We start from the raw sequence: 1153433 nt of genomic DNA, 5'->3' as shown, positions 1-1153433 counted from the left end.
CTCTTTATTAGACTTTGTAGTAGATGAAATAAAAGAACACTTTAGAAGAGTATACTGTAATCAGTAAAACAAAGAGTTCGTTATATGAAAAGATAAACAAAATAGATTGACCAATATCTAGATTAATCAGAAAGAGAGGAGAAAAATATCAAATAATAATTCAAATAGGAGATTAGAGACAAGATGGCGGACTGAAGCCAGCTTTCAACAAAGGCTCCCGTCCAGAAGGAGAGTTAAGGGACAGGAATTTAGTAAGTATCCTGGTGGACTTGAGCCTCACCAAGAGAGAAGGCTGAAGAACGCACATCAACACCGCTGAGGCAAGTTGTGATCACAAGGACGCAAACAAAAGGTACAAAATCCACCACCAAGCGGACGGGAGTCCCCCTCCCCCATGAGACCGGCTCTGGAGCCCCACAATTTAACAAGCGGGCAGAAATTAAAGGCCCTCCCACTACACTCCACGGGAAAGACCTTCTAAAAACTGGACCTACCTCCCCTACTGGGGTGCCGTGGCGTTCTCCTGCCGGACATAGGGCTGAATAAAACTTTGGGAATCCTTTGCCGGCAACCCTGAATCCCCGGCGCTCCCCTCCCGCCCACTGAGGTCTGGAGGCCTGTCCCCCAGGACTTCGGATCCTTGGGTGATTTCTCAAGGGGAGTGGACAGTCCCCGAGTTGCGACTGGTAGCATTGACTCTGAGGCCCGCGAGTAAGGAGAGGGCACCGGGCTGAGGGGGAGTCACGCCTCGCGGCACTTCCCTGCGGTACAGTGCACCAACTCTCCCCGGGCATACGGGGCCCAAGACTGAATAAGACTCTGGCCTCCCCGCTGAGAGCTGAGAACCCCTACTCTCACTCGGGGTCTGAGGGCCTATCCCCCAGGAGTTCGGCTCCTTGGGTGATTTCTCGAGGGGAGTGCACAATGCCTGAGCTGCGTCAGGTCAGCGCTGACTCTGGGATACGTGAGCGAGGAGAGGGCACTCCGCTGAGGGGAAATCAAGCCTTGGCGGCACTTCCCTGCGGTGCAGTGCAGGAGCCCTCCCCGGGCACAAGACTGAATAAGACTCTGGCCTCCCCGCTGAGAGCTGAGAGCCCCTACTCTCACTCGGGGTCTGAGGGCCTATCCCTCCGGAGTTCGGCTCCTTGGGTGATTTCTCGAGGGGAGTGCACAGTGCCTGAGCTGCGTCAGGTCAGCGCTGACTCTGGGACACGTGAGCAAGGAGAGGGCACTCCGCTGAGGGGAAATCAAGCCTTGGTGGCACTTCCCTGCAGTGCAGTGCAGGAGCCCTCCCCGGACCGTAGTATTGCGTGAAACTGAATGAAACTCTAGCTTCCCCCCGCCCCACTCCCAATCCGGGTCTGGGGGCCCATCCCCCAAGAGTTCTGATTCTTGGGGGATCTCTTAAGGGGTGTGGACCCAGCACAAACTGCAGCCGCTCAGTGCTGACTCTGGTGCGCGGGACAGAGGAGAAAAGGGTCGCCTGAGTGCCCACACCAGAGCAGCAGTTCCCTGGAGGTAGATCAACAGCCGTTTTTCCTTTAACGGCAGAACGCTCACTTCTGGATATTCTGAGGCCACACCCCCTGTCTCCCTGGGCAACCCGAGGAGGCCACCGGTGTCACGGCTCACAAACCCAGAAGCCTCCAGGGCGGGGCCGACCCAGAGAGGTGTTCAGACGCAATTCTCCAGCAGCAAAGACGTTTGAACTCAAAACAGCCCGTCTCCTGTAGGCGATGACAGGAACAGAGACAGAACCTCACAAAGTTGTCTGTTCTGTTCTGTTCTGTTAGCAGCATCCATCAGGGACGGGGCTAAGCCTGAGTGAACACCTCCTTCCCAACACCTGCATCAAACACTCAAAGATGTCAGGCCCCATCTCCTCCTGCTAGATAGCGGCAGTCTGCGGGGGCCTGGCAGACTTCCTCGCGATTCAGGCAGGTGCAAACCCCTGGAGTGTCTGTTCACTGCAGGCAACTGGGTTAGCCATCTGCAGAGATACCAGTGACTGGGTCCGACGGAGGGGCAAAGTGGGGAAGGAGACGTCAACCTTCCCAGACTGCTCTGTTTGCGGGGTGGCTCCTCCTGACTCCACGCTGCACTGGGGTGAGCTGTCTCAGAGGAGTCACCAGGCCCCTGTGATCCAGTTCCCAGAGACCTCTTGAACCCTTCCACACGAGACAAGTGCCGATTGAGACAGTTGATTCGGACCTTTTGAACTGGGCTAATAGACTGAGGACTTTTCAGGTGGTGCCCTGGGTGTGCGATTGTAGGAAGGTTTGATTCTCCTTTTCCAACTGGGGCCAGAGGTGGGCAGGCGGGGTGACTTAATTGCTGATTTTTTCACACAGCTGAGACTTCAAGCCAGAGTAGAAGTTGCAATAGGATCGAACAGAAACCAGCTGAAAACAAGACAGAACCACTTTGCTCCACCACACCAGACAGGGCCCCAGTTTCTCAGGCCACAACACTGTACGGGCCCTCGATAAAACCCCAGGGGAAAAACCAAAGGGAGTAAACCATGGGGCGGAATCAGCGGAAAAACTCTGGTAACATGAATAACCAGAATAGATCAACCCCCCCAAGAAAAGATACGGCAGATGTGATTGAAGATCCCATTCATAAACAACTGGCTGAGATGTCAGAAGTCGAATTCAGAATTTGGTTTGCAGACAAGATTAATAAAATGGAATTAGGAATTCGAGGAGAAATTCAAAAGTTGTCTCAAGAATTTAACGAATTTAAAGACAAAACCACCAAAGACTTAGACACACTGAAACAAGAACTTACAGCCCTCAAAGATATGAAAAATACAGTAGAATCCCTCAGTAACAGAATGGAGCAAGCAGAAGAAAGGATTTCTGACATTGAAGATAAAGTCTTCGAACGCTCCCAATCTCTCAAAGAGGAAGAGAAATGGAGAGCAAAAACGGATCACTCACTCAGAGAGCTCTCAGATAATTCGAAAAAACATAACATAAGGGTTATAGGAATTTCGGAGGCTGATGATGTGGCAGCCAAGGGCACAGAAGCCCTTCTACATGAAATTATGAAAGAAAATTTTCCAGACATGCCTAGAGAATCTGAAATTCAGATAGCAGACAGCTTCAGAACCCCAGCACGATTCAACCCCAAAAAGCCATCTCCCAGACATATCATAATTAGCTTCACTAAAGTTAACATGAAAGAGAAGATTCTCAAAGCAGCCCGGCGAAAGAAAACTATAACGTACAAAGGTAAGAATATTAGAATAACTGCAGATCTCTCTGCTGAAACTTTTCAAGCAAGAAGAGGCTGGTCATCAACTTTTAATCTCCTAAAGCAAAAAAACTTTCAACCCAGGATCTTGTATCCAGCTAAACTGAGTTTCATCTATGATGGAGAAATTAAATACTTCAATGACATTCATATGTTGAAAAAATTTGCCATAAGTAAACCAGCTCTTCAGGATGTTCTCAGACCTATCCTCCACAATGACCAACCCAATCCTATACCACAAAAGTAAACTCACTCAGAAACTTCGGATCAAACTCCAACTTCCACACTGGCGAAAGGATTAAAAATGTCCACTGGACCTTTGAAAAACTCGATACCCAAAATTCCACCAGACTTATCCTTACTCTCCATCAATGTGAATGGCTTAAACTGTCCTCTAAAGAGGCATAGGTTAGCTGACTGGATACAAAAACTTAAGCCAGATATTTGTTGCATACAAGAGTCACATCTCAACTTAAAAGACAAATACAGACTCAGGGTGAAAGGATGGTCATCCATATTTCAGGCAAATGGTAATCAGAAAAAAGCAGGTGTTGCAATTTTATTTGCAGATACAGTAGGCTTTAAACCATCAAAAGTAAGGAAGGACAAGAATGGTCACTTCATATTTGTTAAGGGTAATACTCAATATGACGAGATCTCAATTATTAATATCTATGCACCCAACCAGAATGCACCTCAATTTATAAGAGAAACTCTAACAGACATGAGTAACTTGATTTCCTCCAGCTCCATAATCGTTGGAGATTTCAACACTCCCTTGGCAGTGTTGGATCGATCCTCCAGAAAGAAGCTGAGCAAAGAAATCTTAGATTTAAACCTAACCATCCAGTATTTAGATTTAGCAGACATCTACAGAACATTTCATCCCAACAAAACTGAATACACATACTTCTCATCAGCCCACGCAACTTACTCCAAAATTGATCACATTTTAGGTCACAAGTCTAACCTCAGTCAATTTAAAGGAATAGAAATTATTCCATGCATCTTCTCGGACCATCATGGAATAAAACTTGAATTGAGTAACAACAGGAATCTGCATACCCATACAAAAACATGGAAGTTAAATAACCTTATGCTGAATGATAGCTGGGTCAGAGATGAGATTAAGAAAGAAATCACCAATTTTTTGGAACAAAATGACAATGAAGACACAAGCTATCAGAACCTCTGGGACACTGCAAAGGCAGTTCTAAGAGGGAAATTTATAGCACTGCAAGCCTTCCTCAAGAGAACGGAAAGAGAGGAAGTTAACAACTTAATGGGACATCTCACGCAACTGGAAAAGGAAGAACATTCCAACCCCAAACCCAGTAGAAGAAAAGAAATAACCAAAATTAGAGCAGAATTAAATGAAATTGAAAACAAAAGAATAATACAACAGATCAATAAATCAAAAAGCTGGTTTTTTGAAAAGGTCAATAAAATAGATAAACCTCTGGCCAACCTAATTAGGAAAAAAAGAGTAAAATCTCTAATATCATCAATCAGAAACAACAAAGACAAAATAACCACAGACTCATCAGAAATCCAAAAAATCCTTAATGAATATTACAAGAAACTTTATTCTCAGAAATATGAAAATCTGAAGGAAATAGACCGATACTTGGAAGCACGCCACCTTCCAAGACTTAACCAGAATCAAGTGGAAATGTTGAACAGACCCATAACAAGTTCAGAAATAGCATCAACTATACAAAACCTCCCTAAAAAGAAAAGCCCGGGACCAGATGGTTTCACGTCAGAATTCTACCAAACCTTTAAAGAGGAATTAGTACCTATATTACTCAACCTGTTCCAAAATGTAGAAAAAGAAGGAAGACTACCCAACACGTTCTATGAAGCAAATATCACCCTGATCCCCAAACCAGGAAAAGACCCAACAAGAAAAGAAAATTATAGACCAATATCACTAATGAATATAGATGCAAAAATATTCAACAAGATCCTAACAAACAGAATCCAGCAACACATCAAACAAATTATACATCATGACCAAGTTGGTTTTATCCCAGGGTCTCAAGGCTGGTTCAATATACGTAAATCTATAAATGTAATTCAGCACATAAACAAATTAAAAAACAAAGACCATATGATTCTCTCAATTGATGCAGAAAAAGCTTTTGATAATATCCAGCATCCCTTCATGATCAGAACACTCAAGAAAATTGGTCTAGAAGGGACTTTTCTTAAACTGATAGAGGCTATCTACAGCAAACCCACAGCCAATATCATATTGAATGGAGTTAAATTGGAATCATTTCCACTCAGATCAGGAACCGGACAAGGCTGCCCATTGTCTCCATTGCTTTTCAACATTGTAATGGAAGTTTTAGCCACCGCAATTAGGGAAGAAAAGGCGATCAAGGGTATCCATATAGGGTCAGAAGAGATCAAACTCTCGCTCTTCGCAGATGATATGATTGTGTATCTGGAAAACACTAGGGACTCTACTACAAAACTCCTAGAAGTGATCAAGGAATACAGCAGCGTCTCAGGTTACAAAATCAACATTCATAAATCGGTAGCCTTTATATACACCAACAACAGTCAAATTGAAAAAGCAGTTAAGGACTCTATCCCATTCACAGTAGTGCCAAAGAAGATGAAATATTTGGGAATTTACCTAACAAAAGACGTGAAAGATCTCTATAAAGAGAACTATGAAACTCTAAGAAAAGAAATAGCTGAAAATGTTAACAAATGGAAAAACATACCATGCTCATGGCTAGGAAGAATCAACATTATCAAAATGTCCATACTACCCAAAGCAATATATACTTTCAATGCACTCCCTATTAAAGCTCCACTGTCATATTTTAAAGATCTTGAAAAAACATTACTTCGTTTTATATGGAATCAGAAAAAACCTCGAATAGCCAAGACATTACTCAGAAATAAAAACAAAACAGGAGGAATCACACTACCAGACCTCAGACTTTACTACAAATCGATAGTGATCAAAACAGCATGGTATTGGCACAAAAACAGAGAAGTAGATATCTGGAATAGAATAGAGAACCAAGAGATGAATCCAGCTACTTACCGCTATTTGATTTTTGACAAGCCAATTAAAAACATTCAGTGGGGAAAAGATTCCCTATTTAACAAATGGTGCTGGGTGAACTGGCTGGCAACCTGCAGAAGACTGAAATTAGACCCACACCTTTCACCATTAACTAAGATAGACTCTCATTGGATTAAAGATTTAAACTTAAGACATGAAACTATAAAAATACTAGAGGAGAATGCAGGGAAAACCCTTGAAGAAATTGGTCTGGGTGAGTATTTCATGAGGAGAACCCCCCGGGCAATTGAAGCAGCTTCAAAAATACACTACTGGGACTTGATCAAACTAAAAAGCTTCTGCACAGCTAAGAACACAGTAAGCAGAGCAAGCAGACAGCCCTCAGAATGGGAGAAAATATTTGCAGGGTATAACTCTGACAAAGGTTTAATAACCAGAATCCACAGAGAACTCAAACGCATCAGCAAGAAAAAAACAAGGGATCCCATCGCAGGCTGGGCAAGGGATTTGAAGAGAAACTTCTCTGAAGAAGACAGGCGCACGGCCTTCAGACATATGAAAAAATGCTCATCATCTTTAATCATCAGAGAAATGCAAATCAAAACTACTTTGAGATATCATCTAACTCCAATGAGACTAGCCTATATCACAAAATCTCAAGACCAGAGATGTTGGCGTGGATGCGGAGAAAAGGGAACACTTCTGCACTGCTGGTGGGAATGCAAATTAATACACTCCTTTTGGAGGGATATATGGAGAACACTCAGAGATCTAAAAATAGATCTGCCATTCAATCCTGTAATTCCTCTGCTGGGCATATACCCAGAAGACCAAAAATCACAACATAACAAAGATATTTGTACCAGAATGTTTATTGCAGCCCAATTCATAATTGCTAAGTCATGGAAAAAGCCGAAGTGCCCATCGATCCACGAATGGATTAATAAATTGTGGTATATGTATACCATGGAATACTATGCAGCCTTAAAGAAAGATGGAGACTTTACCTCTTTCATGTTTACATGGATGGAGCTGGAACATATTCTTCTTAGTAAAGTATCCCAAGAATGGAAGAAAAAATATCCAATGTATACAGCCCTACTATGAAACTAATTTGGGACTCTCACATGAAAGCTATAACCCAACTACAACTTAACAATAGGGGGAAGTGGGAAAGGGGGGGGTGGGTAGAGGGAGGGGAATCGGTGGGATCACACCTGTGGTGCATATTACAGGGGTATTTGCGAAACTTGGTAAATGTAGAATATAAATGTTTTGGCACAGTAACTGAGATAACGCCGGAAAGGCTATGTTAACCACTGTGATAAAAATGTGTCAAATGGTTTATGAAGTGAGTGTATGATGCCCCATAATCATATCATTGTATACACTTATGATTTAATAAAAAAATAAAAAAAAAAATAATAATTCAAATAAACTCAGTCAGAAATGAAAAAGGATATATTACAACTGATACCACATAAATACAAAATACCATCCAAGACTATTATGAAAACCTCCAGGAACAAGAATTAGATAATCTGGAGCAGTGGTTCTCAACCGTCCTAAGGCCACAACCTTTTAATACAGTTCCTGTGGATATCAACTCACAGGTTGAGAACCATTGATCTAGAGGACGTGAATGAATTTTTAGAAACAGACAATCTCCCAAGCTTCAATCAGAAAGAAATAGAAATCCTGAGCAAATCAATAATGAGTAGCAAAGTTGGAATAGTAATAAGAAAATCTCCCAACTAAGAAAAGCCCAGGACTTGAAAGAGTCAAATCTATTGGTTTATTCCTCTATTGTTTTATAATACCATGAAGTTTTGGTTACTATAACATTGTAGTAGTTTAAAGTTTTGTAATGTGAGCCTCCAGATTTTTTTTTCTCATGATTGTTTTGGCTATTCAGGTTTTTGTTCTGTTTCCAAAAAAAACTATTAAAAATTGAGAAAAACACATAAACAGAAACTTTCAAAAGAAGATAGACAATTGGACAATAAGCATGAAAAATGCTCAACCTCACTAATCATCAGAGAAATGCAAATTGAAACCACAATGAGATATCATCTTACTCCAATTACAGTGGTTTTTATTAAAATGTCCAAATCAATAGATGTTGGCATGGATGTAGAGAGAAAGGAACACTTGTACACTGTTGGTGGGATTGCAAACTAGTACAACGTTTATGGAAAACAATTAGAGATTCCTCAAAGAAATAAAAGTAGACCTATCATTCCATCAAGCAAATCACTACTGGGTATTTACCACAGAAAAATAAATCAATTTATCAAAAATACATCTGCATTTGAGTGTTTATTGTAGCACAATTCAAAATTGCAAAGATGTGGAATCAAACCCAGTGCCCATCTATTCACGAGTAGATTGACAAATGTAGTAAATAGTACTACAAAATACTATTCAGCCATGAAGAAGGATGAATTAAGGCCTTCTGTAACAATTTGGATGGAGCAGAAGATCATTATCCTAAGGGAAGTATCTAATGAGTGGAAAAGTAAACACCACACATACTTGCTATTAAATTAGAACTAACCAATGAGCACACATGGAAACAGAGGGAAGTAAATTCAGTGCAAATCAAGTGGGTGAGAGGACAGAGTGGGGTGTATATAAAAACACACCTCACAGATACAGTCAACACTCTCTGGATAATAACCACACTTAACAACCCTGATTCAAGCATAGGAAAGCTATGCAACCAAAAATATTTGTACCCCCATAATATTTTTAAATAAAGACAAAACAATTTTTTTAAATCAAGTATTTTCAAACATTTTATTTCAATGTATAATATATAAAAGCATAAATGAAAACTTACCAGATACTAAAAATTAAAATTTAATCTCATGATCATTCAAACTCTAAATAAAAAACTTCTTAGACAGGAAGGAAGTAACATCTATGGGTAAAATGACTTTAATAATCCCAAAACATAGAAATTATTCCATAAAGTCACATAATCCAAGTAGTTAAATTACATACTTAATAGAGTATGAATAAATTTAAAATATTCTTTTGAAAAATAAAAATTCAATTTATTCAATTTGTTGAATTTAATCTTAAATTTGCTTTAACTTCTTTTTCTAAAAAGTGTAACCTCTTTTTTAATCTTATTTAAACAATGCAAAGACCTGAAAATTTGTTTAGTCCATAAAATGACCACCTGAACACACACAAGAGCCATAGCACAATAATAAATCTGACATGAACATAAATGACTGCAATTATCTTTCTCATTAGTTTTAACTAAGATTACTTCTTTAGGCATGATGGATTTATCTCTGGTTCACTTCCTTAGAGCTTCAGGAAGTTGCCTGCCAGATATTAATCGTGGGTAAAGGTAAGTAATTTGAAAATCTAGACAGCAAGTTCTGTATTCCCTTGGGTTGATCTGTGGGTGACACTTAAGGGAGGATGCATATCCATATATTTTTGCCATTATTCCTATAGGAAAATGATCAATGCTATTGAAACAGAACATTTATAAAATAAGGGTATATAATATATGTCTGTATTTCATATGAGTAAGAAAAACCTAAATATTTTGAACAAGTATCTAGAGAATTCTTGAAAAATCTTAGATTGACATAAGTCTCTCTATTATTTCCACTTTTGTAATACTAGTGGAGATCCAAAATAGGTTTAGGTACATTCATAGACTAAACTATGGCAATGAACTCATGGAAAGTTTAGGATGTTCGTTTGTTTGCTTGTTTGTTTGTTTTATTATCAGGGTTGCCAAGATAAGGGCAGTTATGAAAACTTATTTCCCTTCAGATTTAGAGAAAGCCATAGACAAGAACTGGAAAGAATACTCTGCTTTTCTTCTGGTATCAGGTGAAGATCAGTATTTTTGCTTTTCTATGAAGGCAAAATTTACAGAATCCTGTGATATCCTTCTGAGAAACTCTTTGTGTAACTGTGCCAGAATGTAGTCTTGGGAGAAATTTGGGGATGAAGAAAGTATGGATTGGTGGAATGAGGTGCTCTCAAACTTAAAGTTGAAATAGAGACTGGTACTTTCACTTGAAAACCTGAGGTCAGAGCAGCTCTCATGTCTAAGAGGAGGACAAATGGTGTGCCCAGGTAAATACTTTAATATATATGATATTCTGGAGTCGAGGAAACATTATAATAAGGAAAAGAAAAACAGAATAAAGCATTAACAACAGCAACAAAATTTCCTTAGAATGTGAGAATGGAAGACCAAGATGAAAATTTAGGCAAGGAGATCCCTTTAAAATAGACCTGATCATAGAGCCTCATCTGAAATAAGACATGTCTTTAAGTAATTCTGGTTTTAGTAAAGTCATTACCAAAGGAAAGAATCATGCCTCGGAAGCTCACTACTGGTAGGACATTTGGATGGAATTAACTTGATAAATATTTATATCCAAAGAGAGATTTACAATTAAGCTCGTCAATTCAATAGTTCAATTCAATAGTTTTTACCTCAATTTCATTAATAATAATGTCCTAGAGGGTGGAGATAAGATGGCTGACTGAAGCCAGCTTTCCACAGAGGCTCCCATCCAGAAGAAGAGTTAAAGGATAGAAATTTAGCATGTAACCTGGTGGATTTGGGCTGCACCAAGAGAGAAGGTTGAAGAACGCACCTAAACCCTTCTGAGGTGAGCTGCAACCCCAAGGATACAAACAAAAGGTACAAAATCCATCACCAAGTGGAAGGGAGTCCCCTCCCCAGTGAGAACAGCTTGGAGTGCCCCAAAAACAAATGAGCAGAGTTCAAAGGTCCTACCACTACACTCCATGGGAGAGACCCTCTAAAAACTGGACCTACCTCCCCTACTAGGGTGCCACGGCATTCTCATGCCAGGCATAAAACTGTATAAAACTGTATATATTCTCTACCTGCAACTCTGAGCTCCCAGCACTCCCCTCCACTCTCACTCTGAGGTCTGGAGGCCTGTCCCCCAGGAGATCAGATTCTTGGGTGATTTCTCGAGGGGTGTGGACAGTGCCTAAACTGCAGCTGGTCAGTGCTGACTCTGGGGCATGGGAGTGAGGAAAGGATGGTCGGCTGAGAGAGAACCACACTGGAGCAGCAGTGACCTTAGGCACAGAGCAGCAGCAATCTTTTAGCAACAATAGGGCTCACTCCCGGATATTCTGAAGCCACACCCCCTGTCTCCCTAGGTAACCAGAGGAGGCCGGGAATCTCCTCAGGTGGCAACCACCACGGAACAGATCTGGGATAGAGATGCAGGCCCCGTGAGTACTGGGGCAGTACTGACCTGGGTGGAGCACAGGGACTAGAAATGCACTCGCAGGCCCGGGAAGTTCCCAGGGCAGGGCTGACCCCGAGGACTGCTTTACTGAGCCTAAGACACACCCAGCCCTCAGGAGATCGTCAGTCCATAGACAAAGGAAGACAGGAGGCTAGAACTGCCTAGTAACCTATACAAACCTGCAGGAGCAAAGACAGGGCCTGAGGCACAGGCTCTGGGAACTCAAAAAAGCTACTTTTCTGCAGGGGAATTCAGCAGGGACAGAAACAAATTCCCACAAAATTGTTCTGTTCTGTTCTGTCAGTAACATCAATCAGGGGCGGGGCTGGAACTCAGTGAACACAGCCTTCATCAAGTGCCCAAGGTTGTCAGGCCTCACCTCCCCCTGTTAGATAAGGGCAGAGCACAGCGGCCTGGCTGAGCAGAAATAGATTTCCTTATGATTCAGGCAGATGCAAACCCCTAGAATATCTGTTCACTACAAGCAACTGGGTCAGACAACTGTGGGGCTATCAGTGACTGGATATGACAGAGGTGCAAGGTGGGGAAGGAGGCATCAACCTTCCCAGACTGATCTATTTGCTGGGTGGCTCCTCCTGACTCCATGCAGCACTGGAGCAAGCCATATCAGAGTAGTCACCAGACCCTGTGATCCAGTTGCCAGAGACCTTATAAACTCTCCCACCTGAGACAGGTGCTGACTGAGACAATTGATTTGGACTTTTTGAATTGAGCCAATCGCCTGAGGACTATTCAGGTAGTGCCCTGGGTGTGTGGTTGTAGGAAGGTTTGACTTTCTTTTTCCAATTGTTGCCTGTGGGGGGCAGGGTGATTTAATTGCTGGTATTTCTCCACAGCTGAGACTTCAACCCAGAGTAACTGTTTCACTAGGGTCGAACAGAAACCAGCTGAAAAAAGACAAAACCACTTAGCCCCACCACACCAAACAGGTCTCCAGTGTCTGAGGCCATAACACTATATGGGTCCTCGACAAAGCTCCAGGGAAAAATCAAATGGTGTAAAACAATCACGGGGCGGAATCAGCAGAAAATCTCTGGTAATATGAATAACCAGAATAGATCAACCCCCCAAAGGAAAGGTATGGCAGATGTAAGTGAAGATCCCATTCATAAACAGCTGGCCGAGATGTCAGAAATCAAATTCAGAATTTGGATTGCAAACAAGATGAATAAAATGGAGGAAAATTTGGAATTAGAAATTCAAGCAGCAATTCAAAAGTCCGAATTAGAAATTTGAGGAGAAATTCTAAAGTTTTCTCAAGAATTTAACGAATTTAAAGACAAAACCACCAAGGATTTTGATGCACTGAAGCATGAATTTGCACTCCTCAAAGATTTGAAAAAATACAGTAGAATCCCTCAGTAACAGAGTGGAGCAAGCAGAAGAAAGGATTTCTGACATTGAAGACAAAGCCTTTCAACTGTGCCAAACTCTCAAACAGGAAGGGAAATGGAGAGCAAAAATGGATCATTCTCTCAGAGAGCTCTGGGATAATTCGAAGAAGGATAATATCTGACTCATTGGAATCCCTGAAACCGATGAAGTGGCCTTGCAAGGCACAGAGGCCCTTCTCCATGAAATTACGAAAGATAATTTTCCAGACATGCCTAGAGATTCTGAAATTCAGATATCAGACAGTTTCAGAATGCCAGCACAACTCAATCCCAATAAGACATCCCCAAGGCATATCATAATTAACTTCACTAAAGTTAATATGAAGGAGAAAATTCTCAAAGCAGCCAGACGAAAGAAATCCATTACCTACAAAGTGAATAATATTAGAATGACTGCAGATCTCTCTGCTGAAACTTTTCAAGCCAGAAGAGGGTGGTCATCGACTTTTAATCTCCTAAAGCAAAATAACTTTCAACCCCGGATCCTGTATCCAGCTAAACTGAATTTCATTTATGATGGAGAAATTAAGTTCTTTAATGACATTCTTATGTTGAAGAAATTTGCCACAACCAAACCAGCTCTTTAGGATATTCTCAGATATTCTACCTATCCTCCATAATGACCAGCCCAATCCTCTACTACAAAAGTAAACTCACTCAGAAAATTTAGATCAAACTCCAACTTCCACAATGATGAAAGGATTAAAAGTGTTCACTGGACTTTTGAAAAACTCGATATCCAATCTTTTACCAGACTTTTCAATAATCTCCATTAATGTGAATGGCTTAAACTGTCCTCTAAAGAGGCACAGGTTATCTGACTGGATATAAAAACTCAGGTCAGATAATAGCTGCATACAAGAGTCATGTCTTACCTTAAAAGACAAATATGGACTCAGGGTGAAAGGATGGTCATCCATATTTCAGGCAAATGGTAATCAGAAGAAAGCACGTGTTGCAATTTTATTTGCAGATACAATAGGCTTTAAACCAACAACAGTGAGGAAGGAAAAAATGGTCAATTCATATTTGTTAAGGGTAATTGTCAATATGATGAGATTTCAATTATTAATATCTATGCACCCAACCAGAATGCACCTCAATTTATAAGAGAAACTCTAATAGACATAAGCAAATTCATTTCTTCGAGCTCCATAAGTTGGAGATTTCAACACTCTTTTGGCAATGTTGGATAAATCCTCCAATAAGAAGCTGAGCAAAGAAATTTTAGATTTAGACCTAACCATCCAACATTTGGATTTAGCAGACATATACAGAACATTTCATCCCAACAAAAATGAATACACATACTTCTCATCATCCCATGAAACATACTCCAAAATAGATCACATCTTAGGTCACAAGTCTAACCTTAGAAAATTTAAAGGAATAGAAATTGTTCCTTGCATCTTCTCAGACCACCTTGGAACAAAAGTTGAGCTCAGTAACAACAGAAATCTGTATACTCATACAAAAACATGGAATTTAAATAACCTTATTATGAATGATAGCTGGATCAGAGGTGACATTAAGAAGGAAATTGCCAAATTTTTAGAACAAAATGACAAGGAAGACACGAATTATCAGAACCTCTGGGATACCGCAAAGGCAGTCCTAAGAGAAAAATTTATGGCATTGCAGGCCTTCCTCAAGTGAAGGGAAAGAGAGAAAGCTAACAACTTAATGGGACATCTAAAGCAACTGGAAAAGGAAGAACATTCCAACCCCAAACCAAGTAGAAGAAAAGAAATAACCAAAAAATTAGAGCAGAATTAAATGAAATTGAAAACAAAAGAATAATACAACAGATCAATAAATCAAAAAGTTGGTTTTTTGAATAGGTCAATAAATAGATAAACCTTTGGCTAAGCTAACCAGGAAAAAAAGAGTAAAATCTCTAATCTCATCAATCAGAAACGACAAAGACGAAATAACAACCGACTCCTCAGAAATTCAAAAAATGCTTAATGACTATTACAAGAAACTTTATTCTCAGAAATATGAAAATCTGAAGGAAATTGATCAGTACTTGGAAGCACATCACCTTCCAAGACTTAGCCAGAATCAGTGGAAATGTTGAACAGGCCCATATCAAGTTCTGAAATAGCATCAACCATACAAAACCTCCCTAAAAAGAAAAGCCCATGACCAGATGGCTTCACATCAGAATTCTACCAAATGTTTAAAGAGGAACTAGTACCTATATCACTCAACTTGTTCTAAAAGGTAGAAAAAGAAGGAAGACTACCCAACACATTCTATGAAGCAAACATCACCCTGATCCCCAGACCAGGAAAAGTCCCAACAAAAAAAGAAAATTATAGACCAATATCACTAATGAATATAGATGCAAAAATATTCAACAAGATCCTAACAAACAGAATCCAACAACACATCAAACAAATTATACATCATGATCAAGTCGGTTTTATCACAGGGTCTCAAGGCTGGTTCGATATCTGTAAATCCATAAGTATAATTCAGCACATAAACAAATTAAAAAACAAAGACCATATGATTCTCTCAATTGATGCAGAAAAAGCTTTTCATAATATCCAGCATCCCTTCATGATCAGAGCACTTAAGAAAATCGGTATAGAAGGGACATTTCTTAAACTGATAGAGGCCATCTACAGCAAACCCACAGCCAATATCGTATTGAATGTAGTTAAATTGAAATCATTTCCACTCAGATCAGGAACCACACAAGGCTGCCCATTGTCTCCACTGCTCTTTAACATTGTAATGGAAGTTTTAGCCACTGCAATTAGGGAAAAAAAGGCGATCAAGGGTGTCCATATAGGGTCAGAAGAGATCAAACTTTCGGTCTTTGCAAATGATACGATTGTATATCTGGAAAACACCAGGGATTCTACTACAAAACTCTTAGAAGTGATTAAGGAATACAGCAGCATCTCAGGTTACAAAATCAACATTCATAAATAGGTAGCCTTTATATATAGCAACAATAGTCAAGCTGAAAAAACATTTAATGACTCTATTCCATTCACAGTAGTGCCACAGAAGATGAAATATTTGCGAATTTATCTAATAAAGAACATGAACGATCTTTATAAAGAGAACGATGAAACTCTAAGAAAATAAATAGCTGAAAATGATAACAAATGGAAAAACATACCATGCTCATGGCTGGGAAGAATCAACATAGTTAAAATGTCGATACTACCCAAAGCAATATATAATTTTAATGCAATCCCTATTAAAGCTCCACTGTCATGCTTTAAAGATCTTGAAAAAAACAATACTTCATTTTATATGGAATCAGAAAAAACCTCGAATAGCCAAGACATTACTCAGAAATAAAAACAGAGCAGGAGGAATCACACTACCAGACCTCAGACAATACTACAAATTGACAGTGATCAAAACAGCATGGCACTGGCACAAAAATAGAGAAGTAGATGTCTGGAACAGAATAGAGAACCAAGAGATGAATCTAGCTACTTACCATTATTTGATCTTTGACAAGCCAATTAAAAACATTCAGTGGGGAAAAGATTCCCTATTTAACAAATAGTGCTGGGTGAACTTGCTGGCAACCTGTAGAAGACTGAAACTGGACCCACACCTTTCACCATTAACGAAAATAGACTCTCACTGGATTAAAGATTTAAACTTAAGACATGAAACTATAAAAATACTAGAGGAGAGTGCAGGGAAAACCCTCGAAGAAATCGGTCTGGGCGAGTATTTTATGAGGAGGACCCTCCAGGCAATTAAAGCAGCTTTAAAAATACACTACTGAGACCTGATCAAATTAAAAAACTTGTGCACAGCCAAGAACACAGTAAGTAAAGCAAGCAAACAGCACTCAGAATCAGAGAAGATATTTGCAGGTATGTCTCTGACAAAGGTTCATTAACCAGAATCCACAAGGAACTCAAATGTATAAGCAAGAAAAGAACAAATGATCCCATCGCAGGCTTGGCAAGGAACTTGAAGAGAAATTTCTCTGAAGAAGACAGGTGCACAGCCTACAGATATATGAAAAAATGCTCATCATCTTTAATCATCAGAGAAATGCAAATCAAAACTACTTTGAGATATCATATAACTCCAATAAGGTTAGCCTATATCACAAAATCCAAAGACCAGAGATGTTGCTATGGATGTGGAGAAAAGGGAACACTTCTACACTGCTGGTGGGAATGCAAATTAATACATTCCTTTTGGAAAGATGTTTGGAGAACACTTAGAGATCTAAAAATAGATCTGCCATTCAATTCTCTAATTTCTCTACTAGGCATATACCGAGAAGACCAAAAATCACATCATAACAAAGATATTTGTACCAGAATGTTTATTGTAGCCCAATTCATAACTGCTAAGTCATGGAAAAAGCCCAAGTTCCCATCGATCCACGAATGTATTAATAAATTGTGGTATATGTACACCATGGTATATTATGCAGCCTTAAAGAAAGATGAAGACTTTACCTCTTTCATGTTTACATGGATGAGCTGGAACATACTATTCTTAGTAAAGTATCTCAAGAATGAAAGAAAAAGTATCCAATGTACTCAGCCCTACTATGAAACTAATCATGGATTTCACATGAAAGCTATAACCCAGTTATAACCCAAGAATAAGGAGAAGGGGCAAAGGGAAGGGAGGGAGGCGAGAGGTGGGCGGAGTGAGGGGGTGATTGGTGGGATTACACCTGCGGTGCATCTTACAAGGGTATATATGAAACTTAGTAAATGTAGAATGTAAATATCTTAACACAATAACTAAGAAAATGCCAGGAAGGCTATGTTAACCAGTGTGATGAAAATGTGTCAAACGGTCTATAAAATCAGTGTATGGTGTCCCATGATCGCATTAATGTACACAGCTATGATTTAATAAAATAATAATAATAATAATTTCCTATGTAAGAGTGGAAATTATTGATTCTGAAAAACATTAGCATAACTCCTTCTTTGTTTTGTTTGACTCTACACTGAAAATAATTTCTAAGTAATGATGATAATAAGACTATTAAGCAGTTAACACAGTGGTGTAACTCTTACTACTATTAGCACTTTGCATAATGGTAGATTTTGAGAAAATTAAATCTATCAAGTGTTTCTTATAAATTTTATAAGAAAAGGAAGAAAGTATAAACAAAAGGGAGACAGACAAAAAGGTCATGAGTTTACCTTGAAGTAATATACTATTAAGGAGAAAAAGAGACATATGGACTGCTAAATATTACACAAGTTGGAACGCAATAGGAGATAGTAGAAATATAGTTACAATGCTCTAGAATCATGAAAAAATATATGGCTGTGTTTTGAAGTTCAGGTATGTTTTTATGTAATTCTGTCTTGGCACTAGATAATGAGAAGTATTTCAAAGAATAAGAATAACAGAATCATTCTAGACTGAAATGATTAATGTTAGAATAAGTCAAAGTAAATAGTCAGAATAGTAAATATAATGGAATGGTGTATTATTTTTAACATATTAATAAACATAAATTAGATCATGCTAGCCTCCACTAGCTAATCCCAGTCAGATGGTGATTGTGTTTAATTCTCAACCTCAAAGATAGGAGAATATATTTTGCAAATGGAATTCTTAGAAACTAGTTTGTATTGCTTCATTTGAATTTCTAATTATGTCACTCCATTGCTAGTTCCATAGTTATTATTCCTTACTTTTCTTTATTAAAAATGATCATATTCAAGATTACAAAAATAAACAGATTATTTCTTGGAACCCATATTTTATAAGTTAAGTGATATTTTGAAAGTATGAAGTGATAGATAAGGCAGAGTGCAAGGGAGGGTGCAAATATATCCTTCACCAAGGATGTATGCCAAAAACATCAAGCTTAAATTGATAAATACTGGAAAATAAAGTAAATGATTGATTGTTAGACACAGATAATAATGATTCACAAAGAGTGCTATAATTCACAAGTCTCAATGATATTGAAAATAGGTATTTGTGTTAGGTATATAAATTTCCTCTTCCAAAAAACCTAGAAATATATATGAGAGTGATTTTATCCAAAATAACAAATTAAGATGGAGATTTTTTTTATTTTCTTTTAAGTATAGTGTATGTTTTCTGAAACAATTTTATTGTTTAACAGATAGACATATGGACAAAATAAAATGTGTGAAGCTTTATTTATAATAACAGTATTCTTAGGTGGCGCCTGTGGTTCAGTGGGTAGAGTGCCGGCCCCATATATCAAGGGTGGCAGGATTGAATCTGGCCCCAGTCAAACTGCAAGAAAAAAATAGCCGGGTGTTTTGCGGGGGACTGTAGTCCCAGCTACTTAGGAGGCTGAGGCAAGAGAATCGCCTAAGCCCAAGAGTTGGAAATTGCTGTGAGCTGTGATGCCATGACCCTCTACTGAAGGCCATAAAGTGAGACTTTGTCTCTAAAAAAAATAAAGAAGAAATAAGAAACAGTATTCTAATCTCATATTATAACATTAAAAGTAAGTAATGGACTTCTCTTTTTTATTTGAAACTACACCTTCATAAAAAGGTGTTTACATCTACTTTGGTATAGCGTAAGAGAATAGTGCTGGAATTTTATTTCTTATTCTTCTAATTATCAGTGAATGATTCCATGAACTTTCTAGATGACGGTATTCCAAATAATCTTGGCTGAGTATATAGGAAATCTTCCCATAGAAGCTTTTACAAGATGAAATTTAGTTGGCTTCTTGTAACAAGAATTACAAAGAAGGCAGAGACACGGCAGCACCTGTGGCTCAAGGAGTAGGGTGCTGGCCCCATATGGCCCAGCCAAAAACTGAAAAAAAAAAAAAGGCAGGCAGGTTGAGATAATAGCTGAATAATTTTATTACAAACTATATCTTTTGGGTTCTGCCCCTTTGTCGTTCTTAGTATATTTTCTTATTCTTCTATGTCACATGCCATATTGTGACCACCAGGCTTTCAATATTCCCAACCATGGAAAGGGAACAGGCATAAAAGGCAAAGAGGAAGAGTTCTGATTCCTGCTTCTGTTTTTTTGTTTGTTTGTTTTGTTTTTTAACTAGATAGTCTCTGGTAGCTACACCTACATAGCTAAAACATCTCTTTGGCAAAAATGTTGAAATTTCCCACACTTACATATATCAGAATTTTGGAAATAGCATTTTTACTTGGTCACTTTGCTAGCTAAAACAAAATCCAGGTTATATAAACATATAAGAAAAACAGGGATACTAGGCATTCAAAAAGAACACAAATTCAAAGTCAGTAACACAAGTATTGCCATGGAATTCATTGACGCAGATGGAAGACTAGATACATCTCCTTAGCAGCTGCTCAGGGTGAGACCAGGGAGAGAGGACAGCAGCCACTCTGGTTAGGATGTCCTGTTCAGAAACATCACTTTGTGGGCACAGAGAAACATCAGGGGCCTCAAAGAACCAAGGAAGAGATCATGAACAGTGGAAGATGGATACAGAAGGTGAGTGGTAGTGTATATCAGCTGGCAGGGCACAACCCTTATGACAGGGGTGCCTTGGAGGAACAGTCTACAGTGTCATAGCACGAAGCAGGTTCTTGTGCACCTCTGCTGAGCTGGACAACACTTTTGGAGGATCTTGCATGGATTTCACTCCCCCATGAAAGCCACTTTGTGGCCAAGGGACACTGTTCGGAAAGATCAAGGTGTGTCTCTTAAGTAGGCAAAACAGAGCTTCATCCTCCCCACCCTGTTGGGTTAAGGGAAAAATAAATCCAAAAGACAGGACCAGACCCCTCAGCAGCTAGATAATGAGTTCCAGTCCCCATCTTATACAGCAGAATCTGCAGTGTAATTCCATCTTCTAACCTCAGAATACCACCTGTTGTCCACATGATATATTACAACACACACACAGGTATTTTTCTTTTTTTTTATTTTGTTTCTCTAAGTTTTTGTTGTTGTATTTTTATTTTTTAATTTTTACATTCTTCAATAGTAAGAGCCTTCTTTATCCTACAGTTTATCTTTTCCTTTTATTCTTTCTTTTTTCAGTTTTATCCTTTAGGTTTTGTTTTGCTTTCTTTTTGTTTTTACTTTCTTCAATAATAAGAGCTCCATTTTTCTATGGTTTTTCTATTCCATTTGTTCTTTGTTTCCTTTCAATTTCTCTCCTTTTTTCACTTTTTGTAGAGATTTTTGTACTTTTCTTAAAATTCCCACATAAATTTCTCAAACAACAAATAAGATAAGCTTTTTTTTTACATCTTATATAATTTTATTTTCAATTTTTTTCTATTTTTGTTGAATCAATTTTTCTCTCCTACCCTTAAATTTTTTTTATCCAGCTATGATAGTTTATTTTCAATTTTATTTATATACCTTTATTGTTATTATTCTTTCTTTTTCCTTATCTGTTTTATTCTATTTCAATCTGTATTCCATTTATGGGACAGAATTTCTCTCTGGTGCTGAGTAGGAGTGCCACAGCATTGGCCCAGCTCAAAGGCCTAGCTTTGGCCTTTGGAAGGACAGTATGGGTAAGTCCTCACTGTGACACAGTGCTGATTTTTTTCCATATACTGCAGAAGTGGGGTCTTGCTTTTGATCAGGCTGGTAAGGAGCTCCTGACCTTGAGGGATCAACCCAGTCTGGACCCCAGCAACATGGAATTGCAGGAATGGGTTGAAGTGGCCAGATGAATGCCACTATTACTCTCATTTCTCCTTTTCTGTTCTTTTCTCACATATTTTTCAATTGTTTTTCTTTTACAACCTCTTCTTTTCTCTTTTTCTTTCTCTTTTCCATTCTCATTCTTCACTGTTCTCTTCCCTTTGGTCCTATACCAAATGGGGACTTCAACACATAAGCATAGATACAATATTATTTAAGGAGAAGGATGAAGTGAAAGAAAAAGTTGGGGAGGAAGTGAAAAAGAAGAAAACACACATGTGGAGGAACCAACAGAAAAAATTCTGGCAACATGAAAACCTGGAACATATCATGCCCTCAAAGGGATCATGAGGTATCCACTGCAGAGGATTCTACCTATAAAAAAATTTAGGGAATTGCCAGAAAGGAAATTTAAAATATGTATGACAAAAAAATGAAGGGAATTGAAGGGAAAGTGGAGAAAGCTAAAAAAAAAATTAAAAATCTGATGCAAATAATGAATGAGTGACATAAATAAATTAGAATGGATGTATCAGAGCTTAAGGAAATGAAGGAGTCATTAAAAGGAAATTAAAGATACAATAGAAATAATCAAAATAGATTACCACGGAAAAGAAAGATTCTCAGAATAGAGGATACAACTCTGGAGCTAACCTAGGCAGTTTAAGAGGGAGAAAAGAACAGAGAGAAAGCAGAGCATTCACTCAGAGAATAAAGGGACTTAATGAAGCATTCAAACATATGAATTATAGGTGTCCCTGAAGGGAAGAAGTACATTACAAAGGAATGAAAACCCCCCAGGAGGCTGTCATAAATCAAAATTTCCCAAGCATCAGCAAAGATTTCAACACACTCCTTTCAGAGGGATATTGAAAAAAAAGGTCAGCTCAACAGAAACAGAGATTCTCCAAGAGACATTGTCATGAACCTGTCCAAAGTCAAGATGAGAGAGAATGGCAGTGAGGATAAAGAGATGGTTACAATTAGAAAGACAAAATGAGATCTAATAATGTTCCATAATACAATAATTAACAGTAATTTATTGTATATTTCAAAATAATTAAAAGAGTGAAAATGGAATATTCCTAACAAAAGGAAATGACAAATGCTTGAGGTGATCCATAGATCCATTACCTTGATTTAATTATTACACACTATATACATGTATCAAAACATCACATGATACCCTGTAAATATATGTAATTATAATGTCTCCATAATGATTGAAAATAAAACTTTGAAAAATAAAAAAAAACAAAAAAATTTAAAATATCAATTCCTCTTCTAGATATATAACCAGGATTATAATATCCTATATTATATAGGAGTGAAATCACTACTATATAAAGAGATCTGCACTCCGATGTCCATTGCCAACATGTAGAAATGAATCAAATGTTATTTGATGGAAAACGGATAAGAAAATGAGGCATATACAGAATGGAATACAGAATATTAAATTAGAAAAGGATAGTTTGCCATTTGCCACAACATGGGCCTGGCTAAGTGAAATAATCTAAAAATAAAAAGTTGTCTTGTCATAAAAGAAAAGTTATTGTGAGATTATAGACACAATCATCTGCTTCATTATACAGGTTCAGTGTACCTTATTCAAATGACTGCGACCAGAAATGTTACAAATTTTGGATTTTTGTGGATTTTGGAATGTTTGCATTGTACATGTATTTACCAGTTGAACATCTCAAATCTGAAATCCAAAATGCTTCAGTGACCATTTCTTTGTAATGTATGTTGGTGCTCAAAAATTTCTAATTTTGTCCAGCACAACAGTTCAGGCCTATAGTTCCTGCTACTCAGGAGGCTGACACAAGTGGATTACTGAACTGTGGAGTTCAGGCTGCAGTGTACTATAACTGTGTTTGTGAATGGCCAGGGGAATGAAGTGAGAACTGCTAGGCAGGGGAATACAATGAGAACTTGTCTCTTAAGAAATTTCAGGTTTTGGAGCATTTTAGAATTTAGATATTCAAATTTGGGATGCTCAGCCTATAGCAACTATTTTTACTCCATAACATCATGCTGTAAATCTCAAATGTATACAATAAAATATCCTTTAAGTTTAAAAAGAGAAATTGACAAACTGATACTAAAAAAAAAAGAAAAAAACACGAAAAATGAACAAAATTTCCTAAATTTTTGAATAGAATAAAGTTGGAAGTCTCACACTACCTCATTTCAAGAGTTAACGAAAGCGTGTGATAGTAATAAAAGACAGAGAGAGAGAGACATCAGCCGAATAAAACTGAGATTATAAAAAAATTAATCTCACATGGATAGTCAGTTGACTTTTATCGAAGTTGTCAATATTAACAGAAAGGAAAGTGTTTTCCACTATACTGGAAAAAAAAAAAAAGAAAAGAAAATATTGACCCTTGATCTCTACTTTACATGAAATCCAACAGTTAAATCAACTGGATTAGACCTGAATAAAAAAACCTAAAATTTTAAAACTTCTAGAAATAAACACAGAAAAAAACTTCAAAATTTCTTTAGGCAAAGATTTGTTTAGCAGGACACAAAAAGGAACTCAATAAAAAAAGAAAAAATAAATAAAAGTAAATTAATTAAAGAGAAAATTGATAAATCGTACCTCATCAAAATGTAAAATTTCTGATATTCAAAAGTCACTGTTAGGAAAGTGAAATGAAAAGACACAGACTGGGAGAAAATATTTCCAGTCCTATGTCTAACAGCAGATTTAAATCCAGAGACAAAGCACACCCTGGTTTTCTTTTCTAAGTGACCATGCTTGTAGGCTCTGCGGTTATGATTTTATATTACTTCACAACAGTAAGATACAGTGGGTCCAGGACATTATCCAGAGAGTGTGGACAATTGAGGGAAGCAGAATTAATTTAACTGCTAACTTAATAAACTCCCTTACAATATACTTATAAGACAAAAATTCTGATTTCTAATTAGATAGGATTTTACTGTCTCTCCATCAGACTTCATGTGTGGAATTACCATTAATACAATTTGAATTGCAATTTTAGTTCAGGAAGTGAAATTTACCCATAGAAGTCAGACTACTAGGTGATTAAATTCCCAGGAGATCCAGGTATCAACTTAATTTTACTTGTTAAACTCTAACTTCATTTAAGAAACTTTGTTTGTTGTTTTGTTTTGAGACAGTCTCACTATGTCACCCTCGGTAGAGTGCTGTGATGTCACAGCTCACAGCAACCTCAAACTCTAGAGCTTAAGCGATTCTCTTGCCTCAGCCTCTCAAGTAGCTGGGACTACAGGAGCCTACTACAACACACGCCTGGCTATTTCTTGTTACAGTTGTCATTGTTGTTTTAGTAGATCTGAGCTGGATTCGACCTGTCAGCCTCGGTGTATGTGGCTGGTACTGTAATTACTGTGCTACGGGCGCTGAGCCAATCTCTGGGGGTTTTGGTACCAAAAGTACACCACAGAATTCAGTAATTGTTGTTCAACATCTTCAAGACAAAGACATGAGATTAATTATCAGACATGACTAAATGTTTTGAGATCTTATATATGTAATCACTACCAAGAATGAAGAGCTATTAAAATGCAAAAAAAGTATGAATTCAAAAATATCATGAACTATTCACATTTATAAGTGAGACTATAATTATTATATATAGATTAGAAGGAAAAAGGAACTTTGATTAAGCACACACTGTGTATTGACCATCTTGCTGCTTAATTTCTAAAAAATTATCCACAAAACAGCTCTTTGAAGTAAGCAATAAAAATCTTTATTTTATGCACAAATGGAAATGTAAGTCTGATGAGAAAGTTGTAAAATTTGACAAAATCATACAATTGTAAAAATTGACAAGATCATACAGCTCTTAGAAGGTAATCTGGTACTGAACCCAGTATATCTGACTTCTGAGACTTCTTACTGATAACAATTGCTTAAAAAGGGGAGAAAATTATTCATTTATTGTTCATTGAATAAATTATAAATAATAAATTCAATTATTCATTGATAATTATAATATTTATTCAATGAAAAAAGTCAATTCTGAGACAGAAAAAATTTGAACAATTTGATACTGTGTTCAGAATTGTCTACTTTTATCATACTTTATTTGAAAATAAAATCCATCAATTGATATTTGAACTTTTCATATTTTATTTGTAGTATAGTCTCTAAAAGTTCTAATTTAGTAAAATAATTTGTAACTTTTTTTAATCAATGAAAATACAAATTTTTCTTTTTGCATCCATAGTGAACCAAGCTTTTAAAACTGTATAGTAATTTATCCCTATGAGAAGGTTTTACAGAAAACCCCTTGGATAAATTTTTCATTTATTTTCTGTAGAAGAGTTTAAATGTCCTGTTCTAGAGATGTTATTCTTAAAGATACATATACATGGAAAATTGATTTCTGAGCATTATTTAGAGAACCATGAACATTTGTGATAAATGAGGAAAACAAGTAGAAGTTATTTCACCACTTGCTAAGTATAGCTAAATAACCCACATTGAGACCAACATAGGCCCCTCCTCATAAAAATCTTAACCATATGAAAAAAAAAATTCCCACATCTTTACCAACACTTGCTGTAGACAATGGACATTCTAAGGAATATGAATAGTGTGAAAATAAATAATAGCCAGAAAAAATAATATACTGAAAACTTTCTGAGCCTCTTACTGAATGTGTCCTGTAAGCATTTTTTAGTGATTCAGAACTAGATATGAGCTATATTAAAGAAGAAAAATGAGTAACGTATGAATTGGCCATGTTAGAATATCAGTAAATTCTTGGTAGAGAACAAATTCTACTCTTGGTACTGGACTAGAAGTTCTTCACACTTCTGATGCCCAAGGAAATAACATGTTTTGCTTCATATAGAATAAACTACTAAATGAAAAATTGCTTAGGTGTTAATCACAGAATATACTATTTTACTATTTACTATTTTAAATTGCACAGAAACTTTTTGGCCACCGTTTGTGTGTGTGTGTGTGTGTGTGTGTATGTATGGTGTATATATTTTTTTTTCAGGGACTTAAGTATGACTCACACTACACATACTTAATGTAAACTTTAGCTGCCTTGAATTTTGCTCCAGAAGTTACTGATATTTTTTAGTACTGACAATTAAATGTGTGGAAGATAATGATGGAGAAGCTAGAAACTATAGGGATGAACAATAGATATGTTAATAAAATGTGTTTCAATGGCTGTGTTAGTTTATCTTCTGCATGCAGAGCTGCTTTGTGTCTTACCTTTCAAATTTATAGAAGAAATGAATTTTATTAATCACTGTGAAATTCAAGTGGCATATTTTTTCGTACATACCTGTTTTATTTGCCACTTTAAAAAATCCTATCTATTACCTACCAGGAGGTTCCAACATAAATATCAACTTAATAGCAGCTATGGCATTTACTCCCATTTTATAGGTATATATTTTTAAGGCCAACTCTCAAGATGCTGTAGACATGGGCGGCGCCTGTGGCTCAGTCAGTAAGGCGCCAGCCCCATATACCGAGGGTGACGGGTTCAAACCCGGCCCCGGCCAAACTGCAACCAAAAAACAGCCGGGCGTTGTGGCGGGCGCCTGTAGTCCCAGCTACGCGGGAGGCTGAGGCAAGAGAATCGCTTAAGCCCAGGAGTTGGAGGTTGCTGTGAGCTGTGTGAGGCCACGGCACTCTACCGAGGGCCATAAAGTGAGACCTTGTCTCTACAAAAAAAAAAAAAAAAAAAAGATGCTGTAGACCTGTCAGCAAAGAGCTAAGCACTTGCTAATATAAGACATACTGATGCAATATTTTTGATAACTGAACAGATCAATTCCAATATCAGGTATTGCTACAAGAATTTCAGATTAAAATATTTATGAGTCCATTGAGATTTTTAAGATAATAAAAACATAACAGTACATTTATGGTTTTTTTCCCTGTATTTCTCTCATCACTCTAAACTGCAAAATACTGTGAAGTTAAACTGGAAAGATTATAGTTATCAGAAGCAAATATATTCCTTTTCCCCACACCATTTTTAAAATTTGGCCTAGGGAGAAAGAGTTACATAAAGAAAAACTAAGGAAAGAAAATCATACATATTGAAAAATACTATGATAACAAAACCTGACAACATTTTGTTGTGAGGATGGTCAGAGTCAGGATCTAATTTTTCTGACCTAACTATGTTTGTCAAAATAAAACACAAAAAGCAATACGGAAAAATATGGAGTCTAAATGTTAAGGATCATTTATAAATCTAACTTTTGCTCCTAATAAGAAATCACTTAAAAGTGACAAACTTGTTCCTTATAGTACATTTACAAAATTTTCACTCTTCTATTGTGAAAGTGGTAAGACGAATTTTTTTAAATGATGCTGAAATGCAATTGGTTGAGTAATAACAAAATTTAGAGCACTTTGAATGATTTATGAAAAATCGAAATACAAATTGAGTAGGGAATAATTATATAGTAGACTACTACAAGAACAAAAATGTATCTGTAGTTTCCAAGAATTCAGAATACTCATCTAAAAATAAGAGAGCTTTCTTCTTCTGGCTTAGCTTGTACTTCACTGTGTGTCCTTGAAAACCTGTTGAGTCTTCCATAGCCTCATCTTTCTTCCTTGTAAAATGAGAAAAGAGGCATGACCCAAAATACCTAAAATCCTTCTTGCATCCAAGTTCTGTAATTTCGCATTGCTATTCTCTCTTTTCTGTATCTGTCTTCCATGTTTATTTCCCCTGTCCTCACATCTTTCCTTTCTTTATACCCTTTTCTCTATTGTCCACTCTCTTCCACACTTGTTTGTGTATGTAAAGTTTGTGCATTTATAAGAGTCTATGTGATTGTGTCTATGTTTATTTATCTTTCTGTCTATAGAGAAAGAGAACAAAAAAATTTCTTCAAAATACGGATGTGATTTATGTAAGATTTTTCATTTCTGTGAATTGAGTTTTAATAAATTTGAAATTAGAATAGATTTAGTTCATAAATGTACATTGTTAGGAAACATTTCCTTTTCTTCAACTTTAAAAAATTACTTTATTATCATAAATTATATAGTAGATCCTATGAATGATTCAAAATAGAATCTAGGAATTTTTTTACACTGGGTTTGAAAAGTGGATAGAAACATTAACTTTGAAACATTCAGTAAAACTAAAGAATATGTCTATTTGCTTTGGTTTTAATGAATAACTTTTTAAAAATTTCAATGTTGGTAAACAAGTACTGAAAATGTATTGATTTCTTTTCTCTTAACATCAAGATTTAGTATATGCATTGTTGATGGTGAATTGCTGTAACCTTTTCTTCCTGACACTGGTGGGTCTTCTTGGGGAGACCTCCCAGGACTGGCTTTTCGACAGAAGTCCTCGACAGACACCACCTTATCATACATTGTTCTTAGTTTTGTTGGAAAAATCATCCTCTTGTGTGTTTATTCACTTATACCACTGATGATGCTTTCAAACTTATTATCTTTTTGCTCATGACCTCTCATTTGTTGTTAGTAGGAGTGATAATTTGAGGTGGAGAAATGAGAAAAGATGTGAGTAGAGCAGCTAAGCGGTGGAAATACAGGTAGAGATGAGAGAAAGACAGAGAGAAACATAGAAATAATTTTCACATGTAAATATCTTTAGCAACATTTATTTCCAACATTTGTCTGTTCTCATTCTAATATTTGACCTGAGGGTCCGGATCATTTGTTCACTTTTAGAAGGCAGCTCCTTGCCCACTCTCACTTCCACCCCTACTGTACTATGTTGAAGCTGATTGTTTGTAGGGGTTTCTCTTTGCTACCCTTTAAATTAATTAATAGGAGTTGTTTTTTTTTCAGGACCATCACAAGAACAAGGACATAGTAGTATTTAAATATTCATTTAATCAATGATTAAAAGAAAAAAACAATGGATTATAATTATACTGAATATATTTTTTCCGTGATTTAATAATTCAATAGATACTGGCTTTGAAGAGTGTCTAACTTTGAAGATTATTGTATTTTATTTGCTTTAAAAACAATTAAATATTATCAGAGTAGAAAGTACAAAAACTATGCAGATTTATCATTAACAGTTTGTAGAAGAATCATTTCATGAGAACCAAGAAAAATAGTGCTTCTCTGGAAATTCCAGTGCAGTGGCACATCTATTCTTTTGTCTGTCTTTCATGCAAATATTCATTTGCCCATAAACCATGTATTTATTCAGCATTTATTAACCAATGTTTCTTTACCACTTTTAACTCCATAGAAAGATAAAAGTCCATTTTCTCCAAAAATTGCCTTTTTTGATAAAAAGAAAGTGGGGCTCAATGCCTGTGGCTCAAGCAGCTAAGGTGCCACCACATACACCAGAGCTTGAATTCAGCCCGGGCCTGCCAAACAACAATGACAACTACAACCAAAAAAATAGCTGGGCGTTGTGCCAGGTGCCTGGAGTCCCAGCTACTTGGGAGACTGAGGCAAGAGAATCGATTAAGCCCAGGAGTTGGAGGTTGCTGTGAGCTGTGATGATACGGCACTCTACTACCCAGGGAAAATTTTTTCTTGTCTCAAGAAAAAAATAAAATAAAGTCGGAAAAATGTGTATAGAAACATATATATATATACATTTTCAAAGAATGTAAAACCCCTTTTGAAGGAAAAATGTGAATACAACAATTACATTTAAAATAAGTTATATAATGACAATGGAATAGTTCTGATCTGGGTTTCTATATGGCATAAATTTATACATTATCTACCAGTAAGTTAAGAATCATGGATCAGAAAAGAGTATAGAATAGTAGAAGGAAAAAAAACAACTTTTTCATTCTGTGTCAAAGTATACTGAATAGGACTATATACTTCCACATCACCTGTATTCAAATTACTTGAATGAAAATTATATTATTAAACTACCTTGGTATACATACCATGACCATGGCCACATAGAAATAATTAAAAGCATTAGTGAGTACACATTTTCTATGCCATTTTTCTATGTGTTTTCCCAGAATAGCTGCTTCTCTCTAGCCCTGATATGACCACAATCCATATTCTTTTCTCCCCATTTCAATTCATGAGTTCCAGCTGCACCATTCTCCAGGGCTCTTCTAAATCTTTCCCTCATTAATCAACAAAATGAGCAGAGAGCCAGTGTTCCCTAGCTGTCAACGGAAGAGAAAAATTGGACTGAGAAGGGATTGGCAGGAATGTGGTAGAGAGAAGTGGCAGCATCAAGTGGGACCCTTTCCTGCACAGATGCGACGCTCCTTCCAGCCAGCACACTCCACTGGATTTATCTATTTGATTTACAGAAAACTTCACCTGATTTGGTAGCTACTTATTTATTGATTTATTTCATGGAAAAATATTTCTTTTGCAATATTTTAAAACAAATCATCATGAATGAAATCACCTATGAAAGGCAAACCCTGTGGTTAGATAATGCCCATCCTCCTAAATCGGCGATGTGATTTGGGAGTTATCTACAATTTCTCCTGCGGTTCACAGAACATTCAAAGAAGTGCACAGGGGAAAAGTGAAAAACCCGAGGCTCTTGTCAACTTCTAAATGCACAATCCATACGTCTAAATTAGTCAGATTATCTATCGTCTTTCTCGCCAGAATTAAACTTCCTTTAAAAGAAAATAACACTTGATTTGATCTTTGGTCTTCCATTTTTCTTCTTTTTACTTCCTAAGCGTCTCCTCCATCAGCTACACTCTGCTCACACAAGGTCTTAACAGCCCTTTCAGTTAACAATCTCTGGCTTCTCAGAATTTATCCATTGAGGGAACAGCTCCTTTCTCCCACAGGTCAGCGAAAGGAAAACTGAAAGGGTCTTCTTTGAAATGGAAATGAGGGAAGGGGAAAGATAAGGGGATGAAAATAAGAACTGAAGGCATTGCCTTGCGGTTTTCTCCCTTGAAGGCTTGCTAACCATGGAGAGTGGAGATGTCCTGTGAATCTTGTGGCGCAGCGAGCAGTAACCCAGCACAAACATAGTGTTTCTTTGAACTCTCAAATTTCATTATTAAAAGCAAGGGAATTGGGTTTTTATTAGCTGTTTTATCTTAACATGAAAGCAGTGCTTTAAATGTGTTAATTGTAGGTATATTACCATCACCATCCCCCCAGTGAGATCCTGTATGAACAGAAAGCACCGAGAAGGCACACCGTGCTTGCTCTGAGTCCCCCTGGCCTTCTAACACTCCATGGAAAAACATGAATTACTAGTCAAAGAGGAGGCCTTAGAGCTTGGACTTAGCCTGACTATATCATGAAGACTGGAACACTATTCACGTTTCTGAAACATCCTTAAGTGCAAACATATTTTTAAAAATATAAATAACAGTATATGACAGGAATTTTGAAGTACTATGAATTGTAGATCTTCTATTCACATGATCAACAGATGTATTTCTTTCTTCCTTATTCTTAAGTAAAGTTTATGTAATAGATTCAATTTATCTACCTCCCATAAGAGGTAATAGCTTTTCTAAATCCATTCATTCACTTGTTCACCTTTTATGTGGCATCTTTATTTTAGACACAACATCCATATTTGATTTGGTCTCTCTGGAATTTCTATTCTGCCCCATTCTTGTTTGCCTATTCAAGTAATAATATTAACTTTTTTAAAAAAAAATCATGGGGATATGTTGTATATTAACTTCTTTGGTCCCCACTAATTTGTCTTCTTTTTTGTATTTTCATGCTAGTTCTTGCCTGTTGGTTTTTCCAAATGAATTCACAATCATATTGACCAGCTTATAAAAATAAATCTTAGTGTTTTATTGGGAATGATTTAATTAAAATACAATCTAGGAAAAAAGGGCATCTTACAGAATTTTCATTATTTATTTATTTTCTCCTGCTGCTGCTGTGCAATCTGCCTCGCTGTAAGCAGTCTGTGGGCCCAGAGGCCAGGAAATGGTTCCGGACCACAGTTTGCTCTGGCCTGGGGCAGTATGGAAGGCCCAGGGATACAGTATTTTCTTTTTCTATTCATAACTGTAGTATGGCTTTCCATCTGATGTACTCTTTTCTCTGAGTAGTTCAGGATTGTTTTTTATTTTTTTCTCATACATGTTTTGACCATTGTATGTTAATCTATCTTTGTGTGTTTTATTTCTATCATAAGCAAAACTTTATCTTCCATTACATAGTCTGATTTTTATTTGTATATGCACTGGCTATTGTTTTTTTTTTTTTTTTTACTGACTATTGATTTGTATGCTAATTTTATTACTTTGTACTTTGCTATATTTTGTTATTGTGAATTAGCTTTTCCTTTGATTCTTTTGAAGTTTCCAGCTATCTAATTATAAAATCTGTAAGTAGAATTGTCTTTATTTTTAATTTTACACCTTCTTTTCAGATTATGACACCACTAACAGACTATCTGTTTTAGATATCTGGCAAATTATTACAAATACAGTATATGTCAAAAACTCAAAATTAGAAAGATTTTCTTTCCTTTTTTCTTGAATTTATGAAAATTATTCAATGTTTGTCCTTTAAGTAAGATTCTGCCTTTTCAGTAGATGTATAGTACTTAACTTTAAGAGGTCATTTTCTTATTAAATACTGATCTACCAGCTTCTATTTTACTAACTCTACTTTGTTAGAGTGAGTGTTGAAGTCTTCCAAATATATTTTTTCTGGGTAGAGAGAGACCAAATAACATTTTCTTTGGAGAGGGGGTTTAAGCAAAGGCTTTCATTAACTGATATCTTAGTATTACAATCCTTTATATTCTTCAATTAACTTTACTTGGTCTAGAAGTATAATTTACAATTTGCTGTTGTGTTTTGTTTACTCATATTTAACATTTAACAATGTATTTTCTGATTTCATATTTATTACACCATTTGTGTTGATTTCTTTCAGTTTACTTTGCTGTTTTTGATGGAAGATTTTAAATTGAGTATGTTCCTCATTTATTCTCATTTAACATTTAGATATTTTAATACTGTATATTTTCCATTCATAATGCTTTAGCTTAATCCCACAATTCTGATATATTTTCTTATCATTACTATTTTCAAGAAACTTTGACATACAATTTTTGTAAATTTTCTTTGACCCAAATGTTAATGCACACTTGTATTTTTAAACTTTAATGATCTTAAAATTGTTATTAATTTTTAGTTTTATGCTTTAAATGTAGAGAATACTATTTTTGTTACTCTTATTTATGAGAATTCATTGGGGGTTAGTGTGCAGCCTAAAGTTCAGTTGATTTTTAGGCATAGCCCAAATTCTTTTAAAAGAAGACGTATCTTGTAACATCAAAGTGGAGTACTTGATTTGTTATCTTCCTGGATTGTGTTTGATTATAAGAAATACGTTAAAGTCAGCTATGGTTAGTATGCATATTTCTTTTCCAATCCCTCTTCTTAATAAATTTCACCATATTTCTTTGGTTGTTCACCCCAAACTCCAGAAATCACTCTTTACATCTCTTTTTTCTTCATTCCTTCTAAACATGAAGCATATCATTAGGTGAATTGCAAACTCTCAAGTCTACATACACATCTTAATTTTTACATTTTTACTCCAGCTGTGATACCGTCATAACTTGTTCCAAAGACTTGTCTCTTAGCTGACACTAATGGCTCTTCCACTGTGCTCAAAGCTGGAAGATGATGTTACCCATTACCTATCTAAAAATTATTGTCACCCTGTTTTTCTAAGACATGATTAAAATTTCTTCAGAGGTTATATAAGAACCTACCATCATCATCTTGCATCACTTTCCACTTCTCTTAGTAGATAACAGTCTAAGCTAGCCCTTTTCCATTTCCACTACTTAAGAAATTTCGAACTCCAAGTTTTTGCATAAATTAGACTCTCTTTTGTTGACATATTCTATCAATCACTTCTTTCATTTTTATTTTTTAATTTAATTTTTTATTAAATCATAAACGTATACATTTATGGGGTACAATGTAATGACTTGATAGACAATCTGGAATGCTTCAATCAAACTGATTAACATAGCCATCACTTCCCTTACTTATTTTTTGTGGTAAGACATTTATTATTTACTCTTAGTTGTTTTGAAATGTCCCCTTGCACAACTATTCCCTGTGTGCTTCAACTTAAACATCACTTAGGCAAATTAAGGCTTTCCTTTCACTTTTCTCTCTCTCGTACTCTTCTCCAATTTTAAGTAAATTACTAAATTCCTTTATCATTATAATTGTGTTTTAATAAATTTGTAATTATACTTTATTTTGTCCGTATTCACTTAATTTCTTACTGCCCATTGTACTGTAAATTCCATGAAGGCAGGAATTGTGTCTGGCTGTATTTTGTCACATTATGTCATACGTCCATAATCAACTGCACATTACCCTAGAGATCTGAAAATAGGAAAATCACTTACTATTCTTGAAAGATCTTTCAAACTACTCTTCTCTTACAATATTTCATAAGATATCTGAGTAAGTTAATTGCCACAACTAGTAGGTCATTGCTAAGCTTCCTTTAGGCCTCGCCTGCATACTCAAGCTGCCTGCCATGATAGGATGTTTCAGAGTTCACTTGTTGGCAATGTCATTCCCAATGCAGAGATGCTAAAAACTGGGACCTCTAAGAAGCGTTTAGATCCTCAGGACCCTGTCCTCATGAACGGATTGATGCCCCTATCACAGAGTGGACTCCTTTCAGGGTGAATGGGTTCCTTATAAAAAGCCAAGTTACGCCTTTGCCTTCTCCCCTGACTTCTCTTTGCTGTCCTGCAATGGGATAATGTAGTGAGAAAGCCCTTCCAAGATGCCTGCTTCTTGATCTTGCACTTCCTAGCTGCAGAATCACATATAAGTAAATTTCTGTCCTGTTTGGTATGATTAATAATATTAGATTTAAGTCAGCCATAAACATTGCATGTCCGGGACTAAAATGAGATGAAGTGGTTCCAGAGAAAGAGAGACAGATATAAGTTTCTCTTCATTTGTTTTTTATTATATGTATTTATATTTGAGTATGTGGTTGGTTTCTTCTAATAATCTACCTTGTATTTCTTTAGTATGTAACATAAAGTTAGTTAGGCTTAGTGACATAACTATGCAAATTAATTTTGGCTGATACATTTAATGGCATATGCAGATAGGAAAACAGAAAAGAAAAAGGTGATGGAAGACAGTTAAAATTAAATATTTTTATAATACTATTAACAGACAGAAATTTTCTTATTTTTGGCTTCTCTGTTTATTTAATTAAATTAATTAATTAATTTTGTTTGTTTGTTTTTTTACCCCAAAGTTAGGAAATTTATTTATTTATTTTTTAATTGTTAAATCATAGCTGTGTACATTTGTGCAATCAAGGGGTACAGTATGCTGGTTTCATATACAATCTGAAATATTCTCATCAAACTGTTCAATGTAACCTTCATGGCATTTTCTTAGTTATTGTATGTGGACATTTGTATTCTGCATTTAGTAGGTTTCACCTGTACCCATTCTAAGATGCACTGTAGGTGTGGCACCACATATTATCCTCCTTACACCTTCCCTTCCCTTGGCTCCTTCCCCATATTCTTGTGCTATAGTTGGGTTATAGCCTTCGTATAAAAGCTATAAATTAGTGTCATAGTAGGGCTGAGTACATTGGATACTTTTTTTTCCATTCTTGAGATACTTTGCTAAGAAGAATATGTTCCAGCTCCATCCATGTAAACATGAAAGAGGTAAAATCTCCATCTTTGTTTAAGGCTGCATAATATTCCACGGTATACATGTACCACAATTTGCTAGTCCATTCGTGGGTCGATGGGCACTTGGGCTTCTTCCATGACTTAGCAATTATGAATTGGGCTGCAATAAAGATTCTGGTACAGATGTCTTTGTTATATTGTGATTTTTGGTCTTATGGGTATATACCTAGTAAAGGAATTATAGGATTGAATGGCAGGCCTATTTTTAGATCTCTAAGTATTCTCCAAACATCCTTCCAAAAGGAACGTAGTAGTGTGCATTCGCACCAGCAGTGTAGAAGTGTGCCCTTTCCTCCACATCCACGCCAATGTCTCTGGTTTTGGGATTTTGTTATGTGGGCTACTCTTACAGGGGTTAGGTGATATCTCAGAGTAGTTTTGATTTGCATTTCTCTGATGATTAAGGATGATGAGCTTTTTTTCATGTGTCTGTAGATTTTGCATCTATCTTCTTTTGAGAAGTTTCTCTTCAAGTCCTTTGCCCACCCTGAGGTGGGATCACTTGTTCTTTTCTTGCTAATACGTTTGAGTTCTCTGTGTATTCTGGTTATTAAACCTAAATCGGACATATAACCTGCAAATATTTTCTCCCATTCTGAGGGCTGTCTGCTTGTTTTACTTACTATGTTCTTGGCTGTGCAGAAGCTTTTTAGTATGATCAGGTCACAGTAATGTATTTTGATACTGCTTTAATGGCTTGGGGAGTCCTCCTCATAATATATACACCCAGGCCAATTCCTTCAAGAGTTTTCCCTGCACTTTCTTCAAGTATTTTTATAGTTTCATGTCTTAAGTTTAAATCTTTTATCCACTGAGAGTCTATCTTAGTTAATGGTGAAAAGCGTGGGTCCAGTTTCAGTCTTCTACACATCACCAGTCAGTTCACCCAGCACCATTTGTTAAATAGGGAATCTTTTCCCCCACTGAATGTTTTTAATTGGCTTGTCAAAGATCAAATAACGGTAAGTAGGTGGATTCATTTCTTGGTTCTGTATTCTGTTTCAGACATCTACTTGTCTGTTTTTGTCCCAGTACCAGGCTGTTTTGATCACTATTGATTTACAGTACAGCTTCAGGTCTGGTAGCGTGATTTCTCCTGCTTTTTTTTTTTATTTCTTTCTTTCTTTTTTCTTTTTTTTATTAATATTAAATCAGAGCTGTGTACATTAATGTGCTCATGGGGCCGCATACTGGTTTTATAAACAGTTTGACACATTTTCATCACACTGGTTGACATAGCCTTCTTGGCATTTTCTTAGTTATTGTCTTAAGACAATTATATTCTACATTTACTAAGTTTCACATATACCCTTGTAAGATGAACCACAGGTGTAATCCCACCAATCACCATCCCTCCACCCATCCTCTCCCCTCCCTCTCTCCCTCTTAGGTTATAACTGGGTTATAGATTTCATATGAAAGCTATAAATTAGTTTCATACAAGGGCTGAGTACATTTGATACTTTTTCTTCCATTCTTGATATACTTTACTAAGAAGAATATGTTCCAGCTCAATCCATGTAAACATGAAAGAGGTAAAGTCTCCATCTTTCTTTAAGGCTGCATAATATTTCATGGTATACATATACCATAATTTATTAATCCATTCATGGATCGATGGACACTTGGGCTTTTTCCATGACTTAGCAATTATGAATTGGGCTGCAGTAAACATTCTGGTACAAATATCTTTGTTATAATGTGATTTTTGGTCTTCTGGGTACATACCTAGTGGAGGAATTATAGGATTGAATGACAAATCTACTTTTAGATCTCTAAGTGTTCTCCAAACATCTTTCCAAAAGGAATATATTAATTTGCATTCCCACCAGCAGTGTAGAAGTGTTCCCTTTTTTCCACATCCATACCAACATCTCTGGTCTTGGGATTTTGTGATATGGGCTAATCTTACTGGAGTTAGATGGTATATCAAGGTAGTTTTGATTTGCATTTCTCAGATGATTAAACATGATGAGCATATTTTCATATGTCTGTAGGCTGTGTGCCTGTCTTCTTCAGAGAAGTTTCTCTTCAAGTTCCTTGCCCAGCCTGTGATGGGATCATTTGTTCTTTTCTTGCTTATACATTTGAGTTCTCCGTAGATTCTGGTTATTAAACCTTTGTTGGAGACATAACCTGCAAATATCTTCTCCCATTCTGAGGGCTGTCTGCTTGCTTTACTTACTGTCTTCTTGGCTGTGCAGAAGCTTTTTAGTTTGATCAGGTCCTAGTAGTGTATTTTTGAAGCTGCTTCAATTGCCCAGGGGTTCCTCCTCATAAAATCCTCACCCAGACCGATTGCTTCAGGAGTATTCCCTGTACTCTCTTGTAGTATTTTTATAGTTTCATGTCTTAAGTTTAATCTTTAATCCAGAGAGAGTCTATCTTAGTTAATGGTAAAAAGTTTCAGTCTTCTACTGGTTGCCAGCCAGTTCACCCAGCACCATTTGTTAAATAGGGAATATTTTCCCCACTGAACATTTTTAATTGGCTTGTCAAAGATCAGATAACAGTAAGTAGCTGGATTCATCTCTTGGTTCTCTATTCTGTTCCAGACATCTACTTCTCTGTTTTTGTGCCAGTACCATGCTGTTTTGAACACTATTGGTTTATAGTATAGTCTGAGGTTTGGTAGTGTGATTCCTCCAGCTTTGTTTTTATTTCTGAGTAATGTCTTGGCTATTCAAGTTTTTTTCTGATTCCATGTAAAACAAAGTATTATTTTTTCAAGATCTTTAAAGTATGACAGTGGAGCTTTAATAGGGATTGCATTAAAATTGTATATTGCTTTGTGTAGTATGGTCATTTTAACAATGTTGAGTCTTCCCAGCCATGAGCATGGTATGTTTTTCCATTTGTTAACATTTTCAGCTATTTTTTTCATAGAGTTTCATAGTTCTCTTTATAGAGATCTTTTCTGTCTTTTGTTAGATAAACTCCCAAATATTTCATCTTCTTTGGCACTACTGTGAATGGAATAGAGTCCTTAACTTTTTTTCAGCTTGACTATTGTTGTTATATATAAAGGCTATCGATTTATGAATGTTGATTTTGTAACCTGAGAGGCAGCTGTATTCCTTGATCACGTCTAAGAGTTTTGTAGTAGAGTCCTTCTTGGAGTTTTCCAGATATACAATATCATCTGTGAAGAGAGAAAGTTTGAGCTCTTCTGACCCGATATGGATACACTTGATCACCTTTTCTTTCATAATTGCAATGGCTAAGACTTCCATTACAATGTTAAAACGCAGTGGAGACAATGGGAAACCTTGTCCGGTTCCTGATCTGAGTGGAAATGATTTCAATTTAACTACATTCAATACAATATTGGCTGTGGGTTTGCTGTTGATAGCCTCTATCAGTTTAAGAAATGTCCCTACTATACAAATTTTCTTAAGAATTCTGATCATGAATTGATGCTGGATATTATCAAAAGCTTTTTCTGCATCAATTGAGAGAATCATATGGTCTTTGTTTTTTGACGTGTTTATGTGCTGAATTACATTATAGATTTACAGATATTGAACCAGCCTTGAGACCCTTGGATAAAACCAACTTGGTCGTGGTGTATAATTTGTTTGATATGTTGCTGGATTCTGTTTGTTAGGATCTTGTTGAATATTTTTGCATCTATATTCATTAGTGATATTGGTCTATAATTTTCTTTTCTTGTTGGGTCTTTTCCTGGTTTGGGGATCATGATGATGTTTGCTTCATAGAACATGTTGGGTAGTCTTCCTTCTACTTCTACATTTGGAATAGGTTGAGTAATATAGGTACTAGTTCCTCTTTAAAGGTTTGGTAGAATTCTGACATGAAGCCATCTGGTCCCTGGCTTTTCTTTTTGGGGAGATCTCCTATGGTTGATGCTATTTCAGAACTTGATATGGGCCTGTTCAACATTTCCACTTGATTCTGGCTAAGTCTTGGAAGGTGACGTGCTTCCAAGTATTGGTCAATTTCCTTAAGATTTTCATATTTCTGAGAATAAAGGTTCTTGTAATATTCATTAAGGATTTTTTGAATTTCTGAGGAGTCTGTTGTTATTTTGTCTTTGTCATTTGTGATTGATGAAATTAGAGATTTTACTCTTTTTTTTCCTGGTTAGGTGAGCCAAAGGTTTATCTATTTTATTAACATTTTAAAAAAACCAACTTTTTGATTTATTGATCTGTTGTATAATTCTTTTGTTTTTAATTTCATTTACTTCTGCTCTAATTTTGTTATTTATTTTTTTCTGCTGGGTTTGGAGTTGGAATGTTCTTTATTTCCAGTTCCTTGAGATATCCCATTAAGTTGTTAACTTCCTCTCTTTCCGTTCTCTTGAGGAAAGCTTGCAATGCTGTAAATTTCCCTCTTAGGACTGCCATGGCGGTATCACAGAGGTTCTGATAATTCGTGTCTTCATTGTCGTTTTGTTCCATAAATTTGGCAATTTCCTTCTTCATCTCATCTCTAACTCAGCTATCATTCAGCATAAGGTTATTTAACTTCCATGTTTTTGTATGAGTATGAAGATTCCTGTTGTTACTGAGTTCAACTTTTATTCCATGGTGGTCTGAGAAGATGCAAGGTATAATTTCTATTCCTTTAAATTTAAGGAGGCCAGACTTGAGAACTAAGATGTGATTGATTTTGGAATAGGTTTGGTGGGCTGATGAGAAGTATGTGTATTCAGTTTTGTTGGGATTAAATGTTCTGTAGATGTCTGCTAGATCCAACTGTTGGATGCTAAGGTTTAAATCTAAGATTTCTTTGCTCAGCTTCTTATTGGAGGATCAATCTAGCACTTCCAAGGAAGTGTTGAAATCTCCAACTATTATGGAGCTGGAGGAAATCAAGTTGCTCACGTCTGTTAGAATTTCTTTTATAAATTGAGGCACATTCTGATTGGGTACATAAACATTCTAATTGAAATCTCATCATATTAAGTATTAACCTTAATCAATATGAAGTGACCATTCTTATCCTTCTTTACTTTTGTTGGTTTAAAGCCTATTGTGTCTGCAAATAGAATTGCAACACCTGCTTTCTTCTGATTGCTATTTGCCTGAAATATGGATGACCACCTTTCACCCTGAGTCCATATTTGTCTTTTACAGTAAGATGTGACTCTTGTATGCAGCAAATATCTGTCCTGAGTTTTTGTATCCAGTCAGCTAACTTGTGCCTTTTTAGAGGACAGTTTAAGCCTTTCACATTAATGGAGAATATTGATAAGTCTGGTAAAAGATTGGATATCTAGTTTTTTGGTAAAAGATTGGATATCTAGTTTTTTGAAAGTCCAATGGACACTTTTAATCCTTTTGCCATTGTGGGAGTTGGAGTTTGATCAAAAGTTTCTGAGTGGGTTTACTTTCATGGTAGAGGATTGAGCTGGTCATTATGGAGGATAAGACTGAGAATATCCTGAAGATCTGGATTGGTTATGGCAAATTTCTTCAACATATGAATGTCATTAAAGAACTTAATTTCTCCATCATAAATGAAACTCAGTTTAGCTGGATACAGGATCTGGTGTTGAAAATTATTTTGCCTTAGGAGATTTAAAGTCGATGACCACCCTTTTCTGGCTTGAAAAGTTTTAACAGAGAGATCTGCAGTCATTCTAATATTCTTCCCTTTGTAGGTAATGGATTTCTTGCGTCTGGCTGCTTTCAGAATTTTCTCCTTCATATTGACACTAGTGAAATTAATTATGACATGCCTGGGGGATGTGTTATTCAGATTGAGTCATGCTGGGGTCCTGAAACTGCCTGCTATGTGAATTTCAGAATCCTTGGCATGTCTGGAAAATTCTCTTTCATAATTTCATAGAGAAGGGACTCTGTGCCTTGCAAGACCACTTCATCACTTTTGGGGATTCCAATGAGGTGGATATTATCTTTCTTCGAATTATCCCAGAGCTCTCTGAGAGAATGATCTGTTTTTGCTCTCTATTTCTCTTCCTTTCTGAGAGTTTTGGAGCATTCAAAGCCTTTGTCTTCAGTTTCAGAAGTCCTTTCTTCTAATTGATCCACTCTGTTACTGAGGGATTCTACTGTATTTTTCAGATCTTTGAGGGCTACAAATTTTTGCTTCAGTGCATCAAAATCTTTGGAGGTTTTGTCATTAAATTCTTGAGACAACTTTTGAATTTCTCCTCGAATTTCTACTTCAGACGTTTGAATTTCTCTTCAAATTTCTAATTCCAAATTTTGCTCCATTCTGTTAATCTTCTTTGCAATCCAAATTCTGAATTTGATTTCTGATATCTCAGCCAGCTGTTTATGAATGGGATCTTCAGCTACATCTGCCATATCTTTCCTTAGAGGGGTTGATCTATTCTGGTTATTCATGTTAGCAGAGTTTTTCCGCTGATTCCGCCCCATAATTTTTTTTACATCATTTGACTTTTCCCATGGAGCTTTGTCAATGACCTGTACAGTGCTATGGCCTGAGAAACTGGGGACCTATTTGGTATGGTGGGCCTAAGTGTTTCTGTCTTGTTTTCAGCTGGTCTGTGTTCGACCGTAGTGAAACAGTTACTCTGGGTTGAAGTCTCTGCTGTGGAGAAACACCAGTAATTAAGACACCCCACCTCCCACAGGCAACAGTTGGAAAAGGAGAATCAAACCTTCCTGCAACCACACACCCAGGGCACAACTTGAATTGTCCTTGGGTGATTGGCTCACTTCTAAAGGTCCAAATCTATTGTCTAAGTCAGCACCTGTCTCAGGTGGGAGAGTTTCAAAGGTCTCTGGCAACTGGATCACAGTGGTCTGGTGACAATTCAAATATGACTTGCTCCAGTGCTCCGTGAAGTCAGGAGGACCCACCCAGCAAGTAGATTAGTGTGGGAAGGTTGGTGTCTCCTTCACCATCTTGTACCTCTGTCACACCCAGTCACTGAAAGCCCCGCAGGGCTGTGACTGAGCAGATACTCCAGAGGTTTGCACCTGCCTAAATCACAAGGAAATCTGTATCTACTCAGCCAGGCCACTGCTCTCTGCCTCTATCCAGCAGGGGGCAGTTGAGGCCTGATAACCTCAGGCACTTTATGGAGGCTGGGAGGTCTTCCCTCATTTCCAGCCCCACCCCTGATTGATGTTACTGTCTGAACAGAACAACTTTGTGGGAGTTTATTTCTGACCCTTCTAAATTCCTCTGTAGAAGAGGAACTGATCTGAGTTCCCAGAACCTGTGCCTCAGGCTCTATCTTTATTCCTGCAGGTTTGTATTCCCAGCATGGTTAGCTGTCAGCTCCAGTCTCCTGCTTTCCTTTGTCTATAGGCTGATGATCCCCGGAGGGCCAGGTGCAACTTAGGCTCAGTAAAGGGGTCCTCTGGGTCGGCCCTGCCCCACGAATTTCCTGGCTGTGCACATGCGTTTTCTAGTCCCCATGCTCCAACCAAGCCGGTACTGCCTCAGGCAAACCCCTTACTCATGGGGCCTGTGTTTCAGTCCCAGATCTTTTTTGTGGTGGTTGCCATCTGAGAAGGTTCCCGGCCTCTTCTGGTTGCCCAGGGAGAAAGGTGGTGTGGCATTGGGATATCTGGGGGGTGGACTTTATTGTTACCAAAAACGGCTGCTGCTCTGCGCCTCGGAGCACTGCTGCTCTGGCATGATTCCTTCTCAGCGGACCTTCATCTCCTCACTCCCGTTCCGCAGAATCAGCACTGACCGGCTACAGTCCAGGACCTGTCCGTGCCCCTCAAGAAATCACCCAAGGATCTAGACTCCTGGGTAACAGGCCTCCTGACCTAGAGTGAGAGTGGAGTGGAGTGCTGGGAGCTCAGAATTGCAGGTCGAAACACCAAACTCATTCCAACTGAGCAAATAAATAGATAAAAAGGCTACCAGACACACAAGCCGATAGATGCACAAACAATGAGAAACACATAGACATACAGACAACAACAATGACAACAACAACAAAAAACACAACTATAATAAAAATAATGATAATCTTACAGTAACTGAAAAAAGGTAAAAAGCATACAAACAAAATGAACAAACAAGAAAACCTCTAAAAATCTGATGTAAGCACTCTCAGAAACCATATGGAGGGAAGAAGAGGAAGAGAGAAGGAAAAAAAGTGGTTTTCATAAAAAATGTTAAAAAAGAAGAAAGAAAAAATTAAAAATAGAAAAAATAAAAATATATATAAAAATATAATAATAATTAACAATAGCTCCTGCAAGAAAATGATGAGAAAAAAAAGAAAAAAAGTGCACCAAATACAAAAATATTATTCTTGTATATATGTAGAAATATACATATATATGTAGGATGTAGGGATCAACTTTTGATGGAATATATTTATAATGCAATATACTTCCTGGACACCAAGTGGCACTGTGAGTGTTTCTCAGGCTTATACCTGATTAACAGTTAATACTGTTACCATGGTAACCACCCTACTTGGCTGATCTCCATTTTGGAGTTTCTGTAAAGTTTATCACCTAATTGTTGTGGAATCTCAGCTGCTCTGTTCCAGACAGCACGCCTAGCCAACCTCCCAACTCAATGCAGGATTCCACGCTTCACAAATCTTTCCACTCTGCTCCCACGTTCTCCTGTAACTGGTGACTGCAACCGGCTGTGGGGGAGGTATCTGGCTGCCACCGGCTTTAACTGCTGCCGGCACCTGTGGCTGATGCGGGCTCTCACAGCTACCACGCACAGAGAACTTATCCTCAGTTTTTGTGGCTCAGACTCTCACTTTTGAATCTGGACTTTTGAGTCCAGCCACCCGCAAGTTCGCCACACAGTCTGAACTGTCAGCCCACTCCAATATTCCCCACCAGGAATGGTCCGGTCTATTTAATCACTCCTGTTGTTCTAGGGGAAGGTGTCCGCCATTTTGGATAATTCAAAATGTCTGTTTCGAAGGCGAGATCCCTTCTCTTCAATTTTCCATTGGATTGCTTAGCTCTTTGTGGTTCTGAGTGGCTCTCCTTTTGGGTGCCACACTGGGCTCAGGAATAAATTTTCATAAATTGGGTTTGGCCAGGAATTGTAGGCTGCTGTCCTCCGTGAGGGAGGGGCCCACCGGACAAAACAGCCAAGCATGAAAAATCTCTACAACAGTGTCCGTGGTTTTAAATTACACCTCATATACAGCAATAGGCCATTTCACTGCACATCTCCAGGTGTCTGTAATAATCCATTCAGGGAAAATGTTCACACCCCTTTTCCTCTCACCTGATGACTTGGGAGAGGTGAGCTACACGTCCGTCTTGTCTGCCATCATGGTCCGCCTCCTTTGTTTTTATTTCTGAGTAATGTTTTGGCTATTTGAGGTTTTTTCTGATTCCATATAAAACAAAGTATTATTTTTTCAAGATCTTTAAAATATGACAATGGAGCTTTGATAGGAATAGCATTAAAATTATATATTGCTTTGGTTAGTATAGACATTTTAACAATGTTGATTATTCCCAGCCACGAGCATGGTAAGTTTTTCTATTTGTTAACATCTTCAGCAATTTTTTTTCTTATAGTTTCATAGTTCTCTTTATAGAGATCTTTCATGTCCTTTGTTAAATAAACTCCCAAATATTTCATCTTCTTTGGCACTACTGTGAAAGGAATAGAGCCCTTGACTGTTTTTTCAGCTTGGCTATTGTTGGTATGTATAAGGCCTACAGATTTATGGATGTTGATTTTGTAGCCTGAGACATTGCTGTATTTCTTGATCACTTCTAAGAGTTTTGTAGTAGAGTCCCTAGTGTTTTCCAGATATACAATTATGTCATCTGCAAAGAGTGAAAGTTTGATCTCTTGTGACCCTATGTGGTTACACTTGATCGCCTTTTGTTCCCTAATTGCAATGGCTAAAACTTCCATTACAATGTTAAAGAGCAATAGAGACAATAGGCATCCTTGCCTGGTTCCTGATCTAAGTGGAAATTATTTCAATTTAACTCCATTCAATACGATTTGGCTGTGGGTTTGCTGTAGATGGCCTCCATCAGTTTAAGAAATGTCTCTTCTATACCAATTTTCTTAAGTTTTCTGATCATGAAGGGATGCTGGATATTATGAAAAGCTTTTTCTGCATCAATTGTGAGAATCATATGGTCTTTATTTTTTAGTTTGTTTATGTGCTGAATTACATTTATAGATTTATGTATATTGAACCAGCATTGAGAATCTGGGATAAATTCTACTTGGTCATGGTGTATAATTATTTGATGTGTTGTTGGATTCTGTTTGTTAGGATCTGATTGAGTATTTTTGCATCCATGTTCATTAGTAATATTGGTCTATAATTTTCTGTTCTTGTTGGGTTTTTCCCTGGTTTAGGGATCATGGTGATGTTTGCTTCATAGAATGTCCTTCTTTTTCTATATTTTGGAAGAGGTTTAGTAATATAGGTACTAGTTCATCTTTAAAGATTTGGTAGAATTCTTACATAAAGCCATCTGGTCCTGGGATTTTAATTTAAGGAGATTTTGTATAGTTCATGCCATTTCAGAGCTTGATATAGGCCTGTTCAACATTTCCACTTCATTCTGGCTAAGTCTTGGTACGTGGCCTACTGCCAAGTATAGGTTGATTTCTTTCAGATTTTTATATTTCTGAGAGTAAAGTTTCTTGTAATATTCATTAAGGATTTTTTTAATTTCTGAGGTGTCTGCTGTGATTTCATCTTTACCATTTCTGATTGATCAAATTAGAGATTTTACCCTTTTTTTCCTGGTTAGGTTAGCCAAGCTTTATCTATTTTATTGACCTTTTCAAAAAAACAACTTTTGGATTTATTGATCTGTTGTACAATTCTTCTGTTTTCAATTTCATTTAATTCTGCTCTGATTTTGGTTATTTCTTTTCTTCTGCTGGGTTTGGGGTTAGAATATTCTTCCTTCTCCAGTTGCTTGAGATGTCCCATTAAGTTATTAACTTCCTATCTTTCTATTTTCTTGAGGAAGGCTTGCAGTGCTATAAATTTCCCTTTTGGGATTGCCTTTGCAGTATCTCAGAGGTTCTGAAAATTTGTGTCTTCATTCTTGTTTTGTTCCAAAAATTTGGCAATTTCCTTCTTAATCTCATCTATAACCCATCTATCCTTCAGCATAAGGTTATTTAGCTTCCACATTTTTGTGTGGGTATGCAGATTCCTGTTGTTATTGAGTTCAACTTTTATTCCATGATGGTCTGAGAAGATGCAAGCAATAATTTCTATATTTTTTTTTTAATTTGCTGAGGTTAGATTTGTGGCCTAGGATGTGATCAATTTTGGAGTATGTTCCATGGGCTGATGAGAAGAATGTGTATTCATTTTTGTTGGGATGAAATGTTCTGTAGATGTCTATTCAGTCTACATGTTGAATGGTTAAGTTTAAATCTAAGATTTCTTTGCGTAGCTTCTTTTTTTGGAGGATCTATCCAGCACTGTTAAAGGGGTGTTAAAATCTCCAACTCCTGTGGAACTGGAGGAAATCAAGTTGCTCATATCTGTTAGAGTTTCTCTTATAAATTTAGGTGCTTTCTGGTTGGGTGCATAAATATTAATAATTGAAATCTCATCATAATGAGTATTACCTTTGACAAATATGAAGTATTCATCCGTATCCTTCCTTATTTTGGTTGGTTTTAAGCCTATTGCATTTGCAAATAGGATTGCAATGCCTGCTTTTTTCTGCTTTCCATCTGCCTGGAGTATAGATGACCATCCCTTCACCTTGAGTCTATATTTGTCTTTTAATGTAAGATGAGGTTCTTGTATGCAGCAGATATCTGGCTTGAGGTTTTATATCCACTCAGCCAACCCATGCCTCTTTAGAGGACAATTTAAACCATTCACATTAATGGAGAATATTGATAAGCCTTTCAAGAGTCTGGTGGACATTTTTAACCCTTTTGAGACTGTGGAAGTTGGAATTTAATCAAAAGTTTCTGGGTGGGTTTACTTTTGTGGTGGAGGATTATGCTGGTCTTTATGAAGGATAGGTCTGAGAATATCCTGGAGAGCTGATTTAGTTGTGGCAAATTTCTTCAACATGTGAATGTCGTTAAAGTGTTTATTTTTTTCATCACAAATGAAACTCAGTTTAGCTGGGTACAGGGTCCTGGGTTTAAAGTTATTTTTTTTTTTTAGGAGATTAAAAGTCAATGACCATCCTCTTCTAGCTTGAAAGGTTTCAGCAGAGAGATCTGCAGTTATTCTAATATTCTTCCCTTATAGGTAATGGTTTTCTTTTGTCTGGCTGCTTTCAGAATTTTCTCCTTCATATTAACTTTAGTGAAATTGATTATGATGTGTCTGGGGGATGTCTTATTTGGGTTGAGTCATGCTGGAGTTCTGAAACTGTCTGCTATCTGAATTTCAGAATCTCTTGGCATGGTCTGTTTTTGCTCTCCATTTCTCTTCCTCTTTGAGAGTTTGGGAGTGTTTGAAAGCTTTGTCTTCGATGTCCTTTCATCTGCTTGCTCTATTCTGTTACTGAGGATTCTACTGTGTTTCTCAGATCTTTGAGGGCTGCAACTTCTTGTCTCAATGTGTTAAAATCTTTGGTCATTTGGTCTTTGAATTCATTGAATTCTTGAGACATCTTTTGGGTTACTGTTTAGAATTCTAATTCAATCTTATTTGCTATCCAGATTCTGAATTCGATTTCTGACATCTCAACTATTTGTTTTTGCATGGGATCTTATGCTGTGTCTGCCCCATTGTTCCTTGGGGGAGTTGATCTACTCTGATTATTCATATTGCCAGAGTTTTTCCCTTGATTTCGTCTCATGATTGTTTTTCACTGTTGCCTCTGGCCATCCTCTGAGTTGGGGTGGTGTGTCTCATTGATTTTACTGTATGTGGATCACTCTATTGTTGCTGGATCTTTGTAGGGAGTGACCCTGTGTAGCTCTTCTGGGGCTGCCCCAGCCAAGTAGTTCTGGTTGTGGGAGCAGCTCTGGAGTGTGACACCTCCGATCCAGCAAGAAGGTGTGGGGTGGTGCACATGGTTCTGGGAGTGCCTGGTGCCCAGTGACTTTGGCACAGAGGGCCCAAGGCTCCAGCAGCCTCTGGCCAGGAGAAGGGCTCCACACAGAGGCAGGGAGGGCTCCAGAGTGCATGCGGCTATCAGAGTCCCTGTCCAGATGAGTGGGCTGGTGTGGAGGCAGGGAGGGTACAGGAGGGAGGATGCAGGGTTGCACGGCTCCCAGAGTTCCTGTTCAGAGCATCAGGAGGCCAGGTGGGTGGGGTACAGCTCTTACTGGGGTCTGGGTGGGTGCAGCTCTTATGGAGGTCTGTGAGGGTGCCGATCACAGGTCACGGGGCAGCTCTTCTGGAGGTCCTGTAGGGTGCTGATCATGGATTGCGGCACAGCTCTTCCAGAGGTCCAGGCAGGTGCAAATAGTGGTCCTTGTGCAGCTCTTCCGGAGGTCTGGGAGGGTGCCAATCGCGGGTCACGGCACCAACAGACAGAAATTTTTAAGGTCTTGAAGTTATTGTGAGCCAGGGAATAATGCTCAACAATGCTACAGCTATTTATCAGCTGTTTCAACTTTACATTCAATTAAAGATGGCTATCAGCTTCCATATTGTTTTTATATTACTTTAGAAAGTTTTACTTGCATACGAATATATGCATCATTGTTAGATTGAAGGAAGATGAGTCGTGGAAGAAAATTAAAGAGATGATTGTTTATGGAAAACTGAAATACAATTCTAAAAATGATTTTCTAAAAATGTGTACATGTGGGTAAAATTCTATTATTGCTGTTGTAAGGAAGATGAGACTTCTGTGTGGAGCAGGCATGGATATGAATCAGTATTGTGTGACCCCTTAGTAGGTGTGTTACCTTGGACAAGTAACATCTTCCTGAGCTTCAGTACTTAAGATAAAAAATCAAGCTATGTCTTGCACTAAACAATGGAATATAGCAAAATAAACAAACAAACAAAAACCCTCAAGGAGTCATAGTCCTTGAATCCTCACATTCACAAATATCTTAATGTTATCTAGTTCAATAAAGAATATATACAAATTTAGGTGAACTTCAAACTTTTAATGAGATGTCTTCAACAGGGTCATGACTGTTCTTATCACTGGCAATTCATTATGTTTCCTCTTCCGGCTAGCATCTCACTTGAACTCACTAGTTTCATTGCACATGTAATTCATGTTTGTGCTGTAACAAATTATAATTCCTTAAGTGTAGTAGGCTTTTATTATTATTGTAAAGCACCAAAATTGAAATGATTAATTCTAAGAATATTGGCTATAGACCAAATTACTTCAAATAGAATTCGTTTTCTCTAGAGTTTTCAAAATTTTATTACCTTTGCCACCTTCAAGATATTTGTCTCATCTTTATGTAACATCTTTTTATTGTTTACATAATATTTGTATTTATACTAATCTTAGATAAATCCTCCTATATCTTCTTTTATTTACCATGGCCTTGTTGGAAGCAATAACATTAATGATGTGCTACTTTAGATCAGGTTTGAGTAATAATTATTCTTTGATTTTCTATGTTATATTTTAATAAACATGCAAAACATTAATTTAAAAAGTTCACTCATGGGCCACCTAAAATCAGTTTATAATGTACCTATATTATATAGCTAGGTCTGTCTTAACAAAGTACCACTGCCTGGATAGCTTAGCTACCATGCATTTATTTCCTCACAGTTCTAGAAGTTGGAGACCAACGTGTTTGGAAGATTAGTTTCTTCTAAGGACTTTAGAGAAAGACTCTGTTCCAGGTTTCTATTTGGCTTGTAGATGATCATATTTTCCATATATCTTCAAATCATTTTCCTTCTGAACATAACTGCATACAAATTTTATCATCTTGAAAGGACACCAAGCATATTGGATTAGAGCCCACAGTAATGGACTCACATTAACTTAATTGCTACTGTAAAGACCCTAGCTCCAACTATGGTCACATTATGAGGTACTGCATGGTTAGGACTTTGACATAAAAAGTTTTTGTAGGCACAATTCAGCCTATAACAGTGTCTAGTAGAAAACTTTCTTGTTTGTGACCTGATTTTTCTTTCCTTCCATTTTTTTTTTTCTTTTCCTTTTATAGATCATTGGCCATACTTGGAATGACCTTTCTTATATGTAGACAGAGATTTCTGCATATTTCAATCCCATAATCCTTTTAAAACACATTAATAATGTCTTTTCATAAATTTTTTCTGCTCTTTCTGTTTCCTTCCCAACCACCCCATTTAATGTCATGTCTCCTTTTCTAAATCCTCAGAATGCATTAGTTTCATTTATTAAGGATTTTTTTCCCTTTCAGAGGGTTTAATGTGAAGAGAAAAATTGTTTCAAAGGAAATATCTATTATAAAAATGTATGCTCTTTTTTTCACTCATAAAAGAGTGATTAAAGGGCAATATTCTTAACATTTTCACTGAGTTTAAGGGGAAATAACAAGAAAAAAATGTACCTGTAAAATAAAAATGAGAAAAGAGAAAAACAGCCCCCATCACATTGCAGGCACCACCAAATGATGTCACACAAACTTTATTTCATTTAAATCTCTCCATATCTTTTTTGTTTAGCTATTACTTCTATATCAAAGGGAACAAATTGGAATTGGCAAAAGAGAGAAATTAAACAAGAAAAGAAGGAGGGGCGATCAGAAGATCAATCAGAAATAATAGTAAAAACTAAAACAGGTAAATTATAATTATTTGTTTTTCTTATTCTCAAGTGATCACATTATATTGTTAATGTGTGAACTTAAGCTTCACATATTTTTATGCAAGTGTTAGCAAAATAAATATATGCACTGCAAATTAACACAAACTATGTGAGCAACTGAACTAATTGGTTTGTTTCTCTATCACATGTCAATAATGGACATAAAGCTTTTGTTGCTTCTTCTTTAAAACTATATTTAATACATTTTCTAGCCTTAAATTATGTTACAGCATTAACATGACTTATGGCACTAAGGAGACAGATTAAATGTTTTAAAGAACAGAGCCACTTCTAAAATTCCATAACAATGAATTATCATAAGTAACTACTAACTTATTCCAAGGCCAAATTATAAAATTCTACTACTTTCCAGCTCATTTTCCTTTAGGAAATATGCCTAGTAATTTCTTGTTAAGAAAAAGACATTAAGATGCATGTATAAATAAATACTATCTCCACTGAAGTCAAATACTAACATTTAATTCATTATTTATGTTTGAATAAGTGGCTATATGTTAGTGAATCTCATTGAATTCTGAAATGACTTTATCTTTTCTGTACTTCCAGGAAGAGGGACACTGGTGGCAGTGGAAAGGAGGGAAATATATCTCTGTGGATCTACAGAAATTAGGAAAGGAGAGATTTTTTCGTCTACTCCTAGATGAAAAATCAATACAAGGACTCTGCTAGGAATTAATTCGTTAATCACTATTTACTGAATCACTTTATTTGTCATCATTTCAGTAGTACCAAAGCAAAATAAAGGATTGAAGGCTGACAATTACTTTCTTCCATAATTATTTTTTCTTAAAACTTGGTGTGTTTTAAGTTCTGCTTTAATGTGGAAAGTTATTGTTTCAGACACTGTTTCTGTTCAAAAGTCAGTGGTGGACATAGGCCCTGACAACTGAAAACTAGCCTTGGAGGAGAGGAGATAATTAGATAAAAAGTATCCATGTTAGGTCCCATTTAGTAGATGAAAATATGGAATTTGGAATTTATGAATTAATGATTTAGCAAGTGGTCACAACTAATTGGGAAAAATGAATTAAGATAAGTTCTATAGAATAAAATTTTCAAAATTGAGCAGTGTGCATAATATCTTAATCTCCTCCCCTTTCTGGTCTTTAATGATGTGGGTGCCAGTAAAGAGAGATAGGATTGCTATGTTTAGAGGCGGCAACTTAAATTAAGTTCGAAATTGGCAAATTCTTTCTTTTTTTGTCTCAATAGACATAGCGGGTACAAATGTTTTTTGTTATATAAAAGAATTGTATAATGCTGAAGTTGGGGCTTTTAGTGTCTCTGTCTCAAAATATTGAACCTTATACTTGATAGACAGATTTTCATTCTTCATCCCTTCCTGCCTTCCCCCTTCTTTAGTTTTCAACGTTCATTACACCACTTTCCAACCATATATGTGAGGTCTGACAATCAAGTTCACAAAGTAATCCTAGAAAAAGTGCCACATGCCTCAATGCTGAATATCACTGCAGTCTCTTTGTAAAGCTATGCACTGACACTGGCTCCTAGTTTACTCTTCAAAGTAATTGTGAAACTTTTTAATGAAATGGCCATCAGAGCTGTTGTAGTATTACCCTTGATGTCCTGAATGTCATCAAAATGCCTTCCTTTCAATAGTCCCTTCATCTTCAGGTAGAGAAAAATATCATTAGGGGCCAGATCAGGTGAGTAGGCAGGGTATTCCAGAACAGTTATTTGTTTACTGGTTAAAAACTCTTTCACCATAGTGCCGTGTGAAGGTGCATTGTCATGATGCAAGAGCCAGGAGAGGTCACCAAAAAGGTTAGGAAGTTTTCATATCACCTTTTCATGCAGCCTTTTTAGCACTGCCAAATAGTAAATTTGGCTAACTCTTTGTCTAGTGGGTACAAATTCATAATATCAAAAAAGATTAGCAATATCATTTTGACTCTTGATTTGGACCGAGGGAAATATTTTTTGGTTGTGGAGAATCGCTGACCTCCACTGAGTACTTGGACGCTTTGGCTTAGGCTCATATTGTTACACCCATATTTCATACCAGTGATAACATGGCTCAAAACATTTTGCCTCTCCAAAAGGTCTTGGCAAATTTTGACTCACCTTTGCTTTTGCTCATTGATGAGTTCTTTAAGGACCATTTTTCCACATTCCTTTCTCAGGCCAAGATTTTCAGTTATGATTTTCCTGTTTGCATATATATATATATATATATATATATATATATACATATATATTTTTTTTTTTGCATCAGCACTTTTATTGCAAAGTCTTCATTTCCACATATTTCAAGGTTTTGTACAGTCATTTTCAACTGGATATGCAGGAGGTCTGGGAGAATGGGCCTTTTTTTTATCATTGGGGATTCATTTAGGGTACAAAGAACCATGTTTCTTTTACTGCCTTTGTTAGGTAAAGTCCCTGTTATAATTGTGTTCCACTCCCAAAAAGTGTGTCACACATTATGAACCTCCACATTTCTCCCTCCTTCCCTCCCTCTGCTCTCCCTTTCCCCTACCGCCCATGTGCTCATTAATTGTCCTCATATCAGAATTGAGTACATAGGACTCTTGCTTCTCCATTCTTGTGATGCTTTATAAGAATAATGTGTCCCAGCTCTATCCTGGATGATACAAAGATGTAAAGTTTCCATCGTTTTTAGTGGCTGAACAGTATACAGGGGTATACAGTGATCACTATCCCTTAACCCTTCAGTACATTAGGGACAAGGATGTCCTTAAGGTCAAAGAGATATAAACTAAGTATTGGGGAGTTGAATGTTGCCAGCCAAACAATTTCATTTGACATAAATATTATAACTATTTCCAAACACATTTGGGTTTTTATTTATGAACAGTTAATATTTCATCTCCTCGAAAAAATACAAGCATATGTATTAAACCACATATACCACAGCTTGTTAATCCATTCCTCGTTTGGTGGGCACTTAGGCTGTTTCCATGTTTTGGAGATTGTACATTGAACTGCAATAAACAGTCTAGTGCTAATGTCCTTATGATAAAAGAATTTTTTCTTCTGGGTAGATGCCTTATAATGAGATTGTAGAATCAAATGGGAGGTCTAATTTGAGTTCTTTGAAGATTCTCCATACTTCCTTCCAGAAAGGTTGTATTACTTTGCAATCCCACCAGCAGTGTAAAAGTGTTCTCTTCTCTCCACATCCATGCCGGCACCTGCAGCTTTGAGATTTTGTGATGTGGGCTATTCCTACTGGGGTTAGGTGCTATTTCAGGGTAGTTTTGATTTGCATTTCTCCGATGCTTAGGGACTATGAGCATTGCTTTCATATGTTTGTTAACCATTTATCTATCTTCTTTAGAGAAGGTTCTATTGATGTCTCTTGTCCAGTGATATACGGGATTGTTGGGTCTTTTTATATTTTTGCTGATGAATTTGAGTTCTTTGTAGATCCTAGTTATCAAGCTTTTGTCTGATTCATAATACGTAAATATCTTTTCCCATTCTGAATGTTGTCTGTTTGCTTTGGTTGTTGTTAGCTGTACAGAAGCTTTTCAGTTTAATTAAGTCCCATTTGTTTATTTTTGTTGTTGTTGCAATTGCCACAGAAGTTTTCTTCATTAAATATTTCATTAGGCAGATATCTTCAAGTGTTTTTCCCACACTTTCTTCAAATATTTTTATTGTTTCATGTCTTAGATTTAAACTTTTATCCATCTTGAACCATTTTTGTAAGTAGTGAGAGGTGCAGGTCCAGTTTCAGTCTTTTATATGTGGTTATCCAGTTCTCCCAACACCATTTATTGAAACAGTTGGTGTATTTAAATAATGATTCAAAAGAATTCATGACAAGATAGTTATGTTGTTTTCAAGTTTTCAATGTCTTGAAATCTGTGATTTTACCAACTTTTTTTGTTTTCACAATTCATTTGATTCAGTGATCACTATCCCTTAACCCCACGATACATTAGGGACAAAGGTGTCGCTAAGATCAAAGAGATGTAAGTATTTCAGAGTGGAATGTTGCCAGCCAAACCAATTATTTGATGTAAATATTATACCTATTTCCATATACATTTTGTTTTTTGTTTATGTACAACTCATATTTCATCTGTTAGAGAAAAATGCAAGTATATATTGTCATAATCATCAGTAAATACTAATCACCAACTGTGTAGATTGGTGAGATATATTGATAAGACATATTGTTACTAAAAGATTGCAGGTGGAAAAAAGCTCATTTCCATATACCATTACACATGCAGATATACATAAAATAAGTAATTACAAGGACATGTGATAAATACTAAATTAGGGGCTAAGTCTTATAATGTTTATAGAAGTTTAGAAAATTACTCAGAATTTATAACAATTCAAACAAGTTTCATGAGTGAGGGGACACAAGTTGAGCTATAGATTAAAGGTAATATTTAGTATGGAGAAAGCCAAATAGTTTTTCAATAGTTAAGATACAAGCAATATGGGACAGTGTGGTGTCATACATACTACATATTGCTTCAGTAGAATTTATTGTCAGTCTCCAGCCACCATTATTGCTAGTCTTTGACAGGCCTCAGGTTCTGATTTAATATAGCACTTAATGTATCCTTTACCAAGAGTGCATAGTTGGCATACAAATTAATATCTTTTTGCCTTCCTTGGGAGAAAAAAAACCCAAAAGGACATAAAACAAGAGAAGGAAAATTCTTTTGAAGTCTAAAACTTAATGTGATGAGCAATAAAGTTGTTACAGGTTTTCAGGAATAACGAAAAAAACATTTAAAACATGAAGTACTCGGAGAAGTTCATTGCACATATATTGTTTTGAGTTAAAGAATCTGTAAAATACAATATTGTCTGTTGAAATATAAGAAAATGGATTTGAATGTATTTAATAGTACATTTGTAACTTTCTTAAAATGTATAAGTAAATGAGGTATGTTAAAAACTCATCTGATCAGAAGAAATTTTTGCAAAGATGATGTTGTAAAACAGATTGATAACATTTCTTTCCTCTAGTACTTAACTTGATGAAATAAATGAAAGTAACCAAAATAACAATAACAATAGAAACAAGACACATTAACCAACTAAGAAATATTTATACACTTACGCCTAAAATTTTGTGAGCTTCTTGCTGAGAAAATAAGCAGAAAATGCTAGTGTATATTGGCATGATACAGAAAAACTCTGAACAACACTCTGGCTCCCAACAATCAGTAACTGGAAAATAAGTCAAGTCAACGCACCATCAAATTGCTTCTTATCAGCCTAGAAACTAGAAGGTGAGCAAAGGCAAACTTTCTGATAATCTTTTGCATACCTACATTGTTCCTTTCAAGGATAGAAAGGGTGGACCTGTTTTCCATCTTTTAGGGAATAGCACACTAAAGTGACAAATGACTAAATTCCATCAGATGGCAAAGTCAGTCCTCGTACATGTAATTGGAAGAACGTTAGGGACATTGCAGAATAAGGATTCTATGGAGCACTGGTAGTTTTAATAACTGAACTCACCTTATTCAACTTCCCAGTTTCACTCTCAAGTTGCAGTAGAGAAAAAAAATCAATATTCATTAGTAAGGTTTAGTTCTGGAAGCACAAATGTGGATGTCAGTAATTTTGAAGAAGATGAAAAAGACCTTAATATTAACTCACTCAAATTCATTACACTAAACAAATAAATTGAGATTATAATAAACAATGAAATACATAAATAAAGAAATTAAGTTGTACACAAGATTTTTCAATGTTGCCTGATCTCCTCCTTTCATCAACAAGACAAACAGGGCGGCACCTGTGGCTCAGTCGGTAAGGCACCGGCCCCATATACCGAGGGTGGCGGGTTCAAACCCAGCCCCAGACAAACTGCAACCAAAAAATAGCTGGGCGTTGTGGCGGGCGCCTGTAGTCCCAGCTACTCGGGAGGCTGAGGCAAGAGAATCGCTTAAGCCCAGGAGTTGGAGGTTGCTGTGAGCTGTGTGAGGCCACGGCACTCTACCGAGGGCCATAAAGTGAGACTCTGTCTCTACAAAAAAAAAATAAAAAATAAAAAAACAAGACAAACAAATAAATAAGTGCTATGATGTTACAGACATTGTTAATATTTACCTATTATATTATCCCATTCTGTTCCCTGCCCCACAAAAGCTCAACTCTACATAGCACTACCATGTGCCCAGGCCTAAGTAGCAAATCTTGATTGCTTTAAATCCTTTGCTAAATCTCTTCCTTTCAGTTTACTTTGTGGCTAGGCATGACCATCGGACCAAATTTTGACCTATGAGCTATAAGGTGCTTTCAGGACAAAGTTTCTTCCCCATGCATTAAAAAACAAACAAACAAAAAAACAGTTCTTTGCCCACTTGTCCCCTTTTCTTTAGACAATAACCTTTTCTTGTGTATATGATACCTCCGCTTCTTCAATGTATCTTTTAACTACAAAGAAAAACTCCAGTTGGTTCATAGAAAGCCAATGGACAAAACAAGGAGTAAACAGGATACAGGCAATAGCAAACGGAATGAAAAAAAAAAAAAAAGAACACTAAAGAAATAAAGGGAAGAGGAAAGAAGAGAGAAGAGGTAATGAGTAATGTGGAGGGACTGAATACTAAACAAAAGGAACACAGATGGAAAGAAAATAGGACCCTTAAAAAGGAAGTCATAACCCCTGCAGAAAAAGAACGTGAATAAAATTATAAGATAAATAAAATAAGTATGCATGAAGAATAGAAATTCAACACACATACTTTCTCAACTTCCAGAAGCTTTTATTGCTGAAACAATTGCCATATTTTGAGCTCAGCATAGGCTAGGGATTAAAATGAAAATGAGAATAAAGAAGAGTTATACCCAAAAGGTTTTGTTCATCTGCAGTATCTAAAATCTTGCAAATAGAATTTGCGTGTGCTAAACCAAGGAGGGCTGAATTTAATTTTGCATCAGACAGAACATACTGATACAAATGTCCTAACAAGCTGTTCCATATGTGACATTCGAGCTCTAGTAGACAGCTGCAGTTTAACTTGCTAGCTTAGCTAAAACAAACCCAGATCTAACTCTTTACTATCGATATTGTAGGGCAGAAATCTGTTAATATAATGTAGACAAAACTACTTTAAAACTTTGGGAGGTGGAAATGTTTTGGATCTATCATGTGTTTATTCCTTTTTATTTCCAGTTAATGTGATGGTACAACAACTGGGTTGCAATATTTTTATTTGTTAGGTAGAGTACCTCTTGTAGCTGTGTCTCCCACCCAAAAGGTGTGCCACATACACTTACGTTGTACCCATTAGGTGGGAGCAGCATTATCATGTGTTTATGATAGACGGAGAGGGAGAGAGAGAGAGAGAGAGAGAGAGAGAGAGAGAGAGAAATTAGAAGGCTTGTCCTTCATTACAACTGGAGCAGAGAATTTGTGTGCTAAATCTTAAATAGTGCTATCTCATTTTACCACACTGCACATACATGCTGCTGGTGGGAAGATTTATAATTAAAATAGCCTCCCTATTCCCAGTTGCAGAAGGGGATCAGGGTTACTAAACACAGGCAGCAATAGTTTTTCACCAGAAGTAACGTGGAAATTGTGCTCATCAAGGTTAGCAAAAGAATGATTTACTGGCTCGGCCCCTGTAGCACAGTTGTTAGGGTGCCATCCACATACATCCGCATACATCAAGGCTGGCAAGTTCGAATCCGGCCCAGGCCAGCTAACCAACAATGACAATTGCAACAAAAAGTGGCCTGGCATTGTGGTGGGTGCCTGTAGTCCCAGCTGCTTGGGAGGCTGAGAAAAGAGAATCGCTTAAGCCCAAGGGGTTGAGGTTGCTATGAGCTGTGAAGCCACAGCACTCTACTGAGGGTGACATACTGAGACTCTGTCTCAAAAAAAAAAAAATGATTTAGTGACTGCATTAGTATACAAGTTTCAGTTAACTCACTTATTAAAGAAAGTAAATAAATGAAATTACAACTCTGTTTTTAATATTATATATATTTTAGTTTTTTGTTATTAAGGAAAGTTGACAGATAAAATTATTTATATTTAAGTGTACAATGTGATGTTTTGACATCTGAATACATTGCATAATGGTTAAATCAGGCTAATTATTATATATATCATTAGCATAGTTATGATTTTTGGTTGTGAAAACATTTTAGATCCACATTTTCAGGTATTTTTTAGTATGTGGTAAATTATTAACTTTATTCACTAAGCTATATTTTATGTTATCCAAAAGAGAAAACAAGTATTTTTCCATATTACCAAGTTTATGAAATTGTCATCCTTTTCAAATTGTGCAATGTTGTCATTTCATTTTCCATTCTTATTTTTCAGTGTTAATGGCCAGAAATATTTTGCAATATTCATGATCAGATTTTCTCTATTCTGCTGAAAAAAATCATGCTTGAGAAGTCACCTTTTCTAAGTAAATGTTATGTGCAGTAAAACAACTTTAAATCAGATCCAATGTTTATAAGGTTGTCAGCTAGAAAAGCAAGGGTTACAGATATGGTTCATTGCACTGAGATTCATTTTCATAATGAATCTTCAATTTATTTTTAATGTAACAGTATAGTGGCAATTAAGCATTAGAGCCAACGTATATGGTGGAATCCAGTTCAATTCAGTCATCTCCTTTATCTGGTACATGTAAAATTTTTAAGTGCATTTTAACAGAATTCTAACTGCTGCATTTACTATTCTAGAGATAAGTATTTTCATGTCCCCAAGAGAAGCTGAGTCTTATAATGTTCATTTGTTTGTGTTCATATATTTCAGCTTCTCTTTAATTAAGTCTATAAAACAAGTTTTAATAGAATCTATATAAATGCTCATATTTGTGGGGATTTCTCTTGTGTACACTAAACTTTATCAGTGAACCTAAGGGAAAAAATCAGTTAATAATTTAAAAAATTTTATACTGTATAATTAATGTAATTCAATAAAAGGCACATAAATCTTTAATTTTAGCATCATTTACCCATTAAATAAGCTGAATCATTTATTTGTATAAGAGAAAAAAAACCCTTCATTGGAATCTCTTTTGATATTTTGCAGAATTGAAGAAAATGGTTCATTCCTTTTATTACAAAGTTAGCTCGGTTTGTAATGAAAATCATATCCTGCTTTAACACCATTTCCCACCACTTTTTCACTTTTTGATGTCCCAATTTACATATTTTATGTTGTCTATCTCTTAGCCCATTTTAGTATTATTTTCTGTAATAGTTCGCTACTTTAGCCTCCAAGGTAGAGATATAAATGTTTTACACACAATTATACTACTGAAGTATTGTAATTTTGTATATGTACTTTTCCGGTGGGTTTTATACCTTCAAATATTTTCTTGTTAGCAGGGTAGTTGTCCTTTTCTTTCAGATTGAAGAGCTCTCTTTTAGGATTTCTCATAAAACAGGGCTGATGTTTATCAATTCCCTCAGCTTTTGCTTGTTTGGGGGAAGTATTTATCTCTCTTCTATGTTTGAAGAATAGTTTCGTTGAATACAGTATTCTTGGCTGTTTTTGTTGTTGTTGTTGTTGTTGTTTGTTTGTTTGTTTTCCTTCAGCACTTTGAATATATCATCTCAAGCCACCTAATCTGAAGTGTTTATGCTGAAAAAATCCACTGACAGCCATACAGGCTATGTTGAATGAGATGTGTTGCTTTTCTCAAACTGCTTTCAGCATGCTTGGTCTTTGACTTTTGATAAGCTGATTGTTATATCCCTTAGCACGTTTCTGACTGGTTGAATTTAATTGATGACGTTTTGAGGATCCTGTATCTGGATGCTCTTATCTTTCTCCAGAGATTGAGCAATTATTTTCTTAAATACACTTTGTATTCATTTTCTTTCTTTTTTCTTTGATTTTATTCTATAATCCATGTAGGCCGTCTCAATATTTTGTAATCTTTCCTATTTTTATTAATTTTGCTCCTTTGTGTAATTGAGAGGTTCTTCACCTTTTTTGTTAGGTATATTACTAAGTATTTCATTTTCTTGGAAGCTACTGAGAAGGGAGTTGTGTCCTTAATTAGCTTCTCATCTTGGCTGTTATTGGCGTCTACAAAAGCTACTGACTTGTGGACATTGATTTTATATCCTGATACATTACTGTATTTTTTGATGACTTCCAGGAGTCTTGTGGTTGAGTCTTTGGGGTTCTCTAATTATAAGATTATATCATCACCAAAGAGGGAGCATTTGACCACCTCTGCTCCCATTTGGATGCCCTTTATTTCCTTTCCTGGCCTGATTGTATTGGCTAGAACTTCTAGCACTACATTGAATAGTAGTGGCGATAGAGGACAACTTTGTCTGGTTCCAGTTCTAAATGGAGAAGCTTTCAGTTTTACTCCATTCAGTGAAATATTAGCTGCGGGTTTATCATAGATGGCTTTGATCAGTTTAAGAAATGTGCCACCTATGCCTATACTCTTCAGTGTTCTAATCAGAAAAGGATGTTGGATTTTATCAAATGCTTTTTCTGCATCTTCTGTTGATATGGTGAATTACATTCATAGACTTGCGTATCTTGAACCAGCCTTGCATCCCTGGGATGAAACCTACTTGATCATGATGTATGACTTTTTTGATGATAAACTGTAATCTATTGGCTAGGATTTTATTGAGAATTTCTGCATCTATATTCGTTTGCAAAATTGGTTGGAAGTTCTTTTTAGTTGGGTTTTCTCCTGGTTTTGGTATCAGGGTGATATTTGCTTCATAGAATGTATTAGGGAAGATTCCTTTTGCTTCAATTTTTTGGAATAATTTCTGCAGTGTGGAAATAAGCTCTTCTCTGAAGGTTTGATAGAATTCTGGTGTGAAGCCATCTGGACCAGGGTATTTTTTTGTTGGGAGATATTTTTATTGTTTCTTTGATCTCAGTGCTTGAAATTGGTCTGTTCAAGAGATCTATTTCTTCCTGGCTAAGTCTAGAGCGAGGGTATGATTACAAATATTGATCCATTTCCTTCACATTGTCAAATTTCTGGGCATAGAGTTTTTGTAACATTCAGAAATAATCTCTTGTATCTCTGTGGCATCTGTTTTTATTTCCCCTTTATCCTTTCTGATTGAGGTTACTAGAGATTTTACTTTTCTATTTCTCGTTAGTCTGGCCGATGGTTTATCTATTTTATTTATTTTTTCAAAAAACCAAGTCCTCGTTTCATGAATTTTCTGAGTGATTCTTTTGTTTTCAATTTCATTAATCTCTGATTTAATTTTAGATATTTCTTTCCTTCTGCTGGGTTTAGGCTTAGACTGTTCTTCTTCCCCCCCCCCCACATTCAGGTGAATACAATGTCTTATTCTTGTTTTTGAATAGTTGCTATTTGTATTTGTGTGAGAAAAGCGATGCCAGGGGATATTTTATTTCACCATCTTGCTTATGTCACCTTTCAGCGTGATTTATAATCATAATATAGTCTTGCATCACTTGGTTATGTTTTGGTCAGTAATGAATTACATTTGTGGTAGTGGTCTTTTAGATTATAATGGAGTTGAAAAAATGTCTATTGTCTAGTGATATCATAGCCATAATAATATCAGAGTAGAACACATTACTTATTAATTTTTTATGATGTGAGTGTAAACAAAACTACTATACTGCCAGTCATATAAAAGTACAACACATAAAATTAAGCACAGTAATTGATAATAAATCACTGTGTTATATGTATATGTATTTACAGCAGTTTACCTTTTATTGTTATTTTAGACCATATACATTCTACTTCTTACCAAAAACTTAGTTGTAAAGGAGCCTCAGGCGGGTTCTTCAGGAGGTGTTCCTAGGAAAGACATTATTGTTATAGGAGATACCATGTGTATTATTTCCCTTGAAGACTTCTAGTGAGACAAGAAGTGGAACCAGAAGGCAGAGATTTGGATTATCCTAACCTTGTATAGGCCTATGCTAATATATGTGTTTGTGTTTTAGCTTTTAACAAAAAGTTTACAAAGGAAAAGAAGTACAAATTTTAAAATAGAGAAATACAAACAATAAAGATATGAAGAAAATATTTTTGTATAGCTGTATAATGCATTTGTATTTAAGCTAAGTATTACTACAAAAATTTCTAAAAGTTAAAGCAAATTAAATAGTTTATAAAGTAAGAAAGAATATAGTAAGGTTAATTTATTAAAAAATAAAAATGATTTTTAAATAAATTTCATGTAACCCAGTCTACAGTGTTTTTAAAGTTGATAGAAGTGTACTGTGATATCTTAGTTTTTCACATTCATTCATTACTCACTTATTAACTCACCAAGTACACTGTGATGGTTACAGAATGATGAACTTACCCAACAATGGATTTCTCAAAGTGTTTCCCTATCATTAAATGATGTATAACTGTATTTATATATTTATATACTGAAATTTTTTCAGAATTCGACAGTTAATATAATTGATAGGACTTTAATTAATCATAGTATTACTTTATTTACAATATAATTTTTCTAACATTATAACCACAGGAAAAATATTTAAAATCTGTGAAATTGAGCAATAAAATATTTGGAAACACTCTTTTTTTTGTTCCTTTTCATTTTTATCATTGAGGATTCATTGAGGGTGTAATAACGATTTTTCAGTTTCTTTAAATCCTTATGGGAGCATTAGTACTGAATAAATAAGGAGTTTTTAAATTAATGTTAGCATTTGTGTGGTCTCTGGGGTAGTTCACTATCCTCAGTCATTTTCTTTTCCTCCATCTTGAAACTATTCACATGATAATCTCTGGACTCTTACTAACCCTTACTAGATCAAGGTTGGTATGCTTTTAGTTTTTGGAGGAAAAATAAGCATACAATAAGCAATTATTAATCACTTACACATTTTTAGGGAGTAGATTATGTTGAGTGAAGTAAAATGTTAAAAAATCCATTGACTAGGTTTAGCAGTCTAATCTTTACAGTATATATTAAACATGCTTTAAATTTTAAAATGCCTTCCTCTTACATTTTCATTCTCTCAATTTAATTAAGCAAAGTATTTGAATACAGACCAAAATCTTTCTGCCCATGCTCATATATTTTAAATTTTATAAGTCATCCATTTCATTATCACTAACATGAACTAATTTTCAACATCATTTAACAAAACCATTTTTCCCTTTGTAGAAGTCAAATATACCAGAGTATTTTGGTATCTAATGACTTAAATACTTTTAATTATATCAGTATGTATGACCTCAGCAATAAATACCTATTTTCAAGGGCTTATCAAAATTTATTTGAGTGTTTAACAGCATGTTTTACTAACATTAGCGATTATAATGATATTATATTTAATTTTTCTATACTTCTTTCTCTCACATTCATGAAAGTAGATCAGACTGTTATATACGAGTCCAATTATATATGCATGTATTTATACTTTTTGTTCTCCCAAATATCTATTTTTGGAAGGCAAAACAAAAAACTATCTAGAGGTTACACATATTAATATTAGAGTAAATTTTAAAGGCTTCTTTTGCTCGAAACAACATCTCTGATAACAGTATTTACTGAAAGTAGGACATTCTCAGAAATTTCAGAATCTTTTCTCTCACAATGTATCCATTACCTCACATAAAAAAACATTGGAAATATTAAAAATAGAAGTTCCCTTGAGTATGGCTTATACATATCCCTTTTTCTCTACTGCTAGAAGTAATTCTTAACAATTTGTAATAAAAATAACCTGGCAAATATTACTTATTGCCCGTAGGATAGTGTTCATTATAAACATTTTCATTTATACCCAGACTATGTAAGAGTAACTATAGTTAGTAATAGTATTTTCATCTTTATAATTATTTACAAGACATTATGTCTTCCCTGTAAAAGTGAAAGATTTACTTTTTAACTTAATGTTTAGGCTGCACTTTATATTGAACTGTACACTATGGGGCCAAAGGAAGAAAAATGGTGCAGAGGCAAAATATGGGAATAAGTCTTTGGAATGATGTTGATACAAGTAATTTTATTCAACATCACAGAAGCCATAAAGTATTATGGTGACATAGAACCATTCTTGAGAATTGTTTTGGCTATGTAAACTTGTTTTTAATATAAACTTATGAAAGTTGATACATTTCCTGAATACTAAATGTATGCTGGGCCGTATTATATATATATATATATACATATATATATATACACACACACATATATAGTCATTTCAATTGTATTGTACTTATTATCTTATTTAATCTACCTAAAAGCTCTAAAGTATACATACTACTATTACCTCATTTTACTGATAAGAATTCACGGAAACAAAAAATTAATTAATTATCCCAAAATCACACAGTTAACAAGTGTTAGAGCCATGATCAGTCTATGAGGAAAGCCTATATACACCGTTAGGATAAATAACATACCAAAAAGCTCCACCTGAAAGAGCCCCATCATTGCTAGTGAACTATAGAATCATACACTTAAAAGTGACTTTAGTGTTTACCTAATGACGCACCCCAAACATATGCTTGAACTCAACCCACAACATCCACTGTTAATAATATTTTGGGTTAATATTTCCTCTAACCTATAATTTAAGAAGGTTTTTCTTATATTAGTGCTAGAGAAGGTTGCAGCTCTGAAGTTTCAACCACAAACAAGAAAAAGTTGTCTTTGTCATGGAATTCTCATTCTAATGGAAAAGACAATGAAAAACAAATAATTGAACAATCAAATATTAAACATTTTAATGACTGAAGATTCCAAAACAAGTTAACGTAATGAAGATTGAATGGGATTTTTTTTTAAGAGACAGAGTCTCACTTTGCCGCCTCGAGTGCTGTGGCATCACAGCTCACAGTAACCTCCAGCTCCTGGGCTTAGGTGATTCTCCTGCCTCAGCCTCCAGAGTAGCTGGGACTACAGGCGCCCGCCACAACGCCCAGCTATTTTTTGTTGCAGTTTGGCCGGGGCTGGGTTTGAACCCACCACCCTCAGTATATGGGGCTGGCGTCCTAACAGCTGAGCCACAGGCACCGCCTGAGTGGGATTTTATTTTTAATTAGCTGGTGAAAGGCTTTTCTAAAATATTTTAAAATAATTTTAAAAAATAATTTAAGCTGAACCAAAATGATATAGAAACTAATAGTATATGAAGAGATTAATACAATATTCCATTCACCAGAAAAAAAAAAAAAAAAAAAAACAAGAAACAAAGAACAGCTCGTGCAGATGTTCTAAGATAAAAAACTAGGAAGCGTAACTTTTATCATAGGAAAAGAAAACACAGCCATGTGTCTGAAGAAAGGAGATTGTCAGGGAGCCATGTGAGATGAACAGGAAAGGGGCCAGCACAGTGGGGTCTTGTGTGTCCAGTTGAAGAGATAGAGTTTTTTTCTAAGAGCAGAGACTTTTAATCAAGGAAGTGACATGAACTGATTTATGTTTTTAATAAATAATCCTATCTGCAGTGTGATGAGTCAACAGTAATATCCCAGAATAGAACGGGGAGTCAGAGAGACTGATTAGGAGACTGTTGAAGTTGAATGGTGTTATTGGAGTAAATTTGCAACAGTGGAGATAATAGGTAGATGATTTTTAAATGTTTTGAGGTAAAGCTTGTTTGTTTTGAATCTTTGCTCATAGAGTGCGTGTAAAAGCAAAGAAAGAAATAGGCGGTTGGCTCTTAAAATGTTTAACTAGAATGTGTATTTGTTGATTTTATTTATTTACTAACAGGAGGGTTGATTTTTTTCAGGTTAAACTACTTAAGTAATTGGAGAGGAAACTGAAAGTTCAGTTTGGATTTGAAAGATCGAAATACAGTGTATGTAAGATGCAGGAGATGAAACTTGCTTCTCTGTGGTTTTTTTAATCCAATTTGCTCTGTTTCCTTTGGTTACAGACTTACAGAGACTAACACCTCTTCTGAGCAGTGGAATTTCAAACACGAGAACTCTTCTCTGCTCACTATACTCAATCTTCTTTCTAGTGTTTGTCTAAAGATAAATTGCTTTCATCAGTCTATTTTTTTCTCTCATGAGTACATATTTTTTCTTATATTAATTCTAACTGGGGAGCTGAGAACTTCCCAGAACTGGACAGAGTGACACTTTTGGGGTACTTTAAAGAAGAAGAGTTATTGCTCAAATCATAATGCATCAAAGCTCTATGTCTAAGAAGTAACAGATAAGCAAACTCTGTATATTAAACTTAACCTTCTTCCATTTAAGAAATACGCATTACTTGGCTCAATTGTATTAATTTAGAACCAGAATAGATTAGTAGGTAAATAAGGAACATTCGGGGATGGTAGCTTGTAGTTGTGTACTAAAGAGACATTCCTGAGGTCAGTACTAGTCTGCTAGGGATACCATTAAAATCACACCACAGCTGAGTGCCTTAAACAACCTATATTTATTTTTTCCCTATTTTGAAGGCTAGAAGAGAAAAATCAAGGTGTCAGTAGGTTTGGTTTCTCCTGCTTTGCAGATGAACATCTTCTTGCTTTGTCCTCTTACGACTTTTTATCTGCGGGTACACACATCCCTGGTATCTCTTCCTTGCTTTATAAAGACACCAGTACTATTGGATTAGGGCATCAACAGTATGATCCCATTTAACCTTAATTACCTCTTTAATGATCCTATATTCAAATACAGTAATGTTAGGACTTTATTATATGTATTGAATGTTAGGACTTTAACATGTGTATTTAGGAAGGCACAACTCAGTGGTATGACTATAACACCTTAACAAGTGCCAATGTGAAAATTTTCAGTCTTGAGAAGAAAAATATTTCAATAGGCTATGCTAAGGATAGTTGATCAGCAGAAAGAGTCAGGTATTTTAAGAGTAGAATAATTAGGAGAATATATGCAGTTGTCTTAAAACAAGCCTTAATAAAGTGTAACATGCACTATTATCTACCTAGAATTTTATTCTCTTCTAAAAATTAAAAAATAAATCCTCTGTTTTGAATATTCACCATTACCTAGGCAATGGGGCAAATTAACAAGATAATGTCAGAGGCAGAGTTAGAGTTCTGACCTACGAACTTTTATACTATCTGAACTGAATTATTTTGTGTCTAATTCTGGCACCTCTCTTTATAGAAAAGTAGTCACAGCATAGTTACCTTTAACAAAAATATGTCATAAAAAGAGAGCCTAAAGCAACTAGAAAAGTCTAGCCTGTAGAAAATATTTAGAGGAGAAACGATGTTTGTTTTCTAATAAGGAGGGCTTTGCTTTTTGAAACAGGAATGAGACTTGTGTTGCATTTGAAGGTAGAACTGAGGCCATTTGGTGGGAGCTGTAGAAAATTGAAATGAGGACTTATCTAACAATTACAGTTATCCATCAAGCTAAAGCGTCACATTGTGTGAAAGAGGATTTCAATTCTGCCGGGTAATCAGCAAGTTAGACTGTCGCTGGAGGAAAAAAAAAAAAAAAACAACACTTGGGAAACCAAGTGCTAAGTAGATAATTTTACTATGTGACTTTATGTTTCTGAATGTCTCTGAAAAATAACATAGTAAAATAAAAATAAATCCTTCATAGTTTAATTTTAGGTCTATGGAAGACATTGAAACACATGGGAACTAAGTAAGAAAAGATATTATATTATTCAATAATTTTTAGGCCATAAGTGAGAATTCAAAGGTGCCTACTTTGTAATCAAAACCTTTATTGTTCTTACACCCAAAAATCTCTTCTAAAACTTAATAAAATATTTAACAAATACCATATAATTCATCTTAAGCAGGGAAAGTAAGACTTATACCACATATGGTTATCATCCCAGAGACTGAGAATTGGAAGTTAAAACTTTTCAAGAATATAAGACCCTTTTTATGGTTATTTGAATTGTACAAGGTACAATTGATAAAAATGTATCACCCAAGCCTGCACCTCTGACTGAGCCCAAAGAGGGATGCTTTTCAGATATGGATGCAATTGAACCCTTTTCCACGAGGAAACGTTACTACTGAGTAATTCATTCTGACTTGCAAATATCCCAGGGAACAAATTCCTTCCCTGAAAGTTACCCTTAAACTCAGGTGTGGAAAAGTAGAGAGAGAGAGAGATGGGGCAGTCAATACTGCTTCATCTTTTCACTACATCTATGATTATATTGGACTCCTTTTTTTCCTTTCAAGTAACTGACAAAAAGCATCTCATCAAAACATAAGGTGTGTTAAGGAATAGTAAAATAGGCAATTTTCAATTTAGTCAAGCTCTTACTAAGTCTATTTTAAAGCATAACTCATTTTCTGTGGTAATTCATTAAAGAGTGAATAAGAGACATTTTGAGGTAGCCATCACTGAGCCTCCTCTACTGACCTTTAAAAGGTTTTCCTTCATTTATCTTTAACCTAGAGCCAGAGAGAGATTGCTCTCTAGAATAGACTGTATTATTAAGCTTTCATAATATTTAAAAGTAACAAAGATTAATATATGACATCAAAGGTTAATATATAAAATAAAACCTATTATTCATGCATATTAGGGGATAACTTGCTATTAGTAGGAGTTCAACTTATCATTTATTAATGCGACCAGCATTTCCCCAGAATATCAATACCTTCACATCCAAAATGTGGATAATTTAAACGTTCATACATAATGGAAGACATAGACCCTAAGAATGATTTTGTCAATGGGAATGTGGGGAAGAGCTCAAATTTTTATCAATGTAAGCCGTATGAATATTCATTGTGTGTGTGCATATGTATATATGTATACCTCTGAAGTTCATGTATAAGTATTGTGTTGAAATCAGTTTAACCACAGAAATATGAACCAGGAATTGTAGTTTCTTGGTATTTTTATAAAAAGAGTTTGACTATGGAAAATAAGCTTTTTTCTTTCTTTATCTCCTGATATTGGAACACAAATAATTTTAATGTATAAAGTCATGTACTATATAATGACATTTGAACAATGGTATTGTTTGAATACCAGTTGACAATACTGTATTTCATTTTTTAAATTATGGATAATTAATAGTTATGTATATATTTATGGGACGCATAGGATATTTTATGTAGGTATGCCATGTGTAATTTCCAAATCAGTGTAACTGGGCTATCCATCACCTTGGGCATTTATCATTTCTTTGTGATAGTAGCTGATAGCAGAACAAGGTGACTCTAGTCAATAATAAATTATTGATATTTTAAAATAACTAAAAGGGACTAGGAAAGGTAATAATGCATTAGTTATACCTTTCCTATGCAGAAATACGTTTATATTCACAAATACCATTGATGTTATAACTGCCTACATGCTGTTCGGTACAGTAATATGGCGGACAGATTTGTAACATAGACACAATAGGTGTAGTGGCCTATGCTATCTAGGTTTATGTAAGTACACACTATGATGTTTCCACAATGACAAATCTTCTAACAATGACTCATTTCCCAGAAAGTATCTTTTGTTACTAAATGATGCACAGATGTATTTGTAATTTTCAGGGAAAATATAAAGAACACAACAAGCAGGGAAAATTATTCTATAAACCCTTGATCAATCAGTACATATTAGATGTGAATATTATAAAGGCATATGATAACATAATATGCTATAACTATATTAGTATGAATATTGAATGGTTTAATCACACTAACAGATGTCAGTGAAGTACAATTATTCTGATATGACATTGAGCATTTAAATGAAAATGTAATAAATCAGAGTTGTCTCAAAGTAGTAAGGGATAAGAACCATTGTTTCTCCAGGGAATTTATTAGGGTGAGGGATTTTCTATTGGATTAGCAGTGCAAAACAAAGCAAAACACAAAGGTAATGAGATGAATATCATTTTGCACATTAGTGTATTTAACGGTGTGAGGTATAAACACTGTAACTGAGTAAAATATTCTTCAAAGCAATATACTTTGTGTCAAAATCTATTTCAAGGTATTTAATAGAATGGCATTAAATTTGTACTCTATTGAAACTGTTTAATAGAAAAAAGAAAAACTGTTACTTTTTGTTGTTCCAAATACAAATTTTATTATTTCAAATAGATTAAACAAAATTTATATGGCACAGTTTTTTACACGCTTATTTCAATTTTTTTTTTTTTTTTAGTACATGTGAGAATGGTAGCATGTTACCTCTAAAGTGCCAGACTAAATGGATGCATTATCATTTAAGGTTTCAAAATGAAGATAAAAGAAAGTTTAGTCAAACAGAATTCTAATGGCAGATTTTCCCACAAGATGTAACTCTGGTATATTGCAATCATTCCCAGCTACTTTTATAAGAAAACTGAATACAAGGAGAGAAAATTTCAGAGCAGATAATTTTGTTGTAGTTTAAAGTCCATTTTGTTAGAAATTTGGCAAATGCAGGATGACTTCTGGCTTTTGTACTCCAATCTATAATAGTTATAACAATAATAATAATAATAATAATTGCCACACCAGTAAGAGTATTGAAAACCTGTAATTTATTGCATATTCTAAGAGCTTAGAATTTATACCCAAGAGCCAACAGCTGAAAATAACCTTTCTTTGGAATGCACAGTGTTTGAGAGACTGCAGAATTAACCTTTTACTGCTCAGGATTCTTCCTAGTCATTAGAAAACTAACATCTACCGCAAATTATAATAACATAAATCAGTTTTGGCTGATTTTGAACTTTGCATAAGTGAAATTATGTCCTTTTGTATTTCTAGATTCTGTTAAACAGTCGATGAAAGATTCAACCATGTTGTGACATTTATGAATAATGCTTATTTCCCTTGCTTTATAATATTGCATTTTTATTAACAAATTATAATTTTCATATCTGTTCTGTTTTATTGTGGATTGAAATTTGATGTGGATCTATTACAAGAAGTGCTTTTATGAAAATTCATGTCCATAACCTTTACTGAGTATGTGGACTCAACACAATCTAATAAGTATATGGAATTAGCGGGTCACAGATTATGCAAATATTCACCCATAGTAAGTGCCGTAACATGTTTTTCATAGCATTGGAAAGTAATTTTAGTCCTACAAGCAATGTGTCAGAATTCCAGCTGTTCTACATCCTCAAAAACCTCTGGTGGTTTTGATCTACATTTTGGGTGATACATTTTTGGGTGATACAGTGGTATTAAAGTTTAATTTGCATTTTTCTGGTGGATAATGAAATGGATTCATTTGTATAAGTTTACTGACATTTACTCAAGCTCCTTTATAAAGTGTTTAATTATTTGTCTATTTTTTAAATGCATTGTCCTTTTTTCTCATTGATTCAGAACAGTTTTGTTTTTACATCAGACACATCTAATACTTCTTTCACTCTTTGTCTTTCAGTCTTCTATTGGTAACTATTGAACAACAGTAATCCCTTTAATGTTGTCTAATTTGTCATGGTTTCTCCCAGTATAGTCAGTGCTTTCCGTGCTTCCTTTGTCCTAAGAAATCTTTGCCTATCCATATCTCTGAATGTATCATCCTTAACTTTCACGTTTAGATCTAGTCTATCTGGAATCACTTTTAGATCTATAATCTATCTAGAGTCTTTCCAGAAGAAGATAGTGATCAAATTTATTTATTATTTTTCCATGTGGATTTTCTAGTGAGATTATTTTTTCATGCATGTAATGTAGTATCACCATTGCCATAAAAATAATTATATAGTTATATCTGTTATGGTATGTTTCAGCTTGAATCTATACTGATCATTCATCTTCCATTGTCTGCTTGTCTATCCTTTTGCCAATTTCATGCTGGAATTCTTATTTGAAATTAATTGAGTCTACATTGTTCATTTGTATGTTTTTTTTTTTTCTAACTGATTTTTTTTCAGTACTGGTTGAATCTGAAGACACTTATTACTAAGAACCAGGAATTCCTATTGTTTATGTGTCTCAAGGTCTTATTAATCGTGTGAACAAAACAGTTATTTTTCTTAGGTGTAAAATCTCAGGGAAGTCTATTCTAGGATATTTTCTATTTTGTTACTTTACTGTGGTTATAACTTTTCTCAGAAATGGCAGCCTATACACGTGTGATTTGAAAGATTTTTAATTGTTCTCCCATATGTTTCTGCGATCTATGTTATACATACAAATTTTAAGTGAGCAGTTCTATCACCACAGCAGCATATTATCCAAGATTGAAACATTCTCATAGTGAGATTTAAAAGTCCTAAATCCTTAAAACTATTATCAACTCCTTTGCCATTTCACAGATTTTTAAAGTTCTCAAGCATGTTTCCCTATGTTCACAATATTAAAAACTATTATGGATAGTATTTTGCCATATTTATTTGATTTTAATATATCACATTTTGAATAGGGTAGAGAGAAAAGATAGTAGACAAGTGACTACTGCTTTAATGAAACAAGCTATTATTATTCAGAGATCTGAGATTTCATACACAGCTGGAGTTTCTGTCAAAGACAAATTTCCTTAGTCTATTCCCATTCGATGGGATTAAGCAGAGCAGAATTCCACCAGACTCAGGGAAATTCATTTCATGTTCTTCTATGGAAGGGACAGAACCCAATAAAATCGTGTTTATATCAAATCAGGACTCTTTTATTCACAAAAATACATATATCAACAATATATTGAACTAATATAAAATTTAAGGATTAGGAGGTAGTCTGGATTCCAATATAGTCTTATAACTTATTGAACAAACAAATCTTTAATAAATGGATATTAAAATGAAATACCCCTGCTTAGCAAAATGACTTTCATAATATTGCTTCAATTTCAAGAATTTGTATTGTCCTTATTTTATGGAAAAATTTATTTTAACTTTTAGAAGTTGCTTTCTTGTGCTATCTTATGTTGGAAGTTATAGAGAAGGTACAAATACAAATAAAGTAGTGGGCGGTGCCTGTGGCTCAGTCGGTAGGGCGCCAGCCCCATATATGGAGGGTGGCGGGTTCAAACCCGGCCCCGGCCAAAACTGCAACCAAACAATAGCCGGGCGTTGTGGGGGGTGCCTGTAATCCCAGCTACTCGGGAGGCTGAGGCAAGAGAATCGCTCGGGCCCAGGAGTTGGAGGTTGCTGTGAGCTGGGTGAGGCCACGGCACTCTACCGAGGGCCATAAAGTGAGACTCTGTCTCTACAAAAATAAATAAATAAATAAAGTAGTTAATTTTCTTATAGAATTTTCATTAAGAGATTAATAGGAAGTATTCATGAAGTCCCTATAGTAAAATCAAAGCCTACTCTGGCTTGATAGATTGCTATATTTTCTGCTAAAAATATTCAATTTGAAAACCTGCAACAAAGGTAAATCTATATACAGAGTTCTTAGTTGGAATTTTCAAATCAATAAAGACAATAAAAATAAAATATATCTCAAAACAATTGTTCAGCTACAAATTGACAAAAAGCCCAAAGCTTGACATTGCCTAGTCTTAATTAAAGCATAGAAAACATGAAAAATCATATAATATTCAAACTTTTTGGTGTGTAAATGATAATATCCTTGAAAATTTAAAATGCACATCCAAGCCTTTGTGTGGGGTTGAACGTTTTTGTTGGAGTTGAGTTCCACATTTAATGCCTTGTGGTCTGAGAAGATGAAAGATAAAATTTCAATTCTTTTCATTCTGTTGAGGTTTGTTTTGTGTCCTAGGATATGATTAATTTTGGAGAATTTTCCATGGGGTGATGAGAAGAATATATATTCTTTAGCTTTTGGGTGGAGTGTTCTACATACATCTATCAAGCACAGTTGTTCTAGGGTCTCATTTAAGTCCCTATATCTTTGTTTAATTTCTGTTTAGAGGATCTATCCAGCTGTGTAAGAGGAGTGTTAAAGTCATCTGCTATTATGGTGTTATTGTATATCATATTGCTCAGACCAATTAAGGTCTGTTTCAAGAATCTGGGAGCATTTAAGTTGGGTGCATAAATATTTAGAATTGAAATGTCTTCTTTGTATTTTTCCCTTGACCAATATGAAGTCTCCATCTTTGTCTTTTTTGACTTCAGTTGCTTTAAATACACTTGTATCTAAAAATAAGATTGCAACCTCTCTTTTCTTCTGCATTCCGTTTGCCTGAAAAATTGTCTTCCAACAACTAACTTGGAGTTTTAATTTCTCTTTTAAGGCTAGGTGTGTTTCCTGTAGACAGCAAATGGATGGCTTGTGTTTTTTTATCCAATCAGTCAGTCTATGCCCCTTCAGTGGGGCATTCAAACCATTAAAGTTTATTGAGATAATTGAGATGTGTTGTAGTATTCTATTCATCTTATTTTGTGAAAGTCTATTGCTTAGTTTTATCTTTTGCATCATTGTAGAAACTAGGTTCTGTTCTTTAATTTCTGGGTGCTTATTTTGCTGATGTTTAATTGTGATAGTCAGTGTGTAGAACAGGTTGAAGTATTTTCTGTAGAGCCGGTCTTGTTGTGGCAAATTTCCTCAATGTTTGTATATGATTTGATTTGATGTTGATATGATTTATATGTAAATGATTTTATTTCTCTGTCAATTTTAAAGCTTAGCTTAGCAGGACATAGAATTCTGGGTTGGAAAGGCATAGAAATTAAAAGACCTTATGCTGAATGACAATTGGGTGCAGGAAGAAATAAAAGAGGATATCATTAACATCCTTGAGCATAACAACAATGAAGACACTAGCTACCAAAAAGCAAAAGAAGACCTGAGGTGAATATTTATTGCTTTAGATGCCCACATCTGAAAAACAGAAAGAGAGCACACCAACAAACTCATAAGCCATCTTATGGAATTGAAAAACGAAGAAAAATTTAAGCCTAAACCCAGCAGAAGAAAAGAAATATCTAAATTAATTCAGAGATTAATAAAATTGAAAACAAAAGAATCATTCAGAAAATTAATGAAACAAGGAGTTGGTTTTTTGAAAAATAAAAATAAAATAGATAAATCTTTGGCCAGACTAGCTAGAAATAGAAAAGTAAAATTTCTACTCAATCAGAAGTGTTAAAGAGGAAATAAAAACAGATGTCACAGAGATATAAGAGATTATCTCTGAGTACTATAAGAAATTCTATGCTCAGAATTTTCACAATGTTAAGGAAATGGGTCAATATTTGGAATCACACCCTCTCCCTACACTTAGCCAGGAAGAAATAGATGTCCTGAATAGACAAATTTCAAGCATGGAGATCAAAGAAATGTTAAAAAAAAAAAAATCTCCTAGCAAAAACATGTTCTGGTACAGATGACTTCACGCCAGAGTTCTAGCAAACCTTCGAAGAAGAGCTTATTTCCATATGGCAGAAATTATTCCAAAAAATTTAGGAAGAAGGAATCTTCCCCAATACATTCTACAAAGCAAACATCAACCTAATACCAAAACCAGGAAGACACCCAACTGAAATGGAGAATATCAGACCAATTTTGCTAACGAATATAGATGCAAAAATCCTAGCCAATAGATTACAGCTTAATCAAAAAAGTCATACATCATGCTCAAGTAGGTTTCATCCCAGGGATGCAAGGCTGGTTTAACATACGCAAGTCTATGAATGTAATTCACCATATCAACAGAAGATACAGAAAAAACATTCACTAAAATCCAGCATCCTTTTCTGATTAGAACCCTGTGGAGTATAGGCATAGGTGGCACATTTCTTAAACTGATCAAAGCCATCTATGACAAACCCACAGCTAATAGTTTACTGAATGAAGTAAAACTGAAAGCTTCTCCACTTAGAACTGGAACCAGAAAGGTTGTACTCTATTGCCACTACTATTCAACACAGTGCTGGAAGTTCTAGCCAGTAAAATTAGGCAAGAGAAGAAAATAAATGGCCTCCCAATGGGACCAGAGGAGGTCAAAATCTCCCTCTTTGCTGATGATATAGTCTTATACTTAGAGAGCCCCAATGACTCAACCACAAGACTCCTAGAAGTCATCAAAAAATAAAATGTACATTCACTTTGACTTAACAAGTCTTGTGATATAAATTTATTTTATAGAAAAAGTGATAATAATAAAATTATATAAAATAATAGAAAGAAGTTGTGTAACCTCATTTATATCAGAATGGGTGGAAATAAATTCATCCATGAATAACCAAGTGAAATAAATTACTGTAAGTCCATACAAAAGAATACTATGAAGCTTTTCAAAAAAATCAGGTTGATATCTGTCCTGGTACAAAAGGCAATCTAAAAGGAGGTAAAATAATATCCATAAATCCAGAAAGCTTTTCCATTGTGTCTAAATGGTCCACACTGAAACATTCAAAATGAGCAATGTGCAAAATTTCTTTTCTTACAGACACTTTGTTATAGACGTATTGTACAGTATTGAAAAAGTCATGACAGAAATAAAATAAATTTTATCCTTTCTGGAAATCACAAATTCATATCTTGTCACCATTACTGTCTTACATGGCTACCTAGCTTTATTTAAGTTAGGTAGCCATCTAACTTTGTTAAGTTATTATGCTATAATTAATCCAGACAAAATAGTGATAGTGAGTGGGAAGTATTACATAACTAAATTCAAGACCTACAAATCATAAAAGAACACTATATTGTTTCTTCCAGTAGCATTCTTTGGTAGTCCAAGTTCACCAAGAAATGAACTTGCTATTAAGTTTTAATTGTGAATTATTCAAAGATTAAAACTTTCTTCAAATTATCCTTAGAACCACTGAGTTCAGACTAGAAGATTGCATTATTTCTTATTTGGGAATTGTATCCAAGATGTAGTGAAAACCAAATTCAGTGGAAACTCCTCTAAATTTCAGTGGAAATCAAAACGTAGGTGGTAATAGGTTGAGACTAGGAATTGCACAGAAACTCAGAAAATGCATTATAGCAATGAAGTCTGTTTCTTTCTTTCTTTTTTTCTTTTTGAAGTCTGTTTATTTCTTAAATGGTTAAACTTGTTTATTAAAGGAAACAGCATCTTTACTACTTTGCTTCCCCACTATGCATAACCCAGTGAGCAGCTTTTCAAAAGCCATTTTCTGATTGCCTGGGAATCTCCTGCTGATCTTATCATTTAATTCTCCATCTTTATAGGCCTAGTAAAATGACGTATTTGAGAAGCTGTAGAGAGTATAAAAATAGTATTTTATATTATGGGTGCTTACATTCATAGTGTTTGATTTAAAAATATGTATCTTAGGAATGACATTGTAATAATATGGAAATCAAAACAAAAAAAGAATCAGTAGATATTACACCTGACTGCAAATCAACATTTGTTGCCTTTTTTCCATTCATTTTTTAATATATGCAGCTACAATTTTGCATAGTCATAATCACAGATTATATACAATGTTTTACTCAGCATGGATGAAACTTAATTTAAAATATTTGAACGGTATGTTATACACTTCTAGCTGAACCTAATATTATAAAAGAACGTAGATATAAAAATGCAGTCAGTAGATTCAAAGTTAGATTCAAATAATAGATTATATTAAAATATTATGTATAAATTAATATATAGCACTGAAGTGAATAACAAACTATTTATTAAGAGTAATATGCAATAGAAAACTCTAGATTTCCCTTCTACTGATAATATTCCTCTTAAAAGGAGGTATTATTAGATATAAATATGAATACGTATATCTATGTGTGTGTGTGTGTATAAACTTTAAAAAAGTGTGTTAAGACATGAGGCTGATCTTGGGATTTTGTGATATGGGCTAATCTTACTGGAGTTAGATAGTATCTCAAGTTAGTTTTGATTTGCATTTCTCTGATGATTAAAGATGATGAGCATTTTTTCATGTCTGTAGGCCGTGTGCCTGTCTTGTTTATCTTCAAGTCCCTTGCCCAGCCTGCGATGGGATCACTTGTTCTTTTCTTGCTTATACGTTTGAGTTCTCTGTGGATTCTGGTTATTAAACCTTTGTCGGAGACATAACCTGCAACTATCTTCTCCCATTCTGATGGCTGTTTGCTTGCTTTACTTACTGTGTTCCTGGGTGTACAGAAGCTTTTTAGTTTGATCAGGTCCCAGCAGTATATTTTTGAAACTGCTTCAATTGCCCGGGGCGTCCTCCTCATAAAATACTCGCTCAGACCAATTTCTTCAAGGGTTTTCCCTGCACTCTCTTCTAGTATTTTTATAGTTTCATGTCTCAAGTTTAAATCTTTAATCCAGCGAGAGTCTATCTTAGTTAATGGTGAAAGGTGTGGGTCCAGTTTCAGTCTTTTACAGGTTGCCAGCCAGTTCACCCAGCCTCTTTCATGTTTACTTGGATGGAGCTGGAACATATTCTTCTTAGTACAGTATCTTAGGAATGGAAGAAAAGGTATCCAGTGTACTCAGCCCTACTATGAAACTAATTTATGGCTTTCATAGGAAAGCTATAACCCAGTTACAACCTAAGAATTTGGGGAAGGAGGAGAGGGAGGGGAGGGAGGGGGGAGGTTGGGCAGAGGGAGGGTGATTGGCGGGATTACACCTGCGGTGCATCTTATAAGGGTACATGTGAAGCTTAGTGAATGCAGAATATGATTGTCTTAACACAATAACTAAGAAAATCCCAGGAATGCTATGTGAACCAGTGTGATGAAAATGTGTCGAACTGTTTATAAAACCAGTGCATGGTGCCCCATGATCACATTAATGTACACAGCTATGATCTAATACTAAAAAAAAAAAAAAAAAAAAAAAAAGAGATGATGTCAGAGCACAAAAAAAAAAAAAAAAGACATGAGGCTGAGTGGCTGGGATTCAAACTAGTGCTCTGGGAGGTAAAGGTAGGAAGATTGCTTGAGCTGAGGAGTTCCAGATCAGCCTGAGCAAAGTGAGAACTGTGTCTCTATTTAAAATATATATATATAAAAGGGTGGTGCCTGTGGCTCGGTGAGTGGGGCTATGCCGAGGGTGGCGGGTTCAAACCAGCCCCAGCTGAACTGCAACCAAAAAATAGCCGGGTGTTATGGCAGGCACCTGTGGTCCCAGCTGCTCTGGAGGCTGAGGCAGGAGAATCATGGAAACCCAGGAGCTGGAGTTTGCTGTGAGTCCTGTGACATCATGGCACTGTACTGAGGGTGGTAAAGTGAGACTCTGTCCCTACAAAAAAAATAATAAATAATATATATATATGGAAAAATTAGCAGGATCCTGCGGTGGTTGCCCGTAGTCTTAGCTACTTGGGAGACTGAAGCTAGAGAATTTCTTGAGCCAAAGATTTTGAGGTTATTGTGATCCAGATTGAGTCCAGGGCCCTCTAGCCTGTGCAACAGAGTGAGATTCTGTCTCTAACAAACAAGCAAACAAAAGAAGATGGGAGGCTGAGGGTATTGGTTTAAATGAGAAATAAATGAAATAGTTCCTTCTAATTCTAGCATACATTCAAAGGAGGCCTGAAAGATCAAATGGATTGTGGCAAATTTTATGCCACTCATAATTTGATGTAGTCATTTTGGCATAGCTAGATTAAATAGTTAATATTTAAAAAATTGGTAAGTAGAAATTTATTACAGTTTATCTCAAAGTGATAAGTAGACATCCTCTATGTTAAATATTAACTCTACAATGCAATTGATGGAGGTCTTATGATTTTTATTTCTATATCATCTATATACCTGTCATTTATCAATTATCCTTTTCTTTATTTTGGTGTGCTTTAAAATCAAGAAAACATAACTGAACAAAATTACTTGACAATCTTGAAGAATATATTTGCATTTAAAAATAAAATTGAATGTATGTATCTCCAGGTCAAGAAAATATTCAGCCTCTAATAAGCAAAGGTCAGCTGGTTTCATGTTTTCACATGTTAAATGCCTGTCATAATTGCTGCTGAAATGGAATTTGCTACCTGTAAATGCAACTATTGAAAGCCACAATTTATTAAGTACATATTATTTAACACTGAAGACTCTTACAAACAAAGACAAATTTATCTGTAAGATAAGTATTATTTTCCTTTGATAGATGAGAAGAGAAAGATTCACTGCAGTTAAATATCTTGCCACCAAAAATATAAAGGTCATGAAGTATAAACATCATTCCATTTTTTCCAATTCAAAATGATGCTCTTTTGTTTTCATTTCTATGCCTAGTCAAAAACTACATTTCCTTTTCTTCTCTTAACAATAGAGGACATATTGAATGGAGTAGCACATGAATCTTCTTAATTATGGAGCATAGATTATTAAACCAGTACATTCAATACTTATTATGACTAATCTCAATCTTTTATTGAAGTCAAGTTATTAATAACCTGAACAAGAATTATAATTCAAGTTCTTCCTTCAAATGTATGAATAATTTTTCTGATAACTGTTCTCCATGTTGAAATATCACATATGACTTTGCAATTTCTAAAGTGATTTTATCTACACAAACAAATTGCATATATTTTATTTGATTATGCCCCACAACAATGTTGTGTCATAGACAGGATGGGAACTATCACCGTGAATTTTCATGAGCAATAACAACAATTGAGACAGAATATCTAAGCGAGAATTAGGAGGTGGCTCTCTGGCATCACGTGTCATATGTATATATAAATTATGTCACATTCGCTTTGTATCTAACAAAAGAACAAATATAATTAATAAGCTTTATGTTTTACAAGGGTGTAAAATAAAAGAAAAACAACACACAAATATACCAGCCTTTTTGTTATTAAGAAATGTACAGTAAGGAATACAAAAGAACACATGAGCTTTCTTTATTTCTTGAAGTATACCAGGCATCTCTTGCCGGAAAGAGATGAATGGCAAACTTGTGTCTCATCATCTTGCAACATCTCCACAGCTCTCAACATCTTGCATGCCCCAACCTCCTCTCCCTCACATAGAATCTTCTCTGAGGGAATGCCTTGCTTTAGCTCTTAGGAATTAGCATAATATTTATTCTTGAACCATGGAGATTTTCTTCCAAAAATTATAACATCTGAAATCTTACATCTTTCTGTAGAATTAATTGAAGAATACTTTCCCTAAAACTTCATTTTAAGCTTCATCAGTCCAAGGACCAAATGTTTAGATTATTGTGCATTTAACATTATGACTAGATGCTTGTTGTTATATATTTTATAAAATATGTGATGTAAAGAGTCTGGGGTTATACTGACTTTTTTTTTTTTTAATGAGGCTATGAGAAAATTTGTTTGGATGTATGGCTCACATTATTATCAGATTGGATAGCGTTGAAAAGTAAAAATAAACTCGTCAGTTCCCCCATCAACTCAACAGAACTCTTCTTGGGCAAAAGGACCCCAGAAATATCTAAAACTGAGTTCTGAGACATGACAAAAAGGGAGATTGGTGCCCCCTCATCATATTCCCTCCCTTGTGGAGTTCAGGCACAGTTCACTAGCATTCATATTAAAATAGAAATCATAAATCTGATAAAATAGATTTGGTGGCATACCAGATAGATTTTGTTAACATACCAAAATAACCAAAGGTCAAGTCAGGCAAGAGTCAAGTCAAGTCATGCCTCCCAATCTATAAAATTTAATTAAAGAGATCTTTTAAAAATTTTTTACTGACACAGTATCACAAAATAGATGATAGATCCCCCAAACTTAGGTTCTCCTTCTCACTGACTTCAGATTTTAAGATAAGGCTTAACTCTTTCAATCGCATGGCAACTAAAGAATTTCTAAATTCACCTAGGACTTGTGAGCTCCCACTTCAAGATACACTACTTTTTTTTGGTCAAACCAATGTATACGTTTAATGTGTGGATTTATGATTTCCCAGCAGCCCCTTAAACCAAACGGTAACCCAACTGCCTCAGGTGCACTTTCTCTGGAATTCTTAAGATTGTGTAGCTCTGGACCTCCATCACCCATATTTGCTTCAGACTAAATCTCTTAAAATTGTTTTACAAAGTTAGGCTTTTCAATTAACAGCATTATTCTAGATGCTGGCACTAAAAAAAAAAAAAATGCTTTGGGAAAGTAGTTAAACAATATGACCTCTCTTGTAGATTGATATATGCTATGAAACAAAATGAAGCACCATAACCTCAGATTATCATGTCTCCCAGTCTGCCCAAGACTGAGGAGCTATTTTTGGAAAAAATAACTTGTTAATTTTTTTTTTTTTTGGTATGTGTAGTTTGCCATGGTTGTGAGGGAACTAAGTGGGTATGTGTGACTATGACATGAGATGCCCAGTAAGAATGTGGATTCAAGACTAGTTTTGCAAACATTATAGTGTGCATATATACTGATATTAATAAATATATAGGGAAATAAAATTATGACAACAAAAAATGTAGAATAACGGTTAGTGCAATGTCCTTGAATTGGCAAAACTAACAGGAACTAATGGACAGGATATATGATGCTATTAGATTCATGCAACGCATACTATTAAAATTTAAGAAAAATCAGAACATAAGGGCACCAATAAAGGTACACAGATAGAATTGGCATTGGAAATAAGTTGGATTCCTTTCTGATTTCTCTGCTCTCCTCATGTGAATGAGAAATAGGAGGATTTCCTGGAAACTTAAGGAAACATTAAGTGTGAAATAAATGTCTGGGAGAGTGAATTCTTCAGGTTAAATAAAGCAGAATTGACAGGCTCCACCGAAGGCCCACAGGATCATAAATTTAAATTGAACCAATTGATAGGCTTGCTTACGTTTCTAAATCCATAATAAAAGACTAGAGTGATACCAATATTGAACTGAGATTGTAGATGACTAACAGGAGTTTTCAAGCAGCCAGGGAGAGGCAATGAAGTTAACAGAATAGGCAAATGAGTCATTTTATTAAAGGATCATTTAATCTAAACTGGGGAAAAATACAATAAGAATATGAGGAAGATAATAGGCAGCAGAAAGATCAATCATTAGGAAGCACCAACAAAAAATCCTTTTTTCTAGGCTGGGCTACTAAAATGAGTACTACGAACTGATGCTTGTGTCTCTCCCAAAATTCTTATGTGGGAGACCAGCCCCCAGCATTACACTGTTGGAAGGCTGATTATTAGAAGACGGTTCAGTCATGAGGGTAGAGCCCTCATGAATTGTATTAGTACCCTTATAAAAGATCCCCAGAGAGTTCTCTTCCTTTCCTATCATGCAAGGTTATAGCAAGAAGACAGACACTTGTCAACACCAGAAGAGGCCCTCGTCAAACATCGAGTGTGCTGGCATCTTGAAATTGAATTTCTCTGCCTTCAGAAGTACCAGAAGTAAATTGCTATTGTTTAAAAATCCATGCAGCCTGAATGGGTAAAGGCTAGATTACTATCAGATTACTAGCAGCCTGAATGGATTAAGATCGGATTACAATTGGATTACTACCCTGTTTCCCCGAAAATAAGACATCCTCTGAAAATAAGACCTACTTACAGGAAAGATAAGATGTCCCCTGAAAATAAGACCTAAGGTATCTTTGGGAGCACACCTTAAAATAAGACACTGTCTTATTTTCAGGGAAACAGGGTAGCAGCCTGAATGGATTAAGGATAGATTACTATTGGTTTACTAGCAGCCCGAATGGATTAAGTCAGTTAGTAAAATGGAAAGATAATAAACAGTTATTGGAAAATCAGCTATTTAATAATTTAGAAGCTGTAAAATTACTGGAAATTAAAAGATAAAGTCATGATAGTATTGGGACAGGAGAGTGAAGGATACAGGAGATATAAAACATGAGCTGCAAGGCCGAGAACGAGGGAGACTGAGAACCTTGGGAGGAGAGAGGGGAAAGGGAAGAAGCGAGTGTGAGAGGTAGAGGGAGAGAATTACTGAAAACTGAAAGAATCTCTAACAGTATCCACTCAGCACCAAGGTGGGGTGACAGCTGATATTGTTGATGGGAAGAGCTTCAAAGGAAGCTGTTAGGGAGGACAGGATAACGGGAATATGCAAATGTAAATATGGACCTAGAGGCATTATCCTTGCAGTGAAAGATTATAAAGCTGTTTCAGATTAAGATAACTTTGCTGAAGCTGTATTATGAGTTCCAGGGGTCATATGGGAAAATTTTGAGTCATCAGGAGATGGGATAGGAAAAATAAATTTTCAGAGATGAATGAAGCATAAATTCTGAGTATTGAATTTTCTATGGTTACTGAGGTTAGCATGGTTAGCATGGATGTAAGGAAGGATAAATTCCCCCTGAAACTCTCTTAAAGAAAGTCAATGATCCATTTCAATTGCTGCCTTCTTCCAGGAACTGGTCTCTTAGACAGATTTTAATGATTATTTGCATAGTATGAAGAAAGAGAAATGGAAGTCCTGCCAAAATTTGCAGAGCTTTATGGGTTCTCTTTTTAAGTCTGCCAACGGTAGTGTTAATGCCAAGCAATTTAAATATTTCTCATAAGAAAATTATATTTATATTCTTGTGCATATTTTGAAATACCAGACTAAAGAGTTTCAAAGATTCTTTTGTTAGACAACAGGTTTCCTCTTCAACTCAATTCCATGTGAGTGTTTTAAAACAATACTAAGAAAATACCTAAACACAATGTTAAGGTGCTTGTTTGTCTATCCTTTGAGATAACTCAGTTCAGCGTTTCTTGGCAAGGGGATAACAGAGTAGTTTTTCTTTTTCTTCTCTCAGTTTTTATACCCTCTCATCATGTGAATTGGTTTGAAATATTTAAGATTGTATCTCATTCAAACTAGAAATCCAAAACACTTGTAGTATTATGTATAATAAAAATTAAAAATCCTATAGAGAACATAAACATATACACTAAATCAGACCTTCTTGAAATGCAGCACATGAAACCACCTTCAGTAGGACTATCTAGTTTATTTATTTAACATTATATTCTCAGTGTGAGGGATACTAAAAGTCTTATATATATATACACATATATATATAAATATATACATATACATATATACATAATATGTATATATTCTGATAATTATATTCCCAGTGTGAGGGATGCCACATATATGCATATGCATATGCATTCTGTATATACGTATATTTATGTGTTTATATATACAAAAGTCACAAATATTTTTGTATTTATTCTAAACTTGTCATACATTGTAGTTTCAGAAAGACTAGGTTTGAAAATGTGAAGAACCATATTTACTTTAATAATCATCAAGATATATCACTTTGAATAGTCATATAAATAACCCATTTTTCTCATTTTTACTATTTGCCAGGTGTAGCGTTACTTAAGCAGACCAGAGAGGCATTGGTGGGATCATACCTGTGGTGCATCTTACAGGGATATTTGTGAAACTTGGTAAATGTAGAATGTAAATGTCTTGGCACAGTAACTGAGATAATGCCAGGAAGGCTATGTTAACCATGGTGATGAAAATGTGTCAAATGGTCTATGAAGCGAGTGTATGATGCCCCATGATCATATCAATGTACACAGCTATGATTTAATAAAAAAATAAATAAAATACAAAAATAAAAAATAAGAAGCAGACCTTTACCCAGAGAGAAGGATTAAAGCACAAAAAATTTATTTTTTTATTTTTATTATTTTTTTTAATTTATTTATTTTTGTTGTTAAATCGTAGCTGTGTACATTAGTGCAATCCAGGGGTACAATGTGCGGGTTTCATATACAATCTGAAATATTCTTATCAAACTGTTCAACGTAGCCTTCATGGCATTTTCTTAGTTACTGTATGTAGGCATTTGTATTCTGCCTTTAGTAAGTTTCGCCTGTATCCATTCTAAGAAGCACCATAGATGAGGCCCCACCCATTACCCTCCAGGGCAAAGAAAGTACAATGATTTTGTACTTCCCCTGTGTGTTTTGAGATTATAGTTGACCACAAGGTAAATATTTACAAGATTGTGAAGGTGGAAGTAAAGCAGCAAGGGTGGTTAGGATGTCAGGTTAGAAGGCCAGAAACTTAACGTTTGTTCAAGCATATTTCACTGGCCTGTAGACTCACCTTGTTAGTTTGTGAAAGCAGCCAGGTCTGTGGCTCCCCCAGAACCTATGAGATCTCCTCACTGAGTTTTTTACATTCCTGGAAAGACACATGACATTTGTATAGTTCTTTTGAAAACAGTGCCAGCCTTTTCTGCAGATCATCTGTGACATTGAGGTTAAAGAAAATAAGAGTGAAATGTGGGTTCTCATCTGTCTTCAGGGATTCCAGCTTCACATCAAACTCATTTTCCTGACTCCAGACCTGCTGAGCTAGAACAACTTTGGGCCCACCACACAATGCAAGGGCAATAGGTTTCCATAGACGTTTCTACCTGTTATCACAAACCAGTAATTCTAATATAAAAAATTGTCTTATTTCATGTCACTTATAGTGGTCTTACCCTCTTAGTCAAATGCTATTTCATGAGACACTGAAGGGAAGAAAGGCAGCAAAGGGCAAATTATCAAATTCATTGCTATCCTAGAGGACTGGAGCTCAATCTCAGTGGAGTCTTTGAGAGTCGGTACACGACAAAGTTTTAGATCATCCAATGTTTATCCAATAGCCTCTTTCTGTCATTAGTTAAGAGCTTCCCCCAAGAGTAATTCCCCGGTCTTCTAATTCATCACATCTATGGTCAAAACAGACTCTAGTGGCCAGAAAAAGGCCTCCAGCAAAGAGACACCACTGTTGGCAGATGGAAGTTGGGTGACATGGACAGAAAGGGTAGGGCCGTAAGGCTGTGTGCATCACTGATAGAATCACTTATGAGAGCTTTACAAGTACTCAAAGCAATTTAAAAAGTAATTTAAAAAGTATTCTGTATTACTTACACTTGTCTTATTATGTTAAGAAAGAGAGAGAAATTTAGGGAGTCTATGCAAATTTCTTAAAGTCACGGAGCTAAATGAAGGAATTAGGTGAAATCCAGGTATAAATGATTACAAAGTCTATGCTTTTAACGTACTATGACAGCTGTCAAATCTCAATTTAATTTCCTCTAGTCTGGATGGCAGCAGCTGTGATCATGTAGTGTTGAATGGCTTTCACTCTGGGACCATTTTGAACCTACTTGAGGTTAAATAATTCCTCAGACCCTGTCCACTTTGTGGAATCACATTCTAACTCACCTGAGAATTTTGCCAAACATGATTCCAAATAAAGTTGTGCCTAGACAACCAGCCAGTACATAAAATGCAAGACATAGGATTTTTCTAAAATAAATTACTTCTTCTTTTTAATTATTATTTTTTCACCATAGCCTCCATCTGCATCTTGAGGACAAATAGAAGACAGAAGTCTATGATCAGAAGTTAGAAACCATTGTGCATTTCAGACAGATTTTACACTGTAGGACTGAGATATACAAAAGAAAAAAGTCATAAGTGAAGACACGGTCCATCAACAAATAATTTGTAAGAATTACTGAACCAAAAGTCAGTTCAGTAATTGGACCAAGTTATGCTTAGCAATTAATATAGGGACAACCAAAGAGACATCTGAATAAGTGGTAGATGTCTAAATTTGGGAACAGATGCTGATTTATCCCCTGATATTTTCACCTAATACTCCAGCCTCATCTCTCCCTATTTTACATTCTCTGTCCTGATGTGACTAAACCCTTTGAAGATTCACCAGTGTACTATATTCTTTCCTGCCTCTGAACCTTTAAACATATTGATCCATTTACTGTAAAATACTTCCCTTTACAACTAGTAACAAACCCAATAATAAAATGCAGAATGGTTATCTCCAAGTATTAAGAAAATAAAAAGATGTCAACCATTGCCTCTCCAGTTTTACCTTCTACTGTGGATTCTACTCAGTGAATAAGGCAAGAAGCATAAATAAATACAATAAAAATAGAAAGAATGAAGTAATATGAACTCTATTTGAAGATGTATTATTGTTTATCTACAGCATAACCATATGCATAAAAATAATGATAACTATTAAGTAAATTTAGCAATTTTACAGATGTATGGTTAATATTAAACTATTAATTACATTAAGCAAACACTTGCAAAATAAAATTAAAGGAATTGCATTTTTAAAAGTACAGAAAAATATAAAAAGCTACAAAAAGAGAAAAAATATAAGACCTCTGTACTAAAACTTACAGAAAGAGGTTAAGAGAAATGAAAGATCTAAGTGAAGATAATAATGTTATTAATACAGTAACACTCCTGAATTGATCTATAAATTCAGTTTAATCCAAATCAGAATCTGAGCAGGTGTTTTTGTAGAAATGGACAAGCTGACTCTAAATTCTGTATGTGTATACAGATATTCTAGATTGAGATACAAAACCATGAGAAGGAGAAAAAAATTATTGGATTTGGACTGGATTTAAAGATGTAGTAAAAAGAAATAAAAATTAAGATAGTCTGGTAATGAAGTAAAGGTAGACTTATAAATCTATAGAAGAATAGAGCCTCCAAAACTGACTCCCAAATATTGTCCAAATAATTTCTGACAAGGGAACCAAGGAACTTGATGGAGGAAAGAAAAGTCTTTTTCAGAAATTGTACTGAAACAGCTAAATATAGACAAAAAGGTCAACGATTCTCATCTCACACCATATAAAAATTTGTGAAATTGATCATAATCTTAAATGTAAAAATTAAAATTATAAAATTCATAGAAAAAATTCCTTGTGACACTGGAGAAAGCAAAGACTTTTTAGATGAGACACAGATACCAAAATCATGAACAAAAATAGAGAAAAGGCATAAATGCAGACTTATTAAGAATTTAAAAATGTACTCTTTCAAAAACAATGTGAAGGGAAAAAAAAAGGCAGTTCAATCCAAAGGAAAATATTTACAGAACATATATCTTGGCCTTTCATGCTTCTTATCTATGTCTGTACCATGCAGTCAGACATACCAAACAAATGATAAACAAGAATAGATAGATCAACATCAAATTAAACATGTGAAAAATATGTGATTGATTTGCAAATGAAGATATATGAATGAACAATTAGCATATACAGACACACTGTAAATCAGTAGTTATCAGGAAAATGCAAATTAAACCCTAAAGTGAAAATATCAAGCATTTATCAAAACATGATGGAACTGAAATTATCATACATTGTTAGCAGAAATGAGAAATAATGTTATTAGTTTCCTGAAAATTTAAGATACATCTATCCTACAATCTAGCATTTTCACTCATAGCTATTTACCAAGGGAAATTAGAATGAATATATAAATAAGTATATATGTTAATATATACAGTTTTGCAGTTTTATTTACAGCAACTCCAAAACTAGAAATAAACTAAATGCCCACCGAAAAGTGAATGAATAAATTCAACTAAGTATGACCATACCAATTAAACACTAGTCAACAATAAAAGTACTAATATAGCAGAATAGATAAATTTCAAAATCCTATAAAGATATACAACTATTAAGTGTCCATAACAACTAAAAGTTCTACAGAAACATGATGTAATGTGACAGGTGTCAACCTAAAAGAATATATACAGTAAAGCTCAGTGCCCACAGTTATATGAGTAGGACTCCAGTCACATACACTGAGGCTGGCGGGTTCGAGCCCAGCACGGGCCTGCTAAACACCAGTAACAACTGCAACAACAACAACAACAAAAAAAAAAATTCCCTATTTAACAAATGGTGCTGGGCGAACTGCTGGCAACCTGTAGAAGATTGAAACTGGACCCACACCTTTCACCATTAAATAAGATAGACTCTCCCTGGATCAAAGATTTAAACTTAAGACACGAAACTATAAAAATACTTGAAGAAAGTGCAGGGAAAATTCTTGAAGGAATCAGCCTGGGTGAATATTTTAGGAGGAGGACTCCCCAGGCAATTGAAGCAGTATCAAAAATACACTACAGGGACCTGATCAAACTAAAAAGCTTCTGCACAGCCAAGAAAATAGTAAGTAAAGCAAGCAGACAGCCCTCAGAATGGGAGAAAATATTTGCAGGTTATACCTCCAATAAAGGTCTAATAACCAGAATCCACAGAGAACTCAAACATATTAGCAAGAAAAGAACACATGATCCCGTCTCAGGGTGGGCAAGGGACTTGAAGAGAAACTTCTCTAAAGAAGACAGATGCACGATCTACAAACACATGAAAAAAAGCTCATCATCCTTAATCATCAGAGAAATGCAAATCAAAACTACTTTGAGATATCACCTAACCCCAGTAAGAGTAGCCCACATAACAAAATCCCCAAACCAGAGATGTTGGCGTGGATGTGGATAAAAGGGCACACTTGTACACTGCTGGTGGGAATCCACACTAATACGTTCCTTCTGGAAGAACGTTTGGAGAATACTCAGAGACCTAAAAATAGACCTGCCATTCAATCCCATAATTCCTTTACTAGGTTTATACCCAGAAGACCAAAGATCGCAATATAACAAAGACATCTGTACCACAATGTTTATTGCAGCCCAATTCATAATTGCTAAGTCATGGAAGAAGCCCAAGTGCCCATCGACCCACAAATGGACTAGCAAATTGTGGTATATGTACACCATGGAATATTATGCAGCCTTAAAGAAAGATGGAGACTTTACCTCTTTCATGTTTACATGGATGGAGCTGGAACATATTCTTCTAGCAAAGTATCTCAAGAATGGAAGAAAAAGATCTAATGTACTCAGCCCTACTATGAAGCTGAATTATAGCTTTCACATGAAGGCTATAACCCAACTATAGCACAAGACTATGAGGAAAGGGCCAAGGAAGGGGAAGGGAGTGGGGAGGTGAGGGTGGAGGGAAGACAATGGGTGGGGCACACCTATGGTGCATCTTAGAATGGGTACAGGTGAAATCTACTAAAGGAAGAATACAAATGTCTACATACAGTAACTGAGAAAATGCCATGAAGGCTACATTGAACAGTTTGATGAGAACATTTCAGATTGTATATGCAACCCGTACATTGTACCCCTTGATTGAACTAATGTACACAGCTATGATTTAACAACAACAACAAAAAATAGCCGGGCATTGTGGTGGGTGCCCATAGTCCCAGCTACTTGGGAGGCTGTGGCAAGAGAATCACTTAAACCCAAGAGTTTGAGGTTGCTGTGAGATGTGACGCACGACACTCTACAAAGAGTGACATAGTGAGACTCTGTCTCAAAAAAAAAAAAAAAGAGTATATACAGTACTGTACAGTACTGTATGCTGCCCCTTACATAAAATTTCTGCAAATGGAAATGAATTTAAGGTTACAAAATGCAGAACAGTGGTTGTCTGAGCCTGCAGATGGGGGAAAGAAGGCGAAATGAGGAGTCTACTGTAGACGATGTAATTGTATTGTATCTTGATTGTGGTGGTGTTTTCACAGGTATATACAACACTTAAAACTCATAACATTGTGTACTATAATTGGAAGCAATTCATATTATGATGAATTTCGATGCAATACATAATTCATATTAAAAACTAGTTTAATTCTCAGTCAATGGTACTTCATGTTGAATCCACTAAAATTATTCTTCTAATAACAAACATCTTTTGAGAATATCGACTTGGAAATTTAAGGTATGTCATTACTTGGCATCAACAAGGTCTAACATATTTAGAATTAAATTTCACTTGACCGGTAAAAAAGAGTAATATTCAGCTCTAATGGTTTATTGTGTCACACATACACACATAGAAAACAAATGAGAATCTCTCAAACACCCTCCTACATTATAGACTGACAACCAAAATGGTAGTATATGAATATACAGTGTACTGCACCAAAATAACCCAATTACATTTTCTTCACTGTTAATTGACATCTATGTCATTGTAATTATGCACACTGGGGTTGTCTAAATTAATAAATGCTTGTTTTTGCCAAAGGCATTTTTCTGCATTCTGCCTGACAGTAACCTGTAGCTGAGCCAGGATGACTTGTGGTGTAGCATTAAATGCTCTGCTATAAAGAGCTGCAGAGCATCCCCTTTCACGAATGATTCTTTTCTTCTCTTCTTTTTTAAAATTCTTGAGGTTGAAGAAACATTGACTAATAAATTCACAACACTACAGGTGCTCAGTTATTACGTTCACACCCTATTAGGTTTCATCTAAATAGCTGCATGGACAATCCCTTATGTGTCTAAGAAACCAAATTATTTCCTCAGTATAAGAAAGACTTTTTCTATTTTGCTTAAATAGTGCTGATCTCCTTCTAAACTATTCAGACCAACTGAAGTAATAATTTCTGAATTTTACTCTGTCTTCTTGCAAGAATTTAAATATTAGAATTCAGCACATGTTTAATCTGTTGCTTCATTTTTTAGCGATTGAGTTTGCTGCTCCCTTGTGTCACATCAAGAACAGAAATAATTACCCAAATTATAATAAATGTACAAATTTTTGCTCCCAAAATCTCCATGTTTTTAATTTACATGAAATTATTAAACTTTTTGCACGGTATGTAGTTCAACATAAAGAGATTTAAAACATGGTTTTTTCTAAGATGTTCTTGTCTATTATGGTTTATTAATTTGGGTCCTTTGATAGTGACAAACGAAGACTGAATCATGTGTGCAAAAGACTGATTCAGAAAAATGTTTTTGAGGATAAGGGATAGAAGACACAAAAAAGCACCAAGAAGCACTGAATATGTCTGATAATTTTGAACAATTGGAAGGAAGAAAAATTTGATAAGAAAAGTCCTAGCTTGTTGCACAGTTCTAAGCAACAGAAGGCTCTTGAGTCAGAATTGCATGAAGTATTCCATACCTTGGAGGAAGATCCAGAATTAGTATTTCCACCACACTTAATCATTGAAGAGCATCCTACTGGAAGAAAGATCCTGGTACCAATGCCACTCTCAATTCACATGATAATACTTTGGAGCTATTAGTCAACAAAATCATTCACAACAGATTTGAAAAATGCATTGTTTTTTTTTTTTGAGACATAGTCTCATTTTTCACTCTTGGTAGAGTGCTGTGGCATCACAGCTCACAGCAACCTCAAACTCTTGGGCTTAAGTGATTCTCTTGCCTCAGCCTCCCAAGTAGCTGGTATTACAGGTGCCCACCACAATGCCTGCAGAATGCATTTTTATGCCCTCCAAATCTCACCCACTGAATACAAGTACATAGCTTCTAGGTTGTTCCTAATGGTTTCTCGTTCTCAGGGGAAACTTTCCAGAAAGGGAAGGGTAGAGGGTAATAGGTAAATAACTTTCAATAACTTTCATCACTATAGTTGGTCTGGAACTATGAATGATAATCATCTGTTCCAGTCATGGATGCTAGATCTGAAAATTGGAAGAGGGTCATAATTTTGTACAAGAGCTACCACCCTGGTGCCTCTAATTTCATCATTCTTCTCTTTTTTGGTTTAGTTGTTAAATGAGCCCTTAGTTGACTGCTCATTTATTTTGCCTCTAGGGAGGATAAACTATTCAACATTTCCACAGTTTCTTTTCGATCAAGTTACCTGAGCTTCACGTGTAGTGTGATGATAACTGAGGACCTCTTGCTCCTGGCTGCTAAGTGCTTTCATCTGACCTCTTACACATGGGGTCCCACAATCCCACCAATTCCACCAGATAGTACCAAGCCTGGTTCTGTGCCACCTCTCCTGCTGTGAATGCTGGTTTACACTGCAAAGTCACCATTGAACATTTGTTTGATACTAATTCCCCTTTCAGCAGAGCATTCCCAGTGGTCTCAGTGAGGAGGGTCTTTTTGGAACCCTTCTACGGAGTGTAACCCTCTGGCGGGTCTTCTGTTTTCACACAGTGTACTCATTCCAGTGCGGCCACTTGCGTGTCTTTGTTCCAATTCTAGAGCTGGCCAGGGCAATTCGTTAGTCAGTTCTCCCAGCTTCTAAAAGTGAATCACAGAACAATTTTTCTCCATCCTCTAGGTTTTTAAAAGAATATTTGAATCCTGCATCCTGAGAAATGCATAAAAGTTAATGGATTGTAGCTAGTTCTGACTCAATTAATCAAACACTCTTAAACAGCAATCCTGATTTTTTGTTCTGGATTTGCCCAAGCATGTAAACTAATTCCTTCAGCTACATTATTATAAATACATTTCTTTCCTAATTAGACCAAGCCTTTCCCAGGCCAGATTTTGCTGGGATTAAGCCCAGGTTATCAGCCCAGTTGCAAAGGAGGAGATTTGTGACCATACGAGAGACACCTCCACTTTGCAGTGGAAAGGCCTCTGTAGCGTCTGTAGCAGACAGGTCAAACTAGGTTTTATGAGGGAAGGATTACCAGCCTTTCCACCTGACATTTCAAGACAATCTGCTTGTCTAAGATAATGAGGAAATCTACCCAATATCACTACCCATGTTTTAGGGTCCCAAATTTTCTCAAAGAGAGCCCTAAACTTACAATAAAATATTTACTCTGGGTGAGTATTTCTAGATCTATGGTGACTCAAGCTAGTAAGTCCTCAAACTGTTGCTCACTTGTAACTTTTCCACTTCAGGAAATAAAGCCTCTTTTAACTTATAAAATATTATAGCTCCTCTGGCTCTTATGTTTAGCCTTTAACTGCTTGTTAAAGACCCATCTCTTATCCGTACTACTTCGCAGTAAATTGCCAAAGTTTTTGCCTTTGTATACATTGTTTTCCTCATGTATTTTAAATGTTTAATTCATCAGACATAGAAGGGGTGTTTCTCTGGGTCACCAGCAGGGACTTCAATTGGTATGTCACCTACCGCTGGGGTATAAGTACCACTCATGATGGCATCCTCTTTACCTGGGAGGTAAGGGGTGAGGCAGCCTCAAGCTCCACCATTGCTTGTCTTTCTTCTTTTTTTTTTAAAAAAAAAATTATTTATTGTTATTGTTAAATCATAGCTGTGTACATTATTGCAACAAAGGGGTACAATGTGCGGGATTCATATACAATCTGAAATATTCTCATAGAACTATTCAACGTAGCCTTCATGGCATTTTCTTAGTTACTGTATGTAGGTATTTGTATTCTACCTTTAGTAAGTTTCGCCTGTACCCATTCTAAGATGCACTGTAGGTGTGGCCCCACCCATTACCCTCCCTCCACCCTAAACTCCCCCCTCCCTTCCCTTCCTTGGCCCTTTCCCCATAGTCTTGTGCTATAGTTGGGTTATAGCCTTCATGTGAAAGCTATAATTTAGCTTCATTGTAGAGCTGAGTACATTGAATACTTTTTCTTCCATTCCTTTCTGTGTCACTTCTGAATCTGCTTATTTTACTGTGGGTTCTCTGAAAGGCCAAGGGCAAGAAAGCACCATATAGACAAGAAATGTAGAGAGAAAGAAACCTGTGAAGAAGGAAGGGGAACAAGCATGAGAAGGAGAAGGCGTCTTTCATACCATCCTGCAGATCTGACAGCTATGAAGCAAATAGGGAGGTGAAGGAGGTCTGGTTAGGAAGAATCTCAGTCTGCACTGCAGTTCTGAGAAAGTTTTGGTGACAGCAAAGTGTAATTCTCACACTCAAGTTTCCTATCTGAACAATTCCCCATCTTTCAGTGATGGACCTCTGTGAGCAGCAAATACCACACCTGTGGTTGGCATTAGGCTGCAGGAAGGATCGTCGTGCGATGGACATACTGGCAAATCTAAGAGGGCAGCAGCCGACACTCTCAAATAACAGTCCTTGAAAGAGAAAATCTGAGTGACATATTCATGGTTTACCACACAGAGGATATTTATGTAAATAAAATTTCAACTACACAGTGTAAAGCAAGGAGAACTCCAGCTGAGGTCCAGATGAAATGAACTACCAAGTTAGACCGGTGGATGGTATTTGATGTTAGGGGGATTGTGGGAGCACTGGGTTGGAAGTCTGCAGGGTATTTTATGATGGAGGTGGTATTGGAAATGGGTCTTACTGTGAAAGATAGATGCAGATGTATTTGGAGAAAGAGAGTGAGGAGTATTCCATTCAGAAGGAAAAAAGTAAAACATTAGCTTCTTTGGGAAATAGCCAGCAAGAAGGCCTGAACTGTGTAAAGTGGAGTCCTGGAAGATGCGCATGAGATGGAAGTTGTAAGTAGAATTTTCATCTATTATTCATTCTGTGTTGTGAGAGCACTTCCGACAGCACTCAATCCTGTTAAATTTTGAGATTTATTTTTCAACCACTGTGAACTCTTCAAGATTAAGATTCTTAAACTCTTGCACCTGAGACAATATCGAACAGCAAGTAATCTTCAATGAATATGTATCACGTGAATAAATGATTGCATATTAATGAGGATAAATGGTTTTGGAGGGCAGACTCACAAGTTCATCCATTTTTGCCAGTGCTAATAGTTTTGTTTTTCTCTCTGTGATTTAGTTCAATACTGATTCAACATGATTTAAATGAAAAATATATCAAACAAATCTTCACACTTATTAGTACTTCTAATTTTGCACTCAAAAAGGAATGACTCATTTTAATTTTAATTCACTTCTACCCATTACTGCGTCGAGTTTTTTCGAATTAAAATTTTTGCTGTGTCTCCAGTTAATATTTGATTATAAATTCTTTTACTGATTAAACATGTAATACACCAGATATAATCAAATCACTATCATGCTACTAAAGAGAAATAATCATAATTAATATTTTGATTAAATTTCTTCTAATACATTACTTTAAAAATTTCTCAGTCTCTATTCAATAGTATTTAATTAGTTTAAGAGCATTTTTATTATGTTATAAAAATAAAGAGGGAAAGTGCCATGTTAAATACTCATGGTTTCCCTTAAATAACCTGCATCTTCCCTCCCTTTTTAATATTTTCTTTATTCATATTGCCTGTTAAGGAAGCTCAAAAAGAAATAACGATATCCAAATCATTGTATCTTCTATTCCTGATTCTTGACTTTTTGTTTAATTCTTCTTATTATATAAGCCTTGTTCTTTTCTGAAGGCTGAATACATAGAATAAAGAACCTTAACCAAATATTTTAAATGTTGACTCTTAATTTTCCCAGGGCTCCTCTTTGGTAGTATCTACACATTTTCAAATTCTAAAGCAAAATGGAGACTCTTAGCAAATACTCTGAACAGTATTTAGAAATATTTGTCTATTCTATTTTTAAAATATAATGCGTTTTTATTAAATAATCTGTTTTCAGGAGTATTTTCAGCTTAAGAGATACTGAGTTTCAAAAACACTTAACTTCAACTCTTAAAGGTTTTAAACAAAGCATTAGGTCATCTTTACCTCTGTATGGACTTGGTCTGATTTTTAACATTTAGTAAGTTTCCAAATCCTCCGTTAAGCCATATCATTTAAATTGAGGACTTCAAGAGATTCTTGACTTTTTCTGGCTAGTCCATCCAGAGGAAACATAATTAACACAACTGTGGAGTACAATTTCTTAAGCACTGTTGAAAGAGTACGTGTCATTTGAGTTTATGAAAGTACTTCTCACATCAGGCAGAAAGCTCTAATTTTGGTGCAATAAAAACAAAGAAGAAAATTAATGTTTTAGATGTTTCCTCAAAAGTAACAAATTTGAATAATAGAAAACATTGACTTTTAGAATTAAGAGAGCTCTCGTAAGTTATCTAGCATTTAATGCCAAATAATTTTTATCTCAAGAGATAATGTACTTCCTTGTTAGAAGGCACATAAAGTTCTATTTTAAGAATGATTTAAAGGCTTACATGGTGAGCATAATAATTGGAGAACAGTATTCACTTATGGGGAATTAACAAGGGCTGGATATCTTCTAGGTATTGGAGAATTAATATTATTTTCCTCTAAAATTTGAAGTAGAGAAAAACTGATTTTCCAATGTCGCCTGATAATATAAGTGGATCCAAGACAGAATTTAGGTCAATTTCCAGATGAGTATTTTCTCTACTGTTTCGTGTCTTTCCCAATAACATCCTATCAAATCAGTTTGATAAGCTGAGTGCCTAAAACACCAGTATGTAATGAGAGTGAAGTTTTAACAATAGTTTAAATGAGTAAATACCCAAACCTAAGCCTTTCAAAAAGGCACTTATAAAAATCAATTTTTAGGGTTGGCGCCTGTGGCTCAAAGGAGTAGAGTGCTGGCCCCATATGCCGGAAGTGCTGGGTTCAAGCCCAGCCCTAGCCAAAAACTGCAAAAAAAAAAAAAAAAAATCAATTTTTAGCTAAATGAGTGATACAATAAATTAAATGAAATATTATAGCATTCTGCTCGGGAGGCTGAGGCAGGAGAATCGCTGAAGCCCAAGAGCTAGAGGTTGCTGTGAGTCCTGTGACATCATGGCACTCTACTGAAGGCGGTAAAGTGAGACTCTGTCTCTACAAAAAAAAAAAAAAAAGAAATATTATAGCATTGTATTTTTAATGCCTCATCAAATCTTAATATTTGTCCATAAAGCTATAAAACGTTGAAAATAATTGCCTGGTGTCAAGCTTTAAAAAAATCATATTTTTTCCAGGCTAATTGTTGATCATTGAGAATTAATTATTGAGTTCAATTAAACCTCTGACAGTGAGTGATTAAAAACTTATTATTTTTCATTTTATTTTATTTTTTAATACTCTTTTCCTCTTAATTTTTTTATGAAATCATAACTGTTTACATTAATGCATTTATGGGGTACAATGTGCTGATTTTATATACAATTTGGAATGCTTACATCAAACTGGTTAACATGGCTTTCACCACACTTAATTAAGTGTTATGACATTTATACTCTTAATAGATTTGACATGTACCCTTGTAATATGCACCATAGGTGAGGTCCTAAAAATGTGTTTCAATCTAATCAAGATATTTTAGCTATATTATTATAGAAAACTTTAAGATACTTGCTATAATATGTTTATATTAATTGACCTTGGCATTAACAATGTTGGAACTTAAATTTTGTTGACCTTATTTCAAAACAATGGATTTGGAGACAGAGGGAACTAGACTGTTGTTAAGATAAGGTTACACAATTGTTCTGTTCTTTATAAACGAATAGAAATTATTAGGGTAGCCATTACTCTTTGGATGCTTTGAAGTCAATTTTTCAGTGATATCACCAAACTCTCTCCCTTTCATTCTTATATATTTAATATAACGTGAATACATTATCTGGGAATTACTTTCACTTACAATTCCACACTGATTTTTTTGAGGCAGGAGGTCATACCTTCAAAGTTCATTGGCACGTAAAATAGTCAATTAGTGGTTGGGGGTTGAATAAGAACAAAAAAAAGGATAAAAAATTATATTTAAAAGAATCACATCAGGAAATTTAGCCATATATGAGTATAATACAAACATGAATTAGGAAAATTACTTTCTCATTTTACTTCTCATGTCTTTACCTTTTTTTGTTATTGTTGTTTACAGTCTCCCCCCAAGTATTTTGACTCCCAGATCAGGAATGCTATATACTTCTCAAATTCTTTTGTTCTCTTTTTTGGACAGTTTATGTTTTGTGTAATGTATATAGTTTTGCCAATCTTTTCTTCTCTAATGCCTAATCTTCTATTAATCTTATGCATTGCATTCATCCCATATTTTGTAATGTTGTTTATTTATGTTTTGAGACAGAGCCTTGCTCTGTCAATGGGGCTACAGAGCAGTGTTACAGGATCATAGTTCACTGCAACCTCAAACACATGGGCTCAAGAGATCATCCTGCTCGGCCTCCTACAGTGTTGGGATTACAACTGTGAGTCACCGTGCCACACTGAAATTTTAGTTTCTAGAATGTGGATGAGGGTCTCTTTTAAACCTTCCATTATTTTGTTTATCATGTACAGATTTTTTCAACGTACCTGAATATAGGAAATACAAATAAACACATATACTCCCCCTGTCTCTTTATCCTTTCTTTCTTTCTCTTTCTTCCTTCCTTCCTTCCTTCCTTCCTTCCTTCCTTCCTTCCTTCCTTCCTTCCTTCCTTCCTTCCTTCCTTCCTTCCTTCCTTCCTTCCTTCCTTCCTTTCTTTCTTTCCCTTCCTTCCTTCCTTCCTTCCTTCCTTCCTTCCTTCCTTCCTTCCTTCCTTCCTTCCTTCCTTCCTTCCTTCCTTCCTTCCTTTCTTTCTTTCTTTCTTTCTTTCTTTCTTTCTTTCTTTCTTTCTTTCTTTTTTAACACAGAGTCTCATTATGTTGCCCTTGGTAGAGTGCTGTAGCATCACAGCTCACAGCAACTTCAACCTCTTGGGCTCAAGCGATTCTCTTGTCTCAGCCTCCCAAGTAGCTGGGACTACAGGCATCTACCATAATGCCCAGCTATTTTTTTTTTCTTCAGTTTTTGGCTGGGGCTTGGTTTGAACCCACCACCTCCGGTATATGGGGCCAGCACCCTACTCCTTTGAGCTTTGTTTAGCTAGCCCAGTCCTGGTTCAAACTCACCACCTTCAGTGTATGGGGCTGGTGCGATAACCACCGTGCTGTGGGCGCCGAGCCTGTCTCTTTGTTCTTCTCTGCCTTTGGTTCTCTTTCTTTTTTGCTCTCTCTTACATACACACATACACACAGTTATTACATTTTTGTTTACTTCTTCTGTATCTATGTTAGTTTTGAGTATGTTACTACAATTGATTTTTCTGACCTAGTCTGATGTTTCTTAAGCTTGCTATTAAGCTTTGTTAGGTGAGTTCTAAAGAGCCTGTAGTCTGGAATAACGTGATCTTATTCCTAAAAGGATCCCTTCTGATGTTAGAAGTGGCTCAAGGTAGTTGCTAAAATAATTGAATAAAACAGGTACAGTTTTAGTAAGAAAAAAATTGTTATTGACTTGCACAGCAAGCCAGCCCTATCCTAGTGATTGCAGGCTCCATAGAAAGTGCAGTTTTAGTCTGTATACACAACTGTGAGGAGTATCAGCTGCTTCTTGGAAGACTCCCAGGGTCTTAATTTACTTTCTTCTAGAAAACATCCTACCTGCAAAATCTTGATAACAACCTAGCTGCAAGGTGTTAACAGCCTCATTCCCATATTAGCCTATGTCAGACTGGCTCAAAAGCATCCCCCAAAAGCCTAACCCTATCTGACATCGGCCTGCTCATTATCTAGCTAACTGCCTAACACTGATATCCTCCTCAGGACTCAACTCAATGTCCGTTGTGTTAGAAGGCTTTTGAGCAGTGTCTGGGAGATATTTGAAATATTCCACACCCTTTCTGAGGAACATTTATATGTCCACGTGGAACCCTAGGTTTGCCTGTTACACAATATAATTTTTGTTTTTAGTTTTGTGAGATAGGAGGGAAATTCCATTTCCTGTTACTTCATCACCGCTCAGAAATCTGTCCCCAACTCATTCCTCCTGTCCTCAAATATTTTGCATGTGAGCAAGCATTTGGTTTATTACCATGTAAAGATGAAATAATTTAGATGTACATAGTTGCCTCAGTTCCCTCCTAAAATGATATTAGAAAAATAATAAAACTTTTTTTTTTAAGGTATACAAAACCTATATGCAGTAGCAAAATTTTGCCAACTGAAAGGCAAAGAATGATTGCTACCACACTGGGAGAGGAGAGAAGCCTGAATGCTAAGTAGTTGGTGGAGAGAGCCAGGAGCGACAGCTCTCCAAAGACCCTCCTAGGTAGGCAATAACAGTAACTGGTATGTCTAGAAATAGAGGTACTGGACTTCAAACAGGAGTAAATTGACAAGGTGCTATGCCAAGGGAGAAAAGAGAGACTCAAAAGATTACATACTGTAAAATTGCATATGGTTTTGAAAAGGCAACACATTTTTTTTTTCCTTAGGGACAGTCTCATTTTGTCACCCTCGGTAGAGTGCTGTAGCGTCACAGCTCACAGTAACCTCCAGCTCTTGGGCTTAGGCGATTCTCTAGACAACACATCTTCATACAATTCCTTGAGCAGAAGTGTTTAAAGAAATTGTGAAGAGCAGATGTCTAGCACTTAACAGAACTTTTGGATCAATATTGCTTCATTTAGTAGTGCCCTCTGATAATGATTCTATAACCAAATTATGCATATATTTAACTCTATGTTTTCCCAAATATTATTCATATGCTATTTACAACAGTATAAGGAGAGATTTATTTGAATGCATTGTTGAATAAAGATATTCTAGGCTTAACTTATTACCTCATCCACCAGGTAATTACCATCCAGGCCTGAGTTACTGCCTATAAAAAAAGGCAGTACTATAGATAGATTATTTATGATGATTCATTAATTTCTGTATCCGGAGATCTCAAAACATGTCCATATAAATCTTTTCCAGAATGTTTAAGGGGTTTTGCCGTTCAGTGTAAGGAACCACAGCTCTGACCTCCATTGTAAACTTTTTCCTTTTAATTTTTTTTTTCTTTCAGAATAATACAGGTGTAACCCCTTTTGGTTACTGTAACTTGCATTTGTATACTTGAAGTTGATGTTGTAAGTGTGCCCTTCACCCAGAATATATGCATTGCACACCCATTACATGTGAGTTTACCCCTCTCCCACCTCCTTCCTACTAACTTTCCTTTGATTTTTACTTCTATATGTGTAAGCTCTTTTAGAAAATTAGGTAATAGTTGGGGACTTGGGGGCTTCTCACATGTTTCATATTCCCCACGGTTTATCAAATGCTGTCATATTGTCTCAAAAACTAGATTTCTTCCTTCTGTCCATAACTTAGAAGTGCTGGTTATAGCCTAAAACTACAAATTCCTTGAATCTAGTAATCTGTAGTGGTCATCCAACCATCTTGGGACTTATTTTTTTCCTATAGGAATATCTTTTCTACCTTTGTAGACTGGAAATTGTTTTCTTTTGAGAAAGATTAAAGTGTATTTGGAGATTATGAGACTTGTTTTTCTGTTATCTGTCAAAATTCTGAAATCAAACCATAGGTCTGTTTACTTTGTTTCACTTCATACTCAGTGATCTCCTGTGAGGAGGCAGCTCAAATTTTAATTATAAACTCATACAGTACTTTACAATTACTTTGGGGTTTTGACGTATACTAATATGAGACATTATTCTTTTTAGTATGTCTGAGTAATGAGAAATTTCTTAATTCGTGTATTCAACGAATGGTTATCAAGTAACATGTTGGTTCATATGCATGTTATTTTTTTCCAATAAACACTGTTAGAACTTTTATTTTGACATGTTTTAAAGTTCAAGAGTGATACAAAGATCCTCTCCTACTCACACCCCCAAATATGAATTGCCCCATTTGTTTTATTGTTTGTGTTCTTTACCTTTTCCTTCTGGACTATTTCACAGCAAATTACAGATATTGCAAATTTTAAAGCAGGATTTTTACTCTTTCCTTCAAAATCTACAATGCAGTTACTGAAATAAGATGTTGACATTGAAATATTTACCTAATCCTCCCTACATATTCAAATGTCATTGTCTCAATCAATCAATGTCTTCTGTGACTATACCCCCCACCCCCAATTTACGATCCATTTTAGAACATGCATTGCATTTAGTTATGGTTCTTCAGTCTCCCTTAATGCGTAATATTCCTGTAGTCTTTTTGTTTGTTTGTTTTCCATGATCTTTATATATCTGATATATGAGTTATTTGGTAGGATATCCCTCAATTTACAGTTATATGATGTTTTTCAGGATTAAATAAAGTTTATAATGCTTGGTTAGTAGGATATCATAGAAGTAACATCAGCTCCTTTATAGTACACTGTGTTAAGAAACATATGGTGTTGATTGGTCCTGCAGTTGGTGATGTTAACTTTATTGTTTTAATTTGGTTGCATACGTGAGATTTTTCCACTTTAATGTTAGGCAATTTTCTCTTTGCAACTACAAAGTCCATTATAGACACATGTTGAATCTATGTAAGTAAATATCTTGTTCCTTATTAATTTTATTCTCTTGCAATTAGGAGCTCCTTGCTTCTTTTTTTGTTTTCTTCCCTCTTTCCCTCCCTCTCTCTCTCTTTCCTTCCTTTCTCTTGCCCCCTTTCTATATTGCCATGTAAACCTAAGTTTTTATTCATGAAGTCATTATATTTATTGATTTTTAAGGTCATACTGTTCCAGATTTGGCCGCTGAGAATCCTGCATCTTTACATGTATGCCTACTATCATTATTATTTTACTAGTCTCCAAATTTCTAACACAACAAGATATTCCAGGCTCATCTTGTCTAATACTTTCTTTATCACAGAATTGAAGTCCATCATCTTTAAAGACTATCGTACTCCTTTAGAATGGCATTTAGAAACCATGATTTAGGCAAAATTTTTTAACATTGGTTAAATTTTCTTTACATTTGTTAGGGGAAGTAACAATTATATAACTAAAAAAATTTAAATATCCTTATCATGTCCTGAAATATTAAAAACAGTACATGGCAATTGAAAGGTATGACTCTGTACCTTCCCTTACAAATTTGAGGAGGTATCATATCAAATCACATGTTTCCAATGTGTATTTCACAGAAAAGTCTATGCATTCATTGAAATGTGTTTTAGTGAGTACTCACAACTTTTCTAAAAACCGGCAATACAGCAATGAGTAAAGAAAATAGAAATTCCCACATTCACAGAATTCAGTTGTCTAATAAAGGATCACAATCCATAAGAAAGGAGAATGAAAACCATATGGTATAGGAGATGATGAAAATTGCTATAAAGCTAAAAAAATAGAAAAAAGAAAAGAAAAGAACAGGTAATATGGCAAGCAGAATGTGACTTATATCAGATAAGGCTGCAATTTCTAATAGACTGATCTAGGCAGGAATCACCAACATGACTTCATTTGTGTAAAGCCCTGAAGTTGGTAAGGGAGGTCTTCTGGATACCTGGGCCAGAGCAATCTAGACAGATAAAGAGCTTGTGTTAGAAACGCATGTCTAACATGCCTGTTTTGTTTGGGGAACACTAAAGAAAATCCTGTGGCTACAGTGATATGGGGGAGTGGAAGAAAGTAGTAACATACGAGGTTAGAAACGTCCTTGTGTTTTTCCCGAGAAAAAGAGAATAGACTTTTACACAGACACCAAAATCAAATTATGCTGGAGAAGGAAATGAATTAACACTTTGAATAAACATATACAGATTCTTTTTTTTCTTGTAGAGATATGGATTCTTTTTAAAATTAGAAACCAAATGAAGTCTAAATTTCTAGGCCACGAAAGCATTAAAGAATGGGCACAGGACCTCGTTCATATTGGTCATTTAGTTTGAATTTTTGCCACACAATTTTTAAAAATAAAACAGGTACTCATAGCCAGTATCAGCAACTGAAAAGTTCAGAGGTTAACATTAAAACATAAATGAACACAGATTAGAAGAATAAAACAACACTGTAGTAATTTGTACAGTGCAGAATTATCTTCTTACTTTGAGTTCTTTGTGTCATTTTAATTAAGTAAATGTATGTTGATATTCTTCTTAAAGTATATGAAGAAAACAAGTAGAATTTATGAGAAAAATCAAAATGTATCTTAACAAGATATTGTTGGCTAGCTGTTTTGACAATGTAACAAATAGGGTGGTGACTGTGGCTCAAGGGGTAGGGCGCCGGTCCCATATGCCAGAGGTGGCGGATTCAAACCCAGCCCCGGCCAAAAACCAAAAAAAAAAAAAGACAATGTAACAAATAAAAGAGTTGTGCTGAGTGTTGAACTCACTCCACTTTCCAGAACTCTTTTGTGAGGGTCTCTTAGTCACCACTTCAACCAAGCTAACCAGAAAAAATACTTTTCTACATCAAAATTTGGATGAACAATAAATAAAATTTCATTATACTAATAATTTGCATTTCAGTGTTCATTTTGTTACTGTGTCAAGCTTAACATTATTCATCCTTTTCTTTCTGACTCCTCCCCTTCACCATAATAGATGTTCCATTTCATTTTTCAATTTTTTGTATTTCTGCTTCCACTTAGGGGGGAACATAGGGAATGAACATTATCATAAATATGTGTAGTCAAAAATAATCCAGATCTCTAAATCCTCTTTCAGTTTAAATCCTGCTGTATAATTTTCTATTCTGCCTGAGATTATAAAGGAAAGTTGTGATGAGTTTAAATTTCCCAACTTATTTATTTGGAGAAAAATCGAGTTTTTTCATTAATAAATGTTTAAAAATAGTGTATATTTATTATAAAAATACTTAGAATATTTAGGGAATATTAAAACAAAATAGTTACAACAAAAATTTCTATGACATGCTAACCGTAACTCATCTATTCTTATATTCTTTCTCTCTCTTTCCCTCTCTAGCTATTTCTTTTTTTTTAATAGTTTTTATAGTTTTCTCTTCTTTTTTTTTTTTTTTTTGTAGAGACAGAGTTTCACTTTATTGCCCTTGGTAGAGTGCCGTGGCATCACACAGCTCACAGCAACCTCCAACTCCTGGGCTTAGGCGATTCTCCTGCCTCAGCCTCCCGAGTAGCTGGGACTACAGGCACCTGTCACAACGCCCGGCTATTTTTTTGTTGCAGTTTGACAGGGGCCAGGTTTGAACCCGCCACCCTCAGTATATGGGGCCGGCACCCTCACTGAGCCACAGGCGCCCTCTCCCCCTCATTGTGTAATCAAAATATCCTGGATTTCTATCCAACAAAATACTATCAACTCAATTTTTTTATTAGGATTAAAATATATTTCAAAGAGTTTTTATAGAGGTTTCTATTACAAAAGAATAAAAAAATAAATTTTATGTCTGTATAGATAATTTTTAGAAGAGGTACTGCACCTTCAAAGTGTCTAATTAACAGATATAAGTACAAATGTATGCCAAATTTTTATGCATAGGTAATATTACAAGTGGGTGGTGAGTTAGGTCTCAAAGAGAAGAGAAGATAGCTTCTGTTAGTTTTCTGCTTCTTGATATATTAGGAAAGTTCCCTAGAACTTTTAAAAAGATATGTTAAGATTCAATTCTAACTAGTTTGGTATTTATGTGACATAAAATACATACATTGCTTGAACTCCAGAAAAAAATCCAAGGAGATCTATAATGACATACAAATTGGGAGACATTGAATTGTTTAGGAGACACTGAACAAAAAATACCACATTCAAGGTTTGGTTGCAAATCCAGTGCTTGCAAGAATATGGATCTAGACAACTTTAAAAACAGAAACCTAACTGTCTTCCAGAAAGGTGCCTGCTATCAATAGTTTTTTTTTTTTTTTTTTTACAGAGTCCTACTCTTTTATCACACTAGAGTGCCATGGTGTTGTAGACGCCATCCTCACTGCAACCTCAAACTCTTGGCCTTGAGTAATCCTTCCCTCTCAGCTTCCCTGGTAGCTGGGACTACAGGTATGTGCCAACACATCTGGCTAGTTTTTCTGTTTTTAGTAGAAACGGGGTCTCATTCTTGCTCAGGCTGGTCTTGAACTCCTGAGCTCAAGCAGGCCACCCACGTCGGTCTCCCAGAGTGCTAGGATTACAAGTGTGAGCCACCGAGCCTGGTCATTACCAATACTAAAGTTTTGTCTTAAGGATTTCGTCCTGGTGAGATTTTCTTTAGTCTGCACTGTATTTACTTGTTCAAGATAATATTAATTGATTAACAATAGTTTGAGACCCTGGATATATAGCAACAAGCAAAGCAGACTTCTTTGCTATCACAAAACTTGCAATGCTGTGTATATTTTTGAGAGTGTTTGAAGGATGAAAGGGTAGAGAGAAAACGAGGTGAGAGTAAAGTAAAATAAGCAGTAAATAATTTTTTACATAAAAATAGCATAAAAAGAATAAATATTTGGCAGGTGCAAAGTTATAAGTGTATTTCATCATATTGATTGTTCTTTTATTTCTGAAAGTGGTTTTCCAGAATCTATATCCTTTTTGTAGCAGTCATCAAATAAAGGTCTACTGTACTTCCTGGTCTCTTTACAGTCCTGAAGATGCTGTCCAAGAACAATATTATATGACTTGACTTTCTATCAAGTCAGCATTCAAATATCCAGATTCCATTGTAATTCAATAGAGCTCAGCTCTCTTCCTTATATCTACCCTACACCCCCACCTTCCTAACACCTTGCCTGGAGTTATCTAATATACTGAAAATATAGTATACCCCATGTTCAAATTAAAGTCAAGAATCAAGAGTGCATTTATGCTTTCCTATGTTATCTAGAAATCCTTTTCTTCTCTTAAGCCAAGTTGTCATTCCTAAACTCTTCAGGGTTATATTTAATTTCTTGCCTTGTGAACATGAACTTACTTTTACACACGCTTGCTTTTAATTAAACTTTCAAATTTTTATGATTGAACTATTTTATCAATTATATCAAATATTAAATCATGAACATTAACCACAAATGGCATCACATCTCAGAAGTGTATTGCTTTTCCTGTATTAGGAAATTGATGAAAATCATTGAGGCTTGGTTTATCTATGGTTCATCTATAAACCATGTTGTCCATAATAATATATTTTCTATGAAAATAGACACTGATATTTCAGAAGATTGAGACTCTGCAGTTGAAATCTTCAAAGCATAGAAATGTTGACATACGCTTTGTAGATGATTGCAACATAAGAGTCAGGTCAGGTCCACACTGGTAAAATGAGAGATTAAGATTACCAGAGAAGGTTTTTGTGTGCTAAGTTTTATGCAAGTGAAAGAGTAATATCTTGAAATTAGTGATAAGGACTCTGATGATGGCAAATAATGCAACTGCACCACTGCATCTCTGAAATAAGGCAGAGAAAACTGCTTTAAGAGGGACATATGGAAAGTAGTGCCCCATGAAAGGGTCTGGTGGCCATTCGGGCTCATGGGCAGAGATTACATCATAATAAGAGGAGACCATGGAAACAGAATTGATAAAAAAGTTGAAATGTGCTGAGGACCACAGGAGCTGCGTGCAGGCAAGGTGTTAGGAAGGTGGGGGTGTAGGGTAGATATAAGAACACAGGTGATTTGGCCACAGAGAATTGCCACTGCTGACCACTGACAACAGAGACGTGGCATGAGTGGGAATGACTCTCTTAACAGCCTAATTGTATGGATGGCCCAGGTGGAAATAGTGAGCTGGAGAATCCTGCAGATAGATGTCTTTGCTCAATATTCAACGTGAATGTTGTTGAGTTGTTTGAACATCTCTTGTAACAACAACGACATTTCCTTTTCATAAATTCTTATCAGGAAATATTATTTGGTTTCTTGAATTTTCAGTTTTTATTGTTAAGCCCTCACAGAGCTCACAAGGCTCAGAGCTTTTCACAGAGGAGCTGTCAAATTTTCCCCATGATGCAATAATGTAATAGGGCTCAAATCATTCAAATATTTTTAGGACCCTGACCATTTTGGCCTATATTTTCAAAATCTCATGCTCATGTAGTAATTTAATATAAATTTGATGAGTGCCCTCTATGTCAGTTACTATTCTAGGTTGTTGTTTTTTGTTTTTTTTCCTGTAGTATTTGGCCAGGGCTGGGTTTGAACCCGCTACCTCCAGCATATGAGGCCAGCGCCCTACTCCTTTGAGCCACAGGTGCCACCCTTTTTTTTTTTTTTTTTTTGAGATTCCTCATCTGTTGCCCTGATCAAAGTCAAGGGGAATCATCACAGCTCACAGCAGTCTCAAACTCTTGGGCTTAAGCAATCCTTTTGCCTCCGCCTCCTGAGTAGCTAGGACTAAAGGCATGTGCCATCAGGCCTGCCTGGGAAGTTTTTCTAGTTTTACTAGAGACAGGGTCTCATTCTTGCTCAGACTGGTCTTGAACTCCTGAGCTCGAGCAATCCACCCGCCTCAGCCTGCCACAGTGTTAGGATTACAGGCATGAGCCACCGCTTTGGGCCCTAATGGCTTATTTGGATGATTAAATCTTTTCAAGCATGGAACTAGCTGACCAGTGATAAAACAATTAAAACCGTCAACAACAAATTAAAAATTAATTGGTTTATTAAATTATATTTATGAAAGATGTCCCAGTAAGATTTATGAAATGCTATAAAAGTGTATCCTAGGAGAAGATGGCCCAATTGAGGTGAAGACAATGATTGTCTGGCGTGAGGATGGAGAGGAGAGGGAAGGTTTTCATAAAAACAATTTCATTGCGAACTGAAAGGAAACTTGTATGAATAGGGGAGGAAGGAGGGAAAGCAATGTGTATTCTAGGCAAAGAAAATTACATGCCAAAGGCTCTCAGATAGGAAAAAACTCGGCTCATTTGAGTAACTGAAAGAAAAGGCAAATATGCCTGGGGCATGGTGAATTAGGGAAAGTGTGACACTAATGGAACCTGTCCCTAATGCGATTATCTTCCTCTTCCCTGTATGCAAATGCACACTCTTTGAAGCCGAGTTCCAATCTGGTGTCCCTGTCCTCCTTAGCTTATATGTGTTCAGTCTACCTTGAAATTTTCATAACAATTTTTCTTTCTGCCTCTCATTCTGAAGTGTTTACATAAAGAATCTTGTGGTTTTACTTACCTGATTGTCTTAACTGCATCTGGTTCCACATGTATATGGTCCCCAGAGGACGTTGGACATTTCTCACATTTTAATATATTGCCCTTGGCATCTGGCACAGAGACTACTTTGCAAACACTAAGTTTTCAACGAATACTGGCAACATTTGTGAATTGTGATGAGTACCACGTATTAGATATCTGCAGTATACATTTGCTAATTCTCTCAACAAATATTTGTAGTACTGTCTCTGTGTCAGAGCACTATGATGAGCATTTGGGATGCCATGATATTTTTTGTTCTCAGCAACTGAAAATTCAACATCATGTCATAAAGTTCCCACTTACAGGAATTGCAGCATTTGCCTACCTAGGAACAGAATAGATAGATGAACAATGACATGGAGTAAAGAACAGCAAGATGAGAAAAATGAAGTGAAACAAGCCCAGTGCCTTCTCACTGAGAGTTCAGGTTATGTAAGTACACAAGGGTCTACCTAACTTCCTTCTTTCAACAAATACTTGCCCACAAATAATATGTGCCATTGTTCTATGGATAAGGGATACACCAGGGAACAGGCAAGATGAGTCGTGCCCATAAACTTGAATGAATTCCTAGATGTGCCAAAAATTATCAGCATCCACGTCTATTTCTTATCACATCATTGTGCCTGCACTGGGCCCAGCTTAAATCAACTGCAGAGACTAAGAAAAAAATCACCATAAAGTGTGAGTGGATGGTGGCTAATATAAATTTTCTACCTCATTTCATGTAAGAGTTGTGTGTGCAGAGATGCACGTTTAAAATTACCTACCTGACAATTGTTTGGGGCAATGGAATAGGTAATGAAGAAATTGGTAATCTAAAGAAACTATTTGAAAACTTGCAAATAAAGAACCTTATAAATCTATAATATCTGCTTCTGTCTGTGTGTCTATGTATTTACATGTATCATTTGTATGCAACACTTTATGGCAAAGTCTCAGCATAGATCATGTTGGAGCCTACCCAAATCATGAGAGTTACTCATTATACTTCTTAGGAGATAATACGAACATCAGGATATTTGGTTTGATGTTTGTTTTGAATATACAGTGACTTCCCCTTACCCAGACTTGTTAGAGAGGGAGTGATGAACTGCTTAATTGGATAATCTAGCTTATTAAGAATTACCATATATAACACAGATGGATGGTGATTTTCAAAAAAATTATTAATGAACCAAAAAACAAAAATAAAAAAGCAAAAAGAAAATAAGAACAAAGAATCATCAATGAAATATATTTAATTCAAAACTGACATAAATATAGTTCAACTGTGTTTTGAGGTTTAGAAGAGAAGAATTCAAGGAAGCATGCCGCCCTCCTCATCTTTCATTATGACATTACAGACCGTATTACATGACATTCAATTTCGTTAAGCTTTTCATCTCCATCACCCACATCTTAGTTCTCATCCTTGTTCTCTGTGCTCTTTGCCTTCTCAGAGTTGAAACTGTCACTGTTATTTCTGCATCAGTATGAATTTGGCGTCACTTACCCCTCCTTGTAGCTTCAGCTTACTCCTGAATAAATTTCATTAAGTTTGCTAATTGAATGTAAAGAAGCTCTCTCACCAAATCAAGATTTTAGGTCAGTGCCTCCGTGTAGGGCTTTCATTTAATGCCTTTCATTCTTCCTCCTCAGAAGATATGGTAAATATGGTACAAGATCATAATTTTGTCAAAGAATTTTAAAACATTTAATAAGTATTAAATTAAAAAAAAAAGAAAGAAAGAAAAAGACACATGGAATGGAAGAACGATCCTTGAAGGATTCAAAGTACCATGAAGGCCGGTACCTTCCTTCTCAACAGTTTGGATGAAAGAAGCACTCACTCACTGAGTGGCTTCTTCAGGGGAGGAGCTCAGAGGTCATTTCCCACGCGTCCCAGTGGCTGGAGTTTGGCATTCAAGCCTCATCTTTGCAGTTATTCTTTGTGATCGGAAAGCAACCCGTTTCTGTGTTACCAGAGAACAACTTTTCTATACTCTTAAAAGAACAATGACCTCCAGGCTTTTATAATCTTTTTACAATAGAAAATAGGTTTAGGTGGCAAGTTGTTAATTCTGTGTTTGCTTACTATACTCACCTCCAGAATTGCCATAGAAAATGTGTGAGTCCTTAATAAAATCTTCTGAACTGCTTGTGGAGTTCCAAGGACCTAATGTTTTATTAAGTAAAAATAAGAAAAAGAAAAAAAAAAAAGTGAATGGTTTTGACTTCCCTGAGGTTAGAAATAGAAATAGTCGATCTGGGTCATTATATTTAATCTTTGAAAGCAAATATTTCCTCATTCAATCTACTTTCCACGCACTCTAGGTCTACAAAAAACTATTTTACTAGTAATATGTCATCTGAAATTGATCTTTGAATTTCACAACTAAGTTCACAACTGGTTAGATGTGAACATGACCTGGTAAAAACATGTGCAATGGAATGACTGAAATCATCTGATAGTAAGTTCGAGTTCACAGAGCTTCCCCTCTTTCTAGCCTAGTTTTGTTCAGGTCACTTTAGGTGACTTTGACTCCTTGTCACCCAGGTTCATCACTACCTCCTGTTTGTGTATTTCCTTTCTTCCCTTGAGTTCTAGCTCCCACCTTGTATCAGGCATGCCCTGGGGCTATTCTTTTTTTATCCTCCCAGTCATTCAATAAATATTATCTGTCTTGGGCGGCAAGGAGTAGGGTGGGCCTCATATACCAGAGGTGGCGGGTTCAACTCAGCCCTGGCCAAAAACTGAAAAAAAAAAAAAAATAAATAAATAAAAATAAATAAATAAATAAATATTACCTGTCTAAGTCCTTTGGATACATCAAAGAGGAAATCAGACAGAAAACTCACCCTCACGAAGCCCACCATGCTGATATTTTGTTGATTATCATCGTCATGATATTTTATTTCCTTCTTGTGTCTAGATAGAATGTAACTGTCTCCTATATTTTTCTTGAATTTTCTTTTAACTTCTGTCATTTGTCAGTAGAGTAAAAAAATACTACCTAGACACTTAGATAACTACTTTTTTCTTTATTTTCACATGGGAAAATCTATTGTTCTTGTCACATCCTCTGAATAATATGTTATCTGTGTAAAGCACAAAATAATTTACAAAATCAGTCTGAAAAAACTTCTCATCAAAAAACAAAACCCTTGGTCTGCATTTTCAAATGTGCTTTTTCAAAAGCTGCTAGAAAAAGATTTCCATTGTTTTGTTTGTTGTTTCTTTTTGAATGTTGCAGCAGTTCTATTTTCTAGAATGATATCAGGATCACACAATGACTCCTTTTCAGTAAAATCAAAAAATATCTACCATCCTCATGAGCATGATTCCATTAGATGTCAAATAAAAATAATAAAAGAATATTTATTAAAAACCTAGGTTCTAGGTAATTTTAAGTTAGAAACCTGGAGAAGACTGCAGAAAATAAAGTTATTCACATCAATATGTGTACCAATTTTCTGTTTGACTTTGTTTTCTGATTGTTTTGTTTTTGTGTTCCTTCCAATTTCTTCCAATAATAAAAAATTAATATATTATATATTAGCACAATAAATAAAATATTTTATTATTAATAGATTTTACTTTTAAAAAGCATCAGTATTATGAAATTTGCAAATTATGTTCTTTGATTTTGCCAATGGAGAACTGTGTCCAAACTATGGTGAGAGGACTGCAAGTTTATTAAAAAATATATAAAAAGAAATGGACATGTAAAAGAATATATAACTTGGTAAGTTAAAAAATAATGATGAACTGATATTTCTAGTGGTAATTATGGTTGTAACAATCATTTTGAAACTAAAATCTATAATGGAAACTATTTTTATATTAGAATTAGTTTTGTTATTATTAAAAACCTAAATAAGTTGTGTTAAACATTACATATTTTCTTCTTTTGAGAACCTATTTTGTGTGCAATTAATTTACAGGGCTTTCAAAATCCATGACAGAGGGGGTTCCACGGTCAGATCAACCATTTTACTCAGATTTTCCATAGCCTCTCTTGTAGCACAGAATCAGAAATGTTTCTATATCCTACCTTAATACCTTTGAGAGAGGAAAGAAATGAGAAGAAACATTTTTCAGTGGTGTTTTTCTGGCAGAGAGATAAAAGAGAGTCATCATCATGCCCTTTGTAATAACAGAATATGTTAAGTAAAAGTACGCCTGGGCTCACAATGCACATTTATTAAATACTTTCATTCTTAACCTAGAGGAGGGGGAATAAGGGTAAGTACAGTATGGACTGGGAATAGAAAAGTGAGAATAAGAAATCTGCCTGCAAGAAAACATGAGTATACGATGATGCTAGTTTGACTCTAAAAATTCGTTAGTAGTGGTGTTCAATGGAGTACACGTTAAATAAAAATAAATAGAACTAGAATATGTCATCATGCATCCTAAGGGATCATCACGTGTAACCCCCCAGTTCTGAAACCACTAAATCACATAAAAGATATTTACCAGTGATTCTATTTCTATTAGTAATTCTATTCTAATCCTATGTCTAATTACTAAATAGAATATTTCTATTCTATTCTAGTGATTTTATTTACTAATGATTCGTATGTAGCTATTGATTAAATGTATTTTCTTCCCATTTGGTGAGAGAATATCAAAGCATATCTTTTATTTGTACTAATAAGTTAATAATTCCAAGTATCTGGATAATTCCATGGGTTTCAGATAGATTGTTTTTGTTTTCCAAAGTCATAGTTGGGTAATATTAAATACTTTTCACCAGTAGAAAACACACTCAAACAAGTAGAAAACTATGTCAGTAAACGTGGTTTACTGACACTAGGGGAGTAACATTAAGTATACACACACACACACACACACACTATAAAGGACAAGTGAATTTTAAAGAATTACATATATTCTCACCAGAAACATTCGTAAAATTAAATTTATTGAAAAACAAAACTCTAGAAGGTCCTGTACTTTAGTAGAAAATTCACAAAAGAATATGCTTCATCATAAGGTGTTTCCAACATCTCCATAAAGATAAAAGAGAAATATTTCAGATGTTATCTTTCTAAAAATTCTTCATAATGTAAGGGAATTTGCAATTCTATTTTCTAGGAAGATTTTGATCCAGATTGAACAAACCTCTTTGTGAAAATATGAATTGCTCTTCAAAATCAACTGCTACGTATTTAGATCGAGGTGAATTTAATCAAACAATGCAGCTTTAGTTTCATACTACACACTCATTTCTCTAGGGTGAGTGCTTCTAAATTAAAAGAAAATGTTAACATAAATTTACAGAATACTACACAGATCTCATTCTATAGGTAAATTTATGAAAAGCATATAGAATAATTACAATTAGGTTATTATTGATAGTTTTATTTATATTTTAACAGGAAATACAGCTGTCTAATAATGACCACCTTTTTCCACTCAGAGTTCTGAGGGACGTTACTGGAAGATCAGAAATCTATCACCTGTGTTGACAGATCATCACATGAAGATTAAAATTGAGTAGTAAAACTTTATGCAAAGCACATGCTCAAATTTTATTTTAACAGGAAGTCACATATTATTTGTGTATGTAAACTAAGTAGTTTTTTTCTATTTATAGATGTCTATTTATATGTCTATTTTATCTCATTTATAATACAACTAAAACTGTATTTAAGTATAAATGCATGTGTATAATGTTCCCCTGTTCAGTTTGCTTTCTGAGATTTCAAAGGAAAGGCCTTGGAAATTGAATTTCAATGTGAAATACATCATAACACCAATGTGCCAGTTTGGGAGCAAAAATTAAAATAGTTCAATATTGAGCAGAATCTCAATATTGTATATGTCTTACATCTTCTCTCTGATTGGTTTGCTCTCATGTTCATAATTCTCATTCAATTTTATAGGACCCAAAAGTTTTTAATGTAGAAATTATGTTTCATTTATCTTTACATCTACTACAACAGTGACTCTCATACTTCATGTAATAGCAGAATCAACTTGTAGCTTATATGTGTGTGTGTATAAAACACATACACACACGTATTTGAATATCAAATATATATATTTGAATTCCTTGGTTACATACACACACATATATATATGTATGAATTCCTTGGTTACATCTCAGATAAGCTGATTCTATGGTTATTGGGAAAGATCCAGAATCCATTTGAAGTAAGTTCCCCTGCAAAAAATTAGAAAAAATTCTCCTTACCTGAAGGAAGATGTAAGTTTTCAAAATTAAAGAAGCTTATCCAGTTATATTCATAATTACATGAAAAAGAAATATTTTATGCATATCTGGATCTATTCTGATCCAAAGAATTAGAATTATAAAATCTATGATTCAAAGAAAATGTGGTAAACATCTACATTTTAAAAACAGCTATTTCAAAGGTTAATTAATAATCACTTATTATACATCTTACGTAAAATAACCAAAACATTTTTTTTAATTGTACGGGATTCATTGAGGATATAAAGAATTAGGCCACACTGACTGTGTATGTTAGATAAATTCCTTCTTAAAATTGTTTCCTGCCCCCCAAGAGCTGTGCCCTACACCATGACCCTCAATAGCTTTCCCTTCTTCCCTCTCCCAAATCCCTCATTTTCATAAAGAGCATTTAGATATATCTGAAAGATATTTTGAGCAGATTCATCTTTCAATACATGAGAATGCCAAAAATATCTGTTTTGTAACTTTATTCAAGGAAGTTTGTCATGCCTAATATGTAGTAGTTATGGACTTGTCACATTCTTCACACTATTGTGAGATCCTGAAAAACAAATTCTGCCCTAGAATTTCTTTCTATTTGGGGGGAGGGAATACAATTCCTCAAGGACTCAGTCAAAACAACAAGGAAAAGACGTGTCATTTGAGCTGCATAAAATAATTTGGTTAAAACATATAATTACAAAATATATAATTAGAGTAAAACATTATTAATAACCCTATCACAAAGATTCATTGAGTTTTTGAGAAACAATTGAATAGAAAGCTGCATTTTAAAATTCAAATCTGGAATAAAAACTGTATATTATTTCAAAGGATTTGGAGTGTCAGCAAAAAAGTTGAGTGGGTAAAAAGTGCTAAATGAAGAACTGATAAAGGCCTACTTTAAAAGAGTTTATTAAAAATATAAAGTTGATCATCCATAAACTGAAAATGCAAATGGAAGTAGAAATTTGAAAAATAATTAACGTCTATAGTTAAATCAGAATTATTATAGAATAAAACAAAAAGGTTTACAGGAACATGATAACCAGAAAACACAACTTAAGAATACAGGACTCCCGTCAGATATATATATATAGATAGATAGATAGATAGATAGATAGATAGATAGATAGATAGATAGATTTTTTTTTAACTAAAAATGTACCTAAACCAGAGATCTTCCACTTATACACAGAGGAAAGATAACCAGACAGTAAGCATAACCGTAAAGAAAATAAGAAAGAAAGAAAAAAAACAAACATAGTTTTCTAACACTATTTTCAGTTTGTGTGCATGTGTGTGCACAATTTGTTATATTTCCTTTTTAATTGAGTAGTCTATACCTCTTTTAATGTGTAAGAAAAAAATGATTTCCTACGCAAAGGATAATTTCTTTCCTAATAATAACTATTGTCCACACAGCAGTCCTAAATTTCTGAGTGTAACTAACAATTTCATATAGCTTTATTCTTCACAATATAAAACCCCCAGATTATGTTGAGTGTTGTTACATACTTTTCTTATTAATGTATTTTATTCATGTATATGTGAATGCATTTGTACACTTTCTTGACAATAAAATGTTTAAGACTATTCCTACTCATTTTAATTCATGTCAATGAATTAAACTACATTCAGAGGCATTCTTTGAAATACTTATTGAACAAAGTAAGCAACCTACTTACTGTAAGTGAAAATGAAATAGTTCCATAGGGCGGCGCCTGTGGCTCAGTGAGTAGGGCGTCGGTCCCATATGCCGAGGGTGGCAGGTTCAAACCCAGCCCCGGCCAAACTGCAACAAAAAAATAGCCGGGCGTTGTGGCGGGTGCCTGTAGTCCCAGCTACTGGGGAGGCTGAGGCAAGAGAATCGCGTAAGCCCAAGAGTTAGAGGTTGCTGTGAGCCCCGTGTGACGCCACGGCACTCTACCCGAGGGCGGTACAGTGAGACTCTGTCTCTACAAAAAAAAAAAAAAAGAAATAGTTCCATAAAGGCAAAATACATCCTACTGCAGTTTCAGGTATAACATAATTTATTAAAATTAAGAAGTCATGATTCCCACATTTATAATCGACCTCATTCAGAGAGTTGACTTATGAAGGTGATGGATGATACAGTTAGGAAGGAAGGCCGTGAGGATTATGTGGTTCATTCCATACTCATCCTATTTGCATTGGTTATACAGACACATTCACTGATTAGATCTACCAGATCCCAAAACATTATTTTTAAAAAATACAACTTAGTTAATTTTTCCTAATTATCTCATTAGCTTGATATTTTCCCCATGAAAAATTTTCCTGCTAACCCACTGCATTACAAATAAAGAACTTTGATTTTGAGATTACTAACAAATACCTACCTAACAAAAATGATGCAGAAGTAAGTTTGACTGAAGATGAAAATGGATATGAACCCAATAAAGAATATTCCTTCTATATTAATGGACAAAATTACATTTGTTAACTACTCACATCTTCCTGGAGGAATAATACCATTTCTGATTCTATGTTACTACTGTGATAAATGCTTCTTCATAGGCTCCTTGGGTTTTAAGAAAAAACCAAATGAATGCATAGAATTGTTCCAGGAATGTAGCCCACATTTAACAAACCACTTTCTATTTTTCAGTCAAGAACCCTCTTTTCTTGTGTTGAGATGATATCAGAGGAGGAAGAAATGCACAATGGCAAAAAATTGTGCCCTTGTGTTTCCTGAAGAAATACTCTCTTATATGAAGGGGTTGAGATGGAGCAGTGGCTTCTGCCAGACGTAAAACTGCACTACGTCCACAAATGAAATCTAAGGAAAAAGCTTCAGACTTCCTCTCTTCTCTGTGACTGACTTCACTAGGTAAGTAATCAATACTTATCTAATAAATATAGCAATACAATTTTAACTTCCAGTGCTGCAAAAGCTCTGTAATATTTCCCAATATTCATTTTGCAGCCTCTCTGCAGAAATAAGGTCCTTGTAAAAATGGCATGTTTCAGAGAAAACACTGGTAGCCACAATGTTATTTGAATGTATAATACACACACACGCACATACACATATATATTTTTAAAATTTGAAGCTGTGGTTTAAATTAAAAAAAAAATGATCAGCCAGAAAAACCTAGGAACAGGAGAAATAAATATGCTAATTCCCTCAGTTCATATTTTAAGACCTTATTAAAACATCAATCTGATATTGGAAATTTGGCAAAGGAATTTCTTAAGATATCACCTAAACTCTGAGGAGAAAGCATTGATATTCTGAGGCCTTCTATTTCAAGATAATTTTTAAGTACTTTAATTATTCATTTCAAATGTCTGTGTTTTTTGAAGTCCAAGGACACACAGCAGATTTAGAAACAACTTTTGCCTCAGATTCTCCACAAACAGGAATTTGAATTTTCTCTAGGATTTTTTAGGGTATTTGTCCTTTATCCTTTTGAAATATTTTTTGTTATTTTGTATGTAGTGAGAGAAGAATCCTAGGTCATTCTTTTGCAAGTGGCTGTTGATTTTACCAGAACCATTTAATTAACAGGACATCCTTTCCCCAGTGTATGTTGTCGTCTGCTTTGCTGAAGACAACTAGTCAAAGCTACATGTTTTTTTCTTTGTTTTTTTTTTTTCTGGGTTTTCTATCTTGTTCCATTGGTCTATATGTTCACTTTCATACCAGTGCTATGCTTGACCAAAAAAGGACAAAAGCAAAATTTTAAGTCATTTATAAAATCAAATCAAATTATGTTTAAAAATATTTCTCTCATTGAGACGTAATTTCTGCAGGTGGCATGTAAAAATGAGAAAATATTATAAATGTCTTTCTTCACCATTTCACAACACAATTCTTTTAAAAATTGTAATTATTTTCCCTTTGCATATTTTTAATAATATTTTTAAAGTCATTCACCATTTCTTGTAAGAGTTTTAACGTGCAAAGGGCAAAATTCCAAGTCTTCGTGCGTAATCAACAATTACTCAAGGGCTTGTGAAACCAATGTGTTCTCATTTAGAATGTTGCATACTCATAGCTACGACCTTCTGTATGGAGAATGCAATAATCTGAATATAACATAATAAAGAAGGCTTTTGGAGGATCGCATAAAAGGGTAAATTAATGTTGTCCGACTAAAACTCTGAAACAAAAATGCACTTTTGTTCTCATCCTTCCAGAGAGCCAAACTATTCTCAAGGAGCTCTTTTCCATTTTATTTTTTTCATTCTCTTTACCTTCTGCAATATTTCTGTAGAAGCATGTATCTTTTTGTGATATAGTAGCTGCAATTTTCCTTGCTTTTCAGTTTGATTCAGAATTTAATAAATACAGTTAAATAGTGTCTGTGTCAATTTCCTCTTGAATTCAATCAGCTGTTAAGGACCAATACTCACATGCACAAAGCACTTGGCACTTTCCTAAATAGGAGAGCTGGGAGTGATCCACCGAATATTGATAACTGTGGTGAAAATGTGTAAAAAATATATCTATGGCGCAGGTTTTCCAACTTTAATGTGCATCAGAATGCTTGAGGTAATTGGCTGCTAGGGTCTCCAAATATTCCATTCACACCTGTTTGCTTGGCCCGTTTCTGGCAGTACTTGGGTTATTTTGAGTCTTCTGATGAACTGATGCTAAAATGCATTTAAAGATAAAAGAGAGACATTGCAGCAAATGCCTGTTACAGATGAAGAGGAGGAAGACAGAAAGGCAGAGGAGAGTATTCAGACTGAGATGTAAGAGAGATCCCAGTGAGGGAGAGAGGAATGAAGTATGTGATATAAAGGTCTCAGATTGCAGCTCAGTTCTAAGAATGCTTTGGCAAGACTGATGCAATGGACCAAAGCGGCCTGATTGAAGAGTACTGCACAAATAACGTATTCCATGGGAATTATGAGCTGAAAAATATGGATAGTAGCTTCCTTTGGAAAGTGGGCACAGTACATTATTCTCAGCTATGTATGGAAAGTGGGCACAGTACATCATTCTCAGCATCATTCTCATCATTAGAAAGTCTAAGAGAATGTGACTCTGTGTTCAGGTTTTACTTTTGTTTTATTTATTTATTTATTTTAGACAGAGTCTCATTTTATCACCCTCAGTAGAATGTTATGGCTCACAGCTCACAGTAACCTCAAACTCTTACGCTTAAGAGATCCTCTTGCCTTTGCCTCCCAAGAAGCTGGGACTACAGGTGCCCTTCACAGTGCCCAGCTATTTTTTTAGAGACAAGATCTCACTCTTACACAGGCTGGTCTCAAACTCATGAGCTCAGGCAATCCACTCACTTTGGCCTCCCAGAGTGCTAAGATTAAAGGTGTGATCCACCACACCTGGCCTTTATAATTTTTTTTTTTGCTTTATTTTTATAAGTTGATATCCAAGTTTATTTTTTTTAAATAAAGCACTACCTTTATGTAAAGAGATATAAACAAGGTAAATCCAACTAAACTCTTGCCATAAATTTTCTAAAGTTTGAAATATAAAAATAAAAGAGCTTCGCTTATGAAATGTGTTTAACAATTTTAGTAAAATTAGTTCCAAGTGTATGAGGTCAGACAATTAAGTTCATGGACTTGCCGCCATGCACTTACATTGGCAGCACTGTACAAACAACTTGATAAGGTTTCATAACCTTGGAATGTCAGTGTATCACAGTTGTGTTTGTGTCGATGTGTGTGGTGTCTTGTACAGTGTCACTCTTTATTATTGTAAGCTTTTGTGTGCCATCACATGAATGTCAGTGCTTCTATTAGAGCAAGGAACAAACATTCATAAATTTCTGGCTGAACTTGGCAAGAGTGCAAATGAAATCAGGGACATGTTAGCAAAAGTTTATGGGGATAATGCCCTGAACAAACGGGAGTTTAACAAATGGATTAAATGTTTTCCTGAGCGGAGAAAATGTGTCACTGATAAAGAGAGGTCATGGCATACAGTAATGAGCAGAACTGATGAAAATATTGCAAAAATTCATCGAATTACCATAAAAATCTCATTGGCTGACTGTAGAAGTATAGCAGGCCAAGTAAACATCAATAGATAATAAACAGGAAAATGTTAACTGAAAATCTTGGCATGAGAAAGTTGTGCCTCTTGCATCACAGCAATGCCCAGAACTGTTTGACAGGGAGGTTTTAGACAGTTAGCAAATATGGGCGGTGCCTGTGGCTCAAAGAAGTAGGACACTGGCCCCATATACTAGGGGTGGTGGGTTCAAACCTAGACCCAGACAAAAATTGCAATAAAATAAAATAGACTGTAGGCAAATAATTGTATTGGAACATCCTCCTTATTTACCTGATCTGGCCCCTGACTTTTTTCTTTACCTGAATATAAAGGAAATATTGAAAGGAAAACATTTTGTTGACATTCAGAACATCCAGTGTAATGTGATGGTAGCTTTATTGGCCATTCCAGAAAGAATTTCAAAATTGCTTTGAAGGCTGGACTAAGCCCTGGCTTTGGTAGTCAATGAGGTATGTAGCACGTTCTCTAAGATGAGTTCACAAACTAATTCTCAGTTTGAACTCGTATGCAGTAAATATTTACACTTTAGTATAGTTTTTTAAGCCCAGTGAAACAGTACTATTATGCTATGTGATTTCTAATAATATGTTTTATTTCCCTCCCTGTAGAAATTGGTAAAAATATTAAGTATAGCACCAGAGTAATGGGTTTTTCATAATTTCCACATTATTTTTTTCTTTGGATTCAACACTGCTCTGGCTCTAAAGTTTACATGTCATAGTACTAATCCTCGACATTGCCTCTAACTATACCATTCTAATCCACAAGAAAGAATAATTTTTGTAATGTTTGCCCTGCATCTTACAGAATTTTTGTCAAACAGAGTGTGGTACTTGGTTGAATTGGGGTGCCTCTACCAGGAAAATAAAACTGTCTTCTCAGAAACTCAGAATATGACCTTGTTTGGAAACAGGGTCTTTGCAGATGCAATTTATCAAAATGAAGGTATATTAGATTAGAGTTTCCCCTAAATCCAGTGAACAATGTTATCATAAAAAGTCATGTGGAGATCACACAGGGATGAGGACAAGAGATTATAAGAAGGCAGAGATTGAAATGATGCAACAAAAGCCATGAGAAGCCAAGGATTGTTGGCATTCACTACAAGTGAGGAAGAGGAAATGGAGAATGCTTCAATAGTGCCTAAGGAGGAGCCGGGCTCCTTGAGGTCAAAATCTAGTCATTCTTAACGTGAGGGAATAAATTTTGGATGCTTTAAACCATCTACTTTGTGGTACTTGTTATGGCATCACTAGGGAACAAATACAGATTTTGTTCCCTATACTTGGTGCTTCTATAACAAATACCTAAGGCAAAAAGCTCTGTTGCTTTTGGAATTGAATTGGGTAATGGCAAAAGCTGAAAGAATTGTGAGATACGTGCTAGTAAAGCATTTAATGTCTTGAAAAGACCGTTGATAGAAATATTGATATTCAAGCCAATTTTGGTGAGGCCTCAGAAGGAAGTGAAGAGAATTGTAGGCAAAGCCACTCATCTATTGTCTCAGAGATTACACACATCACCATGAACAGAATAGTGTGTATAAACACTAAATATGTGTATGCTAATGTCTCAAAGAGAAATGAGGAGCCTTTTATTGAACACTGGAGTAGAGGTAATCCTTGCTTAAAAAACGTGGAAACTTGGCTGAATTGATAATCTCGTTTTGGGTGAAAAGTTTAACTTGAAAGCAATCTATCTGGATATTTAGTTTGGAATTATCCAAACAAAGTGTGAAAAATGTGTCCTTGTTTCTCTTTGTTCCTTTAAGTAAAATGAGAGCAGAAAGAGTTAAATTGAAGAAGGGCCTCTTGGATAAAAAGAAACTAGAATTTGAAGAATTGGAAACCTCTCAGCGTATGCATATAATTGTAAAGAATACTCTAGAGAAGATGCCTGTACCTTCTGCGAAAGCATCGCCCTTTTAACACCTTGATGGAAGACCAACTCTCTAGAAATATGTCGGTGGTCATCCCTGTTGTCTCAACCAACCTAGTTGGTGGTAATTTGTTATAACCTCCCTAGAAAATTAGTCTAAGGGTGTCTAGTAACAATGTGAATCAAATGCTTGAGACTGGAATAAATATAAAAAGACATTTCTATCTATAAAAACCTTAAGCAATTCCAGAAAAAAAATTAAGGAACATACACATACTTTCACTCTTCAAAACAAAAGACAGTAAAATCTTACTAAAGACCGGCATTAACTCTGGATGTTAAACAGCTCCTTCCTAAATCCCTGCTATAGAACTAACAGTGAGGACTGGTGACCCAGACATTATGTGTTGATGCTCAGGCCTGAAGGGGAGTTGAGAAAATGTGTAGTATACAACCTTACCTCCTCTTATAACATATGTGAAGAAGCAGAAGTCTGGAGACAGTAAACGACGTATCCAAGTGTATATCATAAAGAAACTGAAACTCAAGACTTCAGGTGAGAACCTTGCACTTGGAACAAATGGCTTTGGAGGAAGTCAAACTATGAGCTCTCAGCACACTTCTCCCGAAATTATAATGAACACGAAGTAAAACTACATAACTTTTCCTGACTCATGAAAATTCTAAAATTATGTGTTTGCTTTTTAACTTTGCAGATCCTAAACTTCTTTAGAATTGGATGCCTTTTTGAAGCCCTTAGATTATCAATAAGGATTCACTGAAGTAATTGTAATAATGCAGCTGCTGAAAGAATAACAATAATTTGGGCACCAATAGCACCGAGAATGCCATCTCACCTCCATGAAAGAAACAGAGCACAATACAAGGTGAAATATACTAAAATTTCAGATTGAACAAAGTTGAATAAGACATTCTAGAAAATTATTATAAATAATGTTTGTTTAATAATAACCCTACTGCCTTTATTACTTTATTTCAAAGGTGCATCACATGCAAAAAACAGTTACATTTTATTTAGTAAAAACACATTTGATAGAAACTTTTAAGTACATAATTGGGAACAGTTTTTTAATGAAAAAAATTATCTATGGCGATTTACATGTCAAGGAAACTAAAATTTTTAATTTGCATATGTTATGCAATCATATTTTAATCTTACTCATATTTGCATATGGTTTGCAAAAGACATAAATTAGACAAAAGTATAACCAGTAAATTTTAAAATGTTCCTTTAGCCTCATCACAGTGGCTTATACCTATAATCCTAGACTCCAGGTGGCTGAAAAAAGAGAATTGATTGATTCCATTACTATTACTATCTTCATTTTACCAGTAAGACACAAGAGGATATAATCTTCCAAAAAGTCAGAAGTGTAGTTGATGGTCAGGTCAGGTGACAAGGTTTTTTTCTATTGCTATATGAATTCTCCAAGATCTTCTCAGGTAGATAGTTTTCTAGAAGGCATTAAATATATATTATTCATATATTCACCAAGATCTTAGTGCTGGGTATAAAGATACAGATTCAGACTCTGAACCAAGTTCTCACCTTCTTTGAAGTAACATTTTATTGGAGTAGATAAGAAGTCAATAAGTATGGCTCTACATAAATGAGAACATTTCATAATGAGATAGAGATTAGCATCATGAAGGAGATATAACAGAATTATTTATTTCATGGAAAAAACTGGGAGCGTATTTTTTTAAAAGTTGATTAGAGAAAGTATTTTGGAGGACACATTTTAATTGCTACATAAAAAATGAAAAGGAGCTAACCATTGGAATCGTCAGGTTAAGAGGGTTGCCAGAAGAAGCAAGGGCAGGTGCAGAGGCCCTAAGGTGGAAAGGACTTTCATTTGTTAAAGGAACAGAAAGATGAATGTAACCATAGTGTCCCGAATGGGGGATAAAGTAAATGGGAGAGAGGGTTGTTGACACAGGTGGACAAAAGGCCATATAAGTCCTGCAGACTCAGTGAGGCAGTCAATATTTTGTTATCAAAAAAACATTAAGTTTGTTTTAAAAGGAGGGGAGACCATACACAGGCAGAAAATGACCAAAACCTGATTGACAAAGATTCTTAAAACTTTAAATAAAATTCCTTTCCTGTTTATCAAGAAATGTGGCAGAATTAAATAGAAAACCCAAGAAAACCTGTCTTATTGATCATCCTCTCCATGTAAGTTTTAGTAAATGGTGTGACTCCTCATTCAAGGAATCCATTATCAACCTAATTCTTTAATGGTGGAAGAGGGAAAAGGTCACTTTCTGTGGAACAAATATTCACCTATTAACTTAAGACCAAATAAGAGCATATAGGAAATTCAGAAACAGTAAGGTTTTTGGTTTATATTTCACAGATGGTGTTGCTGTCCCAACTTTTTTTGTGTGTGTGTGGTTTTTGGCCGGGGCTGGGTTTGAACCTGCCACCTCTGGCATATGGGACTGGCGCCCTACTCCTTGAGCCACAGGCGCCACCCTGTTCCAACTTTATAAAATAAAGCTGTCTGCTTTCCAAATTCCCAAAATTAAAATATTCCTCCACTTAACCATATTAAACCAATGCCCTTTGGTTTCTTTACAACAAGTAGGATTAAAGGGTTACCAATGATGGACGTACTATATTGATTTTGGGACCTTTCACAGACACAAATCATACCATGTGGCCAGTTAATTATTTTACGAAGAGTTTAAATACTATGCATTAGCCAATCAACTCATTCTACCCACCTTCTTGGGGGGGGGGACCCCATACCCATAAAATTACTTCACTTGACAGGATGCGTCTATCAACAATAAGTAGGTTTAAACAACTTTCACCAGTAAGGTGTCTACTTTGGCTTTTAAAATGAGAAAATCACACATTTAAAATGTAAATACAGTTGAAATTATAAATCAGTTATAATTTGAACCTAATGAACCATGCAAGGAGCGAGAGTTAATAAACCAATGCGCTTTGAATTTGTTCAAGTACTGATATTTCTGTATATAAAGATTTAACATATATAATAGCTATCATGAGAAGTGAAGAAAGATTTTTCCCCCAAAATAAAAATATTAAAACTAAGTTAAAATACATAAAGTAGTTAGTATTCCACACAGCATAAAATTCGACAAATCAAAGTTTACATATCCCAGTTGACCATGTGTGAAAATGCAAAGTCTTTAGTGTGTCTGGCTATTTAGCTGATTAATTCTTACATGTACTTCTAAAAAGGAAACATTGTACAGTATAAGAATTTATTCATTTGGATTAGATTTATTAATCTAAATTGCCTGCTAGTCTGACAGTTTAAGGAGGTAATCGTTTTTTTCATGATAGATAAACTTCTGCTGGTGTTTGGATCATATGATACCAAGCATACTCTGCACTGGTGCAAATGTCTCATGGTTTTTTATTTACAAGCATACCTGCTGCCCAGAGGCAAGTGTTAATTTAGTCCATACGGACTACTGACCCCTCTTGAGATTGCAACATATGTACTCCTAAATCAATGTGTTTAGACTTTCAGGTATCTAACTCAGGACACGTGACATGTTTGTAAACCTCCTGACTTTCAGCAACATGTTATAGAAAACACATATTAAAAACACAAGTTCTGCTCAGTGTCACCCGTTGCTGTGGCAAGAATAAACAGCAATATGGTATGTTGCAAGCTTTCAAGATAGCCTGAACTTAAAAAGTTGGTCCATTAGTTGTATCTGATGGATATAAATTTCCCTCCTAGTTCACTTTGTGTCAAGAGCTAAAACTGTGAACCTGACTTTCTCTTCCTGGTGGGTAATAACTGAAAATAAAGATTTATTTTTAGGCTCACTTCTTAAAAGTCATAAAAACAAATAGGAACCCATTCTTCGCCTAGTGTCTCCTGGTTTCTGCCCTGTGTGCACACCTGTAAGATAATGCTCATGTTTTTAAATTGGATTTTATATAGTTTTTTTATTTGCTAAGCCAGACTGTCAAATTACACTGCACCTATCTTAATGACAAAAATAAATAAATAAGTAAATAAATAAATAAAGGAGGGGAAAAACATTATCAGAAGGAAGAACCCCCAAATATTATTGTACTTGCTTGGTGATATGAGTGAAAAAATAAAGTCATCTTAATTTAAGTCACAAAATGGAAGTCACAGCATTTAATTTTATTGCTATTCTATTTATTGTGACATTTTATTATAAAGTAAAAAAATATTTCTACATTTAATAGGAGCCAAATAGTTGCTAACATACCTTTTTAATATGTGTTTTTCTGGATTTCCATAGTCCATTCTTCCCTAATTGAGGAATTGATTATATGTGATCAATTTGATTGATTTTGAAGAAATTCTATTTGACAAAATTGGTAAGTCATTGACTCATCAAATCTCTCCTTAGCAGGCATCTACTCTGAATAGTCCCATGCTTGCTGCTCATGCTTGCTGTTCATTATTCTATCACTGCCTCTTTATCCTGCTCCACTATCAAAAATAATATCTTCTTGAATTAGATATATCAGAAATTCATAACAAAGCAAGCCAGGACCCAGGGGAAAGGACCCAAACAAGTTAAATTTATTTTAATTGGTTTACCGTGCACTTCCTTTTGGCTAAAAAGTCTGTGAATACAGTCACTTTTTTACTTAAAAGTTCTAAAAAGCTGTGTTGATTGACGTCTGAAAGTTACTAGTATGTGAATCATATGTATACACTAAATTAAACTAGCATTTTTTTGTTATAAAAGGCAAGGGGACCATTTCATTTCTCCCCTTTCTTAAGGTTGGTGAATCTGAGCAAATTCTTTAATACCTGGAATAGAAATAAATCTCTCCATGGATTGGGTCCATCATCTGTTTTTACAATGTAGAGATATCTCCAAATTCCAGGTCAAATAATCTCTGACTATGTACAAACACACAGCTGAAATTCGATAATGGGTCTTTCATGGGATACAGAAGAAACCGTCAAAATGTGCAGCCCTTTGTGTTTTAAGAAGGTAAGTTTTTCTTTCTTACGCTTTCTTGTATAATATATATATATATATTTTTTTAATCATGATGACTTTCTTGCTAGCACACATGCATGTAAATCTGTTACTTCTTAATCACAGAGTGTGCCCTCTCTCTCTCCTGCACTGGTACAGGGGAGGTTTTTGCTGTTGCTTTTGACAGGATTGTTTTATTTCCCCCAATATCCATAAAGGTGACATGACTCACAGAACTCCACATTAGTAATTTTTAAAAGTCAGATTTGAAGCCATGGCAGTACAGTAAATCTTCGGAAATACTTAAGAAACAAACCTCTCTGATAATTGGATATGCTAGCAGGGCCTTCAGATGTCAAAATAATCTAAAATAAGTCAGAGGGGAGATATACAAACAATTAAACCTTCAGCTAGAGATTCAGTATACTATATTCACGTTGTTTACTAGGCTGATACATAATCTTCCTTTCTACTTCCCCTTGTCTACCCACTAGGAAGTTTTCTCCTAAACTACACAGCATTTATACACAATAATATATTGAAAAATTTTTTTCCTCTTCTGCCTTCTCTCTCTCTCTCTCTCTCTTTCTCTCCCTACATACTTCTAACACCATGAAAACCAAAACCTGTCCACCTCTGCTCTGTGCCTGGACACTGACAACCACAACCACATCATACTGTCCACACTGACATAACGGCTGTTTTATTGCCCTCATTGGTATTTCTTTGCTCTTCCTGGACTGCCCTGCTCATGGAAATACATTGAATGTTCATTTGGTGATGTCCTGAAAAGCCAGCTAAATCTTCAAATGAAAACATCAATAAATAGCTTGCTTTCCACATTTCTTTGAATTTACTTGACATCTTCACTTCATGGTATCCATCAGTCCTTGACTTTTATATCATGATACTGACATAATCCCTAGGAAGTCTTTACTTTGAAATAGCCACATTAAATCAAATTTCACACTTAATTCCCAGTTAACTTCTGTCCTTGCAATTTCCTCATGAGAAATATTGCTAAATCTTTGGGAGGTAGTGTTCTCAATCTGTATATTTATGTCAATATTTTGAGATATTTCCCCTCTTTCTATTATTTATAATACCTAACATATCATGTTATAAAAATACACATTAAATAATTCATGGTATTTAAGTGTGCAATGATTGTAAGTATTAATAGTCTACTGAGAACTTTCTAGAAAGTATCAAGGGACAGACAAGAACCAAAAAAGAAGAAAACTATTTTGTCGTTTTACAGTAGCATGATATATTTGACTACCATGGAAAAGCCAAGTCTCTCTAAGGCAGAGCACTATGAGATCTAAATTCTTGAAAGAGGATTCCCTTAATGCGCATTTACATGAATTATTAAAATTCTCTCTAATGTATAAGAGGAGGGGCAGGACTGATTCAGACCATTTCAGAATTTCCACAGCTCAAATAGAAAATTGATTTTGCCATATACCTTTTACCAATTTTTGTTCTTATGTTTTCTCATCTGTATAATGGGATAATCTTACAGGATTGTTGAGAAAATTACATGAATGACATATACTCACTTAGAAATTGGCCTCATATACAAAGTAAATGTTTATTAGTAGGTGTTAGGTCTCTGATTATTTAACCTATTTAACTTGTAACTTTTAACAGGAGCCTTACAATTGTCTTTGCCTTCCTCAATAGCTTTGAAAGAGTAAGAAATAGAAGTTAATTTGTGTTAACATTTAGCTGAGGATGACTACTTCTTTGTTTTACTAAATTTCTATGTCAAGTGTTTTCTCCCTATTTCTTTTCTCTCCTCTTATGGAGTCTTGCTAACTCCATCATTTTCAGTCCATCACATTAGCACATAAACACAATCTAGTGTAAGAGAATATGGAACCTCTCCTGGGGGAGGGTACAACTACAACAGGGACCTTGCCTAACAAATGAAAGCATTGTAACCTAATCTTTTGTACCCTCATATTAATCTGAAATTAAAAAAAAAAAAAGGAATAAGGACAATCATGATGTTATATATAGAAAATAGTAAGTAGAACTTAATTGCTCACATTTTTTCATGTGCATTATTTTCGGTTATTATCACTCTTTATGAATACTGTAAAATATTTTAAGACTTCGGAATAAGGGAAAGGTATCCCTGAATTTTTTTTTTTTTTAACTAGAATTCCGGTGCTTTGGGGGATTATCGTTTTTTTCTATTGTTTTTATTTCAGATTAATATGAGAGCACAAATGATTAGGTTAAAATTTTTGCATTTCTAAGGCAAAGTTCAAGTTGTAGTTGAACTCTGCCTCCAGGGGGTGTATTGTATACCCTTATATTGTGGACACTAGGTGAGAGCTTATCAATCCTCCTTCCCCACACCACTTGAATATACTTGTGTTTTTCTCTCATGTGGGCATGTAGTTGTTTATCTATTACTTTCATATTAGTTACTGAGCATGTTAGATACTTGCTATTCCATTCCTGTGATACTCTGATCAACAGAATGTGCTTCATCTCTGTCCAGGTAAACACAAAAGATGTAAAGTCTCCATATTTTTATGGCTGAATAGTATTACATGCTATATATATACTACCATTTATTAATCCATTTGTGGAATGATAGGCACTTGGGTTGCTTCTACATTCTAGTGCAAAATCCTTTGATAAAATGATTTCTCTTCTTCTGGATGGGAGGATTATCCTGATGTGTTGAAATATGCAAGTGCATTGTTTATATTTAACTGGGCTATTTTAGAAATTTCTAAAAATTATAATGTATAAAACAGAAAGTAATGTAAACTAATTCTTTACTATAGGTAGAAATATAACTTTTGTGTATCAGAAGTTTAACTGATACCTCCATTCCAAGAAAAGGACATTTTTGTGTCCATTTGCAAATTCTCTGTGATATGCTTGATCTATAAGTATGTCTTATTTAGAGTTTACTTTGAATCATGCTTACATTTCACAGGTTGTCTTGTTTAATTAGTTAAATAAATTCTTCAATATAGGTTTATTTTATATCTGTGAGTCCTTTTTTTAAATGGATGAAAGTATTCCTTACCAACATAATTTTTGTGCACTGGGGAAAAGAATCCCTATATAATAAACGGTGCTGGGAGAACTGGTTAGCCACAGGTAAAAGACTGAAACTGGAACCACACCGCTCACCACTGAAAAAAAGGGACTTTTTTTAGATGAAAGACTTAAACTTAAGACACAAAATAATAACAATTCTAAAGAAAAGTGTGAGGAAATCTCTTGACAAAATCGGCCTGGGAAAAGATTTTATGAAAGAGATCCCTTTAGCAATTTCAGTAACACTAAAAAAATAAGTAAATGGGATGTGATTAAGCTAAGAAGTTTCTGTACAGCTAAGACTACTGCAACTAAAGCAAACAGCCAGCCATCAGAATGGGAGAAGATATTTGCATCTTATGACTCTGACAAATGCTGATAACTAGAATCTACAGATAACTCAAACTAATCACCAAGAAAAGAGCAAACAGCCCCATTCTTAAGTGGACAGGAGACTTGAACAGAAGAAATGTCTCTGAAGATGACAAACGGCCAACAAACACATGAAAAAATGCTCATCGTCTCTAATCATCAGGGAAATGCAAATCAAAACCACCCTGAAATGGCTCAGTGCCTGTGGCTCAAGCAGTGAAGGCGCCAGCCACATACACCAGTGCTGGCATTTTCAAATCTAGCCCAGGCCTGCCAAACAACAATGACAACTACAACCAAAAAATAGCTGCGCATTGTGGTGAGCACCTGTAGTCCCAGCTACAGAGAACCGCTTAAGCCCTGGAGTTGGAGGTTCTGTGAGCTGTGATGCCACAGCACTCTACCCAGGGCAATAGCTTAAGGCTCTATCAAAAAAAAACAAAAAAAAAAAACACCCTTAAATATCACCTAAGCTCAGTGAGATAAGCTCACATCACAGAATCCCTAAACTGTGGATGCTGGTGTGGATGTGGAGAGAAGGGGAAACTTGCACTGCATTGCTGGTGAGATTTCAATTACAACCTCTATGGAAAAAAGTATGGAGAATTCCTAAAGAACTAATAGTTGATCTTCCATTTGATCCAGCATCCAAATTACCAGGTGTCTACCCAGAAGAACAAAAATAATTTTACCACAAAGCCATTTGCACTAGAATGTTTATTGCAGCACAATTCACAATTACCCAGATATGGAATCAACCCAACCCAAGTGCCCCTCAACCTAGGAATGGATTAACAACCTGTAGTATATGAATACCATGGAATACTATTCAGTTATAAGAAAAGATGAAGACTTTATCTGGATAGAGTTGAAACACGTCCTTTGTAATAAAGCATCACAAGAATGGAAAAACAAGTATCCAATGCACTCAACACTAATATGAAATCAATATATGAACAACTAAACATTGACATCAAAGAAAAATACAAGTATAGTGCAGTGAGGAGGAGGGGGAGTTGAGGGGGGTGATTGGCAAGATCTCACCTAATGTGCACAATGTGTGTTCCGCACACCCCCTGGGTGAAGGGCTCAACTATAACTTGAACTTTATCTTAAAATGAAAACAATGTAGCCTAAACATTTGTACTCTCGTATTAATCTGCAATTAAAAAGACCCTACACATATAGAATTGTTTCTAAGTTAGTATGTCTAATTTAAGGACTCCTTTGAGTTTTTCCTCTTTTTTCCTGATGATTTCAAGATGAAAACAGTTAAAAATATTTAAGTTAGACATAATAATTAAAAAATTACATTTTAAAAGAATAATTTTCAAAAATGATCAGTATTCTACTTCTAAAATAAATAACCGTTAAAGAAAATGTGATTCTCAAATCAATATAATTCAGTATTTATTGTTATTGACCACACAAAACAGTGAACATAAATGATTAATTTTCCTAATATTCCTGTTAAAGGAAATAATCTCAGTCCAAGACAAAATTTAAAAGATTGTCTATTCATGCATAATGACATAGAATTCCATCCGCCACCACCTTTATTTCAGTAGCATTTCAAAGTGTAATAAAAGAAAGTAGTTTTGTGTAGTCAAAAAGAGAAAGACTGAGACAATCTCTGATGGGTCAGTGGATCTAGTACAGTGGGAATTTTGGAAGGGAACATATTTCTACATGGTCTTCAGGAGCATTGGAAGTAGCATTTGTGGTCTACAAAAGGGTAAGTGAAAGACTGGAAATATTTCCAAAGAGAAAGTCTCGATCTCTGTTAAGGACAGAGTGTTAGTCTCTGCCTAACTGTAACCTAAACAAATAGGGTTCACAGAAACTTTTGGTGGTCACACTGTCACGATGGCCTTAGGACCTGGGGAGTGTGCTGCTGTGGCAGGTTCTTGGTCCGCAAAAGGATTTCACGTTCTCTATGCTTCTTATTGCTCATTCAACCCAGCTAATCAATAAATATTCTAGTTTCTTTTTTATTTCTATGCTTTTTGCAATAGTATTTGCATTTTAATAAATTTATATCCTGCCTCATGATCCCAGCCAGATATATTTCCTTTTCTTTTAATTTAGCAACAGAGTCTTTCATCTTTTGCATTGTTAAGAGTGGAGATCGAAAGCTCTGTTGATAATGAAGTTCAAAGTTCTCTTTGTGTTTGTGAAGCTCAACTCATTAGTTATTTTAAAAATAAACCACAGATAATTTCTTTGCTTTATTATGTTAACTTTGTATTATTTTTATTCTAGTATTCTCAAATGTAACATCTCTTCCACCATACTGATGCTACTATTCAAATCAAAAAATTGCTCATGTTTTGTTGTAAGTAAAGATTAATAAATTTACAAAGAAAGATTTTATGTTAATCCTTAGGGCTGATTCTTCCAAAAATGCATGTGTCTCTCTAACAAAAAGGCCTTCGTTACACAACAAAACCTTCAAACCTTTTTAGTATTCTGTTATAAAAAGTAAAATTAGAAGACAAAATTGTATGCTCAATAGCTATTGATTAAAAGTCCAAGACTATAATGCACCTTTTGGTTTTGTTTCTTTTAATTTTTATCAGAGAAGGAAAGAATAAAGGGAAAGGACTTATTAAATAAACAATAGCTACACATTTGGAAGAATGTGGTACATGTAAAGGTGAAAACAAACCTGCCAGAAGTAATGCTTGGATAAAAGATCTGCATAAAAACATAATCACACACATTTAATATATACATCGGAAATTCATGCATTCAAGAGGAAAGAGGAAATAGAATTAAATGAGTGGGGATAATGTATGAAAGAAGGCAAATAACTTCCACCAAGCCAAAAAAAGCACAAAGGTATTAACAAAAGAGAGTGAAAAACCAAGTGCTTATTGCTTCTTCATAAACACATATTGTGAATCTTTCACTGGAATCCTGTACCCAATGATTGCATGTCTCAGGAAAGCCAATAAGTAGCAAGAGAAAATGATCCAGAGAAATGAAGTCTATGCATGGCAAAGGCTGAATTGGAAATGACAGTGGACTGTCAGTGTAACTGTAATGCACACTTATCCTTCAGTAGTAAGCTTGGGGACTTGAAATTACTGCTTTAGAGAAGCAGGCTGTGATAAACACAAGTCTCTCACACTGGAAATCTAAGTACTTGCATTAACATTTGTCTCAGGGACCAGAGTATTCCTAGATCGTCGCCGTAAAAAGATACACTCAGTTTTCTGCACAAGTGAACTCTCAAAAAGAGGGCAGATGATGTGTATAGCAAGCTAGAAATTTTACATTAAAGAAAGTGCACATGAGCAGACATGTATTCATACCAAGACAACATGGGGAGCATTATTTTTCTCAGAAAGTACATGGGTAAGTTGCTGCTGGAAAATAAGTGGTTCCCAAAACACTGTGACTACCAATGGATTTTCTGAATACATAAAACATTTGAACCTAAGGAATATGGTCGGTAAATAGAAGTATTTCCAGATTGTGTAATGCTGATAAAGATAATCTATATTAAATTCTATTATATGTCAAAGTCATTTCTCTACAGAACCTACACACTACAGCACTACACACACACTCACACACATGAAGAAAGAAGGGAGGCCTGGATTTGTAAAGGAAATGGTAATACTTAGAATTCATTTTGTGTTGGTTGCTCATGGGAGGAATTTTCAGAGCTGAGGAAGCCATGGTTTTAAACTGCATATAACAAATAACGTAGGTTATGCAGAATAATGGAATTTTCCTACACCAATAGATAAGTAACAAATACTTTGTTGATTTTATATATATGTGTGTGTGTGTATACAGGGTGGCCATAAAGTCTGTATGCAATTTAAAATTGCATATATTTGAACTTTATGGATACCCTGTATATGTAAATTTATATATATATATATAAATTTATTTATATATATATATATAATAGAGAGAGCTCTTGTGTAGACTGGAGGAGAAAAAAACAAAAATTTAAAACTATTAGAAGTTAATGCGACGAGATTAACTAATAAGCTAAAAATTGAAGTCTTGAAGTTATGAATTTTTAATTTTTGTGCATAAATTTATTTTTATTTTTAATATTTCTCCAACTTTACACTTAGATACCTTATCTTGTTTTGCAAACAACTTATGTATACCATAAGTTAGATTTATCCAAGATACGAATTATCAATAAATATCCATCTTTAAATCTCTTTCCAAATCTTTTCTAATTCATGTCTTACATTACCTAAAACTAAAATAAAACAATTACTTTAGAACATAAGTTAAATTTAACAAATAATTTGGTTTAGCATTTCTAAAGTCATGATAGGTGCAATAATTGACTTATTCAAAGAACATTGCCTATTGAAAACGTCAGGGAAAAATTGGTAAAGACTTGTTTCCTTTTAGAGCCTTCATATAATGTACAGAGCTTAGAATTCTGAATTTCTGTTTATTATTCATTAACACAAATATTACCATGATTTTGAGTAATGAGCGCCAGTGATCACTGATATTAAACAGATCGCTAATCTTTGGTAGGTGAATTATCTGTGTTATGCAGAAAATTACCGGGAGGCACGTACATTGCTCTGGATGGAGACCAATTTGTTGGGGAAAATTCACGTGATTTTCTCTCTTTGACTCACCATTTGAGGGCAACACATAGTGATTGATAGGGAAAGAATCCAGAGTGGAATCTGGAGCCTTGTTTATATGGGATAGGATTAGGAAAGCACCAAGTTGAAGCAGAAGTGCAACAGAGGAAAATAGTGACTCAGACTCATACTATCATTTCAGCATTTACAACGGAAAAACAGAGTCAGCTCCTTTTTAGAAGTATCAGGAGGCAGAGAACCAACTTGGAAAGAGGAGAGGGTATAAGGGATAAAAACTTACCTGTTGGGTACAGTGAAAGCTGCGCTGGGGGTGGACACAGAGCAGGACCTGACTTTAGCTTTATACAGCATATCAGAGAAACAAACACTTTTTTTTCCCCTTAATATTTTGAAATAATTAAAAATATAAATAATGTGTTAGTGAAATATAATTTTGTATCCCATGCTGTGTAGGTTAAGTGTAAAATCTTGAGAGTCAGTTCTCCACAGGTCTGCCCCATTTCTGATTATCTTGCAAATGAGCTATTGACTGCTATTTGTTTTGTACTATCTTTACAAGGGTGTGAATATAACAAACAGCCCTGCAAGACCGAAAAATGCCTCTCTCCAGAGCAGTGGTCAGACATGCTAACTGCCTATTAAAAACAAATTGTGTTCCCTAAACTCTAGGTTTCTATTCAGTAATGTCACACACTCTGATTACAGGTGTCATCCGACATTCTTGGCCTTTTGGTGATGGAAGTGGGTCTTGGGGATGCAAAAAGATGATCATCTGATTCCTGCTCTTGTTGTGAGTAGCATTCATCTATCTCCCTGACTCAGAAGTCTCCTGTCTTCTGCCAGCACTTACAAAACTATAGTGCCGCACCCACGGCACCACAGCCGTAGTGAGGCGGCGCTGTCCGCGTTTTAGAACGCTGGTAAGGAGGCTTGTGCTCCACGGAGCTTCGCCCCCAGCGACCCCTGCACAAACGGCATCAGAAACGGTGCTCTACGTGCCAAGTCACCCGCAGGAGCTTGAACGACCGTGGCAGCCTTTAAAATTTATTACTTTGTTTTTCTTTAGCATAGGTCTGTGTGCTCTGACACTAATCACAATGTACTTTCTCAAGGCTGAACCCACCGCACTACAGGATAAGATAAGGCACAAGCCTGCTAGACTCAGTGCCGCCTATAAGTCAGGCACTAAAACATTTTAAGTAATAAATACCATCACAGTAAATACCAATGATTTAGGAGTAAAACAATTTCACAACCATGAGTGGTACTGTTTATTTTAGGTATGCTTTTAACTGCTATCAATTACGAACAGAGACAGAGTAATTACATTGTTAAAAATATCTAAAACAATCAGAGCTTACCTAAACACGAAAACTGCAACCGTAAAGAAAAAATTTGTAACTTTCCCAGTAATTCAGAATGACCCTTGTGTAACCCATGACGCCCCTGCCTGTGAGCAGAAGTGTATAAGTACTTGCATAAGTTTCACAGTAAAGTTACAGCTGCATACTTCACCCGTGGTGTGCCAGACTGTCATTCCTGCGCCGACCTCTCAACTTTCCTCGTTCCTTCTCCCTGCTTTCCCTCGGACTGGAGCCCACCGACTGGGTGGTCCGCGGCACTATAGTAAGTGAACTTTTGGTTGCCAGGAAGGGTAAAATCTCTATTTTTTCATAGTCATTCATAGAACCTCGTGGTTCTCAATCTTGGCATTATTTCCATTTGAGCTAAGTTTTTGGTGCAGCGCTATCCTATATGCTTGATGTTTAATAGCAACCCATTAAATGATGCTAGCATCCCCACATAGTTGTAACAATAAAAAATGTGAGTAGACTTTCCATTTGTCTCTTCTGGGGCAAAGTAACCCCTGACATAGTAACAGTAGTTTGAAAGAAATTAATAACATTTGCATAGATTTTTTCTAGTACTATTTTAGATTTAACACTGAATAAAATATGAAGAAGTTATTTTAAGGATTCACCAAAGTATTTAATTTTTCTACAAAATTTAAAGTGCTTATTCTCTTCTAACTTTTTTTTTCTATTTTACACATTAATAGTCTTTCCAGATGTAAGGCATGTATACTTTACTGTTCAAACTTACATTACTACACAATTTGGATCCTTCCACCAATAAAGTCAAACATTAAATTTATAACCTATAGCAATCTTACCTATAGCAAAATCTTTCTTGTCTCCACAATTTTGTTAAGAGAGTAGAAACGAACTTGTCTTTGAATTCACATTTTAAAGCAAAGTGGCTTGGAATCCATTTTTCTTCCTCCCCTATTTCTTCATCAACTGAGTTCATGTTTGAGCTTGTGTTCAGCTCTCCACGAGGAGAGAAAAAATATAAAAACCAGTTATTAATTTGTTGACACCTACTATGGGACAAGCAATGCAAAATATGTTCTTATTTATATTTCTATTTAATCTTCATGCAATCTTCTCGAGTGCTAAGTAATGGAACTATAATTCAAATTTATATGTCCAAAGTTCAAGGATTCCTCCAGGAGAAGGTGGCCACAGCTAAAAATAATCATTTGTAACAATTTGCTGTTCAAACTCTGCCCTTCATAACAGCCCCTAATTTGCATACTCTGCAGAGGGCAGTGACCGTGAATGAATGACATTTAATTCTGCCACATATTGTCAGTGTGTATTCTAAGTCCCAGACAAAGGCTCATCTAGAGAAGAGACAACTGTTGCAAAAATGCATGAGGAATTCCTATCCTTAACGCTAACAAATGAAAGGAGCTATGTAAGATTTTCTGTACTCAGAATGAATTCTGGTTTTCTCTGCTGCATTATGGGATCTGAAAGTCTAAGAACTACATTTTCCAAAATCTCTTTCCAACAGGGTTTTAAGTTGGAGGGCACCAACTGCAGATAGTCTCATAAGAAAGCTTGAGCTGCAGAAGCATTATTTCCTGAAGCAGAGCAGGCAGGTATGGTTTTCATCAGACATGAGATTGGGAACCAGCTTCTGGGCCTCCTCGTCAATCTCATCTTCTTCAATGTTTCAGGTCACTGTGAACCTTGTGGGCAGCTTCTCCATCTATAGCAGCCAACTACTTCTGTCACCAAGTCTGGAAGCCAGTGCTGAACACCTTGACCACTCTGAAGCTCTCAGTGATTTTGTAAGCAGCCCATTTCTTGGGTGAAATTTCTTATGGTTCTAACATTCTAAAGAGGCTTCTGTTTTCTTGACTAAATTTGGAATAATGCAATAGAAAAGAAAAGTGTCAAAATATAACGATTTTCCTTTTTTCACATTTCACTTATAACAAGAAGTTTCAAATCTAGAGACAGAAACATCTAACCATATTTCCATCTATTCAGTGAGCATAATCAACTAAGAAATAATTTCTTTTCAGGTATTCTCAGGTAGGACTCAGTCTCTTTCCCCACTACACCAAATATATAAATTTACCACCACCCATCCTGACTTCATGCCAGGACAACAAAGCCTAGTTCTACTTGCCAGGGTCTCCATCAATTCCTCACCATCTCTGCCTTCTAAGAGGTGGCGAATGGACTTTGCTTTGAACTTACGCTACCTCTCAGAAGACCACTTGGAAAAAGGAAAAAAGGAAACCCTCAGAGTTTAGCACTTCAATTCATGTTTTTTTTTTTTTTTTGCTTCTCAATTTTGCTTCCTTATTTTCAATTAGCTTTCGACATTTGCCCAGCTAATAATAAAAGAAAACATATATCGAAGAAAGATGATGCAATTAGCTATTTTTTTTTGAAAAATTTGAAGTATAAATTTAGTGTAAATGACTTGATGAATTCATTTATACTAAGAATGATAAAATTAAGAAGGGGCATTTTTTTTTGTCTCTCAAATCTTCAAACGAATCATTTTCAAATAATAGAACATGATGGATAAAATTCATTAATATATTTTTCTAGTTATTTCTTAAGTGAGACCAGACCTTTGATTTTACTAATAGATAATTCCTACATATCAAGATTTATGTAAAGTACTCATTATCTGCCATTATTATTATTATTGTTACTATAATAATTCTTATTCTAAAAGACTTGTTTTCTTAATCAATTACTAAGAAAGTTAGTCATATTTACACTTGAAAGATCTTTCGTAAAATAATGTGATTTACGTATGGAAATCCAATGCAGTAGGACATACTTTGTCTTTAAGGCAGCAGTTCTCAACCTGTGGGTCACGACCCACAGGAACTGTACTAAAGGGCGGCAGCATTAGGAAGGTTGAGAACCACTGCTTTCAGGTAATATACGCTTTATTCTTAATACTGTGGAAATTTCCACTTTTTCTCCTTCTCTTTGGGAGTTGAGGGTGTAATAGATCTGGAACTAGAGAACAATCGAACATTCTATGAACTTTAGGGGCATTATGTCACAGTACTACTAAAGGAACTAATCAGAGTGTTTTTGGCAATCAAAAAAGCTCTATTAATGGCAATAATTCACAACTGAAATGATGACAGAAATGAATTGTTTCATAGATATAGGTACTTTAACATATTGGTGTCATGAAAGCAAATATCTACAATGACTCCATCTTCATATTAGAATATAGCAATTTAAAAAATAGTGTTCCATAATGCTTAAAAATATCCACCCATAGTCTATTCCCAGCATAGGGCAGATGGATGTGGGGAAAGAAAATCATCTGTTAGAATGTCCTTTATATATTCAACTACCTACCCATCTAAGATTCCCTTAGTCATGTAAGCCCAAAATAAAAATAGCATCCTAGGTATAAGGAAGTAAGTGAATATGTCTGATTTGCAAATTCATTGATTACATTTATTTTCTTCTGAGAATGATTTTCTTAATGTGATTGTAAAAATAATAAACAATATTAAATGACCAAAAATGTATAGTAGGCAAAAGCCATATTTTTTGAGATGACATCCAAACCTGAATGCAATAACTGAACCAAAACATCTTTCTTTTCCCCTCATTTATCCATACCCTTAAAGATGGAGGTTTCCAAAGATTAGGACAAGGATGTTGATGATGCTAATAAATTTACACTGAAATTACTGGGGGGACCTATTAGAAAATGGAGTCTTATATAGAAATATAAGAACCTTCATGTTCCATTCCTAGGATAAGTGCAAAGTTAAAAGGATTTCTGAGAAGAGGTGGTGCCTGTGGCTCAAGAAGTAGGACTCTGGCCCCATATACCAGAGGTGGTGGGTTCAAACCTGGCCCTGGCCACAAAAAAAAAAAAAAAAGGAAAAAAGAAAAAGGATTTCTGAGAATAATAAAAGGAAATAATTTATCTTTTATCTTTTAGACATTTTAGTATTTGCTAATAGGATACTTTTCCTTAGTGTACCCAAAACTTTCCAAAGAAAAACCTGTCTATCCACAACTGAATATAATTTATCTGAATTAAACTAGATTTCATCCCCAGAATAACATATATTAAGAAAATAAAGAGGACAAACTTCAATTTTACTACACTAGAGCTTAAGCAAAAGGCAAAGAAGCGCTATATACTTGAATTTTATTATTTTATTTTTTATTTTTATTTTTTTTGTAGAGACAGAGTCTCACTTTATGGCCCTCGGTAGAGTGCCGTGGCCTCACACAGCTCACAGCAACCTCCAACTCCTGGGCTTCAGCGATTCTCTTGCCTCAGCCTCCCAAGTAGCTGGGACTACAGGCGCCCGCTACAACGCCCGGCTATATACTTGAATTTTGAAAGATAATGTTTTTGATAAACAAAAACTATTTACCTTATAATTTTAAACTTATTTTAAAATATCTATTATTATTATTTTTTCTTGCACAAGTACAGATTGGTTGAGCAATCTGTGGTTCTTTTCTAAATTTCTATGCACACTTATATTTAAGAGCCTCCTGAAAACCCTTCTTTTGATGTGTTTTATGTTTTACAGTATTTATGATATTGCTTAATGCACACATATTTTTACTCTCTGCAAGTTTACACTCGAAATAATTTTCTGGAAGGAATAAAGAATTGGGTAAAAATTTCTGTTTAAAAAGTAGTGAGTCCCTATCACAAGAAGTTAAGCAAATGCTAACAAAGGATGTCCCTGAGGCACTGTAATGATGAATGAGTTGGGACGCTGAGTTACTGAGATGGTTCCAATCCTGAGACACATCAGAGTTATCTGGTAAGAATTTAAAATAATATATTTAAGTGTTTTGACTCACATCTAATGAACACAAATGTGCAGGAAACAGATCCCATGAATACGTATTACTAATGAACTCTTTATTTTATTATTATTATTATTTTTTTTTTTTGTAGAGACAGAGTCTCACTGTACCGCCCTCGGGTAGAGTGCCCTGGCGTCACACGGCTCACAGCAACCTCTAACTCTTGGGCTTACGCGATTCTCTTGCCTCAGCCTCCCGAGCAGCTGGGACTACAGGCGCCCGCCACAACGCCCGGCTATTTTTCTGTTGCAGTTTGGCCGGGGCTGTGTCCGAACCCGCCACCCTCGGCATATGGGGCTGGCGCCCTACTCACTGAGCCACAGGCGCTGCCACTAATGAACTCTTTAAAAGATTCTTATCTATCAGGTTTAAATGTTATATGTGGAAAGCAGGACAAATCCACAAAAGCAGGAGCCCTGCTCTCCTGATGGTCTCTGAGCACTGCGTGTGTCCAGGAGCCCTGGTCTTCTGATGATCTCTGAACACTGGGTATGTCCAGGAGCCCTGGTCTTCTGATGGTCTCTGAGCATGACATATATCCAGGAGCCCTGCTCTTCTGATGGTCTCTGAGCATGACGTGTGTCCAGGAGCCCTGGTCTTCTGATGATCTCTGAACACTGTGTGTGTCCAGGAGCCCTGCTCTTCTGATGGTCTCTGAGCATGACGTGTGTCCAGGAGCCCTGGTCTTCTGATGATCTCTGAACACTGCGTGTGTCCAGGAGCCCTGCTCTTCTGATGGTCTCTGAGCACAGCATGCGGTCCTGAAACCTGCCAGATTGCTGCACAGCAGGCCACAGCAGAAAGACAGAGGTTGATCTTAGTCCTGATTCTGTACTGACTGAATCCACCTCGCTTTAATGAATCCACGAAAATTATTTCAGATTGTTTATAGTTAAGAATATCGATGAAAAAAAATTCAGCAGTATGCCAAACTCACCAAGTGAGGCTAAATGGAGTGGAGAGCATTTTCCAAGGCTTGGTGAGGCTTCTGAAAGGAAAAAAAAAAAATTTGAGGATGTGGGTAATGTAACATGAAATAGTCCCTTGCACAAATATGATGAGCAACTTCTCATTTAACTATCTTTGTCCTGATATATTTACATAAAACCTGCATTTAGAAAAGATTGACTCCATTTACTCAGGGCTTGAATTTATGCTGACATAGCTGTGTTAGGGTCTTAATGTCATTCATTCAACTAACAATGAACAAAACAGAACGATCTAACAACAAAGTACTTAGTCTGAAACAGGTTGTGTCAATAATATTGGAGAGAGATCTTTGCTTCACATAAATTCTTTTTATATCCACAATAATCATCACATACCAAGGTGGAGTAATTGGTAGCAACTACTTGAGGTAACCTGTTGAGGAAGATTGTGAAGCCAAGCCCAGTGTCAGCAGGAAATAATGTCCTGTGAGGCTGTGTCTGTCTGCCTTGTACCAGTGAATCAGAACAGTGATACTTGGGAATGTATGTCTGCCAGCCATGTTTATGGTATCCCCTTATATCATAATTTTCCATCTTCTTATAATGCAAGTATATAAGCTTTTGTTGAATGGGAATCAAATTTTTTGTCTTCTTATATATCCTTACTTGCTAATACGGTGTCTGGTCTACCATAGACATCAGTAATTATTTGCTGATTGATTATTTTGCACTACTTGGAGAAAGGGAGGAATACATGGAGTTGAGGAACCAAGTGACAGTCATATTTCTGTTCTTAAAAATTAATCCTCTGGTGTGTGTGTTTTAACTGAAATGCCCTTCCCAACCACTCCAGTGACCAGTTGAATCTAGCATTCTGTAAAAAGATATCAAAATAGACTAGAAAGAAGATGTTCAAATTCTTAGAATTATTTTGAATAATTCTATTCTTCATAGGTAGAAATATTTAAGACTTGATATTATCTGATGAGATTGAAATGACTACTTACCTATCACAGATTACCTGATACTCAAAAGATTTTACTTGCCCCTGAACAACTTTCTTCTTTTTAAGAATTTACTCAGGTTAGGGCCAGGGGTAGTGACTCACACCTGTAATCCTAGCATTTTTGGGAGGCTGAGGTGGGAGGATTGCTTGAGTTCAGGAGTTCGAGACTAGCCTGAGCAAGAATGAGACCACCTCCCCTTACTAAAAATGAAAAATTAGCTGGGTGTCCTGGTAGGTGCCTATAGTCCCAGCTAAGAGGGAGGCTGAGGCAGAAAGATTGCTTGAGCTCAGGAATTTGAGATTGCTATGATCTATGACACCATCGCACTCTACCCAGGATGACAGAATGAGACTCTGTCTCAAAATAATAATAATAATAATAATAATAATGATGATGATGATGATGATTTACTCAGCAATCAAACATTTACTGAATGGGTGTAATAAAACAAGAATTTGAGAAGATGTAAATTGTGTGCCTAAAATAACTTGCAGTATGTGTGGAAGAAAAGAGCATCTATACAGATAAAGAAATACTACAGAAAAGTAGAACAAAAGTCAATTAATGAGTGGTACACTCTGCAAGCCTAGAATCACCTTGACATTACTCTCTCCCTTATCCACCACACACTCTCACCAAATCAATCACTAAGTCAATGTCACCTACCAGATAGTTCTCTTAAAATTCTACTTCGTTTCTCTCCATTTCTAAGACCATCCTCTTATTCAGTCTCACATTATACCCAGTAAGTTCTTTAAGAGCCCCCTTTTCCCCAACTTGGGGTCTTTCCAATTTACATTCCCAGTGAAACTGATGTTCTTTAAACATGCCAATTTATTCTGTTCTTATCTTGCTAAAATTTCTTAGAAATAAATTTCTCCCCAGCCTCCTCACCCGCTGATGGTTCAACTGTGTATCCTACGCCAATCAGCCTGTCTTTGTAACAGAGACACAATAAATATTGAAAGACAGAAATGTTTTCACTTTCTTCTTAATGTTCACTAAAGAAGCTGAGACAATACATGATGTATGGCATTATTCCAAAAAGTTTAGTACATTTAAATATACTGAGAGAAAATAGTCCACAAAGGACTTAAAGACTAGGCAGTGGGAAAGCAGAGGACAAAACATTGGCTTTGCCCTTGTTGTGTCTCAGGCATTATCTCAGTTATCCATTTGAACAGTTTCGTCGTAGATAATGAAATTGTCTTTGAAAGAAGTTAAATGATTTATCCAAAATCACAATATCACTAAAAAATCATCAAATCCTAGTCTTCCTGACTTGTTCTATCATGCTATGCAATTTAGATAGTCTTAACTTCATCTTAAAGAAAAAGGAGAGCGTGGTAAGACATGCTAGCTATGGAACAATATGATAGACATGTTATCAATTTTAGTTTGGCAACAGTGTGCATAAGTTATTTAAAGAGAGGATAGACCGAAAACAAAGAAAGTAATAAAATGAGCATTATAAAATTCTAGTTCTTTTTGGAAGTGTAGGGTGAATATAGTTGACAATAATTTATTGCACATTTTCAAACAGCTAGAAGAGAGGATTTAAAATGTTCCTAACACAAAGAAATGACAAATGTTTGAGGTGATGAAAGTGCTAATTGCTCTCAGTTGATCATTACACTTTCTATACATGTATTGAAATAACACTCTGTAATTTCATAAATATGTGCAATCATTACATGTCAACTAAATATAAAAGTAAAAAATAAAAATTGATACAGTGACCAAAATGACCAAGAGGGATGTAAGCTAGGGTGAAATGAACACAATGTAAGAGAAAAGATACCTTCTGCCATGTGTTAGACATCACATAGATATAACGTTGAGAAATAGCTTTGTACATTGAAAAAAATGAGAATACATGAGTAATTAAAACAATGATCCGGGGAAGAGAGGAAGAATTTAGATGCAAACTTCAAAGTATTAAAAAAATAAAATAAACGTATGATGCTGTTAGACAAAGTTAAGGAATGTGTGGGAAAAAAAGCCAGTTATGACCTGATCTGATAGCCCATTTTGGTATCTGTAGTAAAAAGGCTATTGAGATTTGGTGATTCGAAGTTGAGAACAAACCCAAGCAAATTAAAAGCAACATTATCAACTAAAAAGTATGACATCTTTGGCGACAAGCTTAAAAAGTAATCTCAAAATACTCTGCTAGGAAACAGTTATTAGAGGATCAATAACAGGTTCAAGTAAAAAGCTGACAAACCATAATCTGATTACTGGTTACATCTGAAGGTCTGTCTAGAAGCCAGCCACCCTCTCTTAGTCAACAATCTTTTAGCTAAGAATGTGTTCATTAAAGGCCAATGGCATAACATAGATGGTTTTAATAAGAATAAAATACACAAAACTGAAAAAGAGATGAGGTCATCTGACAACCATAATTATAAATTTTACATAAATGACTACAAAGATGGGCACAGTGATCAACTTATCAATCAAGGGTTAAAAGAACAAAAAATACTTTGTGTGATGTTACAAGGCAGGAAAGACTCCCAGTTATAATTTACTATTTTTTTTACATCAATGAATTTTAAGATAAAAATTGTGACCCAACATTACATTAGTAGAATTAATTAATGCAAAATCATCAACATTTTAGAAATATTGATGCTGATTCAGAGAAATGGTCCTATGAACATGTTTCATGAGGCAGAAGAGACATATATATTTGTATCTAAAAGCTGAAAAAATATATATGCTGAAAACTTGTTATAGAATTTGTTCAAAAAGCAGAAAATTAAAAAGGGTCTAGTTGTCCAAAATTGAGAATCTAGCTAAGTATATTACATTATCTGAGTGAAATTTTAGGTAGATAATGAAAAGTTAGAGGTAAAATGATATCTATGCATTTGAGATATATTGTCTAATATGGAAGCCAATAGTTATATGAGGTTGTTTAAATTTAAATATACTGCAAGGGAGTTCATCAGATAGCAATGCTCTAGAAGAAAATAAGTGGGAAAACATACACTTTCTTTATAATGGGTTTGTGAACTTCCTTTTTATTATTTTAATTTGTATAGCTTATGTGGCTTTTATACTTCAAAATTTAGATACTTTATTATATAATGTAATTTTCAAAAGACATGACATATATAAAATGATAAAATTATTTGGAGTAAGAGTTCTAACTCTATTTTTAGTTGTTTAAATGCCGTGTTGTCTTGCTCCATTGTCTAGTGTATTTCTTTGTCCCTGGCAGCCATAGCACTAACATGCAGAAGTTGCTCTCGCAGTCTGATCAATAGTTGGGTCGTTAAAGCGTGTGGATTTTGGGGCCAAATTGCCTTGTTTTAAAGCCTGATTTGCCACTTACTGGCTAAGTAACCTTGGTCAGGTTTAGTTTGTATTAAATGCCTTGTTTTCATCATCTGTAAAATTTGTTAACAGTAACAATATATCCTTGCTCTAGGAGGACTAAGTATGTTGACACAAGTAAAATATTAAGTAGTCAGAGCAGATTAAGTGTTCAAGAGAAGTTAACTACCATTAGGAGAAGTTCATTTGTTATTCTTTCTCCTTGAAGAATAACAAGCAGACGGTACAGTTCATTCATTGAAGTTGAAGCAGACGGTACAGTTCATTCGTTCGTTTACAGCAGACAGTACAGTTCATTCCAACATTTATTTATTTATTGGCCCATTAATGGAATTAATTAACTATAACATAGAGACTAAACATTTGCAGATATATGAGGAAAGGCTTCATAAATGCATTAAAAATTGTTTATAGTGCCAACTGTAAGTCAGGCTTTCTACCAAATGAGTCTATCATGACCTGTTAGTCCTTACACTTGAGAATTTAAAAGTCTAGTGAAAAAGATGACAACATGAAAGTGTACGGACACCAAATGAAAGTGTACAGTAATGTTGAGTTGTCCATTAGAGGAAGCCGCGAGTGGTTAGGAAAGCTCAAAAGAGGAGAATGAACTCAGCCCAGGAGAGGCCAGGTTAGACTAATCCTCCTGAATAAGATCCCGTCTTCGTGTTTAGTGTCTTCAGGGAGCTGTTACATTCATATTTAATTTACGATGCCTCCAGAATAGCTACAGGCAGCTCTGTTTGGTAATTAATGAGTTGCTGAGAAGAGTGGATCTGTATTTCAGAAATCCTTCTTAAAGGGAAGAAAAATATACAACTGTTATTACAAAGTTAGGTACACAGTGAATACTTCTTCAGAATTGTACAAAGAAATAACAATTATTTTAATGATCTGGGAAAAATAAAATTGTTACAAGATCCTCCGAAGTAACGTAATGGCAGCGTTTAATTAACGGAATGACTCATCTCTATAATACTATATTTTTAGCCGTGCGCCGTCAGGCCTCCTCTTGCATGGCAACAAGTCCTATGATAAGATTTTCTATAGAGAGAACAGGAAGATGACATAATCCTTCCCCAAAGTAGTTGCTTGAAATGTACTTTTTATTATAATAGCTTAGAAACAGTTTTTTTTTCAGTTTTAGAACCACTTACTGAAAACCTGTATAATTTCCTTTGTGGTTTCACATGCAGGTTGTGTTCCTTGTCCAGGGAAAACTCTTAAGGAAACCCTAGTCATCTCAGTTCATTGGGAGTGATATTTTTTTCGGCTGAGCTAGGATTCCCCCTTCTTTCCTCACTTTTCCTAAGCACCTAGAGCATTGAGAGGGTAGAGAAGGGACCATAAAGCTTGGATCTTAGTGGCTTCCAAACGGGAAGCAGAGCACTGTGTACTATGAGCCGTTTTATTGAGTGCAAATATGGGGTCCAGAAGGTGAATGAGATGCCCCAAGGCAAGTCTTTACTACAGGAAGGAGGAGCCTGAGCGGGGAGGGCTGTGATGGAGGGAATGCTGGCAGCCCAGAAGTTTCACCCACGCCGCAGCTGCAGCATGTAGGGTAGAGGTACTTTAGCACTCTGTGTTTCCAGCACAGAGTTTCTCTATTTTTTTTTTTTTTTTAAAGGGCCAAAAAGCAAATATATTTTGTTTTATGGTCCGTATAAACTCTGTTATACCATTCAAACTCTACCGGTGATAAAGAAGGCATGGACAACCCATGAAGAAATAGATATGACTGAGTTTCAATAAAACTTTATTTACAAGAAATACGTGGCCAGCAGGATTTAGCCTATGGACTGTAGTTTGCCAATACCTACTTCAGCCTGTGATTGTAGCTTAAAGACTTAATGGAGTCCCAAGCAACAAATAGGCCTACTAGTGGGCTCTGGAACTAAGAATAGAATATCTATACTTTCCATGCATAGATATAATTTTATTTATCAAGTGTGGATAAACTCACTGGAAGAATCCAGCATATGGACTAGCACATATAATAACCAAATGCAAATTTGCTGAGGCAGAGAGTTACACATTTTCAAAGAAAATCACAGAGAACAAATGCTGTAGAGAAGGGCAAGAGATCGTGCCATATTGTCGAGGAAAACTTCATGAAGTAGATGAAGCTTTCCAACATCATAAATTACAAATAGAAGTTATATCATTGTTAACAACGAAAAATGACTTCATATGTGAAGTACTGTGAGCAAACATATGAAAATTATAATCTAGGCTACCATGTGTCAAAATTCCAAGGAGCTGTATACTATTTGGCTAATGAAAGTAGATAGTATGTATAAGAAAATAGTTTCATTGATTGCAGTTGTACATAAAATAGAGCCTGCTAAACTTTTATATTTGGGACATGTAGAAACACAAAGAGAATGAAACCCTATCCCTAGTGATCTTTCCATGGACATTATAATTTACAGAATCAGAAGTACATACAAAGTTAAGCTTCTCTCTAATAACACTGGCAGTGAAACTAATCCCTTCCTTTGTAGTGGACAGGATTTGTATCTTCAGTCCCCTAGGATATGCTGCAAAATAGAGACAATTCTGTACATCCCTTAAATGATAATGAAGTAGGAAAAAGGGAAGGCTTTCACTCCTAGATGCCTAGCTTGATTATAAAATAAAACCTGACATTGCATCAGGTCCATTATCAGTATTCTCTTCACAAATAGTAGGCTGGGTGACATAGATTTGCATAGTCAGGGCAGTTGCCTTGAAACAGGAATAATAGCCATTCAAATGTACAGTGTCTATGTACTTTCAAAACACAGTTTTGCAGTGAACAGCAAAATAAAAAAATTAAGAAAAGCTTTTTGGAAAACAAATAGCAGAATAAGTTCCAATACGAGCTTTTTATTCTGCAGACACTTAAATTCTACAACATTATCCACGACTTCACTAGTAAGTTTTATTTTCTTTCCTTGTTTATTTTAGTCTGAATACAAGTGGGAAATGTGGTCTATATCAAATGGAAGAACACGTGTGGGTCCTATTATGAGTCCAACCTCTTCTCAAAAGCTAAAAAAATTAAAAATGCAGTTGCTGCTCAGCCCAAATAATCTAAGGGAATAAAACTATGGTTTTTCTCTATTGTCCACTTCTTTTACTGATCACTTAGTTTTAGAGAAGAAAGACTGGTAAAGAGGACTGGTGTGACTATTCTTATTTCATATTAATATTGTTGCACTTAAAATATATTTTTTCTCTTATATCCCTTATAATAATGCAAGGGATAAACCACAAAGTAATACACTTTTATTAAATAACATGCTTACTTTTCGCCTACAAATGTAAATTTTAACCCCGCCCCCCCATGTTATATTCTTTTTTTTTTTTTCTTTTTTGACAGGGTCACACTCTGTTGCCCAGGCTGTAGTGTTGTTGGGTCAGCCTAGCTCATAGCAACCTCTAACTCTTGAGTTCAAGTGATCCTCATGCCACCTCAGCCTTCTGAGTAGCTGAGACTACAGGCACCTGACACAACACCTGGCTAATATATGTATTTTTTCTTTTTTTAGTAGAGAGACAGGTCTTGCTCTTGCTCTGGCTCTGGCTGGTCTTTAATTCCTGAGTTCAAGGTATCCTCCAGTCTGGACATTCCAGAGTGCTAGGATTACAGCTGTGAGCCGCTGTACCTTGCCTACATAACTTTTCTGAATTGTTGCTTTTTAATAAACATATATTGAGAAAGACAAATTCCTGCCCTGCATAATAATCTTCTTTGTTCTTATAATTACAACTAAATGTTAGTTTTATTTATATGTCAGATGTTTTGCTATTTTCCTTTTTTTTTTTTTTTTTTTTGAGACAGAGTCTCACTCTGTCACCCTGGGTAGAGTGCTGTGGTGTCACAGCTCATAGCAACTTCAAATTCTTGGGCTCAACTGATCTTCTTGCCTTGGCCTCCCAAGTAGCTGGGACTACAGGTGCCTGCCCCAACATCAGGCTATGTTTAGAGATGGGCTCTCACTCTGGCTCAGGCTGGTCTCAAACTCCTGAGTTCAAGCAATCCATCTGCTTCGGCCTCCCAGAGTGCTAGGATTATAGGAATGAGCCACTATGCCAGGCCCATTTTTGTATGTTTTAATTTCTTTAATTTCTATAACCTTATTCCTAAATATTAATTTATTTGCTGTTTTATTATACCAAGATATGCAGAGTTTCACCATTTTAAACTCAATCCATTTGACACCAATGTTTATGTGTGTTCTTAAACACTGTTATTGTTTACATAATAATATAATAGTACCCATGTATTATATATATGTTATATATTATATACATGTGAAAATATTTGGTGAAAGCAGTGGGTGTTTATTCAATTGATCATTTAAGTAAATTGGTCATTTATATTGAGAATCAGTACCTTATAGAAAAATAATTTTTAAACTTTAAAAAAAAATGTAGTCGCATATTCCATTTTTATTTGAAGAAAACTCTTATTTACTCCATCAATACTTACTAAATACTGGCTGTATATAGATTATTCTGTATTAGGAAACCTAGGATTGCCTGATTTTTGGAGAATATAAACCCAGGATACTTAAGAAAACATACATAGACCCCAAGTAAATCAGGAACTACATGAAATTGACTAACAAAGTTTGAGTGATTACATGTGCTCTTCTAAGTTGGGATTTCATGGCTTCCATCACATTTTTAAAGGATCAGTGATAAACACAAAGTAATTGTCACTGCTGTAAGAAATAGACCAAGGGTAGGCAAGAGATATCCCCCGAATATATATAACAACACAAACTCATTAAAACCATGGTTCTTATAAGGATAGAAATTTTTTTTTATTCTTTAAAATTAAATTTTTTTTTAAATTTCAGAATATTACAAGGATACAAATCATTTGGTTACATTAATTGTTTTTGTACAGTTTGAATCAAAGTTATAAGGTTGCCCATCACCTGGTTTGTGTGAATTTTACCTATTAGGTATTAATTTATCCCCTCCCACTTTGGCCCCTCTCACATGTTTGCTTTTCCTTTTCTATTCCCTGGTATTTCATCTTATTTGGAGCTATTTTAAAAGGCATAGAGTCATTGATTTTACTCTCAGCTTGACTGTTATTGGCACATATGAGGGCTACTTGATTTGTGGACATTGATTTTGGATCCTGAGACACTGCTATATTTCTTGATCACTTCTAAGAGATTTGTAGTTGAGTCCTTGGGGGTTTTCCTGATATAAGATATTGTCACCTGCAAAGAGTAAGAGTTTGACCTCCTCTTCCCCCATTTGAAAGCCCTGGGTCTCCTTCTGTTGCCTGATTGCAATGCCTAGGGCTTCTAGCACTGTGTTGCATAGCAGTGGTGACAGTGGGCATTCTTGTCTAGTTCCAGATCTGAGTGGAAATGCTTTTGGTTTAACTCCATTCAATAAGATATTGGCTGTGGGTTTGTTGTGGATGGCCTCTATTAGTTTAAAAAACATCCAACCTAGGGTGGTGCCTGTGGCTCAAGGAGTTGGGCACTGTCCCCATATACCAGTGGTGGCGGGTTCAAACCTGGCTCTGGCCAAAACTGCAAAAAAAAAAAATATATATATATATATATATATTCAGGCATTGTGGCAGGCACTTGTAGTCCCAGCTACTTGGGAGGCTGAGGCAGGAGAATCATCTAAGCCCAGGGAGTTGGAGGTTGCTGTGAGCTGTGACACCATAGCACTCTACTGAGGACAATAAAGCAAGACTCTGTCACTACAAAAAAAAACAAAAAGAAAAAAAGTCCAACCCAAGCCTATTACCTTAAATGTTCTTATCAAAAAAGGATGGTAGATTTTATCAAAAGTCTTTTCTGCATCATTTGAGAGAATCCTATAAAGGACTATTCAGCCATAAGAAAAGATGGAGACTTTACATTTTTTATGTTAACCTGGATAGAGTTGAAATACATTCTTCTTAGTAAAGTATCTCAAAAATGGAATAAAAAATATCCAATATACTTAACAGTATATGAAACCAATATGTACACAACTACATATATCCAAGTGAATGATAAAACACAAATATAATATGGGGCAGTCGTCTGTAGCTCAGTGGTTAGGGCGCTGGCCACATGCATTGGGCCTGGTGGATTCCAACTGGCCTGGGCCTACTAAACAAACAAACAAACAAAAATAGCCAGGCATTGTGTTGGGCGCCTATAGTTCCAGCTTCTAGGGAGGATGAGGCAAGAGAATCACTTGAGCCCAAGAGTTTGAGGTTACTGTGAGCCATGATGCCACAGCACTCTACTGAAGGGGACAAAGTGAGACTCTATCTCAATAAAAAAAAAAAAAAGGGAGGAAAAGAAAAAGGGAAGGGAAAGGAGAGAGAGCAGAGCAAGGAGGAGGGAGGGTGATTGGCAGGAGGACAGGAGGCAACTGGGAAGATGTCACCTAATGTGCACAATATGAGGGTGTTCAGCACTCCCCCAGGTGAAGGGTTCAACTACAACTTGAACTTTACCTTAGAAGTGAAAGCAATGTAACCAAAAAATTTGTACCCTCATATTGATTTGAAATAAAAAATAATAATAAACAAAAAATGAAAATTAAATTTGAAATAAAAAATCAACATTGAAAATCAGCAACATATAGGCTCAGATATTTCAATTAAGAAGATGTAGACAAAATATATTCAATATCATTAGCAATTACAGAATTGCTAGTTAAACCAACACTGAAATGCATACCTGTCAAAATGCCTAAAATCAAAAGTAAGTGATAACACAAAATGCTGTTAAGAATGTTGAGACAATTATATTCTACATTTACTAAGTTTCCCTTGTACCCTTGTGGAAGGCTATTTTAACCAGTATGATGAAAATGTGTCAAACTGTTTATAAACCAGTGTATGGTGCCCCATGATTGCATTAATGTACGCAGCTATGATTTAATATTAATTTAAAAAAAGAAAAAAAAAAGAATGTTGAGAGAGGAGATCACTCAGACATTGCTCTAGATGTTGAAAAAAATCTAAAAAAGGTGTATTTCTGGTGATTCCACTTATTAGCTTTTATGCAGTGGTATGGAAGTGAACAATGCATTAGTGATTGTGAATAGTTTGCTGTGAGAGGCAGAGAATGGGTTTAGCTATCATTGTAATATGTGAAAGTCTTATGCTGATGGTAGATGAGTATTAGATTGTGACAATGGCTATGCAAAGGTACACACTGGGTAGTAGTAATACAGGAAAGTGGGCTCCAAAACTGGGGTCAGGCCTGAAGGCCAACTAGGTTCCCAGCTTCACACAGGAAAGAATTCAAGAGCAAGCAAGAAAGTCAGGTTGAAGCAAGTTAATTGAAGGAACAAATAAACAAAGGAAGACTTGCTCCACAGACAGAGCACTTGCTCGTTCCCAGCACTTTGTAAGTTTCCAGGATCTTATTATATGTCTCTTATTTAATTTTATGTTAAGCAGAGGGAAGATTATTCATAAGATTTCTGGGAAAGGGTGGGGAGTTCCTGGAACTCATGGTCCCTCCCCTTTTTAAACCTCATAGGGTAACTTTCACGTGTCAAGGCCTTTGTACACTGTCATGTTGCTGGTGGGAGTTGTTTTAGTGTGCTGATACATTGTAAGCAAGGTATGAGGGTAACCTGAGGTCATTTTTGTGGCCATATTGATTTTAGCAGGTGTTAGCCAGCTTCTCCACAGCCTCCAGTTTTATCAGATACTTTGGTTCAGGTCTTACAACCCCTTATGGAGCAACTATTGCAGTGTCCCTATCTCAGAGACACACCTGTGTATGGAGAGCCTGTAAGATAATGACTCCTTCATACATATAAAATGTTAAGCCTTAGATCAAATAACTTAATAAAGTTGTTTGATACTAAGTAATAACACTAGAATTTGACCTAAGGTTTTTTTCTCAATCTGAAGGCCATGTTTCTAATCCCTGCAAAAAACTGTCATTAGCTAACGTTATTTTCCTTTATATCTGCTTTATCTATCTCTAGCCTGTCTGTCACTTTTATGGAAACTCTACTGATATTGACACAGAGATTGAGTTCAGTAGTGAGTTACATAGAGCACTTTTTTTTTTTTTCCAGTTTTTGGCAGGAGCTGGGTTTGAACCCTCCCCCTCTGTCATATGGAGCCAGCGCCCTACTCCATTGAGTCACAGGCGCCGCCCCATACAAGGAGCACATTTTAAAATGTGATTGAAAACTCATCTTTAGAAACAATAACCACCACAAAACACCATTTTGTAGTTTTTGAAAATACCTGTAATGTAATATGACAACCACGACTAATTTCGACTGTGAACGTGACACCTGTGAAGCTGAACTTCGGTAGACACAGGAAGTAGCACTTCATCATACGTTATTTTCACATACAAATACAAAAGATATAAATAATCTCAAGAGAATATATAATAACAGTACAGAATTAAATAAGTAGGAAACGGTGACTTGGAATGTACTATCTTAGCTTTTAACATACTTAATTTAACTGTAGATTTAGGTTTGTGTACCTGAATAATTAACATCTTTTTTCAAAAATTGGTTCGTAAAATGCCTACAAATTGAACAACTTGTTCATGAGAGCCAGTATGAAGCAGTTCCACCAGGATCAGTGTATATTTTAATTCCATTTCTATACAATTATTATTTCCAAACATTTTCACTGAAGCAACTCCGAGGGACTGAGAGTGGGGTGAATTGGTGCTCATCGGTTCTACGAATGAAGCCCAAAGATGTCTGCTACAGTGGGGAGATGGAGAAAGGGATATGGAAAGTTCATTTGAAGTCGATTTTTCACTCTTTTCCTCCTTTTCCGTCTTCCTCTCTTTCTCACTCACATACCTTCACACGCAAAATTAGCATACCCATTTAATAATCTTGATGTTGATACCTTAATAAATAATTGATATTTTGAAAGACAATATTTTAAATAGACAGATATCCCCTGGGGTTTATTTTTACCAAGATTGAGACACACACTTTAGTTTGTCTAAATTTTACCTAAAAAATAATCAAACCATCTGAGAATTGTACATTAAAAATGCATTGCTTTGGACCTACATTATTTTCTCTCATGTAAAAAAAAAAGAAAAATTAAAAAAAAAATTGAAAAAAGAAAAAAATGGAGGGCAGCACCTGTGGCTCAAAGGAGTAGGGCACCAGCCCCATATGCTGGAGGTGGCGGGTTCAAACCCAGCCTCAGCCAAGAACTGCAAAAAAAAAAAAAAAAAAAAACTTTATAAAACGTATTGATGTCTTTATTGTATTATTAAGGATGGCTTCCACAACAACTCATCATGTCCACTTTTATATCTTTAAATAGTAAGATTTCTCAGATTTCAATACTGAGTATATCTACCAGTAAACTTATCCAGAACAATGTCATTTAGCTGGGGCAGAACAATAAACATTTAAAAATAAAAAGAAGCAAATCAGAAATCACAACCTTGCATTTCTTTTGCCCTAGTAAAGAAAAAAAAAAAAACCCTATATTTCTTGCCTTCCCCTAAAATTATACAAGTTCTTAATAACACATATTTGAAGTATATATTTTATCCTGGGTTCATCTTTTGTCTATATTAAAAATTCTTATTTATTTTACTTTTACTTTTATTATATTGGATAAAACCAAATCATTTCAATGTGCTTTTTAACTGATGTAGAATTCTACGCAATGCTTTTCCTGCAGCCATAGCACCTAGGATGTGTGCCTTATAGACAGTTTTTAAAGAATTTATTCGAGACAGAATATACCAGAGACAAAATACCTAGAAGGAACTCTCTATGGTCAAGATGGAATCTCTAATGAAAACATCATCTCAATAAAAAATAATACTGATATTTTTAAGAAACAAAGTTTCTGGTGCCAACGAAATAATTTTGGCTATTCTATTTTTCAAATGTCAGTAGAAGGTACAGAAAGAATGTTAAAAAATAGTATGGCAATGTAAAATTAATAATATAAGCATTTATCCAAATTTCATGCCTATATTTCTAGTCAGTTTTCATCTGCCTATATTTTATTTAAATTCCAAAATGGATTTACTTTATTTTGCCTATATATATTTGTTGTTTTGTGTTATTTGTAATCATTGTAGAATGTGTTCTACTTATTTCAAGAGGTTACTGAAATTGAGACTGTTGTGTACCGGTTAAGAACTTTAAAAAATCTATAAAAATAAATCCATCAAACATCATTTCTGTTCTCAAGTCATTAAGCTTGGTTGGCTTCCACATCACTTCATAAAACTGAGCCACAAATGTTTTCCGGTGACTTGTAAATCATCTTTCTACTTCATGCCTCACCACCACCATGAAATTCAAATTTCTTAGTGCCAGACTCCTGACTACAGATCCTCAGACACTCATCAAATTATTTGCTCTCAAAATCCCTACATAAAGTTCATTTTTTCAGCACTTTGGAAAGTAAAGTGAAATTAGTACACATTAATTTGGGTTCTGGAATTTGTTTAAAGAATTTTGGGGGGGAAATTCCTTACTCTGATTTCTGATTCTTCACATATTGGAACCAGCACTCTCCAATAAAACTGGAGAATAAGGAGAAAGATTTCAGGTATCAGAAAGGAAGGATTTAACAATTTCATAAGAGAACTATTAATACATCCACTTACGTTTATCCTGTATTTGCCATCATCGGTTCATTTGCTCAGTCTTTATTTTTTTCATTAATTGTATTGAGAAGGAATTGTATTGAGAAAGAATTATCCTAGTATTGGGCTGGGAGTGGTGGCTCATGCTTGTAATCCAAGTACTCAGGGAGGCTGAGAAAGGAATATCTCTTGAACTCGAGAGTTTGAGACCAGCCTTAGCAAGAGTAATATCCCATCTCTACTTAATGTAGAAAAATTAGCAGGGCATCATGGCAGGTGTCTACATTCCTTACTACCCTGGAGGCTGAGGTGGGAGGATGACTTGAACCTGGGAGTCTGTGGTTACTTTGAGCTCAGCCTGGGTAACTGATGAGACTTATCTCAAAAAAAAAAAAAAAAAGTTTGGAAGCCAGTAATCTTAGCACTTTCCGAGGACTAAATGGGAAGATAGCTTGAAGCCAGGAGTTCAAGACCAGTTTGAGAAAAAGAGTGAGATCCTCTTTCTACCAAAAATAGGAAAACTAGGTGGGCATGATGACACACACCTGTTGTCCCAGGTACTTGGGAAGCTGAGGCAAGAAGATCACGCAAGGCTCTGAAGTGTGACAATACCACTGCATTCTAGCCCATGCGACAAAGCAAGACATTGTCTCAAAAAGAAAAAATATTACATTTCCATTTATATTTTAAAATAAGTCTTTCATTATCAACTAAAAATCCTGCTGATATTTTGAATGATATTCTATTAAATTTAAGACTTAATTGGAGATTATCAGCATTTCAAAAATACTGAAATGTTAATACGCGACCATAGAATTCTCTCCATTTATCTACATCCTTTTTCAATTTTCTCTCCACTATATTTTCACTTCTTGACACTTAACAACTACTTGTCTTTTGATAGGAAAAAGCCACTCTGAGTTCTCTAGAACTAAAGGAATATTATGTTTGTGTGGCCATGAAAATAGAGAAGCTCAGACTTCTGGCTAAGTGTTGGATCCACCGACCAGACAATGGGAGCCCTTATCCAAATCTGAAGTAATTTTTCAACAGAGATGATTATGTAAACTCTCCAGCAGTCTTATTGCATATTAGAAAGAAGAAGAAGTATAAGGACAGAGACAAAGAAGCCAGAAAGGAGAAGGAGGAAAATGTTTCTGTCAGATGATTATAATCTTTTAGAGAATGGGTGTATAGTGATAAAATACTACTACATGTGAAATATAATGATACACACACATTGTAAGCACTCCAGGACAGTTAAATAAAATTTGAGGTGAAATTATTAATATACGTATTTATTGCTTTTATTTTGTGCTTACTATTTTTCTTGAGCTGGGTTTTTAGCAAATGTAATATTTGTAAGGTATTTCTAAAATGCAGCATGCACAGCTTTGATTTATATTGCAATTTAATGTGAGTTGTGGCCACTGTTACAATTTCAAAGCTATGTATGTATAAAACATACAGAAAATAGCTTCAATATAGACTCTCTTTCAATAATAAGTGGCTTTCCAGATTTTACTTGAATAATGGAAAAAAACAAGATTTGACCAAAAAACCAGATCTATCTCCAAACGGTAGTTTAGTGGTACTTACAGTGCTACTTACAGAGAAGTGTATCAAGGGTTTATGACATGTTTTCATTAATTTTTAAAACTTAAATATATTTATAGTTAATAATATTTATAGTTGCATAGCTTTTAACCTTCATAACACTTGTTTTCTTTATTTTGCCACAAAAATTATTATTTGGCTTTCAAAATTTCAGGGATTTTTATTTTTTTTTTAACAGATAAAGGCATATCCTGTTAGCCATCAATTATCAGCCTCTTGACACACTCAGATCCTCTTCTAAAAGTAGCACACTTCATGAATTTACAGCTGGCAAAAAAGCTTAAACTGTTTACAGAAAATACCAAATCAATATAAAATTTATGCTCATTGTTGAAATTTTGACAGATACACCTATGAAAAGATGAATGAATAAACCTGTTTATGAAAACTTTTTAACAAACAGAAGAGATCATTTCATTCATTCATTTGGTGTCTGTTCGTTTTGAATGATAGCATTATGTAGGGAAAAATTATATGAGGTGGTTATATGAGAATTTGTATCTTTAAACTTGTCTGGTAGCCTTTCCATAAATGATCATATTAAGTGAGAGGAACTTTATGTCACATAGTACTTTCTGTAAGTGGTACTAAAAATCTAGGCCCACAACATTACTTGGTAAAGTCACTCACCTTCCCTCACTAATTGTTCAAGGTTGGTACAATTGCATATTGATGGAGTAGGTCTGGTGGCAGGTGTTGTGGTTACGCATGAGCCAAATTGCGCGAATCTCTAATTTGGAAGGTAGATCTAGCTGCTGCTGGCTGACAAATGCCCTGTTGCCAGCCACAAAATCAAAACCTGAGCTCCTGATAAAGTCACACCCTTTAAGAAATTAAACTGGCCAGTTGGTGGAAAAGTGACTCCATCTGACTTCTTGTCCCCGAGAAGGGGCAATAAGTCCTTCTGATAGAAACAGATATACACAACAACTATCTATTTTCCTTTTTACCTGTGTCAATCAGGACCATTTACAGAGCTTTTAGAGAGTATTTAATCTATCAGCATAAGAGCCCATATATAATCATGTAAAAGCAAGAGATCCTCTTAACAGCAAAGAACAAACAGGAGTGGTCATGTAATCATGGGAACCACGGGTCCTAAGTCCCATAGCTTTATAAATCTTTGAAAATGCCTTTTGAAGGCTACATTGGAACACCAATTTAGAGGTAATACTTAGAGTGCTTTGCTATCATCAAGGATTTGGTAAAAATTTTGTCAATAATTTTTATTTAGTGTTGTGTGCAGGACAAAAAGGGTGAAAGGAACACTGATCCCCCTTACCCTCAGCTGCAACTCTGCATTCTGCAGGTTTAAAGGTCCCATTTTCGAAATGAGAAATACTTCTTCCAGGAGCAAAACAGGAGGCCATTGAATTATACACAACAGCAGCTGAACCAACAGTTCAGGGTCCGTATCTAAACTTTGAGCAGGTAAAGAAAAGAGCTACACCATTGGCAAGGAAAGGAGGGTTATTAGTACACACTTCAGGCTGGCGAGAATGTGTGCTGGGACTCAGATGATTCACCTGGATGCCTCTTAGTGTATCTTTGCTCAACTCTTACAGTAAATGACAAGAGAAGCAAACATATCTTGAAAATGTGTTGATGGTAAGGAGTATGGAAGAGTCTGGAGCATGAGAACATGTAAGTCCATCAATCACCAGAGTGCCAGCAGGTGGCACTATAAAGAAAGGGATGATGCCTATTTTCCGTGCCCCTGATGTCAGGCACACCAGAAGGGCATGTGGTTTGTCCTTCTAATCTTTATCTTCTATATTTCTCCAGGGAAAGAGGCCCATTGCAATCTTGGAGGAGCAGTTTCTAGAACATAATAGAAGTACATTTCGGTAGTTTAAAATCTTTTTGTAAGAGTATGCATTGGCATAATCTACCAACATTCCTCTTAAGGAATGGGCAACTTGAAGCATAAACTGATGGAAATGCAGCTAGCTAAGCAGTCCTCAGCTCTCAGCCTACTTTGAAAATTGTCTCAGTTGAAGAGGCTTTCTTTCTCCAAGAGCATATTCCTTCCTGTGCAGTATACGTGGCATCATGGATTGATGTAGGAGTATAAAGCTCTGGCCCCCTTCCCTAAGTCAAGATAACTCTGGAGGGCCTTGTTGGCTCCAGAGATGGAGAAAAAATTCAGTCCTTCAATGAGAGTGTATTACAGGGGACTTCTCCTCTACCTGCTTCTGCTCCCCTCCCTTCCACAAGTGCTGATTTGAGGGATGGTTCCTTAAAAACTGCAAAACTGTATATTTGGCATCCGTATAGAATTTAATGTTAGATAAATACCATCTCCCTCTCGAAACTGGCATGTTTCCTCCTTCTCAATAATGAGAACTCTGTAATGTATCATGTTTGCTTTTTTTTTTTTTTACTTATTTTACACAGGTGGTTGGAAAACCCATTCAGATTTAAAGCTAAATTCCACTGCTCATGCTAATTTTCTGAATAAAACTTTTATTATCAAATTTCCCCTGGTCTTTTCATCCCTCTAGATTTTTTATGTTTTTAAATTATGAAATATTTGAGTTATATTAAAAGCTCAGAAAATAATATAACAAAGCAAAAGTAAATGAGTATTAAAAATTTCCCTCCTATACTTACCTGGCAGGGGAGATACCATGATCATGAAGGCTGTTTTCCCAGGGCAAGGCTTATCCATTGCACTCCGGATGTGCGATTTCCCCAAATGTGGGAAACTTGACTGCATAATTTGTGGTAGTGGGGGACTGTTCGCGCTTTCCCCTGAATAATAATAATAAAAAAAAAAACATTCCCTCCATAATTTTCTCATTTCCCAAGAAAGAAAATATTTATATATTGTACCACAGCCCCATTCTACCCTCACATTCTCCCCAGAGGGAATAGGTATTTTCAAGGGGTGCATTGTTTATCTCTACAGAATACTAAATACTACATAATCCCAATAAAGAAACATTCACTTTAGTTGATAGTTGAACTCATTGCAAATGGGAAAATATTATCTTGACGAGGATATTTGTAGGTATGTTGGATCGATTTATAAATGGTTTAAAGTTTGTCTTTCAAGGTGAGACAATTATTGCAGTTGTAACAAGTTTCCAGTATAGAGGAACACAGCAAATTGTCTTGAAATGGATTTGGACAAGTATCCTGTTTGATAAGCATGTTGTTTGCCCCGATGAGCAGACTTCTATCTCTGATAAATCAATCTGTGGAATTTCCTGAAGCAAAAAAATGTATTATTTATGGGTTAGTCTTAATTTTCCTGAGCCGATGTTTCCTGGAACAAACAACTAAGTTATTTTGACATAGAAGGGGACTTCAAAAAGTTTGTTGAACAAAATGGGATTAAAATATAAAAATAAACAATAAAAATTTTATTTCTCAATGTAATTTCTTTTAAGTGCAATATATTTGAGAGCAATAAAGTTGGCCATTTAAAGTCCACCCCTAAAGCAATGAAGGTCCTGGAAATTTATAAAGTCAATGCAGTCTTTTTTTTTTATATTATTAATTGAAGAAATATGGGTGTACTTCAAAGACTTATCTTTTTCTAAGATTAGGAAGTAAAAAGAAGTCAGAAAGAGCCAGAGTAGGACTCCAAATGAAAGTGAATGTCTAATGATTTCCTATCAAAACTCTCCCCAAATCCAAATGTCCCTTGGTAAGCAGGATCACGGCTTTGGTGAACAGAACTCTCTGGTGAAGCTTCCCTGGGCATTTTTATTTTCTTAAGCTTTGACTAATTATCACAAAATACTGTCATAGTAAGCACATGTTATTGTTCTTTGGCCCTCTATCAAGTAAACGAGCAACACTCTTTTAGCATATTCAAAAATTGTTTCTTTGGCTTTTGCTCTTGACACGTCTACTTTTGCTTTGACCGTGGTCACTTCCACCTCTTGGTAGCCATTGCTTTAATTGTGCTTTGTCTTCAGGATCGTACTGATAAAGCCATGTTTCATCTTTTGTTACATTTCTTCAAATAAATGCTTCAACGTCATGATCTCACTGGTTTAAAACTTCCTTGGAAAGCTCTGCTCTTGTGTGCAGCTGACTTGAATACAGTAGTTTTGGCACCCACTGAGTGGAGATGTTGCCAAACTTTAATTTTTAAGTTAGAATTATTTTAGTTCAACCGTAGTGTTGTTATCGTGTTGGCTATACTGATGTATAACATGTAAGATTGTTATTATTATTATTTTGCAAATTGATGTGATGGTTTGGACCTGCTGGCTTCATCTTCAATATGTTCTCCACTCTTCTTAAAACAGGTATCCGCGTATAAACTGTTAATATCTTGATGGATTTGTCCCCCCAAACTGTTTTTAAACCATCAGTAATTTCAGCATTCTTCTACTCAAGAATCACTGCTTCAATTTTAGCAGATTTCATGATGCTCTGACGTGGGCTCTTCTTTTTTTTCTGTTACATTCTTAAGTCTTTTTTTTTTTATTAAATCATAGCTGTGTACATTAATGCAATCATGGGGCATCATCTTTAATCATCAGAGAAATGCAAATCAAAACTACTTTGAGATATCATCTAACTCCAGTAAGATTAGCCCACATCACAAAATCCCAAGACCAGAGATGTTGGCACGGATGTGGAGAAAAGGGAACACTTCTACACTGACGTGGGCTGTTTTCAACTGATGTTCTATCTTTCTTACTGCTTCAAATTAGATCTTGTTCAAACACATTATAACAAGTTAGTACAACTTTATTTTGATGCAAAAAATTTTGAAATCCATTCGTAAGTTTTTCTTCTGTATTTTTTATTAAGTCTTTTGTACATAGATAATAAATACATTTATGCCATTTTCAATGTGTTGATTATTTGTACAAATTGAAGTGCTTACATCATACTAATCAACATAGCTTTCACCTCATTTACCCAATTATAACATTAGGACATTTGTGTACTACAAATGGTAATACTCATTTCCCATGAACTTTTTGAATATGCCTCATAGATCTCTTACAACATAGGTTAATAAACATAGTCTTAGTTTTTAGTATAATGTGGTGTGTGTGCATGCATATTTTACATATGCATATGATACTGTGCAATTTACTCTTGAATAATGAAAGGGTTGGGGATCTGAGCCCCTACAGCTCAGAGACTCACACAAAACTTTTGACTCCCTCTAAACATAATTTCTAATGCCCCACTATTGATCAGAGGTTTGTGCATGTTTGCTTTGTATAGCATATGATATATTTCAGTATAAAATAAGCTATAGGAAATAAGATTTTATTTAAAAAGTTATATGGAAGAGAAAATATTTATACTATTCATTATTTAGAAGTGGATTATTATCTGAAGTTTTCCATCCTTCTTGTCTTCACATTAATTAGGCTAAGGAGAAAGAGAAAGAAGAGAAGTTGGTCTTCCTGTCTCAGGAATGGAAGAAGGGAAGAAAGCTAAATATATATATACCCACATAGTTCAAACCCATGTTGTTTAAGAGTCAATTGTATATATTTCCATAAATTATCTATATTTAAGCTAATCAAGGTATCATAAATTGTAAGTCATGCCTTTATTTTGTGTATTGATGAGGTAGAAACTCCATGCTAAATTAAATGCACATTGTCTTGACTATAAGATTCATTCAAATTTTAGACACATTCATTCAAAAATGTACACCTTAGGATTTTCCTAACCACCAGGCAGAGCTTCTGGATTCCAGAATCTGTAAGAATCAAGGCTTGTTCTCCAAATCAGGATGATTGCTTGTGAGGACAGTGCTACAATTCCCTGACTGCCTGTCTTGGGTGGATCCACCACCTGGAGGCCGCAAAACCCGGAAGCTGTTCCTGCTGTTGGGGTCGACACCCAAGAAGGTGGTGGTGGTGGTGGTCACGGCGCCAAGACTTATTGTGTTAAGACATTTATATTCTGGGAGGCGTAGCAAGATGGTGGCTGAGTAACCGCTTCCTTGCATCTGGGCACTGTGAGTCTGGGGAGATGGGACTCCAAGCATCACTGGCAGGTGGGATCTGCCTATCATCAACCCTGTGAGGATACAGGGAGTCAGCGAGAGACTTCTGGACCCCAAGAGGAGGACTAAAACAGTGGAAAAATGGCAAGTGGTCGCTTGTGTTTAATCCGTCTAAACCCGCCCGCAACTGTAAGTTCAGTAGCAGCAAGACTGCAAACCGAAAAGTTCTTACCAGTGAACTGTTTTGGTGTCTTCAGACTTGGCACTCAGTTGAACTGCCTTGGGGAGAGCCTGAGTGGGAGTGCAGAGAACTTTAGCCATTGTCTAGGGCCCCAGTCTGAGACGCTGAGCCAGACGAAGCTAATAGTGTTTGGCTGTGGGTCACAGGGAGCCATTGTGAGCCATCTGCCCCGGCAAGCTCCGCCCTCAGGTTCGCAGAGCTAGAATTGGGTGGGAGCTGGTAGCCCAGCAACCAAGTAGCCTAAGGGTGGGGTCTGAACCGCCTTGCAGCCCTAACCCTCAGGGGCAGAGTGAGAACAGTTTTGGCACACTGGGTAAGTGGATAGCCACTTCAGCAGTGATTCCAGTGACAAGCACTTTCCTGGGAAAGATTCTGCTCAGCAAGTTTACAAGTTCAAAGTGCCTTTTAAGTGGGCTGAAGAGAGATTTAGGGTGTCTACCTGCTGGGGTTTGAAAAATCAGCACCCTCCAGTCGTATCAGAACTGTGATTAACATCTCATAACCCAGAAGACCACGTGTTGCCCAGACAATATTCAATAACTTATACATACTGCTTTGTTTTTGGCTGTGTTTTTGTTTGTTTGTTTGTTTGTTTTTTGGTTTGGTTGTTTTTTTATTTATTCTGATGTTGTTTTGTTTTTCAATTTCAACCTTTTCCATACAGATCCTTTTTCTTTCTCAATTTTTCTAGTTTAATTATAATTTCCCATTGCTGCCTTTTTCAATAACTAGAAATTCATTTTGCTAGTGTTTCTACCGCAATTATTTCATTTTTCACCCAATTTTATGCCATAAAGTTTTCTGTTTGCTTGTTTTGGTTTGATTTATAGCATTTTTGTCTTTCCTCTCTACTTGGTGGAGGTGGGGTACTGTGTCTGATCAGGTTAGCAAAGAGCTGCTGACCTCAAGGGAACCACCCAACTGGGCAACCCTAGAAGGTGGGGTTTTTTAAGGTTGTGTCAAAGTACCCTACTGTACACCTATATTGCTCTGTCTCCCTCTTTCTGTGCCTCTCTTCTTTTTGTCAATATTCCTTTTACCCACCCCTCTCCTTTCTCTATTTTTCTTTGTTTTTCTTATCAATTGGTCCTCCTCTCTTTCATCCTTTTTTGCTCTTCAACTTTCTCACCCTTCTGGTCCTGTAACCCTTAGTCCACAGACACAAGAACTTAAAGAGCAAGAGGAAGTGAAAGGAAAATCAGGGCAAGGAAACAGATAAAATAAATCACTCATGGGGAAGAATCAGCAGAAAATTCCAGGCAACATGAAGAACCAGTCCAGAACAACCCCGCCAAGGGACCATGAGGTATCTACTGCAGATGATTCCACCTATAAAGAAATGTTAGGAATGACAGAAAGGGAATTTAGAATACACATGTTGAAAACAATGAAAGAAATGATGGAAACAATGAAGGAAACTGCTAATAAAGTGGAAAATAACCAAAAGGAAATCTAAAAACAGAATCAAATGAGAGATGAATTATATGAAGAATATAAAAAGGATATAGCAGAGCTGAAGGAACTGAAACAGTCAATTAGGGAACTTAAAGATGCAATGGAAAGTATCAGCAACAGGTTAGACCATGCAGAAGAAAGAATTTCAGAGGTAGAAGACAAAGTTCTTGAGATAACTCAGAGTGTAAAAGAGGAAGAAAAGAAGAGAGAGAAAGCAGAACGTTCACTGTCAGAATTACGGGACTTTATGAAGCGTTCCAACATACAAGTTACAGGAATCCCAGAAGGGGAAGAAGAATGCCCCAGAGGAATGGAAGCCATACTAGAGAATATTATAAAAGAAAATTTCCCAAATATCACCAAACATTCTGACACACTGCTTTCGCAGGGATATCGGACCCCAGGTCACCTCAACTCTAACTGAGCTTCTCCAAGACACATTGTGATGAACCTGTTCTAAGTCAAGACAAAAGAAAAGATTCTGCAAGCTGCCAGGAGTAAGCGCCAGTTGACCTACAGGGGCAAATCCATCAGAGTGACCGCAGACTTCTCTAATGAAACATTCCAAGTAAGAAGACAATGGTCATCTACCTTTAATCTACTTTAACAGAACAATTTCCAGCCCAGAATTCTGTACCCTACTAAGCTAAGCTTCAAAATTGATGGAGAAATCAAATCATTTCTGGATATACAAACGTTGAGGAAATTCGCCACAACAACACCAGCTGTACAGGAAATACTTCAAACTGTTCTGCACACTGACCACCACAATGGATCAGCAGCAAAGTAAGGACTCAGAAATTAAAGGACAGAACCTAACCTCCACACTGTTGCAAAAGATAAAATTTAGCAATGGACTCTCACAAAATAAGACGAATAGAATACTACAACACTTATCAATTATCTCAATAAATGTTAATGGCTTGAATTCCCCACTGAAGAGACATAGATTGGTTGACTGGATTAAAAACACAAGCCATCCATTTGCTATCTGCAAGAAACACACGTGGCTTCAAAAGACAAATTAAAGCTCTGAGTTAAGGGTTGGAAGACAATTTTTCAGGCAAATGGAATTCAGAAGAAAAGAGGAGTTGCAATCTGATTTTCAGATACATGTGGATTTAAAGCAACTAAAGTCAAAAAAGACAAAGATGATCACTTTATATTGGTCAAGGGAAAAATACAACAAGAAGACCTTTCAATTCTAAATATTTATGCACCCAATTTAAATGCTCCCAGATTCTCTTACTCAGTCTGAGCAATATGATATCTGATAATACCATAATAACAGGGGAGTTTAACACTCCTCTTACAGAGCTGGACAGATCCTCTAAATAGAAATTAAACAAAGATATAAGAGATTTAAATGAGACCCTACAACAACTGTGCTTGATAGACGCATATAGAACACTCCACCCCAAAGAAAAAGAAAACACATTCTTCTCATAACCCCATGGAACATTCTCCAAAATTGATCATATCCTGGGACACAAAACAAATATCCACAGAATCAAAAGAATTGAAATTTTACCTTGTATCTTCTCAGACGATAAGGCACTAAAGGTGGAACTCAACTCTAACAAAAATGCTCGACCCCACTCAAAGGCCTGGAAATTAAACAATCTTCTGTTGAATAACAGATGGGTGCAGGAAGAAATAAAACAGGAAATCATTAACTTCCTTGAGCATAACAACAATGAAGACACAAGCTACCACAACCTGTGGGATACTGCAAAAGCAGTTTTGAGAGGAAAATTCATCACTTTAGATGCCTACATTTGACAAACAGAAAGAGAGCGTATCAACAATCTCACAAGCCATCTTATGGAATTAGAAAAAGAAGAACAATCTAAGCCTGAACTCAGTAGAAGAAAAGAAATATCCAAAATCAAATCAGAGATCAATGAAATTGAAAACAAAAGAATCATTCAGAACATTAATGAAACACGGAGTTGGTTTTTTGAAAAAATAAATAAAATAGATAAACCATTGGCCAGACTAACGAGGAACAGAGAAGTAAAATCTCTAGTAACCTCAATCAGAAATGATAAAGGGGAAATAACAACTGATCCCACAGAGATACAAGAGATCATCTCTGAACACTACCAGAAACTCTATGCCCAGAAATTTGACAATGTGAAGGAAATGGATCAATATTTGGAATCACATCCTCTCCCTAGATTCAGCCAGGAAGAAACAGAGCTCCTGAACAGACCAATTTCAAGCACTAAGATCAAAGAAACAATAAAAAATCTTCCAACCAAAAAATACCCTGGTCCAGATGGCTTCACTCCAGAATTCTATCAAACCTTCAAGGAAGAGCTTATTCCTGTACTGCAGAAATTATTCCAAAACATTGAGGAAAAAGGAATCTTCCCCAACACATTCTATGAAGCAAACATCACCCTGATACCAAAACCAGGAAAAGACCCAACCAAAAAGGAGAATTTCAGACCAATCTCACTCATGAATATAGATGCAAAAATTCTCAACAAAATCCTAGCCAATAGATTACAGCTTATCATCAAAAAAGTCATTCATCACGATCAGGTAGGTTTCGTCCCAGGGATGCAAGGCTGGTTTAACATATGCAAGTCCATAAACGTTATCCACCATATTAACAGAGGCAAAAATAAAGATCACATGATCCTCTCAATAGATGCAGAAAAAGCATTTCATAAAATCCAGCATCCTTTTCTAATTAGAACACTGAAGAGCATAGGCATAAGTGGCACATTTCTAAAACTGATTGAAGCTATCTATGACAAACCCACAGCCAATATTGTACTGAATGGAGTAAAACTGAAAGCTTTTCCTCTTAGAACTGGAACCAGACAAGGTTGTCCTCTGTAACCTTTACTATTCAACATAGTGCTGGAAGTTCTAGCCAATACAATTAGGCAAGACAAGGAAATAAAGGGAATCCAAATGGGAGCAGAGGAGGTCAAACTCTCCCTCTTTCCTGACGACATGATCTTATACTTAGAGAACCCCAAAGACTCAACCACAAGACTCCTAGAAGTCATCAAAAAATACAGTAATGTTTCAGGATATAAAATCAATGTCCACAAGTAAGTAGCCTTTGTATACACCAATAATAGTCAAGATGAGAAGTTAATTAAGGACACAACTCCCTTCACCATAGTTTCAAAGAAAATGAAATACCTAGGAATATGCCTAATGAAGGAGGTGAAGGACCTCTATAAAGAAAACTATGAAATCCTCAGAAAGGAAATAGCAGAGGATATTAACAAATGGAAGAACATACCATGCTCATGGATGGGAAGAATCAATATTGTTAAAATGTCTATACTTCCCAAAGCAATCTACTTATTCAATGCAATTCCTATCAAAATACCAACATCGTACTTTCAAGATTTGGAAAAAATGATACTGCGTTCTGTATGGAACTAGAAAATACCCTGTATAGCTAAGACAGTTCTTAGTAATAAAAATAAAGCTGGGGGCATCAGCATACCAGATTTTAGTCTGTACTACAAAGCCATAGTGGTCAAGACAGCATGGCACTGGCACAAAAACAGAGACATAGACACTTGGAATCGAATTGAAAACCAAGCAATGAAACTAAGATCTTACAACCACCTAATCTTCGATAAACCAAATAAGAACATACCTTGGGGTAAAGACTCTCTATTCAGTAAATGGTGTTGGGAGAACTGGATGTCTACATGTAAAAGACTGAAACTGGACCCACACTTTCCCCACTCACAAAAATTGATTCAAGATGGATAAAGGACTTAAATTTAAGGCATGAAACAATAAAAATCCTCAAAGAAAGCATAGGAAAAACACTGGAAGATATTGGCCTGGGGAAAGACTTCATGAAGAAGACTGCCATGGCAATTGCAACAACAAAAATAAACAAATGGGACTTCATTAAACTGAAAAGCTTCTGTACAGCTAAGGAGACAATAACCAAAGCAAAGAGACAACCTACACAATGGGAAAGGATATTTGCATATTTTGAATCAGACAAAAGCTTGATAACCACGATCTATAGAGAACTCAAATTGATCCACATGAAAAAAGCCAACAATCCCATAGATCAATGGGCAAGAGACATGAATAGAACTTTCTCTAAAGATGACAGATGAATGGCTAACAAACACATGAAAAAATGTTCATCATCTCCATATATTAGAGAAATGCAAATCAAAACAACCCTGAGATATCATCTAACCCCAATGAGAATGGCCCACATCACAAAATCTCAAAACTGCAGATGCTGGCATGGATGTGGAGAGAAGGGAACACTTTTACACTGCTGGTGGGAATGCAAACTAGTACAACCTTTCTGGAAGGAAGTATGGAGAAACCTCAAAGCACTCAAGCTAGACCTCCCATTTGATCCTGCAATCCCATTACTGGGCATCTACCCAGAAGGAAAGAAATCCTTTTATCATAAGGACACTTGTACTAGACTGTTTATTGCAGCTCAATTTACAATCGCCAAAATGTGGAAACAACCTAAATGCCCACCAACCCAGGAATGGATTAACAAGCTGTGGTATATGTATACCATGGAATACTATTCAGCCATTAAAAAAAATGGAGACTTTACATCCTTCGTATTAACCTGGATGGAAGTGGAAGTCATTATTTTTAGTAAAGCATCACAAGAATGGAGAAGCATGAATCCTATGTACTCAATTTTGATATGAGGACAATTAATGACAATTAAGGTTATGGGGGGGAAAGCAGAAAGAGGGACGGAGGAAGGGGGGTGGGGCCTTGGTGTGTGACACACTTTATGGGGGCAAGACATGATTGCAAGAGGGACTTTACCTAACAATTGCAATCAGTGTAACCTGGCTTATTGTACCCTCAATGTATCCCCAACAATAATAAAAAAAAGGTACAACTTAGTATTCTTGAAATACAGATTATAATTTTATGTTATTTGAAAAGTTTTGTGAATGATATCATGATATCCCACCTTTTCTCAATTACATCTTTTATTTTATCCTTTTGAGATATAGTCGTATTTATGCTTTGTATATAATTTCAGCATTATAGTTTATATAATTAATTACACAAGGAAGTCAGTCTATTGAGTCACTCTTCTATTTAGGGATAATCAGAAAGTTATTAGTTTTTTTTTTTTCTTTATTATACACTGTTCCTAGTAAAGATATCTCAATGTCTTCTTTCACACATTTGGAACAGCTGCTGTTATCAATAGTATAAATTTAAGTTACATTTTCTAATTGTTTATTCAGAGAACATTGAAAGAGGAAGTACAACTTGGCCCTCCTTGTTATTATACAATCGTTTGAAAAAACTGGTTACACTAATTTAGTTTTTTACTAGATATATATAAAAGTTCCATTTTTATGACACTTGTAATAACACTTAGTGTCATCATTCTTACTGATATTTATCAATCTGTTTTGTGTAAAATCATACCAGAATGTGACTGCAATTTACATGTCTAATGTCAAAATAGGTCAGCTTGAGAATTCTTGTATGAGATTATTGACCAAGTGAGGTTCTTCATATTTGTATCCTTTGTCCTTTTCCCTTCCTTTATCACATACTCAGCTATATACTTATAACTTTTATAAGTTATCCAACCTTTCTAGAAGTTTCCACAAAATGGATTTAGCTAATCCAATCTTCCATATATCTAGAATTGAACCACTTTTCTCCTTTCTTACCCTTTTCCTATAGATATAGTTAGACCTCCCAATTTTGAAAGACGGAAAAAATAGTATCCTAGGATGTGTAGAATAGTATCAGCAACACATAGAAATTATGTAATATTTTTTGAATAAACATTCTTTCCACCAAGTGTAAATTTTAAATCTCAGAGAGGAGAAAGCACTGTTTTATAGATCACTCATTATCAACAGTAACTTTTTACAATAAGTACGATTTTCCACAATTCTTATAATGAGTAAGAATATCCACTGTGCAGTGCCATTATAATTACAGATTTTGATTCTAGATAATCAAGTTTGAACACAAAGTATAATGCAGAAACAGGATCCAAAATTGGAAAAAAAAATACCTAGATCTGATTTCAGAATTCAGCATCAATTTCTTGTATATTGGTCCACCTCAATTAATCAGAAAGAAATTCTTCAACTTTCACATTATGAAAGCTGGAAACTCAGAATACAGTGATACATATAATTTAATTATATATTTTTATGTAGGACAAATGATGTTGGTCTGACACTTAAGTTTGTGAATTCATCCTAGAAAAAGTGCTACATACTTCATTGCTGAATGTCACTATAGTCTCCTTCAAAAACCTCCCCTCAGGAATCTATATGCCATGAAAGCATTTTTGGAATTCTTTTTCTGAAACAGCCAGCAAAGCTGTCATTGACCTGGATGTCATCAAAATGCTTTCCTTTCAATATTTTCTTTATCTTTAGGTAAAGAATTATGTCACAGGGACCAGATCATCTAAATAGCAAGGGTGTTCCAATACACTTATTTGCTTACTGGCTAAAAATTCCTTCATAGACAATGACATGTGAGCTGCTGTATTGTAGTTGATGGTCAAGATTTTCAGTTGAAATATTCTTAACTGTTTATCAATTTTTACATGGGCTGCTATGCTTCTCACAGTCAGCTGATGATTTTGATGCTCAATTCGACATATTTTTGGAATTCTGTCCTCAATTCTGCTTATTACTAGACACCCTGACCTCTCATTATCAGTGACTCTTTCCCTTCTCTTAGGAATATGTTTAATCCATTTGTACTCTGCTGTTTTCTTCATGCCATTAACCTCATAAACTTGGACTAACGTGTCCCTGATTTCACTTCCTCTCTTTGACAAGTTTAATAAGAAATTTATGGATGTTTGTTCATTGCTCTATTTGAAGCTCTGACATTCTTGCAATGGCACAAAAATGCACAACAGTATTGAATGTCATGCAGCAGGAAACTGCTGCACACAAACACATCTGTGAGACACTGATATGTCAAGGTTATGAAACCTTACTGAGGTGTTTAGACAGTGCTGCCAATCTAAGCACATGGGGCAAGTTCATGTACTTAATTGTCAGATCATATATATATGATTAATCCAAGCAAATTAGCATATCTATCCCATCAAATAGTTATATTTTTGTCATAAGAACATTTGCAATTTACTTTCTTGGGAATTTTAATATACACAATACATTACTATTAACTATAGTATTTTCAATTCAGAGACATAAAAAATTAAAATGGTAATTTGAGTGACAGTTTCATTTTTAATGAATGAATACTTGCTAATACCAGGAAGACTATTTTTTAAAATCCAAACACATTGATTCCAATAGGCTATATATGTAAATAAGTTTTCAAAATAAATTATTTCCTATTTATCTTTGTCATAGGTAGTAGGAGAGCTTTTCAATATATTTTCTTAAATTCAACTGTAAAAATAGCTATAATAAAGAAACAAAGTCACTTTTGTGTTCATTAATTGACCTTCTTTATCAAATTTTTATCAGTAAAATGGCTTTTTTTTTTTACTAAAAAAGCAATATTGAAATAAATGTTCATCAGTCTCTATGTCCCAAGGGTTGGAAAAACCTAAAAGAAAAATAATACTTTTCATTATTATAGGTTGAGAGTTTTATAAACTGAATATTTTTCAAACAGAATCAATATTACTGTATGTTGAATATAGTTTCTTAAAGTTAATATTTTTTATGATGCCCCATAATCATATCATTATATACAGTTATGATTTAATAAAAAAATTAAAAAAAAAAAAAGAGTAAATACAAATATTTCCCACTGGTTCTATTTACAGCAGCCAGGGAATCCTTGGTTCCAAATATCCTACCAATGTTCACTCCAGGAATTTTCAATTTCTATTTGGAAAGGGTACTGTGCTCTGTCAAGACAAATAACCAGAGATTAATACTAAGAACATAGAGATTTCAGCAACTTCTTATTGACAGGTAATGTATTTTCAATTATTATTGTTACAAAATTAAATAGCTCAATGACAAAGCATAGAATCAGTTGCTGATCTTCCTCCGTAGAAGATGAAAAACATCCTAACTCACTATAAAAAATCTCTAAGTTCTGGGCGGCACCTGTGGCTCAAGGAGTAGGGCGCCGGTCCCATATGCCAGAGGTGGCGGATTCAAACCCAGCCCCGGCCAAAAAAATCACAAAAAAAAAAAAAAGAAAAAGAAAAAAAAATCTCTAAGTTCTATTGTGTACAAATTCATAATTTTCACTTTTTTATGATCTGGCAACTGCCTATAATGATCAACTTTGCAGAAACAAACTGTCATATAAAATATTTTATAGTATTGCTAAATACATGTCAGATAAAGACCTGGACATGTAAGTATTTCCTAAAAATGAAAGTTGTAGACTCAGTTTTCCACACAGCCTCCTTCTATTTATTGTCATAAAATCGTATTTCCTTTAAGCATTAAAATGACCATTTAAAAATATATAGAAAATGACATTAATGTCAGTGTCAAAACTTAACATACAAATGAAAAATTGTTAAAATACTGGTTTGATTTCTGTGGACTCTTTGGAGGGGAGTCATTGAAAATTTACAGAAATATTTCTCATTTTCTGACTCTGTTCCTCTATGATCACTTCTTTTGTTCTGAGCAAAGTATAATAATAGATCAGATAAAGAGATAAAAATTATTTCTGGCTATGATTTTGTTCTATCTTACAATACAGAAGAAAGAGGTGTCTGTGAGGCTTGGTGTGCACACATCCATGTCTCTGAAAGATTCAGCTGCCCCTTAATCACACAGCCCACAGATGCAAGCCAATTAAGTGGACATACAAAGCAACCCTACATTTTAGTTCACAGTAACAATATCAAGACCTAAGGAAAATACAGCTGAGCCAAACCAAATACATTTAAAAGCTTTTACAAGTTAAAGTCAGTGCATCCATTGGTGCGTTCAGAATTGGTAATTGTGTACACAAGCAGCAATTCTGTACCAATGACCATATGCTTTCGGATGAAAATGTACTGGGTAATGGAAAAAGAGATTGCAACGAAATGGCAACATCTGTCATTGAAGATTTAGTCTTAGAATTCATCAGAGTAAGCTTTTTAAAACTTTTTACTGCTACTTAAACATGTCTTCTATGACCTAAATTGTCCCAGACATTAAAATCTTAGTAATAATAAGCAGCCACATGTATTATTGGGCATCTACCCTACTCTCGTACTTTAAGGATGTGTCTGAGTTATACATGTGCTCTTTCCCTAAAAATGTTGACATTAGAAGAAAGAAAAAGCTAAATTTGTAACTTAAACAGTTAAATAAAAAATGCTTTGGAATGAAAGTCTCTAGTAGAATAAAGACAAGAGTTAGCGTTTGAAGAATCTAGGTTTGAGACTTAATATTTTTGGTAGTAATAGTGTAAACTTGGACGTACTTCATAACTTCTTTGATTATCAGCTTCCTTATCTGTAGATAGAAGTGATTGGACTGTAATGTCCAGAAATGTGTGTACAGAATGCAGTTAGGGCAGCATATGAGTGAAGAGCTTCACAACTCTTTAGAAACACCTGCACACAATTTATAACAGTACATACTCCTACCACGTCCCAGCTTAGGAAGTGCAGCAGTTGTGGAGACAAAAGCTTAGAGCCCTGCCAAGGTGAGGAGTGAGCTCAGATGCACTGTGGTTTGGCTTCCTTACCTTGTCCAGCACCCTTAGCTATTGCATAAGTTACATGAGATCAGAAATCTTTGTCTGTTTTGTTCACTGATGAGAACCAAGAACTTGATATGTCAAGTGTGATCCAAATTATTTTTTAAAGATATGGATAAAAGTGTTACCTGATGTTTAAGAGGATCCCTAGTTACCATCTTGGACAGAATTTAGTAATAAATAAAAAAAAAAAAACAATATATTTTGAAATTGTAATATGTTGTAGTTATTGTTTACAGACTAGAGTCCCAAAATGGCCGGCTCCCCAACTGGAGCAGTCTTCTCCTTTTAATCTTCAGTCAAACATCACGGCCCACAGGTACCTTTCTTCTTGGTCAGTTTGAATGAAGCTGGAGAAGTGGGCCCAGACTTTTACAAAAGTGGTAGCAAGCATTAGTGTCCAGGTACCAGGAAGTTAAGTTTCTACAAATTTCTAAGAGCTGAGTCACCACAGGAAGAACTCCCAGGTGTATCCTCAGGGTCTCCTTGAGAAGACCTCTGTTCTTTTAGATCTCACTTTTCCCACGTATCTTCTCTCACCACCACATTTATCAAATGACAAAACAAAGTTATTTCTTCTCTAATTAGAATTTGAACTAATTATATTAAAGGGAATAACTGAATTTATTCTGTGAATTTGCAAAAAATTAAAATAAGAATATATCTCTATGTCAAAATAATTAAATTTTTCTCTAACCTAAATCACCAATATTAAATTATAAGAACTAATAGTTTGACAATAAAGGATTCTGTAATGGAATAGATATGTAACTTACAGCAAACTCTGACTCTAAATTGTAGGAAGACATAATGGAATACAAACACACATAGGTATACAATTAGATTTGAAAAAGAAAAACAACACTCATCTATTCCAAGTCTCGTTTTACATGAGAAGAAATCCAAGCTCAGGGAGCAAAAAGTACCTAAAACTCTTGGTAATTCTGGTCTTCTCTGAGTCACTCCACTCACTTGGAAGCTTTCGATATGTCTCTTTCACCTTCTCTCCTGCTTTACTCAAGGTTTCCACTAGTGGAGGCTGACAACTTCCAGAAGCTGAGAGAGGTAAGAAAACTGATTCTTCCCTAGAGCCTCCAGAAGGAGCACAGCCTTGATAACACCTTGATTTTAGCCCAGTGGGACCTGTTTTGTACTTCTGATCTCCAGAACTTAAGCCAGTAAATGTGTGTGTTTTAAGCAAAAAAAAAAAAAAAAAAAATGTTTCCACTAGCTTCTTTGGGCCTTCCTGAAAATCAGAAAGAGAACCATGGTCTTGGCAAATAAAATTCCCACTACAACCACTTTTGGTGGTTCAGGAGAGGAAAGGCATTCTTTTTTGAAGAAAATATTCTCTCCCCTTCATCCTAACTACCCCTGAACACACTATTGGCCAGCACAGACTTGTCAAGATTTCAGACCCCCTTTTGATCTCAGCCCTCTGTCCTTTTATGGTTTGCAAAAATCATAGTCATCTGAGGTCATTCTAACCTTTGCTTTAGCCATAGTATATGTAAACTTTTTAAAATTTTGTTTTTATAAATATTTAGGGTAATCAACTAAGTTATTGACTATATCTAATAATAGCAAGATCTTGGGTGGTGCCTGTGGCTCAGGGAGTAGGGCGCTGGTCCCATATGCCAGAGGTGGCGGGTTCAAACCCAGCCCCGGACAAAAACACACACACACACACACACAAAAAAAAATAGCAATATCTTATCCTAGAGCAATTTTTGTTTCTTAAATTATCATTGTGTAATAATTTTTCCCAATAACTATGTCAATCTTTCCTTTCTATCCTCTATTCCATTTATCAAATGTCATTAATATTCAAATTGCTGGCCCTAAATTATGAACATAACTTTTGTTATAGTTCTTCACTTTTATAAAAAATACCTATTTCTTTGGATAAAATGAAAGAAAACATTTAGGCTATTTAAAAATAGTTCATTAAGCAAATCATCATTTTTATTTAATAGTAGTTTGTTACTTTAAAATATCCTGAGATTTGTTTTGTCTATTTCATCATCAATAAAGCACAGCTTTTTTCTTCTTATTCTTGGAAACACAATTATATTTCATTTTCTCAGCCTCCATTATAGTGGGTATGGCTTAGTGATTGAATTCTAAACAATGGACTATGAAGAAATTGACTGACATACTTTCAGCCCCACCTGTAGAAGTGATGATACTCTTTCCTCGTCACTGATTTAAGATATACTAGCACATCAAAAGGATAAAGTAGACAAAAACATACAATGAGAAAATAATCCCTATTCAATAAATGGTGCTGGAAAAATCGGATAGCCACATGTAATAGACTGAAGCAGGATCCTCACCGCTCACAAAAATTAATTCCTGATGGATAAAAGACTTAAACCAGAGGCATGAAACTATAAGAATCTAGAAGAAAATGTTGGAAAAACTCTTACAGATACCTGCCTAGGGAAAGAATTTATGAGAAAGACTTCAATGTTAATCACAGCAACAAGAAAAATAAATAAATAGGATCTGATCAAATTTAAAAGTTTCTGCACAGCCAAGGACAAAATCAAGAGTATACTGACAGCCTTCAGAATGGGGAAAGTATTTGCATTCTACATTGTATTCATCCAATAAAAGGCTACTCACCATAATCTTCAAAGAACTCTAGCAAATCAGCAAGAAAAAACCAAACAATCTCATTAAAAAGGAGGCAAAAGACATGAAAAGAAAATTTTCAAATAAAGATAGTCTAATGGCCACAAAACACATGAAAAAAATCTTGAACATCTCTAGTAATAGGGGAAATGAAAATCAAAACTACAATAAAGTATCACCTAACACCAGTGAGAATGGCTCTCATCAAAAGGTCCCAAAGCAACAGATGTTGGCGTGGATGCAGGCAGAGAGGAAACCTCACTCACAGCTGATGGGGCTGAAAACTAGTACATCCTCCAGGGAAAGGAGTAGGAGGTACCTTTAAAGAATTAAAAATAAACCTATCATTAAATACAGCAATCCAAAATCTAGGCATTTACCCAAAGGAAAAAAATGACTATAAAAAAGACACTTGCACTTGAATGTTTATGGCAGCATAATTCACAATTGTAAAGGTGTGGAAACACCCCCAATGTCCACCAGTACATGAATGGATTAATACATTGTGATCCATACACACTTACACCAGGAAGTACTACTCAGCCACAAAAAAATGGTTATCTGGTATATTTTATAAAAACCAGGAAGGAATTAGGGTCCATTCTCCTAAGGAAAGTATCACAGAATAGAGAAACAAACGCTACATGTACTCCATATACTAAATTGAAATTAGTTGATCAACACTTGTGTACATATGTGGATGTAAAACTCAAAGGAAATTAAGTAGTGAGGAGAGGGGAATGGGGATTAGGTTAGATTCACACCAAATTGGTGCAATGCACATATATGGGTAAAGGGAACACTTACAACTTTGACTTAAAATGTACAAAAGCACATCACAAGAGTGGAGAAGCATGAATCCCATGTATTCAATTTTAATATGAGGACAATTAATGACCTGGTGCACGGTAGGGGGGTGGGGGAAGGGGAGAGCAGAGAGAGAGAGAAGGAGGGAGGGGTGGGGAAAGGAAGAGCAGAGAGCAGGAAGGAGGGAGAGGGGTGGGGATCTTGGTGTGTAACACACCTCTGGGGGTAAGACACTATTGTAAGAGGCACTTTACCTAACAAATGCAATCAGTGTACCCTGGTTTCTAACTAGTGCATCCCCAACAATAAAATAAAAAAATAAATAAATGTACAAAAGCAAATATGGAACCAAAACATGTGAAACATGTGTAGCCTGTAACATTCCGGAATTTTAAAAAAAAAATCTATAAGCCACTTAAATAAGATGATACAAAATGTTGAACAAACATCAATTGAATTAACACTTCTTTGTTGCATGAGCAAAAATTGCACATTCTTTGGCTTTGAGCTATTGTGTATTTTTGAAGAAATTGTTACTAAAGTTGGTATTTTCTTCTTAAGCTATAGATGTTATGTTACGTTAGAACAAAAGCAAGTAGCTTGCCTTTAAAACAAGCAGAAATATCTTAAGTAATCATAGCTTCCAAATTATATAAGCATATATATAATTCGCTTGTGTATACATATTTAATGTTATATATATATTCTATATCATATGATGCACAGTTATCTATATATTTTGTGTTAGACACGTTTTCCCATACCTTGTGTGTGTGTGATACACACACAAATTAACATAATGTTTCAGCAGAAAGATGGGAGAGTGTGCATAGAAAAAAATATTCAAATATCAAGAAAACGTGGTTCTGCCAGAAAGTGGATAGACCTAAAGCAATGAGGGGAATTAGCACTTTTTAAATCAGTCACTATATTATATTTTGGCGTTTTAACGTATCATATTTGATTCTTATAAGGTATTTTGTGGAAATTATTTAATATACATTTTTGTCAAAAAGAAATGTGCTTAATATGCTTTCTTACATTTGTGACTATATTTTATTGATTAAATTATTTTCAGGAATACCATTAATTCTGAAATTGGAAAGCTCTTTAATTACTTAGGTAATTAAAACTTTAAAAGAGTTTAACTTTTTTAATGAAACTTTCAAAGACTAACTTTTCAGAAAGTACTGGATTGACATTCAAAACAACACTTATTTTTCAGAAATAGATCTCTTGTTTCAAATATATCTTTGCCACTTTAGAGATTTTCAAATTTCAAAGGGCCCATTTGCCCTTGACTAATGATTTTGGAAAGGAGTTGCAGTTTTATGAGAGATGATTATACAATTTCCATATTAAGAAGAAGGATTAATGGTCTTAAAGCAGTTGAAAACAACATCTATGCTATGTGAATAGTCAGGCAACACTTTAAGTATGAAAGCACATTTATATCTTTGTTAGGTAATTTACCCAAAATTTCATAGCAATTGAACTGCTGGAGAAAGAACTCAAATGTAATCATTCTGGCTTTAATCTAGGCACCAGAGTGGTTCATATATTAAATAAGTACAAGTAGTCAATAGTTTATCAGAAAAAAAATATTAATCTGAGCTCTACTTTGGACTAAGGCAAAAAAAGTCCTCTGTACTGGCTCCTAAATTCCTAAGGCCCTACTTAGGGCCCTCCTTCTGCTGTATTTTCTCCATAGAAGTGCCCATCGATCCACAAATGGATTAATAAATTGTGGTATATGTACACCATGGAATATTATGCAGCCTTAAAGAAAGATGGAGACTTTACCTCTTTCACGTTTACATGGATGGAGCAGGAACATATTCTTCTTAGTAAAGTATCTCAAGAATGGAAGAAAAAGTATCCAATGTACTCAGCCCTACTATGAAACTAATGTATGGCTTTCACATGAAAGTTATAACCCAGTTATAACCTAAGAATATGGGGAAGGGGTAGAAGGAGGGGGGAGGATGGGCGGAGGGAGGATGATTGGTGGGATTACACCTACGGTGCATCTTCCAAGGGTACATGTGAAACTTGGTAAATGTAGAATATAAACGTCTTAACACAATAACTAAGAAAATGCCAGAAAGGCTATGCTAACCAGTGTGATGAAAATATGTCAAATGGTCTATAAAACCAGTATATGATGCCCCATGATCGCATTAATGTACACAGCTATGATTTAATTAAAAAAAAAAAGAAAGAAAGAAAAATTTTTCTCCATAGAGAAAAAAAGTCAATAAAGGTATTATACCACCTAGGAGCCCTTTCCTAACTTTTCTGAGCCCCTAAGCTGGTTCCTGAATGTTCTGCACACAAGGTTCATGCCTACTTCTGTAGACTGCTCAACCCTCTTCCCTTGCTCCAACTCTCTAAAGTTCACACAGAGTTAAACTCTGTGTGTTCAACTTCAGGCCCAAGAAACTGTCAAGGCTGGCTTTTGAAGGTATGCAAATTGAGCTTGTGTACAGAGGCAGAGGAATCTACAAATGTTCTCTTAAAAGCCATTCCTGGTAGATGCTAGTACAGAGAGCTAGGAAGAAATGGATGGGCCATAGTTCAGTGGCCTGCAGTCAATGCTTCCTATGTCACAGTGTCCCTGGAAAGAGGGACATGATTTCTAAAACGTCAAAATTAAAACTTGTACATTCTGGTCATTATGAAGTTATATTTGTTAAATAGAAGGAAATAACAGTATTTTATTTTTTACTCGTGACCTATACAATGGAAATATTGGGGATTGGCCTTTCTAGAAAAATGCATTTCTTTTGATATGTTATTTCTTTAAAAATGGTATAAAATGTATAAATGAAAATGGCAGAGCACATAACCTTAGTATTAATGTGGTAAAAGACAGAAATTACTTCTCTTTTCCCTTCAAGTATATTTTATTCACATTTTATTGGACAAAGATCTCATAAATTAATGATAGGCAGCACGGTCCCACAGCTGAGAATGGAGATGCAAGGTCATGATACAAACAATAATAAACAAACCTTGAATCATTTAGCTGGTAGTGCATCTAAAAACAGCACACCTAACTGGAATCAACTTCTGGTTTCTCAGCTTTTCATCAGCTACCATCACTTTCTCAAACTTTCTGTTAAATGTTAGAGAACATATTGAATGCAAGTTTCTTTGTAAGTTTTGAGGTATTGATTTTGAAATATTTGATTCTGAAAATCCTCTATATATTTTGGTTTCATTATAGTTTCTAAACAGAAACAAAAGTTTTTCTCTGTCTGCCATCAGATTAGTGACCCTTGTCATGGGTGTCTCACAGTGAAGAAATAGTGTGTCATCTGATCCAAAAATGTTTCCAATGGCAAAATAAATACAACTTAAAATACAAATATTACATTACTTTTTATGTTAGTAGGGAGACATAAAGAACTGAAAACGAATATATTGTACTAAGACTACCCAGAAAGAAGAAGGAAAAGAAAAAAAAATCATGCAAGTATCTAATTATCAAAATTAGAGCCTTTAATCTAAAAGGAAGAATTTTTTAAGTTAAAGTATCTTCATTTCCAAAATGAAGCTCTGAGAATCTAAGCATGCATGAGTATAAACAATGTCAGTACAGACCTGATCAGATAAATAGTAGATAAATTTTACATAGATAGATATCTACATAGACATAGATGCTATGTACTACACAGAGAAAAATATGTACAATTTGTATATTGTATGTAAATACTATATACAACAGGAAACGAAAAACAGAATAGAAGTTTAGAAACATTAGTTTGCTATGTGATCCTTTCGAATAGTTTTTGTTTTTTTTTTTTTTTTTGAGCCTGAGTCTCACTCTGTCACCTTGGATAGTGTGGTGTGGAATCAATCATAGTAGCTCAAGCAACCGCAAACTCCTGAGTTCAAGTGATCCTCCTGCCTCAGCTTCCAGAGTAGCTGGGACTCTAGGCATGTGCCACCATCCCCTGCTGCTATTCTCTACACTTTGGTAGAGATGGAGTCTCACTCTTACTCAAGTTGGTCTTGAACTCCTGAGCTCAAACCTCCACCGGCCCTGGTCTCCCAGAATTCTAGGATTAAAGACATGAACCACTTAACCGGGCTGTCTAATAGCTTTTTATAATATTAGAAAATCATTATTTTATGAAGCTGAAATGGAAGTATTTGCCATATCTATCTAGCTCTCTTAAAAACATCCCAATCTATGTGGAAAGGCAAAACTGGGATTCTTTTTTTATTATTATTAGATCATACCTGTATACATTAATGCAATTATGGGTTACAATGTGCTGGTTTATATACAATTTGAAATACTTCCATCAAACTGGCTAACCTAGCCTTCACCACATTTTCTTATTGTGTTAAGACATTTATATTCTACACTTAGTAGATTTAACTTCTACCCTTGTAAAATGCATCCTACGTGTGGTCCCACCAATTATCCTCCCTCCACCCATCTTCACCCTCCCTCGCCTCCCCTTCCTTTTTCCCCTTCATCTTGGGCTGTAATTGGGGAATTCTTTTTTTTTTTTATTTAAGTTTTTTTTTTTTTTTTTTTGTAGAGACAGAGTTTCACTTTATTGCCCTCAGTAGAGTGGGAATTCTTAACTGGATTTAAACTTTTATACCTTTACAGTCTGTTTTCTCAGCATTCAGCCAGTCCAAGGCTCAGTTCAAATGTCTAGCAAGAGACAGCTGCACTGACATGGAAGGATCCCTGTCTTCCTAAATCTCAGTCTTTACAACCCATCTTTTGTAGTAGAGCATGAAATATTTATGATGTAGCTCCTCAAAACAACTCCTTATCTTTTACCAATAACAGACACAGAATATTTATTGCCACTTGCCATTGGAAACAAAAAGAAGGGAGATAATAAACAAAACAACTTACAGGACAACAAACATCTCAGGAGAAAGGGGAAATAAAATCCTTCCTTCCAGGGATTTCTTAATTGAGTCTCCAGAATCAGGACGTTTAGATAAAATGAAAGATGGTGAGCATTTTCAGTTGTATGTCATGACAATACTGGCGAAGGCAGAAGAGAACTGTATTTGTGATCCACCAGAAAACTACCTTCTGTTACTCAAAGAAATATTTCGAAAAACAGATGGTTGTAGAATTTTAGCATAGAGTTCTGAAAGTGTTCTCATTTATATTGTTTTGTTATGTAAGCTGTGATTACACAATGCCAGATATATTGGAAAACTGAAACATTTCCACCAACTTTTGATTTGTTAGATATAAACATCTTGACTAATTCCTCGCCACTACCATGTCCACCGAAGGAAGGAATATAGGAAGTTATTAGTCTCATCACAACACCTTCAAAATTTATATGGCTAAATACTGATCAAAAGACCATTTTGTAAAAGTTTTCACTCACTGGTTAAAATGGGCTTTTCTTCTAGTGTGAGATATTACACTTTGTAGTGGAATGAGTGTTTTTTGATACAACATTTAAAAGGCCTATTTATATCCTTGAAGAGAAAAGAATAGGTAACAGTATCATAACTTTTTTCTCAGTCTTTTGGTCAAAATATCATTTTAAAGGTTTTTTTTTTTTTTAATCTTTCGACGAGACTTTGAGTTCATGTGGAGATTTGCTAAATCTAACTCTTAAATAGGAAAATGAAATAAGAGTGAAATCAACATGTTTCAAAGAGCAATTTATTAGGAACAGAAATAAAAAGAAAGAAACCAGATGGGCAAAGCAAAACATTTTAGCCTTTCTTGGATACTGGTTGGGCTAATGCATGCTGGATATATATTGATAAATATTAATGCCTTATTTGTGTCTCAACCATTTAAAAATAATAGCAGACGAAATATTTGATGTAAGTACAAATGAGTATTAGAAGTTATTGTACTGGATACTGGGAATAAGACAAGTAGGAAAACTTCCTCCTTTTGAGATGGAGCCCTGCCTGGCACTGCTTTGAGATGGCTTAATTTCCCAGTCCTTGTCTGGGTCAGGAAGTCTCCAAACAAACGACCCTGAGCAAAATAGGATGACCGGGAGAAGAAGCAAAGCCAGCCACAACCAAGACAGCAGAAAAATCAACTACTTCTGGACCTTGCAGCTCTTTATACACCTCCTTACCATAAAAGTTTCTAAGGAAACGTCCACTGCCACCCTGTATCTGATACCATATCACTTCCTGTTTGGCCATGTTTAGTCAAAGTTAAGAAGGGACACTATGAAAGGGGCTTGAAGAGGGGTGAGAGGGAAACTTGTCCTGCTGAAGACTGCCACCCCGTACCTGATACCATAGCACTTGGCCACGTTTGGCCATGTTTAGTCAAAGGTAAGAAGGGACACTAAGAAAGGTGCTTGCAGAGGGGTGGGAGGAAGACCTATCCTCCTGAAGGAGGAAGTCTGGATGGCCAATAAGAATGTGGGTGTGGAGTAACCTGGGAAACCAATGACCAATGGAAAGAGACCATCAGTAACCAATAGGAAAGAACATTACAGCTTGGAGGTTCAGAGAGGCCAATGAAAGACTTGCAGCCAATTTCAAATGAACAGAGTATTTAATACCCCTGCAGGCCTTTCCCTCTCTCTTTCACCTTTTCCCCTTCACAAGAGGGACCCCCTTCCAAGTCTTTGTGGGAGTGCTCTAATCTTTTTCTTTGTTCTTCCTGAATAAAATCTCTCTTCCTTACCCTGAAACTTGAAACTTTTACTTTCTGTCCCCACTGCCTGTGCTGCTCCAGTTTTGTTTCCATTCGCTTTTTTTGCTTTTGGTTACTATGGTGCCTCAGTTGAACTTTCTAGCTCAGTTGAGTAGTCAAGCCAGGTCAACTGGGTTTGGGGAAATTGGGAACCCCTGGTCCTCAATAAAAGGAGGGTGTCATCCTAATTCTCAGAAAACAACTCTTTCCAAGATATAGTATGAATATTCCTCCTCTTACTTAGCCTATAATTAAGCTGTTGCTTAGAGGAATTCTTTGCCTATGGAGTAGATTTTTTATACTTCCAAAATAAAACTTCCTTTTCATTTATTGTTGGATGGCTCCTGAATTTTTCTTGTGCAAAGCCAAGGATTTCACTTGGACTTCAAAAATTCTTAACATTGGGAGTTACGTTCCTGTATCATTTTCTAGAAACTGACAGTTCATGTTTTTATAATGGTCTCTGCTTTGCTAGACAGACAAATATGGGGCAGACGATATCACCATGAAATCACATGGGCTTTGTTGTTTAGGAAAAATTCAGATTATAGGTTAGAGAGTTATCTAATGATTTCCGTAAGTTTATGTAATTAGATTCTGCAAAATTAACGATTTTTATCATGGTTTCCCATTTCAGTGTACAAACTAAGATAACCTTCAGCTGTTTGGGGTTTAGTCTGATGCTGCCATTTCATGATTAAAAGGAGGAAAGTGAAAGGTTACGGTGCTGAAGATGAAAGATTATTCTGAGGCAGGAGACTAAAGGAAAACGGAGGTCTGATTTGTGCAATTAAAATGGCTTCTTTCCACCTGGGTGCAGGTGCGGTAAGATTTCCCACCTGGCCAGGAATAAATTCCCCACATAGGTAATGGCCAACAGAGGTTTTAAAGGTCAGGAAGGTGGAGGTCAGGGCATTCCCTTTTTTGGATTGGACATCTGTTGTAAGGGTGGGGATTGGCCCATTTACCTTTCCCAGGTGCACATACAGTGTGAGAGGGTAGGGGGTTGGTTCTTTTAGGCGGGTCCACCCTCCTTCCGCGGGGTTTGACCCTGTCCTAAAGCAGGTTTTGTTCTCTATGCTTTTCATTCAACAACTAACATCATCTCCAATCTTCACCCAGGGTTTTTTTTTTTTAATCTAAATGTGTGATCTAGAAGGATTTTTAATGTCGCATATTATTCATTTTAATGGGAATTTTGAAAAATTGCATTTACAAAATGTTTCCACTGCTCTCAGCATATTTCATGTAATACCTTATTAAATCTTTATAAGCATATTTTTATACTATATAAGGTTGGTAGTGTAATTATTCCCCCACTTATAGACGAGGTCTTTGTTTTTGAAACAATCAATTCCTCCTTTATTTAAATGATTAATTAATTAATTTAAAAACTATTTATTGAATATCTGTTCTGTATGAGGCATTAAAATGGGCATGAGGGCACAAGAGACCCCAACTCCTTTCTCTTTCTTCACAACATTAATAATCTAGTAGTGAAGCCATTAATTTAATCAAAACTAGAATTAAATGGGTTCTAATAAATGTATGTGGAGAGTGCCTTAAGGTCACGAAAGAGAGCCATGTATGTAAAAAGTCAGCAATGGACTTGACAACTTTCTAGTATATGAAACTGTGATGGCTGATGTTATATTTCAACTTGGCAGTCACACGAGGCTCAGATTAAATATTATTTCTGCTAGTGTCTGTGAGGGTGTTTTGTGATCAGATTAGCATTTGAATCAGTGGACTCAGTAAAACAGATTACCCTCCACAATGTGAGTAGACATCCTGCAATCTGCTGAGGGGATAAATAAAATGGAAAAGCTGAGGCAGGAGGAATTTGCCCCTTCTCTTCCTGCCTGCCTGCTTGAGCTGAGGCATTAGTCTTCTGCTGCCCTTGAGATGGGATTTATGCCATTTCCTCTCCTGGTTCACAGGACTTTGGATTGTGACTGAATTACAAGCTAAGTTTTCCTAGATCTCCAGTTTGCAGACCAAGGGACATCTTGGCTTTGATAATTCTGTAATTCAATTTCCTACAATAACTTTTCTTTTATATAAAAATTAGAGTGGTTTAAATTGATACAGTCTCTTCAAAAATGATAAAATATCAATATTGTCATAGGTCCTAGAATGCGCATGCTTGTATGTGTGCATATGTGTCCAAATTTGACTCCAACAGGGAAATTATATAAAAGTGAAATTTGAATCAACAAATTTGTGGCTGCCTAACATATTGATGATGAGAGCCAGATTCCTGGATCACATATATAAACAAGGCTACTCTTCCATACTCTTTTTATTTTTATATTTTTTTCAGAGTATTATGGGGGTATGAATATTTTGATTGTATAGATTGCTTTTGTACTTCCCTATCAAGTTATAAGAGTGACAATCATCCACAAAGCATTTATTGTATGCATTAGGCACGATTTAACCCATTCTTCCCCACTTCTACCTATCATCTCTGTACTGAGTGGGGATCAATTACAGCAGTGGTTCTCAACCTTCCTAAAGCCACAATGTATCTTCATTATTACAAAGGGGTCACGACTCACAGGTTGAGAACCCCTGAATTAGATCCATTTTAGCAGTGAGTGGTGTTTGTTTTCTAATTTTTGCCATATTTCACTTAGGAGAATCATCTCCAGTCCATCCAGATTGTTGCAAAAGGTATTACTTCACTTTGTAATGGCTGAGTAGTACTGCCTGTGATACATACATCACATTAAATTAATCCATACATGAATAGGCACTTCTTTTGATTTCACATTTTTGCAATTGTGAATTGTGAATCGTGCTGTGATAAACCATTGACTACAAATGTCTTTTTGATAAAATTACTTCTTTTCCTTTAAATCGATAGCCAGTATTAGGATTCCTGGATCAAATGACAGATCTACTTTTAGTTTTTTGAGGAACCTCCACACTTTTTCCCATAGAGGAAAGAAAGAGAAAAACTAAGTGATGAATGTCAAGTATATCTTTGAGGTAATCTGTAATAAAATAGTTGTTCCAAAACACAACATTGGTGAATCAAACACTGAGTGTAAAGTGAAGATCGTATAGAATTACCTGTGATCACCAAACCATAGTGTTTAGGGCTTTATGACAAGATTCAACAAACTACAATCCATTGGTTACGTTTATCCCATGATCTGGTTTGATTTGTTATTGTTCTTTTAATAGCCCATGAGATGAGTTGCTTTTTTTTTTTTTTTTTCAATTTTTACACTTCAAAAGTTTGTGATAAAGAAAGTCAAGGCAGAGTATGGGACAGGACTATATGTGGCTCTAAAAGCCTAAAATATTTGCTATGTGGCCATTCACAGAAAAAGTTTTCTGATGCCTTTTCTAAAACTGAGGTATGATTCAAGTCTCTGAGGAAAGCTTGTTTACTAAAAGAAAGAAGAGCAGAAAATACTGTCTAGCAGTAAAAATATAATCTCTACCTTCAACTTCTACTGGCATTTAAGTTGGACTATGGGAAATATAGGATAAATACTTTGATATATTATTACCTTCTGAACATAATATAATGGTCAACCCAATACTACAAAAATGTGTTGCCTATAATTTCTGCAGTCTATTGTTTGTCACAATTCTGAGTGCTTAGATATCACCTGGAATTCTTCTTAAAATATCTATTTCTAAATTCTATCCCAAGAAATTTCAAATTTGTTATATATTGTGTAGGTCACAGTCATCTGCATTATAAACATACCCTAGTGATTCTGAAGCAGGTGGATCATTAACTTCAGGTTGGAGGCATACCCACAGGACAGAAAAATCACAGGTTTAAAATTCAAAAGATTTGGATTTAATGTAATACTCACTAAATCAAAGAACACTTCAAGCACATTGAGTATCTATCTATTATGTTTCAGCCATTCTTTAAAGAGTTGGGAATATAACAGTGAACAAAACAGAAAAAAAAAATCCCTACACTTATGTCACTTCCATGTAAATGGGTATAAAAAGATTAAAAACAAATAAGTAAAATATATAGAATACCAGTTAGATGAGTACTCTTGAGGAAACTAAAGCAGAGAAATCCGATAGATAGTGTCAGGGAGGTCTCTCTACATTATCATTATGGTAAAGTCCTGAAGAAAGTGAGAGAAACCAAAGTCATGAATGTATCTTGGACATAGGAGTTCCAAGGAGGGAAAACAGCTCATGCAGAGTTTGGCACACTGTTAAAATAAAACACTAAAGAGCCGTGAGATCTGTATAGAGGATCCCTCTGACTGCTGTGTGAAGAACAAACTCTGAGGTACTCCTGTGGGCAGAATATGGCCTCCCCACCTGTCACCCTCAATGGCAAAAATAATTTTGAAAATGTGATTAAGTTAAAGATCTTGAGATGGGAAGCTAATACTGGATTATTCAGGTGAGTTCACTATAACCATAACGGTCCTTGTAAATGAAAGACAGAGGCAAGAACATCAGAGTCAGAAACAGATCTCAAGATGCCAGGCAGCTGGCTTTGAAGATGGAGGAGGCGTCATATCTAGAAATGGAAATGGTTTATAGAAATTGTCAAGGCAAGATAGAAGATTCCTCCCTAGAGCACAAAGAAGGAGTGTGGGGTCCTGTGATGCCACAATTTTAGCCTGGGGAGACCTATTTTGACTTTTGATCTCCAGAAATCTGACATAAAACATTTGTGTTGTTGTAGGTCATTGAGTGTGTGGCACTTTGTTATAGGACCCATAGGAAAACTCCTACAGGGAGTAAAGGCATAATAACCATGGAGATACGGTGGGAGGTTACTGAAAAAAATAATTCACAAAATGTGCTTTGAACTAAGGTGATAAAAGTAAAATGGTAAGGAAGTATTACATTATACTCTTTGGTATTTTGAAGAAAGAATTGTAATGTTCTACACATTGATTGTGATAGATGTAAGAAAAAGATCAAGGTCAAACATGACAACTAGGGTCAGATTTGAAAGAAAGCTGCTACCAATTATTGAGATGAAGAAAAAAATGTGCAAGGAGCAGATGTGAGAAAGGAGTACCTATTAGACAGCCAAGTGATTTCGCCAAATAGCCATTCAAGTAACATTTCAATGATTAAATTTGGACTCATGGGATGAATTCGTAGCCACTTTTAATTAAATGGCACTTAAAGCCATGACAGGGAGGAACATTTTCAAATGTAGCAAGTGAAGATGTAAAAGAGATTCAAAATGTGAGCTCTGAGTCATTCCAAATTTTTGGATATTGTAAAACTCACAAGAAACCAGCAAAGAAACTATGAAGAAGCAATAAATGAAGTAGGAGGGATGGAGCCAGTGACTGTGATAACAAGCAGAGTGAAAGAAGGAACTCAGGGAGTAGAATTGAACAGATGCACCAAATGTAGACCAGGAATCAATGTGAGGACTGCGAGTTAACCGCTGGTGTTGGCAGTGTCTGTGTACGTAGGTCATTGGGACCTCAACAACAGTTTCAGTGAAGTGTTAAGGGAAAAAAAAATCTGACTAGAGTTGGTTTGAGTGGTTCTACTACTTGCTAATTTTTTAAATATGGACACTTTTTTAACCTCCGTAAATGTTAATTCCTCTTGCAAAATATAATTTTTCGTGTTTTATAACATTCTTGTGAAGACTAAATGAAATAGTGCTTATAAAGCATCTCTTAAAATTTCCGGCACACAGAACTCAAAAAATGTCAGCCATTCCTCCATCCTTCTGTTTCTCCTACTGTATTTAAGTGAAATAATTATCTTTTCTGTGACATACATAGTACAAAATGAATATAGAATGCACAGCAAATGTGAAAAATGCAGATACGTGGTAGACGTACTTTACACATCAAGACATCAATATAATTAACAAATTTTCCATTTCTTGGGTCATGGAAAGTCCAGTGGCCTCTGAGAAGTTTCTGCAAATTTCCACAAGTTCATATTCTCAGAGTTACCACTTTTCTGAACATTCCCAGTTCTTGATTGATGCATGTCATGGATAGTTATTCTCTGTATCATGTAAGAACTTGTTCAGCTGCAAGTACTTTAGTGCCTCCAAAATAATAAGATTACAGAAAAGTTTGTGTACTAACCTTACAAGAAAACCAAAGGTAGTGATTCTGGCCTGGCAGAGAAGCCCAGTGTTGCCATAGGGAACCACACAAGAGAAAACTTATCCAGTATGTTGAAATGAATGCACTGGACTGTGTAAAGAAAAAAATAATTACACAGACCCTTCCGAAAGCCTAGATGGAAGGTCTATCAGGGGTCCTCAAACTCCACATGAGGCAGTGTGATTGTATTTATTCCCATTCTGTTTTTTTTTTTTACTTCAAAATAAGATACGTGCAGTATGCATAGGAATTTGTTCATATATTTTTTTAAACTGTAGTCCGGCCCCCCAACAGTCTGAGGGACAGTGAACTGGCCCCCTGTTTAAAAAGATTTTGGACCTCTGGTCTAGCTCAACCATTCTCAGCAAGGGGCAATCAAGCCCACTCTTACCAACATCTATGGACTGGGGACATTTAACAATCTCTGGAGATACTTTTGGTTATAATAGCTGGTTGGTGGGGGGCAGGTACCAGTGTCATAAAGGCCAGGGTTTCTGCTAATGTCCCACAATGTGAGGACAGACTCCACAACCAAGAGCTAACCTTCCAACATGCCAACAGTGTGAAGGATGAAAACTTCTCTATTGGGTGCTGTGTTTCTGGACATTGGATTCAGTGCCTTCGTTCCTGTGACTGCTGCCTTTATGAGAAGCTGATGCACGTCAATAGTATTCGGGTTTTCTGGAAGCTTGGCCAATGAGATCCCCAAATGAAGACCGAATGAGTGAAGAGTAAGTTTAGTATATATCTTTCCCTAACTTCTAAGTCACGTAATCTGAGTCCTTTGTCCAAAGGTCATTCATCTTCATTACGTGACTCTCTTTTTCCTGGGACACATAACCCCTTCCTCTCCTCCCACTTTAGAGGTAGAAGTAATGCCACCTCTTCTACTATAAGGACAGGGTCACCGACCTTGGTCACTGACCAAACTTTTGAGTGTAATTACCAGGTAAATAAAACCTTCTGGAATTATGCTAATTTGAATGTGTTATTTCTTTCTTGGTAGAGATCTAATTCAGTTTTCAAGTGTCTTTGTTTCTCCGTATATCTAGTATATAGTCTCACTTTTATATCATGCCCACCTAATGTTCTAACATAACCATAGTCCCAAGGAGGAAAAAAACATAAAAATATAAAGGGCAATGGTTTAAACACAAGAGAACATGAAAAATAAAAATGGATGGAATGAGACATATAACCTGTGGAAACAAATGTCTCAATTATTGTTGTCCTGTTAACATGTAAAACATTAGTAATTTTTAATTAAGCATGAACTACCAACATCCCTTTGTGGTAAAACTTAGCATGGTCATGCCAGATTGTACTTTTGCCCTGTCGCATGCTTGCCATATGTCTCCCCCAGACATGACCGCCTGCAGTCGGAAAGATCAGTCGACTTCTAATTCATGACCTAATCTTCAACATTTCTACATTATTACACTCAGCAACTAATTGCTGTTCAAAAACATCAGACTGATCATTTATCTTCCTGGCTCAAAAGCTTTTACTTTTTCTTCCACATTTGCATACTCAATATTGTATTATCCTTGATCTGATAAGCAAGGTCTTTAGCAATCTCACCACAAACTTGTTTTCTAACTTTAGCTGACACGTGTAACTTTAGGAATCTGCTCTACCTAAGATAGAAGTGACAAATTCACTTAATATCACTTTGAAAAATGCCCACTGCACATCTAATTCTAAAGAAATGTAGTTACCTGTTAATGATTTTTTTTTAATGTAAACATATATGTTCTGAATAAGTATTTTCTTCATGGTCTGGTTTGTGTACTTTCTGTTTTATTGCATGATGTATGTAAAAGATTAAGGAATTATTAAAATTTATGTTTTTACTGTATCTTAAGCAAAACTTAAGAATGCCACACCTATTCTTGGACTCTGGAGCCACTATCTTGATTCTAGCTGAAGTACCAGCAGTTGACTCGTTATTGGTTTTGACTCGCTGTTGGTTTTGCATCATAAATGCAAATATCAGCACCGGAAAATATAAATAACATCTTAACATTAAGGAAGGATTTTACTTATGGACGCATTAACAATTCTCAGGGGTTTATTAACCACACTTTTCTAACTCACACTGTAAATGCTGAATTTGAGGTATTAGGGTCCTCAAACTGTTTCCCACTATTTCAGAATGCTGAATCGTTGCTAATGAAAGATAAAAATATCACTATTTGGAGAGATGAAAGCTAGAACCACAAGCCTTACGTTTTGATCTTTCATCATATTTACTCAGGATTTTTATTTTTTTTTTATTAAATCATAGCTGTGTACATTGATATGATCATGGGGCATCATTCACTAGCTTCACAGACTGTTTGACACACTACTCAGGATTTTTTTGTTTGTTTGTTTGTTTATTTTCCCCTGCATATGCAGATGTGAGTGTGGGATTAATGTTGTTGGTGCTCTGTGAAGCTTTCCTTTAAGATTTCTGTTTGTTTTCACAGTGCTTTCATGGCATAGGAAAGTTTCCATCAAATCAATTAAAGCTTTAATTTGTGTTCCTTTCCCCTTTGATAGAAAGTGAGCTCCTGAGAGGAGGTGGGTTTATTTGATCATCCCACTACTTAGAGTTGGCAGTAAGTAGATTTGCAAAAATAAATAAAAAAGTGAAAATGAAATGAATAAAAGAATTCAGGAGCTTTGGTTTTATGATGTGATTATATTTTTACTGTAATAACTACAGAATGAAATGATAATGGTAGCAATTGTTTATTGGGGGATTACTATGTTGCAAGCATGGTCCTAAGTTCTTTGCATAGATCTCATTTGATCCCTACACAAACTCTTTACATTCATAATTTATTATTCCCAATTGTTCCCCAGCTGCCTTTTCTACTAACAAAAATTGTGCATTAAAAGGTCAAGTGATTTTCTCCCCTGCAGTTGCCCAATTACCAAATGTTGCCGTCTATCCATCATATGATAACAGAATGTCAGAAATTTCAAATGTAAGCAGCACAGCATGCTGCGGGGACTTTTGCTGTTGACTTTGTTTGTTATTTGATGACATTATCCTGCATATTGATCCCAGTGCGTCTGTCTAGAGCAGATGATATTTTTTTTCCCATGGAGGAAGGAGACGCTAAATATTAGTCAGCTGCAAGTGAGGTTTTGCAATTTTTCCATGACTTGTTTTCTTAAGATTTTTATTGAAATATATGTCTGTAGGAAAACACTTTTCTCTTGATTTTGTTAGCCTTTTCTTGAAAAGCATGTCTAAACTTGTACCAGGTAGGCTGTCTCATAGCATTTAGCTCAGGGAACTTACAGATTAACAGCCAGTGACTGAGTTTAGGAAGAGCTAAACACAACTTTAAGAACAGAATCTTTGCTTATTATAGGGAAATAAAACTGGAATGAACTTCTGCCCACTATGATGCTCTTATTCTCCACATGCAATTAATTATCTTCTAGTTGTAGACTTCCTCTTATGAAACTTACTAGAGAGGCAAATAAGCCAAGATTCCATTTGTTGATTCTTGCAATGGGAAGTATTTCATTCTTAGTAATGGGAGTAGTTAAGGCCATGATGCATGATACACCTTTCCAGCAAAAAAGGTTAATTAACCTAGGCAGACTTTCATTTAGTACCTCCAAATTGTAACAGTGTGAGAATAATATTTCCCTCAAGGTCAAAGAGAACCAGTTACTCCTTAATAAGGTAAAAGGATTTTTCTCCAGATTAGAGAAGGCTCAGCGTTTTTATTTTTTGTTTGTTTATGTGTATGGCTATTTCTTTTGTTTTGTTTTATTTTTCCAAGTAGTGGTCTCTCCTTATACAATATGAGATTCTAGAGCAGTGGTTCTCAACCTTCCTAATGCCACAATGTATTTTCATTGTTAAAAAAGGGGTGGCGACCTACAGGCCGAGAACCGCTGTTCTAAAGCAAAGTTTCTTTCTTTTTTCTTTTTTTATTGTTAAATCATAGCTGTGTACATTAATGCGATCATGGGGCACCATACACTGGTTTTATAGACCATTCGACATATTTTAATCACACTAGTTAGCATAGCCTTCCTGGCATTTTCTTAGTTATTGTGTTAAGACATTTATATTCTATATTTACTTAGTTTCACATGTACCCTTGTAAGTATCCAATGTACTCAGCCCTACTGTAAAACTAATTTATGGCTTTCACATGAAAGCTATAACCCACTTATAACCTAAGAATACGGGGAAGAGGGAGAGGGAGGGGAGGGAGGGGGGAGGATGGGAGGAGGGAGGGTGATTGGTGGGATTACACCTACGGTGCATCTTACAAGGGTACATGTGAAACTTAGTAAATGTAGAATATAAAGCGAAGTTTCTTCTCTGAACACTACTTTTCTAAGAAGACCATTCCCCCCTCAGCTGAATCAATGCCATGATGATAATGTGTGTTGTGAAGAATGTGCTTCAGTAGCTTTTAAATCAGCGATTTGTAACTGGTGTGCCATGCCATGGCACACTCATGTGCCATGAGAGGATTGTAGGTGTGCTGAGAAATGTTTATTTTTAAAAGAATTTCAAAGTACAGTAAGTAGATTCTTCTTTTTAAACTCTTTTTCTTTTGATCAACATAATTTGAGCATGTTATGGAAGTTTGACTATAGGTTCAAGTGTGCCATGAGATAAAAAGGGTTGAAAACACTATTTTAAGGCATCCAATGGTTTTTGACCAGGGCTAATAGTAGGATACGCATTGTATATCATGAACCATCTAATAAAGGCTTTCATAAAGAAAATTTTTTCTCTTACTATGAGTAATGTATGCATGCTCTTCTATATTCTTTCTATAGGTCCACTAAACTGATGTTATGATCCACTAATATATGATGACCCTGAATTTGAGAATGATAATCTATTCTAAGGTTTTGGTTCTCACGGGGTGGGGAAATTAAAAAATACATTCTTGAATTAAAAAATGCATATTTACTATAAGAAAATCAATAGTGACCTGGTTCTAAAATTTTCTCAAGCATCAGAATCACATGGAAACCTTATTGAAGTACAGATTACTGGCCTCTACCCTCAGAGTTCAGATTCAGGGTATCTAGTGAGCAACTCAGAATTTTTACTTTAAACAAGTTCTCAGGTGCTGTTAACACAGCTGGTTCTGGAGATATACTTTGGAAACCACTGGTCTAACAGGAAACTCCTCGTTTTCTTCCCACTAAATGTTAATTTCATGAACTCCTTCCTTAGAGTTCTCAGGATGCCCCCTTGTGGCGATCCGAGGTAAAAGTTTAGAAGACAATGCTTCCAAAATACCCCTTTTAGTGTTAAAAGGCTATTAATAGATACAATGCTCAAATTTAAGACATTCCTTCCACCTTCCTTAAGAAGGGGAAGAATGATTGTATAAAATAATGATGAAATTTCAGAACTTAAGGTAAGATGAATCAGGGTTTAAACCTACTGATTTAGTGTATAATGTTGGGCAAATTACTTAATTCCCCTAACAAATCTTCATTATCTGGAAAGCAGCATAAGTATAGCAGTTTATATATCACATAATATAATCATGAGAATTAAGAACATTAGAACATGAAGACTGAGTTATTATTTAGGGCATGAATAAAATCCTCTGTTTAATGTTCTGAAGTGTAATACTTGAACCCACTCACAGCCACAACATTAGTTCTTTCATCTAACACATCTTTCCCTACAGTATTCAGAGATACAGATGCCAAAGAAAAATAATCTGGATTCAGAACCCTAATATTACCCTGAACTGTACACAATTTTAAACCTTCTCCTGACACCTGAAGTTGACTGTTCAGGAACAAGACACTGTGCTACATAGATCATGGCTGGTGACGAAGGCGAAGGCTGGGTGACACCAAGACATTATAAGGGACCCTATTCTTACATTCTTGGAAATGTATCCGAAATATATTCATAGAACTGAGTCCTGTACTTTAGACCCGCCACTGCCATAGATGCGGGCGCCTGCCCTGGGCTGTGAGGGTCGTTTGCGATTTGAGATTAAAAGAACTTTCCTCTCAGTGCTGTGTTCAGCCACAGCTGTACATCAGCAGGACAGGCCGGAGTTCAAAGTGTGCATTTATTTTTGATGCACTCAGTCAGTAATCCTTAGGCTCCACAATCCCAGAACCAAATCTGATCATCTATAAATTCAAAAGTGAAAGTCAGTTTTGACTTTAAGGCAAATCATTAGCTTTTTGATTAAAAGGGTGGGGGGAATACACACGCTCTCACACACACATTCCATTTCTAATGATTTGTCCATTTTCTCGCTATCTAAAAATTATGAAAGGAAATTAAAATCATCAATTCTTTCCCTCATGGAGCTCACTGTCTAGTTGAGTAGATAAACAAATAATGGATTCTTTTTATCAAAAGATATTTTTCCCATGTTTTAATATTTCCAAAATCTAGATGTCATTTTCAATATGGTAATGTTGTTTTTCCTCGCAGAAAGTAAAATCTGTTAATAAATCAGTGCTGTGTTTACAATCTGTGGCATTTTAGAATCAAAACGAAGAAAGTAAAAAAATAACTATAATGAAGTATGTGGGTTTATGTAAAGATCTAGCGGATATTTTTAAGTTATTAATCTAAAGGAAAACAATTTTGAATAATAGAGATACTAGGAATGAAAAATATACTTCCATATAAACACATACAAATATGCACATACATTCACAAGCATGCACACATACACATATCACATGCGCACACCACCACTACCCACCATTACTGACACCACCACTGCACTACCGCCATTCATAACGATAGGTCTTAAAGTGTTTTGATGTAAGTGGCATCAGTTCCTCATCTCTAATAACCAGACTCTTTCAGAGCAATGTTAAGAAACCTAGAATAGTTTGTCAAGTATTTCAAAATAATAATACAAAAATAAATTACCAATTGGGTACAATGTGCGATATTCTGGTGAGGGGTACACTGAAAGCCCTGAGTTTGGAACTATGAAATTCATACATGTAACAAAAAAGTCTGTACCCCCTATATCTATTGAAATAATAAAGATGATCAATAATGACAGAATTAAAAATAATAAATCTTGAGGCGGAGCAAGATGGTGGCCGAGTAACAGCTTCCTTGCATCTGGGCACCATGAGCTTGGGGAGATAAGACTCCAGGCATCTATGGCTGATGGGATCTGCCTATCATCACCCCTGTGAGGATACAGGGAGTCAGCGAGAGGCTTCTGGACCCCAAGAGGAGGACTAAAACAGTGGAAAAATGGCAAGTGGTCGCGTGTGTTCAATCCATCTAAAGCCGCCCGCAACTGTAAGTTCAGTAGCAGCGAGACTGCAAACCGGAAAGGCCTTACCTGTGAACTGTTTTGGTATCTTTGGACTTGGCACTCAGTTGAAATGCCTTGGGGAGAGCCTGAGCGGGAGTGCGGAGAACTTTGGCTGTTGTCTAGGGCCCCAGTCTGAGCTGCTGAGCCAGATGGAGATAATAGTGTTTGGCTGTGGGTCACAGGGAGCCATTGTGAGCGATCTGCCCCTGCAAGACCCGCCCTCAGGGTTGCAGAGCTAGAAGTGGGTGGGAGCTGGTAACCCAGCGACCAAGTAGCCTAAGGGCGGGGTCTGAGCCGCCTTGCAGCCCTAACCCTCAGGGGCAGAGTGAGACTGGTTTTGGCACGCTGGGTAAGTGGATAGCCACTTCAGCAGTGATTCCAGCAACAAGCACTTTACTGGGAAAGCTTCTGCTCAGCAAGTTTACAAGTTCAAAGTGCCTTTTAAGTGGGCTGAAGAGAGATTTAGGGTGTCTACCTGCTGGGGTTTGAAAAATCAGCACCCTCCAGTCATATCAGAACTGTGATTAACATCTCATACCCCAGAAGACCACGTGTTGCCCAGACAATATTCAATAACATATACATACTGCTTTGTTTTTGGTTGTGTTTTTTTTTTTGTTTGTTTGTTTTTTTGGTTTGGTTGTTTTTTTGTTTATTTTGATGTTGTTGATATTGTTTTGTTTTTAATTTCAACCTTTTCCATACAGATCCTTTTTCTTTCTCAATTTTTCTAGCTTAATGATAATTTCCCATTGCTGCCTTTTTCAATAACTAGAACTTCATTTTTGCTAGTGTTTCTATGGCTATTATTTGGTTTTTCACCCAATTTTATCCCGTAAAGTTTTCTGTTTGCTTGTTTTGGTTTGATTTATAGCATTTTGTCTTTCCTCTATACTTGGTGGAGGTGGGGTACTGTGTCTGATCAGGTTAGCAAAGAGCTGCTGACCTCAAAGGAACCACCCCACCCAACTGGGCACCCCCAGAAGGTGGGGATTTTTTAAGGTTCTGTACACCTATATTGCTCTGTCTCCCTCTTTCTGTGCCTCTCTTCTTTTTGTCAATATTCCTTTTACCTACCCCCCTCTCCTTTCCTATTTTTTTTTTTCTTATCACTCAGTCCTCCTTTCTTTCATCCCTTTTTTGCTCTTCAACCTTCTCACATGTTGAAAACAATGAAAGAAATGATGGAAACAATGAAGGAAACTGCTAATAAAGTGGAAAATAAACAAAAGGAAATCCAAAAACAGAATCAAATAAGAGATGAATGATATGAAGAATATAAAAAGGATATAGCAGAGCTGAAGGAACTGAAACAGTCAATTAGGGAACTTAAAGATGCAATGGAAAGTATCAGCAACAGGTTAGACCATGCAGAAGAAAGAATTTCAGAGGTAGAAGACAAAGTTCTTGAGATAACTCAGATAGTAAAAGAGGCAGAAAAGAAGAGAGAGAAAGCAGAACGTTCACTGTCAGAATTATGGGACTTTATGAAGCATTCCAACATACAAGTTATAGGAATCCCAGAAGCGGAAGAAGAATGCCCCAGAGGAATGGAAGCCATACTAGAGAATATTATAAAAGAAAATTTCCCAAATATCACCAAAGATTCTGACACACTGCTTTCAGAGGGATATCGGACCCCAGGTCTCCTCAACTCTAACCAAGCTTCTACAAGACACATAGTAATGAACCTGTCCAAAGTCAAGACAAAAGAAAAGATTCTGCAAGCTGCCAGGGGCAAATCCATCAGAGTGACCACAGATTTCTCTAATGAAACTTTCCAAGCAAGAAGACAATGGTCATCTACCTTTAATCTACTTAAACAGAACAATTCCCAGCCCAGAATTCTGTACCCTTCTAAGCTAAGCTTAAAAATTGATGGAGAAACCAAATCATTTATGGATATACAAACATTGAGGAAATTCGCCACAACAAGACCAGCTCTACAGGAAATACTTCAACCTGTTCTGCACACTGACCACCACAATGGATCAGCAGCAAAGTAAGAACTCAGAAATTAAAGGACAGAACCTAACCTCCACACTGATGCAAAAGATAAAACTAAGCAATGGACTCTCACAAAATAAGACGAATAGAATACTACCACATTTATCAATTATCTCAATAAATGTCAATGGCTTGAATTCCCCACTGAAGAGACATAGATTGGCTGACTGGATTAAAAAACACAAGCCATCCATTTGCTGTCTTCAAAAGACAAATGAAAGCTCTGAGTCAAGGGTTGGAAGACAATTTTTCAGGCAAATGGAATTCACAAGAAAAGAGGAGTTGCAATCTTATTTTCAGATACATGTGGATTTAAAGCAACTAAAATCAAAAAAGACAAAGATGGTCACTTTATATTGGTCAAGGGAAAAATACAACAAGAATATGTTTCAATTCTAAATATATATGCACCCAATTTAAATGCTCCATGATTCTTGAAACAGACCTTACTCAGTCTGAGCAATATGATATCTGATAATACCATAATAACAGGGAACTTTAACACTCCTCTTACAGAGCTGGACAGATCCTCTAAATAGAAATTAAACAAAGATATAAGAGATTTAAATGAGACCCTAGAACAACTGTGCTTGATAGACGCATATAGAACACTTCACCCCAAAGATAAAGAATATACATTCTTCTCATCACCCCATGGAATATTCTCCAAAATTGATCATATCCTGGGACACAAAACAAATATCAACAGAATCAAAAGAATTGAAATTTTACCTTGTATCTTCTCAGACCATAAGGCACTAAAGGTGGAACTCAACTCTAACAAAAACGCTCAACCCCACCCAAAGGCATGGAAATTAAACAATCTTCTGTTGAATAACAGATGGGTGCAGGAAGAAATAAAACAGGAAATCATTAACTTCCTTGAGCATAACAACAATGAAGACACAAGCTACCAAAACCTGTGGGATACTGCAAAAGCCGTTTTGAGAGGAAAATTCATCGTTTTAGATGCCTACATTCGGAAAACAGAAAGAGAGCACAGCAACAATCTCACAAGCGATCTTATGGAATTAGAAAAAGAAGAACAATCTAAGCCTAAACTCAGTAGAAGAAAAGAAATATCTAAAATCAAATCAGAGATCAATGAAATTGAAAACAAAAGAATCATTCAGAACATTAATGAAGCAAGGAGTTGGTTTTTTGAGAAAATAAATAAAATAGATAAACCATTGGCAAGACTAACGAGGAACAGAAAAGTAAAATCTCTAGTAACCTCAATTAGAAATGATAAAGGGGAAATAACAACTGATCCCACAGAGATACAAGAGATCATCTCTGAACACTACCAGAAACTCTATGCCCAGAAATTTGACAATGTGAAGGAAATGGATCAATATTTGGAATCACACCCTCTCCCTAGACTCAGCCAGGAAGAAATAGAACTCCTGAACAGACCAATTTCAAGCACTAAGATCAAAAAATCTTCCAACCAAAAAACGCCCTGGTTCAGATGGTTCACTCCAGAATTCTATCAAACCTTCAAGGAAGAGCTTATTCCTGTACTGCAGAAATTATTCCAAAAAAATGAGGAAGAAGGAATCTTCCCCAACACATTCTATGAAGCAAACATCACCCTGATACCAAAACCAGGAAAAGACCCAAACAAAAAGGAGAATTTCAGACCAATCTCACTCATGAATATAGATGGAAAAATTCTCAACAAAATCCTAGCCAATAGATTACAGCTTATCATCAAAAAAGTCATTCATCATGATCAAGTAGGCTTTATCCCAGGGATGCAAGGCTGGTTTAACATATGCAAGTCCATAAACGTTATCCACCATATTAACAGAGGCAAAAATAAAGATCACATGATCCTCTCAATAGATGCAGAAAAAGCATTTCATAAAATCCAGCATCCTTTTCTAATTAGAACACTGAAGAGTATAGGCATAGTTGGCACATTTCTAAAACTGATTGAAGCTATCTATGACAAACCCACAGCCAATATTTTACTGAATGGAGTAAAACTGAAAGCTTTTCCTCTTAGAACTGGAACCAGACAAGGTTGTCCTCTGTAACCTTTACTATTCAACATAGTGCTGGAAGTTCTAGCCAATACAATTAGGCAAGACAAGGAAATAAAGGGAATCCAAATGGGAGCAGAGGAGGTCAAACTCTCCCTCTTTCCTGACGACATGATCTTATACTTAGAGAACTCCAAAGACTCAACCACAAGACTCCTAGAAGTCATCAAAAAATACAGTAATGTTTCAGGATATAAAATCAATGTCCACAAGTCAGTAGCCTTTGTATACACCAAGAACAGTCAAGATCAGAAGCTAATTAAGGACACAATTCCCTTCACCATAGTTTCAAAGAATATGAAATACCTAGGAATATACCTAACGAAGGAGGTGAAGGACCTCTATAAAGAAAACTATGAAATCCTCAGAAAGGAAATAGCAGAGGATATTAACAAATGGAAGAACATACCATGCTCATGGATGGGAAGAATCAACATTGTTAAAATGTCTATACTTCCCAAAGCAATCTACCTATTCAATGCCATTCCTATCAAATACCAACATCATACTTTCAAGATTTGTAGAAAGTGATTCTGCGTTTTGTATGGAACCGGAAAAAACCCCGTATAGCTAAGGTAGTTCTTAGTAATAAAAATAATCTGGGGGCATCAGCATACCAGATTTTAGTCTGTACTACAAAGCCATAGTGCTCAAGACAGCATGGTACTGGCACAAAAACAGAGACATGGACACTTGGAATCGAGTTGAAAACCAAAAAATGAAACTAACATCTTACAACCACCTAATCTTCGATAAACCAAATAAGAACATACCTTGGGGGAAAGTCTCCCTATTCAATAAATGGTGTTGGGAGAACTGGATGTCTACATGTAAAAGACTGAAACTGGACCCACACCTTTCCCCACTCACAAAAATTGATTCAAGATGGATAAAGGACTCAAATTTAAGGCATGAAACAATAAAAATCCTCAAAGATAGCATAGGAAAAACACTGGAAGATATTGGCCTGGGGAAAGACTTCATGAAGAAGACTGCCATGGCAATTGCAACAACAACAAAAATAAACAAATGAGACTTCATTAAACTGAAAAGCTTCTATACAGCTAAGGAGACAATAACCAAAGCAAAGAGACAACCTACACAATGGGAAAGGATATTTGCATATTTTCAATCAGACAAAAGCTTGATAACTAGGATCTATAGAGAACTCAAATTAATCCACATGAAAAAAGCCAACAATCCCATAGATCAATGGGCAAGAGACATGAATAGAACCTTCTCTAAAGATGACAGATGAATGGCTAACAAACACATGAAAAAATGTTCATCATCTCTATATATTAGAGAAATGCAAATCAAAACAACCCTGAGATATCATCTAACCCCAGTGAGAATGGCCCACATCACAAAATTTCAAAACTGCAGATGCTGGCGTGGATGTGGAGAGAAGGGAACACCTTTACACTGCTGGTGAGAATGCAAACTAGTACAACCTTTCTGGAAGGAAGTATGGAGAAACCTCAAAGCACTCAAGCTAGACCTCCCATTTGATCCTGCAATCCCATTACTGGGCATCTACCCAGAAGGAAAAAAGTCCTTTTATCATAAGGACACTTGTACTAGACTGTTTATTGCAGCTCAATTTACAATTGCCAAAATGTGGAAACAGCCTAAATGCCCACCAACCCAGGAATGGATTAACAAGCTGTGGTATATGTATACCATGGAATACTATTCAGCCATTAAGAAAAATGGAGACTTTACATCCTTCGTATTAACCTGGATGAAAGTGGAAGACATTATTCCTAGTAAAGCATCACAAGAATGGAGAAGCATGAATCCTATGTACTCAATTTTGATATGAGGACAATTAATGACAATTAAGGTTATGGGGGGGAAGCAGAAAGAGGGACAGAGGGAGGGGGGTGGGGCCTTGGTGTGTGTCACACTTTATGGGGGCAAGACATGATTGCAAGAGGGATTTTACCTAACAATTGCAATCAGTGTAACCTGGCTTATTGTACCCTCAATGAATCCCCAACAATAATAATAATAAATCTCAGTAAAAATACCTATAAATTCTAACCTACTAGTTAAACACATTAACAAAATACAAAACCTGCTTTTGTGTTCATCAATTAGAATATCTGTTTCTTGCTAAATTAAGTAAATAGCACTGATGTGTAGAGTTCGAAAACTGAAGTTTAAAACTGTAATTGGAGAATTAAGAATAAAAAATTTATTTGGTTAGTCTTGAAATGCAAACAGAAACATATACGCACACACAGCTTTACAAAGAAGCTTACATTTGTGTAGGGCAGGTGTCCTCAAACTTTTTAAACAGGGGGCCAATTCAGTGTCTGTCAGACCGCTGGAGGGCTTGACTACAGTTTTTAAAAAAAAAAAAAAAACTATGAACAAATTCCTATGCACACTGCACATATCTTATTTTGCAGTAAAAAACAAAATGGGAACAAATACAATTCACACCGCTTCATGTGGCCCACAGGCTGCAGTTTGAGGACGCCTGGTGTAAAGAATGATAGCAGTAAATGAATGATGCTAAGAAACACTCATTCATGAGCCAGGATTGGCATCTGGACCTGCCTTCAATCAGACCGCTCTAAACTGAAGTCGAACTGTGGTCTATTGTTGTGGTTTCAAATGTTCACTTCTAAATGCATATGTAATTGCTTAAACGCACCACAATTCTTTGAAATAGATACTCTGAATTTATCTGCACATTTGTAATCTGTGATGTCTATCAGCAAAAAAAAGTTTGTCAGTAGATCATTTTTCTCTTTCAGGTACTTTTTATTTCTGTGTAATTTAGTGATACCACAATCATGTGATGTTAAAAATGTTTATGAATGATGCTCAGTTCTCTATCAGGATAATTCATTCAATACACATAAACAGATACAGAATGCTTTAGATGTATTAACAAATTACAACAAAAGTCAAGGCAATGAAGCATGAGACTTTAGGTGTGGTATTAAGAGAGCTGGAAAGTTCGGTGACAATTACTTATCTGACTGAGAAATCACTTAACCCACAAATCTTGTTGTTATTTTCCATGCTTGTAGAGGAGATAATATCTACCACATTGGTTGTTAAAAATATTAATAAATAATTTCTGTAGTAATATTTTGTCTCTGGAAGCTGTTAAAGCTCAACGAATTGCATCTCTACATATGTACGGCTTTATCGTAGATATGTAAAGAATATTAAAAGATCACGTAGTATCAATCATATGGTTTGCTTATTAAAAAAAATTATGTACTTGAGGCAGGGGCATGGTGGCTCATACTTGGAATCCTAGCACTCCAGGAGGCTGAGGCAGGTGGATCACTTGAGCTTAAGAGTTCAAAACCAGCCTGAGCAAGAACAAGACCCTATCTCTACCCAAAATAGAAAAACTAGCCCAGTATTGTCTTGGGTGCCAGTAGTCCCAGATACGTGAGATATGGAAGTAAGATGTTCATTTTAGTCCAGGAGTTTGAGGTTACTGTGAGCTATGATGCCATGACACTCTACCCAGAGTGACAGAGTGAGACTCTGTCTTAATAATAATGATAATAATAATAATGATGATGCTGGGAGTGGTGGCTCATGCCTATAGTCCTAGCACTCTGGGAGGCTGAGGTGGGTGGTTTGAGCTCAGGAGTTGGAGACCAGCCTAAGCAAGAGCAACAGCCAGTTTCTAAAAGTAGTCAGGCATAGTGCATGCCTGTAGTCCCAGGTACGTGAGAGACTAAGGCAGAGAATCACTTGAGCTCAAGAGTTTGAGGTTGCTGTGAGCTATGACACCACAGCACACTATGAAGAGTGTCATAGTGAGACTCTGTCTTAAAAAAATAATAAAAATGATTAAGAATGAACTTGAAAATCTCTATAAATTAAAATTTACAATGGCCAAAGGAAGTATGTTAGACAATGAGTATTATAGCTTTACAGAGGAATTCACTATAAAATTTATTTCTATGTCATATTTCTTAAATTCACTTTAAAACTGCTTTATGAAATTTTGCTTTTTGTGGAACTTTGTGAGAGTACACATCTTATGAAGCATGCTTCATCTATAAGTCTTTTTAAAATGTCAAAATTAATGCGTGTTATTGACCTATAAACCAAAGGTATCTTCTTGTCTCAAAATTTCAATGTTTTATAAGAACTATTCATTTTTAATAATGGAAATCTTACTGGAAGTGTCTATGAGATAAGTGAAATCTAGCCATCCAATGTCCTACCTTACAAAGTACATACATTTGGTGCACATACGTATATAATATTGACTGTGGCCGTGGACCTGTGAGAGGGGAAGGAGGTGGAGGAACCAGAAAGAAGAAATCTCTTTGTCTTCTACAAATCTGCAACATGTCATGATGTTTATAGAATTCTAGCTGATTGAATCTTCTGAGAATTCTATAGTAAAGTTCATCAGAAGTAAAAAAAAAAAAAAAAAATGGCTTTAATTTTAGCTTTGGCTAACACTGGAGTTGATGTGAGGAAAGAAAACTATTTCTGAGTACTCAAGAGGACATCTTGTTTTGATTATTTTCTGATTCTTCTGTATTTCCTTTCCCCCATTTTCCCCATCCAAGAATGCATGTCAGTGCGATTTGTACAAAGAAGAGAAACCAAGGGAGTGGAAGAAGAGAGCGGGGAAGGAGAGTCAGATAAATGACTGAAATTTTGTCATGACAACATGAACACAAACGTGCTGCATTGGGAGTCTCCTACAGAGGCATCAGGGCTGCATTTCTGGGCTTGCCTCCTGTAAGGGCCCAATACCTGCTTTATGGCTCGCTTGTTGCCATCTTTAACTCCTTACGATGTCTATCTTTGAACTTGTATTTTCTTCCTGAGTCTGATGAAACAATGGGACATGCATGTAGACAAAGAAAATATGTGCAGTGCCTGTGAGCCCTGCCCCACTCCCTGGCTGCTGTGCTTTGCGTATGTCATTCATGAAGCTCTGAGAGCCAGGATACGAGAGACCTAGCGGTTCTGTAGTACCAGGAGTCAGCACAAGGTAAGCTGGTGTTAGGTAAGGAAAAGAGAGACTTGCTTCACACCCCCCCAAAAAAGTAGTCCTGTTCTAAGAAACGAGGATGACCAAGTAACCACGTTATATCCTTTAACACTTACCTTATTTTTCTGTATTAGCCAAGCTGTGATAGAAAAATGGTGCAGAACAAAAGGTCCTACTAGTAAGTTCACAAACTTATTCTACAAAAAGTGCTACAAAGATCATTGGTGACTATCACTATGGTCACCTTCAAAGCACTTCCCTTGGAAAGCTTTGCAGCAATACCAGGCCCTAGTCTACTCTTCAAAGCAATTTTGGAACTGCCTTTTCTGGAATGTCCATCAGAGCTGTTCTTATATGAGGTTTGGCAGTTAAGTTTGAGAACTCATCCTAGAAAATGAACTTGGAAGGGTGAACTAGGAGCTGGTGTTGGTGCATACCTCCCCACGGGGGTACATTGAAGGTGACTGTGGAGACATTCAGCACTTTTTCCTAGGACAAGTTTGTGAACTTAATTGTCAGGTTTGGTAGAAAGAAAAGACAAAGATTAGACATATCATAGATGATTCTTCTTTTAGTACTCCATTGTTCTTCAGTAAGTTGAAATTAGAGAGCATTGGCAAAATATACACATGCAAAAGTGAAATAAAAACAGCCACATCAAGTTTGTGCGTGTCCACTGTGCTGCTACAAAAAACACATGCAAGCTATGCAATTCCAGTTGTTCTCTGTATGGTTAAATGCTCTTATTTAAAGGTAACATTTACTACTTTTCAATGTTAAAAAAATTAAAATGAAATTTCAAACACTTAAAATTAACATTGTGTAATATAAAGCTTATGTTAAAATTCACACTAATTATTTAGAACTGTCTCAGTACTTAGGATACTATTAAATATTAATTAAAAACTAAGGGGAGAGATAAAAAGAGAGGGGCCAGAAGACAGAGAGGGTAAGAGATGAGATAGAGAGAGAGAGGGAGAGAGAGAGAGAAACAGAGAGAGAAGAGTTGAAAAAAGAAAAAGTTTTATATTTTAGTACCATTAATCACATATTGTTCCTGTTTTGTGAACTTGGAGCCCTCCACTTTCTTTTTGCACCGAACCCTACCCTTATGTGACCACTCCTATACAGAGTTAAAGCAAAATATGGAGAAGAGAGAAGGCAGTTTTCTTACATCAGGAAAGAAAGGAGCATTGTGACATACATGAGCAGGAACAATCTGGAGAAAATTTCTCTTATTATTCACTGCTTGAGGAAGTATTTGGCTGTTCTTACAGATGGATTCTCAATTATAGTCCTTCTGTTTGTCCTATAACCTCTTCTACCTCTCATTGACCTTGATTAGCCTCACATGTTTCCATATCTCACTGCAGGGTTATGTAGCTTTAAATGTAATACTGCTTAGACCCCACGTCTGGGGAGACAAAGGTTATCCTACAATAACAAATTCTTCATTCCATTCCACCTATTACTACTGGTTGCATGTAATACCCTCCAAGGTTTCTGCTTGAATGGGGCTGAGACTTCATCTAGAGGAGAGAGATACAGAGCTCTTATCTACTTATCTCATCTAGCATCAGAGTGAGGTCAACAATAGCAGATACAGATTCACTATTTATTTGTTGTATGTTTCATCAATGCTTCATTTATAATCATAGCCAGTAATTTTAAATGTGTGTTTTTGGTCATAGAAGGCAATGTAAAATGTAAAGTTAAATTAAGTTTGGGGGGCTTCCATGGGTTGGAATCAAGATTCTACCCCCTTATTTATTGAATGAATGAGCCCCACTTGGAATATATTTCCTCATAAGTGCTGAGTCAGTTATATAAAATCATACATGATTCATATATTATATAAAATCATATATGAATGAATTCATATATGATTCCACCTACAAAGACAGCTATATAAAATCAAATGTGAATCATATATTCATATATGGTTTTACCTACAAAGACAGAAAATTATAATCGAAACAAATGATTAACAGTGAAGGAACAAAAAAGAAAGAAAAAGGAAAAACAAAAAAGATAAGTGGCTGCTGTTTGGATATTTGTCGTTCATTCAACACGCCAGAATCTGAATCCCTTTGCAACAGTTAGGAAATCTCCTTGTAGATCAAAGGAGATATTTGATCCAAATAAAATTAGTTATTTTCTCTTTTTACTTTTGCAAAAAGGCTAATTGGAATAATTCAAGGTCCTCTAATTACATATATCTATTTAAGAACTGAATAATATTCTACGGATGCAAAGAATGAGGACTCTACAGAATCTTTCCCACTGAGCTAGGCATCAACAGCTCTAGCTATAGAGCAGGTTGCAGAAGCAAAAGTTGTGGCCATTCCAAAGGCAGCATCATTACCCATACTGATGAAGTAAGCGCCCCTTCGTACCCCCAGGGGCAGCCACAGTGGTGTCTATACCACAGCCGCACTGAACCATGAGTTAGAGCATTGTTTCTATGTGCACGTGTCACTGCCTTGGTTTATGTCCTTCACAGAGATTCTGAAAGCTTTCTGGTCACTTTTGAATAAATGTTCTACTCATTTTACCTAGAGTTGATTTTGATGGTTGAACCAATAACCCCAGTGGATGTAGCAGTTAATGCATATATTCAGATGTTCCAGGAGGTCTTGACCAAAGATGTAGAAATAATTAATACTTCATTTCTGAGAGCAGCTTTTATATTCTGCTTTGGGATGTCTAAACACATCTTATTAGTGACTATGCTCTGGAAAAATAAGATGGAAGTTTATTTTACTTTGTGCCTAAAAACAACTATTGCATCTGAATATACGAAATCATTTTTAAAATTATTTATTATCACACATACATAATAGTTGTATATCTTTATAGTGTATTTGTGATGTTTGGACACCATCATATGAAGGGAATTAATCATATCATGGCAATTGGAATATCCATCACCACTGGCATTTGTCCTTTGTGTTAGAGACATTTCAATTCCACTCTTTTAGTTACTTTAAAGTGTATATTATCTTATTGTCTATTACCGTCACTCTATTGTGCTATGAAATTTGTTTGTTCTAGGTATATTTTTGCAACAAAATTACTTTTAAAAGGGACAAGAAAGCTCAAGGGAGTTTCTTTTGATTTATGTCTATGTGGATTATACAAAACTACCCATACAATATGGCATTGTTATTCTTCAAAGATGATGACAAATCCAAGGATTCTCAGAAAAGGCTTTTCAACTTGGCTGTTTCCAGCACAGTGTCTTATTCCGCTTGGGCTGCTATGACGAAGTATCTCAGATTGGGTAATGTATGTGTATAAACAATGGAAATTTATTGCTTACAATTCTGGAAACTGGGAAGTTTAAGATCAAGGCTCCAGCACATTGGCTGTCTGATCAGAGCCCATTCCTCGCAGATGGCTCCTTCGATAGCAGAGGGGCAAACGGAATCCCTTAAGCCCCTCTTGTAAGGACTATTCAAATCCAATTCATGACTTAGTCAACCCTCATAATTTAATAACCTCATAAAGGCTCCACCCTTTCATTCTACCAAAAAGGCAATTAGGTTTCTACATAAATTTAGCAAGGGACACAAACATTTCACGCCATAGCACGTAGTATTTGGAAAAGTCCTTTGTATATTCTTAGCATTTCACTTGCTGAAGAAAAAGGCTGATTTGGCTGATTATCGTAGAAAGTAAACCAGGAAATCACATATCTGGAACTGTCAGTGCCTCTGAACCCTCAACCTAAGACAAGATGATACATGTAGTATCAGACTCAGGCAAGGAAGAATTGAAAGGATGCTGGAATTTTAGGAAAGATTGGTATGTATCTCTTAATGTGTGGTTTTAAGGCATATTACTCCAGAAACACCAGCCTTGAGCATCATGGCCTTTTCATAAAATGTGGTTAAACGTCTGTCTTGATTTTTGCTCTAGCATGTACTCTTCTTTCAGGAAGTTCTCTAAGATTCTTTGGTTCTCTTATTTTTAGCTTCAAGTATAACCTTGGGACTTTTCTTAAGACATTATTCTCATTTTGCTTAAAATTCTGAGATTTGTATGATTTAAAATGATAATTACCCTCCACGATTTTTCTTTCTTTTGGACTTTAGATTTTCATTTTCTCTTGACCCAGCACTGTCTCCTTAGCTAACATGCGTAATACTTTCTCTTGTCAATTCACTGGTTAATGACATTTTCCTTTTCAAAGTATAAGGAGGGGCCCAGATACCATATTTACAAGTCAAAAGCATTCAGCTCCAAGAATTACAATCTTCAATTAAAACAGGTATAAAAAAGACAATTCATTATTGAATAATAAATATTTACGTAGAAAGTTTCAAACTTTATGCAGTCAACCCCAAATTTCATCTGTATATCATAGCTATACGCAGTGTGAAAATTATGTCGGGAGTATCTCTCTTCTATGGTTCCAGTATTTCAATTGTATCTGCAGGCATGACAATCTCACAAAACAGCTTCCCAATTAGGAAGAACGTGGACAGGGATTAAATGAGCTTCTCCTTGTAGACTATTCACTTATACTAGGAAGGAAAATCTTTCTTAGAATCCCTTGAGAAGATTTTTCCCCTTTATCTCACTGGATCCCCCACCCCCTCTAGAAAAATCTGTAAACATTCTGGGGCTGATCCCTTAGCACTCTAACAAAACCTGTATTCTTTTAGCAAGAAAGTATTGATTACCTTTCAGATAGGGAGAGTGACTTCTTGTGAGGTAGAGAGAATCAAATTTTCCTCGAAATGACTCAGCATTAATATCAAAAATTTAAAAACATAATTCAAAATACAGAAAACAATATAGCATACTGACTAGTAGCATACATTTTAACATTCAGTCCTGAAGGTAGAGCCCTTTAGTATCTGAGATAAATATACTAGTTCCTGTTTCCTTTTATCATATTCTATCCATAATATAAGCAGGAGTGATCACAGCCCCAGAGCAGCGCAGAGGTGCCCCAGGAAGAAGACACATCAGACCCTGGCATTTTCCTTCAGGCTCTTGGACCACCACAGGTGAAGGGGTGGGCACACATTGTGGAGACTGGTGAGCCAAAGGCAGATGTAACCTTGCTTGGTACGGCCACTCTGTACTCCAGAGCCTGTGGAGATGGCCCGGGGGATAAATATTAAAGAAGAAGAAAGAAGGATTCAGACAAAAACTGTTCTGACTGAGACATGGAAAGTGCTGCTGATTTGCTGGGTGATCACCTAAAACATAAGGCTTCAGGACAGACATTTAAAACAGAATTTATCCCAGTGCAGAAAATCCTCAGTCAATATCTCCATACCCATAACATAGTTTGCAATTAATTACCAATGCAAATGAAAGTGGTTGGATGGAAATAATTCTCACACAGTAGAAACTTCTTTGTGATCATTTACTATTTTGTCATATTATCTGTTGCAGAAAACAAACTTGGACTCCAGTTACCAACCTTACATTATCTTTAATAAGTGACTTCGAAAATTGTCAATGAATAATGACCCATCAATGTTAGTAGCAATGGGTTTTCAGGCAGTACAACTACACAGTACTAATAAAACATAAGGAAAGCTTTTGTTGACATTTTATTCTCTTGGCTGAAATAGCTAATAATAGTATCGATCATTTCTTTTTAATCTTATGCTAAGGACCTTACCTTCCATAAATTATCTTCAATAGCTATAAAAACGCATCTAAAAAGTAGTTACGTTGAGGCCTATTTTACTCAAGATTATGCAGCATGTGAGAAATATAGCTGATATTGGAATTTTTGTCTGTCTTATTTCTAATTGATTTTTTGTAATATAGTGTTTCCTGCAATATCTATTCTATTTGGGACATAACACATAGATTTGTTTTTCCTTCAGAATTCCAGGCATATAAAGGAAAAAAGGGAGTGAAGTGCAAATAAAGAGTTACTGCTCCTTGCCAAATCCAGGGCAAAGATAAAATTGGGCAAAAGGCTGATCAAACATTGCCTCAATAGCAGGTGCATAAGCCAGGGATCTCCAAACGGGAAAAAATACAATCAATAGTATAGCCCTATACAACCATCTATATACCTAACTATGGTGAGAGAGAGGAAAAGATATTTTAAGGAATTGGCTTTTGCGATGTGGAGCCAGCAAGGCCAAAATTTGCAAGGCAGGTGGGAATGCTGGAGATCCATGAAGAGTTGACCTTGAAGCTCCAGTCAGTAGGGAGTCTGGAGGCAGAATTTACTCTTCTTCAGGGACCTCAGTCTTTTTCATTGAAGGCCTTCCACCGAGTGAAGGAGGTCCACCCATATTATAAAAGATAATCTACTTTCCTCAAAGGTCTACCAATTATTCACATCGGAAAAATACCTTTATGCAACTTCTAAACATAGTTGATCAATAATTGCACACCATGTGTATGTACTATGGCCTAGCCAAACTGACATATGAAACTGTCATAGCAAGGAAGTGGCAGTTGAGAGATGCTGCACAAAACAATGGGAAAATATAAACCGAAAGAAATTAAAGTATCGCCTCATAGTTTATTTTGCTACTAGATCTTAATACTGGAAAACTTCACAATGCTAATCCTTATTACACAGACTAAAATAACTTGCCCTCATTGAATTTAATGCATCCAGATATCTTAAGGGTCTTCTTTTTATCATTTCATATCCACTAGATTTCTAATGCGGACCATGCAATGTGCCAAGCACATAGTCCAAAAAGGGAAAAGACAGAGCCTCTGTCCTTAAGACGCTTACAGTCTGACGAGAGGAGCAGGGAAACAGAATGTTCGCATGAAAATCAGTTACATTTTCTTTTCACTACTAGCATTAATGTCAAAACCAGAGTTATCGTAATCTTTATTAAAACTGCATCAAGTCACACTTGTCTGATAGATTTATAAAGATGAGCTCTATATTTTCTAGGAATATGTATTTTGATACAGATAGTTTCCTAGCACAAAAGGGAATATTATCAAAATTTTCATATCAGAGGTGATATCTTGTTGGAATTGCAGTCCATGCACATTAGGCATAAAGAAAATATAAACTGCATGGATTTAAGCAACTAGTTTCAGTGGAAGTTACAGTACTAACTAAAGGCTATATCCTAAACTTGTTCACATTGAAATGACGCAAAACTATGACAGGGTTTTGTACAGTGAATTAAGTGAAGTTGGTTGTTCCCACGATCCCGTGAAAAAGCAGGTACTTTTAATCTAAGTTCCTATCTGTCAAAAGCTATTTAGGCTGGTGAGTTCCAAGCTGTTATTGGTAATCATAGAAATAGGTTTTTAGAGTTGGCGAAATTAAACGGGATCACACATTTGAAAATTCCAAGCAAGGTGGCGTCTGTGGCTCAAGGAGTAGGGCGCCGGTCCCATATGCCAGAGGTGGCGGGTTCAAACCCAGCCCTGGCCAATAACCAAAAAAAAAAAAAAAAGAAAATTCCAAGCAGCACCTGAGAGTAGTAGACGCTCACTAAGGACGACTTTCTTACTCGTGTTGGATTTGAAACATAGGAGAACACAAAGGGATAGCTCACCATTTTATGCTTTTATGAGACAGCCCATTACATGTTGCATCACTGATATTCTTTACTTTGACATATAAATGATTAGTGTGATGTGAAATAATAGTGTGTTTATTTTCCAGCAGCATAGTTGCTGCTGACAAACACAGACATGGATGCATCAGGGCACGCACGCTTCTCCTGGTGAAATACGTCAGACATGATATGACGTACGTCAATTTCTACAAGGACGTCTTGCTCTAACTTAGTAATCTCATGTTATCGAAAGGGTAAAATATAATTGGAGAACATTGCTTTGTATGAGAATAACTAGTAGGCCTAGAAAACAATGCTACTAAAAATATAAGACTAAGAATTTGAAGGGGACAAAGGTAGACACAAATTGTGAGCCTGACCTTTGTCCTAGTCATTCTTTGGCGATTCCATTTTTCTAGTTCATGTACTTAAGGTATTTGCGTCATTACGAAATATGATTGGAAAAAACTGTACCCTCAGAGGTATGCGGTAATGAATATTTGGTTCCTTCTGACAAGCAGAAATCAAATTTTGGAAAATGTTTCTTAGACTACTACATATGAATGATGAAAGAATAAAAGAATAAATATCGGTCTTGGAACTTCTTCATTAGAGGTTATACAACTTTAAAGATGAATGAGGTCTTTCCCCAAGCTCCCCTTTTTAAAAATATGATAACCCAAATTCAGAAAACTTAAGCTATTTCTAAATTTTTTTCAGAGATCAAGGGTTTAAACCAAATCTCTCATCTCTAAGTCGGTTTTCTATTAATTAATATTTAAAAAAATTATAATGCATTATTGAGGAAAGATGTGGAAATAAGTTTTCAGGGAATAGAGACTTAAGAGTGTAAAAATAAAACATATGCTTTCTTATATAAGATATTATTTATGCTTTCTAGGTTTTTTTTGTCATTACTAGGACAAAAAATATACAATATTTAGGAATTAAGCTTTGCTTTAATCTAATGACACAGAAACATTGCCAATAATGATAAAGACGAAGTTCAGTTAGATGTATATTTTCAAATCCCAGCATTGGAAACTTCCTGAGAAAATATATATATATATATATATAGATATATATATATCATTAAGTATTTTTTATTATTGTAATGTGTGTGGATGCCTATATAATTTTTGATCATGTTTTAATTATATATAGCTTGTTATATATAATTATAAAATGTTATATACATTATAATTATATAATATAATATCATATTTATATTTATATATTTATATTTATATATAAATATAAAATATATATTATATAATATTATAAAATATTATAATATAATATATAAACCTGTAATTATAAAATCTTTCAGTTGAACAAAATAATATATTTAAACATACATAGAGAATAAATCACATCTATTACACATATGTAATATATCTAATACCCATGAATGAAGTAAATTACACACAGTTGTTATGTACTATAATAATATAAATACTTGTGAGCCCCAACCTAACTTAAGAAATAATATCCTCCCATTTCTGACCCTGTGTCATTATCCTTACTCCTTAGTTGAACAGTAACTATTTCTGCGAATGCATATTTTATTCCTTTATTATTCCCTTGTCTATTTAAAATAGATTTATCATTCGCATATGTATAGAAAAACAAAAGATCATTTAATTTTGCTTAAGTCTTCATCTAAATGGCTCTGTAATGTACATAGTGACCTATAGCTTATCTTCTCTATGGAACATTATTCAGCGATACAATTTTAAAATTCCTTTTATGGATATGTTTCTTGATACTGCAATAAAACTTGATAACAGCAGCACTTACAGTACATTTCCCAACCAAGAAACAAAAAAGTAGTTTACAAATAACGTTTTTCTATGAATGAAAAATATAAGTACATTAAAATACTTATTTTTGATTGCCATTTTCTCTGCCTGTAATATATTTTGTAGTCTAAAACTTACAGGAGTAAAATGTAATTTAGATTCCAGAGATGACACTCCTTTTTTCTCAGCCCCAACAGTAAAATATCATCATAATTTATCTCCAACATTTTCGGATGAGCAATCTAACCATGATCTACCAGGAAATTTGAATTTAAAACAGGAAAAAATATGAATATCTTCTGTTGGCAGGTAGAAGTAGGATTCAGGGAGAGAATTTTAAAGATGCTTTTCAAACTTGAAAATGTTATATTTTGTTTCATGTAATCTGGGTCAATGATTTTATTTCTTCTAAATTTTGGAATCATTTCATTTTACCATACTCATACTATAATGCATAGAAGTGAAGGTAAAAATTGAAGCAATTTCCAAATGATTTGATGCAAAGATGCTTTCTGTAAGAAATACAATTATGCATTTTAAGAACTGTTGTGCACTAATCGTCACAACCTTTTCCCTCTTTGGGTGATGCTATACAACTAAATCACATTCCCATTTATGCTCTAAGTACATCACAATAAATAGTACACTCTATATTCTGACTGCCTTTTCTGTGCCAGGCACTATTATTGGAGCAGGGAATAATAATAATACAGAGTCATTGACTGCCTTTGCCAAAAACTAAGGAGATACTGGATTTCACAGGAACTAGAAATTTTTATCCTTAAGTTTACCTCAAAGTTGCTAAAAGATACTTTAGAGTTAAGCCTCTAACTAGGAAATATAAACATGATAAGCAAACTACTAAGTGGGCATTCCTCAACATTATATTCTTGACAATATGTAGGTGGTTCATACACAAAGGATTCCCTTTTTGGCATTTTCTGCAATGAAAATCTATTACTGCTGGTAAGACTTAACTACACTTCCCTTGTCCCTTGAGAATCATTCCTTCCCTTGAATAAATCAGCTCAGATTACAGAAATGAATAAAAACAACTTAATTTTTTAAAATTGCAATTAACTAGGCTGAACCTACTTTGCTTTTTCTAATAATATTTAACTTCTTTATGCAACTTATTAGGTGGAAATTTTGTTGTTAATAAGTACACAATGCAAGGCAAACACAGGGAATTTTGAACCACGGCACTGTGCTTTACCTTACTGTTTCCATTTGGAGTTCCAGAAATTTTCCTAACTTTTTTTTTTTTTTAATGGAACATTCAAGTAGTCTCAAATACAAACAGATCTCTACTGCCTTAGACTGCCTTTTGCACCTAAAAAAAAAAAATGTGGTAGAGACATCAAGTTGAATTAAAGGCAGATAAAAAGTAGATACTCTGTATTGAAAGCTTGCCTTTAATAGGCTGGAAAAGATTGGAGGTACTAGTAAGCCAGGCTTCAGTAACAAAGGTGGTTCTATAATGTAAATTTTGATCAAGATAGCTAGGTAGATTCAGGATTTATGAGAACAACGTCATCACATCTGTAGCCCATGAGGTCAGCTTAGAGTGTGGGAACATGATAAAGAAGGAGGTGCATTTCTGTGGTCAGCAGGTATTTGTGACATGCAGAAAAGTATAACAGAGGATCACAGTTTTGAAAAACAATTCCAGATGAACATTATTGTAATACGATAGAAATTGATCATGTAGGGGTGAGAAACATTATCAGGTCCAATTTTCTATATATTACTTTCCTCCACCACATATGTAAATATCTGTCATGTTATTCTTTACATTCATGACAATTATCATTTCTTAAAATTATTTTTCAATTGCTCATTATCCGGTTTTCCCATAAGAATGTAATTTCTTTGCAGGCAGAGAATATATATCATTGTTTGTTTTCTAGAACAGACTTGTGGTGGCACTTACTTTGTACTTAGGAAATATTTGGTGAATGAATGACAAGTGTCTTGAGTGATGAACTGCCAAGGGGCAGAACCAGGATACAAGCAAACCTGGGTCTCACGTGCAATTTGTACTATATTTCAGAACTTCTTATATCAGGGACATCAGATTGAGTACACTATGGCATCGAATACTCTAATTACTAAAAATTCTTGTCTAATTAGAACAATTTCACACACTGACCTCCAGGTGGGAGAGAATTCCTACTAGCATTTGTGTCTTACATCTATCTAGGTGGTTTTGGCTTTGGGCATGGATGTATGCCCTCCTTGAGTTTCACTAGTTTGTAACCTAGCTTAAGCAGTGCTGAAGACGCAGGAAAGATACCAGTCGCTCCTTTGGCCCCTTAGACACAATAATTCTTGAACACTCTTGATTTGGAGCTGAGTTCAGTGCTAAGAAAGTATAACCTTGGGCAGAAATTTTAAAAGCACTGTTGAGGTCCTCTAATTGATTATAAACTTAAGGAAAACTGAGACAATCATGTATTAAAGTGACTATTATAATGGTAGATCATACTAAAAAAACAATTCTACACCTTAGAATAATTATGATTTACTATAGTTTGCAGAAAATATCTGGGTCACCAGATTCATGAATTCTTTCATTTCACAAATATTTATTGAACAAATATGATGCATTTTTTACAACATTGGAAACTATATCCAGTTACAAAGGCCGCACGTCAGAGGAAATGCTATTTAATAAATATTGTATATATGTTATTAAACATATAAATAAATATATGTTTCTTTTCTGTACTACATAGAATTATAACAATCACCAAACCGTCTATATTTGTAGAGTACTTGCTTTGTGGATTTTGGTAATTCTTAGAAGGGATAACTCATGTCTGACATACTAATTCTGTGCAGTCATTCGTCCTATAACACTATTTGAAAGATTTACCAAAGTTTCTCCCCCTCTGATTTAATCTTCATTTAGTCACAAAGCGTAACTTAAGCCTATCTGCCCATATCTATTCTCCAGGATTGGAGTTTTTCACTTAGATCTCCTTGTTCTGCTTCAGTAACAACCTTTCAATAGGACAGAATAAGGAGAAAGATCATCTATCCTCATGCTCTCCAAGGCCCTTCTCATTAACCTACCTCATTTGCTCTGTGGATGGATTCTCTGAGGTGCTGAAGTAAAACACTACTAGCAATCTGGGCTTGACCTTAGCATCATTTTTCCTTCTACCTCTCCTATAATCCCTACATCGAATTTATTACAAATTCTATCCTTTATTTCTCTCCTGAGTTCTAAATTAGTATTTCTAGAATTGACCTGAAGCAGAGGCTCTAAGGCACTCCAACAGAACTTCTTAGTTTCATTCATTGTTACTTTCTTGTGACACTTTTATTTATTTTTATTTTAAAATATTAAGGGAGTACGGATGTTTTTATTATGTTGATGCCTTGTATAATGCTGAAGTCTGGGTTTTCAGTGGGCCTGTTCACCAGGATTGTTTTCAGATACTTTAAAATTAATACCGCAGTCCCCAAGTACATGCACACACTCACAGAGATGCACACACACACATATTCGTGTTTCCCTTGACATGGCATTCACCTTTATGTCTCTATAACTTTATTGTCATCACCCTTGCTTTGCATATCTGGTGATCTTCTGTTTGTGACTTCAGTCTGATACAGGTGTGACTAAACTGAGTGGCCTTGTGGCAATGTGTGCATTTGTCTATTATAAAAGTTAGCACACTTATCATGTTTTTCTTTCCATTTTCCTTTTTTACGGCATACACAATGTTTTTTTTACTTCACTGTAACTTCATACTACTTAGAAGAGGTTTGAATGTATGTCAGACAATAAATGTCACTTGGATAAATTAGATATTAATGTTAAGATGCCATGATTCCTTTAATTAGATCTACTCTTCAGGATATTAAATACAAAGTAAGTTTTAATTTAACAGATATCACAAAAATAAAAGAATGCATGCTCTCATTTTCTTATTTTTTCATTAGTAGTCAGAATGAAAATCTTTATTTGGGGAAGTATTTTTATTATAGAAATATCTTTGTGTTAAACAATAATAAAACTTTACTTTCTTATATATTTCATTTTTTAATAATAAAAAAAGTGCTTACTGAGTGCTTGTACTCAGGTACAAGATTTGCTTTTAAAATTCTCTGTGATAAATAGAAGAAGAAAAATCTACGTCCATGAAGGTGATATGAATCAGCTCAATGGATAGAACCATGCTGTATGCCATAGCATTTTATGGGCTTAAATTTACATTTAAGATGTGAAAAGTAATATAAAAGTGTGATTGACAAATCACTCTAAAGTTCCTAAGAAATCCAGACCGATTTTGAACTCCAGACACATTATAAATTTACATACCTCTATTTCTATGCATATATCTTACCCGAGAGATAAAATTGGTTTGACTGTGCTGTGTAAACACTCCAGATAAACGGTGTTTGGAGGCTGAAGCTACTCTCTCCTACCCCTTAAATCCACTGAAAAACTATTTTTCCTCACATAAAAATGTGTGACTTAAGTCTGGTACAGGCGTGACTGTCACTATCTTCATCTGAATTCCTCAGTATCTCTTCATCAGCATAAAGACACAAATGAAAACTCCTTAAGGTGGTGTTGGAGGTATTTCAAAAACTGGTTCTTATAACCTGTCTAAAATCGTATTTAGTGTTATGCTTCGGATATATATTCCGTGGCCTGTTGTGCCATAACTGCTGTGACTTCAAACTTCCATCCCCTCACGCATGCCATTATGTCCATGTGGCCTTGCTTGTTTTTCAGCAAATCAAGTATCATATGTGTGTCATTCCCTAGACAAAGTTTTCCCTTGTGTATTTATCTATAAATTTAATCATAACCACAATTTTGTATTTATGTTAACAAGTGGTGAGCACTTACCACTGCTCAAGAAGAAAGGGATAAAGTAATAAACAAACATATTTGTTTCCCCTAATCTCTGGACACTTAGAGGTGAGTGGGTAAATCAGACAGTATGCAATTAAGAGTAATAGGGGAAAATATATGTGATTAAAAAGCAGGGGCAAAAAAATATAAGTTAAAGGGAGAGAACTGCTTTGGAATGTTGTTTAAGTTGAGATCTAAGGGACAGCAAGAATAACTCCTATAAAGGCTTGAAGAAAACAATAAAGGTCTCATTTGCCTCAATATATAATTTACTACCTTAGCTTTGTGCAAAAGATTAGTGTTTTGTAACTGATTTACTTCACTTACATTAAAAGAGAGAAATTATCTTGAATCTAAGAATTTATGGTCCTCTAATACTTGTAGGACCATTGTGGGCCACCATTCTACCTCCAGGACCCTGGCTAGGAATCCCAGACAAATCAGTATCAGACGAATACTGATATATCAGGGTACCATCCATTCACATCAGGTCTGTGCTCATTACTAAAAGAAACACTTCTTAGTGATTCTTTCTCACTTAATTCATTGCATGAGAAAAAGGAAATTTCATTTTACCCTGCAGAAGAGGCACTTACAGTACCTATCTTATAAACGTTAAAACCCTGAACGTCACCTGAAAAACAAATAAATCATGCTTTTCCTTTCAGTCCTAAACTTGGCAGAAGTTTGTAAAGGTCCTTCTCAAAGATGACTATATTTTGTCTATCTATTTAGAAGACAATGGAACCAGTGTGAGTTTGAATAGCTAAGTTGTAAACTTTGGCGAACTTGGATCAAACATTTTAATGTGATCACACTTTGTCTTATGTCTGCCATTCACAAAAACACTAACTCAGTAACAGCGTGTAATCTGTCAGGGAGGATCAAAAACACAGTGATAAATGCAATTATCTATAGATTTGTAAAAATGAGCAGGAATATGTGTCCATTATATGTGGAAATTTTCACAAAGATGTCAAGCAATTTCCTGGAATTGTAGAAACAAACAACTTAAATAATTGATGTGTATTTGTTACTTTTCTTAGCTTAGCAGCAGCCTTTGCTGAATTGTATTCTCCATTCCTAAATCACAGGGATAAAGCAACAATCCCTTACTTCAAGGCAAGACATAATTTATCGACCTAAGATAAAAAAAGGATAATTAAAATGGTTTAGGGTTTAAAAATCCTAAATAAACCATTCTACTTTTAGTTTTATTCATAATCCAATTTCTTAATCATAACACATCCCTCTAAAAGGCCCTTTGGAAAAAAATAAAATAGGAAAAGAATAAAATTGAGTTTAATGTAAACCTTACTTGTAGGAGAGTATTTTGGAGATTATCAATAAGTGGGCCAAAACGCTGTCTGAGAGCCTGTGAATAAGAGAAAATAGAGGTGTTGTGAGAAGATTTAGAAGGAAATTGCTATTGCAAATATCTGCAGGTTTTAGTAGCAACAGTGTAGTCAGTGGACACACCAATTGTGTGCTAGTATTGTGTACTGTAAATGGTGAGCATGCGATTACTGCCCTTTGTCTATTTTGTGAGAAATTTTCAGAAGGTAGTAAGTTCTGTGAGTCAAAGTCCTGGGTAGCATATCCAAAATACACACGGAAATTGATGACAATAACATCAATTTATATTTGATTACTTCCCACACCAAGTCTGCACTGCAATATCAAAGCAGGGCATGCATGCTTACCCCAGAAACAATAGCCCTATACACCAATATAGGGATAGATACCAGTGTTCAAGGCCAAGGATGCAGAGCATACTCATGTTTTGCTCTGAAACTAGTCTTTTATCAGAAGCCAAGGCCATCCAGCTTTGAAACATTAATCTTTTTGTCTCAAAGCTTATGTTGAGAAGAGTAGCACAAAATAGGCAATAGAGAAAAGATTCTGAGACTAAGCCATGCTAGTATTATGATTTTGTAACATTGGGAACTCATGTAATTTGTCTGGGCCTTAATTTCTACCTCTATGAATGGGAACCATAATAACACTAAAGGCATCTTGAATTATGGGGAGAATTAGATATGGTATATACTAAGCAAAGTGATGGCATTTGTTAGCTTAATAAAATATCAAATTTCTTACCTTTATGCAACAAACCATGATGAGAAAAGGAAATCATTTGAAAATATTAGGTATGCTCTCTGTGAAAGTATTTGAATCAAATGAACAGCAGTTTGTGAATGGAAATATTAAGAGAATGGGCTTTACAAATTAAATGTATGACAAACTTCCCTCAATCATAGACTCTAAAGGAAAGGCCTATTAATCCCAAGAGATTATTGAGGGGAAAAAAAATTTAGGGTACCTTAAAATATTATATTTTAAAATTGGAGAGGAGATATAAAGAAAACAGCTTTGGGGAAAGAAGACCTTTGATTAGAGAAAAAATATAACTCAAGAAAGACTGCATTTTGGATCTATTAAAAAGGGAAATGATAAAGAAATAAGTTGAAGACAGTGAAATTTTTATTTTCCAACCTTTTTTTCATCTGCTTTTACTCTCCCAAAATTGAAAATGTTGCCTGAGTTAAAGCAAATCTTCTAAACTGAATTTTGTTGACTATTTTTAGACTGAATTATTCTACAATTTCCATAACCATGAAATAAACTATACCATGAACTATATCCTGATGTGCTATTAGTTCAAATACATTTAATAAACTTTAAATCTTTAAGTACGTAAGGTGTTTATATTTTGCCACTTTACTATAGTTGTAGAGCTCTTAAATTTAATCATTCCTAAGGCATTTGAAACTGTAGTACATAATGGCTTTGAGCAAGCCTATTTGTGTTTAGGATGAAAAGTCTCAATGACTTACAACCAAGTACATAATTATAACTCATTGACTTAACACCCAGACCTCAGCACCTGTGAGAAATTAGGGGTTTGTTTGTTTGTTTTGTTTTTATTGTTGGGGATTCATTGAGGGTATAAACAACCAGGTTACACTGATTGCATTTGTTAGGTAAACGTCTCATAATTGTGTCCAAAATTAATTTTTTTTAAAACAATGATCTCTGTCGGGTCTCCTGACAAAGGTGAGGTAAGTTAAGAGCCTATGAATAACCTCTGACTCTGCTTGCTACAAGCCCCTTTGTTCATTTCTCTTCATGACTTTTGACTACTATGTATGAGATTGATAGGAATTTTTACCATTTTCTTTCTCTATATTAGACACACATAAAGTATATCTTAAAAACTATTCCCTTCTTCAAAGACAGTGCAGTGTTTTTAGCCTATGTATTCCTTAAAACAATTTGAGTCTCAAGAATGTGTTCAGTCTAAATGAGTTTTTAGAGCAGACTTGTGATGTCTTTGGCACTTCTAAATGTTTGTTTTTTTCCTACTTTATGTAGTTTTTTTCTTCTTGCCTATTTATTTTGTACTTTTCACTTTATCTTAATTATTAGAGGGGTGTTTTAAGACTTTCTAACATCTATTGAATAGCTAGACCCTCAATTCAATCTCTCTTTCACTTTGTCACCCTCGGTAGAGTACCGTGGCATCACAGTTCACAGCTCTTGGGCTTAGGCAATTCTCTTGCCTCAGCCTCCCGATTAGCTGGTATTACAGGCACCCACCACAACGCCCAGCTATTTTTTTGTTGCTGCTTGGCCAGAGCCGGGTTTGAACCCACCCTTGGTATATGGGGCCGGAGCCCTACTCACTGACCAATAGGTGCCACCCACTCTCTTAGTACTATTGACTCTCAGTTCCTGGAGACTCAGTTTTTTTCTTGGTCATCTTCTAAGGGGCTGGTGAATGTCCTCAAGATAGGGTGAACAACTTCTTCCAAAACTAGGTAGCCAAGAGCCAAAACCAGAAGGTCCTATTACTTTTATAGCCTAGCTTTAGTCATACAACATTCTTTCTGCTATATTATAGTGGTCACACAGAACTGCCCTGATTTGATGTGAGATGGTGCTACTAAATTGAATACAAGGAAATAAGGATTATTGAGGGCCATCATAAGGACTAATATTGACTTGGGAAGAGGCCATTCCCTGGCCAATGCAGACATAGTCAAATTGGCAAGGTTGTTCTCCTTTAAGAACATTATCTGAGAATGGATGAGCTAGAGTGAATTTGAATGCCAAGTATGAGCAGGACTGTGGTATCTGCAGAAACCTAGACTAGCATCTTCACCTCAGTGGAAAGGAGTGCTAGAACTGTGGCATTGGAAGACAGCTCAGTGAAACACAAGAAAAAATAGAAAACCAACATAAGCAAGTCACAAAACAAGACAGGAAATAAATGGAAATTTTACTAAAGAAGTCAAATTATTAAAAAAAAAAAAAAAAAAAAAAGGCCAGGTATGGTAGCTCTTGCCTATAATTCTAGCACTCTGGGAGGCTGAGTCTGTGGATTGCCAGAGCTAATGAGGCTTTGATCAGCCTGACCAAGAGCAAAAATAGCCAGGCGCTGTGGTGGGCACCTGTAGTCCCAGCTACTCAGGAGACTGGGGTAAGAGCACTGTTTGAGCACAAAAGTTTGAGATTGTTGTGACCTATGATGCTGCAGTACTCTACTGAGGGTGACAAAGTGAGACTCTGTCTCAAAAAAACAAACAAACAAATAAATAAACAAGCAAAAAACAGAAATTCTCAAAATAAGAAATTCATTCAAGAAAATACAAACTCAGTGGAAAGCCTTAAAAATGGTCTAGATCAGGCAGAAGAAAGAGTCTCAGAGATTTCTGGCCACCCCTTTAAATGAAACAAGTCAGTCAAAGAGAAAAAAATAGAAATAAGAGAAATGAACAAAGCCAAAAAAAAATATGAGATTATGTAAAGAGGTTTAACATAAGAATCATAGGTATCCCTGAAGGTGAAGAAGAAAATACACAAGTGCTAGAAAACCTATTTTAGGCAATACTTAAGGAGGAAGACTTAGGTCTTATTAGAAATAAAGACATCCAAGTATTAGAAGCTAAACAAAGCAATGAAGTTTTTTCAACAAAATGTATAAAAATCTATGTATACTCATCAGTTCATTCAATAAATGTGAATGGCTTAAAAACTCCTCACGAGGGATATAGGCTGGCTAAATTGGAAAAGGAAAAGAAAAAGTACAAGCCAAGTATCTACAGTCCCCAGGAAACACATCTAACCCCCAGAGACTCATTTAGACTCAAGGTGAAGGCATGCAAAACAATATTCCATATAAACGCAAACCAAAAGAAAGCTGCTATAGCCATTCTAACATCAGATAACAGAGACTTCAAAGCAACAAAAGTAAAGAAAGACAAATATCGTTATTAAATAATGGTAAAGGGAAAAATTAAATGAGAAGACATAACAAATTTAAAGATTTATGTACCTAACACAGGTACACAGGTATAAAGGAATCCGTATTATATATAAATGAAGTGATTAACAGTAGCACCATAATAGCCAGTGACTTCAACACTCCATTCGTAGAACTGGACAAATCCTCTAAGCACATTACAAATAAAAATGGGAATTATATGAGACTCTTGAGTTAATGGTCCTAATAAAAATTTATAGAACATTCTACCCCAGAATTACTGAATGTGCATTCCTCTCATCAGAACATGAAATATTATCTAAGATCGAGCACATCTTAGGCTGCAAAATATATCTCAAGAAATTAAAAAATACAGAAATTATATTGTGTGTCTTCTCTGACCACAGTGGAATCAAATTAAAAATCAATTCCAACAGAAACCCTTAATTCTACACAAAGTCATGGAAATTAAATAATCTACTGCTGAACAACTATTGGGTCGAAGAAAAATAAGATGGGAATCATAAGATTCTTCAAACTAAATGACAAAGGGGACACAATTTATCAAAATCTATAGGATTGGACAAAGAAAATAAAATACTTAAGAATATATTTAACCGAAGTGGTAAAAGACCTTTCTATGGGGAGAATCATGCATCACTGAGAAAGGAAGTAACAGAGGATATAAACAAATGGAGAATATATCATGCTTATGTATCAGCAGAATGAACATTGTTAAAATGTCTACACTACCCTTGGTGTGCTGGCACTTACAGGGAACAGTGTAGGTGTGTATGGCACATCTTTTGGGTGTGGGACACAAGTACAAGAGAAATTCTACCTAGCAAATTCAAGTATTGTGACCTGGTTGTTTGTACCCTAACAATAACGTGAAAAAGAAAGAAAGGGAAGGAAAGAAGGAAGGAAGGAAGGAAGGAAGGAAGGAAGGAAGGTTGGTTGGGAGGGAGGGAGAGAGAAAGGGAGTAAGAGAGAAAGAAAGAAAGAAAAGTTTACACTCCCCAAAGTGATCTACAGATTTGAAGCAATCCCCATTCAAATACCACTTTCATTTTTCACAGATCTAAAGAAATAATTCTACACTTTGCATGGAACCAGAAAACATCCTTAATAGCCAAAGCAACCTTAAGCAAAAAGGAAAAATTGAGATTCATCACTTTACTAGATTTCAAGCTATTCTATAAGGATATAGTAACCAAAAGTGCATGGTTCTGGTTTGAAACAGAGACATAGATCAATGGATCAGAATAGAAAACCCACATATAGAACAATCTTTATATTGTCATCTGATCTTTGAAAAATGAGATAATAATGTACACTGGGGGAAAAATATCTATTCAAAAATGGTGCTTGGGAAACTATGCATGTGCTTGTAGAAGACTGAAACAGGATCCACACCTCTCACCACTCACAAAGATTAATTTATAATGGAAAACAGATATAAACCTCAGACACGAAACTATAAGAATTCTAGAAGAAAACATTGGAAAAAATCTTATAGGCATCAGCTTAGGCAAAGAATTTATAAAGAAGACCCTAAAGGCAATCACAGCAACAATTAACCTTATAAAGGTTATGGTATATGTATATGTGGTATACGTATACCATGGAATACTATTCAGCTATTAAAAAAAATGGAGACTTTACATCCTTCGTATTGACCTGGATGGAAGTGGAAGACATTATTCTTAGTAAAGCATCACAAAAATGGAGAAGCATGAATCCTATGTACTCAATCTTGATATGAGGACAATTAATGACAATTAAGTTTATGGGGGGGGAAGCAGAAAGAGGGATGGAGGGAGGAGGGTGGGGCCTAAGTGTGTGTCACACTTTATGGGGGCAAGACATGATTGCAAGAGGGACTTTACCTAACAATTGCAATCAGTGTAACTGGCTTATTGTACCCTCAATGAATCCCCAACAATAAAAAATAAATAAATAAATAAATAAATAAAAAAGTTACAATTGAAAAAAAAAAAAACTGAAAAGTGTGTGCACAGCCAAGGAAACAATTAATAGAGCAAACAGATAATGTATGGAATGGGAGAAAATATTTACCTGCCCTATATCCAAAGAAGACTGATAACAAGAATCTATAAAGAACTCAAGCAAATCAGGAAGAAAAAAATCAAACTACCTCATATAAAGTGGGCAAAATACATGAACAGAAGTTTAGCAAAAGAAGACAGACTTATGGGCAATAAACATATGAAAAAATATTCAATGCATCTAATCATCAGGGAAATGCAAATCAAAACGACAAGGAGGCATCACCTAACTTCAGTGTCAATGGCTTTTGTCAAAACATTCCAGAATAACAAATGTTGGCATGGATGCAGAGAGAAAGGAAGGCTTTTACATTGTTGATGGGATTGTAGACTAGCACAGCCCTTTGGTAATTGGTATGAAGATACTGCAAAGAACTAAAAATAGACCCACTGTTTGATCCAGCACCATAATGGGCATTACTTAAAGGGGAAAAAAGTGATTTTATCAAAAAGACATTTTCACTCTAATGTTTATTGTAACAGAATTCATAATTTCAAGATGTGCAATCAAGTGCCCATCAATACGTGAGTGGATTAGTAAAACGTGGTATATTTATACCATGGAGTACTTAGCTTAAAAAAATAGTGAACTAATACCTTTTGTAACAACCTGGATGGAATTGAACACCATTCTTCAAAGTGAAGTGTCACAAGACTAGGAAAAAAAAAAAGAAAAACCCACTACACATCCTACTATTGAATTGGAACTAATCAAATAACACCCATATGCACCTAGGTAGTGAAAGTCCAGGGGAAGCAAGCTGGTGGGAGGGGGAGGAAGGGTGGGGTAAATCTGCACTTACTGGGTACAATGCATGTTATTCAAGTAATGAGCACACCCCTTATTTTGATTCACACTATTCAAAAACGATTCCTGTAACCAAAATATTTTTACTATTTGTACTCTTATAATATTGTGAAATAAAACATATAAACTTCAGATGAAAGGCCAATTGAATGCTAAATGTTATGTAATTTTTTAATTTTTAATTTTAAACTCAGTCAAATTTCACTAGATGAAAAGAGTTTCTCTACAATCAGTTAGAAGCAAATAGCCTGAAGCTAATTATTTTGGGAAACAATATATCTTTTATAGCAATAAAACATAATATTATAATATGGTGTGTTTTTTGCTTTTGAGTAAAAGTAAACAAGGGATATTTTTGAATTCCCCAATTTAGGAAATTTCTAGAACACTTTCATGATTCACAGAGAAATCACACAGATATTTAATGGAGGAGGTAGAGTATGGAATTTATGATATATGACTCATACATCCAGTAGGAGTGTTATCAGTATGTTATTAAAATCCAAAAATAATTACTTTTATATTGGTTTTGTATAATCTTAAACAAAACAAATATTATGTTTGAATGTTTTAATATATCCATGAAAATTGTAGTTCTCATACAATGCAAAATACTATTTAAATCTCAACAAACCAACCTTTGACAGCTACTTATGCAGTAACAACAGGGAAAAATCTCTGGTGCCTGTGTGGACTGGACAGAGAAAGTTGGACTCTATTGTGTACAATGTGAAGGCATTGCATGTTCATGAATGGAATAGAAAGAAAAGAATCCTAGCCTCATGGGTTTTATGTCACATCAAATTTTAAGACTAAAGGGCTTACGTTCTGGAGACAAGAGAGATAGCCATGTGTAAGACTGATGAGAGAAAGGACCAACAAATTCACAGAATTGTTTATTGAAATTTAACACTGGAAATACAGTAGAACCTCTATAAGTTGACCTCTCAAAGGACTGTAATAAAACAGTCAACATATAGAGTTGGTCAACATAAGGAACTAGGTATTGATACACACGGTATTGACACACACATATGTTGCATGTCTGGTTAATGAAAATTAGGTCAACTTAAGGAGGTGGTCAGTGTAGAGAGGTGGTCAACTATGGAGATTCTGTAGTATTATCAAAATGTATTTTATTACGATTATACAGAAAGACATATTTATTGAGCTGCAAGACAGATGGGATGTGAATTTTTATTCCCAGACTGCTCTTTCCAGTCCCTGAAGTAACTAACACATGCTATGACATTCTGTGTCACCATTTTCCAAACACTAGTTTCAGAACACTCTCAAAAGTCACAAAAGATTTCTGAGTTTTAACTTTTGAAAGAAGTCGTTTCTCATGATCATTTTTATAGTGATTCACATATACTTATTTGGATATATTTTATTTAAAATAGAAACTTTTTGAAGACTCCAGATATTTATAACATAGTCATCAGATAAGAGTGCTTACGACTTACTACAGTTAACTCTCTTGCTGCATAAAAAAAATCTACCTCAAATAGTGGCTTATCAATATCATACACTTTTTGTCTGTGGATCTGAATTTTTGGCTGGATTCCGTGGGCACAGCTTTTCCTGGCTCCATGCGGCACAATTTGAGGTGGTCCAACTGGCTTAGATGATCTACTTTCACGTTGATGCACTCACGTGGCTGGCTAACTGGATTTTACTGTGGGTTCCATTCCAGTTTAGCCTATTCTGGGATTGATTTCCTTATAGTTGTTAGATAATTTCCAAAAGAGAATATCTAAAAATACAGGAAGAAGAAACCACTAGTTTCTTAAGGACTTTACCTAGGAAAGCATAATTTTTACCATATTCTGTTGGTTAAGTAATCACAGAACATAGATTCTAGGGTAGGTGGTATAGACTGATCTCAGTAAGAGTCTTGTCAAAGAATTTGGGGGCCACTCTGTAAAGCTTGTGCATTCATTACTCACTACGTTCATTATAACTATCAATTACTTGGGTTTTTAAACATTACACAAATGTTAACACCTTTTACTTCTGGAGTTGTGTTTTAAAATTAATCTTTTTTGGACCATTGGTAAAACCAATATGATATGAAAAAATAAAGACTATTGTTGGTAGAACAAAATAATAAGAAATTTAGTAATAAAATTTCTGCAAATTTATGTCAGGATGATGCTATTAGTTTCTTGTTGCTGCTGAACAAACTGCCAAAAAATTCTTGGCTGTGAACAATATTTCAATCCTGAAAGAAAGCGAGAATCAGTCTCACTGTACTAAAACATAGCAGGGCTCTATTCTGTTTTAAAGGAATCTGAGAGGGAATCTGCTTCCATGTCTTTTTCATGTTTTGGAGGTTGCCTACATTCCTTCGCCCCTAGCTCCTTCCTGCTTCTTTAAGCCAGTAGGGTAGCAGTCTCCTTTCAGTTACATTCTGTCCTTCTGCATATGGCCACTGCTCTTGTTGTCTCGTCTTTTTCCTACCCTTGTGATTAAATTGGGTCCACCTGCATAATTCCTCATGGCAAGGTCTTCAGCTCAAATCTGTGAAGTCCATTTTGCCATGTAAGTTAGATACAGTCAGGTTCTAGTGTTATAACCTGGACATTTTGTGGGGGTGGTAGGAGATGATACTACTAGCATAATGTTCTTGCCTGAAAGCAGTCGTTAAAATAATCAGATAAGTGCGGCGCCTGTGGCTCAGTGAGTAGGGCGCCGGCCCCATATGCTGAGGGTGGCGGGTTCAAACCCAGCCCCGGCCAAACTGCAACAAAAAAATAGCCGGGCGTTGTGGCGGGCGCCTGTAGTCCCAGCTGCTTGGGAGGCTGAGGCAAGAGAATTGGTAAACCCAAGAGTTAGAGGTTGCTGTGAGCCGTGTCTACCTGAGGGCGGTACAGTGAGACTCTGTCTCTACAAAAAAATAAAATAAAATAAATAAATAATAATCAGATAAAATTATTTTTATCATATCAAACATTCATATTTAAAGTAGAAAACATAGCAATTGTATTTAATTTAGTCTTTAAGCATTCTTAAATATAGAATTTCAATTTTTTCCTTTTGAGATGTTTTTATAAACCAAAGCCTGATATGGGGAAACAAAAAGCTGAACTCTAGGTTATTTCATCAATGAGAAGAACAGCACACAAAATACTAGAGAAAATTGAATTCATTTGTTATTTTAACCATAATATTATTATTTTTTTCAAACATAATCTAATGGAAGGCATTTAGGTCTATAAATTTTACCCCAAATTTTAATTATACTGGAATTTTATAAGTCTTAGCTCCACAGAAAAATTCTCATTATTGACTTTTCACTTAATTTCTTTCTTAAGTCAACAAATAACCCAATAGGTATAGGAAGTTCATAATACTACACATTTTAATTTTTAATTTGAATACCAATGTGCTCTTGAAAGGTAGATTTGGCAAAAATTATAATGATATAATAAAATAAATTCTTGTTTTTTTTTGTTTGTTTGTTTTGTTTTGCTCACTGGAAGCAAACTCTCTTAAGACATATATATGACTTTTTATCTTATGCGTATTAAAGTATGTTTTCAGAAAAAGTCGTTAGGTGATTATGGTAGAATAATCCTTATTTATGGGGACTACATTACAAGACACCCAGGGAATGCCAAACCCTGTATAAACTGGGTTGTCTCCATTGCATACATACCGATGATAAAGTTTAATTTATAAATTAAGCACAGCAAGAGATGAAGAGCAAGAGCCAATGATAAAATAGAAAAATCAGATATACTGTATAACAATAACAATGTACTGTAATGAAAGTTATGTGAGTGTTTCTCCTTTCTCTCTCTGTCTGTAGATATCTTACTGTACTGTATGCAGCCTTCTTCTTGTAATCTGCCCATCTGATGAACCAGACCCACTAAATGGCTAATGGACCAGTAGCATCTGCAGCACAGAACAGGCTGGATAAAGAGATGATTCACATTCTGGGGAGGACAGAGCAGACGGCGCAGAATTTCATCCCATTCCTCAGAATGGCACACAGTTTACAACTTACAAATTTTTATTTCTAGAAATTTCTATTTCATATTTTTGAACCATCATTGGCCTTGGAACGTGAAACTATTGTAAAGGGTATTCCTGCATTCTCTGCCACTACATCATTAATATATTCCATTCTGGATTATTGTGTATGAATTTTTCTGTACCCCATTTGAATTTGCTGTGCATCTGAGTGCTCAATATGTATGTAGACTGAACACACATTTCAATTAAGGCAAAATTACAATTTAGGCAGTTTGTCACGTGTGCTGTCTTCTCTGCCATTCTTGTTAAATTTTCTTCAGAGCCTTCTGCACCCTAACATAGAAATAAACTCAAATGTTTCCATTTACAATTCTCTGATATATCTGGGTTTTAAGTTGAATCAAATGCTGTATTCAGTAGATCTTAGTAAGACAGGCAGGAACCAGCCCAGTGATGTGTTAGAATGTAAAAAGTAGGGATCAAGAAACTGTGGGTGTGGGGAGAAGCTGAGTCAAGATTCAGTGCTCTTGATTTATCTCAAAGGGATTAAAACATCAAAAAAAGAACTCAGACGAGAGTAAATATAGTGGTTATTTTTTCTCACTTTTTTTTTTTTTTGGCTGTCTTTCTGAAGACAGACTTAATTATACAGTTACACAGCTGTGTGGGCAGCAAAATACTAATACAAATCATGCCTTTCTCAGCAGTAAGTACAAAAAGTGGGTCCATTAAATGTGAAGATTGTGGAGAAAGTTCTAATAAAAAAAAAAAGATGGAATAAAGAAATCCCCTAGTTCTGAATGTAAACCAGCAAAAAAAATCTTGGCTTGTCCTTAGCCAGGTGTGTGGGGGACAGACGAAAGGCAGCCTGGGCTTTAACTACAAGGTAAAATACTTTGTAGGTGTCAGAACAAATCCTGTGTAACAAATGTACAGATTTGTTAGTTGTTAAACAAAAAAAAAGGAAAACAACAGAAATAGTGGCATACTCTCCAAAAAATGAGCATACCTCAACAGACTCCATCTTATAACAAAATATTTAAAACATTTAAGGTACAGTTCAAGATTAATAGCCATTAAAGAATGAGGTCAATTTTCAAAGGAATAGAAAATCAACGTATGACTCTTCTGAGATCGCAGGAAGCCCCTCACAGTATCATGCACAAAAAAATAAATAAATACTTAGGAGACACTATAATAAACCTATTTAAAGAAAAATGTAAAGAAATCAATAATTATGTTAAGTATTTAGGGAAAAATAACATCATGTAAGCAAATGATGATTCAAATAACTACTGATTTCTCATCAGAAACTATGAGGAGTTGAGGCACAAGAGAGTGTTAGTACGCTCTTTAAAGTACATTTTAGTATATCTTTAAAGTACTTGAAGAAAAGAACTTTCCTTTTTAATTAATTAATTTATTTTCATTTTTCAGAGACGGACTCCCACTCTGTCGCCCTCTGTAGAGCGCTATAGTGTCACAGCTCACAGCGACCTGCAGCTCTTGGGCTTAGGCAATTCTCTTGCCTCAGCCTCCTGAGTAGCTGGGACTACAGGGGCCCGCCAGCTATACTTTTGTTGCAGTTTGGCCAGAGCTGGATTCAAACCCTCCACCCTCAGTATATGGGGTCAGCACCCTACTCACTGAGTCACAGGCATCGCCCAGAAAAGAACTTTCAATTCATGTCTCTAAATGCAACAAAAGTATTTTTCATTAATTGAAGTGAATAAAGATATTTTTGTTGAATAAAAAATAAAGGGTGTTCTTTATTACCAGATCTGCTAGAAAGGAAATACTAAAGGTATTGATTTATACCAAAAGAGAATAATACCAGAGAGATTCGTATAGGCAGTGTGTAGTTGGAGCTTGTCTTTTTAATCCATTTGGACACTTCATTTCTTTTGATTGAAGAATTGAATCCATTTACACCCAAGGTAACAACCGATCTTACACAAGAACTTACTGTCCTTCTTTCCTTTCTTCCCTCCCTCCCTCCTTCCTTCCCTCCTTCCTTTCTTCTTTTTTATTCATTCTCTCCTCCCCATTCTTATTTATTTTGGAGACTTAGTTATTTTCTGTAGTGCTAGTTTGATTCCTCACTCCTTATAATTTGCATAACTCATAGTCGTTTGCTTTGTGGTTACCAGAAGGAGTATAAAGTGATAGATGAATTAAAAGTAAGAGAATAGGGAAATTACCATGTAATACTAACCAAAGGAAAGCTGGAGTGTCTATATATCAGGCAAAGTAAGCTTCAAAAAGAAAAAAGGAGATATTACCAGGAATTAAAAGGGCCCTTATGTAACGACAAAACAGGCGATACACAGAGGGCATTATTATTCCAAGTATGTAGGCACTTAACAACAGTTCTTCAGAACTGATAGAATTGGATGGAGAAGTAGGCCCATTTGCCATATTATTTGAATATTCAACCTCTACTTTTCAAAGACAACAGCTAGTTTTCAAAAATAAATTTAACAATTTGAAGGATAATCAGCAAGCCCATCGAGAAAGTGAACAACATAATCCATCATCTTGACTTAACTGTTATCTCCAAAACAGTCTACCTTAAAAGTAACATCAGAGTATACACAAACATTTCCTTTTCTCAAACACACATTATTCAACAAGTTAGAACATAATATGGAGCAGACCTTAACAAATTTAACTACGAATTGGAACGATAACAGGCATATTATTTGAACATAAAAGAATTAAATAAAAATTTAATAACAGGAAGATAGCTTCAATACAACATTGTATTTGAAGTCCTACTAGAGGTAATAAGACAAGTAAATAGGTTGTAGCCATTAAGATTGTGTATTAATAATAATAGAGGTGTTGAAATTTGAGGATACAAGTCAGTATGTAAAAATAAATTCATTTCCTTTCCATTTAGTAAAGATGAACAAATAGCCAGGTGTCATGGTGGGTGCCTATAGTCCCACCTACTTGGGAGGCTGAGGCAAGAGAATGGCTTAAGCCCAAGAGTTGGAGGTTGCTGTGAGCGGTAACACCATGGCATTCTACCCAGGGCAACAGATTGAGACTCTGTCTCACAAAAAAAAAAAAAAAAAAAAAAAAATCGTATCAAAAAAGAAAAGGATGCTTGCTGTTTATAATATGATGGCAATGCATACAATTCTGATATAAAAATTAAGAAAATAGGTGAAGAATTATTTTGAAAAAAGGTAAAAACAAGTTTGAAATATAACAAAGGAGAGTTAAATTAATAGTGAGATATACAGCCTTCAGTAACCAAAAGACTCAACATCTTTTAGATGCAATTCTCCCCCAAAGTGATCTATAGATTCAACCCAATTAATACCAAATTCTCATCAGACACTTATGTAGACATCAAGAACATAAGCTGAAATTTTCTATTGAACAGCAAGTTAAGTACAAGACAAGTTTGAAAAGAAAAACAATTGGAAGAACAAGAGAATAGAACATAGAGTTTACAAATAGAAGCAAACAAATATTGAATTGATTTTTGACCCTCAATGTTAAAGCGTACTTTATTCAGCAATGAAATGGTGCTGGGACAGTTAAATATGTATATTCCAAAACAATGAACTTCAGTATTCAACTTCCATATATTATGCTTACAAAAAGGATCAGAAACCTAACTGAAAAACCTAGTATTATTAAACCTCTAGGAGAAACCATGAGAAAAAATCTTTATAATCTTTTATAACCTTTATAAAAAATCTTTATAACCTTTATAACCTTATAACCTTTATAACCTATAACCCCCTAGGCAAAAAGTCCTTAGATAAAATGACAAAATCCACTAAATAAAAAACAATTGATAAATTAGACTTGACTAAAATTAAAATTTTTGAGAGACACTTTAAGGAAAAAGGGGCATGCAATAGACTGAGAGAAATATTTGCACATTAAATGTCTGTCAAATTATTTGTATCTAGACTAAAGAACCATCATACTCATTAACAGGAAAACAAATTATCCAAAAATGAGCAAAATATTTGAATGTATCACAAAGGTAACAATACAAATGTCTAATAAACGTGTGAAAAGTTACCATTCTATACCTACTAGAATGGATAATAGTTTAAATTAAAACAGAAGAGAAAAAAAACTGAAAGCAAATGTTGACAAGGATACACGGCATCTGGAACATTCCTACTTGTTGATGCTGGGAATGAAGCCCGGAACTACTCTTCTGGAAAACACTTGATAGTTTCTTGCACAGTTAAGCAGACACTTACTGTGGGAGATCTGACAATGTTCATTCCAGAAGAAAGGAGGGGCCGTGCCTGTGGCTCAAAGGAGTAGGGTGCTGGCCCCATATACCAGAGGTGGTGGGTTCAAACCTGGCCCCAACCAAAAAAAAAAAAAAAACAGAAGAAAGGAATTCCAAAATTCCTTTGAGGGTATACTAGACGCTGGCATCTGTGCTTAGCTTCCTAAAGGAAGTACTTCAAATGTAACCGTGGTGACATTCATCAATGAGGTATGAGCATTTTTTTTCTAGGTTGAGTTTGTGAACTTACTTGTCAGACCTTGTAGTTCCAAGCAATCCCAATTTGAGATATTTACTGAATACAACTGAAAACTTCTATTCACCAAAAGAATCATGCATATACAAGTTGTGTGATGTATACAGTCACTCTGTTCACAACAGCCCCATACTGGAAACAAACCAAATGTTTGCTCACTAGGGAACAAACAAAATGAGGTCTATCCATTGAATGGCATATTTTTGAATGATTTAAACTACAACTTCTCAATCAAAAGGAATAAATTTCGATTCCTACTTATGCAAGTATTGACATAGATGGATCTCAAATATATTGCTAAATAAAAGAAAACAGATTGAATGGATACCTGGTGTATATTTTCATTTTTATGACATTTTGGAGAGGCAAATTATAAGAACAGAAAAATCAGTAGCTTTTTGTTAGATTCCTACATCAGCAGGTGGGAATGCTCCAGATGCCGTGTATCCATGTCAACATTTGATTTAGGGGAGTAGTTGACTAAATTTTGTTTAAATTAAAAAATATACTATTAATATATAATTTCCTTTGATAATAATAAAATGATAACTCACATTCACGCAATTACTTCTATCATCATCTAATCCAATGCAATCACAGCCTAAAATGTAAGGGGTCGATTAATGCTTACTTTAGGTAACAGAACTTTGGTAAATAAAAACAAAATAGGAAAAAATAAAAACAAAAAATAAATAGAGATGGTCATCACATACGGACAAGATAGTTCTATATATTAAAATTGGCTGTGAGAAATATACTGAGAAGGATAGGGTTCAAGCCTTTCTTAAATAGCCTGGCTATCTGGAGTTTGCTTATACCAGTGGTTCTCAATCTTCCTAATGCCACAATGTATTTTCATTGTTAAAAAGGGGTCGCGACCCACAGGTTGAGAACCACTGGCTTATACATCTTTCAAAGGTTCTCAAACTTCCTCTCTTCACATGATCTTACTTCCCTGTGTTCAGATTGCATTCTGACCCATATGTGAATCACTGCTTAGATTCTTGAAGGTCTATTCCATTTTAATTTTAAAGATCCAAATTTCTCTCCAGTATTCTGACATTCTGAAGTTTTCTGATCCCATGTTTATGTGGATAGGTCCACAAGCTCCATTTTAAACACAAGTTGCTTCTGCTTTTATTTGCTGTTCTTCAACCTGTTTGCAATGAAGTGTGGCCTCAGTGGTCTACTTCACTTAATCATTTGGTTCAGCGTAGCAAAGCTTGTGTATGTATTTACTCCCCTAGAGGACCAAGGATGCATTTCACTAGCCTCCATCAGTCATTTTGTCATTATTCCAAACAACTGTCCTCCACTTTGGTAATTTTCTTGCCCACAACTGTCTTGAGACACATGTTTTCAGCTGTGATCTGTGAGAGTGATTGGCAGGAACTGAAGTCTTGCATATCTCTTTTTCTTAATCACAGCAGACAGGGCATTTGGAAATTCCAACACCAATCTACAACAGTCTCATTTGAGAAATACTGCTGCATAGCACGCCTGGTCCTGTGAAGCGTCAGAAGGAAAAATCAATAAGAAGATACGCTGTTGAATAAAGCAAATTAAACAGCATCAAGCGTTCCTTTTTAATAAATTTAAAACCTTCTGAGGAAATTGTGTTTTACTTGCCTTTATTAAAGAAAAAGGGCCTTTATTTTTAGCTTAGAAGGTAATGCGATATTAGAATTTATTTGTCTTTACGTTGTAAGTAAAAGGGAATGTAGTAGAAAGTGGCTTCAAATAGACGGGATTAACTACTTTATGTAACTTGCAGATTTACAAGTATGGCTCCTTTCAGCACCAGTATAATCCAGAACCCTCCATTGGTGACATCCAAAAACCCAGTTTCATTCTATCTACTGTTACGCTTCCTTCACTATTAGCTGGCTATCTTTTGTTTCAATTGATCACTAACATCAGCTCCAGACATGGTTCACTGTTCAGACTCAACGAGTGTGCGAGAATCTCTTCTTTAAATATCCAATGAAAACAATTGGTTTCAACCCTTACTGAACGAACTAGGTGACTACTCCTGATTCAGTCATGTCACTGTGGATTGACATCAGCCATGGTTATAAAGCCTTCCCTATAATGGTTTAGTATTGAGTACATTGAATACTTGGTTTTCCATTCTTGTGATACTTTGCTATGGAGAATGTGTTTCAACCTCGTCCAGGTGAACAAAAAGATGTAGTCTCCATCTTTTCTTACACCACAGTTCATTCATCTAATCATGGGATGATGGGCCAACTACATGCCCACATGAAAGGATAACACAATAATATTCCAGTGAGAGGGGAAAAGGGAGGGAGGAGGGTGCTTGTCTGGTTCTCATCTTATACAATGTGAAGGTTTTCAGCACCCCCACTGGGGGAAAGGCTCAACTACAAGGTGAACTCTACCTTAGAAACAAAAACAATGCAACCTGAAGATTTGTACCCTCCTATTAATCTGAAATAAAAATGAAATAGTTTTCCTTGAAACACTAACAATAAAAAGAGAGATGAGTTGTCTGCATGCTTTAGTTATTGTACCCTTAGCTGAGCAGAAGCTTTTTAGCTTTCTCTGAAATAAATTTTTAAAAAGTGAAGTTTATTGGAGAGTCTCAAAAAAAAAATACAATAAACAAGCATGGATGAGTTGACAACTAATTGTTTACAATATCAAAAAATGCAGATAGTTCAGTAGTGGGAAAATTCCTGCTGGATGAATAAATTAATCAAATAAGACAATTCTAGGCTTGCCTGGGAGTAGCGTTATGGGGAAATCTCACTACTCAACTTTTATTTCCCCACATTTAAAGTGAATACATTAACTTCTATGTAGAGTTTTTATGAGAATTTGAATAAGTAACACATACAAAACCAACCAAAACATAAAATTTACTTGTTTATCATATATTTATTATTATTATTAAAGCTGGGGTTTCATTATGTTGCCTTGCCTGGCCTCTATCTTCTGGGTTCAAGTCAGCTTTCTGCCTTAGCCTCTGGAGAAGCTGGCAATACACATGTGCCACTGAGCTGTAATGGACATGTGTCACTAAGCCCACCTGAAAAGTATAATTTTTGGAAGTGATTTTTTAAAAGTATCTAGGTGTCATTTTAAAGAATCATTTGCAATATAGCACAGCTACAGATTTTGTTAAAATTGCAATTGTTCCATTCAAACCTGAGCACTTGAAAGGCAATGCGACAAAATAGAACAAAAAAAATATATAAATTGATTTTGAGAGAAAATTTTCTTGGTAAGTGGCTGGTGCACTTACAGAGAACTTGTATTCAAAACTTATATTTTCATGGCAATCACTCTACTTTTCCTTTTAATGAGAAATAAGTAATTCTGGAGAAGAACATAAGGATGAAATAGATGATTGTTTCAAGCAAATTATAGAAACATATGAGTCCACTTAATTTTTAGGTGTTCCCATCCCTTGTTCTTTTCTTTTTCAGCTAACTTTATTTTCTAAATGGCACGTGTCTAACAAAAGCAAAATTCAGTAAAAAATATCCTAGGGGGGGAAAGAACCCATGTAGAGAATAGGCAAAATGTAATTATAATAATTTTTTAATAGATTAAATAATTTTAACTAAATATATGCTACACAAAATAGATCAGTTTATATTTACCTCTACATATGGGTATATATATGTGTTTATATACATCTATATAATCCATGTAATACATGAGTTAATATATATATAAGCTATGCAAATGTCTTATATTAATATACATTTTAGTTTTATATGTATTTGAGGGTGCATATCCATATATACAGAGTTAAATAATCAAGGAAACAGTTCTTTAATATTAACTTTTAAAATTATGTTGCTTAATTGTCTGCTCTTTAAACATTGTAAGAGACTGAAATATGTCGCTCAAAAGTAGTTTGTTAGCACAAAATACAAAGAATTATCGAGCTGAAGACAGTTTAGAAGAAGGCTCCCTACCCTTTCTTTACCTGAAAGCAAATAGTTTTAGGCAAAGTCACAGTTGTACAAAGTCAAAAGATATCTTGTTTCCTTCTATAATGGAGGTATCAAAGGCGAGCCACTAAGATGACATCAGCCTGGCAATGTTACCAGAACGATCTACGTCAACGAGGTTTACTAACTACTCATTAACTGCCAGGTATTTACCTTTACACATTCTTAAAATTTACTTTTCTTTGTTCAAGATGCTATAAAAGTTGGCATTCAAAGCCACATCTCTGAGAAAAACTCATTCCCCTGGGTGTCTCCCAAGTACTGAATATATGAAACACGCGTTAATACATTTCTATTTTTCTCTTACCTGCCTTTTTGTTTTAGCAATCTGCTACAACTAAGAACCTATGAAAGTTGAAGGAAAATTATTTTCCTTCCCCCATAGAGCCAATATTCAAAAAATAAGAATAAAGTTGTACTGCATATAAATTATAACAGTTTATTAGCTTGCTTATACAGGTAGATGTTCCTTAAATCAAACAAAACTAACAAATAAGAGTGCATTGAATATACAATGATTAAAAGCATTTTCACTTTCTTTTCTCATAATTACAATTCTAACTTAATGTCACAGCCGCACTGATTTTTAATGACTTTAAAAGTAAACTTTATGAGAACAGGCAGTTCCAGGAACAATCAAGGAGCTTGATGAACCAAAGAATGTGGAAGCATTAGTTTTCCCTTTGGCCTATGATTATACCAAGTCTGAGATATTTGAAACCACTTGGTACAGCAAGAAAAACATGCTTTATAAATCCAGGAAATGATATGTGAAACTTAAGACAGAAGCTCGTAGCTTGAAAAGCCAATACTCTTGCCTTTTAAAAAATTAACACAGATTTAAAGTATTACTGATGCAATGCAGGAGACATAACTACATCACTAATAACCCTTCTATTTGCCCATGATGACTGTTAGCAAATCATAAAGAAAGGGCTTGACTCCCACTGCTTAGTAACTATGTGAAATTCGGGAAATTTACTACTTCACCTACCCACATTTCTGTTTCCTCATCTAAAAATGAAAAATAACAATATATATATATATAATGTTTATGAAAATCATATAGCCTATATAAATAATCTTCTAATTCAGGGCCTGGGATATCATGGGTACTGATTTAAATAAAGTGTATTGCTGTATTTAGGTAGATTTAAGGGGGGTACAAGTGCAGTTTTCTTTAATGAGTATATTGCATAATGGTGAAGTCTGGGTTTCTAGTGTACCTATCACCTGAACAGTATATATTGTACCCATTAGGTAATTCTTCATACCTCACCCCCTTCCCATTCTTCTACCTTTGGGGTCTTTAGTGACTATGATTCCAGTCTGTACCACCATCACCATGCATACCCATAGCTTAGTTCCCTCTTAGTGATGACATATAATACTTGAACTGAGCAAATACTTTAAATAAGTTATACTAGGTAAATAATAGAGAATCCTTTGATAATCAAAAATTTTTGTAAAGAAAAGAAAAAATGAATAAGACCTTTCATTAGCCAGGCGTTGTGCGGGTGCCTGTAGTCCCAGCTACTTGGGAGGCTGAGGCAAGAGAATCACTTAAGCCCCAGAGTTTGAGGTTGCTGTGAGCTGTGACACCACAACACTCTACGGAGGGCAACATAATGAGACTCTGTCTCAAAAAACAAACAAACAAACATCTCTGTTCCAATGTACTTTCCCTTAGTACATGGAAATTTTATATTTTTTGAACTATTATGCATCAAGGCAATATACAGTTATAGAAGATTTGAAAAATAGTAAAAATTCTTAAAAAACCTATCTCTTCAAGGAACTAAGTCTGACATATAAACTAGATTTTTTAAGCATAAATGCTCCAATTCACAATTGATAAGGAAAAATTAATTCTGATTGGACTATTCGGTATAAAAATGCTTTCACAACACTCAACTAACTTATTTACTGGAAAAATCAATATAAGAGGACTGGTGTGTTTTTTTAAACTGTTATACAACAGTCATCTTAGTCTTTAATGAGGGCTGTTTATGGTAGCTTTGACTGCATATCTTACTCAAAAGGGGAAAAGTACTGAAACCCAGAAAACTGTTTGCAATTTCACTGAGCCCAAGCACAATCTAAGACTCATTCATATTATAATAAACATGATAAATTGATAACTCCAATTGCACTTTGAAGATTTCCAGTGCAGAGGTGTAGCTATTATACCAGTGCTGTTATGACTTATGCCAATAGTGCTAACACAAATTTGTAACTGTTATTTGATGTTCAGTAAAGTTGCAATACTCATATTTTTTTAATCTCGGAATATTAGAGGCAACACGTTCACATACTTTATTTTGCAGAAACTGATATTTCTTGTTTTTTACAAATTGATATTTTAAATGTATAGGCTGCTGATTTCAGAAGCAAGATTTTATGATTTTTAAAATGAGTGAATGTTTTTAAATGGCGTCAAGTAACATGCAGAAGATTAAATAATAATTGCCATATGATAGGAATATGTATGATATGTATAATATAATAATATATATGAAGGTTGATATTTTATATATGTTAACATGAGGCTCAGTTCTAAGATTTATGATTAGTAACTCCTTTAAGTCATCATTCTTCCACCATTTATGGCCTCAAAGACTAATCTTTTTGTGCCTCAGTTACTCACCTGTAAATAAGAAAAAAATTTTGCCCTGTGCTCGCTTCGGCAGCACATATACTAAAATTGGAACGATACAGAGAAGATTAGCATGGCCCCTGCGCAAGGATGACATGCAAATTCTTGAAGCGTTCCATATTTAAAAAAAAAGAAAAAGAAAAAAATTTTGCCCTTTACTCTTCCTTTATAAAAGTTCTGTAGAAATCAAAGGTGGCTTTGCATTCTATTAAGGTTGTCTATTACAGTGGTTGTGCTTATTTGAGTTCTATAAGCCCAAAGGAAAATTATCCTGGGAGTTGAATTGAGTGCAGCAAGCCAGCATTTTATTTATTTTTTCTTTATCTTTATTGTATATTTCACCCAAATACCATCATCATTTTCACAAACATTTTCTTCAAAAACTTTAGAAGTATTGTTTGTCATACGTGGCTCATGTAAGTTCTGGAATTTATTTATGATTGATGTGAACTAGAGGTTTAGTTTTTATGTGCCTATTAATAAGCAATTTTATTAGAAATATTTATCAAAGTGCATTCTTCTTGCTGATTTGTAATGCTATCACTTTCCAATCCAAGATTCTTTATACAGTAGGCTTTAATGCTGGCCTCCCTCTTCATTTTCACCTTTTAATTAATCTATGCTTGTGCCACCCAACTCAATGTTAACTTCTCCCTTTATAATTATTCTTGATGTTGAATAAGGAGTTCTTTGTTATCTTCTTTAAAGATAAACTTCTTTAAAACTAGTCAGCTATTTTTGGCTTTTTCCTATGAATGCTAGAAGCAGTTTAGTAGAAATTTTAGTTAGAATTGTGCTGAATTATTGATAAATTTGGAGAAAATTAGTTTCTTTGCCACATTATGTCATCACATCCATGATCTTTGCACATTTTTCATTTATTCAAAACTTTTATTTTTCTCTACTCATATTTTGTAGTTTTTGCCAATAAAGTCCTTTCACATTTTTTATTGACAGGGCCAGAGTTTCTTGGATAATATGTTATAACACATAGTGCAACACCTTTTTCTGGATTTTGCTAGGATGTTCATTTTTCAATAATGGTGATATTTATTTCTAGGTTTTGTCTACTAGTAATACATGTAAGAATCGCTCAGAGTATATCATGAAGCTCAGCTTCTTTTTTTTAAAGTGTTTTTAATAGATAATACCTACAAATTGTAAAATAGCAAAAAGAAAAGAAAAAAAGATAGGTAAAAACCATCCGGTAAGAAAAGTTTTCCTCTCTTTTTATCTTACTATGTGAGTTTCATTATTATTCAGTTGTGGTGAAACGACAGAAGGGGAGAAAACTGACATTGAAATGATAGTGTGTTTCTCATAGTTCTCAAAAGGAGGGGACATGTGACACCATAGAGGGCCACACAGGGAAATGTCAGGGCAGGGCAGGAGACAGAGAGAACAAGGGTGACACATGAGTAAGAGCCTTTATTGCAGTTTCTGTGGGAAGGAGTCAGGCTAAAGATGTGTAGGATCGGCTGGTTTAAATAATCTCAGGGATGTTTGGGAACAAAGGTTCCCTTACTGCCTTGTACCTGGTCTTGTGTTATTTTTAGGACAGGGAAATAGGGGACATTGTGGCAAAGATGTAAGAACCCTATAAGGAATAGATAAGGGCTTGAGGTTTGTGCCCTGGATTCATTGGTTTGCTTTGGAAATGTGGGCACACAAGTGAATTACCACTTCCAACCTTGGGATGAGCAGTCTTTTCAGGGTCTGCAAGGTCACACCTGTCAAAACATCAGAAATAACCAAAAATGAAAAAGCCCGATTAATATTCCATTTCTATTCTTTAACCACACAGCTTTCCTCTCTAGATGTGAACTGTGTTAATTATTGTAATTTCAGAGATATTCTATATGTTTTAAATATAAGTAATCGCACATCGCTTTTCACAAAGAATCACACACTATACATGTAACACATTTTGTCTTTCAGTCAACAATATATAGGGACTTTTAAAAACGTTAGTACATCTAAATTTAGTTTTATTTATTTTGCCAGTTCTGCAAAATTCCATTAGCTTGATATATTATACTTCACTTAACCACCCCCTCTTTTTTTTGAATGAAGAACTTTATTTCAATATTTTGGTGGGATAAATAATACCACAGTAAATATGTTTATTTGTATTTAATTAACACATGTGTAACTACTAGAAATTAGAAAAATGCTGATTTTAAAAGCCATGCATTTGATATTATGGGATAGACAGATAGATGGATACATAGATGGATAGTCTACAGTTTGCAGAGAAAGCTTGTTTCCCTCATTCCCAAGGTCACTACAAAGTATTTTTCAGAGTTTCATCTTGGGATAAAGCATGCTCTGTGTGTATATGTATGCATAAACATAAGCAATGTGTACATATTTATTTTATATATATGTCTACTATAGATATATTGGTTCTTGATATTTTTATTTAGGATTTTTTTTGCAGCTATACCCAAAATATTTTCTTATAAACTTCCTTTCTCATAGTCTCTTTTTATGATTTTGATATCAGTATTCTCCCAGTTTCATGAATACCATTGGGAATCTATTTTTCTACATTTTAAAAGTATTAAATAAGAATGATCTGTTTCCCAAATATGTGATAAAACTTAATTTAAATTTTTTGTGGCTGTTTTTCATTAATTTCAAGTCAGGATTCACCTGTAATTTTTTATCTATTTTAGAATTCTGTGGTTTAACTTCATGAAAAGTCTTAATGATGTTGAATGTAAAAATTTAGAACTAACTGGGCGGCGCCTGTGGCTCAAGGAGTAGGGCGCCAATCCCATATGCCGGAGGTGGCGGGTTCAAACCCAGCCCCGGCCAAAAAAAAAAAAAAAAAAAGAAAAAAAAATTTAGAACTAACTTAGCATTCAATTTATTTTATTAAAAATTGAGAAATAAATTTAAATGAGAGAACTGAGTTATACTAATGGAAATCAACTATTTTTAATTAAAAAATACATCCCTCAAATTTTCCACAAATAATGAAATCTTGACATTTCATATCTAATGCTATTCATTACCTTTAAACCTCTAAATGTGTTTTCCTTGGAGTTCTTGTTCACTTATTTGTCTTTCCTTTAATGTATTGGTTTTGGAGTGATGACACAGCTAGGATAACCTTGCTCTGTCAAAAATAGTTACAAGATACCCAAGAACATGTTACTAGTGGGCATATTTTGTTAACACACTACGATTAGGTTTCTGATCCTTGGCCAGCTCTCTTTAAACTTACCCCATTCTATGGGGGTAAATAAAAAGAACAACCTCCTGCACAGAGTATCTTCCTTCCCTTCCTTCCTTTTTGTTCTTAAGCTTGAGCCCTAGATTTCATTATGAAGCCTCTTTTACAGATGAGTGACGGCAAGAACAGCTGATGTTTTCCTTCATATAACATGCTGCTGCCAGCCGAAATCACCTTTCTCTTCAGCACAGAAGCATTGACATAATAGCTTTAACCCAATACAACTGTCACCGAGTTTACAAAATATTTTATCTTATACAAAAACAAGCAATTTTTTCCATATCCCGTTTCACAAATTGAAACCACAAATCTGTTTAATGATAATTTTTAAAATGCCTGCAGTTGCACTCCTGATATCTATCAGAAATAGTACAATGCTAGAACAATGATGGGAATTATTTGTTATTTTAAAATGTTGTTCTCTTGTCTGAGATAATTAAGCGATACTCCAAAAAGTTTGCCAAGATGCCATGTAGTAAAAGACTGTATCTATTTTGGCCACCACAGCAGACCTTCCCATAGTTGCATTGCTCTTATTGAGGTTTTTTTTCCCCAAGCATGAGGGTGCATGGGCTTAGCTGCATTAATATTCAAACATCAGCTGGGAAAACTTTTCTCCTTTCTGACAGTTCCATCATGAATCTTGCCTCTGCATACCAAGACAAGCCAAAAGAATAGTGAGAATCTATCAGATGTAATTAACTTCTGTATCTGAATACCTTCACTTCTCAAAACTCATTGAAGAGCATGACACTGTATTTGTGGAGAGTTAATAGATACAAATTTATATTTAATGCGACGTGTCATAGTTTATTTATTTTTTGATCCTGAAATTATTTTCCCTAGTCAGTGTGAATTTAGTGAGTTATAAAAAGCGAACACTAGCTTTGGAATTTGGAATTTCAATGGACTTAATGTATGGAGAAACAGGGAGTTTTGTAAGTATGCCAGAGATCATGATTGAATGTACTTTAGTGTGGGAATTTTTTTAAAAGAAAAGTGCTACACCAGTGGTAGTCATATTCATTCATAAAGTTTGATTTTAAAAGCTAAATTTCAAAAAAAGCTTGGCAATCAATTATTGTTTGCAATTATTTTTTGATGCCAAATTTAAGGGCCATTTGTAGGCCCAATTTCGGGAACAAGTACTTACTACCCAAATTAGTTAATTACACCCATTATTACTCAGCAAATGAAGTTATCTTAGTATACACAAACAAGAAAGCACCACTTAAAATGAGTCCTCATCCCTTTCTCCCAGGATTTGTATTGCTCTATTATTATTTTAATAAGTGGGAATTAGAACACTCTTTTCTTTTCCCATTTCCATCAGCACAAAGCTTATTTATTGATTTATTTTTGCAGAGGTCACAACTAAAAGTAACCATTTGGCTCAACTTCAGTACCAAAGGAGAACCCTTCAATGGCTTTTAACACTTAATTGGTTAGACTAGAATGAGTGAAAATATCCTGGGCATTCAGACCCACTGAACCCTGAAGACAAGTACAGAGTCACTTGGCTATTAGATTAGTTTAGAAACAAATTCTTACGTATTTGTCCTCCTCTCATTCGATGAATACATCGTTGTGAATTATTTAATAGTTCTTTTTTGTTGTTGTTGTTGTTTGGCCAGGGCTAGGTTTGAACCCACCACCTCCGGATATGGGACCAGCGCCCTACTCCTTGAGCAACAGGCGCTGCCCTATTTAATAGTTTAAACACAAAAAACAAGTATAAACACCAGTACACAGTTTTTTACTTAATTGCACTCTAGAAGAATCATCCAATTATGTTGTATTTGTTAAACTGAAAGGTATCTTTCTGATCATTAAGTCAAACCCTTAGCTTTAGAGAAACAGAATCTGAAGCTCAGACAGAAAAGACTTGCCCATTGCCAAGCAATTGGAACTCTATGATCCTACCAAAGTCTGTCGCAACTTGTTGCCTGACCCTGAATGACTTTTTTTTTTCTTTTTTTGCAGTTTTTGGCTGGGACTGGGTTTGAACCTGCCACCTCTGGCATACAGGGTGGTGCCCTACTCTTTTGAACGACAGGCTCCGTCCCCCCCCCCCCGCATGACTTTTAATTCCATCTGTAGCTGTGGCTTCCAGTTTCATGTGTCTAGAGCTTCCACCATCATTCCATAATTGAGAGCAATTCAAATGTTCCTTTAAGGGAAGTTTCTCTCACCTGCTCTCTAATCCCCGTAGAATATGAGCTTTCCTTTTTCTATATCTGCATAATCCAGCGATATGTAATCTTCAGTCTATGACGGATTCACTTTTATAATAGCTATATTATATAGTATGTACTTGTTATAAATGTTTTTCTTTTAACACTCATCAGGCCACAACTTTTTGAGGACATTTCACTTATCTTGGAATATTTTTGATTGTATCTAACAGAGCATACTGACATTTGAAACAATAGATAGAAATATGTATTTATTTTTTCATTCCTGAGACACTGTAATTGGGAGCTAGATGATCAGCACACACAGGACAAAGAAATGTAAAGATTATTGGAAACTCATCAGGGAGGAGGATAAAGGGGGTGAGACCTAAAAACTTACCTATCAGGTACAGTGAATGCTATTCTGGGGAAGGGCACATTAATCCTCTTGACTTAAGCATTATGCGAAGTATCCTTGTAAGAAAGAAATTGTACCTGCTTTATATTTTAAAATAAATAAATAAATAGATAGATAAATAAATAAATAAATAGATAAATAAATAAGTTTTAGAATTTTTCTTTGTCACCATATTTAACTCAGGTTTCTGACTCTCCCTGCAATGTATTTATGACTTTCCTTCTACTGTATTTATTGCCTTGATAGTGTATATGAATAAGCAGATCATCCATCTTCTCCTTGGCTAAAATGATAAACACAAATAGAAAGTGAAATCGCTTTGCGTTTTTTAAATACTACTTATCATATCTTTGTCCAAAATAATGTGCTTCTCCACTGTCAAGGAAAAACTAGGCCAGACATGACAGACATTCAAAATAGAATTTATTCATACCTATTGTAATAGAGAGATTAACTCAACACTCTTGAAACAAAAGGTGAGAAATTTTTGTTAGGTATTTAACAAATTAAGTATTGGGGTGAGCTCCTGGAGCAGTAGGAATTAGTGGGGAGGTAGGTTAAGATGACTTGGCCACCTATACTTGCCAAGGAGTTCTTATATAAATTAGGCTCCCAAACTCTTAAGGTGACTAAAAGATAAGGACCTTAATGTTCATGCTAATTGCATTAAAAAAACAGCATTTCCTGATTCTCAAGAAAGATGCTCCTGTTTTGTAAATCTGGCAAGAGGCATAGAGAAAATTTACATCTTAAAGGGAAAGGGAAATAATTTGCATTGTAACTTACCTAAAGAAAATATCCCTTAAAAGACAGAGCTGTAGTCTATCCTTAGTGAGAATATTGTCTAAAGGTTAATCAAGCTGATGGGAACTTCAGGGCTATCGTGTGATCACAATCTAGTAACCTAATGTATTATATTAACTGCAATACTATATCATTATTTATGCTGCTAGCTGCAAATAATAGAAAACATGTCAAAATGACTAATTGATAAGGACAACTTTTTTGTTTCTTTTTTACTTAAATAGCATTTTCTAGGGAATGCAGTTACAGGGTTAATTAACCGAATATCTCAATGATACCATTGAAAACTGTTTATTATGTTGTGATTTTTGGTCTTCTGGGTATATGCCCAGCAGAGAGATAACGCCGGAAAGGCTATGTTAACCACTGTGATAAAAATGTGTCAAATGGTTTATGAAGTGAGTGTATGATGCCCCATAATCATATCATTGTATACAGTTATGATTTAATAAAAAAAATTAAAAAAAAAATAAATAAAATAAAATAAAAATAAAAACTCAAAAAAAAAAAAAAAAAAAAAAAGAAAACTGTTTATTGCCATTCACTGGCTGGTAAAATTCCTCATGATCACAAAATTGGAAATACATTTTTTAGGTGCTTCTTGCAATAAAATAAAAATGTCTCTCAGAAAAATTTGAATCAATTATAAGCTTTTAAGATAATTTTCTCACATATCATGGCTAGAATTTTATCACATGTTCTTTCCTAAGCTAAGTCTATAATATTATGATAATAAATCAGAATTTATTGATTAGCTTAACATCAATAGGACTTTCTCCTGAATTCCTTGAGGAAAGATGAGATAAAATAGTTTTTTCACATATGAAAAAGTAGAAATGATTTTGTGGCAGATAACCAATAATATAAGAATAAGATACTAAAAAAAGCAGCTATGGTCTAAAATGTTTTGTTGCACTATTTGAAACTTAGTATAATTAAACAATTGCATTATGGCAATATATAAAATGAGTTCTGTAAACATCTTAAAGCATATCTTCTTCCTAAATTTAACAGTCCCAGGTTGACTGTGTTTCTCACCAACTGACAATAAATATTGACTCCCACTTTGATTTCTATTAATTTGCTGGAGCTGCTCACAGAACTCAAGGAGACACTTGTTTTTTCTAGTTTATTATCAGGGATAATAGCAGCAGGTGTAATGAAAAGTATGCACGTGAAGAGATGTATACACAAGATATGGGAAGGAACAGGGAGCATCCGTGCCCTCCCAGGGACCCCACCATCCGGAAGCTCCACGAGTTCAGTTATCTGGAAGTTCTCCGTACTGTGTGTACTTCTTGCTTTTATAAAGACTTCATTGAGATAGGCATGATGTCAAACGATCTATGAACCAAGTGTATGGTGCCCCACGATCATACTAATGTACACAGCTATGGTTTAATAAAAATAAATAAATATAAAAAAAAGAGATAGGTATGATGGAAGCATGGACACCCCATAGCAAAGCATTTGGACAGAAAAGACATGTTCTATGACTAATAGATTGAGTAGGAGAAAATCCAGCAAAGGACTGTCCGGATTATTCTTCGCCTTGGTGTGGAGCACTCTTTTCTCTGGAGTAGAGTCTAGGGCCCCTTCCAAAATGCGGGGCTTAGGACCTACAATCCAGTCGATATAGGTCAGAGAATGTCTTTATGTACAGCTCCAAGGAAGAAAGATGGAGGGAAATTCCCCCCGTGGGGAGGAAAAGAAGTAAATGAAAGAAGGGCAGAAGAGGGACAGAGAGGAGATTCTGTGTTCTGAGGCCTGCTTCTGAGGTCTAAAGCACCTTATCTCATAATATCACAGGAGTTACTCGGCCTCCTTCTCCAACAACATAGCTTTCTTTCCTGTAAGATGTCTTTATTATTTTGCCATCTATACATGTGTCTGAATGTATTATGTATAATTATCTTACTTGTTTAATTTTTGTTTTTACAAGTTGACTATATTATATGTGTGTTTGTACTCTGTTTTTTATTATCCTGTATTTTATTTGTTCAATCATATTAATATATTTTATGTGAACCGGTTGTTAGCCATCTGAAATTGTTTTTTGGTGGATGGTAAATATAAGGATGATATGATTTTTATAATTTGTATAACTGATTTTCTCAAACCATTTATTAATAATTTTTAATAACATTATTTGTTTTTCTTTGATGTATATCAATTACCAACATGATGCATTTCACTTTGATATCAAGAACTCCTCATAAGGTATGATGTCACTCCTATCATGTATTGTATTCATATATGAGAATATTTTTAAGAACTCTCTACTGTATGGAATTCTCTACATGCTGATATCTAACAGTATGATGTTTCCAGCTCATATAGCTTTCAAGTAATTCTTGACATTGGGAAACACAAGCCACTCACTGTGTTTTTCTTCAAAACTTTCTTAAATATTAATAGGCCTCTATTTATATACATACATATCTATATCTATACCTAAATCTATATCCGTCTATACATACATGCGTATATATAATTTTTGGTTTCTCTTTGTCACATTTTAATTTAAAAAAATCATCCTGTGGTTATAATTAAAATTTACACTGAATTCAAACACTTATTAAAAGAGAATTGACACATTAAAAATCATTGAATTTTTTCTTAATAACTTAGAAAATTATCGCGTCTTCTGTAAGGCCTCTAATTTAATTTTATATTTATCTTCAGAAAGCTTGTACATATGTTGAATTCATTTCCAATGACTTCATGTTTTTCATTGTTATTAGAAATAATACATCTTATACATCTAGCAATTTCATAACTCAATAATAATAATTTTTCTAACAAGTTGGAGGGTTATTTTCCTTCTTTTTTCCACTAAGCTACCATCACAATTTCTCCAAATACTGAAAGTTTTACTTTCTTTTTAATCTTATTTCTTTTGATTTTTCTTTTCTTATAAGCTGCCTGGTTATGTTTTTTGTATAATGTTGACTTAAATTAATGATATTGGGATTTCCCCTTTGTTCCCGACCACAAACTGAAAGTTCTGGCTCTAGAATTTGCATAGTTTTGTGAGATATTCTCAAAAAGTTAAGGCAGTTTCCATTTTGTTAGCTAAGAATTTTATTTTTAGTTTGGATTGGTTTGGTTTTCTTATACTTTTATTTTATTGATTTCTTTTTATTATTATTATTTTTATTAAATCCTAACTTTGTACATTGATGCATTTATAGGGTTCAGGGTACTGCTTCAATATACCATGTGAAATGCTTACATTGAACTAAGTAACACGTCCATCACAATTATACTCATTTCTTAATAGTTTTGAGATATACCATTGCATCATGCACATTAGGTGAGGTTCCCCCAAACACCCTCCCTCCCCCCATATCCCCCGTCCCCTCCCTTCTCTTTCCTCTATCCTTCTACTTTCTGGATTATACTTATGTTTTGCGTTCATATGAATGCGTAGGTGATTAATTATGTATTGATTTCAGTGATGAGTACATTGGATACTTTTTTTTTTCCATTCTTGAGATACTTCATTAAGAAAAATATGTTCCAGCTCCATCCAGGTAAACATAAAAGATGTGAAGTCTTCATCTTTCTTTATGGCTGCACAGTCCATGGTGTAAATATACCACAATTTGTTAATCCATTTATGAGTCGATGGGCACTTGGGCTGTTTCCATGTCTTGTCAATTATGAATTGGGCTACAATAAACATTCTGGTGCAAATATCTTTGTTGCAAAATAAATTTTGATTATCTGGGTATATACTTAGTAGAGGAATTGCAGGATCGAACCGTAAGTCTACTTTTAGTTCCTTGAGTGTTCTCCAAACTTCTTTCCAAAAAGGTCATATTAGCTTGCATTCCCACCAGCCATGTAGAAACGTTCCCTTCTCTCTGCATCCACGCCAACATCTGTAATTTTGGAATTTTGTGATATGGGCTAATCTTACTGGAGTTAGATGATATCTCAAAGTGGTTTTGATTTGCATTTCTCTGATGATTAAGGATGATGAGCATTTTTCCATGAGTTTGTAAAGGCCATGTGCCTGTCTTCCTCAAAGAAGTTTCTGTTCAAGTCTCTTGTCCACGTAAAAATGGGGTTATTTATTCTTTTATTATTGATTAGTTTGAGTTCTCTGTAGATTCTAGTTATCAGACCTTTGTCAGAAGCGTAACTGGAAAGATCTCCACTTCTGAAGGTTCTTTGTTTGCTTTATTTACTGTGCTCTTGGCTGTGCCAAAACTTTTTAGTTTGATCAGATCCCAGTAATGTATTTTTGGTGTTGTTTCAATTGCCGGGGGGGTCCTCCTCATAAAATATTCTGCCAGGCCAATTTCTTTAGTGTTTTCCCTGCACTCTATTCTACTATTTTTATAGTTTTGTGTCTTAAGTTTAAATCTTTATTCTGTGAGAATCAATTTTTGTTAAAGGTGAAAGGTGGGTGTCCAGCTTCAGTCTTCTACTGCCAGCCAGTTTACCCAGCACCATTTGTTAAATAGAGAGTCTTTCCCCCACTGAATATTTTTGATAGGCTTATCAAAAATCAAATGATGATAAGTAGCTGGGTTCATCTCTTGGTTTTCTATTCTGTTCCATAAGTCTACTGCTCTGTTTTTGTGCCAGTACCATGCTGTTTTGATCACTATAGATTTATAGTATAGTCTGAAGTCTGGTAATGTGATACCTCCTGATTTGTTCTTATTGCTGAGTAATGTATTTGCTATTCGAGTTTTTTTCTGATTCCATATAAAACAAATACTATTTTTTCAAGTTCTTTACAATATGACAGTGGAGCTTTGATAGGAATTACATTAAAATTATATATTGCTTTGGGTAGTATGGACATTTTGACAATGTTAATTCTTCCCAGCCATGAACATGGTATGTTTTTCCATTTGTTAACATCTTCAGCTATTTATTTCTTCAGATTTTCATAGTTCATTTTATAGAAATCTTTCACATCCTTTGTCAGGTAAATTCCCAGATATTTCATTTTCTGTGGCACTATTGTAAAAGGAATAGAGTCCTTGACTATATTTTCAGCTTGACTATTGTTGGCATATATAGAAGCTGCTGACTTGTAAGTATTGATTTTGTATCCTGAGACATTGTTATATTCCTTGATCGCTTCTAAGAGTTTTGAAGTTGAGTCCCTGGGATTTTCTAGGTATAGGATCATATCATCAGTGAAGAGTGAGAGTTTCATCTCCTCTGACCCTATTTGGATACACTTGATCACCTCTTGCCTGATTGCAATGGCTAAGACTTCCTTTAGCAGTGGAGACATTGGACATCCTTGCCTTGTTCCTGATCTGAGTGGAAATGTTTTCAATTTTACACCATTCAATTTGATATTGGCTGTGGGTTTGCTGTAGATGGCGTCTATTAGTTTAAGAAATGTCCCTTCTATGCCTTATCATGAAAGGATGCTGTATATTATTAAAGGCTTTTTCTGTGTCAGTTGAGCGAATCATATGGTCCTTGTTTGTTATTTTATTAATGTGATGTATTATATTTATAGATTTGTGTATGTTGAACAAACCAACCTTGTAACCAAGGAATAAAACTAACTTGATCATGGTGTATAATTTTTTTGATGTGTTGTTGAATTCTGTTTGCTAAGATCTTATTGAATATTTTTGCATCAACATTCATTAATCATATTGGCCTATAATTTTCTTTCTTTGTTGAATCCTTTCCTGGTTTACGTATTAGGGTGATACTTTGGAAAATGTATAATGTAGGTACTAGTTCCTCTTGAAAGGTTTGATAGAATTCGGATGTGAAGTCATTTGGGCCCAGAGTTCACGTTTTTGCGAGATTTCGTATTGTTGATGCTATTTCGGTGATGATATAAGTCTATTCAAGATTTCTAATTCTTTCTGCTTGAGTCTAGGAAGGTGGCGTGCTTCCAGGTATTGGTCCATTTCCTTCAGATTTTCATATTTCTAGAAATAGAGATTTTGTAGTAATTGTTGAGGATTTTTTAATTTCTGTAGTGTCTCATTTCTCTTTTATCATTTCTGATAGACGATATTAGAGATTATACTTTTCTATTTCTTGTTAGGTTGCCCAAAGTTTTATCAATTTTGTTAATCTTTAAAAAAAAAAAAACTTTCGTTTCATTGATCTTCTGAATGATTCTTTTGTTTTCAATTTCATTTCATTCTACCCTAATTTTATGTAAATAATTTTATGTAAATGAGAATATATCACAGGTACATTTTTTGCTTTAGGGTGTCTTTGGCTCTGATTTCATTTATGACATACATGTTGTTATGTTAATTTGTAGTTATTCCAGTACCATAGACAAATAATATTCAATGTTTTGAATACTATGTATTTATCAATTTAAGTGCTGATGGACATATGCTTGTTCTGATTTTTATATATCATGAATAGTATTTCTATAAATATTAATGTGCTTAAGTTGTCAAGAACACATGTACATTTTTATTGGTTACATTCCTAAGAAGGAAACTGTTGAAACATAAGGTGTGTATATGCTCAGCTTTGGTATATATTGGCAATCAGTTTTTCAAAGTGGTTGCACCTTCCTACTCATCCATTTGCTGTTTGTAAGAGTAAAGATTGCTCTATATTTTTATACCTTCAAAGCCAACAAAGGGGAATCCTCCTCATACTATATCACTCTGATCTTTTCTTTCTCCTTTTTTGACTTTAAGGACCTTGTGATGACATTGGGTCCACCTCTATAAAACAGGATAATTTCTCTGTTTTAAGCAACCTTAATTTCATCTATAACCTTAATTTCTGTTTGCCAAGTAAAGTAATGTATTTACAGATTGCATGGAGTTGGACATGGCCAACTATGAAAGTCAAGTTTCTACTTCCCACAGGTATATCATGGAGTGATATGTTTATGTTTATGTTTCTTTCCAGGTTGATATTGAATTGATCTACTATCATTTACTAAAGATTCACTACACTTTTTTTTTTTTGTAGAGACAGAGTTTCACTGTACCACCCTCGGGTAGAGTGCCATGGCATCACACGGCTCACAGCAACCTCTAACTCTTGGGCTTACGCCATTCTCTTGCCTCAGCCTCCCGAGCAGCTGGGACTACAGGCGCCCGCCACAACGCCCGGCTATTTTTTGGTTGCAGTTTGGCCGGGGCTGGGTTTGAACCCACCACCCTCGGGCATATGGGGCCGGCGCCCTCCTCACTGAGCCACAGGCACTGCCTGATTCACTACACTTTTATATCAAAAATCATGCATTTGGTTCTGTTTCTGAGCTTTCTTTTCTGTTCTATATATTCTTGAGCTGACACCATGCAATTTTAATTCTCATTTTAATAATTTTCAGTATCTGGTAATCCTCCAGCCAAATTATTTTTTTCAAGACTTCCTTGTTTATTTTTGATCCTTTGAATTATTAGAAATATTTTAGAATGACATTGTCAATCTCCAAAAATAAATGATAGTGGGTGACGCCTGTGGGTGACACCAGCCCCATATACCAATGGTGGTGGGTTCAAACCCGACCCCGTCCAAACTGCAACAAAAAGAAATAGCCAGGCATTGTGGCAGGTGCCTGTAGTCCCAGCTACTCGGGAGGCTGAGGCAAGAGAATTGCCTGAAGCCCAAGAGCTGGAAGTTGCTGTGAGCTGTGACATCTCAGCACTCTACCAAGGGTGACTAAGTAAGACTCTGTCTCTAAAAAATTAAATAATAATAAATAAATAAATGATAGGATGTTTATTTATTGGTTCAAGTTTATTTGCATTTAAAGCTGATGATATTTACCATACTTATATATTTATATCTTCTTTATAATCTTTCAATAAAATTTTAAATTTGTAGATTTAGAGTCCTGTAAATTTGTACAGATTTATTCATAGCTATTTGATGTCTTAGAATGCTACACTCAACAGAACCTTTGTTTTTCTAATTTTATTTTCTTTTTTGCCAATACCTGAAATGCAATTGATTTTTCTACATTGCCCTTCTATTCAGTGGTCTTGTTCTATTACTTTATCAATTTGTAGCTTATCTGTGGAAAGTGAAAAACTGCTCTGCTTTTAAAAGTTTTCAGCTTAAATTGCAGGCTTTACTTGAGGAAGCATTACAATTCAGTACATTTCATAACTGGGCACATGAGAAGTTAATCAATTCTCTAATGTTCTTGTCAAAAGCTCTACAAAATTGTCTCTCCTCTACCAACGTCCTTATCCCTAAGTAAACCCTAGAATTTTAGTCTCCTGTTTTCGCCCAGAATAAACAGATATTCTCAGGAGAAAAGTGGCTTTAGAAATTCGGTAGATTTCTGTGGTGCCTCTTTCTCTGGGTTCTTAGGTCTCAAGTTTTTAAAGTCAGCAATTCAGCGGCTCTCTGATGCTTTTAAACAGAGTTGTTCAGCATTTCGTCTGACTTTTGTAACTGTTTCTGGTTTGCTTTCCATTTTACATGAGAGTGTATTTGACATGTTAGATTTTATCCAATTATTTATGTAAATTATTGAAAAAAGTATAGAATCTTCCTCCTTTATTTAGAGTTTCTAATATTAAAATATAATTTTATTATCTGAAAACCCATTTTAGTTATTACTATTTTTAATAAAATTTATTTTTATAACTATTTCTTCTAATTTTGTTGAGCTTGTTATTTGATTACTTCTTTAATTTTAAAAATTGACATGGCAATATTTAGTTTTTCTTTGTTTCACGTGTAAATATTTATATTGATAAATTTAACTATAATCACAATCAGGTATACCTCAAAGGATTAAAATAAAGTATTTTAATTTTCTAGAGTGTTAAATATTTTAATACAAGGTCTAACAATTACATTCACAAACTCATCCTAGAAAAGGGCGACATACCTTATAGCTGAATATCATTGCATTCACCCTCTAAGTACTCCCTTGGGGAAACTATGCACCAATGCCATGCCTAGTCCATCCATCAAAACAATTCTGGAAATCTTTTTTCTGGAATGACTATCAGAGCTGTCATCATATGGCAAACAAAAACAGTAACAATAATGACTGCCACTCAGCAAGTCATCGTCACATATTACACAGCAGTAATATATACCAAGGTTATGAAACCTTAAGGACTTGTTTGTACAGTGCTGTCAATCTAAGAGCACAGTAGCAACTTTGCAAACTTAACTTTCAGTTCTATGGTCTATTAACATAATGTTTCCATTTATAGAAATGCATGAATTTTAGGTATCTATCAATCTATCTTCTTAGTTATCTTTCTAAATATAGTTTGTCAACTTTTAGTAAATCATTTAAACTCATCAATAATTACTTGATTATTAGTATTTACTAAGCATTAAGGCAGGCACTGAAGAAGTAAATATGAAAAAGAGGTTAGCTCTGCATTCACAGAAATAAAATTAGAACCATAAAGATAAAATTAAAACAAAACATAGCTGGCTGTAACAAACATAGCCATGAAAGTACTTTAACGAACAATAATGAGAGCAGGGAAAATTTTACGTATTTGCAATGAAGAGCATTAATAGAGAATGCTTAGTGAAGAGACTCTAAACTCGGCCTTGAATAATGAAAATAAGTTATTTAAACATAAGGTGGTAGCAGGAAGGGTTGTGTGAAAATGAAGCAAAGAGACAGTTTCTGGCAGACAAATGAGAGCATAGGCCTGGAGAAATGGGAGTCCAAGGAACCCTCCTGGAATAGCTGAGATTTAGACATAACAGAGGGTACACAGTAGTGCATTGGTAGAGTGGGTTGAAATTTTAGCCTGAACTTTATTATATAATGCCAATAGTCCTTATATGGGTTATTCCTACAAAATAAATTCATGAAAGACCTTGAAGTTTGACTATAAAACTGTTTGATCTCTCTCAGCCAAGTTTATTAACCACTTCACTAGGTTTCCTTAGTTTCTAATCTCAAGATAAAGTATCTGAAATAGGATTTCTTACACATATATCACTCTGTGAGTTGAAGAATTCCTGTGAGACGTTAGATGTGATCTGGTAAATGTCCTTAAGAGTGACTCCCCGGAGGATCAGTTTTTCTTTCTAACTATCCATCTCAGTTAAATTTAGGGAAGTCTAAACTGAATAAGTAAGGAAGAAGACATTCACTTGACTAAAAGAACTTTGATAACTCCAGATTTTTTTTGTTGAATCCATGGAATACTCATCCCTTTCACAACCATGAACAATGTTTAATATGAAAATTACAGTTTTGGATTTCCCTAAAGACCAGAAGAAAGGAGGAAACACGTTCTCATTTAAGGTGATTTTCCAACCATGGGAATTTGTAATCTGAACTTCACCTCAACTCTTTCCTTGCCATTTTCTGATGCTGAAAACGTGCTTAAAAAACTCAAATTTAAGCCTCAATTGCTTCATCTAATAATGAGAATAAAGGAAGGATACTTGGTCTTATTTATTCACTGTTGTGGGTTCAATGATAACAATGCGTATTGTATAAGATTTCAGAAATATGGATGGATGCATGAATGAACTTTCTTATCTTTGATTTTAGAACTGAATGAACCAATGAGTGTAAAGTTATCTTTAACTGGTAAAGATATCTTCAAGTAAAAGTAAACAGCTAGAACAACTAGAAATTGCTAAAACAAAACAAAAAATAGGAAGTCAAATAATTGGTAAATATATAAAAATGACAGCCCGAACAGCAGTAAATTGGGCTGTTAAGAATGTAAGAAGCTTTGGGCACAGAACTTTTAAAACCAAAAGGCCTCTTCTAAATCAGTTTTCTAGAATGTTGTCTTTTTTCATAGACAAAATTCTCTATGATGTAGGAGAGGTGGCTGCCCAAGTCCAGACTGATCATTCACTGCTGTATCAATTGTGAGAAAAGGTTTTTTCTCTACCAGTGCCAATAAAGGTAAATAAAATTTACAAAAATGTTGGGAACAAAGTTCTCGTTGTTGTTGTTTGTTTGTTTTTTCCTTTTCTTTCATACAACAAATAAAAAAAAAACCTGTTGGGGGAGGAACACTTGAAGCAACTCCCGCCACGTCAAATATTCTGTGCATGTTAGATTGTATTATTGTCCACAGTGAGACGTGGAAGCAATGTAACAGTGTATGGAACTGGCAGTCAGAAAATGTAAATTTAAATTACAGATTTCATGGTATAAAGGTGACCTCTAGTAAATTGAAATATTCTTCTGAGTCACAAAATTCTTTATGACAAAGAATTTGTTACAAATTCTTTATGTATGAGATGAGGGTGGATGACAACTCTAGCTTCCTGGGTTTTCCCTTCATAAAATGAACTAAAATTAAATTCTAGGGCCTAACACTGAAACTGGGCCATGGTAGATAGTCAATAAATACCAGTTTACTCCCTGGTGGTCTATATAAAATTGTGGTTCTCAGCTCAGTTCTGATATCTGCTAGCAGACTTTAGAGACTCCCTAAACCTATCTCTGTTTCAGTCCCCTATTCATTACTCATCAAAGGTAACAGCTAATTTCTTCTGGAGGAAACTATTGTGTGGAAGTGAAATAAAACATCTCAAGTGATAACACTTTGTTATCTTACATTTGCTATTTAGATGTGAAGAATTAGACCAGGAGTGGTGGCTCACTCCTGTAACTCTAGCACTCTGCAAAGCTGAGGCAGGAGTTTGGCTTGAGCTCAGGAGTTCAAGACCAGCCTGAACAAGAGGGAGACCCCGTGTCTACTAAAAAAATATGTAAAATTAGCTGAGTGTCAGGATGGGCACTTGAAAAACAGCTACTAATGAGGCTGAAGCCGGAGAATCACTTAATCCAGGAGTTTGAGCTTACTGTGAGCTATGATGATGCCACTGCCCTCTAACCTGGCAAAGAACAAGACTCTGTCTTAAAAAAAATGCAAGGAATTACACCTGATGCAAAAAATTACTTTTTCAATTTTAAAAAGCTAACAAATCACCACTGACTAGAAACAGCAAACTCCCAAATATATTAATATGTCTGATTATATGCAAAGTTAATAACAAATTCAAATGCTATTATATATGAATTTTTTGGTTTGCATAAGTCAATGGTTATCGGGATAAAGCTATTTGGTGAAGAAAAGATAACTTGAAATAAGTCTGTCTTAAAGAAAGGGAACTGATGCTACTTTTGCTGGACTCCAGAAAATCTGTCTCCAAAATTGACGTGTGTTAGCAGGCTTTCAAGTAGAGTCAAGCTCTTATCCATTTCAATGTTCCATTTATGTGATAAATGCTTATTATTCCTTTTTCAAAAAAATACATATGCAACATTGAAGAGCTATTCTTTTATGCAAAAAAAAAAGAGAGAAAGAAACTTTTCACAAAAAAAGATCCTAGATGCCACAGTGGGAGTAGCTCCGGAACCGGATTAATTGAACAGTATTTGGGGGTAGGGGAGAGTTAAGAACTTTTGTTCAAAGGAAGATGGAATTACACTTACAGGGGACTGATAATCCCAAGGTCCATAATATTTTTAAGGTAAATATTCAAGATTGCATGTCATGATTAAGTGTTATTTAGTAAGGTTGTCAGAGAAGAGTTGGAATTTAAAGAATTTTCTGGAAGGCAAAAGAGATCTAAAAGGCCTTCTACTATGAGCAATGAGACTTTGTAAAGGAGCTGATACTCGGCATTCAAATTTTATGCCCTGATTTTGTGCACCCCGACAGAAAAGTAAGCTACTTAATATATTTCGAATAATCTGATTTTACAATATAGTCCTTTAGCTGACAGGTGTCCCTGCTGCCTGATCCACTGCCTCACACACATGCTGTATTTATCCCTGTTTCTCTGGGCGGGACAATTGTGTTGTTTTACTTGACACGCATTTCACTTTCCCCTTTTCTTAAGTGATTTATCCTTTGATATTTTTATGAAGAAGTTTTCTTTCTGTAGGTTTTGAAGGACAGGGGACCTTTCCACAATTGTCGGCAAATTCATTCTACGTATTTCTATTATATGTATATGATAATTCCTGAGTCTTGTGTGGTTTGTGGTACTTTTAATCCTATTTATTTTTAACTAAAACGTTTATTTGCTGTCAGTCTTGCCTTGCAGGGCACCAAGCAATGCAGTATCTGTTAGAATAGTTTTTTTACAGATAGGGTTCTGCCATTGCCCAGGATGGAATCCATTGGCATCATCATAGCTTACTCAGCCCTTACTTAAACTCCTAGGCTCAAGCAAGCTTCCTGATTCAGCCTTCTGAATAACTGCCCCTGGCTTATTTTTGTACATTTTATAGAGGTAAGGTCTTACTGTGTTGTTCAGGCTGGTCTCAAACTGGCCTCAAATAATCCTCCCATTTGTTGTAACGCTAGGCTGAAAAAGAAATAATTATTTAGTGGGAAGGCAAGTTCCCACTTACAAATTGGGGATTGCTTACCAAGAAAGAATAAAGGTAACAGATATTGAGCAGCAAATATTAGTCTCTGGATGAATTTTATAATAGCTTGGCCATCATCATGTTAAATACCCACTACTTGGGTAATGCCAATAGGTATTATTATTATTATTTATTTATTTATTTGTTTTTTGCAGTTTTTGGCCAGAGTCAGGTTGTGAACCTACCACTTCCAGTATATGGGGCCAGTGCCCTACTCCTTTGAGTTACAGGCGCCGCCCACTCCTGTCATTATTATAAAAGATAAGCCAGTTAGAGATCAGCCTCTGCTGCCTCTGCTGCTCCTCAGTAGGGGTACGGCCTGGCAGTTCTCAAAGACTGCAAGCAAAACGGGCATCATGACTGGCTTTCCTAAAACACTGAAGTTGAATAAAGGACAGGTCTGGATATAGTAAGCTGAGTAGTGACAAGGAATTGATGAGATCAATTTTGTCCTCATTAAGTTTTTATTGATGGTGAGCAAAAATTTCTCATAACTGTTTCTGCAGGCCAAATAAAATTATTGCAAACTAGCCTGTAATAAATATTATAATAGTAACTTGGGGTCACTGAAATCAGAGTCTGTTTCCCAAAGGGGACAGACGGCCTACTATAGTGTGTGTAGCCACGGAATTGCTCTCTTATTCCAGCCAGAGGCTTTTCCTGCACTTTCACCCCTGAAATCATGCTTAATGAGAGACCCACATTTACTTGCAAATGGAAAATGGTATTTTTATTCTGAAGGTTTTAGCCTTGTTGCTTTCCAGTGCCTGCTTCTGCTTCTCAGATAAAATGACAGGGGTTGAGGCCAAGGCTCACTGGCACCTTCAAATGAGCTAACGGGGAGAGTAAATTTCCTACAGTGGAATTCCTTATCAAAGAGTTCCCATCAGAGAGGACAATAATCAAGGCAGCCTGGAAAGGCACTAGCGTCTCCTATAAGCTTCTCTAAGAACGATATCTAAGCTGAAAACAGCACCTCTAATAGGTGATTTATGCTGGAGGTTGTACCCAGAAAGACACAGGAGCATTTAGGAGAGACTTCAGGTTATTGAGGATTTTTGTTTGGAATCTAGCTTTTTAATAAAATTTTACACTGTTTTTGTGTAACATACACACACAATTGTATATACATACTCATTATGCCTTCCAAACACGTGTTCTAAAGATAAATTGTCCACTGCAGTTGGAATTATTCCCCAGTGGTTATTTAACATGGTGACTCCTCTGTGCAGAGGTTTAGTTTAACATATACGTCAAACACACATCTTAGCCTGGATTGACCTTGTCCTAATTATCAGTCAACTCAAATTTCCCAATCTCTTATATCTGAATGTCTACCTGTCAACCTTGATGACTTTGATGTGTTACTATGTTAATTTCTTCTTGGTATTCTCCCTTCCTTTTGTAAACTTTATATGACTTACATTCTTCTTAAGCAGGCACTTCCACACTTTGAGAATAGTGTTTAGTACAAAGGATGTTTTTAAGTGGGGAAGTGTTGGTTGCATAACAAAATTGGAAGTGTCTTGAAGATAATTGCTCTACTTTTTGAATCATTCATTTATTCATTGGAAAATATTCCTTAGGCACCTAGTTACTATGTGTCAACAGCTACATGAGATGGGATAAGGCTTCCCAATCTTTACAATCTCCTGCAAAGAATAGAGAATATTAAATAGCAAAATGCATGACCCAAACTCTAAGTCTGGATTTCTCATGAGTATTTATTTTCCATTTTATAATTGGCAAAGATGTTATTAATTATCAAGACTGTAGAAAACACTGTACCTAGTGCTACAGAAAATTTAATAGGAATTTAAACCAAGCTTCACTATAAACAAAAGTAAAAAAAAAATTAAGAAAAGACAGGGAAAATTGGCTCCTGAAAAATAACCTATATATTAAGGAGTCAGAGCCAGCAAAACTTATAGAAAAAGGGAAGTTGAAATGAGCTTTGTGTTAAGACATTTATACTTTATACTTAATAGATCCTACATGTACCTTTGCAATATGCACCATCGGTGTGGTTCCACCATTCACCCTCCCTCCATCTGACCGCCACCTTCCCCTACCATCCCCCTTCTCCCTCCATATGATCTATGTGTTTATGATTTAATAAAAACAAAGTTAAAAACAAACAAAAAAATAAAACGAGCTTCGAAGAAGTAGATGCTGAGCATTTTTCATATGTTTATTGGCCATTTGTCTATCTTTTTTGAAAAACATTTGTTCATGGCCTTTGCCCAGGTTTTAATGGTGCTGTTTGATTTTGTTCCCTTCTGATTTGCTTTAGTTCTTTATAGGTTTTGTTATTAAGCCAGTTGATTTTTCTCCCATTCTGTAGGTTGTCCCTTTGTTCTATTGGTTATTTCCTTGGCTGTGCAGGGAGTTTTTAATTTAATTGAGCCCATGTATTTATTTATTTTTGTTTTTATGATTGCCACTGGGATATTATTTAAGAATTATTTATCATCGTCATATCTAGAAGAACTTTTCCAATATTTTCTTGTAGCTTTCAAGAACTAAAAGTAGACTGGCCTTTTGATACAGCAGTCCCACTACCGAGTATTTTCCAAAGGAAAAGAAGTCATTTTTACCAAAAAACACCTGCACTCCAGTGTTTATTGTATCACAATTCATGATTGCAAAGATGTGGAATCAACCCAAATGTCCATTATCTGTGAGTAGGTTAACAATACATGGTACATGTATACCATGGAATACTACTCAGCCAGGTAGAAGCATGATTTAATGCCCTTTGCAACAATTTGGATTGACCTAGAGATCCTTATCCTAAGTGAGGCATCTAAAGAATGAAAAAACAAACACTGTATGTACCCACTATTAAATTGGAACTCACCCATAAGCACACCCCCCACCCCACCAAAAAAAAAAAGAGAAGTAAAACTCAAAGGAAACGAAGCAAGAGGGAGAGGGAAGAAGGGGATAGAAGAAAATATACCTAATGAGTACAGTGAAAACTATTTAGGTGACAAAGACATTTATAACCATGACTCAAGCACTATATTTTATTTTTTTTTAATCAGGTTGTTTTATTTTTTGTTGCGGATTCATTGAGGGTACAAGATGTGTAACACACTGAAAGTTCACCCCTTTTCCTCCTTCCCTCTCTCTACTCTTCCTTTCCACCACCCCCTCCTTCCTTCTCTCTCTTTCTGCTCAATACGAGCATTAATCTTTTTGGGAAGAATCTTGCCCTAAACTTGTTTGCCTACAAAAATGCCAACAACATGCTGGGTAACACGGTAGGCTCTTCTAGTTTTGACATGGTAATATTTGTGCCACATGCCTTTATGAACAGTACCCATTCCCTTGATGTCTACAATATCACCTTTCTTCTAGATTCACATGAATGGGGCCAAAGGAACAACTCCATGCTTTGCAACAGGCCTAGAGAACAAGCACTGGGTTCCTCTCCTCTTTTTCTCTGTGTTTGTCATTTTGGTTAATTTCAGGAAGATGGCATCTCCGGAGGAAAGGAAGAGGATGATGTTTTTCAATGTACTCGTTGGTTAACCAGCTAATGTAGTTAAATGACCCGTTGCTCTGCTGGGGCATCATTCTACCTTGCCACTTATCAGGCGAGAGAAGCTCCTAGGTCTGCAGACACCCACTGTGATTGGTGGATGGGATTCACACCCCTGTAGAAGGAATGACCTTCAGCTGACCTTCTCCCCAAGAGGAGTTTCATCCAGTCAGACAGCTAGTTGGCCTGTGACGTGGTTCAACACAGTGGCTACTAAACGGTCCAGAACGACCCACAAGCTGCCATCTTCTATTTCCACCAGGCCCTTGCAGGTGTCTCCGCCAAGGCTGAGTCTTACTCTGACTTCTCTTCGCAGACATGGTGCCCAAGTACCGATGAGTCTGAGGCTGAGGCCATGGCTGAACCTTACTCTGACATGTCTCCCAGATTTCGTGTCCCAGGGCTGATGAGTTCGAGTTCGAGTCCGAGACCAAGGTGATGGCTGAGCCTTATTCTCACACATCTTCCCAGACTTCGTGCACAGTTGCTGACGAATCCAAGGCCAAGTCCGAGGCCATGTCTGAGCCTTACTCTGGTATGTCTTCCGAGACTTCGTGCCCCGGAGCTGACGAGTCCAAGGCCGAGGCCATGGCTGAGCCTTATCCTGGCATGTCTTCTCAGAGACTCAAGCATTATAAAATGATCCATGTAACGAAAAACATTGTAAACCTGTAGTATGTTGAAATAAAAAATGGTACAAAATGTACATAGTGAAAGTGTGCGGTGTGATGATTTGATATGCGTAATGACTACCACAATTGAGTTAACACACTGTACTGATTCATAGTTACTACTTAGTTTCAGGTATGTGCCTGTGCCTCTGTGTGTGTATGAGGAAGACACTTAAAATATGTTTTCTTATCAAATTTCAAATAAACAATTCAGTATTGTTAATTGTAGTCATCATGCTGTAAATTAGATTTCTATACTTTGTATTACAACCAAGATTTGTACTTTTTTTTTCAAGATTTGTACTTTTTAATCCATACCTTCTCAGTTCCCTGACCCCCAACTCCTACCAATCACCAGTCCACTCTCGGCATCCATGGGCTTGTATTTTTAAATTTTCACACACAAATGAGACCATACAGTATTTTCCTTTGTATGTCTTGCTTATTTCACATAACATAATATCCTCCATGTTCTTTTATCTTGTTGCAAATGGCAAAACTTCCTTCTTTTTCATGACTAAATCATATTCTATACCATATATATGTGTGTAAATATGTATATGTGCAATGTATATATGTATGTATATTTGATATTTATATATATGAATATATATAAAGATTCCATTCAACTTTTTAATATTTTTAAATTATTTCTGTGGATTTTGATGGTAATTGCATTGACTCTGTAGATTGCTTTGTGTAATACAGACATTTTACTAATAATAATCCATGAACATGGGGTATTTATAAATTTATTTATGTCTTTTTAAATTTTTCCCATCAGTGTGTGATAATGTACAAATCTTTCACCTCTTTCACCTCAAATATTTTATTCTTTTTTTGTTATTGTAAATAAGATTTTTTTAATTTTCTATTTTAGAAAATTTGCTATTAGTATATAGAAATACAATCAACTTTTTTTAAGTTTGTATCCTATATTTAACCTGAATTTGTTTTTTTCATTCTTACAATTTTTTGATGGAGTCTTGAAGGTTTCCTACATATAAAATTATGTTATATACAAACAGAGTCAGTTTAACTTCTTTTCCAATTCAGATGCCTCTTTTTTTCTTTTTATTGCCTCATTTCTCTGGCTAGAACTTCCAGTATTATGTTGAGAAACAGTGCTCAAGGTAGGCATTCTGGCTTTGCTTCTGCACTTAGAGGAATAGATTTCAGCTTTCCACTGTTGAATATGGTATCAGCTGTGGGCTTGTCGAATGCAAGCTTTACTATGTTGAGGTGGCTAATTTGTTGAGCGTTTTTATCATGAAGAATATTGAATTTTGTCAAATGCCTCTCTGCATCTATTGAGATGATCACATAAATTACATCCTTCATTCTGTTAATGTATTTTATCTCATATATTGATTTGCATAGGTTGAAACACCGTTGCATGCCAGGGATAAATCCACCTTGATTATGGTTAATCATCCTTTAATGTGAGGTTGAATTTATTCTTTTTCTTCTTTTTTTTTGGTTTTTGGCTGGGGCTGGGTTTGAACCCGCCACCTCCAGCATATGGGACTGGCGCCCTACTCCTTGAGCCACAGGTGCTGCCCCAAGGTTGAAGTTTATTAAGAATTTTCACATCTACATTCATCAGTGATATTGGCCTGTAACACTATTTTCTTGCAGTGTTCTTACCTGTATTTGTTTTAGTAGAATGCTGATCTCATAAAATAAGTTTGGAATGTTTTCCCCTATTCAATTTTTAGAAAAGTTTGAGAAAGATTGGTGTACATTTTTCCTTGATGAAATTTACCAGTAAAACCATCTAGTCTTTAGTTTTCCTTTATTGGGAGGATTTTAATTACAGAAAAAAATCTTCTTCCTCATTATTTGCCTGTTCAGATTTTCCATTTTCCTCATATTTCAGTCTTAGTAATTTGTATGTTTCTAGAAATTCATCCATTTTTTCCAGGTTATCAAATTTGTTGATTTGAGACTGATAGTAGTGTCCCATCATCTTTTGTATTGGTATCGTATCAGTTGTAATAGATACTCTTTCACTTACAATTTTATTTACTTGAATATTTCCCTTTTTTTTCGTGGTTCATCTAGTTAAATGTTGTCCCTTTGTTAATTTTTTAAAAAAACTTTTAATTTCATTCAGTTTTCCTATTGTCTTTCCAGGTCTAGTTCCAACTTTTCTGCTTTAATATTTATTATTTTATTTATTCTTCTGATGTCAAGATCAGTTTGTTCTTCTAATTCCCTGAAGTGTAAAGAAGTTTATTTGAAATCCTTCTCTCTTTCTTGTTTTTGTATTTTACCTTTTTTAAATGTAGGTGTTCAAAAAAAAAGAATAAAATAAATGTAAGTGTTCATTGTTATAAATATTTTTTTCTTAGAACATATTTTGCTGTATTCCATGACTTTTTTCCATGTGTATTTCCAGTTTTGTTTGTCTCAAGATATTTTTTTATTTTCCTTTTGTTTTCTTTTGTCACCCACTGGTTGTTCAAAGGTGTGATGTTTATTTCTTGCACAATTTTGAATTTTCCAAAAATTTCTCCTATATTAATTCCTAGTTTTATATCATGGTAGTCAGAAAGATAAATGAAGTGATTTCAATAGTCTTTAACTTGTGAAAACTTGTTTTGTGCCCTGACCATAATCTATCCCCAAGAAGGTTCTGTGTGCACTTGAGAAGAATGTGTGTTCTGCTGCTGATGAATGAATGTTCTGTATATGTGGTCTAACAATTAAGTTCACAAAATGGCCCTAGAAAAAGTGCTACATACCTCATTGCTGAGTATCATTACAGTCACCTTCAGGTACTCTCCTTGAGAAGCTGTGCACTGAAGCCAGTGTCCAACCCACCCATCAATTTTGGAACTCTTTTTAAGGAATGGCCATCAGTGCTGTCATCATTATCCTGGATATCCTGAATGTCATCAAAATGTCTTCCTTTCAATATTTTCTTTATTTTCAGGTAAAGAGAAAAGTCACTGGGGGCCAGATGAGGTGAGTAGGTTGATGTTCCAATATAGTTACTTGTTTACTGGCTAAACCGTCCCTCACAGTGCTGTGTGAGCTATGTGGGATAACACATTGTTGGATGCAAGAACGAGGAGTTATAGGAGAACAATTTAGGGTGTTTTCATCTAATATTTTCATGCAGCATTTTTAGCACTTTCAAATAGTAAACTTTGAAAACTATTTGGTTAGAATATATTCGTAAATGAATAATGCCTCTGATATCAAAAAACATTAGCACATCATTTTGACTCTTGATTGGCACTGGTGGAACGGTTTTTGTGTTGGGGAATCGGCTGACTTCAATTGTACACATTGATGCTTTGTCTCAAGGTCATTTTTGTATACTCATCTTTCACTGCCAGTGATAAAACAGCTCAAAACATCATCGTGCCTCTCCAAAAAGTCTTGGAAAACTCTCCTTTGATTGCGTTCATCCCTTTGGGACTATTTTTGCACATCCATTTCTCACATCAAGATTCTCAATTAGATTTTTCTAAATGTTTATCAATGTTTACTTGGTCTGCCATTCTTCTTACAGTCAGCCAACAACAATTTGATGCACAATTCAAAGAATTCATGGCATTTTTCATCAGTTCTTGTTCCTGGCTGCCCTGACCTCTCTGCATCAGTGATGCTTTCTTTCACCACTGAAAAACATTTATTCTGTTTATACACTGCCATTTTCTTCATGGTATTGTCCTCATCAGTTGGACTAACATGTCCTGATTTTACTTCCACTCTTGCCAAGTTTAACAAGAAATTTATGAATGTTCTAATTCAAGGTAAAATATTCTAGTGACAACACACAAAACACACAACAAGAATGAACATCAACCAGCAAGACACTGACAGACATTGGCATGAACACAGCTGTTAGACACTGACATACCAATGTTATAAGCTGCTTGTACAGGGCTGCCAACATTAAGTATATAGTGGCAATTTCATGAACTTAATTGTTAGGCCATGGAGGTCTGCCAAATTCATTTGGTCTATGCTATTCTACAATTCTGCTATTTTCATATTTATCTTCTCACTGAATGTCTATCCATTGTTCAAACGTTCCTGTATCTATGCTTCATTCTTAACCTTCTCTACAATGATCTCTTTCGTTCCACTTACCCAGGGCTAAATGGTCCATCTTGACCATTCAATTTCACTTACCCGTCTCTAACACATAAAAACTCTTATCTCTCCTCTCTGTGTTAAAATTCATAATACCCAGTATGAAGAATGTATTTGGATGGGGTCCGCTTCATTGCAGCTAACTATGAGGAAAGGGTTTAAGAATGTGGAGCGTTCTAATATATATATATATATTTCCCATCCAGGTTCAAGGAAAGATCTTAGAAGGAGGTGTGAAGACATGAATGAAAAGGTTGGAATTTATTTATTCCACAATTGTTTTTATAGTGTGTCTGTTTGTCATGCTTTTGAGAACCCGTAAGTCAGTGACTATTTAATGTCAGTACTGCATATGTATAATGTAGTGGCAGCTACAAAAGCTGGGGACGAGTCATTGAAAAGCATTGCTTTTAGGTTATAGTCTTCCAGTGAATAGTGCTATGACCTTGAGCAAATCTACTCAGGGACCCAACTGTCTCATCATAAAATAAGAACATTGAGTTAGATGAAACCATGTATCTCCTCTTCATCTAAAATTCACTAGTACTAATTTGTGTGACATTTTATTATTCATTTGCAAAATGAGAAGGTTTGCAGGGGTGGCTTACTTCATTGATGATAAAAATATGTTTTTTCAAATATATTGAGTGTTATATAAATGCAAAGTAGTTGCAGGCAGAATTATATATGTTAAAAATCTTTCTGCTAGCTTTCATGAAACTTCTACAACATTAGAGCATCTGTTATACATTTTGCTTTACATTGATATACTATCTTTTTCAAGAACCTGGTTTGTGAGCATGTGTTTCCTAGAACAGGTCTATAGTTTATTTATCCTGAAAACATTGAAAAATGGGAATGCAAACTTGCTGGTGAGTTTCTGTGGGTGACTGGGGAAATGTATTTTAGTAATTTTCCCCTTCCTTTTCCTGCTGACTTACTGAAGTCTTGTGGTGAGGTGAGACATCTGTTTACTTCATTGCAGGAGACTTCTTTACTGCCCACTTAGCTGCTACTCTCGAAGTTTTTTTTTAATGAAGGCCCTGAGCTGTCCTTGCAGAAAATAATAGCATTGGATGACAGTTCATGCAAAACTCACTAACTGAAGCCAAAGGGTCTTTTTCAGTGTCCTTGGGTTCTGGCCGACAAATATTTGTTCTTTACTGTAACCTCCAGTATTCCATTACTGTGTTTAGACAGTTTCTTAAAATTTCTGAACATCAAAGCTCTTATTTGAAAAACAATTTTAACATTTACTATTTCTTTTTTTTTTTTTTTTGTGAAGTTAAAAAATAGTACATACCAGGTGGAGCCTGTGGCTCAAAGGCAGGGCACTGGCCCCATATGCCAGAGCTGGTGGGTTCAAACCCAGCCCTGGCCAAAAACTGCAAAAAAAAAAAAAAAAGAAAAAAGAAAAAGGAAAGAAAAGTACATACCTAGAAAATCACTTGTATGGTATATGATCAATAAACACAAACTTGAATGCTAGTCCTGTCATTTGAAGCCCCTTGCATTGCCTCATATTTCTTCTATTATTAATGAGGAAATGTGGTAAATATAGAGGGTGACAAAAATGTATATACATTTTAGTAAAATAAAAAAAAAACTGTACTTGAGTATTAGAAATTTGATACCTTTATCCTATTTTAAAATGTGCATACATTTTTTGGCACCCTCTGTATGTATTACATACACATATGTTGACTTGTTTAGAGTTTGATTCTTTTGATAAGTTTCTAGAAATGTGAATATGTCATTATGACATGTTCATTGATAACATTCTATCATTTGGGACAGTTGACTAGAAAAGGTTAGACACTAAGTACATATTTGTTAAATGAATATATTATCTATGATTGTTTTATGGTTATGGTTGTTTCAATGTTATTACATAAACTACATAGGAGTTAAGAGTTTATGCTGTCCTATATATAAAAAATAAAGTAATAAAAATTAGGAAGTGAAGATACTGGGGGTTCTTAAAATATTAGTGTCCCATATACACGGGTGTTATAATTATAGACCAATTATAGAATTGCCGTGTGGAGAAGGACAAAACTAAATTGTAAAGAATGAGAGAAGAGCAAAGCTATTTTTAGTTTTCCTTTGGTTATTCACAGTCACTCTGCTGATACGTAAAATTATTAAACATCTAAATTACATTAGTTCATTAAATATTAAATGTCAGATTTTGAATCTAAAAGTTTGTTATATCTCTACAGAAGACTTAATAAAAAATAAATAGATCAAAAATAAACAGATTTTAAAATTAAAATAAAAAAGAAGAAGGAATGGTACAATTAGTCAAAGTATGACTCTAAACTATTGATGTTGTTTTGCAATCTTAATGGTACCTTGTTTATGCCAGAGTGAAGAAGACTAGAGTTTGTTGACAATTGAATGTTTGTCCTTGCAAAAATTGTTCCAAAGTCTGGAAGAAGTGGTGGTCAGTTGGTGTATGGTCTGGTGAATACAGTGAGTGAAGAGATTTTCCAAGTCTAATTTCTATAGTTTGAGCAGCATTGTTTGTGCAATATGTGGTCCTGCATTTTCTTGTAAGAGGTTTGGCCCATCTCTATTGACCTTTCTCAACTGCTTAATCATAAGCATCCTCATCATTTCATGCAATTGGTTGCAGTAAACACCTGCTATAATCAAGTGAACAGGTTCCATCAGGCTGTAGAGGGTAATACCAGTGCTGGACCACCAAAAAGACACCATGAACTCTTTTGATGAATATTTGCTTTTGGAGTGGGCTATGGCCCTTCAACTTTATCCAACCATTGTGCTAAATGCTTGCAATTGACCAATAGAATCTATTTTTCATCCCATGTAATAGTATGGTGTAGAAATGGTTCACCTTTATGTCATGACAGCAAAAAAAAAAGTCTAGTTTTGAGATAATTTCTCTTCTGATGCTTAGTTAATTCATGTGGAAACCATCTATCCAGCTTCTTTATCTTGCCAATTTATTTCAAATGGCCCAATATTGTTGGAATCATAACATCAAACTTTGCTATTAATTCATATGTGGATTGAGATGGATTCACTTTCACCACAACTTTATCCACCTTGGCCTCAAGTCATACATGTGGTTCATTTTCAAGATTAAAATCACCAGATCAGAACATCTCAAACCATCAGCATATTGTTTGGTCATTAGCCACATCCTTCCCAAACACTTCATTGATATTTTGAGTTGCCTAACACCAGAATTCATACTTGAAAATAACAAGAATTTTGTATTCACCCATGGTTTCACAAATATTGCTCTAAAATTTTTTGAAAAATAACCATAAACTAAAATGTGCATATGAAAGAATGAGGGTGTATGTTCACAATAAATATAAAACAACAAGACTTAAAGTGAAATGTCAGAAATATCAAGTATCAAACAGTACTTTAGGAAACTGGAAATTTAATACAGAATAATATTGCTAGATCTTACAGTGACTTAGCATTCACCAAGTCACTATCAATTTTATCAATCTTACTGACCATTCGTACATTGATTGAGCACCTATATCTTGTAATAAGAAGCTGATCAGAGGGAAATTGTCTTTTACTCTTTGTCCTTTTAAAATTTGCACTGTTATGATGAGTGTATTTAAACATTTATTCCATGTGCATTCATCATGTGGTTGCAAGGTTTTCTAGGGTTAGATATCATGCTTTATTTTAAAACATAAAGATTAAATAAATTGTCCTTTAAAAAACTCACAGTCTGAAGAGAGGCCAAACAAGTAAACAGCAATTGTTAGTTCAACTAATATAAATGATAATGAAAATATATACACAGAAATAAGGATGAAAGAATAAAGAGTATGTGGATCGTCGATGGCATAGGGATTATATAATATATGTTTAATATTAAAGTATAGGTAGATTTAATTAGGCATAAAAAGAAGAAAGGGTAGTCAGTTAGAATAACCAGAATATGTGAAGATAGAAGGGTGAGAGCAAGCATGGTGTGTTTCATGATCTGCAAATAGTTCCATAGGCATGAGAAGTAGTTCACCTGTGAACACATGGGTCTCGAAGCTGGAAAAACGTGATTAGTGTGAATAGTCTGAAGCATCTAGTGTGCCAGCCCGAATTCTAGCTTTGCTTTTCAGGCTGTTAGGGCACATAGGGTTGTAAAGTAGTAAATCAGTGTGGGGGATAGAAGGTAATAGAACAAGGCAAATTATTGAGCTAGACTTCCAAAAGAACGAGCAGGCGATTCAAAAACTAAACCACAGACAAAATAGCATTTGGAATTAAACACAAAACTTTAAGGACCACATCTTGGAAGTAGAATAATAAACATGCTGGATGATACTTGATGTCTCCAAGACTCTCCTTAAAGAAAAAAAAAAAAAAAACCCAGATGATTTTGGCTTCTAATAGTATGTTGGCTGAAAGACCTTATTTGTCAACTACCTTTGGGATTGCTTCTATTTCTAATGTAAGCTCTACCCTCACCAAACTTGAACTCCTTACCCTAATCTAAATCTCTTGCATCCAAGGATCAATTGATGTGGAGGTACATAGCTTAGGCGTGCTTAACCCAATATTTGAAAAAGCTCTGAAGAGCTTTGAAAGGTTATACTATCTTCAGAATTCCCTCCGGGTCCCCTGACCCTCAGTACCCCTCTACTTCCCCCACTGATGAACTCTGCTTACTGTCCTTTACTTTCATGATGTTAATTCAAATCAATTTTTAAAATCGATTTCCCACTCACCAACTGCCATTTCAGTGTCTGTACTTGGTTGTCCTTTTCTTATAGCTTAGCATATACATCACCTAAATCCAATGTCTGTGTTTAGGAACATGAAGCTCTAAAGAATTATGCATCACAAGTTGAATGACCACTGAAATAAGGCCAGAAATAAAAGAGTTTATTGAAAAACTGTCACCAAAGATCTAGGTAACATATCTGTGTCTTCCCTAATGTTCTAGTCACCTGCTGGATGAGATTCCATTAGTTCCCTGAAATATTTCACTCATCAAAAGCATCTAGTGGCTGTCTATGTACTGCATTCTGGTGTTCCCCCCGTATACTAGGGAGAACTGGGCCAACAGTGTCATTATACTTGGCTCTTAGAAGAAACACTGTATAAATAAACTCCTACCATCTTAATTTCTTTGCTTTTGTTATTGTGTTCTAATGTTAAATATCATTTATTTTTGTGTGATTTATAGGTGAGTTATTTAAGATAAATTAGAGTAATGCCAAGTCATAAAGTAATAGCTCACTAGTATTACTTTATGTAGCCACTAAATTAAAGTTATGATTAGCTTCTGATCTCCACAGTTTTATAATAAAGTTTTTGTGTGGAATGTATTTACTTTCTTTGAAAAATGTAGCTTTTATATATCAGAAAGAGTCCAGTTCTTGCCTTGAGAAGATCTAGTTTTATGAGCAGCTGAGGGGGATCTATAAGTTAACTATGGGCAGAAGTCCACATAGATACATTAAGGCCAGTAAGTACTGATTGAAGTGACAGGAAAGGCCCTGTAGCTCTAAATACCCTATCCCAAACTACCTGATTCATTATTTGAATTTAAATCCTGATTCCCTCCTTGGCTGAGGACTCACTTGGGAGGCTTTTCATGAGAGAAACTGATTCTGGCTGTTACTAGACAGAATCTTGACTTTGTTACAAAGCTGTGCAAGCTTCTATCTTGAAAATACTGTTACTAATCTAAGACTGCTTGACCTTTAATAACTTTGAGACCCCATTAGGCTGCATATAATAAAAACAGCTAATCTATAGTACATAATTCTTTTTATGTATTATATGATTATTTTTATATAAAATTCAGGGAAAATCTATAAATCGATAATGCCAGTAAGTAGATCAATAGTTATTTTTGACCACAGTTGAAGGGAAGGATTAACTGTGAAAGAACCCAAAGGGACCATTTGAAGTAGCAGTGTGCTGAATGGTTCAAGTGAGTTAAGAGAGTCACTTGCGTGCATCTTTTCCTACCTTCACCTTCAATTATGCCATTACTAGCTTGAGTATTTGCACCATAGATTTGGTCAAAAGCTAAAAATCAGAGCTTTTTTCTTCCATTGAAGATCCATTGTTTAACATTTCCTAGAGTATCACTGTTTTAGCATGAAACAAAAGATTGAAATCTTGATTGACATCATCAACATAGAGCTGTAAATAATTGTCAAAATTCATTGTACTGTTCACTTATAAGGTATGCATTTTACTATGTAAATTATAACTAAAGTTGCTTTTATAAAATGGGCAAAAGACATGAACAGACAAGTCATAAAAGAAGATATATGAGTGGACAATAAACACATGGAAAGATGCTCAATAGCATTAGTCATGGGGAAAATGCAAATTAAACTCATAATCTGATAACACTTCATAATTCTTATATGTGAAGTAGTTTTAATTACCTTATTTAAGCCTCACAACTTCATAAAATTTATGCTATTTTTATTCCTATTTTACAGATGAAGTAACCAAGGCAGAGAGAGGAGGGTGAGGCATTCACTGAAGGGTGGGCAGCTAATGAGCCAGGGACTGACAGCAGTTGGTACCATACTGTTTGTTTTAAGCTATGATTCTATGTTTATATTCAAACTATAAAATAGTCTACAGTACAAAGTCTCTGTCCTCATTACAGTTTATCTTTTTACACTTGTGCCTTACACAGGTGCTTAGTCCCAAGATTTCCCTTTGAAATTTCTACAAAGGGATGGGAATTCTACTCCCTAACTACACATAAAATCTGGAAAATTAAACAATGCTTTTATTTCATTTTCTATCATTAGATGTTTTGACTGAAAAGCTACTTCATGCTATTTTTTTCTCAACTAAATAATAGTAAATTAATGTATTTATTTATATGACATTTATTATCTAAGACATTTATTATCAAAATATTCTGCAAATGATATCTCATTAACAATATCATCATCTTTTTATCCTACAATCTGTGTCATAAGTACGTGACAAATAATTCATGCTGCAAAGTATTAGGTGACTTTTACAAGGTTACAGAAGCAACTCATTATAAATTACAAAGAAATAGGATTTGAGCCATCTTCAGTTCAATTGCTTCATCATCATACACTATATGAGATCCTTCCTCCATTATAGTCTTTGAACCAGAGTTGTACCTTTTTTGTGATAGTTCCTAAAATAAAGCAGTTATTGGTTATATAGATCTTGGTTTGTCACGACTCTGGTACGGTAACAATAGGAAATTGCTCTCTGTTTGTGTGGTGGTTACCAACAGTTTGTACACTTATACTGCCTCATTTTATCCCCCAGAAATCTGAAAGGTAGCACAATTATTCTCATCTTTCAAGTAAAACCACTGAGATGTAGAATAATGACTATTCATTTTATTGAGTGTTTACCATATCTAGAATAGTTTATAGGTTATATTTCTATTAAGAAAAAAACCTTTCAAATATTAGGAACTAGAAGTATCCCCATCTACAAATCAGTAAACCGTGACTCAATTTTAGCAGATTGTTGTGATTTGCAAAAGTGTCGTATTTTCCAATACTTTATATTTAAGGTCCCATGCCCTGTGACCTGAGGTCTTCAGATAGCTATAAGTAAAGGACACTTTGGATGTAGGTTTCATTACCGCATCTCTCTCTCTCATATATACGCACACATACGTCACCTATTATCTGCAATATCAGTGTCTTATATTAGAATCATTGAAAAAGGACAATGAGACAAAGTGTTGCATGCAGATTTATTGGGAAAGGCCAGACACAGTGGGCTGGCCCCGTGGGCTCACACCTGTAATCCTAGCACTCTGGGAGGCTGAGTTGTGGTGGCTGCCTGTGGTCCCAGCTACTCTGGATGCTGAGGCCAGAGGATTGCTTGAGGGCAGGAGCCTGAGGTTGCTGTGAGCTATAACAACAACCACAACACTCTACCCAGGATGACAAAGTGAGACTCTGTCTCAAAAAAAAAAAAAAAAAAAATTATTGGGAAGAAAACCTGGGAGAGATACCTGAGAGGAAGTGAGGCAGGTGGATTAGATAGGGTAGCAGGTGATCTGCAGCACAGCTGCAGCTGAAAATCTCAGCAGGTTCTTGGGATGGTTTCACTGCTGGGAGATGGCCCTATGAGGTTTTCCTAAATTGAGTGAGAAATTTGAGTCTTTGTACCTTCACGTGAACCTGCCATTATGAAAAAGTTAACCTGGGAATAGGGAATAACAGTGGGACAAGGCAATTTGCTGAGGTAGAGGAGAGGTCTCCCTGAAGGGAATAGCTGTGAACCCATTGCCACTGAGATTTCCAGCAGAGAGGGTGGACACGTGTCTTGAAGAGGGATTCTGTTTTTTTTTTTTGTTTGTTTGTTTTTCATTTTATTTTTTTTTTATTAAATCATAGCTGTGTACATCAATATGATCATGGGGCATCATACACTTGTTTCATAGAATATTTGACACATTTTCATCTCATTAGTTGACATAGGCCTCCTGGCATCATGCTAGTTACTTTGTCAAGACATTTACATTCCACATTTGCCAAGAGGGATTCTGAGAAAAGCAGTTTAGCATCCGTTACAATCGGTAATGGATTCTCAGCCACATATCTAGTATGAGGTACTAGACTCAGACCTTTCCATGCATCAACTCATTCAACTTTTAGAACTTTAAGAGGTGAGCACTACTATTATTTTCATTTTCTAGTCCATGAAGTTAAGAATATTTGCCCAGGACCACATAGGTCACTTTCTACACTCAATTATGATTATGTACTGGTTCTCTCTGTTCAAGATCCTATTCCCAAGATGAGTAAAGTTTTATAGATGTATACTCATCTTAAAATTCACTACAGAGAATATTAAATAAATTTAATCACAAAATTAAATACAGAGAATGTGACATACACTCTGGCACACTGATTGTGCTCAACAAATAGTACTTTATTTTTATATCCATCTACATTAGAAAGGTTGGCTTTACGTTCTGCCCTCTTAGGACATAGCACTTTTCATCTGAAAGATATAAAAGGAAGAGCTCTAATCATTTTAAACAAACCAAAAATGATACTGTATGAAATGAGGGACTGTGGGCACACTTCATGTTGCCTGACACTGCCACGTCACCTTTCATGCCTGAGATATAATTCAGCAAGAAGATAAGGGAACAGAAATAGCCACCTTTTCTTTCCTACCTTATAAAACTGAAATTAGCTCCAGCTGCATGATAAGTGAACCAAAACTCAGGCTTTCAACCACTCTCTGCCCTGCTTAGGAGCTTTCCTTGTCACCTTGAAAAAATAAATTGCTATGTCATGACCAGAAGATTCTAAAATCCATTGCTAAAAAGGTTCCAGTATTTCTTAAGTAGAAAAAGAAGAGGAGAGACTTTTAGACTGACTGGGCAACTTCATTTTACATTTTTTTGGGGAGAAGAGTGTGTGTGTGTGGGGGTTAATCCACATGAAAATTAATGAAACAAAAAATTATGAAGAGATCCTAGGTTCCACCTAGTACATGAGATACTACATTTTATCAACCTCTGTATTCATCACATTACCTTAAAGATAGCCAGCACAGCTGGTTTTCAATAGTAAATGTTGACTATAAATGTCTTAACACAATAACTAAGAAAATGCCAGGAAGGCTATGTTAACCAGTGTGATGAAAATGTGTCAAACGGTCTATAAAACCAGTGTATGGTGCCCCATGATCGCATTAATGTACACAGCTATGATTTAATAATAAAACAAATAAAATAAAATAAATTACAAAATCCCCTATTATTAAATGATAAAAATAAAACTTTAAGGTAAAAAAATAAAAAGAAAATGATGGGAGAGCAGTAATGGTAATTATGGCTGTAAACTGGTGTTCTTCTGTTCTTTACCAATAGTCCAAGAAAGGCTATTAGCATCCAGGTTGACCTTGGATGTAATTTACCTCCCTTTGCTTCATTTTTCTATTCACTATTATAGTACTCCTTGTTTTTATTTCCTGCATACTTCAAGAGCCTCAGAGTGCTATAAAGACCAAGTTTTATTATTCAATTACATTTTCATGCAATTTAACCAAAAACTTATGCAATCAGTTTCTTTCAAAGAGGCACATTCTCCTTTTGAATCTGATTGATTTTGCAGTGAATAACTGAGATCCCTGAATAAATCCACGTAGTTGTTTGGTGGGCAGGCTGATTGCCAAAGACACCAGGATGTAGGCTTAAGATGAATTATCAAATGAAAAAGAGGGACCTGAACTAAATACAGACTTAAATGACAAGTGGATTTTATAGTTGCTTTCACATCCAGGAGCCGCAGCGCTAAAACCCAGGGAAGGAAAATATGCCTCAGATAATTCCAATGAGACTTACATACAATAGAATTCTCAATATTTCTAGCCTTAAAACTAAGAAGCAAGAAAACACAGATGAAAGTTGAGGAAAAGAGTATGGGTAACACATTCTAGGAGCTGTTGAAAGTGAATGTAAACGAGATATTCTATAAAAGATGTGTCACAACCAGTTGCTAACAGTGGAAGAAAACCGAAATAGAATTGGCAATAACCATCACTTCTGAATGTCACAAAAGTGATGAAAGTAAAGTAAAATGCAAAGTTTAAATGTGGTGTGAAAAGTCTAAGAAGCTAATGAGAAGTTTGTAATGGGCTCGTGGTATAGACTTTTGTGCCCGGTTTCTTTGCGCTTGTAAAGGCATCTTTAAGCCACTATTGTGACTAAAGAACATTCTGGTTAGCAGCCGTGTGGTGCACACCTACTTCTGAAACTAAGATATGGCTGCAGCCCAGCTCATACTGCAACTGTGGGAAGACAGACGCGTTTCTCCAGTGGAAAACCAATGTTTATTTACAACAGCAAGAAAATAAAGATGCACTAGTCAGGCAAAGGAACAGATGAGCCCTACGTGAAAATGATTCCAAACTTTACATCTGAATTTATATACATATATATTTTTACATATATAGTAACTATTTAAAATTGATCTTTATGGCTACCTTGTATATGTGTATTTATATCGTATTACATGTATTATATATTAATGTGTATAATACCTTCATTCATTTATTTCCTAATAGTATAAGGTACTGGAGCTACAAATATTTGGTGGTCATTATCTTTATTCAAAGTCACCTGCAGTGTTTTAGTCTCTCTCTCTTTTTATTTTTTATTTTTTTGTTAAGAGTCTCGCTCAGTAGGCCAGGCACAGTAGCTCACACCTGCAATCTCAGCACTGGGAGGCCGAGGAGGGTGAGCACCTTAGCTCACAGGTTTGAGACCAGCCTGAGCCAGAGTGAAACTCTGTCTCTAAAGAAATAGCTGGGTGTTGTGGTGGGCACTTCCAGTCCCAGCTCCTTGAGAGGGAGAGGCAAGAGGATCACTTGAACCCAAGAGTTTGAGGTTGCTGTGAGCTGAGACACCACAGCACACTATCAAAGGTGACCAAGCGAGACTCTGTCTCAAAAACAATATAAGTAGAAGAAAAAGAAAAAGAGTCTCGCTCAGTCACTCAGTCCCTACGATGCAGTGGCATCATTATAGCTCATTACAGCTTCAAACCTCAAACTCCTGGTCTCAAGCAATCCTCCTGCCTCAGCAACCAAGTAGCTGGGCTGCAGGTGTATCACACCACACCTGGCTAATTTTTCTGTATTTGTAGAGATGGGGTCTCAGACTTTCTCAGGCTGGTCTCAAACTCCTGATGTCAAGTGATTCATGTTCCCACCTCAGCCTTCCATAGTGGTTTTGATTACAGTCCTGAGCCAGCATGCCAGTCCCGTGTTTTTGTTTTTGTTTCTTGAGATAGTGTCTTGTTATGTGGCCCAGAGTGGCTATTCACAACCATGACCATAGCTCCCGGCAGGCTCCCACTCTTGGTCACAGGCTCCTAAGTAGTTGGGATTACAGGCACATGTCACGGCACCCTGACAGTCAAATTTTAACAGGAAATTTCAGTTTTGATTTAAATGGCAAGTACTGAGGCGTGTTTGCCAATCTGATTTATTTAAATGCCAGATTTTGCCAATGTCATGATCTATTACATTTGTTGGTCTACCTTATTGAAATAAATGCAGTAATCAATGAAAAAGTACATGGTGTTATTTGGCATTTTATGGGGAAAAAAAGACTGAGGCAAGAAAGATTGGGAAATTCCTAGAAATGGATCCCAAAGTTCACCAAACATATCCATAGGGAAAATGAGAAATTGTAGCTAAATATACTTTTAGCTATAAAATATATCTCTGTGTGTTGATATAAAACTATAAACCTATTAAAATATTAAATATCATATAAAATAAAATATGGGTTTGTTAATCTCCCTGTGTATAGCAACATTTGGGACAGCCTACAGGGTGCATTAATAACTTCTTCAATGCTATTCCACTGATGTGGATTTTTCATTACTGTATTTTTTTGCCAAAGAGGCCCCAAAGTAGTGCATTTAATAAAACTAAGAATAGACTGAGAAAGTACTGTAAGAGAATTTTTCACCGCAAAAAGTTTACATTTAAATAAGTCTGAGTAAATTAGAGAACATCTTGATTGTATGTATTGGTGGTTTATTAGGTATTATAGCTCTGGTATTTAGTATTTAATGGGTTTGTATAAAAATAGCATATTTTGAAACAATCAAAAAGACCCTAGATCCCAAAATGTTTATGTGGTTTGCATAATACCACACATCTAATCAAGTGTACAATTAAGTGAAAGAAATTAGTATGCTTTTAGAGAAAGACTAATATAAAGAAAAAAATGTTTTTAGTAAGAACAGAAAAGAACCATATTAAAAGGAGAAAACCTGAGCTCAAATTCTTCACTTCTATAAGTAAACTATTGACATTGGCCTAATTACAGACTTCCAATTCCCCTCTCTTTGAAATAGATTTATTGACTTTTTAATAATGGCTAATCTGACAAGAGATACAGTGAAAAGGAATTGCTTATACAATGTTGGTGGAAGTATAAACTAGTATAAGCTCTACTAAAAAGAGTATGGGGAGTCCTCAAAGAACAGCATGTAGACTGCCATTCAATCCAGTGTCCCAGTACGTGGTATCAATGCAAAGAAGTCATTCCACAAAAAGCGTACATGCACCTGAATATTTATCAAGCACAATGTACACCTGTACACACACACACACACAAAATCATAAAAAGGAATGAAAAAAATGTCATTTGCAGCAACGTGGATGGACCTGGAGCACTTTATCCTGAGTGAAGTTTCTCAAGAATGGATAAACAAACATGTCTCCCTAATAAATGGGATATAAATAAGGGCAGTGTATAGCCCTACAGTGGCGTAATATACACTGAAAACTGAGAAGAGAGAGGGCAGAAGTGGGGCAAAAGGATAAAAATCTACCTGTTGGTTACCAGGTATACTATTCTGGTGACTGGTACACTACAGGTGCTAACTTGACCATTATACAATTCATCTGTGTAACAACAACAACAACAAAAAACCATATCTACCACCTATATCTATTGAAATAAAAGATGTATTGAGCTAAAATGTAGGCCCTGTTTCTTGTTAAGTGGATGGGTGTGGGTAAGTCACATCATTTTCTGAACTCAACTGGAGGTAAGAATTGCTACACTAAACAATTGTGGGGAAGATTAAATGAATTCCTATTCTTAAAAAGTACCCTACAGAAATTTAAACATTACATAGAATTTAGCATTCATTGCTAAAAAAAAATTACTTGTCCTTGAATAATAATAAACAAAGTGTTTTACAGTTCTGAAATATGAAGAACTCAGTAGAATTTAAAATTTTAAAAATAGGCTAACTTCTACACCAAACTTAGGTTAGAAGAAAGGTTTGAAACACACATCTAACAATGTCACGCCCCTACTAATTATTTATTGATGCATGAGAAATTAATGTAAAGAGTATCAGTATATAAAACCACAAACTTTTATTAGCTCAATCTTTTTGGTCAACAATCTAGGAGCAGTGAGGCTGGATAATTGTGGCTTATTTTGTCCCATTAGTTTGCCTTCAGGTTGTTAGCCAGCATGCAATCATATCAAGGTTCGACTTCTGAAATACAGGATTTATTTCCAACATACAGAGGCAGTCATTGGAAGACCTCAGTGACTCATCTCTTGGTTCTATACATGGGAAAACATGGCAGCTGAATTTCTTTAGATAAGTGATTAAAGATAGAAAAAAAAAATGAAAGAGAGAGTGCTCAAAACAAATCAGTTTCCCTGATAATCTAATCCTGGACGTGATATACCATGACTTTTTCAGCGTTTCATTCCTCCCACAAATACCCACCAAATTCTCTACTTGGGAGATATCTACACAAGGTTTACCAGGAAGCAGAAAGGAAGGAGGGCATCTTATAATCTACTAAACATCTGTATTTAAGTATCTTTCAATGGCTATCATCATCTCCAAAATAAAATTCAAGCTATCTACTTTAATAACCAAAGCTACTATGATACTGACTCTTCCTATCCCTCCAGTCTTATTTCTCACACTCTTTCCCTCACTTAAACACTTCTGTTTATCCATTACTACAGTATTCTGGGGTATAAAGGTTTTGCAATTTTATAATTAAAATAGTATAAGGAAAATATGATTACTACATTCTTATTACAGCCAATATTTTAAAGCACTTATTATGTCTGTTAGTAAAGACAAATTGAATTGTCTAACTAACAGACAATTATTCACAGAATAATTGATACAAGTACTATTATTTTGTATACAAGTGATACAAGTACTATTATTTTCCACAGAAACATGTTAGATTTTAAGGTCTCAAGGTAAGAGAAGAATAAACACAGAGTTTAGGATTACTCTAAGTCGCTACATGCTTCCAGTGTAACCCAGAATCATGACTTAGACTTGGTCAATGCCAAGGAACAAGGTCCTATGTTAGTATTGTAACTGATGACATAATGTTGAATGCCTTCAAAACAACAGGGCCTGACGCACCTGCTGGGCAGGACAGCTGAGCGATACATGACATTCATCTGGCTTCTCTACAGGGTACTGAGTTTCAGTTATCTAGGCTGGATGCATAATGGGAATGTGCCTGTGTACTAGCCCCCCATAAAAGTTCAGCCCTTGAGACTCACTGTCCTTCACTCCTCAGGGATATCTCGCCGGAGTCCTTGCACATCTCTAATAGACAGAAATTGGGTCTCGTGAAAGTCTGTTGAGGTACGAAATCAGAAACCTTCACTTTATTCCCCTTGACTTTGCCTAATGACTATTTTCTCCTGTTGCTATTACTTTTTATCTTTTACTGTAATAAATCTTAGCCATGAATATATAATTCACATTGAGTTGTGTGTCCTGGAAAATCACTAAACTTTTAAAATAGTCATGGGACCCTTTTGACAATATTTCATCCTCCCAGTCTTCATATGATACTGGCACTATTGTCTTCTCAAGTTATTTCTCAAAGTCTAGAACTTGTAAGAGATACTGTCTTATTCAAATGGAAACTGTCTGTAGAACCAGTGTTCTTTTCTGCCCTTGAATTAACCATGAAATGCTATTCTGCCTAGTAATCTCTTTCTTGTGCTCTTTTATTTAGACAGGTGCTCTCTTCCTTCATTCTTTAAATGCAAAACTGAATATTACATTTTACTGCCCTCTTCATAGTATTTATGTAATTATTTTGTAATTTCATGTTTATGCTAATTAGAGTTACACTAGAACCCTTGTGTCATTAATGATGGATTGGTACTATTGACAGATGCTCTCAGTAAATACTGGTTGAATGAATAGATAGATGGATAGATTGATAGATGGATAGATTGATAGATGGACAGGTGGATGGTTTTCTAGGTAGTGTTTTATTTTAAATAAATATGACTAGGGCGGCGCCTGTGGCTCAGCGAGTAGGGCGCCGGCCCCACATGCCTAGGGTGGCGGGTTCAAACCTAGCCCCGGTCAAACTGCAACAACAAAAAAAAATAGCCGGGCATTGTGGCGGGTGCCTGTAGTCCCAGCTACTAGGGAGGCTGAGGCAAGAGAATCGTGGAAGCCCAGGAGTTAGAGGTTGCTGTGAGCCGTGTGACGCCACGGCACTCTACCTGAGGACGGTACAGTGAGACTCTGTCTCTACAAAAAAAAAAAATAAATAAAATAAATAAATAAATAAATATGACTAGAATAATTCATGGTATTTTCATAAGTAACACTTATGTAAAATGAAATATAGTCACGGATATTAAGTTTAAGATGTTATGACTTATACTTTAATAAGCTATGAAGTTAAATTTTTAAAATATGATGAGATGGGTAAATTTTAACATGTTTGTAATCAATATCCTAATTCAGACAAAACATTTTCAATGATGAAGAAAATCTCCTGTACAGTTCCATCCAAAAACCATTCCCCACTGGTAACCTCTGTTCTTATTTTTAGTACCATAGAATACTATGGGCTATTATTAAACTATAAAAGGAATTAATTAGTAAGCACTTTTTATATCTGGTGCTTCAATACTTGCTTTTTAGGTTAAAACATTGTGTTGTAACAGTGATTCATTTTATTAAACATATTAATGTACCTCAAATTTTTCACTAATTCTCCTATTGATAGATTTCAGGGGTATCTACTACTTTTGACTAGTCTAAATAGATCTGCTACTAATATTTGCATAAAAGTGTTTTGATGGACATATGCTATCACATTTACTGAATGAATGACTAGGATTAAAATATCTGGGTCATGGTGTCTGTCAGTATTAATAAGAATTAGCCAATGATTTTACTAGAATTTCATTTTAACCCTTCTAGTAGAAGATTCTCATTTCCAATAGAGTCCTAATTATTGAATTATTTTGCCTTTCTTTTATAAGTAATGATGTTGAGCACTACTTTATGTGTTTGATATTCTAAATTTTTTCATGAAGTGCTTGTTCAAGTCTTTTGCTAGGCAAAATGTTTGCATTTGGATTGCTGAACTGTCCATTATATAATATTTGTACAATTTCTTTATAAAAACTGTGTTGCAATTTTTTTTTCGAAATTTCCTCTTTTTAAAATTTTCTTAGTGGTTTCCTCATAGATAAAAAGTACTTCACTTTCTGAAATACAATTTATTAATGTCTTTCTTTTCCATTTTGCACTTTTGTGACCTCTCAGGAATATTAGCCTAATTTAACTCACAAAACCATTCTCTTCTATTTTCTCTTTTAATTTTGAAGTGATTGAAGGACATCCTTGCTTAATTCTCAATTGTACACAAAATCAGGGTCAAACCATTGACTATGATAAACATCTTTTATAAACACCCATAATCAGGGTAATGACTTTCCTTCTATATTCTCAGTCTGATGAGCATTATTTTCATGAATGTTAGTTGGATTTTGTTAAATTATTTTTATGCACTGATTGAAAAGATTATATTATTTTCTCATTTATTTGATCAATGTGATAAAACTGTTGATTAATTTTGGAATGAAAAACAAACATTGGATTTCTGTAAAAACTTTCAATTAGAGGTAAGGTACCTTTTATATACTGCTGGATGAGATTTTGTAACGTTTTCTGAAGGATTTTTCATATGTTTATAAAACAAAATAATCTATAATTTGATTTATATCTAATAAATTTGTCTGAATGGTTACCAGGAAAATAATAATCATGACATGATTATAAAATATAGAGAGGGGACACTTGCTCCCTTTATTTCTAAAATAATTTGTCTACGATTAATATTACTTTGGCTTTCAACATTTAATAAAATTTGTCGATGAAACTATCTAGAAGTTCCCTAATGGGAAAGTTATAAATTATTTACTAAACGACTTTAGTAGATCTATTTGCATTTTTTAATGCTTCTCATGTGATTCATGGTAAGTTCTTATTTATGATTTTTTTTCTTATTTATGATTTTTTTAAATTTAAGCTGAGATGTCAAATATATTAGCATAGATTGCTCTTTCTACCTTCTTGACATCTGTAAGATCTATTACACTTACCCATCTTCGTTTACAATATTGGTGGTATATATTTTCCTTCTTTTATTCATACCCTTGTTTGGGGTTTGTCAGTATGGTTATGTTCAAGAACTTTATTTATTTATTTATTTGTTACTATTTTCTGTATTATTAATTTATTCTTTTGCTCTTCATATTTTATTCCCTGCCCTGACTTTCTTTTTCTTTTTCTTTTTCTTTTTGGGTTGTTTTTTTTTTTTAATTTTATTTCGTTGCTTATTTTTTATTTCTTTATTTTTTTTGTTGTTGTTGTTGTTGAGACAGGGTCCCACCCTATGCCCCTGAGCAGAGTGCAGTGGGCGTGGTAGCTCACGGCAACCTCAGACTCGGGCTGCGGGCACCGGAAGCCGCTGGGATTACAGGCGCTCGCGCGGTGCCAGACTGGGTTTTTCCATTTTTTTCACGAGTCGGGGTCTCACTGTCGCTCAGGCGAGTCCCGAACTCCTGAGCTCAAGCGATTCTCCCTCCTCAGCCTCCCACAGTGCTGGGATTACAGGCATGAGCCACTGTGCCCGGCTGCCCTTACTTTCTTATGGTGAACATGACATCACTTTAAAAATATCCTATTAAAAACATTTATCTTCTAAGCATGTTCTAATGATATAGTGATGTTATTGATCTTTTTGTGTTTAATTATAATCTGATTAAAAATATTTCCCAATTTTTCTGTAATTTCTTCTGTGATCCATTAGTTACTTAAAGTATCAGGCAACACTGGAATGAAGTTTTAATGTAATCTGCTATGGGCAAAGTACTCTGGAAGTCACAATTTTTTGAAAAGTATAGACAGTTGTATTGTAGCACAGCATGTTGTGTGTTTAGGTTAATGTTCCACGTACACATACAAAAATGTGTTTTCTGCATTTGGGGTGAGATATTTTATAAATGTTAATGAGGTCAGATTAGCTAATATTTTAAAAGCATTCTATATCCAAACTGATGATCTGCATCATTATCAATTATGAAAATGGTATATTGAAATCTCCATCAATAATTATATTTGTTTTTGACATTTTCTCTCCATTGGATTCCCTCAGGCTTTTCTTTTAAAATATTAAGTGCGTATACAGTAAATATTATTATGTCTTCCTGGCGATTTAATGTTTTTATCTTTATGAAATATTCCTCTTTATTAATATTCTATGAAAGAAATGATTTTTCTCTCTGATGCATTTAGCTATTTCAACCGTATTATGCAAAGCTGACTTTCTTGTCTCTATATTTAAAACATATTTATCATAGATATCCTGGATAAATATACAATACAGAGACAGATTGGATAAATATGCAACCTGATACTCTGTCATCATTTTACTTCTAATTATTAGGAGTTCATAATGGTTGTGGGACATGAAACGTTTTGAAAGAGGCATACAAAGTGTAACCACCATAACAGGGGAATTGGGGTATCCATGCACTCATTTATCACTTCTTTGTCTTAGGGACATTCCAGTTTCACTGTTTCAGTTATTTTAAAGTCTACCGTAACTTATTTTTTACTATAGTTGGTTGTGCTATCAAATATTTTCATTCAATCTAGTTATATGTTTAATTTTAATTGATGAGCTTTGACGGAAATGTTCATTTAATTTAATTACTGGTATGATCTGATTTATGTATGCTGTTTTACTATTTGCCTTCAATTATCTTTCTCCACTTTATTTCTTCTATAATCCTCTGTCTTGCCTTTTGTGGAATGATTGTCCTTTTACCCTCTACTTTGAAATTCTTTGCTATATGCTTTGGACTTTGTGGTGGTCTTGGCTCTAGTGAGTTACTATGCATGCATACCTTTCATACTCTGCCTAGGGTTAATGTTTTACCACTGTAACTGAAGAGTCTTCCAACAGTATCATTTATTTACTGTCCCCATCTTTTGTACTACTGTTGTCATATATTAGATCTATAAGCACAAACCTAGTCATGTAATTTTACTATTTTTATTTTTGCCTTTAAAAATAAGGGAACATGGGCCAGGAGCGGTGGCTCATGCCTGTAATCCTAACACACTGAGAGGCCGAGGTGGGTGAATTGTCCGAGCTCAGGAGTTTAAGACCAGCCTGAGCAACCCATCTCTAAAAATAGCTGGGATTGTTTCAGGTGTCTGGAGTAACCTACCTACCTGGGCGCCTGAGGCAAGAGGATTGCTTGAGCACAAGAGTTTGAGGTCACTGTGAGACATGACACCATGGCATGCTACTGAGGGGAGCAGGGTGAGACTGTCTCAAAAAATAAAAATGACAAAACAATATAAAACATAAAAATAAAGGAATAAAAAATAGCCGTGTATGTGCTGTTTGGGGAACTCTTCCTTCTACCCTATCAGTTGCATCATCACATATTAGATATTTAGAGTAAGAGTCATGCTTTGGTGTAAGAGTTTTATCTTAGACCTAAGGGCACAACTTACATAGACTAATCATAAAAATAATTTTTAAAAGTCTAACAGTATCAAAAAGAGCTTCATTATGTTAACTGCCTACAAAGGAAAATTCAGCATCTACCAAAAGAAACTTGAATTATCCCCCTTCAACCTGAACAACATCAACTATTATCCGTGCTAGGGGAGATTTTCTGTTATTGAATCTTTTCAGGTTTTCTTTATTGGGGAAATACATTTATTTTACCATTATTTTTGAAGGATGTTTTTGCTAAATATAAAACTCGGTAATTTAAAAACATGCTTGGTGCTTTTGTCGATTTTTCTTTGTATAATTTATGTGTGATGAGTCTTAATTTTTCGCCCTGGGTAGAGTGCTGTGGCATCACAGCTCACAGCAACCTCCAGTTCTCGGCCTCTGGCGATTCTTTTGCCTCAGCCTCCCGCGTAACTGAGACCACAGGCACCCGCCACAATGCCCGGCTATTTTTTGTGATGTTGTTGCAGTTTTAGCCTGGTTGGGTTGAACCCACCACCCTTGGTGTATGGGGCCGGCGTCCTATTCACTGAGTCAGTGAGTAGGTTAATCTTTTTCTAATGTATCTTTGGAATTTAAATATAAATTTATTGGACAATGTAATATGATACCATGTTCACTAAATCCCTATCCATTTATTTCCTTAATTATTTTCTCTTTCCTTCAGATAGGATTATGTATATGTATGTACCCTTAAGTTAAATAATTCTTCTTTCTTCATTATTTAAAATACATTTTTTTTTAATTTGAGATGCAGTGCTTTCTTTTTTTGTAGTTGTTGCCTGTCGTTTGGTGGTTTTAGTTCATGTTTGTAGATATAACTTTAATAGGAATATACACTATTTTTTCTTATGATTGGGGATTCACTGAGGGTATGAAGAACCAGGTTACATTGATTGCATTTGTTAGGTAAAGTCCCTCTTATAATTGTGTTTTGCCCCCAATAGGTGTTCATACACCACGACCCCCTGCTTCCCTCCCTTTCCTCTCCCCTCCCCCCAGCTTCCACCAAGTACTAGGTCATTAATTGTCATCATATCAGAATTGAGAACATAGGCTTCTTGCTTTTCCATTCTTGTGATGCTTTACTAAGAATGTGTTCCACTTCCATCTGGGTTAATACAAAAGATGTAAAGTCTCCATATTGTTTAATGGCTTAATAGTACCATGGTATACATATGCCATAGCTTATTAATCCATTTCTGGGTTAGTAGGCATTTAGGCTGTTTCCATGTTTTGGTGATTGTAAATTGAGCTGCAATAAACAGTCTAGTGTAAGTGTCCTTATGGTAAAAGGATTTTTTTTTTTCTTCTGGGTAGATGCTTATTAATGGGATTGCAGGAATATTCTCATGGTTGGGAAGAATCAACATTGTTAAAATGTCTATACTTCCCAAAACAATCTACAGAGTCAATGACGTCCCTATTAAAATATCAACATTATACTTTCAAGACTGGGAAAAAATAATTATTTGTTTTGTATGGAACCAGAAATAACCCCATATAGCTAAGGCAGTTGTTAGTAATAAAAACAAAGCTGAGGGCATGAGCATACCAGACTTTAGGCTGTACTACAAGACCATAGTGGTCAAAACATCATGGTATTGGCACAATAATAGACACAATAGACATCTGGAACTGGATAGAAAACCAGGAGATGAAACTAACATCTTACAACCACCTAATCTTTGATAAAACAAACAAGAACATACACTGGGGGAAAGACTCCTTATTCAGTAAATAGTGTTGGGAGAACTGGATATACACATGAACAAGACTGAAACTGGACCCACACCTTTCTCCATTCACAAAAATTGATTCAAGAGGGATAAAGACCTAAATTTAAGGTACGAAATGATAAAAATCCTCAAAGAAAGCACTGGAAAAACACTTGATGATATCAGCCTGGGGAAAGACTTTATGAAGAAGACTTTCACAGCAAATGCAACAACAACAAAGTAAACAAATTGAACTTGATTATACCAAAAAGCTACATACAGCTTAGGAGATAACCATCAAAGCGAATAGACAACCTACACAAAAGGAAAGGATATTTGCATATTTTGAATATGAGGAAAGCTTGATAACAAGGATCTACAGAGAACTCAAATTAATCAACATAAGAAGAGCCAACAGTCCTCCATATCACTGGGCAAGAGAGATAACTAGAACCTTCTCTAAAGAAGACAGACGAATGGCTAACAAACCTATGAAAAAATGCTTATCATGCCTAATTATTAGAGAAATGCAAATCAAAACCACCCTGAGATATTATCTAACTCCAGTGAGAATGACTCACATTACAAAATCTCAAAACTGCAGATGCTGGCGTGGATGTGGAGAGAAGGGAATACTTTTACACTGCCGGTGGGACTGCAAACTAATACAACTTTTTTGCAAGGAAGTATGGAGAAACCTCAAAGTACTCAGAAACCTCAAAGTACTCAGTACTAGTAGTTTCTTCTAGAATTTTCATTTGTTTCTTTTTTATAGTTTCAATTCCTTTCTGGTCCTTGTCTGTTATTATCAAGTTCTGTATTGCTTTGGATTCTGTTGGCATTAATTGTGTCTTTTTCTTGATTGTAAGCACAATCCATGCTTCTTTAGGTGTCTAACACTTCAACTGCATGCTTGGCATTATGTTTTACACACTACACCTCCAGATCGTACAAGTTTCTTTTGGTAGATGTTGAATTTTCCTCTGTAGGCAGTTAACATAATGAAGCTCTTTTTGATGCTGTTAGACTTTTAAAGATTATTTTTATGATGAGTCTATGTAAGTTGTGCTCTTAGTCTAAGATAAAACTCTTAACACTAAAGCATGGCTCTTACTCTAAAAGCCTGGCCTTTTTGCGGTCTCAACACCTGAGGTTTTTGCAAAGTGTTTTTAAGACTTCTGCACTCTAGTTGGATGCGAATTCCAATATCTCATAGATTAGTGCGAGAATTCTGATAACTCTATTCTACTCTCAGCCTCGCTTTAACTGGAGGTTAGCAGAACGAAGCTTCTCAGAGTCCTTCGCTAGGCTTCGGCAGCACAGTCTTTGGTCAAATGTCTATAGTGAATCCTTGTGCAAGTTTTCAGGAGAGAGTGATTCTGCAGTTTCTCCTTTTTTGGCAACCTGTATCACAAATGTTAGGCACTTCTGCAGAGTAAACCTCCAACTTCTGCTTCCTCAGATCAGGAAGTCTATTGTTTTCTTTGGACTTTACCTTTCAGGCATATGGTAATTATAATGGTTCTCCTTTGGAAAGCTGGTGTGAGCATGAGCATTTTTTTTTTTTAATTTGATCCTGTTATTATTATTTCCAAATGCTTTGGAACAGGTACCTCAATTTTTTTGTCAATTTTATTTTTGGTAATAGGAGGAAGGCAAATCTGGTAATAATTATTTGTTCAGGCCTTGAAGCAGAAATTTCATAACTAATTATATTTTGACAAGTACTGTGTAGATGACAGTCTGTCTTGGAAAACATCAGGTACAGTGAGTAAGAAGCTACAATGCTCTGAAAAATTGAGATCCGCAGTGGTCCCTTAATGAGAGATAGTCATAAAAAAAGGGACTATACTGGCTCTTTCTTTCTGTGATACGAAATTCACTGATATATAGGGAAACACACATGGCAAAATAAAGCACACATTAATCCCCCCCCCAAAAGAGATTTTAGTAATTTTAAAAGTTAAGTAGAATTTAACTGATGTAGCAAAAGATCTACTGGCCAGATTAGAATCTTTTGTAAATATATTGCAAAATATATTTTTTTAAATACTGAAAAAAGAGGAAGGCTTAAAATTTATGGATTAAGGCATCTCTGTGCTCATTACAAAAGACTTCTTTATGTTATCAAAGCGTTCACTGAGGTTTCAGTACCCTGGAGAATTTCCAATATTATTGCTTGCCAAAAGCAGATTTACAATGTATCTCTTGCATTTGGATAAAGAGCATCAGAGAAATTTATGTGAAATGTCAAGATTTAGGCAAATCCATTGAGACACTACTGTGTTTATCTGTTTCTTTCTTCAAGTCAGCAGAGTCCCATGATAACTCACACATGGTGATGTTAGCAAAGAGGAAACAAAACTGTTTTCAGAGCAACATATATAGGATAAAAGAAAGCCGTTAGCCCCTTTTTCTTCTTAAAGAATCCACATGACAGGGCTGTCCCGTTTTGTGGCTCCATATATGTGTGAGAAGGTGCTTCTGTTTGTGTGCCTAGCTTCTTTCTTTTACTGTAATTCCCTGCAGATCCATCTACGTTGCTTCAAATGACAGGGTTTCATTCATTTTTTTAGCTGAGCAATACTGCATTGTGTATGTGTGTGTGTATGTGTGTATGTGTATATGTGTGTGTATGTGTATATGTGTGTATGTGTATGTGTGTGTATATGTGTATGTGTATGTGTGTGTATGTGTATATGTGTGTGCATGTGTGTATGTGTATTTGTGTGTATGTGCATGTGTGTATGTGTGTATGTGTGTATGTGTGTGTATGTTTGTGTGTGTATGTGTGTGTATGTGTATATGTGTGTGTATGTGTGTGAGTATGTGTGTGTATATGTTTGTGTGTGTATGTGTATGTGTGTATTTGTGTGTGTGTGCATGTGTGTATGTGTGTATGTATGTGTGTGTATGTGTATGTGTGTATGTGTGTGTGTGTATGTGTATGTATGTGTGTGTATGTGTATGTGTGTGCGTGCATGTGTACTACATTTTCTTTATCCAGTCATCTGCCGATGGACACTTCAGTTGATTCCATATCTTTGGCTATTTTGAATAGTGCTGCAATAAACACTGGGGTGCAGTTATCTTATCAATTTGGGAATAGATGAAGAAGTGTTGAAAAATAGGGACAAAAAGGTTAAATAGATGGGATAAGTTACAGCAGTACTTGATACCACAGTAAGATGAAAATAGTTAACAATACTTTATCACATAGTTCAAAATAGGTAAAAGAGAAGATTTGAGATTTTCCCAACATAAAGAAATGAGAATATTTGAGGGGATGGATATCCCTAATTACCCTTATTTGATCATAACACATTGTATGCTTGCAAAAAATTTTCACCTACCTCCCATAAATATGTGTACATATTATGTATAAAGAAAATTATAATGACAATAATTGTTTTTAGCTTATTTTGTTGTTTTTGGTTCTTTTCTATATAAAGCACAGATGCTGATATTAGCCCTATATTTCTCTTCTCTCTTTCTGAAAGCAGTTGGCTTTTTAAAAAAAGTAGATAATTATCTTTATGAGAGAAAATTACTTTGCACATAGTTTTAATTAGCAATGATAAAGTAGTATATATGAAAAAAGAAAACAAATGTTTAATAAACCATGTAAATCATAACTTTTTATTTTTAATGACCAAATCTTCAAACTTCTGGATAAGATTAATAATTATAAAGTTTAAATGAATATAAGTATAATTTTGTATAATATCTTTACCTTCCTTACCACAAAGCAAAGAGAGAAACCTCATCTCCTATTCTTAACATATTCATAGTACAGTGAGAAACATAAAAATATAGTTACAATATTATTTTGCAAATGCAATATCAAAGCAATCGACCATATGTCACAAGATTCAAAAAAGGAAATTTTTTGTGACAATGACCTAGAGAAACCATTATAGGAAAAAAGTGATGGCCTTGATGAGTCCTAGATGATTAAGGTAAGTCCCAGATGATTCAGGTAAGTTGAATGAGATAACACTTCATGAAGAAGGCCTAACTAAAAATAAATAAATAAATAACCGAATAAATAAATAAATAGACACAAAGGGAAATCTTCTATTACCATGTTTATAATGCAGAATGAAAGTTAAAGAAATAAAAGGAGGAAACATGTATTAAATATATTATTTGCAAGGAATTTCCTAGTAGCATGAAGATAATAGAGATAATGAAGTTTTACATAGATTATACAAGGTGAATGGATTTAAAGACAATCTGACTGGAAATAAGGAAAAGACTTGAAAATGAAGAGTCTTAGAGTTCTAAATAGATCCCTGGTGATAGCCATCATATAGAGCCGTGGCAGAGTGTGCCAATAAATATTTAGGAATTAAAATTTATAAGACTTGGTGGTTGTGGGAAAAATAATGGATGGCTCTCAGGTTTAGAATTAGGGTGATTGTGTTTATGGAGGAATAAGGAAATATGCAGAAGGAGGGTCAGACGGAGAATGAAGAAGGATTCAATGTGATTAAATTTGACTTTGAGGTATCCACATGAAAGCCAGGTGATAGCTCAATAAAGAAGTCTAGGCTGGAGGTAAATTTTGAGATTTATGGTCATACTGAAGTTTGCCAAAATTCAGGAAAAAAATATTTTTAACTGGGGAAAAAGATAGAATTTTAAAAGAAGAACATTAAGAATGAAACTCTAGGAGATGTCAGAATTTAGCACATGAAAATAGAAAGGAAAATCCAGAAAGAAAAAAGGTATTAGTGGGAGAGAGAAAGGATAGCATGGTTATTAAGCTGGGGAAAAATAATCTTTTCAAAAAAAATTCTAATAAAACTTTATACCAACAGGCAAGAAATAAATTCAAACCCCTACCTCACAAATGTACAAAAATTGGAATATAGATCTATCTTTAAGATCTAAAATAACGAAAATCTTAGACAAAAACATCAACATACATTTTCTTGACTTTGGGTGAAGCACGACATTCATAGACATAACATCAAGAGCATAGTCACAAAAGGTAAAAAATAGGTACATTGGGGGCGGCGCCTCTGGCTCAAAGGAGTAGGGTGCCGGCTCCATATGCCAGAGGTGGCGGGTTCAAACCCAGCCCCGGCCAAAAACTATAAAAAAAAAAAAAAATAGGTACATTGGACTTATCAAAATTCAAACTTTGTATTGTAAATCATACCATCAGGAAAGTGAAAGGACAAACTATGGATTGGGAAACATTTGTAAGTCATGTTCTTAAAAGGAAATTATATCAAATAAATATGTGGAACTCTTAACATCTCAAAGATAAGACTCAAGTTAATTAAAATAGGCCAATACTTTAAATGAATATGTACCCAAAACTGTATATGAATGACCAAGAAGCACTTGAAAAATGCTAAATATGATTAACTAACAGGTAAATTCAAATCAAAACCACAATGAAGTTATTATTATAACCTTACCCAGGGTGGTTATAATAATAAAAAATAAAAAAAAATTATTGAAAATAACAAGTGTTATCAAGTTTGTAGAGAAACTGATACCATCATATATTATGAGTGGAAATGTAAAATGATGCAGCTAATTCAGAACACAGTTGAGCAGTTTCATTAAATATTAAACATAGAGTCATCAGGTGACACAGGACTTCCACTTTTAAGTATATATTCAAGAGAATCAAAACAGATGTTCACACAGCTTTTCTGCACATTTATAATAACTAAACATGTAAAAAACCAAATATCCATCTATCATGAATGGATAAACAAATACGGTATATCCAGACAATGGAATAGTACACAACAGTGAAAGGAAATGAAGCACTTATTATACTCTAACATGGATGAACCTTGAAGTATGGATGTGAAAAAAAGAAGTAATATAAAGTCACATATACTATGAATCAATTTATATAAAACCTCTAGAATTGAGTCAATTTATAAAGACAGAAATTAGGTTAGCCTTTTCCAAGTGTGGGGAAAAAGAGTCAAGATGAAATGGTGTGCGACTGCTAGTTGAGAAATAGTTTCTTGGGGGATGATGAAAGGTTCTGAAATTATATAATGGTGATGACTTCAAAATATTTTGAACGTACATAAAAATACTGAACTATACAATTTAAAATGGGATGGTTTGGGTAACAAAGAGTGAATTATACTCTTTAAAATGGTATAGTTTTGGTGACTGAATTGAATCTCGTAAAGCAATTAAAAAAAAAAACAGCTTCTGTGTCTCCCAATCCCAGAATTTCATGGAGATTCAGCACAACTGGAAGGGCTTTATTTTTTTCTATTACACTCAGATATAGTTAAAACAAACAATTTGATGAGGTTGGTGTTGGGATTCAGCATAGGGCAAGTGGGTTCAGCTAAGTGAATCTGCGGTTTGTCCTACTGTATCTTTAAAATTCACATAGAAACTCTTTGAAGCCATAAAATCAATTCTGGACTTGAGTTTTCCTGTGAAAGTGGACAGAATGTCATGGGTAATGGAGACACATGGCCCTTTAATTCCCCAGGAAGAGCAGACCTCTGAAAGGCACATTTGTAGTTCAATTCAGAGTAATACTTCAATTCTCTAAATCTACAGGAGTTTCAAAAATCTCACTTATGCTCATCTTTCAAGATATTGCTTCCCTAATGCTCTGTGTCCTTCTATGTTAGATGTCTTTTTTTTTTCTTGCAGTAAAAGCACAAATGCTAATAAACCTTATTGTTTTTTAAAGGCGTAAAATACAGAGGCACAACAGAACTCTGAGACACAATCTAAATGAAGTTCATTCTGATATTTCTTTTTTTTGGTTGACAATCTAAAGAAGTTTTAATTTTGTTTTAGGTTTTGGTTGAGTAGAAAGTTATGAAATTTAGGTTGGGACAATTTTCTTCAATAGGTAAATATATTTTTCCTCAATAAAACATGCATTTTGAAGTGATACAGACTGAATTCAAAGGTCATCTCCACTGTATACGTTTCTAGATGACCTTAACCAAGTTTCTTAACCACATTGAGTTTGTCACTAACAGCACAAAAGCGAAAAATCATAGAAATGACCACGAGACTTACTTTCTATGATTCGGCCATACAATAATGAATGCAAATGTGTTATATAAACAACAATGTGTTCTACAAATCTGAATGTTATTTCCTAGTATACACATTTTTTATTATCATGTAGCCATATGCCTTTGTTGAATATATAGCTCAAATGATCTCCTTCAAAGTGTGCAGGAGATCTATTGTTAGAAAACTCCAGCAGGAGCAAACCAGAGTTTACATTTTCCCTTGGAGTCAGGATTCTATTTTAGCAAAGTGTGCTGTCATTTTTTCTTTGCAAATGCCATGCAATTCACAAGTGAGTTGGTTTGTATACACCTAGTTACAGTTGTTGTGGATTGTACTGTTGTATTGCTCTAGGGGTGGATACTGACTTTGCAAAAGTTATTACACATCTATTTTAGTAGCCAGGGGTATGAATGTCATAACCCCACTCAAAACAAAACAAATCTGTAAAAAGGGGAGATTTACTCTTTAAACTTATATTCTCTGAAGGTTTATAGTGAATGAATTTTTCCTACAAATGAGATTAAAGAGGATTCCTTATCTAAATCTTACTGCAAATGGCTTTCCCCAGGGGGAAAAAAAATGGAATATGACCAGAACCCTCTGGAAAGGAATTCATGGACACCAGCTTTCCATTGCTTTTGGGGTTCTTGGTGCTCATCAGCCTTTCCTGAGCACCAACTTTGTATCAAACACTGAGTAACATGTGCTACGTGTGATGTTCATGGCAACCTTAGGATTTACTTAGACATTAATAGAGCCAGTTCTTTGTTTAAAAAGAAGTCCAGCTCAGACCTTGATGGTCCTCAGTTCTCATATCTATATTAATTTCTATTTCACCATGATGGCTCTTGTGAGGCTAAGATTAAATGTATGAAAAGTGAGAGGATTAAAGTATGAAAAAGTGCTTTATACACAATTATTTAACATATTTGTGTACATTTATATATATACATCTATCTCCAACAAAATATTATGTTGTAAAGATCTTAGAACTGGTTATCTCAGTAGATGAAGTAGTTCACTTTACCAGCCTTGAAAAATGGTATTTTGTATTACAGTTTTGCTATTTAATTTTCATATTTTAAATTTCTAAATAAACATTGGATGTTCATTATAGACCATTTGGGAAAATACAGAAAACCAAATGACACATACTATCTTCTGCTTTCCAACGTTATCATTCTTTGAATTAAATTTTCAGTTATGTCTTTGAAGAATCTCACCTGAGGAAAAGGACCCCTTCAGGTGCGTGAACTTGGACCACCAGCTCCAACCCCCATTACCAGCTGCTTGTACAGACACTGAAATGAGAGGAAGATCAGGAATCTTCAAAACGCAGACCTGCAGATGTGTTGACGATCCCGAAACGTTCTTTGTAATCGACATTTACCATGTAGGGGGTCAGAAGCTTGCGGTGGCATCGTGGGCTCGGGGTGCGTTTCCGGACGGTGCTCACTCCTTCCTTTCATCTGTATTGAGCAAATCGTTCTGCATTTCTAATTAAAATAGTATTTGAACACGACGTTCTTCCAGTGTTTAATCAGGTTGGGGACACCTGCCTACGACTCTGAGCGTCTGATGGTCTGTCCCAGTGATTCGGTCTCACCTCCTGCCGAGGACTCAAGTTCAATTATTGGCCGATTAGATTTCTCCTCTCCGCGCCCCGCCCCTCGCCATCCCCGGGAGAAGCGGGAGTAAGTGATCCGGGGCTGGCTGGTGTCCACCCCGGCGACCAGGGAGCAGCCGAGAGACCGCGGGGCGCAGGGCGAGCGCCGGGCGCTGCCTCTCTCTCCGCGCCGCCTCCAGCGCCGGGGACACCGCGCCCCGCGCGCTCCGGAGCGGCGGCTCCGAACAATCCCGGGCTGGGCTCGCCTGGCCTCGCCTCTCGGTGACATCACTCCTGAAGACACTCCACGCTCCCAGTCCCTGCCGTGGACCAGCGTTCGTCCGTGTGTCCTCCTCTGTCTTGCTGCCGCTCATCGCTATCTGGGAACAGAGCCGGACGCCAAGAAGCGACAGGACCCCGAAGAGGCGACAGAGCGAAGGCAGCGCGGGAAGGAGGACCCCGGCAGGCGACAGCATGAAATTCAGCCCCGTGCGCTACTTGCTGCCGCTGCTGCCGGCGCTGGTCCTCAGCACCAGGTGAGTTCAGGCGCGTGTGTGACCTGAGCCCAGGGGCTCTGCCAGGGCCTAGTTGGTCCTAGGGTGGGTCACGGGGGTCGGGGGTCGCGTTTCAGCTGTTTGCACCTCCCGCCTAAGTAACAGGGTCCCTCTGTGATTTGGGCTCTGAAATCCTTTCTTCCCGGGGGGCAAACCTTTGCCCAGCGGTTGGGGAAAGTCTCTAGATTACTCCCAGTGAAGAGACCAAGACCTTCCCTTTCAGAGGGGAGAAAAAGACACTTTCTCCAGCGCTGTAGAAAGGAACAGATAGCACGCGGTAATAGTCAAATAAAGAACAAGGAGGAAACTGCCAGGCGGCAGCCGCTTACGTTGGAGTTGTCTCAGTAGCCACAGAGCTTCCCTCCTCCCCCAAGTGGGTCTGATTTTAAGGTAGAGGGAGTCAGAGAAAACTGATTAACCCTGGAAGATGCTAAGACTTGTCTAAAAGTTCGCAGACTTCCGCGATGGCCTGCTTCAGTGCCTTGGGTAGGCTCAGGGATAGGAGTGTTTAGTATTATCTGGCCGTCTTGTGAAGGGGTCTAAATTCAGAGCCCAGAGGGGATTAAAAGTTAGGAGGCACTGTCAGAGTGCTGATGCAGAGACCTTCGTCCGAAACAATTAAGTACTGTACTCCATCACCGGCCACTGAGGGGACTCTCAGTCCAGGACAGAGGAGCTATTTTTACTGGAGCTTTAAAATGCAGTGATTGAGAAGAGTTCTGTGACGCCCCTCTGTTGATCAAGTCCCAAAGCTGGTGATGGGTTTGCTTTCTTCTTCTTCAAGTGCAGCACAAAGGTGGACTGTTTCTTTGCCCGGGACTGAGTCTTTATTCTGCATGCATCATATTGGCAGCAACCTCTTTCCCTTGGCCCCTATAAAATAAAATAACCCACACAGGATGAGGATCTTTTCAAAGCCACGTGAATGGAAACATTATTTTATTGTGCATTTGATGGAAAATGAAGAGAGAATATATAGGGTTGTATCTAAATCTGAAATGGAAAAAGATGAAGAAAATTCATTGTCTCTTAAAAATTAAGACTGTAAAATGTTTGATTTCTACTCTGCATGGCCTCTTTCAGGCCTGTGTAACCAAACTTTCCTCTTAATATAGGAACTGTTTTCATTTAGCCCCAGTGACTCCTGGATTTATTCTTTCCTCTCCCTCCATAAGTAAATAAATGAATAAATATGTTAAATACATACATAAATGCCAGGTGACTTTTCTAAATTAAAATAGAATGTGAGAATTATTCTTTCTTTCCTTAAAGGTTTGTCACTTCAGTTCACATTGTACAGATGGTTTTAATGAAAATAAGTCTGCTTCCTAGTGTTACAATAACTTACTCCAAATACAGAAACCATTTTAATATTGTGGCTAGCTTTGAACATCTCAATACAAATTACTCATCACAGTTATTCTTTAAATGCTTACCACCCGCCACGATGTTGTACTTTAATGATTAGTTGTAGTCTTCTAGAGAAAGGAAATTTTCAAAGCATCAGACTTACGTAGATGCTTATCAACATATCATAAAATAGTAAATAATTAAACAATGGAAACCCAGCTTAGAGTGATTTTAAAGACAGTGAAAGTCTCTTGAGTTCTAGAAGTACATTTGCTTTTTAAGGATGCTATCATTTAATTGACTGGAAAAGGTCTATAGTTTCTAGCTTCCAAAGTTTTAATGTAGGTTATATAATGGAAGGGCCATTGTATTTTTCTTTTATCAAAGTTCTAATTTTACAAGGAGAAATTTCATTAAAAGTAGTTCACACATTTGTTGTAACAAAAACTATAATAGTCATGGCTAGTTCTCTTTAGGTACAAAACTTCTGCAATATGGGTTGTATGTTACAACTGTGACTAGACTTTAAATTTTCTTAGAAAAGCATATTTAGTGTGAAAAAGTGAAGCCTTCCTAATCAGTAACGTATCCTATTAGTTTGATTACTCTATAGCCATTTGCCTAACTAGATACTCAGGATATCTTGTGATAGTAAATAAAATTGAAAATCAATGTGGCACTATGAATGTGTCATTTTGCAAGATGAGAGTGTTTGAAAGAACTATAGCAGAAGGCTATTCTCTTTGCACTATTTAGCAGTTCTTCTAAGCACATGATTAATGTGCAGGTTAGAACCTAAATTGACAGCTTTGCGAGAACAGTTGCATTAGTAGGGGTGAGTTTCTTGTCCTGCTGGGAAAAGCTGTGTAGCTCAGCTTTGGCCACCTGTGACAGTGGGTTTTCTAGCCAAAGAATTCTGTTAACTTGGTTTCTTAGTCAGTGGTCTTGCATATGAAGCAAATGTTATTTCACAGGCTTACACCTCCTTGAATGCATTAGCAGAAGGTGGCAATTGCTAGTTTTTCCTATAGCCTGGGGCTGATGTCACCTTTTTATGATCGAACTCTTTCTAAAGTGTGGAAAATGCAGAGCTGAGACTTTTGATGCAAAAATATACTTATTCATCATCTCTTTCTCTTAGTGGAGCTCCTTAACACTTAGCTATTTTCTTCTCAATAGGTCTAAAGTTTAGTTCTGTTTTAAAATAAAGGAAAGTGTACATTGAAACAGTGATGCAGTCGGAATGGTAGATACTATATAATATTCTTCTAACCACAGGGATGCAACCCTAAAATAGTCTTGCATTTTAAGCAGAAATTTTTGAATAGGTTGCTTTTTCTTTTCTTTTTTGTTTTTCACTTTTCCTATAGCAACTTTAGATGCTTAAGGACACAATCCCTTAATTTCATCATAATTAACAATATCTGAGGCCCCCAAATCAAAATTACTTTGCTGGCCCTGAAAAAAAAAAAAAAAGCTAAATGTTCACCTTAAACTACAGCCAATCATATTCCTCTGTTTTTTTTTTTGTTTGTTTGTTTGTTTGTTTTTGGTAAACCCCATAGAATTAAAAGGAGCTGCTTAATTTCCTTACATACTCTCTTCTCTGTTTAGAAAGTACATTTAAACTCCAAAAAAAAAAAAAAAATCAAATTAATGATATGAATAATGTAGTTAATTCAGAAACCCATTTAAACAGCACACAAAAAATGTGGTCAAAGAAAGTAAACCCATGTTGGCTTAATAGCTTCAGAGTAAAATGAATGTACTTTTTAAATACCTTCACTCTACACAAGTGTTAAATTGCTATTCCAAGGTATCCAGTCATGCACTTCAGAAAGCAGTAGTGTGGGTATTGAAAGCAATGGTGGGGTGAAAAATTCTTTAGAAGTTCTTGGTGAAAAAAGACTCATGGAGTGCTGGAGAAAGCTTGTGCTTTAGTCTGCTGAACTTCTGTTCCTTTATGCTGTGGTTATGCTCTTGATGTCTTTGGATTGTTAACTTTTAAATGGCTTAATAAGGAGAGGGACATGGCAGGGGAGGAGTGAAGGTCTACTGACTTCTGGTGGTTTTCCATAAAGTAAGAACTTTGAGCAGATGGTCCGGTATAGTCCTCCCAATAGGAGTCACCTTACAGGTCGGTCTCTCCTGGGTCCTCTGATCAGTAGTCACACCACATGTTTACATTGGAATCTATTTTTAGGAGGCCCCAGGCTCCTACTGTCCTATGCCTTAATCTAACCTCAGGATCAACTTGATGTGTAAGATAAAGGAAAACACAAAAGTCACAATAAACACACAATAACTCCCCCCAATAAAACATACATGCAAATTCTAAACAAGTAAATTTGACCCTGGAAGCAGCCTGATGTAACTTCCCTAAGTTTAAAGTATGACAGGTTTTTTTTTCCAATTCCTGCACACAGTGGGTCTGCACACATGCCTCTTTTAATGAACCTTCCTTTACCACTTTATTTGTGATAAGAATTGTACTTCTGCGTGAATGGGTTAGAGAAATGTCTTTTCTAAGAAGACATGAACAACCAAATATTTTGACTTCTCACGTTGCAATTGTGGACATTAGATGCCTGTTTCCAATAGCAGTTTCAAAAAGTACTTACTTGGAGATTATCTCTGTGGGTTAAATTTTCTCTATGACTACGGATACAAGCACTTCAAACATTTATGATTTGTGTATACAATCATTTTTAAACTAATTCCGTGTAATCAAAAGGAAGAACTTAACCTTCCAACCAGGAATGAAAAATCACTGAAACCACTGAGAAGTGTGTGGTTCCAATGAATGCTGTTGTCTCATGTATGCTGAGAGAGATTGTGTGTGTGCCAGCTTTGGAGTGACTTATAGGATATTTATTAAATTCTGCTTAACAAAGGGGACTGAATCATTTAAGTAACCTGGTGAAACGGATACTGTTTAAAGTTATATTTTTCTTTGCTGGCAAATTCAGAAAAAAAACCCAACACTTTTTAGACTTACCTTCCTCCCTTTGGAGATGTCCTTTATGTTATCATTATCATGCTTTAAGAGGGTACTTGCAGCCTGGCCCAACAGCTCAGGCCTATAATCCTAGCACTTTAGGAAACAGAGGGAGGAGGATTGCTAGGGGCCATGAACTCCATGGAGATGAGCCTGGGAAATAGCGAGAGACACTGGGGAAAAAAAAAGGAAGGAAGGAAGGAAAGAAAGAATTGGTTAGGTGTGGTGGCATGTGCCTGCTGTAGCCTAGCTATTTGGGAGGCTGAGGCAGGAAGATTTCTTGAGATTAGAGTGAGCTATGATGATGCTACTGCTACTGCACTTCAGGCTGGGCAACAGAGTGAAACCTTATCTCAGAGAAGAGAAAAGAAGAAGGATGAGGAAAAGGAGGAGGAGGAGGAGAAGAAGAAAAGAAAAAGTGGTGCTTGCAGTCAGTTATGGTACAATGCATCCAGGCAAAACAAAAAAATAAATTAGTTAGACAGAGCTAGCAACATAATCTAGTCATAGGTCACTATGAATGTTTTGAGACACACTGTTCTGGTCCCTTATTTCACTTCCAAGAAACAGTCCATGGCATCTTTTCTGCTTCACGCATGCAAGTTTCGACTTGCTCAGCTTATCTGTATTTCTGGGAGGGCTTCATTTACTGCCTTCCTTGAGGATTTTATGTTTCTTCATTTTTGTGTATTTCAAAACTTTCATAACGACACAGGTATGTCTATATATAAGGTTAAATAGAATGAATAAAAACAACACAAGTTATACACGAAGTTCCAAGTGTGAATGGAGAAATAGTGAATAATATCACTTACAGAATGTCAGAAGTAACTTCTGTTTTCTAAGGACGATAAGAAGAATGATATTTTTCATCAACTTAAATAACATGTAACACTTGCTAGCTGCATGATGTTAGAGAAATTGCTTATCATTTCTATACAGTTTTCTGATATAGCAAAGGTAATACCCATAAAGCCTACTCAGAAGGTTCTTGTAAGTACCTCAAAGAGTTAATCCACATAAAGAGCTCAGTGTATTCTGTAGAACACAGTATCTGCTCAACAAGAGCTGGTTTGTACAGGTATTGCTATATAGTTATAATTACTATCTTGAAATCTTTGTATTTATGATCAGTCTGGATACAGCAGAAAAAGAGAAAACTTGGATACAAAGCAGTTGGATGATACCAGATAAAGAAGCTTAATCATCTAAAAGAAAGGAAATATCTGTACAGAAGAGAGGAAGGAGGGGCTTTTCTTGGTAACTGGTCTAGCGTTTCTCAAAAGTGTTTTGGCCGCAAAGTTCCTGGATGATACTGTGCTTTGGAGAACCCTGTAACAATTTGGACTATTTAATTTAATCACACTGAATACTATTTAGCACAAAAGTATATATTTGGCTGTTTGTATGTACCTACTGAAAATATAATTGCATTTACAATTATAAATCATAATAGGAAATCAAAGCCATGAGCACGGAAGTGATTGAATCAAGAAGGATGCTTTCAAACTACGTATGTTCGGTGAATTTAAACATTCTTTTGACTATTTTCTACTTCTTCATTGACTATATATTTATTAACCATCTCTATAGGAATTTGTTAAATTCCTAGAAAAGTTAAATAAATACAAGATAACTTTGAAATTTTTTTCCTACTATGGAGAACAATTTAGGGACCACTGATAAAGAATTCTAACTATTGGGCCTATGGCTCAGTGGGTAGGGCGCCAGCCCTGTATGTGGAGGGTGGCAGGTTCGAACTCAGCCCCGGCCAAACTGCACCAACAAAAAAAGATTATATAAAAAAAAAAAAAGAAAAAGTCCAACTATTATAGCTGGGCATTGTGATGAACGCCTGTAGTCCCATCTGCTTGGGAGGCTGAGGCAAGAGAATGGCCTAAGTCTAGGAGTTGGAGGTTGCTGTGGTGAGCTGTGACACCACAGCACTTTACTGAGTATGAGAAAGTGAGACTAAAACAAAAAGAAGTTCAACTATTATGTTTCTTAAACATTATTGTATGAAGGAGACTTTTTACTAAACCAGTTTTGAAAATAGTCTTATTGATTATCTATTCTATTTGATGATAGCCTATCTTACCATAAACTCTTCACTATTATGCCATGAAGTTCATTTTATTGCATAAAAATATACCTTTTTTGTCAAAGATCACTGTGTGAATGCGTACAACAATATCTGTTGACAAAATGGATTATAGAAGAGGGTGTGATTTGCTGCTAAGAGGAATTAAAAGGTATACATCATGTTAAGTATGTATCAGAGAGAGGGCACGTGTTTACTGAAACTTGTAACTCCTGCTTCATGGGTAGAGAAGGCACAAGCTGAAGGTCAACCAAGTGAACATTGTGCTCTGAGAATGCTTCGTAAACACTGTGAGACATAATTATCCCTTGGGTAGCAATTGCATTGCAATTATGTCTGACTTGTTTGGTGTTGCTTTCCAGTATTTTAATCTCTTTAAATGTACTTTAATGAGCCTGCCGTTGAGAAGCATGCTGTGAACACAAGGTTGTGTCCTAGTCCAAAGCACTACATTTCAGAGGTGAGAAAACTGCAACCCAGGGTGTTTGAGGTTTGCTCAAGGCCACAGAGGAACATCAAAACTAGAACCCGGAACTTTCCACTGTACTCTTTGTGTTCTGTTATGTGACTTTTTCTACGACATGTCTCTTCTATAATCAAACAACATGTGAATAGTTTTGAATAATGAATATTTACCATGTATCCAGACCTAGTCTACTTATTATGGAGTTCAAAGTAACTGTAAGGTACATTCTCTGATCATAGGCAATTTGATAGAACAATACAATTTGTTCCTTTCTTCTAAGACAAAGGCAATTAAAGTGATAAGGAGTTGAATACCATTTTCATCCTGCATTCAGTTGATTTTTAAAGAGCAAATTGACCTATATAAGATTCTAGGTCGTCCCCAAAACCCAAAGCAGAGTCATTAATGAGTTCTCATCATTGCCTGCAATTTACTTCCTAAAAGATACACCTATAATGGATCTTTTTGACCTTTTAGTTTTATTGTCAGGTGATATTTTCAGTGCCTTTGGGACCTTTTCATTGAAATTATCTTCTGTAAGTGTGGTTCCCAGACATTTGCTCATGTATTCTTCAATTGTTAAATCTAGACTGTTTGTGGCACTGCTCAGTGGGAGGCATACTTACTGTCTTGCAAAGATGTTCTCCAAAGTGTATTCACATCCAGCTTAAATGTATGCTGGCCAGACAGTTCTCAACCTGTCGGTCGCAACCCCTTTGGACTGTATAAAAGGGCTGCGGTGTTAGGAAGTTTGAGAACCACTACTCCAGGCTTTCCTAATAGCTTATGTGCAGTTTATAGCTAAAAAAATTATCTACAGGATCGGGTGGTTATAGATTTTATTTCATCTGCGTGTGTCATAGCTTTTTTCTTTTGGGTAGGTTCCTTAAATTTCTCATCTATGAGGTAGAAAATAATAATAGCTAAAATTTAGGCTCATCAAGATTGAATACAATGTATGTGAGTCCTATCTCAGTTCACACCACATAATTGTGACTTATAGTCTCTCAGAAAATACTAGGACATGTTAATTACTTTGAGCAATCAACATGAAATTGGATAATTTTCTTAAACATCAAAATAAACAAATTCCTTAAATTAATTTCAGAGTTCTAGATTGGTATGATCAAAATTACAAAATCATGGTATATTTCCTGTTCAGAGTCTGCTGGGAAGGAAGGAACCAAGCGTGTGAATACCTTTCATAAAAGTGTGAAACATTATCCGTTTGTGTGGAACAATGCACTTTAAAGCGTACCTGAAGAGAAAATACCATATTCTAAATTCTGACCTTTGCTAATAATTAAATAAGTGAAGGTTCTAGGCATTTGCCTCCCCATCTTTAGCTTCTTCTTTGTAATATTTTTTCTTGCTTGTTTAGAAAACAAATACAACTAAACATTTGCAGTGACTTGCTGTCTTCTAAACTAGTCCTTGCAACTGAGTTAAAGTATATAGGTAAGGAATGACACAGATTCAGGGATGGCATTTATCTCACATGCCCTATGGAAGATGTGACTGCCTGTGACATCCTCTGTCCAATTCTCTGGAGGATTATAAGGGTCACTAATTTCCTGCCATTCAGACTCTAACTAAAAACATAATCCTAACATCCTGAAACACTTAGTGAGTAGGGTTACAAAAGATGTTTACCCTATTGCATGGGCTTAAGTCCAAAGACTAGAATCAAACAGACACTTTGGATCAGGCTTACTTACTATAGGAATTTAAGAACTGTTAAGAACTCCTAGCTACATTTTTCTGAGAAGTAAAATGGTGATAACAGCACTTCTGTCAAAGATTTGTCAAGAGGGTTCAATAAGCTAATGTATGTATAGTATAATGAATAGTATTTAGTACACAGAAACACAACTCATTATATTGTTAATATAATCAATTATATTAACTAATGAATAGTATTTAGTGCACAGAAACACAACTCATTCTTTTGCAATTTTTATATTATCTAACTGACAAAAAACTCATATGCTAGGACAAGCAAGTCAGATTTGTTCATGTAGAGACTTTGGAGCCCATTTCTCTCCTCCCTTATTACAGATAATAAAAAATTGAATGGAAAAATATTTTTTTCTTCAAGATCTTGAAGATAATTTGGGACAAATTACAAAAGCCAATTCTTTATCATCTTAATTAATTCCAGTCAGTAATTCAAATGTAAATAAAATACCTCTAAAGTTTCCAATTAAAAATAAATAAGGAAAGCCATTATCACCTGACCTGGATTCTCTTTGGGGTCTCAAATTTCCAAATTGTGTTGCAAATATTAAAAGTAGTTATTAAAATTATACCCCTATAAGGTGACATTGAAGTCTTTAAGGAGGGTAAGTTCATTGTTCAAGTTTATGTAAAGATGGTAGGACTGAGGATACTTCTTAAACTAGCACAGTATAAACATTAATAAGCCTTTTCACAGGTCAAGGGTCTTGCTCTTTTATTATTCTAATGTCCCATAATGAAGCAAGGGTGGTCATGACCTGCACAGAATAGTCCAAAGCAGGGCTGGGATGGCAGAGGGACACGAGAAAGTTATGGCGTACTGAAGCTCTTTGAATGTAGTGTGCAGAAGGAGAGACAGGAAGTATGGGGTGGTGAAGCCTCAATCACTAGCGTTCCTGCATTTCTTTCTTTTTTTTTTTTTTAATTAAATCATAGCTGTGTACATTAATGCAGTCATGGGGCACCATACACAGGTTTTACATAATTTTCTCTTTTCAAATGCTTGCAGTCATTCTTTACTTGTCTTTGCAGAAAACTAAGCCCTTAGCATTGGGCAATAAAGGGGAGACAATCTTTAAATTATAAAAGAAACAAGAAAATGCATGAAAAATGAAAGTGACATGCTGGCAAGAAGCAGATATGGCTGAAGAAGTTTTACATTGTCAAGAGCATAAAGCTTTCCCCTTTAGATGTCATGGAGAGAAATGTAAGCTCATTTTACACATGAGAAGTCTACATAAAAATATGGTAGGGGGCTATTCTTTTTCTGACAATACAATTTAGAAAAATATTGAAGTACCTTTGTGTGTTCTATGCATATCTTTATTTCATTGGTTGTTTTATAGAATCATAAGTTACACGTTCAGCCAATATTTTTGAAGATTAATCATGTTTCTAGAAATGTGTTAGCTACTTACTTTCTGTTATTCAATCCTCCCTTTCTGAAAACACCTTATATTTATACATGTTCTATCACTAGGGAGCTCTGAGTTTTGAACATATTAAGTGGCTAGCCCATATTCCCCTAGCTGAAAGTTTAGATCCTAAGTCATTATTCTGAGAATGGCTTTATGAATGAAACCATAGTGCTGCCCATATAAACTGATCTCTATATAAATGTAGTCTGAGGAAAAATAATAATCTGTACAACAAATAAGACTGCCGCAACTAAAGCAGACTAGCAAATGTCTGAATGTTTGTATGAAATAGCACAGACTACATTAAAAATAAATGTAGAACACAAATGTCTAAACACAATAATCAAGTAACTGAGGCAAAAGGTATGCTGATTGGTTTGATGTAAACACATCAGATTGTATAAAAAAATCAACACATTGTACCCCACATATCCATAAATGGATTCATGATCTATGTGTATATGACTTTAATAAAAAAACAAAAATATTCTTAAAATAAATCAGCCAAAGAAGTTCATTAGTTTGAAGATCAGCCAATTAAAGCCTTTATTATAAATTCAAAAGTTCATCAGTTAATTTCATCACTGCTGTATAGAAAACATACATGTCCTCAGTTTAATGTTCCTTAAAGTGTGCTTTTCACTAAAATTCAATGAGAATAACCCGAGATGCTTCTTAAAAAGACAAGTTCAAGTTCGTGCCCAGCATAAATTAAATTAGGAATTAGATTTGAGGAAGAGGCCAAGGAATTTTCTTTTTTTTTTTTTTTTTTATTGTTGGGGATTCATTGAGGGTACAATAAGCCATGTTACACTGATTGAAATTGTTAGGTAAAGTCCCTCTTGCAATCATGTAAGGCCAAGGAATTTTCATTTTAATGTGGAACTCAAATGCTTCCTAAGCATATGTAAATTTGGAAGGCACAGTTCTAGTGTTTGATAATTGTGAAATCGCTAGTATTTGAGAGTATACCCTTTGATCTCTGGCATTTATTCAACAAATTTGAAAATTGTAGCTGAAGTCAGGAGGAAGGGAAGATGTTAATGTTTTGGCAAAATTCACACCTGTTTTTGCATATTTACAAATGCATTTAATAAGTAGGTATCTCATTGTGCACCAGGCTGTATTATTCAGTCAAGTTACATGAAAATAATTTTCTGCCTCATTTACCTTTCTGCAAAGTGCCGAGAAAATGCTCAAAAAAACAAAATGATATAAAACTTTTTTACAAGGATTTATGAGGGAGCACAGTGTATTTAAAAAATACACATGAACAAGGTGAAGTATCTTAGATGAGCTGGAAAGAATGAAAATTTAAGTCTCTCTCCCTTCTAGCTTTTATCACTCAAAGTTATATAGTGAAGAGCCAATGAAAGCCAAGACCCACCCACATGCAAAGCCATAGGAATGTTTAGGGCTTGAAATCTGAATTGTCAGACTAAGTAACAGTAATATTTAGCTTGGTAAAAATGCAAAATTTGATCATCTTCCCCCTACTAAGCATACATAAAATTTGATTTGATTAATGAATTTGCCTTCATTTACAGATGCGGAAACTAAGGCACATAGGACTTAGAATTCTTACCCAACAGTATAACTGTTAAGTAGTGTGCCTAAATTCATACCTGGACAGCACTTAGAGCCCACACACCCTTAGTTATTTTAATATAGTGAGTCCTAGAATGTAAAGAAAATTACTGAAATGACCATTCATGTTTGTGTCCACTTCATTGTGGTTTTTGGTTGCGTGTCCTTCTTCTAATAAATAGGTTGCCAGGATTTTTATACAGCGGAAGGAGAAAGCTAAAATGTGAGTTTCTTTTAGGCACCCATTAAACTCACAACTGAAGATGAGAAGAGATCCTTCCTTAAAGTTCTAGCTATTTTTTTTTAATTTTATTTAGTTTTTATTGTGAAAAAAAATAATGGTATATTAGTATAGTATTGTCTTCCTGTGTGTATGTTACTTTCCAAAAATAGCAGTGAACTACAGTTTTCTACCATCAGGCTCTAAGATGAGATTCAAATATTAGCTGTGATGCTTAGGAAGAAATGCATAGGAATCAGGATGACATGTGTTCTAATTGAAACTCAGCATCTTCTGCCTGAATAATTCCATGCTGCTCTCTCAACTGTTGGACTCATAATTTCATTTTTTTTTTTTTTTTGCAGTTTTTGGCTGGGGCTGAGTTTGAACCCGCCACCTCTGGCATATGGGGTCAACACCCTACTTCTCTGAGCCATAGCTGCCACCACATAATTTCATTTTTAAAAATAATTTATAATAGTAGCTAAAGTTTATTGCTTATTGTTTATGTGTAAGAATTTACTACAGATTTCTCCAGGGTTATTCTACTTAAAACTTTTCAGTATCTTATGAATGTACTTTATTGATTAAAACGTTGGGGATTAGAACAGTTAATATCTTATGGTCACAATATTCATAGAGGGTAGACAGAATTTCAACTCATGCTTTAATAGACATAAGCCTCAAGGTCAGAATTCTGAGTTTAAGGTCTCCGGGAGTTTGGGAAGTAACTCAGAAACAAAGGAGCTGTTGGGAACCACATGAAGACTGAAGGAAAAAAGGACTTGTGTCGTACACGTGTGTGGGGGTGTGAGCAGAGTGAGGGTTCAGTGCTTAGTAAACATACGTCCCCCGTTGGCTTGTCAACCTCAAGACATTCTACGTAGTAATATGTGTAACATTTTGTTTAAAAATATGAAAACCAGTGGGCTAATCATTTGAACTCTATCTTGACAGCCTTTCGTCCTCATCATAATCATCCTCTTCCTCCTCCTCCTCATCATCACCATCACAGCCTGATTTTCCTCAGGAAACTTAGTGTTGTTTTGCTGAACTGCACTTCCACTTGTAATCAGAAGATGGCACTATGAAGTGCCCTACAGTCACATCTGTGCTCCACAGACGCATTTATAAACGGACACATTTGTCTGGAAATTTGTTATCAAAGGAAAAGGCTTGTTTCATATTAAAACTAGTAACACAGAGACATATACATGTATGAATACACATATATGTGTAATATGTACTATATGGTAAAATTATATATTATATATTATAGTATACATAATTTTTTAAAAAATAGATGTGCAATTTTCTGAAAACTTATGAACTGTTCTCTTGAAAAGGGAGTATGGATAAAAATGAAAAGAAAATAGACTTTGGTTGGTATCACACTACCATTAGCCTGGTTACATTAACAACTGCCGTGTTTCCTAGATGTGTACCTTTCTCCCAAGGGATTTGACCTAAAAATTGAATAATGTACATATTCCTCCTATGTATTCTTTTACTCAAATGACATCACATTAAAATAATTTTCCAGGAGCTTGAAGAGGAGTGGACGTCCAGTGAGTGAGATACGCCATCTGACATTTTTATAGTATTTTAATTTTAATTGTCATACTCACCCATGCATCTTCACAGCACCTCTTGTAGAAATTAGTAACAACTTCTTGTTAAAGACAATGAACCTGTTAGTAAGGACAGGGAGGTGATCCAAACCCAGGGCTTTGAGTTCCACATTTGCAACACTGAAGTTGTTTTGAGACCTAGAAAGTAGTGACAGAAAAGAGGCTGAGTTCTCTGCTGGTTATTTCCTGTGCCTTAAAGGAATAAAGGGAAAGAACAGAGTGTGGTGACTAAAACAAAGTCATATTTATTGCAGCATTCTTCATTTTTATATTTAGAAAATGGAACAAAAGCTGCAAGCCTGGCAAGAATGAAGGAGGTGGTGTCTACGCGATGCTTGACATGTTTTGTCATACACAGTTTTAATAATATAGATATTATTTGGGTGCATTTCATAAGTCAATGTGAGCACCTCTCTGTAAGCCTTAAAATTAACTAAAATTCATATTTTTTTTTTTTTTGTCATATGTGAGAACACCCCATACTACAGGACCTTAAACATTGAGATATAGAAGGTGTAGGCAATCCAGGGCAGGTGACTTCTCCATGATCAGCAAATAGGCAAACATGGCTGCATTTTATCATTCATGGGACATGACCTTCATCAGCCCTTCCTTACCTAATATAGATGTGTATATGTATATTTAATATAAATATGCATAATGTGTATTGTTTTGTGACCGTGGTATGAAGATGAATACATAACATATATACTTAAACCTAAAAGTTCATTTTTAAAAAATTGTGATTCCAAAAGAAATTCCAAAATACTTGTGGGCCCATAAATGTATAATGTACCCTGGGCACTGTGCTTACTATGGCTAGTGGATCCCTCGCAACAGGGACTCAGGTTCTTCCCACTCTTAATGGCCCTTGTCCTCCTAGTAAAGAAGGCTGCTTCAGCTCACACCATCCTTTTGAAGAATGGCGTGGAAGAGGAACACACTGACTTACTTTTATGAATACTTTTTATTTGCAAGGCTAAGTGGAGCAACTGTATCCATCTAAAAGGATATCTGGGACTTGTAGTCTTTTTTACCTGGGAAATATTTTCAGGTAAGAATGAGAATTTTTTTAGTAGGAGATGAAGTGAGAATGGATATTGCAAATTCTGTCTTACCACCTTTGCTTCCCCTTATGTTTCTAGAAATGCTATAAACAAATAAATGGAAAATAAAAGAAAAAACAACCTGCAAAAACAGATAATTTTCAAATTTTATGTTAGAGTTTATTGGGAAGTTAGAAATTTGTAGTGGATTTGTAGAATAATCAGTGGATTATTGGTGATGAGATGGGGACAAAACTTTAGAATAATTAGCACTAAAACATAGGAGTAATTAATGAATAATAATTATTTTATTCTACTTCTACATCATAATCAACAATAAAATGATATCAACGAATTGTCAGACTTTAAAATTAGTGCATGTTTCTGAAGGTGACCACTTTAAAACCAAATTTCAAATGCATTTTTGATGTATGCTAAATATGTGTTTAAATATTTACTAAATAATTATTACCCACTTTTTTCATTTTTTTATTAAATCATACCTGTGATGCAATCATGGGGTACAATGTGCTGGTTTTATATACAATTTGAAATATTTTCATCAAACTGCTTAACGTAGCCTTCACTGCATTTTCTTAGTTACTGTATTAAGATATTTATATTCTACACCTAGTAAATTTCACATGTACCCTTGCAAGATGCACCGTTCGTGTGGTCCCACCAATTATCCTCCCTTCACCCATCCTCCTGTCTCCACTCCCCTTCCTCTCCCCTCTTCCCTTCTTCTTGGGCTATAATTGGGTTATAGCTTTCATAAGAAAGCTATAAATTAGTTTCATAGTAAGACTGAGTACATTGGATACTTTTTCTTCCAATCTTGAGACACTTTGCTAAGAAGAATATGTTCCAGCTCCATCCATGTAAACATGTAAGAGGTAAAGTCTCCATCTTTCTTTAAAGCTGCATAATATTCCATGGTATACGTATATTACAATTTATTGATCCATTCTTCATTATTCTTTTGCAAACTTTTTTTTGTTTTTTTTTGAGACAGAATCTGGCTTTGTTACCCTTGGTAGAGTGCCGTGGCATCATAGCTCACAGCAATCTCAAACTCTTGGGCTCAAGTGATCCTCTTGCCTCAGTCTGCTGAGTAGCTGGTACCACAGGCACCCACCACACATGACACCTGGCTATTTTTAAAGACGAGGTCTTGCTCTGGCTCAGGCTGGTCTCGACTTCGTGAGCTCAGGCAATCTGCCTGCCTCGGCCTTCCAGAGTGCTAGGAGCCTTCATGAACTTTTGTGGCAGATGGACAGCAAATATTCAGATAATGCAGGATAGATGATTTTTAAAAACATTTAAGTAAATTATGCTAAGTTTTAAAGTATTAGTCTATTATTTAGGTTAACCTCACAACTGAACTGTGGTAATATTCACTAACACCCACTAATATTCTAGTATCAACTATGTTTGGATCTTGTACTACCAGGGACTGATATTTTCTCAAATTACTTCCCTAGGAAAGTAATTTCCCTCAGGGGGAAGAGTGGAAAATGAAAGAAATGTCTCTGTATACTTCTGGCCAACATGGAGAGGGATGTTATGGTTATGGTGTGAAAGTGATTAATAGATCATAGATATTAGGATGACAGAGGGGGAAAAAAAGCCAAGATGATGCTGGGAGCAAAGGAAGAAGCCAGGGGCTGAAGGATGTGGTGGTCATAGGCTGAAAAACTGTAGAACTCATCAAAAAGACCCCTAAAGGCCCCTAACCGTCTCAGCCTGAGTACCCGCACGTCTCAAACCCCAAACCCCGCCGTGGGTTAATTCTGAGAACAGGTTTCAGGACAAGGAAGTTTCCTGAGCTCCCAAGAACTCCTAGCAACAGGTAAAACAATGGTAGAACCCCAACCCCAACCCCCTAGCAATGTATAAACAATGGTGGAAAGCTTACTCAAGCAAAATTTCCCAAGCTAAGTTTGTCCTGGTGCCAACGGCCATGACATAACCCCGAGCCAGCTCAATGTAACCCAGCCACGTTGTAGCCCCCCTGACTGTAACCCCCCTGACTGTAACCCCGTCCCTGAGCTAACTGGACAGATTCTGCTGCTGTTCTCACCAGCTTGCCTGCCAATACAGCACAAAAAAGGTATAGAAGGCAGCCTGCTTTTCCCTTCACCACCATTGGTCCTTAGGGCAGTGACCCGCCTGCTCAGGTGTAATAAATAACTGCATCCCCTGTGCAGGTGTAATAAATCACCATCTGATTTATACCTGAAGTGGGGTCTGAGTCTTTCTTATAGGTGGCCCATGATTACAACAAAACCAAGTGGTGATGGTGATAAAATATTGGTAGTATTATGAAGCATCTTAGAATTCTGAAATTCCGCTGTTAGTTGGTCTTTATTAAACTACAACCCTTCATTTTATGAATATGTAAATTGAGGGCCATAGATGTCAACTAATTTATCAATATTAATAAAATTTAGTAGTACAACACAGATTAAAAAAGAAGAAAGGTAAACAGGATAATATATTACATGTTTTATTGCTGATGCAGCATTAGTATTTCATAAAAATGAGAGAACTTCATCACAATCATGAGCTTAAGCTTTTTGGAAAAATTATGAATGAATAATTATGGTGATTTTCAATTCCAATGTCTAAATTGTTCTTTATCACAAGTCTGAATGTTAAAGGAATGAGTGCATTGTTGCTCCATTTCTTTATAACCTAAGACAAAGTTCTATACTGTTTTATGTAGAGTAAATACAGGTTGGCTTGTCAAAAGAGGCATTTTACTTTCTGACTCTAATGTTTACTTTTGTATGGCATAGTTTAAATTTTCATCTTAGTTTTCTTTTTTAGAAACATTCTATCTCCTATTTGAAGAAAATAGAATGTTATAATGTTTTTTGCCTCCTGAGATATCAAGATGACCTTTTATCAATTGATAGGATGAGCTAATATTGAAAATTTCTCTGAAAAATAAAAATAATTATATTTGCTGACATTCCAAAGAATCAAAAATGACGTCACTCTTGCTTGTTTTGGGATTCACAAAAGATTTGATAATATCTCAGATAGAAATATCTATACATGAAGGAATAGCTACAGAGTCATACATAATAGGGTTAATCTTTGTCTTTTCATAATCATTGATAAAGTTTTATTTTGCTTCATTTGTATATTAAGCATACCAAGTAAGAGAAAGAAAAGGATGAGGTTTGTCTTGGGCCAATGACTTTAAAATATTTTCAGATATCAAGAGAACACACATTTATCAATAATTGCTTTTAAATTATGTTGTTCTTTGACTGTCTAATTACTTGAGAGAGTAAAGATTATTCTTTTTGAATATGTTTAAGATCCGTCTAATGTGAGACTCAGTTTCTTTCAGTTCATTGTCCCTTGCAGCTATAATAAGCAGCGAGGTCAGGATTGTGGTTTTAAACTCTGATTCTTAGGTTCAGGTTATACCATGAAGGATCAATCAATGAATTCCATTAGTACCAAGCAAAGACTGAATTCTGGTAGAAAAGAGTGAATTGCTACTTTGTCTCCCTGTGATCTTTCAGAGGCAGAGTGTGAATGGTGTTTATCCAGAAGAAGTGAAGAAAAGGTGAAATTAGAGTTGTTGAACAGAATGTTATGTGGAGGACCAAGTGAGAATGAGACTGGGCTAATGTTTTGAGGGGTTTAAGTATAGTGCCCTCTGCAAGTATAGTCAGGATACCCTGACTGTATTTTATCTTAAGGATCTTATCTAATTGGAGAAAATAAGAAAAGTCAAATCTTTGGAAAATGTTTTAAAAATGAGTGGTGTCCACAAACAGATATATTGGAGTACCACCGACATTGAGTGAGTGTCTGGGACATTGAGTGAGTGCCTGGGGAAGAGAAGTCTAGTTTGCTGGGAGAAAAATCTGCCACTGATTGCAAAGAGTGATTGTTTCTTTCTTTCTTCCCCCCACCCCCACCCCCGGGGGTTTAAAAGTATATACAAGATAAACTTGCAGAGAGAGTCAGAGCAGGAAAGAGAGAAAGAGGAGAAAGAGAGAAAAAGAGAGAGAGAGAGAGACAGAGAGGTACAAGGTGGTGGCCAGTTCAGTCCCTGATTCTTCATCCATAGTAGCATACGAAGAATGGTTTCAGAATAAGTGAGTCAACTTTGAACTGAGAAACTCTGCACAAATAAACTGTATCCACTTCTTAGGGGGCTGAGAAGAAGAGTAGTGCTGAAGAACTGTAGCATAGAATAAGGAAAGGAATATTGTGATATTAAGGGGAAAAAAAGTAGTAAGATTACGCCCCATCTCTCTCTCTTTGGCCTAAAGGTCAATGAGATGATAGGAATTTCACTTTGTGGGGGATGGTATGGTGCCATTGGTTACACAGAACCAATTCAATATATACGCAGTTTTTAGAAAGAAAAACTATTAAGATAGTGTTACATTTTGAAATCCTTTTTCTTTTTTCTCCTTTTGGATAGTTTCAGGGATGAGGGAAGGAGATTATGACAACAGAGTAATGTTACATGACTCTTTTTACCAAAGCAATGTTTAAAAGACTTATCCCCACTGGTGTTGAAGAATGTAACATTGTTGTAAGGAGGCCCTGAGTTGAAGACAGATAGACAGATTCACAAAACCAAGAAAAGCCAGATAGCCAGATTCACAAAACCAAATGCCGGACGAGACACGAGACTGGGGTAGCTGTATTTTGATATAACTTTAGATCTTTAGGTAAAGAGTTCCAAAGAAGAGAGCAAATAAATTGGTATTAGCAAGATCAAAGGCTGTGCTGAACAATCCCTGTCTGCTCCTTTGAACTCTTGGAAGGGAAGCATACTAGGATACTAGGAGGTCAATTATTTACTCTTTTCTAGGTTTTAGGACAGAGATTAGAACCAGGAAGCTTGTAATAAATTTCTGGAAGGTAATATAGGGCCTGTATTGCAGGAAGTATACATATACTCACCCAGAACATTTTCTCTTTTCTGAAGCAGATTTTAGAATCATTCCCTGTGACCCATATGTGTGATGTAAGAGGAGGGGAGAGGAAGGAAGTGGATTCTGGGGAAGCCACATTCTCCTTATCCTAATTCCTATGGAAGTTTTGTCTCCTGAGTTCAAAGACCTTTAACAACAAATTATACCTTTGGCAACCATCATGAGGAAAACTTGGCAATTGGTTGGTTTGTAGCAATTAAGGATTCTATAAATTAATTCAATTAATATTTACTAAGAACCTGATATATGTCAGGAAATATGGGAGGAAATAACATTAAGTGTTTGGGAGTCCATATGCATAAAAAAATTGTGTCCTTTATGAAATGAGAGGGAGATGAGGGATCCAAAGAGAAATGTCATGTTCTCTATTCTGGAAATGGTGGGGAAGGGCATCGCAGAAGTAAATGAGTCCACTATTGATTTTGAAATGTCGAAAAATGTTTTTAGACAAAATTTATTTTTTGGGGAAAATAAATTCAAGAAAGAGACTATCTATAATATTCCATGGTGTGCATATACCACAATTTATTAATCCATTCGTGGATTGATGGGCACTTGGGCTTTTTCCATGACTTAGCAATTATGAATTGGGCTGCATAAATATTCTATGAAGACTTAAGGAAAGATGGATACTTTACCTCTTTCATGTTTACATTGATGGAGCTGGAACATATTCTTCTTAGTAAAGTATCTCAAGAATGGAGGAGAAATGTACTCAGCCCTACTATGAAATTAATTTATGGCTTTCATATGAAAGCTATAACCCAGTTATAACCCAAGAATAGGGGGAAGGGGGAGAGGGCCGGGAGAGAGGGGAGAGGATGGGTGGAGGGAGGGTGATTGGTGGGATTACATCTGCGGTGCATCTTACAAGGGTATATGTGAAACTTAGTAAATGTAGAATGTAAATGTCTTAGCACAATAACTAAGAAAATGCCAGGAAGGCTATGTTGACCAGTGTGATGAAAATGTGTCAAACGGTCTATAAACCAGTGTATGGTGCCCCATGATTGCATTAATGTACACAGCTATGATTTAATAAAATAAAAAAATAATAATAATAAAATAGAATTTCCCTACAGGTACTCCAAAAAAAAAAAAAAAGAAAGAAAGAGACTATCCATGTGTAACAGTGCCAAGATAAAAATACAATGATCTAAGAGTCTCTCCAGTCAGCAGCTGTATGTCTGAGGATACGTAGGTACACGGGAGGCCCCCCGGCACACAGTGGTTTACCTCCGTGGTGCAGTTTGTATTCCAGAGCTCGCTTAGGAACCAGGCTGGCATAGTTCCTGACAGGGACCACTTTCGGTGAACTTTTTTCCTTTCAAATTTCCAAAAGAGCCCCCACTTAGACTGCGTCTAGGAAGTCTAAGTAGGACAGTAGGACAGAGACTGATCCATCTGGGTTTGAATCTGTCTTCCATGTTATTCATCATGTGAAATGGATGGACTGTTGAAAATTTCCTATGGTGGACTTTTTTTTTTAAGTTGAATTGGGAAAGAAACCAACCTTGAAGTCCTGTTGTGAAGATTAACAAGTAAGAAATATAAAAGAAGAGGTGGTATGCTGCTTTTCGTTGCCATTCAATTATAGAAATGGATGCAAACCCTAAAACCATTTCTGTGGAATGTGAGGCGGTCTTACGGGAATATGAAATTCTGTGATCATTTATGGTAGAATACACTCTGTGATGCAATTTATGCTCCAAAGTTATCTGGGTGGCTTTATTTTTGCAGGTTTAATAATTCTTTATTACCATTTTTACTGTTTCATTCTTTTAATTTTCCCTAATACAAAAATGCAAAGATTTTTGTTTATCATGTGTTTTATTTACTACATTTATGAATATGCATGAAATTGTATTTGAAAAAAGACAGTGACCTATGCAAGGAATTATGACTTAAAGTTAATAGTACTATACATGCACATTATCTTTTATGTGAATTTTTTTCACTAATTTTTAAATTCATCTTTATTTTTTCTATGTCTAAACAATAACTCAGAAAATAGTAACTGCTTCATGAGTATATCAGTCACTTAATGACATAATTTGAATTCATTTGTGTCAATATCCATAATTTTTTAAATTCATTTAAGAAAGTTGAATTATCAGATGGGTTAAGGTAGTTAAATGAGAATCAAATCTTGAATTATTGAAAAATGACTTTATGTATGTGGCTGCCCAGGGTTATTATTATTCTGTGTCTGAAAAAAGAAAAATTCCTGTTTGTATCTAACCCTTACTGTGGATGAAAGGCTCTTTTTAATGATGGTAAAGTTCTGTCTTTTTATCACTGAGAAAATAATTTCCCTCCTGTAAAATAACAATTTTCCTCATCATTTGGTTTATAAAATGTCATATTTCAGGTGATATTTTTGAAACATGACATGCATATTTAATACTTTCTATCCATGAAGGTTCTACAGAAAATGAAACAGAAATGTCACAGGGGGAATTATTCTTTGAGATGGAAATAATTATTAATGAATAAGAAATAAAAATAATTGGAAAGTACTTATGTGTTAGGTATCACTTCATTTAATTATGTTAGTGAATTTATGTAGGTTAGATAATTTAACTTATTTAACGCTTGGATAAGTTAAGAGACTTGCTTTACCTAGTCAGCCAGTCAATAATGGAATCAGAATTTAAACCCAGAGCTATCTAAACTTAATGTCTGGGTTCTTTGCCACTTCAATCATAACTGTTAATGACTTGATTATTTTGAAGAATAACCTGATATGGATATTTTTCTCTTCTAACATCCTAAATATATAATTCGAGATAACAAAATAAGTAGCTATCTGAAGGTATATCGTTCCATTTTTTTAAATAAATTTTCAATGAGAAGTCTCTTCCTTCTTGAAACAAAGCTGAGTAAAACCGCTAAAAATTATTTAAAAAAATGCTTAGTAAATGTCTTTAATATAGTCTTGAAAATATTAAGTCAATGTCTGAAATATCAGAAGATGATAGTGAGTTTTCACACACATTTATTAGGGTGGCTGTGTTCTTGGTCTTTCCACTATCCGTTCCTAGGAACTAGGAACTAGGACTATTTATTTAGTCAATAAATAGAGGAATGTTTTTATAAGCTGCTTTGCTGTCACAGTCACATTGTGCCCTTTTCTGTGGCCATCTTTCATATTTTGACTAAAGTTGTTTTCGGATGATTAGATTTACATTTAACGACCACTAACACTACCCCTCAAACACTTTAATACTTTAACTGAATGAGTCTTGGGCTTTGGACTGTCCTGCACTTCATTGAAGAGTACCATCTGCCACGTGCCAAGATCTAATAAAGTGGATGTAGGGTTAGAGATAAATGCAAAATTTGGAGAAAAAGATTCTTCCTTTGAGGTTTCATTGCTTTTATATATTTATAATGTTTGTGCTTAGGTCTATAAAAGATGGAAGAAAGGAAGGGTAAGATCTCTAGAACCGGGATTGGACTGTGAACAAATGAAATGAGAAGAGTGGATCTCTTACTGTCCCTCTAAAACTTCTTCTGTGAAAGTTCTTGGGAAAGAAGTTTTGCATTGATCTGGGACACAGTTTCAGTGGGGCAGTTCTGCACACATACTGAAATTTTCTGTCTTTTTATGTTTCAGAAGACTTGGGATTTTATTTATTTCCTATTTTTAAGGTGAGAAATTGCACTTTGGATTTTAGTACATTCTTTCCATCTCAATATAGTTAATATTTTAATAACAACAAGTACTTTCAGTAAAGAATTAAAAAAGACAAGAGTGCATTATTTTTCAAAAAACTTTTGGTTCATCTTTTAATGTGTGAGTGAAAATAATTGTCATGGAGTTTTTGGTTCATACACTCTTTAGACATGAAGCTAGTCACAGCACAGGACTGGAGTATGTCTTTTCTGCTTATGAATATAATAACAGCATCTACTGGTGTCAGACTATTATAAATGATTAACATTTGTTATATAATTACGTTAGTTTCATTAGTTTCCTTATGTTATTGTTATCTTATTTAAAAGCCATAGTTACATGACTTTAAAGTGACATAATAATAAAGAAAATGGCTTATATCTAGGCTCTTTAATTGTGGAAAATTTGAATGGGAGGATTTTGGAGATTGCCTTGTGTACCATCAAAGAGGAAGTCTGGTAGAAAGGCAGCTGTCGGGGTGCAATGGAAATTCTTACCAACAGAATTGAGTGAATCACACTTTTAAAAAAGTTGCTATCTACTCTAAAACTCACTAGTCTATGACCAAAAGGAAATGCCCAGGAATGTAACTGTTATCAACAGAAAAAAAGGAAGAATTGAAAAAATTAATGAAATGAACATTTTTGTCTATGATTGAGTTTGAAAACCATATTGAACCATCCTAGAAGTCCTAGAAATCAGGTGTTGTTTTCTGTGTTTTTCTGTCTAGGAGAAGTACAGGTAAAGAAAGGGTTACAAAACTATTGTACTTAAACCAAAAGATCTTTGTGTGTAAATTCAGATTTCAATAAGGGTCTGAATAATAGTTAATTAAACTTTTACCAATTGAAGGGGAATTGGAAAACGTGGTCTTGCCTCACACCCACATTTGCCTGTGTTATTCATGTCTTTTAGGGGAAGGGAAGTATAGTGTAGCATGAGTCAGAACATGTTCCTTTTATACAAGAACTGATGCATAGGCCAGACTGGGTTTTGGAAATTATAATGCTATATTTAGACAGATAATAACGCCAGAAACTTAATTTTTGTCAGTGTAAAACAGTTTCATTAATTACCAATCCCAACAGAAGACTCCCACTTCCTAGAGAATAGCAAAAATAATTATTATGCTAACCACCAGAAATAGGACTCCATATACCTATTCCCCTACTGAGTGGGAGTTCCTGAAGAAAGCATCAATGTGACTAAATCACACATCCATTTATATGGAGGCCACCTAAATAGTAGCTGCTTATGCAAACTACATTTCTCTTTTGCCCAGGAAATTGTCATTTTCTTCTGGCATTTGCACTTAATATTTATATATTTTCTTGCTTATAGTAATATGATATACTATAGTAATATATATATATATATATAAATTATTCTTGATACTATAGCTAGATCTCTTTGAAGAACAGTTATTTATTTATGCCCCAACCTCTTATTCACACATTCCCTTATGATAGTCTAGGATAACTATTTATCTTCATCATAAGTTGACTTTAGCAGACTATTTCATAAGTAACTATATTTGGTTTTTCTTCAGGGTATAACATTATCATTTACCCTGTAGTTGGTTCATGTGGTTCTCATCATCAGAACCATAAAATCATCTGTTATACTCAAGCCTTAAATGAGAGTGTTTCAAATTCAACTCTTTTACATTCAAAGCAAAACATGTTTATACATTACCAATACATCTACTCTTTTATATTCAAAGCAAAACATATTAATACATCAGCAATGTATTTACTCATTTTGAGTTAAGATGCTGGCTTGGTCTACATCAGCGGTTCTCAACCTGTGGGTCGTGACCCCTTTGTAACAATGAAAATACATCCTGCATATCAGATATTTACATTATAATTCATAACAGTAGCAAAATTATGGTTATGAAGTAGCAACAAAAATAATTTTATGGTTGGGGATCACGACAACACGAGGAAGTATATTAAAAGGTCATGACATTAGGAGGCATTAGGAAGGTTGAGAACCACCGGTCTTCACTATGGCTAGTTTAGAAGAAATTAGAATAGTGCTGAAAATAGACAAGATATTTTTATTTCCTTAGATAGGTGTTTCTGTACTTAAATATCTCTGTAAATGGGGATAACTATTTTGTGTATACTTTTAAGGAAACATTCTATTATACAGAGACATAATTGCATATTTTAACCCCAGAGGATTTAAAAGAAGCTAGGCTAAGCATCCCAAAGATAATTTTTCTTATGGAGGAAAGTCAAAAAAGCATAACACATCAAGAAGGAAGAAAAACTTGTTTATTAACTTTTTAGACTTACAATATACCTAGTTTATGAATCAATTTGTCATTGCCCACCTTACTTTTTTCAAAGTAAGGAGGTAACTTTATATAAGTTACCATATTCAGTTTAATTAAGAGGAAATATATTTGGAATTAGATGTTTAATAACTGGTCCCAGTGAAGCAGAGTGCAATGAAGGAGCAGCTGCTTTGTAAGTCAAAACAGATGGTGCCTTTCTTTTTCCATTCAGTTTTCCCTTTCTGAAAAGTCACATTCATTGAATATCAGTGAAGGTACAACTTTAAGTCTTCTGTGTCATGAAACAAGAGGAATTGTGTTAGAAATGTTTTGTATTTGCCATGCATGTTTCCTTTCAACACTTATTTTTTATCACCAACAAATGAAACACTGGAAATACATTTTCTCACACCCCCCAAAAAGTAAGAAAAAAAATTGACACTTTAGATAAATCTGTTTGGAATAGCTTAGTATTTGGCAATAATTGGCCGAGAGATTTCTTCTTAAGTAACAAAAGCTGATTTTAGTTGGAGGGTGCATTGCCTTTAGATAGAACATTAAAGAAAATAGTATAATAGAAAAGTTTAGAACCAACTTCTTCATGATGCTTTTACTTCTTTAATGTCTGTGCTTTTAAACTAATAACAGAATTTGCAAAACCTTGTGTCAGAAGACAGAAAATTTGGTGTCAACATTCACATAATTTTATGCAATTAATTATAAATATCACCTCTTTGTCAAGTCTCTGTCTTACATTGCTAAGTAGGTTTTTTGTTGTTTTTGCATTTATTGCTATATTCCTTAAAGGAACAAAATATATTAATCCATATTATTATATAATGCAAAAATGTGAATATAACTACAAAGTCTAAGTGTACTGCAAGCAAGTCTAGGATGTGCAGAAAAAGCGGAGGCTCTTCAGTTGTTCTGAAAGTCATTTGAGGGCAGGGACTGCGTGTTTGGCTTCTTAGTGCCCTTTGTAGCTCATTCTCAAAAGCCCAGCCCATGTACCAAGTGAATATGCTGCTGGGGTGCCATCCCAGGGCCAGGGTCCTTTAATCTGTACCGCTAGAGGCAATTAACTGAAGAAAAAGTAAAATTAGAAGTGATGAGAAAAAAAGAGACAGGACATACAGAATAGAGTTTTCAAAGGTGGGAACACAGGGGTCCATTGCTAGTTTGTGGGGTCCAGTGGATGGCCCTGAGTGCTTATTCCCTTCAGCTTTTATTGAAAGCTATTTGCTCATTTATCCCAGAGGGTAAGCTGAGGAAGGGAACAAAAACATCAGCAGTTACTCTGAGTAAGCATGTCAGCTCTTATTCTATCCATAATCATTGAAGGTCTCAGCAGCCTTGAGAAATCCAAAACCTTAGCCTTGTGTAGGGAAATCCTCCTGTCTGTGGTCACGTACACAGATTCCTTGGAGGAATTTAATCCTCACTAGTTCACTGTGGATTAGATGCCACAGTATCAGTATCTTCTGAAGAATTGGTGGAACAGAATAACTTTCCTCTGATTTCTACCACAGAGGCATATTCCTCTGTTGATAAGGGGGTACAAACCCTCCTGCCCATATTTCAGGGATTGCGCTTTACGCTTGATCTCTGCCCTGGCCATAATACAGATCCCCAAAATGGATATTTGCTTTGACTGTTGACTGGGCAGGGGATGGCCTAGTTAATGTTACTTGCTAGACTTCCCATACCTTCCTCTATGGCTATTGAGGTTTACAGAGTGTTTACAGACCCAACAGGGGTATTTTCAAGCAGTATCCCTTATAGTCTAGACTTCTAAGAAGAGCATGAACTGATCAGATAAGGATTTTAGCAGCTGGTTCAAAAGACAGCTAAACTGTTTTTATTTCACCTTCTTAGCTTATTTCTTTGTTTTTCCCCTTTCCAGAGGTGTTTTCCCTTGCCAACAATGGGGTCTTTGGTCCCTATTCTGCCTGCATATGCAACTTGATAAATTGTCAGGTTTTCTGTATTTGAGATGACCTTGAAATATTATGGCCAATTCTAAAATATTCTATGTTGACTTTTATATCATCAGCAGGAAAGGGTGTGAGATTAAATGTATCTAAATATTGCTGTTACTTAGAATAACTACAATAGTTTAAAATAAGATGGATAAAGATACTTTATTGTTTGGAGAAGTCAATAAAGATGCTTGAAACATTTGATTTCTCTGATCCCAATATCTATACTCAAAAAATACACATACACATACCACACTGTTGTGTCCCACCTTGTTCACTTTAGTCATACAAAGATATGAATGTGAAAAGTCTTCCCTCAAATTACTCTCCATGAATTCATATTTGATGCTTCAGTGATCATTTCATTCAATGGTTTCTAAGAAATCATCCTTGACAAATTATCCCACAACAAAGCTTCCCTGACCTGCTTTCTATCGACATCTGACTATACAGTGAAAATCCTTCTGGAATTCACTTTTATTCTATGTTGGCTTATTATTGCTTTTCAGGTTAAGATATCTAAGTGTCCTTCATATCTTTTGTCCTTATAGACTGTGCTTAATATTGCATTGTCTGCTTTAATTTGGGGCTTGAACATATAATCATGAATAATAAGTTTTCATAGTGTTTACTATGGTAAATTATGGTAATTCAGTTAAAATATCAAGCTTCTTTGTTAAAAATGTAATAAATTTGAGAAATCTCAATTTACAAGTAAGAATATGTCATATGACAGTCATTGGTTCACATTTTGTCAAGAACCACATTTAGACTGACTACTTAGCTCCAAATTAGGATCTTGGTAAGGATACATAACAGGTAAATGAGCCATAGGAGATAATCTTACTTTAATTGAAGTTCTACCTAATCTCTCTGGATAAGTAAAGATTTAATAATCTTCACATTTATTACAAGCTGGAACTATTGCTTTGTTGTATATTAACTCTGACCATAGTGAAATATTTTTAATTTTAGGCCTTAGAGGCAGCGGGGGCATGAAACATAGATAGATGAAAGTGAAAATGTTTTTTTTTTTAATTTTGTAAATAATGAAAAAGATTTCTTAATGTATTTTGTCTGTCTAACCTACTGAAAAAAAGTGAAATTAGGAGAGACAAGAAGTCAAGGAAGGGTTAATGTATATGCCTATTCATTTATGTCATGAATGAGTCCAAAGTTAATTTACCTTAAACAAGAATGTTGGATGGATGCTGATATGGAATGAGAATTTAGTAATCAAATTAATTTTCTTGGGTACTAGAATTGCTTCAGAAATTGAGCTGACCAGTTGTATCATTTTCTGCCAAATAATAAAGATGTTAAGTGATAAATTTCATTGTAAAATAATGTATTAACATATTTTCAAATAAAACAGTTTTTATTGCTTATACATTGGAATACAAGTCATGATTGCTAGTCTCTTGCACTAGTCATCTTAGGGGATAGAATGTGAACAATGTAAAAATTCACAACTCAATTATGAGGACATACCCTCAAGAGAATTTAAGTTTTTAAGAAACATGCTTAGTGCAAGGGCTTTCCTTTATAGACAAGTGTTTGCCTGAAAGAGTCCAGACTATTTACTTGGTGGCATTTAGTTGAAAAGTTACTTCTCTTTTTTCTAATTCAGAGTTAAAATCCTTAGATACTGTTTAGGTAATAACAAGAAATTCTTTCCCTGAAATCCACTGTAAGGCATGCTAAAATTTTATTCAGTAAGAAGAACATTGTTTATACTTTAATCTATTGATTCTTTGAGATTCATTGACAACATTTGTGGTAAAACAACCAATAGTACAATTCTAACAAAGTGAGAATTATGAGACATTGAATAGCAATTGTTAAAATATGGAATGAGTAGGGCAGTGTTTATAGGCCAGTGAATATTTTGACTTTGAATGTGATGCTATTTCAATCCATTATATATAAATTTTTAAGATCAAAGTCATTACTACTACTGCTTCTGCTAAGTCATAACTGATGTTTAAGGAGATTATAATATTAAAGGTGAAATGACAGAACAATGGACTTGTTCAACTCTTCTTCACATTCCCTTATCTAAGACAGGCTAAGAATGGAAAATACAGTGAGAGGATTACAAAAAGGATTAGGAAAAATTAAGGAAAGTGGCCAAACATTTTTTCCCACTAATGGCTTTCTTTCTCCCATCCCTGACCAGGACCATTATTTTTCTTTCTCTTTTTTCTTTTTTTTTTTTGTGGTTTTTGGCCGGGGCTGGGTTTGAACCCGCCACCTCCGGCATATGGGACCGGCACCCTACTCCTTGAGCCACAGGCTCCGCCCTAGGACCATTATTTTTCAACAATTGTTCAGGTATCTTCCTTTCCTGGGGATAACTCTGTCTGTTGAGTAACACTGGTCTCAACCAAAACCAAGCATTTTGCTTTTTATTTTATTTTTTTTTCCCAAAACATTCATTTTCCATGTTTTTCCTTGTTATTTATTTTTTTTTTAATAGAGCTAATGGCTTCTGAAAATGAAGCCAATTTCTTTTGCCAAAAATAAAGAAATGACTTTCCTCACATAATCCTAGAAGGCATGGAGTGGGCTTGCTTGGTAAATTTAATGTCATAATAGTTTTGATATTATGTCTTTGCACAGGCATAACTTTAACTTGGAGAAATCTTCTTTTACACAATATTGGCTTTCATTTCTGGGATAAAATTAAGTTCCAATGGCAGTAGCATAAGAAATATGGATATTGTCATCTGTGGGATCAGGATAAAAGTCCTTTAACCTGATAGAGAAAATTGGAATTTAGGTTGATATCAGTGGAAAAGAGGAAAGATAATAGTAATATATGCTATTGCCTTTTCTTATGATTTGCATCGAATTAGGAGATTTTGATTTGTAAATTCCACAATACATTGTACACACTCATATACACACACATACAAACACACATACATACTCCTACTAAGAATCAAATATGTTTTTTTTGTTGTTGTTGTTGTAGTTTGGCCGGGGCTGGGTTTGAACCCACCAACCTCGGCATATGGGGCTGGCGCCCTACTCACTGAGCCACAGGCGCCGCCCAACGCCCGGCTATTTTTTGGTTGCAGTTTGGCTGGGGCCAGGCTTGAACCCGCCACCCTCGGTATATGGGGCCGGCACCTTACCGACTGAGCCACAGGCACCGCCCGAATCAAATATGTTTTTAAGAAGGGTCTTTCAGAAATTCTATATGTAACCCATATGTCAGTTATTTATCTATAAAATGAAATTTCAGTTTAAATGGGACAGAACTGGATGAGATCTAGGCATAAAAGGAAGATGGTTAGAAACTAACAAAGGCAAACTTATTTACTCTTTAGTTTTGCATTGTGATAATATCCATTGAAGATGTTTTTCTTTCTATTCATTATTTCAATGAAGGCCCCAAACCAAAATAGCATACTTGTTTCTGAATAACAGCAGGTCAATTTGATATTTTTCAATTAGAATGAATTTGTCTCCCTTCCTCCATCCCTCCCTACCACCTCCCTCCCTCCCTCCCTCCTTCCCTTCCTCCTTCCCTTCCTTCCTTTCTCTCCTCCTCCTTCCCTCCCTCTCTCTACCCCCCCTTTCTTTTTTCTTTTTTTGCAAAGGATTAATGTTATTTTAAGGAAATTTTAGTCACTGTTCTTGAGTTGATTTCCTTTTCTTTGCCTTTCCTAAAACAATCATCCTGCTATGACATTTTCTACTTCCTTCAGGGTTCTAAGGTTAATAAATCAATTAACACCAATTAATCATTTATATAACTCATGACACTAGGTGGCAAACAAAAAAAGCATACGAATGCATATTACCTCTAGTACTGACAATACATTTCTAACTAAAACCTAATTGATTCATGTTTTATTCAGGTGTGATTTACTGACTGGAAAGCTATGGTTTTGGCAAAGTTACTGATTAAAGTAAGGGATCAAATTTTGGATTTGTGATGCAATTTTAAGCATATCCCCACCTTTTCTTATGACATACAATGCTGAAAAGTAACTTAAGAGACACCAATTACAGCCCTTTGCTGTGTATTTTGTCCTTTTTTTAATTTAATTTTTAATTAAAATCATAACTGTATACATTTATGGGGTACAATGTAATGATTTGATATATAGTGTGGAATGCTTAAATCAAACTGATTAAAATTGCCATCACCTCACTTACTTGTTTTCTGTGGTAGGACGTTTAAAATTTACTCTTAGTTATTTTGAAATACACCCTTGCATTGTGCTTGATGTATACTCACAAAATTATACTTGCATTTGATTATGTTCCTTGTGACTTTATTAAAACATCTCACCCTTAAAGACTATGCCGCCAGATTATTTTAATATGTTCTAGTGCTTTAACTACAATGTTAAAGCTCATGATTAGCCTAGATTTTATTTCTTTATAAGAACTTGTCAAAATTAAGTATTCTTTTCTCTCTTTCTGTGCTAGACCTTACTTTGATCTTTCTGGTCATATTGAGGCAAAAGTTTTAAATCCACAAAGAAAATGCACCAAACTGTCAGAGTTCCTCTTCCCAGTTGTCAATCACACTGCAGCAAAATTCAGACAGTGCTCTAAAAGACCCTGCATTAGGCCTTGAAGGTAGGACTGCTCTAAATCATCTTAAAGAGGAACTGTCCTGGCTTGCTTAAACATAGGATTTATAATCCCATTTTTTGTCCATAGATAATCTCTTTAGGAAATGAAATTCTGATGCTTGATATTACATTTATTGGAATAAAAACATTTAGTCAATGGTGATTCCCCAATCACAACTCATTACATTTGAGATTATGGAAATCACATTTCCTTCTGTAATAGAAACATGGAAAGGATTAGCGTAATTGCCCTTCAAAGAAGCTCTGAGAAATAAATCCTGAAGATTTTTTTTTATCTTGGTGGACTTTTATGAAAAAGAACAGACATTAATAGGGACTTTTCTGATCATCTTCATAAAAATATAGACTGTAATGAATTTGTAAATGGAAGTCAAAATGCATTGAGTTTGTTTAGTTATATAATAGCTCAAAGGGAATTTGTTTATTTAAATATGGCCATTCTTGCGAGATTCAAGTGTATAAAGTTATGATCGCTTTCTCTGTGACTTAGTTTTATATCTGTATGTGTTTCCTTAATATTTCTGGCTATAATAGGTTAACACTGAATAGAAGGTAAGAGTCTGCTGCTGTGTTGTTAAAGAATTGCTTTCTTTCTCTCTTCTCAATGTCTGTCTGTCTGTCTCTCTTGCTCACTCTATCACACAAACATACATTTTTTTATTTCTTGGCATCTAGAAATTTCTTTCCTTTCTTGCAATGGTTTATTCTTTAGTTCTAACCTACCATTCCCACGCAAATCCTACTTAATCCAACCTTGAGAAAAATCAGACTTTACACTGAGCATGTTCTTCTTTTCTTATAAATTGGGTCACCCAACAGTCTGCCGCTGGATCATCGCCTCATTTTCTTTGCAAATGCTTCGCCCTCTTTTAAAGGTTTAAAAATTTCCCAGAGAAGAGTCTTAAAAATCTTTCAAACCCGAAGCTCAGAATATAAATAGAGCTGAATAGAGTGCAATTTATAATTGGTAGTGCTACAGGATTTGTGTTTGTGACCATAGAGATCAGCATCCTAACAAGCCAGGAAATTGCAAATTCACAGGGCTGGACTTCCGTTTCTGGTGAGACATCTCTGTGGAGGTCTCTCTAAACAACCGCTCTTGAAAATATGGCTCAACCTTCTATTCGGAGTGGGTGCAGGCATTTTACTTTTGTTGATGAAGTACAAAAGTTTCCCTTTGTAAAATCTGAGGGCTAATTGAAAAAGCAAAAGAAGTAAAAGTAAAAAATAATTCTCTATAGTCAAAATCAGATCTCTCAGCATGTTTCAAGGGACACTACTTTCTATAGAAATTAATAAGCATTAAATGAATAAAATAATCCTCTTGGGGGAAGCAATGACTTTTGAAAACTTAAGCAAGTTCTTTTCTGCAGGAAATTGTATAATATTTTACAGAGTAACATACAAGAACCTCTAAAGGTTGGTCAAATATACAGAAATTGCCAAATTAATTTAGTGTCTAGAAGACCATTTCATGGAAACAGGGTTTTAGTGGATATATTTTAGAAAACGCTGTTATGCATACTTGTGGCATAACTAATTTTTAAACAGATTATTTTGAACAAAAAAAGCATTTCCTTTTTTTACTTACATACAATTATGGGTTATAGGGAATTACCTGAATGATATGTATTGTACACATTGCAGAATTTCTTTTCTATTTCTTTTCTTTTTTATTTAGACAATTTCATTTTGTTGCCTTAGGTACAGTGCCATGGCATGGTAGCTGGCAGCAACCTCAAACTCTTGGAGTCAAGTGATCTATTGCCTCAGCCTCCCACGTTGGTGGGCCTGCACGCTCCTGCCACAGCATCTGGTTATTTTTACAGATGGGTCTTGTTCTAGCTCAGGCTGGTCTGGAACCCCTGGGCTCAGGCAATCCACCCACCTCGGCCTCCCAGAGTTCTAGGATTATAGGCATGAGCCCCTAGCCTTGGAATTTCTTATCTACCTTACTCTCACCTTCCCATACTCTCAAGTCCCCAAAGTCCATTATTCCACACTCTACATTCGTGTGTTTTCATTATTTAGCTACCACTAAAAGTGAGACTACACAGTATTTTTATTTCAGTGTCTGATACGTTTCCCTTAATAGCGTCCAGTTTCATCCATGATGCTGCAAAATGCAGGATTTCATTGATTGTTTATAGCTGAATAAAATACCATGTATATTGACACCACATTTCATTATCCAGTCACCTGTTAATGGACACTTAGGTTCATTTCCTGTCTATGTTACTATGAACAGTTCTTTTAGATACCCACTAGTAAGATTGCTAGACAGATTGGTAGTTTTGTTTTTTAGTTCTTTGAGAAATTCCCACACCATTTTATATAGAGGTTATATTAATTTACCCTCCACCAACAAAGTATAAGATTTTTCTTTTCTTCACATTCTCACCAACATCTGTTATTTTCTGTCTTTTTAACAGTAGCCATCTGACTGGGGTAAGAAAATATCTTATTGTGGTTTTTCAATTGAATTTCTTGGACAATTAATAGTGTTGAGCATTTTTTCATTATTTTTTTATATGCCTTTTAGTCGTTTGTATGTTTTCTTTGTGAAATGTCTATTCATGCTTTTTGACCCCTTTTTAATGAGATTATTTGTTGCTGTTGAGTTAGGTTCCTTGTAAATTCTGGATATTAGTCCCTAAAACTTCCTGGATATTGGTGTAGGCAGAGGATTCATGACTAAGCAGTATAAGCCCAGGCAACTAACATGGACAAATGGGGCTTAGTAAAAATAAAAATCTTCTACACAGTGAAATTAATAACAGTGGATAGACAAGATGCAGAATGGGGGAAAATATTTGAAAGCTGTGCATCTCTTTTCTGGAGACAGGTAATTACCTGTTTGAGGGCAAGTTCACTGCTCATTAATCCTCATTAAAATCTTTCATTTGACTTCATCATCTGATTTCTTTCTAGACAGTGACCATACCAAAGCAGATTGGAGAATCTTGCTTTTTAGAAAGACAACCCAAAACATATTGAACTATCATCCACCCATTCAAACCTTCAAATGCTGACAAATGACCTTAAAAGACTTTTCTGGTGATGCTTCCCTAGCTGCTTAATAACATTCAATAATCTCTAATTGGCATCAATATAAAATCTTAAAAACAGAGGTGCCATGTATTATCTCCACTGTATTTATTGTTATAGACAGGTATATATCAATAGTAGGTGATCAATTGATAGAATGATGGATTAAGTCCAAATTAATTTTCAAAACATCCTCAGCATTATTAGATTTAGCACAAAAACTATTTTCTATCTGACCACTTCTTCAGAGACATCTGTCTCAATCCTAACCAGACATTGCTGCCATTTTCTTTCAACAAAGCATAGTCATGCTCCATCTCATGGAATTCTTTCTGGTTTTGTTGATGTAATTTTTTTCTTTTTTTTTTTTTTATTAAATCATAGTTAAGGACATTAATGCAATTGTGGGTTACAATGTGCTGGTTTTATATACAATTTGAAATATTTTCATCAAATTGGTTAACATAGCCTTCACGGCATTTTCTTAGTTATTGCGTTAAGACATCTATATCCTACATTTAGTAAATTTCACTTGTACCCTTGTAAGATGCACCGTACGTATGGTCCCACCAATTACCCTCTCTCCACCCCTCCTCCCCTTTCCCCTCCTTATCCCCTTTCCCCATATTCTTGGACTATAATTATAGCTTCATAGTAGGGCTGAGTACCTTGGATACTTTTTCTTCCATTCTTGAGATACTTTGCTAAGAAGAATATGTTTCAGCTCCATCCATGTAAACACGAAAGAGGTAAAATCTCCATCTTTTTTTATTCCTCTACTAGGTACATATCCAGAAGACCAAAAATAACATTATAACAAAGATATTGGTACCAGAATGTTTATTGCAGCCCAATTCATAATTGCTAAGTCATGGAAGAATCCCAAGTGCCTATCGACCCATGAATGGATTAATAAATTGTGGTATATATACACAATGGAATATTATGCAGCCTTGTTGATGTAATTTTGTTAGTATATTTTTCCCTCTACTGAACTGTATGTTCATACAGTCTACGTCTGTTCTTATCATTGCATCTTTCTATATGAGTCTAGCATAGTAACATGTACACTGTAACTATCCAGTAATTAAAATTAGTGAATAAATGGATATATACATACATGCTTTGTCTTCATGTAGCTACTCAGTTCATGAGATCAAATGGCTAAGGTGACCATGTCACAATAACCCCATTGTGTATTAGCTTTCCATGGAGGGGGGGATATACATACTTACTCATAAGTGCTAATAATGCCATAGGTCTGAATTGTATGCCAGAAAAATAACAAACACAAAACTGTAAGCAGTGGTCTGTGAGAATAAGTCATATTAGACTATAAATGCAAATAGCTATTATTTATCATTAGGAAGTATCACAGTTTGTACCAATCAGTTGTCTTCTTCAAACAATTGTTAATATACACATGGTCAGGGTTAGGAATCAATAAGAATAAGGCTTGTAACTATCTAATACTAAGGTATAAGAAAATAGAAAATATTATTTCACTCAAGGTCATTGGTGATACTTTAGCAATTCTTCATAAATGGCAACATTTAATAGAGTAAATGGGTATGTTTGTTTTATTAAGTTAGTTTATAATACCAAAGTAGGTATGGATCATTAAATGCATCTGTATAGATATTCTCTCAAAAGGTACATAAGTAAATTTATTAAACATTTTCAAATTGTGGAATTTTATATTCTTCATAAAAATTAGTATATGTTTGCATGTATGTAACATGTTACTATGGGTATTAATAAATATCTCTCTTTTGTCTTGATAATATTGATCCCAAACCCCTCTCAGCAGAGAAGCCAAATTTGAGTATTTATTTCATCTAAAAAGAAAATAAAATACATCATTTTTCACCTAAATTTTATCTTTTTCCTATGAAAGCTTTTGTTGAAATGTCCTACTAAATTTGGGGATTAATATATTTTAATTTTTATTATATTCTCCTTTCTGTTTTCTGTTTCAAATTTTTTTTTTTTTTTTTTTTTATTGTTGGGGATTCATTGAGGGTACAATAAGCCAGGTTACACTGATTGCAATTGTTAGGTAAAGTCCCTCTTGCAATCATGTCTTGCCCCCATAAAGTGTGACACACACCAAGGCCGCACCCACCTCCTTCCCTCCCTCTTTCTGTTCCCCCCCCATAACCATAATTGTCATTAATTGTCCTCATATCAAAATTGAGTACATAGGGTTCATGCTTCTCCATTCTCGTGATGCTTTACTAAGAATAATGTCTTCCACGTCCATCCAGGTTAATACGAAGGATGTAAAGTCTCCATTTTTTTTAATGGCTGAATAGTATTCCATGGTATATATATATATACCACAGCTTGTTAATCCATTCCTGGGTTGGTGGGCATTTAGGCTGTTTCCACATTTTGGCGATTGTAAATTGAGCTGCAATAAACAGTCTGTTTCAAATTTTAATGCTAGTCCTTTCCTTACTTAATGCAATTAAAAGTAATCCAATGCTAATATTAATGTTTCCAAATGAAAAGTACAAGATTATTAATTCACTGAAAAAATTTACATTATTCCCATTAATTCAGGGATTCGGGGCAAGTGAAATACATAATTTCTCTGTTATCATATTTGACCTGACAATATTTCCGTTTGACAACTGTAACAGGTATTAGGTCTGAAATTTAATTTTTGTTTAAACTGTCACTAATGCGCTAGTATCAGTCTGTCTGGTATACATAAATACACACACATAAGTATACACACACATACCTATTTATGAAATATAAATATGTAGTATTTTCTATACTAAATAAATACCTTACTTTGATCTTATATTCCTGTGTAGCTAATACCCCCATTTCACAATACTCTATAAACAAGTGATTCTCAACCTTCCTAATGCCTCCTAATGCCACGACCATTTAATACAGTTCCTCATGTTGTGGTGACCCCTACCATAATATCATTTTCATTGCTACTTCATACATAACTGTAATTTTGCTACTGTTATGGATCGTAATGTATATCTGATATGCAGGATGTATTTTCATTGTTACAAAGGGATCACGACCCACAGTTTGTGAACCACTGCTATAAACTATTTCTAAAAAGAAGAATCTATATTTGATCTTTTAACTTTTATCTCTCCTTTGTTTTCCTATCAACTCCAGTGTGGCTTCTTTCACTTTTCAAAGTTTTCAATGATTTCCATTTTGCTTTCACCTTTTTGTCACTTTTTGGTCTTTATATCTCTGACTTTGGTCTTTATATCTTAATACCGACTAATTTATTTTACTGATTCCTTCATATTCTTTCTGTTTTTTTGTACGGGTTAGGACTGGACCTTCATGGCATTTGTAACTGAGATTAGATTGTTCATTTATTTCTTTTCTTGTTGTCTTCCTGTTCTCTTCACTAAAGTGTGATTCTTATTTCAGCTTCATTTGTTCACAGCTGAAAACATTCCCCTGAGCTACTTTTGGCATACACTAAATATTCAACAAGTATTTAGTAAATTAGTTGACAAATATGCCCTGTATATAAAATATTTAACATTGTAATGCAGATTTTAGATAAAGACTCAGTAGTAAATGTTTTTTTAAATGTATTTATACTTATTCCATTTAATTATTTATAAAAAAGTATTTATCATGTCCATCATTTAAATAAACTTTGAATCAACAAAACAAAGAACTTGGGTATTATTGAAGAACATTAGCCAAAAAATGGCCCTAGTATAGTGTAATATATTTTCAATTCCTACATTTTAATCTGTATTTGAAAGAAAATACACTTTTTATTCCCATGTATTTTTCTCTTCTGTAATTATAGACTTTCTTATTTATGCTATGCTGAAATATTTCTTTTTTCCAAACAGATTTCTCTTCCTTTCTACAAAATATCTCAAATATCTCATAGACCATGAATCCCTTCTTCCTTCCACTCCTATCTTTCACCCAGGTACAAAACCATTGCTACAACTAGTAAGTCCTCCTATTGTTTATTTATATTATATTAGAAGTTGTTTGCTTGCATAGAAAATTTCCACAATAAATTGTAAACTACTTGGAAGGCAATTGGGGTGGAGATGTGCTAGCACAATGGGCACTTTAAATGTAATAATTGATTTCCTAGTTCAGAGATAAAATAGAACAAATGATTCTGTTCTAGAAATTAAAATATCATAGTTTACTAATTATTTAAAAACTCCAGATTATCTAGAATGCTTTAAATTTTACTACAATTGTAATACATGGTAAATTACATATTAAAACCCTTAGTCAAGAAGTAACATGGACCAAAATTTGATGAACATAAATTGTTATACAGCCTTAGTTATGCTAAAATCCTCCTACCTTAATAAAATTAGATTCCCTGAAGGCTACATCTATAGCCAATTTGTTGTACATATCAGACATCACTATCATGGAAAGACTGTGCTATATTATTAGAGTACATAAAATAAATTTCAGACTTTATATTGTGTATATATGAAAATATATATTCAGAGTGGCGCCTGTGGCTCAAGGAGTAGGGCGCCGGTCCCATATGCCGTAGGTGGTGGGTTCAAACTCAGCCCCGGCCAAAAACCACAAAAAAAAAAAAAGAAAAAAGAAAATATATATTCAATTATTTTCTCCTGTCTATGGAATTAGCTACCATTAGCTACCCATCCTCCTACCTATACCAAAAAGAAGAATAATTGTCTTTTAAGAAGTTTCATTCAATTGTGCACATAAGAGTCTCACATATTTTTTCTCTTATCTTCTCAGACAATGGTCAGCTATTCCAAAACTGTAGGACCTTTTAGATCTTTGAAGTAAAAAGGGATCTCCTATTCATTGAACTTTTTTTATATTGATTTGAAATTATTATTTTTATATTCATTTATTTATTTGTCAAAGTGATACTTGGCCTAGTTTTCTTATCCTTGGTTTCTCTTAAAGTGAAACCCCGATAGTCCTAAACCATTTTATTTGCCTTTCAAACTGTTTTCTTAAATTCTTTCAAAAGACTATGCTTGGAATTTAAAATATTTTGGTCTCCTGACATAGACTATATGAATGTAAAATTGTTCTTGCTGACTTCTGTTATATATCCAATTTATCTGCTTCTTCCTTTATTCTCCCAGGAATCCTCACAGGAGCCTGCTCTAATACTTTTATCAAGGTGGTAATAATTTGCTTTTGTGAGTTTTTGAGCTTCCACTTACCAGCTATTTGTGGCAATTTATTTTGAATCATATGTCTGATTCTTGGTATGTACATATATAAATTCCAGCATAATGATATACACTTTTCTATTAGGAATATAAGAATAATTGATTTAATACATGGACAGTCAATACATCTGTATCTGTCTTCTCTACTGCTCCAAATTGAATCCTGTATCTTTCTGGGGCACTGTGTTGTGAAAAACATAAGAACAGTAATCAAGCCTTAGGATCCTTTAAAAACCAGACCTTATTCACATAAAATAGTGTAAACAAACCTTCTCTACATTTAAACAAATCAGCTCTTGGAGATGATTAACTTATGGCTTTTCCCTTTTATTTTCCAATTATTAGTTGAATCCACAACTCCAAATCTTTAAAATGTCTCAATGCCAGGTAGTGTTGGAGTTTTAAGGTGTTTTATGAAGTTGATCTTGAGAGTAAATATTTTTCCATAATTCTACCACTTCTTAAGCACCACTGAAATGAAATACAAGTTGAAATATGTATACATGTGCACACACATGTTTGCTATGTATACACACACACACACACACACATATATAGGGCATGTATAGATATATTTCCATAGATATATAAAGAAAGAAAACTCTGTTTCTATGCACATGTGTTTACATTAGCTACTTAATGGTGTTTGCTTTCTTTCTGTGTGTATATACACAGATATGTGTGTGTGTGTGTGTGTACATAGCAAAAAAGCATAAGGGTTTTATAAAGGAAGTAGAAAATAATCATCCCTGGGAATATTATTTAATACTAAACATGTTTCTTAAATTCCTTGCATATAGGAAAGATAGGAATTCCTATGACTTATCAAAAAGATGGACATATTAATCTCTAAAGACAAAAAGCAAGAAAATTTCCTATAACATTTAATTATAAAATCAATTACCATAAAAGACCTTTGGTGGTTTTGAACTATGCACTAGCCAGTGTCTCCAATAAAATATCTACAAAGAAAACACAAGTATTTTATTTTATGGTACTTGGAAATGCAGATTATTGAAACTCTTAAAAACTAGATTTCAAAACCATTTTAAAGATTGTGAATTCAATTCCAGACCACCTCAATAAAGTTAATATTGCAATAAAATGAATGACATGAAGTTTTTGTTCTCCCAAATATATAAAAGTTATATTGACACTACACTATATGGTATAGTATTACATATAGCAATATATATAAAAACAATGTATATACCTTTATTAATTATATTTATTGCTAAACATGCTAAGAATCACCTAGATTTTAGCAAGTTATAATCCTTCTTCTGATGAAGGGTCTTGCCTTGATGTTGATGCTTCTTACTCATCAGGGTGGTGGCTGCTAAAGGTTTGGGCAACGGTGGCATTGTCTTAAAATAAAGTAGCAAGGCAGTTTGCCACATTTAATGAAGGAATCAACTCAGGAAAGATTTCTCTGAAGAATGAGATGCTATTTGATATTATTTTTACTCACAGTAGAACTTCTTTCAAAAGTGGAGCCAATCTTCTCAAACCCTCCTTTATGGACTATGTTTACGTAGTACACTAATTCCTTCATTGCCACTTCAATTATATTCATAGGCTGTTCTGCAGAAGGAGATTCCATCTCAAGAAATCACTCTCATTGTTTATGCATAAGATGCAACTATTAATCTGCTCACATTTTATCATAAAACTGCAAAATTCTGTGATATCTTCAGGCTTTACTTCTAATTTTAGTTCTCATGCTATTTGAACCACATCTGCAGTTAAATCTTCCCCTGAAGACTTGAACCCTTCAAAGACATCCATGAGGGTTGGAATCTACTTGTAAACTACTGTGTATGGTGATACTTTGATCTCCTCCCACGAATCATGAATGTTGTTACTGGCCATATGAATTGTGATTCTTTTAGAGAAGATTTTCAATTTTCTTTTCCCATATCCATCAACAGAATCACTACCTATGGAAACTATAACAAATTTAGAATTACTTTAGCCTTGAAAGTCCTTGATCTATGGGTTGCAGAAATGATGTGTTAACAGGAAGGAAAATAACAATGATTTCCTTGTACATCTCCATCAAAACTTTTGAGTGAAGAGGTACCTTGTCAATAATCGGACATTTAAAAATATTTTTATTTTTAATTATTTTGTGTACATAATAGTAACATATATTTATAGGGTGCATGTCATATTTTAATATAATCATACAATGTGTACTAATCAAATCAAAGTAATTGAGGTATCCATTATCTCAAGAATTTATTATTTCTTTGTGTTAGGGCCATTCCTATTTTCCTATTTTCATTATTTTAAAGTGTACCATAATTTATCACTGGCTATGAGCAGGATATTTTGAAAGGAATCTGGTTCTGAGTGGCAGGTCTCAAAAATGGGCTTAAAATATTCAATAAAGCATGATGTAAATAGATGTGGTGTCATCTAATCTTTGTTTTTTTTTTTTATTTCTAGGGTAAAGGCACAGTAGGTTGAGCACACTTTTTACAAACCCTGGGATTTTTGTAGGGATCAATGAATATTGGCTCTAAATTATAGTCACCAGCTGCATTAGTCCCTAGTAAGAGAACTAGCTTATCCTTTCAAGCTTTGAAGGCAGACATTGACTTTTCCTCTCTAGCTATGAAAGACCTTTACATCTTCTTCCAATGTAAGGTTATTTTATCCACATTGAGAATCTGTTTAGTGTAGCCACCTTCAGCGGTTACCTTACCTAGATCTGGATTATATGTAGCTTCTTCAGCAGCACTGCTACTTCATTCACACTTTTAAATTGTAAAGATGGATCTTTGGGAGGAGGGTGTGTGTGTCACACTTTATGGGGGCAAGACATGATTGCAAGAGGGACTTTACCTAACAATTGCAATCAGTGTAACCTGGCTTATTGTACCCTCAATGGATTCCCAAAAAAAAAAAAAAAAAAAATCTGTGTCAAGCATGAATTGAGCAAGCCTATCAGTGCTAGCATTCAATTTGCCTTCTGCAATTTTCTTACCTCCCTCAGCTTTCATAGAATTGAAGCAAGCTTGGCCCTTGCTCTTGATTACACTCTAGTTTGAGAAAATGTTGTAAATGGTTTACTCTTCTTTCCAGACTACTAAAACTGTCCAAATCTATAATAAGTCTGCTTCACTTTCTTATCATTCATGGGTTTATTAGAGTAGTACTTTAAAAGTTTAAAATTACTCTAAGAAACTTGCTTTTGCATTTGTAAGTTGGCTAAATATTTGACACAATTGATCTAGATTTAGTCTATCTCGATTTTGGATGTGCCTTCCTCACTAAGCTTAACTATCTCTAGTTTCTGATTTAGAATGACAAACATTAGATTCTTCCTTTCACTTTGATAACAATAACACCACAGATCACAATAACACCACAGATCACAATAACAGATAAAATAATAAGGAAATGTTTGAAATATTTTGATGCTTATCAAAAAGAGACACTGAGGCATAAAGTGGGTAGTTGCTGGTGGAAAATGGCACCGATAGGCTTGCTCAATTCATGGTTGATGCAGATTTTTTTTTTTTTTTTTGCAGTTTTTTGGCTGGGGCTGGTTTGAACCCGGCACCTCTGGTATATGGGGCCAGTGCCCTACTCCTCTGAGCCACAGGCACCACCCGACGCAAGATTTTAATTTGCAAAAATGCAACATTTGTGAAGTATGGTAAATCAAAGAGCAATAAATACATGAGGATGAAAATTCTCTTTGTACCAAGCTTTTTAAAGCAAGTTAATGTCATTGACCTAGAGAAGTTTATTAATCTTAATAGATAAAACTCTTGAATCATATAAGGTCACCTAGAATAAAGTCATGCCATTGATTGCTTAAAGACAGTTTTACTTTCTAAAATTCAAGCAGGTGTTATTAACAGACCATTTTGACTATTCTTGCATAATTTTGTGTCATAGTTGTTTAGTTCTGGCATTCTAAGTTCATTTCTTATAATATTTCTCTAAACAATCTTAAAATTATATAATTTATTGAATACAAATTTTCTGTGTAAAAGATTTAGATAAAATGCATATGTATTTGAATCAAATATTCTTTTAGATAAAATGCATATGTATTTGAATCAAATATTCTTTTATTTTTAAGACATACAGAGTGGGGACTATTTGTAGAGACCACATATTTGTCTGATCACTTTACATAACTTCTGACATAAAATGTGCTTTAAATTTTTCCAAGGTATACTTTAAAGGTTAGTTTCATTCTAGTTCATAAAGCTGAAATGAAAAGGCTTTTGAAAATTTTTACAAATACTTTATATATATATATTATTTATCATTGGATTTTAATTCAAAAGTCTAGATATCTTCTGTGACAAAAAATACCAAAAATAGAGCTTTATCCTTAAATAAATAAGATTTATTATTTTATGTATGTGTTGTGTATTCAATGACCTTGATTTAATTAAAAAATACATTAGCCAAACTCTGTTAGCTGACAGACATATAGTATTTATCTCTTTGTGTGCTTTTTTTTTCTCAAAATTAATTACTTAAAATCAATAATTTTTTTATGTACGCTTCTTCAAAAAAAAATTAGTGCATTTTCTTCATAAATGAAAAAAAATTACACACACAAACACTCCACAACACATGAATAGGTTATTCACGAATGAAGAGTTGAAACTGAAATTAAACCTATAAACCTATACATAACATCACCCACCTATATTAAAAAAAGTGAAAGAAATATGGACATAAATCTCAACGACTACATGTTAAAATGGCAAAATTAAAATGCCAGTGTTGAAAAACTGGACATACACACAGAGAGGAATGACTCATACCATATTAAAAATTAACTATGAATGGATAATAGACTTAAATATAAATTACCATGGACAAGGTAGTAGTTTCCCAGATATGATATATAAAGCACGAGTGGGAGGGAAATCTATTGGCCACGTGGTTGATTTTGGGGATGATTAAAGTGATTATACCAAAAATCAGTAAATTGTGCATTTCAGCAATGTTAATTTTATGGTATGTAAATTTTATCTTAATGAAGTTTTTTTTAAAAAAGTGTATGATGGGCCTGTGGCTCAAGTGGCTAGGGCACCAGCCACATACACCTGAGCTGGCGGGTTCAAATCCAGCCCAGGCCCGCCAAACAACAATGATGGCTGGAACCAAAAAATAGCCGGGCATTGTGGCGGGCCCCTGTAGTCCCAGCTACTTGGGAGACAGAGACAGGAGACTCGCTCGAGCCCAGGAGTCTGAGGTTGCTGTGAGCTATGATGCCCCGGCACACAGCTTGAGGCTCTGTCTCAAAAAAAAAAAAAAAAAAAGTGTATGATGGCCTCTTATGACTGGTAGGTAGGCTAAGATGAACTCTTCTACGAAAGTGTTTAGCACCATAAATAAATATAACATGAAGGGGGGATTTGTCAATTGTTGATAATGTATCATTTATGTTTTCTATATATGTATATAAATATATATACACACATATGTATATATATATGCACATATGTAGATATATATGTATATATAACTGATGAAATAAGTCTATTTCTAGAAATTTATTTTATACAAATATTTGTGAGGAAGCAAAATCACGTAAGTAAAATATTCCACAGCAGTCTTTGTCATAGCAAAAGAAGATATAATAATTTAAATATCCATTAGTGAAAATTGATTAAATACAATCCCCTGTGCACATTCAAAGGACATAGCAATTAAAAAAATAAGTGATTCTGGCTCAGCACCTGTAGCACAGTGGTTACAGTGCCAGCCACATGCACCAAGGGTGGTGGGTTCGAACCTGGCCCAGGCCAGCTAAACAACTGCAACCAAAAAATAGCTGGGCTTTGTTGTGGGCACCTGTCGTCCCAGCTGCTTGGGAGTCTGAAGCAAGAGAATCGCTTAATCCCAAGAGTTAGAGGTTGCTGTGAGCTGTGATGTTACCGCACTCTATTGAGGGCGACATAGTGAGACTGTGTCTCAAAAGAAGAAAAATTGTAATTCCACCGGTTCTCCCTTGGAAAATATAGGTTCTCAGTTGGAAAATATCCATGATACATTTTAAAGAAAGCAAACACGTTGAAGCCTACATATTTTTTTTTTTCAATCAAAAGATAAAGGTATAGAAGAGACACACACAAACACATATTTACCCAGAAAATCCAGGAGAATATTCATAGATTGTTAAAAGAGTTACTGTAATATAATTGGTTTTGTGAGGGAAAAAACATTTTACTTTTCATTTTGCATTTAATAAATTTATTAAAATAGTTTTGCACATATGTATATATGTAATGTTTTTCTTTAATTTAAAAAATGTAAATCTGAGACAAGAAAAGCACGTTCTTGCCTTGTTGGAAGAAAAGTCTTTTGTTTTCTCAAATTGATAATTTAGGTCTACCTGTAAGTCTTTTATTCCAATTCTGTGAGATAACAAAGGAGACCTGGAATATAGGGTGCTAATAAGTACTTTTACTTTTTGCTACAGATAATCTGAATTTATATGGGCTGTCTGCTGAAATTAATAGCTTTTCACTCTCAAAAGTGTTGAAAGCCCAACCCCTTCCAGACCCATTGAAATAGTGTATAGAGATGAGATATTTGGGAGGTAATTAGGGTTAGATGAAGTCCTGAGTGGGAGTCTCTTGTGTTGGGAATAGTACCCTTATAAGAAGAGAGATCAGAGGCCCATTGCTTTCTATCTGCCATCTGTGGACCTCAAGAATGAGGCATTAACAAACAAGGGCTCTTGTCTGGAACCAAATATGTCCACATCTTCATCTCTGGCCTCTCAGCCATCAGAACTGTGGTCAAATAACTTTTTGTGAGTTAAGCCACCCAGTCTATGATATTGCATTACGGTAGCCTGGACAGACTAATACAGAATCCTAATTGTGCCTTATCATTATCTAGAGTAATTTTTACCTTGATACCAGGCCTCAAGTCTGGAAGGCTACAAAAAGTATCTTTAAAGACAAAATTGCTCAGCCTCCAGCAATATCTTTTGTGTGATGATAGTTATGGAATGATAATTATGGATAATGGATGCAGTTATGGCAGGGTTTTAAAAGAATCATATGCCAAAATAACATAAAATTATAAAACCACTGAAACAAAACAGAACAAACTTAATTTAAATTATTACTCAGCTATTTGAAAGATGTCAGCATGGCACTTGAAGACCACCTACAGCTTTTTCTGCCCAGAAAGTCAGATATCTGATCACAGGTGGCTGCTTGAGGAAGGAATATTAAATATAGTACATCTTAGTCATAATTTGGCATAATGTCTCTGAAAGTTAACCTGGTGCATGTTAGTGTTCTGTTCCACTAATAATATAATTTAGATCCACAGGGACAAAATTATTGGATGGTAAGATTAAGAAATAATCACTTTCTCATATTTTACCATCTTTATTTTTAGTCTAACCTTTGTGTCTAACAAAGTACTATTTTTAGCTTCCACCTTGAGATTCCCATATGCCCATCTATTTATTCACAAAAATTGATTACTTAGGATAGGGAAATCATGCTTTTGGATGAGGGGATCTTTGGTAACTGTAAGAATAAGAGCAGAACAAATCATTATTCAAATGCTCCCTATGCCATGTGATCTTGGCTGTGTTGAGTGACTTCAGACAGCCAAGTGATAAGAATAATGATAACAGTCTATGCTTTCAGAGCACGAGGATAAATACAGCCCCAAATTTTATATTATCACTAAGCAGCATCACCACTTGTGGCCTAACTAGCTTATTTCTTCTAAAACAAATACCTATTACATTGTATCACCATCACCAGGGATTCTGTTTTTTTAAACCACTCATTCCTAAAAGATACAATAGACATATGGCTCAGGAAAGCAATGATATATCAAATAGATTCATGCTTATGGAATTTAGTGATGCCAAGGGGAAAAGAGTGATGACATGAAAAATTAAATATGATATACAACAAAGGAACTACAGTATTAGTTTCTGTACCGCCTGCCCTCATGTAGACTGCGTATGGGGTTTCCTAGAAGAGAAATGTTTTGAGTTGAACTTTAGTATCACGGAGAACCCAAGTGTACAGTAGAATAGAGTTGCATGAGAATCTTTTCTAGATTTCAAGCCATGAGGCTCTGTTTTCAACCAATGCTTTGGAAAGGATCAGCCCTTGAAAGCAAAGAAAAATAGCTCTAAGGATTGAAATTTGTTTTTTATATGACATTTACCAAACAGATAATCCCTTGATTAAAACAAAAGGTTTTTTTTTTTTTCATGGAAGTATGCTAGTTTGCTAGCTTAAAAATTAATGATAATCACTTTTATTCCTAAAAATAGATGGTTCCTTCTTTAGAATGACTATATCACTGTTACAGTGAAGGTCAATGGATTAATCTATCAGTGATACTTTATGAGGTAAATTTTTAGCTAAATAAATATTTACTCCAAAGGATTATGGTGTTTCTTTCTTTCCTTTTAAATAACAACAAAAAAAAAAAAATGACAGCAAGAACATCACACAAATAAACACAGACATAAAACTAGAAAAATTTGGAATGGAATTCAAGGTGAAATGAGGGCATGTAAAACACCAAGGTTTAGTACAAGCAAAGGAAAATGAATAAAAGAGGAAATCTTTACTACCTGTCTTTACATAACATTTTGGAGAAGGCAATACCTTAAATGCTATATTATATTAGTGCCTCATCATGCCAACATTGGAGAAAATGTATCCTAAAAAGTATTGGAGGAGGTCGGTCTCATTTATTTTCAGATTTTCATATATTTCATTTCAAGGTAAGTGATTATAGTAGATGGTTTGAATTTATGTATAAGAAAACTAATACATATTTTGGGAAGAACCAGAAAACACATTTGACTTATTTAAAATTTAAGTAATGCATCTATAAAGGCTATACCTTGACTTACTTTAAATACCTTAACGACATTGTGATATTTATATGGAGGAACCATTACAGATCATAAGTAGCTTACAAAAGTACCATGCCATTCCTAAAAAGTTTAATGCAACTTAGTTTTACTCTAAAATGAAATGATTATCTATGTGATAATATTTCTAAAAAAAGATGACCTAGACTTCAGACATTATCCCGAAGCTTTATGGTATTTTGCAAAAAACAATGGGAAGATTATCAACATTTGATTTGAAAATGACCGTGAACATGGGCACACAGATAATCTGCATTGCTATGAGCATGGACATAGCAATATAGACAGATCATTATAATGAACAGCAAGATCTTTGGGTAAGCATTATCAGGTATTGTTGAAATATAGCCAGGCGTCATTCACAATGGGGATACATTGTGAGAAAATGCATTGTTAAGCAATTTCTTCGTGTGCAAACATTATAGCACGTACTTAAACAAACCTAGATGGTAGCCTCCTACACAGCTAGGCTACATGCTATGTATGGTCTATTGATCCTGTGCTGCAAACCTGTACAGCATGTTTATTTCCTGAATACTGTAGTTAATCATAACACAGTGCTAAGTAACTGTGTACCTAAACATATCTAAACATAGAAAAAGGTACAGAAAAAATACAGCACAAAAGATAAAGGAATGGTATTCTTGTGTAGGATGCTTGGCATAAATGGAGCTTATAGGAATAGAAGTTGCTCTGAGGGCGGCGCCTGTGGCTCAAGGAGTAGGGCGCTGGTCCCATATGCCGGAGGTGGCGGGTTCATACCCAGCCCTGGCCAAAAACCACAAAAAAAAAAAATAAATAAATAAATAAAAAAATAAAAAAAAAATATATGCAATAATCTATTTAAAAAAAAAAAAAAAAGAAGTTGCTCTGAGTCAGTCAGTGAGTGAGTGGGGAGTGGGCCTAGGACACTACTGTACACCATATGACACTTTATAAACACTGTACACTTAGGCTACATTCAATTCGTTTTTAAAAAATTCTTTTAATAATAAATAAACCCTAGCCTCCAGTGTATTTTTTACTTTATAAATCTTAAAATTACTTTTAGCTTTTTGACACTTAGATTAAAACACAAATATTGTGTAGCTGTACAAAACTATTTTCCTTTCTGTAAGATTTTTCTATTTTTTATTTTTTGTATTTTTAAAACATTTTTTGTTAAAAATTTAGACACATACACACTAGCTTAGGCTTACAGAGGATCATTACCAAAAATTTCATTGTCTTCCATCTTTGTATCTTGTCCCACTGAAAGGTCTTCATAGGCACTAATACACATGGAACTGTCATTTGTGATTACAATGCCGTGTTCTGTAATATTTCCTAAAAGGCAGGCACCTGCCTGAGACTGTTTAGCAGTGTTTAATAAGTAGAAATAGTACCCTGTGAAATAACATTAAAAGGTATAGTGAATACATAAACCAGTAATGTAGCCTAAGTGTCTAAATCATTATCGAGTATTATATGCTGTACATAACTATATGTGGTATACTATTACACACCTGGTAGCAAAAGAGGTTTGTTAACATTAGTGTCACCAGGAAAAGGTAAGTGATACACTGACCTATGAGATTATGAAGTCTACAGCTTCAACAGGTGACTGGAATTTTTTGACTTCATTATAATCTTGTAGGACCATCATCTAAAATGGTACGTGGTGCATGGCTGTAGATAATTCTGAGTGAGACAAATTATATAACTCTAAATACCTGCAGCCCATCATAAAACTCATGTCACTCTTCATGGCACTTTTGAGCACAAAAATTGAAGAATGAGGTGAAATATAAAAATAAATTACTGCTATTTAGAATGGAGGAAATTCTTGAGGTATATTCATACTCTAGTTACCTTGTTTTGATTATTGTTGTATGCCTGTAACAAAACATGACATGTGCCCTGTAAATATATAATGATTACATACCCTAAAATACATAAACTCTAAAAAAAAAAATGACTAAGAAATGGTTAAAAACAAGAAGAAGAATAGGCCATCATGACACAGGCTGGAAAAAACACATCAGAAACTATAGGAAGGAGAAAATCTGCCCTCTTATGAAATGTCTAAATTCTAAAAGTGTATCCTGAGTGACTATTCTTAGAAATATTCCTACAATTATGTAAAATATTTAAATGTCTTGGGGTTTGAGAATAGTTATGAATCTATTTTACTTTGGTACAGAGTAACACGTCAATCTCATTAGGATGACTCAGACATGCTGGCTCTTCTCATCCTAATTTCTACAAATGACAGTGCACGAGAAATATTTTAAAATAGAACTATGTATATTTATGTATTAGAAACATAAATGTAAGGCAAAATTTAAAGAATAATTTTGAATTTTCATTTTAACTTATTAAAATTTCATTTTGATTTACTTAAACTCTCAAGTAGATAACAAATCATTTTCACACATCATTTCATATTTGCCTAACATAATTATAGAAAAGGAACTGATCTGTCAGCTAAATAGATTGTTAGAGCTACTTAAGGAAATATTAAATCTAGAGTTGAAAGAGAATTTGCATATTTTATAGATTTAATTTCTACCTAAATATAAGGCTACTGAATGTGTACCAGGTAGCAAGGTGGCCAGATCAAGGTGGCAGGGAATGTATTCCACTACTGAAAACTTTTTCTAAGTATTAGCAAATTGAATCTTTTCAATGGGCTAAGTGGGTCCCTCTTCTATATATCCTTCTTTACTGAATCTATTTCTGTCTTCTGGACAAAGTGCTTTTCTTATTTTGTTTTAGTATTTCCAATTGAAAAGGAAGATTGACCTGCCAAATATTTTAATATCTACTGCCCCCCAAAAAATGCATAGCTGTTAATAGTTTTTATCAGTATCCAATTTATTATATCTAAACTTTTGGTTAATGAAATTTGTGCATTTAAAAGTCAGAGAAATATCTCCGTTTATACACAAATATGGTGAAGAGTATAAATTTATTTGCAAGAAGACAGATTTTTTTTTAAATCACACATTTTGATACTATAAAATATAATGTGAACATAAAATCATAAAAATATGAAATTAAAAAACTACATGACAAAATGGGGTATGAATGAACAGTCTATGAAATCCTATTTGTCAATTTAAAGAATGAAGTACTAATACGTATTTTAGCATAGATGGACCCAGAAAACATTATGCTAAGTGAAAGGAGCCAATAATGTAGGAATACATATTGTATTGTTTAACCTATGAAAATGTCTGGAATAGATAAGTTCATAAAAATACAAAGTAGGGACTGTGCCTTTGGCCCCCTTTACCCCCAGTGGGTAAGGCACTGGCCCCATATACCAAGGGTGGCGAGTTCGAGCTTGGCCCCGGCCAAACTGCAACAAAAGAATAGCTGGATGTTGTGGTGGGCACCTGTAGTCCCAGCTACTTGGGAGGCTGAAGCAAGAGAATCATCTTAAGCCCAGGAGTTGGAGGTTGCTGTGAACAGCGATGCCACAGTACTCTCCAGATATAGTGAGAATCTGTCTCTAAAAAAAATAAAAAGTAAAAAAAAAAAAAAGTAAAAGCACCAAGTAGTTCACTGGTTCTCAGAGAGTGTGGTGTGCGAAGTGAAACGGGAGTGCCTGATAACACATACACTTTTAGTGGTGTTGAAAATACTCTACAATTACAATATGGTGGTCATTGTGCAATTCTGTTTATTTGCTAAAACACACGCACCTGTGGACTTTATTTTATTTTTTTATTTTATTATTATTTTTTGAGACAGAGTCTCACTATATGCCCTTGGTGGAGTGCTGTGGCATCACAGCTCAGAGCAACCTCAAACTCATGGGCTTAAGCGATTCTCTTGCCCCAGCCTCCCAAGTAGCTGGGACTACAGGCACCTGCCACAATGCCTGGCTATTATTTTTGCTGTGGTTGTCATCGTTATTAGCTGGCCCAGGCTGGGTTCGAACCCGCCAGCCTTGGTGCATGTGGCTGGTGCTCTAACCACTGTGCTACAAGTGCTAAGCCACAGCTGTGTACTTTCAATTAATGAATATCATGCTAAAAGAAAAATACTTGAATTAATTTGTGAAAAAAAAACTGAATGACAAAAACACTATGTCAAAATTTGACACAAACACGGTAGTATACAATTAGAATTCTACACCTTTAACTATTCAAACCTATAAATATATTTACAAATGAAGCATTTAACTCAATAAATTGGGTTATGAGCAATATAATTAAATTGAATGAACAAGGTTAAAAACAGATTTAAAAAGTAGGGAAGAAATAAATAAAATAGAAAACAGCAATGGAAAATATAATTATTTTTAATGTTAATTGTTAGATGATTACATAATACTAAAATTAACTCAAGAATAATTAAAAATCTTGAAAAATATATTTCTAAAAATTGAAAATATGAATAAAATATGTCACCTCCCACATGCATGTAAGCACACATACTCACACTCATACAGGCAGATGTGCACACACCCAGAACAGCTACAACACAAACGAAACTCAAGAATGAGGATTATCTGGCTTTCCACATAAATTCTATAATACTATCCAAAAGTATTTAATTTTTATATTCATGAGCCCCTTCAGAAAATAGAAAATGCACAAAAGCTAACCAGGTTACTTTATAAGGCAGGTGAAATATGGTGGACAAAACATGATGGAGAAATGTGAAGAAAGACCAGGGGAACATTCTCTTTCCAAAGGCAGCAGCAGCATCCTAAATAACATGTTAGCTAAACTTACTTAAAAATGTGGAATTAATGTATTACAATTAAGTTAATGCTTATTTGAAAATGTGAAGCTATTTCAACATGTAAGTATGAATATGTCATATTCAAAAAAATAGTTTGAAACTTATACACGTTTATAATGATAAAAATTCTTAACAAATTAAGAACACTTAGGAACACTTCCTTAACTTGATACAGCTTTGTCAAAACACTATAGGAAGCATTATATGAGCAAGTATCTAAGCCCACCATCATAACTGTTGTTTAACATAGCTAAGGAGACCATGGGAAGCTATACGTAAATAATATATAGATTTTTCAGTAGTTTAAGAGAAAAAATACATTGTAATTATCTGCAGAAGAAAAGACAATCTATCTGTAATTTCAAATCCACAAATTATAAGAACTAAAAATTCTTCTGAAAGAAGAATTTTGCAGGATAAAAGATCAGCTGGATACAAGAGATATTCTCTTTAACAGCAACCATAAAATGCAATAAAAATATATTACTCTTAAGAGAAACATTAGGAGCTGAACTGAACAATCACATAAAGAAACTGAAGAGTAACATAAAATAAACAAATCAAATAAAATAAATAGTCACATAAAAATAACATAAAATAGAAAAACCAAGAAACAAAGCCCTCTGGGTAAACATTTAAATCTCTGACAAACATCATGGGTGTTAGTAATGCTCTTAAACAACATGACAAACAGATGTGTCCTGTATACTAATGATCTATAAATTATGTAAAGTCTCATTCAATTTTTTGATTTTTAAAAATGACATTTTACTTCATAAAATTTTAACTGAATTTAAAAATAAAGCAAACTTTATTTAAATTATATATGGAGAAAAATATCTACCTGAATTAACCCTAAAATGCCACAGTAAAGAAAAGAGCTAATAACCCTTTAAAAACTGGGCAAGAGAAAAGAACAGAAATGCTTCCTGGGAGAACAGATTAATGGCCAACAAACACATGAAAAATTATTCATCATCCCTAATCATTAGAGAAATACAAATCAAAACCATTTGAGATATCACCTAACACCATTGAGAACGGCCCACATTACAAGTCCCCAAAGTAACAGATGCTGGTCTGCAATCTAGTTCAGGGTTATGAAAAGAAGTAAAGAGATTCCTCAAAGAACTAAAAGTAGACCTATCATGTGATCCTGGAATACTGTTATAATCTACCCAAAAGAAAAAGAAATTATCATAAGGACATTTGCATTTGATTGTTTATAGCAGCACAATTTACAATTGCAAAGATGCAAAAACAACCCAAGAGCCCTTCAACACATGAACAGATTGATAGACGTGGTATATGTGTACCACGGAATATTATTCAGCTAAAAAAAATGGAGATTTTGCACCTTTTGTAACAACCTGGATGGATTTAGAGAATATTCTTGTAAGAAAACCATCACAAGAATGGAAAAGTAAGCATCACGCTTACACGGTACCAATGTAAAACTAATGGTTTAACACATACATGCTCACACAAGAGAAAAACTAAAATAAATTCAAATAGGACAACAGGGTGAAGGTTTGGGTAAGTTACCACCCAATGGGTACATTGCACAAGGTTATGGTGCACAACCCGGATGAAGGACAAAACTACAACGTGGACTTTAACCTTGCAAAGGCAATTTATGTAACCTAACTGTATGTACCTTTATATTAACCTAAAACTAAAGAAAAAAGATAGCTATCCTACCAGAAAGGTTACATACCATAAACATAAAAGTCATAATTAAGTTTACTACTTTTGCAAAAATAGACAAATGAGCCAAGAAAAAAATAAGAGAGAGCTCAGACTTAGTCCTATGTATGAGGAAGAATTAAATATATGAGCGAGGGGGCAAAAAAAATGTGAAAATTATGCATTATTTAGCAATCACTTTGGAAAAATGTGTTTAATATAAGAAGGGAAATATAATAGAATTCATTTCTAATGCTCCATAATAATTTAGACTTTAGATAGATTAAAAACTAATGTGTTAATGGCTTGATGCCCATAGCACAGTGGTTACTGCACCAGCCACATACACTGAGGATAGTGGGTTTAAATCCGGCCTGAGCCAGCTAAACAACAATGACAACCACCACTACAACAACAAAATAAATAACCAGGCATTGTGGCAGGCACCTGAAGTCCCAGCTACTTGGGAGGCTGAGGCAAGAGAATCGCTTAAGCCCAAGAGTTTAAAGTTGTTTTGAGCTGTGATGCCACAACACTCTACCCAGTGCAACATATGAGACTCTGTCTCAAAACAAACAAACAACAATGACAAAACTAATGGGTTAAAAATTAAACTCTAAATTTAAAAAATTACAGTTAGCATATATTGTGACATAAAGCATAAAGTATTTCTTTAAGAAAAAGCTACAAAACATTCAAATAATTTATGAGTAGGATTAAGGAGTATTAAAGGCATCCTGATTAGGCAGCTGAATTGAGAAAAGGTATTTTTCAATGTTTAAAACTAATAGCAAACCAATAGCAATTTATATCTACAATAGAAAGGTTTATACTGAATCCATATTTAGCAATTTAGATAGTAGTAGCCATAGGCTGTGTGAGCAAGTCTCTTGTATAGTCACTTCTGAAATAATAAACTGATCATTAAAATAAGATCTTTCTCTTTCTCTCTCCCTCTTTCTACTTTGTGGTTCAATTTCCCCTTGGAGAGAGTTTTGGCACAGACCAGGGACACAGGAAGAGTAAAATCATACTCTTGAGCCCAGCTATAGCATGTGTCTGTGCCCACATCCTCATTGGTATGTGTCTCTCCTTTAAATTTTGAAAATTAAAAATCTATTTTTGTATATGCTTTTCTTGGGCAGACCATTCTCTTAACAGCAACTTCTCTCTATGAGGAGAGATGAGCGAAACTTCCATTTCAAGACTGTCCTCCAGCTCTCTTGGGGCTAAAAGGACCTTGAAAGCACTTCTGTCAAGAGTTCTAAGGAAGAATACCTTTGTGCAAGCTATGTGAGGGCTGGGAAATGGTTTTTCCTCCTGGCACATTTGCTCTGCAGTGCACAGAAGAATCGGAGTTTGATGTTTGCTTTTCTTTGTAAATTTGAAGCTAAAGCGCTGATGGCTGAGTTTTAGCTCTCAAATCCAGTCAGAGGAAAAAACTGAGTTTGAAAATTGCAACTTCAGAAAACTAGAATCTTACAGGTAGACACATTCGTTTTTTTTTTTTTTTCTAATGAGCTGCTCTTCCCTCATTATTATAAGTATATGTATGATGTGGTTTTAAACATACCCCATGGAGTATAGGTTCATCAAACTAAAGACTGTCTTGTGCATTCATATGTACTATTTTGTCGAATACCCTTTAATAGTAAAGTAATGAAATATTAGTTTGCAGCTATATTTATACACAGTAATAGTTAAAATAGCTTTCTGAAATGCGATGGAAAATATGTCCACAATTATAAACATTCATTTAATATTTATGACATAATTAAAAGAATTTTTTTATGATTTTACCTCATTTTCAATGTAGCCTGTTATAAAATAATTTGAAAATTAAATGTAATCGCCAGATGCTCTAACAACTGAGAAAATTCCCAGAATTGTTGTTAAAAAAATCTCATCAATCAATAAATAATTGTTAATGATTAATTATATGAAATCCAGGTGATGCAATGGGGAATCCAGCCCAACAGTCACACATACAGATGTGATGAGTTAATACTCTGAAAGCCAGGCGGTGCCTGTGGATCAAAGGAGCAGGGTACCGGCCCCATATGCCAGAGGTGGTTGGTTCAAGCCCAGCCCCGGCCAAAAAAAAAAAAACTGAAAAAAAAAAAAAAATATATATATATGTATGTATATACAGACTCTGAAAGCCTTGTGTCCACACAGATAGACTCCTCTGGCCAAAGTAAGGAGGCAGAAGAAAAGAGATGTTTCATTTCCTTATGTAGTCTGGAGCAAATCTTCCTGTGTTGAACAAGGTTTAAAGATTCCACCTCGTTACTCCCCAAAAAGCTCTTTCCTGGAGCATAGAGTCCTACCTTGGCAGAGAATGGCCTCAAAGTCTGCAGCCTGAGGCTGCAGCAGCTGTGGGTCTAGTGAGGATATTCAACAGGCAGGTCTTCAGAATATTAAAGTGACAAAGTCTCATGCTTTGCACTCAAAGCCAGGAAATTTATTTTGAATCAATATCTCCCATTACTGTTTTCCCTTTTGTCCATACTCTGCAATCCTATTCCTAATAATATTTCTAATCTATTTACAACTAATAATTGAATATTGGTTTAAAGCTTATAAAATCATTGTTACTATTAATGCAAGCACATCAAGTTATGACTCTTCTTTGAAATATTACCACATGCAAGATGTCTATGGTTATGTGGCACCGGGAACTAGATTATCCTCAGCTATTCAAAGGTTTGCTTCTTTTCAGTTACTGTCTATCAAATTAAGAATCTAGAAATTGTACAACATACTATATTGAAAATGAGTCAATTCTAAACTTATCCCTTAGTTCACTTCATTCAAGTACTTTAATTGCAATGTAAATATCAGTAACCCAATTACAAAACTGAAAATATGAAACTTTGCAGGTGACAAGTTAGGAAACGATTTTTATAATTTTAGTCAAAAATGTGGTACTATATTGATGCAATTTTCCCCAAAAAACTATTATGATATTAAGAGGCTTGATATATTGTGTTCAGGGCCAAGAGAATGAGGCTCCGATTCCTATCTCCTGGCCAAACTATCTTTGCTGTGCTGTGTGGATCTGGTTGCTTCCTAGTAAGAATGAAAACCCAAACTGAACTTAGTCAAGACAATGAGACAATTTTTAACACATCATCTTGTGATGAAATAGCTGAACAAACTGAGCATGTTCAACCTACAATATAGAAGATTTAAAAGAGATATGAAAGAAAGTCTGAACCATTAGAAGATAGTATGTCAAAAAAGGTTTTGCTTGGGCCGGCACCTCTGGCTCAGTGAGTAGGGTGCTGGCGCCATATACCGAGGATGGCGGGTTCAAACACAGCCCTGGCCAAACTGCAACCAAAAATATCAGGCGTTGTGGTGGGCGCCTGTAGTCTCAGCTATTTGGAAGGCTGAGGCAAAGAATCGCCTAAGCCCAAGAGCTGGAGGTTGCTGTGAGCTGTGTGAGGCCATGGCATTCTACCGTGGGTGGAAAAGTGAAACTCTGTCTCTAAAAAAAAAAAAAAAAAAAAGGTTTTGCTCATCTGCAAAAATGGCACAGTAAGGATCCATATCTCAGGATATTTTATGTAATTAAAAAGTAATTACATAAAAACTTACAGGAAATTCTCAGTAAGTATACTGATTGTTGTTACTGTGTATACTACTTTTACAACAAACTTACAACTTTGCATAAAGGAAAAAAACCCTACATGCCAAAACTCTCAGCCAAGTGGTCCATGGTACTATTTAAACTGAAAAAGGTCTGAATTTTAGTTTCAATAGCATTGGTTAAACTAACACTAAGAATTTTAATTAGCAGATACTATCATGGATAGAATTTCACCCTTGCCTTCTCACTCAGGATTAACAATTTGCTCATGATAAAGGATATTAGTAAGAATGTTTAATTTAGTACCATCTACAAATATAATGAGCTTCATTATGTATAGGTTGTTAGTAATTCTTAAAAGATGTTTGAAGCATCAAATCATTTGTTCCCTTAATTTGCCATTGTGATTTATACAATGCTCTTCAATATAACAATTTATCGAACTGTGTTATAATGGTTTCTAAAACAATTTCCTACTACCTTTCTTCAGAGATCTAATCTGCAGGAAAAGGTCGGTTTACAAGTGTCTGTATGTCAAGAAAAATTTTGGCATATCAGAAAAGTAACAGGTTGAGAAATGGAAAATATATTTACTTAGTGGTGCACAGAAGGATTTCATGAAGGATGTAGCCTGTGAAGGCAACATGTAAGAAAGTGTCATTAAGGCAGAGTATGCAAGAGTATCTCAGAAGTGTTGAACCTCATGTAACATTCTTACTGCATGTTCTTCCTTGACCAGAGTACAGGCATCTTGGGCAGGGTGGGGTGGGGGAGGGGGAGGAGGACGAGCATTTCCTGGCAAACCGATAACCTAGTGGTAATTATCAGATTTCAATACCGATTTAGGTCATGTTCATCTCTATCCTCAACATGGTTTATAAGGCCCTACAAGATCTTTCTTTAACCTAATCTTTTGCAACTCTCTCCTTTCCTTACTCCCTAAACACAAACATACTTAGAAACACTCGAGGACACTAACACACATTTAGACTTTCTGGCCATACGGTACTAATTTCACTTCCCCAAATATTTAAAGACCTTTCTAGCCTCAGATCCTTTCCAATGGCTAATGTCTATGCCTGGAATATTTAATATTTTCATCCTGTTCTTGTACTTTGCTTTTCCCAAATTAATTTTTATGTCTTGGCTACCACTTCCACTAGAAAAGTTTCCTTCATCTCCCTTCTAATGAACCTTTCACGTGCCCCTGTAGTATTCTGAGATTCCACTGTGTTATTTACCACTATGTACTTATCTTTATTCACTCTGAGATTGCAGGTGCTGTGACAACAGAAGTCCCATTCACTTGTCTCCAGAATCCAGCACTGTGGTTGCTAGCAAAAAGAAATAATAATATATATTACTGACTGGAATGGATGTGAATGGATGAATTAACATGTAGTGGGGCTGTCAGCATCACGCTACAGGGTGAGTTAATTAAATGTAAATCTCCCCTGTTCCAGCCAGTGGTATAGGAAAAGCATGATTAATGTTCTGAGAATAACAACTTGCATATCTGAAGTACTTTCTTGGTTGTGATTATCCTTACTTACAATGTGACTAGACAGAAATCTTTTTCGGATGGCATTCAAACAGAAGCATATGGAAGGTATAAATGAGTGGAAAAATATTAGTAAGTAATGTAACTTGAAGGAAAAGAGCTATTTTGTAGTAAGTAATGGAAAAGGGACAATAAAATTTCAAATCTTAACCCACCAAAACATAAAAATTAAAACCTGAGAAGAAAATCGAGATTCTTACTTTATTTTTAAAGTATATGTATCAAATTGAGTAGTATGTCGTGTCTATTACTGATATGTGAATTTTCAACTAAATCTATTGCACTTATCAAGGTAGCTTCTATTAAAGATTTAGATAGTTTGGTGGTGTCAACTTTATGGAATTAGAAATATTAAGAGATACTAAGAGATGGTAAAGCATTATTTATTCTCAGTACTTCATTAGGCACTGAGGCTATTTCTCTTTTGCTAAAAGGAAAACCCAGGTGGTTTGACATTTGATTTGAATGAATAAGCTTCCCCAGGTGAATCTGTGAGGGTGTTTCTGGAGGAAATTGGCCTTTGAGTTGGTGAACGGAGAGGAGAAGATCCTTCCTCAGGGTGCGTGGGCACCGTGCCGTCAGCCAGGGCCCAGGTGGAGTGGAGAGGCCGCAGGTGGAAGGGCAGCAACTAGCCTGCAGACTTGAACTGAGACTCGCTGCCGGCCTCCTCGTTCTCCTGATTGCAGGTCTATCACACTTCTCAGCCTCCATAATCAATCAAGCCAATTCCCCCTAAAAGTCTTTGAATGTATCTATGCACATGACCTATTGGTTATGATTCCCTAAAGGATTCTGACTAAAATAGCAATTAAACATCTGTGAAAGAAATCATGCTCATTATATTTGTAGATGGCACTAAATTAAACATGCTTACTAATATCCATAATCATGAGCAAAAAAAATGTCAAGAGGCAGTCTTGAGAATAAGAAAATTAGTCATTCTTCTGGCCAAACATTTGTGCCCCTTTCAAAATTCATGTTGAAAATAATCTGCAGTGCTATAGTACCAAGAACTGAGGACTTGAGAAGGAGAGAACGTTGTGAAAGCAGAGCCCTAATGGGCAGTATTAGTGCCCTTGTGATGGGGGTTGAGGAACTGGCTTTGCTCTCTTTTACTCTTAGATGTTCGCCATGTGAGGGCATGGTATGGGTCCCTATTTTTCTCTGTCATGAAAGGACACAGGACAAGGCATCACCTTGGAAGCAGACACCAGCCCTTACCAGACACTGCATCTGATTGTGCTTTGATCTTGAACGATCCAGCTTCCAGAACTGTAATAAATAAATTTTTATTTTTTATAAATTGCACAGTCTCTGGTATTTTGTTATAACAGCACAAATAGATTAAGACACTTTTTATCTGGATAATACATTTTGAAAAGAACATGGCCATAATAATAGATTTCAGAATAAGCAATATAGCAATGGCATTGTAAATAACTGGATAAGACTACATATCAAGCAATCCCTGTAGGCCACAGTTGACCATAATTCAAATCAAAATGCATAGAACTGAAATGTTGTATTATAACGCTTGAATACTTATTTGAAAAAGTATTTTTTTCTTAATAGAACTAAGAAACAAGAAAAAAATTAGGTATTTTTGCTAGCAATATGTATTAAATTATAAAATCCTAAAAATCTAGTAAGGATAAAAAAAGGAAGAAGTAATACTCCAAATCTAACTGGTAAAATTGACTTTCATTCACAGTGGAGAGTAAGATGACTGTGGTAAATTTAGCTGTCAGATAAGACCTTCCATCCACTTCAGTGGCTAAGAGATCATCAGAGATTTAAAGAGTTTGAAAGCTTTAACCTTGTTCATAAATATTCCCCCTTTTATGACTATGAGTCTGGAGGGCAGGTTTCATGCTGACCATTATAACTAAACAGGAAACATGGAAAACAAGATCACATCTTTCTCATGCCAAGGTAGCAGCAAGCAATTCAACTTTTTGATGGCAAAGTTTGTGATATATGAAGTTCATAAAGTAGCTTTGAATACGTGACAGAAACCAAGGTATGTAATTATCTTGGGACTTTCTTCAAAAATAAATGAGGGAGGTTAAAAGAGGAGAATAAATAAAATCAGTGTTAAAATGTGTTAGATAATAGTTGAATTTAGTGCAGGTAATGTTAGACCTCTGTCTGACCTTGAAGAAGGGATTCATTTGGATTCTACTGTGTGAAAGTACCTGGGCAAAATGCTTTGGGAAGCAATGCGGAATGAGACATGAATTGTCTCCTCACTGAGGCAGACCTGTGAGACCCAGCAGGCAGGCGCAGATGCTCACAGTGCAGTGTGGTGTGGAGGCTCTGAAGAAGACCCCGCCTCACTGCAGAAGAGAAGCCACGAACCTTGGATGTGCGCCACAGTCAGGGAGGGTGCAGAAGCCAGTCAAAACACAGTTTCTGTGCTGAGCTCTGACAGACGAACTCGTGGAATGGTTCAAACAAGTGGGGCAATAAAATGAGCCACTTGCTGATTATTGTTCTATTTTTAAAGTATATTTGACAAAATAAATACAAATAACACTTGATCTGGAGTGTTAAGCAGAGGCCAAATAATTAAATATGTGGCATGTCAGGATGTATGCTCTTTTATAGAAAACTCACTACAATTTTGTAAAAAAAAAAAAAAGAAAAAAAAATATATATATCTCAAAGACAAGAAAAACAGAGTGCAGTAAATCAAACTCAACTCTAGGTGTACTGGAAGTCACATAGGTTGTTTTAAAAAATGTGAAAGCCCCAGTAACATCACAAAAACTTTTTCTCCTACATAGTTTGGTGTAGGTCTCTGGAATGGGTATTATTAAAAGCCTTCCATGCGATTCTCAAGTACAGCCAGAGTGGAAAAACATTATTCTAAGGGGGGTATTTTCACAACCCAGTTGAAATATCATGATTGCTGTGGATAAGGTGATTGTAATTCAGCTGGAGAGAAGAGATAATCTGAAGAAGAATTCAGGCATCACACTCACAGATTAATTTGATGTTGAGGCTAGCATAGGAACATAGTCTAGTATGCTAGCTTGGGTCCTCTATAGCTGGTAATGATGTTCACTCAATCACAAGAAATATAGGAGAAATGATAGTCAGGCTATGAGCTTAGTAGAACTATTTACATTAGAGGCATCATTCATAAGGGGGGCAGCAGAGCTCTAAAGGGGAGCTCTAACTTCAACTTCAACTGTGATGAAGTTGTATAGAAAAGTGCTCCAAGAGATAGACTTCACTCTAATTTTTATGTCAACGGTAGTCTTTGTTCTCTAAAACAAGCCCTAGAAAAAGAAAATAAGAAAACTATGGATAAGAGAGTTTTAAATGAGTTTTTTTTTTTTTTTTTTTTTTGTAGAGACAGAGTCTCACTTTATGGCCCTCGGTAGAGTGCTGTGGCATCACACAGCTCACAGCAACCTCCAACTCCTGGGCTTAAGCGATTCTCTTGCCTCAGCCTCCCGAGTAGCTGGGACTACAGGCGCCTGCCACAACACCCAGCTATTTTTTGGTTGCAGTTTGGCCGGGGCCAGGTTTGAACCCACCGCCCTCAGTATATGGGGCCGGCAGCTTACCGACTGAGCCACAGGTGCCGCCCAGAGTTTTTTTTTTTGTTGTTGTTGTTGTTTTGTTTTGTTTGAGACACAGTCTCAAGCTGTCACCCTGGGTGGAGTGCCATGGGGTCATATTTCACAGAAACCTCCAACTCTTAGGATCAAGTGATCCTCTTGCCTCAGTTTTTCTGTTTTTAGTAGAGATAGGGGTCTTGCTTTTGCGCAGGCTGTTCTTGAACTCATGAGCTCAAGCAATCCACCCACCTCGGCCTCCCAGAGTGCTAGGATTACAGGCGTGAACCACTGATTCTGGTTGTTTTGAGTTTTGAGAGAGTGGTAATCTTACCAAGGTGAGTACACATCAACTCAAGTTGCAATAAGGATTGCAACTGAAAACTGAACCAGGAGGTGAGGAATAAAGAAAGGATGCTGTGTTAGGGCCAAGGAAGAAGGTTAAGTAACCAGTTCTTAAAACAAAGATATTGTATTCATGCAGCTTAGTGGCAAAAATAACTTGGACATGAGGTGAATATAATGACCGTAGTTGATTAATCACCTTTTGATAAAACACTTGACTTTGGAAAGTGAAATGTGACAAAAGAACCTATGCAAACTAATTCCCTTCACTTATGCACAGGAGAAGGTATGTGGAAGCTAGGAAAAAGAATGGGTCTGACAATTTTCCCTTCCTATTTGAGATTGGAAAGAACTATTAGGAAGTCAGGGTAACAGATGAGGAATGAAAAGAGAACATTAAAATTTAGTTTATAAAATATACTTTATATGAAGGATCAAGCAGTTTCTTTCCATCAAAGAAAACAAAGTGCTCACTTAAATTTTATAACATTAAAAGGTTTCATGAAAAATTAAGTTATTAATCATGTATTCATTGATAATTTACAGCATGCAGGCACCTTTGTAAAATCTAGAGGTACAAAAGTGAACTGAAAGGCTCCTGTTATTACATGTTAGTATGCTTCAAGTTCTCCTGTTGTGAATAATAATTTCACTGTTTGTTGGAACTATTAAGTATGATTGTCAAATTTGCCACAATTTTAGTTACTTTATATTTTTCTTATATTATAATTCTTGCTATTCTTCTGTTTGTCACACATTCTTCTGCAAGTTCTTTGGCTTTAACCCTAATTGCACTGAAACCAACTCACGTTTATTAGCGTAAGAACCTAGGGTGAGATGAGAGTATAAAGGCCATGTAATAAAAGGAAAATTAAAAAGAAAACCAAAAAACTAACAGTAATAAAAGGTGATATATCTTGCTATAAATTTTAATTTATATTTATATCCTTATTTTATTTTATGATCAATGGATTGTGCATTTTGTAACTACACTAATTAGAGTAAGTTTTGAAGAAGAATAATGATTATTAATTTTATTATTAATAAAGATCATTGATATGTCTTAGTCTGAATCAATTCCTCCATTATTTCCTTAGAAGAAGAAATGAAAATCTATGGAAGGAAACTTAACTGCCCAAGTTCAGAATCAGTGTTTATCTCAGGAAACATTTCAGTTAACTCGACCCTAAGACCATTGAGCTGCCCCATCACCTCATTGTCTTTCTTGGTTATTCTTTCAAGGTTGGAAAATATGCAGGTCTTGATGCTGTTTGAATAGATAATTTTCCTTCTCAAATACAAGTACTGAAATTAAAAAAAAAAAAAAAAACAAGCAAAAACAAGCTTTGTATTCTAGCTGTGAGCCCATTCAGAGCACTCTGCAGACTTTCATATGCAAATGTCTAATTTCTAAAAGTTTTTCTCTCTTCTCTTTCAAAGAGTAAAACCAGGAGTATAACATCTAGCTACCTGGTTTTAGGATTTTAGCACAAATTTCATTAGTAATAAAATGAAGTTTATCATTAATATAAGTTGAATTAAGATATAGGCTTATAAAATAAGATGAAATATTATCACAAAGAATAGCATACTGTTTGAACTGTCAAAATCATACAAACATAATCTCACTAGAGCATAAAAATAATTTCTTTTTTGAGGTTGTATTTTCAGGCACATTTTGATATGAACATCTCACTCTATTCCTATAAAAGCTGCCAGAAAGAGCAGCATATTTTCATGCTACAAATCAGAAGCATGAGCAAAATTGGAACAATCTTTCATAACTGATCAGTTTCATTTCTTGAGAAGCTGGAATTGGTAGAGCATCTCGGAAGTACCAAGGGCTTTACTTTACGTAACAAGTAGATCAATAATTATCTGTGTAACGGGGGAAAAAAACTGTTTCTCATGAGTATTTTTTTTTTTAATAATGTAGAATGTTGATCTATTTAGTTAATATTATCATCTAAAGATGAGTAATCAAGAATCACTTCCCTAATTCTGGTTACCATGAATAAACTTTCATGAATTTATTCTCATGACTTTGCAAATATGTTAAAATAAATTAGGTCTAGTGATCCAAAAAGAAATAGATTCATTAGAGCAGTGGGGTGGCTTTAGGTAGTTAGTGAAATAATTCAAAAGTGTAAGTAAAGTTTTAGCAAGGAAAAGAAAGTTTATTAACAGCCTGCACAGAAAGCCAGGCCCCATCCTACTGACTGCAGGTCCTGTGAAAAATGCACTTTAGGGTTTTATGAACAAATTTGAGTGATGTCAACTGTTCCTTGGAAGTCTCCCAAAGTCTTTATTAACTCTGAACAACCCACCTGCAAGGTCTTGAATACAAGAAAGATGTCAGTAGCAACCTATCTGCTCATCTTGATCAATCTCATTCCCATAAAAGCTCAGGTCAACCTGACCCAAACCAATCATAACCATATGTGCCAGCCATCTGTTCATATCTAGCCGACTGCCTAACAGATTCCTTAAAGAATGCTAGAAAAATTCTGCTTAGCCCAAGTAATTTAGTGTTCTAAAATTTGTAGCTATCTAAAAAACGTATTATTTTTATTTGCAGTGGCTTTACCTTTACGAGTTGCTAGGAAGATTTTTTTTAATGACCACCAAAGTCACCCCTACCACAAAACCAGGATTGGAAGTGAAGCAGAAGGCAAATTACAATGAATGAAGCTGGATATAGTAGTCTTTGTCTAAACTTTGTGTATAGGTCCAGCTAACTAGGAGTCTTACGGTATATGCTGGCTCCCAAGATCTAAATAGAGGAAATGGCATGGGGATGATAACTTTTGGAATTTTGATGCTTAAGACTGAAAACATATTCAAAATGAACCATGTAAATAAAGCAACTAAGAAAATTCTACTCAGTATCCTTGTGAACTTGGACTTGAAGATAGAGAATAGCCATGATGAGGAATGTGAGAATATGACAAGGAATACTTTTTTACTATAAACCAGTAAAGCACCTTTATGATCACTTATTCTTGACAGGGTACTAAAACAAATGAAATGGAAAATATCATTACATATTTAGCAATATTTAATTTTATTTGGCTAAAGCTATAAGTTGGCATGTCTCACTGGTTGCTGGTAAATATTTTTAAGTGTTTTCAAATGATCAAACTGATAATATACATAGAAAAAGTTTTAAAGAATTAATAGTATTAGATGCACATATGCAGAAAAAAACTAAGAGCAAATTCATGTAAGTAAAAACTATGCATTAAAAATAAAAACAGACCAAAAAAAAAAAGGAAACCGATTAACCTACCGTAAGTAAAGAAATATTGAAATAATAATAGTCTTAATAATAGTCTTCTTCTCTAGAGTATTAAAACTTAGAAGATTTGTAAATTTGGTTTTTAAGGTGAAGAGTTTTTGAAAACAGTAATTCTATGGCTGATGGTAGTTAATTATATTTGAAAGTAAGGGGGAAAAAATTAAATTATCAGGATCCAGCAATGAAGTACAAAAGAATTGCTTCATAAGTTATATCAAATATTCAGTTTTCAATAACAATGTTGAATAAATTAAAAGGCATGTAAATATTTGAAAAATGTGGCTAATATACAGGAAAGTATAGCAAGCAACAGAAACTGGATTTCAGTGGGTTAGATAGTAGGCATAGAAGACAAAACATAAAGCAAGCTATTAGAAATATTTTGAAAGAACCAAAAGTAAGTATATTGAAATAATCAAGGAAAAATGTGATTGTAGTGACTCAGTAAAGAGAGAGAAATTATATTTTTAAAAAGACAAATGGAAATTCTAGAGTTGAAAAGAACACTGGTTTAATGAAAAATTGATTATAACAGTTCAACAGTAGGTTTGAGAAAATAATCAGCAAATATGAACATAAACAAATAGAGATTATCTAATCTTAATACCAAGGAGGAAAAAAGGATAGAGAAAAATAAACAGAGCATCAAAGTAATTTGGAATATCAGAAAGTCATCAATGTACACATAATGTGAATGTCAGAAAGAGGGAAAAAAAAAAGTAGAAAACATACCATAACCATCACAAATTTGATGAAAAAACTAACTAATTCAGTCAGTAAGGCGCCGGCCCCATATACTGAGGGTGGCGGGTTCAAACCCGGCCCCGGCTGAACTGCAACCAAAAAAAAAATAGCCGGGTGTTGTGGTGGGCGCCTGTAGTCCCAGCTACTCGGGAGGCTGAGGCAGGAGAATCACTTAAGCCCAGGAGTTGGAGGTTGCTGTGAGCTGTGTGAGGCCATGGCACTCTACCGAGGGCCATAAAGTGAGACTCTGTCTCTACAAAAAAAAAAAAAAAAAGAAAATACTAACTAATCTACACATTTACTAAAGTCAGTGAATTTCAAGTAGGGCATACAAACAAATCCACCCTGAGATTCTGCAGCCAAAATCTTGAATGCCAAATTTAAAGACATAACCATAAAAGCAGAAAGAGAAAAAGGAGTTGTCATGTATAAGCTCACCCCAATCATAGTAACAAAAGACTTCTTATTAGATGCAACAGCGACCACAGACACATGCAACACATTCAAATTGTTGAAAGAGGAAAAAAAGTACTGTGAGAATTCTATTAGATCCTTATATCTAGCAAAACTATACTTTCAAAATGAAGATGAAATAAGAACATTTTATTTATGTAAAAAAAAAAATGAAAAAAGTTTGTGGCTGAAAGACCTATCTTAAAACAGATCCTAAAGGAAGTACTTCAGACTGAAAGGAAGTACCACAATGCAGGAATTATAGCTCATGCCCAAAAGAAGTAAAAAAAGAGGGACTGCTAGTGAGAAGGTAAATAACATAACATTTCTAATGACATATTTTCTTTTTCTCCTCATTTACTAAGAAAAATTTGGAAAAAATACAGTCTATAAAATTGTATTGTATATGTAATGTGTAGAAATGTTAGATATTTGCAACAACAACAAAAATGAGGGAGAGAGGAATAAGCTGCCAATCAGAGGGAGAAAATAAAATCAAATGGTAACAAGACTCCAAAGTAGAAATAATGAGAAACAAAGAGAGTAAATAATAAGGTTAAAAAATGTAAATATATTTGTACTTTCCTCTCAGTTTCTTTATTTTTTTTTACTTTATTTATTATTAAATCACAGCTGTGTACATTACTGCAATCATGGGGCACCATACACTGGTTTTATAGACCGTTTGACACATTTTCATCACACTGGTTAACATAGCCTTCCTGGCATTTTCTTAATTATCGTGTTAAGACATTTATATTCTACATTTAGTAAGTTTCACATGTACTTGTAAGATGCACCGTAGGTGTGGTCCCACCAATTACCCTCCGTCCACCCATCCTCCCTCCTCCCCTCCCTCCCATTCCCCTTTCCCCATATTCTTAGGTTATAATTGGGTTATAGCTTTCATATGAAATCCATAAATTAGTTTCAGAGTAGGGCTGAGTACATTGGATACTTTTTCTTCCATTCTTGAGATACTTTACTAAGAAGAATGTGTTCCAGCTCCATCCATGTAAACATGAAAGAGGTAAAGTCTCCATCTTTCTTTAAGGCTGCATAATATTCCATGGTGTACATTCCATTCGTGGATCGATGGGCACTTGGGCTTCTTCTGTGACTTAGCAATTATGAATTGGGCTGCAATAAACATTCTGGTACAAATATCTTTGTTATGATGTGATTTTTGGTCTTCTGGGTATGTACCTAGTAGAGGAATTGTAGGATCGAGTGGCAGGTCTATTTTTAGATCTTTATACAATGCAAATATTAATTAAAAACCATAGTTTACATGTTGTAACAATATAAACAAATTATATTTGACAAGAGGAGCACACAGGTGTGTGCGGGTGGGGCTGTTGAGGGGAGATTGAGCCATTTAGGAGTTTTTATACCTCACTGTAATTAGGTGTATAAATCTAAAGTAGATTATGACATTTGTAGTGCAAACTTTAGATGTATTTTGTAAGAAAATAACTTAAAATAAGCTAATAGTCATTAAAGGAGTTTAGAAGTTATACTGGAACATATGCAAATAATGGAAAATAAGATACCAAAGAAGGAACAAGAAAATAAGAGACATATGGGAAGAAAAATCAAAGGAATTGTTAATTTAACATATCAATAATAAAAGTAAATGAGTATGGACTTATAATCAAAAGTCAGATACTGTCAAACTAGATTTTAAAAGTCCAACTGTATGCTGTCTACAGTAAACATACTTTAGATTTCAAGATGCAAATAGTTTGAAATTAAAAAGATGAAAATAGGTATGTGTTGTAAATTGCAATACAAAAAGAACTAGACTATTATGCTACCATGAGACAAAATAAAATTTAAATAACTCTTACAAGAGATTAAGAGGAACATTTGATGATAAAAAGATGAATTTATTAAGAAGATATGTCAATTAAAAGCATATATGCACTTAATAACAGAGCCTTAACATTTAGGAGGCAAAACTGGCAGAATGGAAGGCAGAAATTTACAATGTAACAATATACTCAAATGGGCAAAATAAGGTATTAAAAAATGTTGATTTAATATAATATGTATTATAATTATTTTAGCAGGACCTAAAGTACTACTCTGTTTACCAAAGTTTTTTTTTCAGTTATTATTAGAATTTTTCTGAAACCAATTCTTGAAAACGTAAGTTTATATTATAATGTTTTGATTGCCTAAAACCCGAACCTATATGAAATCAGGTAGATCAGTAGAGTGAATTTAAAGTCATTAATTTATTTTCTTCGATGGAAACAGTCTATAGACTTTTCTTTGAAATTTTCACCTTAGAACAATAGTGTAAGTTTTATTTTTAAATTAATAACAGCCATTATCAGAATTAAAAGAAAAACATAAGTGTCCAGAAATAATAAATAAAATAAAATACATATTTACATTTGATCTTTAAAAAAGGCAAACAAAACAGAACTCAAAATTCTCGAAATCAATAATGAAGATGACAGAAAAAGTATCACTATTATAACAAAAACAAAGTAGTTAAATGTCATATTGAACGACTTCATTTTTCAAATTTGGTTTAAAATATTAAAATCAACCATATATTTTGTTGAAGGGAGATTGACAAAGCACAATTTACATTAAATATAAAAGGAAATATATCTCTATGTCTATATATCTATTTTTTAATTTCAGATTAATATTAAGATATAATTAATAGATTAATTAATATTGTAATATTAATATTAATATTACAATTAGATTAGTATATATCTAATCTATACAAATACCCCCTGGCATACAAAAAAAATAAATAAATAAATCAAATATTTAGTAGAATCAAGCAGCAGTTCAACATAAAAAATGGTACATTGATCAAATCTCTTTTATATTGATAAATGATGTAATGGTTGTTTCATAAAATTTAATATAGAGAGAAATCACCAGGACGTCTTTTTAAAATGGAGGCCTCTCACCTATAGGTCTCTGATGGGCCTGAGATAGGATGTTTCCAACAGGTTTCTAGGAAATGCTGCTGCTGCTGCTGCTCTGAGATCACACTGCCTGCAGAGCAAGCATCTATACAATTATTTGTCCCTTGGGACAACTCCTTTCCCTACAGTTCAATGAAAATAGCAAAGTATGTAAAAGAACATCCTATATAATGTGAAATATATCAGAAGAAAATGATTGCTTGCAATATAAATAAATTATTATTTTCTTATTCTAATTTCACATTCAAAATCAGGGATATTGATTGAGCACAAATGCTGAAAAATATTAAAATTCAGTTTGTAAACAATCAGTAGGGGCTGAAGGACCACCTCAACTGCTAATGTAATTTCTTTTCTTGAAAAGGGAAAATGGGTTAGTGTATAGAATTGATAACAATAGTGAAGTTTTTAATTTAACATTTGTACTAATTATGTTTCCATTTTTGGAAGAAATCAAAGTAATCACTTTATTTCATCCATAAATATGGTATTCTACAAAAAATTTCAATCAATATTCAAAAGTTTTGTCCTATCATTACACACTGGCAGTGTATTCAAGCATAATTAAATTGCCACTCTGATACAACTGTATTTTGAGACTATTATAACCCTTAACAACGAGCAGAATAAAATCTTTGCATTATTTACTCTTTATTCCAATGTCTTGAAACATAACAGAGGGTGAGAAAATAAAGTAGGGTGATGTTCTATGTTTATGTTTTTCATAGTGTCAATGGTACATGGCTCATTCAATAACATGGGAAGATCTACTGAGAAATTTATTGCCATAGAATTTCAGAGATTTCAGAAGAAAAGTACCTTTCTTAAAAAGTCATCTTTATGCACAAAAACAGATCGTGGATAAGTCTCACACCTGCCATTTGCATCATTTATAGTTCAGTCAATTGAATATCTAGTGTTTAACTGTAAGAGGTTAGCCATTTACCATTTTTTTTGTTTGTTTTTGTTTTTTTTGTAGCAAACGTATCAAAAGAAGTTTTATGGTAAAATAGCTTGCATATTTTGATTCCAATTTTGTAGCTGGTTGACTTTTAAAATGGAAAATGTATTGAAGATTAATCTTCCATTTCAATGAAGCTGGCCACGTCCAGAAGAGAGAGAGCAGGACTAAAGCCATTTTCAGCAATGGTGGCAATAAATAGATACTTCACTTTAAGAAATAGCACAAAAATTTACAATTAGATGACTATTCAGCATCTCTCTTTTACAGAGCGCTCAGCTTTCCACAGATGTATGTACCCAGGGCAGCCTGGGTAGGGGGGTCTCCAAACTCCCCACTTCCATTTCACATATGAAATGTTCAATGAGGGTGGTGCCTGTGGCTCAGTGAGTAGGGTGCTGGCCCCATATACCAAGGGTGGCGGGTTCAAACCCAGCCCTGGCCAAACTGCAACAAAAAAATAGCTGGGCATTGTGGCAGGTGCCTGTAGTCCCAGCTACTCAGGAGGCTGAGGCAAGAGAATCACCTAAGCCCAATAGCTGGAGGTTGCTGTGAGCTGTGATGCCACAGCATTCTACCCAGGGCGATAAAGTAAGACTTTGTCTCTAAAAAAAAAAAAAAAAAAAAAAGTTCGATGAATAGAGGTTTTAAAACCTTTATTTTTTTTTTCTGAATTAGAAAACTGTCAGCCAGATAGGAAAGGTTTTTTTCCGAAGTCATATAACTAGAGGAGAAATCATAGGCGATATAGAAGGTAAAAATTCATGTTCAAATATTGAAAAAGTTAACACATGAAAGAATTCACTCAATAGGGCCCGATAGGACAGTAATCATATGAGTGGATGGAAGATGAAAGTTACGGAAAATAGAATACTATTCTATTCAACTTACGCTGCCTAAAGATTAGATAGGCTGCCCTAGAGAGGAGCGATTTCCCCAGGTGTAGAGACACTGAGAAAGAATCTGGAATTTCAATCTTGGTGATGATATAGAGGAGATGAAAGTATTTGATCAAAGGATGGATGAGGTGTAAATTTCAGCTGTATGAGTTTGTAATTTATTATGTATGCATAAGAAAGTTGCCTCCTTTAGTTTTTGCTTTCCAGGCTGTGATAGATTTTTCTATAAGCAAATTTGCAAGTGGCCTAGTGCTCCTGGTCTGAACAGAATCTTAAGGTTTTCCTCTGATGAATACTTTGTATTTCTCCTATCATCCCCCAGGAAATGTATGCACATATCATAAAAATACTTATCTTTATATTTCCCCTGTCCAAATCTTGTGGCTATCATAGCAACTAAATTTAACTCAAATGCCAGCTTCAAATTAGAGTTAGTGGTTACCTAAAGGTTGTATTACATATAATTCTGAGATGTGGTCTGTGTACAAAAATGAGAGTAAAATCTTTTAAGACAGTAATCAGGTATCTCTGCTATAAGTCAGTAAATTAAAGGCTACTTTGGGTGTGAAGAAAGCAACATGGTCAAAAGTTCGATGGTTGAAAAATACACAAAACTGCATTAGAAATGTATTCGTGTTAACTAATCAGCTATGATTTTTGAAGTTCAAAAATTCTTGTTTGAATTTCTAACTTTTAAGCCTTTTTGCATCTTCTGATTTTACCAGGCTTATGAAAGCTTTATCCATGTATTCATGTAGAGAGATCATAGGATGGGATTACTACAATATTTTCATAAACCCAAACTTTCTTCTTAAAAAGAATGTGGTTCTATGTGCTGTATTTGTGTTTCCCTTCCTATATTTCTCTATAAGAAATTGTATATTTTTCTATTTATATATGTAGATATATATTTTTTCTCTACGTATTTCTCTCTATAAAATGAGGTTGCTTTGTATTTAACAATTGTACAATTGTAAAATGTAATTTTAAAATTGACATCATATCCCTTGTTAAAAACTAGGAAAAATTTTGTGGATTTCGACACTGGATTCTGTAAATGTGAAGGATATAAGAGTCATTAGATAAAACATAGGAACCATAATTTAGAATGGGTATATATATGGGATGGGAAAAGCATGCATGTGTGATAGTATCAGGCTTACTCTGCTTAGAATATGTATATTGCAAGGTTTATGGTACAATCACAACTATTTTAAATAAATTGAATTTTTCAATTTTTGGAATATTAAAAATACTCTTACTTTTATTCTTGTTAATTCCATCAAAATAAAATCTGTAGCTTATATATATATATATATATTTTTTTTTTTTTTTGTAGAGACAGAGTCTCACTTTATGGCCCTCAGTAGAGTGCTGTGGCCTCACACAGCTCACAGCAACCTCCAACTCCTGGGCTTAAGCGATTCTCTTGCCTTAGCCTCCCGAGTAGCTGGGACTACAGGCGCCCGCCACAATGCCCGGCTATTTTTTGGTTGCAGTTTGGCCGGGGCCGGGTTTGAACCCGCCACCCTCGGTATATGAGGCTGGCGCCTTACGGACTGAGCCACAGGCGCCGCCCTGTAGCTTATATTTTTTAATTTAAACTTTACCAAGCATCTTGCTATTTCAATCATACTATATAAATTGTGAAGGCAATACAGGTCACAGAAAATTATTTGTATACTTTTTTTCTTTGAACACAGAAGAGATTTAACTATCAAGACTCATTATGGTCCTGATTTGCCATGTCTAAATATACGGCATCTGTCATTCTTTGTGTAAACATAGCACTGCTCAATGCAAAATGGAAAGGGAGAATTGTGTTTCTAATCTGACAATGCACCAACCATTGATAGCCAATTTTCTTTTCATAGGTTATGGTCATATATGCAACACTATTCTGCATGCAAAAATGGTAGCATACGAAAGCTGAAAACAAAACTCAAGGGTGAAGCATGGAAATGGTGAGGTAGCTTCATGTTTGTTCTATGTCTGAGATTTTGGATGAAAATGTCCTTGGTAACTAATCAATCATAATTTAGACTGGTGGTTCTCAAAAAGTTTCAATAAATAATCATTTCACATTATCTAAAGACACAGTATTCTGTTTTCAAAAACTCATGCAGAAAAAAGTTATTTTTCTCTGTGAAAAGAAAAGAAAACCTGATTGTTTTCAAACACAGGATTGCAACTGAACTTGGAAAGATTCAAACTTAGATATCAGATGGAATTTTTATAAGCACTTAAGCCCAAGATAAATGTTTATAATATTCTTTAGTTACTTTCCAGTTGATACATAAAAGAAAGCAGCGTCAGGCTGTGATAGGTGGGTAATAAAGGAATAAGGGAATAAAAATTATTATAAATCAGAATTAGATGGCTTTTGGAGATTGTTATTTAAAAGCAGGGGGGAAGGGTCCAAGATGGTGCGCAGGAAGGAGTCCTGTTTGGGAGAGGAACAAAGACTGCAAGTAGATGCCCACCCACTGACAGACCCTCCTGAAGAGAGCAGACTGATCATCAGAGAACTGACAGGAGACACTCAGAGTAAAGGTGATGGGACTGGAAGTTTCACTGACCAAATTGGGAAGGTACCTTGTGGAGACTGCTACAGGTGGGGAAGTGATTAAAAAAAAAAAAAAAAAGGACAGTCCCAGGGCTCCACAATCCCTGTAGGACATAAAATTTGAGTTGTGAGGGGCTTCCCATCACCACCAGAGGCTTCCTCATTGATTAGGGAACTGCTTGGAGACTGTATAGTGAAGTTACATCAGAGAGTAGGCTCAAAAGATTCCCACTGGTCTCGGTTCCAGGTTTCCATAGCAGATGCCACTCTGAGCTCTCGGGTCCAGAGCTCCCAGTCTACCTAGGGATCGACTTCAGTGAAGCTGCCCTGACATCATCCCTTACCAGGCCAGGGAGGGAGAAGAGACAGCAGGTGCACTCTCATGCCTAGGATTGGGAACCTAAGGTCCCTCCACCTGGGAGCTCAAAGGGTCCCACCGTAGCAGCCTTGGTGGGACCTGGGTGAGGAGAGAGCCCCAGCCGTCCAGTGGCCCAGCCCTCGCAGTCCTGTACACTAACAAACCTCCCCAGCCACAGCAGAGGCTCCCCGTGATCTGGGAATCCCCTGAGACCTGTGTGTCAACTGGCAGGCCATGCTCCTGTGGGCCAATGTGCTGACAAAAAGAAGAAATCCCCTAGCACTGTGAGCCACATGAAGGGACCTCTCCCTATAGACCTAGGCTCTATGCATCCCCCATGGTCCTGAGGATCTATCAGCAACACACGCTTCTCAGCTCTGCATGCTTGCTGGAGGGAGCCACAGCCCCACAACATGGCAAATCATATCATGGAAATGTAAAATATTGTCTGAAGATATTATAAAAACCTGTACAAAAATAAACTTTAAAGCCTAGAAGAAATGAATACATTTCTGGAAACATACAATCTGGAAGAAATAGAACTTCTGGATTGAATTCACCACAATTGAATCTGGAAGAACTTCTGAACAGACTAATAACAAGAAGTGAGATTTAGGAAGACAAAAACTTTTCCTAGACCCCCTGTCATTCCCCCAAGAACCCTTTGAACAGACATAGAGACAGCCAAATTCTATCAGACCTACAAAAAAGAACTTGTACCTATCCTATAGAAATTATTTTATAACATTGAGAAGGAAAGAGTGCTCCCTAACTTTTTTCCTAGACCCCCTCCCACCCCCTCAAAAGCCTTTGAACAGACATAGTGACAGAAATTATTTTAAAACATTGAGAAGATAGGAGTGCTCCCTAACTTTTTTCCTAGACCTCCTCCCAGCCCCCCCAAAGCCTTTGAACAGCCATAGTGACAGCCAAATTTTATCAGACCTACAAAAAAGAACTTGTACCTATCCTACAGAAATTATTTTATAACATTGAGAAGGAAGGAATGCTCCCTAACTCATTCTATGAAATCAGTACCACCTTGATACCAAAGCCAGGAAAGGAAACAAACAATTAAAACTACAGAATGATAACTGTTATGAACAAGATGCCAAAATCCTTGAAAAGAAAACAAAAAAATAACACTAGCACAGTGAATTAAACAACACATCAGAAAGATAATTCACCATAATGAGTGGGTTTCATCCCAGGGATGTAAGTCTAGTTCAACATATACAAACCAATAAAAATAATTCACTACATAAACAGAAGCAAAAATGAAGACCACACGATGATCTCAATAGATGCAGAAAAAGCATTTGATAAAATCCAGTATGTTTTCATGTTTAAACCCCTCAACAAATTTGGCATAGAAGGAAAATACTTCAAAATTACAAAAGGCATATCTAACAAACCCACAGCCAACTCCATACTCAACGGGGAAGAGTTGAAACCATTCCTACTAAGAACTGAGACAAGATGCCTACTGCCATCATTTCTAGCCAGAGAAATCAGGCAAGAAAAAAAATGAAGGGGCATCACACCAGGAAGAAGAAGTAAAACTATCCCTGTTTGCTGATGATATGATCTTGTATCTAGAAAACATAAAGGCTCTGGCAAAAAATTTCTGGAATTGATAAACATATTCAGCAAAGTAACAGTTTGCAAAATCAATGTAAACAAATCAGTATCATTTCTATATGCTAATAGAAATCAAGCAGAGAGTCAAATTAAGGACTTGTTTCCATTCACAATAGCTACAAAGAAAATGAAATAACTAGGGAGGAAATTATTTAAACAAGGAGGTAAAAAATTTCTGCAAGGGAAAGTATAAAATACTAATGAAAGAAATCAAAGATGATACAAACAAATGGGAAAACAGCCTTACTGATGGATTGACAAAATTAACATTGTTAAAATGTCCATGTTGTCCAAAGTGATTCACAGATTCAAAGCAATGTCCATCAAAATACCAGTTTCTTATTTTATACATCTAGAAAAAAATAATCATAAATGTGGAACTAAAAATAAACCTGAATAACCAAAGTAAACCTAAGTCAAAGTAAAAATCTGTAGGTATCATATTACCTAACTTCAAATTATACTACAAAGTTATAGTAACCAAACAGCATAGTACTGGCATGTAACAGTAGACCCAATGACCAATGGAACAGAATACAGAACCAGAAATAAAATCATTTGCCTACTATCAATGATCTTTAACAAAGAAGACAGCAACATTCGCTTGAAAAAGGAGCCCTGTTCAATAAATAGTGCTGGAAAAACTGGATTAGCCAGATGCAGAAGAATGAAACAAGACACCTAACTTGCCAAATATGAGAATTGATTCAAAATGGATAAAATAATGAAATGTAAGGCACAAAACTCTATAAATTCTAGAAGAAAACTGCTAGACTTTGGCCTAAACAAGATCCCAAAGGCAAATACAGCACAACAAAAATAAGGAAATGTGAATTAATTAAATTAAAAACATTTTGCACAGTAAAGGATATGATCAACAGAATAAATAGGACCTACAGAATGGGAGAAAATGTTTGCAATGTATACATTTAATAAATGATTAACATTCATAATCTACTAAGAACTCAAACAAATCATCAAGGAAAAAAAAAAAAAGACAATCCCAAAGTGGGAAGAATACACAAACAGTACAAACAGTTTTTCAAAAGAAGAGAAGTGACTTCGAAACATATGAAAAAATGCTCAACATCACTAACCATCAGAGAAATTCAAAGTAAAACTACAAAGAGCTACCACTTTACCCTTATACACTCTGTAAGAAATCAGTGGCTCTTGGGCGTGTATGCATAGAGATAGGAATACTTATATACTAATGGTAGGGTTTCAAATTAGTACAACCTCTGTGGAGGTTCCTCAAAGAATTGAAAGTAAACCTACCATCTGGTCCAGCAATCCCACTGTTGTGTATCTACCCAAAAGGAAGTTATTTAATCCAAAAGACACCTGCATACAAACATTTATTCCAGCACAATTCACAATTGCAATGATGTGGAAACAACCTAAAGCCCCATCAATTCTTGAGTGGATAAAAAGAAATGTGGTATGGCTCATGCCTATAATCTTAGCACTCTGAGGGCTGAGGTGGGTGGGTTGCTTGAGCTTACAGGTTCGAGACCAGCCTGAACAAGAGCAGGACCCCATCTCTAAAAATAGCTGGGTGTTGCAGTAGGCTCCTGTAGTCTCAGCTACCTGGGAGGCTGAGGCAAGAGAATCACTTGAGCCCAAGAGTTTAAGGTTGCTGTGAACTGTGTCACCAGGACACTCTACTGAGGGTGACAAAGTGAGTCTCTGTCTCAAAAAAAAAAAAAAAAATGTGGTGTATATATACAGGATATCCATAAAGTTTGTGTGCAATTTAAAATAGACAACTATTGTATACATATATATAATATGTACACACACATATGCATATATATACATACATACACACACATGGAGTATGACTCAGGCACATAATGGAATGAAATTATATTGTTTCTAGCACATTGTATGGAATTGGCACCACTATCCTAAGTAAAGTATCTCAGGAATGGAAAACCAAACACCATATGTTCTTACTTATAAGTGTGACCTAAACAATGGGTATGCATGGACACAAAGATATATAAAGGACATTGGAACCAAAGAAGGCAGGAGGGAGAGGAAGTGGGCAATTATAACTTAACTATTGAGTACAATGAACAATATTCTACTGATGGACATGGTAAAAGCAATGACTTAAGCATTATATAAGGTGTCTACGTAACAAAAAGCATTTTTAGCCCTTAATATTTGGGGTACAAATGTTTTAGGGAAAATAAAATTACCCTAATATTAGGGAAAAAGTTTTAAAAACCAATTATTTGAAAGTCTACTTTGTTCTTTCAAACAAATAAAGGGAAGAAAAGTTAAATAATAAAAAAGAAGGCTCCTACATGTAAGTATCACATGAAAAAAATAAATTAAAATTGTGTGTCAGACATTGTAATAAGTAGTTTACTTGTGTTTATTTATTTTTTTGTTTAGTCCACCCTTCAAAACACTATGAAGCAATTATTGCTGTTACATCTACATTATGGATGAAGAAACTGCATTTCAGAGATATTTAATTCATGGTTATGCCTGTGATATATAGTTACTCTGTCAGTTGGGAATAGCATTCAGTTGCAAGTAAATTTAGAAAATTGTGGCTTCATCAAAAGAGGGGTATTATTTTGTTCTTGTGATGTGAATTCTGGAGAAAGTCATTTCAGGCCTTGGATGATGACTCTGTGATGCCACCTGGGTTCTCGACTTCTTTCTAAGAATTAAGCTATTCTCAGCATGATTTTTTTTATCCTTTTCCTAAAATCCTCAGTACAGTACTTTCTTTCTAGCTGGGAAGAATGAATATGGAAAAAATCCAAATGCAAATGCTATTATTTCACTCCATTTAAAAGAGCTTACTCAGAAATCTCAGGCACATTTTCATTGTCCAGAATTATGTGATGAGTCATAATACACTTTTTGTGTTCTCACTTTGCTATTATCAACAATATGATGATATTCAATAAAGAAAAAAATGAACGTATATTTTTCAGGTAGTCAGAAATTTTATTGCTAGTTATTAAGAGGCAGAGCTACGATTTGAAACTTTATTTGTCTAATTTAAAATTGAGGGACTTATCTTAAGGATAATCTATATATAAAGGATATTTATAGAATATCATTTTATTTTTCCAGTATACAACAATATTTAAAAAGTTGGATCTAATATAGTGCTATGTTAATGCTGTATTAAATTTTTGATTACAAATTTGAAAAGCATGCATATTCATCAAATCAATGGGATTTGGAGGAACCTTGGAAAGATGTATAAATGTGTTGACATACAAAGTGTCTGTGAATATTTTTATTTTAATTTTGTTTTATTTTATACAAATAACCCATAAAGTCTTTATCATTTGCCAGAAGCCTCTTTCATGAGTGAATTGAAATTGTTTTTTATTTGTATCAGAATATTAGGGGGTACACATTTTTGTTTATATACTTTGTTTTTGTACAGATTGAGCTAAATTTGTAAGTATGCCTTTCACTCAGATGGTGTGCACTGTACCCAATAGGCGAATTTTAATTTAAATATCAGTTATCCATTTCAAAATTTCAAGACTGAGAGATATGCATTCCGCAAACATGACAAGATTGCCTTCAGATTTTAACTAATATTAAATACTGCTACATCTGTTATGATTTACTATTAGCTTTATATTTAAATAAAAATTGTCAAGTTATGCATTGTACTTTATTTATTAATGTCAAAATACTAATTGAGTATATATTCGATACTAGGCAGTAGTGGTCTTTTAACCTCATAAAGACTCTTTTTATCTTCAGAAATTGCTGAAGTTAGTTTCAAGAGATTTACAGGCAAGATCTATCTTTACTATACTTTAAATACACACACACACACACACACACACACTTTTTTTAAGAGACAGTGTCTTACTTGGTCACCGAGAGTAAAGTGGTCTGACCATAGCTCACGGCAGCCTAGAACTTCTAGGTTCAAGCAATCCTCCTGCCTCAGTCTTCAGAGTAGTTGGGACTACAGTCACATAGCACCACGACAGGTTAATTTTTATTTTTTAATTTATTTTTTAAAGTCTTTCTGTATTGTCTAGGATGGTCTCAAACTTCTGGTTTCAAATCATTCTCCAAGGTTGGCCTCCCAGAGCCCTGGGATTACTGGTCTAGGCCATAGCACCCAGACTATGTTTATTACATAATACTTATGTTCACAGAATTCACTACAGTGGGTAGTATGAAATAGAGATATAATATATATGGATAAATTAATGCATAAAATTTATCGAAAGAAATTTGTTAAATAATATTCACATATCTATTTTTTCCTGCTTTCTTAAAAGAAATACAAGATATTTATAGCTTAGTTGTTTTCTGTTTAGTAAGATTTAAGATTTTCAAATTTCTCTGATGTTTAAGGATGTTACGGTATAATTCATAGAGGTCTGCACTCACATCTGCAGGTCCTTTTTACTTTTATTCAGTTCTAGGAGACCAGTTCTAGGAACGAACTTTAGATTTTATTATATTCCGGTGCTGCTTAAGGACAACATTTTCTAATTGTTTCAAGAGTTATAGATCAGGCAATTAGAAGTAAAACATCTGTGTATCTTTTGCACACAACACTGGAAAGATTTGTTTTCTTTCCCTATTGCTGTCATATCACATAAAGAGGTTGAGAATTTACCTACGATAAATGTGCTCTATTTAATGCAATGGGACAGTCGTGTGCAATTGAGCACCTCGTGTAGTGTCAGCCTAAATCTTCTTCTGATTTAATTAGCAAAAGCTCCATGTTAATCATTTTGCAATTAAACTTTTGGAGTCTCACTTTGAAAAAATATAATCCTTTCACAAAACAAAAAAAAAAATTAAAAAGAGCTCAGTAATAAAGCAATTTGCATTTTTTTTGAAAATGTGTTAAATAGCTGATGAATTATTCAACACTTGGTGTTGGTTCTGCCAATTTAATGAGCCTTTCTAATTTGACTTCCATACCACATTATATATTTTATTCCATGTTTGTGAATTTTTCAATTCGTTAGCAAAGTACATTTATCCATGTACACTATGTTGTTAATACTGAAAGCTTAAAAAAAAAAAAAACTGACAAGAAATTTTGTTCCAGTATTTTAAGCAGAATTCCTTCTGCCAATAAACAGTAGTTTTATTACTGTTATTCACTTTCCTGCCATATGTATTATGAACAAAATGTAAGTAAAAATCTACTAATTTTTGTTAAAATGTTCCCCCCCCCAATAGATGGTATGTATTGAACAACTGCATAGGAATCAATTATACATCTTTCTTAAAATCCTAAGGCAGTTTTGGTGCACCACAATCTTGAGTGGTACAGTTCCAAAAGTTCTGCTCCTGTTTACACAAAGCCTATCATCATATTTCTAAAAAAAAAAAAAAAGAAAGAAGGAAGGAAGGAAGGAAGGAAGGAAGGAAGGAAGGAAGGAAGGAAGGAAGGAAGGAAGGAAGGAAGGAAGGAAGGAAAGAAAGAAAGAAAGAAAGAAAGAAAGAAAGAAAGAAAGAAAGAAAGAAAGAAAGAAAGAAAGAAAGAAAGAAAGAAAGAAAGAAAGAAAGAAGAAAAAGAAAAGGAAACATCTCTGGGTGGCGCCTGTGACTCAAAAGAGTAAGGCACCAGCCCCTTATACAGGAGGTCGTGGGTTCAAACCCAGCCCCGGCCAAATCTCTTAATACCTGGATATATACTCATTTTCTGGAAAAATAACACTTCTAACCATTTATTACTGAGTAACATTCTATCAGTAAAACCCAAATACCAACCAAAACAGTGATCCTAGTTTGTGCATTTTATTTTTCATTCTTTTAAAGTTTACATAATTTATACCTTCAGTATTGTAAATGATGCAAAATACATAGCATAGAAAATTGTAAAAAAAAAAACTAAAACAATGGAAAAAGTTAGCATAAGAAATGTATTATAAGGATAGATTATGGAAATTGCATGGAGGCAATCCATATGACTTTCATGATCATTAAGACTATTTCATAGAGGCTGAGTGCGGTGATTCACACCTGCAATCCTATCACTCTGAGAGCAATTTGTGAATTTTAAAAAGTCAAAATTTTATTTCAACCACAACAGACGTGCTAATAATCTAAAAATAGTAGAAATATACAAACAGTTGTTAACCCTTATTGAGCATTTGTAGGTACCTGATTTCATGTGCTTTATACTCATTTCTTATCTAATTCTTACAAAAAACAAACAAACAGAAAACAGCATTAGGAATTTGGTGGTATTGTATTATCTCACTGAGAAAAAAATGAGGCTGGAGGGCTGGGTCACTTTCTACAATAGTTATCAGGTCCGTGAAGGAGCAGATCTTAAAGTTCAGTTTAGTTCGACTCCAATGCCCATGCTGTTTAACACCTAAATACCACCACTTCCTTAAACCATAGTAGACATGCTTCCTTCTGAGATGCTCTTTCTTGGATGATTAATTTTGTAGATACAAATTTTGTGGTCTTGTAACACATAATATTATTAAAAATGGCTCATAAAAGAATTAAGCCAGTTCTGCATATGTGTAACCTAATTATGGCTTATTGGTAGGTAATAAAGACCGTTTTTTTAAATTTTCTAGAGATATTTGTCAAGTGTATCTTAGGCAAGCATTTCACATATTTTTTTAATCCCTAACTGTTTTTCTTCCAAGGGAGAGATTTGTGAGATGTATGGAAATGCAAATTTCTAGAGCCACAGATATAGTAGGATCTATGTCCCACATTTCACTCTAAACTTTAGATTTAGGGTTTTCTAAAATGTATTCCTCAAAAATCTCTTTCTACCTTTATCAACTTGTGTTTTATGTAAAATAAAATTTCTTGATTAACTCTTAAAAATATATCCCAAGCCTTTTTTATTATAAACTTTTTTTTATTATTAAATCATAGCTGTATATATTAATGCGATCATGGGGCACCATACACTGGTTTTATAGACCGTTTGACACATTTTTATCACACTGGTTAACATAGCCTTCCTGGTATTTTCTTAGTTATTTGTAATAGTTCTACAAATGTTGATTTATGGATCAACTTGATACCTTATAAATGGTGTCCAGTGGCAATGTATGCAGTTAGTACTATGGTTTTCTATAAAATGCATAGTTATTATGCTTCACATAGATCTAGAAAAATAATGTGTTCCTGATTCCAACATTTTTTGGCTAGATTGGTATTTGATAATATTTTTTTAAATATATTCTTCTATTTGCCTTATCTTGTATGAAAACTCATCTCATAATTTAGAAAATAAAGCTAATTTTCTCTTGTATCATAAGCGAATAAAAAGTAATACATAACAGTGCCCAAATACTCTAAGTAGATTTATATTTTGGACAGGGATATACGTGAAAGAAAGAATATCTGACATGATCAACAATATGCAGCCATTTCTCGTATTGGTAATTAACAAGGTGAGTTCATAGATTGTTTTTCAGTCTATACATAAATACAAAGGCCTATTTTTAAATCCCTTAAAACAAGCTGGTAAACAAGATGATTTCCTAACCAGGTGCCAGGAACTGGGTTATACTCTGGTCCCTTATTCTCTGGTCTGCCAGCTCTCTCCTCATTTGGTACAGGGGTCAGCACTTTCAGTAGAAGATGAGGAGAGAAATTATAAGATATTAGTTAAAACCCTGGAATGCAGCTGGACTGCATGAAGAGCCTATCAGGAGATACTATCACCTGTCATATTATTAATATCTTATGCCACTTTTTAATTTTATAGGTAAGCAAAGAACAAACTAGTTGGTACCCTATGCCTAGTACATCCAAATCCTAATTATATTCTAGATTTTATTTCTCTAACAATAGAAACTATTTCTATCTTTAGACTTGTTAACAAGAAAAATAAAACAGCTTATAACTTTAGCCAGAGTGACCAGGGAAGGTCAAAGAGTGCCCAGCTTTTAAGTTCTAATTGTGCTATTATGTTTTTTCATTAATTCAAGCAGATAGATATTTAACGTATTTAATAATGTAATCATAGAGTAGAACCTCTGCAAGTTGACCACCCAAGGGACTGTAACAAACTGATCAATATAGAGAGGTGGTCATCACAAGGATCTAGGCCTACCTACTGATGTGTATATGCGGGGCATGGCATGTCCAGCCTGTGAAGATTAGGTCATCATAAGGAGGGGGTCAGTGTAGAGAGGTGCATACCTCCCCTTTCTCTGTCATGTGTTCAAGCAGAAGACTCATCCAGGCAACAGCAAAAGTTCTGGACCTCTTTTGGTCCAGAAGCTGGGGGTACCTGGAGGTGCCTGGAGCATGGCTTAGAAAGGAGGAGGCTAAAGCTTTGACTGGACATAGACACTTTACCCTGTGGCTTTTAATCTTATGTGAAGAGCTATATACTGAGATGGTCTGGTGTAGGCTCTTATAAGGTGTGGGGAACAGGGAAGGGGCTCTCTCCAGCCAAGGTCTAAGGAAAATTACCAGGCATAATTCAAAATGCTACATCATAAGACTAAAACAAACTCCTTAGCTACGTGGACTTAAATGCAAATAGGAAGTTATACAGAAAATAAAATAAGTAGTTATAATACAAATTGTGTTAGATAGTGTACATTCAAAGGTGAAAAATAAAGGTGGTTGGAATTTGAGATAGAGTAACTATGGAAAGTCGAAGAATACTTTTTGAAATTATTCTTAATTACACTTAATTTCTTCATTAATTCAAATCCATATGTATGTATGTGTGTATAACACACACATATATATGTATCTATCTATATCTATCTATGTGTCTATGTATCTATCTACATATATATATATATATATAGAGAGAGAGAGAGAGAGAGAGAGAGAGCTTACCATAGACCCTCTAAAGATTGGTGGAGGTAAGTTACTGAGGAAAAAAAAAAAAAAAGTCCTGCTGTTGCATTAACCCTCATCTTCATACCAACTTCTGAACTTGTTTTGATAGAACAAATAAAGTCTTCTTTAAACCTTCCCTTGCCCCACCCATAAACCTCATATTTTTTGTGGTCTTATTTTTACCCCTACCTCAGTCACTTAGTAGCCTGAATTTTTGATGTGATGTCTAACTAACTCCAATATTTGAGATGTCTCAAAGTTGTTCTTTACATGCAACTACCACTTCTTCTGCTGAAATTGACAACCTTTTATTTCTGTTTATCAAAGAAGAAAACAGCTGGATCCTTTCCATTCTGTAATTGTACATCTGAACTATCGCTTCCCTGAGGGGTCTGGTAGAGATAAATTACTGAATACCTCACGATTAAAGAGAAAGGCCTTAGTACTGTTTTGTTGCACTAGGCTTTTGCATAGGTGTTTAGAGGTCCCCAAAGAAGCTCCCAAATTCAAATTATTTTTGTATGATAATAGTAATGGAAGTGTGCTCTGGGGTGTTTGTGTGCGTGTACCTGTGTGTGAGTGTGTGTCTCAGCTCCTTGATGATACAGTGGTACCGGTGTCTGTAGTACCTTATCCACTGCCTCCAATTTCACAAAAGTTAAAATGGCTTGGAAACAAATCAAGCAGTTGAAGAAAGCTTAGAGGATTTGAAACTACTATTGAGAAGACCTAAGAAAGGACATAAACACCTGATCCTAACTGTTCAGGGACTTCACAACTGTGTTCAGACTTCCAGTTAAAAAAACAGATGCTGCTTGCAGAGAATGAAAAGGAGCTGAGCACTTTCACGCAGTCCATGTATACTATGTGTGATTTAATTTCATTCTTCTGCTAACTGTGCCGTGGATGCTATCATTCCGTTTATCAGAAGAGTGGACTTACTGAAGGTCATCCACCTGCCTTCCTGGTCAGTTCCTACATGTGACACTTAGCTGCTCTCTATGGGTGATCTGAATACTGAAAAAATACCAGCAGAATATCAACGTGAGTATATTTGGTGAAAAATAGAGACAACATGCAGACCTCTTCCCTGCCTCATGTTGTATTCAGCGTTTATTAAATTAACCTATATAGACTGAAACACACTAAGACTTCATTAGTATTATTTTTAATGAAAAAGGTATACCCCACACATCCAGTGAAACTGTATTTGACTGAATTTGTCCAGCTGCCATCAGCCTAAATTCAAGACTGCGACTTGCTTGTGAATCAACAGCCAGTGTCAAGTCCAAATTGAATTTTGTGTCTGTTAGTTTCTTGAGTCATCACTTTATGTTTCACTGTATTGCTTAAACTAACAGAAAGGGTTTTTTTCCAGCTTAGCTTCTTTTTTTTTTCTAAAACTCTCATTACTGCACTTTAAAGCTGTTTTATTTATCATGCTCCTTTTAAAATAAGTGGTATATATCTTTCTCTTTTTAAAGTGAAAATATTGAAAAAAGAATGTCTAAACTTTTGAATTCACTGACCTCTGATGGAAAAGTATTTCTTAAGAGGCCCCGGGGATACTTTTCAGGCTGCTGAACATAGCAGTGGCATTTGGGTAAGGGGCGAACAAACTGTGAATGAGCTGCCTCAGACTTTTTTGGCTGTGTTGTTCAAGGTTTTGTCTTACTGTTACAAGATATTGAATCATTATGTTATGATTTCAGAATAATGTTCCTAACATTAAATATTGAATAGTTAATGAAGAAAAAGTCAGCCAAAGTATAATGAGTCATGTTCAGGGGGAGAAAAATGAACCACAGTGAGTTTTTAAATGCATTTTGTTACATTGACCCTTTACCTTTCCTTTGCTAAACTTTCCTTTATTTTTCCCCAGTATGCCTGCCTATCAACCCTACAGTGTTAGCTCTCCTCTCTTTTTCTTTCTCAAATGGCTTTTGTGGAGATGGAAGAGTGACTAAAACCCAGATAATTAATGTTTCAACAGTAGTTCTCTGCACTTTCTAGAAAAACGAAAAAGCAAATCAACAGAAGCGTTTGTATTCAATCCCAGTCTGTAGGAGAGATGAATCTGAAGTTTTCTACTTTTTTTCCAGCTTCAAACACAATAATTTCTTATCGCACTACCGTCTCTCACTTCTGCTATCTGCTCTTAAAGCCATTATGCTTCTATTTCTTATTTTGTTTTATTTGGTTTTTGTTTTTAGAATTGCCTTATTTATGAATTCACATAGATTCTTGCTTTCTTTCAAGCTTAGAAGTAACAATTTCTTAGTAAAAATCTAAGAAAATTATAACTGTTCAGACATAACAGGAATATTTTTAAGATGGATTCAAATTCTTTTCCACTCAGCTTATTATCTTAGTTTTGGTGACCCGAATTTCAAGAAAGCAATAACTATTAAAAAGCCATACATTGTCATAAAATAAATCTTAATCTTGTTTCATGCTTTATAAAAGTTAAATGAACTTCATTTATTATTATATTGATTCAATATTCCATTTTACATTAGAAAAATATGAATGGACCAAGCATGTTTTTAGTGTTTAAATTCAAATGTCTGAAATGTATAATAATGTGTAATATGTATAAAATGTATAAAAATGTATAATAATTCATATCGATAGAGAACCCAATTCTGTATCGCCTAAACAGAAAGACTAAATGACAATAAATCTTTGGAGGATTATGATTTTTGCACTTATTTTCTAGAATGTTACTAATATCAGAATAAGTTCAAACTAGTTTTAATTCAAACTAGTTTTAATGAATTGCATTCATTTAAAGGCAAATCATATGCTGGATTTGAGTGATCAAAAGATTTTACTACTAGGTAAATAGTACAAATAGAAAGAATCACATTCTTTTTATTAAGAGTCTTTAATATTTTTTCAAATGATTAAATATGAGGCAAATTTTCCTCTATAAGGAGACACATTTGTGTTATAACTATCTTCCTGTGGATGGTCAGCTAAAGGGCAACAAATATATCAAGTCTTAACTTTTCAATTCAATTAATGTAAACATGGACCTATCTAGGCGCTCTTTTCAGCCTCAAACGTATTTGACCATGACCCCTTCCTTGGCGTGAGATTCAGTGGGAGAGTGGAAGGGATAATTTATGATTGTACAATGAACAACCAGGTGATGGCTTAATGCATATATTCCATTTTAGACTTTCATGTCTGAAATTGTTTTTACTATCAGCAACTACTCTTCCAAGATGGGGGTTGGGGGGGAGATTGAGAGGTGGATAGAAGACTTTCTTTCTAGACTTCTGTTTCTAAGAGAAACTTGGTGTTTAGCCTAGTCCATGGGCTTTCCTAGCTATAATTCCTGGCCCTGGAGGGTTATATTCTCTTTCAAATTTATTAAGCCAAAAGGCAAACTAGAACAGTATTAAGGCTACTGAAAAGTAATTAGAATATTTTTGGAAACACAAACCATCTTGTGATGATTAAATATTCAATGACTATTTATTGAGCACCTAGTCCTGCACTGTGTTTAGTAGTAGAGACATAAAGAAATATGACACAATTTCTGCCTTTCTGCTTAGACTATTTTTTTTAAATAAGTGAAATACCATGGAATATTATTCAGCCTTAAAGAAAGATGGAGACTTTACCTCTTTCATGTTTACATGGATGGAGCTGGAACATATTTTTCTTAGTAAAGTATCTCAAGAATGGAAGAAAAGTATCCAATGTACTCAGCCCTACTATGAAACTAATTTATGGATTTCACATGAAAGCTGTAACCCAGTTATAACCTAAAAATATGAGGAAAGGGGAGAGGGTTGGGAGGGAGGGGGAGGATGGGTGGAGGGAAGATGATTGGTGGGATTATACCTGCGGTGCATCTTAAAAGGGTACATGTGAAACTTAGTAAATGTAGAATATAAATGTCTTAACACAATAACTAAGAAAATGCCAGGAAGGCTGTGTTAACCAGTGTGATGAAAATGTGTCAAACTGTTTATAAAACCAGTGTATTGTGCCCCATGATCTCATTAATGTACACAGCTATGATTTAATAATAAAAAAAGAAAAAAATAAATGAAATATATGTGATCAATGCAAAAAGCCATGGGCAGAGAGGGGAAAAATTTTGGAGGGAGTTTTCTATGACATGCCATAGATGCTGGGTATCATAGGTTCATCCAGATTTTCCTTTCAGAAAGTGGGGAGAGGTCATTTGGTACAGATGACCACCCAGATAAGTTCAAGTTCTGGCATGTAGAGAAACACAGACAACTTTTGTGTGGTAGGATAAAGGGTATCTTTTGATCTTAATTTCTTAGATTTTTTTTTCTTTTGGCTTGTTTTTAATAAACCTATTTACCACTCTGTTGTTTTTATCTCTTGCCTTTATTTATAACATATTTTTGTTCCAAGCACTTCCTTTACCTTGACGAAAGAAACGTTCCCTTATTAGATGACTCAACATTTATCCTTTAGTCTTCTGAGTTATCTTTGATCCATGAATCATAGAATGTACATGGACCAGAAGGTGAGGCTTTAAAGAAGTAAATGCCAGAGCCTCCAGTTTTTTCTTAAATTAGAAATCTCACCAGAGGCAATGGTAGAATATTCCTGAAACTGAGATTAACGGTAGTGTATGGTCTGGGAGACGACTTGTGACATCATCAAGTGACCATTTACAGATGTCAACAACACTGGAATTTTTGTTGATTAAGAAAGAAGTTGCAAGGAAATGTGGATAGGAAAGGGAAACAGTCTGGCTGTAAAAGAAGGAACCTGACATTGTACAGTGTCTCTAACGACCTTAGGTATGGCATTTAAGACATTAGGGAAATAGCTTAGCCTATTAATCTTTCTCTAAATCCCAGGTAAGATCACTTAAAAAAATAATCAGCTAGTATTTTTTAAACAAAAGATGATATTTTAAAAAATATTTTTAGTAATAGTAAAAATACTATTGTTAGTAATACTAACAATAATAGCTCTGTTTTGAGCGTTTTTAAAATTAATTTTACATGGCTTTTTTTTAATTTAATTCTACCAATTCTGTGAGAGAGCTACTATTATAGTAGGAAAACTGAGACCTAAATATGTTAAGTGATTTTTTTCTGAAGTCACCAAGAGAAAAAAAAAAAAAAAAGATGATCCTGGTTTCATATCCATCTTCTTTTTGCTTCTGTTACCTGTGGGACCAGGGGTCATGTCCTTGTGCTCCTAGTTTCTTTGTTCCCAGTACCAAACAACAGTTACTGATAGTGAGATGACAGAGTAAATGAGCAAAGCAAGCAGGCAAAGTGCCAGGTTGATTACAACATGGTATATGCCTGAGAAAGAATGGGTCAGCCCGGGAGTGGAGGAGACCCTGAGTTTAACACGATTTCTCTTTTACGATGATTCCCTAATTTTGTGTTAAGTGAGGGTGGAATATTCATGAGTTTTCATGGAAAAGGATAGAAATTTCCTGGAATTAGGAACTGTTCCCTTTTCTCTCTCTATAAGGTAATGCTCAAGGGGTGCCATGGTGTTTGTAAACTGTCATGGTGTTGGTAGATGTGATTATTACTATGTTGATGAGAGTAGATGATCTAGGGACACCATTACATCACTATGGGAAAGTTCCACAGACCCTCTCTCGAGGCCTTAATTACATCTCTACTTGGTGGATTCTCTGCCTCTTTCTGGTTGTCAGTCCTGGAAGACCCTCTGTTGTAGACCCAACATCTGGTTAGAACTTGAGGGCTTCTTTGTCATGCCATCTGTTCTTCCTAGGGAGCTCCCTCCGGTCAGTTTGTTTCTCCTAGTGGACAAAGCATTTCCTTGTGTCATCTACCTCTCAGTGGACACCCCGAGACAAAGCCCTATTCCCCTCCTCCTATTCCCACCCAATAGTTACAAATACACATACGTATTATTTTGCAGCCACCATGGGCATCAACTAAAGTTGAAGTAGGGAATAGCTCTGCTTAACTTATTCCTTCTGGGGTGTATTTCTGGGCTAACGTGGACATCAATTATTAATTTGGTAATTTATCCATCTCATTCTTCTATCCCACTCCATTTAAATAAGCTTCTGCCCCCAGAAATTTCAGAGATCATAGTGTCATAGCTATTGGACATGCCATCTGATTGCCTTCGGGGAGTGTTCTCTAGCTTCCTGGTCCTTTCTAGTTCTCTGATATATCACCACAATCCCTGTACTTTACATGCATGTCTGTAAGATCTCACTGTCCCCAGGTTTTCTGTTTTCTCCAGTGACATATTGCAAGATACTTTCTCTGTCATGTTTCCCTACGTATTTCGTCCCTACTGCACAAAAGTTACTGTGAGAAGAAGAGAGATGATGTGTGGAAAAGTCCTTTTAAAATTTTAATGCCCTTAACTTCCTTCTTACTAAAATAAGAAGGATTAAACTAGATAGTCGCTAAAGTCCCTTCCGCTCTGTGATTCCATTATTTGTGATTTATTAACTTGCAATTCAAGTGAGGTATTTTCGTTTATTGCAGAGGCAGATTCTAGCAGGCATTTTATAAACTAAAGGGAGAATGGACCATTCTAAAAGGATTTCAAAAGACTCCTTACATTAAGTTATTCCCAGACTGGTGCTTGCATTACAATTTTTTAAAAAGAATTCTTTTAATTCTCTTCAAACCATGTGCAATAGATAATATAATTGTAGATTACTATTGAAGAAATCAGGATACTGCTTGAAATTATATATGAAAAAGAAATTCTTCCTTCTCATTATGACCTTGACCTATTACCTCAATTATTTTTCCAGTTTGGCTTATAATTGGATGTTGAACCAGGGCCTTTTCAGCACATCTGATCTCAAATTGAAAATTTTCTATTCAAACTCTGAATCTTGAGCATGAAATAACAGCAACTATGTTCATAACTGTACTAATTGGGATTTGAAAAAAATGTTGAACTATTTCTCCTAAATATTGGTATTTGAGTTAGAGTTTAAACATCTAGACTATTTTAGGTTCATGTATGTGCACTTAAAATTATTCTATTTTATGTGTTGACTCTCATGTATAAAGACTTATATTTCCAGTATAAGCACTTGGTATTCAACTTTTCATCATTTAATGTGAATGGTGTTGTATAAAATATCATTAGAATAGCATCATATTCTTATTCCTCCAAATCAATACTTAATTGTGTATAAGCATGGACAAAAAAATCATATTTGAGTAGAATTATCTCCTTACACCTCCAAATCAATTCTTAAGTGCGTACAACCATGTAAGACTTTGTAAGCTATGCTTTGTCATTCTTATCATGGTAGTATAGGTACTACTTGTATAAATATCTCTATTTTTTCCTAGTTAGTGATGTTTGTTATTTACTTATTAAAATTATACACTGTAATTAGACACACTAATAGGGTACAATTTGATGCCTCCATACAGGTCAATGCCGTATAATGATCTGGTCAATGTAGGAAATCCATCATCTGATATATTTACTGTCTTTGTGGTGAGAATATTTGAAAGCCTCTTTCCTAGGTATTGTGTTGTGTATCCTCAATTAGAATAAGGATTGTTATTTTTTATTAATAGTTATAATTAAATTTTATAAGAATGACAATTATCACCTTTACAATGTGATACAGATAAAAATTAATAGTATTTTTTAATAATCTATGAAGATTGATCCTCTTTTTGTAACATGCCATTTAAAAAATATCTTCAGTGTCATTAAAATTGTGTGTATTACCTTATTGCTAAGTGTAAGTATCATTAAGGAAACAAACAAACAAAAAATACAAAGCCCAGAATAGGGAAGACAGTAATCATTTCCGTGCCTTCTAAAATCAATAGCAAGATGTAGAGGTGTTTGTTTTGTTTTGTTTTTTTCTCCCAGAAGTATCTAAGGTACAACCCTGCTCTTTTTTTTTTTTTTTTTTTTTGTTAGACAGAGTCTTTCTTTGTCGCCCTCATTAGAGTGCAGTGGCATCAAGTTCACAGCAACCTCAAACACCTGGGCTGAAGCCATGCTCCTGCCTCAGTTTTTCTTGCTCTTGCTCAGGCTGGTTTCCAACTTCAGAGCTCATGCAAGGCACCTGCCCAAGCCTCCTAAAACACTCTGAGCTGAGTACAGCAGTGAGCCACCGCATCCAACCCATTTGCTTGGTTTTTAATATGAACTATATATGTACAAATGTGTGGTAACATTTCTTCTTTGATTTATGGAAAAAATAATAATAACTTTTTTTAAACATTTATAACATGTGTTTACAATATTCTAAGTTTTTTTTAAATAAACAATTACACAAATTTGAATGTGAGGAACTCACAGTGAAGAATACACAAGTACATTACCAAGGTCACACACCTAATGAAGGACAGAGCTACTCTTCAGACCCAGATCGACCCAAGTTCAAAGCTCAAATTCTTTCTATATCCTGCACTAAATGCCTTTCTGATTTCAAGGATTATGATTGGTGGTTTTGGATATCAGTAGATTCAATTACCTTCTATTTCTCTAACTTTTGAATTTGTGATGTCTTAGCTATAATTGAGTTTCTCTGCATTCCTTTGGGCTTACAAATACAAACAAATTGTTGTAGTGGAAAATTACAGTGAGAATGGACTTCTGAATCAACTTCACTCAAATTCTAACTTTCCTTTTTAATTTGGTCCCAGAAGCTGGATAAATGAGAAATCTCTAAAACCATCAACTTCACTCAAATTCTAACTTTTCTTTTTAATTTCCTCCCAGAAGCTGGATAAATGAGAAATCTCTAAAACCCACAGCATGGCCACCGTTTCAGATCAATTTTATGACCTTGAACAAGTCATGTAACTTTTCAGCATTACTGTTTTGCTATCTGAAAATCTGTGATAATAATAGATAATATCTGAACACCATTATGCAAAGTTGAGTCACCTCCGCAACGTGGGCTGTGCTCTGGGAAAGACAGTTATGGCATTCAGTAAAATAAAAATTATCAATAACTTTTAAAAATATTTCTTTCTAAGATTTTCATTGAACATATTCTAAACAATTATTGTTCAAGGTATATTGCCCGTTAATCAAAATTTATCTTTTAATTATAGTCCTTTTCAGCCACTGGTGATTATGTATAATATACCAGTGACATTTTGTGCAGATAAAGGAAGAACCATTGGGGAAAGTGTACTGTACAGTGAAGATGCTGGCGGGAAATGGAAAACACACCAAGGCACATTCTTGTACAAGAACCTTTCAGTTGACATCACTTGTCACTGTGAATTGTATTGGTTTTACTCTAAGTAAACATTGACTACCTTAATTGGAATATTGTGCCAAGACCTTTAGATTAGTCTCTGCCTGACAGAGGCTTTCTTAACGTTCTATGCTGAATTTCTCTCTGTGTGTCATTTGGTTACATCTACTCTTTCCATCAATCTTGATAATTACAATTTGAGCCACATTTCATATTTGATTTGAGGTTTTTATTTTTTCAACAGACTTTTAGCAGGAGTATTGTCAGCATTAACGTATTTTTTTATACTTTCTACAATTGCTCATTTAAGAGACAGAACCAAAACCATAGGAGCCAAAGTCAGTGACATGCTGATTAAGGGAAGCTGCCTGTTTTATATTTTTCTAGTTGTATTTTCCTCAGTTCTCATTGTCTCAGTGTGGCTGTTGACATTACAAATGACCTACTATCTATCTGAAGACTTTGCCCAGCCTTCGTGATTGCGCCTGGATGGTCTTTTGAATGCCGACCCACAACAAAAGACACATTTGCAGCACAGTCCGTGTGATTCTAATGATGTAATGGGAGTGTGCGGTGAGAGACACTTTGCCTGAGTGTCACTCTCCTGAACGAAAGACAGCACAATAGAAATGACTTTCTAAATCTGTTGCCAGTGAAGGCATTACCTGGTATAAGAAAAAGAAGAAGTGGTAAAATATTCCATTTAAAATTCAAGTCATATCATAACAGGGATAGGCAAAGAGAACTAAAATTATGGAGAAAAGAGGCCAGTCTTTCAGTAATGCTCTGTACCTCTAAGAATAGAATCCATTACAACTATCGGTGATGTGCACAAGTCAAACAATAACTATTCTTTGGTGTTCCTCTGCCCCGAAGGAACTTTCATTTTTTTCTAGCAAGAATAAAAAAACATGAATATGAAACTGCCTTTAGGGGTTAGCTTTCTTAATTTCAAAATGTAATGAAAAAGATGGTGAGATAAACTCTACGTGGGGGAGTCGGCCTATTCAGAATTACAGGGAATAGCTCACATTCAGTAAGCCTCAGGGAGATGGGAGAGATGATGTCCCAGTAGGACTTTTTGTTTCTCCCTGGGTTCCCAGCCATACTACACAACACTGTTAACTTGTCTACCTCCCAATTGTTTTCTAAACAAGGCCAAGTAAGGTCTTCCATTTTGTGAAGCACAAAGTAATGTACAGGCCTATTTCCTGATTCCTTTATGCTTAACATGTTGTTTATTTTCAGACTTCTATCCTTTTATTCTCAATGCCTTGCTTTCTTTGTTTCTTTTCCCTTCCTACACGTCTAAGTTTTTGGAAGAGTATCACCGCTATCAAAAGCTTAGACAGTCCATTTTTATTCCTTAATGAAAACCAACTTTCCTCTATTCAGAGCTACCATAGCATTGCGCTTCAATCTCTCATATAACGTTTTATCATTCTCTATCAGACAGTGTAAGTGCCTTGTAATATAAATGTTTTCAATTACGAATTTTCACATTATATACCATTATTCTTCTTGTCATTAGCTGAGTCACAAACCCAGCAATAATTCGTTATTACTTCTGATGACTGAGCTGGCTGGGTAATTCTTCCTATGGTCTTTTGTGAAATTTTAGTCAGATCTCATTTGAAAGCGATTCAGGACAGCAACAGCTCATTCCCATGTCTATCAGTTGGTGGGGAACTCAGCTGAGCCCACTGTCTACAATTGGCTTTTCCTTTAGGGTGACTAGTTTGTCCTGGTTTGCCCAGAACATTCCCAAAATTAGCACTGAAAAAATCCCATGTTCTGGGAACTCTCACGGTTTTGGGCAAAGTGAGATGATTAGTCACCCACGGCAGCTTAGGCTTCCTACAGAGGCTGGGTTCCTTAGGACAGCATTCAAAGTGCAGGTGTTCTCAGAGCATTGTGCAGAAGCTCTAGACTTTTTATCAGTTTAAATTTAGCACATGACATCTCCTATCTTCTGCTGCATTTTATTAGTGAAGCAGGTCACTCAGGCCAGCTTCAACTTAATGAAGAAGAATTAAAACCCACCTTGAGGAAGTGGCAAGATCACATTTCAGGAGAGAAACTGGAATAGGTGATATTGTTGCTGTTGCTATCTTTGGAAAATACCCTCACCCCAGTCACATGTTCCATAATCTTTCCGAGGGCAAGATTTAATTCACATTTACATTGCCTCTTTCTATATATATCTTCCAAAGGAACTTATATTTAATATATATTTTTGTCAAATGTTAAAAAATTAAGATGAGAAAATATATGTATCCTAAATTCTTCTTTGGATAAAAAAAAAAATGCATTTGTTTTTATTTGTGTAGGATTGCATTCTAATTTGCGTTGTTGAAAGTAACAAATTTGGATTGGGACCAAGACAAAAAAAAAAAAGAGAAAATGTCTTAGATAAAGTCTATGTCTCTTATTCTGTGATCAATGCTGAGCACTGTCAGTAGTCTATTAACGATTTCATACCTTGGGCAGTGTTTTGCTAAGTCATAGGCAGTGTTTGGAAGGGCAGTAACTAATAGCACTTTCAAGAAACTCATGTGGTATGTTATGTGGTGTGTTATGCTTTAGGAGTCAATAAAAATAAACCAATAAGGAACACCATTTTGCTTTACCATTTACCTTCACTCTTTTGGTGCCCTGTGAAAAAAGCACATTCTCAAGTTATTCAGGGACATACTTTGATGTCCCAGCAAGACATGTCAGCCCTGTAGGTGAATAGCCTTACTCTCGTCTGCTTGTCTTGTATATGACCCTATTTGTTTTTCCTCAAATGAACAGTAATAAATCCAAGGCTGAACAAAATTATATTTAGTTCTCAATAACTAAAATGATATCATGTGTAAATTCTCTTAAGTAAAGGATTTGTACCTAAACATTAGTCTGAATATTTTAACATAGCAATTTAGCATTCATAATAGAGATTTTGGATACCCTTGCACGTCAGTAGAGGAGTTTTTTTCAGGAATGAGAAATGTTCTGTTTCATGAATTTTTCCATACAGCTGATTTTATTCCCTGCCAATAGGGAGGCCACACTTTTTAACAGCTCTGATGGTTGTCTTCAGTTACACGGACTGAAGTGCAGGAGTTCAGCTCTGTTGAGTACCAACACAGATGAATTTTGCAGATCCACATGCCCTCTAATTGGTTTAAAATGTCAGGTGTTCCAAGGAGAAGCAATGGAGCAGAGGTATTGGAGAACTAATTGGTATTGGGACATGAAGCTTTTCCAGGTCATTGGTTTACATTAGTCTCAGGTCAGTAGTATCTAAAATTCATTCTCTTCAATGATACCATACTTTATAAGAAATCAGGCCTGAAACAGTACTGTTTCTGCTGCCTGGTGTGTCTACCCCAAAACAAAAGTGGAACTCTCAACTTTGTTGATATTAAATGTTATTCATCTTGGAGATATTTCACTGCAACATTATAACATTGCATTTTAGGAAATGAGTCTATGCTACACAACAGCCAGTGAGGAAGGCAAGCTCCGCTAGAGATGAGGCCAGCATCAGAGCATTCAGAGCCTTCGACAAAGAGAATGTAGGGCTGTCAAACATATTACTGCTTTGTCTACTGCAAGGGAGCAGTGGCAAGTGAGCCTGACAATGGAATTTAAACCAGCTGGTACTTACTGCCTTGGCTTTCAAGAAGCTCATGGTCCTCATACAACAAGTTCTTATGTCTGTGTCCTGCTCCTGGGGTGATTTTAGCTCCAGAGATTTAGAGTTACTTTGACAATTTTGATTGCTAAAAACTTTGAGATATTTTGTCCAAGTGCAGTGGCTCACACCTGTAATCCTGGCACTCTGGCAGGTGGAAGTGGGGAGAATCCCTTCAGTACAGGAGTTTGGGACCAGCCTTAGCAAGAATGAGACCATGTCTCTACTAAAAATAGAAAAATTAGGTGGACATTGTGGTGGACACCTGTATTCCCAGTTAGGAGGCTGAAGCAGGAGGATTGCTTGAACCCAGGAGGCTGAAGTTTTTGTGGGCTACACTGATGCCATGACACTCTAGTCTGGGCAACTAAGACTTTGTTAATAATAATAATAATAATAAGTCTTTGAGAAATTTTTAGGAAAACATTTGACTCAGTTTTTCTAAGACAATAAACTCCACATGCAGTTTACATGACAAAGTGGCTCAACTTTATCTTTATAATGGAGATTTTAAAAACTACGTAGTACAATCTTATGGGGTACCTGGACGTATCTCCTTTAGATCCACTGCAGCTCCATACATTACAACAGACATGAACATGAAGCCAAGGCATATGTTCAGTAACCTCACTTCTATCTTGCACTTAACTTCTACTCCATATCAAATGACATGTTGCCTTTAAAGGTATTTCCAATGCTACAAATAAACATGTATAATAAACAGATTAAGGCATAAAATCAGATGTAGTGGGTATCTTAAAGGTGGAAAAGATTATCTAAGCTTCAACCCAGAAGTGCCTCATTTTATCTGGCCTAATGAGATTTTTTTGCCACTAATAGGACACCAGGAGGGTATTTCCATTTTAGGGAACAGCAGCATCAGAGTCAATGGTGACAGAATATAGTGAATATATTCAGGCAAATAGAGCATTTATTATTGGAACCAAGGAGTATATTGGCAATTTAATTGGAAATTGTCTAAAGTAGCCGGTGCCTATCACAGAGCACTTAAAATGACAGCCAGAAAATGTAGTTGTGAATCCATTAGGACACTATAAGCAATAGATTCCAATTCTGTCTTTGTTAATCAAAAAAGAAAAGGAGACTTTTGGAGGGACATTTGTTGCTTAGAGATTCTAAAAAAGGCTAAAATTCTAGACTCAAGAATTATCAAGAACCAAGTTATTTCTAAAGAGTAGAATATAGGAGCCAAAATTGCGGAAACAATAACATCACGAATTATCTGCTATTGTTGTTACAATATGCTACAAAAATTTAAGATATACATGCCTTGAAGAAGTAGAATTCTAACAATTTTTAATGTTTTTTAGGCAAAATGTCAAAATAATAGAAGGGTATGTCCAGTTAGTATAAATGATCCTGCTATGTTGTGATTAGCAGGGAATGGGACCTCTGTTTATAGCCTTCAGTGGTGAAGAGTTGATTTCAATAAAATATTGCCATTATGAGAGCTATCAGAGAGAAATGGTGGAGTCAAGGACAGTGCAAAAGCATTACCAAGGAGCAATTACAGGTCGATATAAAGTAAAGTTCAAAAATATTAAATATGTACTGTTCCTATCTATCTATCTACCCTGTTTCTACAGTGTCTTATTTTCAGGTGTGCTCCCAAAGATGTGCTAGGTCTTATTTTCAGGGGATGTCTTATCTTTCCTGTAAGTAGGTCTTATTTTCGGAGGATGTCTTATTTTCAGGGAAACGAGGTATCTATCTATCTATCTATGTTTAGATATATACATAGATAGTTTTCTTTTGTTTTTTTGGACAGAGTCTCACTTTGTTAACCCAAGCTAAAGTTCTGAGGCTTCAGCCTAACTTACAGCAACCTCAAACGCTTGAGCTCAAATGATCCTTCTAATAAGGCCTCCCAGAGTGCTAGGATTACAGGCATGAGCCACCACACCGAGCCCATAGATAGATCTTTAGATAGATCTTTTAAAATGTTTTACTTATCAGCATTTTATTCAATAGCTTATTTGTAAACTGTTCATTTTTGCATTTCACTTTGTTATTCTATGTATAGGGAAATCTCTTGCAAAGAAATAAATAATATTGTTACAGCAAATCTTCTCTCAAATTACCCTTACATGGGTTAAGGCACTTTAATTTTCATTTATAAAAATTCTTAGTCCAGAGGTTACCCATACATTCAGATATTCAGTGCTCCTCAAAGTATGTTGGATGCTATAGGGGTTTAAAGAATCTTGAGCACAGATGAAGTTAGCCATCAAATATAATCAGATTAGAAGAGAAAATAAAACACTGATACACTTCCAAAAGAGAATCATTACCTTATGTGACAAAAATTAGCAGAATTTCAAAGTCTAGATTGGTGTTAGGACTTCCCTTGCATTTCGTGGCTTAAAGTACTATGTGAATTAAAGCAATAAAATAGCATTTTTCTTTCTGTTTTTTCTTCCTTTTCTAAAGCATTTTTTTGCAGTATGCTGTTTGTTAAGTTCCATCCTCCTGCGTCCCTCAGTCTTATACAGCTTCACATTAGAAATCAGTTTAGACTATAAGGAGAAACACACATTTTATTTTTTAGTCATGAGACATTTATAAGAATGGTTGGACCAGGCCCTGGGGATGTGAGAGGAAAGTGGACGTTTCTTTCCCTCAGAAGTAATCTTATGAGAAGTAATTTACACAAATGGGAGCCATTCGTGAAATATAAGGCATGGAATCATTTTTTCATAAGGTTCTATATACTGTGCATATAACAAAAGAGCCTTATTTTACCTGAAACTTTTATCTGTTGGAGCTCCCTAAATATAGGAGAGTTTTCTAAAAGTAGAGTGGACAAAGTGAATGGTATAGTTGATGGTTTCTAAAAGAAGTGACTTCATGATTTATATCTTTGAGCAAATTAGATTGATGAAAAATGTAAACATATTGATGGAAAATGTAGATGTAGAATCCATCCATACATCCAAGTCAGGATGGAGAGAAACTAACGTGCAAAAATCTGCATCTCTCTGTGTTCAGAGAAAACAAAAATGGTGCTCTCATACTGTCCCTGAAAATAAGCTAATGATATTTACAGAAAAAGGGATTTTATTAATAAAGATGACTCCAAGGCTGATTATTATGCTGTCTTCAAAAAATAGAGCCTTACAATAATCAGAAATCAGCCTGGTTTTGTGTCTATCGAAAGTGAATCTTTATGGCACATGGAAAAGCTGCAGCTGTTGACAGCACAATGTGATGCCTTTGCCTCCAGAGAAGCAATTCCAAAGATAGGCTTGTTGCCAACACCATGAGCCTGTTAACACCAGAAAGTCAGGGACAAATGAGAGGTTGGTATAGTAATTACAGTGAGATCTCTGTGTCTGCTGAAAGGGCTTTTCTTTTGTTTTTTTTTTTTTTGTCATTCCCCAAGCCATTCAGTACACTTTGGAATTTTTTTGTAAATCAGTAATCGAGGTAGATGACAGATGGCAATGCTTCTTTGCTGTTGTGCTAATTGGATTATATTCACTATCTGCTTAGCTGTCAAATGCTGGGCTTCCCATTGTGCTAGAAAATGTGTTGTTTTTTTTTCCATCTATAAAGTGATGAAGATATGAAGATAATCATGTTTTAGTTCCTGAGGCACATGCATTTTGAAAAAGATACTAACAAATAGATTGTAAGGAGAAGCTGCTATTCTAATGTCTAACTCAGATCTTGACCAATGATTTTATAGGTGCTGAAATATGGGGTGTATCATCACCCAGTACTCATTCATAAGTGAATTCCCACCACACCATCGCTGCTCAAGGAACATCTGACAACCATTCGTTATAGCTTACTTTTCACTTATATAAAATCCATTCACATTTGGGCCAATGTAGCTGTTAGAAAAACCTTCATTTTTAATACTTTGTCTGCAATATTGGCATCTCTTGAACTTACCTCTCCCCTGTCCACCCAAAACAGGCTAATGACTGTTTTGCCACAGTATCTTTCACTATTCAAATACAGCAGGTGTGGGACCAGCAACCTACACCAGTTCAGGCTAAGCACCTACTGATCCCTTGACCACATTCACACCTGTAGTTCTTTTGTTTATTGCCTTTTCTTTCTCCTAAGTTACCATATTCTACAATTCTTCTCTGTGGTTCTTAAAATACAGAAATATCCAGAGGTCTCCTAAAAGCTGAGATGCACTGAGATTTTTGTCAATAATATTCTTAGTATTTTGGCAAAAGTACTAAATTCGAGAAATACATGAAGAAAAGAGATTGTCTTCATTTGCATTGCTGTCACACTGCTTTATAAGTCAAAACCCTTTTCACATGTAAATGTGGATTACATTTTGTTGGTGGAGAGAACCCCAAATTTCAATGATCTGTTTTAAAAAAAATCAGATAAGTGATCCAAATAAAGACACACACCAATGGGAAGACACCATGTGAAGACAGATATGGGGAGAGAAGGGAGAGAAGGGAGCATTGTGATGACAGAGCGGGGATCCAAATTATGCAGCTGCAAGACAAGAAACACCAAGGAATGCCAGGAACCACGCTGAGAGAGAGAGCGTGGCCCTGCTGACACCTTGGTTTCAAATTCCATGCCTCCAGAACTCTGAAAATAGTTTTTTATTGTTTTAAGTCAGTAGTTTGTGGTACCTTATTATGGAAACACTAGAAAACTAACATAGGGGAGTTGAAACTTTATGGACTTAGAAAAATTTTCTGTTTAAGATGACTGTTACATAGAATTTCTCAGGGTCCAGATACCTGAATTCAACTTCTAATAGCATCACTTGGAAGATGTGTCATTTTCAGCAAGTTATCAATCTTCAAGTGTCAGTGTCTGAGTATGTCACTTGAAGACAAGATAATCGTCAACTAATGGCATTTTTGAACTAAATCAGATTTGTGTTTATCTAAAATTAGACCTACTGTCGTTCGATCCTGAAACCCCACCACTGGGCATTTTCTCAAATGAAAAAAAGACATTTTATGATAGAGACATTTGCCCTCGAATGATCATGGTAGCTTAGTTCACAATTGCAAAGATGTGGAAACTACCTAGGTGCCCATCAACACCTGAATGGATTAATAAACTGTGGTGGATGTGTGCCATAGAACACTATTCTGCTATAAAAAAGGTGGAGATTTTGTATCTTTTAAAACAACATGGATAGATGTGGATAACTGTCTCCTAAGTATCACAGCATTTAAAAACAAGCATCACATGTACTCAGTACTAATTAGAAACCCGGTAATTAACAGCCACAGACCCACACAAGAGAAAATCTCAATTAAATTCAAGAAGGAGGGAGGTGAGGAGGGGGTTCAGTAGTTTCCTACCCAATGCGTACAATGAATGAACACATGACACACTCCCTGGGTGTGGGACACAGCTACACCTCTGACTTCAACTTTTCATGTGCAATTCATACATATAACCTGAGGTTTGTACCCTCATATTAATCCGGATAAAAAAAAATAAAAAGGCTAGCACTTTGGTGGGGTCTGAGGAAAGCCTCTAGAAATGAAAGCCCAGGAGCAAGGCAAGAGATGTGCTAACAATATCTGCATTCATATTGTATATTAAAAAATAAGCCAAACTGGGCGGCGCCTGTGGCTCAGCGGGTAGGGCGCCGGCCCCATATGCCGAGGGTGGCGGGTTCAAACCCAGTCCCGGCCAAACTGCAACAAAAAAATAGCCGGGCATTGTGGCGGGTGCCTGTAGTCCCAGCTACTCGGGAGGCTGAGGCAAGAGAATCGCCTAAGCCCAAGGATTTGGAGGTTGCTGTGAGCTGTGTGACACCACGGCACTCTACCGAGGGCAATAAGGTGAGACTCTGTCTCTACAAAAAAAAAAAAAAATAAGCCAAACTTTCTAGATGCATAAAAAATTAAGAACCAGAAGGGGAAATACCTTGACTAAGATTCTACAATGTTGTTGACAAGATTTTCATCCCCTTGACTTTCAAACCTGGTGTTACTCCCATAAATATCTTACAAGAAATGGCAGAGGGACTTCAGATGTGTAATTAAAATGACTAATCATGAATCCTATGTACTCAATTTTGATATGAGGACAATTAATGACAATTAAGGTTATGAGGGGGGAAGCAGAAAGAGGGACGGAGCGGGGGGTGGGGCCTTGGTGTGTGTCACACTTTATGGGGGCAAGACATGATTGCAAGAGGGACTTTACCTAACAATTGCAATCAGTGTAACTGGCTTATTATACCCTCAATGAATCCCCAACAATAAAAATAAATAAATAAATAAAAATAAAATAAAATGACTAATCAGCTGACCTTAAAAGATAGAGATTTTCCTACATCATCTTGCTGATAATCAAAGAAGCTTTTTATAAAGCAGAGCTTTTCCCTGAAGTGAAGGCTGAAAGGAAAGTTCAATAGGTTTTACAGATGAAAAAGAGTGAACCTGTCACTGCTAACTTCAGTTTGGGCAAGTGCACACATCAAGGAAATAGAGATCTCAATCCTGCAAACCTGAGAAGCTGAATTGTTCCAACAAACGGAATGAACTTGGAAATAGATTTTTCTCAAATTACTCATATTATACTACCATAGTATTTGTCTTGTGAGATTCCAATTGTGTGGTGCTCCATTTCTGATCTATAGGACAGTGTAGATAATAAATGGATGTTGTTTTAAGCCACTATGTTGGTGTTAATTTCTTAAGCAGAAATAAAAATACTAATGTGTGTAACTCTACAAGGTTAGAATGAGGATTATAATTCTGATTGCCTGTATGGTTTCTTTTTACTTTGTTTTCTTAATAGATTAAATATAATTGTCATGGTGACTTTTTATGTGTTAATTAAAAATGTATATTTCTAGTAAAGCCAAATATGAAAAATCATGTATTACTTTAGCAGGCAATATTTCCAAATTGTTTTTAATTTTTTCTGGCCAATAAATTTTATGGAACCACTATTTGAATTTTAAATTATTTCAATGCAATATAGGGGCAAAAATCAAATGCCCTTTGTTTATTGCCAGCAATTACAAGTGATAAATACAGAACTATTTAGAATCTCTTGAAATCTCTGTGACTTAGCCAGATCTATCAATTCTGCCCATGGAAGCAATATAAAACTGTTTATAGCTGTTCACAAATAAACACAGATAAAAAATATGTCCCTACAAATATGAGCAAAAGAAATAAAGAAAGTATTGGTACAGATCGTTGTTCAATAAAGTTAATATTGGACTTCATATGAATATACTGAAATTCTATGTGCGTATTTCCCTATAAGGAGATATAGATTCAAAATCCAATAAGAAGATTTTGCCTTTAAACTTCTGTATTTCAGATGTTGTGTGTTTAATACTGAAGGCAATAATTACTCACATTCTTTCAACCTAGAATCAATGTAAAAACCCAAGTAGGAGGCAACCACTGTGGCTTACTTTTACAATCCCAGTAATTTGTGAGGCTCAAGCAGGAGAATTGCTTGAGCTTAGGAGTTGGAGACCAATCCAGTCAACGTAAGGAGACAATGCCTCCACAAAAATTAAAAAAAAAAAAAAAGAAAAAGAAAAAAGAAAAAAAAATCAGTCAATTATGGTGGCAGATGCCTAATGTCCCAGGTACTCAGAAAGCTGAGATGGGAGAATTGCTTGAGCACAGGAGTTGGAGGCGTCAGTGAACTGTGATAGAGTTAAACTATAGTGAGAGTAGGAAGAATCATGTTCTATTAAGGCATTATAGAGTTAAGACACACTGTCTCAAAATATGAAATAAAATAAAATATATAAATAAAAGAAAGTAAAAGAAAAAATATAAGCAGAAAACGAGAATATGATAATACTGCACTGAACTGAAAATGTGACTTGGATTATGAAAACACGCAAAATCTCTTAGGTTCCTGTGATGTCAAACTTGGCCACTGATAATGCTACCCCTTCAGTAATTCACTCTTCATTCCTAGGAGTAGAAATAAAGTAAGATTAGGGGAATGTGGAATTTTTTTCACAAATGATAAAAATTACTACTTTGAACAACCATCCAGGGTAGAAAAATATAAATGTATTAATATTAAATCTATAACACTGGCAGACTATCTAGGTGTCCTGATGCTTACACATTATTGTGAATTCAAAATATCTAAAGTGAAATTAAGTTATTATCTATTTTTGCCTTGTTGCCATACAGATATATATACATATGTATATATATATATATATATATATGCATCTCCTCATTTGCAAATCGTCCATAAACAGCAGAATATTTGCTTTCAAATGGTGTGAGAGGTAGCCTCTTTCAGGAATGTGCAGTGCCTGAGAATTTCAATGTAAAATCCTAAGATAAAGTAGAGAAGCTATCTGACTTTCCTGGGGTAAGATATTCCATGGTGCCATGATATCCAACACTGCAATATTTGATTCCAAAACTTCTTTCTGAGTAGCCCCAAAACTCTCAGCATGATTCTAATTATTCAGAATAAAAGCCAGTTTTCTAGGAGAAGGTTTAATTCATAATTTCCATGTCAGAGGAATTTTTATCTAAACCTTCCAGATGTTCACGTTCTTTTGGAATATTTGAATATTATCCAAGTGAGAGCCAGAATGTGGCATAGAAATGACAACGCCATGAATCAGGAGAAAGTTTCTGTATCTGGAAGTAATAGAACATGATTCTTCCTACTCTCATACTTTTCCAAAGAAGTATTTTTTAAAATTTACAGTGAGAGAAAAGGGAAGAATTCAAATATGTAGATACATATGGCTATATACATATGTAAATAGATAGCCCTGTATGTAAATAGACATTATTTTTTTCTTTTTGTGTCTACATTAATCTAATAAAGGAAGTCTAATAAAATATCTAATGTACAAAATACTTTCTTATAAGAAAATGTGGATAAGTATATCTTAAATTATTGAAGTGATAAATCTAATTCAGGTCCGACATGCATATTTTCTATAAAACATTGCCATGAGGTAATGAAAAGTGAAAAATTAAAAAAAAATAAAAATTAAAAGAAAAACAATAGTAAAGGGTTTACAACCACACAAAGAACCTGGCTTCCTATTCCATTATTACCATCTATTTTTAATTTTGTGATATTATCTATATTGCTGTAGTACATGACTTCTCCAGGCCAAAGCTTTAAATATTTTGAGGTAATATTTAAATGACATTATTTATTTATTCATTTATTTTATTTTATTTTTTCAAAAGAATTTTTGTTATCAAGTCAAATACACATAGATCATGAATACATTTATGCATATGTGGGGTACAATGTGTTGATTTTTTTTAATACAATTTGACATGATTAGATCAAACCAATCAACATAGCTTTCACCTCATTTACTTGATGATTGTGTTAAGACATCTATGTTCTGCACTTGACAGATTTGACTTGCACCCTTGTCATATGCTCCATAGGTGTAGTCCCGCCTTTAACCCTTCCTCTGTCAAACCTCCCCCCTCCCATCCCTTCCTGTTTCATTTATCTCCTTCATCCTGGACTATAGTTGTGTTTTGTGTTTTTTTTTTTTAGGTTAAAGGTTACCTTTTATTTATCATTGTTTTTTTTTTTTTATTAAATCATAGCTGTGTACATCAATATGATCATGGGGCACCACACACTTGTTTCATAGAATATTTGACACATTTTCATCTCATTAGTTGACATAGCCCTCCTGGCATTTTCCTAGTTGTGTTTTATCTTTCAGAAGAAAGTGTGAGTAAATATAACTATGTTTCATAGAAGTACCGAGTACATTGGATACTTTTTCATCCATTCTTGAGATACTTTATTCAGGAGAATATGTTCCAGATCCCTCCATGTAAACATGAAAGAGGTAAAGGCTCCATCTTTTTTAAGGCTGTACAGTATTCCATGGTATAGATATACCACAATTTATTAATCCATTCATGGGTCGATGGGCACTTGGGCTTCTTCCATGACTTGGCTATTATGAATTGAGCTGCAATGAATAATCTAGCTCAAATATCTTTTTTGCAAAGTGATTTTTGGTCTTTTGGATATACACCTAGTAGAGAAATTGCAGGATCCAACAGCAGGTCAATTTTTAGATCACTGAGTGTTCTCCAAACTTCTCTCCAAAAGGAATGTATTAGTTTGCATTCCCACCAGCAGTGCAGAAGTGTTTCCTTTTCTCTACATCCACGCCAACATCTGTAGTTTTGGGATTTTTTATATGGACTACTCTTACTGGAGTTAGATGGTATCTCAAATTACAGGCCAATATCTCTAATGAATATTGATGGAAAAATATTCAATAAGAGCCTAGCAAACAGAATCTAACAACACATCAAACAAATTATACACCACGACCAGGTGGGTTTTATCCCAGACTCTCAAGACTGGTTCAATATAAGTAAATCTATAAATATAATACATCGCATAAACAAATTAAAAAAAAGCTTTTGATAATGTCCAACATCCTTTTATGATCAGAACACTTAAGAAAATAGGTATAGAAGGGACATTTCTTAAACTGATAGAGGCCATCTACAGCAAACCTACAGCCAATATTATATTGAATGGAGTAAAATTGAAAACATTTCCACTCAGATCAGGAGCCAGGCAAGTTTGCCCACTATCTTCACTGCTATCTAACATTGTAATGGAAGTCTTAGCCATTGCAATTAGGCAAGAGAAGGCAATCAAGTGTATTCATATAGTGTCAGAGGAGATCAAACTTTCACTTTTCACAGATGATATGATCATATACCTAGAAAACACCAGGGACTCAACCAAAAAACTCTTAGAAGTGATCAAGGAATACAGCAGTATCTCAGGCTATAAAATCAAATGACATTATTTATAATATGCCCACTATTGGCACAAATTAGTATTATGTTAGATAAAATTATATGGAAATGATAATACAATAATTGAATGTTAAGTTAGCTTCCCTTGAAGCTTGACATCAAATAAAAAGAGACATTTCACTCTTTATCTTATCCACCATGCTATCTTGTGTGATATTTAGCATTTTCTATTATTTCTTAAAAGTGTCATCTTCTTTCTACTGGAGTATGAGTACAGGCATAATTTATTTGATTTATATGTTATCCTTCATTGCTGTCTACATGTATTATCCCACATGTGCATTACGAGGTGGTGAATAAATGAATTCATTCAATAGATAATTTGTGAAAATATGAGATGATCCAAGTTGTGGTATATGCTAATAATCAAGCAATGTTAAGCAACACAGAAGGAATTCCTATCATTCCTGAAATGAGAGTTTTAATATATAACTAAACAGGGCGGCGCCTGTGGCTCAAGGAGTAGGGCGCCGGTCCCATATGCTGGAGGTGGCGGGTTCAAACCCAGCCCTGGCCAAAAAAAAAAATAAAAAACCACACAAAAAAAAATATATATATATAACTAAACAAAAGCAAATAAAACTACCAATAACATTAAAACAGCTCTTAGCCTTCTCTTCTAATATGCATTTTTTATCTCCTTTAGAAATTACAGAGATGAGAAATACATGATATACTGTTGAGGAAGGAAAGACATTGGAAAAAAAAGAAAGTGCTCATGTAGAGAAGGGCAGAGGACAATAGGATGTTCTCTAGCACTAACTGCCTGGGTTTCCATTTTGGTTCTTTCATTTCACCATTTGTTTGACTTTGGCCAACATATTTAATCTTGTAATCTTTTAGTTTCCTTAAAATAATAAAATTAATGTAAACAAGTAATAATCTTGCATATTTCTCAGATTATCAGTCTTGGGAATGTTCACTTAATTGACTCCTTTTTTTAAGATGTGTATGCACTAATCTTGTAACCTCATATATCTAAATATCTTCTCCAGATAGCCACTATGATTTGGTAGAAGCAGTAGCCAGTTGTTGGCTATGTCTAATATTCAAAACAGCTCTTGATATTTGATAGAATTTTTTAAAAATCCAGAGTTATATTTTGTGGGTTTTAAAATTTAATTTGGGTTTACTTATTGAAATCCCATTATGACCAAGCTATAGAGAAAAAGATCTTCCTAAAAAGGCTAAATTTATTGTATTAATATTAAATATATGATGACAATAATTAATAAATATTATTCTATTATTAAGCATCCCAAATCCAGACTATAAATTTTATATGGGTACAAATCAGAAATGAGACTTCTCCCCTGTAAGCATTCCCCAGTGCGTTCTACTAAATAATAGTGACTTTGGTATTATATGTCATATAGTGTGGAATCCATGTTTCAGGGCTATGCTGAGTTTTAGAGGTTCATTACGTAGATATTAATCTGAGCTCTTTTACAGAAAAGTAATCCCTGTATTTAATAAACATTTTGTCTAATTTAGCTCGAGTGATTAAATAAAATTAAAACAGTCAATTATTCCTGAAAATATTTACTTAATTATAGCAAACTTTTAAAAATATTTTTTTTGGGATATTGTAATGCCTTGAATCTGAGCTCTTTAAAACAAAAAACTTATTTCATCTTTTTAAAATAATTGCTAATGAATCTCTATAAAAAAGTGAAGATAATATCCTGATAACCTTCTTATGTTTTAAAATTTATTTTAGTAATTAGGGTATTAAATAAATATAATTATTCTACTGAACAGATGTTGAAAGTTTTGTCATAGTTTAGCACAGCTTTATTGAGGTATAATTGACAAATGAAAGTTTTATACAAAGTGTACAAAGTGAAATCTTAATTGTGAATACAGTGTGAAATAATTTTCGTAATAAAGCTCATTAACAAATCTATATCCTTGAGATCTACTCTCTTAGCCAATTTTAAGTATGAAATACATTATTATTAACTACAGTAATCATGCAGTATGTTATAACTCCAGAACTTCTTTGTTTTATAACTGCAATTTTGTATCTTTTGATCAGCATCTTTCTATTTTACCCACCACTGACCCCTGGTAGTGAAGAGGACATGTGGGAATACTTAAAGGAAGAGTCATATCTTGATTTACTTGCATTACTAGTAATGATTTTATAAGCTTGAAACAATATTCAATTATTAGGTTGTAAGTAGATTAGAAATTAGATTAGGAAGAGGATTGCAAAGAATGGACAAAGGGAAAACAGTGATAAGAGGAATTGATTTGGAAGAAATTTCCTGGCTTTGAGCGCAAAGCACGAGACCTCATACTTTGGTATTCTGAAGCCTGGCTTGGTGAATATCCCGCCTACCCCCCACTGCTGCCATGCGGGGACATTCTCTGCATGGGCAGGGCTGGTGCTTCAGGAGAATGCTTTTAGGGAAGTTAAGAATGCAAAACTTTAAGCCTTGTTGAACACTGTGAGAATTGCTCCGATCCAGTTAAGGAGGTGAAGTATTTCTTTTCTTCTGTTACCTTAATTTGGCCAGAGGAGTCTATCTGTCTGGACACAAGGCTTTCAAAATATTAAAAAAATCACATCTGTGATTTATGACTGTGTGTCAGCTAGGGTTTTTTCCTTGATATCAAGCTCCTAACTGTTTACCTTTTCTAGACTGTGTTTATGTTAAGATCACAAATACCTTAAAACAATAAAAAGTAGCAAGTAAATCCATACAATTAATGTAGTTAGTTAAAGAATTAGTCTAGTTAATAGAAATGCAAGCACAGCAAGAACCATGACCGGATTGTTTGACTTGCCTTCATGAGATTTATGATTGTGACACTGATGTATGAAATAAATACAGAGCTAGCCTGATACTTGAGATGGCTACTGGAGGCCTCACGAAGAAGGGTGTGAAGCCTCCAGAATCCTTGCTGATCTTAAAACTATCTTTTTATCTGTGTCGATTATTCTCTATGACTTTTCTAATAATTTTCCGTAGGTGTTGCTCGCCCTACGAGGCCACTAGGAAGGAGACCTATAGCATGTTGGGACAGGTTCCCCAATATGGTAGCCCCCTTTCTACTCTTTTTTTTTATGTTAAGTTTTTTCGATTCCACATATAAATGAAGTCATGCTGTATTTGTCTTTCATTTCACTCTGCATAAAGTCCTCTGGTTTTAGCATGTCACAAATGGAGGGATTTATTTCTTCTTAAAGACTGAATCATGCTACATTGGTGTATGCTTATGTATATGCACATGTATTCATAGGGACATATATATTTATATAAATGTACACACACACATACATATATAAAGAGACAGAGAAAGGTAGACAGAGATAATCCTAACTTACAATAGATCAACAGAACATTTTTTGACTCTATCATGGCCTGAAAGAAACACGGATTCAAAAAAAACATACCTCAGTATAGTATTTAATATATTACATGATATACTCAACATTTTATTATAAAATTGGCTTTGTGTTAGATGATTTTTCCCAAATGTACGCCAATTGACATGTTCTGAGCACACTTAAGGTGAGCTAAACCAAGCTACAATGTTTGGTAGGTTAAGTATATTAAATGCACTTTTAACTTAGGAAATTTTCAACTTAAGATGTATGACGCAGGATGATTAAGTTCCTGACCTGGTCCTAGAAAAAGAGGTAGGTCACTGATTATCACTACAATCACCTTCAAAATACTCACCTTGGCCATTTACTGACTGTACTTAATCAATTACTATCTTCAATATCTCTTCCACCACAGTTCAAAATATCACTATCTTTCTTGGACTTCTCCAGTATTTTAAGCGATCCTCTGACTTTCACTCTTGAGTCACCTACATTATACTTTTTTTTTAACTTTCCAAACATATCACTAAAAAAAAAAAAAAAAAAAAAAAAGAATTTTAAAAGCTTTCATCATAATTACTAGTGCAATTTAGATTCTGAAAAATAGACCCCTATATACTGGGTGCTGGCTTATCCCCCACATGTCACGTTCTACCATTTTTTTCTTTATTATTTTTAGTATAACTGCATTAACTTTTCTATTCCTTAAATGTATGAAAATTGTTACTGATTTAGGTCTTTGTGCCACATTTTCTCTGTACTGGGAAACCCCCCCACACACACACAGACCAATGTATGCCTCTTTCCTTTGTATTTCCTTTGCTTATCATTACTTGATGACCCACATTAAAGTATTAAATGTCTGTACCTACCTATTGCTATTACAATATACTATTTACTTTATCTTTGTAATCATTATTATTTTATTTAATTTCTGTGTGTGTGTTTTTCATCTCATTCTGTCACCCAGACTGGGATATAATGGCATCATCACAGTTCACATACCCTTGAAACCCTGGGTTCAGGCAGTCCTCTCACCTGAGCCTCCCAAGGAGCTAGGACCACAGGTGTACACCACCACACCCTATTATTTTATTTATTTTTTTCAGGTTTTATCCACATAGGAGTGTCACTGTGTTACCCCAAATGGTCTTAAACTTCCAGCTTCATGTGTCTTGTCCTGTCTTGACCCTTCAAAGTGCTGTTGTTACAGGCATGAATTACTATGCAGGCCCCATTATTATTTAAAATCACCTTCTTGATTTGATTACTTCTTTATAATTTCTACCTTGTCTTAGGTGTCATGTCTTGGCATGACAGACTTTACCTGCCTGCCTTTCTATCATAAGCATAGAGAACAATACCTAATGTATAATAACACTCAAAACTTATGTGTTAAATATTAATTTAGCTAAGTCATGAATGGACTTTCAAGTCTTCTTCCAGGTTCAAGAGCTAAAGTAACAACCTGTCATTAAGAAAAGACTGTGGCTCAGTGAGTAGGGCCCCGGCCCCATATGCTGAGGGTGGCGGGTTCAAACCCAGCCCCGGCCAAACTGCAACAACAAAAAAATAGCCGGGCGTTGTGGCGGGCGCCTGTAGTCCCAGCTGCTCGGGAGGCTGAGGCAAGAGAATCGCGTAAGCCCAAGAGCTGGAGGTTGCTGTGAGCTGTGTGACGCCACGGCACTCTACCCGAGGGCGGTACAGTGAGACTCTGTCTCTACAAAAAAAAACCCAAAAAACTAAAAAAAAAAAAAAAAAAAAAAGAAAAGACCTTCAAATTTCAATTTTGCAATCCCTGGTAATCTTGCTATTAATTTCAAGATATATTTTATGAACTTAATTAATTTAAAGAAATTTTGAAATAATGTACATCTATCAGCAGAAGTAATACAAAGGAATCCCTTGTAGCTTTACTCAGTATCTCCATTGATAACATATCAGAAAACTAAGGTATAACAAGAATATTCACATTGAATCTGTCAAGGCGCAGATTAGTTCCATCATTGTTATGACCCCTTGGAGTTGCCCTTTTTTAGTCACATCCCCTTAACTTATCCATGCACCCCAGTTTTAGTCCCTTGTAACCTCTAAACTCTTCTCCTTTTCTAAATTGTGGTCATTTAAAAAATTTTGTATAAAAGGAATAATACAGCACATGAGCTTTACTTTTTCTTTTTTACACTCAGTATAATTCTCTGGAGATTCATCCAAATTGTTCCTTGAATTAATTTTTTTTTCTTTTGATTTGCTGATAATTTGGATGCAGCAAGTTGATTTAACTATTTATCTGTTGAAGGATATGTGTGCTTTTTTTATTTTCTTTTTTAGCTTGGGAGTTATTTCCAATACTGATGCTGTGAACACTTGTGAATAGGTTTTTATGTTTAATATTATTTTGCATTTATTTGAGATATATGCCCAGAAGTGCAATTGCTGGGTTAGATGACATCAGCACAATTAGTTTTCAGCAGAATTGTCAAATAGTTTTTAGAGAAGCTGTACCATTTTCCCTCCCCACTAACATTGTATTAGTGATCTAGTTTCTCCAGGTTCTTGCCAGTTTTTTTGTGTTTACATGTGCAGTAGAGCTTCCATAGTTGACCATTTCCTTGAGTTTACCTCATTTTCACAGAGTGGACATGTACCATAGGTATAGATAATAAAGTAGGTCTAGTTCCTTGTGTTGATCACCTCCATATTTTGACCAGCTTGTTACAGTCCTTTGAGAGGTCAATTTACAGAGGTGTGTATGAATATCTAGATACGCATGTGCATATATGTAGATATGTGTATGTAAGTATTTTGGCCATTCTGATGAATGTGTGGTAATATCTCATTATGCTTTTATTTTGCCTTTGCCTAATGGTTAATGATGACAAACATTTTGTCATCTGCTTATCTGCAATCTGTAAATCTTCACTGGTGAAATATATTTTTAGGTCTTCGGTGCAGTTTCTGGTTGGATTGATTTTTTTTTCATTTTTGTGGAGTTTTGTGGGTTTTCAAATTATCAAGATACTGGGACTTTATGACATATGTGGTTTGAGAATACTTTACCTCAGTATATAGTTTTGTCTTTTCATCTATTTCACAGGGTCTTACAAGAGTTAAATTTTGAGTACTTACACAATTTATCAATTTTTCATTTTATGGATCACACTTTGCTGTCACTCCTTTGCCTAGCCCTAAATCCAGGAGATTTTCTCTTGTATTTTTGTTTGCTTCTCTTTTCCAATATTTCTATTTTATGCTTAAGTCCATTACTCATTGGGAGTTAATTTTTGAATACATTATAGACTTGAGGCCAGGAATGGTGGCTCATACCTGTAATCTTAGGACTCTGGGTGGCTGAGACAGGTGGATTGCTTGAGCTTACTTCAAGACCGGAGAGACCCCTCTCTACTAGAAATAGAAAACCTAGCTGGGCATTGTGGAGGACTCCTGTCATCCTAGATATTTGGGAGGCTGATGAAGGAAGATCACATGTGTCCAAGAGTTTGAAGTTGCTATTAGCTATGAAGCCCGCACTCTACCCAGGGCAACAGAATGGGACTTTTTCTTTAAAATAAATAAATAAATAATAATAATAATGTATGAACTTTAAGTCAAGGATTTTTTTTAACTTTTGTTTTTATATTGTTTGATGTGTATTTTATTCAAGCTTTTAATTTTTTCTTGGCTGTAGATGTCTAATTGCCCCCACCATTTCTTAAAAAGGCTATCTTTCCACCACTGAAACACTGTTACACTTTTGCCAAGTTCAGTAGGATTTTTTTGTTTGTGTCTATTTCAGAGTTCTCTATAGTGTTGTATGGATCTATTTGTCTATGCTTCAACCAATATCACACATTCTTAATTACAACAGGTGTATAATAAGTCTTAAAACCAGGTACGGTGACACTTTTCATTTTACTCTTTTTTTTCTTCCTTTTTCTTTTTCTTTTCTTTTCTTTCTTTCTTTTTGTTTATACAGAGTCTCACTCTGTTGCCTAGGCTAGAGTGCCATGGAGTCGGCCTTGCTCATAGCAAACTCAAACTCTAGGGTTTAGGTGATCCTCTGGCCTCACCCTCCATAGTAGCTGGCCATAGGAACCTGCCATAACACCTGGCTAGTTTTTTCTATTTTAATGGAGATGGGTGTGTGTGGGGGGTCTCACTGTTGCTCAGGTTGGTCTCAAACTCGTGAGCTCAAGTGATCTTCTCACCTTGGCCTCCTGGAGGGCTAGAATTACAAGATGGGCATGAGTCACTAGGCCCACCCATTCTTCTTTACAAACTGCTTTACCTTGTTCACACACTTTGTCTTTCTATATTCATATTTACATCCATAAAAGTGTTGCTAAAGATTTGGTAGGAATTCTGTTAAATCTGTATATCAGTTTGTACAGAACTGAAATCTTTATTTTGTTATTTTCTAATTGAGAAACTATTTCAATTAATTTGAATAAATTTTGTAGGAACCTTTTAGTGTTAGAATATGTCCATTGGTGCTGGGTGAACTGGCTGGCAACCTGTAGAAGACTGAAACTGGACCCACACCTTTCACCATTAACTAAGATAGACTCTCACTGGATGAAAGATTTAAACTTAAGACATGAAACTATAAAAAATTCTAGAAGACAGTGTAGGGAAAACCCTTGAAGAAATCTGTCTGGGCGAGTATTTTATGAGGAGGACTCCCCGGGCAATTGAAGTAGCTTCAAAAATACACTTCTGGGACCTGATCAAACCAAAAAGTTTCTGCACAGCCAAGAACACAGTAAGTAAAGCAAGCAAACAGCCCATAGAACGGCAGAAGATATTTGCAGGTTATGTCTCCAACAAAGGTTTAATAACCAGAATCCACAGAGAACTCAAATGTATAACCAAGAAAATAACAAGTGATCCCATCGCAGGCTGGGCAAGGGATTTGAAGAGAAACTTCTCTGAAGAAGACAGGTGTACGGCCTACAGACATATGGAAAAATGCTCATCATCTTTAATCATTAGAGAAATGCAAATCAAAACTACTTTGAGATATCATCTAACTCCAGTAAGATTAGCCTATATCACAAAAATCCCAAGACCAGAGATGTTGGCGTGGATGCGGAGAAAAGGGAACACTTCTACACTGCTGGTGGGAATACAAATTAATACATTCCTTTTGGAATGATATATAGAGAACACTTAAAGATCTAAAAATAGATCTGCCATTCAGTCCTATAATTCCTCTACTAGGAATATACCCAGAAGACCAAAAATCACATCACAACAAAGATATTTGTACCAGAATGTTTATTGCAGCCCTATTCATAATTGCTAAATTATGGAAAAAGCCCAAGTGCCCATAAATTGTGGTATATGTACACCATGGAATATTATGCAACCTTAAATAAAGATGGAGACTTTACCTCTTTCAGATGTTTATGTGGATGGAGCTGGAACATATTCTTCTAAGTAAAGTATCTCAAGAATGGAAGAAAAAGTATCCAATGTACTCAGCCCTACTATGAAACTAATTTATGGCTTTCACATGAAAGCTGTAACCCAGTTACAACCTAAGAATAGGGGGAAGGGGGAAGGGAGGGGAGGGAGGGGGGAGGTGGGTAGAGAGAGGAGGATTGGTGGATTACACCTGCGGTGCATCTTACAAGGGTATATGTGAAACTTAGTAAATGTGGAATGTAAATGTCTTAGCACAATAACTAAGAAAATGCCAGGAAGGCTATGTTAACCAGTGTGATGAAAATGTGTCAAATGGTCTATGAAATTAGTGTATGGTGCCCCATGATCACATTAATGATACCATTTTGGGGATGGGGAAAATGTGGGACCTGGTAAAAGTCCTGAGTCTCCAGTAGAGCACACCTGACAGCAGCACATTAGGAGCAGGAGGAGTGTCTGGTGACTCCTGGATGGAGTGTAAGTCCAGGCTGCCCAGGTCTCCACTGACACCTAGGGGAGAGGTCATTGCTGCGCATGGTGATGAAAGATCGGACTCCCTGCTTAAAGTCTCTGACATGACATCACTATGTTTCAGGTCTGGGATGCCTCCTCCCTGCCTGGGAAAAGTAGAGGTTAGACTGCAGGATAGACTGCAGGCCTTTGTGAGTGTGAGCCAGGGTGGAGCCACAGTGATTTCCTGCTTTGCTTCACTGGAGCATATTGCCTATGTTTTTGATTTGTGAGGCTTTCACTTTATAAATACTTTGATTAGGACAACAAGCTTTTGTTGGACCTTATATTTTGCCTTTACCTTACATTCCGGAGCTGTGTTCTTCAATTCCAAATCTGAAATACCTGAGACCAAAAGACACCCTCGAGAACCACCCAGAATTTACTTCCTTGGATCCTGGATTGACTTGTCAGTCTGATTCCTTCCTTCTCCCCTCTTCCGACTCTTCCTATGTTTGTTTTATCTATAATGGCTAGGTTGTACTTAGTGAGGAAAGTAGGAAAAATCATAACACATTTATTTTAACTTCTTGGAAAGAGTACACCTAATTTTATACTGCTAATTATTGAGTATTCTTAGGTCATGTATACAAACTTTCATTATACAAAATAAAGATTTTTCCATGAATGTTGGCATCACACGGAAGCCAGAAGTTATCATTATATTCTCAAACATGTCTTAACTTTGTCATTCATGAGTTATATATTTATTTTTGTAATTCTCATCACTTGACATTTTTAATTAAAGTTCTTGTTAAAGCATGTGCAGCATCTGCTATCTACTGTATTAGACTCCCTGTTCCTTGAGATTTTGCTTATACTTAGAACACTGCTCCAATGCCTTATATAAGAACATTACTTTCACATTTTTCCGAGTAAATGAGTTGTTATTTTCACATTTTTCTGAGTAAATGAGTTATTTGTGCTTGCTGACTATTCATCAGATTGTATAAAATGCTGAACTTTTTAGATCACTTATATTCAAAATTTCTTGTATGAAGATAATAGTTGGGTACAGTAATTCCCTTGGTATACAGGGGGAATTGGTTCCAGCACCTCCTGCAGATACCCAAATCTGAAGAGTTTCAAGTTTCTCACATAAAATCGTATAGTATTTGCAGTGTTTTATGCACAATCTCCTGCATACCTTAAATAACCTGGAGATCTCTTATAATAGTCAATACAATGTAAATTCTATGTCAATAGTTTTTATATTGTATTGTTTACGGAGCAAAAACAAAGGGGAAAAAGTCTTCATATATGCGGTACAGCCATAGTTGTTTTTCCAAATATTTTCAGTCTTCTGTTGGTTGAAGCTCCCAATGTGGAACTCATACATAATGGAGGGTCAACGGTATATTTAAATGGGTAGTACTTCTTTGAAATAGTTTAAGAGTAATTTTGGAGCTATCCATGCTAAACATTATTTCTATTGCAATTCTTCTGTTTCCTTTTGGAAAGCTTGCCATTGTTCTCTCTCAGACATACTTCGTGGATTCTAGTTCAGGCTTAATTAAAAACAATACGTTTCAGTTAGTCAGTCTAAGGCTAAAAATATAATTATCTGTAATTGCACAGAAAACAGACTACTGAAACAAACAATATTGTTGGGATGAGAATTTGATTAGCTCATTTGTGTGCTTTACCACTACCAAACAATCGTAATTCACAGACTTTTGTCATAAAACTTAAATGAAGTCTTAGTATTTTAGTTAAATAAATAAAAGATATTTACTTTTTTCATTTTATATTCAAATCAATTGCTATGTTTTCCTGTACAGGAGCATTGAATCTGATTTCAGTTTTATCAAGGTATTCTATCTTCCTACTTCTCAATTTTCTAGTGTTTGAAGTAGAGATGGCAATAATATCTGCCCATATTTGCTCAGTGGTAATATTGCAACTGAGGAAATTCACCTGAAAACAATTTCTAAGTTTTGGAACTACTACACTGCCTACTTCTGCATCGATTTGCAAATGTTAAAATTCTTAAGAGAAGTATGTTATTGTGTCGGAAGGTAGGGCCGTCTTTAACTTGAGGTCATTTTGCCAAACATTGTACCAGTGGGGACGAGCATGTTACAGCTACATAGTAAGTCAAGTCAAAGCGCAGTTATAACTTCATTTACCTACCAGTCATTTAACCTAAATACAGATCTGATGTTTAGTGAGGAGACATAAAACAGCCATACTTGTTGCTAAATATTGAAAACTGTCCAAACCACTTGAAAGTAGCCTTCCAAATATGGATCCTTGCCTGCCACCTTTACCACTTCCATTTAAAACACCGTAAAGGTTAACTCTGTGTCATCAGGAGATTTCTTCTCTTGCTTCGGTGCTAAGGCAGCTTCTGATCTGATAACGGTACTTCATTAACTATGTTGACACTTCCTCTTTCTTAAATCTTTTTTTTTTATTAATATTAAATCATAGCTGTGTACATTAATGTGATCATGGGGCACCATACACTGGTTTTATAAACAGTTTGACACATTTTCATCACACTGGTTAACATAGCCTTCCCGGCATTTTCTTAGTTATTGTATTAAGACAATTATATTCTACATTTACTAAGTTTCACATGTACCCTTGTAAGATGCACCACAGGTGTAATCCCACCCATCCCCCTCCCTCTGCCCATTCTCCCCCCTCCCTCCCATCCCTCTCCCTCTTCCCCATATTCTTAGGTTATAACTGGATTATAGCTTTCATATGAAAGACATAAATTAGTCTCATAGTAGGGTTGAGTACATTGGGTACTTTTTCTTCCATTCTTGAGATACTTTACTAAAAAGAATATCTTTTTGAAGACAGAGGACTAAAGGTTGGATTCAATTGTATTTAACCTTAAACTTGATTGATCTTATTGAGGGAAGGGATAGAACGGGCTAAACTTCTAAATCTGAGTTTCATTTTACCTCTGGTGTCTGTATCTTTCCCTCTTCAATGTCTGTATCTAGAGATCAGCTGTGCTGGACTGACACCGTAGGGCTTGGCACTCTCTGCTTTCTGGTCTGCCAATACCTTGCTGGCTTCTTATTAACTCGTATTTATCCTTTTCCAGATTCATAGTGCCTCTGCCAGGAAGCCTCCCTGACACCCAGACGAGACTGGGTGGCAGTCCTCTGTGTGCTCATACCCTCATTCACTTATACCTTTACGTGTTTGTCCTCCCCACTGTAACGGCTGAGCTGCCCACACATCTCTCCCTCTGAATTCCATCTTCCTTAGGGCAGGAATTGTGCTTTGATGAGCTCGTTTCATGTAGTTCATGAAGAAATAAATGCATGAGTAAAATCACTGTACTGAAGTTCACTTTATAGCATGTTCTCTTCTTAACCGTTTAAATATTTTATTGTGGTTAATTTTTGGTTGGTTGGTTGTTTTCAACAGTTTTGGCCGGGGCCAGGCTTGAACCCACCACCCCTGGTATATGGGACCAGGGCCCTACTCCTTGAGCCACAGGCACGGCTCATTAATTTTTGTAAGACAATGAATTGAGACTCGGAAAAAGACACTAACCTGCCCAAGGTCATAGAGCAATACTCCTTGTACGTGAATGGGAGTATATGTGACATTAAAGCCCTATCCTTGCCGAAACATCTCATTGCATCGTACAGATAGGTAAATCTATTCTTCCCATTAAGTCACTGGGTATTCATGGCTCACTGAGCAGGTCGTATTAATCTCTGGCTTGGTTCTTTCCCTTGAACAGCTTGTCTCACGTGAACCCTAGCAAGCAAGGTTTTGTTGTGGACCTAGTTATCAAATTCAAAATTCTCTGAAGTTTTAAATTCTCCATGACATTAGTTTAAAAGCCTGAGATTGCTGCTTATGAAAGCTTTATGATTTTATTTACACTTTCTTTAGCTATATGCCGTGTCTGCGTTATTTTTTTCCTCAAAGGTTTTGCTGTCTCAAGCATTTTATGATTTCCATTATTCTCGCAGAGGAATTATAAAAAGAGTGCGGTGCTTTCTCCTCCCCTAAATACAAATCATCTTCCCTATTCTTCTCTTTAACCTGGACTTAATCTGGATTGAATTGAAAATAAAAGAAAACAGTTCTAAATTCTGTCTGGTATACCTATGATCTCTTTTTAAAATTTTGTTATTTCCCTTATTTCTGCTCTGTATATAGCTTCTTGTCAACACTATAAAACACCTCTCACAAACTTAGGCAGATAGATTTCCAGGTTGGAAAACGACAGAGACTTGTCTTAACAATTCCCAGTTCAATTTCTGACTAAATTGCTTCCTAATAGGATAATTGTGGGAAATTCATTTTATCTAACTAAGCTCTAGTTTACTCATCTAGTAATAAAAACTAGAAATAATAATACTATTCAGTTCCCGGGGTTGAAAGGAAGACTACATTGAGAAATATATGTAATTTGCTGGGCAACATTTGTAAGAAATTAATAGTTATTATCCCCTTGCCTTCCACTTTCACTTTGCAGAATTGCCTCTTTCCTTGAAAATTCTCATGTGAACTACCATTTTTTATTTTCTAAATATTTGTGGAATCGTTCAAAATCAACATTGCAATTTAGAAGACAAGAGAAGAAAAACTGTTTTGCCAAGTGCTGTAGGGAAGAAAGTGAGTTACATTTCATCACTTCTCATTGTATCCCAATGCTATGGAGAAAAGACCGTCTAAGCTTCACATTATAGATATGCTAAAAAGATGAGACGTAGCAGGGATTGTACCTGAAAGCAAAGCAGGAATTCAGAAACTGAATTTCGGAAAGCAAAGCAAGAACTATCCCTTTATTAGGGAAAACTTCCACTTGTTCTCAATATATGCTGTAACTATGAGAACTCAAGGAAAGAAATGTTTCTACAATTTAAAGGAGGGCAAAAAATCTAACTAAGCCAACAGTGTCCTAAACTAATAAGATCAGAATTATTTGAGAAATAATCTGTCATTAATCTTAATAATCCAAAAAGAAGGGTTTTTAAATTATATATGTTTTATTTTTGCATTTTTGATATGGTACAGATTCATGTAGAAAGGGAATGAAAAACAGTAGTTTGTGATGGAAAGACGCACAAAAAGTAAATGAGGTTGCATCAAACTAAAAAGTTTTTGCTCCATCAACAAAATGAAAAGCTCACCTATGGCATGCGAGAAAATATTTTTAAACCATATATTTCATGCAGTTTCATACATATTTTCCAAAATATATAAGGGATGCATAGAACTCAATATTAAAAATTAAATTTAAAAACTTTACAAATAGGTAATATTTGTTTTATAGTGCCTGGGTTCATCCACATAACATAACGACCTCCAGCTCTCTTCATGTCGTTGCTAGTGACAGGATTTAATTTTCATTTGGCTTGAGTAATATCCCATTGGGTATCTTTGCCATATTTTCTTTATGCATTCGTCTGTTGATGAACATTTAGGTTGATTGCGTATGCTGGCTATTGTGAGTAGTGGGGCAAAAACATGGAAGTACAGATATCTCTTTGTGATATCACATGCTCTCATCTGGATTTCATCCGGATTCCATGAAGACAGAAAATAGATTGATGGTTACCAGAGGCTGGTGGGGTGGGAAGGGGGAGAATGGAGAATGCAGAGGCTGATTAATGAGTAAAAAATACAGTTAGAAGGAATAGGCCTTAGTGTATGATAGTCAGTAAAGTATCTATAGTTAACAATAATATATTGATATTTCCAAATAACAAGACAAATTCAAATGCCCCTAATATAAAGAAAAGATAAATGTTTCAGGTGATAGATATATAAAACCTTTATTTGATCATTACATATTATATGAATATATCAAAATACAAATGTAACCCCAAAATATGTACGACTGTTATGGATTGATAACAAAATAGAAAAAAAAATAAGCAATGGACCTGGATAGGCTGAGCTGGATGGCTTATGACTGTAATCCTAGCACTTAGGGGAGATGAGCTGGGAGGATTCCTTGAGGTCAGAAGTTCAAGACTAGATGGAGCAACAGAGCAAGACCCTATCAGTAAAAAAAAAAAAAAAATACTAACTGGATGTGATGACAGTTGCCCTTAGTCCTAGCTACTTGGAAGGCTAAGGCAAGTGATCAATTTACCACAGGAGTTCAAGGCTGCAGTAAGCTATGAATGCACCACTGCATTCATAGGGTGACACATTGAAAATGAGACCTATACCCTACTAAAAGTTAAAGATATGGAAATTTCCCAAAAGGGGGTATACATATGGACAACGGAAAATATATTCATCAAAAGACACTCAATATCATTAACTTCAGGGAAATGGTAATCAAAACTACAATGATGTATCACCTCAGCTTATTGCTCTTAGGATGATTATGATAAAAAGACAAAAGAACGGTATTGGCAGGAGTGTGGAGAAAAGGCTTATACAATGTAATGTATAATGTAAATTAGCGCATTTATGTGGACAATAGTATAAAGTTTCCTCAAAAAATTAAAAATAGAATGATCATGTTATTGAGCAATCTACTTTTGGGGTATGTATCCAAAAGAAATAAAGTCTAACTCTCAAAAAAAACATCTGAACTCCTATGTTCATTAAAGCTTTATTGAGAATAACCAAGATGTGGAAACAACTTTAATGTTTATCAACAGATGAATGAAATATACTTATATTTTAATATATATATAAATTACATATAGGTATATATCACACATTTATACACACACCTACATATACACACAATATTTTCTTTGTTTGCCTCAATAAAGAGGGAAATTCTGTCATATGCAACAACACAGATGAGCTGAATGTCATTATGTTTCATGACAAAAAAAACAAAACAAAACAAAAAAACAGAGATAGAAAGACAAATACTGCATGGACTCATTTATATAATGTTTTGAAACTAAAAGAGACTCATAGAAACAGAGTAAATGGGGTGGTTGTCATGGGTAGGATGGGTAGGACGAACTGATGTTCGTCAAAGGAACTCATCTTGTTTGTTATACAAGATGAGTAGTTCTGGACAGCTAATGGAGGACATAGTAACTCTAGTTTCAATACTGTGTTATATACTTGAAATATGTTAAGAAGATAGATTCTAAATGTTCTCACATAAAAGACAAAAAATATGTCAATAATTAAGAACTAAGGCAGGCGTCCTCAAACTGCGGCCCATGGGATACATGAAGCCATGTGAATTGTGTTTGTTCCCGTTTTGTATTTTACTTCAAAATAAGATATGTGCAGTGTGCTTAGGAATCTGTTCATAGTTTTTTTTTTTTCTTTTTAAACTATAGTCTTGTCTGAGGGACAGTGAATTGGCCCCCTGTTGAAAAAGTTTGAGGACGCCTGAACTAAGGTTTGTGGGATGTAAAGACAACACAAACATTTTAACTTTAAATAATTAATTCAATGTTTTCTGAGTCTCAGCTTCTTCTAATACAAAGTACTACCAAACAAAGAAGATTATTGTCCTGATAACCGAGGCAATGTCTAAAAAATGCTAAGCAGAAGAGTTGATGCTGATGGTCTTTTAACAGATGACAGCCACCTCTATTATCCTCTACCACTGGAAAGAGCTGGGCTTGCGAGTGGCCCTGGAGCACAATCAAATTTTATTTGATACAAGAAGTATCAGAGAAGAGCTTCTATTTCCTTAATTATGCTATCCTATCACCTGCAAAGAAATTCAGGTGCTGTCACTGTAGCATCCTTAGTAATCAGCAGGCTTTAAAACATCTGTTTCCCAGCAAGAGAAACTATTTCTCAGCTGTGAAGTCCTAAAATGTATACCCAAGTGTGATTTCAGAGTGAATTACAATTGCATTTTTCCCCTTCCATATCCCATCAATAGTTCCTATTTCCTCGTCTCCTATAGAATTTCGTCAGTGATGAGGTAACTTTTTACCTAGTTACAAGGACAAGGCAAGAGCCCAGTAATCAATGAAACACACAGATTTTGTAAATGACACAGCCAATTTAATAATCTCCATCTAACTGTTACTGAATGCTAGCTAGTAAGACTATTGCGATTCAACTCTGGAGTGTAACATGATGATGAAGGCTGGTCAATACCAAAATGACTTAAAATCAGTAGAGGGAAGATGGTAACCTTTTTCTGACCTGTGGTCATCATTAAACTTCCTTATAGTTATTATGACATTGCATATCTGCTTTTTTTTATTGTGACTAAAAACATCCAAGCCTGAATTCAATGTCCAAAATGGTGTGTGACAAAAGAAAGTGCCATGTTACTCCACGTGACATTGGAAGTGATATGTTCTCAGTTTCTTTATGGTAGTGCTCTGCGTCTCAAATCTACAGAACAAGGGTGACCTGATCCAAAAAGTGTTTTTCAAACAAAAAAATTAAAATAAATCTGGACCTATCTTTTAGAAATTTAAGCAACAATGTCATGGTGTTTGCAAATAGGTACCAAGATGATTATATTAAAATATACTCCAATTGGTGCACTGCACAGAAGTGAGTTTTATCATCAGTATAGGTATTACAAGTATGCTTTTTAATGTACATCTACAAAAGTCTTATGTAGCAATCACAGAATTTTTCCTGAATAAATCCCTGATGTCCACCAATCAGCACTTGAATCCTTGTCTGTTCCTCAGAACAATGATAATGGCATTCTGAACAAACAGCATCTTACATAAAAATTGTTTTTTCCCAAATCGCACAAGTCCTACATAGCATATGTAAAGATAGCAAACAATTACAATGGGACAACCTCAATCCCAAAAGGAGGCTGAAACTCTCCAACACATAAGAAAATTCAGGATGTCATACAAAATATAAACCAAGCTATGACATAGCCTGAAATACTCAAAAATATGTGCCTCTCAGTCAATATGGGGATAGTAGTTCTCAATCTTGTTTGAGAGAACACCATTTAAACTCCTTTAACAAAGTAGTATATTAAAAAATGATATGGACTACAAGCAATGGCTATCAGAGCATAACATTGCTGAGCTCCTGTTTGGGAGGGAAGATGGAGCCTTGAAGAATGACAGGTCCAGAAAGGACATCTGAGCAACAGGAAGAAAGTATTACCCCACTTTGATCTAAACCGCCTTTTTACTCTGAGTGAGCATATTGCCATCTTCATACTGACCACAATTAAAATTATATTTATTTGTATGTGGCATCTTTGTAAACTCAGGTACACTTATCTGGTGTTCACTTTCAAAGGCATTCAGGAGAAGAAAAGACATAAAGAATATTCCAACTAAAAACAATATAATAGGGATACCTCAATGCTGTCAAATATTTAAAAATTATATCAGGATATATTGGTCATTTTGAACAAGGACGTCCACTATCACCACTATTGTTCATCATAGTTCTGGAAGTTCTAGCCAATGCAATCAGGCAAGAGAAGAATGTAAATGGCATCCAAATGGGGCAGAGGAGGTCAAACTCTCCCTCTTTGCTGATGATATGATCTTATACTTAAAGAACCCCCAAGACTCCACCACAAAACTCCTGGAAGTCATCAGGAAATATATAATGACTCCGGGTATAAAATCAATGTCTACAAATCGGTAGTCTTTGTATATGTTAGTAACAGCCAGGTTGAGAATCAAATTAGGGACACAATTCCATTCACAGTAGCTTCAAAAAAAAAATGAAGAAAAGAAAAGGAAGAAGGAGGAGAAAGAGAAGGAGAAGAAGAAGAAATACTTAGGAATATACCTAACAAAAGAGGTAAAAGATCTTTCCAAAGAAATCATGAAACTCTAAGAAAAGAAATTGCAGAAGACAGTAACAAATGAAAAAACATACCATGCTTTTGGCTGGGAATAATCAACATTGTCAAAATGTCTATTCTACCCACATAATCTACAGATTCAAGGCAATCCCATTATTATACCAATATCATATTTGTAAGACTGGAAAAGATAGTACTTCATTTTGTATGGAACCAGAAAAAAACCCATATAACTAAGACTATTCTTAGCAATAAAAACAAAGTCGGCAGCATCAACCTAGGAGACTTCAGGTTATATTACAAGTCCACAGTAATCAAAACAGCATGGTATTGGCACAAAAAATAGAGACGTATGGAACAGAATAGAAAAACAAGAGATGAAACAAGGCTCTACTTGCTATCTGATCTTTGATAAACCAAACAAAAGCATACCTTAAGGAAAAGAATCCCTATTGAACAAATGGTACTGGGAGAACTGGGTAACCACATGTAAAAGACTGAAACTCGACCCACACCTTTCACCCCTTACAAAAGTTGGCTCAAGATGAATAAGAGACTTAAATCTAAGACACAGAATGATAAAAATCTTAGAAAAAAGTGTAGGGGAAACTCTTGATGATGTTGGACTTGGCAAAGTATTTATGACAAAGATTTCAGTGGCCTTCTCATCAGCGACAAAAATTGACAAATGGGACCTAATTAAGCTGAAAACCAACCATAAATATGTTTAAGGTGGACTTTAGGTGTTACTTTATTCTTAGCTAAAGATACACAAGTATGGCACTCAAAATTTGAAAGTAAGTTTCTGAAGGTCATGTTTTCATGTCAATTAACAGCCACCTCATTATAAACATCAATCAAAAATTTGTAAAAGTATATGTAGGCCACTATGAAAGTTTTGAGACAGACTGTGTTCTGGTCCATTATTTTGCTTCAAGGAAACACAGCTGACAGAGTTCTTTCTGATTGACTGGTGCCAGTTTTAACATGCTTGGCTTATTGGTGTTGCTGGGAAGGCTTCAGTTGTTTTCATCTGCAGACATTTTTTTTTTTTTTTTTTTTTTTGCAGTTTCTGGCCGGGGCTGGGTTTGAACCAGCCACCTCTGGCATATAGGGCCGGCACCCTACTCCTTTGAGCCACAGGCGCCTCCCCCCATATGCATACATTTTACATTTCTTGATTTTCATGTAAGTCAAAACTTTCATAGTGACACAAGCAGTAATTGAGAGAAAAAAATGTGAAAATTATATATTTTTATGTTCCATTTTATGATATCCTGTCATTGCAAAGAAATCTCTGAGAGTATAAACTCAAACTTCCAAACTAAAAATACAATTTGGATTAAAGTATTAAAAATATTTACAATTTGATGCCAGTGTGGGGTTCATGCCTGTAATCCCAGCACTTTTGGAAGCTGAGGCAGCCAATCGCCTAAGCTCCCGATCTCAAAACCAGCCCCAGCAAAAGCAAGACTCCATCTCTAAAAAATAACCGGGTCTTGTGGTAGGCAATTGTAGTCTCAGCTACTTGGGAGGCTGAGGCAAGAGAATTACTAGGGCCCATGAGTCTGAGGTTGCTGTGAGCTATGACACCACAGTTCTCTACCAGGGGCAACAAAATGAGATTCTGTGTAAAAAAAAAAGTCACAATTTACTTTTATCAACATTTTATGTAAAAAATTCTATGCTGTAAATTTTTATTCCTTTTATACATTTGGACATCAAATGATTTAATAAATTTCTTGAAGGGAGGTTGCTAATATTTTCACAATTGTATTAGAAAGAGCACGATTATTTTTCTGTTTACAAAATTAAGCAGTAACATTTTGTAAATGACATGTACAATAATTATGATCTTGTATTTTGGAATCATCACTAATGACATTGTTCAAATTAGGGAAACAAAATACAAAAGTGTAGTTTTTTTAACTGTGCCTGTCCAGTAAAACACCATCAAGTCAAAATAAGATTAACTATTAAAGCCAAGAAGTGAAGACCATGAACTCTGAAGAGTTCAATAAGAGAAAAAAAGAGACTTTCTATTTTCCACGTCTCTGGTTATGTGTGTGTGTGAGCTCATCTCTAATTAATAAGTGAAGGGTGGTGGGCAGCAAGAATGGAGACCATTTACAAAGTTTAGAAGTTCAAGTCATGATTACGGGCTGCATTAGAATGCAGTTGTGTAGATAAAGAGAATATAGCAGGTGCTTTAGGAGGAAGCAAAGAATATGCACAGAAAGGCTGGGTTTTATATACCAAAAGGTTTTGTTCTAAATGTTAATTTTTAAATGCAATATTAGAAAAGGTTGTGACTGTGCGTATTCACAAGCTACAGCAAATAAATAAATTTCAACCTACAGTAAAACATATTTTGTTCCCAAACTAATACAGTCAAGCATGTCATTTTCAGTATACTTTCATACTAAGCATGGTTTATTCCCCAAAGAAATAAATTTAACCTTTTAATAAAACTAATGATAATTTTGTTACAGAAGTCAGAATATAGGCATTTATATCACATTGTCTTCTAGACAAAATTTAAAAATAAACCAAACTTTAAAAAAATAAAATCTTGTCTTAGCGAAACCCTGAGAGAAAATGGGCTGTCAGATACTGTGAAACTTGAAACGAATCAACACAGGGTGCGAGGGAGAATCTTTGAGGCCCAGCATTGACTAAAAGTCAATCTGATTGCCTTGAGAGGCCCCACAGCAACACTTTACTTGAAATACAAGGCCTGGGGTGCACGAAGGCTTTGCAAGCCTATTACAGCACAAGGTGACTCTGCAGAATGATAGGAAGGGTGGGTCTGAGAAAGGGGGCAAGAATTGCAGAGATGTGCCATCCTTATAAGAATCATACTGTCAGTCTGACAGGGTGTAGAAAATATACTGGGTGGCCATCTACTCTGGAACTTCTAATTACCGTCATCTGAGAAGAAATAATTGACTCTAAACTACCCCTTAAAAATAACCTGAAACAAGTGAGGTTTGTTTTGGGAATGGGGAAGATTGTATTACGTGTCTAATGGGACTTCCTGCTGCCAAGGAACACTGGTAGTACTTGCCTCATTGATGATGTGACACTATGCAGAGTCAGCTTCAGCATCCTAAATTGAAGAGCGTTAAAGCCACAGTATATTTCTCAGTTCTATGTCAATATTATTTTTCAGCAGATATATGGACTGGTAAGAACATTTCTTCTTTAATAACAAGTAATCGGAAAGAACTGACTGAGCATGAACAGCACAAGGTACTTGCGGTATAGTGGTTGGTTGAATGTGGATTTTGAACCTAGACTTCTTGGGCTCCCATACTAGCCCTCTCTCACTGATGATATTAGTGAGTTTCCTATACCTCAGTTTTTTCCATTAATAAAATGGGGGCAAATATTAACTCATATCCTTGACCTAATATTTGCCCCCATTTTATTGGGGACATATTCATTGTCTCCTCTTAAAGCACCTGCTATATTCTCTTTATCTACACAACTGCATTCTAATGCAGCCCGTAATCATTACTTAAACTTTTAAGTTGTTTAAATGGTCTCTATTCTTGCTGCCCACCACCTTTCACTTATTAATCAGAGATGAGCTCACACACACATAACCAGAGGCATGGAAAACAGAAAATCTCTTTTTTTCTCTTACTGAATCTTTCCCCAACCCATTAAACCTTCCCACATACGATTTTATTTGAATATATAGTTCTACATCTAAAAAGGCTTTGTGGAAAGTGGGGAACATTTAATAATTTTATGTGAAACAATAGTATGTACATATTTGAGTTTAAATATCTCCCTTGGTGTACATAGTGAGAAATATCATAGAAAAATTATTGTGTTACTTGTTGAAGATGGAAAATAAGACTTCTGCGGGACTTCAGAGGACTCCTACAGTGGCATTTTGCAGTGAGGGAGACAAACTATCTCACTACACATAAAGAGTGGGCCTTTATGACCAAAAGCAAGGTGAAGGTCAGTGGATGGGAAATAGCTAGGAGCAATATCAGGGGTGAGGACTAAATAAATCAACTCTATACGATCCTTGGGAGGGGAGCCCAGAGCTATCTAAGCAGGGGATTGTTGCTAAATTGGCTTACCAGGATAGTTGTTCTGAAAGCTAAGGCCTTGAAGACAGAGCTTACCTGAGAAAGGATTTAGGGGAGCGTGTCTAATGTTTAATCAAAGACAGAGGAGGTATTGAAAGTTCTTAAGTCTAACCCTGGTGAGAGACTAAATTAATAGAGTTGAAAGCAGAGATTGAGAAGAAATGGAGAAGTAGCAGAATTTAGAAATACTTAATAAGTAAAACCAGGATGATCTGGTGGCTGACTAGTATTGAAGAAAGAGAATGAAAGATAAGAATTATTATTCAAAACAAAGCAAGGGACCACTTCTTTCCAATAGACAATTGATTAATTACATTGTCCTTAATTCAGAATTAACCCACAAATTAGTCAGCAATTATTGGAAAAGACATACCAAAATTGAATTATTTTGTACATTATTTTTGTTGGACTTATTTCATGAACACTTCTAGTGTTAGGAAATTTTATATTCCTTATTGGTCTAAATTTCATTCTGGGCTCATTCTAATTAATAGAGTGTTCTTTCTACATTCACACTGCAATTGTCCTCCATTTATACAATTGGTGTCGGGTCAGCCTGAACTCCAGGAGAACACAGAACAAATCTGATTTTCTCTTCCATGTGTTTCCACTTCCAAATATGCAGGCATTTATCCTCCATGACTAGCGATGGCTTCTGGAGATTTCATAATCCCCATCCTAAAACTGAGTATTCAGGGAATGAATTTCAAGCCCTGCTGTTTTCCACATGAACTTCAGTACAGCCCATTCAGACGCTGTTTGCAATTGTGCAGTGAAGGTTAAACCTTCATCCGCCCTCTCCTCCTGTTCATCCCAGATCACGTAGAATGTTATGCACTCTGCTTTTTTCCACTCTCCATTTTTTTTTTTTTTTTGCACAGCTACATAGATGGCTGAAATGATAGCAAGTTTATTTGCCATGGACCATTTGCTTTATGCACATGTTTACCCTACGTGCAGATCACAAAGCCAATGAAAGAGCAATCAAATGGAGGACTCAAGCAGGGACGAATATGAAGCATCAACATCGATGCCAACCACAAGTCAACCACAACAAGCACCGGATCTCAGAGACTCAGTCAGAAGGGATGTCGGCACACACATTGATTAATTGTTCCATTTCTATTAGCTTGTTTTTGGATTCTTAACTTTTTTATTTGTTTATTCGGTGACTGAAAGCTTACTAGAACCAAATATAAAAAGAAAAAAAAGACACAAAAGTGAAAGCCATAGTTGCTGGCAAAGCATTTCTGATTAAAAAAAAAAAAAATAGCAGAAGTAAGGCAACAATTTGGCATGCGTTTATATTTATTGGGCTGAAGATTTAGGGTGGTGACTAATGTAAATCACTTTATAGGTCCTGATTCTCATACCCTTTATGTTATTTTCCTTTGTCTAATTTTTTTTTAAAATTCCAACCCTATTTATTTATAATGTTAGTTATTGTGCAGCCTCCTGGCCTTCTCTCTAATAATGATATGAATTTTCAGCTTAATATCAGATAATATCTGTCTATTGCAATTTGAGAAAGAAAGAAAATATGTTTTCAAAAAAGACAATACAAACATTAGTACAAACAGGTCTTCAATAATCTCTGCCTCCCTTTTCTTTGAGGGGGAAAGGGAGAGAGGGGGGAGAAAAGAGAGAGAGATTTCTTTTGAATACATATATTGTTACCCCCTTTAACTCAATTGTTTAGTCTCCTTTCCTGTCAAATTAGCGCTTTGTAATATTGTATGGTGTACATGCAGTCCTCTAGCTACTCATATTCCTTGAAAAAACAGATGGTTGTGGTTTGGGGGAGTACACAGGGCACTGGAATTATGCCACAGTGGTGTGGAAACCTAACTCAAGAAGAGAATTTGACAGCTGCCATCCTTGTGTTGAAATGTTTTCACAAATTTTAGTTTCAAAGCAAACAGAGGCTGCTGTGTCCAATTTATCTAATTAGCAGAGTCCCTGCTAGTGTGCTGTTAACAATCTGCCAGTATTTTTTCCCTTAAAATAGCTTTCACAAAAATTAAACATATACATTACTTGGCTGTTTTCAATGTCAGAAGAGGGTAATATTTGGCATGTTGTTACAGAGTTATACAAGCAGTTACATCCGGAGAGAGTAAGTAACAATTATGTGGACAGCCAGAAAATGTAAACGAAAACATTTAACTTGGTCAGACACAGTACCTTTGTGTATCCTTAGAGACAGGCATTCTCTTTCCCCCTTTTTTCATAAAAATTAAAGTGTGCATAAAATCTCATTAGCTTGGTCTGTTAATCCTTGTGTAATCAAGTGGTTTATTCATTTCAGGAACTGAAGGATGGGCAGGGATTAGAAAGCAAGCCCCCGGAGGAAGACAAACCTGTGTTCAAAACTATCTCCAACACTCATGAATGGTGTGGCCTTAGGTTGGTTACACTTCTAAACCTCAGAGTCTTCATCTATAAGATGTGAATGTTGACAGTGCAGTGCTGCTGAGGTGATTAGTATAGACCATCTTTATGGGCTTAGTCTGGCTGTGGATGAGAATTCAATGAAGCTGTCTTCTGTGATTTTGTTCATTGAGCTCAGAGTAACTACACGGAACACAAGCATAGTATGCATCTAAAAAATGAGAGAGTAAAACTTGATATCAGTTATTCGATATTCAAAAAATACATGTGTATATAATTATATTAGTGGTTTTAATAAAGATAAGGATTTTTAATTTTTTTTAAATTTATTTATTGTTGGGGATTCATTGAGGGTACAATAAGCCAGGTTACACTGATTGCATCTTTTAGGTAAAGTCTCTCTTGCAATCGTACCTTGCCCCCAGAAGGTGTGGCACACACCAAGGCCCCACCCCCCTCCCTCCTTCCCTCTCTTTGCTCTTCCTTTCCTCACCCCTCCCTCCTTCTGAGAGGATTTTTTAAATTTTGCATATAGGAAAGCCCAAACAACGTCTTGACACATTGGATTTTTTTTTTGAGTATTTGATCATTTTATTCCCAAAATATAAGCAACACTTACATCCTTTTCTGGTGAAACTGTTCTCTTCAAATAATTTTATGGGGGAAGGCCTGGAGATGTATCAGTTATAAAACGTGCTATAGAGAAAACATTTTAAAATTTACAAATACAAATCAGTACTTTATACAAGAATTCAATTTCCTTATCAAAACAAAAAGTCAGGAGATGGGCTGTCCCTGGCAATGGGTTAACTGTTGTGTGACATTAGTCTTAAGAATTTTCGGTTTTAATGTTTCACCATAGTAGGGTTTGGAGTCCCGGCTCTCCTAAGTTGTAGTCTAATGTTTGCAGGATAAATGCTTCTACTGGAACAAACATCTATATTCAAGAAAGAAAGACAGAGTGTAGAGGGTGCTAAGCAGATCCGTTTCTCTTTAATCAGGAAAACAAACGATTCTTCCCAAGCCCCCCACTGTCGCTCATGTCTCATTGTACAAATCTGTGTCCAGCAGTTCCTTGAAGCTACAAGGTACTTAGGAAAACAAATATTTGGCTGGTGACTATGCTCCCCACGGCATTATCAGGGCAGTGTTAGCAGGAAAGATGTGGGGTAGTGGGCAGCAAATGAGCTGCTTTTAGTGAATGGAAGTCATTCACTAAAACAAAAGCATTTTGTTAGACTTCCATACATTCACGTTATAATTTAATATTTATTATTTTGACATAGGATTACAAATGAAGAAGAAGCAGTATTGACTTTTCATTGCTTGGGGTCTTTGAATTTTAAATTCAGCACTAGAAGATTTATTTACCATGTGGTTGGGATTGTGTGAGTTTTATTTGTGTGCTTCTCTTTTGTCTCAGAAATGAATTGACAGGTGAGAAAATGCCACTTGGGAAATTGCTCAACATTTCTTTCCATTCAGCCTTCTATTGTGTTTATTATGATTTCCCTGTATTATGATTTCATTGTTTTAGACAATGAAAAGCTCATCCTCATCTCCTGGTATGTGAAGTTGTGTCCTTCCACTCCTCTGTGTTATTAGCTTAATTTAGCACCTACATAATTCAAAGGAAGGACTTTGCTTTGTTTTTCTGCCTTCAATAATTGCTATTTTATAATTGGCATAAAACAAATAACTCACATTTGTAACGAAAAATATTAGGAAGACTCTGAATGCAGCCAGTAATTAAATAAACAAAAAGCAGGAAGAAAAAAAGAAAAATGAGTTTCTATGGAATAAAAACTGTGAAACTTAATAGCATTTGTTTCCCAAAAAGTACCCTGTTTCCCCAAAAATAAGACAGTGCCTTATTTTAAGGTGTGCTCCCAAAGATGCACTAGGTCTTATTTTCAGGGGACATCTTATCTTTCCTATAAGTAGGTCTTATTTTCGGAGGATGTCTTATTTTCGGGAAAACAGGGTATGTACCTAGAAATACGTTATAAATCCCAGAAAACTGTGGACATTATTTTCTGTCATGCAAAAGTAGATTCCTTTATACTTGGTGAAATAAAATGAAATGTAATTATATGCTAAACATTTCACTAATTGGAAATCACTCACTCAGAAAGAAACAAAAATCAACACCACGTTGGGTACATGGCTTATATATAGGGCTAGTGTCTAACTTTCTGAAATTAAATTAATTGATATTCTTCTCTTTTGCTTTGTTTATTTTATTTCAAAGGTGATAGCTCTTAACATGATTGCATCTCATGCTTCTGAAATCAATTTTGGTAATTTTAAACTGATTAAATGCTTTGTTCTGTTTACTTTAGCCAAAATACCAAATGACTATATCCATTTTAATATCACCTTCTTTCTTGAACACTGTGGTGTTCAAGGGCTATCTATTCCCTTCCATACCTACCACCAATAAGTTTCATGGATGAAATTAATAACCTTAATAAACCATCTGTAATCTATGCTTACCGCAATCTTGCCTTTGAACGTTCTTTCTCCACCTGCTGTGCCAACCGATTTTCCTCCAAGAATTAATTCTGGGCTATGCCAGCTTCCCTTTGTACAACTTCCACGGCCTCACCTTTCTTCTCTAGCCTGACTTGAAGTCTGTAACTTAACTCTGATCTCTTTCTTAGTGCTAGATTTGTGTTCACACTGATACACAAAAATATTTTGCTATTTAAATGCATATCATCTTTCAATCAACTTTCCCAAGGCTGGCTTTACCTTATCTTTATAAGCCCAGACACCACCCCAGCTTTTAAATTTCTGTCCTGTGCACATCTATTCATATACTCATCCATGCTTGAAGCCTGGTAATTATGTGTCATCCTTTTATCCACCTTGGCTGGAAATTGTTTCTAATATCTTAGCCTTGCAGCTTTTAATGTTTCTTCCCCTCTCCTCTTCCCATCCCACATCTGCCCTCTCTATTATCTACTCCATATTTAGGGGATTAGTAGTAAAATTCAGCTACTCTGATGTGTCCAGCCAATGGCCTCTTGGCTCTCCATCCAATAACTTACATGAATATCTTTAACATACTCTGTGTCTACGTCAGCTATTTAACCCATAAATGCTGCTTTATGTGAGCACACATGGTCAACCTGGAAATGGAAGATGACTTCTAGAAGTTAAAATATAAGTGGAAATTCAAAGCTCTGGCCATGAATATAGCATGGCAGAGGAGTCAGATACAAGACTGTGACTCTGCAGTGGAGACTATGAATTAGAATGATGAAGCTCAGAACTGTGTACGAGCTAGGAATTGAAACTCTAAGCATTACATGAATACAGTTAAATGACTGTGCTTTTAAATTTTTATTCTTTAGAAACTCAGGTAAGCATGATGTATTATGGAGTTTTTTTTTTTTTTTTTAATGGATGCCTCCAAATATTTTTCATCAAGCCAGTTCGGAATTAGGTTTATCATTTTTGAAGTTTCTTCTTTATAGAATATAATTTTCTAAAATATAATATTCTCGACCATGTGCTTCCCATCTTATAACTACCCTTCTGCATATGACCAGGCATAAAGCCCAAACATGTGCTTAAATTGGGGAGAGGAAAAACATGAGAAGAAAATACATAGCTTAATATCTTGTCGTATTATTTCCCTACACAGCTTTTCTTTTTTTCCAGCCAAGGAGATACATTTCAGTTCCCTGAGCCTCACCTTTCCCACTGAGAAATTGTGATTTTGAAGGATGGTCAGAAGGAGTCTTCCCGGTAGAATCATTTTCACAACCATTGAAGTACCTGGCTAAGTGGGTGGTAGTTTTCCAGGGATTCTGAAGGGCTAAGCAGAGATAGTCAGGATCTTGGCCGTCTCTCATCCTCTCTGATAGACTATTTCCCTTGAAGAGGGTGATTTCTGTCGATGCTGACTAAATCCCACCTCCCATGGAGAATCTTTCCGTCTGGATAAGCTCCCAAATGGTGAGAGAGTAAAGGAAGGTTTTTACTCAATGTGCTTTATGTTAGTAATAAATTTCTAATTTCACATGGACGTATGTGCAGCTCACTCATCTGACTCTTGTCATATTCTTTATTTTTTATTTCACATTATCACGTACAAAATTGCTTTTATACAGTTTGAGTCAAAGTGAAGTAGCTCTTCATATTCTCTTTGAAACTAAATCTGCACGATTTAGAAGTATTAATGACATTGAAATCATGTCTCTTCAGGTGTTCAAAGAGACATTAATATATTTAGGCTTTAGTTAATTTTCTTCTATTTTGGTACTGGGCCTTCAATATTAGTTATTTGTGTCATCTCCTGAGTCATAAGCTTAATTTCTGGGGGCCAGGTGGGAAGACTCCAGTTCTGATAAAGTATCACTCCTATCACAGGGAAAATGTCTTCCTCGCAGTCTATTTCAATATATTATCTCAAGTTGCAGGTGGTATTTTCAGGCTTAGGGTAATGGGATTATTATTAATTCCTAGGTTGCTGAAAACATGGGTTACTCTGTGTCCTTTAGAATTAAGTTCACCTAATTTTTAAGAATTTATACACTTAAACAGATTCTTCAAAATCGTATATATATATATGATATTGATATATATATATCAAAAGAGCACAGACACACATATATATCCATACGTATACACACACACACACACACACACCACATAAATGGTTGCATTTCACTACTTTCTTACTTATGTCCACCATCCTAGATCTGTTCTCAGTTACTAATCCTTTCTGGAAATGATTTGAAATTCCATCCATTTATAATGTTTTGTTATTCCCCAAGTGGTAGTAGTTTAGATACAGATTCTTAGTCATACCACATAGCCTCTTAATGTACAGAAATATGAGTCAAAATATCAGGTGAGCCAAAAAATACACATGTATATATTTTATTTTACTTTAATTTCTTTCAATCTTACTGTAGAACTATATCCTGTCATTCTAGAATGATCTCTTCATTCAGTGCATCTCCTCAAAAAGTAGCAAAGTTCTTATAATTTTATAAGGCATCAAAACACTTATCTAATATTTGGGATATTAAAGTACCACACCAACACACACACACACAATAATGAGCAACTTAAAGCAGGAAACTATTTCATTCACATTTTAAAAGGTTATGAGAAGCCAATATAGTATTAACTGGAGGGTGGTACTAAATTAAAGTAACAGAAGGTGACCATGGCAAAGTCCAGACTCAAGAGGGCAAAAACAATCCCGCCCCATAGGATTAATGTACACTCACCAAATTATGCCCTAGAGCTTCAGAAATACTTGAAGTTTCTTTACAAACTTCTGAAATCCCCATGTAACTCTGTGGGGTTTAGAGCTATCAGAATTTGTATTTAACTGTTAAAGTGAGTTCTGGTGTCTTTGTAAGTTAGGTTTCTGGAGACTTGCATTGATGTGCATCATAAACGGTCCACAGACTTCTTATTTTGTCACATTGAGTCTATTTCTGAACTTCTGTAAGTCTCAATTTCCTCATTTCTTGTAAAAATAGAAATACCTTGTGAAGTTCCCAGCACAGTTTCTGTAGGCATGTGAACACTGTGAGGGCTCCTACTACTTGTTTTCACCCACCCAGGTCAATTCACATGTATGCTTTCTCCTCATCTAGTTTCCTTTCTGTTAATATTTTCCTCTTCCTTTCTGTTTTCAAAAAATTCCAAGTTTATAAGCCCAGGAGGGTTTTGCTTCATTTATCTTGCGAACTGTATTTCAATAGCATTACTCGGCTTATACTAACCAACTGAACTATAAAGTATACACTGAAATAATAGGCAATTATATTCTACTGGGCATTTTTTGTAGATTGCCTTCTATTTGAAACATTAATATTAATGTAACAATAATAATAGTAATATTACTCATTGACAGTTACAATTAGGTCTTCTGTTACATTGCTAAAATAACTGAAGCAGGGCTGAGCATTCAGCAGGTAAGTACTTAACACATGTGAACAGAAACACAGACACACACTCATGGACACCACAATAGTCTTTGTTAGTTGTATTCATTTCAAAATGCTTTTATCAAAAGAAAGTAAAGAGAGGTGATGTGTATGGAATATCTATTCTGTTACTGGGCCAGATATGGCGTGCGTTTAAGCTTTCCAGTCACCAGGGAAAATTAAGTTTTGTTGCTCTCATTCTAAATATAGGGAAACTAGAAGCTAAAAATTGAAATTATCTTACCACCAAAAGTAAATAGCATTCGTGATGCTTATGTGTCGATTTCATTAGGCTACATATTTAATGAAACATTATTCTAGATGTGTTTCTGTGAATTGTTTTGTTTGTTTGTTTGTTTAGTGAAGATTAACATTTAAATCCATATACTTTGAGTAAAGCAGGTTATTCTCCCTAATATCTATGGGCATAATCCTATCCACTGAAGGCCTTAAGTTAAAAAGAATGATGTCTTCTGAGGACGAAAAAACACTGCTAACAGAGGCCTGCAGTTGAAGAGATGGCAACTCTGCCATAGTCTTACCTAGGTCTACAGTCTGCTAAGCTACCCCTGGGATTTTGGATTTGCAAAGTTCCCACAGTTGCATTAGCCAGTTTCTAACAGTTTCTCTCTCTCTCCCTCTCTCTCTCTCTTATCTGTCTGTGTATATACATATATGTATACACACATATATATATACACACACACACATATACATATAGATAATTCTGAATCATTGAACAGTGATTCAAACTTTAAAATATATATGAATTTGTTTTTATGTAATAAAAATTGACTATGTCTTAAATAATGTTCTAGGCATTCCCACACTTTTTACGTCTTCCACATTTCTTGATGGGTAGCAGATAATCCAGTGTCAGGCACTCATGGTTGTTCAAGTCATTTGGTGGTAACAGAGTAACAATATTAAAATTGTAACTCACTTTTCCTGGATTATTTTTGCTAAATTGAAATACATGTTTAATGTGAAAAATTTAGAATGACAAAAAAGTTAGAATTAAGCTATAAAATCAGGAAGGTTGTTGTAGCGACTAGGAAAATGAGGGGGGCTTTGTAGACAAATGGAGAGTTTGTTTTTTACTTCAAGGTAGTAAGCCACTTTAGTGTTTCCAGTATTTTGGTCAGAGGAAAAACGCAGTAAAATATCGATCCAGGAAAGATTCCTTTGATTGCTGTTCTGAGAATAGATTTTTGGTGAGGCAACTGAAGAATTACAGGGACCACTTAGGAGTCCAGAACAATCCACTAGGCAAGAAAAGATTATGTTAGCTGGTACCACGATGATAACAGTGGACAGATATATGACATCAGAGTATGGATTTTTTTTTAAATGGCATATATGTATATACAGAAAGATAGATAAATACAGATGTAGATATAGATATATAGATACACATACATACATATTTTGCCTAATTAATGTTAAAAGTGAGACATGGAAAACCATTTATATGTGTATCTTTTTTTAGTCTGGGTAAGTAAAAGATGGCATCATCCTTGAAAGGTAATGTTGGTTGGTTTGGGAAGGAGCAAACATTCATAGGCTTGGTTTTGAACATGTAATGCTTTGTATGTCTATTACACATCATGCTGTGAAGTAGGCACATCCCCACATGAATTTAAATTTAGGAAAGAAGTCTTACATATACCAACCTGGAAGTCTTCAGCATAACTATGGCTTTTAAAGCCTTGAGATTAGCTGAGATTACCTACAGAGTAAGAGTGAACAAAGGAGAGATAAAGTCCTCTTACTGATCCTGGGGCACTGCTATTGCATTCTGTCCCTGGGATCAGGTATGTGAGAAGGAAATATGGTAAAAGTTGAACAGTAATGGACATTGAGACAGGAGGAGAAACAAAACTGATCAGTTTCCAGAAAGGCAGGGAAGAGTTCAGACATGAAGAGAGTCTACAAACTCTACAAACGCATACGGTATGGACTAGGGGTCAAAGTGAAAAGTGACATAATTAACTAACAATAGGTTTTAGTAATCAGGAAGTCATTAGTAACTTTAACAAAATCTCTTCAAAAGAACAGTAGAGATGAAAGTTCAAATGATGTAAGTCTAGGAGAGAGGAAGAAGAAAGTGCTAGAGTATAGACACCTCTTTCAAGAAAATCGGTTACAAAACTAACCAGATACTGAGCAATAATGGAATGCTACAGTGAGGCCAAGAGTTTTTTAATGGCCTATATTTTATAGTAAGTTTGAATATTAGGAAAAAATTTCCATAGAAGATAAATGAGATAATGACTTAAATGATTTTCATAAGGAGAAGATAGAATGTTAGATACTTACTTAATTGGGAGTTTGAAAAAAGAACTTTTAAGCAAGTGTAGAAATTTAGGGATATAATTTTATTTATATTACTTGGTAAAGGTATATATCACATTGAGTGAAATGCAAAAAGACACACAGTAAACAGGAAGGAACAACAAGAGCAGGAGAACAGATTTTCATACATAGCAACGGCAAGCATAGTTCAGTGAAACAAAATATTCTGGTAAAGAAGCCAATTAGAACACAGGAATTGCTTTAAATAATTTCACTGCCTACTTGACATTGAGTAATATACACCTAATATATTATTTTTAATTTATCTAATATTTTCCACTATTATAAAATTCTCTTTTGAACATTCTTATGACAGAAAACTTTGTTCTCATCTTAGTAAGTTCCTAGAGTTTATGGTTTAACTTTGTAAATAAAAGATTTTTTTCTAATTTTTTGAATGTTATATGAATTGAGAATAGTATAGTAAGGTGATCATTATTCTGTCAAGTCTTTGTTCTGTAGACATAATGACTAGTATTATGGACCTGATTAGATTTGCATTGTTGAAAAAGAAAATCATGTGGATAAAAAACAAATAAAAGCAAGAAGGTTATTTTCAAAGCTGTTGACAATGGTCAAATTGAGAGATAGTGAAGGTTTAATTTGGAAGGGATGGTAGAATTTATAGAAATGTTTGAATTTGAGAAATAGTTTGAGGGGATTGATGACAGGGCAAACTGATATGTTAAATGTGGGTTATTAGAAAAAGTAGCTGCAAATGAGTATAAACTTTTATGGAGCAATTTAGGAAATGGGGTACTTTCAGGAGTAGGATTTTTAACTTTCTTTGTTTTTGTTCCATACATATTTTTTTTCTTTTTTTTTTTTTCCTTTTGAGACAGAGTCTCACTATGTCACCCTCGGTAGAGTGCTGTGGCATCACAGCTCACAGCAACCTCAAACTCTTTGGGGCATCACAGCTCACAGCAACCTCAAACTCTTTGGGCATAATCAATTCTCTTGCCTCAGCCTCCCAACTGGCTGGGACTATAGGCATCTGCCACAATGCCTGGCTATTTTTTTTTTTTTTTTTTTTGCAGTTGTCACTGTTGTATAGCAGGTGCAGGATGGGTTTGAACCCGCCAGCCCTGGTGTATGTGGCTGGCACCCTAACAACTGAGCTATGGCGCTGAGCCCCATACATCATTTTGGCATACTAGTAAAACCTATGAGACTTGTCTCAGAATAGTTTTTTAAAATGCATAAGATATTTATAGGCAAAAAACCTTCATTTATTGAAATAAATATATATTTTTAAATTTTGACATCATCTGTGTCCTGCTTCATTCATATATTGTATATGATAGGAAGAATTCTAAGTTGCTCCCAGAATTCCTGTCCCCTGAAATATAATCCCTTCTCTTACAGGGTGAGCCAAATCTATGAAATATTTAATATGATTAATGTCATTCCTAGGAAAAGGTTAATGATATGACAAAGGTAGGAGGATTTTTGCAAAGGATATTAGGTCTGTAATCAGTCCATTTTGAATACTGAAAAGAATCTTGGGTGGACCTCGCCTAATCGGTCAAACCCCTTTATGGGAATTTGCAAACGTTTAGACTTTAGAAGCAGCAGAGATATCATCTCCTGCTAGTCTTGAAGAAGAAGGACATGATGCATTGTTGAAGTGGAAGAAAGGGAATGCTGCTAACACACGAGATTGAAAGAGCCAGCATCTCAGATGACAGACAACATCCCAGATCTAGCTTTATTGCAGTTTTGTGAGATCCTGAGCATAGGACCCAGTTAAAACCTGCTGGGCATCTTTCATTTAGTTATTTCATTTGAAATTCATCTTTCATTTACTTATTTCATTTAAAATCACTAGGTTTGTGGTTAATTTGTTATGCATTAAGGATAATCAAATACACCTAAGAGATCCAGCAATGGGTCCGATAATACCCAAGATGTTAAAGTACTCATAAGTATAAACTTCATTTTTAGATTATCTGCCACACCTATAATATAATATGAAAAAATCATGAAAAATCTGTATTTCTCATTGTAACAAAGTCACAGGAACTCCTCTTGTACTATGGCTCATTGCTGGCATTTTTACTGGAAGAAAATATAAAATTTTAGTTACAGGCTAGTGAAAATAAAGGGGTATTCTTTCTAGCCTCAACTCTCTGAATTGCACACGTGAATTACTTGCGGAAAGAGTATGAACTCAAGTGAAAAAGATCTCCAAAGTTTCTTTCTGTGTAAAAATGTGCACAATTTTTAAACAAACTCTAAAAAATGCATTCACCATAAACGGCTACCCAGAAACATTCATAAAACAAGGTGGTTTTTCATTCATTATGTAGTATTTTATCTTATTGGATGCAAATAGGGCTATAGTTTTGTCATATTTCCAAACATTTTTTTTATTTAGACCACTTTCAAAAAATAATGGACATCTTGTGATAAAAGAGATGAATAACTCTGCTTAAAGACCAATTACTGTGATTTGATTAATTCATATTTTATGTCTATATTAAAACATGACTTACGCATCATCAATATGTTCAACTATTATGTGCCCATAATGATTAAAAACTTAAGACCTAAATAAGAAATTAATCCATATGATTGAAAGATGGTAGGGATAATTTTATCAGAAATGTAGACACTTAAAATTTATGTTCATGTATGTTAAGCAATTGCATTTTCTGCATGGCTTATGGTCGCACATGGATTAGTAATTTTACTGTCTCAAAAGTAACTTTAGAGACAATATTGATTTTAGCTACGGAGTCATGTGTACAGCATGTTTTAAAACATAAATATTTGACATCATTCTTTTCACATTTTTTTGAAATTTAATGTTCTAACATCCTAAAAATACAATATGTGTATTTACCTTATCCCTTCAGCAATATTCTTCTCAAACTACAAGCAATAAGAAACTGTCTAATCACAGGGAAATGCAACTTAATTTCCTCTGCTTTGTTGCCATCTGATTCCTAATGGGAAGAAAAATCCAATGTTAATATGTGAAGTTGAACAAAAGTCAGCAAGAATTGCATCAATTTAGAAATGCTCTCAGGACCTCCTGTCTTTTTAACGCAATTATAATCCTTGTTAAGTTCTGTGGAGTCTGCTTAATGAGCCGCAGACAGGTGCCTGGATCCGATGTCACCTTTGCACAAGTGGAGCTGCAGAGTCAGCTTCTTTCACGTCTCCTGTTCAGCGCAGCTGTAACTCTCATCACGTTGGATCTGAGTGTTGCTAGAACCACTGCGCTCATTTCTTGTGTGTTGAAATTCCAATTTATTCTATATATCCATGAATCTCTGCTTCTCGGCTAACGAAACTTAAGTTCACATTTTTCTAAGTTTCGGTATTTAGTCATCGATTTTATAATAAAATAAAGTTTTTATAAATGTTATAAACTATTAAACATTTAGGAATGCAGGTAGAGGGCATTTATGGATTCATTGTACTGTTCTTTTAACTTTTCTTTGAAGTTGGTACGGAAATTATAAAATAATAATGCTTCAAGAGGGAATGAGTCATGCTGGAAGTAGACATTTGAGGGCTGTTTATAAAATATCCATCCACGTAGTGTGAAAAACAGAGACATACATAGCTGGGTGCTTTGCACATCCCTCATGCATGTACCACAAAGGAGAGAGGTGGCAGCCTATCATTAAGAGAAAATTTCAGCAGAAAATGAAAAGTATTTTTATAGAGAAATTTAGTGACATTGAAACTCAAACTTGGCTATTGAAAGTTTCCTAGAGAAAAATAGAGATACCTGAAGAAATAAAATATTCAAAGAAATTATATTTTTTAAAAAAATCTCTAACAATAATTAAAGATATTAATCATCATAAGTAAATAATTCATTACTACAAAGCAGCATAATAATTATGACAGATTTGCAGATAAAATGAAACATCTCAGGAAACTGAAATTATATAAAATCTTAAACATTTCTCAAAAAACGAAACAAAGTTTGCTATAGAAAAGGATTTGATTAAAATTATTTATCCAAAGGTTAGCACGTGGGCAAAAGACAATAGTGGAAATATGTTCAGCATGGCAAGCGAAATTATTTTTTACCTAAAATTTTAAACTCATATTTGGATACAAATGTAAGGGGCAATTAGACTTTAAATAATGAAGGAATTAATTTAAAAGAATTAAATGATTTGAAAAAAATCAGGAAATACATAAATGATCTAGCCTACATAATAATAATTAACTCTTAATTTTTAATTCCAAATATAATTACTTTCTTTTTTTTTGACTCACTTTTGTTGCCTTGGGTAGGCAACAGCTCACAGCAACCTCAAATCTTGGGGTCAAGTGATTTTTGGTGCAGCCTCCTAAGTATCTGGGACTATAAGTACCTATCACAATGCCCAGCTAGTTAGAGACAGGGTCTCACTCTTGCTGAGGCTGGTCTTGAATCCCTGAATCCCTGAGCTCAAGCAATCAATTTGCTTTGGCCTCCCATCATGCTGGGATTACAGGCCTGAGCCACGACACCCAGCCTAATCACTTTCAACATTGGCATATTATATAGTTATCTGCCTATGCATATATCTGAAATACTTGTGACTAGATTTTATAAATTAATTTGTGGTATAATTTTCCCCTCAATTCTATATTTTCCCATAGTAAAAGTGCTGCACATTTTTTATTATTTATCTTTGTAATTTTTTAACATCTGATTCTTATTTTATTGTACTGCTCTGTAGTAATTCATTTATTTCTAATCCTATTGTTGGATACTTTTTCCTTTTTTCTTTTTTTCCTTTCTTGCTATAGGCAGAATAGGAACTGAAGACACCATTCTTGCAAAGGGAAAAGACCCCAGAAAAAGGGGAAAATAAAAAAAAGTAAGCTAAGTGAAGCAGAACAAAGGAAAGTTAGCTAGTTTACCTTTAAACCAACTGTTGCTGAATTTCTTATCTGAGTGAGTTTACTGCTTTTCTTAGAATCCTGGCCTGTAGGGAATACAGCTTACTCACACCCCTGCTGGGTATGTAAGCACTCTGAAGGAATAATGGTCACAGAGGAAGCTATGTGCAAGACCTAGCAAGAAACATTAACTAGGCTGTCTCCTGTGCAGTCAACAGTGAAACCAAACACCCATTGTGGAGATTTGTATTTGGCCAGGGCAGAGATCAGGGAAATAGCTTGAGCCTTGAAATATGAGTAGGAGGACTTATATCCCTTGTCAAAGAGGAAGACCCTCTGTGGTGGTGATAAGAGGAAAATTCCTCTTTGCCACTGATTCTTCAGAGGAGATTGATGCCAGTGGCATTTTACTCCAAGGTGAACTCCTGAGTATTAACACCCCCCCAGTAAAACAAGAGATTGCCTTCACACAAGGCTCAGTTCCAGATTTCTCCAGAGTACTTAGACCCTTTAAGGTAAATGTTTATAGAAACAATAGGAGCTGCTATGCTTGCTCAGAGAAACTGATGATGTCTTTGTTCCCTTCCTCAGCTTACCCTTTGGGCTATTAGCAAATAGCCTTCAATAAAAGCTGAGTGGAACTGACAGTCAGAGACACACACAAGAACCCCACAAACAGGCAGTGGTCCCCTGTGCTCCTGCCTTTGAAAATTCTATTCTGTGTGTCTTGTCTGTTTGTCTCTCATCATTTCTAACTTTACTATTCCTCAGTCGACTGCTGCCAGATCCACAAGTCTTAAGGGACCCTGCACCCAGGGCGGGACCCCAGCGTTTTACTATAATTTTTCAGGTTTTTATTTTTTGATAGATTTAAAGTATAATATTAGTGTGCAGGAACTCTGATCAGTAAATATTTGTGAAACTCAAAAATCGTTACCTAATGAATTTTAATAATTCAGAGCAAGTAAGAAAACACCATGTTTTCTAAAGGGAAGATGGGATGAGGAGGAAGTTTTGAAAATTAGGTAGAGGCTGAGGGTAGAAAGGAACAATTTAATAAGAAAAGAATGACTCAAAGTGTCCTATCTAAAAAATGATATGAAATTGAAATTAAAAAGAAGTTATATAATTGACTCTTTTCCCTTGACCTGAAAGAAAGATTTCCCTCAGAGATAGATTCAGATTTTAATCATGCAAAGGGCAATGCTCCCAGAGAAAAACAACTCATTATTAAAAGCTGTTTTTGTCTTCCAAGTTTGTAAGTCAAGACACTTTATAGTGTTATTACTTAATAGGATGAATAATTGAAGAATTTAGTCCTAGAAAGCAAAATACAACTTAACAAAAATCAGAATCTTATTAAAAAAATTTGGAGAAGGAGCAAAGCATGATATATAGAATACATGAACCTACTTATCCTTCTGTTTTTCTTTCTTTCTAGTCTCACTACCTTATTCACTTACTCTTTAGCTTCACACATCTTATGTGACGATGCCAGTCCCTATCATTGATTGTCTTGTGAAATATTTTGTAGAAATGTAACAAGATGACATACAGGAGAATTCCTAAATAACAGCAAAGGTTTGTATGAATGCAAGCGGTATTATTAATATTGCCCAAGTGGATCCCCAACTATCCATTCCATATTCAAAATATATAATTTTTCAACTCCCCAATTGTATGTGTTCTTCAATGTATAAATTTAAACATGTAACTTTAATGTATCTCGTATTGAAGGAATTAAAACACGCACTCTGTAAAATGTTGACATTTAGGTTCGTACATTCAAAGAGCTGATTTTCACTCCTCAGACTTCAGACTTGCAGTCTAGATTCCTAAGCACATTTAACTACCAACAACCTAAGGACCCAAGAAAACATATCAAGTTATAAATACGCTTAATAAAATATATAAAATACACCATTGAGTAGATGAATTTTATAGACGCTTGGAATTCAGTCATGGCCTTGAGAATGCTGCTACTTGCATTGGCTGAGCAGAATTGACTGCTCAGCAATTCAAGTACCTAAACTCAAGTCTTCTGACTCCTTTCAGAGTTATAAATTCTTCAGAACAAAAGGGAAGAAGATGCAAAAACAAAAAGAATAAAGAGAATTTCTGGGATAGATATTTTCCTCCAGGAGTTTATTAATTTACCTTTATAGAAATGATCACTATGAAAAAGCAAAAATAACAATAACTAATATCGGTGTCTGGATAACAAGCAGTATATTGAGGACTGTATGGGATTGAACAGAAAATACGCATGCAACCTTCCCTCAAAAGTTCATAGTTGCATAGTCCATACTGCAAGTTTTAGTAATGCATAGAGATTGCATTATTACAGGAAAAGACATTGTGGTTTTCTTGACTTTTTAAAAATGTTCTTTGAGATCAGTATGTTAAGGAGGCTTTCATACATTGTACGTAACTCTGATATCCAGATTTAAGCATGGGAACATAGGATAGCTTTTAAACATAAAATTGAAACTATTCATCACAATCTTCTATATTCCCAGAATTAAACTACAGGCATGTTGGAAGCTAAAGTCCAATGATTTATAGTAACCCTGTGACACACTTAAAGAACACATACCCATGGTAAATGTGCAAATTACTTCTCCTCCATGTAAAAGTCTCTTCACTTTAACTTCTTTTTTTTAAATTTCATAATAATACACGGATATACATGTTTTATAATTTGCTTTTGTACATTTTAAGTCAAGTTGCCTGCTGCTACTTACCGGGATTCTTTTGTTTACAAGTGAAAACAAACTTATCTCCAACATTTCAGCAGAAGGAAATGTGTCTCATTGTGTCTTCCACAGTAAATCTACTGACTTTAGGTATGGCTGGACCAGTAGCTCGAAGGATGTCTTCAAAATCTGATGGGTGTTTCTTCATGTCCTGTCGTTCCCCTAATACTTATTCTCAAGTTAGCACTTTCATGCAGAAACAAATGGCATACTGGCAGTTCTAGAAATATATCTGCAAAAATTAGCAATGCCTGTAGAAAGAGAATGTCGGTTTACTCTACTATCTTTTGAAAAACATTGACTCTCTGAACAGTTGGGACCATGTATTCTTCACTGAATGAATGTAACCCTGTAGACAAATCTATGAAATACTCTAATTGATCAGTCCTATGTGACTAGACTTACAAGCCTGACTCCCCTCAATAAACTAATATGCCTTTTCTGGAAGGGAAATGGATGTGGGCACTAAATCAACAAATACTTATTACACTGCACATTCCTTCTTCCATGTTATTTATAAATAACTTTCCTTTGAAACTCAACTCCCCTCATAAGAAATGAAATGTACCAAAAGAAGACAAGAAAAAAAAAAAAAAAGAAAGGCAAAGATTAAAGTATCTCTTCATATAAGTGAATTTAAATAGATACCAGGTTTCACAAGGAATATGTAAATGTTTATTATGTCCCATTTTCCAAACATATGTTTGAAAATTTTGTTCACCAAATTGTAGTCTGACTTGTGCTTAAATCTCTATAGAGTTTTTCTCTAACCTGACTTTTCCTTTTCCCATGAATTCTAGGTTCGAGTACATAGTGAAATAGAAACTTATTAACTTGCTACTAGTCAGGCAGCAACTCTATAAAGAGAATCAGAACTAAGTTAAAGACCCAGCTCTGACAATAACTGCCCTTGTGATGTTGGGAAAATGTTCTTTGTGACTTCAGTTTTCTTGTTAGTAAAATGAAGGAGTTAGTAAAATCAATGTGTGTACCTCAGTTTACCCAGAAGCAAAATGGTAAACACAAATCAATTATTCCCTACTTCCAATAAAGTATTTATTACTTTTGTGCCCATTTATATTCTGCTTTACTCAAGCATATTTTATAAACCCACACTTTTCAGTCCTGTCCCTGGAATAAAATAAATAAAGTCTATCTGGACTTGGTAAAGGCTTTCCTAATTGGTATTAACGATTTGCTTTTAAATGCACTGCTCATTTGTATAGAACTAACCATTCAGGATTGCAACTAATGCTACGATTGTTTTACACAATTAGAGGAAATGGCCAGTGAATCTATTTTTTTTCTTCCCTGTCTTTATGCCATGAAAATGGTCACTCTCAAAAAAAAAAAAATGTACATTTGTTTAAGTTTGTGGGTGGAAAAATGGGATATTTAGTTATTTAAGTAAACACATTTTGTAGAAAGTGCCAGTAGCTACAACTCATTGATTTTATTGATATGATATTAATGCATAATATTTGAAGAATTGATTTGTGTCAGTGCTATGCAAAAAAGGCACTTTGTCTCTTTAGACTTAAAAAAGCCTTAGGTCATGAATCTTGAAAAATCTTGTGTAGAAGTAAAGAGAGGAGAAAGAGAATTTGTACTGGTGACCTTGTTAACTGATAAGGTCCGTTTTAATTATCTTTGATTTTTCACATAAAATATCTAATGATAGGGTACTAACATGTACAGACAACAATACATTGTATAGTTATTTCACTGTACTCTAAAATAATATGTTGATAAAATTATAATGTATTTCATTACAGTAAGGCCAAAGAATAACTTTTTAAAAAACAAAGTTATCAATATACTGTGTTGAAAGAGTAAAAGATAGTCTAGTGAATCTTCTTTAGAGAAACTTTTGATATAGTCTCATGTTATCCTTTTCCTGGTTAAAAATACAGTCTCCATAGAGGCAATCCATGATCTTAAACAGGTTGGATATAGATTGGAGCTTTGGTAAGATATGTTGGTGACCATGGATACATTGTTTCACTGCAGTGAACCTTAAGTATTTTTTTTTTAATGGCGATTATTTTATCACAGTTTCTTGGTATAAGGATTATTATGGTCTCCATAATCTTCAGAGACACTACAAGTTAACTCAATGATGTTGTTTCCCATTTTATAAATAAACCAAAGTTTCTAATACCTGTAGTTAAATATTTAAGATCAATCACATCAGTATATAATAAACCTAAGCACAGCTGACCCCAGAGTGTGAGTTTTGAACCTGCCTCATTTATCACATCAAATTCCCATCCTTTCAAGTTGAGTGTAGACCATTTACCAACTCATTGCTTTGGAGTTCTTCCTAATTTTTTTTGAAATGATATATCCCCACACTTACAAAAACACACATTTATTTTGAGACAGATTCTTTATATCCATATGTATTAATTTTAACCTATGTTTGTATTAGAGTTTTGAATTAAATTATAGAAAATCCCATTAATATATACATTATTTTTAAAAAGTTCTACTATTTTAGATTTTATTTTCATTTTACTTAAAATTGTTAAATACTCACTTCATGTAAATTGCTACTTAGCTTTTTATTTTTCTCAAAAGGCTTAAGAAGTTGTCACGTAGAACCCTTGATAGAGTAATCAATCTTCCCCTACTGATTTAGGATATGCTAGTTTCTGTATAAACTTCTATCTGAAATTAATCTAATACCAATGTGAATTAGTGTAGTTTCATAATGCCTTGCATTTTAAAAAGATAGTTCTTCCTCATTATTTTTCTTTCTCAAAGTTATCATGGGTATTTTGTATTTTTTTATTATGAATGATAGAATAAATTGTTTCTAATTATTTTCAAAAATCTTACCTACATGGTAATTGATTTCCATTAAAATTATTAATTCATATTTGATATAATTGTCATATTTACTACTGTGAATCTCTCATTTCAACTATTTGGCATTGTCTGCAAGGAGGCTCTGATGTTCCTTCAGGGATGTTGTGTTTACAGAGGTATAACTTTAGTGGGCACACCAGATAGATACCAGTTTTAGGTAAATGAACCCAAGACTCTCATTCTCTGATAATTAGACTAATGCAGTAGAAATACATGTGAATACCAAATCTTCTAAAACAGAAAGGCATTCTGGATGAGTGTAAGATATAAAGGTAGCCTATGTAATCAATAGAAGAAACAAGTAAGGGGTAAATATTCTGTTTCTTTTTACTTTCTCTTTGTAGTAAAAAAGAACACACTGAATTTGAAGTATATAGAGCTTATTAATATTATGCAATGACCATTGTAAGGGAATGGTCATTTCAACAGAATTCATTCCAGAACAGCTGCATGTGTAATTGAGAGGTTCCTCTCATAGTTATGATTTATGACTCCTATGGTGTATGCCATGCAACTTACTTCTATACAAGTACTGAACCCATTTTCACACTGCAGGGAAAGAATTTTATTATTATATACATGAGCTATGCAGCGAGCCCAATGTTTCCTTGCTTACTGAAGCAAATCTTCTGCTGAAGATTTTTGTTTCTTTGGAAGTGGTTGTAAATGGATCAGTGAGTATAAGATAGTACTAAATATTAAAAGAGAGTTAAATTCATGATGTTTGTTTATCCAGTTAATTTGCCATTATTTTCAAGAAGCCACAATGACTTCATAAATTTTTACCTTATGACAAGTGAATTTATGTTTATTATAAAATTACTGTGTACACTAGCACATGCTACAGTATTTAATTGATTGTATTTCATTGTATTAATTCAACATCTCAAAAGAAAGTTTTGAAATAAGTCCCTTTAATGTGAAGTGAGTTGTCTAAGATTGCATAGTCTATAATTAAAGGAGCTATTATGACCTCAGACTTATTTATATTCAAAATTCCTGATTTACCACCTCATCTGTCCCCACAGCTTTCCTATTCAAAGTGAGAAAATTGTTTACCAAACGGTATCCTTAAGGCCAAAATTATAGATAAATATTAAATGTAAAAATTACTGTCAATTTTAAAATCTATCAAATATCATTTTTATTAACCCCCAAGGACTCCCCTGTTATTTAATGACCACATTTATGAATTTTTCATCCTGAGGTAAAGATCACTATCATCATGTTGAAACTACGACAAGATATCATTCAAAACAAAACAAAACAAACAAACAAAAAAATAGAAACTACCATTTGCTTTCTGTATCCATTGAAATACAGTAATGCATCTTTAGTGATAGGTGATATGTTCTGAGAATTGGATTGTTGGGCAATCTCATCAGTGACTGGACATCATAAGACCTAGATGATATAGCCTATGACACACCTTGGCTATACTGTGTGATTGCACCTAGCTACAAACATTCATAGCATGTTCTGTAGGAACTGTAACACAATGGCATTTTTATGTCTAAACATAAAAATGTACAGTAAAAATATGATATTATAATCTCATGGAACCACTGTTGTGTATTGGATTCAATAAATGTCTTCATGTAGTACATGACTTACATCCTGTTCTTGACATCATGAAGCCCAATGTGGCTTCAGAAACTGTTCCATGACCCATCTCTACACCAGCTTTAGTCTTTACACATGGTTCTAGAGAGGCTGTTGGTGGCTGTAGCAGAAGGTTGTGGTAGGAGTGGAGAAATTTCTGCTTTGATTCACAAATTCTGCCCCTCTTAAAGATCTTGTTTCTTCCATTAGGCTTTCTTTCTCTTATATATTTAATTTAGCAGATGCCTTTATTTTTTATCCCTTATCCTAAAATTAACAAATTCTTTCCTGAATGTTTTAGCTCCAAGTTTCCAAACTCAACAATATTGACATACTGGGCTAGGCAATTTTTCATTGTAGAGGCCTATCTAGTGTATTATGGGTTGTTTACCACATTTGATACACACCTCTCAGTTCTATCAGTTAAAATATCTTTGGCTGTTGCCAAATTGCCCACATTTTAGAAGCAATGAGTTAGCTCCTTCTTTTTAAAGTAAAGGTTCTTGATACCCAGTATTACTTTTACTGTTCTCATTTATTTTACCTCATGTTCACTCCCCGGAACACTTCTATTTGGTTTCTGTAACTACATTGGTACTGACATTTCTCATTAACATTGCCATTAAACTTCCAATGGACAGATCTCTTGAATACTTCTGTCCTTTAAATTCTGAAATATTTAACATTGCCACCCATCCTCCAGTTAATGAAACTAGTTTATCTACAGATATAACTTAAAAAATAATTGTGTTACTCAGCAGCCATTCTCAACCTGTGGGTCACGACCCCTTTGTAACAATGAAAATGCATCCTGCATATAAGATTTTTACATTATGATTTATAACAGTAGCAAAATTACAGTTATGAAGTACCAACAAAAATAATTTTGTTGTTGGGGGTCACCACAACATGAAGAACTGTATTAAAGGGTCGCAGAATTAGGAAGGTTGAGAACCATTGTGTTAAGGGAGAAGAACTGTCATCTATCCTTAACTTATTATGTGTCGGTCACTGTACTAGTTATTCATTCCATATATTTTGTAAGTCTCACAGGAATGGCAGAGTAGGGATTATTGTACACATTTTACTATGGAGTTCTTTACATCTGTTTTTTACTTTTTCTCAGTCCAAGCATTTATTGTGGGTTCATCTCTCTGGTTCTTCTATTTTCCTTTTGAAACTTGCCCAAAGACTTAACCTGTGATCATGTTCTCTTTCTATACACAAATGTCTCTTTCATTCTTTTGCTACTTCCTCCCTGTGCTCTAAAGGATGATACAGAGTTCCCTCACTAGCTCCTTCTATTATGCTTCCAGAGACAAGTATCCCAACCCTTTTTAATTTTTTTTAATTTCACTGGTAATTAACCAGAAGAGTAATAACTCAAAAACAAAATGAACAAAATAGTGGTGAAGGGACAAAATGCAAAGTAAATGGAAAGTCCTGAAAATCATCATGATATTTTTGTTTTTAACCAGCTTATGATGCTTAAAGTGGCATTTACATTTATTTTATTCAGTACATATATAAATGAGGTCACATGTTTTGGTGCAACTTCTGTCCCAAACTTTATTCCCTCATATTCCAAGTGCCACTGTCCTTGGACACAGTCAGGACAAAAAAAAAAAAAAATAGCGTTGGATTCCTTCTCTCCATTTCAGGTTCTCCCTAGTCCTCTTTTCTTCCTCTCCTGATTCTTCCCTGTACCATTAAACAATTTAGTGTTTAAAATCCAATGGGTTTTCCCCTTGTGCCATTGCCATACATTTAAAATTATGGAAGAGACATTTCAAAATTTTAGATAGAGTCTTCCCTTTTCCTCAAGTAGCAGGGGAAATTTAATGTTAGTTTTCACTTAAGACATCTAAGCTCAATGTTCACCAGAAATGGTGTAAACGTATCATATGTATATCCTGCCCTTGTCAGCTAGCTGATTTCTAGTAAGTTAAGCAGCTTTTTGAAAGCAGCCTCTGTAAGGTTAGAAACTGTGACACAGTCTCATCTTCACGTTAGACATGACCTTGGAGCTTTTTTTTTCATCCTGTGATCACTAAGAAAATTAGGCTGTAGTTCAGGTACAAGGTAAATCAATAAACCCTTTAAATAGAATTGGATTATCTGAACACTAATTTTCAGCCATGCTCCAATGTCTAGGTAAAAAATAGACTCTGTTTTCTTTAGCAGACTTACAGAATGAAACATGTTTGGAATTTCTGAACTTTGTAGTGGGAGGCTCTCAAAATTTGTTTGCTATTAATGGAACAAAAAAAATCTCAATTTTCTTTTTTTTATTATTAAATCATAGCTGTGTACATTAATGTGATCATGGGACACCATACACTGGTTTTATAGACTGTTTGACACATTTTCATCACACTGGTTAACATAGCCTTTCTGGCATTTTCTTAGTTATTGTGTTAAGACATTTCTATTCTACATTTACTAAGTTTCACACATACCCAATAAGATGCACAGCAGGTGTAATCCCATTAATCACCCTCCTTCTGCCCATCCTACCTCCTCCCTCCCCTCCGCTCCCCCTTCCCCCTATTCTTAGGTTATAACTGGGTTATAGCTTTCATGTAAAAGACATAAATTAGTTTCATAGTAGGGCTGAGTACATTGGACATTTTTTCTTCCATTCTTGAGATAATTTACTAAGAAGAATATGTTCCACTTCCATCCATGTAAACATGGAAGAGGTAAAGTCTCCATCTTTCTTTAAGGCTGCATAATATTCCATGGTGTACATATACCACAATTTATTAATCCATTCGTGGATTGATGGGCACTTGGGCTTTTTCCATGACAGAGCAATTATGAACTGGGCTGCAATAAACATTCTGGTACAAATATCTTTGTTATGATGTGATTTTTGCTCTTCTGGGTATATACCTAGTAGAGGAATTATAGGATTGAATGGCAGATCTATTTTTAGATCTCTAAGTGTTCTCCAAACATCTTTCCAAAAGGAATGTATTAATTTGCATTCTCACCAGCAGTGTAGAAGTGTTCCCTTCTCTCCACATCCACGCCAACATCTCTGGTCTTGGGATTTTGTGATATAGGCTAGTCTCACTGGAGTTAGATGATATCTAAAAGTAGTTTTGATTTGCATTTCTCTGATGATTAAAGATGATGAGCATTTTTTCATATGTGTGTAGACCACATGCCTGTCTTCTTCAGAGAACTTCTCTGAAGAAGCCTGCGATGGGATCACTTGTTATTTTCTTGCTTATATGTTTGAGTTCTCTGTGGATTCAGGTTAATAAACCTTTGTCGGAGACATAACCTGCAAATATCTTCTCCCATTCTGAGGGCTGTTTGCTTGCTTTACTTAAGGTATTCTTGGCTGTGCCAAAGTTTTCACTGAAGCAAGAATTTGCAGCCCTCAAAGATCTGAAAAATACAGTAGAATCCTGAGTAACAGAGTGGAACAAGCAGAAGAAAGGATTTCTGGCATTGAAGACAAAGCTTTTGAACACTCCCAAACTCTCAAAGAGGATGAGAAATGGAGAGCAAAAAAGGATCATTCTCTCAGAGAGCTCTGGGATAATTCAAAGAAGGCTAATATCTGCCTCATTGGAATCCCTGAAAGTGCTGAAGTGGCCTCGCAAGGCACAAAGGCCCTTCTCCATGAAATTATGAAAGAGAATTTTCCAGACATGCCAAGAGATTCTTAAATTCAGATAGCAGACAGTTTTAGAACCCCAGCACAACTCAATCCAAATAACACATCCCCCAGGTATATCATAATTAACTGCACTAAAGTTAATATGAAGGAAAAAATTCTGAAAGCAGCTGATGTAAGAAATCTATTACCTACAAAAGGAAGAATATTAGAATAACTGCAGATCTCTCTGCTGAAGAGGGCAGTCTCGCTGCAGAAACTTTTCAAGCCAGAAGAGGTTAGTCATTGACTTTTAATCTCTTAAAGCAAAATAACTTTCAACCCTGGATCCTATATCCAGCTAAACTGAGTTTCATTTATGATGGAGATATTAAATACTTTAATGACATTCATATGTTGTATAAATTTGCCATAACCAAACCAGCTCTTCAGGATAATCTCAGACCTATCCTCCATAATAACCAGCCCAATCCTCTACCAAAAAAGTAAACTCACTCAGAAACTTTTGATCAAACTCCAACTTCCACAGTGGTGAAATGATTAAAAATATCCACTGGACTTTCGAAAAACTCGATACCCAAAATTTTACCCAACTTACCAATATTCTCCCTAATGTGAACAGCTTAAACTGTCCTCTAAAGAGGCACAGGTTGGCTGACTGGATACAAAAACTCAGGCCAGATATTTGCTGCATACATGAGTCACATCTTACCTTAAAAGATAAATATAGATTCAGGGTGAAAGGATGGTTGTCCATATTTCAGGCACATGGTAATCAGAAAAAAGCAGGTGTTGCAATTCTATTTGCAGACACAATAGGCTTTAAACACACAAAAGTAAGGAAGGATAGGAATGGTAAAGTGAGACTCTGTTTCTACCAAAAAAAAAAAAGAATGGTCACTTCATATTTGCTAAGGGTAATACTCATTGTGATGAGATTTCAATTATTAATATTTATACACCCAACCAGAATGCACCTCAATTTATAAGAGAAACTATAACAGACATGAGGAACTTCATTTCCTCCAGCTCCATAATAGTCGGAGATTTCAACACTCCTTTGGCAGTGTTGGATAGATCCTCCAATACGAAGCTGAGCAAAGACATTTTAAATTTAAACCTAACCATCCAACATTTGGATTTAGCAGAACATTTCATCCCAACAAAACTGAATACACATACTTCTCCTCAGCCCATGGAACATACTCCAAAATCATTCACATCTTAGGTCACAAGTCTAACCTCAGTAAATTTAAAGGAATAGAAATTATTCCTTGCATCCTCTCGGACCACCATGGAATAAAAGTTGAACTCAAAAACAACAGAAACCTGTATACTCATACAAAAACATGGAAGTTAAATAACCTTATGTTGAATGATAGCTGGGTCAGAGATGAGATTAAGAAGGAAATTGCCAAACAAGACGACAATGAAGACACGAATTACCACTACCTCTGGGATACCGCAAAAGCAGTCCTAAGAGGGAAATTTATAGCCCTACAAGCCTTCCTCAAGAGAACGGAAAGAGAGGAAGTTAACAAGTTAATGGGACATATCAAGCAACTGGAAAAGGAAGAATTTTCCATCCCCAAACCCAGTAGAAGAAAAGAAATAACGAAAACTAGTGCAGAATTAAATGAAATTGAAAACAAAAGAATTATACAACAGATCAATAAATCAAAAAGTTGGTTTTTTTGAAAAGGTCAATAAAATAGATAAACCTTTGGCTAACCTAACCAAAAAAAAAGAGTAAAATCTCTAATCTCATCAATCAGAAACGACAAAGACGAAATAACAACAGACTCTTCAGAAATCAAAAAAATCCTTAATGAATATTACAAGAAACTTTATTCTTAGAAAATGAAAATCTGAAGGAAATTGACCAATACTTGAAAGCCCATCACCTTCCAAGACTTAGCTAGAATCAAGTGGAAATGTTGAACAGGCCCATATCAAGTTCTGAAATAGCATCAACCATAAAATACCCCCCTAAAAAGAAAAGCCCGGGACCAGATGGCTTCACATCAGAATTCTACCAAACCTTTAAAGAGGAACTAGTACCTATATTACTCAATCTGTTCCAAAAGGTAGAAAAAGAAGAAAGACTACCCAACATGTTCCATGAGGCAAACATCACCCTGATCCCCAAACCAGGAAAGTCCAACAAGAAAAGACCAATATCAGTAATGAATATAGATGCAAAAATATTCAATTCTAACAAACAGAATCCAGCAACACTTCAAACAAATTATGCATCATGACCAAGTCGGTTTTATCCCAGGGTCTCAAGGCTGGTTTAATATATGTAAGTCTATAAGTATAATTTAGCACATAAACAAATTAAAAAACAAAGACTGTATGAGTCTCTCAATTGATGCAGAAAAAGCTTTTGCTAATAATCAGCATCCCTTCCTGATCAGAACACTTAGGAAAATTGGTATAGAAGGGACATTTCTTACATGGATAGAGGCCATCTACTGCAAACCCACAGCCAATATTGTATTGAACGGAGTTAAATTAAAATCATGTCCACTCAGATCAGGAACCAGACAAGGCTGCCCATTGTCTCCACTGCTCTTTAACATTGTAATAGAAGTTTTAGCCATCACAATTAGGGAAGAAAAGGCAATCAAGGGTATCCATGTAGGGTCAGAAGAGATCAAACTTTCGCTCTTTGCAGATTATATGATTGTATACCTGGAAAACACCAGGGATTTTACTACAAAACTCTTAGAAGTGATCAAGGAATACAGCAGCATCTCAGGTTACAAAATCAACATTCATAAATCAGTAGCCTTAGTATATACCAACAATAGTCAAGCTGAAAAAACAGTTAAGGACTCTATTCCCTTCACAGTAGTGCCAAAGAAGATGAAATATTTTGGAGTTTATCTAACAAAGGATGTGAAAGATCTCTATAAAGAGAACTACGAAACTCTAAGAAAAGAAATAGCCGAAAACATTAACAAATGGAAAAACATACCATGCTCATGGCTGGGAAGAATCAACATTGTTATAAATGTCCATACTACCCAAAGGAATATACAATTTTAATGCAATCCCTATTAAAGCTCCACTGTCATACTTTAAAGATCTTGAAAAAATAATAGTTTGTTTTATAGGAAATAGAAAAAAACTCGAATAGCCAAGACATTACTCAGAAATAAAAACAAAGCAGGAGGAATCATGCTATCAGACCTCAGACTATATTATAAATCGATAGTGATCAAAATAGCATGGTACTGGCACAAAAACAGAGAAGTAGATGTCTGGAATAGAATAGAGAACCAAGAGATGAATACAGCTACTTACCGTTATTTGATCTTTGACAAGCCAATTAAAAACATTCAGTGGGGAAAAGATTCCCTATTTAACAAATGGTGCTGGGTGAACTGGCTGGCAACCTGTAGAAGACTGAAACTAGACCCACACCTTTCACCATTAACTAAGATAATAAGACACGAAAATATAAAAATACTAGAAGAGAGTGCAGGGAAAACCGTTGAAGAAATTGGTCTGGGCGAGTATTTTATGAGGAGGACTCCCCACCCCAGGGCAATTGAAGCAGCTTCAAACTAAAAAATGTCAATTTTCCTGAGAATTCTTATCACAATGTTATGGACCATAAATGATCTTGAGTTTTTGTTATATATTAGAAAGTGATCTCCTGAGTCAATTCTTTGCTTATTTGTTATATTACATTGCTTTCACATCATGTGCAGTGTGTTTGTAAATACAAAAGTATTTAACAGAAAATTAGTTGCTATACAATATTTTTGAGATAGAACTATTAAGGATAAAAATGAAATATTATTTTTTTACTCAATTTCCACTTCATAAACTCTACATTTATATAAAAATTGATATATGAGTGATTTGTATTTTTAATATTCAAGGTTTGGAAATTAAGTTTGCAAACTTGTCAACATGAACTTACATTGTCATTACTGTACAAACAACTCTGTAAGGTTTCATAACCTCAGTATATTGGGGTCTCCCAGTTGTGTTCATGCTGACTTGTGGCAATGTCTTGTTGAGGGGCTTTCATTATTGTTGTTGCATGCTTTTGTGTGCCATTGCAAAAATGCCAGAGTTTGAATTAGAGCAGTGGACAAAGATTAAATTGCTTGTTAATCTTGGCAAGAGTGGAACTAAAACCAAGTACATATTAGTTCATGTGTATGGGTGTAATGCCATGAAGAAAATGGCAGTGTACAAGTGAATTAAACATTTTTGTCTTGTTGTTGTTTTGTTTTGTTTTTGTTTTTCTGAGGGAAAAACATTACTGATGCAGAGATATCAGGGTGGCCAGTAATGAGCAATACTGACAAAAAATTGTAAAAATGTGTCATATTGTGCATCAAAATTGTCAGTTGACTATGTGAAGTAGAGTAAGTAAATATCAGTAGAAAAAAGGAGAGTCTTAACTGAAAATCTTGGCATGAGAAAGGCATATGCAAAAATGGCCCAAAGGAGCACAAGGATGAACAAAAGTAAAGGAGAATCCAAGTTCAGTAGGTCTTTTTTGAGGCAAGGTGATATTTTGGGCTGTGTACTGGTGATTAAACATTGGTGTATCAATAGGACCCTTAAACAAAGCATCAAAGTGCATAAACTCAGCCAATTATCCACAACGAAAAAAGTTCCATCAGTTCAAATCAACAGTCACAATGATGCTGCTAACCTGTTTGTGATATCAGAAGTCTTTTTCATTATGAATTTTTACTAACTGGAAACAGTTAACCAAGTCTGCTATTTAGAAGTGCTGAAAAGACAGTGTGAAAAGTTAGATGCAAACAACCTGAACTTTTCACCAAGGACTCACAGCTTTTGCATCTCAGCAATGCTTCAGCTCACATTACACCGTCGGTGAGGGAGTTTTTAGCCAATAAACAAATAACTGTTTTGGAACACCCTCTCTACTGACCTGATCTGGCCCCCAATGAATTTTTTTCAATACCTACAGATAAAGGAAATATTGAGAGGAAGAATTTTTTATCACATACAGGACATCAAGGGTAATACGATAACAGCTCTGTTGATCATGTGTTAAAAGAGTTTCAAAATAATAGCTTTGAAGGGTGAGCTAGGTGCTGGCATCAGTGCATGGCTTCCCAAGGGGAGCACTTTGAAGGTGGCCATAGTGATATTTAGTAATGGAGCATATAGCTAGCATTTTTTCTAGAATGAGTTCACAAAATTAATAATGATGTTAATTGTCAGATATTTATATACATTGACCAGTATTGATGATAATCAGAAAAATAATTCACTCTTTAAATTATATTTTCAAAAAATAGATTATTGGCCACTGTTGAAGTTTCACTATCCATATTTCTTCCTTACAAATCTCCCAATTTTTTCAAACTTCTTCAAGAATACAAAAATCAACATGACAGATTTTGTTCTTCCTTATCATATGTAGCATAATTGAATGAGAATATTATCATTCCTTGAAATAACATTAGATTATTAAAGAGCTTTTAAAGTAGGGTAATTTTTATAAGCTTAATTTTTTCCTATGAAGCCCAGATGGCTTCATTGATACAGCTTCTGAAAAGTTACATAAATAATATATGAATGATCGGTTGCAGAAAGCTTCCTTCAGTGAGTATTTTTACCCATTTCATCTTTAAATCCCAAAGTAGTGCTTATAATATAATCCAAATGAGCCAATAAAAGCTGTTTAACACTATCATTAAAATGCAGCAATATAGGGATTGAAATATAACAAATTCAAAATAATACTTATTAACCCTACTTAACAGGTGAGGAAGAAAATGAATAAAACTGGCTGACAAAGCAAGAATGATAAAAATTTTACTTGGTGTAGAAGTATCATTAAACCTTTCTTAGCATTATATAATATTATGTTAATATTTATGTTAAGAATATTAACTAATAAATAGTTAATATTCTTTAACTCTCGTAGTTTTTGCAAAATTTACAACTCTAACTGGACATGATAAATAATGAATTGAAAACATTCATGAACTCATGCAAAAGACTAATAAAATTTTATGCTAGCAAATATATAAGGAATATATTAATTTTTATCTACTACATTTGTGACTTTTTAAAGTTAAGCCTCCATCCTCAGTTGCCTGGACTACTGTAAGAGACTCTCATGCTTCCACTGAAAAGTTCCTCTTAAGTATTCTCCACGTGCAACCTACCATACTCTCTGAAAGCATGAATTACTCTCAACATTAACTTCTTTTCTGCACTTATAATAATACAATAATAATAAAATAATAACAAAATAATAAACATTACTATAAGTATTATGTCTAATACTCAGTATTATTTCTTCTAGCTAGAAAATGACTTGTGAGAGGTGTTTGTCATTTCTAACGTCTGATTGTAGTACCATTTTCAGTGAGCTTATATGGAGACAACGATGACTGTTAAGAGGGTTTATTTTCGCTGTGTTGCAAAATAAAACATGGATAGGTAGAATTCAGTTATTGCCTTAGTTGATGGAACTTTATGTCATGAGAAGACAATGGATTTCATCAGTGTCAGACAAGTGGGGATTCATATCTTTAGCTCTCACCTTCATAGCTTCCTTTGCTCATATATTAAATAATAAAATAAGTAAATGAAATAATAAAAACCAATAATTTTCCTGGTCTCATAAAGCTCTTTATGGTCCTATCCTTATCCCACCTCTCATCCGAAGGTAGTGACCCTCTCCCTTTCTCTGGGTACAGCAAATCTATTAATGTCCTTTGAATACCCAAGCCTGCTCTGATATCAAAGCTTTCCCACATGCTCTTTGCTCTATCTGGAGTTCCACAGCCTCTGCTCTTTCCAAACCAGGTATTCTTACATTCTTAAAATTTTTATGTCACTTGCAGCAACATCCTCCCTGACCGTTCTAGGTAAGTCTGTCTGTATCTTTTTCTCGTTATTCCTTATTCAGTTGTTTAGTTTATGTACCACAATTTTAAAACATATGCAAACATGTGTATGTTGCATAGGCTTAGACATGTGCGAATCCATCTATCACTTGAGAGAGAGAAAGTAGGGAAGGAGAGGATTTCTAGGTAGGTATGCATAGTCTTTTTGTTGTTTTGACTTGTTATTTGACTATTGCTAACTCTATAAAGATAAGGGGCATACATGTTTTATTCTGTAGAATATATTCCACATCTAGGATATTGAATGGATTTTTTTTACATTTTTATTGTATCTGTGAATGAATGATGAAATGAATGTATAAAAGAATGATTGCAAGAGGGACTTTACCTAACAATTGCAATCAGTGTAACTGGCTTATTGTACCCTCAATGAATCCCCAACAATAAAAAAAAAAAAAAAAAAAAAAAAAAAAAAAAAGAAAATTTAATTTTACCGAGTTAGAGGATTATAAACCAACCTTTTGGAATTTCAATTTTTCTAATCAAGGATGGACCACAAGCTGTAGAAAACACAACCTCCTCTGTACAGCTTGTGCTTTGGTTCTTTCTTTCTTTTTTAGTAAACATACTCTCCGTGTGCCTGTTGTAATTCTACTAAAACCAAACATTTAATTATATACCCTGATTGAGGCTTAGGTTTTATGTTCCCAGCTATTTCTAAGCTACTCAATAGCAACCTCCAGTCCTACATATCATTTCCTTTGAAGAGAATTATCCCAAGTATCTAACATAGGTGAAAGTCCTCAGGTGTGTTTTTACTTTAATATATGTCTATTACCTTAGAATGGTATCAGGAGAGAACAAGGTTGGCTCAAAGGCATGACTTTCAGTCCCTCTGGAAAGCACAGCACATCTCCCAATATTAATTTACGCTTGACAAATGAGGGGTGAATTTATTTGTAAGAGAGTTCATATCATCATTGAGAAGCATTTATTCTCCCTTGAAAGGTTATTTTCTGCAGAATAAGTTATAGTGCTGCATCTGGACATCCAAGCCAGCTCTGCGAAAGGAGAATCCTTGGCATTTAGACTAAGCATTATGTCTTCTAGCTAGGAAATGACTTGTGAGAGGTGTTTGTCATTTCTAATGTCTGATTGTAGTAACCTTTTCAGTGAGCTTGTATGGAGACAACCACAACTGTTAAGAGAGTTTGTTTTCACTGTGTTAAAAAATAAAATATGGATAGGTAGAATTCAGTTATTGCCTTAGTTGAAGGAACCTTATGTCATGAAAAGACAATGGATTTCACCAGTGTCAGACAAGTGAGGATTCATATCCTCAGCTCTCACCTTCATGGTTTCCTTTGCTCATATATTACAGCATAACTTTTGATAATAGGGTAAAATTTTAAATGTCATATTTGGTATTCAACACCTGGTTACCTTAGGTAATAACAATCATAATAATGTAGACAAGTTACATATCATAAAACACCATAGAATTGAGACACAAAAATGGAAACACTCAGTATTTCCAAAAATGGTTTTATTCAATTTATTGTTCCTTTCAAAATTTTTAGCTTTAAATGCTTAATTTTTTAAGTATATTATTGATACTAATTTTTTTTTGTCTTAGCATTCTCATTGTTTTTCCAATTATGAGAGCGTTATAATCTGTCCACAACCTGAAAGAGAATCATAGGATTTGAAGGAAAAGCATGGACTCTAGTCTTTCCCCAATTGGTCTGGTTGTGGTAAGTAATTACTCTCCATAGTCCTTCCCTATTAGGATTACAGTCTTTAATTTGATTGTCTCCACCACTAGAACATAAATGCTTAACTGTAAGAGTCATGTCTACCTTATTTGCTATTATATACTTGTGAGACACACCCACTGGTTAGCTATTGAATGAATGAGTTGACAGATAGTGACTATTTGCCCTGACTGTATGTGTTATGTAAGGTATGGTCTGGAAGTTATCACTTAATTTTGAAAACTGGTGTAAAAACAAAAGAAAAAGACATAATTTAAGGGTCTATATGAATGATGTTTTTAAATGACTGCCACTAAAAGTGAGTAGAAATGAACATTGGAATGTAAAATGCAATAAGTTTCACATGTTTTCAGTAAATTATCAGATTATCAAAGGAGTTTTAGGAAATCAAGGTTCTCAAATAAACAAGCCCCTTGATTTAGTAAAGCAGAACTTCTGTGCTACCTACTGATGTGTGACAGTGATAATGTGATTAACTCAGCTCCCAGGTAATCCTTTAAGTACACCCAGTCTTTAATTTAGTCTTTAAGAAATTTATAAATCTGTCTACAAAATGTACTGAAGTGAAACAGCTAAGCTGTAAAACTTCTCTTTGTCTGTCAGCCTGTCTCCTAATAGGTAAAACAATTCTGTAAGTATTGCTTACAAAAGCAAAAGTGGAAAGCTATGATAAAATGCTTAGACAAATATTTAATCATCTCCTGAGTAGTTTATGGCTGGTATGATGTTAAATGATCACATATACTTGGCTTTCCTACAGTCTTACCATTCATAGTCATTATGTACCTTTTTTAATTTGGATGAAAAAGATATACAGACTAATCCCTACCGGATTTGCATTTTTCTCTCTCTTTTAACAAATATTGCATTATTCATGCAGTGATCACCACATTCACAGAAAAAATGGTGAAGGAGAGCCTCTTAGAATGATGTCCAATTCTCAAGGCTGAGTTATTCTGAGACTGACTTGCTTGCTTATTCTGAAATGGACTTCGTAAAATGTCATATAGATAAGGAAAATAATGGAAATAATTGATAGTACAAGACCTCTTTTCTTTCTGGCTAAAGAAAAATTACAAATGCTTCTACATGTATTTCGATGTTTTGCATTTTCACCAAAGTACCTGTTTGCTTATTTTACAGATTCAATTTACATAAAATCACGTTAAATTAGCCCTGTGATGCTTAGTGAACTAATGTAAATAGTGTAAAGAACAAAATAAATTGAAATATACTCTGAATTTTAAGGAGAGGAAAGTGAAGGTTTAAACCCTCGGTAGTCGTGTAAACATTGCACATACCAGTCTATTAATTCAACCGTGTTAAAAATGAAGCTAATTAACCTTATTGCAAAGAAAGTAGCTCACTCCTGTTTGATAGAGAAAAGACATTCAGGAATCTAAAATACATTTAAGACTAAAATTAGACCAGATAGAACAGATTTACCAAAAAGATATATCGATAATCTAAAATTTGTTATATTTCTGTTACTTTCCCCTGTGCATGAGGGAAGAGATGTAGGGACATTGTAAATAGAAGCTCCCAGTGCCAGGAAAGAGTGAGACTTCTAAAGAATTGGGTAACTTGAGAGAAACATATCCTTTCCCATTGCTTCACTTGCATACTTATTAACCATTTTAGCTTTTCTTTTATCTAAGCTGGTCAAGTGCTTTAGAATATACCTGTGAAGGAATGTTTGAGAAGGCTCCCAAGATCACAGAATCATAGAAATGGGATCTTTTAAGCAGTAAGGAAGTCATGGACTCATACAGACACTTCTTCAACTCCAACTCCTGTGTTTCATCATGACAGTGGCTGTTACAAGAGTGCAAAGTTTCAGATGCATTTCTGGGAATGGGGAAAATATGGTCCTTAAAGTCAGATACGTCTATCTGGTTTTAAGCCTACCTTCATCTCCCATTAACCTTGTGACTTTGTATAAGTAAATTGCATTTAGATTTTGAGCCTTGATTCCCATATCTGTAAAATGAAGATAGTGGTGTCATTCACGTGGAATTGGTGAATACTATTTGAGACTAGGTCTGTAAAGTTCCTGGTCAATCATGATGACTGTCTTGAATAGAGAGTTCTGTCATCACTGGCCTCACAACAAAATGTTTCCCATTAATAATCTCAAAGCGTGATTAAGAAATCTTACCTACCAATGCTGCAGACTGAGTGAAGGAGCGAAGACCTTTCCTTCACTCCCTGACTGGCACAGAAATATCTGCTTGAGCCCATTGACCATTTCTCTCCTCCTGTAGGAAATGAAGTGGTTAAAGGTGACGAGGACACTCAGAAGTCGGGGTTAGATTAGATGTGTATCCTACTGAGGAAACACATTCAGGGTGCTCTGAATCTTACTCTGTGAAAGAGACGCCCTGGGGCAATCTTTCAAAAAAAATTTTTAAAACCTTTTTGACATGTTTTCTATCTAAGCAAGTCTAGTGCTGCTATATAGAAGCCACACAGGGAAGCTGGGAGTAACTTTAGAAAGAGTAAAAATAGTGAGCCTGGCTCCTTCTCTGCCAGAAAGGCCTTAGCAACTCTCTGCCCTTCCTTTGGCGTGCTGTGCTGGAGGGAAGATTTTACTCCAGATACTATTCTGGCCTGGTCTTTTATTTTCATTTATACTTTCCTTTTTTTTTTTTTTTTTCCTTTCCTCTGCACCTTTGTCCTTTTCTTTTTGCTTCCCCACTATGAGTACAGCAGTATGAATGTATCACCTACTATCTGTAAGGGGAATGTTCATCTCCCTTGGGTCTCCTGTCAGCATCTTCTGCTAGAAAGGCAGTTACCCAGGGAATAGCGTCATCCCTCAGCACCACACGGTCCCTTGCCTTTCACTAATCTTCTCAGTAGCCTTCTAACAAGACCTCCCAGCAGTCTCCTTTTCCTTCTCTTGTTTTTTTTTTTTTTTTTTTTTTTTTTTTTTCCCCTCCACCTGCTTACCAAACTGATTTTTAGGAATATTTGCTTTATTTACATCACTTTATAGTGCAAGACTACCTTTTGATCCCAATTGCCTACAGGAAAAAAAATTAAACTTTTAAACCTTGTCCTCTAGATTATAATTTCCCAGACCTATTCCACGTGAACTTCTCACTTCCTTTAGACTTCACAATTTCTTTTCAGATTGTCCCTGGTTTCTCCTGAGCTTTCCCATCCACCTGCAGTTGCTTATTATCTTCCCTCTGTCCTGCCTATTTCTTCCAGGTTCCTTAGGCCTAATCAAATTGTGGTTGTTGCAGATAATGTGCCTGTGCCCGGTACACAATGTGGGCATGCTGCAGATATTAGGAAGGTGAAGCCACAGCAGCAATGCTCAGCCCACGTCAAACAGAAGTTGGAGAAAAAGCTATCCTGGTCTTGTCCTTATGGGAGTACAATTCAAGGTCATGCTCTTTGCCTTCCAACAGAGGTCTTCATCTATATTGCTGCCATTTCTTAAAGTGTCAGCTGCTGTTTAAGCCAAGTTTATTGATTTTCCTCCCTTCTCTCTCTCACTTCCTAAGATCCCCAACTAGAGCTTCATGGGATCACTATTCAATCTATCTGTAAAAGATCCTATTTCGGGGCTAACCAAAATCAATAATCACTCTTAAAAGTTGCCTCCCCATGCAAGCTTCCCTAATTGTATGCGTTTTGGATTCCTATGTGCTTCTCCTGAAGAGAGACTACTGCTTGTCTTTGTATTTGTGTGGGGGGTGTGGGTAGGTGTGTGCGCATAGATGTGAGTGTTTTGTCTTGCATGGTAAGATAAAGTATGTAAGCAGGAGATGCACCACCTTCATCTACATATACCCCACATTCCTATAACATACCATGTGATATATTTAATCAATTGCACTATTTTTTTTTCCTGTGTGTGCGTGTATGTGTTTGCACCACTTATCCAGGGTTTTTCTCCATGGGATAGAGCTAATTGTTGGCTGAGTTGATTACCTGATCATTTGCAGTTTATTGTTGCAATTTCTAATGTTCTCTTCCCTAAGCCATATGTTCTGTTTAACTGTGGTGACATTTAGCATGTGGAGCACTTTGCTCAGGAGGCAGTGCCATGACATAAACAATTCAAAGCCATCATGAGGATACTTTATTTCACTTCCATAACGCGATACAAAAGGAGGCATCTTCTCTGTGTCCTCTGAAGACCCTGCCCCCTCCGGGTACAGTTAAGACTTCTCTCCTTCTCTGTTCTTATTCTAATTTCTTACAGGCATTGGTCCAAAACACCTCTGCCTCTGCCTCATCATTGAATCTGTTTCTGTGCAGTTCACCTAAATAGCTTCACATCTGTTATTTCTGACAAAATATCTATTAGCTCTTAGGAGTTTGATTTTCCTGTGCATTTGCTTCTATTTCTGTTAAAAGTGGGGATTGTCCAGTGCTTATAAGCACAGTGACTTCCAAAGTTCAGCCACTTTTTGGCGAATGCTATGTAACCTCTATTAACTTCCCTGATCCCCAGTTTCCTGACTTTATGACATGAGTCCTTTGACATTTGATGATGCAGGTTTGACCCTGCTCGTGCAGTTTGCTTGGCTTTCCCCAGAATTGCCTATTACCTTCACATGAAAATTTCTATTTGAAACTTTCCAGCATAGTTTTAGCAAATGCAAAGGGGACACAGTGTTGTGACAAAGAAAGTGGATTGTGATAAAGGTTTCAGGGTCTGAGATAAAATTAGGAAAGGAAAACATAAGCATTACACTACAGAGTTTTCCATGCACTAAATTCATTCTGTTTAGAGAATAATCTTTATATAGAAATAATGTCTGTTCTTACTAGGATTTTAGGTACCTAACCCTTTGCAATTAAAATGCCTTTATTCTGTGAAAGACACTGTCATATTGACGTTTCAAAATCATTGCTTGACAAAATAAGAATTTATCTAACCTATATTAGTTACCGAATATGTTTGAGGGGAATTTTAGGAATCTTTAAATTTCAAAAGTAGAGCAATCAATGTCATAGGCAATATTCATTCTTGAGAAACAATATGTGAGCTAAGTTACCTAGAAATCATCATGTACTGGATGTGGTTCTAAGTACCTTCCTACATGAACCCTTTAATCCTCACAGTAAACCAGTGAGACAGGTAACTTTAGTCATTCTGTTTTACAACGAACACACAGAGACTCCGAGAAGTGGATAACTTGCCCCAAGTTGCAGAGTTGCTGAGGAGCAGAGCCAGCATTAGATCTTGTAGAGTTTATCTGTGATGATGATATTTTTATTAGGTTAAATTATTGTAAAAGGCAGAACTTATTTTCATACTTTGCACCCTTGCCTGAAGTTATTATGCCAACATAATCTTTTAATTTAACCCACTCTATTTTCTAGCATTAGAGTCTCTCTCTAACCATGTCCAGGCACAGCTGGTCATTGACATGTGAGACAGAATCCCCAGACTATGTGAAATGAGCCTTTCCTCCATAGCTGACCTGAAAGGTTAAATGCATTTGTGTCAACCAGGTTTGTGCTTAAGTTAAAAATGACTAATTATTTGGCAGGCAATAACATGTTTTTTCAAAGGGAGAGCTTACTCAATCCTCACTTTCCTTTTTTTTTTTTTTTTGTGAGACAGAGTCTCACTTTGTCACACTCGGTAGAGTGCTGTGGCGTCACAGCTCGCAGCAACTTCAAACTCTTGGGTTTAAGTGATTCTCTTACCTCAGCCTCCGGAATAGCTGAGGCTACAGGCGCCAATACTATGTCTGCCTATTTTTTTAGAGAGGAGTTCTCTTTCTGGCTTAGGCTGGTTTTGAACCTGTTGGCTCAGGCAAGCCACCTGCCTCGGCCTCCCATTGAACTCCTACTTAGCTTGCTGTCTGGATACCAGGTTTCACTTGGAGCCTGGTGTCAGTAAATCTCTCTCTACTGCCAATGTCATTCTCCTTCAGACTACCCATCAGTCAGTTACATAACCGTCCTTTTTTGCCAAAATTAAATTTATAGTGATAATATGAGAAATAATAAAAACAAGAAAAATATTCAATAGTTGTTTTCAAAGTACAATATTGCCCCAGAACTTGAACAACTTGGAATCCGAATGAAAAATGCAAACACTGCTTTGGAATCCGAATGTCCAGAGCCTTGCTGGTGTGTTTTGGTGTGTTTTTCCCCAGCCCTCAGGTCGCCCATACCCTTTGTGGTTCCATTTGTTGTCAGAAGCTTTTTTTTTTTTTAATTGTTAAATCATAGCTGTGTACATTAGTGCAATTGCCTGTACCTATTCTAAGATGCACCATAGATGTGGCCCCACCCATTACCCTCCCTCCACCAAAACCTCCCCCCTCCCTTCCCCTTCCTTGGCCCTTTCCCCATAGTCTTGTGCTATAGTTGGGTTATAGTCTTCATGTGAAAGCTATAATTTATCTTCATAGTAGGGCTGAGTACATTGGATACTTTTTCTTCCATTCCTGAGATACTTTGCTAAGAAGAGTATGTTCCAGCTCCATCCATGTAAACATGAAAGTTTTGCTGCTAATTTTATGTGTTTGTGCCCATTTTGTGTGATTGTTTTACATAATAACAACTAAGCGTATTTGCCATGGGTCCTGAAATGTAGTGAGGAAAATAAGAGTATGAGGAAAGCTGTTAGAGCTACAATTCAAGTTAAGAAATATCCTATCGCTAAGCATGAAAGCGATACACACGTGGCTGATCTCACTGCCGAAATTGTTTGTATGATTTTTAAAAATAAAGAAGTTATCAAAGCAGCTGATGTGGCAAAAGGTGATATGACACTGACATCTAGGAGATGGAAAAGTGTGGAAGAGATGGAAAAATGCCTCTTAGTTTGGACTAATGAAAAACAGTTGGCTGGTGATGTGATTTCTTCTTTTTTTTTTTTTTTATTGTTGGGGATTCATTGAGGGTACAATAAGCCAGTTACACTGATTACAATTGTTAGGTAAAGTCCCTCTTGCAATCATGTCTTGCCCCCATAAAGTGTGACACACACTAAGGCCCCACCCCCCTCCCTCCATCCCTCTTTCTGCTTCCCCCCCATGATCTTAATTGTCATTAATTGTCCTCATATCAAGATTGAGTACATAGGATTCATGCTTCTCCATTCTTGTGATGCTTTACTAAGAATAATGTCTTCCACTTCCATCCAGGTTAATACAAAGGATGTAAAGTCTCCATTTTTTTTAATGGCTGAATAAGACAGTAATTTGTGAGAAAGCCGAGATCCTCCACGATGATTTAGCGAAAGGTGAGCCTGATACTAGTGCTCAAACGGGGGTGGGGTGGGAGGTGGTTTAAAGCCAGTAGGGGGTGATTCCAGAACTTTAAGAAGGGCACAGGGATCCATAGCATTGTTATGCACAGAGAAGTTGCCAGTTCTAATTCTGTAGAAGCAGAAAAGAGGTTAAGGAGTTTGTGAACAGTGAGGGATATATTTTGAACCTACTGTTCAATTGTGATGAAAAAGGCCTCTTTTCCAAGATTCCAAGATGCCTAGGCAGACGTACATCTCTCAATGGAAGAAAAGTCTGTACCAGGCCATAAGCCACTGAGAGACCCTCTTGCTGTGTGTTCGTGCTAGAGGGGACTGCAAAATCAAACCTCCCCTTGTGTACCAATCGGAGAATCCACGAGTCTTTAAGAAGAATACCATTAAGGGCAAACTTAATGTTACGTGGAGATGGACTGTGAAAGACTGGGTTACCAGGCAGTTCATCACGGAATGGATACACGGGGAGTTTGCTCCTTCCGTAAAGGCTTATCTGCAGGAGGAAAATCTCCTAATGAAGGCTCTCTTGTCCTGGACAATGCTCCTGCTCATCCTCCCAGCTTAGAAGATGATTTGCTGGGTGAATATAGCTCCGTCAAGATAAAATATTTGCCCCTCAATGCCACTCACTCTTACCCAGCCCATGGACCAGCAGGTGATCTCAAACTTCAAAAAATGGCACATGAAGGCTATGTTTCAGAAATGTTTTAAAGTTACAAATGAAACAAAACTGACCCTAGGAGAGTGCTAGAAGAATCACTACAATATCTTCCATTGCCTAACAATCACCGAGAAAGCACAGAGGGAAGTGTTTTTGAGGACAAGGAATTCTGCCTGGAAAAATCTCTGGCCTGAATGAGCTACTGCAAGGGGCTTCGAAGGCTTTGCCGAACCACCTGCTGTTCCTCACATTGTATCTCTGGGTAAGTCCATGGGTCTGGAAGTCAGTGAAGAGGATGTCAACAAGTTATTGGGTGATCACGGGCATGAGCTGATGATGGAAGAGCTTCAGGATCTCTACCAGCAGCAGCAGAAAGAAGTCGCAGAGGTAATTTCTTCAAGGGAGGATGAGGGAGATGCTGGAACCATTCCCCCTACTGAAATCAAGGATCTTCTGTGCATGCAGCCATTGAGAAGTGGCACCCCAGTAACGCCTTTGTTAACAGGTGTGTTAGTTTGTTCAATGATGTTATCATTGAACATTTTAGAAAATTTCAAAAAAGTCACCAATATCAGACCGCTTTGGCATGTTTGTTCTCGAAAGACACCACCCCAGGCCCTCTACGAGTGGTACCTTAGCAGAGTGCATGAAAAGGCAAGAAATGAAGTCACCAGAACCACCAGAAATGCAGTTACCTGATGTTACCATGGAAGGTGACTCCTTTTCCAAGCAATAATCTCTCTCCTCCTCCTCCAGCTTCCACATGCCCCATCACTTCTTACTAAGGGAAATAGAGGTTTTCATATTTTTAATTTTATTAACTTACATTTTTATTTAAATATGATTATTTGTTACTATTTTACCTTAAAATCCAATGTTTTTACAGTTAAAATCATTTCGAAAATTTGAGTTTATCACCCCCGAAATGGATTAAACCTGTTTCTATTGTATTAAAAGGAAAAAGTTGTCTTGGAACTCAAACGATTTGGAACTCAAATGGGTTTCCAGAACCTATTAAGATTAAGTTTGGATCCCAAGGTATACTGTGTCTCATACTGCTTTACATACATAATCTTATTTAAGCATTATGTATGTAATGCTTAATACATAATGCTTATGTAATACATAAGCATTGCATACATAATTATGTATTATGCTTTATGTATTATGTATTAGCTTTATGATCCTCATTTCACTAATAAGAAAACACATACAGAGAAATTAAACACTTGCCCAATGATACAAATGTAGAGAGCAGTATAATTAGGTCACTGTCCAATTCCCAGGCTGTAACTAAGACCCTATGTTGTCTTTTTCATTTACTTTTGATGGATTTCTTAAAATTTTGTTGTCATTGCCAAAACTGAGATCTACCACTTACTGACAGACTTTGCCACCATTAACTCATTGCCATTGTTGATCATTGCATGTAATTGGCATATGGTTACTTCTTATGATTATTCATTTATTTTAATTTTTATTAATTAATTATTTTTTTTGAGACATAATCTCACTTTGTAGCCCTGGGTAGAGTGCTGTGGAGTCACAGCTCACAGCAACCTCAAACTCTTGGGCTCCAGTGATCCCCTTCCCTCAACCTCCTGAGTAGCTGGTACTATGGGCGCCTGCTACAATGCCTACCTATTTTTAGGAATGAAGTCTCGGTCTGGCTCAGTGAGACAAGATAGGATGAAAGGACCATGGCCTGTAGCTGGTTTGGAACATGTGAACTCAGGCAAACCATCCCCCTCGACCTCCCAGAGTGCTAGGATTACAGGCGTGAATAAGCATATTTATTATGCTTAATAAATAAGCATAACTCCTGGCCTAGTTATGCTTATTTATTAAACCAGCCACTGGCCCTGGTGCCAGTTATATTGCTGGGCTTGGATCTCCCATATATCCTCACACCTCCTGGTACAAGGCATGCTCTGTTCTTTTGGCCATTCATAACCCCAGGTGAGCTCTGCTCTCCTAACCCAGATCTAGCCCATCCACCAGTTGTTAGAGACCATGGTCCTTTCATCCTATCTTGTCTCACTGCAGTCAATGGTCTTCTTTATAACTTCATTTCTTTGTATTTCCTCATGTTATGCCTATAATTTTTTTTTCTCTTTTGCTCTTCAGAAGTTGTTTATGCTCCTATCCCAAAGTGCTCTTGCTTTAGCGTTCCCTCCCTCTTCATACACTTTCCATTCTTCTCTGATTTTTTCTATCCAATCCCTCTTTATCCCAGTTAGAAAATTCTTACTTCTTAACTTATCTAATGATTTTCTTTGCATAATTTTAGAAACTGTAAAAATAGGAATAGTGAAGGATTTATAGAGAGTATCTGTGAAAATCTAAAAAAGGTATAGACTGTAGACCTATTTTTTTTTTTTACACATGCGTTTCCCAGTTCTTAGCAGGGACTCTAAGACACTGACCTGATAGGGAACTAGCAGGAGAAATCAATTCTCTTAATTTCTGGAATCAGAGATTTTCTTCAATATCATAATTATGTTTAATTTTTTGCTAAGGATTCAATTCTGTAGTACTTAATCATATTGTAATAAGTTAATAACCCCATTAATTATTAACTATAATTAATTAAAATGTCTGATAACTCTGTTTCTTTTTAAATGTCGATTCTGCATGACCTTGTTTCAGGTCTTCAAGGTAACAGAACTTTTAATTAATCGACTCTGCATAACAGCATTTATTAGTTTTTAAAATAGTTTTGTTTTTAGATTTTGTTTTAATCCCACTTTAAGCCAGTTTATAGAAGCTGATTTCTCATGAAACTAATGAAGGTTAAACTCTAGACCCTTCCATTGCACAAACTCCTTTCAAGGTTTTAGGGAGGGTCCTATCAATGTGTTCACATGGTCTTTGAATTTTATTTGAAAGAGAAAAATTTTTGAACTTTAAGATTGTAATATATTTTCACTCTGATATCCTTTAAAGCTACTTCTTTTTAGGTTTAATACTTTTTTTTATTAAATCATAGCTGTATACATTAATGCAATCATGGGGTACCATGCTTTCATCACACTGGTTAACATAGCCTTTCTGGCTTTTTCTTAGTTGTTGTGTTAAGACATTTATATTCTACATTTAGTAAGTTTCACATGTACCCTTATAAGATGCATCATAGGTGTGATCCCACAAATTACCCTCCCTCCACCCATTCTCCCCCCTCCCCTCCCTGCTCTTTCCCCTTTCCCCATATTCTTTTTTTTTTTACTTTTTTTTTTTATTGTTGGGGATACATTGAGGGTACAATAAGCCAGTTACACTGATTGCAATTGTTAGGTAAAGTCCCTCTTGCAATCATGTCTTGCCCCCATAAAATGTGACACACACTAAGGCCCCACCCTCCTCCCTCCATCCCTCTTTCTGCTTCCCCCCCCATAACCTTAATTGTCATTAATTGTCCTCATATCAAGATTGAGTACATAGGATTCATGCTTCTCCATTTTTGTGATGCTTTGCTAAGAATAATGTCTTCCACTTCCATCCAGGTTAATACGAAGGATGTAAAGTCTCCATTTTTTTTAATGGCTGAATAGTATTCCATGGTATACATATACCACAGCTTGTTAATCCATTCCTGGGTTGCTGGGCATTTAGGCTGTTTCCACATTTTGGCAATGGTAAATTGAGCTGCAATAAACAGTCTAGTACAAGTGTCCTTATGATAAAAGGATTTTTTTCCTTCTGGGTAGATGCCCAGTAATGGGATTGCAGGATCAAATGGGAGGTCTAGCTTGAGTGCTTTGAGGTTTCTCCATACTTCCTTCCAGAAAGGTTGTACTAGTTTGCAGTCCCACCAGCAGTGTAAAAGTGTTCCCTTCTCTCCACATCCACGCCAGCATCTGCAGTTTTGAGATTTTGTGATGTGGGCCATTCTCACTGGGGTTAGATGATATCTCAGGGTTGTCTTGATTTGCATTTCTCTAATATATAGAGATGATGAACATTTTTTCATGTGTTTGTTAGCCATTCGTCTGTCGTCTTTAGAGAAAGTTCTATTCATGTCTCTTGCCCATTGATATAAGGGATTGTTGGCTTTTTTCATGTGGATTAATTTGAGTTCTCTATAGATCCTGGTTATCAAGCTTTTGTCTGATTGAAAATATGCAAATATCCTTTCCCATTGTGTAGGTTGTCTCTTTGCTTTGGTGATTGTCTCCTTAGCTGTACAGAAGCTTTTCAGTTTAATGAAGTCCCATTTGTTTATTTTTGTTGTTGTTGCAATTGCCATGGCAGTCTTCTTCATGAAGTCTTCCCCCAGGCCAATATCTTCCAGTGTTTTTCCTATGCTTTGAGGATTTTTATTGTTTCATGCCTTAAATTTAAGTCCTTTATCCATCTTGAGTCAATTTTTGTGAGTGGGGAAAGGTGTGGGTCCAGTTTCAGTCTTTTACATGTAGACATCCAGTTCTCCCAACACCATTTATTGAATAGGGAGTCTTTCTCCCACGGTAAGTTCTTGTTTGGTTTATCAAAGATTAGGTGGTTGTAAGATGTTAGTTTCATTTCTTGGTGTTCAATTCGATTCCAGTGTCTATGTCTCTGTTTTTGTGCCAGTACCATGCTGTCTTGAGCACTATGGCTTTGTAGTACAGACTAAAATCTGGTATGCTGATGCCCCCAGCTTTATTTTTGTTACTAAGAACTGCCTTAGCTATACGGGTTTTTTTCCAGTTCCATACAAAACGCAGAATCATTTTTTCCAAATCTTGAAAGTACGATGTAGGTACTTTGATAGGAATGGCATTGAATAGATAGATTGCTTTGGGAAGTATAGACATTTTAACAATGTTGATTCTTCCCATCCATGAGCATGGTATGTTCTTCCATTTGTTAATATCCTCTGCTATTTCCTTTCTGAGGAGTTCATAGTTTTCTTTATAGAGGTCCTTCACCTCCTTCCTTAGGTATATTCCTAGGTATTTCATTTTCTTTGAAACTATGGTGAAGGGAGTTGTGTCCTTAATTAGCTTCTCATCTTGACTGTTATTGGTGTATACAAAGGCTACTGACTTGTGGACATTGATTTTATATCCTGAAACATTACTGTATTTTTTGATGACTTCTAGGAGTCTTGTGGTTGAGTCTTTGGGGTTCTCTAAGTATAAGATCATGTCGTCAGGAAAGAGGGAGAGTTTGACCTCCTCTGCTCCCATTTGGATTCCCTTTATTTCCTTGTCTTGCCTAATTGTATTGGCTAGAACTTCCAGCACTATGTTGAATAGTAAAGGTGACAGAGGACAACCTTGTCTGGTTCCAGTTCTAAGAGGAAAAGCATTCAGTTTTACTCCATTCAGTAAAATATTCGCTGTGGGTTTGTCATAGATAGCTTCAATCAGTTTTAGAAATGTGCCACTTATGCCTATACTCTTCAGTGTTCTAATTAGAAAAGGATGCTGGATTTTATCAAATGCTTTTTCTGCATCTATTGAGAGGATCATATGATCTTTATTTTTGCCTCTGTTAATATAGTGGATAACGTTTATGGACTTGCGTATGTTAAACCAGCCTTGCATCCCTGGGATGAAGCCTACTTGATCATGATGAATGACTTTTTTGATGATAAGCTGTAATCTATTGGCTAGGATTTTGTTGAGAATTTTTGCATCTATGTTCATGAGTGAGATTGGTCTGAAATTCTCCTTTTTGTTTGGGTCTTTTCCTGGTTTTGGTATCAGGGTGATGTTTGCTTCATAGAATGTGTTGGGGAAGATTCCTTCTTCCTCATTTTTTTGGAATAATTTCTGCAGTACAGGAATAAGCTCTTCCTTGAAGGTTTGATAGAATTCTGGAGTGAAGCCATCTGGATCAGGGCATTGTTTAGTTGGAAGCTTTTTTATTGTTTCTTTGATCTCAGTGCTTGAAATTGGTCTGTTCAGGAGGTCTATTTCTTCCTGGCTAAGTCTAGGGAGAGGGTGTGATTCCAAATATTGATCCATTTCCTTCACATTGTCAAATTTCTGGGCATAGAGTTTCTGGTAGTATTCAGAGATGATCTCTTGTATCTCTGTGGGATCAGTTGTTATTTCCCCTTTATCGTTTCTGATTGAGGTTATTAGAGATTTTACTTTTCTATTTCTAGTTAGTCTGGCCAATGGTTTATCTATTTTATTTATTTTTTCAAAAAACCAACTCCTTGTTTCATTAATTTTCTGAATGATTCTTTTGTTTTCAATTTCATTGATCTCTGATTTGATTTTGGATATTTCTTTTCTTCTACTGAGTTTGGGCTTAGATTGTTCTTCTTTTTCCAATTCCATAAGATCTCTTGTGAGATTGTTGATGTGCTCTCTTTCTGTTTTTCGAATGTAGGCATCTAAAGCAATGAATTTTCCTCTCAAAACTGCTTTTGCAGTATCCCACAGGTTTTGGTAGCTTGTGTCTTCATTGTTGTTATGCTCAAGGAAGTTAATGATTTCCTGTTTTATTTCTTCCTTCACCCATCTGTTATTCAACAGAAGATTGTTTAATTTCCATGCCTTTGGGTGGGGTTGAGCATTTTTGTTAGAGTTGAGTTCCACCTTTAGTGCCTTATGGTCTGAAAAGATACAAGGTAAAATTTCAATTCTTTTGATTCTGTTGATATTTGTTTTGTGTCCCAGGATATGATCAATTTTGGAGAATGTTCTATGGTGTGATGAGAAGAATGTATATTCTTTATCTTTGGGGTGGAGTGTTCTATATGCGTCTATCAAGCATAGTTGTTCTAGGGTCTCATTTAAATCTCTTACATCTTTGTTTAATTTCTGTTTAGAGGATCTGTCCAGCTCTGTAAGAGGTGTGTTAAAGTCCCCTGTTATGATGGTATTATCAGATATCATATTGCTCAGACTGAGTAAGGTCTGCTTCAAGAATCTGGGAGCATTTAAATTGGGTGCATAAATATTTAGAATTGAAATGTCTTCTTGTTGTAGTTTTCCCTTGACCAATATAAAGTGACCATCTTTGTCTTTTTTGACTTTAGTTGCTTTAAATCCACATGTATCTGAAAATAGGATTGCAACTCCTCTTTTCTTCTGAATTCCATTTGCCTGAAAAATTGTCTTCCAACCCTTGACTCGGAGCTTTAATTTGTCTTTTGAAGCCAGGTGTGTTTCTTGCAGACAGCAAATGGATGGCTTGTGTTTTTTAATCCAGTCAGCCAATCTATGTCTCTTCAGTGGGGAATTCAAGCCATTAACATTTATTGAGATAGTTGATAAGTGTGGTAGTATTCTATTCGTCTTATTTGGTGAGAGTCCATTGCTTAGTTTTATCTTTTGCATCAGTGTGGAGGTTAGGTTCTGTCCTTTGATTTCTGAGTTCTTACTTTGCTGCTGATCCATTGTGGTGGTCAGTGTGCAGAACAGGTTGAAGTATTTCCTGTAGAGCTGGTCTTGTTGTGGCGAATTTCCTCAATGTTTGTATATCTGTAAATGATTTGATTTCTCCGTCAATTTTGAAGCTTAGCTTAGCAGGGTACAGAATTCTGGGCTGAAAATTGTTCTGTTTAAGTAGATTAAAGGTAGATGACCATTGTCTTCTTGCTTGGAAAGTTTCATTAGAGAAGTCTTCGGTAACTCTCATGGATTTGCCCCTGTAGGTCAACTGGCACTTACTCCTGGCAGCTTGCAGAATCTTTTCTTTTGTCTTGACTTTGGACAGGTTCATCACAATGTGTCTTGGAGAAGCTCGGTTAGAGTTGAGGTGACCCGGGGTCCGATATCCCTCTGAAAGCAGTGTGTCAGAATCTTTGGTGATGTTTGGGAAATTTTCTTTTATAATATTCTCTAGTATGGCTTCCATTCCTCTGGGGCATTCTTCTTCCCCTTCTGGAATTCCTATAACTCGTATGTTGGAACACTTCATAAAGTCCCATAATTCTGACAGTGAACGTTCTGCTTTCTCTCTCTTCTTTTCTGCCTCTTTTACTGTCTGAGTTATCTCAAGAACTTTGTCTTCTACCTCTGAAATTCTTTCTTCTGCATGGTCTAACCTGTTGCTGATACTTTCCATTGCATCTTTAAGTTCCCTAATTGACTGTTTCATTTCCTTCAGGTCTGCTATATCCTTTTTATATTCTTCATATCATTCATCTCTTATTTGATTCTGTTTTTGGATTTCCTTTTGGTTATTTTCCACTTTATTAGCAATTTCCTTCATTGTTTCCATCATTTGTTTCATTGTTTTCAACATGTGTATTCTAAATTCCCTTTCTGTCATTCCTAACATTTCTATACTGGTGGAATCATCTGCAGTAGCTACCTCGTGGTCTCTTGGTGGGGTTGTTCTAGACTGGTTCTTCATGTTGCCTGGAGTTTTCTGCTGATTCTTCCTCATGAGTGATTTCTTTTATCTGTTTCCTTGCCTTAATTTTCCTTTCACTTCCTCTTGCTCTTTAAGTTCTTGTGCCTGTGGAAGTTGTGGGCAGGTTTAGACGGATTGAACACACGCGACCACTTGCCGGTTTTCCACTGTTTTAGTCCTCCTCTTGGGGTCCAGAAGTCTCTCGCTGACTTCCTGTATCCTCATAGGAGTGATGATAGGCAGTTCCCACCAGCCAGAGATGCCTGGAGTCCTATCTCCCCAGACTCACGGTGCCCAGATGCAAGGAAGCTGTTTCTCGGCCGCCATCTTGCTCCGCCTCCTCCCTTTCCCCATATTCTTAGGCTATAATTGGATTATAGCTGTCATATGAAAGCTATAAATTAGTTTCACAGTAGGGCTGAATACATTGGATATTTTTTCTTCCATTCTTGGGATACTTTGCTAAGAAGAATACGTTATTATTATAGGAGCATTTTGATGATCCATAAAAAGGGGATGCTGAGTTGAAGATATATGTTTAACACAGATGGAATGATCTGTCTCTCTCTCCATGTATACATAGTTCACCTTCAATTATATTTCTTTATGCATTCTGAGGGTATGCAGTGGCATATTCCTATCACCAACTGTACCAGCTTCTCTGAGATTATAGTATGAATGTATTGCATCAATAATCTAATCGAGAATTGAACATGTGCTCAGCAGTTGAAATACCTGATAGTGGAAGAGAAGCAAGGTTTAGGGCATGCCAAAAACTTTTTCAGTCATGAGCACAAATTGTAAGCAGAAGATTCTGTTCTCATCAATGCTTGATCTCGTCTTTCCATCATAGATGTTCTCAAACATCTAAAAGAGATGCAGCTTTCATAATTATTACCATTATCACACATTTTTTTCCTTTCACAGGGAAATATCAAAAAAATGTAATTTCTTGGGATTTCTATGTTTTTTACAGCAAAATAAAAATTACAATAGCATAACAAACAAAAAACACATCCTTTTAGTGTAGCCATATGCCCTAAGAAGTCCAGTGTTTTTGATCATTTTATTTAGCAACTGATACATTTTGTCCTGGAGAAATCAAGAACTTCCGGGCAATGGAAGAGCAGTGACCAACAGTGCAGAGAAAATGATCTAAAGAAACCTAACGAAGACAAATTTCTCCACATTCCTCTCTCTAAACTATTATGAAAAGTAAAAAAAAAAAAAAAAAAAAATCAGGTAATTTATTAAGAAAAAATTATCTATGTCTTTAAATTTAAAAATGCCTGTGGTATCTATTAGTTTGTCAAAACTTTGAATCTTTTTTCTTTTAAATAAATCTTAATTTTCCATAATTTTCTTTTTTCTAAAAATGGAACACCTGTTTTAAGACCCACAGACATGAATGTGCCCCTAAAAGATATAGAGAAAAGGTAAAGTATTTCTCCTTTTGTTGTATAAATTCTAAAATTAAGGATATTGATGTGGAGAAGGAAGTTTTCTTATGAAAAGAATATTATGAAAAAAATAAAACAAAAAGAGTAAGAATTACTGTGTATTATAAGACAGGTGAAAGAAGACATTAAATAATGTTATTTGGGAACATAGAGAGTTTTAGAAAATCATTGCTATGTGTGATATCTGTTCTGGAACATTGGTTGATGTTGACTATGTGGGCGGAAACCTGTAGACAAACAAATGGAACTCTCTTTAATACATTTTTTTTTTATGTCTTGGAATCCTTACCTACAGAGCTAGTGTTCAAAAGAATAAAGAACCCAGAGGCCTAGGTGATAGATTAATGATAGAATAAGAATATTACTTTGGTATGAAATGTATATAGGAAAAATAATTAAAACATTATATGTGTCTTCAAAGCTTTGTAGATGAAATTATTTATTACAGATCATTTCTGAGTAGGTTATATTCACACTCATGTGGCCTTTCTTGTTCTATTTCTTCTCCATTTCTTGTCATTTTCCCATTTATGCATCAACTTCTAGGTTTACTGGAATTCTGATGCAACCTAATATTGTACAGAAAGCAAAGGTGTTTTGTTCTGAAGAAATAATTGTTTACCTAGAGCTTTACATGTCACCAAAATGGCCCCAACCCACCACGCACAACACAAATTGCTGAAAGATGATCCCACCGGACTGGGCCATTCCTGCAGACCCTGGATTCTTAGTGCTGGCAAAACAAACAGATCACAAGCAGATGGTGCAAGGAGAGACAGTGAAGTCACAAATGCCACGCAAACACTGAGCTTCTTTCTAGTACAAAATTAATTTTTTCAAACTGAAGTTCTCAAAGCAAGAAAAGCAACTTAAATGTGTTCATTGTTATGTAAATTGTTGATAGTACTTATAATACACTATCAAAAATTGAAATCTTAAACTCTATAACAAATTTAATGACATCATTTCACATGCAGCCCAGTTTCCTCATCATTACAGGACCTTGCTGAAAAATCAACAATTTAAATCAAATACATTTAACAATAAAATAAAAGATTTCCCTTACAAATTACTATATCTGGAAGACTAATTTTCACAGCTGCTATTCAATTTTTTTTTTTCTGGCAGTACCTTGCTTTTGAGTGATAGTTCTCTATAATATTTCATACTTGATTTTACAAAATGAGCCTTCACTAATTGTAAGCAAAAATTTATTTTTGCTAGAATATGAGATTCCATAAAAATAAGCAATTAAAAAATAGTCCCTGCTTTCTTCTATTTAGAATATCGTTTGATTTTATTCTCTAACTTCCTTCACGCTTCTGTCTCTCTGCACTATGCATGCTTGATCCATAATATCATTTTGTTTTTAAAAAGCGTGGTTTGAAGGTCATTGGATGATTTATTGCCCTATTTTCCCACTAGAATGGCAATATTTTCTGTGAATTTTGATATAATAGATCATAAAAGCAGTTGATATTTTTCACAGGATCAAGGAATAAATCTTCAAAAGTGATAGCATAGAGTGTTTTAAAAATGGCAACTTAAGGAAAAACAGTACAGGGTAGAAAGGATTATTTTTGAGTGTATTTTATCTTAAATAAAACAATTCTTACTGTCAATGAAAAGAAATTAAACATACGTTAATTAAAAACAACAATTAGGGATTCTTATTTTCATACAATGAAAGCAGCATAGTATTTTTAGAATAAAAACTAGATGATTGTGTTCTTCATGAAAAGGAAATGTGTAATTCATTGATTTAGTTTTCTTAACCAAGACTCAGTAAACTCTTTAGACCTCTGATATTTTCTCCTCCTACTTGCCCATTGCTCGCTGCTTGGGATACGTGGATATCTTTGATATTCTTCTGACACATTTTGTGTTCAAAGATTTATTCTGTTCTCTGAGTTTAGAGTCTTCTTTCCCAGTATTATTATCTGTTCAGCTAACTTCTTTCCTCCTTTGGCCTTTGCTTAAATATCACTAGGTCAATGAGACTTACCTTGATTCCTTCACATATCAATCTTTTGTGTTTGTTTCAGTGATTTATATCAAGAGTCGAGAATCATTTCAACAAATATTTATTGAATTAATAAAAGCATTCCGTGCAAAAAATTTTCTCTACTTCAACATTGCTTAGAAGTAAAACATTCTAAATGTTTATCAGTATTAGCTGTTGTTATGTGCATTCTAGGAAATATTATGCAAATGGTAAATACATGTGGAAGGAAGAATTATACATTCTTGTATAAAACCATAACAGACACATATGAATAAATGACTAATGTAAATTTTAGAATTATGAAGATGTGATTTTTTTTATTTTTTTTTTTAAATTGACACATATGGGACACAGTGTTGTGTTTTGGTGTATGTATGCATTGTATAATTGATATAATAATGGTATTTTGCATATTCCTAACTTCAAACATTTACTATGTCTTTTTGATCAAATACTCAGAATTTCTTTTAGTTATTTTAATATGTACAGTATAATTACATTTATTATAATCACCCTTCCATGCTATAAGACACTAACAATCATTCTTCCTAACTATAATTTTATATTTGTTTATTTACTTATATGAAGAGATGGGAGTGTTTGCAAACTTTGAATAATACCTAACAAAAGCTTTCTAAAGATGCATTCTAAGTCAATAATGCTTCTTACCTTTATGGGGGGAAGTAAAGGCGACTATATACATCATTTGAGCTATTTTCAGCAAAGATACAGTGATGTGTGATTTTTTTTCATGCCAAAATAAAAGTAAAATGAGTGATTTCACAAGTCCAGCCAAACCTTTTAAAGATAAGGTAGCATTTGAGTGGAAACTCAAAATATACACAAACTTTTTAAAAAGCCAGAGGAATGGAGAAGGAATGGGAGATTAGGGTACTTGAAATAAGGTGCATTGAAAAATATGTTCAGGAGTGTAGGCTCCATTTTGGGTGTTTTTTTGCAATTTTTTTCTCACCCTTTTAGGTCTTTACTCAAGTATAAGCATCTGAGTGATTCTTTCCCAGATGACCTACTTTGAAATCAACCATACACAATACTGAAGGTCACTGTGAATTTTGTCTTTCTGCTTTATTTTTCTTTCTAGTATTTATCAGAATGTAACATACACAGTTTACTCAGTTGTTTATGAAGTGTCTGCCCTTACAAGAATATATTACCAAAGAAAGAAGGAATTATGTTTATTATAAAAAGCAAAACAAACAAACAACAAAAACCCTTTCCCCACAGCTATAATACACCTGAAACTTAAAAACGGTGCTAAACATATTGGCTATGTTCATAATTTAATTTTTATAAAATTGAATGCGTTGGGCTCATATGTTTAGAGAATTAGCAGCCATGTCTCTCTGTCTGCTCCAAATATGCATGCACATATAATGTACATATTTCCTTGAAGTATAAACTGTGAGAGTGAAGCTTTCATGACATATCTAAGACATTTGGGGTTTATTAAATTCCTTGCCTCCTTAAAAAACATTGTAACATTAGTAAGACAATTTTTCAGGTAAACTCTAATACCAAGGGAAGTAAGGATTTAAAAAAACGTACCTTCCTCCTTTTATTCTATTTTAGATTTTTTTGTAGTTAGAGCAGGTTGTTTACACAATTTTAAAAAATCAAGAAAGAAAAAAAGTGGAAAGAGACAAAAAACAAGGAAATAAAAAAGGTGGTATATTGAGGACCATTTCAAAATCACTTTTCATTTTCCTTTAATTTTCTTCTACTTTGTTCATTATTTGGTAGGAAACAAAACCAATTCAGAACTTGAAGACTAACAGGCAAGTTATGAAACATATTAAATCACAGAACTGGGTATAGGAATATAAAAAAGATCTGCGATTGGATGATTTAATTTTTTTAATATCTACTGAAATTTGATATTTTTCTGAATATTTAGTTACATTAATAATGAAAGAAAAAATAGCTCTGTCTTTTGGGAACCATTTGAAGTAGCAGTTTGGTGGCAGAAGAGGCGTTTGAATCTCTCAGACTTGAGAACAGGAAGTTGGGTACAGAAGCTGAACAATTGCAATTAGACTTGTTGCAAACGCCCTCCACCAGCTGGAATGCTGCCCACGGCTGCTCTGGCTCACCTTCATTCCTTAGTATCTCCTACAGCTCCTGGACCACTAAAAAGTGAAGTTCGACATTTACAAAATTGGCTATTAATTTAATCTGTGCTAGACAAATCCGTATTTCAAATGACAGTGGCATATGCAAAATTTGAGTACATGACATACTGGCTACTACTGAGGTGTCCAACAATGAAAAGTAAGATGCTTAAAAAATGTCTCTCAAAGCTACTCCTTGCCCATTTAGAAAGTGCTAAGTGACAACTTAAACCAGCCATTGCAACCCGCACAGTGAGATGGCTTCCTAGGGCAAGGGGAAATTTTTCACTGTGAGCCGAGTGCTGACTGTACTTGACAGTTCTTTCATATAGATCAAAGAAGGAACTGTCATATTCTAAGTCACAGAAAGTGATCTGGACACCAATGTCTGGTTTATAATCTGCTTTTATGAAGAAGATTATGATGAAGATGTTAATTACCACATTTTCTAATATTTTGGCACAGTTGGAGGTAATTAAAATATTAAAATTGTGTTAACACTTATTGAATTCTGAGAGTTCGTTACTTACGTTATTATAACAGAAATGTCAGCTATGTGAGAGGTGCCAAGACTTTTCATCATGACTTTTATACATATTTTTGGGAACATTTTTGAGTCTCTATCCAATACCCTTGGAGGACAGAAATATAGTGTCTACCTTTCTTTAGTGGCAACGTAATTTTTTTGAGGTTTTTCATCTGTGCCAAGAATGTTTGCAACGATTCCTTATTTCTACCTAAGGCTGTGTGCTATTTTTCTCTCCCTTCTCCACATGGCTGCCTTTTCTCCACTCTCTAATGTTTCTTGTATAGTTATCCCAGATTAAAGAGCAGCCCCATTTTTTTAATGCCTTCTAAAGTACAACTGACAAAATATACCCCCTGGAAACTGCAGATTATAATATGGGAAGTGCACCGGATGTAGCTCTAAAACCCGCCCATGATTTAATACGTCATAAGCCAGCCTTACTTTTGAAAGTTTCTATCTAAACCCATTATTAGGTATGTCACTTGTACCAAGTTTTTTTTCTTTTTCCCACTATTTACTGAGTAATATTTTTCTCTCCTTTGATATCTTCACTTCTTCTTCTTTTTCTCTCCCTACCAAAATAAATCCTTTAGGGAATCCCATTTTTTCCTCCGGATTTCTTAAAAACAAGCCATTTAGTTTTAAAGATGTTAGAGGGAAAACACAGAAGAGCTTTAGGGTTGTCAAATGATGTTAGATGAACAACTAAAACTTTTTTTGAGTGGGCATCAGGGTTCTCAAGAGAAAAGGAACCAATAGATTATATACTTTACTATAGAAGCTGAGAATCCCCAGAACCTGTCAAGTATAAGCTGGAGAACTAGGAAAGCCAGTAGGTGAATTTAATCTGACTCCAAAGACAGGAGAACAAGGAGCACCTAAGTCCAAGGGCAGGAGAATAGCAAAATCTTAGCTCAAAGGAAGAGAGTGAATTTCCTCCTTTTTGTTCTATTAGAGTTCTCAATGGATTGAATGACAACAACCAACATTGGCAAAGGTAGACCATCTTTACTCAGTCTGCTGACTCTACTGCTACTCTGCTCCAGAAACACCTTTCAGACACACTCACTAAAAGTTAAAGCTTTTCTAGCTATCGGGGCCATTCCTCAGATCAGTCATGCCTCACCCCAAATTAACTATCACATAGGATCATCGGATTAAGTTATTTGTGAATGTTTTCATAATATTTTACCCTGCATTTCTAATAAATGCCTCTTGCATATCATCATTGCCAGCATAGCCCTGAAAGGTAGACGTGGTAGCCAACTCTGTTGGCAGACTCTGAGTGCTGGTTATTATACCAGGCACAGGGAATGTAGTACAAAGTTAAGACACACTATAGACCCAGTGCTTGTGGGCTCATAGAATCACCTAAATAGCTTATTAAGAAGGGTTTCTAGGTTCTTACTAGAAACTTTAGCTTTAAATGTGATTAAAGAATTTGCATTTTTGCCAAGTTCCTAGACAATGATGATACTGCTGGAATTCAGAACACATGATAAATGGCACTGCTTTAGTTGATGTTCTTTGCAATAATTAGGATGAGTTCCTAAGTAATTACCCAAAAGCCTGTCAGAGAAGTAAAAATAAAAACGCTTAACATCACGTAAGGAAAAGTAGCCATGTTGGAGATTTCAGAGCTGGTCTGTAGCCCAAACTTGTCATTAAGTACAAATGCTGTTTTCATGGTTGAAGTCACCCATCTCCATCAAGCTGACTTCTCATTCATCTTAGGGATTTGTGTATTATGTTTCCAAAATGACTGTCATATCTCTAAAAGGTAGAAAAAGAGAAGGGAAGCAGATTATCATGGCAGTAAAATATTCTCTTCCTTTCTATTTGTGATGGAGAAAAAAATCCTGGGAGAGACTTCTTCCTCTGTGTTACTGACTTGAATTATCACATGACGTGACTCTCCCCTGGTGAATTGGAAGCTGAGAAACTGTATTTGTGGCATGTGCAACCAATAGCTTTTACAGGCTCTATCAGTGAAGAGAAGAGAGAGGAAATGGCTGGTGGCTAGACATCCAATTATATGTAACACATTCTAGAGGAATAAAAGAGCATTTACTTAGTTAACTTGGGTTAACATCTGTCAGGAGAAGATAATAGCAGTTACAAAGATTTTGAATTATAAAATAGTAAAAATCATTCAGGAAATGTAGTAAAATGTGTTCTGAGTGAAATTCAGAGTATATGGAAGAAAATTTCCAGGGAGAACCTGAAGAAAGAAACAAGCATGACTCTATAATTCTTTCTATATTTGTGATTATCCTATGTCTATTCATATTTAGCACATTATGCTTCATTGCAAGCTATGATTGAGGAATTCCACTTCAAAATGTCATCATTAGAACTCTTTCTACATTTAAACCTTGTTTGCCAAAGGGATCCCAAGAAATAATAAATCTTTCATACAGCTCACAACTTTACTAACAAAGAAGTATGCACACGGCCTTCCATTGCATCTTCATTCTTTCTGAAGTGGCACCGTCTATTTGTTGACAGCAAAGCAGTTAGAAGGAAGGACTGCATTGAAAATTTAGTCAAGTAGTTCTTTTTGTTCACCAGCAGTGAATTCATAGAGAGAACATTAAGGGAATAAAACATTGCTGTGCTATCTGGTTTATCAGATCGTAGGTGCTGGCATCAGATATTTAGAACAGGAGAAGTTTAAACATGAGCCAAGATTCAATCCTCTTGTTTTATGCTCTTACTTTGGGAAGTCATAGAAATGTACTCCTCTGGTGAGATCCTTTTCCTTTGTCCTTGGGTCAAGGATGATTATCATTTGCTGGAACCAGAGAAATTTAACATTTCTATAGGCCCCTGTCAGTTTCTTTAAGTGAAAGTGACTATCAGTGGAGTGAAATTTCTGATTCACTGTGAAGTCTTCAAAGGAAAAGATTTATAAAAAAAAGAAAGATAGGGATTTTATCATTCTAAAAATGCCTTTGGAGGCATCCCCTGCAGAATCGGAGATGATCATACAGGACTCATATCCCCCCCCCCATTTTAGAGTTTCTTTCTGACAAGATATAATTTGCAAAATGGTAGAATCTGAAAACACTCAGTAGAAGAGGCAAAATCAATATAACTCCTATCAGTCACTGAGCAGAAGATTCATTTCACACATCAAACAGAATGCAAAACCATGGCTTCTTCCACTTTGAGTGAAATCAGTCTCTGCATAGATGCATGAAGTTAATAAAAACTAACACACTGATCGTGGATCAGCCAGGCTATTTTTCTCTGTGATTAATGGTCTCACTTTCTTTGCCAATGCCATCGCAAACCTTTCTGCAATTTTGTACGTCTTTCTGAAAGTAGCCTAGCTATCCTTTCTCTTGAATAGATTTCTTTAATCACAACAAATTTTCTCTATGTGAATTTTTTATTAAGAGTGTTATATTTTACAACCCACCATCTTGCCACCCCTGACCTTAATGCAGATCTTTGGCATAAATTTACCCCATTTTATTGCAATGATGTATTTGTATCTATCGTAATTATCTATCCTAATTTAAAAGAGTTAAATTAAAATCACTACCAAGGCAAAAAAAACTGTTTTAGCCAGTTCTGATATTCAGGTATACCTAGAAAGCTACTTTGAATAAAAGAAAGAAAAAATAAAACACTAACTTGCTTAATTAGTTTGGATGAAAAGGGAATACATATGGAGGGAGGTGACAAATAATTCCATGCCTAAATATGTGGTGGGTTATTTTTTGCTCCTAAAGAGTTATAAATGTGTTAACATCTTTCACCTTCATCATTAAGTACCATTCTTTTTTTTTATTATTGTTGGGGATTCATTGAGGGTACAATAAGCCAGGTTACACTGATTGCAATTGTTAGTTAAAGGCCCTCTTGCAATCATGTCTTGCCCCCATAAAGTGTAACACACACCAAGGCCCCACCCACCTCCCTCTTTCCCTCTTTCTGTCCCCCCCATAACCATAATTGTCATTAATTGTCCTCATATCAAAATTGAGTACATAGGATTCATGCTTCTCCATTCTTGTGATGCTTTACTAAGAATAATGTCTTCCACGTCCATCCAGGTTAATAGGAAGGATGTAAAGTCTCCATTTTTTTTAATGGCTGAATAGTATTCCATGGTATACGTATATCACAGCTTGTTAATCCATTCCTGGGTTGGTGGGCATTTAGGCTGTTTCCACATTTTGGCGATTTCTTTATATTCCATGGGAGCAATGGTAAGAAAAATCTTTCTAGTCTGTGTCTGTTTAAACAACACAGGAGCTAATGGGTCAGTATCACTTCTCCTTGGTTACACTGTCCCTGTCTCACACAGACTTCTAGGCTTACCACAACTAGGAGTATCTTTCTAAACTTGCCATTGACAAAATATTTGTACACATTTTTATCCCTTCTAGGCTGAACTCATCATTGACTCCACAAATCATATTATACCTGAAGATGATTTTGAAAATAGCAAAGTAGCTAAAAATCCTGAATGATTCTAGAGCAGGGATGCTTTCTACAGAGATTGGGGGTTATCAAAGAGTGTCTGTGCTGCCATGAGGGTGTGCATTTCCTGCAGCAGATTTCACGTACAAGCTTGTAAATGTTTTAGGTATGTGAAAATTTTTATGGGGACAGTGTTTATAATTTCATAAGAATATCCAAGAGGCTGGTAACGCCCAAAGTTTAATAACTACTACTTGTGAGTTATCATACTGCAGAAAAGTATTCAAACTTTGCAGTCAGAAGGTAAGGCAAAATACAGGCAAATTTTCCCTTTAAATTTTCCTGTATCTTCCATGCCAATAGGATCCTCTCTCAATTAGTCTACTACAGTATAATAGATAGGTATTTTTCCCACATCTTTAGTTCTAAAAGATGATTATTTCTCTGATAAAGCAACAGATAAATTTAATATCTTGTGTTTAAAACTCTGTTGTCATTGGGAAGGAGGAAGTCATTGCTGTTTAAGTCACACACAGAGCAGCATTGTGTTTACATGATACCAGCAGAAGCTTTTCCATCTCACACTTCCCCCAAGGCATATGCTTAATAAACGACAGCGTAATTACTAGGGCTATTAAATTCTCTCTCATGCTGTCTTCCTTTGATTTTTAAAAAGTTATGTGACTACTATTGATGTAATAGAACTCAAAACAAGAGAAACAACAACAAATAACCCCTCTGAACCCTGAACATATCCCCACAGAGAAGAAGACTATTTTATTACTGAATACGTTTTAAACCAAAGTGTGGTATGAATAACAGACAATCCATTACGATTGCAGTCCTCAGCTCCTGCAGCCTCTTAGGAATGGGCCACACAGCCCAGAGTGAGTAATGGGCAGATGAGCAAGCTGCACCTGGGGTTGTAGCTGCTCCCCACGATGGGTGTCACCACCTGGGCCCTGCCTCCGTCAGACTGGCAGTGGCTTTAAATTCTTACAGAAGCACTGACCCTTCTGTAAGCTGACCGTGTGAGGGATCTAGGCTCCAAGTGCCTTTTGAGGCTCAGTACCTCGTGATCTGAGGTGGAGCTGAGTGATGCTGCCAGCACTGGGGAGTGGCTGTTAATACAGACTCTCATTAGCAAAGAGGTTTGACTAAACATGGATCATAAAAAATCAATTGCTTACCATACTCATATCAAAACCATTCCCTCCACCCCTGTCAATGAAAAAATTATCTTCCGTGAAACTCGTTTCTGGTGCTAAAATGGTTGGGGACCATTGCCCTATTAGATTGCAAAGACAAAAAGAAATGTTACATTATTATTGTTAATTTTTAAGCCTTTCTAACTTTGGGAAGGCAAAAAGTGGAAACCTAATAAATACATGTATATGTACAAATAAAAATAAATTTAAAAAAAGAGATGTCACATTTCTATATGGGCAAAGAGAGGCAGCCAGCCACATGAGTGTTCTCAATAGATACGGTAACTAGTCCTCTAGTAAGAGGACTGCACAGAGCCAATATGCATTATAGTTAATTCTAAATTTATTGATTTGTTAAGATGATTATTTGTGTTCATTTCTTGAATTGTTTCAAAGGAAAGAAACCATCAACAGAGCGATGAGATAATCTGTTGACCAGGAGAAAATATTTCTGAACTATTCATTAGAAAAGATACTAATACCAGAATATAAAGGAAGTCAAACAACTCTACCATAAAAATAACAAATAATCTAATTAATAAGTGGTGTGGAAAAATAGGAATAGACATTCCTCAAAATACTACAAACAAATGGTGCACAGGTAGATGAGAAAATGCTCAACTTCACTAATCATCCGGAAAACGCAATTTCAAACCACAACGAGAGACCATCTTAAACAACTTAATTGACTGTTTCTAAAAGGACAAAAAATAACAGACATTGGCCAGGATGGGAGGAAGAGGGAACACTTATACATTGTTGATGGAATGTAAATTTGGATAGCCACTGTGGAAAACAGTATGGAGGTTCCTCAAAAAACTTAAAAGAAACGTCTCAGGGCAATGCCTGTGGCTCAGTGAATAGGGCGCAGGCCCCCTATACCCAGGGTGGCAGGTTCAAACCCGGCCCCAGGCCAAACTGCAACAAAAAATAGCTGAGCATTGTGGCAGGCACCTGTTGTCCCAGCTACTCCGGAGGCTGAGGCAAGAGAATTGATTAAGCCCAGGAGTTGGAGGTTGACGTTAGTGTGACGCCATAGCACTCTACCGAGGGTGATAAAGTGAGACTGTCTCGAAAAAAAAAAAAAAAATCTTGTATCTTTATGATCAGATGTGGTTTCATTGCATGAGATAAAGTGCCCTCTGTAAATTCCAACAGCAACTGGGAGATAGGGGTGCTATCTTTCTTTATAATACCTTCCATAGAGAGGGTCCTAGGTGGTGAGAAAGGTAATCTTGGTCCTTAAAGCTTGCAAGAGGCTTACTTAACTTTTAAAAAAATCTACATATATTTCAAAAGGTCAGGTATACAACATAAAAATTTTCTAAAGTAGATTATTAAGACAGAGGGAGGACCTCTCCCCCCTTTTATTCAACAGAAAAAAATGTCTGATTTTAAAATTCTATTTACCCTTACACCAAAAAAAGGCTATTTTCATAATTTTTTCAATTTGTGAAATTTCATTTAATCATTCCTTTTACAGATATAGCAACTGATGTCCAGAGAGTTATGATTTTTCCAATACCTGAAGGGCTGATTGGTGACAAACTCTGAAACTTAAATTTTGATTTCTCTATTTTACATCTAATTAATACGCCTGACCATGCATCACCACAGTGTTGTTTTCCTACTTTTCCTATATTTTTACAATTTTACCATGTTTTTAATCTAGAAATCATTGCTGTAATAAAGATTTTCTTTTTTAATTATAGACACCAGGGAAGTTCACCCAGTGTTTACATTTCTTTTTTTTTCTTTTTCTTTCTGTCTCCATCTTTTTTTTTTTTTTTTTTTTTTTTTTAGAGACCGTCTCACTTTATTGCCCTCCATAGGGTGCTATGGCATCGCAGCTCACAGCAACCTCCAACTCCTGAGCTTAGGCGATTCTCTTGCCTCAGCCTCCTGAGTAGCTGGGACCACAGGTGCCCTCCACAATGCCTGGCTATTTTTTGTTGCATTTTGGCAGGGGCCAGGTTTGAACCAGCCACCCTCGGTATATGGGGCTGGCGCCCTACCCACTGAGCCACTGGCGCTGCCTCAATGCTTACATTTCTGTGAATGATGATGATGATAGTAATAGAAAAGTCTCCGTCCATGAATTTCTACTTGGGTATGTTCATTTTTTACAATGTAGGAGACTTCCTTTTTGTATTTCTTATTAAGAGCTTTTAAATATTGATTTTTTAGCTTCATTTTAACATTCTTTCTCAATGATATTTTAACATTCTCTCTCAATGATATTTAACATTCTCCATCAATGATACTTTATAGTTTCCAGTGTAGGGGTTATGCATCCCTTAGATTTATGTTTAAATATATAAAAGATATAAAAAATTATATGATCATTAATGTAAACTTGTCAAACATTCATTTCTAATTATATATTGCTAATATATAAAAATAGATTTTTGTATATAATTTTTTAGTTTACCAAACAAAAAAACAGGTTATTTTTTTTTGTTGAAATTGACAACTCAATTTTAAAATGTATATGGGAATGCATTGAACCATGAATAGATAAGGCGATTTTCTACTTAAGAAAATAATTAAATTTTAAGGCACTAGACAGCTATCTTTATATTTTTATAAAGCCATAATAAACAAGAGACAGTGTCATTTAACAAAAGGATTATCAGAACATTCTGACATATTAAAAAATGTGGAGACAGACACCCTTTATTTAAAAACATTATTTTTAAAATGATATTGTAAAATATTGGAATTAAGGGCCTGTGGCTCAAAGAGTAGGGCACCGGTCCCATATGCCGGAGGTGGTGGGTTCAAACCCAGCCCCGGCCAAAAAAAAAATATATATATATATTGGAGTTAAAATTAAATGTTCACCTGTGGTAAACATATAATTTTAATTCCAATATTTTACAACACCATTATAAAAATAGTGTTTTTAAATAAAGGGGATTACACCTGCGGTGCATCTTACAAGGGTATATGTGAATCTTAGTAAATGTGGAATGTAAGGGTCTTGGCAAAATAACTAAGAAAATGCCAGGAAAGCTATGTTAACTACTGTGATGAAAATGTGTCAAACGGTCTATGAACCAAGTGTATGTTGCCCCATGATTATACTAATGTGCACAGCTATGATTTAATAAAAAAATAAATAAATAAATAAAAAGAACAAAAATGTCTTAACACTGTAATTGGGTAAATGAGGTGAAGGCTGTGTTAATTAGTAGGATGTAAGCACTCCAATTTGTATAAATAATAAACACATTGAATCCCCCCCAAAAAATAAAAAATAAAATAAAATTATATGTTTAATAGATGTTGCCGAGACAGTTGTATGTATATATGAAAAATTTATCATAACACTTAACTCATTCAAAACAGATAAAAACAATTTCAGGTTGTTCACAGGTCCAAAATATGAAAAATTAAATACATTAATTGATTACTTAATACACAAGCTCCTAGAACATAACATAATACAGACACCTACGTTTCTTAAACTAGGAAAAATTCTAACATAGATTAATTATTTGATCTATATTATATTTTTGGCATCCTCAGTATTATCAACAACTATTCATTAAGAGATACTATTAAGTAATTGAAAATTAAGCTTCAGACTTTCAGTACTTTTTGTAATGAAAGAGCTAACATATAGAATATATAAATACCTCTTACAAATCATTAACAAGCTTTGTACAAACCAATGGAAAAAAGAGCAAAAATCATGAGCATGTATTTTATAAAGGATAATATATAAATGCTATCTTCTAAAATGTTCTCACTTTATGGGTCACCAAAATGAAAATTATAGCTAAAATAGAATGTTATTACACAACTACAAAATTCAGTGAGTTACTAAAAGTAACTGATAGATACACTAGCATAGATGAGAATGTGAACAGATACACTAGCATAGATGAGAATGTGAAACAACTCCCCAACTCTACAATTGATTTGGAAAATTCTTTGGCTACATTTACTAAATTTGAACATATGCATGGCCTAGGATGCAGTAATTCCATTCTTAGATACACAAACAGCATAAACATATTCACACCAGCATATGAAATATTCACTGCAGCATTGCTCCTAACAGTTAAAAATGGAAGAAAGACACAGGTGTCTATCAGCGCTAGAATAGATAGATTGTTGTGCAATTTTTCACTGCTAGACTACGCAGTGGTAAAAATTGAGAAACTATTTCTCAAAAAAATAATATGGAAAATTTCACAAACTTAACAGTGTAAAAAGAAATCTAACACAAAAGAACGTGTAATTGATGATTATTTGTGTATAAATTTAAAACATAGGCAAAAATCATAAGTTAATAGAATTTAGAATATTGATCATATTTTGGGAGGAAGATAATGACAATGAATGAGTGAAGTCAAAGAAAAGCTTTCAATATATATATATATATTTATTTTTTAAATTTCTGATATGTTTTGTTTGCGATAATTCATGTGTGTCCTTAGGATTGTTTTTTATTTTTCTGCATAAATGTTATACCCCAATAAAATAGGTTAAAAGCAAAATGAGGCCTGAGGAAAATGATCTGACCTGAAACTATAGTTAAAATTATGCAATCAACAGCGGAATATAATTAATAATTTTGTCTTAAAGTCAAGGGAAAGAGAGAAGTTCTCCTGTCACTTTCCCAATTCAATATTGCTTTGGAGTTCTTATCCAGTATACTTAGTACAGAAAAAAACATGAAATTTATAATCAATAGAACAAAAATATGATTGGTTAATTCAAAGAAAATATTGCTTCCCACTTAAAAAGCCAAAAGAATCAGCTGAATAACTATGGAAACTAATAAGAATGTTTATTAAGGTATCTGAAATCAAGGTCAACAGTTTTAAAAGAAATTAGGAATACCTTATATTTAGACAATTGAATGCAAAAATCAATCCACAATAACAGCAATAAGTGAAACAAAAACATGAGTAAGAAATCTGAGAAGTAACTAAAGCATTACTGAATCAGTAATATATGAGATAATTTTTGTTTCTGGATGAGAAGATGAATAATTAGTATCTATTTCCCTAAATATAACTATAATGTTAATGGGATTTCAATTACATTTCCTGGGTGAAGTCTTTACAAAATTGACACACAGATTGTAAAATTAATTGAGAAGAAACAAAAAAGATCATTTATCAACAAAACTATGAACAAAAACAATTGGTGGGAGAAAAGTTAGGAAATATCAAGATGTGGTGCACAGTTTTAATAATGAAGTCATGACATGGCACTGAGACAGATGAATTCATTAATGGATTAGAACTGAAGATTTAAAAACATACATAAAAATAATGTGGTCCATCATAAAAGTGCCATTTCAAAATCAATGGGAAAAATGTCATCTCCAATTGCATTAGGACAACTGGCTATATATATGCTATTACATATATATATAATGTATCATACCATATATATAATATATAATGCATATATTATATAATTATAGATGTATCATGTATTATATAATTATATAGTACATAATACATATTTAATATAGTATTATATGATATATAACACACATAATTATATAGCATATAATTATATGATGTAATTATACAATAATAGTATAATAGTATATTATATTTAATACATATATAGTTATATAATATTATGTTAATATATACTATATAATAGTCTATACTATGTAAGGACTTGTTTATATACATTCTAAAGTTTATTGGGTAGTTTAGCAATAATTAGCAATGTACAAATTTTCATAAACCATACAGAAACTTTTATAGAACATTATTGGGATGGAGAAGATCTAACTGTGCAAGAGCAATCCAGGTAATACAGATGCCATCAACAAACAAAATTGGCTACATATGTGTTTCAGAGAAATTGGGGAGAGATATACTTTATTGTCAATAACTCGTTTGGAAAAGTTTTTATCCATATAATGACAGTGAATTAACATCTGAACAAGAAGCTCCTAAATAGATGAAATAGTATCATGGATTGGCTATATCCCTGCCAAAGTCACACGAGGAGGTCCTAACCTCCAATATCTGCCTGGAACTTTATTTGCAGACAGGAGCCTAACAGAGGTAACTAAGACAAAATGAACTCATTATAATGGACCCAAACCGATACAGCCAGTGTCCATATAAAAACAGGAAATTTAGACACAGACATACACATAAGAAAGATGTTATAAAGAAATAAAAGGAGAAAATGACCGTCTAAACGCTAGTGAGAGAAGCCTGAAGTAGATCCTTCTCTCACAGCTCTCCTAAGAAACCAACCTTGCCAAAAACTGGATTTGGGACTTCAGATCTAGAATTGTGAGAGATAAAGTTCCATTGTTTGACGGTCCATTGTGTAGTACTTTTGTTACAGCAGCCCAAGACAACTATTAATAACAAATTCAACATATAAATAAACAACATAAACAGAAAATTCACAGAAAAGAGATAAAAATAGTAAAAGTAGAAAAATATAATCAATCTCTCTAATGAAATAAATGGGAATTATATCAGGAAGATGGTATTTTAAACTCATAAAATTAATAAACATGAAAATAAATTTGCCATGGGGGACATAGGAGAACGTGTAGATAAGAATGTCAGAATATACTGATAATAGAGGTAGGCTAGGCTAGACTAGCTTATGGGAAGGCAATTTAATAGCACACAGTAAGATTAACATGTTAACTTTTAGTGAAATATTTCTAATTTATGCTAGAATATCCTATTTCTTTCTTTTTTTTTTTTTTGTAGAGACAGAGTCTCACTTTATGGCCCTCTGTAGAGTGCCGTGGCCTCACACAGCTCACAGCAACCTCCAACTCCTGGGCTTAAGCGATTCTCCTGCCTCAGCCTCCCGAGTAGCTGGGACTACAGGCGCCCGCCACAACGCCCGGCTATTTTTTGTTGCAGTTTGGCCGGGGCCGGGTTTGAACCCGCCACCCTCGGTATATGGGGCCGGCGCCCTACTCACTGAGCCACAGGCACAGCCCAGAATATCCTATTTCTACATTTATCTTAGAGGTATTTAAGAAATTATATTTGTGCACACACATATGAATTTCATTACTTTATAAGAAAAGAAGAAAAACTAGAAACACCATAAATGCCTGGTGGTAAAATATATTCAAGTACATAGAAAATGGGTAATAACATATATGGACATAGAAAAATGTATAGACAGTTGCAGAACATATAAGAGTAGGAGATTCACTTTTTTTTTTTTTTTTTTGCAGTTTTTGGCCAGGGCTGGGTTTGAACCTACCACCTCTGGCATATGGGGCCAGCACCCTACTCCTTTGAGCCACAGGCACCACCCCAGGAGATTCACTTTTTTAATGTTTTCCCAAGAAAAAAAACAAAACTAAAAAATTACACGTACTCATTTCTCAACATGAAAAAAATCTGATGAAATATTAACCAATACTTCCTCTATAGTGATATAGTTTCTTCTCTTACAAGAAGCTTGAATGATTGATTCTAGAGTGGTGCTATTAATTAATACTTCTGGCGCTATTTTCCTCTTTAACTATATCTCCTTCGTGATTGGCAATGTATTTACCAGATAATAGAGTGATTTATATGGGTTTGCTTTTCTTCATAATGATATTTGAAAAAAAAAAATACAATAATGGAATTAAAAGATGGTTATAAATTATCTTAAATTGCTATTTATAATTTTATTTAATGAAAATAGTAAATGGCAAATAAATTCAACATGGAAAACATGCAAATATACAGAAAAATGAAGTAATATCCAATAATTAAAGTTCTTGGTGAACATTTAATTGTGATAAAGTCATAGTGTTAAGTATGATAAACTCCATAGCAAGTCAGTATGTTTTACAAAGTAGAGGTTGAGACATCTGGCTCTGGAAGTGAACTGATTTTCCACTTCCTTAATAACAACACATATTTGAAAGTTATTCACTATTGTTGGGAGTCAATTTCTACAACGGTAAAATAGGGTTAATACTAGGGCTCATCTTATGGAGTTGTCTTAAAGATCACTATCTTACACATAATGCATTGTCAGCATATACTGTTTACTACTGTGATTTACTTTGGTCACTCGAGGTAATTTTGGAGACGTAATTATTGTTCAGAAAAAATAAAGTGGGTTATAAAATAAGGTTGTAAAACTAGAAAATAATGAAAATCACCTTGCCATTTATTATTTGACTTTGCCAGTGAGAATGAATGGAAACCTGGGACATTGATAACTGTCTGTCTGATTACTGGCTGATTACTAGTCATCAGTGAAATTCTTAAGACGGGCAAGAGATATGATGGTTCTAAGCAGTGGACCATTCCAATTTCCTTTTGGCACGAAGAATGTGAAGAGTGCCAGCAACCTACATTTGACATATGAGGATAGAGCTAAGAATTGTAATAGGAGCCTATTCTAGAGAAGATGCTTTTGTCAATTTTCACAAAGGCCATTGCTACACTCAGATTATTTATATTTATAATTCTACAGGACTGTACATTCATCCTATTTCTCAACAATAGAAATTATATGTAATATTATAATTTATTACCTATTATAGGTTCAAAACTTTACATAAATAACTCTAGTTAACACATAAACACATGGGCGAGGCCAGTGTCAACATTTTACAGATAAAAAAGCCGAAGCTGAGAGCCGTTGAGCCATTTTCCTGCAAGTTCAGCTCATCTTTCACAAAAAATGTTGTTTTTCTGACTTCCTTCCCAGTGAAGGACTGTCTCCAACTGTTGCTTAAGCCAGAAAAATGACATCATCATTAACTAGCTTTTTCCTGACTTTTCTTCCCACAAACAAACAAAAGAGCTTGAGAACGAGCTATACTTTCATAAAATAAATTCAAATTTCCCTGTGCCACTTGCTTCTGGTGTAGCTTAGGCTACTGTGATCTTTTGCTTGGACTGTTGCAATGGTAACTTTCGTAACAGTCTTCTCTTTCTCCAGGTTTTCCCCTCTTCCAGTTCATTGGCAAGTTTAAGCTAATTTTAGAAAATCTTTCCAAAATATAAATCTGATCATGTCATTCATTGCTTATAACCTTTTGATTACTTCTCCTTATTCTTAAAATCTTTAATATTGCCCAAACTACTGCATTATCACTTAAGGGCTTACATGCTTTTGCTCATACTTTTCATGTCCTCACATAAGCAGCAAAATTCTAACTCCCCATTTAGAACTCCAAACCTTGTGACATTTATTCACAATTTTTTTAATTGAATTGAATTCACAATTTTTTTAAAAATTCAGTAAATTTGCATGGCGCCTGTGGCTCAAGGAGTAGGGTGCCAGCCCCATATGCCAGAGGTGGCAGGTTCAAACCCCACCCCAGCCTAAAAACTGCAAAAAAAAAAAAAAATGGGTGGCACCTGTGGTTCAAAGGAGTAGGGCACCTGCCCCGTATGCCGGAGGTGGCGGATTCAAATCCAGCCCCAGCCAAAAACTGTCAAAAAAAAAAAAAATCAGTAAATTTATTTTCATTAACATCTGCACATTCTATACCCTTTCACATGGCTAATTTCTATTTATCTTTCAGAGCACATCTTATGTATTTTATGTTTCTTTTTCTAGGAAGACGTCCCTGGATTAGCATCTCTCCCATGTGCTCCAATTCATCCATTTAATGTTCTCCCGTGGATTACAGTTTGGGGACGCCTTGCAATTGTCTGTTTCCTAATACCCCCTCCAACTTGCCAAACACACACATATACACACATACAAATACTTCTTGTTTATTTGTCCTTTTAATAAGCACCTTGGGGTAGAAACTTAATTTCCCAGAGTTCCTTTTGTTTTTACATTTGCAACGTGAGAATTACCCTAGGTGTCTTACGTTCTTGCAAAGACCATAAGAGAAAAAAATGTATTTGTATATGTATGGGTCTGAGATAATGAAATGTTTTCTACAAAGCCCTTGTTAACAAGTCTGTTCTAAGTTCACTGTAATTAATATTTATTGACTTATTGTTATAGAAGTGTTGCTTCTCCCAATATCTCTTTAATAGCAATAGGGATTCTTATCCATCTTTAGAAGAGATTGCCATTTCAATGGGGCAACCTTCTCTACAAACCAGGGAAGAAGAATGGCCCTATATTGTGTTCTGGCTCTACCCCCAAAGTTTATTGTTTCCCGATGTCAGAGCCCCTTATGTCTAAGAAACATTGCTCCAAATCAAAGGGGCAGAATTTTAAGAATCTTTGAAAAAACATTTTATGTGAGGAAAAGTATTTTTTCAAAGAGGTCCATGAAAAGCTTCATCTTATGTATGGAAAATGTACAGTGATGTATTGAAACATCTCTTGAGTGGAGATAGTCCTCACTGGAAAATGAGATAGTTTTATAAAACTCTATGTTTGTTGCATTTTCTCTATTATATGGAAGTATAATGATAAATATCCAAGTAACTAAATTTTAATCTATATTTAAAATTATGTGAGTGTTGATTCTGACTGATGCCAAGTAGAAGTATTTGGGGGCTCTCATGCCTGTTCTTTCTGTGTTAGACAGGACTACGAACAGCTAGAAAAGCAGCTGAAAGAAGTCTTTAAGGAGCGAAGCACCATTCTCCGTCAGCTGACAAAGACATCACGAGAGCTTGATGGAATTAAAGTCAATCTTCAGGTGAGATGACAACTAATTTTCCCAGAAAGAAAGAATGAGAAGTCGCCTGATATTCCTTAGCAGACCAACATGCATTTTTAACAGTTTTTAATCTATCTCATGGTTTAATCATGGTAGTTAATTTTTATTATCACAATGCAGTCTCCAGATTAGGAACAAGATGGTTTCTGTGGGTTTGTTCTTAAGTTGAATTTGCATGTAGGTTGGAACAATGACATTTACCTATTACCTGTGATAGCATCCATTTGCATGAGTTGCACATCAGTTGGATGTTTTTAACTCAGAGATTTATTATAATAGCCTCTGATTATAATTGTGAGTTGTATGTAAGTTGGTGACTGTTTGTAGAAGCTTTGAGAACAAGTGGAATTTGTGATGTAGTCTAGGAATATGTAGTTTGCAAATATAAGATGAGGAAGTCTCATAGTTGGTAAAGCCATCAATTCCTCACAGCTTCAAAGACCAATTTGACACCTATGGTTCTGACTTTATAAATGACAAAAAGAAATTATAACTAAGACTTAAGGTAATATATGAATGAAGTCAATGAGAGAATTTTAAATTCCCCCAGGAAAGCTCTGAAGATTTTTAAACAAACCTCATTACTAAAATGAACAAACGGCTTAGAAAGGAGAGTGTCACCCATAAAAATATATTAACCTGTTGATATCTCAATCAAAAATACAAAAACAGGGTCTATAACTAATAAAAAAAATCTGAGATATCTGACTTAAACATTGCATTTATTAAATACCTAATGTATGCTAGAAGCTTTGCAAGTATTAAATGAGTTAATTTTCATAATATTTTTATAAGGTAGGTATTATTATTGTGTTTTTCCTTGAAAAGCATGATAAATCATGCTTAGAGAAAATAGGCTATTTTTATATCTAACAAAAAGATCTAGAATTTAAAAATAAATGTAGACAATCTGGCTCCACAGCATATTAGTTACTGAACTGAATCATGTATCTGAAACATGTGGGTCAAGTCACCATTGTCCAGATCCTTTTTAGCTTTTTAGTCTCATGAGGATGGTGGAGATGATGGTGTTATTAACCAGTAAGGCTCATTGAACATGGTCAAGGGCCAGTGTTAAATGCCTTTTCAATTTATTTTTTATTTTCACATGAAGACTATAATAAAGTTAGTAGCAATCTCATTTTGTAAGTGAAAAAAAAAAAAACACAGAGTTATAGAAATATTAAAAAAACTAAGAGTATCCAGATAGGAGACAGAGCTATTTGAACCCTACATCTGAGCACTTGTTTCAGTGGTTGTGTTAACATCTGGAGAAAATAGAAATAAAAGAAGGAAAAAAAAAGCATCCACTACCTGCTAGGACACAGAAACAGAAAAATGATAACAGTGTGGGAAAAGTACTGCTAGAAGTGCACACAGAACCTTAGGGAAACACTCACTTGGGTAGAAGTGGGTACAAATTGATTTCTGTAGAAACCAATGCCAAAGCTGCACTTTAGCATTAAGTGGAGACTCATCAGACAAATAAGATTGGAAGAATACACAAGGCACTTGAGCCTTCTCAGAGACCAGGAGCACCCGACACACTGAGAATATTGCAAACACGTCATGAAATGCGCACACGTGTTCAGTGTTTGCAGTATTTCCAAGACAGTCTTTCTGCATCACTACCCTAAGTCAATACATCTAATTACAGGCTAGAAAATTGCTTAATAAACTATACACTTACATGGATTAACATTTTTGACAGGGGAGCAATTTTAAAACAAAATGTAGTTGCAATTTCTTTAAATGATTTATGTTTATTGTGCTCCAGCCAATGTGCAAGACTTTTTTTCGTATTTATCTTATTAAATCCTCTTTGCAACATCGCCACAAAATTAAGACTATATTGTATGCACTATAAAATTAGAAAACAATACTCAAATAGGCCACAGGAATCATCCAAAGTCATACATACAAAAAATGATTCTAGCTTTCACACTTACAGTGAATAATTACATAGCCCAGTGTGCCTTTTTTTTTTTTTTTTTCCTTTTTTCCCTAATGGAACTACACAAAAATAGGAGCTTTGGAAGTCTTTCTTATATACGTAACTGTAGCACCTGGATGGGATAACAATATTAGACAATAATTAATAAACTGATTAGCTAATTAATAGATTTTTCAGTCATTGGGATTCTTAAAGGAACTATTAGTAAGATTATCTTCAGAAAATTATATTCCATTTTGCCGGGCACTGCTGAGGATCTTTTAAGGAAGGATACTCCCACTCTTGTGGTTTGATACGCCTTAGTCACCCAGATCTCTATATTTGTGGTTTTCATTTCTGCATCTCAGTTTTGTCTTTTTTTGTCATTCCTTTTTTGTCATTTCTAAAGTACAGTTGCCTGAACTGTGCATCTTCATTTTCTTCTGAAGGCCCACAGTATAAACTATGGTTAATAAATGAATAAGCATATTTTTACTACTTCTTCACCAAACGTTTTCATACATCTGTTACCCCCTCTTCGTTTTGCCGTAATTCTCCCAAGAGGGTCTTCAGAATTTTCATTTTTGTTTTTCAGATGAGGACATCGAAGGGCAGATTTTGTGACCTGCCTGAGGTCACATGACCATGGTGCACTCTGCACTGCAGACCCTATGAAGGACAGTGCTTCCCCTGGTTTCAATCCCTCCTCCTGCTGTCTTGTATACACACGAAGCTGCTCTTTCCAAATAAACAGAGCCCTATCTCCTGCTTCCTGGTGATAAACTCAGTCAGTCATTTTAGGGAAGATGTTTGTCTTGTGAAGTTGTTTCTGCGACATATTTAATAAAGTACTTACATACTACGTTAAAATTGTTTTCAGCATTAGGTTGAACAATCTGTGAAGGTAAGCACAGTAACTTTGCATAGGTCTTTGCATAATTTATGATGGGCATTTGTAAAATAGATATTAAGTAAACAAAGTATTTCCCCTTCTTGCTATTATCAATTCCCAACCGTCACAGCTCTTCTTCTGCAAACAACATTATTGTCCCTTAGTTTCAACGTTTAATGTCAGGAATGACAGGTTACCATGTTAAATAAATAAAAGAAGGCTTAATAGGACAGATTCTTTTATGAGAAGAAGCTCAAGGGGTTTTTCTTCTATAATTCATTCTCTCTGTATCCTGAATTTGCCAGAGTATATAAATACTAATGACTGAAGTGGTATATATACATTTTCCTTAACACTCTGTCTTTAAAGATCAGTTACAATTTTAGACGGCCTTATTTTTGGTGCATTCTAGTTCATTACACTTAAATAAGAAATAGACCAAGACCAACCGCGTGCATGTCTTTTAGCTGGTTTAATCTTTAAATGTGTTACTTCCTAGATTATGCAGGAGGCTGTCGGTCTTCCCTAGTATTTGTAGAACATGTACCAGAGCTGGTTTAACACACCTGCAGAGAACACAATAAAACTTCAAAGGAAGTAGAAAGATGTATTTTATGTTCATCTATTAAAAACTTAAATATCTGGAGAATAGTTTCTTCTCCATCTAGCCTCTAAAAGCTGAGCGTCCACTCAATCTCTGTTACCCACAGGTAGTGTTTGTACTAGCTGGTGTTGAAAATCCCTCTGTGCCTCTTCGAGCTGTGGGGACCATCATAATTCATTTTCACATTCTTGTTCCAGGGCACAGGTACAGTCATGCCTTGTACCATAGAGCCAAAAGTAAAGCAAGCCTTTCGTTTTCACCTGAGTTTGATTTTCTTTTTTCCATGTTTCTTATCAGTCTTTAAAAAATGATGAGCAGTCCTCCAAAACTGATGTTCAGAAGCTTCTGGAATTAGGCCAGAAACAAAGGTAAGACTATGCTTTTCTTTTCTTTTTTTTCCCTTCTTAGTTCTTTTTGCCATAATGTCTAACTACATTTAGAGACTTCACTAGAATCTATTTATTTTGTTTTCTTTCAATGAAATTTTACAGTATGCAGATATTTTGGGTTACGGTGGATCACTTTTATAATGCTTCAGTCACGGTTATAAGTGTTCCCTTCACCCAGATGGTGTTCATCATACCTGTTAAGTGGGTTTTCACCTATCCTAAATGCACATACATACTCACATTTATTGTAAATAAATGTACATGTGATTCAAGCAGGGAATCTTATTTCAATGTAGATTTATACGGAGTAAATACGGGGTGGGCTCGGGATTCTGCATTTCTAACAAGATCTTTGGGGATGTGGATGTTCTTTGCAGATCACCATTTGAGTGAAATGTCCCCCAAATCAATAAACATGTTCACTAACATTGACTTCAGTGCACCATGTTTAATACAATCAAACTTTATGATAATAATGGTGAGATGGCAAAGACTACCCCATTTTCCCGAAAATAAGACATCCTCCGAAAATAAGACCTACTTACAGGAACGGTAAGACATCCCCTGAAAATAAGACCTAGCACATCTTTGGGAGCACACCTTAAAATAAGACAGGGGAAACAGGGTAGCATAATCTCATTGACAATATAAGCAGAATTAGGACAATTTTATTAGTGTTGGTTTGTTTAGTTTTGAGGGAAATATATTATGAGATAGATTTCTGGGAATTATAAAAATTTATATGATTTTGAAATTGCTTCTCTAAGAAAAAATGTAAAAAATAAACACAAAATGAGAGATTTTTCACACAGAAACAAGCTCACATTCATTATGCTTCACAAGGGAATCTTCCAGATGCTTTATATACATGTTCTTGTTTCATTCTCAGAACTACCTTGTGAAGTAGATATTATTTCCATGCGGAGGAAGGAAATTGTTCCTCAGAGTGCTTAAGTGCATTGCTGAGAGTCATGTTAATTGGGATTTGAATTTAAACTCTACCGTGCCTTCCCCTGTAGCCACAGCCTTCCGCAGTGGTTCACTTTCTAAACAGAAGCTGTATGGAGCAGCACCTAAGTTTCTTCTCATCGGCCTGTGTCTCTTCCGCTGACCTTAGTTCTTGATGTGGAAGCCTATAAGTGACATGCATTTTAATTGAGAAAATGGCATCTATTTGTTTTCTGTGGGTTGGTGGGTTCGAACCTGACCCAGGTCTGCTAAACAAGAATGACAACAAGAACAGCAAAAAAATCCAGGCATTGTGGTGGGCACCTGTAGTCCCAGCTACTTGAGAGGCTGAGGCAAGAGAATTGCTTAAGCCCAAGAGTTTGAGGTTGTTGTGAGGTAGGATGCCATAGCACTCTACCCAGGGTGACAAAGTGAGACTCTGTCTGAAAATAAATAAATAATAAATAAATAAATAAAAATTAAAAAAAAATACAAAATAGAGCCTCCAATGACACTATTCCATTATTTACAATAATGTATTTTTTATTTATTTGAAAGTGAAATTGTCTTCAAAATCTATGTTAAAAATTTGCAGAATAAAATATTTGAGCACTTGGGTGGTGCCTGTGGCTCAGTGAGTAGGGCGCTGGCCAAACATATACCAAGGGTGGTGGGTTCAAACCCAGCCCCAGCTGAACTGCAACCAAGAAATAGCCGGGCATTGTGGCGGGTGCCTGTAGTCCCAGCTGCTCGGGAGGCTGAGGCAGGAGAATCGCAGAAGCCCAAGAGCTAGAGGTTGCTGTGAGTCCTGTGACATCATGGCACTCTACCAAAGGTGGTAATGTGAGACTCTGTCTCTACAAAAAGAGAGAGCACTATGAAAACATTTCTAATACTACATCATTTGAAATGATTGCATTAGCTTGAAATAAATCACCTATTCCAACATGCATATTTAATATTACACAAATATCTGTGGCTTATTGAAGTAGTGATGGAGAATTATAAATAACATGCATTAACAATGGAATACTATTCAACCATAAAAAAGGAGGAAATCCTGTCATTTGTGACAACATGGATCAACCTGGAGCATGTTATGGTAAAAGAAATAAGGCAGGCATAGAAAAACACATACCATGGTCACACTCATATCTGGGAGCTAAAGAAGTTGGTTTCATAGAATTAAAGAGTACAATGTTGGTTGTGGTGATTGAGAGGGTGGTTAGGAAGTTGTTGGTCAAAGACTACTAAGTTTCATTAGATGAGAGGCATAAATTCAGATCTTTTATGTAATACAGGGTTATATTTAACAATATATTATGTTCTTGAAAAGAGAAAAAATAAAATAATAAATAAATGATAAAAAAAATCCAAGAAACACCCAAAATGATTATTCTGTGGAGTATTTCATGTAGAGAAAGGAGAGAATATAGAAAAGTAGAAAAAATAGAAATGACCTTTTAATGATGCACGTGCAACACCATTGAGAGGATTACAGTGATGGGAGAAAGCAGATTGGTCTGGGAAGATTAGAAAATAAATCTTTATGCAAAGACTGGGACAAAAGATCAAAATCTTTAAAGGTTGTCACAGACTGGATTTCAATGATAAATAATAGAGAACCCCTATCAGATAGCTCTGTATAACAAATTGAAATTAAATAAATATTTTAAGATAATTATTCTGCCCACCTTGTTCATAGTCAAAAGAAAAATGTAAACCAGGTTGGGAAAAAATAACATAGAGACTAGGACAAAGAGATCTCAACAGTGAAGACCATGGAGTGAAAAGGCAATTAAGTCACAAGTCACCCTTTCTTCATCATGGGAAAAACACCCATGTGTTTTTGTGTGAGGGGAAAAGAAAAAGTCTATTCCCGGGCAGCGCCTGTGGCTCAGTGAGTAGGGGACCGGCCCCATATACCGAGGGCAGCAGGTTCGAACCCGGCTCCAGCCAAACTGCAACAAAAAATAGCCGAGCATTGTGGCGGGTGCCTGTGGTCCCAGCTACTTGGGAAGCTAAGGCAAAAGAATCGCTTAAGTCTGAGACCTTGAGGTTGCTGTGAGCTATGACGCCACAGCATTCTACTGAGGGTGACAAAGGGAGACTCTGTCTCTAAAAAAAAGAAAGAAAGAAAAAGTCTATTCCTTTAGTCTGGTAATGTTTTCTTACATTATCTATGGTTGTTTTATCTGACAGACAAATACCTAGAAAAAAGCTGAAAAACATGTTTGTTTAGGTTTATTAAGAATTTTTAAATCATCATGTACATAGTTGATAGTGTGTATAAATTACAAGATGATATAACAAGTTTTGCAATGAAAGGATGAAATGGAACATAAATTTTATTATTGCTATTTCAGGGTTTTATCTAAAATTAGAAAACTTATTTAAAGTGTATAATGTTGTTAGATATACAACTAAAATCAGAATGAAAACTCAATAAAGGTAATTTTTAAGATTTGATTTATTAGTTTTTGCTGTTGACTTAGATGAATATTAAAATTATACTTGTCTGACTGTGATAGATATTGAGTATCTCATTTCCAAATTTAAAAATATTAATAAACAGTAAAGGATACTGTTTGAATATAAAAATATTGATTTATTGTAAACTTAAAAGTCTTATCTGAATTTGAAGGAGCACAGTGCATTGTAAATTTTGTCTAGCTCTATGCCTACCTCTTGATTGTTCCTTCTTCTCCAGATCACTTAGCCCAGATCCTTGCCATCTGACCTTTACCTGGAGTGGTGACCTCTAGAAGTCTTGATTTTTTTTGTAATCAAAGGTATACACCAAAATAAAATTGAATCAATCAAAATTTCTCTATTGGAATTGTAATCAGTAGGTTACTAATCAGTTCTCTATGCAGTTGGAACTAGATGTAAACTTAGAAGATACGGGGCTGCCATATAACAACCATGTATAAAGAAAATCGGACAGTGTCTTTCTGCCAAGAAAGACAGAAAAAGGGGCATGTGCATGTGTTAGAGAGTGAGAGAGAATTTGGAGAATTAAATTTGCAGAAATATTTAGACAGCCTAGATATTATTCATAGAAGATATTTTATTTATTATTTTATTTTATTTTATTTTATTTTTTTGAGACAGAGTCTCACTTTCTTGCTCCTGGTAGAGTGTCATGGCATCCTACTTCATAGCAACCTCAAGCTCTTGGGCTCAAGTGATCCTCTTGCCTCAGCCTCCCTAGTTTCTGGGGCTACAGGGACCCACTACAATACCTGGATGTTTTTAGCGACGGGGTATGGCTCTTGCTCAGGCTGGTCTCTAACCAATGGTGATCCACCTGCCTCAGCCTCAAGGAGTGCTAGTATTATAGGTGTGAGCCGCTGTGCTCAGCCACTAGAGAGATTTTAAAACACACTATGTCATGACTGAGATTATCTAACCAAGAAATGGAAACTAGGTGATAGGATAGTATATTGAAATATCTGAAAGGTTGTCTTAAGAAAAAAAAAAAAAAGGAAGTAAGAAAGAAAACATTTCATTCTTTGCAGTTGTTGATGAGTGGATATCCCTGTAAGGTAATTTTAAAATTGGTATTATTGTGAAGGACTTTACAATAATATTTTTTAAAACCTAAAAGAATGTTTGTAGTAGCATCAGGTTCTCCACCTGTGATGTTATGAAAATATAAGTTAATAATGACTTGAATGAAATACTGCTATGCAGAGTGATTTGAGAGAGTGTGTTTTGATATTTATAATTTGGGGTAGAAGAGGTATGAAATAACTGCCTTTTAAGATTCCTTGTAACAAAATTTTATGCTAAAAGACTTCAATATTTGAGCATTCTATCACAAGTGTCACTGGAGCCATCGATTCTTTACAGTTAATGCCTCAGGTTAGTACCATATAGAATCCCAGAGTAGCGAGATATAGTTTTGGCAAATCTTAGTTGCTGGTGGGAAGTGGTGCAGACACAAGTCAGAAATTATCTCCCATTGTGGGGTAACTTATTAAGTCCGTGAAGTAGAAATTTAGGGTCACCTAAAGCTGGAGAGCAGTGAGCATGACAAGAAAATAAACCTATACTGGAGGCAGAGAAGAGATGGAGAGATTTAGAAGACCAAGGCTCACTTTACCAATTTGTTTGATAGACATGAAAATGTGCAGAATTCTCTACCTTCTCCACTCTTTTTTTTTTTTTTCTTTTTTTTTATTGTTGGGGATTCATTGAGGGTACAATAAGCCAGTTACACTGATTGCTTCTCCACTCTTTTTTAACAAATTTCAGTTTATTTTTTGTCTTGCTCCCTACATTGCCTCTAGATGTCAGTATAGGTTCTTTTTGAAAGAATGTACAGTAGAACCTTTATAGTTGACCATCTCCTTCCATTGACCTCCTTAAGCTCACCTAATTTTCATAGACCAGACATACACCACCTATATTTATCAGTACAGTAGGCTTTGTTCCTTATGTTGACCATCTCTGTATGTTGACCAGTTTGTTGCAATCCCTTGAGTGGTCAACTTATTAAAGTTTTTTATATATAATAACATTTTTGCATTTTGTTTAGTGATTGTTGAAGATTTGAGTCTTCCTTCCTTCCTTCTTCCTTCCTTCCCTCTCTCTTTCAGTAAAGGTAGAGTAATCACCATGTGTTTGAATACATAGACTCCAGAACACAATTTTACCACCTATTTATCCATCAGTTTTCTGTCTATACCAGTGGTTCTCAACCTGTGGGTCACAACCCCTTTTTAACAATGAAAATGCATTGCGGCATTAGGAAGGTTGAGAACCACTGATCTATACTATAATCCACAGTTTGATGTGAGGCTTCTAAGAATGGCTTGCACTTTGTAAGCCTACAATATATGTAGATATTTACATTCTATTTCATTATATTACGTTACATATACTACAAAAGCTATTTGTTAAAAATACTGGAAAGTAATAATGGAAGCCCAGATTTTAAGTGTTCATTCATGAAACAGGTGTGATAAAAGAGATCAGTTTGAAGCAGTAATGGAAACTGTCATTTAAAATCCACTTTAAGCAAAACATGTTATAAGCATCTCCCCAGAAAGCATAAATCATCTAAAAACCAAAGTAAGTGTAATTGTTTTATAACTTGTTCTAACTATCTTTTTGCTTGCTACCCTAAGTCTAAATTGATTCCAATAAGCATAGAGCCTCTCTCACAGTATTGAATTTTAGACTGGGACAAAAGAGTTTCTAGAGTAGGAAGCCTGGGGCACCATGAAGTCCTGTATGCTGAAAGAGCCGCTTTAGTTTGTATAGAACACAGTGGACAAGGAATGGACGTGGGAGTCTGGAGAGGTGCTGGTAGGAGAGGTGATGATCTAGCATTTGCAAAGTAACCCCTTCCAAGCATCGTGCTGAGCATTTTACTTACCTTGTGCCATCTAAATCCTGACTACAAGCCTACAAGTCAGTTCTATCACTGTGCCTATTTTATCACTGAAGAAGTTGACTATGCGAAGACTTGTCATTCGTCTAAATTTCCAGACTGAGTCTTTTGGGCTTATGTTGGGAATTTTAAATACTTTAGCTGCTGATAATATTAGAACATGTTTCTGTTTTGTTGTTCTTATTTGAAGTGATAGCTTGGGTGATAAAATCAAGGCACAGAAAGATACAATGATTTTTCATAAATTAGTAAAATCTAAACTCATAAGGGAATAGATTCCCTCATAGGGAATCTTCCTATTTTTAACAAAGCAGTCAAGGCCCCTCTGCCTTAGTGAGCTGAAGACACCATGAATTTATCACAGGCATGCATTTCCGTTATTATCCGCATTAAAGGAGCCCTCATGTTAGCAAAACGTCTCTTTTCCCTTTATTTTTATAAAAAGTTTGGGCCCTGTGCAGGATGTCTAAAGCATAATGCTTTAGAATTAATCAATTAGGAACAGAGGGAACAGTAATTTTAGGCTATCAGCAAGTCTATGATGACTTTTTCCAGCCAGCATGCTCACTCCCTGGCATTCTGTCAGTGAAATTAGCTTTTCAACTTGGATTTTATATTGATTTGATCTAACACATTATGTACCTCGTGGGTGATTCACACAGTGGGATTCTTGTACTAGCAGGGCAATTTCTTGCTTTTAGTACTTGCATGAAAGAGAAAGACCTTTATTACCATGCTTTTCAGTGCATCCTGTGTGCTTAACTGTGGCTTTAGACTACACCAGTTGTCTGTTTCCTACAGGCATGGACTGTAAAGCTTCTGTTCATAATGTGCATAGGAAATAATAGAATTATATACTTTTTTTTTTCTCTTTTGCTATGCTTTCTGGTAAACTAGAGAAGAAATGAAGTCTCTTCAGGAGGCCCTGCAAAATCAACTGAAAGAGACGTCTGAGAAAGCAGAGAAACACCTAGCCACCGTAAGTGGGTTTCTTCTTTGTGCCTTTGCTTTGCAGCTGGGAAATTGTTATTTTCTTTTTTCTAAAATCACCATGGAACAAAAACACCTATAAAAAATAAAAATGAAAACTCAGTAAAAGAGGTGTCAGTTACCATGATTAGAATAATACTGGGTCAGTATTCATACCAAGAAAAGATTACTGTTTTGACTGTGGCCATTGTGCAATTCCCAGCCTTCTCTTATGGATGAGAATCTGAGGGACAGAGCAGGCCAGGAGTGCTGGTGTCAAGCCCCACATCAGTGGCCCGTAGACTGTGGGGTGTGACTGACTATGAAGTACATTAAGTCAAGCAGATCCCTGAGCCAGTCCGCATCTTCTGAACAAGCAGCTCTCAGGGACACACCGATACCTTCTGCCAATTTGATCAACTCCATATGGTTATGACGCATGGCAAAGTTGAAAGAAAAACCTGCTCTTTAGACTTTCTCTCTCAGAATGATGTACTTTTGACCCTCATGTCTCATATCCACCTTACGCAGGAGAAATGGTACTCCTAAGAGCATGCTTAACTGGAGATCTGTACTAATTCCCAGACCTGCCTTATACATCATTTACTAGCACTAGACATTATATTTAATTTCCTGAATCAATAGAAAACATGAGGTATCATAAAGCCAAAAGATCAAGACAAGACTACCATTGAAAACTTCTTGTGGCTCCCTCTGTCATGCCATGGATGAGGGGCTACGTGGGGAGGCTCCAGGGCTGGTCATGAAAGAGAAGGTGAGGGGTAAATGTGCGCAATTGCCTTTATTGTGTTTTCTGATGCAAAGAACAGATGAAGCAGGGTAAGCGGTTTGGGAATGGCCAGGTTGAACGATTCTGGTGGGCTCTGGGTCATAGAGGCTGCCCTGAGTTGTTTGACCTGGCCCTGAAGTGATCAAAGAATGTTTCTATAGTGGTCTCAGGTGTAAGAGCTCAATAAAAGAGGCAATTGTGGGGAGTATTGTCTCTGGTTGTATTTAAAAGGTGTGCTCCCAAGAGGAGGACTCTTTTCCTCCCCGGGTTCGAAGTAGCTATTAGACAATTAGGAGGCTAAGACAGGGTGACTCAAGCATATGATTGAATTGTTTGAAACAAGGCTGGTCTGTTTTGCACATGTACAAAAGACTGAGGTCAAGCATCAAGTTTACGAAGCTAAAACCATAGTGAAGGCAAAGTCTCCATCTCTGTCAATCACCTGAAATCCCCCTACAAATAGTCAGCCTACCTTTCACTTACAAGGGTTTCCATTCACAACCTCGATTAGGACATGGGTTATTGTTGTTGAAACTCAGCCTATCTGTCATCTAGCATATTTGATTTCAGGGGATGGCCTTTCTAATAATGGTTTTTGACTTTTTAGGTACAAAATTATTTCATGTTAAGGATTAACTACTTTCTGTTTTGCCCACCTATGAGAACATGCATGTTGGTTCCACTCTGCAGAGAGTAACACTTCACTGTTCACCTGCAATATGGCCTAATGTCTGGACCTCTGGACACCAAATGTTACATAAAAAAAGCAGATACTTTAAGTAACAGCGTGTTCTACCATACCCTTAACACCTGATCTAGTACCTACTGACTCAACACCTACTAACTGGTCCTAATTGCAACCTCATCTCTGCCTTAACTGAGTGTGTTTAATCTGAGTGCCTTCATAGCCTCATAAAACTGATCAGTTGAGTAAAAACAAAAAAGTTCTCTCACATATTATTTCTTCAGGTGCTCCTAATAAAACTACATTATTTTAATGTTGCTTTACCAAAAAGGAATAACTTGGAGAAGGTAATGTTCTAACTTGCATTGGCACAGCAAGTACGAAGAGTAGCTAAGACATAAACTCATAATTAGTCCAGTATGTTACACAAGCTGATTAAGATCCAAAAAGAAGAGACCTATAATGTTTAAAAGAGCACAAGCCAAAGTTAGAATAGCCAAGCATGGAAAATGTCAGGGACAAAGAATGTGTTTGGAAGGAGGAAGAAGTCAGGCCTGATGGAATTGTCCTTGTCCTCATCTCAGCGTGCTCACAGCCAGGCCTTACGGCTCAACACTGAGTCCTGAGAAAGGGTAAGCATTTCCCGGAGACTTCCTAAAGACGCTCCTAACTTAGCTTGTGCTTCACAAGAGTGCTTCATAAGAGTGTTTGGGATTTAAATTCGTAGTGAGCCATTTACTAGCTCTGTAAATATATTCGCTGTTTACCAGACTTGATCAAGCTCTTCACCTTCTGCAAGTTTTGTCATTATCATATTTAAGAGCTGATTCACATCAAAAAAATTTGTATCATTTCCCTAAAATCACACCTGTCATGTAGTAGATACTAGAAATTAAACTGGCATCATTCCCTTTCCTTCTCTGCTTCCCATTTCAATTTCACCCAGGTGAATGAATGCAAGCAAGTTATTTTACTTCTCTGAGGCTTTTTCATTGTAGGAAGTGTGTCAAGGCTGCTTATATAGCAGTTTACTTGGTGATTATTTGAGATGCATTGTTGAAAAAAATCAACTGTGAACAACTTCAAAATTGCATACTATTTCAAACACCACCCTGTTCTTAATATTTCACCATTCTAGTCATTATAACTAAGCAGATTATACAGCATCACATGATTCACTTTCATTCATTATATTTCTTTTAGAAAACTAAAATATAAAAAAATAAGAAAATTAGCATGCAATGTATAATCTCTCTCTCAATTAGAAATAAGAATCTTGATATAGTTAGATGATGTGAATACCAGAAGGTGCACCTCACTCCTCGCTTGAAGTTAAAAAAATGTATTTATTAATTCATTCTTCAAATGATGAAGTTAGGAAATGTATGCATTACTGTAACAACAGCTCACAGTAAAGACCCAAAATCCCAAATGACCATCTTCAAAGGGAATTCTACCTGATCTTGCCCAAGGTGGAAACTGAGAAGGGGCTACTTTGGTCTTTGCCATAAGAAGATACAAAAGAAAATGAGAGAATGGAGAATGAGGAATGGAATAGAAGCCAGCAAATTTAAACAGCTTTGAAGTCAGAAGCCTTGTTTCTCCATTAGGAGGCTCTCCTTATGCTGTTTTAGTCCTCTTAAGAAGATTAGCCGCTTGGAATCTTCTGGGACAAGCAGCTGATAAAAACTTTACATCATTTACAGTCAGAACACTCTGGACATTACTCACGTCTTAGGGTAGTAAACTTCAGAACTAGAAAATAGACAATAGATTGTTCTTCAACTTCAGAAGTAGAAAATAGACTGTTCTATTGGACATAAATGAATGCCCACTTTCCTTAATATCGGGCACCTAAAATTCGAGACTTTTCTGAAAGACACCACAGAGCAGAGCACACTCATTTTTTGGATTTTCTTCCTGGCTTTTACAGATTTGGTGCCTTCTCACGGGGACCCTCTTATACACTCTTACAGAAACACAGGCATACTCATTATTACTGTATCATCTATATTATAATTGTCTCTTTATATCTTTCAGCAGGGCAAAAAAACAATGAACACAGATTTGATTTTATTTGATTGTTTGGGATTCATTGAGGTACAAAGAATTTGGTTACACGGATTGCATTTATTAGGTAAAGTCTCTCTTCTAATTGTGTCTCATGAACACAGATTTTAAAATATGCTGTTAAAAGAAAGTTTTCTGTAGTGTATCTTCATATTATAAAACACTTGATATTAACTGTAGTCACTTTGTTGTGCTATTAAACATTGTGCATTTTTCCAACTAACTACATTTTTCACCCATTGACCATCCCCCACACTTTATCTCCCACTGTCCTCACTACCTTTCCCATGCTATGGTGAACCAGTATTTTACTCTCTGTCTCTAGGAGATCACTTTTATGTTCAAAATATATGGAAAGCAGCAAGATATGATGTAATTTTACCAGAGGCATGCAGCTTACACATTCATTCGACAATGCTTATTAACCTCTTTCTAAGAACTAGGAATTCTAGAATAAACCATTTCCTTTCTTCATCCATCACTGTCAGAAGTACATTTTAAATGCACATTTGTAGAGTCACTTTCAAGATGACAAATTGATGCCTTTGCTAACTCATTCTTCCAAAAATATACCCTAGAAAAACTACAAGAAGTTAAGGAAAAATGATGATTAAAGAACTGATAAAAGCAAGTGAACAACTCAACAAATAAAGTAATGAGTATTTCCTAAGAAGAAAGATAACTCACAGAAAATGATATATATGTCTTGGACGCAGGGAGTTACTATTGACTGGGGCAGAGGGCTGTGGTAGGATGCAAAAAAAGGGTAGATTTAAGACCATCTATGCATTCTGCTACTCTCTATTCCCCTACTTTTATTTGGGAATATCCCTTTCTACCCCTTCTTCTGGAAGTCAATAGCATAGAGAGAGAAAGAAATAGAGGAAGAAAGAAAGAAAGAAAGAAAGAAAGAGAGAGAGAGAGAGAGAGAGAGAGAGAGAGAAAGAAAGAAAGATTAAAATAACAATATATTTGAGGTATGGAGGTACTAAAAAGAAAGAACATAGATTGAACCATATATGTACTCTAAAGTACAATTATTGGTTAGGTGATCTAAATAAGAATTTTAACTCAACATGTCTGATATATCCACCATGATAAGAGATGTGTTTGTATATATAAAAAGGAAAAGCAAGAAATCATACTAAAGAGCTATTGCAAATATGAAACATACACAATACTCAATGCCCATTCGCTAAAATAAAGAACAGATTGCATGATGTAAGTAGCAGAAAGAAGATAGTAATGATGAAAAATGTCTAGAAAGCAGCAGGAAAGGACCCCCCAAAAGGCATATATTAAAACATTTGGGGACTCAGAGTGAAAGTTCCCATTATTTAAGTCTCAGATTAAAGTATACATTTAAATAAATAGAAATCTTACCATGTCATAGTGAACTTTAAACATTTCAAGATAAAAGATAAAATTGCTCAGTTTTCTAAATACATGAGTAGATCACCTACAAAGGGCAATAATCAGATAGATATCAGACATCTTAAGAGAGATGATGAGTTTAAGTATACAATAAAGCATTGTTTTATTAGAGAGTTTCTGGGATGGTTCTGTTCATCTAAATTGGCATGCTAACGTTAAGGCCTACAAGACCTCAGAAGTGTTGCTATACAAATTCCATTTGAAAATCTCTTTGGAAAAAATATTATCCTCAAAAAACTCATATAAACACAGCAAACTTCATAAGTGATATGGGGAATATTAGTAAATAAATACCCTGAACTATTTAGTTTTCTCTTTAAGAAACTTGGTATGAAAAGCAAAGTAGCTTTGATTGGAGTAAGGTACTACATCAATGGGATGTGGTAAATAAGCAAAACTTCCTAATGAACGTTCTATATCTTAAATTAGCAGCAATTATTGTGAGAAAAAAGTATAGTGTGTGAAAACTCACATGTAGAAAAACTTGATTTCTTCAATGTAAAGAGAGAAGATGGATAAAACTAAATTGATTTATTCAATAGAATGAAAAAAAAAATTAGTCATAAAATTCAAGTTGGCCAAAGTTCCAAAGTGTTAGAAATCACAATAAATTCAAATTTAGGGTTAAATTTAGTAGCGTAATTTTTAAAACAAAACCACAATTAGGAGAATAGGACAATTTTTACAAACATCTTAAAGTTAGGAATTTAAAATACTGCATGCCTAAAATAAGCAAATAGGAACATGTAATAAATATATGCAAAATTAAATTTAAAAAATGGCAACAGCTTTACTATCTGCCAAATAGAATATCAGGAATTAAGACAGAAGAAATGAAGACATTATATACCAGCAAAGTAAAGAATAAAATCATCATAAATATTATGCACCTAACAATATAGTTTCAACATCAAACAATCTCAATTGATAGATGAAATATATTAAAAATACATTTCAAATATATTGAAAATATAAATACATTGAATACCTTAAAAATGCTATTGATGGTTTTGAATTATTATATATAGAGAAATCCCTAACAGATACCTATATTCAGTGCACATCCAAAACATTTATAGAAATCTTATAGAAATAAAGTATGGATTAATACACAAATTAATTTCTATAAATTATAAAATATTGATAGCACATATTCAACCCTATTGTAATAAAAATTAAAAGAATTTTTATAAATGGTCAAATAATGCCTTAAGTTATATTTACCAGTAATAATTTGATTAATAAGAAATACTAAAAGACATTAGAGAATATTCAGTTAGTATGGAATAATATTGAAAATAATACACACCAAAATAATATTTAGTTGGCATTGATAGCTTAAATGCATTTTTTAGGAAAGATTAAAGGTAACATTAATTCAACAAGTTGCCTAAAAAGCAAAAATCATACTTAAGGAAATAGGGGGAGAGAATTTTAAAGACTAGGAGAAAAAATAAAAGTAAAATAAAAACAAAGAAACAAAAAAATAAATTCTCCTAATATTAAGTTAGTTCTTTGAAAAGATTATGATAAAGTTATTTTTAGAAAGTTTAAATAACAATAAAAATAAACGTTCAAACTTTAAAATAATGTTTAAAAAAAGAAAATAGCCATATTCACAATTCAAACAAAAAAAAACTATTATGAGCAACTACTCAGTGATAAATTTAAAAATCTATATGTTAATTCCTAGTTAAATAAATACAAAATAGCAAAATTTATGCAATAGAAATATAGTATTTGGATAGAAAAATACATTTAAAATTTTATTTTACTAAAATACCTCCTCACTTCCAAATTACTGCATGAGATTTTAATGGTGTCTTCTACCTGGTTTTCAAAGACCAATTAAGTCTTAACATATGCCATATTAATATTTTTTGTAAACCAGAAAGCTAAAAATCTCATCTCATGTTATAAGAAGGTGCATTTATGATTCCCAAACTAATTAATGACAAAACAACTAAATAAACTCATATATAGATATATTGCTTTAATTAATGCAGATGTAAAAATTCCAAATAAAGAATTCTGAGAGTATATTAACAAAATACACATCATGACCATCAACAAAGAATATCTATAGCTGAAAGAAATCATGTTATCTCTTTAAGGAAATGTGTTTTGAACTGAATAAATATGTTCTAAGGCATCTGAAAATAGATTAACATAATCTTTAATTCATGCGGGAATGATATATATGTATATGCATAGATATATATGTGTATATACTGTGATTGTTTTTTCCATATGCATCTGGTGGATAGGAGAATCTAGGAGAAGATGGATTTCAAATCACTGGGATCACCCAAATTTTGGTGATGACTCCAACAAAATGATTTTTAATTTTTCTCCATATTTATGACTCAAAGTTAACTCAAGATAAAATTAATACATGTTTTTAAACATGTTTACATTTTAAATAATTCGTTAATTATTTTCCTTCCTTGGAAGACTATAATTGTAATTGAAGTTTGGATAAGAAAAGGTGATCAAGATAATAGTAATTACTATCTCTCAAAATAGGCAAAAATTTAGATTGATTCTATAAATATTGCTGTGCTATTTTAGATTTAAGAGTAGATAATTTTATGCACTGGTCTTTATTAAATTTAAACTGTAATGTCTTTTTTTGTAAAAATAAAAGATTGCATGTTCATGCAAAAGAAGTTGCAAATATCCATGGCATTTGATAAGTCCATAGTAAAATGTTATGAAACACAGAGGTAGTTCAATTATTAACTTACAAAAATATAAAAAAGATACATGTGTGAAAAATTAAGTCCAAAACCTATAAATCTGTCTTGAACTAATTCTGTTTTAAAATACTCTTTATGAAGTTGTGAACAACTGTTTTTATCCCTATGCAAATAATAAAGACGCAAATGTAATCTTTCTGAGCCTGTGTTTCTAAAGGAAAACCCCAACAGACAGCAAGAAAGAATGAGCTATCAGGTGTGACCAGAATAATTAAAGATATTAATGATTATTTGATACATTTTACTACTCTGGTTAATTTTTATGGCTTAACTTGTCCTGAGTGAGACATAATTAGTCTGAACCAAGAGTTAGTTTCAGACTTTGATTCTCATTAAGCAAAAATAATTGCTATGTTCATTCACTCTTATTCAGTGTAAATGAATGGCATTTTCTGTCTCCACATTTCTGTGAATTCTTTAATAACTATCTCTAAGAATGCTTATTTTTTCAAGGAAATTAAATCCTGCTGAGATTCTAAACCCATGGCCTAAAATGCTAATGCTTTTTAAATGTTCTGAATGTATTTTATTTCTGGAATATTTAAGTATTGCATTTCCAAGTTTTTCTGTTCTTGTTTAACATTTAAATAACCATAGTCTTGACATTGCAATGTATTTTCAGGATACTATTAAAATTAATTTTCTTATTATGAACAGTATATATCAAACCATACCAATTTGTGAGGATTTCTGAAAAACAATGTTATAACCGAAAAAGCAGATTATTAACAAAAGAAAGATGGTTTCAAGTAGTAGTAGCTCATGGCTTAAACGAAACAAAAATCTATACAAAATCAAAGATTTCTGGTTTTAATAAAGTACCTGGGTAGAAAAGAATGTAGAAGTTGTTTATTTTTTATTTTTTTTGGTTTATTGTGAGTGCACTATTGCTTTCCATATATGTCTAATTTTAGTTGAAGTTAAGTCCCGCTTGATGATACCTTTGTTTTTCAATCAATTTGTACTATGAAGAGGCAATGAATGTGTCTAATGTTTTTGGATTGCTCTTGGCATCTCCAAAATCCAAACTTACCTAACGAATTAATATGACCAAAACCACAGACATAAGAGTTTTCAGATTTCCCTTTCTGTTTAGTGTGTTCTTCCATCCAGATTGTTTGGGTCTAATTTTCATTTGAGTGAATGATAATGCCTGAAATGTACACAAGCCAGAAAAGAAGAGTATGCTCACAGGTGCTCTAAAGACTTCCAATGTACCTTAGGGAAAGCCACGCCTAGGCATCAGATGCATTGAGGCAGTTAGGTGGTACTAGAACTATTGCAGCTCTTAAAGATATGGGGAACCAGAATCCATGGGTGTTCTTGTAGTCCTCTGCTTATATGATTCAACTAATTTTTCATAGAACTGTTTCTTTCTGTCCCTCTAACCATATATTTCAGTGGTTTTCAACCTTCCTAATGCCATGGCCCTTTAACACAGTTCCTGTGGGTTGCGATATACAGATTGAGAACCGCTGATGTATTTCCTCTGGTTATTAATTACTTGTGCAACACTTGAGTTACCGCAAACTTAACATCACTCTATGTCATCCTTTAGCCACCTCATCAGATAACTGGCCAGTTCTTTCTAGGATGCACTAGGTTAAATTTCCCAAAGAAAATATAACATACCTAGATAATATTTTAGAGTTAGAGAATGGGGTTTTGCCAAATTTTTGTCCTGGGCTTTCCAGCATCTTGGAAATGGTGATAATGGGAGAAATCATGAAAAAGATGGTTACAGATGCCATGACTGCAACTGGCCTTGATGGACCACTCACTCACCTAGTGACTCCAGGCACCAGTAACCTCTGTATTGTTATGTATTTAAACTATTTATTTAGGGATCTGTCAGTTACTGTAACTTAGTCATTACATTGATTAATTCAGTAATTTGTCCCTTCAACAGTGATTACTATAATACTATAACAAATTTGACAATTACCATAAATTAACTGATTATACGTAAAATAAAAAGGATAAATTTCACAAGCATAAAGTATAATTTCACATAATTTACAAATGTTAATGCAAAGTAATAGCACTTATTTCCCATTGGAGCATATACAATAAATAAAATGTATAAAAATATTCATGAGACAAATATGAAATTGACTTCAGGATGGCAGTTACCTCTGGGAAGAGGAAAGGAAAGAACACTAGATGAAGCTTTAATAGTATGCATATTTTATTTACAAAAATCTCTGAAAAAAATTAGACCAAGTATTTATATTTGTTTAATATTGGGGGTTGCCGATAGGCGTTTTCCATGATATTATTTTTTCTGTATTTGACATTTTTAATAACTAAACATTTTTCTATGCCATATATATTTATATATCTATATATATGGCATTGAAAAATTTATATATATAAATAAAACCCTATCCTTCCTCCCAAATTTGATTTTCAACCCAATGACTCAGTTTATCATAAAAGATAACCATATCATGAATTTCTTTAATCAGTCAAGTAATCTTGTAACACTATGTTGCTATTGAGTACTAGAAATATGGCTAGTACAATCTGATATATGGTATATGTATTCAACATACATTGGATTTTAAAGACACATTTCTTTTTTTAAACAGTGGTTCTCAACCTGTGAGTTGCTACCCACAGGAGCTGTATTAAAGGGCTGTGGCATTAGGAAGGTTGAGAATCACTGTTTTAAGAGGATATAAATTATAATCCATTACATATCTAAATGATATTTTGAATACGGTGAATTAAACATATCCATAAAATTAAATTTCACCTGTATCACTACGATATTGCTCTCAAACCCAACCACAGGTCAAAATTACCTAGAGAGTGTGTTAGGAATAGAGATACCTAGGCTTAATAGAGATACCTACTTATTTTGTTAAAAGAAACACCTTTTTTTTTTTTTAAGAGACAAAGTCTCACTTTATTGCCATCTGTAGAGTGCTGTGATATCACAGCTCACAGCAACCTCCAACTCCTGGGCTTAGGCAATTCTCTTGCTTCCGCCTCCTGAGTAGCTGGGACTATAGGCCCCCACCACAAAGCCTGGCTATTTTTTTGTTGCAGTTTGGCCTGGGCCGGGTTTGAACCTGCCACCCTCGGGATTTGGGGCCAGTACCCTACTCACTAAGCCACAGGCGCTGCCCTAAACCACGTTTTTAAATAATGAATTTAGCCAGGTGAGAATTTAGCCACAGTCATAATGTACATGTTCTCTCAATTAAAAACAACAACAACAACATTTTTTGTTATATGAGAAAAAAGTATTTCTATGTAGTCAGTGAACATCTGTGTGAATTAAATGATGAAGGTTTTGGTTAATGAACACTTTAATTCTTTATTCCTTTTCAATATTTATTTATTTGTTATTTTTTTGAGACAGAGCCTCAAGCCGTCACCCTTGATAGAGTGCTATGGCGTCACAGCTCACAGCAACCTCAAACTCTTGGGCTTAAACTATTCTCTTGCCTCAGTGTCCCAAGTAGCTGGGACTATAGGCACTCACCACAACACCTAGCTATTCTATATTTATGAATGTAAGGATAATCATAATCATTTTATTATTTCTCAAACAGGTAAAAATGTGAAAGTGATTGATATGAGATTGGAACTTGTCTATATAATGTTCTACTTATTTTCAGATTAATTTTTTAAAGACTGAAGTGGAAAGGAAAAGCAAAATGATCCGAGACCTCCAGAATGAGGTAAGATTTGGATTTCAGTCAAATTTTTATACAAATCAAAGATTACATACAAATACGTACATAAATTTGCCATAGCTTAAATAATTAGTCACATACAAACTTAACCTTCAGTTATAGACTAATGGAGAGAAACTTCTTTAAGTATTTCAAAGTATTTCTAAGTATTTCAAAGACTGGATTATTTTTATGTATATATTACTTGCTAATTTCATTAGTCCAAACTTGCCTAATTTATTTTCTAATTATATTTTGCTGGGCTAATAATAAAAAAAAATCAGTTTTGATTTTCACAAATTTATTTGTCTATCAAATGACATCACAGACACTGAAGAAAAAAAACTAGCTAGAAATTGGCTGCATGCCAGACAGAGCCAATATGAAATGAAAAATGTATATAAGGATAATCTTTGTGTAATATAGATTTGAAGATAAAGAATGTAATACTTTTCATATTTTTTTAAATTTAAGAACCCTATATACTGAATTTTTTCTTTTGATTCTTTGTCTATTTTTCCCTTACATTTATATTTTCACATTTTCATTTCTTTTATAAAATGAAATTAGCTAATTAGGATGATGAAATCATGACTGACTAAAGGTATATCTTCTTTGATCAATCCCATGACTTATGGTATATAGTGAATCTTGTGTCCATCTCTTTAGCCTTTACTAATCCTTCCTTCCTTCCTTTCTTTATATTCAAGACAATGAATGACCTATATTTTTCCTAAATGACTTCTATCTTGATGTAAAAGTTAAAGGATAAACTTTACACATACTTTGGCATCATCATTCTTCATCCCCATTCTGATTACGACCTTAAAATGATTTCCCAAATGTGAGAAGAAAGTGTAGAAGAAAGGAAGCCTGAACAATTCTAAATGACTTCTAGTTTTTAATGATATGTTTCTTTTGAGTCTTCTAAATAAAGGGTAATGGGTGAATTTGATAATATTTTCTCTGATGCCTAGTACTTTATTTCCTGATTATAATGGAAAAATATCAACAGACCAAAGTTATCAGAATACTGGGTATTTCGAATAGTATTTTTGTTCATTGATGATGATTTAAAGCTCAGTGAGAAGACCTTATTACTCCAGTCAAAAAGAAACCCAGAGGAAACAGTTAAAGCTCCCTTAACATCAGTACTAAAATTTTCATAGGTTCATACACACACACACACACACACACGAGACACAAACATATACACACACACACAAACAGACCCATATGAACACAATTATATGTAGAATTAGATTAACTTATATCTTTATATAAGTAGAATAGGTTCACTATTAATGTTAACTAATTTTTAAAAATCAAGAATTTAAACCAATCTTGCATTCCTGAGATAAAACCCACTTGATCATGGGTTATAACTTTTTTAATATGTCCTTGTATTCTGTTTGCTTAGACCTTACTGAATGTTTTTGCATCAATATTCATTAATGATATTGGTCTGTAGTTTCCTTTTCTTTCTTTCTTTTTTTTTTATTTGGGTCTTTTACTGATTTGGGGTTTCAGGGTGAAAAAATAAATCATAAATCATCAGTAAATTTCCATAGAAATTATTGGGGAGGATTCCTTCTTTCTCTATGTTAAAAATAGATTATGCAATATAGGTACTAGTTACTGTTTCAAGGTTTTGTAGAATTCTGGTGTGAAATCATCTGGTCAAGATCCTTCTTTTTTGGCCTATTTTGTGTAGTTGGTGATATTTCAGTGCTTGATGTAGGTCTATTCAAATTTTCTAAAATTTTCTAATTCTTTCTGGTTGAATTTAAGAATGTGGCATGTTTCAAGATATTAGTCCATTTCCTCTACATTTTCATATTTCTGGGCATAGAGTTTTTTGTAGTAATCATTGAGAATCTTTTGTATATCTGTTGTTATTTCCCCTTTTCCTTCCTGATTAAAGTTATTATAGATCTTACTTTTCTGTTTTTGGTTAGTTTGGCCAAAGCTTTATCAATTTTTTTAACCTTTTCAAAGAACAAACTTTTTATTTTGCTAATCTTCTGTTTTGTTTTGTTTTGTTTTGTTTTCAAATTTATTTGATTCTGCTCTAATTTTGGTTATTTCTTTTATTCTACTAGGTTTGGGGTTGAATTGTTCTTCCTTTTCCTGTTCTTGAGATGGCCCATTAGATTGTCAACTTGTTCTCATTCTGTTTTCTCAATGAACGCATCTAATGTTAGAAATTTGCCTCTTAGGACTGCTTTTGCAGCATCCCACAGGTTTTCAACGTATGCAAATCCATAAATTCACCACATAAATAACATTAAAAGGAAGACCACATGATTCTCTCAATTAATGCATAAAAGGTATTTGACAATATCTAGTATCTTTTCTTGATAAGAACACTCAAGAAAATAGGCTTAAGTAGGACATTTCTTAAACCGTTAGAGGCTATCTACAAAAAACCTACAGCAATATCATATTGAATGGAGTAAAACTGAAAGCATTTCCCCTTAGAACTGGAATTAGACAAGGATGCCTACTGTCACCACTGCTGTTCAAAATAGTTCTAGAAGTCCGAGCCATTGCAATCAGGCAAGAGAAGGAGATTGGAGTATTCAAATTGGGACTGAGAAGGTCAAACTCTTGCTCTTTCTGGATGACATGATCTTATACCTGGAAAACTCCAGGAACTCATCGATTAAGTTCTTAAAAGTGATCAAGGAAATACAGTGGCATCTCTGGATACAAAACCAATACCCACAAATCAGGAGCCTTCATATATGCCAATAACACTCAAGACAACAATAAAGTCATAAGACTCTATCCCTTTGACAGTATCTCCAAAGAAAATAAAATGCCTGGGTATGTATCTAACAAAGGATGTGAATTATCTCTACAAAGAAAACTATGAAACCCTGAGAAAAGAAATAGTAGATGTTAACAAATGGAAGAACATATGATGTTTGCGGCTGGGAAGAATCAACATTTAAAAAATGTGCATACTACCCAAAGCAATCTACGGATTTAATGCAATCTCCATCAAAGCATCAGTACTTTATTTCATGTGGAACCAGAAAAATCTGAACAGGCAACACATTTTGTAGAAATAAAAACAAATCAGGAGGCATCACGTTACCAGACTTCAGGTTACACTACAAGTCTAGAGTGATCAAAACAGCATGGTACTGGCACAAAAAAAGAGACATAAATCTATGGAATAGAATAGAGAATCTAAAGATGAACCCAGCCATATATCACCATTTGATCTTTGATAAACCTAACAAAAGCATACATTAGGGAAAAGAATCTCTGTTTAATAAATGGTGCTGGGAGAACTGGTTAGTCATATGTAGAAGACTGAAATTGGACCCCTATCTCTCACCACTGACAAAGATTGACTATTACTGGATAAAAGATTTAAATTTAAGTCAGGAAACAATAAAAATTCTGGAAAAGAGTATAGAGAAAATGCTTGAAAATATTGGCCTAGGAAAAAATTTTATGAGGAAAACCCTCCTAGCAATTGCAGCAACATTAAACATAAATAAATAAAAGGGATTTGATCAAACTTAAAAGATTCTACACAGCTAAGGGAACCACATACAAAACTAACAGTCTTCAGAATGGGAGAAAATTTTTGCATGTTAGGATCTGACAAAGTCCTGATAACTTGAATCTACACAGAACTCAAAGTAATCAGTGGGAAAAAAAGCAAACAAAGCCATTCTAACTGGGTAAGAGATTTGAACAGAAACTTCTCTGAAGACAGATGAATGTTCAACAAACACATGAAAAATGCTCTTCATATTTAATCTTCAGAGAAATGCAAATCAAAACCACTCTGAGATGTTATCTAACTCCGGTAAGATTAGTCCAAATCACAAAGTCCCAAATCTGCAAAGGCTGACATGGATGTGGCAAGAAGGGAACACTTCTACACTGCTAATAGGTTTGTAAACTAATACAACTGTTATGGAAATAATTATGAAGAAGTCCTAAAGAACTAAAATTGTACCTTCCATTTAATACCACAATCCCATTACTACAATCCCATATCTAGAAGAGCAAAAATTATTTTACTGCAAAGACATTTGCCCCAGAATGTTTATTACAGCTCAGTTCATAAGTTCCAAGCAACCCAAATGCTCAACCCATAAATGGATTAACAACCTGTGGCAAATATATGCCTTGGGGTACTGTTCAACCATTAGAAAATATGGCGACCTTTCATCTTTTATTTTTACCTGGATGGAGCTGAAACACATTCTTCTTAGTAAAGTATCTCAAGAATGGAAAAATATGTGTGTGTGTATATATATATATATACTTTTTGCATATATATGTATATAAACACATATATACATATATGTATATATGCATTTTAAATATATATATATTTATATATATATAAAATCTCCAATGCACTCAACACTAATATGAAACCAGTGCAGGTGTCCATAGTTCATGTGCAATTTTAAAAAGCTGTGAATTTTAAATTGCATATGCACTTTATGTACACCCTGTATTCAAACAATTACATTACATACCCACACGAATGATAAAACACAAATACAGTCTAGTAGAGGGGAGGGGATAAGCTGGTGGGCGGAGGGGGCTCAGGAGAGGGTGATTGGCAGGATCTCACTTACTGTGCAGAATGTGAGAGTGTTCAGCATACCCCCTGGGTGAAGGGCTGTGCTACAACTTGAACTTTACCTTGGAAGTGAGAACAAAGTAACATAAAATTTTTACCCTCATATTAATTTGAAATAAAATAAAATGACAAAAAAGAAAAAGAAAAGAATTCAACTAAAAAGACACTTCTTAGGAATAAAATTATTAATTGTTCATAACAAGTAAACATGAGCACTAGTGAAATGCTTTGATTTGGGGGGATGCTTTTATGGTAAAGTCATAATTTGATAACTATGTGGCTAGGATAATTCCAAAAGAAATACAACTCCACAAATGTAAGATTTGTTAATGGGGAGTTTTTTATTAGATTTACTAATATCAATTTCTATAACGTTGAAAATATATTAGATGAAAATTTATAACTAAAACATTTTGGACTTCTTTACACCCTAATGGTCATAATTTGTTACCAATTAAATATTTTTAACTTTACTTTGTTATATTAATTCTTTAAATTTTTAGTTTTATTATTTCGGGAATGATCTATGTGTAGCCATTAGGGTTGAGTTAGTGAAAAAAATAGTTTGCCCTTGTTCTGTCCAGTGAAATTATATAGGCATTACTTGGAATATTTTAGTTTGGAAGTAAGAAAGTTAAAAGTGTAATTCAAGAAACAAAGTATCTCAAGAATGGAAGAAAAAGTATCCATTGTACTCAGCCCTACTATGAAACCAAGTTATAGCTTTCATGTGGAAGATATAACCCAATTATAGCCCAAGAATATGGGAAAAGGGAATAGGGAGAGGAGGGGAGGGGAGAGGATGGATGGAGGGAGGGTAAGTGATGGGACCACGCCTATGGTGCATCTTGCAAGGGTACATGTGAAATTTACTAAACGTGTAATACAAATGTCTTAACACAATAACTAAGAAAATGCCATGACGGCTATGTTAACCTGTTTGATGAAAATATTTCAAATTGTATATAAAATTAGCACATTGTACTCTACGATTGCATTAATGTTCACAGCTATGATTTAATAAAATAAACAAAGTAGAAAGAAATGATGGAGATGATACAGGTATAAACAGATTGATAGAAGAAGCTAAATATTCCCTAGGTGATTATTTTTTTGAGATGATAATGTGGATTTTTGTAAAGTTGTTAAAGAATAATTAACAATTTCCATGTGGAAATTTAAAATATCTTAAACATTTACCAATCCAATTTTTCTGCCACCCGCACACTCCCAGCTCTTATTTATTTTGAATGGGAAAGAGGTTGGTTGATTTCTTGTAATAATTCTACAATTTTAAAGGAGATAAACATAAATATGAACACACCTAATGGTTTTCTTATTTATTTTAGATTATATAAAATAATGTTTCTGTTTATTTTTGTTTATAAACAAAACATTATATCAGATGAGGTCCAATGAAGAATAGGAAAGGATATTTAATTAAAAGGTACTTTTACATGAGCACCTAGACATTTTCTTTTTAAGGTTTAAGATGTCCGTTGGAGGAAGAAAAAGTATTCAGACATCTATATATTTTAAGCACATGCTGCAGAGGGCAGAAGATATTTTGCTTTTTCATCTAGGTAGTCATACTGGAACAGACTACATAATAGCCTGACTCAAGGAATGTGGGGCCTTCAGAAGTTAAAATCCTATCTAGGAAACAATGAAAGACAATATAGAAAGCAAAATCTGGATGAAAGAGGAAAGAAATAATGAGACTTTCTTAAGACAAACAGAGTGGGGAATGGGGCTAGAAAGTGTGAAGTATGAGTAGTAATTCAGAGCATTTCAAGCACAATATTTCATCTATCTCTGTGTCTCTCTGTGTCTTGTCTAGGGCATCACTTTTTACTTCCATGTTGGATTGTTGGAACTTTCCAAAGCTCCATTGTGAGTTAGGTGCTTTCTGGGTTTCACCTCTTGGCTCTGTTTTTTGTTTATATTCTTTTTTTTTTTTTTTTTTTTGGCCGGGGCTGGGTTTGAACCCGCCACCTCCGGCATATGGGACCGGGGCCCTACTCCTTGAGCCACAGGCGCCGCCCGTTTATATTCTTTCTCATGGAACAATCACATCAAATGTATTCTGCCATGGTGTATATTTCTAGGTACCAAATCAAATAATAGATGGTGAAATAATGTTAGTTTCAAATGATTATTTTGTTTTTCTCAATATTTTGAGCTTTAAAGCAATCAAGTGAAAGCCTCTTCAAGAAATCTTGCATTGGCTTGGTGCCTGGAGCTCAGTCAGCAGGATGCCAGCCACATACATTTGATCTGGCAGGTTCGAATCCATCCTGGGCCTGCCAAAAAACAATGACAACTACAACCAAAAAAAAGCCAGGCGTTGTGGTGGGCACCTGTAGTCCTACCTACTTGGGAGGCTGAGGCAAGAGAATCACTGAAGCCCAAGAGTTTGAGATTGCTGTGAGCTGTGATGCCACAGCACTCTATCCAGGGCGACAGCTTGAGACTCTTCCTCTCCCCTCTTCCCCCCAAAGGGAAAGAGAAATCGTGCATGTTCTTAACCATATGTGAGAACTAAATATTAAATTTTTTAGTGGAATGTTTATCAATACAAGGCCATAAGCTAAAGATTGAAAATATACAGACGGGCACCCCTTTAGTACTTAAAGTAGTCATTCAGGGCTCTTAAAACTCCTTTATTTTTCCCTGCACCAAGATATCTGACTAAGCTGTAAATAAAGATTCTGTTAAGACTTTGCCTCTACATTAAAACAAAAGTGGAGTAGAAATTCTACATTGGATAATAATGTGCTTTCTTAAAATTTGTCTATTCACTTCAGGATCTACATCTAAGAGGTAGAAACACTACATTCTTAGTGTAAGACTGCAAAGAGTTCATTCGCTGTGATGTTTGGGATAAATGCTGGAAAATACTAAATTCTGCTTGTACTTTTAAGAATTTTTCCAATGCGATACAAACTCCTTGACGTTAGCCTACATAACACTTTATGTTTTTTTTTTTTTACAGAAAACAACATGAGCCAGGACTTTGTATATACTGAGAATAATCAATACTTCGTTTAAGTCTGTTCTTAGCACCAATGAATTAAATAATGAAAGAAGCATTGAATACTAACTCCAAATTTGGCTATGAAAGATGATGTACTAATTTTCTATTTTCTGTAACAGGGATACATAGACCATACAATATATCACTATAAAGGTTGTTATGAGGGAATGTCTGGCCATCCTGAAGTGAAGAGGTAATAGATAAAAAGTATATGTGCATATGTGTATTTTTTCAAGGAAGAGGGTCCAGATAGTAAGAGCCCTTGACTGAAGCAAAAAATAATAAAGGTCAGTAACTAGTGATTTGGAAAAATCTTCAGCAAATTTTAAGAAGATAACCCATTTTGGTTCAATTCCTGTGGCTATAAGTCTTTCTAAAATAAATTATTCCATCTTCTTGCCTCAATAAACACACTGAAGTGGAGATGATGGAACACTTCCTAATGCGATAGAGTGCTTCAGGGTCGTCATTTCCAAAACTCTCACACCTGCCAGCGGATGAATCGGTGTGAGAGTTTGAGTCAAATACACAATGAATCCAGGACACACCAAAGAGAATTTTAAAACATTCTTTATAACTTAACTTTATTCCTGCGGATTGCATCACTTAAATGATGATTTCTGTGAATTTTTTGTCAACTCTTATTCTCGTTAATTATGTCTGCAGTAGCTAAAGCTTACTATGGCCCATCTTTATGTGGGCCTAGGGCTATGGTTAAAATGTACAAAAAACTGAGTGGCTTCAAACAACAGAAATTTGCTCTCTCACAGTTCTAGAGGCTACAAGTCTGAAATGGAAGTGTCAGTAGAGTCATGGTCTCCCTCAAATGTGTATGGAATACTCCGTCCTTCCTTGCCTCTTCCTTTGATGTCTCCAGGCAATCTCTCCCATTATATCGCTGTGGTTGCATCGCTCCAATCTCTGCTTTCATTTTCGCCTGATCTCTTCTTTGTGCTTGTCTGTGTCAGGTGTGCCCTGTCCTCTTCTTATAAAGGCACAAATTACTGGATTTAGGATGCACTCTACTCAAGTCTGATTTTTTTCAACTTAATTACATGTGAAAATACTCCATTTCCAAATGAACTCCCCTTCTGAGATTCCAGATGGACATGACTTTGGAATGATACTAGTTAAACCATTCCATCACCAGTGGCAATTTGTATATCCCATGGAAATAGCTCAGCTATTGTTTATAAATAGGTGAAGAAGAAACATTACTGTAAGTCAGTCTATGGAGCTATTCTACTATTGCTTATTTAGATGCAGATGTCATTGCTGACCTTGACTGTGGTCACCAGATAGCCAGGGGAGTAGTAGTTCAAAGGTGACCATGGTGAAATTCGGCAATGAGGTATGTAGCATTTTTTTTTCTAGTATGAATTTGAAAACTTAGTGGTCTGACTTCGTATATGATTTTTGTATTCATATGTTCATTCCTAGAATGAACACATCTCCTAATTATCAATATTGTCCCAATACTCTGCATGATTCCAAAGTGATGTGAGTATTATGAAATTTAGGTGATATAAAATAATCCTTGTCCCTAAGGAATATGAAAAAAATATTTAATGTTAAATAATAGGTGACATACTTGTCATATATGATACAATAATATTATGAAAATTGAATAAAATATAATACAAAACACATTAAAATAACCATTTTTCCATGAAATGTTGCAAGGGAAATGACAAGGACAATAACTTTACCAGGTGGAGTAACAACTGAAGGTTTCATCTAGGGTGGCTTTTGAAAAGTATGAAAGAATTAGAATTGATGGCCATCTTCCCACAACCAAGAAAGAAAACATGAAAAAATGTTACTACCTCAAAAGTTCCCTTGAGGTAAAGGATATTATTTATAGATCGATGTGAGTAAGAGATAACTCTGCTGGTATACTATAGCCAAATCCAATCTCAGGCCACCTTACTTGCAAAGACTATGACTGTAGCCCTCAAGAGCTGTGAAGTATCTGTTATAAGAAAGCATTGGGAAGCCAATCTGATGGATACAGCCAGAATCCTAGGAAAAATACTGAATGGATCATATACTTCAGCCAATCATCACAGCCAGGAAAATGGCAATTGACTGGCAAAGTCTCAGAACTATTATTGCCTTTATCTTGGATGAGTTTATCCCTGCTCAAAACACAGACAGACTTGCCATAAGAAAGAAGGGCCCATTATGCAAGTGTGTCTAGACATTGGACTGATAGAGTAAAATATATCCAGAAAGCTATCAAGCACTTCTATTGCCCTCAACTATCCTCAATCATTTTCTTAACATCATCCAGATCATAGGATATAAGTAATATTTTATTCACTTCTGGTCTCAAGTTATGCCAAATGTATTCTCTTCACCATATCTTTGTTAGCAATGTTCTCTTCCCTAAAATTCTGCATTATTCCAAACATATTATGGTTCTTTTCTCTTTACTTTTTTGTATTTCCTTGCTACACACAGATTCTCCATCAACATAACACAAGAGAAGCTTTGGTCATCTGATAAATGTTCATCTCCATGTACTTGGTTGAAGAAGACTGTACCAGGAGTAGTTATCAGATTATCAACTGAAACTATTCTAAAATACTTTTATTATTTAACCTATACTAATGGGAGTGAAATGGTGGCTTTAAAGAAAGTCAGTTTTATGAAAACATTATTTTATAGTTTATTTCTAGTGTGTGCACAAATTCAGAGTGTTGGAAATATTTTGGAACAATTACTTAGGCAATTAAAACTCTTCTTTCCTTCAGTATTATTAAAATGCCAGTGCTTACAAGGAAAATGTAGATGTCTTAGGCAGTAAAAATTCTGGCAGAGTTTTTTTTTTTTTTTTAATAAAAACCTATCAATTTATCTATCTACTTACCTACCTACCTACCTATATTGGCTTTAAATCATATCTCTGAAACTTCATATTTGTGCTTCTTAATGTTATCTTTAAAAAAATACATCAACACTGAACCCCACAGTCGTGTCTACTAAGGTACAGTCTGTGAGAGCAACTGTGGTGTGGTCTTTGTTTTCTTTCCCATAACTGTGAAATGTTAATATACGACTTTAGCAAACTACATGTTACTTTATTTATAGTATAATCTTTAATCATCACTTACATGGAAAATACGTCAGGTAGGCTGAACAAATGGCCCAAAGACATCATGTCCTAATCCCTGCACATGTTACCTTATAAGAAAAAACATGTTTGTGTGTGTGATAAACAAGGATGTTGAGATGGTGAGTTTATCCTGGATTATCCCGGTAGACCCTACATGCAATCACAAGTATCCTTATGAGAGAAAGGCAGAGAGAGATTTGACACACACACAGAGGAGGAGGTGATGTGAAGACACACAGAGAGGCATTTTAAAACACTTATCTCCAAAATGAGAAGGATGCAGCCACAAGCCAAGGAAAGCCAACACCCACGAGAAACTGAAGCAGACAAAGACCAGATTCTTCCTTGAGGATTCTAGAGAGAGCTCAACCCTGCTTCCTTTATGAGCCCAGGTTGGTGACTTTTCACTTTTGGTTTTCTGAACTACTAAAGAATGAATTTTGGTTCTTTTAAGTCACCCAATTTGTAGTGATACTTTACAGTAACCACAAGAAACTAACGCAGGTAGAGACGAGATGGTACAAGTAATCCAGGTTATCACTAGCACTAATTACGTAAATGTGCTATGGGACCACAGATTCCATTTCCTGATATTTATTCTGAGAGTGAACTGAAACTCTGGCCATATGATACAATTTACATAAGATTGGAAAACAACCATCTGTTTTATCTCCAACCATTAATTTCCACACTACTTCTGCATCATGCCTAATTGTATTGTGAAAATTTTCTATATCATTTAAATATAATCCCAACTATCAGCTGAGACATCTCCCTTTTTAATCCTTTCTACTTTTTCCTTCCCTTTTCTGTAAATAGTCTGTTCATGTTAATATAGCATAGATGTTTTTCAACCTCAAAGAAATTTAGAGATACATGAAAATGTGAGCTATTTACCACTGTAGCTGCCCTACCTGGTTCAAAACAATACTGAACTCTTCTCTACTTTACATCTGAATGTTGCAGAAAGCAACACTAGATGTAGCAATTTTCTCTATCAGCCTTTGAGACCTGTGTTCTGAGGGTTTTTTTATAACCACATGCACGGGGAAACATCCATTCACATTACCTTTTTTATTATTATTATTAAATCATAGCTGTGTACATTAATGAGATCATAGGGCACCATATACTGGTTTTATAGACCGTTTGACACATTTTCATCATACTGGTTAACATAGCCTTCCTGGCATTTTCTTAGTTATATTGTGTTCAGACATTTACTAAGTTTCACATGTACCCTTGTAAAGATGCACTGCAGGTGTAATCCCACCAATCACCCTCCCTCCGCCCACCTCCCCTCTCCCTCCCTTCCCTTTCCCCCTTCCCCATATTCTTAGGTTATAACTGGGTTATAGCTTTCATGTGAAAGCTATACATTAGTTTCATAGTAGGGCTGAGTACATTGGATACTTTTTCTTCCATTCTTGAGATACTTTACTAAGAAGAATATGTTCCAGCTCCATCCATGTAAACATGAAAGAGGTAACACAGTCTCCCTCTGTCTTTAAGGCTGCATAATATTCCATGGTGTACATATATGCAGTCCAATTCATAATTGCTCAGTCATGGAAAAAGCCCAAGTGCCCATCGATCCACGAATGGATTAATAAATTTTGGTACATTTACATTACCATTTAATGTTTTCTATAAAAAATAAATCTCTTAACACATGGTACATATTAGCAATCTAAAATTAATATTGAGAAATTACAAATGAACTTCTATTATATAGAAAGGAACTTTTGATATACATTAAGCACACTTGTGCCTTTAAAACCATGTGTTATACATGATTAAATTTAGCTTTTCATATTGACTTAAATATCTTTCTTATTCAATACATTTAAAAAAATTTAGTGTCTTCCCCATGATTTTAAAACTTTAATATGCATGAGAAGCACCAGGGGATCTTGGAAAAATGAATTTTCTTATTAAGGATGAGACTTGAAAGTCTAACAAGTTCCCAAGTGTTGCCAGTGGGTGTACCATGCTTTGGACAGCAAGTCTCTGAGTCAGTGGTTGTCACACGCTGTCACTGGCAGGTACTGGCTAGCTACCACCCTGTTTTCCCAAAAATAAGACATCCTCCCAAAATAAGACCTACTTACAGGAAAGATAGGACGTTCCCTGAAAATAAGACCTAGCGCATCTTTGGGAGCACACCTTAAAATAAGACACTGTCTTATTTTGGGGGAAACAGGGTAGCAATCATTTGTAGAGCTTTCTTAATTTGGAAATTTACAAACGCTGTTTAGAGATTCAGAATCAGTAAGGGCTGACGATCAGAATTTCTTAAATTTATGTAAAAGGTTTTCTATTGACAGTTGAAAAGGTCATGCAGGAAATGACGTGCAATGTGAGTAACTTTAAAAAGGCTTGTCAAAGAAATGTTCAACAGCAGCCTCTGTAGTGCCAAAAGTGTGGTCTGAAGACTGCTGTGGAGAGGATATAGTACAGTCTGGTATTGGTCTCACGTATTTTTATTAGCCATGGAAGGAAGCATCAACTGATTAAATGATCTGCTCAAATTCTGTACTATGAGAAAGAACCGATTTACCAAATACAAAATTTCAGGTTGCTGGTAGGTCCAAATGCTGGATAGCAAAGCAGCCAACGGGCCTATTACACTATACCAACAACTTAAATAAGTTTACAATAATAGAAAATAAGCAACTGAAATGTTAAAAACAAGATCCGGATTTGGGGACCACTGCCCTGAAGCACATGTGCTCCTGGTCCCCGTTGTACAACCGCCTTGCATTAATATCTCTAGCTCCTCTTCCTCCCCCTGTTTTCCCTTTCCTATCACCACCATCAGTACCATTAAGGAACCCAGTAGATACTCAGTGAGTGTTTCGGGCTATTTTATTACTAGCTTTATATAATTTTAAAATAAAAAATAGCATCAAAAAGGGAATGAGAAACTGCCTCTGCCACCACCTCTCCTGTCGCTAAAGTCTTACCTGTGTAATTGCACCTTACATGTTTTCACTACACCTGCACAATCCAGTAATCAAGCAAAACACATTTGAAATGGGAGCAAAATAGAAGGAAGGCCTAAGAAAATTAAATCTTAGTTACTGCAGGTTGCTTAATTTCAAAGAGAAAGGAGAAGGAAGAAGGCATTTAATTTCCCCTCTCCTTTTCAGGGGCTTTTTAAACTCTGCCGGGTGTTCCTCCACCCCATGGCCATAAACTTCGAAATAAATGTGACACTAAGCACGTCAATGACTGTCGCTTTTAATCTTTCTAAATATCACATGCAGGTGTCCATTGCCAAAGTTCACTATTCTTGCTACAGCTGCAAGAAAATAAACTTCTTTTGTATTCTTCATAAAACACTCTCCGTTATGTAGAATATTGTAATTCCATGCATTTTTCTTTTCTAGAAAAGATTATTATACCTCTGCTGACACTGTGGAAAACTGCTGCTATGGGATGACACTTCCATTTATTTTAAAGGAGACTAACACAAGTTTATAACATTTTTCACAATTTGAACTTATTTAGCAAATATATTTTCTACTTATAATTAAAAAAAAACCCATTTTGATTTTCAAAAGTAAAAGTAAAAAGACTTTTAAAAACTCCATTATTGCTTCTTTTTTCCAGTTAAGTTTCTCACATCATCCACATATAAGTGACACAGTTTCATATCAAAGAAGACTGCCCTGAAATGCATTCTGAGTATTTTACCATTTTGGTTTTATTTGTTTGTTTGTTTTTGAGATAGAGTCTCACTATGTCACCCTTGGTAGAGTGCCATGGTGTCACAGCTCACAGCAACCTCAAACTCTCAGACTTAAGCAATTCTCTTGCCTCAGCCCCCACCCCCAGGTAGCTGGGACTACAGGTGCTTGCCACAATATCTGGCTATTTGGTTGTTGTTGCAGTTGTCATTGTTGTTTTAGCTGCCCTGGGCCGGGTTCAAACCTGCCTGCCTCATCACATGTGGCCGGCATCCTAACCACTGAGCTATGGGCTCTGAGCCTATTTTACAATTTTAAAGAAGGAAATAAAAAAAAAACCAAAACTTTTTTTGGTTCAGTAAAAATTAGATATTTTGCTACTGAAAGATAGTTGGTTTACACAGAGGTCCTCAAACTTTCTAAACAGTGGGCCAGTTCACTGTCCCTCAGACCGCTGGAGGGCCGGACAATAATTTAAAAAAAAAATATGAACAAATTCCTCTGCACACTGCACATATCTTATTTTGAAGTAAAAAAAACAAAATGGGAACAAATACAATCACGACCTCATGTGGAGTTTGAGGAACGCTGATTAGAGCTTTATTGTCTAAACTGTATATCTCAAACTAGTGCTTGTAGATAATGTCAGAAGTTCACACATTTCATGCATCTTCTGGGTTTCTGATGACATGTATTATTCATTGTACTTTTAATGTATGTGGGCCATTTGTCAATTGTCCTCTGTCCACTGCCTCTTCTGGTATCCAGTTGACTTAAAATAAGGTAGTATAATGGAAACAGCCACATGCCCACTAATTTTCTTTTCCCAGTCTTTCTCTAGCAATATAACAAGAGTTTTAGCTGGAAATTTAGGCTTACCTATATAAAAACTATATTTACTAGCCTCTTGGAACATTTTTCAGAGATCTATGTCTATGTCATGACTGAGAAATACAAGCAAAACTCTGAGTACATGTCTATAAAGATCAGAGAAAACTACAGTTGTCACAGATAGTTAATTCCTTTGCACCAACTGATGAACTAACTGAAAACTTAGGGACTGATGTACTAACAAGTAACTGATGTCAACTTTTATTCAGCATGACTGACTGGACATATTTATATTTTATATGAAAAATTGTTCTTTTCTTATAAGATCTGTTCCATGCCTTGAGAGCTTTTATTATCTTTATGTATGAGGTTAGACAATTTTCATGTACTCATCCTAGAAAAAGTGCTACGTACCCCATTGGTGAACATCGGCATGGTCACCTGTGAGGTATTCCCCTTGGGAAGCTACACATCAATGCCAGTGCCTAGTTCACCCTTCAAGGCAGTTTTGGAGGGACCATAGTGATATTTAGCAATGAGGTATGTAGCTCAAGTAAATTAATCTCCCAACTTTTGTGGAGGACTTTGATGCATCCCCATAGGGCCTGGTAAACTCCTTGTCAGCTAGATAAGTGCATTCCTGTGAGTTCCAGCAGTGTGCTATTTTTTGTATGTCAAAGTCTACACATAGCAATAACTTCCCCATTGCAAGGAGAGAAAGTATCTATTTGTTCTGTATTCATCCCCAGTTTTTAATGTTCTGTGTAATACAGAGTGATGTTTTAATAAGTAACCAAATGAATACCTAACCCGAGTTCTCTAAGTTTATTTTTCTTCATTATTGTTATTATTATTCTTTTTCTCTCTTTAGGATCAACAATCTAGAAAATAGGAGATAAAACCCATTTTGGTGGGAAGGAGACTATAAACTTCCTGAGATTTTTATTGAAAGTAATGCCCATGATCATACTAATGTACACAGCTATGATTTAATAAAAAAAAAGAAAAAATTAAAAAAAAAAGAAAGTAATGTCATTTGTGGAGCTGCTAGTGATTTCCTGTGTTATTTTATTAAATACACCTCTATACACTCCTCATCATAAAACTTGAGACTATTGATGAATCACTTCATGTCCAATGTCTTGTGAATTAACAGAACAGAGCAGAACTGTGTCTAAAGATACAGAACTTTCTTTTTTCAACGTCAGAGGCAAAAACTTTAAGATAGTTTAACCCCTTAAATGGGTATAACTATAATCTCTCTTGATTTAATTCTACTATTTTTTTCTTTTTATTTAGCTCATACACTTAGAAGTCTTATGAAATTTTATTATGATTACTTTTAAAAATATATAACAAAACTTATTTTACCATGAAGGATCTTGGAGATTTTCTTTCAAAACAAAATAGTGACAATGATAAATTATAAGAATCTGTAGTCAGCAGTAGATTTGGTGCCGTTGAACCTATAGGAAGATTTCTTGTGATTTCTCTTTATTCTCAGTCATTGGAAGTGGCTCATTGATTTTGTCAAAAAAGTTAAATTACTTACCAGTGTTCTTTAAAAAGCTAGTGGAATTCATTGTCTAGCAGTAATGAATTTCTAGCAACAGAATTTCCAATTCGTTTTCTTTGGCACATGTGCAGTTGCAGTGTCTTACTCTATAGCCACGAAGTCCAATTTGTGTCCAAAGAATGAGTTTTCCAGCAAAACAGGGCAATACTCACTCAGGGATGATATAAAAGGAATGCTTCTAGCACTACATGCTGCTAACTATAAAAAAAGGAGAATCTGTATAAAATTTCAGTTTTGTGTCACTCTGATCATCTAAAATATTGTTATTTATTGAAACATGCATTATATGATTAGGCATTGTTTATATATAAATAAATGAACACATATACATACATGTATATGCACAAATATACAGATTTTAGGTATAATTCACTTTGGATTAGCCTTTTGAAAAACGGATTAAAGTTAAGCCAAATATGAATTTCATGGTTTTGTGGAAGTATAGAGCCAATTCCACATTTTTCTGGTTCCAGGCTGCACACATATTTTCCTCCCTGCAATTGCACATCATTCAGGCCTGTTGCTCTTTAAAGGTGTCTCCTCTCTTTATCTTTTCAGACTTTATCATCTGTTCCCATAATAATTGGTGCATATCTCTTTATTGTGGCTTTTCACCAGATTGCTAACTAGTTTTGTTAATGTGGCTGTCTTACCTGCTATACTCTGAGGAACTACTACACTCTGTGTTCCGGAAGGAAGGAAGGAAGGAAGGAAGGAAGGAAGGAAGGAAGGAAGGAAGGAAGGAAGGAAGGAAGGAAGGAAGGAAGGAAGGAAGGAAGGAAGGAAGGAAGGAAGGAAGGAAGGAAGGAAGGAAGGAAGGAAGGAAGGAAGGAAGGAAGGAAGGAAGGAAGGAAAAGGGGAAGAAAGGGAGAGGGAGGGAAGGAAAGAAGAAAGAAGAAACTAACAAATTAAGGTTTAAGTAAATAATAGATGGGTGTATTATGATTAATGATGTATTAAAAAGGTATGCCAGTTTTGATTTTATCAATATGTGAATTATAAGCACATTAACTGCTTGTGAGTTATAAACTATTTTTCAGGTTATGCATTAATTATTACCTTAAAATTTTTAAGTTTTTAGATAATTTTGTTATTGATTTATGTTTTAGGGTCATCTTGTCTTCAAAGTTTTTATTCTATTTTCGTAATAAAATACTGTGGGCCCAAGGAAAAATGTTCTTTTAGTGAATGTGGCAGTCAGTGTGCTAAATAAAGTGTGGACTTTGCTTGAAAATGTTTAAGTGAGTTATTTAAATAGCCTATGGCCTGTAAAGACATTTATTTGTGTGTGTTAATTGCAAGTCTGTCATTAATCAGGAAGTTTAAGAACTCACCAAGATGATACTGGTAGTCAAATCTTATCTTAACATGTTATTATTAATATAATATGATTAGAATTAAGGAGAACAAAGAACTCACAAAAAATTATATTATATAATATAAATATAGCTAATATTCTACTTATGTAATATTATGTAAATCAGTGGTTCTAAACCTTCCTAATGCTGTGACTCTTTAATACAGTTCCTCATGTTGTGGTGGGGGTCACCACAACATGAGGAACTGTATTAAAGGGTCGCAGCATTAGGAAGGTTGAGAACCACTGGTGTAAATCATTAAGATCAATGAGATTTAATCTTAACTCATTCTTCTCCCTTTTGCAGATGAAAAGTTTTAGTCTTAGGAACTTGGGCTAAGAGTGTGATTTCTCTGTTTCTCTCTATATATACTTCAGTTCAAACTAGCACCAGTTAAAATAAGAGCTGTAAATATGACTTTCTATCAGTGGTTTCCAAATGTAATCATTTGAGTTTGGGCCCACAAGCTTTACATTTTGACCAGAGTAGTAGCCCTGAGCATACCATTATATGAACTCATTTGTCCTATACTGGCACTTGGTAAATGATTTTATTTTTCAACTAGGTTCTCATAAAACCAACAAGATTATGAGGAAATTGTAAACTATGTGTCTTTGGGAATTCTAAAACTAAGAGCCATAGTATATATATTATGATTTACACACACACAAGTTCTGACAATTAAGTTCGTGAACTTGTCAACATGCATTTACATTGGCAGCACTGTACAAACAACTGTATAAGATTTCATAACCTTGATATATATGTGTCTCACAGCTGTTTTGTTTTAAGATGTAGTGGTGTCTTGTTGCGTGGCATTCATTATTATTGCTTGTTTTTGTGTGCTCTTGGGAAAATGTCTAAGCTTGAGTTAGGGCAATGAAGAAACATTTATAAATTTCTCGTTAAACTTGGCAAAAGCAGAACTGAAATTATGGACCTCTTAGTCTAAGTTTATGAAGAAAACAGCTGTGGACAAGTGAGTTAAAGATTTTTTGAAAGGAGAGAAAGCATCACTGATGAAGAAAAGCCAGTGAGGCAAGTAATGAGAAAAACTGCTGAAAACCTTGCAAAAATGTGTTGAATTGTTTGTCAAAATCATTGATTGACTGTGAGAAGAATAGCAGACCAAGTAAAAACCAATAGAGAAACAGGAATATCTTAACCAAAAGTCTTGGTCAACAACTCATGGGTCTTACATTTTAACAATGTACCAGCTCACAGGGTACTGTGAGGGAATTTTTAGCTAGTAAACAAATAACTGTATTGGAAACCACCTCCTACTCACCTAATCTTTCCATAATGACTTTTTTCTTGACCCAGAGATAGAGGAAATATGGAAAGGAAGACATTTGGATGACATTCAGGATATCAAGCATAATACAATGACAGCTTTGATGCCCATTCCAGAAAAACCAAAATTGATTTGAAGTGAGGCCTAGGTGCTGGCATTGGTACATAGCTTTACAAGGGAGTGCTCCAAAACTGTCTGTAGTGATATTCAGCAATCGGGTATGTTAGCACTTTTACTAGGAGGGAGAGTTTATAAACTTAATTGTCAGACTACACATACACAATTTTGAAGGTTAACATTATTCTCTAATTATAATTGCATACATCCCAAATATAGAAAGAAAAGATAAGAAAATTACGTCCCATTATGTCACAATGGGAAAAAGTACTCAGAAATTACAAACATATCTAATAAATAAAGTCCATAGGCCAGGTGCAGTGGCTCACATCTATAATCCCAGCACTTGGGAGGCCAAGGAAGATGGATTGCCTAAGCTCACAGGTTTGAGACCCGCCTAAGCCAGAGCAAGGTCCTATCTCTAAAAAATAGTCAGGCATTGAGGCAGATGCCTATTGTCCCAGCTACTTCAGAGGCTAAAGTGTATCTCTTGCCTCAGCCTCCCAAGTAGCTGGGACTATAGGTACCTGCCATAACACCCGACTACTTTTTGGTTGCAGTTGTCATTGTTGTTTAGCAGGTCCAGGCCTGCTCACATCCTCCAGCCTCCGTGTATGTGGCTGGAGCCCTAGTCATTGAGCTATGGTGCTGAGCCTCATCATGACCAAAATTAACAGTAAATAGCACATTAATCAGTGATTATTCATAACACCTGCCCCTGATCTGAAGCAATTATATATACATATAATTCCCACACATACCTTGGAGAAGATAAATAAATCTTTCTTTCTCACCTGAGAAAAGATTTCCATTAGCAACAAGAGATTAATTACTCTCATCTTGTTTGGCTTTTCCTGCAGCTTTGCTTTAACTATTAGAAAGACTATCCTATCCTGAAACGAATTAAATACTTGCTACATTTTATTCCACGTATTTTTGTGGCAAACCAAATTTACAAAACAAAAGCCCTATATCAGGAAATAGACTGATGTTATCCGGTCATTATTTAGTAGACATTGTACACCTGGAATATAATGGACTGTCAATAAAACACATTAGGATTGACACTTTTTCTATCCAATTCAGGCCAAGTTGTCAATGCATTTGAGAAATGAGTGTTTTGTTGAATTGAATTTTCCTATTAACTGAAGTAACTCAAGTTCCACTCTGTGTTCCTTGATCCCCTGGAATGATTTTAAAGGAACACTATAGCCAATTAATTTATTTTAAAAATAATTTTCTTTGAATATTTCAAATCTTCCAAAGCCTAAGCATTAAAATGTCAGCTGAGTTTTTCCATGGCAAAAAATAGTGACACTAAAAAATTATAAATTTAGAAATAGGGAGGCACATTCTTATTTCTTTTAACCTTAAATAGAGATAATCATAATAGTTACCTCATAGATTTATTATGAAAGCTAAGAGCTTAGAACCGTCTCTGACACACAGTCAAAATCTCATTAATGTTAACTGTAATCTCAATGATTATCACTGTTAATTAACAGTAAAAAGGCTAATATGGCATCTTATTGTTGGGTAAATTTTTCACTTATATCAACTAAGGGCCATCATCAGTAGTGATTATAATAGCATTAATCTCTTGGGTGATATTTATCTATTTGTTTCTGGTTAATCACAAGTTTCATGATTTCTTCTCTCATACACATTTTCTTTGAAGCATGTTAAAAACAGAGGAGTCAATTCCAAAATCAACTACTGCTCTTACAGTTTGCAAAACTAGGTCCTCAATACAGTGCAGTTGATTGTAGTGTAGCTAGTATGTTAACCCAATGATTATCAAAAGCCTGTTTCTGATGATGCATGACTATGGATGAAGCCCTGATTGCCGCAAGAGCTGGTGACTGGGACCCTTCTTGGGTAGGAAAACATATACTTATTCACTAATACTTCTTGAGAAAGGATATTTCCTGTGGTTACCAATGAATCTCAAAAATAAGATAGATCACTAGAACTAGATGGAGAGCTCTGAAAGAAATTTTGATTGTTTTCACAACTGTTTAAAACACCACAGCATGCAAAATGAGTAAGTAAAGACAAGAAATAAAAAAGCAAGTGAGGCTTTTATTTTGCAGCTTCTCTAGCTTCATCTCAGATTCTATTTTCATCTCTATTCTCACCTTCAGTCACTTATCTATCCCTATAATATAAAAATTACATATATATGAGTAAATATTTATATTTATAGATTTAAATTTAGACATACATATGGGTATGTAAAACTCCCCAGATTCAATCTCTGTGATTATAGAAAACATTTCCTTTTCCTAAATATATTTTTAAAAACCTATCATAAGTGTAAGACTATATACTGTTACATTTGGTCTTCTCTTTGGGAATTACCATTTATATGCCCTCTTTAGAATATGCTGGTATGGGGAATTATCTGTAGAATACACTGTCTATTCTACCATATGGCATCCCACCTATAAACAACTAAATTTTCTGTTTAGGAGAATGTAGGGGATGTAGTATTATTTTATTGACAGTCAATGTGCTCTTATGTCTTAGCTAATCACATGGTACCCATTTTGATTTTTTGATTTCTGTTAATTTGGACTTGAAGGCCAGACATAACACCCATGGATCTCATGACCTTTTCTGTTCCTTAATCACTTCTTTCGAATTCTTGTATCCCTCCTTCTTCAACCTTTATTGCATTGCTCATCCTTATAATTACTCCCTTGAATAATCCATCTCTCGTCTTTTTCCTTCACCATGTACTTATGGCTAAATCCCAGTCCTAGTTAAACATAAATCTCTCTGTGCCTGCACAAGCATAAAAGACTGTGTCTGGTGAAAATCGAACAACACGCTAACCAATCTCTATTTCAATTTATGATCAGTAATCATAATTGGGCCCTTACTGCTGCTAAACAATTCTGAAATCTTGTATCTTTAACAGTACATTAATTTTCTGCTATGGTACATGCCTATTTTATAACTTCTCTGTCCTCAAATTGCATTCTCTGCCTCCTAAAATCATACTATAAATTGATATACCCAATATACCCATGTATTAGTCAGGATTCCCCAGAGAAACAGAATTGATAAGAAATATGCAAAATTGTAAACTGAAGTTTGTGACCTCATCCTAGAAAAAGTGCTATGTACTCCATTGCTGAATATCACTAGAGTCACCTTTGTGGTACTCCTGTTGTCCTTCTGGTGACCACAGAGATATTCAGCAATGAGGTGTGGCACTTTTTCCAGAATGAGTCAGCAAACTTAATTGGATGACAACCTTGTATATAGATTAAAAATAATAAGTATACATATAATAGATAATATTACATATAGTTGTGCATATGTTATATTATAATATAGAGACATTTACATATACTATATGAAATAATATATATTTGCAAATGTTAAATATATATACAGATAATATTTATTTTAAATCATTGGTTTATGTAAGCTATGAATTCCAAAACCTGCATGTTAGGCTTGAAGGCTGAAGAGCAAAGCTTGAGGCTTCAGTTTAAGTCTGAAGAGCATTTACTGCAGATTTTCTCTTTTTACTTCCTTATATATAGAACTTACTGAGATAAAATAATCTGCAGTCATTTTTCCTGACATATGAAATCTACTTGATGTTACAAAAGAGATAATGAAATAGTACAGCTACAAGCTAAGTGATTCTTTATTAAACCCACCATTTTATGTCATCATTAATTTAATGAGCAAATTTCATTGAAACTCAGATAAATCTGTTCAGTATAATATACATAATAATTTGCAGGAATAGCTGATAAATAAATGTTATCAATATTAAATACTTTTTTGTTTGCTTTTTAAAAATGTCCAACCTCTATTTAAGGTATAAAATAGTTGAAAAAGCATTTTCTTTTTTTCTGAATATCCCAACTTGCATGTAAAGATATCTAATGTTGGCTGGGTGCCTGTGGCTCAAGCGGCTAAGGTGCCAGCCACATACACCTGAGCTGGCGGGTTCAAATCCAGCCCGGGCCCGCCAAACAACAATGATGGCTGCAGCCAAAAAATAGCCAGGCATTGTGCCTGTGGTCCCAGCTACTTGGGAGGCAGAGGCAAGAGAATTGCTTGAGACCAGGAGTTGGAGGTTGCTGTGAGCTGTGATACCACATCACTCTACCCATGGCGACGGCTTGAGGCTCTGTCTAAAAAAAAAAAAAAAGATACTTAATGTTTTATTTTTATCTCTATTCTCTCTTTCATGGTACACTCAAAAGTGCATTCAATTCATACGTGTCTAAGTGTTCTAACCTTTGGATCGTTGTTATATGAGTGCTTAAAAAATAACCAGTAAATAATCATACTTTCCTGGTGCTGATATGAGCAGAATTAGCATGGTCCGAATGTTTTACTAGCCATCAAAGAGTCCAATTACTCCCTTGGGTATTTTAAGTAAAGAATTTGTTAGTTGTTTTCTTTGTAGAAAAGAAAAAATATATATATTTATGAATCAACATTATCTAGACAGCCTTGCAATTATTGAAAACATTTGAACAGAAGCTTAGAGACTTGCTTTCTGTGACCCAAATTTCAAACAGTAAAAGAAGTATAAACCAGTGAGCACAATCTTTGTAATGAAAATGTCAAGACTTTTCACCTAATGCTCAGGTCTCTTTCTTCGTGAGAATCTTTTTTACTCTAACTAAATATAAGGCAGCTTCTTTTCTTTTAAAACCTTGAGAGCTTTGATATGGAACTCTATTTTAAAATTATCCAATCATTTCTTCTATATGTAGAGCTGTGAATTTAGCTCTTGTGACTTAACTTTGTGCTTCTATTTTCAAACCTGTGCAACTTTATGCAAGGCTAATGATAATGTGACAAAATATTTTAGTAGCATTCATTAGGCATCTCTTTACATGGGGTGCTATGTTAGATTTATTGCATATATTACCACTAAAGTTATAGCAACCTTGAAAGGGAATGTTACAGTCTCTGACCTACAGGAAAGTTTAATAAAGCTCTGTGAAGTTAGCGTGTCTAATTCCACCCAAACAGTGAAAAGCAGAAACTAGATATAAGGCAAGATTTATTTGGCTTTAAAGTCTATATATACCATTAAAATTTTGTGAATTTTTCTTAAGCTGTGAATTTCGCCTCCTCTCTTCTATAATGAAGTTCTGCCACTGTTCCAACTCAACCCACACCTTGATTCTGCCTGATGAATTTGGTGTCAGGGTTGTGATTGGTGTGTTGTCCAGCTGGAATGCAAAGCTTCACTTTAAGCAACTTCCATATACACATACGCATACACACACCCGTATGTGTAGATATAATTTCTTTTCTCCTATTTGTCACCAAAAAGATCTTGACTTCTGGCTTCCTGGAATGCTGATTTGACTTCTGGGTTCCTTGTGTACCTTGCCTTAACTGGTGAATTATTATTCAATCTGCATTTGTTTAGCTGAGCAAATATTCACTGTGGGTTAGTTTCTTCATAGCACTTTACTTTGAGGCTCAGTGAGTAATTTAGTGTTCTTAAGTCATCTAATTCTCATGCTGTGTCAGGTCAGAAGGCCTTTTCTAAACATTTTCCCTGTGTTATTGCTGATGAATAAATTCTTATTATTTTAATTTTTCTTCATTTCAGCGTTCAGCTTCAAAATATGGCACCACTCAGCTTTGTAATTGTGTCATCAATTATATCTTTATTTGATTAAGGATTTTCTGTTGTGATTTATTTCTAAATCATTCTGGATAATCCTATGGGACTGAATCTGCACTTTGTGGGCCTTTCCCTCTCAAGTAAACATGCTCTATTAATGCTACCACCTGCAAATGGCTGTGCATGCACCTTGCTTACAGATGGGCTACAGTGCAAAGATTTTTATGAACTTTTTCCTTTATAGCCTGTTTCACTATCCAAAGCATTTCTGCTTTATTGAGACAGCTCATAATTATTTCTTTTTGTTTCATAACCACTTATATAGTGATCACATATATAACAGGCATGATTTAATGATAAAAACATACACATAGATATGAATGAGCTTATGTTTATTTTTTGCTACTTATCATTATTTCTATTATATTAAAGTGATTTTAGATCCTCAAAAACACTTTGTCTTCCCATTTTTATTTGTTGGTTTACCTTTTAAATTTGCATTTCCTTGGGAGTTTGCAAAAGGTCCACAATGCAATATTTGTCCTATATATTCAGAAAGTTCACTAATTACTTGCCAACTGTATCTGATACCTATAGCATTAAAATATAAAATATGAATGAAATGATAGTAATAATAAACAACTATGAATATAATTTTTCATTTTATTACATATAATTCTCCTAATATCCATTTGAAGATGATGGTATAGCCTCACTTCAGTGATTAAGAAACAAAGGCTCTGACAATTTACAAAATTGGCACACAACTCAGGACTAAACTAAATCTGACTTAAAACCTGAGTTCCTTGCAAAGCTTGGCTATGTCAATTCGTCACTGCTTCAGCATCCTAAAGTTCCTCTTTATTTTTATAGTGTTCTTATGTAATGTGGACGTAGCGTCTTAAGATTAGTTAGAGAGTTATAAGAAAAGACAAAACACCAGGCTACATTAATATCATGTCAATCTCTCACCCTCAATTACTTTTCCACTTCACTGAGCTGTGCCCATGCCTCTGTAATCCTGAATCTGAAAAAAAGCACTGACACGTAGTGATGGTGACCTTATTTCAGTGACTGAGTGGTTATGAACCAGACTCCTTATATACTGTTCAAGATGTTCTCAAGAGATCCCTTTTCTTCACAGACTAAGCCCTTCCCTTTAGATTCTGCACAAACTTATTTCGAGTTTCCTCAAATGTAGCAAAACCAAAACAAAACATCATCGACAAAACCTTTGTTTTGTAGTTGCCTGTTTGAATTTTTGACCAGTAGAATTCATTTCAAGCACATCGTGGTGACTAATTTGCTGAATAAGTAGGGACATATTTTTTAAAAATAAAAATGCCCTGGTGCTATGAAGACCTTGATCAAATGGCACATGCAAGTAAGTTCTGTTGTTCTGAAATAACTTGGGTTAATCTTTTGAATATTCTGTTTGTTTCTGATTAGAAATTTTCAGGTTTATTATGTTCTTCTTTCCTATATTTTCTATCATGCTTCCATTTGCATTTTTTTTGGGGGGGTGAGTATTTTATCAGTAACCACAAACAACTTGTAATTCTCTTTTCCAATTGATATAAATTACTTAGAAAAAGGTCTTATAATGATTAAGTGTGTACGTGTGTGCACGGCTATGTAAGGGCAAGATATAGAAAATAAAAGAGCAAAACAGCCAATTTGGTCATGAGAAAAGGGGTCCAGAAGATAGATAACAAGCACAGGGCTTTGTGATCAGGCTACTGGTAAACTCTCATTGGGTTCCATTTCCCTGTGGGTAAATTAGAATGAATGTCTTCAGATGATATCTTACAAGGGTATATGTGAAGCTTAGTAAATGTGGAATGTAAATGTCTTAACACAGTAACTAAGAAAATGCCAGGAGGGCTATGTCAATTAATGTTATGAAAATGTGTCAAACGGTCTATGAACCAAGTGTATGGTGCCCCATGATCATATTAATGTACACAGCTATGATTTAATAAAATAAAAAAAAAAACGTAGATTCCAGCCAGGGACAGTGACTCATACCTGTAATTCTAGTACTCTGGGAGGCCAAAGCAAGTGAATTACTTGAGCTCAGGAGTGTGAGACCAGCCAAAGCAAGAGTGAGACCTCATTTCTACGAAAAGTCAAAAAAAATTAGCCAGGCAACGTGGCAGGTGCATATAGTTCCAGCTACTCAAGAGGCTAAGGCAAGAGGATCACTTGGGCCCAAGAGCTACGATGATGCTACGACACTCTACCCAGGGTGACAGAGTGTGACTCTGTCTCAAAAATTAGGAAAAAAAATGTAGACTCCTATAATAGATCTTTAAATGAAGTATTGGTTTATACTTTAGAGAGTACACATTGTTTTGGGAAATACACCCTTAGCGAAGTTCAATTAAATGTATTATGCAGATGTGTTGGCAAGTAAAATAAATGATCCAGAAGAATAGTGCAAACTATTTGTACATTCATGTTTTTCACGTGCAGTAAACCAGCTTTATGTGAAGGAAGCAGCCAAGGTTTGTAGATAACAAAGAGTGGTGGAGAGGGCTTCCGGCTTTCAAGTCAGAGTAGCTATGTTCAAATTCCATCACAATACTCACAGGTTATGTGAAATAGGGCAAGTAATTCAGACTTCCCCAGCCTCAATCCAGCATGAATAACAGCAAGAGAGCAATAGTACTAAACTCATACAGCAACTGTTAAAATTAAATAAACTAATATCTATAAGGCACTTAAGATAGTAGTGTCTTACAGTCAGAAATTAATGACTTAGTTTTCATCATCACATTAAAATTTGGGTGGTACCTTTGGCTCAAAGGAGTAGGGCACCTGCCCCATATACCAGAGGTGGCAGGTTCAAACCTGGCCTCGGCCAAAAACTGCAATAAATAAATAAGTAAATAAATAAAATATGAAATAATAAAGCATTCTTAATTGCTATCTTGGTTTTTAATGACAATTTGGTGACCTATATCCTAATATACGTTGTTGTATTCTTTTTTTTCTTTTATTTATTATTTGTTATTGTTGGGGATTCATTGAGGGTACAATAAGCCAGGTTACACTGATTGCATTTTTTAGGTAAAGTCCCTCTTGCAATCGTGTCTTGCCCCCAGAAAGTGTGGCACACACCACACTCCTTCTTCTCTCTCTGCTCTCCCCTTCCCCCACCCCACCATGACCCTAATTGTCATTAATTGTCCTCATATCAAAATTGAGTACATAGGATTCATGCTTCTCCATTCTTGTGATGCTTTACTAAGAATAATGTCTTCTACTTTCATCCAGGTTAATATGAAGGATGTAAAGTCTCCATTTTTTTTTAATAGTGAATAATATTCCATGGTATACAATACCACAGCTTGTTAATCCATTCCTGGATTGGTGGGCATTTAGGCTGTTTCCACAGTTTGGTGATTGTAAATTGAGCTGCAATAAACAGTCTAGTACAAGTGTCCTTATAATAAAAGGATTTTTTCACCTTCTGGGTAGATGCCCAGTAATGGGATCGCAGGATCAAATATTCTTTCCAGTTGTCATACAAAATCATATGTCATTACACTATAAATACAACGTGACCATAATTCTACAACCATATAATACACATACTGCTTATTTTGGTTGGATTTGTCCATTAACTTTCTTTAATCCCCTTGAATAGTATTTTGATAGTTCTTGGCAAGGTGAATATCATTTGAAAATGTGATTGTTGCTTCTAAAAATTAGTTTCTTTTTTCTTTTTCTTTTTCTTTTCTTGAGACCAAGTCTTACTTTTGTCACCCTTGGTGGAGTGCTGTGGCATCATAGCTCACAGTAACCTCAAACTCTTGGGCTTAAGTGATTCTCTTGCCTCAGCCTCCCAAGTAGCTGGGAGGACAGGTGCCTGCCACAATGCTCAGCTATTTTTAGAGATAAGGTCTCACTTTGGCTCAGGCTGGTCTCAAACATGTGTGCTCAAGCAATCTACTGGCCTAGGCCTCCCAGAGTGCTAGTATTACGGGTGTCACTGTGCCCAGCATATAAATTAGTTCCTTAACAAAACAATGTGTGTGCTAAATAAAATATTATGGGTAGTATGCCTGGTACCTAGTGAAGATAGCGATGACATTTCTAAGTAGGTTAATTCTTATGTATGGATCATAATCAAGTTTGAGAATGGACTTGTGTATATTTTCTAAAAACTGTGTTTATAAAGCAATCATGCTGCTTTTTTCCTAGATTATATGTTTATGCTGGTGGTGAGAGGGTGTTACATGGAGATATTAGGATGGTAAGCATCACCCCAAGCACATGGCTCTGCCACTGGTGCCCATCACATAGAAGAGACTTCTTTACCCATGCAGAGATATTTTGTATGCTATTTTTAATTTAAATTATTTTTAACAGAATTACTCTTCTGTTTATCAAAAATAGTGTGATATTCTCTACGGAGACTTATTTGACACAGAATTTATAAATAAATTTATTAATAAGAGGGTAGTAGAAACTCTGAAAGCCATAGTTGATGATGATGTTAAAGAAGAGAATTATGACAATAATCTTCTCCTGAATACCTAATGTTTGGCAAGCACTGTATGAAGCTGCTTTGAAACAAATCATCACATTCAAACATAGAAATAGCTTTGTGAGGAAAATACGTTTTCCTCTGTTCTCCATGTGAAAAAACTGGAGCTTGAGGACTTAAAATTTTAGACCAGGTAGAAATGCAAACGAGCATCAAAACCAGTACTCAAATCCTAGAACGTCTTTCTCCTGCTGGTAAACCTGCCAGTCCACACTAAAGATGTTCTCCGTCTATTCATATATGATCGTTTATAGGAAAATCATTTTTCACTACTGGAGGAAAAAGGGGAAACTTCCCCTTTCCCTTGTAAGTTTACTGAAAGATCAAATCAAAATTAAGGGAGATAAGAGAATTTTTATTTACCATCCGCATGGGAAGAATCATAGAGTGATTAGTCAATATCCCAGTGAAGTTCATATATCGTTTTTATCTGTCCTGTTTAATGGCAATAAATGGTGCTAAGTAGGATAAATGAATGGAGGAAACAGATTGACTTGCAAGTGATTCTCCTTGCAAATTAAATTAACCCAAGGGACAGGTGTTATATTTAAATGATTTGGGTCGGATCTGGTTGCATCCTTGTCCTTCTTTCCTGCAATATATTGAGATAACAGGGAGAGGAGGTGAAGTCCCTTACCCCTTTTGATCTTTTGATCAGTCAGTCCTGTTTATGCAAAGAGAGGGAAAGCTCCCTCCAGTGATTTTTGATCTTTAATTTAAAATATTCTTTGTACCAAGGAGTCATATTTTGGAATAAAATTTCCTGCCCCCTTTCTATCTCTCTGTCAGGAACTTTCTTACATTAAAAGCTGAATCAGACAGAGAGAGAGATTTAGTAGTCTAGCAACAAGAGATATGAACAGAAAGAAAAGAATATAAATTAGAATGATAATGAGTAAGCAGAAAACAAGAGATCTAAGTACACTTCTCCACACTTCATTAAACCAGTGTCCCATTCTTGGAAACTGGTATTTATTAATCTGATGGAGAATATCTGTCTTGTCTTTAAAACTGAAATCCCTAACTCCTGGACTATGAACTGTTATCAGTCTGTGATCTGTTAGAAATCAGTCTGCAGATTCCACCCCATGATTATTTTTCACCATTTGTCTAGAGAAGCTAGCTAGGTGAAATTGAATTTAGGGCTCCTGGTGTTGTAATTAACCAGCCCTTTACCAAAGAATTGGGACTGGTGATTGTGGCTTTTCCCTTACAGGGGCCCTCAAACTTTTAAACAGGGGGCCAGTTCACTGTCCCTCAAACCGTTGGAGGGCCTGACTATAGTTAAAAAAAAAAAAAAAAAAAAAAAAAAACTATGTACAAATTCCTATGCACACTGCACATATCTTATTTTGAAGTAAAATAACAAAACGGGAACAAATACAATCACACTGCTGCATGTGGCCCACGGGCCATAGTTTGAGGACCCCTGCTAGAGCTTTACAAAGGTCCCATTCAGAACTACTGCCTGAAACTCTGGGTACCTGCTTGGTGTGGTGGGGCTAGATGGTGCTGACCAGCATTCAGCTAGTCTCTGTCCAATCCTAGTGAATCAGTGGCTTTGGGCTAAAATTTCAGCTGTGGAGATCTATAAACAACTAAGACACCCCACCCTCCACAACAGGCAACAACTGGAAGGGAAGAATCCCACAGAGCCACAACACAGCCAGGGTACAACATCGGTGAGTCCCCGGGTGACCAGCCCAGGTCAAGAGTTCCAAACCAATTGTCCTGGTCAACACAAACACCAATCAGGTGGGAAAGTTCAAAAGGTCTTTGGCATTTAGGCAGTGGGGGTCCACTGGCAGCTCAATTTGACCCCAGTGGGAGGGACCATGGAGCTAACAATGTTAAATTCTCATAGGAGTATAAACCCTACTGTAAACTGGGTGTGTGAAGGATAGAATTTGCATTCTTCTTCTGAGAATTGAATGCCTGATGATACGATGTGGAACTGAGGTGGTTATGCTAGCACTGGAAATGGCTGAAAATACAGATTATCATTAGCAGAGAGATTAGATTATGCAGAGACCATGATAAATCAATTACCTGCTGACTCATATGTGGTATCAAAACCATACCCCATACACATTTGTGGGAAAAGTATCTTCCATGAAACTGGTCCCTGGTGCCAAAAAATTTGGGACCACTGTTTTAAGAGGTGTAGATCACAGCTTCCACTTGTCTTCTGTGGTTTTATATAGCAAAGACATTTTTCCCCCACCAATCATACAAGCTCCTCCCTCTTAGCATCTCAGTACATACAGGATGCAGAAGTTTTCAAATATAACCAAAGCTAGGCTACTGACTTCTAAGTGAAATGGCCCCAGTACTTGTATGTTAATATTGAACTTCTATGCTGTTACTACAGAGAGAATCAAAACTTATTTTTCAATTTCATGAGTTCCAATGTCAGAACTTTTTGTTGTTTAGGGCTAAACAACAAAAAGAACTTAGAACTATAATATACAAGTAGGTTTTTATAAATAACACATCTAGTACATTTGCTTGGTAATACTCTATGAACAAAAGAGCCTAATTTTGTAACTTGGCTATTATTTAAAGTGGAATACTTGGTAACAGAGGGTGCCAGATAACTAAGTCCATTCTATCCTGAGCAACTAGGTGGGAACCATTTGTATACTTCATCACCACATGAGATAAAAATACCAGTGTTATTTACAGATGGGATCAAGGTGTAATCTGTGACTTCCCAGTCTGGAGTTTGTTGGGCCTCTTCTTCCTCATCGCATTTCCACACCTGCAGTTTCCATGTGTCCCTGCAAGTCTATGAGACTATTACAAAGTTGTTGCAAAATATTTGATATAAAAGCAATTGGTCTGGTTCTGGTAGTCATAGGGCTTGTTTTTATCACTTAACATATCAGTCCAGACTATTGGTCTGTCTGTATACAATCTTTTTTGTCTGGCAACTTAATGAGGGGAACAGGTGATCTACCCCAAGTTGCTCAGTCCTGGCTTATGAGCCATCCGTAATATCTGGTGATTTGACAAGCATCGAGACCATGAGGGTTAGTGTCATACCATATGTGGAATCAGAATGTAGGGGTTGATCACAATATTGCCTTCGTATATCCCCTAGAAAAGATGCAGCATTATCCATGTTATCACTGTAGGGGCAAAAAAGGTTCTTTGTAGTGACTTCACCTGAGTGAAAGATATTTCATGAGCTTCCACTGAGGAGTTTCTGTGTCCAAGTGACTCGCTAACAGGAGCAGCAGTGAGATTGCTTTTTTTCCCTCTGAGTTATGGACACCACACTTGCTGTACATTCATCTCATGGACTGCTTCCACCAGACATTCCCATTGGAATGCTTTCCTTTTCATGATCTAGGTGTCGGCATAACTAGCAATTGGATTGATCAGTTAGAGTGGCCAGGGTTTGGAAGACAAGTGTAAAGGGATGCCAGGTCAATGCCTGAGCTGCTGGAATAAAACAAACAAACAAACAAATACAAAATAAAATAAACAAAAAAATAAGGTCTAGTGAAAGCAAGGCATAATTTGAAAGAAGAGTTATAATGGAAGATAAAAGGGAGACGGGAACAGATTGAGGCAATCTCCACTCAGCTTCAAATATGTAATCCTTGAATGGAAAGGCTTAAAGAGTGTTTCTGGGGGGAGCGGGAGAGTAAAAAAGCAAAAAATGAGTTTTTAAATGAAAAATGGTGTTTCATGATCCCAATCTTAGGAAAAAGCTGTCTACTTCACAGACATCTGCTTTACGGGACTATGAACTGGCTCTTGGAAATCCTTATATCCATGTCCCCTATAGGGGTCGTCCTCCAATTGTCTCAGTACAGTGTGGCATGGCTCACTTGAACCCACAAGGATTTTTCTTTTATTTTTATGGCAGTGCAGGTTGTAAACATTACTGTATAAAGGCCTTTCCTGTGAGGTGACAGCACCTGTCTTCTTCTAAAAACCTCGATGTACACACCATCTCTTGATCAAACTGTATGTCAGGCCTCTCATTTGGTGGGGGCCCTGCTCCTTTCACCCGTCCATGATATGCTCCAAGCATGTTAGCCAGAATCTGTATGTAGCTAGACATGGGATTGAATTTTTCATCTTAATCACCATAGTGTTCAGTCAAGACAAGAATAGAAGGTTAAGAGGCGCCAGTAGGCTTGGGGTGACAGAACGCTATTTCAAAAGCGGGATAAACCATATCTTCTAATTGGACAACTCGGGACTTTTATGAGGGCCAAAGGTAATGCTTCTGGCCACTGAAATCCAATGTTTTGACGTACTTTTCTCAAAGTCCTTTTAATTTCAAGACTTTTACCTTCTATTTTCCCTGAGGATTGGGGTTTATATATAACAAAGGAATTTTAGGATAAGCTTTTTAGTGCTCTGAGATATTTTCTGTCCTAAGTAAGTAAGAGTTGTCTGTATTCAATAAAGTCTAGATCTAGAGGCTTTCTGGCCTCATTTCAGCCAGTCTTCAAAAGAATAAGTGAAGTACCTATTGATAAGGCAAAAGATGATCAGCATACTGGACAAAAGCTGACCAAGAATGGGGTTCTGGGTAATCGTCAAAGGGTGCAAAGCAGCATAGAGAATTTGAGAGAATATCACAGGGGTTGTGGGGACCTGCCGCAAAGTTTGTCTTAATAGTTGCAGGTCTACCCAGAAGTGTGTAATGGGCTAGTCTTTAGGGCTGGCTCAAATGTCGGCTTATGGAGCAGTCTAGCTCTTTATGACAAAATGACCAAAACACAATGACAGAAGAAATAACAGGGACAATAACAAAAGGCTATTTCTGAGAGAAGAGGAAATAAAGCAATATGAATGTTCATACCATAAAGTATCAGAAGTAGACCTGTACTGGCCTGAGTCTCTCCCTAGGCTAATTAAGGGTTCACAAAACCCTTTTCTCAATCTTAAATTTTGAAAGGGCAGTGATATTTTACCATCTTCTTGAACAGAGCCCACAGAAAGAGGAAAACCAAGCATCAAATTGGTAAGTTAAGATGTCTTACCATGTGGTCAGCTAGCCAGCCTCCCATTTTTTCTCCTGTAAACCTGCCAGTCTGTAATAAAGATGTGCCCATCTATCCATGATTATTTGGGGGAGGGGGAACATTTTGTCACTAGCACCTTAATTTCCTATTGCTAAGATAACAACTACTTTTAGGATTCAGGACAAAATATCTGTGGATGATTACCATAGGTTAGTGGACCTATGATAAATTTGTCTTAGAAATCTGATAGCAAGACACTAAAGAGGGTTGTGAGAATAAGTTTGTGTTTACTTTACCAAATCGCACTTTTCACCCCATGTGTTATTTTCAAGACATTTTAAAGCTTGGCCTATTTCTGAGTGAAACCATTAAGGGGCTGTGTCTGACATAATACTAAGAAAATTATAAATTAGGGGATTTTGTTTTAATTTTCTTTAATTTTGTATCATTAAAAACAAATGTCCCGGGCGGCACCTGTGGCTCAAGGAGTAGGGCGCCGGTCCCATATGCCGGAGGTGGCGGGTTCAAACCCAGCCCCGGCCAAAAAAAAAAAAAAAAAGAAAAAAAAACAAATGTCCCTCCTGCTTTGTTAAATACATAGCTTTGCTTTTCTGTGTATTAATTCATTTATTTGAATACTTAAAATAAATGTAATTAGCTTCTTTGAGACTATAGGCATCTTATATTTTTTTATTTTAATTAGAAGGACTTAAAATACATTTTTACCAACGTGGAAGAGCCCTCCATCTCCATGTGGCTTGTGGGCCTTTCCAAATCAGAAAGCACAAGGCACTTTAGGTGAGATCCCACTGAATACCCTCCCTCACTAATGTGCATGATGCAAGTATACCTTTCAAAAGAACTAAAAGTGTATTATAAATGTATTACCAAAATCAAGTATTGGGGTGATTGTTATATCAATCAGTTCAATTTAAGCATTCTACATCATATATCAAATCATCACATTGTACCCCATAAATGTATACAGTATATATATGTATATTTATTTATATATATATATATACATATATATATATTTTTTTTTTTTATTGGCCAGGGCTGGGTTTGAACCCACCACCTCTGGCATGTGGGACCGGCACCCTACTCCCTGAGCCACAGACACCACCCAATGTTTTTTTTTTTTTTTAAATAAACTAAAAAAAAAGAAAAAGAAAGCACAAGGGATATTTAGCCTACAGACTTCATTCACAGGGAAAGTGCAGACTTCCCTCTGCAGACTGTGCTTAGAAGATAACAGCTGCTAAGGGCCCTCTCTCCTCCCTGCTGAGCTCCTTCGGAGAGCCCAGCTTCCCCTGCTTGCCGTGGGGAGAGCTTGGGGACAATTCATGTGAGGGAGAGAATCAGCTGCATGCCTGGCTTTTGAGTGGACCCAAGACCCATGTCCTATAAAAACAATACTGTACACAGAGGGCAACGCTATGCTACTAATGCAGGGAGTTCAAAGAACACTTAGATTTATTTTGGCCGGATGAGCCTCTCAGTATGTGTTTAAAAAATGTTTCAAAGTGAAAGGTTTTGTGAGGGTCAAGAAATTTACAAGCTAGGCATTGCTGCAGTGGGAGACGCTTCATTCTTGTAGAGAAAGGTGTTTTATCACTAGAGGCGCTGGGTTTCACTCTCATCTCTTTCTGGTCCTCCTCCACCATTAACATCCTCATTGTCCTCATCTTAAAGTAAGTAATGCTAAATGAGCCTTTCTGGGGCTCCCGTCCTTGGTCCTTATTCGTCATGTGCTTTATGGAAATGAGCTCATTCAAATGTTATCACATTCCTATGGGTTAGAATTCAGATTTATCTTTATAGAGAGAAGAAACAGAGGGTCAGAGGGTCACATAACAGAAACATGTACAAGATTCCACAGCTATTAAATTCAAAGCACAATAGCTAATTTCACACTGTTTCTCCTCATAGGTTTAAGTAATAGGTTCTAGAGTCTGGCAAAGTGTGAGTTCAAGTAATAAATCCACCAAACAATAACTTTGGTGAATTTACCCAATAACTTCAGCCTTAGTCCCCTCACCTATAAAATATGATAAATAAGGTAACTATCTCCTAGCAAATATTAAATAAAATATGACATAAATTCTTTTGTAGTGAGAATTAATGTTAGAATACAGTATGATGTGCCTGGCCAATGAACATTCTACTACATGAGGTTTGGTGCCTATATATATATTATGGTATTTATTGACACTTTAAAAAACGTTAAAATGTGGCTAAAAGCACATAGGTAAAATTTACCATCTAAGTTATGTAAATTGTATAGTTCAATGATATTAAGTTAATTCAGTGTCATGAACCCATCTTTCTCCGTAACTCAACATATCTTGCAAAACTGAAACTCTATAACCATGATATAACTACCTACTTTCCTCTTACCTCCAGGCCCCTGGCAACCACAATTCTACTTTCTATCTCTATACTTTTGACTACTCTATGTACCCAGCGATGATTTGAATACATATGTCCTTACAAATTTCATATATCCAAACCTAACATCAGACACCATAGTCTAAAGAGGTGGAGAATTTGGAGAAGTGATTAAATCATGAGTACTTCAAGCTTGTGAATGGGATTAGTTCTCTTATAAAAGACATTGAGAAGAGCACCCTAATAATTTTTTCCCTTTTTGCTCTTCTACATATGAGATCACAACATTTTTCCTTTTTTCCATGTAAGAAACACCAAGAAAGTACAGTCATGGAAGCAGAGAGTGAGCCCTTCCCACACTGAATCTACTGGCAGCTTTATCTTGTACTTCCCAGCTTCTGGAACTGTGACAAATAAGTTTCTATTATTTAAAAGTTACCCAATCTCTCTGTGTGTATATATATATATATATACATATATATATATATATATATATATACTATCAGGAACAAAATAAGGCATATATCATATAAGGCAATACTAACAGAGTGAAGAGGCAACATACAAAATGGGAGAGAGTATTTGTAAATTATATATATTTTACAAGGGATTAATCTTCAGAATATAGAGAACTCCCTCAAATTCAACAACAACAAAGCTGATCCAAATATGGACAAAGGACTTGGATAAACATTTCTCCAAACATTATGTATAATGGTTAAGAAGTTAGTGAAGGGTGGTGCCTGTGGCTCAAGGAGTAGGGCACCGGTCCCACATGCCAGAGGTGGCGGGTTCAAACCCAGCCCTGGCCAAAAAACACACACCAAAAAAAAAAAAAAAGAAGTTAGTGAAAAGATGCTTAACATCACTAATCATGTGGGAGATACAAATCAAAACTACAGTGGGATACTACTGCATACCAAATAAAATGGCTACTATCAAAGCAATGGAAAACAAGTGTTGGCCAGGATGTGGAGAAGTTGGAATCTTTGTATACTATTGGTGGGGATGAGAAGTGTTATTGGGGAACAACCCAAGTATCTGTGGAGAGATGAATGGAAAAGCAAAATTTGGTATGTACAAAAGGGAAATTTTGATATTTGCTATGTTATAGGTAAATTTTAATGACATTAAACAAAGTGAAATTAGCCAGATATGAAAAAAAAACACTGTATTATTCCAAATTGCTTTTGTAAGCACCAAATTAAATTGAGTATATTAAGTCTGGCACAGTGCATAATATATTATCAATGTGTGACATATTTTGATATTATATATGAATAGAAGTATTTCTTTCCAATGTTGAAGGTGAATGGAAAGACAAATGAGAAATGTGTTTTTCTCATATATTGATCAAACTGAAAGTATTGAGAGGTTAGAGAAAAATATGGTGAAATTGAAGCACACACAAAACAAATTTCACAGAAGAAATTACAAGGAAAAATTATTTCTTTACTCACAACTCATCTGACTCCAAATATGTGGATTATCCCCTAAAATTTTCTGTGGACACCAATTGAGTATTCCACAATTTAATTCAGTTCTGACATTAACTGTTCTTTCATAGCTCTGTGCCAGGAATCAACGGTTAAGATCAAATACATATTTCTTATTATATTATGAAAGCAGAGTTAAGTATTGGCGAATTGGGGGATCAATAGCCATAAAGGACACTCAGATGAAACTGAAATTTCTAGTAAGTCCTCCAAGATTAGAAGGTTAGAGGAAATTTAGGAGAGAAAATTTAATATCATTTTCTCACCCTTGGCAAGTTTAATGAATAAGACCCTTATAAAAATTTATAGATATGACCAATTAACAAGAAAAAAGCATATGAATTGGTTTAATAAATAAGCTTAGCATGACAGAGGAAACTTCAGAAATGAAGATCCAAAGAAATAAGGAAGGCTGTTTATTTTTGTGAACAATTCTGTAGTATGAGCATTAGAAGACAAAAGGGTGTGATTTAATGGCAATAAACTGGGCTGGGGGGAGTTAAGGAAGACATGTTGTTCAGATTCCTTTTAGCATCTCTATGTGTTGGAGGGTAAGGATGCCCCTTTCCACCAGGTATAGTTCTACTAAGTCTACTAAGTATGGCTTATGACCTACTTTAGAAGAATGTCAGGGAATTTTCATATGACTTGCCTCAGGAGATAAGGACTAGAGCAGGTCATAAACATCTTGTTGCTTCTGCTATTTCCTCAAATGCCAAGGTGCCATTTGTGGGTGGTACGGGTAATAGATCCCAAACCTCATCAGAAGCATCTCTCTTACTTCACATGCTTTCCTTTGTCAACATTGTCTTGATTTTGTTCTTAAAATTAGTTCAACCAAAATGTATTAGACAAATTATATAATCCATGCAGAGTTATAAAAATGAATTGGAGGTTTTCAGCCTAAAAATTTTAGAAATGACCTCTGAATGTATTTTAATCTCTGAAAATTAGAATCCAAAGTAGTCACTGAAAATTTTAGCCCACCATTTTATGAACTGTGTGTCTTAGTTTGGATTTTTTCTGAATCTGACCAAAATCAAAAATTCCAAACTAAATAGTTGACTTGGTTTTTTTATTAAATCATAGCTGTGTACAGTAGCATTTTCTTGCCAACTTATTAAAAAAATTCAATTAAATTTGGGAGCTTGTTAAAAAAAAGAAATAAAATAAAATAAATAAATAAAAAAAAAAAATAAATAGTTGACTTGGGAAGAGAAATAGACAGCAGCAAAGTAAGGGAGAAGGTGTGAAGGGAGAGGCATCCAATTAAGGATGATGGGGTTTGGGCTTCTTAGAAAAACTTTTGGATGACATTGTAAATGTTCTTTTGAATATTGGCTGAAGGCATATTCCAAGAATTTTAATATCTCAGTATTTTGACCTGAGGACATGAACAAGAAAAGCATGCCTTGGAAGAAAGCCTAAAAAAAGTAACTACTGGACTGATTGCCTAGAAAGACCAGCGTTGAAAGGTAGGGACAGGTCAACAATATTATCTGTAAGGGTGTCTCATATCGGTATTAGTTTAGAAAAAACTATTTTATAATCAAAATTATTTGCAAAAAAGCCACACTAAACTTCAGGACTTTGCTTATTCTATCATTCATGAACATTTAGCTTGATGGGGACATATAATGATGTGCTGAAGCTGTTCTTATCATTTGGTGGTTGATAACTGTTAAATATTCAGGGTTTTTGTGAGAAAGTTGTTAAGCTGTTGATAACATGAAATTGGATACTGTGGGATACTTAGATCACAGAAGTTGGCGTGGCTTACAAATTAGCCTCTACTACTGCCAAAGCTTGATTTTATCAATGCATCTCCAAAACTGTGTATATTTTTGTAAACTATTTTCATCATCGACCCTTAAATTACTGGATCATTATATAGGACCATTGTTCTGCATGAGGTTTACTAGTGGAATCCAGTTGCTTATTTTTACAAATAAGAAATATTAAATCCATTTGGTAATAATTTATTCATAAATATAAAATTGACATAGTGGAAGAAAAAAGGGGTTTGGAGATAGAGGCTTGGACTTTATACACGAAAGAGTTAAGACATTGCGGCCTACAAATATGTGGTTTTCAGTTATTTATAATCCTTTTGATAACAACATGTTATTTCTATAAATACAGCTAATAGCTTTTATTCCTTCTTTTTTGTTTCCTAAAACAAGACTTTGGACTATAAAAGAATTTGCCCCAAACAAACTTTGTTTAAAAAGTCTTTTGTAAGGACCACTCTGATAAAGCAACATTTTGACAGTCCTCTATGGAATCACATATGATTTGGTTGAACAATAGGGGCTGACTTAACAAAAACAACAAAAATGTAATAAAAATATCAGTTTTATCAATAATTATATAAATCACATTGGCAGGTAAACTAACTGATTTGATATCCCTCAAAGAACAGGAGGTAGGTGCAATGAATAATTCAGACGAGGACACTCTGTGGTTATCATATAGTTCAGTGTTATGTCTAAGCCATGGACATGCCAGTGTTTATAACATTTACCATGAAAACAAAGAGATGCTGTAAGGAGGATAAAATAATACTTTTTTCTTCACCCATTGGAAGGGTCATTGATGACATCCTTACAAAAAAAAAAAAAAAAACAGATTAACAATAAAAAAAAGCATAACTAAGTAACTTAACAGAGCTTTACAGGAGATAAGAGGCTTCTGAAATGAAGATCCAAAGATCAAGGAAAACTATTTTTATGCTTAGGTTTGATGAAAAATGAACAGCAATGTAGAAATGTGATTGGTCACACAAGGGAGCTGGGGGAGGTGCACTCAACAAAACCTGTTCATTCAGGCTCTTCTTGTCCTCTTTGTGCAATATTCATGCTTTCAAGGTGAAGGACAGAAACTCTCTAGACTAGGGTCTTATGACCTACTTTTAGGCAATGTAGGCCAGAGAATTTCATTATACCAGGCTTCCCAAGTAAAGTAGAGGAAGGGCATACTGACCATTCTTTCTTCTGCATCTTTCTCAGTAGCCAAAGTACCACATGTTGGGGTATTGTGTTCTGAGCTCTAGCATCAAATGGAATTGAAAACATCCCTAAATTTTTTTAGGGCGTAATTTTGTAAGAGATACAAATCCCACATTGACAATTTGGTGGAAACAGTGAAATGGCAATAGCAATAACAATAAAATAGAAATGATACCAATAGGAATATAAACATAAATGTATATTTTATAGTATTTTTCAGCTTGTAAAGCATTTTCACTGATAAGCTTCAATTTTAAATTCATGATTTAGTTGTTAATTTGAACAATTAATTTAAACAGAGGATGACAGGATAGGTACTAGTGTCATTTCCTAAACCTAAAAAGTTCAAATCACAGACAGCATAGGGTTGTAGACAGTATAAATTCTAACAATTGTTGTAGACAGTATAAATTCTAATAATGTTTAGATTGTGTCTCTACGAAGGTCACCAACATGTTATCTTGCATTTATTTAAGCTCCTCGTTAGATTTGCAATGAATTCGGTTCTGAAGGTTGGCAAATTTCAATACTTTCACAACCTTTCCAGTAGGTATTATTTGATAAAAGTGAAGCTGAGAAAATTTAATCCTTTCTCTGCCAATCTGTAGAATGGAGAAAACAATTTTCAAACACAATTTATGAATCCAAAACCCAACGTTACATTCTCCAGTATCAATAAGCTTAAAGATGAAAAATTAAAATTCTAATACTTTGATTCACTTAAAGTTCTTATACTGAATTATTCTGTAGCCCACATTGCAGGAATAAATCTATCTGGCCCACAAACTAAGATAAATTTAATTGTGTTTACTTTAGAATTTGGCCTTCAACTTTGTACCACTTAGCATGAAGTTAATACAATCCTTAACTCCTGATGTACTGAAGAGTCATATATAACAAATCCTACCTAGAAACTCTAAAGTTAAAAAATATTTTTTCAGGCTGGGTGCAGTGGCTCACACCTGTAATCCTAGCACTCTGGGATGCTGAGGTGGGTGGATGGCTTGAACTCACAGGTTTGAGACCAGCATGAGCAAAAGCAAGACCCCCTTCTCTACTAAAAATAGAAAAACTGAGGCAAGAGAATTGCTAGAGCCCAAGAATTTGAGGTTGCTGTGAGCTGTGACATCATGGCACTCTACCCATGGTGACAGCTTCACATTCTGTCTCAAATTAAATAAACAAACAAATATATATATTTTCAGCTTAAATTATAGGTGTGTGTACTGTATACTAGATCAGGTAATCTAGTATATAAGATGACAATCACTAAAATATAGCTGATCCATCAAATGATATTAACACATTAAATCATAACCTTAACTAATTTTTAATTTTATAATTGTAAGAGTCTCTCTATTGGAAGAGTTAACTTGCTATGTGAAAATTATGCCTAGAATAATCCATATAAAATGGAATATTTTGACATAGTAACCTACTTGTCATAAAAACAAACAAACAAAATGCCCTCAGTGCCCCCACACCATACCTTTGGAAACATGTATACAAATTAAGAAAAACAAACAAAATGAAGGTGCAGAGCTACATCAGGATAGAAAATCCACCAATAAAATCAAAGAAAAAGAGCCCTGACATACTGAGTTATAGAATATGACCATTGAACAAAGAACTAGTGGGTTAGAATACCAAAGAGATGATTTCACTAAAGAATAGTTTTCTTTATGAAGCCTTTCTACAGGGACTATGCCAATTTAGTACTACTATAGCTTAAAATATGAAGTGATTTATATTCATCTGATTTTTCTCTTGGAAGATAGCTGAAGTCTGTCCATTTGTACAGACAAAATGTAAACTCTTTATACTACCTGGTCTCTACTATTTTTTCATATTAAGAATGTAAAGCATGCCATAGCTGGTGAAGCAGAAAATTTGCTATGAAAGAGATCTCTATCCCAATGTGTGCTCTATCACTGATGAGATGCATGACTCGGAAGCTGTTTCAAATAATTTTTTTCAAAATAAGAAGTGTAAACGAAACTACAAATAAATAAAAAATCAATTGCATATTAACTTGGATAATTTTATTAACCTCAAATTATTCAAATGTAGAGTGGCATTATATTACCTTGCAAAATCACCAAGAAAACAAATTAGTAACTAGCTGACATGTCATAGATTATCACTGAGCTAGTTTTCTTTTTCAAAAGCCCACTCTTTTAGCATTCCTCATTCCTACTCCCATTTTAGCATCTCTTCTGAATCTGCCACCTCAAAATCCAAGGGCACAGTTCCTCTTTCATCCTAGCTTCCCACTATAATTGGAAGTTTCACTTTCTCTTTGTTAGAGCATGTATAAATATTTGGAAGAAATAAATTGCATAATAATATGTAGCCAGTTCTTAAAGTAGATGTGAAGAGTGAATAATGGAGGATAAACAGAATTAGCGTTCTGAAAACAAATAGCTTTTAACCTTAATTTAGGTATTTATGTATTTATGTATTTATTGTTTGAGAGAGTCTCACTCTGTTGCCCCAGGCTAGAGTGCCACAGCATCATAGCTCACAACAACCTCAAATTCCTGGGCTCAAGCCACCTTTTTACCTCAGCCTCCCAAGTAGTTAGGATACAGGTGTGTACCACCATGTCTGGCTAATTTTTCTATTTTTCATATTTTACATACACCCACATAGATCAGTTTCATAAATTTCATAGAAATATCCAGATGGCTGTTCACTTTCCATGAGTTATAATTTAGCATATCTGTTATGCCAAAGAATAGTACTATTTCTGTAGGTTAAAAAGAATAAAAGATTAGCAATTCTGTATTACACCTAATAGAAGAAATGGGCATGAATATTTTCAAGCATCTTTATCAAGGTAATAGCTGCTCTCTCTGAATGAAATTCCATACAACCTGATTTATACAATTTGAAATTTTAGGGTATTTTACTTAATTGCAAAACTGGTATGGTTTTATTCAGTGCAACAAATATTATTCAGTGCCTATCATGTGCCAGAATTGGGAAAAAGTTTTTAACCAATAGAGACTACACCTGCTGTTTGTTATAAAGCTTGCATTCTAATAGGAGAGAGAAAAGTTGATATATAAATAAATAGGTGAAATAGATAAAAACAAAGCAGAGAATGAGGATTTATTGTGATGCGTGAGATTTTAATTAAAGAAGATCTGAGAAGGCTGCAAGAAAAAAATAAAACCCTGAGGGAAGTGAAGGGCAAGCCATGTGAATGTCTGCAGAAAACACAACCAAGGGCTGCTGCTACAGGACAGGCTCAGTGGCAATGATCTGACACTTAACTTTATTGGGTCAGTAGGCAGATTTATAGCCAGTAGGTCTCCACTTTAAATTCTCTGGGTTCTGCACTGGAACTCCATGGCAAACAGTACCTCATTTTTCTGAAGGTCATACTTACCGTTGAGGTTAAGGACAATAAGAAATAGATTGGGTCTCTGTTTGTCCATGTGTTCCCGACTTCAGTTTGTTCTTGAGGGTTCAACTCAGTCCTCAATCACCTGTTTTCCTTACTGATTTTTTCTTATTGACCGCCAGCCCTGCAGCCCTACTGTGATTTCAGGCTCACTGTAGATTCAGAAATAATAAACTTCCAGAGATTTCTTCACTAGCTCCCATAACCATGAAAGTTAATCCACATAATAATTCCATATTCCATATCCCACATCTCTTGTACTGGTTTTGCTTCTTTAGCAGAGGACTAATTAATACAGTGATTCACCCTAAATATAGCTCTCTTGGCTCGGCAACCATAGCACAGTGGTTATGGCGCCAGCCACATACACTGAGGCTGGTGGATTTGAACCCAGCCTGGGCCTGCTAAACAATAATAACTGCAACAAAAAATAGCTGAGCACTGTGGTGGGCCCGTAGTTCCAGCTATTTGGGAGGCTGAAGCAAGAGAATTGCTTAAGCCCAAGAGTTTGAAGTTGCTGTGAGCTATTATGCCACAGCACTCTATTGAGAGCAACAGTGAGACTCTGTCTCAAAAAATAAATAAATAAAACAATAGATCTCTCAAATGTAGCATACTCACAACTGAGTTTCTGATTTTTCCTTCCATCACAGACTTGCTGCTCTCACGGTCTCCTCCAACACAGTTAATAGCATCCTTGTTATTTCTGTTATTTAGCCAAAAATGCTGCAGTCACCTTAAATGGTTCTCTAATACACACCTATATTCTTTCTGGAAATTTAGTAGCTCAACCTTTAAAACAGACCCAATATATGATTTCTTTTTTCTTCCAGGCATTTTACCTCATCAGCAACATGAACTGTTGTGTTTCGTTAGAGTTTTTTATAAGGATATAATGAAAAATGTATTATAGCCCTTGTCCTTATGGCATTTTACTGTAGAAATTTATCAAATATAAATGCTTTTCAGGATGCATTGCAGGAAGATATTTTATGTAAACATAAGATTTTACACAGTGACTATTTCTATCTATGTTTCTATGAGTAATCCATTGATGCTGAATGTAACTTTTAAATTCTGATTTATAAAGGACACGGGCCACTGGAAAAGCTTAGGTGAATTCAGCAAAAACCAAAAAAGTGGCTGTCTTGAAAAAAAAAACCAGCTTGGATTTCCCTTCTGCTTCTCAGTTCATCATTTACTACTAAAGATTCCCCTAAACTCAAGCCACACGAAATATCAATAATCATTTGCCAGTTGCTCTTCTACATAAAAGCTTATTCTAGACTGAACTTCTATTTCCAGCTCTCCAAGTGAGTCACTTAACCTCACTTTACCCTTCAAATACAAGGCTAAATTGCTCCGTAGCACTGGTCACAGAGCAAATGTGAACTTTGGTGAGAGAACATATGTAAAGCGATTGAAATTTCTCTCAAAAAAGTGAATTCAGATTCTTCCTGTGTGTTTACATAGATTAGGGATAAAGGGAGATTTCACGTGTGTGTGTGTTTAATTTGGGCTGCCAAGAGAACCTAATGATATCTTGTTGCCCAAGCCAAGTATTAAGGAAAGTGGCATCTCCTTGTAGAGAACTGACCTCTCTGGTGAACAGATAATGCTGTCAATCAACTATAATCGGGTTATTGTACTCAATGATTTTAGGTGAATCTTTAAGATGTGCATTTGCCTAGTGAACTTGATTATTTCCCAAGTTGGTTCTTTGGGAAACAACTTTCATCCTTTTGGCCTGGTGTGTGGTGTGCTTAATACCAAGTCACTCAGGTGACAGTCTTTTCCTTCTTTATCCACAGCACTCAATCACTGTCCAAATTTAATACTCTTCCTCTTCAGCATCCTGATAATCACTTTTGTCCATGTTGGTACTGTTTAATTTCAGACTGACACAATTATCTTATATTGAATTACATGATCATCTCCGAGCTGATCTCCTGGACCCAGTCTTATCTCACTGTACTCCATTTTAATTTGCACAGCATACACATTCCTTCTTGTCTGGTGCCTCTGTTCTGCCCAGTTCTAATGCTGCCATTTCCCAAATAGTGCCTTCGCACCAGGTATGCTGTTATTCAATGCTGTCGTGCACCTCCAGATTTTGAAGACTTATTCTGAAATACCCCTCCTTCATTCTACTTGGAAAGTAACATCATATAGTGGCCCCTGATCAAATCCTAACCTTCTACTACATGATGTTGGGCCAAGTTCTGAACATCTCAGGTTGTCATCTGCAAATCATGGATAATGATAGTACCTACCTGGTTTCCATGAGAACGAAGTGAGAGCACTAATGTTTGTAGATCACTTAACATAAAGCCTTGCACAGAGTGAGCAATTTGTGTTTAAGAGTTTAGCTTTAGGCATTTTGAAGACTAAGCAGGGTTTTAATACTTTAAGGTCTGACTTTAGTGGGGAGTTTAAAAAGTTGCCAGTAAATCTTTTATTTTCTTTTATAATATAACTCTGCAAGTCATTGGGAACATATAAATAAGAGTTAAGGTGTACTGATTCTGGAAGATTCTTGCTTCTTCCTGACTAGCCTTTCGCAGACTAAAACAGCAGTATCTCCCTTCAAGTGGGAACAGATGTGTCTGCTGTTAGTCTCCAGACTTCATTTAGCTCAGTGATCATCCTACAGGAAGGCTGACAAATCTCTGATCATGGGTTTTCAAGTGCATATTGCTCTGTGTATTAAAATAGCTTGCCAAATGTTCCCTGTAAAAAGAGGGTAGTGATCCTACCTTTCATCCAAAATTGAGCAACTATCAGAGCCACAAGATAAAGTACAGATGTTCTTAAATTTTTAATAGCTAAATGAAGTATAATGGATCATGACATTATAATGTGACGGGGGGAATGGTAGGGTCTCTATTCAGAAGTCAAGTTTGTTTGTACTGATCTATCTCTTTTGTCACTTTTTTTTTTCTTTCTAAAAAGATATTAATGGCTTTTCTAAGCCTGGTACTTTTACATGTGTGTGTTAATCAGGGATTTACATGTTAATTTTTTTGACGCCCACATTTTCTTATGGAAAAGAGGTATCATTCTTTGCTTCTCTGAGGATTAAAAACAATTTGGGGAACTCCCTAGTCCTATGACTAGCTTGAAACAAATAGGCAGAAAAAGGTGGTTATAGTGATATGAACAACTAATTTTCCTCTTTTTAATAGAGTGATTGGACACTGTTACCTCTAAAATCTTTTGTTTTTTAGCTTTAACATTTTGTATCCTTCTAATAGTATCACCTCAAAGACAAAAGCTCTGAGTACAATGAATGATGGAGTGAAGTGGAAAAGATTACTTTGAGCCACCCTATGTACTCAATTTTGATATGAGGACAATTAATGACAATTAAGGTTGGGGGGGGAGGAAAAGCAGAGAGGGGGTGGGGGGCGGGGCCTTGGTGTGTGCCACACCTTCTGGGGGCAAGACATGATTGCAAGAGGGACTTTACCTTGGGCAGCGCCTGTGGCTCAGTCGGTAGGGCGCCGGCCCCATATGCCGAGGGTGGTGCGTTCAAACCCGGCCCTGGCCAAACTGCAACCAAAAAATAGCCGGGCGTTGTGGTGGGCGCCTGTAGTCCCAGCTACTGGGGAGGCTGAGGCAAAAGAATCGCTTAAGCCCAGGAGTTGGAGGTTGCTGTGAGCTGTGTGAGGCCACGGCACTCTACCGAGGGCCATAAAGTGAGACTCTGTCTCTACAAAAAAAAAAAAAAAAAAAAAAGAGGGACTTTACCTAACAAATGCAATCAGTGTAACCTGGCTATTGTACCCTCAATGAATCCCCAACAATAAAAAATAAATAAATAAAAAACAACAACAACAACAACAAAAAGTGAAAAAAGTATAGTCATGCTTATCCAGGACAAGAACTTTAAGAAAAAATTTAGTGGCGCTTGAAGAAGTTTAATACTACAAAAATATTTGATCTGATTAAATAATACTAATTATATGTGTGTGCATGTATATATATGTTTGTGTATATGTGTTTGTATATACATGGCAAATTTATACTATTAAAATATTCCTACAAAATAAGGCAATATAGCAAAAAAATTGACTCTAAACAATTATTTATACTTACTTTAATTGATGCTATGAAGGCAGACATCTGTATTCAGATTTTCCTTTGTCATTTAGTAATTTAGTGAGCAGAGTATTTAGTGATTTCCAAACATTAATTATCTCACTTAGTTCTTATGACAGCCACTGAGGTCGGTACTGTCATTATTTCCACTTTGTGGGCAACAAGCGACGTACATGTGAGACAGGTGGCTGACACAGTTTCAGTAGCAAGATTTGTGTTTTCTTCCTTATTAGTGTTTGAAACATTTTTTGTATTTGATATCAATTGTATTCACATTTTGTACAAAAAACAAGCAAGAAAGAATTGGTTTTTCATGCTTCATTACATGTTTTAAAATCCCCCTCCCTCTGGGATTAAAGTTAGAAAGATACATTCTTATAAAATTGCTTGAGAAGAATTATAGTTCAGTGATTACATCCTTTGAAGTCAAATATCTGGATTCAGAGTTTGCATATTCACCTGGTGATTTGCTGGTTAACAGCGTTTCTTTGAGGATCGTTTTCATCATCTATAAAATGGGAACAATGACATGTCAATTGCCCATGCTTCTCGTGAGCAGCAATTTTATTATTAACAAGCACAAACGTGACACCTAGAGAAACATTAGAGTACAATTAGCTATGTCATATGAGCTGATGGAAAATTCCATTCAGAAACTCTAGTCCTAAAATACTCTCGAAAAACATACCAAGAGTATATAATATTTCTAATTTCATTGGCATATTATATGAAGTTATGTAATGTACCTAATTTACAAATGTGGAACAGCTCAGTAAAAACTATACAACTAATAAGTAGAAGAGTTGGAATCTAAAGCTCAAATTTCAACAGATACTTTTGTCTCTAAAGCCCACCTATTTTCCAACTATAGTCCAAAAACCTTCAAAGAGTATGACTATAAGTTTTTGAAAAACAAAGCTCTCCCAAGTCTCCGAAGATAATGGCAAGGATGTACTTTTCTAAAGAAAACTGCACAGTGAGGTATTGACATTTTTTCTTAGCGTGCAGCCCAGGGTGTAGATTTGTACTCTGCAAAGACAAGACATGGCAGTTCTGTCCGGTTGCAGAATGACATACCGTAAAAATCATCGTTTGGGTAATGGAATTAGCGAGTGCTTCAGAATTCCTGCATTATTGGTTTTCTCCTTCCACGCGGTAGTCTGTCACATGCAGTAACATTTTTACGTATTATGGACATACCTTCCAACTCATTTTTGCAAATGTTTGGATAATAAGATTTATTAGTGTGATTTTTGCCCCTACTGGCAGATTACATACACTTATTGAATTATTGCTTTAGAAAAATGGCAGGCATGGGCCACATTATGAGGAAATAAAGAAATTTAGACACTCAGCTAAAAAATTCCCCAAGCTCTCCGAGTGGCAGCAAGTTAGTTTTTTGTAAAACAACTTTGGCTCCTTTTCTCTAAATAGATTGGGAAAATGGAGTTAGCTATCAGCAGGAAAAGTTTCAGAATATCTTTGCAGACAGATGACAAGATGGAAGATCTGTCTTACAGGTGTGACGTTCAGGTTCTCTGCATGAAGAAAATAAGCAACAGGGTGTCGCCTGTGATTCAAAGGAGTAGAGTGCTGGCCCCATATGGTGGAGGTGGCGGGTTCAAACCCAGACCCAGACAAAAACTGCAAAAAAAAAAAAGTAAGAAAGAAATAAAATAAGTAACAAATGTTGTTTCTTCTTCATGAATGTTCAGAGAGGAGAATTTGCTATGCTTTTACAAGAATGGCAAGATTAAATTTATTATCTAGTCCAAGTCCAATTTAATCTACAAGATTAAATTTATTATCCGAGTGGGGAAATGCTGGGCTTATTTTGTTTCTATACCATAGTTAACAAATGGGTTTTTAGACATTGGGATGGTGTTGGGAGCGCCATTTATTACTTATTTCTCTGAAGGTAATAATCTGTGTCCTAGAGGTTAGGTGTGAAGCCCCGTGAGGGTTGTAATGATTACATGGTACTACTTTAAATTGTTTGTGTTGAAATCATAGGTTTTAATCTAAAATCTGAACCTTTAAATATTCATTTTCTTCAAAAATGACCAGAAGTTTGAAGATATTGTATAGAAGACTAAATGAAGGTTTTACATTGCCATTTATTTGTTCATTCATCAAATATTTCCTGTGAACTGGCTGTAAATTTTGGTCAGTTTTAGGTAACAGAGTCGCTTCTGCTCATCCTTACAGGTTCAGGGTAAACACCACTTTCACAGAGAAGCTTTGCTAACCCCTGTACTTGGCTGGATAGCTGTTAAATATATTCTTATATATTTTTTCTCAATTGTTATTATTTATATAATGTCCATTTTCCCAATTGCCCCTAAATTTGCAGACACCAGGAGCTATATCTCTTCTGTGCTTATAGCAGAAGCCCCCAAATTTTTTGAATGCATCAAAAAGGCATGCATGAAAATAATGAAAACTTGAACCAATATGAATATTATTGTTCATAGCATTTTGTTAAAGAGTGACATGGAGGCCAATTGTGGTGATTCATGACTATGATCCTAGCACCCTGGGAGGTAGAGGTGGGAGAATCCTTTGAGCTCAGGAGTTCAAGGAGACCAGCCTGAGCAAGAGTGAGAACATGTCTCTACTAAAAATAAAAAATAAAAACCATTGGAGCATCGTGGCATGCCTGAAGTTCCAGCTACTAGGGAGGCTGAGACAGGAGGATCACTTGAGCCCAGGAGTCTGAAGTTGTCATGAGCTAGACTGATGCCAGGGCACTCCAGCCTGGGTGACAGAGGAAGACTTTGTCTTGAAAATAAAAGAATACCATGGATATACAAAGCCTAGGGGCCTGGGAAGTTTAAAATTAACCTGGATAATGCATGAATATACAAAGCCTAGGGGTCTGGGAAGGTTAAATTTAACTGACGGAGGTGACTCTGAGATAAGATTTGTTTGTTTCTGGGAAGAAAAGAAAGATGAGACAAATTTAATGGGAAGTGAGAAAATGCCTTCCAACAGTGCCTGTTTGAGGAACTATATGCTGAAGCGGAGAAGGTGCCTGGTAGTTTGCCGGAGAATGACTTTGGATAATTGGTGGAAACCAGCTTTTAAAAACATTCCATAACACCTGTGGAATTTTCACTACCATCTTTTTGTGGGTGGAAAAATCTTAAGAAATTGCAAATGGAAGAATGATAGAGTTGAGTTTTCATGTGAGGAAAACACTCTTGTAGTGAATTATTGGATTAGAAATACTTCTGGCCTCAAGTATCTATCCATACTCCTCACAGTACTCCTATAAGCTTGGGCTACTTGGACAGTGAAGTCACCTAAACATTTTTGTTGATGTTCATGCCAAGAACTTATTGTAGAAATGACTTATTCTAGAGACGCATATTCTTTATTTTGCCTACAAGGCAAAATAACTTTTCTGTTGTTTGGGTTTTTTTAATGTATTTTACTTACAGTGTTTTGCCAATTCACCATTTTAAATTACTTTTCACATTTTAAATCTTACAAACCATAAAACATTCATTGTATACAGAGTGTTTCTATCTGTTAATCAAATTCATATCACCTGCCTGGAAGTTAGATATTCCTTTTACACATTCATCGCAGCGATTTTTTTTTTCCTCACACTGACTTATAAGTGAAAAGTTATTTTTTAGAAACCAGCAGTATATATCAGAAAGTTAAGTTTTACAGTTGTTTAACGTTTAGATGTTTCTATAATAATTTTCCCCATTGTGAGGTTCTTTGTTTCTTCTGAAACATGAAAAAAAATGAACCTAAGGTATTAGGTTTAGAAAAAGAAAGTGACAATTCTTTACTTTATGTGATAGGTATTAAATTGCAATTATTCATACACTTTGTTCACTGGCAAGGAGAGCTACATGAAGGATTGAGTCTTGGCAGTTGAGCCCAAGAATGGAACTAATTCACTCATTTGATGTTTATGAAGTGTTTTATGTACACAAGAAAAATAACAATCTGTATTCTCAAAGACGTCTCAGGCTAGAGAGAGAAATGGAAGACATCTTTTTTTTTTGTTTGTTTTGTTTTTTTGTGGTTTTTGGCCGGGGCTAGGTTTGAACCCACCACCTCTGGCATATGGGACCAGCACCCTACTCCTTGAGCCACAGGCGCCGCCCGAAATGGAAGACATCTTTGAAAGCAAGTATGGAGATTGTTACAATAAGTGAATGTTCACACTGAACGAAAGCACTTAGCCTGTGGCCTTCAGACACAACTTCATCAGGCAGGTGGCCTTAGAGTCGTGTCATGGCATGCCCAGGAGTTCATCAGAAGGAAATGACAGAGAAGAAAACAGTGTGTTTGCCATTAGGGACAAGTGGTAATCCATGTCACTTTCTGGGGAGCCTGTGTGCCTCTGTGTGTGTGTGTGTGTGTGTGTGTTTGTGTGTATGTGTCTGTCTGTCTGTGTGTGTGATGGGGTAGGGGCAGGTTCAAGGAGACCCAGGAAAGAAATAAATGGTAAGAATGCAAAGCTAGTTTGGAGCCAGATGCAATTTTAGCAAAAGGGATACTTTTGTTTGGATTTGTTCTAGGAATGGTATTTTTTAACTCACGTGGGATGTATTAAGAGGACAAGAAACTGGTTACAAGAATTGAAAAAAATTAAAATTATAAAATTAGTGAAAAGTATAAGGATTTGAAAGTCCTCTCCAAGGTGATTTTAATAACTCACTGGACAAGAGAATGTGGAAAAAATGGGAGCAAGACTGATACAGAGATGGCTCAGATCATTGGCTGGGCAATGTGCTGATGAAGTCCAGTAAACAGGGCTCTGGAACAAAGGCCTCAGAAGCAAAAGCTCTTCTCTGACTTTCTCTTGCCCTCCTTGCTGCCTCCGAGTCCCGTCTTCCCTGAGGCTCTCTATAGAAACTAGAATCTCTTTCATGTGAAGGTCCTACATTAGTTTCATAATAAGGGCGAGTGCATTGGGTACTTTTTCTTCCGTTCTTGAGACACTTTACTAAGAAGAATATGTTCCAGCTCCATCCATGTAAACATGAAAGAGGTAAGGTCTCCATCTTTTTTCAAGGCTGCATAATATTCCATGGTATATATATACCACAATTTATTAATCCATTCGTGGATCAATGGGCACTTGGGCTTTTTCCATGACTTAGCAATTATGAATAGGGCTGCAATAAATATTCTGATACAAATATCTTTGTTATGGTGTGATTTTTGGTCTTCTGGGTATATGCCCAGTACAGGGATTACAGGATTGAATGGCAGATCTATTTTTAGATCTCTAAGTGTTCTCCATATTTCTTTCCAAAAGGAATGTATTAATTTGCATTCCCACCAGCAGTGCAAAAGTGTTCCCTTTTCTCCACATCCACGCCAACATCTCTGGTCTTGGGATTTTGTGATATAGGCTAGTCTCACTGGAGTTAGATGATATCTCAAAGTAGTTTTGATTTGCATTTCTCTGATGATTAAAGATGATGAGCTACAACCTAAGAATAGGGAGAAGGGGGAAAGGGAGGGGAGGGAGGGGGGAGGGAGGTAGAGGGAGGGGGATTAATGGGATTATACCTGTGGTGCATCTTACAAGGGTATATGTGAATCCTAGTAAATGTGAAATGTAAAGGTCTTAGCAAAATAACTAAGGAAATGCTACGAAAGCTATGTTAACTGGTTTGATGAAAATGTGTCAAACGATCTGTGAACCAAGTGTATGGTGCCCCATGATCATACTAATGTACACAGCTATGATTTAATAAAAAATAAATAAATAAATAAATAAAAAGAAACTAGAATCTCTCCTCTCCAAAGGGAGTCACAAAAGCCGGAACTCCTTTCTCAAAAACCAGCCACAAAACCTAAAATTATTCTATGTAAAAACCAGCTATAAAGCAATTATCTGACCTACCTTTGACTGTAGTCTGTAGGATGTTTATTCTGGAGAGGATCCTGCCGCACACCCAGAAGGAAGGAATGAATGGCAGAGAGACTGGAGAGAATCTAGAAAGACATACCTTTTTTTTTTTCTTTTTTTTAATTAAATCATAACTCTGTACATTAGTGCATTTAAAGGGTTCAGGGTACTGCTTTGATATACAATGTGAAATGCTTACGTTGAACTAAGTAACATATCCACCATAATTATACTCATTTCTTAATAGTTTTGAAATGTACCATTGCATCATGCACATTAGGTGAGGTCTGTCCAAATACTCTCCCTCCTCCCATGTCCTCCCTCCCCTTCCCTCTCTCCCCTTCCCTTCTACTTTCTGGACTATAGTTATGTTTTGCTATTCATATGAATGTGTAGGCGATGATATATTGATTTCATGGTAGTTTTCAGTACATTGGATACTTAGAAAGACATACCTGGCTGGGCTTCCCACTCAGTCTGTTAGCAGGACATCATCATACCCTTTTTGTACTTTCAGATTTCTACACAGCTGTCCACTATTTATTGAACTTAAGCAGAAAAATGGACAATTTCCCTACTATCTTTGAATTTTCATTCTGAAGGCTTTAGTATACCCATTAAATGAATAAGCTTTTATTGTACTAATCTGCTTTAGCGTGAGTTGGTTTTATTAGACATTCTTCCAAGGGCAAAAGGGAAGTTTTCCCTCACACCATCAGGGGTGTAATCCAAGATTTGTGTACATATATTAATATGAACTTGTCTGATTTTGCAGAAGGTTTAGGATGTAAAAAAAGAGCTTAAAAGTCACTAAGAGCATTTTTTTTTTCAGTTCTCATAACCTATTCAAAAACAGAGACTTTAAAGTTCAACAATTTGTGATATTTTAGTGGATGGTCTGAGCCTGGAAACTATGTGCATATTCAGAATCATGTTCCACTTTGCAACTTATCAGTGGATTTGCCAAAAAACAAATCGAACTATCAAATACTTCGGAATGTCTTTTTCAAAGAGCATTTGAAGAAAAATAGTATAATTGGAAAAAAAACCCTATCCCATATTAGAAATGTTTTTTGGAAAATTAGCAAAACTAAAAACCAAATATAATACATTTAATACTATAGATTGTTTGGCATATCTTCTGCTCTTAGGGGGGAGAGGATATTTACCAAATATTTAGCTAGTTTGGTTGCTTTGTTGCATTAATTAATTAGCATTTTTAGTGATAAGTGCCACTCACAAATATATATATATTTTTCTCAACATTACATCAGTGTCTTGAACATAGTAGATTTTCAAGTACAACTTGTAGAGTTAATGACTGGATATATAAATGAGTGAGTAATCCCAATTGTCCTCATGCTACCTTCAGAACATATTGGCAATGGCATTTTGAGTTCCAAACAGTGACATCCTATTGATAAGAAATACACTTCTATTAACTATTCACCCACTTTATCACATTCCACCTGATGTTGAGAGTGGCATTATCTTCTTATTACACTGTTTTCAAACCCTTCTTGATCCTCAAACTTACCTAGTCCCGTTAAGTAGGATTTGTGCTCATAAACACAACTTTGTGTGTGTGGGGTATGTTTTATTTATTTATTTATTCATTTCTAACATCAAAATATTAAGGGGATACAAATTTTCTTCATACATACATGGAAAGTTTTTGTAACAATTGAGTCAAATCATTTTTATTTGGCACTAGCTGATTTTTCATTTCCATCCATTACTGTTGTCCCTGGAAAAACAAAAGGAAAAAAAGAAACATTCAATGCAGACTATCTCTTTGCACATTTCTTAAAAGCAGGCTAGGAGGTTAAAGTGAAAAAAAAAAAAATAGCACGTTTTCTGGTACCTTGCCTGTATAATAATAATAGAATAATTAAGAAAATGATCTAGATTGCAGAAGAGATATAAGGAGATATAGCAGATTGTATTCTTTCCAAACCATTTCACTGCCTATTAAATATTAATATTGATGTTATATGTCAGAAATATTAATAAATATATTGGAATGATTCTGATTTAACATTAACAGTAAAAAAGAACATGAATTCTGGAGTCACTCATTCAGGTATGAATTCTGGAGTCAACCTCATTCAGGTATGAATTTGTTTTGTGACTGCTGAAACATACTTAATATTACCAAGGGATTTTTATCTGTGAATAATTTCATTAGGATATGTTTTTTATAGAGTTGTTAGGAGGATTAAATATAAAAACCCTATGGTGGTGCCTTGCACAAAATGGCAGAGTGGATCCACAATGCATATTAGTTCTTTGTAGCAAGATAATTTCTCCCACTATAGAAATCTGAAATCATCATGTTTGCATGGATGGAGCTGGAACATATTCTTCTTAACAAAATATCTCAAGAATGGAAGAAAAAGTATCCAACGTACTCAGCTCTACTATGAAACCAATTTATGGCTTTCATATGAAAGCTATAACCCAATTATAGCCCAAGAATATGGGGAAAGGGGAAATGGAGGGGAGGAGAGGGGACAGGATGGGTGGAGGGAGGGTAATTGGTGGTACAACACTTACTGTACATCTTACAAGGGTACATGTGAAACTTGTAGAATGTAGAATATAAATGTCTTAACACAATAACTAAGAAAGTGCCGTGAAGGCTATGTTAACCATTTTGATGAAAATATTTCAAATTATATATAAACCAGCACATTGTACCCCATGATTGCATTAATGTATACAGCTATGATTTAATAAGAGAAAAGACAAAAAAAGAGAAATGTGAAATCAAATGATGATTGTTTTTTCTTTTTTTCTTTTTATGATCAGCTAACATTTACTACTGACCTTCATTTTAATCCTATCGTGACTTCAATGGAAACTAAAACATTTTTGTTGCTACTTTTAGTATTCTGAGTATCACACATTTGTATTCATTATTTCACTTTTTACATATTATGTATGTGTTGCTTTATGGCATATTCTTATCACAGGTCTGTCTGTGTATTCTTTGTGCCTATTAGGTGAAAGGCTTTCTTTAAATGGCACTCATTTTACATGAGTGTTAGGTTTTACTATTATTATATATATATTAATTTAACTTTTTCCATTCATTTTGATGGTTTATGTTCTTTTTAGGATTCTAAATTCCAGGAAAAGTGAGATATTGTAGTGTTATTCTCTCTTCATGAATGACTCTTATTCAGTAGATGACCCTTTTCATCAAGTTTTCATTAAAAGTGCTGAAAAGAGTTGAGCTCAAGAGAGGTGAAAAAGATAAGGGCCAGAGAAGTCCTTAGAGGTCATAGAAAAAAAGCAAAATAAAACAAAACATTTTGATATAGTGAATGCAAGCATAATATTAGCAAATTTTAAGCAGAGCTGTAGTATAATCAGATTTACATGAACAAAATGATTTTGCCCATTTGAAAGGAGTGGATTTTGTAAAAGCAATAGGAGAAGCAAAAGATTCAACTTGGTGACCTCTGCAATAGTCTAGGTGAGGAAAACAATGCCTTAGGCTATGTTAACAATGGCAAAGATGGAAAAAACTGACCATATTCTGGATATAGAATCTATGGTACTTTGAAGTTACTAGAAGGCTGTTTATGTGCATAAAAACATTAATGATTTCTCTGAAGTTTGAGTAGTAAAATTTATTGTAATAGGAAAAACTTGAAAGTACTTTTCTCAGATAAGACATAATATTTGAGAAAGAGCCCTAGAGGACAACTCAAGTAACATTAGTTATAGTTTTTATCAATAAACTAAGAAATAATTCATAAAATTAAAGTAATCTTAGTTTTATCGTGGGAATTGTTTAGGTGGTTTTAGAGTTTGTTTACAAACCTAAAAACACTTATGATATCACAAAAATTATACAAACTAAAAATCCTCCAAAAAAGCGCTTACTACATTTATTTTACATAATTATGTGTATTTTATACACATAAAAGAGGTAAGTCTCCATCTTTTTTAAGACTACATAATATTCCATGGTATACATATTCCATAACTTATTAATCCATTCATGGGTGATGGGCACTTGGGCTTCTTCCATGACTTTGCTATTATTAATTGAGCTGCAATGAACAATCTGCTGCAAATATCTTTGTCATAAAGTGATTTTTGGTCTTTTGGATATACACCTGGTAGAGGAATTGCAGGATTGAACAGCAGGTCTACTTTTAGATCCTTGAGTATTCTCCATACTTCTTTCCAAAAGGGATGTATTAGCTTGCATTTCCACTAGCAGTGCAGAAGTGTTTCCTTTTCTCCACATCCACGCCAACATCTATAGTTTTGGGATTTTGTTATGTGGGCTAATCTCACTGGAGTTAGATGATATCTCAAAGTGGTTTTGATTTGCATTTCTCTGATGATTAAAGATGATGAGCATTTTTTCATATGTCTGCCTATCTTCTTCAGAGAAGCTTCTGTTCAAGTCCCTTGCCCACGATGAAATGGGATTACTTGTTCTTTTCTTATTAATAAGTTTGAGTTCTCTGTGGATTCTGATTATCAAGCCTTTGTCAGAAGCATAACCTGCAAATATTCCTCTCCCATTCTGAGGGCTATCTGCTTGCTTTACTTACCATGTTCTTGGCTGTGCAGAAACTTTTTAGTTTGATCAGATTCCAGTAATGTATTTTTGGTGTTGCTTCAATTGCCTGGGGGGTCCTCCTCATAAAATATTCTCCCAGGCCACTTTATTCAAGTGTTTCCCCTATGCTCTCTCCAAGAATCTTTATAATTTCATGTCTTAAGTTTAAATCTTTTATCCAGGAACTGGAACATATCCTGCTTAGTAAAGTATCTCAAGAATGGAGGAAAAAGTATCCAGTGTACTCAGTACTAGTATGAAACCAATTTACAATCACTCACGCTTTCATATGAAGAATAGATCACAACTATGGCCCAGGATGAAGGGGGGGGGATAGGAGGAGGAAGTTAAATGGAGGGAGGGTGAAAGGTGGGATCACACCTATGGTGCATATTGCAGGGGTACATGTCAGATCTACTAAGTATAGAGTAAAAATGTCCTAACACAATAATTAAGTAAATGAGGTGAGAGATATATTAACCAGTACCATGTAAGCATTCCAAATTGTATATGAAATCAGCACAGTGTATCCTCTAGATTCATTAATGTATACATGATCTACTGCTATATGATTTAATAAAAAAGTATGTGTATCTTAGAAATTAAAAATGCTTTCCTTGATAGTCTAATATGTGAATTACATGCTTTAATCATTTTGTTTTGTTTTCATGTACAATATCATGACATTGAACATTAAATAATTATCAATTATTCACTAAAATAGTGACAAAATTGCAAACAATTTTACATTTCTACAGCAAAATTAAATTTTAGCTTATTATACATTATCTCCTGGTTATTGAAAAATATAGGTTTTCAATTCCATGTACACTTTATCCAGTGAAAAAATGTTAAATTGATGCTTGGAAGATACAAGCACATATGTATGGAACCTTGTGCAAATCAAAACAAACACGCAAACATTTTAATGCAGAAGATTTAGTCACTTGTTCAATTTATCAAGAATATGTAGTGTAAGATGCCAGCACATTTTTCAATTATTCAGCTCAAATGTAGATGGATATTTTTTAAATATAATTTAATATTTCCTTGAACCATTTCTCTTAAAAAAGTATGAAAAAAGTTTATATTTCCACTTCATCCTCATCCTCATTTTACAAGACCACATACTTGTATTGTTATAAGATAGTGTTCCCAAGGTCATCCTGATATTAACACTAGCTCCTCTAAACAGAAAGCCCAATCACTTAGGGCTCCACTTTCCTTCCTTCTCAATACTTCCCACTTCTGATCCTCTCTCCTGCTTCTTTCCACGTGGTTTCTCAGAGAACTGTGTCTATTCTGGTTGGCAGTATCTTTTAATACCCTTTAAAATGGCACTAGATTTGACATTGTTCTTGGTAATGAAATACTAGTTATCAAAATAATTTCAATAAGGGCCATGCACAGTGGCTCACCTTTGTAATCCTACCACTCTGGGATGCTGAGGCGGCTATATCACCTGAGCTCATGAGTTCAAGACCAGTCTGTACAAGAGCAAGATCCCATCTCTAGAAAAATGCTGGTTATTGTGGCAGGTGCCTATAGTCCCAGCTACTTGGGAGGCTCAGGCAGAGTATCACTTGAGCCCAAGAGACTGAGGTTGCTGTGTCCTATGACACCACAGCACTCAACCCAGGGTGACAGAGTGAGACTTTGTCTCAAAAATAAATAAATAAGTTGTGCAAAAGTTGCATTGGTACAGTGCCTCAGAGATTAAGACCTGCAATCAAATTGTATGGCAAATAAGGAAGGCCGTAGCTCTCTCATGGCATGCAGCAACTTTATTTCTTCCACCAAACTTTATATAGGCAATACTACAGGTACACACAATTAATATATAAACATATGACTTAAACCTTACTCCCAGGCCTCTCAGTGCACTGCCTGGTGTCTACCTACGGGGTCTGGGGTCTATGGATTAAGGGATAACCACTTCACTAGCATTATGCAAAGTTATTCTTATGCTAAGTAATCAAAAACAAAACCACTAAACAAGGTTCTGGGGGAATAAGCTGTTTGAACTTGACCTTTAACAGACCATCTGGAGGCAGTCATTCATCTTTAGGGAGTAGTCTGGAAATTCCTGAGATATACAGGTACCTGCCTGAAGGCCTGCCCCATGAAGCCAGGCCTTTAATTGCTTCTATGTGACCAGGCCTTTAGCCACAAATGGAGTTCTATCCAGGTTTTTTCCTGTCTAACTCACAAAAGACTTCAAACTTGCCTTCACAAAATGGAACCATTTAAAGGCTTATTTATAGGCTTTTCGCCTATAATAAATAAATAAATTAATTAATTAAAAAATAATTTCAATAAAGCATGAGTAGGATCTGAAGGTAAAAGGAAGTAAATACTTTAATTTTCTCTCAAAGTAAAGAGAATATTTAAGAAAAACTATAACATTTTTAGTAATAATTTTTTACATGCTCATAAATCTTAAAATATGATAATGTTTTCTTATTTACTTATTCCATAGAAGCCCCACAAGCTGTACCCCTCCATTTCTCACTCTTTCTCAAAAGGGCTCAATGTTATTTAAGAGTAATATATAACTTGAAATAGAGTCTGCTTTCATTATTGGTTAGAAAAATAGTTTGCAGCTCTACTCTATGTGAAATACATTTTTAAAAAATTACAATAAGTGTTTTAGAGAACCAATCAGAACTTTTGATCTTTCATTCTATCTTAATTTGTGTTATTAAATTCTATAAGACTGGTGTTCTGTAATTACAGTCTTATAGGTTTTGAATGTGGCATACCTTTCCCCCCGAAAATAAGACATCCTCCGAAAATAAGACCTACTTACAGGAAAGATAAGACGTTCCCTGAAAATAAGACCTAGCGCATCTTTGGGTAGTAGTTGTATCCCTTTGAGACTCAGAGATGACTTGAATGATCAAAAAAAAAACATGACAGTCAGAAAGTTAGGAGATTATGCTTGCTATTCCTAATCTGTTAAAGGTCGTATTGGTGATACACACTGTGATATATCAAGCCTTCTTCAGAGTTGTAAATTCACAAAGCGCTAGAAAACTCTTCTGAGAGTGTTAAACTTTATTTTTATTTTACTTCAATTTCCCTCCATTTCCAAAACCATGCTAATAGTAGCCTCACCAGATGACTTGGTGTCTCAGCAGGAACTATAATAATAAAGTAAAGCAAATTAATTTGCCACTGCAATATTTAGCACTTTAAATTCACTCTAAACGCTTGTCTGTCCATAAACTGAAAGACATGGAATTTCACTGACTGTATTACTATCATGAATAGACCCAGCTCTTAAATAATTGAACAACAGTGTTCTAAAGCAGTAAGAGAAAATCTTTTTTGAACAAGTTACCTTCTTTAAGACAAAAATGAAAAAAAAAATACAGTATTACCTAAGGTAGAATTATAGAAAACTGAAACATTCTCACTCTAGAGCCACCAAGACCCCGGTGCTGATGCTTAAGTGAGGAATCTATAATAGTCAATGCAGTGCAATTAGAAACATCTGCATATAAAAATGTCAACTCTCACAGAATTCTTATAAAAACTACAATTGCAGTGGTTTTCAAATAAAATTGTAAGTCACATAAAAACCTTCACCAAGAATACAGCTATGGAAAAGAAACACATGGTGGGAGATATTTGTTTTATTAAAAATGATAAAAAATGATTAGAATATTAGATGGTTAATTTTAAATACAGGCACTATGGCACACTTGGTTTAAGGCTCTTGGATTTGTATCATTTAATCACCAGCGAGTATGACTTTGCTAAGAGCTATAGTTACGTGTTAAAGCAGAATGAGTCAAAACTCACAGGTTATGCCAAGAGGGGCAAAGCAGATTTCTGCTTTCTGAAGGCCCAAGAAGATTTAAATTTTTTTCAACTTCTATTTGTAGGTAAGCAATAAGAAAATCAATTGACCATCTTAGGAAACATTACTTATTTATTATTTAATTATTACCAACATTTTTTGAATATTTCCTGTTTAAAATGCTGATGATTCAATGATAAGGATACTTGTTGCCTTAATCAATGATACTTTTAATCTTATGGTGGAATCAGACCTTAAATAAATAAAAGCATAACATGCTATTTTTCAGGAATAGTAGAATTATATGTCTTAACACAGGAAGGAACATTTCAGGTGAAAAGAATTATAGCAGCATAATATGACTAGGACAGACAGGGAGTGGGGGCTCCATACAAGTTAAGGATGAGGAGAGAGGAGAGAGCCAGATCATGTGGGTCATAGTAGATCTGGGGCTCCACATTTATAAAACCATCCCAGTCCTTCCTATCTTTATTAATTTATATTTGAGTTCCCTGGCCTGTGAAAAATTCTTGGCGACTGTCTTTAGAAGTCTAGGCTTCATGAATGGGTAAACCATGAACGTGAATATGACCACAGTGGGATGGAATTGGGTGACCACACTATAAACGACAAAATTTACATAGAGATCCATATATTTGACTAGACCAAGCTGGAAAAAAATCATTTAAAATTGGCTGTAGATCTTCAGTTTTCAGGTTTACCCCAGTTTCACAAATTTCAGGAGAGTTCACACACACACACACACACAAACATACACACACAAACACACACATAAAGAAATAAAGGAGAATAAAATAGAAGAAAAAATGAAAATGGGGTAAGTGAGTGATATCCTGATGACTTACTTTGAAGTCAAAAGGATAAACATAATATCAAGTCCAGAATTTAAATAATGGCCTTTTTCAATTCTGGTTTCCAACCAGGTCACATTTGCATTCATTCACTCTCTCACAATAATAGGATATTTTGGTCATAACAAATAAATATTACTTGAATGATTAATGTATTCAATGTCCAAGGATACAAGCAACTTACTGACTACTTCTTAGCTTAAAAATGCTTTTAATTGCCTTTGCAAAAATTCAATATATTTACTACCTATTGAACAGACTTAAAAAATCCCCATGCACAGAGCGTAGGAAAAATATAATAAAATTCTAGTTAGTAATTGGGGAAAATTTACTGATATCCAGTTATTATTTCCTATACTGCAAACACATTACATAGCTACTATCCTTGTGTCAGAAAAAATATCTCAACTAATAGGGCTTGTCTTGCCCAGTGGATTGTTGTGTTTTTAAATGATTCTGGATGATCCGTCATACCCTGGGTGAATATCAAAGTAAATATCTAAAGTGTGATGTTTCAGTGTTAGCCCATCCTTATTTTCTGTAACTCTGAGGTGGAGGAGAGACAGCTGCTCAAAGAACTTAAGCTGGGCTGGAAAAACTGCAGAGAGGAATCAGAGTCAAAACTCAAGAGGTACATAAAATAAAAAGTCAATTTGCTTTTTCCTTCTGTTTAGTTTACTATGTGCAGATCTGTTGTTTTTATTTGTTTATTTTTACTTAGAATTTCTGAAAAGCAACAAGTAGGAGGGAAATGAGACTCTGAGGTCTCCGCAGGGAGGAATACAAGCCTGAGTGGCCCTGGGTTCTGACTTAAATCAAAGGAAGAGAATAAGAATATTGACACGTCCTCCTGTGTCTTTGTCAAAAGAGAGGCCCTGGTGTGATGAAGCCCTGTTAGTTTCCTTCAGCAAAAACTTGATGACTGCTGAGAGAGAAAAGCTCCGCTGCCAACTATTTTATTCCCTATGAAAAGAGGAACAGAGGGAGGCGGAGATGTCTGAATAACCATGTCAGAGAGCCAGGAACAAAGAAGTGAAGGAATGACAAAGGAGAGAAGGGATCAAAATGAGAAAGAGGAAGAATGGTTAGCAAACTATTAGCAGAAGTAAAGACATTTGGTATTGGCGCCAGAGCTCCACAAAATGAAGACAGCTGAGAAGTAAACTGAAAACTTAGGAGTAGGGGAAGGTAGCATATAAGACTTATATAACTTATTTTCTTTTCAAAAAACACACAAACATAGGACTTTAAATCTGAAAGCTAGTATTTTGAAACTGTTAAATTTGTCGTAATATATATAATCTTTGAATGCTCAAAGATTGTGAGAGATGACATACATGTAAATTATAAATGCTTATACATGTGGAGACATATATGCAGACATATATGTCTATGTGGTTACTATGTTGTGCAGAGTTAAGCTGGAATCTTAACAGTAATTGGCAGAAGTCATTGCTGCATTGCTATGACAAGGACATTGCAATGGGGACATATTCGTCAAGATAAATGATGGTCAACTGTACAAATAAAATGAAAGAAGAACATTGGATTTTTCTCTTATTAAAGTGCACTGAGAGGAACCTGATTGTGTTGCTGTGTTTTAGACAGTGCTGTAGCACTGGACTGGGAAGCTGACTTTGAAATAGTAAGTTTCCCCAGGCTCCCAGTGAGGATGATTGGATCAGTTTGGGGTTAACAGCTGACACTAACTTCTTTCAAAACACAATTGTGGTTGAAAAAAACTTCTATCTTGTGTTAAATATTTTTCATTGTTTAATTTCCTGCTTTCTGTCTCCAACCTTCATGGGTCATGCCTATAATCCTAGCGCTCTGGGAGGCTGAAGAGGGTGCCTTGCCTGAGCTCACCGATTCAAGTTCAGCCTAAGCAAGAGTGAGACTCTGTCTCTAAAAATAGCCAGGCACTGCAGCAGGCACCTGTAATCCCAGCTACTTGGGAGTCTGAGAGACCACAAAAGTTTGAGGTTGCTGTGAGCTTTGATGCTGGGGCACTCTACCAAGCATGACAAAGTGAGACTCTATCTAAAAAAAAAAAAAAAAAAAAAAAAATACGTTATGATGTTAATTATGCCAGAAAATCATAAAGTTATTAATTGCCTCTTAAAATTATACATAAAGAAGAATTTAGGAATAGGAATTAGTCATAAACTCGATTCCTGTGAACATTGTAGTACTTTTATTGTATAGAGTTATCTTTTAAACAAAGAAAATAAGCCCACTGTAGTAAGATAAGAAAATCCTTAAAAATATTGATAAAGCCAAAGTAAAACAGTTTCTTGCTTTTTTTTTTTTTTCCTGTCTGCTAAAGGAATATCTGTACTAAACTAGTACAGTTGTGTGGCTATTGTGTGATGCTGATGTGCAGGATTTCAGGAAGAGCCCAAGAGATGTCCATAGAAAGAGCTCTCCATGAGGACCATATCAGTATGTTCATTCATCTTTAGTGCCTAGAACAGTGGCAGGTGAATATTAAGTAGAAAATAAATAGGAGCAGGATGAATAAATGAATTAAAGATTAAAATACAAAGTCTGCATTCACTAAAAGTTTTTACTCCAATAAAATTGGATACAGTACCATACTGTTATAGCTATAAGTAACAGAAGAACAGAGAAATAAAGTCTACATGTAGGGTAATGAAATCTATTATTGAGAAAATGGACCTTGAAAAATGGAAAGAGCAAAATATGAGAGAAGATTGGAAAGATTTTGATATTATCATTTAAGTTGGCATATATTATATTTTTTAAACGACCATATTATCCACTACAACAACCATGACCATAAACCAAAAGAGAAATAAAATCATAAGTGTTTTGGCTATTTTCAGGGAATTAATGTGGATTTAATGTAATTAAATAGACTTTATAATAAATATAACAGCTTTTATTTTCCAAATGGGTGTTTTCTATTTCAAAATAGTTACTATGAAATATGAGATAGAGTATTACATACCAGAACCTAGTTTCCTAAAATATATTGCTCATGATCCATTCTTTAGTCATTTGGAAACAATGATCTATAACTTCAAAAATATTTAAAAACAAAAAAACAGCTCATGCAAAAATTGTTAGCATCCATATCACCAAAGATTTAGTAATACTTGGATTTACAACATTGTGTTTGTATATATATGTACATGCACTTACATATAGTTCAGAGTAATGAAATTATGTCTGTGCCTTATTTTAATTTCTTAGAGAAGTTTCTAAACTATTTTAAATAACAATGTCAGCATTGAATAAAGAGAAATTTCTATTTTCATATATTTTTATTTAAAATAAATATATGTACAAAAAGTAACATTAGTATATTGTACATTAGTGGACAAGGGGTCTGTCTTGCACTTTACTAGAAAATGGTTTTGTAGTACATTCAGTAATAACATATCTTAATGAAGCCCACTCAACTTGGAGGTATGAATTCCAATCCTATATTTAATCTTACCAACTTTACGGGTAATTTTTGAATTAATCTCTTCCTCCTCTTTGGACTTTGGTGACTTTAAAATGGTTTGAAATGAAGCAATTGAACAAGCGGGTCTCAGAGTGAAATCTCGCAGCAATATACCATGATCTTGTAGTTAAAGCTCTAGTCCACAGGAGAAGAACGAATAAAATAGCATAAAAAACTAAAACAAATTAAACTTATACTTATTTTAAATACGAAAAAATATGTATAGAAGTTTCTTGGAAAGATTTAATACCTGAAAACTTTACTGTGAACTGACTTTTATCTCTTGTTTATCAAATCTTCAAATTGGAGAATAGGAACAAATTCTATAATAGTTTAACAAGAGAAAATGCTGAAAGGGAACATTTACAAAAACAATAATATTTCCACATAATAATAACAATCAAGCTGCACTCAAATCAAGAATCCAATACCACATACAATAGCTGCAAAAAAACCCAAAAAGTCTATGAATATAGATAACTGAGGAGGTGAAAGTTCTCTTCAAGAACTACAAAACACTGATGAAGGAAATTACAGATGACACAAATGGAAAAACTACTTATAATCATGGATTGGTAGAATTAACATCATTAAAGTTCCCATACTGGCCAAAATAATTATAGATTTTATGAAATCCTAATCAAAATACCAACATCATATTTCAGAGATCTAAAAAAAAAAAAAAAAACAAGTCTAAGCTTTGTTTGGAACAAAAAAAATGAACCCAAATAGCCAAAGCCAATGTTAAGCAAAGAGAATTAAACAGGAGTCATTACATTACATGACTTTAAATTATGCTATGAGGCTGCTAGAGTAACCAAAAAAACATGGTACTGTGTAAAAATAGAGACACAGACTAATGGAACAGAATATAGAACTCCAAAATAAAATCTGTTGCCTATAACCAACTGATATTCCACAAAGCAGACAACAACTGTACTGGGGAAAGGAAGTTTTATTCAATAAATGCTTCTGGGAAAACAGGATAGCCACATGCTGAAGAATGAAACAGGACCCCTGTATTTTGATGGGAAAATTCAAGGTAAATAAAAGTCTTAAATGTGAGGCATGAAAATATAAAAATTCTAGAAGAAGGATGTGGAGAGAAGGGAACACTTTTACACTGCTGGTGGGACTGCAAACTAGTACAACCCTTCTGGAAGGAAGTATGGAGAAACCTCAAAGCACTCAAGCTAGACCTCCCATTCGATCCTGCAATCCCATTACTGGGCATCTACCCAGAAGGAAAGAAATCCTTTTATCATAAGGACACTTGTACTAGACTGTTTATTGCAGCTCAATTTACAATCGCCAAAATGTGGAAACAGCCTAAATGCCCACCAACCCAGGAATGGATTAACAAGCTGTGGTATATGTATACCATGGAATACTATTCAGCCATTAAAAAAATGGAGACTTTACATCCTTCGTATTAACCTGGATGGACGTGGAAGACATTATTCTTAGTAAAGCATCACAAGAATGGAGAAGCATGAATCCTATGTACTCAGTCTTGATATGAGGACAATTAATGACAATTAAGGTTATGGGGGGGGAAGCAGAAAGAGGGATGGAGGGAGGGGGGTGGGGCCTTAGTGTGTGTCACACTTTATTGGGGCAAGACATGATTGCAAGAGAGACTTTACCTAACAATTGTAATCAGTGTAACTGGCTTATTGTACCCTCAATGAATCCCCAACAATAATGAAAAAAAAAGAAAAACATGGGAAAAGCTCTTCTAGGCATTAGGGAAAGAATTTATGACTAGACCCTAAAGACAAATATGGCAAAAAAAAATAAATAAATAATAGTACTTAATTAAATTAAAATGCTTCTACACAGGCAATCAAATAATCAACATAGTAAATACATATCCTACAGATGGGCATAAGTATTCACAAACTATGAATCCAATAAAGGGCTAATATTCAGAATTTACAAGAAACTTAAACCAATCAGCAAGAAGAAAACAAAGAACCCCATCAAAAGTGGGCACAAACATGAGCTGAGTGTTCGAAAGAAGATAGACAAATGACCAACAAAAATATGAAAAAAATGTTCACAATCGGTATTCATCAGGGAAACGAAAATCAAAACCACAATGAGATACCACCTTACTCTTATCAGGGTAGTTACTATTAAAAAGTAAAAAGGAAATGAAACAAAAAACACAGTAGATGCTGGTGATGTGGATGTAGGTAGAAAGGAATGCTTACGCATTATTGGTGAAACTGTATATTAGCAGAACTTCCATGGAAAACAGTATGGATATGCCTCAAGAAAATATATGTTGACATAACATTAGGTCTGACAATCCCACTACAGGGTGTTCACTGAAAGGAAAACAAGTCATTTTATCAGAAAGAGTCCTGCACTGGAATGTTTATCACAGCAATATTTATAAATACCAAGATGTGAAATCAACCACAGTGTCCATTAATTGATGAGTGGATAAAGAAAATTGATGTATACACACACATTCAGATACAACGGGTTACTACTCGGCCATGAATAGGAACAAAATAATGTCTTTTGAAGCAACTTGGATGGAACTGGAGATCGTAATCCTAAGTGAAATATTTTAGGAATGTAAAAGCAAACCCTGCATATTCGCTCCAATAATTGCAAGCTAAATTATGAGCACACACAGGCAGAAAGAGATGTAAAGAGTATTGGAAGCCAAGAAGGGGGAAGGTGGGAGAGGGCTGAGTTATAAAAACTTATCTATGTGGGGCGGCACCTGTCGCTCAGAGGAGTAGGGCGCTGGCCCCATATGCCATAGGTGGCAGGGTTCAAGCCCAGCCCCGGCCAAAAACTGAAAGAAAAAAAAAAAAAAAACTTACCTATGGATGCAATGAATAGGACTGTGATGATAGACAAACTAAAGACCCCAACTTAAGCATTATGAAAGGTTTCAACATATCAAAAACATTTGCATCCCCTAGATGTTTTGGAATTATAAAAACACATGCCTAATAATAAATTGTAAGTTGGGGCAGCACCTTTGGTTCAGTGGGTAGGGCGCCGGCCCCATAGACCAAGGTGGTGGGTTCAAAGCAACAAAAAATAGCCGGGCGTTGTGGCGGGCACCTGTAGTCCCAGCTACTAGGGAGGCTGAGGCAAGAGAATCACCTAAGCCCAGGAGTTGGAGATTGCTGTGAGCTTTGACACCACCGCACTCTAGCAAGGGTGATAAAGTGAGACTGTCTCTACAAAAAAAAAAAAGAAGGAAAAGAAATTGCAAGTTAATGGGACAAGATGTTTCTATGAATCAAAGATAAGTAGTTATTATTTAAGGATTTTATTATTTACTTATTATTAAATCATAGCTGTGTACATTAATGCAATCATGGGGCAGCATACACTGGTTTTATAGACCATTTGACATATTTTCCTCACACGGGTTAACGTAGCCTTCCTGGCATTTTCTTAGTTATTGTGTTAAGACATTTATATTCTACATTTACTAAGTTTCACATGTACCCTTGTAAGATGCACCGTAGGTGTAATCCCACCAATTACCCTCCCTCCATCCATCCTTCCCCCCTCCCCTCCCATGCCTTTCCCCCATCCCCATATTTTTAGGTTATAATTAGGTTATAGCTTTCATATGAAAGGTATAAATTGGTTTCATAGTAGGGCTGAGTACATTGGATACTTTTTCTTCCATTCTTAAGACACTTTACTAAGAAGAATATGTTCCAGCTCCATCCATGTAAACATGAAAGAGGTAAAGTCTCCATCTTTCTTTAAGGCTGCATAATATTCCATGGTGTACATATACCACAATTTATTAATCCATTCGTGGATCGATGAGCGCTTGGGCTTTTTCCATGACTTAGCAATTATGAATTGGGCTTTTCTTTTCTTGCTTATACGTTTGAGTTCTTTGTGGATTCTGGTTATTAAACCTTTGTTATAGACATAACCTGCAAATATCTTCTCCCATTCTGAGGGCTGTCTGCTTGCTTTACTTACTGTGTTCTTGGCTGTGCAGAAGCTTTTTAGTTTGACCAGGTCCCAGTAGTGTATTTTTGATGCTGCTTCAATGTCCAGGTGTCCTCCATGGCTGATTTCTTCAAGAGTTTTCCCTGCACTTTCTTCTAGTATTTTTATAGTTTCAGTAAGAATTTTTGACATAATACTTTAATTTTAAAAAGTATATGTATTTTGAAAGTAGAATTATGGTTTCCAGATGCTGAGGTAGCAGAAAATAGGGTATTATTTTTTAACAGGTATAGAGTTTCAGTTTTACAAGATGAAAAGAATTGTGGAGATGATTGGCAGTTATGGTCGCACAACATTACGAATGCACTGCGTATCACCAAATTTTACCTTTGAAAATAGTTAAGATAGTATGCTTTATGTTATATGTATTTTACCCAATAAAAAATAGGGAAATATTACTAAAATCAAAATTACTAAAGTTTTATGTTTTATTAAATGTCAGTTTTTTAAAGCCATCAATATACTTTTGCCACCTAATTAAAATATTTTGGCTTTTAGATAAGAAAATTAAATATTAGAGAAGGGATTGAATAATATAACAGAGACCAAAGTTTCCTAATGCTCACTTCATTACAAATCACATTTTTAGCATGGAAAGAACTGAGAAATGTATCTACTAGGACTTTTGACATTAGCAGCTTCAAAGTTCTAAATTCCTTAATATAGAGTACAGGCTTTTGCACTATTGCTACATATTTGTTGCCAAAGACATGTTTATTTTGTAAATGTTTATTTCTTTTCAGTGAACATTATTATAAATCTTTACACTTTTTTAGTTTGTCAAGCATTTCAGTGAGATGCCAAGAAGCTATTCATTAAAAATTCACTCCAAAATTCTGAAGAAACATACAAAGAAATTTAATCTAGTCATAGTGCTGTCTAGACTGTGATCCATGTGCCAGAAAACACCCAGTATTTCAGTGGTTCATAGCATGAACTTCAGAGTCAGACAAAATAGGGAGCAAATTTAGAGTTTCAGGCATCATCACAGCTCACAGTAACGTCTTTGGGCTCAAGTGACCATCCCACCTTGACATCCCAGAATGTTGTGTCTTTTCTCCTAAGGGCCAGGGCACACTAATAACATTCATGCTGACTATAACCTCATGATTTCATTACCTCGCACAGACCTCCCCTTCTAATTCCATCACACTGGGGATGAGAATTGCATTGTGTGAATACCAGAGGAGACAAATATTCAGACCATAATGTCCAGTACAAGAGCAAACCAAAATCGTGTGTCATTTGACAGGATACAATTAGAAATACACAGAATTACCTCTGTGAAATTCCTCCCAAAATTGAGTAGCTCAGATCTTATCAGGAAGAAACACTGGAAAAGCCCAAGATAATCTGTTTGTAATCACTTTTTATTTTTTTTTTAACATATTCTTTCAGATAATTTAGTAAACATTTGACCCTAACAAGGGTAGAAGTGATGCTCTAGGAACTCCATTATGTATATTTCTATACTCATAGAAAAATATCCTTTATGGCAAAGTCGGTTTGCTACCATTAATCTTATTTCCCTGATGGTGTACTATTGTATGGTGCAATGTTCATGCCAATGGTTAAATCTCTTTGTGCAATTTTTCATCATTTTTGTTAAGAAGCCGTCTATTTAAAGGCCACAGTTTTAGGCTATCGAGACTCTGTAACTATAAAAAATCATGCCAGGGCGGCGCCTGTGGCTCAGTGACTAGGGCGCCGGCCCCATATGCCAAGGGTGGCCGGTTCAAACCCAGCCCCGGCCAAACTGCAACAAAAAAATAGCCGGGTGTTGTGGCGGGTGCCTGTAGTCTCAGCTGTTCGGGAGGCTGAGGCAAGAGAATCGCTTAAGCCCAAGAGTTAGTGGTTGCTGTGAGCTGCGTGACGCCACGGCACTCTACCCGAGGGCGGTACAGTGAGACTCTGTCTCTACAAAAAAAAAAAAAAATCATGCCAAGTATAATCAGGTAAAGTTATCAGTCATTAATATCCTAAATTGCATGTGCTACTGAATTTAGTATTAAAACACAATTCAATATTGATGAGGAGAAAAATCCTTAGGCTTTTATCTTCATGGAATCCTTTGTTGCTGCTAAATGATCATTGCGAATGTTCCTCAGGAAAGCCTGTGACTTATTCGCTCATAGGCATCTTACTGTTAAAACACAATTACGTTCAAAGAATATGAATACTCCTGAAACTAGCAAAGAAGTTAAGATATGGAACACTCTAGGGGTGCTTTTGTGTGACAGTCAAATTATAGCTGCCTCACTTTGCACTTGTCTGGTCTTTCATGTTCGAGAGGATTGAATTGAATGATAGTGAGTTAGCATATAAATGGAAATAAAGCTTCACTCTCATCCTTGATATGGATGGTATAGCTATTAATAATTGGATTATTCCTGGATATGATTCATGCCCCAAAATGTTTGTATTGATTAGTGACTCAACTATCATGGCATCTAGCCCTTGTATTATTTTGCCCCAGAAAGAGAGAAAAAGTAGTTTACTGCTCTTATTTAATATTACCAGTACTTTGAAGAAGACTATGAAATTTTCTTAATTTCATGTCATAGCACCTTGAATATGTGTGGGAGGAAAGGGGTGATTTTTTTTCTCTGATGGTATTTAAATAGCAATTTCATTTTAAAGCTGCAAAGATTAGGATTTGTAGACTGTGCTCAATAATTTTTAAATTCAATAACCTTCCTATTCGTTCTCCTCAATCCTTCTTTCTTATGTTTACAGCTGTCACTCTTAGGCTTAACCCAGAGTAAGGTTTATCCTAATTCAAGACAAATGTCAACATGGTCTGTCACAGGAATACAGCAGAAAGAGGCATAGCTTTATAAAATATTAAAGATGTGACAGATACCAAATGGTTCTTTGATATCCAATCATCTCTTGTTCAAATTATAAAGCCTCTGCAATTATAAGGAAAAAAGTCATAATACAGAAGCATAGGAAGGGATCTTAAAGTTACCCAAGTCTAATTGTCCTTTTAGGTAGGTGATAAAGTAGTGGATAAATCGGCTACATCTGTAACTTAATCCTGTCTGATAATAGAATCATAAGTGAAGCTTGTCAAAACACCTGCATTTTAGCCTCTGCCCTAGAGTTTCTGATTCACGGCAGTACTTCTGAAAGATATGATCAGAATATCTGGGGATGAGGTTTAAAACTTCTTTAAAAAATTCACAAGTTATTAAAATGTGCAAATTTAACACCAGAGTGTCAAGTGGCTTCCACAACTCTACTAAAGTAACGATACGGCAATGGAGACAGCAGATCTTCAATGATGGGATGTGTAGGGCAAGGATAATTCATGTCCTCTTAATGCATTGATTTATTGGTATCTTTTTGTCCACCAAGACCTACTGATCTGCTAACCAAAATGTTAGTACAACACTTGCCAAAAAGTTCAACATTTCTTCAGGTTGGTAAAGGCTTTATATTTATTACACATAAGGGTTAAATTAAATACAATTATATGGATTTTTCATTTCAAATTTTGTCACTGGATTTAATATGTCACCTGTATTCTCAGTGTTTACAACGTAGTATAGTATGCACTAATGTGATGACTTTGGGGGGTATTGTGGACTATTGGGGGTATACTAGCAATGAACACTACCAAAACAGTAAGAAGATATCACTAAAATAATAACAGAATATTATGAAAAAAATTTATGACACATATTTATCTTTTCAGATAAAATGCAAAAATTTCTTGTAACACATAATTGTCCAAAACAGAAAGAAGAAAAAAAACTTAAAGTCTAATATCTATTAAAAATTATGAGTTTGTATTTTAAATCTTCCAACAAAGAAGATCTCATACTCTCCTGGTTTCTGTTATTACATCAATCATGTAAACTCTATCAGAATATAGAAAAGTTTATGAACATGTCCTAAATCTTTAAGAGCAGATGAACATTTTTTTTTCCTATCTCAGGTACCATACTACATAGTTATTTAAGCGTCTATCACATTTCTTTTTCTCTGGTGTGCACTTCACTCTCTCCCTATACTTATGTATAATATGGAGATAGATATTTAAATATATATACTATATACACATATATACATATAAATATACTACTAATTATTAATATTACTACACTTATTTTTCTGAGTTATTCGAAAACAAGTTACAAATGTGATACCTTACTATATCTGTAGATTTGATACTAAAATACTCATGTGAATTTCCTTATAACTGATATTTTCTTATGTAGCCATGATGATTATCAAATCCTAAAATTCACGTTAATATATTAATCTGGAATCTTGTTCAAAGTTCACTATTTATCCTACCAATGTCTCTTTTTCCTTCTGCTTTAGGATCTAAACTAATATCACATAATATTGCATGATCCTCTAGTTTTCTCCATGCTTTATGATTTTGGAAGTTATTAAATGTGTAAGCATTTCATTCCAAAAGTTGTCCCTTCAACCTTTTTTTCCTAATATTTTTTCATGTCATACTCAGTCCATGTAGTTTGGGGAGAAGTGACACAGAAATGAACCTATGCTCCTCACAGGAGCCACATGGCATAGACTTTTCTCAACACTGATGTTCTTAACCGTGCTTGCCTGATCATGTTGGTATGCGCCTAGATTTCGAATTGAAAACTTCTTATTTATATTGGTCATTGAGAAGTCTTTGGAAGTGGATGATATCTCAATCCACCAATCTTAGAATCCATTGAAGACTTCTGTCTGATTCAGTCACCTCCATGATTACGGCCAAATACTGATTTTCTGTTTTCATTGTGCCTTCTCTTTATCTATTTGGCATCATTAAATTGTGTGAAAGAGCTTCGTATTATTATGAAGTCATGGATTTTATATTTTAATCAAATAATTTATTATTTGTGCTCATCACTATTAATTTCAAAACCTAAGTTGTCCCAGATACAGTAAGTGCAAGCTCATGAAGCTGACTTGTTTGTTCTTCTTGCTGTTGTGCTTAGAGTACTTCCTTCCTTTCTGGCTCATGAGATAATTTAAGGTCACCTTCAACTCTGGCTCAGCATGAAATGAGCCATTTCGTAATATTATTTTAGGTTTGAGGATGCTCATTGCAACTGCGAGTCATCTCCAGAACTAAGACATATATATGCGTATATATATGTATGCATGTATATAAACATATATTTATAGTTATATATAATTATATATAATATATAGTTATATATAGTTATAGTACATTTTACAGTGTTATAATCTCAAACATATATTATCCGTTTATTTATCTATTTAACTATTTTTCTATCTTAAAAAGTCATGCCTTCATATTGAAACCTCCTGATCTACTCCAGCTCCTTAGAAAATGTCTATTTCTCTTTCCATATTTATAATTCTATCATTGATAAATATAACTTTATCTTCTTTTATCATCACTATATTTATTTGTTTGCACAATTTCCCCCTGTGTGACCAGTTATCTGACTATGATAGTCATCTCCTGGCCCCTGGATGGGTCTCTGTGTCCTCAGCCCCTGCACTCCAGCCCTTTTTACTTGAAACTCCACCTTCTGATCCTCTAGCCTTGATACTGACTCCTTGGCCCTACTGCCTTCCCTGCTCCTGGCCTTGTCACCTTCTTTGTTCCGGCTATGCTGTTCTCCTGTTGCCTTTCTTCCTTCATTCCAGGCCCTCGCATCTTTGGGTTCAGCCTTCTTGATATTCATCTTTACATGGTACTAGTAAATATTTAGCCTGTAGTATATGGCTGCCTACTACACTCTGCCATCATTTTAGCCCTGACCACACTGTTATCTTCAAAAGGTGGAAAGAGATGCAATGGAAGTAGAAAGCATTCTAATTATTTTTATTAAGATAGCATAACTTGGGTGGTGCCAGTGGCTCAAGGAGTAGGGCGCTGGTCCCATATGCCGGAGGTGGCGGGTTCAAACCCAGCCCTGGCCAAAAAAAAATCACAAAAAAAAAAAAAAAAAAAAAAAAGATAGCATAACTTGACCAGAAAACTTAACAAGGACATTTCAAAACGGCCAATTATAGATAAACTTTACTGTAAATACACAGGCAAAAATCTTCAAATACTAAAAGTCAGGTACAAAAACATACAAAAAAGACATTTATAAAAATACTGTTTATTAAAAAAAAATCCTATGTTAACAGAATTGTCAAGAATTTGATCAAAATATAAGGCAAGACAAAAAAAATCACATTGTCTTAAGTTCATATAGACTTTTGGTATGCATAATATTATGAATGAATCCTAAAAATACATAATTTGGCGAAAAAACAATACACAAAAGAAAGCATGCTATAAAGTCTCAGTTGTATAAAATCACAATAGTCTAAGTAAATCCCTATACATATTAGCTGAATGAATTTTGTGAATGATTTTAACATAGTGTCAATCTTACATGTTTAAAAATGATGAAGCAAAGTGATTAGTTGGCTTGTTCATGTCTCACAAATAGTAAAGGAATTAACGAGGACAGGTCACATACCTCTCACCTTTGATGCTGACCAGCCACCCTTCCGTTTCATCTGATCAATTTTATTTCATAAAGAGAGCTAATGAATGCACTGGGTAGGGCCGCGCCTGTGGCTCAAGGAGTAGAGTGCTGGTCCCATATGCCGGAGGTGGCGGGTTCAAACCCAGCCCTGGCCAAAAAACCAAAAAAAAAAAAAAAAAAAAGAATGCACTGGGTAATTTTTTTTTTTTTTTTTTTTTTTAGCAGAGGCTTACTTTGTCATCTGGGCTAGAGTGCTGTGGCATCAGCCTACCTCACAGTAACCAAAAAATCCTGGGCTCAAACGATCCTTCTGCTTCAGCCTCTGGAGTAGCTGTGACTATAGTTGTGCACTACCATGGCCAGCTAATTTTTTTTTTTTTTTTTCATTTTTAGTAGAGATGAGGTCTTGCTTTTGCTCAGGGTGGTCTTAGACTCCTGACCTCAAGCAATCTTCTCACCTCGATCTCACAGAGTACTAGGATTTCAGCCACAAGCTGCAGTGCCCACAGAAAAATTTCTAAATTAAAATTGAGCCAAATTTCACAATGGTTAGCAATGAAAAACATATCAATGATGATACCCTCTAAAGTATCCTTTACAGAATTGTCAGAACCACTTCTTTCTTTTAGAATCACTTAACACCCTTAATCCCTGCTGTTTTTTTATTATTTCATTCAAAAAAATCTGAACCACTTAAGACAGTCTAAACATTTTTTTGAGCTCTAGCTCATCTCACAAGGCCTACTTTTCTACTACACTTAAAAAATAGCAAGCTATTTTCAAGTTAATTCCGATGATTCCTCTCTCTGTGATGTTTTTTTCCTCCTTAAATTTTTTTCTCATTGTTTTTGTTCCTGATACCAAATCCTTTGAAATGCTTTCCCTAATTCTACTAAAAATATTCTTCTTCTACCATAATTTGTTATGACTTCAACTTATTTGTTTTCTTTATTGTAGTTATCAAGCTTGTACATTGAATTTTACTATTTCTTTCTTGATTATAGTTCATGATTGGATTATAGGTCACTCTCCTACTGACTAGAAAAAGTTAAAGAGGATGGCAGGTATATATATATATATATATATATATAGCTTACAAAATTACATCAAGTACAGAGTGCAATGTGTAGTACTAATAGACATTCAGTGAATATTTCTCAAATAAAGTAACATGCATTTGCCATTTTATTTAATTATTTATATTTAAGGTACTTTTAGAAATCAACTTTAGTGAGGTATAATTTACATACATTAAAGTACTCCCATGTTAAGTGTATATTTTAACATATTTTGATCATGTAACCATAACTGCAATCAGGATGTAGAATATTTCAATTACCCATATTTAATTATTTGTAGACGTATAATGCCATGATATTTTGGTCTCTCTATGCCAAATCATTTTGTTTGGAATCCTGAAGGACCTTTTCAAGGTGCCTATCTAGAATACGTTGTCTTTTTTAAATGATGTGAATGTTGAATCAATGTCAATATATGTAAAACACTTAGACTGGTACTTAGCACAGTATGAGAACCTTATAAAAATTAATGATTGTTAACCGTCTTGAACTGAATTCAGAGTGTGAATCCATTTTAATTTCATTTAGCATACATTTATTTCTAAAACCATTTAGAATGCTCCTTTCTGTCTCCATGGCCAATTCCCACACCTTCACTATAGTTCATATTCTTAAGTTAAAAGTCCCAATATTTTTAGCAGGTTTCATATAATCTAGTTTAGACCCAGTAATCTTATTGTTGCTTTCATTGGAATGCACTAGTTCATGTATTTTGAATCTAGGTTTCATGAATAAGATTAAGGCAGTCTTTCCAGCCTGTTATAGGATAAGCAGATTTTTGTATGAGGATAAGTTCTTTTGTTTGTTTGTTTCCCATTTGAGGAGAGGACTTACAGCTTTCATCACATGTATCAGAGTATCTCTGACACTTAATGATTAGAATTATCCTCAGAAAGAGACACAACCTTCCACATATCCTACATCTAAATTAGCTTCAGCATGTTCTCTGAGGACTCTTCTTTCAGGAATAATTTTTGACTATGGTTTTAGGAGCCTGCCCCATAGAAAGCATTCTTGTACTGTCTTCCTGAAAGTGAATTTGTTATCTAAGACTTGTTGTACTCTTAGAAAGGAAAATATAATTATTTTTCTGTCTTACTTTTTTTTCCTGATAATTTATAAGCACTCTATTGAAAGATGCTATTTCTCTTTCAAGATAAAACTATTCTTTTCAGACAGCACACTGGTTTCCAAGGCAACTCAAGTAACTTACTTGTACAAAGTTGTTCTTCCTTCTCAATGGGGGAGAAAGTTTCTAAGCAGTTGCTATCATCACACCTAGAGAAAATGGAATGTAAAATAATGCCACATTTCACTGTATGTCTACCTGTGTTGAACGTCTCAGTAGGACCATTTGGAAAAATAAAAGAATCATTGCCAAATTTGCACAAAAAATTAATGATCCACACAGAGTTAGAAAATACTGCTACACCTTTCCCTTCTTAATGATAACAAGTCTGAGCACAATGTAGCTCTTAACGTGGAAGGATATTTCCATGCAAAGCAAAATAAAGTGTAGTTTGAGTGGTTCTGAGCTACCATTATTTGAGAGGAGGGACAACCAACCAACAGTAGCAACAACAAATATAAGGAAAAATAAATCTTTGCAGGATAGTCAGGCCAATTTCTGCATATTTGGGGCTTCATTCTTTGTTTTATCACACTTCCATTTTAAAATGCAATGTTCTTGGGAGATATAACATCTGATCATCATTAACAGTTGAAATAAATCTTAAATTTGTTGTAATTTACTGATATCTTTTGTATCTACCTCCACTCTCAACCTGTAAATCATCCAGAATTGTGCAGGAAAGATTTCCTTCCTCACTTATCACTAGGTTCATGGCTGAAACACCTATAAAAACAACAACAACAACACAAATAATGAGAGGATGTATACATTTATTTAGTATAGATTGTATGTGGCAGTACCTATCAATGATGTTATAATTCAAATGAAAAGTTCATTAAGTCTAAATTTACATTGGAAAAAGGAGGAATTAAGTGAAACATAATGAATTACTTTTTGTTACAAATCACTTGGCATGTGTACACATTTGTTCATAAAACTTATCACATTTGATCAAATATATTACTTTTCCTGAGTCTCTTGTCTTGTCTCCCCTACCCTTTGTTTACTAATCCTACTTCACCTCATTCAGCTAACATACCGCTTTGGCACAAAGTAGGTGTTTAAGTCATTTTTAAAGTTGAATATCATACATAGGTTTTGATTTTTAAAATTGGGAAAATGTGTCACTTGAGGCTAATGATGTCTTGATTAAAAGATATTAATTATATTCTAGAACAGGGGTTCTCAACCTGTGGGTCGGGATCCCTTTGTAACAATGAAAAGGCATGGCAGCATTAGGAAGGTTGAGAACCACTGTTCTACAACTAAATTATTTTGAAGACAATAAACTAATTATGGGTATTAGTGATTTTCCAAGGTTTCCGTAGATCGAAGGAAAAGAGAGAATGAGAAATGACTGCTAATGGATACAGAGATATGTTTTAAGGCAAGTGACAAACTTATTCTAAGATCAGATGATGAAGATTGCTCAGCCCTGTGAAAATACTAAATCCATTGAAATGTACCCTTTCATTGGTTGAACATTAATTATTGTAGGTGAGTTGCATTTCCATAAAGCTATTATAAAAATATATCCCAAGACAAGTTAGAGAAAAAGATCATGTTTATTTTCACTCAACTCCAGGAAATTGATATTATTAGTCTTTTTTTATATTTAGGAGACAGGCTTTTAAAGGTTATTTATTCAAGATGCCGTGACTGAGATTCAAAATAATGAGTCGACTCTATGTTGCCTAAGACTCTTTCAAAATGATTGTAAAAGGATTATTTTCTGAATGAAAAAAACGTTAGGTAACTGAGAAGGAGTGGGGTTAAGAAATGACTATCAGTTACTAATGTTCTCACTTTCATTGCTGAATACTGTAATTAAGAAAGGAAATTAATCAAATATTTGTCCCATAATAATGTTAATAGTACTACTACTAACAAGAATGATTATAGATTCTTACTGTGTGTTGGGCATTACACTAATACACGTTTGAAGTACCTAGAAAGTCTATGCTATTCTATCTTCATCAAGAATGAGTATTTTTGGCCAGGTGCGGTGGCTCACACCTGTAATCCTAGCACTTGGAAGCTGAGGTGAGTGGATTGCCTGAGCTCAGAGGTTTGAGACCAGTCTAAGCCAGCGTGAGACCCTGTCTTTAAAAACTAGCCAGGCATTGTGGTGGGTGCCTGTAATCCCAGTTTAGGGAGGCGTAGGCAAGAGGGTCACTTGAACCCAAGATTTGGAGGGTGCTATGAGCTAAAATGCCATGGCACTCTACCAAAGGTGACCAAGACAGACTCTGTCTCAAAAAAAAAAAAAAGAATGAGTATTGCTTACATAGAATAATGTTTAATGCAAACCTAAGTTGCTTTAACAATCATGAAAAAGAAATTACAGAAATTACAGAACTCAAAGAACACTTACAACATTTATAGAATTTTTAGTCATCAAAGAAATTTCAAACAGACTCAAAAATAAATAAGTAAATCCTGTGATAATAAACTTTGGAGAATAGAGTCATTGTTAGATTTTCTAGAGATGTAGCTTAGTGATTCCCATGAGACCAGTTTCCCTTTTTCCATTTCTGGGCTTGGCTTTTTGTGTGGTAAAACTTGATTCTAAGATAGGATATGTCCCCGTGGTTGCAAGCTGTTGACCAACTACAGTAATAATTGATTCTTTTACATTCCATGTTAGTGAAAAAGAGCAAACAGCTTTCTGAGTAAAAATCTAGAGATTCACAATAATGACGAGTTTGTTCCTACAGCCATCATTTTGAGCAGAATAATGTGGTGTGTAAAGTTTAGTTTATGCTGGTTCATAAGCATAACTCCTCAAGATGGGGAGAACTACAGGTAGGAAGATATAAAGCTGTAATCCAAAATTGGAGGTGTTACTTTTCATTTAAAAAGTTAATCTTCAGGGAATTTAGATTCAGAATACCACAACTGTGTATTGGTGGAAGAAAAACTTTAATATAGAACTTTGCACCTCCAGATTTGTCTTCCTCCTCTTCCTATAGGTTTATTACATAAAGGGTGAAGTGGAAGACATTATTCTTAGTAAAGCAGCACAAGAATGGAGAAGCATGAATCCTAGGTACTCAATTTTGATATGAGGACAATTAATGACAGTTAAGGTTATGGGGGGGAGCAGAAAGAGGGACGGAGGGAGGGGGTGGGGCCTTGGTGTGTGTCACACTTTATGGGGCAAGACATGATTGCAAGAGGGACTTTACTTAACAATTGCAATCAGTGTAAGCTGGCTTATTGTACCCTTGATGAATCCCCAACAATTAAAAAAAAAAAAAAAAAGGGTGAAGTATGGATTCTGGTAGATATGATCGTGATGAGTCCAGAGGCAAACATCTGGACTTTCTTTCTACTAAAGTTAGTAGAACATAGCAATTAAAAGAAAGGTTCTTGGAGTGAGAACAAGTGGAGTTTCAAAAACAGCTTTGCCATGTACTGCTTTGGGACCTCCGAAATATGACTTAGCCCCTCTCAACTAAGTCATATGCTTAAACTAAGTTATATGCTTAGCATAATTCCTAGAATTTGGAAAGTGCTTAGTAAATTTTTCCTTTTATTAATGATATTGCCTCAATTCTCTCATTTACAGATAAAATAATTAGTAAATCTAAATATTTTTGGAGTTTAAAGACTAGTGTACATGTAAACCTAGTTGTCCTAGTCAATTTGATCACATTAATCAAAAGTGTACATACACTTATAACCTGTTGCCTAGTCAATATGCCTGTGTCTCTGCGTGTGTGTGCTAAAAGATGTGTACACATTTTAAAAAAGGAAAAACTGTATTAAAATTGTCATAATATATACTGATAATGTTTGTTATCTTGTACATTGTATGTTGTATCCCTTGTAATTGCAAAAACCAATTGTGACTTGAGTATTATGATTTTAATACAGTAATGTTTCCTTTCTTTCTTTTTTTTTTTTTTTTGAGACAGAGTCTAACTTTGTCACCCTTGGTAGAGTGCCATGGCATCACAGTTCACAGCAACCTCCAGCTCTTGGGCTTAGGTGATTCTCTTGCCTCACCCTCCCAAGTAGCTGGGACCACAGGCATCTGCCCACAATACCTGGCTTTTTTTTTTTTTTCCTGCAGTTTGGCCGGTGCCAGGTTTGAACCTGCCACCCTCAGTATATGGAGCCAGCGCCCTACTCACTGCGCTACAGGTGCCACCCATAATGTTTCCGTTCTTAAAATGGGTATAAACATTGTATTTGTGTATACTGTATACTGCATGTGTATGAGGTCTGACAATTAACTCTGCAAACTCATCCCAGAAAATGAGCTATGTAACTAACCCATTGTTGAATATCCCTGTAGTCACTTTCAGAGTATGCCCCTTGGGAAGCTATGCACCAATGCCAGCACCTACTCCATTCTGCAAAGCCATTTTGGAACTCTTTCTCTGGAATAGCTATCAGAGCTGTCATGATATTATTCTTGGTGCCCTGAATGTCATCAAAATGCCTTCCTTTCAATATTTCCTTTATCTTGGCTAAAATCTCCCTCATAGACAGACAGTCCCATGGAGCTGGTACATTGTCGTGATACCAGAGCCATGAGTTTCTGGCAAAAAGTTCAGATTGTTTTTGTCTAACTTGTTCACACAGCCTTTTCCACACTTGCAAATAGTAAACTGGCTTTACGTGTCCAGTTGGTACAAATTCATAGTGAATAATCCACCTGATATCAAAAAAGGTTAGCAACATCATTTTTATTCTTGACGTGGACTAACAAAAGTTTCTTGGTGGTGGAAATTGGCTGACTTCCATGGTGCACTCTGATGCTTTGTTTTAGGGTAGTCCTGATATACTCATGTCTTGGTGCCAGTGATAACACAAGCACAAAACATTGTCTTGCAAACTACTGCTCTCCTTTGTTTCTGTTGGTTGATGAGCTCCTTCCAGGACTATTTTTGAGCACATCTTTCTCATGTCAACACTTTCAGTTCAGATTTTCCCAACTGTTTCACTATCAATGTTTACTTGGTCTGTTGTGCTTCTCACAGTCAACTGAGAATTTTGAAGCACAATTCTTTGAATTTTTGAAATGTTTTCATCATTTCTGCTTGTTACTGGCCACCATGACTTATCTTCATCAGTGACAATTTCTCTCCCCTCAGAGAAATGTTTAATCCATTTGCACCCTGCCTTATCCACATAAACTTGATCTAACAAGTCCTTGATTTACTTCCACTATTGCCATGTCTAACAAGAAATGTCATGTTTGTTCATTGCTCTAATTCAAGCTCCAAAAGTATTATGACAGTACATAAAAACACACAAAAACAATAATGAATGTCACTCAGCAAGACACTGCCACATGTCAACGCAGCTGTAAGATACTGGCATACCAAAGTTATAAGGTTCTTCAAACCTTACCACGCTGTCATACAGTGTGGCCAGCGCAAGGACACAGTGAAAAGTTGGTGAAGTTAATTGTCAGACCTCATAACTTTCCTTTTTAGTTTTCCCTTCCATTTTTCCTCACAAATTCTCATGCACATTCATTTGTTCCGTTTTCTCTTCAGATATCCTCACGAAACTATACCTAAAGCTAAACACAGCCTCTAGCTCACAGGATAGTTGAGCAATCTCATGAGGTTGGCCATTTGTGTAACCACCTCCTCAGAGAGGCAAATTAGACATATTTCTTGTTAAAGTCCATAGTGACTCTCTTAATATTCTATCAGCCATGACAACCAGACTGAAATAAGATATTCTAAGAGGAAACTGCTAGAGAGTTGTTTTTTTTATTTTTTTCCAGAAACACTGTGACATCTGCCAAATGTCCTAATCCATTTAGTAACATACATATAACAATACTTTTTCCATAAAATGGCAAACCTATTTGAAAGAAGAAATGTGATAGAATATGCTTATAAAGTATTGTTGTTGGCAAAGCACTATGCTGTCTGCCGAGAAGGGCAGAATGAAAGAAGCTACTCTCCCACCTTAACACATGTGACGGTACAGTGAGAAAGCTGGAGCTTGTCTGTCAACATGATGGGTAACATGATGACATTGGAAAGTTGTTTGGAATTTTAGAAATTCAGAAAGGCTTCACAGGAATGGTATTGTTTTTGCTAGACTTTGTAGACTGAATAGGATTTCAGTTAGTGGAGAAGTGTAGAATGTGACAGCATAGCAAAAATATAATCACAGAGCTTAAGAAATGCTCATATTCATTAGAAAATGAGGTGGCAGCTGTGATAAGAATTTGGTAGGAGGTAGATTGAGGCCAGGCGGAGGTGAACAGGTGCTGCCAATGACATGAATTCCAGTCTTAAAAGCTGTTTCCCAGGAATGCCAGACATAGATAACAGCTGAGTAATTTAACTTGACTTCAAAAAGCCTTTTGAAGCATTAGCGGGCAACCCAATTAAGTGGCAGAGTATAAATTATAAACCGTAGTCTTTCTTCTTTTTCTTCAAGAGCATACGATTAATAAAAGAGTATCTTTCCATCAAAGGAAGGAGGAAGGATTTCTTTTGTGGGCCACGAGTAATCCCTTGCATTTTCATCTTAGGGTAAGAGAAGACTCTTGAGAACAAAAGCTTAGCTTTGCAACCCTGAGGGATGTATCTAGTACAATGTTCACTTGTATGATGGTCTAGGTTAATAGCTATTCTTAAATTTTGCCATATTTTTCCTTTTGACAACCTTTAAATAAGTGTTGGGTTTAACATATACATGTATATTTCTCTGAAGATGCTTCTATCACTCTATCTCTTCTTTCTTTCTCCCACCAAGTTTCGACGTTGATCTCACTTCTGATCAGACGCTGCCACAGTTGACCTACCTTGGCTACTGATGTTTAAGTTTACACTACATGTAAATATCACTCTCGTGGAGACTTAAAATGCTTCTGTTATTCTTAGGTGTCCTGTGAAACATGGTCTCGTGGCTTTTAATTCTCATGTTGTTTGTCAAGAAACATGAGACAAGTTCATAAGAGTGAAAAGTTCCAGGAAATTTGATGTTTTCTTAACTAGAAGTTCTTTCTACATATATACTCAGTGAGAGGGAAGGCGATTTCTGTCTAATTAATATGCATCAGGAATTGCCAAACTCTCTTGGCAATGAATCAGCTAGATATTCTTTTTAAATATAAATTGGGTTCCATTTTTTTTTAATATTACAACAATTCAGTTGTGGGAACCCAGGTGAATATCAGTGCAAATAAGAACTTCAGAAGACTCTTTCAATAGTGGCACTATCCTTTGAGAAATACATACATAGAATCTAAATTTTCTTGTTCAAATGCATGGCCAGAATCCTCATACTTCTCATGAATCCTTGCCCAGACAGTTTTTGAGCAAAGCATTTCTCATGCATCCCTTCTACACCTATGAGGACATTGACGAACACAATAATTTGTTACCCCCAAATATGGCCCTTTGATATAAATATGTTTGAGATTAAGGCAACTATGAAGCAGCAAACAGAAGAGCCTTTTCATCCATCCTTCCCTGCCCTGTTTCTGCCTAAAGACAGGGTATGAGTTTTTTTTTTTAGAGACAGAGTCTCATTTTGTTGCCCTGGTAGAGTGCCTTGCCATCACAGCTCACAGCAACCTCCACCTCTTGGACTGAGCCGATTCTCTTGCCTCAGCCTCCTGAGTAGCTGAGACTACAGGTGCCCACCACAACGCCAGGCTATTTTTTGTTGCAGTTTGGATGGGTCCGGGTTCCAACCCGCCACCCTCAGTATATGGGGCCAGCGGACCTACTCACTGAGCCACAGGCACTGCCAGATATGAATTCTTCTTTGAGTTACTTTTCATTGATGTTTTTCCTGTGTGATGAATTATTAGTAAACTCACTTATTTTTCTCTTGTTAAGCTGTCTTTTGTTACGGGGTGTCTGTCTCAACTATAACTATTTGAGGGTTAAAGAGATATTATATTTTGTCCTTGAACTATCAGCATAATAGTAACTATCATCATAATAATAACATATTACTATTGTTATTTTTGAGGCAGAGATTTGTCACCCTTCGTAGAGTGGCATGGTGTCAAAGCTCATGCAACCTCAAACTCTTTGCCTCCAGGGGTCCTCTTGTCTCAGCCTCTCATGTAGCTGGGACTACAGGCACCCACCATAATGCCCAGCTATCTTTAGAGACAGGATCTTGCTATTGCTCAGGCTCATCTTGGTCTCCTGAGCTCAGCAATCCACTGGCCTCGGCTTCCCAGAGTGCTGGAAATACAGGCAATCATCATAATTTAAACAATACAAAATAATCTGCAGTGGAATACTACAAAGGCTGTGACATGATGAGCATCTACTTTGGACCTAAATGTAGTAATTTTAAAAAATAAATTAAAATTCTAGGGCTGGGTGCGGTGGCTCATGCCTGTAATCCTAGCACTCTAGGAGGACGAGGTGGGTGGATTGCCTGAGCTCACAGGTTTGAGATCAGCCTGAGTAAGAGTGAGACCACATCTCTAAAATCCTGGGTGCTGTGCTGGGCACCTGTAGTCCCAGCTACTTGGGAGGCTGAGGCAAGAGTATTGCTTGAGCCCAAGAGTTTGAGATTGCTGTGAGCTGCAACTCTACCGAGGGAGACAAAGTAAGACTCTGTCCCCGCTCCCCCCACATATATATTACATGTAAATATCACGCTCGAGGAGACTTAAAATGCTTCTGTTATTCTTAGGTGTCCTGTGAAACATGGTCTCATGGATTTTAATTCTCATGTTGTTTGTCAAGAAACATGAGACAAGTTCATAGAGGTGAAAAGTTCCAGGAAATTTGATGTTTTCTTAACATCAAACTGAATATATATATATATATATTTATATCAGTTATATATTCATAACTGATAAGCTTTAGCACAACTAGCTACAGGGAGTTCCAAGCCTCCTTGAAACCTTTCTGCCACCAACTATCCATATGCGAGGACTCAACTCAGACAGTCCTTACCAAACACAGGTGCTTAGCCATTAATGATGGTGACTACTCCATTAAAGCTTCCTCCCAATTATAATGAGGATTAATAAGCAGAAAAATAAGGAGAATTATAGAAATAGAGCAGGTAGTCATATAAGATTTTTCTCATATAATAAATATGATTGGCCATGTGTCTCCAAAGATACACAGATCCAATATCTTTGGTATCTTTGGAACTTACTAGCTTCAAAAATGGGAGAAATTTTTCCAATCTACGACAAGGTTTTCCTTCAAGTGTTTTGAGAGCCAGTTGGGCTATTTGAAAAGATATAAAATCATAAAAAAAAACCTCTGTGCTTCACATATACTGACAAATCTAATGAGAGGACACTTTATCCGGGAAGACATAATATTTATGTTGAATAGGGGCAAATAAATTAGGCACAGGCTTTTAAACATAACATTACAGGCATATATCATTTACTTGTGTTTAGCTATATTGAGATTTGCAGGTAGTGTGTTTTTTTACAAATTACAGGTTTTTCATAACCCTACACCAAGCAATTTCATCTATGCTTTTTTGTTGTTGTTGTTGTTGTTGTTGTTGAACACACACAGGTTAACCTCATGTCTCTATAATACAGTTCGGTAAGGTTCACAATATAATCGCAAACATTTTTACTATTATTAAATTTGTAATGTTCATCTGTAATCAGTGATCATCAATATTATTAATGTAATTTGTTTTAGAAACCCTTGAATTACACCCATAGAAAACTGTGAAATTAATTAATAAATGTCTGTGTTCTGTCTTCTCTGTAGAACTGCCATTTCCCTATTTTGCTCTCTCTTATCAGACCTCCGTATTTATTGAGACACAACAATATCAAAGTTAGGTCAATTATTACAATAACCATGCATCAGCTTAAAAAATGTTCAGGTGCAAGGGAAACTTGACTGTCTCTCACTTTAAATAAAAAACTAGAAGTAATGAAGATTAGTGAGAGAGTCATGTCAAAAGTTGAGGCATGCTGAAAGCTAGACCTCTTCTCGCAAACAGCCACGTTATGAATGCAAAGCAAAAGTTACTGAAGGAAAGTAAAAGTGCTATTCTGGTGAACACATGAATAAGAAAGTGAAACAGACTTATTGCTGATGAGGAGAAAGTCTCTGTGGTCTAGATAGAAAGATCAAACCAGCCATACCATTCACTTAAATCAAAGCTCAGCCTATTTCAAAATCCTAACTCTTTTCAGTTCTATGAAGGTTGGCAGAGATAAGGGAATTGCAAAAGAAAAGTTTGAGCTGGAAGAAAAGAATTCATGAGGCTTGAGGAAAGAAGCCCTCTCTATAATCTAAAATTGTAAGGTGAAGGAGTATACTCCAATGTTGAAGCTATAGCAAGTTATCTGGAAAATGCAGCTATGACCACTAATAAAAGTGACTGTTCTAAATAACAGATTTGCAATGTAGATGCAGTAGCTTTACATTGGAAGAAGATACCATCTAGGCCTTTCATAGCTAGAGATAAGAAGTCAACACCTACCTGACCCCAAACAGTAAACTGACTATTTATTAGGGGCTCACAGCTAGTGACTAAGTTGAAGGCAATGCTTATTTAACATTTTTAAAGTCCTGAGGTCCTTAAGTATTATGCTGAACATACCCTGCCTATGCAATATAAATGGAACAACAAAGCCTGGATGACACCATATTTATTTATAGGATGTTTTACTGAGTATTTTAAGGCCACTGTTGAGACCGATTGCTCAGAACAAAAGATTTTTTTTTTAATATTACTGCTTGATGACAAGGAACCTAATAACCTAAGAGTTTTGATGAAGATGTATAAGAAGATTAATGTTTCCATGCCATCTGACACAATATCCACACTGTAATCTATAGTGTGGAGCAGCAAATTTGACTTTCAAGTCGTATTATTTAAGAAATGCATTTTGTAAGGATATGATCACCATCAATATTTATTCCTCTGATGTATCTGGGAAAGGAAAATTGAAAACCTTTTGGAAATGGGCGGTGCCTGTGTCTCAAAGGGGTAGGGCGCCAACCCCACATGCCGGAGGTGGTGGAATCAAACCCAGCCCCAGCCAAGAAAGAGGGACGGAGGGAGGAGGGTGGGGCCTTGGTGTGTGTCACACTTTATTGGGGGCAAGACATGATTGCAAGAGGGACTTTACTTACCAATTGCAATCAGCGTAACCTGGCTTATTGTACCCTCAATGAATCCCCAACAATAAAAAAAAAAAAAAAGTAAAAAAGGAAAGAAAACCTTTTGGAAAGAATTCATCATTCTAGATGTCATTAAGTCCATTTTTGATTCAGGGAAGTATACCAAAATTAGCAACATTGACAGGAGTTTTGAAGACATTGATTCCAACCCTCATGGATAACTTCGAAGGTTTTAATACTTCAGTAAAGAATGTAACTTCAAATATGGTGGAATTAGCAGGAAACTACAATTATAAATGGATCCTGAAGATGAAGCTCAGTTGCTACCATTGCATAATAAAACTTAAAGCCCATGAGGAGATGTTTCTTAGCACAGAAGGTGATTTCTTGATATCTAATCTATTGCTGGTGACTATTCAGTGAACATTGTTGAAATCACAATATCGGATTTAGAATATGACTTAAACCTAGTTGACATCAACCCAGTAGGGTCTGAGAGGATTGGGTCCAATTTTGAAAAGAGCTCTACTCTGGGTACAATGCTATCAAATAGCATGCTACAAAGAAATCTTTCATGAACAAACAAGTCAATCTGTGCAGTAAATGTAATTGTTATATTAGTTTAAGAAATTGCCACTGCTACACCAAACTTTGTTAACCATCACCCTGAAAAGTCAGCAGCCACCATCATCAGGGAAACACCCTCCACTGAGAAAAAGGGGAGCATGAGTGGATGGATCAGGTGATTGTTAGTATTTTAGAGAAAGAACATATTTTTAAATAAAATTATATATATATGTGTGTGTGTGTAATGCTATTGTATATTTAATAGACTATAATATGGTATAAACACAACCCAGGAAACAAAAATGTCTATGGTTCACTTTATTGTTATATTCATTTTATCATGGTGGTCTGAAACTGAACCTTCAATATCTTTAAGTATCCCTGTTCCACTAATCTGCTATACGAAGTTTTCAATAAACAGTCCATCTGTCTGTTTTGTTTGATCTATGCATTGCCCCTCACCTGCTTTTCCCCTAAATAATCTGACACATTTACATCTTTTCCCTAACCCATGGACAAGACTGTATATCATTATCAAAGACGGCTGTTTGTTCTGACTACCGTTGCCGCATAGTGTTTTGTTTTGTTTTATTTTATTCTTTTTTCCCTTCTCTTGCTTTCCAAAACAAACTTCACATTCTAAATAACATCTTAGTTCCTGAGCCACTTTTGTATATATTGCAAACTTTTAAAAATTTCACTCTGTTTTTTTTCCCACTGAATGCTCAATTTCAATTTTCAGTACTATTAGCCTGAGTTAAAGCTTTTGATTCCACTTGCTCAAAACAGAGGTAAAATAATAATTGGGTTATAGTTGGACTACTGGATTATCCGTCCATGTATGTGTGTGTGTGAGAGAGAGAAGAATTATTGCAACTTTCTTTTTTTTGTGTGTGTGTGGGTTTTGGCCAGGGCTGGGTTTGAACCCACCACCTCCGGCATATGGGACCGGCGCCCTACTCCTTGAGCCACAGGCGCCGCCTAGAATTATTGCAACTTTCAAGGCACAACCTAAATTTTATGAGAAACCTTTTTGGCCTCCTAGGAAAGCCAATTTCCCCCTTCTGAGTTCCAGTAAAATCTATCTGATGTCAGTAATTAGCATTTAGACTCGCAGGGGTCCTCAAACTTTTTAAACAGGGGGCCAGTTCACTGTCCCTCAGACCATTGGAGGGCCGGACTATAGTTTAAAAAAAATATGAACGAATTCCTATGCACACTGCATATACCTTATTTTGAAGTAAAAAAAAACAAACTGGGAACAAATCCAATCACATCGCCACATGTGGCCCGTGGGCTGTAGTTTGAAGACCCCTGATCTAGACCTCCAGGTCATACATTTTATGCCAGGATTTGAGCAGTTGTGTCCAACCTGCAGCTTGTGGGCCACATGCAGATTCTTTGAGGCCTGTTTTGCTTATCTGTGATATCAGACATCATGAAAATTATGCATGAACCTCTTTTTTTCTCATCAGATTTCACTGGTGTTTGTGTATTTAAATGTGTGGCCCATTGACAACTCTTATTCTAATGTGCACGGGGTGGGGTTAGACACCCCTTTTCCAATAATAGTAGCTGCAATGTAATTTTGGTATTGTTTTTCTGTCCACCCTCCTGACTTTCCATGGGCCCTGCCTGTTTTCTAAACCCAATCTTCTAGGGATTCTGCACACATTGAAATCTATGAGCACACCAGTTCCTAAACACACACGCACACACACACCTTTCTGTAAGATAGTTAGCATTATTTCTGTTATTTATAACAAGAAACTTATTTATTAAGGGTGTAATTCCCTGGTTTTGAAGTAACGACTTGAGTGAAAAAAGTTGCAGTGAGTTCTCTCTAAAACAGATTATATTTTCTGTTTTTCGATGCCGCTGGCTCAAAAATTACCCAAGAAAGTTGGTTTATTTTTGGGTCTGTAAAAAACTTTTAGTTACACAAAAATCTTAAAGGGATTACTCTTAGCTAAATATTTTATGGGAAACACAGATTCATTTGACTTGTAAGAAATTCAATAGCTAACGTTCTCTATTGATGTTCCAGATCATAATCTAAATGCACAGGAAACAAGGGGAAAATAAATTGTCATGGGATAAATGTCTATTTAGTAAACTGTTTCTTCTGGTATAATATTTACATTGCTTCCGTATTTTATATTATCATAAAATACTGAATGATAAACTTTGTTTTCTTGGTAGTTCTTTTTTTGCCCATAATAAGTTTGGGTTCATTCTTAAGAACTGGTCATTCTAAAGTACTTAAGTGCAATGTATACCTTCAAATATTTAAATATATTATAAAATTATTTTTCAGAAGGGCTAACAAATCTATAATATTTTTATTTTTGCTTAAAAGACCCCATTGGTTATGGCTTCACTTTTCCTCTACTTTCCCTTTAAAATTTGCTTAAATCAAATTTGATATAAAAATTACATCTCTATAGAGGTCCTTCACCTCTTTTGTTAGGTATATTTCTAAGTATATCATTTTCTTTGGGGCTATGGTGAAGGTAGTTGTGTCTTTAATTAACCTCTCATCTTGGCTGTTGTTGGCATATACAAAAGCAACTGACTTCCGGACATTGATTTTATATCCTGAAATATTACTGTATTTTTTAATGACTTCCAAGAGTCTTGTGGTTGAGTCTTTAGGGTTCTCTAAGTATAAGATCATAATATAAGTATAAGATCATATCATCAGCAAAGAGGGAGAGTTTGACTTCCTCTGCTCCTATTTGGATGCCCTTTATTTTTTTGCCTTGTCTAATTGTATTGGCTAGAACTTCCAGGACTATGTTGAATAGTAATGGTGACAGAGGACAACCTTGACTGGTTCCAATTCTAAGAGGGGATTAGCTGTGGGGTTAGCTGAAGTCACAGATAACTTCAATCAGTTTCAATCAGTTTCAGAAATGTGCCACCTAGAGGATCACATAGTCTTTGGTTTTACTTCTGTTGATATGATAAATGTTTATAGACTTGTGTATATTAAACCAGCCTTGCATCCCTGGGATGAAACCTACTTGATCATGTTGTATGACTTTTTTGATGATAAGCTGTAATCTAAGATTTTATTGAGAATTTTTGCATCTATATTCGTTAGTGAAATTGGTCTGAAATTCTCCTTTTCAGATGGGTCTTTTCCTGGTTTTGGTATCAGGGTGATGTTTGCTACCTAGAACGTGTTGGGGAAGATTCCTTCTTCCTCAATCTTTTGGAATAATTTCTGCACTATAGGAATAAGCTCTTCTTTGAAGGTTTGATAAAATTCTGACGTGAAGCCATCCAGACCAGGGCATTTTTTTTTTTTTGGGAGATTTTTTATTGTTTCTTTGATCTCAGTGTTTGAATTTGGTCTGTTCAGGAGCTCTATTTCTTCCTGGCTAAGTCTAGGGAGAGGGTGTTATTCCAAATATTGATCCATTCCCTTCACATTGTCAAATTTCTGGGCATAGAGTTTCTGGTAGTATTTAGAAACTACTGTGGCATCCATTGTTATTTCCCCTTTATTAATTCTGATTGAGGTTACTAGAGATTTTACCTTTTTTATTTCTAGTTAGACTGGCCAAAAGTTTATCTATTTTATTTATTTTTTCAAAAAAACCAACTGCTTGTTTCATGAATTTTCTGAATGATTCTTTTGTTTTCAATTTCATTAATCTCTGATTTAATTTTGGATATTTCTTTTCTTCTGCTTGGTTTAGGCTTAGATTGTTCTTCTTTTCCAATTCCATGAGATAGCTTGTGAGTTTGTTGATATGCTCTCTTTCTGTTTTTCGAATGTAGGCATCTAAAGCAATAAATTTTCCTCTCAAAACTGCTTTTGCAGTATCCCACAGGTTTTGGTAGCTTTTATCTTCATTGTTGTTATACTTAAGGAAGTTAATGATTTCCCTTTTTATTTCTTCCTGCACCCAACTGTCATTCAGCATAAGGTTGTTTAACTTCCACGCCTTTGTGTGAGGTTGAACATTTTTTTTTTGGAGTTGAGTTCCACTTTTAGCGCCTTGTGATGTGAGAAGATGCAAGGTAGAATTTCAATTCTTTTGATTCTGTTGAGGTTTGTTTTGTGTCCTAGGATATAATCAATTTTGGAGAATGTTCCATGGGACCATGAGAAGAATGTATATTCTTTACCTTTGGGATGGAGTGTTCTATATATGTCTATCAAGCACAATTGTTTTAGGGTATCGTTTAAATCTCTAATATCTTTGTTTAATTTCTGTTTAGGGGATCTGTCCAGCTCTGAGAGAGGGGTGTTAAAGTCCCCTGTTATCATGGTGTTATAGGATATCATATTGCTCAGACTAAGCAAGGTCTCTTTCAAGAATCTGGGAGCATTTAAATTTGGTGCATAAATATTTAAAATTGAAATGTCTTCTTGTTGCATTTTTTCCTTGACCAAAATGAAGTGACTATCATTGTGTTTTTTGACTTTGGTTGCTTTAAATCCACATGTATCTGAAAATAAGATTGCAATCTCTCTTTTCTTCTGAATTCCATTTGCCTGAAAAATTTACTGCCAACCCTTAACTCTGAGTTTTAATTTGTGTTTTGATGTGAGATGTGTTTCCTGCAGACAGCAAATAGATGGCTTGTGTTTTTTTAATCCAATCAGCCAATCTATGCCTCTTCAGTGGGGAATTCAAGCCACTGATATTTATTGAGATAATTGATAAGTGTGGTAGCATTCTATTCAGCTTATTTTGTGAAAGTCCAGTGCTTAGTTTTGTCTTTTTCATCATTGTGGAAACTAGGTTCTGTCCTTTAATTTCTGGATGTTTACTTTGCTGAAGGTCCATTGTGATGGTCAGTGTGTACAACAGGTTGAAGTATTTCCTATAAAGCTGGTCTTGTTGTGGCAAATTTCCTCAATGTTTGCATATCAAAAAATGATTTGATTTCTCCGTGAATTTTAAAGCTTAACTTAGTGGGATGTAGAATTCTGGCCTGAAATTGTTCTGTTTGAGGAAATTAAAAATAGATGACCATTGTCTTCTGGCTTGAAAAGTTTCATTAGAGAAGTCCGTGGTCACCCTGATAGATTTGCCCCTGTGAGTCAGTTGGTGCTTACTCCTGGCAGCTTGCAATAAAGAAAATTATGAAACCTTAAGAAAGGAAATAGCAGAGGACTTTAACAAATGGAAGAACATATGCTCATAGCTGGGAAGAATCAACATTGTTAAAATGTCTATACTTTCCAGATTAATTTATCGATTCAACACCATCCCTATTAAAATACCAACATCCTATTTTCAAGACTTGGAAGAAATGATTCTGCATTTTGTATAGAACCAGAAAAAAAACCTATATAGCTAAGGCAGTTCTTAGTAATAAAAATAAAGCCAGGGGTATCACCATACCAGATTTTAGGATGTACTATATGGCCAGTGTTCAAAACAGCATGATACTGACACAGAAATAGAGACATAGACATTTGGAATCAAACAGAAAACCAGCAACATACAGCTACCTAATCTTCAATAAACCTAACAAGAACATCCACTTGGGGAAAGACTCCCTATTCAATAAATGGTGCTGAGAGAACTGGATATCCACATGTAAAAGACTGAAACTGGACACACACCTTTCTCCACTCACAAAAATTGATTCAAGATGGATAAAGGACTTAAATTTAAGGCATGAAACAATAAAAATCCTCAATGAAAAAATAGGAAAAACACTGGAAGATATTGGCCTGGGGAAATACTTTTTGAAGAAGACTGCCATGGCAATAGCAACAACAGCAACAATAAATAAATGGGATTTAATTAAATTAAAAAGCTTATGTACAGCCAAGGAGACAACAACCAAAGCAAATAGACAACCAATTCAATGGGAAAAGATATTTGCATATTTTGAATCAGACAAATGCTTAATAACTAGGAACTATACAGAACTTCAATTAATCCACAAGAAAAAAAACAACAATCCCACATATCAGTGGGGAAGAGAGATGAACAGAACCTTCTCTAAAGAAGACAGACGAATGGCCAGCAAACACATGAAAAAATGCACATCATCCCTAATTATTAGAGAAATGCAAATTAAAACCACCCTGAGATATCATCTAACCCCAGCGAGAATGGCCTATATCACAAAATCTCAAAACTTCAGATGCTGGCGCGGATGTGGGGAGAAAGGAACACTTTTACACTGCTGGTGGGACTACAAACTAATACAACCTTTTTGGAAGGAAGTATGGAGAAACCTCAAAGAACTCAACCTACACCTCCCATTTGATCCTGCAATCCCATTACTGGGCATCTATCCAGAAGGAAAAAATACCTTTTATTATAAAGACACTTGTACTAGACTGTTTATCACAGCTCAATTTATAATTGCTAAAATGTGGAAACAGCATAAATGCCCCTCAACCCAGGAATGGATTGGCAAGCTGTGGTATATGCATACCTTGGGATACTATTCAGCCATTAAAAGAGATGGATATTTTATATTTTTTGTATTAACCTGGATGGAAGTGGAACACATTATCCTTAGTGAAGCATCACAGGAATGGAGAAGCATGAATCCTATATATTCAACTTTGATATGAGGACAATTAATGACAATAATGACATGGTGGGCCCTGGGGGAAGGGGTGAGAAGACAGAGAAGGAGGGGGGGGTGAGGGTAAGGAAAAGAAAAAAAAGAAGAAAGAAAATAGTGATTAATTCCCAAATAAATTGGATTCAATTTTGACTAAAGTACATTACTTACACATTAATTTTTACTTCAACTTGTTAATATGTTGTTTAGGATACAGGATACTGCATTCTAATTTATAAGTGAATTATGTTTATAATTTCCCCTTTCTAAGAATATATATATTTTTTAATTTTAATATCAGGTGTATCCAGATTAAGTAGAATGATTTTGGTATTTCTTCTTTTTCTATTGTCTATTATCTTTTATTTTTATTTATAAATATTAGTTGTCTGTTCTTTGATACTTTGGGAAAAAATAATAAGTAGAAGTTAATTGATGACTCCATACTGAACTTCAGAGTCAAAGCATTCTATAAAGACATACTTTTATTTGACAATGTGAATGTTACTTTCTTTGCATTACTATTATTAGTATTGCTTAATACTTCATTGCAGCAATCCTCTGATTTCTTTTCTGGATGTATTTGTCTTTGTTCATTCTTTGCAAGGTTTTTGTTTCTGTTCCTTATCTTAAACTTTGTTATTGTTAAATTTTAAGCCTTTTTAATTTTGTGAAGGCAAAAATTGGAAGCCTAATGAACACATGTATATGTAAAAATAAAAAATAAATTACATCTCTTTGAATTTGATTTATAATTATTGCTAGTGAGATTGTCCACTATCATGATTTTCTCTTTGGAAATGGTCATTTAATGATCTTAAATCACTTATCTGGTTTCCTTTATCTGGCTATAGTCTCTTGCAATTTTGTAATGTCTCCTACTGATTTGCTACCATCAACCAATCATCATGTGTACTTGATTCCTGAGGTCATCCATTCTGTTGAGTTTTGCTGTTAACCTGGATTTATCCCCCGTGGGTACTTTGGTTTAGATTTAATTGTTGGAAAGGCTTTTCTAGGGAGACTGAGTTGTACTGTAATTGATGCAACTTCTATCTTTTCCGCTAAGGTCTCTTCAGGCTCTCTTTAAATCAGATTCTGAGACGTCCTTCAGCAGTAATGGAAGGTTTCTCGAATTTATTTAATCACAGAATTGTTTGTGATATTTTACTATGACTATTCCATTGAACCAGTATGCTTTAGAATCTATAGTAAAAATGTTTAATAGCATATGGAGAAAATGCTTAATTCCAAATTTCATGAAGTCAATGTAAGTCTTCCTTTGAGAATCACTGAATCACCTTTTGAACTTTATGTGCAAGTACCATGCAGTTACTCTAAGAAATAATTTTCCCAAACTATGCTGTCTGACAATTACATTTATGAACTTGTTCTAGACAAAATGGTTTATATAACTGATAGGTAGTGAGATCCTCCTAAGATTTTCTTTCCATTTTTTATCAACTCATGCTAAAGAACTAATAGAAACTAACAGTATTGTTAGGAACTATTACTTCCATTTGGTTCTGGTCTCATGTGGTTCTCCTTTTCCTGCCTCTATTCCCCCTCCTCCCCGCCCACACTACCCTATTACTTATCCCCAGTACCCTGTTCTCTGTCCTCGGCCTTCTATCTTTGTGTTCTGTGCACCGCCCAGGTAATTTCTCTGGTGTGTCACACACTCCCTCCCCCATATCACTCTAGATCTGGCTATCCGTTTCTTATGTCAGAGTATTTACTATCATTTGCAGAGTTTTTTCTTCACTTAATTCACCTTGTATACTAGTGCTAGTTGAATTCAGTGGCAGGCTGAAGAAGGTTTTCTCCCTCTAATATGCTCTGCACAATATTTGCTACTAATTAGGGGTACTTACATCCATCTGGAACAATTTCATGCTGTATTTGCTTGCTCTATTTGCCGCCGTCTCAGCCGTACTCCATAATCTAAATGCTTTGTTCTCTGCCCCTGTTATAACAGCTCAGTAGTGCAACTATTAAACCATTCAAGGGGATTAAGACATTTTGGAGGATTAAAAAGCATATTTAATAATGTTAATTACCTATCAGTTCTTTAATAGTTCTTTCTGTCTGCACATTTTTATTCATCATTTTAAACTCACCAAAATGGGGAGCTATTTAACCATATGGAAGCAGTAGAAACACACATGGAGTTTTTTTTTTTTTTTTTTTTTTTATCAACCAGAAAAATTTTAGTAAAAATCCTACATCCTATGAGTTTTAGTTTATAATCTAGTACTGGTGACATACGAATATGTGGCATATGAAACATTTTGGTTTTATATTTACAAAGCACTTGAACATTTATTGTTCCATTTTATTCTCACACAAACTCAGCACAGAAGCAGATATTACAAATGGTGAAACCCAGGTTTAAAAATGTCACAGTTCAGATAAGGACCATGGCGATAGCTTGTGAATGAGAGATCCAGGACTATTACACATATCTTGTGAATTATGTTTCATATTTTTTCCTTTATAACAATTTGTTAAATAAAAAAAAAATGAAAACACCTTGGTTTTGATGGTAAGGAGAATGGTATTATGAAATTTCCCCCCTTGTTCCTGTCTAATGAGCCATGTACAGGTGCTCACTAAATGAGCAGATGGAAATGCAATTAAGACAGATGTGATGACAGTTCATTCTTAGACTCTAAAGCTTTCAAACTGCAGTGCTAGTCTAAAAGCACAGGTCACACCTGGAATCCCACAAGAAGAATCAAATAAGGGGCCGAAATTTGCACATGCTATAGGCCTTTCAGAATTTGGAAAGTGAAATGGTATTTAGTGATTTCAGAACCCTACATATATTATGAATTCCTTACGGCGTGATTATAATTCAAATTGTGAAAATAATTAAGAGAAAATAAAGAAAAATGCATTATTGTAAGTCACTTGTACATTGTAAACCCAGCATGAGTTAGGATGCTAGAGTGACAAAACTTTGGTCTTTGCAGACACTGTGTGCATTGTTGCATCACTAATAAACAGACAGCTCAGCTCAGTGTCTGAAGCAGCAATTTGCTAAGTATGACATTCCTCCCCCTTCCCTTTCAATAATCCTCTGACTTCAGATATCATTTGCATTATTTAAAACTGCTAAATTCAAGCCGAAGATCTGAATGCTAGTGGAGATGCTTTCACACTCATTATTGGGAGACAGTTGCAAGAGCCCAAGGCATGGTTTCAAAGTAAGATCTGCAACCCCTCCCTGCTTTTGCAAGGCTGTGTGACATTGCACAAATCTCTTGACCTCTCTGATTGTCAGTTTAGTTATCTGTCTGTTAAATAGGAATACTACATTTTGCTAACTAAAAGGATGTTAAGGGCTGCTAAGAGGATTTAATAAGATGGTCACCACTAAAGTCCAACTGTTTTGGTGATTCCATGGGTCTCCTTGCTGTAATATTTGAATTCTGATACCTGAAAGGGATAAGAAACAATAGTACAGAGACCAACTGCAAATACTGCCGAATATTATCAATGGGGTTTACATAAGGTAAAGAGATACATCAAAAGAATTTAATTCTACTCATTTCTCCCTGGAGCTCTATAGTAGTTTTAAAGCTTTAGTGTGCATAAGATTCTCCTGAGAACAATTGTAAAATGCAGGTTCCTCGGCCATGTGACCAGAAACTCTGATTTGCCTAGTCTGGGCTAGGACTAGGATTCCGATTTATTATCAAGTACTTTAAGAATTATAAGGTAATTTGAGGACCTCAGTGTGAGAAATACCAACTAAACCCTTCATCTATGATATAGCCACTTTCTCAACAGATGGATGATAAGTACCTTGGAAACAAGGACTAGAGTTCTTAATTGATTCCTGCAGGCTCATGAAGTGTGTGGCTCTTGTATTTGCTGTTAAAAAGGTGCTTCGTATATACTCTACTTATTAACTTTAGTGTCAAAGATGTGTTATTTACTACTTTTCAATTTCTATTTTAAGAGTTAAGAACAAGATTCCAAATTGGGATGAGAAAAGAGTGACAACCCTTGAGAAAGCTCTGCTCTCTGTTCTAAAAAATATTTCACTTTTATCTGAGAAAATTACCACCCAGAATGTGTATTTCCCAGTATCCTTTGCTGATTCCCAGGGGCCATATGCCTAAGTCCCGGCTACTGGTGTAGAAACAGAAGAAATTTTGACCTATTTCAGGTTGCTCCATAATGAAAAGCATTTACTCTCCACATTTTTTTCTTTTTTTCCCCCTCATTCCCTAATGGTACTATGAGCAGAGTTGATGATCTCAGACACACAGGCAAAGGCAACACCATACATGTGACAACATATCCAATGAGAAGGGGTCTAGTTCTTGACCTCTTCAAAGACCAGAGTGACGGAACCCTGAATTTTACGTCAGAGAGTCAGAGAAAGAGAGCTCTCTCTAGATTTAAGACTCTGCTATTTGGAGTTTCTATTACATAGAGCTAAACTAGTTTGTTTTAACTAACAAAATAATCAAATAAGTACCCAGGACTAGGACTATGCAATACTGTAATGTGAGAGACAGACTCTTATTTATCTTACTTGCTAATAGACACCACAGCAATTCTCACAGGTTGTTAGGAGAACCTCATCAGATAATTGTGCATGAGAATTGCCTGACAAAATGTGTGCAACTTTTTAAAGTGAATAGTCTTATTCACATTACTGAGTGCTTTATAAATCATAATTTATGACTGTAAGCAATGCACACTTTGATACATATTTATTTGCTATCTAAAGATAAGAAGAGTAACTTAGAGTAGAAAAATATCCTCCTTTAAGTGAGGCTCCAAATGAACTCCAGGCCAAAAGATCTTGAGTTTGAAACATTATTCAGGTCTACATTTGACATCAGTACCTTGATGAGCTTGCTGGGAGAAAGAACTGAACTTCAAGCAGGGCAATGCTTAGTTCCATGGCCCTTAAAAAGATTAAGGAAATGTCTGTGAATGTGGATATCAGAAGACTTTTTCGGGTGGCAGATTTATTATTCATTTAGAGTGTACAAAGCAAAGTTTATGTTAAAGGCTTTAAAAACTTAATCGACAAATGAAAGCGTACACATTTGTCATGTACGATATGATATTTTGAGTATGTATACATTGTGGAATGATGAAATCCAGGTAATTAACAAAAGCATCACTTCACATAGTTATAAAGGCTTTTCAAATCACATTCTCATCACCATGAAAATTAGCTGTCATGATACAACAGCCTCAAGGCTATGTAGGGGTGCTTTTCCCTTATTTGAGAGGGCTTCCTAATAATTCATACTAAAGTAATATATATAAATATACCCATGGGATAAATCATCCATATTATTTAAAATCACACAAGGTGGGGTGGTGGAAGTGAAAGAAAGGGAGCAGTCAGCTTAAAATATTTACAACTGATATCAACTAGAGAGATTTTTCCCAGGTGTGAGTCCAAAACGAGAGGAGGCTTATCTGTAAAGTTCTGTCTGGATAGACCTGGGGCAAGTTATTACATTTACTCTCAGTTACGCTTTTTATCCTTGAGTGACACGTAGAATCACCTGAAGTGCTTCGTAAGTATCCAGGCCCCACTGCCAGAGTTTCTGATTCAGTAGGTTTGGATCAGTTGGTCGCCTAAGAATTTCCAATGAGTACCCAGATGATGCTGATGCTGTTGGCCCAGAGGACACATTTTAAGATCCACTGGTGCACAGGAAATCCCTGTGGAGGTAGGTAGGTAAGCAGATCAGTTCTGTTGAATCTCTTACAGACGTCGAGTGTTCCTCTTTTTCTCTAAACACAGAGTTACACTATAACTGAGCTGCTGCAGATTGTGTTTTTCCTTTTTTAGTTGAATTCTCATTTCCTTCACTGTGGTACTTTGCTGCAGACAGTGATATGTCCTTTTAAATGTATCTATATTGTATAAAGTGCTTTTTAGACTCATAGCTTGATAATAATTGCTTTGCAGAAGAGAATCTCTCCAAAGATGAGTTATTTACACAGAAAGCAGGAAACTGGTTTTATTTTTTATTTTTTTTATTATTACTATTTTTTTTTTTTTAGTGAGACAGAGTCTCACTTTATGGCCCTCAGTAGAGTGCCGTGGCCTCACACAGCTCACAGCAACCTCCAACTCCTGGGCTCAAGCGATTCTCTAGCCTCAGCCTCCCCAGTAGCTGGGACTACAGGCGCCCGCCACAACGCCCAGCTATTTTTTGGTTGCAGTTTGGCCAGGGCCAGGTTTGAACCCGCCATCCTCAGTATATGGGGCCAGCGCCTTCCTGACTGAGCCACAGGCTCCGCCCAGGAAACTAGGTTTTATGAGCCTGAGCCTTGCACACGCAGATTTGGTGCAGTTTAAAACCTGGGTTTAAAATTAGGCAGCTTTCCTTTTTATTCCCACCATGTGATTTTAAGAGATTCACGTGTCTGTCTTACCCTTGATGTGATATGGGTTAATCATTTGAAACAATTTTAACTTATGATGTTATTTTGCATTTTTAGTGAGCTTATATATTTAAAATGCAACTATATTAATTCTCATTCATCTGAGAGATTTGTGTTTTAGCTTAAGGAACATTAAGTGTTATTCTTAATACTGAGTAATGGCCAAAAACATGCAGAAGTAGAACAGGTGTCTTAGCAAGAGAATTCTGGCAATTCCACAGAGATAAACCTGGGTGTATTTCTCTACATCAGCAAAGAGAGAGTGATGAGTCAGTCATGGGGGTCAGTGTTGCATACTTTGGCACAAGTTCCTAATGGCCACAGAGGGGCTCATGATTCTGGCTATTTGGCATATAAGTGAAGAATACCCACTTGAATAACCAGAAAATATTGAAAGTGGTCCAATGTTAAAAGTAAAATGTTTCAAATACTTATGGGACAGTAATATTTACCTACCATACATATCCTCTCTGTCTGGAACACAATATTAGAAACAGAAGTCCAACTTTTGAACCACACACAAAAAAAATCATCAACACCAATGGGCAAGAAAATTCAAATAAAATGAAATGTTTGCTGACATTCATGGTATCTTTAATGGAACAATATGTTTTTACAAGATAAGTTCATAAGTGTAACATTGAAGATACAGCAAACAGATTTTATTGGAATACTTATAGAGACAAAAGAAGAAAAATACAATCAATTGTATAATATCTACTTATTTGAAATATATTTAGGAAAATACATAGATATGAAATCATAACCAGTGTCCTCTTTTTTCAGTGTGCTTATTCATCATTTGTTTAATTGTAGCAAACAAGAAAGATAGTCACATTGTGATCTGTGACATGCTATACAACTCACTATTTCACTATACCTTAAATTCTTAACTATTAATCTGCTACTTTAGGAACTTGCACAAAGCTTTCCTGGTCTAAGGCCACCGAATGCAAATGAAGGTAGTTTTATTGTAATGTTTTAAACTCATTTTTTAAAGTACCTATCTCTACTATATCCAATCATACTTCTGTCACTCATAAAGGAATTTGTATGTTACATGAGAGCTTAAATGTACTTGATATAAATGGTAAATATACTTTTTTTTTTCCTTGAGACAAAGTGCATTGGTGTTACTGTTGCTCACTAAAACCTCAAACTCCTGTGCTCAAATAACCCTTTCTTCTTCGACCTCTGAGTAGGTGCACCATGATACATAGCTAGTTTTTCTACTTTGAGTAGAGCTGAGGGGTCTCACTCTTGCTTAGGCTGGTCCCTGAGCTCAAATCATTCTCCTGCCTCAGCCTGCCAGAGTGCTGGGTTTACAGGCACGAGTCATTGCACCCTGCCTAAACTGCCAATTTCAGTCTAGTGTTCTGTAGAATGTGAGATCAGATATTTATCTTTTAAAATAAGGTTTGACATGTTTCTTTATGCATTTAATATTTTTATTTTTCAATCAGTTTTAGATCAACAGAAAAATTGAGTACAGAATTCCAATATGCTCCTGCCCACACACCACTCATTACCAGCCTCATTCACTATTTAAGTCTCACACTGGAATGGCATATTTGACACAATCAATGAATATACCCTGAAACATTATTATCATTCAAAGCCCATAGTTTACATTAGAATTTACACTTGCTATTGGACATCCTGTGGGTTTGGACAAATACACGTACATAATGACATGTATCCACCATTGTATTATTATACAAAGTAGCTTCAATAGTGTGAAAATCCTCTGTGATCTACTTTTTACTCCATCCTTCCCTTCACCTTAACTCCTGAAAACTATTCCTTCATAGTTTTGTCCTTTTTCAAAATTTTGGGTAATCGCTCTTATATAATGAGTAGACTTTTAAATTGATTTTACTTAGTAGTATGCATTTAAAGCCTATCTATATATTTTGATGACTTGCTAGCTCATTTGTTTTTAGCATGGGATAACACTACATAATATATTGAACTGGATGTAGCAGTTTATTTATCCATATGCTTACTGAAGGGCATCTTGTTTGCTTCCAGGATTTGGCAATTATAAACAAAGCTGCTGTAATGATCTGTGTGAGGGTATTTTGTGGATATGAGTTTTCAAATCCTTGGGTAAATATCAGAGGACACAATATGGTAACTAGAGACCATCACAAGATTGTGCTTTGTTTTGTAAGAAACAACCAATTGTCCTCCAAGGTGTCCATACATTTTTGCACTTTCACCAGTAATGAAGAAGAGCAGGTACTCCTCCATGTCCCCGTCAGCATTTGGTGTTATCAAGATTTTGGACTTGGGAATTCTAATAGGTGTGTAGTGGTATCACATAGTGTTTGAATTTTGCAATTCCTTAATGGCATAGGTTGTTAAGCACTGATGGTGTATACTAATGCTTCTTTGTACCCTCATACGTGTCTTAAAGAAACACCTTTCTGTTTTTAAAGAATGAATGAATGACTAAATGATAAAATGAAAAAGGCAAATCTAGGTTTCTGACATTAATGATGAAATTTCTGACATCATTAGAGACCCAAATTAAGCAAGGGAGAAGAAGGATTTTTATGGAATGCTTCACATCATCCCGTGAACAGCTGCCCCTTTCTACCCCTGAAAGCAGAAATTTCCTTTACTATAAAACTGCTCATCACAGGTTTGGATAGTTTATTGCTTCATTAACATTTTGTTCCAGAAATCTAATGATGTCTTTCTTAATCTCATCTATGACCCAGCTATCATTCAGCATAGGTTATCTAATTTCCATAATTTTATTTGAGTATGAAGATTTCTAATGATGTTGAGTTCAACTTTTATTCCATGATAGTCTGAGGAGATAAAGCTGATAATTTTTATTCTTCTGAATTTGTTGATTTTGTGATCAACAAATCAATGTCTTGTGATCTAAGACATGATCATTTGGGAAGATGATCCATGGGCTTATGAGAAGAATGTGTATTCAGTTTTGTTAGGATAAAGTGTTCTATAAATGTCTGTTAAGTACATTTGTTCAAGGGTCTTGTTTAAGTCCATTATTTCTTTGTTTAGTTTCTGCTTGAAGGATCTGTCCCATACTTCCAGTAGGGTGTTAAAATCTCCAACTATTATATTGCAGGAAGATACCATATTTTTCAGTTAAGTTAGGATTTGTTTTATATATTGAGAAGCATTCAGATAGAGTGTATAGATGTCATCTATTGAAATCTCTCCCCTTGTGTTTCCCTTGACCAGTATGTAGTGTCTGTATTTGTCTTTATTATTTTTGTTGGTTTGAATCCAATTGTATCTGCATACAAGATTGCAATCCAGCTTTTTTCTGCTTTCCATTTGTCTGGAATACCATTGCCCATCTCTTCACCCTTGATTTATCTTTTGAGGTAAGGTGAGTTTCTCGTAGGCAACATATTCTGGCCTTTATTAGAAAGATCCCCCAACTAGCAATTGCAGCAACACCAAAAATATATAACTAAGATTTGATCAAGCTAAAAAGTTTTTGCACAGCTAAGGGTACCACAAATAAAGCAAACAGCCTTCAGAATGGAAGAAGATTTTTGCATGTTATGAATCTGACAATGGCCTAATAACTAGAATCTACAGGGAATTCAAATTAAACAATAAGAAAAGTGCAAACAATCCTCTCTATAAGTGGGCAAGAAATTTGAACAGAAACTTCTCCCAGGATGACAGACAAATGGCTAACAAATATATAAAAAAAATGCTCATCATCTTTAATCAGCAGAAAAAAAGCAAATCAAAACCAATCTAACCCAGCAACATTAGCCCACATCACAAAGTCCCCAAATACCAGCTGCTGGCGTGGATATGGAGAGAAGGGAACACTTCTACACTGCCAGTGGGATTGCAAACTAATACAGCCTTTTTGAAAAGAAGTATGGAGAATCCTCAAAGATTTAAATGTAGACCTTCCATTTGACCCCGCAATCCCATTGCTAGGTATCTAACCAGAAGAACAAAAATCATTTTACCACAAAGAAATTTGCACTAGAATGTTTACTGTGGCTCAATTTATAATTTCCAAGTCATGGAAGCAACATAAGTACCCATCAACCCATGAACGGATCAACAAACTGTGGTATATGTATACCATGGAATATTATTCAGCCACTAAAAAAGATGGAGACTTTACATCTGTTACATTTACATGGATGGAGTTGACATATATTCTTCTTAGTAGAGTATCACAAGAATGAAAAAAAAATATCCAGTGTACTCCATACTAATATCAAATCAATATGTAAACAATTACATTCTCATCAGAATAATAAAACACTAAAATAGTGCAGTTTGAGGGTAGAGGAAGGGGAGAATCTTTGGCAGAAGGAGGAAAAAATATCATGTGCAAAAAATGCATGCTGATATAACTACCTTTCAAAGTAGAAATCTGTATGCTGCTCACAGTGTGGCTGTTTTTATAGCATATGGAATCACTTAGAGTACAATTGTGGTAGCAGGGTTACTACGTTTTAAATAACTAAAAAAGTTTTAAATAACTAAAATAACTAGCAGATTACTTCCTATTTAAGGTGCATGAGCAAAATAATCTCAGGACTGAGCAAGTACAGCTTATAACAAAGATAGTAGCAAATGAATTTGATATGAAAATTTTTTTTGTTGTCACATGTTGTTTAAACTTTTCTATTGATCCATATGAACTGGTTTTGTTTTTGTTTTTTTGTTTGTTTGTTTTTTACACAATTCTCAGCAGTTATCTAATTGTTGCCAGTTTGAAGTATGCTCCAGAATTGTCTTATCAGATGTTCAGAAGACACAATGTAATCAATGTTATGACCTTAGCACAGCTCGATTTGTTTCATGAACATGTCAGGTAGAATACGCACTACTCATTAATACAACAGAAGTGTAACATCCTGGTGAACTGAATGATATTGATCATGCTGAGCTGTTTTTGAGAACTGGCATTTGAATCAGTGAAGACTTGGTTTGGACAGAGCTGTAGATGCTCAGAGTAGAAATTCTATTTTTTCTATTGGATATAGCTGTGAAACAGACATACCTACAGGAAGTTCGAAAGTAATGCAAACTTTCCCTTCTTTGATACTTCCTTGAAGGACCTATATTGAAGCACTTTTTTTTTTTTTAAATTTATCTGTTCTTCTTCATTTCTGAAGACAAATTTTAAAACTTATGCTTGAAAAAATGTACTATATTCTTAGTGCATAGCATACTGGACTTCCTAAGCATTATGTTGTATGCATTGTGGGATATGTAAAATTCCATACTACATTTTGGGAAATTCTTTCTAGCTGAGCAGATATTCATTTAAGAAATATGACAATATTTTTGAAAATTTTTAAACAACCTTCAAAATGGAATCTGGCACTGAGGCATATTATGTAACATTATGACACAGCTGTGAATATAAAATAAGTATTTAATGTGGGAACTATAAAAATTTAAATAAATGAAACCTTTATATATATTTTTTTGAATTACATTATTTGAGTTTAAAAGTCTAAATTTTATTACATTTATACGCTGGAAGAATGTTGTAGCTGATCTTAAGGAAGGAAAATACAGAAAAAAATACTAGATCTTTATGTTAAAAACTGCAAATATTTGATCCGAAATTTGAAATGAAGATGTTTAGAATTTTAAAATATTCAAAGGCATAATATAAACCTCAAGCATAAATTAAAGCAAATGTGAAAACATGGCAATAATTCAAAGGATAAGTTTTTATTAAATAAAAAAGCTAAGATGGCCATATTTCTATGAAATTAATAATTATTATTATTAATGAAATAACTAGCTAATTGGGGTGGCGCCTGTGGCTCAAAGAGGTAGGGCGCTGGTCCCATATGCCAGAGGTGGTGGGTTCAAACCCAGCCCCGGCCAAAAACCACCACCAAAAAAAAAAAAAGAAATAACTAGCTAATTATTGAAGATGTGTTTAAGATCAGTTCTGTTGTTTATTCTTGTAACCACCATGAATATTTGCAAATTATAATTAGATGACCTTTTTTGAGACATGCCCCTTTTAAAACAGATTTAACATGCTAATTATTTGATCTAAGCTACAAGCTTCATGAATTCAATTCATATTTTCTTTTAGTTATTATAATGATAAGAGAACCTGAAGCAACCACACATAGGCAATATAATGCTAAGAAACTTAGCAAATTAAATTAGCAAATATAATTAATTGTAGATAAAACATTTTATAGAAGAGCTGGACAACAATTTTAAAATACGTACTATGTCACTCCAAGAGATGGATGCAAGTATATAAAAAATGACAAATTTTTGTAAAACATTCATGAGAAAACAGTGGGATAGCTTGATACAATATAAAAAAATAAACCTCAAGAAAAAATATGTATCTATAGACATTACAGACATCGGAATAGATTAAAATAAAAATAAAGCTATTTTTTATTTTATAAATAAAGATGGTAGAGAAAAATATGTCTTCAAGTTTGAAAGGATAAATAATGACTTATAGACTAATTTAAGGAATTAACTTAGAACTTTGCATAAAGAAAATTAAAAGGTAGGTGTGTGTGTGTGTGTGTGTGTGTTTAACAGAATGGAGAGAAGATTGAGAGTCCCCAGCATGTGAACATAGTTCTTGAAAAGAGAATGGAGAGAATACAACGTTTAATTCTGAATATATATTTTATCATGGTGCTAACGATATATTGTTTAGTAACATATATGCATTTTGAGAGAACAGAAAGAGTGAAGAATGCTCCAGTTTTTAGCATAAACAACCAGAAAAAAATGGTTTTATCCTTAGTTGAGAGGTGGAAGACTGTATGTGGAGTAACACTGAGGAAAATGGCGTATGTTAATTTTGGATACTTAAAATTGGAGATGACTACACATGATGGATAAGTTAGCAGTTGGTGTTCGGAAGAGAGGTCTAGCTGGGAGACATAAAATGTGTAGTACTTGTCGGAAAAATGTATTTCAAGCCATGAGCATGAATTACAGCATTGAGGTAATGAGAGTAAATAAGAAAAATATTCAAGTACTCAGCCATGGGTGCCTCCAAAGTTGTGGTTTCGAAAAACAATGGAGATTATTAAAAAGCTACTGAGGGTAAGGAAGGAACAAAGTAAGGGAGGGAGGAAGGAAGGAAGGAAGGAAGATGGCGGTCTTCCAGAAAAGATGGTTATTCTATCAATACCCTAACTGATGCAAATATATTTTAAAGTATTAAAACATCATCATTCTTTGAAATTTATAACAGCTAAACTTTATTGTTTGGATTAAATTACAATATTAGATCTTCATTAGTGATAATTTGAAAAAATTTCCCACTATTTGGCAAGCTTCAATTAATTCATAAACAACAAAATACAAATTTATTCTTATAAGTACACATTGATACCCTTCAGTCACCCTGTCTGTTATGTCTACTCACTAGCAATCATAGAATGAAACAAAGTTTAAAGTTAACAGCGTTAGCTTTAGACGTGTCATATGCACTACTGATTTGCAGTGGAATCTCTGTGAGTTGACCACCCAAATGACTATAACACACTGCTCGACATACAAAGGTGGGCAGCTCAAGGAAGTAGGCCTACTGTTTTGCTACTAGGCCACTGACAGGTGTCTGGTCTATGAAAATTGGATCAACTTAAGAAGGTGATCCTTGTAGGATGGTGATTAACTATAGAGGTTCCATTATATTTATATTTGAATGTGGAAATATGCATAAATCTTTATTTATTTGCTTATTGATTCATTCTTTTATGTGTTTTTTTTGTTTGTTTGTTTTGTTTTTTGAGCCAGGGGCTCACTCTTTTACCCAGTCTAGAGCACCGTTGCATGATCATAGCTCACTAGCTTGCTGCAGCCCCACATCACTGGGGTCAAGTGATCCTCGTACATCAGCTTCCTCAGTGTCTAGGTCTACAGGAATGTATCACCATGCACAGCTAATTCTTTTAATTTGTAGAAAGCAGGTCTTACTGTATTACCTCGGTTAGTTTCACAATCTTGGCTTCAAGGAATCCTTCTTTGGCCTTCCATAATGGATTATAGGCATTAGCCACCTCAAGCTGTCTAGATTTCTTTTATATCCTACACTTAGTTGCTGTAGTCATCTGACAATATTTTTAGGTAGAAATGGTTTCCTAAGGCTGGTAGGTCCTAGTAGAATTGCAAAGAGAAGGTGGTAGGTGTTCTCATCTTCACTGAGTAGATTAGAGTGACAATATCTATATAAGGAATTAAAAGTAAATTTAACGATGTTTCTTAATGATTTCATAACAATATTATCTTGTTCAAATACTGCTCTGTGGGCAAAGCTATTTTATAAATCATAAATTAGTGTATTGGCTGATAAAATTTGCTTAGTAAAAGTTGCATGTATCTGAGATTTCAAACTCAAACATAAATTTCATGAAATTTTTACCCTTTATACATCTAGAGACAGCTCAATATCATTCCCAGAGCAGATAAAATAAAGTCATGAAGCCTCAGGATTGTAATTTCTAACATAGAGGTGATCTAACAATTTTGTCTCATAAAGCTACAGTGAGGATAATACCTTGTACAAAATAAACAATAAGTGCTAGTTTAATCACACATTTATACTCAACACCCAGTTATTTTTTTTCTCCCTGTAAGATAGTGCCTGAAACTAAACTTCTCAAATACTATGAATATGGGTAAACTTTAGATACATTACTGAACTTTAAATCCAAATTTCCCCCTACTTTATTTTTCTAAATGGTAAATCCGATCCTGTGCCTGGCACACTAAGCATTCAACTTAATAGTTTCAATGGCATGACATGAGGGGCCCTATATGGGTGATCCCAGGACTGCTCTGCAGTTTTACCTCTTAAGTCTTTTATCAGTTCCTTATACATGATTTCTCTGAGCATCATGTAGATCTAGTGCACAAATTTGTACTTCTCTTGCAATTTCCTATTATTTGGCAGATCTCTTTATACATTTGAATAGCTCAATATCATTTTCCCTGAGTAGAAGCCTTTTATGAGACTTGCATTTTTACTGTAAGACTCCTTCATAGATTTTGAACTCTTTGAAGAAAGGCATTATTTTAGCTACATTTTTAGAACATAGAAGGTTTTTATAAATATTGACAATAATATTAAAGCATTTTTCATAAAATTATTTCTGGAGTAAATGGTATTCATATATTTAACCAAAATTTAGCTCACTAGAATTAGAGCCATCTGATAAGTGAAGAGAATTGTTAATAACAGAAGAAGCAGGTTCTATTACTAAGAGAACTGACTGTTTTAGAGAAGAATAAATCATACATAGAGGAAAGTACCATCAATTGAAGTGACTTGCCCAAACTTTTCTTTGTCTCTAAGAAAAATGTGAGGAATCGCCATTAGCTAGAAACTTTCCTAAAATTAACTAAGATAAAAATAGATGTAAATTATAATGTTTAAACACTCAACCTTCTTATAATGCTGTTCTAATAATCAGAAAGATGATTCTTTCTTTCACAAGATGAAATGGATTTTATAATAGCAATAAGAGCTAACATTTATTGAGTTCTTAATTTTTGCCAACTTCTGTTATACACATTTTACTTACATCATTTAATGTAATTTCTCCTAGAAATTGATCATGACCCTTCCTTTTTTTGTTTTGTTTTGTTTTTTAACCAAAGAAGAAAACAGGGGAACAAGAGGTCAGGAGGTTGCACAATGTGCAAAGACCTTATACACAATGATAATGAGTTCCACTTGTCCTGACCCCAGGCCCCAATTACTGTGTTGCATAACATCTATATTCTCTGTAAAGAGATGTTGTATGTATGAGATAAGGCTAGTTAGCCCACAAGATATCTAATTAATTTATTTAGTGTATTGAAATTCATTGTAATTTTAACTTACTTGACCGAGAAAAAAAATCATCTCATGTTGCTCATGTCTCCTCCATAGTAGTACAAGACTTGTGAAGCTGCCAGTAATCTGAGAGATGACCTATATTTTTTCATTTTTTTTTAATTTCAAGTTAATGTGAGGGTATAAACAATGAGGTCACAAAAAAATAGTTTTATCATAAAGGCATTTGCACTAGAATATTTATTGCAGCTCAGTTTACAATCTCCAATATGCGAAAACAACCTAAATGCCTATCAACCTGGGAATGGATTAACAGACTATGGTATATGTATATCATCATGGAATACTATTCAGCCATGAAAAGATGGTGACTTTATATCTTTTGCATTCTTCTGGGTAGATGCCCACTAGTGGGTTTGCAGGGTCAAATAAGAGGTCTGATTTGAGTTCTTTGAGCATTCTACATACTTCTTTCCAAAGAGGCTATATCAGTTTGTAATCCCACCAACAGTATCAAACTGATTCCTTATCTCTGCATCCACACCAATATCTGCAGATTTGGGAATTTGTGATGTGGGCTAATCCTACTATGGTTAGGTGATATATCGGGGTGATTTTGATTTGCATTTCTCTGATGATTAGAGATGATGAGCATTTTTTCATATGTTTGTTCGCCATTTGTCTGTCTTGCTCAGAGAAGATTCTGTTCATGTTTCTTGCCCAGTTTCTTGCTCTAAAGGGAGAAACCATAAATACCAAAATCAGTATGGACATAAAGTTGTAGAACGCATCCTGATATCTGAAATATTAAAAATTTAAAAAAATTGTGCTTCTAAGAATTGGTGGAATACACATGCTTGGATTAGATATAAGTTCACTACCAATTTCCTAAGATTTACTCCATTAGGAATGGTACAGTCTGAATGTTTGTGTCCTCCCAAAATTTAATTAACAATGTGATGGTATTAGAAGTTGGAGCCTTTTGGAGGTGATTAGGTTATGAGAGTGAAACCATAGTAAGTAGAAATTGTCCATTTGTAAAATAGGCCCAAGGGAGCTTCTTCACCCTTATATGATGTAAGGATAGAACCAACCATATACCATGTGAGGAAACAGGTCCTCACCAAACACCAGATCTACTTGTGTTATACTTCCCAGATTCCAGGACTAGGAGCAAGAAATTTCTGCTATGTGTAAGCTATCTACTCTTTGGTATTATGTTACAGCAGCCTGAATAGTTTGAGACACAGGAGTAAATGAATTTGTAAAACCTCATATCATCTGCCAATATTTTAGTAACAAAATGTATATATTGACAGATGTTTGAGGTTTATCCAACTAAGTTTAGGTTCTAGTACAAAGTGGCCACAACTCTGCCCTAGGGGAAAGGAAGGGGAGATGAATGTAAATGTTTATAATATGCCTGTCACGGTATATTTTTTAACCTGATGGATGATCTAATGCTTAGTTGTCTGACCTGTAACTGTGGCTCCCTCATATGAAAAACTTGTTTATACTGGCAGGAGCCCCTGTGGCTCTTCTTTGATCCATGTCCAGTTTATGCCTGGTTAAACTTTGCTCTGGCGCTGGAAGCCTTAGCTTTTCAGACAGAAGGTGGAAATTTAGTATACCTCCAAAAATAGGAAATGTGTGGTTTGTTTGATTTTTTTGTTGTTGTCTGTTTTTACTTTGTCTTGTTTAGTTTCCTTATAGATCCTGGGAAAGGATATGCAATGAGATTGGGCTAAAGTCCTCCTCTGTTTGTGTGTCATACAAGACAGTAATCAAAGGTCAGGGAAAAGGAACGTGCACCTAACAGGCTGCAGTACTGTATAGGTAAGAGAATAGGGTACGGATCACTTTGAGTTTGCAGGCAAATACCTGAATGACTCTTTTAAAGGAAATGACGGGAAAACAGGTAGCCTATTCTTTTAGGCAGGTGAGATGCCTCCAAGTTCTTTTCTCTGGCCAAGGGCTTGAATCATTTGGGTTTAGTATAGAATTGGAAACTGTGTTAAGTGTTACTGAGCCCTTCTTCTGGCAGGAGAAGTTTATATTTGTATTCAAAATAGAATGCTGAACCAACTAAAATTATAAGAATTCACTACCTTCCTAAACCCTAGTGCTTTCATTATAGGCTGTATGATTTCCAATTGCAGCATGACATATTTAAAAGGGTGAAACTATTTCTAGTCATTTAAGAAATGTATTTAAACCAAAATAAATGTTCATCACATGCAGTCATATAAGGTTTCTACACAATCAAACTTAGGAAGTTCTTAAATAGGAGATGCTTTCCTCAGTGAGACACAGCAACCACTGGTTTTATTTTCAATACCACTGCGGGTGTTCTGCTCTTGTTTTAAATTTAATTGCACTTTGAAGAAATTAATGCATATTTTCAGCTACCTAGCCACCATGGTATCTTTTATTTAAATCTAAAAAAATAATGTGATGAACTCATTTACATAATTTATCGCATTTGACAATTGTAAGTGGTCTCCCAAATTCTTATGTTCACCATGAAAATTCATTGAGGCCTTGTCATTCCACCTAGTAATTAAGTACAATAATTTACATTCTTTCACTTGCTTGTCACAATAATTTCTACCTTAAAATTGTATAGACATTGTCCTAGCTGGCTCCTGTGTGTTTTTTGAGCTTTATTCACAGTATTCCTCTTGATTTTATACAAAATCCTTGAATAACTTCATGGTTGCTTGATATATCCATGATGGAATATGATTATTTGAAACGAAAATTCCAATTAATATATAAATGATTATAGACGTATATTGGAATTATGATCATTTGCTTCTGTTTTGTAGCCCATAATTTGTATTGGAGTTGAGCTGCTATGCAAGTTGTTAAGAATATATTTTAATATATAGTAAAAGTAAGACTAGATTAAAGGGCTATATTTATTGAAAATATTTTCTGTCACTGTCATATTTGAGTTTGGATTTTATCACATAGGCAACAGGAAATATGAAATGACATTTTAGGTAGTGCTGACACATACACTATGTTCCTAAGAAGATATAAAAAGTATTTGTTTTTAAGTAACTTAATATCTGAACACCATCCAACTGAGAGGGATTCTCTAAGTAAATTGGATGCTGGGTCTAATTTCCACTTACAGAAGCCAAAAGTAGATGTATATAATAATCTCTTATAAAATATGACATTGAGATGAAATAGAAGCTTGGTTGCTTGGATGTTCATCCTTGCTGTTCTTTTCATGGGAGTGGCATAATGATGTGATTATGTAACATATGAATAAGCCAAATATAATAACGTATTATGTGCAGGGAAGATGGTGGCTGACCCTGAAAGCATGTAGTTGAAAAATCCAGGAGTATACTGTCATTAAAGTAACTCTTTGCCAAGGTGGGAAGGTGGTACAAACAATAGCACCATGTTCACTATTTCTCTTTCTACATTCGGATCTTCCTTTTTTTAATGTAAAATCTATTCTGAGACAGACTGTTATTTGTTATCAATGTCTAAGTAATATCAAACCATACTTATTTTTGAAATAAGCACGGTCACTAATTATGAGTGGAAAAGTTAAGTCAGTAAATTGTCTGAAGATGAGAATTTCCTTTCCAGGGTCCTTTTTCTTCCATAGTTTTGAACCTGCAACCTAGAAAAAAAGCTCAGTATGGGCCTCCAGGAGAGTTTCCCCTGTGTCTCCCAATTGGCCTACTTGAGGCTGCTTGTAATTAGCTATCTCCAAATTTTAGATACATTTCCAAATAGTGAAATGCTCCAATTCTTAAACTCTGGGAATGACGTTTAGCTTAATGGAAACATTAAGTTGCTTAGGTTTAATTGCCGGAGCTAAGGACACACAAAATAACTACCCATTTGTGGGGGCCGCAGAGGTATTCACATTAAGGAGCAACAGTCCTTTCTATTCCAAGCAAAGTGCATTGTCCAAGAATCTAATAAATACTTTAAATAAAATGATACTAATTTATCTGCTTTTTCAACTAAGAATTGAACTGAATCAACAAAAGAAAATTCAAGGGAAGTTCTCTTTGCTTTTACTGAGATATGGATTTTTTTTCCACAAGGGAAAATAATATTATTGCATGAAGATTATATTACATGATATGTCAATTCTCTTCCAGATCTTAGAAATCTATAATTTTTAACATTCAATTGTGAATTAATAAATTAACAATTGTGTTATATAAATAAAACCAAGCATATACTCATGGGGAAGAAAATCTCCTTTTTCTCAAATTCTTTTGTGACACAGATGTGATAACAATCCAATGACATGGAGTCATCAAAATTATTATTTAGGTGTTGGCAAATTCAATTACATGACGATAAACAAAAGATGGACCTGGTGGTAATAAAGTGATAAATTCAGGTTCTAGCAAGGCTTTTTAAATAATCTAGAAGGTTGATGTTTTCATGTATTCTAGCTATAGTTCATGAAGCTGATACCAGAGAAAACAGTTTTTCTGTATATATTTTTAGCATGTATATCTAGAGATAATCCCTTCAATTTGATTTTTAGGGCAAACAATTAGTATCACCATTTAAAACTAGCCATTTTGTTGTTGACTAACCAGCACAGTTATTGAATTTAATTAATATTGTGGACTTGATTTATATATGAATATTTTGAGGATGTGAAAGTTGAAATTGAAGAAAAAGAAATCATCAAAAGAGGGTCATATGTTCTCACATATAGATTCCTAACATGCTAGAAACTCTATAATACTGGCCTCAAAAAATGAGTTGTTTAAGGTAGTCACATTATCAGAATTTATTTTTTGCTAAAATATTATTTCACAAGTGATGATTGTTGTAATATATATTTTAATAATTTGTGGTAAGCAAATTGCAAATATAAATAAGTATGTATATGCATACATATTTTCATGACTCATCTAACAGAGATATCTGTAATCAAATATTGGAAAAAATAAAACATTTTAAGAGAGGGGAGTAAAATTTCCCACAACTTTCAGTAACAGCTAATTACAGCTTTATTACCTTTCTGTATAAAAATTAAAATGTATAATATAGGATATATTTTATTGAGAAAATTTTAAATATAATAACTTCAATCTATTTCTCATAAATTTTTTTTTTTTTTAGAGACAGAGTCTCACTTTTTTGCCCTCGGCAAAGTGCTGTGGCATCACAGCTCACAGCAACCTCCAGCTCTTTGGCTTAGACGATTCTCTTGTGCAGAGAATGAAACTGATACCAGAGAAAATAGTTTTTATGTATATGAAAAGAAAATGTCTAGTTTATAAATAGTTATTCTAATTGTTTGCCCTATCAATCAAATTGACAGGCATACCTCTAGATACACATGCTAACTTGGACTACAGGCAGCCTCCACAATGCCTGGCTTTTTTGTCAGTTTGGCCGGGGCCAGGTTTGAACCTTCACCCTTGGTATATGGGGCTGTTGCCTTACCCTGGAGCCATAGGCACCGCCCATAAATTTTTTTTTGAAATATTAAATTTCATTAAAATACAATATAGATCTTGGGGAACTATTATAAATTCCATATCACCTAATAACATAAAACATTTTATCTCCCAAATTTAGGTACACACATTTAAGTTTTTAATATTTATACTCAAAATATGAAGAACATTTTATATTCTACTATGTCATCTAACATTTTAATCAGATATTTAAATACTTGGTATATGACTTTTTAAAATTCCGACTAATTTCCCTTAGACCCACAAACCCATAAACAAAAATAGGCATATATATGTGGATTACCATTATGTCTTTTAAATTTGGTCTAGAGATCTGTGTATTTCCCTACAAATAATTTTTTTTACAAAAACAAGTCAATATAAGCACCCATGCAGAAACTAGGTATAAATCAAATTTGTTATTTTTCATAACTAATTTATATTGTGTATTCTGTGGTTCAATTGTTTCTTTTGTATCTGTAGCCCAGTCTAACTCAGGTTTGTTATTTGAAAGCAGGCAACACCCATTTCATCTCATATTTTAAATATTTAACACTGAGTCTAGCACAAAGAAATCAGTGAATATCTATGAGTGAATAGACTAGGCATGAAAGAATGAATCTTTCGATTAAAAGCAATTTACCTTCTAGACATTATGTGTGATAGAGGTTAACTTGGGAAATTGCAGGGAATGGACCACAGTTTTCTGTGGAGGCAGATCACAGGAAACTTTCAGAAGGAACCATGGACACCACAAGGAATTTGAAGAGGAGAAAAGACAATGTGGGGTCATGGTCAGTTTCTTCTAATTAAGAGTATATAACCAGGGAGGCACCTGTGGCTCAAAGGAGTAGGGCGCCGGCCCTATATGCCGGAGGTCGTGAGTTTAAATCCAGCCCCAGCCAGAAAAAAAAAAGACTATATAACCACTCTAACTTGGCAAAGTATCTCTAGAGGCTAAGCATACAGACAGGTGAGAGATTGTTAAATGTGTCATCCTTTGAAAGTCAGTCAATTTGTAATTAACAATATGCCCCATGAGAGATTTTTCATTGAGGTGACATAAGATTTTAACAATATTTTAGGAAATTTCCTCTGAAAATAATTTTAAATAGATTAAGCTATAGTGAACATTACAGTGTGCTAGAAAAATTAGCTCTTTGAAGAATTCAGAAAATGGAAGCCAAGATAGACAGAGTCCAGAAGGGTAAAAATTTAGTAGTTATGTGGGGGGGGGGGGAAAGGCAAAAAAGTCAGAATATAACTTTATCCCCTTCTTTTCCTTTTAACATAGATCCTGCCCCTTTTTAAATGAAAGAGAATGCCATGATGGAATTTTTAGTTCAGAAGAAATATATGGTAGTTGAAAATACACTCCATAGTATTAATTTGTATATAAATATACTTGTTATAAGAGATGCAAAGATAAGTATAGTTGAGTGAATCTAGGAGATTCTATTGTTGAGAATAAAGAAGAAAATGCATTCAAAGTTATAAAATTTATTTATATTATTTTGCATGTTCTATCTGTGATAAAATATTTCCAATGATAATTATAACATGGAAGAGATTAGATATATCTGAAGAGTCAACCATATTAAAGATATCCATTTTATTACTTGTGAGTCACAATTATAAAACTATCAAGTAGGTACATCAGATGCTCCTATTTGTTTTTAGAGAATTTGGCCAAATGATAGTAACACTGACTTTAAAAATAAGTTTAAAACCAGAGTGGGGCAGAGTGGTGTACACGTATAAATATGAAATGTCAAAATCCTTCTGTGAAATGTTTATCTTCTAAAGAATGGTAGTTCTTTTCCTAAAATTTCAGAATCTCAGAATCTCATGGGAGTACAAATGTTTTCATTACATGATTTGTTCTTGTGCAGTTTGACTGAAAGTTATAAGTATTCCAATTATCATGTTAGGCATTGTACTCATTAGGTGCAAATTTACAACACCTCTTCCTGCCTCATACCTGCTTGGTTTCTGCAGAGTTCTGCTACCATCTGTGCACACGGGCATTGAACTAATACTTTTGTAACAACCTGGATGGAACTGTAGACCATTTGTCTAAGTGAGGTATCTCAAGAACAGGAAACAAATACCACATGGACTCACTATTAAACTGGAAGTAATTGATTTAAATAGTATTTCTAACTTCATATGGAAATTATAGTTTTTCTCATCATCTGTTTTGGAGTGAATGCTCAAGATCCTTGCGAGTCACTTGAAAATAGACTGGCTTTCTGGAAATCACAGGTAGAAAAGGGAGACAGAAAGCAGATTCCTATTAGTTGGGAACACAGTGTAAACCTCGCATCAAAGCAGCTTGGTGGCATCACTTCCTAAGATAGAATTTAAAAAGCAAAACAAATGAAAGAAAAGAAACAATTAATGTTCAAGTAACTGAATGTTTGCATTAAAAACAAAAAAATGAAACTTGGCCCTAGGCTCGCTTTATACAAAAAAAAAAAAATCAGAAAAAATTCTTCATGATTTTGAAGTAGTCAGGGATTTCTTAGGACACAAAAATTACTAATAAATAGTTTTGTTTTGTTTTGTTTTGTTTTTTATTTCGAGTCAGAGTCTCTGCTGCCCTGGCTAGAGGGCATCATATAGCTCACGGGAACCTCAGACTTTTGGGCTCATTTATTTCTTGCCTCAGCCTCTGAGTATGGTAGGACTACAGCACGGCCACCACTCCCGGCTACCTTTTTCTATTTTTAGTAGAGACAGAGGACTCGCTCTTGCTCTGGCTGGTGTTGAATTTCTAAGCTCAAGCAATCTAGCCGCCTTGGCCTCCCAGAGTGCTAAGTTTATACACACGAGCCACTCCACTGGATCAACAAATACTCCTTGATCAAACTATTTTTTTTTAAACATTAGTTTCTCTTGATTTTATTTTTCTTTTTTAAAAAAGTGCATCTTTAACTGACAAGGATCAAACTTTAAACAGATTTTCCTAAATCCCCCTTTTAACTGGGTTTAGTTCTTTGCCTACCTAGTCCAATTACAGCAAAGATTTTATTAAGTCACCTTAGAGTGTATCCCGCACCCTCCTTATATGTAAATTTGATCAAATTCCTTATCCCACACTCTGATATCTAAACTGCAGAAATAATCCTGTTAAGTTGGTTTCACAAGAATTCCCCTTACTCATGATATCTCCTCTTAGTGAATTTTCCTTCCCTGACCTGCCTAATTCTAATCATTGGCTATAAACCCATTGGTGTCTTTGCTCTATTTAGAGTTGAGTGCCATCTCCCTCCCTGTTGCAAAAACCAATATATTGCAAAAATCCTGAATAAAACCTTTCTTCACATTTTAACAATTGTCAATAATTTTGTTTTTAACACTATCTAAAAATATATTAGTGTGATTTTATCGCGTTGCTTATTAAAATCAAATGTCAGGTAATACACCTTTGTAGCTCTCATTCTAGTAAAGAGATAAATTGTTTAATCCAAAGAGTTTCATTGTCAAATTTAGGGAAATAATTTATGCCAAGCCTAAAAATACAATAAAAGTCATGAGAGGCTCAGAGCCTGTAGCACAGTGGTTACTGCAACAGCCACGTACACTGAGGGTGGTGGATTTGAACCCGGCCGGAGGCCAGCTAAACAACTGCAACCAAAAAATAGTCTGGCAGGTGCCTATAGTCCCACCTACTTGGAAGGCTGAGGCAAAAGAATCGCTTAAGCCCAAGAGTTTGAGGTTGCTGTGAGCTGTGATGCCACAGCACTCTACTGATGGTGACAAAATGAGACTCTGTCTCAAAAAAAAAAAAAGTTGTGAGAACTCTTCAGAAAATAAACCTATTTAATTTTGTTTAACCCGTATTGTTACAGCTTCAAATCTCTCTCTCTCTCTCTTTTTTTTTTTTTTTTTTGTGTGTGTGTGTGGTTGGGCAGTTTGAATGTGGAAAGCCTTAGTAACGTCAAGTTAAGTGATTTTGTGGAACATCATTTGGGAAGCTCTAACTTCACTAATTGTGTGGAATGTTCCCTGCTGACTATCACTCTTTAAATTTGGCAGATATATCCTAATCACTGAAAAACCTATTCCAATTTTTAGCAATGATTTATTCCAGGGATTCAATAACATAAGAAGACATGGTATTATTATAAGGTAAAGAGTGACTTAAAAATTGGTCACGTGGTCTTTTCTACTTAAAATGTGACTCTTTCTCAGAAAAAAAATAAAATTATACTACTTTAAGGGATTGAAGTTTGTACATATTATAATCTTCATCATTCAATTCAATGTTCAAATTTCCCCCATGTATTGATGGCCTTAAAAAGTGAGCTAACAAGCAAACAAAATAATAAAGAAAAAAATGGAAAAAGCAGGGGAAAAGCTTTAAGATACCAGAGATGCAAATTTCAAATAGTATATATTATATACATTGATTTTTAATGTTATTCATTTTATAATTTATAATCATTTTTTATTTATAATAATGTTACTCAAGAGTGGATGGTTTGTTTTGAAACAAATCATATCAAATGCATATCATTTGTCTTCTCTTAATTTTTTAAGGAGAGTTTTTTTTTTAACCTTGCAATTCTAGCAACACTGCTGGGCTAGAATGAATCATTATATGTATATATCGCCGAATGTAAATATTTGGGAAAAGATTATTTATATAAATCAAGATTACACTCTCCATTTATGTGAAATATTTCATGGCATTGAGATTCTAATCTAGATTTTTTTAGAATTTCAACTCTTAGCTAAAAATATAAAAGTGATGAAGGGTATTTTCAAATTGCTATGGCTGTACCCTCTCACTGCATTATTAAAAAAAAAAAAAAATAGGGGCCGTACCTATGGCTCAAAGGAGTAGGGCGCCGGCTCCATATGCTAGAGGTGGTGGGTTCAAACCAGGCCCCAGCCAAAAAAAGCAAAAATAAATAAATAAATAAACATGTTCAAAAACCACTAAAAATTCCAAGTGAAAAAGTGTTAAATTTGATATATTTGGTCATTCACTCTGCATTAAACATTGTTCATTTGCTGTGCATTAAGCATAGCTCAGTTTGCTCCTGATCCTCATTTGGATTGGTTCATTTAGGATGAGTCACTGTGTAGGAGACGTATTTTTCCAGTACATGATTTACTTCTGTAGAGTCAGTATGAAATCTAAAGGATGTGGGTTTACAGAGTTCTCCATTCTGCATTAGCCTGCACATGTAAAAGATGTTTATGTACATTAGTTATTAAGGAAAAGGCAACAATGCCGGGTATAATGAGGCAGATATAATTAAATCACTATGTCCACTGAAGAAATGATGGGGTTTGTAAATTGGAAAGGAGAGCTTTATCTTTCATAAAGGGTTGCAACCTGGAGGAGGCCATGCTGATAGGCTGATAGGCTGACCCTCTGTCAGCTGCTGGAAACACATATGAAGGAATCGTGCAGGCAACGGGAACTTATGCCGACCAGGGTGGCAGGATATTGTTTAAGAAGCAATTTGAGTCATCATGAATGTTTACGAAAGGAGAAACAGGCCTGTGCAATTGAACTTCTTACTCAATTGGAGGAATTGAGCTGTGTGGAATCTGGTTCAGAAAGTGGCTGCCTTAGCATGATCTGAGGATGTGGGTTTTGGCTCTTTCAGCAAAAGGCAAAGCAGAAGACACAAGAACCTTCTGTGTGCGTCCTCCACGGACTGGTCAAAACCATTCTATGTTCAGTGGTCTCTTTATCTGGAAGGACTACCGGTCAATTGTACAGAGACCATAAAAGCAAGCTGTGCATTAGGAGGTGGGTTGAAATCAGGGTGGGAACCAGGTTTTTCAAAAGGCTGACTCTATTTAGCCATTAGGGAATAAAGTCTAATGGTGGTTGATGAGGGCGAGGGTATAATGAGACATGTTTGAGCCCTCAGGACCATTACGTGGGCAAGCTCAGTTTTAAGGGTTCTTTGGCGTCCCCTTGTCCAAGAGGGGATCCCATCAGGAGGCCTAGAATTTTATTTTTGTTCACAGCTATGAAGGGTTATGCTTAAATAGTTAAGAAGTATCAGAGGAATAAACGTTTTTCTTTGAGCATAGGTCACTTGTGAGAAATTCAAAGGGGTGATGAATGTGTGTTTCCCTGCACCCAGCAGAAAGAGCAACTTCCGAGGCCTGGAAGACAAAATGTCTTTTCAGCCTCAAGTACCCCTTTGAGTGCAATGTGCAGGCATCAGGAAGGTAAGAGGACTCTAAAATTATAGACTTCGGAGGGAATACAGATCCTGTGATGGTTTGGTGGCAACATTATATTAGTGTACGAGATGAACAGTACCCAGAGAGTAGTCGGAGTACATGCTAGCAGTGGAGAGGGCTGCTTTCAGTAGCTAGCAAATATTGCTGATTTGAAACTGAACTTATCTTTAAAAAATAACATATAAATATAATAAGCAGAAAGTAAATGTGAAGCCCACTCAAGTTTTATCTTTCTTAAATGAAGTTTTATTCATAATTTAGACATAATAATTTTAGGTATTTATAGGATATGATGTGATATTTCATTGCCTGTATATGTTTCATGATAGTCACATGAAACATACCCTGTCATTTTAAACATTTTTCGTTCCTTTGTGTTGCTTCCTCAGAATAAAAGCTTGAAAAACAAACTCTTGTCAGGAAACAAGCTGTGTGGCATTCATGCAGAAGAGGTAAGTAATTTTTTTCTTCTAACTGCAACAAAACATATCAGTGGTAATTGTTTTTCTATTTTAATTTTGACACATACATCTAGTGACTTTTGTCCCTAAGACAAATACAAACTTTTGAGTACCGAATAAAAGCCTGTTTTAAACTTTTGAATACCTCTGAGTCTTTTCACATTGCACAGCCAAAAGAAAACTAAAAGCAAAAACAGGTAAGTGTTACTTTCATAAAATAATTTTATGGACTCCTTTGTTTAACTAAATTATCAGAGTTTTCAAAATAGAAAATTCCTGGAGTACATGAAATTTTTCCTTTTTTTTTTTTTTTGTACTATCTATTTGATTTCCACAAAGTTGTGCAATGACTATTGACCGTCAGAATGGAGATTTTGGGATTGACCATAAAACAAGGCAAATACATTCATTAATTCTATTTGGTGCACACCAAAATTGTCTCTTGTGTTCCTTAGGGAACAAAAAAGTCATGCTTGTTAATCCTGGTTTAAATAAAATTAGCAATATCCTGCTTTTCTCATCAGCAAATGTATTTTTTTTCTTCTGATTCCTTTCTTGTTCAAGGAAGGAATGTAGTTCATTATAAGTCATTCTTTGTGACAGTGATGAAATCGTAGTGATGGTGTCATATTAAATGATTGTTAATATCTCAAGATGAAGAAACAAGAGTCACTGTTCTTCTTGGATCCTCCAAGAAGCATATATAAAAATGTACTGTATGTATAAGAAATTTATTCCAGGAATAGCCTGTGAATGATAAGGAACAGGCATGAAAGGTTTTGTACCAGGATGAAGATCAGATGCCTATGCAGGAAGAGAGAAGGAAAATGTTTAGGTACAGTGAGAGCAGAAGTTCATTTTAATTTTAAAAGGTTATAAAATTACCACTTTTCCCATAGTTGTCTAGGAGTAAGACAAAGAGCTGCTGAAACTGCTGTATTGTTTTCTAACTACAAAATGACATCTGGTTCCAAATTATCTTTTTCTGTCACTATGATCTTTCATCTGGAGGAAATGGGAAGATTATAAGGTGAAGCACCAGCATTGCTCTTTAGGACTCCAAATAGGAGACAGCGTCATCTATCTCTTTTGCATTGTATTTGCTAAAACTCAGTCACAGGCCTACCCAAGTTTAAGGAAGGCTGGAAAATATCTTTGGGATAGTGGTTAGGTGTCCATTCCACACTTGGGATTTCTTTTGTTAAAAAACATGAAAATACTTTCTGATAGACAAGTAAAAGCCAACATCATAGCACTCATATTCAAACATAGCAGGATATGCAATGCTTCATTTTATACAGAGTGGCCATAAATGTGCCCATTAAAAAAATTAAATTAAATTGCACATGAATTTTATGGCTACCCTGTAATATTTTCCAATAACATGGTGTAGGAAATGGATAGAAATTTTTAATATAAAAAAAGAAATTTTTAACATAAAGAAGCTAAATATTGATGCTTCATAAGGTGAAAAATGAGGTTAAATGGCTTGTCTGATCCACTGTTAGTATTTCCTTTCACAGAAAAAAATTTTTTAGATAGAAATAGATTTGTGCATTGTTCATATTTGCTGAGTTTCAAAAATAGTGCAATTTTGTTTGTGCTTGTTCTAAATATTACGTATAAGACTGTAAGCAAGTGGAAATGATGTTTTGAGTAAGGAATATCTATATCAAAGCTATATTCTGGGTCAGTCAACGTATTTTCAGGATCCACCAAATACTCATGTACATAAAAGAGAAGGGCCTCCTGGGAGAAAGCACCTGTGGTGTTTAGAAAAATAAATGCAGTTTATATATTAATTTGCCCCATCTCATTAGAGCTTACCATTTCTGGGTAATATGGGAAATATTTTTTATCACAATAAACATTTTACAATGATATGGTGGAAAATTTAATCATTTGATTCATCATCATTATCATCTAAAACAAACTAATAATTTCCTCTGTTGGTTCAGAAACTAAAAAGGAACTTCCCTGCTAGGTCAGTGACCCCCCAAATTAAGGTATTCATAGAGAAATAAAATATCCAGATCACACTAACACTCAATGAGTTGCTAATGTTTTGATTTTCCATGGGAGGATATTAATAAGAAAAGCTGCTACAAATACCATTTACCATACTAGTCACTATTATTGCATGAAGAAATGCTGTTTGAATGTGAAATTGTAAAAAAGAAAACTCTGACAAGACATAGTCTCTTAAATGGGAAAAATAAGCCTAGCTAAAATATTCTATCATGGATATTTTCTTTTTCATCTTTTTCTCTTTCCTCATCTTTTTATTATGGTCATCACCATCATTACTATTAACATTAATTTTATCGTGGACCTGTGAAAACTTCATGACACATAGGCACGCAGATTAGGAATGCATTTAGATTCACTATGTCATAAAAATAAAATTACTAAAATTTCCCGTATACTAATATCTCAGTTATTTAAAGGTTATAGTTATCCTTTAGCTAATTTTAATTTTTAAGTGTTTCTAACAAGCTATATATACATAAAAAGAATCAAACCATAATTATGTCTGAAACTAAAGTACTTTACCAAAAAAAAAAAAAAAACAAAGAGATGTGCACATTCAGAATGTAGTTATGTTTTGCACAATCTTCCATCAAATTCTTAGAGAAGATTTTGTTTGTTAACTCACTCAAAATTAGTAGAAGACTTGCATAAACTATTCACAGAGGAGATGAGTGACTGTGAAGAAAACTTCTGAAAGTTATGTTTATATTATGATTAGAAAGCTGAAAAATCTCGCCATTCATGGTCATTAGAAGCAGACAAAAGACATCTAGAATTTTATTGTAGTTCCTAACTGAATCAAATGAATAATACTATAATTGATGTAGTCACAATTTTTCTAAGTTTTTGAAAATGAATCCCTGAATAATGCTATAATGAATGTTCTAATAATAATCCAAAATTTTGAAGAAATAATTAAATTATACCCTATGCCTTCAGCGTAACCATGCATTAAAAATGGACACCACAGAAGATTAAAATGAGTCTTCTGCTCTATTATAGTGGTGAGAGCACCAATTATGTGAAAGAATTGAAGTGCAGTTGGGCAAATAATGGGTACCACATGGAATGGTAATCTCCCATTTCCCATCGAAACTCATCAACAGTTTGAAGAAGGAGGGAAAAAAAAGAAGAAAAAAATGTCTGTTTTCTGGAGACTATCTATCCTGATTGTAAATGAGTCTTGGACAACATGCCAATCAACCGTACATTTGAAATTGTGTGAGAGAGCATAAATTGTCCTTTACTGGAATCATTGGTACAAAATAATGATAGTCATGTAAACGCGCATTAGAATTAATATAATAAGAAGGATATGCTAGGTCTTAATTATCCTTAATTTCGGTCACTTGAGAAACTTTGTGTGGAGAGTGGCAGAGACGTGAATTTTATTCAAAAGGAGAAGTATAAATTCAAAGTGCTGAGGTTTCAAGTGTGAGTTTTCACTGTTAGGAGCCCTTAAAAACCACACACACACACACACACACACACACACACACACGTGGCTTTCTGTGTCCTTGTGCACCATGCATTGCACCTTCATTATCCATATAAAGAAAAAAGAGCTTGACTTCCTATGGCAATGAGACGCTATTAACTGCCTTGTGATATGGCATAAGTCCCTGCTATTTCTATGCATTCAGTTTAATAATACAGAATTATTAACATCACAAAGGCTCAAACTCTCACATCCTTCCTTTTTCCCTTTCTTCTTTGTCTTTTTCCTTCAAAAGTTCCTCTTTATCACCCCCTCTCCCTTGCCCCCTTTTCTATCTCATTTCCTTCCTTGTTTCTCATTTTATTTAATCTTTTATTTTTTCTTAATAACGTCCCCGTTCAATAGATCATGAAATGAATGTGAGTCACAATAAAGTTACTCATGGAAAACTGTGTTTCCAATAATAAAATTTTGCAGTGATGTATTGTTTATAATATTTCAAGTTTCCTTTCTAATGGTGGTGCTTATAGTGTTGGATGATTATTTAATAGTTATAATGCCATTATAAGACAGCCTTGCACATATCAAACTCTATTACATTGTGTACTTAGAAATGTTCTGGATGTGATAGGAAACTGAACCACAGTGTACCTGCAGTTTATTCAGTGGAAGACTCGTCCGTAAGCCACTTGAAAAATTATTTCTCAGCAATGTGGGTGGCCCTTCTTTGTTAGAAAGGCCTCTTATAACAACATAGTTCACGGTAATGCAATAGTCACATAAAGATCTTGTGTTCATTACCTTCCTTTAAAAATGAATTTTGTTGAGATGTAATTTATGGTCATCTCCTTTCAATGTACAGTTTGGTAGCTTTGATCAATGTATGATTCAAGATATGGAATATGTCCAGCATGCCCAGCTCAATCTCCACCCCAACCCTTATCTAATCTGATTTCTTTTCCTATCCATTTGACCTCTCTAGAATATTATGCAAATGGAATTACACAAAATACAGCTTTTAGTAACTGTACTCTATTACATAGCATAATGCTTTTGAGATTCACTCATGGTTTGATGCTTTTATTACTTTTATTTTTTAATTTGTCAGCAATACTCTAATATTCCATTTCATAAATGTGTACACTTTGTTCATCTGTTCATCAGTTAATGGACATGGGGACTTTTTCTAGATTTTGGTTGTTGTGAAAACAGATATTATAAACATTTTTGTAGACATTATATATCTCTTGGTTAAATACCTAGAAAGGATAGTTCTGTGATGAACTGTTCATATGTTTAACTTCATTAAAAAATGCCAAACTGTTTTCTAAGTGACCATATCATTTTTCATTCTGACTCAACTATTTTTAATTATTATTTTTTCTGCACACAACCATGGCCATCTATTAGTTTGGGTATTTTTTTTTCTCCTGAGTAAAGAATCAGGATCTATAATTTTACCTGTAGAAATATACTTAACTGAGGTCTTTATAATAGAATATTGGAAATTGAGACTGACCTGAAAAATTGGAAATGCATCATCATAATTTGTAGCTTTAGGGAACAAAATCCAATGTAGTAGCCAAATGTGCTTTCTAGGAAAGATTTCTTTGTTAAGCCTTTTTATATTTATGATAGCATTCTTATCAAATGAATTCTTCTAACTGCAAACGCCATTCACTTCATCATCTTAGCATTCTAGTGGCTGCCTTCTTTTGGATATGTGTCTAATTCAAACTTCGCTGTATTAATCTTAAAAAGTAAGTCTTTGAAAGTAATCAGGGAAAACAGAGGCATCCAGGTGTCCAGACAGACAGATGCAGCATCGGAAAGTAGTTTTGTCTATGCCTGGGTGATAAACATTCTGTGTGTTTGGTTGTGAAGTGCGGAGAGGACAAAAATCAACTTCCTTTACAACTACCTTTACACAATATAATTTTTTTGGAAAGGCTTTTTGTTTTCTTTTTCCTCTTTGCCTAGGATATTTGAATGTCCCCTTCTCCAAGCAGAGTTTCAGTTTTTCTGTTTCATTTCAAAAGTAGTTGGTCTTTGGCTGCTTGGCTGCAAAATGTATTCTTGTTCAGTCTGAAAGAATTTTAATCTTCCAGCTTAAAAATGTAACCTAATGAATGGACTAATCCTTGTTTCTGCTCTTGCAGTCAAAAAAAATCCAAGCCCACCTGAAGGAACTTCGTTATGGGAAGAAGGATTTGTTATTCAAGGTGAGCGTCTTTTTCCCTTTCCCTACCAACTTCCTATCCAATATCTAAATATCAAAAACATTATTTCTTTTACATATAATTTCTGGACTTTGTTTTTTTTTTTTTTTTTTTTTGTGGTTTTTGGCCGGGGCTGGGTTTGAACCCGCCACCTCTGGCATATGGGACCAGCGCCCTACCCCTTTGAGCCACAGGCGCTGCCCAATTTCTGGACTTTGTTAAAAATTAGGGTTTTATTTGACTACATTGAAGATGCTTGTCTTTTATTGCCTGCTTGATTTGCAGAGATCATTGCAAGTCATGCTTTTAGGTACACTTTTGATCAAAGGCCGGCCTCATTCGATAGTGTTTAAAGTCCATTTATAACTCTAACTACTTTAATTCAACACCAAAAATATTGTCTTTTGGAATATTTACATAAATTAGAGAATATATTGAGGTGGTTTCCAGAGATAAGGTTCACTGCTGACCTAGTCCTGACTCCCAGAAACCCCTCAGTCAATCTCTTTATTATTCAGAGTTGTCATCTTTAATCATTACTAATTGATTTTGGTTGTTGACACTTTTTCCTTTATAAGACTATGCAGTCAAAACCTTATGAATACTCACCGATAGGCATCGACTGCAACTGGGGAATACTGTGTACTCGATAGTGGTTCTTCAAAGATATCGGATTCTTAATCCTTGGAACTGGTGAATGTTTTCTAACATGGGAAAAGAGAATTTGCAGATGTGATTAAGTTAAGGATGTGGCGATGAGAAGATTTTCCTTATTATCCAGGTGTGTTCTAAATATAATCATCACCATGAGTCCTTATATGAGGGAGGCAAAACGTCTACATGATCACAGACGCAGGGGAAGAAAAGATAAGGAAACAGATTTTCATTTACAGCCTCCAGAAAGAACCATTCTTGCCAACACCTTGATTTTAGCTCCATGAGATTCATTTTAGGTTTCTGGCATCCAGAACTGTAAAAGGACAAATGTATGTTGCTTTAAGCCACTAAGATTATTGTAATTTGTTATTGCCGCAAGAAAAAACTAGCACAGATACTTTCTTTACTCCCTCTTGAGCAGGGTAGATAAAAGGCAGGTATTTCTAATTGTACTTATATATCTGCTTTGCCAAATGCAGTAAACTGATAAAGCATAATGCTTTTAGTGGGAAGAAAGGTAATTTGGTGAAAATAAATGTAAATTATTTAATATGTAATATTTACTTTAGAAAACATTTAAACTACAACAATCACCTCAACCAATGGCATTTAGGTTTTCAATAAAGAGGAATGAGTACTTATTTATTGCTTGGGAAAGCCTGGAATTTTTCTAATGAGAACTACATGAAATTACTTCTCTTATCCAGTACCTTTACTTTTGGCTTAGCGTCCTAGGATAATGCCTCTATTATGGCAACCAATATTTATTCAACTCTCATTCCCTGATAGGAATGAATCTGAGTACATCTTCCCATTTGATCTTTCATAAATACACTTCCTGCCGTGCGCTTGGCTTTATTTATAACAGGATATTCCCTATATCCCGAACACATTCTGAATTAATTCTCACAGGTGCTTACCAATCTTACTTCCCAGCACTCAGCTCATTTTGTGTGACAAATAGATAGGAAAAAGTGAGAAACCCAAAGCCTTTGCGTTCTGTCTTTAATCCTTCATCTGGAGATACTTGAACTCAGGGTATCTTAACTCTTGCACTCAACCTGGCTTGAGCTTTCAGAGTCATCAACAATAAATGGTTGACATTAAAAACAACACAATGAATGTGTATGCATGTGTGTTTGCAAAGAGATTTCGAGTTTTCTATAGATTAACTTAATAAGGTCAGAAGTGCTATAAAATAAATTCAAGTTCCCTAGAGCTTTGGAGTTATAGGTATTAAGCTGATTTATACAAAGATTAGAGGCGATTTCAAAGTGTTTGAGTTTTAATTCTCAAAATGAAAGCTTTTAGAAAGAAAAAGTGGGAAAAGAGTCAGGACTACTCAGCGACTTATATCTTTTCAAGTTGACAGTAGGTTACTAATTTATCATACTTCAGATATTACTTAGATAAGGATGTGTTTAAAATCTTTATGATGTAAAAATGAGACATATTACTTGTAAATCTTGTTATTTCATGTCAATTTGAGGAGAACATATATATGAAATTGTACAGGAATGGATGACAATTTTACATGAAGTGGGGTGCCTTTAGGGTATAAGTCTCCCCCAAAGGTGTTTCACGGTAAATATTTTTGTTAGTTCAACAATGAGTTAGGAGGCATGATGAGTTTAGAATGTATTCTGTAGCTCAAGGATATTAGCAAGACCCAGGTTTGTTTTTCATTGTCTCCTGCATCTCAATCATTCCGTTTCATGATCCTCAACTTGCTGATTTATTTTCTGCTCTGGTTCCTCATTTGTATCATGATGGTTGCTAACGATCTGGGTGTTGTGTCTCGTGGGCACAAAGTCCAGGACATAAGGGAGGCACTTGGTTTTCAAAATCGTTATTTTTATGAAAGAATTTTTTAAGAAATCTCTCCAAATTAGGTCATGCATCCATGCAAAAGTAAAATCTTTGCATTTTTAGCTTCTGTTGTGAAAATGGTTTCTTTTAGATATAAAACAAAAAGAAAGGAATTGCTGAGGCAGGTGTCCAACAGTTTTCTGCGATAACGTATTCATCCACAATTCTTGATGACAACAAGCTTATCTGATTTGCTTAGTACTATATCCACAATGCACTATTTAAGTCTTGAATATACTCATATGTTGAAGAAATAAATAGGTAGATAGATAGACAGATAACCGGCTAGCTAGCCAGAAAAATGTGTCAGGCAAAAGGACAGAAGAAACGTACCCAAATAGCACCAAAGGCAGATACATTCACCTATGCCTCTTTGAAAATGATTGGAACTTTGCTGAACCTGAAACCAGTGGTTGAAGATTCTATTTCAAGTAGTTTTCCCGTAGGATACGTTCAGTTTTGAATAAACTTGATGGTTTTCAGTAAATGGGAACTTTGAAGGAGTAATGCTTGCTGCTGAAGCATTTGCATTTTAACCTAAAAATGATGGCATGTGATGACAATTGAAAGGCATGATGATAAATTCAGTGTCCTTGTTAAAGCTTGAGAGCTGGCTTTTGCTTGGGGAAGACTACCAGTAATCTTCAGCAAAGATTCTCCGCTAAAGAGAGAGGTGAGGCTAATCTATTAGTTGCTTAAGACTTGCACGGCTTGGTCTCATCTTTGATCCCATGTGGAGCTGTTATTCTGTAGACTTGCAATCCCCACCCCCTGGGCCATGGACTGATAGGACTAGTCTGTGACCTGTTAGGAACTGGGCAGGGCAGCGCAGCAGGAGGTGAGGAGCGGCCAGAGAGTGAAACTTCATTTGTATTGACGGTTAGTTGCTCCCAGTGGCTTGCATCACCACCTGAACTCTGCCTCCTGCTAGATCAGCAGCAATGTTAGATTGTCACAGGAGCATGAACCCTACTGTAAACTGCACATGTGAGGTCTCTCGGTGACACTCACTTTATGAGACCTTAATGCCTGATGATCTGAGGTGGAGCTGATGGCTGAGGCTGTCTAATTATATGGAAACAAGCTCAGGGCTCCCACTGATCTTGCTTTATGACTAGTTATATAATTATTTTATTTCATATGTTACAATATAAAAATAATAGAAAATAAAGTGCACACTACATGTGATGAATTTGAATCATCCTGAAACCTTCCCCTACCCTGGTCCATGGAAAAATTGTCTACTCCCCTGACTGTGCAAAAAGGTTAGGGACTGGTGCTCTAGTGTACCCAGCAGCTCTTTGAAAATTTTGCAATTATATATTTTTTTAAATTTCCTAACAATTATTTGTTCATTGTAGATAAATTTCAAAAATGTCAAAAAGTGTAATGCCAAGACACAACACTTAAAATACCATCACTCACAAGAAATTCAAGCAGTGTTTTGAAATATTTTGTATTTCTATTTCCTTTTATATGAGCCATACCTGCCATGTGATTGATCACAATAGGAAAATATGTGAATGCACACATATATCTTAATATAATTTTAAATCACCAAAATTGCCTTTAATTTTCATTTTTTTGTATAAATTTAAATCTATAATCTTCTATGATGTAGGTGACTTAACTGTTCACTTATCTTTAACCTGTATACACATATATTTGTGATGGTTTTAATTTGCATGATGAAAAATGCTTTCTTATTTTTAATGAGTTATAGTTTTGTTTTGTTTTGTTTTGTTTTGTGGCCGGGGCCAGGTTTGGACCCACCACCTCCGGTATATGGGGCTGGCACCCTACTCCTTGAGCCATAGGCACCACCCAATGAGTTATAGTTTTTATGGAACATGTATCTAACTCTTAAATAATTCATCAAAGCTTTGGAAAAATGTTAATATTATTAATATTTAGTACACTCCACTTTCAAGAGAATTATGACAGTTTACCATTAGTTCTAGAAGAAGCGGAAAGCAGGTTGAGTTTAAGTAAGATTTCTTTTGTACTGGGCATATTCATTAAAAAAACAAAAATAAAAAAGTAGGTAAGTAGTTATATAAATGAATAATTACAATAAAATATTAACAAACCTTTTGTGTGATTATTATAAAGTACAAATTGTTTGAATTTATAAAATTGATTATTGGCCATTTGAACATTCACTTTAAAATTTGTCATTTAATGCCCTTTGCTTTTGTTGTATTTATTTTTGGTAAATTCAAAACAATTTCTGCAATACTCCTTTGCAGCCAAAGATATCAACTTCCCTATTGAGCTAGGTAATGCAAGACAGTTTGATGGCTTTGCCATTTTCTTGTTACTTATTGAATAAAACATATTTAGTAAACTATGTGTCATTTTGGTTGTTTTCATTAAAATAGTGTTAAATCATTGCCTTCAAGGAGTTTATTATATTCTAGTGACTAAAGTATACTATAGTGGTAAAGTTGGCTCTCTGTATCCACTGGTTCTGTATTGGCAGGTTTTTTTGGGAAAATCGTAAAAGTAACAATAAAAACATACAATAAAATATGGCATAACAACTATATGCCTATTATTTCTGTTATATTAAGTATTATAAGTAATCTAGATATGATTTAAAATTTGCTGAAGGATATACATAGACTACACTCATATGATACGCCATTTCATAGGTGGAACTTGAGTATCTGCAGAATTTGATATCCATCATAGGGCTCCTGGAACCAGTCCCCACAGATACCAGGAGATGACTGTCTCTATTTGACTTTCGATACTTTACCCAGGGCTGTGATATACATTATTTCATCAAGAAACGTTTACACTTAGTTGGATCCTTCAAAATATTTACTCGTAAAACCAATTTATTAGCAGGTTGAAATCATTTCCATGGATTTTTATTTTATATTTATTTTAAATAGAACTAATTTGTTGCATTATCATGAGTTTATTTCATAGGATTTTATAGTTAATTTTTTGATAACTAACTATTCCTCCTGGATATGCTCATGCTTTTAGATAAAAAAACTGCCTTAATTATGCTGGAATGTGTCATAATAGACCAGATGTACTCTTTCATTCTGAAATTCAAACTTCAGAAATTGCATGGATTATCATTAGTATTTTGTTTCTGGAAAGTTGATATATACAACTTGGTATCTCCTTTGTCATCTGGTCCTGAAAACAAGGACATTGCTGCATGAATTTCCATGTATGCTTACCAAAAAGTGTCATAATTTCCAGATGACTTGAATCATCTATAACGGAATTTGGTGAAGCAGTCATGCCTTAATTTTTAAACTCTTGAGTAATTTAAGGTAATTTACATGCATCTGTCTCTCATTATTTTGTACTAATCTCATACACATGTTAAACCAATTTTTAATGAGCAGAAGGATTTTCAGTACCATTTACATGTTACAAGTGTCCATTTATTTCCAGTTGAATGGGGTATGGTGCCATTTGGCATCTTGCATAAGAGGTCTGAGGAGTTACTGATTTCAATTTATACCATGTTTATACAAGATGTAAGATTTTCAAAACATGTATTTGTGTCTCAAAATAGCATAATGAGTCAGTTAAGGGAGGTGGTACTCTCTTCTTACCAAGAATTAGAAAAGTTGCAGAGACGTTACAAGAGTTATTCTAAATCACAGGACTGAGATGGTAGATGGCCAAGTTTATTCTAGTTCAAGTCCTGGACATTACTATATCTCATTTTTCGAAGTATATTTCTATGTCGTATCTTAAGGTTATTTAGAGATAATATTATTTTGGAAATATGTTCTAATCACTTCTTGGCCTTTTTGCTAGAATCAAGTGTAGAAATACTTTCTAATGTCCTCACAGGTCAAATAGGAAGGCTGGAAGTAAAAGCTTTATGACATAAGAGAAAGGCTATAATAACTATGGGTAACTCAAATGTAATGCTTTTCTTTAAAATCATAAGTACTTTAAGCAAAAAAAAAAAAGATATTTTTAGTTTAGAATTGGGAATCACTGGACACAGAGGTATCCTTCTCAAGACTTTCTTGTATTATTGTGATCACTTTACCAATTTATTGAATCAACTGGTTAAGAGTATTTTCTCTGTGTCAGAAATAAGGGAAAATTCATTGCTTTCTCAATATCAAGCCAAAGTTTTAGGCTTAATGTTTGTAAAGTTTAAAGCACAAAAGCCGACTAACCTTATGTATTTATTTTCATTACTTACCAGACAATGGGGTAGAGATACAAATTTAAAAGGTCATACTTCTTATTTATTGGAACTCATGACAAATTAAACTTCAATAATAGTTATATTTTGCTCTAAAAACTATGAGTATTCTTCAAATATGTAGAATTGCTAAAAGTGCTGGACTTTTAAAGAGAATTTGGGTGAGGAAACCACGGTTAGAATTCATCTGTGATTACAAAACTTCAATGTAAGTTTCCTGACTCATGTTTATGTTCATTTATTTATTCTAAAAATAAAAATTTAAAAGTATTTATTGTGCATGTGTTATGTGTTATCCATCAGGCTTGTAGCAAAGTGTTCCTTCTACCCTGTTTTCCTGAAAGTAAGACAGTGTCTTATTTTAAGGTGTGCTTCCAAAGATGCGCTAGGTCTTATTTTCAGGGGACGTCTTATCTTTCCTGTAAGTAGGTCTTATTTTTGGAGGATATCTTACTTTCGGGGAAACAGGGTACCTGAGTAGGATTCCTTTATGTTTTAAATGAGGGACGTCGAGTCGATCAACATAGTTCTGGGAGATATTGACTTCCTAGAATTTGTTCATAATTTTGTAGATTTGTACAAAACAATGTTTTTGGAGAGAAGGTTGTAAAATGTATCAGATTATTAAGTGGCATCTGTGCATCTGAAGTTTAACAGTTTAGGAACCCTTCCTCTGTACATTGCCCTTGATCTTCTGTCCTTTGAAGGACTTTTAAACAATGGTACGAAAGGACTTTGACTGGCTGTCTTTGGATATAAATCATACTTACTCCACATTTGAGATTTTCTTTTCTTACTCTGTTTACTTATTTAAAAATAGAATATGCTCTATAGCTGCTAAGCTTGTGGTTGCATTAGTACTAATTTTGAGAACATGCTCATAACTTTAATAATATGTTCCCATTTTAACCTTTTTTATTTATTTTATTTTATTTTTACCTTGCAATGATTTTAATTGATAATGCTGTATTGTATACTTGAAATTTGCTAAGAGAATAGATCTTTCTTTTTTTCGAAACCAAATGTCCAATCTTTTTTCTTTATTAAATTATAACTGTGTACAATTATGGGGCACAATGTGCTGATTTGATATACAATGTGGAATGCTTAAAACACACCAATTAACACAACCATCATCTTACTTACTTATTTGTTGTGGTAGAACATTTATACTGTACTCTGAGTAGTTTTGAAGTGTCCCATTGCATTATGCACGCTAGGTGAGTAGATGTGGAGAGAGGGGAAAACTTCTACACTGCTGGTGGGATTGCAAACTAATATGGTCTTTTTGGAAAGAACATTTTTACTTTTTAATTTTACCCTGGCATATTATATAACATAGCATTGAAAATAGTATATTTTAGGACTTGTCAATCTGTTTAAATTTAGAACTGCAAACATGTTTGTGTGTCCTTCCTTCCCCCACCCTGTGCTTATTTCCAGCCTTGACAGTAGGTCCCAGTGCCCGTTCCCAGTGTTTGGACATAGCCTCAAACTCTGTCTCATGTTAAGATTTGAAGCCCTTCCTAAAAAGCTGTCAGGGTAGTTCTCAAGACAAAACCCATTTGCCATTTCCAAATGAACTGTAAATATTTTGTCTATACCTCGTCTCCAACCTCTAGAGAGTTATTCTACCAGGATTTGTTTGTGATTGCCTTACTATTGCGGTAAATATTGTTTATTGTATTTATAAAGACTTTGTAGAGAAGTACATGTATGCGAAAAAAATGTAGAATAAGGTACAAGCCAGAAAGCTTGTCCCAAAAATAAAAATGAAGACAATTAACTTTCGATTGACATTTCTCCCTGCTCCTGAGAGGGTGGGTTGAGCTTTGAATGACTGATCTTTCTCCCATAATCTCGTTCTATACGGGAGGTTGCGTGTATGTCTTGGCTTAGCAGCTGCCCTTGCAGTGACAGGGGCCGTCAGACTTATACCAGGTATAGTGGACTTACATATTTCCCTGCATGGAGCAAATACAGAGCAATAGTGCAAATATATTTTAGGAAAAAAAAAATCATTCTCCTTGTGGAACTTGCCTGAACTATTGCTATTTCAGTTTGAGGCACCACTTATCACAGGGAAAATGTAAGTTGTAGGCATTTGATTTATTCACTCTTTCTTTAGGTCTCAGATGATGATGTCTTTATAAAAATTATTATTTTTTTCAATATGAGACATCTCTTTCTACTGAGCACACGTAAGGTTGAACAAATGTTTCTGATCAGAGGTCATTTAATGTTCTGAAATTACACATTAGAAATGATGGCCTTTTGTGGAGTAAAATTTGGGTACCATGGAGCTACAGCTTATGGACATACTTCATCTTCAAATAGCTCTCCACCATAATTAAAATATGAAACAATTGGCTAGGCACCTGTATCTCAATGAGTAGGGCACTGACCACATACACTGAGGGTGGTGGGTTTCAACCCGGCTTGGACCTGCTAAACAGCAGTGACAACTGAGACCAAAAAATAACCAGGCATTGTGATAGGTGCCTATAGTCCCAGCTACTCTGGAGGCTGAGGCAAGAGAATCACTTGAGGCCAAGAGTTTGAGGTTGCTGTGAGCTGTGACTCCATAGCACTCTACTGAAGGTAACACAGTGAGACTCGGTCTATAAAAAAAAAAAGAAAAAAACAATTGTTTTAATATTTCTATTCTAAACATAAATGTTCATTTTGAATATAAAATAAAAAAGAAATAACAGTGAAGGAATCATAAAGTAATTTAACTTATTTTACGCTTTTTTTTTTATTTTTATTTTTTGCAGTTTTTGGCCAGGGCCAGGTTTGAACCCGCCACCTCTGGCATATGGGGCCAGCACCCTACTTCTTTGAGCCACAGGCACCACCCCTTATTTTACACTTTTTAAAAGTGCTTTGCTTTCTATATCCTTTGTCTCTATGGTGACGCCGATATAATTTCAGAAAACAAGAGCAAATTATTGTTTTCTTTTGAAAATTTCTTCTTTTGGCAACACATTTAAATGTTGTTTTATGTCATGACAAGAGACATTTTAAAAGAATGTGAATTTACTTGATTTATTTCACTTCATTACTGTTACTGAGTTACAAGAGTTTCTATGAATCTACAGTGAATAAGAAGAGAAGACAACTGCCTCTTTAGGTCCTGCATAGAAGGCTGTTGCATTGTAGGTGTGGTGTGAAAAGAAAAAATAAATAAAATAAAATAAAGGAAGTAAAATAATTTAAAAAATGCTTCAGCAAGTTCAGGGCAATTTAAATAATGTTTACAAAAAAATGTAGAGCCCAGGAAACAAGAGCAGAACCTGTAAGTAGTGTACAGGGGAAGTCTTTTATCAGTGGCCACGTTATGAGTGAAATCATCGCACGTGGAGAGGTCTTTTTAAAGACATATTTCATGTATCTTAGCCTCATCATGGTTATTTGGACTTGAAGTACCCTGCTTGAGAAATAAGTCAGAACAACATATTTTATAAAATTTCAAAAGCATAGAATCTTCACATTGGCAGGGTTCACAACAGCTTCAATTTCAGTCTCTTGAAAAATATAGGCTAATTTGCTAACAGCATTGCCTGCTTATAAATATTCAGTGAGGTTCACGGTATTCTAGAGCAAATTTTTTCCTCTTTACACAATTGTAACATTTGTAGAATTCCCCTCTCTCTTCTGATTTTAACATACTTACCTGATTCTCACAGAGATAGCAGACTCCTGTCTATGAAGTGATATTTGTTTTGGCCCATTGTCCACTTGGTTTTGTTCATTCTTTAATTTGTGTCTCTACCTGTCCTTTTTATTCTACATATTCACTTCCCTAAGCTTCCTTCAGAGGAAGAATTTAAGTTTATGGCAATTTGTGGTTGTAAATAAGGATAGAAATCTCCATACTGTTTTCCATAGAGACTATACTAATTTACAACTCCACTGACAGTGAATAAGCACACCTTTTCCTTTGCATCCTATAAAAATCTGTTGTTTTGACTTTTTAATAGTGGCCTTTGTGCAGAGAGAAGGTTACATCTCCTTGTGGCTTCAATTTGCCTTTCTCTGATGATTACTGATTTTGAACATTTTTTCTATGTCTATTGTCCATTTGTCTATCATCTTTTGAAAAATTCTGTTCATGTCTTTTTTGCCCATTCCTTAATGGGATTGTTTCATTTTTTTTCTTGCTTTTTGTTTGAGTTATCTGTAGATTCACAAAACTGGTCCTTTATTAGATCTATAGTTAGTGAATAATTTCTCTTGTGCTGTAGTTTGCCTGTTTACTCTGTTGATTATTTCCTCTGCTATGCAAAACCTTTTGAATTTAACTAAGTCTCAGTTATTTATTATTGTTGTTGCTGTATTTGCTCTTGGGATCATACGCCTAAATGCTTAGCCTAGGCCAATGGCTAGAAGAACTTTAATGATCTTTTCTTCTAGAATTCTTATGGTTTCATGTCTTACATTTAAGTCATTTATACACCTTGAATTAATTTTTGTATATGGTGAGAGATAAGGGCCCTATTCCATTCCTTAGCATGTATCTATCAAGTCTTCTTCTTTTTTTTTTTTTTTTTTGCAATTTTTGGCCAGGGCTGGGTTTGAACCCACCACCTCTAGCATATGGGGCTGGCATTCTACTCCTTTGAGCCCCAGGCGCCTGCCCGTCTATCAAGTCTTCTTAGCATAATTTATTGGATAGGGCTTACATTCCCAGTGTACATTTTTGTCTGTTTTATTCAATATCAGTTTCATTGCTATGTTGTCTACGTCTCTACTTTTATCCATGTACCGTACTGTTTGGGTGACCACAACCTTATAAACTTTATAAGCTGAAGTCAGGTAATGTGATGCCTACACTTCATCTACTGAATTATTTGTCTGTTTCTTCCTGCCTAGTAAATGTAGCTTGCTCTGATATAAAGGATACATGATTGAAGAGAAGAGATCTGGATTCTCTATTAGCTCTTTCACTTACCTACATATTAAACTTGAATCAAGTCACTTTGCTTGTTGGATACCAATTTTTTGTCAGTAAAATATGGATAAGATTAGTAATATACACACTTCAAAGTTATGCAAGCAGATCAAATAAGATTACATGTGTTTATGCATCTTAAAAAAGATTTCATACTAGGTCCATTATCAATGGACTGCTTGTTTTACCCAGGGAAATATACTTTGTAAGAAATTAGCAGCTCATTTTTTCGTAGTCTAAATAACTATTGTTTTAATCTTCATAAAAGAAAAATGCAATACCTGTTCTTACTTCAGAACCTCATACTTCCCAGTCACTGTGATAATGTTGAACTGTACTCCAGGCCATTTCCTTCCCTTTTAAGATATGGAGCCACTTTGGAAGTCAGGGGAAGGGCAGTTCATTCCCTATGTTATCCACAAGTATATTAGTTTCATTTACTTATAAACAAAGGCAAAATATCCTGAGAACCATCAAAAGAAAACACAGCTCATGATTTTTAGTATTTATGTGGCAATCAAGGGTTGAAAACATAACTTTTAATAAATGAACTATTGAGATATACATGTATTTTCTAAATACAGTTTTTACATGAGTTTCTTTATTAAAGAAAAGAAATCATTGTAGATACTATGAACTAAATGTAATTTCTTACTGCACTTACAATTGACCATTGTCTACAGACAGACATCTGAAAGATTATATTCTCAATTTCAACAGCCATTAACATACTATTTGTCAGAATCATACTCAGAAATTCTCTCTAATCTTCCATGCATAAGTAGCCTTCACTATAATAATTTGGTTTTATGCTACATTTTATCATGGATAAATTTGATGTGCTTATACACTGATAATTTATTCATTAAAATTTTTCAAAATCTGTTGAAATAATATTGATAATAGTCCTCTGGATTTTTTTTTTTTTTAATTGCATGAAACTATGTGAACTCAATCTTACACCACTTCCTTCTTCGTGTATTGAGTTTGTTTTTAATTTAAATGGATTGGGAGCAATGATGATCTCATGTTAATATTCTAACTCATTTAAACTCCTTTGTTTGTATACTACTTGGATTTTAATATTACTCTGCAAGAATTCAGTAGCCAACCAGCACAGATTATATGTGCAACTCTGGCTGTTTTCATAACAATATTCAGCTTTACCTGTACTAAATAAAGATTCTCTGTGGATGTTTCACAATTTTAACATGTGTGGGAAACACCTATGGATCTTATTATAAAGAGATTCTTATTATTATTGTTCTCTGGGTTTGGGAGGTGACTTGATTCTGCATTCTAAACAAGCCTCTAAAATCTCTAAGGACATTTTACATTGTGAGGCTCAGCTATTTAATTAAACTGATTTGAAAGGGTTTAGTTTCTCTCTCTGTTTTCCCTTCATTTTAATATTCTACAGACACTATATTAGAACCACCACTTGAAATTGAGTGATCTGAATTCCCTTTTAGCTATTTTAAATTAACTTGCTAGTGTTTCTTTTAGAAGTACAAAAGTATGGACTTCTGAAGGAGGACATTTGTATTTAGTATTGAATGTTTTTTTTTTTTTTTTTATTCCACATAGTTGACATTTGTTAACTGGCATAGGATAAACAAAGCCAGATGACAGATTGCCAGGCCCTGAGTCTAGTAAGGGAGATGGGATAATTTACAATCAATTTTAATACAGCATGGTAAATGTTTTGTAAGTATTTTATCCAGCACTTTTAGGGAGGCTCGCTATATCACAAGGTAGGCTGCCACCACCTTGCCACAAGCTTCATGGAAAAGTGAGTTAGATTCTACATAGAAGGCATTGCACCCATGTTTGGTAGGTACTCACTAAATACAGTTATTTATAGAAGGAAGAGAAAGGAAAAGAAGAGTCAATTATTATGTAAAGAATGCTGTCTTTATTGAAAAAACAGTATAACCAATTTAATATGGTTTAGACATAAATCACTATTTAATAGTAAATTTTCATAGGAACTTGCTGAAATGTACGGTGCATGTGGAAATAAGTAATAAAGAGATTGGGAAAATAAATTGATGCCAAATCATGAGAGTCATTAAGGGTGATATTAATATGCTTTAGAGAAAAATGTTTGCAATTTTATGTATAGTGCTTCTCTTTGCTGTTAGGAATAAAGTCTCAAGCACCTTTGTAAATATGGAAATCAGCTGGCAAGTACTTCTCAGATTTGTCCTTCTCTTCCCATGAGGCCAATTCATGGCTTATCTTTCAAACAAAAGGACCTGCCAGCAGCAAGTTGGCACCATGCAAGTGCTTCCTACCCATCAGCAGGCCCACTGGTCCTGGTTCTATATTTTTCTTTGGTTTACTATCAACTGAAATGTCTTTTGACTTTAAGGTGAATATAGAAAAATAGGCAAGAGATGAGGAAGCTGATGCATTATACTCAGAAAACCGAGCAAAAAAAATAAAACACATTAAAATCTAATATTTTCATTTTTCTCTTTAATAAGGAATTTAATGAGAACGGAAACTATATTGCTAGTTAATGAGGTATAACACTTTTCTCATTTGAAGTTATCTAGTTGGACATGAAAGGGGCATAGACTCAAATATTCTGGGTAATCAGGAAAACAAATGGGAGCACTTGGGTTGGTCGTCCTATTTTAGGCATTTACTAAGTTTGTGTCTTATTCACAACTGGGCTCATTCTGTCTTCAATCCATACGAGGCAAAATTACACAGTCTTTAAATGCAGAAATTCTGTATCCAAGCCTGAGGTGTGAAAGATTGACATTGTCAGTTACACATGAGTTTGTGTAAGTAAAAGTAACGTGCATATTAACCTCATTTGTAAAAAAAAATTATGGGTGACTTCTATATCATATAGTTATTTTAGAGTTTAAGGAGTTCATACATGTAAATTTTCTCAACCTCAGGTTTTCAATTTCTTCATCAATAAAATTGTGGAAATTCATAGTTTTTTACAATTCCTAGCAGAGAAACAAATGCTCTTTGCATCTTAGCCCTTGTTACCGTCCACATTTTTCCTCATTCTCTTCATTCTCTAGAGCTTCTTGTTTCAATCAGAGAAAATACACTTGCCCCACTGATCTTCCTCTCTGCTGCTTTTGCCCTCTGAGCTCAGTGTCCCATGCTGTGTTCCACTGTGATTATCCGTCAGTCACCTTTCTCTATGGGGCTACCAGTTGCTATTTTTGAAGAAGTTCATCTAATATTAATTTATTCTAATTTATTTTACTAGTAAAACATTTACTGAGTGCCACTGTCTTTGTATTAACTACCTTCCTTACCTATGAGCCATAAACAAAAAAATAAATAAATAAGCTATAGTTTTGCTTTCAAAAAGTTTGCAAATAATGTAACAACTGTTATTTCAATCATCGAGTGTGGCACAATGTACTATTAGCTCACCCACACAAACATGGTCACTCTCCATCCTTACAGTAACCCTTTACGGCAATTCTTTCCAAATGTTTTGTACATTAGAATCAACTGGAATCCTCTTAAAAAGTCTAAAGCCAAGAGAACAGGCCAATTAAATATAAAATGTTTGGGGATGGGCCAAAGACATCAACTGTTTTGAAGCTCACGATTGAACTAAATTGTGCTGGTAAGTAGGGGAAAGCTGCTTTAAGGTCAGTTGCAGCACTTACCATCCCAGATTTTAGATGAGGTTGATGTTGCTCTGTGACCTCAACTAGGACCCAATGCTTCCTAATATTGTATGGTATAACTTTATTTATGTAAATGAAAGTTATCAAACTATACATATATGCATCTATCTACAGGAATTCATATACACACATAAACATCCTTATAAAATGTGCATATAGAGAGAGAAAGAAAAAATAAATACTTGACAACTGGTATAGGAAATAGAACAATGGAAAACCTACTGACAATTTGAAGATGTTTGGCCCTGGGATGTTATGGTTGGTGCCCTGAAGAAACATTTTGAAGAGAAACTGAAATTTGAACTCAGCTTGGAAAGGCAAATTCATGTACAAGTGCAAGAACTGGCAAAGTTCCTTTGTGGGGAGATGAAGCAGCCTGGACAAGTGACCCAAGACAACCAGATAGACAGCACAGGAGTTTCAATTTGGCAAATAGTAAAAAGAGCCAGTGCTGACCTGACAAAGCTGAGGGCTGGAGTCAGAGCTGAAAGATGTGCTTAAATCAAGTATAAAGTATAAAGGCTTTAAATGTGACTACTTATTAAAGCTTGCTGAATTTGATTGAAGATTACTAAGTAGAGTCAACTTGAAGGCATATTATTTGCTCACACGTACCTTTATGTCTAGTATGTTGCAGTATAAAGCAGGAACTCCCAATTCTTTGTAAATCTGTGCAGTGAAATCCTAAGTTCTTTGCAAGCTGGAAACCACATTTCAGCATTAATTGCCAGATGCCACTGGCAAGAAACACATTTCCCTGAATAGACTCCTATTTACCAGTTCCAGAGATTAGCAATATAATTGGATGTCAAAATGCATCTTTTCCGAATCTTTCTCCACTCCTCCCTGCTGTTTTCATAATGGAAAAAGCTGAAAGCAATGAAGTAGGTGATGTTACTTATTCTGGAACTCAGGAACCCATAGTAACATGGAAAGATGTTTCCAACATGAGTGCGTATTTATGAACGCACAGAAAAGTTATTGTAAAATTTTCCTTCTACATATTTTCTGTATTCCCCCATTCTTTGTGATAATTCATGATCTCTTTCTGTCTCCGGAGTCACTGACAGAGCTCGCTGAGTCTTCCCACCTCCAGTCTGTACCCACCCTGCCAAAAGGAGGGTTGTGTGTTTAGATTTTAAATTTGCGTATTTTCCCACTCCCAAATGCACATTACTTTCCCAATCCTGATAGAAATAGGTTCAACCTTCTTTTTAGAAGACGTTGCAAGGCTGTGTATGAACAGCACCCCCCCATTCCTACAGTCTTATCGGCATTCACAATTTGATAATAGAGGTCTTGCATTTCTCATCGTTTTCTATTTCTTATTTCTTTTGTTTTTTCTAACATTTTCCTTTTCCTCCCATGCATTTCTAGGGGTTCTTCACATTATTAATTTTTACCAATTTTTAAAAATATTTTTATTGAGATGTACCTCACGTAATATAAAATACATCTATTTCAAAATACAATTCCATCGGTTTACTATATCTGCGGGATTGTGCAACCATCACTAGAATTCAATTTTAAAACATTTTTTTCACCACAAAAAGATGCCCATATTCTTTAGTAGCCATTGCTTATTCCTTTATTCTCCTTTTTTTTTTTTCCTTCTACCCCTAGTCAACAATGAGGCTAATTTTTAATTCCTGAATGTTTTCATATGTTGGACATTTTGTATAAATAGAATCATACAGTATTCTGTATTTCTAACTAGATTCTTTTTTCAGCATATTTTCAAGATCCATTTATGTTATTCATGTGTTAATCCTCTGTTCATTTTGCTGTCACATAATATTCAATCGGATGGGTGTATACACTTGGTTTATCTATTTTTGGATTATGGACTTTAGGGTGCTTCCATTTTTAGATATTATAAATAATGCTGAGACAAAATATATGTAGTTCTTTTTTGTTATCCAGTCTAAAAATTTTCAGCTTGTGATTAAATGGATTGTTTAGTCCATTCACATTTAACGTTATTAATGATATAATGAGGTTGTGTGTTACTTTTTTCAATTTTGTTTTCAGTAAGTCTCATTGACTATTTTGTTATGCCTATGCTGTCTTCTTTTGTATAATGTGATGATTTATAATATAACATTTTAATGTGTGTCATTATATTTATATTCTGTGAATTATATTCTGAATGGTTCCTCTAGGACTTACAATATACTTCATAAATAATCAGATTTTACTTCAGATTTATACTGTCTTGCTTCCAGTGAAGGTTAAAAATCATAGATCTATTTGTCCTCCATATTTTTATTTTGTAAAATGTTCATACATATTAAGGATGTGTATATTGTCATTCGTCTTTTTTTTTTTTGGAGTTTTTGGCTGGGGCTGGGTTTGAACCCACTACCTCCAGTATATGGGGCCAGCGCCCTACTCCTTTGAGCCACAGGCAGCGCCCTGTCATTTGTCTTTTAAAGTAGCTGAGAGAAAAAGTAGAATAGGCTGGAAGTAGTGGCTTACTCCTGTAGTTCTAGCACTGTAGGAGGTTGCAGCTATGAGGACACCACTGCACTCCAGCCAGGGAGACAAAGCAAGACCTTGTCTCAAAAAGAAAAAAAATTGTGGAATAAGAGTATAATTTTAGAATTTGATTTATTGACTTTCTTATTTATAATTTCTGCTTCTCTTTATTCCTGGGAATTGAAATATTATTGTTATTTTGTTATCTAATTCAACTTTTTCTACATCTTTTGCATGCTATTATTATCAAATATATTTCTACATGTCACAAGTATATATTTATGCATCTCTATATATTACAACTACATGACATGTTTCTATATATGTATTCACTCTGTGTATATATATACACATATAATACACGCATATATAGTTTTATGCAATTATTTTTATTTTATACATATTTTTAATTATTTTTAAATATTTTTAATTATTTAAAAAAACAACAAGAAAGATATGCAATTATAGGTTACCCTTGAACAATAGGAGGGTTAGGAGGGCTGATCCCCTGCACAGTCACAAATTCACATGCAATTCTTAACTCCCCCCAAACTAAGTACCAGGTAGTAATAACCTACTGTTGACCAGAGCCTTATCAATAATGTGAACAGGCAATTAACACACAATTTGTATGTTATGTGTGTTATAAACTGTATTCTTACAATAAAGTAAGTTAGAGAAAATAAAATCTTATTAAGAAATTCAAGGGCTGGTTGCAATGGCTCACACCCGTAAACTCCGTGAGGCCAAGATGAGTGGATTGCTCTGTGCTCACAGGTTTTAGACCAGCCTGAGCAAGAGCAAAACCTCATCTCTAAGAAAAAATAGCCGGGCATTGTGGCAAGTGCCTGTAGTCCCAGCTCTTTAGGAGGCTGAGGCAAGAGAATCGCTTGAGCCCAAGAGTTGGAGGTTACTGTGAGCTATGACGCCATGGCACTCTACCAAGGGTGACAAAGAGATAATTCATCTCAAGGAAAAAAAAAAAAATTCATAAGGAAGACAATATATATTTGCTATTATTCATTAAGTAGATGTGGATCATCAGAAAGGTCTTTGTCCTCATCATCTTCACCTTGAGTAGGCTTAGGAAAAGTAAGAGGAAGAGTTGATTTTGCTGTCTCTGGGGTGACGGATAAATGAGAAAGAGGAAGTGGAAGGGGAAGCAAAGGATGGAGACACCCTCAAGTATAAGCTGTATGGAAACAAAAATTGAGTGTAATTGCATCTATGCAGCTCAAACCCGTATTATTCCATGGTCACCTGTGTACTATCTTTTTGTATTGTTTATATAATTACTTTTATCACTGTTCTTTCTTTTCTATATGTATTTGGATTATTAATGTCTTTCATTACTTAGTTCAGTCTATAAAAACTTCTTTTAGCATTTCTGGTAAGGCAGACATGATAGCAACAAATCCCTGGTTTTGCCTTTATTTTGCCTTTATTTTTCAGAAATAGATTTCCTGGAGATAAAATTTGAGGGTGGCATTTTTTTTCCTCTAGCATTATGAATACGGCATCACATAGAATTCTGGTCTCTATCATTTCTCATGAGAAGTCAGCTGTTAGTCTTGTTGGTGTTAATTTTTGCACATGCTAGGTTGTTTTCCTCTAGCTGCTTTTAAAAATTTCCTTTTATATTTCCATTACATATTGACTATGATATATATTGGATTTAATCTCTCTGCATTTATCTTATTTGAAAATTTTGAGCTTGTAAAATGTGTTAATTTTTTTCTTCATATATTAGAAATTTTCAACTATTAATTCATTAAATATTTTTCTACTTACTTTTTGGTCCTGTCTTCCTGATATTCCCATTACAGGTGTATTAGTATTTTTAGTGATATCCCATATTTCTTTGGCACAAAGTTAATTTTTCTCTCTGTTTTTCCTCAACTGCATTATCTCTGTTATTCTCTCATCAATTATCCAGATTTTTTCTACCTCTAGGTCAAATATATTGCTGAGCACGATTAGCAAATTTTTATTTTTCATTTAGATATTGTGCTTTCAGTTTAAAATTTCGCATGTTGTTCTTTTCAATAATGCCAACTTCTTTATTGCTATTTCCTATCTGTTAAGATGTTCTCATTCCTTCAATTAATTCCTTAAGTATTATTTACTTCATTTCTTTGAACATATTTGTAGTAACTTTGAATTTCTTGTTTTCAGTACCCACCACCTAAGCGACCTCAAAAGTCATTTTTATTGCTTTTTTGATTTTATTTACCCTGTGTATGAGTCCTACATTCCTGTTCCTTTGTTTCATAACATTTTTGTTGAAAATTGGATGTTTCGGTTGTAACTGGGTTATAGCTTTCATGTGAGAGCCCCAAATTATTTTCATAGTAGGACTGAGTACATTGGGTACTTTTTCTTCCATTCTTGAGATACTTTACCAAGAAGAAGATGTTCCAACTCCATCCATGTAAACATGAAAGAGGTAAAGTCTTCATCTTTCTTTAGGCTGCATAATATTCCATGGTGTACATGTACCACAATTTATTAACCATTCGTGGATCGATGGGCACTTGGGCTTTTTCCATGACTTAGCAATTATGAATTGGGCTGTAATAAACATTCTGGTACAAATATCTTTGTTATGCTGTGATTTTTAGTCTTCTGGGTATATGCCCAGCAGAGGAATTACAGGATTGAATGGCAGATCTATTTTTAGATCTCTGAGTGTTCTCCATATATCTTTCCAAAAGGAATGTATTAATTTGCATTCCCACCAGCAGTGCAGAAGTGTTCCCTTTTCTCCACATCCACGCCAACATCTCTGGTCTTGAGATTTTGTGATATAGGCTAGTCTCACTGGAGTTAGATGGTATCTCAAAGTAGTTTTGATTTGCATTTCTCTGATGATTAAAGACGATGAGCATTTTTTCATATGTCTGAAGGCTGTGCGCCTGTGTTCTTCAGAGAAGTTTCTCTTCAAATCCCTTGCCCAGCCTGTGATGGGATCCCTTGTTTTTTTCTTGCTAATGCGTTAGAGTTCTCTGTGGATTCTGGTTTTTAAACCTTTATCAGAGATATAATCTGCAAATATCTTCTCCCATTCTGAGGGCTGTTTGCTTGCTTTACTTACTGTGTTCTTGGCTGTGCAGAAGCTTTTTAGTTTGATCAAGTCCCAGTAGTGTATTTTTGAAGCTGCTTCAATTGCCTGGGGGATCCTCCTCATAAAATACTCACCCTGACCGATTTCTTCAAGGGTTTTTTCTGCACTCTCCTCTAGTATTTTTAAAGTTTCATGTCTTAAGTTTAAATCTTTAATCCAGTGAGAGTCTATCTTAGTTAATGGTGAAAGGTGTGGGTCCAATTTCAGTCTTCTGCAGGTTGCCAGCCAGTTCACCCAGCACCATTTGTTAAATAGGGAATCTTTTCCCCACTGAATGTTTTTAATTGGCTTGTCAAAGATCAAATAACGGTAAGTAGCTGGATTCATCTCTTGGTTCTCTATTCTGTTCCAGATATCTACTTCTCTGTTTTTGTGCCAATACCATGGTGGGATTATACCTGCGGTGCATCTTACAGGAGTATTTGCGAAACTTGGTAAATGTAGAATGTAAATGTCTTGGCATAGTAACTGAGATAATGCCAGGAAGGCTATGTTAACCATTGTGATGAAAATGTGTCAAATGGTCTATGAAGCGAGTGTATGATGCTCCATGATCATATCAATGTACACAGCTATGATTTAATAAATAAATTAATTAATTAATTAATTAATTAATTTTTTTTAAAGAGTTTCTGTAGGGGAGAAGTTTCTGGAAAATAAAATTTTTTTTCACGGAAAAAAAAAAGAAAATTGGATGTTTCTGCTAATGTATTTGTAGAAAATCTCAGTTGCAGTGTTCTCCTCCTGAGACTTATGTTGTTATCATTTGCTGGCCCCTCTACTTTTTGTTTGTTTGTTTAGTGAGTTTGCTAAACAAACTACATAAATTTTATTTCTCTTGTGTCCTCAAGGGTGTTTCTGCTTATGTTCCCCTACCCCTTGTTTTCAACATTTGTAAGTATTAGTCAGGGAAACTTATGGATTAGCATAAAAAAACTTTGTTTAAAAGTTATTCTTTTTTTTTTTTTTTTTTTTGTGGTTTTTGGCCGGGGCTGGGTTTGAACCCGCCACCTCCGGCATATGGGACCGGCGCCCTACTCCTTGAGCCACAGGTGCCGCCCTTAAAAGTTATTCTTAAACATCATTTGCCAGTTAGATTTTCAGCCTTTAGTGCAATACCTCTTTATGACTTGGTAACTATGCTTAGTTTAAGAAACTTGAAAGTTTGTCTCATGTTTATTAAGGAAGTAGTGGCTTAGACGTTTTCTCTCCATTTCCTTCTGAGTTAGCATAACATTGGCATGCATACAATCTTCTAGATCCTGAGGGATGAAGAGGTTTATTTCTGGCTATGCTTCCTGGGAGTTGTCCCTGGATTAGAATAGTTCATTATTCAACCAGTGTTTAATAAGAGCTTCTTCATAAGCCTCTTGTGCTGTTGAGGTCTGCATGTGTCATAGGAGATACTTTCAATCTGTTTCATAGCCTGTTCTGATTACTCGTCAGTGGGTGTATCTTAACAATGCATATAACATCCTGACTCAGGATTGTGTGTACTCATAGGATAGCTGTTTCAGGCTCTCTCTTTCACTGGTTTTCTCTGTGAGACTTCTGGTTACAGAAGGAGTATCATGATGTTACCAGTTTCTTTTTAGTCATGGGTCTCGACAATAGTCATCTTCATGACTATGATTTTATTACAGCAAAAAGATACAAAGCAAATTTAGTAGAGGAAGGGTGTATGGGGCAATGTCTAGAAGATGGTTAAGTTCTAGCTTGTCAGAGTCCTCTTCCATTGGATTCATACAGAACTGCTTAATTCACTTAGCAATGAGTTTTTGTAACACATGTGAAATATTTCTACTAAAAAAGGTCATTTGAACCTAAGGGTCAAGTCAGGATTTTTACCGAAGGTTGGACATGTAAGCCTCCTTTGTTTATCATATACAGTAATTCTTTGTGCATGTATTTGGCATAATTTATATTGTTTGTGCAAAGAATTTATTTACCCTGAACCATGCTTATCAACAAATGGTGGGGAACCTCCCAAACTTCAAGTTCCCAGCAGGACTAAAATGTCCTGCTATGTTAATTCCTTTTTGCACATGATATTATTTTAGAAATCTAAAGAGAAACAGCAATAACATACCATGTTATTAAGGTGTAAATGACAAAAAAAATGGACTTAGTTGAAAGCTCTTTAAAAGACAGTATTATTGACTTTGCTATGTACTGGGTATGGCAGATTGGGAGAGAGAAGTTGTCAGAAAAATTATGCAGAAATATGTTTTAGCAATAAATTTTGGTTAACTGATCTAAACATCTCATTGCAATTCCAGTTAAATAAATAAACTGAGGTCATAACATAAATGTGTCTACTGATCAATTTGATGATTTCCTATTTCAAGATACTACAATTTTATATCTGAATATATATACATATATATGTGTGTGTATAAGATTTGGGGTTTCTGTGAAGACAATTTTAAAATTATGCTTTTCACCTTTATGGCAAAAGCAGTTTTTCTAGGATAAGATTATGAACTTAATTGTCAGACTATGTACCATGAAAGCTACAAAGGCCATATAATATATACACACACTTATACAGAGTGTGCATATATATCTGTATAATATCTATCTATATATACATATATTCATGTATGACTTGGAGTTCTCTAGAGAAACAGAACAAATAGGAAATGTCCATGAATGTAGAAAGCTCATGGCTTAATTCTGGTGTGAATCCAAACAGAATCAAAGAAGATGATGTAAATGCCAGTACAAGGGCAAGAAAAAACAGATGCTTTAGCTCAGCAGGCAAGCAAGAAACAAAGGAGATGAATTTCTCTTTTTGTTTTATTTGGGGCTCAAAAGATTAGATGATGTCAATCCACTTTGGAAGGTCGAACTATTTAATTGAGACAAATTCAAATGTTATTTTTTATTTATTTATTTATTTTAGTTTCCCCCACATTTTCTTCTAGAATTTTTATTGTTTCATGTCTTAAATTTAAAACTTTTATCCAACAAGAGGCAATTTTTGTCAGTGATTAGAGGTGCGGGTCCAATTTCAATCTTCTACATGTGGCTAACCAGTTCTCCCAGCACCATTTATTAAATAGAGATACTTTCCCCCAGTGCATGCTTTTGTTTGGTTTATCAAAGATCAGATGGTGATACGTGGCTGGGTTCTCTATTCTATTCATAGATCTGTATCTCTATTATTTTTCCAGTATCATGCTATATTAATCATTACAGACTTGTAGTATAACCTAATGATGCAGAAAAAAACTTGAATAACCAATATAATTTTAAGATTTTGACTTTTTATTAATAGTGATTCTGACAGGGGTAAGGTAGTATCTCATTGTGGTTGTAATTTGGATTTTCCTGATAATTAGTGATGCTCAGTCTTTTTTTTTTTTCATATATTTGTTGACCATTTATCTATCTTCTTTTGAAAAACTCTGTCTTTTTCCCATTTTTTGATGGGGTTGTTTGTTTTTTTTCTTATTTTTATTTTTTTTTGAGTTCTTTGTAGAATATGGATATTAGTTTTTGTCAGAGGTAGAGTTTGCAAATATTTTCTCCCATTCTGTAGTTTATGTTTCCCCTGTTGATTATTTCCTTTGCTGTGCAGAAGTGTTTTAGTTTAATTTAGTCCCATTTATTTACTTTTGTTGTTGCTGTATTTCTTTTGGGATCCTATTCATAAATTCTTTGCCTCAGCCAATATCTAGTACAGTTTTTCCTGTGTTCTATTCTAGAGTTTTTATGGTTTCAGGCTTACATTTAAGGGTGAATCCATTTTGAGTTGATTTTTGTATGGGGTCAGAGAGAAGGATTCTGTTTCTTTCTTCTGTATGTGGCTATATGGTTTTCCTAACACCATTTAGTGAATAGGGTGTCTTTTCCCAGTGTATGTTTTTGTCTGCTTTGTCAAAAATCAGTTGGGCTCCCTATTCTGTTCCTTTCATCCATATGTCTATGTTTATGCCATTACCATGTTGTTTTGTTATTACAGCCTGGTAGTATAATTAAAGGCAGGTAATGTGATGCCTCCAGATTTGTTCTTTATGATTAAGATTGCTTTGGCTATTTGGGATATTTTTTGGTTCCATGTGAAATTATGATTACTATAAATTCTCTCTAACTCATTATATGAAGCCAGTATCCTCTTCATATAAAAGTCAGAAAAGAAGACAACAATAACAACAAAAAGCAGCAGATCAATATTCCTTATGACCATAGAAGCAAAAATCCTCAACAAAATACTAGCAAACCAAATGTAACACCACATACAAAAAAAAATCACACATGATCAAGTGGGATTCATCTCAGGAATGCAAGGATAAGGATTGGTCAATATGCACAAATCAATAAATGTTATACACCACAACAGAACTGAAAACAAAGACCATATGATGGTCTTGTGGAGAGGTAGCATTCCAGGTTTGGGATGGTATAGTAGAACCAGCTGATCAATAGATACAGAAGGCACATTTGACAAAATCCAGCACCCCCTCCTGATAAAACCTAAAGTAGGCATAGAAGAAACATATCTTAGAATAATAAAAGCCATACATTACTAGCCCATAATACTAATAGGGAAGAGCTGACAACATTCTCATTAAGAACTGGAACAAGACCACTTTTATTAAGCATAGTACTAGAAGTCTTAGCCAGAGCAATCAGACATCTAAATTGGGAAAGAGGAGTTCAAACCATCCTTGTAGGCCAATGATATAATCTTAAACCTAGAAAACCCTAAAAACCCCACTAGAAGACACTTAGAATTGACAAATAAATCCAATAAGTTTTCATGTAAATTACACAAATCATTAGTATTTTTATATACTTGACTGTTCAAGATGAGAGTCAAATCAAGAACTCAATCTCATTTATAGTAGCCACAAAGAAAATGAAACACCTAGGGATATACTTAACCAAGAAGGTGAAAGATCTCCAGAAAACACTGATGAAATAAACTGTAGATGACACAAACAAATGGAAAAATATCCCATGCTCATGGATCGGAAGAATCAACATTGCTAAAATGTCTATACTGCTCAAAGTGATTTATAGATTCAACACAATTTCTGTCAAAATTCAAACATTTCTCATGGGTATACAAATGTTATTTTTTTTTAAACACCCTCACAGATGCATCTAAAACTAATGTTTAATCTGAGCACTCCACTTTCAGTCAAGTTGATACATAGATTAAACATCACACTATAGTCACAGAGGTATGAAGACAGATGGAAACACACACAAACAGAGATCTAGCTGATTTTTGTTGATAAATACATGCTAAGGTAATTTTAAACTATATTGCTTTTCTCTTCACTCATATCATTGGTTGCACTTGTTTATTTTAAGCAATCACATTTATGAAACATTTTGAGTATACTGACATTGAGTTACTTCTGTTTTTAGAATATATTGGGTTTGAAATATTTTATAACTAAATGTATGTATAGGTTCTACTATGTCATAGGAGGAGAACATTGTCTTCAATAATAATACTTTATGTTTCCTCTGAACAGTGGTTCTTGATGCTGGACTTGTATAAAAATTTATGTGTAGGTATTTCCTGAGCTTCTTTTGTTGTTGCTGCAGACATTTTTATTACTATTTCAATGTCATTACTCATTATTTCACTATGCAGGATTTCTATCTCTTCCCGATTCAAGCTTGAATTTATATATTTCCTTTATAATTTATAATTACATAATTTATATATTTATATATTTGCCCAAAATTTATATATTTCCTTTATAATTTATAATTTGTGTGCATAGAGATTTTTATAGTATTCTTGGTTATTATTTTGTATTTCTGTGGTGTCAGTTATAAGTGTTTTTTCATTTCTTATTCAGCTTATTTGAATCTTTTCTTATTTATTTATTTATTTATTTTTTGGTTAATATAGCTAGTGGTCTACCAATTTAGTTTGTATTTTCATAAAACCAACTTTTAATTTATTGATTTTTTTTTGGTCTCAATTTTATAAGATGGGAGCAGAAACTCTGATCATTGGTATTTTTTATCTGCTGGTAGTTTGGGGTTTGGTTTGCTCTTCATCTTCTAGTTCTTTGAAGTGTGACATTAGGTTGTTAACTTCTGATGTTTCTGGGATTTTTTTTTCAACATAGGCAATTAGAGCCATAAACTTCCCTCTTAGCATTGCTTTTTTAGTATCGCAGATATTTTGATGACTTGTATTGTTTTTGTGGTTCAATTCAACAAGTTTTTCTATTTATTATAGATTTTGTCATTGAACTGAGGATCATTACGCAGCAGGTTGTTGGATTTATGTGTTTGTGTAGTTTTGAGTGTTCTTGAAATTGATTTCTAATTTAATTCCACTGTGTTCAGAGAAGTTACATGGTGTAAATTTTTTTAAATTTGTTGAGGCTTGTTCGGTTTTCTTTTGCCATGAATATGATCTGTCTTGGAGAATGTTCCATATGTATAAGAAAAATGCATATTTTGCATTTTGGGGGTACCATGTTCTGTAAATGCCTGGTAGGTCCATTTGTCCTAGAGTCCTGTTTAAGCCCTGTGTTTCTTTGTTGACTTTCTGCTTCAATGATCTGTCTAATTCTGTTAGTGGAGTGTTGATGTAACCTGTTATTATGATGTTTCTGTTTATTTCTTTTCTCAATTCTAGTAATATTTGTTTTATGAATCTATAGCTCTTTTATTAGGTGTGCACATATATTTAGGATTGTTATATCTTGATGAATCTATTCATTTGTCATTATATAGAACTTTTTTGTTTGTTTTTACTGTTGTTCATTTAAAATAAATTTATTTTATTCAATGTTAGGAATAGCTACTTCTTTGCTTACTTTTGGTTAACATTTGTTAGGATTATTTTTTCCACGTCTTAACCTTGAGTTTGTAAGAATGTTTGAGTTAAATGAGTTTCTGGGAGACAATATATATTTGGGTAATTTGTTTTTGTTTCTACATACCAATCTACATCTTTTAAGTGAAAATTAGCCCATTTACATTCAATGTTAATTTTGACATGTGAGACATTGTAGCAGTGACCATGTTGATTGTCACCCAGGTACTTTTTTTCTTCCATGTGTTGCTATTTTATAAGACCTGTGAATTTTTGTTGTTTATCTGATGGGTTTTCCAAAATCACTGAATCCCAGAAAAATCCTGTCGTCTCAGAAAGTTTGAGTTAGAGAGTGGATATTTTCATATACAGTGACATTGATGTAATAATTCATGATTTAAATATGCAGAGATGTACAGGTCAAAATAATCAAAACATTTCAAAATAATATTCAAAATTTTTTGAATGATCTTACACACACACACACACACAATCAAGCCTTTTCCCTTTAATGTGTAATATAAGCTTAATGTAACTCTTCTTTCTGGCTCCTACATTGACTTTACACTATTGGGATATTTTGCTGAGTTAGATAGTGAATGAATGAATGGATGATGGATGGGTAGAAGAATGGAAAGATGGATGAATGAAAAGTTGGATAAGTGGATAGATGTATTTGCTAGTTAGTAGAGGAGTGCATGGATAATAAGAGATAAGCTGTGTTGAGCAGAAACATAGAGGGTGAATAGACAGCTTAACTAGGAGCTAAATTGATTAGTAGTAAGATTATAAATGAATGGATGAAGGAAGGAAGTAATAAAAGAGACATAAAGGATAGGAAAATTAAAGATAATATCTCCTTGATGTTTTATCTACCAAATATCACATTTTTTTCCTCATATTCAGTAAAAAAGTGTGGTGTAGAAGAGATTTCATTTATTGATCATCCAGTTGTGAATTTCTCAGCAATAGATCATGATCACCACACAGAATACACTATGCCCTGTGGAGGCTGATGATATAAAGCAAAGAGACAGTTCTAAGATGGGAAAAATAAACATCTGACACCCATTTTGACAGATAAAATTTGAAGGGATGCAACTCTTTATCCACGAGGATAGACTAGTGAGATATGAGACATACCACAGAAATTAAGCAGGATATTTTTGTGTGTGACTTTGGAGAAGAAAAACAACTACTGATTTGAGTTGCGAAGTCCAATTTTTGCTGAAACCTAAGCTACAGCTGTAAATTACAGGTAATGATCCCAAAAGGAAAAAAGCAAAAAAAATTAGCTTTTTTTTTCATTATTTATTACCTCATTTAAACCTGAGAATAGCCCTCTGATGTAGTTAAATAGTTTAGTACTCTTTTTATTTATTTATTTATTTTGAGAAGGAAATCCCAGTGAAGGATTAGTTTCATTATCTTTCTAAGATTTCTAAGACTGTAATACATGATCACATGAAAAATATATTTATCAAGACATAAATAAGAAAGTTTCCTCTTTGTTCATTATCTATGATAGTTGGACCAAACATTTCAGGTGAAATTAAGTTTATATTTCAACATGTTATGTTCATATTTGTTAAAGTGACAGAAGGAGTGATTTCCATGTCCCATTTTGGTTTTCTATTTTTTGGATGCAGTGAAACCATAAACAGCATACTAACTAGGAATAAAATGTACATCATCTTATGTAACCTTTCAATAATATTCATAATTACATGAAATCTGGGAATCTGGTTTATAAATATCAGCTGTCAAATACTGGTAAAGCAACTTGGGTCCTTATAGACTATTTAGCCTCCTTACAATCCTCTTGTCTTCTTTGTAAAGTGGCTATGATGATAGTTATTAAAGTAGACTGTACACTTAAATGCTAGCACTCTTTTAAGAACATAGTGAGTATTCCATAATATTACAATGATACCATTATTTTCGTTTTGGTAAAGATGAAAAACTGAGAATTTGAGATAATAATGACCTTGCCTGTAATCTCAAAGCTGCTAAATGGGAAAAGGACCAAACCCAAGACTTCCAAGTTATAGTTTAGTGTTTTTTCTAATATCCCTAATTATTATTTAATTAATTACAAGCATATAAGATTAGGTAAACAAGTCAACAACTTTATTTGTGAGTTTTCCATGTAGATGTATGCTTAAGAGCCAATTATATTTTATTCTTATTTGCGGCTTTCATTCCTATGCTAATTAGGTCAGTAGCACAATCTGGAAATTCCTTTTTTATATCATGAAAAGAAAACCTGCAATCTTCTTGCTGTTCTATATGTAATAAAAGTAAATCAAAATTGGAAACCCTTCACACTATCCTTTATTTTAGCACATGCATTATTTTAAACAGGAACAAACTGCTAGGTTTCTTACATAATATTCTCTACTATAGTATGAATTCTTGAAGGATAAGATCGCTGTTTTATGTATCTATATAACCATCACAAGTTGAAAATTGAATGGCTCAAGGCAGATAATTGATAAATGTTTGTGTAATTAACTTCAATTCATCTGAATACAAGTCATAATTTTACTAATAATTCAGTAGATGTATTTACTGGCATCCAGTTTTAGGGAGAATCTCAGATCTGGGATATTAAATAATGTGGAATTATCTTGATTATTAAACAAAGTAAACATCTCCCTTTAATCATAATGTAAATTATTACTTACTGTTTTCATCACCATCGTTATTATTTTTGTCATTTACTAAACACAAAATAGGTGTTTAAAATTATTTATAACCCCGGGAGGCGCCTGTGGCTCAGTGAGTAGGGCGCCGGCCCCATATGCCAAGGGTGGCGGGTTCAAACCCAGCCCCGGCCAAACTGCAACAAAAAAATAGCCGGGCGTTGTGGCGGGCGCCTGTAGTCCCAGCTGCTCGGGAGGCTGAGGCAAGAGAATCGCGTAAGCCCAAGAGTTAGAGGTTGCTGTGAGCCGTGTGACGCCATGGCACTCTACCCAAGGGCGGTACAGTGAGACTCTGTCTCTACAAAAAAAAAAAAAAAATTATTTATAATCCCTATGAAGACCTTATGAATCATATTAAATGTGAAGATAATGTGTTCAATTAACTTTTTTGGACAGACTCATATTGTGAGGCATTTTCTCAGATATTTATATGATTCATTAATGAACAGAAGTTTAACACTTCAGTAGAGCTTACATTTAAGTAGATGTAATTGTCAATACTCAATAATCATAAAATAATTTTTGTAATATATTAGACTGATAAGTGCTATAGGAAAGAGATAACACAGAAAGAAATAGAGAGTCTGGAATTCCAGGTGGTAGCTGAGACAGTCTACAATGTTAAGAGTCTAGAATGAGTCTCTTTAGTAAGGTAACATTTTAACCAAGAGATGAAAAGAAATGAGGAATTTGAGATGAAAGGGATTCCAAAGAGTAGTCTTGTAATAATCAATACTTGAGTTTTATTTTATTTATTTTACTTATTATCTATTTAGTTTTCTGGACTCCCATTTGCACATCTAGTAAATAAAGAAAAGAATACCTTTTGCCCCAATGTTTGACTACAAAGTACATATATTTGCATATTGCTTAGAAATTGACTTGGATACAATAGATGTTATTTAATATATATTAAAACACAGGATAATTGCTAATAAAATTAGCTCATGCTATATGCAATTACATGAGAAGTGAGTTACTGAGATAGGACCAAAACTCTTTGGTCCATATCTGGGGACTTCACATTTGGGAAATTCACTAAGAGACCACATTAAAAATCATTATTGAAATACATTAAAGTCAATTTAAAGGGAAAATATACATTTAGACTGGTAGCAAATTTGACAAGCTAGTTGTACATGTTTCAATATGTGCTGCTTCCAAAAATGTTGCATAGTGGAATACAATTTTTGAAAGGATCTTTGGGATAAGCATCGAGTGCAGCTGCTATATTTTGGCAGTGACAAAATTAAACAATTTTGGCTTATCCAGCCCTCAAATGGCAGAATTATTTGCACAAATTATCCTAGGGGACTATGGCATTCAAGCAGATTCACATAAAAAAAAAGAAAAAATATATATTTCCTCTGACTTAATCCTAACATCTAAAAATATGCTGGATTATATTCACTGTTCACTCAGCGCAATTGTCATTTATGTTAATAAACCATTGATTCTTGTGCCTGTTACAAGGAAATGCAATCATCATTTGCTATTGCAATTAACTGTCAGAGAAAATAGATTTAGATGATGGATTGAAAGGAGTGTTAGAGGAACAACCTTGGACTATTAAATGGAGAATGTGAAATCTTCAAAATGTTTAAGTAAATATGGACTTCTTGTAAATAAATACTGACTGAGCCTTTTGAGATACAAACCTAGAGGAAAAAAAAAATTAATGAACTATAGAGGAATGTGAGAAGTTTGATATCTTAGTACAGAGTGCAGAATCTACATCAAATTTATTTAATTGTTCCTTCATTCACCCAGTAATAAAGCAGCCACTGTGTACCTGGTACTATTCTGATAATTACTGATTCAGTGATTAGCAAAACACTAATCTTGAGTATCTTGTCTGGTGAGGGAATGAGTTATTAAGAAACCAGATAAATTGATTAATGACAACTGTAATAGGCGGGGATGAAATTTTAACAGTATGTATTAATTCAACCGTACAAATTGCTCAACTATTAAAGCACTGCTGTACCAGCTGGTAAATAGCCATTGCTTTCTTTATCCTGGACTATCTTCTAGCATTTTTCACTTTCTCTTAAACTTATCTGTCATTCATCAATAAATAGCATGTACCTATTATAGCACAATGGCTTTGCCATAACACCCAGATACCCTTGCGTGATTTCACATAGGTCAGAAGAGAAAGAGCAACCCTTAGGTTGACTCAAGTCCTGGTGCAACGTGTTGTGAACCTCCATGGAACACACACAGGCAGGTAGTCATGTTAGGAGATGTTACAAGGCTGCTTTTTGTCTACCTAATCTTGCAGGAGGCTGCCCTGAAGCAATTTCTTACCTATCTCTTGTGCCAGTGAGGCATGGGTCTTTCCCTCTTGTGCCTCTCCCTCTTCTTTGCGTACAGCAGTAGCCTATAAAAGTGTGGTTACAGTTTAGAGTTGGATCCACAATGGCGAGGACACCCACCACTTATGTTGTTAGTCATTTGGCACCCCAATCTGGTGTCTTCCAGACAGAAAAGATATGTGGGCTGCCAAAACCATGTAGATCTCCCCTATGTTTTCAGTGTGAGTAAAAACTGTCCAAATGACATTTGGATTCCTTGCTTCTTTCCTAGCTGAATCGATGGGAGTGTGGCAAGCCTCGTAGGAGCTTCCACCATGCTGCTGCGTAGGGACTATTAACTGCTGAAAACTGTCAAGTAGGAAAGTCCTCCCACCCCAGCATTTGGGGAAGAGTCGGATTTCATTGGCCTGTGTCCATAGTATGCCATTCATTTTATATTCTGAATATAAATATATCATACTGGTAGAGCTAATAGGAATAAAAATATATCATTTCACAAAACAATATCAAAGGGAAGCTCAATTGTATTTGGAGTTCAAAATGGATCTCTAGTAGAATTAGCATTTTGATTAGGATTTAAAGATGAGTGACATTGGATAAGAAGGAATAGAGTGACAAAGAATTTCTCACAACTCGCGGCAGAACAGGCAAATACATGAAAAGGTCTAGAGATATGTGAGAACGTATTTCATTCAATGAAACTTTAAAAAGGCCAAATACCCAGATTAAAATATTCCCTCTGACAGCGACCACAACACTGTTCCTTCTACCCATAAAGATAGATTGCTGAGATTTAAAACACAACACCAGTATAATTTTGTTGTCTCAATCTTTGGTGTCACTCTTTGAAAGACTTAACTAAGAAAACATAAAATGGAAAACATATATTTACAAATACTAGCCGAAATTTCATGAGATTTCCGAATCACAAGAGCATCTCACATGTTTCTTTATTATTTTCTGTTTTGTTTTCTTCTAGAGACATTTTTAGCCACCTGCTGTTCTCTTTTATTCTAACAATAGGATTTGCGTTTAGACCAAAATATCATTATACTACACTATAAAAAAGAAAGGATATACCTACCTTCTTTTAACATAAATGAAGAAGAGAGACAGATTTCATTCTAGAAGCCAGTAGTAAGCACCTTCTTATTTCTGGCCTGCAGTTAATTTGGTACCTAAATTCAGTCGTAATCATTGGACTAGAGAGGTGAGACGGAGTGATTACTTTAAAACTGACATCCCTATCTCTGAAACGGAGCCTGGACTTCTCACCTAAAATGCGTGCATTCACTTCACCACCTAGGAATCCTTGGAGGGGGGGAAGGGAATCAATATCAAGAACAGAAAAAAAAAAAAAAATTATCCACAGTAGATTTCACGGAAGTGGTCGTAAATACCACATGCATACATACACATACATATAATGACACTATCATATACCTTTTATACAAATTTAATTTTGAGAAATACATGTCTGCTCTTGTTTTCCAAAAGAAAAACTTATCAAACTTTATAATTGTGATAAATTAAAATTTACTTTCAATAGCACTTAATAACCAGGTGTAATCCTAAATGATTCATGTATAATTTGAGATCTAAATGTAGCCTTTCTACATTTACTAGTCCTTCAAGGGCAAATCTCTCAATATTGCTCCCGAGTTATCATATAAATGTTGAGATCAGAATGTGTTGTATTGAATAAACTGACGGAAAAAGTTAATCATCATACTACGATTTTATGCTTTTGTTGGTGTGGGAGTAAGAAGCGAGGAGAGATCATTGACTTTCTGCCACTTAACTCTGTGGTAAAATAGGAAGATAGTTCCCTTTTCTCCACATCCGCGCCTTACAAAAAAGTAGAGACTTTACCTCTTTCATGTTTACATGGAGGGAGCTGGAACATATTCTTCTTAGCAAAGTATCTCAAGAATGGAAGAAAAAGTATCCAATGTACTCAGCCCTACTATGAAACCAATTTATAGCTTTCATATAAAAGCTATAACCCAACTATAGCCCAAGAAGAGGGGGAGGGAATAGATGTAGGGGAGGGGATAGGGGAGGTTGGGTGGAGGGAGGGTACTTGGTGGGATCACACCTAAGGTGCATTGTACAAGGGTCCATGTCAAATCTACTAAGTGTAGAGTATAAATGTCTTAACACAATAATTAAGAAAGTGTGGTGATGTTCAAGCTGCCAAAAAAAAAAAGAAAGTGTGGTGAAGGCTATGTTAACCAGTTTGATGAAAGTATTTCAAATTGTATATAGACTTGTACCCCATAAATGCATTAATGTACACAGGTATGATTTAATAAGAAAAATAGGATGATAGTGATATGGTAGTATGTGTTGTATCTCTAAAGTTTTACCCATAACTTGTGCTGCTGACCAGGGAATATGTACATTATATAGAGTAGTAGATGAACTGAATCTTACATGAAAAATAAATCCTACAATTATCCTTTAACCAATTACTAAGTACAGCATACTTAGCATACTTAGTACTTGAGAAAATCTCTTTTATGAGTTCATTAGCTTTATTGGATTAAAAGAAAAACTCAAGAAACAAAAAACAGTAAATTCAATAAATTCCTTCAATATTCTAAGCATGGTTCTAACCTTTTTTAATCATATAGCTTATCAATACATTTTGAGCAAGTGACATTGAATACAGGCATTTTTGTTAGTTATAAATAATAAACATTCATATCTTTAGTGATTAGGATTACCAGCTATAGATCCTAACTGCCTAGGTTCAAATTCCAAATCTATTGTTTCCAAGATGTGTGACGTTGAGCAAGATATTTTATTTAATTTTTTTTTTTTTTTTAATTTTTTTATTAAATCATAAGTGTATACAATGATATGATTATGGGGCATCATACACTCACTTCATAAACCATTTGACACATTTTTATCCCAGTGGTTAACATAGCCTTTCCGGCGTTATCTCAGTTACTGTGCCAAAACATTTATATTCTACATTTACCAAGTTTCGCAAATACCCCTGTAATATGCACCACAGGTGTGATCCCACCGATTCCCCTCCCTCTACCCACCCCCCCCTTTCCCACTTCCCCCTATTGTTAAGTTGTAGTTGGGTTATAGCTTTCATGTGAGAGTCCCAAATTAGTTTCGAGCAAGATATTTTATTAAGCTGTGTCTGTTTTCCTCCTTTGAAAGGTTAGAAATAACATTATGTTCTAAACAGAGTTATGTGTGGCACTGTGAACTGTTAAGTCTCGGTGATAAGGTACAAAGTTCTAGTCTCTTGTACCTGGGCGTCTAAGCTGTTTATCTCTCACTTTTATGTCAATGTGTCTAAAATGAGTGATAAGGAGCAGAGTCACTGTGGTGCAATAGGAAGCAAGTCATTCTTTAGAATTTCTCATCCAGGCATCAACATCTTAGTGGGAAAACACACACATCCACGGGTGTGCATACACACGTACATGCAAAGCATTACTGGTGTTAAGAATTTGGACTTTTTTTCCTTATCTCAAAGTCTTGCTGAGTTGAATTATATAATCGGTTTGTTAGAATTTTATTTTAGATACGATTACTTGGAAAACCCCTGCATTTTTGGCATCTCTGGAATTTTTACGATGTTTGATAATGAGAATTTTGGAGACAAAAATATTTACATTTTATACCTGGCTACCAAAAGTTTGGCAGCAAAATTTACAGTTCAGCCCAGACAGTGGAAAGAGGTTTAGGGCCCCATTATCAGGGCCTCTCTCTGATGTTGCTGACCTTATCCCACCTTCACACCCTATTCACGACACATAATTGCCATATAGACTTTCCTAGACTTGCTATGCTTCAGTTGTCTTTAAGATTATATTATTTTATGGTGAAAACTGCCTCAAGTTCTTTTTAGAAGAAGATAAGGTATAAAAATATTTATTCCTTAATATAGTCTATAATCTCAGTGAAATTCATCAGAAAAATTAAAACAAAGAAAGCTGGATATTCTTACCTAGAGGGAAGGGGTTTTGCAAGGAATTAAATTACATCAGTGAACATTACAGAAATATTAAATCGCAAACCTCATGTGTGACTAATGAATTAGAACCTTGAAAATTTAATAAATAAATAAAATTTTGTAAAAAATTATTTACAAAATGATTCATTGGTATTTTATCTAGCATCATATTCTTTTTTGCCTGCTTCATCCTGTATAAGTTATTATTGTACAGGAACGTGAACACCAAAGCTTGGATCTGGTCCAAAGTCCACATTAGTTTTTGTCTTCGCACAGGGAAGAATACAAAGGCAAGCCAAGAAAGAATGTAAAGCAAAAGTAAATTTATTGAAGTATCAAAGAAACAGAGGGGAGGCTTCCCCATGGGAGGAGCATTTTGTGAGCCTCTAGGGTCTTACTTTTTATTTAGTTTTGTGTTAAACAGAGGAAGTAATATTCATAGTATTTCTATGAATGGTTTTGAGGAGTTGCTGGAACCAAGGGTTCCTCTCCCTTTTTAAACCACTGAAGTTGCCACAGCACCTGTAAACTGCTATGGTGTCGGTCTGAGTTCTTTTAGTATGCCGGTACATTATAAACAGGGTATAAGGAATCGTGAAGTAACTGGAGGGCGTGTTTCCCCGGGACATACTGGTTCCGCTTAGTTTTGCCTGCTTCTCTAACCCCTCCTGTTTATCAAAGCTCCTGGTTCAGACCTCATGACTTCCTATCAAGCAAGTCCTGATGGCTCCCTATCTCAGTCCTATGTATTTACAGCAGATAAGGTGTGTTCTAATAAATGGAATAAATAAAATTTAACATGATTTTGGCATCTCTCACATTTCCTCTATTTATTCGGTAATTTAAAACAAATCTATACTGTGACAGCTAAAGCACCAGGCTTTATTTCCCCTCTGTATTTTTCGTTTCTACCACTTGCCCCCTGCTGGACGTGCTCTGGGTACACTGGCCTTCTTTTAACTCAAAATAAGTGTTTATTTATATCAGAAGGCCTTAAAAATTCCCAGCACGATTTGCTTGTTTCTCGTCACGTAGGTCTCGCTTCAACTTTACCTCAGCAAAGATGTTTGTTTTTATTTGTATAATTCCTGTCTGTATCAGTTTATACTGCAATACAAAACCCAAACTCCAAGGATAAAAGTAATAATTATTTATTAATATATTGCAAACACATATGCATTTCCTGTGGATCAGTGATCTGGTCTGGGTTCATGTGAGGCCTTATAGATTGACCAGTGTTTTTGTCTACCAGCACCTTGACTCTATACTGGGCTTGTCTATAGGAACTTAATAGGAACAGCTTTTCTCCACCTGGTTAACTTGGTTATATTCTTGTATGGTGATGGCAGGAGAGACAGAGAACAAGCCTGGTTTCATAAGCATTGCTTACATCCCATTAACCAAATAACTTATAAGAGCACAATCAAATTTAAAAAAAAAAGTTAAATATACTTCATCTCCTGATAGCCAGAGCTGCTGTCACTTGACTTAGGATGTGTATGTGGATGGCAAGAAGGGAGATGAAGATTTGAAATGTGAGTTGTTGATACAACCTCTTGCATTCTCCATTTCCTCTTTCAGCTTTAGTGTCTTGACAGAAACTCTCATTCCCTGATTTTATGTATGTATATTCTGTCTTGTTAAGGACAGGATTTTTTTTTTTTTTCACCATTGCACTATCAGTGCAGAGAATGGCTTTTGATTTGTATTAAAAGTTCAGTAACATTTGTTAAATTAAGACACGATTGAATGCATTTTGATAATAAAATGGCAGCATTTATAAAGAAAATTGAAATAAATGGCATTAGATGATTCTTGTTCTCAACAGATATATAAGTAGCTGCAGGGGATAAACAAAGTGAGAAAATATAAGTTTGTACGTCATTTAAGGGAATTACTTCTTTTGAAGTCACTCTACAAGTCCCAGGGCCTGACACACAGCACCTGGAATAGTCAAAGGATGCTAGGATAAGTGCAGTAAGACGGTCATGAAACAAGGTGGTGCAAATGCTCCATGTAAGCTGATAATGGTATTTCCAAGTCTTCCTGCTCCTCATTTGAGCTCTAGTAGCATACTGTAAAAACCTATTATCATTTCTTGTTTAGAAAAGGCAAATCTCTTGCCAAAATCACATGGCCAGAACTGGTAGTGGCAGGATTTTAATGGCAAAATCTGAAGCTATTGATCTTTTCTTTTAATTGCATGGATATGACATCTGCAAAGAAATAGAGATATGGTAGAATAGAGTGGTATACAAGATTAAAACTCAATAAAATGTATAGAAATAGAGTGAACACTAGTGTATTAGTCTGGCTGCTATAACAAAATACTATAGACTAGATGGCTTAAACAGTTTCCATTTATTTTCTTATCGTTCTGGATGCTAACTGTCCCATGTTGAGGTGCCCACCAATGTGATTTTTTGTGAGGACTATTTTTGGCTGGTTGACAATACTGTCTCACTGTGTTCTCATACTGCTTTTCTGCTTTGCGATTGCAGAGAGATCTCTGGTGTCTTCCTCTGCTTGTAGAACATGTATCTTTTAGAATTAATAACTCACTCTTAGGAATTTATGTAACCTTAATTACCCCTATGACACCCTGTCACTAAATTTAGTCACTTCATGAGGAGTAGGTATTTAGGGATGGGCATCCCAGTTAACCTGGTTTGATTACTCCACTGAGCTAGAAAGTTAAACCCAGGCACTGCAATAATGGAAGGCAAAACAGAGTGGTCACTGAGATTAAAACTGGAGCAGTACAAACACGTGGATAGAAAAATAACCTACACAAGTTTCTGGGTAACAAAGAGAGCTTTTATTTAGGAAAAACAAAGAGAAAGTTTAGAGCACCTTCAAAGAGAGTTGGAAGTAGGTGACAGACAGAGACAGGTCTTTAGGGGTATAAAATGCTCCATTTGAAATTGGCTGCAAATCTTTCATTGGCCTATCTACACTTCCAGGCAGTATTGCCTTTCTCTGTTGGTCATCAAATGCCTGTTCCTATTGGTCATTGGTACCTTGGTTGCTTCATACTATCCCCCTTGCTGCTGCTTATGGGCCCTCCAGGCTTCAGAGTTCAGCAGGCCGGGTTTTTTCCCAAATACCCCACCCCTTGAAGTTCTTTTCTTAGTGTTTCTTCTCAGTAAGGTTTTCAACATTTGGATTTTGGTGGCGGGGGGCGTGGGGTAGGGAGTTCAATTTAGGCTATAAGAACTCAAAACATAACTGATAGCTTTAAATTACAAGTGCTTTTAGGACTTGAGTTAGATTTTAAAATTAGACATTTTGGTCCAGAACTGGATGCATATTCATCCAGGGAGTACCATTTTCTGCACGCTGATGAATCTTTATGGAATGTGGTATTTTCAACCTGAAATCTAAATGAATTTTACAGGCTAACATTTTTCTTCCTTTTTTTTTTTCTTTTCTTTTTGTCAACAAATGGCAGATGCTTAAAGTAGAGGGGGGGAGAGATTATAGAATTTTTGAAATGATTTGCCTTTCTCTTATTTTACAGGCCCAGCAGCTTACTGATCTGGAACAAAAATTAGCTGTAGCCAAAAATGAACTGGAGAAAGCAGCTCTTGACAGGGTAAGTCTATATTCGTGAGCCATTACAATTTTGGTTTCAGCAAAAACAGTGAGAGTATATTTCACTGATTCCCTTGATGTTTTAATGTAATTTCAGATGTTATGTGTATATGGTGGTTATAGAATTCATGAATGTATGGCATTTCCTTTGAAATCCATATATATGTGGAATGTATATATATATATAATACATATATGTGTATATATGTATATATATATATATTATGTAGCATATATCTCTATATGTAGCATCCAAAAATAGCAAGACTGTATATGCACACATACCTATTTATACACATATTTTAAAAATTACATAAAATGTTACACTACATATGACATCTATAGTATGTATAGACATCTATATATTCCTTTAGCATTTAATTCAGAGTGATATTTACATGATATTTTTATGTCACTCTCTGTATGCCCCTACATGGTTCAATAATTCTTTTTAATTGAAGAAAGTGAATGTGTTCTGCCTGCTATCAATTACTTTCCTTTTGTGTGATCAGAGCTTAGTAACCATTTTATTGAAAAATTAAGCAAGAGAGATGATTAATCGCACTTAGTTGTTTTGCAATAACACACAGTATACATTTAACAATTTTGTAAAGAATGGAGGTTTCTCTTAAACACCAGTTTCAGCCATAGATGTTTTGGTATAGAAAAGAGGAGATCTAATATCCAATGCTGACTCTTTTGGAGCTTTTTGATGTTCCTTCCCTCATCCTTCATCATGCAGTGATGTGAAGGACCAGGCTAAAATTCACCTTTTCAGGTACTTGCATCTCATGTAGGTTCATTTCTTTACTTTGATATAATCAAAACTTCATAGGTAGCATACTCAGCTCAGTAACAGGATATCTAGAAAAAGCTGCAGTGGTGAAATTAGTAAGGATCATTTCTGAATTCTAATAATATTCTTTCTTAAAGTTTATAAGTTCAGGTCAAAATAAAAATTTTAATGACTAATTAGACATTTTAAAACTTTATCATTTGTGTTTGTCTTATTTTATATTGATTTATCTAATTTATTCATATTTAACAGTTTCAGGGACCCTGATTGCTTTGTATGGTCTAGGGCAAACCCAATTTATCCTGCAGATCCTAGGTTTATAAAGTATTTTTTAATTTATAGAAATTAAATGTGTACTGATTTATGGTGATCTGTAACAATATACAATTCATGCTACATATTTAATGCAAATCAGTAAATGTGCCTTACCACGTAAACATAAATAAAAACAAAGACCATGTAATCATTCTATGAGGCTACATATTTAATGCAAATCAGTGAATGTGCCTTACCACATAAACATAAATAAAAACAAAGACCATGTAAACATTTCAATAGATGCAGAAAAAGCACATAAAATTCAGTACCTCTTAATGGAAAAAAGAAAAAAACAACCTTACAAACTAAGCACAGAAGGAACATATGTCAAAACAATAAAAGCTATATATGACAAACCCCCAGGAAACATCATCCCAAATGGGGAAATATTAAAAGGATTCCTCCTAAAAACTGACACAATGTAAGTGTAACCACCTCTCTTCAACATAGTATTGGAAGTCCTAGCCGGAACATCATGTCAGGAGAAGGAAATAAAGGGCGTACAAATTGGGACAGAAGAGGTCAAAATATCTTACCAATGGTAGAATCCTATTTCTAGAAAATGCTAAATATTCTAACAAAATATTCATTGAATTGATAAATAAATTCATCAAAAGCTCAGGTTGCAAAATCAACACATACATATATCACTAATATTTCAATATACTAATAACAGTCCAGCTGAGAGTCAAATCAAGAAAGTCGTGTTCTTTGCTACAGCTTCAAGGAAAATAAAGTGTCTAGGAATATATTGAATCAAGTGGTGATAAATATCCAGATAGAGAACTATAACACACTGATGAAAGCAATGATAAACGATTAAAAATAAATGGAAAAACAACCCTGGCTCATGATTAGCAAGAATCAACATTTTTTTTACATGTCCATATTGCCCAAAGCAAATGCAATTCTCATCAAAATACCAATGTTATTTTCACAGATTAAAGAAATAATTGAGACTTTTATGAAACCCCATAAAAAGATCAAATAACCAAAGCAATTATTAAAAAAAAAAAAAGAACAATGCTTAAGACATTACATTAGCTGACTTCAAATTATTCTATGAGGCTAAAGTAAGTAGCATGGTCCTGATACAAAGGCAAAAACATAGACCCACAGAAAAGAATACAGAATCCAGAAACAAAACCGTGTAGGTATGACCCACTGAATTTTGACAAAGCAGGCAAAAACACACCTTGGGGGAAAAGATGCTCTATATTCAGTAAATTGTGCTGGGATCATTAAAAGCAAAAGAATGAAACAAGATTCATGTCTCTCGCTGCATTCAAAAATTAAGTCACGATAAATTAAAGACCTAAAAGTGAAACCCCAAACCATAATAAGTTTGGAAAAAACCATAGACTTCAGCCTAGGCAAAACATTTATGACTGAGACCTATAGACAATATAGCAACAACAAAATAATTATATAGGACTAACTTAAAAAGTTTCAGCACAGCAGAAGAATCAACAGATTCTTTCTACAGAATGGGAGAAAATATTTCCAAACTATCCATCCAACAAAGGGCTAATATTCAAAATCTACAAAGAGCTCAAACAAATTGGGGGGGAGAAAAAAACACTAAAAACTGGATAAAATATATGAACAAATCTTTTTAAAAGAAGATAGACAAATGGCCTAAAAACATATGAAAACTTATTCAGCATTACTAATCATCAGGAACATGTAAATTATAAAGACGGTATGGAGTTTCTTCAAAGAACTAAAAATAGACTTACCATTCAGTCCAGTGATTCCATTGCTAGGGATCTATCCAAAAGTCAAGTGATTATATAAAAAAGACACCTATACCTGAAGTGTCACAATAGCAAAGATAGGGCATCAAGGTGACTGCCCATCAATTGTTAAGTGGATAAAGAAAATATAATCTCTTTCTCTCTCTCTCTCTCTCTCTCTCTCTCTATATATATATATATATAAAATGCATGTGTGTATACAATCCATGTACAAATATATACATGTATATATTAAATACACACCATGAAGTACTGCTAAGTAACTAAAAAGGAAATGAAATAATGTCTTTTGCAGCAACTTACAACTTGGATGGACCTTAAAGCTATTATCTTAGAAATGGAAAAACAAATACCATATGTTCTCACCAATAAGTGGGAGCTAAACAATAGGTACATATGGTCATAAGGCAGCATAAAAGACATTGGAAACTAATAAAGGGGATCCCAGGAAGAGCTGAGGGATAAGATCTTACCTGTTGGGTACTATGTCCATTACTCTGGTGCCAGGCGCACCAAACATCCTGACTTCAGCAGTGTATAATTCATCCATACAACAAGAACATCTTTACCCCCTAGTATTTTGAAATAAAAATTATAAAGAATTGCTATATATCTTTTTACAAAATCAGTGGAATCAGAAACCAGAGTTCTATATAATCTTAACGTTTAACTAGACCACCTTTGTTTCACCTTTCTCTACCATTCCTGCCATAGTTTTTACAATATACTTGAAGTTCTAGAAAGACATTAAATTTTCACAATCTGTTATCAGCCCAGCCTTTTGTTGGTTATTCCCATCTCTGGCTCCTGGAACATTCCTCCTTACAATAATTTCTTTCTTTGATTTGATGTCAAATAATCCTTTTAGCCAGTCAGTGACTAAGTAGCTTTGAAATGTTGTTTGCATGACCATCCTGTGCTGGGAACTATGGAAAACAGTAAATACATAAGACATGGTCTCGGGTCCCACACATCTCACAATTTCCTACAGTACCAACAATTAGGAAATATTAATAATTTATGCTGACTAATTTATGAAGCGATAGAAACACAAAGAATAAATTTGGATTTTGTGAGTACCTGTAGGTCAAGTGGAATGATACAGTCATAAAACATTTGACTGGCAAATTATAATTTAGCTGGAGTCAAATAATTCAGTATTAATGTAGGGTTGTTCCTCCCTCTTTAGTTTTTCACATTCTTAATCATTCTTTGCTTTCTTTTTCCTAATTTTACCTCTTGGCCTGCACCATGCCCCAGCCTAGATTTCAGAATGAGCAGCTGTGAAGCTGCAATGATTAAATAATGGTCTTCAGAGTCAATCTGCTTGTGTGCGATTCATAACTCTTCCACGTTGAATGATCATGTTCCCTCAAATTCTTCATGTCTCACTGGGAATAATGATACAACTTACTTTGTAAAAGTGAGAGGAAACTTACACGCATCAGAAAATTAAAGTTCTGGGAACAATATCGAGCAAATGGAAAACACTTAGTAAACTTAGTCATTGTTATTATTAGTGAATAAAATCGTAGAGACTGGTTTATGTTAACAGTTCCCTCTTTGACCTTCCAGATCTTGTCACTCCCTTTGGTATAATAAAATATAAAAGCATTTCAGATTTCTGGGGGTTGACTTTAACAAATCTTATGTAAGATGTATATGGGCTCATAAATTATACCCAGGAAGTCAGGTACAAATGCTAGCTCACTTCCAAATGGATAAAATCTATGCTTTAATTAAATTGTTCTTCACCTCTCTCCATCATCTTTATAACATTTTTATACTCTTTAGGTGGCTAGCTCCTAAGCGTGTTATATCTGGACTCCAAATAACCTTAAATACCTCATAAATATTATGAAAACAACATCTTCACACTCCAACTTGGTTCTTATGACATTTAATGAAAAAGCCTCGGTTTTCTGTCTCAATATAAACAACAATAATATTAAAGGCTAGGAATCAACCTTGAGTTTCCAAATAATCATTATTTATTTGGCAATATTTTATGAATTACAGTTAGTCTCAGGTAGTAGAATCTGAAAACAGCCTGTGATGTGGACGTCTGTCAAATTTTCACAATAAAATTTTTTTGTGTAGTATTGAACCTCACAAAATTTTGCCCAGGAAAGTGTGCATTATTATATTTCATATAATAGGTGACATACTAGGTGACCTCTACAGACGCCCATGATTAAGTGATACCACAATAAAAACTCTTTTTGCCACAGTCTGTCACATAGTAGCAGCATAATGAATAGTTTTAATTGAACAGATAAATGAAGACTTATCTTCAATGCATGAACCTGCTATTCATCCGATGTGCAGGGCCCCTAGACATGACTGGAGCAGAGATCCAAAAATGTTTAATGACTTTCCATCTCCTCACAGAGCTGATTTTATGGAAAAAATAAAGTTGGGGAGAAAGGCTTAGGCTTTCTAGCCCCTCATAGATTCTCAAAGCTAGCAGCTGAGAATTCCGTGTGTCTGTGCAAGGAAATTCAAATGAACATGAATAACATAAATTTGCATTTGCCTAGAGATTAGAAATAAGGGGCACAGTTATCTCTGTGAGATATACCTTATGGTCCCCCGAAAAATGCATTTCTCTGAGAAAAGTACTACTGTGCACACACATAAAAGTTACCTTCTAAATCTGTCATCATATTAACATCATGTATACATGATAATTTCTCAATAGCTTTCCATATTCTACACCACACATTACTAGTACTTCTACTATCTTTAACAAGAATTGTCTTATATTATCTAATACATAAGATAAAATGAGAAATAGTATATTATGTTCTCATGCAACAGAGCACCAGCCTGTATCTCCTGAAGGGTTTACTTTATTTTTTTTTCATCGAACAGTTATCTTTTAAGATATAAACTGGGGATGCTGTAGAAAATACACTAAACCTCAAAGAGATTACATTCTGTTAGAAGTAGGGGAAAAAAAAACTGTACAAACAAGAACCTAATTTGAAATGCTGGTAAGGACTAAATACGACATAAAATTAGGAAGCTCCTGCTCACGCTGGGCACTGTGAACAGCATCAGTTCTCTGAGCCACAGCCCATTTTTCAGTGGTCCTCCAAGCCGTAGGGAGGATGACAAAACACCATGGAAGCCGAGAAATGATAAATGATGGCCCAAAGCAACTTGATAGGAAACAAGAGGTCTGAGGCCAGTGTCTCAGATGTCAGAGCTGAAGTGAATAGTAAGCCTGCAAAAGGAGGTTAGGTTCAAGTTGTAGACTAGCCACTCACCCAAGTTGCATACTGAAGACCCTCACAATGCGCACGATAGTATTGAGAACATTGGATATTTATTTTTCCATTCTTGGGATCCTTTGCTGGCAAGAGCATGTTTTAGCTCCATCCCGAGGAGCATGGAAGATGTAAAGTCTCTTGGTCACCTGCCTCCATATCAGAGTCATGAAAATTGGACCAACGCCTCACAATGCCATCTTTCTAATTCTCTGGTGTGGGCCTTCCTCTTCTACTTCTGAGGAATTTAGAGATTACATTGGGCCCACTTGGATCATCCAGGATAATCTTCTTAATTTTAGGTCAGAACTAGACAACTATATTCCATCTGAATCCTTAATTCTCCTTTCTTGTGTAACCTAACATATTCGTGTGTGCTGGAGGTTAGAACATGGACATCTTCGAAAGCCCATTTTTTTTCTATTCATCACAGTTGCATACATAGAAGATTTCCTTCATTAATGAGACAAGTTTCAGTGTTTCATTCACATTTTCAAAAAGTTCACTGATTTTTTTTCTCACAAAAAAATTGTTAACTAAATCAACTGAATATTTTTAATAAAAATGTTTTAATGAAAAGACTTTAGTGTCTTAAATCTGAATCAAGTAGAAAATTAATCTTTAACTAACCTGCCCATGTCTGGGCAAAATTGCTGCAATGAAACAAAAACTTACAAAACAGCAGAAAGAACTAAAACCAAAAGTGAAAACCTACAAAAGGGCCAGGGTGAAGCCCGGGGAGCTGAAGCACAGCGCGTCCGCTGCAGCTCATGATAAGGATATAGATGAACTAGTTTCGTCTGATGGTAAAGGTGACAAACTAAAGCATCAAGAAAAGACACTCCAGCCACAGGTCACCAGCACTAGCCTCCCTGTGAACGCTCTCGGACATAACCACAGCTCCACTGAACAGATCAGGGGTCATTTGAACGCCGAGGTTCCTGAGAAAGATAAATCCAAAGAGCAGGAGAGAGACCACTTAGAGTCCAGTAAGGACATCACCAAGGAGCACAAGGGAAGGAGGCGCACCTGCCGGAGACTGGCACAGCCGCCAGGGGGCGCAGCTCGCGAAAGACTAAGCAGCTGGCCCCGGGCCATCACCCTAGTGCAGAGAGCGCCCAGGCCCAACAGCACCTGAAGCTGGGACGCTGAGCAAACAAGAGCCAGCTGACCTACAAGAACCCCAAGAGGAGCCAGGATTTCTCATAGCAACCTATAGTCTGTGGAAGCAAAAGAACATCTATAATGCAGTCCAGGAATAGAACCCAAATCAGGAGAGGAGTCATTTTGAAGTCTTACAATCCCAAAATCTAAGATGTCAAGAATAGTGAAACAGTAGAGGAAAGATAGCTCGCTAAAATGGCTATAAAAGGTGAGGAGCTGGAAGGGACGTTTTCTGATGTTGACTCAGTTAATCCCGGGTGATTCTGGCAATATTGGGAGGCCCGTTGAAGTAAATGATTGTACTAAAATTTAGATAGTTAAAAATCTCTATGTACATCCTCTTCAATGTTTCATTGAAAAATATATCTTACCTAAATAGCATTTACTAAATATCAAACTTTGAATCTATTAACTTGGTGATGGCTTGAAATCATTAACTTGATGTTGTTTACAATTTATTTTCAGCATCCAAGTTTAGCTATTATTATTCAGATTTAGGGCTTTGTCTATTATGTCAACATATACCTTAAGCCTTTTATAGATCCAACTTTCAGATAGATAGTGTGTTATAATGAATTGAAATGTGAATATGGTGAAAACATTAGCCTTCATGGTTTTCTGCATGATTTGAACTTTGAAAGGTCAAAGCTAGAGATAGAAATCTAACAGAAAACAAACTTGCAGTCAAATAAGCTTACATATAGATGCACAAATGTTCAATAAATATTAGTTTACCAAATTTAACAGCACTTTGAAGAAATCATTCACCATGATCAAGCGGGTTTCATCCCCTGCATGCAAGGATGTTTTAACATACACAAATCAGTAAATGTAATTCACCACATAAACAAGAAGCAAAAACAAAGATCAAGTGATATCTTGATAGATGCAGAAAAAGTATTCAATATAATCCAACACCCTTTCATGATAAAAAACCCTTAACAAACTAAGTATAGGAGGAATACACCTCGAAATTATAAAAGCTGTATGTAACAAAGCCACAGCAAACTTCATATTGAATGGGGTAAAGTTGAACACATTCTCCCTAAGAATTGGAGCAAAACAGTGTTTCCCATGTCATCACATCTATTCAATATTACTAGTGCTGGAAGTCCTAGCCAGAGCAACCAGGAAAAATAAACAAACAAAGGCCATCCACTGGAAATAGGAGATCAAACTATTCCTACTTGCTGACCACATGATGTTATATCTATTGGTAGAAAACCCCAAGGACTCCATCACAAGACTGTTAGAATTGATAAATAAATTTAGCAAAGTCTCAGGTTACACAAATAAATAGAATTCCTATATAGTAATAATAGTCAAGCTGAGAGAAATATCAAGATTTCAATAACATTTGCAAGAGCTACAAAGAAAATAAAATGCCTAGGAATATGCTTAACTGAGCAGGTGAAAGATCCCTATATGGAATACCATAAAACACTGGTAAAAGAAATTAGAAATGACACACCTCCATGCTTATAGTTTTGTAGAATCAACACTGTTAAATGTCCAGACAACACATAGCGATTTAAAGATTCAGCACCATCCTCAATGAACAACCAATACTCTATTTCACAGATGTGGGAACAAAAAGAGCCCAAATAGTCAAAGCAATCTTAAAAAAAAATGAACAAATCAGGAGGCATCACATTACCTGACTTCAAATTATACTACAGGCCTATACTAATCAGATTGGCGTGGTACTCATATAAAAACAGAGACATAGACCAATGGAACAAGGTAAAAAACCCAGAAATAAAACCATGCACCTACGACCACTTGATCTTTGACAAAGCAGACAACAACATACACTGGGGAAAGGTAGCTATTCAATAAATGGTACTAGAAAAAACTGGATAATATGAAACATTGAGAAGAATGAAATAGGAAATTAATTCAACATGGACTAAACATTTAAATGTGAGGCATGAAGCCATAAAAATTCAGGAGGAAGAAAGAAAAAAAAAAATGGCTAGTGAGTTTGTTGATGTGCTCTCATTCTGTTTTCTGAATGTAGGCCTCTAAAGCAATAAATTTTCCTCTCAAAACTGCTTTGGCAATATCCCACAAAAAAAAAAAAAAAAATTCAGGAGGAATAAATAACGAAAATCTGTTCTTGACCTTGGCCTAGAATCAGAGGTATCCAACCTTTTTACTTTTCTTCCATAAGAATAAGAGTTGCCTTTGGCCACACATTAAATACACAAACACCAACAACAACTGATGAGCAAAAAAAAAGTCCATACATACTTTTTGTAATATCCAACACCACAGGTAAGCATAATAGGCCTCAAAATTCCCTATGGAGCCCCTTGGGCTGTAGGTTGGACATATCTGTCCTAGTTAAAGAATTTATGATTTTTTCTTCCAATCCAAACACAGCAATAACAAAAATAAATAAATGGGACTAAACTAAATTAAGAAGAATGCTGGGCACAGTAGCTCATGCCTGTAATCCTAGTACTCTATCAGGCCAAGGCAGGTGGATTGCTTGAAATCAGGAGTTCAAGCCCAGCTTGAGCAAGGTGAGTCCCAATCCCTACTAAAAATAGAAAACAAAACAAAACTGGGCATTATTGTGGGTGCCTGTAGTTCTAGCTTTTCAGGAAGTAGAGGCAGGAAGATCACTCGAGGCCAAGAGTTTGAGGTTGTCGTGAGCTATGAATGACATCATGACACTTTACCCAGGGTGATAGAGTGAGACTCTGACTTAAAAAGAAAAAAAAATTGTGCACAACAAAGGAAATAATCAATCTATTTAATGAGAGATAATATTTTCAAACTGTACATCTGATAAACAGTTTATATACAGAATTTACACTGAACACACACAAATCAGGAAAAAAAAACATTAAAATGAGTTCAAAAGATATGAACAGAAATTTTTCAAAAGAAGAGAGACAAATGGCCAACAAACACATGAAAAGTTATTCAATATCACTAATGATTAGGGAGATGCAAATTAAAAACACAGCGAGATTCTACCTGACCTCTGTCAGAATGAATGTTATAAAATGTCAAAAGGCGGTAGACCTTGGCATGGATGTAGAGAGAAAGGAGCACTTGCAAACTGCTGGTGGGACTGCACGTTAGTGCACCCTCTTGGGAAAGGAACATGGAGAGTCCTCAAAGAAAACATGTAGACTTACCATCTGATTCCTAAAGTCACTACTGAGTATCTATCCTAAACTAAGGAAAAGAAGTCATGGTGTCAAAAAGACAGAACTCAAATGTTTATTGCAACACAATTCACAAATGCAAAGATATGAAATCAACCTAATTGTCCAACAATTCATGAGTGGATAAAGAAAATGTGGTATGTATTAATATATACCATGGAGTACTATTTGGCTGTAAACAAAATGAAATAATGTTTTTTTGCAGCAACTTAGATGGAAATAGTGACAGTTATCCTTAGCAAAATATTTCAGGAATGCAAAGCAAACACCAAGTGTACTCACTAATACCTGGGAGCTGAATGATGGACAGATGTGAGCACAAAAGATGTAAAGAGCTTTGGAAACCAAGAATGGGGAAGGGTGTGTGTGGGGGAAGATCTGTGGGTATAGTAAACACTATGTACTGTATAATATGGTGACAGGTACTCTAAAAACCCTGTTAAGTATTATACAGGGTATCCGCATAACACAAACATTTGTACCCCCTTATAGGAGGATGGACAATTACGTTTGCAAATTTGTCCTAGAAAAAGTGCTACATACCTCCTTCCTGAACATCTCCATAATCACCAGATGGCCATGGAGAGTACTTTGAAGGTGACCAGAGTGATAATCAGCAATCAAGTGTGTAGCACTTTTTCTAGGACGAGTTTGGAAACTTAATTGGCTGACATATTTTGAAATTAAAAAAAAAAAAACCTTTGAATCTTTTTTCATTAGAGTCATAAAAGTATTGCCAGTTTCACAGATGTTTGAAACATGAAATTATTCCTTGCATGTGGAAACGCTTCAACTCTTGTGACATACTATCCTAATATAAGAAGTTACATGTATTTGTTATTTTATTGGATTTGCTCCTATTACCTAAGAAAACCCAGAAAATTTATCAGAGACAAATTTCTTTTTTTTTCTATTGTGCGAGGAACTTGAGTAGAGATACAGGCTAATCTGAAAAACACAGAAACCTACTTTTCTAGAACAGCTACTGTTAATAAATATAGTTGATGCCACGGAAAGATGGCAGGTGTCTGAGAACATCGTCTAATTCAGAATAACCCAGAGGATATTTCCTTTCCAGCAAAACATTATCCTAGAAGCCATGTCAATTCAAGGGGAAAAGGTACAATAAATCTCTTGAAATTTGGTGTTTACAATATGTCACGTAACACATCAGCTCCTCCAAACAAACTGAGTATGGATTCAATAGTTTATCATAACAGAATTTATGAAGTAGGCAATTACATTTGAAAACTCATGTGTTTGTGTGGGGAGTGAGTGTAGGCCAGGAGGAGAATGGAAGCAGAAAAATGATCACCAGAGCCACTGTGAAAATGATAATGCTCATTTTTTTGTAGGAGTCACAGATGAAAGCAATGAAAGAGACTGTACAACTCTGCTTGACGTCCGTTTTCCGTGATCAACCTCCCCCTTTGAGTCTAATCACATCAAATCCAACTCAGATGTTACTTCCCCCCAGGACGATTGCCTCTAAGCTTCCAGTTGCAAGGGCTAAAAGCAAGGTACATTTTATTCATGCTTTGAAAAGTAAAATCGATTAATGTACTCTCTTTAAAAGCTCATCCTATATAATCACCAGAGCGCATCCAATTGGGATATATAATTTATTGAAAGATTAACAAGAGGGCGGCGCCTGTGGCTCAGTGAGTAGGGCACCAGCCCCATATACCGAGGGTGGCGGGTTCAAGCCCAGCCCCGGCCAAACTGCAACAAAAAATAGCCGGGCGTTGTGGCGGGCGCCTGTAGTCCCAGCTGCTCGGGAGGCTGAGGCAAGAGAATCGCCTAAGCCCAAGAGCTGGAGGTTGCTGTGAGCCGAGTGACGCCATGGCACTCTACTGAGGGCAGTAAAGTGAGACTCTGTCTCTACAAAAAAAAAAAAATAGAAAGATTAACAAGAAAGTGGGAGATAGTAACCCAGTTTGCAAAGTCACCATAGTCCCTTGGAGAATGTTGGATGACAGCTTTTCTTTAATGGAGAACGTAGTAGCTGTTGCTAAGGCAAGATCGTCTAATTGTTAAAAATAAAACAAAACAAAACAAAATAATTTTGAAAGAAAAAAAGTCTTGTATTATATTTCCATGAACACTAAAGGTCTGATATAAAAAATACTTTCTCCTGGAATGTAAACCTCATTCTCACAAAAGTACTTTTTTGTTGTTGTTGTTTTAAACTCCTTAACTTTCAACACTGGCCACATACTTTAATCTCAGAGTACTTTTTAAAAAGTACACTTAGATATAGTTTAAAAAAAAAACTGACAAGAAAGGATCCTATTAAATCACATTTTCCCAGGTGGACTCCAGTCATCAGTAATTTCGAAAAATCCTAGAGGTTTTAATGAGGCTCCAAGTTTGAGAATAACTGATTTAAGTAAATCTTTTTTTGAATTCCTACAATCACTCTACTTTAGGAAGAGCAAAGGACATTTCAATAGTGCGTTTATTTCAGTCAAGAAAAATTTCATTTGTGGGTTTTACATTTAAATTAATCTCAACTGCCTGAAACAGTTATTGGAGAAGGGGGTTTCCTGTGGGATAGTATGTTAAAGAGCTGTGTTTCTGAGACTCGCCGTAGCATCACTGGCTAATGAAATGAGTGTTGTGGATACCAGTCTGACTTCTAGATGCAAATCTCTAGTGGTGAGCCCAGAAAAAAACTGGGGACCAATAAGGAAATATGTAATGATATGTTACATTGTTACATCTGGAACCATCTTCGTACTTATTTCTGAATATGTGGACTTAACAAGAATAAATTAGGGAAATGCTATTTTCAGCATGGAGAGTCAAAAATAAGTGGAATCGAACAAATCTAATACACTGTTTTTATCTGAAACTAGTCTATGTATTGACTACACAGGTGCAGTTTGTATAATGTCATTATGAAATCTTATTGTATTTGTCCCTTATTTTAAAGTATATATTTTCATACTATCACCTTGCTCTAGGTTTATCGTATACCGAAGATCCTCTAAAAATTTTGAAACCAGTATTTTTCTTCTTAATTTTTGCCTGCCTCTTGTTTGATGAAAACTCTAAAGTGTTAATTTAAACAAACTCAGGCAAGAAAAGTACACGATAGTGTAATTTTATATTCATCATTAAGAAATCCTAGGATCCTGGGTAAATTCCTTGAAACTGGTTATTGGTTATGCTCTCCCCAATAACCTCAACCACCTGCCATGAAGCCACACTCTGATTTCATTTAGTGTGGGTCTCTTCGTTAGTGTGGGAAGAATTCAAATTCAGGCTCATTAAGCCTGATGACTTTGGGCAAAGCCGCTTAGTCATTCTTTGGGCATGTTGCATTTGTCTCCCGCTCAAACTATATTTGCTTAGAACAATTATTAAAATCGGGCTCTGTATGACCCTGAATATGTGGGTGACATTACTGATTGTTGTTTTAACTGGGTTTCTATGAATAAATGTATGTCCTGCCATCGGAACACATAATAAATATTTATTGTTTCTCTTTGCTTATCACAGAAAAACATAGAAAAGCATTTATAGGAGCCTGGTTTGGTGGTAACTCATTTTTCAAAAAACAATAACAGGAAAATTCAATTGTTTAAGATAAAGTTCAATAAGCCTAACTTAATGGTTTAGCATTAACTTAGCATTCTATTTTACAGATTAGCATTAAAATTTTGTATGGTATTTATAGTTTGCCTGTATTCTTTATCTTTTTAATAGTGGTGGGAATTGTTTTATATGTATCCTGGGGCTTAGTTTCTTTGTAGGCCCCTCATAAATAATATTTTTAAAATCCTGAATAAAAGAAGATGATGTGGGGAGTGTATAACAGAAGCAGTTTAGTCACGAAATAATTTTACTAAAAGGTAACTTGCCAATAGAGACACTTACTCAGTAGATCTGAGAAGTTGGCTAAGTTTAGCCACAGAGATCGCACGTGTCTGACTGAGAGTTGTGAGATCATCAAATCTCTCAGCCTCTCTGTTCCTCAGTTTCCTCCATGCCAATTTCAGAGTGTTATTACTGCATTAATTTCAAACTAATAATTATTAGTTTCCAGAATGTCTAGTCAATTTTATCTACATTTAATGTTCTTTTATAATTACCAACCCTTCTGTAGAGAAATATTAGAAAGATTTTTCCTGAAATCTGTAAAATATAGCCAAGAAATTTTTGGCTCACGTATGGAAAGATATGAAAATTTGTTTATTTTTCTTCCAGGAGGTTGGGCAATGTATCCAAACTTTTTATTTCTCTTTCTACAGGCATATATATGCACATGTGTCTCTAAATGTACACACATAGGTATATGTAAACACAAATATGACATACATAGATTTCTTCACTGTGGATTTTATTGATAGCTATGGTTTCCTTAGAGGAGGTCTTCAATATTACAAGAGCTCACTGAAGAAAGTTTTAGCAAATACTGTATGTATTGTTATGCCTACCTTTTTACTTATTTGTTTTTATGATGAAGCATGCCTAATATAAAACCCATTGGTCGTGTGACTAGAACCTTTCTGCTGAGGACCCTCAATGAAGTTAATGAGCTCCCTTTCTGTACTTGTGTGTTTCTTTCTGATTTGGGTGCCTCTTTTTCTCACTCCCCAGTTAGAATTTATCTTTCTACTCTCAGAGCTCTGAGAGTTGTGCATTTACTACTGTGGGTGATGTCTTGGGTACAGTTGCCTCTCAGTCTGCTCCGTCCATTAGGGGGATGATTGTGCTGTGCTCATCAATCTGCTTGATGTCATTCAGTGCCCAGAATAAAGTTTCTAGAGAATTTATTAAAATGACATTCCCTGTGTCCCCCTCTTCTTATTAGACATTTTTCTTGTTTAGAAGTTAGAAAATGATATATGACGAATGCTTATTAGATGCTTTGTATTCTCCTATATTCTTTTTCATCTATATACCAGGACTCTTAGTTGTTGGAGATGAAATGTGAAATGACACAGCCCTGACCTTTTGGAGATTGCAAACTAATTCTCTGTAAAGAAAAAAGAAGAAGATTACAAGGGAAGGGGTCTCCTCAGTAGTAGAGCAGGCCATATTTGTTTGTTTCCTTGATTAGTTGCTTGTTAGTATTTAGAATTTCATGGTCCAAATAACTTTGGTTATATATAAATAAAGACTAAGAAGATACTCAGCTCTAAATGCACATGAGATATATTTGTATTTTATCATCATGAGATTATGGATTTTTTATGATAAAATTAATGTCCTTGCAAATATGTAAAGAGTGTAAATTGAAACTAGGAGATCTGATCTGCATTTTACATAAATGATCCCAAATAAAGTAGAAAGGAACAAACCAGGTGGCAAGCTAGACTACTGATCTATGCGGGAGGTAAGGATGACCAGTGCCCTGGGGCAGAAAGTGCAGGTGAGATTCCAAGTGTTACTGAGGCATAAAACTAGCCTGGGCTAGTGACTAAATGGGAAGCGTGAATGGAGGAAAGAAGAACAATCTCCTGGTGCTTGAATTCATTCATTGAAACACAAAAGGTGAGAGGAAGTTTTAAAGGGAAACCAACGTTGGTTTATTTTCTACATCCTATGTTTGCGGTGTTTGTCATGAAACTACACGTATTTATCTATCCAGCAGGTAATTCTACAATTGAATCTGGAACTGAGGTATGATTGCTGAATCAAGGTTTAACATTATTGTCACTGGATAGCATTTAAGACAGAAATAAATGAAATGACCTGAAAAGATTGTATAGAATGAACAGGATGAGGGCCACAAAGACCCCAGACAGAAGTAACTTGGGTATGGTTTTATGTGTACTCTAATAGATAGAACACTTGTGGGCCATCTCCTCTTATTTTTGGCTGAGATATTCTCCATCATATATTTGAGCTAAGATCCATGACTTTTCCTTGCCTCTTTTATGCGCGCAAAAGATGAAACCATGCATATGATTGTGTATAGTGAGAATGGTGAATACTTCAGTGGTCTATCAGACCTGGCTCATGCCTCCTTGCAAAAGTGGACTGTTAAGTTTTCAGAGTTTGTACTAGTTAGCTGTTAAACATAAGCATGAAAAAACATTAATTACATAATAGTTTGGTAAGTATAAATGTGCTAGCGAGTGTTCTATCTATGCTCTTGGGGATATTTTGTCTTTTGGATCTGCATAATGCTACATAATGACATGCTACCGCTTATATCTTTACAACATATGTTCAATGACACCATCATGTTGGTAGATTGAAATTAGTAATATTCATACCATAGACATTGACCAAACGTAAAGCAGGGTCAACCCTAAGCCGCATTGCTAACGAGTAGATTGCTCCTGTGCGTGTGCAAGCATGAAACATTTAAGACAGGCCTGCTGATTATCATAGATATTAAATTACATACAATGTGTGATCAGTGTATTTTTTTTTCTTTGCTACCGGTTGTGTGTGTGGTACAGCTAGATGCATAGTAGTGCTCAGAAAAGGCAATACAATTAACAAGCTAAAAGGCTTGTTTAAGGATATTCTGAAAAATTAATTTTTGTGTATCCACTGCAATGTTTGATGTAATTATATTCAATTTATTATAAAACATTAGATACGACTTAATATAATTTTCAAAATACATAAATATAGGGGGAAGAGCAGAAAACGTATGACCAAGATGTGTAACATTTTTAAATGAAAATAGATGAATTGGTACAAAGTAATCTTTGGTTTTTACAATTGTGTAATATGGAATTCAAGAGCTAGGATTCATTTAATTCTGATATCATGATCAAATTACTTAGCTTGTCTGAGACTCATCTTCTATATCTGTAAAATGGAGATAATAACAGCATCAACCAGTTGTGGAGATCAAATAAGGAAATTTATGATAACGGGATATAGAGTAGTTCGTGACACTGAGCAAAGAGATAATTATATATGAAATAAACATTCTAATAACTTGAAACCAGGGTTAACATATGAGAAAATTTAAAAAGGGTACTACTTTAATTTTAAATTGTTTACTTTGTATTATTGTTCAAGTTGAAGGATACATCTATTTAATACATCTACTTAAATGAGTACCATGTCAATTTTTTAGCATAAAAGTATACCAGAATCCTCAAAAATACATGCAGTGTCAGGGATCATGACAGTAAATGTCATAAAGAAAGGAGAAAATTTAAAAACAGCAGGAATGAGAAGCCATTTAGATAAGCAATGCAGATAACCAATGAAGTAGTTGTTTTGTGAAAACCCATATATCATCCACAGTCCACGCTGTTACCATTTTTTACCTTTTTCTTTCCATGGAATTCACCACGTTGGCTGTAGCTGCAGTTTGCATTGTTAAAGGTGTTATCTACTTAATTGGACAGGGATGATTTGTTAATTTTTGTTTAAGTTTTAAGAAATGCCAAAGTCATTTCTGGGCACCTGTGGCCCCTCTTCAGGAGCTTAAAGATGTTCATGTAAAAATTTCACTCTGCTTGGTGCCTGGAGGTACAGATAAAGCCAGGTGGATTTTTATTTTTCTCTTCTCTGCCAAAAGTCTGTTGCAAAACAGTTTTCAAGAACTCTCAAAACAGTGCACCTGGAATAATAATAGACCGAGATTCTCAACCTAGGCAGCATCTTAAAATCATCAGGTGCTTCAAAAATGCTCACTTTGAGTGTCAGTCCTCCAAATTCTCATATGAACTATTCATTCTCATATGAATACAGTTTAGTTTAGGGGATTACTCAAAGCTCCCAGATTTTTCTAATTGACAGCCAGTTGAGAATATGTAAGAACCTTACTCTAATAATAAGCAAAGACTCTTAGAAGTAAATTTGCCCTTTCTCCCCACTTTTCTGCATTTAGAAGAAATTTCTCACCTAACCCAGAGGTGATCAGTTTCTACAGTTTTGTTTTTCTACATGTTTTCTCTCTTTAGTTAACCATTTCTTTTTATCTCCAACATCTACCATTCATTGGCTTGCTTTACATATTACAATTATATTTTATATCTTCTCTACCCAAGATTATAGTGAAGATAAAAATGAGGATGTGAGTTGAAAATATTTTTTAAAGTATTATAATTAAGAAATTTTGTTTTGATTTCCTTTTGAGCTAGGAAGTGTTAATATATTATTTAATTACTCCCTGACATATATGACATTTTTGTCTAATGTAAACTTTATGTTAAAATATGTCCTATTTTGCATGTTATGATATTATATATTTAATGAGTACATAGATATTTATAAAATTATAAACTATGAAATATACATTTAAACTGGTTAATATCAACATTGAACTTAAAAGGACTCTGTGAGGTTTTATTTTTAGTGTTTGTGTACAGATTTGTACATAGGAATGGTTTAAAACTGAATTCCCATAGTGTTCATCTGTTCATCCACAACACATATATATGATGAGAAAGATAATTATGCAACTTTATTACTTAGATATTTCTATAAATGTCTTTCAAAGACATTTGTTAGCAATCTTGGGACACTTCTAAAATGAAAATAAATCAGAATAAAACATTCTTGGTAGAAATGTTGTTTTATGTAAATCTAGAAAGTTGTACATATATATGTTTTGAGGAAAAACTTCACTAATAAATACTTCTATGTTACAAAAAAAGTCCCCTAAATTCTATTTTAGTTTCTTTATATTTTTATATTTTGAGACAGAGAGTAGAATGGTGGTTATCTTTAGAATTTTCTGGACACTCATCATATAGCCATGACTTTCCTAGTTCTTATATTCTAACAAACATTTAGTTATCTTAAAGGTATTTTAGTTTGTTTCCAACTTGTATGCATAGTTCAGAAAGACCCCAAACATTCTCTCTAGTGATTATCAATACAAGGGGCATTTTGGCTTTGATAGTAGAAATTCTTGTTCAACTTTTTAAATGTTTCTTTAGGCAAAGCATATATTCTTAATCTCAGTAACTCTGTCTCCAACAGGTCTGCTTCCTTATACATTTGCAAAAGGGAAGAATATCAATAAGACATTTATTCAACTTATTATTTAATGAACTTATTATGTTCATTAAAAGTTATCAGTATTTCTTTCCACCCCAACATTTATTGATTTTTTAATTTAATTTTTATATTGAAGCCAGTGGGCATTAAGTTTGTAAACAAGGAAAAACGGACCCAATTCGAGATTTAAGACAATATAAAAGGAAGAATTAAGAGGACAGGTACTTGGAGTGAACAAAATTGTCTGGAAAGGATAAAGTTCTTGGTGAGAGACAGTTGAGTGGCAATGAAGAATAAGACAAGGGCATGGCCTTGAGAAATTCAAAAGGCATAAAGTTTGGAGGAATTTGTGATGAACTGGAGATGTGAAAGCTTGTTGATTGTGTTAGGGAAACTGGTTGTGAAGGCCAGAGTGAACAAATGCAATGGAGGTGTTTGTTTACAAGATGGAAAGAGATTTGAGTACTTTTTAAAATAGAGAAGTGATGGCTCACGCCTGTAGTCCCAGCACTGTGGGAGGCCGAGGCGGGTAGATTGCCTGAACTCAGAGGTTCGAGACCTGTATGAACAGCAGTGAGCCAGAGTTAACACCCCGTCTCTACTAACATCAAAAACAGCCAGACATTGTGGTGGGCATCTGTAATCCCCGCTACTGGGGAGGCAAGGGGACAGAGAATCGCCAGAGGAAGAACATCTAAAAAAAGAAGAAAAAAATGAACAACAACAAAAAAAGTACTTCAAATGAAGAATGAACAAGCAAGCTGAAATTTAAAAAAAAAAAAATTAAAAAAAGAAAAATATATTGAATACCTAAAATAGAGATGATATCGTAAGGATGCAAAATTCCAGAAAAAGGAGTAAGAAGTATGAAAATGATTACAAGGTGGGAAGTTAGACGTGGGAGGAGTAAGGACATAGCAAGTTTTGAGATGGGAGATAAATTGACAAAGATGAATGAAGAAGGTATAGATAAATTTTGAGGTAGGTGGAAGGGCGTTGTAAGGTGTGATGTCTCCTGACCATTGGCTCATCAGTCAAAATCAGGTTCTTACTGTGTCTAGAGCAGACTCCACACAGGCAATGTAAATGTGTCCTAAAACCTCAATTACTCTCCTTTCATATTCACACTAACTCCAATTTCTAAATCTCCTGTTTCATTCCTGCGAGTGTAGTGCTTTGTTCTTCAATCCTAAAGGCAGAAATATGAGAAAATAGACATAAAGTTAGGAAGCATGACATCCAATGAAGTGATGCGTTACTTCAAATGAAAGTTACCAAAAGCAAATGGAAAATTGTACCCAAACTTAATATCGATTAAATTTAAAAAATAAATTCAAAGGAAAATTCGCAAATTTGTGTATGTTCACAAATTTACAATTATAATCTAATGTACTATAGTAATGAACTTACTCAGAATTCACTAGTGTCTTATGTACTAAAAACTCTTTTCTTATTAGAAATGTTACATTCTAACATGTTTGCCTAAATAGCATCATGATGTATATAAAGAGAAGCTAAAAATACTTTTTCGGGGGGTGTTTCTTGGGTTGATGTTTAATGGTTTCTCTAAAGCATTAGGAAGCTCCATTAGATGGGCCTCCTGAGTATGCTGGGTTTTCTCTTTAACACTACTGTCCTGGTGGGTTGTGTTAGTATTTGTGGCTAAATGTCTAATACCAAGCACCAGCAATCGTGTGTAAGAGCACAAATCTGGAATTTAGGGCACCGATTGCAAATTCTAATTTCTGGCAACTACTCAATGCACGTGTGAATGAAGCTTTGAGAAATTGTACTAGAGATTTTGATTATTCCTTTGTGAAACAGAGATAATGAGTCAAATAAACCAAAATGTGTATGTGCTAGATTTATGGCATGATATCAGATATGTACTATCTCCGGTGCCTAAGAGAACAGACCTTAAAGGAAAACTGCCTAATTTTGAATCTATACCACTAATTATGCAAAAAGGGGCAACTTTTTGAACCAATTCCTCACAGTAACAAAAGGTTAATAATGCTATTCTTCTCAAAGTATTATTATGAGGATAAACTGAATATTATTAGTTTCAGATGCATTTGGCCTAATAGTATATTTTTGTGTGACTATCTCTGGGAAAGGTCATTGAAAAACTCTAAACAGTGCTTGACAAAAGGAAATAATCTGAGTGTTCACCAAAAAGATTTACACAAAAATACTTTCTAAAATAATAGGAAACTTAAGATTTTCCTATTTTCTAAAAGATAAATATATTATTTGTACTAGAGCTGATGAAAGTCCAGATAGTTATTTTTCATATTGATCCATCCTTGGCACACTATGAGTTGAATATAAATTGAAAGAAAATTCGTGGTAGTAACCTTGCTTTTCATCCTGCTGCCGAACACACTGAGATTCAGAATTTTATGATATAGGAAATGTGTCTGATTCCCCTACACTGCTTGTGTTCGGCTTTCCTATGACATACATGGTTGTCTTTGATCTCCCTTTATGATAGGATATTCTTTGAGTGTTTATAGCTACCTAACCTAAGAACTTATTTAAATCACTTACATTCTACAATACAAATTTTTCTCCTTTTCAGAATATTGTATGGGTTATCTTAGTAAGAACGAAGATATATGCCTATAAGTTTGAATTTTTGGCTGTTTCTGTCTGTGATAGGAAGAAAAGATAAAAATAGATGATTATGAAATATATGAATAGATAATTTAATGCAAGACATTATCCTGTTTATTGATCAGATACGTAGCACATCATCAGCAACTGCTCTCTCATAATATAGGTGATTATAGTTTGTTTACAGTTGCTCAGATGTGAATTTAAAAAGGTTTTCTTTTTTTCAGTATCTTGCAGGAGTAATTTGAGATTTACTTACGTTTTACATAACTCTAGCATATGGCTTATCGGATTGGTTATAAAGTCTAAACTGTCTGAACTTTTCAGAGACTGGTGTTACTTAGTTCCATATGTCAAATGCCTTGCAGAGTGCCTGAAACATAGCAGGTATGTGAGAGGAAAATGCCAGAAACATACCAAGGAATAGATTAAAAACACATAATTTCAATGATGAACTCCTTAACCAAACTACAGTTGAGACTGTACATCTCATTTCAGGAGTAACATTAATTCTAGGTTATAAAATTGATACTGAGGAATTTGAAGAGCCTAATCAACTTGATTCCAAATACAGCCTGGATTATCATTTTCTTAAAGTGAAAGCTCTATATGTAGAATATTAATACCATATTTTATTATGTAAGCTTTGTATTTTATCAAGTTTTCTTCAAATGTTGAATAATAATGATAATGAATTTGATTTATACAGGCCCTTATGGGTATTTTTGTAATTTATTTTATGACTATCATTGCATTAAATACAGCAGACTGTACTCTCACTATTATCCTAAAAAAATGAACTAAAATACAACCCCAGGTTTCTTATGCCAGTGCTAGTATATGAAACCACTCTTGTAAAAATGAATGTTATTTTGAATCTTTGAAATATTCTAATTAAAAGGAATAAACACTTAAATGCACGGTACTTCTTATACTTTTATCACACTGTTAAAATTTAGAAGGCCTTGGGCGGTGCCTGTGGCTCAAAGGAGTAGGGCGCTGGCGCCATATGCCGGAAGTGGTGGGTTCAAACCCAGCCCCGGCCAAAAACTGCTAAAAAAAAGTTTAGAAGGCTTCGTTCTATTCTTTTCTCACTGTTAATATCTTTGAACAAGATTTCCCAGGAAAAATCAAGAATATTGTGCAGTGATACTGATAGTATTCTGATGTTATCAATGAGAAAACAAAGGCTCACAAAGACTAATCATCCAACCTCAATCTCAAAACTAGATCACTGGCAACTGAACTCTTCAAGTCCCCTGTATCTTGGCCCTGGAATTTGGGAACCTGTCCATCCCTTTACATCTTCTGATGTAGTTCTAATACCAACCCACTCATGTTTATAAGGACATGTCAAAAATATATGGAAATTCTCTTTTTAGTATTTTTTAATGCAATCGCCTCTAAAAATAAAAATAAATACAAATTAAAAATAGAACATTGATTTGAACTTAAAGAAAGCACTAACCAAGGAAATAGAATACATCTGTAAATTTTTGAAAGATTTAGAGTCAAAATTAATTATAAGATAAAGATCTGCTTCATGATTTCACATTCCCTGAATTATCCTTTGTGTGAAACGAGACATGAGGAAGATGAGAGTTCATAGTATTTGCTAAATCCAATACTGGCCCCGTTACTTACATTTCATATGCGAGGTTTATAACTACGGTCTGAAAGAAAGAGCACCAATATCATCAGAAGGTGACAGTTTTATTCAGTGGGAAACAAGAGAGTCAGTGCCTAATCAAACTCTGTTCTTTGGTTTATTGAAACGGAGGTTGCAGTTGAGAGATAAAATCATTTTTCCCTTATAACTTTCTCACGGCCTCACACTCAGTATTTTTGCCACTGTATCATAAGCCACGTTAGTGAATGATAGCAGGATGTATGGATCCAAAACACGCATGACTATATGCAAAAGGTCATTCACTTAATCACATAAAACATGTCTCTGAAATGTGATCCCTCATGAAAGAGTATTAAGGTTATAATTTTAGTAGCAACCCCAGGTAGCAGTGTATATCCTAAAACCTGAACATGTTTTTTTCTGAATCAGGGATTTAACAAATAACTTGTAAGTGGAACTATACCAAGCTTTTGTTAGTAATCTACAGGCTTTATTTCTTTTAGTCATTGTAACTATAAAGATAATGTCCATTTTTTACACTCATGGAGTTGGATATCTCTTCAGAAGATATTTTTAGAAGATACTTCTTTGTGTTGCTGTGTGTCCTCCAAGGGTTACAAAATAGAATTAGTTTTGTAAGAAATTTATTTGGAGAAAATGCTTGTGAGAGAAAATAAGGAGATTGCCAGTTGAGGCTTCAAGAGCCATCGAATGCAGCCCTGACCACTGGGAAAGAGTGTGAGAATAAAGACAGATTAGATACAGAATGGCCAGGACTACTGTGCTATGCAATTCCACGAAATTTTTGGCAATGTCAGTGGGGAGCGATTAAACCAAAGTTATCCATCAGAAGAGTCCCGTATTTTCTAGGAATGGGCTACCTTAATAACCCTACTGCATCATATGCTGGTGAAATCACCGCTTAACAGTTGGGATCACTAGTCAATTATGCTCACTGCAGTAGGAACTCGGAGAGGTCCCATAGACTATGTAGCTCATTTTGCTAAAGCAGATATCACATTTCTCAAGAACTTCAGGTTCTTGCTGAACTGTGGCTTCTACATCTCCTGGATATACAATATCTTTACATTTTAGATAATTCCTTCATTTATTTTCTCCAATAGCTGAAAAAGCTAATCAATGTTATGAAAGGCTAACAGAACATCAAATTACTCATGTTCTTGATATCAACTCAAAAAGGCAGAATTAAAACTCGGTCAGTATGGCGGGTGTGTTATTGTGGAGACAGAGCGGGTAGAAACAGGTATTAACTCTGTGAAAGTCATTCTGATGCTAGTATTTTTTTTTTTTTTGTCTTCCTGTGTCTTTCAATCAAGAACAAATAGGGATAAATTATATGAGCACCTGGGAGCCTGTCAAACTGAGTATGTCACAATTTTAGATGTCCCGCATTAGGAATATGTTCATATTTCTTCGCAATGTAAAGATGTGGGAAACTAATTGCTATTCTTTAGTTCTTCTTCCTTCCTCTCCCTCAATTTTCACAATTCTTCCTTTCTCAATATTTATCATTGTCTCATCGTGTGTAAAGTGCATGGAAAAGCAAAGATCATTTAAAAAATTGTACAACGTGCACTCACTAATAATCGAGAGCTAATTATATATATTGCACATTACTAATTATTACACATGGGCCCACAAAAAACTAAAAATTGTTAGAAATAAAGAAGCGGGAAGTGAGTAGGAGATGAGGAGTAAGAACCTACCTATAGGGTAAAACATTATGAAAGGTATACATGTAACAAAACGATTTGTACCCCTTTAATATTTTGAAATAAAAAACCATCTGCAATCGAGTTTCTCTCTCTCTTTCTCTCTATATATAAATTCTAAAAACATTACCCATTCAATCATTTTGTATATGTAACATATGAAATTTAAAACATATTATTTATATATTAATACATTTCTGAAATGTTTTCTATTTTATTAGAGACATTTGACTGGTTGCTTCAAATACTGCTGACTTTCTATATTTGGGGGGGAATATAGGCTCTCGTCTCATCGTTTTTCTTCTCACATCACTATCATTGTTTTTGCCCTGGCATGCGTCTCTTTATAATTATCTTAACATTTCCTTATTGGTGAAAAGTTATAGTAGACACTGAGGCACATAGTGGAAGAAAGTGTGACCATCTTAATTAAAATTTCTTAGAAATATATTGCTCCTGTTTCTGGTTCTATAATATACTTTTATGGAGTTTACAACTGTAATGAGGGCTAATTTATTTTTTATTTATTTTTTTTTTATTTTAAGAGACAGAGTTTTCACTTTATGGGCCTAGGTAGAGTGCTGTGGCATCACACAGCTCACAGCAACCTCCAACTCCTGGGCTCAAGCGATTCTCTTGCCTCAGCCTCCCGAGTAGCTGGGACTACAGGCGCCCGCCACAACACCCGGCTTTTTTTTTTGTTGCAGTTCGGCCGGGGCTGGGTTTGAACCTGCCACCCTCGGTATATGGGGCTGGCGCTCTACCGACTGAGCCACAGGCGCCGCCCATGAGGGCTAATTTTTTAAAAAGTAAATGAACATATATTTGTATAAAAAGATATTAATTAGAACATTGTGAAAACAAATATATGACAGAATATTGGCCCAACTAAAAGTGTATATTCACAATGGACTGTCTAGCACAGACTTCTAAAGGGTTTCAAAATAACTTCTTAGAGCATGAAGAAATACTCAACAATTAACCATGTAGAAGAGCATAGATTCCTCCTAAGCAGGATATGAACATGATGACATTCTTGGCTTATCTACAAAAATAACACAATAGTGCAAAAGCCCACACAAACAAATGTTATTTATTAAAATCAAAACTATTGTTTTGTTCATTTGTTCTTTTTGTATAGAGGAACATGTTTAATAATATTACTCATGGGTTAAGACTTAATATTGTTTCATTAAAATTAAAGTTTCGCAATTATTCTCACAATTTTTCTGAAAAAGAATAATGAATCTATCAGATGAAAATGAGTTGGAGGGCAGCACCTTTGGCTCAGTAGGTAGGGCACCGGCCCCATATACCAAGGGTGGCGGGTTTGACTCTGAGCCTGGTCAAACTGCAACAAAAAATAGCTGGGCGTTATGGCAGGTGCCTGTAATCCCAGCTATTCTGGAGGCTGAGGCAAGAGAATCACCTAATCTTAGGATCTGGAGGTTGCTGTGAGATGTGACACCACAGCACTCTACTGCGGGCAATAAAGTGAGACTCTGTCTCAAAAAAAAAAAAAAAAAGGAAAATGAGTTGGAATTCACAAAATATGTAATTCAAAATTATATTTTGGCTTGAATTTTTATTACTATTTTGTCATTTTTTAAATTCTTATATTTTTATTTCCTAATTTACATTTTTGACACTTAGAGTCTGCTTGAAAAAAATCTATTGAATAAAGATTTTCATTCTGTTCTTGATGAATACTTTTCTAGATTTATTGTGAAGTGCGTAGGGGAATTGAGCATATTCACAAATGATTCAGAACACAAAATAATTTTACTGAATATTATGTACATCAGTAATTTATGTCCCTAACGGTTCCTAATAACTTTAATTCATAATTTTCTATTGTCTCTGTAGGAAAAATTCTAATGCATATTTTAGTTTCATAATTATTTTATTAAGCATGTAATAATTGACCTCCTTTTATGTGAAAGGCAATATTGCAATCTCATTAGGGAATTCAAAATAATTTAATCACTGTGAGATATCGTCTCATTTTACAGCTTCAAGTTCAGGCCAATAAAAATCATTGGGTAACACAAACAAAACCAGTGTGGAATCTAGTTCCTAGTAGAATGTGCTGAATTTTCATCATAATCAGCAGCAGCAGCATCAATATTTTATCACTTTACAAAGAATGTGATAAATATTAAACATGGATTTATCCTTCTTATTCATCCAACAATCTTTTTAAAAACTACTTTTGTTTGTCATTTTACAGTTAAGGAACTCTGATGTGTATTTAATTTATTTATACTTGCCTGGGTTACAGACTTGGCAAATGGCAAAGCCAAGATTACTAATTACACAAACCCTTTAATTAGAATGCTTTTGTTCTCTCCAAATTCACGTTCAGACATAATCTCTCATGCAACAGTATTAAGAGATGTGGCCCTTAGGTTGATTCAGTCATAATGGCTATGTCCTCATGACTGGGTTTAGGTCCTTTATGAAAGAGCTCGACAGAGAGAGCCTGCTCCTTTTTCCCTCTTTCCCTTTCATCTGCCATGTGAGGATACAGTGCTCCTCCCTTCTGGAGGATGCAGCCACAAGCATCATCTTGGAAGCAGAAAGAAAAGCCGATCCACAGCCAGTGCCTTGAATCTTGAACTTCCAAGCCCCCAGAACGTGACAAATAAACTTCTATTATTTATAATTTACTCAGTCTGGGGTATTATGTTGTAGCGGCATGAAGAAACCAAGACACCATTTCTGCTTTTTATGTTGTGTCCCAAACAACCCTAAATTTTGTAGGGTAAAAGCCCCACACATTTGATTATACTGAAGGATTCTGAAGATCAGTAATTTGAACATAGTTAATGAACCACAATGGCCAAGGATGGAATTACCTGGAGAACTAAATGACTGGAGGCTGGAATTATCTGGATGTTTCTGCACTCACTTGTGTGGAGACTGGGCAGAGATGACTCAGAGGGCAGACTCCACAGTGCTAAAGACTGGAACACTTATTTAGATCCTCTCCACTTAAGCCTCTTCACAGAATAAAAGGTTGGTCAGACTGTTTTTGTGATAAGCCCATGGTTCCAAGAGGGAGTATTTCAGAGAATAGGAAAAATGACTAGTCTTTTTATGACTCTGTCTTAAAAGTCATCTAGTTTCTTTTATACTATTTCCTATGGTCAAAGTTATCAAAACCTGCCCGTATTCAAAGAAAAGGGACATAGACGCTATATCTTGTCAGAAAGAATATCAAAGAATATGTGGCTTTATTTTAAGCTATCATAACTAAAGAAGTAGAATTAAATAGAGGCAGTTACAGTTCAAGTGCTCAGTGACTAGGAAGTGCTAAAGAAATCATGAATATTTTTATCTTGTGTATTTATAAAACCATAGGACCACATTTCCCCAATTTTACTTGTATAGACACTGTCCTTGACAGAAATATAATTTAGAACATTATCAGTAGAAAACAAATGGATTAAATTAATTGTTTTGACCTTTATGACATGATTTGACTCAATGCTAGCAAAATTATGAGTTATCTATCTGCCATAAACCAATATGAATACATTGAACTTTTGCTATCTCCTTTGAAGGAGTTCAAGTTTCCTGTGACTAGCATGGCTCAAGAAACAATTGAATGGATATACATGTACGGAATACCTATAATTACTCAATTATGATTAGCTTCTTAAATGCATAACTTAGCTTAGCTATTAACTTCTAAGTAAATAAGAGAATATAAATTGAGCTCATCATTGTACTATATGCTTCTGGGAATTCACCAATGATGTTGTTAAATGAACATATTATAGTAAATGAGTTAATTATGTATAGAATATTATAGTAATTGAGTTAATTATGAATCATATAAATTTGTCATTTTAGTGTCCTTAATCTTTGCCTTAATACAACTGACTATCAAGAAACATTTGTCAAATGGACAAAGTCATAAGCTAATGGATGAGGGATCTGACGAAAGGGATGGCTTCCTGGAAGGCAAATCATAATGTGTACAGGGGCAGCTGCATCTCTCCCAAAGGCTCTTCACATGCGCAAACTCATTCTGTCACGAAAAGAAAACATATTCATTTTAGTGAAAGCAACAATCATGAATTTTTATGAGACAAAAGAATATTTCCATGTGCTTCCCATATTTTATCATTAGTTAAATGTATGCAGTGAATTTCAGTGCCCATAATGGGAACAGTGTTGCCATAATTCAAAATAATCCATTTTTCTACTCCTGTTAATTATTCCCTTTAAAACTAGGCGAGAGTCAATAGAAAAGTGAGCATGGAGTGCCATCCATTTAGTCCTTGATAGGTTTGTAAAATATTCTGATTTCTATTTTACAGCAAGACATGTGAGACCATGAGTGCTTTTGCATGGATGGTGATATAACTATTACATTTACGTAACATAAGACACACTAGTTCTTAATTTTGTTTAAATTTAAAATGTAAAAATCTGTATTTTTTAATAAACTTGCATAAATTATCTAGATCTTAATTAAAATACAGAATGGGCACCTGAATGGAGTTGAAGAACATTCTTCTTAGTAAACCTTCCTGATTTTGGAAAAGCAAGCTACCAATGTACTCCAATTTGAAACGGGTAGATGAACAGCACACAGCAGGAGAGAACAGCTGAATTCAACTGGGGGGGCAGGAAGGGACATTAAAGCCCATCTAATGGGCTTAATGTCAGAGCATATGGCACACTTCCGGGGTGAGAAGCTTAAACTTGCACCCGACGTAACAAATGCAAAAAAATGTAACCTAATCCTTTAGACCCTCATTTCAAACTGAAATCAATCAAGCAAACAATCATCAATCCATCCTAGAGTAAAAATTAAATAAAAATAAAATACAGAATGTGGATAGTACACAATGGGGAGTTCCCAGAATACTTGTGTAGACACAGGGGCAGGATTCGCTGCCCTGTTTCACTGGACACTTTATTTTCATGGATTAGCAATTCTATTTCTTAGTATTACTGGGATTAGGGTCCTTCCGTGAATGTCAGTCTGCTTTGCTGAAATCTTAGTACACTGATGGACACTTTCCCAGGCCTTTCAGACAAAATACAATCTCCTACTCTCTACATACATCTTCATGAGACTCTAACCTGAAATACTAAGTTCTAGCTACCTGATATAATTCTTTTCCTCCCCAATTCCCCACACACTTCTTCAACCATGTTTAAACTCATCACACCCTTAGGCACTATAAATATTTGGCCATGGCTTAGAAGTTCTTTAGCACCATGTAGATGTTCTTTTTTTTTTATTATTAAATCATAGCTGTGTACATTGATATCATCATGGGGCATCTTATCTCCCAGGCACATCATGTCTCACTCCTTTGTCCCCTGCTGATGTTGCTAAATTCTCAGTAATGGTTCACTGAAATTCCAAGTGTGATAACACCAGTGCTGAGACAGGAGTATGTCTTTGGTTTCATTAAGCTTTTACTTAAACTGTATCAAAAACAGGCCACTCCAACTTCTCCATATGGTTAAATCTTTCACCTAATTCAGTTTTAAAATGTGTGAAAATTCATTTAATATGACTATGTTTGGTTTATTTATTTATATTTCTTTCAAATGTATCTGTTTGTTAATGCCTTTGAGATCAACTCTTATTTTGAACAAGTATACAATATTAATACCTTTTCATGTTTATAGACTCATAGATAGCAGATCACACAATCATAAGCATTTTTAATATCAACTATTCTTTAGATTTCATTAATTACATTTATTAGAAAAACAAAGATTTATTTTTCTCGATAATTTTTTTGTTTCAGTGGTGGACATTGTTATGATGTCCACCATTATAATACTTCATTATTATTTTTCATGTTAGTAAGCTAAATACAGTGAGATTAAGTTGCTTATAAAAGGAGACCCCCAAAAAAATAAAAAATAAAAGGACACCCAGTTGATTAACATTTTCTGAGTGTAATATTGCATTTCATTAAAATTAATTGTACATTTTATTTGAATGTTTGTATATGCATGTATCATTGCCTTGTAATTGAGAAATAGCTATAATTGATTTAATAATCTACTTATTTCTAAATTTTCAAGTTTTTAATTTTTTTCATTTTAATAACCATACAGGTAACATAGATAGATATTTAACATCTATCGTATACTCTATCAAAATAATGAAGTCTGCAAAAACAGATAACATTATTTCTTTTTTTTTTTTTTTTTTTTTTTTTTTTGTAGAGACAGAGTCTCACTTTATGGCCCTCGGTAGAGTGCCGTGGCCTCACACAGCTCACAGCAACCTCCAAACTCCTGGGCTTAAGCAATTCTCTTGCCTCAGCCTCCCGAGTAGCTGGGACTACAGGCACCTGCCACAACGCCCGGCTATTTTTTGGTTGCAGTTTGGCCAGGGCCGGGTTTGAACCCACCACCCTCGGTATATGGGGCCGGCGCCCTACCGACTGAGCCACAGGCGCCGCCCATAACATTATTTCTTAATTTTTATATTCCCTGTCCTTCCTCATCCATCCCTTCAATTCAGGAGTATTTAATGTATCATCTTAAACTAACAAAGTAGTTTAAACTGCTTTGCTTTAGTTTAAACAGTAGATAACTGTTTTTTGAATGAATGAGTATCCAGTAAATGAGAGAGCTTAACGATTTTTCCGGCATACCTTTACATCTGGCATTACTGAGGCCTAATTTCTAAGGTTTCTTGGGGCCACAGTCAGAGGCAGAAATGTAAGCAGAATGGTACATTCTTTTCATGCAATGTCATATACTTTATCTTCTTAAAAATGACTTTACTCACATCCTGGATTTGGCTTCGATTTAATTTTATTTTAATGTTCATAATATTTTGAAGGAATTTATAGGTTTCGTGCCTTTTAAAAGTAATCTGTGCAGTACAACAAGCTCGTGATCAAGGTTCTAAACATTTTTGAGACTATATCGTGTTTGCCGAAGCCAAACATTTTAATGTATAAAACTGGAAATGATTCCACGATAATATTATTGTGATGGGTACAGAAAGGAGCAAAAACAAACAAAGGATTTTATTTTGGAAAAAAAATGTCTAATGTCACATATTCTAGCTTGTCAGGTGCCACTAAAGGCCCTGTCCATTTGTGGTTCACTAACAAAGTATGATAATTCATGTCCTGCAGAAAAACCTAGCCTATTTTCTGCAGCTGAAAATGAGGATTTTAAAAAAAAGCTCCATTTTTTTTTGATGCGAAGTATCATTCTTTATTGCAGAATTATGCATCCTTTTATGTTTCACCAATCACATCTTTCTGTTGTCATCATTACAGTTATATTCTTGGCATTGGTGTATAGACCAATAAATTCTGTTAAGCTTCTATTCTACATTCATCAACTGTCAACATTGTTTATTTTCTTCTGTGCTGCTATAGCACAAAAATTATCTCTTAGGAATAGTTTTAATTCTTAAATTTTTGGAGCTTTATATACCCCTGTAACATATTAGGGATTTAACAATTAATACTTTCTCTTGGGTTCTAATTTAATAACTTGAAATCATTCTACTGATTGAACACTGCTGTTTACAATAGATAAAATACATAAGCATATGGTAATGTATAGCTAAAAGAATAATTTAAAAATTGTATTACTTAGGACTGCTGCAGCCATCATATATGTGCATGCATAATTATGGGGGGGGGTTCTGAGTACAGAACAGAATCATGGAAAGCTCCAGGATCCTGAGGACAGTATTGAACCATAAAATTAACCGTTAGAACTCCTCTACTTTAGGGTGTTTTTATGTGATATTATAAACTCTCAAGGTTAAGCCATTCATAATTGGGGTTTGTATAATGTGTAACTAAATTATCTATGGTTGAAAAAATTCTCTAGTATAGTAAGGGAAAAAATACAGTAGAACCTCTGAAAGTCGACCATCCAAGGGACTGCAAAAACTGTCGACATAAGCAGGTGGTCAACATAAGGAATTAGGCCTACTGTACTGATAAGGACATGTGCTTTATTTTTTGAATAGCTTTTTTAGATATTGAAGAATGTCATACAAAAATCATACATGATAAAAACACAGTAGGATGCAATCCATTTCAGAAATACAGAAATTGTGGTGAAGGAATGCATCTTAGAAGAACTTAAGTGTACTGCCTTGAATAGTGATTGTTTTTCTAATTTATTTGTAGCAATGTCCAATTTTTGGATTGACTAATAGTAAGGGGTTTGAATGCATTCTACCACTTACTCACCTTGCTATGTTTGTGCAAGTTTCCTAAACTCTGCCTAGTATGATTGGTTGCTAGAATATATTACACAATTAATTATGTTTTCCTGGCACATAACAAGAGCTCAGTATATACCAAACATTATTGTACCACCATCCATAAAAAGAAGCGAATGCAAAGTAAGAGTTCTTAAACTTACCATTTTGAGGTTTTAAACCAAAGTCTTCACCCCATTCTAAATTAAAGTCATACTTTCAGATTTAATCAAATATATGTGTGTGCTGTTCCATTAGCAAACAATTTTTATACATATAGATCACAAACTTTTATAAACATGTATGTTATCAGGTTCCTGAATTACTGTAGGATCTTAAAACGTTCAGCAATACTGCTGTACATAAATAATATATTGCCTGACAATTCCTCAGAAAGTATTAATATAAGAAAATAAATTATTAATAAATGGGTCCTTCTGATGTAAGCAAAGATTTATGTCATTTTGATATATTAATATAAACATTTATTAATAAGAGTGTCATTAGTAATTCAGTTTTATATTGTAACATTCTTCTTCAAAATACTTTGGAAGCACTAATGTTGTATTTCTCATAATTAATTTAGAATAACTTACTCTTCCATGTGTGCTGTTATTTATATTCCTTTTATTTTATTACTTATTAACAACTTTGGTTTGTAGAAATTAAGTGTAGAAACACAGATAAAGTTATTTTCTTAGTATTCATGGTACTTATTTTTACCTTATATAAAAATGTAACTGAATTATGAGCCAGTGACTAAGATTACCAGTATCAACTCTATGTAAGTTGTTATTTCCACAGCTGTTAAGGTATTAAAAATAAAAATTAGTACTTGATACAACACACTTTTCCCCTATTAGAACTTACTGTGCAGGGAATGTTCATGTACTATTTATTATTATTATTATTATTAAATCATAGCTGTGTACATTAATGCGATCATGGGGCACCATACACGGGTTTTATAGACCATTTTACATATTTTCATCACACTGGTTAACATAGCCTTCCTGGCATTTTCTTAGTTACTGTGTTAAGACATTTATATTCTACATTTAGTAAGTTTCACATGTACCCTTGTAAGATGCACTGTAGGAGTGATCCCACCAATCACCCTCCCTCCGCCCATCCTCCTGCCTCCCTCCCCTCCCTCTCCTTCTTCCCCCTATTCTTAGGTTATAACTGGGTTATAGCTTTCATGTGAAAGCCATAAATTAGTTTCATAGTAGGGCTGAGTACACTGGATACTTTTTCTTCCATTCTTGAGATACCTCACTAAGAAGAATATGTTCCTGCTCCATCCATGTAAACATGAAAGAGGTAAAGTCTCCATCTTTCTTTAAGGCTGCATAATATTCCATGGTGCACATATAACACAATTTATTAATCCATTTGTGAATCTATGGGCACTTGGGCTTCTTCCATGACTTAGCAATTATGAATTGGGCTGCAATAAACATTCTGGTACAAATATCTTTGTTATGATGTGATTTTTGGTCTTCTGTGTATATACCTCGTAATTATAGGATTGAATGGCAGATCTCTTTTTAGATCTCTATGTGTTCTCCAAACATCTTTCCAAAAGGAATATATTAATTTGCATTCCCACCAGCAGTGCAAAAGTGTAGTATCTTCTCCCATTCTAAGGGCTGTCTGCTTGCTTTACTTACTGTGTTCTTGGCTGTGCAGAACCTTTTTGATTTGATCAGGTCCAAGTAGTATATTTTGAAGATGCTTCAATTGCCCAGGCATCCTCCTCATAAAATACTCGCCCAGACCGATTTCTTCAAGAGTTTTCCCTGCACCCTCTTCTAGTATTTTTATAGTTTTATGTCTTAAGTTTACATCTTTAATCTAGTGAGAGTCTATCTTAGTTAACAGTGAAAGGTGTGGGTCCAGCTTCAGTCTTCTACAGGTTGCCAGCCAGTTCACCCAGCACCATTTGTTAAACAGGGAATCTTGTCCCCACTGGATGTCTTTAATTGACTTGTCAAAGATCAAATAACGGTAAGTAGCTGGGTTCATCTCTTCGTTATCTATTCTGTTCCACACATCTACCTCTCTGTTTTTGTGCCAGTACCATGCTGTTTTGATCACTATCAATTTATAGTGTAGTCTGAGGTCTGGTAGTGTGATTCCTCCTGCTTTTTTGTTTTTGTTTCTGAGTAATGTCTTGGCTATTCGAGGTTTTTCTCTGATTCCATGTAAAACTAAATATTATATTTTCAAGATCTTTAAACTGTGACAGTGGAGCTTTGATAGGGATTGCATTAAAATTGAATATTGCTTTGGGTAATATGGACATTTTAACAATGTTGATTCTTCCCAGCCATGAGCATGGTATGTTTTTCCATTTGTTAACATTTTCAGCTATTTCTTTTCTTAGAGTTTCATAGTTGTCTTTATAGAGATCTTTCATGTCCTTTGTTAGATAAACTCCCAAATATTTCATCTTCTTTGGCAGTACTGTGAATGGAATAGAGTCCTTAACTGTTTTTTTCCAGCTTGACTATTGTTGGTATATATAAAGGCTACTGATTTATGAATGTTGATTTTGTAACCTGAGACGCTGCTGTATTCCTTGATCACTTCTAAGAGTTTCGTAGTAGAATCCCTGGTGTTTTCCAGATATACAATCATATCGTCTGTGAAGAGTTAAAGTTTAATCTCATCTAACCCTATATGGATACACTTGATCACCTTTTCTTCCCTAATTGCGATAGCTAAAACTTCCATTACAATGTTAAAGAGCAGTGGAGACAATGGGCAGCCTTGTCTGGTTCCTGATCTGAGTGGAAATGATTTCAATTTAACTCCATTCAATACAATATTGGCTGTGTGTTTGTTGTAGATGGCCTCTATGAGTTTAAGAAATGTCCCTTCTATACCAATTTTCTTAAGAGTTCTGATCATGAAGGGATGCTGGATACTATCAAAAGCTTTTTCTGCATCAATTGAGTGAATCATATGGTCTTTGTTTTTTAATTTGTTTATGTACTGAATTATACTTATAGATTTATATATATTGAACCAGCCTTCAGACACTGGGATAAAACTGACTTCATCACATGTATAATTTGTTTGATGTGTTGCTGGATTCTGTTTTTTAGGACCTTGTTGAATATTTTTGCATCTATATTCATTAGTGATATTGGTTTATAATATTCTTTTCTTGTTGGGTCTTTTCCTGGTTTGGGAAGCAGTGTGATGTTTGCTTCATAGAACATGTTGGGTAGTATTCCTTATTTTTCTATATTTTGGAACAGTTTGAGTAAAATAGGTAGTAGTTCCTCTTTAAAGGTTTGGTAGAATTCTGACGTGAAGCCATCAGGTCCTGGGCTTTTCTTTTTAGGGAGATTTTGTATGGTTGATGCTATTTCAGAACTTGATATGGGCCTGTTCAAAATTCCCACTTGATTCTGGCTAAGTCTTGGAAGGTGACATGCTTCCAAGTATTGGTCAATTTCGTTCATATTTTCATGTTTCCAAGAATAAAGTTTCTTGTAATATTCATTAAGGATTTTTTGAATTTCTGAGGAGTCTATAGTTATTTCATCTTTGTTGTTTCTGATTGATGAGATTAGAGATTTTACTCTTTTTTTCCTGATTAGGTTGGCCAAAGGTTTATCTATTTTATTGACCTTTTCAAAAAAATGATTTTTTGATTTATTGATCTGTTGTATAATTCTTTTGTTTTCAATTTCATTTAATTCTGCTCTAATTTTGGTTATTTCTTTTGTTCTACTTGGTTTGGGGTTGGAATGTTCTTCCTTTTTCAGTTGCTTGAGATGTCCCATTAAGTTATTAACTTCCTCTCTTTCCGTTTTCTTGAGGAAGGCTTGTAGTACTATGAATTTCCCTATTAGGACTACCTTGCAGTATCCTACAGGTCTGATAATTCATGTCTTCATTGTCGTTTTATTCCAAGAATTTGGCAATTTCCTTCTTAATCTCATCTCTGACCCAGCTATCATTCAGCATAAGGTTATTTAACTTCCATGTTTTTTATGAGTATGCAGATTCCTGTTGTTACTGAGTTCAACTTTTATCCCACGGCGCTCCGAGATGATGCAAAGAATAATTTCTATTCCTTTAAATTTACTGAGGTTAGGGTTGAGACCTAAGATGTGATCGATTTTGGAGTATGTTCCATGGGCTGATGAGAAGTATGTGTATTCAGTTTTGTTGGGATGAAATGTTCTATAGATGTCTGGAAATCCAAATGTTGGATGGTTAGGTTTAAATCTAAAATTTCTTTGCTCAGCTTCTTATTGGAGGATCTATCCAGCACTGCCAAAGGAGTGTTAAAATCTCGGACTATTATGGAGCTGGAGGAAAACAAGTTGCTCATGTCTGTTAGAGTTTCTCTTATAAATTGAGGCGCATTCTGGTTAGGTGCATAAATATGGGCAGCCTTGTCTGGTTCCTGATCTGAGTGGAAATGATTTCACTCAATAATTGAAATCTCATCATATTGAGTATTACCCTTAACAAATATGAAGTGACCATTCTTATCCTTCCTTACTTTTGTTGGTTTAAAGCCTATTGTGTCTGCAAATAGAATTGCAACACCTGCTTTTTTCTGATTATCATTTGCCTGAAATATGGACTACCATCCATTCACCCTGAGTCTATATTTATCTTTTAAGGTAAGATGTGATTCTTATATGCAACAAATGTCTGGCCTGAGTTTTTGTATTCAGTCAGCCGACCTGTGCCTCTTTAGAGGACAGTTTAAGCCATTCACATTAATGGAGAATATAAATAAGTCTGGTAAAATTTTGGGTATCGAGTTTTTTGAAAGTCCTGTGGACATTTTTAATCCTTTTGCCACTGTGGAAGTTGGAATTTGATCAAAAGTTTCTGAGTGAGTTTACTTTTGTGGTAAAGTGTTGGGCTGCTCATTATTGAGGATAGGTCTGAGAATATCCTGAAGAGCTGGTTTGGTTATGGCAAATTTCTTCAACATGTGAATGTCATTAATGTATTTAATTTCTCCATCATAAATGAAACTCAGTTTAGCTGGATACAGGATCCGGGGTGAAAGTTTTAGAAGATTAAGTCAATGACCACCTCTTCTGGCTTGAAAAGTTTCAGTAGAGTGATCTGCAGTCATTCTAACATTCTTCTCTTTGTAGGTAATGGATTTCTTACGTCTGGCTGCAAACTTTAGTGAAGTTAATTATGATGTGCCTGGGGGATGTCCCATTCGGGTTGTGTCATGCTGGGTTTCTGAAACTGTCTGCTATCCGAATTTCAGAATCTCTTGGCATGTCTGGAAAATTCTCTTTCATAATTTCATGGAGAAGGGCCTCTGTGCCTTGCGAGGCCACTTCATCGCTTTCAGGGATTCCAATGAGGTAGATATTACCCTTCTTCAAATTATCCCAGAGCTCTCTGAGAGAATGATCCATTTTTGCTCTTCATTTCTCTTCCTCATTGAGTTTGGGAGCATTCGAAAGCTTTGTCTTCAATGTCAGCAATCCTTTCTTCTGCTTGCTCCACTCTGTTACTGAGGGATTCTATTGTATTTTTCATATCTTTGAGGACTGCAAATTCTTCCTTGAATGTGTCAAAATCTTTGGTGGTTTTGTTTTTAAATTCGTTGAATTCTTGAGACAACTTTTGAATTTCTCTTCAAATTTCTAATTCCAACTTTTGAATTGCTCCTCATATTTCTATTTCCAAATTTTACTCCATTCTATTAATCTTGTTTGCAATCCAAATTCTGAATTTGATTTCTGACATTTCGGCTATCTGTTTATGAATGGGATCTTCAGTTACATCTGCCATATCTTTCCTTGGTGCGGGTGATCTACTCTGGTTATTCATGTTACCAGAGTTTTTCCGCTCATTCTGACCCGTTATTATTTTACACCGTTTGACTTTTTTCCTGGAGCTTTGCCGAGGACCCATACAGTGCTACGTCCTGAGAAACTGGGGACCTTTTTGGTGTGGTGGGGCTAAGTGGCACTGTCTTGTTTTTAGCTGGTCTCTGTCTAACTCTAGTGAAGCAGTTACTCTGGGTTGAAGTCTCAGCTGTGGAGAAATACCAGCAGTTAAGTCACCCCACCCCCCACAGGCAACAATTGGAAAAGGAAAATCAAACCTTCCTACACACCCAGGGCACCACTTGGATAGTCCTCGGGCAATTGCCTCAGTTCAAAATGTCCAAATTAATTGTCTTAGTCAGTACCTGTCTCAGGTGGAAGAGTTTAAAAGGTTTCTGGAAACTAGATTGCAGGGGTCTTCTGACAACTCAAATATGACTTTCTCTGGTCCTCGGTGAGGTCAGGAGGACCCACTCAGCAAATAGATTAGTCTGGGAAGGTTGATGAACCTCTGTCACACCCCACCTTGCACCTCTATCACACCAAGTGATTGATAACTGCAGGGCTGTGACCCATTGCCTCCAATGAGCAGATACGTCAGGGTTTTGCACCTGCCTGAATCACAAGGAAATCTATGTCTCCTCAGCTTGGCCACTGCTCTCTGCCTCTATCCAGCAGGTGGAGGTGAGGCTTGACAACCTTGGTGGCTTGATGGAAGCTTGGGGGTTTTCACTCAGTTCCAGCCCTGCCCCTGATTGATGTTACTTACCGAACTGAACAACTTTGTGGAATTTGTTTCTGTCCCAGCTAAATTCCCTGCAGAAGAGAAGCTGTTTTGAGTTCATAGAACCTGTGCCTTGGGCCCTGTCTTTGCTGCTGCAGGTTTGTATTCACAGCACGATTAGCTGTCAGTTCTAGCCTCTTGCCCTCTTTTGTCTAGACTGATGATACCCTGGGGGCCGGGTGCATCTTAGGCTCAGTAAAGCGGTCCTCTGGTTCAGCCCCCCTGAGATTCTGCAGCACTGCGCGTGCATTTTCTAGTCCCTGCGCTCCACCTAGGCCGGTACCCGCCTCAGGCAAAGCCTTTACTCATGGGGCCTGAGTTTCCATCCCAGATCTGTTCCATCATTGGTTGCCATCTGAGAAGATGCCCAGCCTCCTCTGGTTGCACAGAGAGACAGGGAGTGTGACTCCAGAATATCCAGGGGTGAGCCCTATTGTTGCCAAAAACAGTTGCTGCTGTGTGCCTTGGGGCACCGCCACTAAGGCGTGGTTCCCTCTGAGCTGACCGTCCTCTCCTCACTCCCATGCTGCAGAATCAGCACTGACCAGCAGCTGTCCAGGCCCTGTCCACACCCCTCGAGAAATCACCCAAGAATCTGGGCTTCCGGGGGAGAGGCTCCAGACCTCGGACTGAGAGTGCAGGGGAGTGCTGGGAGCTCAGAATTGCAGGTAGAGAATATGTACAGTTTTACACAGTTTTATGCCTGGCAGGAGAGTGCCATGGCACCTTAGTAGGGGAAGTAGGTCCATTTTTTAGAGGGTCTCTCCTGTGGAGTATAATGGGAGGACTTTTGAACTCTGCTCATTTGTTTATGGGGTACTCCAAGCCATTCTCATGGGGTAGGGGACTCCCTTCCACTTGGTGATGGATTTTGTACCTTTTGTTTGTATCCCTGGGGTCGCAGATCGCCTCAGCAGGGTTGATGTGCATTTTTCAACCTTCTGTCTTGGCGCAGCTCTAATCTCTCAGGTTACTTGCTAAATTTCTGTCGTTCAACTCTCCTTCTGGACAGGAGCCTCTGTGGAAAGCTGGCTTCAGCAGCCATCTTGTCTGCACCCCCCCATGTATTATTTTTAATTTGCATAAACCTTATCTTTCACAATCTTAATAATTTGAGATGTTTGAAGAAAATTTCTATTTATAATTTCTGTTATTATATTCTATTACCTAAAATCTGAATTTTCTCTAACTTCTTTTTTCCCCATGTAAAAATACAAGCACATCCTTTAAAATAGTTTTCAAGGATAGTTTCTAGTCTCAACTCCTTGGTACCATCACTTAAAATTCTTTTGACTAAAATTAACCTTCACTTACATGCACTATTTTACCATTTTTTATAATTTTTCATAATTTAGAAACACAGACTGTGATATTTTAGGCAAAAATATGTGGTGTAGAGCAAAGAATTTTTAAAAGAACAAAAAAATGTATAATCCCTTGAAGGAGAAAAAGGTTACCTTACCTATATTATGTCATAAACTGTATTTTGCACATATCCACTTTTATACATTTCCCCAGGATGTCACTGTGCGTATTCTGTTGTGAACCGTTTTATTTTAACAGAGTAGGAATCATTGGCATGTCAATAAATATATTTTGTTATTGACATTTTAATATTTTATGGTATTTTTTCAGTTGTATAGATAATAAAACTAGCATATGTGAATCTACCGACCAATATAAAGCCACAATTTAGGGCATTCTCAGTATTACTGATATTAGTTGGGTATTCATGCACAATTTCTATCCTAAATTTTGTGTTTATCAGCTCCAAGCTTTGTCTGTGTGTGGGGGGGGGTGTATATTACACTGAAGACATTTGTATTTGGGGAATATAGCTAGTTTTGATTGTCTTTATTGTCAGAAAAATATTAATATTCTGGCATTTTCTGGAACTATTTTTTCACTAGCTATTTAATTCTATGACATATCCATGTTTGTTCCTTGTAGTGGTAGTTCTATTAATTTTCACTACTGACTTGATGTATGAGATAATTCTATTATTTCTTTATCTATTCCCCTATTGATAGGCAGGGTAGTTCAGCTTTGGATATTATAAAACAAATACAACTATGACCCTTCTGTTCCATACCTCTGAGTGTAGCCATAGGCAACTAGCCTAGAATATATTATTAGAATGGAACTGCAAGATCAAAAGCCAATACCAACAATTTTTTCAAAAAAATAGGTATTTGAAATTTATTTTGCTTAACCATCAAGGATGTATCACTCTTGTTCCACCTACACACACATCTTGTTATTTTAAGCCTTAATTTACTTCATCTTTTATAAAATGGTAGTCCACTTGGGTCTTAAATGGCATTTCCTTAGTTACTAATGGGATAAAGCCATCTCTTCCTAATTTTATAATTGATTTATTTTTCTCTTTTTTCTCTTATAAACATAACTATATATGTCTTTATCTTTTCTTTTTTTTATTAGTATTAGATCATAGCTGTGTACATTAATGAGATCTTTATCTTTTCATATTTAAATTTTCTCATGTACTTATTTATTTGTAGGTATCCTTTCTATATTCTGGATACAAGTAGGAAATTAGATATTCATAAATGCGTGCACACACACACACATTATTACTGTGAGGACAATTGTGAGACCAGACTCAAAGCTACTTCCCAAGTGTGCCACATTCACCCTTCCTGTTAATTCTTCTAGATATTTTCACTGCTAAGGAAAAAACTTTACACATCACCTCTTCTAATTTCATCCTGTTATATATTAAAAATACACACAAACTCAAGAAAAAATAAAGTTAAATTAACAAAAACCCATGTATGAAATATGCATGCTGTCTTTAACAGGCCAAGGAAGAAGACTAAGATGTATCATTTATTCCAGAATTCTTGATTTGACCAATATCCCATTAGTGATTATTGTTTTATATGTTTACAAAACAGTTTCTTTAATCAAACTTTTGTAATATTTGAGTACTATTCAAAAGATTGAGACTTTAGGTACTTTTATTTATCAGAAAAATAAGGCAGATCTTGGATATCTTATTAAGGGACTATTAAATTATTTTGCCTTGCATGCGATCATGAAATACATTCAAGAGCTAGGAAAATGAGTTTCTAGTAAATTCTAAATTATTATTATTAATATTTTTTGAGACAGAGTTTTACTTTGTTGCCCTTTGATAGAATACCATGGCATCATAGCTCACAGCAACCGCAAACTCTTGTGCTCAAGTGATTCTCTTGCCTCAGCCTGACAAGTAGCTGGGACTACAAGTGCCCGCCACAATGCCCAGCTATTTTAAGAGACAGGGTCTTTCTCTTGCTCAGGCAGGTCTCATGCCTGTGAACACAGATAATCCACCAGCCTCAGCCTCCCAGACTGCTAGGATTATAGTGTGAGCCACCGGGCCTGGCCCTCAGTCTAAATTATTGTAGGGCGGCACCTGTGGCTCAAAGTGGTAGGGCGCCGGTCCCATATGCCGAAGGTGGCAGGTTCAAACCCAGCCCCGGCCAAAACCCACAAAAAAAAAAATAAATAAAATAAAAGATAAAAATAATAAATAAATTATTGTAAAGAGTAGTTGTTTTAGTTTCTTATTATTGTTGTAACAGATTGCCACAAATTTGATGGCTTAGAACAACAGGAACATTTTCTCTTACGCATCTGGAGGCTATAAATCTGAAATCTGGGGGCTTTAGTGGAAAATCCGTTTTACGTGTCTTTTGGCTTCTGATGGTTGCCTGTGCGTTCCAGGGCTTGGGGCAACATCATTTCTAACTTGCTCTCATTTGTACATTGCCTTCTATTCCTGTGTAAATGTCTCTCTGGTTCTATCGCATAAGGAGAATTGTGATGATATTTAGGACAATTATGGATGAATAATCTAGAGTGCTATGGACTGAATGGTGTCCTTCCAAAATTCATATGTTGAAGCTCTAGTGACTATTTTATTTTATTATTTATTTATTTATTTATTTATTTTATTTATTTATAGAGACAGAGTCTCACTTTATCACCATAGGTAGAGTGCTGTGGCATCACAGCTCACAGCAACCTCCAACTCCTGGGCTTAGGCGATTCTCTTGCCTCGGCCTCCCAAGTAGTTGGGACTACAGGTGCCCACCACAATGCCCGGCCATTTTTTGTTGCAGTTTGGCTGGGGCCAGGTTTTAACCCGCCACTTTCAGTATATGGGGCCCGCACCCTACAAGCACTGCCCAGTCTAGTGACTATTTTAAATAAAGTCAGGGAAGGGCCCTAATATAATAGGATTAAGATCCTATGCGATGTAAAATGAAACCAGAGTTTATTTTTTGTTGTTTGTTTGCCCTATACTGTAAGAATAATGTTAAATTGGCCATGTCAAGTTAAGAAGACAGTTTTCACGAGAAACTAACCATGTTGGACATTGTTTGGCTATTTCTAGCCTCCAGAACTGTGAGAAAATAGATTCATGTTGTTTTAAGCCACCCGGTCTTTGGCAGCCAGAGATGATTAATGCAGAGGAGAATTTCATCAAATAAAGATGCTTAACTTCATGGCATCCTTTTATTAATGTTAGGTAATGAATGTTCAATCTTCTATCAGAGTTTTCTCAGCTGTTGAAGGCCTTGTTTCTTGCCATCAAAGAATGACAAAAAGACACAGCTTGAGGAAGGAAGCAAGAAGCAAAGTTTATTAAAGCAAGAGTTTACTCTTCAAGGGGTTAAGAGCAGGCACACATCTGAGCAGACTGCGGCCCTGGGGTCTCCCTGGGTTTCTAATCAGCAAGCAGATGTAGTCCGCTCCAAAAGAGGTAGGAGTCCTAGTGGATGGTGGCTCTGGGGTTTCTGTGTCATCCGTATTTCTCCTGCCTGCACTCTCCTCCTTCCGACATTGTCTATACTCCTTTCTTTTCTTGGCCAATGGAGATGTTGTCTTCTTCCTGCTGGGTCACCAGGAAAGCTTTTTACCTCACATGGTTTATCCCTGATGTGTCATGGTGTCCAAATCTCACTAGCTATGGGGGCGTGGGGAGGACACTGTAATGTACGTGTGTCCACACTGTTTCTGTTATGTTTCTTCCCATACTTGTGGTTACCCTCATCTTGTTATTGTTAAAGCACATTCTCTCACTCAGTATCCCTTTATATTTTTCTTGTTTGCTTTTGTATTTTCTCGGCTCATGCCTCTCTTATGCTAACATTCTGTGACATTTACCACTGATCTGTGTTTTCTTACTTGGTGTCCCATTGATTTGCACGGCTCCTTCTGTACCTCTTTTGCTCTTGTATCACTTTCCTGCCTCCCCAACATAAGGACACTGACAGATCTCTCCGGGCCCAGCAATGCCTACCATTTAGCCAACTATGGTAGCCAGTCTGTTTTTGACCCGCACCTCCTGGATGAGACTCTCTATTCATCCAAGTACACAACAATCATCAAGCAATAGTAGACTAACAGATGCCACACACTACTGTACATTCTCTTTATCCCTTCCTAAAAGCAAACCAACAAACAAATAATAAAACAACAGCAAAACGTACTGAAATTTGAGTGTTTTTGACCTCATTTCACAAAGCGGTAGGAAGCAGAGGTCCTGAAAGACATATAAATGTTGGAGGTTCTTTTTTAATGGTAACCTAGAATTAAAATACAAACCTTTTGCCTTCAAAATATATTATCTTCCACCAGAGTCAGTTCTCATCCTGGTATTCATTCATCAGATTCAGTAGGTTTTCTTCCTCAAAGAGCCATCTCACTGATAGCATAGGCCTGTATGACAGATTACATTTATTTGGTTTAAAAGCAAGATGTTCTTTAATTAAATGCTATGTTTTTTTTTTATTAAAAAACTTTAACTTCTTTGGAGCTTGTGCTGATGAAATGATGTATGATTTCTGAAAGTAATGTGTGTACATTTTTTCCAAAGCACAATTGAGATAATTTTAGCATTAATATGTAAATATAAAAACATTGTCATTCTTCCCCCTTGCTCTTTGTGAAATTAATAGTGAATGAAGCCCCCGGTATCACCCATTAAAATAGCAAAGACCTACAAGATGAATTATAGATGGAGCAATCATAAGTAAAACCTTTTATTCTGGACCTATTCCTTGCTTCAGCCTCATCTTTAAAAACTCTGAGAATTGCACCAATGTGAAAGCCATAAGAATCTTTGTTTTTTGTTTGTTTGTTTGTTTTGCAGAAACAGACTGCTCACGTTCAGGCTAGTCTTGAACTCCTGGCCTAAACAGATCCTCCTAAGTTGGCTTCTCAAAGTGCTAGTATTACAGGCATGAGCCTCCATCCCTGGCTCACCAAACTCTTCAGCAATAACATATAGAGTGGATTTACAAATCCATTCTATAAATATTTTATACACGTAAGGTATACATATGACAAATATATAACATAATTTTATTTTATATGTGTAAAAAAATAAAATTGCACAGACACTACAATTGTTACTGTATAAGGTATTTAAGCATGTGAATATCAACAAAAACTAGGGGACAATATTGAGAAATACAAATAGTTGTCAGTAGAATAATGGATGAGTTTTATTATTTAATTATTATTATTATTTTTTAATATTTTTGAGACAGAGTCTTAAGCTGTCAACCTGGGGGATTGCCCTGGCATCAAACTCACAGCAACCTCTCTCTCTTAGAGTCAAGAGATCCTCCTGCTTCAGTTTTTCTGTTTTTAGTAGAGACAGAGTCTTGCTTTTTGCTCAGGCTGGTCTTGAACCCATGAGCTCAAGCTGTCCACCCACCTCAGCCTCCCAGATTGCTAGGATTACAGGTGTGGGCCACCGCTCTTGGCCAGTTTTATTTAAATTTTCTTTTTCTTTAACGCTATTATACAGCATATTAAAAGAAATTCACAAGGAAATGCTGGGATTATTTATTGAGTTCTCTTATAGTTCAATAGAAACAAAATACACACAATCATCCCTTGCCTGTTGCGATTAATCTGTTCTTCATGTTGTTGCCTCTATGCAATATGCCCTGACTGTTGGGAAAACTTTCCTTCAGGATTACTGTTTATTTATTCCCCTTGTGCTTTTAAACCTGTTTCCTCAAATCATGTGAAAAGGGTTGTGGCAAGACAGATGGTGGAAGCTCTGTAGATTTTAGCTATAATAGCTGAGTTGACTCTTGTTAAGAATGATATTTTTTTTTTTTTTATAAAACTGCTGCCCAATAGTGTCTATTAATTTCGGAGTCCCAAATGCTTTAAACTTTCTAAAAATTGCCCTTTATGCTGTAAACCTGGCTTTTCTTTAGGTTTCTCTATTTCTCAGAATTCAAGTTTTACGGATTCTAACCTTTGCTCTTGTACAAGGACTGTACAACTTCTATTCAGCCACCGGGACTGATCTGTATTCTCTGCCCGTCTGACTGCCCCTTTGAATCCCTTCTGTATTAGTTTTCCCACCCTCGTCTTCTGTTTCCTGCTTGCCTGTACACTGCTGCCACATCATGTGGACAGGAGAATTCTCCCCATATTACACCTGTTTTAAAACAGTGAAGGGACTCCTGTTTGGCCACTAAATTAAGGGTAGTCTTCATGGCTCAAGTTTGGGAACCCTTTGTACGTTGTAGCATACTGCCTCATGATTATTCTTAGCCTGCAAACCAACTCTCCAAAAGCTGACTTTTTTTCCCTGTGTCTTTGCTTAAAATGTTTCCCTCACCTGGAAATTCTCCCTCCTTTCTTACTTAGCCATTCATTTATAAGTCCATTTTCAAGATTACCCTTTCCATCATGCCTATTCTACAAATGGAATTGACCTCCATCCTTTCAAAATATATACACCCCTGCTTGTTGTCTTTATACATAATGTTGTTTCTATTTATAAAGAGATATTAAATGGGTGAGAGATTGTGTGAAGGCAAAACCAGAACTTTTCTTATCCTTGTATAAACCAAAGGCATCTAACACAGAGCATTGGATTGTTCGTTGGGTGGACTGAAAGGCTAGCTCCAAAGCTTATTGGGGAAATTTAATGTGATTAAAAGAAAGAAATTTTGTTTTTCTATTTATCTTTTTAATTTTAAAAAATTTTTCATTATTGGGTATACATAATATTTGTATATATATAAAAGGTACCTCTGATGTTTTGATCCAGACATACAATTTGTAATATTAAAATTAGGGTAATTGACATATCCACTACCTCAAGCCTTTAACTTTCTTCATCCTAGGAACATTCCAAATCCGTTCTTTTAGTTAAAGTATAGAGTAATTTATTGTTGATTATAGTTACTTTGTTATGCTGTCATCTATTGTTCATTTTATCTAACTAACTATATTTTTATACCCAGTACCCATGGTCACTTCTTTCCCTTCTTATCGCTACCTTTCCCAGCCTCTGATAAGCATCCTTCTACTCTATCTCCATGAAATAATTATTTTCATTTTTCCCTCCCATATATGAGTGAGAACCTGAAATATTTGTCTTTCTGTGTCTGGCTTATTTCACTTAACATAAGGTTCTCCAATTCCATCCCTGTGGCTGCACATGACACAGTTTTTTTTCTATTTATTTATTTTTTTAGAATTACATGGATACAATTTTTGGGTTACATAAGTTGGTTTTGTACAGCTTGAGTCAAAGTTATTATTATGGCCATATGGAGATAACCTCAAAGAACTAAAAGTATACCTATCTATTTTTATGGACAAACAATATTCCACTTTGTATATGTACCACATTAATTGATCTATTCCTCAGTTGGTGGAGTTTTAGATTGATTTCAAATCTTCATTATTGTGAATAGTGCTTTGTCAAACATGGGGAGTGCAGATATCTTTTCAATACACTGATTTCCTTTCTCTTGGATATATACCTAACATTGGATTGCGTGGTCATATGGTAGTTCTATTTTAAGTTTTTGAGGGATCTCAGTACTGTTCATATTCTCATCAATAGTATCGAGGCTTCTCTATTCTCCACATTCTCATCAGCATTTGTTAATGCCTATATTTAGATAAAAATCTTTTTAACTGAAGTGACATGATATCTAATTTAATTAGCAATGAGTAATGATATTCAGCATTGTTTCATATAGCTTTTGAATATTTGTATGTCTTTTTTTTTTTTTTGAGAAAGTTTATTACGATCCTTTGCCCATTTTATGATCAGATTATTTGATTGTTTCCTATTGAGGTATTGTAGCTCTGTACATATTCTAGTTATGAAGCTTTTGTCAGGCTGGGGAGTTTACAAATATTTTCTCCTCTTCTTTCATTTTCACTTTCTGGATTTGCTTCTTTTACTGTGCAGAAAGTTTTACTAATGTGATTCCATTTGTTGAATTTTTGCTTTGTTTGCCTGTGCTTTGGCAGTACAACTCAAGAAGTCCTTGCCCAGAACATTGTCCTGATGTATATCTCCAATGTTTTCTTTTAGTAGTTTTATAGCTTCAGTATAAAGTGTTTTCTTTTAGTAGTTTTATTGCTTCAGTTTATATCTAAGTCTCTAATCCATTTTGATTTAATTTTTGTACATGGTAAGAGCTGGTTTCACTTTTTTGCATATGTACACCCAGTTTACCACTGTCCTTTTCTCAGTGAATGTTTTTTGGGATCTTCATCGAAATGAGATCACTATATTAATAAAAAAAAATGAGATCAGCATAGAAGTGTGGATTTATTTCTTGAATCTCTAGTATGTCCATCTTTTTGTCAGTTATTATCCCAGTACTATGCTTTTTGGTTAATTCTGCTCTGCAGCCTAATTTGAAATCAGGAATGTAATTCATACAGTTTTATTCTTTTTCTCAGGATGGCTTTGGTTATTCTAGACATTTTGTGGTTCAATATAAATTTTAGAATTATTAGTTATTGTTTCCATTCCTAGAGATACACAGAGTAAGTCAGAGGTAAGAGTTCAAAACAAAGAGAAGATGTATTCATGATCTATGTGTATATGACTTAATAAAAAGAAAAAAAGAAAAAAAAGAAAAGTAGAGTATGAGAAAGAAAAACACTAAGGGACTTCTGGAATTCAATAAGTGAAGTTAAATTTTTTGAAGTAAAGCATAGATAAATGTATTTACTTTATGTTTTTATGTGCGTGTGTGTGTATAATTTGTTATTCCCATTATCCATTTTTTGGGTAATTTTATATAGAAATTTTATAAGTTTACTTTAATAAAATTAGTTGCTCCATTTTCTGTTTTCTAATATTAAATTGTATTACTAATATTCTTTTTTACCTTTAATAATCATTTTTATTTGTTATACTTGGTTCTTATGTTTATAAATATATTATTTTTTGTGAAAATGTTCCCTTGCTAAACAACATAATGGTCTTTGGAAAACAAGGAGAGTGTTTTGTAGAATGTACTACAGGTGGAAAACCTAGAAGAGATCTGAGCAATGTGACCTGATCACGTCTTGGTCTCATTCTTCCTGTGCCTCCAATGGTTAGAAACGTCGTTTCTTCTTTCTGCACCATCCACTGTGATCACAGTTTCAGACTCAGGCAAATTAGTTTTCACTAGTTGACTTTTGTCTACCCTCACCAGTACCCACATGGATGAGTGTTAAAACCAACATTTAAAGTAGTTCTGCTCAAGAAACATGCACATAGTCGAATGGATAATATTAGACATGCCTGCAGTGATATTTATGTACATCAGTCATAGCATAGTTGTTCTCTGAATAGATCCAGAAAACTGCTATCTTTTCCTTTTCCTTTTTTTTTAATTTAGGGTTCCGAAAGTGAAGAATTAAATAATAATATTCAGTGTTTGCATAGGTGGAAAGCAGAGTTTGATTAGTTTGTGAAGCATTGGGATAAATTATGAAGTGTTATAAACCATTTTTTCCATGCTGAGCAAACCAAGTGTGCTCTTGTGATTTCTCAGGTATACCAGAGTTAAAGAGAAAGAAAAGCATTTGTAGTTTTTGTTGAACTAGGATCCTTGAAATAAAATCCTTATTATGGAATAAATTGTTTTCAGTTGATAAGTAATCCCATTGGATGTTACTAACAAAGAATTGAGTAGAAATAATTTAATTTGATTTAAAAGTTAAGTATTGAAGGTACAATTCTTAACATCTCTGATATATGCAAATTTCCATTCTATTATTTTTGTTTGAGTGCAGTTTTGCTATTGTAGCTTGCCTTACTATAACCATAGGAATTTATTCATTGAACCTATTTCTCTTGTTTTAATGATCTCTTTCTTTTCCTCTCTCCATCTCTCTCAAGCCTCAGCAAAGCCCTCTGGGAAACAGCAAGAGTTCTCAAGTTGAGTCAACAAAGGAAGGAAATCCCAGTGCCACCGTGTGTGATTCTCAAGACGTAAGACTAACTTAAAATGTTTGTCATAGCAATAGACACAAAAACAAGGACATATGTATTGTCGCAATTCAAGTTCATGTCACCATGAAACTTTCTACTATCTAAATATTGCACTTTTAAATGTGAGAAAGCAAATGCCTTTGGGTGTGAATCAGGTAGGTGTTCCATTCAGAAATGTGAGTTCTTATTCAGGTAAGTGGGTGATCACAGTCACAGAAATGTGGACATCCCACAATCACATTACAAAAAGCTGTTAATATGTTAACCAAAAAAAGAAAATCCCACAACAGAATGCGAAGTTCTACTGATTATATAGTATTTATTCTCTGAGTAAAGCACATAAACCAAGCATTATAGAGACATAAAGAAGATTCTTAATCTTTGAGTGATAAAAGGAAATATGGATTTTGTGTCGTGTGGTTTTTCACTCATAATACATACAATGAAATTTTATTTATTGAACTTTGGCAGAATTAAGCTTATGGAACTGTCAAGTTTAGTTTTAAAAGCCAGCAAATGGACAACAGTTCTGTTGAGTAGATTCAAAGTTAAACTTTATTCAAAATGGAAAGTGGCTCCTGAAACTATTTACATTTGAAAGAAGTCAAGCTTCAGCTAAAAAAAAAATTAAGACAGAATAGAAAAATAAGTTTATCATCATTTATTTTTCCTTTGCTGCCTGCCAAAGTGGATAAAAAATTAATTTCTCAACATTTTTGCCTTTAAATTTTTGTATATTTAAACATGCATCAAAGCCACACAGTTGAGAACATGATGTTAATAAGAAGTGGAAATAAAGTGCTCTGTAATTTCTTTCCAAGGGAGAAAAGTGTCAAGAGGCTTTAGGTAGGAAGAGATTATTTTTGCTGTAGTTTGGTGAATGGATAGGTCTTTGACATTATTCATAAATTCATAAAGGCAGGAGAATCACAGAAGTGTGGTTAGAATATATTGAGTGTAGAAAGTGGCAGAATATGTAACTACAAATGTAATTTGGGACTAGACAATGAGGGGCATTGGATTCCCCAGCTAAGGAGTTAGATTTGAAGAGCGAGATTAGTTTCCATTGTTTGTATCTAATGGAGTGACAAGAGCATGGTGATAATTTTAAGAACAGTGTTTTTGTTTCTTGACATATTTTTCTGAAACTACACAATACGTGTTCCCATCAAAGAAAAACTGAAAAGTTATGTGTAGCTTGTTAATGTTCCCCAAAGCAACATTCTGGTCCACTCTTTTCGTAAGGCATGGGGGCTGCTCTAAATCACAACTTGTTTTATATTGTTTGTTTCGCTCTCCTACTTTTGTTGTCTTGCTTTTTCTGTGGTGAGTCCTCTCCCTTCATAAATCCCATAAGCAGCTACTGCCTTGGTCTGGTCTCAATCTGGATCTCTGTGTCTTCAAAAGTCTGCCCAGCACAAGTGTGAATGGTCTCCTCTAACCTCACCTCAGTCTAGACTTTGGTTTTTGGAATCTGCCTGGAGAATGTTCAGGATTGAAAGCCTGCAGATTTGTTTATAGTTAAAGACCAAGAAAGTAATATAATGAATGAAATAAACTGGATGTGAGAAGTAGAAATTAGTGCAACTTGTGTGAATATCAATTTTCAAAGACCAGAACAGCGGTTCTGAGCCCTGTCTTCAGAACACTATCAACAGAAGAGCTCTTAAAAAATACTGATGCCCAGGACCCACTCAAAAAAACTCAACTCAGCATCTTGGACAGGAATTGTATTTACTTTTTAACTTCTCCAGGTGATTATAATGTACAAGTTAATTTTACTAAAAATGGATTTTCCATGTAAAAGAGCATTAGAAAAATATCTAGGGAGACTTTAAAAATTAATAACAATTAGTCTGGAAGTTCAAACATTCAAATAAATAATGTAAGGGCTATTTTTCTTTAACTGTCTACACTCACCCAGAATATTCTGAGTTGTATTTATTGTGAAATATTGATATATCTTTACTAATACCTGTCATTTTTGTAATTGTTTTGAAATATTTATACTTACTGTTTTTTAAAAAGTAATTTCTTACCCTGTCTCTATAAAACAATAGAAAATTAATTGAGTGTGGTGGTGTGTACCTGTAGTCTCAGCTGCTTGGAAGGCTGAGGCAGGAAGTTCACTTCAGCACAGGAGTCTGAGGTTGCAGTGAGGTATGGTCCTATCATGATCCTCATACTCTGTCACCAAAGCAAAACCCTGACCCTATAAAACAAATAAACAAACAAAAATCTCATCTTTTAATATCTTCTGTAGTTTAATTATGAACTTCGTAATTTCATTTTCTATTATCTTTTACTATACCAAATATACTTCTTCTGTAAATTTTTTTAGAGATTGCCTTTAAGGTTGGAATATACCTTTAGAGAAATCCACACTCACTTTTAAATTACACTAATCACTTCATGGATTGTACAAGTACCTTATAATGCAGTATTTCCAATTTCTCCCTCCCATTTCTTATAACGTTGTTGTCATTCATTTGACCTGACAATAAGTTACAAACACCAAAAACCTTGTTGCCATTATTATTGTGATAAAACCTGTGGTCTTTTAGATCAATTAAGGTTAAAACAACTGTAAAATACATTGTTTTACCTTTCTTTATTCCTTCCTCAATGCTCTTTCGCTCCTCTGGTACATCAGTTTCTGATCTATATAATTTTTCCTTCTCTCTGAAGAACTTTCTGCACTTCTAGGAAAACTAGTATACTGGTGGCAAATTTCCTCAGCATTTGTTTTATCATTTTTATTTTTAAAGGACAATTTTTAAACGACACTTTCTAGATTGGTGTGGGGGGGTTGTTTTCTTGCTTGTTTCAACACTAAATACTTCACTCTTCTCTGGATTACATGATTTTCTGATAAGAAATCTGATGTAGTTCTCATCATTATTTATTTACAGGGAAGTTTTCATCTCTTGGTTCTGTGGAGATATTTATTCCTCTGTGGTTTTATGTAGTTTGAATATAGTACACTGAAGTACAATTTTGGAGGTATTGCTCCTTTTGTTCCATCATATTCAAACCTGTTTTTTGTGGTGGGTTTTTATCAATATGTTGAAAAATTTGCATTTTTTGTGCCTTTTGTCTTTTTCTGGCTTTGTCACTGTTATATCCATTACCCATATGATAGATACTCTTTTTATAGTTGTCTCAATATCTTGGATATTTTGTCATTTTTAAACTCCTTTTCTTTGACGTATATCTAATGATGCTCAATTTCTATCAACGTAACTTGAAATTAACTGCTTTCAATGGGCTCTTAAATGTGTACATTTAAGGCACTCTTCATTTCTGTTACAGAGTTTGGACTTATAACTTTGCTTTGATTCTTACATTTTCCATTTCTATACTTACATCACAATTTTATGCATTTTATTCACATTTTCTCTGAAAGCCCTTCATGTATTAACTACAGTTATTTTTAAATTCCCACTCAGATCATTCCAATAACTCTGCCATATCTGAACCTGATTCTTTCGGTTTCTTTCTCACTTCACGTTATGTATTGGTGCTGAATTTTATAACATCTCTAGTTTTTTGACTGACGTCGTACAAAATGTGTGGGGTAATAAGAACTGAGGTGGATAAAAATTGATTATGATGTTTTATGTTTATCAAGCTAGAAATTAAGGTGATTTTGTTTGGTAGATGTCAAAAACTTTAATTTCTTTTGGTGTCCTTGTTTTCTGTCAGCCTTTTGTTTTTTTTTATCTCTCTTTAGAATTGTTTTGCTCTTTCCCTTTTAAAGACAGTCTGAATCTGCAAATTTTATTAACTATTATTACTGTTATTATATAGGAACCCTGTTAATGTTTCTGTGTGATGAAGTATGTGCAGATTTCTGCACATACTAACAGATTATTACAGATTATTTTGTAATCCTTTCATTCGATTTCAGTCTATTGGTGAACAAGGTCTATGAGCTGCAACCCGCACTGCTTCTGAGCTTTTCTTTTTTTCTTTCTCTTGGTAAAATTGGATTGGAAGCTTAGATAGGCCTCAAGTTGAGGCATTTTCTCTCTCTCCCATCACATCTAGTGATCTTTCTCCTTGCTGATAATACCTTTATTGTAGAGATGCTCTGAATTTATTTCAAAATAGTTAATTCTTCCCCTAAGCATAATTATAAATGTTACTTTCCCCTTCTCTGTGACCCAACATGTGCAGCGAGTGTTTCTCTGTTCTTTTATCTTCACCACTGAAATCCTAAGGGGCTCCACCTGGTGAAAGCCTCGGTAGTTGTGTATTTCCTACTGAGAATAGGCCCTGAGGAGTTTTCATCTTTTATAGTAGCACATATTCAGACCCCAGGAATTTATTAAATGTATTTTCCACATGTTCCTGTCAGCTACCGCCTTCAGTGGTTTGGCTTCAGGAGAAATGTCTAGATGGCATCCTATGTTTTCTCCTGTCTCTTAAGTATTGGGAGTGGGAGTTTTTCCTGTGACCTAAAATGTCTGATTCCAAGGAAAGGTATTGATTATCAGTATGTTCAACTTCTTTCTTTCTTTTTTTTTTTTTTTGCTGTAGTTGTTGTGAGGGTTTAAGTGGTAACTTCTAAGTTTGTTCTGTGTCAGAGCAGGAACCTCCAGTCCTGAATAGTGTGAAGTTGTTCATTCCAATAAAATTCAATTTATCATTTTTATTTTACTGTTTATGATTTTTTTAATCTAGAAAAATTAACGTGGTGTACAAATACTAAGATCATTTTTTATGCTTTTTTATTGTTTCACTTCTTGCATCAAATTTAATAATATATTTTTAGTCCCTTTTTGCGGGTGGTACTTCATTGATTATTTTCAGTTTGATGTTTAGTTGCCCCAATATTTCCAACTTTTTTTTATCAAATATCCTTTTTCTATTGAACTACTTTAGAACATTTGTCAAGAAGTAATTGATCACATATTTGAATAGATTCAAATTTTGTTTTATTGATCTGTGTCTGTCCTTGTACCAGTCCTACAGTCTCTCATAATGTAGCTTTATAATACATTGTGAAATTGGGGTGCTAAAATGCTTTGACTTTGTTGCTCCTTTTCAAGATTTGATTGACTATTCTCAGTTCCTTTGAATTTCTGTATAAATAATAAGACAAGCTTGTCAATTTCAATGAAAAAGTCTGCTGGAAATTTGATAGGGATTGCACATTATCCAGAGGCAAATTTGGGAAGAAATGTCATCTTAATAATACTGATTCTTTCAATCCATAAATGTGATATCTCTCTTCAATTACTTGGATCTTTTAAAATTTCCTTCAGCACTATTTTAAACCTTTCCAATGTGCAACTCTTATATTTCTTTTGCATTCATTATTCCTAAGTAATTTATTCTTTTTTATTTCATTGTGAATTTAGCGTTTAAGGTTTTATTTCCAGATAGTGAACAGCTAGTATAGAGGAATACAAGTAATTTTTGTGTATGCATGTTGTATCTGATTAAAAGTTTTTAAATGACTATGAGCGCTGAGTCAAACTGTGATGACATTTGAAAATCATGTTCATGGCGTAGCATTGTTGATTTCAAGTAATTATGATGCTGCAGAGAGAATAAGTGAGATAAATCTTTTATCTAATTTCGTTCATCAGTCTAGACTTACAAATTATGTTCCTTTCTGGAAATAACACTTGTAAGTTCAACAGTGACAAATGAAGTGTGTCTACTAAAGCTTGAGTAAAGGGCTGAAGACCAAAGTTAGTATTGAAAGTCAGTTGGCTGCTTGTATGCCTCGCCCAGTTTCCAGCTGTGTAATCATGGATATGTAACCCCTTCCAGTTTCCTTTTCTCTGGAAAAGACAGAGGGATACCTGTTGCCTAATATAATTTGTTAAAAGAGGATCAGCTCAACCTTCAGTATGTTACTGTCCCAACAGGCTATCAATAATTAGTGCTTTCCAATCCCTTATACAAAGCTGGAATACCTCTCACATGAAACCTCCATGTGTATGTTTGCACTGCATTAATTAATGCATTTATAAAATGAGAAAAATTAAAAGATGATAAATGCAACCTTACAAAATTTAATTTGAAAGAAGGAGTAGCTTTATTGAGTGTGGGAGAATTAGCTGCAGCTGGTGGAAACAGTTATAATAAGAATAACATTTTAGTCAAATATAAAAATAAACTTATAAAAGTAACTGTAGGTAGAATCAGCAAGTGGACGAGATTCTATATGGCAGAAGAATGGAATACACTCCTTCTGCAATGTAGCCAGGAAATTAAGCATTTGTGGAGATGAATATAATGATCATGTTGGCATCCTTATCAAGTCTAAAAATCTATGGTGTTCGCATCCTTATCAAGTCTAAAAATCTATGGTGTCCAACCTCACTAAGAACTGCCATCTCAGTACACAGACAGTGCTACAGAGTGATTTCTGGAGGTCACACCTGAGACTGAGTAACAGGAGGAAAGCATGGAAAGTATATAAAACCTAGATTTGAGGCCAACATTGCTGTTTATTAACATTGTCACTCTGGGAAGTGACTTCATTATTCAGATTCCTTATCACTGTAAGGTAGATCAACAATTTAAAAACTTTAGCTTAGCTAAAAATCACAATATCAACTGGTAAATGCTTATGCTCTGGATCCACTCCCATGTATTATTAATCAGTAGGTCTGAGGCAGAGCCCAGGATTGTGTAATATTTTAATAAACTCACCTGAAATTACTTCTGTAGGTAGATATTTCACGTTAAACACCTTGGGAAAATAGTTGTTGATTTCTTACAAGTTTGTTATTATGGAATGTATGTTACAGATATTAAATATACCGTGTTCAACCACAGCGCTGACATCCTTATTAGTTCCTTCTTGGAAAGCTGTTCTGCACTTTTAATATTAAAAGTCTCAAAATCATCTATGGTCAAAGACCTGAACTTGAATTAAAGACAATGCCTAACTTTAGGTGTCTTTATGGGTTTGCTCCGTTGTCTGCCGATGCGCTGTGGAAGTCAGGCAGAGTCAAGTAGGAAGTGGCCTCTGCAATTCTAGCTTGTTTTAAATTAGACTTAAAACTAACTTGAAATGGATCACAAAAGGCTTAGTAACACATTTGACTATCAGTTTGTGATATGTTTAAATGACTTTAAATGCAGCTTTGCTTAAATGATAATATTGGAGTCACATTGAGAAAGCGAAGTGTATATTTACCCCATATCATTTTCCTGCAGCTTGCAAATGTGCCTCATATTGTTTAATAGCAGATGAAGAATTAAAGACATTGAATATTTTATTTTAATTTCCACTCAGGGATTAAGAGTCAATGCTCAATATAAAAGTGTTTTGCAATGTTTCTAACTCCTATAAGTAGAAAACATTTTATTTTTCTTACTGTGCTGAGAAAATGCAAAACAAAGATGGCTGACATTTGGCACCTGGACACTTGCTCGATTTCCTGCCATTACATCTGCTTGCAAGTCCCTCACCAAAGGGAATCCATTCAACAGCAAAGCGTTGCCTAGGGTAATGAAAGAATGAAATGCACAGAAAATACATTTTAGAGCTGTGAATAGAAAATGATGCCAGTTTATTTTTTTCATGTTAAAACAATTTTGGCAAAGATTTACGAAATCCTAGTTGGCTGATCCATCCAGCATTCACTGTGAGGCACTTGATGGCCCAGATGAGTTGGGCAGATGCTTGCTTAACAAAATGTTCTCAGCGAGTCAAGCCCTACTGTAATCGGGCTGAAAGCCCACACGCGGTTGCCATTCTGGGCTACACTCCATCAGACCATCTGAAGAGGTCAGCTTCATCTGAATCATTCTTTATTATGCTGCTGTAATATTTTTCAAGAAGGATCAGGCATGCCTCCAAATAATGCAGGGATTATAAATAATCTTCAAAGGTCTTCAGAAGAATTGTGTGTTTCACAATATAAAAATATTCCATGTTTATTTTTCTATAACATCTTAATTTAAAGCTTGCAAAAATGTGAACGTAATTGTAATTTCTTTCCAGAACGGGTATAGAAACCATAAGAATGATGGTTGATCTATTTGGTAAATACAAACAACCCAGTAACAATATCTATAATATGTTTGTTGGCCAAATGGTGATGTGAAAACCCTGAACTTCATCTGGTAAATGATTCTTTGGCTCCACCTATCTCCCTGCAAGACCCACGAGGGCAACCTCCTTTGGAAACCCCTATGGTTTTTTCGTTATCACAGTAAACTTTGTATTTTGCTTATTTGTATAAGATTCCAATTTTGAGTTAGAGAATAAGCAATCTATGGTGGCCTGTATTGTAAATTAAGTTTCAGAGAAGGGCTGAGAATTCCCTAGAGGCTCCTGCTTAGGAAACATTGGTGTCAAAACCTTCCTCTCTCCTTGTCTGCCATTCCTACCATTACCTCTGTCAACTGAATTCCATGTCATCACATTGCTTCAGTGTTACGTTTTCTATCAACTTCTTACTTTTCCATTTCTGAAATTTTAAATAATAAAACGGCACAAAAACATTATTCTGTAATAAACGTGACAAATCCCTTTCCTATGCAAAGTAGAATCACGAAAACATTTAATCAAACGCACTCATGTTTTTAAGTAACTTGGTACTTAACTCCATTTTTTTTCCTTTATAATATTCTAAATGTGGTGCTTATTTTTAGCCTGTAGCTTGTTCCATGTTTTCATTAAACATGCAGAATATGCTGGATGATTTTTATCTGTTATAGATATTTTTTTGTTTGCAGAACCTCATGTTGCCACAGGTGTATTTATAGTCATTACCCTGGGGCATTTTAACCTTTTAGAAAAAAAGGTTATAAGAAATAAAAATCTCTTGTGAAGTAGAAAGAACTGTTTAATACTGATAGCAAAGCAATTGGCAAGGTCAGAGTTACAAGCTGAAGAAAGACTTGACAATGAATCACTGATAAATCATTCCATCTGCTTCAATTCTTGGAATTTTATTTTTTATTTCAGAGTGCAGCAGTAATAGACTATAATCAAACAGAGCGAAGGAGGACATTCTCTTTTTGTAGTTGTTCCATTGATTAATTCAGTCATCATGTCCTTATGAAACAGTTATTCTAAATATGCCACTTTATTTTCATAAATAATTTCCAGATCCTTATGAAAAAGGATCTGAATACTTAAGTTACATAAAATGGATTGATCTGACAGTTCATGGCTTAAGTATTCAGATGCATCTGAATACTTAAGTTACGTGAAATGGATTGATCTGACGTTCATGGCTTGAGAAAGGAAAAATAAGGAATAAACAGAATACTTCAAGGTTAAAGTTACTCAAGAAGAATGAATGGTTGATTCATGAGAACTGTTTCTTACCCTATTAAATCATAAACACAGAAGGAGGGAAGGAAGAAACAGAATTGGAAACCACACAAAATAAAACAGCAACAAATTGTGTCAATGTCAAGATTTATATTTCTATTCAAATGCTTTTGTAACCTTGATAACGTATATAATGCTGAGTCAGGGCTTTTGGTGTGCCCACCACTAGAATAAAGCTCACTGTACCCAATAGGTAATTTTTCCCTCTTAGGATTTTATTTTTTATGTATTTATTTTTTATTTCAGAATATTCTAAGTGTAAAAATGTTTTTGTTACATAAACTGCTTTTTTACAGTTTGAGCCAAAGTTATAAATGCGCCCATCACCCAGTTAGTGTGCGTTGTGTCCGTCAGGTAAGTTTTAACCCCACACCTCCCTTTCATCACCACCCCCATTCTATTCTTGGTTTCAAATGACCTTTATTCTCCTTGTTCCCATATATGCAGTTCATTTAGTTCCCACTTATTCGTGAGGACACGTAGTGTTTGGTTTTCAATTCCTGACATACCTCACTTAGGGTAAGTCTTCAGTTCCATTTAAGCTGCTGCAAACTGCTTTAGTTCATTCCATTTAGTATGAGGAGTACTCCAAAGTCGTGCTCTTTTACCCATTCTCAAATTGATGGGCGCTTAGGTTGGTTCCAATATTTTTTGTTGTTGGGGATTCATTGAATGAATTTGTTAGATAAAGTCCCCAAAAGGTGTGTCACACACTGTGACCACCCCATTTTTGTAATTGTGAATTGTGCTGTGAGAAACATTCAAGTGCATGTGTCTTTTCTTCAGTTTATTTTTTTTAAGTTTTTATTAAATCATAACTTTGCACATTCATTTTTTCAAACGTTTACTGGCCATTTGTCTATCTTCTTTTGAACCTCTTGTGTTCATGTCTTTTGCCCACTTTTTATTTACATTTTTGTGGCTTTTATACTTACTACATTTTATGGTTCTGAGAGTTAACCGAGCTCAGTTGCCACTTCTTGCTTAGTGCCCACTTTTTAAAGGGGTTGTTTTTTTCTTGCTGATTTGTTTGAGTTCCTTGTAGATTCTGGACATTAGTTCTTTGTTAGAAATATAGTTTGCCAGTATTTTATTGGCTGTTGATTTTATTGGCTCTGTTGATTATTTCCTTTGCTGTGTAGAAGCTTATTAATTTAATTAAGTGTCATTTATTTATTTTTGGCTTTGCTGTTTTCTGTATTTGCCTTTGTAGTCTTTGTCTAGCCTTATGCCTATGTTTTATTCCAGAAGATTTTATAGTTTTATGTCTTACATAAAGTTTGTATAGATCTTGAATTAATTTGTATATAAGGAAGCAATAAGGGTCATGTTTCTCCTTCTGAAAATGGAGACCCCAATTTTCCCGACACCATTTATTAAAAAGGTTTCCTTTACCCAGTGTATGTTATTGTCTGCTTTGTTGAAGATTAGTTGGTTATAGCTCTATGATTTTGTTTCTGGGTCCTCATTTATTTCCATTAATCTGTTTCCACTTTTATACCAGTACCATACTGTTTTGTTTACTATTGCCTTGCATTTTAATTTGAAGCTAAGTGTGATGACTCCAGACTTTTAAAATGAAGATATGTTTGGCTATTGGGGGTTTTTATTAGTTCCAAATGAAGCTTGAGGTTATTTTTTCAAGATCTGTGAAATAAGATGTTAGTGTTTTCATGAGAATTATATTGAATATGTAAAGCAGCATGAACATTTGAATGATGCTGATTCTTCCGATTCATGAGCAAGAGATGTTTTTCCATTTGTTTGTGTCATCTGTGATTTTGTATCACCAATATTTTGTAGTTTTCCTTGGAGAGCTCTTTCACTTCTTTGGTTACATATATCCTATTTGTATTTTATTCCCTTTATAGCTATTGTGAGTGGTATAAGATCTTCTACTCAACTCCAAGCTGGACTGTAATTAGTATAGAGAAATGCTACTGATTTTTGTACTTTAATATTTGTAAAGCGAAACTTTCCTGAATTTATTTATCAATTCCAGGAATCTTGTAGTGGGGTCTTTAGGACTTTTTAGATACAAGGTCATATAGTCTAAAAACAGGTACAGTTTGATGACCTCTTTCCTTACTGAGATGCCTTGTATTTTTTCCCTTGTCTGATTTTTATACCTAGGACTTCCAATACTATGCTTAATAGAAGCGGTGTAAGTGGGAACCCTTGTTTTATTCAACTTCTTGGGGAACATGATTTAAACTTTTCCCTATTCAGTATGATGTTGGCTGTGGGTTTGTCACATATGGTATTTTTATAATGTTGAGGTATGTTGCTTCTAAGGCTATGTCAATATTTTCTAATTATAAGAACAGAATTGCAAATTAAAGTGAATATCAGAACTTTCATTGTCTTAGGAATCAAGCATTTATTGACAGAGATTTTTTGATTGTAAGAATGAAAACCCAAGGAAGGAAAATGAGAGACAGAAGCCAAACTTAATTGAGCAGCTAACAGATGCAAGGAATCTCTGTTTGCTTTCTAAAATTTAATCTATTCTTTTTTTTTTAATAAATCATAGCTGTGTACATTGATATAATCATGGGGCATCATTCACTAGCTTCACAGACCGTTTGACACACTTTCATCACACTACTTAACATAGACTTCCTGGCATTCTCTCAGTTACTGTGCCAAGACACTTACATTCCACATTTACCAAGTTTCACATATACCCTTGTAAGATGCACCGCTGGTGTAATCCCACAAATCCACTTCCCTCTACCCACCTCCTCCCCCCTCCCTTTCTCCCTTCCCCCCATTCTTAGGTTGTAACTGGGTTATAGCTTTCACGTGAAAACCCTAAATTAGTTTGATAGTAGGGCTGAGTACCTGGGTACTTTTTCTTCCATTCTTGAGATACCTTACTGAGAAGAATATGTTCCACCTCCATCCATGTAAACATGAAAGAAGTAAAGTCTCCATCTTTCTTTAAGGCTGCATAATATTCCATGGTGTACATATACCACAATTTATTTATCCATTCGTGGATCGATGAGCACTTGGGCTTTTTCCATGACTTAGCAATTATGAATAGGGCTGCAATAAACATTCTGGTACAAATATCTTTGTTATGATGTGATTTTTGGTCTTCTGAGTATATGCCCAGTAGAGAGATGACAGGATTGAATGGCAGATCTATTTTTAGATCTCTAAGTGTTCTCCATATCTCTTTCCAAAAGAAATGTATTAATTTGCATTCCCACCAGCAGTGCAAAAGTGTTCCCTTTTCTCTACATCTGCGCCAACAACTCTGGTCTTGGGATTTTGTGATATAGGCTAGTCTCACTGGAGTTAGATGGTATCTCAAAGTAGTTTTGATTTGCATTTCTCTGATGATTGTAGATGATGAGCATTTTTTCATATGTCTGAAGGCCGTGCACCTGTCTTCTTCAGAGAATTTTCTCTTCAAATCCCTTGCCCTGCCTGCAATGGGATCCCTTGTTCTTTTCTTGCTAATGCATTTGAGTTCTCTGTGGATTCTGGTTATTAAACCTTTGTCAGAGACATAACCTGCAAATATCTTCTCCCATTCTCAGGGCTGTTTGCTTGCTTTACTTACTGTGTTCTTGGATTTTTTAGTTTGATCAATTCGCAATAGTGTATTTTTGAAGCTGCTTCAATTGCCCGGGGGGGTCCTCCTCATAAAATACTCACCCAGACCGATTTCTTCAAGGGTTTTCTGGGCACTCTTCTCTAGTATTTTTATAGTTTCATGTATTAAGTTTAAATCTTTAATCCAGTGAGAGTCTATCTTAGTTAATGGTGAAAGGTGTGGGTCCAGTTTCAGTCTTCTGCAGGTTGCCAGCCAGTTCACCCAGCACCATTTGTTAAATAGGGAATCTTTTCCCCACTGAATGTTTTAAATTGGCTTGTCAAAGATTAAATAATGGTAAGTAGCTGGATTCATCTCTTCGTTCTCTATTCTGTTCCAGACATCTACTTCTCTGTTTTTGTGGCCTTGCCATGCTGTTTTGATCCCTATCGATTTGTGGTATAGTCTGAGGTCTGGTAGCATAATTCCTCCTGCTTTGTTTTTATTTCTGAGTAATGTCTTGGCTATTCGAGGTTTTTTTCTGATTCCATATAAAATGAAGTATTGTTTTTTCAAGATCCTTAAAGTATGACAATGGAGCTTTAATAGGAGTTGCGTTGAAATGATATATTGCTTTGGGTAGTATGGACATTTTAACAATGTTGATTCTTCCCAGCCACGAGCATGGTATGTTTTTCCATTTGTTAACATTTTCAGCTATTTCTTTTCTTAGAGTTTCATAGTTCTCTTTATAGAGATCTTTCACGTCCTTTGTTAGATAAATTCCCAAATATTTCATCTTCTTTGGCACTACTGTGAATGGGATAGAGTCCTTCACTGTTTTTTCAACTTGACTGTTGTTGGTATATATAAAGGCTACCGATTTATGAATGTGGATTTTGTAACCTGAGACACTGCTGTATTCCTTGATCACTTCTAAGAGTTTTGTAGTAGAGTCCCTAGTGTTTTCCAGAGTGAAGAGTGAAAGTTTGATCTCTTCTGACCCTATATGGATACCCTTGATCGCCTTTTCTGCCCTAATTGCAGTGGCTAATGCTTCCAGTACAATGTTAAAAAGCAATGGAGATCATGGGCAGCCTTGTCTGGTTCCTGATCTGAGTGGAAATGATTCCAATTTAACTCCATTCAATATGATATTGGCTGTGGGTTTGCTGTAGATGGTCTCTATCAGTTTAAGAAATGTCCCTTCTATACCGATTTTCTTAAGTGTTCTGATCATGAAGGGATGCTGGATATTATCAAAAGCTTTTTTTGCATTGATTGAGAGAACCATATGGTCTTTGTTATTAATTTGTTTATGTGCTGGATTAATTTATAGATTTATGCATATTGAACCAGCCTTGAGATCCTTATGGTAGTCAAAATGTTACCTAATCTAATGATAAAGAGCCAGAAACTAAGTAATTTGAAGTAACTTTCTCACCTTAATACAGCTAATATTGGTAAAAACAGTTCATCTTAACCTATTTGGTCTGTCATACCAAAATATTATAAACTGGATAGTTCACACACAATGACAATTTATTTTTCATCATTATAGAAGTTAGGAAATGCTTGGTCAAAGCACTGGAAGGTTTCATATTTGGTGAAAATCTACTTGGTCATAGATAGCCATCTGCTCATTGTAGCTTCAAATGGTGGAAGGAGTGAGATCATCTTTCTTGGGCCACTTTTAAAAGGGCATTACTTATTGAAGAGGGGTATACATTCACTTAATCACCTTCTAAGGGCCCCACTTCCTAGCAGCATTATTTGTGTATTAGAATTTCAAAATATGGATTTTCATTGGCACATATATTCAGGTCATGGCTTGAACTACTCTTTATTCTTCTTGCTATGATACATTTGTTGTCTCAGTTCACTATGATGTCAACAATTTTAATGTGAACACCATTATACTAATTTTATAATTGAGGGAAAATGGGGTTAAATAGTTATTTCCCAAATACTATTCTGTAAGCAATAAAGAGCCAAGTCACAATATATTAGTGGGTTTTCCATTGATTTGTTCTTCTCCTCCCTTTTTCTTCTTTTCCTCCTTTTCCCTCTTTCTTCTTCTTCTTCTCTCTCTCTTGATAATTTCTTCTGGCATTATATTCCTTATATAATTTTTGAACTAATTTTTTTGTATGAAATATTACTGAAATATAGTAGTCTGTTTTGTCTATCTGTTCTAATCTCAAAATTTAACATTGGCGAACTCTGTGTTGGTTATTAGTGTTTAATTTTATTTTCTACCAAAATCAAGGAAACTCAGTATTCATTAACTTATCCATGTTGTCACCAATACTAAGCCTGTTCTTTCCATATTATATTGGGGATCCTGATAATTAATAAAACACCCTAGTATTGGAGTCTCCTCCACCAGTGTGTTGTTTTTCTTGCACAGAGATAAGTAATTTGTAAGGCTCCCTTCAACTTCATAGCTTTGATGTTAGCTTGATTGTTTCTGTGTTCATAATATAAACTTTTTTTCTGATGTCAGTTCATGGCTAAAAATCACAGAAATAAAGTGGTTAATCTAGTGGTATTGGCAAAGATGTATATAGGAGAAAAACTATTTAGTTAATTTAATAAAGATGCATTCAGGGATCATCTCACTTGATATTTTTAGAGACCCATCTGTGCTCCTCCCTATATTTCCTGTATAATTAAATGGGTGAGCTGTGTATGGAAGTATTTGAATTTGTATGTGATTTCTCTATTAATCTGCATATTTTATTACTTGAGCTTCTATATCTAGGTACTTTACTAATCAGGTTGAATTTTACCTGATTGAGATAATGGAAGTGTTTTGGAGACTTGTGCTACCCTTTAATTGTGCTGTTTTGTGCAATTTTCAAGATAATTATTTAAGATATATTTTGTTCCTTTTAAGAAAGAAAATAATTCTTCTATATAATTAGTCATTCACTTCAACTCATTACATATCTATCCATTCTTCCCCAAGTGAAATTATGTTGATTACACCAGGCATGGTGGCTCATGCCTGTAATCCTCACTGCCTAAGTGGCAGAGCCAGGAGAATTGCTTGAGCTCAGGAATTTGAGACCAGCCTTAGTTAGAGTGAGACTTGAGACCCTGTCTGTACTAAAAAAAAATAGCAGGGTGACACCTGTAGTTCCAGCTACTCAAGGGCCCGAGACCAGAGGATCACTTGTACCTAAGAGCCTGAGGTTGCTACAAGCTAGGCTGATGAATGTGGGTTCACATCACAAAAGATATCTGAACTCTTCCTTTATTTCAGAAAAAATTTTGAGTTTCAAATTAATAAGGAGGGAAGAACTTAAGTTTTCAAGAACTTTTTGCATGTAAACATATTTTTCTATGCATATATATAGCTCTGTTGGCTAACTATATACAAATAAGCACTTGCATAAATGATAATATGTTACTAGAAAGTGACAGATTAGTCATGTCCCCAAGAAAAGGGAAAATGAAGAGAGAAATAAAAAGGAGAAAAGAATAAAAAAGAAAGAAAAAAGTGGAGAGGTCACATTATTGTGATAGTATTACCTATAAAATTTTGTATAATATGCTATCAGATTAAGTATTTTTCATATTAATAAACATTCTAAAGCATCATTTTATGACTATAAAATATATCTGAATATTTTATCATTCAATTAATCATCCTTCTTATGGTCAACCATTATTTTTCTGAGTGCTATTTAATTCTTCTAAATTTTGTTTTGTTTTGGTTTGAAACTATGAATTATTTTCTTTAGAGAGAAAAATCCTCAAAATTAAAATACAGTTGACCCTCTATGCCTGTGGGTTGTGCAGCTGTGGATTCAACCAACCATGGATTGAAAACATTTGAAAAACATATAATAAAAATATCAATACAAAAATAAAATGTGTAAAGAACAATAACAAATAACAATTACTACATGGCACTTACATTTTTAGTAGGTCTTCATATGTAATCTAGGGAGGATTTAAACTATATCAAAGGATGTGTATAGAATACATGCTAATATTGTTCCTTTTTTATATTCATATATAAAGGACTTGAGTATCCATGGATTTTGGTAGTTGTGGAGCATTGTGGAAACAGTCCTCACTGCCTATCAGTGGAAAACTGTACCCTCAATCATGAAAATATTCCAAACCCTTGTATCTATCTCATTAAATTATTTTCCAGAAGATCTACAAATATTTTTTACACCATCACTGGAGAAGAAATACAGTGTCAAAAGAGAGGAGAACCCACTTAATCATGTGATAGCTAAGAGAAAACTTGTAATTTTAGTTTATTTTTGTGTTTTACAATAATAAATAGTTCATGATGTTAGTGGTTGTTTATAATATTTTGCATGATTAGCTCATACTATTTTTTCTATCATCATTAGATGGCTGCATTAATACAAATGCGTCTGAAAAATTAATGTAGGACTTCATTCCACTGAAAACTGAATGTATCATTTCAATCATTACATAAACAACTAATGTTTATTAAGTGCATAATATTAGAAAGTTTGCTATGACAAAGACAATATACATTATTTGTTGTGTGTCTAATATGTATTGGATGCTTTATTCAAGGTTCCTTATTTTCATTAAACCCTCCAAAAATCCCATGAATACTATTGCTTTTCTGTACTAAGTGAATAGTGAACATGAGTCATGGGAAACAAAGAAGTTGAATTGTAAGATCTAAGTTAGACAATGAACTTATAAAAGAGCCAGTCTCTATAACAAGTTTCCTGAATGGAAAACCTGTATATCTTATTGCATAGTAATTAGATATATATTACCTCGTTTTATATTTTTAAATATTTTCTATGATAAATATTGCTTCCATTTTATATATTTTAAACATGACTGGAATGAAATATGAAAAATTCCCTGTGTATCCCTTTTTACAAAGCACCTATCTTTTCCATCTGGTTACACTTTTAAAATCCACATCCTTCGTATTAACATGGATGGAAGTGGAAGACATTATTCTTAGTAAAGCATCACAAGAATGGAGAAGCATGAATCCTATGTACTCAATTTTGATATGAGGACAATCAATGGCAATTAAGGTTATGGGGGGGAGGAAAAGCAGAAAGAGGGATGGAGGGAGGGGGGTAGGGCCTTGGTGTGTGTCACACTTTATGGGGGCAAGACATGATTGCAAGAGGGACTTTACCTAACAATTGCAATCAGTGTAACCTGGCTTATTGTACCCTCAATGAATCCCCAACAATAAAAAAAAAAATCCACATACTATATAGTATCTTTTATTATTTCTTTTCATTCCAATTATATTATTTTCCTTCAGTCAAAGAACCAAATACAATTTTTATTTCCCCACAAGATCTATGTTAGTATTCATCTTTAATATATCATTGGTGTTAAGAATTCTATAGAAATGTATTGATATTTAAATGGATAATGGATGTTGTGTTATTTATCACATAGTTACTCATTTTTAATTCTAAATATCCTATGTGATTAATTTTATTATCTCTTTTTTTCACTTGTTTTTAAGGATTCTCTTAAGAAAAATGAATAGCATGTAATTTTCTTTATTTTAAATAAGTAAATTTTCAACAACTTCTCATTTAGCTATTTAAAAAAAATAAAACATTGTCATATGTTGGAAAACCTTATGAAAACTTTACGTTACCTTATGAAACTTGAAAGAAAAATAGTTTTCTATATTTATTATGCTTTATAAAATTTTGTGGAATCTCAAATTTGGCATAGACCACAGAGATGACTGAACTCATTCATTTCATGAAATAGCTTGTTTCCTCTCTCTCATCCTAGACACATCATTGAAGGACCATAGACTCTGAGCTTCCTTCCTTTATGATGGCTCTTTAGGTATTTAAAGGTACCTCTTAACTCTAGACCATTTGTTAACGTTTTTAATTTGATGAATTGTCTAATGTTTGTCTGGAAAGGATAAGACAATTTCTAGCTTTTGAGGTTACTATGTTGGTATTTAAAACCGCAATAATAACCAAACACTCAGACCAATATCTAAGTTAGAAATAAAAGTTCCTGACTTTCTACTGAACATAATTCATTCACTGGATTATTTTTTCAATATATAAGACTAAGGTATGGGTAAAGTTGCTCAAAAGGGCCTAATGATTTTGTAGTTGGTGGTATTTTTGGTCATGCATTGTGTACGGTTTGTTTACCATTCTGCATTTGGGACTCACAAACCACCTGTCATAGTTATGACTTAGTATATCTTTATTTTTATTTTTTGAAACAGAATCTCATTTTGTGGCCCTTGGTAGAGTGTCATGGTGTCAGAGCTCACAACAACCTGAGACTCTTATGCTCAAGCAATCCTCTTGCTTCAGTCTGCCAAGTAGCTGGGACTACAGGCGCCCGCCACAATGCCTGGCTATTTTTAAAGATGGGGTCTCGCTCTTGCTCACTAATTTCCAACTCTTGAGCTCAAGCAATCCACGACCTCAGCTGCCCAGAGTGTTGGGAATACAGGTGCAAGCCGCGGTGTCTGGCAATATATCTTTATTAATGTCTGGGTGAGGGCGGCACCTGTGGCTCAGTCGGCAAGGCGCTGGCCCCATATACTGAGAATGGTGGGTTCAAACCCAGCTCCAGCCGAACTGCAACAAAAAATAGCCGGGCATTGTGGCGGGCGCCTGTAGTTCCAGCTTCTCGGGAGGCTGAGGCAAGAGAATCGCTTAAGCCCAGGAGTTGGAGGTTGCTGTGAGCTGTGTGATGCCACAGCACTCTACCAAGGGCCATAAAGTGAGACTCTGTCTCTACAAAAATAAATAAATAAATGAATAAATAAATAAATAAATAAAAATTAATGTCTAGGTGAATGAACCTTGTTAATATAACCTGCTGTTGTCATCATGGCCTACCTTCTCTATACTTAAATATAGTATAATACATTGAGACCTCAATGAGCTTAGAAGCACTGAGATAAGTACTTTTACTTTTTTCTCCCTTTTTTTTTGGAGACAGAGTGAGTCTCATTTTGTCACTATAGATAGAGTGCTATGGCGTCAAGGAAAAGTGAGTAATGTATCCAAGTCTCCAAAGCTGTAAAAAGTAGATTTAAGAGTTTGAACAGCGGCTAAATACAGACTCATTAGCCCAGGGTGTAACCACTACTTTATTCTGATTCCTCATAAAATCTCTTACATAGGCGGCGCCTGTGGCTCAGTGAGTGGGGCGCCAGCCCCATATGCCAAGGGTGGTGGGTTCAAACCCAGCCCCGGCAAAACTGCAACAAAAAAATAGCCGGGCGTTGTGGCGGACGCCTGTAGTCCTAGCTGCTCGGGAGGCTGAGGCAAGAGAATCGCGTAAGCCCAAGAGTTAGAGGTTGCTGTGAGCTGTGTGATGCCATAGCTCTCTACCGAGGGCGGTACAGTGAGATTCTGTCTCTACAAAAAAAAAAAAAAAAAAAAAAATCTCTTACATAAAACAGGACATTATGTCTCTTCCTAAGATTGACAATTTCACGTCAATTACCCTAGGTTGTATGGGAGAATGACACAAAGAGCATGTCAGGAATAAAAGACATTCTGTTTTTGTGTGTGTATTTAATAGTCAAAGCGATGGTCTATGTGTCTGAATTTGTAACAGCAAATAATCATTCATTCAATACCCATTCATTTATCTTGTTAACCTTTCTTTGCTGTGGTTCATGACAGTCTGACAACTATGCTCCTATATCACATCTCACTTGATAGAAAACAAGTGAGACTCTGGTTTCCCCCATTTCACTCATCTCCATCTTCTGTCACGGTTTTTTCACTGGCACAAACAGTGAGAGGAACAGCAAAGAGAATTTACAGGACCTGCACTTTTGCACTAACTTTAAAAGCAAGTTTCCAAGTGAACCTTTGCTTAAAGGACTGTAAGCCCAACTAATACAGAATGTTTTAAAATCTGGGTACCTTTTTTTTTTCTTCTTTGGGTTCCTTTCTCTTCTTTTCTTACTGAAAAAAAATCTCTCTACTCTTCTTACTCAGTTATGCATAATTGAATGAGTATTTGAGGATGAGACAGATTCTGATTTATTCTGGTGTTGTCTGATGAGGTTCTTGCTGGAGAGGGGCGGCGAGAGAGTTGGAAGGATGGAAAAGACGTGCAGAGCTTTTCAACTCCACAGGATTTATGATCCTCAGGGATTTATCACTTGAACAACTCATCAAATGATAGTTGGGGGGTTTAAAACATGAGTAGAAATGTATTATGATCATTTGGGGCATACAGAAGGCTGAGCAAAAATTTGCATGTGTAAACTTACTCATCAAGTTTGATGAAGAACTAGTAAAGTTTTACGACTGTTCCTTTCAAAATGAAGTTGTAAATATTTGGAAAGGGCTCTAAGTAAAGCCTGATTGTGAATGATTTCATGTGCTGTCTAATTAATTATGTGCTTTTGTTCTATAGTTAATGGGAAATCAGATTTTTGTGGGCAGGGAACATTTTTCTTATTTGTCTTGATGTGATTGAGTCCTATGCAGTGAGTTACCATGATGAATTCCATTTTACGGAGACAATTCTGGAAGCTGAGATGATTACGGAGTGGAGAAAGCTGAGGTTAGAATTGAAAAGTTTAATTCAACAACCCAGTCAGGAAATAAAGGAGTAAACCCCACAATCTCTGAAAGTTGGGGCAATGATACAAAATGCTGAATTGTTTTCATGAAAAATGGCTTATAGCCTTACCTACAGAAGGACTATCTGCTGCTGTGATCTGCAAACTTCATTTTCAAAGCTGAGATAACATAATCCTCAAAGTCCTCTGAGTTATAAGACATTAAATTTGTCGTATTTTTTAGGTTCTGGAAAATCCACGTAAATGGAAAATTCTCAAGGTTTATTATCCCTTGGGTTGAGATACATGATCATTAAAGTAATAAAATTATAAGATATATTGCTTGTGATAGGAAGTCAATCATGCTCTGATGATATGTATAATGTTAGTGTCAGGCAAAGAGAGACTATGAATCATTTTAAAAAGGAAATTTTATGTTATTATTCTTTTGGTTTTATAACTTAAGAATAGACTCATGTAATAAAGCTATGAAAGTCTAATGCCAAATAGTATTTGGGTATTAAAACCTAACTTCTGACAAAAACAACCACATTTCAATTTCTTATCAGTCAGGAGAGAGAAGAAAAATGTTTCTGCTTTGATAAGTGCTAGGAGTGAGAGGAATGCTTATAAAAAATGGTATGAACTCCAGACTGAATCTCTCACTGAAGGAAGAGAGTCGTACTGATGACATATTTGAGCAAGCGTTGTTTGAAATAACTTTAGAGTCTTATTTATAAATGTATTTAAATTTCATCATAGAGAAATCATTAGCATCTTAGAAAAGTGGGCATGTAATTACAGGATATTGATAATAGAATTATTTCTAAATAACTGCTAAATTGAGTATAAACATCTCTGCTTGGCATATAAATTTTTGAACTATTTCTACTCTATTCAGCCCTCAGTATTTGCCATCCCAGTTGCCTTCACTAGCTACTTCTGATGAATTCCTCCCACTCCACCTGTCTGATTTCTTTGTTCTCATGACTCTGCCTCAAAAAACTCTAGCCAGCTCTCAGGCTTCAGTTTCTCCTTCGTAAAGAAATAACTAGTTGCCCTAATTAACCAAGAATCTGGTTGTTTTCCAGAAAATATTTCTCGCTGATTCATCAGGACCCAATGTGTACTAACTATTCACATAGTGATCTTAGTAGAATTTTTCAAAAATGCATTAAAAGAAAGATGTTTTGAATGTTGTCAAAAACTGTGTTGTTAGCTACAACTTCAAAATGAGATGGGAAGGCCCCCCTCCTGACTAACTCAAAGTCAATCAACTGAACATATGGTGATTTGCTATCATATTCATAGGTCCTGCCAGTGAGGACCTGTCATGGGAAGCATGTTATATAAGGTTTCGGTTCCAGTAGATGGGAAATATGCAGCCATCTTAGAATTCTGCCTATCAAAATATTTTAGCAAAGTCCTTTACGTGCGTTTTAAATTTTTAAAAGATATATTTTCAAATAATTGTTTTTATATACATTACATATTTAACGATCATGTGTTTCAGAAACATAATAAATTGCTGGGTAATTTTGATTCTAGTGGTTCTAGAAGAGCGTGTGTGTGTGTGTGCACGCGTGCACAACCATATGTGTATGTGTTACTGCAGGCCAAAGTTATAAATCGCCTGCCTAAATTTTTTAATAATTAAATAACCTTCTTTTGCTGCCCCTTAGTTCACACCATAGGGGCCTTTCCTTTTCTTAGAATACCTTTGGCCTTGACATTGCCAAATGATTCTTTGTGGCAGGGTTCACAGATTCCACAGATGAACAAACAGAGCCTCAGCCTTGCAAACAGATAGGAAGTCATTCACAGAAGAGCCAGTGAAAACATCTTACACTTTCAGCACAATTAGCAATGGACATGTTGTGCAAATTGTTATTATAAATTCACAGAGGCAACTCAGATTGTAAGAAAATGAATATACCTTTTTTCAAATCTTCCTATCACTTAGAAGAGCTATAATCTATATACATATGTAAATAAAAATCAAGTCGAAGCAGAATCATTATTCTTAATTTATTTCAAATCTATACATGATCTATGATAGCATACATCATGAAAAAGCATATGAAGTTAAAACAATGAAAATAAAATGAAAGCACCTGAAGTAATTAAATGCTCCCTGTGTGTGTCTAAATTATCAAATACACTAACATATTGAATTTGTTTTCATTCTTAGAGAAATTGTTGGTGAAAGATACTAATATCTCTGTTTTCACACAATGATTTAAAGAAGTAATAAAGAATGCAATAAAACTTCCCTTGATTATCAATCAGACAGAGAAAAAACTAGGGCTGGGTCACAGACGGCTAATCCAAAGCCTGTGCTGTCCCTCTGCCACTGAGTGTGACAACACTTACCATCATCACCCTTTATCAGTCCCTGATATGCTCTATTATATCTTCTTGTTTATGTATTTATTTCTTTTTTACTCCCAACTGTGATATCCATTGAAAAACAAAGACCTTGTCTTTTTCCATGTCCCCTTCAGCGAGTCAGTGCCTGGCTCATAATAAAAACTCAATGAATGTGTGTGGCATGAATGATTAAAATATAAAGCCATTTTTGAAGCTCATTTTGGCTCTTAGTCTTCAAGAAGTTTAAGGATAACAAAGGTAACTCATTGTACTGTCTGGATTTCATTTACGTGGGCGTAAAGGGAAAAATAAAAGTCCATTTTCTCAGGCAAAAGTTATCCCAACAGTTTGTCTATAAAATTCTATATACTCTTAACATTCTTGGTTATAGTTGCATTCTGTGCCTGTTATTTTCTCAGTGACCTTATAGAAAAATTTTCTGTTACACTATAATATAGATTTTATAAATGAGGAGGCTTTATTTTAAGAATTGCATTATGTTGTTTCCAAGGTAACGTTCCTAGAAGTAGACCTATTAGCATAATTCTATATTAAGTGATCTCCACCTTAACTCCAAGATTTTTGTTGCATAAGTCTTTGGATACAAACACACTTTGATATAACCTTAAATCCTCTACTTTCTGAATTTTTTTATTCCCAAAGAAAAACATTACTTGAGGTAATTATAACATTTCACGTTTTGGTTAACAGCGAAGCAATAATAGCATATGTTTTTGCAGCCGCTCTCATCAACACACTTTTCTCATCTCTATGTGTATGAATTACATGCCTGTTGATCCTCCAACATAAAGATTTATAATGTCAGATTCAGCTGATCATAATTTCTGATTTTTTACCATTAATGATACTAATAATAATACTGGCAATAATAGGAGAAAGAAAAATGTTTACTATTTGTTAATATCTATGCTGAATAATTGTGTATGTGCTTTTTAATTTTACCCTCAAAATAATTCCATAGAAAGATCTGGTACAGGGTGGGCTGTAGGGAAAGACAGGAGAGATTAGAAAGGGAGATGGGAGGGGGATGGGAGGACACAGTGTGTGGCACAACTCTTGGGGACGGGACACAATTATAAGAGGGGCTTTACCTAACAGATGCAATCAGTATAACCTAATTCTTTCTACCCTCAGTGAACTCCAAACAATAAAAAAAGGAAAATTAAAAAAAAAATAATTCCATAAAGACATAGGATCATTTTATACATAAATAAATTAAAGTCCAGAGAAAGATAACTCGGTCAGGATCTCCACTGAATAATTATCAAAGCTGAAACTTGCACCAAAGTCTACTTTATTCAAAATAACTTTTAACCAACAGGCAAAACTTTCTTTATACTATGATTTTGCAAGTGAATCAAATTCTTATTGCTTTCCTTAAATTCCAGCAGTTCTCTGCAATTTTTTGACTATGAACTCTGGGTCATAGTTCCAACAAAGTAAGAAAATTCTATGATAAACCTACCTTTGTATTCTCACCAAAAGAATTCCTGTTACCACAATGGCTATAAATTTAATCAGATTATTATTAAGGCACAATACGTACACGATATAATTATGTGACCTTATCTCTCTTGCTACCCTGAGAAGCACTAAGAATTTTATGAATTTCATCTTGTAAAATTTAAACAATGCCTATACACACAAAAACAGTAATTTGAAAGATAATGTTCATTATGACATCAAAGTATCAAAAAAAAGGTACAGCAGTCTTCCAAGCATGTAACATTTCTTTAATGTTGAAATGTAATAAGTTTTCATTGTTCATATGATCAAAGCCTTGTCTCAAATAGTTTGCTCTGCTACCTTAGTGAAATAACATACTCTGTTGCAAATCCTATATTATCTTACCCGTGGCAATAATCTCAAACAATACTTTATACATAGGGAGTGTGAGGTCAAATCAAATCACAAAATGTTCAAGTTATATGAGATTCATAATGCATTTGTGTCCTATGAAGAAGCAAATCTTAAATTTCACATGTGCATTAGAATGGCTGGTATGCTGATTAAAAACGCAAACTCCAGATTGTAAGGACAGAATGCCCTACAGTATTTTTTTAACAGTCTCCTCAAGTGATTATATGAACACATAATTTAACATAAACACTTAAAGATATTGTATATTAGAGTCCCTGAGGATAATGACAGTAAATTTACTGTGTAATGTAGAAATAGTTTTCCCCCAAATTTTTATGGCATGTGAACTCCACTCTTTCCAAATGGCTATTGGGAAATCCTAAATTATGCAGCTTACTTTCTTGGTAGACCATGGTTTTTGAGCCTGATGCCATGTAGTTATCTTAGTTAATTTTCCAAAGTCTGAATGAGAGTATAATTGAAACAAAAGCCACTACTACATTACAGCAAAAGCAGAATGATTATACTTTTCTCAGGGAAATGTAAGTTTCCAGTTCTAACTCAACTCATACAAGAAATATACTTCTCCTCCCTTAGGTGCATAGAAAATTCCTCTATACATCTGCTTAAAAGTATGTGGAGTAAAGTGTTTGAGGTTTCAACTATTCATATCTTTCCTGATCCATATAGTCTTAATTTTCCTTTATATTGTAGACTTATTTAGAGGAAACAATTGTGTGTTAAAATTTTATGGACCCAAATCATATATACCTAAATCTTTTCATACAAAGAAGCAGCTGTGTATTAAAATTCCAAAGTATTGAATTATTTTCATGACCTTTGCATATTTTTATTCATTTATTATTTACTTAGAGATTTTTTTTAATTATATCATAAAGAGGCAGATCATGTATACACTAATGCATTTAGGGGTTACAATGTGCTGATTTCATATACAGTTCGGAATGCTTACATCGTATTGGTTAATATATACCTCACCTCATTTACTTAGTTATTGTGTTAAGACATTTATACTCTATACTTAATAGATCTGACATGTAGCTTTGCAATATTCACCATAGGTGTGATCCTACCATTCATCCTCCATCTGACCTCCCCCCTCCCCATCCATCCCCCACCTTCATCTTGGGCCATGGTTATGATCTATTTCTTCATATGAAAGTGTGAGTGATTGTAAATTGTTTTTATAATAGTACTGAGTACATTGGATGCTTTTCCCTCCATTCTTGAGATACTTTACTAAGTAGAATATGTTCCAGGTCCATCCATATAAACATAAAAAGGTTAAGTCTCCATTTTTTTTTTTTTTTTTGCAGTTTTTGACTGGGGCCCACCACCTCCAGTATATGGGGCCGACACCCTACTCCTTTGAGCCACAGGCGCTGCCCAGTCTCCATCTTTTTTTAAGACTGCATAATATTCCATGGTATACATATACCACCATTTATTAATCTATTCATGGGTCAATGGGCATTTGGGCTTCTTCCATGACTTGGCTGTTATGAATTTAGTTGTAATGAACAATGTGGTGCAAATATCTTTGTTATAAAGTGATTTTTGGTCTTTTGGATATACCCCTAGTAAAAGAATTGCAGAATCAAATGGCAGGTCTACCTTTAGATCCCTGAGTATTCTCCATATTTCTTTCCAAAAGGGACGTAGTAGCTTGCATTCCCACCAGCAGTGCAGAAGTGTTCCCTTTTCTCTACATACATGCCAAAATCTGTGGTTTTGGGATTTTGTTATATGGGCTAATCTCACTGGAGTTAGATGATATTTGAAAGTGGTTTTGATTTGCATTTTAGACTGCCCTTAGCACAGCCAGCAGCACGTCAGCATCATACTTAAGAGATTATATATCGATAATTTACTATCTGGTAGGCGTCTACCTTTGACCTGGGTGTGATAAATGCAGCCCCTTTCTTGAAGGAACTCATCATTTGTAGAGGAGCAAGATATGCTTATGCATACAAAAGAGATGTTAAATGCAGAAGTTGTTATAAACATAGTACCTTTAGAATAGGGCAGTGTGACTGAGATGTCTAGTGGTGGAAGGCATAGGATATGGAGGAAATGCACATCTGGTTTTCAGGGTCTCACAGCAAAGAAAGACTTTTAGGAAGATGGGTGGAGTACACGTAGGCAAGGAAGGATAAAGAAAGAAGCAGTGCCTGTTTAATCAAGAGCTGTATGGTGTGAAAATAGGGTATGTTTAAAAATGACATCCTTTAGGGCAGCTTCTGTGGCTCAAAGGAGTAGGGCGCCAGCCCCATGTACTGGAGGTGGCAGGTTCAAACCCAGTCCCAGCCAAAAACTGCAAAAAAAAAAAAAAAAATCCTTTAAAATATGAATTGGAGTACATATAATCTATACAACCTCTTTAGTTATTTCCTACACAGAAATTTTTAAATGTTAGAGTTTGAGGGCGGCCTATATCTCCAACTGCCGGTTGACTCCAGGAAGAGTCATTTGACTTGTTCCACTTCAGAATGAGCCAGTTATCTATCCACTTGCCATTATTGAGCTCTCAGGCTCTGTTTTACACATGGGAATGATTATAAGAAATCATGTGTGTGCACATGTGCACACACACACAAATGCAAACTTTTGCACTAAATATATTGCTGTTAATTAAAAGGTGTGTTTAGAATAAAGAAGAAACAAAGGGAGAGAATAGGAAAAAAGAAGCAGTAAGGAAAGAAGGAAGGAAGAATGGACTGGAGGAGAAGGGGGCATGCAACATTTTTAACTTGGTCAAGTGGAAATGAAGCCCAACTGGAATGCTTTTTGTTTTTACTGCCAGGGGAACTCGACCTTCTTCAAATCTGGTAAAACTAGTAAGTAAGACGAGATTTTCTGTTAGTGAATTTAGGATCTTTGTTCCAGAAATATTATCTTTTTTTTTTAAGATGTTGTTTAAGGTGTATGTTGTTGTTGGGGGCTGGTTGCTGGACAGAATATTATTTAAATTGCTTTCTGGCTTGCAATATTGATGTTCCTGCAAGTGCTCAGATCATTGACATATTTAAATCTTGGAATCTAGATGCAGCATAGATATGGTAGTTTTATAGTCCTTTATTCCATTTTTTACTTTTGACACAGAAAGAAATTTTATTGGAATTGTATTTCTTTGTAGTAGCTGATTGACATAAATGCCGCTGAGATCCCCAACCCAACCAGAAATGTTTGATTTCTCCTTGGGATTCCACTTTTATTGTGATGATTTTGACCCAACTCTAGCCCTGTCATCATGTATCCAAGAGATGGAATCTTCTCAATGGGAAGAATTCAAAGGAGTTTTAAAATTTTCTTTCTTTGTTTAACTTCATTGACCTGTTTCCAATTGCTGCTTTTTTAGGAGGGCAGCAGCTGTTCCATGAAGCACAAAGACAATCCTCCAAGTAATGCCACTGCAGAATCAGATGTTCTCCCACAGGTATTTTGTTTATTTTATTTTTATTATGGCAGAAACCTCTCCTTGTATCCATTGTGGCAATGCTTTTCTTCCTTGCTCTAGCTGTAGCAGGATGCTGTATTGGCTCATACAGTATCATTCCTTCACCTGGTGCCCTCGAACTTTTCCATGGCTGCTCTGCCTTTTACTAAGCTTTTGGTTTGATAGGAGAGGCCTTGAGAAGGTCAAGGGTGAGGGGAGTCCTCCATCTCATCCTCACTGCACCCCTCACCCCACAAATCAGGAAACAAAACAAAAATAAACAAAGATGGAAAAACAGGCATGAGTTTCTTCTGTGTCCAGGGAGATTAAAGATTTGGGGAGGATAGGGGAGTGGGAAAAAGTATCTTGTCCCCCATAGAAAGTTAAAACCAGGACAAGTGAAGAGATTGATTCTGAACTTTTATTTGTACTATTGTTGTTTGACCAAATCTATTATATTATAGTGACTTTTAAATTTTTTAATTTTTTTCAGTTAATATAATACTTCTCAAATTTTTTGATCAGGTCATAGTTGAATGATTTGCCAAGTTTTCTCAAAATAATTTTTGAAATATCTTTCTACTTGTATATAAAATATTTTTGTTCTTTCATGAAGTAGTAGCATCTTTATATTAGCTCCATTTTTATCTGACATTAGTTTTATGTAACATAATTTTGAGACGCATGAATTTGTATTACTATTCTGTTAGAATTTTTGATTTTTGACCTTAAAATATACTTATTTTGGCTCTTCTAATTGTCTTATCTGTATTATTTGACAGAAATTGCAAATGCCTCCTTGTTCTGAATGTGAGGTGAAAAAAGTTCCAGAAAAACAACTGAACAACTTTGAAGGGATGGCAAATAGAGAAGAAAAAATACTGTAAATACTAAGAAATTGTATTAAAAAAACAAAACAAAACATTAATTTGCTATCGTCTTCATACTCTTTTTAGACCACAGGCTTGATGGAAATACTAAATTTCTAAAGCATGTAACTTTTTCACAATTTTATGTAACTTTATAAATTACTCTACAAATTTTCCAGAAGATTCCAGGCTAATTATGATCCTTCAGAAATAACCTAATTGAAATGGATATCCACAGTCATAAATATTTCCTTGTTAGTGAGTTTCCCTATATAAGTTGGTTTCTTTTGAGATCAAACACAATATGCCACTTAATTCTCTTGGTTCATTGGAATATCTATTACTTCTGTGATGGAGTTGTGGAAAGCATCTGTGGGATCCTAAAGTATTCTGAGTTTTTTGCATTCGTAGAACACAAGTTACAACCATATCATCAAGATTTTGGTCTACACTAGCCAAATGGAGTCTTTACCCTCAATGTTGGAATTTGTGCCAATATAAATGAATCTTTTATTTGGCAGTGTTTATTACTATTGTTATTATTTTGAACTAATAATAATTATTTTGTCTAAATACTAGCAAGGTGATTCTGGCAAGGATTTATGAAATATATTTATCACAATGCAGACACAATATTTGAATTAATGACCAAATTTCTAGTACAATTGATTACCTTTGGAGGCATTTTATAATATAGTACCTATGTACGTCTACTGAAATTACTTCAAATTAAGAATGAAGTCGTTTCAAATGTTTGGCATGATTTTTCTGAAGTTGAGTAGTGTAATGTGAGGTGGGAGAAGTATTCTACAATATACAAATATGCAAGCAGGCAATATATATTTCAAAATGAATATTTGATGAAAGTAAAATAGCCATGTTGATACAATGACCTAGATTCATATTTTTTGATAATCAATGGCTCTGTTAAACATTAAAGTTGGGGGGTTTGTGTAGGAATATTACTAATAAAATTAATACACTCATGAATAATCTGAATATAGCTCATAAGCAAGGGAAATTGATATGTCAGTAATTGTCTGATTATTGATAGAGCATCAAATTAGCAGACTTGAATTAGTAAGTTAATTGATGCAGTGAGGGTGTCTGCATTGAATATGCTCATTACTGCTGTTAGACCCATTTGCAAAGGCAGAAAGCAGATAAAACCTTTGGTTTTACAGAATAGATATGTCAAGCCATATTTATTATATTTAGAGCAGTATAGCCTAGAAAATAATTCACAAAAATATATTAAATAAAATCTGTAATCAGTAGATAAATTCTATGATATTGTGGTACACTTTTGATCACAATGACATACTCAAAGAAATTTAATGGTTTGGAAAATTGGAAACTATCATTAGCATTAAAAGTACTTTCAGAATAGTTCTGAGTCATTTACTAGTACAGACGGTCCCCAGCTTAACAATGGTCTGAGTTATAATTTTTCTATAATACAGTGGTGCAAAATCATCATAATGTCTATGTACTTCACATTTTGAATTTTGATCTTTTGTCTGGATGATGTGTGGTACATAAGATATTAAATGCTTTATTATAACGTTGGCTTTGTATTAGGTGATTTGCTCACATAGAGGCTAATGGATGTGTTCAGAGCATGTTTAAGGTAGGCTAGCCTAAGCTTGATGTTTGGCATGTTAGGATTATCAAATACATTTTTGACTTAAAATATTTTCAATTATGGGTACGTATGTAGGGAACCTCACTGTCAGTTGAGGATCATCTGTATTTTTTATATAACAAGCTACCTAATAAATAAAGAGAATTTGTTTTATAGCTGATCCATAAAACTTTAAAATGAAGTGACCAAGATAAACTAAAAGATCAAGGTATGAATTTTCTGGAGACTCCTTCCCAATTGTAAAAAAAAAAAAAATCATTTAATTCTATATAGGGTGGAATAAAACTACTTGCCCAATTTTTGTTCCTTATAATTCTCCTACTGTACCGAAGAGTCCTAACTATCTCCATAGTATACAAAAAGAAAAATACATCATTAAGTTTTAATTTTAGGTTTACTCTCCAATTCCCAGGCTGGGCCTCAACTTCCTTTCTAGGCCCTATGTATCAATTTCAAATTGCACATTAACAAGACATCTTTAGTAGCAAAAATAAATAAATAAAAATTACAAGACAACTGACATTCTTTGAAATTTTTATGAGTGATAATGTGTTGTAAATTAGAAATTGGCATAATATTAAATATATTAGAATAGTTTAATTTTTGGTTTATTTTCTTGATGTTCTAATTCGTATTCTAGTATTTAACAATATAATCAGTTGATTTTATTAAATTCTGGTATGATTAAGTGGGATTTGAATCAACATAATGTATGGTTTTCCTTCAAAGCTAAACAGCATTCTGCATTCTGCAGTTATTACTGTGGCACATCCATGCTATCATTTGTTTCAAATAAACATAAATAATTTGCAGCAGATCTTTTTAAATATATATTTTTAAATATTCTGGGAGTTGCTTTTAATAGTTAAGTATGAGATTCTTTTTTTTTTTTTTTTTTTTGGTATGCTCTAAGACTTTAATGAATGCATTTTATTTCGCTCACTTATGTAATTGCTTTGCAATAGGACTGGAGTGGTTGTAAATGTTCTACTTGCATCCGTGGCTTTTGTCTGTTAGGTAGCTGCCATTTTGTATTATTTCTTTTCATTAACAGGTGTGTAAGTAGATACTTTTGAGAAATTAACAATAAGAGCCCAACATCCCCAAGTGGAATAATCTTTAACCTAAATGTTGACTTTGGATTTATAATTTTATTATACATGTGTAATGATAACAGAAGAGATTACCTATGTTTTGAAGAATATGAATAGATTACCATTAATAAAATAAATTTCTAGAGGAATACCTTGTTTTAATATAAGTACACCCAGAACTAATAAAAATGTTGTTTATCTCTAGTTATTTGAAAATACTAATCAATGGTATGTATGTTTTTCTGTTAGGAATTTGCTTTTGGTGCTGTGTGTACTTCTCCATGAATTAACGATACAAACTAAACCAATTCCTGAAATGTATAAAACCTATATCATAGCTGACTGTGTTTATTCAATGCTAAAATGTTCAAAGAAAAGTGAACAATTCAGCCCCTTGTCTTGGATGTGGCTTGCCTGTGTAATCTCAAATATCTGAATACTGAAAACACTGAGGCTAACTGTTTTTCATTATTTCTGCAAATGTTTAGCATCCCAGTGCTGTTTCATATACAATTTTGTTTGACAAATATGCTCAATTATAAGTCTAGACAGTATTTGATGGAGACTTTTACTTATTTAGATAGACAATGTGGCTAGCTGAACTAAAAGAATATTTGTGAAGTTTGCTATAATGAAATCCTTTATTTTTGTAGTTCCAGTTCTCTTAGCACTAATGACAGCACACAATGAAATAATCACTGGCAGTGTAAAGTAAGTTGAACTGTCCAGAGCTACAGAAAAATGAAAACATACACCTGATTACTTAAGGGACGTTTTACTAGTCATGTGTATAGTCTTAATTTTTCCCAAATGATGTCTTCTCTAGATTATGTTATAATATTAACACTCAGAATAAAAGATGCTGGATGATGGACTATTTTTGTTCAATAAAGGTTTGTTACTAAGACTACAATGTATATTATCTTATATAAGCTTGTTAAAAAAAAAACAGGTATTAACATTAAAAAATAGTACTTGCATTTAGGCTGTTTCTACATTTTGGCGATTTTAAATTGAGCTGCAATAAATGCCCACCAACCCAGGAATGGATTAACAAGCTGTGGTATATGTATACCATGGAATACTATTCAGCCATTAAAAAAGATAGAGACTTTACATCCTTTGTATTAACCTGGATGGACGTGGAAGACATTATTCTTAGTAAAGCATCACAAGAATGGAGAAGAATGAATCCTATGTACTCAATTTTGATATGAGGACAATTAATGACAATTAAGGTCATGGTAGGGGTGGAGGAAGGGGAGAGCAGAGAGAGAAAGAAGGAGGGAGGGGTGGGCAAAGGAAGACAGAGAGAGAGAAGGGGGTGGGGCCTTGGTGTGTGCCACACCTTCTGGGAACAAGACAGGATTGCAAGAGGGACTTTATCTAAAAAATGACACCAGTGTAACCTGGCTAATTGTACCCTCAATGAATCCCCAATAATAAAAAATTAATTAATTAATTAATTAATTAAAAAATAAAAAATAAAACACACACACAAAAACAATAGTACTTGCTCTGTGTGTCTTGGGATCTAAGAACTTTTAAAAAAATGTCATCCTTGAAGATTCATCCAATCTCTCTTTGCCATTACCCCTAAAATCTTTTATTTTATTTAGAATGTGCTTTGTTTCATTAAGTAGACTTTCCTGATGGCAAGGATTCCTTTTTCTCAATTTAAATTTGTGTTTTTCATTGTTGAAAAATTATTGGACATATTTAAGTGGTACGATATACGTACACACACACACACATGCTTTGTGAAATGATTGTAGGCAAATTACCATATCCATCACTTCAAAACTTAATCTCAAGTGCATGAAACCAGCTGCCTTATAAAGATGCTCAAATATTTATTGAATGAATTAATTTAGGACCAGAAGCAACAAGAGGGTGAGCATAAGAAGCAGCATGGAGTGTATTATGGTATGGCATGGTAAGACAGCAGTCTTTTAGAAAAAGAAAATAAATACTGTTTTGTTTGCGCTTTTGTTTTGATCTGTCCTTAGACTGCCTTTACTTTCCCTTTGTTCTTTGAATGCTTCATCGATGGGCCTGTGGCTATGACTTTAAACAGAGGTTATATAACATCCCTCGGAAAATAATGGAATGCAAACCAATGTAACAGACATATTTCGCATGGGCCTTATAGGTCTTTAATTTACATCCCACTTTAACACACATTGAGACTTGCCCAAAGCCCCTTAAATTCTTTTAACCTTTTTTCCCTAAAGTCTCTTGATTCTTAAGCAATTGTGCTGAAATCAGAGATTTCCTTTTTCTTCTTTTTGTGGAGACCTAGCCCTTTAGTACAAAAAGAATGAAAAAAACTCGTTGGGCTGCTGAGGAGGTTAATGAACACCCAGAGGATAAGACTCTGGGTTCCATAATTCCCTCATCTAATAAAGTATTTATTCTTTTATATCATTTGTATGTTGGACTTATGTAATCTGAATATACATATCATGGAGAAAAGGAGTCCAAATTTAAAATGATTTGAAAATCATACAACAAAATGTTCTCTGCAAACTCTTCTTCCCATTTGTTCATTAAGTAAGCCGTTCAGCCATCTAATAAATGTTCTTTGAGACTGTGAAACATGCCTGCCATTCTAATAGTTGTTGAAGATATGAATGTAAGCAAAAATAGTAATAATGAATATTCATACATTTCATATGTGACATTTACTGTTTACTTTGTTTACAAATAGTTCACTAAATGTTCTCAACTTTCTTTGAAATAGATATCACAGTTATAGCACAGATGAGAAAACTGAGGTAGAAAAATATTAATGAAATTACAACGATCACATAGCTAGTAAGAGGAAGAGGTGAGATTTGTACCTGGAAATGAGTGGCTGAAATCCATGTGCTAACCTTCTGCGCCATATACCTTTCCTGTGAAGTCCGAGGCCCGGCCCTGATGAAAATTGTAGTTCAGAAAAAGCGATAACCATGGATGAAGTCAACACACAGATAAACTCTGCATGACAGGTACAAGGAAAAACTTGAGGTCTCTTTACGGTACACCACAGGGTACTCACTGTACTTAGTCTTTGTAAAGGTCAGGAATTATTTTAAGCTGAGAGTACTTAAAATATAATACTTCGTATGGATGTCCGGAAATGACAAATAAAAATTGGATAGCAGATGCAGCTATAATACTTGAGAGTGAATACTTGAATTCAAATAACTAGAGAGCTGTGCATTAGGACTTGGGAAAACAATGACAGCATTCTGTAGGGGACTCATCATTGCTTCCTATTCTTTGCAAAATACGATGTTTGGGTCTATTAGGAGCAGATGACACTGAAATGAAATGTAAGTTTCTTCCATAGAACTTTATTCCTTGGGCTTAAACTTGCCTCTCTCTCCCCCACCCCCCACGCCCTCCCCCCTCCTCAGTTCTCTCTCTTTCTCTCCTCCCCGTACACCCCTCCCCCCAAATCCATGCATTTAATACTAAAATTATTGACTAAAGCCAAATTGAGGAAGATACTTGTCAAATTAGCAGCATACTTAAACATAAGAACGTGGTGCTTTCTCCCACTGCAAATTTAAAGTTGACTCCCTTAGATGTCTTTAAACTTGCTCCCAAATCTTAAACATTGTTTTGGCTAGAAATCCGTAAATGCTGCACTTCACGCCTTTCCTGGGTATAACTTCTTGATTATGTAAATCATTAGCGTACACTTGGCAGAGTGTGAACCTTGTAATAATCATGTTTTTCTTGTGAGTACAAAATGCTGCTGACCTTTTCCCATAGAAGCCCTGAGAATGACTGAGCCCAGGGGATTCTGACAGTGAAATAGAAGCAACCGGTGATGAAAAACGAGTTTTTAACTTCATCAGTTTAATCTGAGAACAATCCTAAGGAAGTAGATGTGGTATAAATGGAAGTATTATATTGACTAGATGTTTCCAGTCATTTGTTAAACATTGATTCTGTAGCTACTTTAATGACTGTTAGTCCAGTTAATATTTACAAGCTTGAAAAGGTGTACCATAATAAATACTCTCTGAATCAATAAAACTTGGAATCAGCTATATGTTTAAAAAAATTAGCTCTTTTTCTCTGGGACAGCTGGTGGCAGCCATGGTGACTGGTACTGTTGGTCCCCACACACACATCAGCCCCTCCAAATTTGCCTATCTTGGGGCCACAGCTCTCAGATTAACTTTGCAAAAGGAAAGCGATTTTGCAACAGTCCTCTCCACTAGATATGGCCAATGTGCTTTGTAACAGAGCCAGACTGATTTCCTGCCTCCACGATTTTGCTCTTTAGTTAACAGGATTGTCAGTCTCAGAGCACTTTCAACTGCAGGGTCATCGGGTTCTGATGAGTCTGAGGTGGCCACTGTATCTAGGGACAGTGAACAGTGCAGCCTGATGAAACAAACTATGGAACCATTAGGACCTCAAGATCAGAGATTCCAGTTTCCTGGGAACATAGGTTTTGATTTTCACCTTAGTGGAACAGCTTCACAGAAGAAAAGCCTGGTTCGTAAAACTGCCTGTTGTCTAGCAGAACTTTTATCAACCTAAAGACGTGATTTCTGATTGCACAATATGTAAATGAATTTCAGAGTAATGATGCACTGTTGAACAAGAAATTAACAGTGTAGAAACTTACCTTGTAAGTGCCAGAATAGAGGGTGCAATCCAAACGTGTCCAGGATTGCTGCAAAGAGATTTCAAATCACTATTTCCCAAAGTAGCAAATAACAAACTAATGATTCTGAATGTAGCATGGAAAACTAAGAATGACTGGAGTGAAGAGGTAGAAACTGAAAAAGAAATGCCCTTAGGGGGAATGGTGAGATCACACCTATGGTGCATAACGCCATGGTGCATGTCGGATCTATTAGTGTAGAGTATAAATGTCTTAACACAATAACTAAGTAAATGAGATGAGGTATATATTAACCAGTGTGATGTAAGCGTTCCTAATTCTATATGAAATCAGCACATTGTACCCCATAAATGCATTAATGTATACATGATCTATGTGTTTGATTTAATAAAAAATAAAAAAAAAGAAATGGTCATCAGTGGTGCTAAGGAAATTTGCTATGCTCTTTGAGCTGAAGGATATTGGGCTGACATTACTGATTCATCATCTGGGTTGGCATGTTTTTGGACTGTATACAAACAACACTCTTAGTGAAACAAGTGAGTGCTACCAACATATAGGATTCTCTATTGGTGAACTCAGATGCTGTAAAGTGATCCACCATAGTCTCTGGGCTGCCCATGAATTTGCGGAAAGTATCTGCACTAATGCAACGTCAGACAGTCATGTTATGAAGACATTAAGTGACAACTCCCAGTACTGTAAATGTATCTGCTGAGCTTGTCACATTTGGGTTGTTACATAAACACTCCCAAATATTTCAATTCTTTAAAAAATACTTATTTCTAACTATTTATTTCAACATTTATGAATTCACAACATTCTCATGTGATTTGTGATTTTAAATAGTAAATGCTTATTATTTGTAATGTCTTTGAACAGGTTGATCACATCCACATGGTATAGAATGTTATCGTTAGCATGTAACCCCTTTAATGGAAAATACCTTCAGTTTTAATTGTTTTTCTCTGAAATAAATCAGACATTTCTTTATGATTAAAAAATAGGTCATTTTCAAATTGATAAAATTAATTCTAATATCCTTGAAAAAGGCTACCCCTTCTCACATGTTATTCTTCTGGTAGTCAACTGGCAGCCTGTTTGTGTGTTTTCAATTTAATATATGTGAGGAATAAGAAGGTGGCTCAAGTTTGGGGAAATATGAACAACCAAAGAGATAGGCTCATTTTGTCTTTGATGGAAACAAAGGAATTAGGACAGATCTTTCCCTACAATATCAGTCCTTTCATCATCATATCATTTAGGGAGTTTGCCTTTAAAGGATCTTTGAAATCAGATTCTTCAAATAGCTTTCAGATATTTCTAGGAGGCATTTGTTTCATCCATGGACATATCAGCTATTAACTGTAACCTAATAGTTTTTCATGTTTCTCATCATACACTTGTGTGTTCATGGCATTAATTTGTACATTATTCTGCTTGCATATGGCTATTGTACCTACTCTTTTATTTTTGCAGTTTTTTTGGCTGGGGCCGGGCTTGAACCCGCCACCCTCAGTATAGGGGGCCAGTGCCCTAGTCCTTGGGCCACAGGTGCCGCCCTATTGTACATACTCTTACAGAGGACGACTCTGTGAATATTTGTTCTTTCTGTCATTTGTGTACATTCTAATTTGTAGATAGGTAAATTTATCATATGGATACTCTTATGATTTTATCTCTATGCATGCATGCATATGCCTTTATGCATGGTCATGGATATTAATTTATAAAAATACACATTCATTGGGTGACTATGATTGGAGGCCTTAATTCCATTTTATGTTTCATTCTATTATAACACAAAAATTGGATCACAGTAATTTACTGTGTAGGTATAGTCACGTGAAAGCCCATTGTAGTCACAATGACCACACTTTGCTCATTCAGGTTGTGCACATGGTGGTAACATATGAGCGTTCGAAATAATCAATTTGATACAGATGATCATCCCATTTCTCAAGTATCCAGGCTTGGCTCACATACCATTTTATGTTTGCGCATTCATCAACAGTTAAACCTAGACTAAGGTATTAACATTTATAGCTATTTTCTGAACACACGGAAGTGGGAGGTTCCTTTCAGCATGGTTCTATATGCCTGGGGCCACAAAGGGATTTCACAGATTACCCTGACCATAGTCAAAGCACATTTTATTTAGAGAAAACAAGGACAAGACAAGTAAAAATAATAGATGATATCCACTATAACCATTCTGAACAAAGGTACTCTGTTAATGGAATAAGAATAAATTCCAGGAAAGGAAATGTGTCATGCATCTTAAATGCTAAGAGGAGAACATTATACTCACGGAAATTTTCTATAACGTTTCTAGGCATGGATTACATTGAAGTCAGTATGTTTTGGCAAACCAGTATTTATGACTTGACCAAGAGTTTGTCTTTTGTTTTATTTTGTTTTTGCAAATAAAATGATACATTGTTACTTTGTTCTCTGGGTTTTATTGAAATTTAGGTTAATTACAATCAAAGGCACGTCTATAACTTTAAGAATAAAGTACTAATTATTCTATAGTGAAACATCCGAGATTAATTGGCTTTAATTTAAGATCTGATATTCTAGATAGAATTTTATTTTTCTTGAAGGAAAGCTATAGCTCTGTGATTGACTCATGCTGTCCGGTGTCTATGCTCTACAACCTCACCAGGTGACCTGATAGATAATTACTGTTCTTTAACACATTACAAAATTTCATATCTCCTACCATTCTCCCAAATATGAGAAGACAAGGAAGGTCACTGATTCTCTTCTCTAAAGGTTGACTCTTGTATTTTACTTGGGAAAGGGATAAGACAGGAGTTGTGAAGGTGGTGGTAGTATTTTTAAAGAAATAGAAGACTTCTTGAACTTGGAACCCAGTTTAGTATCTTGAAAAACACTGCTTCCAGGCAAGATTTTCCAAAAGTTACTTCAATAGATACATATACCCAAACTATTAGGAGGGTACACATAGAAGTATTAAAACATGCCTATAAACAAAGGCTTTAGAAGCAGACTTCTTGCCTTAAATTGTTTGATTAGCTTCTTATTAACTGTGTGACCTCAGACAATTAGCTAACTTGTGGGATCCAATGCTTTCCTCAGTACATTGAGAATCTAAGATAGCATATCCCAGGATAATAAAAGCTGTATCATTTAAATATTAAGTGAGATTGTAAAAAAATATATACAGTAGACATTTAATAGGTGCTAGTTGATTCTGTTTTAAATGTATGTGTGTGTATAGAAACATATTCACAAAGGCCTCATAAGAAATATATTACACCTGTGGAATTGGAAATATGTTCAATATCTCCCTTTCTCTCCATCTGTGTGTCTGGGGGTAGATATCTTTATGTAGTGAGCTTTGTCAGGAGACTATATTAATTTTTATTATTTAAAGAAAAAGCTCTGATGTTTTCTAGCTACTCCTATGTTGAACTCATATTTCTTAAGGTGGATGAGTTGATATGAATAGCGTCCTTCTAAAACCCCAGAATAATGTCACTCCTCCATTGGACCCTTCCATTTATTCACTCAATATTGTCACACAATTTTTCTCCTAAAACCATCTAATTTCTGATTCCTGTGTGAGTCATAAATGCTAATTATGACTGTGAGATTCTATGTGTTTTTTCTCAAGATTTTTAAAATAATGTAATTATGTTTTACTTTCTGATGTAATTTTTCAGATCTTTTTTCTTATTTAATCTTAAAAGGTAATAAATGACATCTGAGGGAAAATGAGAAATTGATTTGCCCTGATTGACAACCATAAAAATTTTAGCATGATATGTTATAAGCTATAATTGAAAGACCTTTGAAACAGTTCTTCCTGGAAATTGCGTAGACATAGGAATAAAAAAGTTGCATGCTCCAACGTATTTTGATAGAAAAAAAATAAAAATATACACATTCCAAATTGCTTTTTGCTTTCCAAGTTTTAATCTTGCATAGAGCCCATTATTAGTTTTGCAGGAATCTTTAAAACAGTAATAAAACTTTAATCAAAACCAAACCTCATCTTTGATTTTATGGTAGAAATGATTTGGCACACAGTCTTCACTTTCAGAAATTAGATTTTTATTCTCAGTTGGGAAATAGAAGCATCAACCTCCCTTTTCAATCTTTCTTCATCCCTACTTCAAAGCTTCAAAGCCTAGTAGACTTCTTTACACCTCCCTCTTTCCCATTCTCTGTTTTATTAAAGAAAAGTATGTGAACAGACTCCTTCCTGATGTGCCCTGAAATTTCTTTTGAGGAAGTAAATGAGATAAGGTCTCTGTGGAACTGAAAGTCCATTGAAAAGTTTGAAATTTATATAACCAGCATACTTTTTTAGAGACAAAGTTTCTATACTTTTCAGCTACTTTTAAAAGTCTTCTAAATTGTATTTCCACATCAGCATTGCCTCTTGCAGCCTATTCATCAAATAGTATCAAAGAGGCTATTAAAAAATAAAACAATAAAAATATAGCATCAGGACTGCCCACTCTTTAATGTGAAATGGTTTCCAGTGTCCCTGAGAATTGATACCAGAACTGGGATATAAATATGGAAGCCAGCGTTGCCTTCCTTGCTTAGTATTTAACGTGGGCGCTGCAGATTTTCTGTACTTGATTTGAAGAATCTGCTTTTTTATTTGCACTAAGATACACCTATGAAAATCAAAGTTAAACCAATGTAGTCTGTCGGACATACTGCCTATAAAATTACTATCAACATCCCATAGCTCTCCTATTTCCCTATACTATGAAATCTACCAAGGTAGGTAAACTTTCCCTATTTCAAGGTTTTTCCACATATTATAGAACATTTACAAGATTTTCATAACAACATATTTTCCACCACTGTCCAAACGCTGCAGCTTTTTAGCTACTAGGGAAGCAATGTTGTTTCTCTTGCCATTTCTGGTCTACTTCTTACATACCATTAAGCATGCCAGACTGTGCCATTGTTTGGAAAGATAATGGCTTTGTTTCTTCTTCCTCTTTGTATATATTAAAATATTTAACATGGTAATTGATGGCTGAAAATACTAATAATTATTCTAACAGGAATTACCTACGTACATGCAGATTGATGATAATGGGCAATCCATAGAAACAGCCCCTCTGGAAGCTACTGGTTTCTTTCTTTCTAGGCCTTATCAATTGTTCTAAACTGCAATTTTACATCCCTCTTCAAGATAAGGGGTTTGGGGGTTTGGTGATGGATTTCAGATATTGCTGGAACTGTAAAATTTCTTTTAGCAAAGGAAAACAACTGTAACCATGATCAAGAAAGGGGGATCAGAGAGAGAAACAACAGAAGCTAGAAATTCACCTCTGCCATCATCAGAGAAGAGATCGTAAAGTAATAAATTGGTTAGCATCCATGATCATGAAAGGGCTTGTAAAGTGACAATGTTTTAACAAATTTGCTTATGAATACGTCATTTAGGATCCTAAACTTGGACCATTTCTGAGATATGGTATATGTAGTGTTCGCTTTAGACCAGACCCTTCTGGGCTTTCAAAGAAGGTTAGAGTGTTAAGCTGGGCTTGGATTCAGTGAAGTCACTATTTTGCATTCCTCACTGAACAGCAAGGATTTTAAAATCTACTTTTATTTTTCTCAGAGCATCCTCTCAGTCAAGATACTAGCTTATATCTTTAAGAAAGAGATGGAACTAAGAAAATAAACTGCACATCAGGAGAGTTTATTTCTTCTTTCCAACTTTTCCACTACTTAAATTTCAATCTTTTCACCAAGTACCATATAAAGAACTAAGAGATCTGGCCTCTGGCTATGTTGGATCTGACCTCACTGTTTTGGTCACTGTTCTCACTTACCTACAGCAAAATGGCTGGCCACATTCCTTCTAAGTATCTATCTATCTATCTATCTATCTATCTATATATACTTTTATATATATATATTTTTTAATTTTTTAGAGACAGAGTCTCACTTTGTTGTTCTTGGTAGAGTTTCATGACATCAATGACATCATAGCTCACAGCACCCTCCAGTTCTTGGGCTTAGGTGATTCTCTTGCCTCAGTCTCCTGAGTAGCTGGGAGTACAGGTGCCCACCACAACACCCGGCTATTTTTTTTTTTGCAGTTTGGCCAGGACCGAGTTCGAATCTGCCATCCTCGGTGTATGGGGCCGGCGCCCTATCCACTGAGCCACAGGCGCTATCCACAACTATTAATATTTTAATAATACTATTAATCACGAGAGCAAATACTATACAACAGATGATATGCAATGGTTATAATGCTCATATAATTTTTCTAATCACATGATACGTTAGCCCAATCATTGAGATAAGTTGTGTCCATTTCTCATTTCATACCTGAAGACAGTGAAACACAGATTTTAAATAAGTTGTCTAAGATCCCACACTTCATATATAGCAGAGCTGAAATAGAACTCAGGCATTTCTAAACTTTCCTACGCACCAGATCACCTCTCTTGCTACTTAACACACACCAATGTGTGGATCTTACGGAGGCAGAGAGTCCTGTGGTTACCAGGACTGGGAAGGAAAGGAAGTTGGGGAATAAAGAGAAATTGGTTAAGGGGTACAAAAATACAATTAGGAGAAATAGATTTGAGGATTAAATATCATAACAAGGAAATTAAGTTAGCAATAATTTATTATATACTTCAAACTAGCTAAAGAGAAAAAATTAAAATGTACCCAACACAAAGAAAAGTGTTTGAGGTGAAAATATGCCACTTAATTACTCAGATATGATCATTAATCACAACTATCAAAATAACACATATTTCCCCCCAAATAAGTGCAATTATTATGAATCAATAGAAAAAAAGTATTTCAAAAAGAATTAATGCTTAGGGAATAATTTTGCATTGCAAGAAAAGACACAACATCATATATTATATGGGAAAAGGTTTAATTGAATTGCGATTTTAGTATGTGTTTGAGAGGATCTTTTCCTCTCTCTCTCTTTCTTTTTTTTTTTCATTTCTTCATTAAGGTTGAAGTTTATCAGCTCTGGGAATTTTATTTATTACACAAAGGTTAATTGAATGAAACAAAGGAGTACATATTTTGTACATGGGAATACTACATTTAACAAATTTCTATTTGTCCACCTCCTAACACATTAAAAACAAAGTCTAGGGCGGCACCTGTGGCTCAGTGAGTAGAACACAGGCCCATATACCGAGGGTGGTGGGTTTGAACCTGGCCCCAGCCAAACTGCAACAAAAAAATAGCCGGGCATGTGGCAGGCACCAGTAGTCCCAGCTACTCAGGAGGCTGAGGCAAGAGAATCACCTAAGCCAAGTGCTGGAGGTTGCTGTGAGCTGTGACACCACAGCACTCTACCAAGGGCCACAAACTGAGACTCTGTCTGTTGTAAACATGTGCCACACATGTGCCACCTGGGAGAAAAACTCAGACCCCACTTCAGGTATAAATCAGATGGTGATTTATTACACCTGTGCAGGTGGGTCGCTGCCCAAAGGGCCAACAGCTCAAAGAGAAAAGCAGGTTGCTTTTTACACCTTTTTTTTGTGCTACATGGCAAGCCAAGCAAAAACAGAAGCAGGACGTGGCTGGTTAGCTCAGGGGTGGGGTTACAGTGAATCAGGGGCTACAGTGAGTCAGGGGGTTACATCGTGGCAGCTGGCACAGGGACAAAACTTGGCTTGGGAAATTAAGTTCGAATAAGCTTTTTACCATTGTTTAGTTATTGCTAGGGGTTTGGGGTGAGTTAGGGGGATTACAGAATCTGGGAAATTCTGCTTGAGTGAGTTTTCACTATTGTTTGGCAAGGGAGCCAGGGAACTCAGAGAGAACTTCCTTGTAACCTGTTCTCAGAACTAAACTAATAAGGGGGATTTGAGACAGATGGGGACTCAGGCTGAAACAGTTAGGGGCCTTTAGGGGTCTTGTTGCCGGGTCGGTTACTACATGTCCCTAACGACAACGACAAAAAAAGTCTATATCCAATGTCTTTTGAACAATGTATGTGGCCTGTTCCCCCTCCAGGACAGCTATGCCTAAGTGAGTAAGACAGACCTCTAGGGCCCCAGCTTCCCTCTTTTCACCTCCAAGTGGGAGATGTGCTTCCTCGGCTCCCAGCTTCTCTCCCTGGCAGGTAGGGAAAGAGTGGCTGAGTTCCCAGACTGACAGAAAGTAAGACTAAGAGGTAGAACCAGTGGGTGGAGAACAGGAAACAAGTTACTGGCTGGGGACTGTTCCCCAGTCAGAACAGATAGTGAAGAGGCCCTAGTGACCTTACACTGACCTGGGCCCCTTGAGTCCATTATCAGATAATTAAACTTGAAAATTTCTAACCCCACAGATTCTGTGGGAAGGTTAGTGCCCACGATGGAAGAATGTTAAGAATTTTTCTTATATAACCCCAACCTGCCTGTCACTCCAAAGGCGGGAATCAATAGCCAATCCTGCTAGGGAAAGGCGGGACAAACCAGGTGGCTTAGTCTATAAAAGATGGTGTGTTTGGCCTTCGAGGTCTCATCTCCGCTCAAGTAGAAAGGCCTCACTTGCTCTTGAGGTGTATTTTCCTGTGCCTTGTGTGTTTTGCTCTGCACTAACTATATGTTGATGGTAATCACTTAGTGTTTGTGATCACTCCATCTTTGACTAGGCACCAGTGCGCATTCTTGACACTGGGAGCCCAGAGCCAGGGAAAATCCTCTTCCAGAGGAACCCAATGGAAGAGGAGAAAAGGACCCAAAACCAACCCAATGGTATTAGGACCAATATTTGGGTGATGGGCACATTTACAGCCCTGATTCAAGTCATGTACCAAAAACATTTGCACTGCCTTAAAATTTGGTAATAAATATTAATTATTTTTTTATTTTTATTTTATTTTTTTTTTTTGTAGAGACAGAGTCTCACTTTATGGCCCTTGGTAGAGTGCCGTGGCCTCACACAGCTCACAGCAACCTCCAACTCCTGGGCTTAAGCGATTCTCTTGCCTCAGCCTCCCGAGTAGCTGGGAATATTAATTAATTTTTAAAATAACACCACTTTTCCACACGTTTTCTCCAGAAAATAGAAGATGAGGAAACAATTTACAAGTGATTATATGAGGCCAGTAGAGCATTAGTTCTAAAACTAAACAAAGACAGTACAAAAATAAATTTCATATTTACATATGTGTTAATAAATTTAATCTGACTGCATAGCACATTCATCACAGACTGCCTCAGTGCTTATAAAAACACTGTGAGCTGATAAAATGAGCTCTCTCTTAGACAAATTTCAATTTATACCCCCTAACAGTCTGCTATTCAATTTAAAGTTTCTTTGAATTCAAGGAAAATATCTTTGTTTCAATTTTATTTCCGCTCTCTATGCATTTAATTGAAAATGTCTACTTTATCTTCTGCATTATCTTTATAATACAAAATTTCAATTCTTATTTTTATTACCAAGAGTAACCCCAGTATCTAAGAATTTTAAGAGTATATATGAATATGAAGCATTTATTAATAGCCAATGATTAATTTATTAAGCCTATTTTTACAACTTTACAATAAATATAATTTATTGTATTTTTACAATAAATATAATTTATTAAGCCTATTTTTACAATTTTACCCAGTGAACACACAGGATCAAAACAGGCATTTATGAAGTCCCATATACCACGGCCCGTGTTTGAACCGGGCCCCTGCCAAACTGCAACTAAAAAATAGCCAGGCATTGTGGTGGGCGCATGTAGTCCCAGCTACTTGGGAGGCTGAGGCAAGAGGATTGCCTAAGCCCAAGAGCTGGAGGTTGCTGTGAGCTGTGACACCATAGTACTGTACAGAGGGCAACAAAGTGCGAATCTGTCTCTAAAAAAAAAAAAAAAAATTAATGTCACTAATCATCAGGGAAGTACAAATCGAAAGCACGATGAGATGTCACATTACCCCAGGTAAAATAACATTTATTAAAAAGTTCAGAAACAATAGCCGGGCGCTGTGGCGGGCGCCTGTAGTCCCGCTGCTCGGGAGGCTGAGGCAAGAGAATCGCGTAAGCCCAAGAGTTAGAGGGTGCTGTGAGCCGTGTGACGCCACGGCACTCTACCGAGGGTGGTACAGTGAGACTCTGTCTCTACAAAAAAAAAAAAAAAAAGTTCAGAAACAGTAGGTGCTGGCATGAATGCAGAGAAAAGGAACGCTCATGTGCTGTTGGCGGGACTGCAAATTACACCAATTCCTGTGGCAAACAGTATGGAGCTTCTTAAAAGAACTACAAGTGGAGCTACCATTAAATTTAGAAATCTCAAATGGAGTCTCTACTCAGAAGGAGACTTTGATCACAGAGTTTTTTCATTACACTAATGTTTATTATGGCAAAATTCACAATTGAAAATATGTGGAATCAATCTAGGTGTCCATCAATTCACGAGTATATTAATAAAATGTGGTATTTTTATACCATGAAGAACTACCCAGATATAAAAACCATAAATTAAGCCTTCTGTCATGTTTGTATCATGCAAATATCTTCTCCCATTCTGGAGATTGTCTCTTTGCTTTGTTGATTTTGCCCTTAGCTGTGCAGAAAATGTTTGACTTGATCAGGTCCTATTTATTTATTTTTTGTTGTTGCTACAGTTTCCAATGGTGTTCTTCCTCATAAGTTCTTTTCATAGACCAATAAGATTCAGAATTTTCCCACACTTTCTTCTAGGGATTTTATAGTTTCATGCTTAGATTGAAATCTTTTATACATCATAAGTTAATTTTTGTAAGTGGTGAAAGGTGTGGGCATACAGATCTGGCAACCGGTTGGTAACCAGAATCTACAAAGAACTCAAGCAAATCAACAAGAAAAGTGCAAATAACCCCATAAAAAACTGAGCAAAGATATAAACAAAATCTTTTCTGATAATGACAGAAGCATGGTCGACAATTGTCAGAGAAATGCAAATTAAAATCACTTTGAGATATCACCTATCCTCAGTGAGAATTGCACACATGCTAGGGTCCCGAAGCAACAGATGCTGGTGCAGGTGCAGAGAAAAGGGAATACTCAGGTACTGTTAGTGGGACTGTAAACTTGTATAGCCTTTATTTAAAGAAATATGAAGATTCCTCAAGAACTGAAAGTAGACCTTCCATTTGATCCTGAAAATCCATTACTAGGTATTTAACCACACACCCCCCAATAAGTTATTTTACCATAAGGATATTTTCACTTGAAAGTTTACAGCAGCTCAATTTATAATCTTAAAGATATGGAAACAACCCAAGTGACCTTGAATCCATGAATGAATGAATAAACTGAGGTATATGTATTCTGTGGAGTACTACTCAGCCATAAAATATCGTGATTTTCTATGTTTTGTAAAAATTTGGATGGATCTGAAGAACATTCTCCTAAGCAAAGTATCACTAGAATGAAAAAACAAACAAACAGAAAAAAAAAAAAAAAGTAGTACATGTACTCAACACTAAACCGAAAGGTGTAGATTAACAAGCACAGGCCCACATGAGAGAAAAACTCAATTAAATTCAAGTAGGAAGGAGGGAAAGGGTTTGGTGTAACACACTAAGGGTACAATGCACAGGTATATAGCACACTTCCTTGGTAAAGGTCACAGCTACAACTAAGACTTGACCTTACAAATACAAATATTGTAACCTAATTGTAACCTCATATTAATCTGATTTTTTCAGATGAATTAATAAATTTTGCAATAATGAGGATAGAACTAGAAAACGTTCTCCTAAGTGAAGTATCTCAAGAATAGAAAAAAACACCTCACATGTACTCATAATTAAATTGGAACTAAGTGACGAGCACACACGTGCACAGAGAGAAATAAAATTCAGTGGAGATCAACCAGGGAGAGAGGGGAGACATGGAGGGGGGGAAAACCTACCTAGTGAGTACAGTGAACATTATTTTGGTGAAGGGCACACCTATAGCCAGGACCCAAGAATTACAACAGTGATCCATATAACTTAAAATCTTGTATCTCTTATTATCTTGAACTTCAAAAAGAAATCAACTTTGAATGGCAATAAAAGTACGAGCTCATATTGAGGCTCTTATTAGATGTTTTATATAATTATTGTAATTAATCTATTCTTGCAAAATAAAAAAGGAATTACAATGTATTGAAATAATTAAGTTTATCAGATATTTTTGTCTGTATTGTGATTAAGCTAAGTAGGTGATTTTGTTCTCACCATGTAAGTGAGAAAAACGATTTTCAAGAGTTGTTAGGCTAACATCCTGTGTATTGTACAACAATAAAATAATGACAAATAAAGAATTGTTAGTTATCTCAGGTATCAGAGTATTGGAAGATATATATGACTTCAACCCATATCTGTATAGAGGTCAACTCTATTCTTAGGAAACATGGTCAATCATATTTTAGTAAACATAACTGTGTCAGATAGTTTGATTTTTAGGAGCGGTCCCATCCTATCAGTCTCCCTCCTTTGCCCCCAATTCTCTATTTTCTATAATTTATTACTCTTTTCACTTGCTAGGAACCTTACATCAGATATGTAATGTCTAATAGTAAGGAAAACTGTTACTGGACTTATGACATTTAAAGTGTAGCAGGACGTGAAAAAGCAGAATAGTTAAGTACATGCCCCATGGAGCTGGGATTATTGAGTTTTAATCTCTGCTCCAAGGCTTATTAGGCTCATGATCTGTTAAACAGACTCTCTGCGCCTTAATATCCATGCTTTATATAGTAAGGATAACAATAACAATATCTCACTTGAAACTTTGATAGATGAATGAAATGAGTTACTTTTATATATTTTTATATGGAGAAAACATTAAATACAGAAAATGAGGTAAAAGCAGATTTTTTTTTTTTTTTTTTGCAGTTTTTGGCTGGGGCTGGGTTTGAACCCACCACCTCTGGCATATGGGGCCGGCACCCTACTCTGTTGAGCCACAGGCACTGTCCAAAGCCAGATATTTTTATACCACTGGAAAACTGTACTGTTGGTGTCTTGTAGCTGTTCCATATAATTTGTGTTTTCTGTACTTGTCTTAAGAAACACTTATGCATTTTGGGGTTTATTTGATTTATAAAATATTCACCACCACCACTCACCTGTTTTCCTGACCTCTCCTTCTCTGCTATGATAGTCAAACTTTTCACGTTGATCTTGGAATCTCTGATCCTATATTTTAATTAGAACCTTACTTTTATTGCTTCACTTTATAGCATGGCTTTGGAGTTTCTTAACATCTGTACTACATCCAATATATAGATATAATTGGTCTGAAGAAACTGCTCGAGTTATTTCTTTTGTCCCAGACAGTTCTATCATACTGACTCCATCTATAATAAGAGAGGAGGTCTCTGGAAAAATGAGACCTATAAGCTCCCATTCTGGTGAGAGATAGAGAGAGATCAGAAGCAAAGTCTAGGACAAAGATTAATTTTCAGTAGAGATACTATGACCCTCGGTTCAGAATGTTGGGGACAAAAGTACAATCTGCTGAGATAGAGGGCATTTCATCTACAATAAGGTTTACACTGCTTATCTTTGTTTGTAGGCTCTCCATCTTGAACAAGAGTGATCGATGTTATATTTTCACCCAGTGGACAGAATAATAGCTTTCTTTGATGGATAGATTTAATGTTGTGTGTTATAATCTGTCATATTTTGTATTTCAAACTCTAGTAAGTTTTGAACATTTACTTGTGTGTGTATGTGTGTGTATTCAGTTCTGTGCTAGAAAGAGTCGAACAATATTATGCCAGAAAGTATAGAACTGAAAAATTGGGAGGAAAAATGAGTGACATGTACACTCAAGACAGGAGTACTACTGTTATTTCATGAGTGTGGAATCAATGGAAAAGTAAGGGTACTTTTTGAAATGCCTGTTCTGTGTAAAAGGCTGTGGCAACATTTGTATATTCTCCCTGTACTTGTTACAATTCTTTGCAGACAGAAGTGCCCCACACTTCCTTTGTCATTCTCTGACAGTCTTTGTGTAAGTGTTCTTCACAGCTATCAGTCACATATGATTGACAACTTAGGTTAGCCTAGCAGTAGGTACTGATGAAATCGGGGTAAAGACATAGGTATGGTAAACACCAATTATAAAAGAAAGATATATCAGCAACAGCAGGGAGTTGCTAATGTGTGCTGGACCTGTTCAAGCCTGGTCTTGTGTATACCACTTCATTGAGATAGAGCATTGTTAGGCATTCCCAACATAACATATTTATAGACAAGAAGATGTCACCAGGTTAGACAGCTCAGGTCACTTAATAATTTTATGGATTAAGAAAAGCTTCCCATCTTTTTCTAAGATGAAGTAATCCAGATACTGCTTCTTCATAGCACAGTTATAGATAAAGAATGACATAGCACGTACCCTACGGCCACGTATGAGGATTATACCACTGGGGCCCTTCAAAGGCTCCAAAAAGTAGCCTTATTCATCACAGACACATCAAAAATCATAGCTATCTCCTAGATTCAAATGACTCACACTACAGAATAGCTTGCCTAGAACCCAGTATTCATTACTGAGACTTCTTGCTTTGAGACAATCTTTGTGTTACCCAGTAAATGGGTTTGAATAGCATCTCCATCAAGAATACATAGTTCTTTAAAATTTAAAAAGGTTTACTAAATGTTGTATAATCTTTCATTTCAGAAGAGATGCATCTATAATCTATAAGACATGGGTAAAATTTATGTATTATACATATTTATTTAGAAATTTTTATTAATATGGAAGGCCATTAAATTTCTATTTATTTCCTACTTCAGTACACTTAAGTCTTATCAAGGTATCTAGGTTAATTATTACTTATGTCTTATCAGCTTCAATCTGTGGGATATAATGAATTTAATGGACACATACAAAATAAGGAATAAAGAAAATATCAATGTCTCTGTGGGCTGGATGATGACATAGTCAATACATGTCTGGGATAAGACAGCAAAGCTATATTATTGCATCTTCCAGCTGTATTCAAACTGGTTCTGGTGTCCCTACTAAGAGAAAATACTTTACCAGATACATACTTTCCCAGAGAGGTTTGCTCATTCGTGCCAGAAAAGGTATCACCCCTGCAGCAACAGTTTGAATTGAAGTCTCTACTGAATTAAGTTTACAGTAAACCACTGTCTTTCTCCAAAGTCCATTTATCTTTGACACGAAAAATTAAGCAACCAGAATTTGGATGTGATTGCATAATTCAAATCTGATGGCTGAACTCATCTCGCACTCTTCCTAGGAAAGGCTTTTGCTTTGGGGTTAGTAATTCTGTTGTTAGAAAAAGCTCTAGGTGTTTCCACATGTCCTTTTCTACCATGATAGTTCTTATTTTGCTATCAGGTAACCAAGGTAGGGTTTTTGCTAATCGCTATGATTCTCTGTTTCGTCTATGCCTACAGTAATTGAGCAGATAACTGTAGCATGGGTTTGGACTCCTCTTGCTCCCAGTGTACTGTGGGCCTGAGGCATTGCCATTAATCTAGCGACTGCCACAAGTCTCCACACTGACGACTGGACCACCATGGCACTTTTTACTTTTAGGATTAGTCTTATTTCAAGTCAATGTTCAAGTATCTCTGAAAATTCTAATTATTTGCCCCTTATCGATTCACAGTCACTCTTATAGATGATTAAATTGAACTAGGCATAGACTGTAAAGAAGATTTATAGAATACATTTTTGGCAGGGCTGCCCTACTTCCTCCCATCCTCTCTTTCATGCCAAGGGTTATGACTGTGTAAACTGGTTCAAGCCCAGAACATGGTAGAGGGGACAGAAATCTCTACTATGGCTATTGAAATCAAATATGTGTTCACCAGACCTTGAACTCTCAAGTAACAAAATTAATAGATTCAATTATCTATTTTAGTACCAAGAAACTATAATAAATTAGGCAAAATCAAAGATCTTCCTAGGTCTTTACTGCCAATGGCAATAAGGATTATCAACCTTTTGACAATTATGTGCAAGCCACTTTTCCCCTTCACCTTCAGTATCTATCCCCTCCACTCAATTTCAATAATTAATCTGATGACATCAGTCCTCACTGTCACTCCAGGCCTATAGAGCGTAGATTGCCATTCAGAGCTCTTCAAGGTTGCTAGTATTCCACTTGCAATGCATTAATGTTCAGTGAAGGCATTTTTCCTCACTGAGAGACAAAGTTAGGGGTTGAGCAAGCAGATGTTAAGTCTACCCCAAGATTTTAATTTCAATATGCCTGTGGATACCTCTTCCTGCAGCAGGCTGTCCAGTAGCACTTTCTGGGATGATGGGGTCATCTTAGATCAGTGTTATCTGGTAGGGTAGCCACTAGCTACATCTGACATTTGAATACTCATAATACACCTAGTACGAACACAAATGAATTTCATTTTAATCAATTATAACTGATTTTAATTAAAATAAGCACATGTATCTAGTACTGTCACATTGAAAAGCATAGGTATGTGCTACAAAAGGAAACCTCCAGCATCACTATTTCACTTGGAATAAATTAAAGTTGGTTCTATGTTTTAGGCAGTCAACCAAACAAACAATTATAAGATCTCCCAGCTACCTGACCAAACAGATAGAAGTCAGATACTGATTACTGCAGTTGTATCAATAATAATAGACTGGCCGCTTCATAGAAGGTGTTGGGTAGTCTTCCTTCTTTTTCTACCTTTTGGAACAGGTTGAGTAATATAGGTACTAATTCCTCTTTAAAGGTTTGGTAGAATTCTGACGTGAAGCCATCTCGTCCCAGGCTTTTCTTTTTAGGGAGGTTTTGTATGGTTGATGCTATTTCCGAACTTGATATGGGCCTGTTCAACATTTCCACTTGATTCTGGCTAAGTCTTGGAAGGTGACGTGCTTCCAAGTATTGGTCAATTTCCTTCAGATTTTCATATTTCTGATAAAGTTTCTTGTAATATTCATTAAGGATTTTTTGGATTTCTGTGATGTCTGTTGTTATTTCATCTTTGTTGTTTCTGATTGATGAGATTAGAGATTTTACTCTTTCGTTCCTGATTAGGTTGGCCGAAGGTTTATCTATTTTATTGACCTTTTCGAAAAACCAGCTTTTTGATTTATTGATCTGTTGTATTATTCTTTTGTTTTCAATTTCATTTAATTCTGCTCTAATTTTGGTTATTTCTTTTCTTCTACTGGGTTTGGGTTTGGAATGTTCTTCCTTTTCCAGTTGCTTGAGATGTCCCATTAAGTTGTTAACTTCCTCTCTTTCCGTTCTCTTGAGGAAGGCTTGCAGTGCTATAAATTTCCCTTTTAGAACTGCCTTTGCGGTGTCCCAGAGGTTCTGATAGTTCGTGTCTTCATTGTTGTTTTGTTCCAAAAAGTTGGCGATTTCTTTCTTGATCTCATCTCTGACCCAGCTATCATTCAGCATAAGGTTATTTAACTTCCATGTTTTTGTATGAGTATGCAGATTCCTGTTGTTACTCAGCTCAAGTTTTATTCCATGGTGGTCTGAGAAGATGCATGGAATAATTTCTATTCCTTTAAATTTACTGAGGTTAGACTTGTGACCTAAGATGTGATAGATTTTGGAGTAGTAGATATTCCAGCACTGGAAATTTTTTTTTGGATTTCTGCCAGATTGGGGAGCATTTTGTGCTTTTGGTTATATAAGCACCAGTCTCAGGAACCTTCTATAGCCAAGACTTTACTTTCCAATTGTGATCTGAATCTAAACTGGCAAAGAACTTTCTGTGTTGAAGCTGTTTCCTCTGTAAGATTATGCCCCTACTATACCACTCCTCTCTTAACAGAACTTATTTTTTACTTCTCAGATGAAAAGTTAGTTCTTAGATGAAGTGAAACTTGAGTTCTATATACTCATTTTCCCCTGTTTTATTCTGATTTATAAGTATGATCTTTACATATCTATTCCTCTCCTGAGATATTGATGACAAAGACTAACTTATTCAATAAACATTAATAACTATGATGGTAAAAAAAATAATAATAGACTGGCTGAGCATGGTGGCTCATGACTTTGACTCTAGCACTCTGGGAGGCTGAGGCAGGAGGATCCCTTGAGCTCAAGAGTTTGAAACCAGCCTGAGTGTGAGTGAGACCTCATCTCTACTAAAAATAGAAAAAAATAGCCAGGCATGGTCATGGCCCCCTATAATCCCAGCTACTCAACATGCTGAGGCTGGAGGATTATTTGAACCCAGGAGTTTGAGATTGTTGTGAGTTTGGCTGATGCTCCGACATTCTAGCCTGTGCAACAGAGTGAAACGCTGTCTCAAAAAAAAAAAGTACTAATAATGCTATTAGCTTGATCCAATATGATAATCATCCTCATCCATCATCCTTAGAATCCATTATTACTTAGCAAAAAGCCAATTCCAGATTCCTAATATTCCGGTTCTCTTGCCTGCAAAACCAAATTTGTTGCTAACAGCTATTTTAGTCAAACTCCTTTCAGAGAGACAGAGTGACTATGATTTCTACGTAATAATGAATTTATTTATAGGAATTAATCCTTACAGAATTATTAAGAGAGCTCCAGAAGGAGAATTGGAGCTTCAGATAAAGAGTAACTAACCTGACTTCTTTAAGCATAAGTTTGGATTGACAAACTGGAGTTTCCCAGGAAATCCGAAGCACTATGCATATTCAACCATGGACATAGGATTGTGAATGGGATGCTTTTTGATAGCTTTATCAGAAGTTGTTGACTCTAGTTAACTACTCTGGAGCTTTAGCCAAATTTGGTGGTGGATTTGGGGCCACTATTGTCAGCATTGCCAACAATTAGGGAGATACAGTGAACGTGAACAGAGAACATGAAAGATAGGCTAGGACCTGGTGAGCCCTCTGCATTTGCCTATTACCACATTTGATGATGAAAACCTAAGATTAGTGACCACTGCTTCATTTGTCTTCCACCTCTCGTGAAAGCTTCTGTTTAGGCCAACTCCAGTCTGAGAACATATAGGAAGTTGTTCTGGGAAATGCAATTCCTGGATTCACCAAGTTAACATGAGTGAAATATAGCATACTTATTTCTCAATTTCATGGTATATCTCTTGCATTAGCAATGATGTTTCAGAAACAATACCTGTCTCATATTTTTGATAAGTAACTGATGTTAGCTGATGAGATATGAGGAAGGAAATTTAGTGCATAGTATGAAAAACTCCTAACTAGATTTTCCTCTGGTATCTGATACAGCACAGTTCCCTGCTATGAAATAGTGTTTACTGAAGAAAGACCCTGCTATAATGGTGCCTGCAAATCCAACAGTACCCACTAGGGTGAAAATGTTTTCTAAACTTCTGATTTATAGAAGTCACCTCCTAGAGCCGTGTTTATGACTAATAAGCTCCTTTATGATTATAGCTGATTAGACCAGGTAGATGTGCTTAGTCAAGCTGTGCCAGGTACGTTTTATCATTTGGGTAACTGGAATTAAGGCAAAGAGAAAGGTCTGCCATTCACACTGTGAATTGTAAACTCAATTTAAACTCAATTGTAAACTCAGAAGCTCTCAGACATTGTGATCTGTCATATAGATCAAATAAGGAAAGTGAATCAATATTACCTGGGAATGGAAAAAAAAAAGTTGAAAACATTATTTCTATGAGATGTGATGTCCAGAGAAGAATATGCCTCATCACTTAGTCTCTAATTTTTTTCCTGAAGTTCAATTCCACCTTGACATCCATGAAAATTCTTTTTGTTTGTTTGTGTTTTATATTTTTCAGAAGACTTCCTTGCTATGACTAAGTGAGTTTGGACTTTTTCTTATTAAAATGTCCTAACTACTATGATGTCTTATTTGAATTGTTCCAGATAGTAATATATATAACATAGGCAGCAACAAGAAAATAATTTATCAACTTATTTCCATTCTGATAGTAGAACAAAAATGCCTATTTCTCAAGTGTTGCTGTGTATCACAGCTTTAGGAAGATGAATCAGAATGATATCATATGTACAAAAGAAAAAACATGTTGGGGAGTCAGAGTAAATATAGGGTTTTAAAGAGCCAATTCTAGAGCCATATGGCTTTGGTCCAACTCGTAGTTCCTCCTATTATGAGTTATGAATCCTTGGATAACAAATATGGGACCCTCATTTCAATTATATGTAAAATGGACATGATAATAGTACCTACATGATAAAGTTGTTTCCATAATTGCTTGTATTAATAATACACATAGCACCAAAGTATATACTTGTATACTATTAAACATTTAATATGTGTTAATGTTATTAACGTCCATCACAGAAGCCCTTTTCCTCAATATGAGAATATTTGCCATATTGAGTAGAAGAATTTTCCTAATTTTGATATAGTATTACTCAAAGAAGACTGTGTATTTACATGCTATTTCAAGTTCATTATTATCCAGAGAGACAATGGAGTTTCTCAAGTCGGACAAAAAATACTATTTTATATTTCATGTGTTGGTTGACAGTAATTTTACAGCAAAGATAAAATCATAAATTCCTTCCTGGATCATGAGCACAAATTATGCTGACACAAATGTCTTCAGATATGGGAGAACGAAAATAGTAATTTCTAATTTGTGACTGGGACCACCATGCTCCTTGATTTATTTATCACATATTAATATAATGCAGGTATCTTTTGAATTGACTACATAAATTGCAGTGAATGGAAATACAGAAGGATAAGTGGCAACCCAAAAAGGGAAGATAGACAGAGATCATTTCGTTTCAAAGATGTTTCATAGTCAGTATCAATATAAATGTCTTAACACAATAACTAAGAAAATGTGGTGAAGTCTATGTTAAACAGTTTGATGAAAATTTCAAAATGTATATAAAACCAGCACATTGAACCCCATAATTGCATTAATGTACACAGCTATGATTTAATAAAAAAAAAAAAGAACTACCTAGACAAACAGGGCATGATACTTGGATAGGTACATGTAAAACACATGCGGGCAGGGCAGACAGAAGTAATATTCACCCGTGACAATAAATAAGATATTTATCATGCTTGAAAAATAAAACCTATATTACATCTCAAGCAATTTGATAATTTATTGTTTTCAATTTTCCCTAGTCTACAAATCCGTGATGCTTCTGATGTGCAATGATTTTCATAACTCTCGCACAGTTTTTCTATAAACTAGTTTGTCTATTGAATTGCTCAACAAAAGGCTTCTTGTTGTCATTTGTGGTATTTCTACATTTATGGTATTTTATGTATTTCTAAAAACGAATTTTTTATTATGGCTTTACTGCTGCTTCTAAGTACTTAACCCTCTTCTCTCCAGATATGGTAGTCTGTAGGATGTTACAAACCAAGAGGATAAGTCAGCTCGAACCTACATATTTCTGTGAGCAATGCTGTGATTTTCATCCCCTTTATATTGTTTTTAGGTTTTCCTCTCTTGTATGGTCCTAGAGTCAGTGTCCAGAATAAAAGAAGCTTTTGAGATTTCCTTAGAGTTAAGAGCCTGGCGTGTGTTCCTAACTTGACCCAAGTCAGAGATCTAGGACCCTCCCCCGGCTCCCAGATCCCATTCTGCGCCCTGCTGTGACTGCCTCTCATTTACTGCCTTCTTAATAACTAATCAGATTTGTTCCCTGAACAAATGAAGGATAAAATGAAGAAAAATAGTTGAATTTACGCCACGGCTAAATCTTTGTTTAAACTGATGTGCTCAGGAATGCTTAATGCTGATATATAAATTTTAGGAAATAAATGTCCCTTTCTCACAATGTGGATTGTTCATTTTAGCATCTGGTTGGGTTGAAGAATACACAAGGTTCTGTGGTTTGATGTCCATTTGCTTTCCATTAGTCATGCTTTAAGGAGGGTGAGGATGATGGCATATATCACACTATCCACAGATCATCACAATTGTGCTAAGGAAAATGCTTTCTCAGATCAGTACTTGGGACCTCACATTCTTATCATAAATTAGTCATGTGATGGACTATTAATAATTACTTTACTTGTGATTGCCCTAATTCAATCCTCTTTCCTACTGTCATTATGACTGTAACTTCCCAGGGTTCCCTGAAAACAACGATGAATCATGGAAACATTTCAGAGGATAAAAGCCAAGTGAAGTATTATAGTGCTTAATCTGGGAGAATTAAAATGCTTGGATTTGTTAATTCACTAATAATGAATGATGTTCATAGCACTATTCTTGGAAAGACATAGAGAAAAGTTATAATTTTTTTGGTCAACATTGATGTTATTTCCCTATTAGAAATTTAGTAATATATATTAATACATTAATTTACATTACATTCAATTTAATAGTAGGCTAAGCAATCACAAGTAGTGGATAGAAATATGAAATAACTACCCCCAGCAATCTATAATTTTATTTTAGTTTACTGTAAAGAAAAATATTACAAATAAGTATCAATCTGTGAGAGGTATGTTTGCCTTCACTCTTCTAAGTTGATCCTACATATTCAGCCACCATCTTTTGGTTCAAGTTCTAGTCTCACATTACAGCAAATAAAAAACAGAAAGTCACACAAATGAGAACACCCCTTCTGTATTAGTTTTCTGAGGTTGTTATAAAGGGACCAGAGACTGGGCAGCTTAGATATCAAAAAAATATTTTCTCACAGTTGTGGGGGCTAGAAGTCTAAGAGCCAGAGAGTAGCAAGATTGATTTTTTTCTGAGACCTCTCTTCTTGGCTTATCAGTGGTGGCCTTTTCCTTGGGTCATGGGGTGCTCTTCCCTCCCTGCTTATCTCTGTTCTCATCTTTCTTACAAGGACACGAGTCGTATTGAATTAGGACCCCCCCACACAAAACCTCATTTAAAATTAGTTATCTTTTTAAAGGATGTATGTCCAAATATGGTTACATTCTGAGGTACTAGGGCTTAAAATAAAGATGCTTTCTTGTATAAATATAAATTCAAGCCAAACATCAGCAGAAAAACTGAGCATTTTGGCCTGAGAGAGACATGATATCTGAACAAGTGCAGAGTGTACAGAGACATGACTAATGAGAACATCTTCAACATGCCACACGGGGGTTGGATCTGATGCCATGGTTTTCAATCTTACATGAACCTTTGAAAATTCATATTTCTAAGGTAGAGTTTCTGATAGCATAAAACATGACAAACTCCCATTTCCAAGTGAAAGGATGACTGGAGATATTTAAAGATGCAACGCAAATAATTGCAATAGTTAAGTTACAGAGGGGGAAGTGGGTGCTCGATAGAGAATATGACAAAGATGCTGTTGCCAGAGGTGGAGAAAATGGATGCAGGATGGAAACAAGCAAACTGACAAAAGTTCTACCCAAATTTGAAGATTCTAAAGTATGCATGTCTACAAACATGGAGATAAATAAATACTAAGTCCAAATGTAAAAGATCATGAGAGTTAAAAAATGGAAGGTTATTTTTTGAGAGGGTGTGCTTTAATTTTTACAAATGAGTGTAATTTCAAGTTTTACTTCTGCTGATTTCTGACTTCATCCCACTGTGTTTGAAGAAAATACTTTTTATAATATCTGTCTTCTTACACCTATTGAGACTTAATTTGTAGCCTAGTATGTGGTCAATCCTGAAAAATGTTCCAAGTGACCTGGAAAGAATGTGCATGCTGTTGTCATGGGCCATATGCAATTTTCTGTATGTGTATTCTAGGTCTAGTTGGTCTGTTGTATTAATCTCTATTTCCTATTCGTCTTCTTTCTATTTGCCCTATCTATTATTTAAAGTTAAGTATTTTCATGTCCAATTATTTTTGTGCCACTATTTTTCTCTTCAATTTAGTCTGATTTTTTCATCAAATATTTTGATGGTATGTCATTAGGTGCATATACATTTACTATCATTGCATTTTATGGCTGTATTGAACTTTCTTTTAATAAATAACGTCCTTCTTTGACCTTGTAAACTTTGTTTTTATAATTTAAAGTCTATTTTTTCTGGTATTTGTAGAGTTACTCCTGCATTCTTATGGTTACTACTTGCATGGAATATTTTTTCCATTTTTTCTTCACTTCATTTTTTTCTTCACTGTTAATCTGTTCATTTGGATCTAATGTGAGTCTTTTGTAGATAATACATGCTTGGATCATATTTTTTGCAGAAATTTATTTTATCAATTTCTGTCTTTTGATAGAATATTTTAATCCATTTATATTTAAAGTAATTACTTCTAAGAAAGATAATTCATTCAATTTTAATTTATATATGGCTTTATATTTGAAGCATTTTTTTTCTTTAAACAACATTTGGTTGGATCTTTTTGTTGGTGGTGTTTTTAAATCTGTTCTGACCATCTCTGTTTTTTATTGGTGCCTTTACACCTTTGACATGCAAAATGATTGAGTGTACCTTAATAAATACCTAACATATTTGTTCATATTTTGTATTTATTGCCCTTTTCATTGTTTCTTTTAAATATTTTCTGCTTTTTGATATATAATTGAGCATATTACATGATTCCATTTTCTTTCCATAGCATATAGATTATACTTTACTATTTGCATTGAGCATCAGGTGTAATTCCAAGCAAGCCATGCTGCCTTCTGAGTGTCTTTTAGTAGCAGAGTTTCCCATTTAGATAGTAAGCAATAAAAGCAGAAATTAGGCATACTGTGCAATGGATTTTATTTTGAATAAAATGAATTAATTACAATTTACTGCTGAATATAAAACATTTGGTAGAGAATTTTTTTAATATAAAGAGACTCATTAAAATAAAATAATATTTAAATGTGTCATTACTGTCTTTGATACAAACACAAATAGCATGGGGTTTTCATTAAAAGCATAGGCTGTGCTGCTCCTAAATAATATTGGTGATATGTGGTACCAACAATTGCCCAATATCCAACTATACTTTTTCATTGATAATTAAAAATTTCAAATTAAAAATCTCTATCTACACATGTATATGGTATATGTATACACATGTATTTGTGTGCATTTTATATGTAAGAATACATGTATATATGTATATATTTATATAAAATCTTGAATCACTTAATGAGTGGGATATGTTCTTAGAAATTATGATCAGGTAACCTTCTTTGTGTGAATGTTATAGAGTTGTATTTATACCAAGCTAGATGGTCCACCCTACTAAAAATCTAGACTATATAGTATAGTCTATTGTACCTACACTACAAGCATGTGTGGTATGTTATGATAATGATATGGTAGGCAATTGTAACACAGTGGTAACTATTTGTATATCTAAACATAATAAATGTATAGGAAAACTAGTGTATTATAATATGAGACCAGAACCATCATCATGTGTGTGGTCAATTGTTAACCAAAATATTTTTATGCAGTACCTGAGTGTGTGTGTATAAGTGTGTACACCTGTGTATATGCGTGTGTGTGTGTGTGTGTGTGTATATATATATACACACATATACTCTGAAAAATGAATACATATATGGAAAGATAGTCTTATTTGCTTTTCGGAGTACTTATTTTTTCTGCTTGTTTCTGTGAGAGATATTTTCTCAGTTAAAGGCTTAAATTGCTTCCTTTTCAGAATCTGTTTGAGAACATTGTGTGCTTCTGATTCCCATGCTTGCTCCACAATTGATTGTCTAATATGTTTTCACGACATTCTCCTGAAGCAGACAAAGAAATATATGAGATAATGCAACATTATTTCTTTACTAGGGATTCTATTTTCATCGACTGACATCTGAACCTAGAAGAACTGTGGTTTCATTTTCCCCCAGGAGAATAAATCAGGACTGTTACCTAAAATCTCCCAAGTCAACTATCCTTTTATCAGCCTAAAAACAAAAAAATAAGGAAAAACCCAGTCTTCATTAGCCAGAGCACAAAGCCTGAAACTTAGGTTCCTGCTTCAGTTTGTCATAATTTGTATGTAATTGCGAGGAAGGTAATTAATGCAGGTTCTCATTTTTCCTTTATTAATTAGTGGACATGCTAAAAACTTCCATTACGATCTTTTGTATATTACTTCTCCTTCTTTTAACTTTCTGGAAATAATGGGATAGATTTCTTCTTTGAAGGTAACTGGAATAACTTGCATACTAGTGCTAGGAGTTGAAAATTGTGTTATAGAGATAATAACTTTTGCCTCATCATTATCTGCAGCCTTAGAATTGAGAAAGGAAAAATAATTGCATGTCAGATGTATTCCATGACAGATTTTTATAAACTATTTTCAAGTGTTTACTTTTTATTCATATAAATAAAAAAATAAACACTAACTTCCTTGAGGGAACTGAAATATTTAATTATGATCAAACTAAATATTCATAATTCATCTTCCTTTAAAGGAAGTTGTTATGCTCAAATAGTTTTATTCAGAAGATTTATGCAAGTCAGCTGCCATCCATAGCGATGTGTCTGAAGGTTTAATATTGGGTTTTATTATAGTTGCATAATAAAAGCAAAAATAAAAACAAACTCAGTAAAAGGCTTTTGGTGTTAAAAATGTCTGAGCATTTCAGCTGCCACTTGCATGTTGCCAAAATCCATATAGTAATTCAGCATGTCTCTAATGCAAATATCATGATAAATGGCTTCACCCCCAACAATGCTGAGGAAGGTAATAGAGGACTAATACAAAATACAAATACTACTAAAAGCCTGCAGTAAAAAGGGTTACATTAACCTCATCCAGGGATTATAATTATCACTATAGGCAGCAGAAATTAAATATGTGTGTTAATGAACACATATGCGATAGAAATTGCCTCCTCTTTAAATAAGGCAATTCAGTTTCCATGCTTGAGCCCCCCAAATATGTTCTTCCTTTAGCAAAATGAAAAAGAGTTTAACAATTAAGTTCACAGACTTATCCTAGAAAAAGTGCCACATACCTCATTACTATCACTACAGTTACCTTGAAGTACTTCCCTTGGGAAGCTGTGCTCTGATGTCAGTACCGAGTCTCTTTTCCTGAAGTGACCATCAAAGCTACCATTGTGGGCAGCACCTGTGGCTCAAAGGAGGAAGGTGCCGGCCCCATATGCCGGAGGTGGTGGGTTCAAACCCAGACCCAGCCAAAAACTGCAAAAAAAAAAAAAAAAGAAAAGGCTGCTATATTACCCTTAATGTCCTGAATGTCATCAAAATGCCTCCCTTTCTACATTTGCTTTATCTTTGGGTAAAGAAAGAAGTCACTGTGGACTAGATATGGTGAGACAGAGGGTGTTCCAACACAGATATCTGTTTAGTGACTAATAATTCCCTCATAGAGAGTGCCATGTGACTAGTGCGTTATCGTGGTGCAAGAGCCATGAGTTGGTCGAGATTTTCAGTTAATATTTTCTTAAGTCCTTCTCTATTGGTTTTTACTTGGTCTGGTGTGCTTTTCATAGTCAGTCGATGATTTTGATCCACAATTTGGTAAATTTTAGCAACATTGTCATCCGTTCTGCTCACCACTGACTGCCAGGACCTCTCTTCATCAGTGACACTTTCTCTCCTCTCAGAAAACCATTTAATCCATTTACGTACCATTATTTTCTTCCTGGCAACCTCCCCATAAATTTGGGCAAGCATGTCCCTGATTTCACTTCCACTCTTGCTAGGTTTAACTAAATCTTAATGTTTTTTGCTCTAATTCAAGCTCTGGCATTCACATGATGGCGCACAAAAACCTGCAGCAATGACACTCAGCAAGACGCTGCCACACATTGACATGAACAGGGCTGTGAGACACTAGCATTGTAAGGTAATGAACACTTGTTTGTACAGTGCTGACAATGTAAACCCACAGCCGCAAGTTCAAGAACTTAATTGTCAGACCTTGTCTCTAATGGAACCTCAGGGCTGAAAGAAAATTTACATCACCTATTTCAACCTGAAAAGAAGTACATTTAATTGCTCTCCAAGATTGTTGTAATTTGGGCAATGTGTCAGCAGCACAGACATAAACTAGTAGCTTGTTTGAAATTTAAAATCTTACCATCCACTCTCAAATACTTTTTTTCAGAATCTTTAAACAAAATTTCCTGGTGAGTCATGCACACAGTGGAGTCTGAAGATCTCATCCTCACAGTATTTCCTTTAAATGCTTATTCAAAATGTATCTTCAGTTACTGAGTAATCAGTGTCTTGTGTAACCTACTTCATAGCGGCTAACTCCAATAGTTATGAAGATTTTTCTTAAAAGAAGGCAAAAATTAGCCAGGCACAGTGACTCACACCTATAATCTTACATTCTGAGAGGCTGAGGCAGGAGGATCCTAAAGCTCAGGACTTTGAGACCAGCCTTGTTCGCTTCAGGAGAAAATAGCTTGCAACAGTGTCCTACCCCTTTTAGACAAGCTAGATGATTTTCCTTCTGCTAAAAGAAATAGAAACATAACTCCTGACGTCAGAGGTTATTAAATTTAGGACAATAGTTGGACTTTAGAGGGCTAGAAAATCCCAAGCTCTTTCAGGTAAATAGTATATGTATTTATGTGGTGCTAATTTCTGTGCGTGCTGCATGTTCATTTTTTTTTAATAAATACATGTATATTCACTAGATGGAATCCATGCTATTTATCCAGTTGTCCAACCATGTGACTAAACAATATTTGATTTATTGGCCGTATATGCTGAAGTCCTATTTTTCATGATCCTGTACATCTAAGTACTTCAAAGTTGACAGATAATAATTTAATCAGTTGAATATTTGTTCTATTTATGTTCCAATAAATTAATAACATGCCTATTAACACAAATATGGAGTTGAGAATGAAATGGCTGTGGACTGATAGAAGTGTAAACATGAAAGTTAAGCAAGTTTCCTGTGGGAATTTCCAGTACAGATGTTTACTTCTTGGATTTTATTCATATTATTTTATCCCAGGGGATACTCAGTATTTTTTTAATTAAATAAAGAAAATGATGTGTTTTTTCATTGTACTCATGAAACAATTTTGGTAGCATTTTTAGCTTTTTATGTTAAACTTGAATTTTTTGTATATGTTTGAGAATACCAGAGGCTAATTTCTTGGTAATTTTATTAACAAATTACAGGAAACAAATATGTAAATTTGTTCATTGTATTTTTATGGCTATTCCAAAATGTCTGAGGGTCTGACAGTCACTCTAATGCCCTGTGGCCTCCTGGACTCAGTAATTAATGAGCTTTGACTGTTCCAGCAGACTGACTTTGAAACAGAATCTCAGAAAAAGATCACATACACACAGATGCATTAAATTTTTGTATTATCATCTTTTAAGTTTTAAATAAGTTCATTCACAGTCATCATTTAAAATTAATATAACATTTTTTATTAAATCATAGCTGTGTACATTAACGCAATTATGGGGTACAATGTGCTGGTTTTATATACAATTTGAATGGTGCATTTAAAAAAGTAATATTTTTTAATATGAGGATTAGAATTTATACAAAGAAAATAATATCTTTGTCTTGTCCACTCTATTCCAAGAGGAAGTAAAACTCATATTAACAAAAATTGAGTTTTTAATGAACATGCAAACATTTCTAGAATTAATTTCAATAATACGGATTGTGATGACATGCATTAAAAAGCAAACAAAGCAAACTGTTAAAGGTTAGAGAGAACTATGTTCTAATTATTTCGACCCTTTTCCTTTTACCTCTTAGAAATATTAACAGATATAAATTGGATAGATGCGTGCTTCACTTACATTTGAATGTGTAAAACTATGCTTAAATTGAATACATTTCTACATACCTTGTCAAGAGCCTTGCAAAAGAAAATATGTATAACCCAAACATAATTGACATTGATTGGGGGAAAACCAGATTTCCAAAAATAGGGAAATTTTTCTAGTGATAGAGGGCCTGGCAGGTAGTTATATGCTGCCATTATTACAGGAAGTCAAATAAAATCAACTCAGAAAAGTCAACTCTAGGAGTAATAATACAATCTGTCAGTAGAAAGTTATTCCAGCTTTAGAAAAAGACAATAAATTTGAGGAGCTGATATGGAATTACCAATATGGTGTGGGCTGTCTCACACACAGGCCAGCCTGAGGAGTCATTCATTGGTTTACAGAAGAGAATAGGGTATTTTCTCCTAGGACAAGGCAAAAATATACCTCTGTACACTGGGATAGCTCTGTCATTACAGCACCTTCAGTTGGAGGTATCAGGAAGAAGCATAATAGAATATAATGGCTCAAACATTTTAGCAATACTTTACTGTTGGAAAGCCCCGGGCTCCTTGAGCAGATGGACTGACCTAGTGTGGCACTGTGTTCCACCCAGATGAAGTGATGCCAGAGGCAGGACAACACTCTGACTTCCAAATGTTTCACTCTTAATTTCTCCTCCAGTATCAACTGTCAAAAACACTATCCAGGCTTTCGGTTTTTAAATATATTATGAAATACACTATGAAATATTTATTTCTACTTACATCATGTATAATATTAGATGTGTTCATATGTTGTGTTATGTTACCATGATATCGTGATGATATAACATATTGTGTTATGTTACCATGATATCGTGATGATGTAAGGGTTATTGTCTCCATTTCACAGACAAGGAGCAAACCTATAAAGAAGAGTGAGACTCGCAAGGCCAGAAATGTTTTAATCGCAGAGGTACGAGGTTGGTAGCTAGATCTGACTCAGGGTTTTCTGTTCTTGAATATAAAATTCTGCCACTTACACCAGATTAGATTTAAAAATTTAGGGATACTCATCTATAATTGTCAAGTTTTCCTGGTGAATGCAATATTATAAATATTATAAAATATTATACTTACCTCCAGTAATGGTTTCTGCATAAAAGTCTACTTTATCATCTATAGAGAGAGAGAGATTGCATGATATATCATTTTTTTCACATCTCTAGGAGCATTTTTTATCCTTGTATTTTAGATAGCTATGTCTCTCTTAATCTATATAATGCATTTTTAATACATCTAACAATATTTATTTATTTATTTATTTATTTATTTTGCAGTTTTATGGCCAGGGCTGGGTTTGAACCTGCCACCTCCAGCATATGGGGCCGGTGCCCTGCTCCTTTGAGCCACAGATGCCGCCCAACAATATTTATTTTTTTAGTGGAGCATTTAGATAATTCTACAAATTTCTTTCTACATCAGATTCTAAAAGTTTTCCACAAATGTGTTTTGCAATATTTCTTTAAATTCAAACCCTATGTTTCCCCAAAGTTGCACAGTTTTTTTCTCTTTCAAAATATTACAAGGGTACACCCATTAAATTTATATAATTTGCCTTTGTACATTTTAAGTTGAGGTTATAAGTGTGCTCCTCACCCAGAATGTGCACATTGCTCCAGTCAGGTGGGAATGAATCTTACCCTCTTCCCCCTTCTAACCCACTTCATTTCCTTTGTGTTTTGCTTCCATGTATGTATTTGAGAGTTCATTATCCAGTTCCAACTTAGCATTGAGTACGCATGGTATTTGTTTTTCCATTCTTATGATACTTCACCTAGGAGAATAGTCTCCAATTCTATACAAGTTGTTACAAAAAAATTAAATTATTATCTTTTTACTGCATTCATGTGTTAATGGGCACTTGGGTTGTTTCCACAACTTAGCAATTTTGAATTTACCTGCTTAAACATTCAAGTGCAAATGTATTTTTTTTTTTTTTTTTTGTAGAGACAGAGTCTCACTGTACCGCCCTCGGGTAGAGTGCCGTGGCGACACACGGCTCACAGCAACCTCTAACTCTTGGGCTTACGCGATTCTCTTGCCTCAGCCTCCCGAGCAGCTGGGACTACAGGCGCCCGCCACAACGCCCGGCTATTTTTTTGTTGCAGTTTGGCTGGGCCTGGGCTTGAACCCGCAACCCTTGGCATATGGGGCCGGCGCCTTACCAACTGAGCCACAGGCACCGCCCAAATATTTTTAATAAAATGGTACTTTTTTGGGGGGGCAGGATAAATACTTACTAGTGGCTTTGATGGATCAAAAGGTAGGTCTACTTTTATTTCTTTAAGTTTTCTCCACACTATTTTCAATAGGAATTGTACTAGTTCCTATTGCTACCAACAGTGAATGGGTGTTCCTTTCTCTTGCATCCACACCAGACCTATTGCTTTGGGAATTTTTTGATATAATAGGACCCATTCTTATTCATATCAGGTAATTTTTAATTTGATGTTCATGTCCCTGATGATTAGAGGTTGAGTGTTTTTTTTTTTTTTCCATGTATTTGCAGGACATTAGACAATCTTCATTTGAAAAGATTCTGTTCATGTCTTTTTCCTTCTTTTTAATGAGAGTCTTTTATTTTTTTCTTGCTTATTTGTTTAAGTCCTTTGTAGATTTTGATTATAACACTGAAACCCACCACATATATCAAAATTTTCGGTAAATGTAAGGGCTTGAACTCCCCACAGAAGAGATTAGGCAGGCCAAATTAGTAAAAAGGGGCAAACCTGGTCCCTTTTATAATCCAGGAAATATATATTAATATCCTAAGCCACATATCATGTCTCAACAAATTAAAAAAGTAGAAATCAACCATATATCTTCTCAAACCACAGCGGAATAAAACTAGAAATTAATTCCAACAGAAACACCCATCTCTACACAAAGTCATGGAAAGTAAACAATCTATTTCTCAATGATAGTTGGGTAAATTGGGATATAAAAATGGAGACCAAAAAAATGCTTTGAACTAATGACCACATGAGTTACCAAAATCTTGGGGATGTGGCACACTTCCTGGGTGAAAGGCTTAACCCCAAATCAGACTTTACTCAACAAATACAGTGTAATATAATTGTTTGAATCCTTATATTAATCTGACATATAAATAAATAAACATGTTTTATAACAAAAAATAATCTGTGGGACAGAGTAAAAGTTTGTCTGAGAGGAAAACTGATAGCCTTAAATGCCCACTTGTAAAAGACAGAAAGATTACAAATCAACAATCAAATAAATCATTTCAAGGAACTGGAAAAGAAAAAGCAAACCCATTCTAAACCCAGACGAAGAAACAAAATAATCAAGATGAAAGCAGAACTAAATGAAATTGAGAAAAAAAGAACAATCCAAAAGATTAATGGAACAAAAAGGTGGTTCTTTGAAAGATAAACAAAATTGACAAACTTCTTGTCAGATTAATTAGAAACAACAAATAAAGTACTCTAATAAGATCAATTAAAAATGAAAAAGGAAAAGCCATAACCAATAACAGAGAAATAAAAAACAGAATCTCATAATACTATAGAAATCTTTATGCTCATAAACTTTACAATGTGGAGGTATGGACAAATCTCTGGAAACACCCAACCTCCCTAGGCTCCATCATAAGGAAATAGATCACCTCAAAAGACCAATATCAAGCACTGGGATGGAATCAGCAATACAAAAATCTGCCAAATAAAAAATTCCCAGACCATGCGATTTTACACCTGAAGTTTAGCAAACCTACAAAGAACTTGTTCCTATATTGCAGAAATTATTCCATAACATTTGAAGGAAAGAATTCTGCCCAACTCATTCCACAAAACCAATATAACCTTGATACCAAAACCAGGAAAGGACACAATGAAAACAAACAAACAAACAAACAAAAAACACCTCCTTCATGATATAAGATGGAAAAATTCTCAACAAAATCTTAAAATCAATTTAGCTTCACATCAAAAAATATAATTCACCACAACCAAGTGGGCTTCATCCCAGAGATGCAAGGATGGTTCAACATAGGCAAATCTATAAATGTAGTTCACCACATAATTAGATGCAAAATCTGAGACCATAGATCCTTTATCAATATTTCTGTTCCCATGATCATTTTCCCTACTTGCTAGCACTCAAATTGCTATTGATGGATATATCCATTTTATATAAATCTCTTTTATTTCTCATATAATTAAACCCATTAGCAAATAAGGAAAATTTTTACTACACCTTCTACACTACTTGAAAAGAAAGATCTTTCACCTTCTTACTACAAACAAATATTAAATGTGTGAGATGACGGATATATCTTAATTTAATAATTTTATTACATGTCAAATAACCTCTAATATATCAGGATAGTATATTGTATACCCATAAATATATATAATTCTATTGGTCAGTCTTTATAATACCTTCCATCAAATCCCTTATTAGCATTTATTAATTATCTTTTATTTGTACCAGAGTCTTATAAAATTTATGCTGATTACCTAAGCTTAGAATAGAACAAATATGGAGGATGTGTTCTCTGACCCTAAATCTATATCACTAAATACAATTGGCAAAATTCCCAGAGATGGAAATTTTAACAGTATTTAAAGTTAAATACTGTTTGGTATACATAATCAAGGTATAAATGGTAAGTCACATAGTCCACTAGAAGGGACAGTTTATCTCTAAAATTTTAGCTACATTTCTTTGCACTTAAATTTTATCAATACATTTAATAATTGTGTTGAGTCCCTACTTTGTGCCAGACAATAAATGAAGTAATATCTACTCCATAATCATTTACATGCTATAAATGGATGTCAAAAATCAATAATGGAATCACTGCTAGAAAACTTCTAACCACTTTCAATAATTTTCTTATTAGAAATGGGATCTCTGAAGTCACTGATGCAATAGATAGGGCTATCAGAATTCTTGGAAGGGCTCTGATAAGTATGCATTACAGTATGGCTTGACCTATTTTCCAGTTCTCTTCACAAATTTCTTGTATTCTCTGCATTTGATTGTAGGAAGGCCTGACTTTGCTATTATTTTCCACTTTAGTCAGAAATGCTTAAAAAAGTAGTTCTCAGTCACCTGGCTGATATCTAATAAAAATAAAATTTTCAATAATTTTTAATTAATTACTCTCTGCACAAAACTGTTGGTTTTTAACTGGAAGAAACATCACTCGTTTAAAAAAGGGGCTAAGAAGTCAGGAAGACTCTATCATGCAAGAAAGATGGCAAATGCTGCATTCAAATAGGTAAGGAAAAATAAAAGACAGATGTAATGTTTGGGAATCTCCTCAAGCAAAACGGTCTTTTGTGTAAAGATGTAAATACTGTGAGATGTTAAGACATCATTGGCCAACTCTTTTGGCTAAATTTTTGTTCAGTTATTTTATCAGGAAACGATCAGTAATGTTAACTGTTAAACTGAAGCAAGGCTATGCATAAGCCTCACAAAGTTTACACCCTAATTAAGAATTTTACAATGAACAATAATCACTGGTCTACAGTGTTTGCCATGGGAAGTGGTAGATATTTTATAGATCAATGTGTCAAAGCTATACAGTAGGGCTCTTGATCTACTTTTAGCAGGGTTATCAGAAACATAGTTTCTGGTTTTGCCTGGGCTGGATTCAGATTAGGGTGAGGCTCACTTGGGTTGCTCACACTCCACCTGTGCAGAGAGGCTTAAAATTATTATTTCAGAAATACTACGTCCCTTATCAAAAGTTTTTAAAACAGATAATGTAATTCTTCCAATAGTTTTCTTTTTAAAAATTGTTTTATTATAGGTCCTTTGCATTTCACCATAAATTTTGTAATCAGCCGACAAACTTCTAAAACATGTTGACATAATTCGCTTCAAGCCTAAAATTGGCTTGAACTACAGATAAATTTGAGAGAATATATAATGAAACAATGCTTGATATATGAATGTTTATTGAGTTTTTAAATAATATTTCTGATAATGTTTTAAAGATGTCAGTGCACAGTGAATGCACAATTATCATCACATATTTTAAAGTATTTCATATTTTGATATAACTGTAAATTAACATTACAGTTTTTGATGAAACTGTAATGTTAATGAGTTAACATTATGTTAACATTAAAGTTTATAGCTATTCTATTGACTTAATATAAGAATTGAGTTCATTGGATTTTTGCTCCTCCATTCTTGCTTCTTATTTACTAAGAAGCACGTGTTCTACTTCCATCAGTTTAATACAAAAAATGTAAAATCTCCATCTTTTTAATGGCTGAATAGTATTCCATGGTATACATAGACCACAGCTTGTTAGTCCATTCCTGGGTTGGTGTTATTCCTTGATAGTATGGAAATGTGCCATGAACTTTTAAATTAAAATATTTATTGCTTCTTAATCTTAACAATAATACTTTTAATTGAAAACCATAATGCACAGTTTTGAAAATGCTGATAATTCCTTCTCATTCAAAGGTCATTTTAATATATAACTTTCCATATATATTATTTCAAAAATACAAAAAGCATGTGCATATATACATTTCAAATAAACTTTCATGCCCTGCATGCTAATTTTAACGTGACTTTTAAATTTTTTATTGTGATTATAAAATACATAACATAAAATTTACCTATATTTAAGTTGTATATATTGCCTTGTATGATTCAAGCTCTGGAAACTCATGACATTTTGAATAATTTTTTTTGTAAAATTATTATACATTTTTACATAGATAACCAAAACATAGCTGAATAAAGACAATCCGACTTCTTATTTCTCCAACTTTTTTCTATTTTATTTTCTTGCATTTGCTTTATAATTATACCTGGAAGACCTGCTACAACATAAACAGGAGTTGCAAGGCTGGGATAGATATGCTTACCTTCTGATCTTAAGGGGAAAATCATTAAGTTTTTCACCATTTAGTTGGATGAAAATTGTAGAATTTTAAAATGATGCCTTTTACAGGGCTCATGACATTCCTACTTTTCTGCTAATTTTTAGGAGCAGCAGATATTAAATTTGTCACATTCCTTTTCTGCATTTAATAAAACACAGTTGTATGTATGATCATAAAACTCTTTTTAATTTTCATACAGTTAATAAAATTATATTAGTTACATATTAATGTTAAGTCTATCTTTCAATTCTTGGGTACACTTAGTTTGTTGACAATATACATACATATATAAACACACATAGTTTGTTGACAATATACATACATATATAAACACACATATGTATGTATATGTATATGTATATAGTGTGGTAAACAATTAGATAAATTATTTCAATGAATTTTGCAGTATCTATTGTTCTGCCTCCTTTCTCAATCCTGACATTGATAATTCATCCATTTCTTTCTCATTCTTTTTTCTGATGAGTCTTGTTAGAAGATTATCAATTTTAATAATCTTTTCAAAGAACTGGCTTTTGGTATTGTTAACTAAAATTTTATTGTTTCCTATTGTAGTGGTTTACTTCCTCACCAATATCATATCCTTTATTCTCTTGCTTTGAATTTTCTTTGCTATTTTTCTGGTTTCATACTAAAGAAGCTTAGGTTATTAGTTTAATGCATTTTTTTAAATGTTGTATTATAGTTGATAGGTGATTCATGCTATCCATTTTTCCATTATAATTCTGTCACTGAAAAATAATTTTCATATGTTGTTTATAAATTTCTACTTATCTCGGGCAGCACCTCTGGCTCAGTCGGTAAGGCACCGGCCCCATATACCGAGGGTGGCAGGTTCAAACCCAGCCCCGGCCGAACTGCAACAGAAAAATAGCCAGGTGTTGTGGTGGGTGCCTGTAGTCCCAGCTACTCAGGAGGCTGAGGCAAGAGAATCGCTTAAGCCCAGGAGTTGGAGGTTGCTGTGAGCTGTGTGATGCCATGGCACTCTACCAAGGGCCATAAAGTGAAACTCTGTCTCAAAAAAAAAAAAATTCTACTTATCTCAAAATAAGTTCAAATGTTCCTCCTTTTTTCTTCATTCACTTGTTGTTTAGAAGTTGATTGTTTAGTGTCAAATTGTGTATTTTGCCAAATACTTTTCTGTTAGTGTTTCTGATTTAATTTTATTATGGCGACACAATATACTTTGCCTCAGTCAAATCAATTTACATTTTTATTATGCTTGTTCTATGATTCAGACTATCATATATCTTGGGAAAAGTTTTATGATAAAGTGGTTTTAAAAAGTATTTCATCTTACCGGGAATGGTGTTCTATAAAGGGTTAATAGATTTTTTTCAGTCTTTATATCTTCATTGATTTTCTTTCTGCTTTTGCTTTCAGTCTTTTAGAGACCAGTGTTGGAATCTCTGATTATAATTTTGATTGCCTATTCTTTTATTCAATTCTATATTTTTTTCAGTTCTGTACATTTTTTACAGTTATAATTTTTGATTCATGTATTTCAAAGTTTTGTCTGTTATGTAAAATTGTTGTGTCTGCTTTAACTATTAAGTATATGGACCTTTTTAGCATTGTGAAAGGACTCTCTTTAACTTTGGTATTAACCTTGTCTCTGTAGTCTGCTGTGTCTGATGTTGATACAATGACTCCTGCCATTTTGCTGAGTTATAGCATATCTGTTTAATTTTAACTTGTTTATTTTTATGTTAGCTGATTTCTTATAGGTAATATATTATTCTTTTAGCTAAATTTTCCATTGAGGACTTTTGATGGATGCGTTTAGAAGATTTACATTAAATTATTTATAAGCCCTCCCTGATTTAAACACGCTATCTTCCTGTTTGCTTTCTATTTATTCCATTTCTGTTTGGATCCATTGTCTTCTCTTTTTGCCTTAGTTTTATTAATTGAGTAATTTTATAATTATGCTTTATTTCTGTGTTAGCATATTAACAATATTCTGTATTTATGGTGTTATGTTAGGGTTTCTAATAAAATTTTTTACCATAGTTTATATTATAATGTTATTAGCATTTCATGCAGAATATAGGAACATTTTCTTCTCCTAGTCTATTGTGTTATTGGTGTTCCATATTTTGCTTTTATGTAGTATGGGTCTTTATAAACATCACACTATAGTACTCTAATGTTTACTTTGTGTAGTTAATTATATGTTAAAGAAATTTAAAAAGTAAGAAATTATGTTTATTGAAATAAATATTTCTTTCTTTTTTTTTTTCTTTTTTGTGGTTTTTGGCCGGGGCTGGGTTTGAACCCACCACCTCCGGCATATGGGACCGGCGCCCTACTCCTTGAGCCACAGGCGCCACCCTGAAATAAATATTTCTATGACTCTGTTCCACATAGATCTACATTCTTACCTTGTATAATTTCTCTTTTGCCTAAAGGACTAAATTATTCTTAAAGTGTAGTTCTGCTGGTGATTTTTTTAAGCTATTGTATGTATGAAAAAATATTCATTGAACAATTGTTGTTGATATATAATTTCATCTGGTATGGAATTATAGGTTGACTCATTTTCTTTCAACAATTAATAATATTGCTTTATTCTTGTGGAGTATACATTGTTTCATCCAACAAATTTGTTATTCTTTTTCCTTTTTCTCTGTACATAATGTGTCATTCTTCCCAGCCATTCTACAGGGTATCTTTTTTTAAGTATCACTGGTTCTAATGTATTTAATTATGATGTTTCTAGGTATAGAATGGTTTTCATTTTAATAAGCTTGGTGTTTTTTTTGTATTTTTTGGTTTGTTTCCTTTTTACATTTTTATTTTCTGTAATTTTCTAGTTTTAGGAATTTTGAAAACTTTTCTCTTGTACTTATTTCCTATTTTGAAGATGCTAATTCCATGCTTATCTGGTTATTTAAAATTATCCTCCAGCTTAGTATAATTTTGTTCCTTTTAAATTTTTTGTCCCTTTTTATATATTTAGACATCATCTATTGCTATTTCAACAAGTTTATTAAAAATATTTTATTCTGCACTGTCTTTGGTATCTATTGTCTTTACTATTTCATGCATTTTTTTTAATTTATGAGTATTGTATCAAGAAATTCAGTAGTTTTTTTTTTTTCGTCATTTTTTTTTTTTGTTTCACCTTCTATTTTAGTCCATTTAGACTGTTAGGACAAAATACTGTAAACCGAACAGCTTATAGACAACAAGAATTATTTCCCACAGATGGGAAATCCCAGGTCAAGGTGACAAATAACAAATGCATTGTCTGGTGAGGATTCATTTTCTAATGATTAGATGATTCCATCTAGGTCTCTTCACATATAGTGAGAGGGGGAGGCTTGGGCCTTTTTTATAATGACACTACCCCTGTTTATGAAGGCTCTGGTTCCATAACCTAAACATGTCTCCTTGGCTTCTCTGAGTTTCATTTTACTGCGGGTTTGGATTTCAACATATAAATATGGGAGAGATTCAAACATTCAGACAAGCTCCTTCCAAGTTTCTTTTTCTCTCTCTCTCTCACTTTCTTCTATCATTATCTCCCTAATATTTTCTGTGTCTTGTGATTTTTCATTATATGTCAAATAACACAAATTTTACCTTTTAGGTTGTATATATAAATACACACTTATTTATATATCTTAAATACTTACAATATTTTTATAAGGCAGTGTTAAATTATCTTGGCATGTGAAAATAAAAAATACAGCAATGCAAGTATATATTATCCACAGTAAGACAAGAAAGAAATAGATTAGTTGATTAGGAGAATATATTCAATAAGCCATTCAAAGAATGTAAAGACTCAGGAATATAGTTAGAGGAATGTCTGAGAAAGTAACAGACTTGGAAAATAAAAAAAAAAAAAGGCCAATGAATAGGATATTTGGAAGATTTTAGAGACAAAAATATATTAATTTGTTTTATATTATTTATTATCTGCAGCTCTAGATTTGACTCAATAACATACAAAATATACGGGTGGCACCTGTGGCTCAAACGAGTAGGGCTCCAACCCCATATGCTGGAGGTGGCGAGTTCAAACCCAGCCCAGGCAAAAAAAAAAAAAAAAAAAAAAAAAATATATATATATATATGTATACACACACACACACACAAAGTACAAAAGCAAAAGGTAATTGAACATTTTTATGAGGTCTCTATTTCTCATAGAATATGGAAGTAGATTGTAAGCATTGATACAAAAAGAAATAACAATCTCCCAAGCCTGCAAACTTGAAGGCATGAAAACTAGAGACTTTTAGATTACAGTTTTAAAGATTAGGAAAATGTTTGTGAAAATGTTTGCATGAGCTCTGATGAACTATATACACAATTAGATAGGTACAATCTTTAGGAAAACGATGACTGGAATTCTATTTTTGTTGTGGATATCAGCTTACTACATGATTTAGAGAAATAATACAATCTTCAGATCTGTACAAGAGCTATGCAAATTTTTCATAATACATGAAAATGTTATGAATATAACTTTATAAATATCAGCTTTGATATAGAAGAACACAGAAAAACAAATTATTATAAATTCTTCTTTTTTATTGAATCTTATTGCTCGTTGGTTTCCAGTCTTGGTCTAAGTTTACATGGAGTCAGTAACAGAAAAGCAATTTCATAATTAGAAACTAAAATATTTTCAAGTAATTCCAGCAGTTGTGATATTTATTGAGAATCTACTAAGTACTTTTACTTAGTATATTCTCCCTCAATTGGTCTTTAATATAATATCATAGTGTTCTCTTTCTTGACACATTTTATAGACGAGAATATATTAACTCCAAGAGAGGTGCTGATGAGAGAGAAGAACCATTTTGTGTACATATTTAAAAAATAACTAGAAGTGGGCAGCGCCTGTGGCTCAAAGGAGTAGGGCTCTGGCCCTATATGCCAGAGGTGGCGGGTTCAAACCCAGCCCTGGCCAAAAATGGAATAAATAAATAAATAAAAATAACTAGAAATATAAACATAACCTTAAAGATTCTATTAGTGAATTATCAGGAAAACATTTTTTTAAAAAAAGGAAAATAAAAAGACCAATACTGCCTAAAGAGTCATTTGATGCTCTCTTAACCTTGTTAAGTAACAAGGAACTTCTGTTCCGAAGAGCTCTATTTCGCATATAGTGTGGTAGGATTTTTATTCCTACAAGCAACTCATAAGTAAATTGCCTACAGGTTTTGCTGAAATGTTAAATGTAATGCCACTTAGATTTTCAGATATCCTGGGCATATTCTCAACGGTTTCTCCATAGTCTACTTGCTTCGATCAATACTCTATTAAACATAATGTTTTTGTTGAACTCAGTCACAAATTTTATGTATGGGTGTTCCGTTCTGCTGCAACATTAAAAGACAAGGTTGCATAATTTACTAAAAAACTTTAGGCAAAAAGTTATTCCAATAATAGTAAAATAAGCCAATCTTGACAATATTGCTGTATATTGCCAAATATTAACTTCAATGTCACAATCACTGTAGACAGTAGGGATGTCTATGGGTGTAGCTGAGCTTGCTCAAGAGAAACCCACTTGATGACATTGCTCAGTCTGCCTGGATGACATCTAGGAAGCCAGATGAACTATACTTGGAAGCAGCTAAGTGAGAGTTTCATGAACAATTGCTCTTGGCTCTATAAAACTAATTGTTTGGATCTTAAAAGGTTCAGAGAGTTTTGTAATCAGCTAATATTTTTAATCCAAGACTATATTTCTAGGAAATAATGCTATCATATAAAATGTATTTTATAAAGAGTAAACTGAATATTCCTGATAAACAACTTGAGAACATTTATAAGAAAGACATAAGCAATAGCATTGATAAAATGAAAACAAAATATGATGCTCAGGTGCTATGGTGGTTGTTATCTGTAAAACGTAGTCCAATAAGGTTATTATATTTCTATGTTAACTTTACCACCAATCTTTTTTCACATCAAGATTAAATAAAGGACAAATAAATGAATATTTATATTTATATAAAATGTATTATTTTTATATAAAATTTTTATTTTGACATAAAAGAACCTATGTTATTTTCTACATACCATTTTATACATGCATATTTTATTATTTTATTTGTTTTAATGTTTCCTAAGCATGTCAGATCATTACCTACTCATTTAATTCTAAAACAGAGCTGTGAATTATGTATGTGTCATGTTGTCATAGCTCACAGCAAGCTCAAACACTTGGGCTAAGGCAATCCTCTTTCCTCAGCCTTCCAAGTAGCTGGGACTATGGGTACCAGCCACAAAAATGCCGCTAATTTTTTTTTTTCATTTATTTTATTTATTTTTATTTTTTAGAAACAGGGTCTTGCTCTTTCTCAGCCTCCTGGAGTGGTAGGATTACAGGCCTGTGCCACTGTGTCCAGCCAAGTTATGTATTCTTGTTTTATCTATTTTATAACGGAAGAATATAGAAAAAGAATATATATATACTTTAATAGAGGCTGAAGTAGATTACCCAATGGCACACAGCTTTTGTATTCCAGAGACAGGTTACAGATTCAGATGTGTCTGATTCCATATTCTGGGTATTTAATTTTGTCAGAAAATAAGAAGAGCCTTATGCTCCTAGGGTTAATTATATGGCATTCTTATATATAGTCATTGACTTATATAATGAGCTATATTCATAAAATGTTATTGCTATTATTGTCTTTTTGGTCAAATTGATTTTTGGGAGCTAGTGATATATGTTTAAAAATAAGTCTTGCGTTGATTAATATTATGAAGTGAAAGAAATATAGATTCCATTGCCATACATCTAAAAAGAGAAAAGGGATGATGAATTTTTTTTTAGGATGAATATTTTTTTCCTTTTATTAAGTCATATACACGTAGATCATGAATACATTTATGCTTCTGTGGGGTACAACGTGTTGATGCTTGTTATACAAATTGGAATGGTTACATCAAACTAATTAATATAGCTTTCACCTCATTTACTTCCTTATTGTGTTAAGACATTATGTTCAATACTTGGTGGATTTGACTTGTACCCTTACAATATGCTACATAGATGTGGTGTCACCATTTACCTAAGCTCTATCGAACCTCTCCCCTCCTTTCCCATTTCCCTTTATTTCTCCCCATTCTAGGCTATAGCTGCGATCTAATTTTCATAAGAAAATGTGAGTAATTATAATTTGGTTTCATAAAAGTATTGAGTACATTGGACACTTTTTCTTCCATTCTTGACATTACAAAATCCCAAAACTACAGATGTTGGTGTGGATATGGGAAAAAGGGAACACTTCTGCGCTGCTGGTGAGAATGCAGAAGTTAATATGTTCCTTTTGGAAAGAAGTTTGGAGAACACTCAGGGATCTAAAAGTAGACCTGCCATTTGATCCTCTACTAGGTATATATCCAAAAGACCAAAAATAACTTTGCAACAAAGATATTTGCACCAGATTGTTCATTGAAGCTCAATTCATAATTGCCAAGTCATGGAAGGAGCCCAAGTGTCCATTGACCCATGAATGGATTAATAAATTGTGATGATAAATTTTATGTATTTATGTATTTTGGAACGTTTAGAGAATGTGTAAATTTTCTAGTACAGTTACTCACATACTATTGCATTCAATAAATATTAGTTCTCTTTACAATTTTCCCCAGTGTTATATGAATAAAAAAATTCCTCGTGTGAACAATTATTCCAAGTCTAGAACATAGCCTAGAAATCATTAACCAGACTGATTTTTCTGATCTTATGAATAATATTGATTTTGTCATCATAAATTTCTAATAAATAAATGTTGTCTGGGTGACGTTATATATCTTGTTGTGCTGAAATTACATTTTCTAGTACCACTTTCACTGCACATTTCCAGTTGCAATTGACCAAAAGAGCAAACAGGGTTAGATTAGGAAAGATAAAGAAAAATAGTGCTCCTCGCGATCAGAGTTATTAATAAACTCAGTGATTCTCAGTGGTCTTTAGCCTCCTCTCCTCTCTACTCTGTATACACGGAGAGTATCTGGAGGTAAAGTCCCCCCGAAATATGGTATATTAAATTTGTCAAAAAAGGATAGAGATAGAAATGAGAGAAAGAGAGAGAGAGCAAGGGAGGAGCAGGAGGAGGAGAAGAGCAGTTTCCAGGCGTGAAATTTCTGTACATTGAATGGTTCATGCTGCATTTATTAAGAATGATTTAAATCTTATTCAAAAGCACCAATATTGGAGCTTTTACATTATTTACTTATAATGATGGTGGACAATTTAAGAAAACCAATAAAAAGTTCACTACTGGGAAGAAAATTTCAAACATCTATTGCAAAAAGGAAAAAAAAAACAGTGATGCTGTGTTTTAGAAGGGATTTGGCTTATTGTTTTCTTCTTTGTGCATTCAGTGTCATGGAATCACGTTTGTATACGTGGTGATACAGCGTATTGCAGAACTGCACGCAACGCAACCCCTTGTATAATTGAGTGTTCATTGAAAGTTCTGCATTCTTATGATTGAATCAAGTTAATTAGAGGGTATTCATGAAATGTAACCCATTCAGGAAAGCATGGTAAGTATCTGATATTTGAATGGCTGGATTTTAGGGGAGAGTTAGTTTATTTTTTCTTTGTGACTTCCTTAATATCATAAATTACTTTGTCCTTAATTATCTCCTCTCTTAGTACCTGACCTCACTCAATATATAACATGAAGTGACAAGTGAGATTTCAAACATGACAGGGCAAGAAAGGAAGGGAGGAAGAAGGAAACGAAAGAATGGATGGACGGAAAATAATTAATCTTGAAATTCATTAAAGGATGCTATATATGTAATTAACAAGGAATTCAAAAACAACGTTTGAAGTGTATTCTTATGTCCTGTATGATGTAGCTTATATATGTAGTCAACACCGTCCACAGACATAAAGTGTTGTAATTTTTATGATTTATCGTTTTAAAAAGGGTTGTTCTACTAGCCTTGGCCTTAGAAGATCAATTTGGCTCATCTATAGTTGCAAAAGAATGAAAGATTTATGAAACAAATCAGCTGAGACAGGGCTAAGATACTCTCTCAGAATGTCAATACATGAATTTACAAAAATAGTGTTAAAACCTTCTCCAATAAGAAGATATAATTTGGTCCTACAAACTTGTGTGTGGTCAGAAATGTTTTAGAAAATTCAAATCCTTGGAATGTATGAACTCTGTTGTTCTAGATGATCAATGGATCAAACAGACACAGACAGAGTGAGGAACCTTGTATCTTTTTTTTCTTTTTTTTTTATAATTTGACTCTTATTGCTCAAACTTCACCAGCTCCACTACCACGCTCCTCCCATACAGGAGTCTACAAATATAGGATGAGACAAGCTCTACCTCTGCTTTAAGAGTAACATATTGGCAAAGATGAAGTTGGACTCAGATATGAGCAGATGGAGATTGAGAATGATTTCTATTTAGGAAGACTTGGGGAATCTTGTGATTCTAAGGGAAGAGCGGTATTCAGGAAGAGGAAAAAAGTTTGGAGTGTTGGAGCAGCCTATTCATCAGCTTTACCTGGGACATCTTCCTGACAATATCAATATGTAATATTGTTAGTATTTATACAAGAAAATTCTTGGGAAAATTGTGTTATTAGTTACCCTTGAATAGACAGATGGAGAAAGAGTGTGAAATATGTAAAAGTTTCATTTAAGGCACCTGCTGGAATCTTAAATGGTTTTGATTTGAGCCGAGCCAAGCTCGCTTTGCAGTTTTAAGAAATGAGGTCCTCATTCTCTTATTATATGAGGGGCACAGTCACTCCCAACCTCTCTTACCAAATTTAAAGCATGCCTACATTTGTGCAGCTTTCCTATCCTGAACTAAAAGTTTTCATAAGTAATTATTTAGACTTTCCTAGGTTCTCATTATGTATTTGCTTTTGGAAAACAAGTGTGTATGATAATATTATAGTTATACAATTTTTATAATTTTATGTAACATTATAAATCCCCCCTCTCCATATTACTTTTTATGATAAATGTTCATTGACTGACAATGTAAATGTCAGTGATAGTCATATACCACTTTGCGTTTCATTTTGCATTTCAAATATATCAGCCTTACCTCGTCCTTCTTTTTTTTTCTTTTTATTAAATCATAGCTGTGTACATTAGTATGACCATGGGGCACCATACACTTGGTTCATAGATCGTTTGACACATTTTCATCACACTAGTTAACATAGCTTTCGTAGCATTTTCTTGTTATTTTGTTAAGACCTTTACATTCCACATTTACTAGGATTCACATATACCCTGGTAAGATGCACCGCAGGTGTAATCCCATTAATCCCTCATCCTTCTTAATAACAAATTTCTCATTACTATGTATCTTTTAACAACACAGAATGTTGTGTCTGTTGAATCACAATCTTAGAATAAATTCCTGCCATCTTTTCATATGTGTGCATTTATAACTACAGTATGGTGACTTTTTACTTCGCTACTTTTAAAAAGTTTATACCAATTTTCAATGCAAATGATATAATAACTGTGATTCAATTTTATTATTTTAACAACGTGTACTTTATTTTCCTTAAACATTTTGCTAGTGTGAAAATAGAACCTCAAGTTTATTTTAATGAACATTTCCTTGATCATTCTCAAGAGTGAACATTTTTCCATGCATGTTATTTATGCTTTGCCTTTGGGTGTGTCATCCATTTGTATTCATTTAGGTTTTAAAATACCACCACTAAATCTGGAAAATCACATTTAGTCAACATCTTCTTTTGATAGGTATGAATTCCTGGCAAAATGAGAAGAGAAAAAATATTCATTTGACATCTCTACTTGCAATGCTGTTATATCTATTAGGATGAATGGCACATCTTGTCACAATGAGTGATATTTGATAAATGATTTGGACAGTTGGAGAATAAAACTCTTTACATCATGTTGAGAGCTTCAGTGATTCCAGATGCTCATTTCCTAAAGCTGCCATATTGAAGAAATTGAAATGACTAGTGGGTAAAATATAATTAAAGAGAAATAGTATGATAAATGAGCATTTAAAAGGCAAAGTCAAGGATATAAACATATAATGTTTCCCTTGAAACCCCATTGTCAAAAAGACAGACTATAATTCTTCTGAACTACATAATATGAATAACATATCAGTTGGTTTTAAAGTGTAATTGATTGCGTTGTTTACAGGAAAACATAAATCAAGGGACAGGAAACCAAGAGGGGGACATACACGAAGGAACAGAATGTAGAATCATGGCATAAGGACGGTGAAGAGAGATACCTGGTTGTTAAGGACATTATATGCAATTTATTTATATGTTCAAATTACTTTAGATAGTGATAATTACTATACTATACAATTACTATAAAGATAGTGATGACAAAAAATGTTAACTTATTTATAAGTGAATTAATAAATAGTATACCTGAATTAGATGCTACCTTGCCTTATCATTTTTAGTTGATTCTAATAGAAGACAACGGGTGAGGCCAAGGAAATAATCTGGAGGGGTCAGCTACGTCTCCCTACTGCCCTGTCTCTTTATCTGCCTGCTGAAACAATCCCTGGTAATTGATTTCTGTATTGAGGCTGACTCATGCTACTTAGGACTGAAGAAATTGTCTCCATTTGCACAGGATACTTTTGCCATCTATCTAATATAAACATAAGGGTGTTTCTTCTGTCACCTGTCATGTCAATTCACCATTTTTAATACATTTTTGTACAGTTGGAAGAAACAGTTCTGACTATGAGTAACTAACTGTGTGTCCTGGATTTTTTTACATGTGATGATTTTTGAGGCAGAGTTGAGACTGATGTGATGAGAACTCAGTTGTCCTTCCAGACAACTTCCGGTCTGCTTAGTCAGGAAGAACCAGTTTCACTTCTCAACTCCACCATTTTCCAGTAGCTGTAGATGTTAACAAATAACATAGTGTTTCTGGGTTTCATTTACCCCGCCTGTACATATGACAAAAAATAGTATTTCTGGGTTTCACTTTTCCCCAGATACATATATAAAGTTTGCATAAAATACTATAACATCATTGGGAGGATAAAAATAATTCTTGTTGAAAATATTGAAGCAGAAAAACTTGATCACTTTGAAAAAATTAGCCCCTCAAATATAGAGTTTTCTTTCATTGTATTTATGTTTTTTAAATGGTGATGGTGCTAGGGAAGTTTGTATATATTATGAGGTCAGCTGCTCTGTGTCTATCTACTGTTTATTATGAAATTTCTTTCCATAGAATAAGGCTGACAATATTTGAGAACAGGAGGGAAAACAGCAAATGGACTCTCCCAGTACACAGATGACATTACTGAGTATCAGTGAGGGAACAAAGCCACCAAGGTTCCATTTAGTATAAATCACAAGCTAAGAGGACACGAGTTTAGTTCTCTAAATTTCCCAGGTGAGTGTCTATACTCTCAAAATCCTTCTTATATGTTAATCCTAAAATTGCTATTTATAAAATATAATATTTTAGCTATTCAATGTTGAGTGCCCAAAATATTTCTCCTGGTGTCACATTCTGTGTTTTCTGGATAATTGCACAAACGTTTAATTTACTTTGACTACACACATGCACCTCCATTTGGCAGGCTGGTTAAGGATTATAACAAATTCTGGAAGAAATCTTAGCTATAAGTCAATTTGATTTAAGCCACTAAATTAGCAGAACTTTATCATAGTATTAATATAAAAATTAAACAGAGAACTCATTTAAATCTCATTTGTATAAAGGTATATGTGTATATATATTATATATATGTATACTAGACATATGCTATATTTTGGTACTTTGTATACTTGTTTATTGAAGTGTTTTGTGTAAAACATAGTATTGTATGCAAAAACTGAAATTAATTAACTGCTAATTATTTATATTCAGTAAAAAAAAACATTAAGTTATCAGACCTGCATCAAACATCAAAAATAGATATTCTAGTACAAATGGTAACCAAAGTTTCTATACCACACACTTACACACACACACACACACACACACATATCCATATAGATGGCCATTATATCCTCTGCCTAAAATAGCACAATTTTAAAAAAAACCCAACATATTAAAAACTAGAAGAAGAAATGTGGATCTCCTACAAAGACATAGCCAATTGTCTCCCTGGGCTTATTATCAGATCAGCGAACTTTTCAGGGTCCTCGTGATGTATAATAACTGGCATGAAGACAGTTACTCAAGAAAGTATCACCTGGCAAAACTCCGCCTTCCTTCTCATTATCAATTTAAGCACACACAAAAAAAAACATTGTAAAAGTATAGCAATAAGTGAATTAAATATTACTTTAAATTCATCTATTGATTTAGCTAATACAAAAAGAGTGGCTATCTTCAGGTCTTCTATTAATGACAATTTAAGCATCTCCCCACCATTTTTTCCATATCCTCTTCATAGACAAAAGGATATGGAGAGAATTCTTTTCCTACACTCTTTCATCTGAATGTGAAATGGTGATAAAATTGCCACTTACCTATATTTTGGCCCCTGAAAGCTCTGGGACTCTACTAATAACTTGACAGTCTTGGTACATCTAACATCATGTCAACCCGTTCCTTTGAATGGAGTCAGGAAGGACAACGGTTTGTGCCAAACTGAAAGCAGATAATAAGAGTCTGAAGGGAGAGATCATGCATCATTAAAAAACAAGTATAATTAACTAAACATCAGGCTCCTGATATCAAGCAACAATGATGTCTTCCTCATTTTTGTACCCTAAGATAATATATAGAGGACCTGGTATATGGATGGTACTGTTGATATACCTGAAGTTTAGATTAGGGCAAGGGTTATAAAAATGTTAGAATCTGCTCTGGTGCAGAATAGAAAGACATAGAGTTATAGGAATGTTAGAGGCAATAATTGAGAGTTTTATGATCCCTGTTGCCTATATGTTTATGTGAAAATATGTTTATATATTATTTCGGACATCATGATGTGTGTGTGTGTGTGTGTATGTGTGTATGTGTTATATACTCTCAGAAAGAGAGACATCAGACAGACATAGGAAAAGGCAAAATTTCAAGGCCAAGAGTGAAAATAAATATGTTAAAATGTTACCAATGTTTGCCTTTTATTTATATAAAAAATTGCGATTTTTTTTCTTTGAACCTGTTGCTCAGTGGCTAGGGTGTTGGCCGCATACACCACGCTGGTGTGTTCAAACCTGGCCAAGGCCTGCTAAACAACAATGACAACAACAACAGAAAAAAATAGCTAGGCATTGTGGCAGGTGCCTGGAGTCCTAGCTACTGGGAGGAAGAGGCAAGAGAATCACTTAAGCCCAAGAGTTTGAGGTTACTGTGAGCTGTGATGCTACGGCACTCTACCAAGGGTGGCATACTGAGACTCTGTCTCAAAAAAAAAATTGCAATTGTATTCTTTGATATATTTATAAACATTTAGACAGAAAAAAATTATGCCATCCTTCCTTATACCCAAGCCACATTGACTTTCCATTTTTTTTTTTATTCACATATGCCATATACTCTCTCATTTGAGAGAATTTCCCCATTTTTTCCTATTAGGACTGAATACTCATCTTCTAGATTTTCTTTTTTTTTTTTTCTTTTTTTTTTTTCATCTTCCAGATTTTCATATGACTGACTCTTTTATCCTTTATGTCTTAGTGAATGAAAATATTTGGGCATGAAAGTCCTTCCAAAATCTCTCCATATCTTAAAGAGTCTATTTTTTTCCCTTATTTATCTCAGAAAAACTTTATTAATCAACAGTTTTATTTTCTTAATGACACTGACTACAATTGAGTATCAGTCTATGTGTTTATTATGTATCTCATTACTAGGATGAAAGCTTTAAGACAGTGTCTATTTCATTTTTGCACATTATTGTATCATCACACCTAGAACCACCTATCTGATACACAGTAAGCGATCATTAATATAATTATGATTAAAAGAAATAACTGTACGTAGCAAGGTCATGTCCTCAGATGGCTATTACGGTTGGAGACGTAGAGTTCAAGTTGTATATATGCATCCTAGAACCATCTAAATAAGGTACTTAACTGGAATTTACTTTAGTTCCTCTAAGTTAACAATGGAATTTTGAAAAAAAATATTTAAAAATAAAATCTCACAGTATAGGAGGATAGGCACTATTAGGTTATACTGTTTGCATGTGTAAGGTAAAGTCAGAGTTGCCGGTGAGTCCTTCACCCAGGAATTGTTTCATATACCCCCACGTGGTACCTGACAAGTGAGAACCTGCCACACTCTCTACCTCTACCTCATTCTTAAATTTAAATGTGTTTTTCTGTCCTATGGGTCTATAGTTGTTGATCTTCTAGTTTCAACCCAGTATTGGGTACGTGGGATGCTTACTTTTTAATCAATATCTTCTCACTCTCTCTCTCCATGTATGCGTATAATATATATTTTTTTCTCTCTATAATATATATACATAATTTTGTATGTATAAACATAAATGTTTATATATGTATATATATATGTAGATATATGTATGGAGAGATTGATTTTGTCCACTATAATATAGTATCTGGCACTTAACCATATAGTTTGATGCATGAATGAAGAGCCAAAGATGGATATCAGGAGCAAACTCATATTTCTCATTTGTTATAAATAACTATGAAGGCTATCCAGAAAATATCTAGCCATGTAATATGAAAAATAGAGACAGACATGCTGTCTACTTTCTGGAAAGCCTTCTTGCATTGAACATGTGGAATGACCCTTGGCTTTGCTTGGCAATTTGCTATGACTTGGGGAATGCACCAGTCAGAGATGAAAGGCATTCAAGAGTTAAAAGTCATTAGAATGTATCTTCTTTTCCACACATAAGTATCTGTCATTGGGAGCATTTGAGATCTGAAATGGGTCCTGCAAGGTAAAGCGGCCTCTGGTCTAAAACACTCATTTGGAGAGCCTCCCTGTGTTTCATAATCCCCAGTGACCTTTCATTGCTAGAAATAACCAGTCTTTAATGCCTTCTGGTGAATCCCTGATATGTAACCATACCTAAGAGCAATGACGCCATTCGGAAGCGTCAGAACAGCAGGATGAACCTGCCTATAAACAAATGTGTTACCTGAATCTCTTCCTGTGATGTCACAAAGTCAGTTTTTGGCTGAAGAGACTGATGACTTCTGTTTTTCTGGGGGCTGCAATGAAGAGAGTTTGGATATAAATAACAGATACAAATTTAATTTAATGCTAAATATCAAATCCTAATATTTTCTAGTATTAAGTTATTTACTAGGCTGCTAAAGGCTTGTATGAACAAGATTAGGAAGTGAATACGGTGGGCCTTGAATATCCTATTGTTGTTCTTTATATTTCTACATAAATAGTGGTGTCCTGCTTATTTAAGTTTTCTAAGCTGAAAATATGTTCAAGTAGTCAAGATGCAATTTCCCAAGTTAAAATTATTTCATGAAAGTGGGAACTAAAGCAGCATCCTCAGAAGCCACACTGAAAAGATTTGGGCTTCACACATAATACATGATTTTAGCCGTGGAGCAGGGAATATTCTGTGTAATCATCCTTTGAAAGTCAACACATTCATATCACTTGCCACCTATACTGACTGCCTTTCATTCTTCTCTGTATAAAGGAGTAGGTTGCTTACAGAAAGGCATGCATTTTATCAGTATGTAAACCTACGTGACAAGGCTCCAATAAAACTCCAAGTATGTTCTTTGAATCACCTTATTACCTTTTCTTGTTTTCCCAGTATGAAAGACGTAAGCCCTGAAAAAAACATCAAGAAAAAAAATCAAAGTAACATAAAAAATCAAGTAAAAATATTTTATGATAATTTTCAAAAAAAATAATTCCTAACATTTTTAAAATAGTGCATAGCTTCCAAGCATTTATGCATTCATTATCTCATTTTGAGTTTAACCATAATAAAAAACACAAGATGAAGAATAGATCTTACTCCTGTTTAATTAATGTATTATTTATTTATGTATTTATTTATTTATTTTTGAGACAGAGTCTTACTTTGTTACCATTGGTAGAGTGCTGTGGCATCACAGTTCACAGCAACCTCAAACTCTTGGGCTCAAGTGATTCTTTTGCCTCAGCCTCCACAGTAGCTGGGACTACCAATGCCTGCCACAACCACTGGCTATTTTTTGAGATGGGGTCTTGCTCTTGCTCAGACTGGTCTCAAACCTGTGAGCTCAAGCAATCCATCTGCCTCGGCCTCCCACAGTGCCAGGATTACAGGCACAGGCCACTCCACCTGGCCCCTTACCTTACTCCACTTTTAAATCCAAAAACATTGAGAGACTAAAAGAGTTAATATAACTTGTCCAGGAACATTCTCTAGGAATGGAATATGGTGTCAGCAGCCAGGCCCTGAAGTGATGTCCTGGAAAGAATTTTAGTAATTAAATAATGTTTCCTATAAATCAATAAGATACTGTGAGACAATCTGATAGAAAAAAGGGGAAATATCTTTTACAGACATCACAAAAGATAATATCCAATTGACCAATTTTCATATAAAAATGTGCATCTTGGGCAGTGCCTGTGGCTCAAAAGGTTAGGGCGCCAGCCCCATATGCCAGAGGTGGCAGGTTCAAACACAGCCCCGGCCAGAAACTGCAAAAAATAAATAAATAAATAAAAATGTGCATCTCGTTATTCTTTAATCATCAGCAAATACAAACAGAAACAAAACGAGTAAACTCTATGCACCCACAAGAGCAGCTAAACATAAAAATGAGCAAAAATACCATGTATGTATGAGAAAATCTAATGGACATAACACACATATGTTTCAGGCCTCATCTACAAACTTAAATATATCTCTGCCCTATGACCCCAAAAGACCAAAGTGTGTATCTAAGTATTTTCATGGCAGTTTCTTTGATGATAGTTAGCAGATGAGAACCAGCCCAACTGGTCTCAAATAGCAAAATGGATAAACATGGTCTAGTTTATGCCACTACAACCATTTATGTCATAAAATATTAAACTGTCTAGATTGACTTCACAGGCATAATATTGAAAAAAATCCAAAGCGAAAATATACATTCAATATGATTTCACATATAGTAAATTAAGGATAGAAAAGATTAGAGTGGCTATATTTTTAGACTACATTTCAGAGGAGACATGTAGGATCCTGGAAATGTTCCATATGTTAATGTGGATGGTAGCTATATAGGTGCCTACAAATATAAAAATACAGTGAGCGATCCACTTAATTATTTTTTTCACTTTACTGTGCATATGCTACTAACTTAAGTTATAAAATATGTATTGACAGCACTTAAAAATCAATGACATGCCTTAGGATAGCTTTTAGCACTTATACAGCAAATTAAAAAAATGAAAAAGCAACTTGGAGAACGAATACATTTAGCAAGCAAAGAAAAAAATCACAGAAATGTATATACTTAAGTAGAAATAAAAATTATATCCATAGAAATACGTAAGGAATTGTTAACACAGTGAAGAGGAATTTCCAAAGTAAAGCATTATTTAGAAGCTGATACTGAAACCAAAATCAATAGCAATGAAAGAGGGTGAATTTAAATAAATTTCCCAGAAATATAAAGGTAAAGAAAATAGTTAGGATTTTTTTAAATTATAAAATAAGTCCAAAGCACAAACTTCTGATCATTACAAGTGTTCCAAAAAGATGAGATAGAAATTAGAGAGTGTATCAGAAAAAAAAAAAAAATAGGTGAAATAATTAACAGGTTTTTTTTTGCTTTCAATTTTATTCCCATTGTCTAAAATGAAGCCTGACATATACTAAGCACTTAGACTTGCTGAACTGAACCAACTATGGCCCTAACTGGATTAAATCGGTGACGACTCCTTTTTTTTTTTTTTTTTTCGGTGACGACTCCTTTTAATTTACAGTTCTGAGGCTCCTAAGATCTTTGCTGCGTGGGGTTCCAGGCCTCCACTACGGAGTCCTCTCATGAGTTCTGTCTCCCTGTCTCTCACTGTACTTATCACAGGAGCATTCTCCGTGACTTGGTGCTAAGTCAGGATCACAATTCCAGATTTTTTATTTTAAATTTGCGCTTCCTGAATGATGATTTATGCATAAAAGTAGAGTATCTAGAACGTCTGTCTACATCCATAAATGAATTACGCTGAGATTTCAAAACCTTTACCCTTGTCTTTAATAGAGGCCCAGGTCCTGAGGATCGTGAGTCCAGTCTCAGACGCCCTTTCTCGCAGTGTCTTCACTCACTCGCCTTTAGGGCTGTCTCCGCGCTCCCAGGCCCTCAGTACCCAGTATAAGGAATGAGTGTTGGTGTCAAGCTGAGCCGATGACAGAATGATTACAAATATAGAGCAATCTTACTGGTACAGCGTTTACTGCAAAGCGAAATTACATCTCAGAGGGAGGGACAAGTCATTTCCCACCCGTGGAGAACTCGCAGAGGTCTTAGCACACAATCTCAAAGGCTCCGAAGGCTGCCCCGCCTGTCTCCTGGGTGGACCGGGTTGCCCTTTCCCCACTTTGGGTAATTGACAGGTTGGGATTATGTAAGTTTCCTTTCTCTGTGTCTTCCCAGAATCCTCATGATAAACCTAATGGGGGGTCAAAAACCTAATAGTAATTAGTTGATAGCGAGTCACATGTCAGTGAAGGGCACTGGGAGCTCCTCACGGCACGTGCTCCAACCAGGGAAAAGTCTCTGACCAAAGACCTGACATGCCTCTGATCGGTTCCTGCTCTCTACCCTTCTCCACTTCTGCTACCCGCTTTGCCCCTTGTCTGCCCTCTGCCCAGACCTAAGAGGAGCTTCACTTTCTCCTCTAGTAGTAGAAATTTTTCTTCTATCAGTTCTGTTCTGTCTGTATTACAGCTTGTGGCAGATTTCTATGAATAACATAATTATTGTGTAAAATGTACCTTTTGCCAATTAGATATCATTGGTTTCTTTCCAGTGTTGCTATTTCAACTTTGTTGTTACATAAAAACGAAAAATAATTTATTACATTCATTAGTAAATTATTAAAAATTTGTAGTTTATATATATTAAATTTACTTTGAAAGCCGAATACTAATTTTTTTGTTTATTGTTGGGGATTCATTGAGGGTACAAACAAACAGGTTGCATTGATTGCATTTGTTATGTAAATTCCCTCTTATAATTGTGTCCTGACCCCAAAAGGTGATTATTTAACTATCTGGCTTTAGTGTCTCTGGCCAAGTAAGGGAAAAGTTGTATAAAATTAAGTATCAAGAGGATTATATTGCTATATTTCCAAACGTATAATCCCAATTAAATACACACATACACACATACACACTCACACACATATACACACACGCACACACACATATATACACACACACTATATTTATATAAAACTTTTCCCTGTAAGGTTTCAACCATCATTTCATTCACATTTCTAGTGTAAAGCTTTAGTTTGCCAGACACTGTGTTTGACATTAGATGTAAAGCACCTTATATCCGTCTGTTAGGTACAGAATGGCTTTTATATATGTTTATATGTATCCAGACTATAGAAACACTTCCTCCAAATATCCCTCTCACTAACCTTCCTAAACTTACCTTCTTGGATAGCAATCTATTCTACATGGAGCAGCTAGAGTATACATTGAGAAAAAGATATTTGTGTATATATGTATGTGTGTGTGCACATATACACATATATGTATACAAACATGTGAACATGTATCTACAAGCCATTGATGTCATCTCACTGCCATTAGGATTAAAACCAAGGCAGCACATATACTGAAAACTGAGGTACTTACTATTCTTTTCAAGGCTTTACATTTATCCTTTCGTATTACTCTACAACACTTGAAGAGGGTCAATACATAGCCTATCTTTTCCTCCTTAATCCTGAGATTAGAATCAATTGAGAGTGATAATAGTCAAGAAGAAAAATGAAAATATTCTCTTGTAGCTAATAACATTGAGGTTGACATTATGTATATGGCTTGTGTATTTTATTCAGGGAAGTTTGTAAAGTATTTACCCCGAAATCAGACAAAATGAACAACAATGTAAGGGGTACTCTTGTGAGACTGGCTCTTAGAAACTCACACCATGAAGAAACATAGGAAAAATTGCACATTCTGGGGGCCAGTGGCTTCCAAATCAACATAGAGGTCTGGTTCACGGTTGCTTATTTCTTTCTCTGAAACTGCACAGTTAGTTAACACACCCCCACTTACATACTATAAGACCAGAAAGAGACCAGAAGTAGTATCTGGTCAATATTCTCTTTCATGAGCAGGTAAGGAGGAAGAAAACTGTTCCTTCATGCTTTCTAGAAATATCCTGAACCATCCTTTACTACTTTCTCTGCTGTAGCTACACTAACCTTCTTTAAATTCCTTGTTTTAAATTTCCAATCTAAGAAATATTGTAATTCTCTCTCTTTTTTTTTTCTTTTCTTTTTGAGACAGAGTTTCACTTTGGCACCCTTGGTAGACTGCTGTGGTGTCAAAGCTCACAGCAACTTCAACTTCTTGGGCTCAAGCTATTCTCTTGCTTCAGCCTCCTGAGTAGCTGGGACTACAAGTGCCCGCCACAAAGCCCAGATACATTGTAATTCTCTGTAGCAATTTTCATGATTTGAATTTATATATGTGCAATTTCAGTATACATATATATATATTTTTAATATAAATTAGATTCTGTGTGGTCATGGATGATGTATAATAGTTGTAGTTGTAGTTATAATTTTGCCAACCACTTTATAATTGATGCCTATCTAGTGCTTGGCATGTGGTAGATATTCAGTAAATATTTGTTGAGTACATGAATAATTGTATAAATAATTCCAGAACTATTTTGAATGTTACTGAAGATCTGTCAAAGTCATCAAATGAATATTAAACCACATATTTCCACTCAGAGGAGTTCCTAGAAATAAAAGGTCAGTTATCAGAACTAATATTATAAAATTGAACAGTATCGTTCTAGGCCCTGGAAGGCATGGACAATATAGGTGGTGCCCATGAAAACTAGAACACATCGCAATGCTCTGTCGCCACCACCCAGATCATTTCTCCTCCAATTCAGTTCCTAGTATGTGTGATGTCTAGTTAAATGGAAGGTAGGCATATTATTTGAAAGAGACATTCCTGATGCTTTTGCCAGGGAGAAACATTCCTAGAATCTTTTTTTCTTTTAATTTGGCCTAGCCATCTTACCCATCTCTCTATCAACTTTCTTGGGAGATATAACACTTTTGGACCCACCTAGAGAATCAAACAGTTAAATATATAAGTCCATCTCTCCCTGAATTTTAATCACTAATTATGTACTAAGACTGTAGCACTTTATTTACATTAAATGGTTAGTTACAGCAATTTGTGCAAGAAAATTTGAAATGTATTAACATTCAGAAGTGTTTTAGGGGGACACACAGTATATGGCTATTTCTTAGCAATTATTGGACAATATAATTTTTATTTTCTTTTCACTTCTCAGGTAATCTTTTATAAGTTATCCCCAAGGAAATTGGAACATTTTTCATTTTTATTTGACCTAACTTGGATTCTTTAAAAGTAATATCTAACTAACTATGTTCTTGTTTAAGAACCAAACATTTTTCCTTTAATTTTCAACCTGTTTTCTTCATCAAATTTATAAAATGGGATGACAGTAGCTAAGAAAAAGGTGAAAGATGTCCTTGTCACAATGTGGAGATAATTGGACATTTATATACGTATATGGGAGAATACATGGGAGTTTTATCCGCAGTGCCAGTGCCGAAAACAGCAGATAGTCTTTTGTTTGTTTGTTTGTTGTTTTTTATGCGTATATGATAAATGACTGAGATGTGACTGAATAGGGCAGGGAGGTAGGACATCTGGGTCAAACCAAATTATGTCCTCTGTAGACTGATGCTGATCTTATTATTAGAAAAAGCCTCGGAGAATTATAGAAAATCTCAAGGAAATGCTTTTCCCTTAGAATCTGGCCCTTCTTCTTTTCCTTCCCTTCTCACTTCTTTTCCTTTCCTGATTTACTGTATAACAATAAGAAAAAAAGGCTCATCTTTCTGTCAGGCCAGCTGCAATTCCTTATCCAGTTTAGAATTACGTCTACTAAGAATAGGAATGTTGCTGGAGAAATTAAAAACAAAACAAAAACTCTCTGGTTTATAAATGATGCAGTGGCTGGTCCATAAATAGCAGCACAATTAATGTTAAGAAATAAGCTAAGAAAAAACTGCTGAAAGAGCAGAGGTGGTAGCAAGAATGCCCATAATTTAGTTCAATTCGTTATAATTTGCAGAGGTTGTCCAGATAAATCCATCAGAGGAATAAACAAACACACCAACTCTTAACACAAGCATGTTCCTTAGTTGGGGTGGATTATTGTTATCTTAAGGGAGAAAATGTTGAGGCTTGGTTTTTGGCATTAATTAAGGGGGTCTTCTTTTGGAAAATATGAAATTTACTATTACGACAAACTTGGCATATACTTTTTTCAAAAGAAAAGAGCAGATAACTTATTCTCCGACATAAGCAGCTAACACACATCAAGCTGGATTCTATGTAGGAGTGGGAATGAATGAGAAGTTTATGTTTTGTGTTATTTTAAATGGTAGCATATGGTTCTAGACTTTCAAGTACAGAAATTTTCTATGTTGAATATATTTTGGTGCTCTGTTCATGTAAATTGAATTGCATTTTTCCTTTTGAAAACTGCAAACTTGTTCACAGAAGGATTGATAACATCATTGGCCTGCATGCCTCAGCTTCTATGACAAAAGAGAAAATCTGAAAGAGAATCAGTGACCTTCAACTACCCAGCCATTAAATCTTGTTTGTCAGAGCTTCTCTTAAACTGTGATATTATCTGCCATGAGGATGTTTTTGAATGATGACTCTGTCTCCTTTGTTTTTATGTTCTAAAATCTCATTCTGTATGTGCAGTTAGAACAGCTGTGCCCTTTCTTTTCAATCAACAATGAAGAATTCTTTTGGGTTTATCACAATGCCCAGCAATGTATTCGTTTTCTCTCTAAGATGGAAAGATGGGCTCACAACTGTAGGAGATGATTCTGACCTTAATTAGAGAAATCTTTAGTGGCGAAAAATGGTTATTATGATTCAAAGACTCTCCCTTGAGCTGCAACCCTCATCTAAACTATGATAGCATATTTTCTGAAGAATAGCAAATTTCCATTTTTATAACTCACAAAGCCCTCCTGAAATATTTGCCTTTAGCAAACCTCCTAAATTAGAATGTGTTTCGGTTATTTGATGCAACTTTCTTGCATGCAATTTAGGAATTCTTAGAAGAATATTAATAAAAACATGCACGAAATACAAAAAAGGAAAATTGAGGTAGGAGGAAGTGAAGGGTAGAAATTGTAAATAGTTGGTTTTGTAAGGTGCTTTTAAAGAAATAAAGGAATATGAGAAAAACAAATTCAGGCAATGGATATGCCCTCATACTTTGGAAAAGATAGTAGTGAAAACTGTTCTAGTGAGGCTGAGGAAATTAATTCATTCGTCCACTCATCCACCCCCAAAATGTTTACCATAATCTTATTAGTAGTCAAGCAATCACTAACTACTAAAAAGAAATACATAAATTGTATTACTGTCCCTGTAATCCCCCCAGTACCATAGAACTGAGTGTAGTTGGAAAACATGAACACGTATAAAAAATTCCACAGATTTTAATACAAATGAAATGAAATTGCACCTGAATAAGTCAGATAAAAGCATTTCTAACATGCTAGGATGCATTCTGAGATAAAGTCATTGTATTTGGGGCTGATGTAACAGTCTGTGTAAGGGATATGACTTGGCATAGATCTTCTGAGTCCCCACGAGTCCACTTGAGTTCCCTCTAGTGCAACTTTGCTGATGGATTAGTTTGTTATGCACTTCTACATTGAACAATCACATTTATTCATGTCTCTTATAAACACAGAATGGAAAAATTTAAAGGTACCTCAAAAGAAAAAAAAAGTCCACTCAGAAACAAAGCTAAATGGAATATTTAATTCATTAGCTTTACTGTCACTAGTATAGGTGTGGTCATTTTGTGACATTCTCAGAAGTGTACCATTAATATATTGATGCAATAAACCCATGCTCTAATGTTTAAATGTATTTAATTTGAGTCCATTTACCCCGTCAGGGATTTATCACCAAACTGAATGATGCTACTCATGGGAAACAGAGCAGGATTAGACAAATTGTTAAAGCATAAAATAATAACAATTCTGATTTAAAGATGATCTACTAGCTGAAGAATTGTAACAGAAGGCAGCATTTCAAGGTCATGTTGTCAGCTCATGGGAGGAAGCTTTTGTTTTTCAGTGAAATTGGGTTCCTCATGAAATGGAGTCCTCTCTATGAAGGCTCATTTGAAAATCCTCTAAGTGGTAGGATAACTGGAAACTTCAACCTGAATAACATTTTCAGGGGTGTTCAAATCTGTCTAAAGGAGCCTTATTGCTAAGAAACTGTAGATAGATGACACATTTTGCATTAGCAAGTGACTACTTACTACTACAGTACTATTTAGCTGGTGGTTTCCTCTTAAGAATTATGTATCGGGTAATTTATCACATTATATTTGAATAAAATAGTAACCTGGTGAAAAAATGGTTATTATGACCTGAAATGCGACTGGAAGAAATAATATGTATCCAAAAGAGAAAAGTTTGCCTAAATATTAGAAATAAATCTTTCACCCTCCATTAATTTCTTTATGTGTATAACAGAGACAAAATTACTCCAGCTTTGAAATTGGTCCTGTTTTTTACTATGGTACCCATCTCCTTATTCCAGACATGATAACAACTTTTACTGAGCACTTACTGTGTACCAGACCATTTCTGGTTTTTACGGATTAGGTGCTTACAACAATCCTAGGGAGTATGTACTAATGTTTCTATTTAGAGATGCAGAGATTGCATCAGAGAGAGGTAAATAGAGGTAAAAAGAGGTAGGTAAATAGAGAGAGGTAAAAAGAGGCAAGGGTGTCCAGTGGCTAAGAAGCTAACCTGCTTCTGCACCTGTACTTTTCAGGTTCAGAATCTCTACTCTTAACTGTCCTCTCCTGCACATCTTCTCACATCCATTCCTTTGTCCATAGGTTTATCTCCCTGCATCTTCCCTAAGTAATGCCTAGTCACATTTCAAGTTTACATTGCAATGTAATCTCCTCTGTGAGTTCCCCTATGTTTATCTCATTTCTAGCTGGCTAAGAAGCCACTTGTATTTACAGCTACAGAACTCCATGTTAATAGCACTTATCACATTAGATTTCAATCTCTTTTTATCTCTTTTTCTTCCCTACTAATTTGAGATACTTAAAGGCAGATATGTCGCCAATAAATATTTACTAATTATATACATGAGCGTGTAAGATTTATGTGAGATAATCTGGTATAACTGTTTTGAAAACTGTAAATGGAATTTAAATGTAATAGACTGTTATTTCACGTTATTGTTACAAATTTGTACTATGGAAATAGACATCTTAAGGTTTTTAATTAAAATATTGAAATAACAATAAAAAGAATAATGAAATGATTCAAGGTCAGCATCAATTTAGGTCTACTTCAGAGTATTTTAAAGATTGGAAAAAGTTAATAAAGTAATGAAATTTGTAAGTGACGGGGCAGAAAAAATAGAAAAGTCAGTTTTTCTTGAATAAAAGTGAAGTATAATGCTCTTGATTTTTATAATAGGCAGCAATGACTGTGGTTTTCCATCCTAACTTGAGAAAGAGTAGTTAAAGAAATCAGAAAAAAAATCATTTAAAAAACTCTCTTTGATTCATTGAAATCAAGATTGTTACAGGTGACACTCAATATAAGATATGGCATAAAATATTGATAACTTAAAAAATAGGCCATAAATTGCTAAATCATTGAAGAAGCCCAAGTGCCCATCAATCCACAAATGGATTAATAAATTGTGGTATATGTACACCATGGAATATTATGCAGCCTTAAAGAAAAATGGAGACTTTACCTCTTTCATGTTTACATGGATGGAGCTGGAACATATTCTTCTTAGTAAAGTATCTCAAGAATGGAAGAAAAGGTATCCAATGTACTCAGCCCTACTCTGAAACTAATTTATAGCTTTCATATGAAAGCTATAACCCAATTATAACCTAAGAATATAAGGAAAGGGGAAAGGGAAAGGAGAGGAGAGGATGGACGGAGGGAGGGTAATTTGTGGGACTACACCTACAGTGCATCTTACAAGGGTACATGTGAAACTTACTAAATGTAGAATATGTCTTAACACAATAACTAAGAAAATGCCAGGAAGGCTACATTAACCAGTGTGATGAAAATATGTCAAATGGTCTATAAAACCAGTGTATGGTGCTCCATGATTGCATTAATGTACCCAGCTATGATTTAAAAATAAATAAATAAATAAAGGCCATGAATGGAAGATTTTCCTGGGAAAGAATCTATGTCATATATGGCAGAAGTTGGTGATTCAGAAGAGTGATAGAACAGGGCAGATCATCATATTTTTATTTCTAGAGGTGACAAATGATCAATTCCCTGCTTGGATCTATGTAGATCTGTGCCTTGTTCTCAAAAGTGCCTTTATGGAAAGAAATCAGCAAGCATTCATTCCAATGAAAACATGGGTTAATAAGAGTGATTCTATAAGTTACCATTAAAAATCAAGAGTTCCTGAAAAGAAGCATAAGAAAAATTACTTTTTTTCTGAAATAAGACACCTTAAATGTGCATCTGTTTACTGACATAGTATCCTAACATTAGTTATTTTATAGTTTCCTCTTCATTTTTACCATTGAGTAGTTACAGCCCCCTAATAGGATTCTTGTGGAGATTGAGCATTATCATGTATCACAAGTTTCACACATGGCATCTGTAGTGGGCTGGATTATTGTAGCTATTATTACTAAGTGCATCATAATGATATGGCCTCAATTTCTACATAGGCTAAGTGTCAATTATTTAATTTCTAAGTAGATATTAGTATTCTCCAGAGAAATAATCTATAGGAGATACACACACACACACACATATATATATATATACAGATATAAAAAGAAATTTATCATAAAGAATTTGTTAACATAATTATGGGGGCTGGCAAGTCTCAAGAACTGTAGGATTAGTCAGCAAGTTGGAGGCTGAACGTAGCTCAAGGTTTAGTTCCAATCTGAGTTTGAGGACCTGACAGTCAGGAGAGCTGGTGCTATATTGTCCTTTCTGAAGGCCTGTAGGCTCAAGCAGCAAGAACAGCCAACACTTCCATTTGAATTTGAAAACAGGAAAAAAGCCAGTGGCCTAGTTGAAGACCGTCATGCAGGAGGAATTTTCTTACACAAGGCAGGCCAGACTTTGTGTACTATTCAGGGTTACACCTGATTGGATAAGGTCCAACCACATTAGAGAAGGCAAACTGCTAGGCTCTGTGTACAGATTTAAATGTTGCTCTCATCCATCCAACACACCCTTCAGAAACACCCAGTACAGGGTTTGTCCATATGTCTGGTGACTCCATGGCACAGTTAATTTGGCTCATGTTATTAACCGTCTCCATTAAGGTTATGATTTTTCTTAAGCCCATCTATAATATATTAGGCATAATTCACAGGAACAGTAAGACTGTCTTAAAACTGTTACTCTGAAGCCAAGTCCTTAAGTGGTAAACCAAAAACTATATTTATCTTTCTCTTTCCGAGTGTTTATCTCTTCCTGATAGCAAAGTTATCATGAAGCAACATTTCCAGGAAGAAAAGTCAAAAAGGGAAAACATTGCCACAGCTCTTATTTTTAACAACTTCTTGTATGCAGATTCTGGGAGGATTTATCATGACAAATGCCATATCATCTAAGAAATGGCCCTTTCACCTTTAACAAGCCATATAACTTCCTATTTTCAGTTTCCATAATAATATAAAAAGGCTATTATTTATTGTGGGAAAATTCATGCTCTGCTCTCTTGCAATATTATCTCAGATAATCTTTAGTGAACCACTAACCATTATCAAGGTTATTAAATGAGGCTGCAAGGATTAAAAACATTTTTTACTCTTTCCACTGCCTCAAACTACTTTCTTAACTATAATCTAGTGTCATTTCATTTTTCACTGATTACAAATTGCATATATTATAAAACAAGTTAACTTTACAGCATGTCTAATCAGGACTATTTATTTAGATACACAAATGCAATCATTATCATTGTTACCTATGACAAGGGTACAATTAGTCTCAGCAGGTGATTAAATCAGCGGCTGTTTTGGCTCTGAATCTTACTGATAATTTTTGTAACATCTAATACCCAGCACAATAGAATATTAACTATTCACCATGAAAAATTAAGCCTTATTTTCTCACAAATTTACTTAATACAAATCATACAAACCATGTGAGATGGACGGATGAGCACACTAGGACGCTACCTCACTTCCAGAATATGTCTGCTCTGTACCTGCGTGAAATAAGAGACTTTCAAAAACGCTGCTTATGAGACTTTCTGATTTTCTTCTTGTGTCTTGAGTTGGACAGCAACAGTTTTCTTTATTCTGCATTTTACGTTCATTTTCTATTTTGTTGTTGTTGAAGCCACAACCTATGCCTCATTTCTCTTTAACAACCATTGTCATAATAGAGAATAGCTGTCCCAGATACATGTCCTTCGTTTCCCCATAACTTTTCCTCTATTCACACCACTTCCCATCCATGCCCAGGGAGGATGTGAGTAATCAAAATGCCACCATAAGCCTTAGATTATCAATGACTCAATCTAGTGGGAAAGAGATATAGGAACTAATCAGCCTGTGATTCATATTCCACATATTCAGCTGAGGAGTCAGCTTGATTTCAAGATAATACATCCTTGAGGAAACAGATTTTAATATTGATTGTTCCACATTGTGTGCTTGCTTGCTTGAAACTGCATAAACAATTCCCTTCTCACCTGACAATTATGTTCCCCATCCTGGACTCCAATAGGTTAAAGGTCCCCAAAGTCATACTTTCTCCTTACCTGTGATCCCTGACCCCTTTGTGTGTGGACTTTTGGGTGTACCATTTGTCTCCCCAAACCTATAAGTAATAAAATCTTTTGTCATTGTGCATCACTCCTAATCATTACAGAGGTGCAATCCATCTTAAAAAATCTTAAATCAGAACACAACAGACAGCATTTCCTTCATGTTTTCTTCTAGGAGTTTTACAGTCTCATATTTTATTTTATTTTATTTTTATACAGTTTTTAAGAAGTTAATTTGTTCTTTTTTTTTATTAAATCATAGCTGTGTACATTGATATGATCATGGGGCGTCATTCACTAGCTTCACAGACTGTTTGACACACTTTTATCACACTGGTTAACATAGCCTTCCTGGCATTCTCTCAGTTACTGTGCCAAGACACTTATATTCCACAGTCTCATATTTTAGGGATAATCGTCTAATCCATTTTGAGTCGATTTTTGTTTTCAATTTCATAATCTTTACATTTCCTTACTTCTACTAACTTTACACATACTTTGTTCTCATTTTTCTAGTTCTTTGAAGTACAAAGTTAGGTTATTTGAGATCTTTTATTTTCTACTGTAGACATTTATTGCTATAAACTTCCCGGGTGGTACTGCCTTTGATCAATTCCAAAAGTTTTGATATGTCATAGTTTCATTTTCATTTTTCATCAGATTTTTTTTTTTCTTTTCTCCATTTGTTCTTCAGGAGTTGGTGGTTTGTTTTGCATGTATTCATGAATTTTCTAGTTTTTCTTCTGGTTTTGGTTTCTAGTATCATTCCACTATGGTCAAAAAAGGGAGGTGATATGATTCACCCATCTGAAATTTTTAAGATTGTTTTGTGACTCACCAAGTGATCCATCATGGAAAATACTTTTGTATGTTCTTGAGAACATGGTATATTCAGTAGCTGTTGGGTGGAATGTTCTCTATATGTCCATTAAGTTCATTTAATTTATAGTGTCATTCAAGTCTTTTGTTTTCTTATGAACTTCTGCCTTGATCTTCTATCCATCATCGAAAGTGTGGTATTAAAGTCTCCTACTCTGGTTGCATTGAGGTCTGTTTCTGCCTTAAGTTCTGTAAATGTTAGCTTTACAAGCTTTAGGTAGTCTGATGCTGGTTGCACATATATTTATCATTATTATATCATTCTGGTAGGTCAAGTACACTTTTGCCATTATATGATGTCCTTCTTTGTATCTGGTGACAGTGATTGACACAAAAGTATATTTTTTTTCTTGTACAAGTAGACCAAACCTGCTCTATTTTAGTTGCAATTTTTTATGGAATATCATTTTTACTCCTTTCACTCTCAGTCTATGTGTGTCCTTAAGAAGAAAGTGATTCTTGTAGAAAGCATGGAGTTAGAACATGCATCTTTTATCTTATCAGCCACTATTAAGTCTTTGATTAGGGAAATTAACACAGTTACATTTATATTATCACTAAAGACAGATTTAATATTGCCATTGTGTTAATTGCTTTTTGTTAGTCTCATAACTCTCTCATTTGTTTTTCCTGTCTCACTATCTTCTTTTGCATTTTGTTGATTTTTTTTGCGTTAATGCTTAGAATACTTTATATTTTTATTTTCTGTAATCGTCATAGGTATTTTCTTTGTGAATACCATAGGGCTTATATAAAAGATGCGGTAATTATATAATAGTATATTTTAAGATTATAAAAACCTAAGTTCAATAATATAAAACAACTCAATTAATTTACTTTTCTTTCACACCCACAAGCTTCTGTTATTGTTGTCATAATTTACATTTCCTTATATTGTGTCTATTAATGTATTTTAGTTTTAACTATTTTTAATACTTTTGCCATTTAATTATGTTGAAGTGTTAAAGTGATTTACCCACCGCCATTGCAGTATTACAATTTTCTCTACTTGTCTATATATTTACTTTCATGAACAAGCTTTATACTTCTTTAGGATATCATGTTTCTATTTGATATCTTTTCATTTCAACTTGCAGAACTTCTTTTATTATTTCTTGTAAACAAGAGTGTGGAATTCCTTCAGTTTTTGTTTGAGAGATAATTTGCCTCTTCTGTATTTTTTTAATGAACAGTTTTGCTATGTACTATATAATTGGCAATTTTTTTCATGTTTCAGCTCTTTGAATATATTATATGACTGCCTAATGGTCTATAAGGATTCTATAAACCTGTGAATAATATTATGAGAGTTTCCAAATAGCATATGACAAGTTGTTTATTGCAGCTTTCAAAATTACCTCTTTTTCTTTGATTTTAAGAATTTAATTACAATATATCTCAATGTGTATTTCTTCAGGCTTTTATAAATGAGGTCTCTGTTAGAATTCTGGAATCTGGATGTCCATTTCTTTCATCCTATTTGGGAAGTTTTGGCTATTAATTCTTTGTGTATGCTTCCTGGTTGTTCTTCTCCTTCTTGAAATTAAATAATGCATACATAGATAGAATTGAGAGAGGATACCCAAGAAGGGAGGTCTAGAAGAACAGGTCTTCTCAAGGAGACCACAAGGATACACATGCAGGGTCCTCTCCACCGTGACTCAGCTTTTGGGAATTTGTAAACTTAACTTCCTGAAACTTGGAAATTTCTGATTTCTGTGAAATCCTGTAGTTCTGTAGGGGTGGGAATAGCATCTCCCGCTTGATTCAAACTGACTAATGCAAAGGGTACCTGTGGGATGGAACTTTTTGACTGTCAATAAAAAGGTGAAAGACCAAGACAGTGGAGGAGCGTGGCCATTTAGAATTCTATGCCGTAAGCTCCCGACTGGTGGATAAAGCCCTTCCTCTTATAAATGTGGTGTTTGGGTGCTCTTTCTTTCTGTTGGGCCTTGTCTTTCTACAGAATAAATGATGATCTATAATTTCCTCAAGCTCAGTTAACTTTTAAATATATTATGATTATTATTATTATTTAGTTTTTGTTCCTCTGAGGGAATTATTTTCATTAATTTATGTTTGAGTTCACTGATTCCTTTTTTTGCTGGCTATACTTTGCTCTTGAATCCTTCTAGTGATGTTTTCAGTTCAATTATTCTGTTCTTCAGTTACATTTTTTGGTACTTGTATCTGCTTTCTTTTTTTTTAATTCCTACTATGTTTATTCATTTTTCTTTATAATGGCTTTTATTTTATTTTTATTTAATTTTTTTTATTTTCTCTGTACATATACATGTGTTTATTTGTTTTCCACTTTTTGCCTTCACAAAATTATAAAGGCTTAAAATTTAAGAACAATAACAATGTTTAAGATAAGGACTAGAAAAAAATCTTGTAAAGAATGAATGAAGATTAAATACATTCAGAAAAGAAAACAGACAATTGTTGGAAAGAAATATTGAGCAATAAAAACAATAATGCAAAAAAAAAAGTAACATTCACATTGTCAGATAAAAGCATGACTATCACGATAGACATAATTTTATTTTATTTTTGAGACATAATCTCACTTTGTTGCCCTTGGTAGCATGCTGGTGTCATAGCTCAGAGCAACATCAAACTCCTGGGCTCAAGCAATCTTCTTGCCTCAGTCTTCCCAGTAACTGGGACTACAGTCACCCACTGCGACATCGGACTACTTTTTGGAGATGGGATCTTGCTCAGGCTGTCTCAAACTCCTGAGCTCAAGCAATCCACACACCTCAGTCTCCCACAGTGCTGGGATTACAGGCATGATCCAATGCACCGAGCTTTATAATGGTTATTTTAAATTATTTTTCAGTTAATCATACATCTTCATTTTATCAGGGTTAATTTCTAGTTATGTATCTTGTTTGGATACATATTTGTGTGCTTTTTATTTTTCCTTTACTTTATGTGCTAATTAATATGTGGACCTTAGATAAAGCAACAACCTCTCCCAGTCTTCACAGACTGCCTTTGTAAAGGCAAAAACCAGTCAACTCAGCCAGAGGTTTCTAGAGACCAGTCAAACCTTCACCCTAGTGTGATCTATTCCTTTTGTTCTTTGCAGCGCTCTAAGCACCAAAAACATGACAAATTCTGTCAATGCACCAGAACAATTGCTTCTGAAGCTAGTTCTTCCAGTGGCTTTTAGAAAAGCTGGATCATCCAGGTTAATACGAAGGATGTAAAGTCTCCATTTTTTTTAATGGCTGAATAGTATTCCATGGTATACATATACCACAGCTTTATTCTTAGTAAAGCATCACAAGAATGGAGAAGCATGAATCCTATGTACTCAATTTTGATATGAGGACAATTAATGACAATTAAGGTTATGGGGGGAAGCAGAAAGAGGGACAGAGGGAGGGGGGTGGGGCCTTGGTGTGTGTCACACTTTATGGGGGCAAGACATGATTGCAAGAGGGACTTTACCTAACAATTGCAATCAGTGTAACCTGGCTTATTGTACCCTAAATGAATCCCCAACAATAAAAAAAAAAAAAAAAGAAAAGCTGAATCACTGCATGTTTGATATACTTTCTCCCTTTCTTCCTGCCCAGAGAGAGGCTGGGAGCTAAGTTTTTAAATCTGTTCATTCTGTGCTGATCTGGGTAGAGGGGCTATTGCTATTAACAGCTCAAGCCTGCATCCCTATTCTGAAAAGCTCCCAAGTGGCTAGATTATCCCAGATGTTATCTTCAAATTGAACCATGGATAGAAGAAACTAGTCCCTTAACAGCTTTGGAATAAAAGTGTTATAAGTTGCTGCAAAAAAAAAAAAAAAAAGAAGAAGAAGAAGAAGAAACTAGTCCCTTGGACAGTTCTTATAAAATTTGAGGCCTTGGAAATGCAGACCATCTCTTTTTTCTTCCCAGGGACAAAATAGTTGGAATTGTTTTTTTTTTTCACTGATAACTCTGTGGTGAGTCAGAAGTTATGGTGACTACCAGTCCAATCCACTGTCTTTGTTCTCTCCCAGACTATTATATTGTGCTTGTCCACTCATTGCAATAAGACTGGCCAGACAGAGGACAGTAGTCTGTGGGAACCCCTGAAGAATTGTCAGGGTTCTGGATACATGGACCAAATCTTTACATTCACTGGGAGAAGCTGGGAGTTTGGAGGTCTTTTGTCAATTATAAGGCATTGTTTCAAGGATAGGGATCCTGGAAAGAGCAAATTCATTATTTTTCTACCAGTTTTAATAAGCCTTGTTTTGTGTATGCTCCGGATATAAAATGCTTTCCTTTCAATTAGTTTCTAGGTTTTCCAAAAAGGAAATTTTTCTATGCATTTTTGCTGAATCAGTTGTGTTCATGGGGGAAAGAGAGTATAGAATTTCTTATTTCACTGTCACGCTAAAGTGGCTCAATAAATATTTATAAAAAGTCAATAAATTAGTAATATTAATTTTAATCAATCACATAAATACTTTTTATTTCTACTCTACCTAACATTGTTCTAATCTGTCTTTTAACCATAGAAGCCATTATACAATTTCACTTAAAGAGTAATTTAACCAGCTTTCAAAATATTTAGGGAAAATGTTAATTTCTAACATTCTCTCATTAACAAACAAAAGGTCACTTACTAAGTAGTTCATGAATAACTGACTTTTATTAAAGTGTGTAAAAAAAAAACCATAATTTTGAGAGGTTAAGTTTCAGTTTATAATATATAGTATTTACAGCTGTGGGAATTACTCAGATTACACTATGGAACAATTTCAGGTAAGATCCTCTTTAGCCACTTGGGATAGAAATGCAGCGCATGGGGGGCACTACGCAGAAACATCTCTGGCGTCTTATGTGCCCAAACTGAAAACACTCTCGGCCACTCCCACAGGGGAAAGAAAATGAATTGAAACCTAAGTTATTTCTTTGATTTTATTATGTTTTTTTCTTTGAAGACAAATCGAATATAGAAATATGACTTTACAATCAAACCATCTGAGTAACAAACTTTTAAATTTTGATTTAAGCAAAAGAAGTATTTTGAAGTTTGTAGAGATTTGGAGGTGTAAGAAGCCCAGAGTCTGTATCTTCTTTCCCCTGTCTGAATAAGAAATAGAGTAGGTTTGGAGTGTGGAATTCTGGCTTATATAATTAGTCCTACATTGACAGAATCCAGAGGTCATTGCTTTGGGAACCAATTAAAAGTTGTAGAAATCTTCTAATACACTGGGTGGGCTTAGCAATGAAATGAAATTAATAGTGGCTGATATTTAGGAAGCCATATAATGAGTCAGGCGTGCTTCTCAGCTGGAGAGTTTATTAAAATGCAAATTATCAAGTCTGGTAACGTGATACCTCCATATTTGTTTTTATTTCTGAGTAATGCATTGACTGTTCAAGGTTTTTGCTGGTTCCATATAAAATTAAGCACTATTTTTTCAAGCTCTTTAAAGTATGACAATGGTATTTTAATAGGGATTACACTAGATTTGTAAATTGCTTTGTGTAGTATGGACATTTCAACAATGTTAATTCTTCCCAGCAATGAGCATGGTATGTCTTTCCATTTGTTAATATCATCAGCTATTTCTTTTCTCAGAGTTTCATAATTCTCTTTATAGTGATATTTCACATCCTTTATTAGGTAAATTCCCAGATATTTCATCTTCTTTGGTACTACTGTAAAAGGAATAGAGTCCTTGACTATATTTTCAGCTTGATTGTTGCTGGCATATATAAAAGCTACAGTTTGTAAGTATTGATTTTGTATCCTGAAACACTGCTGTATTCCTTGATCACTTCTAAGAGTTTTGTAGTTGAGTCCCTGGGATTTTCCAGGTATAGGATCATATCATCAGTGAAGAGTGATAGTTTGATCTCCTCTGATCCTATTTGAATACCCTTGACCCCCTTCTCTTGCCTGTTTGTAATGGCTAAGACTTCTATTACTATGTTGACTAGCAGTGGAACAATGGACATCCTTGCCTCATACCTGATCTGAGTGTAAATGTTTTCAATTTTACTCTATTCAGTATGATATTGGCTGTGGGTTTGCTGTAGATGGCCTCTATCAGTTTAAGAAACGTCCCTTTTTATGCCTATTTTCTTAAATGTTCTGATCATGAAAGGATGCTGGATATTATCAAAAGCTTTTTCTGCATCAGTTGAGAGAATCATATGGTTTTTGTTTTTTATTTTATTGATGTGATGTATTATATTTGTAGATTTACATATGTTGAACCAGTGCTGTAACCCTGGAATAAAACCAATTTGATCATGGTGTATAATATTTTTGATGTGTTGTTGAATTATGTTGGCTAAAATCTTATAGAATACTTTTGCATCTATATTCATTAATGATATTGGTCTATAATTTTCTTTCTTTTTTTTTTATTGTTGGGGATTCATTGAGGGTACAATAAACCAGATTACACTGATTGCATTTGTTAGGCAAAGTCCCTCTTGCAATTGTATCTTACCCCCAAAAGGTGTGGTCTATAATTTTCTTTCCTTGTTGGATCCTTTTCTGGTTTGGAGATCAGGGTTATATTTGCTTTATAGAATGTGTTGGTAAGTAGTCCTTCTTTTTCTGTGCTTTGGAAAAGGTTGATAATATATGTACTAGTTTCTCTTGAAAGATTTGATAGAATTCAGGTGTGAAGCCATCTAGACCTGGACATCTCTTTTTGGGGAGATTCCATATTGTTGATGCTATTTCAGAGTTCTATTGAAGACTTCTAATTCATTCTGGTTGAGTCTAGGAAGGTAGCGTGCTTCCAGGTATTGGTTCATTTCCTTAATATTTTTCATATTTCTGGGAATAGAATTTTTTTGCAGTAATAATTGAGGATTTTTTTTTAATTTCTGAGGTATCTGTTGAATTTCTCCTTTATCATTTCTGATAGATGATATTAGAGATTTTACTTTTCTGTTTCTGATTAGGTTGGCCAAACGTTTATCAATTTTATTAATCTTTTCAAAAAATAACTTTTTGTTTCATTCTATAAATGTGTTGTGATCTTGTGAATAATTCTTTGTTTTCAATTTCATTTAATTGTGCCCTAGTTTTGGTTATTTCTTTTCTTCTGCTTGGTTTGGGATTGGAATGTTCTTCCTTTTCCAGTTGATTGAGATGATCCATTAAGTTGTTAGCTTCCTCTCTTTCTGTTTTCTTGATGAGGGCTTCCAATGTTCTGAATTTCCCTCTTAGGACTGCCTTGGAGTATCCCACAGGTTTTGATAATTTGTGTCTTCATCATCATTTTGTTCCAAAAATTTGGTGACTTCCTTCTTAATCTCATCTTTGACCCAGCTATCATTCAGCCTAAGATTATTTTGTGTCCATGGCTTTGTTTAAGTATGAAGATTACTGTTGCTGTTGAAGTTGAGTTCAACTTTTATTCCATGGAGGTCCAAAAAGATACAAGGAATATTTTCCATTCTTTTAAATTTGCTGAGGTTAGACTTGTGTCCAAAGATATAACCAATTTTTGAGGATGATCCATGGACTGATGACAAGAATATATGTTCAGTTTTATTAGGGTAAAATGTTATGTAGAGGTCTGTTAAGTCCATTTGTTCTAGGGTCTGGTTTAATTCTAATATTTCTTTGTTGAGGTTCTTCTTGGAGGATCTATCCAAGACTGTCAAAGGGGTGTTACAATCTCCAGCTATTACAGTGAAGGAAGACATCAAGTTGTTCATCTCCTTTAGGGTTGGCTTTATAAATTAAGGACCATTCTGATGGGGTACATAAATGTTGATTATCGAAATCTCTTCATGTTGGGTGTTTCCCTGGACAAATATGTACTGATCATCCTTATCTTTCTTTATCTTTCTTGGTTTAAAGCCAATTGTATGTGCAAATAAAATTGTGAAGCCTGCTTTTTTCTGATTTCCATCTGCCTGTATTACAGATGTCCTGAGTCTAATTTTATCCTTTAAGGTAAGATGAGATTCTTGTATGCAGCAGATATCTAGTCCAGTTATCCAACCTGTGCCTCTTTAGAGGACAATTTAAACTATTCTCATTAATTGAGAGAATTGATAAGCCTGATAAAAATGGCATGTTACTGGCACAAAAACAGAGAGGTAGATTTATGGAAGAGAATAAATAACCAAGAGACAAACCCAGCTCTTTGTTGTCATTTGATCTTTGATAAGCCTATCAAAAACATTCAGTGGGGGAAAGACACCCTATTTAACAAATGGTGCTGTTTGAACTAGTTGGCGACCTGTAGAGGACAGTCCAGAAGACTGGATCCCCACCTTTCACCATTAACAAAAATTGATTCTCACTGGATAAAAGATTTAAACTCAAGACATGAAACTATAAAAATATTAGAAGAGACTGCAGGGAAAACACTTGATAAAATTGGCTGGGGAGAATATTTTAGGAGGAGGACCTCCCCTGGCAATTGAAGCAACACCAAAAATACAGTACTGGGATCTGATCAAACTAAAAAGCTTTTGCACAGCCAAGAGCACAGTGCCAAGAGCACAACAGACAACCTTCAGAATGGGAGAAGATTTCTGCAGGACATGCTTCCAACAAAGGTCTGATAACTAGAATCTACAGAGAACTCAATCTCATTAATAAGAAAAGAGCAAATTACCCTATTTCTACGTAGGCAAGAGACTTGAACAGAAACTTATCTGATAAAGCCTACAAACACATGGAAAAATGCTCATCATCTTTAGTCATCAGAGAAATGCAAATCAAAACTGCTTTGAGATATCATCTAACTCTGGTAAGATTAGCCCACATCACAAAAATCCCAAAACTACAGATGTTGGCATGGATGCAGAGAGAAGGAACACTTGTACACTGCTGGTGGGAATGCAAGCTAATATGGCCTTTTTGGAAAGAAGTTTGGAGAATACTCAAGGAATTAAAAGTAAACCTACCATTTGATCCTGCAGTTCCTCTACTAGGTATATACCCAGATGATCAAAAAGTATTTTCCAACAAAGACATTTGCATCATAATGTTTATTGCATCCCAATTCATAATTGCCAAGATATGGAAACAGCCCAAGTGCCTATTGCCCCATGAATGGATTAACAAATTATGGTATATGGGGCAGCGCCTGTGGCTCAGGGAGTAGGGCGCTGGTCCCATATGCTGGAGGTGGCGGGTTCAAACCCAGCCCCGGCCAAAAACCACAAAAAAAAAAAAAAAAAAAATTATGGTATATGTACACCATGTAATACTATGCAGCCATAAAAAAGATGGAGACTTCACATCTTTTATGCTTACCAGGATGGAGCTGAAACATATTCTTCTTAGTAAAGTATCTTAAGAATGGGGAAAAAATTATCCTATGTACTCTATATTACAATGCAAGCAACATATAATCACCTACTCATTTATGTGAATGGTAAAACAGAACTATAGTCCAGAAAGCAGAAGGGAAGAGGAGACGGAGGGGAGGGGCAAGAGAAAATGGGAGAAGGGAGGGTATTTGGGGGACCTCACCTAATGTGCATGATGCAATGATACATTTTAAAACTATTAGGAAAAGAGTATAATTGTGATGGATTTTTTACCATTTCAATGTAAGCATTTCACATTGTATATCAAATCAGTACACTGAACCCCATAAATGCATCAATGTGTCCAGTTATGATTTAATAAAAACAAAAAATATATAAAATACATATCCTGGTAAAGTCATCTTGCTATGAGACCTGAGATGTACATTTTTAACTGGCCGATAGGTGATGGCTATGACATAGGTTTACAAACCACCAAACCACATGCAAAGCAGTTTTTTTGTTTTTTTTTTTTTTTTGTAGAGACAGAGTCTCACTTTATGGCCCTTGGTAGAATGCCATGGCATCACACAGCTCACAGCAACCTCCAACTCCTGGGCTTAAGCGATTCTCTTGCCTCAGCCTCCTGAGTAGCTGGGACTACAGGTGCCCGCCACAACGTCCGGCTATTTTTTGGTTGCAGTTTGGCCGGGGCCGTATTTGAACCCGCCACCCTCGGTATATGGGGCCGGTGCCCTACCGACTGAGCCACAGGCTCATAATTTGTTTTTTTCAAATTATGGTTATGCATGGCATCGCAATGTTCTTTTGGCCAATTTTAGCATATAAAAAGATGGCCACTAAGATTATAATGGAACTATCTTACAGAGATCTGACAATTTTTATCTTTTGTACTATATTTTACTGTACCTTTTCTATTTTTAGATACATAATTGCCCACAGTTTATTTCAGTAAAATTCTGCATAGGTTTTTAACCTAGAAGCAATAGCCTACAGTTTCAGTATGTCGTAGGCTATACCATTGAAGTTTGTGTAAATATGTACAGTCTATAATGTTCACTCATGTACAAAATTGCCTATCAACACATTTCTGAGAAGGTATCCCTGTTGTTAAGCAACATATTACTATATACATTACTAACAGAAAGAAATCAAATGGTTAAGCCAATTTGGAAAATACTGGTTTAAAGTCTTCAAGCAGTCTTCAAGGCTTTATTATACATCATCAGGATCTTTAATAAACTATATAAAAATAGACTAGAACATGGAGGTGTAGGAGAATGAGAAGAGATTGTGTAATTTAAATAATTTTTCCCTTCTACCTATAAAACTCTTATTATTAACTGATAATTTACTTATCGACTGATAATTTTAAGGAATTTGTATTTTATTAGACCTGTATTTGGGAAATATAATGTTTGACTTCATATAGGATGATATATTAATTTGAGTTTTTTATATATTCTCATTCATTTAATTAGGTTCATATTATTAGTAACTTGTAACAGGGAATGTTTTTTATAAATATCACTGTTTGGTAGAAAATATGAAATTGGAAAATTAAAAGAATATTGTATTTTTAAAAAAAATTATGCAACCAAAATTTAAAACTCTAGGACCCAGAAAGAAAAACTCAAAGTGGGATATACCCTTTTAAAAAGTAAAATATACATTCAATATAAATGATCTGCAAGCTCATCTTATAGCAGGGTTAAACAAGCTCCCAGGGTAACAAACTATTTTTGAAGTCTGTTTCCTTACAAGCTTTCAAATTCATCTTTTCCCCCCCAACTATTCATTTTTTCATGCATGCTTTTGAACATCTCTTATGCTTGGAATTCTGCTAGGTTTCAGGAAAAAGTTAATTAATGATGACATAAAAAGGATCACTAAACCAAAAGAAAGTTCAAAAACACTTTCAAATCAAAACACAAAGAGAAAAAGAGTGTACTGAAAATTGATCTATCATATGAAATAATTTTAAATGTAATTGAAATTTCAGGAAAAATGAGCTATATAGTGTAGACACATATTTGAGAAATAATAGCTAAATTAATATTTAAATATAAAATTTTTCTATTAAGGGGGAATTCTGGAAGTAGAAGAACTGTTCTAATTGGTTTTCAGGTATAATAGCAGTCTTTGGGTACAAGGGAGCAAGTAGTTTAGAATTTTGAAAGAAGAAAGTATTTCAGTGTTTGAGGCCAAGACTTTTTGATGGCCAGTCATTTCCTGGAATAAATTGGCTGCAATGGGATACATTTTTGTAGTCATAAGGGTGATTAAGGTGAAAAGGAGAGAGAAGAGCTGACACATCAGGCAGTTTCTCAGCAGGAATTGATGAAGGAATGTAGAATGGTAGAATGGTGGACAAATAAGTCAAAGCCTCAAAATTCCTGGCTCTGGTCTTGGGTATTGTATTTCTAGTCAGGAGCTTTTCTGAGAACAGAATCAATAAACAGTATATGAGGGAGAGAATGAGAGAGAGAGAGAGACAGAAAAAGAGAGAGAGAGATTGGTTATGAGAAACTTTTTCATAAGAGTTAAGGAGGATAAGTCCTCAAATCTGCACGGTGAGTTGGTGGTAAGGAAAGCCAATCGCCCAGTTCCACTCTGAAGATCACTACCAGTCAGGAAACTCAGGAAGAACCAGTGTTTCTGTTTAAATCCAAAGGCAGGAAAAAGTAGATGTCATAATTTGAGAACAGGGAGGAAGAAGAATGTTTTCCTCATTCCTATGAAGGTGAGTTTTTTCTTTTCTTTTTTTTTTAATATGCTTTAAACTAATTAAATGAGGCCCACCTAACATTCGGTAGGGCAATATTTATAAATTTATTTTATAAATTTAGATGTTCGTCAAATATAAAAACTCTCTCAGAGAAACACCCAGAATTATATTGACCAAGTATCTGAGCCGCCCAGGACTTAGTTAACTTGACTTATAAAATTAACCATCACGGGTTTTATATGAATTAGTTATACAACTATGCTCAACAATTGTGCATATCTAGCCATTGTTTTCTAATTTGTGTAATAAAGGAGATGGAATAAATTATAATCGTACTTTCTCATTTCAAGTTATATTGTTTTTTGCAAAATTAAAATCATAAGATTGTGAGTAATTTAAAGGGAGTTGAGTAGAAATTGTATACAAAGTTATTTTGATATGTCTCCTCTTACCCTCAGTTTTGAAATCTATAATGTTGAAATGTCATACAAATCTTTTTGTATAACACTGATTTTAAGTATTTCCTTTTTTCACTCTTATAGGATAATGTCAGTAACCATTTCATGGCACAGATTTTATTCTTCGTCTTAGATGGAAGGAATGGAAGTCCCCTCTGGCTCTGGAATCTCTTCCAAATTATAAAAGATGTAGTGCATACTACACTTTCAATTTATAACATCCTTCCCTGGTCCAGGCAGGTTGCCATTTCTTTTTAACCTTTCAAGGAATTGAATTCTTTCTCAATTATTCTCTTTCATTTATTACTTAGAAAAAAATATTTTGCCTTTCTTTGTTAGTTGTGCTTTGTTATTTGTATTTTCTTTGGCTTTTCATACAGACTTACAGGGATTTTTGTTTTCTTTACTATGCTTTATTTCTTTGCAAATAATTTTGTTGTTTTAGATGATAAGAACGTCAACAAAAATGTAATCATAGATGTTTCACATTGAAAATGTAGAGCATTAGTACTGCACTCTTCATCTATTGTCCCCAATATTACTTAATTTTAATGAACAAAAATATGCCTATATTTTGAAAGATAGCACTTGTTAGTGGTAGCAAAATCTCAAAAAAAAAACATCAGGGTAATGATGTTATATAGAGCTATCTACTTTGCAGGCCAAATGATGACCCAACTTAGAAAGCAAGAAAATTTATCCATAAAATCAGCAATTGCCAGAATACCTAGTCTGATTCATGTCACAACTAACAAGGTTTTCAGAAAACATGAAATTCAAATTGTCAACTAGTCCAAATTAAAAGCATTGATGAACATAACTAATTTTACAAAGAATGGAAACCTCACAAATTGAAATAAAAATGAAAAGTTTGAACCTGTGGTAAATAAGCCCATGGGTGTGTTTCTGCATTTTAGTTCAATCAACTTCAAGGATAATTTTGGCCTAAGATGATTATCACTTGTGTGTTCGTGCTTGGTTATTTATGAGATAATTAGGTTCAGCTTTGATCATATAAAGCAATAAATGCCTCCCTGAGCTCTAATCAAAATTTTGCTTTCTGCAGGTTAGCTGCGTGTCAGCTTAGCAGCTTCAACAATTTCTTTATTTCTATTTTAGCGTATATTTTAATGACTTTCTCAGCTCAGGTGCTTCTAAGTTTTACAATTTTATATTTTTTGGAAAGGAATAAAACAGGAATGACTGTCAAAGGATATGAAGATGATTTGAGTACACCACATTTTAGAGTTTATTTTTTAATCCACCACCTGAAATTACATCCTATATCAAAACCAATGACTCCAAATCCATTCATTCTCCTGGCATAGTCTGACCTGACTTCATACCACCATTCCCTGTCCTCACAGATCACCCTTTTTCTTAAGAAATTTTTCTAAATTGCAAAAGATTTTAGTGCAAACTACTCTTTCAGCTTATAACATTCTGATCTAGTGTAGGGAGTCATGACCAGTTAAAAGTGAGTATGAAATACAATAATTATAAGAAGTTCTTAAGGCTAAAAACCATTTTCTTATGTATTTAATGAACTTTGGAGACACCTTTTATACTTGCCTTCAGCAACACAGATAAATATATGAACTCTCATGAAATGTTTGGCACAGCACTTTTTGTATGCTGTGAACAAGATCAAAGAGAAAGGATAAATGATGATTCAGGAAAGAGGAGAAATGCCGTAGCTTAGTAGACACGAGGGAATGGGATAGGGCACAAGTGGAGTGTAAGGACTGGCCTTTTCAAAATCCTGATCATTCTTAACACAATAATTAAGTGAGAGGACTGAGGGCTATGGGAACCAGTCTGATGTAAGCATTCCAAATTGTATATAAAATCAGCAGATTATACCCCATAAATGCATTAATGTACACAGTTAGAATTTAATAAAAAAAAATTGTTAAAAGAAAAGAATCAAGAAACAAAAGTACTGACCATTAACTGCCTGGAGAAGAAAGGTAGGCAGACATGAACAATTGACCCAAGTGAATGAAGAGAAGTGGTAGAAAATTGGGGGTTTTAGTGGATTGATTTTATTATTCTTAGTGAATGAATAAGGAGAAAAAATCAGAATGAGGATAAGGAAGGCTTCAACAGAGACAAAAATATCTGGTACAATGAGGTAGACGAGTGAAAGTCAATGAGCAGGAAAACATGGAGTGGCTGCCTGGCCACAGTACGGACCTACGAGGTTTATAGTCAAGAATATAAAATTAAAAAAGAAAATGTCAGCACAAAAGTGTGTCTTTCTCTAATCCTATTTAGCTTGTTAGGTAGGTCTTAATTTTGTCTTGCTCGACTTTTGATGTTCTCAGAAAAGGTAATACAAACTAGGAGCAGTTGAAAATCAGTTACCTGTACCATTTAATTGTTACCTGGAAATCTAAAGATAGAATTATTCAGTTATGTAGACTTGAGTGTTCTAAATGTCTAAGGTCCTACATCATTCCTACAGTCCTAAAATAAACTTAAATTTTAAAATCTTGCTGCTCATATGTCTCCAGAGGCTTGAGAGTGGACGTTTTCAGCCAGTTAAATGATCATAGGAGGAGAGAGAAGGAGAGACGATGCCATTGGTAGCCAGACCTGCTCCAAGAGTAGTACTGGGGTCAATTTATCATTTTAATCACAGCACAGCCAAAAAACAAGAGTGCTGGAAAGAATGAAATAGCAGCACTTTCTCTACTACTGAAAAATGCCAACATCCAACTTACTGATGATAAAAAGAAGAAAGAGTCAGACAAGGTAACCATATTTCCTGTCTTGTGGAGGTGATTGCTTATTGAAAAAGAAAAAAACAAAATACAATAAAATAAAAATTAGTCCCAGGACCATTCCCCACTGAATGTTTTTAATTGGCTTGTCAAAGATCAAATAACTGTCAAAGATCAAATAACAGTAAGTAGCTGGGTTCATCTCTTGGTTCTCTATTCTGTTCCAGACATCTACTTCTCTGTTTTTGTGCCAGTACCATGCTGTTTTGATAACTATCGATTTATAGTACAGTCTGAGGTCTGGTAGTGTGATTCCTCCTGCTTTGTTTTTATTTCTGAGTAATGTCTTGGCTATTCGCAGTTTTTTCTCATTCCATATAAAACAAAGTATTATTTTTTCAAGATCTTTAAAGTATGACAATGAAGCTTTAATAGGGATTGCATTAAAATTGTACATTGCGGGCGGCGCCTATGGCTCAAGGAGTAGGGCGTCGGTCCCATATGCCGGAGGTGGCGGGTTCAAACCCAGCCCCGGCCAAAAAAAAAAAAAAAGAAAAAAAAAATAAAAGAAAATTGTACATTGCTTTGGGTAGTATGGACATTATAACAACGTTGATTCTTCCCACCATGAGCATGGTATGTTTTTCCATTTGTTAACATTTTTTTTTACAGTGATTATGAAATTTTATTAAGTTCGTAAATAGTAATTTTTTTTTTTTTATTAAATCATAGCTGTGTACATTAGTATGATCATGGGGCACCATACACTTGGTTCATAGATCGTTTGATACATTTTCATCACACTAGTTAACATAGCTTTCGTAGCATTTTCAGCTATTTGTTTTCTTAGAGTTTCATACTTCTCTTTATAGAGATCTTTCACATCCTTTGTTAGATAAACTCCTATGTGCTGGGTAAACTGGCTGGCAACCTGTAGAAGACTGAAACTGGACCCACACCTTTCACCATTAACTAAGATAGACTCTCACTGGATTAAAGATTTAAACTTAAGACATGAAACTATAAAAACCACTAGAAGAGAGTGCAGAGAAAACCCTTGAAGAAATTGGTCTGGGCGAGTATTTTATGAGGAGGACCCTCTGGGCAATTGAAGCAGCTTCAAAAATACACTACTGGGACCTGATCAAACTAAAAAGCTTCTGCACAGCCAAGAACACAGTAAGTAAAGCAAGCAAAGAGCCCTCAGAATGGGAGAAGATTTTTGCAGGTTATGTCTCCGACAAAGGTTTAATAACCAGAATCCACAGAGAACTCAAATGTATAAGCAAGAAAAGAACAAGTGATCCCTTCGCAAGCTGGGCAAGGGACTTGAAGAGAAACTTCTCTGAAGAAGACAGGCGTGTGGCCTACAAACATATGAAAAAATGCTCATCATCTTTAATCATCAGAGAAATGCAAATCAAAACTACTTTGAGATATCCTCTAACGCCAGTAAGATTAGCCCATATCACAAAATCCCAAGACCAGAGATGTTGGCGTGGATGTGGAGAAAAGGAAACACTTCTACATTGCTGGTGGGAATGCACATTAATACATTACTTTTGGAAAGATGTCTGGAGAACACTTAGAGATCTAAAAATAGATCTGCCATTCAATCCTATAATTCCTGTACTAGATATATACCCAGAAGACGAAAAATCACATTATAACAAAGATATTTGTACCAGAATGTTTATTGCAGCCCAATTCATAATTGCTAAGTCATGGAAAAAGCCCAAGTGCCCATCAATCCACGAATGGATTAATAAATTGTGGTATATGTACACCATGGAATATTACGCAGCCTTAAAGAAAGATGGATACTGTATCTCTTTCATGTTTACATGGATGGAGCTGTAACATATTCTTCTTAGTAAAGTATCTCAAGAATGGAAGAAAAAGTATCCACTGTACTCAGCTCTACTATGAAACTAATTTATGGCTTTCACATGAAAGCTATAACCCAGTTATAACCTAAGAATATGGGGAGAGGCAGGGGAGGGAGGGGAAGGATGGGCGGAGGGAGGGTGATTGGTGGGATTACACCTGTGGTGCATCTTACAAGGGTACATGTGAAACTTAGTAAATGTAGAATATAAATGTCTTAACGTAATAACTAAGAAAATGCCAGGAAGGCTATGTTAACCAGTGTGATTAAAATGTGTCAAATGGTCTATAAAACCAGTGTATGGTGCCCCATGATCGCATTAATGTACACAACTATGATTTAATAATAAAAAATAAAGATAAAATAATTAAATAAATAAAAATTAGTCCCACAGAAGAAGGTAACTAGGGAGCTCTTCATTCCTGTGTTCTTTCCAACATATAACAACCTGCCCACTGGTCAACATGACTCAGTAGGTCTCTTGTAAACTTCCAACAGAATATTACCTCCCCATCTAAACGCCTGTACTTGCAGGGCTGTTCATGTAACAAGAAGGATTCAATTCTCATTTTGCTGGACACCCTAGATCTCTGTAGGGGTAGAAAAGTTGGGGGTACATGGTCTATATCCTTCAGTCTTCTTGAGGATTTGGCTTCTCTTATTTTCATTAATGGTCTTTTTATCTATACTGTTTTTGTTTGTTTGTTTGTTTTTCATCCTTTCTTGATGCTGCAATTCCAGAGTGAACCTACCTTGTCAATCTCTAAGACTCAGGACTTAAACTCAGTATCAGTGGAGGCTGGTATTCCTTTGGTGTTTCTCAACCGTCTTGCAAACAGAGTCTAGACACTGTATAGCCACAGGCTGAAAGCAAGAACATTAGTCAATCCATTCAATGGGTAAACAAGTTCTGTGCTTTCATTCTTCACACCATCTCTGGTAGCTTTTCCTTCCTCTCTATTTCCCATATTCACTCTGAAATTTACATTGTTTCTAACTGAAGCCCCAGAATTCCTCATAAACTACAAACATTTTTACATTATATAGAGGAAGAAGGCCTAAATTGCTAAGTAACAGAACATTTTCCAAATATTATAATCCACCTTTCTAGATGTATCATCCCTCAATTCTTCTGAAGAACTTAAAAGTTTCAGCATCCCCAAACCTCTTCATTGACATAAACTATATTTCTAATATCCATAATCCTCTTTTTATTTCCATTACCATGTAATTTTTATGTCCACTCTTAGCTTCAAAAGCCAAGCTTTGTCCTTACAAATGCCACATTTTTAACTGAAGCCATTCTATTCTCCCCAAAGCAAAACTAGCTTGCCCCTTCTGTTTCCCCAAAGTGCTTGGTTCCTCTGTTACGATGATAATCCTTCTGTCCCTTGAGACCAGCCATGTCATAAGTAAATAAATAAATAAAAATCTTATACTGCATGAAAAGATAAAATGAAATATAACAAATGCTTTTTATTGTTTATAAAACTGATTTATGTTTAGCCCTGAACATAAATTTCCTGATTCTCCCATTCAAGAATGTTAAGTGAGGAACCAGAGCAGCACACAGCAACATTAGAGTAGGTTTTAGAAACCAAAGTATCCCCAAACTTACATCAACATTATCTCAACTAAAGCTATGATTTAATAATAAAATAATAAAATAAAATTGAAAAAAATAAAAAATAAATTAGAATTTCTGTGGCATGGGGTCAGGGAGTTCTACCTTTGTCATGGATAGCCTCTGGATAGATTCTATACCTTGCAGATAAAGAAATGTTGTCCAGGTTATGCTCTACGGGGAGAGTCACCCAAGTTAAATACCTAAAAGATAAGTGGAAAGCTGATAGGTGTGGAGCTGCTCTGAAAGAAGGGGGTGTGCAGGTCAGAGGGTCTTTTGCCATCCCCCCCTCCCCTTCCCATGGTGCCTTCACTCAGTCTCTAAAGATCTTCAGACCATCTGCGGTCTGGTGCTCCATAAAGCACTACTCCTCGACATCCTTTCTATAGTTACGCAGCAATTATCAGATGCCTGGAATGGCTTTAGGTAATGAAGGCATAAAAGGGAAAAAGACAATGATTCTCCTTGTTTTTTTCTCTGACTAATGTGTCAGATGATGTTTAGTGCTATGGAGAATACTCAAGAAAGAAAAATTGGGAATCCTGGACCTGGAAGCGTGCACTCCACATAGTCTAGACTGTGTAGGGTTGTTTTTAGAAGGCTGATATTGTCTTAACTAAGTAGGAAACACACTTATTAGCTGAGAATGATAGACAATGCTACGGGAAGGTTATAGGGCAATGCTACGGGAAGGTTATAGAGAAAGAAGGGAATTTGAAATAGTCATTTAGGAGAATAAAAGAGAAAACAGAATTTGTGTGGTCACTGGGCAGCGGTGAAGCCCATCTGAGGTCAGTGATGGAGAATTTAAAGTGCAGCCAGTTGCCAGTATTTTCCTAGACATGTTCAGCTCCAGCATTGTAATCTCCAAATATAGAAAGAATAGAATTTTATGAATTTTGTCATCTTGCCAGAGGAGTAAATAATGTGAAAAAGAAAAATAAGAATTTAGAATGAAATGAGAGGGAGCAATTAAAATAAGCGTTTGGGGGGATTTGAGCTGGGAATAGTGTGTAATGTGGCTGTACGTTATAACAGGAGAACAGGCTTCTCTTTTCCCTGGTTTATAAGCACAGATATTCTTGATTCTTGATATTTCTTGAAAAAAAATTTTTTTTTTTAAATAGAGTCTTCCTCTGTTGCCCAGGCTAGAGTGCTAAGGCATCAGCCTAGCTCCTAGCAACTTCAAATTCCTGGGTTCCAGCAATCCTACTGCCTCAGCCTCCTGAGTAGCTGAGACTACAGATGCCCGCCACAAACCCCAGGTCCTTTTTGGTTGTAGCTGTCATTGTTTGGCAGGCCTGGAATGGTTTCGAACCCAGAAGCTCAGGTGTATATGGCTGGTGCCTTAGCTGCTTGAACCACAGGCGCTGATCCTACAAATCATATTTTGGCTCCCTTTGGAAATTGCTTTTTAAAAATTGTGGTGTCAGCTTGGCACCCATACACAGTGGTTACAGAGCCAGACGCATACACCGAGGCTGGTGGGTCTGAGCCCAGCTCGGGCCAGCTAAGCAACAATTAACAACTGCGACAGAAAATTAGCTGGGTGTGTGGCAGCCACCTGTAATCCCAGCTACTCAGGAGGCTGAGGCAAAAGAATCGCTTAAACCCCAAAGTTTGAGGTTGCTGTGAGCTGTGATGTTACGGCACTCTACCCAGGGCAACATAGTAAGACTCTGTCTTAAAAAACAAACAAACAAAATTTGGTGTCAAAGGAAATAAACATTTAAATTTTTGTAAATCAGGCTGAGCGCAGTCGCTCACACCTGAGAGGCCTAGCTCAAGATACCATCTCTACTAAACAGAAAAATCAGCCAGGCATTGTGGTACTTGCCTATAGTTATAGCTACTCAGGAGGCTGAGGCAGAGGATCATGTCATCCCAGAAGTTTGAGGTGGAAAATTGCTGTGATGACGCCACTGCATTCCAATCAGGGCAATAGAGAGAGACACTGTGTCAAACAAATAAACAAACAAACAAAAAAACCATAAATTAAAGAGAGCATATTTACTATGGGCAAAATTCATATTTCACAAAACATCTAAAAAGAGAATGTAAAATATAACTAACTCCCTTTTTTTATTCAATTGAAAAAACATCAAGATGGGCGGTGCCTCTGGCTCAAAGGAGTAGGATGCTGGCCCCATATGCTGGAGGTGGTGGGTTCAAATCCAGCTCCGGCCAAAAACTGCAAAAAGAAAAAAAAAAACAAAACAACCTATGGCGCCTGTGGCTCAAAGGAGTAGGGCACTGGCCCCATATGCTGGAGGTGGCAGTTCAAACCAAGCCCCAGTCAAAAAACTGCAAAAAAAAAAAAAAAAAAAAAAAAACCACCAAGAACAGAAGCTATTTTCTCCATCTCATGTAAGCAGGGAATTATTTTCCTTCTGCTTCTCGCTACATTTCTTCCTCACATCACTTTCTCAGCATATGAGGATTTTTAAGTTTTGTTTTGGTATGTATTGTTTTTTGAAACAAAAAGAAATTATGATTAAGGCAAGCATTAATTGGCAACTGTTTATCATGCCTTCCCATAATACTGTTTTGCTGGCTAACAAATACCTTCTCCCTTCAGAGCTACCACTTCTACTTCTGAATTATTGCTATAAATAAAGTTAAAGATGTTACTGAAAAAAGTTTTAGAAGATTTAACATAAGTTTGGAGCATCACAAAACATTTATCATAAATGTATTATTTGAATGCCTAACTACTATATACCAGCCTCTCTTCTAGACAGCTTTCATATATTTTCTTATTTACTATAGAATTTTCTCTATTCAAATGTTTGTTTATATAACTTACGGGGCAGAGCAAGGATTAAGCATAGTGGACATGGACAAGGGGGGTGTGGCCAGGTGGAGGAAGGGTAATGGGTGGGACCTCACTTATGTTGTATATTGCAAGGGTTCATGTCAAATTATGAAGAGCAGAGTATAAATGTCTTAACACAACAATTACGTAGGTGAGGTAAAGACTATGTTAACCAGTTTGATGTGAGCATTCCAAATTGTATATAAAATCAGCACATTGTACCCCATAAATGGAGTAATGTGCACACTTACGATTAATAAAAAAATAATAAGCACCTTCATGCTTATTATTGCATGATGGTGCCTTCATGTCACAGGCCAGCAAGAGTCATCACTGTCCTGAATTCTAACCCAAGAGATTACTTTTTCCTTTTCTTCTTGAACTTTGTATAAATGGAACATGTGATGTAGGCCATCATGCCTACTTTCTTTTGTTCAACATAGCATCTGCGAGACTCACTGTCATGTGGTGTTCCCATGGTCCCTGTGGTATGGTGCTCCACGGGCGACGCCACCAAGATTGATTCATTCTTCCAATTGTCAATAGACATCTGACTTGTTCCCAGTTTGGGGGCCATTATGAATAAAGCTGTTATGAGCATTATTTTTTATGGCAAAAAAAGAAAAAATAATAATAAGGATATAATTGCTGGCCTCAACAAATTTAGAACGTTAAATCCATTGACTATTATAACATTGATTCCTGAAATGAGAAGAAGATAGAGCAGTCCAAGACAAATCAAATACTAAAGTGAGTTACACAATCTTTCATTGCCCTTAGGGTCCTATAAGTCTTTACCAATCAGTTCCAAATCATGTTAATATAAACTTGTACTGAATAGATGGGAAGGATTTTCTAGGTAGAGTAGTAATTCAGCAGGAACAAAAGCATAGAGGTGGGGAGATCTATATTGTGCATTGGTGATGAGTACATCATTGTAATTCAAATGTTTTGATATTGTCTACTCAATCCTTGATGGAAAGTATCAGATGGAAGTTACAATAGAAAACTGCAGTAAAAGGGGAGAACAGGCCACTAACCAATCTAATCATTTACATCTTTTGTGCCTGAAATCGAAGACCTTATAATGCAATTGCTTTTGTAAATGGTAAGCATGAAGGGATATCGTGTAAATGAATGTCTGTACCTGTGAGCACTGCTCCTGAAGTCCAAAACCTGAGTGGAGATAACTTGTGGCTTTCTGTCATCACATTCTCATCATCAGCACTGCCTTGAATTACTATTAGTATTTTATTACTGATAATGTAATATTGAAAAGTATTTATGGGTATTGTCCAAAGTTTCTCTGAGTATGCAAAGGTCACAAATTTGATGGCAAAAAATAAAGAATTGCTGAAATTTGAACAACAATAATATATATATATATATGTATGTATGTCCAATTTACCATCCATTAAGCACATGCATTTTGGGGAATTACAGTTTCCATAACTTTACACGACTGCTCATCAGGAGTTCATTATTGGAAAATCATATATCTTTGGCTCTTATTTTGGCTTTTTATCCACAGATTTTTTTCATAAACCTAAGAAAAACATGCTTCTCTTGTAATTTTAAATACATTTTGCATATGAGGGTGTCTGAGTTTGTCTATTGATAGATCTTTGGTAACCAGAAATGAATACTGTCAAAATATACATGCTTGCCTCCTGCTTTACCTTTTTATGTGTAGCCCTTCTCCTAAACCTAAGAGGAGGATGCTTTATTTATAATTTTAAATATATGTCACATATGATGAAGCTGAGATAATTTATAGAAGTATTATCTGAAGAACAGAAAAGATAGCTCTTCTTTGAAGATCAAAAGTTATTACTGAAAAAATTTCTGAATATTATCTGGAATTTTTTTCTAAACTCCATCTTTATGGAAAATTAAGATGATTTGAAAGATATGACATGGGAAAGAAGAGTAAAATTATAGGTTCTTATAGTCAAATTTACCTAGTTTTTCAAAGAGGGGCACAGGAGTCAGGAGAAAACAATGTTAAAATATAATTTTATATAAAGTAAAAATTGTTTTGTTTTACATATAAAGTAAAATATGTTTTGCATAGAGGAACACAAGGTCTGGAAAAACAATGCTTCCTGACAAAATAATCTTCAGTAAACATTCTCAATTAGAATTAAGTCAAAAAAGCAATAGAGGTCTAATTATGTTACTTACGAAATGAAAAAGTGACAAATACATAAAACTGCAAATTTAGCTACCACTGCTGTCTGTGGCAAGAATAATATGTATTTCCAATCATATTGCAAAATGAGATATATATTCTGGAAAAACAAGCTCAGTTTTGGATACTACAGTATTTCATTTAGAATGTGTTTGTATGTTGGAGATAATGGTTTCTTGATTCCAAAGCAATAATGCCCAGGTTAAGATCCTAGAATAAGGAGTTTACAGAAAGTCTTTTTCAATGTCACTTTCAGTTCAATTTACCTGAATACAATATGAAGAAGGAAATGTTTCAAAAATAAGTACAAATATATTCTGTCCTGAGTGTAAACTAGGTGAAAAATGGACACAAGTGAACAGTGCCCCTGGTTATGTAAGAGGTGCTTGACGCATTTTTAACTAAGGATGTGGCTCTGGAATGTCATTAAATCATAGTCAGCATACTGATTTTCTTTTTCTTTTTTTTTGCAGTTTTGGCCAGGGCTGGGTTTGAACCTGCCACCTCCGGCATATGGGGCCAGCGCCCTACTCCTTTGTGCCACAGGCGCCGCCCAACATGCTGATTTTCACCAGAATTATTGGAGTAATGCTTAAAAATGGAAATAATTATGGTTCTAGAAGGCTCAAAAAAATAGCAAAATTTATTTGTAAAATGTCCTGTGTTCCCCTAAGCACATAACATAAGTAAACCCTGGCAAAATATAACACCAAAAAAAGAATTTAGGTCACTAAAATAAATGATGCTATTGTCAAAGTATATACTTTCTTAATTTCCAATATTTGAGGAAATTCCTTGAAGAGACAAGTCCAATAAATCCCCTGCCAACAAGGTATTGCCTGCAGAATTGTCCCCCACAATGTAGGGTAGAAGATGTAGAAAGGTGCCTCTACATTTGAGATGCTGTGGTCCTATACAAAGTTTACAGGGACTCAAGATGAAAGAGGGACACCATTGTAAGGAATGGTCATTGTGTCATTTACAGGCCTGGGATTTTGTTATTTTGGAGAACATGGGGGAATCTCTGATCCCAAGATTTGTGCAATCACTTAGCTTTCCGATAATTTCTCTCCTCTCTTCACTTCTGGCCATAGATAAGATGTACAGGGAAAAATGGCAAGACACTGTTGATAGACTGACAGTTCAAAATACATCAAGAAAATAGCACAATGTGTATTATGTTTATTCCTACATACCTACCAAACATTTATTAAGCATTAACTCTGTATCAAGTTCTATATTAACCTTCTGGGGAAAAAAAAAAAAAGGAATATAATATATCCTTAGTAATAGCTGCTGTTCTGCTTTCAAAGAGCTATCTGAGGGGGTTGAGAAACTTAATGTATGAATAAACAAAATGTAGAACAAAGCAATCAAAGTAAGATAAGAAACAATAATATAGATCCGAGGAAGGAGAAAGTAATTATTTGAACCTGGATTGGGAGAATACACTTGGGACATCTCAGAGGAAACGATTTTATCTGATCTGAGATTTGAAGGGAAAAAAAGTAGCATTTTTCCAGGAAGATATGGAGTAAAAAAGACATTTCAGGCTTAGAATCATATTTGCAAAAGCATATTCCATAAACCACCAATACGAAGATCATTTATCAGATGCTGAACATGCATAGTAAGTAGAGAAAGGAAGGGATCCAGTGCTATACATCAAGATAGGCTAATATAAGGAGTAGAGCAATATCTGGAAAAAGGCAAATGGGAACACTGTTTAAACAAATAAACAACAAAATTGTGAACAGGTTGTACTAATAGTCACGGTCATGGCAGAAGTCAAATGTCACACCAGAAGTAAGCAGTTCAAAGAGTTGATAACAAAGCGACTATTTTCAAAGGTATGTGAAGGTTGAAAGCAGACCCTCGAAGGCTGTTCACTGTGTCCCGGCCATTATTATTAGACATCAAGACTGCTCCTACAGGTGAGGGAGGAAGTAATTACCTGAATGGGATCAGATGTGTGGTTATAAGAAGTGTGATCATTGACCATGGACGTATAGCTTTCTAGGAAGACCCTACAGGGAAGAAAGCTGAGAGAATATGTACACTGATCTCATTATTTTCTCTCAGTCCCGTCTACTCTTCTTCCTCTCTGTTGGTCAAACCAAGCAGACGCCTGAATCCTGTGAGTGATTAACGCAGTCCAGCCTGTGCCACAAGCAGAGCAGAAAAGGCCAAGAGGTTTCTCTGAAGCAGCAAGTGGAAGATATCCAGACTGTGGCTCAACTCTGCCTGTAGGGTTTGCTGGGCATATTAAAGACGAGTAAACTGTGTCTGGTTAAATGCCTTTTCCCTGTAAATATATTAATAATAACTTCGGAAAATATTACAGATAGCATATACGTGTATTGTTGTTAAGTTAGAAAAATATCAGCATGCATGTGAATTTGTATTATTCAACTGCCACTGAACCAAAGCCAAATAACTTAAATGCTTGCAGTGTTTCATGGACCCAACTTAGCAATCAATTCATTCTATTCCCATGAACAATTGTTAGGCTCTGTCCATCTCTGTCAAATTGCAAGGTACCTGATTCTCTATCAACATGCTATTTCCTGTTACTTGGGTAAACAGTAATCATTGCTGGCCTAGTTCTAAGTTTTAAAGAAATATGAAACAAGATTTCAAGGAAATACCGTGAAATTATATCCTTAGTAATAGCTGCCAGTAAATCACAAATATTGTATTTTGCCTACTAAAGACACCAAAAACTGTATGAAAATAGTTTTCAAATTTTATCAGTTACTTAGTGCCTTAAGTACGTCTGTGAGTTATGATGCTGTGAAAATGTAAAGAGCTCATTTGTCAGAACTTATGGTCTAGAAAACCTTTGCTAGGAAAATGCAATTTCACAAGATGACTATGGGCACAAATGAATATTAGAAAGTTCTTCTCTGAACTTGAAAGTTGATGGGGAAATGTCCGTCCAAGAAAAGAATTTTATCATTTTCTTAACTCTAGGTTATGACAATTGCCATGCATTATTCTGGGTTACCTACTGAAGCTGACCTGAACAAAAACTATAGAAATAAGAAAATATATGGGGCTCATGGAATAAACAATATTTAAGCAGCTCATCTTTCTCGTGAATTGTTGCTAAAAATATTAATTTTGAATAATAAAAAGTACTTTAAAAGCATCCATTTTATTTTTAATATGTATGTAGGTTGTTTGTGAGATTGAAGTGTGCAAGTCTTGGACCAGGAATCATGGTACAGAGAGAACACAGGAAAGGGAAGCTTAGCTTTCTTGATGTGAAAAGGATGACATGCTCATAATTATCATAGAATGCCTAAATTCCTAAACTTTTCTGGTTCTCTAGTAATAGGATATGTATAATAAGTTTCTTTTTAAATTGCTAGATTTTTATCATCATAGACAAACTCAGCAATACGTCTTGTCATTCTAGTAAGAAGCAGCTGTATGATGCAGTGAGGCACATACTGATCTGAGCGTCAGGGGAGGTACAATCTCATTTCTAAAAACCTTAGATTCATTGAACTAGAAAGTGCCACAAAATCTTACAGAAATAATAACCTAATTATCTACCAATGGACAAATTGACTAAAATAATTTGGTACACATCCACATTGGATTACTATTCAGCCTTAATGAGAGAGGAAATTCAATGACATAGATAAACAGAGAATATGTTATGTTAAGCGACATGAGCCAGAAGACAAAGACAAAGAGACAAATACTGTATTATCTCCTTATATCTGGAACCTAGAAATATCAAAATTATAGAAGTATAGAGTATAGAGTGGTTACCAGATGTTGGATGTGGGGTAAACAAAGAAATGAAAGATGTTGTTCAACATGTACAAAGTTATAATTAGTTAGCAGGAAGAAGCTCTTGTGTTTCATTGCACAGCAAGGTGACCGTACTAAAAAATAATATATTTTAGGCTTGGCCCCTGTGGCTCAAGCAGCTAAGCTCCAGCCACATACACCTGAGCTGGTGGGTTCGAATCCAGCCCGGGCCCACCAAACAACAATGACGGCTGCAACCAAAAAATAGCCGGGCATTGTGGCAGGCGCCTGTAGTCCCAGCTACTCAGGAGGCAGAGGCAGGAGAATCACTTGAGCCCAGAAGTTGGAGGTTGCTGTGAGCTCTTATGCCATGGCACTCTACAAGGATAACAGCTTGAGGAACTGTCTCAAAAAATAAAATAAAATAAATAAATAAATAATATATTTTATATCAAAAACAAGCTTCAAGAAAGAATTTTAAATATTCTCACCACAAATCATACATAGTTGAGGTACTGGATAATGGAAATTACTCTGGCTTGATTATTCTACAATGTGTGTGTAAGTATCCAAATATCACTTTATATCCTATAAATATATATAATACTATTTACCAATTAAAACAGAAAAAAAACTACTGATTAAAAAAGTAATCCACTAGGCATGGCGGCTCATGCCTGTAATCGTAGCACTCTGGGAGACAGATGAAGGAGGATCACTTGAGCTAAGGAGTTTTAGACTAGCCTGAGCAAGAGCAAGACCCTATTTTTACTAAAAATAGAAAAATTAGCTGGGCATTGTGCCAGGCACTTGTAGTCCCAGGTGGATGGCTGAGGTAGGAGGACCCCTTGAACCCAAACTAAAAACCTCACCAGGCCTCGGGTGTGTTAACTTGGAAGTAGAGAGAGCGTCATAATTCGATTATGTATAGTGTCAAAAATTCAAGCTCTAGAAATCATGTAACCATGTTATAAAGACATCCCTATAAGTCTGTGTCTAACTCTTTTTTGTTTTTCAAGAAGATGTATGTTTTTCATGTAAATTAAAAAACAGAAAAATGTTTTCGATGTCATCTCCTCTTTCCTAAGTGAATGCTAGTACTATTTCTGAAGCAAGAAACCAAGTATTTCCTTTCTACCTCTTTTCACTACAGACAGTCCCAGGTTACAAATGACCCCACTTACAATGTTGCTTAGTTACAATTGATTCCCAAGGGTCCCTGTAAGGATAATTTATAATTGAGTAATTAAATTAATAGTTCTGGAAATAGTTTCTGCCACATATGTAAATGGTTCGTTGGTACAGCAGTTTTATGCTAGCAGCTAGTCTCACTGTTTACATGATTGTTTACACATGGCATCACCTGTGTCTTAACTTCTTTCTTTCATTTGTAGTTTCCTATCGTGTTCATCTTAACTTTTTTATTTGATTTTGTGGCTCTATGTTTACCCCAATGACCATGCTTCCAAAGCAAAAGTCCACTATAAGTACTGATGAGCTTGCAGTGAAGACAAAGTGATTACAATGGAAAGGAGAGTCAACGTAATTAAGTGCTCCAAAAAAGGCCAGACTTCATCATTTATTGGGAAAGCATTATTAGGCCTTCAGTCCTTCCACTATTGCACAATTATAAAAGATAAAGCAAGAATAATGGAACATATGAAAGGCAGTGCTCCCAGGAAAGCATAAATTATTAGTAAGTAAATTAATTCTCCATATGGAAAGGTTATTATTGATTTGATTAGAAGATCAAAATAAGAATAACATTTCTATTAGCCTAACATTGATGCAACAGTGGTGAAAGGGAATCTTTAACATATTTTTTTTTGAAATTCCTCCTACCCCACCTAAACTTTTTGTATGAATTTGTTTTTATGTTCTGTTTGTTTCAATTAAAGAGCAAAATACTTTCTGTAACTTATTACCACAGAACAAGGGTATAATTATTATTATGATCACTTATGAGCCATCATAGCGTTGCTTTTACTGTTATTATTACCATATTTGTACTGAGTATAGGGGTCTGAACTACAAATCTGACCTACATACATACTCAAGAATAAATCTCATCTGTAACCAGGTAGCCACCTATATATCCTCCTGCAGATCAGTAGGCAAAACCACCTACACTGCATGAGATCACTTTATTTCCAACTTCCACTATTGCTTCAGCATATACTACCATCTCTCGTTGACCTTCTTGACTCTTTTAGTGAATTTCTGGGTTCCCACAGATATTTATTCCGATTAACAACCACATCAATTAAGCGGAAACACATTAAAGCTTAGTTGACATTCTGCATTCCGCTTTACCATGCGACCCTTATACAAACCTCAAAGAAATTTAATGACATAGGAAGCTCTTCAGTTACTATTCTCTTGGTTTTTCTGGTATGAAATACCTCTTCCTATGGTTGGTAAAAGGAAGAAGTCCTACTTCTCATACTTATTTTTTTTTATTTTTTTATTTTTACATCACTTCAATATTCTTCCTATGAAATTATACTGTCTTGTGTGGAAAGAATTTAAAAATGGGTTATACTTCTCTGACACAGTGAGAAAGCCATTTTCCATAAATACAAAACAACTAAAATAATTAAAATACATTTATTGAATATTTATTTTGCACTATGCACTATTTTAAAATCTATATATTTATTTTTGTAACTAATACTTAGAACAAATTTATGATGTACATACACAATTTGTAGTGTTTACACAGGTTCTAAATAGTAAATCCAAAATAATAAGAAATAGGAATAAGGTTGTTTAAATATCTTCTCTGTCTTGAAGATAATTATACATGATAAATTATAGGAATAAATACTGCTAAAATTATTTTAAGTCTTTAGGAAATCATAAGATTTATCTACGCACTATATTAATTATAAAATTGAGTGATAATAGAAAGACATTTAAATTTTTCATTGCAAAATGGACATAAATTTCTTCTTCAATAATTTAATAATTGATCTTAGTACAATTTTGTATGCAAAGTTTTTAGCTTTTTGGAAATTATAAATGTTCAACATACCTCAGTTTTTATTGTTATGTTTTCCATTATTAATTTATTTTACAAGGTAATATTATAAACATTTATTACATGTGATTCCAAATGTTTCCATTTTGAATTAGTGAGGAAGAGTTCCTACCCTTGTGAAACTTTAAAGGTGAAATAGATCATTACAGTAGAGTAAAATATATGTCTTACTGGAATTAGTACAATGGCCCATGAGAGCAAATAGCAGAGCCATCTAACTTAGATTTGGGGAATCTAGATAGGCTTTCCAAAGAAGGTGATGTTAAAATTAAGTTTGAAAGGTGAGTTAGAGTTACCTAACTTTTGATGTCATTTTCCACTTGAAAATGAACAAAGGAGGGGCGGCGCCTGTGGCTCAGTGAGTAGGGCGCCGGCCCCATATGCCGAGGGTGGTGGGTTCAAACCCAGCCCCGGCCAAACTGCAACCAAAAAATAGCCGGGCGTTGTGGCGGGCGCCTGTAGTCCCAGCTACTCCGGAGGCTGAGGCAAGAGAATCGCTTAAGCCCAGGAGTTGGAGGTTGCTGTGAGCCGTGTGACGCCACGGCACTCTACCCGAGGGCGGTACAGTGAGACTCTGTCTCTACAAAAAAAAAAATGAACAAAGGAAAAATATTCAGGCTAGAAAAGCAATATGTGCAAAATGAGAAAACTCGGTTAGTTCATGAAAGACAAGAAAAATGTGTCTTGAGATGGTAATTGCAGTTGAGACTGGGTAGGTCAGTGGTTATTAGACCATATACTATATATTTTTAGGATCAGGATTACCCCAGAATAACGGTACAGCTTATACATGGTTGATGTTTTAAGCGTCTCCTTTTCTGTTCAGTTAAGACTAAGATCAATTTTTATCCTAATCACAGACCTTGAAAGAGGGAATTGATTCTTCTTAATAATTATTTTTATTTTTTTTATTAAATCATAGCTGTGTACATTAATGTAATTGTAGGGTACAATGTGCTGGTATAATACACAATTTGAAATATTTTCACCAAACAGGTTAACATAGCCTTCACAGTATTTTCTTACTTATTGTGTTAAGACATTTGTATTCTACATTTAGTAAATTTCACATGTACCCTTGTAAGATGCACCATAGGTGTGGTCCCACCAATTACCCTCCCTCTATCCATCCTCCCCCTCATATGAAAGCTATAAATTGGTTTCATAGTAGAAATTTTCTTCTCTGCAAAATTCTGCTCAATTTAGTTTATGTAGCCTCTAAATGTCTTCTTATACTCACTAATGTAAATATGATTCTTTTTCTTCTAAGATCACTATTTATGATCCTTTCTCTATAATAGAACCCATCACAGCCTGCTGGAGTTATTTGTTTCTGTTTAGTCTTCCCTGAAGACACTGAGAGATGAGATCTTTTATGCTCACTTTTGTAACTACTAAAACATATAAGAGATTGGGCCTTAGTGGGATCCTAAAACTTTTAATTGAATAAAAGTAGGTATAATGGGGTAATGAGTTCTAATGGATGAAGGAATGAGGTCAGCAAGAATTTCTAAGACATTTTAGTTAAAATAACAGAGAGTGGGAATTAAAAAAGTAAAAATATTTTTTCATGTTTCCTAAGATACTTAACTAATTCCGTAGCTTTCCTGAATTAAACATTTATTCAAGAGATGAGAACAAGGTTTTAGCACTAAGAAAATGTTATACTAGATGAAATGAGATTTTAGAATTGAACAAACAATGTGCAAAACCACTTTTAAAACTAATTTTTGCCTCCCAGGTATAAGAAATAATACATGAAATAGTTTGGCAGTTGATAACTCTTAAAAAAAATGCCTCAAAATCTTAATAAAATTAATCAAAAAGTAATTTTTGTTTGCTTTTTGTTTTCAATTTCTTGTAGCTTAAACAGAATTTTCCAGATCCTTAAACTGCAAGTAAACCCAATGCACTTATTTATCTTTTAAATTTTTTTTTTAATTTTCATTGGTACATAATAGTTGCCCATCATGTGGTGTTTTGATGCATCCATTCAACATAAATTAATCAAATCTGGGTAATTGGAGTATCTGATAGGCAATTAATATATTCTTAATTTATACTTGATATTGAAATATTGCAAACAATCAGACCTTTAGGTTTATATTGATCCTGTATTAAAATAATTTCAGGAAATATCAATTATAAATAAACCGATAATAATTTAGTTGCATGAAGGAGATTGGTATCAATCTAGTAAAAATATGGAGCATGGCTATTACTTATTCTCTGCTTGTATTCATTAGAATTAATTAATCTGTGTTCATCAATCAAATAAAGATAGAAGAAAATAATTCATTGATGTCAAACAAACCAAGGTAAGAAGAATTTGATTTAGAATATAGCCATACAGTAGTATGAGATAGTGATTGAGGTATTTGTGGAAAGACAGAACCTATCTCAACTATAGCAAAGTTTCCCTGCAGAAAAGTAGCAGACCAGTAATCTGGGTCTTAAGTATAATTAAATTGAGGACATTTTAAGTTTCCTTGAAGAATTATATAGCTATAATATTTTCTCTATCTTCAGCACATTAAACAACAGAGTCTAATCCACATAGGAGAAGTTTGATGATATCTGTCCCAAGGATGAAATTGTTTGGTGTCTTTTAAAAGGGTGTATTAATCAAAAAAAAAAAAAAAAAAAGAAAGAAAGAAAGAAAATCTATTAAATAGAATTACATAAAAATAACAGTATGTGCCTTTCAGCATTTGCTGTACAACAGTGAGGTACAATATGCATTTGTTTTCACTCTTGGATCTTTGGATTAGCTGAGGTGAGACTATTATTATTATTATTATTTTTGAGACAGAGTCTCACTTTGTCTTTCTAAAGCATAGAATTTAATTCAGTTAAGCATGATATTTAAAACAAGTCTATTAGCATAGTTTATGGGTAGAAGGAATAGCTATACACGTCATTTCTTACCTAAATGTTAATGTCCATCCTCTCCTGTATCAGACATCCCTGCTATTTGAATTGGTCATGGTTCTTTTTCACTATACAAGTTGCCAATGAGTTTTTTTTTTAAGAGTTCTTACAGGACACATGGAAAGCTACTGGAGGTTTTCCATGCTACATATTATCGGTCTCTCTTTAATGGATTAACAATATTCACCTAGACTCACTCATGTGTCTTACATAATTCATATACTTGAATGAAATCCATGGGAAAATCTTGTAAGGCTTATCTGAAAGAGAAAAACACAATAAAAATTCCAGAAGTGAATTCAAAATTAAATAGGGATAGAAAGAAATATTTACTGATAGTTGTGAGAGTCATACATATTTTCTTAAAATTGAGTAATTTTACTCCAAAACGAAGAGCCTTAAGCACTACAGTTCTATGGAATACTACATTAAAAATAAATTTATTTTCATAGCAAGAAATACATAAATGTCTACAACAGTTTTGAAATAGACTGCGTTATGGTTCATTATTAAAATTTCAAGAAATACAGTCAACAGCGTCCTTTCTGTTTTACTTGTACAAGTTTCAACTTGGTTGCCTTACCAGTGTGGCTTAGAGAGCTTCATTTGTTTCCATCTGTGTGGAATTTACATTTCTTAATGTTGTGTATCTCAAAAATTTGTAGTGACCCATATAACATATGAAGTTTATATTTCTTCTAAAAAGTGGAAATATGATAGTATTGGAAGTGCTAATAAATTTTGAACAGCTTCCATATGCCAGGAACACTAGTAGATGATTTAAATTTTTTATATAATCTCTGCACTCTGGTAGAAAAGATTTATATACACATTTAATAGATGAGGACAGTGAGTCTCAATTACACCACCTAGAGTCACAGCTAGAAAATGGCAAGTGACACAGATAGGATATGGCAAAAACCAAATTTAAACACAATCTACACAGAAATTCTCAATAATTCATGAAACACTTGCCAGGCAACGAATATATCCCCAACATCCATCTGTATGCTATGAGATAAACAAACACTACTGTAGGTCAAATTGGTCTGAACATAAGCTAATCAGAAAATACAGGTCACTATTATGCCTAAAATTATGAAAACAAACTCAAGCAAATTCAACATAATTAGAAGATTTAGTCAATGTAAGTTGGAATCAATGTTCAGGTCATTATTATGGATTTGTAAAGATAGAAGGAATTAAAAGCACTCACAATTATCAATAACATATATATGGAATGAACTCTAGTATATAAAAGGGGGGCTAGATCAACTTAGTAAAATATAAGATTGAGTTTCAGTGTATTTAAAACCAATTTATCTTATGTCATTTCTTACACATTTTACTTTTTACATCAGCAGTACGGCAGTAATAATACTTGTATGTCGAGGTTCCTGTTAAGATTATACAGAAAAATGCATGGGAAAGCAAGCATTAAGATGTTACTCTAAAATTCAAAAGTCACCAGAAGGCATATTTTATTAGATTTTAAAATTCCAGCCACTTTTACCATAAATAGTTCACACAGACTGTCAAAAATTTTGTACAAAGAAAAACAATAAAGATATGTGCTATTGAATTTTAAGAGCATTCTTTGAAATTGTATGATTCATACATTTTTGAAATGTTTGTTTATATGGCTCATTAATGTTCAAGAAACAAACCTACTTCTTTACTAAGATCTCAAAGAAAAAAAAATCATACTCTACCCCAAAATTAAAATAAAAGAAAAACATGAGGGAAACAGGAATGATACATTGCTATATTGAAAATGCCCTTGGGATTGAAACAAATACAATGAAGGTCAACAACTTCAAAACATTTTATAGATTATATTCTTGGGAAAATAAAGTTGGATTTCACATGTGAAGCATGACAAACATCTGGCATTTGAATGCACACATATACATTCATCTATACACATCTGTTATTATACATATTTACATATATAACCATGTCAGTTTAAATCTCAAAAGAAGCCTTTGATATGCTTATTCCCATTTTCAAAAGTAGAAAACCAAGGCACAGAGACTTTGAATAATTAAAGTGCTGTCCAAAGTAGAACCAGGATGTAACTGGGGCTGCTTGACTCCATCCCTAGTCCTCGCTTTCACGTCATATAGGACAATTTACAATGTAATTTATAATATAATTACAATAGTAAAGTGTCTCTTACTCCCTGTGATAGTAAAACTTTCCCCTGTAAAGAATAATGATTGTATAATTAAAAATAAACAAAGTATGTTATTTGTGGGGCAGCTTTGGTACAGATGGAATAAAAACTCTAAACATAGAATGCATTTAAAATCTACTTTTATCAGGTATTTTCACTGTAACCTTAAGGTGATTTATTGATTGAAAAGCAAAGAGCTACTTTTATGAGAATCTACCATTTGCCAAATTACACTTTAAGAGCCTATATGAGGTTGGACAATTAATGTCATGAACTCATCCTAAAAAAAGGTGCTATATGGGGGCAGCACCTGTGGCTCAAAGGAGTAGGGCGCCGGCCCCATATACCAGAGGTGGCGGGTTCAAACCCAGCCCCGCTCCCCCAAAAAAAGGTGCTATATACCTCATTGCTTAATATCACTATGGTTACCTTCAACATACTGTCCTTGGGAAGCTATGAACTTATGCCAGTGCCTAGTCCACCTATCAAAGCAATTTTGGGACTCTTTTTCTGGATTAGCCGTCGGAGATGGTTTATGACAATTAAGTTCATGAACTCAATGTAGAAAAACTGGTTTGAAGGACGCAGTAAGTGCTGTCATCCGTGCATTGCCTCCCCAGGGAGTACCTTGAAGGTGACCATAGCACTATTCAGCAATGAGGTATGTAGCACTATGATGAGTTTGCAAACGTTATTATAGACATTTTATACATCTGTAACATTGTTCATTCCTCACACCATCTTCTGAAGCCTATAGCATTATTACTTTCATTTTACCATTTGGGAAACCAGGAGTAAGAGAGCATAAAACTTTCAATGTCCCTCCAGAGAGCAGCAGGGTCAAGATTGGATTCTTGCTCTGGAATCCCAGCTTTCAGTTCTTCTGTACAATTTTTCTAACCTTGTTCTGTGTGTCTCATTTCTCTCGTCTGCTAAGTGAGAATCAGAATCCCTCCGTTTGTGGTTATTATGAAGATTAATGGCCAGATTTAGGAAACTGCACTGCGAGCACAAGATATGGCATGAAAGATCCTACAGTTTAAAAGCTTTACAAATCAGCCTGCATTGTAGCCTGCCATGAATTCTGATTAATAGCTTATTCCTCAAATTGAACAGAATTGAAATGTTCATCAAGAGAAAGTGTAGGAAAACGTCCAGGTATGGCAGAGATGCTTTTGATAGGACATTGTTGTAGATTATCTGTGCCTTTCCCTGGATTTCTCTGTGCCTTTATCTGTGCCTTTCTCTGGATTTACTAGAAGTCAAGTTGAGGATTAGCCACACTGCTGGAAAGCACATTCTTCTCTATTTCTAGTTGTTGCTGTGTTTAGAGAGTTACACTTTATACATGAAGAAATAATTTGCATAAGAGCTAACTAAGCTCCAGGTAATTTACAGCCCTTGCTCCAAATAACACTAATACTGATACATTTCCAGGACATCCTCCCTGTGGCATCACCATCCTGAGTTTCACTAGACAAATTTTTAGTATGTTAGAAACAATGATAAATAAATAATTATATATGTGTTTATAAACATGTGTTATATATGTAATAGAATAAAGCATATATATAGGGAATATTATTTTCAAGTACTATGAATTAGAAACATTCAAAAGTTTCGACTTCTTAACCACCTTAATGGGACTATGTGAGAATTAGGGAAGCTAGTGGATTAAGAGCCTGGGCTTAAGAATTCCAGAAAGTCAAGCTATGAATCACAGCTCTGACACTAATTAACTTTATGACTTAGGAGAAATTACTTGGTCTTCTAAAATTTATATTTCCTGTAGGAAACTGGTATAAGTAGTATCTGTTTTGCAGAGTTGTTATGAGACTAAATTGTGGTATGAAAATTGACATATGTGAGCAACATATGACCATCATTTAATACAGTACTTGGCATTGGTGAATATACAATCAATTTTGTATTTTATTAAGGAATTTTTAATTTAATTATATCAATTCTATTTACTTCATAAGTGTTTTAAAAAATAAAAATAATAGTTTTGTATTTAGTTGAATTAATGCCAGGAAAACTGGGTAATACATTGCTGAAGAGGTAGTACTTCTTGTAATTGTTCTTTTTATTTAATTTTTTAATCTAAAGTATGTGGTGGGATGTGTTTAATATCAATTCTGAGGCCATATTCTAATTAATAGTAAGAATAACATCAGTCATCTGAAACAAAGTGAATAAATAAAATTTATATTAGCATTTGGAAATGATTAGAAATAGTGAATAAAAAGTCGTCAATTTCTAATGAAAAATAATATACATCATTGAAGCCTTAATCATTTTTTTTAACTCATGTAAACATTGTGATTGATTTTTTAGGAAAGAATAAATTAAACAATTAAGAATATTCTTAGTACTTTTTCTAAATGCTAAGTTTTATAAAGTTGCCACATGCAAGTATAACATGAAATCAAGTTGTATTATCATTATTTTTATCATATTTTTGAGTGCTCCTTACTAGCTAGTAATGTTGTCTTTCTCAGAGCCTTCTGGTATGGAGTTTAAGGGCATGGGCTCTAGACCTTACCAATATCATGCAGATAATTATCATTATTACAATGGCCTCATAGGGAGAATGTGCCAGCACATAGTTAGCACTCAGAAATGATAACTGCTGTAAACCCCGAAGTCATCGTTGACTCTTGGTAAACTTTTATACCCCATCATGGCTCCACTAGCTCAGTTGTCAACTATAGTTTCAAAATAAATCACCTCACTGAATCCATCTCGCACACCCATTGCTATGGCAGCGTGTAATCTACCGATATCTCTCACCTTGACTGTTTGCATTGGTCTGCTAATTAGTCTCCCTGCTGCTGCTCTTATCTCTGAAGTCTGTTTCCACACATAATATGATGATAGTTTAATACATAAATCAGATTATGTGACTTCAACACTCAACTTATTCCTTCCCTCCAAAACAATACAAATTTCTAAAATTTTCATGTCAATTGTCCTATATGATCTCATGGCTTAATCTTTTCTGGACTTACAAACTCTCAATTGTGTCCAGCACGGACCTTGTCAATCTATTTCCTGAATACTTCTTCCCCTAAACATACCAAATGCTCATCTCCTCACTTCCTTCTACTGATATGACTGGGTTTATCACTAATGGTATTTCACTATATATGCATCTGCTGTCTATCTTTGCCACCAGGATACACAACTCTATGGAGGTACAGAGTGTGCTTTGATACTAAATGCCCTACCTAATTAGGACAGTGAGGAGAAGCGATTTGGGAGATCATTATAATTGAGTTTAAATCCAAGGGCAGATCTATACAAATAAACAGGTAGAAAGCATTCTTTGAAGTTTAGAATATTTTCATGTCCTCTTTAATTTCTTTTATCAATGTTTTATAATTTTCAGTGCAGATATCCTATCATATTCTTTTTTTAATTTTTTTTATTATTTTATTTTATTTATTATTTTTTTTTATTGTTGGGGATTCATTGAGGGTATAATAAGCCAGGTTACACTGATTGCAATTGTTAGGTAAAGTCCCTCTTGCAATCATGTCTTGCCCCCACAAAATGTGACACACACCAAGGCCCCACCCGCCTCCCTCTGTCCCTCTTTCTGCTTCCCCCCCACAACCTTAATTGTCATTAATCGTCCTCATATCAAAATTGAGTACATAGGATTCATGCTTCTCCATTCTTGTGATGCTTTATTAAGAATAATGTCTTCCACTTCCATCAGGTTAATATGAAGGATGTAAAGTCTCCATTTTTTTTTAATGGCTGAATAGTATTCCATGGTATACATATACCACAGCTTGTTAATCCATTCCTGGGTTGGTGGGCATTTAGGCTGTTTCCACATTTTGGCGATTGTAAATTGAGCTGCAATAAACAGTCTAGTACAGGTGTCCCTACACCTTTCCCCACTCACAAAAATTGATTCAAGATGGATAAAGGACTTAAATTTAAGGCATGAAACAATAAAAATCCTCCAAGAAAGCATAGGAAAAACACTGGAAGATATTGGCCTAGGGAAAGACTTCATGAAGAAGACTGCCATGGCAATTGCAACAACAACAAAAATAAACAAATGGGACTTCATTAAACTGAAAAGCTTCTGTACAGCTAAGGAGACAATAACCAAAGCAAAGAGACAACCTACACAATGGGAAAGGATATTTGCATATTTTCAATCAGACAAAAGCTTGATAACTAAGATCTATAGAGAACTCAAATTTATCCACATGAAAAAAGGCAACAATCCCATATATCAATGGGCAAGAGACATGAATAGAACCTTCTCTAAAGATGACAGATGAATGGCTAACAAACACATGAAAAAATGTTCATCATCTCTATATATTAGAGAAATGCAAATCAAAACAACCTGAGATATCATCTAACCCCAGTGAGAATGGCCCACATCACAAAATCTCAAAACTGCAGATGCTGGCATGGATGTGGAGAGAAGGGAACACTTTTACACAGCTGGTGGGACTGCAAACTAGTACAACCTTTCTGGAAGGAAGTATGGAGAAACCTCAAAGCACTTAAGCTAGACCTCCTATTTGATCCCGCAATCCCATTACTGGGCATCTACCCAGAAGGAAAAAAATCCTTTTATCATAAGGACACTTGTACTAGACTGTTTATTGTAGCTCAATTTACTATCATATTCTAAATTAAGTTTATCCCTAAGTATTTTCATAAGTATTACAAATGCATTATTTGATTTCTTTGTCAGATGTTTCAGCATTGGTATACAGAAACACTACTGCGTTTGGCATATCAACTTTATATTTGGTACTTTATCAATTTGTTCAACATTTCTAACAGTATATTGGTGGATATATTTATATATATATAAAACATATATATATGGAGAAATATATGGTATATGTGTGTGTGTGTATCTTCTTCCTACTTTCTGATTTGAATTTTTTTAAAAAATGTTTTTCTCTTGCCTAATTGCTCTGCCTAGGACTTATAGTATATGTTGAATACAAGTGATAAAAGGGTCCATCCTTGCCTTCTTCTAGATAGGAAGGGAAAAGTTTAATATGATGGTAGCTGTGAGTTTGTCATATATGGATTTTATTGTGTTTAGGTATATAACTTCTATACCTAATTGGCTGAGAGTTTTATTTTGATGGGCTGATGAATTCTCTCATTTCAATTTTTCATCTATGGAAATCATCATATGTTATTGTCCTTTCTGTGAGTGTGATAAGATTACATATATTGATTTGCATAAAGTTATCCCGTGAATTCCATCTGGTCACAATGAATGATTTTTTTGTATGTATTATTGAATTTGGTTTACTAGTAATTTATTAAAATATTTTGCGTCTATGTTCGTTAGGAATTTTGAGATTGGAGATTTCATCTTTGCTGCTGTTGTGTCTTCATCTGGTTTCAGTGTCAAGGTAATACTGCCCTCACAGGATGAGCTTGGAGGTGTTTCTTCATGTGTTTATATATAGTAAATTGAATATGAAATATTCTGAGTTTAGCACACTTTTTAATATTTAGAATAAATTTAAAATAGTACATTGCTAATTAAAGCTATTTTATTTATGTATTTATTTATTTATTTAGGCCGAGTCTCACTGTCATCCAGGCTAGAGTGCAGTGGCATCATCATAGTTCACAGCAGCCTCAATCTCCTGGATCAAGCAATTCTCCTGCCTCAGCCCACCAAGTAGCTGGAACTAAAGACACCTGCCACAAAATCCAGCTAATTTTTCTATTTTTTATTAAAGACAGAGTCTTGCTCTTGCTCAGGCTGGTCTTTAACTTCTGAACGTGGGGATCCTCCCACAGGGTCCTCCCAGGTCTAACCTACCCGAATCATTTTAAAATGACTAAATCTGAATTAACTTCTGAGGAGCCAGAACCCCCCATAATCATCTCCACAGAATAGGAAAAATGTAGGTAAATATTGCACAGAGAGATTACAAATGGCCATGACCAAACTTTTAAATATCACCTAAAGTCATTCATTTTTACCCTTGTAATTTACTACTGGTGGTAATGGGACTAATTTCTGGGGGAATTGTTATGGTATTATTGTACCATTTGAGCAAATTGTGTTCTCCAGAGCATGATGTCCAGGGGAGTATATTTTTGAAACATCATTTCAGTTGCCAAAATATTTGAAAAATGCTATAATCATCATCCCCGTAGAGATTCGCAATCCACTATTTTGTATTGAGGATTGTGAGACTGATTGCTTTAAAGGAAATTGTGAATTTTACTCTCTCAGTGATAACTTTTGTGATCTCTTCTGATCCCAAATAAATGTTGGAGCATTACATTCTCCATTAGAATCCATGGGAGGAAACTCTTTAATAAGACTGAGACAAACATAATACACAAAGGCAAGGTGAATTATTGATGATGCTGTTCTCATTATTTGAAATAAAGAAGTTCAGTAGCACTGTGTGTGTTTATATCTTACACTGTGTTTAATGAAATAAGACAGTTGTGGATAGAAAAAATATTCATAAACAAGGAGGAGAAAACATTTATTCTTCTAGCAGGAATTGATTGAATATTTGCACACTGGGTTCTGTTTGAAAATACAAAGATTCGGGTTTTGTAAAAAAAAAAGTGGATAGAAACCTAATAAGTTTCATCCCAGCATGAGCAATTTTCTTCCTTTGAGGCAGTATCCTCTGTCTATCATCTGCCTATAAACTGGAAATGTAACAGCTTTTGAATATGTACCGAGTCCTGGAATCTAAATAATCTTATTTGATTCTCAAAAACACTATAAAGTGTACTTTGTTATTTGCATTTTTACTGTTGGAAACTAAACTCAGAGGGATTAATGGCAGGCTCAGGAGTTTAACTCCAAAGCCCACTATATTGTGCAGCTTAAGCTGCCATAGCAAAATAACTTTCCCCACAGCCCTGGAAGAGATATAGAAGAGGTGTGCTTCTTCAGAGTCCTGGAAGTTAGCAGCCCCAGAACAATGTCTGGCAGGACCACTCTGTGAGGACTTCAGTCATGATTTGCAGATGGCGGTATTCTCAACGTGTGTCCAGAAGCTTCTCTGGTGAGAAGGAAGTGTCTCTCATTCTCTCATTCTCTGCTCATAGGCCACAAATCCCATATTGTTAGGAACCTAATATGACTCCTTTTGATCTAATTAACTCTTCAAAGTCCTATCTCTAGCTGGTGCAGTGACTCAAGGCTGTAATCCTAGCACTCTGGAAGGCCAAGGTACACACACATATACACATACATAAATATTATGTGTGTATATATAGTGTGGGTGACAATATGTGTGTGTGTGGTAAACATAAGAGAGAGAGAGACTAACTTTGTTGCCCTGGGTAGAGTGCTGTGGCATTATAGCTCATAGGTAGCTCAAACTCTTGGGACTCAAGTGATCCTCTTCTCTTAACCTCCTGAGTAGCTGGGACTATAGGTGTCCACCACAATGCCCGGCTAGTTTTTCTGTTTCTTTAATAGAGACCATGTCTCATTCTTGCTCAGGATGATCTTGAACTCTTGAGCTCAGGGGATCCACCTGCCTCTGCCTCCCAGAGTGCTAGGATTACAGGCATGAATCACCGTGCCCTCCCTGAAAGAGAATTTTAATTGTGACTTTTCCATTCCCTTTTTCTCAGTCCTTTGATAAAACATTTGATTTTACCCATATAGAAATAATACATCTATATTAGAGACCATTATAGCAACTTAACTTGGCTACTTTGTGTGTGTTCTGAATTTCATTGTTTTTGATACTAAATACTGGATACAGGTCTAATCTCATCAGTTTGGAAGTAAGGTATCACAAAACCAGTTATGCTGACCTTCTGTTCCACAAAGAGGGCCAGTGCAAAATCTTCATACAGCAAGTTTTCCATTACTTGTGCTAATATAGCTTTACAAAAAATGGATAATAGAAATCTACATTTCTCTACTGAATTTTCAATCTGCTTCTGGATTTCTAATCATTTGTTTTGGGGGGATTTCAACAGTTCCTTTATAAAGGAGAGCAATCTGGGTTTGTGTAACGTGCATTCATATATTCTTTGGATGTCTCGGTAAAATAAAAGCTCAAGCTAACAAAACTTTTTAAAATGAAATAATCATTGAACTCTTCTTTCTTTTCAAAATACAGTAGAACCTCTGTAAATTGACCACTCAACAGACTGTGGCAAATTGGCCAATATAGAGAGGTGGTCAACAGATGGAACTTCCATTGAGTACATGCAGCACATGTCTGGTCTATAAAACAAAGATCAGGTTAAAGAGTTGGTCAGTGTGGAGGTGGTTAACTGTTGCCGATATAGTGTACATTGTTCTCAAGAATTGAATAAATCCACAAAATTCAAAAAAGTTTGTTCTCCTCTTTGATAATGTGCAAGTAAACTCTAATTTAAAAAGTTAATAAATAATTTGTTCTAGAGTAAGAGGGTGAAAGCATTTAATATGACATTAAATTATATACGTGTGTGTATCTCTGTAGAGATAAATGTCAGTGTAGAGATAATTGTGTGATATATCACACAATTTCTGTGTGATATATACCATATGCATATGCATATATGTGTGTGTGTGCCTCTATGTGCATATATATGTGTGTGTGTGTCCTGGTAACAAGTTTTAAAAACGTAACTAAGCTTTTGAAAAGGCCATAGAAACTTTGTTTATCCACCAATAAATCAATAAATCATTACTTATGGTGCAATGATGGCAATACGTCTTTAAGTGTTTGTGATACAATCTGGCCACATCTTAATTAGAAAAGTTATTTCTGGGAGGCAATTTATACTGAACTCACTTTGAGGCAGTGAGTACATTCTTGTTTTCTGTATGGAATGAGATATGCTACCAGTAATTCGTAATTAATTACCACTCAGTTAAATCAGAGTATTCATTGCTGTTTCATTACACCAAAAAATGTTTGTCTATCTGTTAATTATAAATGAAGGATATGTAAGTATCTGGAAAATGTTTTATCTTCTCTTTATTACTCAGAGAAACCCATCTTTCTCTTTCAAATTTCAGCTGATTCAAATATGACCTTCTCTGAAAATTACTTTCCAAATTAGCCTGGCGTTTTTTTTTTTTTTTTTTGTAGAGACAGAGTCTCACTGTACCGCCCTCGGGTAGAGTGCCGTGGCGTCACACGGCTCACAGCAACCTCTAACTCTTGGGCTTACGCGATTCTCTTGCCTCAGCCTCCCGAGCAGCTGGGACTACAGGCGCCCGCCACAATGCCCGGCTATAGCCTGGCATTTGTTCAGTCTTCTATCATAACATGTACCACCCAAGGTTGAGCACCACTTGTTTGGCCTACACTATGTCGGAGGTAATAACAATAAATATTCACAGGCTTCCTAGTTGCATCAAATCAGTAGTCTAAATAGCTACAGATGTAACATGTGTTTTCAGAAGGGAAGTCCAGAGTGCTATGAAAATTTGAATTTGTATGAGGACAGGCTAAGGCTAGTATGTGTGTATGTGTATGTTTGTGGGCGTGTTTTAGTCCTTATGATCTAGTGAATCTTTTGCAATATAAAAACAAAACTTGACAAAGTCTCACTAAATGAATGTAAAATTCAAAATCTCCCTTCCTCGGCATCTTTCATATCTGCAAATATCTTTATGTAAATTCCTGAAGCAAAATCTTTGTTAAATCCCCTTACCTTTGCCTTTCTTATTTCAATTGAGATATAGATTCTTGGCATTCATGAACCATGTATCTGATAAGTCTTAAGCTCTCCACAATCATAAACATAGATCTTTTTCATTGCTGTACAGATATTCCTGAATTAAAATTCCACCAAAGTCACTAATGTGATTCCATAGACTGATACCACAGACGAACTGTCTTTTTAACTTATAACCATATGTTATAATGCTATAAGCAATTTTTGTTTTTCTGTATCTTTTATTAAAACAGTTTCATAGTATCTCATCTGCTATGGCCATTTCTTGCCAAGAAATATTTTTGTTATTCTTAGTGGAATCAAAATGGAGCAAAAAGTGAATAGAAAATTCTATTATATTAAGAATAAATTGTGGTCCTGATTACAAGCTAAGTGACTCATTTTATTCACTATGGGCTTGGATAAACCACAAATTAAAAAAAAAATAAAGGAAATTTCAAAGTATTCAAATTTATTGGAAAACATGGAAGAGAAGTACGTGAATGCCAAAATTTTTTGTTGCAATATGCTTTCTTCATATTAGGATTTAAGTGTGCAATCCTTTATGTGCTCAGAGACTCGCTGCAGAAATAGCTTGTGACTGTGAAAACAACAAAAGGATTGAAGAAGAAAAAAGTCTAGGCTCTACTTCAAGCTCAAATGCTTATACTAATTTGGATCTATAAGTCACTTAATGTCACTGGGTCTCGATTTTCTCAAGCATTAATGAGTACAATAGTTGTTGTTGTAATTATTGATTTTTGGTACTGGCCAATGATAATAATATAATGGTATTCTAGAAAAAAAGATCATCATTAAAATACATGAATACATGTTGTAGTAGTGATAGAGAATTTAAGCAAATTATTTACGCTTGATCGTCTACTATTATACTTTTACATTTGATATTTATTTATGAAGTGACCATTTTGTTTATTAGGTCATGGAATAGAATATAGACATGGAATAGAATGAAGCAATGTGATAGCCTAGGAATGGGCTTCACAATATCATTTGGCCAACTCTTAAAATTGATTGATCTAGATGGGAATAGTTTGCAATTGGAATTCGTTAAATATGCCTGTCGAGCATTTTCCTAACTTTGAATGATCTTTCATACGTTAGGCATTATTCTAGACATCAAGATGTTCATCCATTTTCAGAGAACCATGCACACATAGGGTGCCAGGTAATAGACTTTGTGTAGCTTCATGAATAAAGTGATGGAAATACAGTAGAAGGAAGGATAAGTTCTGCCAGAGGAACAAGAATATAACATCGGGGAAGGTTTTGCAGAGGAAGAGACATTTAAACTGAATCCTTAATAATGAGGCGACTTTTGCTAGAAAGTTAAAAAGTGAAAGCAGACATGAGGGAGGGCCTTCGGGACAAAGGCATCACATTTAGCTAATTCACAAATGCACAAGGAAGCACGATTTACTTGGGGGGGAAAAATCTCTCAATCTTTCCTGAATCCTGTGAAGTTGGTCAAGATTTTACCCCCAAATAAAGTAGTTTATGTATATATGGTCATGAGAATAACGCTCACTATCTGGATTTTAGCATCTTCAAAGCTGGGGAAATAGCTGATAAAACTAGTTCAGAGTCTGGCTTATGGTATCTAAGCAAAAAGTTGCTCTATAGAAGTGTGATGGAAATAATTACACCATTAGGCTGGGTTTTGTGTGAGACTTAGAAAGCAAAGCGTGGAAGTTAGGTTGAACAAAACTGTGGCAGGCTTTATGTCAGAGTGAGCAGCTTGTCTTTTATTTAATCCGTAAAGACAAGCCATTAAAGAAAGTTAATTAGAGGAATAAAATGGTTACAGTGTTCTTGAGTTTTGAAAGTTGAAAAGAGATGTCTGTAGCTTCAAAACAAGGCCATAATAAATCTTCATCCTGTGTGTTCTGAATCTCTATTAGAACAAATTGTGTAGTTAACAGGTTTGTTTATGCTGATCTTTGCCTGGAAAACAATTCTTTACATTTGTGAGACTTGTTTTGTGGCCCAGAATACGGTCTATCTTGAAAATATTCTATGTGCTGATGTGAAGAATACAGATTCTGAAGTTGTTGGATAGAATGTTTTACAAAAGACTTTTAGGTCATTTGATTTAAAGTCCAGTTTAAATCCAGTGTTTCTTTATTTCTGCCTAGAGATTGTGTCTAATGCTGAGCTTAGTTCTCCACTATTATTGCATTACCATCTCACTCTTTGGTCTAAAAATCTTTGTTTTTTTAATCTGGGTTTGCTTGTGTTGGGTGCCCATATATTTAGAATTGTATATTCTCTTGCTAGATTGATCTTGTTATATAATGACCTTTTGTCTTTTTTCACCATTTTTTACTTAAAGTCTGTTTCATCTGAAATAAATGTAGCTATTCCTGCTTGCTTTTGTTTTTCATTTGCATGGAATATCTTTTCCATCCATTTATCTTCAGTCTATATGTATCATTACAGATAAAGAAAGTTTATTTTAAGTAATATACAATTATTATATGACATAATAATCATAGTTTTCTTTTTATCCATTTATTCACTCTGTGTATTATAAGTGGAGTTTTGAATCAGTTTATTGTTTATAGTTATTATTAGTATGAAAGGGTTTATTCTGATACATAGACATGCTTTTAGTTGTTTTATGTATGTTTTATTTCTTCTTTTTTTTTTTTTCCTATTCTTATGTTTGTCATTATGGTTCAGTGGAATTTTGTCATGATGCTATTTAATTCCTTTATTTTCATTATTTTTGTGATTTATTTACTAGTGAGCTTTATATTTTTGTATGTTTTCATGACTTTAAATATTGTCCTTTCCCTTCAAACTAGGACTTACTTCAACATTTCTTATAGGTTTAGTTTGATAAGTAAGAATTCCTTCAGTCTTTGCTTGCCTGAGAAAGACTTTATTTCTCCCTTATGAAGGTTTGTATTTCCGAATATAGAATTCTTGCCTGACCATTTTTCTTTTTTTTCAGCACTTTGAATACACTAAATCATTATTTTACAGACTGAAACTTTCTCCTGAAATGTATGCTGTTAGAGACTCTTTCATATATAACCTCACACTTGTCCATAGATGTAGTCACTTTTTCACTTTATGTTACATATTCTGATTATAATGTGTTATGTTAAAGTCTTCTTCCTTGAGGATTGATGATGCTCCTGTATCTGGATGTCTAAATCTCTTGTTGGGTTTGGGAAGTATTCCTCTACTATATGGCAAGAAGTTCCTCTAAACCGTTTGATCTCTCCTCACCCTCAGGAATACAGCAATTTTTATATGAGAGCTCACATTGGGATGGCTGACCAGTTCTCTGATCCATGTTGTCCTATGAGAATTATCCTTTTACTTTTTTTTTTTTTTTGAGACAGAGTCTCACTTTGTCATCCTTAGTAGAGTTCCATGGCATCACAAATCACAGCAACCTCAAACTCTTGGGCTCAAGCGATTATCTTATCTCAGCCTTCCAAGTCGCTGGAACTAAGGAGCCCGCCACAACACCTAGCTATTTTTAGAGATATGGTCCCGCTCTGATTCGGGCTGACCTCAAATTCCTGAGCTCAGGCAATCCTCCCGCCTTGGCCTCCCCGAGTGCTTCGATTACAGGCCTGAGCCACAGCGCCTGGCCCCAGAATTGTCTTTCTTGATCTTCCCCTACCTTATTTCTTACACTTTTGCTAGATTGCCATTGCTTTCTGATGGTTTTTCCTGTCTACTCCTATTTCCACCTCTATCTTCCATAGCTGGTATCTGTAACTACTATTCTGTAAGTCTAAAACAATTTAAGTGTGTAATTTGACACAATAAATCTTTAAATGAGAGAATTCATTTTTTCTGGTTTGGGGATATGAGGTCTCTGTTTAGATAACATTTGTAAATTCACTTAATTGTATTGATTTACATGGATTCAAAATGTACTGTATCATGTCAGAAACATGATGAGTTAATATCATTCACATTAAAATATCTATAAAACTTGATCATTCTTGAGTAAGTAGTAACTGATAGATAACATTAAGTAACAAACCATAGTCTTGCATCAATGACACACAAAGGTAGAAAAAGAAAGTCTACATTTTCTAAAAAATAGTCACCCTTATTACTAGAGGTAGTAAATTAACTATGTTACATATCCTTATAGACAATCAAACCTAGTTAATTTGTGTTGTTTCTTTCACCTAAGATTAAGGAAGCTCAATAATTAATAATTTAAGCTAAAGAAAAATCATTCTAAGAAGCATTGAAGAATTTTTTAGGAAACGCAGACTTTGAATCACAAGTAAATTGGAACTTTTGTGCCTCTTAAAATTGGCTACTTGCCCATCTGCCAATCTCAAGTCATATATTTTGATCATATCAGTTTTGTGATTGTAAAGGTTTGGTGACCAGATTTATGACCTGGATCAGACATTATTAAAATAATATGTACATACAGCTGAAAAGTATGAGCACAATGGCTACCCTTGAAAAGCATTTATTCTCTAGTGATTTGGTGCTTTTTGAGTGTGTAGGAGACTAAATAATATTAATGGAGCAAGGTCAGTAAGGTTATGGGTGTCTTTACAAACCACAGTTGTTTGGGGATAAAAAGAACTCTTGAACTGGTCAGTTCAATTGATGAAGTCTTTATTTCGGATCCTAAGAAGGACTTTTTGGTCAAATTCATCCATACTGAGGAGCACTGTGATGCTATTTTCTTGTCATAGATGAGTCACACTTGAACTTCAAAGTCAGCTTGTGACCTTGTCAAGAATGCAACAACTACACTGTAAAATGTGGAAAAAAAATTTATCTGTGGAAATATGGAAGTAAAATCAATAGTTAAAATAAAGCAGTACACAAATACTATGCACAAAACTAGACAATTTTTCATATATATTTGGTACATTACTAGTTTCATTAATACTTATGTGATTATCACCATTTACAATGAGTCACTTATATGGACCTAGTACTTTATAGTGCATCAGGAAAATTTTAATCAATTACCTAACTTAGCCTTCACAACAAACTTACAGAACCAAACTTATTTTATTGTATGTATGTATGTGTATATTGTCAGGGTCCCACCCTGGGAGCAGGGTCCGCTAAGACCTGTGGAAGCTGGCGGTAATTGACTGAAGAATTATAAAGTTAGAAACAGTGGTAAAGAAAGAGACATGAGACATAGACTAGAATTAAAGGTGGGAGCTCAGGGGTCCAGTGCCCATTTGTGGACTTTTGGCAATGGCCCAGAGTGTATGCTCTGATCTGATTTTACTGAAGTCTATTTGCACAGAGGGTAAGATGAGGGAGGGAACAAAGACGCCAGCAGTTTCAGAGTGAGCATATCAGCTCCTATTGGTATTATTATTAACCTTAAGGGTAGCCTTCAGAAATCTGAAATCTGAGCCTTACATTTGGAGAGCCTCCCACTTGAGATCACTCACACAGATTTCCAAGGAGGTGTTAAACTCTGCTAGTTTTCTATAGAGTAAAATGCCACAGGCATTACTCTCCTCTGAGGAATCAGTGGGAGGAAGACTTTTTCCTCCCATCACGACCACAGAGGATCTTCCTCTGGGATAAGGGATAGAAGCTCTTCTGCCCATATCTCAGGGCTTGAGCTGCTCCCTTGATCTCTGCCCCAGGTAAATGCAAATCTCCACAATAGGTATTTGCTTTGCCTGTTTTTAATGGGCAGGAAACACCCTAGAAGATGTATCTTTTCCTAGGACTAGCCACAGTCTCTTCTATGGCCATTATTTTCCTCAGAGTGCTCACAGACCCATCAGGGTGTTTGTAAGCTGTATTCCCAACAGGCTAGAATTTCAGAAAAGGCAGGAAGCTTGCTAGCAATGGCCATCTTAAATGTAAACTAGCTGACTTTTCTTTCTTCCAACTCACTCTGCTTCCTTTTTAATTTTCCTCTTCTTTCTGGGGGTGCTTTCCCTTGTCAAGAATAAGGTCTTCAGTCCCCATTCTCCATATATATACATATATATATATATATATAGTGTGTTGTGTGTGTGCGTGTTTTGAGATAGTCTCATTCTGTTGCCTCAGATTAAAGTGCCATGGCATCAGCCTAGTTTAAAGCAACCTTAAACTCCTGCCTGGGTTCAAGTGATTCTCCTGCCTCAGCCTCTAAACTAGTTGGGACCACAGGGGCTTGCCACAATGCCAGGCTAATTTTCTACTTTTAGTGGAAATGGTGTCTCATTCTTCCTTGGGCCGGTCTTGAACTCCCGAGCCAAGTGATCCTCCTGCTTTGGCCTCCTACCATGCCAGGATTACAAGCTGAGCCACCACACCCAGCAATTGTATATTATAAACTTTACCATAATTAATGGCTTCTCAGTTTACTGATATTATTAGTTTTTTCCTTAGCTTGTTAACTGTATTTCAGTTGTTACCTCCCTAAGTAGAGTGCTTCTGTTGGACAACACTAAAGTTAAATGAGTTAGAATGATAGCTGGCAGAGGGTAATGCTCAACAGATATTTATTAATTTTACTATTATTACTGTTATATTTAAAGAAAATGATTGCAAGAGGGACTTTACCTAACAATTGCAATCAGTGTAACCTGGCTTATTGTACCCTCAATGAATCCCCAACCATAAAAAAAAAAAAAAGAGATACATATAAGTAGAATGAATTTATTACTATTAATCTGACTACTTAACAAAGGAATTTCAAATAGCATTTCCAAACTTATTTTAGACTTTGAAACTAAAATAAACACTCCTATACTAGATAAATTAAGTTGTAGTTACAGAAATTACAAACTTTTTCCTGGGAAATTTCTTTACATCTCGAAGTGGTAATTCAGAAATTGTTTTTATCAAGCTGTTAAAATATATAAAAGAAAAACCTCAAATCTAAGTGTTAAGTTCAATTTCATGTATGATTTATTTCACAGCTGCTTGTACTTTCAAAATTAAACTTTATATATGTTTGCATTTCCAGATACAATACTCATTTTGTACATGTTTATTCAACTACTCAGATTCCAGGTATAGATTTTATTATGTACAATGTCTAATAATGCCAAAATAATACAACTATTCCAGAAAGGAGAATAAACCCCTTACTAACCTTAAGCCTTGTGGTTTTGACTGAGAATATTCTGATTAATTTGCTATTTTACATGTTTCTTTCCACGATCTGTGAAGGAACTTTATAGTAGTACTTTAAAACTATTTTCCTTTATTTAAATACTTTTGCTGATGTCTTTTACACATCTCTACATTTTTCATAGATGTCTTTGGGGAAAACCTTTCCTGTTAAAACATAAACTAAGTTTTTTCTTTTGGCACCAAACAGAAAGTTTCCTTCATATAACATTTCTTTTTTTAAGTAGCAACAAAGAAACAGAAAAATACGAAAAGAATTTACTGGATAAGGTAGAACAAGTTAGAAATTAAGACACTATTTAAGGTCTGTGCTACAAATTATACATATTGCTTTATTGCATTCCACTTCATTATACTTTGCAAATATTGCATTATTTTTTTGTAATTTTTTATTATTTACTTCCTTTTTTGTTTGTTTGTTTGTTTTTTGTAGAGACAGAGTCTCACTTTATCACCCTCAGTATAGTGCCATGGCGTCACACAGCTCACAGCAACTTCCACCTCTTGGGCTTAGGTGATTCTCTTGTCTCAGCCTCCTGAATAGCTGGGGCTACAGGCACCCATCACAATGCCTGCCACAACATCCGGCTATTTTTTTGTTGCATTTTGACAGGGCCTGGGTTTGAACCCGTCACCTTCGGTATATGGGGCCGGTGCCCTGCCCACTGAGCCACAGGCACTGCCCAGATATTGCATTTATTTTTCAAATTGAAGGCTTATGATAACCTTAGATTTAGTAGTTCTCTAGGCACAGTTTTTCTAGGAGCATATGCTGACTTCTTCTCACTGTGTTATATTTTGACAATTCTGGCTATACTAACCTTTTTCATTATTATTCTGCCTTTTATGGTGATCTTATATTAGTGATCTTGGGAGTTACTATTTTAAATGTTTTGGAGCATCACAAGCCACACCCATACACAATGGCAGACTGAATAGATCAGCATTGGGTTCTAATAGCTCAAGTCGCCGGCTGTTCCTTTGTCACTCTGTCTGTCCTTTACTTTCCAAATCCATCAGACACAACAATGTTGATATTAGATCCTACAATGGCCTCTAAGTGTCCAAGGAAAAGGAAAAATTAGGTCTCTCTCTAACTCAAAAGTAATAAATGATCAAGCTTAGAAAGGAAGGCATGACAAATAATGAGACAGGCCAAAAGTAAGGCCTCTTATACCAAACAGCCAGCAGAGCTATGGATGTAAACAAGAGTTTTTGAAGAACCTGTAATCTCTAGGGTTAAGCTTTGTGTCTTAGGTACACATGTGAAAGTTCTACCCTAGTGAATACATGAATGATTAGAAAGAGAAACAGCCTCAATCCTGATAAGGAGAAAATATTAGTGGTTTAGATGGAAGATCAAACCAGCAACAGCATTGTCTTAAACAAGGCCCTCAGCTCTTGTCAATTCTGTGAAGGATGAGGAACCTGCAGAAAAAATTTTAAAGCTAGCAGAGATAGATGGCTTCATGAGATTTAAGGAAAGAAGCTTTCCACAAGATGTAACAGTGCAAGGGAAACTGACGTACTCACGTAGATGCTGTAGAGAGTTATGCAGAAGAAGGAAAAAGAAATCTCTGCAATTTACAAATCTTGGCAAATACTACCAACATAGAAACGTTTTTTTAAAAAAACCTAATGTTTTAATTATCTCCATTACTTATGAATACTCAATTTGTGATATTGATTTCTAATACTATTTTTACAGAGGGAAGAAAAAGAAATATTTTTTGTCTAGCATGGTGAATCAATATTTACAGGTTTTTCTTACTTATGAATTAGAAAACGAGTAGCATGACTTATTTTTGGAAATGCCATGTAAATCAATGGATTTTTATAGGTATTAGAAATTCCTTACCAAGTTTATTTTATGAATGAACCGTACTAACTTGGAACTTTCAGCTGACTAGCTCTGGGATATTAATATCAAAGTTTCTTTGTTCTTTTAAAATTCTAGTACTCACAGTGATGGGCAATGGTATTTGTCTCTCAACAACCTTCTGCCCTTTGTGTTCTATATTGGTTAGTGGGTAACTCTGTTCTAAGAAATCAGGCATACATTGGAGCAGCAATTAATAACGTAATTACACATGGATTGTAGTGTTAGCAATTATACAAGGACAGTAGCACTAGCCATATAATTATTTCTCACATGCAAAATAAGTGTATATTCTAAAGCTATCTTGCAAAATACATCAGTCAGGGAGGAGCATAGTGGCTCATCCCTGTAAGTCTGGTACTTGGAGAAGTCAAGGCAAGAAAATTGCTTGAGGCCGGGTGTTTGAGACCAGCTAGAACAATAGTGAGAGTCTGCTTCTAAGAACAAAAATAATAATAAAAATTAAAAATTAGCCAGCTGTGGCAGTGCATGCTTGTAGTCCCAGCTACTCTGAAGGCTGAACCAGGAGGATTGCTTGAGCCCAGGAGTTGGAGGTTGCAATGAGCTGTTATCATACCATTGCACGTAAGCCCAGATGACAGGGCAACAATTAAACCAGGTCAGCTGTTTGTGTTTCTTCAGAATTCACGTGGTGAAACCTTAATTTCCAGTGTGTCCCCATTTGGATCTTTGGGAGGTAATAAAGTTCTGAGGATGGATTTTCATGATGGGATTAGTGCCCTTACGAAAATAGATGAGAGAGAGGTTGCTTCCCTATTTTTTCCACCATATGAAGATACAATAGTTTAAATTTTCACAGTTTAAAATTTAAAATGAAAGTTAAATTATTGTTTAAATTTTAAAGTATTCACAGCCTATTTATAAGTAACATTCTGTATTTCATACAAAATTTCAGAATTTTGCCTACATATAGGCCCATCTACAAATATAACATGCTCTGTTGTAATGTTTATGTGTAGCATATATAATATACATATTATATTCACTATAATTTGACAGCATAACTTTTGCTTGTTTCGAAAGTCATATTTATTTTAAAGAAATTCAGATGGAAAATAGTATATATATTTTTTTGAGACAGAGCCTCAAGCTATCACCCTGGGTAGAGTGCTGTGGCATCACAGCTCACAGCAACCTCCAACTCCTGGGCTTAAGCAATTCTTTTGCCTCAGTCTCCTGAGTAGCTGGGACTACAGGCACCCACCACAATGCCCAGCTATTTTTTGGTTGTAGTTGTCATTGTTTGGCAGGCCTGGGCTGGATTCGAACCCGCCAGCTCTGGTGTATGTGGCTGGTGCCTTAAACACTTGAACTCCAGGTGCCACCCAGAAAATAGTATTTTGAATTTGCCAATTTATGTCATTGTCAGTGTTTTAATTCCTTAATGAAAATCTATATTGTCATCTCTTACCATTTTTCTTGAGACTTAAAAATATTCATAATAATTTCTTAACCTGTTGTCAATGAACTCTCTTAGTGTTCTTTTATCGGAAACATTTTTTAATGTCATCTTTGCTTTTCAAAGATATTTTCACTTGGTACAGAATTCTGGGTTAGGGTTACTTTATGTACTTTAACTTGTCTTTTCTCAGTCTTCTGGTATCTATAGTTTCTAAGAAGAAGTGCACAATCATTTGTTCCCTCCATGTAACATGTCATTATTTTCTTGGTTAGTTTTCAAGATATTCTTATTGATGTCAATTTTCATTAGTTTTATTATGGCACATAAAGCATGGTTATCTTTTTATTCTTTCTATTTATTCTTCTTATAATTTGCTTGTCTTTTATCATCCAGAATTGTATATCTTTCTTTACATTGGGAAAATTTTGAACTGTAATGTCTTTCGACATAACTTATTATTATTCATTCTCTCTCTTCTTCCCTTCTGGCACTCCAATTATAGACATGTAAAAACTTTTGATACCGTCTCACACATCCCTGAGGTTCTATTCATTATTTTCAATCTTTTCATCTCCTACAGAAAATATAATAAGAGTTTCTCAGTAGAAGAAGCAGCGTGTGATAAATAAGGCACAAAAAACACAAATGAAGATTGTGTATCACGTGGAGCAAATCAGCCCCTGTACCTGGTGCATTGGCGACGTGTAGCAGAGAGGAAGCAAGAGAGGAAGCTGGAGAAATAGAAAAAGGCTAGATCACTAATGGTGCTACTGTCAGAATAAAATTTTAGTAAGAGCCATGAAGTAGTTATAGTCAGAGGATTTCAAATTCACTCCAGGAATGCAAACCTGTTTGTCACTGCTTTACTCTAGTATTTTCCAAAACTCTTTGCCAGGGTTATTTTAGTGGGTAAAAGTCTCTAAAACTCTTGCTAATCCTTTGTATACAAGTTAATTGACTTATAAAGTGACACTGAAAATAATCCTCTGCAAAACACCCAAATTATTCTTTCCTATGAAGTCTTTGGGGAAATTCTTTGAATTTTCCAAAAAATCTGTTATGCTTCACTTAAAATACCAGTGTCCTTTAACTTTATGGTCTTATTTTATTTAATATTATGCTAGGTCACTTTGTTAGAAGCAGAGGTGAAGTCAGTAATTGGTGTGCAGGACATTTCTTGATGGAGTAAGTACCCTCAAAAGAAAAGGAGTAACGAACTCAGAAAAGATCAAGGGGTAGAGTGACGCACATGTGGGACCTCAGCTAGTATGTGGCCTCTGTCCAATATCATCAGAAACTTTCTATTTTTTTTTTTGGTATTGTCATTTATTTCAAATGACAAATGATTACATACTAGTTTTTTTTTTTGCATTTTCTGTTAATTTTTTTAAACATATACATGTGTTTATTAGGTTTCCAATTTTTACCTTTACAAAATTGAAAGGCTTAAAATTTAATAACAATAATAATGTTTAAGATAAGGACTAGAAACAAAAACCTTGTAAAGAACGAACAAAGATAAATACATTCAGAAAAGAAATCAGATGATTGCTGCATCGAAATATTAAGCAATAATAATAATAATAATAATGCAAAGAAAGTAACATTCACATTGTCAAATAAGAGTATGTCTATTATAGAATGCTTTGACTCTGAGGTTCAGGATAGAGTCATCAGTTAACTTCTTATTATTTTTTTTCCAAAATCTCAAAAACTCTTGAGCTTGAATTGCACCAAAGTTTGATCATATCATCAGATGAGTTTGGATATTTTATCTCTTAGATTTAGTTATTGACTGTGGACTGCTTTCAGAGAAAGACAGTTTCCTTCTAGTTACGGAAAATTTCTGGAACAGGAGATAAGCATCAATTGTAAGCTGCATTCAGCTACCACTCACAATATCTGAGAGGAAGATGTGCTGTTTGCTACTGGAAATCTAGGCTAGAAGACAATGTATGTCCACTACTATACTAATACTATTCTGAAAAAAAACTACTAAAAATTGTTTAACAGTTTCATTTTATGTTCCAATGTCTGACTTTTTTCAGATATATTCTTGCACTTTGAAGGTTCTTTTCAAAGTAACTTTCCTTGTTGTATGATCCAGAAATAGACCCCCTTGATATTCACCGAAATGCGTTGACAACATATCCACACAAAAACCTGTACAAGAACATTTATAGAAGCTTTATTCATAATTATCAAAACTAGAACTAAGATATATTTCATAAGATGAATTAATAAATAAACTGTAGCACAACCAGACAATGGAATATCATTCAGCATTAAAGAATGAGCAATAAAGACATGAAGAGACTTAAATTCATATTATTAAGTGGATAAAGTTAATACCAAAAGGATATATTCTGTGTTATTCCATTCTGAAATAGACAAAACGGTGAAGACAGTAACAAGATCAATAGATAGTTTCCAGATCTTAAGGAAGGGCGGGGGATGAGTCAATGAATCATAGAGGATTTTTAGATGATAAAACTTTTCCTTGCGATACTATAATGGTGGATACAACACCAAGAGTGCACTCTAGGATAAACCATGACTATTGGGTGATGATGATGTGTTAATGCAGGTTCATAGATTGCGTTAAAAATGATGATACAAGTCTAGAAGTATTAGGTGTGAAGGAGGGCAAACAGTTGTCAAAGCAGGGAAGGGAATGGCTAAGAGTGCAGAGTAGAAACAGAATTTTAGCTTGGAACCAAACTGCAGTTAGAAACTGTTCCCTGGTGGGAATATAGACAGTAGACCCCCTCCTGGTGACCTTTTACTGACCTGGAGCTTATTACCATCTAATTAGCATATCAGGGGTGGTGTTAAGATTCTGGGAGGACAAATGTGTAATAAGGGCATTGTCATAAAAACCTAAACTGTTTATGTAAAGTGTTATGTAACTCCAAAATGTTAGTCACTCCAAATTAAGGAAATGTCAACCAATGCCACCAGAAGAACAGAAGGGCAAAGTACTGAGCATATTAAAGACAGTGTGTGCTGAGACTTGGTTGTTTTTCTCCACTCACAGAGAATGAACTGTCTCTCTGAGATGTACTTTTGCTTCTCATCAAATATTGTGCATGAGATTGCTTGGTATTTGTGAACACTGTGTCATTGGCTTACCCCTGGCTTACCAGGGGCCGAGAGAACATTGAAACGCACCTGACCACAGCACCATGCTGAACAGGGAAGGCTGTGCCTACGTGGGGACATCTATACTTATACTTAATTTTACTGTGAACCTAAAACTGATTTAAACAAAGTCTATTTAAAAGCAAAATAATAAAAGTAAATGAAAAAAATTCTTACGGTGAAAGTTACTACTAGATTTTATAATAGTGCCATTGGTCAAAAAACAAACAAAAAAAAAAACATCAAATTCTTATATCTACATTCTTCTGCTCTTTCTTGGGAAAGAAGTTTATATTGACAACTATTCTGAGATAAAACATGCTTGTAGAGAAATCTTTGACAATAAGAAGTTATTTCGTCCATATGTTATGAGACACTTTACACATCTTTTGTTCATTCTGTGCTATAAGAATCAGATATGATAGATCTTTGATAATATGGTTCCATTTGTTATTCCTACATTCCTATGGCATCTCAAATATTCTTACATATAAGTGCAGGAATCCAGCAGTTCCCATTATGTTTGATTTTGTGAAGTGAAATCTGTTGGGCATCTATGTGTAAAGTAGTGACTCTTTCTAACACAATTTTAATTTCTTAAAACTACTGCCTAGGAAATGGAGTTTAGGTCCACTGGGCTAGAAAGTCATCAACAGAGGAAGCGAAACTGACCTAATGAATTTCAAACAAAACAAAAATTTCATGAAAGTCTAATTATCTGCCTTCAATACAGACAAGGTCTTGAATAATGATTATGCATCATTAATTTAGTAATGTTTCAGGCACATTTTAACATATTGAGCCTGCAAGTATCTAATTATGGCTATAAGTCTAAGACTTTATGGATTGCATTTTGCCCAGCAGTAATGGGATTTTTTTTATATTTTGATGGAGTTAATTAAATATAAAACAAAGATAAAAGTTGACAGAATCTTGAAATATGTTTACTATTCTCAGAAATTTTGTGTATTGCTGATAAATTATAATAATTGGTAATAGTATCCTTTAACTAGCAAGAGTGAATAATCACAAAACTTATGGTAAAATCTCAGCATTTTCATCTATCCATCAATATCATCCTATTCTAATGTTAACTGTCTAGTCTGTTAGGTATTTTAATTTATCTGCATATTTATTTCATCTGATCCACATAACAAATCTATGTGTTGTGTTGTTATTAATTTCCATTACAGCTAAACTGAAGCTGTCCCGCCACCATAGAATGTAAATGATGTTACATGGGTCATTATGAAAGTTTTGAGATATAAAAAAAAATCAAAAAACATAAAATCATCATGGACAGAAACAAATGAAGCCCTCCCAGCAACACCACTAAGCCAAGGAAGTTGAAACTTGCACGGGTGAATCAGAAAGGACTCTGTCCTCTGTTTCTTAGAATTGAAATAATAGGCCATAATACAGTTTGTCTTTCTATTTTAGGAAGGGCATCTGATTCAGTTCTATAATGTCTTCACACTCATTTCATCTTTACCCACCTAGAAACTGAAAACAGAGATTTAGGGAGATGGAGTAATCTGCACACATAATACCAAACTAGTCAGTAGTAAAGCATGAGTTTGAAAACAGAGTCTATAACCGTAAATCCCAAATATAGTATTTGTTTTGAGTTTAAATGTCAGCTGTATGAATGCTTAAGACTCAAAATTATTGGCTAGGATAGAAGCATAAGTGGTAATGTATGATCAAAGATATTGCAATCCAAAGACTTAAATTAACAAATTAAGTCAATAAATGATATTTAGGTAAAATGTACTGTATACTACAATCATAAGCTCTCAGCTGGCATCTTGATGTAGAATTAAGATGCAAGGCAAAAGGTGGTATTTTTGTCAGAATAACCTTTTTCTCTTGAAAACCCATCAATTATAGTACCAAGTACACATGATCAGATGATCAAGCTTTAAAGAGAGTGTTGTGGGCTATGGCCTACTATCGCCCAAGTATTTCCCTTACTGACATGTTCATGATATCTCAATTCTACTATTAGAAATGTTCTATTTATATCAAAATATTCTGTATTTTGAAGCACGGATATACCAGAGAAGCCTAACACTATGCTGTCTACTTTTCCATTTTCTTTCTCTTTTTTTTTTTGGCAGTTTTGGCCGGGGCCGGGCTTGAACCTACCACCTCCGGCATATAGGGCCTGCACCCTACTTCTTGAGCTACAGGCACTGCCCTGTCTACTTTTCTTTGTAAGTATTTGTTTGGGGAGGAGAATAAGCTTGGTGTCATTAGCAGGCTAGACCTCTGGAGGGAAAGAGAAAAAGAGGCTTCTATAATTAGCAAGTACAAATTTCTCTCAACTTTAAATGTTGTCCTGGGAAAGTTTTAAAAGTGGAAATAAGATAACCTGCTGCAATGTATTTCAATAGAGGATCCAACTCCTGACATTTACACCATATGTAACTGATATTCACACCACCCTTTGACATTTACATCCTATATTCCTGAAAGCCAGGAAACATGCCTGATTCAAGGATTCAGTGAAGAAAGAGAAAGATAATGAGACAAACTCTGGTCATAATCCTGAAAGCAAAAGGCAGACACATATGTTCATCTTTGTAATTATCTTGATATGATCTGACATGTAATTTATCTTAGGTATAAATTCTCAGCATATTACTCTACATATCTCATAGAGTTGTGCAGATTACCTGACATCGTGCATGGTGTGTAGTAAATAAAAAATGTTACTTGCTAAACTCAAAGGCCAATACCATCATCTCAGTTTACCAGGGACAATGAGCTGACTGAATCCTTTGCAGTAATTAAGATTAAAGTCCCTGTTACGCGTCACATTAGTTGTGAACTCTCTAATAAACTCATATTCCTCCAGCAGAAAAAATTGGTGAAAGATCATGTGCCTTTGTTCACTGAGTAGCTAATATATGTTTATCTTACCACTGCACAGCTTTAATGGATGGAAACTTTGTAATCTATAACACGGTTGTCTTACATCTCTAATTTTCTAGATATTTGCATTCGCAGAGTCATGGAGCTTAGTTTTTTCTTTTTTCTGAGATGCAAATTAAGAGTTTTATGAAGACAATGTAGGAGTATTTACCTAAGTAAGTTAATAAAAATTGTGTTCAACAATTTTCCCAAAATGAGTTATTGTTGTGCTATATGGATGCAAACAAGTTGGAGACTAATTTGGCTTTACCTACCAAGTTGAAAATATATAATACCTCTGCTAAACGTTTGTCACTTTTCTAATAAAAACACCCAAATTACTCTTCATGGAAAATGTCCCCACTTACAGTAGTCAGGACAAGGTAAAAGAACCAGAGTCCTTTGATCAAACACAAGTATGATCTAGCTTTGACCAACTAGAGTTAGGTCTTGTAGTTATATTCGAAGTCATAAGATGGGGATGCTGTCATTTAACTGACAGAGACAGACGACAGCTATTCTCTAGGAATTGCTTTCCATAAAAAAGAGGAGAGGCAGTATTACTGTCTAATTTGGCTCCTCTATGCCAGTTGTTACAGCAAGTAGATAAGCTCATAAACCTAATAGTCATACAGGGGCCAAAATTATTTTCAATTTTTCAAAATTTCTAAATAGGAAATGAGTACAAATGTTTTTGTTACATAGATATGCTGTTTACTGCAAAGTCAGGGCTTTCAGTGTGCCTGCCACCAGGACAGGATTCATTTTAGCAGCTAAGTAAGTTTTTATCCCTACCTCATTCCCAAACTCCCCTCTTCTTAGCGTCCAATGTGTCTGCCTCTTTTTGTTCCCATGGGTAGCCCTCCTTTAGCTCCTAATTATTAACAAGAACATGTAGTGCTTATTTTTCCATTCCTGAGATACTTTACTTAGGTCTCTAATTCCATCTAAGTTGCTGTGAATGACATTACACATTATTTTGTTACTTTGCATGGCTAAGTAGTACTCCATGACATGTGTGTGTATGAGTGTGTGTGTGTGCACCATATTTTCCTTATCCATTCATAAATTGATGGGCACTTAATTCCATATTTTTTCAGTTGCTAATTTTGCTTTAATAAACATCTGGGTACAAATGATCTTTTAGATAAAATGATTTCTTTTCCTTTAAGAACATACCCAGTACTGTGATTGTTGGATGAATGGTACGTCAACTACACTTTCAGCTTTTGGAGAAATCTCCACAGAGTTTTTCTGTAGAGGCTGTACTAGTCTTCACTCCCACCAACAGTGTATAAGCATAACTTTTTCTTTGCATCCACGACAGACACAGGGTTTTTTTTGACCCTCTAATCATGGGGATTCTCACAAGTGTAAGCTGATTTTTTACTGTGATTTTAATTTGCATTTTCTTGATGATTAATGATGTTGATTTTTTACAACTTTTTTTTTGACATTTGTCTATTTTATTTTGAACAGCTTCTGTCATGATATTTTTCTACTTTTTGATTAGGTTGTTTTCTTTTTTAATTTTTCTTGCTGTTTTATTTGAATTCTTTATAGATTATGGATATTAGTCCTTTGTCAGAAGTATAGATTGTGAATGTTTGCTTCTATTATGTATGTTGCCTGTTTATTCTGTTGATTATTTCCTTTCCTGTACAGAATAATTTTAATTGAATTAAGTCCCCTTTCTTTCTTTTTTGCTGTTGTTGTTCCTGCCTTTGGCACCTTAGTTACAAATTCATTGCCTATGCCTACGTATAGAAGAAATTTTCTTCTGTTTACTTTTGTAATTTTTATGATTCATGCCTTATGTTTATATCTTTAATCCACTTAGAATTAATTTTATATATGATAAGAAATGCAAGTTTTATAAAATTATTCTAATATGTCTGGCCAATATTCCCAGCACAATTGATTAAATAGGGCTTCCTTAAGGCAGTGTATGCTTTTGTCTGCTTCATTGAACGCCACCAAGTTGCGGCTCCATGATTTTACTTCTGGGTTCTCATTTTAATTCCATTTATTTATGTCTCCACTTTTATACCATTACCAGGTTGTTTTGGTGACTATAGCCTTGTAGTATAAACTGATTTCAGTTAATGTTATGTTTCTGTATTTGTTCTTTTTCCTTAATATCACTCCGTTTTGATTACAAATGAATCAAAGGATTATTATTCCTGATCTTTCAAATAAGACATTATTGTTTTATTGAGATTTGTCACTGAATGTGTAAATTGCATTAAGCAAAATGGTCATTATAAAGGTATGGATTCTACCAATTCATGAGCATGGAATATCTTTCCATTTGTTGGTTTTATGTATGGTTTCTTTACTTTGTGTTTTGTAGTTCTCTTAGTGGAAATCTTGTGCTTCCTTAGTTAGGCATAATCCTAAGTATTTTATTTTCTTTATAGTTATTGTAAATGGCATGGCACACTCAATTTGATTCTCAGCTTGACCATTATTAAGTACATAGCAATTCTACTGATTTGTGTACATTGACTTTGTAAAGTGAGACTTTGTTGAGATTACTTATCAATTCTGAGAGTTTTTGGTGGAGTATTTAGAGTTTTCTAGTTACAGGACCATACTGCTGGCAAATGAGGATAGTGTGGCCTCCTTTTTCTTGATGTAGACACCCTTTGGTTCTTTCTTTTGCTTGATTGCTCTGGCGAGAACTTCCAGTATCATGTTTTTTTTTTGTTTGTTTTTGTTTTTATTATTGGGGATTCATTGAGGGTACAATAAGCCAGGTTACACTGATTGCAATTGTTAGGTAAAGTCCCTCTTGCAATCATGTCTTGCCCCCATAAAGAGTGACACACACCAAGGCCCCACTCCCCTCCCTCCGTCCCTCTACAGAAGTGTTAACAGTGAGCAACTTGTCTTGTTCTGGTTTTTTTTTTTTTTTTTTTTTTTTGGCTGGGGCTGGATTTGAACCCACCACCTCCAGTGTATGTGGCTGGCGCCCTACGCCATTGAGCCACAGTTGTTCTAGTTTTTGAGAGAAGGCTTTTTGCTTTCCCCTATACTATGTGTTGTTGGTTGTGGGTTTGTCTTATATATCTTTATAATTTTGAAGTGCTGGATTTTCTTTTTTTTAAGAGATTGAGTCTCACTTTGTCACCCTCGGTAGAATGCTGTGTTGTCACAGCTCACAGCAACCTCCAACTCCTGGGCTTAGGTGATTCTCCTTGCATCAGCCTCCCAAGTAGTTGAGACTACAGGCACACGCCACAACACCCGGCTATTTTTTGTGCAGTTTGGCCAGGGCCGGGTTTGAACCCACCGCTCTCACTGTATGGGGCCGGCACCCAACCCACTGAGCCACAGGCACCGCCCCAAAGTGCTGGATTTTATCAAATGCTTTTTCTTCATCTATTGAAATGACCATGTGGTATTTGTTTTTGCTTCTATTTTTTAGGTAAATCACATTTATTGACTTGAGCTTAAATTAAAAGGTCATCTTAGACTATATATTCAGGTGTAGTATTTATTTAGTAAAGTTTATGAAAAATATCTTCCAGAAATCGTTTCTGAATGTCAAACCTACCTTTATTATTGAGTTAAAAATGAATTGAGTTTTAATAAACCTACCTTTATTATTGAGTTTTAAATGAATTTAAAATGGTAACAAATGACTGTAAGGTCATGTCTTTCATTTATAGATCAGCACATGGAGACTCAGAGTGATAAGTAATTTCCCCAGTGTTGTAAGAGAAGCGAAATGTCAGTCTACATTGAGCAGATTCCAAATCTCAAGACTTTTTTAGCAACATTAATTTTCCTTAAAGTGATATCATCAGAGAGTCATTTTTATTTCCATTAATGCAGAGCACACTGTCTATTATGGCTTTCATACGTATAGCAATGGTCCTGATGAACTTTTCAGCAAAGAAACATATTTATTATAATTTTATAATAATATAAAACTTTGGTCACGGGCACTATTTCTCTCTGTCATCTCTTGTACTACAACAAGCTACTTCCAAGAGTAACAGGGGATAGTCTGCTGTAACATTTTATGGAATAATTCTCTCCCTCTTTTTTTTTTTTATTCTGGCATAGATATTTCACAGAGGGATTATTGGGACTGGTCATCTTTAATAATAACATTTTTTTTTAATAGGTAGTGAAAATGAGCTGTCAAAGCTGAGTTATTCCTTTTTGAGAATTTATTTTTCTGAATAGGCCAAAACATGTTTATCTTAGTTTTATTTTTCTAGCTGGTATAAAATAAAATAATTTGAAGAACATGTGTTGTCATGCCCAAGATTTCTGTAATGTCAGATTTTCTTCTTTGGAGAGAAGTCAATTTGGTAATGATGACAGTTTTCACAGTCACTGTGAGTTCCCTTCTGTTTGAATACCTGCCTTTGCTACAGGGATACATAGTTCTTTTCAATATTCTCTTTCCAAAGCTCCTAAAATATCACAGATAAGTAATTTTGTAGTTACTATATTTTCCATTATTTTTATTGTGGTAACTATTTTTATAAATATAAAACATAAGTGTATGTATGTAAATATGTATATATACACATACACATAGTACATATATGTACACACACATACATATCTCAAATTCTCATATTGGCTCAGAGCTATTTTAACAGACAGGAACTGAAGCCCTGAAAACTTCTTTGGTTCAAATGAGAATCTCCTCACTGTTTTAGAAGAAGATTCCAGTCAAACATACTCATTTTGCAGATGGAGAAATGCAGAATCAGAGAACTGAGAAGTCTGTCTGGAGTTACAGAAATGAATTACTGTTGTTTTTTTTTTTTTTTCTAGATTTCATACTGATAATTAAAACCCAAGTAGGTTCCTAAATTAAACCTTCTCTCATTTATTTAATCCTCAGCAAAATACCAAGAGTTGGGTATTTTTCTTAACCCTACTTTCAAGATGGGGAAACTAAGAGGCATATTAATTTGCCTAAAATTTTGTCACCATTAAGTGTTAAATTTCAGAGACTGTGGCTCTGGAATATATGACTGTACTAGGGTGTAAGGTGGTGATTTTCCCCATCACCTTTTTGTCTTGTGGTATTGGAACCAAATTTATTGGCCTTAACACTGTCAAGATTACCCATGATTATTTCTGGCAGTCTTTTAAGAGAGTATGCAGCTTTGTTTGCTTCTAACTAGTTTAAATACAAAAGCAGAAGAGATTCATTTTTAAATAGAAAACGTGGTGGTTTTTGTGGGTTGATATGTAAGATTTGGTAGTCTCAAAGAATCACTAGGCTCTTCAAAAATCCCAAAACATCAAATAAATATTGTATTCATTATAATGAATTATATTGTGAATATTATAGAGTCAGAGACAGGACCACAGTTATTTACAGCAGACTTTTGAAGTTGAGGGCATTGGTGTGTCCCTGTAGTCCTAGCTACATGGGAGGCTTAGGAGGAAGGTCGCTTGAACTTAGGAATTTGGAGGGATAGTGTGCCATGATTAGACTTGGAAATAACTACAGTACTCCAGCTTGGGCAACAAAGTAAAATTCCATCTCTAAAATTATTAGTAAATAATACATTTTTAAAAAATGTTTTAAACACATGTTCAAGTTGGTAGAAAAAATGTTTTAGGTCAATAATACACTTATAATTTTCATTCAACTAAAGTTATATTCCATCTCTCCTGACCTTCCGCTTAACTTCTGAAAACACAAAATGGAGAATGTTTTCAGGACTGATAATTTGTAGTCAACTAAAATTTAATATATCCAGTAATTTTTACTTAGTAGCTATAGAAAATTTGTTCATTGTCCCTAAGTCTCAATCTCTTCACTCACTAAATTCGCATTTTTAATAGTTTCTTTATTAAATATTTTGAGGATTAAATAAGATGACCTATATAAAATTTTGAATTGCCTTAAAATACAACCCTGGCGTGGACTAGAATAGGTTGAATGGATGCTGTTTCCTTTCTCAAGTCATTTTGAAAAATTGAGATTTGACTATAGTTTGAAATAAGTATGTGTGTGTGTTTATCAATGACACTCATATAGACCTCCATAAAATAGGTCACATTCAGTTATACTTAGAGTCCATATAAGTATTTTATTTTTCAACATTTATCACTAAAACTAAGACCAAACAAATTCATGATAAATACATCTTAATAACTTTTTTATTTAGAAAGAAGTCTCTAAAAATACTGTCAATTATAGACAGTTTTTTTCTTTTCAAAATAGCATGAGTCACTGAAGGGTGTCTACTAATAGGATCGTGTTTATTTCCCGGGTTATTTTTTATCTTGGGGTAAAGTACAGTGTAAAATTTTACCAAGTATAGGCCAGGTACAGTGGCTCACCCCTGTAATCTTGGCACTCTGGGCAGCTAAGGTGGGAGGATTGCCTGAAGTCAGGAGTTCAAGACCAGCCTGAGCAAGAATAAGAACCTGTCCCCCCTAAAACTAGAAAAACATAACCAGGCATTGTGGCAGGTGCCTGTAGACCCAAGTACTCCAGAGGCTGATGCAAGAGGATCATGATCCCAGGAATTTGAGGTTGCTGTGAGCTCTGACATAAGGGCACTCTACCGAGGGTGACAGAGTGAGACACTGTCTCAAAAAAAAAAAAAAAATGCTTTACCAGGTATATTTATTACCTTTGTAAGCAGAAAAAAAAAATAGGAAAGCAAAAATAATATTCCAAAATGTATAATTCATGACTAGGTTTTAGTTCCTATTTCTAAGCTGCACTAATAATGATTCAGCACGCTGAATGCTGATTACTTAATTTGACTTAGAAAATTTAATATGATTTAATTAAAGTGCTTATGAATGTCAGATATCAGAAGAGCTAGATTAATTCTAAAATATATGATATTTATCTTGTGCATATTTCTAGAAGGCAAAATGGTTTTATTAAGATAATTGCATTAACTGTGTTCTACCCATCATAAACTAAAGTTTCTAAGTTTAATCAGTCTAAAAGCTTGCTTCTCTCTGCATAGTAATGGTCAATTTTAAAATGATATGTATTGCCTTTCAGTAGGAACTAGTATATAAACAGATTTCCATAATTTAAAAATTGTACGATTCAATTAGAATTTTAAATTGGGATTTCCTAATATTTTAGCAAATTCAAAAGAGAAATTGCTACTAAAACTGTGAAATTTATTTATTTAATTCGGCACTTTGTGTCTTTGTGGTTCATGAAAGGAAAGAAAAAGTAATGTTTTTCATGTAACACTAAAAAAGATTTAAGAAAATATTTACTGAGTTATTATATATTCATACTCATTTATTGTCTTGATATTAAACTAAATAGAGAGGTGATTCAGAATCCTCAATTGTTAAGACCTTAAATGGCATAGAGATGAACTTCAATCATCAGGCTTTTTCTAAAATTTTGACCTCTTCCAATAGCCCGTCAAAAGTATATTACTTTTAATTTTGAATTTATAGCCAGTAAGCACAATTTTAAATTCATTTAATCACTAATCTATTCACTTATTCCATATTTTTAAGTGCTAAGTATATTTCTTAACTCTATTTCACTGAAAAAATATGTAATTATCTTTGCACTGTGAAACATATTCTGTAGAAAGAAAAACCCATAAATAATAAAAGCAAAAATACACAAATTATAAAGAAAGATAAAAGTACATGGAAACGAGTATTTAAAGTTAAATTATTTCATATATTCATATGTCCACAGAAAGATTATATAAGCATATATGATAATGCATTGGTTTATTATTAGGAAAGGCAATTAGGAGCAATCATTCTCTAGCGACTGTATAGAAATCATCTTGATAGCTTTTCAAGGAGAGTTTGGCCTCTGGAGTCCGAGAGCCCTAGAAGCCCAATATTGCAATTAAAGAGGAAACGCAAGCTGGTGACCTTCCATTTATGCTTGCTGAGACCTGTGCTGTGGCATTTGGAGAACAAGCAGAACTACTTGAGTCTTCAATCCTATAAAATCTCTTGAAATTGATCCTGAGACTTGAGTGAAGTGCAAAATTCTTCAACATTGCTTGTAAATACCAAGCAATTTGTCTCTTTATTTGCCTTTCTTACTGCTTGAGCACTTAACCCTTAGATTTCTCTCATAAAATATTAACAAACACTCACTATAAATGTCATCTTCTCAAGGACATTTTTTCCAGTCTATTACAGGCAGCCTCTCTCCCTAGGCTATTTGCATCCGGTTATCTTTTACTTTCTTTTCAACTCCAAAGTTAATTTTTTTGTGGTTTTTATTTCTTTGTTTATTGCTCCTCTATTCCCTTCATCCCAAATTCAGCTGCCTCAGAACCCTCCTGGCTGCCTCCCTCACAGATGAAATCTCAGGCACATTTCCTTCTTTTTAAGAAAACTGTTGTTAGCAAGACATAGTCTATGACTTTTACCTTGAAATGTAATATTAATTAATTTCTAGTATTTGCAAAACACTACATTATATAAATTTTTTTTAAGTTTTTGTGTAGGTTATCTTAATTAATCCTTCCAAAGCTTATATGGCATCGATACTGTTAAAATCTTTGTTCTATAAATCAGGAATTTTAGACTCATTCCCTTCACTAATAAGCTAAAATTAAAGCTGTATATAATTCTATAATTAACAGAGATGAATAAGATTTAATTAATGATTTTAAAATAAACACAGACTAAAGAGGTTTCAGGGAAAGCAACAAAAAGTGTGTGACCTTTAAACTGGATTTTAAGATGCAAAGGTGTTTGCCGGCAGATGGTCAGGGGACAATTTCAGGCAAAAAGAAGAGCTTGAACAAAGGTGTAGAAAGAGATGTTACAGTTCTGCTTGAAAACTGCTGTTAGCAAGACATAGTCTATGACTTTTACCTTGAAACATAACAACCTTGGTAATATGGAGTCTGAAATTCCTGAATTATATCTTTCAGGGATTGGGGAAGGATTAAACTTTCCTGCTTGTTGGAAGGTGGTTAGAATATGCTACACATCTTTGGAGATAAGGAAGGTGGAGGAATACGTACTGGACTCTAGCATAACTTCTCTTCCCAGAGCATGATGGGAAGTGACTAGATTGAAACCACTTAAAATGCTTATTAATCCTTCCCCAATCCCAGAAAGATGTAATTCAGGAATTTCCGACTCCATGTGATTGATTCTCAATCTGAATGCTTAATTGTTGTCGGAGTAACCCTACCCTTTATATGCTGAATTGCTTGTTCTTCCTTTCATGAGCCCTCTGTCATCCTGTCCCTATCACTTTATGTACAGTAACTCTTCGCGAACTTTTTGGCCTATAGCGATCTTTATTTCTAAAATATATCTAGGCTACTCTGGTACATGTGAAATATTGACTATGATTCAATGAAACAAATCACTACCCAGTATTTGGTACATATTAACTTATGAAACTCTCAACTGAGAGGGGGGCGCATATTTATCTAGTTACATATTGCTGAACTACTTAAGGACTTTTAAAGTATTTTTACATTTATAGGGAAAATAAAAACTTTCCTCTTACAGTATTTTCTGTATATTCCCTCATTCTTATTTGTTATAATTTCAAAATGTATGGAAACGCTATAAAAAATAAGTACAGTAATAAATCCACTCAGCAGTTGTGAAAATGGTGTTGAGGGTGGCGCCTGTGGCTCAAGGAGTAAGATGCCGGTCCCATATGCCAGAGGTGGCGGGTTCAAACCCAGCCCTGGCCAAAAACCAAAAAAAAAAAAAAGAAAATGGTGTTGAAATTATTCCTAAAACAAATGCTCACTTTAATATTTTCATATCAAAATAACATTTGTCCTAAAAATGCAGTTTCTTTTCCTTCCTTCCTTCTTCCCTTTTTTTTCTTTCTTTCTTTCTTTACAGAGCTGCAAGGCTAGAGTGCAGTAGCATGATTATAGCTTACTGTAGTCTTGAACTTCTGAGTTTAAGGCAAGCCTCCTATCTCAGCCTACCAAGAAGCTGGGACTAAGTTTGGACACCTAAATATCTGGATAATATTCTTTTTTTCTTTTTCTCTTTTTCGAGTGTGAGAGATGGGATCTTGCCATGTTGCCCAGGCTTGTCTCAAACTACTAAGCTCCCCTCTCAGCTTCCCAAAGCACTGGTATTACAGTCATAAGCTAATATATCCAGCTCTAAACATGCAATTTCAAATTATCTCCTGAGATAGCTAACTGTTTTAGAAAACAAAGACAAAACAAACAAAAAAGCCAAACAAAACCCCTGCTTAGTTTGATAGAAAGCTACCTAGTTGTTCATGAATACACAACATGTCACCTAACATTGATTCCCAAGTCAGAACCCCACGGAGATTTGGCTTATTCTGCTTATGAAGACAGAGACTAGAGTGACAGCTCCCTGACAGTGAGAAAAGCGTAGCAGGGAGTGAGAGAAGAAGTCGGGATGGTTAATGGATGCAAAAATACAGTTGTTAGAGATAATCAATATTTGATAGCTCAAGATAGTGACTATAATCAACAGTAATATAAGATGTATTTTAAAATAACTAAAAGAGCAAATTGGAATGGTCCTTTCTTAGAAGTTTTAAAACACAAATCCTGGGTCTGACTTCAGAGAGTCTGAGTGCATAGGTTCTAGATGAGTGATCCATAGTTTTTTAAAACTCCTCAGCTGAGTCTACGATCAGCTAGGTTTGAAAAACAACCCTGCAGGTGACCTTTGTAAATTTTCTCGACATGACTACATGAGGCACTGAGGCTGCAATAGTATAACTCAGATACCTTTCTGTCATGATTCTAATGCAATGCTGAGTTTGATAATTACAGTGCATTAAGAAGTTGTCTTCTGTCTTATGAATGGTAAAGAAAGGAATAGGAGAAATTAAGGAGGACCTAAGATTTCTGAAAATTATTTTAGGGCTTTTTATTAAGAAGGGATATTTTTATAATTTTTTCCCCATTTTTATTATTTTGACACATTTAAAATACAAAGAAAATCTGTATAATACTACAATAAACATACATCCTTAACTAAAATTCATTAGTATTAACAATTTCTTCCATATATATGTATGCACACACCTCTCTCTCTCTCTCTACGTATATATATATTTATGTATATATTTTTTGTATTATATAAATATATATATATATATTATTTATTTATTTATTTTATTTTTTTGTAGAGACAGAGTCTCACTGTACCACCCTCGGTAGAGTGCCGTGGCGTCACACGGCTCACAGCAACCTCTAACTCTTGGGCTTACGCGATTCTCTTGCCTCAGCCTCCCGAGCAGCTGGGACTACAGGCGCCCACCACAACGCCCGGCTATTTTTTTGTTGCAGTTTGGCCGGGGCTGGTTTTGAACCCACCACCCTCGGCATATGGGGCCGGCGCCCTACTCACTGAGCCACAGGCGCCGCCTATAAATATATATTTTATATATATTTTTTTTTTTTTGCTAAACTATGCAGGTGTACTTTGCAAATACCAAGCCCTATGCCCCTAAACACTTTTAGACTCAATCTCCTAAAAAGGCCTGTCTCCTCTATACAGCAAATATTGCTATCATGCTTACGTTATATTATCTCTGACAGGCTTTGCAAAATGCCTGCTTATTAATTTGAAAAAGGCTTCCTTTTTTATTATTTTCATTTGCGTGCTATTGAAGCCCTTTTATGTGTCTCCTCCATTGGCTGCCTTTAGGCTCCATTTCTTTGTCTTTGAAAATATGCATTGGCATTAATGAACTACTGGATCCACTCCTTTTGGGGATTCAAGAGACCTGCTTGCCTTTGAGATGAAAAATAATCTGAAAAATAAAGAAGTCATTACTTTCCCATGTAATAAGATTAAATCGTTTATTTACTTGTTTATTTATTTATTTTTGAGACAGTCTGATTATGTTGCCCTCGGTGGAGTGCCTTGGTGTCACAGCTCATAGCACCCTCAGATTCTTGGGCTTAGCAATTCTCTTTCAGCAGCCTCCCAGTAGCTGGGGCCATAGGAGGCCACCACAGTGCCCAGATATTTTTTTGTTATTGCTGTCATTATTGTTTAGCAGGCCCTGGCCAGGTTCGAACCCACCAGCCCTGGTGCATGTGGCCAATGCCCTAACCACTGAGATATGGGTGCCAAGCCTAATTAAATCATTTATGACACTAATTATTTAATAATATAAATGACACATGACTGTTCATTTTTTCCCCATATACACGATGAACCTTCCAGGGATACCATTGTATTCTCTGTCTCCCACTGTATCAGCGTCATGCAGGCTGTGAATGAGTGAATGTTTCCTAAACCCCTAGTATATTTGATGTTTCACTGCCATTCCTCAAAACTGAAATAGTTTATAACATGGAAGATAGGACTGAGGCAAATGACCCATGATAGCCTTGTGGGACTTTGTGTGTGTGTGTGTGTGTGTGTGTGTGTGACAAAACAAAATTACATATCTGGAGAATTAATTAAATATATTTTCCTGATATTTATATTCTGGTATAGGTACAGATACTCCAGAACTATCTAACTTAGTTTTACCAATTTGAAAGCAAGTAATTGTGTTGTTAAAATATGTTTAAATACAATTCTTCTCAAATACCAGTCAGTGCCACTATAAACATCGTGCTATTTAACAAGTAAATTCAACTTCCTTTTTTTTTTATTATTTTTACTGTGGAACCTTCATTTATGTCAGTGATAAGAGGAGATGCTGTTCTCCAGTAAAATCAGACAATAAAGACAAGTGCAGTGGTACCATGGCCTGGAGAGTATCAGAGACTAGAACTGATAAATTCAAAAGCAAGAGGAGGACGTTTGGTGTTTAGACCTGGTAGTGACAAGTTGTTTCCCTCTTGACATTGGACCTAGCTTCTCTAACCCTTAATTTCTTAATATGTTAAATTAAGTGATGGTAGGAATAGTCTATCTCACATGTATTTTCCAAAGAGAAGTCCCTATTTTTCAACTAGAATCTGTTTTAGATCCCAAATCTATAAAACAGGTAAAAGGGAAGTTTCACAACTTTAAATGGGATCAGGGTTTCCTGGGCCAAACTCTGAGGATCCTTTATACAAATTCAGGCTTCTGAAGAAAGAAATTTGGCAAGGAATGAACTAGACAAACTTAAAAAATTTCTAAGTCTTATATGGTATATTTATATAATTCCAAAGGAAGACTATATCTGCTTGTACCATCTCTTTGTAGGTCAAAGTTACTGCAATATTCCACTGGAAAGGCAGACTAAACTTCTGAATTATGTCTTTTGAATGAGACAATTATTTTGGAAGTTAGACTAATGAAAACAATAAACATCTTGTTTTAAATAGATGAGTACGTGCCATACAAAGATAGACCCAAAATAGTAGCAAGTGTTGCATTTAGAGCTTTTTTTCTGCACAGAAAAATGTCGCGTGTCTGTATTATTGACATCTCTGTTTTAAAATGCAAAATGAAGAGCTTTTTTTATCCAATACAATGTATCAAGAAGGGTTTGTTTTCACAAAACCAGATTTATTATCACCTTTTGTAATGCAAGTACTATTCTGTTTTCCAAAAAAAATTGTTCCAAAATTTTCAGGCATCTAGAAAAAGAACCATTATAGAACCATTATATAGCACATACAATCTATAATAAAAACTTCGACATATGTTTATTTTAACATATTTCTGTACTAGTAATTTCTCTATTCATCTGTCATACTTTTTTGTCTTTACGTTTTAGGTACTTTTCTTAATAGTTATAGCCTCGGCATACTTCATCCCTAAATCCTTCAGCCTGCACAGCGTTAAATCTGATTCTATTGATTGATTGATAGATGGAGGTAAAAGTATCAAAATGTACAAACCTTAAGTATGTCATTTGGTGAGTTTTGAGGTGTAACATTCAAGATACTGAATATCATCTTCACCTCCCCAAAAAGATATTTTTGGTCTTTCCCAGTGAATTCCTACTTCTTACGAGACCAGCGAATATAGCCATGTTATGATGGTTCTTATCACAGATTAATTTAGTATATTTTAAATGTTTCTTTCAGTCCATGCAATGTTTTTGAGACTCATTATTATTGTCACATGTATCAGTAGCTTGTTCTTTTTTACTGTTGAGCAATGTTTTATTATATGAATATGTCAGAGTTAGGTTTTGTTTCAATTTGTTTTGCATAATCTGTTGATGAAAAATTTAACTCTTTAAAATTATACTGCTACCATGAATAAGCCCCCTGTGAATATTCTTGTGGAATTCCCTTTGTGAACATACACATTCTTTCAGGCATGGGTCACCGAGAGGCTGAGGCAAGAGAATTGCTTAAGCCCAGGAGTTGGAGGTTGCTATGAACTATGACTCCACGGCACCCTACCAAGGGTGACAAAGTGAGACTCTGTCTCTACAAAAAAAAAAAAAAAAAACCAGGGTAGCACTTGTGGCTCAGTGGGTAGGTCGTCGGCCCCATATGCCAAGGGTGACGGGTTCAAACCCGGCCCCAGGCAAACTGCAACAAAAATATAAAGGGGCGCTGTGGAGGGCACCTGCAGTCCCAGGTCCTCAGGAGGCTGAGGTCAGAGAATGGCCTAAGCTCAAGAGCTGGAGTTACAGCTGTGAGCTGTAACTTCACAGCACTCTGCTGAGGGTGACAAAGTGAGATTCTTTCCAAAAAAAAAAAAGCCAGAAATTTTCGAAGTGGTTGCAGTATTTCACATGCCTGCCCATCAAAAATACAAGTATGTTCCTGTTGCTCCCAATCCCTATCAAAATCTGTTGTTGTCAGTCTTGTTAATTTCAGTCTTTCCATTTTTTGTGTTGTTGATTTAATGTATAAGTCACTGATACATAATCACGTTAAGTACATTTTAATTGTGGATTAGTCATTTGTTTATCTACCTTTATAAAATGTTCAACTCTTTGACCACACTCTTATTAGTTATCTTTTCCATATTAAATTATAGAAATTCTTTATCTCTTATGTTCTGTGGGTAGCACTCCTTTTGATAAGAAAAGTACGACCAGATATTTATTTATTATTTCTTAATTGACCTAAAATTTTTCTGTATTCTACCTGTTTATCCCTCCCTACGTAGCCTTTAATCCCTGGAACCACTGATCCCTTTACTGTCTTCGTATTTTCACCTTTCCCAGCTTGTCATATAGTTTGAATTATATGATGTATAGATTTTTCACATTGTCTTCTTTTTCTTAATTAAGGTCTCTTTTTTTCTTTTTCTGGCTTAGTAGCTCAGTTGTTTTCAACACTGACTATCTTGATGTCTGGATAGGCTACAGTTTATTCATACACCTATTAAGAACATCTTAGGTACTTCCAAGTTTGAGAATTTGAAGTAAAATTGCTATAAACACCTGTGTGCATGTTTTATTTGATGTTTTTCCCCCAATTTTTTTGGGTTAATACCAAGGGAAGATCACTTAATCATACGTTAAGATCATAGTTTTATAAGGAAGCACTAAAATGCCTTCCAGATGATTTCCTGTTATCCCACATCCAAGCTAGGATTTCTCAGTGTTTTTGATATTGGCCCTTCTAATAGGTGTGTAGAATTATGTATCATTTATCTTAATTTGAATTTCTCTAAGAATGCATTACATTCAGTATATTTTCATATGTTTTTTAAGTTAAAGACTCTTCTTTGAGATATTTCTCCATTTATTCTAGTTTATTTACAAGAATAATAATTATGTTACTACATAATATATCTTTATATTTTAGATGGGATTCAATTCCACATACACTTTTATCTCTTAAACACTTCTGTCACTGGCCTGCGAATAGAGGTTTTTCCAAGTTCTTGGTAATCGCCGGGAGAAAAAATTTCAAAATGCATCATGTAAACCAAGAAAATGACAGATTTTATTGGAAGTGAAAGTACATTCTCAGAAAGGAAGTTAAAAGGCTCCAAATAGAGCAGCTACCCTGAGAGAAATTGGTTTTAGATCTGTTACAATTTTTAGGGATGACATATTCAAGCCTAAGAGGTGGGTTTTTACTAAGAATTTAGATAGTAATTCCAAGAATTGTGTTTCCTCCCATTTCCATCATTTATATGATTATCTTGGAACTGTCATGGTGATTTCAAGGGTGGAGACCACAGTGGCAATGATACTGGCATTGGCAAACATTCATCTCGGTAACAGGTGTAATTGGTAAACTGGTTGAAGTCAATACTCAGCTGTGGTTATCAACCTCTCTGGTTGGCTTCTCCTTGACGGTTATTCATTTTAACATCTGCATCCAATGTTTAAGACACTACATTCTGTTTTATTCCTGTCTTCTAATATCCTATGCCATCAACTCCATTTCTATTTGCTCATGTTTAAAATTCTCTATTCCAGCAATTTATCTTTTCAATATTAACATTCTCTAATAATATTCATATCTGTGAAACTTCAAATTTCCTCTTAATTTTCATTCATGTCATGACTACTGACCTTTCTCTTGTCTTTGTTTTGCTTACCATCATTTCTTTTAGAGGTATTAAAGTAAAAATAATTTAAAAGTAAATTTAATTATGTATCTTAAAAGGGAAAATTATAAAAAAAGTAACTTGTCTGTATTTACAAATAACATGATTGTTTATGCACAAAATTTTAGGGAATCTACAAGGCAACTACTAAATATAGTAAGTAAATTTATTAAGAACACACAATATAAGTATAGTATTCAAAAATCAATCAAATTTATTTATGTCAAATAAACTATTAGAAAATGAAATTTAAAAAAGATATAATATCATGTTATCAAAAGATGGAATTCAGGAAAGTAAATATAATAATGGATGCTAAAGAAATCCACACTAAAAACAATGAAACACTATTAAAAGGAATTATGCATTTCCCAAATAAATGGATAGATGGAGATCTATAACATACTTACTGACCAGAAGACTTAACATTTTTAAAATGAAAATTTGCCCAATAAACACACACACAGGCACACATACCCAATCTCATTTAAATTAACATCAAGTTTAGTAGAAACTGACAAGCTAATTCTGTAATTTAAATGGAACTACAGATGATCTTGGTTGAATATTCAAAGATATCATAAATAGAAAGATATTATGAAACTTATATTTTCTGATTTTATGACTATTCTAAGGTTCCATCTATTAAGAGGATGTAAAACTTGAATTAGGATGGATAGAGATATCAAGGAAATGTACACAGAGGCCATAAATAGATACACCCTAAAAAAGATCAATTTTGACACTGTGCTAAACACATTGTATACACATTCACCTAGACCCATAGACTATGCAACATCTAAAATTAAATCTAATGTAAACCATAGACTTGGCAGGATAGTATGTCAAGATAGGTTGTATATTATTACAAATGTATCACTCAGGTGCAGGGATGTAGATAGTGTGGAAATTGTACATGTCTAGGGAAAGTGAGTATGGGAACACTGCACTTTCTGCTTAATTTTGCTGTGAACTTGAAACTGCTCTAGAAAAATAAAGTTAATAATAATAACAATAATATAAATAATCTGAATCTTAAATGAACAGGAAACCAGTTTTTAAAAATATTTATGTTAAATTATCTCCATGAAAAATTACTTTTACCTTACCAGAGCTTATTCATAAAAGCAAGAGTGTGGGAACATAATCAAAATTTTACCCATAAGCAGTGAAAATAAGTTAATTCATACTAAATCACAAGATATAAAGGAGTATGAAAGGAAGCTCAGAAAATCTTACCAAGCAATAAGATACACAAAAGCTGTTCTCAACCATGCACTTTACTGATGAACAGTGCAGAGTGAGCCAAGAGGTATATAATATTAATCCTGAAAGAACAAAAACAACCAATAGAAACTAAAATTTCTCACATTACATATTTTGGTTGTGGTGTCATGTTTTCATATGTAGAATGATCCAGCTATAATTAACCCTTCCTAGAGTCAACTTCTAGAAAAAGCATTCTCACTTTGAAATTTCATAGGAAATTGACTATTACCTATGTCGGGAATGTAAAAATGGAAATATGTGGCTCTTTTCAGAGCCAAAAAGTCCTTTATTCAAATCCCAGGTCAGCATATAACATAAAGCCGAGAGACTTTGAGTGAATTGTTATGTAATCTTGATCTCAGTTTCTGCACCTTATAAAAAATGAAGATCAAATACACTTTGTAGAGTTTTGTTTTGTTTTGGGGGGATCAGTGTAGTTAAATTAAGTATGTTGTAAGTATAGGGCAATAAAGTGTACTGAACAGGTATTCTGTAAATGTTAGATTATTATTATTATTACTCTTCAGAAATTCAAAATATTTTCCCTAGACTCTGGAGCTTTTCTCCATTCTCCTGTAAATCCTCTTTGTCCTATTAAAACTTCTTTGGTTTACTGTGATCTTAGTCTTTCACAGATTAATTTTATGGAGTACAAAAATAGTTTCTATTCTAAAATTATGTTTTACATATCATCCAAGGATTAAGTGTCAAGTAATCAAAGGGCTATAATAAAGAGGATCAAAAAATACAATCCAACAGAGACAATTGGGTTAAGCAGAAGATTCTGTTCTCAAAATGTTTCCCTAGTTGAAATGACAGAAATAAATTATGTAGAGGCACAAAAGAATTATTTTAGATAGAAGAAAGGAAGTTGAAAAGATTGTCCAGTTTTTCTGTGTCTACTTGAATGACAGATCTGTCCTAACTACTAATGAATTTTGAAAATATATTTCCATTTCCAAGAAATAAAATAACACTGTGGAGAGTTTTAGTTATTTTGTTCAATAAATGCTAAATATTCTCTTAGATAATAGTGATATTTTTAGAGTAGTTGGCAAAAAGCATCAACAAAGAATAGTTTACAAAAATTATTTGCTGTACTAATAGTGTAATAAAAAAGATTTATAAAGCACAAAATAACATTTAAAGTTATAATTATTATAACATGATATTGAAATATAAGGATTTCTTACCATAAACTTTTTGTAAATATATTTGTAAATATAATATAATGCTATGCATAAATGTTAAATCAAATGATTTAAACTATTAATTAAATTTTTTTCGACATAAGGTCCAGGTGATATCAAGCATTTCATTTTCATTTGATAACTTCAGCACTTTTGCAGATGTCATGTTAAAAAGAAAGATTTTTGAAGTTCTTCATAATGGAAGATTACAAGTAACTTGGTCTACTCCATTGAAAATTATTTCTTGTTTTTATATTTGTGTGTATATTGGCTTTCACTTATATAAAAGCCAACTTTTAAAAACTTATCATAAATAATAAGCAATAATTTTGTTCTTAGAATAGCATATACTTGATGTCAAGATAAACATTTTATTGTCAGAATATAAGTTCAATTTCAGCAGGAATATCTGTTCTACTCAAGAGTGTATTCTCACTGCCCAGAAGAGTGCTTGGCATATAGTAATCATTCAATAAATAATTTGTAAATACATTAATTAATGCCTTCAAAGTAATGAAACTCCAACTATCAGAAACAGAGCATTGGGGAAAAGGGAGAATAATGAAGAAGAGAGAGAAAAAGAAATTTCATAAGAATTGACATCTGGGTCTGAGCAACTTTAAAGGTACTTATTTACAAAAGTAAAGGGTTCTACAAAGTTAGACTTCCAAAATCCTTCTGTATTATTCACAGAGAAATTTGATGAGTCCCAGAGTAAACATCTATTCCAGGACTGCACTAGGTCATGAATTTCATCCAGGAGATGAAAGGCAGAAAATTTCTTTGAAGACATGTCTCTCTCTCCCTGGGCAGATCCTGATAAAGATGGACTTGCTCCCTCCATTGGGAAGTTTCCAACAGACACTATTCAAGTAGAATTATTGTAAAACCTTCATCAGTATTTATTTCATTTATCATTTACCACTTTTGAAATGTAAGCATTTTACTTCTGGCTTTTTCTTCCTTATAAGTCATCCCTCAATATAGGGATATATTCCACTAAAAGAATGTACTATCTTTACCTGTGTTTTGAGAAAGGGCTTTCAGATTCAAGGCGATTGACTCATAACCTAGATTGGATTTGGACCCACTGTCATTGGTTACATTAAGAAATATTAAAGTGGAACATTGACTATTGCCCATGTAGCAGAACACCAGACCTGATAAGAGTATCCTACCTGACTACAGCAGCTGGTGAAAGATGACTCTTCATGATTTTACTTATGCACTACTAGTGTAATTGTTATGTGTTTTTTCTTTGTTTTCTGAAATTTTTCCTTAATATTTGCATGCCATAAAGACAGACAGCCATACATGTGATAATAATCAGTATTTTATCATCAGTGCAAGTCATAGTTTCTGATACACACACACACACTCATATGCACGTCCATATTTATGGATTCAAAATTTTTGTTGATAGTTTTGAACCTAATATGTAGGTTAGTGTCAGAACTAAGGGGTGTCAGGATAGGTGTTTATGATACAGAGATGGATAAGAATGATTTTGTAGACAGGAAGCTGCCTGTACAATGGAAAAAAATGATGCATGTGATTATCATACAAGTTAGTAAAAACTACCAGTGCTCCTATCCAGCTTGTGCTATGGCAACACAATATAACACCATTTAATTAATTTTACTGATTATGTAAGTTGATGGAACAAGGTAGTTTTCCTAGAGATGGCACTAGAGTAAATTGTTAAAGGAAATCTAAGATTTAACCTTTAGATGTGCTAAGAAAAGAGAATACAAACAAACAAGTGAGAGCGTGGAACTGGAATGTTCCTAACACAAGGAAATGATAGGTACCTGAAGTGTTGAGCACCACAATTGCCTCGAATTGATCATTACACATTGTATTAGTATCTGTGCAACAAAACATCAAATACACCACACATTAATAAATATAGACAGATATTACATACCCATAATAATTAAAATAACAAATTAGAAAAGCAAACTTAAGACAAATTATTAAAAATAAAAATGTCTGTGATTGTTGTATGTTTGAGTTTTACATAGTTCTAAGAAATGTTCTTCTTTTCATATTCTGCTTTTTCTTTTTTTTTTCACTCTTTCTCTTCCTTTTCCCTTTAATAGAAAGCAGTGCTGGGCGGCGCCTGTGGCTCAGTCGGTAAGGCACCGGCCCCATATACCAAGGGTGGTGGGTTCAAACCCGGCCCCTGCCAAACTGCAACCAAAAAATAGCCGGGCGTTGTGGCGGGCGCCTGTAGTCCCAGCTACTCGGGAGGCTGAGGCAAGAGAATCGCTTAAGCCCAGGAGTTGGAGGTTGCTGTGAGCTGTGTGAGGCCACCGCACTCTACCGATGAGACTCTGTCTCTACAAAAAAAAAAAGAAAGCAGTGCCAACAAAATGACCAAGGTATGTCTCCTTTCAAGAAAGAGAAATTCACTTGCTATAAGAACAATAATCACCATCATTCATCAAAGTATCATAAAATTCATATTCTAACCCTGGTATGTATGAAAATAGAGATCCTTTGTAGACAGAGTATATGGCACATTCACTTTTCTGTTGTGTTGTTAATATTATTATTTTCTCTTATTATTTGTGGCATTTTCTGCAAAATCCTCATTTGTTCAAGGCTATAATGGAGATTAATTTTTCAACTCAGGGGATTGATTTGACAGCCTGGACAACATTTTCCATGAAAAGATACATTAGTACGGTCATTTAATTCGTTGAATCCAAACTGATTATTAAACTGCATTCCTATTCAATCTAGAACTAACTCTTTTAGTATGTATCTTGAGAATGTTATTCAAAGGAACTTTATTTCTTTAATTTTTTTAGTCATTCCCTATTTATTTTTGATTATAATTGGCCGCCATTCTTTAGAACTTTGCAACATCTCCCAGCGTTTCACAGGATGGTGCCAACGTTATGTAACTTTAGTCTGTTGTCTTTCTCTTTCCATATTCCTAATTGAAAATGGAAGCTTGACTTGATGATTGAAAACTCAGTGATTCAAGGTGTACATATAAAATCTCCAAAACATATGCATTATGAGAAAAATATGGAGAAATAGAATTCTCTGTGATTACAGTGAATGGCAAATCCACTTTTTCTCTCTGTTCATGCCAAAAATCTTTTGAGTCCTTCTTGGTACTTCTTTTTCTCTCATATCTTACTGACAATTTGTCACAATTTGTTTTGGCTGTAATGTACGTGTATATTGACAACTAGAACTATCAAACACACTGCCGCCTTACTATATATGTCATGTAGTAAGCCTTCAATACACAGCAATTTTATTTTATTACATACTTATACAGTATAAAATGTTGAAATATTTATGAACCATCAATAATATAAGCACAATTAAATAAACGATTTTATTACCAATGACATGCAGACTTCAAAAAGTATCTTATGAATATTATATGACATTATACAAAATAAAATAAATGAAATAAACAAAATCTAACTATGTTCTTGTTTCTGAACCCACCAAAGTCAGTGCCTCTCTTTTTCTTTGTTTTTGTTAATCTATATACTCAGAGCCCACCCTATGATAAGTTTTCAATATATTATTAGTTAACTAGAGAGCAAAAATCATTAATAATTTTCCATTACACTTTAATTATTTTCACTGAAATATTTTTTCAATTAAAAAAATCTCATAGCTAGAACACAACTATAGCCCAGGATGAAGGAGAGAAATGGAGTGGGGAGGGGAGAGTTGATGGAGGGTAAAAGGCGGGACCACACCTATGGAGCATGTTGCAAGGGTACAAGTTAAATCTGTCAAGTGTAGACCACGAATGTCTTAACACAGTAATCAAGTAAATGAGGCTAAGCTAGGTTGATTGGTTTGATGTAAGTATGTCAGAATGTATAAAAAAATCAACACATTGTACCCCACATATGCATAAATGTATTCATGATCTATGTGTATATGACTTAATAAAAAAAATCTCATAATAAGGTGACATAGTTTTTAGAAACCCAAGTCAAAAGCAAAATCCAGATAGATAAAAGTGTACATATGCATATAAATATGAACAGTATGCTTTTGATTGGTAAGTATAATATGTACACATTCACAAACATATATATAACACAGCAATTCACTTAATTGCAGGGATACATTGTGAAAAATGCCTTGTGAGAAAGGCGATTTCATCAATGTATGAACATCACAGAATGAACCACAAGCCTAGATAACACAGCCTGCCACACACCTAGGCTGTGTTGTATAGGCTATTGCTCCTGGGCTATAGACCTACCACATGTTGCCATAGTAAACAAAGGCAATTGAAACACAATGGTAATTATTTGTGCATTTAAACCTAGAAAGCACAGGGAAGTTATAGTATAAAGATAAAGACTGGTACATTTGCAGGTGGCACTTACTATAAATGGAACTTGCAAAACTGAAGTTTTCTGGGTGAATCAGTCAGAGTGTGAGTGAATGTATACACTTTACACAAACTGGGCACTTTGGTTACACTACATTCATAAAAAAAATCAGCAAACATCACAATGAAGGTAGAAGAAACATAAATATGTAGACAACACACAACATCTTTTTAGAAAGCAAAAACTGTTAGTGATGCTAAGGGACACAAAAAGAACATAAAAAAATCTGTCACCAATAATGGAGTGACTTTAGCTTACTAGATCACTGTCTAACCACGGTTTCTCTATGCTTTACAGGAATCCCCTATTTCAGTTAAACTGTCTTAACTTTCATGTGCCAATAAATGGATACCTAAGTCTGGATAATTTATAAAAAAAAAAAAAGAAACAGTTTTGTTCGGCTTACAGCTTTGCAGACTATAAGAGAGGTGTGGTACCAGCATGTGCTTCTGCCGAGGACCTCAGGAAGCTTCCAAACATGGCAAAAGTTACAGGGGAGCCATTGTCACAAATCAAGAGGATGGAAGGAGAGAGAAGATGGCCAGCCTCTTTTAACCAATCAGTTCTTTTAGAGTGAGAGTTCATTACACTGAGATTGTTCCAAAGCCATAAGTGAGGGATTCACCTTCATTTCCCAAACACCTCCCCAAGGCCTCACCTCCAACACTGGGGATCTAATTTCAATATGATGTTTAGAAAGAACAAATATGCACTGTATCACTGGTATATTCAATAAACACCAGAATTCAATTTCACATACATTGTTTTCCCATCTAAAATTTTCTACTTGTGTCTCCTTTAAAACCCGACCAACACACATTAAACTCTCTCTATATTTCTAATCATATAATATTTTGTTGAGAGCAATAGTTAGGTGACATTACACTTCAGATTAATAATTTTCTCTCTTGTAAAATAAATAATAATGATTATAACACATTTCACAATGGTGCTCTGAGGATTCTGATTGTATCTGATAGTTGTTTGTAAACTGCAGAGAAATGATAAACCCTATCATCATTCCTTCATACTTGTCCTATTAGCTCATAAAATAGAATGAAATAGAAAGTAATACCAAGAATTTATTGATCCATAAAATACCATAAAATGTTCAATTACAAAGATAGTTACACAGAAATGATTATACCAATTAGAATAAAAAAAGTACATTAAACTCTGTGCTACCCCAAACAATATTTACAAAGAAATTTTCTTTCTCCTTATTATAGAATTAACAGCTCTTACATTTTCATAAAAATAGAAAACCTTTTATTGACAGAAAGATTTTAGCCCCCATTTTGCAAAACATACAAATGACATTAGTATAGTCTCTGGGGAAAAAAATCGAGCAAAGTTATATTATACTGTTATCAAACTAATATGCTGCCATGAAATATGACAGTCCACACTAATCAGAAATGGAAAAGCAGACACTTTGAACCCTATATCTGAACAGCGGTCATTAAGGATATGATTACAGTAAAGACAAATACAAATGGTTTTTCATGTCCCTGAACTCTACCAATTTTCATACATTTAATTCTCATAGAAAAAAATCAGTTGGAAAGCATTGTGGACAGCTACCAAAGCCTTGATGATGTAGTTATTAGGGTAGCTACTATTTCCATTTAATTATTTCCTAATCCATGTAAATGTACTTAGCTTGTCTCAGAGGCAAGTGTTGCCTTGCCGGATACATTTTCTCCGCCCAAGTTTTCAGCTCTGTCAGAAATGTCATCAATAAAATCTGGCGTTATATCTCAATGTAATGGCCTTTGAATTTCACTTAACTGTCTTCCTATTATCAAATACCTCCAAGTGGTGCTTGAGCAGCAAACAGTTAAATTTCCTAAGCATCCTCAGTTACCATAAAGACGCATCAATCAGTAATGAAGGTACCTTGCCTTTTATAGCTATTAAAATTCCAAAAGGCTTAATATATATTATAATTTTCATCTCCAAAATGGTTTCATAACCCATTATGCAAAAGTGAAACCACCCAGAATTCACAAACAGGAATCTGAAACTCAAGAAGATTAAATTCTCACTCAGTAACCCAAGTCATTAAGTGGCAGAACCAACCTCAAACGTTGGGAATCCTCATAGTACCCTTGCAAGGTGCACTATAATCATCCTTTTTAAAGCAGTAGTGTTTAAAACATAGATTTTAAGGTGAGATTCACTTGGATTCTACTCTCATCTCTATCAGTTGCCAGACTTACACCTTAGATTAAGTTGCTTTTAATTTTTATGCAACTTCTATATCTAGGATAAGAGTACCCTTTGGAATTAATAGTGAAATGACTAAATGTTGTCATGTCCCCCAAAATACTTTGGCGTATTACTTAGTAGAAGTTGTTAATATGATGAAAATTTTGATTATCATGGTACACTTAGTGCTTTCTTTCTAAATAGCATACATCTACTCGAGAATCATTTGAAAATTAAAAGAATTCTTACTAAAAGTGGTTTGCTGATGGCCCGTGCTAAGTTTAGGTTTAAATTGCAAGAGATCACAGCACAGACAAGAACAGAAAGGGCCATGTCTCTGTCACATCAGAAATCACGACAGAACTGCCAACACACGTTACTGCCATGGAGTAATAAGTGTAAGACAGTTATTATCACCTGCTTGGACAAAAGGTGACCATGTCAGGAAACCAAAGAAACAAACGTTAAGTGTTCAAACCCTTATATGTGATAAATAATAAACAGTAAAAACTCTAAAGCATATCTCTCCAGCCCCAAATTTGACATTTTACTCACGTCTGTAAAATAAATGGTATCAGAAGACAAAGCGGTAACCTAAAGGAAATTGAACAGTCAGAGAAAGACAATGAGAGTGTTGGTCCGTGGAAGGCATTTTAGTGATGATTTCAACAATGAGGAATGGCACTCCTGTGTTTCTTCCTCTCAGAACCCTCCAAGACTTGATTTCCCGATAGACACAGTAAGAATTAAAGCTCTGTGACTTTGAAGCTTTAAAATATTTTCTAAAAACCCCTAGTAGCTTATGCAAAAAGCACGTCCCTAAATCACATATTTTCACTGCTATCTCTCACCCGCAGAGGGAAGTGAGTATTACCAAAGCATTTATTTTTTCTGGATTAACGTTCTCTTCCATCATACCCCTTGCTTTCAGAAATGCTTTATCTCTTAGTTGTCACCTCCACTGTTTGCACCTGTATCCTTATCTTTTTGTTATTAGCCACCACTTAAAGAAAAATCATTCCAGCAGTCAGAAGACAATATAATGAGGTCTGCCCCACACCACCAGGCATCCTAGGAAAACTCTGAGGTATTGTCAATGAATCAGAACACATAAGCTCTCTTGTTTCATAGTGAATCAAGAGCAGGTTTATATACAGTGAAAGGCCAGTCCATACACTGTGCCCTAGTAAAGAAGGTGTCACACATTTGATTGTTAACACAACTCCAATTCTAGTCAATTTTCTAGGAGACCTAGTAGAAAATGTTATGAACACAGCTGCTGGCTTTAGATTAAGAAGCAATTCATGAAAATAGGAGAGGAAAACAAATCTCAAACAATATATTTGATTATTTCCTTATTTAATAGTTATATGATATTTTGAGAGGATAGCTGAGGTAAATAGATAAACTAAAAAACGAATTCATCCTTACGGGTACCTGATGAAATCTAATCATGGCTTTGATGGGCATTTCCCTGGTGGTTAGTGATATTGAGCTCTTTCTTATGGATCAGTGAGACATTCACATATTCTTGTTGGAGAAATATCTACTCAAATCCCTTTTATAAATTGGGTTATTTACTTCCTTACTACCAAGTTGTAGGACTTCCTTACATATTTCAGATATCCATCCCTTAGGTATATGGTTTAAATAAGTTTTCTCTAATTCAATAGGCTGCATTTTTATGTTGTTTCCTTTGCTATACAGAGGCTTTAAACTTGAAGTAGCCACATTTGTCTATTTTTGCTTTCATTGTTGGTGCTTCTGGTGTCTTAGGCAAGGAATCGTTGCCAACACCAATGTCATGGAGGTTTTTTCTTTTTTTTTCTCCTGGGTGTTTTATACTCTTAGGTTTTATTATTTAAGTCTTTATATTTTGGATTGATTTTCGTGTATGGTGTGATATTAAAAAGGGCATTTAATTGCATTACTTTACATGTGGAAATCCACTTTTTCCAAAACCATTTGTTGACGAGACTAGTCTTCCCCCATTGTGCGTTTCTGACACCCTTGTCAAAGATCAGTTGACTGTACGTACAGGAGTTTATTTCTGGGTTCTCTATTCCATCTATACATCTGTTTTATGCTAAGAGCGGACTGTTTTATAAATGATCACAAACATTAGCAAGGATGAAGGAAAATTAGAACCCTTGTAAACTGTTGGTGTGAATATGAAATGGTGCAGCTGCTATGAAAAACAATGTAGATATTCTTTTAAAAATGTAATTACCATAGGATCCAACAATACCAATTCTGGGTATATATCCAAAATACTTGTAATTAGGATTTTGAAGAGACATATGCAATCCTATAATTCATTGCAGCATTATTCACAATAGGAGGGGTATGGAAACAAAGTAAATGTCCATCACCAGATGAACGGATAAATAGGGTGTGTTACATACAGATAAATAGTATTTGTCATAAAAAAAAAAAAAAAAACTGCCATCTGTGGCAATGTGGATGAACTTGGAGGATGTTATGCTAAGTGAAATAAGATAGTAACAGAAGGACAAACACATTATGACTCCATTTATATGAAGTGTCTAAAGTAGATTCATTAGAAACAGAGCCCTGGAATGCCGGGGGCTGGGGGAAAGGGAGACAAGGACAGTGGCTGCTCAATGTGTACACAGTTTAGGTTAATCGAGTTGATTAAGTGCTGGATATCTGCAGAGGAGCATTGTGCCTGTAGTTAATATTACTGGTGTGTACACTTAATTATCAAGAGGACAGATCTCATGGTACATGTTCTTACCACAATATTAATTATTATAAATAATTTGTCAATGCCATACTTTTAATGTATTTCCTGAAAGTGCTAATCATTAAAGGTAGAGAATAAGCTTTAGAGACTTTTCTACACGGTTCACTAATGTTGGGTGCACAGTGCATATTGATATCTCCCCTATCATTTTTCCCATGAGATTTCTTAATCTCTTCTCAATTTTGATACTTAAGTTTCACTGGAAATTAAAATTAGTACTTCATTTTTGTGAGTAGTAAGAGGTGGGATCTGAATTTGTGCAGGAAAATTCTTGTATTATGTATACTGGGATATATTGTTTCAGTGTTCTTCTATTTATATATTGTACACAGGACTACTGTGGACTATAGTAGTGTTCTAGCTACTGGCTGTTAACACTTGCCTTGTCCTGAATGTCCCATTTTATGAGTACAATACTCCTGGAACTGTTTCCACAACTTGCCTATGGACAGCATTTCTGCTGACCTTCCTTTCTGAACTGAAATCCAATATGCTTTATTCATCATAAATAAATTAGTGGAAACTATTTCCCTAGACATTAGCCCTGAGGTTTGATATTACCAAACCAAACTTATCCAATAATATCAAACTTCCTCATTATTTTTTCTTTAATCCCCCCTGCCAACCCATATCTTACTATCAATACCAACATATGACCAGAAATGAATACCATGAGCTTAGGGTCAAATGATCTCAGTTATGGTAGACATTTGGTGATTTATAAGGTTCAAGGGGTTGTATAACTTACCCCAAATATGATTTTATCCTCTGTGGAAGGCAAATAATATTACAGGCTCTACATTGTTGTGCATGGATTAAATTTGAATATATATACATGCTTAGCATTTAGCACAGTCCTCCTGCATATGTGTTAAATGCTCAGTAAATTTTTGTTGTGATTATGATAATAATAAGGCTGCTATTAATGACAATGATAATTATGACAGACTTTACTGTCTGCTATCTCACCTGGATTAAAAAAATAGTTACATATAATAATTGTACATATTTACAGGATACAGGTGATACTTTGATACATGCAAACAATGGGTAATGATGGACTCTGGGTATTTAGGGTGTCCAACATCACAATAAATTACCATTTCTTTGTGTTGAGAACATTTCAAGACTCTCTTCCAAGTACTTTGAAATATTTACAATATTGTTGTTAATTGTAGTTACCCTGAGATAGAGAACCAGCAGGCTCTGCTTAGCAAGTGGTCATAAGACCTGAACTAAGATCTCTGATAAAACAGGAGACAGTGTAGAAGTTGACTGAAACCAGTTAGAACAAAGAGAGCTACCAGAACAACCTCAGGTTACCCACAGTGTTCATTATTCTACTTACTCATATAATGTATTGGCATACTATAAGAAAGTCCCACCAGTGCCATGACAGTTTAAAAATTCCATAGAAAACTTTTGGAAGTAAAATTATATGGCTTAAAAAGAGGAGAAACCCTCAGTTCTGGGTACTCCCCACCCTTTTCTTAGACATATTATAAGTAATCCTTCCTCTACCTAAGATAAAATTTAATGGAAGGTATAAAAAAGATCCTGGAAACTTACAAAGTGCTATTGTTCGTTGCTTTAAACAGTGGTTCTCAACCTTCCTAATGCTGCAATGTATTTTCATTGTTAAAAAGGGGTCGCAACCCATAGGTTGAGAGCCTCTGTGATAGCCACACTGTGTATATGGGGCAGCCTGCCTTTTTCATTCTTCTTTTTTTTTTTTTTTCTTTTCTTACTCAATAACTTGCTTTTGCCTTGCTTTGTCATCTTGATCTTGAATTATTTCCTGCATGGAGCCAAGAATGCATTTGATATTCATATTAGACCCTACCCCCCCCTTTGGAGTTTACATTCTGATGTTAGCCCTTCTGTGCTATTGTACACTAGAATACATTCCTTCTATCTAACTGTATGTTTGTACCCATCAACTAATCTATCCTTTAACACCCTTCCCAGGCTCTGGGAACTATCATTCTACTCCTTGTATTCATGAGATCAACGTTTTAGGCTCCTACATATGAGGGAGAACATCCAGCAATTGCACTATTGAGTATTTATCCAAAGGAAAGAAAATCAGTGCATCAAAGATAACTTTGACATCAAAGACACCCCCCATGTATATTGCAGCACTATCCACTAGCCAATTTCTGGTGACAATCTGAATGGCATGGATATATCAGTGGATAAAGAAAAGTGGCATATATGCTAAATGGAATATTATTTAGCCATGAAAAATGAAATCCTGTCTTTTGCAACAATATGGAGGGAGCCACGGTTCATTGTTAAGTGAAAGAAGCCAGGTAAGGAACGAGAAAGATCACCTAAAATGTAAATCAGTTCTTTTAAATTAACTCTATCCTAGCTCTGACACTTTCCCAGTGCTTTCCTTTTTGTAGAAAACACAAACACATACACACAAAATTATTATATAGGATTTTTCTGTTTTCTTATGTAAGCTTATTATAAAGGACAAGTGAAATATAAGAAAAAAGTAAATAGAAAACTTCAGAAATAAACAATCATACATTTTCAATTGCAAGTTGTTCTGAATAGTCTGATGAAGTCTTGTACCGTCTTTCCCTGTCCTGCCTGCGACATGTATCAACCCTTTCTCTAGAGTATTCTCCAGAGTATTCTCCTGTACACACTACCTACCCACTGGTCACTTAGTAGTGTCTTGGCAATCAGACGGTCTGAGCTTATCACAGTGCTTGTTTTCAATAGCAGCTTAATGCTGTGTCACAATGCCAATGTTATTCAGCTCAATTCATAATGTAGGAGTTTTGTCATCTCACATCACCATGAAAAGAAAGGTAAATCTAGTATAATAAGATATTTTTAAAAGAGAGACCATATTTATATACGTTTTATTTCAGTATAATAATTATTCTATTTTACTATTCACTGTTATTAATCTTACTGTGCCTAATTTATAAATTATATTCTATCATAGGTATGTTCATGGTGTGTATAGAGTTCAGTACTATCAAAGATTACATGCATCCACTGGGGGACTTGGAACTTATCCCCTGCAAGTAAGGGAGTCTACTTAATACTGATGCCATACGTAGAGCCCAACATGCAGCTGTTGATAATAACAAATAGAAAAAAAAGTTTGATTGCTTCCCAGTGGTTGGAATTATGAAAAATAACAAGTATTATTCTATTTTTAAGTGTAATATAGCTTATCCACAGGAATTTTTTATATTCTTGTCCAGAAACCTTTAACGATGATAATATATATGAAATAATGTACACAAATTACTCATAAAAAGGTATATGTATTCCAGGATTGGATAAAATGTACAAAGAGACATTGCCTCTGCAATTCAGACCTTTGTTAGCTGTGAATAATTTCTGTTATAGACCTATTCCTATTCACAGTATTTTTTTAATCATCAAATATCTATTATGATGAAATGTGCATTATTGGAATTAAACTGCAACCTTTATGAGTTAGTTCTTACGCATGTTTTGGATATTTGCTTAAAAATTACTTTCTTGGGGATAATTGTGATTTAATAAATTCCTGTAGTTTTCTGTATTTGTTTTCCATTTTGGTTTTCTTGGTGGAATTTGATGACATGCTGACTATGTGTCATTCTCATTAGATTGTAAGTTCCTGGAGGGTAGGGGTGCATTTATTCATGACTGCTCTGCGTATAGCATGGACAAAACTGTACACTGTGAAACGGGCTTTCAATAAACTCACTGAATGTGTGGATGAATGATAGAATGAATTAATCATATCTTTTGGCATGTAATTTATACTTTGTTTATTTAAGATTTCCAAGATCTCTGATTTTTATGGCACCTATGTTTTGTAAAGAAGATATGTGTGGGTGTGATAATTTATCTCAGAAATATTTTTACTGAGATTTTACTATATAGAAATCTTCTCACACCACATAGGGCAATGCATAAGAGCACATACTGTGTGGGTGCCCTTACATAAATGTGGGTTTAATTTCCAGTTGGGCATATATTGGCTATTAAGACATTGGACAAGGTATTTAAAATTTATGTTTTTATGTTTCTTTGTTCTGTAAAGCTGAGTTTGTAATACCTACTACCTATCAAAGTTCTGAAACGATGCAATAATATTATGCATCTGATGTGCTTAGCCAGATTTCTGGCCCAAACTAAATATTAAATATATGTGAGATCTGATTACATATAGTGATGGATGATTTCTTTGACATTTAAGACAGTACTGCACACTTCAGTTCAGAGATGTTGAATAATTAGTCCAAAATGATGTAGCTAATAAATGGAAGAGTTGAACATTTTTGAGGTCTTTGTGATCCCAGATCCTGTGAGTTTTTACTCATCACGTATTCTGCTCCATCAAGGAGTTTCAGAAAAGTACTCTTTAGAGGTGGAATAAATTATTATTTTTAATTCTACATCTCTACAGAACTGAATCACTGTATGATACTGTGTCAAAAAGATTTTTAGTTTTCTTTTAAACTCTGTATCCTCAATAATGACCTAAAATATACTCTATAATAGTAATAGTTAAAATACAGTTTATGGAAAGCTATGAAATGAGTATCACCTCTGGGTATGAAAAGGCATAGACATTCCTGTATAAAATCAACTAAAAGATGCAAAAGGAAATTGATGATAAATATTGTACAAAAAAGAGATGAAGAGTTTATATTGACAGGAAAATATTTTTAACCTTGAAACTCTATTTCAGCTTAATTGATTACTGACTAAAGAGCTAAGTTGAGATATGTACAGTGAATTGATTCTTTTTTCCATTCCTTGAAATGCCCTTTTATGATATTCCAAATTGCAAACTATAAAGCAATTGAGCGATTGTGACACATACATACACATGACAACACTGGATTATACTCAGCTGTACTCAAAATAGTTTTAAGCAGAACTGTAAGAAACATTCATTCCCCCCCTGTAAATCTATAAATAGAATATCTTATTTCTTCAATGTCTGTTGTATTTCCTAACCTTCTCTATTGATTAATTCAGTTATTTTTTGTGGAATTTCAGAGATTCATGCTGTGGGTAGCCCATGTCTGGGAATTTAATCTTGATATACAAAACACATTAAAAAATGTCCTTGCTAATCTCTACATATTTGATCCAAAGATAAAGAATAAGACATTACCAGAACACTGCAAAAAAATCCATATACATGTACACGTATTTTTAATACATAAAAAGCAGAGCAAGGTGAAAAATAATCTCAATAAGAATTACTTGCCCTTATTCTGACATTTTATATAATTGTTAATAAAACCTTACCAATAGTGAAGAATGTCTCTGTAAAGTTGGTCATATGTATTTCTAATTTCTGTATTTATTTTAAACATTGAGTCATTTTACATGGAAAATAGCAAAACATGTTCACTATTTGTGTAACTGATTTAATATACTATAATTTCAAGGCTTCTTTTCCCCCCTTGTGACACTGGAACCACGGGATTGTCACATTGTCATGGAAGCAGAAGGAATTGTATAGCCACGTGTCTTTGGATCCCCTCACATTGACCTATTCACTACACCACTTCTACATGTGCTGTCTCTGGGCCCCCATTTACTTAATACTGTCTATGGCTGATAAACTTCCACCCTTCTCTTCACTGGTGCTGTCTTAGATTGAAGATTCTGTATTACCTACCTTATAACTCAAACTCTTCTAATAATTATCTGCTGAAACTCTACTCAAGATGTACCTAATTGCGTATTGTTTCTTCAATGCTTTCACTCTATAAGGCAATCGCTCTTGGAAGATAGTTTGATTTACATGAATTTAGGGTGACCAACCTTAGTAATATATAAATACTTCATGGAAAATGTAATATAATTCTCTGTTCTATTTCCTCTCTCTCTCTCCATAATGGCTATTTTACTGAATGGGGTGGGTAGGTATTGTGGAAATAGTCTCTTCTAGATGTAGGGAGAAAATTGGTGCAATATCTGAAGAGAATTAGAAATCAATAATCAAACTAGCTAAAAATCAGTCTGTATTATTATTATTATATTACTCTCTAATGATTCTAAATAATATCAAAAATAAAATGTCCCAGCTGAGAAACATCATCCCCACTATTACCTTTTACCTCTCAGAAAACTACTAGCTATTTAAAATCTTCTCAAATTGATCAAAAACTTGACCACCCACCTTTGCAATTTTAACAGCAGACATCATCTCCTTATTTAGAGTAATAAATAGCTTTTACAAGCATTTATTAATGCCAGGTCTTGTACTAATATTTACTTGTGTTATTTAATACTCACTACAAATCTTTCACCTATGAGACATGACAATTAAGTTCGTGAACACATCCTAGGAAAAGTGTTACACACCACATTGCTAAATATCACTATGGTCACTTTTGCTGTATTCCCCATTTGGAAGCTATCCATTTATGCCAGTGCCCAGTCCATCCTTAAAGCAAATTTGGAGTTCTTTGTCTGGAATTAACATTGGAGCTGTCATTGTCCTTGATGTCCTGATTATAATAAAAATGTCTCTTTTTTCAATATTTCCTTTATCTTCAGGCAAAAAGAAAGGTCATCAGGGGCCAGATCAAGTGAGTAGAGAGGGTATTTCTACACAGTTATTGGTTTACTGACTAAAAACTCACAGACGTTTGTCATGTGAGCTGGTGCATTGTTGTAATGCAAGAGCCGTGAGTTGCTGGAGAAAAGTTCAGGTCATTTTCATTTAACTTTTTCACAGAGTCTTTTTGGTTCTTCCAAATACTAAACTTGGTTCACTCTGTGTCCAATTCATACAAATCCATAATGAATAATACCTCTGATGTCAGGAAAGCTTAGCAATATCATTTTGACTTTGATTTGGACTGATGGAATTTTGGAGTTGTGGAGAGTTGGCTGACCTCCATCATGCACTGGGATGCTTTGTTTCCAGGTCATGTTGGTACACCCATGTTTCATTACCAGTGATAACACAGCCTAAAACATCATCTTGCCTCTAAAAGGTCTTGGTGGACTTTGATTCTCCTTGGCTTTTGATCCTCAGTCAGCTCTTTCAGGACCATTGTTGCACACACCTTTCTAAAGCCAATATTTGCAGTTATGATTTTCCTAATTATTCCTCTGTCTGTGACCAGTGGTTTGCCTTTTATCACAGTCTGCCAATTATTTTAATCCACAACTAATTGATTTTTTGTAATGTTTTCATGAGTTCTGCTCATTACTGGCTACCCTGACCTCTTTTCATCAGTGACACTTTCTCTCCCCTCAGAAAAACATTTAATCCCTCACACCTAGTTCCTTGAAATCAACATTATTGTAATTAATGCAGCTTTCCACCATGAAAAGTTTCCTTATTTCTTTTTCTATATCCTTTATTACTATTATGTTTACTCTTTAATGGGGAAAACGCCACTGTCAACAAACAATCCAAAAAATTGCACAGAGATGCTATAACCTAAAAATATTGAAATCATTAAATATATCTTATTAATATTTCTGTTATTTAAATGTTATTAAATACATCATATTAATATTTCTGTTACTTGAAAGTTATTATTGAAAAAATTTAACTATACAGAAGTTCATAGGTTAAGGTAAAATGATATTGAAGCTGTTGCTGGTAAAATATTTTTAAAAAGCTCAAAGGAACAAACAAAATATTAGTTGGGTACTTTAGTCAGAATACACACACACACTATTATGTTTATTTTCTTATCAATTACTAAGTGACATCCCATTAGTAATTAACTAAAAAGAAGCAGCAATTTGGAAAGCTCTTGTCTAGAATACGCTTTGCAGATGCACTGAAAACATTAAGTTGATAAGTGATGATGAAAAAAATATTGAAAAATAGAAGGAAAAGTTTCTGAATACAATACAAGTACTCAAGAAATCTGACTGTCATTATTTACAGTTGAAACAGAAGTTCAGGTATAGGAGTGAATTCTGAATGAATCGATTAGTTATATATAATTGACACCTCACATTTGTTTTTGAAATTATTATATAAAATACTTTATTATTAAAGGAAATGTTAAATAATGTAATAAATATTTTCTAATCCCTTCCCTCAGGCCACAAAACCGATTTTACTTTCATCAATTTCATCTTTTTATGTGTATGCGTATTTTGCTGACTTTATTTTAGAATTATTTTTGACTTAAAAAAAACATCAAGAATGTAGTACTGAGAATTCTCAGACCTTTCAACCTAGGTTTTAATAATATTACATTTTTATTGACAATACCTTACATTTTTGTAGGGCACTTTTTCACAACTAATGAATTCAAGTTGATTTTTTTATATATGAATCCGTACCTTATTTAAATCTTCTTAATGTTCACTTAATATAACTTTCCTGTTCCAAGTTCTCACTCAGGATGCCTCATTACATTTTGTTGTTGGTTCTCCTAAGGCCCCTCTTTAATAGCATCTCAAATTTTTTATTTGTGATGACATTTTTTTGAGGGGCGCTGGTCAGATTTTTTTTTTTTAGAATATCCCTTAATTCGGATTTAATAATTGTATTTTAATCACTTAGTAAGTAATAAAAAAAGGAAATTTAATATTAAGCAAGCTCTCTGGAAAACATTAAATTAGTCTTTGTATTCCATGTAAGAAATAACCACATCAGACCAATTTGGTTCAACTTTTCTGTAATGAAGTTGTGAATTGTTGCTCAGGACCCCATAGGTAGAAAGACACATTACCTGAAGATGTTCATAGGAACCAGTGTGTAACCATGTGTGGAACCTAGTGCTGTGAGCAGAATGAGAAGCAGGGACTGAATTAAGAAGTGGATCACACTTTGAGATCCAGGATCCTGTCAGATCAAACCCTGGTATCATCCTCTGGCAGGATCCAGTCAGAACACACTTTCTGGCATCACTCTATTGCAAGAAGCTATCAGATCACATTTGGTTATCCCCTGACTATAAAACCAGCCCAACCCCTTTGTACAGAGACACGCTGCTTTGTGAATTATGGCCATTGGATCCTTACTTGTGACAGCTAATAAACCCCCTTGTTGTAGCCAAATTTACTGTATGTGTTGGCCTGATACCAGGCAAGTTAATGAAACCTTCCGTTTGGGAGGTAACAAAATTATTTTAAATATCAGCTTGTAAAACGGTTAAATAAACCTCTTGCACAATTAAGATGTACAAAATCTAATATTATGAGTGTACAAATTTGATTGGGTTGAGGAATCACGTATTTGCCTATGTGTATTTGTTAATCTCTCATTTCCTACTAACAAAAATGAGCGTTGCTGTCTACATTAAACGAAAACCAGAAATGGCTTATAAAGGCTGGAATTCATATTTTCCTGCAAGACTTCTCTGTCAGTCAGTAAGTCCTGGACAGCAGATTGGTGGAGCAAGTAAGTGATATAAATCAAATTTTCACAGTTAGGGAAAGATGACAGCATTTGTTCTGTGTTAACATAAGTCAGATATAATAGCCCTGTAAGCCAAAATTATTCTGGAGATAAAATTAATGTAAAAAGACAGAACTCGTGAATTCAGGATCTCATTTTATTGAATCACTTTTGAGTCACATCTTTTGGCTCACTTTTTTGACAGAATTGGAGAAGCTAATTTTATTTAGAATAGAAATGAAAACCCTCAGCTTGGGATTTCCCTTTAAAAGGTCAGCATTCCACTGCACAGAAACAATATTAACGTTTTGTCTTTCTGGAATTGTATCCTGTGCTTTATCGTACTAGACGTAACAAGAAAAAGGACTCCTACTAATGGAAAGGGAAACCATTTGCTGGTTTATAGGAAACAGTTATTTTTGTTTGCGGTGATGGTGCCTATAGAGGATTGCTTCTATCGGAAGATACAACAATGGTCACATGTTCTACTTGCTATGGCAGACACCAAAGAACTCCAGATTATTTACATCCCAGGATCCTCAGGTGAGATCAAGAGTCACTGTCACTCCCAAGGGTACTCAACCCTAATCACAGGCTGAGGTGTTTACATGATTCAGACAAGGGGGCATATGTTAAGAACCAAGCGAATGCCTTGGGCCTCTCTTGGTATTTCCTTGCCCACTGTAACTATAAATAGAGATTGGGAACAACCTCCTCCTGAAAAAGGTATTAAGGACTCAGGTAACTCAAGAATGAATGTTTGCTTTTATCAAGATCTGATAAGATGACAGCTCATGCTGAGAATGATTTGATAATGGTAGATAATAGAGAAGGGAAATGATGGTTGTCACTTATAGCACCAGGAATAATTGTAACAACTGGTGCTGTGATACATCCCCTTTCCGGACGGTTTAGGTGTCATCCAAGTAAGTCTCATGGGAACTATGGAAAAGATGCTTTCTGAACATACATGCATCTCTGTAGTGCCAGATGTGAACTATCAAAGCCATGGACGTGTGTTTCCACATTTTCAATGAACAGAGGTTTTTTTCACACAGTTGACTTACAGCTTTCAGCTGGCAAACAGAACCAAGTGTGATATTAGCAGAAAGCTAAGATGTCTTTGCACTGCTCCCAGAATATGTCTGATCACATCAGGAGTGCAAAGATAAGCAATTCTAGCCTGGGACAGAACTTTGCTAACGGGAAACTGGTGGTTGGAGAAATCTCTTTGGCTTGGCGAAGACTTCATCATAACTGTGCTATACACTGTTTCTACTCAAATCTTCCTCCTCTCCCGCACCCCCTCCCTCCGTTTCTTCACTTCCACTCCCTCTTGCATAGACATCAGATCTGCATCCACAGTTTAAGTCACTCACTGCCTGGTTCTGCTCCTTCACATGTATTTCTTACAATCAACCTCTTACACATATAATCTCATTTGGCATTATTTTTTTTTTGAGCTAACACATTTAGATAAATCTTTAAACATAATGAAAAAAATGAAACAGTCTTTGTGTCAAATGTTTATTATGGGAATTACATATTTACTCTTTGAGAAACCTTGCCAGTATAGGTACTAATATTATTCTCATTTACAGCAAGGGATATTAAGCCCTATGCGTTAAGGAAAATTCCAAAGTTACCTAGGTGGTTTATATGTGAACTAGGTTTCAAACATAAGGATGTGCATTCCACAGTCTGCATTTGACTGCTACCCCCAGGAGGCAGGTCACAGAGGGAAAGTGCAACCTTACAAAGAGGCCATCGCTGACTTTGCTGCTTCTTGCCTGATATGAGTTTCCTTTCCTTAATTCATAATTCCATAGTTCTATAGTCTCCTTGGACAATGGTTGTTTGGTCATTTAAACCACTTTCTTACTATTCTCTCTAAATTCCTTCTACTTTCCTATTTATTATTCTTTGCAATATACTTTAAACCTTCTGTTTTGCTTTGTCTTCTGACATTCTTTACCTCTTCACACATCCTGTTTTTGAAACATTTTTGAGTTCCAATGTTTACCCCTACTGACTTCTTAGACTCTCATACATATTTTGGTCTAGTTGTGAAAGATTTAATGCTAACATACGTTGTTTGGTTTACAAAAAACACTGTGATTTAAATTTATCCGAATTAGACGGTATTAGCGTCATAGCAATTTTTTCTTAAATTCATTGTGGAGAATTTTTTAAGTTCTTAGAGGTAGCATGAATTATACCGATTTTAGAATTAAAATGTTAAGTAAAGTGAGATCCCTGCTCTCAAGGTATTTCTAGATTATGGACCATTGAAGAAATGTTTTTTTAATTTAAGCAATTTTCCTTATTTTTCTTTCTTTTTTTTATTTATTTATTTTTATTAAATCATAGCTGTGTACATTAGTATGATCATGGGGCACCATACACTTGGTTCATAGATCATTTGACACATTTTCATCACACTAGTTAACATAGCTTTCGTAGCATTTTCTTAGTTATTTTGCTAAGACCTTTACATTCCACATTTACTAGGATTCACATATACCCTTGTAAGATGCACCGCAGGTGTAATCCCATTAATCGCCCTCCCTCCACCAACCTCCCCCCTCCCTCCCCTCCCTTTTCCCCTTCTCCCTATTCTTAGGTTATAACTGGGTTATAGCTTTCATTGAAGGTCCTACATTAGTTTCATAATAAGGGTGAGTATATTGGGTACTTTTTCTTCCATTCTTGAGACACTTTACTAAGAAGAATAGGTTCCAGCTCCATCCATGTAAACATGAAAGAGGTAAAGTCTCCATCTTTTTTTAAGGCTGCATAATATTCCATGGTGTACATATACCACAATTTATTAATCCATTCGTGGATCGATGGGCACTTGGGCTTTTTCCATGACTTAGTGATTATGAATATTTTTCTTTCTTTTTTCTTACCCTAAACTCTTATTAAGTAACTGGAGAAGATGCTGTAACAACATTCATAGTTAAATTAAAGCCCACAACACCTAAATTCTTACTAATAATGGCAAAACTTCTTTGGTAGCCCACAGGGTGGTATTTCCTGTTGTTTGGTTTATTTGTCAAAATTTGACTTGGAGGAACATCACTCCTCTAAAGTATATTTGACAAAGGTCATGTATATTAGATAGTGTTAACAATAATTATCACATTAATAATTATTCTTATGGGCATATATTTTTGCTAGTAGGTCAAAATGTTGGCCCTGTTATTCTGTTATATTTAGTGATAAAACTATACACGCCATTCAAAGTGTAGGCAGGTGCCAGGCAATAATGGAGCACATGTTTTCAATTTGGTTTTAGTACAATGATCTCTCCAAAATTTAGAAGCCTTTTTAGGGTTGTTTGAGTTTGTATGCCATTATTATCTGCTGTGGAAACCAAGACATTCCCATAGACATTTCTTAGCTAGGAGATCAGCAAAGTGTCAGATTATTTTTCAAATGCTTTTAGGCTTTCTAAAAAGAATTATACCAGGTAATTCCCACTTAACAGACCCTAATAGATTAACTTACACTAAATATTAACATCTTTCACCAGTTATTATTAAGAACAAGAATTTTTTTATTTTATCCATTTTATTTATCCATTAGTTAGATGTTCCATTTTGTCTCTAGTTAAAATGAGCTTCAGCTCTCAAGCTTATATGTACCTAGTATAAACCAATCACACTTTATGGGGGCAAGACATGATTGCAAGAGGGACTTTACCTAACAATTGCAATCAGTGTAACCTGGCTTATTGTACCCTCAATGAATCCCCAACAATAAAAAAAAAAGCTGCCTTAGACCACAAACGAATGAATAGATGTGGCTGTGCTCCAATAAAACTTTATTCATAATCAAAAAAAAAAAAAGGTTTGGGTATTTTTTTTTCTTACCTTCTTTATATTTTGAACAAACTCTGTAGTTGTCAAAACACTTCTTTCTTCCTGTTATCATTGTGCTTCAGAATAATCCCTTGAGGTATGCAGGGCATGAACCTTTATCCATATCTCATAAAAAAGAAAAACAAAGTCCAGAGATGTCAAAGAGTTCCCTAAGTCACAGGATTCCTCAGTGACAGAATTTTCTTCTAATTTTAGCCTTTCAACTACATTTCACATTTTTTCTAGTGTAAATTTCTATTTTGCATCTTAATAGATGTATCTACCGTGTATCAAACACAGATATACACCTTTGAAAATGCATTAAAATATATATGTGCCAAAAATACAGTGTCAAAAATATAGATTTGACAATATGGAAAAGATACGTATAATGTCCGCTGCAAATGACCCCATTTTCCATACAGAAATGTGACTAATGCGATGCATTCTGTATGGAGCTGAAGAGACATGTATTTGATGGTTTCACCACCATGTCTCTACCTGGCTGTCTCTCTCTCTCTCTTAGTTTCTGTCTGTCTCTCTCTCACACATATGTACACACCTACCTGCACAAGTACACACACACATTTATGATTAATTGTATTTTTTTAGTTTTTATAAGGATTCAGACTATGTACCACATGCTATGGTTAGAAAATAAGGGAAAGGTAATTGGCCTTGGCACAAAGACTTTACTGGTCTCTTGCTGCCATGTTCTAAACTCAAAGACATTAATTATTTGTCATCACTAACCATATAAAGGGATAGATGCACAGATTAGGACAAAGCTATTTTTTCCTTATCAGAATCCTTGCTGACCCAAAATTCAAGCAGACATGAATATCCCTCAATCTTGTTAATTTTCTAAATCCTCAGAAATGCTAAGAGAGAGTTATGCAAAGGATTTTGAGATAATATTGTCCAATTAACATGTTTACCAGATTAAAATTTATAAGTGCTATAGGGGTTTATATAAAACAAAAAGCTTTAATATTTCTGATCTTACAGCTCATTTATTCATTGGACTATTCATTCAACAAACTTTTACTGAATCCATGTTATTTAACAGGCACCGATAAGTTGTTTTTCTAGTCAACCTACACTATATTGTCACAAGCAAGAGTTCTCTACTTGGAGTCCGTTGATTCCTTTGTGCCCCACTGACACTTTTGTATATGAATCTCACAGGTATGTTTCTGTGGGTTTTATTTTTTAAATTCTAAAGCAGGAGTCATATAATATATCAAATTTTAAAACAGCATATAACTCCAAAATTATTAAGAATCGTTGCTTTATGGATTAATCCTGCCCTCTTCTCTGTCATGTCAACCAGCTTTATCTAATGAAAATGATATACCAAAACTCCCTCTTGAGAATAAAACTTGCTTTTTTTTTCTCTCTTTTTCTCTCTCCTTCTTCCTCTCATTCTTTTTAATGGTTTGATATTTGGAGCAGATGATTATGCTAATACAAATTTAGTAAAATTCTTTTCAATCTTATTTTTCTGATTTTATTCTAAAGTATATTATCATAATTTTACCACTGATTCAAACTTTGAACAAAATGTCATTGCGTATTGACAGATCATGAAATGAACTAGTATAATTCAGGAATGATAAGCACTTTGTGCCCCACTCACCTGTGTACCTATTGCAGACCTTGCTATTGGATCAGAGCATTCTTTCCCAACAAACTTGGACCGAGGTCTGAGATGTTTTTATCAATAGGAAAATAGAATTAACTACTACAATATAATTAACTCCTAAAATATAATTCACAACTAAAAAGTTGGTTCTCATGATGCAACATTTTGGTTATCCTTCAATAATCTCTATCTGTATTTTTGTAGTCAGGCTTCCCCGTGTAGAAAACATCTCCACTAGCCTTTGTTCACCTGCACTTTTGATGGCAGGTCATCATCTAGGCTATATTTGCAGAAACATGGGAAGGAATATGGTGCAAAAGTAAGGATATATTAGAGTATGAAACACAAGTGAGGTCATTATGGAGTAAACCAGAGAAATTTAGGTTCAGGGTCACAGTGGACTGTGAGTTTTCTTGAGTGTAAAGGTGAAATCGAGTCTGCAGTTCTTTCTTCCCCAATCACTATGACCCTTCACACATTGGAACACTGAAAGCTGGCATTCCTGTAAGAAGGACACACAATCTAACACTTAATACGAGGGCTAAATGTGTCCTTGATTAGAATGTGTCCAGTAGTAGGAGAACTGTTATCAGGCCTCAGGAGGAGAATACCAGAAACCTAATAATAGCTGGGAGAAATTACCTGTGCACATATTTATATCCTGCTGAATACAGAAATCAGTTGGCAAATTGTTTTCTTAGGACATAAAATTTACCTTTTCAGTTATAGTTTTTTAACTACAAAATTGAGCATGCTTTGAGTATCCCAAACAAACTGAATGGATAACGCTAAGAAAATCTGGGGGGTTTTTTTGTTTTTTTTTTTTTAAGATTTAAACAAATTTTTGAATATGTAATAGTTGTGCATGTTTAGAGGGAATAGGGTTCATGTGATACTTTGACACAAGTAATTTGAATGTGTGAATTTTTTTTAAAATTACATTCAGGCATTCTGGAACTATGGGTCACGTGGAAGGACGGGGCAACCGCAGACATTTGGACTTCTGGACAATTGACTATGGCCTTTTGACTGGATCCAAATGTTATAGAACACATTCTTTGGGGAACTTGCTAAAAACATAAAATATCTTTTATATTAATAAAAATACATACAAATTAAAATGTACATCTGTATAGCATCTTAAATTTTATTATTAGCAAAATAAAAAGAAATGACAATGAAAAAAGTACAGCTATTTCACTCATTAAGCTATTAAAGTGAGCCGGGCCTTGGGGCGAGTGCCTGTAGTCCCAGGTACTTGGGAGGCTGAGGTAAGAGAATCGCTTAAGCCCTCCAGAGTGGGGGAGACCAGCTGGCCTTCTGGATCCATCTTGCCCTCTTGCTTGGGCGCATTAGGCAGAAAGGATTCCAGTCCAGGAGGATCGAGCTCCCTGGGGAGAAGCCCTAAGCAGCCTCTACCAAGAGCCAGGACCAGCGGAGTATGTGGTAGCCTGGCTGGAGAAGTGGGCGCAGCCATGTGGTCCAAGGACGGAGGTCTCAGGCCAGGCTGCAATGAGCCAGTGGACCACAAGTCCCCTGCAGCCCAGGAACTCTCCTTGGGGACCTGCGAGCCGCACAGCCTCAGAGGCTTCTGTTCTGCTGGCCATGTGCTTGGTCATCTCAGCCGCGGGCCCCAAGTTAGAGAGTGAAGGGATCTTGATGGAGAGGGAAAGAGCAGCCTCTACAAGAGGATGAGAGGGCACTGCAATCTGCACGTTACTGGGGAGCATTAACCCTCCTCAGAGTGTCTCTCTTGGCCAAGAGCTGCGGCCATTTTCTAGAGGGATGTTCTCTGAAAATTTAACTCAAAAATATGATGTGCATTATACACAGGGGAACATTTGACACAGAAAAATATGCTGTATCACGGGACCACTTTTTGTCATTTGGCTGTATAGCTGTCTTTTTAAACTGGGAGAGAGCAATTAACTCATTCTGCTTGAAGTAAAACTTTTGTTTCTTGTAATGCCATGGAAGCAAAAACTTCTTAAGCCTATTCACGAGAGAATTCAACTCTATTATGCACAAGTTATCAAAAACAAATGCCTTTACAGATTTATTGAAGTGAAATTATCACTAGAATATTTTCTCCAAATAAAAAGTGGATAAGCCACTTTATCTGGAAATATAAATGGATATTGAGAGAAAGAACTTAATATAATTCTACAACTTAATTACAGTTTATTGCTGTCTGGAGAAAGATATCTGAAAAATTACATTTTCTTACTAAGTCCTTACGACATCAGATGGAATATCAGATGGAAACTCTTTAATTTTGTTATATACCTAAGGAATTTTGCTATAATATTTGGTTTTCTTTGGGGGCTCATCCAAAGTATATGTGATATGCTGATTTGCTTATCATGTATATATAATAAAATTCTCAACAAAATGGGAAGAGGACCCATTTGGAAACTTTCATACAGCTTACTAGGTAATAGGATAAAGGAGTTAAAATGTTTGTGGAACATAAAAGGCACATTTCAAAGTAAAATTAAACTTTAAAAGGAGTTTAGACACAGGAGGAGTCAGGTGTAGAAATTGGGGATGGGTAGCTGGGACAGAGGCAATAGCATGAACAAAGCACAGAAGCATGAAAGAAAATGGCGAGCCTGCTTTGGTGAATAGTGAACGTCGTAAGTGGTGATCTGGCAGGAGTCAATAGATACTGTGGAATCTCATATTCCAGGCCAAGAAACTTAAACCTTAATATTCATTAGTAGCAATAGCTTTATTAATTTACTTGAAAAATTAATACAGATAGAATAAACTTTAATGAATTGTACAGGTGTTTGCCTATAACTGCATCTACGCGAAGTTCTCATTTGGGGACAATAATGTTGAATGCAGCAAGCAAGGATGTTTTTCTTTTAAAGCTGTACAGTGGAATCCTGAGTCCTTTGCAATCTGACAAACTTTTTTTAGCATGAATTGCCACTGGCTAGAGGCACATTTCTCAGAATGGACTTCCATGTACCAGCTTCGTAGGTTTAGAAGGATATTTGAATGTCAATATGCACCCCCCTTTCACATCTTTCTCCCCTTCTCCCTGCTGTTTTAATAAATTGGAAACCCCCAAAGCAATGAATCAGATGATAATACTTAACCTAAGTCTGGAATTCTGAAACAAGAGATATAAGGGATATTTCAAGAAAAATTACATATTTATTTACGATGACTCAAAGTTAAAATAAATATTTCATCCCAAATATTTCCACAACCACTATTCTTTTCCAGACTATATCACCTCCTCTGAATCACTGCAAGAGTCTGCTATACAGGTCCCCCTGCCTCACACTTCTCTCCCATCTCATCTTCCATGCAGTAGACTGAATAATTGTCTTTCCAAAATGCAAACAGGTCTTTACTCCCCCTCTCAAAAACTGCATATCTTCCCCAACCCTTACAGGGTTAAGATGAATCAATTTCCCAGGGCACACAGAACACTCCATAAATCATCCTTCTGGCTACATTTCCAGAGTATCGTCACTAAAATGATATTCCATAAAAGTTATGCATTGCTCATATTTCTTCATTTCTTATCTTTATAGCCTAAATCCATATTACACAGAAGAAATGAGTTTGCAAGAAAGGTACGAGATTAACTACAAAGCATATTGTAGCCTAATACTCAATACAATCTTTAAAGCAGGGCAGAGAGATGGGCTCCAGAATTTCCTGTAAAAGGAAAGCTTTGAGCCCTCAATCAGGGTGGCTTATCATAAGGAAAGGAAAATCTTAGCCTATTATACAGAAAAGATTCCAGAAAAAGATTAAGAGAGAGAGTGAAATCACTCAGAAACAGAGCTTTAGTACCTTAACTATTGCCTCCAACAGATTCTGGACTCTCAATGCACCAACTCCCAAGACCCACCCATCTTCATTCCTTAATGAAAAGAATGAAGACAGGATGCCACAGTATATATTTGGCATTAATTCCTTCTAGAAAATGGAAGAGGAATAGTTTCTTTAAAAAAAAAAAAACATAAGAAGAATAAAGTATAAATAAATCTCACTTTTAATTTTGTGGATAAAAGTCAGTTATAAGATGTGCTATTTTTCTCTATGCTAACATGATTTTTTCAATTGTATACACTTTGAATGTGTTGTCCTATATTGAATTTTTGTCTATCTCCATACAATATTGGATTTGCATTACACAATGGCTGGCTAAAATATTTGTGTGCTTTCCAGACAGGTGCCATGGAAACATCCTATTGAATGAAAACTACATTGTAGAATTCTCTAAAGCCAGGGGTACTCAGTGCCACATGTGTACCAAAGTCATTGTGGACCTATGAAAATGTCCTAATGCTCTGAACAAGTTTCTGTAGATTATAGAAAGTTTGCTTTGGAGGCTGGGAGCCTATATATTTTCCTCAAATTTCACAGGATTTTTTTTTCTTGTGGTCACAATGCTCTGAATATCCGTATAAGCAAACGGATATGAACACATAAGCATTTAAAAGATTATTTGGAAATCATTTTCAATTTAAAATATTATATAAGTAAGATAAATCGAGTCTCTCTTTTCTTATCTGAGATGAACTTAATGTAATTCTTCCTTTATCCCTAAGTGTCTACTATAACTGGATGTCTTACTTTAAATTGGCTGGGTGGGTAGATAGATGGGAAAGATGAATGAACAAATGTCAAATGATGTATGAAGAATGGATTGGCAAATGCATAAATTTGCAGTTGCACGGAGTCGTGGATAATGCATTGGAGACATATAAATAGGTGAAAAATGAAGGACCAATGGATGGCTTGACAAGTAACTAGACTGATGATTGGGAGAGAAAACTCATAAAGAAATAAATGAATAAATCAGTAATCAGGGAGGAATAAAGAAAGAGGAAGAGCTAATTTTCTAGAATCTCTGTGAAATGTCTAATCCAGGGGTGGCCTTCTAGGTCCAGAAGTGTGGACTTTAAAATGAATCTAAATATTAAAGAACAACTTCTTTTGTTAAAGGGGTGCGGCCGAGAAAGATGATGCTTCTCTTTCCTCCTTTGGTGCTTAAAAAGAACAATCTTGAGGGCGGCGCCTGTGGCTCAGTCGGTAGGGCGCCGACCCCATATGCCAAGGGTGGTGGGTTCAAGCCCGGCTCCGGCCAAACTGCAACCAAAAAATAGCCGGGCGTTGTGGCAGGCGCCTGTAGTCCCAGCTACTCAGGAGGCTGAGGCAAGAGAATCGCTTAAGCCCAGGAGTTGTAGGTTGCTGTGAGCTGTGTGAGGCCAGGCACTCTACCGAGGGCCATAAAGTGAGACTCTGTCTCTACAAAAAAAAAAAAAAAAAAAAAGAACAATCTTGATACTATCTAGAGACATCATTTACTATTTACAAAATTGTAAGGTTCGTGAGTACATTACATTATGGAGACTTATAAAATAAACTTGACTATCTTTTTAATAAAGTAAAGGTGACACATTTTCTATATCTGTTTAGAGATGATATAGTTTGAAAACAGGTAGAATATATTAAGCCTCCTGGAGTTCAATAATTTAAAATAACAAAAAAAAAACCTATGAATACATAAAAAAGAACAATCTTGAAATGAGAAGGCCACACATTTCAAATTAAATTTTAAAATGTTTACTGGGCATGATGGCTCGCTTCTGTAATTCCAGAACTCTAGGAGGCCAAGACAGGTGGATTGCCTGAGCTCAAGAGTTTGAGACCAGCCTGCTTCAGAGCGAGATCTTGTTTCTAAAAATAGCCAGACATTGTGGCAGAAGCCTGTAGTCCCAGCTACTTGGGAGTCTGAGGCAAGATCACTAGAGCCCAGGAGTTTGAGGTTGCTGTGAGCTATAACACCAGGACACTACCAAGAGTGACAAAGTGAGACTCTGTCTCAAAAAGGGAATAAATAAAGAAATATTAAATAAGTTTTTGAAAGTTTATTTCTTTTATGTTCCATAAAATAATTTCAACTTGAAGATGTTTGTTCATTGTTTTTCTGGTTGAGAATTACAGGTCATGAGAGAGGACCAAAGTAAGTGCTACAGAGGTTGTAAGATAAAATTAATGTGAGTTAACTGTAAGACCGTCTGGATCCTCATGTGACAGCTCTGTTCTCAAAGCATGTAACTTTTCTAACTGTAAGAAAAGAGCAGAGACAGATGAAGTAAGGTGGTGAAATCAAGCAGTCCTTTCAGAAGTCGATAGGGAAGCAGTAAGTGTGCAAGAAATAGGTATATAATTATAAGAATAATTTGTACTAAAACCAAAAGTATAGCTTTAAACTGAAGAAAATTATTCCAAGAGTAAAAAAGAATGGTTTGCTGTGAACAAATACACAAATTATTATCTGGATTCACAGAATCCCTTATAGGCCAGAGAAGATTTTATTGTGAATTAAATGTATTTTAAGTTCTACATATAGAAACAGACCATGGCCTACTCAGCTGAGAGACCTTGCTTGATACAGAGAAGAACTGTGTTCGGATCCTCAAGAAAAGATGTTAAGTACCATGTTCATAACTAAGCCCTTGAGAAGTAAAATTAAAGCAGTCAAGTGAGTAAAAAGCTATTCTGCTACAGCTTATATTTTATTTCTAATTTCATTTTTATCTTTTCTTAATTTTTCAGTGGCTTATATATTTTATTTAATTTTGAATAAAAACTTTATTGAAGTATGACTTATATGGCAAAAATTACTCAGCTTATGAGGGTACGGTTTTATCAGATATGTCAAATGCTTAAATCCAAATAAACACTGACCCAGCCAGATTATAAAACATTTCCATCATCCCAGAGACAGCCGTTTTTCTGATTCTATCACCACATTTTCGTGTTCCCTGTCCTAGCATATGCATATAAATGGGTTTATTAAACTCTTCGATGCCTACTGTGTTTCATTCTGCATAATACTTCTGAAATCCACGTGTTTTCATTAGGTCATTATGATTACTGAGCATATAATTACATCCCTCTGCATCAGCATGTCACAATTTAGGCTTCTGTTCACTGATTCACATGTTTTAACAGTATAATTAATTCAAAAGATTCCTACATTAAAAAGACATTTTCTATTTCATGTTTATTAACTGAGTTCTATTTACAAGTTCTAAATTGAGTCTCAAATAACAGAATGCACTATCAAATGGAAAGAATGGGCATTATTACTACTACTTTGTGGCAGAGACATGATGAAAACACAAGGAGCTAATATGACTTTCAAGCCTTCATGTTTGGAGATATAACAGAAACAGAACTCAGGTTTATTCACAACTCCTTAAAATCTGCTTTTATGAGATCAAAGGATACAAAACTTCAGTTAGAGGAGAGGAATAACTTCCAGTGACCAATACACTTCCGCATGATGACCAGAGTTAATAACAACATATTGTATATTTTAAAATTGCTAAATGAACGAATCTAATAGATTTTTAATGTTCTCCTCATGCACAAAATATGAGAAGTTGGTGAGATGATGTATATATTAATGAGCTTAGATGACTATTTCTATAATATATACTTAAATCAAAACATCACATTGAACCCCATAAAAACAATTATATTAGTCATTTAAAAAAAAGACTGAAAGGAAAATAGAAAAATTTTAAATATATATATGAAACAGGCAACATCTGTTTTAGAATAATTTATTTTACTATTTTCTTATGGAATAAATAAATGTGGTGTATTAAATATTTTACTCCCTTTATTTCTTAAAATACCTATTTTAATTCATTAGTCATTGTAAATAGTGTCTGCTTTGGGATTTCAGAGCTTTAAGCAAAATGATACACACCCATGTGCAAATTTATATAGCGAAGAAATTTGCACTTAGCTATATGTGCATACACCTTCATCAAATTAAAACAAGCCTTGGTTAATATCAATACCATAAAATTCCTTTTAATCTTAATTTCAAACTAAATTTTTAGTTAAAAATGAAAGTGTAGCATATGTGTTTGTTGACTTTATTAAAGTATTGAAAAAATATTTAAAAATTAAAAGTTATCTGTTTAATAGTTAATAAAAAATAAACCTAAGAGTATCCTTAAAAATTATATATTTAAGGACGGTGCCTGTGGCTCAAAGGAATAGGGTGCCAGCCCCATATACCGGAGGTGGCGGGTTCAAACCCAGCGCCCCAGACAAAAACTGATGAAAAAAATATATATATATATTTTTTAAACCTTAAGGGGTAAAACCGGGAGACAAAACAAATAACAGGGACAGAAAAACTAACAAAAACCAAGCCCTTATTATTAAAGAAGGCAACAATGAAAAAGAGTAAACAATACCCTCTTACTTCTGGGCAAGAGATGTGAATAGAACCCTCTATGAGGAAGACAGACAAATGGCTAACAAACACTTGAAAAAATGCTCATCATCCTGGGTGGCACCTGTGGCTCAAAGGAGTAGGGCGCTGGCCCCATATACCAGAAGTGGAGAGTTCAAACCTGGCCCTAGCCAAAAGCTGCAAAAAAAAAAAAAAAATGCTCATCCTCCCTAGTTATTAAGTCATATAATTGTTTTGAAGATTCAAAGGTCATAATATAAAGCTTTTGTGGTGGCTATTCCATGACAATGTGTTGGTATTTGTATATGAAAAAAAATCAATTCTTTTTACATTTATTTCAGGCCTCTTTCTACTTTTTGTATTTACTGTAAGACTTTGTGACACATCTATTTAAATGTAATAGTAATGATTAGGTAAGCAAGTGAAAGTGATGAAGCATTTGTCCATATAGATTAATAATTATTGATACATTTTAGACAATTCCTAATTTTAAGTAGGAAATATTTTTTAAATATATATTTATACATTTATTGCTGGGACTGGGTATAACTTTCTTCATCCAATGGTATGGTTAATGAGTTTGCTTCTTGCAAAATGGAATGAAATTCCACTCCCCTCTAATTAGCCAAAATGCCATTAAACTTAAGGAAAATATAAAATTCTATCAGCAGTTCAGTTAGACCAACTCTATAGCCTAGTACCAATTCATTTAGAAGTGACTAAACATGTTTTATTATCATATCCTTCACTGGACAACATGTTCCTGGACAATGGGACCTGCGTTTTATGGTATTTTTAATAACCATAATACATACATTGACTGAAATGTAGTAGGCATGTCATAAATATTTAAGCGATTAAACTAAAGACAGTCATTGTGTTAACAATCAAATATTTATTGTAAACAGAAGCTGAGGGGAGTTTTATATCTGGAAATAAGGTAGCTAGATATTAATAACTTGGTAGCACTCTGACACAGAAAATATGAGACCATATATTTTAATAATTATAATTTTTTGTATTTAACGTTTATTGAGAACTAACTCAGTGTAACATGTTTTGATAACTATTTTCCAGACTGTGTTTCAAAACCTTATGTTATCTTCTATGGGGGGCTATAATGTAATAATTAACTGAATAAACCAATTCATTCAAGTAAATATTTATGTAGCACTTTTTGTGCCAGAACATTGTCTGGGATTTTATAATATGTCAATGAACAAAAGAGAGAAAGTATTTGACTTGTTCCATCATGTAGCAAAGTGGGTGTATAGGCAAGGATAGTAACCAAAACCAAAACAAAATATTTAATTTTATGGTAAAGTTAAGTGTTCTAAGAAAAAGGAAGTGAAATCGAGTGCAGGAATCCAGACAGCATAGGAGAGAAGACAGAGTAAGTTCAGTGTGGAGGATTAAGCAGAGAGAGCAAAGTAAGCCTCCTATCAGCAGAGCCCCAAATAAAAGAGGGAAAAGAGATAAATTAAATCAACTTTGGAATAATTAAGACGGGTTGTTTGTGTTTTATAACTTACTAGATCTATATATTCCTTTGTCTCCAAAAACACTATAGAGAAAGTAAAATTTGAGCATTGTGTAGTCCTGTTTTGAAGGTAACAATATCTGTATTGTTTAGAAATGAATGGCATATTAAATACTGTATTTTGTAAAAAATATATTAAGTACACAATCAATTATTAATCATGTAAGGCACTGAATACCAGCCTAGGTTCAAAGGCTCAGTGACCCACCTCAATCAGAGATCCCACATTTCCGATGCTCCTGTTACTTTATTTTAAAGAGTTTTCATTCTGTTTTAATCACTGAATCCTGTATAAAGGTACTCCATTTGTAAATTCAATGAATAAGAAACAATTCACACTGAGCAACATGCCAGAAGAATGTATTGAAATTCCAAGAGTTACTGTTACTAGACTTAATTGAATAAAATACATTTTCAGATGGATGAGGAATTTTAAACAATAGTATCTGATAATTTACCTATTGATTTTGACTGAGACAATTTTTTTGGTTAAACAAAACATGTAAAAGAATTTTCGGATCAAGCTTGCAGTGTAACTGGTATACTTTTGCAGTGAGATGGTAAAAAAAATTATCTCCATCCAGCCTTCAAATGGCAGCAGAATTTGCTCAGAGAAGACCATTACATTCAATCTTACTCAACTAGATTAAAGTGCTTATTGAATATATTCACCACTGATTTAGTAATCCTGAGACCTATAAAATTTTGCTATGTATTTTATTCCCTTGCTCTCAGCATGGTTGTTCATAATAGTAATGAACCATCCATTCCTGTGCCTGATAGGAGAAAGCACAGACTTTGTCAGATAAGTTCCACGATGAACTGTAATGACTCATAGAGGAGCATTTTTTGGTTTATCAAAGAGTGGATTCAAGCTCTCCCAACTGCTCAACTAGGCAGAATGTCCCTACTTATAAAACTAAGGCTTTTTAAACACAAATTGGGAAATGGTGTTTGTAGGTAATTTGGAAGAGGATATGTAATTCTTTTCTTTCCTTAGAAGAGAGTATGGTAGAGTATCTGGCATCAGTATTACAATCATTCATTACTTAACTAAATGGTATCTAAAGGCATATCATATTGTGATGGAAATTGTGACATATCCATATTGTGACTATGGATAGAGGGAGATGGGCAAAAAACACACAGCTAGGGACAGATTTGAAAATTGTAGCAAGAAGGACTGAAATGTAATTGTATGTACCAAAATAACATTATAATTGCTTAACGTATTAAACTGCTTCTTTAACACTCGGTAAATAGTCATTACCTATGTTACCTTAGCCCATTTTCTTAAATTCCCCAAAAATAACCATGATCCAAAACAAAATACTTGAAAATTATGCAATAGGGAGTCCTAGAGCCCTACTCAAGCCTAAGAGTAGCATCAGTTCTTACTGGTTGGTGCCTATGTTCATGGACATAGATAGGTTTTATAAGGCACTTAGTTAAAATATTTAGAATAAAAATACTATAGTATAATAAACATAATTCATAGGCTAAATTCCTTTGGGATAATCAGAGATAAGCATCTTTGGAAAAATAGAATTTCAGCTGGAATCTAAAGAATGAGCAAGAGCTAGCCAGGTAAACATTCGTAATTGAGAAAGAAGGATGTGGTGGCAGCGAAGGGCAGAGCTATACAGGCAAAAGGAAGACAGTCATACAAAAGCCCTGGGACGTGAAAAAACGTGGCACAGCCAATGAACCAAACATCAAAGTGGCTTTATTTTAAATGTTTATTACTTAAGGTAAGGCACAGTAAAAAAAATAATAATCAGCGAGTTTGTGATCCTGACATATGCTAAATTTAACTTGGTTGCTATGTAAAATTTAACTTTTCGTAATTAATTGATGCATAATATCCTTGTCTTAAATTTGTAATATGCTGTGGCATGCCCTATCCTAAGCATTATTAAAGAGAACAATAATGTCTTTCAAGCTAATAGAACAGAACTGCTATCTGAATGTAAATAGGTCTTATGACAAAAAACTGCAGTAGAAAATGTGGAGTTTCTGAGATTTGAAATAGAATATCAAAATACATTTTAGTTCACTTCTGTGTACAAGATACACACACACACACACACACATATTTAGTAGTCAAAAATGTGTAAGAAGCCTAGAGTGTTAATTAACTTCATGACATCAGGACTTTTATTGTGTTTTGTATTGTATTTATTGTCTCCTTTACAGCTTAGGAAAAATGAAATAAAAGTAGGCATGGACAAAAAGGAAAGAAGGATTGGAGAAGAAGATAGAGAAAACAAGATATGTCTGAAATAGTACACACATTATAAAATGCCTCCAGTTTAATAGGTTTTTTAATGATGATACGTTGAAAAATGAAAGTGAATGAATATAATGAAGAAACTATATTTCCTACTATATTTACTTGACAGTAAATACATTTTAAATTAATGGTATACATTTGGGATGGAATTTCATACAGGTTGTATAAAGAAACTATAGCTTATATTGTTTAGACAATACTTCCTTATATTATTTGCAGGAAGTAGACTGTATCTGGAAAGAAATGTATATCAAGTGCCTGCATTGTTTGAATCAATGATGATTGTTAAGAACCATTTCATTCAATGAATATTGCATAGTTTGCTTATACATTCACCAGTTGATGTACATTTGTTTTGCTCTCAGTTTTGTCTGTTGCAAACAAAGCTCTTATAAACATTCGTGTATAGATCTATGAAAATATTTCCCTGGGTAAAAACCCAGTTGTGGAGCATTTTTTCCCAAACTGGTTGTTCTAGTTGACAATCCCATCAACCGAGTACAAGTTTCCCAGTTCCTCCATATCTTCACTAGTACTTAGCATAATCATACTAATTTTTTTTAAAAAATAGTCATTCTAATAGGAGTACGGTAATATTTAATTGAAGGTTTAATTTGTATTTCCTATAGACTAATGATGCTGATGACTTTTTAGCTGTGTATGCTTATTTACTGTTCATATATCTTCTTTGGTGAATTATTGACATCATTTGCTGCTTTTTAAAAATTAGGTTCTATTTGTTTCTACTGTGGACTATTGAGTTCTATTTATGTGTGCTAAGTAAAAGTCTCATACCAGATATCTGCTTCACAATAACTTTCTTCTGATCTTTGGTTTATCTCGTTGTTGTCTCTTATCAGTGCTTTTTGGGATTGTGCTTTTGTTGTCATAGCTAAGGAATCTTTTTTATCTCAAAGTAAAAAAAAAATTGTCTGCTATATTTTTCCAAAGTATTATAGTTTTAGATTTAATGTTTCATTTCATGATTCATTTTTAATTAATTTTTGTATGTGTGGTGAAAATATAGGCTCTTTGTGTGTGTCTGGATATCCAATTGTTTGAGAATCATTTATTGAACTATTGATTTTCCATGTATATTTCCTTTGTCTGTTATAAAAAATAGTTCAAGTATGTGTGAATTTCTTCCTGGACTCTCTATTTCATAGATTTATTAACAAAAATTGAATTTGAACTTTAAGAGGCACATTTAATTGGAATACCTTTCAGTCATTAAAATTCACTGGAGTCTGGCCAAGGGAAGAAAAATGAATACAAATGATTTAAGATTCTATAAGCCTATCTCCAATCAAAGGTGTTGAAGCATTCTCACGTTTATTTAGAAAGAAGTGAAAGAAGAGCCATCAGAGACTCCATCTTAGTAGCAAAAACTAAAACAAAAACAAACAGAAACATTCAGACAGGTGTAACAGAATAAATGAAGGACACATTTTCTCCCAGTAATTGTCCTTCTAGGACGGTTTTGGTGAAAAGAAGATCTGAACAGTGTCAAATATAACACAACAGCTCCGGAAAGGCAGGCCTGAGACAATTTAGAGCTTTCTCAGCCCTGGAATAGACCTCAATTAAGAAACTTACGTTTCAAGTCAAAAAAAAAAAATTAAATATGAATTACCCATATGTACTCTAATTTTATTTTATTTTATTTATTTATTTAGTTTTTTCAGTTTTTGGCTAGCTCTGGATTTGAACCCACCACCTCCGGCATATGGCGCCAGCACCCTACTCCTTTGAGCCACAGGTGCCACCCCTATACTCTAATTTTAAAACTACAGAAATCACAAAGTCAAGCCAGTGGGGTATGGTAGTTTTAGAAGGCAGAGGGAATATAAGATAGATGTTAAGTATCCAATGACAAAATTTAACTTAATAAGTTTGCTTGGGGCTTGTCTACAAACTATGTAATATGTATATTTCTATATTGTTCAGAAACACACAAATAGTAAGTTGTTCTTTATTTATACCTATCTCACAATTATTTAAGGTAACTGTCAGGTGTTATCATACAACAGCAAGCCAACTATGATATTCACAAGACCTCTCTTTATCCAGAATTTTAAACAATACAACATGTATGTATTAAGCTGATAATATTATCTTTCAAAAGTATGTCAGCTAATTCACACTATATGAAAAATGTTTTAAAAATAATTATTAAGTAGTATATTAGATTGTGGGACCATTTCCACCAGTTGTTGCGACCACTTTAGAACATTATAACAGACAAATGCAAACCTTTGTTAATAGTAACAAATAAAACTTGAGTTTCCAAAATTGGAAAGTCAGGATTTTATTTAAAATATTTCCTTACATGTGTTTGTGGTCAATTTTCCTTCACCATGCCCACACTTTGGCAACCACTTACCTCATTTCTTTCTCTATAGTTTTTCCTTTTTTCACACATCACAAAAATGAAACAACGCAATAATAGTAACTTCATGTGGCTTATTTCATTAACATAATTCATTCAAGATTTGTCTATGTTTTTGCAATGTTACAGACACAATTTAAGAAAGTAATGTTAAGTTTCCGAAGTTAGATACAAATATGGTGAAGGTTTTATGAGCAGAAAACTATCTTTTTGAGTTTAAATCTATGGGGCAAAAACTATAATTTAAATGGTATTCTAACAATTAGCATTCTTCAGAGAAATAGAATAAAAATGCAGTATATATATAGAGAGATTTCATTCACAGAATTTGCTCACATGGTGGAGACTTGGTAAATTCTTGGCAGATTCTTTGCCAAATCTACAGGGCAGAGAAGTAGATTGAAGACCCTAGAATAAGTAGCAGGTTGAATATAAAGGGAATCTTCTGATTGAATTTCCTTTTGCTCAGAAGATGTCTGTCTCTGTGCTATTAAAGGCTTCTATTGAAAAAAAAAAAAGGCTTCAATTGATTGGACAAAGCCCACATATGGAGAGGAATCTTCCTTATTCAAAGTCCATTGATGTAAATGTTGTTCTCATCCAAAGTACTCTTTCTTTCATAGAAACGTCCTGAATAAGGTTTCATCAAATATCTGGACACTATGACCCAGCCATGTTGACACAAAGTTAATTAGCATAGTATTTCCATTAGACAAAAATCTGTATATTAGCCCAGGCCCCTTTCAAATTGTAAAATAAACCAGTCAATAGAAAATTAAGCTCAGCACTGCACTAAGGACTCAATAAACACTTTATCTACTTCCTAATTGCAGGTAATGTTTTTGACATCATGAAGGAGCTGTTTTTACCCTCATGAGGTTAATAAATTCCATACTAATGAGCAATCATTTTGGCATAGAGTAGTTTTTCTGAATGAACAGTATGCAGTTTCTAATAATCCATTTTTCACAATAACAAGACTCCTTTGCTCTGTTTTATGAATGATGTTCATGAAGAATGGAGCCCTCAGACATTTTTTAGCCCCTTTTACAATTTCTAGATCTGTGGTGAAAGATCTAGCTGCCCATTGAGAACTATACACGGCTGTATAGAAAAGGGCTTGATGATAGTACCCAGGTATTCAACCAAATCTAATCCAGGTGTTGCTGAAAGATATTTTGCAGATGTAGTTAACATCTCTAATAATTTGACCTCTTTGTTCATTTTTTAAATTTTTAAATTGATACTTTGTTGATGAATAAAATTTTGGTATAATTATAGCGTGCAACATGGTGTTCTGATGTATTGTATACTTCAAGTAATGAGCGTGATGCTTAATAGTATGCGCTTGACTCATCCCATTGGTTAAAAAGCCTTACCTGTGTGTGCTGGCTTTGGCAGGACATGCACTAAAACTGGAACTACACGGAGGTTAGTATGGCCACTGCACAAGGATAACACACAAATTCGTGAAGTACCGCATGTTAAAAAAAAAATACTCTTAGGTGAAGTAGTGAGGTTTCATGAGGGAAGAAGTTCTTCCTTAAAATGGCAGCATCAGTTTCTTTCAGCAGCATTTTTATAGTTTTCCTTATAGAGATCATTCACATTATTGGTTAAATCTATTTCCAGATTTCTTTTTGTAGCTAATGTAAATAGAATTGCTTTCTTGATTTCTTTTTCAGCTAGTTTATTGCTCATGTCTAAAAATGGTACCATTTTTTGTGTGTTGCATCAGTGTTTTACAACTTCACTGTAGGTTTTAGTGATGGTTTTAGGTTTTTCTGTGTATTAAATTATATTATCTGGCAATTTGACTTCCTCCGTTCTGATTCAGATGCTGCTTGCTTCTTTCTCTTGCCAATTGCTCTGGCTGGAAATTTCAATGCTGTGGTGAGTAAGAGTGTGAGAGCAGACATCTTTGCCTTGTTCCAATTCTTAGAGGAAAAGCTTCAGACTCTCCCCATTCTGTATAATGTGGGTTGTGAGTTTTTCATATGCTCCAGCAATTCCAATACAAGGTATTTATCCAATGAAAAGGAAGTCCATATTTCAAAGTGATATCCACACCCTTTCTTAGTCCATTTACTTTTGTTATAAAGAAACACGTAAAGATGGGTAATTTATAAAAATAAGACGTTTATTTAGTTCACAATCCTGCTGGCTATACAAAAATACATGGCACCAGCATTTGTTTCTGGTGAGGGTTTCATACTGCTTCAAGTTGTGGCAGAAGGGAAAGGAAAGCCTGAATGTGCAGAGATCACATGACCAGAGATGAAATAAGAGAAAATGGTGAGAGGTCAGGCTCTTCTTAACAACCAAAGGAACAGGTGCAGTGAGAATTTACTTACTCACTCACAGAAATGTCATTTATTTATTGATGGAGAGATCCACCCCTATAACCAAAACATCTCCCTTGGCCCTACCTACAAGACTGGGCTCAAATCTCAACATGAGATTTGGAGAGACAACCGTAGCAGCCTCATGTGTATTACAGCCTATTCACTATTAACAATGATCCTAAGGAACAAGGGATGGATGTGTCCAGCAAGAGATGAACGGCTAAAGAAAATATAGTGTATGTGCAGTATGGATTATAATTCAGTCATAAAAAAAGAATGAAATTCTGCCATTGATGGCAGCATGGATGATCTTGGAGAACAGAATGTTAAGTGAATTAAAACAGAAAGTTAAACACTGCAGGTTCTCACTCATATGCAGAAGCTGAAATAGTTGAACTCATAAAGTAAAGGGTACAGCAGAGGTTACTAAAGCCTGGGAACAGTGAAGGGAAGGGAAACAAGGGGAAATATTTGTAAAAGAATATAAAATTACAGTTAAGGGATTAAATGCTAGGGTTCTATAGCACTGCTCTGCAGAATGACTATTATTCGCATTAATATATATTTTTAAATAGATGTATTGAATATTCTCATCACAAAGAAATGATAAATTTTTGATATAATGAATGTCCTACTTACACATATATGATCATTAGACATTGTATTTATGGAAAAATGACAGTGCACAATTATGTGACAATTAAAAATAAATATGAATTTTAAAAAGACTGCATCAAGCCTTTCTGTGTAAGAATTTTCTGCCTGTGGCGTGCACTACAGATTTCAAACTTTTAGCCCTCCCTACATGTTATAGTTTGAGTTATCATTGGCCAATAAATGAATGACATAAATGTGTCCTAAAAAATTCACCTAATGCAAAAATGAAGTGTAAAGAAGTAGCTTTCTGATGAGAGCTTCATTTATTAGCCTTCTCTTCTGTACCTTATGAGGAGGTGACACGCAATACCTTCCACGTTGGTAAATTCATATTCAAACTTTCTCTGGAATATCTAAGTCCACAACAAAGAAAAATCATAAAAATAAAAAATAATTGATGGCTACAAGAAATAATATTCGTGTATTATAAAATCTCACAAAGAGGGTGAATGAACTCTTGCAGGTTTAAAAAAATGCATTTCTGAATGAAAGAAAAACATGACATTATAAGTATAAAAATGAATTTTGAAAAAATTACAACTGCTAATATTTACATGGTACTTATCTCTTTGTAATTATAATTATAAATAAAGCCAGACTGAGTTTTATACACACAGGTATATACACATATACCAACATACAAATGGAGGAATGTATGTAATTTATATAGCAGGAAATAGTGGGGAATATATATTTAGATACAGAGAGAATCAAATTTGGGAAGTAGGGTATAAGGTAGGATAGCATTTCTCAAACCTGTCTACTGGTTAGTTTCATGAAGATACATGAAATTCAGCTGAAGAATAGTAATTCCAATACTGAATGATACAGGTTTATTACTGTACCACTAACAATCTTTAAATGGGCATCAGTGTTTAAATTGATAACATATAGCAAATAATTACAGTAAAAGGTCAAAATAGTTTATTTTTCTCATATTGGTAAATCTGAATTTTATGTATTCTGCACGCAAGATTGGTTTGTTTATTACTTTGAAATAAATCCAGATACACTGAGACTAGAAGGAGCATTCAAATTAAATCCAAAGTAACTGCTTTACAGATGAGCTAATGGAATAGTTTAGATCTTATTCCAACTTATTTCTAGCTCTTAGAAAATTAATCACTACTGAAATGATTTTTGAGAAATGTATTATTGACTGAAAATATTATAATTCTAATTATTTCTTACAATTTTTTCTAATACTCAATTCTTGTGAGAATTTCATGAAAGACATAGACCTGACCCAGGAACAAAGGTAGCATCTTTATACATGCATAGAATGTGGTAGAATAGCCACTGTAGGTCTGTCCATAAACTTCCTCCACTCAGTTAAAAAGAGAAGATGGAGGAGACATAAGAATTAGTCATCCACAAGTTATTTCTGATTAATCCACCACAAAATAAATGCCAATAAAACCGGAGAATTCGGGTGGTGCCTGTGGCTCAGTCGGTAAGGCGCCAGCCCCATATACCAAGGGTGGCGGGTTCAAACCCGGCCCTGGCCAAACTGCAACCAAAAAATAGCCGGGCGTTGTGGCGGGCGCCTGTAGTCCCAGCTGCTCGGGAGGCTGAGGCAAGAGAATTGCCTAAGCCCAGGAGTTGGAGGTTGCTGTGAGCTGTGTGATGCCATGGCACTCTACCGAGGGCCATAAAGTGAAACTCTGTCTCTACAAAAAAAAAAAAATAATAATAAATAAATAAAGATCCAAGTCAAACTTCTAGAGATGAAAACTTTAATGTCTGAGATGAAAAGGACATTAGATGATATTAACAACAAATAAATTATCACAAGGGAGGGTGGCGCCTGCGGCGGTAAGGGACCGGCCTCATATACCGAGGGTGGCAGGTTCAAACCCGGCCCCAGCCGAACTGCAACAAAAAAATAGCCGGGCGTTGTGGCGGGCGCCTGTAGTCCCAGCTACTCGGGAGGCTGAGGCAAGAGAATCACTTAAGCCCAGGAGTTGGAGGTTGCTGTGAGCTGTGTGAGGCCACGGCACTCTACCGAGGGCCATAAAGTGAGACTCTGTCTCTACAAAAAAAAAAAAAAAAACGGAGAATTCTCATGAGAAGTATGATAAACTAATTTAAGAAATCAGATTATTAAATACAGGGAATATATGCAAAATAAAATACTGGAACTGGAGACCATTGTCTTAATAAAAAAATGTATAAACAGAAAGTTAAATACCACTTGTTCTAACTTAAACATGGGAACTAGATAAGGTGCACAAGTAGATATAGAGCTTCGAATCACAGACATTACAGACACACTAGAATGATGGGAAGGATAGTAGGTGAGTGGTTAGAAATTTCTCAATGGGGGCAGCGCCTGTGGCTCAAAGGAGTAGGGTGCCGGTCCCATATGGTGGAGGTGGCGGGTTCAAACCCAGCCCAGGCCAAAAACCACACACACACACACACAGAAATTTCTTAATGGGGCAATGTACATTATTCAGGTGGTGGAAACATTAAAAACCCAGACTTCACAATCATACAATATATCCACTGAACAAAATTGCATTTATACCCCTAAAGTTTATACAAATACATATATAAAAAAAAATTCTTACATGGATTTTCCTGCTATAAGTGTGGCTAGGGTCAGTTTCATCAAAAATCCATCACTGAAAAGCAGGGGTGAAACACATCACTCCATCTGTCTATCACATACCAAACAGAACAAAACAGAACAAAAAGTAAAGTTCTTTTGAAAGAGGAAAGGAAATTAGTACAAAAGATATAGTAAGAAGATATTTTAGATTTTTAATGATGTCCAATAGTATCACATATATACACGTTAATAAAAATGATTGTATCCACAATATTCAGATTAAAATATAAATATTATTTGAGAAAAATTGAATTTTCTCTCTTTCACAAAGGAAGTTTACATAAGTTTAATCTATTAAAATGAATTTCATTTTGAGCAGTACGTTAACCAGCTGTTATTCTAAGATATTTCCACATAATTTAGAAAGTAAATTGATTCCTTTCACATATGTTAGTTATTCAAAACCAAACCTCTCAATGTTAATGACTAGATATGATCACTGATAGGACCAGGTGTTGCATTAAAAAAAAAAAATATCAGGATGTCAAAGTAAATCTTCATTTAATTTTTTTTCTTTTTTTTACTTTACTTATTTTTTTTATTATTAAATAATAGCTTTGTACATTAAGGCAAACATGGGGCACCATACATTGGTTTTATAAACATTTTGACACATTTTCATCACACTGGTTAACATAGCCCTCCTGGCATTTTCTTAGTTATTGCATTAAGACATTTATATTCTACATTTACTAAGTTTCACATGTACCCTTGTAAGATGCACCACAGGTGTAATTCCACGAATCACCCTCTCTTCACCCATCCTTCCTCCTCCCTTCCCCCTCCTACCCCTCCCTCTCCCCCTTCCCCATATTCTTAGGTTATAACTGGGTTATAGCTTTCATATGAAAGGCACAAATTAGTTTCATAGTAGGGCTGAGTACATTGGGTACTTTTTCTTCCATTCTTGAGATACTTTGCTAAGAAGTATATGTTCCAGCTCCATTCATGTAAACATGAAAGAGGTAAAGTCTCCATCTTTCTTTAAGGCTGCATAATATTCCATGGTGTACATATACCACTATTTATTAATTCATTCGTGGATTGATGGGCACTTGGGCTGTTTCCATCACTTAGAAATAACGAATTGGGCTGCAATAAACATTCTGTACAAATATCTTTGTTATAATGTGATATATTTGGTCTTCTGGGTATATACCTAGTAGAGGAATTATAGGATTGAATGGCAAATCTATTTTTAGATCTCTAAGTGTTCTCCAAACATCTTTCCAAAAGGAATGTATTAATTTGCATTCCCACCAGCAGTGTAGAAGTGTTCCCTTTTCTCCACATCCACGCCAACATTTCTGGTCTTGGGATTTTGTGATTTGGGCTAATCTTACTGGAGATAGATGGTATCTCAGAGTAGTTTTGATTTGCATTTCTCTGATGATTAAAGATGATAAGCATTTTTTCATATATCTGTAGGCCGTGCACCTGTCTTCTTCAGAGAAGTTTCTCTTCAAGTCCCTTGCCCGGCCTGCGAAGGGATCACTTGTTCTTTTCTTGCTTATACATTTGAGTTCTCTGTGGATTCTGGTTATTAAACCTTTGTCGGAGACATAACCTGCAAATATCTTCTCCCATTCTGAGGGCTCTTTGCTTGCTTTACTTACTGTGTTCTTGGCTGTGCAGAAGCTTTTTAGTTTGATGAAGTCCCAGTAGTGTATTTTTGAAGCTGCTTCAATTGCCCGGAAGGTCCTCCTCATAAAATACTCACCCAGACCAATTTCTTCAAGGGTTTTCCCTGCACTCTCTTCTAGTGGTTTTTATAGTTTCATGTCTTAAGTTTAAATCTTTAATCCAGTGAGAGTCTATCTTAGTTAATGGTGAAAGGTGTGGGTCCAGTTTCAGTCTTCTACAGGTTGCCAGCCAGTTCACCCAGCACCATTTGTTAAAAACATTCCCCACTGAATGTTTTAATTGGTTTATCAAAGATCAAATAACAGTAAGTAGCCGGATTCATCTCTTAGTTCTCTATTCTGTTCCAGTCATCTACTTCTCTGTTTTTGTGCCAGTACCATGCTGTTTTGATCACTATTGATTTATAGTATAGTCTGAAGTCAGCGTGATTCCTCCTGCTTTGTTTTTATTTCTGAGTAATGTCTTGGCTATTCGAGGTTAATTTTTTTTTCCTTATGTGTGTATGTTTATGTGTTTGGTTTTGAAGCATGTTTTTTTCACCTCCTTAAAAAGATGGTAAAGTGGCAAGCAGAGATGATCTGTACATCTGTGTTGTATCAATCAAGTATTAACCTGTCGCGGACCGTCAGTCGATGGGCCTCAGTTTGAGGGTGCTCAGGGCGAACGGCACAGGTTGATTGAAAGGTCGACGCAGGATGGAATGACAAACTGCTACACACCACGAGTGATGAAGAAAGCAGCTGTACTTTACTGAATTTTAAGATTGGTTTTTATACATTTTTGACAAAGCATTACAAATTACAAAAGGTATTTTTACAACTTGCTGAGCTTTACAAGTTAATATCTAACCTTGTAGATGTGAGTATTTGACCATCTCACTTAAACAATATCCTGTCCGCAAGGGGTTCTGTCCGCGAGGGGGAGCAAAGGTTGCTGGTTATCAGTTGTGTCTTTCACTTCCCCTTATCTAAGTAAATGCTTTAAAGGTTAGAGTTTTAAAACATGAAAATTCTTTCTTTATAACTACTAGTATTAGTAATAATTCACAAATTATTTACTTCTAATGTGATTAAAAGATTTCATATATGTGTAAATTATGTAAGTGATTATAGTACTAGGAAATATATGAAATGTAAAGGTATGTGGAAAGTTTTAAGTCGTGGGTGGCTGTGGGTGGTGTAAGTACATATCTAGATGGAGCATCTTGTTTGCTGTTCCTGCATTGTCTCAATGCATTGTCTCAATTCACTGACATTTATGGTGGGAGCGTGCTCCTGCATCGTTCCCCTGGAGACATTGAGTCTCCATCGGCTATGCGTGATTATGGATCAGTAAGTCATTATGTTTATTCTTGGTTTCTTAAAACAATCAGGTAACAATCAGGCATACAACTCAACAAACAGGTTTCAGGGTAAAGGTTTCTTAGGCTTCTATGCCGCACCTCGTGAGTCATTACGTTCATCAAAAAGTATGCTAGGCAACTTCTGCGCTGCTGTCGCATACCAGGGGGGCTGGGAGTATCGCTCCGGGTAGCACAGACCACCTAACCACGTGTTTTACAACGCGGACAGCGCCACCTCACCACGGCTAGATGCCGGGGGTGCGGCATTAACCAAACAACACAGATGAGAGCTCCTGAACAGAACATATGTGCTTAATAAATACTTAGAGGCTAAATCATGTGTAACAGCAATTCTGTCTTAGCTTTATTCTTTCAACAATGAAATAACCCCATTTCATGTATTCACTAACCACTTTAGATGAACGATCTGGAGCATATTAACTCCCTCTGATAGTTTACATTGTCTTCAATATTTCAATTACACTATTAATTGTTGAACACACACTCCTAAATATGTTCATATTTTATTAATTATTCTTGATGTGCCAATACTCTTGTAGTGATATGGGGTACTGACACTGGAGTTAGACTGCAGAGAGTTATTTCAGGACTCAGTTGCTTTCTAGCTTGTGAAATTAGGTAAGTTTTATAATCAACATTAAGATTATAGACACAGATGGGCAATAGTGCTTCATATGTTGTTGTCAAATGGAATTACTTAATATATGTAAGATGATTACAATAACGTTGGACACTCAGTAAGTGAGGGATATTGTTAGCATATTATTGTGTTACTACACTCTAACATTATAAATATGTCTCCAGAAGAGGAAGAAGAAGAGGAGAGAGAACAGCAGAAGGAGGGAGTGGAGGAAGAAGAGATCATCTCATATTCCCTACCACCCATCCCTCTTGTAAGCTTTTGGGTGACTAAAACGACAGTGCATAGTTCCCACAGTTCTAATCATTATGTTGGACCACATTGATTATTGGTCCCAAAGCGACTGACAAGTAATATGTTATCAACAGCCAAAATAACAATTTCTGCATATGGATGTTTTTTCCAGAATGTTTTGATCTTGTTTCGATTTTGACAATTACAAACACGTTGCAATCTTGCCGTTACCACTTTGTCCATCAAGATTTCTTAATCATGCAGCTACTCACCAAGTTCCTGGTAAATGTGTCACCAAAAGTCCTGCAAGGTGGGGAAAACCTCAGGCTCCCTTACTACAACCTTACTGAAGCCAGTGTGCTTGCCATGAATCAAGATTCCCTGGTTTTGTTTTCAACTACATGTTTGGAGAGACAGTTATACTTTAACTTCTTTATTTCACCTGCAATAGCACAGTCCCCATTTGCCTCTCCAAGTAAGTGACAGGGCCCTACGAATCTTTATGTATATTAATATACTTATACTTATCTATTATTATTTCATACCACCCCCTACATCCTACAATGCTTTATTATTTCATGAATAAGCTAAAAATTGAGGAGATATTCAAAGGTCTTTGCTTGCCCCCCATCCCCTCAATTTAGCCAAATATTAATCAAGATTGAAATTTTACCTCTTTTTATTTATTATACAAAGGTATTAATTGAATACCCATTATATGTATTATGTTTCAAGCAGTAATATCCTCTAAGAATATAATAGTGAAGAAAACGTTGTAGTTCCTCATTTCAAAACGTGTAAAACACACACCCCCTTAACTACATTTTAGCTTATTTTCCAGGCTAGATAAGAAAGCACAAATTAGATTGCAGACACTAATTTGTAGGAAAAACTTGTGATTGGCTATCTTCCCCTGTGTGTCTTGGGAGGGAAACCATCATTGCTTTAAGAACTATGTACTCTGAAAAATATAAAACTTATATGTGCCAATAATTGTTGGGGCCTGGACACTGTGTTTCCAGCCCCAACCCAGGGCCTAGGCAGAGCCAGGATGCTAAGAGTCTGTCCCCAGCCCGCCCAAACCCATTCAGGTGTCTGGATGTGGGCCCCTGCACCAGCTTACTCGGTGTAGACCTCATTCAGGTCTCAGATGCTGAAGCACCTTAGAAGTCACAGTCAAGATTAGTAGGAGCGAGCATCTCAGTAGCAATCTCTCAGTAGCAGTTCTCAGTAGGGGAGCGCCGAGCAGGTGTCCTCCAGGTGAAGCCAAAGGACAAGCCCTGGCTAACTACTCTGGACTCCAGACGCAAGTGTGAAGACTGCTAAGCAATGATGTACATTCTTCCTGCTCTCCTGTATCTCACTAACGAGAGCCAATGATGTTAATCCCCTCCCCCAATCCCTTATTGCCAAAGTATTTCTCACAGGTGCCTGCTACAAATAATACTTACCATTTTAGAATATTAAAATTAAAATTTTTAAAAGTATTATAAGAATAATAATAATTTTGGACTGTATTATTTGGGCTCCTGAGAGGATCGGGTTTTTTGAGTTATAACCATAGTGTGAGAGAATTTTATTTTCAATTAATTGCTTGGAATAGCTTTACTCCTCATGTCTCTAGTATTTTTATCTATTCCATGGTAATGAACATTTTACAGCAGGATGTGTTGTATGTCACATTTGGCCACAAAGAAGGTTGGAATCAAATTTCAACCTAAGAAAGTAATTTGGATATTATATACTTGACCTTATATTCAGTATACCTATCAACTGTTTACCGTTTACATTCTTATCCTTATTACCCTCCATGTCACATCTTAAATTATAATTTATGTTTTCTCTGGACCTATTTTTTATAAATTTAAGGTCTTATTTGTGTTCGAGACTTTATTTATAAAAGAAGATAGCTTGTATGATACTATATACAAACAAGGTAAATTTATATCTGGATTTTACATTTTTTACTTCACTTACTTGATTTAAAACAAATATTAATAAAACAACTCTAATAAGGCCTCCTGACCTTCATAAATATTCTATTGGCTTAACACCTTCTAATCTTGTTCTTTTCATATGTGTCCTCATGACTTTAACGTAAGAATGAATGCAACCAGATGATTCTTTATGGAACAGATCAAATCTATCATAATATGGGCATTATCTAAATTCCAGTAATAACTTTGACTTAATCTTTCTCTAATCTTCTAACTCCCAGATGTCTTTGCTAGTTTATACCCGGTTCACTAAACCCCTGAATAATTTAAATAATGGGAATCTTGGAAGCTGGTGGCTTCATATCTTTAACTATAGATTTGCTATTTCTTTAAAAAGTTTCTTCTTTCTGCCTGCTCACAAGCATTAGAGATTGCTTACTTTATCTTTATTTGTGAATTGTTAGCAGCAAAAAAAAAAAAAAAAAAGCTGACATACTTATTTTTACTTATCAAATATTTATATATTTCCCATGTAGCAGCTGCTATTGTAAGTGTTTTACAAATGCTTTCTAATTCAAATCTCATAACAATTGTATGAGTAAGTTTTTGTCACTGCCTTCATTTTACACGAGATTTGAGGCATAGAATGGTGGGTTAATGTGCAAGTTAGATAATCAGTAAGTGAGAATAGTTGCTACCCTCCAGCTCTTTCCTTCTAAAATTAATTTCCAACCACTGCTGTCTTTCTATAGTATCAAACCGGAATGGACAGAAGTAATTAGCACTTTAGGAATTAGCATTTTTGTAGATAGAGGAAAGATTAAAGTTTGATTTTCTATAAGGAGTTTTGCATAATTGTTGGGCATAATGTCAGGAAGGCTTGTTCTTAACTATAAAGTGGAACATGCAGAATTCAACGAGAATTTCCATGTGCTCCATGCCCACTTTTAATATTTTATTTTAGTAAGTTCCATTAGTCACTATTAGTAAACCAATACTGATAGATTAATATTAACTAAGTCCACATATTTTCTATTTTCTACTTTTTTTTTATGTTACTGTTCAATTCCAGGATACCTCAATCCCTTTCATCAAATTATGTCGTTTTAGGCTTCTTTTGTTGTTGACACAGTTTCTTGGTAGAAACTGAACCCCAGTTAGTAATACCATTTCATACACAGGAGAATATGATCACCTCCCTCCACTGACCACCTCCTTCAGTTGACCTAGTTTTCTTAGACCACCCTTGGGTAGTCAACTTACAGAAGTCCACTGCATCTAAGGCAGTTTTATTGCTTTCTCATATTTTGCATTCCATGCTGTCCTCCCTAATTTTTTCAATAACGTCTTTAAAAACTGTACATAAGTTTTATTCTTTGTGATTAAAGTTCTATTTGTTTTGACAAAGGGATTGTGGAATGTGTCCCCTCATTACAGTATCATACAAAATAGTTTCACCTTCTGGAAAAAATCCCACTCTTCTTTTAATCTTACTCCTCACTACTCCTAGTGCTCAGAATGTTAATTATTATATATTATAAGTTAACCAAATATTTGTTGAACAAGGAAATTACTACATTCATACTGACAAGAATATTATAGCATTTATGAAACATTTTATACATGTTGACATCAGGAAGTAAACTATAATTAGAGGCTGACTGTTCCTGAGCTGTGACAGGGAAAGTGATAATTTAGATTTTTACAAACACAGAAAGAAATGAATAGGAAGTATAAATGAAGAAGCCAAATGAAATGACTTCTCTTCTCACCTAGTTTGTTCTGAACTTCTCTGTAGCCTCTCACACTGCAGACAAAAACATGTCATGGAAATTATCCTTCCTGTAAGATCTGGGCTACTTCACTCCCTTGGTGATTGACTTAAATCTCTACTTTCATTCTCTACTGTTCGTTCTCTGCTTCTCACCCTACTCTTTCTTGTACCACTTGTGAATTTCGCAAATCCTCCCCTCTGATTTTATCTATACCTTCTCCTTTGATAACTCCATTCATATACATATCTTCTACTATACTTTTCATAACACATTTAAAATTCTCTTTCAGCAAATCATCTTATTACCAAATCTGAGATGTTCATCTCTAACTGAAACCCGACTCTCTGCACCTGGGTTAGAACACCTGTACTAAGTTTCCAGCCTAGCTTATTGCCTTAAATCCATAATGTGCTATAATAATCATTGTTCTCCTGGCTCGCCTTCTTCATCCACATGTCTTGACATTAACACTAATGATATATCAATTGATGAACCCCATAAATTCTAGCAATATACTGACTTTGCTAGATGTTTCCACGTTGCTATTTGCTCTACTACCTCAGTTCTGGCCCTTAGAACCTTCACGACACACACAGTTTCATATTCATCAGTTTGCTTGCTTTACTGTCATTTCATTTTTTTTTTCATTTTTATTTTTTCTATTATTGTTTCAGTTTAATTTGAGGATACAAAGAATTAGGTTACAATGTTTGCATTTGTTAGGTAGACTCCCTCTTATAATTGTGTTTCTCACTCAAGAGGTGTGCCATACACCCTAACATTGTGCCCATTAAGTGGGAACACACCCATCCTTCCACCTTCTTCCTTCTCTCCACCTTTCATATCCCTGCCCCCCACCTTGAATTGATTTGAGCTTTTCTCTTACGTGAGCATGTATTGGATAGTTTACCGGAATTGCAATGCTACCAAGTACATTGGATACTTCCTTCTCCAATCTTGTGATACTTTACTAAGAATGTGATTCAACTTCATCCAATAAGAAAGATGTGAAGTTTCCATCATTTTCAATAGCTGAATAGTATTATATACGTATACATGGTTTGTCAACACATTCCTGGATTGCTGTGCATTTAAGTTGTTTACATATATTGTTGATTGTAAATTGAGCTGCAATAAACAATCTAGTGCAAATGTCTTTATGATAAAATGATTATTTTTTTCTTCTGGATAGATGCCTAGTAATGGAATTGCAGAATCAAATGGCAGGTCTAATTTGAGTTCTTTGAAGATTCTCTATACTTCCTTCCAAAGAGGGTGTTAGTTTGCAGTCCTACCAACAGTGGAAAAGTGCTCTCCACTCTTCACATCCACAATAGTAACTGTAGCTTTGAGACATTGTGATATGGGCCATTCTCATTGGGTTTAGGTGATATCACAGATGGTTTTGATTTGCATTCCTCTGATGATCACAGACAGTAAGAATTTTTTCAAATGCCTGTTAGCCATTCATCTGTCTTCATTAGAGAAGGTTCTGTTCATGGCTTTTGCCCACTGGTATATGGGATTATTTCTTGTTTTTGGTTGATTGAGTTTTCTGTACATTCAAGTTATCAATCCTTTGTCAGATTTATAACATGCAAATAATTTTTCCCATTATGAAGTTTGTCTATTTGCTTTTCTTGTTGTGTCTTTAGCTGTACAAGAGCTTTTCAGCTTAAGTCCCTTGTTTTTGTTGTTGTTGTCACGATGGCCACTTAAGTCTTTTTCGTAAAATCTTTTCCCAGCCCAACATTATCAAGAGTTTTTCCCACACTTTCTTTTGAGATTTTTATTGTTTCATGTTTTATATTTAAATATTTATCCATCTTAGGTCAATTTCTTTAGTGATGAAAAGAGTGAGTCAAGTTTTAATCCTTTACATGTGGTTATCGAGTTCTCCCAGCACCATTTATTGAATAGGGATTCTTTTCTCCACTATATGCTTTTGTTTGGTTTATCAAAGATCAGATGGCAATTAGAAACTGTTTTTATCTAATGGTTTTCTATTCTGTTTCATATGTCTAAATTTCTATTGCTGTGCCAATACCATGTTGCTTGATCACTGTGGACTTGCAATATAACCTGAAGTCTGGCATAGTAATGGCTCCAGATTTGTTTTTATTACTAGGTATAGCCATACTCTACAGGATTTTTTCTGGTTCCATACAAAATGAAGTGCTATTTTTTACAGTTCTTCAAAGTATAATGTTGGTATTTTTAATGGAGATTGCATTGAATATGTAGATTGCTTCGGGAAGTATAGATATTGTAACAATGTTGATTCTTCTCAGCCAAGAGCATGGTATGTTCTTTCTTTTGTTAATATCTTCTGCTATTTCTTTTTAAAGGGTTTCATAATTTTCTTTGTAAAATTTTTTCACCCCTTTTGTTAGGTATATTCCTAAGTATTTTATTTTCTTTGAAGCTTCTGGGAAGGAAATTATGTCCTTGATTTATTTCTCTACTTGTTGATTATTGTTATATAGAAAGGCTACTAATTTGTGGACATAGATTTTATACTCTGAGATGTTACTATATTTCTTGATCACTTCTAGAAATTTTGTGGTTGAGTTGCTGGGGTTTTCTAAGTATAAGATCATATTATCAGCAAAGAGGGAGAGTTTGACCTTCTCTGCCCCCATTTGGATGCCCTTTATATCCTTCTCTTGTGTGAATGCATTGGCTAGAACTGCCAGAGCTATGTTGAATAGTAGTGGTAAGAGAAGACACCCTTATCTGGTTCCGGTTCTAAGTGGAAAAGCTTTCAGTTCTACTCCATTTAGTGGGATATTAGCTGTGGGTTTGTTGTAGATGACTTCAATCAGCTTAAGACATATGCCACCTATGGCTATATTTTGAAGTGTTCTTGTTAGCAAAGGATGCTGAATTTTATCAAATGCTTTTTCTGCATGTATTGAGAGGATCATATGGTCTTTGTTTTCACTTCTACTGATATGGTGAATTACATTTATGGATTTGCACATGTTAAACCAGCCTTGCATCCCTGGAATAAAACCTACTTGATAATTATGCATAATTTTTTTAATATATAGTTACAATCTATTAGCTAAGATCCTTTTGAACATTATAGCTTTGATATTCATGAATAAATTTGGTCTGTAGTTCTCTTTATAGTTGGGTTCTTTCCTAGTTTTGGAAATATTTGCTTCATGGAACATGTTAGGGAAGCTTCCTCCCTTCTGGAAGTTTTGGAATTGGTTCTGCAGTATAGGTAGAAGCTCATCTTTGAAGGTTTGATAGAATTCTGGTGTGTAGCCATCTGCTCCAAGGCTTTTTTTTGTTGTTGGAAACATTTTTATTGTTTCTTCAATCTTAGGGCTTAATATTGGTCTTTTCAAGAAACCTGTTTCTTTCTTGTTAAGTCTAGAGATATCATGTGATTCCAGATATTGGTTCATTTTCTTCATATTGTCAAATATCCTGGCATAGTGTATATTTGTAGTAGTCAGAAACAACCTTCTGTATCTGTGTGGTATCAGTTGTTATTTTTCCCTTTTTGTTTCTAATTGAAGTTGTTAAAGATTTTACTTTTCTGTTATAGTAAATCTGGCCAAATGGTTGTCTGTTTTATTTATCTTTCTGATGAACCAAATTTTTGTTTCAAATATTTTCTGAGTGATAGTTTTGTTTTGTTTTCATTTTCATTTATTTCTGATTTAATTTTGGTTACTTCTTTTCTTCCACTATGTTTGGGATTTGTTTGCTCTTCACCTTGCAATTATTTAAGATGATTCATTAAGTTATTGATGAGTTCTCTTTCCGCTTTTTGGATGTAGACATCTGATATGTTAAATTTCCTTGCTAGGACTTCTTTTGCCATATCCCACAGTTTTGGTAGCTTGTGCCTTCATTTTTATTATGCTCCTTGAAGTTAAAGATTTCCTCCTTTATCTCTCTCTTGACCCAACTGTCATTCAACATAAGATTGTTCAGTTTTCATGCTTTGTGTGGGGATGACAATTTTTGTTGGAGTTGAGCTCTAACTTTATTGCCTTGTGACCTTATGAAAAGATACTGGGTATAAGTACAATTCTTTTGGTTCCATTGAGATTTGTGTCCTAGAATATGATATATTTTGGATAATATTCCACAGGCCAACAGAAGAATGTATATTCCTTAGCTTTTGGATGGTTTGTTCTGTGTATATCTCTAAGTCACAGTAAACCTAGGGTTGCTTTCAAGTCCCTTGTACCTTTGTTTAGTTTCTGTTTAGAGAATCTGTCAAACTCTGTAGAGGAATGTAAAGTCCCCTGCTATTCGGGTGTTATAGTATATTATATTGCTCAGAATAATAAAGGTCTATTTCGTAACTCCCAGAGCATTTAAGGTAAGCATGCATACATACTTAGATTCAAACTGTTCTCTTGTTTTATTGTTACTTTGACCATTACGAAAGTGTCTATCTTTGAGTTTTTTTTACTTAAGTTGTATAGTCACTTGTATCTTAAAATGAAATTGTAAACCCTGCTTTCCTCTGATTTCCATAAGGTTAAAATATTATTTTCCAACCTTTCAACCTGAGTCTTGTTTTGTCCATTGTGGTTAGATGTGCTTCCTGCAGACAGCATATGAATGGCTTATGCTTTTTATTAGCTCTACCAGCCTGTGCCTTTTCAGTGGGGAATTCATGCCATTAAAATTTATTGAGAGAATTGATAAGTGTATCAGATTTATATTTATCTTATTTTGTGAAAGTCTATTGCTTAGTTCTATCTTTTGTGTTTTTGTGGTAACTAGATTTTGTCCTCTAGTTTCTGGGTGTTTAATAATCTGGTGGTCCATTGTGATGGTCACTGTGAGGATAGGTGTATTTCCAGTAAAGCTAGTATTGTTGTGAAAAACTTCCTCAATGTTTGTATATCTGTAAAATATTTGATTTCTCTGTCAATTATAAAGCTTAGCTTAGCAGTATATAGAATTCTGGGCTGAAATTATTTTATTTAAGTTGGTTAAGGGTTGATGACTATTTTCTTCCAGCTTAAAAAGTTTCAGTTGAGAATTTTGCTGTCATCTGGATGGATCTGCCCCTGTAGATGAGTTGGCATTACCCCTGGCTGCTTGAAGAACATTTTCTTTTTTCTTGACTTTGGACAAGTTCATTACAACAATGTGAAGCTCTCTTTGAATTGGGGTGACATGGAGTCGATATCCCATGTCATCCCAAGGAGAGTGTCAGAATCTTTGCTGATACTTGGGAAATTTTTATTTATGATATCCTCCAGTAGGGCTTCCATACCTCTGGGGTGTTCTTCTTCCCCTTCTGAGATGCCTATATTTTATACGTTGGAATGTTCATGAAGTTGCATAATTCCCTGAGCATACATTCTGCGTTCTGTCTATCTATATATCTATATATATAAAATCTTTTTATTTTTTAATTTTCCCCCTAGATTTTTCTTTTCCTTTCTTTCTTTTTTTTGGGGGGGGGGATTTGTAATTTTTCATTGTTACTTTCCTCAATAATACAGGCTTTATTTTAGCTACAGTTTTATAGTTATATGGCAACATATTGCCTGGAGAACACGTGACTTTCCAGGATGTGAGATACTAATCATGATGCTAATACATCTGTATAACATATGTGCTGGAAGCCACTATCTAGCTGCTAGGGATACCTGGTCCCATCTTCCTGATTTCTTTGCCTTCAATCCTGAAATGTTTGGGAGCCTGAAGCTCTCATCAGCCCACTTAATAGACAAGCCTCGACCTTTCCAAATAGTGTCTCTTGGCCACACGGTGGCTTTTCTATGAAAGTGATTTTTGCTCAAATCTCCCTATGGGTGCAGCTGACCTCAGCAGGTGTGCCAAAACCAGACTCATACCAGGCCTATGCGGGCTGTTTCCCCTAGGCAGTTCTCTCACAAGGGCTGTGCCTGCCCAGCTGCTGAATGAGGAGATTTCTGCTCACCTGGTGGCTCAATCCCTGCCCTTGGGTGCTGTTCAAGATCACTCACTCAATCTAGCTCTCTCAAGGTAACTCCAACAAGTGCCAAGGTAAAAAAAAAAAAAAAAAATTCTGATATCTGCCATAGAATCAGCCAGCCTCTGCTCACATATAAGCATGCTTTTTGTGCCATTTCTTCACTGCTCCCAACCTCTTTGTTGACTCCTTGAGTCTCCTGCTGCCTCCACCTTTTGCCCCCAAACAGACCATTCTCATCAGGGACCCCCAGACAGATGTGCTGGAGTCCTCCCTTCCTGATCTCACTACAAGTGGCTACAAAGAAGATTTTTGTAGTCTGACATCTTACAACTCTGTTTTCTTAAGTCCAGTTTGTCTTAAGATTCTTCAGATTAGAAAACTCTAAAAGCATCCTGCTTTAAAACATTCTGTGACACCTCCTCATCACCCTCTCTAATCTTCTCTGTGACTATTTCTGTTAACATGCTTTCTGGAGTAAAAAAAAGGGGGGATTGTGATTTGGAGGTAGTGTTCTTTTCTTAATCCTGGTATTAGTTGTGCATGTTCTCAATTCGTACATTGTCCTCAATATACACATCTATGTAGAAATGCAATATTTCACATGTACATTATATTTTATTAAACAGTTAAAGTAGCATTTATAGAGATAGTGAAGGGGCATATGCAAATTAAAATATTACTAGTTTCTTATATTGCTCACAGAAAATCTAAAAATGTGGATTAAATTAAACTCCAATTTAAACACCTATCTTTAAAATATGACATATTTATTTCTAAAAGAGTGACAACCAAATTTAAAACCAACTACAAAACTTTGTTATTGTTCAAGCAAAGATACTCTTTTGAGGGTAATAAAAAGTATTATGAAACAGGTTATTCTGTTATTGAAAAATACTGAACAATATTCAAGAGGTATGAACAGTAATAACAATATCAAGGGGTGTTAAAATTTACTAGAATAAATATAAGATCAGAAAATTCTTGTAGAAAAAGTTATATTTTATAAAGATATAAAATTTTACTCCAATTAATCTATAGAACCAGTGTACTCTTTCCCAATTTCACTTTGGGAAATTATTTTTAGTGACTATTTAAGTTGTTCATGCGCATAAGTCATAGGTCAGTAATTCTACTTTTAAGAGGAAAGTGAAAAGGAGAAAGAAGTTTAATCCCAACAAAAATGTGGAAAAGATGAATCAAAAAAATTAGCAAAACAAAAAATATGAATCTAGCCAGAATACTAGAAAGCATGTAAATATGTGTCTCTAAATTATCACAATCACTCTGGAGTACAAAGTAAAGAATGTCTTTGTATAATGTCTAAGCTAACGTCTTCCAAGATAAAAAAAAAATGCAAAAATTTGGACATATTTTGTTTGTTCACATTTTGAAATCATATGAAGGATTTGAAATGAAGGAAACCAACGTATACTTATACTGAAATATCAAGTGTATAATATTGAAAAGAACAAGTTGCAGTATATATATATATATATATATATATATATATGAATATCTATTAAAGATACATTTTAGGATCCAGGTTTCTCATAACTTGTTGGAGTGGAAAAATCATCATGTATTAGAAAATAAGGAAATATTTGAGTGCTGAGCCACAGACTAGTCTGGACTTGAAAAAAAATTATATGAGATTATTTAGTTAATATTTTATTGATGAAATAAAACTTAGCTGGGTTTGAATAAATAGACATAGCTTGTAAAAAGAATTAACAGTTTTTGAAAAAGAAAAATATTCCTTATCTTAACCTATCTAACCATAATTTAAAATTGTTCTTACTTCCTTCTTATCTGTGTCTGTCTCCTCCTCCTTTTCCTGTTTTTCCTGCCCTCAGGTCCTTCAATAAATGACTATATGCATATCTTTCAACCTCCTTATGTTTAACTATAAAGTGGAGATGATTATAGAAAATCACTTGATAGGACAAATCAAGTCAATGATTTTATAAATGTAAAGCACTTAGGGAAATAGAAAGCACTCAAACTTAGTTATTATTATTAGTAAACATGATCATACAGATTGGCTGTCTGTGGTAACAATTCCTTCCACAAATTTTAGGAGTTTAGGAGTTTTGGAGGTTTTTAGTATAGTGAATGTTTGATTCCAAAGAAGCTACTGTAAGTCATTTATGAGGTCTGTAAACCTCAGTCATAAAGCCAAGCTGTGCTGACTTCACAAAGGGCTAAATTTACAGTTTAATGAATTAGCTGCTCATTTCTCTCCATCATATTTACATGTTTTTACCCTCTTTATATGTGTGCCCCTTAAGAATATTGCGTCTGGGCTTTGAGTATCTTACATAAGTCACAATATTAATAAAACTTTTTAACATTCCAGAATAACTCTCAAAATGTAATTTTAAACAATATCGGTAAATTTCCTATAATTTCATTTTCTTCTTTTGAAAAATGGATTTAATGAGTGCCTCCTTTGTGCTAGTAACTGTAGAAGGAAGTAGAAAAAACATGTCAGTATCAATACTTCTCAAAATCATTGCTATCTCAAGGGAGGAAGATGTACAAAACCATATAAACAAATAAATTTGAAACTGAATAGTGGTAATTTATTTAAAGGACATCAAGTAACATAATGTGATAGATGTTATGATAAAGGCTGGAAAGCAAGCAAGGATGATCAGGTGTATACTTCAAGAAGATTATACTCGACCTGGAACATAGATACACTTGGAAGGCAGCTATGTGAACTACTGCAAGAAGAGTATTCCAGATAGAGGACCAGAGTTCTGAGATATAACTTTAATTGCTGCATTGGAGAAATGGAAAAAATGAACAAGAATATTGTGGTCAGAATATAGTAAGTGGAGACAAGTGGGAAAAGATAACATTAGAGAAACATTTAAGGTCTGGCTAAATATGACCTTTTTAATAAAGAGTTTGCATTCTACTACGTGCTTTAACATTAAGAACAAAGAATATTAGAAAGATTTGTTGAATGAGTATGGGAAAGGGGAGGCAGATCCAAAGGAAAAGGACTAGGTTGGAAAATCCAGAGTAAATTAGGATTTGAAGGGTTTACAGTGCATGTGTAACATCAGGGAACATTTGATTCTAGTGCACTTCAAGGTCGACAGTGACCAGTAGATTCAAAGCAATTGTACCAACCAGGATGAATTGGGCACTTAATCATATTATGTTATATGATGAATGCCTGGATCCTGCTTTTGAGACTCGGTAAGCCTAGCATGAGTAGCGCATATTGTTTGTTTTCAGTGTGTAGATACAGTGGTACCTTAATTTTTAAAAAATACGTGGTTAATTAAGATAAAATAATTAAGGTAAAAGATCCCTTAAGTCTATTTTATATGCAACATTTTGATCTCTTGTTGGGTAGAAAGAGCCAAGATTTGAATAAAAACAACATGTTGTCTTTGGAGAAATAGATAAATATTGTCTCACCATTCCTCATCTGAGTATTTAATGTCTGCATTTCCCATAAGCCTTGGATCCTGTCCAAGCCTTGCCTGACCCATATCACGTCGACTGTGTCCCTTATGCAGTTTGTGTAAAGGAGAGAACATGTTTAAACCACTCTGTTACACCTGGCTGATTTCACTCCTGACAGCAATATGTCACCTACTGGTCTCCTGTGAGAGAAAAGATAAAGAGTGTGCCAAGTCGGTACCTACAGAAATAGTATATTTTTCTGACAATGTAATAGCTTATAATTTTCCCTCATTGCCAGAGAGGAAAAGAAAAAAATTACATCATCTGAGCTAACTCATATATTGAAGAGGCAATCTGTTGAATACTTCTGTGTCTGAAATTGAACTATGTATTAGCTATGTAACATTGAACAAAACAGCCAAATTGCCATTAGGCATGGATTTACATTAATATGCATTAACATATTGATGATAATACATCTTACGAAGGTAACTAACAAATACAAAGTAAATAATTTGAAAAAAAATCAATTTGCTCATGTCCATTTCTAGTTAGGTCTTTCTTTGGCATGTTTCACTCCACCTCCATTAAACTTTTTCTGATACTTAGACTCTTAAACAACTTGACAATGGAAAATCAGAAAAGAGTAAAACATGTTTGTCCAATTTTAATATGTGCCTAGTGACAATAGTAGCTGCTTCTATTACAGCTGATTTTAATGTATTAAAAAAATCACAGTGGGTGGTGCCTGTGGCTCAAAGGAGTAGGGCGCTGGGCTCCATATGCCGGAGGTGTCGGGTTCAAACCCAGCCCCGGCCAAAAAATGCAAAAATAAATAAATAAATAGATAAATAAATAAATAAATTCATTAGCCAGTTATTCCAACATAAGACAATCTTGTTTCAAAATTATATATTTATCGCATGTGAAATATAATTAGAAAATGCTCTCAAGGACTGGGAAAGACCTCAGTCATGGTTGCAATCCTCCAGAAGTTGGCTATTTAAATAGAGAATTTTAAAAAGTCAATAATAGAGGATGTTTTAGGAGGTATATCTTTGGCACATTTTAAATAGGGCTATAGATTCTTTGGTTCATTATACTATTAAATAAAGACAATCGCATTTATGGCTTCATTGATTCATTGGGTGTAGTAAAAGGTCCTCTCTTCCTGTTCCAAATTGTAAAGGAACCACCTCTCTTATTACGGTGCTAGCCTCAAGGCTACAGCTTCTATCCTTGAACTCATGTTAAGCCATTCAAATGTTTCCAAAACTCATGGATTTCCCTCTATGGCTTTATGTTTTCTTTACCTGGAATTTCATTTTCTTTCATTGAGAATTATATATTTTTGGTTCTATTTTACCAGCATTTCTAAATATTTTTTAATAGTATAAACTGGGCAAGGGAGACTAACAGAAGAGTTTGTTTGCATTAGTACATTCTGCATAAACCAGGGATTAACTTTGTGAACACATTCCATTGTGATTTTTCATATATAAAATTTTATTCATCATGTGTGTTTTGCAATTCTTGAAAATTAGCAAAAATTAGCAACATTAGATATGAAAATGTTGGAATACGTTTAATCCTTTATGTGAAAATTAGTTAATACTAATATTACTATCATGTCAGATTAACTCCAGTAAAACTCAGAGAGAATGAAAGACAAGAAATAACAAAATTTGATCAGAGGTAGAACTATTTCTATTCATGAGGAAATTGAGTGGGGTTCTGGGTCATCGAAGAGAACATACATAACTGAGGGAAGGATCCTTCATTAGTAAGGTAGGTGGTTGCTTAACAGAACTTGGCAGCTTCTAGAAAGGATATTTTCTAATCGGAATGAGCCTGGAGTATGTTACTTTATCAATATCGTGATCAAAATATTTATGTTGATATCACGAAAAAATAATAGATAGCCGGCTTTCTGTTTAAAATATACTTGGCAATACACTCCTGGAAATAGGAGGTATGAAATACAGCGTTTCCATGTACAAAATCCAATGCATCTTTTTTTCTCATGGGAATTGCAGTTCCTACTTTGAATGAGAATGTTCAGCTTTATTTAATAATGGCATCTTTTTTTTTTTATTATCAATCATTCTCTTTCTGAACATGTTAATCCAACTCAGGTGTTGTGTCAGGTACTAGCCCCAACTATGCTATGGGTTCCCTCCCAGTGGCTTGATGGAAGTGAGAGGCCGAAGAAAATGGAAAAAACAAGAGACAAAGGGAAAGTTTAAGATGCAGCAGGCCAGAAAACTGCACGCTCTTCCTTGTGAGGCTCAACACCACATGCAGCATCTTGCAAATACTATTCAGCCATTAAAAAAGATGGGCACTTTGTGTCTTGTATTAACCTGGATGGAAGTGGAACACATTATTCTTAGTAACGTATCACAAGAATGGAGAAGCAAGAATCCCATATACTCAATTCTCATATGAAGACAATTAATGACCTAGTACGTGGGGGTGGGGAAAGGAAAGAGCAGAGAGAGATAGAAGGAGGCAGGGCGTGCGAGGGTGACAATGTGTGACACACTTTTTGGGGATGGGACACAATTATAAGAGGGACTTTACCTAACAAATGCAATCAATTTAACCCATTTATTTTACCCTCAATAAATCCCCAACAATAATAAATAAATAAATAAATCCTTATTTTTTAAACCTGGGTGTACACCGGAATCATATTGGAATCTTGAACAAACTTTTGATAACTGAGTTCTATCCCATTCTTGGTTAATCATATTTGGTGGAGGGGATTTAGTCTCCATTGTCTGTACTTTTAAAATGTTCTCAGATTTATTTTAATGTGTATCTAAGATTAATGCCACTTTCTCTGAAATTTAGTGTTATCAAATTATTAAATAGGACAAAGGTGAATTTTGGTACTGCTGTTTTTTGAATTATTAGGAAGTTCAATTTCTGGAGTTCAAATTCAATAAATCCTTAAAAAAGCCATATGAAGATGATATAATTGTGACTCAGATAATAGTTCTCAAAGAGTGACTCTCTGGTCACCTGCCAGAGAAGCATCAGAGTATGCACAAAGCATTAGTGTTTAAATTCAAAATGTATGAACTGAGCTGAGGAAAAACTGAGAACTGCTGCTAATTCAGGATCTTATGTTCCACTTGGCATGTTTCTAAGTTCTTGGTTGCCTGTAGCAGGATGAATGGGAGTGGGGAGGTGGTTGCACATTAGAGAGATAATATTTTAACATAATTAATAATAAAAAAGAAATTGAACAAAATGGCTTCTAATACTCTTTATCTGTACTTAAATTTATTGCACATAATTTGATGATGCAATGTTGCTGTAAAATTTTTAGTTTTAACATATTTCTCTGCAAAAAATTTTAAAATTATGAGTTTTCATTTTAACATATTACTTGGTTGTACTGTGTAACATTTGAGGCCAAGAAGGAATGCACTGTGAAACACACTGAAGGACCTCTACAAAACGCTTGTGCTGAATTTATAGTCTTTTTCTTGGTACAAATACTTTATTAGTTTATCTTCAAAAACCTCTTAATTAAAAATAATGAAGTGGCATAAAATCAGTATGCTTCTCATTGTGAACTAATTTCTCCCAAGTTTTCTTTTTTTATATCAAATTAACAAGAGGGTACAAATGTTTAGATTACCTTGTTCTCACTTCCAAGGTAAAGTTCCAGTTGTAAAAGAAACCCTCACCAAGGGGGCATGGTATACACACACGAATTCTACCCATTAGATAAGATCCTGCCAAATGCCCTTCCTCCTTCTATTAATCGTCCTCCCCTCCTCTGCCCGGTAATAGACTATATTTGCATTTTATTGTTCATGTTAGCATGTAATTGTTTATATATTAGTTTCATAGTAGTATTGAGTACATTGGGAATTTATTTTTCCATTCTTGTGATACTTTACTAAAAAGAACGTGTTTCAACTCCATCCAGGTAAACATAAAAGATGTAAAGTCTCCATCTTTTTTTTTTTTTTTTTCAGTTTTTGGCTGGGGCTGGGTTTGAACCTGCCACCTCTGGCATATGAGGTCAGCACCCTAACCCTTTGAGCCACAAGTGCTGCCCAAAGTCTCCATCTTTTTATGGCTGAATAGTATTCCATGGTATACATACATCACAATTTGTTGATCCATTCATGGGTTGTTGGGGATTTGGGCTGCTTCCATGACTTGGTAATTATGAATTGAGCTGCAATAAACATTCTGGTGCAAATATCTTTCTGGCTAAATGACTTTTGTTTTTCTCCACATCACAAGTCCCAGTACTGCAGACATTGGCATGTGGAGAGAAGGGAACACTTCTACACTGCAGGTGGCATTGCAAACTAATACAACCCTTATGGAAAGAAGTATGGAGAATCCTCAAAGGACTAAAAGTTGACTTTCCATTTGATGCCACAATTCCACTACTACGTTTATCTCCAAAGTTTTAATTTACTCAACGAGTCTTTCTCAATGTGTTCCATATGGCTTCTGTAGTCTTGACACTAGGCACTCATGGGTTAATGATGCAATTATTAGGGTGCAAACATAGACAAGGTAAATGCCTCCTCAAGTAAGAATTTTGAAGTAAACAGAGTAATCTCACAAATTCAAGAATAATGAAGGAAAGGAAAATTACTTTGAGACAGACAATATTAGGGAAACTTACCTAAAATATGCTGGTCAAAGTAGTCAATTCTAAACAGGTGACTATTCATCTGAGACCTGAAGCCTGAGAGGGATGTGGGAAGAGTAGATACCAACAGTCAGTTGAATACAGGAGTCTTGGACCATGAGGAGAGGTCTGAGTGAGAGATACCACACCTCTGTGCATATGTGGGTAGTGGAGAGTAGGTCTAGGTGTCCATGAGACAGCTCTAAAAGCAAGAAGGCAGATTGGGAGGGTGCAACGATGAAGGGTGGACCTTTCAGGATATGCTTCATTTAAAAGCTAAGTGGAGAAGGATGAGCTGGAGGAGGAGGATTAACTGGAGTAGCAAGAAGATCAGAAGTGACATTCTGAGAAGCCTAAAGAAAGATTACTTTGTGGGAAGGGTGGGGATGGTGGTGAATCTTGCTGACAAGCCAAAAACATGGAGATCTTTGGTAACCTTTAGGAGACTTGTGTAAATGAATCTGATAGTCTATATGCATCTTTTTGAAGAATGAATTCTTTTCTGTTTCATTAATAATATTGAATCAGATATCTAAGTCAATATCATCTGTCCATTTATGTATCAGTTCTTCCATCCACTTAAAATGTAGTGCATTGTGATGTCTGGCATTTAGTAATTCCATGAGAGAGTAATGTGTTGAAATATATGTGAATGTTTATGTTTCAGTTATGTGAGATTAATGTACATACTCAATAGAATTTTTTAAATTATTTTATTATTATAAACATATACAACCTAAATTTTACCATTTTAACTTTTTTTTTTTTAACTGAGTCTTTACATCACCCTCAGTAGCGTGCTGTAGCCTCACAGCTCACAGCAACCTCAAACTCTTGGGCTTACTCAGCCTCCCACGCAGCAGGGACTACAGGCAACTACCACAATGCCTGGCTATTTTTTTGTTGTTGTTGCAGTTTTTATTGTTGTTTAGCAGGCCTGGGCTGGGCTAGAACCCACCATCCTTGGTGCATGTGGCTGTCGCTATAACCACTGAGCTACGGGCACTGAACCATTTTTAACTGCTTTTTAAATGTGTGATTCTATGCCATTAAGTACCTTCACATTGTTGTGCAACCATCACAACTATACATTTCCAGAATGTTTTCATTTTGCCAAACATAAACTTTGTGACCATTAAACAATTGAAGAATTAACAGTACTGAGTATTTACTCCATCTTTAAGACAATGTTAGGTTCCTACCCTAAATATTGCACTGAGAGAATATTACAGTTAATGAAAGTGAAGTTCACAAAAATTAAATTTAAATTACATTCTAAATATTATTTAATCACAAATGCAATAATTGAAATTTACAGTTAGAATTGCCTATAAAGCCTAAGTTTTTTCTTCTGTGTAGAACATTAAATGTAATAGAATGAGAATTGAATGACAGCAAATTCATCTATGTTACCTATATTTTCAGCTACTCAAAATGTAACAACATATTCAGTTTTTAAGAAGAAAAAGATATCATGGGGACAGAGAGTAGAATAATGGTTACCATAGTATCAAATTGAGATGGTTAATAGGCTCAAATACGTAGTTACATAGTTACGTAGAATATTTGATGTTTGATAACACAACAAAATGATTATAGTCAGCATAAGTTATAAGCATACTTTAAAATAGCTAAAAGAATGAAATTGAAATATTCCTATACACACAAAAAGATAAATTTCTGAGGTGTTGTACAAGGTTGGGCAATTAAGTTCATGAATTTATCCTAAAAAATGTGTTTTGTAGAGGGGACTGTGTTCTGGCATTGGTGTATCACTTTCCCAGGGGAATATCTCAAAGGTGACTGTAGTGTTGGTCAACAATGAGATATATAGCACTTTTTCTAGGAAGAGTTCATGAACTTAATTTTCTGGCCTCATATACCTCAATTACTCTAATTTGATGAATACACATTTTATGCCTGTATCCAAACATCACATTACACTACAAATATATACAATTATTATGTATCCATATTAATTAAAAACAAAACCTTTAAAAATAAAAATAATGAAAAATTAAAATATTGGTACTCAAAAGGTTAATATCCAAATGGTATCAATGTGATAATGATTTGAGATATTTGTTTCTAGTGCCAAACTTTGATGTTTTTTAGTGCCTACCTTTGGGGAACAAAGAAAATATTCATCTCTACTAAAAATCAGAGATCATTTTTTTATAGTAATATATGCTATCATTTTTTTTTTCAATCTCTCAAGTTGAGAACTTTCTTTAGAGAAAAATTAGGAAGCTCCTTCTCTATCTGTCCATGAACTGTGCATCAGTTTTTTGGGTTTCTATAACAAAATACCAAAGATTAGGTGACTTAAACAATATCAATTTATTTTTTCACTGTTCTGGATGCTAGAATTCCTATTTCAAGATATCAGTCGAGTTGGTTTCTTCTCTTCCTAGCTTATGTCTTATCTCTGAGTCTTCACATGGTCTCCCCTCTGTATATCTATTTCCTAATCTCCTCTCAGGAACTCACCAGCCATATTAGATTAGGGGCTATTTTCATAACATCACTTAATTACCTCTTTACAGACCCCACATTTGGAAATAATGGGGTTTAGAACTTCAAGATGCAGTTTTTGGAAGTACACAACTCAACCCATAACACACTGTAAGAAGCTTATGTATGAAACATTCTGTTCTGTATAATTTTTTACACTTTTAATTATTTTGAGTATATAATAGTCACATATATTTATAGGGTACGTGGAGATGATTTGATACATAAAATATTGCACAAAATATGTAAAAATCAATCAGGGTACTGGGGGTATCCATTGCCCCAAGCATTTATCATTTCCTTGTGTTAAGAATATTTCATTTCCACCTATTTAATTATTTTAAAGTATACCATAATTTATTGATGACTATAGTCATTTTATTGTGCTATCAAATATTGTGTATTCTATCTAATTGTTTGACTATATTTTTCCACCCATTAACCATCTCCACTTTATCTTACTAAATATCTTAGTCTGGCATTGTGATGTTTGAGACTGTAAAAATAGTTGCTATTTTCATTGTTGTAAAGCCTTACCAGGATTATTTGAAGGGAACATTATAAAATTGAAGAAAGGTAATATATCAAAAAAGATTATACTCAAAATACAATATGTATCCTTCTTAACAGTTCCATTTTATACATCAGTCTCTAATCCATTATTTCTGGGCATTCAATTAGGCTTCTGAAAAGCAGGGAAACATTAATCTAGCTCCACAGTGAAGCACAACCAGAGATTTAGGGATTGCAAAAACAAAAACAGGTGCAGGAGGAGATTTCTGGTGTTTTTTTTCTTTGTGCTTTTTTTTTCTGTTTTCTTTGCTTTTAGAAAATGAAAATATTATGTTTAAAACCTTAAAAACTGAACACTTGATTTCATTTCACATGGGGCATCAAATACACATAAAAAATGTTTGAGGATAACTAAATCAACTTAGACTGCATATTTATTGCCAACACATATCACATAATAACCAACAAAGAGTAACATTTGCATTTCCTTCTTTTTTGAGGCATAAGAGCTCAACAAACATTTCTGAGGTCACTGGATACACACACACACACACACACACACACACACATACACACGGACTTCCAGTGTCTGCCAGGTCTTGGAAAGGACTTGAAAGTAGTTATCTCTCAACCTCACAAAAACACAAAAGTTGAACAAAGAGAAAACCAGTCACTTTTCTTAGATGCATCAGAATTTTAAGGTCACAGCATACATTGACCCCAACCCAGGAGATAAGCAAATACAAAGAATATAGATCAACTTACCTAAAGTAGAAGCTCCTTAAGGCAGCAACCTACAGGACACGTCATACCCTACGTTAGTAATTTCCGGGAACTGCCGGAAGCTGAGTAAGGATCAGCTGAAGAGTCAAAAATTCTAAGGGGGCTCCTCACACTTCCATGAGTTTACCATCAGCAACAGCCTGTCAATAAGTCCTCTGACAATTTGAAGACAAATTCCTCAGGGTTTGGCCAGGGGTGGGAGGAAGTAATCATTTTAAAAAGATGTATACCGGGTAGCATCTGTGGCTCAAGGAGTAGGGCGCAGGTCCCATATGCCGGAGGTGGCGGGTTCAAACCCAGCCCCGGACAAAACACACACACACAAAGATGTATACCTAGTTTTGATGGACAGCAAATCACTAAGCACACCCTCTTTGACATTCTTTAATGTTTAAAACGTTGTATGACTTCTTGAATGTCTTAGAAGATTAAAAAGAATTAGGACTTCTTTTGACGGGATTCTGGTGTTATCCATGCCCACTGTATATTTCCCTTGAATTTACACTTTCCATTGCCATTCCAATTTCTAGTCATAGGTCAGTTCTTAAGCCTCAATCATTTGGTTTATTGCCATAAACCATCTGACTAACTCTCCTTTCCCCTGAGAAATTACCTCACTCCAATCACTTCCTATTTATTACTTGTTGTCTAAATCACCACTGTGCACAGCATCATGCCTCAGTATGGAAACCACCATCAGCTTCGCAGAGACTGCCAGGTGAGGCCTGGCCCCGATTGACCCTTGTAGCCTGTAATTTCCCACTCTCCGTACCTCTTATCCCATGACTCATTTATGTCAGACCAGCAGTTAATGACTTCCATGTGTAGGGACCTCAATTCATTTTGTTCTCTTTGCTTAGAATGTCCAATATAGAGCAACTGAATTTGTGAAAAAACATTCCCTTGCTAAAGGACGTCAATACAATTCTGTTTTATAGGGGTGCTTCCTCTCAATAACAAAGTTAATTGTTTAAGCAATATTACTGTGCCATCTTGACAACCTGAGAAAGATTCTTCATGAATTTTACTTTATATAGTTTATATTTCTTCTTAATATTTATGAAGTAAATGTTATGGGCTTAAAATTGAATTCCTGTTTCATGAGCATTTCTTATTATTTATGTTTCTTTCTAAATATCTTTAAAATGTTATTTAGCTGACTGCCTAGGTATTTCTCAGAGTAGCACAGGAAAAAATGCTTTTCAAAACTCTCCAAAATAATTATTTATCAAAATAATTATTTGTTGGAAAATTACAAAGAAAAATTAATAATTACTTTTCCTAAATAAACTCTTTTAATACTGATAATAACATGTGTAATATGTTCTTTTATTATCCTTATTTTGTAAGTGAGGTTATTAAAACACAAAGAAAGAGTAGCTTGCTGAATCTTACAAAATCAAGTATTAAAGCTTGAATTCTGGGCGGCTCCTGTGGCTCAGTGAGTTGGGCGCCGGCCCCATATGCCAAGGGTGGCGGGTTCAAACCCAGCCCCGGCCAAACTGCAACCAAAAAATAGCCGGGCGTTGTGGTGGGCGCCTGTAGTCCCAGCTACTCGGGAGTCTGAGGCAGGAGAATCGCCTAAGCCCAGGAGTTGGAGGTTGCTGTGAGCTGTGTGACGCCATGGCACTCTACTGGAGGGCGGTACAGTGAGACTCTGTCTCTACAAAAAAAAAAAAAAAAAAGCTTGAATTCTAATTCAAATTCAATCTATCTCACTCCAAATTCTGTGCATGATGAACTAATTCTCAAATATACCTTTCTTGTGTATTAGGAAGAAAAAATGATCATTTTGAGTGTGTGAGAAAAAGAAGGAAATGTTTATTTTTATACTTTTTTAAAAGGTAAAGGGATTGAATTAAATCATGCATTAGATTATTTATTTTTGAATATTACTATAATGTAAAAATATAATAACATGTTATTAAGTTGATACGGCTACTAAAACTAGAAATTGACACAGTTTTCAGGTAACAAATTCTTTTTCCTTTTAAATGGAGACCAGTTAAATTTCGTACGAATATATGTATACTCTTCAGTACTTACCTTACAAAGAGTTTTCAGTGGTGCTTGTCGAAATATAAATATAATATTTTAAAATGTGCAGTGATAAAACTGTCTCCGTATAACCATTCAGAATCACTAGCAATTTTTTTTATTTAATAATGTACATTCTAACCAGCATTTTGGGGGTTGTTTTGGTTATCAAATTCAATTTTATTATTTTTTCTCTTTTGTTTAATTTCGGATTACTATCAGGGAAGAGACAATTCAGGTACAAACTTCCATTTGTTGGGTAAAGTCTCTGTTGTAGTTGTGTCCAGCACCTAGGAGGTGTGCCATATACCCTTACATTGTGCCCATTAGAGGGGAGCACACCAATGCCCCTCCCTCCTCTTCTCTCCCTTCTCCTTTCTCCCCTCCCCACAACTTGAATTGAATTGAGTTTTTCTCTTATGTGGCATGTATTGGCATTTAATTTAATTTTGTATTTATCAAGAGTATAATATGAATCAAAATGAACCATATACCCTTGTTGTTTCCCTGAGTTAGACTCATTAATTGGCATTTTGGGGGCCATTAGCATAAAAAGAGTTTGTGATTTTTGTAATTTTTATAAATGCAATTAAGTATTAAATCGAGTGCCATTGTAATCAATTTAAATTATCTCTTTGTTTTGGGTAATAATTAGCCCACCGATGTGTGCTATCATATACTCTTAAATCTTGGATATCTATTGAAAAGCAAATTTTGTATGGTAATAATTATTGTATTTTATATTCTGTTAGTATCTTTCATTCAAAGACTTCAAAAAGTTACAGAAGTGTTAATTTAAGTTTTGTGGTATTTTACTTCTTTAGGTATGTGTGGAAAAGATTCATAATATTGTAATATATTACTGGATATCAGAATCACCCAAATAATTTTAAAGAAAGCCCTAGGATTATATATACCTATTTTCACCTATTCATAGCAATTAATACATGTGAGAGACTCATGACTAACTAAATGAAATGTCTTTTTAAAAGCCTTGACATATTAAATTCCAATATTTAAGAATTCTGCATCTTTATGAAGTGGAAAAATTATTCAGTAGTAAATACTTTGGTCACAGTTAATGAAACTCTCCCCATCATCCTATCTCCATTTTTACTCTCAATTTGCACATTTACGAACATTTCAATCTACGTCAGGTTTTAATATTTCGCTCAGATATATTTAAATGATATTAATAATAAAGAACAGTGACATTTTTGTTTTTATTTTTGTTTTGTACTGGACCATTAATTACTCAGTGTTTCTTGTGGACAGTGCCCACACATTGCCATTTCAGATCTTGCCTATGGTATTGCTTTTCAAACTTCCTGGAAGCACACAGTAATTAAGATCAAGACTTCTGAAATTAAGTCTTTCCTCTTCTATGCGGTGAGTCACATGAACATCTTTGAGTCTCAGGTTCATAGTGGTATAGCAAAGAATAGTTGATGGGTGAGTTAATGAATTATATAAGATATAAATAATGAATGGCAGAATTGTTTCTAGCAGTCAGATAGATGAGTTTACATCATTTATATCAAGAGCACAAGGGTGACTGCATCTCTCAAAGGCTCTTCCATAATGATGATTTCTCATGGAGAACTTCGTATTCATTTTGCCTGAATAAATTCCAGCAGTTATCTTTCCCTACCTGTGGGGCCATTTAGAAGAAAGAGCTACATACCACTGTAGTGTCCTACATAGATCTCAGCCTCAGGGGAAACATCCTTATACCCATCTTTCTTCTTGTTTTTTTTTTTTTTTTTAGAGACGTTAATAATGTTAGATATAGCCTTCTTAAGTTAAAATTTCAGTTCTGACTAGGTCTCCTTATTGAAATTTAGTCCTCTTAGCTGGTAAGCTTGAAATTTTTTTCCATTCTTCTTGATTCAACAACTCAATTTTTACTATAGCAATGCTGTGTATATATATATATATATACACACACATATATGGGCTATTTTTACTATATATATAAAATAGGGTTATTTTTACTATAGCAATGCTATATATATATATATATATATATATAAAATAGAGTTATCCATCTATCTATCTATCTATATATGTGTATATATATATATATAGGGTTAATACCCTATAGAAAAGATCAAATATCTTTTTTTTGTTACCTTATAGTGGTTCATAATACCGTGCATATGATATAAATAAGTTTTATTTTTCTCCAATACTTCATCTATGATTCAACATTTTTTTTTCTTTTTTTTTTTTTTTGTAGAGACAGAGTCTCACCCTATGGCCCTCAGTAGAGTGCCGTGGCCTCACACAGCTCACAGCAACCTCCAACTCCTGGGTTTAAGCGATTCTCTTGCCTCAGCCTCCCGAGTAGCTGGGACTACAGGCGCCCGCCACAACGCCCGGCTATTTTTTGGTTGCAGTTTGGCCGGGGCTGGGTTTGAACCCGCCACCCTCGGTATATGGGGCCGACGCCCTACCAACTGAGCCACAGGCGCTGCCCTATGATTCAACATTTAATCTCTTTCAAAGTACAGAAGTACAGGGTTTTTTAAATTCTCTTGTTAACATTACTAACAAATTCAAATTTAATTTCATGAGTGTATACTTGAAGACTTTGGCACCTATGTGATATACTGTATTTCTTTTACTCAATAATTGGCATAAAGCAAAATGCAGTAATGATTTTCTTCTTTGCTAAACTGCAATAGACTGGTGGCCTATAAATAAGAGGAAATAATTTCTCATAAGTCTAAAAATTGGAAATACAAGATCAGGCTCTAGCACGTTTCATTTCTGGTGAAGCCTTCTTCTAGGTTTCATATTGGTATCATCACATGTAGGGAGGTCAAAAATGTGCTCTGGGAGGTCCTTTTACAAGGATTTGAAGCCCATTTGTGGAAGCTAGTGATTTTCAGCCTGTGTGTCATGGCTCTCTGGTGTGCGATGAAAGGATCTTAGGTATGCTGCAAATATTTTTAAATATCATTAATGGAATTATTTTCTATAAGAGTTCAAAGCACAGTAAGTATATTCTTTTATTCACCATTTTTTATCAGCATAATTTAAGTGTACCATAGAATTTTAACTATAGGTTCAAATGTGTTATGGTTTAAAAAGTTTGAAAAAACCCTGAAACAGGCTCTACCTTTAAGAATAAGTTACATTCCAATCATCACATTTGTGGCTTAGGATTTTAGCATATGAATTTGAGGGGAATGTAAACATTCTGTCCATTGCAATAATATAGTATATCACATCAACCGCTGCCTGTATAATTTGGCAACTTACCAGACCTTACTGACTTTAAATTTCTGCAGTTGCCATTCTAGACCCTCCAATTTTATTGGCCTTGTCAATATAAACAAAGATAGTTCTTAGTGTCCTCCTTTCACCACTGCCCATCTTCTGACCCCTAGTTGCCACAAGCACAGGCTCTGTCTCTCTTTAAAGGTAGACAAAATAATCTACAGCTCTGTAGTGTTTTCAAAATTTATAATTAAATTTTCTAGCCAGTTAGCAAATATTATAGTCACTGCTTATCCTCTCTGGAAATTTTAGAATTTCCTTTCTAGAAATTTTGTAGAATGAACACATGACCATTGGGGAATCATGTGTTCAGGGGACGTCAATCCACAGGGTAGGGTACGATACCGTTATCACAGTTTTGTTTTTGTGTGTTGTTAACTAGTGAGAGCCTTACTACGCACCATTAAGTTTTTCTACTTAAGCATCTGATTAAATCCACATTACAGCCACTTCCTCAGGGTTTGCACACTCTTGCTACAATGGACCATCCCCAGGGACAGGGACCAGAGAAGAAAGAACAGCTCCTATTCTCCAGAGACCATGAAATTGTTCAAACTGTCTAATTTCAGAGTGTCCTCACCAAACCTGGATAAGCCCCTTGTCCTTGCCACATTTAAGCTGTCCCTTCTACTCCAGTTTGCTGTTACCCTGTTCCTGGGTTCACTCCTCTGTGGCCCTACGGAGCAGCAACCTTCTCTCCTTTGGAGCTGCAATTAAAAAAAATTGTCTGTTTTCAATCCTGATGTCTTTTTGTTATGTTTTAAAAGAACCTTTAAATTGTTCTGAGTCCAGCTTATTTTATTTAACATAATGGCCTTTTTGTTTACTTATGTGGTTGCACATAGCATGATTTCCTCCTTTTTGATCTTAAATAATAGTTTATTGTATTGTCTAACTTAAACATACAGAGACAAATATATTAATGTATTATTTGGGAAGCAAGGATTATAATTTAGGGCATTTACACAAATTGGGAAATCAGGGCCTGGAGCAGTGGCTCACACCTGTAATCCGAGCACTCTGCCAGGCTGTGGCAGGTGGCTTGCCAGAGCTGATAGGTTCAAGACCAGCCTAAGCAAGAGCAAGATCCCATCTCTAAAAATAGCCGGGTATTGTGGCCAGCGTCTGGTGCCTATTGTCCCAGCAACTTGGGAAGCTGAGGCAAGAGAATTGCTTGAGCCCAAGAGTTTGAGGTTGATGCCCTATGACACCACGGCACTTTACCAAGGACAACAAAATGAGACTGTCTCAAAAAACAAAATTTGGTAATCTTTTGCTATGTCCAAAGAACAAAGCAAATGTTAGAAGTTTTATAAATAATTGGGACAAGAATAACCCAATTTGCAAAATTAAATATTACAATGTGTATATGACAAATTTTATTCATTTACACTTCCATCAATGACCATTTAGGTTGTTTTTATATCTTATCTAATGGGAGTAATGCTTCAGCGAACAGGGGATATCAGATATCTCTTCCAAAGAATGAATTCAATTTTTCTGGACATTTACTTCAAAGTGGGAATGATGTCTCACATGGTAGATCTACTTTTAATTTTTTGAAAAACATTCATATTTTTTTCTTTAATATGAAGGGGAGTGAGTTCCTTTTTTTTTTTTTTTTGCAGTTTTTGGCCGGGGCTGGGTTTGAACCCACCACCTCTGGCATATGGGGCTGGCGCCCTATCCCTTTGAGCCACAGGCACTGCCCCATATTTTTTTTCTAAAATGGATGTACTAAATTGAGCTGCAATAAACAGTCTAGTACAAGTGTCCTTATGATAAAAGGATTTTTTTCCTTCTGGGTAGATGCCCAGTAATGGGATTGCAGGATCAAATGGGAGGTCTAGCTTGAGTGCTTTGAGGTTTCTCCATACTTCCTTCCAGAAAGGTTGTACTAGTTTGCAGTCCCACCAGCAGTGTAAAAGTGTTCCCTTCTCTCCACATCCATGCCAGCATCTGCAGTTTTGAGATTTTGTGATGTGGGCCATTCTCACTGGGGTTAGATGATATCTCAGTGTTGTTTTGATTTGCATTTCTCTAATATATAGAGATGATGAACATTTTTTCATACAATCACCAAAATGTGGAAACAGCCTAAATGCCCACCAACCCAGGAATGGATTAACAAGCTGTGGTATATGTATACCATGTAATACTATTCAGCTATTAAAAAAAATGGAGGCTTTACATCCTTCGTCTTAACCTGGATGGAAGTGGAAGACATTATTCTTAGTAAAGCATCACAAGAATGGAGAAGCATGAATCCTATGTACTCAATCTTGATATGAGGACAATTAATGACAATTAAGGTTATTGGGGGGGAGGAAAAGCAAAAAGAGTGATGGAGGGAGGGGGGTCGGGCCTTGGTGTGTGTCACACTTTATGGGGGCAAGACATGATTGCAAGAGGGACTTTACCTAACAATTGCAATCAGTGTAACCTGGCTTATTGTACCCTCAATGAATCCCCAACAATAAAAAATAAATAAATAAATAAATAAATAAAATGGATGTACTAACTTACAGTCCTCAAACAGTATACAAGAGTTCTCTTTTCTTTACACCATTGCCAATACTTATGTTTAATCTGTCTGATAAAAGCCATTCTTATTGGCATGAGGTAACATGAGGGCTGAAATAAGGGCAGTGTTATTTTAGCATATCAAGAGACTTCAATGTACATATCAACAATGTTTATTTTGAGAATACTACCCAACATTTTAAAATGGACATAAACTAAGGTTGAGATTATGTATAAGTTATATATGTATATAATTTGTTTGTGGGTTTTTATAATTAATACAGAAGGTGCCAAAAATGTATACACATTTTAAGAAAGGAAAAAACTATTAAAATTGCGATACTCTATATATCAATAACAAAAGAAATACAAGTCATGTTCGAGCACCTCTTGTAATTGCACAACTCAAACATGACTTAAATATCACAATTTTAATACAGATTTTTCCTTTCTAAAAATGTGTATGCATTCGGGTGCCCTTTTATATGCAATCAGCTTCATAAAAATAAACATTCATGTATACTGAAATGGAAATGTAAAATTGAAAATCCGTGCTTTAGGGTAAGGCAATTTCAAATTAGTTAGGTTTTTATAATAGTAACTCTACAATAATTTGACTTTAATATTCAGAACAAAGACATACTATAATACTGTGATCAAGATTTTTCTCTATAACGTAGTACTTAATGATTTTCTTTACTGTTTCTCATGCTTACTTTGCTCTTCTTTCTCTCAGAGAATCTATGCCACATGCAAATAAAGACACATTTTTCTGTTCATTATTAATGCTTATGTCTAAGATGGGTACACAATTTAATATTGAGATGATAACTCACTTTCCTAGATTGTTCTTACTATTAACAAAAAAAGCTTCAAAATATTCATTGATAAATTTAAGAGTTTCTACAGCTTTTGGATAAATATTCTTTAAGAAAGTAAAACAGTGCTTTAAAATTCTTATTGTATTTTGAAGTTCCCATTGTGTTAAATATAATAAGTGATCCTTAAATTTTAATTCTGACAAACCTGCTACCACTTTTTAGCTGCTAAAAGTAGACAGCGAGACCTACTAGATCTTATTTTGATCTCCTTATTCCTTATGAGAACCTGCATATGAATTAGCATCATTCTGCCAATTTCCCCGTCCCAGGCTCCAGATGGATTCTCAGCAATGTAGTACATGTAGAGGGCTGTAGTACAGCTGAGGACCCAGGGGCCTACACCCTAATGTTTTTGGAAACATGTTAATTTTATTTATTTATGGAGTACATGTGATATTTTGATACATGCACACAATGTGTTACGATCAACTCTATGTGATTAGTACCTTTGTTACCTCAAACACTCATTGCTTTGTGGGGCAACATTCCTAATCTTCTTTTCTAGAGGTATTAAAATATAAATTAAATTGTTGTTAATGATAGTCACCCCACTGTGCTATTGAACACTAGAATTGATTCCTTCTAACTGTATTTGTGTGCCCATCTACCAACCTATCTTCAACCAACCAACCCAAACACACACACTCCCCAGCGTTTGGTAACTATCATTCTAATTTCTAACTCCGTGAGATCAACTTTTGTAGAACCTGCAAATGAGTGAGAAAATGTGATGCTTGTCATTTCTCTCTCTCTTTCTCTCTCTTTTTCCCTCCTTCCTCCTTCCCTCCCTCCCTCCCTCCCTTTCCGTCTTTTTTCCCCTTATTGGCGTCTTACATTGTCTATAAAGATTACCATTGCACTTCATGGAAATGGACTCACATCATCATGTCTAGTCAGGAATTCTACAAATATTATTTTAATTTAAAATTCTACTGTTTTTACAGTATTTTACAGTATTTTTATAGTATTCCACTATGCTACTATTACTCTCTATTTTTTTTTGCTTTAGATTATAAAAACTTTGAAAGATCACTATACAAGTATTCTCTTTAGCAACTACCAAAATACTTATAGAAAATATGTTAATATTTCTTAAATGAAATTCCACACATTTAAAGATAGAATGAATGCATACCTAACAAAAATAACAATTGATCTACAAATATAAGCAAAGTAAGAAGGTAGCCTGTCTAGAATAGTTAATTAAAAATCAGTATTGAGACCCCTACCTGTAATGCCAAGTATTTGTGGAGCTGAGGAAAGAGAATCTCTTGAGGCCAGGAATTTGAGAATATTCTGGGAAACATAATAGCAAGAAATCATCTCTAAACACTAACATAAAAATCCTCAAGTCCCATGTACCCTTTGCTAGTATTAATTGTCATTATTAGCCTCATCAATGGGCCTCAGATATATTGCTGTGATTCAGTATTATACTTTTGTTGTTAAACTTCTATTTTCTATTTTCTTCCAAAGTACAAATGAACCATTTTGAATGAATAAATGAATTTCATACGTAAAAAAAAAAAAAGGTGGTTATAGCACCAATAAATTGGCCCCAAATGTACCTGTTTCTATGTGACTTACAACTTAATTGCAATATTTTTTATCCTTTGGAATTCTTTGGGGGAAAAATACTTAATTTCAGCTGTAGCCTCACCTCCCTCTTATTTAAATGGAGGATATGGACATTATTTCCACCTAGACCTTTCTAGTTGATGGAGTTTCTGCATCCCAGTTACTCATTTGCTTTTGATTTTCCCGTGTTCCTTAAAGGTTTTGCAGAACAAGACTTAAAAGGCTCAATTTAATGAGGCTGTCTTTCAATACAATACCAAAATAATACAGACAGCCAGTTAGTTATAAGCAAGACTTGGAAATGAATTACTGCCAAGCCTAAGCCCCTATTTGCTTTACTTGGTGTTTTTTTTTTTGCTTTACTTGTTTTAAGTTTTAAAGTTTTCTTTTCCTTTTTTTAAAAAAATACTAAATAAATACTTAGTATTTATTTTTTTTAAATAAATACTAAGAAAACATACAATAAATGTTGTGACTCATAAAAATATTTTTTAATTTTTAGAAAAGCAGCTGTTATTTTCAATACTTCAGTGAAAGGGCTACTTGGCATATGCTTCACTTAATATAAATTTAATTCAACACATAATTTGCAAATTGAATGTTTATACTGAAAAAAGTAGGTATGTACAATCATGAAAATTTTCAAAATGGAAGATAAGATGGTCTGCTGTGATCATCTAATAGTTGTGCTTTAGTCAATGAAATAAAAAAATAACAAATTTAGAAAAATATTACTGTCTCTACTTTCATAGGCCTCAAGTATTTATGTGAAAATAAAGACATTTTGGTTGAAGGGAGGGAAGACTGAGAGTAAAAATGGAATAGAACCAACAAAACTTCATTGTACATCTACTATGGATAATGTACTTACTTAGGAATTTTCACATATTTAATTTTATCTATTTTACAATGACACCTTAATATATAAATTGATATATGTGCTATACAGAAGTATCCAAACATTGGTGAGATAAAGTGTATCCCCTGTCAATACAGCTAAAATGTGTGAAGACATGGGAACCAGGTGTTGGCTGACTCTTTCCTCTTTTCACTGTATTATATTACCTCCAGAAATGGTTCACACATTAATCCATATTTATCTTATAACTACTGTGTATTTCTGAAACATGTTGCATAAGAACCATTATACCAATTTTTTACTAAAGTGAAAGAGATCAAGAGACATTAAGTCTGTGTTTCTCTAATACTCCAATCTACAACTAAGAATAGTTTGTGATAGTATCCAAATGTGTAGGAAAAAACTATACTGTAAGAAAGATTAAGCCCTGATAAAATAGGAACGCTTTCACAAATAAATTCCTATTTATTTCTTTATTTAACACATCCTAATTCATTTTGATATGAAGCTTTTTTATATTTTGTATGTTAAGATGTAAAAAGGCTGGTTAGATTTTTGGGGAGGGTATGTTTTAATGTAAACTTTGGTAGTTGGCAATATCAGTTTTGTTATTGGTATTTGCATTCACTATGCTATATGACACAAAATTCTAGAAACCTATGTGTTAACCTAGGTGTTTATATTAGTTTTTCCAGCTAGTACTAAGTGCAGCTGGGACTCAAATCCAAATCAAGATCTTTTCTCTCCTTAATACAATAAGTTCTGATTATTTCGGGATGCAACAGTATGACCGTCTTTCCCACCCTGTATTTTGGATGATTTTTCATACAAACATGTAAGATTAGGAAGATTTAGTAATCTACATGGTTTTGGTGTTATCTTACCTGCTTTTGTTGTTACATTATCTCATTTTGGCAGATGGCAGATTGTTGTCTAGATGAATATAAATGAACTGATTATTGTGGCAGTATTGCTGGAGACTTGCAGGTAAGAAAGAGAACGTGTAATCATTTTAATAAAGTTGTATTCACAGTTCATCCCATTTTCATAATTTACAGACCCAGCTGTGCTTCTCCCTAGAACTTCCGTATAATTAAGTGAGCGGACAGTACACTGAAGCATCTGACTTTGTGCATGATTTCCTAATCAAACTGCACGCAATAAAATAAAAAAGGAGAATAATACAAAATCCCTGTAATAAAACTGGAATTTTTAAAAGCAGGTACATTTCTAATTAGGATGAATTTTTCACTAATGAAGATAATGGAAATGTTTTTGTGACCTGCACAGCCTTTTAATGTACACTTTGTTCCATTTTCAAGTTTACCACATTCACATTTTGTTTCCTTAGTATAGAAAGTAGTCCCTTCATCAATGATTCTCTACATCTAGTTACATATATGCCCATCATTACCAGCATATAATATACATGCATTATTTAGTCTAATATATGGAAGAAGGAAAGTGATATTTTTATTTATTCATAAAATAAAATCTTTGGTGAAATTTGATGTTGACTTTAGAGCTTATACATTCAAGAACTATACTGTCTAGTATTCCATGGTATACATATACCACAGCTTGTTAAAAAAAAAAATGGAGACTTTACATCCTTCGTATTAACCTGGATGGAAGTGGAAGACATTATTCTTAGTAAAGCATCACAAGAATGGAGAAGCATGAATCCTGTGTACTCAATTTTGATATGACAATTAAGGTCATGGGGGGGGAAGGAAAAGCAGAGAGAGGGAAGAAGGGAGGGGGGTGGGGCCTTAGTGCGTGCCACACCTTCTGGGGGCAAGACATGATTGCAAGAGAGACTTTACCTAACAAATGAATGAATCCTCAACAATAAAAAAAAAACAAAAAAACTATACTGTCTTGAGATGAAAGCTATGCTGATTAGTATGATTTAAGCACTCCACTCTGTACAAATAATCAACACACTGAAATGGGCATAAATGTACTTATGATCTATGTACAAAAGACTTAATTAAAAAAATGAAATTAAAAATATAAAAAAAGAACTGTACTGTCTTAAATATAATGATTATGAAAGAGCATATCATTTTAGTGTACAAAAGTGTCAGCTTATTTTATGTTAGAGAGGGACTAAGAGAGGGAATGAGAGAGGGAAAGAATGTAGGGTAAGGGATGTGTTACACGAAAAGGGTTTCAGAGGAAAGACTAGATTCAGGAAAATTTTCACACTATATCTCTCTTCTAGGGACATATTTGACAGTTATCAAGAAATGTAACTCACACTCCACTGAGATTCTGAATTACAGGTGGTGCTTATTAAAAATTTGAGTTCAAATATTCTATACTTGCTATGTTTTTAGATGGTGAATACTCAGTTTTATATAAAAATACTGAAGTTAATGCATGATTTGACATTTCCCGAAAACAAAAGATTTTATCTTAGTTTGTAAGGATGCTATTATAATTTATAACACATTGAATCTTTTTGCTAAATGCTTATCATTTTTTTTAATTAAATCACTATGTCTCATGATTTTTTAATTACTTTGTGGTTTCCATTATTGATGCATCTGAAAATGCACAGATCATTGTCACTTTTAAAATATTACTGTCTACACACATTTAAAATTAAATGCTTTCCCAATTCTTTTACATTAAAAATATTTTACTTATTACAGAGAAATAGTTTCCTAGTGGGAATTAACATGAATGTATTAACTGAATGTATTAGCTTTTAATACAGATTAAAAGCTACTATGAATGTTTGATCTCTTGGGGATTTTATAGTTGTGATTCTTTTTATTTTTTTTTTATAGAGACAGAGTCTCACTTTATTGCCCTTGATAGGGTGCCATGGTGTCACAGCTCACAGCAATCTCCAACTCCTGGGCTTAGGTAATTCTCTTGCCTCAGCCTCCCAAGTAGTTAGGACTACAGGTGCCCACCACAGAGCCCAGCTATTTTTTTGTTGCAGTTTGGCCAGGGCCTGCTTCGAACCCACCATTCTCGGTATATGGGGCTGGCACCCTACCCACTAGGCCATAGGCACCACCCAATATAGTTATGATTCTTTCTCAGTTACGGCAATCAGATGTATTAAAGTAATAGGACTTTTTGTTCCCCTTTCTCCTTTTAATTTAACTTCATTGGTCTATTATCAATATATACCTTACAGGATCTGCCTATTTTATAAAATACACAGAATGTGTCTCAAGCAACACTATCACCCTGAGCTATTTTTTTTTTATTTTAGAAGAAAGCACACCCTTTATCCACTACAGTAGATCCCTTCTTTCCTACCCCTAGCAAGAAACATAAAGTTAGTCATAACTTCTTCACCTGACATTGTCCAGACATGATGCCTCATACAAGGCTGATGACTTAATATGTATAAGGTCCTAAAAAGTTTGAAAGTGATATAAGTGCCTTCCCCCCCTCAGAAAACAAAAGCAAAAGCATAAAAACTAAAACAAAGCTTGTACACTTTTTTATTTCTAAAAATAGATGTGTTATGCCATGGAATATTATACAGCCTTAGAAAAAGATGGAGACTTTACCTCTTTTATGTTTACATGGATGGAGCGGAAACATATTCTTCTTAGGAAAGTATCTCAAGAATGGAATAAAAAGTATCCAATGTACTCAGCCTTAATATGAAACCAATTTATAAACACCCACACTTCCATATGAAAGCTATAACCCAACTACAGTCCAAGATGAAGGGGAAAGAGGAGGGGGATGGCTCAAGGGAGAGTAATTGGTCAGACCATACCTATGGTACATTTTACTGGATTCAGAGTCCAGCGTGCTAACCATTACACCATGGAACCACTGCTATGGTGCATTTACAAGGGTACATGTTAAATCTACTAAGTGTAGAATATAAAGGTCTTATTAACACAATAACTAAGAAAATGCAGTGAAGGCTATGTTAACCAGTTTGAGGAAAGCATTTCAAATTGTATATAAAACCAGCATTGTACCCCATAATTGCATTAATGTACACAGCTGTGATTTAATTTAAAAAATAGATATAAAGTGAAGATCTGGAAAGATGGATACAGAAGAAACATTTAGACTTATAAAAACTAGGAGAGAATAAGACAGCTACTCAGGAGATTATGGAAAGACTTAGTTTTTAGTTTTGTTAAATACACATTTCTAATCCAGTGTTTAGAAGAATAAGAGTTGAATTATTCTTCTCAGAATAGTTATGAATATATTTTGCTATTTTAATACAGTATTTTTAGCATATACATAAGTATATATGTACGAGGTTTAGGCATTAAAATTTTATCTTTTTTCTTTCTTTTTTTTTTTTTTTATTGTTGGGGATTCAATTGAGGGTACAATAAGCCAGGTTACACTGATTGCAATTGTTAGGTAAAGTCCCTCTTGCAATCATGTCTTGCCCATTGCTATATGTTATAATTTGTTGAAATGAATGAATGAATTGTTGAATTCTTTTAGGGATATAGACATTTATTTATTAAATTATATTTATTTTGACTGCTTTCTATTATTTTTGATTTATTATTTTAAATTTTATTTTTCTTCAAATTAATATGAGGGTACACACTTTTAAATTACTTTGTTATCACTTTCAAGGTAAAGTTCCAGTTGTAAAAGAACACTCAGTTCACTCAGTGGGCATGCTGTTCACGCCATGTTACCACAAAGACATTTGCACCAGAATGTTTATTGCAGCTCAATTCATAATTGACAAGTTAAGGAAGCAGCCCAAATGTTCATCAACCCATGAAGGAAATCGTGGTATATGTATATCATGGAATACTATTCTCCATAAAAAGATGGAGACTTTACATCTTTTATGTTTACTGGATGCAGATGGAACACATCCTTCTTGGTAAACTAGCTCAAGAATGGAAAAATAAATACCCAATGTACTCAATACTTTTAATTAGTTTTTAAATAGCTTTTATTTCCAAATATGAGGAGGCACTACAGAGATTCACATAACCATGCATTATTTGGTGTTTACTAGTGGAGTCATTGTTTTACTTGTTCAACAATAATAATTGATAAAGGGAGTAGTGTTTAAAATATTTTTGAGAAGTTAATGCATGCAACCTGCTGATAGATTTCCCTCAGTAGATTTCATGACATTACATTCGATAAAAATGTATTTCTCACATCTCTTTACTGTATAAATAAGTGCAATGATTTCTATAGGGCTGTTGGCTAGAATGCAGGTATTATATCTTTAAAAAATAATGTATCTATAAAATAGATGCTATTTTAAGCTATTAATATGTTGAGCATATATACCTTTGTGTAGAGTAAACTATCAAACCAAATCCTAAATATATATCGTATAATACTGCAGCATACCTATAAAAACAATCAGGAAAATATTTTCCATATTCCATATGATATGAACTGAATTACTTTAAGAAACAGGCATGCTCTAATATCTTAAAGAAATTAACAAAAGTGGTTCGGTTGTTACCAGCTTTTAAAAACTTGTTTATCGATATGTATTTAAGTACATTTGTCTCTGAGCTAAGAACTTCTCTTTTATTTTGGTTTCATTTCCAACTCTATGTAAACTGACTGAATAACATATATACAGAAAGAGAGAGAAGAAAGAGATTATTAAGCGCCTACTGCCAACATCTTTGGAAGAAAAGTGAGGACTAAGAATACTAAGTGGATGTTATTTATGTTTTTTTTTTTATTTTCCAAAATAAATTTCATTCGCTATTTAAAAAAAAAAAAAAAAAAGAATACTAAGTGGACTGGAAGTCAGAAGGCTTGAGTTCTTGGTTGGATTTAAGGAAGGTTTTTTTCTATTTATCCTTATGTGTTGTACAGAAATTAGTGATTTTCGTACTCCTTTCCTCTGTGACCTAGTCTCTTGAAGAAACAATTCAGGAACTGCTCAGAAGGTAAAGGAACTTTTAGGAGGTAAAGAATAGAACTCTGGGCTCCACAAACTCTCCTTCCCCCAAATATACACATTTAATTATAGTTTCTTCTCTTTCCTAGCATAAGTTATTGGGTTTCCAAGAGGAGATATTATATGTAATTTTGACTTAAAATGAGGTCCATTAATAATAAATTGGTTTGATAGTTACCAAAGAAGATAATATCTATGATACCTTTCCAAGGATGTATTAATAGGCTATCAAATTATTATTGTACAATCAGCTTTTGTGTACTCACAAAATGTCAGGGATAAAAGCACTACTGAGAATACCAAAGAGAAACTATAGTAAAACACTAATATCTCTATCCTCCAGGTTTTGTTCTAAGTGTTTCTTCATATATCACCACATTAATTCCTCACAAAATTATATATTATTCTTTTTTAAAAAGAAACAGTTTAAAGAGAAGGTAAGATATTGCATAAATTTCCCATGATCAGACTTCCAATAAAAGAATGAGCTAGGACATTGGCCGGGTAATGTGTTCTTAGAATCCACGCACTTATTTAGTATCTTCTACTACTTCTGCAAAAGGGACCCGGGCTCTGCCTTCACACAGCTTTAATTCTGGCAGAAGGAACAAGCATTAATCACCCACAAGATGCAAATAAACAGATAATTACAAGCAGTGATAACTATCACCAAAGATAACATCGAGATGATAACACAAAAAGATCAGCACTTAAGCTGTCTGAACACTGAGGAAACAGCACTTGAATTAAAATTAAGTTATTCTTCCATATTGACTTACAAAACCTTCAGAATGAAATTATGTGTTTTTCAGATACTAACCTGAAATGTCTGAAGTGTATGCTGAAATAATCAAATAATTTTAGACAAGGTGATGGGCAGAGGATGCGAGACAAATGCAAGTATTTCTTACGCTTTGCATCTGACACTTCTGAGGCTCATCAGGTTTAACTGCCTTTTAAACTTAACTTATGCCAAAACATTTTAATCACCTCTTGTTTTCCCACAATCTACCTTTAGGTCTTCATCATGTATCTAGTATCCATGTCCATGTTTGATATTCAAATTTTGACTCAATATTTCCCATGGCTGGAGTGGTTCTCACTCACTATAAGAGCATCAACAAAAGGCAAAAGTAGTTGGCATGTTTTCCTTTGCCCCTCTTAGCACAAAGCCAAACATTTAACTCACTGGTGCTCTATTGTACTTCATGCTAGAGTGGTTTCTTGGGAAGAACAGGTAATGTAGTAATCCCCCCCCCCCAGCTATCACCCTCCCACGTGGCCCTCACAGGGCTGGTGGACTGTGCTTACTGTTTTACAAAGAAGAGCTCTTCAGCTTGTAGGGTTAGTATCACTACTAAGAGAGAGAGCAGCAGAGAGCGGGGAATCGGGGAATATGCTCTGTTCTTTCATTCTTAATGGTCTTTAAACCATTATCATGTGAAATCTGGCTATTTGAAGAAGGGGGTCCTACTGCCTTTTGTTATGATCAACATAGAAAAATCTTTTGTGGAGGTCTACAGATCTTGAATTAGGGTGCGTATTACATTTGGTTTGCACCATTATAGCCTAAATCAGTTGTTTATGGCCAAAATCCATTTTGATTTGTTGTACTGTTTAAATTGGATGTCTGTTCTTTATCATTTGTGACATATATTGATGTCATTCCTACATGCAAATAGAAGAATAACTCTAAATTCTCATTTACCCCCCTTGAACAACCCTTTTCAGGCTTCTCAATATAGTTGTATAATAAGCTCCTAATACACTCTCTCCCTTCTCTATATAATCACTTAACAACCTTCTCAATCTCTACAAACTTATTTCAAATTACACTGCTACATATATTACATTTTTATTACAGTAACAGTTTCTTTTTTTACTAACATGTACTTTTTAGGTGTAATACTGCATGACAAATCCCACAAACTCAGCTACTTAAAGGGCATATAATTTACTGTTACTCACACAGTTGTGTGTCTTCAGGGGTATCTGCTGATATAGGCTAGGCGTGGTTAGGTGATTGCTTTTAGCTATAAATTAAACTGTGTTTCATTCAGGTCTGCTCGGAATGCGTTTGTTTTGGAACCCAGGCTGAAGGTTAGTGACTGCCTGAGGAATAGTTACTTACTGATGGATATAGTAGAGGTGCGAAGAGACAAACCCAAGTCCACATGCACATTTCTAGCCTCTGCTCATGTAATATCTACCAATATCCTATTGACCACAGAAAAATGCATGGCAACTCAACTAGTAAAATAACCTTACTATAGAGAAGAGAGAGAGTGAATATTTAAAAATAATAATAATGGTCTAATATACAAAAAAGGCCCTAGTGCAAATGTGTGGCTTATCTGCTTAAGAAAGCAGTTAGAAATTTAATTACTTTTCACAACATACTGGGAAATATATCCCTGGCTCCTTCAACACTGCTGTCCTCCATCTCGTCAGTACATTTCAAACTTTTCCGACCTGCCAAAATTAGTTCTATCTTACAAATATCTCAATTTTGTTTCCCATTAGCTTGGGATTTACTTCAAAGGCTCAAAATTTCTTGGCCACAATTTATTTGCTGAGGCTTTCCAAGGAGATTCTCTACTTCTGTTAAGTGGTGCCTTTCATCTATTCTTTCTCTTAGTAACATCAAGCATCCTCTATCATCAGTTCTTTCTAAAAGAAACTTCAATATGTTTCTTGGAATTTATAAAATTCTTCTACCATGTACTTTTCATTTTATTTAGTGTGTGCGTCTGTGTAGTACATTATCTTTTATTATTTTACCCTGTATTTTGTAATGTGGGTATATATTTTTAAATAAATAAAACCAAAAATGGAGGGCAGTGCCTGTGGCTCAAAAGAGTAGGGTACTAGCCCCATATGCCAGAGGTGGTAGGTTCAAACCTAGCCCCGGCCAAAAACTGCCAAAAAAAAAAAAAAAAAAAGGAGGTGGAAAATGGTTACCTGATATTCATGGCCTCTGCAAGTGGCATAAGTAAGACCGTGGAACAATTATTCTAATTTTTGTAATCCTTATATTATAAACTAACACCAGCTTGAGAAAAAATTCATATATAACATGCTTCATTTCCACTGGCAAAGTGAATTGAAGATTCATGAAGTGATCTTGATTCTAATACACTATGCTAATTAGTGAATCAAGATTAAGTCAGAATGAATGTATTTAATCACTATAATTTCAAACAGAGAAACTAAGATTACCTGAGTGTGAAATTTAAAAGTGGAATAAGCTTTACTACAGAAGTAAAGACTCAATGGACACATGAGCTAACAAAATATCATGTAATAACTTAATACACTAAAAAAATCTATATTTAAACTACTTTATAAACATATAAACATCACGATTTTTACATATAATATTTTGCAACCACTTGCATTTAGAAGTACAGTTGAGAAAATGGTATATGTGTAAAATTACGTTATCCAGTATTAACTGAACTTTGGAGGAAAAAAGGCACTTCATTAAAGCACTTCATTAAAGCTCTTCTTATGAGTCATTCCATCCTGTGATTGACATACTCTTAAAGAACAGGCTACATGTTTGAGTAAATCTTCCATTCTGTATCCATCCAACCAACTCTATTACCTACTAAACACAATTTTCTCATACAGTGATAATGTTGATTTTCATTTAAAATTTTAATAAATTTTTATTTTGTCATGGTTCTCAGGAGTTGATCTGTGTTATGGCACGTAAGATCCCTAATTCAGTGACAGAACCTCTCAGGGAGATTATTGTGAGAAAACACCTGGACAACAGATAATATGTGCAAGGACGCAGTTGGAAGTTTCTAGAAATTATCCAAATGTTTGGAAAGTCCAGAGAACTAAGGATTAGATGGAACTGGCGGGGCTTTCACGACAGCGAATTAAATTTCCTCCAGACAACTGCATTGCTCAGACAAGTTGACTGTCCCAACTTCTACTTCACACCCCATTCAAGAGCAAAATGAAGAGAAGTCACTATACTACCTCAGGATATAAGAGAGTGAGTATAATCATAATGATGACGGTATTGATTTTTATGCCTTATCAACAGTGAACCATGCAAAGAACTTCATAAGTCTCATTTAATTCTGAAGGCATTCTTATAAAGAAAAGTATTTTATAAATCTTATATTATATATAAGGAAACTTATGTTAAATAAGAATAACTACCTTCAGTGGTTTACTGGTACAAAATGAGCTTTTGCTTTCCATTAGAATTAATATTTTCTTTTAAAAGAAATATTTAATTCTCACATTTGATACTCAAAAGTAGCCATTATAAAGTCTAGGAACTGTGGCTGTAAAAAGATAGAACACTAAATTGTTAAATTTGGGCAATATTTGTGAGTAAATATTTACAGTTGTTAAACACAGCTACTATTTTTTTATTTGGAAAAAATACTTTATTTCACAATATATTAAAATAAATTGAGATAAACTTTCTATAAAGGAAATGATAATGAACATAGCCATTATTGAAAATTAAATTGCCAAAATTTAAATTTAAATGTGTTTTAGTAAAATAAAGGGAATACATAATCACAACTCATAAAGTTCCTAATTATTTTACAAAATTTACTATGATCTATATCTTGAGATTATTTTACTCTGTTTTATATATATTATATATATACATATATGCATCTTTTATCACAGTGTGGAATGTTCAATAATGTCATGTCAATAGGTTAAAACAGGCCATGGTAGAAATTTATAAATTTACAGAACAGAAATTGGCAAGTGCTATAAATCAGGGCTTGATTCTACTGAGGAATCATCTAGAATAAGGGGAAAAGTAATATTAGTTCAAGTTAAACTAAAAGTGCCTTATATTCTTACATTACCCTTCTTCCAGACACCACAAAACTGAGGAAATATTCTTCTTATATTCAAAAGTACATGTACCTCAGTAAAAAAGGTATTCATGTAAGTAAGAAACAGTATTTAATAAAAATGGTAGATGGTTTTTCTTGTTCCCTCTTGATTTTGTGCATTAATTTAAGTAAAAATATCCATCAATATTTAGTTGAGAATGACTATTTTTTAATTTCATCTATAGCTTGGCTATAATATAAATGTGGGGGGAAATCGATGACTGCCTTATGGAAAAATCAATTAAATGTAGAGGATTTACAATAAAGATAGCTGCACATTTAGTGTCACTTGTATATTGTTTCCTTTCCCATTGTTCTCCTCTCTCTCTTTATTCCCAGCCAGACTCTTGTGACATTTGTATAGGTACATACAGACACATACAGTATCTCTGTGTGGATTGTAATCTGCCTATACCTAATCGTTTGTAGGTACATGCAGACACATATAATATCTCTGTGTATATTATAATTTGCAAGTATACACCTAATAGTTTATAGGTATATACAGACACATATCTGTAAGTATCTGTATGATACTACACTGGTTAATATAAATTGTTACACAATTGTCCAAATTCAGAGAAAGTGCAATAACGAGAGTGAAATCTAATATGAACTATGGACTTTGGATAATAATGATGTATCAACTTAGGATAACTAATTGTATCCAATGTTCCCCTCTGGTGGGGGATGTTGATAATGGGGGAGACACGTGAATCGGGCTGGAGGTATGTGGGTGATCTGTGTATTTTCATCTCAGTTGTGCTAGGAACCTAAAACTGCTCTAAAAGTATAGTCTTTCCTGAAAGTAAACTTAATGGCAATAGTTTCACTGTTCTAAAAGTCCTCTGCGCTCCATTTGCTTATTTCTTTTTTCCCCACTTACCCTGGCAACTAATGAAAATTTAACTAGATCCATAGGTTTGGCTTTTTCAGAATATCATGTAGTTGAATTGTACAGTATGTGGCTTGTTCAGATTGGCTTCTTTCACTTGGAAATACGCAGTGAGTTTCTCTCATGCCTTTTCATGCCTTGATACCACATTTATTTCAGTTTTAAAAGATACATACATACATGTCCCATTGACTGTTTATCCATTCACCTACTGAAAAACATGTTGGTTGCTTCTTAATTTTAGCAATTATGAATAAAGCTGCTAGAGCCATCTGTGTGCAGCTCACTTAAGTAGATCCCAGACAGCTGGATTGTATTGTAAGATTGTATTTAGTTTTGTGTGAATGTCAAATTGTTTTCCAAAGTGGCTGCACAATTTTTCATTCCCACTATCAATGAATGAGTGTTTCTGATGTTCCACATCCTCACTAGCGTTTGATGTAAGTGTTCTCAATTTTGGTTATTCTAATATTTATGTAGAGCTATGTCATTATTTTAATTTGTATTTCTTTGAAGACATGTAATGTGAAGCATGTTTTCCTTCATGCAAGTACTTGCCATCTATGCATTTGCTTTGATGAGATGCCTGTAAGGGATTTTGCTCCATCTTTTACCATCGTTTGCTATCTGTATAATTCAGTCTCATGTTTTTGGCCCACATTTTCAGGAAAGAAAAATCTTTCATTTTAATTTTAAATATTTTTTATTTTTTTATTGTTAAATCATAGCTGTGTGCATTTGTGCAATCAAGGGGTACAATGTGCTGGTTTCATATACAATTTGAAATATTCTCATCAAACTGTTCAACGTAGCCTTCATGGCATTTTCTTATTTATTGTATGTAGACATTTGTATTCTGCATTTAGTAGGTTTCGCCTGTACCCATTCTAAGATGCACCGTAGGTGTGGCCCCACCCATTACCCTCCCTCCACCCTGACTTCCCCCCTCCCTTCCCCTCCTTTGGCCCTTTCCCCATATTCTTGTGCTATAGTTGGTTTATAGTCTTCATTTGAAAGCCATAAATTAGCTTCATAGTAGGGCTGAGTACATTGGATACTTTTTCTTCCATTCTTGAGATACTTTGCTAAGAAGAATATGTTCCAGCTCCATCCATGTAAGCATGAAAGAGGTAGTCTCCATCTTTCTTTAAGGCTGCATAATATTCCATGGTGTACATATACCACAATTTATTAATCCATTTGTGGGTCAATGGGCGCTTGGGCTTCTTCCATGACTTAGCAATTATGAATTGGGCTGCGATAAACATTCTGGTACAGATGTCTTCATTATATTGTGATTTTTGGTCTTCTGGAATTATAGTATTGAATGGCAGGTCTATTTTTAGATCTGTATGTACTCTCCAAACATCCCTCTAAAAGGAACGCATTACTGTGCATTCCCACCAGCAGTGTAGAAGTGTGCCCTTTTCTCCACATCCATGCCAACATCTCTGGTTTGGGGATTTTGTTATGTAAGCTACTCTTACTGGGGTTAGGTGATATCTCAAAGCAGTTTTGATTTGCATTTCTCTGATGATTAAGGATGATGAGCTTTTTTTCATGTGTCTGTAGATCGTGCATCTGTCTTCTTTAAAGAAGTTTCTCTTCAAGTCCCTTGCCCACCCTGCGATGAGATCACTTGTTCTTTTCTTGCTAATGTGTTTGATTTCTCTGTGGATTCTGGTTATTAAACCTTTATCGGAGGTATAACCTGTAAATATTTTCTCCCATTCTGAGGGCTGTCTGCTTGCTTTACTTACTGTGTTCTTGGCTGTGCAGAGTTTTTTAGTTTGATCAGGTCCCAGTAATGTATTTTTTTCTGTTTTATTTTTTTATTAAATCATAACTGTATACATTGATATGATCATGGGGCATCATACACTCGCTTCATAGACCATTTGACACATTTTCATACTGCTTCAATTCCCTGGGGAGTCCTCCTCATAAAATATTCACCAAGGCTGATTCCTTCAAGAGTTTTCCCGGCACTTTCTTCAAGTATTTTTATAGTTTCGTGTCTTAAGTTTAAATCTTTTATCCAGTGAGATTCTATCTTAGTTAATGGTGAAAAGTGTGGGTCCAGTTTCAGTCTTTTACAGATTGCCAGCAAGTTCACCCTGCACCATTCGTTAAATAGGGAATCTTTTCCCCACTGAATGTTTTTAATTGGCTTGTCAAAGATCAAATAATGGTAAGTAGCTGGATTCATCTCTTGGTTCTCTATTCTGTTCCAGACATCTACTTCTCTGTTTTTGTGCCAGTACCATGCTGTTTTGATCACTATTGATTTATAGTACAGTCTCAGGTCTGGCAGCATGATCTTCCTGCTTTGTTTTTATTTCTGAGTAATGTTTTGGCTATTTGAGGTTTTTTCTGATTCCATATAAAACAAAGTATTATTTTTTCAAGATCTTTAAAATATGACAATGGAGCTTTTATAGGAATTACATTAAAATTATATATTGCTTTGGGGAGTATAGAGATTTTAATGATGTTGATTCTTCCCGGCCCTGAGCATGATATGTTTTTCCATTTGTTAACATCTTCAGCTATTTATTTTCTTAAAGTTTCATAGTTCGCTTTATAGAGATCTTTCACGTCCTTTTTTATATAAACTCCCAAATATTTCACCTTCTTTGGCACTACTGTGAAAGGAATAGGGTTCTTGACTATTTTTTTGGCTTAGCTATTGTTGGTATATATAAAGGCTACAGATTTATGGGTGTTGATTTTATAGCCTGAGTCATTGCTGTATTCCTTGATCACTTCTAAAAGTTTCGTAGCAGAATCCCTAGTGTTTTCCATAATTACGATCATGTCATCTGCAAAGAGTGAAAGTTTGATCTCTTCTGACCCTATGTGGATACACTTGATCACCTTTTCTTCCCTAATTGCAATGGCTAAAGCTTCCATTACAATGTTAAAGAGCAATGGAGACAATGGGCAACCTTGCCTGGTTCCTGATCTAAGTGGAAATGATTTTAATTTAACTCTATTCAATACGATATTGGCTGTGGGTTTGCTGTAGATGGCCTCTATTAGTTTAAGAAATGTCCCTTCTATACCAATTTTCTTAAGTGTTCTGATCATGAAGGGATGCTGGATATTATCAAAAGCTTTTTCTGCATCAATTGAGAGAATCATATGGTCTTTATTTTTTAGTTTGTTTATGTGCTGAATTACATTTATAGATTTATGTATATTGAACCAGCCTTGAGAGCCTGGGATAAATCCCACTTGGTCATGGTGTATAATTTTTTTGATGTGTTGTTGGATTCTGTTTGTTAGGATCTTATTGAGTATTTTTGCATCAATATTAATTAGTGATATTGGTCTATAATTTTCTTTTCTTGTTGGGTCTTTCCCTGGTTTGGGGATCAAGGTGATGTTTGCTTCATAGTATGTGTTGGGTAGTAGTCCTTCTTTTTCTATATTTTGGAAGTGGATTAGTAGTATAGGTACTAGATCTTCCTTAAAGGTTTGGTAGAATTCTGACATAAAGCCATCTGGTCCTGGGCTTTTCTTTTTAGGGAGATTTTGTATAGCAGATGCTATTTCAGAACTTGATATCGGCCTGTTCAACATTTCCACTTTGTTCTGGCTAAGTCTAGGTAGGTGGTGTACTTCCAGGTATTGGTCGATTTCTTTCAGATTTTCATATTTCTGAGAGAAAAGTTTCTTGTAATATTCATGAAGGATTTTTTGAATTTCTGATGGGTCTGTTGTTATTTCATCTTTACCATTTCTAATTGATGAGATTAGAAATGTTACTCTTTTTTTCCTGGTTAGGGTGGCCAAAGGTTGATCTATTTTATTGACCTTTTCAAAAAATTAACTTTTGGATTCATTGATCTGTCGTATAATTCTTTTGTTTTCAATATCTTTTAATTCTGCTCTGATTTGGGTTATTTCTTTCTTTCTGCTGGGTTTGGGGTTGGAGTGTTCTTCCTTCTCCAGTTGCTTGAGATGTCCCATTAAGTTATTAACTTTCTTTCTGTTTTCCTGAGGAAGGCTTGCAGTGCTATAAATTTCCCTCTTAGGATAGCCTTTGCAGTATCCCAGAGGTTGTGATAATTTGTGTCTTCATTGTTGTTTTGTTCTAAAAGTTTGGTTATTTCCTTTTTAATCTCGTCTATAACCCATCTATCCTTCAGCATAAGGTTATTTAGCTTCCATGCTCATGTATGGGTATGCAGATTCCTGTTGTTATTGAGTTCAACTTTTATTCCATGATGGTCTGAGAAGATGCAAGGGATAATTTCTATTTTTTTAAATTTGCTGAGGTTAGATTTGTGGCCCAGGTTGTAGTCAATTTTGGAGTATGTTCTGTGGGCTGATGAGAAGAATGTGTATTCAGTTTCATTGGGATAAAATGTTCTGTGGATGTCTGTTAATTCCAGATGTTGCATGGTTAAGTTTAAATCTAAATTTTTTTGCTTAGCTTCTTTTTGGAGGATCTATCCAACACTCACTTTAAACTGAGATGTTAAAGGGGTGTTAAATCTCCAACTACTATGGAACTGGAGGAAATCAAGTTGCTCATGTCTGTTAGAGTTTCTCTTATAAATTGATGTGCGTTTTGGTTGGGTGCATAAATATTAATAATTAAAATCTCATCATATTGAGTATTAACTTTAACAAATATGAAGTATCCATATTTATCCTTTCTTATTTTGGTTGGTTGAAAGCCTATTGCATCTGCGAATAGGATTGCAACACCTGCTTTTTTCTGCTTTCCATCTGCCTGGAGTATAGATGACCATCCCTTCACCTTGAGTCTTTATTTGTCTCTTAATGTAAGATGAGATTCTTATATGCAGCAGATATCTGGCTTGAGTTTTTGTATCCAGTCAGCCAACCTGTGCCTCTTTAGAGGACAATTTAAACCATTCACATAAATTGAGAATATTGATAAGCCTGCAAGAGTCTGCTGGACATTTTTAACCCTTTTGCGACTGTGGAAGTTGGAATTTGATCAAAATTTTCTGGGTGGGTTTACTTTTGTGTGGAGGATTATGCTGGTCTTTATGGAGAATAGGTCTGAGAATATCCTGGAAAGCTGGTTTAGTTGTGGCAAATTTCTTCAACATGTGAATGTCATTAAAGTATTTAATTTCTTCATCATAAATGAAACTCAGTTTAGCTGGGTACAGGATCCTGGGTTGAAAGTTATTTTGCTTTAGGAGATTAAAAGTCGATGACCATCCTCTTATAGCTTGAAAGGTTTCAGCAGAGAGATCTACAGTTATTCTAATATTCCTCCCCTTGTAGGTGATGGTTTCCTTTCATCTGGCTGCTTTCAGAATTTTCTCCTTCATATTAACTTTAGTGAAATTGATTATGATGTGTTTGGGAGATGTCTTATTCAGCTTGAGTCGTGCTGGGGTTCTAAAACTGTCTGCTATCTGAATTTCAGAATCTCTTGGCATGTCTGGAAAGTTCACATTCATAATCTCATGGAGAGGACACTCTGTGCCTTGTGAAGTCACTTCATCGCTTTCGGGGATCCCTATAAGACAAATATTAGTTTTCTTCGAATTATCCCAGAACTTTCTGAGAGAGTGATCTGTTTTTGTCCTCCATTTCTCTTCCTCTCTGAGAGTTTGGGATCATTTGAAAGCTTTGTCTTCAATGTCAGAAATCTTTTCTTCTGCTTGCTTCATTCTGTTACTGAAGGATTCTACTGTATTTCTCAGATGTTTGAGGGCTGCATCTTCTTGTCTCAATGTGTCAAAATCTTTGTTCATTTGGTCTTTGAATTCATTGAATTCTTGGGACATCTTTTGGGTTACTGCTTGGAATTCTAATTTGATCTTATTTGCTATCCAAATTCTGAATTTGATTTCTGACATCTCAGCTATTTGTTTGTGCATGGGATCTTGTGCTGTGTCTGCCCCTTTGATCCTTGGGGAAGTTGATCTACTCTGATTATTCATATTGCCAGAGTATTTCCTTTGATTTCATCTTATGATTGTTTTTCACCATTGCCTCTGGCCGTCCTCAGAGTTGGGGTGGTGTCTCTCTGAGATTAGACCCAGGATGATCACTCTGTTGTTGCTGGATCTTTGTAGGGAGTGACCCTGTGTAGCTGTTCTGGGGCTGTCCCAGGCAGGGAGTTCTGGTTGTGGGAGAAGCTCTAGAGTGTGACACCCCCGGATCCAGCAACAGTGCTGGCTGTGGTGCACATGATTCTTGGAGTCCAGTGACTTTGTCACAGAGGGCCCAAGACTCCAGCAGTCTCTGGTCAGGAGAAGGGCTCCCCACAGAGGCAGGGAGAGCTCCAGAGGGCATGCGGCTACCAGAGTCCCTGGCCAAATGAGCAGGCGGTGTGGAGGCAGGGAGAGTACAGGAGGGAGGACACGGGGTTGTGCAGCTCCCAGAGTTCCTGGTCAGGTTGTGGGGAGGCCCGCCATTGGGGTGGGGGGTAGTGGGTTCCTGTGCAGCTCTTACCAGGGTCCAGAAGGGTACAGCTCTTCTGGAGGTCTGGGAGGGTCCCGGTGCAGCTCTTCTTGAGGTCCTGGAGGGTGCCAATGATGGATCCCTGCGCAGTTCTTCCAGAGTTCTGGGAGGGTCCATTTTAATTTTTTAATTAAAAAATTTATGTTTGTATTTAGGTACTTGATTTTTTATTACAAAGGAATATTAGCATTATTTTTGTTTCTACTAGACATTTATTCACTAATGAAGGAAAGTGGAAGGAAATAAGGAAAGAAGGAGGGAGGGAAAGGAAGGAAGAAAAAAAGAAGGAAAGTAGGAAGATGATTTTCAAGTATAATAATGACAGACCTCTTGGCAAACACATCATTGCCTTTAAATTGGAGTTAATGTGGGTGAAATAAGAATGATTTTCAAGAAATGTTGGATATCATTTAAAGTTTTATTTTTATTTGATGTATTATAGTTTGATATACCTATATGAACTGAAAATAATCTTTATTGCATACATGAATCAATAGCACTTACACAATTTCCAAATAATAAGGAGAGATCTAGGAGTCACAGTCTCTTTCCTGAAAATGTCTTGAATATACCATTGGAAAAAAGTATACTGCTTTTATTTGGATTGAAGATTAATGTAAGGTAGTTTTGACGGTCAACAATGATGGAGAAAGAATAAAGCCCTTCTTCCAACCTACTATTCGTCTTTGAGTCTGATTGTCTAAAAAAAATTTTAATTATGTTAAATAAAATAATCATCAATATTGGGGTGGTGCCTGTGGCTCAAAGGAGTAGGGCGCTGGCTCCATAAGCCAGTGGTAGCAGGTTCAAACCCAGCCCTGGCCAAAAACTGCCAAAAAAAAAAAAAAAAGCATCAATATTGTACATGTTTTTATTTTATTTATCATGAGGATAAATTACATGTACAATTTCATGAGGGTGTAAGAGAGCAGTGAGTTTGGAAAGTATGATTGATTGAGAGATTGTGCACTCTGTCCAAAGACATCTGGAGATATCACATGGGAGAGCTTGTGGTTGGTCAGCCTGGTTATATCTCCAGCTCTTCCAGTTGCTGGGTTTGTACATACCATAATTATGGTTATGCAACTTTATTTGTTTTACGTATTATTGTTAGAATTGAATGTTAAATAAACAAAATAATGTTAAATAAAATATTTAAATTTAGACATACTGACACAGATTAGGAGCCCAAAAACACTAACTTCTTTTTATTCCCCCTTTCCTCCCTCTCTCCTTCCTCCCTTTCTTTTGCCCTCCCATCTTTGTTTCTTTCTTTCTTTTCTCTCTTTCCCTGCCTTTCTCCTTTCTCTCCCTCTCTCTCTTCCTCTTAGTGATTAAGAAAATACAGATAAGGACTTCTGCCCTCAATCTTTTGTCACTAAATCAGTAATTCACATAGCGTACTTATTTTTAGGTAAGGTAAAACATTTAAGGAAATAAGCTATAGTATTTATACTGCACACAGTATATATATATGTGTGTGTGTATATATACATGTGCACATAAGAATGAAGAATGTGAGAATTCATCCCTGAAAATTGTCTCTTTTTTAATTAAAGTATAGAAAGTTGTGGCGCCAGCCATATATACCGAGGGTGGTGGGTTAGAACCTGGCCCGGGACAGTTAAACAACAATGGCAACTGCAACCAAAAATAGCTTGTCATTGTAATGGTGGCCTATAGTCCCAGCTACTTGGGAGGCTAAGGGAAGAGAATCACTTAAGCCCAAGAGTTTGAGGTTGCTGTGAGCTGTGACACCACAGCACTCTACTTAGTGCGACAACTTGAGACTCGGTCTCAAAAAAAAAAAAGTATTGGAAATAATTCATGAGGCATTGTAATTATAAATACTTCACTCTTTTTCCCCTGGGGATGGAAACCCTGTTATGTATTTAATTGTACTAAAAATGATCAATAAATTTCTAAAGCATACATAAATATACACATGTATACGTGTGTGTGTGTGTATATATATATATATAGAGAGAGAGAGAGACTAGGAATAATCAATTAGAGAAGTAAAAATAAGTTATGGTCAATTTAGGAATTTTAAATAGTATTTCTGATGAAATTATATAATAATTTTTCACAAATATAAGTCCCATTTGATTTGAAATAGAAAAAAAACTTCATTTATTGCCTATTACTACATCTATTTATTTAAAATAATCTAAAATTCTGACCCAACCTTAACTGTAACAATTTTTGACTCAAATATTTCTCAATAAGTATGTCTGTCAAATAGATATTACATCTGTAGGCCATAAAGGAACATGATAGTGTGAAAGCCCATCATCTCAATTATATCTGTGCTTTGATTTCTTATTCAAAGCATATAAATGCTTATTCATGAAAAGCGTTCAGTTATTTTTTTAACTTAAATGATTATATTATTAAAGAATGCTTACGATATATTCTAAAAGCTGTAGCTTTCTGTTTTGATTAAAAGGTCTTAGGTCACACTTTCTAGAAGTTTCTTGGTTAAGTATGATTGCATTTTTTTTTTTACTTGCATGCCATTTTTAGTTTAATAAAAATTCTTTTATGATGAGGTCATTTCAATGAAAATGGAAATTATCTGAAACTAATCTTAGTTTAGAGATCACCATTGAGATATTTTTGCTATAGAAGTAACACATTATTAGGTAAATAATTAATTTTATACCCTAAGAAACATTCCGTTAAAATTCCATATTAGAACATAATATTGAAGAGTTAAAATAATGATATAAAATGAACAAATACCTGTAGCAAGGTATTAATGAATAATTCATAAAAATTGCTTACATACAGTGGAGAAGAAAAATCTCATGGTGCACTACAGGTCCACCGATTTTGACTTCCATCGCTAGTATATAAATTCTCAGACTTTTATAGCTATTGCTAAGATTTGTTTCTATCAGGACACGTATAAATGAAAAGCTCTTGATTTTTGAAAATGGCGGCTACAAAATAAATTGAAGTCCTTTCAACTACTTTACTATTTTAACAAATACATTTGATTTTCACAAATACAGAAATGTACATTTGCAGTATTTTACCTTTTGATTACAATTACAAATGTCCAAGTAACAATGAGGCAATGATATATAGAAAAAACATATGAATCTTAATCAGTACTAAATTTTAGAATGATTTTCACCATTTACGTTGGTATGTTATTTAACCTCTCTGACTTTGCTTGGCTACCTTCCATATTCTCCTTTATCCCCTAACCCACGTTTCTAATGTTAGCTCTTCACCAAGAGCCATCACTTCTGGGAGGGAGGTCTTGCAGAAGAATTTGAGGGATCAAGGTGAGTCACCATGCAGTTCTCCTGAAGGACGTTAATGAACTAATTAAAACATATAAAACATTTTTCAGAGTGAAACTAAACTGAGGATTACAAAACTAAGTTTATATAAAGAAATTTAAAGAACTACTGAATCTGTTTAATTATCACTGTAGTGGACTAGCAGCCAAGTATCTGCTAGTGGGCCTGGATACTGATATTGATAAGCAGGACCACCAGGTTTGTAAAAATTAGATTTGAAATAGAAAAAAAGAGTTATCCAATACATCCATACCTAATGGTATAGAATGGTCTGATTACCAGACGGCAGTTGTCTCAAAATTTGACCACAAAGAACGTCTGAGAATTGCTGTTTCAATATATTTGAAGTACCAAGCAAGTTTTTGTTTGTGTGTTTGTTTTCTGTTGTGAATTCCAATCCAGATTGTATAGAGGAGAGTACTATAGAAAATGCAATTATCAAGTTAATTAAGTTAAAAATAGTGCAAACCAACATATTTCCTATTTTCTTATGTCTTAGATTGGAAATTATACAAATGTTATCTGTCTCAAAGTCTCAATTAATTATTGACATTTAGTTGATCACATTCAAGTCAGAATAATTTTTGCATAGATTTATAACATTAGACATTTTATTAATGTTGTCTATAAGTATTTATATTTTTGTTGAAAAGCAAGATTTGGAATAGTTTCCTATTCTGGTGCTTGCCAATCCATGTATTTGCAATTTTCTACTAAATGTGGTGTTAATATCTGATTTATAAGGGTTGTTTCTTGAAGCCATGTTTAACTTTATGTGTTCTATCATTATCCTAGACATGACGATAATTTATATTCTTTAGAACAAATCTCTCTCTGGGAGATTGTAATAAGGACAAAGACTAGTTCAGTCAATCTCACATTGTTTACAAACTTAGGTGCTATGAATTGCCATGTTTCTGTCCTGTGAGGCAGAAGGGACTGTGGACAAAAAGAGTGGAAGAGAGAGAACTGATGGTGATTTGTAAAGAGATGTAGAGACTGCGGGAAATGTTCTTAAAATTAATGGTTTCCAATTCTCTATTTTTCCTGAGTTCTTCTACTCTTAGTTCCATGGAAAATTGAATACCTTTACTAGATATCTCCCAGATTTATTTTCACTTCCTAGGACTGGTTTCTATAAAAATTCCCCAGATTACTGCATTCCCTATGTTGGAATTTCCCCATTCTGCAATATTACCCCACCAGAAACCATACAGTGATTCATCAAGTTTCTTCACTGTAGTGTGTAAGCATAGCAGAAGTGCCAAATTCTTAAAACAGCATGCTCTTGCGAGATTTATGAGAATGGGGAAGAAGTGCTATTAACTGCCCAAAGAACACATGTGTTTTTAAAAAATTATTGTTAAAAGAAAAACCTCGGTGCATCTTACAAGGGTACATGTGAAACTTAGTAAATGTAGAATATAATTGTCTTAACACAATTACTAAGAAAATGCCAGGAAGGCTATGTTAACCAGTGTGATGAAAATGTGTCAAACTGTTTATAAAACCAGTGTATGGTGCCCCATGATCGCATTAATGTACACAGCTATTATTTAATATTAATAAAAAATTAAATTAAAAAAATAAAGTAAAAATTAAAGAAAAACCTCAGACAAATTAAATTCAGAAGACTTTATCTGAGCAAAGAACAATTCATGAATTGGGCAGCACCCCGAAGAATGGTTGTTCACAGAACTACATCTAGCACTGTGGGCAGTGAGATTTTATCGATTGAGCACATAAACAAAGTAGAGAAATCAGCTGAATGGTATAGCTGGGCATCTGCCTGCCTTGGACATGCTATGGTGGGTTGGCTACCCCTTATTGGCTTAAATCTGGGTACTTGTGATTGGCTAAAATGCACCTGTTGTACTTTTAAGTTAAGTTTTAGTTTTTTTACATACTAAGGTAGGTTGTATTTGCTCTGTGGTGACTCAAGGTAAGGTGGCAGCCTCAGGCCATATTTAAGTTAATTTAACATTGTGAAAAGGTGCAATATAAAGGTGAAGAGGGGCAGATCTAGAGTCGGACTATCTTGCTAAAATTCTGGTTCCACTGTTATAAGCTGTCTGAACTTGCATAGCCTTGTATACATTTGTACCTGTTTTCTTACATTTAAATTAATTATGATAAAACTTATCTCATAGAGTTGTGAGAATTAAATGAATTAAAAATGTAACATCCTTAGAAGAGTGCCTCAGACATAATAAACATTAAATAAGTATTGTATATGTTGATTTTCTCATTGATCACATAATGGTGTATCCTTCAGGGATATTTGACACTATAAATGTCAAATTAGGTACATTAAAAAATACACACATTCTCATCCAACTCCCTGTATATACACACACGTACACGTGCCCACACACAGTCATCCCTCCATATACATGGATTCTGCATCTGCGAATTCAACCAGGTATAAATCAAAAATAGAAATAAATTTGTACCTGCACTAAAACCTAACTGATTTGTTTGTCATTATTCCCTAAATAATACAGTATAACAGCTGTGATTTTTAGAGACAGAGTCTCAAGTATAACAACTATTTAAATAACATTTACATTATATTAAGTTTGTAAGTGTTCTGGAGATTATTTAATGCATACTGGCATATATGCATAGGTTATATGTAAATACCACACTATATTTTATCAAGGACTTAAGCACCAGAAATTTTTGTACATATATTTTTATATAGATAAAAACAGTGTAGAGGCAGGATATTTTTACATAGTTCATAAAGATCTAAAGTACACAAAACTTTACTTTCCCAATAGGGTTTTGCAGAAATTTATTTTCCCACTTTTCATTTAACTATAATTGTACAGAACTGGTTTTTGACAGATCATCTTGTGCTTCTGAGACATGAACCTATCTCAAGATTGCTCTTCTAAAATATTTTTGTGACAGTCTCATCCTGAAGCAGGCAGGAAGATAGATGAAATAACAAGAAACCATTTATTTATAGAAATTGTTTTTTCATTGATTGACATCTGAACTCAAAGGAAATACGGTTTCGTTTTTCCCCAAAAGAGTGAATCATGTCTGTCAAGCTAAATTTTTCTAAGTCAGATCTCCTGTATTTCATCAGGAGATAAAAAGAAAAGTTGTTGCTATGTCAGAGCACGGAGCTTGGAGCATAGCTCCATAAACTAAATTAAAATTATCCTGATTTTTCATGCAGTCGGTAACAAGCCAATTAATATATTTTCTGCCCCACCTCTTCATTAACTGGTAGATACTGTGAAAACTTTTGTTAAAAAATTAGAACCTTTGTGATTTGTCTTAGTTTCTTTCCAGTCCCTTTTAGCTTTCTGAAACTTATTGGTAAAGATGATTTCTTTCAAACTGGATGTTTCCAGTTTACATATTAATAAAGGCGAAAAATGATTTGGAAGTAGAACAACAGACATGATGTTTTTACTATAATTTAAAACTTTAGAATGGAGTAAGAAAAGTTGTTGATGGTTATATCTACTCTATTATGGGATTTTAAATAATTTTAAAGATGATACTTTTTATTCATTGGTATATTTTATAAAACTAAAACAGAAATCAATTATCTAGTCAAAGAAATTACAAAATGTTGTGAGTGCAACTTTCTTAAAAAGTTCAAACACAAAATTCAATTACGGTAAAGCTAAATAAGGTTTAGAATCCTTCATGTATTAAAAAAGTATATATAGTCTTTAGACATTTTTATCTAAAAGATTTACACATTTAAAATTCTCCTTTTTTAGCCAAGTATCTGAAGTTTTAATTGTCTTACTTTATAACTTAAATATCAAAGACATAAAATCACAACACAAGCCTTTAAATGTTGGATGATTTTTCAGATTATCATCTTACACATTTAGGATTTTCTTAAAATATGAAAATAATTATGACCCTGATGCAACATCTTAGTGAAGAGTTTTACTTTCAAGTAATATTCATGAAAGTCAAGGATCAGTGAAGCAAAATGCAAGGATATTACTAAAAGGCACTAAAAATTAGTTCTATAAGGAGTATTTGTAGTTCTATAAGGAGTATTCAAATAAATTTGAATTGGAGAGGCAAACATATACATAGTACATGTGTAACTCATACTTAGACAAAGATTTTATCCCCAGTAGGAAATATAAACTTAATTGAATATTCTGTGAATAGTTTGTCAGTTTTTTAATTTACCAGAGTGAAATAGGAAGAAAAACATTGTCAACCTGAGATTGTAGGAGTTTATGGGATGCTAATGTTTTTTATGTACTTTTTTAAAAATTAAATCATGACTATGTACATTAATGCACTTATGAGGTACAATATGCTGAATTGATAAACCATGTGGAATGCTTACCTTGAACTGATTAACATAACCCTCACCTCATTGGCTTATTTGTTGTGGTAAGTCATTTATACTCTATTCTTAATAGTTTTGAAATGTACCATTGCATTATACACAATAGGTAAGGTTATTAATTAAGATCTAGTTGCCTCATTGTTGAAGTCAGTCTGCAGGAGAATCTAGGTCATCTCTCTTCCACATTAGTATTCTAAGTGTGGTCCACAATGAAGCAATATTAGCCTCACATGGGAGTTTTCAAAAACACATACAGCGTGAGATCTTCCCATAAACCACCAAATCAGGATGTGAGTTTGAAGGAGATCTATTTCCTATAGGTTATCCAATCCATTAGTTTATTATTGCTCCTAATTGCTTCTGATGATCTTTTGTATTTCTGTTCTATCAGTTGCGTTAATCCTTTTATCATTTGTTTCTATTTGTCCTGATTTTGTTAGTTTGTTTTAGTTTTGTTGTTATTTTCTGTTTTCCAAATTTTCATTTCACTTACATCTACTCTGATCTTTATTATTCCTTCCTTTTACTCACTTTGAGCTTTGTTTATGCTTGCTTTTTCTAGTTCCTTGAAATGCAGCATGAAGGTTTTTTTTTTGGTGTTTCTTTTTGATGTGGGTTTTTATTGCTACATTCATTTCTCTTAGAATGGCTTTTTCTGCATCCCATGAATTTTGGTGCATTGTGTTTACACTTTGTTAGTTTCAAGATTTTTTTCAAATTTCCATATTAATTTCTTCACTGGCTTTTCTGTTATTCAGGGCATGTTGTTCGAATTGCATGTAGGTTTGAATTTTTCAAAGTTCCATCTGTTACTGATTTTCAGTTTTATGCCCTTGGGGTCAGAAGAGATACTTGATATAGTTTTAATTGTCATAAATATACTGACTTGTTTTGTGGCCTAAAACCTAATCTATCCTAGGGAATGAATGTTCCATGTGTAATTAAGAAGAATTTGTACTGTTTAGGTGTTGATTGGAATATCCAAAATATGTCTGTTAGGTCCATTTGATCTAAGAATTTAGCTTAATCCCAAAGTTTCCTTAATGATTTTCTCACTAAACAATCTGTCCATTGCTTAAAATGGGTTTATATATTATTTTTATCATATTTCAATCTATCTGTCTCTTCAGACATGTTAATATTTGCTTTTATATATTTATATCCTTCTATTTGTGCATATATATTTATAATGGTCATATCTTGTTACTCAATTGACTCTTTTATCATTACATAATGACCCTCTTTGCTTCAGGATCCACCAAGCAAATTAATGTGTGGTCTCAACCCTAAGATTATTGTAGACCTTAATCATCTTTTATCAGGATCCAAGAAATGGGTCAATTATTTAGAAAAATAAATTAGTTATATATAAAGAATTATGTATGATAAATCTTTTTTTAATATAGTAATTATATTGTTATGGAATATTCATAATATAAAATTTTTCATTGCATTAGTTTTAAAGGCTTTAATTTTTAGAGCAGTAGCAGTTTTGTTTATACAACAAAATTAAACAAGAAAGAGATTTTCCATATCTTCTTTACCCCCAACACACATAGATTTCCCGAACATTAACACACCCCATCAAAGTGGTATGTTTTTTACAATGGATGAATCTACACTGACACTTTGTCATCCCGAGACCATGGATCAAATCCAAATTCACTCTTGGTGCTGTACATTCTCTGGGTTTAGACAAATGTTTAATAAGATGCTTTTACATTACAATAATATACAAAATAATTTCACTCTCCTAAGAATTTCTTCTCCCCATCCAATTTATCTGTACTTTCTCATTAATCACTGGCACCCACTCAATATTTTGCTGTTTTTTTTAGTTTTGCCTTTTACATAATGCCATGTAGTTGGAATCATACAGTATATAGCTTTTTGTAATTCCCATTTTTTTCACTTACTAATAAGCATTTAAGTTTTCTCCATGTCTTTTCATGGCTTGATGGTCCACTTCTTTTTAACATTGAATCATATTCCCTTGTCTATATATACCACAGTATATTTTAATGATACAGCTAATGAAAGAAGTCTTGGTTGCTTCCAAATTTTAGCCATTATAAATACAACTTTTATCAAGACCAGTGTAGGTTTTGTGTGGATATAGCATCTCATTTCCTTTGGGTATGTGTCAAGGAGCACAATGGCCAGGTTGTACGATAAGAGTAGGTTTAGTTTTGCAAGACACCATAAAATGTTCTTTCAAAGTGTCTTCTAAAATAGCCTACATATGTCTGTTAGGTCCGTTTGATCTAAGAATTTAGCTTAATCCCAAAGTTTCCTTATTGATTTTCTCACTAAATGATCTGCCATTGCTTAAAATTGGGTGATATATAATTTTTATTATATTTCAATTTATCTGTCTCTTCAGACATGTTAATTTTTCATTCCCACTGTCACTAAATGAGAGTTCCTGTTGCTCCACATCCTCAATAGCATTTATTTTTGTCCATGTTCTGGATTTGTGGTCATACTAATAGGTGTGTTCTGGTATCTATAATGACCTATAACATGTAGCATTTTTTTGATATATGTATTTGCCATCTTCTTTAAGAATATTTCTATTAATTTCTTTCGTGATGAGACAAACATTTTACCATTGTGTTGCCTTTACTACTTTTGACAATTTAGCCAACTGCCAAATATCATTTAACTGAAATTATGTGAATTTATTGCTAACCTCATGATTCTGTTCCCTTTACGTATTTGTCTATTATTTTTCCAGGACCATACTTTTCTTGATTATTGTAGCTTTCTAGTAAGTATTGAAGTCAGGTTGTATCAGAATTCCAACTTCTTTTTCTTCAATATTATATTCAATTATTTTGGGTCTTTTACCTCTGCATATAAACCCTGGAATAAGTTTTCTGACATAAAACTTAAGTCACTGAACTTTCTGAGATTTTGATTGGGAGCACATTGAATTTCTGTTGAATCTATAGATCAAGCTGATACCAACTGACTTTTTGACATTATTAAATTTTCCTATAAATAAACATTGCATATCTCTTCACTTAATTTAGTTCTTCTTTAATTTTATTCATCATATGGGTTAAAAAATGACTTCTCAAGACCATAAATTATAAAAATACTGGAAGAAAACTGAGGGAAAATTCTCCTGGATTTTTGTTCTAGACAAAAGATTTTAGCTACCTAAAACCTCAAAAACCACAGCTTCAAAAATAAAAATAGACAAGTAGGACTTAATTAAACTACAAAGCTTATACACAACAAAAGAAATTATCAATAGAGTGAACAGACAAGCTATAGAACAAGAGAAAATATTTTCAGGGGACTAGTATTCAGAATAAATAAGGAATTCAAACAACTCAACAACAAGAAGACAAGTAACCCCATTAAAAGGTAAGCAAAGGGTATGAATGCATATTCTTTAAAAGAAGATAGACAAATGATCAGCAGACATATGAAAAACTGCTCAATATCACTATTGTCTGTGGTGCATCTTACAAGGGTACATGTGAAACTTAGTAAATGTAGAATATAAATGTCTTAACACAATAACTAAGAAAATGCCAGAAAGGCTATGCTAACCAGTGTGATGAAAATGTGTCAAACGGTCTGTAAAACCAGGGTATGGTGCCCCATGATCACATTAATGTACACAGCTATGATTTAATAAAAAAAAAATCATTATCACTATTATCAAAGAAATGTGAATTCAAATCATAGTAAGATGTAGAGGAATGGACACTATACTTACAATGATAGTTACTGATTCATATCACATTAAAATGAAACACTGAGAATGGGACAGTCTCTTGGCAAGCCTAGAGACATTTTGTGATTTAGGGGCAATCCCCCAAATAACTCAGTGTTCCAAAAGAGATAAGATCGGTCACTCACTAATAAGCATGTGTTAAACATTGATGCTTGGTACTTCTTTATGGGGGTTGTGGGTAAAGAACACGTGAGGAAAGAGCATGTGGCAATCCTTACACATGCAGCCCTGGTATGTAATTACCTTAACTCTCCACACGTGTTGTGTATAACCTAATAAATAGCCCTTGCAGAGAGAGCTCAGGGCTACCCTGCACTTAAGGTTAGCCCACCTCCTGCAAGCTTGTATTTCTTTTTTTTTTTAATTTATTTATTTTTATTGTTAAATCATAGCTGTGTACATTAGTGCAATCAAGGGGTACAATGTACTGGTTTCATAATACAATCTGAAATATTCTCATAAAAATGTTCAACATAGCCTTCATGGCATTTTCTTAGTTACTGTATGTAGGCATTTGTATTCTGCATTTAGTAAGTTTCGCCTGTACCCATTCTAAGATGCACGTAGGTGTGGCCCCACCCATTACCCTCCCTCCACCAAAACCTCCCCCCTCCCTTCCATGTCATGCGTGGTTCCTTTGTGCAGCGACCAAGACCAGAGCTGTAGGGATTGCAACAGTAAGATATCATCATACCATAGTCAGTAGAACTACTATTGAAATGACAGAAAGTAAGACATGCTGGCAGGGATGTGAAAAAAAGAGAACATGTAAGTGGTGTTGGTGGGAATGTAAGCTAGTACAACCATCATGGAAACAGTACGGACATCTCTCAGAGAATTGTAAATAGCACTGCCATTTGATTTTGCAATCTTACTATCAAATGTCCACCCAAAGAAATGAAATTGATTTATCAAGAAAATACCTGAACCAGTACATTCATCAGAACACGATACAAATTTCTGCATAGAGATGTTGTGTACATTTCAAGAGATTTATACCAAAGCATTTTATTTGAGGAGATAAACGGTATTATGTTTTTAATTTCAAATTTCATTTATTTTCTGTTGGGATACAGGAAAGTAATTGATTTTACATATTAACCTTATGTCCTACAACCCTCCTATACTCACTTGTTAGGCCCAGGATTTTGTTGTTACTGCTGTTATTTCAGATTTTCCACATAGACCACTATGTCGTTTTAAGACACAGACAGTTTTATTTCTTACTTTTCTGTTGGCATATATTATATTTTCCTTATTATTCTTATTACATTAGCTAGGAATTCATTGTGATGTTAATAAGGAATGTGAATGGAACTATGATGGGGGCACCCCTCCTCAATCCTGGGGTATCCAGGGGAACATCTGCAGAGGAATAATCCCTGGGACTTCTTCAAATCCACAGAAAATAAAAAGAACCCGGAGATGCCCAGACAGGCTGGACTAGGCCTATGTGTTCCAGACTCAACAGATGGGAGGGATTAAACTCTTTAAATATGTAGTTGGATTAGCAAACCTGGTTTACTTCCCCTGCATGAGTAGAACTATCTTCTCCCCACTCTTTATTTAAATTCCCAGCCTCTCTCTATATCTAGTCTTCCTGGGAACTTGAGATTCTTTCCACCCTATCCTTTCCATATGAACCCTTATTAGACATTAATAAAAGCCTTCTGAAGAGGCCAGAAAGGGGCTGCATTTCTCAGTTTACTCAGCCTGAGTTAATGTACGCCTTTTCCAGGCACTTTCAGACTTTGTTTTAAACTTGTCCATTTACAGAGTCGTTTTTTCCAGCCAGAATTCAAATCAGGTCAGGGTTCATGTGCAAAAACTCCCAGTACCCTGTTACTAATCTGAGCAGAAAGCTTCTGGTTTGTCTTCATTAAGTGTGATAGCTGTTTTTCTGTGAATATTCTTCATCAAGTTGAGAAAATTTCCCTGTCTTGCTAGTTTGCCAAGATGTTTTAACCAGAAATGGTGTTTTATTTTCTCAGTGCTTTCTTTGCATCTATTGATATTAATATGCTATTTTTTTCTTTCATGGTTCATTGATGTGATGGATTACATTAATTGATTTTTAAATGTTGAGCCAACCTTCTATATTGGGAATAAATTGAGTTTGGTTGTGGTCTGCAATACTTTTTATACATTATTGGATTCAATTTGTTCATAATTTTTGAAATTTTGCATCGTATATCCATGAACTATATTGGTCACATTTTCCTTTCTTGAAATGTCTTTGTCTGGTTTTTGTGTGTTAGGATAATGCTGAGATCACACATGAGTTAGGAAATATATTTTCTGTTTCTATCTAGTGAAACACGACAGACTATTGTCATAATTTTTTTCTTAAGTGGTTAGTATAATTTGCCGATGAACCTCTCCAGACCCGGTGCTTTGTTTTAGAATTTTATTTGTTCCTTTCTTTCCTTTCCTTTTTTTTTTTTTTTCTTTTGAGACAAAGTCTCACTCTGTCACCGTGGGTAGAGTTCCAGGGCATTGTAGCTCACAGCAACCTCAGCCTTTGGACTTTAGCAACCCTCTTGCTTTAACCTCCTAAGTAGCTGGGACTATAAATGTGCAATGCTAATTTTTCTGTATTGAGTCAAGCCAGGGTCTCCTTCTTGCTTAGACTGATCTCGAGTTTCTGAGTTCAAGCAATCCACCTGCCTCAGCGTCCCAGAATGCTAGGATTACGGGCGTCAGCCACCATGTCAGCCGGTTCCTTCTTTTTAATAGTCATAGGCCTCTTCAGATTGCCTTTTTCTTCTTGTTTTAGCAGATTGTGTCTGTCAAGGACTGGTCTGTTGCATTTTTGCTGTTAAATCTGTGGTATAGAGTTGTTCATAGTACTCCCTTATTATTCTTTCAATATCCACAGAATCCGTAGTGATACCCCTCTTTCATTTCTAATATCAGATATTTATGTCTTTATCACCTTTTTATTTCCTTACTTAGTCTGACTAGAGGCTTATTGATTCTAGTAGCCTTTTAATGAACCAGTTTTGTGTTTTGTAGATGTTCCATATTTGTTTCCTATTTTTAATATTGTTGATTTCTTCAATAATTTTGATTGTTTCTGTTCTTGTACTTACTTTGGATTTAATTTGCTCTTTCTTTTTCTAGCTTCTTGAAGTGGAAGTTTAGGCAATTCATTATAGATCATTGTGTTTTTCAAATATAAGCATTCAATTCTATAAATTTTTATCAACATAAAATGCATTATCAAATGCCTAGTCATATTACTTTGCAAGAATTGCTAAAGCAACATTTTGAGATTATTTGATATGTTCACTTTTTTCCTTAAAATTAATATTTAAACTAAAATCTAAAGCAGTATGAAAGTAGTGTAATAGAATTTTAGAACAGAAGTATTTCATTCCAGACCAGTAGCCTCAATTTATTACAACCCGTTCAGTAAATTCAATTAACTTCCTTGTGTAATGTAGTCTGTCTCATCACTCACATATGTAAATAAGAATGTACAAATCATCTAGTGTAGTGCTCAGATTAATCATTATTTATGTTCAAATCATACTAGTTTCATTACTTATGCTCTTCCTCTACCTCCTTAGCAAAGCTGAAGTATTTAGGCTTCATTAGCACATTGTTTAATCCTGGTGGTCATGAAAGTAATTTGAGAGTGTGTGTGTTTTTGTGCTGATTGATTAAGAATAAATGCAATTTTATGTCTGTAGATTTTTGCTGCCCTGCAACAAATAGCCTGTCACCCAGCAAGAAATTTATGCTAGGTCCTTAATTTTGAAATCATGCCAATTCCCAAAATGATTTCTGAAGTTAACAAATGAGGTCAGTAACATTTTGTACAAGGCATGTTATAGAAATGTTACAAGATGTTTTTGTGCTTTGATTTCCTTCTGTGCAAAATTCCAACCAAATGCCATCAGAAGATTGCCATTTCTGACATTTCATATCTGAAAGTATACTCTTTGTTTTATAAGTCTAAATTGTTTATTATAGAAGGAATATCCTCTATAATATTTAATGATAATCCATAGATGTTTACATTATTCAAGTTTTAAAATATATATTACATATGATGTTATACATAAATGATCTCCTAAATGTTTTGTATTTTCCCCAAAAATCTCATGATATACAGGAGGATATACAAACACATAAAATATTCTACATAATTCTCCAAATTTTTTCACAAGTATTCTCAGCTTCAGTGTCCTAAGACATTAGTAAAACCAAGTAAAACTGAATAAAGTATGGAGTGTAAGAAGTAACAATATATCAGTTTATTAATTTAAAAAAATACGCCGTACGATTGCCAATGATAGGGAAACCTGCATATGGTGTACATGGGAACTCTTTGTAATATCTTGAATTTTTTCTGTAAATATTCAAAGTTGTTAAATAGTGTTTCTTAAAAATAAAACATCAAAAATTCAGTTCTTCACTTGCTGCAGCCAGAATTCAAATGCTCAGTAATCAAATGTGGATATGCATTGATTACTGAGACATTCAGTTATTTATTTATTTTATTTATTTATTTATTTATTGGTGCCGTGACTCGGATACAAACCATACCCAGACATTTTAGATGTGGAACGCTACAGAACATGGCTAAACCACACTGCCTACGTTGTGTCTTCTCACCTGACCTACTACGCGAAATGCTGGACGCAGAGTGTATCATTATGCATTACGTTCACACATTTTTGTTCGCTTAGCAAATGATCAGAGGTATTATTATTTTAAGCCTAAATTCAATGCAATTTTGACAACAGAAAAGCTGGACGAATGACTATACTCTTCTTGTAGGAAGGGAGTAAGTGTTGTTTCTGTCTTAAACTTCTATTTATTAAATGCTTATAATCCACTTTTGTCTTAGGCACATGGGATGCACACACTTTTGCATGAGCAAATTAGAAGGTGACTATATTTCCACGTATCATATATATAATCTTGGAACTATATTTGTATCATGTTGGGAGATAGAAACCCCTAGAAATTATAGATGAATGGCATGTGTTGGGTTTATGTGTGGAGACTGATGAATATGTACTGTGAGTGTTGTTTTTGTCCAATAGAAGAGTATATATGTTTTCAGAAGAGAATCCATAGTTTTCATCAGTTTGTCAAAGATATCTGAGACGCAAAGCAATGTTGCACCATTGCCCATAAAACAGAGCTATTGTATCCTGAAGCAAAATATGTAACTCCTTTCAACCTGAAAGAATAATAGCTTAAATACCTGATGACTTATTTACACTCTACATCTTTAAATCAAAAGAGTGAAACTTTTGTTACATAAATACTATATTTAAATATGGAAAATGAAATGGTCAGGGATGGAGATGAGCATATGAACGAAAGACAAATAAGCGACCTCTATGCATGTCTGCTACACATGTTCATTCTGTGAAAAACAGTTCATGTGTTTTCATGAATAAAGAAAGAGCTTCATTTGTTACCGTGCTTGTGCAGAATTTTGAAAGTTATTGGTGGTTCCTCAAAAAAAAAAAAAATCATCTCTTTAAATACAAGTGCAAACAAGACAAGACAACTTTTGGTGATTTTAATAATGAGTTGTAACTACTATTCAAATTTCATTTATTGTTTTATTTAGACTCTTCCAAAATGACTCAGTGTCTGGCTGTCTTTAATGCATCATGGCTTCTAAGACTCAATGATTCATCATCTTTGCTTGTCCTAGCTTATCCTTTTTCTTTGCTTATCCTAGCTGCCTTAGTCCATTTCTTATGCTCCTATAACAGAATACTACAGACTGGGTAATTTATAAAGAAACGAAATTTATGTCTGGAAAGTCCAAGATGCAGGACCTTACATCTGGTGAGTGCCTCTGTGCTGCATCCTCTCACGGAGGAAGGTGGAAGGATGAGAGAGCCCCAGACAGCAGAAGGGCAAGAGCGGCTCAACTCCCTTCTACAGGAAGTCTACTTTTCCAATACTGACATTAATATATTCATGACAGCAGAGCCATCAGGACCTAATCACCTCATATTAAGCACTACCTCTCAAAAATTTTACATTGGGCATTCATTTCCCAACCCACAACTACTGGGAACAAATTCAAAACCTAGTCCCAGCTGTGACTGCCTTTGGCAGTAGAACAGCTTAGAATCATTTTTCATATTACTTTAAAGGTCACAGGTCGTCATTCAGAGTTTTAATTTAAAAACTAGAAAAAAATGCTTAAACTATATTTTTACTAAGTGAATAAGACAGAACATTTATTTCCTAACATTGTTTTCTAGATGGAATAGCTGTATTATTCTACCATGATTGGCCTTTCTCACTACCATGCAGGAAATGCTAGAAATTTAAGACAATATAGCATCATTTGTGACACGCATCAAAGAGAAAATAAAGATTTGCGAAAGATTTCTTTTTAAATAACTTTTAGAACTGGTAACTATAATTTTCCTTGAAAATAAATATTCTGTCACTTAGAGCATGATGTGTTTCCTTTAGATTTGAATTAGAAAGTTATATTTAAATTGAAAGAATTTCCTGAAACCTTGTCAGAATTACTGATATATAAATATATTACATATAACCCAAATTTGATTGACATTGAGTATAGAAAATCTAAATTTAACATAAGTAAGAAAACTTCTCTAAAGAGAGGCCTCCGACAGATGTTTCACTTTCACCCTTATGTTAAAATGTCCATTAAAAGCAATTCGGAAAGTTCAGTTTTGGTTGTGATAAATTACGCCTGGGTGAGAAGTTATTCCAGTTGATGGAACTGTGAGTGTGATATACCGACATGGACTTATCACCACCAGCATGGGCTGCCTCACATGAAAACAGCAAATTCAACCCAGCCTGGGAAACAAATCACTGACAGCAGAAAATGAGATGCCTTAATCTAAAACAAATAGTGGGGCTACAGACAATTCTAGACCTGGAAAATCCCAGTTATGTGCACACAGGCCCTCATTTTATTTTAACAACATCGTACGGTGGAGACAGCCAGAGAGGGAAAATGATGACAGAAAAGAGGGACACATTTTAGCATCATTTTACAGGTTGAAAACCTGAACCACCTTAAAGAGATGGGCTGAACCAAAGTGGCATTATGATTACGTTCATGATCAGCCACGTCAATAGCAAAGCCAAAATCAAAACCCAGCTCCCAGGCCTCTTGCTCTTGAGCAATTTCCCCAAATTATCAATCACCAAAATATTCCTTAGATACTCTTTATTTTTTTCTTTGTACCATTTATTTTTATTTTACCCAGAAATTCATGGGAAGAATTACTATTCCATGAGCATTACTCTGAGTTAGAGAAAGTATTGCATGGTTTTCCATAAAACTATGAATTAGAAAATAGATATTATTGTCCTGTGTTAACACGTAGATACAAGTGAGTTTCATGGAGGCCAAAAGGATAGTAATTAAAGTGGTATCGGTATGATATCAAGATCTGATTGTCTTTCTGCTTATCTGGTTCTTGATAGTGATTAGCGATGATTAGCTAAACTTAAAATGAACAAATATGGTGGGTGGAAGCTAATCTAATTATATCTGAAAACAAATGCAGCTCTTTTAAGGGTTACCCTAATAGCATAGTTTGAGGTAGTACTTATTCTCTAAGACACAGAGTGTTTGTGAGTCTCCTTTCTTCGAGAGTCACTGATTTTATAATAATTGTTATAAATTCACTAATTAATAGTTAATTATTGCCTTTTTTGTTTTACCAGTATCTGACCTAAATGTGTATTTAGTATAATTACTCGTGATGACTTATACTTAAAGAAGAGTAAATGTAAGGAAAATTGTCTCAAGAAGCAAACGATGCCTTTATCACTTGTCAAATTTGGCATATAGAGACCTAAATGTCCACATGAAAGCATTGAAGTGCTGGGAATATTTTCTGTGTGTGCTTATTTTAAGACTAGGAAATCAGCCTTTTTGTCTCTTAGTCTCTTATAACTGGCAGTTTCTCAGTTTGTAGTTTAGGGGTTTGTTTTCATTTCAATTTTTTCCCCCTACTTTCTAATGGAATTTCTTTTTTATATATTTCATTTATTCAAGGATTAATAGGGCGCCAACTTTGAGATGGCACCCTTCTGCATTTCTGGGATTCATCTGTAAAGAAAAAAGGATTATTACTCAGGGCTTTTAGATTCTAATAAAATTTACAGAGCTCTAAAGTGAGGGACTTTGGAAATTATCCAAGTATTCTGAGCTGCCTTTGTTCTTAATGAGGAACAGATGGTCTGTGATATTATGCGGGCACTCAGAATTGTTGGAGAAGCTCTCATGAGTTGCCCATGTTGGTTTTGATTTCTACTTTTGATCATAAGAACCAAGCAGGAAAATGTAGACTAGATAGTTATTTTTGGAAATATTTAGATGGTCTTTAACTCTTAGTGGAGAATATTCAATAAGCATTTAAATAAAGGCTAAGTACACGAAGTAATCTGAAATGTCACATAGAAATAAGCAAGGGAGCTAAGATTTGAGAAGATTCTTAACATCCACGCATAACTCACCGGGAGAAGAGAGAAAGAGACAATTAATACGCCTAATTCTGAACTCAAGGAAAGGTCCTCAGATGGAAAATAATTGATGAACTATTTTTAAAAGAGAATAATAATGGTATTTTTTTAGAAATTTACTAACCATAAAACATAGTTAGCCATAATCTCATTTTGATTCTAGTATTCCAGAATTGCTAAGACTTCTTTCCTTTAGATTTGAAAGGCAGGATTAGAAAAGCTAAAGATGTGCAGGCGTTTGTTTCTCTGAATGCAATTTGCTACAAATAGCTTCTTTATTTGTTTAATAAGCAATGCATTTGCATCCAGTCTTTTTTTGGAATCCCTCGTGAAAGTGTAGCCGGAATTTCTCTGTCGGCCAGGTCCTCGGTCTCAGAGGAGAATGAAGAATGAATCCACAGGACACCAGGAATAAATCTGATTTTTATAAGCCTGTTTGGCCCAGAGAATGAAGTTTGTGTTCAGCCCTAGGTAAATGAGTCCTGCATTAATCATCGCAGAAAACAGGGTCTCTGTCCAGCCATGAGCAGGGGGATACTGTGTCAAAAGGTTTGCTTCGTTCTCTAAAGGTGGATATCTATAAGGGCAAAATCTCAAACACACTTCTTAAATACTAGTATACTTGTTAATCAAAAAGCTATAAAGATTCTTTCTGAAGCAAAAAGCTGATGCCTTCCTAAGCCCTGGTACTTACTAATAATACTTTACCATGATCATTTTTTTGTGTTGGTTTTTATTATGTGACATTTAAAGTGAGATGGGCAAATCCTATTTTAAAATAAAGAGGAGTACCACCTTCCAACAGCTTATCAATGAACTGTGTGACTGTTCTCAGAGGTTTTTCCCATGTTGATTGTTAATCAATATGTGAGTGGATATGTGACATTCTCTCATGTAAATGAACTCTGCTAATGTCCATATTGTGAATGTTATTTTGATAGAAAGAGTTGGCTTGAAGTTTGGGAAGATTATGTTCTATTTCTTACCTCTGTGCTTTCATCAGGACTATTGTCTTTCAGTATCTTTATTTACTTTCAATGAGTAATGTTTACATCCATTAGGACTGGCTTAATTTTTAAATAATTACTTTTTGCTTATAACTAAAACAATTAAAATCTTAGTTTATTGATCTTATAATAATTAATTTTATATTTACAATTTTCATTTAATACAGCAAAATATTTGACAAAGCATTTGTGGAACTAGGTAGTAGTTGTACAGTTACACATTGCAAACTTACTATGTTGTAGGCATTTAGATTAGAACAACATATTGATGGGGAACTCGAATATCACAGGGACACTAATGACAGTACAGTTTAGGTTACAATAAAAACCAGAGACTGAAAAAAAAATTTTTAACAATGTTCTTTCTCCTCATTCAATCTCTTTTTTCTTTTTTGAGCTTTTTAATTCTTGTTATTTTTGTTTATTTATTATTTGGGAGCAGAAAGCAACTTTACTTCTAAATGTGTGCTATATTCACTTCTCTTTGTCACTTATGTCACTAGTTTAGTTAAAAATTCCTGAAAGTCATGGGCCATTTTTCCACCATCTATACTATGTTTCTGGGTATAGAGCCATAGCTTGCAAAATTTTTCCCATGTGGTGACATATTCAAAGAAACACTGCTCTTATGAACTTGACCAGCACTCCAAAAGATATCAGCTAGAACTTCATCTTGGGAGGCTAACACATGTTATCTGAGTCGATCCTTCCTACCATAGGACATTTAGTTAGGGGGTAAATCAGAAAGGTTTATACACTTTGCCCAACGCGACACACCTGATTGACAGAACTATTATTTAAATTTAGCCTATCTTAACTTCTTAGCCCAATCAAACCAACCCTCAGATACCCTATGCAACAGATATAGGAGCTTTCAGATTTGTATTTCGATGGAGGAAAAATATTTTAGGGTTAAAATAATTTCCAATATTGAGTCATTTGTCATATAGCTGCACTTCTCAGGAATGATCCAGTTCTTATCTATGAGATTATAGTCTGGCACTTATAAACTATTTCTTTGCATTTTTGGTGAATTCTCTATGAAAACTAATAAACATTTTATTACTGGGGATGAAAATTGTTAAACCCCTTTAACAAGGGAAAAGATTAAAAATGATGATATGTTCAACCAGGGATTCTGTTAAAATCTTCTCTTATCCTGGGCATCAGTCTTACAGAAATAATATGAGGATGAATAGCAGCACAAAACACAGTGGTAACAGTGGTTTGCAGAAGTGGAAGCTACTGATAAGAGCCTGCTCTCTTAAGGTGATGCCTTTCCATACATTAGGGAATGCCTGCGGTCTGCTCATAGCTGAGGAGCTGCACAAAGTATGAGGGGAGTTTGATATTAGAAATGAGGGGCATTTCCATATAGTTGGAGGACTCAAACCTGATCAGTAGCATAAATGCATCTTTTCTTTCAGTGATCCTCGATATCCCTAATCATCCCATATATACTAAATATGACAAGATAATGCAAATATGGATGGAGTAAAAGGAATGGAAGTAATTGAAATTCCACATGAAACAAAATCACTTTATCAGCATCTCTGTTTTTTCTCTCTCATTGACTCAGCCTAGATATTGCACGGGTATATGACTTAGTAGCCGAGGTGGAGACAGACTTGTTAGCAGGGGAGTGTCATGGTCAGAGGTTAAACTTAGGAAATAAAAACTGGAGAACATGGTTTAGTTCCTGGGACTCAGTTATTCTAGTGCATGTACATATGGACAACTATGGTACAAATATCATTACTATTTTATGGAATTTACTAATTATGTCTCATGTTATCAATCACAAAATTGTGAATTTTCTTTATAATAAAGGCAAAACAATAATGGATCCTGAATGTATTCTTAAAATTACAAGAGTAATATACTTTTTTAGCCAGAAGAAATATCTTTAGAATTAGATCTTCAAACTGAACATAACTGGGTTAAATTTGTTAAATCAGGCACATTTCTTTCATTTCTTTTTTTCTATTTCTTTCTTTTCTTTTTTCTTTCTTTCTTTCTTTTTTTTTTTTGTGTGTGTGTGTTGTGGCGTCACAGCTCACAGCAACCTCCAGCTCCTCAGCTTAAGTGAATCTCCTGCCTCAGCCTTCCAAGTAGCTGGGACTACAGGCACCCGCCACAAAACCCGCCTAAGTCAGGCACATTTCTTAGCATTTAGTTGTACATTTGTGCTTACAGAAGCATTCTGGTATACCACTTTCTCAATTGTTTATGAATAAGCCGATTTTGTATAAAATTAGTCAATCATGAATGCCAAATATGAATATGCAGATACATTAAAAATAATTTTGGAAATTCTATATTGGCAACAGCAAAAACTCATTTAAAATATATATATTTTTCACATCAGCTTGGCCTTAATTACGAAAATTTGCTTTCCTAACCACATTAAAGTCATAATGATATCTATTTTGACCAGGAGCTTTATGGAATTGTCATATTTGCAGATAAGGGTTCAATAATCAAATTGCATAAATAAATGTAACATGTATTTTCAAATTGACCTCCACTGAAAAACTGATCTCGTCATAATAACTTGTATGTAACAACTGAAACATTCTCAGATGTTCCATTGTAGAGGTTCTCTGCCATTAACAAATACTGATTGCCAGGATGGCCAACCTTTCCTCAACTCTCTATCAGGGGTCCTCAAACTTTTTAAACAGGGGGCCAGTTCACTGTCCCTCAGACCACTGGAGGGCTGGACTATAGTTTAAAAAGAAAAACTATGAACAAATTCCTATGCACACTGCACATATTTTATTTTGAAGTAAAAAAAAAAAATGGGAACAAGTACAATCCCACCACCGCTATGGCCCACTGGCCGTAGTTTGAGGACCGCTACAGGTATTAAGTGGGGTATGAGCATAAATAGAAATAAAACATGTGGTAGTCTGGTGAAGCCTTGTAAACTGGGTGATTACCTCCTGGATTTTTGTTATAGCATTCTGCTCATTATTCATATGGCTTACAATTTTCACTATAAAAAGTAAAATGTAAAACACATGGGCATATACATATATCCTTCAATAGTATATCAGGGATAAAATTCTGGATTAGTCAATGGCAAACTCTGTAAATTATAATCTTCCTAAACCTCAATTTCCTCAACTGCAAAATTAGAATTTATTTCAAACACTGCTATGTGGATAAATCCATCATGTATGTAAACTCTAAAGAGAGTCTGAACCAATCAATGCTTGTATGTTGTCTTTAACAGAATTAGGGAATGGCTCCTCAAAACAAAAATATTAACACACATATGCAAATGTATAATGAATGTGAGATTCACATATATGGGTTTCCTAGTGTTGGTGATAACCAATCCGTGTAACTGTAGGCAGTAGCATTAAAATCCTGCCATCATATAAGTGCTGAAACAAAGCTGTTGAAGATCAATGGGAAATTATGTCCCTGGAATTTACAAATAGTCAGTACACAGGAAAGGAAGTGAAAAGTATGATGTCATGTGCTATATATACATATATTTTGTGTGTGTGTGTGTGTGTGTGTGTGGTGTGTGCACGCTATATTTCTAACCCCCCGCCTGGACTTCATCAATTTCTTCTCTTCTACTTACGAAGCTACCTTGGTTAAACCATATTTGTTAGTGAAAAAATTAAAAACAAAATACATTTACTATCAATTTTACTCATTTGATGTTAGCTGCCAGGACACTGTGAAGTGAATTCCTGGTGGGTCTGAAGTGCTCGTTTGCCCCTCCCAGAGAAAAGCAGTAGGGGCTGCTCTGAGGGCCCTCCTTCAGTCTTCACTTCTGCTTTCCTCTCTAATTCTCCTATTTTGCATTGTATTTGCCTTGAAAAGCTGCTTCAAATCATTTTGATTTGAAAAAAATTGGGTTTAAATCTAAAATAAATACCTTCATAAATACACATTATATGTGAAATGGAAAATGGGTGAAACGTCACATTTTCCAGGGCTGTTAAGCTCAAAATCATCTTCTATATTGTGAAATGGTATTGAGGTGGGAATACTGATGAGGTACTGAGATGCATTATTATTTGCTGTGGCTGCCTTTACAAAGTACAAGCATGCCCCATCTTACTGTGCTTCATTCTACTACATTTTGCAAAGACTGGTATTTTTGCATGTGACAGTTTGTGACAATCCTATGTCACGCAAATCTATTGGTAATTTTCCAACAGCATGTGCTCATTTCATTTCTGTCATATTTATAATTCTTGCAACACTTTAAACTTTTTCATTATTATTTTTATGTTAGGGTGACCTGATGTTTCTATTGTAAATATTTTGAGATCCCATAAACCATGCTTATATAAATGGGCAAATTTATTCAATAAACTATGTACCTGTTCCTATTGCTCCACCAAACAACATTACTCTCTTTCCTTCTTTTCAGAGCCACCTATTCTCTGAGACAAAACAATATTAAAATTAGGCTAATTAATGACCCCACAATAGCCTCCAGTGGCTTCAAGTGAATTGAAGAACCCCATGTCTCACGATTTAAATTTTAAAAAAAAATCTAGAAATGATTAAATTTGGAGAAAAGGCATTTTGCAAGCAGATATTGGTGAAATCTGGGCCTCTTGTGCAAACAGTTATCCAGGCTATGACTATAAATGACGAGTTCTTGAGGAAAATTAAAGATATTACTTCAGTCAACACAAAAATGATAAAATAAATAAATAAATAAATGAAACAGTTAACATGAAGGAAGTTTTAGGGGTCTGACTACAAAATCAAACCAGCTACAACATTCCTTTGTGCCAAAGCCTAATCCAGAATGAGGCACTAAATGTTTTTAATTCTATGAAAATTAAGAAAGAGGTGAGGAAGCTACAGAAAAAAAAAAAAAAAAATTGGAAGCTAATAGAGTTTAGTTCATAAAGTTTAAGAAAATATCTCCATAACGTAAAAGTACAGGGCAAATCAAGTGTTGACACAGAAGCTAGAGCAAGTTATCCAAAAATGCAGCTAAGATCATTCATGAAAGTACCTACAATTAACAACAATGTTAGAATGTCTGGCTTCAAAGTGGCAAAGAAACAGACTGACTCTTTTGTTAGAGAAGAGTGCAGCTGGTGACCATCAATTGAAGCCAATGCTTATTTACCATTCTGACAATAGGAGAGCCTTTAAGAATTATGCTAAATCTACTTTTCCTGTGCTCTATAAATGGAGGAACAAAGGCTGAATGTCAGAACATCTGTGTATAGCATGGTGTGCTAAATATTTTAAGCCTACTGAGAAGACCTACTGATTAGAAAAAGATAGTTCTTTCAAATATTACCTATCATAGACAATGCACCTGATCACCCCCAAAGCTCTGATTGAGATGTACAAGGAAACTGATGTTGTTTTCGTGCCTAGTAACACAACATCCACTCTGTAGCTCATGAATCAAGGAGTAATTTTTACCTTCAAGACTCATTATTCATGAAATACATCTCATAAGGCTGTATTTTCTATAGACAGTGATATTTGGTGGATTAGAGGCAAAATAAATTGAAGCCCCTCTGTAAAGAAGTCACCATTCTAGATTTCATTAAGAATGTTCAGTTTAGGGCAGGGCCTGTGGCTCAAGGAGTAGGGTGCCGGTCCCATATGCCGGAGGTGGCCTGTTCAAACCTAGCCCCAGCCAAAAAAAAAAAAAGAATGTTCAGTTTAGGGCGGCGCCTGTGGCTCAAGGAGTAGGGTGCCGGTCCCATATGCCGGAGGTGGCGGGTTCAAACCTAGCCCCGGCCAAAAAAAAAAAAAGAATGTTCAGTTTAGGGCGGCGCCTGTGGCTCAAGGAGTAGGGCGCCGGTCCCATATGCCGGAGGTGGCGGGTTCAAACCCAGCCCCAGCCAAAAAAATCACAAAAAAAAAAAAAAAAAAGAAAAGTTTCTCTTAAAAAAAAAAAAAAGAATGTTCAGTTTATGAGAGAAGGTCGAGCTGTCAATTTCATCAGGAGTTGGAGGCAGGGTTCAAGACTTTTGTGAAGAAAAAAATAGCAAATGTGGTGAAGTAGTAGAACCAGAATTAGAAGTGGAGCCTGAAGATGTGACTGAGTTGCTGTAATCTCCTTATCAAACGTCAACATGCAAAGCATTGTAAAACATGACAAGGTTTGAGAGAACTGATTTAAATTTTAAAGTTCTATTGTGAGTCAAATTATTAAACAGCATCTCATGGTATGAAGAAATTACTCATGAAAGAAAGAGATCAATGTGGCAAACTTAATTATTGCCCCCCCTTTTTTTTGAATTTCCACAGTCACCTCAAACTTCAGCAACCACTGTGTGCATCAGGCAGCAGCCATAAACTTTGAGAAGAAACCCATGAGCAAATGATTATGACTTACTGAAGGTTCAGATGGTAATTAATACTTCTCAGCAAAATAGTATTCTAAATTAAGATTTGTACCTTTTAAGACATAATGTTATTGCATACTGAATAGAGTACATCGTAGTGCACTGAAAAAGAGTACACTATAGTGCAAATATAATTTTTACTTGCACCAGGAAAGCAAAAAAATATTGCAAATTTATTTCAATATTTGTTTTATTCTAATAGTCTTGAACTGAACCCACAATATCTATAAGCTATTCCTGCATCATGTAATGGATTAAACAACAGAAGTTTGTTGTCTTAGAATTGTGGATGTTAGAATCCAAGAGAAGGGGCCATGCTTTCTCTGAAGGAAGGACAAATCTGTGGCAAGGTTCCCTTCTAGCCTTTGTGAGTTTCTTGGATTATGGCAACCTAACTATAGTCTTCACATAGCACTCTCTCTGTGTGAGGGTGGTGTCTCAAATCCCCGTTTATAAAGATTTGAGTCATCCTAGATTAGGAGCCCACCTACGCCAGTATGACCTTTACCATTTCTGGAAAATCTTATTTTCTACCAAGGTCATATTCTGGAATAATAAAGCACTACGTATCTCTTTGCTGAATATCACTATGGTCACCTTCTAAGTACTCACTTTGGGAAGCTTGGCACTGATGTCAGCAGTGAGGTATGTACCACTGTATGTAATGTATTTTCTGGGATGAGTTCATGAACCGAATTGTCCCATTTCGTATAATGACAGCTGTGATGGCCATTCTAAAAAAGGAGGTCCACAACTGTTTTGAAGGGTAGGCTAGACGCTGGTGTCTGGTGCACAGTTTTCCAAGGGAAGTCTTCAAAGTTGACCATAGTGATATTCAGTAATGAGGTATTTCTAGATTGAGTTCACGAACTTAATTGTCTGACCTCTAACACATATGTATACATATACACAGTTACCTAACTATATATAACATACGTACTTACATTTTAACAAATATATTTGCATGTATATGTGTGTTGTGGTTTTATAAACAGTTACTGATATATTTATTTATAACCATTTTACCACTTTCCAATGGCTGGGGGGGTATTCCGTTTTTAGATGTATCTTATTTTCAATCTTCCCTCCATTAAAAGATATTGTCTTTTCTAGTGCTTCAATATTAATGTAATATTTGGACTAATAACTCTGCAATAATTTTAAGTAATCTCTTGTTGCTCCCTTAAATTAGATTTGTACAAGTAGAGTTATTACCTGTTTATGAGAAATTATTTTAGAAATCTTGACACAAGTTGGCAAATTACTTTCTATTAACTGCATGAGCAATGTACTCTCCATCTAGCAGTGAGAGTAAGTTTTAAAATGAAACCCATGTTACTTTCTGGCTTAAGAACCTAGACAGTGGATTTCTGTTACTCTTTAAATCATACTTCCCTTCATTTATTATTATACAGACACAAAAGGCCAGAGATTTTTATTCCTTTGCTTTGGTTTTTAATTCTCCCTCCAAATAAATTTGAGCAGATAGTCTTATGTGTTATGCTTCTCTCTTGTGTGGTGTGTAGAAATCAAAGTGATCACAAAAAAGATACCCTGTTAAATATAGATATAAAAACCTAATGCCTTAAACATATTACCAGAAAGAAAATAGTCCCCAATTTGAAGAGAATTATTTCTTCTTCAAAGCTTCATGATGATTAGGCCCTCTATTTGTCCTTGATGTCCTTTACCAGGGACCCTGCACTGCTATTGTAATTATGTCACGGGGTCAGGCAGAAAGTGAAATGCCCAAATAGATACATTTCCAAACCCATTGCAAGAGCCTTCAAGACATTAAATTTCTGAGTATATCTTCCGTATATTTGGTCTTTGGCATAGGCTGTTCTCTCTTCATGAAATAACCTTTACTTGAATATTGGCATAATTCTGTCATGTAAATTCTTCAGATGTATTTTCACATGTAATCTTTTCAGAGAGGACTTTTCCGACCACTGTTCTAAGGTCACAGTTCATTCCTGTCCTTTCTGTGTTCTGCTCCTTTTTTTCCAGTTATTATTCATTATTTATCACATCATTATTGATTGTGGTTTTTCCTATTACTAGAACACAAACTTTATGATTAACAGGTCATTTATTTTCAGTGAAATGTCTTAATGTAAATGATCTCTTATGTAATGCCAGGTGCATAGTAGTTCTTTGATATGGATATGCTGCAGGAAAAAATGAAGGAATGAATGAGAAAAGAAACACTTTCTTTGGGCCATCTACCAACAAATAATTAACAACTAATTATTGTGGCATTCTCAGTGATCCCAAGGAAAAAACCGAGAGGAATATCCAAGAATACTCCAAGGCTCCTAAGAACAAAACTCAAGAATTTTGATACTCCAGTGAACTATTAACTTGTGATGCCATCTGAGATGTTAAAAACAGAGAGCCATTGTGTGCAGATAGACTACTGAAGTGTGCTTTCCTACACACAGGTGCTGGGAAGTAAAAGGAATAGTATGCATAGTCTGAGTTTCTATTGAATTTATTTACTTAGAAATAGTCTTTTGTGAAACCAAAAAAGTCTTGCATATCTGTGACAAGTATATCTACAGATCTTAATAATATAGGTATTGCAGTTTTGTCCCAGTAACGGACCGTCTTCTCAGTAGAACACACACATACACACACACACACACACATATAAATGTGCACCACACCGCATGCCTACAAGTAATGAGACTCTTCTATCCCCAGGATTGTTTCTCAAAATAATGGGTATTTTTTTTTTAATTTTTAATTTTTATTTTTTGTAGAGACAGAGTCTCACTGTACTGCCCTCGGGTAGAGTGCCATGAGGTCACACAGCTCATAGCAACCTCTAACTCTTGGGCTTATGCGATTCTCTTGCCTCAGCCTCCCAAGCAGCTGGGACTACAGGCGCCCACCAAAACACCCGGCTATTTTTTGGTTGCAGTTTGGCCGGGGCTGGGTTTGAACCCGCCACCCTCGGCATATGGAGCTGGCGCCCTACTCACTGAGCCACAGGCGCCGCCCAATAATGGGTATTTTAAAGACACACTTTTTAATGGTTACACATTTTACTTGTAAAAATATAACTTTCAACAGTTATGATATAAAGCTAGTAAACTGTTTTTATATGAAGGTCATGAAATTGTTCATTCTATGAATAACAGTCATCTGGTTTATGGTGAATAGTTTGGTAATATTGAGAAGATACACTTTGATTAAACTATGACTCCAATAGCCCAGGCTGACACCATAGTTTCAGACTAGTGAAACTCACTTTGGACTTCTCACATCACCTACTGTAAGAGAAAAAAAAAAAAATGTATTGCTCTAAGCCACTAAATTTGTAGTACTTTGTTACAGCAGCAATAGGACATGAATGTACTTTCTGTTCCTGTATTCCAGGCATGTAACAAATAAATATAGTAAGTCTAGGAAATTACAAATTAGTTGAAGAGATAGTACATGAGTATGTGTATAACCAAGCAGAAGGAGAGAGGGCTAAAAATTGGTAGAGATGATAAATGGTATAGACAAAATTAAAAGCTGGTGATAACCATTGACAGTTAAGATTCCTTTTGCATTTAACATATGAACATGCATTGCCTAATGTAATTTACATAAAATATTCATAACAACTTTACCAGAAAAACTGCAAGTATCCTTACTTTTCAGGTGAGGGACCTGAGATGAGAGAAGTTAATTACATCCCTTGGTCACTCATCTCTTAATAGAAAAAGTCAAGATTTCAATCCTCATATATCTGCCTCCCAAGACAAACCTATAAATTTCATAACTTCTGCTGGGTTCTAACATGATCATAAATAGCTTTCTGAATGTGGTAGAAGCTCAGTAAGTCTTACATTGCACGAATAAATAAGGTAATTAATAACAAAAGAAACACACTTTGAGGGGCTATCTACCACCAAATAATTTGAGATGGAAGGAAAGATATTGACAAGTCTTTCGAGTGGTATGGAAGTGAAATTTTCAACTCTTCATTTTAGCAGTGACCAGAGTACCTTCTTTTGCCTTAAGTTGTTAAAGCTTAGCAAAGGAAGTGGATTAGAGATTTGACTATAAATAGCTCATATTTACAACGGCCCACCAAGATTTGGAATGAGAACAAAATGAATTTGAAAAATATTAGGCTCTTTGAAATGATCTTGATACCAGCTGAACATTTCTAAGCAGATTTGATCCTGAAAGGAAAAAATTTTTCTCTAATTTTCATAGTGTGAAAGAAAAGAGAAAAAATAATCACTTCTGGGGCAGACAGGAACACTGATGAAAATACTGAAAAAAAATTAATAAGAAATAGTTACTTTTCATCAAGATACTATTAAAGTAAATAGCAAAAGATGAGTTATAACTCATGTAAGACTAGAAATAATAAGCTACTGAAAACCAAAACTTGGCCCACTGCTTTAGGGATTTGCTTCCATTTTTAACAAAAGGTGGAAATTTGTCCAGATGGAACTTTCAGAAGGATCAGTAACCAACAGCTTCTAACGCTGGTATGTTCAGTAGTGGAAGATGAATAATTACTACCTCAGGGGAAAAAGTGAAACTGGCTGTTTTGCTTTAGCAAGTCTGTAGACCACAATTTAAAAATCAGAAATTGTAGGAAGAAAAAAAGAAACCCAGCATTTTATGTTCAGTTCTATTCTTTGTTAGAATTTATTTTTTAAAGAACACAAGAAACAGACCAATTGACACTAATTTTAATTAAAGTGTTAGGGGAAAAGAATGTGTGATACACTATTGTTAACTGTGAGAACATAATTCCACACCTACAATCACAGATAGACATCCATACATACGCTCATAAACACTAAAACATTTTTCTTCAATTTTCTTCAAACACTAAAACATTTTTCTTCAATTTCTCATCCTTTTATCTTCAATGTCAGAATCCTTTGAGAGGTACTGAGTGATGTTACCTTTCAAACATGCTGATCTGCAAATCTATTCATGAGCGGTGAGACCATTTTCTAAACATTGAAGATAAAAGGATGAGAAAAAGTACAAAATCTCTAATAAAGCGTAATCAGATTGAAAGCTTAAGTAGTTGCATAATTACTTGAATAATGATTTAAATAGAATTATGACTGAATTATTCAGGTCAAACTATGGTCAGGATGTTATGATGCATTATTCGAATGTCAGTCGAATGCTAGTGTTGAAGACCCCCATCCAATACTGTTTTTAAAAATGGGAGTTAAAATTCTTACTCACTTCTATAATAATTGTTCACATTACTTTTCATCTCTTGAACTGTATGAGCTTTGTTTTGTTTTTTCCTCAAATTTAAATGATAACACAAGAACAAAATTGATATTGTATTTGTTTTTGCTTTTCCCTATGTGCTTGGCATAGCCTTATCTAACAGGTGTCTGGAAATCTTATCACTTAAGAATCACTTCATAAACGTACACTGACTAACATGATGTACGCATGGGGTGAGTAGTGGACACTTAGTGATCATCTGCCACAGTCATTTCTAGTAAGCATTTGCTGATTAATGAATGCATACTAGCACCCCAGTACATGTTAAGATAAGATGCTCCAGACATCACCTAGGATAGATTGCTATCTACATGGATGATTTTTTGATTCCTGTGATCTTGGATAATTTGATTACTATGATAATTCTTTAGGTATAATTTGGTACCTAAAGTCCTGGGCTAGAAAGGATTCTAAGCTACATTCCTAATTAGTGAGAAAGTGTATTGGTAGAAATCAGTATTATTTAAGAATTGAGACTGAGGGTTGTGACTGGGTTATTAGTTACTTGACATATAGTTTTATACCAAGCAATATTTTTTTCTCATAGATATTGAATAATTATAAGCATCTTACATTCTTCATTTAATATTTTCTTTCATATGTTACTTTGCTATACATGTTACATCATAAAGCAAGGGTTTGAAAACAGAAGGAAATTTATCTTATTTTTAGAATTGATTACCTATGAAAATAAAAAACAGTTTATTATTAAAGTTCAGTTTATTCAATACTATAAAATTAAAAATGATACATTTCTGGCTTAGCGCCTATAGCTCAGTGGCTAGGCTGCCAGCCACATACGCTGGGGCTGGCGGGTTCAGACCAAGCCCAGGCCTGCTAAACAACAATGACAAGTACAACAACAACAACAGCAAATAATAGCCAGGGATTGTGGTGGGCGCCTGTAGTGCCATCTACTTGGGAGGCTGGGGTAAGAGAATCACTTAAGCCCATGAGTTTGAGGTTGCTGTGAGCTGTGACACCATGGCACTCTACCAAGGGCGATATAGTGAAACTCTGTCAAAAAGAAAAAGAGAGAGAGAGATAAATTTCTATACAAGTTAACATTTGTATAGAATTTCCCAATTTAATACTGGAAGAAAGAAAAATATTTCAAATATAATATACAAAGAAATAATATTAAAATGTATATATAATATTGAATAGAAATGAATCTTTCAATAGGAAAAAGATATAAATGTATGACTGATGTAACAGATCATAAGTGATATGGTGTGATAATGTAATGTCATTCCTCATAATCATCTTAGAAAAAACATAAAATATCTAGTGTTGTTGCCAAGGAAGTTAATAAGGGCCTTTAACTTCTGAGTCAATAAAAATCTATAAGGCTTTCATTGAGGAATATTAAATTCATCCAATTTAAGTTAAAAATCAAAATAAAAACTATATATGCCATCTTATTCAGCCATCATTTTTAAGATATGATTTCTATATATGGAAAAGTTTGTGAATAGGAATATTCTTTTCAGCTTCATTTTATTAAAAAAAAATTTAAAAACAGTAAAATTGTATCAGTAGATGACAAGTTAAATAAACTTGAGGGTTCCAGGACTGTGAAATATTACATGTAATTAATACAAAGAATGATGTGTAGCAATGGATGTTTTAATTGATTTTATTATAATCATCACCCACACACTATATATATACACACACATACATATATGGAGAGTCATCATGCTATAGACCTTGAATATATAGAACGTTTGTCATTTAATTATTTTTTTAAAGACATGAGCATTACTGTCACTAATAAAGGATGATTGTTAAGCTATGATGTAAAATAGTAACTTAAAAATATTTCATAGTATTACACAGATCTTAATTTCTTTTATGACCATTTTTATTTGGTTACCATACATTTTCATTGCCCGGTAAATTTAGAAATGAAAGTAAAAAGGAGCAACTTGGTTGTGGATATTAATTACTTTGCCCTCATGGTCTGGCAGCATCCCCATTTCTGGCACATAGTCAAATCAATATACTCTGTCAATATAGATACTTTCTTCTGTGCCTCATTTCTTTAGTGAACAACATCATGAAGAGTCCTATGCAATCACAACAATGTTCTCTGGCAAAAGCATTCTTATATTACACAGGTGGGTAGACAATATGGGCCAGCTGCTACAAAAAATACTATGTTTCCCCCCTAAAATTAAATATAGAATTGTCTTAGTATCCAATAATTCTTCTTGTGGATATACAGCCATAAAAATTGAGATCTGGGATTCAAAGGTGTATCTGTTCATTCAGGTTCACAGCAGCACTATTCAGAACAGCCAAAGGGTGGGAGCAAGCCAAGTGACCATCAACAGGTGAATGAATAAACAAAAATGTGCTATGTGCATACAATGGAATAGTACTTAGTTTTAGAAAATGTTGAAATTGTGATGCACACATGTACTATGACAAGCATGAACCTTGCCAATATTATGCTACTCCAAAGGCAAAAGGCCAGATACTGTAGGATTCCGTTATATGGAATATTAAACTCATAGAAGCTGAGAGTAGAATGGTGGTTGCCAGGGAGTGAGAGGAGGGTGGGGTTGGAGAGTTAGTGGTATAGGGTACAGAATTTCATTTTGGGAAGGTGAAAAAGTTCTGGAGATGCATGGTGGTGATGGCTGCACAACAATGTAAATAGACTTAATGTCATCGACTGTCCATTTAAAATGGTTAAAATGGTAAATTTTAGGTACATTTTAGCACAAAAGATAGCATTTTTACATTAAGCACCAAGTATTCAAATTTCACTGTACCAAATATTCTAGGGACAAATGGAAAATTTTCTTAAGTGAGTTATTAATTGAAATTATGGGAACTACTTTTAGGCAGGATGAAATCAATGGAAGTCCATAGCTTTCTGATGTACACATCAGTAATCCCATTTTTCACCTCTATTTTTTTTACTCCTGAACACGTTTTCCAGCTGCAGGAGTGACTTCATCATATGTCCACATGTCCGTGTCATATACCAAATCCCACTGGGAAGGGCTATGTTCTTCTGGGCCATATCCCCCCAGAATATACAGTAAATCAATTTTCAAAAATCTAGTCCTTCACTCTATTTAAACCAACTCCTCTGGTTGATGGGATCAGATTGGTATATTAAGGAAACTTCAAATGCTAAAGACAACACTTTATTCCCAGGAGAGTAGATCTGTGCTATCAAATATAAAGGTCCAGGGTATGGTCCTCAAAAGTTGAAACTCCTAAGGGGTTTCTGCTTTTCCTCTTTTTCCTAAGATTGAATAATGAAATTTTTATTCTATCCTTTACCTCCATGTAGACTCTCTAGTGTTTTCAGAAGTAGCAATTTATTCCATAATTACTTATTCAATAACTATTGTCACTATAATGACAAGATGCACAGGCACTTTGCCTCTCAGGACTTTGCTTTGTACTTTTACTGTTTTCCTTGCCATCCCCAGGGAGAGAGTCTCTTAGTCATGGTATCACACTATGTCAAAGACCATCAGTGTTCTATTTATGATGACAGGATAGCCATTTATTTATCAAATATATGGACAACCCTATTCCAGATATCCATATGGAACTTCTCTTACTAGGCCCACTCATGGTATTAATTAATGCATTAGATGATATCTCAGAAAAGGAAGAGAGGCATATGCTTGCATAGAGTTTAAGAAATGACTGTCATCAGAGTTGTGGACAAAGTTAAAGAAAATTAACAAAAGATAAGGAAACATTGTGGGGTGAGTAGTGGAGAGAAGGAACTATCACTCCTAGGCCTGAAGAGACAAGGGGAAGGAGACTTAAAGAAATGTCTAGATGCAGAGGGGCAGTACCAGCAAGGGGCTGTGGCCCTCAGCAGAGGAGCCCCACTACGGCCAGCTCAAAGCTCAGCATGAAGGGAACCATGGGGAAAAAATGTCTACCTCTCCCCCATCTAGGCTCATATCTCCTGGAGTGCTTCTTATGATTGAACACAATCCAAACACAGAGTGCAAGCAAGTCATAAAGATCACACTATTGGACATAGTGAGGAAGGAAGGAAGAACCCATAAAAGAACAAACAGAACACACTCAGTACAGCCACCCTTCATTTCTTTAAATACAATTGCCCATCTGGCCATATCCACAAAATAATTTGTTACCTGTGGATTCTGTCCAAAGAGATATATAAAAAGGCCAAACTAACCCTCATTTGTTCCCAACCTAACCCTCAACCTAAAAGTTAAGCCCCTCAGTTGGGACACTGTCAACCCAAATCACAATGGCACATACATATTGTATGACTTGTTCTACAAGCTTATGGGCAGGCAGAAGAGTCATTTGACAATAATGGTGGTTTTTCCTAAACAGGCAAAATGGGTGCTAAATTACATCAATTTACTGAAATGGCTGTGGCCTGAGTAACTTCTATATAGACAACCATTTGAAATAAACCATCAGACAAAATGCTGAAGATTCCCTTATTATGCCAGTCTCCTTTTATTGCTATCTGAAATATAATAGAAAAAAGATAAAGAAGAATGGCTTTGTGGAATAATATACTTTAGCATATACATTTTTATTCATTATAGATCATCTACTGGGAAAGACAGTCTTAAAAAAATTTTTCTGTAATCTAGTAAGGACAATAAAAAATTCCATATATAATTTTTTTCAATATGCATTGCTCTCATAACTATTTTAGGCTTTCTTGAAAGGCAAAATCTCTATGATATACATCTTGCAAAAAATAACTGAATATATAATACTAAAATTATTTGCCTTTTATAAGTGAGCATTCTTATTTGCAAATAAGAAAACCTATTGTAATTAGTTTAAGCAGGGAAGAATTTATTTTAAAATACTAAATAACCCAGAAGGTCTTTTAAGAGAAAGAAAGATTAGGGCATTGAGGTTATAAAGCCTGGAAAGACGTCTAATTACAATCCAGTGGTGTTCCTTAAAGACCTCACAAGACCAGCATGTAAACATTTATCTCACAGAGCTGATGATGAGCCCTGGGCATGAAAACATCTACCATTCAACCCTCACAATTGACTGTCCTGGTGAATCCATAATAAAAAAATTTTTTTTGCAATATCTGCTCCCTCACAGTGTTTATTTTGCATAAAATCTCACACTTGTACCTCTGGTTGAGAGAAATGAGTCATATACTTTCACTCTACGTTCAAGGAAACTGAGAAAGTGAGTTTCTGATTTCCCAGTTTTGCTTTGGAGAAGACACAAACTGCAACAAATCTGCCGATTCTGGAACTTCACTACAAGGAGGAATCTTTGCCAGAGTTTGGAGTATAAAATACTCTCAAAGCCTGCTTTGACAAATGAAATCCTTTCTTACAGAGATTAAGAAGAAAATAAATTGACTTGGTAGTAGTAAAAGAAAATGAAGTATATTTGATAAGAAACTTTTTTTTTTTAATTAAAAGGAAGGCTTGGGGGACCAACAGCACTGATTCAGACGCAAAAATCATCCTGTGAGGGTGGTGCCTGTGGCTCAAAGGGGTAGGGCGCCAGCCCCATATGCCAGTGGCGGGTTCAAACCCAGCCCCCGCCAAAAACTGCCAAAAAGAAAAAAAAGTCATTCTGTGATATGAGTTTTCCCCCTGTTTAAGCAGTTTTATAGGGGTAAGGGAAATCAGAAAATGTAGGTATTGGAATGTATTACCTAAATCCCAAAGCGACAGAACCCATATGTTGGAGCATTCAGAAATATTCTAAAAGCCAAGAAAACATCTATTCCATAAAATATTTAGTATTTTTAGGAACTAAAATTAAATTAACAATATATCAAAAAAGATTTTTCAACTTGCATACTAACACAGTGGTTCTGACATTCAACCAACATAAGAATTCCCTGAAGACTCTTGCCAAGTTAAAGATTCAGATTCACTAGATCTAGATGGAAGCTCCCCCTCTGCATTTATAAAAAGTTCACAATTGACGCTTATGCTGCCAGTCCATGAACCAACCTTTAATTCACAGATTTCAGAAAAGCATTATTTCTAAAGCAGGTTAATCGATGTTCTTCCAGAAGGTTCAATGGTCAAATTAATTTGAACATCTTATACAGTTATTTTTTGAATAAAAATTCCATCAAGATTTTTGTAGACAGTGACAAACTATTGCTAAAATTTGCATAAAAATTCCTCCCAGCCGTGAGCATGGTATGTTCTTCCATCTGTGAACGTCTCTGCTATTTCCTTTTTCAGTGTTTGCTGGTGCTTGCTGCAGAGATCCTTCCCGTTCTTTGTTAAGTAAGTTCCAAGGTATTTAATTTTCTTTGATGGCTCTGTGAAGGAAAGTATATCTTAGATTTGATTTGCTACTTGCCTGTTCTTGGCATATATGAAGGCTACTTATTGGTGAACATTGATTGTATATCCTTAGAAACTTGTATTTCTTGATGACTTCCAGGAATCTCAAATTCCTGGAGTCCTTTACATTTTCTAAGTATAAGATCATATCATCAGCAAGGAGTGAGACTTCCTCTGTCCCTTTTTGGATAACATTGGTATCCATTTCTTGCCTGTTGGGTTGTCTAAGACTTCCAACACTATGTTGAATAGTAATGGTGATCATTTTTTTGTTTGTTTATTTGTTTGTTTTTTGAGTATCCCTGTGTGGTTTCTGTTCTAAGTGGAAATATTTCCATTTTTCTCCATTCAGCATGATATTTTCTGTGGGTTTGTCATAAATGGCTTCTATTAGTTTAAGAAATGTACCATCTATTCCAATTTTCTTAAATGTTCTTTTCAGAAAAGAATGCTGAACTTGCTGAATGCTTTTCTTTTGCATCTATTGAAAGGATCATATGGTTTTTGTTTTTATTTCTGTTTATGTGATGAATTACGTTTCTCGATTTGCATATGTTGAACCAACCTTGCTTCCTAGTTATGAAGCCCACTCGGTTGTGATGAATTATATTTTGATGTGTAGTTGAATTCTGTTTGTTTATTTGTTATTGAGCAGTTTTCTGTCAATATTCATTAATAAAATTGGACATAGTTCTCTTTTTCTGTTTTCCTTTCCTGGTTTTGGTATTTGTTGCATGACCTGAGATGCGAACGAGCAGTAGCTTTGCTGTAGGTGTAAACTCGCTCCTGTAATTATTAAGTCAAGAAACAGACTATACACCGTGGGATGGCATATAGCAAAGTTCTTTATTCCAAGTTTAAGTTTTATACTCTTCCAGTCACATACACACCTAATCCATTATCTATTAGCTGAATTTTAACTTGAAAGGAAATATTTATCATGTCAATGTAACCACTAGTGTAGTAAATCCCTTCCTCTAAACAGTGACTAGTTTTCCGAGCAGGGCACAAAGACGAAAGCAGCCATAGGGGAACAGAGTTAATAGAAGAATATCTTCAAGCATTCACTCAATTTACTCAGTATGAAGTAATGACTGTGTCTTTCCCTCAAGGCAGAGCACCTATAGACCTCTGACAATATGTTGTTAACCTATGTCAACCCTCTGGCCCGTATCTCTGAGGAAGGGCAGCATGCCCTTGGATCTCAGGCTTCACGGGGTATACTGCTTCAGAGAAAAGGCCTAAGGAATTTTACAATTCCAAAAAAGCCTAACTCTGTGAGTAACCCAGGGGGGTCCAAGCCTCTTAAGCCTCTGGAAGAAAAGCATGTCATTTTAAACTCACACTGAATTTACTTTGTGTGCTTGATGTAGGATAAGTTTATTTCTAAATATTATCCTACAGTATTAGAGTGTTTTTTGCTCCATAGTAGGAGTTGGAGAGAATTCCATCTACCTCAATATTTTGGAATAATTTGTTCAATATAGACATTAGCTCTATTTTGGTTGAAAGCATTTTGATAATTGTTATAATTTCAGTGCTTGACATTGGTGTGTTCATTTTCTTCCTGGTTGAGTCTAGTGACATAGTGTGATTCCAGGGATTGGTCCATTTCCTCTACACTTTCAAATTTCCGGGCATAGAGGTTTTTTGTTGGTGGTGTTTTTTTTGTTTTGTAGTATTTAGTGAAGATCTTTTGTATTTCAGTAGTATCTGTTATTTTCACATTTTTGTTTCTGGTTGAGCTTACTAGAGATCTTACTTTTTTTGTTTCTAATTATTCCGGAAAAGGATTTATCAATTTTATTTAACTTTTAAAAGAACTATTTTTTTGTTTCTTTAATCTTCTGAATAGTTCTTTTGTTTCCACACAAATTTGTGTGAAAACACACTTGAATCTTTATATTCTCCCACAGATTAATTTGTAACAGATTATAGGGTTAGATATTAGACATATTTAAAAAGTTATAGAATAAAGTAGCAGATAACTTTGAAATTATATTATTTGTTTAATTATGCATAACAAATCACTTCAAATCTTTTTTTTTCCTTAAACTACAATGAGCATTTATTATTTCTCTTTGATTTGGTTTGTCAGGGAGTCAAGAGTGGCTTAGATCTCTTAAGTGATTATATTCACATATTTACCGAAACAAGTTCATTTAGTATGTGTATCCATTCTCTTTTTCAATGTGCTGTGTACATTACATTTGTTTTATTTTAGTTATCAAATAAGAAAATATGTTTATAGGTTCAGTTACAAATGTTCCTCATAATACCTTTCCTCAGTAAAGTCACAGTTTTCTTAATTATCAATCCACTACCTTGAGGTTTATTTTGTATGCAGAAAGTATCTTTCATCTTTAAAAAAATAATAAAATAAAAGTGGTACAAATGGCTTATGAGTGAAGACTACCTTTGATCTTTTCCATATATGTAACTATACTGATAATACTATTTAGAAAATATCCACTTTTTTAAGCTGATATTCAATGTGTTTTGTTTAAGGATTACTCATATATAAGCCATATGTTAAAATGAAATATACTATAATATTTGTGCCTGTCTCCCCAACACAGTGAGATATTTGAAGTTATAAGTAATTTTTGTAGTTCTTTTTATCCTTAATGCATGGTTCAGAAAGGCACTTCCTATTTTATAAATAAATAATGGAATAAATTTACGAATGCTTAACTTAGTTACAACATAGAGCATGACTTTAATACTGATGTTTCAGACACCATTGAGTAGTGCTTCAGTGTCATCATGAGAGGAGCTGTCTCTTGTACAGCATTATAAAGTGTACTCTCAAAACAAGTGTTTCTCCCAAAATGAATGTCATTTGTGTGCAGAAAAAAAGTGGTAGTGATAAAACTTTTTAAAATAGTAGAATTTGTACTGTATAATATATGTTCTTTAAATAGTGCCCATTTTGATCATAGAATGCAGAGCCATTTGCTCTTAAATTGTTGTGAAACCAATAAGTTCAATTTTAAAAGACCTATAAAGGGGACAAAACTAGTGGAGTGCAGACTATTTAAGGATTAGAAACAAAGACCTGATGACAGAAGTGAGCAAGTACTGCCTGAGAGATGAGGGAAAGAGCAGAAGAGTGTGATTCTAGACATAATTATATCGATTAGGGTATCAAATTACCTTCAGACATCTCAGTCCTTTCCTCATCACTGATTTTAGTAGAAAATTGTAGGTAGTTCATCTTAAAATATCTGTAAGTTCTAATCAGATTGGCTTTAATAGATATTTAGATAAAATCACCTAAGTAATGGTAAGGACTGACAGAGATTAATTCAGAGCCAGGAAAATACAAAAGTCCTATTTTTAAAGGAAAAATAGGTTTTGAATCAGTTTAGTCTTGGTTTTTTTCCCACTATACTATTTCTACACATATAACATCAGGATAGCACTCTGAAGACCAGAGGTAAATAATATCATCTTATCTCAGATCTTATTCTCTCCTTATGGGCTCACATGAAACTTTCAGTATTTCTTATGGAACAAACATTTATTTATTTCTTCATTCAAATAAATTTAATTGGAAACTTATGTTAGGATTTATCTTGGGAACAATTAATACATTTCACCCTCCACAACAAGTAGGACTTCATGAAATTATTATTTTTAGAATATATTTTGGGTTATATAATGTTTTACTTTTATCTTTTGAAAGAGGAATCCATTAAAAAACTATGCCTAAATATAATTTCTCCTTTAAAAAATAAGACTTGTTAAAATATTGTTTAAACTTATCCAAATTGCACATAGAATTTCAGAATAGGGTATCACAGTTGTGGATCTGACATAACTATGTAATTTGAGAATTATCATACTATAAATGAATGCAATGTATATGTTGTGTTAGAAGGCCAATGCAAATGTCAATTAAGGAGAAATAGTGATTAACCATGTGAAATGCTACTGATAGTATGAAGGTGGTAAGACTCTAGAATGCACCTATTGGGGTGGAGCAAAATGGCAGACCACAAGGATTGTTAGGCTGAGCTTTTATAGTATGACTGGCGAAAGAAAGAGAACCAAACCATACCTGGTGTGGGGACCTTACTCAGTGTCATAGCTCGGGGTGCACTGTAAGGTGGTGGTATACTGGGGACAGTGTGTGATCTGGAACAGTGGAGATCTGGCACAGTAAGCAAGTGTTCTGCAGTTAACCAGAATGGTCAGACCCTCAACGGAGGTCTTGGACTGGAGGAAACCTATTGCAGTTTTCAGTTCTTGGGGGATGCTACACATAAAGTGGAAAGCTTAGAAGAGTGGACACATTTGAACAGTACAGAGCAGCCAGATTTGAGTGCCAGTGAGTGTGAATTTGTCATTGTTGTGGTGGCAAGTGGGGAAACCATAGTTCAGAGGCCCTGGATCCTAATGGTGCCATTGTGGGAAGGTCATGAAAGGCCAAGAGAGTGAGCCTTTTACCAGGAGCCTAAGGTACAGCCATCTTTGTTCCACCTGCCAGTATCAGAACTCCACACTTAGGACAGGCTCAGGGACTCCTACACCCCTTGGGAACTGTTGTCAAGGGGCATTGTGAAATCTGCCTCTGAAGGATTCTGGAGAGCTTTATGATAACAACCCAGCACGACCTGATACTAAGGAAATAATCAAGCAATTTCCAAGGACAACAAAGTTGGGAAGCAAGACCATACCTGGGAACTAGAGAGAGTTTTCTAGTTGTGTTCTCTGTTCCCTAAAAACTACAACACCACTTGGTGTCCCAGCAATATATTCCAACATGAACATATATATGTATAATTCTATTAAAATTGGTCCCATATATATATATATATATATATATATATATATATATTTTATAAGTATTTTTTCCTTCTCTTTGTTGCTGAGGTTGCTGTTATTTTTGGCAATTCAAGTTTTTTTGTTGTTGTTGTTTTGTTTTTATATATTTTTTCCTAATTTGCTTTCTTGGTTCTATTCATAACTTCAATTTTTAATTTCATCAAGAACAAGGAGTCCTGTATTTTTTGGTTGTGGTATTTTACCCTCATTTGTTCTCTCTCTATATATATTTACTCCTCTGTATTTTCTCTTTTCTAATCTTTCCCACATAAATACTCATGCAACAGCAGAGATACCCCCTCCTTTTTTTTTTTTTTTTTTTTTTTTGGTCTTTCTTCTTTCTTCCTTTTCTCCTATTCCTTCTCTCTCCTTTACTTGATACAACCATATTTTTTACAACCATATTTTTAATTTCCTTTATATATTCTTATTTTATTATTATTCTCCTTCTTTTTTTTTTTCAGAATGCTGGGGTGGCACAGCTGTAGTCTGGCAGGGAGGTCATGACAGTTGTCTGGCTCAAGGAGGCCAAGAGATCATGATCTAGGGAGCCCTTCTACCTTTGCACTAGGAAAAAGTTAATGGCAACACCACCCTGCAGAATTTTTCTATTTCTTTTCTATTCTTACTTAATTTTTCCTTCATATTTTTTGTTTTTGAACTTTTCCTTCTCTTCCTATTTTTGGCAAAGGAAGAGTCTGACTTGGCTCAGGCTGGTAAATATCTCTTGATTTCAAGGAACCTACCCAGCCAACCCCCTCAAAATGTTTGATATACAGACAGGCATTAGCACCATGCTGATCAATACCATTTCTTCTGTCACTCTCATCTTCTTTTCCTATCCTCCTTCTCTCCTGTTCCTCACTCTTTTCTTTCATTTCATTTCATTTTTTAAATTTTCTTTTGCTCTTTCCTTCTTTTTCCTTCTTTCTTTTCCTCTTTTTTCTCCCTGCTTGCTCTTTGCCCTTCTTTTCCTTTTAGCCTTATACCAAGAGGTCTCCTCAACACCTAAACTCCGAGACAAGATAATTTGAAGCAAACGAGGAAGTTAGAAGGAAAAAGGAGGAAAAGGAGGTGAACAAGAAGAAAGCACACATGAGAAGAAACCAACTGAAAATGAAGCTCCATGGAAAGCCATACTGTTTTGACAGAGCAACTCCTCCAAGGGACCATGAGGCAGCTACTACAGCAGACTCAATCCTATAAAGAATTACTGGATTTTACAAAAAAGGGAATTTAAAATATGGATAATAAAGGTAATAAAGAGAATGGAAGAGAAAATGGAAAGACAGAACCAAAAGTCAGATGAGAGGCATACAGAATACAGAAGGGATATGGTGGAGCATAAGGAAATAAAGGAGACAAATAAGGAATGTAAAGATGCAGTGGAAAATATCAAAAATAGGCTAGACCGTGGAAAAGAAAGAGCCTCAGAGCTAGAGGATAAAGTTTTTGAGTTAAACAAGGTAGTTAAAGAGGCAAAAAAGAAGAGAGACAAAGCAGAACAATCACTTACAGAAATATAAGGCTTCATGAAGCATTCAAACATATGAATAATAGGGACCCGTGAAGGGGAAGAAGATTGTCCCAAAGGAATAGAAGCCCTACAGGAGATTATAATAAATGAAAACTTCCAAAGTTTACTAAAAATTCAAACACACTATTTTTAGATGGATATTGAACCCCAGGTCATCTCAACTCAAACAGAGCTTCTCCAAGACACACTGTAATGAACCTGTCCAAAGTCAAGACAAAGGAGAAAATTCTGCAAACAGCTAGGAGTAAGCACCAATTGACCTACAGGGGCAGAGCCATTAGGATGACAGCAACTGAAACTTTCCAAGCCAGAAGACAATAGTCATTCATCTTCAACATTCTTAAATAAGACAATTTTCAGTCCAGAATTCTATATCCTGCTAAACTAAGGTTCAAATTTGATGGAGAAATCGAATCTTTTGCAGATATACAAGCACTGAGGAAATTCACCACAAAAGGACCATCTCTACAAGAAAAACTTAGACTTATTTTCATCATTGATTATCACAATGGGTTGCCAGCAACTTCTAGAAACTAAATGTCGGGTGGCGCCTGTGGCTCAGTGAGTAGGGCACCGGCCCCATATACTGAGAGTAGCGGGTTCAAACCCAGTCTCGGCCAAACTGCAACCAAAAAATAGCCGGGCATTGTGGCGGGTGCCTGTAGTCCCAACTGCTCGGGAGGCTGAGGCAAGAGAATCGCGTAAGCCCAAAAGCTGGAGGTTGCTGTAAGCCGTGGGACATCATGGCACTCTACAGGCGGCAAAGTGAGACTCTGTCTCTACAAAAAAAAAAAAAAAAAGAAAGAAAAAGAAACTAATGTCAAAACTTAGCTTTTACAATGATGCAAAGGAGTAAACTACACAATTTACTTTCACAGAATAAGAATAGAATTCCACTACATTTATCAATTCTCTCAATATGGATTGTGGTTTGAATTTACCACTGAAAGGACACAGACTGGTTAATTGGATAAAAAAGCACAGGCCATTCATATGCTTATGCTGTCTCCAGGAAACACAGCTAGGAAGGACAAATCATGACTCAGGGTTAAGGAAAGGAAAACAGTATTTGAAGCAAATGGAAATTAGAAGGAGGGGTTATGATCTTATTCCAGCTACAAATGGATTTGAAGTAACTAAAGTTAAGAAAGACAAAAATGGACACTTGATACTGGTCATGGGAACAATACAACAAGAAGACATTTCCATTTTAAATATTTATGAAACCAACTTAAATGCTCCCAGATTTATAAAATAGACCTTGAGTGGACTGAGCAATATCATATCCCATAACGCCATAATGGCTGGAGTCTTTAACATCCCTCTGACAGAACTGGACAGATCCTCTAAACAGAAACTAAGCAAAGATAAAAAGGACCTAAATGTGACCCTAGAACAAATGGTATTAATAGACATACACAGAACACATCATCCCAAAGCTAAAGAAAATACATTTTTCTCATCAGCTTATAGCACATACTCCAAAATACATCACATCCCAGGATACAAATCAAACTTCAACAAAATTAGAAGAATAGAAATTATATCTTGTCTTTTGTCCTACCCTAAGGCAGTAAAGGTGGAACTCAACTCCAACAAAATGTTCATCACCACAAGAAAGCATGGAAATTAAACATCTTTATGCTGAATGATAGGTTGGGTTCAGGAAGAGATAAAAATAGAAATTATTAAATTCCTCAAACTTAGCAACAATGAAGACACAAGTGACCAAAACTAAGTGACCAATAATCTCATAAACTATCTTACATAATCGGAAAAAGAAGAACAATCAAATCCTAAACCCAGCAAAAGAAAAAAAAATAACCAAAATTAAATCAGAGATGAATGAAATAAAAAAAAAAATCAGAAAATTGACAAATCAAAAACTTAGCTTTTCATAAAAATAAATAAAGTGGTAAACGTTTGGCCAGACTAACTACAAACCGAAAAGTAAAATCTCTAATAACCTCAATTAGAAATGATAAAGAGGAAATAACAATAGATGCCACAGAGATACAAGAGATTATCTTTGAATACTAATAGAAACTCTATGTCCAGAAATTTGACAATGTGGAGCATATGGATCAGTAGTTAGAATCACACCCTCTCCCTAGACCTTACCAAGAAGAAACAGATCTCCTAAACAGAGCAATTTCAAGCTGTTTTGAAATACAAAAAACAAACAAACAAACGACAAAAAAAAAACAATAAAATATCTCTCATGAAAAAAATGCTCTGTTCTAGATGACTTCATACCAGAATTCTATCAAACCTTTAAAGAAGAGTTTATATCCATACTGCAGAAATTGTTCTCAAAATTTGAGAAGGAAGGAATCTCCCCCAACATGCTTTATCACCCTGATATCAACACCAGGAAAAGACACAATTAAAAAGGAGAACTTCAGAGCAATTTCACTAATGAATATGGATGGAATAATTCTCAATAAAATTCTAGCCGATAGATTACAGCTTCTCATTAAAAAAAAATCATACATCATGATCAAGTAGGATTCATCACAGTGACATGTGGTTGCTTTAACATACGCAAGTCTGTAAATATAATTCATCGTACCAACAAAAGCAAAAACAAAGACCATATGATCTTCTCAATAGATGCAGAAAAAGCATTTGATAAAATTCAGCATTTGATAAAATTCAGAACACTTAAGAACATAGGCATAGGCAAGCACCTTTCTTAAACTGATTGAAGCCATCTACAACAAACCCACAGCTAAATTTATACTGAATGGAGTAAAACCAAAATATTTCCACTTAGAACTGGAACCAGACAAGGTTGTCCTCTATTACCACTAATATTTAACATAGTGCTGGAAGTTCTAGCCAATACAATCATGCAAAAAGAGGTCAAACTTTCTCTCTTTGCTGATGATGTGATCTTATACTTAGACAACCCTAAAGACTCAACCACAAGAATCCTGGAAGTGACCAAAAAATACAGTAATGTCTCAGGATATAAAATCAATGTCTACAAATCAGTAGCCTTTGTATTTGCCAATAACAGCCAAGCCAAGAAGCTAATCAAAGACACAATTCCCTTCACAAGAGCTTCAGGATAAATGAGATAACTAGGAATATACCCAATAGCAGAGGTGAAGCACCCCTGTAAAGAAAATTACAAAACACTAAGAAAAGAAATAGCTGAAGGTACTAACACATGGAAGAACATATCATGCTAATGGCTGGAAGGAATCAACATTGTTAAAATGTCTATACTTCCCAACAGCTTCTACTACCAGCACTTAGGGCACTCACCCCTGTGCTCAAGCAATCATTGTCAATGACAAAGTGACTGTTGAAGTTATAATTGTATTAAATTAATGCTAATAATTTGGATATCTTATTTTATTTTTGGCCGCTGGCGTAACATTAGCCCTTAAATGAGCATATGTGGTTTTTGTTTTTGTTTTTCCTTTTTCCCCTTGGGTACAGGTGTAAAAAAATTGGATATAGGAAATGTGTTATTCTTGCACCCTTGGATTGTAAAATATAAATTTTTGTGAGATTTCAAAGATTAAGATTATTTTGATAACATTATTTACAGATTTAGAAAAGAAGTGGTTATCACAAGTCTGTTAAGGGGGAAAACTACTGCATAAAATAACTAACTTGGAATAAATATTTTGCATCAGTTAAAAAAAATGTCTATACTTCCCAAAGCAATCTATAGATTCAATGAAATCCTCCATTAAAATACTAACATCATACTTTTAAGATTTGGAATAAATAATTCTATATTTTGTATGGAAGCAGGAAAAACCCTGTATAGCCAAGGCAATTCTTATTAATAAAAACAAAGCTGGGGGCATCAGCAATCCACACTTTAGGCTCTACTAAAAGGCCTTAGTGATCAAACAGCATGTTATTGACATAAAAATAGACATAGACAGTTGGAACTGAATAGAAAGCCATGAGATGAAACGAATGTCTTACAGCCCCCTGATTTTTGACAAACAAAACAAAATCATATACTGGGGAAAGATTCCCTATTCAAAAAATGGTGCTAGCAGAACTGGATTACCTCATGTAAAAGACTGAAAATAGACACACACCTTTCACCACTCACATAAATTGATTCATGATAGATAAAGGATTTAAATCTAGGGCATGCAACAATAAAAATACTTGAAGAAAATGTGGAAAGATATCAACCTGGTGAAAGATTTTATGAAGAAGACTTCTCTGGCAATTGTAACAACAAAAAATAAACAAATGAGACTTAATTAAACTGAACAGCTTTTGTACAGCTAGGAGACAACAACCAAAACAACTAGACAACCTTCAGAATGGGAAAAGATATGTGCATTTTGAGAATTGGACAACTATATATTCCTGTCTGCTGTTTTGTCTTATAATGTAGTAACAGAAAGACGTTTTTAAAAGTTGGAGAATATTCATGATGGCATAAAAAGAGTCATGTATTTTGGGTAGTGACCAATGATGTCAGCTCTAAAGATAAGTAACTTAAAAGTCTAAAACTGTAGAACTTCAGTTGTAGCTGTATGAGGCATGCTGTATTTTTCCAAGTTAGTATCTCTCTTTCCTTAATTCTGCTTTTTCTTTTATGGATGTGCTCATCGATAAACTCTGTTCTGGTGCTTCTCTCTGATGGTACTTTGCTAGCGATTCTAACAAAAGTCACACATTTCTAACTAAGTAGGCAGGCTTGTGCCGTAAAGCCTAAAAAAATATTTTCATTGATTAGAAATTAGTACTGAGCCATATGTTTCTCATAAGTGGAGACAATGTTTCCACCAAACAAGCTTAATGTCAAAAGAGAAATATGTCCCTTGGAGAAATCAAGGAGTATAATTAGAAGAAGGAAAAATAGAAGTTAGCTAGGGAATCAGACATTACAGCAAATTTTGTTTAAAATGGGCACTTATAAATGACTTTTCCTTTTAACTACTCAAGTGAGGAACAAGCAATGTCCATTTCTTGAAACATGGAAGCCTGTGAGTACCGACATGTAGACCACGGCAGGAAACACCAAACGAGAATAATGGGGATCAGTGTAGCTAAAACTAGTACCCTCAGTTTATTACTCTTGAGACTCCAAAATGTAGAGATGAGCCTCAACAGAACTTCCCAAATGTTTTCAAGGAATCTTGTAAGACATGCAAGAAACTTTTCTTTGAATATATTAAGTCTGAAATCTGGATAGAGTGCTTAACATACAAATATAAACTATCACATTTCTGTTTCTGAAGGTAATTTTAGACAATATACCAACCTCATAAAGAGTGATGTAGTTTGGATATTTGTCCCCTCCAAATCGCTTGTCGAAATTTGATACCAGGTGTTGAAGGTGAGACATAAAATTAGATGTTCGGGTCATAGAGGTAGCTCCCTTATGATTGGCTTGGTGTGATCTGCATAGTAATGAGTGAATTTTCAGTTTATTTTTTATTTTTATTTTTATGTATTTATTGTTAATTATTATTATTATTATCATTATTATTTTGCAGTTTTTGGCCGGGGTCAAGTTTGAACCCACCACCTCTGGTATATGGGGATGGCACCATATTCCTTTGAGCCACAGGCACTGCCCATGAATTTTCACTTTAATAGTGCATGTTAGAATAGAATGTTAGAAAGAGTGGAAGTCACCCTCTTACGCTTTAGCAAAACTCTTGCGGGCATTTGTGTCCATGTCCTAGGACTTGGTAGCAGGCTGGAAGGGAGAGTGAGGACGTGGAGTAGGTGATGGAAGAAATTTCTAAGCAATAACGAATTCAAGAACTGGCGTGGCTGCTTCTAACAGGCAATAACTAGCTATCAGAGAAAAGAAAGGACCTAAGTTTGGGTTTTGTAATTAAAAGGGAAGCAGATTGTAAAACGTAGGAAAATGTGTAACCTAGACGTGTGGTAGAGAAGGAGAAAGAAAAGCAGTTTCAGGAGAAAAAAAATTTAAGGGGCCTGTAAATAACCATTTGCTAAAGAGATTAGCAGAAATAAAAGGGGGCCAGGTATGATTTGTCAATGGAAAAAAAGACTCAAAAGCATTTCAGAAATCTTTGCGGAAGCCCCTCTCATCACAATTCTAGATACCTATGAAGAAAGAATGGTTTTGGAGACCAGCCCGGGCTCCACTGCCCCGCACCATTTCAGGATGCTGCTCCCGCCAGCCTCCCAGTTGTTCAGCTGCCCTCACAGTCTCAACAGGCCCCAGGTGCTGCTTGGACTGTACTCTGGAGGATGCAATCCCTAAACCAAGCGGGGGGGGGGGTTGAGGGGGTATCTTCCATAGGATGATAAATATTCAGGTGCAGATAATGCAAGAACGATGAAGGATTGGCAACTTCCACCTAGCATAGATTGCATATTGCCTTTTATTTATTTAATCCTAGATGCTTTATATATTAGTATTGAAAATATTAAAATGTATGACAATATTCTCTTTTTTTCCAAATTCCCATTCCCCTGAATATCTACCTAAAAGTAAAGCAAATTTACAGCTTAGCTGTATTACCTAATATTCAACATCTATATAAGCACTTTAAAATATACCAAAACATGTAGATGCCAGATGTACATTTTCGAAGATACAGTAGGTTTACTGATATTGAAATAGATCAATGGGTAATCGGAATGTAGGCCACTTCCTTCACAATATTAGCATGTTCCATATAAAAAAATAGATTGCTTTATCTGCAACGTAGGCAAAGATTTGAAGATATATAGCTTTGGTAAACTTCCAAAACCTCCCTCCCATTTCCTCCAACTTCAGTGATGAATGATACTGTATTGAAAGTTCTAATATCAGAATTTGAATTGCATGTCATGTAACTCAGACACACATGCCAAACGAACTCTTTGGGCTTCTTTGCTACCAAGTTTAAAGTTGAAAAGCTAATTGTCCAATATAATTTTATCATTTGATGGATAAAATACGTGTATGGAAAAGATGTATTTGTTATGCATGTCTATATGCATATATAAAGATGTTTGTTTCATAGCAAATGTTAACAAAAAACATATGCAGACATAATTTTTCTCTCTGCAAATTTAAGATTTCTTTAAAAATACAGAATTCCTAGAAAAATGTTTATCTAGGAGCATTTAGAGATTATGTTGCTTATCTAATACATTTTTAAGGCAAAACAAAGCAAATACAAAGATTGGGAGACTTAGATGTGGTTGCACAGTCTTCATCTGATTCTCTTACGTATCTTAAGGCAGCCGTCAAACCAGCTATCCTGAGGCAGAGTTCTTTGTTTTATTTAGTTAAACATTATAAAGGCAAATGCCTCGTGAACATATTCAGTGGAGATCAAACTTCCTATGCCTATAATTAAAAATAAGATTTTCATTGTGATTTTGTTTTCTTGACAAAGCATTTACATGAATCTTATTAAAGAAGAGTAGCAGATGTCAAGAATTAAGTTTAATTTGTTAACATCATTTCATTTGACCCATATCTTCAGACAGAGATTTAAAGTGGCAGAGTGAATTTCTTAACCTTTACACACCTATTTCTGTAACTGAATAAAAACCAGAGTTGTTTTGTACGGATGTTAATACGAGTTAAAAAGGTAGTGTTTCTAAATTAGCACTTAATGCAAACTCTGCACATACCAGATGGTACTCCAGTGTTGATCCTTTCTATTTGTTCCTATTTATTTTAACAGAATTACATTTTATGTTATTGGTTATTAATGAAGAGAAATATAGTGAGAAGTAAAACATATTTTTTTTTGTTTTTCATGATAGTTCACAGGCAAACCAGAGATAGGTTTGAACCTAATACACTTACATACGTGTGAGAAGCACAAAAGGCATTCACAAGGTAATTTCCTGGGAATAGTGTCACACAGCCTTTCATTACCTCAAGGGAAGTGCTGAAGGTCCCTATCACTCCAGCACTGTGTCCCTCTGCGGCATTGTTTCAGAATTTATTTCACTTCATACCCCTTAACATATCACCTTTATGACCTGGGTAAGTTGGTACTTTTTTCCCTGTTCCTTAAGAATTCCCAAAATACTAGTAACATTTTCATTTGCATTTCAAATTCAGATAATAAGGATTTTGCTTATCATTTTCTTGCCTGTGGTGAGAGGAAAAAACAATTATGATTTATGAACTGTAAATGTGAAAACATAATGCTATAATGTTAGGGCTACACAGCTGCATTCAAGCAGAGATTAATTCATTCAATAGATGTTGATAGAGTACCTGGTTATATAGGACTAGAAAAAAAATTGTGACATTTATACAAAAGGTGATTTTAGGGTGGCACCTGTGGCTCAAAGGAGTAGGGTGCTGCCCTCATATACCGGAGGTGGCGGGTTCAAACCCGGCCCTGGCCAAAAACTGAAAAAAAAAAAAAAAAGGTGCTTTTAGAGACGAATGAGGACTTTGGGTAAGTACCCATCCTTTAAAATACTCCTGTGTAAGTTTTATGTTTTCATAGACTAATGTTTCACACACTCTTCAATACAAGTAAAGGTCATTCTTAATACATACGTAATTGTATTCTTACACAGTAGATAAAGAAAGTCAATTGGAGTTTAATCAGACAGAATGTATTTGCATGTCTATTTATAAGAATTATTTACATTGTTACTTATTTCACGCAAATTAAATTCTATCTCTACAATATTGTTAAACATCTCAAAGAAAATGAAACTTGTATACTCCCTAAAAAGAAATGAGTATGATCTTTCAAGGAAGCTGCCTTTTTCTCATTGAAAAGTCTTTTAAAATCTTTCCTTTAGTACATTCAGACTCTTAGTCTTTGCTTATGGACCCCTGTTTTAAGAGACCTTACCAAACTCTCTTCATTAGGATTGTTCCCTGACCCTTCTCATATTTTAGTTGGTTAAGCTGCCTGGCCCAACAGCTTGAAACATTTTGTATCAATAATGGGTCTGCCCACAGTTGTATGACTTGTGGCCTTCTATTTAGCATCTGTTTCACTATTTCTTCATCTGTAAACTGAGACAAATATTACTGTGATGACTAAATATAATAATGTATCCAAGTGTTGCTACATGTTCAGTACAGGGTTCTTTATGAATGTTTACACTTCTTACTAATATTTTCTTTCATTGTTATTATTAGGGATACTTTTTAATAAAAATATTGGCTTTTGATGCAAAGTGATGATAATTATTATTGCTAATAGTAAATAGGTCATTATTATTATTAATTAGGGCAAATTCTTGATTAGAACATTCATTTCTAATACTTATGGGCTCCCACAGTGCTCCGACTGGTATCCCATCCTGATTTGCATCGTCATTATTTACATATCTGCGTTCTTCACTTACAGGATTGAAATACTCTGTTACCGAGACAGTATATCTAATGTTTCCCATGGCATTTTGTTGATGTATCTAATCAATAAACAGCTTTTAAATGTCAGTATCCCTGCTTCCAAGTACCTCATCTATATGTCCCATAAAATAAGTAAGACATTACCTCTGTATTCAAGAAATCTCGGGTGGCGCCTGTGGCTCAAGGAGTAAGGTGCCAGTACCATATGCCGGAGGTGGCGGATTCAAACCCAGCCCTGAAAAAAACACACACAAAAAGAAAAGAAAAAAACAAAAAGAAATCTCAATATTCTGATGGATGGAAACAAATAATACCTAGCTGTAGAGGAATGGACACCATGCTTGCAAAGGACAGTTACTGATTCTTATCACATTGAAAGGACACGCTGAGAACAGGACAGTCTCCTGGCAAGCCTAGAGATGTTTTGTGACTTGGGGGCAATCCCCCAAGTAACTCAGTGTTCCGGAATGAGATAAGATTGGTCACTCACTAGTAAGCATGCAATAAATATTGATGCTTGGTAGTTCTTCATGAGGGTTGTGGGGAAAGAACATGTGGGGACAGCAGGTGGCAATCCTTACCATGCAGCCCTCCTATGTAATTACATTAACTCTGCACACCTGTTGTGTAGGTCCTTAATAAACAGCCACTGTGGAGGGGGCTCAGGGCCACACTGCAACTAAGGTTAGCCCGCCTCCCGCAAGCTAGTACTTCTAATCCGTGTCACGCCTGGTTCCTTCCTGCAGCGACTGAGACCAGTGCCATTGGGATCACGACACCAAGCATTCACTGACTGTTTTGAATGTGTGCCAGGTACTATACCAAGAAGTAACACACACGCATGACCTCAAGTAATACCTCAACAATCATATAATGTTTGTTGTAATACCAGCACTGTATATCAAAGAAGCAACCAGGCAGCTTAGGTGCAAAGTAAGAAAATGTATTGCAGCTTCTGAAGGAGTTGTGATGATTAATAGCCAGGCGGAAGAATTACAGAAGAATGCCTAAAGTAAGAGTAATAGCATAAAAAAGGCAAGGACATATAAATAGAACATCAGGAATTTGAATTTATAAACTAGTAAAGGGGGTCTATGTTTACCTGACAGTTGCTAAGATGGGGATGTAGAGCTAGAAGATATGCCCAAGTCCAGTTACTATAGGACTTTACATACGAGGGTGAAAAGGCCTTCGGCTTGACTCCCACTAAGGCTTTTTCTATTCAATTAAACATTCATTAGGATAAATTTTTAAACCATAGTTACATCTTTAAAACAACTTTTGGTTGTGAAAGTGAACGTGTAAAAATAAGCAGAATCTTCTCTTTGTATATAGGAAGCAAAATTTTTTACATCTTTTGTAAATTGTAAGCCAGATGCAATTCATGAGAGGCTCATTTCTCCAAAAAGATACATATTTTCCACTGAGAGATTAGCAATCCGCTTGGATGTCAAAATACATCATTGTCATATATTTCCTCACTCAATCCTGATTTTTGAATAATAGGAAAACCTAAAATGAATGAAACAGATTAGCTTACTCGTCTCCTCCTGGGACTTAAATACTGCAATAAAATGAAATGAGGTATTTCCATTACGAACTGATGATTACACATATATGACCCTGGGGGAAAGCCACTTTTTTCTTCTAAGTGTTTTTATACCTCCTCGCCTCTTCTATGCTGGTCCGCAGCACCACATCATCCAAATCCCTGCCGCAGCAGGGTCCTGACAGGACTCCCGCCGTTCTCCATTTCCAAGCTATTTTCCAAAGGGTGTCCAGAAGAATGTACCTTATGCAAATTTGTCCCAGGCTTTCATCTCTAAGATAGCTCAGTACTTTACAAATCCTGCTTGATTAATATGGTGTTGTTAACATGATAGACCAGTCTCTGAGCTGCTGCCTCCCTCCTCCATATCCTCCATATTGTATCCTCAGCTTCGACTGCTGCCGACGTTTGGCCCTAAACATCCTAAATTATGAGTAGCTTTACAATGTCTTTATCTGTATCTTATCTTTATTCCTCTGCTCATTTTCTTTTTCTTTCCCCCTTATGTCTGAAATGACTTTGCAGCATTTTTTTCACCTGGCTACTTCTTTTTCATCTGGCTACTTCTTACACTTCCATACAACTCCAATTCAAGTGCCCTCTTATCCAGAAATCTTTGTTGAATACCCAGTACAGGATGAGATTCCTTCCTCTTTTCAGACATAATACTGAAGTTGTATATTTATGTCGCTTGCGTGACCCCCAGTAGTAAGTCTCTCAAGTCCTCCCCAGCCATCCATTGGGTCCTGGCCAACACTTGTACACTATTTAAAACCCCAGCAAGAGTCAGTAGTCTTCAGAATTTTGCCCCTAGTAGATCTATTAACATCACTATGATTTGATAACAAATGTGCTTTCCTTTAGCTTATATTATATTATATTAAAATGTATTTGACTTCTTCTTTATGACTTCAATACTTTTGTTTTTTAGCATTTCTTAGGCTCTACATTCAAGCCTGATTTCTGGCACATAGTAAATGCTCAATTAGTAATTAATTAGTGACTACTGAGAGACAGCTGGGTGCAGGTGCTGTTCAATCTTGCACGTACAATGATACACATCATTCCCCTCAGGTACTTTATGATCTCAAAACAGGTATCATCCCACAGTTTTTCAAATAAATAAAATATTGCCACCAATAGAATTAATAGAATGGACATGCAGCTGTGCTGTGGTGCTCAGATAAATGTGTAACAAGGGCAAGTAAAACAGCAAAACAGCGAGAAGAGACAGAGAAGAGATCCCTGAGGAGATGATGATGAGACTGCAAAGCACATGCAGATGGACAATCAGAAGTGACTTACTATTAACATATTGTAATGTATCAGTAGGTAGTAACCTTCCAAAGCAGAGCATCAGATCCAAATGGGCACACCAGTGACTTCTATAAAACTCAACAAGGAACAATGATCAGTAATCTCGATCTTTTTCAGGAGAATATAGAAGAAGAAATATATCCTAATTCATTCTACAAGGGTAGCATTAGTCAGACACTAACTCTGATCATGTAAATATATCAAAGTATAACACATCCTCCAAAATATGTGCATCAATTATGTATATACATAAATAGAGAACTGAAACTTAAAACGCATGTTTCATTTCCATCGGCACTTCAAAAATGAAATACCTACGTAGTATCCAAAGCAAAATACTTACAATATCTATGTGAGGAAACTAGACAATTCAAGTGGAAGATTTCAAGGAAAAGCTAAAATAAAGAGATGGAGAAATATTCTACATTCATGAATAATAAGACTGAACGGGTGGCACCTGTCCCTCAAGGAGTAGGGTGCTGGCCGCATATGCTGGAGGTGGTAGGTTCAAACCCAGCCCCAGCCAAAAACTGCAAAAAAAAAAACCCAAACAAATAATAAGACTGAACATTGTCATGATTAAGGTGTACAAATAAAGCAGTCCTTTAAAAGTCATTGAGGAAGCAATAAAAGGGTAAAGGGGGGCTATGTTTACTTGAACTCTAAATTTCCAGTAATTAGCCCAAAGCCGAAAGGAAGAGTCTATTATGAATCAGTTTTTCAGTCCCTCCAAAACCTATACGTTGATGGGTATTGATGTCAGTGTAGGCCAGTGAAAATTCAAGTATTTATACTAGTGCATTACGTTCTACATAAAGAAAGAATTTTATTGGTTTTTCCTCAGGTCATCCTTTAAAAATAAAAAGAATCATTACATCCAGCCCATGGAAATGAAAATATATAGACAAATTTTAGCTCTTCTTTAAACAGTTAAGCAATAAGTTTAAAATAAGCAAACAAACATGCTAATGGTTTTATTATTAATTCTTTTCAATATATTTCATTTTTTAAGTAGTTACACAATTCTAGAAAAACTGCAAAGACATTACAGAGAACCCCCATGTAGTCCACACCCAGTCTGCCCTATAATTCACATGTTAGTGTGGTGCATTTAATGCAATTAGTAGCCAATCTTGACAGCCTGTTATTAACTGGAGTCCATACTTTATGCACATATTCCTATATATAAAGGCATTTTACAGATGTCTTCTTTCTGTTCTGGGATACCATACAGGATACCACCTTACATTTCATCATCCTGTCTCCATAGGCTCTTCTTGGATAGAAACATTTTGCAGACTTACTTCATTTTTTATACTTTGGCAGTTTTAGGATTCTTGGTAGTTACTTTGTAGAAGGCCCTTTTGTTGGAATGTCTCTGATGTTTTTCCTCATAAGACATTTCTATCATACCATATCATACATATCACGAGTACCCACTATGCTTATGACCATCAATGTTCCTCTTGATATCGTATGGCTGAAGGAATGATTTTTCCAGCTTCTCCATGGCACGCTTACTTTTTTATTCCCTTTTTGGTACCGTACTCTTTGAGAATAAGTCATTAGGCACGACCCATACTTAATAAGAAGGAACTTATGCTCCATCTATTTGAGGACAGAGATCTACAGGAATTATTTAAAATTAAATTGCATAGGATATTTGTCTCCTTATTTATATATTCAATTAATTAATTACAATGCTTTGAGAATGAGCTCTGTTCTCTCCTGTACTACCAGGAATACAAGTTGTCATTTTCACAATGACTGCTGATTTAGGGAGCAGGAAGTGAGACTGGGATAAATTAAAAACCACACGATTCTGTTCTTATTAAGAATTAGTCTGAAGCGATCAAACTTAAGATGATGAAATTGAATATCAGTAGTGATTAGTACCACAAAAGCAGGAGATAAATATGCAAAATTGCTTTCACGGAAATGTCAGTAAGGCTGAGTAATACAACGAAAGAAAATATCATTTCTGATAGGAAGAATTTTTTTTCTCAAATTTAGTTCTTACCTGTTTTTATTTTTCAAGTGAGAATACATCTAACCAGTTAAATATGACTGCAGTTTTGTTAAAAGCACAGCAGAATCCTCAGAGTATATTCAACTTTAGGAATTGTAACATCAAATGCTGTCAGTACAGCAGAAATGAAAGATAACAATGAATAACAGTTCAGAGAAGAAATTCAGATATAAAGGGTCACGACACTGTGTTTTTAGAATCTAAAATTTCACTCCCAAACCCAAACCGTGCCTTCTCTTCATTCCCACACAAAGTACTCACTTAGACTTTACTACTATTTAAAGATGATGGCTGTTGAACCTGCTTAAGTGGACAGGAGTTATTTGTCAATTTTTCATAGTTGTTAGAAAGATTAAAGTTATGTAAGGGCACCAGGCCCTATCCAGGGGCTTGAAGACATCTAAATGAAAATTACTTTCTGCTTGACATCTGCAAGTTTAAAGTAAAGGTTTTTTGTTTTTTTTTCTCTTCTTTGCCAAAAATCTGTTACAGAAATTTTTCCAAGAATTTGCAATAGGTGCACTTGGAGTCATCATAGATCAGTGGTTCTCAACTTGTGTCATGCCTTTTAATCACTGGGGAACTGTAAATGTACTCATGACAATTTTCCATCTACGGAGATAATGATTTATGATAATTAGTCTGGAGTACATTATGAAAAATGAGATTTTAAAAGCCCTGCAATGTTTTCATTTATAGCCAAGATGGTGAACAATGAAGATCCTTAACACAGAAATAAAAACAGACTCTTAAAAAATGCCTCTTTATCCTCACCATTTCCCTGCATTTACATAAGATGATCTCTCATTCACCAGCCCGGATGTTGGTTATCTGTATGCAGTTGGTTCATTTCTGACCAGTTGTTTGCTATTAACTACTCACTCTATTCCTTCCACAAGCTATCATTTATGTAGCTGTAATCTCTCCAATGCATTGCTGTGAACACATCCTTTTAAGTACTTATCTGCCAAAAAATGACTAAGGAAATTACTCAGATAAAAGTGAATTCATAAGTATAAATATTTTTGCAAGGTATTACCAAAATATGAGAATTTATTTACTTATCTTTGGTAAATCTTGAAGTGTCAAATACCTATAACTCAGCATACATGCCATTTAACAGGCAATAAACACATTTCTGAAGTTATTTTTTTAGGTCAGTAAATACGTATAGTTTTTCTTTTTTAGGTTTGTTTGTTGGCTGAAACTAACTTTATAATCTTTTAACACTACTACATTGGTTGGGATCCAAAAAAGATTTGAAATTATATGTCATACATCTTCATTGGTTCATCTAATTGAAATATAAAATAACATCATCACTTTAGATCTTGATTTCCAGCAATATATCTTTGAATTTTTTCAAAAGCATTTGTAGTCACTTCAAGATAAAATTAACTGATCCTCCATCAAATCAAAAAAAATTCACACACACATACAAACCCACACTCACACACCCCTATACAGTGCCATTACACTGTAATATATTGTTATGCTAACTGTTAGGATGTCTTTCTAACTAGTAGTAGCTTTCTGGGGGTCCCCCTATAACAAACACCATGCAATTCTAATGGTGTTTCAGAATGATTTGTGTTTAACATTTACCAAGGCATAAGTCAGAAAGATGTCCTTATTGTCTCACTGACAATGAAGGAAGACTTAGTCTTTCCAAACCTACCTTTGGAGGTAGAAATTATGGATTCACTTTCCTTGCTTCTTTTTCTCTCATAAAAATTATTAAGCATAGAAATGTCAAGCTAAAAATTTTATTTCTTATAGCATGTGTAAAAGGATATTTCATGTTATTTTTTTCTTTCTTGAACTCATCTCTCAGCCTGTTATTTAGACCATCCTGAAGCCACTGACAAAATGATAAGTCTTTAAGCAAGGGAAAGGCTCCTCAGGTTAGATTTTTAGAAATATGCCTCTAGTACTTTCATAGGGGAAGAGATTAGAGGGCAAAAAGGTAGAGACAGGGAGAGTCCTTAGAGGAGGATTGTCATATTCTGGGTAAGCAATAGTGAGATAATGGCAGCTGAAAAGAAATAGGGGAATGAATTTGAGAAATATAAATGTAATAGTGCTGCAGGAATTTTTGGAGGCAAAATATGATATCAATAAAAAAGATGCTTTTTTAATTAAGAAATGTGATAGGGACTAGAAGGGCAGAAAGATCCAAAGAGGTTCCATTTTTATGAAACATTCTAAATACGTTTATAATTAGGGAGAAAGGAAACAGAGGAAGAAGATATTGAAAATAGGGTGGGGGAGGAAGGGAGAGCGGGGGCTGAGGGGGAGAAAGGTGAGAGAAAGAGAAATTGGTGCATAGTTCCACAAGTAGCAACACGGTGGCCATAAATCCATGTGGATCAACTGGATGATAAGGGACCTTCCAGTATTTCAGAGAGAAAAAATTTGATGGACAAGAATAAAGATCTTATAACTTTTGATATATAAACAAGTAAAAAAAGAAACCAAAAGTTAGATGCCAATGAACTCAATCAAAAATATAATAGAGGTATATCTTTTTTTTTTTTTTTTCTCAGTAAAAAGTATTTCTCTATGGCTCGGCACCCGTAGCACAGTTGTTACAGTGCCAGCCACATACACCGAGGGCGGCAGGTTCAAACCCAGCCCAGGCCAGCTAAACAACTGCAACAAAAAAAATAGCAGGCGCCTGTAGTCCTAGCTGTATGGGAGGCTGAGGCAAGAGAATCAAGAGTTTGAGGTTGCTGTGAGCTGCGATGTCAAAGCACCCTACAGAGGGTGACATAGTGAGACACTGTCTCAAAAAAAAAAAAAATCTCTCTACGGAAATAGAAAAGTCTTTTGGCCTGGTTGAAAAAAAAATTAACATTTCAATACATCCTTCACTCCATATCAAACACTCTGACTCTGCAGTTACAATCCTCCCTACATTTTTTTTTAATTTTGCTGAGTAGTTACTTGGCTACTTTGTCATCAACTCATGGAAAAGCAGCTATGATGGAGCAAGGCTTGTTCCACAAGAGAATGATGTAGGTCTGATAAGAAGAAATGGAATGAAATGTGGTTTTAAATAACAGACAAAATGAATAGAGACAGGTAAATTTTCTAATTGGATCTATGTAAATAATACTGTGTGCAAGTAGAAAGATACAAAAATTGCCTTTTGAGTTTTGGCCAATGCTGATTTATGGCTGTCCTTGCAAGACATTTGCAAACCACATTAGTGAGGTCACCCGCACTATTCTAGATTCTCTTTATATGTCATTTCCCTGGAATAGTGTGTTGGATGAACATAAAATGCCCTTTCTGCTAGGATACTGTCCGTTGATAATCTGAAGGAATGTCGTCCCAGGCAACATGCACATTTGCACAGACTTTGGAGTGTGACAGATTGTATTTACATCATGCTCTTTGATATTTCATCCCTGTGTATGTGAGACTTCACCAATTTATTTGAAGCATTGATTCCTCACCTATGAAATTCAGGTGACAATATGAAAACATTGAACATAACGCAATGGGATATATATGTTATATTTCTCCCACACTTTCTGGCAGGTAGCATGACTGGTTAGTCAAGGTCAGACTCTGAGTTATATTACCTTGTTTGAGTCTATCTGGGTTTGAAGGCTTGTCTGAATATGGAGGTGCTAAAGGAGTGGTGTTTTTTGTTGTTAGGTTATTTAATCAACTAACTGATTTGAGTGGCCATAATGGCAATAGCTGCGTCTTCTCTTTTCCTTATATTTCTGCTTCTTAATTCTTCCTCTGAGGAGGAATCAGAGGGGTTTTCACTAGATCCATGGTCCTCCTTTTCTGTTGCATTCTCCTTGTCCCCTCATTTCTTATTAACAGGTGGTGGAGGCAACAGGTGAGAAGGCACAGGGCCAGTAGGCTCAGAGCCTCTCAGAGTTTTTCTTGCTTTTTACTGTCTTCCTCTGAGTGAGTTTTATGCATTGTAACATTCCCTTCTTCATCAGTTTCTGACTGAAGAGGTTGCAATGCTAAAGTAGTTAAGTTACATAGGGACCATACCGGTAATGGTATTAGGTCCCCTAACTGATGAGCTCCATGGAAAGATCTCACAACCCGTTTCCAGACCTTTACATTAAGAACTGCCCTTCCTGTAGGCTGGAACCAATAACAGTGTTTCTTAACATGTTTAAATAATTCTTCAAAAACTTTTTGTTTCACTTTCACTCCCATCAACTTCAATAATATTTTTAAAAGCCAGACATATTGTGATTCAGTGGGCGGGAAATTACCCATTGCTTCCCTGTAATCTCCCTCTTGTGTTTGCCAAAGGCTTCACTTACCCCCGAGTGTTTATTCCCTTTGGTCTGTGGCCCGGTTCAGGTCCTGCCCACTGCGCCAGATGTCGTGACCGCGTAAACGATCGTGGGAGACACAGATTGACAGTCCACGCTGCAAGGGGTGAGGCAACTAGCTGTGTGTAAAAAGAAAAATAATATAGTCCATGCCTTAGATTCCTTATTTGTAAAGTAAGGATGATAAAAGAATTTGTTTTTATGAAATCATAGCTGTGTACATTGATATGATCATGGGGCATCATTCACTAGCTTCACAGACCATTTGACACACTTTCTTTTTTCTTTTTTTTTGTGGAGACAGAGTCTCACTGTACCGCCCTCGGGTAGAGTGCCGTGGAGCCCAAGAGTTAGAGGTTGCTGTGAGCAACCTTTAACTTTTGGGCTTACGCAATTCTCTTGCCTCAGCCTCCCGAGTAGCTGGGACTACAGGCGCCCGCCACAACGCCCGGCTATTTTTTTTGTTGTTGTTGCAGTTTGGCCGGGGCTGGGTTTGAACCCGCCACCCTCGGCATATGGGGCCGGTGCCCTACTCACTGAGCCACAGGCGCCGCCCTGACACACTTTCATCACACTGGTTAACATAGCCTTCCTGGCATTCTCTCAGTTACTGTGCCAAGACACTTACATTCCACATTTACCAAGTTTCACTATACCCTTGTAAGATGAACCGCTGGTGTAATCCCACCAATCCCCTTCCCTCTACCCACCTCCCCTCTACCTCCCCTCCCTTTCCCCTTTCCCCCTATTCTTAGGTTGTAACTGGGTTATAGCTTTCATGTGAAAACCCTAAATTAGTTTCATAGTAGGGCTGAGTACATTGGGTACTTTTTTCTTCCATTTTTGAGATTTTACTAAGAATATGTTCTTTTTAAGGCTGTCATGAGGATCATATGAGTGAATTTTTGTAAAACACTTTGAATAGACAGATCCTGTCTGATTAACAAAAAGTGTTTGGAAATCCAGTGATATATTTTGAATGTCAATAAAAATGTATAAGAAAAATTTAATTCTGACTGTGTGTATGTGCATGATTCAATGCACATGCCTGTGGGTGTGGGTGTGCACTCAGGCATGCATGTGTGTTAGAAGCAAAGAGTAGGAAAAGAATTTAAAAAAGAAACTTCATTATAGAAATAATTTTCAGATGTCTTCCACAATCAGAAATGGGGAGACCTTGAGTTTACTTTTATTTATTAATTATACTCAGCTAGGCTGGTAAGATGATTTTACCTTATACATGTTTAACATTTTGATTCAATGGAAATTGTAGTATAAAATAAAGGGCCTCTAACACTTAATAATATTTTAAAATGTTTTAATGTATAGTAAATTTTATGTATTTATCATTTATGACATGGTATTTTGAAGTATCTGTACATCATGGAAAGACTAAATTTAGCTACTTAACATACACGTTACCTGGCACAGTTATTATTTTTGTGATGAGAACTGTTACATCCACTCTCTTAAGTGTTTTCTCTCCACATTGCTAAGTATAGTCAGAAATGAGGAACACGTTCAAGAGATACAGTGTACACTCAATAATATTTTAACAGTAGAGAAACAAAGGAAAAGTTGTATCTGAAAGATAGCTGAAAATGTAAGAGTGTAAAGTAAATGTATTTAGTGTTCCAAAGGAGGTCAGATAATTAAGTTTGTGAACTTATCTTAGAAAAAAGGGCTACATGCCTCATCTGAATATCACTAGTTACTTTTGAGATACTCCCCTTGGGAAGCTATGCACTCATGCCAGCACCTGGTTGACCCCTCAGAGCAATTCTGGAACTCTTTATTGGGAATGGCCATGAGACCTGTTGTCATATGAGCTCTGACAATTAAGTTTGCAAACTTGTCCTATAAAAGGTGCTACACACCTCATTGCTGAATATTATTACAGCCACCAGATGGTCAGGAAAGTACTTCAAAAAGCACTTTCTAGGGCCAGCCTCAGTATATATGTTATTTAATCTCCAAAATAACTTCATGAGCTTGGTCTAACATTATTGTTCTTTTACAAGTAAAGAATTAGGGGCTCAGAGGAATTTCTTTTTTCTTAACCATTGAGCTATATTTTACTATTATTATTATTTCTAGAGTTTCCACTCCCCCTTTAATTCCTTAATTCTTTGAGATATTTTCCAGAACGTGACTCCAAGTGATAGAGAAATCCTTTCCTATGTTCTAGATCAGTTTAGCTCTAGTATTTATGTAGTTGCAGAAGCCAATAGGTTGAGTGATTAGAGGAAATTAACTTTGGGGCCCTCTACTGTTACTTCAAGGTAATATTAAATACATTTCACACAGCTTGTCTGCCAGCTAAAGGCAGACTTGGCAGGTAATTATTTTCTTGTCAAGGTCACCATAATACATGTTTCTATTTCATGTATGTCTAACATTTTCCAAGTGTCAGATATACATATAGATATATAGGTATTATATATATAACATAAACAAATACAAAACTAAAAATCTCAAGATTTGTATGAAACCAAATATAATATATTTAGAATAAGTGGGAAAATATTTGAAAGCTATTCATAATTCAAATAGTTTTATTCATAATTTGAATGACACCAAATAACATGAATTAAAAAGATTTATATCCATGTAGCATATTATTAAGCAGTCATTACATGTAATGTTGAAAAAGGAGATCATGGTGAAATGGTCCAACATTAACCATTTAAAAAAATCCCATTTTCCTAAATAGTGTATGAATGATGGAAAATCATACATATACACAAAGAGAAAATTACAAAAACAAAACAATTTTTTTATTTTATATGGAGTATATATTTATGTGCAATTTTAATTTCTAAATATATTATTTTACTCAAATTTTGTCATTACAAGTACATATTATTTAGGATAACAGTTATTATCAAAAATAAGGAAATAAAATTATAATAATAAAAGTAAGAAAGTATTGTTGTAGTTGAATCACATGGCATCCTCTATGATTTTATAAAAATTCAAGTAATCGTGCCAAATGATGTTTTGACATTTTCTCTCTTCTTCGCTGCAAAAACCAACTCCCCCACTTTTGGGGGTCCTCCTGACCACCACTTTTGTCACATCTATCTCTTACACATGTTGAAACGGAATATGTTATTTAAAAAAAACAATCACTCACTTATAACTTTCTCGTTCTAAAAGAATTTGTTTTTTTTTTCCTGATACACTGTTCGGTTACTTGGAGACTTGTATCTATCACTGATGTTATTTCCATCCATTTTTCATCCTGATACCGACTGGCTCGCGTGTTTCCATTATAGAGCAGAAAATATTTTACAACTCTTTTCATTTATTTGAAAGCTAGTTTCACAAAAGTTTACAATTATTCTCACATTTCTTATAATACAATGGTTTATGTAATTTATTTTCGTTTCTACCAGACGCAACTGAAATTGGAGTGCTTAAACAAATAAATAGTACTATATTTTAAATGCAAATCTTAAAATACTCTCATTGTTATAATATAAAAACATCTAACTGCTTGTAATTAAAAACGAATCCTGTGTTTCTTATTATGTTTATTGCCATTAGTCATTTTTTTTACAATTACTTTTCCATTCTCTTGTATAATTTTGTTCCTTAAGGCTCTGCCTATAAAATGTTGTTTATGTAGGATGCATTTCAATTCAGATACCAGTAAATGTAATGTTTAAAGCTACTCCTAGGAAGTGAAGTGAAAAACAGAATATTGTGCAGATTATTCAAGGTAATAGTTTCGTCCACAGAATATTAATTAATCCAGTAGTTTATATCATTATTCTACTTAATTTTCTCAATTAACAATTTACTATTGTCTGCATAGATAACACACCAGGCTGCATTGTATTTTGGTGCTGTTATTTTAAAAAGAAGGAAGGCCATATTGCAAAGTTACGAGGGCCTGGGATCGTTAGGTTATTCTTCCTTTACCATACTCACTGACAGGCATCAAGTTCAACTCCACTAAGGAGAGCTGGGCCCGTTGAGTTGGAGCAGTATGGAATCCTAAAGTATTCAAGTTAATAACAAGATGGTTATTAAAAACACTGACAGTAATACTAATTAATACCTTACCATTTGACAGTTACTATGCTAAAAACACAAATTGTGAATGTTGTTCCTCACCATATGTTTAGGAATGTTGTTATCCCCATTTAACAGGGAAAAACAAAACAACCTGAAGCTTAGACAAGTTATTCAGCTAGTCAGAAGAATAGTCATGGTAAAGAGCAGAGCCAACACTTGTCTGTCTGACTCCAGATCATTAACAATTAATGCATTTCCCAAAGAAGTAGGCAAAAGTAAAGAAAGAGAAACATGGCAAGCCTATGGGTTGGAAGAAAATCCATACATAAAAGTTTATGAACAGGAGTAAAATAGAGTCAGAAGTAGGGAGCAGGGCAAATTCCAGAATAAGAAATGAGAAATAAAATAAAAGGTCTGAAACTATTGTCATAAACATAATTGATACAAGTGTGGGTTGATTGCCAAATCTGTTTAGACAAATTCACCAAAAAGGCTTTGCATTCTAACAGAAGATAAAGAAAAATCTAATGCATTGAGTATAGAGCAGGTAATGAAGGAAAGATTGTGTCTATTTTGTATATGGGTGCCAGAGTGTGTGTGCCTGTGTACATGTGTGTTTATAAAACTATTAAGAAGTACGTGTATCCATCTTTACTTTTCCTTAAGCCACTTGTTAGTAAAAATGCAGTTCAGAATAGAATCACTAGAAAACTATAAATTGGCATGAGTTATTCAAGCAGTTTGATTTTCCAATACTTTCAATTTTTCCAATTCTTTGTTTTCTAAGAATGTTCTAAGAATAATGTGTTATGCCATCCATGTGCTCTTGCACCCACATAAAAGAATAATTACATTCTCAATATTTTTTCTGATTACAGAAATAATATATTTATCATAGAAATTAATGGACAAAAATAATATTAATAATACTATTAAAAGATGATAGTATCATTCTCATTTTACTGCTGGTGAAACTGGAGCAGCTCCTGGGATTAAATTATTTAAGTTCATATAACTAGTAAATATTTATCATAGATATCTCATATTTTATTAAAATTGTTGTAAATATAAACTATTGCACATAATGTATAACTATGATGTTTAATTTATTTAATTGATTTAAGAATTTTCCTATAACTGATATTTATAGAATTTTTACGTTGTAAATAAAAGTAACATACTAATTGTTAACGATTCTGTCTTACACCATTACTAAATTATAAGTTCCTTAAAAGCAAAGACCTCCATTTCATCATTTTAATGTTCATATTCTCTCCTAAGTTATATCTTTCCTTAGGTAGCATTTAATATATTGCCTTACCCATAGCGATTGATCAATAATTGTTTATCATATAACTGATTTCTAATAGGTTCCCAGGATTAGAGTCTTTGGGGGAGGAGGGGTTATTTAACTTCAGAATATTAAAGGGTTCACATGTTTTGTTAGATATTTTGTTTTTGTACAGATTGAGTCAAAGTTATACACGTAAGTGTCCCCTTCACTTAAGTGCGCACGCTACCTGATAGTTTTGAATTTATCCATCTCCTTTCCCCTTGCCTTGCTTGACTTTAATTAAGATTACTTTCATATGTGCACTTAAGTGTTGATTGATTTGTTCCAAGTTGGTATTAATCACGTGTTTGTTTCTCCATTCTTGTGATATTTCACTTAGAAGAATGGTTTTCAATTCCCTGCAGGTTGTCTGAAAAGATCCTAGATCACCATGTTTTTTATGGCTGAGTAGTACAAATACACTTTTGAAAATAATTAATATGGGAACTGACTTTGAATCTCCTTGCCATTATACAGTCAGGACCTGGTGGAACGACACACAATGGGAGCCGCTGTGGTATAGAACACATTCTCATACACTCTCTCAGTGTTTCAACCTGAAATGTGGTTTACCATCTGTTTAAAGCTCCACTGAATTTACTACATCTTATTAAATCTTTTTGAACTCAATATGCTAAGTACTGTGTATCTTAGCAGTGAAATGGTCAAACATCAGGTCCTTTTGATAATCCAAAAAATTTTTTTAACAGAGCTTTTAAAACTGTGAAAGCTGAGTGAAAAAATAAAGGACTTTTATTTAAGGTAATTAACATACCATTCATCACTATATTGTTCAGAATTTCTAAGGCCATTTTCTGAGCATGATATTTAGGGATTTTTTTTTTTTTTTTGGAATACCTCACATCATTCCATGGCCAATTATCAATAATAATGATCCCTCCATCTCACCATTTCCATCTTGTCCTTCCCCCCTCCAGTTGGCCCAGCTATTTTCAGTCATCTCATTTGCAAAGCTAAATGTAAAGATTCAGGAAAATTTTCCTATTCTTAATTTAACCAGTCATGCTTTATTGTACCTGTTGTTCTTTTAATTTTGTACAGGGTCAACTCTTCTGCTGTCATCTGCCAAGTGTAATGCTCATGATGTTGCTCAATTTGACAATCAATGGTTTGCGCAGGGACAGAATGTAGCAGCTTTCACTCAACATTCAATGTCTCTCAGATACAGTTTATAATATTCTCTATTTCTCTCCAGGGAACATTATCTGGTAATAAAATTTAAATGGTTTGGATGTATTTTAAAGGCTTTTAAAATTTTATAATATATAAAATGCCTTCAAATAGACAATTTCATTTGGGATTTATTTAATAGCTTTTCAAATAATCCTATTGTCTATGCTAATTCATACCTTGAATAAAATATAAAAGTCTTTTTTTTGTATAATGAAATTCTTTCTGAGTATTTTGTAAGTCTATTGATGCATTTAATTAAGAATTTTGCATAATCTGTGTAATATTATTTAAACTTTTATAACATATTATATGTTCCTAAACCTCATTGTCATGTATAGAATCAGAATAAAAATATTCATATCAAAATGCTGTTATGCTTTCAACTATTGCGTAGGAAAATATCTCTTGCCTCTCATTCCCCATTACACTGAAATTGTCTCCATAGAAGAGGGATATGGCATACCGAAAATGGAAAAACTATATATAAAGTAGTAATTCAATGATTGCCAGGCTTTTTTAAGGGTAGAAGATGGGTCAAGAGGGGTGGTTGGTGAGGTAGAAGGTTTTTTTTTTTTTTGAGCAAAGAACCTTTTCTTGTCATTCTGTAAGGTACATACATGACAATATACATATGATAAACTCTCAAGACTTTGGACAGTGAACTCAATGTATACCTATTAAGAAAAAAATCATTGACGAGTTTGACCAATTCCAAGATGGAATGCAGAATGTAACGGTACAAACTAATTACAATGTACGGTATGTACATTTCTTCTCTTCTGAAGGGAGTAGAAGAAAAGGGTATTGACATTTTAAAAAAATAAGAAATGAATAGAATTTTCAAGACAAAAAGGAAAGTAACTATGTGTGAGCACTGTACTATACATAAAAAAAGTAATTTCCCTAGACAAATAGATTAACACTTCTGAAAACATTATTACACATACTGGATAGAATAATTAAGTAAATGGGTGACACATGTGAGAACCAGGTTTTATGTAATAATGGGTTAGATATGGAGACATCATTATGAATTCATGCTTACCTTCCTGCGTGGACTACTAAGAAACTTTTGAGACAGACTGTGTGTGGCCCATTATTTCACTTCCAAGAAACACAGTCCACAGCATCCTTCTTTTCTGATTCATACATTTAAGTTTCAACTTGCTGCTTATTCAGCCTATCAATGTTGCAGAGGGCTTCATTTGTTTACATCCACGTGGATTTTATGTTTCTTGATATTTGTGTATCTCAATACTTTCATAATGACCATATAATATATACATATATATTGTATGATATACATATATATGGTTATTATGAAAGCATTGAGATATATGAATAATATATATAACACACACATATATATATATGGATATATGTAAAAAATAGGTATAAGTATGTATGTACTTGGGTTAGTAAGCATATTACTCTCTTCTTCTGCAAGCTAAGAATGCTTAGAAATAACTAAGCTCCAAAAGCAATTGGAGAATCTAGTACTCAGATCTTTGCTTTTAATACTATTCCCCAATAAGAGATTTAGGGTTCTGAAGAAACGCTGATTTTACGACTAGAACAAAAAATGCACAAGATGAGTCTGAACTTCTTGTAGTACCAAAAGTAAAGAAGTATTCATCACAGAATGCATCCAAGGGATAAAGGGAACATCTGAAAGAAGCCTCAATGCCTACAACTTGAATATTTGAGCAATAAAAATAAATAAAACAGCACTGATTATAACCCAATGCCTAAAATACATCTCTATGAGTTTTCATTGATAAGAAAATAATTTAATGCATACATAAATGGTGGGAAAAGACAAATCCTTCTTTCAGATAAATTCCAAATACACATTGACACTTTACACTCAAGAAGGAGGAGCTAAATGCCCCTCTATTTAAATGTGGAATGTACATAGTGACTTCCTTCAAAAGAGCAAAGTTTTTAGATTAGTTTTAGGGTAATAGTAAAACTGAAAATAATATACAGAGTTCCCTTAAGACCCGGTTCCCACATCCTCCCTGCTATCAACACCCTACACCATAGTGATATGTTTGTTACAATCAAATAACCGATATTGACATATTATCATCATTATCACCCCATGTCTATGTTTTATACCTAGTATGAGGCTTTCTTCTTGGTATTATATCTTCTATGGGTTTTGATAAATGTGCAAAGTTAGGACATGGATCCTCCATTATAGCATCATGCAGAACACCTTTATTACTCCCCAAATCCTCTGTGTACCTCATCTTTTTTAGTATATTTTCTTCAACCTGAATTGATTTTGTTCCAATTCTGTCTACACACTAATTTGGCATCATGTCACACCCCTGTTTTGGAAATTGTAGGGGTTCTTCATTTCCATTAAATTCACATTACCACATCAAGTTGGGGCTGCCTGATAACTCCTGTAGCGTTATATTCCATTACTACCATATTGTGCACCGTGACCAATCAAACTGGTGGACATCTTGTTCCTGGACCACTTTATTATGTTTTTATTCATTTTTTTAATCCAGAGTGGGCTTCCTCTTTTCATAATCTTCCTAAAGTTCACCACTCCATCAATAATCATAGCAAAGATATTTCTTTTGTTGGTGTCTTTCCTTGGTACCTCAAATGAATGTGATATCTGCTTTTTCAGTACACATATAGCACTGCATACAACCTCTTTAATACCTGAATCCCCTTTACAGTGTGACTGTTTGCCAGGGCCCCACCCTAGCGGCAAAGTCCTTTAAGACCTGTGGAAATGGTAGTTAGCAACTGAAGAAAAATAAAGTTAAAAGTGGTGAGAAATAAAAAGACAGGACACACAGAATAGAATTTTCAAAGGTGGACCCTGGGGACCACTTCTAGGTTGTGGAGCTCCAGCGAATGGCTCTGAGTGTTGTTCCACTCAGCTTTTATTGAAATCTATGTGCTCATTTAGCTCATAGGGTAAGCTAAGGAAGGGAACAAAACATCAGAAGCTTCTCTGAGTAAACATGTTAGTTCTGATTCTACCTATAATCATTCACTTTAAGGGTCTGGGCAGCCTTGAGAAATCCGAAACCTGAGCTTTGTGTGTGGGGCAGCCTCCTGTTAGTGATCATGCTCACAGACCCCTGGGGGGACGTGAGACCTGTCTAGTCTCTCTGTGGAGCAGAGGCGGTGGTACAAGTTGTCCTCTAAAGAATCGACAGAAAAGAAGAATTTTCCCCTTATGTCTACCCAGAGGCATTTCCCTCCATGGTTAGGTTACAAGCCCTCCTGCCCACATCTCAGGGCTCAAGCTGTTCCCTTGATCTCAGCTCTGGCCATTATACGAATCCCCACAAAGCGTATTTACTTTGTCGACTGGACAGGGGTTGGCCTGGTTAATGTTCCTTCCCAGGCCTTGCAGGCAGCTTCTGCTCTGGCCGTTGTCCTTCAGAGTGCTTACGGAACCAGCAGAGTATTTGCAAACTGTACCCCTCATGGGCCAGGTTGCTAATAAAAGCAGACACTGCTCAGACTAGTAACTTAACTGTTAGTTTAAAAGAAAGCCACTTAAACTGCTTTTATTCCACCTCACTCAGCTTATTTCCCCTGTGCTGGTGGTGTTTTTCCTTGCCAAGAATAGGGTCTTTGGTTCCCATTCTCCCTGCAGTCATTCATGTGAACAATCTGAGTTAATACAAAGCACAAAGACATGCTTTACTTCTCTGTGTATCCTTCAACACTACTGTCTTAGTACCCTAGATTGTTGCTCGTCTTAAATTAAGATCCTACTCCAAACACTTTGAAGAAATCCAGTGGTTAGAGAGAAGAAATTTTCATTTCCAATTTTATTTTTCTATGTATTTGGAGAGAAAATGCAATGACAGAACCAAAAAATAAAGTCACTTTACTAGAAAGAAAATGATAGAAAGAGGAAAGGAGAGAGGTGAAGACATTTAGGTGCCTTTTTAGAGAGCATGGTTAGGTTAAACTTAGGACATATTAACAAAAAATACATTAGTTATTTTATAGCAAAAATTGCTTTAAAGTTAAACTGGTTAGGATGACTTTTATTCAAAGTCATTGCAGTAGGAGACAAAGGGCAGAACTAAAATTTGAACTCAGCTGAAATAAGCAGGCTGAACTAGCAGAAAAATACTGAAAGAGTCTGGAAGATCTGTGGGCAGAGTATGTCAATGTTATTGGCTTATTCCTGATTTTGCAAGTGTTTGTACCTATGATTAAGCTGTCTCTGTTTGTTGTGTGGTGCTCATGAAAGTTAGGCTTCCACCTCCCACAGAGGCAGAGAGATGGTACCCTATTTTTCTTGGTGATCATATTTCAAAGGGATCCTGTCCAGGTACTTAAGGAAAACATCCTTGGGTGCTAAAACTGACAAGAGGCTTTTAAAAAGTTTTACATATGTCTCAAAGGGCCAAGGAAAGATTTCACAGTTACAAGTTTTCTAAAACAAATGCTTTAATTTTTTTTTTGTGTGTTTGTGTGTGTGTGGGAACCCGCCACCTCCGGCATATAATAAAGGATGTTAGGCAGTTAGAAATAGCAAGAAGCCATCTACATTTATTCAAACTGAGGGGAACATTAATTGCATCTTATTCTTTTGTCAAAGACTGAGGGTAAACCCTCTAATTGTTTGGATGTGCTTTCTTCTTCTTGCCACATACAAAGTTGTTTAATAATGTTCTAACCAATTTTATAGAATTTATCAATGAACCCATTCATCAATAATGTCAAATTATCCTTTAATAGATGGCAGGATTTGTGTTGTCATTTGGTCTCCACAATTACTCTAGAGGGTATGTGCTGCTACCACCTCAACTTTTAAGAGGAATCCTATCATAAAATACATACAAATGAACCTTGATGACGTTATAGTAATGAAATAAGCCAGTCTCAGAAGAACTGGTGGTTCAAATCTGGAAAATGACAGTGCTATAGAGAACAAATCGCTTGGCAATGAACGGCATTGCCTACCCCACACCCCTCAGGTACCTCTCAGCTGGCCCTGAACACAGGAAGTGGTGGGAACTGGAGGGTTTCTGTCAAGCAGCTGCAGTTGGTGAACACTGGTGAGGTGAGTGACGATGAAGGGTTCATGTGAACACAGGAAAAGGACACATAGCATTTGAGAGCAGCCACTTGACAGATGTAACAAGGGCAGCTATGACACAGGCCCTTCCCCTATGTCTAATTCCATGGAAGGAAGTGATCCTCAATGAGGGAGCAGACAACACGTGGGCTACTCAGCCGTGGATCCCACGCTTCCCTTCCCTTATAGGTTTCTATAAGCAACAGCAGTAATACAAATGTGCATCAAAGTCCCCCATTTGTATAACAGGTGTGCCAATAATGATCCGCGTAAGCATATTGTGTTGTGAAATATAGTAATTGCTGAAATGTAACTTAAAACTTGCTGCTTTAAATCATTTTGAGGGAAAGGCTTAACGTTAACTCATTAATTTTATATAATGATGTTAACAAAATCTCTTGGTTTCCACACACACACCAAAAATGTGGAAAATGATTAATATTCAATAATAGAGCAAAGGTATTTTTTTCCATAAAAATATAAATATATATGAATAAAAATTTATGTACCATCTAAGTTAGTGTAGGTACTTTCTAGGTCTGCATAATTAAAGCATTGCCTAATGACGAATTTTTCAGGATATTTCCTAGTAAGTGACAACTTACTGCACTTTGTTTAACCCAATGCCCAAAATATTATCATTTCAGCATGTAGTTAATGTAAAAATTATTAATGATATGTTTACCTTCATTTTGTTCTGAGTCATTGAAATCTGCTGTTTAGATTCACAGAAAAATCTTAATTTGCATTTTAAATTTTATCTGTATGTTTAATATGTATTAAAATTCAAAGCATAGAAAGTAAATTCAGATACCCAAGTTGCTCCAAAGAAGTTTAAGTTTTCCAAAAACTAAAATAAATATCAGTTTTTTAATATTTAAAGTCATTAAAATTAAAGAAAATTTAAAATCCAACCCGTTTGTGTCATTAGTTAAATTTCAACATAATCACATCTGTCTAGTGGCTAACAAATTGTACAGAAAAACACTGGGACTTCTAAGTTGCTCATTCTAATCCCTTCTTCTTCTTTCTTTCTTTCTTTTTTTTTTATTTTTTTTTTTTGGCCAGGGCCAGGTTTGAACCCACCACCTCCACTATATAGGGCTGGCATCCTACTCGCTTGAGCCACAGGTGCTGTCCACCTGCTTCTACTTTCTTTTGAGATATTTCAGTCTGAATTGTTTTGGACATTCCAATCAGGGGATGAGGAAAAGACAGTACCATCTATGTAATGCTTGAGGGACTCTTGGACTCCATTTAATTCAAATAATTTATTTTATAATTGAGGAAACAGAGGACTGGGGAAAAAAAGAAGCTTAATGGAACTCAGTGAATGACTGACAGATATAATAGTACAACTAGGAGGTTTTTTTTATTTCAGAAAGTGCATTCTTTTTTATTACTATTATTAAAAAAAAAAAAGAATGCACAACTAGGAGTTTTAAGCCCCAAATTATGAACTAGAGGAATCAGTGTTACCACCATTTTTGAAGAGTGGCCTCAAGTAAAGCAAAGTTCCAGTGAAAAAGATATTTTGAATCATTTAGGTAAAAGTAAGTTACAAAATTAACCTTTGAAGAAACACTTTTTTATTAGGGTAAAGATTTGAGAATGGAACTATATCCTACTCTAACCTGTATATTTGAAATCTGCCTCTAGAGTGAGGAACAAAAGAAAGGAAGAAGATAGAGGGAAATGAGACAGAGGAACAGAAAGAGAAAGAAAGAGAGGGATGGGAGGGAATGAAGGAAGGGAGCGAGGACAGAAAAAAGAAAGAGAAAGGAAGGAAGAAGTAAAAGAAATTGATAGAAAATAAAATCCAGCTCTGCAACAAGTGCTATTCTAGGATTTTCTAATTGGTCTAATCAACAAGGGATTAAATGGAAAATATATTGTAGTACTCAAGTCAGTATCTTTTCTCTTACCTTCAGAAAGATGATGAAGATCTTGAGCCAGAGATTTCTAAAGTAATCATTATGACTCCCCCATCCCACCTTCCAACTTGTACTTAAAGTCCTGAATAAGTGTTTTTAGCACGCGCGCACACACACACACTCACAAATGTGAGATACTACATATGTTAATCACTTCTATTGAGGCATTCTATAATGTTTTCATATTTCAAAACAACATCTTGTACATGATAAATGTACATAATTTTTATTTATAAAATTCCTGAATATTGAGATTAGTCACGGATAACAGAGTTTAAGCAATTTTTCAATACTGTTTTCACCAAATGAAAAAATATTCCATACAGAAATATTTATAGGATTCTCTTTCAACTAGATACATTAATTTCTAATTGATTTACTTTAACGATCAGTGCTATTTGCTGTTTCTCAACTAGGGAAGATAAATCTATTGCACTTGGCAATGCCACAATTCTATAATTAAAACTTTACCACCCTTCCTTGGTGTGACAAATTGGAAACCATTTCTGGGGGTCTGTGAGTTTCCATTAGTTGTGCACTGTGCACACTTTCATTTGCTGGGTATATATTCCATCACTTTTTAAAATTTTTTTAAAGTTTTCAGACAGTAGAGCACTGAAGACAAATAGCAGGCATTTTGTTTGCAAATATAAAAAGCAGGCAACATCACTATATATGAAACAAAATGATTAATATAACTAATGAAAACTTTCTTTCAAATTAATCCTACTGTTATAAAAAGTTTCATTTTGTGTACTTGGTCTGAGAGCTATTAAATTTGGGAAATCTCAATGGCTTGTATCAAACTATACAAGTCTGATAACATATTTTCCCAGTGGGACTGTACCTGCCAAGATAATAGAGGTGTTACCATCTATTGGCCATAACATACTCTTTTGTTTTTTGCAAATGTGTTCTTTAATATTTATAGAAGAAATAGGTTGCAAATCATAGGTTGGTTAGTAAAGCATAAGTATCATCCTTTATATATACTTAGATGAGGTAGCACATATTATTCTCCTCATAATGACAAAATTACTTGAGCATTTATAATGTTCTAGAAATTTGGGATGACAACAATGAAAAAAGATCAGAAAACATTGAGATAAAAATACATTTATAAATAACTTAATCTCATTGGTAATTATAATTTCATTAAATATCAGTATTTCAAATTTGAATAAAATTGTATGATTTAATTTAAAATTAGGGTCTTTTTTAAATTTCTGAATATTATGATGGTACAGACATCATGGATACCTGAGTTGATTTTGTACATTGTGGGTGACAGTTTTGAATGTGCCCATCACCCAGATAGTTGCCTTGTAACCGTTAGGTGTGACTTTATCCATCCCCTTTCCTCCCCTCTCCTACCTGCTTTATTTTCATTGACTTTTCTTATCATATGAACACAAAAGTGTTGATTGATTATTTCCAATTCAATAGTGAGTACATGTGGTGTTTTCCCCCTTTTTGCAATATTTTACTTGGAATTGGCCCCCAGTTCCATCCAAATTATTACAAAAGATTAAGTAGTACTCCATTGTGTAATATGTACCACATTTTATTAATTCATTCATAAATTGATGGGCATTGGATTTGATTCCACATCATTGAGATTGTGAATTGCACTGCAATAAACATTGAAGTGCAATTGTCTTTTTGATAACATTATTTTCCCCTTTGGGTAAATACCCAACAGTGGGAATGTTGGACTAAATGGTAGGTAGGTCTGGAGAAAATAATCCCTATTCAAAAATGGTACCGAGAAAATTGGATAGACGCACACAGAGGACTAAAACAGGACCACCCCTTAACACTCACAAAAATTAACTCATGATGGATAACAGACATAAGCCTAAGGCATGAAATCATAAGAATACTAGAAGAAAATGTTGAAAAACTTTTATAGCTATCAGCCTAGGCAAAGATTTTTTGAAGACTACAAAAGCAATCACAGCAACAACAAAAAAATAAACAAGTGAGATCTGATCAAATTAAGAAGCTTCTGCACAGCTAAGGATACAAGCAATAGAACAAATAGACACACAGAATGATAGAAACTCTGTATATGCTATGTATCTGATAAGGGGCTAATTCTAGAATGCACAAAGAATGAAAACTACTCAGAAAGGAAAACGCAACCCACCCCATTAAAAACTTGGCAAAAGACACGAACAGTAGCTCTTCAAAAGAAGACAGACTAATGGCCAATAAACATATGTAAAATGCTCAAACTCTCTGATCATTACCAAAATGCAATTCAAAGCCACAGTGAAATACCACCTAACTCCAGAGGGAATGGCTTTTATCAAGAAGTCCCAACAGACGCTGGCATGGATGTGGACAGAAAGGAGCCCTATACATTGTGGATGGGACTGCCGACTTGTACAATTTCTATGAGAAGTAGTATAGAGATGCCTAAAATGAGGATTTCATAATGCAATCGTTTCAATGTCTCTGATATATGAAAATAAACTTTAGTCTCTGTTTGCTTTCTAAGAGAAAAGGAAGGAGGGGGTGGGGTCCTGGTGTGTGACACACCTTTTGAGGGCAGGACACAATTATAAGAGAGACTTTACATAACAAATGCAATCAGTATAACCTGGTTTCTTGTACCCTCAATGAATCCCCGACAATAAAAAACAAAAAAAAATTATCTTGGTTATTTTTGAAAGCTCTAATCTGTCAAGTATTTTTAAAATGCTAATTGTTTTAAGACTCTGAATTAACTTTGAATGATGATTTGAATAAAAATAAATTTTTATAAGAGTGAGAATCTATTAATTTTAACTATATGTACACATATTTACATGTAAAAAATAAATAGCTTTAGTTTTTTCCATGTTGCAATTAAATTATATTTTGCATCAACTATATATAGTTATTGACAGTAATTCTATGTTTTAATCATATTTTTCACATTTTCTTTTCCCCAATACTTTACATACATTGGAAACAATGAGATCTGGCAGGTTGAATCAACACAGAACAATCAAGTACCACCGTGTTTGACTTTCAAGATGTAAGATTAATTTTAAAAAGAACTTAATCACACTTGATGTAAAAACAGTGGCATAAACACTTGTATAATGCTTATATAGGCCACCATGAAACACTGCATTCATACATAATGTAAAGTACCTAAACATTTTTCTTTCAAGTATTATAAAGTGAATACCTTTGGGATGTGAAGTGCACAGTTGTTTGTTTAGAAGGTGCAACTAGGCTTTTAGGGCTTAGTGAATAAGAACTCTGAGAGCTGAGTGAGTGACATGTAGGCTGAATAACCTGCTCCTCCTTACATCCACTACATGAGGGCTGTTGAAGTACAAGGAAAGCAGGATGTGATTCTCTAGTATTCTCCCCAGAAAGTAAATACAACCTTTGTGATAGAGACATTATACTACATCACACTAAAATGAAGGAAGATTTTTACCAAGAAATAATAATGAAAGAGGATTTAATCAACATGTGAAACTAAACCCTGATTTTTTTTACACATTCAAAATATGATAGTTTTATTTCTTGAATGTTATTAGATATAAGCTTTTGGTCTACTCTGTTTAGACTTGAGCAAGAGCAAATAATGATGACTACATCGAGAATATTCAGAACCAGAGTGACTAGGCAGTTAAAAAATTTGAAAGACTCCATAAGAAGCTGTTGATGCTTCAAAGGAAATCAGATTTCACCTGAGGAATTAACACAGAAAATAAAAATAAACTGAACAATTCAAACTCTTTTTCTTATGCTGGCTGCCAAAAAAGATTTTTAAAAATTGAATAAATCAGAGTTCTTGCCATTGAACTTCCGGTATTTACATAAACATACCCATAATGCAAAGTACAACATTAAACAATTTAAAAAATGTAGGCATAAAATGGAATACTGCTTATCAAAGGTGTGATTTATTTTTATGAGGCAAAAGGAAGAGGAAGACAGGAAGACTTCACACAAGACCAGAACATTGTTGCTGTACTTTGAAAGGTGGGCGTGTTTTTGCCTGTGTGAGTAAACATGCATAGGCTGGAGAATTCAGGATTGCGTTCAGTATAACTAGAGTGTAGAGTGCTTGAGGGTGCAGAATGGAAAATGAGCCTAGGAGAAATAGACACTGATTAGTTTGCAGATCTGAAAATGCTAGCGAAGGACTTTGAACTAATTGTGAAGACAGCCACAATTTGTCAATGTTGTATGCAATTGAGTGACAAAGCCAAATATTTTATTTGTTTATTTATTTACAACAGAGTCACACTTTGTCCCCCTTGATAGAGTGCTGTGGCAATGTAGCTCACAGCAACCTCAAATTCTTGGGCTCAAGTAATCCTGTTGCCTCAGCCTCCCGATTAGCTGGGACTACAGGCACCTGCCATAATGCCGAGCTATTTTTAGAGACTGGGTTTAGCTCTTGCTTAGGCTGGTCTCCCCAAATCCTGAGCTCAAGAAATCCACCTCCCTAGGCCTCCTAGAGTGCTAAGATTATAATCCACTGTGCCTGGCCAGATCTTCAATTTTAGGACGAAGGACAGCTTTGTTTACAAGCAACCTGCGCCTTAGTACAGGGCTTTCACTGAGAAGAGCCTCATACTTGTTTAGTCATGTCTTTTCCTTTTTTTTTTTTTTTAATTTCAGGTTAATGTGAAGGTACAAAGTACTAAGTTACAATGTTTTCATTTGCTAGGTAAGGTCCATCTTGTTGTTGTGCCCAACATCCAAGAGGTGTGACCATTAAGTGCAATACACCAATCCCCCTCTTTCCTAAACCCCTCTCCCCTCCTTCATTCCTCTTCTCCTCAACTTGAATTGAATTCAGTTTTTCTCTTACGTGGGTGTTAGATCATCTACTGGCTTCAAATTATTACTGAATACATTGGATACTTGCTTTTCCATTCTTGTGATACTTTATCAAGAAGAATGTGCTTCAACTCCATCAAGCTTAATACAAAAGATGTAAAGTATCCATCTTTTTTTTTTTTTTTTGGCTGATAGTATCGCATGATATATATTGTTTCTCAAAAAAATTTTAGAGTTTGTGAATTGAGCTGTGATAAATAATCTAGTGCAAATGTACTTATGATAAAATGATTTTGTTCTTCTGAGTAGATGCCTACTAATGGGGTTTCGGAGTCAAAAGGAAGTTCTAATTTGAGTTCTTTGAGAATTCTCCCTACTTCTTTTTAAAGAGGCTGTATTATGTGGCCCTCCCACAACTGTGTGGAACTGAGGGAACTCAGTGTTCCCCTCTCTTCACATCTGCTCCAGAATCTGCAACTCTGGGACTTTTTGATATGGGGCTATTCTCACTGGGATTAGGTACTATTTCAGGGTGATTTTGATTTTCATTTCTTTGATGATTAGGGACAATGAGCATTTTTCATGTTTGTTAGCCATTTGTCTGTGTTCCTCAGGGAAGGTTCTGTTCATGTCTCTTGACCAGTGATAGATGGGATTGTTTGCTCTCTTTTTGTTGATTAATTTGAGTTCTCTGTAGATTATTATCAATCCTGTGATGGATTTCATAGCATGCAAATATCTTTTCACATTCTGAAGATTGTCTATTTGCTTTAATTCTTGTACCCTTAGTTGTGCAGAAACTTTTCAGCTTAATTAACCATTTCTTTTTGTTGTTGTCATGATTGCCAATGACATGTCCATCACAAAATCTTTCCCCAGTCAAAACTCATCAAGCATTTTCCCCACACTTTCTTCAAAGATTTTTATTGTATCATGTTTTAGCTTTAAATCTTTTGTCTATCTTAAATCAATTTTTATAAGTGGTGAAATGTGTGGGTCGAGTTTTAGTCTTTTACATGTGGTTATCCAGTTCCCCAGCACCATTTATTGAATAGGGATTCTTTTCCCCAGTATATGCTTTTATTTGGTTTATCAAAGTTCGACTGGCTGTAAGAGACTGGTCCCACACCTTGGTTTTCTATTCAGTTCCCAATGTCTGTCTCTATTTTTGTGCCAATATCATGCTGTTTTGATCAATATGGATTTTTGTAATATAACCTGAAATCTAATGGAGTGATGCCTCCAGCTTTGTTTTTATTACTAAGAAGAGCCTTAGCCTCTTTTCTGTTTCCATACAAATGAAGAACTATTTGTGCAGTTCTTCAAAGTATGATGTTCGTATTAATGGGGATTGCAATGAATCTGTAGATTGCTTTGGGTAGTATAGATATTTTGACAATGTTGACTCTTCCCAGTCAAGAGCATTGCATGTTTTCCATTTGCCAATATCTTTTGCTATTTATTTTCATAGGGTATCATAGTTCTCCTTGTAGAGATCTTTCACCTCTTTTGTTAAGTAGAATCCTAGGTACTTCATTTTCTTTCAGGATACTATGAAGGGAATTGTAACCTTGATTTGCTCTTCAAGTTAGCTGTTATTAGTATACACAACTACTATGGATTTGTGGACATTGATTTTATACCCTGAGATTTCACTTATTGCTTAGTCACTCCTGGGAGTTTTTTAGTTGACTCTCTAGGATTTTCTAAGTATAAGATCATAGCATCAGCAAAGAATGAGAGTTTGACCTCCTCTGCACCCTTTTGGATTCCCTTTATATCCTTCTCTTGCCTGACTGCATTTGCTAGAATTTGCATGACTATGTTCAATAGTAGTGGTGATAGAGGGCACCCCAGGTTGGTTCCATATCTGAGTGGAAAAGCTTTCAGCTTTACTCCATTCAGCATTATATCAGGTGTGTGTTTGTCATAGATGGCTTGCATCAGTTTAAGAAATGTGCCACCTATGTCTATTTTCTTGTGTTCTTGTTGGAAAAGGATGCTGAATTTTATCAAATGCTTTTTCTGCATCTATTGAGAGGATCATCTGGTCTTTGCTCTTGCTTATATTGATATGGTATATCAAATACACCATAAATATGCTCTAAATTTATGGATTTACATATGGTGTATTACATTTATGTAAATCCACACTTACATATGTTTCAACATATGTAATGTGATGTAGCCTACTTGGTTGTGATGTATATATTTTTTTAATGTGTAGCTGTAAACTATTAACTAAATTTCCTTGAATACTTTATATCAACATTCATTAATGAAATTGGTCTGTATTTCTCCTTTTTAGTTGGATCCTTGCCTGGGTTTTGTAAAAGGGAGATGTTTGCTTCATAGAATGTGTTGGGGAAGGTTCCTTCTTTCTCAGTGTTTTGGAATAGGCTCTGAAGTATAGGTACAAGCTCTTCTTTGAAGTACTGATATAATTCTGATGTATATTCACCTGTTCCAAGGATTTGTTGTTGTTGTTGTTGTTGTTGTTGTTGTTAGACTCTTTTTTATTGTTTCCTCAACTTTAGTGCTTGACATTAGTCTATTCAAGTGATCTTTTTCTTCCTGGTCAAGTCTTGGAGATGGTGTGATTCCAGGTATTGGTTGATTTCCTCCACATTGTCAAATTTCTAGTCATAGAGTTTCTTGTAGTAAGAAATAATCCCTTGTATCTCTGTGTTATATATTTTGTATTTCTCTCTTTTCATTTCTGATTGAGGTTATGAGAGATTTTACTTTTATGTTTCAAGTTAATCTGGCCAAAGTTTTATCCATTTTATTTATCTTTTCAGAGAACCAACTTTTTTCATTAATATTCTGAATGATTCTTTTGTTTTCCATTTCATTTATTTCTGATTTAATTTGGTTATTATTTTTCTCCTTCTAGTTTTGGGATTAGATTGCTATTCCTTTTTTATTTCTTTAAGATGATTCATTTAGGTTATTGATGTGGTCTCCAGTTTTTAAGATGTAGGTCTCTACTCCTATAAATTTCCCTCTTATGTCTACTTTCCAGTATTCCACAGGTTTTGGTAACTTGTAGCTTCATTGTTGTTATGTCCAAGGAATTTAACAATTTTCATCTTTATCTCTTCCTTGACCCAGCTGTCATTCAACTAAGGTGATTTTGTTTCTATTCCATGATGTGGGAATAAACATGTTGCAGTCTAGTTCCACCTTTATTGCCATATGGACTGAAAAGATACAAAGTATAATTTCAATTCTTTTAATTTTGTTGTGGTTTTATTTGTGTCCTAGGATATGGTCAATTTTAAGAATGCCCCATGGGCTGATGAGAAGAAATATATTCTTGAGCTTTGTATGTGTCTATTAAAGTTCATCTCAAATCCTTTGTATCTTTGTTCAATTTCTGTTTAGATTATCTGTCCAGTTTGTCAGAGGAGTATAAAGTTTCCTATTATTTTGGTGTTTAAAATCTCATATTTCCTGGAGGCGGCACCTGTGGCTCAGTCAGTAAGGCGCCGGCCCCATATACCAAGGGTGGCGGGTTCAAACCCGGCCCCGGCTGAACTGCAAACAAAAAATAGCTGGGCGTTGTGGCAGGCACCTGTAGTCCCAGCTACTCGGGAGGCTGAGGCAAAAGAATCGCTTAAGCCCAGGAGTTGAAAGTTGCTGTGAGCTATATGATGCCATGGCACTCTACCAAGGGGCATAAAGTGAAACTCTGTCTCTACAAAAAAAAAAAAAATCTCATATTTCTCAGACTAATTAAGGTCTGTTTCTTAAATTTGAGAGCATTCAAGTTGGTTGCATAAATATTTAGAATTGAAATGTCCTCTTATTTTATTTTCCCTTGACCAATATGATCACTATCTTTGTCTTTCTTAACTTTACTTGCTTTAAATCCACTTGCATCTGAAACTAAGATTGCAACCCCTCCTTTTTTCAGATTTCCATTTGCTTGAAATACTATTTTCTGACCCTGAGTCTTGCTTTGTCCTTCAAAGTTTATTGTGTCTCTTGTAGATAGCATATGAATAGTTTGTGTTTTTTTCCTCCAATCAGCCAGCCTGTGCTTCTTCAATGAGGAATTCAAACCATTTATATTTATTGAAAGAATTGATAAGTGTGTTGAACTTCTATTCATCTATTTTGTGAGAGTCCATTGCCTAGTTTTATCCTTTGTGCTATTGTGGAAGCTAGGTGTTATCCTTTAGTTTTTGGGCATTTACTTTGCAGAAGGTCCATTGTGATGTTCAGTATGGAGAATAGATCTAAGTATTTCCATTAGATTTTGTCTTGTTGTGGCAAATTTCCTTAATGTTTGCATATCAGTAAATGATTTGATTTCTCCATTGATTTGGAAACTTAGTTTAGATGGATACAGAATTCTTGGCTAGAATTTTTTTGTTGTTGTTGTTTAAGAAGGTTAAAGGTAGATGACAATTCTTTTCTGGCTTGAAAAGTTTCTGCTGAAAGTCCACTGTCACCTCTTACAGGTCAAGTTGAGAAAGAGGTCATGAATAAAGACAATGTTTTAGTATTTTTAACAACAGTTTTTACCTGCATTTTAATATAAGGGTTTCTCTTTGTTTAGTTTTACACTGGGCCCCACAATATTATGTTCTATCATAAGTTAGTGAAATTCATCAAAAAGCTGGCATAAAACTGAAGTATTTTGTAACTTAATCAGGAGAATTATCTTTATCATTTAACCAAAAACAAGTTTAGACTAAGAGGATGATAAATACTAGCAGGGTCACACATGATCTATTTTTTTTATTTTTGTATTGAGTACAACAGATCAAGATATTCAGATAAATAAAAAGTATAACAGGGTATGAAGAGGATATATGGCATATGGGAGGCATATGGAAATATGGGCAAATGCAGCATTTAGATATCATATCTTTCCCAGGTATTTTGCTGGACATCTTTGTATAATTAATCTTATTTAATTTCCATTATCTTTCCTTAACTGTAAAATAAATACTATTTTGTTTTTCTATAATACAAGGAAACTCAAACAAGCAGCATGCTCAAGGTCATGAGAGTGATGTTAACTATAATAATAACAGTGCTAATAACACTATAACCCTGCATGCTGGTGCATTATTCTATCCAGCATTTTTTTTTACACAAGTTTCTCCTCTGTGCCTCACAAAAACCTCACAATGTCCTATGAGACAACAGATACATTAAGAGATTAACAAATGTGCCGAAAGCCTCAGATTAGAAATAACTGTTCTGGGAGTTGAACAAAGGAATCTCTCTCTAGAGTAACCATAAAGCAGAGTTTGCATTTCCCTACAAGGCAAGAAAACTGAAGTTCTATTCATAACAAACTAATAGGGACCACAGAGATTCCAGGCAAAGAGATACCAAGTTAATGAATAAAGAAGGGTTTTTCTTTGTTGTTTGTTTTTTTTGTTTGTTTGTTTGTTTGTTTTTTATTGTTGGGGATTCATTGAGGGTACAATAAGCCAGGTTACACTGATTGCAATTGTTAGGTAAAGTCCCTCTTGCAATCATGTCTTGCCCCATAAAGTGTGACACACACCAAGGCCCCACCCCTCTCCCTCCGTCCCTCTTTCTGCTTCCCCCCATAACCTTAATTGTCATTAATTGTCCTCACATCAAAATTGAGTACATAGGATTCATGCTTCTCCATTCTTGTGATGGTTGTTTGTTTTTTTAATTTCCCCTTGCCCTATTGCTAATTCACAAAGGTTAAGCTATAAAACTTCTCAAAGAAATACACAATGGTATATGTACAGTGAAAAAGTAAGAGCTCAAAAGTCCAAACAAAACAAAACAAAAACCTTAAATAAAAAAACAAAAATTATTCAAATGCTACTTTTTTGCTAGATAACAGGTAAACACACCACAATATCTCTAGCTTTTTATGGTGGGGAGAGGATGGATGTATTCTAGTAAAACACTTGGGGTAGGGTGATTAAATGAAATAGTCTGCCTGTCACATACTAGGTATTTGGCAAATATTAATACTAGTTTCTATATTGTTTTCACGATCTCTATGTTCTAGCATAATTCTAGATAGCTGTTTTGAGTAAGTGTATCTGCTAAAGTTTTTCAAAAGCTTTTATTTTTCTTATATTAATATTTCACTTTATTTTTTGAGAGCAGAGGTACTGAAAGGGCTGGATTAAGGGAAGGAAGATCAAAATAATGAAAAGCAGTGCCCAGAGATGTTTTCAGGTATGGCAACTTTGGTGAAGTGGGAAGCAACTTAGGAATCACAGACCCTTTCAGTTTTCAGTTTAATTACTAGTTATTTATCACCAAAATTATAGCTTAGAATTTTAATATTAAGTATTTGTGTACAATGGGCACAGTTCCCAGGTTGGTGTCAGGAATCCTGCTGATTCATAGATGCCATCCTGGGTACCACAAGCCGCTTGTACCCTCTTCAAGGAATATAAGAATTAGCCTTGGTCCTTTAATTCTTTTAAATAGACATAAAAAATATGAAAAGAATCATTAAGAGTTTAGGGAAATATTAAATTTTTAGTTCTAAGTATGTTTAAATTACTTCAGAATGACTTATTATTATCAGCAGTTTTGCTTAAATGGTAACATTGAATTCACATGAAGGAAGAAAAGAATATACCCACCCCACAAATCCCTTATCCTCCAGCTTGTAAATGTGCCTCATATTAGTTAATAGCATATCTACAATTAAACAAATTGTGCATTTTATTTTGATTTAATGATTAAGACTCAATGCTCAATTTAAATGGGATTTTCAATGTTTGCAGCTCCTAGAGATAAAATTGTTGGTTATTTTTTTACTGCACCGAGGAAATGAAAGGAGTGATGACATTTGTTTTAGGTTTCTATCATTATACTTGCTTGCCCATGTCTGTCTAGGGGGAGTTTATTCAACAGAATAAACTGGGGACAATGAGAAGAAAGAATGTGTAGAGAGTAAGAAGTCCTAGAGCAGAGAAACTTCTGCCAGCTTAGTCACATTATAACTGAATTTGGCAGGTATTTGCAAAATCCTTGCTTCCTATTTTTCTATGTTTTTTAGGTGACATTTTCAGGCTTGAATGAATAGTTGGCAGATATTTTGTTAAAAATAAACTTTTAAAAATCCATACGCTACTACATCTTGTTGAACTGTACAGAAACCACATCTCATTGTTTCTTTGGGCAACACTTAATAAAGCCCTGTGAACAGGTTGACTTCGTCTGCAACATCAACATAACTGGCATTTTCTAAGAGGCAGGCTCACCTCCAGATATGGAAGAGCTGATGTCAGGCTTCCAAGGTCGTTGGATGAATTTGCTGCTTTCACATTGCATATCTGAATTTAGAATGTGCCATACTGTCACTCTAATTTTATTTTCATATTGGAAATGAAGGTTAATTTATTAATTTGAGTTTATAAGATTGAAAATATAAAGATTTCCAATATGATTAGTAGAAAGAAGGCCAAATAAATTATGTACAAATGCAATACAAATTTCCATCTGGTACATAACTTCTATGGCTGCTCATGCCTAACTCCTATCACCAAATTCATAATGGCTCCTTTTTTCTGTGTCTTCAGAGTTGTTGGTTTATATCAGTAAGACAGCTAGTATCACAGTCTGTGAGCTTATTTGTATTAGGTTTACTTGATTATGTTAGAAGACTTATCTTTTTGCCTTAGTTTATTAGTACCGTGTGATTAATTGCCATGCTTTTGTATTAATTTTGTCATCTAAAAATTGTTTACTTTTAGTGTGTACTCAGTAATACTTCTTGAATATAATTACATAATTTTCAAGTTAGATGGCACTGTAGATTGTAATACATTTAACTCTTTCACTTTGAAGATGAAGAAATTAAAATTCAAAGAAATACAATTTAACCTAAGATTACTGAACAGTTAGTGATTAATCTATGTAAGAACCCCCATGTCTTGCACTGTCTCTGAGTTCAACAATAAAATATAGGGTCCATAAATGGATTTAGTCAGTGTCTAGTTAAGCATCTAGAATTTGAACTTTTTATTTTTCTTTTTTGTCTATTTTTTCCCAGTTTATTTTTCATTTTGAACAGTAATACTGAATCAAATTAATATCTTCTTTTCAAAGAACAAAAATTATATTTGGTAATAAGTGGTAGTATCAATTAAAATTTGCTTAAAACATGCAAACATATTTTCAAGCAAGATGATTCATAACTTTATTTCTCTTCATAATATTCTAAATATTGTGCTTATTTCTAGCCTCCAACCTTCTTTATCTCTTAATTAAATGAGCTTGGGAAACTGAAATTGCTAGATTTTTATTTGTATTTTTTTTCTCCATTATCAATGGGAGACAGGAAATCTGCCCAGACACATAGCTCAGCACTGCTACAGGCCACAATTAGCAACTGAGAAAACCTCCATAGGAAGGGTGTGTATAACCAATGCATCCATCTAGAAACTAGACCACCATCAACGGCACACAAATAGGCAAATCCAAAGGTTATTACTCCAGATATGCTACAGACATTTTCTTATGAGTAAGAAGAGGAAAAGCCCGATTTAAACAAAATAACATCCAAAATAAGAAGCAGCTTGATAAAAGAAGGAATCAGCAAAAGGACTCCAGAAATAGGAAAAATCACAGGGAAAGGATACCCCAAAAGGGAACACCAGCTCCCTAGCAATGGATACCAATAACAACAATGAAAAATATTGACATGATATAGAATTCCAAGTATGACTTATAAGAAAGTTCAATAAAATTCAATAGAAGATATGCCACTTCTACTCACTACTAAATTGGAATTAACCGATTAGCACTCCTGTGCACAGATGGAAGTAAAACTTAGCAGAAATCAAGCAGGTAATGGGGGAAGGAAGGAATAAGTGAAATCATACATAATGGGTAAAATAAACACTAACTGTATTATGAAAATACTTCGACTTTGATCAAGCACTGCAAAAACAACCCATGTAAACAAAACTTTGTGCTCCCATCATTCTGACATTTACAAAAAATCAGATGGAATGAAAGAAAAATTCACTAAAAAGATCAACAGATTAAAAAAATAGAAAATATTGAAGTGAAAGTTTCATTTAAGGAAATGAAAAACATTGAAAAGTTTTAAGAATAGAATGGACCAGACAAAAGAAAGAATCTCAAAACTTAAAGACAACTCTTTCAAATTAACTCAGTCAGTCATTAAGAAGGACTAGAGTATTAAGAGGAATGAACAAAGGTAACAAGAAATAAAAGATTATGTAAAACAGCCAAATATAAGAATTACATATAAGTCATGAATAAGGAACAAAGGATTGAGATGGATAAACAAAGCCTACAAGAAATATGAGATCACATAAAACAGCCAAATATTAGAATTATAGGCATCCCTGTAGGTGAGGAAGAAAATGCACAAGGGATGGAAAATCTATTTGAGGGAATAATTGAAGAAAACTTCCCTAGTCTTGCTTTAGCAAGATTTAGACTTCCACATGAAGGAGCTCAAGACACATAGTCATCATACTGGCCAAAGTCATCAACACAGAGGAGAAACTCTGGAAAGTCATGTGGTGAAAACTTGTAACTTGCAAATGAAAACCCATCAGACTCACTAGAGACCTCTCAACAGAGACCACATGAGCCAGTTGGATTGATCTAAGCTCCATTCACAGTCTTCTTAACCAGAACAACTGCTAGTCTAAAACTGTGTATCCTGCAAAACTAAATTTCATATATAAAAGATAAATAAAGACTTTTCCTTATATAGAAAAGAGAAATAAAGACCTTTCCAGATAAACAAACACTGAATTTATCAAGACCAGACCTGTCCCACTGGAAATACTCAGATCTGCTTTGTACGTGGATCAACACAACTGACACCCGCCAGTGTAAAACAATTCCAAAGCCAAACTCAGAGCTTATATGTTATAATGACACAAGAGATGGCAAAAGTGACTAAGATTTTGTTGAGTGAAGGAATGTTCAGAAAAGCAGTGGGTTTTTGAGATAGGTATTTAACTTTTAATGAATAAGAGCATTGACACTTTATTTTTTCCCACCAAATCTTCAGAATATTCTAAATAAAATTATTAATAAAAGAGGACATGATTAAATAGCCTGAATACCTAGAAAATCAAAGAAAGAGAGACATAACTTATTCTAATCAAAATGATGAAAGAGTTTGAAACAGAACTAGGTCAGTTAGATATATATGTAGGTAAAGAGACAGATATTTATATAGATATAACTATATTAGGTATATATCAGGCCAGCCATATTATTCATGCTACCTACACAAAGGAAGTAGGTCAAGGTCATATGATAGTGGAATCAGTGTTGTCAGGAAACCTAGCATTGAAGTATCAGCTATGACACCTTCATCTGACTGATCAGGGTTTTGTAATATTGATACAAATATGAATTTCTGGATCACATCCTAGATTTACTATAAGAAATTTTCTTGAGCTACATCCTAGAAAGCTACTTTTTAATTTTATAGTCAATGAACCTCTGCACATTCATTTTAAGGTTCACTGATATATATATATGCAATTCTGTCAATGCAATCAATATTCTTTTAGGTAATTTTCCTTTATGTGAACTCTACCTTGTTATTCCAATTTATAGCACTCCATGGGGAATGCAGTGGATTACAAGCTCCTTAGATAGATGATCTTTTCACTCCCCACTGTTGGCAGTTTCTTCAACTAGTATCAAAGCAACTTTGCTCCATCTCTCATTCCTGCATTCTGCCTCTTTTGCAGAGTATTCTAGGCTATGTTACCTATGTTACCATGTCTTCATTCTGGCAACTTGATGGGATTTCCTGTCTGAATATATAATACTGACAATAGTATCTGAGCACTAAAAATAATAATCATTCTAATAATCATCTAATCAGCCTCTAGACTGGATGTTTATGTTATGATTTCCATAGCAACAAGCAGTTTTGGAGTCTATTGGTTTCATTGATTTTTCCTATGTGTTTGTAAATCATAATGAACTGTGATTTAGTTTTCCCTTAAAAATAAAATTTGAATTTGATATTGTATTTTAAGTATTGCTGATACCCAAAGATGTCTGCTGGGGAACATAAGAAGAAATAGAACCTCGATCATGAAAAGGAGATCAGAGAGCTATTAAAGTGTAATATTACTCCACCCAAATACAGTCTGTATATTTGTCAAATATTTTGCTCTACTCATTAAGAAAATAACCAGTAAATGTTATTACTAGTCCAAAGGGCACTTGAGAAATTACATGTATATAGAAAATTTTAGGCCAGATGTGGTGGCTCATGCCTATAATCACAGCACTCTGGGAGTCTGAGGCAGGTAGATTGCTTGAACTCAGGAGTTCTGAGATAAGCCTGAACAAAAGCAAGAACTCACCTCTACTAAAAATAGAAAAATTAACTGATTATTGTGGTGGATGCCTATAGTTCTAGCTACTCGGGAAGCTAAGGCACGAGGATCACTTGAGCCCAAGAGTTTGAGGTTGTTGTGAGGTTTATTTGCAAACCTAGCTTATGTCCAACACAGCCAAAATCCATAACCTCAGAGCACATCTGTTCAACCAGAAAGTAATTATTTTCATCTCTATATAAAATTTTTTTTTTCAAGTTAATAATTATATTAATACAATTGTAAAACAGCCCATTCAATATAAATTCTATCAAAGTTACAAGCTTGAAATTGCACTAAAGGGACCAGGTTTAGTGGTTCATGCCTATAATCCCAGCACTTGGGAGGCCCAGGTGAGGGGGATTGCTTGAGCTCACAACGTCAAGACCAGCCTGAGCCAGAGCAAGAACCAAGTCTCTAAAAATAGCTGGGTGCTGCTTAGGGCACCTATAATCACAGCAACTTGGGAGGTGGAGGCAAGAGAATCACTTCAGCCAAAGAGTTTGAGGTTGCTGTGAGCTGTGACACCACAGTAGTCTACCCAGGGCAACAAAGTGAGATTCTGTTTCCAAAAAAAAAAAGAAAAAAGAAATTGCACTAAAATAAATAAATTAAACAAACAAACAAACAAACAAACCCAGTAAGTTTTTGCCTATTTCCAAGTTACAGATAATTTTCCTCACTAGATGAATTACGTTTTAGGATTAAAAAAAAAAATTATCGGGAGAGCTGAGACAAGATGGCTGACTGCCAGCTTTCCACAGAGGCTCCCATCCAGAAGGAGAGTTAAAGGACAAAAATTTAGCAAGTAACCTGGTGGATTAGAGCTGCACCAAGAGAGAAGGTTGAAGAACCCACATCAACCTCGCTGAGGCGATTTGCAACTCCAAGGATACAAACAAAAGGGCTCACTCCCGGATATTCTGAAGCCACACCCCCTGTCTCCCTGGGCAACCAGAGGAGGCCTGGCATCAACTCAGGTGGCAACCACCACGGAATAGATCTGGGATAGAAACGCAGGCCCCCTGAGACTTCAACCCAGAGTAACTGTTTCAGTAGGGTCAAACAGAGACAAGCTGAAAAAAAAACAGAACCACTTGGCCCCACCACACCAAACACGTCCCCAGTTTCTCAGTCCGTGGCACTGTACAGGTCCTTGACAAAGCTCCAGAGTAAAAATCAAACGGTGTAAAACAATCATGGGGAGGAATCAGTGGAAAAACTCTGGTAACATGAATAACCAGAATAGATCACCCCCCCAAGGAAAAATATGGCAGATGTAACTGAAGATCCCATTCATAAACAGCTGGCTGAGATGTCAGAAATCAAATTCAGAATTTGGATTGTAAACAAGATTAATAAAATGGAGGAAAATTTGGAATTCGAAATTCGAGAAACAATTCAAAAGTCAGAATTAAAAATTTGAGGAGAAATTCAAAAGTTGTCTCAAGAATTTAGTGAATTTAAAGACAATACCACCAAAGATTTTGATGCACTGAAGCAAGATTTTGCAGTCCACAAAGATCTGAAAAATACAGTAGAAGCCCTCAGTAACAGAGTGGAGCAAGCAGAAGAAAGGATTTCTGACATTGAAGACAAAGCCTTTGAATGCTCCCAAACTCTCAAAGAGAAAGAGAAATAGAGAGGGAAAATGGATCATTCTCTCAGAGAGCTCTGGGATAATTCCAAGAAGGCAAATATTCGCCTCATTGGAATCCCTGAAAGTGATGAAGTGGCCTCACAAGGCACAGAGGGATTTCTCCATGAAATTATGAAAGAGAATTTTCCAGACATGCCAAGAGATTCTGAATTCAGATAGCAGACAGTTTCAGAACCCCAGCATGACTCAATCTGAATAAAACATCCCCCAGGCTTATCATAATTAATGTCACTAAAATTAATATGAAGGAGAACATTCTGAAAGCAGCCAGACATAAGAAATCCATTACCTAAAAAGGGAAGAATATTAGAATGACTGCAAATCTCTCTGCTGAAACTTTTCAAGACAGAAGAGGGTGGTCATCGACTTTTAATCTCCTAAAGCAAAATAACTTTCAACCCTAGATCCTGCATCCAGCTAAATGGAGTTTCATTTATGATGAAGAAATTCAACACTTTAATAACATTCATATGTTGAAGAAATATGCCATAACAAAACCAGTTCTTCAGGATATTCTCAGACCTATCCTCCATAATGAACAGCCCAACCCTCTACCACAAAGTAAACTCACAAAAAATTTTGATCAAACTTCAACTTCCACAGTGGTGAAATGATTAAAAATGTCTACTAGACTTTCGAAAAACTCGATACCCAAAATTTTACCAGACTTATCAATATTCTCCATTAAAGTGAATGGCTTAAACTGTCCTGTAAAGAGACACAGGTTAGCTGACTGGATACAAAAACTCAGGCCAGATATTTGCTGCATACAAGAGTCACATCTTACCTTAAAAGACAAATATAGACTCAGGGAGAAAGGATGGTCATCCATATATCAGGCAAATGGTAATCAGAAAAAAGCAGGTGTTGCAATTCTATTTGCAGATGCAACAGACTTTAAAACAACAAAAGGAAGGTAAGGAAGGATAGGAATAGTCACTTCATATTTGTTAAGGGTAATACTCAATATGATGAAATTTCAATTATTAATATCTATGTACCCAACCAGACTGCACCTCAATTTATAAGAAAAACTCTAACAGACATGAGCAACTTGATTTCTTCCAGCTCCATAATAGTTGGAGATTTCAACACTCCTTTGCAGTGTTGGGTCGATCCTCCAATAAGAAGCTGAGCAAAGAAATCTTAGATTTAAACCTAACTATCCAACATTTGGATTTAGCAGACATCTACAGAACATTTCATCCCAACAAAACTGAATACACATACTTTTCATGAGCCCATGGAACATACACCAAAATTGATCACATCTTGGTTCACAAGCCTCAGTAAATTTAAAGGAATAGAAATTATTCCTTGCATCTCGGACAACCATGGAATAAAAGTTGAATGTAGTAACAACAGAAATTTGCATGCTCATACAAAATATGTAAGTTAAATATCCTTATTCTGAATGATAGCTGGGTCAGAGATGAGATTAAGAAGGAAATTGCGAAATTTTTGGAACAAAACAACAATGAAGACACAAATTACCAGAACCTCTGGGATATTGCAAAGGCAGTCCTAAGAGGGAAATTTATACCACTGCAAACCTTCCTCAAGAGAACAGAAAGAGAAGAAGTTAACAACTTAATGGGACATCTCAAGCAATTGGAAAAGGAAGAACATTCCAACCCCAAACCCATTAGAAGAAAAGAAATAACAAAAATTAGAGCAGAATTAAATGAAATTGAAAACAAAAGAATTACACAACAGATCAATAAATGAAAAAGTTTGTTTTTAGAAAAGTTCAATAAAATAGATAAACCTTTTGCTAACCTAACCAGGAAAAAAACGACTGATTGTCATTTCAATCAGAAACGACAAAGATGAAATAACAACAGACTCCTCAGAAATTCAAAAAATCCTTAATGAATATTATGAGAAACTTTATTCTCAGAAATATGAAAATCTAAAGGAAATTGATCAATACTTGGAAGCACATCACCTTCCAAGACTTACCAGAATCAAGTGGAAATGTTGAACAGGCCAATATCAAGTTCTGAAATAGCATCAACCATACAAAATCTCCCTAAAAAGAAAAGCACGGGACCAGATGGCTTCACATCAGAATTCGACCAAACCTTTAAAGAGGAAGTAGTACCTATATTATTCAAACTGTTCCAAAATGTAGAAAAAGAAGGAAGACTACCCAACACATTCTATGAAGTAAACATCATACTGATCCCCAAACCAGGAAAAGACAAGAGGAAAAGAAAATTATAGACCAATATCACTAATGAATATAGATGCAAAAATATTCAACAAGATCCTAACAAACAGAATCCAGCAACACATCAAACAAATTAAACATCATGACCAAGTCGGTTTTATCCCAGGGTCTTTTGGCTGGTTCAATATCTGTAAATGTATAAGTACAATTAAGCACATAAACAAATTAAAAAACGAAGACCATATAATTCTCTCAATTGATGCAGAAAAAGCTTTTGATACTATCCAGCATCCCTTCATAATCAGAATACTTAAGAAAATTGGTATAGAAGGGACATTTGTTAAACTGATAAAGGCCATGTACAGCAAACCCACAGCCAATATCGTATTGAATGGAGTTAAATTGAAATCATTTCCACTGAGATTAGGAACCAAACAAGGCTGTCCATTGTCTCCACTGCTCTTTAACATTGTAATGCAAGTTTTAGCTACCACAATAAGGGAAGAAAAGGCAATCGAGGGTATCCATATAGGGGCAGAAGAGATCAATCTTTTGCTCTTCGAAGATTATATGATTTTTACCTGGAAAACACCAGGGATTCTACTATAAAACTCTTAGAAGTGATTAAGGAATACAGCAGCGTCTCAGGTTACAAAATCAATGTTCATAAATTGGTAGCCTTTATATATACCAACAATAGTCAAGCTAGAAAAACAGTTAAGGACTCTATTCCATTCACAGTAGTGCCAAAAAAGATGAAATATTTGGAGTTTACCTAACAAAGGATGTGAAAGATCTCTATAAAGAGAACTATGAAACTCTAAGAAAAGAAATAGCCGAAAATGTTAACAAATGGAAAAACATGCCATGATTATGGCTTGGAAGAATCAACATCGTTAAAATGTCCATACTACCCAAAGCAATATACAATTTTAATGCAATCCCTATTAAAGCTCCACTGTCATACTTTAAAGATCTTGAAAAATTAATACTTTGTTTCATATGGTATAAGAAAAATCTCAAATAGCCAAGACATTACTCAGAAATAAGAACAAAGCAGGAGGAATCATGCTACCAGACCTCAGACTATACTATAAATCAATAGTGATCAAAATGGCATGGTACTGGCACAAAAACAGAGAAGTAGACATCTGGAACACAATAGAGAACCAAGAGATGAATCCAGCTACTTACTGTTATTTGATCTTTGACAAGCCAATTAAAAACATTCCATGGGAAAAGATTCCTATTTAACAAATGGTGCTAGGTGAACTTGCTGGCAATGTGTAGAAGACTGAAACTGGACCCACACCTTTCACCATTATCTAAAAATAGACTCTTACTGGATTAAAGATTTAAACTTAAGACATGAAACTATAAAAATACTAGAAGAGAGTGGAGGAAAACCCTTGAAGAAATCAGTCTGGGCGAGTATTTTATGAGGAGGACTCCCTGGGCAATTGAAGCAGCTTCAAAAATACACTACTGGGACCTGATCAAACTAAAAAGATTCTGCACAGCCAAGAACACAGTAAGTAAAGCAAGCAAACAGCCCCAGAATGGGAGAAGATATTTGCAGGTTATGTCTCCAACAAAGGTTTAATAACCAGAATCCACAGAGAACTCAAATGTATAAGCAAGAAAAGAACAAGTGATCCCATTGTAGGCAAGGGACTTGAAGAGAAAATTCTCTGAAGAAGACAGGCACACGGCCTACAGGCATATGAAAAAATGCTCATCATCTTTAATCATCAGAGAAATGCAAATCAAAACTACTTTGAGATATCATCTAACTCCAGTTAGATTAGCCCATATCACAAAATCCCAAGACCAGAGATGTTGGCGTGGATATGGAGAAAAGGGAACACTTCTATACTGCTGGTGGGACTGCAAATTAATACATTCCTTTTGGAAAGATGTTTGGAGAACACTTAGGGTTCTAAAAATGGATCTGCCATTCAATCCTATAATTCCTCTACTAGGTATATACCCAGAAGACCAAAAATCACATTATAACAAAGATATTTATACCAGAATGTTTATTGCAGCCCAATTCATAATTGCTAATTCATGGAAAAAGCCCAAGTGCCCATAGATCCACGAATGGATTAATAAAGTGTGGTATATGTACACCATGGAATATTATGCAGCCTTAAAGAAAGATGGAGACTTTACCTCTTTCATGTTTAATGGATTGAGCTGGAGCATATTCTTCTTGGTAAAGTATCTCAAGAATGGAAGAAAAGGTATCCAATGTACTCATCCCTACTATGTAACCGATTTATGGCTTTCACATGAAAGCTATAACCCAGTTATAACCTAAGAATAGGGGGAAGGGGGAAAGGAAAGGGAGGGAAGGGGGTGGTGGGTGGAGGGAGGGTGATTGGTGGGGTTACACCTGCGGTGCATTTTACAAGGGTATATGTGAAACTTAGTACACGTAGAATGTAAATGTCTTAACACAATAACTAAGAAAATGCCAGGAGGGCTATGTTAACCAGTGTGATGAAAATGTGTCAAACGGTCTATAAAACCAGTGTATGGTGCCCCATGATTACATTAATGTACACAGCTATGATTTAATAAAAACAAAAAAAAATTCTTCATTTGATTCAGAATGAATTGTGAAGTAAGAACTGGGCCACCATCAATTGTAAAAAACACAAGACAGGGATAGTGTGCAATAAGCCAGCTGTTGTTTAGATCATTAAAGGATCTGAATTTGAGTGATTTTTTTTGAAAAAAACAGTGATTGCTTCAAGCCCTTCTGTGCCTAAAAGGAAGATTATAAAGTAAAAAAGGGCTAAATTCATTGGAGCAATTCATTTTTGTGTTTCTTAAGAAAAATTTTAGCCTCATGGTGATTCTCACTTCGAATCTGGTTCCAGTAGTATACATTGGTTCCCCTACTATAGACTCTTTTGTTATTTTTGCTTACTTGTATCTAACTTCCTTTTGATCTATTCATCATGTATTCTGTGGGGGGAAAAAGTCTCTTTGCATGCCTCTATCCTACTTGGGTCTATATTGTCACAAGTGTTCCATCATAGATAACTCTACTACATGTGGAATTCTTTGTGGAAAACATCCTTTTAATACTCTAAAATAGAGTAAATCTGTACATGGAGATTTTTGTCAAAACCAGAGAATCTGTTTATTTAAAATAAACAGCATATTTTCTACTGCTTTTATTGCCTAACCATAATTATGATTGCCAAGTATCAGCCACATTTGCATTGCATTGGACTAATACATAAAATATTTTTACATAGTTTTGAAATTGTGTATTCTTAACATTAGGAATAAATACAAATATATGCTAAATTCATTTTATTTTTTAAATTAAGTAATTTTTGCATACAAAAAATAATATATTAAAATACATGTACCTACTATGAGCTTCAAAATTAATACAATATAGATAAAACTAAAGTCTACGTTAAAGTCCTCCCCTTTAAGTATAAGATATTTATCTATATGTTGTTTTTCATTGTTTGTTTTGTAACTCTCTCTAGGATCATTAATTGATACTTACTAATATTAAGAGGAGCAATTGTATAAGCATCAAACCCAAAACTTGACATGCATTCATAAAAGGTACTATACAGGCTCATTGCATAACCATTCAGCAGATTTTATGGGTAGTTAGAATATTATAAACAAAACTTAATATTGACCAACCATAGGATAAACTGTACATTTAATGTAAAATAAATGAATGATTACATAGTATTATGGAAAGAATATGGTGAATTGAAATTTACTCTGTATCATATTTATGTATTGCTATCATATCATATCTTCTTTGAAAAGAAATATGTGAATCCTAGTAAATGTGGAATGTAAAGGTCTCAGCAAAATAACTAAGAAAATGCTATGAAAGCTATGTTAACTAGTGTGATGAAAATGTGTCAAACGATCTATGAACCCAGTGTATGGTGCCCCATGATCATATTAATGTACACAGCTATGATTTAATAAAAATAAAAAAAGGAAAAAAAAAGATATATATCTATATGGAGTTTTTCCTCAAAACTTTTTCCTATTTTACAAGTATATCTCAGTCCATTTTGACTGCTATCACAAAATACCATTTACTTGGCAGGTTATAAACAACAGAACTTTAACTCTCACAGCCTGGAGGCTGGGAAGTCTGAGATCGAGCCATTGGCACAGTCTGTGTCTGATGAGGATGAACTTCCTAATTAATAGATGGCACGTCTTGCTACATCCTCACATGGAGGAAGAAGCAAAGGGTCTCTCCTGAGCCTCTTTTATGAGGGCACTAATCTCATTATGAGGGCTGTGCCCTCATAACTTAACCAAAGGCCTCACCTCTTAAAGCCATCAACTTAGAGGTTAAAATTTCAGTATATGAATTTTGGATGAATAGAAAGATTCAGATCATGGCAATAGTTTGCACATTTTTTACATGGTGTGTTGGTCTTAAACAAAAAGATCACATGAAGGAAACACATAAGCAAGTATATCTACAGCACTCAGAGTCCAAAGAAATCTATTTTTCTTTTTAACATATTTTTGAAAATATCATTTTCTCTAACTGAAATACACAATTACATTTTTGTTTTAAGTGATATCTACTACATTAAGAGTCACAGGTCAGTTCACAGTGAGGCTAGGGATATACTGTGTCAAACAGAAAGTGAAATAATCTTACCTTCCAGGAATTCTGAATAACCTCTTCCATTAGCATTCCAGTTGGCCCACTTCATTCCTTAAGAAAAATAAATGTTTGGGTCTTTATTGTGACTGTATGTTTGTGGAGGAGCAGAAGGAAGCAGAGGGAATGGGAAGTGAATTCACTAAACAAATCATATCCTATAAAAATGTTTTCTGTGAGGAACTTCTAAAGTCCTAGAGAATCTTTTGGATGTTTGCAGAGAGACCCCTGCATGACTGGCAATGATTTGACATCAGTGTGGTGTTTGGGAGATCACCCTGCCATTCATTAAATCATTCCCTGAATACATTTCTTGAGCAACTCCCCTGTGTCCAGTTCCTGAGCTAGACTCATGTCACCCTTATGACATGCACTGTAAAGCTGTAAGTCAGATGCTATTAGGAAAAATAATTAGAACTAAGTTTGCTCTTTATTTTTGTGTTTAATTTTACCTAAGTTCATGACTGGATCCCAAAGTCTTGTGTGTGTGTGAGTTTTCCTTTTATACAGGACAGAGTTTAAACACAAAGTTGTTCCACAGGTATCATTTTGTTCACCAAAATTAATTTTTTAACAAATCCAAGAATCATGCCAGCTGAATCCCCTCTAGTTTTACTAAGCTCGCTATCTATGTTGGTTTTGTTCTGTTTTATCTTCTTCTGTTTTTTTTTTTTTTGAGCTCAACTCATACCCCAGGCTGTCTCCTGTCCTGGCAGTTTATAAGGAGTCTATTAGGGTAATTTGCTCAAAGCTTCTGCTTTCTGAAGAATGCTTCCCAAATGTCAGAGGGATCTTTGGAAGGGCTCTGAGACGCTGATGTTCAGTCCCTATGATTGGGGAGGAGACGTGTCACATATGTCATATTTTCTCCTAGTGAAAACAATTGGAAGACGTTAAGAATGACAGAGCATGTTGGCCTTGTCAGAGCCAGGGCTTCAGGGTGTTTCTCTGATCTTTAGAGAAATGTTTTCATAAATGCACTGATCCTGGCTGTCCACTTCCCCCTTTCTGAACTCTTTCACTTTAATAAACTCCTCCTGTACTAGCCAATTTCTTCATTCTAGGGTACCATCTCTATCTGATCTGTATCTGTATCATCACAGAGCTATAATTTCAAACAGCCATGTTCTTCCCACAATTATTGCTGTTTGGTGTGCAGACAGATAAGTATTTAGAAGGTCAACATAAGAACACTGCCATTTTGAAGAGTTTATCTGAGCATTCAAGGATTATGAGCATGAGACTATAGGTGGTGCAGGATACCACTGATGCAGGGGCAGTTGGCAGGAAAGGAAAGTTTTATAAGCTGTCCATGGAAGCAAGACTAAGAAAATATATGTGGGTAGCTGAAGTGAAATTTCCCTAGTCAGAGGTTATGTGGCAGTGTCTGATCAGGTAAGCCTTAGCGTGGTTTTACTGTTTATATTGGGCTTTGGTTTGCTGTAGTGCCAACCCAAGGCACTAGAGTTGTATCAGCCATAATGGCCTCCCAATTACAATTTTAAATTAATTATACTTACTTAATTTTATATTATAATATGTACACAAAACTTGTAAAACACATTTATTATAAGAACAATTGATTGCCAAGAAAAAAATTCTTCGCTGGAGGCCTTCATTATAATGAGACTCAAGAAAGCACACCAGGCATTGCTGCTCATAAGTTGTGGCACTGTGGCCATGTCCATTCTTGATCGCTGTCTCTGGGCCAGCCATCTGACAGAGCTAGACTGAGTGATCACTCAGATCCTCCCAACTCCAATCATCTGCATATACAATTAGAGAGATCGGGCTGCTTGATAAACCTATTCAATGAATATGTGGAAAATAAGAACCTTTCTTAAAAGAAACATTACTCTGGGAAAGGAATGGCTGCATATGGCTGAAGTATCTCTATTTTCTACACCATATCTTCTAGATGCCATACGTATTGGACTACTTTTTATTTTTGAAGCCTAAAATATTTAACAATATATGTTCAGTAGTTTTTTTATTAAATGAAGTAGTTATTTAAATAAAATGTGTTTTATACAAACTTACCAATAATACAGTCTAAAACTATCCTCTAGATAAGATTTGAGTCAAAGTAGAAAAGGACAAAGGCTAGGAGAGATAATGTTAGTAGGAAGCAAGTATTGGTTAAGGAATATCTTCATTGTTTGGAGAGGTAGTTACCCAAAGGACAACTGAGGCTATACTCAAAAGTTTTCTTAGAAACAGGTTAAATGAAGAGACTACTAACACAGATGCAAACAAGATTTAATTGATAAAGTTAGATGCTCACACTATGTTCAAAAAAGGGAAGAGAAATAGCAAGCAGTGTTGAAGTGAATATGAGCAAGCGACTCAAGGCACCATTACCACATCTAGA

The 1153433-nt window shown here is 35.0% G+C and overlaps 1 protein-coding gene, 2 non-coding genes and 2 pseudogenes across 3 annotated transcripts; all 5 read left to right on the top strand.

Moving 5' to 3' along the window:
- The first annotated feature begins 165374 nt into the window (after positions 1-165374).
- On the top strand, positions 165375-165526 carry LOC128566197 (uncharacterized; annotated as a pseudogene).
- Positions 165527-250147: 84621 nt separating this feature from the next.
- Positions 250148-250254, top strand: LOC128566100 (U6 spliceosomal RNA). The gene has a single exon (XR_008374396.1). It is a non-coding gene; the product is annotated as a U6 spliceosomal RNA (small nuclear RNA).
- Positions 250255-309245: 58991 nt separating this feature from the next.
- Positions 309246-798372, top strand: LUZP2 (leucine zipper protein 2). Its single transcript, XM_053562887.1, has 12 exons — positions 309246-309677; positions 517378-517491; positions 521239-521309; positions 528577-528658; positions 540016-540078; positions 667105-667167; positions 672805-672867; positions 713143-713217; positions 725061-725225; positions 764643-764735; positions 793780-793857; positions 794640-798372. Exons 4-12 carry the CDS (start codon positions 528584-528586, stop codon positions 794742-794744), a joined length of 780 nt encoding a protein of 259 aa, XP_053418862.1. The 5' UTR covers positions 309246-309677; positions 517378-517491; positions 521239-521309; positions 528577-528583; the 3' UTR covers positions 794745-798372.
- Positions 798373-800950: 2578 nt separating this feature from the next.
- LOC128564379 (cobalamin trafficking protein CblD-like) lies at positions 800951-802816 on the top strand (annotated as a pseudogene).
- Positions 802817-990134: 187318 nt separating this feature from the next.
- LOC128566169 (U6 spliceosomal RNA) lies at positions 990135-990238 on the top strand. The gene has a single exon (XR_008374462.1). It is a non-coding gene; the product is annotated as a U6 spliceosomal RNA (small nuclear RNA).
- The last annotated feature ends 163195 nt before the right edge of the window (positions 990239-1153433 follow it).

Source organism: Nycticebus coucang, chromosome 14 (genome assembly GCF_027406575.1).
Source record: "Nycticebus coucang isolate mNycCou1 chromosome 14, mNycCou1.pri, whole genome shotgun sequence".
Classification (NCBI taxonomy): Eukaryota; Metazoa; Chordata; class Mammalia; order Primates; family Lorisidae; genus Nycticebus; species Nycticebus coucang.
This window is presented reverse-complemented; position numbering and strand designations above follow the sequence as displayed.

What these genes read in the sequence shown, in the direction of transcription:
- LUZP2 (XM_053562887.1), top strand. Translation starts at nt 528,584, where the DNA reads ATGAAGTCTCTTCAGGAGGCCCTGCAAAATCAACTGAAAGAGACGTCT. An exon ending in TTGCAAGGGCTAAAAGCAAG is followed by an intron (nt 725,226 to 764,642) that starts GTACATTTTATT and finishes ATCTCTCTCAAG; the next exon opens with CCTCAGCAAAGCCCTCTGGG. An exon ending in CCGTGTGTGATTCTCAAGAC is followed by an intron (nt 764,736 to 793,779) that starts GTAAGACTAACT and finishes CTGCTTTTTTAG; the next exon opens with GAGGGCAGCAGCTGTTCCAT.